This window comes from Mesoplodon densirostris, chromosome 11, assembly GCF_025265405.1.
Source record: "Mesoplodon densirostris isolate mMesDen1 chromosome 11, mMesDen1 primary haplotype, whole genome shotgun sequence".
Classification (NCBI taxonomy): Eukaryota; Metazoa; Chordata; class Mammalia; order Artiodactyla; family Ziphiidae; genus Mesoplodon; species Mesoplodon densirostris.
Genome location: NC_082671.1, coordinates 22998431 through 24126855, shown reverse-complemented (window position 1 = coordinate 24126855; position 1128425 = coordinate 22998431). Strand labels below are relative to the sequence as shown.

At 39.9% G+C, this 1128425-nt stretch overlaps 7 protein-coding genes and 1 pseudogene across 13 annotated transcripts; 4 read left to right on the top strand and 4 right to left on the bottom strand.

Moving 5' to 3' along the window:
• Window positions 1–127451: 127451 nt before the first annotated feature.
• MED21 (mediator complex subunit 21) lies at window positions 127452–133301 on the bottom strand. The gene is made up of 4 exons (XM_060112520.1): window positions 133231–133301; window positions 129124–129238; window positions 128477–128577; window positions 127452–127916 (listed from the first exon to the last, which is right to left on the bottom strand). Exons 1-4 carry the CDS (start codon window positions 133270–133272, stop codon window positions 127740–127742), a joined length of 435 nt encoding a protein of 144 aa, XP_059968503.1. The 5' UTR covers window positions 133273–133301; the 3' UTR covers window positions 127452–127739.
• Window positions 133302–140844: 7543 nt separating this feature from the next.
• Window positions 140845–186823, top strand: TM7SF3 (transmembrane 7 superfamily member 3). 2 transcript variants are annotated; one of them, XM_060113657.1, is made up of 13 exons: window positions 140845–141094; window positions 151559–151713; window positions 155338–155488; window positions 158567–158687; window positions 159588–159759; window positions 165516–165693; window positions 169881–169967; window positions 171790–171870; window positions 172509–172661; window positions 176368–176465; window positions 177021–177183; window positions 178426–178730; window positions 185583–186823. In XM_060113657.1, exons 1-12 carry the CDS (start codon window positions 141004–141006, stop codon window positions 178686–178688), a joined length of 1713 nt encoding a protein of 570 aa, XP_059969640.1. In that variant the 5' UTR covers window positions 140845–141003; the 3' UTR covers window positions 178689–178730; window positions 185583–186823. The 2 variants fall into 2 exon arrangements, with proteins under 2 accessions (XP_059969640.1, XP_059969639.1); XM_060113656.1 differs by lacking the exon at window positions 185583–186823 and having other exon boundaries at window positions 178426–180534.
• A 1000-nt stretch (window positions 186824–187823) lies between these two features.
• FGFR1OP2 (FGFR1 oncogene partner 2) lies at window positions 187824–220502 on the bottom strand. 6 transcript variants are annotated; one of them, XM_060113144.1, is made up of 9 exons: window positions 220229–220501; window positions 213535–213597; window positions 211137–211241; window positions 206899–207035; window positions 204389–204506; window positions 196606–196748; window positions 194111–194224; window positions 191532–191645; window positions 187824–189831 (listed from the first exon to the last, which is right to left on the bottom strand). In XM_060113144.1, exons 4-9 carry the CDS (start codon window positions 207031–207033, stop codon window positions 189694–189696), a joined length of 762 nt encoding a protein of 253 aa, XP_059969127.1. In that variant the 5' UTR covers window positions 207034–207035; window positions 211137–211241; window positions 213535–213597; window positions 220229–220501; the 3' UTR covers window positions 187824–189693. The 6 variants fall into 6 exon arrangements, with proteins under 6 accessions (XP_059969127.1, XP_059969130.1, XP_059969129.1 ...); XM_060113147.1 differs by lacking the exon at window positions 211137–211241; XM_060113146.1 differs by lacking the exon at window positions 213535–213597.
• Window positions 220503–220645: 143 nt separating this feature from the next.
• On the top strand, window positions 220646–254035 carry INTS13 (integrator complex subunit 13). Its single transcript, XM_060112270.1, has 17 exons — window positions 220646–221167; window positions 222150–222385; window positions 224794–224868; window positions 230647–230849; window positions 231242–231322; window positions 232776–232866; window positions 234239–234367; window positions 235881–235965; window positions 239514–239603; window positions 240058–240147; window positions 241278–241456; window positions 242552–242722; window positions 242978–243132; window positions 243428–243658; window positions 246993–247132; window positions 252758–252893; window positions 253720–254035. Exons 2-17 carry the CDS (start codon window positions 222161–222163, stop codon window positions 253757–253759), a joined length of 2121 nt encoding a protein of 706 aa, XP_059968253.1. The 5' UTR covers window positions 220646–221167; window positions 222150–222160; the 3' UTR covers window positions 253760–254035.
• A 36972-nt stretch (window positions 254036–291007) lies between these two features.
• On the bottom strand, window positions 291008–291965 carry LOC132499396 (heterogeneous nuclear ribonucleoprotein A1-like 3; annotated as a pseudogene).
• Window positions 291966–334315: 42350 nt separating this feature from the next.
• Window positions 334316–872667, top strand: ITPR2 (inositol 1,4,5-trisphosphate receptor type 2). Its single transcript, XM_060113623.1, has 57 exons — window positions 334316–334745; window positions 382283–382353; window positions 446638–446753; window positions 447536–447622; window positions 449610–449768; window positions 455905–456003; window positions 456275–456358; window positions 456654–456800; window positions 461165–461260; window positions 473811–473855; window positions 486011–486162; window positions 491466–491565; window positions 492100–492260; window positions 502162–502303; window positions 504367–504528; window positions 509100–509272; window positions 510185–510304; window positions 510421–510606; window positions 511751–512002; window positions 515288–515432; window positions 516998–517148; window positions 544355–544548; window positions 548317–548446; window positions 553548–553605; window positions 555044–555209; window positions 556270–556443; window positions 584138–584227; window positions 584348–584473; window positions 589329–589451; window positions 590090–590290; window positions 592615–592866; window positions 595736–595861; window positions 622965–623093; window positions 624318–624438; window positions 638903–639093; window positions 644576–644718; window positions 650260–650368; window positions 702101–702209; window positions 703182–703369; window positions 707995–708178; window positions 709120–709376; window positions 718412–718612; window positions 721003–721113; window positions 725132–725227; window positions 726706–726828; window positions 759161–759268; window positions 763522–763714; window positions 766622–766747; window positions 773889–774064; window positions 786465–786629; window positions 789845–790040; window positions 794303–794395; window positions 804781–804911; window positions 806035–806200; window positions 817094–817254; window positions 868190–868351; window positions 869069–872667. The coding sequence occupies exons 1-57, from the start codon at window positions 334654–334656 to the stop codon at window positions 869153–869155; spliced, it is 8106 nt and encodes a 2701-aa protein (XP_059969606.1). The 5' UTR covers window positions 334316–334653; the 3' UTR covers window positions 869156–872667.
• A 93853-nt stretch (window positions 872668–966520) lies between these two features.
• Window positions 966521–1007591, bottom strand: SSPN (sarcospan). The gene is made up of 3 exons (XM_060112483.1): window positions 1007084–1007591; window positions 975778–975864; window positions 966521–969344 (listed from the first exon to the last, which is right to left on the bottom strand). Exons 1-3 carry the CDS (start codon window positions 1007360–1007362, stop codon window positions 968979–968981), a joined length of 732 nt encoding a protein of 243 aa, XP_059968466.1. The 5' UTR covers window positions 1007363–1007591; the 3' UTR covers window positions 966521–968978.
• Window positions 1007592–1086939: 79348 nt separating this feature from the next.
• Window positions 1086940–1089728, top strand: BHLHE41 (basic helix-loop-helix family member e41). The gene is made up of 5 exons (XM_060113434.1): window positions 1086940–1087099; window positions 1087235–1087298; window positions 1087629–1087736; window positions 1088048–1088159; window positions 1088623–1089728. The coding sequence occupies exons 1-5, from the start codon at window positions 1087038–1087040 to the stop codon at window positions 1089726–1089728; spliced, it is 1452 nt and encodes a 483-aa protein (XP_059969417.1). The 5' UTR covers window positions 1086940–1087037.
• The last annotated feature ends 38697 nt before the right edge of the window (window positions 1089729–1128425 follow it).

The following is a 1128425-nucleotide window of genomic DNA, read 5'->3' as shown; positions in this document are numbered from 1 at the left end:
GCTTAAAATGTTGAGGGGCTTCCCTTGTGTCGCGGTGGTTGAGAGTCCGCCTGCCGATGCAGGGGACACGGGCTCGTGCCCCGGTCCGGGAGGATCCCACATGCCGCGGAGCAGCGGGGCCCGTGAGCCACGGCCGCTGAGCCTGCGCATCAGGAGCCTGTACTCCACGGTGGGAGAGGCCACAGCAGTGAAAGGTCCACGTACAGAAAAAAAAAAAAATGTTGAGGACTTATTTATTGCTAGTGTTTTATGTCCTTTGCAGGTCAGCAATAATGCTTGCTCATCAGGGTCACTCAGGGTTCCAGACCAACGGAGCAGCTATCATCTTGCACATTGCTGATCTTCATGCCAGAAGGCAAAGACAAGATTGGAGGGTCTCAAGTAGAGACTTTTGCTCACAACCCATTGATTGGCCAGAAGTAGTTGGATGGCCCCATACAAATAAAAGAAAGCCAGGAGGTACAATCTTTTAATATTCCAGGAAGGAGCAAAAACCAGGAATATTTGGCAATAGTACTAATGACCACCACATGTTGTATATGTGAAAAACACTGTCCAAATGCTAGATGTTACATTATTCCCTTTCTCCACTTCTTAAAGAAAAACTGATAGTTAAGCTCTTTACAAAAGAAAAATGCAAGACACTATATAATATTTTGTGATAATATATGCTATATTTGAATGGTTTAAAATTTTAGAATAGCAAATTAAAACAGAAAAAAATAAATTTCTGCTTGGTGTTTTTAGTCTCCTAAAAGTGATGTTCATTGACATTAGAAATTCACTAACATTGCATAATATTAAGTTTTAAAAAGACCTTCTTTTTAAAACTAAAAGGTGGGTTTTTTTCCCTTAAATCTCACTGCCTTTCTCATTCCTTATTTTAGGATTGAGTCCTAAAAATTTTATTTTCTCAAGTAAGAAAAAGAATACCCCGCCCCAAAGACTGTTTTTCATCACAATAGTAGAATTCAACTTATTAAAAAAATTCACGTTTAATGTAGGCAGCTGAAGAAAGCTAAAATAATTTGAAAACATTCTAGGAAATTATTATAGTCACTTTGCTGTAGAGTGTCTATTCATATTCTGTGATTCTAGTACTTAAAATTATTATACCTTTAAGAAGCAACTACTCTCCAGTTTTGTATTCATTTATTTTAAATATTATTATTTATTTATTTTAATTATCATTAAAATATTTATTATAAATAAATAAATAACCTATTTGGGTTTTGGATCTGCACCAGAGTTCCTATACTTTATTTGGTTCTTCTTCTATAACTTAGTAGCTCATTTATATAGACTATATTTTTTTAAGTTGATCTCCTTAGAAGTGATTATGACTCTGCTTCAAAATCTATTTAAAAATAGATTTTTTTATTTTTTTTTATTTAATCTATTTAAGCTGTTGTAATGAACTCTTTAGAGATGATGTCAGGTCTCAGAAAATCTATAAAAAAGAGGGTTTAGAGGGGGTTTCTTTTTTACGACTCCCATCTGCTGGGGTGGGGACTCTTTCCTTTTCTTACAGCTACGTTATTCAGTGACTCTAAGTGCAGGTGCTACTCCTCAACTACTACATTCTACTTTCAATCTACTTTCTTTATTTTTTATTTTTATTTTCTAGATGTTGAAATTCCTGGGAATGGAGGAACAGGCCAGATGGAGAATGTCTCTAACTCATACCTCCGTAGTTGCCCGAGTGCTAGTGGATGTTTCTATAGTTCTATAGTCTGAGCCTGGAGGGACAGTCGGGCATAGGGGCAACAATCAGATCTATTTTCCTCAGTTTGAAGTAAATGGCCTGTGCTCAGAGATGGAGGACAGGACTGATCAAATAGTCAAGCAGGACAGAGGGTCCCAAATGTGTCACACTGTGCAATGGAAGGAGGACCACATCTGAGGACCACATTTGGACTAAGGGCTGAGTCCTTAGTCTTGTGGTCTTGGGCACTTAAACTCTCTAAACCTCAATCTACTCATCCATAATATGGAAAATGTAGGATGTTCTGATTATCAGAGGATAATTGTTGCCAGCAAAAAAAAAAAAAAAAAAAAGTAAATATCAGAGGGAGGGCCAGTATTTTTTTTTTCTTTTGGTTGCATTGGGTCTTCGTTGCTGCGCACGGGCTTTCTCTAGTTGCATCGAGTGGGGAGCTACTCTTCGTTGTGGTGTGCGGGCTTCTCATTGCGGTGGCTTCTCTTGTTGCGGAGCACGGGCTCTAGGCACGCGGGCTTCTGTAGTTGTGGCACGTGGGCTCAGCAGTTGTGGTTGGCGGGCTCTAGAGCGCAGGCTCAGTAGTTGTGGGACACAGGCTTAGTTGCTCCATGGCATGTGGGATCTTCCCGGACCAGGGATCGAACTGGTGTCCCCTGCATTGGCGGGCGGATTCCCAACCACTGTGCCACCAGGGAAGTCCGATGGCCAGTATTTCATAGAAACTATGGAAGAAAATTTATGTTATATGTATTTTACCAAACTAAAAATAATTGGAAAGAAATTTCAGGTTGCAGTTGTAGCCATGCAGTACTTAGACTGAACAAAGGCTGAATCACGTTAGGGATTTTTTTTTAACGTAATTTTTCAGACATTGGATGATATTATTGATTGACATTCCTCAGTTTGCGTCTGACATAACGTCACAATCATATAGAGGACTGCTCTTAAAAAAATGTTTTCTGAGATCTTTTGATGTTCACATTTTTCTATTTTAAACCATTGTTTGTAACAGTTTCCACTTTGTGAAAACAGTTAAAACAATTGAACTTCCTTCTCAGTTATCTCTTCCTACTAGAGAGTGTCGACTTTAGGGTGAATTCCTAGAAGTGGGTCAAAGAGAATGCACATTTTATTTTTCCCACACCGATTGCCAAACTACCATGCAGAGGTTGCACTAATTTCCACTGTTACCGGCAAGCAGTACAAGAAAATTCCTGTTTCCCCACATGCTGTTCACAGTAGGCTTTGTCCAGACTTTTCATCTTAACAGAGAGAGACTTAGAGTCATAGAAAACAAACTTATGGTTACCAAAGGGGATAGCGGGGGGAGGGAAGAGGTAAATTAGGAGTTTAGGATTAGCAGATACACACTACTATACATAAACTAGATAAACAACAAGGACCTACTGTATAGCACAGGGAACTATATTCAATATCTTGTAATAACCTATTATGGAAAATAATCTGAAAAAGAATATATACATATATATGAATATATACATATATATTATATATATCTCTCTAAATCACTTCACTGTACACCTGAAACTAACTAACTAAATTAACTATACTTCAATTTTTTTAAATGGTTAAAAAAAAAAGAGAGAGACTAAGACCTTGGCATGATATTAGAGATAAACCTTAGTGTTAAGCAGAAGGGAAATTTGTATGGAGACTCATTTTGTAATTGGTGAGTTGGTTAGTAATTATTTTCATGTTTTGATGATTCCCTCAAACAATTTTATAACAGTGGAGACTCAGAGAATGACTAAGGAGGACCCCCTCCCTCCATCTAATAGAGCTGTGAAAACTAAGTTAGATAAGGTACATAAACTGACCACCACCGCATGGCAACTCCATCAGAGTACCTCTCCTTCCTTTCAGCTCTGGAGCTAAGGTTGGGAACAAGACAGTGTAAGGAAGTAAGTGACAAAACCTGTGGCTTGTGTAAACAAAGAGGATTCAAGTACGGTCTGGGGTAGTGTTGGTTGTTGCTGTGTTGATAATTTCTCTTTGCCAGATAATTTTATAAATCTGAAGACAGGGATTGTAGGGGAGAAGTTACTGGACCTGCCTCTCATTCTGCTATGCTTTCCAACCCTTCTGTGAGTCAGGTTGTTTTCAGAGGGTTGGCCTCATGCATTTTATGCTGATTTGGTTTCCTGGAGGAAGTAACCCAAATAGGGCTTTCAAAAAATTGATCTTTTTTCTCATTAGGCCACACGGAGCCTTGTGGACAAGGTTAAGGAGATTTATCTTCACTTAATAGCAACTGGAAGCTATTCAAGGGTTTTAGGCAGAGGGGTGATGTGTCAAATAGGCATTTGAAAAGTACTGTGATGCTCGTATAGAGAACTGGTCTCATAAGTATCAATATTAAATTGTATATTGTAAACTGTTTGGGGCAAGAATGCCACGGTAAGCAGAAATAAATGGCTGGTCTAGTTGTAGGTGTGTCCCACTAGGGCTGAAGAGTGCAAATATGATGAGATATGATAAATCAGATAAATGAACATCAGATAAATCATCTCAGTCATCACGTAAATTCCTGACTTGGCTTCTGATTTAGATTTTCTTATAAATTAAGGGTGTGCCAATTAACCAATAGAAGTTTTTGGTTTGCTAGGCAATTACATTTCTCATTATAAATTGCTACATGTTCTTTTCTGAGCTAGATTACCATTACTCTGCATTAGTTTCTCTGAGTTTTATCGCCTCTGACAAAGTTAAATTTCTGGCCATGCAAAGCTAAGGATCAAGCTCTATCCTGAGCAACAGAGTCTCTTGTTGACTTCTTGGCGAGCATGTTCTCTGACTACAACAGTCTATGGTAGGATATCACTGGAGTAAAATTCTTGTTAAGAGGATTAATATGCAGACTATTTTAATGGTTTTAATATGTTTAAAATGAGCCTGTTTTAATGTTTGAAATGATTATGAAAAGACTCACTCACATATGTAAAATGGCCCAGTCGTAGGTCAGGTTTCCTGGGGAAAAGACCCTAAAACTCTCAGATTAACATGCAAGAGATTTGCTGGGGAGTGATCGCTGGAACAACTCAGGTGAGTGAGAGAAGACAGTAGGATGAGGCAGAGGAAGAAGTTGAACTCAGATGCAGGTGAAAAGGAGGCCTCAGCCTAACCTGCAGGGAGCTCTGGAGAGGTGATGACGTTTCCGAGTTGTCCCAGTTGAGACAAGTAGCCAGGCCTCTGTATCCCAACTGCAGCCAGCTGTTGAATGTGGGAGAGGCAGCCTCTTGGCTGAGGGAATAACTGAAGAGGGACATGTCTCTGGGCTGTCTGAAGCCAAGGTTCCCAGCAGCTGTGGGTTTGATGGTACCCCACAGCATCCACTACTAGCCCCCTGAAGTCCTGGCCTTCATCCTTGGTCCTAGGCCTATTTCCTGCATGTACCAGTAAAATACTGCTCTTTAAAAATGCTCTACTTTGCCTTCTGATATGATTTACTTAGGTCACATCACTTCTGTCTTACCCTGCTTACCCTCAAATTAATCATGAAGAACATCAAACAAAGAAAAAGTCAGAGATATTATACAAAATAAATGGCCTATGCTCTTCAAAATATAAATGTCATACAAAAGGGCAGACTGAGAAATTGTTCCAGATTTTTAAAAACTAAAGAAATAAGACAGCTAAATGCAACATTTAATCCCCAATTAGATCCTTGACCAGAATTGCATTATTTGCTGTAAAGGACATTATTGGGACAGCTGACGAAAATATGATTAAGATCGGTAAATTAGATAAAGTCAATGTAAATTTCTGATTTTGATAATCATTCTGTAGTTATATAAGAGAATATCTTTCTCCTAAGAAAATACACACAGGAATATTTAAGCATAAAATGGTAAAATGTTCCATTTGAACAGTACCATTTATTTTTATCCCAAATAGGCCCAATTTTGCCCTGGGAAAAACTACAGTATCTGTCAATGGAGAACATGACATTTTCAGTAACTAGGACTAATTACATCTCACAGAAATACATTTACCTAGAATGCATATTAAGAAGACTAGATCCTATTTTCTAAAAGGGCCCTTTCTTATAGTTTTTTTTTACAAAAGCCCGGTGGCTTTATTTATCTTAGATTTGTGCAACTACCTCCTTCCTGCCTGTGTTCCTTAGGTCCAAAGTCCCTGTATCATTTACCTTCCTTCTTTGATATTTTTTAAAAGAACAATTTGTTGTGAACTAGTTCCATATTATGTAAATATTGTTAGTGAACCTCCACGGGAATTATAGTATCTAAATAATGGTAAAAGAATCCCTCTCAGCTCAACCAGTAAGGAGCTTTGAATCCTGCTGAGTCTCTCTGAATAAAGTAAGAATAATATTGTTACAAAGCTTTACAGTTACTTAGTGCTTTCATCAAAGGATCCCAAAGCAATTTACAGGTATTACTTAAGCAATCAAACACTCCTGTGAGCACACTGCATATTATTCTCCTCACTTCAAAGCTGATTCAACTAAAGAAAAATTAAAAGGTGGTAGAGAGATAGGTGCATATATACATACATATACATATAAATGTATATGTATATATATTTAAGTGCCTATATGGGATATAAAATTAATGGAAAACAATGTTTATCACATAGACCTAATGCCCTTTATTTTATATCTATATAAATATGATAACCAACTCATCCCAGTTTGCCAGGGACTTTCTTGGTTCCAGCAGTGAAAATGTTGTGTCCGAGGAACTCCCTCAATATTAGGCAAAGCAGAACCATTGGTCACTCTAAGTAAAACTTTTGCTTTTTTTCAAGGTAAATGAATGAAAATTGACTATAAAAGTCAGAGACCCCACTAGTTAATAAATTATGGACTGGCCTTGTGGTCCCATAAATTTAAACTCCCATTTTTTTCTATTAAAGAAGTGAGACCTGGGTCAACTTACATGGGTTTTTGCATTCTCCACCAAATATTTTATATTGACATTTTTTTGAGGAACTGACTATATAAATAGTGGTATAAAACAGAATTGCATATTGCTTCTTGCCTCTTGTGAGCCCAATCTTAAAATTCATAGCACTGAGAAACAGAAGTTATTAAAGTTTTAAGGGGCTTGAAGTTTCATAATAGGAAGGTTGACTAGGAAAAACATAAAATCAAAAAACGCATCAATAGAACTCTCAGAGATGTTGTGAGGAATAACAGACTTTGGCAAAATAGAACCAAGAAGTATGTTAATGAATGGCTTCCTACAGTAACACTGGATCTTGACCCTAGCTAGCATCATCATCATCATCATCAATACCATCATCATCATCATTGTCATCATCATCAACATCATCCCACTATAAATTGGTACTGTATAGACTTTCAAATTATTCATATTTTATATATAAGGAAAGACGAGGTTAAAAAGGTGACTAAAATGAGTAAAACAGCCATTGTGTATAGCCATGTGTATGGCTACTGTGTATAGCAATTAAATTACCTGTAATTAATTCGTGTAACTATTCCTTAAAAATGAAAAATAAATGGAACAAAAAGAAAGCATACTAAGAAGAAAACATTCCCTCATTTACACTGTTTGTATCCTGTGCACATTTTACCACAGCATTTGCAACATTCCAAGCATCTACAGTGATTATTGATATATAATGAATATTCAATAAATATTTCTTGAAGAAAAGACTTGGAGAAAGAAAAGCATTCAGGCAAGGGTAAAATAGTCTACTGAAAATTGGTTCTTCTAAACACACAGGTGCTAACTAGACAATGGGTAAGACATTGTTCTTAACTGGGAGGAAGGGTATGAGGACAAAGACATGTAAGATTAGCCTTCTGTCATTAAGAAGATTGACCTTATATTAGGGAGCTATGATTAAAAGTTTAAAAATGCCTTGTGTTCAGTACGATAGTACAAAGCTCCACATAAATAAAAGTCATATGAATGATAAGGACAGTAAACTTGGAGAAGACTGCACAATCACTGTGACCTAGACTAGAGTAGGTGAGGTCTGAGCTTCACCTTCTCCAGGAACCCTGGCCTGATGACCTAAGATTGGGTTATATGTTCCTCTTATGGTATCACTCTCATAGTATGGAGGTTTTGAAATTGCCTTTTCTTCTCTTTTTCTGCCACTAGGCAACAATGTCCTTAAAGGTAGAAACTCTATTTCATTCACCATCACATCTCCACTAGCTGTCATGATGCTTGGTAAATAAAAGGCCAAAAAGAAATGGTTTTTGAAAGGCTGACTGAGTACATCAGTGAATAAAAAAATCTTCTGGCTGAATCTTAAAGGACTTGGAGAAAGTAAAGGGTTTGACATTCAGAGACAGGGAAGACAATGTGGACAAAGGTGCGGAAGCAGGAACAATGTGTTTACAGAATAGTGACTGGACTAGAAGTTCCAGGAAGAAGAATTTAGAATATAAACCTAGAAAAGTAAGTTTTAAGGGGCCTGAACATCACAGTAAGGATTTTTAACTAGGTGTTCTAGGCAAAAGGAAGGCAATAAAGGTTTGAATTGGGAGATGATAAAAATCAAAGAAATTCTTCTGGGAGATTAGTCTAGTGGCAAGGAATGGATGCATTAGTTGAATGAGGGAAGGGAAGACACAGAGATTAGTTAAAAGGCCCGGGCACTGGTCCAAGTCAAAAAGGTAAGAACATGAGGGTGGCCTTGAAAAAAGAAAAGCAAGGACAGACAAGAGAGATATTTTATTTGTTTGTGATCCTACCATAAAACAGATATATTCAGGAGAGATTTTGAAGAAAAGATCTTTATAGTAGACTGGCTATGGGCAAGGTCAGGGAAAGAAGTAAAGAATTAAGTTCTTGCGCCTGGATGAATTAGTGAATGACAGTTTTAGCTATGTATATTAAAAAAACCAAACAAACAAACAGAATAGGGGGATGAATTTGGTTTTGGAATGTTGCTGTGGTAGCTGGTCTGAAGATGCTTCCAAACAATTGCACCATTCCCTATATACTCAAGCTGCTTCTCCCATCAAGAGGTAGAGCTTCTGACCTCTTCCCTTGAATCTGACTGGGCCTAGACTGCTTTCATCAATAGAATGCAAAGGAAGTGATGTTCTGGGACTTCTGAATTCAGGCTTTAGGAAGGCTCAGCAACTTCTGCTTCCTGCCTCTTGGAGCTCTGAGCCCTCAGGGAAGAGGTCTAGGATACCCTGCTGAAGAGAGTAGGCCATGGGGATCAGATGACACATGGAAAATCATCAAGCCACCAGACATCCAGCCCCAGCTGCAGCCCTAGACGCAATCTGACTGCAACTGCATACGAGAATTCAACTGAGAAACACGCAACTACCCAGCTAAGCCATCCAGGTCAAACTATTTTTTGTTTTTGTTAAATCTGGCAATCTTACCATTAGCCACAATATGGAGGATTCTTTCCTAAAAGAAAACCACGTGCAGCCAGTGTGGGCATTAGGCTTCCCCAGTGTCTCCCTTTGCATTCAGGAATTTGAGGGATCCGTGTAAAGTCTGGCTCCTGAGGTGAAGTCAGCCCGCCAGCAAATCCCACCCAGATGCACAGTTCAACTTTCTGTTGTGTCATTCTTACATCTGAAGAGATAACTAAGCATTTGATGAAAGCCTACAACATTAAAGGGAAAGATCAAGACAAGTAAATAGAAAGAGTGGCCCTGGACAAAACAGCAAATGCAGGGAGTAGGATAGAACTTTTAAAAAATGCAGATAGAATCCTCAGAGAAATAGAAGTGACGTATTCCTAAAATATGAACAAGATGCCATAGAAAAGGAAAAGTAAGAGAACAAACCTCATTCTTGGGATTTGAAAATACAACTGCCAAAAACATTTAAAAACTTGGAAGATAGGGCCTCCCTGGTGGCGCAGTGGTTGAGAGTCTGCCTGCCGATGCAGGGGATACGGGTTCGTGCCCCGGTCTGGGAGGATCCCATATGCCGCGGAGCGGCTGGGCCCATGAGCCATGGCCGCTGGGCCTGCGCGTCCGGAGCCTGTGCTCCGCAACGGGAGAGGCCACAACAGTGAGAGGCCCGCATACCGCAAAAAGAAAAAAAAAAAAAAAAAAAACTTGGAAGATAAAACAAGGAAATTTGGCAAATACATTTAGAATATAGAATAAAAAAGACATTAAGGTAAAAAATAGAGAGAAAGTTAAGAAATGAGAGATCATTCCAGAAAGTCTCAACTGACTACAAAGCATTTCAGAAGGAAAGAACCACGACATAATAGAAAAGCTAAAGGGAGAAACAAAATGTCTTCACATTGCAAAAGCCCATTGATTGCAGAGCAGGATGAGTAGGAAAAAAACAAAAAGAAAAAGTAAAAACCCAGATACATCACTGGGAATGTATAAAGATAAAATCTTAAAAGCTTCTAGAAAGAAATTTCACACACACACACATACACACACACACACACACACACACACACACACCTGTCATCAAAGGCATGCCTCAGACTTCTCAACAGAGGTAGTGCTGTCAAAGTTCTAAGAGAAAATGAGTTTCCACCTAGAATTCTATGTCCAGCCTAACTATCAGTTAGGTTGAAGACCAAATACAGACTTTACAAATATGTAAGAGTTTGGAAATTTTACTCCCGATGCATCCTTTCTTAGGAAGTATTTGAATACTGTCTCCAGCAAAATGGAAACAGAGATCCATAGGACCAATCAAGGAAAGTGATGAAGGCAAGTACCAGCATGGCATCTATTTAGCAGGTTTAAGAGAGAAAATCCTTCATTTATCCAGTCAATACTGACTATGCACCTACTATCTCCTAGGCACTCTTCTAGGTGCTGGGAATTCATCTGTGATCAACAAAGTCATCATAATGCTTCCATTCTGACACGGGAGACAAAAAAGGTAAACAAAAATGTATATAAGCTAATTGTAGGAAGTGATCAATGCTATGATGAAAAAGAAAGCAGGGAAACAAGAGGTATTGCTCATTCAGGCAAGGCGGACAAGGAAAACCCCTCTGAGGAGTGGCACTTAAGGGGAGGCTTGAAAGAAATGAAGAACTGGGTCATAGGAAAAGCTGGGGGAAAATTACTTCCGGAAGAAGAAACAGGAAGTGCAAGGCCCCAGAGGTAGAAATGAGCTTTGTGTGTTTGAAGAGTGGTAAGAAGGTAACTGTAGCCAGAATGGTGGGAGTGACACAAGGTGTGGTAGATGATGTGAGAGAGATAAGCAGGGGTCAGATCACAAGGACCTTCTCTGCCCTGTTAACTGTGCCCATAAGTCACTGAAGGGTTTAGAGCAAGAGAATGAACTGAGCAGGACAACGGAGGAATATAGGAAAAGGAGGATTTCATGGGCTTGATGGTGTGATTGAAATAATGGAAAATGTTAAGGATCAAGCCAAAGAATGAGAGAAAAAAAATGGAAGGTAATTTGAAACTATAGGGGGAAAAGGTGGTAGAAGAAAATAAAGGTACTCATAGCACATTATGTGCCTTTTCACTGAAAGATATTTAACTCAACACAAAAATAGAAATAGGGCTTCCCTGGTGGCGCAGTGGTTGAGAGTCCGCCTGCCGATGCAGGGGACACGGGTTCGTGCCCCGGTCTGGGAAGGTCCCACATGCCGTGGAGTGGCTGCGCCCTTGAGCCATGGCTGCTGAGCCTGCACGTCTGGAGCCTGTGCTCCGCAATGGGAGAGGCCACAACAGTGAGAGGCCCACGTACAGGAAAAAAAAAAAAAAGAAATAATTTTCATTGACTTTCAGATTTTAGGATGGATTGGGGGAAGTGTGAAACAGAGGAAGCAGAATAGCACAGTAGTTATAAGCATGGCTTCTAGAAGCAGACTGCCTGAATTTGAATCCCAGCTTTGCCATTTATCAACTGTGTGGCCTTTGGAAAATTATATTACCTGTGTTCTTCAGTTTCCTTACCAAGAAAATGGGGATAATAAAAGTACCTACCTCATATGGCTGTAAGGAGTAACTGAGTTGACATTTGTAATGTAGATAGAACAGTATCTGCACATAGTTGGCATTAAATTAGTGTTTTCTTAAATTATAAACGGAGTATGTTTAGAGGGCAATAGAAAAGTGCTCCACCCAAATTTCTCCCTCCTACAGGTATGAAATTCCATTATCAGAAATCTTGTCCAAGGCTTTACCATCTTTTAGAGTCCCCTGTTCAGTAAAATTTCTCTTGAGAGGAATGACATCTTAAATTCTCATTTGCTGCAAACGTGTTTGAATCAATCGAATCCTTTCCAACCTTGGTTGCTGTCTGAGCACAAAGGCAGTATGGTGGGTTGCTAAGATGGCCAGAGGGCTCCACCTGCCAGGAGAGTAAAGAGCTTCAGAAAGGGAGGTGAGGGGATAGTTTAAAAGGCAACTAACGTGGAGAACTCCAAGACAAACAACCTCCCCATGTGGCCAAGAGCCAGACTTCAACCAACAGAGTCCTGGCTCCTGTTTCCCCATGGCCAGTCCTGGCTGTGTCACATTGACATGTTAGAACCAAGATAGACCTGGGCATGAGTTCCAGGTTTGGCACGAGTTCCAGGTTTGGCACAGATATAGGTTATTTATCAACAGACTGAAAAACCACATTATTTCTGGGTCTGCCATGGAGTCAAACCCAGGGACCACTTTCTTCACACTTATTTTTGCCCAAGGCTCACTGGCTGCTATAGTGGACTTGATCCCAAATGGTAGTCCCTGAACCAGCTCAGCCTCAAGGGCTTGGGAGGGGCTGTTTGTTCAGGCAGGAAACGGTTCCCAGAAACTCAACTTGCCTTTGGGAGTGGTTGCCTCGGGAGACCTTTCAATCCCTGTGGACTGGGGCCTCTGGCTGGCCAAATTTCCCTACTGTTTCCACAAAAACAGTGTCTGCATTTGAGTGGAAAGAACATGTGGACAAGTTAGGACCTTCCCCTTTTCAAGATGAGAACTTCTGATCCATAGACAATTTACTTTGGGAGTTGATGAATTCTGAAATGTGGCCATTTACAGGAAGCTTTTTCAGTCTTTTAGGTTTCACTTGGAGAGAAATATGATACAGGAGAAAACCGTGCTGGCTTAAACTGTCACCATCTGTATTTGTATTTAAAGTACAGAAATCATAAAATTTTAAAGCTGGAAGAGACTTGACATCATCTAGTCCCCCTCCTTTCTTTTTATATATGAGGAAGCTAAGGTATGAAGTAACTGAGAGTGACTGAGGTTAAACTCAAGTGTGTTGACTTCCAGGCTAGGAATTCAACTCATCAGACACCATCCGTAAACTGGAGGGGATTGGAAATATACTGTATGAGGCTTGGTGAAAACACTATATTTTCTTTGTCTGATACTATTATTATCTACAAAAATGCAAAAATAATTTCAAATGCTGTAAAATTTTTAATACTTAAATGGTTTAAAAATGTTAAAGACTATAAAAATTTAAAACCATCAACATCTCACAGACACCTGTAACCTGTGGCATGTCCACTGGGAAACTCTACAGATCAGCTCACCTAAGGAGTCAGTAAAGCCCTCTGAAGTGCAAGTAGTTAGTGGGAAAAAAAAAGTATTAGATATCTCCCTTGCAGCCCCACTCCTACCCAAATGGCCAAGCTTAGATGTCTGGGTGTTTGTGAAAGCAAAAGAAACTCAGAAGCTGGAGGCTGGCAATGGCCAGACCAGGCCAGTCTAGACCAGCATGTCTGCTGTACTGTGGGCCCAAGGGGTCTGGATCCAGAGCACCAGGGAGCTAGAGATAGAAGCAAGGATGGGAGGGAACAGGAAAGTTTGGGAACAAACAGGTAGGAATCAGACACATAGGACTGTGCTCAGGTAAGGATGAGCCCATCATTCTGAGACTTAGCAAAGTCTATCTATGGCCTAGGCTGTAAAGTGTATCCACCCTGAAATATAGAAATACTAATATTCGATCAGGCTGATAAAATGGGCACATGGAGGAAAGACAAAGTGACTGAATCCTTAAAAGGGTGAAGGTAGGGATGGAGTGGGGAATACAGGATGTCAGGGAAGAGAGCAAACTTTCCTCAGCAGTGTCAGAGAAAACTAGCCTCTGCTACTCAACACTTTTATCCCTCTCTCACTGACTCATCACTTATACTCTGTCAAAAATGAACTTTATTTTTTAGAGCAGTTTTAGGGTCACAGCAAAACTGAGTGGAGATACAAAGAGTTCCCCTCACAGACACAACCCCCATCACTTTCAACAGCCAGCATCAGAGTGGTACATTTGTTACAACTGATGAACTTAATTGACACATCATTATTACCCAGGTCTCTAGTTTACACTAGAGTTCGCTCTTGGTATTGTATATTCTTTGGGTTTTAAAACAGTGAATGATGAACGTAATCCACCATTACCCTATCACACAAAGTAGTTTCACGGCCCCAAAATTCGTCTATACTCTGCCTATTCATCTATCCTTACCCTGTAACCCCTGGCAACCACTGATCTTTGTATATGTCCAGAATGTCATATTGTAGGAATCATACAGTTTGTAGTCTTTTCAGATTGGCTTCTTAGTAATATGCATTTGAGGTTTCTCCACATCTTTTTTGGCTTAATAGATCATTTCTTTTTAGCAACAAATAACATTCATTGTCTGGATGTACCACAGTTTATTTATCTATTCACTGACTGAAGAACATCTTGGTTGCTTCCTTTCTTAATGACATATGATGTTGAGCATTCTTTCATATGCTTATTTGCCATCTGTATATCTTCTTTGGTAAAGTGTCCAAGTCTTTCACTGATTTTTTTTTTTTTTTTTTTTTGTGGTACGTGGGCCTCACTGTTGTGGCCTCTCCCGTTGCAGAGCACAGGTTCCAGATGCGCAGGCTCAGCGGCCATGGCTCACGGGTCCAGCCACTCTGCGGCATGTGGGATCTTCCCGGACCGGGGCACAAACACGTGTCCCCTGCATCGGCAGGCGGACTCTCAACCACTGCGCCACCAGGGAAGCCCTTTTCACTGATTTTTTAATTCAGATTGTTTATTTTTTACTGTTGAGTTTTTCTTATTGTTGAGTTCTTTGTATATTTTGTACAAGTCCTTTCTCAGATATGTCTTTTGCAAATATTTTCTCCCATCTTATGTCTTCTCATTATCTTAAAAAAATTTTTTTTAACACCATGCATTTCCTTTTTTAAAAAATTTATTTTATTTTATTTATTTTTGGCTGTGTTGGGTCTTCATTGCGGTGCATGGGCTTCTCATTGCGGTGGCTTCTCTTGTTGCAGAGCGCGGGCTCTAGGTGTGTGGGCTTCAGTAGTTGTGGCATGCAGGCTCAGTAGTTGTGGCTCGTGGGCTCTAGAGCGCAGGCTCAGTTGTTGTGGTGCACAGACTTAGTTGCTCCGTGGCATGTGGGATCTTCCTGGACCAGGGCTCGAACCTGTGTTCCCTGCATTGGCAGGCAGATTCTTAACCACTGCGCCACCAGGAAAGCCCTGTCTTCTCACTATCTTGACAGTGTCTTTCACAGAGCAGAAGTTTTTAATTTTAATGAAGTCTAGCTTATCAATTATTTCTTTCATGGATAATGACTTTGGTATTGTATTTAAAAAGTCATTTCCATACCCAAGGTCATCTCAATTTCTCCTCCTATGTTATCTTCTAGGAGTTTTATAGTTTTGCATTTTACAATTATCTGTGAACCACTTTGAGTTAATTTTTGAGGGTGTAAGGTCTGTGTCTAGATTCATTGTTTGCATCTGAATGTCCAGTTGTTCCAGTACCATCTCTTGAAAAAGCTATCTTTTCTCCATCATACTGCCTTTGCTTTTTTTTTTTTTTTTTTTTTTTTTTTTTTTGCGGTATGCGGGCCTCTCACTGTTGTGGCCTCTCCCGTTGCGGAGCACAGGCTCCGGACGCGCAGGCCCAGCGGCCATGGCTCACGGGCCCAGCCGCTCCGCGGCACATGGGATCCTCCCAGACCGGGGCACGAACCCGCACCCCCTGCATCGGCAGGCGGACTCTCAACCACTTGCGCCACCAGGGAGGCCCTGCCTTTGCTTTTTTGTCAAAGTAACTTGCTGGGATTTTTATTGAGATTGCCTTGAATATATAGATCAAGTTGGGAAGAACTGACATCTTGACCAGATTTGGTCTTCCTATCCATGAACATAGGATACCTCCCCCTTTATTTATTTCTTCTTTGATTTATTTCATCAGAGTTTTGTAGTTTTCCTCAAATAGATATTATATATATGTTGTTAGATTTATACCCAAGTATTTCTTTAGTATTTCTTTTGGGGAGTACTAATGGAAATAGTATTGTGTATTTTATTTCAATTTTTACTTGTTCATTCCTGGGATAGGAAATTGACTGACTTTTTTATATTAACCTTATATCCAACAACCTTGCTATAATAGCTTATTAGTTCCAGAAGATTTTTTTCTCTATTCTTTTAGACTTTCTACATAGACCACTTATGCTCTTTTAAGTTTTGTTACACCTGTGTTTTGTTTCAGTTACTTCCAGTGGAGCAGCAGAGTTGGGGGAAAGGGTTTGTGGGCAGACACAGTTTTCCCTGATTCCCCAGACTGGACTGAGCCGAGCTGCAATTCAGATGAAGCTTGTGTTTAGGTCAAGTCACTCGGAAGGATAGTGAAGGGATGAGATAGTGGGTGAATAAGATACTTCCTTCAGCAATTTTTCAGATATTTTCTCTGATTTTTGGCTATTGTTTCCCCTAAGTGCTTTCTTTGCCCAAACAGCCATGGATGGCTGGAGATACCATCTTGTTCTCAGGACCTTGTACAATGCTTCTAAAATTTCTAATGTGGAACTGTCTGGACCTCAGCCTTGCTGTTTTGCAAACCTGGATACCCAGCTAGTCTCCAGAGAGACAGCTCCTTGTGGAGCAACCTCAGAACTTAAAATATATATATATATATATACCTTTGTTGTTTTATCTTACTCCTCTCTCCCAACCTCCTGGAAGTCCTGGGCCAAGTCAAGTAGCCCCTACAAGCAAATATTTACAAACGTTTGTTCAACACTGATTTGGTCAGGATATGGATAAACTTTTTTTAATCAGTAAAAAAAAATGTATTTAGAAACATTTACTACTAATTCACTTCCACTTCCTGAAGAATAGGAAAAGTTCTAAAAAAAATTTTAACAGTCACTTCCCATTTTTCTGAAGCTCTCTTCTCTCTTGAGTTTTGTTTGTTTGTAATTCTATGAACCAGAAAACATTTTGAGAGGCATATGAAAGGGTTAGTAAAACAAACCACTCACTCTCAAGAAATAGCCCTAGGTCGTACATTAACTGATTCAGGAATTTCAGCTGACCACTAGTGCACACATGCATCTCAAAAATATCCAAATTAGATGGACTGCTACTAATAAAGAGTGCTGTTTTCATCTCCTTTTGTGGGGAGTGTCTACCTCAGTGAGACTGGAACCAATTTTCATTTTCTTAGCTATATAAGGAGTTGATACATAAACCAGCGTTAAAGGTTACTGCTTTCCAGTTCATTCCAGTGAAATGTTGGAATTGATTTGTTTTTTGCCAATGTTATTTTAACATACATTTTTTTTTTTTTTTTTGGTGGTACGCGGGCCTCTCACTGTTGTGGCCTCTCCCGTTGCAGAGCACAGGCTCCAGACGCACAGGCTCTGCAGCCATGGCTCACGGGCCCAGCCGCTCTGCGGCATGTGGGATCTTCCTGGACCGAGGCACGAACCCATGTCCCCTAGCATCGGCAGGTGGACTCTCAACCACTGCACCACCAGGGAAGCCCTTAACATCCTTTTAAAATCACCCTTCCCCACCCACCTCCTTCCACAGCTGCCCACTGGCCTGCCTCTTTAATCTGGCTCTGAAACTCTGTGACCTAGTCCAGTCACATAGTTGCTCCTTAAAATACTTTTCCTTGACTTGCTGACTTGAAGTTGAGCTCCTGAATAATTTAACTCCTTTCTTGGAATGGCCACATTTTAAGACCTCTCTTCACTTTCACTTCTGAGGGTGGAAAGAAAGTTAAAGTGTTAGAGACTCACTATGTACTTGGCTAAGGAGTACATGGACCTGACAGTAAGAATTTTTACTCAGTCTGATGTTTGGGCATCATATAACCCTAGCTTGATCTGTATTCACCACAGTCCCCACCTTTACTCATACAAGTGTGATGGTTTGACTGGGATGCTCTCCTTTAGTCAGGAGGGGGTGGGGGTATGAAAAGAAGAGACAAGACTGTTTCATACTATAATTCTACCCTGACCCACTGTAGCAATATCAACTAGAATTCAATTCAAAATTCCACATACTCCACAAGTATATTTGGCAATACCGTCCTGGGAGGTATTTTGGAAACATGCACCGAAACCTTAGACTGTCTATATTAGGCAAAAGTCTTGGTTGCCTAAAGACAGAAAGCTCAAACTATTTTAAGAAAAAAGAGGAAGTTATTAGGTCAAGTAATTGGAAAAGTCTCAGGCAGCATCTTGCTTCTGGCATGGCTGGAACCAGGAACTCAAATGATATCATCAGGAATCTCCCTTCTCTCTCTACCTCTCAGCTCTGCTTTCTTCTGTGCTGGCATCATTGTGGCAAAGTTGACTTTTGTCAGTTCCAATCTTAAACAGTCCTTGGTGCCCATAATTTCAGAAGAAAAGAGATGTTTTTATCCAAGTATCATTAACAGACTTAGAAAAATTCCCCCTAATTGACCCCGCTTAGATCTTTTATACCACTCCTGGACCAGTCACTGTGTCTGGAGTGGTCGGAAACAGGACACTCTGATTAATCCCAGCCATGTGACAGAAAGTTCCACCAGGTCGGGCAGAAGCAATTCCTGAAAGGCAGTTCATAAGTAGAGTGTGAGATCAGTTCTATCATCTGAAAAAGGGAAAGAATTCTGGACAGGCAGAAATAAGGGACATCTATACCCAAAGTTCTTATTCTTCTATGTATTTACCCTTAGGAAATAATCAGGGGTGTGAGAGAGTTACAAGGTTATTCATGACAGAATTATTTATAATAATGTGAAACCGGAAAGAATGGAAATATTCAATAATAAGGGATTAGTTGAATAAATTATGATACATGTATCCAAAGGAACACTATGCAGCCTTTGAAAAGTGTGTTGTTGAAGAAAATGACATGACAAAGTGTTCATGGTGTGTTGTTAAGCATAACAACAGTGCACAGTGTCCCAATTTATACACATTTTTACACATGTACACATTTTATCTAAAAAAAACATATTGTGTAAATGTTTTGAAAGATTGAAAAAAATAGATGATGTTGATTACTTCTAGTTGGTGATATTAGGAGTAATTTTAATCATTCCCATACTTTTCTCTATTTTCTACAGTCAACATGCATTTTTTAATTAAAAGCATTATTGAAAAACTTTTAATTCCTCACTACCAATTTAAAACTGATCATGCTATTTCTCTCTGGGAAAGAAGGAGATGAAATGGAGATTCTAATTACTGGTAAATAGCAAACTATATGGAAAGGAAACTAATTAGGAGAATAAATTCTTCACAAGTTTTCTAAGATTAGCTAAGACCCAAATGTATTCTCCATTATGTCACATTTCCATGTTTTGAGGCTTTATTTGTATGCACACCACTAAGTCTTTCAGAATTAATCAACCAGCCAGCTCCATACTCAAAGCACAGGCCCAGATATCTACACAGAGAGAGACTCAGGGTTCCTTTCTAAACTTTACAATTACTCCTGAATGTATCTGAAGAAAGTGAGATGTATTTCCTACTGCTAGAGACCAGGACTTTTTCTTGATCGTATTAGAAATATTCAGATAAGAGGAAACTACTTCAGTGAAACAGAGAGCAATAAACATCCTAAATGAACAAACCTTAGCTCCTGAAACTCACTTACACACTTGTATCGGTTTCTCCTGGAGAACTCCCTTTATGAATGAGACTTGGCATCATCCAAAGAGCCTCTACATTATCCAACCCCTGGAGAGAGGATCAAGTAATTGGTCTCTCCCCAGTTTACTAACGAAATATCAATGAGCCAAATTTTTATAAGCCTAAAGGGAAAATTTTAATTATGCCAGTGACTTTTAGAAAAGCACAAAATTAGGAGTAAGGACAAAAAGCAACACTCATGTTCGCTGATTTCTACCATTACCCGAGTCCATTATTTCACCTGGAAGCTAATCCCATTTCCTTTTGAATTACCAAGCCAGAGGCAGCTTGATGCCATTGGAAGATGGCCTACAGGGTGCTCCCTATTAAGATGACATTTCTATTCCTTGGTACCTTCCACTATGGAATACACTTACTTGTAGAAGTTTGTTCAACATAGAGTCCACTTTATCTGGCAAAGTTGTTCTTGTCACTCGAGAAGGAAATTTAACAAAGTATATCTGATACAACAATGGCCTATAAAATATCCTTTCTTCTTTCTTATTAACAGAACTCCAAATTTCTTTGGGAGGGCAACATGTCCAGCTGGAAACCTCCATTTTCCAGAGTGGCATACATGGGGATGTACCCATCAAATCACCTTGCTTCTGGAAAGGATTTGCTACCCATGTCAAAGAGTGTGGTTAGCTGACTGTCTCCAGTTATTAGCTCCTGTCAACTTTCAAGCTGAGATCCTGCTCTCCTCAAGGCAGCCCCCAGCCAATGACTAAGCAAGCTGGTAATACAAAGACCTAGCCATTTCCACCCAACACAGGATTCCCCTAGAGGGCAATCCTTACTCTCACTGGGCTGGCAGAGACTGTCAGGTTTGCATCAGTGAATGCTGGCTCCCCCTGCCCAGTTTGGCTTCCTGCTTCTTTCACAGTGTCACTCCCCATTAAACCTTTCTCACTCCTCACTATCTCAGCATCTATTGATACTTCCTGAAGAACATAACTGGTGACCGCCAGCTTCCTTTGTGGCTTTGGGCAGACACATGACACAGTTCTGACCAGTGAGAGGTAAGTGGAAGTGGCTAGGTGGGAGTCTAGAAAAGTACTGTCATCAGAAGCAGTTTCAACTGACACACACCTTTTGCTCTTTGCTTTTTCTCTTTGCCTGGGTTACAGATGCGTTTTAAAGGGTGGAGCGGTGATCTTGTGACAATGAGGTAACAAGTCCAAGGTCTAAAACCACATACTAAGGATGGCAGAGTAGAAACCTGGAAAGAGCCTGGGTCTTAGAAGGCATTGTGAAGGAATCATACCAGCCTTGGACTGTGTATCTCTAGGTTTCTTTTTTTTTTTTTTTTTTTTGAGGTACATGGGCCTCTCACTGTTTTGGCCTCTCCCGTTGCGGAGCACAGGCTCTGGACGCGCAGGCTCAGTGGCCATGCCGCTCCACGGCATGTGGGATCTTCCCGCACCGGGGCACGAACCCGCGTCCCCTGCATCGGCAGGCGGACTCTCAACCACTGCGCCACCAGGGAAGCCCTCTAGGTTTCTGATTTTGTGTAACAAATAAGCCCCATTACTTTTTTAAGACTTGATATGCAGGCTTTACAGTGGAATGCAAATCTAGCTAATTCACAGGACATAGGAAATGGTCCTGATATTAAGCATGTTGTTAAGCAATACCAGTAGGCTACAGAGCATGTATGGAGCATGGTCCTCATTATCTGTGTGTGTGTACATACATGCAAATGTGCAGATATCCTTTATATACACTTTTTTTTTTTTTTTTTTTTTTTTTGCAGTACGCAGGGCTCTCACTGTTGTGGCCTCTCCCATTGCGGAGCACAGGCTCCAGATGCGCAGGCTCAGCGGCCATGGCTCACGGGCCTAGCCGCTCCACCGCATGTGGGATCCACCCGGACCGGGGCACGAACCCACATCCCCTGCATCGGCAGGCAGACTCTCAACCACTGCGCCACCAGGGAAGCCCTATATACACATTTTTAACATGCACACATGCAGATATCTTTTATACACACATTTTACACATATTACACACATTTTATCTATATAAATCTAAAATATGTGCTTAAGAAGAGGAGGGGCATGGTGATACCCACCTATTCAGCCAAATGAGCTAAATCAGCCTCCTTCAGTGAGGGGATCAGGAGTGACATAGGTTTACCCTCACCTTCTCCTGTAACAGTTTAAGTCATGAGGAATAAAACAATCAGTAGGGCTTCCCTGGTGGCATAGTGGTTAAGAGTCTGCCTGCCGATGCAGGGGACACGGGTTCGTGCCCTGGTCCGGGAAGATCCCACATGCCATGGAGCGGCTGGGCCCGTGAGCCATGGCTGCTGAGTCTGCGCGTCCGGAGCCTGTGCTCCGCAGCGGGAGAGGCCACAACAGTGGGAGGCCCGCGTACCGCAAAAATAACCCCCCCAAAAAACAATCAGCATATGAAATATTTTGTGTGCAAGACTGAAAGCAAATGTTTATCAATTGTGTAATACCCGTATTGATTTACCCAGGAAACTGCAAAGCCAAATGCTGCGCATAATTTGAGCCAAGCAACTCTTTTCCTAGTGGAGTAGGAGAATTCCAAAGTTCTACCTTGTCATCATCTGACAGTTCCCAATCACAAGGCAAGATATGCAACCTTTAAATTTCTGAATAAGGAAAACCAGGCAGCCACCTGTGCTTTGGTAGTAGAAAATCTGAATTGCAGACCTCGTGTACTGAATAACTTCATCGGCAAAGGTGGTAATATGGCTTGTCTTAACCTTTTTCACAGGGTGTTGTGAAAATCACATGAGATAATGACTGTAATATGATATAAAACATAAATTAGTAGTAATAATAATAACAACAAGTAACGCTGTCTGTATGTCAGGCACTGTTTACAAACTTTATACATTTTAACTCATTCAATCCTTGTACCAACCCAACGGTATTTTGTGATGTGACTATGGGACCCAGAAAACCGGGACCCAGAATACGCTGAGGGCCATGCACCCATTTTGTGGGTGGCCACATTTATGTACTTATTATGAAGGAAACATGCTTCACTGGTATTTTCACATTTCAGGAAATGTGTTTAATTATGATCGAATTGAACACTGAGACACTTGTAGATCTTTGTGCTTCTAATTATTTCTAAGAATAGAAGACACACAGGTAAGGAAAACTGTTGAAGAGGGAGGGACCTCCTTTCACCTCCTGTGTTTGCCTTATCCCAGAGGAGAAGAAAACTCACTACACTTCTGTCCTCTCTCGCTTCACTCCTTTCTTTGTTTCTCCTCATGGGAGGGACTGAGATGATTGGTCAGAGTTGGGAACATTCATTGGGCTAGTTTCACTGGTGGGGGACCTGTTTTCAAGGCTAAGGGTCCGTGCTCATGACTGTCCTGTCCTTTCATTTGCTTCTGAGCCCAGATCTGACTTGACTTCCTGTCGGAGTGGCAAGCCCACGTGGGCAGGGCCTGGAGCCTACCTCTTAAAAAGGAACCTGTGGTCCTTGCTGTTTGCCTGCCATTTGGGTAAGTGACCTTACCAAGGTCACTTACCTGTTCTGAAGGCCCTGCCTGTGTTTCCCAGCCACGTGCCTGAATACTCAGGTAGCAAGTCTGCTAGTCAGTGTGCAAAGGAGGAAACCCCAGTACAGCTTCAGCCAGACTCAAAATTCAGTCTCTGACACTGCAGTTTATCACAGCCTTGCATCTGGGGGCATGTGTGGCTACTGCCTGGATTAAGAGAATGGTCTATCCTTTTCATTTGCCTAGTGATCTTTTCACTTGTGTTCCTAGAAGAGGGTTAGTGGCACCCTAATCCCCTAAAAGAAATCCAAACCCAAAAGAATATATATATATAGACATATATATATCTGAATCACTTTGCTGTATACCAGAAACTAATGCAACATTGTAAATCAACTATATTTCAATAAAAAAAGAAATAAAGAAATCCAAACTGCAACTTAAGAAACTTCATCTCTTCTGCTAGATGGAACCAGATACCCTTCTTCTATGTCTCCAGGTTGTAGCATAAGATTGGACCTATAGTAGGGGCTTTAAAAGTGCCTCCTGGATGAATTAATAAATTATGTCTTTTTTAAAGTAGAGTTTGAAAAAAAATTGAATAGAACAGGTTTCCAGAAAGATGAGAAGGTAAACTTAGCTTTGACAGAGCAAAGAAGTATATAGTCTTTCACAGAACCAAGGCAACGTACTCAGAACTGAAGAAATACTGGACTTTGGAGCTAACAGAAGTATCCAAAGGCTAGAGTCAGAACACAAGGGCAAACATCCTCAGGCAGTTGCAGAAATTAAAATTAGCTCTCGACGCGTGGGCTTCTCTACTGCAGAGCCCTCCACAGGTAGGTCTTGAAATATTTACTATCTGACTCCCCACAGCTGAAACATCTTTAGATGTTCAATCAAGGTATCTGTCAATATCATGTATTTTACATGTCAAAGGGGAGCAAACCAGTATAGGATAGCTGTAACTTCTCAAAACGTAAATAAAAGATGTAGAAGAAATAGTATGGGCAGTCCTCTAAAAAAATCTGTTTAATGAATTAATTAAATCTTATCAAAACAACACAGGTGCAGTTAAAACAAATAGTGAAAAAAAGGCTTACAATGAAAACAGCAGTTCCTGCTTCACCATTCACCAGTCCCCAGTACCTGTCATAACAGGCCACTCTTCACTTTTTATCTATTTCTTTCGGTGTGTTTCTAAATAATATGCTTATATTATAATATTATTATTATATTTCTTGACTAATTTCAGAAATCTACTAACTTCTTTTGATGGAGGATAAAACTTTAACTCAACTTTCCCTACTCTCATTCACTCTATAGAGTTAGGTCACAATTTCAGGATAACTCGATAGTATTATAACTATGTAATTGCTGACTATTGAAATAAGCAATGTACTTTTGCGGGGGGTTCTATCTTTTTATTTTTCCTACAGTTAACCACTGCCTCATTTGTTCATATGCTTAATTTCCAATATTTATAATCCTTAATTTTTTCTATCAATTTGTTGTACTTGTAGCAATGATAATTTTCCAGATGCCAGACACATCAGTTTATTCAGTCAAATCCATTTTTCCCTAAAGCCCTCCCCTAATCTCAGCTCCAATTCTGACTGGTTTTTGGGCACAGGATGACATCCATGAGCTTTATTTTGTTATTTCCTTATGTTAGATCTCTATTTCCTAGATCTCATTTCTCAATTATATTAAGTTGATGGCTTTATACTTTTTACAAGTTATCAGCACTAATTTTTCTGCTTTCTACTCATTGTTATCAAATGTTAAGGACAAGATGCCATTAAACTATCCTAAAAATTACACACACTACTGTTTAACAGAAATAACAATGCCATCAAACTCAGTACCACCAATAAAATCCTCGACGTATTTAGTGCACAACTGTTACAGAGAAATGTACAAGAAGTACTGCCTGGGTTGTATTAAGGTTTCTGTGGGCTCAAGAGAAGCTTCTCATTTGGTGTCTTTTCAAACCAATCTCTTAAAAATATTTCCTTAACTTCTGTGTGTGTGTGATTAAAAGGATAAGCTGATTTTCGGCAAACTGAAATTGTATGCTTTTTCTTCACGTCTCTAAGCCTTATGCCAACAGTATACTCATCCTCTTCTTTGTTTCCCCTAAACAAGACTCCATTTAACAATAATGTTAATGACTCAATTTTTTCTGAAAATTCCACTGCGGAATAGTGCACAGCTTTTCACAAAAAGAAAAACAAAAGGAAGGAAAGAAGGAAGAAAGGGAGGGAGGGAGGGAGAGAGTCCACTAGCTATATCTCTTCTTCCAAATCTCTGTATTTGGCTTGAAACCACTTTCTCCCTCTAGCATTAAGCTGGAGCTATCCCTGGGGTCTTGGATCTTCCCCGACCCCCAAACTCTCTCTTTCGCCAAACACTTAAGCTCTGCCCCAGCCTCTTGTTCCAAACTTTCACAACAACCATTTGTTACTGCTACTCCCGCCTTCTAGTATGTCAGAAGCTCTTAGATTGATCCTCTAGTTAATGCGGATCCATTTTCATTAGGAGTCAGTGAAGGATTATTAATAATAAATTTTCCTCTTACATGTTCAAAATCAGACTAATGGATTATTTTATGCATTAAAATAAGAGTTGGACTGGGGCTTCCCTAGTGGTCCAGTGGCTAAGACTCTGTGCTCCCAATGCAGGGGACCCAGGTTCAATCCCTGGTCAGGGAACTAGATCCCACATGCCGCACCTAAGAGTTCACATGTCACAAATAAAGATCCCTCATACCACAGCTAAAAAGATTCCTCATGCTGCAATGAAGATCCCACATGCCACAACTAAGACCCAGCACAGCCAAATAAATAAATTAAAGAAAAACAAGAAAAAAGAGTTGGACTAACTTCAATTTCTCCACTTATATAGGGAGATGCATGTAAAAATCTAGGTTTACCAGCACCAAATTTCCAGGTGGGGTAGGAAATGTTTTGTTACATGTTTTGTTACACTTGCAGATTCTTACCTGGGTAGCTGGCTGACTGACACTGAGAGTGGGTTAGTTGAAAGTGGAATAACTGAAATCAAGGACCACCATGGAGTTTTCCAGAGAAAGGTAAGTCAGAAAGAGCACCTGGGGCGGGGGGGATTTGGGGGTATAAGGCAGCATAGTATCATCCAGTGTTTGGTTCTCTGAACTGTGATGGAACACTGTTGGACTTTCAGTTATAAATGAATTCTTACAATTAAAGTGCTTTCTTCATAGCACTGTTATGACAGCTACATAATCCAAGACACAAAAGACATTTAGAACACTGCCTGTCATATCATAAGCCCTCATTAGCTAATAGAAACATTGGCTGCAACAAAATTACTGAGAGTCCTATGTTTTTAATTTGTTAGGCTGGCAAACTTAACGTTTTTATTTGACAGGACACATTGTCATACCCAACAACATGGGCACCTAATCGGAAGCAGAGCAGTCTATTAGCCGTCGCTGCCATGTTGAGCCTTCTGTTGCTTAATCCTCCAGTTTTTAACCCATGTTTCCTCTCCCTGTTCCCTAGAGTAATTAGCCAGTTTTAGTTTTCCTAGGGTTCCTCATCTACTACAATTCTAATATTAACATGATTTTATTTTTAGCAGTACAATAAATTCCATTGTGTATTTGAAGGTTCCCTTGAGAGGTGAATAGAAAGAGAGACATTTGGCTCAAACTGGATGTTAAAGATAAATGAATGCTAATATAATTTGTCACATTAATTTTATAGCCTAAATCTTTGGGTCCACCTCCCTATGTAAAATGTCTTCTACCTCACCGCTTTTATAGTACTTAACTCTGGGTTTTAATAATTAATTTTAAGGTAACAAGTATAGGAACAAAAATGGTGATGTAATTATATTAAAAGGAAAGCAGAGAGGAAATAGAGGAAAGTATGGGGAAGTGAGCTGTTTCATCATCCATTGTAATAGGATGTCAACCTACCATGTTTAACATTGATAAATTATAAATAGTTAAATATATGTATATTTTATTTTGAAAGGTTCCTTTTGGGTTTTGGTGGAGTGGGGCAGGGAGCTATTGCCTTTCAATATAAACCATTATTATTATTTTTTTAATCCTGTGATTGAATTATTTCACTGAAAATTGAAATGTGAAGAGGAGATTGCTCACTGATTACACATAGGATTTTATCTTCTTGGAATAAACAAGATGGCTTAGCAAGAGAGCCGTTACAATTAATCAGCAACAGTGACCAACAGAGTGGGCCCTAGTAATCAATGAACTAGGCAAAGGTTATGTTTGTTGCCCACCAACTGCCACATTTTTCTTTTTACAGACTTCCTTCCTTTCTGTCCACCTGAAAGCTAATATTTTCATTCTTTAGAAACGTCTCACCTGCAAGGATCAGAAATCCATCTACTCCACTATAAACTACCAAGAAGCTTAAAGAGTTACTTTCTTCGTGGCTATTTTGATTAAAAAGATAGGAAGTGAAAGAGTGGCATGGACATATATATATACTACCAAACATAAAATAGATAGCTAGTGGGAAGCAGCTGATAGCACAGGGAGATCAGCTCAGTGCTTTGTGACCACCTAGAGGGGTGGGATAGGGAGGGTGGGAGGGAGGGAGACGCAAGAGGGAAGAGATATGGGGATATATGTATATGTATAACTGATTCACTTTGTTACAAAGCAGAAACTAACATGCCATTGTAAAGCAATTATACTCCAATAAATATGTTAAAAAAAAGATAGGAAGCTTTTAAGGTCAAGGAACAAAACTGGGCAGAACTCTGGGTCCAAGTTGTTAGAGAAAAACTCTCTGGAGCAGCAGGTTTCCCTAGAATGCCTGAAATCAGGCAAAGGAAGTGATTAGATAAGGTTTGCTTTTTGGTGAGGCTGTCACACTAGGAATCATTTATTTGCTTTAGAATTTTGAGTGATATGATTATTCTAAGGAATTAAATCATTTCTCCAACTTAACTTTGCAGTTAAAAAACTAAAAACTAAAACAGTCTCGAGCAGAGTAAATAAGCCCCTAATTCAGAGCCATATTTTAAATCAAGCCATTGTAACACAAATGTAACTTTAATAAGGGCTGCTTTGAAATAGATCACTTTATAATAACTACAAGGTATATTATTGCCACTACTTCCAATAGGGTTGCTCCAACTTAAACATGCTACTACAGTATACGCAGGATGTAATGTGATTTTTTTAATGTCTTTTATTGAAGTATGGTTGATTTACAATGTTGTGTTAATTTCTACTGTACATCAAAGTGAATGAGTTATACATATAGAGACATTCTTTTCCATTATGGTTTAAGGATGTAATGTGATTTTTAAACCTTTTTATGTTGGTAGAATAGAAGTAATATTTTATTCTTTTTTAGTTTTACAGATTTAAAAATTGAAGTAATTTTACAGTGTCTTTGCTCATTCCAAAATAATACACACTGAACTGTAAAAATTAAAACAATGCAAAAGTATACATGATGTGCTGTGGCAGATTGTGTTTTCCAAAGGAGGTTACACCAATACACAGTGCATCCCACACACTCTTCTTACAATGAGATGCTGATGCTTTTCTATCAAGAGGTGGAGTCTAGAACCCATAGAAGCAGAGAACAGGTTGGAGGGTTTTGCTGGGGGCTGGTGGGGGCGGAAACGGGTGAAGGTGGTCAAAAGACACAAACTTCCAGTTGTTGAGATGAATAAGTTCTTGGGATGTAATGTACAACATGTTGACTGGAGTTGATAATACTGTGTTGTATATTTGAAAGTTGCTAACAGAGGTTTTCAAAGTTCTTGCCACACACACATAATTGTAACTATGTGAGGTGATGGATGTGTTAGTCTTATGTGTTAGTTAATCATTTTGCAACATATACACATACAAAATTACTACATCATATACCTTAAACTAATACAATGCTGTATGTCAATTATATCTCATTAAAGCTGGGGAGAAAGGAGAGGTGGGGGTCTAGGTTCCTCACCTTGGACCTGGGCAGACCTTTGTAACTGCCTTTGACTAGTAGAATGTGGCAGAAGCAACTTCCAAGGCTAGGATCATAAAAGGTGGTATGGTTTCTGCCTGCTTCTTGCTCTCTTTTGACATGTATCTTTGGAGCCCTGAAAAGCCATGTAAGAATTCCACCTGCCGAGAACAACTACTGAACGCTGGCAGAAGACCCCAGACCTCCCAAAAGGCAAGAAACTCCCCACATACCTGGGTAGGGCAAAGCAGAGAGATTCCCGCAGAGAGGAGCGGTGCCGAGCGGCACTCACCAGCCCGAGAGGCTTGTCTGCTCCCCCGCCAGGGCGGGCGGCGCTGGAGCTGAGGCTCGGGCTTCGGTCAGAGCGCAGGGAGAGGACTGGAACTGGCGGCGAGAACTCAGCCTGAAGGGGGCTAATGTGCCACAGCTAGCCGGGAGGGAGTCCGGGAAAACTCTGGAGATGCCGAAGAGGCAGGAGACTTTTTCTTCCCTCTTGGTTTCCTGGTGCGCGAGGAGAGGGGATTAAGAGCGCCGCGTAAAGGAGCTCCAGAGACGGGCGCGAGTCGCGGCTGAAAGCACGGAGCCCAGAGACGGGCGTGGGACGCTGGGGCTGCTGCTGCCGCCGCCAAGAAGCCTGTGTGCGAGCGCAGGACACTGTCCACACCGCCCTTCCGGGAGCCTGTGCAGCCTGCCACTGCCGGGGTCCCGGGATCCAGGGGCGGCTTCCCTGGGAGAACGCACGGCGCGCCCCGGGCTGGTGCAACATCACGCCGACCTCTGCCGCTGCAGGCACGCCCCGCACTCCGTGCCCCTCCCTCCCGCCCGGCCTGAGTGAGCCAGAGTCCCCGAAGAGGCTGCTCCTTTAACCCTGTCCTGTCTGAGCGAAGAACAGACGCCCTCCGGCGACCTACACGCAGAGGCGGGGCCAAATCCAAAGCTGAGACCCAGGAGCTGTGAGAACAAAGAAGAGAAAGGGAAACCTCTCCCAGCAGCCTCAGAAGCAGCGGATTAAAGCTCCACAATCAACTTGATGTACCCTGCATCTGTGGAATACATGAATAGACAACAAATCATCCCAAATTGAGGAGCCAGGAGTCAGTGCTGTGCCTCTGAGGTGGGAGAGCGAACTTCAGGACACTGGTCCACAAGAGACCTCCCAGCTCCACATAATATCAAACGGCGAAAATCTTCCAGAGATCTCCATCTCAACACCAGCACCCAGCTTCACTCAACGACCAGCAAGCTACAGTGCTGGACACCCTATGCCAAACAACTAGCAAGACAGGAACACAACACCACCCATTAGCAGAGAGGCTGCCTCAAATCATAAAAAGTCCGCAAACACCCCAAAACACACCACCAGACGTGGACCTGCCCACCAGAAAGACAAGATCCAGCCTCATCCACCAGAACACAGGCAGTAGTCCCCTCCACCAAGAAGCCTACACAACCCACTAAACCAACCTTAGCCACTGGGGACAGACACCAAAAACAACGGGAACTACGAACCTGCAGCCTGCAAAGAGGAGACCCCAAACACAGTAACATAAGCAAAATGAGAAGACAGAAAAACACACAGCAGGAGAAGGAGCAAGATAAAAACCCACCAGACCTAACAAATGAAGAGGTAATAGGCAGTCTATCTGAAAAAGAATTCAGAATAATGATGGTAAAGATGATGCAAAATCTTGGAAATAGAATAGACAAAATGCAAGAAACAGTTAACAAGGACCTAGAAGAACTAAAGACGAATCAAGCATCGATTAAAAACACAATAAATGAAATAAAAAATACTCTAGATGGGATCAATAGCAGAATAACTGAGGCAGAAGAACGGATAAGTGAGGTGGAAGATAAAATAGTGGAAATAACTGCTGCACAGCAAAATAAAGAAAAAAGAATGAAAAGAACAGAGGACAGTCTCAGAGACCTCTGGGACAACATTAAACGCACCAACATTCGAATTATAGGGGTTCCAGAAGAAGAAGAGAAAAAGAAAGGGACTGAGAAAATATTTGAAGAGATTATAGTTGAAAACTTCCCTAATATGGGAAAGGAAATAGTTAATCAAGTCCAGGAGGCACAGAGAGTCCCATACAGAATAAATCCAAGGAGAAATACACCAAGACACATATTAATCAAACTGTCAAAAATTAAACACAAAGAAATCATATTAAAAGCAGCAAGGCAAAAACAACAAATAACACACAAGGGAATCCCCATCAGGATAACAGCTGATCTCTCAGCAGAAACTCTACAAGCCAGAAGGGAGTGGCAGGACATACTTAAAGTGATGAAGGAGAAAAACCTGCAACCAAGATTACTCTACCCAGCAAGGATCTCATTCAGATTTGATGGAGAAATTAAAACCTTTACAGACAAGCAAAAGCTGAGAGAGTTCAGCACCACCAAACCAGCTTTACAACAAATGCTAAAGGAACTTCTCTAGGCAAGAAACACAACAGAAGGAAAAGAACTACAATAACGAACCCAAAACAATTAAGAAAATGGGAAGAGGAACATACATATCAATAATTACCTTAAATGTAAATGGACTAAATGCTCCCACCAAAAGACACAGACTGGCTGAATGGATACAAAAACAAGACCCATATATATGCTGTCTACAAGAGACCCACTTCAGACCTAGAGATACATACAGACTGAAAGTAAGGGGATGGAAAAAGATATTCCATGCAAATGGAAACCAAAAGAAAGCTGGAGTAGCAATTCTCATATCAGACAAAATAGACTTTAAAATAAAGACTACTAGAAGAGACAAAGAAGGACACTACATAATGATCAAGGGATCAATCCAAGAAGAAGATATAACAATTGTAAATATTTATGCACCAAACATAGGAGCACCTCAATACATAAGGGAAATATTAACAGCCATAAAAGGAGAAATCGACAGTAACACAATCATAGTAGGGGACTTTAACACCCCACTTTCACCAATGGACAGGTCATCCAAAATGAAAATAAATAAGGAAACACAAGCTTTAAATGATACATTAAACAAGATGGACTTAATTGATATTTATAGGACATTCCATCCAAAAACAAAAGAATACACATTTTTCTCAAGTGCTCATGGAACATTCTCCAGGATAGATCATATCTTGGGTCACAAATCAAGCCTTGGTAAATTTAAGAAAATTGAAATTGTATCAAGTATCTTTTCCGACCACAATGCTATGAGACTAGATATCAATTACAGGAAAAAAGCTGTAAAACATACAAACACATGGAGGCTAAACAATACACTACTTAATAACGAAGTGATCAGTGAAGAAATCAAAGAGGAAATTAAAAAATACCTAGAAACAAATGACAATGGAGACACGACGACCCAAAACCTATGGGATGCAGCAAAAGCAGTTCTAAGAGGGAAGTTTATGGCAATACAATCACACCTTAAGAAACAGGAAATATCTCGAATAAACAACCTAACCTTGCACCTAAAGCAATTAGAGAAAGAAGAACAAAAACATCCCAAAGTTAGCAGAAGGAAAGAAATCATAAAAATCAGATCAGAAATAAATGAAAAAGAAATGAAGGAAACGATAGCAAAGATCAATAAAACTAAAAGCTGGTTCTTTGAGAAGATAAACAAAATTGATAAACCATTAGCCAGACTCATCAAGAAAAAAAGGGAGAAGACTCAAATCAATAGAATTAGAAATGAAAAAGGAGAAGTAACAACTGACACTGCAGAAATACAAAAGATCATGAGAGATTACTATAAGCAACTCTATGCCAATAAAATGGACAACCTGGAAGAAATGGACAAATTCTTAGAAATGCACAGCCTGCCAAGACTGACTCAGGAAGAAATAGAAAATATGAATAGACCAATCACAAGCACTGAAATTGAAACTGTGATTAAAAATCTTCCAACAAACAAAAGCCCAGGACCAGATGGCTTCACAGGCGAATTCTATCAAGCATTTAGAGAAGAGCTAACACCTATCCTTCTGAAACTCTTCCAAAATATAGCAGAGGGAGGAACACTCCCAAACTCATTCTACGAGGCCACCATCACCTTGATACCAAAACCAGACAAGGATGTCACAAAGAAAGAAAACTACAGGCCAATATCACTGATGAACATAGATGCAAAAATCCTCAACAAAATACTAGCAAACAGAATCCAACAGCACATTAAAAGGATCATACACCATGATCAAGTGGGGTTTATTCCAGGAATGCAAGGATTCTTCAATATACGCAAATCAATCAATGTGATACACCATATTAACAAGCTGAAGGAGAAAAACCATATGATCATCTCAATAGATGCAGAGAAAGCTTTTGACAAAATTCAACACCCATTTATGATAAAAACCCTGCAGAAAGTAGGCATAGAGGGAACTTTCCTCAACATAATAAAGGCCATATATGACAAACCCACAGCCAGCATCGTCCTCAATGGTGAAAAACTGAAACCATTTCCACTAAGATCAGGAACAAGACAAGGTTGCCCACTCTCACCACTCTTATTCAACATAGTTTTGGAAGTTTTAGCCACAGCAATCAGAGAAGAAAAGGAAATAAAAGGAATCCAAATGGGAAAAGAAGAAGTAAAGCTGTCACTGTTTGCAGATGACATGATACTATACATAGAGAATCCTAAAGATGCTACCAGAAAACTACTAGAGCTAATCAATGAATTTGGTAAAGTTGCAGGATACAAAATTAATGCACAGAAATCTCTGGCATTCCTATATACTAATGATGAAAAATCTGAAAGTGAAATCAAGGAAACACTCCCATTTACCATTGCAACAAAAAGAATAAAATATCTAGGAATAAACCTACCTAAGGAGACAAAAGACCTGTATGCAGAAAATTATAAGACACTGATGAAAGAAATTAAAGATGATACAAATAGATGGAGAGATGTACCATGTTCTTGGATTGGAAGAATCAACATTGTGAAAATGACTCTACTACCCAAAGCAATCTACAGATTCAATGCAATACCTATCAAACTACCAATGGCATTTTTCACAGAACTAGAACAAAAAATTTCACAATTTGTATGGAAACACAAAAGACCCCGAATAGCCAAAGCAATCTTGAGAACGAAAAATGGAGCTGGAGGAATCAGGCTCCCTGACTTCAGACTATACTACAAAGCTACAGTAATCAAGACAGTATGGTACTGGCACAAAAACAGAAAGATAGATCAATGGAACAGGATAGAAAGCCCAGAGATAAACCCACGGACATATGGTCACCTTATCTTTGATAAAGGAGGCAGGAATGTACAGTGGAGAAAGGACAGTCTCTTCAATAAGTGGTGCTGGGAAAACTGGACAGGGACATGTAAAAGTATGAGATTAGATCACTCCCTAACACCATACACAAAAATTAGCTCAAAATGGATTAAAGACCTAAATGTAAGGCCAGACACTATCAAACTCCTAGAGGAAAACATAGGCAGAACACTCTATGACATAAATCACAGCAAGATCCTTTTTGACCCATCTCCTAGAGAAATGGAAATAAAGACAAAAATAAACACATGGGACCTAATGAAACTTAAAAGCTTTTGCACAGCAAAGGAAACCATAAACAAGACCAAAAGACAACCCTCAGAATGGGAGAAAATATTTGCAAATGAAGCAACTGACAAAGGATTAATCTCCAAAATTTATAAGCAGCTCATGCAGCTCAATAGCAAAAAAACAAACAACCCAATCCAAAAATGGGCAGAAGACCTAAATAGACATTTCTCCACAGAAGATATACAGACAGCCAACAAACACATGAAAGGATGCTCAACATCTTTACTCATTAGAGAAATGCAAATCAAAACTACAATGAGATATCATCTCACACCAGTCAGAATGGCCATCATCAAAAAATCTAGAAACAATAAATGCTGGAGAGGGTGTGGAAAAATGGGAACACTCTTGCACTGCTGGTGGGAATGTGAATTGGTACAGCCACTATGGAGAACAGTATGGAGGTTCCTTAAAAAACTACAAATAGAACTACCATATGACCCAGCAATCCCACTACTGGGCATATACCCTGAGAAAACCATAATTCAAAAAGAGACATGTACCAAAATGTTCATAGCAGCCCTATTTACAATAGCCCGGAGATGGAAACAACCTAAGTGTCCATCATCGGATGAATGGATAAAGAAGATGTGGCACATATATACAATGGAATATTACTCAGCCATAAAAAGAAATGAAATTGAGCTATTTGTAATGAGGTGGATGGACCTAGAGTCTGTCATACAGAGTGAAGTAAGTCAGAAAGAGAAAGACAAATACTGTATGCTGACACATATATATGGAATTTAAAAAATAATGTCATCAAGAACATAGGGGTAAGACAGGAATAAAGACACAGACCTACTAGAGCATGGACTTGAGGATATGGGGAGGGGGAAGGGTAAGCTGTGACAAAGTGAAAGAGCGGCATGGACATATATACACTACCAAACGTAAGGTAGATAGCTAGTGGGAAGCAGCCGCATAGCACAGGGAGATCAGCTCGGTTCTTTGTGACCGCCTGGAGGGGTGGGATAGGGAGGGTGGGAGGGAGACGCAAAAGGGAGGGGATATGGGAACATATGTATATGTATAACTGATTAAATTTGTAAAATAAAAAAAAAAAAAAAAATAAAAAAAAAAAAAAAAAAAAAAAAAAAAAAAAAAAAAAAAGAATTCCACCTGCCTTGAAGCTGGGGAAATTACATGGAAATACCACAAAGGGAAAGAGAGAGACTGCTAGAAGTCTCAGCTGTGCAAACCTTCCCAGCCCAGGCACCAGAAGAATGAATGAACAAGCCTTCAAAATGACGCCAACCCCAGCTACGGTCTGACTATAATCTGATTATAATAGAACCACCCAGCTGAGCAGCTTACAAATTCCAGATCCACATAAACCAGGAGAGTTAATAAATAAATATTGTTGCTTTAGGCCAGGGGTCCCCAACCCCCAGGCCACAGGCCAGTACCGGTCCGTGGCCTGTTAGGAACTGGGCCGCACAGCAGGAGGTGAGTGGTGGGTGAGCAAGCAAAGCTTCATCTGTATTCACAGCCGCTTCCCATCGCTCGCATTACTGCCTGAGTTCAGCCTTCTGTCAGATCAGCAGCGGCATTAGATTCTCATAGGAGAGCGAACCCTACTGTGAACTGCGCGTGCGCGGGATCTAGGTTGCGCGCTCCTTATGAGAATCTAAAGCCTGATGACCTGAGGGGGAGCTGAGGAGGTGATGCTAGCGCTGGGGAGCGGCTGAAAATACAGATTATCATTAGCAGAGAGGTCTGACTGCACAGAGACCATAATAAATCAACTGCTTACAGACTCATATCAAAACCCTATCAGAGGGCTTCCCTGGTGGCGCAGTGGTTGAGAGTCCTCCTGCCGATGCAGGGGACACGGGTTCGTGCCCCGGTCAGGGAAGATACCACATGCCACGGAGCGTCTGGGCCCGTGAGCCATGGCCGCTGAGCCTGCACGTCCGGAGCCTGTGCTCCGCAAAGGGAGAGGCCACAACAGTGAGAGGCCCATGTACCGCAAAACAAAAACAAAAACAAACAAACAAAAAAACCCTATTGGAGTGGCTTCCCTGGTGGTGCAGTGGTTGAGAATCCCCCTGCCAATGCAGAGGACACGGGTTTGAGCTCTGGTCCGGGAAGACCCCACATGCCGTGGAGCAACTAAGGCCATGCGCCACAACAAGAGAAGCCACCACAACGAGAAGCCCGCACACTGCAACTAAGAGCAGCCCCCACTCACCACAACTAGAGAAAGCCTGTGCCCAGCAAAAAGACCCAATGCCGCCAAAAATAAATAAATAAATAAATAAAAAATTTTAAAACCCTATCAGGGGCTTCCCTGGTGGTGCAGTGGTTAAGAAACTGCCTCAATGCAGGGGACACGGGTTTGAGCCCTGGTCCAGGAAGATCCCACATGCCGCAGAGCAACTAAGCCCGTGCGCCACAACTACTGAGCCTGCGCTCTAGAGCTCGTGAGCCACAACTACTGAGCCCATATGTTACAACTACTGAAGCCTGCGCACCTAGAGCCTGTGCTCCGTAACAAGAGAAGCCATCGAAATGAGAAGCCCACGCACCACAACGAAAAGTAGCCCCCGCTCACTGCAACTAGAGAAAGCGTGCGCGCAGCAACGAAGACCCAACACAGCCAAAAAATAATAATAATAATAAAATAAAATAAAAATTTTTTAAAGTGTTCTTAAAAAAAAGACCCTATCAGTGAGTGGCAACTGAAAACAAGCTCAGGGCTCCCACTGATTCTGCATTATGGTGAGTTGTATAATTATTTCATTATATATTACAATGTAATAATAATAGAAATAAAGTGCACAATAAATGTAATGCACTTGAATCATCCTGAAACCATCCCCCCACCCCACCCCCATTCTGGGTCAGTGGAAAAATTTTCTTCCATGAAACCAGTCCTTGGTGCCAAAAAGGTCGGGGACCACTGCCCTGGACCATCCTATGGACTGTGGCCTCACTCAGTGATGACTGGGTTTTTCACATTGTACCCCTTTGCTTTAGCGTTTTTGAGATTTCAAGGTACTCACCTAAGCAAGGATACTTATGAGATGTAGGTGACATTGGGAGAATATCAATACAGAGCCTTTTCAGGCTGGTTATGCTAGGCTACAAAAGGCGTTTAGGCCCACCTGGAATAAAAGTGCTAAGAGGGGAAGATTAATCTTGTTATTAGAATTGGTCTTCCTAGACTATATTTCAAGATGATCTCAACCGATAATCCCCGGGACCTTCTGCAGGCTCTCAGGAGGTAAATACTCTTATGGTCTGGCTGAGGTGCTCGTGATTCACACAGAGGTCCTGAGACCACACAGTGGATGCTGCCAGTGCTCCCTGAGGCCCTGCTGCAGCATCTTGCCCCTCTCCCAACATACGCAACTCAGGGTACCACTCTCTTGGTCTGGATCAGGGATGGAAGTATGTGGCATGCATGCCCTTATTCTCCCCATCCTTCCTCCCGGCCCATGGCAGACATTGCTAATCCATCATGGTGACCGTTTCTGAAAAGTCTGAATGTGGTCTCTAAATGCTCCAAAACACAGTACTCCAAATATCCGCCATCTGTCAAATATCTAGCAGAGCAGGTAGATGGTAGGTATTTGGAGTGGGCAAGAGCATGACAGTGGATGGGATCCAAGTGAACAGAGATGGGTATTTTCCTCTTCATCTAGGAACATCTCTCAGGTATCCATACCTGTTGCCATCCTTCCACGAGATCTGGTGACAAAGGTCTTAAAGCAGAGGCTGACAACCCTATAGTTTCTCGCCAGGTAGTTCTTCGATGGGGACCGGATCTCAGGTAGGTAAACTGGATTTATTGCTAATTAATCATGTTACTTCGTCTCATCAAGGCCAAATGCATCCCCACAGTCCTTCTCAAAACAGCTCCAGAAGGCCTCTACCAATAACTGTAGATAAAATCTGCTTGCATCCCATCAATGGAGACTTTTTTTTTTTTTTTTTTTTTTTGTGGTACGCGGGCCTCTCACTGTTGTGGCCTCTCCCGATGCAGAGCACAGGCTCCGGACGCGCAGGCTCAGCGGCCATGGCTCACGGGCCCAGCCGCTCCGCGGCATGTGGGATCCTCCCGGACCGGGACACGAACCCGTGTCCCCTGCATCGGCAGGTGGACTCTCAACCACTGCGCCACCAGGGAAGCCCCAATGGAGACTTTTTTAACTGGACAAATGGGAATCTTCACTGTGGACTGGCAACAAGGGAATCAAAGGATGGCTCAAAAGCTGCCCTTGTCTCAGCACGGCCCATTTCAAGCTGAGGCCTGTGACAGTGCACTAGCTCAGGAGGGCTCAGGCACAGGGTAAGGGAAGTCCCTGCAACAGAAGGCCCACAAGAAAACAGAATAAGCCAGAACGGATGAAGACTGGCTTCTTTGGCCTGGACAGAGGCCAGGGAGAGACTTGGCTAAAGAAAAGAGCAGTTAGGTGGTCCAAAGTTCAATATTCAGTGGGCAAACCCAGCTTGGATATGATGACCTTATGAGCAGAGACTGGGCTAGTATAACTGGGAAGTCAGATGGGACACTGGTCAATTATCTGGATATCTGCCCTTATACAGCAGACTTAACAGCTGTGAGCAGAGTTTGGGGAGCGAGATCCAGCTCCTGGAAGGAAAGGCTCGGAGGTACTTGTCTGTGTGCCAAGGTCCTAGTCCTAAAGAGGCACTTGGGTACCAGTCACGGAGACTCAGGAGGAGAAACTAGACAAAACTGAAGGTCTATGAAAGAAAAAGAAAACACAAGGCATGGAAAATGCTGTGGTGAAGGAATCTCAGTGGGCACGACTGCAGGAGACCAGTGCTGATACCACCAGACGCTGGGTCCCAGGAGCATGGCTTTATTCCAAGCCACCTTGGTAAGGCTACAGTTGCTATGTCCTGAGGGAGACTAATCCTAGAGTAGGCACCCAGCTGTGCAGCTCTGAGAAAGGCAAAGACAGAAAATGAGGTGAGGCCCACAACTACGTATCAGACTTGACTTCTCGGTGTCCCCTCTTCCCCCCGAGTGCTCCCTGTCCCTGTTCATTTTCTCACATGGCTCCCCCGGCCTACAATCCCTTTCCCTCTTTCCAGATGAGCTGATCCTATACCTTCCAGCCTTTCTAAGCCAGAAATATTTGGTCCTCACTTAGGACGCCACATTTCACATCGTATTCTGTTTATCTGCTTACAGATTCCCTCCACTGTACTGAACTTGAGACTGTACATTTTGCATTTTCATATTTCTCCACAATGCACAACACAGTGTTAGTAGATTCTTTTTATTAAATGCTCATAACCTTTCCTCTTTCTTTTGGTTCAAATGTCAGCAAACTACAGCCTGTGAGCTAAATTCAGCCCTCTACCTGTTTTTGTAAATAAAGTTTTATTGGGACACAGTCATGTTCGTCATTTATGTACCGTCTGTGTCTGCTTTCACTCTAAAACAACAGTGTTAGGTAGTTGTGACAGACATATAAAGCCTGCAAAGCCGAAAATATTTATTATCTGGCCCTTTACTAAAACAGTCTTGCTAATCCTTGTCCATTTTTAGTAAGAAAAGAGATGTGCCCTTTGGACTGAATCCATTAAACCACTCACTGTTTTCCCTCTCACCTTATAAAATCTGCAAGCATTAGAATTGTGAAGAGGAATATTCATCATAAAATAGAATCTCAGTTCGGGAAGTGTCAGGTGTCAGCTAAGGGCCCTGTAGGAAATTCATCTACAGCCAAAATGTCTAGAAAGTGTCTAATTATCACTGAAAAATAATGACCTGACATTTCAGATTCGTAGATAATTTTCTCTGAACTTGGATTATAGGAACCTGCCATTTGCGTCCACCCCAGCTGGAGTTAGTCTCTCCTCCCCCAAAACCTCCAGAATACTTCATTCTCTCTGTTACAACATCTGTTTCAATGGCCCTTGCGTTAATTTCTTTTCATGAGTGTACTTCCAGGCTCGGGTTATCAACACCCTGCGGTAAGGAACCTTTTGTCCAACCCTGCAGCTTCTGTGGAGTTTTCCCTGATCAGATATCGATAAATGGCAATTGAATGGATGTCACTAAGACAAACATGAAAAATAGGTTTACAATACATTGATCTTATGAAACCATGGGCAAACCCTCAGCAGAGATTCTTCATACTGTGCTTCACGCATACACGTTTTCAATCCTGTTTTTTCTGCTTATATCTCTGTTTCATTTGTTCATATATGTGTACAAAAAGGAAGTCATCTCAAGAATGCTTACTATACAATAGCGCTCTGTTGTTTAAAAAAAAAACACAAGACAAAACAATTCTCTTGAAAAAGTAAATGGCTTGTCTGGGGTCAAGCAATTTTCTCAGGAAATTAACATTACTGTGAACTGGAACACCCTTCTGGACTTCATTTCCTTAACTCTTTAAACTCTGTTAAACTTCAGCAGATAATGAATCCCATTTAGCAATCCAAGTGACAGGTGATGTAATAGGCCTCTGGCTTTCATCTGTGTGAAGTAATATTTATAGTTCAGACCCAGTGGAAATTAACTTGAAAAACAAAGCATCTCTAAGTACTTTATTTGCCTTTGAGTAAATAAGGGTATTGGTTGCAAGACGATAGAAACACAGCTTGAATTTGCCTAAGAGAAGGGGATGGGTGGCAGGGGGTGCTGGTTCACAAAATCCAAGGAGGTAAATAATCAAATGATGGGGAAAACTGGGATGCAGCAGAGCTTCTGAAACAATGGGAACCACGGACTGGAAAGCTACCAGAACTCTCTCCTCCATTTGGAATCTCTGCTTCTCTCCACATGCTACCCTCAATCTCAATAGATCAATCTACTCTACCAGGAGGAAACCTAACCTACACATCTCCTTTTTCCCCCTCTCTTTCAAATCTTACAGATCTATTCCTAAAGAGGGACAGTGTCTCAATTTTAATTAGAAAAATCCCAGGGAAAGCCTTTGGGCCCAGGTTGGATCCAACCTAAAAGGAGATGTGTCATAAAGAAAATGATACTCTTGACCTAGCCATGAGGGTAAAGAGGGAGAGAGGATGGAGGAGAGACAGATCCTAGGAGAAGGGGGCTGGAAGGTTATTGGGTTAACAACTCCATCAATGTTCTTTGCTTTTTTTTGAGGGCATGCGCTGTCCTGTTTACAAACAAGTCCCTAAGATTCTGGAAAGACAAAACAGGGCTAGTGAAGAGACTTGCCCTGGATACTCGACCTCAGAGAAGAGACTTTCATCATAGTAGCCTCAGCTAAAGGCAGGGAGAGGTGAAATGTTTAACTATAGTCAGTGACAACAGGCTTCCCATCAAAGGGCTTTGAGAGGAACTGACAAGAAGCACCTAACATGTGTAGCACCTTAAATGGAGCATACTGGGAGGGGTCTGGTCTGTTTTTCTAATATGAAAGACTATAACTATGGACTGGCTTAAGGTTTCTCCAATCCTTGCCCAGGACTGCTGCCAGCCCATGCAGTGTCTTTGTCTAAATCAGAAAGGCACACCTTTGTCGAGGCAGACCCAGCGCCCACCCACCTCCCTAGCACCCTGCCAGGACTCCTGTGTTGAGTGTTGAATTTCAGCTTCCATGTACCCCTCAGCCAGGCACCCTTGGGCAGGGTCCCACCTGCACAAGCATCTCTGGCAGCCCTGGCCCACCCAGAAGGAGGTGAGGTAGGCAGGGTATCCCTTCTCCAAAAGTGAGACTTCCAGCATCAGTAAAAGTGAAGGCTCAGTGGTAGCTTGGGCTTGGTGATGGAAGACAGTAGCAGGAATGGCAACAGTGGCTGAATTCAAAGGACTCTAGGGACGGACAGCCCACTTCCGGTACCGGAGCCATAGGGACATCTCTGGGAGTGGAGAGGCCAGCAGCAAACTCCATGGGCTGAGCAACAGCAGAAGCAGCACTAGCTTCTGAGGCTCCTGGAGTGACTCAAGGAGCAGCAATGATGAGGGTCTGAGCATGCCTGTCTCTCCCACTTACAAAGAGGGTTGTTCTTTAAATCAAGAATTAATTAATTAATCAATTAATTAATCAAGAATTTACATAGCAGAATGCCTTGACAGAGATGGAACTTTTTTATCTCCTTCAAATACCATATGATACCACTTATATGTGGAATCTAAAATGTGACACAAATGAACCTATCTACAAAACAGAAACAGACTCACAGACATAGAGGACAGACCTGTGGTTGCCAAGGGGGAGGGGGGAGGGGAGGGATGGACTGGGAGTTTGGGATTAGCAGATGCAAACTATTATATAGAGAATGAATAGAAAAAAGGTCCTACTGTACAGAACAGGGACCTATATTCAATATCCTATGATAGGGCTTCCCTGGTGGTGCAGTGGTTGAGAGTCCGCCTGCCGATGCAGGGGACACGGGTTCGTGCCCCGGTCCGGGAAGATCCCACATGCCGCGGAGCGGCTGGGCCCGTGAGCCATGGCTGCTGAGCCTGTGCTCCGCAATGGAAGAGGCCACGGTGGTGAGAGGCCCGCGTACCGCAAAAAAAAAAAAAAAAAAAAAAAAAAAAATCCTATGATGAACCATAATGGAAAAGAATATGAAAAAGAAAGTTATTAATGAATAACTGAATCACTTTGCTGTACAGCAGAAATGAACACAACATTGTAAATCAACTATACTTCAATACAATAAATGTTAAAAAACAATTTTGGCTCCTTTATTTTTACCACTGAAACATGAAGAATAACTCCTCTTTGAAGGGGGTGCTTGTGTAAGGATTTAAGAGAGCTGTACTTAGAAGAGGTAATGTGAGGATTTAGGAATGCCGGTTTTAATTGGGTTGGCCAAAAAGTTCGTTCGGCTTTTCCTGTAACGGCTTTCAGCACCCAAACGAACTTTTTGGCCAACCCAATATAAGGTTGTATTCAAAGTTGTAGGGTAGCCCCTATTCAAAGAGAAGTCACACCCCCATTGTCCCCAAAGAGGGAGCAGTCAGTCCATTTAAGGTGCGTGTGCAAAAGAGAGGAACTGGCACCCTGAAGCAGAAAGAGAGGGAGGGAAAATGATCGAGGTCAGGGTCTGGGTGTAGGGGACACCAGAATCTGGGTGTGCCTTCTGATACCAGTTGGAGATCGGCATTCACCCTGGAGGTCCTGAGCACCATGAACCTGGGTGATCACGGTGCAGTTCTGCTGCAAATGGGCATCGGGCCAGTGCCTGAAGCAACGGCTAGAATAGAGGAGCCATCATGCCACCGCTGCAGTCCAGAGAGTAAGTGCCCAGGCAGTCTGCCACTGCGCTGTTAGAGCCCCATTTATTTTTGTCTTCTAAAGGAGCCGCCCATCAATTTTCCAGTCACTGCATGAGTCATAGTCTTGTTCCCCAAGCGTTGCTGCAACGCCGCCTCCATTCCACCCTCTTCCCCCACTTCCTGGACTCCATCTGAGATGCCCGTTACCAAGTCTGTGTATGAATTGGGGGCTGGGCTGGGTCTCATACTCTGACGCTAGCACAGAGCCACAGGGGGCAGGGAGATGGGAAAGAACTGCGTCCTAGTTATGTGAGTATGTGACAAAAAGTGATATTCAAACCATTGAAGAAAATAATGGATCATTTTATTTTTTGGCCATGCTGCGAGGCATGTGGGATCCTAGTTCCCTGACCGGGGTGGAACCTGCGTCCCCTGCATTGGAAGCGTGGAGTCTTAACCCCTGGACCGTCAGGGAAGTCCCAAGAATGGATCATTTTAAAATGTTGGGTAAATTGACTTGTAATTAGGGGAAAAAATACTAGCTCATTACTTCACTGCATCTAAATAAATACAGACAGGCCAAAGATTTAATGTAAACATAAAAGTAACTTCAAAATAGGAAAAACAATAAGTAAATAATGTTGAGTACGAACAATTGGAAACTTCTGTGTGGCAAAAATTTTTAAACCACATATACGTTTGAAACATAAGTGACAATCAGGAAAATAATAAGGGTAATGCGAGGCAAAGGCTTTGTATTCATAATATTAAAAGAGCTCATAGAAAGCATGAAAAATTAAAACTTCAATAGAAAAAAATGGGCAAAAGTCACAAACAGGTAATTAAAATGCAAATGGCCAATGAATATATGAAAAACTGTTCAACTTCACTAATATTCAAAAAGGCAAGTTGAAACAATAACAAGATAAATTTCACTGTCAGATTGGCAAATGTTTAATTGCTGAAACTCACAAATTGATGAGGTTGGAAGAAATGTGTACTTCGAGCTTTTTTTTGTGGGCATGTAAAATAGTACAACTCTCCCAGAGGGCAATCTGACAAGAAGTATCAAAGCGTAAGATGTATATACTCTTTGGTGCAACAATTCTGTGTGTGGGACTTTAATCCAAAGAGATTATTACACACATTTGAAAAGATGTATTCAGACTTTACCATTTTGAAAAATGAGGAACAACCTTAATATTCCTCCGTAGGAGCTATTTAAGTAGTTGTGGTACATGTATCCCTGGATTACTCTATAGCTCTTAAAAAGAATGATGTAGGGCTTCCCTGGTGGCACAGTGGTTGAGAGTCCACCTGCCGATGCAGGGGACACGGGTTCGTGCCCCGGTCTGGGAAGATCCCACATGCCGCGGAGTGGCTGGGCCCGTGAGCCATGGCCGCTGAGCCTGCACGTCCGGAGCCTGTGCTCCGCAACGGGAGAGGCCACAACAGTGAGAGGCCCGCGTATGGCAAAAAAAAAAAAAAAAAAATTCTGCTGACAATTCTACCACTCCATCTACATCTACACCCACCATGTCTCGCTTCTCTCCTCTTTAATAAGAGGCATCTCTCCCCCATCAAAGGCCAACATCTCTGCCTGTTCTTTTTTTTTTTTTTTAACATCTTCATTGGAGTATAACTGCTTTACAATGCTGTGTTAGTTTCTGCTTTATAACAAAGTGAATCAGTTATACATATACATACATTCCCATATCTCTTCCCTCTTGTGTCTCCCTCCCTCCCACCCTCCCTATCCCACCCCTCTAGGTGGTCACAAACCACCGAGCTGATCTCCCTGTGCCATGCATCTGCTTCCCTCTCTGCCTGTTCTTAACCTTCCCTTCATCTTCTTGGTGACTCTCCACAATTGATTGCTTTTTCTCTCATGAGTCTTCAAACTCTGTCTCCCTTGCCTCCTCTCTCCCATCTTAAACAGGCAAACACCCTTCCCTAGAATTCACTTCCCATTCCACCTATGGTCCCGTCTCTTTCCTCCTCTTCACACCAGATTTATTGAAAGAGCATCTTATACACGTGACCTCCAGTCTCTCTCCTCCCTTCCACTTCTTCCTGCTCCATAGTAACTGCTCTCACCAGCGTCACAAATGGCCTTCTTGTGACAAAAGTCAGAGGGTGCCAGACCTTATCTCTCTTGCCATCTCAGCAGCATTTGACTCTGCAGATTAGTTTCTCCCTGGGCTTCCAAGATATCTAATTCTTTTCATCTTGCTCCTTTCTCTCTGCTCATATCCATTCAGTGTCTTTTGGTTTTGTTTTGTTTTAAGGGTGTCATTCTTTGGTTTTTAAAATTTTATTTATTTAATTTATTTATTTTTGGCTGGGCTGGGTCTTCACTGCTGTGTGCAGGCTTTCTCTAGTTGTGGTGAGCAGGGGCTTCTCTTGTTGCGGAGCACGGGCTCTAGGTGTGCAGGCTCAGGAGGGCTCTAGGTGCGTTGCGTGGGCTCAGTAGCTGTGGTTCGTGGGCTCTAGAGCGCAGGTTCAGTAGTTGTGGTGCACACAGGCTCAGTTGCTCCGCGGCATGTGGGACCTTCCCAGATCAGGGATCGAACCCCTGTCCCCTGCATTGGCAGGCGGATTCTTAACTACTGCGCCACCAGGGAAGCCCCCGATCAGTGTCTTTATTCATCTCTTAAATGACGCTGTCCTCAGCTCTTCAACACTCTCCACCAGTGTTCTCATCCACTTCCACACCCCTATTACCATGCTCAGGGAGATGCCCTCTGGATCTACAGAAACAGCCCAGATTTCTCTGCTGAACTCCAGACCTAAATATGCATTTGCTTAAGGCACACACTCAAATCTGTCACTTTTGCCAACTCATCAAACTCCCCTTAACCTATGTTCTTGAGTGTAATATGAAAATGAGATGCCGACCTCTTATATCCTTAAAAGTTTTTTTGAAATAATTATGGATTCACAGAAAGTTGCAAAGACAGTACAGAGAGGTCCCCTGTGCCCTTCACCCAGTTTCCCCCAGTGGTTACATTTTACATAACTATAGTACAATATTAAAACCAGGAAATTGGGGCCTCCCTGGTGGCGCAGTGGTTGAGAGTCCGCCTGCCGATGCAGGGGATACGGGTTCGTGCCCCGGTCTGGGAGGATCCCATATGCCGCGGAGCGGCTGGGCCCGTGAGCCATGGCCGCTGGGCCTGCGCGTCCGGAGGCTGTGCTCCGCAACGGGAGAGGCCACAACAGTGAGAGGCCCGCATACCGCAAAAACACCAGGAAATTGACATGGGAACAATGTTTATAATTCTATGCCATTTTATCACCTGTGTGTGTTTGTGGACCCACCACTGCAATCAAGACACAGAACTATTCCATCACCACAAAGAGCTCCCTATTTCCAACTTTTTACATGTTTCTTTCTTTTTTAAAAATTCTCATCAGATCCTTGAGCGAAGGGACATCTATGTTATTTGGCTTTGTGCTTTCAGAGTCTCATGTGGTGCCTTGCTCTTAGAAGGCACTGCTAAATGTTTGTGAAAGCAAGAATGGAAGAATGAAGAGGGATTCTATCTATGGAGGCCAGGGACAGTTGCCTGGGATCCAGAACAGGTTATGACAATGCTTAGCTCCAAACCAGTGGCCAGGGACCTGAGGACAGAGGCCTCCTCCTTGGATTTATCTCCTGTTTGAAGAATATGTTGGCAGATACAAGAAGCGTAAGAATGGTGAGGCTCACCCCACATTAATTCCAAGAATCACAGCTCTGCCTGTAGTAGAGAAGGACTTTCTCAGTCCAGTACCTTTTGTGGGAATCTCTCACATCACACCACATGGCCACTTACCCACTCCACCCATCTGAAGCCTGCCCTGCTCTGCGTCACATCACTGGCACATCCTCTGCTTGCTGGAAGAATCAGGAAGACCATCCTGACCTCATCTGGTTTGCTACCTGGCCAGCATGTGGGGCAACATTTGTCTCAAGGCTCAAGGAAAGTGTTCAGTCCTAGGGCATGATTTTAAACTTTTTTCTTAGTAGTAATTACTCTTGATAGATAAGTAATATTTCTGTTTGCTCAGTAATTATTATAGTCAATAGGAAAACTCTGAAGCTGGGAGGAGAGAAAAGCATAGAAGAAAATAGCTAAAGAAACTGCATAGACAATTACACATACATTCACGGCTATACACACCCCATATAGAACGTGTGTGTGTGTGTGTGTGTGTCATCAAATTACTATTCCTATTAGAAGGAGAAATAAGGGAATATTTATCAAACATGATCCATGTTATTATAATAGATTTTAATCAGAGCAAAAGTCAGTTTGTGTTCCCTTAAATAGCATGGTTAAAGCCTCCAAAATGAGAAATATTAGCTTGGAATCTCTTTGTCAGCAATGAACAATTTGGGTTGTCTAGTCTGCAAGTCTCAAAGGGCAATTATTTGATTTCCAAGTCTTAACCTCGTTTATCAGTGGTAGTTTATAAACTTGGTGTAGCGATTTGTGAGCTGATGTCATGCTTACAGCAGGGTGGTTTGGAAATGGTCCAAATGGGAATTCATTTTCTTTTATTTTTTTCTTCCTTCTTTTTTTTTTTTTTTTTCTTTTTGGCCACGCTGCATGGCATGCAGGATCTTAGCTCCCCAGCCTGGGATCAAACCCATGCCCCGTGAAGTGGAAGTGCAAAGTCTTAGCCACTGGACCACCAGGGAAGTCCTGGGGATTCATTTTCGATGGAGGAAGGGAGAGGCATGGAATTAAGGCAATACTTGGCTCCATCATCCGGGAAAACTGAGGGGGGGGGTTTGGAAGTACAGTGTGTCTTGTCATTAAGTGGAAGACCCACTGACCTCATGTCAGAGTGTGTTTGATTTTAAAGATCAATGTTCGCAGAGAGCACATACAGGATGGACATGGTTAGAAGGACAGGGATCTTGTTTAATTCACTGGCGTTTCCTCAGTGCTCAGAATAGTTCTTGGTGGATGGTGGACTCAGAAAATTTTTGTTGAATGAATAGTCAATACTTACACCACATACAAGGGAGAAAGGACAAATCAATAAGTGTTAAATTATCAACCAGCCCAGGGCACTCTGGGTAATAATGTCACAGCTCAGACTTAGCCACAGAGCCTGTTGGGTCACAGCAAAATTAAAGAAAATTGAGAGAGAAACAAGGAGTCAGAAGAATAAGGACAGAGGGGACAACCAAACCAGCTCTGGAAACCATCTGTAGTTCAGGGCCAGCTTGGGTTGGGTTTGGGCAAGTTGGTCCAGTCTGGAGGGGAGGGAATGACAGTGTGAGTCCCAGTGACAGGCTAGAATCAAAGTCAGGTGGATGGAGAACATTCCAGTCCTAGCAGAACCTAGTCAGTGGCTGAAGATATGACAGAAAGAATTTAGTCTTATAGGAGAGGGATCTAGAAAGAACTAAGAAGGTGAAAGGATCCAAACACCAGCAAAGTACTAGACTTCAGGACAGTGGAATGGAGATCCACCCAAACTTACTGGGATGACCTGGCAGATGACTGGGGAAGGCTGATATCTGGTAGGTCCACAGGGATGTCCAAGGCGCCTGGTTTTCTAGGTCATTTTCTAATCCTGAAGGTTCACCAACTGATGGGCAAGGGCTCATATTGTAGGCAGGGTTGAACCTACAGGTAAAGGGAAGCAGATCAGCCCCTCACTGTGTGCTTCCATGGTATCCTCAATATGCTTTGGGGTAACGCTCATCACACTTGCAATTCCTTCAATGACTTGTGTTTCTTCCCGGTGCAAGGGGCTGTTTTATTTTTATTATCACTGCATGCACAGCACCAATACTTGGCACATAGTAGGCACAAAATATGAGTAAAAGAAAGAACCAGGGCCTCTCTACAGAAGAGGCTTGGGAAAGCAGAGACAGACTCTGAGACTTGGCAGACTTACATCCCGGCAGTATTTCTCACCCCCTCCACCTTTCATGTCCTTGCAATGGTCAGACTGGCATTGAGAAGAAGGAAGGAGACTAGTCATGGCCAGCCTTGCAGAGTAAAGCTCAACAAGGCAGCCCAGAATGTATATATATCTATGTTTTGGGTTAGCCAAAAAGTTCGTTCGGGTTTCTCCGGAAGATGTAAGATGTTACAGAAAAACCCGAACGAACTTTTTGGTCAATCCAATATAACTGAGTCATTTTGCTGTACTGTAGAGACTGGCACAGCACTGTAAGTCAACTATACTTCAGTTAAAAAAAAAAAAGAAAACAAAACAAAGCAAACAAATGAGGCACCCTGGCCACACTGCCCCTTTTTTCCTGAGCAGCCCCAGATTTTCTGTTGCAGTTATATACTTTGCTCTTTAAAGAATGTATTTTCATGCCAGCATTTTCTTCTACTTTACTGAAGAGAGCTAGTAAGACAGTATGAGTTTCAAGGAGAGGAAAGATGAGGAGCAGAGAGAGGAAAGAGAGAAAGAAAAGGGAGAAATTGCTAAGGAGAAGCAAATTGGAAATCTCTGAGCTATTTTCCATGTTTCAAGAGACAAATAAAATCACAAAATCTCCAACTTAAAGACTGCTGAGACTAAAATATCAAATTGCTTAGCGTTTGATTTAAATTATATCAACTAAGTTAATCTCTCTGGGTATATCATGCCAGTTAGAAGTATCATTTGAGAATTCTACATGAAAGTGATTTGTAACAATGGAAAACAGAAACACTGTTACTTAATAAATACAATTTTGTAGACAAAGTTTTTTCAACTATAGGATGAATGGAGGAAGATGTAATTCAATACATGGGGTCCTAGAGTACTCTTATATGGTTTTGAGAAACAAGACATTCATCTATGTGCCTGACCGAAAGATATTGCTCAAGAGTCACATGTTGAATTAATAAACAAACAGATATCTAGGCTGTAGGCTTAAGAAAAAAAGAAGAAGAAAAGAAAAGGAAGAAATTAAGATACCCTAGTACCACTTGCGCCAGGACAGGATAGGGATTGCTGATGGCCCACCTCCCAGTTACTGCCCCCATCCTGCCTACTCCTGACTTCCACTCTCCCAAAACAATGCAGCTGCAGCAAACTGCAACCTCGGGAGAGCCATCCTAGAGACAGAGGGAGCCCTGCCCACCGCATCCCAGCACAGCAGCCACCTTTGTTCTGAGCGCCTGACTTCCCGTACCATATACACTGAAGTTCTGCTCTCCTGTGGTTACTTGACCTTTTAGGGCTTTTTTTCTTTGTAGCATAAGCATCTCAATCAGTGAGACAGATCTGGAAGGTCATACACTCTACAATGCCTCTGAAACCAAAGCTAATAAATAGCTGAAAAATGGGTGAATGGCGGGAAAGAAAGACTCTGTGTGTGTCTATGTGAGATTTTCAACTAACGGGAAAATCACTGTAAATAGAATTCCAACAGGACAAAATCCTATCCAACAGGAAATTGTAAATGGTCCTAAGAAATAGCAAAGAACATAAACTGTTTGCAGAAAAAACTGAGGGATGACATCATCACCTCTAAAAGGACTCCGTGTCTGAAAAAAAAATAAACTGACCCATGAAGCAAAGAGATAACAGGAGCCTGTCTGGAATGTGTGATTCTTTACCCCATATTTTCATAGAAAGTTCAAAAAAAAAAAAAAAGGATTTCAAGCATGATTCTAAGAGGGAGGAGGGAAAAAACTAAGTGAACATACAGCTTCTATTCTAGTGGAGTGACAGGTAATAAACCAATAAACAACACAGTATATAATACAGTGGCATGTAATAATAAGCACTCTAAAGAAAATGAAGCGATGGAATGCTTTTTTACATAGGATAGTAAGGAAAGGCCTTTATGAGGAGATGGTATTTGACAAAGATCTGAATGGAGTGAGGACACAAATAGTGTGGCTATCTAGGGAGAAGAGTATTCTAGGCAAAGGAAAGAGCATGTGCAAAGGTCCTGAGGCAGGCACATGCTTGGGGAGCTCCCAAGAGAGCAGGAAGGCAAGTGTGACTCAAGAGGTATAAGGAAAAAGGGTAGGAAATGAGATCAGAGAAGTAGGCTGGGGCCGGATCATACAGAGTCTTGTAGGCATGATGAGGACTTTGGATTTTGTTTAAGATTAGCCATAAGCCACTGGAGAGAGTTGAACAGTGAAATGACATTATCTGACTTAAGTGTAGAAGGATTGCGAGGGTGCGAATGAGAGCACAGAGAGTTGTTCGGTGACAGTCATCTGGCTATGAGATGATGCTGCCTTAGCCTGGGTAGTAAGAAGACACTGTATTTGAAGGGAGACGTTATAATAGCCTTGTTGTCAGGTTGGTCACAAGGTGTGAGAGAAAGAAGCATGGAAGTATATGTTCTGAGCAACTTGGGAGAATGGTATCACCATTCACTGAGGTGGGCATCATTCAGGAAGGAGCCATTGGGGGAGGGGAGGTGTTGAAAAGTTTGGTCTTGACTGGTTAAGAAGATGTGAGAGATATATACACGTAATGGAATATTACTCAGTCGTAAAAAGGAAAGAAATAATGCTATTTGCAACAACATGGATGGACCTAGAGATTGTCATACTAAGTGAAGTAAGTCAGACAGAGAAAGACAAATATCACGTGATATCAGAAACAGACTCACAGACATAGATAACAAACAAAGGTGGGGGGAGGGATAAATTAGGAGTATGGGATTAACAGATACAATTACTATACATAAAATAGATAAGCAGCAAGGATTTACTGTATAGCACAGGGAGCTACATTCAACATCTTACAGTGGAAAATAATCTGAAAAAAACATATATATAACTGAATCACTTTGCTGTACACCTGAAACTCACACAATATTGTAAATCAACTATACTTCAATAAAAAATTTTGGTCTTGGACATGTTAATTTTGAAATACAAATTAGACATCCAAATTCAGCAGGCAGTAGCAATGAGATTTTACAGTGGAACATTAATAAAAATAGTGACTAGAGCAAGTATTTCCACGACAGGTTCGAGGGCCTGTGTGGCGACAGCAGCAGAATAAAATAGGAGCCACGTCGCAGGCAAGGAGAACCGAAGGTGAAATGGTGGCCAGCAGTTCAGAGGCCCTCGTGCAGTGGTGTCGGGCACGGCGTCAGCCAGGTGACAGTGGCAGCATTTGGGCAGGTAAGGGAAGGGGATTTCTCAATTGGGGACAAATAACTCCAGTGTCACACTTGTTTTCACCCTGTCTATAGATTCTGAGACGGAGGGTGTGAGGCAAAAATAAATCACTTAGGGCTTCCCTGGTGGTGCAGTGGTTGAGAGTCCGCCTGCCGATGCAGGAGACGCGGGTTCGTGCCCCAGTCCGGGAGGATCCCACGTGCCGCGGAGCGGCTGGGCCCGTGAGCCATGGCCGCTGAGCCTGCACGTCCGGAGCCTGTGCTCCGCAACGGGAGGGGCCACGACAGTGAGAGGCCCGCGTACTGCAAAAAAAAAAAAAAAAAAAAAAAAAAAATCACTTAATATTTCTAAGCCTCTTATTTTTATCTGTAAAGTAAGGAAGATAGACTAATAATACTAATAAGAAGGAATAATTATTGAATATTTTTCTATATGCTGGATGCTGTACTAATTATTGTTGTACTAATTATTGTACTAATTATTGTACAAGGACTGTCTCCTTCAAATGTCACAATAACCCAGAAGACAGATGTCATTTTACAGACAAGGAAACTGAGATTGAAAGAAGTCAAGGAACTCTCCCAGGGTCACATAGCTTGTAAGCGGTTAACAGACAGAGACCAGGATTGAAATCCAGATAGTCTGACTCTAGAGCCTGCCAAACAGTTTGACATTCAGCTCTCCTGCCCTCTTAACATAGGATAAACATGCCACCTCACATAGGTGTTACATATGACAAAGCACTCCTGAGAAGCACTGGCATGTTTCATTCAGGGTGCCTAAGGTAGTAGTCGCTGGCCAGCATCAAATGGCGTGGTGGGCTGAATGGTGCCCTTCCGTCCCCCACTGCCTCCTCCCCATGACCATTAGGATGTCCATGTCCTAATCTCTGGATCCTATGGCTGTTACATTATATGGCTAAAGGGATTTTGCAAATGTGATTAGACTGGGGATCTTGAGATGGGGAGATTGTCCTGGATTATCCAAGTGGGCCTGAAGGCAATGTGAAGATGGAAGTAGAGGAAGATTGAAATTTAAAGATGCTATGCTGGGACTTCCCTGGCGATCCAGTGGTTAAAACTTTGCCTTCCAATGCAGTGGGTGCATGTTCGATCCCTGCTTGGGGAGCTAAGATTCCACATGCCTTGCGGCCAAAAAACCAAAACATAAAACAGAAGCAATATTGTAATAAATTCAATAAAGACTTTAAAAATGGTCCACATCAGGGCTTCCCTGGTGGTGCAGTGGTTGAGAGTCCGCCTGCCGATGCAGGGGACGCGGGTTCGTGCCCCGGTCTGGGAGGATCCCACATGCCGCGGAGCGGCTGGGCCCGTGAGCCATGGCCGCTGAGCCTGCGCATCCGGAGCCTGTGCTCCGCAACGGGAGAGGCCACAACCGTGAGAGGCCCGCGTACAGCAAAAAAACACAAAACAAAACAAAACAAAAAAATGGTCCACATCAAAAAAATCTTTTAAAAAAAATAAAGATGCTATGCTGCTGGCTTTGAAGATGAAGAAAGGTCCATGAGCCAAGAAATGCAAGAAGGGACTTCCCTGATGGTCCAGTGGTAAAGAATCCGCCTTCCAATGTAGGGGACGCACATTTGATCCCTGGTCGGGGAACTAAGATCCCACAAGCCGCGGGGCAACTAAGCTTGCGCGCCACAACTACTGAGCTCGTGCACTTCAACAAGAGAGCCCGTGTGCCGCGAACTACAGGGCCCACGGGCCCTGGAGCCCACGCACCACAATTAGAGAAGAGAAAAACCTGTGCACCACAACTAGAGAGAAACCCAAGTGCTGCAACGAAGAGACCACGCCACAAGGAAAGATCCCACATGCCTCAACGAAGATCCCATGTGCTGCAACTAAGACCCAATGCAGGGGCTTCCCTGGTGGTGCAGTGGTTAAGAACCTGCCTGCCAATGCAGGGGACATGGGTTCGAGCCCTGGTCCAGGAAGATCCCACATGCCATGGAGCAACTAAGCCCGTGTGCCACAACTACTGAGCCCACGTGCTGCAACTACTAAAGCCCACATGCCTAGAGCCCGTGCTCAGCAACAAGAGAAGCCACCGCAACGAGAAGCCTGCGCACTGCAACTAGAGAAAGCCTGCACGCAGCAACGAAGACCCAACGCAGCCAAAAATAAAAATAAATACAAATTAAATAAATTTAAAAAAACAATCAATTAAAAAAAAAGACCCAATGCAGCCACAAAAAAAAAAAAAAAAAAAAAAAAAAAAAAAAAAAAAAGGAATACAGCTCTCGGAGCTGGAAAAGGCAAGGAAACAGATTCTCCCCAAGAGCCTCCAGAAATGAATAGCCCTGCTGACACCTTGGCTTAGCCCACTGAAACCAATTTTGGACCTCTGGCCTCCAGAACTACGAGAGAATAAATCTGTGCTGTTTTTAAGCTGTCAAGCTGGTGGTAATTTGTTACAGCAGCCATAGGAAACTGATACAACAGGGAAGTGTGGCAGGCATGGTAGCTACTGGCGAAGGTGATGTAGAATTGGTGAGGTGGTGAAAGTCCCTGGACGTCTTCAAGGGTAGAACTGTCTGTGAGAAAATGCTAAGAAGTAGCCTCAAGCTTGGGATGGATGTAATTTCTAACTAGCTCATAGAAGGCTGTGCTTCCAGAAATGTCAGGAACTGGTTTCCCACCATGAAAAGGTAGGTTGAATCAAAGCAAGTTGTGTGCTGCCCAGACTTTCTTTAAGGTTAAGGACTGACACACCTGCACCAGGTGAGATTGGATTCCAGGCTTTGGGGGTGACGAATGGCACCTTGGCTTGGCACCCAGGACTGTGCCTTGTACATAAAGGGGCTCCAGTAAAATTGTCCTTTGTTTTCTCCTGGACAGTGTGGCTCAAAAACAAGAAACACATAGACATACAAAGACATTCTCTTTCTAGATTTCTAAACAAAGCCCTGGGGAAAAAATTTCTACCCAAACTTAAAGGATTAAAGAAAGTAATGACGCATAGGGAGTGGTTCTGATTCTAAGGAAATTCATGCTGTTTTTCATGCATATCCAGACTCATGAGCATTCTGCCCATAGAAGGAAAAAATGTCAGCATTAGCAAGAACAAGTTACCACGGTACCTGATTTATCGCTGGCTCTGGGGTAACTGCAAACATATTCCGTAATAATTTCATTTTAATCAACCATTGTGTGACTAATTTAAATACCAATACACTACCTTTTTTTGGAATTAAATTAAATTAATTAATTAAGTTATTTATTATTTTTGCCTATGTTGGGTCTTCGCTGCTGAGTGCGGGCTTTCTCTAGTTGCGGTGAGCAGGGGCTACTCTTCGTTGCAGTGCGTGGGCTTCTCACTGCAGTGGCTTCCCTTGTTGCGGAGCACGGGCTCTAGGCACATGGGCTCTAGGGTGCAGACTCAGTAGTTGTGGTGCACGGGCTTAGTTGCTCCGCGGCATGTGGGATCTTCCCAGACCAGGGATCAAATCCATGTGCCCTGCATTGGCAGGCAGATTCTTAAACACTGCACCACAAGGGAAGTCCCTACACTACCATCTTCAACGGGACTATCTAAATTGCCTAAAGTCGTTCCCTGTAAAGGCTGCTTGCCAAACACTGGGAGTATTGCTGATTTGCTCCCAAGGAAAGCATCATTCACAGAATGACACTGTATCATTTCAGAACTCCAAGGTTTTTAGAAAGCTTCAAGTACACTTGGTTTGAGTGACATTGAACCTAATGGGTTTTGGTACACAGTTATTAGAATTCACAAATTCAACCCCAGATACGTCATTTTTATTATTAATTTTTTCCTGATTATTAAAAACAGTGCATGTCATTGTAGAAAATTTAGGAATGCAGAAAAGTATATAATAGGAAAATACAAATCAGCCATAACAGAACCACCTGGATACAGAACTATTAGCATCTTACTGAATTTTAAAATATATTTTATTTCAAGACAATTTTTAAATGTTTATATACTAATGTGTATGTGTTTTCTTTTTACAACATTCAGAACATACTGAAAAACTACAACCTGAATTTTTATTGTATCACAAACATTCTCCCAGGTCATTAAATATTCTTGAAAAAATCTGAGTTTACTGGTTGTATCACATGGATTTACCATACTTATTAGTGATTTTACATTATTGGATTTTAGATTGTTTTTCCAAGATTCAATTATGAGTCTTGTACTTAAATATTTATGACAACTTCTAATCATTTCACTAGCTAAATTCTTAGAATTACTGGGTTAGAGGATAGTAATTTTTAAAGGTCCTGATACAGAAAGGTAATAACAGTTTATATTTCCACCAAACTTATACCCATTCTGAGTATTATCTTGTTTACATTAAAAATTAAGACTCAAGAACAAACAGAAAGACCCCAACAGTCATAAACATGCACATGTCAGATCATAAGTAAATCTACCTTTACTGAACAGACAACTGAAATTTCCGCCTGAAGAGACAATTGGAATTTCTAGCAGAGTTTCACATTTACAGGCAGTTTTTAAAAAGCAGTGTTTTCCTTCTTACTTCTTTTCTGGTGTGTGTGTGTGTGTGTGTGTGTGTGTGTGCGTGCGTGTGTGTGTTTCCGGTGAGCGTCTATAACTTTTAGAATCAGGAAAACAAATCCTAAGTTAAAAACCTGAGGATACTCAATAGTTGTACAAAGACTTGCTGAATTAGTACACCTATCTATACACATCTTTCAGTAATAGAACACAATCAGAATACTTGCTTTCCTTACCTGTCAAATGGGATCCAGTGAAAGAAAGACTCTATTTTGTGTGTTTGTTATTTTTGTTTGTTTAGTTTACCAGAAAGATTTTTAACAGAAAGAGAACAATGCAACTGGAACAGTTAAAAGAGGCACTGCCTTAGATGGTGTTGCTTGAGTTTCTTTGCTCAGAATGGAAGGGAAAATGATCTTTTTCCATTAAAAATCCCAAAAGATTCCTTTACCCCTCCACCTGCCCCTACCTCTTCTACCATCTCTTTTCTCCTCTACCCATCAGACTTTTGAAAGTTGTCTACACTTACCGGGAGGCTTGGCTTCCTCAGCGCCCCCTTCAGTTCATAGCTGCATCACAGCTCTGTGCCAACCATCTGCTAAAACATGATTTTCAAGAGCAATCAGTGACTTTTTATTGAGAAATCCATTGATTACATTTTGTCCTTATTTGAGTGGATCTTTCTGCTGAATGTATTGCTGGAGACGACTTCTTCCTTAAAATTCTCAACCCTTGGCTTTGGTGACACCATATTTTCCTGAGGCTTCTTAAGCCCTTCTAATCCTTTCTTCTTGGCCACCTTCCTAAGCTCCTCTTCCACTGCCCACTCCATAGGTCTCGATATTCTCTCATTTTCCCACTAGCTCTCTTCTCTTTTTGCTCTACGTGTCCTCCCTGGCAGACCTCACACATTCTTACAGTTGTAACAGATACCTGAATGCCAAGTCTCCCAAACCGATACCTCCCTAAAGCCTCAGACACACAAATCTGTCTGTTCAACTTATCCATTGAAATCTACCACCACAGACACTGCCAGTGAATTGACTGAAATCGGTCTTTGACTTTTCCTCCTTTGTTAATCGTATTGCTTTCTTGCACTTAACTTCATATTTTGATTTTCCCTTGCTCAATTTTTGATCATATGCCTGGGTGATTAGTTAGGATGATTTCTCAACATCATAAAATGTTGTGGAAAAATACACATATTTGGTGTATGTGGTTTCCCAGTTTTCAGCGATACAATAATCATTTTTCATTAGGAAGATATACTTTTTCAAAGACTTGTCCAAAAACATATCAGGTTGCCTTTTGGTGCAATAAGCAGGAATTGATTAAAGTGAAATATAAAGGCATGCTTGTGCTCATGTGCCTCTGACTAACATCTCATTCAGGTTGGGTGGGGATTGGCTGTGTTTTCTAACTCAAGGAATGGACTTCTTATGAAAGGTCATCTGTCTAATGCATCCAGCCTTGTCAACTAAAAGTGCTAGCCATCTTATCTCTGTCTCTTTGAAGCACTCCAGCATACATAGCTCTAAGAGCTGATAAGATATTCCATGCTGTAAGACTCCAGTAGGATAAAAACTCCCCTCTCTTCAGAACTGCTTTAAAAATTCTGACCTGCGAGAATAAGAAGAAAAAATCCTGGACAATAGTAAATTCAACATCATGTAAGGTCTGAATGTTAATCATTCACTTTAATTATTTGCATATATTTAGCACATCATTTGACGACTTTCACATGCCCACTACAGAACGCAGCATCCTTTTGCCTTAAAGCCAAGATACATTTGGATGTCTGTAGGCCTCCTCTTCACTTTTAGGAGGAAGGAGATTCTTTAGAATCCGCTCTATTCATGTGTTTGTAATAAACCATCTTTCCTAGTCTTCCTTTTACAGCCTATTAACATAAATGACCCCCACCCTTTATTACTATCCCCCTTCTAGTAGACATGTAGAGTCCCTCTCTTGAGTGAAGATCTCTAAGTTGGGAATTGACATTATTATGCATCTGGCAATGTTATTCATTCAGTCAGTCAATAAATGTTTTTGAACACTTGCTATGTTTCAGGCATTGTTCTGAGAACTTCAGATTTGGCCTTGAGACAAAGAGATGAGGTCTGTTCTCACAGACGTTAAATTTCTGGGGGTGGGTGGGTATGATTTCAGTCAATTAAAAAATCGAGTGAACAAGATAATTTCAGGTATTGCTATGAAGAATAGATAGCCCAGTAATGTGCTAGAGAGTGCGGTGGCAGGGGGGGCTACTTCAGATTTGATGCCAAGGGAAGGGTCTCTGAGCTGGGGGTCTACAAAGGTAAGCCACCCGTCACTCCCAGCCTGGTCTGACAAAGAGGGATTGAGAAAAACTAGCTGAACTTCCCTATGAAATACACTAAAAGCTTTCTCAGTGACGGTGGGGGTGGGAAGTAATCTTAGGGAGATTCTTTGATGTGAACTGATGTTTTTTTCTTCTCTTCCCACTGCTTCTGACTGGAGCCAGGACAGATGTCAGAGTCCTGGATTTCAGGAAGCAGGCACAGTGTATTTGTTTCCTAAGGCTGCCATCATAAATTACGACAAGCTGGAACAACGGAAATGTACTCTCTCACAGTTCTGAAGGCTAGAAGTCCAAACTCAAGTTGTTAGCAGGGCCATGTTCCCTCCAGAGACTAGGGAAGGATTCTTCTTTGCTTCTTCATAGCTTTTGGTGGTTGCCAGCAATCCTTGGTGTTCCCCTTGGCTTGCGGCAGCATGACTTGAATCTCTGCTGCAGTTTTCCCATAGCCTTCTCCCCTGTATCTCCTCTGTGTCTGTTGTTATTAAAAAATAAATATTTTTAATAAAAATTTCCCTCTTTTTATCGATACCGGTCATTGGATTTAGGAGGACCTACCCTAACCCAATAGGACCTCATCTTAAATTGGTCACATCTGCAAAACCCTACTCCAAATAATGTCATATACACAGGTCGTGGGTAGACATGAATTGGGGAGGAGGGGAAAATATTCAACCCACAGCGGAGTCAGCTGGAACTGTCATCAGTGGGAGGAAACATACCCCAGTAACTTGATGTCATCCAGGGACTAAAGAAGAAGGCAAACTGCGGGGACCGCATGAGAAGCATGGTCTGTGGAGTCTTGGAACAACGTTACTTGGTACATAATTTTAACTTTGCTTCCAGTGTCATCAGTCCCCTCTGTCATCCTCGAGAATTGAGTTAGGTGTGGCTGGGCCTTCGGGCCTCAGCGGGCAGGCGCCGGGGCTTCACCTCCAAGGCGGGTCCCCGGGTAGAGGCCGGAGCGTCTAGGCGGGTGCTGAAGGCCGGCGGGAGGTGGAGTGGGCACCACACGTGACCCACACCCTCCGCCTTATCCCCCACCCACCGACCCAGGGAAGTGGGCCAGATCCTGGAGCCGCTAGCGCTTGCGGACTGCGGCAGCCGAGAGGCCGTGGCACGGCCGGAGAAAGCCATCGCGTTCGCCTATAGGCTCTGCACCGCGGACACGGACGGGGTGGAGCCCGTGCAGTCAGTCCTGGAGGATGGATGTCTGTGCTTAAGATCCGACAATGTGGCAGAAGGCAACTGTGCCGGAGAACTGTTACAAAACCCCCGTCGAGATGTGGAGGAGTATTTTGTGGCCCCCCAGGTCGTATCTCTTGGCCAGAGCTAGATGAAAAAGAGCCCCTCTCACACTGCTGAGGACCTGTTCTGCGAAGGCGTGCCCTATGAACACGTGGAAGTGCAACGACTATTTTGTTATTATGAACACGAGTGTTCCCGCTCCCTTCAGCCACCTGAAAAAAGCGATGGTTAGGGATCTTTTAGTAACTAACTCTTCTGAAGACAGAATTGGGAAAGATCTAGCTAAAACAAGGCAAAGAGTCCCCGATGCCAATGGAAGTAGAAGGTATTGCCAGTTTCCAAGAAAACGGATCAAGTGTTTACTCACAGGCTGTTCAGTATGGAAGGCTTTATCCCCTCCCCAAAAGACCGTCTACCAAACGGCACTTAAGTGAATTTTTCTACTCATGTAACTGTTAGACATCGCATCTGATCACTATGTGACAACCTGAGTTGTCCCTTTCAGTTGCTGTTTCCATCGACTTGAGCAGCCTTTTATCTTTACTGAACACACTAAATTTGTTCCTGGGTACCCACTGTATTCCAAGCAGAGGGCTGACTTTCTGCTAAAGTTAAAGGAGTAAGGAAGCAGCTTTGGGAGGTGATGTATATGTTTACGGCCTTCATGGTTGTGGTTTCATGCGTGCGTACTTAACCCCAAACTCACTGACTTGTATACATTAAATAAGTACAGCTATTTACAGGTCAGCTACATTTCAGTAAAATTGTTTTAAAAAAAAAGAATTGAGGGCTTCCCTGGTGGCACAGTGGTTGAGAGTCCGCCTGCCGATGCAGGGGACATGGGTTCATGCCCCAGTCCGGGAAGATCCCACATGCCGCGGAGCGGCTGGGCCTGTGAGCCACGGCTGCTGAGCCTGCGCGTCTGGAGCCTGTGCTCCGCAACGGGAGAGGCCACAGCAGTGAGAGGCCCGCGTACCGCAAAAAAAAAAAAAAAAAAAAAAAAGAATTGAGTTAAATTTGTTAAACCGCCAAAGCCTCTTAGGAGTTGTTTCAGGAGATGGCTCAGAGTAGTTGAGTCCATGATTAAGCAAAGTGGGCGAGGAGATCACAGCAGCCCAGAGAGGCAATTGCCACACAGCGGGTTGATCAGCAGTCTCGACCTGAGAAGACAACAAAACCAGGACTACCTGGGTGTCCTCAGAAATGTTTGGCAACAAAATCTTTAATGATGCAGGCTTCATTCACCCACCCAACAACATTCCTCAAATATCTGCCATATGCCAAGTACCTTGCTGGTGTTGGGAAAAATGCTCAGCAACAGGAAGCTGGTCCCTGCTCTTGAGAATTTCACCGTCATCAAGGAAGGTGAGAATTTGAAAGATGGTGTTATTTGGATACAAAGGAAAATGTGACCCCAGGAAGCTAAATTGAGGACATGACTTACACTGATTATAAAGTGAGGGGTACCACAACAAATGTTGGTTGATTGCCTCCCACGTGCCAGGCACTGTGCTGGGTACCAGCATCCAGAAGCACCATCCTCCCTGTTCCCCTTCCTTTAGCTTCTCCTTCACTGTTCCATGGAATCTTTAGACACAACAAATCTATAAGACATTGATGTCCCTATGACCTTCCCCAAATAATTCCTTTTTGTGTGCTTCATTTGGAAATAGCCCTATAATAGTATCAAATACCAAACACTTGATCACTCAGCATTCCAGCCGGAAAAACCCAAATCAATGTCCCTCTCCTTCATTTCGATTTAAACCCCATGGCACAAAGACACATGGCACAGGGTCCAGAGCAAAGTAGACATTCATTCACATTTACAACTACTCTGCACCAGGCACTGACCAAATGTTAGTTCCCTTTTCCTTCCTAAATAAATATCACAGGTTTGCTTGTTGGTCACAGCAATGAGTTTAGTATAAAACAAATAAAATTCTGATGAGTCATCTCACTATAATTTAGCCAAAGAAAGAATCACTGTAGTTCAGAATTTCAGAAAAGTTATACCTTCTCAAGATCTTACAAGAACCCATCTCCAGCTTTTCTTTAATGTTGAATTTCCCTCCAGGCATAGTTCCTGTTACGTAATCCTCTTGTCTTCTCCTCTGATCCTCCATCCAAGATAGAGAGTCACTCACTATTCAGTTTGGTCAACTACAGGCAACTTGTAATACTTTTGTCTAAATAAAAGTTAGATGGGCAGTTTACATCTATCTTATAAGAGCTTCTAGAAATCAATGTCTAAGCCATCTCTTGTGAACACACCTGATCTGACGTGGCTCACTGTTCTTTTACAATGATGGACACCATGACATTTTGGAGTGTGATGGAAGACCAGAGTTTCAGAGTCAGGTCTAGTTTTGAGTCCCTATTCTTCCATTTGCTTCCTGAGTGAACATAGGCAAGTTCCTTAATTTTTTTCAGCTGAAAATCATAGCTATAGTTTTGGACTATAGTGAGAACTAGAAACCATCTATGAAAACTGTCTGGCAAATAATAGGCACTGAATTCGTGGAAGCTATTCCTATTATTCTAGTCATGTCCAGTAATCTACATAATCTCTTGGATCTATTTATGGTGGCTTCTGACATTTCTACTTTTGCTTTTTTTACATTGGTTAGGAATGTACTTGTAAAAAATAAACCTGGTGTCTTCCAAATGCAAGGGGTGGAAAACCCAATGAAGATCATATTACATAAAATGGAGTGTCCTGGAATTCAAGCTGTGAGATACTAAACAGATTACCTACCATGGATGGGTGGTGAGGTCATAGCTTAAAATAATTTGGCAGAGTTAAACCAGACTAGCACAGACTTCTGAATTGGCACATAGCACAAAAGGTAGCTCTCCTATGCCCAAATAAAGAGGTTGACTCATGCCGTCTGAGTGAAACATCTGAGGAACAAAGTGATATCATCCGAGGAGGGAGGCTGACTTCATTCTGAAAATGTTTCTCTTCTGTCTGGTTTTGGGCTTGGGACTTCTGGGGCTCCCATGTCTCATGATTTCCATCGGTTGCTCTTAAACTCACCCCTCCTTGAGGGAGGCAACATCAGCTCCTGCCTATCTTTAAATTTCCTGAATGATATAAATATTTTTCCTTGTTTGGCACAGTATCTTGTTTCCACTCTGCTCATTCTGTTGAAACTGGTCTCAGAAGGGTTGCTAAAAATAGTCTAGTTGCCCCATCCAATGGATTCTTTTAAGTTTCCTTCCCACTGGAACTGTACGCTGTGGTTGACATGTAGATCAACTCTTCTTCCTCGCCCCTTTCTTTGCTTCCTTATATTTGTCTCATGATTCTCTTGATTCTGAAGATCACTTCTTCCAAGGCTTCTTCACTTGTTTCTCTTCTACAGCTCACCCTTAGATGTTCTCCAGAGCTATCATTCCAGCCTCTTCTCTGACCACAGGCCCCCTTGGCAAGCTCATCTCCCCTCTTCCCTGATCTCAATCACTGCTTCTGCAACAACCTTCTCCAGACCAAACCTGACAGGTCACTGCCGCAACTGAGAACCTTCCATTTTCACTGTTGCTTTCAGGATAGAGTCCACACACTCTAGGAAGACTGTTGCCTCCTTTATTACCTGGATTAGCAAATCTTCTGACCTTCATCTCCCACCATGGAGCTTCTTCTCTGCCTCGGGTCATGCTGCTTCTCTGTTTCTCCACCCACTGCCTCCAAAAATCTTATAGATCCTCTAAGATCCCATTCAAGTGCCACTTCTACAACGTCTTCCTTAGCAGCTTCCTCCCTGCCACCCTGGTGGAATTAGTGGCTTCCTTAACACATAACATTTTTGCATACTACTAGTGGAGCTCTTACCACATTTTGTTACTGTCTGTTCCACACTTATTTGTCTGTTCCTGTAGACGGTGATTTCTTGAGAGCAGAGATATTACCTTCTTTGTTTTATTATTATTCACACCACCCAGCACAGTGCCTTGCAGATAATTACATTCTCAAGAAATACTTCTCCGTTTGAAGTGAATCTATTTTTCAAAAATCAGCCTTATAATCAGGTCAGTTGCTTTGCTACTTGCAACAGAAGAGAGAGAGAGACACAAACTCTGCCATGCACTCAATGTATGTTAGGCCATATTGGACTTTCTTGGCAAAACTCTTTTCCACACTCTGTATATAATTTAACTGTGGCCAAAAGAAAGGTGTGTTCCATGCTTTTTTATGCACAACCAACTCCCAGGTCAGCTAAATTCCAATGCAGAATCATCAGAAAGAACGAACATGTCTAATCTACTCTGTGTGAATAAAGGGCATCCTCCATTAAGTTGAGTAAGCCCTTCTAGAACACCAGGGTATCATTTGGTAAATTTCTTCTCCTAGGAGATTAAATAGGGCCTGGATATATGTTATAATAAATGCACATAAGCTCTCATTTTGTCCAGCAAATAAATGGTTGCTTAAGATTAAGACTGGATCAACTCAAATGTATCATGTAGCCAATCCAGACAGAAATAAAGCTCATGACAATGGTTGTGAAGAGCACAGTTTTTCTATTTTCACCTGCTCTATTCAGTCAAGGTCTACTTCAACAATGATCTCTGTACAGGAATATCTAATTAAGTTCTTTAGCTCAGGATTTCATAAAGGCAACAGAAAAAGTCTGTGAATGACTGAATTTCTACTGCTTAATAAGGGTGCATACAATGTATATGTTTCTATAAAATAATGGATAACATGTATTAAGCAATAGCATGTGTATGTAAAGCCCTGGCTGTATATCTTATATGGATTATCTCATTTCCTCACAGTAACCATGAGGGGAACTGTTATTATCCCCATTTTACAGATGAGGAAACTGAAGGTCAAAAGGTCAAGTAACTTCCAAGTGTTACAGAGCTACTTCAGCTGGGAGTCAAAGACTGAATCTGACACCAGCGAATTTAGGGGATAGAAAGAGATTTTTGATGTCAGTTACTAGCACCTGTTTATGAAAGGAAGGATGATGACCCATAAGCCATGTGAACAAGGAAACATGGTCAGTCAGGTCTCAATCTTTATGCACTTTCTTCCAGCCCAGGCTTTATCAGTTACAGGTTCAGAAGACTTTATTTCTTTTTGAAGTGGAAAAGGGGATAGGAAAGGGAGAGATGCCGAGGAAGTTAAAGTGTATGAATGCACATTTTCCTGCTCAAACCTAGCTTATAACTATGTGTGGATAAGTGGAGGCTGTGCTCAAAATCCCTTAGGACCTTGACAGTGGGTCTGACTGCACCTTAGCAGAAACAATTCCGCCTTTGCCTGGCTCTCTCCTCCACCGCCCCAGGGGAGCTCTGCAGCTTGGAGCCCAGGGGACTGTAGTGCAGGATGGTCAAGCACTGCCACGCAATTACTTCATTTATATGGACATTTCTTTTGTAAAGTGACATTTCTCTTTCACTTTTTCCTGTGTCTACTAGAAAAATACTCCTATATCCCTTTTGAAGTGGAAGAGCCAGAATATTGAATTGCATCTCTAAGAATAAATGTTACCAGTTCTCAAACAAATCACTTCAAGGCTATCATTTAAAATAGAATTGCAATTATTATTAAATGCAATAATTAATGCATGGTATTAGCTAAAAATTGTATTTAAAAAATCTTAGATGGATTATTAATGACCAATAATAATAATGGTACAGCAAAATACAAAGCATTTGACAGCACACTGTATTGCTGAGGGTGTGGGAAAACAGACATTCTTGTATATTACTGGTAGGTGTGACAATTGATGATGATTTTCATAGACAGCAATTTTGAAATAACTATTGAAGTTACAAATGCATTTACAGATGATTCATAGGTGATTCACTGTAGCTTTGTTTTGTAACAGTGAAAGACTGCAGCCTAACTATCCATCAACAAGGTATACACAGTGTAAACCTAAAAGGACTGAAGAAGCTCTGTTAGTGATATGGAATGATAGTTGGGGTGTGTGTGTGTGTTTATACCATGGTGTGCTGGTAAATGTTCAACTACCAGCTCCCCAAGTGTAGTTCCATGAATGATGGTTGCCAAGTATAGTGAAAGGGAAACGATGAAGGTGTATTCTGGAGCTTCACTGGTTCCTCAGTGCTGAGAGTGACTTCTTCGCCGGACTGGATAATAATTTCAAATATTGGAAGAATATTTCTTTAATTTTTTATTATATTCACAATGACAAACATTTAGGTTTAATTTGTATTATTAACATATTTACCATCATTTTCTTAAGTCTAGACAATCAGTGAAACAAAAAAATTAAGTACTGATTGTATCATATTCTCATTTCTGTGGTGGAAATACTCCCACTATGGCCAGTTTCAAGCTACAAATGCAACATCACTGAATACAGAGTTGCAAAGAGATGCACGTACCTACATGAACATCATTATACAGCATTTACACCTTTTAGATACAGTAGATGCAAATAATCTCACAACACACATATAATAGAGAAATGTAGTAAAATAATTAGGAAGTGATGAAATTTTAGTATTTATTATCTGTTATAATTTATTTATAATTGTAAGTTTCTTTTATTTATTTTAAAATAGTGGCTGTGTTTGATAACCAGCACACAAAACTCCTGAAAATTTAACAATCAGCTCTGGTGAGTTGGTATGAGCTGGCACCAGCATACCACCAGGTATAAAGTTAGACAGTTCCCACGGGGAAACAGAAAACACACTTAGATGAAAATCTGAAGAAAATTTGGGACTTCCCTGGTGGTCCAGTAGTAAAGAATCCATCTTCCAATGCAGGGGACACGGGTTTGATCCGTGGTCGGGGAACTAAGATCCCACATGCTACAGGGCAACTAAGCCCACGCACCACAACTATTGAGCTCACACGGCTCAATGAGACATCCCATGTGCCACAAGCTACAGACCCCATGCGCTCTGGAGCGTGCAAGCCACAGAAGCCCGAGCACTGGAACGAAAGATCCTGCATGCCTCAACGACCTGACACAGCCAAAAAAAAGAGACAAAAATCTGAAGAAAATTTATTGAAGGGTGTGATCAAGGTTAAGGAAACACAAAGAGAGGCTGCCAAATCTGTGAATATCCAGAAAAAGAATTTTACACTTTAAGTGAGTGAATTGTATCATATGTGAATTACACATCAACAAAGCTGTTTTTTTTTTTTTTTTTTTTTTTTTTTTCGGTATGCGGGCCTCTCACTGTTGTGGCCTCCCCCGTTGCGGAGCACAGGCTCCGGACGCGCAGGCTCCGGACGCGCAGGCTCAGCGGCCATGGCTCACGGGCCCAGCCGCTCCGCGGCATATGGGATCCTCCCAGACCGGGGCACGAACCCGCATCCCCTGCATCGGCAGGCGGACTCTCAACCACTTGCGCCACCAGGGAGGCCCAACAAAGCTGTTTTTAAAAAAGAGACAGATGCTGAGGCCCCCAGGGACCAGCAGTGGCAGGAAGCCACCATCATCCCTAAGTCTCATGGGGCAAGAAGACGGAAGGGTGTTTTCAGAGCCTGTGTGAGATAAAGACCCAGAGGAGGTGCTCCCAGCAAGAGCTGCAGCTGTAGAGGGATTCAGCCACTGCCCCAACAGTAGCTCAGAAGCAGAAAATGTCAGTGGTGGTGGTCGTGGGGAATAACCCAACCTTTTTCCTCTCCTTCCCTTCAATCTACTGATGCCTCACATTGACCAAACTCGGCTCTAAGTCAGAGGATAAGGCAACCTGGGTGCTATTTGCCTACAGGTCAACTCCCTGACCACAGAGCAGATCCATGAAAGGTAGATAATGAATCTGAGGGCAAACAGAGAATACACACACACACACACACACACACACACACAAGTATTTGCTAATAAGGTATATATAGAGAATATTTCTGGAAGAAACACAAGAAAATTGTTAACACTGGTTGGCTCCCAGGGAAAGAGAAAGATCGAAGGATATAGACTTTTTCACTCTATAACATTTTATAGCTTTTGAATTTTGAACCATGTGAATGTATCACCTATTTCTAAAAGTAAATAACATTTACATTTAAAAAATGAAAACAAATTTAAAAACAAGGAAGTCTGTGGTAGTCATTAGGTTGTTCATGAATAGCCTGATACTTTTCTCCTGAGTGCAGAGTAGAACTGCAATTCTCTACGCCTGTTGAAGTTAGGTGTGACTACATGTCTTATTTGAAGAATAAAATATGAGCAGAACTAATGTGCATCAAACCAGGCAGAAGCTTTAAGAGCCAGTGCATGTATTGCCACTTTCTCTTTTTCCCGCCTTATAGATCATGGAAGCATCATGGAACCCCTGTGAGCCACAGTCCATGACATACAAGGAGTAGACACCCTCCCTCCTACCCCACTACACTAATACTGGACTTGTAGCATGAGTGAGAAATAATCTGTGTTGTTTTAAATTACTAAAATTATGGGATTGCTTGTTACCACAGCATAAACTGCCCTGTCCTTGCTGATAAAAAATGGAACCAGATGACTCCTGGCATTATTTCCAAGTAAAAAATATTTTAAAGAATATTTAAATTTAGCCTCTTTTATTAAAAACAATACACATATTTGCACCCATGGAAATACCATTGTTATTTTTGGGGGGAGGGCATGCGGCTCGTGGGATCTTAGTTCCCCAAACAGGGATTGAACCCAGGCCCTCAGCAGTGAGAGCGTGGAGCCCTAACCACTGTTCCACCAGGGAATTCCCAAAATATCATTGACGTTAATGACAGAATGAATGTTGATTTATGAATATTAATTCTAAGCTTAAATTTGGCAATTTATAACAAAACCTAAAAGATGCATACCTTTTGAACAAACAATTCTACTCCTAGGAATTAATACTAATGAAATAATCAATAATAATGGCTAAATGTTATTGAACAATTATTAAGCACCAGGCACTCTTCTAAGTGCTTTGCACAAATTAATTTAGCATGCTTATAGCAATCCTATTATGTATATTATTATTATTACCTACTATTATTATTACACTTTTACACAAGGAGACTGAGGCTTAGAGAAGTTGAGCAACTTGTAAAAAATTATATAATGGAGGACCTTCAAGATGCAGAGGAATAAGACGTAGAGATCAGCTTCCTCCCCACAAATACATCAGAAATACATCTAGGGCTTCCCTGGTGGCGCAGTGGTTGGGAGTCCGCCTGCCGATGCAGGGGACACAGGTTCGTGCCCCGATCCGGGAAGATCCCACATGCCACGGAGCGGCTGGGCCCGTGAGCCATGGCCACTGAGCCTGCACATCCGGAGCCTGTGCTCCACAACGGGAGAGGCCACAACAGTGAGAGGCCCGCGTACCACACACACACACAAAAATATATATATATACATCTACACGTGGAACAACTCCTACAGTACACCTACTGAACGCTGGCAGAAGACCTCAGACCTCCCAAAAGGCAAGAAACTCCCCACATACCTGGGTAGGGCAAAAGAAAAAAGAATAAACAGAGACAAAAGGATAGGGACGGGACCTGCACCAGTGAGAGGGAGCTGTGAAAGAGGAGAGGTTCCCACACACTAAGAGCCCCTTCGCCGGCGGAGACTGCGGGTGGCGGAGGGGGAAAGCTTCAGAGCCGCGGAGGAGAGCACAGCAACAGGGGTGCGGAGGGCAAAGCGGAGAGATTCCCGCACAGAGGATCAGGGCCGACCGGCACTCACCAGCCCAAGAGGCTTGTCTGCTCACCCGCCAGGGCGGGCGGGGCTGGGAGCTGAGGCTCGGGCTTCGGTCGGAGCGCAGGGAGAGGACTGGGGTTGGCGGCGTGAACACAGCCTGCAGGGGGTTAGTGCGCCACGGCTGGCCGGGAGGGAGTCCGGGAAAAGTATGGACCCGCCGAAGAGGAAAGAGACTTTTTCTTGCCTCTTTGTTTCCTGGTGCGGGAGGAGAGAGGATTAAGAGCGCCGCTTCAAGGAGCTCCAGAGACGGGCACGAGATGCGGCTATCAGCGCGGACCCCAGAGACGGGCATGAGACGCTAAGGCTGCTGCTGCCGCCACCAAGAAGCCTGTGTGCGAGCACAGGTCACTATCCACACCTCCCCTCCCGGGAGCCTGTGCAGCCCGCCACTGCCAGGGTCCCGTGATCCAGGGACAACTTCCCCGGGAGAACGCACGGCGCCTCAGGCTGTTGCAATGTCATGCCAGCCTCTGCCGCGACAGGCTCGCCCTGCATTCCGTAGCCCTCCCTCCCCCAAGCCTGAGTGAGCCAGAGCCCTCTAATCAGCTGCTACATTAACCCCGTCCTGTCTGGGCAGGGAACAGACACCCTCAGGCGACCTACGGACAAAGGCGGGGCCAAATCCAAAGCTGAACCCCAGGAGCTGTGCGAACAAACAAGAGAAAGGGAAATCTCTCCCAGCAGCCTCGGGAGCAGTGGATTAAATCTACACAATCAACTTGATGTACCCTGCATCTCTGGAATACCTGAATAGACAAGGAATTATCCCGAAATCAAGGTGGTGGACTTTGGGAGCAACTGTATACTTGGGGTTTGCTGTATGCGACAGACTAGCTTCTGATTTTTATGTTTATCTTAGAATAGTTTTTAGCGCTTGTTATCATTGGTGGATTTGTTTATTGGTTTGGTTGCTCTCTTTTTAAAAATATTTTTTTATTTTAATAATATTTTTTAATTTTTAATTTTAATAACTTTATTTTACTTTATTATTTCTTCTTTCTTTTTTTTCACCCTTTTCTTCTGAGCTGTGTGCCTGACAGGGTCTTGGTGCTCCAGCCAGGTGTCAGGCCAGAGCCTCTGAGGTGGGAGAGCCAGGTTCAGGACATTGGACCCCATGTAATATCAATTGGCGAGAGCTCTCCCAGAGGTCTCCATCTCGATGCTAAGACCCAGCTCCACTCACGACCAGCTAGCTCCACTGACAGACCACCCCATGCCAAACAACTAGCAAGATAGGAACACAAACCCACCCACTAGCAGAGAGGCTGCCTAAAATCACAATAAGTTCACAGACACCCCAAAACATACCACCGGGCACAGTCCTGCCCACCAGAAAGACAAGATCCAGCCTCATCCACCAGAACACAGGCACCTGTCCCCTCCACCAGGAAGCCTACACAATCCACTGAACCAACCTCACCCACTGGGGGCAGACACCAAAAACAACAGGAACTACGAACATGCAGCCTGCGAAAAGGAGACCCCAAACACAGTAAGTTAAGCAAAATGAGAAGACAGAGAAATATGCAGCAGATGAAGGAGCAAGGTAAAAACCCACCAGACCAAACAAATGAAGAGGAAATAGGCAGTCTACCTGAAAAAGAATTCAGAGTAATGATAGTAAAGATGATCCAAAATCTTGGAAATAAAATGGAGAAAATACAAGAAATGTTTAACAAGGAACTAGAAGAACTAAAGAGCAAACAAACAAGGATGAACAACACAATAAATGAAATTAAAAATTCTCTACAAGGAATCAATAGCAGAATAACTGAGGCAGAAGAACGGATAAGTGAACTGGAAGATAAAATAATGGAGTTCACTGTTGCAGAACAGAATAAAGAAAAAAGAATGAAAAAAATTGAGGACAGTCTCAGAGACATCTGGGACAACATTAAATGCACAAACATTCCAATTACAGGGATCTCAGAAGAAGAAGAGAAAAAGAAAGTGTCTGAGAAAATATTTGAAGAGATTATACTTCAAAACTTCCCTAATATGGGAAAGGAAATAGTCAATCAAGTCCAGGAAGCACAGAGAGCCCCATACAGGATAAATCAAGGGGAAACATGCCAAGACACATATTAATCAAGCTATCAAAAATTAAATACAAAGAAAAGATATTAAAAGCAAAAAGGGAAAAACAACAAATAACATACAAGGGAATCTCCATAAGGTTAATAGCTGATCTTTCAGCAGAAACTCTGCAAGCCAGAAGGGAGTGGTAGGACATATTTAAAGTGATGAAAGAGAAAAACCTACAACCGAGATTACTCTACCCAGTAAGGATCTCGTTCAGATTTGATAGAGAAATTAAAACCTTCACAGACAAGCAAAAGCTAAGACAATTCAGCACCACCAAATCAGCTTTACAACAATTGCTAAAGGAACTTCTCTAGGCAGGAAACACAAGAGAAGGAAAAGACCTCCAGTAACAAACCCAAAACAATTAAGAAATGGTAATAGAAACATACATATCAATAATTACCTTAAGTGTAAATGGATTAAATGCTGCAACCAAAAGACATACACTGGCAGAAAGGATACAAAAACAACACCCGTATATATGCTGTCTACAAGAGACACACTTCAGACCTAGGGACACATGCAGACTGAAAGTGAGGGGATGGAAAAAGATATTCCATGCAAATGGAAATCAAAAAAAGCTGGAATAGCAATTCTCATATGAGACAAAACAGACTTTAAAATAAAGACTATTACAAGAGACAAAGAAGGACACCACATAAAGATCAAGGGATCAATCCAAGAAGAAGATATAACAACTGCAAATATTTATGCACCCAACATAGGAGCACCTCAATACATAAGGCAAATGCTAACAGCCATAAAAGGGGAAATCAACAGTAACACAATAATAGTAGGGGACTTTAACACCCCACTTTCACCAATGTACAGATCACCCAAAATGAAAATAAATAAGGAAACACAAGCTTTAAATGACACATTAAACAAGATGGACTTAATTAATATTTGTAGGATGCTCCATCCCAAAACAACAGAATACACTTTCTTCTCAAGTGCTCATGGAACATTCTCCAGGATAGATCATATCTTGGGTTACAAATCAAGCCTTGATAAATTTAAGAAAATTGAAATCATACCAAATATCTTTTGCAACCATGATGCTGAGACTGGATATCAATTACAGGAAAAAAACTGTAAAAAATACAAACACATGGAGGTTAAACAATATGCTACTAAATAACCAAGAGATCACTGAAGAAATCAAAAAATACCTAGGAACAAATGATAATGAAAACACGACGACCCAAAACCTATGGGATGCAGCAAAAGCAGTTCTAAGATGGAAGTTTATAGCAATATAATCCTACCTCAAGAAACAACAAAAATCTCAAATAAACAACCTAACCTTACAATGAAAGCAATTAGAGAAAGAAGAACAAAATACCGCCCAAGTTAGCAGAAGGAAAGAAATCATAAAGATCAGATCAGAAATAAATGAAAAAGAAATGAAGGGCACAGTAGCAAAGATCAATTAAACTAAAAGCTGGTTCTTTGAGAACATAAATAAAATTGATAAACCATTAGCCAGACTCATGAAAAAAAGGGAGAAGACTCAAATCAATAGAATTAGAAATGAAAAAGGAGAAGTAACAACTGACACTGCAGAAATACGAAGGATCGTGAGAGATTACCACAAGCAACTATATGCCAATAAAATGGACAACCTGGAAGAAATGGACAAATTCTTAGAAAAGCACAACCTTCTGAGACTGAACCAGGAAGAAACAGAAAATATAAACAGATCAGTCACAAGCACTGAAATTGAAACTGGGATTAAAAATCTTACAACACACAAAAGTCCAGGACCAGATGGCTTCACAGGAGAATTCTATCAATTCTATCCAATATTTAGAGAAGAACAAACACCTATCTTTCTCAAATTCTTCCAAAATATAGCAGAGGGAGGAACACTCCCAAACTCTTTCTACGAGGCCACCATCACCCTGATACCAAACCAAGACAAAGACGTCACAAAAAAAGAAAACTACAGGCCAATATCACTGATGAACATAGATGCAAAAATCATCAACAAAATACTAGCAAACAGAATCCAACAGCACATTAAAAGGATCATACACCATGATCAAGTGGGGTTTATCCCAGGAATGCAAGGATTCTTCAATATATGCAAATCAATCAGTGTGATCCACCGTATTAACAAATTGAAGGAGAAAAACCATACGATCATCTCAATAGATGCAGAAAAAGCTTTTGACAAAATTCAACACCCATTTATGATAAAAATCCTCCAGAAAGTAGGCATAGAGGGAACTTACCTCAACATAATAAAGGCCATGTATGAAAAACCCACAGCCAACATCGTCCTCAATGGTGAAAAACTGAAACCATTTCCACTAAGATCAAGAACAAGACAAGGTTGCCCACTCTCACCACTATTATTCAACATAGTTTTGGAAATTTTAGTGACAGCAATCAGAGAAGAAAAAGAAATAAAAGGAATCCAAATCAGAAAGAAGAAGTAAAACTGTCACTGTTTGCAGATGACACGATACTATACATAGAGAATCCTAAAGATGCTACCAGAAAACTACTAGAGCTAATCAATGAATTTGGTAAAGTAGCAGGATAGAAAATTAACACACAGAAATCTCTGGCATTCCTATACACTAATGATGCAAAATCTGGAAGAGAAATTAAGGAAACACTCTCATTTACCATTGCAACAAAAATAATAAAATAGGAATTTTATAATAATAAACCTACTTAAGGAGACAAAAAACCTGTATGCAGAATACTAAAGGACACTGATGAAAGAAATTAAAGTTGCTACAAACAGATGGAGAGATATATCATGCTCTTGGATTGGAAGAATCAACACTGTGAAAATGACTATACTACCCAAAGCAATCTACAGATTCAGTGCAATCCCTATGAAACTACCAATGGCATTTTTCACAGACCTAGAACAAAAATTTTCAGAATTTGTATGGAAACACAAAAGACCCCGAATAACCAAAGCAATCTTGAGAAAGTAAAACAGAGCTGGAGGAATCAGCCTCCCTGACTTCAGACTATAATACAAAGCTATAGTAATCAAGACAGTATGGTACTGGCACAAAAGCAGAAATATAGATCAATGGAACAGGATAAACACATGCACATATGGTAACCTTTTTTTTTTTTTTTTTTTGCGGTACGCAGGCCTCTCACTGTTGTGGGCTCTCCCATTGCGGAGCACAGGCTCCAGACGCGCAGGCTCAGCGGCCATGGCTCATGGGCCTAGCCGCTCCAAGGCATGTGGGATCTTCCCAGACTGGAGCACAAACCCATGTCCCCTGCATCGGCAGGTGGACTCTCAACCACTGCACCACCAGGGAAGCCCCCACTTTATCTTTGATAAAGGAGGCAAGAGTATACAATGGAGAAAAGACAGTCTCCTCAATAAGTGGTGCTGGGGCAACTGGACAGTTACATGTAAAAGAATGAAATTAGAACACTCCCTAACACCATATACAGAAATAAACTCAAAACGGATTAAAGACCTAAGTGTAATGCCAGACACTATAAAACTCTTAGAGGAAAACATAGGCAGAACACTCTATGACGTAAATCACAGCAAGATCTTTTTAGACCCACCTCCTACAGAAATGGAAATAAAAACAAAAATAAACAAATGGGACCTAATCAACCTCACAAGCTTTTGCACAGCAAAGGAAACCATAAAGAAGATGAAAAGACAACCCTCAGAATGGGAGAAAACATCTGCAAACGAATCAAGTGACAAAGGATTAATCTCCAAAATGTACAAGCAGCTCATGCAGCTCAATAACAAAAAAACAAACAACCCAATCCAAAACTGGGCAGAAAACCTAAACAGACATTTCTCCAAAGAAGACATACAGATGCCCAACAAACAAATGAAAGGATGTTTACCATCACTAATCATTAGAGAAATGCAAATTAAAACTACAAGGAGGTATCACCTCACACCAGTCAGAATGGCCATCATCAAAAAATATACAAACAATAAATGCTGGAGAGGGTGTGGAGAAAACAGAACCCTCTTGCACTGTTGGTGGGAATGTAAGTTGATACATCCACTATGGAGGTTCCTAAAAAACTAAAAATAGAACTACCATATGACCAGCAATCCCACTACTGGGCATATACCCTGAGAAAACCATAATTCAAAAAGACACATGCACCACAATGTTAATTGCAGCACTATTTACAATAGCCAGTTCATGGAAGCAACCTAAATGCCCATCAACAGACAAATGGATAAAGAAGATGTGGTACATATTTACAATGGAATATTACTCAGCCATAAAAAGGAATGAAATTCGGTCATTTGTTGAGACGTGGATGGATGTAGAGACTGTCATACAGAGTGAAGTAAGTCTGAAAGAGAAAAACAAATACCGTATGCTAACACATATATATGGAATCTAAAAACAAACAAAAAAACGTTCTGAAGAACCTTGGGGCAGGACAGGAATAAAGACTCAGACGTAGAGAATGGACTTGAGGACACCGGGATGGGGAAGGGTAAGATGGGACGAAGTGAAAGAGTGGCATTGATATATATACACTACCAAATATAAAATAGCTAGTGGGAAGCAGCCGCATAGCACAGGGAGATCAGCTCTGGGCTTTGTGACCACCTAGAGGGGTGGGATAGGGAGGGTGGGAGGGAGATGCAAGAGGGAAGGGATATGGGGATATATGTATACATATATCTAATTCACTTTTTTATACAGCAGAAACTAACACAACATTGTAAAGCAATGTTATTATACTTTATTATACTCCAATAAAGATGTTAGAAAAAAAAAAAAAACCTTCCCTGAAAGCCATCAGGGAGTTTGGGTCTTTAGAACATGAGCTTCCCATTCTTGCTTGGCCCTGTAATAAACACTGTACTTTCCTTCACCACAATCTGTTGCAGTAAATTGGCTTTGCTGCTCATCAGGTGAGCAGACCCAAGTTTGGTTTGGTAACAGTCTGAGGATCTAACGTATAACATAGTGATTATAGCTGATAACACTGTATTACATAATTGAGATTTGCTAAGAGAGTAGAACTTAAATGTTCTCCAAAAAAAGGTAAATTTTTAAAAATTTCCACATCCTGCAATATGGATGAATTTTACATTGAACAAAGAAGTCAGCACAACAGAATTCATAGTGGATTATTCTATTTATATGAAGTTCACAAACAGGCAGGACAATACTACAATGTGTGAAAATTCATGCATGGGTGGCAAACTCTACAGAAAAGCATGGATGTAGTGACAATAAAAGTCATGATAGTTTTTAACTTTGGAACAGAGAGGAGTAGTAAGGAAGAGGGAGCACAGGGGGAGATTACAGAGTTTGGCAATTTTGTATTTCTTGATTTAAGTGGTGGTACTTAATGTTGGTTTGAGATTAAATCCACCTCTACTTCAAGGTTTGTTCATTTTTATTTATCTATGTTATGTTTTACAAGAAAAATTTAATTTTTTTAATTGAAGCATAGTTGACTTACAATATAATACTAGTTTCAGGTGTATTACATAGTGATTCAATCTTTTTCTAGATTACACATCACACAAAATTATTATATTATTGACTATATTCCCTGTGTTGTACATTATATCTCTGTGATTTATTTTCTAATACAAGTAGTTTGCACAAAAAAAGTTTAAAGAAAGCTATATGTCTAGGAAAATAAATGAAATTTTCTCCTTACCTAAAGCAGTGAAAGTTCCTCTTTACATAACAGCCTTCCCAGGTCCAACTCCTGGGAACATCTGTTGGGTACCTCTTTCCTTATGCATATACCATATGCATATCTCTGTGTATATCACACCTTTTTAATTTTTAAAATAAGTTTTACTATTAATATTTTTAAAAAATTATATAATAGAGTACCCTGGATTTAAATCAATCAGCTTGAGTCCTGAGCTTGTACAAAATTTCAACCACTATGATATACTGTTACTTTTTTTTCCCTCTGTTTCTTCTTTGACCTATAGACCTCTTAATTTCCAAAGGTATGGTCTCTTTCTAGTGATCTTGCTTTTCCAAACTTTACTGAGGAATAATTGACAAAAATAGTCATGTATATTTAAAGTGTATGACGTGATGATTTTATATATATAAATATTTTATTTTATAAATATAATGAAATAATTACCAAGATGAAGATAATTAACACATACATCACCTCAGATAGTTAACTCTGTGTGTGTGGTGAGTATGCTTAAGATCTATTCTCAGCAACTTTAAGTATACAATACCTTATTATTAGCTGTAGTTGCCATGCTGTACATTAGATACTCAGAACTTGTTCTTCTATAACTGAAAGTTTGTGCCCTTTGACCTATATCTCCCCATTTCCCCCTCCCCTCAACCCCTGGCAACCACCATTCTATTTTCTGTTTCTATGAAATTGGCTTTTTGTTTTTTTAAGATTCCACATATAAGTGATACCATACCATACCATACTGCTGCTTCTTAAATAGCTTCAAGGATGTAAATCATAGCACTGCTTTAGAATCACAGAGCTGGGAAAAAAAATTTGAAGTCCAAATGTGAGACAATGTTGAATTAGTTGCAGTCACACCGTGTGATAGAATACCATGCATGAGTAGGCACACGAAAAATGATTGTAATACATAGAATGAGAATAAGTTAACAAAATATTGTCCCATTTTTCAAAAAAGTATATGCATAAACAACAATCTAGAAAGCTTACGCTTGGGTAGTAGGTCTTGCATGAGTTTTTCTTCTAAGTGTCTACATGTATGTTTTAACTTTCTATAATAACATGAATAAATCTTTTTTTTAAAGAACTTTACTGATATACAATTGGTATGCAATAAACTGCACATATTTAAAATGTACAATTTGACAAGTTTTGGCATATGTGTACAACTGGAAACCATCACCATCATCAAGATAATGAACATATTCATCACAGTTTAACCATTCATTTTTTGGTAGACATTAAGGTTGTTTCAAATTTGAAGCTATTCAAAATAAACCTTCCATGAACATTCATGTACAAGTCTTTTCATGAACATATGCTTTCTCTTCTCTTGGATAAATACCTAGGAATGGAATGCCTGGGTCATATGGCAGCTGTTTCTTCAACTTTTGAGAAACTGCCAAACTATTTTCAAAGTTGTTGTATCATTGTACATTCCCAGCAGCCCATATGAGTTTCATTTCCTCCACACCTTCCCCCAACACATAATATGGTCAGTCTTTTAAATTCCAGCCATTCTAACAGGTATAATGTGGTATTCCACTGTAGTTTTTTGGGTTTTTTAAATTAAATTAAATTTATTTATTTATACAGCAGGTTCTTATTAGTTATCCATTTTATACATATTACTGTATATATGTCAACACCAATCTCCAAATTCATCCCACCACCACCACCCTGCCCCACTTTCCTGCCTTTGTGTCCATACTTTTTTTCTCTACATCTGTGTCTCAATTTCTGCTCTGGAAACTGGTTAATCTGTACCATTTTTCTAGGTTCCACATATATGAGTTAATATATGATATTTGTTTTTCCCTTTCTGACTTACTTCACTCTGTATGACAGTCTCTAGATCCATCCACATCTCTACAAATGACACAATTTCATTCCTTTTTATGGCTGAGTAATATTCCATTGTATATATGTACCACATCTTCTTTATCCATTTGTCTGTCAATGGGCATTTAGGTTGATTCCAAGAACTGGCTATTGTAAATAGCATTGCAATGAACATTAAGGTGCATATGTCTTTTTGAATTATGGTTTTCTCTGCGTATATGCCCAGTAGTGGGATTGCTGGGTCATATGGTAAACCTATTTTTAGTTTTCTAAGGAACCTCCATACTGTTAGTAGCTGTATCAATTTACATTCCCACCAACAGTGCAAGAGGGTCCCCTTTTCTCCACACCCTCTCCAGCATTTGTTCTTTGTAAGGATTTTCTGACGATGCTCATTCTAACTGGAGTGAGGTGATAACTCACTGTAGTTTTGATTTGCATTTCTCTAATAATTAGTGATGCTGAGCAGCTTTTCATGTGCTTCTTGGCCATCTGTATGGCTTCTTTGGAGAAATGTCTATTTAAGTCTTCTGCCCACTTTTGGATTGGGTTTTTTTTTAATATTAAACTGCATGAGCTCTTTATATATTTTGGAGATTGATCCTTTGTCTGTTGATTTGTTTGCAAATATTTTCTCCCATTCTGAGGGATGTCTTTTCATCTTGTTTGTAGTTTCCTTTGATTTGCAAAAGCTCTTAAGTTTCATTAGGTCCCATTTGTTTATTTTTGGTTTTATTTCCATTACTCTAGGAAGTGGATCAAAAAAGATCTTGCTGTGATTTATGTTCAAGAGTGTCCTTCCTATATTTTCCTCTAAGAGTTTTATAGTGTCCGGTCTTACATTTAGATCTCTAATCCATTTTGAGTTAATTTTTGTGTATGGTGTTAGGGAGTGTTCTAATTTCATTCTTCTACATGTAGCTGTCCAGTTTTCCCAACACCACTTGTTGAAGAGACTGTCTTTTCTCCATTGTATATCCTTGCCTCCTTTGTTATAGATTAGTTGACCATAGGTGCGTGGGTTCACCTCTGGGCTTTCTATCTTGTTCCATTGATCTATATTTCTGTTTTCGTGCCAGTACCATATTGTCTTGATTACTGTAGCTTTGTAGTATAGTCTGAAGTCAGGGAGGCTGATTCTTCCAGCTCCGTTTTTTTTTCGCTCAAGACTGCTTTGGCTATTCAGGGTTTTTTGTGTCTCCATACAAATGTTAAGATTTTTTGTTCTAGTTCCATAAAAAATGCCATTGGTAATTTGATAGGGATTGCATTGAATCTGTAGATTGCTTTGGGTAGTATAGTCATTTTCACAATACTGATTCTTCCAATCCAAGAACATGGTATATCTCTCCATCTGTTTGTAGCATCTTTAATTTCTTTCATCAGTGTCCTTTAGTTTTCTGCATATAGGTCTTTTGTCTCCCTAGGTAGGTTGATTCCTAGGTATTTCATTCTTTTTGTTGCAATGGTAAATGGGAGTGTTTCCTTAATTTCTCTTTCAGATTTTCTATCATTAGTGTATAGGAATGCAAGAGATTTCTATGCATTAATTTTGTATCCTGCTACTTTACCAAATTCACTGATTAGCTCCTGTAGTTTTCTGGTGGCATCTTTAAGATTCTCTATGTATAGTACCATGTCACCTGCAAACAGTGACAGTTTTACTTCTTTTCCAATTTGTATTCCTTTTATTTCTTTTTCTTCTCTGATTGCCATGCCTAGCACTTCCAAAACTATGTTGAATAATAGTGGTGAGAGTGGGCAACATTGTCTTGTTCCTGATCTTAGAGGAAATGCTTTCCATTTTTCACCATTGAGAATGATGTTTCCTGTGGGTTTGCCGTATATGGCCTTCATTATGTTGAGGTAGGTTCCCTCTATGCCCACTTTCTGGAGAGTTTTTATTATAAATGGGTGTTGAAGTTTGTCAAAAGCTTTTTCTGCATCTATTGAGATGATCATATGGTTTTTATTCTTCAATTTGTTAATATGGTGTATCACATTGATTGATTTGCATATATTGAAGAATCCTTGCATCTGTGGGATAAATCCCACTTCATCATGGTGTATGATCCTCTTAATGTGTAGTTGGATTCTGTTTGCTAGTATTTTATTGAGGATTTTTGCATCTATATTCATCAGAGATATTGGTCTGTATTTTTCTTTTTTTGTAGTATCTTTGTCTGGTTTTGGTATCAGGGTGATGGTGGCCTCATACAATGAGTGTGGGAGTGTTCTTTCCTCTGCAATTTTTTGGAAGAGTTTGAGAAGGATGGGTGTTAGGTCTTCTCTAAATGTTTGATAGAATTCACCTATGAAGCCATCTGGTGGTGGAATTTTGTTTGTTGGAAGATGTGTGTTTGTGTGTGTGTGTGTGTGTGTGTGTGTGTGTGTGTGTGTGTGTGTGTGTGTGTGTGTGTGTTATGTGGGCCTCTCACCGCTGCGGCCTCCCCCATTGCGGAGCGCAGGCTCCGGACACACAGGCTGAGCAGCCGCGACCCACAGGCCCAGCCGCTCCACGGCACGTGGGATCCTCCCGGACTGGGGCATGAACCCGTGCCCCCCGCACCGGCAGGTGGACCCTCAACCACTGCACCATCAGAGAAGCCCTGTTGGAAGATTTTTAATCACAGTTTTAATTTCATTGCTTGTGATTGGCCTGTTCATATTTTCTATTTCTTCCTGGTTCAGTTTTGGAAGGTTATACCTTTCTAAGAATTTGTCCATTTCTTCCAGGTTGTCCATTTTATTGACATAGCGTTGCTTGTAGTAGTCTCTTAGGATGCTTTGTATTTCTGTGGTGTCTGTTGTAAGCTCTTCTTTTTCATTTCTAATTTTATTGATTTGAGTCCTCTCCCTCTTTTTCTTGATGCTTCTGGTTAATGATTTATGAATTTGGTTTGTCTTCTCAAAGAACCAGGTTTTAGTTTTATTGATCTTTGCTCTTGTTTTCTTTGTTTCTATTTCATTTATTTCTGCTCTGATCTTTATGTTTTCTTTCCTTCTGCTAACTTTGGGTTTTGTTTCTTCTTCTTTCTCTAGTTCTTTTAGGTGTAAAGTTAGATTGTTTATTTGAGATTTTTCTTGTTTCTTGAGGTAGGCATGTATTGCTATAAACTTCCCTCTTAGAACTGCTTTTGCCACATCCCATCGGTTTTGGATCGTTGTGTTTTCATTGTCATTTGTCTCTAGGGAGTTTTTGATTTCCTCTTTGATTTCTTCAGTGATCTCTTGGTTAATTAGTAACATATTGTTTAGCCTCCATGTGTTTGTGTTGTTTACGTTTTTTTACCTGTAATTGATTTCTAATCTCATAGCATTGTGGTCTGAAAAGATGCTTGTATGATTTCAATTTTCTTAAATTTACTGAGGCTTGATTTGTGGCCCAAGATGTGATCTATCCTGGAGAATGTTCCGTGTGCACTTGAGAGGAAAGTGTAATCTGCTGTTTTTGGATGGAATGTCCTATAAATATCAATTAAATCTATCTGGTCTATTGTGTCATTTAAAGCTTCCGTTTCCTTATTAATTTTCTGTTTGGATGATCTGTCCATTGGTGTAAGTGAGATGTTAAAGTCCCCACTATTATTGTGCTACTGTTGATTTCCTCTTTTATAGCTGTTAGCAGTTGCCTTATGTGTTGAGGTGTTCCTATGTGTGTGCATATATATTATTAATTGTTATATCTTCTTCTTGGATTGATCCCCTGATCATTATGTAGTGTCCTTCATTGCCTCTTGTAATAGTCTTTATTTTAAAATCTATTTTTTCTGATGTGAAAATTGCTACTCCAGCTTTCTTTTGATTTCCATTTGCATGGAATATCTTTTTCCATCCCCTCACTTTCTGTCTGTATGTGTCCCTAGGTCTGAAGTGGGTCTGTTGTAGACAGCATATATATGGGTCTGGTTTTTGTATCCATTCTGCGAGCCTGTGTCTTTTGGTTGGAGCATTTAATCCATTCACATTTAAGGTAATTATTGATATGTATGTTCCTATGACCGTTTTCTTAATCGCTTTGGGTTTGTTTTTGTAGGTCCTTTTCTTCTCTTGTATTTCCCACTTAGAGAAGTTCCTTTAGCGTTTGTTGTAGAGCTCATTTGGTGGTGGTGAATTCTCTTATCTTTTGCTTCTCTGTAAAGCTTTTGATTCCTCCATGGAATCTGAATGAGATCCTTGCCAGGTAGAGTAATCTTGGTTGTAGGTTCTTCCCTTTCATCAGTTTAAATATGTCATGCCACTCCCTTCTGGCCTGTAGAGTTTCTGCTGAGAAATCAGCTGTTAACCTTATGGGAGTTCCCTTGTATGCTATTCGTTGTTTTTCCCTTGCTGCTTTCAGTAATTTTTCTTTGTCTTTAATTTTTGCCAATTTGATTACTATGTGTCTCAGCATGTTTCTCATTGGGTTTTTCCCGCCTGGGTCTCTGCACTTCCTGGACTTGGGTGGCTATTTCCTTTTCCATGTTAGGGAAATTTTCAACTATAATCTCTGCAAATATTTTCTCAGGTCCTTTCTCTGTCTCTTCTCCTCTGGGACCACTATAATGCAAATGTTGTTGTGTTTAATGTTGTCCCAGAGGTCTCTTAGGCTGTCTTCATTTCTTTTCATTCTTTTTTCTTTATTCTGTTCCACAGCAGTGAATTCCACCATTCTGTCTTCCAGGTCACTTATCTGTTCTTCTGCCTCAGTTATTCTGCTATTGATTCCTTCTAGTGTAGTTTTCATTTCAGTTATTGTATTGTTCATCTCTGTTTGTTTGTTGTTTAATTCTTCTAGGTCTTTGTTAAACATTTGTTGCATCTTCTCGATCTTTGCCTCCATTCTTTTCCCGAGTTCCTGTATCATCGTCACTATCATTATTCTGAATTCTTTTCCTGGAAGGTTGCCTATCTCCACTTCATTTAGTTGTTTTTCTGCAGTTTTATCTGGTTCCTTCATCTGGTACATAGTCGTCTGCCTTTTCATCTTGTCTATCTTTCTGTGAATGTGGTTTTTGTTCCACAGGTTGCAGGATTGTAGTTCTTCCTGCTTTTGCTGTCTGCCCTCTGGTGGATGAGACTATCTAAGAGGCTTGTGCAAGTTTCTTGATGAGAGGGACTGGTGGTGGGTAGAGCTGGCTGTTTCTCTGGTGGGCAGATCTCAGTAAAACTTTAATCCACTTGTCTGCTGATGGGTTGGGCTGAGTTCCTTCCCTGTTGGTTGTTTGGCCCGAGGCGACCCAACACTGGAGCCTACCCGGGCTCTTTGGTGGGGCTAATGGTGGACCCTGGGAGGGCTCACGCCAAGGAGTACTTCCCAGAACTTCTGTTGCCAGTGTCCTTGTCATCATCGTGAGACACAGCCACCCCTGCCTCTGTAGGAGACCCTCCAACACTAACAGGTAGGTCTGGTTCAGTCTCCTATGGGGTCACTGCTCCTTCCCCTGGGTCCCGATGTGCACACTGCTTTGTGTGTGCCCTCCAAGGGTGGAGTCTCTGTGTCCCCCAGTCCTTTTGAAGTCCTGCAATCAAATCCCGCTAGCCTTCAAAGTCGGATTCTCTAGAAATTCCTCCTCCCATTGCCGGACCCCCAAGTTGTGAAGCTTGATGTGGGGCTCAGAACCTTCACTCCAGTGGGTGGACTTCTGTGGTATAAGTGCTCTCCAGTTTGTGAGTCACCCACCCAGCAGTTATGGGATTTGATTTTATTGTGATTGAGCCCCTCCTACCGTCTCATTATGGCTTCTCCTTTGTCTTTGGATGTGGGGTATCTTTTTTGGCGAATTCCAGTGTCTTCCTGTGGATGACTGTTCAGCAGTTAGTTGTGATTCTGGTGCTCTCGCAAGAGGGAGTGAGAGCACGTCCTTCTAGTTCACCATCTTGAACCAATCTCAACATGAATAAATCTTACGTTTCATAGTGCCACACTGAGCTCACATAGTAGATCCTGAAACAAGAGCTTGCACACAGTGATGCTGTTTTGGTCAGTGATCCTATAGGGAGCAGGCGTGGGAATGTGCCAGAGTGAAACTGGGTGGAAGGAAAGTGAAATCAAGGGTGTGATGTGGTATAAAGCTGATCACCACTGTGGGAAACTGAGGTGTTCTCTCTATAACTCTCTCTAAAGAGTCAGATGGAATGGACCTCCCCATTGTCTGCCTGAGGGACATAAGACAGGAGGACTTCTCTGTGGTCCCTTCCCCACTGGTCAAGGGTGTTCAGCCCCTCCTGTTTCCAGGTTGGCACATTTGACAGAAAAGCTAAGAAGGTTGCTGCAGGTGACCCACTGCAGAGCAGAGACACCTCTGGACAGAAAGCCAGAGCTATGAAGGGCAGCTAAAGTGAGGGGCCAGAGTGTAACTGAGGCAAACGAGATGAAATGAGAGAATGAGCCTTGGGACATGAGAGGTCCACCATATGTATAGCTTTGTGAAGGTTTAGGGATTGAAATGCCTTGTTCTTCCAGTCATGACTCTCTTCTTAATTAGAATGTGATGAGACGCATGTCTTATCTTGTTTTTCTTTTAGAGTAAGAGCCTCATTGTAGAAGAAAAAGTCAAGTGGGATCCTCTGAAACTACCCACCTCCCCATCCAGCCAAGACAGTAAATTAAAAAACCAAGTCACATCTCAGAGGAGCATGGAAGAGATTAGAGCCATCCTCAAACCTTTAAAGGATGCAGGGGTGGTAGCTCCCATTTACTTATTCTGGCATCTGTGAAAACCAGATGGTGGATGATCATGCATTACTTAACTGTAACAAAGGAGTAGCCCCAATTGCAGCTGCTGGGCTTTTACTAAACCTTTACTAAGGAAGATTAACAGAGCCTCAAGTATGTAGTGTTCATTTGATCTGGTGAGCATATTATTTTCCATATCATTCAAAAAGGAGGACCAAAAGCAGTTTTCATTGGCATGGAATGACAACAGTATATATTCACAGGATTGCCCAGGCACTATGTTAATTCTCCCATTTTCTCTTATAAGGATCCATACTATTTGGACATTTCACAAAAATTACATTGGTCCATCATTTTGAGGAAACGTGTTAATGAGCAAAATGTGCCATGTATCCTTAATGCCTTGATGAGACATACAGAATTCCAGAGGGTGAGAAGTCAACCCTAGAAAGATCCAGAAGCCTGCCAGATTAGCATAGGTCATACAGGGCTATCCCCTCCCAGGTACAAGGTAGGTTACTGCATCTTTCACTTCCAATCTATAAAAAAGAAGGATACCACTTGTCAGGTCTCTTTTTTTTTTAATTTATTTTTTTATTCTGGCTGCTCCGGGTATTAGTTGTGGCATGTGGGGTATTTTAGTTACGGCATGCATGTGGGATCTAGTTCCCCAACCAGGGATTGAACCTGGGCCCCTGCATTGGGAGCGCAGAGTCTCACCCACTGGACCACCAGGGAAGTCCCTTGTCAGGCCTGTTTATCATTTGTTTGCAGGCTATTCCACACTGAGATACACTCCTTCAATCCATTTATAGGAAGGTTGCTAGCTTTGAAGTGGAGCCCAGAGCAAGACAAGGCTTTGTAGCAGGTCCAGTAATAAAAGCAACCTTGCGGCTTGGGTCATATACCCCGCAGATCCCATGGTAGCAGGAGTACCAGTGGAAGAAAAGATGCTGTGTGAGTTCTTTGGCAAGTCCCAGTAGGAGGATCGCAACGCAGACCTCTAGGGTTCTCAAATGATGCCATGCCATTTGATGCAGAGAACTATGCCTCATTCAAAATGCAGCTCCTGGAAGACTATCAGGCCCTGATATATAGTCTGAGTACCTCACCATGGGACATCATGTGACTCTGTGTCCAGAATTGCTCATCATGAGCTGGATGCTCTCAGATCCCCAAGTTCTAAGTTAGGCAGACCCAGCAGCAATGTGCTGCTGAAAGAGATAAGTGGTACCCTGGAGACAGTGCTTGAACAGACACAAACGCCCAAATAAACTGCATGGAAAATGACCCCAACCCCTGGGATCACCCTGCCGTTGCCCTGACTGACATCTCTTCCTCAGTTCACGCCTATGGCCTCATGGTAGTTTCCCAATGACCAGCCAGCAGAGGAAGAAAAACCCAAGCTTGGTTCACAGACGGATGAGCTGGGTGAAGTTAGTTCGGGTTGATAATGGACTGATAATTCCCATTCAGGGGTGGCCTTGAAAGACAGAGGTGCAAGTAAATCCTCTCAAAGGTCAGGCCACATAAAAAAAATCATTAAATTGTCTTTGTATACATTCACATGTTAACTTTTAAATGTATATTACCTCTACCACAAGCTTTATATAGTGCTTAAAATAATATTTGTATTAAGTGTTTGCTTAAATGTTCTAGATTTAAATTACTCCATCAATAATGAAAATTATTTCGTTATTACCATTAACATTGTTAGTAAGAGAGAGTCAAAGGGAAAGACTTCCAAGACCATATAGAGAACATGCATGGGAAGTAATAGGCTCTTGAGAATTTTGTTATGTTGCCTCCGCAGTGGGAGATTTGGTAAGCCTTAGCAAAAGAACAAGAAGGCAAATCGAAGTAGCAGAAGGCCAACAGGCTTTCAGAACCAGATAAATGTGGCTCTGAGTCAAGGCTCTGCCACTTACTAAGTGTATGACTTTGGGAAAGCTATTTAATTTCTCGTAACCTCAGTGTCCTTCTTTGTGAAACAAGGTTGATGATACTTTAACTAGCTTCTTGAGAGGCCTGCCAAGTACAGCTGTGCAGCCTGTGAACTGCACAAACGTACCTAGTGGAGGAGGTGAGAAGGGGCTGACATCCCACTTGGGCTCAGATCCCTGGGTAGCATCTACCATGCAACAGTACCTATTTCTAATTTGCACAAGGCCCCCTATAGGCTACTTCAGACCTGCCTGTTGTCAGGATTTAAATGAGGTCACATATGTAAGGCACCTAGTAAGTAGTAATAAATGGTAGCTGCTACTGTATTCTGTTGACTCCAAGTCCAGTTATTGAAAGCCTAAGTTAAAAATAGAAGTCAGGGGCTTCCCTGGTGGTGCAGTGGTTGAGAGTCTGCCTGCTGATGCAGGGGACACAGGTTCGTGCCCCGGTCCGGGAGGATCCCACATGCCGTGGCGCGGCTGGGGCCGTGAGCCATGGTCTCTGAGCCTGCGCGTCCGGAGCCTGTGCTCTGCAACGGGAGAGCCAGACCACAAGGCTGGGACCTGCCTCACTCACCTCTGGATGCTCCTGGCACCTAGTACCGCTTAATAAGTATTTGCTGAATGATTGGTTGAATGAATGAATGGATGGAAGGATAATTTTACTTTTTCTGAAACAAAGTCACAGCATCTTTGAAAATATTTGCTTGGAGCTGTTCTTGAGTATCTTCCCATACCTTGATTTCAGTTTGCCAGTTCCCAGAGTTTCCTGTAGTTTTGAGGCCACTTATAGAATAAATCTAGGTCAATGTTCAAGATAGGTTGCTTCAACTGTCTTAAATTTAGCGAGAGAATCCTCCAATAGTGCAACCAAGCAATAACAATCCCACAGTTTCTCCAAGCTCGGATCTTTGTCATGTTTACCATGTAATCAAACTATGTCTTTTGGCCCCTTTAGGCTACACTGATCAAGCTTAAGTCTGATTTATTTAGAGTTATTTTTGTTGTCACTTTTAGACTTTTAGACTATGTAGAAAGAGTCTGATTCCTTACATTAAGCTTCCTAAACCACGTGGCTGGCGGGGTGACTACTACAAGAGGGAGAAATTGTCTTTGGAGACAAGTTTCTGTGGTAGAACTTTCTCTGGTTCGACCACAGACTCCTCCCCTTCTCAGCTGTGCAGTGGAGAATCAGACCTCCCTGGGGCACTGTTAGCAGCATGGTGAAGTTCCAGAACAATACTCTTGGGTGATAAAGAAGGGTTGCTGTGAGATATTATGGAAACCAAGTCTTTCCAAAGGAATAAAACTTGCACTGGAATCCAGCAAAATAATGTTTTCAGTTCAGTAAATTTAGTTTTCCTGTAGTTACCTCTGATTTAGCGTAAGTGGTCTGAACTAGCTCTAAAATATGATACGATGTGACGATGAAATGCGGATAAACCTTACTCCCGTGGGTCATCTGTTCCGTTTGCACTACCTCCCTTTTGTTCCATTGCCTGGTTACATTCCTCTCTTCCTCTTACCTCACCACTGGCTGGGCTTATTACCTGGGTCAGAATTAAATTTTACACGTTGCACCAACAGTTTTAAACATTATTGAGAACTCCAGGCCCTGTAACTGTAACAGTGAAAAGGAGCTGCACAAACCTCCCCAAAAGGACAGCCTCAGTGAGGATCGGAAGGGCCTTTGTTCATCTCCAGAACAACTAACCTCTCTTGCTAAATTTGCCTTCCATGCAATTCCAGAGACTTCTGAATAATTCTGTTCTTGGAGCATTTCCTTACTTACTCTTAATATGTTTCATTGTCACAGTAAGCCAGGTCTTTGGCTGGTTTTAGTTGCCTGTTTAGAGGTTGCTTTTAGGATAGTCTGCTTTTAAATTAATCTTTATATTCACTAAGTTTGATGGTAAACTAGCAGTATTATGTTGTCATTTCTTTATGAGAACAGGATTTCCCAAATTTAATTATATTAAAGCCAAGATAACAAGTTTTGGGGCATTTAAGAGAGCCTATATCTGTAAATGCAGTTTAAAAATCTTTTCTCATTAAGTAAATTATATTAATTCAATTTACTTCACAGCAAAATGATGCAAGGAAGAGGAAAAAATTACGTTCTGCATAATAATTATGTTTTGGAAAGCCGCATTATAAAATCACAAAAGATTTGAAGAGAGGGTGATACAGATTTCTTCAGATAAGGTTTTCCATTTTTGGTCTTAACAAAATAATTGATGCCTGGCCTTCTGTTCCTGATCTAAGAAGTTCTAGGTTCCCTTAATTTCAAAATGATTATGCAAGACCTTCTCCATTCCCAGAACCTTCTCATGCTCACCAAATTCTCTTTCCGGGATACTCCTGTGCTGTCCCATTAACATCTCAAATCCCATTTCTCAGATACCCCAGGAAAACAACAACAGAGAGAAGCCTTGTACGGGAATGGCTAAGAGTATGGACCCTCATGCTAGACTAGCTCTACCACCTACTACCTGTATGACATTGGGCAAGTTGGCTAAGCTCTCTCTGTTTCATTTTCCCATCTGTAAAATGGGGATAGTAACAGTATGTACCTCATAGAGTTATTAGGAGGATTAAGTGATTTAATCTTTCTAAAATACTTAGAATAGTAGGAGTAGGTATTATATGGGTGTTGTTAAATAAAATTTTATCTAATAAAGTTTAATCCTGATTTTTACTTTTTCTTTCCAAAATCAGAAGTATTTTTATCCCATAAATCCAGTAGAAGAAGTTGTTAGTAATTTTTAATGCCTTTTATATAAATAACATATCTAATAAATATCTTTGTCACAGATTATAAACAAACTAGATGTCCAACATATACAAATTGCTAAAACTTCAGATATTTATGTGACATAATCTATTTTCAATATGTTTAAGTGAAAAAAAGTAGGTTACATAAAAGTAATATGTATTATGATTCCATTTTTTAATTAAAAACAATATGTATCATATATGAAGGCCAAAAAGAGTCTGAACAGATAGACAACAAAATGTTCGTACTGGTTATTTTTTGGTGATGAAATGATGGATTTTTAAAATTTTCTTCTTTTTCAAAATCTGGATCTTCTAAATTATCTCCAAGAATATTAATTACTTATTAATAAAGGGAAACTAAAAATTAATAATAAAAATATAGTTTATGATTGTGGAAATTTATTTTCTCTCCATGGGAATCTCTAAGGAAAATGGAGAAATACATTAAATTCCTCTAATTCAATCACAACTTCCATAAACCAGACATTTATTTATTTATTTATTTATTTATTTTATTTTATTTTATTTTTTGGCAGCACAACACAGCTTGCAGGATCTTAGTTCCCTGACCAGGGGTCAAACCCTGGCCCCAGCAGTGAAAGCACTGAGTCCTAACCACTGGCCCACCAGGGAATTCCCATAAACCTCAAATTTAGTAAGATTTTTTTTTATCCCATTGTTTTTAGATATGCTAAGACACTAAAAGGTATTTTAAACAATCTTGCATTTATTGGTGTGGATATTTTAATCATTTGTTCTCACTTTTATCTTACTTTAGTTGTGGATAATTAATGTTTAATGTTGGTTTATTTTGTGTAAGCAAACCTTTAAAACAACTTATTACACTAAATTTGAGAACTGAAGTAGATATTCTGTGAATACAATAATTTTAGTTGTTTCTCTAGTTTATCAAATAGCAGAAATAAAAAGTTTCTAGCATTACTTATGAGTCAAGATAGATGACTATTTAACTGGATATATTTTCCAAGAATCAGAGAGAAAAATTAAATATACCATCTTATGGAACAGAATAGGGAGCCCAGAGATAAACCCACATACCTACGGTCAATTAATCTTTGACAAAGGAGGAAAGAATATATAAAGGGAAAAAGACAGTCTCTTCAACAAGTGGTGCTGGGAAGGTTGGACAGCCACATGTAAATCAATGATGTTAGAACACACCCTCACACCATACACAAAAATCAAAATGGCTTAAAGACTTAAACATAAGACATGACACCATAAAACTTTTAGAAGAGATCATAGGCAAAACACTCTTTGATATAAATTGTATCAATGTTTTCTTAGGTCAGTATTCCAAGGCAATAGAAATAAAAACAAAAATAAACATTTGGGACCTAATCAAGCTTACAAGCTTTTGCACAGCAAAGAAAACCATAAACAAAATGAAAAGACAACTTACAGAACGGGAGAAAATATTAGCAAATGATGAGACTGATAAGGGCTTAATTCCCAAAATATACAAACAGCTCATACAACTCAACAAAAAAAAAACAAACAACCCAATCAAAAAATGAGCAGAAGATCTAAATAGACATTTCTCCAAAGAAGAAATACAGATGGATGATAGACATGTGAAAAGATGCTCAAACATTGCTAATTATTAGAGAAATGCAAATCAAAACTACAATGAGGTAACACCGCACACTGGTTAGAATGGCCATCATTAAAAAGTCTACAAATAACAAATGCTGGAGAGGGTGTGGAGAAAAGGAAACCCTCCTACACTGTTGGTAGGAATGTAAGTTGGTGCAGCCACTATACAAAACAATATGGAGGTAACTCAGAAAACTAAAAATAGAATTACCATACGATCCAGCAATCCCACTTCTGGGCATACATCCAGATGAAACTATAATTCAAAAAGATACATGCACCCCTATGTTCATAGCAGCACCTATTCACAATAGCCAAGACATAGAAACAACCTATTTGTCCATCAACAGATGAATGGATAAAGAGGATGTGGTACATATATACAATGGAATACTACTCAGCCATAAAAAAGAATGAAATGCCATTTGCAGCAACATGGATGCAACTAAAGATTATCATGCTAAGTGAAGTAAGTCAGAAAGAGAAGGACAAATACCATATGATATCACTTATATGTGGAATCTAAAATATGACACAAATGAACCTATCTAAGAAACAGAAACAGAATCACAGACATAGGGACCTCCCTGGTGGTCCAGTGGTTAAGATTCCACGCTTCCACTCCAGGGGGCACAGGATCGATCCCTGGTTGGGGAAGTTCTGCATGCCACACAGCGTGGCAAAAAAAAACTTTAAAAAGAATCCCAGACATAGAGAACAGAACTGGTGGTTGCCAAGGGGGAGGGGCTTGGGGGGAGGGCTGGAGTGGGAGGTTGAGGTTAACAGATGTAAACTATTTTATATAGAATGGATAAACAACAAGGTCCTACTGTATAGCACAGGGATCTATATTCAATATCCTGTGATAAACCATAAGGAAAAGAATATTCAAAAAAGAATGTACACATATATATGTATAACTGAATCACTTTGCTGTACAGCAGAAACTAACACAACATTGTAAATCAACTATACTTCAATTTTTAAAATGTGTAAATGTATGATCTTAGCATTAGGGAGATTGTACTGCAACACTTCTGATTTTGCCCTTCTTGAAGTGCGACTTTGTTTCTCCTCAAGCTCAGTTGTAATCTTTTTCCACTCATCTGTGACCCTTGTATTTCTTCCTTTAATCAACTTTTAAAGTGTTCAACAGATTCTTAAGTAAAATCCTTGCAAAAAAGCCAACTACAGCTCTTTTTTCTTCTTCTTTTTTTTTTTTTTTTCTTTTTGTGGTACGCGGGCCTCTCACTGTTGTGGCCTCCCCCGTTGCGGAGCACAGGCTCCGGACGCGCAGGCCCAGCGGCCATGGCTCACGGGCCCAGCCGCTCCGCGGCATATGGGATCCTCCCAGACCGGGGCACGAACCCGTATCCCCTGCATCGGCAGGCGGACTCTCAACCACTGCGCCACCAGGGAGGCCCTCTTTTTTCTTCTTTAAAAAATAAAAATAAAAAACTACAAAGGGAATTATCTTTCCCTCTCATACTAAGAACCATAAACCTAAAAGCCACAGTGAATCAGTATGTTGGAGAACTGATAAATCAATACATTTAAATTTGAGGGAAGTCAGCTGATCTTTGTTCTCCCACAAAACTGAGAAACCGATTTGTCTCTCATTAAATCAACTGTTAACCCACTAATTCACATACTTTTTTTAGCCACTAGAAATATTTATTTCAATCTTGTTAATTCCATACAACCATCCTCTCTAGCTATTTTACTTCTTTTGTCCCTAAGAGGAATTCCCCACTGGATTGCTGAAAACTTTCCACCTTTGTTTCCCTTGAATATGTTCTCAGATTTAGGAAAAAAAAGTTCTGAAAAGAAGATGACCCTGATTTTTTAGAGTGATTTTTTAGAGTGAATAAAAATTTTCTTCAGTGGAAATCTTATAGTATTTTTCCCCAGAACTATAAGATGGTGGGAAAGGAGTTTTTTTTTTCTTATTTAGAAGTATTGAATAAAAGGTATAAAAGTTGTCAAAAATCTTACTTAGAAAATCTACTAACAAAGTAGAAAAAGCCCAGAAAACTACAAAGAGGTTTAAAAAAAAAATTAAGGGGTCTTCCCTGGTGGCGCAGTGGTTGAGAGTCTGCCTGTCGATGCAGGGGACACGGGTTCGTGCCCCGGTCCAGGAAGATCCCACACGCCACGGAGCAACTGGGCCCGAGAGCCATGGCTGCTGAGCCTGCGCGTCCAGAGCCTGTGCTCCGCAACGGGAGAGGCCACAACAGTGAGAGGCCCGTGTACTGCAAAAAAAAAAAAAAATTAAGGGAAAGCCTCTTTTCTTGTAATCTAATTTCTCTATTAACTTTAAGTTTGAATGAGTCTTTCTATTCCAGATCTTACAGTATAAAGACAGTTTATTAACCAGTGACACTAGGTTAGGAAAATATTTTACTCAAGAAAACAGATAGCCTTTATATGCCATATAAAAAGAGAACGCTGTTTTAGAAAAACACTCAAATATAGCTCAGAGCAGAATGTATTAAACTATATGTATATAGTTTAATATTATATATATATATAAAGTATTAAAATCTACATAAGGAATTTATCAGATTTCCTGGAAAGCTGAGAGTTTTTCATATTTTTTTCTGATATGCTGTTTCCCTTAAATGTATTGGCTCGTTATCTCCTGCTGTTACATCTACAAGAAGTATCTTACAGATATTCTTTTACGGCGCCTATTACGGCGCCTAAACCCTTAACTCTAAAAGTTTCTACTGCCACCTCCTCCCTGCTACTCCCAGGAATACGTTCTAATTACTTACATTTAATGTTTTTCCTTCATCCATTTATGTATTTATTCAACAAGTATTAATTGAGCCCTTACTATGTGTCAGTCCCTGGGTTAGGCTCTGGGAACGTCATGGTGAGCACAGACAGACACAGTCCCTGCTCTTATAGAGCTGAACATCTAATGGGGCATTCAGATATTAATCAAGTAATCACACTAATGGAGGTATAATTATGAAATAAGGTTCACTTTCTGAAAAAAAAAAAAGAATACAATCTTAGAACCCAAACAGCAGGAACCTCACCAAGACTAGAGGGACAGCCAGGTTTCTCACAGGAAACAAACCAAAACAACATCAAGACCAAACCTGACTGGATCTACAACACAAGATTTAATTTCTTTTCATAATGGCATTGCTGTAAGCCAAACAAGCAGCCTATTTATTAATTCTAAAGGTAAGTAGAAGAAAATTTAATCTTGACCCTTTCCCTACCAAAAGTATTCTTTCTCATCTGATAGGAAATATTTACCATCACTCATCTAAGCGATACATTTTACACGGTGCCCCCCACCCTGGCTATTCCCATAAATTATCTAAGTGAGAAAAAAAGAGTTTTAAAACACCTCCATCAATTTTTCATCATTTTGCCTCTCTGTCAAATGAATTACCCTCTTGAAATATTTTCTGTATATTAAAAAAAGATGCTTCATGGGTTCTTATTTGCAAACCTATTCCTTAGATATTGCTTTAGTAGATTCAAAATGTATTCTTTTTTGCCCCCTTTGGAAATCTGTGACTCTAGATCAAATTACTCCTCAGTTAGGTTTCATTGAATGGAGTATATTAGATAATATTTATTTGCAATCATTGCTTTATTATGCATTTTGAATCATTGTAAAGATATTTCTTACATCAAAGTTTTCCTAAAACTCCAAATATATTTGGTTGCTTTTCATTTGGTTGTTCTTTTCTTTCTTTCTTTTTTTTAAGTCAAGGTTTGTCTTCATTTCTGTTATCTTACTCTAATTATCCTTTATCCTTATTTTAAATTCTGCTGGGTTTTTCCTTTATCTCATAGATTTTATCTTTTTGCTATCAACACAGCATTTCAGTCTACAGAAATCACTAGGAATCCTAATTTCATAATCTGTCATTTTAGCTAAACCTCCTACTTTTGTGTGATCAACACATTTGAAAATAATTTCTTCTAAGCCTTCATTTGAAGCATTTATTTAAAATGTCAAACCATTTATAGCATATGGTAAGGATGGCTAAAAGAGAAAGGACAAGAACAAAGTAGCTCACTACACAACTCCAGTGAAAAGACAAATAAGAAAGAGAGAAAAATAAGAAAGAGCCCTATGGATGCAGTAATGACTTGTTCTGGGTGCACAGCTGGAACTCCAGTTTAAAAGAAAAGAAGGGAAAATGTAAAATAGATAGCTAGTGGGAAGCGGCTGCATAGCACAGGAAGATCAGCTGGGTGTTTTGTGACCACCTAGAGGGGTGGGATAGGGAGGGTGGGAGGGAGGCGCAAGAGGGAGGAGATATGGGGACATGTGTACACGTATAGCTGATTCACTTTGTTATACAGCAGAATCTAACACACCATTGTAAAGCAAATATACTCCAATAAAGAAGTTAAAAAAAAACTTATACTGAACTTATACTGTCAACCAAAAGCAGTACCCACGGTGAAAAAAGATGTGAGAACAAGGAACTGAATTCAAACAAATCTGCACAAATCTTTGATATTATCCCAGGGAGGGCTATATATCTGTATGACTGCAAAAAGTTGCATGTTGATGCCATTTAAGTATGCCTGGAACATTACAATAAAAATACCTGCTTTTCTGTTTCTGTTTCATAGATTCATTTGCGTCATATTTTAGATTCCACATATAAATGATATCATATGATATTTGTCTTTCTCTTTCTGACTTACTTCACTTAGTATGATAATCTCTAGTTGCATCCATGTTGCTGCAAATGGCATTATTTTGTTCTTTTTTGTGACTGAGTAGTATTCCATTGTATGTATGTACCACACAGAATCACACACATAGAGAACAGACTGGTGCCAAGAGGAAGGGGATTGGGGGAGGGATGGAGTGGGGCTTTGGGGTTAGTAGATGTAAGCTTTCATATACAGAATGGATAAACAACAAGGTGCTACTGTCTAGCACAGGGAACTATATTCAATATCCTAGGATAAACCATAGTGGAAAAGAAGATTTTAAAAAAGAATGTATATATATGTATAACTGAATCACTTTGCTGTATAGCAGAAATTAACACAACATTGTAAATCAACTATACTTCAATTAAAAAATCAGTTTGGGGCTTCCCTGGTGGCGCAGTGGTTGGGAGTCCGCCTGCCGATGCAGGGGACACGGGTTCATGCCCCGGTCCGGGAGGATCCCACATGCCGCGGAGCGGCTGGGTCCGTGAGCCATGGCCGCTGAGCCTGCGCGTCCGGAGCCTGTGCTCCGCAACGGGAGAGGCCAGAGCAGTGAGAGGTCCGCGTACCGCAAAAAAAAAAAAAAAAAAAAAAAAAAAAATCAGTTTGGCAAAAACAAAACAAAACAAACAAAAAATACATGCTTTTCACAGCCAATTAGAAGATGGAAGGAAGATTTGACTACTGTTGCTTGAATCAGCAATGTGTGTACTAGTCGACACGGCACCTGTATGCAAATTAGAAAAAGATGACTCTTCCCCAGGCTGACATAGCTTCACACAAGCGCTTGTCAAGAACAGCACGGGTTGGACTTCTGCCCTCACTCACCCCCTCGGCCAGGAGTCCAGTGCGCTGACCGCACATCGCGGCTTTGCTAGTGGGCTCCGTGTTAGGCTCTGACAATAGGGGGCACTAGAGGGAGCCCGAAGGGCTGTAGGAGGAACAAGGGACTTGCTCCTGCCTGTGACCCTCCTGGTGGCTGTGTTCTTGCCAGTGGTACTCCATTAACACTTCTTCCCGGAGCAGCAGTTAGATCCCGTGTGCAGTTCTCCCAGCACTTGCAGGACTAGTTGTCTCGTGCCCCCTCAAGGACACCTGGCACCAGACCCTTCCTCAGAGGTGGGTCCCAGCTCAGTGAGGCACCTCCTCCAAACCCAGAGACACCAGCGCCCCCTGAGCAGCACCCCCTTCCTCAGAAGTCTGAGTTTCAGCTCCACAGGGCCCCTCCTCTAAGTTTCTACATTTTAATAATAATTCTTACCTCTTGACATTGTTTCCTCAATCCTGAAGGTAATTAACAGTTTCCTGTAGTTGCTACCTCGACAATACATTCGATTTCTCTTTATACCTTTATGGTTACCAAGTTGACAGTCGTATACCTAATTGACCGTTCATTATGTTAAATTCCCTTTGTCAAATAACTGTGTAGTTTCTGTCTCTTGAGGAGACCCTGAGGGGTACAAAGAGGAAGATGAAGTAGAACAATAAAGGGTACAATCTACATACATGGTATTTTTCAGACATTACTGGAACTGCCCTAACAGCCAGGCTACGCAAAAAGGGGAAACTTTCCATCAGCCTCTTGAGCTGGGGATTAGTGCCAGAATCAAAAAACTAGCTGGCTTAGTTGGCAAGGTCTCCTTAAGGAATCCTGGTTGGAGAGCGATAAACCCAACCTACATCTTTCCAAAGGGGTTGTATTAATCACAAACAGGTTATTCTACAACAACAAGCAACTCTCCAGTTAGCACTGACTTAGAACACTTACCTATCTTAGAGGTTTCCTGGCAGCCAAGGATCTGCTGCAGCTCTGTTCCATGGCTCTGCTGCAAATATCTTCTTCATTTGGAGGCCTGGGCCAAAGGTGGGATGCCCCTCTCCTTGTCTCCTGGCAGAAGGAAGAGGGTAAGATTGGAACCAGACAGTGGCTGCTGGGAGGAGGCATAAATCACCTCCACTTGTGTCTAAAAGCAAAGTCATGTGGTCAAACCCATTATCAGTGGGGCAGTTTGGATAAAGGGTGAACAAAATCTTTTCCCTGCTGTGTAAGAATTCAACCTTTAAACTCACTAACTCTGTTCCCCCTGGAACCAGATGAGAATAATATGTTAACAGTGTTCTTCAACAGCTTTGCTTATAATAAAAATGGTCTCCGGGCTTCCCTGGTGGTGCAGTGGTTGAGAGTCCGCCTGCCGATGCAGGGGACACAGGTTCATGCCCCGGTCCAGGAAGATCCCACATACCGCAGAGCGGCTGGGCCCGTGAGCCATGGCCGCTGAACCTGCGCGTCCGGAGCCTGTGCTCCGCAACGGGAGAGGCCACAACAGTGAGAGGCCCGTGTACTGCAAAAAAAAAAAAAAAAAGATCTCGGATTGGAAGTTGCATCTGTACCGGGAGGAACTATAAATGCGCGATAGACCCCTGGTGGAGGCTGTGTAGCTTTTAGCTTTCCTGAGTGTGGTGACTGTTTTCACTGGGCGTGTCCTTGTGGCGATGCTAGAAGTTATGGCCCTGAAGCTGTTAAAGGACATATTGGCTCCTGTGGGGTAGGAGTGTTTCCAGGACCTGCCCCAGGTAGATCTCATCTTCTTGCATTTGAGCTGTCCCTGGGCAGTTGTGTGACTTGATGTCCCAACAGAAGAGGAACACCTGATGGTGCCCTGCTGGCAAATTGTGGTTCCTCTCCTGTGTTCTTCTGAGTGACTCCGATGCCAAAGTGGTCGATGGTAGTTTTGTGCATCTGAATGCTGAGTTGCACCTAAGAATACCGCATGGTGGGCACTGTAGGAGCAAATGTACACTCTTCCACAGGGAAGCACTACAAAGGTGGAGGCCCTTCTTACACAGAGAGGAGCAAGTAATTAGGTGCAGTAATAAATTCTACATGGGAGACTCTCCTGCAGGACCCTGGTACCTTTCAGTAAATAATAGATTGAGAACTACTGATCAATAGAGGCAAATGGAAAGAGAAATAGGTTTGTGGCTCAGAGAGATCTCAGAAGCCTGGATCTCTTGCTTACTGCTTGTAACTTGACTGATTGAGCATCACAATCATCACTTATGAATTTATTATCATTCTGGCCTTTTTACTAAAAAGGAAAAAAAAACAACTGAAACTCAGTTAAGCAAAAGAAGTGGAATTATGTGTTCATGTGATTGAAAAGGGCAGGGATGGAGTTGTAACCTAATGGACTTGAGTCTCCAGGACTCTCTCTTTGTCCCTATCTCCAATTTATTTGGCTTCTTGGCTTCATTCTATCCTACTTCAGGAAGGATATTTTTTACATGACACAGCTGCTGGCAGTTTTGGCGCACATTCTTACAATGAGCATATATAAGTCTTTTAAAATTAATGGTTTCATTTTAAAATGTGACTGGGTTCTCTCATTATCTCACCTGTCTTAATTAGATGAACATCTTTATTTAGGCTAATTGTCCTGACGTTTGTACGTTGAAAGCAATCCTTCTTGCTGGAGAAGCTGAAGCAAAGGTAGGAATTGAGTAAACTGATTACCATAAAGTTCTATGTATGGTCGGGACCATGGAGATCACCTAGTCCATGAGTTCTGCCTTCATCTAACCTTATAGCATCCTTCCCAGGTTGCTGGCTTACCCTTCTCTTGTTCTTGTTCAGATCATGCCTTGAAAGTCTTTCCATTTTTATTAAGAATATTCACAAACTTACTTTATTCTGGACTTTAATCTTTGCAACCATCCTAGTGTCTTCATATGTTTCTCCTATTTTTTCTCCTTTGGAATTTTTCACATTTATGCAGTCCGATGTTTTTCTTCTTTATTTTTTTGGCTGTGTCGGGTCTTAGTTGTGGCACAGGGGATCTTTGTTGAGACATGCGGGATATTTCTCGTTACAGGGCACGGTCTGCTCGGGTTTCTCTCTAGTCGTGGCGCAGGCTCCAGGACGCCTGGGCTCTGTAGTTTGCTGCACACAGACTCTCTTGTCGAGGCGCACGAGCTCAGTAGTTGTGGTCCAGGGGCTTAGTTGCACTGTGGAATGTGGGATCTTGGTTCACCGACCATGGATCGAACCTGCGTCCCCTGCATTGTAAGCCAGATTCTTTACCACTGGACCACCAGGGAAGTCCAAGTCAGATATTATTTTTTTAAATTAATTAATTAATTTTTTTTTTGCGGTACGCGGGCCTCTCACTGTTGTGGCCTCTCCCGTTGCGGAGCACAGGCTCTGGACGCGCAAGCTCCGCTCACAGGCCCAGCCGCTCCGTGGTGGCATATGGGATCCTCCCGGACCGGGGGCATGAACCCATGTCCCCTGCATTGGCAGGCGGACTCCCAACCACTGCGCCACCAGGGAAGCCCCAGATATTATTTTAGAATGTTCTCCTTTTTTCCTGTTACATATGGTATTTCTCTGAATTTTTGTAAACCTGCTTTTCTAAACCTATCCATTCTGTTAGGATGTAATTATTTCATAGTAATTTTTCCCCTATAACCAGTCTTTTCTTTCTTATTGGTAGAGAAAAAATTAGAATATTGGGTTTCCCTTTGACTTTCTCTACTTTCTAAGAATGTTTCAGTTAGAGGTCTTGGTTGCAAACAAAGAAAATAAATCTAGTTTGGTTAAGGAGAAAAATGATTTTTGGAGGGGCTGAAAGTTGCTCAATAGGCAAGAAGCCTGGATAAACAGACTTGGGCAGGAACATAGATGGACAAAGCACAGCCAAGATCCTGCTAAAAGAGCCATCTGTGTAGGATGCCCCATTGGCACTGGCCCTGCTTGAGAGTCACAGCTGTGCTGCCGGCATTTGCTCCTTCTGCACCTTTACTCTCATGCCTCCAAACTCACGGTGTCTCTATATATACAGTGACCAGAATGACATTACCAGAATCAACTATTAATTAACCAGAAAGACTATCATTCCCTTTCAGTTTCCATGATGTCAGTCAGAGCTCTTTGTTTCTTATTTCTCCCCTTGTTATTATCCCAAAGAAGGTGTCCATGTACTGGGCTACCAAAACAATAACTGACCATTACAAAAACATCCAAGAAATGTAAGGATTTGTCAGTGTCATTCCTTTTTTTTTTTTTTTTGCAGTACACAGGCCTCTCACTGTTGTGGCCTTTCCTGTTGTGGAGCACAGGCTCTGGACGCGCAGGCTCAGCGGCCATGGCTCACGGGCCCAGCCGCTCGGCGGCATGTGGGATCTTCCCGGACCGGGGCACGAACCCATGTCCCCTGCATCGGCAGGCGGACTGTCAACCATTGCGCCACCAGGGAAGCCCAGTATCATTCCTTTAACATAATTAGTTTTCAGGATGTTGGTATATTTGAATTCTTACATTACCACTCTAACCTGTTCCTCTGCAGTTTTTATAATTATATGAGGAAAGCATCTTTTATATAATCTACCATCCTATGTCCTCATTATAATCTAACAGCAATAACATTTTTGTTTGTCCCTGTTTTTATCCTAGTCTGAGGTCCTATGAGATGTTAAAACTGTGTTCTACGGGGGGAAACTTACCATATAAAATTGAGAAGCACTACAAACTATAACTCCCTTTTGAAAATTTTCAAAGCACAGTAGCATATTGAAGGTTTTGGGAAATCTTGAAGTAAAGAAATGTGTTTAACTTTAACTCAGCTTTGACCATTCTTACTAGAGTATTGATCTAGTTATTTGACTATTTGCCTTCAACTTCATATTGGACTTCAACTCTTTTTTGCATCTCAGGGGCCAGAAGCCTGAAAACTACATCTCCCAGACTCTCTCATCTGCTGGGTCTGATTAAGTTCTGGCACGGGAGGTCCTGGCAAGAGGTTACAAAGCAGGAAGCGCAGAAGAGCCCTTACTTTCCTTCTTCTGCTCTGGCTGGGGCAGTAGCGGTGGCAGGCCATCACAGGCCACACAGATTGCTGTAATAGTGGCACAGTCATAGCAACAGCACCAGAGGACAATTAGCAGCTCCAGCAACAGCAACATCTATCAGCAAAAACGGGACTGTGGCTTCCAGAATCCTGAACCATCACAGGGACCTCTGGCTTCCTGTGAAGCAGCAGCTGCTGTGGTTCCAACAGTGGCAGTGCAGCAGTGGTGCTCTCAAAGTCCCAGCAGCACAGCACTCAGGGGATCTGGGCAGCACCCTTTCCCTTTCTCTCCTCCCGCCTTATAGTTTGGCAGCTTCCTGGACTTACTGATATCTGAGGAGCATCCTTTCACCTTTTGGCCCTTTCAGCCCTTCTAACACTTTTGCAAACAATTCTCTATATCAAAGGCTAAAGGTTAGAAATACCCAAATTGTGGGACTTCTCTGGTGGCTCAGTGGTTAAGAATCTGCCTGCCAATGCAGGGGACATGGGTTCGAGCCCTAGTCCGGGAAGATCCTATGTGCCACGGAGCAACTAAGCCCGTGTGCCACAACTACTGCGCCCGTGTGCCACAACTACTAAAGCCCGTGTGCCTAGAGCTGGTACTCCACAGCGAGAAGCCACCGCAGTGAGAAACCCGAGCACCACAACAAAGAGTAGCCCCTGCTCACTGAAACTAGAGAAAGCCCTCACGCAGCAACAAAGACCCAACACAACCAAAAATAAATAAATAAACAAATAAATAAATTTATTTTAAAAAATACCCAAGTTGTTTCTATCATTCTGACTAGACACTGAAAGATACAAACACAGTAATTTCCCCCCCGGCAAACATAACATCTTTTATGACTACAGTATTCTGCATGAAATAGTTTAGAAAAGGCAAACAGCCCAAATCCTCTCTACCTTTCTTCTGTTTTCTAGTTGTTTTTCTATAAATAAGTACTTTGACTATTTACAGTGAGTGAGGGAAAAAATGGGAAGAATTAAAAGTGGAGAGAGTAAGATCTTATATTTTCTTGAGCGTGAACAATCATGTGTGCTTAAAGATCAGATTTATAAATAGGGATACAGAATTCCATGTTCTTGGTGAAGTTTACTAAGAGAAACTAACACCTCACAGATGAACCAATGCTCCTAAGTATAAGTTTTGGTTCTCAAATATCTGCTGAAGTAAAACCATACACATTTCAGAACTGTAATGAGTCAACAAGCTGAAACCAATTTTGCCCTTCGAAGTACTTCGAAGGAAAGGTGTACCTCAGCCACTCTTATATTCTTTTTTCTAGAAGGTAAATGAAGGAGACTAAAGCAATTGGTGATCTGAAGCCTGTATTTTTCTTATATGGACCAAAAAGACGTCATAAGGATTTTGAGTTTCATTATTCATAATGAGTCCTTTCTATCCCTGTAACAGGCCAAGCTTGTTCCCGCCTGAGCCCTGGCTCTTTGCTCAGCTGGTTCTCTTTAATGATCAAAGCCTGAGTTCAAATTGCTGCCCCCCACAGATAGGTCTTCACAGACAACTTTATCTGAGACTTCTCCACCCTCCTCACCATCTCTCCCCATCAGCCTGTATCCCATTACCCTGTCTTACTGTCTTAGCTCCTATGTACGCTATCTGAAATTACCATTTTGATGTATTTATATGTTGATTGTTCATCTCCTCCCTCCATTATGTGATCTCTTTAAAGATATCCCTGGGATGAACTTTTTTTTTTTTTTTGGCTGCATTGGGTCTTTGTTGCTATGCGCGGGCTTTCTCTAGTTGCGGCGAGCGGGGGCTACTCTGTTGCGGTGCGCGGGCTTCTCATTGTGGTGGCTTCTCTTGTTGCGGAGCTCGGGCTCTAGGCGCGTGGGCTTCAGTAGTTGTGGCACGCGGGCTTAGTAGATGTGGCTCTCGGGCTCTAGAGAGCAGGCTCAGTAGTTGTGGCACATGGGCTTAGCTGCTCCATGGCATGTGGGATCTTCCCAGATCCCACAGGGATCAAACCCATGTCCCCTGCGTTGGCAGGAGGATTCCTAACCACTGCACCACCAGGGAATCCCTGTGATCTCTTTAAGAATAAAGACCTGATTTAAAAAAAAAACAAAAAAAGAGTAAAGACCTGGTCTGGCTTATTCATTGCTATATCCCAGGGCAGTCCCTGCACACAGTGTGGGTGCAATAACCATTTGCATCATGAATGAATAAGTAACTGACCTCCCCTACTATATTCAATTGTTCAAGACACTGTGCTGGACCCTGTACAATGTTAAGATGGTCCCTGCTCTTTTTGAAAAACTACCATGTCAAGTGTGAGCCACTGTTCCTCAAGTTTGGTTCCATGAATATCTACTGAAGATAGATCTTAGTTTCATGTGAAAGTAATAAAACAATATATAGTCAACAGAAAATTAAATAATCCAATAATTAATGTATGCTTTGTTCACAAATGTTCAAAGTTCAAGTTTATATACTTATCTGAATTCTATAAATCCTCCAAATTTATTAAATGAGGTCTAAGATTATGTAAGAGATCAAGCTTTTATGATTCTGATTCCTGTACTTACAAGATTTAGGATGGGGCTTCCCTGGTGGTGCAGTGGTTGAGAGTCCGCCTGCCGATACAGGGGACACGGGTTTGTGCCCCATTCCGGGAGGATCCCATATGCCGCGGAGCGGCTGGGCCCATGAGCCATGGCCGCTGAGCCTGCGCGTCCGGAGCCTGTGCTCCGCAACGGGAGAGGCCACAACAGTGAGAGGCCCGTGTAATGCAAAAAAAAAAAAAAAAAAAAAAAAAAGATTTAGGATGGAGTATTGGGAAGTGCCCTGGAGTACTGGAATCAGAGGGCCTGCCACAGGCAGGCTCTGGGTCAATTGACAATTAACTGCTGATCCTCAGTTTACCCTTGGAAATGGTGATATCTACCCCATAATAACCGCAGAGATGTGTGAGGTTCAAGAAATAAAAGAAAACCAGTTATAAATAACATTTATTGGTCACTTCATATCAGACTAAATACTTGACATTTATTGTTCATATCAACCACATAATCCAATGAGGTGGGTCATTATACTTTTTATTTTATAGATTCGGTATCTGAGACACAGATCAGTGATGTGACTTAATCAAGGTCACATGACTTGTAAGTGGTATGGCCAGGGTTCAAACCCAGAGCCTAAGTACTAAACCATTATGTCTTATGCCTTCTAAATAGTAAAAAGTTGTTCAAAGGTGATGTATCAATTCAATCAAGAAGTTCTTGCAACAATAATCAGGAGACTGCACAGTTCTTTCAGCAGTAATCAAGAGACTGCATAGTAAGATCCTATTTTTCATAAGCTTAACTTACATCTACTGAACCCGAAGCCAATGCTTCTGGTATTCTCAGTAGCTGCATCTAATTTCCAACAAAATCATGGGAGTAAAATTCAATGCTGAGTCACCATATAAGTCCTGGATTCTGCATAGCATGCTTTATTGGCAACTATTCCTTTGTTGTGATTTAGCCAAACCAGAAAAAAAAAAAAAAAAAAAGGCTGACATTGAACTTGCATCTCAAATCTGAAAAAGCCTCTCTGAATTCCTATGTATAAACCATTGTTAGAAAGAATAAGTACAAATCGAGGGAATTAAGTTTAATCCCCCTAATAAATAAAGAGAGCCTTAGCCAGGGTTAGGGAGAAATCTCTTCCAGCAGCGCTCTTAGGAAGGATAGGGATTTACCGTACTGTTTTGTGTTATTTGCTGAAGCATTTAGAATAAGCTGCTGTCTGAGAGAGCAGCCTACATCAGGAAGGAGCTTAACTATTGTAAAATTAAAGTGTATATTCAATCTCTTATTGGATTTTTTCTTTGAAAAGCACTTGTTTCTAATAAACAATTTCTTCACTGTGGGTTGAGAACAATAATTTCAAGATCACAGATATGACCCTGGTGTCTAAGGGTTTTCTTAAACTTTTAGCTCTGGCAGAAGAAAAGTATAATTTCAGGGGAATCTTCCAACTTTAGCCAATCCTGGGCCTGAGAAATAAATAAGATCAATGTAAACAGTCTGGATAACTGACAAGGAAATGCTTCATTGTCACACTCAGCATGGTTATGTGACTTATGAGCGTCCTCCATAATGTCAGAATTCTTCTTGCCAAAACAAAACAATTAAGATAAAATACCAAGCTATAACAGACCTCAGCCAAAGAGGAAAGAGCAAGAAGAAAAAAATAAAACCGCTAATTGTTACATCTGCTGCATCACTATTTGATGTAAGCGTCTTCTCCTCTCACCCAGACCCTTAAACAATCTTAGCAAAGTAAAGGTACCATGCTGTCTTATTTTATTTTGAGGTAGCAGTTCTCAAACGTTTTAGTCTCAAGACCCCTTTATACTCTTACAAATTATCAAGAACTCCAAAGAATTTTGGGTTGGATGCTATCTAATACATGGGAAATTGTTAATGTTCAGGCATACCTCAGAGATACTGTGGCTTCTGTTCTATCACCGTAAAGCGAATCTTGCAATAGAGCAAGTCACATGAATTTTCTGATTTCCCACTGCATATAAAAGTTATGCTTACACTACACTTTAGTCGCATTTTGTCTAAAAAAATAGTACACACCTTTATTTAAAAATATGTTATTCAAAAACAGAAAGATAGATCAATGGAACAGGATAGAAAGCCCAGAGATAAACCCACGCACATATGGTCACCTTATCTTTGATAAAGGAGGCAGGAATGTACAGTGGAGAAAGGATAACCTCTTCAATAAGTGGTGCTGGGAAAACTGGACAGGGACATGTAAAAGTATGAGATTAGATCACTCCCTAACACCATACACAAAAATAAGCTCAAAATGGATTAAAGACCTAAATGTAAGGCCAGACACTATAAAACTCTTAGAGGAAAACATAGGCAGAACACTCTATGACATAAATCACAGCAAGATCCTTTTGGACCCACCTCCTAGAGAAATGGAAATAAAGACAAAAATAAACACATGGGACCTAATGAAACTTAAAAGCTTTTGCACAGAAAAGGAAACCATAAACAAGACCAAAAGACAACCCTCAGAATGGGGGAAAATATTTACAAATGAAGCAACTGACAAGGGATTAATCTCCAAAATTTATAAGCAGCTCATGCAGCTCAATAGCAAAAAAACAAACAACCCAATCCAAAAATGGGCAGAAGACCTAAATAGACATTTCTGCAAAGAAGATATACAGACTGCCAACAAACACATGAAAGAATGCTCAACATCATTAATCATTAGAGAAATGCAAATGAAAACTACAATGAGATATCATCTCACACCAGTCAGAATGGCCATCATCAAAAAATCTAGAAACAATAAATGCTGGAGAGGGTGTGGAGAAAAGGGAACACTCTTGCACTGCTGGTGGGAATGTGAATTGGTACAGCCACTATGGAGAGCAGTATGGAGGTTCCTTAAAAAACTACAAATAGAACTACCATATGACACAGCAATCCCACTACTGGGCATATACCCTGAGAAAACCATAATTCAAAAGGAGTCATGTACCAAAATGTTCATTGCAGCTCTATTTACAATAGCCCGGAGATGGAAATAACCTAAGTGTCCATCATCGGATGAATGGATAAAGAAGATGTGGCACATATATACAATGGAATATTACTCATAAAAAGAAACGAAATTGAGCTATTTGTAATGAGGTGGATAGACCTAGAGTCTGTCATACAGAGTGAAGTAAGTCAGAAAGAGAAAGACAAATACCGTATGCTAACACATATATATGGAATTTAAAAAAAAATGTCATGAAGAACCTAGGGGTAAAACAGGAATAAAGACACAGACCTACTTCAGAACGGACTTGAGGATATGGGGTGGGGGAAGGGTAAGCTGTGACAAAGCGAGAGAGAGGCATGGACATATATACACTACCAAACGTAAGGTAGATAGCTAGTGGGAAGCAGCTGCATAGCACAGGGAGATCAGCTCGGTGCTTTGTGACCATACGCAGGAGTGGGATAGGGAGGGTGGGAGGGAGGGAGATGCAAGAGGGAAGGGATATGGGAACAGATGTATATGTATAGTTGATTCACTTTGTTATAAAGCAGAAACTAATACACCATTGTGAAGCAATTATACTCCAATAAAGTTGTAAAAAAAAAAAGAAGGTATAATGACAATGCCATATCACAAAGAGAATATCAATAAAGAGATGGAAATAGAAGGCCAAGAGTAGACAACTTTCTGAAGAAGGACAACATGGTGGACTTATACCAGAAGCTAAAGCCTATTATAAAATTAGAGTAATTCAGGTAGTATGGTATTGGGGGCAGTGTGTGTGGTGGAGGATGGTAGGAAGGAGTAAGATATGATTTTAAATTGAGCCATAATCCTGAATGGCACAGATTCACTCCAGATCATCTTGCATCTCTGCTACTAGCTGGCACTGTAAATGCATCCACATTTTACTTTTCTACTCTTTTATTTTCCTACCTCTCCCAGTCATCTACAAGACCCTTGTGATAAATGTGATTATACTTTTAAAGTTTCTTTGAAACCGTGAATCTGTCTAATTAGATACTTGATAGTCACCTGAAAAATAAAATTCCTTAAAACAGAAAATTCTATAGGGGAGCACAGCTTGAAGGCAAAAGCTTGTCAGTCTATTCAGTAGCAAGCATAGACATGTTGTATTTATTAGGATTTGGACTTGGCTATTGACTCAGTCTGATTTCAGCCAGATTTCTAAATAACATATGCAAGTCTTTCTTACTGACTTACCCCCACATTGTAATAGAATTATACTGAAGAATGGGACAGCATGCTGTGTATATGCGTTTATATACTTTTTTCTCTGTTATAGAAGTGGAAGTATAAGAATTTGATCTCATCTTCCATATCAGAAATCAATAGATATTACCTACAATTACAATCAGTAAAGAGAAAAGAATATGTTATTTAGGAATATGGTAATAAGTGAGAATTAACAATTAAAAGAGCTTACATTTTACCTCTAACTGGAATGCAGAGGTGATAGGATATAGAGCAGTGGATTACTTTAAACTGTTATATATATGCAGGAATATTTTCCTATTGTATTATGTATATGCTTTATTTGCTAAAAACAAAAATTAAATATAAAAAAAAATACGTTATTGCTCAGGTTTCCCTGGTGGCGCAGTGGTTGAGAGTCTGCCTGCCGATGCAGGGGACACGGGTTCATGCCCTGGTCCGGGAAGATCCCACGTGCCGCGGAGCGGCTGGGCCCGTGAGCCATGGCCGCTGAGCCTGCGTGTCCGGAGGCTGTGCTCCACAAAGGGAGAGGCCACAACAGTGAGAGGCCCGCGTACCGCAAAAAAAACAAAAAAACAAACAAAAAAAACGTTATTGCTAAAAAATGCTAACCATCATCTGAGCTTTCAGTGAGTCATAATCTTTTTGCTGGTGGAGATTCTTGCCTCAGTGTTGATGGCTGCAGACTGATCAGGACGGTGGTTGCTGAAGGTTAGGATGGCTGTGGCAGTTTCTTAAAATGAGACAATGAAGTTTCCTTTCACAAACGTAGCATGCAATGCTGTTTGACAGCATTTTAGAACTCTTTTCAAAATTGGAGTCAATCCTCTCAAACCCTGCTGCTGCTTTATATAATAGTCCTTTGTTATCATTTCAGTAATTTTCACAACATCTTCAACAGGAGTAGATTTCATCTCAAGTAACTACTTTTTTGGATCATCCATAAGAAGCAATCCCTCATCCATTCAAGTTTTATCATGAAGTTGCAGCAATTCAGTCACCTCTTCGGGCTCCACTTCTAATTCTAGTTCTCTTGCTATTTCTACCACGTCTGCAGTTATTTCCTCCACTGAAGTCTTGAACTCCTCAACGTTATCCATGAGGTTGGAATCAACTTCTTCCAAACTCTTGCGAATGTCGATATTTTGACCTCTTCCCATGAATCTCAAGTGTTCTTATTGGCATCTAGAATGGTGAGTTATTTCCCGATTTCAATTTACTTTGCCCAAATCCATCAGAGAAATCACTATCTATGGCAGCTATTGCCTTACAAAATTTATTTCTTAAAGAATAAGACTTGAGGGCTTCCCTGGTGGCGCAGTGGTTGAGAGTCCACCTGCCAATGCAGGGGACACGGGTTCGTGCCCCGGTCCGGGAAGATCCCACATGCCGCGGAGCAGCTGGGCCTGTGAGCCATGGCCGCTGAGCCTGCGCGTCCAGAGCCTGTGCTCCACAACAGGGGAGGCCACAGCGGTGAGAGGCCCGCGTACCGCAAAAAAAAAAAAAAAAAAAAGAATAAGACTTGAAATTCAAAATTACTCCTTAATCCATGGGCTGCAGAATAGATGTTGTATTAGCATGCATGAAAATGACATTAATCTCTTTGTACACCTGCATCAGACATCTTGGGTGACCAGGTGCACTGTCAATGAGCAGTAATAGTTTGAAAGGAATCTTTTTTTTCTGAGCAGTATGTCTCAACAGTGGGTTGAAATTCCTCAGTAAACCATGCTGTAAACAGATATGCTGTGTGTCATCCAGGCTGTGTTGTTCTATTTATAAAGCACAGGCAGGGTTGATTTAGCATAATTTTGAAGGGCCTTAGGATTTTCAGGATGGTAAATAACATTAGCTTCCACTTAAACTCGCCAGCTGCATTTGCCCCTAACAACAGAGTCAGCCTGTCCTTTGAGGCATTGAAGCCAGGCATTGACTTCTCCTCTTTAGCTATGAAAGCCCTAGATGGCATCTTCTCCCAATAGAAGGCTGTTTCACCTACAAATTGTTTGGCAATCTGTTGTTTAGTGTAGCCACCTTCATTGATTATCTGAGCTAGATCTTCTAGATAACTTGCTGCAGCTTCTACATCAGCACTTGCTGCTTCTCCTTGCACTTTTATGTTATGGAAAAGGCTTCTTTCCTTAAACTTCATGAACCAACCTCTGCTAGCTTCAAACTTTTCTTCTGCAGTTTCCTCACCTCTCTCAGGCTTAGCAGAATTAAAGAGAGTTAGGGCCTTGCTGTGGATGAGGCTTTGGCTTAAGGGAATGTTGTGGCTGGTTTGATCCTCTATCCAGACTGCTACAACTTTCACCATATCAGCAATAAGGCTGTTTCTCTCTCTTATGCGTTCACTGGAGTAGCATTTTTAATTTTCTTCAAGAACTTTTCCTTTGTGTTCAAAACTTGGCTAACTGTTTGGCTCAAGAGGCCTAGTTTTCAGCCTACCTTCTCTTTCAACATGCCTTCCTCACTATGCTTAATTATTTCTAGCTTTTGATTTAAAGTGAGAGACATGCAACTCTTCCTTTCATGTGAACACTCAGAAGCCACTGTAAGGTTACTAACTGGCCTGATTTCAATACTATTATTGTGACTCAGGGAATAGGGAGGCCCGAGAAGAGGGGGAGAGACAGGGAACGGCTGGCTGCTCAGTGGAGCAGTCAGAACACACACAACTTTTATAGATTAACTTTGCTGTCTTGGGTGTGCACAGTTTGTGATGCCCCAAAACAATCAACAGTAGTAGCACCAAAGATCACTGATCATAGATCACCTTAATAAATATATTACTAACAAAATTTTTTTTGAAATATTGCGAGAGTTACCAAAATGTGACACAGAAAGGAAGTGAGCAAATCCTATTGGAAAAATGGTGCTGATAGACTTACTAGATGCAGGGTTGCCACAAACCTTCAATTTGTTAAAAAAAAAAAAAAGTGTCTGAAGTGCAATAAAGCGAAGCACAATAAAATGAGGTATGCCTGTATTAATATATTCTACAATGAAATAATGAGCCCAATATACGTAAATATAAATAATGTAGATTTTTATGGAATTTAATTAATTTTCCGAAACAAAAAACTAGTGAGAAGGATTTTGCAAATAATGGATTGTCATATCTGCTTCTGTGTTCAATCTATTATGATATTGTTTTGATTGAAGTATGTGAAAAAAGTCTGGATGTGCAATTTGAACAGGGAAGCATATTTTAATAGTCTTTTTCAGATCATTGCGAATATTCTTCTTTGATCCAGCCCTGAGAATCAAGTCACAGTTTACTAAAAGTCAGTTGCAACTTGGAATCCAAAATCATTATCAGTGAGCTTTCTTATTGCATTACAGTAAAATCCATTGCATTTAAATGGATATTTTACTGGTGAATTGTTTTATAACATCAAGTAATGGCCATTTGGGGGAAAATGGTTTGCTGAGCTATTTAGATCTTCCCTATATCGACACATATTATTAAACAATACTTTAAAAATCACAATTGGTAACCTCATCACTGATTTCATCAGAAAGATCTCAGAAAAATCTTTAAGTAGCTGTTGAACTTTAAGAAGAAGCTGTTGAACTCATGAGGAGGATACAAGTTTTCCAAAATTCTAATTTTTGCTTGAAAACTCATATTTTATCATTGGCAACAAATACTGTCAGTTGTGCTCCTTGAAGTGACAAGATTACTTGATTTATAATATTTTTGAGACAATTATCTTCCAAGTTACCCGAGTCTGAATAGTTTGTCTCTCAGTCATTAGTAAATGATGTTCCCTGAAAACAAGCAGCTGGTGTAGCTCACAGGTCAAAAAACTGTCTAAGTTCTTTCTCCTTCATACAACCGTTATACACGGATATGCAGCAGAAGTGCTATATGTATTCGTCAAAGTTTGTCACACAGAATAATAAAAAGATGTACACTCAAGGGTCAAGATTTAATAAAATTAATTTTTACTGTTTCATCAGGGGCATTCTTAAATGAATAGGCTTTTCCCCCCATGTGAGTGTATGACAGTAAAGAATGACAGTTTATGATGAGTTTGTTTCCAGTGCCTTGACTCATGGCAAGGCTCCAGAAGTTTTACCCACCATGGCTTTCGTCCCATCAGTACAATGCCAACACAGCATAAAAGGCCAGTAATATCTCAGCATTATTATGAAAATACTTTTGACTTCACAGACCTGGGTATCCATGAGCCATACTTTAAGAACTGTTTTCTATAGCATAGCACATCAATACCTGGATTTAAATGTGGATATTCTAAAACCACTTTCTAGGGTTTTCTTCTTGAAAGACTGCCCTAGGAAAATATTCTGACTAAATGTTGCTATTGAGATGACCTGATATTTAATTGAGTATATGGGTTGCTTTGTTATCATAGAGGTCTATGATCCCCCAATTTTTTATTGCACACCCCATCCCAACAAATGTTGAGTTGACATCCCTGATATATGTGTATTTATTTCTTTACAAACTATGCGTAGTGCTGTACTAATATATTTCAGTTATTATAAGTCATACTTCCAAAGACAGAAATTTTGAAAAGATGAGATAAAAATTTAAAACTATTCTTCAATATAGTATTTTATTTTATGTTTTATAAAACATTTCTTTGCCTTCGCCAAAGAAATTTTAGTGAGAGAAACGTAATTAAAGAGTTTTGTTTCTATAAAATTTGGCTTGGTACTATGGGATAAAGTGATATGAAGTTCTGGTTACAAGTTTAGTTTATTCCAATATTTGGTGTTAATGGCTCTCACAGCCAAAAAAGATCCTGCAAAGAATTATGGATTCAAATCGAAAGGTTAGCTGCATTTACTAAATCAGTTCATCCACCTGTTATAAAAAGCTTTTTTTTTAACATCTAAGTAGTAAATTTCCATCTTCCCAGATGTCAATAAATTGTTCTTCCAAACAGTGAAACTTTTTGCATTTCCATATTTTAAACAAATTGGTTCAAAACTAACTTTTTGGAAATTTTAAAAATAGATCAGATAGTTTTGTTTTAGAGATATTTTAAGTGTTTAGATAGGAGAACTTCACAGAGGATGAATATCATTTTTGGCCAAAAAAATTCCTATAATAATGGGAGTATTTCCAAACATCTGTTGTCAAAATGTCTTTTACATTAGAAGAGTTTCTTTCAAACTGAAGATACATATTCTCACTCAGTGTTAAATATTCCCCTTCTCTTGAAATGACATATTAAATGTGTTTTATCTGTATGTGCTTTGTTTTGTTTCTCATTCTTATTTCCATACAACCACTTTGAAAACAGTTTTGCAGATTCTTAAAAAATGTTAAATATACACCTATCATATGATCCAATCATTCTATTCCTAGGTTTTTACCCAAGAGAAATGAAAGCATATGTCCATATAAACACTTATACCTAAATGTTTATAAGCAACTTTGTGTTGGACAAAAATTGGAAACAATCTAAATGGCCATCAATAGGTGTATTGATAAACTGTGGTACATCCATACAATGGAGTAAGACTCAGCAGTAAAAAGGAATGAACTATTCATACATACTGCAACATGGATGAATCTCAAAATCATTATGCTGAGCAAAAGAAACTACACAAAGTACATACTGTATGATTCCATTTATATAAAATTCTAGAAAATACAAACTAATCTACAGTGACAAAAAGCAGGTTAGTGGTTGCCTGGGGTCAGAAAGCAGGAGCAGGGAGGGGACGGAGGAAGGAATTTCCAAGGGACATGAGGAAAACTTTGGGGAGTTACCCCTACACACATCCTGGAGTCGCTAAAGTTAACAGACTGTTACAAGTGTTGGTGAAGGTTTGGAACAACTGGAACTCTCAGCCACTGCCAATAAGAAAGTAAAATGGTAAACTTTGGAGAAGAGTTTGGCAGTTTCTTAAAAAGTTAAATATATAACTAATAAATACCCGAGATGTTCCACGCCTAGATATTTATTTATTTATTTATTTATTTATTTATTTCCCTTTTTTGCTGTAGGCGGGCCTCTCACTGTTGTGGCCTCTCCCATTGCGGAGCAAGGCTCCGGACGCGCAGGCTCAGCGGCCATGGCTCACGGGCCCAGCCGCTCCGCGGCATGTGGGATCTTCCCCGACCAGGGCACAAACCTGTGTCCCCTGCATCGGCAGGCGGACTCAACCACTGTGCCACCAGGGAAGCCCTAGATATTTATTAAAGAAAAATTAAAACAAGTTCACAAAAAGACTTGTATAGAATAGCTGTATTCATAATATCCCAAACCTGGAAACAGCCCAACTATCCATAAACAGGTGAAAGGATAAACATATTTGGCACAGCCATTAAATGGAATACTCTTCAACAATAAAAAGGAATAAATTACTGATAAACTCAATAACATGTGTAAATCTCAAAATCATTATCCTTAGTGAAAGAAGCCTAACAAAAAAAGAGTACACACTGTATGATTGCATTTATATAAAATTCTAGAAAATACAAACTAATCTATAGTGACAAAAAGCAGATCAGAATTTCCCTGAGGATGGGGGTGGATGGAGGGATAAATTAAGAAGGGGCAGGAGGAAACCTAGGGGTTCTTGGAAATGTTTGTTATCTTGGCCTTGATAATGGTTTCATGAGTGTATGTGTACATCAAACTTATCAAAGTGTACACTACACCCCCCAACACACATGCAGTTTATTGTTATCAACTGTACCTGAAGAAATTTGTAAAAACAAAGGACTGGAATATGATGGTTATTGTTAGGTGCTACAATCAATGCATTGGGGCGGGGGGCGGGGAATGAGAAGCTAGAGGTATTAATCACCAATTTAAGGCAAAGTGTGAAAGCCAGAAAGTGTCCTTGACAGCAGACACTCAGCTCTTATAGCCTGAAGGCAGGAAAAGCTGAAGATCACATTCAGTCTTTAATTATAAGAGAAGTGAGCCTCCAGAAATATTTGATTCTCAACCCAGGCAAGTCAGCTTCAGCAAAGTCAGGGCATTGATTGGGAAGGAGTGTGACGCTCCGATTTAGGACAGCACTCAAACATCTTGAATCCCCAGATTCATCTGGGACTGAACAAGGCTAGCTCCTCCCCATTAAAGGCTAGCTCTACTCACTTCCTTGAACATGATGCAGAATCCTCTGCTTTGCAAGACAAATGCCATCCCCACACACCTCTGGCCAGGATACACTGTCACCTCATAGCCTGGCTACCAGATAAGAAACGAGGGTCAGTCACAGTCTAACACAGCTGAGGAGGTTCTGGGCCTGCTGAGAAGGATAAGGTGCTGCAGGACCTAGCTAAGGTGTATGGGAGGAGCTGAGAAAATATATGCAAGACCAGGACATGACACCAGTGTACAGAACCAAGGGGACAAAAAATAAAGCTGGACAAGGGAGAGTTTACTGACATCAGACCACTCTCTCGTCATATAACATTTAACATCTTGTGTTTAACAACTAGTTCATAAAATTCCTAAAAATGTCACAGCTGGGTCTTGTAAGAACTGGTAAGAGCCATCCTGCCCTAGGACACCACTGGCTAAGGCAGATGGCAGAAGATGCTGGCAGTAAATTGGGCTACCTGACAGCAGTAGAAATGATAGGATCCCAAATCGGGGTCAGGTGGTAATGCTTATCAGAGGCACAAGATGGGCTCAATCATAGTAATAAATAGCAAAGTCAGAGTGGCTAGCAATGGGGACCCTGACTTCAGAGAACTATGGAGTGTGTTAAGAGAACACAAGTCCCCAAGGGCAGGAGAGATGGGCAGTACTGCTCAATCAATACAATCCAATGAAACCAAGGGTGGATGGTTAAACACCAGAGAGCCGCTGCCCCAATTAAAAGTCACAATCTCTTCCCTATTTCCAATCCTGAGCCCCTTGTCAGATTCAGAACCCAGTGTTCTCATGAGGATCCCCACAAGAAAGATTCTACAATACCATAGCAAGTGTTTATGATAATTTTCCCAGGCCTACTCCCAAGGGACCCATGGCCATTTACCCAGGTAACTGTATACAAGGAAAAGAGAAATATCAAGGCATTTTGAGGAGTGTTAGCTAAAGGGTCTGATTTGACATTAACACATGAGAATCCAAAGCATTATCATGGCCCCTTTGTTGGGGAAGGTAATAATAAACAATAAATGGTGCCCTGGCCAAGATCCCACACATAATAGGTCCACTGGTTCCATGACTTATCCAGTGACCATTTCCCCAGCCCCTAAACTTCACAGTTAGCAACCACTCCACATGAGTTACTTAACCCCTGGCATAAGAGGTATGGAAGTGGACAAAGACAAGTGGAAGCTCTGAAACTGACCCTCCCACTCTGCCTTGGTCAAAATAGTAAATAAAAAACAATATTGCATCGGCAATATTGGAAATAAAAGACAAATACTGCAAATATTTGTAAATGCTGAAAAATTCAAAACAAATTTATAAAATTTTATTATAAATACTGTAAAGAAAAAACAATATTGCCTGGAACTATGGCAGAGATTGAAGCCACGCTTAAAGACCTGAAAGATTCAGGCACTGTGATCACCATCACATCCCTACTTAATTCAATAGTCTAGCCCCTACAAAAACACATGTCCAGCATATGAACCTATCTATGAAACAGAAACAGAATCACAGACATGGAGAACAGACTTGTGGTTGCCAAGGGGGAGGGGGTTGGGGGGAGGGCTGGAGTGGGAGGTTGGGGTTAGTAGATGTAAGCTTTTATATATAGAATGGATAAACAACAAGGTCCTACTGTCTAGCACAGAGAACCATATTCAATATCCTATGATAAACCATAATGGAAAAGAATATTTTGTAAAAAGGAATGTATATATATGTATAACTGACTCACTTTGCTGTACCACAGTAATGAACACAACATTGTAAATCAACTATAGTTCAATAAAAAACAAAACACATGTCTAGGAGAATGATGCTAGACTACTGCACACGTGTGCTCATTTACCCTTCATAACAACCCCATGAGGAAATTTGTCATATTTCTGCTATTTTTCAGTTGTGTTGAGACATAGGTAACCTGTCCAAGGTCATACAGCTAATTAGTGGCAGTGCAAGCAGGGTGGCACATGCGCCTATACTATTAATCACTTTCTTCATTGCCTCTCCATGTAGGGCAGGCAGGTTTCTGATGTGCGGCTTGTTCAACACACACCCACATACATGAAGGTGGACGTAAAAGATAATTCACCATCCAGAGAAAGTGCTCATTGAGCTTCCGCTGTGGCCCATGCCAGGACTTAACAACCTCTGTATGAAGAGCCATGAAGGTGTGTCCCTGTCCTTTTATTTTCAGATGAGAATGGACATTTGGTCTCAGACTCAAGTTACTGGCTCCAGGAGGACACTAGTTCAAATCAGAATCATAACACTAGCTTTGAGTGGATTCCAGGGGAATCATAACCTGGCACGACAGCTAGTCCCCATGTACCCCTCTAGGTCACAGAACAGCCACTTCCTGAATGGAACCAAAGTTCAGGGTCAAACGGCCCTCTCGTGGTGAAAGATGGATACTTGTTTGGTCTCAGAAGCCCCAACGTGCAGCATCAGTGCCTTAATGGAGCTTTCGCTCCATCTGAGGCCTTTCTCAGGCAACTGGGAGAAAAAAAAAATGCAACCCTCAATAGGCAGGGACAAGGATGCAGAGCAAGGACACGGTGGCAGGCAGTTCATCTTCCTAAATTCTACTCACTGTTGAACTTTTGAGGAGTTCGGGAGACAGCGGGAGTCAGTCCTGTGGAGGAAGATCGAAAGGCCTCTTCCACCAATATCTATAACTGGCTAACAGCAAACCAGTTCTGCCGAAATCAAACACAAGTGAAGCAAGATATTATGCTGCTTAAAAATGTGTTGCCGCACTATTTACAATAGCCAAGACATGGAAGCAACCTAAATGTCCCTTGACAGATAAACATAAAGCAGTTGTGGTATATATTTAAGATGTTATAGAAAAACCCAAACGGACTTTTCGGCTAACCCTATAAATAAATATAAATATAAATATATATATATATATATATATATAATGGCATGTTAGCCATAAAAAGAACGAAATAATGCCATTTGTGGATGGACCTAGAGATTATCATACTAAGTGAAGTAAGTCAGAGAGAGGCAAATATTGTGTGACATCACTTATATGTGGAATTTAAAAAAAAATGATACAGAGACTTCCCTGGTGGCGCAGTGGTTAAGAATCTGCCTGCCAATGCAGGGGACACGGGTTCAATCCCTGGTCCGGGAAGATCCCACATGCCGCAGAGGAACTAAGCCCGTGTGCCACAACTACTGAGCCTGTGCTCTAGAGTCCACGAGCCACAACTACTGAGCAGCCCACGTGCCACAACTACTGAAGCCCGCGTGCCTAGAGCCCATGCTCCACCGCAATAAGCCCGAGCACTGCAACGAGGAGCAGCCCCCGCTCGCCGCAACTAGAGAAAGCCCGCGTGCAGCAACGAAGACCCAATGCAGCCAAAAATAAATAAATAAATATTTAAAAATGATGCAAATGAATCTATATACAAAACAAAAATAGACCCACATACATACAAAGCAAGCTTACAGTTACCAGGGGAAAAGGGGAGAGGGATAAATTGGGAGATTGGGATTGACATATACACACTACTATATATAAAATAGATAACCAGCAAGGACCTACTGTATAGCACAGGGAACTCTACTCAGTACTCTGTAATGACCTATATGGGAAAAGAATCTGAAAAAGAGTGGATATATGTATATGTATAACTGATTCACTTTGCTGCACACCTGAAACTAACACAACATTGTAAATCAACTATACTCCAACAAAAAATTCTTTTAAATGTGCTGCCTTAAACCTTATCATTGAAAACATGGCCCTTAAGTATAGTTTACATGAACTATTGAGTTTTATTAAATACATTCCTTCCTGTTCAAGAAAAAGAATATTATTACACTTACCTTTAAAGACCCTCTTCCCAATAGCATCCCCTTCTGTCCACCAGAGAGGTAATCAGTGCCCTGAATTTTGTCTTTGGAATCTCCTTGTTTTTCTTTAAGTTATATAAACATGCATGTATAGGCCTGCCCTGAACATACATAGCCCTGGCCAAGAATACTTGGAAGCCTAGGGACTATATATCCAAATTATAAAATTTATAAATCAAGCTAGCAAAGTGTTAATTAAAAAAATAAGTAAGTTTTGCCCTCCTGCCTGGAAAAGTGAACCTTCTTGAACACCTAGAAAGCCAGATTCAAATTTCTCAGATTACCAATGAGGCTGAGCATTTTTGCACCTTTATTGGCCATTCCTCTGCTGTGAAATGATTATTTTGTGATTTTCCTAATGGGTTGTTTTTTTCTTCTTTTTTTTTTTTTGATTCATAGAAGGGTTTTACATATTCTAGATACTAACCCTTTGTCCAGTTCCAAGTATTGTAAATACCTGCTGCAAGGCTGAGCTTGCATTTTTACTCTTTTTGGAGTATTTTCATGAACAGAAGATCTAAATTTTAATGCATTTAGATTTATTAACCTTTTCTAAATTAGTTAACATATGTAAGTTTGAAGCAGTGTGTGACATATTGTTTATCATAATTTTTGTATTCTTTTCCTTTATGATGTGAAATTTTTATATCTAGTTTAAAAAAGCCTTTCCTATCCTGAAGCTATGCATATTTTCCTGACTGTCTTCTAAAAATTTTAGATATTTGCCCTTCACCTGGCATGAAATTTTTTTTTTTCCTTTTTTATAACAGCTTTATTGGGAAATAATTAGCATACCACAAGTCACCCTTTTAAAGTATGTATTTCAGTGTTTTTCAGTAAACTCAGTTGTGCAACAACGTCCACTAATTCCAGAACATTTTCATCACCCCAAAAGGAAACCCCATAGGCACTGACTTTAATATATAGCATATATATAACCAATATCCAGCACAATTTCTATTCTTTCCCCAGTGATTCACAACATCATCTCCGTCACAAATCAAGTTTTCCTATCTGCGTGGATTTTTGTAGCTCTCTCTATTCTCTTCCATTGGCCTATTTATCTATCCCTGCACTAACACATGCTGTCTTATTAAAGCAAGCTGTCATTCTATTATTTTCTCTTAAGAATATTGATTTCTGGGCTTCCCTGGTGGTGCAGTGGTTGAGAGTCCGCCTGCCGATGCAGGGGACACGGGTTCGTGCCCCGATCCAGGAAGATCCCACATGCCGCGGAGCGGCTGGGCCCGCGAGCCATGGCCGCGGAGCCTGTGTGTCCGGAGCCTGTGCTCCGCAACGGGAGAGGCCACAGCAGTGAGAAGCCCGCGTACAGAAAAAAAAAAAAAAAAAAAAAAAAGAATATTGATTTCTATTGACACTTTGTACTTCCATATAAATTTTAGAAATAACTTGTCAATTTCCACAGAAATCCCAGTTGGAAACTTAGTTAAAATTCTGTTACATCGTGAGGAAAATTGATATATTTACAATATTGACTCTTCTGTTTCATAAAGATATTACTCTCCATTTTATTCCACTTTTGAAGAATATTTTAAAATAAAGTTTTATAATTCTTTCAATTTTTATTCTATTTCTCCCTAAATGTTTTACATTCTTATTGTAAACTTGAAAGTTTTTTTTTGCTACTGAAAATGTTTTTTTCGAAAATATTTTTTTCTACAATTTGTTGCCAGTGTGGTGCACGTTGTTTTCATGTCTAACACTCGACCCTTCCAAAATCTATCTATGGAATCTTCCTGATTTTCTCTTCGGGTAATTACTTCATCTTTAAATAATAATAATTTTGTTTCCATTTATTATTTTTATTTCTTTTTAATGCTTAAATGTATTGGTTACTACTGTTGGCACAAAACGAACAGATGTGGTTATAGCAGGCATCCTTGTCTTAGAGAATGCATTTGATCTTTCAATATGTTTGCAGTATTTTGTAAGCTACTCGTCACATTTAAAATTTGTTGTTTCTCCTTTGCCAAGAGTTTTTCATAAATGATGCTGAATTTTATCAAATGCTTTTCTTGCATCATTAGATGATCCTGATTTTGATTTTAACCTGCTAATGTGACAAATTAATTACTATTTTTTATCAAAGATCCCATCAATTCTAAAACATACCATGATTTTATGCTCCATTAAGGAAAGAAAAAACAGCTGCCCACTGAATATTCCAATTTAAGATACAGTTAAGTAAAAATACAGGCATTTTAGAATTGATAAAAATACAAAGTAACTTACAAAGAAAAACTGCCATGCATTCTTGGGGTTAAACACATATTGTGATGTATTCAATATTGTATTACCCTCTGGCTTTAATTTGCTATTATTTTTTTTTTTGCATGTTCATGAGTGATATTGTAATTTTTATTTTTGTACTGTCCCTGTTAGATTTTGGGAATGAGATTTATCTATTTTGTATAATACTGGAAATTTTTTCTCTGAATGTTTAGTAAAACTCACTAATAAAACTCTCAAGTCTTGGAGATTTGTGGGGTAGAGTTTTGACGACTGAATTTCTTTATAACGGTTAAAGGATCATGATTTACACATCTTCTTGAGCCTATTTGCTAAATTGTCTTTTTTTGTAGGAATATATCCTTTTCATCAAAATTTTCAAATTTATTGGCATGAAGATACTCAGATTTTCTCAAATATTGAAAAATCAATGCATGATTTTTTCTTTAATTCTTCATATTGTTTATTTATGCCATCTCTTTTTTCCTTGATCAAACTTGCCTAACTTGTCCATTTTATTACTCTTTTTGAATCCCAGCTTTTCTTATTCTCATGGTATGGTTGCTTTCTTAGTTTCTTCTGTTATGATTCATTATGTCCTTCTTTCTTTCAGCTAGAAGCTTAACTCATTAATTTCTGTTCCCCTTTTTCTAATATAAGCAAGGAACGTAATATTGCATCTCCTAAATGCTGTCTTAGTGGAATGCCACAAGTTTCTATATGTAGTTTGTTTTTATTAAGTTCTGAATTATGTCCTAATCTCCATTATCATTTCCTCTTTGATCACCAAGTTGTGTCTTAGTGTTAGGCTTTTGTTTTTTTTAAAAAATTAATTAATTATTTATTTAATTTTGGCTGCATTGGGTCACAAGCTTTCTCTGGTTGCTGCGATCGGGGCTACTCTTTGTTGCAGTGCATGGGCTTCTCACTGTGGTGGCTTCTCTTGTTGCGGTGTGCGGGCTCTAGGCACGCAGGCTTCAGTAGTTGTGGCTCGCGGGCTCCAGAGCGCAGGCTCAGTAGTTGTGGCACATGGGCTTAGTTGCTCCGTGGCATGTGGGATCTTCCTGGACCAGGGCTTGAACCTGTATTCGAGCATTGGCAGGCAGACTCTCAGCCACTGCGCCACCAGGGAAGCCCCAGTGTTAGGTTTTTAACATTCATCTCTACTAATTTTATCCTGAATGTGCACACAAGATGTTCTGAATCAGAGATAGATTTCTTATTACCTTAAGGTAAGTAAGTGCCTCCGCCCCCTTTACCCCAGACTTAGCCCTGGGGCTGTGCAGTAAGAGTCATGGGATTTTTTTCCCCACACAGTGAGTGGTGTTAAGTAAAAAGAAACCCAGACTTAGGTATGACAAGACTTTATTTGAAATACGAGAGGAACTACAGGGAGGCTACAGCAATAGAGAGGATGCTCTGACCATAAGAGCTGCAAGCAGCTCAAAGACAGATCAGATGGGTATGAGGGAGTGAGGGGAGCAGATGACAGAATGGGACAGTTGATCAGCGAATGTCTTTTTTTGTGGTCAATTGTCAGGAGGGGTTGTTGAGGAAAGACTATTCCACATTCCAGTGCTGGCTCAGGCTGAGGGTGGATTCAAGTTCAGAAGCCTACCGTTGAGCAGCCTAAAGTCTGATCAAGTCAAGTTAGAGGGCATTTTGTCCAGACTGGTCTTTGGGAACAACCAGTTCAACTAATTATTGATGAGATAAAAAACAGGCATCTGGAGGGTCTAGGTCTGGCTGTGTCATAGGTAGTCAAAGGAGTCATCTACACATCTTACCTTAGTCATCTTGGGAAAGGAGGCTCTTCGCAGTAAGCCATTTCCTGGAATACAACAGAGTAAAGGGATTTCTTAACTGCTCTGTCCATACACCTATTTCAGCTCTGAGGATCTCCTGATCCAACAGCCACGTCCACAAAATGATGCCTAAGAGAAGTTGCTGCAAACAGTCTTGATGAATTATGTTATATAATCTTTATGCATATTTCAGAATATGTACTGTCCTTTTTCTATAATACCTTAAACTGGAAAAAAAAGGCAATTTCAAATATAAGAAGTTTCTTTCAGGTAAGAGTAATATTTTAACGGTAGTCTACCAGCTTAAGGCTATAATTTTTATTTCTCTCTTGGGGCTAATTGTATTGAATAGGGTTCAGTAATTTGAAGGTTACTTTCTTTTGTGAGCTCCTCATCTTCTACTTGATTCCAGTGTTTAAAAATAAAATGAATTTTAAGTGATGTCAGAGAAAATAAGCCTAACATTTAAATTATCTATTAGTGTGAATAACATTTAACAATTTTAAAAGTTAATGATTCTATGGACTTCCCTGGTGGCGCAGTGGTTAAGAATCCACCTGCCAATGCAGGGGACACGGGTTCGGGCCCTGGTCCAGGAAGATCCAACATGTCGTGGAGCAACTAAGCCCGTGTGCCACAGCTACTGAGCCTGCGCTCTAGACCCCACGAGCCACAACTACTGAGCCCGTGTGCCTAGAGCCCGTGCTCCGCAACAAAGAGAAGCCACCGCAATGAGAAGCCCGCACATCGCAACAAAGAGTAGCCCCCGCTCGCCACAACTAGAGAAAGCTCACACACAGCAACGAAGACCCAAGGCAGCCAAATAAAAAATTAATTAATTAAAAGTTAATGATTCTATAAATCGTCTTATTGTAGTTAAAAAGTACCCCTAAGCAGTATTTTTCAAGAACTGTAGAAGAGCTTATTATTCAAGGAGATCCAAGAGTTGAATGCATAAGCATACTTGATAAAGCTAACACAAATGTCAACAATAACAAAGTAAGCAATGGAGACAATGATGCTGAAGTAACCGATGTAGCGGAAGCATGTTCTGGTCAATTAGAACGCAGCAATAAAGGCTGAGAGGTTTACAAGATCAGAAGACAGAACCTTTGGATAAATAAAAAGAATGAGAAGGAATCAATGACTCAGGAAACATACTTCACTGTGCAAATTAAGGAGAAAAATGGAAAGAAGCAGGTGAAGAGATATGGAGAAAAAAAGTTGAGAATGAAGAAAATTTTTCTCACAACAGCATGGGAATTCCACAGAGGATTTCTTATTAGAAACAAATGTGGAGATGAACTAGAATGGGTATGAGGTTCTAGAAAAAGAGGAAAAAACTTCCATAAAAGTGACCTAATATCTTATCCAGCCACACTAACTCTGTTTCTTAAAAAGCAACATGGTTTCAGAATTGTTCCTTGCTCAAGCTCCAAATTTATACTATGTCATCATTAAAGAGGCAGAAGGGGGCTTCCCTGGTGGCGCAGTGGTTGAGAGTCCGCCTGCCGATGCAGGGGACACGGGTTCGTGCCCCGGTCCGGGAAGATCCCACATGCCACGGAGCGGCTGGGCCCGTGAGCCACGGCTGCTGAGCCTGCGCATCCGGAGCCTGTGCTCCACAAAGGGAGAGGCCACAGCAATGAGAGGCCCGCGTACCACACACAAAAAAAAAGAGGCAGAAGGATATCCACCTAAATCCAGAAGTCCACTGTCTCTGCATTTACCACCTCTCCTCTGCCTTGAGGGATGATTTGATTTGTAAAGACTGTAGAAATATGACAAAAATAAAGACAGAAATTACATCACAGTAGAATTTTATAGTACATCTGTTTAATTATATTATGACCATTAATGCAATATCTGCCTCAATCATTTAACCCAGATAATAAAAAAAATGGCATAATGACAGTTTAAAGCTGGTTCAATCACGATTTTACAAGCTTATTATTAAGAATGAAAACAGAAGACTATTTAAAATAGCTAAAACGATAACGTGTCATAGTGCTTAATGTTTCTGTAACTGTTGGTAAGGCTTACATCTAAATCTGATGCAGAATTCTCAATGGCATTGAAACAGTTCTTTTCTCAGCCGCACGCACGGTATATATATGCTGTGCTATGAGTCTGGAAGAGACTGGCTATGGGTGCCACTTCTTGTCTTCAGCTGGGACTGTGCAATATCAGCAAGTGCGCTCTGTATCTTTTCCAGAAGCATGTCCCCTCGATAAACAACATCCTCCAGACATGTAGCAGCTTCATGATTTTCTTCTTCCAGCTTATACAAGCTTGCAGCCTTTATAAGACACAAATTTAAGAGTGTTCTGAGAAATGAAAAACTTGGAGATTAATGAAAGTTGAGGCGGAAAGAACCTGCAGTAAAAGTATTTACTTTTAAATCGGATGACTACGCAACCATTGTGATAGATTTTTCAGTTGCAGAAATCCTAAGATCAGATAAAACTTTCAGCGGCAGAAATCCTAAGATCAGTCTCCCCTGTATGAATTAACTTAAAAGATGACTTTTCGATTGGAGATCTCTGTATGGCTACATGAGACTCCCTTCCACACTGCTTTCGGACACTACTATTCTACTCCACACCCAGAATGTGCCCCTCCTCTCACTCTTTGCAAGGAAAAGAAGCAAACTGAGGAAAATGGTAAGTTTTCTTTAAGCTCAAAATTGGACAATTATATACATTCAGCTCGGTCTTTAACAGACTACAGTAGTTCGCAGTAAAATTCCCACTTTAAAATTTAGATTAACTTTGAAAATTGTAACAAAAGGCCCTAAATCTATCTCTTTAATTCAAAATTCTCTACTCACCAAATTCTCAAAGGAAAAGATATTTTTACCTGCAAAGCAGCTGTAGATTCTTCACTGGGTAAGGAATCTATCAAAACATCAATGTCTTTTGCTGTTCGTGCAATCAACGCTGCAAAAAGCTGGGCATATTCTAGAGAAAGATGGTACTCACTTAGGATATTAGAGAATCTCAAGTTTTCAGAAAGAGAAATTAAACTTTATGAAAACAGAAAACTTCATAACTTTTTCTGTAGCAGGCTTCTAATGATTAAAGTGTAATTTTAACACATCAATTCTGTTACGTTTAAGAATTAGCTTTAATATTAACTCAAATTGGAATGTAAGCACAATGTGTATCATTTCATTTATTAGGACAATACAGTGGTCACTTGAATAGAGGAATCTATAAATGGGATGCCTTTCTTATTAAGGTCCCTCAAGTAAAATTCAGCTAAATTCATACAATTCTCCTCTAAACAAGTGAAACATCTGTTATTTGACAAGAAAAGAATTATGAGGTGTTATGTAAATTGACTATAACAAATTCATTTCTTTTATGACAAACTTGTAGTAATATTCTCAAACAATAACATTTTTAGAAAGCCATAAATAAGTTGAATTTTTCAATAAATCTAATTTTAAGGGATTACAGGTAATGTGAGAGTCAAACTAAGAGAAGCCAAGAAAATCTATTTACCTTCTGTAGGATTAGCTGGCTGATCTTTGTTAATGGCTGTCTGAATATTACTAAAAGAGGCAGGAGGACCACACTGCTGCAACACTCCAATGGCATTACAAAACTGATCTGCAAGCTTGAGGCCAAAGGAAACGTGGCAAAGTTAGAAAGGATTTATCTGTTTTACCGATTTTATTGGTCACAGCAGCAACAATGTTTCTATTATGGTCTCTGAGCAAGAAAATAAAACAGAAAGGAGTAATTCTGGATAACATAAACCTGTTACTAACAATGATTAAATGTTTTAATCGTGCAAAGAAACTACATTTGGTTTTAATCACGCAAAGAAACTACGTTTGGTATCAATCAAAGAAATACAAAACCATCTTTCTTTTCTTCCCAAGGTAACAGAATGACAAGAGAAATATATGCCAATACTTACTGCAAGCACAAGTAAAGACTTCTGGGGAAGTAGTGGTGGAAAAGAGCAAATGTGATAGGCAAATATCTAAGAATGGCCCCAGGGTAAATTTTAAAATGTGACTTGTGTACAAAGTATACAACCCCTTTTCTGAAACTAGAGTAGTTACAAGAATAAAAGTGGGGAAAAGACTGCACCTTAAGTATTCTGAAATGTTTTTCTCCAGGACTCAAGCTGTAAACTCCCAGGGCTCTAAAAGTATTCCTTATGCAGTTTTGAAGATTGAGAATACCAAGTCCTTACTGAAACCGTGTCCCATGGGGTTAATGGAAGCTGTCAGGCTAACAAACATACTGGAGTATGTCTTACAGAACAGCAGATAAGGGAACAGCTTGTTAGAAACCCCTCTGCTTGTAACCTGCCTTTAATGATTAAGACTGCTTTAGTTCTTTTTTCTTTCCCTAATTGCACACCCTCCAAGCTTCACGCAGCCCATGTAATAATACCACACCAGACTTCTTACCACCCCTACAGATAACGCTGCTGATGCGTGCATCACTGTAGTAACAGGGGCTTAAGTTGTTTTCCAGAAATTTGGAAGATTTGGAGTGGGCCCCTGCCCAGTTCAGACCAGTTAAGAAGAGTTGGGACCACCAACCCTAAAACTGGTCCCGTGCACAACACTGATTACCTCACCTTTTCCCTACCTCCACCCACCCCTCCCCAGGCCTGAGAACACCCTGCTTCTTTATCCCATAAAATCTCAAGGCTCTTGCCTTCTGGGAAGCAATCTGAGATTTGTTCTCCTGTCTCCTCACTCCGCTGCCTCCTGAATAAATAAAACCCCTTCTCTGCTGTGAAACTCGGTGTCTCAGTGTCTGACCTGCTCCAAGTACAGCAAACAAACCTGGCTCCATAACATTATCATCCCCAAACCTAAGATTCCTAGTCTCCCCACCAACTATAGTCCCGATCTCTCAAACCTCAATTCCTTATCTCCAATCAGTGAATCAGCATTTCCACTAAGTTTCACTGCCATTATCTGAATGACAGAACTCAAAGTCAACCGTTTCCTTTGTTTAACATCTAATTTGTATTGAGAATCTCCTAGTCAACCAGTCTAACTTCAGACTCAACTTTCCTTTCATCTTCAAATCCTGCTAATACTACTACAAATCTTTCCCTTTTCCTTCTACCATCACTGCTGCTGTTAGTTCAACTTCACACAAGAATTGTTTACAACAGACTCCTTATTAATTTCTAGTTCTTATTTTCTTTTTTAAAATTATTTATTTATTTATTTTTCGCTGCTTTGGGTCTTTGTTGCTGCAAGCCGTCTTTCTCTAGTTGTGGCGAGCAGGGGCTACTCTTTGTTGCAGTGCGCAGGCTTCTCACTGCGGTGGCTTCTCTTGTTGTGGAGCACAGGCTCTAGGTGCAGGGGCTTCAGTAGTTGTGGCTCACGGGCTCAGCAGTTGTGGCTCGCCGGCTCTAGAGCACAGGCTCAGTGGTTGTGACGCACAGGCTTAGTTGCTCCGCAGCATGTGGGATCTTCCCAGACCAGGGATCGAACCCGTGTCCCCTGCATTGGCAGGCAAATTCTTAACCACTGTGCCACCAGGGAAGTCCCTAGTTCTTATTATTTTCTATGTTATTTTACTCTGCTCAAAAATTTTGAGTTTGCCCCAGCATGGTCTTCAAGATAAATCTCCAAGTCTTCAGGCTATTTCAAAGCTTTCAATAATCTAAGTCAACCCTACTTGTTCATTATCTACTCCTCCTTCACATATGCCTGACTGGTGATAAATTCATTCCTGACTACACTGCTTTTGCTCACATTTTGCAAAGGTAATAGAGTGGCAGTTAGTCCTCTGAAGCTGTACAAACATGGATTCTAATTCTGGTTCTGGTAACTCGAGTTTCTTTTAATTTTTAAATTGGGAACATTCTCACATTATAGCATTGTTATGAAGAATACACAAAGCACACACAAATATTTAACACACTGGTTATTTGCTCTGTCCTTATGAAGCTCTCAAAATCCATTTATTCAACAAATATTTATCAAAAATCAACTCTATGACAAGCATTGTATGTAACTGTATAAACACAGTGATACAGTGAACAAGACAGTTTCTGCTCTCATGGAGTTCTCAGTGGGTAAAATAAATTTTAATAATTTCACAAATAATTACAATTCAGATAAATGCTAATAAGAGTCCCTCTGTTTTAGTTAATATCACTCAACAGTTCACTTTACTTCAGCACTTACAGCTGAAAACACTCAATTCATTACAACTCCTAACCACATACTGCCTTTGCATTATTTAAATGTCTCTTGAGTATATGACATCTTTCTAATCAGACTGTAAACTCCTCAAGGAGTATTTCTCTGTAACCATGATGGTGCACCCATCATGGATACCAGGCACCCATACCAGTTAACCTAGAAGTTTTTCTCCAAAATCCAATGATCAGCCTGCCTACCATAGAGTTAAGGGCCATATTCACTTTTCCTTACTATCCTTCTGGCTATGAGACACGTATGAATACACAACATTTCCCCTAAAATAACATTTGTATCCAGCAGCATCATTACAATTTGATTTTGTAAAGCCTCAAAGGAGTATCTCCCTGAGGGAGACTGGTTGGCAGCCTAGGCAAGTCACCAAAGGTAGAATTTACCTTGGTGAATTCATCAACATTTAGGGCCTGGCCCTCACACATAAAGTAGATCAGTTTCTAGTGAGCAGATTCACACTCTTGAAGTGCACAAAGACTAATAACAAGAATACCAACTTATTAGCTTCTGGTGAGAAAAAACTGGCAAGAGACCAGGTACTTGGATTTTCCAGTCAACATCTCACCTGGGACATCAAATTATAAATCGAATGACAGAAATGTAAACAATTTAGCTCTTAATGGTAATAAGTATATGAATTCTTTGGTTTGCATATACTTTCTACGTAGACGTAACAGGAAAAATAATCAGAAGGATCAAAGTAAGGGGTTCTACTCACAACACCTGACTTTTCATAGGGAGTAGACCTATTGGCAGGCATTTTAAAAGCCTTAAATAAAGATATACGAAGGTCAGAATATTCACTATCATAAAGACGTCGGTTTTCCCTAAACTGACATGCTGGGGGCGTGGCCAAGAGATGGAACCCTTGGTCTATAGAAACCAACTAAGATGAAACAAAACTTTTCACTTTACTATCACTCCCGCCCCAACCTGAAAATTTTGGCGAATGAATATTCTCGGCTAACATCTAATGACAAAGATCCAATCACTAAGAACACGGACTGCCCTCCGTGGGTTAAAACTGATAAGGGGAAAAAAGCTTCCGCTTTCTCTCCCCTACCGGCCAAAGAGGAGCAATCCCATAAGCACCACTGACAAGAAAATAAAACCTTTCCGAGAGAACATGATAACGCCGTGAAGCCTGACAGTCCACGCAGTCCTGTCACGGAGTGGAGTGAGATCCTCCACTTCGCAGGCTAAGAGGCCGCTGGCTCCCGCACCGCCCCGCCGCCGGCCTAAGACCTTCCAGGCCGCGGCACCGCCTCCCTCCAACCCCAGCGCTTGAGGCGGAAGCCCGGCCTCAGTCCACTCCCCACTTCCGAGTTTTGTCCCTCGGACCTCTTTTTCTGCCTTGCTTTCCCTCGGGAAAGAAGATGACGGAGATTAATCGCGCGCAATTACTCACCGAGTTCACGGCGTCCTGCAACTGCGTGAGCCGATCCGCCATGTTTCTCCCGGAAACAAAGAGAGGCGAAAGCAGCTGCTCGTACTCAATAGGGCAGCTCTAGGATGCGTCATGACCAATCACAGGGCTGCGTTCTTGGAGGGGGTGGAGTCAAGCCTTACTCCACCCCCGGCGCGGAGGGGGCGGGACTTAACGGAGGCCTACTTTCTATAGACTACCGCCACCTGGGGCGACTCAGCAGGGCGCACGTTCAGTAATGCGGGGACTGTACAGGGCCCACTCTGTTTGAGGGACCAACATACTTTCTCGTGGCTTTTAGGTGTTAAACACTTTACAGAGATTGTTGGATTATGCGGTTTTTAAAAGTAATTTTCCCTCTCCTCCCTTGTATCCGTTTATAAACATCGCCTTGAATACTTGCATGGACCACAAAACATACACAGCAAGCAACTAAAGAATACTTGGGAGTCACGGTACCGACTTGAGTGTCAAGAAATCCAAATTAAAATTCAGCAAGCAATCAGGACGGGCTGTGTTCGGGTGCCCCTCCGTTGCTTTTGGGTGCGGAGCGCCTGGATGCGTGTTTAAATGTGGGTGTGCTGGGGGAGCTGACACACGTGAGATGGAGAGCGTCCAAAACTAGTACTAAAACTGAGCTGTAATGGTCGTGTTGGAAGAGTATGGAAAACAGAGGTCTTGTGGGCAAAAGCGAGAGGAGGAAGACGGTAAGGTAAGAGGTGAGGTGTAATCAGCATCTCTTGTTTGTGTGACTGCGAGAAACTCGGTAAAGAACAGAGCAGGGTTGGTGGAGAAGAGAATGGAAGTTTCACAGTGAGAAAGAGGAGGAGGTAGTGGGAAGAGAGGAGGTTCCTGGAAAATAAGCCAGGGGCGTAGGTGCGGCAAGTTCAGTTTGAAAAAAGATAAGCTGTGCAATTTAGGCTTAGACTTGGGACCTATTGAGGGTTTCAGTGTGAAGAGTGATGGTCGAAACTTGGTATTAAGGAAAGTTAGAGCCTGGAAAGAAATGAGGCTGGAATCAGCTAATGACTGCTTTGTGGACTTCAGACAAACTCACAGGCCCTCTTCCTCAGGCTGATTATCCCTGATTACCCTCTTGGGGTAAGTGGGGTTGGGGGAGGGTGGAGAAAACGCTCCATTGGGAACTTGGCTTGTGGCGTCTACTCCAGCCCTAGCTGGGAAGCTCCACTTCTGCTTCACCACCACCCGACCCCACCTGCAAACAATCGACAAAACTGCTGAGACCTAATTGGGAACCTCTACAGGTGAGGCACCTCCCCCCTTAATGGGATTATTGAGAGAATTCTAATTTGTTTTAACTGTAATATGGGGTAAGCTTGTGACCCTCTCTTCTCACCCCCAGCTGAGAGTGTTCCTTACTGAATGTCTGCCACGTGCCAGAAAGTTATGTGGGTGCTGGGTTTGCAAAGATGAATAAGCCAGGGTCTCACAAGGAGGAGGGGTCTGCAGTTATTCAAGAATGAGGTGGGGGCCTCCCTGGTGGCGCAAGTGGTTGAGAGTCCGCCTGCCGATGCAGGGGATACGGGTTCGTGCCCCGGTCTGGGAGGATCCCATATGACGCGGAGCGGCTGGGCCCGTGAGCCATGGCCGCTGAGCCTGCGCGTCCGGAGCCTGTGCTCCGCAACGGGGGAGGCCACAACAGTGAGAGGCCCGCATACCGCAAAAAAAAAAAAAAAAAAGAATGAGGTGGGGGCTTCCCTGGTGGCGCAGTGGTTGAGAGTCCGCCTGCCGATGCAGGGGACACGGGTTCGTGCCCCGGTCCGCAAAGATCCCACATGCCGCAGAGCGGCTAGGCCCGTGAGCCATGGCCGCTGAGCCTGCGCGTCCAGAGCCTGTGCTCCGCAACGGGAGAGGCCACAACAGTGAGAGGCCCGTGTACCAAAAAATAATAATAATAATAATAATGAGGTGGGCTTCTGTGGTGGCGCAGGGGTTGAGAGTCCGCCTGCCGATGCAGGGGACACGGGTTTGTGCCCCGGTCCGGGAAGATCCCACATGCCGCAGAGCGGCTAGGCCCATGAGCCATGGCCGCTGAGCCTGCGCGTCCAGAGCCTGTGCTCCGCAACGGGAGAGGCCACAACAATGAGAGGCCCATGTACCGCAAAAAAAAAAAAAAAAAGAATGAGGTGAGTTGGGCCTAGACTAGGGTGTTGAGCCTGAGAAGAGAAGACAAGGCTAGTTTTGAAGGAAAAATTCACACGGATTGGTGCCTGGTTGGATACAGAGGAATGAATGACAGCACCCATGAAGGGAGAATACTAAGTTTTGTAGCCTGATTGAAGAGAATTTGGGCACTTGGGGTAGAACCACTCTGAAGCAACTCCTATTACAACCCAACTTCCATCCTGTCATCCTGTTGTTACGTTCCTTACAGTTTTCAGTAGCTCCACAGAGACTTCAGGTTGATGTTCAGCCATTTCTGCTTGGGTTTCAAGGTTGACCATAATCTGGCTCTAGGAAACAGATCCCGCCTCCTCGTGCAATAGTTTTTTGAGTGAAATAATCACTTCATATTATTCAGCCACAGACCCTGAAAACTTTTGTTTTTCCTGTGCTTCTTAAGCCTCTTCTGTCCATGGACCCCTAAAGAATCAGATGAAAACTGTGGACCTTTTGCCAGACCAGGCTCTCAAAATTTTGCATACATTTTCAGGGGTTTATGAACCTCTTGAAGCTGTGGACTTCAGGTAGTAATCCACCTGCAAAATACAGTCTTATATGTGTAGCTCAGGATGCCTCAACAATGGCTCTATTGACATTTGAGGCTGATTATTCTCTGTTCTGAGGTGCTGTCCTGTGCATTGTAGGATGTTTGCCAGCATCCCTGTCCTCTACTCACGAGATGAGAGTAGCAATGCCCCCCCCACCCAGTCGTGACAACACGAAATATCTCCAGGTATTCCCAGATGCCTCCTAGCAAGTGTGGGCCAAAATTGTCTCCAATTGATAACCACTCAATTCTTTACCTTTATCAAAACAATTTCTTTGCTGCTATTTAATTCACACTCGATCTTTTAAAGTTTTACTTTTTACTTTTAATGTAAATTTTATGAATTACTAGATTCCACATGGACCCCTTCTCTCTCATGATTTTGACATTTTTTTCATATGCTTTTTCATTTGCTTTTCTTGAATCCCCTACTGGATTATATGGTTTTAAGAGGAGGAACTCAGTATTATGTATCTCTTATCTTTGAAACACAATTTTGGTAAGTATGTCCTTTTAAACTTTATATTATTAAAAGTTTCTTTTTTTTTTATTTAAAAATTATTTATTTATTTATTTTTGGCTGCGTTGGGTCTTCATTTCTGCACGAGGGCTTTCTCTAGTTGCGGCAAGTGGGGGCCACTCGTCATCGCTGTGCACGGGCCTCTCACTGTCGCGGCCTCTCTTGTTGTGGAGCACATGCTCCAGACGTGCAGGCTCAGTAATTGTGGCTCACGGGGCCAGCTGCTCCGTGGCATGTGGGATCTTCCCAGACCAGGGCTCGAACCCGTGTCCCCTGCATTGGCAGGCAGATTCTCAACCACTGGGACACCAGGGAAGCCCATACACAAAAGTAGAGAGAATACTATGGTGAACACTCATGTACCCATCACCCAGCTTCGATTTTTTATCAACTCATAGCCAATCTTGTAGTAAGTACTTTGATTTTTTTAATCTGTAGTGACTCTATTTTTTCAGGAAAAAAAATCTTTAACAGTTCTTTAACTTGACATTCTAGACCCTTAACTACCTTTATTACCTACTCAGTCACAATTTATTAAACATCTAAACTGTTCCAAGCACTGTGCTGAAATACTGTAAATAAGCATTTGCTACATTAGATTCTTTGCAATTCCCTACAGATGCTCTGCTGTTTCGTACTCCTATGCACATCATATAAGATGCATTAATTCTCTCTTCCTTGTATGAAAAGCCCACACTTCCATCCCTACCTCGATTTTGTTCCCCTGTTGATCATCCACTCAGCTTTAAACCTCATTTTAAACGTTTCTTTATTGATAAAACCTTTCCTGAAACCCTGGAGTAAGTTAGTTGCTCCCAATCTTCAGAATTGTTCCTTGTACTTGTTATTACACTTAATGCATTGAGGTTTAATTATCCATACATGACTCTAATTCACTCACCACCATGAGCTACTTGTGGGCAGTAAACATATTTTAACTGTTTCCATATTTCCAATGCCTAGCACCTAGCATTTAGCCTGACACTTAGAAGACTCTGAATGCATACTTATGGACTAAATGAATGAATTTCCTAGCATAATGATTTCCATATGTTACTAAATAAACATTTATTGAATTTAATTTAATGAACACAGTCCAAAGAATGTAACCCACAGGAAGAACAAGAGTTAAAAAATACAGAGCAATAAAATGGATAACTAACAAGAACCTGCTGTATAAAAAAATAAATAAAATTCAAAAAAAAATACAGAACAAAGGTGAGGTTAGAATGAGATAGAATAAATGGGCAAGCTTCACAGAGCACCTTTCCTGCCTTTCCCCTGGAGCTCTATTCCCATCTCCATCCAAGGTGTTTTGGGCTTTGTCAAAAATCTAGGATAGGTTGCCTGCCTTCTTTTTCTAGACTTGAAGCAGTCCTTAAGGCTCTAGTTATCTATATCTTGGATTTGGGAATCTTGTCAGTTTTTGTGTTTCCTTTCAATTCTTAGGAATAAAAACTCATCTGCAAAGCTGCTGGGCCCATTTGCTTCACAGGTTGCCAGTGTAACTCTGACATGAGCAAGGAACCCCAGCCAATATTCTTCCCAAGCTGTTAGAGTATTTTGGAGCCAAGGTAATGAGGCCCTCTTCTGCTTACTGACACATCTGTCATCAGCTGTCCACTGCAGGCACAGGGAACTGCAATGCTAAAGTGTGGAAGAGAGGGAATGGGGTTAATTCAGGGAAGTGAAATTAATTCAGCATGGCCAGCATAGAGGAGTTGAGTTGCAGCAAGAACCTGGAGAGCTGGACAGGTGCTACATCATGAAAAACATTATGTGTCATACTCAGGAAGATGGACTGTTATCCTGAATGCTTTTAGCAGAAAACCTTTAGAAGTATATCTTTAAAAAATTTTTATTTTCTTATTCAAAAGCCATACACATTCAATGTAGAAATTTTACAAAGAGCAGAAATGTGCAGAGAAAACCATTCTTAATCCAATCACCTGGAGATAAACTATTTTGATAATGTTTTTTTCAACCTTTCTATGCATATAAACATGAATGCATATTAAAAAAAAAAATTGGGCTTCCCTGGTGGCGCAGTGGTTGAGAGTCTGCCTGCCGATGCAGGGGACACGGGTTCGTGCCACGGTCCGGGAAGATCCCACATGCCGTGGAGCGGCTGGGCTCGTGAGCCATGGCCGCTGAGCCTGCGCGTCCAGAGCCTGCGCTCTGCAACGGGAGAGGCCACAGCGGTGAGAGTCCTGCGTACCGCAAAAAAAAAATAAAGCTTATACTATATACATATATATATATATATATATTGCTTTTTAACTTGCCTTTTCGTAAACACTTCCTGATCAATCAGTTGCCTTTTAAAAAATGATTTTTGAAGGGCTACAAGGTATTCTATTATATGGCTGCATTACAGGTTATTTAATTAACTTCTTATTGTTGGGCATTTAGGTTGTTTTAGTTTTTTTGCTATTGGAAATAACACCTTGAACAGTTTTGTGCACTAATATATATATATATAATTTTTATACATATTTACATACTTAAATCCAAAAGTGCAATTATCACACCAAAGCTGAGTATTTTTAAGATTTCTGATGCAGCTCATGCCATAAAAAGTTGTATGAACTTACACTCTCACTAGTTACATCTTAGAATGTCTTCTCAGCTCTTTCATCCACACTCGAAGTTCTTGTTCTTTTAAAATATTTACAGCTTAGTTTCTTAATTTGATTTTGTGTGTTACTAGTGAATTTGAACTTTTTTTTCATGTGTTTACTGGCCATTTGTGTTTCTTTTCTTCTATTTTTTTTTAAATTCCCTATTCATGTCGTTTGCTAACTTTTACTTTTGGTCATCAACTTGACTTTCCATATGGTTTATTGTTTATGGTGTTTTTTGACTTTAATAAAATTAAAAATTTTAAGTAGCCAAATCTACCAATCTTTTCCTTTATGGTTTCCTCCTTTGCTTTTTTGCTTAGAAAGTTCCTCCACTGAATACTTCTTTGTACGCGGGCCTCTCCCGTTGCGGAGCACAGGCTCCGGACGCACAGGCTCAGCGGCCATGGCTCACGGGCCTAGCCGCTCCGTGGCACGTGGGATCTTCCCAGACCGGGGCACGAACCCGTGTCCCCTACATCGGCAGGCGGACTCTCAACCACCGCGCCACCAGGGAAGCCCCTCTACTGGATACTTCTGATCACTTCTGGTTTGGCGCTGCCAGATTCCAATAGATTTTTGCTCAAATAAACTCTTAAAAGAAAAGTTCCATCATTCTGCGATCTTTTTTTTTTAAACGTGTATTTCTTCTAGCTCTTTTAAGATTTTAATTTTATTTATTACTTTGGGATTTCATTGTGACAATGTGAGGTAGAGTTGTAATCTTTTCTCCCCTATACAGTGCAACTAATCAGCTATCAGACACAATTTACTGAATAATCCATCCACGGATCCACATGCTACCCTTATAATCGCTGCTATCATCGTCCCGGGGTTTCATCTATTGAGAGTTACTGGAAAGAGGGCAGTGAATAAACACCATAGGAATAAATAGTACTACCGTAGGTGTGAACATTTGGACCAGGCAGAGGATGGACAGGAAAAGAGTTGTGCCTATTAATATTACGGTGATTGCTATAGGTTTTTAGTTTAGTAGTGGATTAACCAAATATGGAATTTTCAACATAGTTGCTTATTAAAATAGATAACTGAAAAAGTTAAAGAGCAGTAAAAATAAAGCAGGGCAATCTTCCCCAAATAAATTTGAGTCTATAAACCTAATTCCACAGTCGTCTCACGAGACATCTGTCACATGGACTACTGTCCTTTAAACAGCCCTCACGTATAAAATTTGAGAGAGGAAGTTCAGATGAAGGTCTTGAGTCTTCGAGGATAATTTCACTTAGAGAAAACGAAACTTTATTTTTAATTGTGGTGCTCATCACCAGCGCAATAACCACTACAGAAACAGCACTGCCCCCGTATTTTCATACCATCATCTTCCTGAGGAGCTAAGGCAATTGCGACAGGGAGAAACGATCAACTCTAGCGTTTTGAGCACCAGATTCCTCTTTTTTTTTCCGTTTGCAAAGGAAACGCGGGAAACGGGAACCTGGAGACGTTAGGCCGCAACAGAAAGGGTTATTTTACACTCGAACGGTAGTTTTCGTAAGTGCGAAAGATACCAAAGTGAGAAGTACAGGTTACACCCCAGAACTTCCTGGGGTCGTCGCAGCCCCCGGCGCAAGGGTGCCCGCAGCGCCGCGGGCCGGGAGGAGGCGAGCGCCGCCCGGGCACGCCCCTCCGCTCCCGTCCCCGCCCCCGCCCCGGGGGGCGCCGTCGCCGTGACGTGAGGGCGGGAGGAGGCGTGGGGCCGCGCTGCTGGGCTGAGTGCCGGAACTGGAGACCTCTGCCGGGGCGGGGGGCGCGCGGGCTCAGCGGGGCTGGCAGGTGTGCTGCGCGTGCACCTGGCGAGCGATGGCGCCGGACGCGGGCGCCCCGGGATAGCGCGGGCTAGGTGGCGGCGCCCGGCTGAGGCAGCAATGGAGCTCCTTCGGCTGCTGCTCCTGGCTGTGTTGGCGTCGGAACCGGCGGCGGTCGGCGGAGCCGAGACCGTCGGGAACTCCAGCGAGGGTAAGGTCGGGGGCGCCTGACTGCTGCAACCCAAACTTGGTCTTGCATTTCTTGCAAGGTCAGAGCCCACGCCGGGGTCTGTCCGCGCAGCAGGGGAGGCGCTGAGTTCAGAACCGGCAGGAATGGATCAAGGTCCTTTCCTGCAGAAGGCAAGTCCCATTGCTAAGGAGGCCTTATTGTCAACCTCTTAATTTAGGTTGGGGGAATGGGAAGAGATAGGAAACTCTCTTGTTCAGACACATTATTCTCTCCCTTAGGGTGCAGCCATGTTTGTAGGTTTAATTTAATACATTAAAACACCTCTTTGCTCCCAAGTGGCTGGTCTGAGCGTCTGGACTGCGAGGCTTGATGCAGCCAAGGTGCAGCGGGTTTTTGTACTCCAAAATCTAGGTGCTTTTCAAACTGGTTATGCTCTACGGAGTTTCGGAGGAAAAGTGAACCCAGAATGGGACTTTAGACCATAGGTCATGTGCTTGGTGAATGGATTTTAGCAACAGTTGGTGGTTTGTTAATATAAACGGTAAAAAGCGCTAATTGTATGAAGCTGATAATCATGTGCTTTTCCATGGGGTCAAGAACATTGTTGGTTTTGTTTCGAGCTTAAGAGACTAGTTGTAGTTCTGAAACATAATATTTTCTGAATAATGTGATTCTGTTTCTGAATGCTTATCTGTGAAAAGCACTTGTGCAAACTGAATCCTAGAATTTTTGCCTAGAATTTAAGGCCAAAGCTGAAAAGGGCGGTTATAGTTTTGCAGAAAAAATAGCCTTATTTATAACAGGGCGCTAACATTCACTGCGTGCAGTATGTGCCAGGTGCTTTTCGTGGCAGTGTTATTTAATCCTTACAACCCTGTTAGATAATTATTTTCCTCACTGGTGGAGGATGAACCTGAGGCCCAAGACGATGCTCACTACACAAGTAAACAGCTAAGAGGGGCACAGACAGCAGATGAACCCAAGTGTGTCTTGCTGTAAATTTCATGGTCTTCCACTTCTACAAAGCTGCCCTCCAGTGAGAATGTTTTACTTAGTGTGGTGCTTTACACTTAATTCTTCTCTGAATTCTCATTCCTCAAAATAGAGTCTCTTCTCCCTCCCTCATATGGCTATTTCCATTCTTCCAAGGTGAAGAATCTGAGAGATTGAGTTCGCAGACGATCAGACGAGAGAAGTAATTTGAGAAATTAATGTTTTCCAGACACTGTTTCTCACCTCTTTTCTGTGATTACAGCACTGTTATTTCTTCAGCCACATTCTTCTTCTGGCCTTGCATCAGTATTGCTGTTCTGTGCAGGAGAGGGACAGCAGGTGGGAACTTGGCTGCTGAGGGTTAATGAAAGCTCATATTCTCCACATCTGTCAGATGAAGATCAGAGTGGAAATTAAGGAAGATTTAGTTCCAGACTTGCATGATCCTCCTGGAAAATGTCTGGATTTCTATTTGAGGATTCTGATGACTATACAAACTCGAAATTGAGTAGCTGCTGTAAGTTAGGAGGATTTACCCATCTTTAGCAGGAAGAGCTAAACACCTTGAGTAGTGGCTTAGAAGCTAAGTGAATCTTTAAACGTGGCAGATCGAGTTCTAGAATGTCTGAGGATGGTGCTTTCTGTGACCAGCAGGAGATGAACTATACATCTAAACAGTTTTCCCTTCTCTTGGAGTCCCGGTTCCCTGCTACCCTGAACACCTTTCATTATTGATTCAGGTTCATATCTGGTAACTCACAGGAACTTACCTAGTGATAGGAGTTGAGCAGAGTGCTATTTGAACCTTCTCAAGTTTGTGCTGTCCATAATGCTTAAGGAAGGTAGCAGGCCACTTGTATAGTTAGTTGCAAGTGTTCTCTTTCTCTCAAAAGTGTGTGCATTTTTGTGTTTCCTTTCACCTTTTAGGGCTAATGAAAATTCATAAGAAAGTATCAATGAGAAATTGGATGGGGCAGTTGAATGCTGGCTAGCTCAAGTAGCTGAACGGTTTTTGTTTTTAATACTCCATCTGAAGAGAATTATGAAGATTAAGCGTTGACAAATCTGTCCAGAATTTTTCTGTTGAGTTAAAGCAGAAACAATGGAGGTACATTTCAGTAAATAGTAAAAAGGAAGAGGTGGAAAATTTTAAGGTTGCAAGTTTAGGATCTGATTGAGAAAGAAAAGGAACATATTGGGACTGGGCAGCTCTTATTTATTTATTTATTTATTTATTTATTTTATTAGTTTCTGCTTTATAACAAAGTGAATCAGTTATACATATACATCTGTTCCCATATCCCTTCCCTCTTGCGTCTCCCTCCGTCCCACCCTCCTTATCCCACCCCTCCAGGCGGTCACAAAGCACCGAGATGATCTCCCTGTGCTATGCGGCTGCTTCCCACTAGCTATCTACCTTACGTTTGGTAGTGTATATATGTCCATGCCTCTCTCTCGCTTTGTCACAGCTTACCCTTCCCCCTCCCCATATCCTCAAGTCCATTCTCAAGTAGATCTGTGTCTTTATTCCTGTTTTACCCCTAGGTTCTTCATGACATGTTTTTTTCTTAAATTCCATATATATGTGTTAGCATACGGTATTTGTTTTTCTCTTTCTGACTTACTTCACTCTGTATGACAGACTCTAGGTCTATCCACCTCATTACAAATAGCTCAATTTCGTTTCTTTTTATGGCTGAGTAATATTCCATTGTATATATGTGCCACATCTTCTTTATGGGCAGCTCTTTTTAGAGTGGAATTATTGGAAGGGAAGAATGACTCTGGGTAGGAATGGAGGAAGGGTATGAAAAATAGAAAAGGGTCCCCTGCTGTAGGTTAGATGGGAAGAAACATTTTTGCCAGAAAAAGCAGAGCCACTGCTTTTTAGAGGAGCGCTACAGCGTAAGTGCTCAGTCTCGTGTTAGCCATTTGCCCTGTAATATCCTTCTTTTTTTTTTGTAAAGCATTGGGCCTTCGTTGCTGCGCATGGGTTTCTCTCTAGTTTCAGAGAGCGAGGGTTACTCTTCGTTGTGGTGCGCGGGCTTCTCATTGCGGTGGCTTCTCTTGTTGCAGAGCACGGGCTCCAGGTGCGTGGGCTTCAGTAGTTGTGGCACGCGGGCTCAGTAGTTGTGGCGCACGGGCTTACTTGCTCCGCGGCATGTGGGATCTTTCCGGACCAGGGCTCGAACCCATGTCCCCTGCATTGGCAGGAGGAGTCTTAACCACTGCACCACCAGGGAAGCCCTGCCCTGTAATATCCTTGATGTGCTGTCTTTCCTGTCCACTCCTCAAGTCATAAGATCTAATTATCCCTCAAAAAATGTTTCTGATTCATCCTTTTCCAGATGACTTAGAAGTGCAGTTAAGTTCCTGTTAACCTCTTCAGGATATATTTTTGTATTTGTGTCTTCCTTTGCCATGTCTGTTTTTATGAGTAGAAATGAAATGCAGTTTCTGCCAGGCTGGACTGTTAAAGTTGTCTTGACTTTGAGTATATTTCCTTGTTACTCTGTGGAGGTCACTTTCTCAACTCGCTGTTCGATGTGCTGGGCATTTTATACCTGTTAGACCTCCTCTTCCCACTAGTTTATTTGTAGGGGGACCATACTGACTGCCTGCATTTTTTTTTTTTTTTTTGATAAGGACATGAGCCTCTGAAACATTGGAAAGCTAATAGAAACTAATAATGATATTTTATTGTGTAGTATTGGACAGTTTACAAATTTTTTCCCATTTGATACTTTCAGCAGCCACATGATGTGTGCACCACAGTTACCTGCATTTTACCATGAGGGAACTGAGGCCCATAGGAAATAATTACTTGTCTGAGGTCACAAAATTCAACTATCATTTACCAAACATTTACTGTGTGCCAACCAGGTGCCTGGCACTGTGTGAGACTCCGGAACATCAAATATGACAGAGCCCTGCAAGTCAGGACTCAAACCATAACTGGTTTGTTTAATATACAGTAGTCTATAAAAATTGTGAAATGGCTCTTGGATTGCCAGAGGATTTTCACACAAAAGTTAGATAAAGATAACTAAGAATAGGAAAAAATATAGCTTTCCTTCCCTAATTCATCAAATGTTGTGTTAGGAGTTCTCACACCTGGCTGGACATTAGAATCACCTGGAGAGCCTTGAAAAAAAGGCATGTTGGTGAAGAGACAGCTAGAAATTGAAATAGAAAATAAAAAGTAAATTTATAATACCATCAAGAAATATTAAATATTTAGGGATAATTATAATGGGATATGTTACAATCTCTATAGAGAAAACGATCCAACATTCTTGAGTTAAATTAAGAAAATAAATAGAGGGATATCTCAAATTCGTAGATTAGAAAAATTCTGTGTTATAAAGGTATCATTTCTCCCTAAATTAATACATTCAGTGCCATCTCAGTCAAATCCCAGCAGAGTTTTTTTTGTGGAAATTGACAAGCTGCTTTCTAAAATTTATATGGAAATGAAAAAGGGCCAAAAATACTCAAGACAGTCTTGAAGAGGAAGAACAATTTGGGGCAGAAATTAAGACAGTGTAATATTGGTGTTAGGATAGGCAAATAGACCAGTGGTACACAGTTAAGAGTCCAGAAATAAACCCTCACATATGTCACTTGACTTATGTGAAAGGTGGAATTGCTGAGCAGTAGGGAAACTACTTTCGATAAAGGTTGCTATGTCAACAGGATATTCATATGGGAAAATGAACCTTGACCATCCCGCCTCACACCATACATAAAAATCAGTTTCAGGTTGATTTTAGACTCAAATGTGAAAGGTAGAACAAAGTTCTAGAAGTTAACATGGGGAATGTATCTTCCTGATCTTGGAATATGTTGGCAAAGAATTCTTTAAAATCATAAAGGAAAAACTTGAGAAATTGGACCACATTAAAATTAAAACTTCTGTTAATCTAAAGGTAACGAGAGTGAAAAGACAAGCTATAAGAGTGGGAGGAGATATCTGTAACACATATCTGACAGAATACTCGTATCCGTGATGCCTAAAGAGTTCCTAAAATTCAATAAGGACAGATAATCCAGTTTTTAAAATGGGCAAAAGGCTTAACAGACCCTTTCACAAAGAGGATATTTAAATAACCAATAGGTAAAACAAAATGTTCTTACCAAGCATTGGTGAGAGTATTGTGTAACTGGAATACCTTCTCACAAGCTGATAGAGGTCTAGATTGGCAAAACCATGTTGGATAACTGTTCAGGAGTATCTACTAAAATTGAACATAAGTATACCCTGTTACCTGATAATTCTACTCATAGGTTCTACCCAATAGAAATGTGTACATGTGCACCAAAAGACACATACAAAAAATTGTCTGAATGGAGTTATTTATAATTACTCCAAACTGGAAATAGTCCAAATGTGTGTTAACAGTAGAATAGAGAAATAAATTGTGGTATATTTATTTCATGAAGCATACAACAATGAAAGTGAATGAATAACAGTTACGGTAGCAGCTGGGATGCATCTCACAAATAAAATGTTGATTTTTAAAAAGCTAGACACAAAAGAATTCATGCTGTATGATTCCATTTAATTAAATTTCAAAAAAGAAGTCCATCTGTGGTGTTAAAAGTTAGGATCATGGTTACCTCTGGGGAGGAGGGAAGAGGTAGTGATTGGAAGAGGCCACCAGGAGACCTCTAAGAGGTCAGAGTGCTGTTTCTTGATCTGGCAGTGTAAACTTTGTGCACTTCTTTGTAGGCATGTGTTTTTTTTTTAATTTAATTAATTAATTTATTTAGGCTGCGACTGGTCTTAGTTGCAGCCTGCAGGATCTTCTTTGTGGCATGCGGGATTTTTTTTTTTTCTTTTAAATTGCGGCATGCAAACTCTTAGTTGCGGCATGCATGTGGGATCTAGTTCCCTGACCAGGGATAGAACCTGGGCCCCCTGCACTAGGAGCACCAGGCAAGTCCCTGAATGTTATTTTAATGAGTATTTGTTTTGTAATTGATACTTGAACCCTAACCCCAGGAATTTTGATTTAGCTGGTTGGAGAGGGGCCCAGGCAACGATGTCTTTTAGAAAGCACCTTCAGATAATTGTAACATACAACCAAGGTGGATAACCACTGTATTAGAATTCCTTTCTAAGAAGGACACCTCATGAGCACTACAGAAAATATGAAAAATAGGAAATGTGTAAAGAAAAGAAAACATTATTTAAAATACACCCCATAGGTACCTGTTTTTTTGTTTTTTTTTTGCGGTACGCGGGCCTCTCACTGTTGTGGCCTCTCCCGTTGCGGAGCACAGGCTCCGGACGCGCAGGCTCAGCGGCCATGGCTCACGGGCCCAGCCGCTCCGCGGCATGTGGGATCTTCCCAGACCGTGGCACGAACCCGTGTCCCCTGCATCGGCAGGCGGACTATCAACCACTGCGCCACCAGGGAAGCCCGGTACTTGATTTTTTTTTTTTTTTTTTTTTGCAGTTTGCGGGCCTCTCACTGTTGTGGCCTCTCCCGTTGCAGAGCACAGGCTCCGGACGCGCAGGCTCAGCGGCCATGGCCCACGGGCCCAGTCGCTCCGCGGCATGTGGGATCTTCCCGGACCGGGGCACGAACCCATGTCCCCTGCATCGGCAGGCGGACTGTCAACCACTGCGCCACCAGGGAAGCCCCCGGTACTTGTTTTTAATAGCCCTACTTACTTTGTCAAGTGACCAGTTTTTAAAAAATAATGTATACAGTGTCTCTCCCCTTTGTTATCTGGCTTCTTTCTGGTTCTTGTCACAGGCAATTGACTGGGGAAGGAGGGTTAGTAGGCATCATCTTCCTTTTGGAAGCTTTCGGAAATCTGTTTCTGGAATGGCAGGTGTTCTTCTCGAAGAAGTCGGAAGCAGAGACTGTCACTTACTGTTTTGGTCATGATCATTTTATATTCTCACAGAAGCTGTTTGTTTTCATTTCTGATTTTCTTAATGAGAACAAGACTTCTTAGTTATTTTAACCATTTAAAATCAAAGGTGATCTGCTACACCGTCACAGCAAAAACCTTCTCAAATAGGTTTATTGCCTGGCATATATATGTACAGACACACACACATATGTATATTTTTTTTCTAGAGTATTCTTTCACAAAATAGAACTGTCTTATTTCTTATTTCTTATTCATGCTGGAATGGTAACAGCTTATATGTTCATTAGTAAGGGATTAGTTGAATAATCATGTTTACCTAGAATGGAATATTATATAGCTTTTAAAATGATAAAGCTAGAATTATCTGTTGAGGTGGAAAGATATCTAAGATCTATGAAATGGCTATACCAAACATATTTGTGTCCTTCTTTTTCCATCTACATAGAGATGCTCATGCTGATATCTGCCTAAATCCTGAAAGATGTATACCAAACTGTTAATAGTGATTATTTCTGTACCGTGTACTTGCTGGAGGAGTTAACTTTCTCTACAGATCTTGCCTTTTAAAATATGGCTTATGTATGATCTGGAACAATATTACCATTTTAAGGGAAAAACAAAACAGGTGACACCCGTTGAGTGTTGAGAGTGTCACCATTTTGTCTAAATTGTGTCCCTGTTTTATAAATTTCACATGAAGAGTTGAGGTACAACCTGTGTTTTGAGCGCCATCAAGGAAGGAGGTTGCTTTCAAACTGTGCATTTCCTTTCTGGTAAGAACGCCTCATTATTGCTATAGAAATCTGATAAACAGTAAAATGTGTAAAGAAAAGGCACTTAGGGCTTCCCTGGTGGCACAGTGGTTAAGAATCCGCCTGCCAATGCAGGGGACACGGGTTCGAGCCCTGGTCTGGGAAGATCCCACATGCCGTGGAGCAAGTAAGCCCGTGCGCCACAACTACTGAGCCCGCGTGCCACAACTACTGAAGCCCACGCACCTGGAGCCCGTGCTCTGCAACAAGAGAAGCCACCGCAATGAGAAGCCCGCGCACCACGACGAAGAGTAACCCTCGCTCTCTGCAACTAGAGAGAAACCCATGCGCAGCAACGAAGACCCAATGCAGCCAAAAATAAATAAAATAAAAATAAATTTAAAAAAAAAGAAAGAAAAGGCACTTAACATACATTCCCAGGAATACCTACTTTTATTACCCCTACTTATTTTGTTAAGTTACCAGTTGTTTAGTAGTACATTTTAATTTCTATGGTCCTGTCTTTCCTTACTGTCTTTTAAATCACTGAAAGTTTTGGTTCTCCAAGTATTTCTGAGTTGTGATTTATCTTCACCCTTGTGTGATAGATTAAGGAAACGTTAAGAAAACAAACACTTCACTAACTGATAGCTTCAATCTCTTCCAGGGCTTATAAATGTTCTGGGTAGTATTTTGATTCAAGGCCCATGTAATGGGAGACAGATGTAAAGATCATCGAAAATTTCTAAAATAGGCTTAAGGGCAAATTTAAGTGTTAGTTAAGTGATTATAACCTTTACGAATTTACTTACATCAGTTCTGGTCACAGTATTCAATAGGCAGAGCGACTAGTCCATAAGTGCTAAAATAAGTATTTGTCAAATAGAGAAAATGGGATGGGGAGGGACTGAAAAAACAGAAAAACTGAAAATGTAACTCGAAAAGGCAGGCCGGTAAATGAGCTGAGTGCTTTGGACAGTTAAAGGATGGAAATCCAATTAATTCCTAGGAAAAGAAACAGACTGCTCTTAGACTGGAATTTGTGGATAGTTTTAAGAGTTGGAAGGTGGGGAATGGATGGGACCAAAGTTAAAGTGCAATACATGAAAAGTTTTTAGGGCCATTTACCGAGGTCCACTTAATTTTATGTAGAATTTCCTAATAAAGTAATCCTGATGCTAGGAAGACCTGGAATATTAAAATGTTCCTTGTTCCCCTTTAAAAAAAACAAAAACAAACCCAGAAATCTCCCCACGTTTTCCAGACTTCTGTAGATTCTGTTAGCCACTTCCTAATATTTTTACCTCTATTCAGGCTGGAGTTTTGTTCCACATAAAAGGTGAAATGTCTTTCCAGTTACATAAATAGAAAATACACCACCTTCATTTGTCATTGTTACAACTATTAAAATTTTCTCTGGATTTTTAGAAATTAAATTAGAACCACAAATAACCTTTTTTTCTACAATCAATTAAAAAATTAAGTTATGAAAATAATATAATAACATCATGGAGTTTGGGGAAATTTTATAGAGAGTAACCTTTATTCTAGTTCTAGCAATGTTTGTATGTTCTGTTTGGCTTTCTTGGTTAGCCTTTCTTGATAGTCTTTTTTTTAATCATCCAAATGGAGTACTTGTGTTAACTACAAGAACAACAAAAAGTGCTGAAAAAAATTAGCGTTCTTAGGAAACAGTACAGAAGAATGAGTTAGTGTCTGGAGTGTTTTCTTTTAGCTCCCACTGACCCAAATTTCCTTCTAAAATAAAACATGATCCTTCCACTGTGGGACTCTGGTGAATATAATCTTTACCGCATCAACTACTTTTCATCTCTATTAAATTGAAATCTTTTTTCCTATTTTTAGGTTCCAGCCCCCAAGACTGCTTATGTAATGCTTGCAGGCTCCTCTGCTGTTTACGCAAAGACACACTGACTCTAGGGCAGGGGGTGAGATGGGAACCCAGAACCACACAGAAGTCAAAGCAGCCTATTTAGTGGATTCCTTGAGAATTAGGTTGGAAAAGGAAAGAACTGGTGAGCAGCTGGGAGATAAGACACAGTGAGTGAGTGAAACACAAGCAGACAGTGGAGGCAAGTGGACAAATGGGAAAGCCTAGGTGAGGTGTTGGAGAATTTGGTATACCTTATCTTTTATGTGGACTCTGAACTTGATCCTTAAACAAACAAACGAAAAGCTCCTTCTTCCAGAAGCCCTGTGATTCATGAAGTTCCTGGTGTGGACACTCAATAGACATTTTTGCCTGTGATGATGACATCTTCCTTTGCAAGCTGAGTACTTCAGTCCCATTTGACAGATGAAGAAATTGAGGTTTAAGGGAATTAAGTAACTTGCCTGAGATCACACAGCTAGTAAATGGTGGGGTAAAATTGAAGCCAGATGTGTCTCTCTAGCTGGGCTGACTTCAGAATTCACTAGATTGTAATAATCTTTAGTACCCGTGCGTTCACGATTGTTAGTAACTCATCAGGGTTGTTAATCCTTAAATTCAGGGACTCTGTTCTGAATAGAGTTGTTATTGCTGCTACCAGAAGGGGGATTTTCCTGGGCTCTGGGAGCCAGGCACCTTGAACAGCCTATTTTTCACATCTCTTGAAATACCTTTCTTCCCCTTAGGTTCTCAGTTCCACCCTTCCTAGCGGAGTCGGGCAGTTTCACCCCTTTGAGCTTCATTGTCCTCATCAGTGAAATAGGAGCCGTAATAATAATATTTATCTCAACGGGTTTTTCTGAGGATTAAATTAGCCATGCATTTGTGTTTAAGTATGCAGTTTGTACAAATCATTGTTAGAGATATAAGTGTTACAATGAAGCGTTTCTCTCATTGTAGGTCTTCTTGAATTTTCTGTGGGGAAATTTACATACTTGGAGCTCAAGAAGCCCTTTCCAGAGGAAGCTATTTTGCGTCATATTTCCAGCAATGTTACTTTTCTTATTTTCCAAATACATTCACAGTATCAGAATACAACAGTTTCTTTTTCTGAGGTAAGTACAAAGAGTTACTTCCATAAAAGCCATTTCCACATTTTGGGGTCTTGTATTTAGCGTGAGTGTTAGAAATTTTTTTTTTTTTTTTATAGACACTTTTTTTTTTGGCTGTGTTGGGTCTTCGTTGCTGCGTGCGGGCTTCTCATTGCAGTGGCTTCTCTTATTGTGGAGCACGGGCTCTAGGCGCACGGGCTTCAGTAGCTGCAGCGTGCGGGTCAGTAGTTGTGGCTCGCGGGCTCTAGAGCGCAGGCTCAGTAGTTGTGGCGCACGGGCTTAGTTGCCCCATGGTACGTGGGATCTTCCCGGACCAGGGATCGAACCCATGTCCCCTGCATTGGCAGGCGGGTTCTTAACCACTGAGCTACCAGGGAAGTCCCGAGCATTAGAATTTGATGCCACTTTATGTCTTAAATTTTTTTTCTTTTTTTAACAGGAAGGGAAAAAAAAGAGTTCATTTACACGTACAATGTGCGTATATGTGGGAGAACGCAGTAATGCGTAATTCCAAGAGGTGGTTAGAATTTGGGGCCCCTATACCATCTTAACAAAGGGTGATAAATTTGTGGAGAAGTGTATGTCTTAAATTTTTTTTAAAAAAAATCAAGATTGGGTCCTGTCAAGTTAGTGGTTTAGACTGGCTAAGAGGTGAGTATCACAGGCCTTTCTTGAGTGGTGACCTAAAGAGGGGTGATGCTCCTGAGTTTGGGGGAGGGTGGCTTGTACCAAATGTCTCCTGTCTGCGGTTAAGCTTCCCTCATACTTCCCACCTTTTCTTTTTCTTACCCTACTGTGTCCTCGGTGATTTTTACCTGAGAGTACATTTTAATGGGTTTGCTTTGTCGTTCAGCCATTTAGTGTTGAAGTTTATTAAGACTCCTGTAGGATCAGCTTTCTTCTTTGGAGTCTCATGGAAACAAAGAATCCTAACACTCAGTTTTAACCAGTGCAGTACTTTGTTTCCAGTGGCATTGAGGACCCTGTTACAGAGGTCATCCCTACACCCCTGAACCTCAACCTCAGCTCTGGGAAGGTTTTCAAATGTCCTGGGTCAGCTTAAGCTATTAAGGCTCTGCCATTTATGTTAACCTTTTAAAATTTATTTCTATTTAGTCTATATGACCCCCTAGACAAATAAATGAATTTCAGTCTGTATAAAGTTGTGCTGCATTTTTATTTGTCCTAAGCCTACCTTCTAATATTCTGGTATTTGCTAAACAGAGCCGTCTTAGTCCAATTCCTCTATATCTTATGGGCATGGGTCACAGTATCTTTCGAACTAAGTATTTGGTATTTTTTGTTCCTGCTTTCCTGTCTCTGCCACGAAGGTTTTGAAGTTGTGTGTGGTGATCTGATAGACTAGAAACGGAAGGGTTTGTTCAAGGAAAAGAGGAAGGAGTAAGTTATGTTAATTGAAGAGATAACAGTGTCTATGACCCATATATATATATGTTTTTTTTTATGACCCATATATTGATTTTGCCTGAGTTCTTTGCAGCCAGAGCAGAAATCAAAGCATGTTAAATTTCATAACTTTTCTTACATGCCAGTTCTTGAGGGGAAGTGAAGTTTTTTTCTGGCACTAAATTCAAATGGAAACTTTCTATTCAGGCCCTTACATAGGATGCATAGTAAAATGGCACAGAGATAATTTCCTTCTTAATAATATCATAGCAGAGACAACATTTGAAGGAAGAGAAAGGATGGAGAAAAAAGGCATTTATATTTATTGCATGCCCACTGTGTGCTAGGCCAGCGATCCTTAAGCTCCTGGGGTCATAGACTTGGAATTTGCTGAAATCTCAGGACTCTCTACCTGGCAAAATGTATGACTTCATCTGTATTATTTCATGGGGACCTCTGGAAACTCACTGGGCCTTTGGGGCTCCTAGTTAGGAACCCTTGCATTTGGTTTTCCACGTAGTTAATTTAATTCTCGTAACAGTTCAACCAAGTAGTTCTAATGCCTATTTTTACATTTGAGGAAACTGAGGTTAGATAAAGGGAGGCCAGCATTACTAATGTGACAAAAATGGCCTAGATGAATAGCCTCTTGGTCCTCGATTTTCATGCAGAAAGGATCTTAGTTATCCTGAATTATAATTGTGTTCCTTTCTTGGACTGCCTTTAGTTCTCACTGTATTTATACTGCTGAGAGGATGATAACCAGAACTGCACATAGCTCTAGAAGTGAGTCTGTGAAGAGAACTTTCTGTTGTAACTTCCTGATGAAGTGTGGCACTTTGGAGTTTTTGGGTCATCTTGGCAGTTACTTCTTTGAAACTGCTGACCCTGTAGTTCCTCACTTAGTATTTGGGTCATTCTCTTTTACGCTTGTCAAATTGAAACCCATCTGGCACTTTTTTCTATTTCCTTAGCTTTAAGAAAACACTCTGCATCTACTACCTCTTAACTTAATACTTTGTTATTCAGAAAGCTTTCCCAGCATATGGGAGCAGGGGATAGGAGAGTGGCCAGGGGGTGAGGAAGGGTTAGAACAGGGCACAAAGAAGGTGATCTGTGTGTTCACTGTCTTGGTTGTGGTGATGATGTCACAGGTTCCTACATTTACCAAAACCTACCATTAGTATACTTTATGTGTAATTTATAATATGTTACTTACAACTCAGTTTTTTTAAAAAGCTTTTCAAGAACTGAACTCTTTGGGGGCAGAGCTTGTATTTTTGTCTTGGGAGTGGTCAAGTTAATTTGTATATCGGGACCACAGATGGAGGCTGCCCCAATGGCTTGGTCCACGTCACAGATCTAAACCTAAGTCAGCCTGCACTTACAGGGAACCCCTGTCAAGGAAACCTAACTTACACTGATCACAATCTTCCCGCTCAGCTTAGCCTAGAAAACAGGACCCGCTCGACTTCTAAGGAAATGCTGACCTAGCCAAGCATGCCCTTCTAATGCTCTAAAAAACTAGTTCATGCCCCACATCCCTTGGGAATAGGACTCCACAGCTAGTGAGGCACTGTCCTCCCCCAATCCGTGGGTTGTTCTCCCTTGAATAAAGGACATCAGACTCATCACGAAATTGTTTTAGTTTTGTCATTCACCCAGTAGTCCTTACCCAGTAGTCTTAGTACTTGACATAATAGATCCTGAGGGAATTGAAAAGCTTGGGGATTTTTCTGTGTATCTGTTATTCCTGATCAAAGACGTATATTTTATTTTATTATTATTATTTTTTTATTTTATTTTTTTTTTTTTGCGGTACGCGGGCCTCTCACTGTTGTGGCCTCTCCCGTTGCGGAGCACAGGCTCCGGACGCGCAGGCTTAGCGGCCATGGCTCATGGGCCCAGCCGCTCCGCGGCATGTGGGATCTTCCCGGACCGGGGCACGAACCCCTGTCCCCTGCATCCGCAGGCGGACTCTCAACCACTGTGCCACCAGGGAAGCCCAAAGACGTATATTTTAAATAGTTCCTCCATGTGTATGTGTGGGCACGTGCACATAGTGGTGAAAAGAATTCTTTAACCATCTAAGGAAGGTCTGTGTTTATTCCTTTTTGCTTTGAGAAGCTTTGGATTAGGGCATGCGCACTAGATCCACCCCAAAATTTAAGCTCTCTGCTCGACTCCCGATTCACGATGACTCTTCTTTCCTTATTGCAGACTCTCCTTCCCAATGCCTCGGGAACAGGCACTGACAAAGGACTGGTTTTCATTCTTAGACCAGAGCAGAGTATATGCACTTGGCACTTGGAGACTTCAGACCCTGAGCCTGTCCAAAATGTGGCCATTCCACTCTCCTACTCGGAAAGCGGTAACCTTTCTATTGTCGACTCCCCATTACTCTCCAGAATGCGGGACTTGTGTGTGAAAATTTAGGGAAAACTATAATCCTATTAAAAGTGTTTATTATAAGTACAATACCTTGAGTCAGAAAGGTATTAACAGCAGGGGAGTCAGAGAATTAGCATGATGACTGAAAGCCCAGGTAGGGAGTAGGAGAACACATTTATTCATTTGGAAAACATTTAAGGAGCCCTTGGAGAAGCTGTAACAGAAAGACAAGACATGGTCCTTCACACATTAGTTGGTTATCGGAGGCCGAGGAAGACGTGGAAGAAGAATGGGGTGTTTGGAGGATGGTGAACAGTGGGTGTGGCTGGAGCCAGGGTGTGAAGGGCCTGGTGTACAATGTGAGGTTTGCACTCTATGTTGAGGAACATAGCGAGTTTTTTTGTTTGTTTGTTTGTTTGTTTGTTTGTTTGTTGCGGTACGCGGGCCTCTCACTGTTGTGGCCTCTCCTGTTGCGGAGCACAGGCTCCGGACGCGCAGGCTCAGCGGCCATGGCTCACGGGCCCAGCCGCTCCGCGGCATGTGGGATCCTCCCGGACGGGGGCACGAACCCGCGTCCCCTGCATCGGCACGTGGACTCTCAACCACTGCGCCACCAGGGAAGCCCCATAGCGAGTTTTTAAGCAGAGGAATGATCTGATGCATTTCATCTCTTAGAAAGTTAACTCTAGAAGCAGTGTGAGGAGTGGGTTGGAGAGGGCATAGCAGAGTCAAGACAGCACAGCTTTCAGGACTCATAGTGAGACATGAAGATGCGAACAAAGGCCCCTAGAGGGGAATAGAGAGGAGGAGCTGGGTTTGAGATATTCAGAAGGTGGAATTGACAGGACGCAATGACCAGTGGTTATGGATTGTAGAAGTGGGGAGCATGGGCTTCCCATTTGGGCAGCTGGGAGGTGGTTTTGCAAAATAGGCATGGAGATAGGGTTTTTGTGGTGCTGGATGTTTTAGGGGGTTGGGATGAGGTAGATGGTGACTTCAGTTTGGGACACATTGAATCTGAGACCCTTATAGGACACCTGGATGGAAATGTATAGTAGGCAGTTTAAAATAAGGACCTGGAGTGGAGGTGTGAGGTTAGATATCCAACGGAATAGTTGTTAGTAAAAGCCATGGAAGTGAGTGAGATTGTCCAGGCATGAACTTAGAGATTTAGGGGGAAAAAATAATAGCAGATAACTTCCTAGTGCCTACCACGTGCCAGACTGTTTCTGGGGGATGCTAACTGCTGAAGAATAATTGTAAGACTAAGGAGTAGACAGGAAGGTAAGAGGAGAGCCTGGACATCCTGCATTAAGTAAGGAGTGGTAAATAGTACTTTGCAGAGACATCAAGAGAGTGACTGAAAGTGTCCATAGGATAGCACAACCCAGAGTCAGTGGTGGCCTTTAATGAGAGTCATTTTAGTGGCACAATGAGGGTGAAAACTAGATTATAGTGATTGAGGAGTGAAGGTGAGGTAAGGAAATTTACATTCTTTTAAAGTTTGGTAGTAAAGGGAAGGAGAGGTTGCAATAACTAGTAAAGGAGGTAGAAGCCAAAAAGTGATTGGAGTTGAAGAAAGACAGTGTTACATAGCAAAAGGGTAATTACCTGATTGAAAAATGATAGATTTCAAGCTTCCCTCAGGGTCAGTGCACAAAAAAATTTATGAACAGTGGAGTGTCAATTATAGTACACATGCTTTTCTCAAGTGTGGTAAATACTTGTAAATGCAGGGAAAGGAGAGTGTGAAAGAAGAGCATAGAATTCTGAGGAAGGTTCCACAGAATATTGAAACAGTGCACACTGGGTATCTCCATTGCAAATCTGCAGAGTTCCAGCAGTTTATGGAAACTAAGAACCAGCTGTGGGAATGATTGGATGAGTGTATGAAGTTGAGATCTTAAAAGCCTTTAAATGGGTTTACCTTGTTCTTAGCTTCTCCACTTGAGTCCGCTGTATACAGTTCTTTGCATGGAATTGAAGTAATGTCAAGTGACTTCTTTAAGTGTTGTCTTGCTTGAAGTTTATGAATAGGATTCCTAATAAGAAAAGAAGAACTGTTTTAACCACATTACTAATGTAACTTAAATACCCCCAATTTATTTTCTGTTTAATTATACATATGCTATTCTAATACGTGGTCTTGGGGTTCTTGAGATTTTCAAATTTTTACTCTTTTATATATACACATTTACTCTTTTATATATACTTCCAGCAGTGAGGATGACACCATCTTCCTCCCTGCTGAAAGAGTCATGTGAAAAGTGGACACCCTTCTTCTGCATACTAAAATCTAATAAAAACTTCTCTATGTAGGAAAGGCACACATTCAACATTTGGCATACAATTTCAAGGTGTTCATAGAGCCCCTGAAACCCACTCTTGGACCCCAGCTTAAGAATCTCTGCCTCTTCTGACCTTTTTAACTCTAGTGCAGAGGTTGGCAAACTCCAAAGCGCAAGACAGATCCAGCTCGTTGCCTGTTTTGTACATAAAGTCTTATTAGAATATAGCCCAGGGACTTCCCTGGTGGTCCAGTGGTTAAGACTCTATGCTCCCAATGCAGGGAGCCCAGGTTCTATCCCTGGTCAGGGAACTAGATCCTGCACGCTGCAACTAATGTCCCGTGTGCTGCAACTAAGACTTGGCACAGCCAAATAAATAAATAAATATTTTTTTAAAAAAGAAAAGCAACTAAAAATCCGATACTTAAAAAAAACCCAAAAGAACACAGCCCATTCGCTTACATATCATCTATGGCTGCTTTCCTGCCACAAGAGCAGGGTTGAGTAGTTGCCACAGAGACCATCAAGTCTGAAAAGCCTCTAAAATATTTACTATCTGGCCCTTTACAGAAAAGGTCTTCTAATCCCTGTTCCACAGCCCGTAACCTCAGTTATCTTTACCCTTAGCCCATGAGGTAGTGCAAAACTAGAAGCTGTCTATTTAACTTCTATATTGGGAGTTCTTATAAGGGGTGGGGGGTCTGTTTTTCCGAGTGTGGTTTGAATATATATGAATTCTATGTTAAGTAACTTCCTTGTTTTCCATCCAGATCCTATCCCTGGTGGTTGTAATTTGGAGTTTGATTTAGATATCGATTCCAACATTTACCTGGAGTATAATTTCTTTGAAACAACTATCAAATTTGCTCCAGCAAACCTAGGTCATGCGAGGTATGTCCGTCTCCCGACTCCTAAAACTCCTTTTAGGACGTGCATGGCTCGCTGTTGTGTAAATTGAGTAAATTCTCTCAAAATCCATAGTGTCTCTTTAGCAAAATGGAATTGCTTAATTTTTTGGGGGGAATGGAGGTAATTTAAGCTTTGTTACTAATACTCGAGCTGTCATTTACAGTTAATATTGTTTCCCTTCATTCTTAGGAAGAGCCAGATGTTGAGCCTTTATTAGGAGCTTAAGCGTACATCTTAGTTTTTTTAAGGAGTTTTAAATATAGAAAACATTCTGGAGGCATGAAACACTCATATGTTTTGTAAGGATTTTATTATTTTAATTAACATTCTGCCCTAGTTTCTACTTTAATAGTAATGTAACTATTGTAATGTAATGTAACTATAATATAGTATATATTAACTTATTGTGTATATTGTAATGTAACTATAATATAGTATATATTAACTTATTGTAATATATTGTAATGTAATATAACTATAATATAGTAATGTAACTATAATAGTAACATTTGAGTAACATTTGAAATGCTCCCTGTGTATCATCCATGGTGCTGCTAAGTGCTGTGTGTTGTCATTTAATCCTAACAATTTTATGAAGAAGGGGCTGCTGTTCTTATTTTACAGAAAGGCCCCCTAAGGGCTGTTGAGATGAAGTGACTTGCCCACATACACACAGCCAACAAGCAGCAAAGAGGGCAGTTGACTCAGCCTGACTGATACTCAGATCCGGTTATGTAACCATGCATACTGCCTCTCCTTTCTTGGTGGTGCTAAACTTGGAATCGTTGTTGCAGAAGTTTGAAGTTCCAGCTTTTGGTTCCTTCTTAGAGATGAGACTTGCAGCACAAGACATTGATGTTCAGTTTTGTTGGTTGACTTTAGAGGCGCAGATGCTCCGCCGTGTGACGTCAAGACGGGCCAGGACTCCCGGTGGAGGTTACAGTATGACGTCTATCAGTATTTTTTGCCGGAGAACGACCTCACTGAAGAGGCATTGCTAAGGCACCTGCAGAGGATGGCCGAAGTGCCTCAGGTGCAGGCCAGTGCTGTCAAGGTAAATCTGACTCTCAGTAAATCTGACTCTCATAATTTGTGGCCAGACTGTGATGCCTTTGTAAGAGTTGAGAAGGGGAGAAGCTACCAGGAGCTTTTTTTTTTTCTTTTAAACTGTTTTCTTGGTTTTTCTGGGATTCTCACTTTTTCTCTTTTATTTCATTATCACCTTGGGAGTCATTGCTAGTGATATCCCTAAGTAACGTTGGCTTTTGAGGAGATGCGTGTAAATTTTGTTATGTTTTAGTTGCAGCCACATCTATGACCGGTAATCTTGAGCTATGGATGGAAGTGGGTGGTAATTTTCTATGTACTCCCATAACTATTAGATTAAAAAAATTTGGCAAGGGCCTCGCTGGTGGCGCAAGTGGTTGAGAGTCCGCCTGCCGATGCAGGGGATGCGGGTTCGTGCCCCGGTCTGGGAGGATCCCATATGCCGCGGAGCGGCTGGGCCCGTGAGCCATGGCCACTGAGCCTGCGCGTCCGGAGCCTGCGCGTCCGGAGCCTGTGCTCCGCAACGGGGGAGGCCACAACAGTGAGAGGCCCGCATACCGCAAATAAAAAAATTTGGCAAGTCTAAAGGTTATAGTGTTTTGAGAAAAAGTAATGTGAAACTGTGTAACGATATACACGTTATCTTTAATATTTAAACCCAAATGCAAAGTTTCTAACTTGAAGCGAAAATTTTCTTCGAGCTTTTGAAACCCCTGAAAACTCTTGCAACTCCAAGGGTGGGGACAGACCAGCAGCCTTGGCATCATCTGGGAGTTTGTTAGAGTTGCAGACTCTTAGGCTCCACCCCAGAGCTATGGAATCAGCCTCTGTATTTATGATCCCCAGGTGATGCCTATGCAAATTAAAACTTGAGACTCATGCTCTAGATCATTTTTGTGGAGGGCAGGATTTTATCTTTATGTCTTAAAGGGTGCCTGATATCGGTCTAATAAACAAGGTCATCTGTCAGTCTAGTGGTTGGTGGGTAAAGTTTTTCTAGACTGCTAAGATCTTCCTAGAAGGTTGTAGATTATCAGATTACATAGAAAGAAGCGATTGAAACTGGGTGTCTGTGATTAGCCTAGGGGTTCAGCCTGTTGCAGAGTAGGATCTGATTTTGTTGCTGTGTCACCTAGCATGTCATTGCCCCATGCTAAAAGGGAGCCTTGTACAAGAAAACTCAATTGTTCTTATTCACAAATTAGGAAGCTCTATTGGCAAAGTTTGCCTTTGTACATAGGAAATTTTGAAGACCATTTTTATTCTTATGAAGAATGTAAGAATTCTTATAACAGAGTCTTTTTAGTTTACTTCTTAACTTTTGGTTAAGAGCTAGAATATCGTGTGCCAGAATTCAAGGAAACCCTCAACGACTAAGGAGGGCATGTCAAGAAGACTCTGGAGCCTGCTTTTTCTGATTGTTTTTTGTTTTCTTTAGATTTTTTTTTGATGTGGACCATTTTTAAAGTCTTTATTGAATTTGTTACAATATTGCTTCTGTTTTATGTTTTGGTTTTATGGCCGCGAGGCATGTGGGATCTTAGCTCCCTCACCAGGGATTGAACTCGCATCCCCTGCATTGGAAGGCAAAGTCTTAGCCACTAGACCACCACGGAAGTCCCTGGAGCCTGTTTGAAGAGGCTCACACTGGCCATCTCTGGGACAATTCAGTCATCAAAGAGAATGTGATTGATTATGCCTTGATTAAACAAAAACACGTCCATACTGATACTAAAAAAAGAAAAAGGAAAAATGCTCAGTTGCTACTGTTGGAGCAACGTACACAAAATTATACTCTAAAAATTAATAAAGGGAAGGAATTTACCCTGCCTTTTTAAAAGGAGGATCTGTAATTCACTCTCAGTTGATAAGAGAAAGCTCTGCTTTACAGAAGTATGCCAGCTAGTAAATGTAGAAGGAATAATAGAATTAGAAAATCTCCATTTTCTGACCCTCAGTGAAATAATTCAGGCAAGGATCACCAGGTGAAAGAGTGTTGGGGGGAAGGATATTCCCAGGATACCTAAATAGCACCCTCAGATTAATTCTAATTGCAAAGGGAAAACTACTTTCAGAGTGGAGTGATCTGATGGTCTCTACCTTATCCATGTGGTCAGAGTTAGCTTTGCTGATAGTAGGTGAACTTGCATTATGTGCTCATGTGAATGTAGGCTGACTTTATTGCCATAACCTATGGAATATTCTAGCAAAACAGGTTTAACTTGACTTCCTGTTTATAGGAGTTCCTGTTTACAAGAAATGCATAGGATCAAAGTACAAGTTAGACATCTTGAGCACAATCTGATAAATTCAGATTGTGGAGTAATTTGTAAAATAACTTCCTTAATCTTTCAAAGGTGATTCTGGATTGCAGAAATTGGAGATAAACATCATACATGAAACTTGGTTGGATCTTGGTTAAGGGGGAGAAAAGCTATAAAAGACATTTGGGAAAGTTTGAGTGTGGACTGTGTATTAGATAATAAGAAATTATTAATTTTCTTAGGTGAGCTAAGGTATTGTGAGCACATAACCTTGTACTTAGTACCTTGCTATTCAAAGTGTGGTAGATGAATGCATAGCGCTGCATCACCTGAGAGATTCTTAGAAAAGCAGAATCTCAGGTACCTCCTCTGACCAGCAGAATCAGAATCTGAATTTTAACAAGCTCCCCAGTGATTCATAGGCTATTAAGTCTGAGAAACACTGTGTTAGGACATGCATGCTGAAGTATTTAGAAGTGAAATGATTCCTGTAACTTACTTTAAAACGGTTCAGCCAAAAACTGTATATATATATGTGGGGTGGGGAGGAGCAGGAGGGAGGGACAGAGAAGCAAATACGCTAAATCTAAGTGGGGTATATAACGTTTTCATTGTATTATTCTTTGAACATTTCTCTAAGGTTTAATGTCTCATAATAAAAACTTGGGAGAGTAGGAGGTAATGTTAACATTCTGTTGGACTTGACCAATCCTTTGCCCAGAAAACATATATATTTATTTATTTTGTGGTACACGGGCCTCTCACTGCTGTGGCCTCTCCCGTCGCGGAGCACAGGCTCCGGACGCGCAGGCTCAGCGGCCATGGCTCACGGGCCCAGCCGCTCCGCGGCATGTGGGATCTTCCCGGCCCGGGGCACGAACCCGTGTTCCCTGCATTGGCAGGCGAACTCTCAAGCACTGCGCCAGCAGGGAAGCCCCAGAAAACATAGTTTTGAAGGCTAAGCACTATATTTAAACAGTAGAAGTTTTCTAAGAGGCTCCCAATTATTTACTTCTGAAACCCTAACATTTCGTTTTCTCACTTCTGTTAGTAGGAACATATCTGTGTATTAGGGCTACGTGGGGCTTTTGTTTCTCCTATTATATTTTTCCCCTATTTAAAAAACAACCTTTAAAAGGGAATTTTTTTTTTTTTTTTTTTTTGGCGGCACGCGGGCCTCTCACCGTTGTGGCCTCTCCCGTTGTGGAGCACAGGCTCCGGACGTGCAGGCTCAGTGGCCATGGCTCACGGGCCCAGCCGCTCCGCGGCATGTGGGATCCTCCCGGACCGGGGCACGAACCCTTGTCCCCTGCATCGGCAGGCGGACTCTCAACCACTGCACCACCAGGGAAGCCCTAAAAGGGAATTTTTGAAGTGAAGGACTACAGGATAACACAGCTATATGTGATTTTTCTTATTTCAGAGCCTGTTCGACAAAAGTAAGTGGGTGCTCTCTGTGAGATGTTAACCCACACGGCCTACGTCAGCTCTGTAGCTCGCAGTGACCACTCATGTTTGTTGGACACTTACTCTGTGCTAATTACTGAGGGGAGACTAGTGAGCAGGATAAATAAGGTTCCTGCCCTTATGTCATTTACAGTCTAGCAGATGAGACAAAAATTCTTTTCTTTGTCTTAACTAGCACATTTTACTTAAATCATTTATTTATATCACATTCTACTTAAATTATTAACATATACAAGATCTTTAGATGCATTTTGTGTAAGAGCTTGTTCATATCAACATGTACAGACTGTGCAGGGCAATCTCTTGACAAAGTCCAGTGGGTTGGCAAACTGTTATATGTAGGATGGATAGCACAGGGAACTATATTCAATATCCTGTGATAAACCATAGTGGAAAAGAATGTGAAAAAGAATAGATATATATGTATGTTTAACTGAATCACTTTGCTGTACAGCAGAAATTAACACAACTTTGTAAATCGACTATACTTTAATAAATCGTTTTTTTTTTTTTTTTTTTTTCTTTTCTTTTTGCGGTATGCGGGCCTCTCACTGTTGTGGCCTCTCCCGTTGTGGAGCACAGGCTCCGGACGCGCAGGCCCAGCGGCCATGGCTCACGGGCCCAGCCGCTCCGCGGCATATGGGATCCTCCCAGACTGGGGCACGAACCCGCATCCCCTGCATCGGCAGGCGGACTCTCAACCACTGCGCCACCAGGGAGGCCCTAATAAATCGTTTTTAAAAAGCCAAATGGGCTAGTGTATATTTTAAACAAGAATTGTTCTTTCATATTAGAATTTAATAGCACATGTAGGTGGGGTTATAATAGAAAAGCTTGTGGGGTTTTTTTAAAATTAATTTTTATTGGAGTATAGTTGCTTTACAATGTTGTATTGGTTTCCACTTTACAGCAAAGTGAATCAGCTATACATATACATATATCCCCCCTTTTTTGGATTTCCTTCTCATTTAGGTCACCACAGACCATAGAGTAGAGTTCCCTGTGCTATACAGTAGGTTCTCATTAGTTATCTATTTTATACACAGTATCAATAGTGTATATATGTCAATCTCGATCTCCCAATTCATCCCCCCCCTTCCCCCTTGGTATCCATACGTTTGTATTCTACATCTGTGTCTCTATTTCTGCTTTACAAATAAGATCATCTATACCATTTTTCTAGATTCCGCATATATGCATTAATGTGAGATATTTGTTTTTCTCTTTCTGACTTACTTCACTCTGTATGACAGACTCTAAGTCCATCCACATCTCTACAAATGACCCAATTTCCTTCCTTTTTATGGCTGAGTAATATTCCATTGTATATATATGTACCACATCTTCTTTATCCATTCATCTGTTGATGGACATTTAGGTTGCCTCCATGTCCTGGCTATTTTTTTTTTTTTTTTTTTTTTTTTTTTTGCGGTACACGGGCCTCTCACTGTAGTGGCCTCTCCCGTTGCGGAGCACAGGCTCTGGACGAGCAGGCTCAGTGGCCATGGCTCACAGGCCCAGCTGCTCCGCAGCATGTGGGATCTTCCTGGACCGGGGCACGAACTCGTGTCCCCTGCATTGGCAGGCGGACTCTCAATCACTGCGCCACCAGGGAAGCCCATGTCCTGGCTATTGTAAATAGTGCTGCAGTGAATATTGGGGTGCATGAGTCTTTTGAATTATGGTTTTCTCTGGGTATATGTCCAGTAGTAGGATTGCTGGGTCATACGGTAGTTCTGTTTTTAGTTTTTTAAGGAACCTCCATACTGTTCTCCATAGTAGCTGTATCGATTTACTTTCCCACCAACAGTGCAAGAAGACATGCCGATGGCCAAGAGGCACATGAAAAGATGCTCAACATCACTAATTATTAGAGAAATGCAGATCAGAGCTGCAATGAGATACCATCTCACACTGGTCAGAATGGCCACCATCAACAAACCTACAAACAATAAATGCTGGAGAGGGTGTGGAGAAATGGGGTTTGCTTTTTTTAATCTAAACACTAATCGTGCATTATTTTTGGCTTCAGGTGGTTACCCTAACAGCTGATGATAAGACAAGTGTTTCTTTCTCCTCCCTCCGGGGACAAGGTGTCATTTACAACGTCATCGTTAGAGATCCATTTCTAAATACATCTGCAGCTTACGTCCCTGCTCACACGTACGCTTGCAGCTTTGAGACAGGGGAAGATAATTGTTCTTCCCTTGGTGAGTATTTGGATTTCAACTGTGAAAATTCTTCTTTGGCTTTGCCGACCTTTATCAACTAGTACAGAACTTAAGGATATTTAAAAGTGCTTTTCTCTCATTCATTCATGCATTCAGCACATGCCTCCTGAGCCCCTCCGTTACTCCACTCTCTGTTCTAGGCACTGGGATAGAGCAGTGGACAAAACAGACAAAATACTAGCCCTCCTGGAGCCTGCATCTTAGTGGGGGAGACGAGACAGACAAGATACATTTGTGAACTATATCGTATGTGAGATACATGACGAGGGTTAAGAAGCAAGAATTAAGTAGGAAAGGGAGATAACCAGTGAGGGCAAGAGAATTTGAGAAAGCATGGCTCGGGAAGTCCATGCTGAACAGGTAGCATTAGGGGAAAGACCCAGGGTGAGGCAGGGGGCCATGGACGTGTCACTGGCGGGGCAGTGGCAGGGGGTGCCAGGCCGAGGGGACAGCCAGCGCAGAGGCCCTCAGCTGCGAGCCTGCCTCATGTGGCTGCTGGAGCAGGCGGCCTCGCAGGTCCCAGTTTGGACTATAGCTTTTATTCTGAGAGCAATGACAAGGCATTGGAGAGCTTGGGCAGATGGTGCTGATTCATGTTTCAATGGGATCACTCTGGCTGCTTTGTTTCATTTTGTTTTGTTTGAGAAAAATCAGGGGCAAGAGCAGAAATAGGGAGATTGATCAGTAGACCATCACAGTGTCCAGGAGAGAGAGGATGCTGGCAGTGGGGCTGTTGTAAGATCTTGCTGTTTATGTGTATCTAGCATCTTATTTTGAAACAGTTTCACAGAAAAGATGCAGAAATGGTTCAGAGAATTCTGCATAGTCTTCACCAATGGTCCTCAGATGTTAGTTACCATGTTATGCTGTTTGCTTTTTATTCTTTATCTCTATGTACACATATATATATACATTTTTTTTCCTGAAGCATTTGAGAGCAAGTTGCAGACATAGAGACCCTTTTGCCCTTAATGTTTCTATTTATTTCCTTATGTAACTAGTAAAACTATCAAATCACAAAATTAACATTGATATAGTACTGTTATTTAACCTACAGATGTTATCAAATTTCACTAGTTATTCCACCAATGTCCCTTATAACCAGAAGAAAAATTTTTTTTCTGGTCTAGGGTCCATTTCATAATCACATGTTGCATTAAACTGTCTCTTTTATCTTCCTGCATCTGGCACAATTTCTTAGTCTGTTTTTGTCTTTCAAAACCTTTACCTTTTTGAGGAGTACAGGTTATTTATTTTTATAGAACATCCTCAATTTGGGTTTATCTGATGTTTCCTTGTGACTAAGTTCAGATTGTGTATTTTTGGTAGGAATACAAAAGAAATGATGAAGTGTCCTTCTCTAGAGGCACCTGATATCTGTGTTTTCCATTAATGGTGGTAGTAACCCTGATTACTTGGTTAGGGGTGTCGGCCAGGTTTCTCCACTGTGTAGTAACTATTTTCCCCTTTAAGTATCTTTTGGGGAGATACTTTGAGTACAGGTCAATAGTCGTTTCTCAAACTCTTCACTTGCTGGCTTTAGCATCTGGTGAGCTTTGCCTGAAACATTTATTATCAGCCGGTTGCCAAATGGCATTTTTCCATGTTTATCATTCCTTTTATGTTTATAGCTGTAGGAGAGGGAGGGGGTCTAAGGACTGAGCCCTGGGTGCTCCAATGATTAGAGGTCAGGAAATTGAAGAAGATCCCACCAAGGAGACCAAGAAGGAGCAACCAGATTGGTGAAAGGAAAGTGTTTTTTGTAGCTAGGAGAAGAAAGTGTTTAGAGGAAGAGAGAGTGTTCACCTGGGTCAGATGCTGCTGACAGGGCAGCTGAGAAGGAGACTGGAAAATGACCATTGGATTTAGCAACATGGAGGCCACAGGTGCCAGTGAGAGCATTTCAGGGTAGCCTGACTCGAGTATGTTTAAGAACAAATAGGAAGAAAGAAATTGGAAAGAGTTCAAAGAACTCTTTCAAGGAGTTTTGCTCTAAAGAATGAAGTCTGTCGGTTGGGTTCAAGCCAGGGTTTAATGTTTTCTCTCCTCTGCATCCTGCCCAGTCTTCCACTGCCACACGCAAGATCCTTGAGAGGTACAATGCAAGAGACCAGGCAGATATAAGTTCTGCTGGGCTGTATCTTGTCTGGGTTCCTCCGTTTCCTTTCCCCCAAACTCTTTGCACCAGGGCCCCTCCTAATGAGGGTGAGCTCTGGGACCTGTCTTTCCACGTTAGGCGGTGGGGAGGGAAAGGTCCGATCCTACTGTTCCTCCAGCTCAGAGTTGGGTTCTGTGGCTTTTGTCTTCAAGCTCGATGCACACTTGGATGCCTTTCCTGAGCTTGGAGTAGGGCGGATGGACCCACATTGCCTTTTAATTAAAACCTTGGCCTGTGTCATAGCTAAAGTGATTCCGTCATGATTAAAAACACTAAACATTGGCTCCCCTGTGTCTTCCCCTCCCGCTCACCCCTTTGTCTTCATTTTCCCCAGAATTCCTACCTTGTATTGTCTCTAGATTCTGCTTATGAAATCTCTCCTCTCGGGCTTTACTTGTATGTTTAACTTTTTCTCTCCTTCCTTCCTGGTACTGTGATCAGAGATTCTACTTAGTTCCTCTCTGCTGTCTAATGTCCTGGAGGAACATATCTAACTGTGTGCCAGTTTTTCTTGGGTTGCTGTCTTTGATGACTGCACCACTTGCTGGAAACTTCTGCTAGATTTTCACTTGAAAAAAATTATCCCACTGAACTGCATGTTTTTGCTCTAAGGATTGAATCGTAGAACTGCTGTCAGCCGCAGGTCTGAAATAAGCAGGATGTTGCAGTAACTCTCATTTCATCTTTCTTTTGAGCTCTTCATTCTCAGAGAAACTGATATGTAGGTATATTTTATGCCCTGCAAATTGTGGTCCTCTGTCTGTGTTCCTTATCTAAATGTAGGTCTTCATGGTATCCATCTGAACACTCAAGTATTTTATGTGTTTTGACGTGTGGTCAGTTTGTAACACTTCACATGAGTTTGCATAGGTGCTTTGTTTTTGTTTTTAGTTCGGGGATGATTTGCTTGTGTTTATCTCAAAGGTGTCATGATGGTGGTGAATTTAGCGGATCTGTTTTTCCCTTCAATAGGGTTTTTCTTTCGAATCCTGTTTTTTCTATTTAAGTTTGTGCCGATTGAGGATCACAGGATTTGGATTCTTCGGCATCAGGGAGCATATTGTGCTTCATCATTAGTTATTACACTACATTTTTTTCCAAAGCAACATGTATAATTGAGAAGATTGGTAGTAATTTGTTCATGTGTTACTTATAGAATAATACATCTTCTTTAATTTAATGTGAGTTTTGCTTAAAATCTTTTGTTATGGAAAATTTCAGTGAACCTCCATATATCATAATCTCGCCTTAGCAATTTTGATTCATGGCCGTTATCTTGTTGCAGTTATACACCCACCTGTGTCCCTGTGCCCCCCCCATCACTGGATTCTTTTAGAGTGGGTCCCTAATGGTCATTTTGCTTACGAAATTTTAGTACAATATGTATATCTTAAAGATAAGTGCTGTTTTTAAATATATATATACCCACAGTATCATTAACACAAGTCTCAATGAAAAATATTGAAGATAATTCCTTAATAGCGTCAGATTCACAGCCAGTGTTTACATTGTCCCAGGCTTCTTAATTGTTTTTCACGGTTTTGTTTGTTTGAATCAGGTTTCAGATGAGGTCTGCACATGGTTTTTAGTTGATGTGTGTCTTAAATCCCCTTTAAGCCATCGGTCTCCCTCCCCCAACCCTCCTTTTTTTCTTGTAGTTTATTTGTGAAGAAACAGTTATTTGTTTTAGGCACACTCTCTCTCCTCCTCCTTTCCCACTTCTCCCCCATCCCCTCCCCCAAATGTGTCGTGGGTAGTATTGCAGACCTTCATCGGGAAGCAGTGTTGTCTGATTTCTCTTTTTGTGACACCAGCAACCATTGGTATTCACCGCCCACATAGAGTAGGTCATTAGGGGTGGCAAAGATGTTTTTAAAATAAGTTATACACGTATGGAATAAACTATTGTCAGTTCACTTTGCTTTTTTTCATGAAGCTTTGTTCTATATTAATTCAATTCAAAGTATCAAATTCGATGTATTATGCACTCAGTTTTCATTATTTTTAGGAAGAGTATCTACCAAAGTGTTCTTCACTCTTTTTGCCCTGCTTGGTCTCTTCATCTGTTTCTTTGGACACAGATTCTGGAAAACAGGTATTTTGTCTAATATAGTTGCTATTTACATGCCTTGTGGTCTTTTTTCTGAAATGCTGCTGGGGAATTTATGACCTGTAAGGAGAGTAAGCAACTGGCTACCTCCACTATCTTTATAAATTTGTAGCTGGTTTTTTTTCTTTCTTTCTTTTTTTTTTTTTTTTTTTTGCGGTACGCGGGCCTCTCACTGTTGTGGCCTCTCCCGTTGCGGAGCGCAGGCTCCGGACGCGCAGGCTCAGCGGCCATGGCTCACGGGCCCAGCCGCTCCGCGTCACGCGGGATCCTCCCAGACCGGGGCACGAACCCGCGTCCCCTGCATCGGCAGGCGGACTCCCAACCACTGCTCCACCAGGGAAGCCCTTGTAGCTGGGGTCTTTTAGTAAAGATTCTACTGAATTACAATGCATTTTGATTTTTTCTCTTTTCTCAACAATGGAATGCAACCTTCTGTTATTAAGAGGGGAATAAAATTTGATTTGTGCATCAAAACTTCAATTGCTAGATTGACTAGTTGACCAAAGATTACTAATTAGAAATCAGGACGTCTGTGTAAAAATATATATGGATTTTGGTGATGGTGATTGACATGGTTTCATGTAAATCAGGCTGCAGTGTACAGTACAGGGAGGTCGAAATGTCTGCACAGCCCTGGGAGGTTCAGACAGCAAATGGGAACTCCACAGTCTGCTCAGTGAAACCCAGTGGGGGAAGTAGAATATGAATTATGCTCATTGAATTGATTTGAATTCTTTGGGCTTTTTTTTTTTGCGGTACACGGGCCTCTCACTGCTGTGGCCTCTCCCGCTGCGGAGCACAGGCTCCGGACGCGCAGGCCCAGCGGCCATGGCTCACGGGCCCAGCTGCTCCGCGGCATGTGGTATCTTCCCGGACCCGGGCACGAACCCGTGTCCCCTGCATTGGCAGGCGGACTCGCAACCACTGCACCACCAGGGAAGCCCTGGGCTGACTTTTATATAACTAATGTTTGCAGTTACTTAAAAAAAAAAAAAAAAAAAAATCCTTATATAATTCATTAACAGGCAGTATAATGAGCATCAAGGGGAGAGTAAACATAATCTTGATCTTATAAAACTCTTTCAAACTTGCTTTAATAAATTGTTTGAAGCAGCAACTCCTTTCCCTCCATTACTATACTTTTTTTCTTGATTGAGAAGAGAATATTGTGAAGAATATTTAATTTCTCAAAGTGTAGAATGATTCTATAATACAGAATTTAATTGTTAAGCTGTATGCAAGGTCCCAAAGGTTTTTTATAGATAGGTTTTTTATAGATATATAGGTTTATATAGATTTATAGGTTTTTTTATAGATAAAGGCAATGGTTGATGTTCATCCTAAACAGGAAAGGATGACTTAAAAGAAGACATAAAAGTCACATTTTGCTTTGAAATATATATATTTTTTAACCTTTCAAATTGTATTCTTGCTCATGTAATGAATTGAAATCTAGTCTGTAATTTCAGATCAGACACAATGACAAAAGTACTATTTTTGTTTTAAGTAGGAAGTATAAATATATTAAAATGAGCTATGAAATTAACAATTAACTGACCAATTGAAATTGACCTATATACAAGAAAATGTATCCAATAGTTAATACTTTAATTTGTACCCATTTAATAATATTTACTCCCAATAACTTCTGAATTTTTCCTGCCTTTTAGATAGTTATTTCTCTTCTCTGAATGCCCTCATGTGTAAATTCTGGGAACTGAAGCATGTATTTGTAGATTAGACATTTAAATTGCATTTACTAACTGTAGCTTTTGTTTTTTTTCCTTCCTTGGTCGTTTGCTACTAGAACTATTCTTTATAGGCTTTATCTTCATGGGATTCTTCTTTTATATACTGATTACAAGACTGACACCTATTAAATATGATGGTAAGTGAAAATAATATAGTTTAATTGAGTGTTCAAAAAGGTAGGCACCGTTTACACCCACCTTTCCTTCTACAGTTTGACCAGTATTGTGTGTGATATCCTCTTACGTGTGTAAAATAACTGGCCACCTGTGCTCTACACATGTTTTCTAAACTACTCCTTCAGACCTTCTCTCCCGGGTTTTTAATCTACCTGGTGAATTCCTTGGTCCTGAGGGAAATGAAGGGCCGTATTGATTATAAACCTGTGTTCCAGCTGTGTGGTATATAGCCCATATGACCTTTACAGCAATCAGAGTGTTAGGATTTTATTTACCTTAAAACAAACACAACCCCTCCTTCCTTGTCACATTGAACAGAATGCTTGTCACCCCTTCTTCCTCTGCCCCAATTATAGGTTGTACCAAGCCATGCCTGTCACTAGTCCTTGGAGGTTTAGCTCCCAGGCTGGTTTCCAGCCTCAGACCGGGCCCTCCCTAGAGAGGGCCTCCCCATGCTGGTTTCACTGCACCACTGATGCGCCTTTGGTGCCTGACCCAGAGAAAGGCTAGGCTGGCTTTGGTAATGGTATAGTGTGTCTGAGCGTGCGGTTGGAAAAGCTTCCTCTGATCTAACCGTTCATCCTCTTTCCTTGTGCAGTCCGCCTGGTTCTGACAGCCGTTGCTGGAAGTGTCGGTGGGATTTTCTTGGTAGCTGCTTGGTGGCGATTTGGAATCCTTGTGCTCTGCATGCTGTTTGTTGGACTGGTGCTGGGGTTCCTCGTCTCATCAGTGACTTTCTTCACTCCACTGGGTAGGAGATGTGTAACTAATGTTACGTGTGTTCAGTTCATTGTTTAAAGAGTTCATTTCAGCTCTCTAGTACACATATCCCCTCGTCAGGGATTTGGGGCCTCTCCTTAGAGAGTTCTGGAAATTTGCACTGATAATGTGGCACTTTGGGGAGGGTCAGTACCAGTAAGAATCCCTCTTTCCTCAAAGGCGTTCTTTATAGATAATTCTAGAATGTCTTTGGAGGTAGCTTTGTATCTATTTGTCATGATAAGGGCAGTGTGGGTGTGTGTTTCTGTTAGTTGAAATTAAGGGAGCTAAAGGGAATTCTTTATATATGGCAGAATGGTGGTTTTCGTTTTTTATTTGTTAAACCCTGGAACTCTTTCTTCAAGTGAATTTTAAGCAGAAGCCTGATACACCCCACAGATAAATTTGGTGCTGCTCTGATGGCTGCTGAGCTGAGGAACCTGGTGCTTCGTCCCCCATCTTCTCTTTCCCCCTAACCTCTGCTCCCACCCTTTGCCAAACCCCGAGTATTCCCAAAGTACCTACTTGTAGTCATCCTAGGGCAGTAGCAAAGGGATGGTTCTGGGGATTTTTTGAAGTTATTCAATTTCTATCAGTTTTTAAAATCTAGTTAGCTTGTAAGTTAACTTCCTTTTGTAGGGGAGGAAAACTTTTCCTTCCACCCTTCTAGGTTCTTTGGCTGCTCTAATAATTAAATTGACATAAGACAGATCAATAGGAGAAAAACAGATTTAATTTCGTGCCACAGGAGTCCCATAAAAATATAAGACTCACAGGCAGTCAAGCAGTTGAGACTTATCTGCCATCCCGAGCTAAGAAATGGAATGGAGTCTGGGGCTTCAAAGAGGGGGAGGGCAGTTTACAGGAACATAGGAAGAGCAGATGTTTGCCATGCAGGTAAGTCTTTCAGATAAAAAGTTATCTCTGGTAATTGCTTTCGTTCTGGGCCAGGCCCCTGATCTAAATTCTTTTAGGCAGTTAAGGGAAAGAAAAGTTTTTCTGAATCTGCTGGGTCTTGATTGCCTTTCAGCTCATGCCAAAGGGACACATTTTGGGGTGCCCTATTCTGTTTCCCTTCACTTTGCAGTTGTACAATAACTTAACATTTCTTGTTTGTTGTCAAAAATGCAAAAAAAGGAGTATCTACACACTACTATATTTAAAACAGATAAACAACAAGGCCCTACTATATACCATGGGAACTATATTCAATATCTTGTAATAACCTATAATGGAAAAGAATCCAAAAAAGAATATATTTATGTGTATGTGTGTGTGTATAACTGAATCACTTTTGCTATACACCTGAAACTAACACAACATTGTAAATCAACTATATTTCAATTAGGAAAAAAAAGGGAGTATCTACATTCAAAAGTATTAGGCTATTTCCTTCTTGTGACAATGTTTAGTTCTTATATAATAATATCAGATTAAAGGTGATGAAAATGTTAGATATAAGAATAGCTGTCTCAAAAAAAAAAAGAGTGCCTGTCTCTTGAGGCTGTCAGTTCTTGAGAACACAGGATATTGAGTGCAGATGGCTCTCTAAAGATTTTTTTTTTTAAGATCAGAGAGAATTGGTGACCTGTGTGTTTACTGACCATTCCAGGGCCCTTTGTTCTGATTTTAGCAAACCTATAGCCGAGTTCATTTCCACAGGCCCCACTGCAGGTAGCTTTTTATCTACCTGCAAAGTAGTGTTGTTTAGATTTGACTAAATGACAGGTTCCCAGGGATGTCTGTTGAAAATGCAGATTCAGAACTCTACTCTAGAAGTGCTAAATCAAATACTACTTAATGAGCTCCCTCCCTTTTTGTTAATGCTTAGAGGATGGAGGGATGATGGGTTAGAATTGTTTGCAGTTGATGTATTGAACTATCTTATTTTTGGTAGTTCATGTATGAACTATCTCATTGCTTAAGGACATTTAGGGTGAGTGTCTCCTTAATAAGAGTGGGTGCAAACTCTTTTTTCTTTTTTTTTGCGGTACGCCGGCTTCTCACTGTTGTGGCCTCTCCCGTTGCAGAGCACATGCTCCGGACGCGCAGGCTCAGCGGCCATGGCTCACGGGCCCAGCCGCTCCGCGGTATGTGGGATCTTCCTGGACCCAGGCACGAACCGGTGTCCCCTGCGTCAGCAGGCGGACTCTCAACCACTGCGCCACCAGGGAAGCCCTGCAAACTCATATTTTTAAGTATTAAAATTTGAGAAAGATTTGGCTGACCTCTCAGATCTAATTAAATTACTGTTTTCACGTTATTATGTGTCTACCCAAGAGCTTGTACTCTGAAAGGGTCAGTGTTCACATGCCTGGCATCATAACTACTATTTTTTTCAAATTTATTTTACTCAAGTAGAGTTGATGTACAAGGTTGTGTTACATAACTCCTCTTTTTAATCCTGCATTCCTTTTTTTAAAACCACATGTGCATTTTGTGAAGGTTAGTGTAGTTGACCTCGAGATCTGATCCATCCATTCACCTCACTGCAGCATGTTGCAGTTTGCTTCCTGAGAATGTGGGGTCTCCAGGTCAGAGTCCCTCACTATGGAACTCCCCCTCTTTCAGGATACATGGGTCTCAAGATATGGGGCCACCTCCAGTTGGACTGAGTGACAGTGCCAGTGTCAATATGAAATAATTGTCAGATTTATATTCTTGCTATTTAAACGTAATTTATAATAGGAGTTCTTATATATCTGTCCTGGGTCACCCCAAGGTGTGCTGGACTTTGGAGAAGGGTTTAGTAGGGCAGATAAGTGGTTGGCTCCCAACTTTCCTGATGCCTGAGGAAATCTTCTCTTCCAGTGTGCAGTGGCTGGGCAGGAAATGCATTGATGGTAAAAACCTATTAAATCGGGCTTCCCTGGTGGCGCAGTGGTTGAGAATCTGCCTGCCAGTGCAGGGGACACGGGTTCGAGCCCTGGTCTGGGAGGATCCCACATGCCGCGGAGCAACTAGGCCCATGAGCCACAACTACTCAGCCTGCGCATCTGGAGCCTGTGCTCCGCAACAAGAGAGGCCGTGATAGTGAGAGGCCTGCGCACCGCAATGAAGAGTGGCCCCCGCTTGCCACAACTGGAGAAAGCCCTCGCACAGAAACGAAGACCCAACACAGCCAAAAATAAATAAATAAAGAATTATTTTGCCTTCCTTACTGAATTACTTATTAAAAAAAAAGACCAAAACTTTAATATTAAAAAAAACCCTATTAAATTGATTTTGCTGCTTATATGGGGGTTCATATGGTTAACTCTGAATGCCACTTATATTTTTTACTTTGCAGTACAAAATCATGGAATCATTGAAATTTGTAGCTAGAAGGGACGATTTGAAGCTTGGGGATGAAGTAGTTCAACCTTCTCATCTTATGGGTTAGGAAACTGAGGCCCAGCATCACAGCTGGTAAATGGAAGAGCTTGGACTAGTCCAGCCTCTTCTAAATTATCCTGGTAATAAATGCAGAGCATTTACCTGCTTGATTTTCCTCCCACCCCTCTACCTTCTTAGGACACTCCCTTCAAAGGGGATTGTATTGACTGTTAAGTGAAAAAAGTCAGTTCATATCTAATTGCTGACATATTCCCTGGTTGTTAAATTAAATCTTCGATGTACGTCTATGTTCACACGTTGAGAAAATGAAATGTAACTTGGTGAACCTGTTGTTTACTCTTGATTTCTTTTTGCTTTTCCAGGAAACCTAAAGATTTTCCGTGATGACTCAGTGTTCTGGGTGACCTTCTCTTGTATAGCTATTCTCATTCCAGTGGTTTTCATGGGCTGCCTAAGAATAGTAAGTGTCATCGGGTCAGTTTATTCATCCTCTTGTCCTGGGCCTTCAGTTGTTTTGCATTTTTATTCACCAGAGAGAGCTGTCTGATTATCTGTATCAGATGATTGATTTTTAAATAGCCTTGTTACTGTGAAAGCAAGAGTTGTAGTTACGATGACCTAGTTACGATGTTTTTTCCATCAAGTGATGCAGGTCATCCCTCTTTTGACAGCACAAGCAGAGAAGGTAGGGCTTACAGTAATGCAACAATCTGCTGGATTGTTCATTTCAGCCGTCTCTCCAGAAGAATGGTTCTTAATCTACTTAGAATTTATTGTTGAAGTTCTTTCACAGGGAAGATATTTTCTATGATGAGGGAAACTTTTACCAACTGTAGGTGTTGAAGATTGTTTTCAGTTTATATTTTCAGGTAACCTTTATTCAGCTGTAAGACTTGGTCTCTCTTCACATGCTCTGAGGGAGAAGTGATTCCCTGGGATTGAGGCCAGTGACCAGAGTTAAAGACTATTATTGTTCTACCAGAGGTTCCGCCTAAACGCTTCTGCTCTTCCACAGCTGAACATACTGAGTTGTGGATTCATTGGCGCCTATTCGGTGGTCTTGGCTGTTGACAGTTACATGTACACAAGCCTTTCCTACATCACTTTGAACGTACTGAAGAGAGTGCTCCACGTGGATTTCCGCAGAGCTTTCATAAATGTGCCTTTTCAAACGAATGGTAAGACTCTAAATCCGAGAACCAAGTGATAGTCAGATAGGAATATTGGCCCACCTGTGCTAACAAGAACTCTTGGTAACCAGATTGAAAGAAGATTAACTGGACAATAGGAGGAAATTCACACCATCCCAATGCTGTAAGAGCCCTGTGTTAATAACTTAGGATTATAGGAATGAAGAATTTAAATTTGTAAGGTGGCTGAAAGTCGTACTTCTAAAAATCTAGTAAATGAACTTTATTAAGAAATTTCTAAGCCAGGATTACTAAGGTTTACCTGGTCAATTCCCAGTTGTAAGAAAAATGCTGAGAATAAAGCTGTTTGGCACCTCATGAGTAGGGGTGGGGTGAGGGGTGAGAACGACAACCTGATTTTTTTAAGCTATTCCCTTGTTTTCCTCCTATAAAGAAGCACGTCATTTGCTAATCAAAGTGAATTTGGTTTTCAATCAGTAGTTGTATTTTTCCTCAATTATAAGAGTCTACCCGTTAAAGATTTTCCATTAACTTTTTGAAAAAAATGACTACTAAATTAAATGTTCACAAAGATGATAAGCTATGTTGGTTTCAGAAATGTTAGAATAGCAAGGATGGAAAAGCAGGTCCTAGAATTGAAGATACATAAGCACCATTGTGATTGTTATGAATGTTTAAGGGCAAGTCTTTCCCTCTGCTATCCTGAGCCTGCCCTCATTATTTAAGAGGTTGATGGTAAAAACCTTGAAATCCACATGTCTTGGAAGTTTGACAGTATCTTGCCAAGCCTTCTGCTAGAAGCTCAGTACAATTTGTTGAATCTTTTCATGCATTTCTGTATCCACTCTATGAGTGGGGTGGGATGGCAAAAAAGAGCATCATGACGTTCCAATGATGTACATTTGTGAGATCACTGCCTTTCCCCCCACCTCTGGAGAAACACAGCAAACAACAAACAGCTGTGTCTGTGGGCACTAGTCATAAAATACTGGAATGCCCAGGATCCAAACAACTGATTCCTTTACAACCTGTCTGGACTTTCAAATGCCTGTAATTGGAAACTCCTATTTTAAAATATAAGTCCATAGCTTCCTCACTTATTCCTTGGCTGGTAAGTGAGGATACACATGTATGTTTGGACCAACTTACCAGAAAGTCTAATATTCACTGAGAAAAGATGATACAGATTGAGGCTATGAAATGTTGTCTTCGATCTGTGTTAGGTTTTAAAACACAAGATTCAAACTGTGCTTCTCTACCGTTCTTTAGACTTTATTATCCTGGCAGTATGGGGGATGCTGGCTGTAAGTGGAATTACGTTACAGATTCGAAGAGAAAGAGGGCAACCGTTTTTCCCTCCCCACCCATACAAGTTATGGAAGCGAGAGCGTGAGCGCAGAGTGACGAACATCCTGGACCCCAGCTACCACATTCCTCCACTGAGAGAGAGGCTCTACGGCCGACTAGCCCAGATCAAAGAGCTCTTTCAGAAGGAACAGCCAGCCGGAGAAAGGACGCCCCTGCTTCTGTAGATGCGGAGGGCTTGGTCAGCGCCATCTTGAAGTACAACCCAGGTACCGCCTCAGATTGGGTGTAGCTGCCTTGCTGCTTCAGCAGTCTCTGGGGCAAGTCTGCTAAGAAACCAGCTTCTGTGTCCGTGCTTTGTACAGTGTTGTGGTCTCCTTATTGATACAGGGCAAGGGTATACCAGGGAGATGACAGTAATTCTAAGTGAGAGGGAGAAAGATGGCCAAAAAGTTGGTGGTAGGGAGGTTTTTCCTTATTATGAAATACTTAAGAAATTACCTTTTGGTTTATAAATATATGTCAACTTATTCCATTAAATAGATACGCTTAAAAAAACAAAAAAGGAACTTGAAAACAATGGTTCTCCTGTAAAGCCCTGGTGTGTTTTTTTTTTTTATAACACCTTGAACAGTTCTATCACCTGAGTCTGTCCAAACTCGGGGGCCAGGGCACGGAGGGTGGTTTAATTTAAGGGTTGGACTGAACTTTTATATGTCCCTGTGTTTGGAGCTTTGGGAATTTGAAACTGGGCCTTTGGACTTCAGAGTACAAAACAGGGAAAACTAACTTATTTTCTTACTAATAGCAGTCTGATTACTTAGTTGCATCTTTCTTAGTATCATATATTATCAAAAAGTACCCTTCTTTTGTTTATGGTAAAATACATATTTACCGTATCGATCATTTTTTAAGTATATAGTTCAGTAGGTACCCCTCGTCTTTGCCTTTTGTTGCTTAAAATGGTAATTTAAATAGCTAAATTATTCCAATTATTTGAAAGTAGGTCCATTTATGTAGATAATAGAGCTTTTAAATGGATGATTTATTTATATTCCAGATTTAAAAATGGCCTTTTTTTTTTTCTTTCAAGACCTTTTAAAATAGTGTTGATAGCTGATCTCTAATTGAAACTGCATTCGATGACATATGAATTGTTTTATTTTTAGGAGACAAATTGGCTCCTAGCTTCATCCATAATCCCATTAATATGGAAACCTTTAAAAAAATTGCATTTTGTAGTTCTTTCTGCTAAATTAAGTTGTTAGAGCATTGGCACAGTTTCAGAAAATCTGTGCATGAAGCCTTTGTTTGTCCTGTCTGTGTTGTAAAGCGCTGAGGAGGGCATCGGGAAGGACTCAGGTGTTTAATAGAGCTGCTTTCAGTGACTTGGACTCTGTAAGGAGAGTCCCTTCAGTTTTGACTTTGTTCCACCACAAGAAAGCGCCCGATGCCCTGGGCTGCATCCCTTCTCCTCACGGCCTTTTAACTGTCGGAGCCTCTGCTGAGGAGGTTCTGCCTTGCATTTGGAGCTGGGGACTCTGACGTGCCTGAGTGGCCTTGAGGTCGGTTGTGGTTGTTGCATTCCCATTTGTAAGTTAACCGCTGTTTAAATGATGCTGCTTTTCAGAGGTTTTCAATGGACAGTAGGTTTCTGAAGTTTCGGGTAACTGGAAAATTTTCAACTCGCTCTTAAAAGTGTTCTGGTAAGGTTGAAACAAAATGAAAAAATGTATGACTAATCATTTCTTGCATTGAAAAATTATACACAGGTGTTTGTTTACTATTTATTTTGTAATCTTCACTGTTTATATAACTTCAAAAACACTTAAACTTGAAGAAAAAATGTGTTTTTTTAATAATTCACTGTAGGGATTCTGGATTCTGCTGTATTGTTGTAAATTCTAACAAAGTTATATGGAATATGTGTGAATTTTTTCCTATACCATCAAAATGCACTGCCAGTAAAGAGTATAAAGACAAAACACACTTTCTTGGAGGGGGGAGACAAAGTGTTTAAAATTTTTCAATGATAATTTGTGAGTAATAAGTCCGTATAATTTTTTAATAATAAATACCTATTTTGAAAAAATGCTAAGAAGTCTCATTATTATAAAATTCCTATAAAATTTTTTACCAACTGTATTTTTGTACCAAAGTAACAAGACATGAGAGGACTGTTTCATAGCTATAAAAACAAAATTATTTAATCTGGACAAACAATTCTTTATTAAAAAAGTCAGTTTAAGTATAAATGGAATGATAGGAAATGAACAAAATGTGGGATAATGTGTTAAAAGTCATATCCTTTGGGGCTTCCCTGGTGGCACAGTGGTTGAGAGTCCGCCTGCCGATGCAGGGGACATGGGTTCGTGCCCCGGTCCGGGAAGATCCCACATGCCGTGGAGCGGCTGAGCCCGTGAGCCATGGCCGCTGAGCCTGCGCGTCCGGAGCCTGTGCTCCGCAACGGGAGAGGCCACAACAGTGAGAGGCCCGCGTACCGCAAAAAAAAAAAGTTATATCCTTTGTTAAAAGGAAAGCTGATGTCTTTAATGCATTAGTTTGTGTTGTCTTTAGTACTTCAGTTGTGTCAAACAAGAAAAATAGTGTTGCTGGAAACTTGGTTCTACTATTTAAATGTTTTGGTTCTGATTAACCTATTGTAGATTAGCTACTAGATTGCCAAACCACAGCAGCTAACCGGTGCTATAGACCAGTTGAGTTCTATGTAAATTGGGATAGAAAACTGGTTCTAACAAAGAAATTGCTAGAATATTAGACCAGGAGTGAACTTCAGAGATAATGTTAACTGATCTTAACATGTTATCATGTTATTTTATACCTGAGGAAATTCTTAACCAAGGAGTAAATTATATGAAGTCACAGTTATCAAATAATAGTGCCCAGACCAAAATTTGAGAACTCCCTATCCAAATGTGCTTTATACTCTGTCATAATGAAAATGTAATTCTTTGATTATTTTCAGTTTTCTTCTGTTGGTGAATTGGTAGGAAGCTCCTATGCTCCTAATATTGCCATGATCTCTACTTTTGGGGAGTTATTAATTTTACACAGTGAAAACATGTTTTTCCAAGTTAATTCTCTGTGGTCATGGACCATTTCCTATTCATTACAAAGTACATGATAGATACTTAAAATTTCCAATATCCTTAAGTATTTCTCCACAGCAGCATTTGTAAAGAATTTTTTGGTATAAAGTTCACTCCTTGATGCTGTACTTGATACCTGTTATTAACCTTCATTAAAACCCCAGAATTCTTGGCTCATCTCCTGAGAACTGGGTGGAGGCTTTCCCATTGTGCTACAGCCCTTCTTGGGAGGGAGGCTACCTGTGTTTTCCTTTTTGCTATGGGCTGAGTTGTGTTCCCCCCTCCCAATTCATACGTTGAAGCCCTCACCTCCCAGTACTTCAATATGTGACTGTATTTGGAGAGAGGGCTTTATTAAAGAGATAATTAAGTTAAAATGAGGCCGTTAGGGTGAGCCCTCATCTAATCTCACTAGTGTCTTTACAAAAAGATTAGAACATACAGAGACCCTGGGGCAAGGTACATGTGAGGACACAGAGAGAAGGTGGCCGTCTGCCAGCAGAGGAGAGAGGCCTCAGAAGAAACCAGCCTTGATCTTGGACTTGCAGCCTCCAGAACTGCGAGAAAGTTTCTGTTGTTAAGCCACCCAGTCTGTGGTATTTTGTTATGGCGGCCCTAGCAGACTAGTACACTTTACAAGTCCTTTTATCCTGATGGTTGATTGAAAGACATCTGGGCACTCTGGCCACTACGTTTGCAAGGACCACTCTTTATGAAATTGAGGTAGAGAGGGGCTCAAGTTTAGCGGAAACTTGGGCTTACCAGGGACTACCCCATAATCATTACACGGGGGAGGCTGGCAGTTCTGGATGAAGCTACATCAGCACCAGGGGCAACATTTTAATAACTGAAATACAATGAATGGTAATAGTCTGATTTCGATCTCACCTTCACTCATTCACTCAATATTTTGTTGAGTTCCTAAATGCCAGGCATTGCCTTGGGGCCTAGAAGATGACAAACAATACAGGCCTGGTCGCTGCTTCAGGGCTTAGAGTGTGGTAAGTGAGACAGATACTAAAATAGTTACAGAAGAAGTAACAATATGCAATGAAAATCTCCAACGGAATTGGGGGTGGACTGAGATGCCAGGGAAGAATTCCTTGAGGAAGTGACATTTAAGTGGAGATTTGGAGGAAGAGCAGGACCACAGGAGGCTCAGTGCATTCCATGCAGTGGAGGAAAAGCACCAACAAAAGCCTGGAGGCCTTCCCTTCTCATTTTGGAGGTGCCCCAGTGGAGTCTCACTTGTATGCCCACCAGTCATTATAGCCCTTCATTTTGGTGCTTGGTGGGAATCAGCTCTCCTATTCTCAGCTTTTGACATTCTGAGCAGTTGATCCAGACCAGGATGTTGTCAGGTTTTGTTTTGTTTTCTTTAAAATCGAGTAATAATTGACATATCAACATTGTATAAGTTGAAGGTGTACAATGTGTTGATTTAATACATTTATATATTACAATATGATTATCATCACAGCATTAACTAACATCTCTTATCATGTCACATAATTATTTCTTTTTTTGTGGTGAGAACAGTTAAGATTTAGTTTATTAGCAACTTTTAAGTTTATAATACAATACTGTTGACTATAATCACTATGCTGTATATTAGATCTCCAGAATGTATTTATCTTCTAGTTTTAAGTTCATACCTTTAAACGTCTCCCCAGTTCCCCTACCCCTAGCCCCTGGTAACTACCATTCTGCCCTCTGTTAGTAGGAGTTTGGCATTATTAGATCACACGGATGAGTGATATTGTAGTGTTTGTCTTTCTCTGCTGACTTATCTCACGAAGCATAACGCTCTCAAGGTCCATCCATGTTGTCACAAATGGCGGAATTTCCTTCTTTCCCATGGCTGAATAATATTCAGTTGTATACAAATGCAACATCTTTATCCATTCATCCGTTGAAGGACACTTAGATTGTTTCCCTATCTTGGCTATTGTGAATAATGCTGCAGCTGAAGTAAACTTGGAAGTACAGATAATTTTTCAATATCCTGTTTTTGGGATTTTTGGATATACAGAAGTGGGATTGCTGGATTATATGGTAGTTCCGTTTTTATTGTCATTCTTCTCTTCCTCATTAAATTTTAACTGTACTACAAAACTGCACAGAGCACACCTTACCTCTTTATTTACCTTTCTTTTTCCATTCCTTCCCAGACCTAGAATTTAACAATCATTCCCTGGCAGGTAGGTCAGAACTTGAGTGACCCACAAGCTGTGGCCCTCGGAATCATTCTTTCTATTCCAGAGTCTATACATACGAGGATAATAATATACTGACTCTATTGCCCCTAAGGGTGAATTCCTTCCCCTGGAAGGAGGTTAAAGAATGGCCACAATTTTTTTCTTCTTGAAGTCCTTAAGGGTGAAAAGGCCTATTCTGTCTCACATGAGGTTCTCATGGCTCCTCCTGTAATGGATTCTCTCTCCCAGACTAGCTTGAATGTGCTTGCCCTGCCTGCACTCATGGTGCAGGATGGATGATCTGGGAGCTTTGAGGAAAGGGCTAGAGGATAAGAGATGAATGCAGCTGCAAGAAGCAAGTGAGACACATTACTAAGCATGCCTTGGCTCCCCCATTCTCCATGGGCTGTGTATTCAGGAATTGAACCAGTTCTCAACTTTTTAAAGTAAACTAGCTGTCTCATTTGGAAACCATCCGTGTATCAAAATCCCTTAAAATGACTAAAATATATGTATCATTAGGGCCGGGCTTAAGGTTCTAGGGCAGGGGTACCCAACTCCTGGGCCACGGACTGGTACCAGTCCATGGCCTGTTAGGAACCGAGCTGCCCAGCAGGAGGTGAGCAGCGGGTAAGCAAGTGCAGCTTCGTCTGTATTTACAGCCGCTCCCCATCGCTCGCATTACCGCCTGAGCTCTGTCTCCTGTCAGATCAGCTGCGGCATTAGATTCTCATAGGAGAGCGAACCGTACTGTGAACTGCACATGCGAGGGATCTAGGTTGCGCGCTCCTTATGAGAATCTAAAGCCTGATGACCTGAGGGGGAGGTGAGGAGGTGATGCTAGCGCTGGGGAGCGGCTGCAAATACAGATGATCATTAGCAGAGAGGTCTGACTGCACAGAGACCACAATAAATCAACTGATTGCAGACTCATATCAGAACCCTATCAGTGAGTGGCAAGTGACAATTAAGCTGCATCTGGTGGCAGGCTTTAAGTCAGAATCCGACACGTATTTTAGTCCTTGCTTGGCCCACCCGTTATTTTATTTACCACTTCCATCCGTGCCTCTTTCCCACACTGCACACTTGTCTCAGTCACAGTTTTGGTGAGTCCACAAGCGAATCCTAGCCAAAGTGAGTAAAAACCAAACGTCGCTGGAGAGCTTCTTTGAAAAGGGGGAAAGACCCAATGATGAGACAGCGGAAGGCTCTAAGACTGCCAACAAAAAGAAAGCTGCATTTAAAAGAAAGTACCAAGAGTCCTACTTAAATTACGGGTTCATTGCAACAGGTGATTCACATTCTCCAAGCCCGCTTTGTATAATGTGGCGACCGGCTATCCACTGAAGCCATGAAACATTCAAAACTGCTTCAGCACATGGAGACCAAAAGCACCCTGCATTAAAAGACAAGCCTTTGGAGTTTCTCAAAAGAAAAAAACACAAACACGAAGAACAGAAGCAATTACTGAAGGCCACCACTTCCTCAAATGTGTCTACACTGAGAGCATCATTCTTAGTGGCTGACCGCATGGCTAAAGCTAAGAAGCCCTTAGTATTGGTGAAGAGTTGATCCTGCTGCTGCTAAGGACGTTTGTCGTGAACTTTTAGGAGAGGCTGCAGTTCAAGAGGTGGCACGTGTTCCTCTCTCGGCCAGCACCGTAAGTAGAGGAATTGATGAAATAGCAGAGGATACTGAGGCACAATTGTTAGAGAGGATTAATGAGTCACCGAGGTACTCAATCCAGGGTGACGAGTCTACTGATGTTGACAACAAGGCAATAATGCTTGTTTTTGTGCGATATATTTTTCAGGAGGACGTGCATGAGGATATGTTATGTGTACTTTTGTTGACAACCAACACCACAGCAGCAGAACTATTCAAATCTTTGAATGATTCATATCAGGAAAACTGAATTGGTCACTTTGTGTCGGCATATGCACGGACGGAGCAGCTGCCGTGACTGGATGGCTTTCTGGTTTCACTACTCAGGTCAAAGAGGTCGCTTCCGAATGTGAGTCTATGCACTGTGTCATCCATAGGGAAACGCTGGCTAGCCGAAAAATGTCACCTGAACTTAACAGTGTTTTGCAGGATGTGATTAAAATGATCAACCACATTAAAGAACATGACCTTAACCCACATCTGTTCACGCAGCTCTGTGAGGAGAAGGACGCAGAGCACACACGTCTTCTCTGATACACAGAAGTGAGATGGCTTTCTGGAGGTAGGTCACTGGCCAGAGTTTTTTACAAGAGCCACTCCAGAGATTTCTTTTAGAAACAGTCACCACTGGCAGCACATTTCAGTGACACAGAATGGGTCGCAAAACTTGCTTACTTGTGTGACATATTCAACCTGCTCAACGAACTCAATCTGTCACTTCAGGGGAGAACAACAACTATGTTCAAGTCGGCAGATAAAGTGGCTGCATTCAAAGCCAAACTGGAATTATGGGGGCGATGAGTAAATATTGGGATTTTTGACATGTTTCAAACATTAGCAGGGATTTTGAAAGAGACTGAGCCAGGGCCTTCTTTCTCCCAGCTGGGGCATGATCACCTGTCGCAGCTTTCAAAAGTGTTTGAGCGTTACTTCCCAACCACAAAAGACACCCGAACTGGGAAGGAATGGATCTGTGACCCATTTGTGAATAATCGACTTTGTCCGTGCTAGAACAGGATCAACTGCTAGAGATCGCAAATGACGGCGGCCTTAAAGGTATGTGTGAGACAACTTCAACTCTCCATACGTTCTGGATTGAAGTCAAGGTGGAATATCCTGAGATTGCCACAAAAGCACTGAAAAGCCTGCTTCCATTTCCAACATCCTGTCTTTGTGAAGCAGGGTTTTCTGCAGTGACGGCGACCAAAGCGAGATCACGGAGTAGCCTGAACATAAGCAGCACACTTCGGGTGTCACTGTCTCCCATCACCCCCAGATGGGACCATCTAGTTGCAGGAAAACAAGCTCAGGGCTCCCACTGATTCTGCATGATGGTGAGTTGTATAATTATCTCATTATATATTACAATGTAATAATACTAGAAATAAAGTGCACGATAAATGTACTGCGCTTGAATCATCCTGACACCATCCCCCCACCCGACACCCCCGCCATCTGTGGAAAAACTGTCTTCCACGAAACGGGTCCCTGGTGCCAAAAAGGTTGGGGACCGCTGTTTTAGGGGACAAATTTCAGGGATGGGATTGAAGGCCTTTCTCTGAAAAAGAAAACAAAAAATGCACTCTCTCATTCTGCTTATTAATGTCGGAAGGTTTTTCCAACAGAGGACAACTTCCCATTCCACAAGTAGAGCTACTCAACCTTTCTTCCAAACCAGCTCTCCCTCCTGAATCCCTTCAATGATAGATACCAGTGATTTTCTTTCTACTGAATAGAGATGGTTTTCACCTCTTGTATTCTATATATGCTAGCGTCTGCATGAGCTAGGAACAAAAACCTTATAATCACGGAGGTAGGTCTTAAAATGAACATATTCTAGGGGAAGTTAGTATTTGAGAAATTCATTCACTTGCTCTCACATCAGCCTTTGGTTTGACAGGCCAGAAGTCTGAAATCAAGCAGGGTTGGTCCCTTCTGGAGGCTCTGAGGGAGCCGAGGTCATTCCATACATCTCTCCTAGCTTCTGATGGCACCTCATAAACCTTAGCGTTCCTTGATTTGCATAACCCTCTGCCTCTGTCTTCACATGACTTTCTCCTTGTGTTTCAAATCTCCCTCTTTCCTATAAGGACAACAGTCATTGGATTTGGGGCCCATACTAAATCCAGGATGATCTTATCCTGAGATCCTTAAATCTGCAAAGACTCTATCTGCAAATATGCTCTCATCCACACGTACAACAGGTTAGGACCTGGGCATACTTCTGGGGGACATTTATTAAACCCACCACAGATGATCAAAAGGTCTGCCGAGTCAGCAATAAGTTGCTGGCCAATTCCTAAGAAATACAGATAGAAGTTGTTGCTAAGTACTAAGTTTCTGGTAAGAAAAAATAAACTTGGAGACCATACCAATTTTAATCGCTCATCTTTATTGATAAAATAGGTTCCTAGTAGTACATATTCTCAGACACAAATTTTAAGGTTCTGCTTAAAAAAAAAAGTATGGGATAGAACACTGTTGCTATATAATAACATAAATGTCTTTAAACACCAAGTTCTTAAAATAATATCCAAGTAAGAAGACCAAGAATAAATTAACTCAACTTATTTGTTTACAAAAATAATTATTTATCAAGTAATGTTTTATAATAGAGCTGCCCCAATGAATTGCCTCAGACTTACTCTCAATTGTGTAGCTTATTTCAGTTCTGACTTGGGATAAAAACTCTTATGAATGAATGTGCCATCAAATTAAAGGATACTTTCCCAAAAACCAACAGAAAAGTTTAAAAATAAAAACTGTCACTTGTTTATCAAATAACAATTAAGGCCTCTGAATGAGAAAAGAAATCTATTTAATGTTTGGGCCATTAGCCCTTTTCTATTCAATCAGTCCCATCAACCCCACTTACCCCAAACTTAAGATAAAAAATTCCGAAGTGAAAAGTAGTTTTGAATTTTACCAATATATGAAATTATACATAAAAGTTACCATGTAAATATTACTTTAACATATATACTCCAAAGTAGAATTTTCTATTGTGCTGTTTTTAATATATATTTAATATGAGTACAGTATATTTAATAATCATATTTGACACTCTTACCTTTTCTTCTATAATCATGACAGAATATGAAAAATTTAGATTTCAACTGATGTTAAAGCACGTTTCTATTTCTAGCAGCTTTTAAAAATTTATATACTGGATATGTATTCTGTAAAAAATAAAACAAATACTTATAAATCCAGATTTCCCCCTCACCACCCCCTAGCCCTTTGACTGAAAGGTTACAAGAAACATCTTGTAGGTTATGAGAACCAGGTGGAACTTAAGAATAGATCTAGAAAAAAATTTTTTTTAAATTTTAACTTTTTCTATATGTCTTAAGCGTAATTACTTAAGGGGGAAAAAAAGGGTTTTGAGGCAGAGGAATTCCCAATTTACTTTGAAATTACCATACTGATCTTGCTATATCAAACATTTCAACTGTTAGCTAAATGAACTACATAATATCCTTAAAGATCAACCGGAGAAGAAAAAATCTCATCTTAATTACTGATTTAGAACCAAAACTTACTCTTTCAAAGAAGTAGTTTAACCTACTAAATATGTCTCTTATAAGCTCTTCTTTCTTAGAAAGTAGTACTCCTTCTCTTTCATTCCTGAAATATTTCATATACTTAAGGAAATCATGGACAACTGTTAGCTCAGTATTAATTAGGATAAATTAGCGAAAATTAAATTACCTCTTTTATTTATGGTGTATATAAAACATTCCTAAGTTTTTCAAACTGAACTTTCTTTGACAAAAATTTAAATTAAGGAGAAGGTAGGTAGGCAATCATTAAAGCTGAAGTCTCATGGTACATAAGCTACTTGTTAACTTTCACCATACAGGGAGGATATGCTTTAGTATGACGATTTTCCATTCACAACACTGTGGCCAAATTTCTTTTTTAAAATTGGGATGTTTCTATTAATTCCCAGATATTTGTTGGGGATATTCATGTTTATCCAAGTGTCAACCAGAAAGCCAACAGCACTGCTGAAAGCTCTTGATACATTCAGCAGTCACTGTGAAAATCTTGAACTTGTTCACCAATTAACAAAGGCTTAGTTTCTATTTTTCAATTATAGTTTGGAATAACGTCTATGACCATTAACTATGCATTTTCTTGTTGCTATCTTTTAAAAATGTCATTGCCAGTGCACTGTACATATTATTAAAAAAGTAAAACAAAGGGCAGCTTGAGATGGATTTTTCTGTTAATTCATTCACAGACTTAAAAGCTCTTCAGCTCTTCCTCAGACTCAGGTCACTATTGGTCACTAATGCTGACAAAGATGTACTTTCCGACACATCATCTTTTCTAAGATTCAAAAATGATTCTCGAGTTATTTGAAGGATCTCTCTCAAGCCTTTATTTTCTTGCTATAAGAAAGCACAAAAACAAAGAAGCAGTCACCAAGGTGGCTACAAGAGTACAAACGTATCTTAAGAAAAGCCAAACATATGAAGGTATGATAGATAAAAAGCATGTACTGTAATTGGCAGAAATGTATTAAATGATATATGCAGCTGAAGTTGACAACTTGAATCCACAGAACACTTTTTTAAAGAGGTAGGAATCACGTATTCAATGTCTTCCACCACAGAAAAGCCTTTTTAATTTATGCAGCGGTAACTGTAGACAGAAACTCAGAAACAGCCTTATTTTATAATCACAGTATAGAAAATCACAGTAAGAAAATAACACCTAGATTTATGTTTGTGTAAACTCAGAAAGTCTGAATAATACCCTGGGGCTAAAAACTCTCAGTACTTTAGTAATTTTATTATTTCCATGATAGCATGGAATGCAGGGCAAGCCCTGGTTTGCTTCCCTCACTGGAATTTAACAGCAGCAGGGCTGGCTGAATAGATTGTGATATTTCTTAAGAAGGAAAGTTAAGTGACCAAATCTAGCACTGGTAAACAACTTTGCCTTTGCCTTTTTCTTCTAGATTAGTTACTGCAAGAAATTTTTAGACATTTAAAAATAACTCTCATAATTTATTCTCTACTGCTTTGTCTTTTGGTCTTACTTTCTAAGTTTCAATGGTATAAATAAAGCAGAGATCAGCAAACTTTGGCCTGGCTTGAGTGAGGCCTGTTATTATAAATTAAACTTTATTGGAACACAGTTGAGTCCAATCTTATTTTTTGTGTGTATAGCTGCTTTTTCATTACAATGCCAGAGGTGAGTAGCTACCACAGAGACGGCCTGTTTGCAAAGCTTAAAAGATTTACTATCTGGCCTTTTACTGAAAAAGTTTGCTTACCTTTGTTATAAAGAATGAGAGAACTTTGTACACTTAGAGAAATCATTTTTGGCCCTCTGTAATCAATTTCTCCACCATGATTTCAAAATAAAGGTTTTAAAAGTATAAAGGTCTACTCTACTGATTTCAGTTATTCAACAATGACTTGTGCTTTTGCTACCACAAAATAAAGGACAGATGCGATAAAAGCTTCTATATTCCCCAGAAAAATACAAGTGGCCAAAGAATATGATTTGTGGACTGAAAACATTTCTCCCTGCATCACTGTGATCTCTAATAAAATAAAGATATTAAAAAAATTACTAAGCTGAAGAAGTATATTCACCTAATAACAGAAGAGACACAGGATCAAAAAAAAAATCAATTTTCTCAATTACTGGTATAAGTTTACTATTGATCCTAGACTCTTGCATTACTATATAAATGGTCTTGCATTATACACCCATATAACCAGTATCCAGATTAGGAAAAAGAACATTACTAGTATCCCAGAAAGTGTGTGTGTATATATATACATATATATACATATATAATTTTTTAAGCTTTTTTGGGACCATTTTTAAAGTCTTTATTGAATTTGTTACAATATTGCTTCTGTTTTTTTAATGTTTTGGTTCTTCTGGCCACGAGGCATGTGGGATCTTAGCTCCCTGACCAGGGATCAAACCCGCACCCCCTGCATGGAAGCTGAAGTCTTAACCACTGGACCACCAGGGAAGTCCCCAAAAGGATATATTTTAAAGTGGGATATATTTTCTGATAAATGTTTGTATGGACAGTTTTCACCCACATGTGCAATTTAAAACTTACCTCAAGTTGAAATATTCGTTCCTGTTCCCTGCAACCCTGTTGCTCGTCAATTTCAATGGCTTTCCTCATTACCGCTGCCATTTCAGTTATCTGGTCAACATGTGCTTGTAATTCCTGAAAAAAAAAGAGATGGAAGTTGTGAATCAGTGAAATACTTAAAAAATTTTTTTGGATCCTCCCCTTTTTATAAAATCTGCATTGCCACTTAATATGAATGTAATATCTTTACACTGCCATTTAACATAAATGTAACATATCAAACAGATATTTACAAGAAAGTTGACTGACCATGAATGTGCTTTTGAAGTCAGATTTCTGTTAGGACTAGGATTAAGGATAAGCAGCACAGTGTATCTAAACCCACAAACAGGAAAAAGACTCATTTCACATTCCTCTCACCACAAATGATCAGAAACTTTTTCTTTTCTGCACCTACATACCCCATTGACCAAAGTAATGGAAAAGATAAGCATTCAATCTCTTTTCCTCACTGAAGTCTTCATGATTTAAAAATATTTTCTGTATTTTCCATGCCTAAAAATTCATCTCAATTCAATCCAGAACCTTTTCTAGATTATAATCCTCATTGAGAGCAGGAACTGTATATTGCTTACATTTGCCTATTATTTAATGTTAGGAACATAATAGATAATAAGTATTGAGTAAAATGAACAGAGTTCTGCTTTTAAGTATTGAATATTAAGTGGCCTTCCTTGCAAACTGTTCAAAATATAACTTTAGTATAAAATAGACATCCACATTTGTTTGGCACAGCAAGCAGCATAAATTTCTTCCAATCTCATTCTCTTATTCTTTTTTGCACGCCTATGATGAGCCAGGCACTGTGCTAGGTGACAGGAATATGAAGCCTGTTAAGAAATGTTCCCTGATTTCAAGGAGCTTACAGTCAATGAAACAGACAGACAAAAGGTTTATAATCAACAAAAACATGAGAATAATACTTTTTTAAATGAACAACTTCTATAGACCATTGTTCACTAGCAATTGAGGGCCATTTTGTTATACTAAGGACAAAACTTAAATATAAAAGTTAATAGCTCCCCAAATAAACATTGTCTCTTAAATAGTTGTATATACTCTGTTTGTAAAAAGGATTTGAACAAGACCCCCCAAAACCTACAAAACTAGTAAACTATGGAAGGAATATAATAGAGAACAAATAGGAATATCTTTAGCAAACCACATATTTAATATCTTCTTAACCAACAAAAATACAGATCCTTATATTATTTTAACACAATCTATAAAAAGCGAGTACGCAGGAAGAAGTCAAAATAAAAGATTATGCTGGCCAGTATGGCACTATTTAAATTTAAATTACTTGAAGTCAAATACAATTTTAAGAAATTAACAATTCAGCCCCTCAGTCGCACTAGTCACACATCAAGTACTTAATAGCCACATGTGGCTGGTGGCTTCCATATTGAACAGCATAGATAAAGAACATTTCCATCACTGCAGAAAGTTCTATTGGACAGCTCTGGATTAGATTATGATAGCAAGAATGATATCAAGACAAACATCTGTCGTATTCTGTAGTAGTTTAAACAAAATGATTACAATCCCTCCCACTGTAAAGGGAGCCTAATGTTTAAAAGCAAGTTAAGTATAGGCAACTGCAGCAGCAAACTGAATAAGGGTAATGAGTAAAAATTTTGAATACCAACAGCTTTCTCAGCTTATGATTTGGTGTCTTATGGCACTGACCTAGGTTAAACGACTACAAGGAAGCAGATAATTACTTGCCTTTAAAACGAAAGAAAACAAGAAACTACTAAATTTTTCAGGACAGTCTGTTTTAATAAAATCATCGTAAGAAAAAAACCCCAATACTTCAAACAGAAGTGTATTTTTATAGGTCTGGTTCCTGGATGGTTCACTTATTACAATAAAATCTTCAGGGAAGTGTCATGGGTCTCTTAATAGGCACAAGAAGGCAAGACCTGTGCTTTCAAAACTCTTAAAGGCAAGAAGTGCTAGCAACATAAACCTTGCACTGTCTTGAAATGCCTTTCAAGAAAAAAAGGCAGTTAAAACACAATAGACACAATGGAGAGGGTACTACTATACTTAATAACACCTTAACAAAGGCAATTTTATTTTATTGTGAACTCAAACTAAAGGACTATAACTATCAAAAATCTGAATTAAAACAGTTCATTTAACAGTTTGATTGAACAAAATTTTTAGAAAATCAGATTAAAATTATTACCAGGAAAACATCTTTGATGTCCAGCAAGAGGATGACCGTTTGAAGCCTACTAAAATTTTGCATCTATAGCTAACAAGAACAATAACATGAAAGGCTGGCCCAAAGAACCTTTAAAGCCTGCAATTATCTAACAGGCTATGTATCATACAATACACAGAGAATTGATGACAGACTTAAAGTTTCTATACTGAGTATTTTTGCAAGGCTATGAAAAGCACAGCGTTTTTAAAAGCAGTTTCATTTATTTGCTGATTTAATTTGGGAGGAGAATTCAATGTAAAAGAACTTTTTAAATGGACCCCCCTTCCATCCACACCCCAAAAGCTGACTGTTTTATTTAGTGTACATTCTGATTTGCTTCCAAGTGCCTCCTCTGCAGTCCATGTTGAGGTGCTTCAAGGATGTGTCGAGATGCATCAAGGAAGAATCCTTCGGAGTTGTTACGATGCACCATGTCAATCTGTAGTACAGAGTCATTATAATGTTAATACGGATATTATCCGTAATTTAAAAACTGAATGAGTGTTAGTTCATGCGTGTTAGCCAACTGTTTGAAATGTTTGTTTTTTTAAGATTTCCAAAAAGGTAGCAGTTCAAAAATAATGTAAAAATGAGTATTTGAATGAAAATGAGTTCTCCTCAAACTTTTTATTGGTTTTTAAATGTGTGCTCAAAAACTTCTAGGTGAGGACAAAGTTCTATGTTACAGTAGTCTCAAAAGGGTCTCTTACTCCAAAATGCTGTTACGTGTAACTTTGTTTATTACCCCTAAATGTGTTATAAAATTATTTTTGTGTTTAGGCATATCAGAGCACTAGTACCTAAACATACCTTGGAAGCTCATATTTATCATACAAGTTTCTCTGCTCACCCACTTCTGCTTGTTGACCCCAATAATTAATTCAAGGCTAGATTTAGATGGATTTGCTACCTTTCCTTGCCACTTTCCCAGATTCTCCTCATGAGAACTAATCTTGCTTCCTCTAGTATTCCAGTAATAATTCAGATCTCTATTTTAGGATTCATCACATCCTACCTTATATTAGATAATCATGTTTGTGTCTGCATCTCCCAATACACTGAAAGCTTCTATGGTACAGTAATTAACTTATTCATTTATCTTATTATTAATAATAACTAAGCCAGTGCAAGTGTTAATAAATACCTGTTTGAATCAAAGTGTCTCCTTTTTGTTAATAAATATCTGTTTGAATCAGTGTCTCCTTTTTGGGAAAAATCAAAATCACAAACATTAATATGTATTAGTTAGAATTAATAACAAGTAACTGAACTGTCATTTCATGGAAGGCAAGAATCAGCACTTAGATGAAGAATTCAATTGACATAATTGAAAAAAGATGATTTACAGCCATCTTAAGAAATGTTTAACTTTGCTAATTAATAAAACAGCTGTGATGAGTGGTAAAATCTAATGTGTTTTAGAAAACATTTGCTTCTGACATAGCTGCTACCCCAAGAGACTAGCTAGCTTCAGTATCTTATTCTTAAGCACTAGTTTGCCAGAGCATTCTCTTTAGATCTTAAAAAATTTAAGTTGTTAAACATAAGGGCCTTTTGGAATGTCTCAAGATTATACTTATTTTACCAATAATTTTAAGTCAGTTCATATTTGTACCTTAAAAAAACCTCTTAAATTATATATTTAAAATTAAATTTTTTATAATGATCTCATTAACAATAGATACAGTTTATAGTCAAGAGATTGCCATTTAACTATCCAAGGTTTCCTTTTGGATAGGAGATGAATAGCATAATTAGATAATATTAAAGCCACATTTATTTTTACTATTTTACTATTTGACACAAGAGCTGTCTATTACTGACTTCCTTAATATGTAGAGTTGAATCTACATATTAAAGCAATTCACTAGGTATTTAATTTTAATAGAATTAATAATTTAAAAATACCTACAAGCACCAAGATGGAAGAAATATAACATTTTAAGGAATCTAAAAAGTGTTTCAATAATCGAGAAAGATAAAAATGTTATATGAATATTTCTTAAATAATATTAGTTATAACTAATAGTTAGTTCACCATTATCCAATACAGGTAATGGCCTAGTAGTCACAATCTATTCTAATATTTTTATTTCACACCAGCAGTTAAAAATCAGTTTAAAATAAAACATAAATGGAAAAGGACTATTCTACCTGTTTTCAAAACAGTTGCTAGCAAACACAGGGATCAGAATGAGTATGATGAACAGCAGGAAAAACACTAATTTCTATTAGTTCAGCTCTGTCTCTAGAAATGATATTAAGTGATATGTGATGGAGGAGGGGGTGGGGAGGCAATATATTTTATATATACATATATTTGATATATATATTTCCTCTCCCCCCCACCATGGCACTTCCATTAATAATCAGGAGTATCTATAGTCTGGATGAATCAACCTCATTCAGAAAATAGTCTTAAGAAAAACAAATCTACCTTTAGCTGTTTTCAGATTTTTTTTAAGTGTTAAGCATTTAATTTTCATTTTTGCAAGAGATATCAATACACAAATTAAAAGAAGTATTTCTTACAAGCAGATAACCTTATAAAAATAATTTGATCTGAACAGACTTACCTTTATTTCCCAAATAAAGTTTATTTTTTAATATATATTAAAGCTACTAGGGAAGAATGGGAGTTAGAAGAGTAAATCAAACAAAATGACACATAACATGAAAAAAATAAGGAGAAGAAAATGTCAAAAAGAGAAGTATTCAGTATCATGTAAGTAAGATTCCTATGATTTTTTAAAAATCTGAACACATGTTAACCAACTGTTCTTCTTTTCTATTTCAAATTATATTTACAGAAAGGATTACCTTGGTGTGCTGCTCTTTTAACTTCATTATTATCCCTGGATCATCTTTTTTGCTAGCCATTAGCAATCTAAACATTTGCTCCCGATACTTGCTCATTATAAGTTCCAAGGCAGACTGATGTTCTTCCAGGGATGTACGTAATTCTATCAAAAACAACAGTATATTTTATTCAAACTTGAGTTCAGGATGTACAAAGTATTCTCTTCCACATTACACTTATCAAAAAAGCAATTTATAAAGGGGGTATTTTAAAAAGAAAACATGAGGTACAAGTATCTAGCCACAGGGAAATAAAGGATACCAAATGGAGTCCTTTATTCTCAAAATGACCATTTTAAACTCATTTTTTGAGAAATCATTTTAACAAATATTTACTGAACAGGAATTAAGTATCAGATCATGCTCTATATTAGGAAGACCAAAAGGCCATAAAGCTCAGAGTCCAGTGGAGAAAACAAAATATAAATAATGAAAATACAACGTGGTAAGTGCAGAGTGGAGCGCTATCCAAATACATACAGAAAGTCCATGAGGAAAAATTGGTGAAAGCTTCACAGAAGTATAGTATTGAGATCAACTTGCATTCCTTGAAATGAAAAATAAATGACAGGGCATTCTAAGCAGGGAGGCATGAAACTGGATGGTGTGTCCGGGAAATCGTTCAGGGTGACAAGAGCAAAGGTTTCAGGAGAAGAGAAGTATGGGAAGAATACAAAAAAGAAGGCTTGGAGTCGACTTTGAAGGCCTCTGGATAAGGAGATAGTACACAATGAAGGTTCTTAAGCAAAAGAATAACATGATCCGATATATTTTTGAAAAATCAATCTGATGCCTGTGTTGAAGAAGGATTGGAGGGAAAAGACACTGAAATCAGGGAGACCAATGAGGACAGTTCAGGCAAGAGACTATGATGAACACCTAAGCTGTAGGCCAAAGTGGTGGGACTGCCGAGAATGAGTTATTTCATAGGTAATGACAATGGTGCAAACTGGATACTGAGGGTGAGAGCCTAGATCCAAGTAACGTAGACATTCATATGTAGGACAGGATAAAGAGCAATAAATATCCTCTCTATCTGGGGAGCTACCTTGATCACACGCCTCTTAATCACCACATCAGAGCCTTTTGCCCTCAGCTGTCTATGGTTCTGGTGCTGCATGGGTTCCAACTGACTTCAGGCTTCTGCCTGGCTTCCGGCTAGCACCGTGCACCTCTGCCTTCCACCCTTGAGTTACATAGCACAAATGAAATTGCCTTTCATAGCTAAGCTAAAAAAGTTTTATTACTCAGTACTGAGAGTACTGGCTGACACAAGGGAGGAGATGTAGAGTGTCAGGGCCATTAAAAATATGCTATCTTAATCCTCATCCAAATCTGAGAAGAGGATATTATCCACTCCATTATCTGGATGGAGAAACTGAGACTCTGCAAAGGATAAAATATTTCTCCAATTTAATAAAATTCAACTGTAAAAAGAGTGACGAGTGACCCAGCAGAAACAAAAAATAGATGTGTGATAGCAGCAAGAATGGAGAAAAACTGAAGATGGAGTGAGTCAGGAAATGTGTAGGTATGGCCGCTAATCCCTGGGTGCCTCAACATTCCTTGCTGTTTCCTTCCACACTCCTGAAATAGTGCCTTCACTGCCTTTTCCTCAAAGTCCCAGCTAAGCATGCTGTTTCCTAGTGGAACCCTAAATAATACAGCAGCCGTGTGGTTGACAGGGTCTTGGTGCTCGGGCCTGGTGTCAGCTGGGAGAGCTGAGATCAGGACATTGGACCACCAGAGACCTCCCAGCCGCATGTAATATCAATTGGCGAGAGCAATCCCAGAGATCTCCAATCTCAACGCTAAGACCCAGCTCCACCCAACAGCCAGCAAGCTCCAGTGCTGCACGCCCCATGCCAAACAACTACCAACACAGGAACACAACCCCACCACTAGCAGAGAGTCTGCCTAAAATCATACTAAGTTCACAGACATCCCAAAACACACCACTGGATGCGGCCCTGCCCACCAGAAAGATAAGATCCAGCCCCACCCATCAGAACACAGGCACTAGTCCCCTCCACCAGGAAGCCTACACAACCCACTGAACCAACCTCACCCACAGGGGGCAGACACCAGAAACAACGGGAACTATGAACCTGCAGCCTGCAAAAAGGAGACCCCAAACACAGTAAGTAAAGCAAAATGAGAAGACAGAGAAATATGCAGCAGATGAAGGAGCAAGGTAAAAACCCACCAGACCAAACAAATGAAGAGGAAATAGGCAGTCTACCTGGAAAAGAATTCAGAGTAATGACAGTAAAGATGATCCAAAATCTTGGAAACAGAATGGAGAAAATACAAGAAACATTTAACAAGGACTAGAAGAACTAAAGAGCAAACAAACAATGATGAACAACACCATAAATGAAATTAAAAATTCTCTAGAAGGGATCAATAGCAGAATAACTGAGGCAGAAGAACGGGTAAGTGACCTGGAAAATAAAATAGTGGAAATGACTACCACAGAGCAGAATAAAGAAAAAAGAATGAAAAGAATGGAGGACAGTCTCAGAGACCTCTAGGGCAACATTAAACACACCAACATTCAAATTATAGGGGTCCCAGAAGAAAAAGAAAGGGTCTGAGAAAAGATTTGAAGAGATTATAGCTGAAAACTTTCCTAACATAGGAAATGAAATAGTCAATCAAGACCTGGAAGTGCAGAGTCCCATACAGGATAAATCCAAGAAGAAACATGCCAAGACACATATTAATCAAACTATCAAAAATTAAATACAAAGAAAAAATATTAAAAGCAGCAAGGGAAAAGCAACAAATAACATACAAGGGAATCCGCATAAGGTTAACAGCTGATCCTTCAGCAGAAACCCTGCAAGCCAGAAGGGAGTGGCAGGACATATTTAAACTGATGAAAGGGAAAAACCTACAACCAAGATTACTCTACCCAGCAAGGATCTCATTCAGATTCGACGGAGAACTTAAAACCTTTACAGACAAGCAAAAGCTAAGAGAATTCAGCACTACCAAACCAGCTTTACAACAAATGCTAAAGGAACTTTTCTAGGCAGGAAACACAAGAGAAGGAAAAGACCTCCAATAACAAACCCCAAACAATTAAGAATATGGGAATTGGGCTTCCCTGGTGGCACAGTGGTTGGGAGTCCGCCTGCCGATGCAGGGGACACGGGTTCAGGCCCCGGTCTGGGAAGATCCCACATGCCACGGAGCGGCTGGGCCCATGAGCCATGGCCGCTGAGCCTGCACGTCTGGAACCTGTGCTCCGGAGAGGCCACAACAGTGAGAGGCCCGTGTACCGCAAAAAAAAAAAAAAAAAAAAAAAAAAAAAAAAGAATATGGGAATAGGAACATACATATTGATAATTACCTTAAATGTAAATGAATTAAGTGCTCCAACCAAAAGATATACACTGGCTGAATGTATACAAAAACAAGACCCATATATATGCTGTCTACAAGAGACCCACTTCAGACCTAGGGAGACATACAGACTGAAAGTGAGGGGATGGAAAAAGATAGTCCATGCAAATAGAAACCAAAAGAAAGTTGGAGTAGCAATTCTCATATCAGACAAAATAGACTTTAAAATAAAGATGATTACAAGAGCCAAAGAAGGACACCACATAATGATCAAGGGACCAATCCAAGAAGAAGATGTAACAACTGTAAATATTTATGCACAACATAGGAGCACCTCAATACATCAGGCAAATGCTAATAGCCATAAAAGGGGAAATCGACAGTAATACAATAATAGTAGGGGACTTTAACACCCCACTTTCACCAATGGACAGATCATCCAAAATGAAAATAAGGAAACACAAGCTTTAAATGACACCTTAAACAAGATGGACTTAATTGATATTTATAGGACATTCCATCCAAAATCAACAGAATACATGTTCTTCTCAAGTGTCCATGGAACATTCTCCAGTACAGGCCATATCTAGGGTCCCAAATGAAGCCTTGGTAAATTTAAGAAAATTGAAGTCATATCAAGTATCTTTTTGGACCATAACACTATGAGACTACATATTGATTACAGGAAAAAAACTGTAAAAAATACAAACACATGGGCAAAACAATATGCTATAAATAACCAAGAGATCCCTAAAGAAATCAAAGAGAAAATTAAAAATTACCTAGAAACAAATGACAATGAAAATATGATGACCAAAAACCTATGGAATGCAGCAAAACCAGTTCTAAGAGGGAAGTTTAGAGCAATACAATCCTACCTCAAGAAACAAGAAAAATCTCAAATAAACAACCTAAGCTTACAACAAAAGCAATTAGAGAAAGAAGAACAAAAAACCCCCCAAAGTTAGCAGAAGGAAATAAATCATACGGATCATATCAGAAATAAATGAAAACGAAATGAAGGAAACAATAGCAAGATCAATACAACTAAAAGCTGGTTCGTAAAGAAGATAAATAAAATTGATAAACCATTAGCCAGACTCATCAAGAAAAAAAGGGAGAAGACTCAAATCAACAAAATTAGAAATGAAAACAGAGAAGTAACAACTGACACTGCAGAAATACAAAGGATCATGAGAGATTACTACAAGCAACTCTATGCCAATAAAATGGACAACCTGGAAGAAATGGACAAATTCTTAAAAAAGCACAACCTTCTGAGACTGAACCAGGAAGAAACAGAAAATATAAACAGACTGATCACAAGCACTGAAATTGAAACTCTGATTAAAAATCTTCCAACAAACAAAAGCTCAGGACCAGATGGCTTCACAGGCGAATTCTATCCAACATTTAGAGAAGAGCTAACACCTATCCTTCCCAAAATCTTCCAAATATAGCAGAGGGAGGAACGCTCCTAAACTCATTCTACGAGGCCATCATCACCCTAATACCAAAACCAGACAAGGATGTCACAAAAAAAGAAAACTATAGGCCAATATCACTGATGAACATAGATGCAAAAATCCTCAACAAATACTAGCAAACAGAATCCAACAGCACATTAAAAGGATCATACACCATGATCAAGGGGGGTTTATCCCAGGAATGTAAGGATTCTTCAATATACTCAAATCAATGTGATACACCATATTAACAAATTGAAGGAGAAAAACCATACGATCATCTTAATAGATGCAGAAAAAGCTTTTGACAAAATTCAACACCCATTTATGATAAACACCCTGCAGAAAGTAGGCATAGAGGGAACCTACCTCAACATAATGAAGGCTATATATGACAAACCCACAGCCAAGATCATTCTCAGTGGTGAAAACTGAAACCATTTCCACTAAGATCAGGAACAAGACAAGGTTGCCGACTCTCACCACTCTTATTCAACATAGTTTTGCAAGTTTTAGCCACAGCAATCAGACAAAAAAAAGGAATACAAATGGGAAAAGAAGTAAAACTGTCACTGTTTGCATATGACATGATACTATACATAGAGAATCCTAAAGATGCTACCAGAAAACTACTAGAGCTAATCAATGAATGTGATAAAGTAGCAGGATACAAAATTAATGCACAGAAATCTCTTATATTCCTATACACTAATGATGAAAAATCTGAAACAGAAATTAAGGAAACACTCCCATTCACCACTGCAACAAAAAGAATAAAATACCTAGGACTAAACCTACCTAAGGAGACAAAAGACCTGTATGCAGAAACTATAAGACACTGATGAAAGAAATTAAAGACGATACAAACAGATGGAAAGATATACCATGGATTGGAAGAATCAACATTGTGAAAATGACCATACTACCCAAAGCTATCTACAGATTCAAAGCAATCCCTACCAAACTACCAAAGGCATTTTTCACAGAACTAGAACAAAAGCTTTCACAATTTGTATGGAAACCCAAAAGACCCCAAATAGCCAAAGCAATCTTGAGAAAGAAAAACAGAGCTGGAGGAATCAGGCTCCCAGACTTCAGACTATACTACAAAGCTACAGTAATGAAGACAGTATGGTACTGGCACAAAAACAGAAATACAGATCAATGGAACAGGATAGAAAGCCAAGAGGTAAACCCACGCACATATGGTCACCTTATCTTTGATAAAGGAGTCAAGAATATACAATGGAGAAAAGACAGTCTCTTCAATAAGTGGTGCTGGGAAAACGGGACAGCTACATGTAAAAGAATGAAATTAGAACACTCCCTAACACCACATACAAAAATAAACTCAAAATGGATTAAAGACCTAAATGTAAGGCCAGAAACTATCAAACTCTTAGAGGAAAACAAAGGCAGAACACTCTATGACATAAAGCACAGCAAGATCCTTTTTGACCCACCTCCTAGAGAAATGGAAATAAAAACAAAAATAAACAAATGGGACCTAATGAAACTTCAAAGCTTTTGCACAGCAAAGGAAATCATAAACAAGATGAAACGACAACCCTCAGAATGGGAGAAAATATTTGCACATGATGCAACTGACAAAGGATTAATCTCCAAAATGTACAAGCAGTTCACACAGCTCAATATTAAAAAAACAAACAACCCAATCCAAAAATGGGCAGAAGACCTAAACAGACATTTCTCCAAAGAAGACGTACAGATTGTCAACAAGCACATGAAAGGATGCTATCATCTCACACCAGTCAGAATGGTCATCATCAAAACATCTACAAACAATAAATGCTGGAGAGGGTTTGGAGAAAAGGGAACCCTCTTGCACTGTTGGTGGGAATGTAAACTGATACAGCCACTATGGAGAACAGTATGGAGATTCCTTAAAAAACTAAAAATAGAACTACCATATGACCCAGCAATCCCACTACTAGGCATATATCCAGAGAAAACCATAATTCAAAAAGACACATGCACCCCAGTGTTCACTGTAGCACTGTTTACAATAGCCAGGCAATGGAAGCAGCCTAGATGTCCATCAACAGAGGAATGGATAAAGAAGATGTGGCACGTATATACAATGTAATATTACTCAGCCATAAAAAGAAACGAAACTGAGCTATTTGTAGTGAGGTGGATGGACCTAGAGTCTGTCATACAGAGTGAAGTAAGTCAGAAAGAAAAAAACAAATACCGTATGCTAACAGATATGTATGGAATCTAAAAAAAAATAAATAAATAAACAATGGTTCCGACGAACCTAGGGGCAGAAATAAAGACGCAGATGAAGAGGATGGACTTGAGGACGTGGGGAGGGAGAAGAGTAAGCTGGGATGAAGTGAGAGTGGCAATGACATATATACACTACCAAATGTAAAATAGATAGCTAGTAGGAAGCAGCTGCATAGCACAGGGAGATCAGCTCGGTGCTTTGTGACCACCTAGAAGGGTGGGATAGGGAGGGTGAGAGTGAGATGCAAGAGAGACGGGATATTGGGTTATATGTATACGTATAGCTGATTCACTTTGTTATACAGCGGAAACTAACACAACACTGCAAAGCAATTATACTCCAATGAAGATGTTTTAAAAAAAAGAGCAATAACTACGATTTAGGCATAATGGACTAGAAATGTCAAAAAGTAACTTTAACTGGCTATTTTCCCATTTTATTTATTTATTTATTTATTTATTGACCACGCCACACAGCTTGTGGAATCTTAGTTCCCCAAGCAAGTACTGAACCTGGGCCCATGGCAGTGAAAGTGCGGAGTCATAACTGCTGGACCACCAGGGAATTCCCTATTTTCCCATTTTAAAAAATAGTAATTGGTCCCAAGTTGATAGTACAATTGCAGATTAAAGTTCTCTTTTGATTTGCTATACAAAGTGATAATATAGCTTGCCTTTGTTCTCTTGCTGCAATTCTCTGATTTGTCTGTTTTCTTGCTGGATTCCCATAACTAATGTGGACCGTGGCCGATGTCTTGCAACTTCATTAAGTTCTTGAATTTCTTCTTGATACTAATGAAAAGATTTTTATTAAAATGTAAGAGAAAATATTTGAAAATATGTATCTGATATACACACACACACACATATATATGTATATTTGATAAAGAACCCTTACAACTCAACAATAAAAGGAAAAATAACTCAATTTAAAAATGGGCAGGGCCTCCCTGGTGGCGCAGTGGTTAAGAGTCCGCCTGCCGATGCAGGGGATACGGGTTCGTGCCCCGGTCTGGGAGGATCCCATATGCCGCGGAGCGGCTGGGCCCGTGAGCCATGGCCGCTGGGCCTGCGCATCCGGAGCCTGTGCTCCGCAACGGGAGAGGCCACAACAGTGAGAGGCCCACATACCGCAAAAAGAAAAAAAAAAAAAAAAAAAAAAAATGGGCAAACAAGTAAGTTCTGAGGATGTAATGTACATCATGGTGTCTAGAGTTAACAATATTGTATTATATACTTGGATGGTGCCAAGAGAATACATCTGAAATGTATACGCGCGCGCACACACACACACACACACACACACGAACAGTAATTATGTGAGGTGATGGAGGTATTAACTAACCTCATTGTGGTAGGTAATCTTTTCACAAAATATACATATATCAATATATATTGTACACCTTAAAGTTACACAATGTTGTATGTCTCAGTAAAGCTGGAAAAAATGGGTAAAGGATTTGAAGAGACATTTCTCTAAAGAAAATACACAAATGGCCAATAAACACATGAAAGATGCTTAACATCATCAGTCATTCAGGAAATACAATTCAGTGTAACAAGGAGATACCACTTCACAAAGACTAGAATGAGCTTAATCAAAAAGCAAGTAATAACAAGTGTTGGTGAGGATGTGGAGAAATCGCTCTCATATACTGTTCATGGGAATGTAAAATGATGTGCCTGCTTTGGAAAACAGTCAGGCAGATGCTCTAAAAGTTAAACATAGAGTTATAAGACCCATCCATTCTAATTGAACTAGGTATATACCCAAGAAAATTGAAAACATATATCCACATAGAAACTTACACACAAGTATTCATAGCAGTATTATACATATTAGCCAAAAAATAGAAACAATTCAAATGTCCATCAACCAATGAACAGATAAACACAATGTGCTGTATCCTTATAATGAATATTATTTAGCAATAAAAAGGAATCAAGTACTGATACATGCTACAACATGGATGAAACCTGAAAACATTACGTTAAAAAAAGTCACAAAAAGCCACATATTGTATGATTCCATTCATATGAAATGTCTAAAATAGGCAAATCCATAGAGATAGACAGATCTGTGGTTTCCAGGGGCCAGGGAAAGGGAGACCTAGGGAGTAGCTACTAATGGATATGGGCTTTTGGGGTAATGAAGCGTTCTCAAACTAGATAGTAATTATGGTTGCACAGCATGTGAATATACTAAAATCCAATGAACTGCACTCTTCAAAAGGGTAAACTATATGGTATGGTTCTTAACTCTGGTTGTCAACCCCCCTTTTTTACAACTCAATACCAGATATATATGTTCACTGGAATGCATGAATCAAGGTAGACAGGGATGTATGTAATGTGTTTAGGGCAACAGAGTTGTAAAACAAAATAAGTAAACTTCCTTCACTATTTTCAGCAGCTTTGTTAAAAGCAGTAACCCTGGGTTGCTTCCTTTACAAAAGGGATGATGCATTTCTAGAGAGTAAGCTATGAATATATATTTTCCTCCCGTGATTTCCATCATAATATCAGAGATTTTATAATTCTCTTAGAGTTGAAACTCTTTATCAAAAGAGGGCCTAAAATAGTAGCTCACTGTAAAGTTCTTATATACAACAGTAAGGATAACAAGAAGTGAAGCCCTTTTTATTCCTTCTTTAACTGGCAGCATTAAATGAACAATAAGGTAGCAAGTACAAATGCAGTAACTACAAAAGGTGGAAACCAGTTATTGCTTTGCATCATTTTCAAAAACGATTTTATTGTTAAATAGTGTCCCCTAAATACTCTTATAAAAAAAAATATTTCTACATTATAAAAGTAGGAGGCAGAGGAAAATGTGTGTCAATTATATAGTAAAAGATATTATCTGGTCTTTGTCAAATGTATCTAGACCTAAAAAATTCATACATTTTCCAAACTCAAATGTGCATCACTGTCAGAAAAGTGATCAAGTCTATATGTTTTAGAATATATACTGAATATATACATATAGACATGCCAGTTGAACTTGACAAAATTACATTTCAATCTAAAGTAAACTGAAACACACAAGTCAAGCTACTTTTAAATTTTAGAGAATATTAAAGAATAATAAAATACTAATTAAGCAGAAGTTTACAATTCAAGCAACACATAAATGTCAATGACTGCTTTTTTAAAATGGAATCAGCAAGGAAAAACATCAGACCTGCTTCATAGCTTCTACTCGCTTGTTGAGAGCTGTGGCTTGCTCAATCAGAGATTCTGCTGCATCGTCGTGATCTCTCAGTCTTTCAACAAGGGCTTTAGCATCAGCAAGTGCCTTCTCAATTGTGCAACTCATTTCTAAAGGAATATGTATAATTAAAAATGAAAATCAAGATTCAAAACAAAGCTGGCATAGCATCTTAGTTTCACGTTAACACAGATATGCTTAAGCTACATCTGTTACTGGATTGCTCACTGTCTCGGAAGAAAAAACATCTAAGAACACCTGTGGTTTTGATTCTGTTAAGGTAGAAGAAACTCAAAAGTGAATTTAAAATAGTCAAAAAATACAATGCATATAAATATATATAATTATATAATTACATATATATATATATACACACACACATATATGTGTGTGCCATCATACATGTATGATTTGCAGACATAATCAGAATGTATTTAAAACACCCTGAATTTACAGTGGGGAAAAAAAGTACACATCCAATGGATACATTTTATGTTTTATAGAAATTGTGCTCTTCATAAGGGCAAACCCTATCAAGTCATTTGTCATTTGTGAAAAAGGTCACTTTATTAGTCTTTATTCTGCAGTCAATGACTGTCAGGTCTCTGACCATAGACCCTTCCTAGCCTCTGCTTGGTCAGGTGACCTGAGACACCATTCACAAATGCACACTACTGACCAGCCAAAGTGGCCTCTATGTGTCATGCTATGCTCAAGTGTCAACCTCCTTCTGGAGGAACTTTGGTTTCTTATATAAAATTGCATTATAATCCTAACTCTTGCACTTTCCTTAGTGAATGGCAAAAAAGTTTTAACTTAGAACAAAACTGGCCATTATGGGAAACTTCTGAGGTGTTAAAATCAATAATTAATATGCATAAAAGGAGCTCAAAAAATTAGGAGGCAAAACATGAAGCAGCCAATAGTTATTGTAGTTTCTTCAACTGGTATGCTGAGACCTCAAAACAAAATTTTAATCTTAAAATAATGTCTCTCAAAAACTTTAACCTTCTGAAACTTATCATTCTTGAATTTTTCTCTTTCTACTAAGTGTCACCTTACTTTCTATATAAGCTACCCTTTCTTCAAGATTTTCCCCCAAAATAAAATTACACTGTAAAATTACTAGGCCAGAAGCCAGGTCTATAGATATTAAATTAAAACTCAGGTATAGAACCAAGTTAAGGGCTATAATGAAGGATTTTCATCAAGTTTAGGAAGACAGAAATTTGCTACAGAATGTAGGACTTATTTAGATCCTACTGCACTGGACTATAGTTCAGTTAATTATTAGCCCCTCAGATAGAGAAAAATGCAGTAAGTACAAAAGAGATTTAAATAACCCAACTGTGTAACATTTTAAAAGAAGGAAAGAAAACACATCAGGCCATTTTAGCAGGCTTTCATTTAAGGTTATATAGCAAAGATTCAAAATTGTAAACTAAATAAAGATGAAAAAACGTGCAAACAGCATTCTTGGTTGTACCCAACAGCTGAAGCAAAGGGTATACTGTGCTGTTATTATAAATAGGTTGAAAGCTGAATAAAAAGATTTAATCAAAATAAATTAAAATGTAAAACTGCCAATCTAGAAAATATTCATGACTAGACATTTCCAGAGAGCTTTAAGAATTAAGCTGGAAACTAATACGATTTCTGTCTCTCTAGATAAAACAACCAAAAGATTTGTCCTCTAATATCTAGGAGATTTAGATAAGCGTACTTCAAAATACTACAAGCAAAAGGGCAATTAAAGGAACCAATGCCTCCTACTGGCTAAAACACAAAAGGACAGCCATTCAAAATCTATCTAAGATGCTCCAAGGGAGACATTAGCCTCCAATAATGCCTTGCCCTTCCTCTAAACTTCCAAGGGGAATAATCTAAAATTATAGATAGGTAATAGTATGGCTTTCCTATTTATGTGGGAGTTACTATATCTCCATATCTCCCATCAATCCCACTACTATAGAACACCAGATTCTTCAGAGTAAAATTTTAAAGTTATTTGTGGAAAAAAAAATTAAAAAGAGAAAAAAATATTTGTCTTACAGTAAAAATAACTGGTTGTAATAGATGGTGAAAGAAAATAAAAGAAAGTCTAGAGAAAGTTATAAAAGATCTGAGAGAAGTAAAGTTTATCTTGATTTAACAGAACAAGTCAAGTATGAGGAAACTCTGACAGTCCTAGGTTCCAACCTAGGATACTGTTAAATGATACTGTTGGGACTACTATGAGAAGAATACCTCGTTATGCTTTGTAACAACATGACATCTACAAACAATAGATAGGATGCGTTTCCAAATAAAATGCACTAAAGTTCCTATGTATGATCAGATGATAGGTGATCTAGACATGAGAATACCTATATTGTGTGTAATTCAATAAGTTGCCCTCTCCCCAAAAGCCATGCTCCCAGAATTCTCTGGGCAAAGGAATCTACAGAGCCCTGAATCTAGATGGCATCTTTCCAGATAATCATAAATCTTTCTTTTTGAAATACGAAAAAGTTGGGACTTCCCTGGTGGTCCAGTGGTTAAGACTCCGTGCTCCCAATGCAGGGGGCCCAGGTTCAATCCCTGGCCAGGGAACTAGATCCTGCAAGGCCACAACTAAAGATCCCTCATGATGCAACAAAGACCCTGTGTGCCGCAACAAAGACCCCGCATAGCCAAATAAATAAAAAATAAATAAAATATATTTTTTTTAGAAAAAAGGAATATGAAAAAGTTAAGCTGTGTTCTGGGGTTATCAACATGACAACATGGCACCAAAGACCCACTGCCTATTAAATCCTATGCTTTGATTCAGTAGCTAAGGCTCACCCTCCTTGCCTCAGAGCAATCACAGGCCTCAAGTAAATTAGTCAAAGCATCTTCAGAGTTTATACTAGGTCTTTATACCTAATGTTCCCATATGTAGTAAATCCCAACTGCTAAATGAAAGCACCCTAAATCATCTACTAGTGGAATAATTATGAAATGTACTTTCTCCACTTCATATTACCATCTTCTGGTACAAAACTCTTACTTCAACAATCATACCTACTGGAAGAAAATCTCGTGACTGTGTTCCCATGATTCAAGGAGTGTCCAAGCCCAAAGCAAAACCTTTGAACTCTCTAGTACCAAATCCCGACTTTACTGTTTGTTAACGGGTTTTACATCAAACATGGAAAGTGATGTGCATCAGGCTTGATACATAACAGGCACTTCAGTCATACTGATAAAATTCAATTTCTTACCAGAAGCCAAACTGATCAAATGACTTAACTGTGGCCTTCTAAGATAGAGCAACTCGTTAAAATGAAAGAGTAAATACATACACTAATAGCTGAATTGTTTTTGGAATAATTCACTTCTTTAAATGCCGCAAGGAAGTTCCTCAGATACCCTTTAAAAAACAACAAATACATTAACTACTTGATGGCTTGATGCTACCTAAAATAATAAGGTAGAGATGCACAGTAAAAAAAAAAAGATTCTAAAGCTAGTATCGTATATTACAGATACTATTGAACTACTTTAAAGTACATAGTTATAAAAACATTACTTTTACTAAAAGTCCTATGCAAAGGTTTCACGTAAAACAATAAAATCATAAGAAATCCATGGAGAAGTCAAAGATTCCATCACAGACACACAAAATCTGGCCTGCCAAATTCCAGAAAGAAACATGGGATGATCAGGTTATAAAATCCATGAGTATAAGAGCTGACATAATCAGGATGGCTACCTGATAGCACCAGACAAAACCTCGAATGAACACTAACTCATTCCAGTAGAAAAAGATTAGCCACAATATTAAACACTGATGGGAAAATTGCTTGGATGGCAGAGGATATGGCCCAGTACATACCTTATTTGTAAATAAATGTATCCGGAAAAACTGTAAAGGTGAAGCGAGGACTAAAACCATTCCTAAAGGACGTTTTGAACATCTCCAAGTGGATTTTATAGGGTTGCCCCTCTCTATGGTTTAGGACTACATAACATTCCTAAATATACGAGCAATGTATTAATAATAGTATATTTATTTATGTTATGGATGGATTTTAAAAGTCCCCTACTGAAAAGCCATAATACTCACAATGGTTAATATACTACTATATTTTGTGTCCTTCCAAGAATATTCTAACTTGTCAATCAGGTAAAATAGAAACATTTAACTGGATCAGTTATTCATGAATTTAAATTATGCAACACTTTGCCTCTTTCTCAGAAATCTTTCTGCTTGTATCGTTCTCAGTCCTCAGCAAACCCAAAACAGGATAAATCCAAGGAGGTCCAAGCTCAGACACATCATAATCAAATTTCTGAAAATGAAAGACAAAGAAAAAATCCTGAAAGCAGCCAGAGAAAAATAACATATTACTTACAGAGAACCAACATTTTGAATGACTATAGATTGTTCATCAGAAATCAGGAAGGCCAGTTAAAAGCACTAAAGAATGGAACTCTCAACCCCTAATTCTATATCCAGTGAAAATACCCTTCATATATGAAGGTAAAATAAAAATCATTCTCAGATGAAGAAAAAGAGAATCCATTTCTAGTAGATTTGTTCTAAAGGAAATTCTTCAGAGGGAAGCAAAATGACAGCAGAAGGAAACTTAAGAGTATCAGGAATAAAGGAAGAGCAAGAGAAATCATAAATATCTTGATAAAATAATAGACTATTCTCTTTTTGAGTGCTTTAAAATGTTTGATATTTGAAAACAAAAGCTATAACTTTTGTGATGAAATTTTCTATTTATGTAGCTGTAATATATAACTACAACATAAACGGGGAGGGTAAATGGACCTATACTATAATATTTCAACATCTCACTTGAAATGATAAAATGTCAATTGTAAACAAACATATATATTGTAATACTAGAGAAATCCCTAAAAAAAGCAGTATGGAGATAAGAGTTAAAATCATAACAGATGAATTAAAATGAATAAAAAGTTTTAATAACCCAAAAGAAGGAGAAAAGGGGAAAGGAACAAAACACTGAGGGTACAAACAGAAAACAAATAAGATGGTGGATCTAAATACAAACATATTAATAACTACACTAAATATAAATGTTCTAAACACATTAGAACATGCAGTCTGATAATCTAATTCTTTAATTAGGATTTAAAACAGGACCCAATTAGACGTTGTCTACATGAAACTCACTTCAAATATGATATAGGTAGGTTAAAAGTAAAAGGATGGAGAGAGACACACTATATAAACACCAATCAAAAGAAAGCCAGTGTACTAATAATAAGTACACAAAAAGGTGCTCAACATGATTAGCCATCAGGGAACTGAAGATCAAAATAACAAGATTCTACTTCATATCTACTAGGCTGGCTATATAATAAAAAAGATAGTAAGTGTTGGCTAGGATGTAGAGAATTTGGAGCTTTCATGGACTGCTGGTTGGAATGTAAAATGGTGCAGCCACTTTGGAAACCAGACTGGCAGTTCCTCAAAAGGTTAATAAACACATGATCTAGCAATTCTCCTCCTAGGTATACACCAAGAAAATGAAAACATGTCCTTGCAGAAAACTGTACATGAATGTTCATAGCAACACTATTCATAATAGCTCCAAAGTAGAAATAGCCCAAATGTCCAACAACTGAAAAATGAATAAATAAAATGTGATACAGTGAATATTTCTTGACCCAAAAAAAAGAGGAATGATGTACTGACATAAGCTACAAAATGGATGAAACTTGAAAAATTATGCTAAGTGAAAGAAGCCGGTCACAAAGGAGCACATATTTTGATTCCATTTACATGAAATGTCCACAGCATGCACATTCATATAGGCAGAAAGTAGATTAGTGACTTGTCTAGGGTCAAAGGGAGAGGGGGAAGATAAGGGGACTGCGTAGTGACTTAATGGGCATAGCTTTCTGGAGTGAAGAAAATATTCTAAAATTGATTGTGGTGATGGTTGCACAACTCTGAATATACAAAAAAACCATCAAATTGTACACATAAATGATGGAATACTATGGTATGCGAAACTGTATCTCAATAAAGGCATTATATTTAAAAAAGAGAGCTGGTGGCTATATTAATACTAGATGAGGGACTTCCCTGGTGGTGCGATGGTTAAGAATCCACCTGCCAATGCAGGGGACATGGGTTCAAGCCCTGGTCCAGCAAGATCCCACATGCTGCGGAGCAACTAAGCCCATGCGCCACAACTACTGAGCCTGTGCTCTAGAGCCCGCCAGCCACAACTACTGAGCCTGCATGCCACAACTACTGAAGCCCGCACACCTAGAGCTCGTGCTACACAACAAGAGAAGCCCGCACACCACAAGGAAAAGTAGCCCCCGCTCGCTGCAGCTAGAGAAAACCCGCGCACAGCAACAAAGACCTAACGCAGCCAAAAATAAATAAATAAATAAATAAATTTATTTTAAAAAATATATTAGATGAATTAGACTTCAGAGAAAAGAAAATTACCAGGGATAAAAGAGGGGCAATACATAGTTGATAAAAGGGCCAACTCACCAAGAACACATAAGAATCCTAAACGTATATGTACCCAACTAGAGAGCTTCAAAATCAAATAAAAACTGAAAAAAATAAATAGACATATCCTCACTTACTGCTGAAATCTTCAACACTTCTTTCTCAGTAACTGATGGAACCAGTACACAGAAAATCAGCAACTATACAGAAGAAATGAACAAACTCCATCAACTAAGTAGACTGAATTGATATTTATAAAACACTATAACCAACAACAGCAGAATACACATGATGTTTAAGTACACATGGGACATTCACTAGGATAGAGTATATCCTGGATCAAAAAACAAACCTTAACAAATTTAAAAGAACTGCAGTCATACAAATTATGTTCTCTGAACATAATGGAATTAAACTAAAATAAATAACAAAGAGACAACAAGAAAATCTCTAAATATTTGGAAATTAAACAACACACATAAGTAATCCATGAGACAAAAAGAAAGTCTTTTTGGAAATTAGAAAATATTTTGATCTAAATACAAGATATCAAAATTTTGGCATGCATGTAAAGCAGGAAATTTATACACTAAATACTTATATAAGAAAACTAGAAAGATATCAAATCAATTATCTAAGCCTCAACCTTATGAAATAAGGAAAAGAAAAGCAAAATAAACACAAAGTAAAAAGAAAGAAGGAAATAATACAAGAGCAGAAATTAATGAAACTGAAAACAGGAAAACAACAGAAAAAAAACCAATGAAACCAAAAACTAGTTCTTTGAAAAAGCAAAAAAAAGTTGATAAACCTCTAGTGTAACTGACCAAGAAAAAAAAGAGAGAAGACATAAATTACCAATGTCAGGAATGAAAGAAGGGATATCACTGCAGACTCCTAATTCATTAATAGGATAAGTGAATACAGTAATAAATTTCATACACATGAATTGGATGAAATGGACAAATTCTTTAAAAACCACAAACTACATAAAGTCATACAAGATGCAACTATTAGTAATAATTATTATAGCTATAACTATTAAATACCTGTAACTATTCTATAGTCCTACAACTATTAAAAACATTGTATTCGTAGTTAAAAATCTTCTGCCAAAAATCTCTAGACTCAAGTGGTTTCAATGGCAAATTCAACCAAATGGCCAAAATAATTTTGAAAACAAAATTGGAGAAATCACACTTCCAAATTTTAAGACTTACTATAAAGCTATAGCAGTCAAGATGGCATGGTATTGGCAGAGCCAGTCAGATAAAACAGAACAGAGTCCAGAAATAAGCCCACAGAAACAGGACCAACTGATTTTTGAAGAAGGTGTAAAGGCAAGTCAAAGGAGAAAGGATAGCCTTTTCAGCAAATGGTGCTGGGAGACTGGACATCTGCATGCCAACAAGTTAACCCTGAAGTAATTCTTACAATTTTCACAAAAATTAACTCCAAATGGACCATAGATCTAAATGTAAAATGAAAAAATGGTAACACTTCTAGAAGAAAAAACAGGAGAAAATCTTTGTGACCTGGGGTTAAGCAAACACTTTTTAGACATGATACCAAAAGCTTGATTCAAAAAAGGAAAATTCAATAAACTGGACGTCATCAAAATTAGAAACTTTTGCTCTGGGAAACACTGTTAAGACAGTCTGAAAAGACAAGCTATAGACTAGAAGAAGATACAAATCACATATCTGACACAGGACTTGTATTCAGAATACATAAAAACCTCTCAAAACTAACAATAAGGTAATAATCTAATTTTTTAAAATGAGCAAAATATTTTATCACTTAACCAAAAAAATATATGGATGGCAAAAAAAGCACATGAAAAGATATTCAACATCATTAGCCATTAAAGAAAAGCAATTAAATCCATGATGAGCTCCACTACACCCCTTTTAAAATGGATAAAATAGAAAGCACTGACATACCAAGTGCTGGCACGGAACTCTCACACAATGCTGGTGAGAATGCAAAATAACATAGTTATTTTGGAAAATGGTTTAGCAGTTTCTGAAAAGTTAAATGTATTCTACCATATGACCCAGGAATACCAATTCTGGGTATTTACTGTAGAGAAATGAGTGGATAAACAAACTGCAGTACATACCATCCATACAATGAACTACTACTCAGCAATAATATGGAATGAAGCACTGATACAGGCAACAACATAGGTGAATCTCAAAAATATTATGCTGACTAAGTGAAAGAAGACAATCTCAAAAGGTTACATACTGCTTCCATTTAGCTGGCACTGCCCAAAGGACAAAATCACAGCGGTAGATAAGAGGGTACATAAGAGATCAGTGGTTGTCAGGAGCTGGGAGTGGGAGTGGGCACGGGGTGGCGGGGAGAAGGGTATGGCACAAGAGAGTATTCTGAAATAATGGATAGTTCTGTATCCTGATTGCGGTGGAATCTGTACACATGTTAAAATGAACAGAACTATATTGCAAAAAAGGGCATAATACGTTAATTTTAAAACTTAAAAAAAATCATTATCTGTCCCCAAGGTTTTGCCTTTGTCTTTAATTCATCTGCTGTTTATTTGCATGTGTGGTATAAGGAAGATATCTAATTATATTTTCCTTTTCTCATGTGGACAACTAGTTGCACCAGTTCCCATTTATTGGATAGTACGTTCTTCCCCCACTGAACTGTAATGCCACACCTGTTGTATGTTTTTTCAGTAAATGTATGGGTATGTTTCTGAGCTCTCTATTCTACCTCTGGATCTGTTATCTAACTTTACATCAATACGTTGCCTCAACTGTTACAGTTGTAAAGTAACTCTTGCTATCTGATATGGCAAGTCATCTTTTCCTTCTTCAAAAGTGTGTTAGCCTTTTCTCCAACCTAATTCAATCTAAATGGACCTCTAGAGCACTCCAGGGTAAAATCAAACCGCTAGGTAATCATTTTAATTAATTCCAACTGTTGGTAGCTTTCTGAGCCTGAGTAATACAACCTTATACAGAATCTTGCTCATTGGGGTAACTGTTATTTCCATTTTATCAATGAGGAAATAAACTCAGGATTTCAAAGGTAAGGAGCTGACTGACAGCACCATGTAGCAAGGAAGGAGCCAAGCTAGTACCAGAAATAGAACTTCTGACCCCCAGTCTAGTGGATATTCATGAGCCAAGATGGCTCTCCAGGGCCCTGTTTGCTTTTACCTATATAAAGACTATCCTGGTCTCCTGGGTGGAAAAACAAAGCAAATTCCTTGACCCTACTCCACCAATGAGACTTCCAAAGTATTATATAAATTGCATTTCAAACCAGCAATAGAAAATAAATGGAAGTGTAAATGAAGATGAAAAAATAACAAATATTTAATATTTTTCTGCATAACCAATAAAAGCCTAGTACCTATTTTAACCAGCCATCACAGTTAATTATAAGACTGTTAAAAACAAGAAAACAGGCCCCCAAATGCCATGACACTTATGCTAAGCCCCAAACATCACCAAACCAAGACTTAACTTACAGTTTTGGCCTCTTCCAGAAATGGAACCTTAAATGTGTCAATCAGGAATCACTGTGAGGTAATTTGTCTGACAGATCCCTGCCGTCCCCTAAAGGAAAGTGACCTTGTTCCAACCAATCTGCTTTTTGTTAGTATAACTTCCTTGTCCCTTCTCCTATAAAAGTCTTTCATTTTGTACAGCTCCTTGGAACTCCTTTCTGCTAGACGGGATGCAGCCTGATTCATGAGTCGTTGAACAAAGCCAATAAGATTTTTAAAGTTTACTCAGTTGAATTTTGTTTTTTAAGGTGACCAATTAGGCTTTCTGAAACTAGAATTAACATCCACTTTAAAAAACATTCTCTAGATTGCATAATGAAATACTACTATCAAAACGAACTACATTTGAAATTTCTTTTGTAACTATAAAAACATACCTGTTCAGGGAAAGGAATTATAAATAGCAGGTAATTAAAGGCATACCTTTATTAGCATTTCAGAAAAACAGTGACACAAAGTTTCTATGACTCTGCATGTTCATTTCCTGTATGTAAAACCACAGAAAAGTTTAAAATATTTTATAATATGCATTTACTTTGCCACCTTTTTTGAAAACCATTGTGCTTTTCCCCCGCACTGTTTGGCTGGTAACTGGAGTGGGAGGAAGATTGTTTTCCACATTCTCTAACAAGTTTTAAATTTTAAAAGACTCCAGTTTAAAAAAAAAAGATATTCTCAATTTATCTATTTGTAGAGAGCATGTCTTAACTAGTCACACTTAACTAGTGTACTTACTTACATTATCTTCTATAGGTAGGTTCCTATTATAGGTAAAGTTTTTTAAAGCACTTCCCCGCCCTCCACATTAACCACATTCTCACCCACTTTACCACCCAAAGACATTCACAGTCAGACTCCTGGCAGAGGGCTCAGAACACTGTGCTGCTGATAAAAGAGAAACCACCCACCCGAGACAGAAACTGCCAGCTGTTAGTTTTAGATTTTGGTTAAGAAAAATTTAAAGAAATTCAAACCACTCTTCTTTCTCCTTTATCCACAGATCCATTACCCTATAGCTGGAACTACACAGAAATACTGTGACCGCTGACATACCACAGAAGTGTCTATCAATGTCAACAATCTAGTTTAAAATTTTTTATTGTTCAGGCAGGTGCCTCTAAAGTTAATTAGTAGATAATATTAACTGACACATATGGAAATATAAAAAGTCCTAGTTTAAAAAGTCCTAGTTATGGCTTTCTTAGAAACTTATAAAGAGATCAAAAAAGAAAACATGTAAATGATAAATTACATTTTAATTTTTTTGCGGTACGTGGGCCCCTCACTGTTGTGGCCTCTCCCGTTGCAGAGCACAGGCTCCAGACGCGCAGGCTCAGCGACCATGGCTCATGGGCCCAGCCGCTCCGCGGCATGTGGTATTTTCCCGGACCGGGGCACGAACCCGTGTCCCCTGCATCGGCAGGCGCACTCTAAACCACTGCGCCACCAGGGAAGCCCAAATTACATACTTTGTAAAAGCATCTTATACAGACATAGCACTGTATCTGAAAGCACAAAAAATTTTCACTGTCCTTGAAAATGATGTAATGAACACATGTTTGGAGTTTTATGAAGCTGCTTTATGAAGAAAATGAATTTTTAAAGTCAGAAGAAACAATTTGAAAGTAAGGACACAGGAGAATTTTTTTTTTAATTATACGTTACCTTGGAATTGTGGCTAAACATAAGTTGCATACACCTGTATGTTCAAACAGGTATGACAATTCAAGAAGGACCTAACTTAATCTAAACCAGTTATTTCTAACCTATGGGCAAGGAATCATTGGAAGGGCTGCATGGATGTACATATACCAAGCATGGTCTGTAGTCTAAATGTTTCTCTCACATATATAGTCCACTATTTTTAATAGAGACTAGTAATAATAAAATACAAAAGCATTTAAAAGCATAATAGTCCTTTTGCCACTATGCACAATCTCAACTAACAGATACTAAAAGTACAATTACTTGTGTATTGGTGGTACAGGGTTCCTCATATTCAAAACAGGTCAGGGTTCTTAAAGCTAATATACAAGGTTCCTCTGGCTCTAAAATTCTACACTTTTAAGGATGCTAAGGACTCCTACTCCTATGGTGAATCTTCAGAACTATAACACCTGCTATGTGCCAAGCATTGGTCTAACTTTTGTTACAAAGATGAATAAGACGTGATCCCAGGCTCAAGCTCAAATTAGCGCAAGAGACAGATACTTGAACAGATAATGTTATACAACCTAACAAATACTGCACAAGTACCTTCTCAAGTGCTTTGGGAACACCGTGGTACTATCAATATCATCTGTGGGAGCCTGAGAAGACAATGGTCTATGAATTGGATCTTGAAAGTTGGTTTAAAAAAAAAAAAGGGAAGAGTAAGCATTCAAGACAGATGGTACAGCACATACAAAGGCACTGAGTTGTGAAAGTGCTTGCATGTTTGGAGAAATATCCAGCAGTCTGGCATGACTGGGAATTGAAGTATTTGGAGGAGAGGCAAAATAAGACGAAAAAGGTAGAATGGATTGGAACAGACAGTATAAGGTCCTAAGTGGTATGCTTAACAATTAGGACTTAATTCTATCAGCAATACGGTTATTCAAAAAGCTTAAAGAAAGTATTGATATGAACAGATTTGTATTTCAGAATGGTAACTCTAGGGAAGGATGATGGTGGGGAAATCATCTGGTGAAAGAAAAAGAAATAGCATCGTGCAGTGCAAGTGGAAATACCCAGTCAAGGATGAGCCTTAGGTTCCTAGTTTGGACAGCAGGATGGACACCGGTACCATTATCTGAGATGGGATACATAAAAAAGGCAGGAAGAAAACCAAGAAAAGAGTAGGATTCTTCAGAGGGCAGTTTCCAGACAGTATGGTTATCCATGAAGAGTACCAGGAAAAGAGTAATATTTCTTGGAGGGCAGTTTCAAGAAAGAGGGAATGGTCCTCCACGTCATATGCAAAGAGGTACACTGAAAACTGAAAAGGACCCCTTTTGCATCCCTGCCGACCACCCCCCAACCCCGCCCCACAAACGGTGAGCTCCCAGGTGGGTTAGGCAGGGAGAAAACAGAGAAGGAAGGTGTGTCCACAGGGTTAGGGCCAAGGCTTTTCATCGAACTTTCCGCACCTCAGTTCCGGAAAGAGGTGCTCAGAGCTGAACAAGGACAGGAAGTACCGCGCCCAGGAACTGGCAGCCGGTAGTTCAAGAGGTGGTGCAAAGCACCATCGGGGAAGGAAGCTTCCGACTCCCTATGCCCGCTCTGGTCCCTGGGCTGATTCCACTTACTCTGGTCTCAATCCCTCGCAGCCGTCAGCTGTGGTGGTTAGGACTCAAAGCCTCGGCCAACGGGAACCTATGCACCCAGGGGAAGAGACTCCTCTTGCCTGTTCAGCTTCTTCAGCGAGCAGACGCAGAACCAAGCAGAGGCAGTGCAGGGGCGGCCGGGGTTAATCAGAGGGGCTCAGCCCCATCACTGGCCACGGGAAAACCCCCGTTCACCGCCTCCGACCAGCGCTCTCAGAGCGCTTCAACCTCGCGAGATTTCCTTCCTCGCGTAACCGTGGGGGCAGAGCCCAGCGATTTTTTTTGAGGCCTCTAGCTGACATGCGCGAGAGGTAGGGGCGGGCCTCCCCACTAATCCACCCTCAAACTTTCTCTCGGCCTCTCGCAAAGTCTCGCGAATTTTGCTAGGGGAAACGGGCCTGGGTGGAGAGACGGAGAAGGGGAGATCTGGTGGGCGGGCCTTGCGCTTAGGGGACCGTAGCACCGTTAGCCGGTGCTGTGGTTGGTACTTCGCTCTTGGGGAGGCTCTCAGGTCGCCCGGATCAATTTTCCCAATGGGTGACTGGAAAATTAGGGGGTAGAAAATCTTGAGGGTCGGAGGCATTTTTTTCTTGGCTCCGCCCTCTTCCTGTTAGAGACCTGGGCGTCTGGCCCGCAGAGGAGGAAGGGCAGCTTGGCGGGGCTGCCGAAGAGTGCTTTGCGCACGCGCCAGTCCGAGTGTGTGAGTGTTTGTGTTCACGCGCAGGCGCGCGCGCTCCTGCGTTTAGGAAGCCTGGGAAGGACCGGTGTGTTAGGAGATGAGCGGGGAAAGCATAGTCCCCCGTCTTTGGTACCAGACACTCCTGACTGTGCGCTGACCCTCCCCACCCAGCCAGCAGCCTTTTCCAGAGAGGCTGTGGTGCATAGCCTCTGTTCGTTTTCACTGCAGGACCAGGCACGAAAGTAAGCGAACCTCGATCCTGAGGTCTTCCTTATCCACTCACCTTGTACTCCACCCCCTCCCCCCCAGTTTCCAGCAGAGTGTGTCTAGGTTTCTCAAAGAAGAGTTTTGCATGAAGGGGAAATGCATTGGAAAGCAGGAGAAGAAAATAGCTGGATTGTAAAAAGTCGGTTCGTTTTAATGAACACTTCTGCTGTGTTTACCCTGTGCTTTTCGAATATGGTTTGTCTATTCAGTATAAGATTTTATTAGCGAAGCAAGGGAGTTCTTATAAGAAAAAGTTTCAAAAGTTCCTCCTTCCCACCATGTGATGGTAGCACCTAAGTTTTTCTGTTCTACATGATGAATTACCGTGGTGTTTCAGAAGCTAAGGCGGCGAGTGTGAATTTGAGGTCCTTATCCTAATGCGAAGACCAGATATGCAGTTATCTTAGGAGATGTTTGTTATGTTTTGAGCTTACCTTTTGTTGTCACTCTTTCCAGTTCATTCTTTCTCCCCAATCCCCATCCTTTTTCAGAAGTCTTGAGATTTTTTGGAGGGAAGCCCCCAAATGCTGACTTATATTACTTTAGGGGTTTATATTTGATTGATGTCAATTAGCAAGGATCATCAAAAGTGTGTTTGAAGAGTGTTTGTCGTTTATTTTGTTTGGTATTATGTAAGGGAAACAAATACGATTCTTTGTAAAATTGTTTTCTTCTGGCAAATTTAAGTTCATTCCAAAAGCAAAAAATATCTGCATGTATTGTAATCTGCCTGTGTCTGGTAGAATGACGGGTGAATATGGTGTAGCTCATCCCTTGAATTGTTACTTTCTGGTCATGACCTCATTAAATCTTGTCCTTTGTTCGGTAAATTTCTTTGACTGCTGATTATTCATGTTCCCTATCAAATCTTGAGGAAAAGACGCATTCGTTAGAAATAATTTAAGATATTAAATGTTACATATAAGATGTTTGGCTAATATATTTTATCCCTTACAGGTTAAAACAAAATGAAGATTTTTTCTGAATCTCATAAAACAGTATTTGTTGTGGATCACTGCCCTTACATGGCAGAATCATGCAGACAGCATGTCGAGTTTGATATGCTGGTGAAGAATAGGACCCAAGGAATCATCCCTTTGGCCCCTATATCTAAATCATTGTGGACTTGCTCAGTAGAATCTTCCATGGAATATTGTAGAATAATGTATGATATATTTCCTTTCAAAAAGCTGGTGAGTGTGAAGTACAAGTAAAATCATGATTTGGGGGATGTACTTGACTACTTTTTACACTTTTTATATATGACTTTGCTTTAGATTTGACTTACAACTGTTTATTTACTACTTTAAAAGTGTAGTATATAGAACTCCCCTTTGGGGTTAATATATGTATTTAATTGGGGCCAACAACAATAATAACAGCTAACGATTATGGAGCACTTACGTGTGCTTCATATTAACTCCTTTAACTCTTACAGCAGTCCTATGAGGTAGCTACTGTAATTACTGGGACAGTATTCAAAGTGTATAAAACTAGAATGGAACAGACACCACTGAGAACTGTTGCCAGCCTAAGCAGAAGGGATGTTGGCTGAAAGCACTTTGTCAGAATGTGTTGGTATGTTCCGTCTGAATATCAGCCTTGTTTATTACTGCCTTGTTGGAGAGGCAGAAACTGAGGTAGAGAGAAGCAGTTTGCCCTGAGTCATGTAGCTAGTTAGAGGAAGAACCAGAATTTGAACCTGGCTGCTTACAGTTTTAGTGAAAGTGTCCTAAATTGCTGCAGAATTTGGCCATATTGTAAAGAATGTTCTTAAGAATGCTAAGAGGAAATTGTTTTTATCAGTAAGAAGAGAAATTGAAGATAGATAGAAACTCCAAGTGTGAAAATTATCTTCAGTTTTCAGAATCCCAACTGTTTTATTTTGGGAAAGTCATTTGGTTAAGCCACAAGTGGATGCTTTGCTTTCTGACTCATTTGGAGCAGCATAGGCTGGGACCTAGCCTGTTCATAGACCGGCACAGGCACAGCAGTAACAGTAAGGTTGAACACAGAGAGGCTAATATATATTATACATTCAGATATGTTCCAAATTAAAATATAAATTGTTTTAGTCCCTCTGTAAATTGTGTATCATGTAAGGTAAAAAAGGATACATGAGAGGAAGCATAATGTAGTGATTTAGCGCACAGGTTTCGGTTCAAGTCCTGGCATCATTAAGCTGCCAGCAGTGTGACCTTGATCTTTTTGCTTCATCTCTCCAAGCCTCAGTTTCCTCCCATGTAAGCATAACACCTCCTTCCTATGATTGTTATAAGATTTCAATGAGGTAATGTGAGTAAAGTGGCCAGTAAAATATGTTCCTGTCAGGTAAGTCTTAGGAGAAAAGGCTGCTTATCAAACTTACTGGGGAAGCAAAATGAGTATTACATGGATAATAGGAAAAAAGATCATGAATTAGATCATATAGTCCAGGGGAAAGAAGTAATCTCACCCTCCTCCCAAAAGGGAACATAGCCAATCATTTGATATATTTTCTAATGTATACTTACTGTTATCATCTTACCTGATACTATATTTTGTTTGCATTTTACTTAAAAAAACTTTTTTAAGAAATTTGACAGATACAGTGGAAGAATTAGGATGCTATTTATTTATTTATTTATTTATTTATTTATTTATTTTTGGCTGCGTTGGGTCTTTGCTGCGCACGGGCTTTCTCTAGTTGTGGCAAGCAGGGGCTACTCTTTGTTACCGTGCATGAGCTTCTCATTGCGGTGGCTTCTCTTGTTGTGAAGCATGGGCTCTAGGCACTCAGGCTTCAGTAGTTGTGGCACAAAGGCTCAGTAGTTGTGACACACGGGCTCAGTTGCTCCACAGCATGTGGGGTCTTCCCAGACCAGAGATCGAACCCTTGTCTCCTGCACTGGCAGGCGGATTCTTAACCACTGCACCATCAGGGAAGTCCCTTACTTTAAAATTTAGAATAAAGTGCAAATCCATTCTTTTAGCTTTCAATGCTCTAGGTTATATGGCCACTGCTTGTTTTTCTGACCTTATCTCCTACCTCTTTGCCCACTCTGACCTTCACCCTTTTGAGGGTGTGCACCTAGAGGTCTTTGCATTTGCTGTTTGCTGTACCTGGAATTCTCTACCTCCAGCTCTTTCCCTGGCTGGTTTCTTTTGGTCATTTTGGATTTCCCTCAGTTGCCACTTCTGTAGAGAGCCCTTCTCTGATCACCCAACCTAAAGAAGCTAAACAACTTGTTTTTCATAGCATTTATCACTCTCTGAAATTATGTTGTTCATTTATTTTTGTTTGTATTCTCCCTGCACTGTCTTACCACACCCCGGAACCCCGGCTTTCCCCACATTGTGAGCAACAGAACTGTTGTATTCATCACTGTATTCCCATATCCCTAGTGCTGAGAATAGCACCTGGCCTGTACTAGGCATTTGGTAACTATAAAATGAGTGAATGAATCAATCAGCAAACCAGAACTAGAGACTACACTCTCTATTTATGTTTATGTTATATATAATATATTAAAACGTATTTATAATAAAATAAATGTTTTAAATATGATGTGATTGAGAAGACTTGGAGTTGAATACTAATTATTTCTTTGAACTCTATTAGGTGAATTTCATTGTGAGTGACTCTGGAGCACATGTTTTAAATTCTTGGACTCAAGAAGATCAAAATTTGCAGGAGGTATGCTTAGATTTTGAGCTGTGGCCATTTTTGAAAATTATCTGGACCTGGTAATACTTCCTTAAAATATAATTAATTTTTTAAATAGGTATAGTATTTGCACGTAGTTTTAAAACACCAACTAATATTAAAAGAAAAACAGCTGTCTGGCTTCCAGTCTCTCCCCACTTTCTAGAAGCAAGCTTTCAACTCTTTAGCTCATCTAGTATTTACTTCATATTTCTAAATAACATGTTTTTACTACTGTTTACAGAGTTCTCAATTTAAACCTCATTTATCATTATTGTCCATGAGGATTTACCTTTTATACTTCCTCTCACCCATGCCACTCTCACTGCCTTCTTCCCTTCCCTGATTTTCTCAATATTATATCAGAAGTTTTGGTTAATTCAAAATTTCATGTTTACATTGTAGTGTCTACATAAAGTGTTATCCACTGCTCAGCCAAGTAGTTTATGCGATTATTTCCTTTGTTTTGTGTTTCATTAAGGTTTTATTGCGATGTAGTTGACATACAGCACTGTATAAGTTTAAGTTCTACAGCACAATGATTTGACTTCTGTGTTATTTCCTTTGTTGTACAACTGTTTGGTGTTCCTGGAATTTATCATTTCCTTTTTTTCCCCTTTAATATGCTTAGTTTTCTGAGAATCTATTGCTGCTTTTCCTCATGTCTCTGTATAACTTCTCAATATACTTATCATTAATGTATTAGAATTTTAGTAGTTTGATTTTTTTTTTTTTTCCCCTTGGAAAACTTCTTGGAACGCAGTCTTGGGTTGCACTTTGAACGGGTTGCTTTCTAGGCCTGGTGTAGTGCTGTCATCCTCCTTGCTGTGTGTGTGTGTGTGTGTGTGTGTGTGTGTGTGTGTGTGTAATCTCTTGTTTTGGTAAAATATAACCTCCAGAATTCTTGTAACTTACCTTACAGTTTATTGATACTTGAGGTATAAAAATGTCAGATTGGAAATAATTTTCTCCTCAAAATCCTGAGGGCCTTACCCCACTGTTTTATAACTCCCAGTGTTATTGTGAAGTCCAGTATCATTTTTCTTCATAATTTCTCTCTGAAAGCTTTTAGAATCTTTTCTTTCCCCCTTTATGTTCTGAAATTTCTCAATGATTGGCCTTGATGTTGGTCTTTTCTCATTCATTGTGCTAGGCTTTATATTCTTCAGGAAATTTTCCCGTGTTGTTTCTTTGATAATGTTCTTGTCTTTGTGTTCTGTGTTTTTCTGGAATTCCTATGAATGGGATGTTGGACCTCCTGGATTAAATTCCTTATTCTTTTTCTCACTGATCCTCCCATTGTTGTTCTTTCTGGGCCTTTTACCTATTTCCTTTTAATCCTTATATGGAACTTTTTATTTGATCTTATTTTTAATTTCCAAGAACTTTTACTTATGCTCTAATTTTGTCCATTTTTGTCATATCCTTTTCTTGTTTTATGGGTGTAATTTTTTAATCCAAAGGTATTCGTTTATTTGAAGTTTTCTTTTGATCTCCTTGTGTTTTCAGCGTTCTTTTCATGTTGAGGCTTTTCTTAAATGCCTACTGATATTTAGCTATGCAACCTTATTTAAAAGCAGGGCACTAAACAGCAGGTTAGAAGATCTGCATGTTGTGGAGTAGGTATTGCTGACTGGCCGTCATCGTGATTTATTTAATCTAGTTGTTTTCCCTGGGAGGCCTCCAGATGTCAGGATAGACAGATTGTCTCTCTGAGACTTCTCAGGGTCTCCAGAGAAGATCTTCCACTCTTCCACCTGTATGCTATAAACTTGGTTGTCAGCCTTCTGGGAGCCAGGGGAGAGGGTAGGTTCTACCATCCAGTAGGTGAACTTTCACCCAGTCTTTCTGTTTTTGGTCTACTACTGTGCTGTCCAATATAGTAGCTACTAGCCATATGTAGCTACTATTGGCTATCAAATAGCTACTATTTAAATTTAAATTAATTAAAATTAAATGCAATAAAAAAATCCAGCTTCTCTGTAGCACTAGCCATGTTTCAAACGCTCAGTAGGCCACACGTGGATAGTGGTTACTGTACAGCACAGTTATAGAACTTTTCCATCATCAGAGAAAGTTCTTTTGGGCAGCACTGGTCTAGTGTCTTCCCCTGACACTCTGCTGTGTTTTGTGGTATCCATGCTTGGTACCTCTCTGGTTCATTTCCTCCAAGGACTGTGATTCTGTATCTGGGGGGTCAGGAAGAGGGAGTCACTTGCATGGGTAGGGTGTGAGTAAGATCGGGAGTCAGGTTGTTCCTTATACTGGCTTCAAGTCATTCAGTTTTCAGTATCTTGCCTCATCCTTGATTTATGTGGTACTCGATGCCTCCAGTTCCTGAACTTCTCCTGGATTCTGAAAGGCATATCATCTTGCCTTTTTCCCCTGTAGGCACTTAGATTTCAGTTTATTCAGTCTTGCTAAGTCCATTACCATCCCTCCATCCATTTTCATACATTCTTGCTGACATCTCTTGATTGTTCTCTTGTCTCCTCCTCCATTCTCTTCATCTTTGTGGGTTTATGGGGTTATTTTTCCTCCCTTTGGTGTTTCCTTTGTTTGTTTGTTTGTTTGTTTTTTGTTTTTCTTGCTGTAAGCAGGCCTCTCACCACTGCAGCCTCTCCCGTTGCGGAGCACAGGCTCCAGACGCTCAGGCCCAGCGGCCATGGCCCACGGGCCCAGCCGCTCTGCGGCATGCGGGATCCTCCCGGACCGGGCACGAACCCACGTCCCCTGCATCTGCAGGCGGACTCTCAACCACTGCGCCACCAGGGAAGCCCCTGGTGTTTCCTTTTTTTAAATTAAATTCGTTTACTACAGTTTTAGTGGAGTTTTAGGGAGCAGAAATAAACCCATGCTCAATTCATCAAGTTTATGCTTTTTAAACATGTGTCTAAAGCTATTGAATTCGTGGTAGATTACGTTCTTTTGTGTCGTTTAGGTGGATAGAAGGCTTTGGTCTATTAGGTCCTTCACTGATGAATATGAACATGAGAGACAGGCATTAGTGAAATATTTGAATACATTATTTGAACTATTTCATGTTAAATTTTTTCTTTTAATGGTTGCCCTTTAGTGGAAATAATCCCATCCAAATGTGTTTTAATGAAAATGTGTTTCTTACGATGTTTGGTCTTAAAATGTTGTGATTAATATTATAACATGTAAACATATATAACCTTTTTTTCTTTTGAGGTAACTCACTGAAGGGGGGCTTTTATTGGCTTGGCTTTGCATTTATATCACTCCAGAATGTTCTTTATTCTTTCATTGCTTGAAAAAATATTAAGGATTCCATACAGTCCCCCTGTACTATCTTTTTGAAATAGCATGTATTCTGCTTTGTTCTTTCAAGAGGTACTGTGAAAGAAGCCTGAAGCTTCTCTAGTTGTGTATAAATAAAAATAAGTACAAATTTGAATAGATTTTCATTACTGCACCTCTGCAGTGCAGTAAGAGGTATGCATTTAATAATGGGAGCTATACTGATGATACGAGAATTACTGCTTCCTTCTGCTTTCTGAAGGTGAAGGCATATTATATCACACGCATTGCTTTTAGATTATGAACAGAAGGGGAAACTCCAGGTGTGAAGGCAACTATATAGCAAATCCCTAATGTTTAAGATGATATAAAATAATTGACATTTTGTATAAATTATGTATAATCTTGTCTGTGTAAACACATTTAATGTTTAACTTTGGTTATCTGTGTCACACCTTTCTCTGGTTATTGTGACTGATCATGAGAAGCAATTGAAGTAGATTGATTGAAGAATGTTTGGGCTGGAAGGATTGTAGACATCTTTTGCTTTGACTCCTTCTTTGTGCAGGTGAAGGAACTGAAGCCCACAGGTGCCAGAGGTAGTTTGACTTGCATACCTGGGTCCAGGGCTCTTTCTGTTACAGCACGTGACTCTATCCTCTACATTGTAGATCTTATTACAAAAAATTTATCAGATTTCAGGAGTTTTGGTCTTGTTTTTGTTGGCTAAATTAAATAAAGTTTGAAAGTATCATACTAATGTGGCACAGGTTCTATTATTAGTTTCACTTTCAGATTAGGAAAAAAGCTAGAGAGATAAACCAGGGTCACACAATATTAAAAGTCAGAGCCAGAATTTCAGTCCATAGTTATCTGACTCCAGAAGTTAAGCTTTCTGCTGCTTTCCCAGGACCACAACACCCCTGTCCTAAAAAGCAGCTTTTTATTTTTTCTCCTGAGTACCAGGGACTTTTTATAGTCCTATATATACAGTATTTTTTCTTTCATTTTTGATTACTTTTTATGAATAGGTAATACCTATGTAGTTTAAAAATAAATTTTACATATATACTTGCATGTATACATATATGTGTGCGCGCGTGTGTGTGTGTGTAAGTAAAAGCTAAGCCTTGAAAAATTTCCCACTCATCCCCTGTTCCAGTTAGTGCTGTGCTAGAGCCTGGTTATACCAACTTGGGAGAGCTGAGTGTGTGCATCTCCTATCAACTTTACATTCAGTGAAAGCTTGAAAGTAGCGATCATGGGAGTACTTAACCATAGATATTGGCAAACACTACAAATTAGGGTTTTTTTTTCCCTTTGGAGAGCTGGTTTACCAGCACATCACTATTTATCCCCACCACTATTAGTTTTTAATGGATCCTTCCAGCATATCTTTATGCATATATAAAGCAAAGTCCTCACACTTTGTTCTTTTTTAAGAGTGTTTTAGCTATTCTGTATCCCTTGTAATTCCATATGAATTTTAGAATCAGCTTATCAATTTCTATCAATACAAAGAAGTCAGCTGGGATTCTGACAGGGATTATGTTTAATCTTAGTTCAGTTTGGGTAATGTTGTCATCTTAACAATAATAAGTATTCCAGTCCATGAACATAGGATGTTTTCTATTCATTTAGATCTTTAATTTCTTTCAACAATATTTCATAGTTCTCAGAGTGTAAAATCTGCATTTCCTTTGTTAAATTTATTCCTAAGCATTTTATTCTTTTTGGTGCTATTATAAATGGAATTGTTTTCTTAATTTCATTTTTGGATTGTTCTTTGCAAGTGTACAGCAATACAATTGGTTTTTGTCTGTTGATCATGTATCCTGCAACCTTGCTGAACTTGCTTATTATTTCTAAAAAATTTCTAATGGATTCATGGATTCCTTAGGATTTTCTACATACAGGATCATGTCATCTGCAACATAGAGATAGTTTTACTTCTTCCTTTCCAATCTGAATTCCTTTTATTTCTTTTTCTTTCCTAATGCTTGGGCTAGAAGCTCTAGTATAGTATTGAATTGAAGTGGTGAGAGTGGATATCCTTCTGTTTCTGATCTTAGAGGGAACACATCTAGTTTTCACTATTAAGCATGATATTATGTATAGGTTTTTCATAGATGCCTTTTATCAGCTTGAGGAAGTTCCCTTCTGTTTCTAGTTTGTTGAGTGTTTTTTATCATGAAACGGTTTTAGATTTTTGTCAAATGCTTTTTCTGTATTTATGGGGATGATCATATGATTTTTAAAAATTCCATTGATATCGTTTGCATTAATTGATTTTTAGACATTAAATCAACTTTGTGTTCCTGGGATAAGTCCAACTTGGTCATGGTGTTTAATTCTTTTTATATGTTGCTGGATTCAGTTTGCTAGTACTTTGTTGAGGATATTTGTATCCATATTTATAAGATAACTTGGTCTGTAGTTTCATTTTCTTGTGATGCCTTTGTCTGACTTGTGCTTATTCTTGTCAACATGATTGTTTTCCCTTAGCTGATGGCAGCATTAGCTGCTGTTGGGCCTCCTAATCCACGGGCAGATCCAGAATGCTGCAGTATTCTGCATGGTCTTGTTGCAGCAGTGGAAACCCTCTGTAAAATTACCGAATACCAACATGAGGCTCGTACTCTACTAATGGAGAATGCAGAACGTGTTGGAAATAGAGGACGAATAATTTGCATTACTAATGCAAAAAGGTGAGACATTAATCACAGTAATTCTTTCACTGAGGAAATTTTAATATCCTATTGTAGTTTTTATTTAAAAAAAAGCAGGGGCAACATGTTAGCATTTAAGGATATCACATGTGGCCTTTCTAATGTCGAAACTGTGTTTATCCAGTTCTAAAATATCCAATTCATCTCATTGAAAGCTGTTTAGATTGTTATCACGTAGGTCGATTTGACTTTTTTTCCTCACTAGTTTTTCATTCAATTGGTTGTTTGGTATTGTGAATGAGCACACTACAGACAGTCCTTACTGAAGTAATTTTAAGTGCCTATAACAAGATACTACAACTGAATAGTGTGTTTAATTCTTTCTCTTACTATTTATTTACTTAAGTTGGTTTATCTTTTTTATGCCATAGTGATAGTCATGTGCGAATGCTTGAGGACTGTGTCCAGGAAACAATTCATGAACATAACAAGCTTGCTGCAAATTCAGATCAGTGAGTATAATCCATAAATGGAATAAATATTCCATGTTATAGTCATATTTATTTCATTATAATTATTCCAATAATTTCACTGGTAATTGGTACCATTCCCTTGAATTCTCTGCTGGCACTACAAATTAGTCAAAAACGTATGTTCGATCAGAAACTTCTTGTCCCATTTTCCCTTTAAGTTTAAAATTTTACTTTTTGCTCACCGGAAAGGTGAGCAGAAGGATAAAATAATACATGAATTTATAATGCATATTTTTTTGATGGCTTGTTCTCATACTCTGTATTACAAATCTATAAAATGAGCAAATCATTGGTGGCATTATTCAGTATGTACCAAATCAAAACATAATTAATTATATTGTCTGAATTTTTTAAAAAGAAAAAAGCCACTAAAGATATGTTTGGGACAGTTGCTGCGAGGAGTCTATATTAGATCGAGCTACTATTAATTTTCTAGGTGGAGTACTGTTATTATTGTCAACGAGTAGGATTATTCTCACTAGGAGAAGGAAGCATGCTGAGGTATTTAGGAAAGAAACATCATTTCCTCTGCAACTTACTCCCAAATGACTTAGTAAAAAAATAAAAGAATGTACATCTATTTAGGCATTTATAGTGAAAACAAGTGTAGCTAACAGCTAATTAGCTAATCTATGTTAAGGATATATGGGTGTTCATTGAATAGTACTTTTCTTTCAATTTTTCTGTAGGTTTGGAAATTTTAAAATAAAAAGTTGGCTCACAGATATAGAGAACAAACTAGTAGTTACCAGTGGAGAGAGGGAAGGGGAGAGGGGCAAGATAGGGGTAGGAATTAAAACTACTATATATAAAATAAATAAGCTATAAGGATATATTGTACAACATGGGGAATATAGCCAGTATTTTATAGTAACTATAAATGGAGTATAACCTTTAAAAATTGTGAATCGCTGTCGTATATCTGAAACTTTTATTATTGTACATCAGCTGTACCTCAATTTAAAAAAAGAAATAAAATGGAGGGGGCAAAAATAAATAAAATAAAAAGTTGGGGGTAACTTTTTAGTATTACAAATTCTGTATTCTTGGAAATAACTGATTATAGGTAATATAATTTGTTCTTGAAAAACACTAGTAAAAGGGGAATTAATACACAATATATTCATTTTCTCTGTGGCAGCTATCTATTGAAAATTATACCAGAGTATAAGAATTTTCCCTTTATTTTATCCTTCGAATACACAAAATGATCATTTTTGCATTTGAATTAAACTCATATAAATTATTCATTAAATGTTCATACAAGTACAGCAGTTATGCAGTCTTTCTGAATATTTAGCTTTTATGTTAACGGTAGTATCTGATTATAGAGACACACTGTTTTAGTATATAAACCTTTTTATAGTTTACCTGCCTGAATTCTTTACGTAGTATGTAGTCTTATATTCTAAGTGAAAAGTTTGTCTTTAAGTCTCATGCAGATTCAGAAGTGTGAGCTAGTCTTGATCCATACCTACCCAGTTGGTGAAGACAGCCTTGTATCTGATCGTCCTAAAAAAGAGGTAAGTGCAGAAGTAATGGAAGAAGAGATCATTGTTAATTATTAATAATAAATGCTGAGAAGGTTTAGCATAAGAATGATCAGGTTGCCAACATTTTCTGATACAAAAATATTTAGAGTTTTGAAAGCAACCTGTATGGCAAAGTACCTAGATTAGTTCTTTAATTGTAGATTTTGAAAGTACTTTGTTATGTTTGCCTGTTGATGTTTATTTTAAATAACTGTGTTCTCAAACCATACACAATTTGTATTGTTTCTCAAATTTCAGTTACTGTAATGGATTTCAATTGCTTTAATGACTTCTTACTCTGTAGAACTGTTTTTCTCCTCATTAGGAAAACAATACACTCTTTAATCAAAATACACTCCTATAACAAAGAAATTAACTTTACCTATCCAGGGGGGTAAAAGACTAATTTCCAACCTTGGTTTTACTTTTCAAATAAATTTGAACAATTTTAAAGGAAGAGATGAGTCTGTTGATTGTTAAATGGATTCACGTCACATAATTTTCTCCATTGGTGGTCTGTGTTTAGAAATACAGATATGTGTGTTTGTATAACTATATTAAATGTGTATGTTCTTATTTTTGTTTTTTAGTTAGCATTACTTAATATAAACATGAAGTATTAACTTAGATAATGATTTTTTTTTATAGCTGATTTTGTTTTAGGTCATTATCTCTATCATTGTGTTTTATGTGGTTTCCAGTGTAAGCCCAGTTTTTGTTAACTTTTTTCTGACTCTTGGTAACATGACATTATATTGGCTTTACTTTGAGATAAGTAAGTAATTTACTTACAATAAATACTATTACCCTGGAATGAGTAAAATTTTGTTACCTTGTTATAAGTAACTTTTGGCTGCCTTATACATTTCTTGGTGACAAAATATGATGATTGTAGTGATTTTCATTCTTTGTAATAAGTAGTAGTATCTGCAGAGGTTTGTCCTCTCCACAAAATTAATTATTTTTTCTACAGTATTTCTGTGGGGCACTTCAAATCAATTTTGCATATAGATAAATAGAAGTAAAAATGATAAATTAAAATATATATTTAAATCAAAGACTATTCTACGCTAAGTTTCATGAGGACAGGGATTTTGCCTGTTCACTGCTATATCCTCCAGTAGCTCACACAGTTTCTGGCAATTTATACAGTAAGTTCTCTTTAATACCTATCTGTTGAATGAATGAATGTATAAAAATATATTACTAAAATAATGATTATGGTTAATTTATGGACCTTTTCCCCCCTAAATTCTCACAAGTAAAAGTACTTAATTTTCATGGGTTGAAGTAAAATATTTAGCACTAAGTTAAAATGTATTAAAGTTTTGTGGGTTTTTTTTTTTTTCATACCTTTCTATAGTTGTCCCCTGTTTTAACCAGTGAAGTTCATAGTGTTCGTGCAGGACGGCATCTTGCTACCAAATTAAATATTTTAGTACAGCAGCATTTCGACTTGGCTTCAACTACTATTACAAATATTCCAATGAAGGTAGGCAGTTCTTTTTTGTTGCTATTTTGAAAGCTCTGCTTTGCTTTTTAAATATTTGATATGTATTATTTATTTTAATGAACCTTAACTTTTTCTTCCCATATCATATTTTCTGTTTTGCTAGCACACATTCAGTGTCTTTGACCAGGTTAGTAAATAATGAAAAGCAACAAGAAAGGATCACAGAACAAAGTGCTGTATTTTTTTTCCTAATAAGAACATTCTCTATCAGCTTTTTTGTTTTTAATTTTGTTCTCATTACTTTCATCAAAATATAATTTCTATCTGAAATGATTACTTTTTCTGTGATTCTTTTCCTGACAGTTGTTATTAGATTTTACTCACTTTGTGTGTTCTAGTAGATCTTTTCTTTCTTATATTTTTGTTCTTGCCTACCCAGTATGAAGGTGTTTGTAACTAATAGGTCTAACTAGGGAAAAATAGTTTATAGTTTTAAGCAAGTTTATGATTCTAGCTGAAAAACATATGAGTCTTATGATTTTACTAATGAATTTTCTTAGGAATCTGTTACTGTCTTGTCATTTCCATTATGTTATTTAGTTGCCTAAGACCAGCACAATGCCTGGGCCATAGAAAGCTTCAAATGAATTTTTACTGAGGGGAGTTACATTTAATTGTATTGATTATGTTTACAAATATAAAGTAGCCAGTATATCTAAAAATTTAAATTAGCTTTCTCATAAGCCCAGTTTCATTTTTTTTGCCACCCCATGATGAAAACTAAATTGCATGAGAAATGTAATCTTTTCATTATTAATTTCCTCCTTATACCACTGGCTGGCTCTTTAATAGAAATTATAGCCTTAACCAATAGAACAGTTTAGGTGAGGCAGCAGTGAACAACTAAACGAGCACGATAGATGTATTTTCATGTAATTTCATGAGTTATGAGAAAAACACTCTGAGGGTGACAGATACCTTGCTTTTTAAATTTGACCATAGTTGTGTGCTACTGGTGTGACTCCTCAGTCTTTGTCTTTTTCTTGTAAATAGATAACGTTGAAGTTTCTATGTACTGTTTAGTGAGGACAAGTTACTAAACTTGTTTATTAGTCTGTATTTGCTATTTTATATAATTGGTGCTTGCTAATGTACTATAGGTATTTAAAGATGCTATTTCCGCCTTCAATCAACTATTTTACATGGAGTAAACTATTTCAATTACATCGTATTTGGGTATAAAAAGTATTGGCAGGACAATGCATTCAGAGTAAAAAAATTTCTAAAATTTCTAGATGAACCATCTATGTTAATTCTGACATAACATAAGAAAAATCACTACTTTATTACTGATATGTAGCCAGTCGTTTTTTAATATCGTTTATATTGCTGTGGAAAATTATTGCATCTTTAAATAGATTAATTACTGAGCAAACTGTCCCCTTATTATAGCTAATTATTGTTGGGTATATTTGATCTCACTTTAAGCAAAATGAATAATTACTTCATTGTTTTAAAAACAAAACCAAGTTATTTTAAATTTTGCTTTAAGGAAGAACAACATGCTAACACATCTGCCAATTACGATGTGGAGCTACTTCATCACAAAGATGCACATGTAGATTTTCTGAAAAGTGGTAAGTAAGAGACGTTGGAAAATACTATTTTGTAAGATCTAACATATGAAAGCATATTAACAGCTTTGAGAAGTTCTTGAGTAAGTAAACCTGATTGACTTTAGTTCATCCCGTTCCAAACTTACCTGTCAATATCACCCATTAATGGCCATGGAACTAGTGTTCTATTGAATTTACTTTGGGAAAGACTAGGCTAATGGAACAAATACAGACATACCTCATTTTATCATGCTTTGCTTTATTGTGCTTCACGGATATTGCATTTTTTTACAAATTGAATGTTTGTGGCAACCTGGGTTGAGCAAATCTTTGGCAAAATTTTTTCAGTAGCATTTGCTCACTTCATGTCTCTGTGTCACATTTTGGTAATTCTCGCAGTATGTCAGACTTTTTCGTCATTATTTTTGTTACGGTGATCTGTGATCAATGATCTTTGATGTTGCTCTTGTAAATTGTTTTGGGGTGCCACAAACTGTACCCATATAAGACAGAGAACTTATTCCATAAATGTTGTGTGTGTTCTCACTGCTCCACTGACTGCCTATTCCCCATCTCTTTCCCTCTCCTTGGGCCTCCCTATTCCCTGAGACACAACAATATTGAAATTAGTCCAGTTAATAACTCTACAGTGGCCTCTAAGAAAGGAAGAGTTGCACATCTCTCACTGTATTTTTTTTCATGGAAAGGCATTTTATTTTAAATATAGCAGTGTGTACATGTCAATCCCAAACTCCCAATCTATCCCTCCCCCTCTCCCTTCCCCCCGATAACCATAAGTTCATTCTCTAAGTCTTGAGTCTGTTTCTGTTTTGTAAATAAGTTCATTCGTATCATTTTTTTAGATTCCACCTATAAGTGATATCATATGATATTCATTTTTCTCTGTCTCACTTCACTTAGTATGGTAATCTCCAGGTCCATCCATGTTGCTGCAAATGGCATTATTTCATTCTTTTTAATGGCTGAGTAATATTCCATGGTATATATGTACCACATCTTCTTTATCCATTCTTCTGTCACTGGACATTTAGGTTGCTTCCATGTCCTGGCTATTATAAATAGAGCTGCAATGAACATTTTGGTACATGACTCTTTTTGAATTACGGTTTTCTCAGGGTATATGCCCAATATGGTGGGCATTGCTGGGTCGTATGGTAGTTCTATTTTTAGTTCTTTAAGGAACCTCCATACTGTTCTCCATAGTGGCTGTATCAATTTACGTTTCTACCAACAGTGCAAGAGGGTTCCCTTTTCTCCACACCCTCTCCAGCATTTATTGTTTGCATGTTTTTTTGATGATGGCCATTCTGACCAGTGTGAGGTGATATCTCATTGCAGTTTTGATTTGCATTTCTCTAGTAATTAGTGATGTTGAGCATCTTTTCATATGCCTGTTGGCCAGCTGAAGCTATGTCTTCTTTGGAGAAATATCTCTAGGTCTTCTGCCCATTTTTTGATTGGGTTGTTGTTTTTTTTTTTTTGCTGTACGCGGGCCTCTCACTGTTGTGGCCTCTCCCGTTGCGGAGCACAGGCTCCGGATGCGCAGGCTCAGCGGCCATGGCTCACGGGCCCAGCCGCTCCGCGGCATATGGGATCCTCCCAGACCGGGGCACGAACCCGTATCCCCTGCATCGGCAGGCGGACTCTCAACCACTGCGCCACCAGGGAGGCCCCTGGGTTGTTGTTTTTTTTGATATTGAGCTGCATGAGCTCTTTGTAAATTTTGGAGACTAATCCCTTGTTGGGTCGCATTATTTGCAAATATTTTCTCCCATTCTGTTGGTTGTCTTTTCGTTTTGTTTATGGTTTCCTTTGCTGTGAAACGTCTCTCACTTTAAATCAAAAGTTAGAAATGATTAAGCTTAGTGAGGATGGCATGTCGAAAAGCCAGGATAGACTGAAAGCAAGGCCTCTTGCACCAAACAGTTAGCCAAGTTGTGAATGCAAAGGAAAAATTCTTGAAGGAAATTAAAAGTGCTACTTCAGTGAACACACAAATGATAAGAAAGTGAAACAGCCTTATTGCTGATATAGAGGAAGTTATAGTGGTCTGGGTAGAAGATCAAACCAGCCACAACATTCTCTCAAGCCAAAGCCTCGTCCACAGCAAAGCCCTAACTCTCTTCAATTCTGTGAAGGCTGAAAGAGGTGAGGAAGGTACAGAATAAAAGTTTGAAGCCAGCAGAGGATGGTTCATGATGTTTAAGGAAAGAAACTGTCTCCATAACATACAAGTGCAAGGTGAAGCAGCAAGTGCTGATATAGAAGCTGCAGCAAGTTATCCAGAAGATCTAGGTCAGATAATTCATGAAGGTGGCTGCACTAAACAGATTTTTAGTGTAGATGAAACAGCCTTCTATTGGAAGAAGATGTCATCTAGGACTTTGATGGCTAGAGAGGAGAAGTCAGTGCCTGACTTCAAAGCTTCAAAAGACAGGGTGACACTCTTATTAGGGGCTAATGCAGCTGGTAACTTTAAGTTGAAGCCAAAGCTTATTTACCCTTCTGAAAATCCTAGGACCCTTAAGAATTACACTAAATCTACTCCATCTACTCTACTCTATCAGTACAACAACAAAGCCTGGATAACAGCACATCTTTTGACAACATGGTTTACTGATTATTTTAAGCCTACAATTTAGCCTACTGCTCAGAAAAAAAGGTTTCTTTCAAAATATTACTGCTCATTGACAGTACACCTGGTCACTCAAGAGCTCTGATGGAGACATACAATGAGATTAATGTTGTTTTCTTGCCTGCTAACACAACATCCTTTCCACAGCACATGGATCAAGGAGTAATTTTGACTTTCAGGTCTTACTATTTAAGAAATAGATTTCATAAAGCTGTAACTGCCATAGGTAGTGATTCCTCTGATGGATCTTGGCAAAGAAAGTTGAAAACCTTCTGGAAAGGATTCACCATTCTGGATACTGTTAAGAACATTTGTTTTTTATGGGAAGAGGTCAAAATATCAACGTTAACATGAGTTTGGAAGAAGTTGATTCCAACCCTCTTGGATGACCTTGAGGGGTTTAAGACTTCAGTGTTCATTATTATTTTAACATCTGTTTACTCTGAACTCCATTAAGGCAAAAAGTGCTCACTGTTACATCTTCTTATATATTTACCTTATAGATTCCTCATTTTATATTTCTTCTAATAAATTTATTGGGATTCAGTACAACGAGTTGTACATTTTAGATTCCTGAAGCTTTCTACATAACCATGTTATTTTATCATTTAATGGTGTCAGAGGGTAGCAGTTGTAGATTCTTAAAATTTTTAAAAATTTGCTGTTGATTTTTAGTGTAGTGACTGAAATGATTAAATTAATTAATGAGAAATTTGGAGGAAAACAAAGTACTTATTTTAATAATAACTCATATCCAAATTCAATTTGGTATTTTTCTAGGAGACTTGCTAAAAAAAGATGTGCTCCCAGAGGTATTTTCTCTTATAGACCTTAAACTCTTGGAAATCTTGTCAAACATTTGAAGTTTGTGATTATTTAGTAATGTTATTATTTCTCTAACTTATTTTTAAAGGTGATAACCACTTAAGTGGAAGCAGTAGAGAAGGCTCATTTAAAGAAACAATAACATTAAAGTGGTGCACACCAAGGACAAATAACATTGGTAGGTATTTAAAAATAATTGAAAGGGCCTCCCTGGTGGCGCAGTGGTTAAGAGTCCGCCTGCCGATGCAGGGGATACGGGTTCGTGCCCCGGTCTGGGAGGATCCCATATGCCGCGGAGCGGCTGGGCCCGTGAGCCATGGCTGCTGGGTCTGCGCATCCGGAGCCTGTGCTCCGCAACGGGAGAGGCCACAACAGTGAGAGGCCCGCATACCGCAAAAAGAAAAAAAAATAAAATAAAATAAATAAAAAAAAATTAAAATAATTGAAAGAGAAAAGAATAATCAAAAGATTCTTTAAGTATTGTGTAGTGACTATTTGTTTCTTTTTGAATTTTTGTTTTTCATTGTTTTAGAGGATCAAGGAACAAGCTTTTGTTTTTGCTTGTTTTCCCTCTTTTAATTGTGGAAATATTTCTTTATATTCTTTCAAATGAGTGTTTTCTTCTGTTTCAGAATTACACTATTGCACTGGCGCTTATCGAATTTCACCCGTAGATGTAAATAGTAGACCTTCCTCCTGCCTTACTAATTTTCTTCTAAATGGTAACTTTCATCATTTAATTGTTTTGACTGAGATTATGACAAGTGAAATCATTAGTGAGAATATGTGAAAATGTGAATTCTCGAAAAGCTGTTTTCTTCAATATAGTCTAACTATTTTATTTCCCAAAGCTGTTTTAAATTTATATAATGGTAAATATAAATAATTTATATAATGGTAAATACCCTTTAACAGTTTTACTAATGTTTAAACATAAGTTGAGTTTGTCTTTCAGACTATTGTATCTAAGTAAATTTACTTAATATATTTTTTAGAATTTTTATTTTAAAAATTTGACATTTAGAGTCTAAGTTGTTTTTTTTGGAAGATAAAATAATATAGACTTGTTTATCTTGGCCTATTGAATTTTAAATTGCAAAATATATATGGAATTATTTCTCTTTAAACACTATATCTTTATTATAAATAAACATCTTATTTTCAGTAATATACCATATTATTCTTACAGGTATGACTTTAAATCTGATGTTTCCTTGTGTAAAAAATTTTTTTAAAAATTATTGAATTCCATTTGCTAAATCTAAATTCTGATGGCTCCTCTGATGATTCTTATAATAACTAGGTTTTGGAACCACAGTTGTAAAGAGTTACTCTGCCTTTAGCATAAGGTTAATTTCATTGTTATATTAAGCACAGTTTGATTATCAGATTATGTAATGTTCAGATTAAATAACATTTGGTCATGTAAAGTAGCAAGTAGTTAAAATAACAGTGCCAATAAGGAGGTATGGTAGAAGTGAATTGAGACTTGCTTTCTCCCCCAAATGGTTTGTAGCTTTGATAACCTAAGGGTTATATAAGAGTTGTCCCACTTTTCTTCTTGATGTCCAGGAGAAAAATTTTGTATGAACTTGTAATTGAATGAATAATATAACCAAACACTGTACTTACTTTGGAAAACTGTGTAACTATGTAAGCTTGGAGAAGCAAAGAGAAAGCTAAGGCTAGAATTCAGATTTTTAGGACTTGATATGCAGATACACTCAATTAGCAGTGCTGGTTAAAATATGAAGAGCAATAAATAAAATGAAAAATCTAGACATAAATCTTAAGGGAAGAACTAAGAGCCCTTGGGATTTCATTACTGATAGAGTAATCTTGTTTTTGACAGGTCGTTCTGTTTTATTGGAACAACCACGAAAGTCAGGTTCCAAAGTCATTAGTCATATGCTTAGTAGCCATGGAGGAGAGATTTTTTTGCACGTCCTTAGCAGTTCTCGATCCATTCTAGAAGATCCGCCTTCAATTAGTGAAGGATGTGGAGGAAGAGTTACAGACTACCGGATTACAGTAAGACTCTAATATCTATAAATTTTGAGTCTGTCATTCAGCAAGTACATAGAGTACCTATTATATGCTAAGATCTGTGGCAAAAAGAAGTTTAGAGACGTTGGTTTTTTATTATTGTTTTAATTAGGTGAATTTCCTGCAGTACTTGCTCAAAAGAGCCGTTTATCACTATGTTGTCTTCCTTACATACTCAGTGTATGCTGAGAAGTATCTGAATAGCATTGACACACACTGGAATTATAGGAGAGAATGGAAGTTGATTCGAACTAATATTTTAGGTGGAATTTTATTTCTAGTAACTTAAGTGCCAAGCATAAACATTTGAAAGTTTGGATTCTGCTACTTTGAAATAACACTATAAATTTTTATATTATTGAGAGGTGCATACAAGGAAATTTTATCTATTTTTGGTAGAAATTGAATTGTTCAGATTTGAATTTTTCACTCTTCCACCCCTCTTTGATATTTCATGGCTGTCTACTTTTTAAGGTGGTTTTAAAAATTAAATGTGAATGATGTATATGAATATACTTTGTAAACCACAAAGTGTTTTGTACTGTAATTGTTTTTGATTAGGCTTTCATTTTTATTTTTACATAATTTTTTAAATAAGGAGAAAGCTAGTAAGTATTCATTGTAGAAAATTTAGAAAATGTAGATTCTTTTTATAAAAAAGCAAAAACAAAGACCTGTAATTCCATCATTCAAAGATAACCACTGTTAACATTTTGATGTTGTATTAAGGTAATTTTTAAGCAAAATGGTATTCTAATGTGATGAACTTATTCTTTTATCTGCATATAATAGAAAAGAGTTAAATTATAGAAGTGAAGAAAAATGAGTGTTTTTTAAAAGTGGAAAGCACCATGAATGTTTTAATGTTTGAAGTTTTCTTCATCTCCGTTGAATAAAGGCTGATAGGTTTCATGTTCAAAAAGAAAGGAAGAAATTAGTGTGTGGAGGGCGGGCTGTTAGAGAAAATGCTTTGTTGCATATCACAGGACAGAAGACCTCAGGGGAACAGACTGTTACATGTAATCCGTACTGAAACATTAGAAAATAGTTTCTAATTTTATTTTATTTGGTTATCATTAGGATTTTGGTGAATTTATGAGGGAAAACAGATTAACTCCTTTTCTAGACCCCAGATATAAAATTGATGGAAGTCTTGAGATTCCTTTGGAACGAGCAAAAGATCAGTTAGAAAAACACACCCGTTACTGGCCTATGATTATTTCACAGACCACCATCTTTAACATGCAAGCGGTAAGTGTTAAATAGTTTCAGTTTTTCTTCTAGAATAGTTATATATTGTTTACAAATAACATTTATCAAGCAAAGAATGAAATATAAGACTTTGCTACAGTTAAAGAATTAGTAATAGAAAATGGAAGTGATGGTTATAGATTAGCTCTCCATGGTGATGTTTAAAATCAATTCAAGTACTGTTTAGATGCTTCGATACTTATTTTTCATGACAGATTTTCTTTTTCTTTCTTTTTTTTTTTTTTAATCTAACAGGTAGTTCCATTAGCCAGTGTTATTGTGAAAGAATCTTTGACAGAAGAAGATGTGTTAAACTGTCAAAAAACAATATACAACTTAGTCGATATGGAAAGAAAAAATGATCCTCTACCTATTTCCACAGTTGGTACAAGAGGAAAAGGCCCTAAAAGGTAGGTTTTTTTCTTTCTTTCTCGTATATCACATTTTCTTGATACTTACTGTTTTTTTGAGCTAACTTTTCCATATGTAAATTATATGTTTGGGGGTGTGTATATACACATACATATGATTAAGATGAAATGATATAAAATAGCAGAATTAGATACATTATCACTTAGAATTGCACTGTTGGAAGAGAAAGGAAACCCATGTTTAATTATTTCTTTTAACTTTATCAGTAACAAGTGACACGGGTATTATTTAAAGAGTATTTTGTAAGAACATTATTTTAAATCTTTACTTTAGAGATGAACAGTACCGTATCATGTGGAATGAGTTAGAAACGCTTGTCAGAGCCCATATCAACAATTCGGAGAAACATCAAAGAGTCTTGGAATGTCTAATGGCATGTAGGAGCAAACCCCCAGAAGAAGAAGAACGAAAGAAACGAGGAAGAAAAAGGGAGGACAAAGAGGACAAGTCAGAGAAAGCAGTGAAAGATTATGAACAGGAGAAATCTTGGCAAGATTCAGAGAGGTGATTTCTTAATTAAATTAACATAGCACTATGGTGCCTTTTGGCATATCCCATTCTACATGTACCGCATTTGAACATTCAGACCTTATTTATTAGTACTTCATTTAATATGTGTTTATTGTATTTTATAACTATTATTTTATCATTCTTCAAGTCTGGAAGGTCTTTCTTGGGCTTAAAGAGGTATGATTTTTTTTTTACTATTGGGGCAAAGATAGTGTTTAATTTTTTTCCTAATTAACTTCTGAAAGTCATAATACATGATTTTTGGTATCAGTAGTTGCTTTTATGTGTTATGAACATCAAAGGCATAGTTTTATTTCTTTATTCAATGAATACTTATTAAAAGCCCATGATGTGCCAGTCATTTGGCATACGATCCCTGCCCTGGAAGAATGTACAGTGTTGTGTAGAGGTAGGCAAGTAAATGAGCGATTTACAGCAAAGTGTGGAAGATGCTATTATAAAAATAGGTATAGGAAACCCTTGAAAGCATGAAAGATCATAGTCCTATTCTGAAAACCTTCCTCAATAGTACACTCTTTTCCTCAGTTCATGATTTATATAGTGATGTCAGGGTTAAATTTGGAAAAAAACATAAAAAGTAATAAAGGTCTATAAATAAAAATATCATGACATATTATCAGTAGTTGGCTCTATCTTCTACCTCCTTGCCAGAAATGAGGCAGAGAACCAGGTAACTATTACAATGGCAATGTAGTCAGTCCTTTAAGACAGAACTTACTATGGAAAATTTGAAACTTAATCCAAGAGTAGAATAAAGAGTTACCTATTATCTACTTTTAAAAGTTAATCAATTCATGGCAGATCTCACTTCATATATATTCACATCCATTCCCCTCACCACTACCACCCTCCACCTCCCCCACCTGAATATTTTGAAGCTAATTCTGGAAAGTGTATTATTTCATTCATAAATAAGTAGGACACTTTTATTCCATTTGGCCTAGAGGTTCACTTCTGCCTTAGTGCTGCTGAGTTTCTGAAACAGAATTGTCTTGCTTTAAGAAGAGGGGGGAAAGAATATTCTCATTCAGATCCCACTGATCTTCAAGTATATGAAATTCAAAATAAGCTTGGAGTTAAGTTCCTACCTTAAGGAACATAAGTACATTTCCACATACATAAACTAGGGAACAAATGCTAGTAGATTTCTTAATCTTATTTGTAATTTGAAATAGTATTTTGTCTATATCTTTAGAAATTAAAATTGTGAAGTATCTTCCAAAGATCACATTATTTGGTTTTTTTGAATTTTATTTTATTTTTTATACAGCAGGTTCTTATTAGTTACCTATTTTATACGTATTAGTGTATATATGTCAATCCCAATCTCCCAATTCATCACATCACCAACACCCCCCTGCCACTTTCCCACTTGGTGTCCATACATTTGTTCTCAGCATCAGTGTTTCAATTTCTGCCCTGCAAACTGGTTCATCTGTACCATTTTTCTAGGTTCCACATATATGCATTAATATACGATACTTGTTTTTCTCTTTCTGACTTACTTCACTCTGTATGAAAGTCTCTAGATCCATCCACATCTCTACAAATGACACAATTTCATTCCTTTTTATGGCTGAGTAATATTCCATTGTATATATGTACCACATCTTTATCCATTCCTCTGTCATTGGGCACTTAGGTTGCTTCCATGACCTGGCTATTGTAAATAGTGCTGTAATGAACATTGGGGTGCATGTGTCTTTTTGAATCATGGTTTTCTCTGGATATATGCCCAGTAGTGGGATTTCTGGGTCGTATGGTAGTTCTATTTTTAGTTTTTTAAGGAACCTCCATACTGTTCTCCATAGTGGCTGTATCAATTTACATTCCCACCAACAGTGCAAGAGGGTTCCCTTATCTCCACACCCTCTCCAGCATTTGTTGTTTGTAGATTTTCTGATGATGCCCATTCTAACTGGTGTTAGGTGATACCTCATTGTGGTTTTGATTTGCATTTCTCTAATAATTAGTGATGTTGAGCAGCTTTTCATGTGCCTCTCGGCCATCTGTATGTCTTCTTTGGAGAAATGTCTATTTAGGCCTTCTGCCCATTTTTGGATTGGGTTGTTTGTTTTTTTAATATTGAGCTGCATGAGCTGTTTATATATTTCGGAGATTAATCCTTTGTTCCTTGATTCATTTGCAAACATTTTCTCCCATTCTGAGGGTTGTCTTTTTGTCTTGTTTGTAGTTTCCTTTGCTTTGCAAAAGCTTTTAAGTTTCATTAGGTCCCATTTGTTTATTTTTGTTTTTATTTCCATTACTCTAGGAGGTGGATCAAAAAAGATTGCTGTGATTTATGGCAAAGAGTGTTCTTCCTATGTTTTCCTTTGAGAGTTTTATACTGTCCGGTCTTACATTTAGGTTTCTAATCCATTTTGAGTTTATTTTTGTGTACAGTGTTAGGGAGTGTTCTAATTTCATTCTTTTACATTAGCTGTCCAGTTTTCCCAGCACCACTTATTGAAGAGACTGTCTTTTCTCCATTGTATATCCTTGCCTCCTTTGTCATAGATTAGTTGACCATAGGTGCGTGGGTTTATCTCTGGGCTTTCTATCCTGTTCCAATGATCTATATTTCTGTTTTTGTGCCAGTACCTTATTGTCTTGATTACTGTAGCTTTGTTATAGTCTGAAGTCAGGGAGTCTGATTCCTCCAGATCTGTTTTTTTTCCATCAATACTGCTTTGACTATCCAGGGTCTTTTGTGTCTCCATACAAATTTTAAGATTTTTTTGTTCTAGTTCTGTAAAAATGCCATTGGTAATTTGATAGGGATTGTATTGAATCTATAGATTGCTTTGGGTAGTATAGTCATTTTCACAATATTGATTCTTCCAATCCAAGAACATGGTATATCTCTCCGTCTGTTTGTATCATCTTTAATTTCTTTCATCAGTGTCTTACATTTTCTGCATACAGGTCTTTTGTCTCCATAGGTAGGTTTATTCCTAGGTATTTTATTCTTTTTGTTGCAACAGAGATCACATTATTTCTGACCTTTAAAATTTCACCTTTATAAATTCTTCTTCATTTTCTTTTATAATTTTAGCCCCATTTTACAGCTGACTATGTTACTGAATTACTGCATTATAGGGAGGAAAAGGGAAACTTGTGTTTAAATTCGTTAAGTTCTCTTACCTGATTTTAATTTGAGGTATAGCTTCTGATTTGTTCCTAGGCTTATGTTGTGAGAGTCAGGTATCTTTTATTGATTGATATGTAAAGTCTAGTTAAATTATTGAACCATTCAGATTTCTGAGAATTTAAACTTATAAGTTTTTATTATTTGTCCCTCTGAAAGATTAAAAGGAATCTTAGAACGTGGAAAAGAAGAGTTGGCTGAAGCTGAGATTATCAAAGATTCACCTGATTCCCCAGAACCTCCAAATAAAAAGCCTCTTGTTGAGATGGATGAAACTCCACCAGTAGAAAAATCAAAAGGTAAGGTAGAACTGTGGTAACTATGTTTGTAAAAAGTTTTCCAGTTTAGTTCTGTTGTACAGTGTCCTTTTATGTTGTGTGTGAGGAAGAGCTACTCACTGCTCCTGATGTTGTTTAGGAGACCCTTTGTTCACAGCCTTGGAAAATATAGGCAGTAAATATATTTGTCAACTTTTTTTTTTAATTTTAGTTTATTTTTGGCTGCGTTGGGTCTTCATTGCTGTGCATGGGCTTTCTCTAGTTGCAGTGAGTGGGGGCCACCCTTCGTTGAAGTGCGCAGGCTTCCCATTGCGGTGGCTTCTCTTGTTGCGGAGCATGGGCTCTAGGTGCGTGGGCCTCAGCAGTTGTGGCACACAGGCTCAGTAGTTGTTGCTCCCGGGCTTTAGAGCGCAGGCTCAGTAGTTGTGGCACATGGGCTTAGTTGCTCCGCGGCATGTGGGATCTTCCCAGACCAGGGCTCGAACCCCTGTCCCCTTCATTGGCAGGCGGATTTTTAACCACTGTGCCACCAGGGAAGTCCCATTTGTCAGCTTTAAAGGAAACATAGTGTCATAGCTTTATTAACGAAGCCTTTGGAAGATAAACACTTTTACTATAAAGTCTGTGGTTTAAGAAACTTTAATTACATAAACTTGAATCTGTGTATGTTCCTAACACTATACTAAGTGCTAGGTTATTGAGGACAGACTCTTTTCTCTAAGCTGTTACTGAACTTAGGGAAGGATCTAATATCCCCATTTACTGATAAATTAAAATGTCTTGTGAATGGGTTTCAGTAAAGGTATTACAAACAATATTTTTATTGTAATGCCTTTTATGTCTTAGTTATAGGCTGAAAAGCTGAATTTCCTCTTGAGGAATTCTAGCAGTCAAAGATAGGATTTGGGTTTGGGAGTGCCTGAAATCACTTTAGGCTTTAGTTATCTTGAAGGTAAACTAAATTCAGTTCTTTCAGGGTAAATGGGAAATGGTATGACAAAGGACTGAGTTCTTACCACTGTGCCTTTACATAAGACCTCAGAGCTAGTTACAATTATTGGCAGCTCATCCTAGGGAGAAGGTTGGATTGTTTGTTTTTTTTTTATATACTATTGTTGTAATATATATTGTAATACATGTTAATATTGTCCAGTTCACTGATTTCTTTGAAATTGGAGGTAAGAGCGATCTTACCATATTTGTCTTTCAGGCATTTGCCCAGGGTACCTGGAAAATAATGGGATTTAAATAAATGTCTATTGGTAAATTATTCTATTACTCACATGCCACTGCTGATTAGGATGAGGTTAATTTAGGTTTAATCTAAACAGTGCTTCAACACTGTTTGGAAAATAGAACTCTAAAAATTATTATTTATAGTAGCAAAAAGTTGCAAGCAACTGAAACATGAATTAGCAAGAGAATGACTTAAATGATGGTGTGTCCATAGGGTGGAATTTATAAAGCCCCAGAATAACTATTTTCACAAATACCCACTCTTTCCTCTTGCTAATGTATGTCATTCAGATTTTAACTTAAGTAACTACTTTTTCAGAAAAGACTTCCCTGAGGACCTCCTTTCACAATTAAGTCAGGTACTTCTTTGTGTTTCTGTTGCATCCCATGATTAATACTATGGTAGCACTTAGAGTACTGCATTGACATTGCTGATTGATATGTTGCCTCTACTATTCGGCTGAAACATTTCAAAGGCAGGGGCTTTTAAAAATTTACTGTTGTAGGGCTTCCCTGGTGGCGCAGTGGTTGAGAGTCCGCCTGCCAATGCAGGGGACACAGGTTCGTGCCCCGGTCCGGGAAGATCCCACATGCCGCAGAGCGGCTAGGCCCGTGAGCCATGGCCGCTGAGCCTGTGCGTCCGGAGCCTGTGCTCCGCAACGAGAGAGGCCACAACAGTGGGAGGCCCACGTACCGCAAAAAAAACCGACAAATTTACTGTCGTAAATTTTCACTACCACCCACTACAGTCCCTCGTTTATAGTAGAAGTTCAATTATTATTTGTTAAATGAAAAAATTAATGAATTAATGTATAATAAGTTAAATTTAAAATGCAGGTTACACAGCCATATATACCATGATGTCCACTTTATTTTAAAAGAAATTTTTATACACGTATGCACTAGAGCATGTCACTTAGATGAAATATCAGCTATAATTCAATTAAATAGATCCCTGAAGCTTTTCACCCTAGAAACACTATATAGAGTGGCCCATACGAGAAGCAACTTGATTGCAAATCACTGCCTGCCCTTGTAACTTTCCATTCAAGACTGGTACTTGCAACTTGTTTGTTTCTTTTTTCATTCTATTTTACAACCTAAGTCATATGTCTCTTCTGATCAGCAATTTGATATGGGTCTTTTGTTGTACCTCAGTTTCATCTGCTTTGGAAAATAACTTCCTAGGGCTCTCCAAAGTGAATTTTGTGCTTGCTGTGTAGTCTGCATGGAAGGTTAGGCTATTCCAAACATGCCCTATAGATTTGGTGAAAATCTGTTCACCTCTCTTTGTGTAATGCAATAATAGAAAAACCCAAATGTAATTTTATTGCTATAGATTGGCATTAAAAAAATATGTATGGTTGTTAGAGTAGTAGTATTATCGGTGATTTATCCCCTCTTTATGTTTTGCTTTTTTCTACACTTTATCTAATGAATATGTATTAGTTTTATAGTAAGAAAAAATGTTTCTAATTTTGTTATTATGGAAAATTTATATGCAGTAATATAAACTCTTTCTGGTGCACAGTCTATGAGTTTAGACCTTGTATACAGTTGTGTAACAGCCACTACCACAGTCGGATATAGAACAGTTGTGCTCGTCTTACACTGCCCTACCCCCAATCCCTCATAACCATGGATGTGTCTTTTTCCCCCTATGATTGTGCCTTTCTCAGAATGTCATATAAATAAAATCATAGAGTGTGCTGCCTTTTGAGGTTGGCTTATTTCATAGAACATAACGCATTTGTGATTCATCTGTGTTGTGTGTTTATCATTGGTTTTTTTTATTCCATTGTATATGACTGACTTTATTAGAAAGTGCCACCTCATTTTTCCAAGTGGCTGTACATGTGCATTCCCACCAGCAGTTAGTGAGAGTTCTGGTTGTTCTGCACCCTTGGTAGCACTTGGTATTGTCACGATTTTTTTTTTTCTCTCCTAATAAGTATGTAGTAGTATTTCCTTGTGGTTTTAATTTATATTTTCTCTCATGACTAATGATGGCGAGTGTCATTTCATTTGCTTATTTGCCAGCTGTGTATCTTCTTTGATGAAGGTCCATTCAGATATTTTGCTCATTTTTAAATTGGGTTGTTTGTGGGGGTGGTTATTGTTGAATTTTGAGAATTTTTAATTTATTCTGGGTACAAATCTTATGTTGGATATGTGATTTGCAAATGTTTTCTCCAAGTCTGTGGATTGTCCCTCTCCTGAGAGCGACTTTTGCAGGGCAGAAGTTTCTAATTTTGATGAAGTTCAATATATAAATTTTTTTCTTTTATGATGTGCTTTTGGTGTTATATATGAGAAATCTTTGCTAATCCAAAGTCACAAAGATTTATTTCTATGTTTTCTTTTAGGAGTGCTATAATTTTATTTATCTATCTATTTATTTATTTATTTTTATTAAAGTATAGTTGATGTACAATATTATATGTTACAGATGTACAGTATAGTGGTTCACAATTTTTAAATGTTATCCTCCATTTATAGTTATTATAAAATATTAGCTGTATTCCCAGTGTTGTACAATATATCCTTGTAGCTAATTTTATGCATAATAGTTTATACCTCTTAACCCCCTCCCCCTTCCCTCCTCCCACTTATAGCCCTTCCCCCTTTCTTCTCCCCACTGGTAATTACTAGTTTGTTTTCTATATCTGTGAGTCTGCTTCTTTTTTGTTATATTCACTAGTTTGTTGTATTTTTGAGATTCCACATATAAGTGATATCATACAGTATTTGTCTTTCTCCATCTGACTTCTTTCACTTAGCATAATACCCTCCAAGTTCATCTGTGTTGTTGCATATGGCAAAATTTCATTCCTTTTTGTGGCTGAGTAGTCTCCCATTGTATGTATGTGTATAGATGTATACATACACACACACACACACACACACACACACCACATCTTTATTCATCTGTTGATGAACACTTAGGTTGCTTCCATATTTTGACAATTGTAAATAATGTTGCTATGAACATTGGGGTGCATGTATCTTTTTGAATTAGTGTTTTTGGGTTTTTTTGGATATATACCCAGGAGTGGAATTGCTGGGTCATATGGTAGTTCTATTTTTAGTTTTTTGAGAAACCTCCATACTGTTTTCCACAGTGGATGCACCAATTTACATTCCCACCAACAGTGCACAAGGGTTCCCTTTTCTGCATATCCTTGCCAGCGTTTGTTATCTGTGTTCTTTTTGACAGTAGCCATTCTCACAGGTGTGAGGTGATATCTCACTGTGGTTTTGATTTTCATTTCCCTGATTATTACTGATTTGAGCATCTTTTCACGTGCCTGTTGGCCATCTGCATTTCCTCTTTGGAAAAATGCCTATTCGGGTCTTTTGCCCATTTTTAAATCAAGTTGTTTGTTTGTTTTGATGTTGAGTTGTAAGGGCTGTTTTTATATTTTGGATGTTAACCCCTTATCAGTCATATCATTTGCAAATATTTTATCCCATTTGGTAGCTTGTGTTTTTGTTTTGTTGATGGTTTCCTTTGCTGTGCAAAAGCTTCTAAGTTTAATTAGGTTCCATTTGTTTATTTTTGCTTTAGGAAACAGATCAGAAAAAAATAATTGCTATGATTTATGTCAGAGTATTCTACCTATGTTTTCCTTTAGGAGTTTTATGGTTAATGGTCTTACATTTAGGTCTTTAATCCATTTTGAGTTTATTTTTGTATATGATGTTAGAGAATGTTTTTTGCCTTTTGTGCAGAAAAGAGTTAACTATAGCAAGCCTGAGGCTATTATCATTAGAAAAGCCTGCTTTCAAGTTTGGCCCTTGGCTGACATCTGGGAATATGGCTTTTGAAACATTCCCCAAATGATGAAGTTATTTTGCCTTATATCTGAACTGAACACCTGCTTTCCTTCTGGGAGTCTGTAATTTTGATAGTTGTAATTAGGCAGGGAATGCCTACGTGACCAGCCCCCAGAAAAACCTTGAACTCTGGAATCTTAAATGTGCTTTTCTGGCAGAAATATTGTACACACATCGCTGCATTTTTGCTGCTGGAGGGAGTATGCACTCTTGTGTGAACCCTCATGGGAGGGAGAGAGCATGGAAAGCCTGCAAATGGATTCCTCTAGTCTTTGACTACTGTGCCTTTTCCCCACACTGGTTTGGCTATGTGTCCTTACTGTGCTGTTGTAACGATTCCTAGCTGTGACTGTAACTTTATGTTTAGTCATTTGAGTCCTTCCAGCAAATCACTGAACCTCTAGTAGGTGGTCTTGGGGACCCCTAAACACATACAAATTTTAGAATAAAGGGAAGATGATATTGCTTAAATTATATAAAGTGAACAATAGACTAAGGGATAAATTTGTTAAGTTTGTAAATTTTGAAGTAATGAATTATTCTACCTTTGTTCTCTTTCAAATATTACACCAGGACCAGTGTCCTTATTATCCTTATGGAGTAATAGAATCAATACTGCCAATTCCAGAAAACATCAGGAGTTTGCTGGACGTTTGAACTCTGTTAATAACAGAGCTGAGTTATATCAACACCTTAAAGAGGAAAATGGGTTTGTATTCATAACTGTAGAAATTAGCTTTGTTAATTGCCTTATAGTAAGTTTAAAAAATAAACGCTGCTTGTTTGTTGTGTTCAGCAATTTTTTTATTACTTATAATAGCTTTTATTACTTATAATATTATGGACTCATACATGTTACTTATGAAGAGAAAAAAAATTACCTTCTTTGATTCTTGGTACTTGTAAAAGACCTGATATTATTGACTGTAACCATGAATGTTCATTAAACATCATAGAGGGAAAAATTGTAGAGAAAACGTAGTATGCAGCACTGACTCTTGTGTAAAATAACAGGGAGAAAATATTTCCTCGTAAGTAATACAGTATTAGGAATATTGATTTTAATTGAATAAATCTAAAATCTAAAAATAATTGAAGATTTATTAGAATAAATCTAAAATAACTTAAATGGTTATTTTAATCTTTTTTGGAAGGAATTCTCTTAAAAATGTATTGATAAAGGTATTTCTTTAGTGGAAAAGGAAATAAATCCTTGTCAAAATGGAAGAGATTTTTTCCCTTAGTTTTGCTTGGAGCAGTATAGTGGGAAAAAAACAGTGGCCTTGGAAATGAAAGCTTGGGGAAGTCGTGTAATCTCTCTGGGCCTGCCTCAATTTTCACTCATTTGCAAAATGAGGAAGTTAAACTAACCAGGGGGAACCCTAACTTTAGTCACTTTCTAAAGTGCTTACATTCTTCTCTTCTATGACTATATTAAATTTTAATTTCATTTAATAGTTAGATAAGGAGAAAAAATATTGGTAGTTAATGAATGTTTTATTTTACCAACTCATTTTTTTCCTCCTATTTTTCAGAATGGAGACAACAGAAAATGGAAAAGCCAGCCGGCAGTGAAGAGTGACTTGAGCAACTGAATTTAGTATATTGCATAAATATTTTGGATGGAATTTGATATAAGAACTTTTACAGCAAGATTGTATAGTTATGTTGCCTGGACTGGTTTTTACATTTTTTAAATATTTCAACTAACTTTATCTTTTTTGTATTAATTGTAAAATTGGCACATATGTCAGAAATATACATTTGTCCTCCCAAATTAAACAAATTTATTTTATGGTAAAGGGTGTTCCCTCTGGAAATGTTTTTTAAAAAATTCTTAGGCTTCTCTTTGCCAAATAAAACTCTTAAAATATCTGAAATGCAAAATATCGGAGTATTCCTTTAGGAAAAAGATAATATTCATATAATGGCTGACAATTTTAAGAAATTCTAACAGAATTTGGGTGAGATTTACATTTAATATAAAATATTGCCTATGATCCTGCAGCATATGCAGTGCTTTTCCAAAAAATAATGTTTTTCTGTTTGTTTATTTTTTATTTTTTATTTTTTTTTGTAGTAGGCGGGCCTCTCACTGTTGTGGCCTCTCCTGTTGCAGAGCACAGGCTCCAGACGCGCAGGCTCAGCGGCCATGGCTCACAGGCCCAGCCGCTCCACGGCATGTGGGATCTTTCCGGACCGGGGCACGAACCCGTGTCCCCTGCATCAGCAGGCGGACTCTCAACCACTGCGCCACCAGGGAAGCCCCTGTTTGTTTATTTTAATTTAAGTTGTTTTGTGTGTGTGTTGCCTCCTTAAAAGCAGAGTTTTCAGGTAGTTGGGGTAAATTTATGTTTACCCATATTGGATGATGTTATATATACTTTTTACGCTAAAAACTTATTGTTCATTAACTTTTCATGTTGCAAGAGAAGCATGAAGGAGATTGCTTCGCAGACTTGGAAGAAAGAAAAGTTACTGTGTTACTTGTTTTAATCCCAGAAAAGAATCTTGGTCTCCTCATCTCTCAGAAATGTCATGGTTATATGGTGTATATTTGGTGAGTCTTCTTCCTGTGCTGCTTCTGGAAGCTCATAACATGTTGCAAGAAACATGTTATTTCAATGTTAAATGCTAATTCTAGGCTTGTCATTTTTCCTTGAGTATCTATTAGAGAAGGGGAAAAGCTCTTTTTTTAAATATAGAGGTTCAGTATTTTTTATTTAAAAAAAATAACTGGTGGTTTAATAAGGGTTCAGCAGGCTTTCAATCCAGTGAAATATACATTGTTCTCCTTTATCAACTCCTGTATCATTCTTAGCCCTTGCATCTGCCCTCTCCCCTAAGCTAGAGCCATTTTTATTCCTTACCACTGTGTTTAGATATACACCACTCAAAAGCATGACCTAGACTTGCAAGATTTCAGGAGCTGTAACCCAGTACTGAATTATTTGATCATATTTACTTGTGGTTGAGTTCTGACCTTTTGTGTCTTATCCTTGATACCCATTCAGCTTGTACCAAGTTGGAGTCCCTGCTTTAGTTCTTGATTCAAAAATCTTTTCTTTATAACCCATTTCAAAGACCCTTTTTTTACTCTCAATTTGTGCTTCCTCCTTTCCCATGTGCTAAGGCCACGCTACTTGTTGACAGTCTTATCTACATTTCAGTCTCCATTTTTAAGTATTATTTTTGCATATATACTGCTGTTACTGTGTTCTACCAACTGGTAGAATGTTTCTGTGGCTGCATTTTGAACGACTGTACAAGTAGCTTTCTGTATTATTCCATATATTGTTGGTCGTTAAGATTGTCCAGCAGACTCATTCTACCTGCTTAACTAGATGCCTTTTGAGCACCTAAAATTGAGCTCCTTCTCCACCTCCCACAGAGCATCAAGCTATATATTCTTGGTCTTATCTTGAGATACATATTACAGCCTTTTGGTGGAAGTGACTGTTTTAGGACAGAAATAGAAGAATGACTGGTAGTTGTTGGCTCTACTAAAACAGCATCCATATTGAGGATTTACTAGTCAAGAGAAGTGGACAAAATTTAAATTAAATAAAAAGTATTACCCTTCCAGACTTAATGATTGTGGGAATGAAAGTTACCCTAGAGAGAATAAGTGCCCTTTAAGTTATAAAATTCTGATATTAGTATCATGGTAGCAAAAGATGCCCCTCATTTTTGTCCCCTTGCTCCCCAACAACAGCAAAAACTTGACATCCATCCATGGACAAAAGTGCCTTTGAGGGAGCTGTGGCATCCAGCACCCAATGCCAAGTGACCTGGGAAGGGTGTCACCCACCTGTGTGTTTGATAAATAGGCAGACAAACCTTGGTCTCAGCTGTGGACCCTGCGGTAGCCCATGAAGAGGCTCCATACCCTCTCAGCCACAGTCTGGGAACCCCTGGAAAACACTATCTTAGGCACTCATCCATGGATATGAGAGCCTTGTGGAACTCCAGGTTTCTAGGTGAGAGGTTTCAGCATACCATTGGAGTAAAATAAAACATGCATCTGGAAGCACTGGAGTAGATAAGAGAAATAGCTTGACATTACCCGCATTACCCTTCCTCCAAGGTGATGACACAGCTTAGGGCCAAAAGAGAGCTCAGCCCATGATTTCTCCTGTGGGGGAAAGTGAGAGTGTGTGGGTGAGCACCCAACTTCTCCAGCTGTGTGGAACGTTGCCAAGGGGGCTCATTTCCTTGTTGCCCCATCCAGAGTACTGAATTGTGAGCTACAAGACAAGGGGGTTGGTGGGAGGGGGTGGGAAGATGCTGGGAGAGTGGCAGATAGGATTCTCAGAGGGCATTATAAAGGGATGCGGATCTTACTGTGTTGTAGACTCTATCAAAAAGCCCGTCCACCAGCTGCTGGGAACACCTCACCTTGGATCTGCCCAGCTAGCCCATGGACAACCCTCCGTGCTCTGCATGCCTCACCCAGAGACCCCTACCATGCTGTGGCCAGCTCCCTTTGTGCACTGCTGATGGCAGCAGTGAGAGTGAGCTTTGACAGACAGCTAGTGAGCACATGCAGAAAGCTGGATTGAAATCTGCAGGCAAGGGTGAAACTACAAACTTGAGCTTTAGCCACCTTTGGGAAAACAAAGAGACACTGTCAGCACTTGGCCTGCTGTATTTTAGAATCCAGAGAAGGTAGATAAGCTTAGGAATTTTTCCACAAGAGGGAGAAAGGAGCGTGGAGCAGGTGTATTCACAGGAGGTCTGAGAGAGCCTCTGAACACCTAGCAGGGCTGACAGAAGGTATCTCTGTCCCACAGGCAGTTAGTAAAGACTAGAGGAGGTGACTGCTACTTCAAAAGCAAAAAAAGCAATACAAAACTTCAAGAAATATGAAAAATCAAGGTAACATGACACCACCAAAGGATCACAATCTTCCAGTGACAACCCCAAAACATGGAGATCTGCAATTTACTCAGTAAAGAATTTAAAATAGCTGTTGACCAGGGAACACAATAAGCTACAAGAAAACAAAGACAATTCAACAAAATCAGGGACAAAAATACATGAACAAAATGAGAAGTTTAATAAAAGGAGGTCATAAACCATACAAATTCCTGAGATAAAGAATACAATGAATGAAATGAAATAGAAAATGTACTAGAGAGCAGCAAAAACAGAATGGATCAATCAGAAGAAAGAATCTGTGAGACAGAAGACATAACTGAAATTATCCAGTCAGAGGAGTACAAAGAAAAAAGAATGAAAAGGAGTGAACAAGCCTATGTGTTCTATGGGCTACCCTCAAAAGAGCCAGTTGGTGAATTACTGGAGTTCCAGAAGAAGAGAGCAGGAAGGGGGCAGAAAACTTATTTAAAGAAATAGTGACAGGGCTTCCCTGGTGGTGCAATGGTTGGGAGTCCGCCTGCCTGTGCGGGGGATGCGGGTTCGATCCCTGGTCCGGGAGGATCCCACATGCTGCAGAGCGGCTGGGCCTGTTCACCACAACTGCTGAGCCTGTGCTCTGGAGCCCATGCTCCACAAGGGGAGGGCCTGCCGCAATGAGAGGCCCGCGCACTGCGGTGAGGGGTGGCCCCCACTCGCCACAGCTGGAGAGGGCCCGCGCACAGCAACGAAGACCCAACACAGCCAAAAATAAACAAATAAATTTAAAAAAAAAGAAATAATGACAGAACTTACCAAATCTGGGGGGAGATTCAGATATCCAAGTACATGTAGTTCATATGTCATCAAACAAATTAACTTAAAAAGCTCCTTTCCAAAATACACTGTAATACAAGTGTCAAAAATCAAAAACAGAGACTCTTAAAAGCAGCAAGAGGGAGGAAAAAGCTAGTAACTTATAAGGGAACCCCCAAAAGATTATCAGTGGATTCTCAGCAGAGACCTTATAGGCCAAGAGAGAGTGGGATGATATATCCAAATTGCTGAAAGGAAAAAGCTGCCAAACGAGTATTTTACATGGCAAAGCTGTTCTTCAGAAATGAAGGAGAGAGAAAGAACTTTCCCAGACAAACAAAAGCTAAGGGAATTATCACTGCTAGACCTGCCTTATGAGAAATGCTGAAAGAATTCTTCGAGTTGAAATGAAAGGACAGTAATTAGTAACATAGAAACATGAAAATGTAGTGGTAAAGGTAAGTGTATAGTCAAATTTAGAATAATACTATAATATTGTGAAGTATTAACCACTTAACTCTAGTGTAAAGGTTAAAGGACAAGAGTGTTAAAAATAACTATAGCTACAATAATTTGTTAATGAATATACAATATAAAAGAGGTAGGGGCTTCCCTGTTGGCGCAGTGGTTGAGAGTCCGCCTGCCGATGCAGGGGACACGGGTTCGTACCCCGGTCTGGGAAGATCCCACATGCCATGGAGTGGCTGGGCCCGTGAGCCATGGCCACTGAGCCTGCCCATCCGGAGCCTGTGCTCCACGACTGGAGAGGCCACAACAGTGAGAGGCCTGCGTACCGCAAAAAAAAAAAAAAGTGTGACATCAAAAGCTTGAAGGGGGTAGTAAACGTGTAGAGCTTTTGTGTGTGATTGAAGTTAAGTTATTAACAGTATAAAATAGACTGATATATGTATAAGATATTTTATGTAAGCCTCATGGTAACCACAAAGCAAAAATCTACAGTAGATTCACAAAACATAAAGAGCAGGGAATCAAAGCATACCACTTCAGAAAATCATCAGTTCACGAAGGTAGCAAGAGAAGAAGAAAGGAACGCAAGAAATACAAAACAGCCAGGAAAAGAGATGACATTACTAAGTCCTTACCTATCAATAAGTACTCAAAATGTAAATACATTGAATTCTCCAATTAAAAGACATATAGTGGCTGGATGGATAAAAAAAACCAACAAACAACAAGATACAACTATATGCTGCCTACAAGAGACTCACTTCAGCTTTAAGGACACACATTGGCTCAAAATGAAGAGAGGAAAAACATATTCCATGCAAGTGGAAACCGAAAGAGAGCAGGGTAGCTATACTTAGATCAGACAACATAGACTTAAAGCCAAAAATGGTAAGAGACAGAGAAGGTCGTTATATAATGGTAAAGGGGTCAATTCATCAAGAAGATATAAGAATCATATATATATATGCATCCATAATTGAGCACCTTAATATATTCAGAAAATGCTAACTGATCTGAAAGGATTAATATTATTGTATTGTAACAATACAGTAATAGTAGGGGACTTCAGTACCCTAATTTCAACAATGGATAAATAATCCAGATATAAAACCAAAAAAAAAAAATTGGACTGTAACCAACATTACTTAGACCATATGAACCTAGCAGACATACAAAACATTCCATCCAACAGCAACAGAATAGTTATATTATTTATGCCTTCATACTGAAGGTTGTAATGAGTATCTTGGGTGGCAGTTTACAGCATTTTTTACATTTGGAAATGCTGTTGCCAGTGATGCAATTTCTTTCCATAATGGATGATTCATTACATGATTTGTTTATGGTAGTGGTGGTCTGGGTGACATAAATTTATAGTTGACCATCAGGCTTCTAAGGAGAAATAAGTGATGAGAATTAATTGGTAGTATGTTAATACAGTTAACATGGAGGATGAATTATTTATTGCTTATCTTTTTACAATTTGACTCAGCAATTGTTTATTTTACCTGCTTTCTAGATCAGTTATCCCTGTTTCTCATACAGTTGTTGATACATTTGGATTTCTGATAGTATTACTCACTTCTCCTCTGGCTAGTGAGATCCATTTCATTATGGAATGGGAGTTGACGTTTTGAAGGCTGGAAGATTGACTACTCTTGTGTCTGTGGCAGAGGTCACGTTTTCTCTGTAAGGTTGATGTTGAGAAGACAATGGTGTCCCTCTCCATAATCCAGGTGAGGGTGGAACTTCACACTCCAGGATAGGGGGCTTTCTCGGCCTTAGTACGTACATTTCTTGGTCTGAATTTCTTATTAAGGTTCTCCCTTGAAACACCAGGGACTGAGGAATAAGAAAAGTCTTATAGTTCCTATAGAAATGGTAAGCTACACTTGCTGCTATTGCCACAATCAGTATACACATACTTACCAACAAAACCAAAATAAGATTTCTAATCCAGTGGGTATTTTCTATGTTAGATGAGGCAAGAATGCTGTTTTCAATTAACGACCCATTATCTGGCTCCAGAATAAGGCAGATTCCACCATATGTGATGTTCTCAATTGTGCCAATTTTGTATTCCGGTGACATAGCATATGCAAAATCTGGATGGACATTCCCATCAGGCCTTCTTAGTTTAAACATCACTTCCTGAATTTTTCTGTTAGGACACCTTTTCAGAGAACTGCCATTGACTTCACATAAGGTTCTGTTATACCAGGATATAATTGTAGACCCTGGTCTCAGGGTGGTTAATACAATTTGTTCAGGGCTACTGGAGTTTAGATAGTCAGTGAGTTTAGCAAAAAACAAACTAATCCTCTCTCTCTTCTTGATAAATGAGTAGAAACTGTTTTTAGTGCGCAGAGTGTAAGTGTGGCAGGGTGTACTTCTGGGCAGCTTCAGTTCAATGGTGAAAAGCATCTGAGCAGCCAGGCCCCCAGAATCTGTGGCATGAAGAATAAATTCCTGAGGGGAATACTGAAAATCCAGTTCTAGGGGATATCCATGTAGTATTTGATGAGTCAAGTTAAATTGCAGCCAGCTTTCTGAGCCTGAAGGATATTCACTTACTGATTTTATTGCAAGTGTCAAATGAGTTGAGCTGCCATCTTCCTGATCATAAAATGTGTCAGGATGGATTGGGAAATGGAGTCTGTGCCCGACAGTTGCTGTTATCAGTTGAATTGGATTAACAACTGTTGGAGATGTGTTGGGTTGACCTAGAAGGAGCAAACAAGAAACAAATTTCAACAAAAACCATTCTTATTTAGATGTTTAAGGTTGTCTTGGTGGTTGACTTATTTCCTCCCCCATATTCAGTTTTGGACCTGATTTGCATAGGAATGTGGGAAATCACAGACATCCTGTATTTGGGTTCCACATAAGTAACTCCAGGAAGGAGTGAAAGAGACTGACTTCTTTCATCTCTGTTTTTAGCCTTTGATTTGGGGACACTTCCTCCATCTACTCAAGGGTCAGGTTCATCCACCTTAAGCTCTGTCTGCACTTTCTCTTTCGGTTTTCTTTCTCTCGCTTCCCTCTCCCTCTCCTCTGACCTTCTTTATCTTCTGTCTTATCATCAACTGGTAGAGTTTGCATTATAGCTTTGATGCTACTTCTTCATATTCACAGAGCTTGTTAGTTTCCAAAGTTCCTAATCCTCTCAGCCTTAAATTATAGTATGGAAGAAGATCTTGAGATTAGCTCATTAGTAGTATCAAGTAACTAAGTCTGGGTTAGAGGGCTTCAGAAAAACATTATTTTGGCAGTGGGCTCAAATTTCTAAACTGTGTGTGTGTGTTTGTGCGTGTGTGTGTCTGTATGTCTATGTTAAAAAGCTCAACAGGGACATTTTATAAAGTTCAGGACATAACAGTTGTATAACTGAACAGAAACATAGTAATGAACTAGTGCTCTAATTTCAAAGAACACATTTAAATCCCAAAGCATCTAGAAAACAATTCAAGCTCTGCACAGAAAAGGTTTGGTGTTGTCTGAGAGAGACGATGAGGTAGGTGACTATCGCAAAAATGGGAATATCCTGCAATATAACAAAGGCAGGTGGCTTTAGATATTGTGAGTCGCACTAAGTTGGAAAGAAGAGTGTCATACTAGGAAAAAGCAATGAATCTAGAAGACAGAATGGGGCAATTACTTGATGAAGGAAAGACTATTTTGAAGGGAGATCTGAGCACTGTTGCATATTTCATGGGATTGACTAACGGTGTATGTTCTAACTACCAGGGAGATAAGTTTCAAACAGGCTCAAGTTCCATCAGCTTTCCCTCCTTGGCGATAGAATTGCTTACCTGGGGGTGACATGTCCTCGGGTTTCTGAGATTCAGGATGGAGAGCACATGTCTTCAGAATCTTTGTTGCGTGAAGCAGTTCATATTTAGTGAGAGACAAACTGGTTGTACCTTGTCTAAATGATGTCTCTGGAAACTCTGTAGTGAATCCAGATAAAATGGTGAGCCTCAATTTAAATTAGATGTTTAATTGAAACATAGGAAATCCCCCAGAATTAAAAATCATCCATGCAATTTTCCGTGGAAGTTACCATACAAGTATGCTTCAATATGAAACAAGTTCTAAGAGAATCTCTCCGATATGGGTTACCTAGTTCAGAAAAGAGAAGCTGGGCAGACATGATAACAGGTTGCATTTAAAGAACATTCACCCAATGCCAGGCACTGCACTAAGTACATATTTCATTTTACCTTCACAACAAACATATTGGGATAATGATCATCCTCAGTTTATAAATGATGAAAATAAAATAATAAAATTAAGTAGCTACTCAAGGTCACACAAATAGTATGTTATAGAGCTAGATTTTGAACCCTTGTCTGACTATAGATACTGAATTCTTAATCACAATACTGCCTGTGTTTAGAGTATATGGTGAGAGAGAAGATGGTCTTAATTTTACCAATAGAGATTGAATTTGTTAGCAAGCCTTTTTCTAATTATGATGAGCCATAAGGTTGCAACAGATTATCAGTGTCTTTCTGAGATAATTAAGGAATAATAATAACTAGACAGAGTATGGTCTAAGTGATGGCTTGAAGTTCCTTCCACGTCTGTGAATCTTTGATAAATCTGAATTGTATTTAATGTGTAGAGGGCATAAAATGGGTACTTCATTTTGTTGACTTTTCTTATATAATATTTTCTTAAAATTTTTTCCTCCTGAAAATCACTATGCTCCTTGTAGAAATATTGGAAAATACAGAAAATATAGACAGAGGAAAATACAGCACTCATAACGTCATCACAGTTAACATTAGGCACTGTATTTTAATCTTAACACTATTTTAATCTGAATATTTTAACCAACATTATTTGGTTACTACTTGTTAGTATAAAGATTCACTGAAAAATATAGTAACTAGAAAACTAAGCAACTACCACAATCTTACCTTGCATGTTGTTAACGTCAGAAATAGTCCCATATCTTGTCAATAAGTTTTGGGAGGTATGTGGGTGACTTAACCACCATTCCAGTAGGATCCAGGTTAAACATTGTGTCGCCTGGTGAAGTTTGGCTAGTTCTTGAGAATTTGCTGAAAGCTAGATGTTCTATGCCTGAATACCAGTCACTAAGAAAATGCATTATAGTCTTTGAGCCCATGCTTTCAGGTAACTCAAATGCATTTGCAAATTTGGGCAGCTCAGAAAGGGATGAATCCGATAAATCAGGTAAATGAATAAATGATGAGGTCTCCTTAGAATAAGATTGAGTTTTCAAAATCACATCAGATGATGAGTCTTCCTCTGATTGGTTGCTGGGGAACTGAGCAGTTTCCCACAGCAAAAGAGTTGAGTCAAATGTACTATCCCATGCAAATTTGGTATTTACGCTCATGCCAAGAGGTGAAACTGTCTCTGTAGGCGTGGGGAATGAATGAATCCACTGAGAAACTTCAGGAGTCTCAGACACATGACCATGCTCATGAAGATGCTCCTGCCTCAGCCAGCTTGACAGGGGCAACTGGCTGAACTCAAGGGGAAAATGCGAGACTGCCGATATCTCCCTCGCTGAGGCTGCAGGTATCAGGAGACTGTCAGGTGACTGTACAAACCTTCCCAGGTAGACTGGGTGAGAGCCACTCCATCTGCAGGGGAATGTTGTCATTGAAGATAGTCCCTCGGAAGGTGTGGCCACATGCTGTATCACCTCCTCAGAGACTGAGGACCCAGGAAAATGAGAGTACTTGGATGAGGCAAGAAAGGCTCGTGAATACCAAGGTTGACTAACTGACTCTGAGACAAGGTCAGATAAAACAGGATGCTTTTGTATTTTTGTTCCGTGGATTGGGGTGTGCCCCTTTATCTCCCACTCTGTCAAGTCTAGTTTTTCTAATAACACTGATACTGTAGAAGTTCTACTCTGAAGGAAGTCAGAATCTGTGAATGAAGTAGCTGTTAATACCATAGAAGGAAGGACCTCAGGAAAAGCAAAAAAATATTCAAGGTTTGTTGTCAAGGACATTTCCTTTAATGAATTCTGTGATGCTACTGTATGCAGTGGCCTTGTCATCTTTGTATACTTTGGAGTACCTGGAATAAAGTCAGGATGGAGGATAGGAGTGATCTGTCTTAAGGCAGCAAATAAGCCAGAAATTGAAGAGGCCTCATCTTTAGGGATCCAAGGAGTCACTAAGGTGGGTAATGAAACAGAGAAAGGGTTGTTTGGTTTTCTTGTCATTTCATTTGGCCCTACTGTTGGGACTGGGATAGCCCTTAACTGCCTGGGTCTTCTTTGAGATTTTTGAAGTAACCTCCAACCTTCAATCTTATATCCTAAAATTTGGGCAAGATACTTAGAGGAAGCATGCTGTTGAAAAACTTGCATTAGCTCTGGTAGTGCTGTAGAAACCTCACGTTCCATAGACCAGTGGAATTGTACAGAGTGACCTTGTAACGGAATGACTTGCCTAGGATCTTCAGCCAACACTGGAAGTTTCCAGAGGTGCTTGTTTACCTTGCTTCTGAATGTGCTCATAGTCACTAAAGAAGGATCCAGGTGGAAATAGTCTGCCAGTGTGTGTACCAAAAAGAGACGGTCTTGAACACCAAGAGTTTCGGCAGCTGCTTTAAGAGTAATTTCAGCTATGATGGTGGAAAACTCCTTTGAGCCCCCGTGGGCCCTAATACTGAAGATTTAAAAGAACAATACAGCATGGATTATTGCTTTATTAGCAATCCCTTATTTTTATGTAGGCCTTCAGGGTATATATAGTATTCTCTCCTACATCGTTTATTGTTACCTCCAGTAACTAGGAGGCTAGGGAGGACAATTATTATAATCCCTAATTTATAGTTGAAGAAGCTGAGATTCAAAGTGCTAAGAAAAATGTCCAAAGGCACAGAGTAAGTACCTGATCCTAATTCAGGTGTTCTGACTTCAATCAGAAGGTAAGAATTTCAGTGGGAAAGTTGTTTTGGAGTTAGAAAGTTTTGAGTTATTTAACTGATCTGAGCTTCTGTTTCTTCGAGTAGAGAAAGGGTATAAAAATTTCCCTTGCAGAGCTATTTTGAATATTAATTGATATATGCACTTCGCAAGTTATTACCTGGCACACAATAAGACTTTCACTCTTACTGCGCCTGTCCTGTTCCTTTCTGTCCCTTCTCTTCTCTTCCCTGTGATCTTTCCTATCCTTCCCACCCTTGTGTTCTTCCTTGTGTCCTTCCTTTCATCCTACCTTGTGTCCTTTCCTTCCTTGCATTCTTTTTTTTCTTTCATCCTTCTGTATCCCTCTTTTCCTTGCATCCTCCCTTTTGCTTTGCTCTCTTGCACTTCTTTATCTCACATCTTTTGCATCTAGACCAACAGTGGCCCCCCTCTTAAATGGAAGTACTGGATAGTAGTCCCTGCAATTACTAAATGCGCTCTTTTAAGTAATAGCCCATGATTTGACTTTAGTCCATAGTTGGGGTTGTGAGGCCAATGTCTCTAGAAGCTCGTGGCTTTGCTGAATGGAAACCCAAGTAATAACTCTCACAGATCCAGAAAGGATGTGAGCATAGGATAGCCCTAGTTTACTGTTGAAATGAGCAGGTATGCTAAACCAAAAAGTATAAAAAGAAAAAAAATTAGTTCTTTTAAGAAAATGAAAACAGGATTAATTTTTAGGGTGAAATGATTAGATTCTGTTTTGAATGCACTGTTAAGGCTTCCATTTCTTCCCTTCATCTCCAAGACTTTCAAATGTGCCACGGAGCCCATAAGGCTTTTCGAGATCCAGCCTCTGCCAACTTCTCCAGCTTCATGTCCCGCCACTACCCAACTCACCCTGTGTTTCAGCAATGCCAGATTTTGTGTGGTTTCCCAAACATAACATTTTGTTTAATGTTTTTGTAGGCATTCAACAGGTCCTTCTTTGAGCCTATAGTGCCTTTCCTCCTGTTTTGGCTAGCTGACTTCAACTTTAAATATCCATCATGGACATTACCTCATCCAAAAGTTTTGCCAACATCCTCCCCCGAGGTGAGTTAATCTACTAATTTAGCCTCTATATCTTACATATATAAGATATATGTAATGCATTCTTTGCACCATATTACAATTTTTTAAATTACATTTCCATGTACCCTACTGGAGCAAGTTCCTCAGCAGCAATTTATTCATATTATCTCCTACTCCCAGCTCAGGGATCTGGCAAATAGTAGACACTCACTAAATTCTTAATGAATGAATGTGTAAGTAAATGAAAAAAAATGAAAAAAGATACAATGATACATGGGAAAACACCTTATAAATTGTGAGTTGCTGTGTAAGAGTTGGTTATTATTGGCCTGAACTATAAGTTTCATAGTTTTGCATAAAAATTATTCTAGAAGTTAAAAAGCAACTTTCTAGAGAAAGACTTCAAAATTTTAGATTAAGAGGGATAGTAAACAACATGGTTATTTCCATACTGGAAAATAACTTAACGAAAATAAAAAATACTCAAAATGTGAATTGTTAAACTATATAGAATTACCTTTTAATCGATTTTAAAACAGATAATACATGAACACAATATAAGATTCACAAGGGACAAAAATGAAAATCATGTAAAATACACAGTGTTCCTTTTTTACCCCCTGATCCTTGTTGCCCAGTCTCCCAGTTTTCCTCCCTTACTGTTACCATAATATTCCAGTGTATTCTTTGCTTACAAGGTGTATGTGTATTCAGGATGCTGCTTTTTGAAAGAGAAGGACTGTTCTCAGTTAGTGCCTGGTCCATGAGTGTAAAATAAAATGGTATGAGGAATAAAAACTTAGTTCCCAAGAGTTCATTTATTTGGGGAGGTTGTTTTCCAATTCAAGGAATTACCATAATAAGCTTTGCTCTAACAGCCTGTTTATTAGCAACACTGAAATGTGTCTACTTCTCCCTTTTGTGATGGTCTTCTGTTCCTTACTCTTTCTCTAGTGCAAGGTTTTGTTTCTTCATATCCTGCCCTTGCTCTTTTGACTAAACTCATAGGCTGAGCACCACACCCAGGTGTCCTGGTACTTTTTTAATGCGGACACTTACCCACTTGGAGAAGGAATCAAGCTGGCTTCCTTTACTTCATCCCTATCCAGCACATGAAGGGTAAAGGTGATGGAGGCTGTTCGTGTTTGCTGGAAACAGAAATCCCCAGACACTAGCACCATGATTTGGTAATCTCTTCCTTCATCTTCTACGGGCAGTCCTTGCAAGGTCTTGACAGAAGGATTATATTCCAGCCATCTTGGCAGTTTGACGTTATGAACCCCTGTAACCTGTTCAATTACACATGAAATAAAGTCTGAACTTGCCTTTAGGAAGAGGTTTTACATTTGTTTGCTCTGTCCCTGTGGCAGAGCACTGATAACAAGAGTTAAAGATCTCTGTTGAGGGCTTCCCTAGTGGCGCAGTGGTTGAGAGTCCGCCTGCCGATGCAGCGGACACGGGTTCGTGCCCCGGCCTGGGAGGATCCCACGTGCCGCAGAGCGGCTGGGCCCGTGAGCCATGGCCGCTGGGCCTGCGCGTTCGGAGCCTGTGCTCGCAACGGGAGAGGCCAAAACAGTGAGAGGACCGTGTACCGCAAAAAAAAAAAAAAAAAGATCTCTGTTGAGGTATACATTTCAAGTTTAATCATAAACCAGTTTTTTTTAAAACCCTAAGAATACACTTCTTTCTTCTCAGGTTCATAAAGTTCTTTTGAAAAACATAAACTCTGAGTAGAAATCACAGAATAATCACTAAACTCATTAAAATACTTGGTCAAGTACTTCATTAAAAGAAGTTTACAAAACCTAGGAACTATTTAATATGATTGACAATTAAGGCTTGTGTCTAAAAATGCTAAATTCTATTAAATTCATATATTGAATTGCTTTTCCTCTCAGACTAGGTTCCTTACAGTAGCTCATTATTTGTAAGCCTTTAAAGGTACTTTCATTTTCTTGGAGAGTGCCCTGAGACACCTACATGTAAATTATTACAGGGTTACAGGGACTACTTGGAAAGCTTGAACCCTGTTTATTTTTAATATCTACAAAACACGGTGCTGAACAGAGTGGGTAGAGATACTTAGATGCTTACCTGAAACTGACTTATTTTCCCTTGGAAGGCATATGGAGAAACTGGATAATAGAATAATTTTCCAATGAGAGCAGCTGTGTCTGGCACGCCGTGAAGAACTCGGGTCTCTGCACATGAATAGTGAGTTGTCACAGCCAGCCCATGCGTGGAGACAGAGGTCAGCACCAGCGCAAGATATGGTACTGCTGAAACTCTTCGGATCCAGTCCAGGGACTGACGGGTGCCGGCGAGGTCCGCTCCCGTGCGTTTCTTACTGGTATCCATGGCTTCTGTATAGTTAGCTCCACTTGGGTAACTGGATATCACCTTACTGAACCGCAAACTGCTCAACCGATTAGTATTTCTTATCTATCTTCAGAGCAATATTTAGGGTTTAGAATCCTTTTGTTTTCACATATCATTTGCATCAAACGGAGAATTAAAGATTCCCACTATCTCAAAACATCACTGCTCTGTGGTGAAAGTACAAGTGAGAGAGGGAGACCACTGATGCATTTTGACATAGAGTCTGCCTTGCATGGCTTCCTTTAGTGATCTCCATCCAGCTGCACCTAGAGATTAATATGGGGCTCATAAAAGGATGAGTTAATGTAATAAGACAGTAAAAACAAATACAGTACAGCAATAAAAAGCCTTCCACAGGGCTTCCCTGGTGGCGCAGTGGTTGAGAGTCCGCCTGCCGATGCAGGGGACACGGGTTCGTGCCCCGGTCCGGGAAGAACCCACATGCCTCGGAGCGGCTGGGCCCGTGAGCCGTGTCCGCTGAGCCTGCGCGTCCGGAGCCTGTGCTCCGCAACGGGAGAGACCACAACAGTGAGAGGCCCGCCTACCGCAAAAAAAAAAAAAAAAGCCTTCCGCAAAGATAGCGTTATTCCCATTTTCATCTGTGCCCCCATAATAGACATCAGAGGTTTCTCAGCATCCCTGTCCCTCTTTGGGTCATACCAACCTCCCTTTGGGAAAATTTCCCTCGCCTACCTCATGACCAAATGAGGTAGCTCCCAATTGTAGGCACCCATCTCTCTGGCCGGAGAGGTGAGCAAATAACTCGGGGCTGCTAGGTCAAAATCCTCAGCGCCTCTTGCTGTGGGGCAAGCCCGGGTTCGGGGAGGAGACCCAGTCTCGGCTTTTACAGTTTTCTGGGGTTTTACACGAACGTGCTGGGACATAAAATCTCTCCTCTAGGGTTGCGTGTTAACCTGCCGCTTCATCAGTACTCCTCCCCCTCCCCACCCCACCTCAATCCTCTCTCAGCACCCCGCGCCCAGCCTCCTCTCGTTTCTGGAACTTGTTATAGAACAGCCCAGTCATGTACAGGAAAGCACTCCGGAAAATGTGGAATAACCCACGGCCCTAGTTGTAATGTATTCCTTTTCAGCTCCCAATGGACTAGTGTCTGTAGCATTTCTTTTTTATGGTGAACACGATGTTAAGCTTGGCCAGTAGAGGGCACTGGAGAGACACTGCAGGAAGAAGGAGGCGGTCTGGTTTCCGGGCGCTGTTTTGCTTTCGGTAGCTCCTGCTGTAGGGCTCGGCAAGGTTGTGTGTGGAAGCGGACATCCAGTGCGCTCTGCACCAGCCTCACACTGTCCCTTGGTGACCTTGCAGTCCAGCCCAGGCCCAGTTGGCCACTAACCAGGACCCTCCTGCCTGGACGCAGGTGTGTTCCAGACCTCGTGTCAGCAGTGGCACCCAGACCCTGTCTGTGCATCCTCCCACCAGCCTCGGTGCATCTGTACCCTGCAAGGTTGTCTCCTGCTGCCTGGTGACTGCGGACCAGCTCTGCATCTGACAACACAGTAAACTTCCCTGCCATCCCGTGGGTGTCAACCATCCTTTTCTCTAAAGAGATCTAAACCCTACTATTGGAGAGTGGGCCTTCCCCCAAGTTTTCTCTTCCTTAGGCACTCCCCAGCAGCCCTAGGTACCCTTAGAGTCTTCTTTACATCTTTTTTTAGCTACTCTCCTACTTTAAGTTAATAATTCTTTACATAAAACCTCCCCTGTTCAAACTACTGTGTTTCCAATTTCCTGATTGTCCAGACGGATTCACCCCTTATTCTTAACATTACTTTTAGTTTCTGTGACTGGCTTGGTTCTTTTCTTATCTTTAGGTTGGTAATGTTTTATTATTACTATTCCACCACTGAAGTCTATGCAAAATGGGAGAAGCTATGCCTGTCTTACCTGTTATCATGCATATGGAGGAGTCTGTAAATTATGAAGTGACATTTTATGTTCGTTGTTTTTATTATCTAACAGCCCTTCTCTCTTATTTTCTTTAGTCTCACCCTCTCTCTGCATGTTTCCAGGATGTTGGTTCTTGACTTTTGCCTTCTGTCTATTCCTTAGCTTCTCATACCTATAGCTTCGACTTGATCTCTTGCTGGACCTCTAGGCTTATGTCTCTATGACTCTCTTCAGTTATTCTCCACTGTCTAGATGCTGGAAGATAATGTCCTAAATTTTTAATTTGACAGTCAAGACTTCATTAATTCAACATTCACAAGGGCCTGTTTAACGTGCAAGGTACTATTGTGGGTGCCGGGCATACAGAAGTGAACTGGATAGGCAAAGCCCCTACGTTTATGGAGTTTATATTCCACAATTTAACCCCAATCTATCTTTCCAGACTTATCTCCCTGCATTGACCTGTGATCCAGGGCAAAGTAAACAACTCCTGGTCATTTTCCTGTCTCTCTACCAATTATCAAACCTGAAATGATCTTGTCCTCTTTGTCTATCCAAACCCTATACTTTAAGACCCAGTTTAAAACCATCCATGAATCTTCAGTAGACAACTTCCAAAGCACTTAGAACAGTGATCCACAGCTTTTCCCAAAGCAACTTATCTGAGAGTTAAAATATGCCCTATTGTAACAATGCCTCAATATGCATTATTCTCAGTGGGAAAAGGGAGGGTTTTTGCCAGAATTTCAGCACATAGGTATGGGGGACATGTATAATTTGAAAGAGTCTCCCCAGTGATTCTGATATGTCTCCATAGAAGGATATGGCTCCTTCCCTGTTGAGAATCACTGGTCTATACCTTATGTTTCTCAGTGAAATGTGTGCTGCTTTAAAAACATTTTCTATTATTTAAATTCTCATGTCTCATCTCTTTAAATAAATGGAAACACATTAGGAAAAAGTCAGCGGGTCTACTACTTCTTGAGATTTTTCCCTGCCCACAATTCCTGTTTGTGTGTATTACACACAGAATGTTGAGAAATATTGAAATGATTATTGGTTTTATTTGTAAATTGCAAAAACAAAATAAAATACTACTCACTTTAATAACTGTTGCCCATGCTTTCCTTTTTTTTTTTTTTGGCCAAAGCATACCTAAGCCCATTCCCTGGCTTGTGCCTTGAACTTAATTTTAGTTTGAAAAATCAAGGTTATATCTAAACATAAGAGTTAAACTTATAAAACTTCTAGAAGAAAACTTGGGGAAAAGCTTTATGACCTTGGATTAGACAAAGAATTTTTAGGATATGAAAAGCACATAATTACCAAAATGATTAATTTTTTTTAAGTTGACAGTATCAAGAGCTGGCAATGATGTGGGAAAACTGGAACTCTCATACATTGCTAATATAGTTACAAAATGCCACAGACACTTTGAAAAACACACTGATAGAGCTAATCACATAAATATAGAATTTATCAAATATACAGTTTGTTATTATTTCTAGTGGCAATATAACATTTCAGAACCCCGAATTTGAAGTTACCTTAAAGATTAGCACTTTGCTTTTTAATGAGGCAATTCCTCCTTAACGTATTTTTCTGCACTTAAATCGTCACTTAGCTGTCTCTTCTTAGGTAAACATCCCCAGCTCACACGACTCCTGCAAAGAAACCACTTCCTGTCCTTTAGGCTTTTTAGTTACTTATCTTAGACCCTCTTTAATATCTCCATCATTCTTTCACATGAAGAGAGTAAAAGTAAACATCAGGGAAGGGTTTCATCTTGTCTAAATATAAAAAGACAATTTCACTAAAAAATGACTGGGGGAAAATGTGGCAAAGCACTAGCAACATTTGAAGCTGCCTTTGGGAAATTAGCTGATTGTATGAGCATGACTGCCACCCCTGCAGGTTTCCCACATCTGCTGCGGTCCACCCTTTGAACTCCCTGTGTATAGGATGGTGGTGCCAGGAGGGAATGCCTGTATGTCTCAGAAAGGGCATGTGGACCTGGACACACTGCCAGCTGTTTCACTGTAGTATCTTGGAATCAATGACCCAAGAAAGTTAGAATCCATCTTTCTGGTGAGTCCTAAAAACAAAGCTCCCTCCAGTCAACAGTTTGTACTCTGCTTATTAGGCATTTAAGGCTTTATCAACAGAAATGATAAATGGAAAGTGGGGGAGTGAATGGAAAATTCTTTGAATTGGAGGGAGTCAAAGGGTTCTTGTCCCTTTCACAATTAATCAGCTAGTACACTTTGGGAGAATCACTTCCTTTCTCATGGTCTCAGATTTTGCAGTTGTTTAATTAGAGAGGGTCAGACCAGAAGTTCCCTATGGTCTCTTTTGATTCTTACCTTTTATGATTTTGTCATAATAAGCCTCAAGAACTTACTAAAGTGAATCCTTCTCCCTGTGGCAATCATAAGAGAATTAACAGAAGTAACTACTCTTGCTGACTTGGCTGTCTTACTTGGAAGCACTTCAGTGACTCCAGAGGGTCGAAGAGACTGAGCACTTCAAATTCCATTTCGTGACACACACTGTTAAAGAAACCCTGAAACAGATTTACTGGATAGCTTGAGAATATGTGATTGGGTCCGTCAGAAAGCTACTGTTCATTCATTTATTTATTTACTTTAAAATTTATTTATTTATTTATGGCTGTGTTGGGTCTTCGTTGCTGTGTGCGGGCTTTCTCTAGTTGCAGCGAGCAGCGGCTTCTCTTCATTGCTATGGGCGGGCTTCTCATTGCGGTGGCTTCTCTTGTTGTGGAGCACAGGCTCTAGGCGCACGGGCTTCAGTAGTTGTGGCACGTGGGTTCAGTAGTTGTGCCTCACGGGCTCTAGAGCTTAGGCTCAGTAGCTGTGGCGCACGGGCTCTAGAGCGCAGGCTCAGTAGTCGTGGCGCACGGGCTTAGTTGCTCCACGGCATGTTGGATCTCCCTGAATCGGGGCTCGAATCTGTGTCCCCTCCATTGGCAGGCGGACTCTTAACCACTGTGCCACCAGGGAAGTCCTGTTCATTTAAATAGGTAGGAATTTAATGGACTCTCTATTCTCTGAAACAAGTGATAACAATTAGAATATAAATAATAGAATAACTTTGCCAGAGTTTTAGATTCTGTATTCCTTTTGTTGGTGAACAGGATGATCGAAGAAGTAAACAATAGAGAATGATCTCATTCTTAAAATCTTGATTTTAAGGTACTTTTCCAAAAGAAAAGTATATTTCATGTGCAAGATCTAAAAATCATACAAGTCAAAAAGCTATGGCTAGGGCCTCCCTGGTGGCGCAAGTGGTTGAGAGTCCGCCTGCCGATGCAGGGGATACGGGTTCGTGCCCCGGTCTGGGAGGATCCCATATGCCGCGGAGCGGCTGGGCCCGTGAGCCATGGCCGCTGAGCCTGCGCGTCCGGAGCCTGTGCTCCGCGGCAGGAGAGGCCACAACAGTGAGAGGCCCGCATACCGCAAAAAAAAAAAAAAAAAAAGCTATGGCTAGAAAATTCATAAAATTTTGATCTTAAAAAGATTCGAGGTTGCTTCTTTTTCTTCTCTCAGAACTTCAGCAGCACATAGATATGCTGTGTGCAGCAGTTGCCTAGTAACTGCTTATTTACAGTGACTATGGGGGCCACTTCACTGTAGCCTGATTCTAAAACTAGAAAATTCAAGGAAAACACAAACACTAAATGATTTATTTCATTGATTATCAATTTGATTTTCAAACGTTCTGTAAGTACCAGCTTTAAACAGTGGGTTTTTAAAAAATCCAGACTGACATTTGCTTTTTTATTTAGTGGGAAAATTTAATACATTTTCCTTTATTGTGGTTATTAAAATATTAGGATTGTAGAAATAAGTCTTATTATGTCCTTTCTCTTTGTGCTGCCTTTTCTGCCTCCCCTCTTTATTATTGCTGTCTTTCAAATTCATTGAGTTTTCCCTTCCTCCTCTTATTTGAGTCTTTCACATGTACTAACTTGGAAATAATAAGCTCTGTGTCTTTTATTTTGGTGGTTATTCAGATTACTTTATTTTATTTTATTAATTTATATTATTTTTGGCTGTGTTGGGTCTTTGTTGCCATGCGCGGGCTTCTCATTGCGGTGGCTTCTCTTTGTTGCGGAGCACAGGCTCTAGGCATGAGGGCTTCAGTAGTTGTGGCACACAGGCTCAGTAGTTGTGACTCACGGGCTCTACAGTGTGGGCTCAGTAGTTGTGGCTCGCAGGCTCTAGAGCGCAGGCTCAGTAGATGTGGCACACGGGCTTAGTTGCTCCACAGCATGAGGGATCTTCCTGGACCAGGGATCAAACCCATGTTCCCTGCATTGGCAGGCGGATTCTTAACCACTGTGCCACCAGGAAGTCCCTCAGATTATTTTAATGTGAATGCTTGTCAGAGTTTATAGTTGTTCAATATTTTCGCCTTCCAAAAATTGCAAAGACCTTAGAGTGTTTTAATTCTGATCACCCCCTCACTATTTATGAGCTACTATAATGGTCTTTTAGGTCAATTATTCCCATTGATTTTTATTACGTGACAATCAATGTAGCCAATTATTATAAACCATCGATATTGCTTTATTTTACCCATATATTACCAATGTCTTTGGTCACCATTTCTTTAGCAACAGAGTCCTTCCTTTAATATTCCTTTAGTGAGCTCTTTGGTGGTAAAGTCTCTCAGTTTTTATTTGTCTAAAAATTATTTTCTTAAAAGTAATAGATTGTCAATTGTTTTATCTCAGTCTATTGAAGATATTCTACTACCTCCGGCTTGTCTCATTACTGTTGAGAAGTCAGTTGTCAGCCTCACTGTTATTCCATTGTGGGTGCTGTGTCTTCTCCCTGTGGGCTGTTGAAGGCCTTTTGTCTTTTGGTGTTTTGCGGTTGTGGTTAGGTATGGAATTTTTTTCCATCCTGCTTTTTGTTTTTGTTTTCATTTGGTTTGGTTTTCCTGGATCTGTGTCTTTTAACCATTCTGGGAAATTACCAGCCATTATCCTGACAAATATTATTTCTAACCTATTCTATTACCTCATTTTGTAATGAGAGTTAGACCTCACTCTACACTCCATGTCTTTTAACTTCTATTTCATATTTTTCATTTCTGTCTGGGATATTTCCTGAAAGTCTTTGTGTCCTTCTTCCAGTTCTTAAATTCTCTCCTCAGGTGTAGCTAACCAATTATTCCTGTCCACTGATATTTTATTAATTCAATTGTTGACCTCTAGAAATTCTGTTTGGTTCTATTTATTTATTTATTTATTTATCTATTTGTGTTTTGCTCATGCATTTTATTTTATTTAAAACATTTTTATTTCATAATGGAGTATAGTTGATTAACAAGGCTGTGTCAGTTTCGGGTGTACAGCACAGTGATACAGTTATACATACACATGTACCTCTTCTTTTTCAAATCCTTTTCCCATTTAGGTTATTATACAGTATTGAGCAGAATTCTCTGTGCTGTACACTAGGTCCATGTTGGTTATCTATTTTAAATATAGCACTGTGTACATGTCAGTTGTTTGGTTCACTTTAAAATCTGTTTGTTCATCTTTTAAGTCTGTTGTTCTTTTTTTGTGTGTGTGTAAACATCTTTATTGGAGTCTAATTGCTTTACATTGGTGTGTTAGTTTCTGCTTTATAACAAAGTGAATCACCTATACATATACTTATATCCCCATGTCTCCTCCCTCTTGCATCTCCATCCCACCCACCCTCTCCCACCCGTCTAGGTGGTCACAAAGCACCGAGCTGATCTCCCTGTGCTATGCGGCTACTTCCCACTAGCTGTCTATTGTACATTTGGTAGTGTATATATGTCAATGCCACTCTCTCACTTCGTCCCAGCTTACCCTTCCCCCTCCCCGTGTCCTCAAGTCCATTCTCTACAGCTGTGTCTTTATTCCTGTCTTGCCCCTATGTTCTTCAGAACCTTTTTTTTTTTTTTAGCTTCCATATATATGTGTTAGCATACGGGATTTGTTTTTCTCTTTCTGACTTACTTCACTCTGTATGACACTCTTTATGTCACTGCAAATAACTCAATTTCATGTCTTTTATGGCTGAGTAATATTCCATTGTATATATGTGCCACATCTTCTTTATCCATTCAGCTGTTGATGGATAGTTAGGTTGCTTCCATGTCCTGGCTATTGTAAATAGAGCTGCAATGAACATTGTGGTTTATGACTCTTTTTGAATTACGGTTTTCTCAGGGTATATGCCCAGTAGTGGGATTTCTGGGTCGTATGCTGGTTCTATTTTTAGTTTTTTAAGGAACCTCCATACTGTTCTCCATAGTGGCTGTATCAATTTACATTCCCACCAACAGTGCAAGAGGGTTCCCCTTTCTCCACACCCTCTCCAGCATTTATTGTTTGTACATCTTTGGATGATGGCCATTCTGACTGGTGTGAGGTGATACCTCATGGTAGTTTTGATTTGCATTTCTCTAATGATTAGTGATGTTGAGCATCCTTTCATGTGTTTGTTGCCAATCTGTATATCTTCTTTGGAGAAATGTCTATTTAGGTCTTCTACCCATTTTTAGATTGGGTTGTTTGTTTTTTTGATATTGAGCTGTGTGAGCTGCTTGTACATTTTGGAGATTAATCCCTTGTCAGTGGCTTCATTTGCAAATATTTTCTCCCATTCTGAGGGTTGTCTTTTCATCTTGTTTATGATTTCCTTTGCTGGGCAAAAGCTTTTAAGTTTCATTAGGTCCCATTTTTTTATTTTTGTTTTTATTTCCATTTCTCTAGGAGATGGGTCAAAAAGGATCTTGCAGTGATTTATGTCATAGAGTGTTCTTCCTGTGTTTTCCTCTAAGAGTTTTATAGTGCCTGGCCTTACATTTAGGTCTTCAATCCATTTTGAGTTTATTTTTGTGTACAGTATTAGGGATTGTTCTAATTTCATTCTTTTACGTGTAGCTGTCCAGTTTTCCCAGCACAACTTATTGAAGAGACTGTCTTTTCTCCACTGTATATTCTTGCCTCCTTTATCAAAGATAAGTGACCATATGTGCGTGGGTTTTTCTCTGGACTTTCTATGCTGTTCCATTGATCTATATTTCTCTTTTTGTGCCAGTACCATACTGTCTTGATTACTGTAGCTCTGTAGTATAGTCTGAAGTCCAGGAGCCTGATTCCTCCAGCTTCGTTTTTCTTTCACAAGATTGCTTTGGCTATTCGGGGCCTTTTGTGTTTCCATAGAAATTGTGAAAGTTTTTGTTCTAGTTCTATGAAAAATGACTTTGGTAGCTTGATAGGGATTGCACTGAATCTGTAGATTGCTTTGGGTAGTATAGTCATTTTCACAGTGTTGATTCTTCCAATCCAAGAACATGGTATATCTCTCCATCTGTTTGTATTATCTTTAATTTCTTTCATCGGTGTCTTATAGTTTTCTACAGGTCTTTTTTCTCCTTAGGTAGGTTTTTCCTAGGTATTTTATTCTTTCTGTTGCAATGGTAAATGGGAGTGTTTGCTTAATTTCTCTTTCAGATTTTTCATCATTTGTGTATAGGAATGCAAGAGATTTCTGTGCATTAATTTAGTGTCCTGCTACTTTACCAAATTCATTGATTAGCTCTAGTAGTTTTCTGGTAGCACCTTTAGGAGACTATGTATAGTATGTCATCTGCAAACAGTGGCAGCTTTACTTCTTCTTTTCCAATTTGGATTCCTTTTATTTCTTTTTCATACCTGATTGCTGTGGCTAAAACTTCCGAAACTATGTTGAATAATACTAGTGACAGTGGACAACCTTGTCTTGTTGCCAATCTTAGAGGAAATGGTTTCAGTTTTTCACCATTGAGAATGATGTTGGCTTTGGGTTTGTCATATATGGCCTTTATTATGTTGAGATAAATTCCCTCTATGCCTACTTTCTGGAGAGTTTTTATCATAAATGGGTGTTGAATTTTGTCGAAAGCTTTTTGTGCATCTATTGAGATGATCATATGGTTTTTCTCCTTCAATTTTTAATATGGTTTATCACACTGATTGATTTGCATATATTGAAGAATCCTTGCATTCCTGGGGTAAACCCCACTTGATCATCGTGTATGATCCTTTTAATATGCTGTTGGATTCTGTTTGTTAGTATTTGGTTGAGGATTTTTGCATCTATGTTCTTCAGTGATATTGGCCTGTAGTTTTCTTTCTTTGTGACATCTTTTTCTGGTTTTGGTATCAGAGTGATGGTGGCCTCATAGAATGAGTTTGGAAGTGTTCCTCCCTCTGTTTTATTGTGGAAGAGTTTGAGAAGCATAGATATTAGCTCTTCTCTAAATGTTTGATAGAATTGACCTGTGAAGCCATTTGGTCCTGGGCTTTGGTTTGTTGGAAGATTTTTAATCACAGTCTCAATTTTAGTGCTGTGACTGGTCTGTTTATATTTTCTGTTTCTTCCTGGTTCAGCCTCAGAAGGTTGTGCCTTTCTAAGAATTTGTCCATTTCTTCCAGGTTGTCCATTTTATTGGCATAGGGTTCCTTGTAGTAATCTCTCATGATCCTTTGTATTTCTGCAGTGTCAGTTGTTACTTCTCCTTTTTCATTTCTAATTCTGTTGATTTGAGCCTTCTCCCTTTTTTTCTTGATGAATCTGGCTAATGGTTTATCAATTTTGTTTATCTTCTCAAAGAACCAGCTTTTAGTTTTATTGATCTTTGCTATTGTGTCCTTTATTTCTTTTTCATTTATTTCTGATCTGATTTTTCTGATTTCTTTCCTTCTGATAACTTTCGTTGTTTTTTTTTTTTTCTTTCTCTAATTCCTTTAGATGTAAGGTTAGGTTGTTTATTTGAGTTGTTTCTTGTTTCCTGAGGTAGGATTGTATTGCTGTAGACTTCTCTCTTAGAACTGCTTTTTCTGCCTCCCATAGGTTTTGGGTCGTCGTGTTTTCACTGTCATTTGTTTCTAGGTATTTTTTGATTTCCTCTTTGATTTCTGCAGTGATCTCTTGGTTATTAAGTAGTGTATTGTTTAGCCTCCAAGTGTTTGTATTTTTTACAGATTTTTTTCCTGTAACTGATATCTAATCTCATAGCATTGTGGTCAGAAAAGATACTTGATATGGTTTCAGTTTTCTTAAATTCACCAAGGCCCAATTTGTGACCCAAGATATTATCTATTTTGGAGAATGTTCCAAGAGCACTTGAGAAGAAAGTGTATTCTGTTGTTTTTGGATGGAATGTCCTATAAATATGAATTAAGTCCATCTTGTTTAATATATCATTTAAAGCTCGTGTTTCATTATTTATTTTCATTTTGGATGATCTGTCCTTTGGTGAAAGTGGGGTGTTAAAGTCCCCTATTATTTTGTTACTGTTGATTTCCCCTTTATGGCTGTTAGTATTTGCCTTATGTCTTGAGGTGCTCCTATGTTGGGTGCATAAATATTTACAATTGTTATATCTTCTTCTTGGATTGATCCCTTGATCATTATGTAGTGTCCTTCTTTGTCTCTTCTAATAGTCTTTATTTTAAAATAGATTTTTTTCTGATATGAAAATTGCTACTCCACCTTTCTTTTGATTTCCATTTGCATGGAATATCTTTTTCCATCCCTTCACTTTCAGTCTGTATGTGTCCCTAGGTCTGAAGTGGGTCTCTTGTAGGCAGCATATATACGGATCTTGTTTTTGTATCCATTCTGCCAGTCTATGTCTTTTGGTGGGAGCATTTAATGCATTTACATTTAACGTAGTTATCAATATGTATGTTCCTATTACCATTTTCTTAATTGTTTTGGGTTTGTTACCGGAGGTCTTTTCCTTCTCTTTTGTTTACTGCCTAGAGAAGTTCCTTTAGCATTCGTTTTAAAGCTGGTTTGGTGGTGCTGAATTCTCTTAACTTTTGCTTATGTATAAAGGTTTTAATTTCTCCATCAAATCTTAATGAGATCCTTGCTGGGTAGAGTAATATTGGTTGTAGGTTCTTCCCTTTCATCACTTTAAATATGTCTTGCCACTCCCTTCTGGCTTGCAGAGTTTCTGCTGAAAGATCAGCTGTTAACCTGATGGGGATTCCCTTGTATGTTATTTGTTGTTTTTCCCTTGCTGCTTTTAATATTTTTTCTTTGTATTTAATTTTTGATAATTTGATTAATATGTGTCTTGGTGTGTTTCTACTTGGATTTATCCTGTATGGGACTCTCAGCACTTCCTGGACTTGACTGACTATTTCCTTTCCCATATTAGGGAAGTTTTCAACTATAATCCTTCAAATAGTTTCTCAGTCCCTTTCTTTTTCTCTTCTTCTTCTGGAACCCCTATAATTCAAATGTTGGTGTGCTTAAGGTTGTCCCAGAGGTCTCTAAGACTGTCCTCAATTTTTTTCATTCTTTTCTCTTTATTCTGCTCTGCGGTAGTTATTTCCACTATTTTATCTTCCAGGTCACTTATCCACTCTTCTGCCTCAGTTTTGCTGCTATTGATTCCTTCTAGAGAATTTTTAATTTCACTTACTGTGTTGTTCATCGTTTGTTTGCTCTTTAGTTCTTCTAGTCCTTGTTAAACATTTCTTGTATTTTCTCCATTCTATTTCCAAGATTTTGGATCATCTTTACTATCATTACTCTGAATTCTTTTTCAGGTAGACTGCCTATTTCTTCTTCATTTGTTTGGTCTGGTTGGTTTTTACCTTGGTCCTTCATCTGCTGTGTGTTTCTCTGTCTTCTCATTTTGCTTAACTTACTGTGTTTGGGGTTCCCTTTCTGCAGGCTGCAGGTTCGTAGTTCCCGTTGTTTTTGGTGTCTGCCCCCGGTGGCTAAGGTTCGTTTAGTGTGTTGTGTAGGCTTCCTGGTGGAGGAAGTGCCTGTGTTCTGGTGGATGAGGCTGGATCTTGTCTTTCTAGTGGACAGGTCTGTTTTGGGGTGTCTGTGACCTTATTATGATTTTAGGCAGCCTTTCTGCTAATGGGTGGGGTTGTGTTCCTGTCTTGCTAGTTGTTTGGCATAGGGTGTCCATCATTGTAGCTTGCTGGTTGTGAAGTGGACCTGGGTCTTGGTGTTGAGATGGAGATTTCTGGGAGATTTTCGCCATTTGATATTACATGGAACTGGGACCTCTCTGGTGGACCAATGTACTGAACTCGGCTCTCCCATCTCAGAGGCACAGGCCTGATACTGAGCTGGAGCACCAAGACCCTGTCAGCCACACGGCTCAGAAGAAAAGGGAGAAAAAAAGAAAGAAAGAAAGAAAGAAAAGAAAAGAAAAAGAAAGAAAGTTATTGAAATAAAAAATAAAATAAAAATTTTAAATAAAAAAATTAAAAAGTAATTAAAAAAAGAAAAAAGAAAGAACAAAAGAAGAGAGCAACCAAACCAAAAGACAAATCCACCAATTATAACAAGTGCTAAAAATTATATTTAAAAAACCCCAAAATACAGACAGACAGAACCCTATGACAAATGGTAAAAGGAAAGCCTTACAGACAAAATCACACAAAGAAGCATACACACTCACAAAAAGAGAAAAAGGAAAAAAATATATATATATATGTATATACAAAAAAAAAAAAAAAGAAGAGAGCAACCAAATCAATAAACTAATCTACCAGTGATCATAACTCTAAATACTAAACTACGATAAACATAAAACCAGAAACCAGTCAGTCGCGTCAGCAAACCCCAAGTCTACAGTTGCTCCCAAAGTTCACTGCCTCTATTTTGGGATGATTCATTGTCTAGTCAGGTATTCCAGAGATGCAGGGTACATCAAGTTAATTGTGGAGATTTAATCCGCTGCTCCTGAGGCTGCTGGGAGAGATTTCCCTTTCTCTTCTTTGTTCGCACAGCTCCCGGGTTCAGCTTTGGATTTGGCCCCACCTCTGCGCGTAGGTCACCTGAGGGCGCCTGTTGTTCGCTCAGACAGGACGGAGTTAAAGGAGCCGCTGATTCGGGGGCTCTGGCTCACTCAGGCCTCGTGGAGGGAGGGGTACGGATGCGGGGTGAGCCTGCGACGGCAGAGGCCTGCGTGACATTGCACCAGCCTGAGGCGCGCCGTGCGTTCTCCCGGGGAAGTTGTCCCTGGATCCCGGGACCCTGGCAGTGGCGGGCTGCACAGGCTCCCTGGAAGGGGGGTGTGGAGAGTGACCTGTGCTCGCACACAGGCTTCTTAGTGGCGGCAGCAGCACCCGCCTTAGCGTCTCATGCCCATCTCAGGGGTCCGTGCTGTTAGCTGCGGCTCGCGCCCGTCCCTGGAGCTCCTTTAAGCGGCGCTCTTAGTCCCCTCTCCTCGCGCACCAGGAAACGAAGAGGCAAGAAAAAGTCTCTTGCCTCTTCGGCAGGTCCAGACTTTATCCCGGACTCCCTCCCATCTAGCTGTGGCGCACTAACCCCTTCAGGCTGTGTTCACGCCGCCAACCCCGTCCTCTCCCTGCGCTCCGACCGAAGCCCGAGCCTCAGCTCCCAGCCCCACCCGCCCTGGCGGGTGAGCAGACAAGCCTCTCGGGCTGGTGAGTGCCGGTTGGCACCGATCCTCTGTGCGGGAATCTCTCCGCTTTGCCCTCCGCACCCCTGTGGCTGCACTGTCCTCTGCGGCTCCGAAGCTTCCCCCCGCCGCCACCCGCAGTCTCCACCCACGAAGGGGCTTCCTAGTGTGTGGAAACCTTTCCTCCTTCACGGCTCCCTCCCAGAGATGCAGGTCCCGCCCCTATTCTTTTGTCCCTGTTTATTCTTTTTTCTTTTGCCCTACCCAGGTACGTGGGGAGTTTCTTGCCTTTTGGGAGGTCTGAGGTCTTCTGCCAGCGTTCAGTAGGTGTTCTGTAGGAGTTGTTCCACATGTAGATGTATTTCTGATGTATTTGTGGGGAGGACGGTGATCTCCGCGTCTTACCCCTCCGCCCTCTTGAAGGTCTCTCCCGAGTCTGTTGTTCTTTACTCATATTTTGAGTTTTCATTTTTATTTATTTAAACATATTAAATATAGTTATCTTATATTCTGTGTCTAATCATTCCAATATCAGAAGCCTTTGGGGATCTTTTCCCCCTGTTGTTTCTGCTGTCTGTTTTTCATGGTGCCTTGCTTCCTCATGCTTTGTGATATTCAGCTGTGAGTTACTCCTTTTCCTTGGATTTTTCTGTATGGGAGTTTTTGAGTCCTGGATTTTACTCTCTTCTGCCAACCATTTAGGAGACAATATCACCACTTTGAATAAAATTGTCATCTTAAATTTTGTTTTGTTTTTATCACAGTGACAAATTGTAAATCACAATTCAGGCTATAAGTCCCTGTGAAAGTCAGGCTGTTCATTTCTGTCAGAGAGGGGTTTTACTTGGTTAGAAGATCTGAATATTTCTTCCTTCCTTCCTATTTTTATCCATCACTTTGTTTCTATTGCGAGAGTCATTTGGGGCATCTAATCTGCCATACTGCTGGAAATGGAATAATCTTATAAAATTCCAAGTTGAATGCAATTTATTTTCGGCACCAGAATTTCTTTTTTGACACAAAATGCCAGTGACTACAAAGCCACGCAATTTGGATGAAGCTTAGCAGAAAGAGCAAATGAGAATTATTACAATGTAAATGGGGCAGTAGCTCTACTTTTTGTAATATCTATGGCACATAGTACCTGACACTTGCCAGCTTTCAGAATTTACTGTACTCAAGACCTGTATTATTGACTTTAAAAAGTGAAATGTGGGCTTCCCTGGTGGCGCAGTGGTTGAAAGTCCGCCTGTCGGTGCAGGGGACACGGATTCGTGTCCCGGTCCGGGAGGATCCCACATGCCGCGGAGCGGCTGGGCCCGTGAGCCATGGCCGCTGAGCCCGCGCGTCCGGAGTCTGTGCTCCGCAGCGGGAGAGGCCACAACAGTGAGAGGCCCGCCTACCGCAAAAAAAAAAAAAAAAGTGAAATGTACATTTTAAAAGAGACTTGGATGGAATCCCTCCTAGTAATTTAATATTAATAAACAAATTATACTATTTTAAGTGCAAGATCCACACTGGGAGTGGGTTCATACTTGATACTGGGTCTGAAAGTGTAAATTCCCACGGATGGATATAGCCAGGTGTGTTGTGATGACACCCAGGAAAACATTCCTCCTTGCTTTCTCTTTTTTCTTTTGACTTGCTCAGTTGCCCTGAGGTCAGAAACAGGTATTGCTTTCTGAGAACAATTCTGAAAAATAGTTCACTTTGGAAATTCACATGAACAGACTACTCTTAATGCCAATAGCAAGTTGGTAAACACCATGTTCCTAGAAAAAGGCAAATGGCTGTATCCCTGTTTCTACCTCTACAGGACACAGTGAAACCTGCTGTTGGCTTAAGAGTTCCTCATCCAAATAACAAAAAGAAGGAAACTCCATGCTCAGCTACTGCTTCCTGTAGCCCACACAGACCCAAGATTTCTTCCAGCTTAAAAATGCTATCATTTCTTTGATTTACTGCAGACTATTCATAGAAACTTCCACTATCTCTCGGAAAGCAGTTAGCTGAATGTGGCTCTTGCTGTAGGGAGAGTGAGTGGCCAGTGATGAGACCACCCCTGTTCCTCCAAGTCCTGTTCAAGTAGGCAATCTAGAAAGCTGGTCTCAAAGAGACCAGTTAGTAAGCAGTTAGGAATCCCTGAGTCAAAGATCTCACAAAACAGCAGCTTATTCCATAATTTAAAAAAAATATTTATTGTGTGTCCACTGTGGTCTCTGGCATTGTTATTAGTGCTAGAGATACAATAGTGAGCAAAACAACCCCATTCCTACAGCGCACAGTCCTTGAATGGAGGGCAGATGAGACAAGGGACGATTCCATTACCAAAGTTTAAGTAATGAGGACCGGGATACGGGTGATAGAAGCTGCTACCTAGCCACCTCTGTGTTCACTCTTATGGTTCCACATGGACCTTTTCAATCAAAATTGTACTATGTCACAACACAGCATATAAAATGGTATCTAGAAACTGTGTCCCTAGAATAAAAGAGACATGGAGGGTGGGGTGGGAAAGGGAGCAATGAATAATGAAGAAAATATTATAATTATTTGACCTTTTTTTAACCTTTCAGAGAAGGTTAAACTTTCAAATACATTATATCAAGAAAGGCTGTTTAATAAACAAAACATTGGAACATTTGCCTGGCATGTGTAATTCTTAGACAATAGTGGGAAAAGGAAGTGAAGAAAATTTTTAGTTTGGAACTGAAAAATCAAATTTTAGTATTTTTCTATGTGTACAAAAATAGCTTTATTTTAAAAATTAAATCCCTATGTAAAGCAATTTTTTAGGGCAGTGAAAATACTCTGTATGATATTATAATAATGGATGCATGTCATTACACATTTCTCCAAACCCATAGAATATACAACACCAAGAGTGACCCATAACGTAAACCATGGACTTTGGGTGATTATGATGTGTCACTGTTGGTTCATAAATGTAACAAATGTACCCCTTTTGTTGATAACGGGGGAGGCCATGAATCTGTGCCAGCAGGGAGTATATGGGAAATCTCTGTACCTTCCACTCAATTTTGCTGTGAAACTAAAACTGCTCTTAAAAAAAAGTTTTGTTTGGAAAAAAAAATTTTGCATCTTGGTTGGGAGCTCTGAGCACACCCCCTTATAATGCAGCCACATAAGTGAATCAGATATTACAGAATAAAAAGCCCAGTAACACACAAGCTCTTAAATGAACAGGAGTGGCTCTAGCACTAGTATGTGTTAGGGTTTTCTCAGGAATAATAGATAAAGCTTAGCACTCCCATTGGAGCATTAAGATCATTTTCTCTCCTTTTTCAGATGTCAAACCTGAGAGCTGGCGTACTCACCAGCGCCCCCTTCTGTATGCGCCTTCTAATTTGGTCGTTGTTACTTGTTAGCACCTGGCTTCTCCCTGTTCTCTCTGCTTGAGCTCTGGGCACAAAAGTGAAGTTGACAGTTAAGTGTTTTTTTTTTTTTTTTTAACATCTTTATTGGAGTATAATTGTTTTACAATGGTGTGTTAGTTTCTGCTGCATAACAAAGTGAATCAGCTATATGTAAAGATACATCCCCATATCCCCTCCCTCTGGCGTCTCCCTCCCACCTTCCCTATCCCAACCCTGTAGGTGGTCACAAAGCACCCAGCTGACCTCCCTGTCTCCATGGTGACTGTTGCAAGATATAATTGACCCTTCCTGTACCGTTTGCAGTGAAAGCCTGACTCCAGGTCTCTGAGCTGTCCTCCGCATCTTGCCTGGAAAAGCCAAAACAGCCGTATTTTCCCTTGGGCCCTGGCCATCTGGCCCACTCCCCATGCACTGTTTTCTCTAGATCAGGAGATTGGGGTAACCACCATTCACCCTGCGGGGGAGCAGGTGAAGGGAGTGTTGGAGTGGAAAAGCCTAGTTTTAAATAGGGAATATCGTGGGCACCATGCTTACCAGGATAGCCTGGCGTGATGAGAAATCTTTATTTTTTTCATATCTTCAACAATATTCTTCTGATCGGTATGCCTTTCTCATCACTAGTCCTATCTGAAATTTTTACACTATTCTCTCTTCATGAGAAAAAAAATCTTTAGTTAGTTTAAAAACATTACATTATTGAGAAGGCAAAGTTAAAGTACTTGACCCTTTGTTGCACATTGTCACAAAGAGTTGTCTTAACAAATGAGACATAAAAGGATGTTTTCAAGAGTCCCAGGAGAGGGTGGAAGGGAGGTTCAAGAGGGAGGGGATATGGGGATGTATGTATACATATAGCTGATTCACTTTGTTGTACAGCAGAAACTAACACAATATTGTAAAGCAATTATACTCCAGTAAAGATATATATATATATATCTTATATCTTATACCTATATCTATATATAAAGAGTCCCAGGAAAATGCAATGTTATTTCTTAGGATATAGACTTTAGATGGGGTGCTACGTGGGAGCCCTGGATGCTGGTGATAGTCTTGGTGGAGGTGAGTTAGGCATCAAGAGAAAGGAGGGATATAACATAAAAAAGATAACTTGGCTTTCCTCACATTTGCTCAGGGCAAAATTAGCACAGACCACTGAGCATACGTTTACCCAGAGGTACTTTTTCTATTTACCACCAGGGGCCCTAGCTGACTATAATCAGGTGATTGCATTTTTTTTTTTAACATCCTTATTGGAGTATAATTGCTTTACAATGGTGTGTTAGTTTCTGCTTTATAACAAAGTGAATCAGCTATACATATACATATATCCCCATATCTCCTCCCTCTTGTGTCTCCCACCCAACCTCCCTATCCCACCCCTCTAGGTGGTCACAAAGAGAGGTGATTGCATTTTGAACTCTCCTTATGGAGCAGGAAAACCAGCTGGCTTTCAGTACTAACTTGGGGACTTTGGTTTTGCATATATTGGGTTGGCCAAAAAGTTCATTCGGGTTTTTCAGACGATGTTACGAAAAACCCGAGCAAACTTTTTTGGCCAACGCAATACCTTTTAAATCAGATGCAACTTCATGCTTTATGTGGATCTTTAATGGTAGTTTAAGTCACTTGATTAGTTGATTAGACAGAGGTTTTTATTGTTGTTGAGTCCATGAAAATTTCACTTTTCACTAAGTTTTAAAAAAAATTCATTCAAGTTTCCTTTTTCTTTTTCCTCTTTGGCTTCTAGTTAGCGAGTTTCAGTTTTTAAACTCACCTTCAGGCACATTTTATCCATTCATGTGAAATTCCAGGTAAGTGTGGCCTGCAGGGGCATCAGACCTGACCCTTTTCTTTACCTCATACGCTACATCCAAATCCTGTCGGTTCTACTTTCAAAATATTGTATATTCCTAAATCAAGTATGTCTCAACATTACATCTTAGTCCAAAACACCATTAACTATTTCCTGGACCGCTGAAATGGAGTTGTAATTGGTTTCTTTACTTCCACTACCTTCTACCACCTTCCCACCCACCCAGCTGTCGGGTTGGGCCACTGAGTCTCCAGAGGTTTAAACGGCAACATTTTTTCAAGGAAATTGGCTTGGTGGTCCCGCCCCTCACGCAGTTTGTTTTTGCCTTATCTGGATGGTCGTTCCTGGCTCATCCCTGACAGGTGACCTATGGGAGACTAGATATTACTACATAAGTAAGAATAAGGAGCTGCTATGGAGTGTAGAGCACACAGAGAAGAGTCATGAAAAGAATATTCTAGTTCATGTTGGACAGGAGGATTTTTTGCACCAATAAATGACTCCCATCTTAACAGCTTCTGCTTCAAAATAAACAAGTTCTAGGACAAAAGTTTAACATAATTAGAGACTCCGAGGGCAGTAAGCAGAAGGTCACGTAACTCATGAGGAATAAGGTCCAGGAATTTTCAAGCAAAGATAAACATGGGGCTATACACACAAACTAGGATGACCTCAGTGAATATGATAACATTTATTTTTATTTTTATTTTCTTAAAATTTTTGGCTGTGTTGGCTCTTCATTGCTGCATGCGGGCTTTCTCTATAGTTGCAGTGAGTGGGGGGCAACTCTTCGTTGTGGTGCGTGGGCTTCTCATTGTGGTGGCTTCTCTTGTTTAGGAGCATGGGCTCTAGGCACACAGGCTTCAGTAGTTGTGGCACAGGGGCTTAGTTGCTCTGCGGCATGTGGGATCTTCCCCGACCAGGGATCGAACCCATGTCCCCTGCATTGGCAGGCGGATTCTTAACCACTGCGGCACCAGGGAAGTCCTCTGAATATGACAGCATTAAACGCAGGGGCCAAGTTGAAAGGGACAATTTGTCTTTAATGAACTTTTTCCCCCTAGATTTCTGTTTGTAGGCTTCAAGTACTGTTCCCTTCTCCACTCTATCTGAAGTATGACTATCTAATACAGATACAACTGCAGCAAAATGAATGCCAGTCAGCAAACTGAACCGTGCAAGAAGTCTGTTTTTCTACAGGCCTCTGCTCTGCCAGCTGAGCTATGGAAGGGAGTACAGAAGTCTTCTTTTTTTTTTTTTTTTCTGTGGTACGCGGGCCTCTCCCTGTTGTGTCCTCTCCCGTTGCGGAGCACAGGCTCCGGACGCGCAGGCTCGGCGGCCATGGCTCACGGGCCCAGCCGCTCCGCGGCATGTGGGATCTTCCCAGACCAGGGCACGAACCCGTGTCCCCTGCATCGGCAGGTGGACTTTCAACCACTGCGCCACCAGGGAAGCCCAGTAAATTCTTATTTGTTCATTTATCCATTTATCCACTCATATGGTCACCCTTTCTTTCATCAGTTATGCATGCCTTACTCCTGTATAGCAAGACTATAGACACTGTTAATGAACCTTTTGTGATATGTACAAATAGGTCGTTGGATGGGTGTGACTGCCCTAGCCATTTATCTAGTCAGCTCTAGATGGAAGCCTTAAGTAAGATCAGTGAAGATAAGCCCTAGAGTCACTATTCCCATGGATCTGATGAACGACGCTCACGACTAGGACCTCCCCATTGCCCTTGTTTCTAGTGAACAAGTAGTTTAGAGCAGAAATAGTGACTTATGGACAACAGTACCTCCTCACCTCTTCTCTAAATAAATGTTATCAGTGATACTTTCCAGGCTTCACATAGAGAGTTGGATGAGATAAAATCTTAGATCCAGAGCAGAGTTCATAACTCTCTTTCTTTTTTAAGTGAAGTATAATTTTTATATGGTAAAATGAACAGATCTTAAGTGTTCAATTCAATGAGTTTTTGACAATTCTATACACCCATTTAACTACCAGCCAAACAAGAACTTAACATTTTTATCACCTCCCTCCACAATACTCTCATACCCCTTTCCAGTCAATTCTCCTGCCAATATGGCAGAATTTTTATTGTGAAATCCCCCAAATGTTCTTAGTGATGTCTTCTATTTTATTTAGCATTTGGATTCTGACAACTTTCATCTGTTGGAAGTAAACTAGTGAGAGCCAACGTTTGCTGCATCATCTCAATACCCATAACTATTCTATGAGGTAGGAACTATTACTCCTTTCATTTTACAGATGAGAAGACTGAAGCTTAATGAGATAAAGTGAGTTTCCCAAAGACCAAAAAGCTCTTAAGTGGCAGAGCTGGAATTTGAACTCAGATGGGCCTGATTCTAGAACTTAACTTTTAGTTTATTTTTTAAAAAGACACATTTATTCAGCATCATGATCAGACTATTACATTTAGCAATCAGCAGCATGGGTACAAGACCAAAACAAACCCAAAAAACTACATTAAAACCCTTTGTTGGAATGCTTTACACTTGCCACAGAACAGAAACTGAAATAACGTGTTATACGATTAGTCACAAATAGAGTCGTTGAGGGTTTTTTTTGCCCATGCACATGAGTATTGTCTAAAACATATCTTCTCTGTAGCAGCTAGGCCCTGCCACCACCGTCCTTGGCTGAGTTCACAAATCTGTTATCACCTGTAGCTTCCCTGTCACTTCTCTGGCTCTCTTCTCCTGCTGAGCTTTGTTTCCTGGCAGTCATTAAAACCTTCTGCCACTGCCATAGCGATTGCTGCTGCTGCTGGAACAGCCATAGCCGTCTTGGTTTCGTGGTTTGGCAAAGTGTTGGCCTCCACCACCATTGGGGCCAGATCTTCTGCCTCCAAAGTTTCCTCCATTCATGGGTCCAAAATTTGAAGACCGATTGTTGTAATTGCCAAAATCATTACAGCTTCTGCCACCTCCAAAATGGCTTCCATTGTGACCAACTCCATTATAGCCGTCCCCGCTGCTACCATATCCCCCACCACTGCAGCTGCCACCAAAGGCATCTCGATCACTGAAGTTTCCTCCACAATCAAAGCTGTCATTCCCACCAAACCCACTTCCGCGACCACCACCAACGTTTCCAGAACCACTTCGACCTCTTTGGCTGGATGAGGCACTAGCCATCTCTTGCTTAGATAGGGCTTTCCTTACTTCACAGTCAAGGCCATTCACAGTGTGGTATTTCTGAATGACAGTCTTGTCTGCGGAGATAGGGTCCTCACAGGTTATGAAAGCAAAGCCTCTCTTTTTGCCACTGCCTTGGTCAGTCATGATTTCAATGACTTCAATTTTCCCCTACTGTTCAAAACAATCTCTTAGGTGATGTTCTTCAGTGTCTTCTTTAATGCCACCAACAAAAATCTTTTTCACAGTGAAGTGGGCACCAGGTCTCTGAGACTCTTCTCTTGAGACGGCCCTCTTTGGTTCCACCACTCTTCCATCCGCCTCGTGTGGCCTGGCCTTCATGGCCACATCCACGTCCTCCACAGTGGCATACGTGACAAACCAGAAGCCTCTGGAGTGCCTGGTGTTTGGATCCCTCGTTACCACACAGTCTATGAGCACTCCCCGCTGCTCACAATGGCTCCCCAGACTCTCTTTCAAAGCTCAAACCTCCGATGAAGAGCTTCCACAGCTGTTCAGGCTCTTTGGGAGACTTTGACTTAGACATGACCTCAGTCGTGGCGGGGTGGGGGGAGACTTTAACAATGCTTACTTGGCGGCGTCCATGGGCAGAAAGGCTAGAACTTGACTTTTATTTTATTTTTTTTTAAATTAAATTTAATTAATTAATTAATTTTTTGTCTGTGTTGGGTCTTTGTTGCTGCGCGCAGGCTTTCTCTAGTTGCGGCGAGCGGGGACTACTCTTTGTTGTGGTGCGCAGGCTTCTCATTGTGGTGGCTTCTCTTGTTGCAGAGCATGGGTTCTAGGTGGGCGGGCTTCAGTAGCTGCAGCATGCGGGCTCAGTAATTGTGGCACACGGGCTCTAGGGCTGGCAGGCTTCAGTAGTTGTAGTGCATGGGCTCAGTAGTTGTGGCTCGCGGGCTCTAGAGCACAGGCTCAGTAGTTGCAGTGCATGGACCTAGTTGCTCTGCAGCATGTAGGATCTTCCCGGACCAGGGATCAAACCCGTGTCGCCTGCACTGGCAGGTGGATTCTTAACCACTACACCACCAGGGAAGTCCCTAGAACTTGACTTTTAACTCACTATGCTAAAGAGCAGGTGCACCCTGAGGTTTGGCTAATGACTGCAATTTTCACATGTCTGGATTTTGTGCATCTGCTATTATGACAAAAGGAGAAAGAGTAAGTTGGTTGACTTAATACCATCATACAGTGTAACTTCCATTTCCTTTATAATATCCTCACAAGGCTTGTTACTCTTTCATTAATTTGTGCCTGCAAGATTTTTACCAGATGACTGTTAAGAACCGTGATGGAGATCATGATAATGATGAGAATTACGAAAGCAAACATCTCGGAGCACTTACTACGTCTCAGGAGCTGTGTGAAGCACTGCACCTGAATTTCCTTATTTAGTTCTCATAAGCACTTTCAGGTAGAATCTGTCATTAACATTTTTACAGACTAAAATTTTGAGACTTTGAGAGCCTGAGTGACTTGCCCAGTGCTGCCCAGTTAAAAAGTTGGTAGAGCTGATTTTCAACCACTGCCATATACAGCCTCTTAATCCTCTATTTACGTCCTCAGTCCTGTTAATAAAGAATGCTCTTCGTTCCTGCCCCAACAAGATTTCACCAGGATAAATGTGTGAACGAGAACTCTGCCAGCTGGCACTCTTTTAGATAAGATCTTATTCGTCCTAAACACTTAAGTCCACCTGGTCTTCAAAAACTTGGAAAATAGCCAGGCTGGGCCTTGGCCAAGTTGTGAAGTCGAGGAAGTTTGTCTTGGGCATTTTATACTCCTCTGCACTCTGCCATACCCTCTAAGTATCCTGTCAACCAAAGACTCCTCTAATTTTCCATTCCTGGAGCCCAAATCTTGCCAGAAGGACTGAGCTCTTTAGCCTCTGCCCATTTACTTGTTGAGACTCCCTGACGCCCCTCCCACTCCCACCTGCCCCTCCTTGTTGATTTCCCATCTGTATCTGAGTCAGTTTCCCGCTAGCTTCGCCATCCAAGCCTGTGCTAATGTCCTCATGGAGGGAGGTTGGCAGGAGGCCCTCCAGACACCCGCGGCTTTCTAGAGGTAGGACCCCTATCTATTTGGCAACCAGAGTGCTGTGTCGTCCAGGACTGATAGGAAAGGAAGAGAGGGCGGTCTTAGTGGTAACAGCGGCTAATCATATAGTATTTAATCTGTGCCCGTACTGTTCTCAGTACTTTATATGTATTAATTTATTTAATCCTTACAACAGTCCTATGAGGTATGTTAGTCAAGGCTGCAGCAAGAAATAGGAGGCACACAGAGATGGAATTCTGAAGAGAATTCAAAGAAGGGACTATTTGCAGATGTGTAGGCAGATTTAAGGGAATCAATCAGGAATATGGAGGCTCACAAGAGACTAGCCGTAGCAGGAAGCCGTTCTAACTCTTAGGCCAAAATGGCAGTTGAGAAAATGGTGTACTTAGAGCCTGATGAGGAGCCATTTGAGGAAGAGCTGCTCTAAGGGGACGATGGCAGTCATGGAGGGATGAGGCCAGAGCCCCAGTGGTGTGGGGTTGGGGGAAGCAGGGGAAGTGAACGTCTTGGGGGTTGGTGAGGTGTTGGGCAAACTAGGGCTCTTCCTCCTTCTGATTTGCTATGGGCTGAAACAACTAGAAGCCTGAGGTCAGGGGCATCTGGGTGATACAGGCTTGACATACCAGTCACCATGGAGCTCAGTAGAGGGCACAAGGACAGAGAAAAACAAGTCCACAAAGAAACTGAAGCACAGAGAGGTTGAACAATGTGCCCAAAGTCACAGAATTAGGAAATGGCAGCACTGGGTTCTGAACTGAGTCTGTCATGTCTGCCGTAGCGTTGAGGAGTTCTCCCACACTTAACAGAGCATCTTACGGGTTCCAAAAATGCTCTCGGGCTCCATTCATCTGTTTAAAGTGTCCTTGTACACAGTAGACCCCGAGCAGAAATTACTTCATGACAGGTTTGGGTGACACTGGTAGGCCTTGGCCAATTCAGCGGGTTAATGATAGCTAACGTGGTCAAGTTTATGAAACAGAAAGATCATGAAATATTTAGTAAGTTTGCTGGAAAACTGCTGAGAAGTTGGGGAGAATCATTTTGCCTCAGCTGAGGAGAAACTGAGACTTGTGGTTTCTGGGTGAGAGAAGTCAGTATGTACTCAATGTGAACAACTTCTGCAAAAAAAAAAAAAAAAAAAAAAGACTACCCACCTGGGTTGAACCTGCTGGTGGCAGAACAACTGGTAGAAAATACATGCATCGTGTGGAGACATTTCCTGTGAAACAAGGTACAGAAAAGCACTCTTTTGTGAAAAAGAGAATTCAAGAGAAATGAAATGATTAGAATAAGTCCTTTTTACATTAAAGCAGTGAAGCTCTAATGATAGCCTTTTAGTGTTTATTTTATTTCTAATTAAGTTTTTGTTTTCTCCTTGGTAAAATTCGGCAGCAAGCTGAAGTGCCCTTTTAATGGAGCCAGACAATGGTTTCTATGAAGAAAAAGGGTGAAGCTGGGAAAGAGGGAAGAGGCCCAGGATGATGCATTTAGAGACACAAAAGTGTAAGAAAAATACTGGCTTTTCTTATGTAATTTAGCAACAAAATTGTGTAGCGTGTAATGAGGTACTGTGGCTTGGCATTATCGCTATAATTTGAGAAAGAAAAGCAGTCTTTACAGACCCAACTGTTCTATGATAGATCTCTGTGAAAAGTAAATCAAATGTACTCAGCTTATAACCAAACAAAATGTTATAGACCCAGAGAATACTCTCTCCTACTAGACATTTTCCTCTCCTACTAGTTGTTCAAAAATTGTTTTTGTAAAATTCTATTAAGCTATTTGAAATGTGGAAGTTGGGCTTTAAGTGAGCAATCTTTATTTATCATAAAGATGGAATATAATTGCCTTAATCGTTATTCTTTCTAGAATTTAGCTATTTCTAAAAGCTGATTATTAATAATATTTATTATACAGCTGGTTTGTTTCAAGCCATAAATACTAGACACATATATAAATAGTCAAATAGACATGAAAAAGGCACTCCCCATCTTTCTTTCCTCTGGACTCTAAGTTTCTTAGGATGCTGTGGCACGGGGCATGGGGCCCTAGGGGTCATAAATCTTGTCAGAGGGGACTCCATCTGAACAATGATTTCAGGAAAGGATAGTCAAAAAGATAGTCTAATGTGTATGCATCCAACCCTTCAAAGGGCTGGGAACTTATACCCCCGCATTTGAAAGTAAAAACTAAAACATCATCCAAATTATAAAATAGAAGATAGGCTTGGGTAATGTCCTTAAGAATCCTAGAAATGGTTCACATTTAAAATACTGCTTAAACCCAAGGACACTTGTTTATAATTGATACATACAGCAAGTGGTCATGATTCTGGTTTGTAACTGGTGTGATCTACATTGTTTTCCAACCAGACGTATCTATGATTTGTCTAATGCACTGGAGAAATATATAAGGTATGCTGCGCATCTATTTTACTCTCATAGTTTAGGAGGTAGGGAAAGGAACATCTGTCTGTTGAGCTATGACGATATATCATCACTATCTACCTGTTAACTGTCCTCGACTTACAGCAGAACAGCGGAAAGGCAAAATTATCCTTAATGGTGGTATAACAGCTAATCTATAGGCTGTAATTTACAATAGCGTTCCCCTGTAGGACTTGTGTACCTGCTAGTAACCGGGCATGCCTAAGGCATGTCCACCCTTTCCATTCACCCAGGCACCCTTCACTGGGATCTGGGAATGATCCTTGGGAACGACATGTCCCTAGGCCCCAACCCATCCTTAACAGATAGCTGTCTTCCCAGCCCTGCAGTCACTAATCCTTCCTGCACTCTCCTTGCTCTAATTGTCTGGGCCCTCCCTGCCCTAAATAACCAGTGTCTCTAAGGAGAAGATGACACCCAGCATAGGGGATGGATGTTTCCAATTGTAAGAGACACACCTAAGGGGGCAATTTTAAAGTAGGGACGTTTTAGATTAGATAAAAGACACTAATATTAGAAAATCAACATTTGCATTTCTCAGTTCAGTGCTAAATTTTCATTTATCTCTGCATGTCATGATTCCAACAAAGGCAAATTCAATGAAGTCAGTGTAATGAGAAACTGACATATTTAGCAGAGAATAAAATGTAAGTGGTTTCAGGACTGTCTTGGTATTGAATCTTATCTATCTAATAAGAATATTGTAATTATATTGTGAAAGTCATTGTATCTTGCTTTATCTAGTCATTTTCTTATTGCTCCTTACTCTCCATTTCATCTCTATAAACCCCTCAAAAAATAAGTTACTTTTGTTGAATCTTTACTGTTTGCCAGAAGCTGTGTAAGTTCTTTACATGTGTTAACATGTTTCATCCTCACAACAACCCTCTGTTAATATCTCCCAGTTTACAGATGATAAAAACAAGCGTCAGAGAGGTTAATGTTCCCAAGGACACACAGCTGGTAAGAAGAGAACAGGATTTTTTTTTTAATTTTTGTTTTATATTGGGGTATGGTTGATTTATGGTGTTGTGTTAGTTTCAGGTGTACAGCAAAGTGATTCAGTTATACATATACATATATCCATTCTTTTTCATATTCTTTTCCCATTTAGGTTATTATGGAATATTGAGTAGAGTTCCCTGTGCTACATAGTAAGTCCTTGTTGATTATCTACTATAAAATATAGTAGTGTGTATATGTTAATCCCAAGCTCCTAATTTATCCCTCCACCCTGCAACTTTCCCCTTTGATAACCATAAGTTTGTTTTCTATGTCTGTGAGTCTGTTTCTGAGAACAGAATTTAGATTTCAGAGGGTCAGAGGGTCAGTTTCCAGAGTGTAAGCACTCAGCCACTAAGCTGAAGCGTCTCTGCCTACTCTGGTGGTTTACACTATAGAAATGGTTTGACTACTTCTCATCTTTCCTCTTTATGTATGGTGACTTACAAATGTAACTAATGGCCTAACAGTCTGTACATGTGTCCTCTTCACTTTCCTGCTCTGTGTCCTGACTCCTGTCTGTGTCCCTTATGTTCTCCCTGAGGTCACACCATCTGATTCCACAGTATTCTGAGCATAGTATGAGGGGAATCTCAGCAAGTTGGTGAGTGCACTGCTGATTACCCCACTCTCCAGGTATTTGAACTTGTAGGAAATCTCATGTCAACCAGAGATACAGCGAAAAAGAAAGACCGGGTGTCCTGGATTCGAGCATTCTCTATAGATATTGGAAAAGGTGCTAGCCCTATAAGTTCCCAGCCCTCTTTAGATTGGCTGTAAAATTGCGGCTTTCAAAGTTCTTGACCACAACTTACTATTAGAAATACATTTCTGTTGCAACTCACAACACATATATTTACATACAAAGAACAGAAACAAAATATCATAAGACAACACTTACCTTTGCTATGTGATATGTGTTCTGAATGTTTCTATTCTATTTTAATTTTTTTTAAAAGATGCTGGTTCAGATCCAGTAAATTGATTTCACAACCCATTAATGGGCCATGACTGGTAGATTAAAACATACCACAATAAAGGATTATTTCTAACTCAACATACAATGAATTTTCACTAATAATAGATTCAGACCAAAATATGGCTCATGCCTTGATTATCTGTGAAAAGTTATGCAAATTATTTGTGTTTTCCTATGTTTTATATGCTTACCAGAGGTCAAAATGCCAGTAAGGGGGAGCATCATGTGAGAAAGATTTTAAGATTAGATGTACCTTTAAAATGCAAGGCAATCGGGCTTCCCTGGTGGCACAGTGGTTGAGAGTCTGCCTGCCGATGCAGGGGACACGGGTTCGTGCCCCGGTCTGGGAAGATCCCACATGCCACAGAGCGGCTGGGCCCATGAGCCATGGCCACTGAGCCTGTGCATCTGGAGCCTGTGCTCCACAACAGGAGAGGCCACAACAGTGAGAGGCCCACGTACGGCAAAAAAAAAAAAAAAAAAAAAGAACAAAATGCAAGGCAATCTTGAGGAAAAAGAACAAAGCTGGAGGTACCTCATGCCCTGACTTCAGACTATACTACAAAGCTACAGTAATCAAAACAGTATGATACTGGCACAAAAACAGACACATAGATCAGTGGAGCAGAATAGAGAGCCCAGAAATAAACTCTGAACCTATGATCAAAAGGAAGCAAGAATATAGAGTGGAGAAAAGACAGGCTCTTCTATAAGTGGTGCTGGGAAAACCAGACTGCTACATGTAAAAGAATAAAATTAGAACAATTTTTTAACACCATATATAAAAACAAACTCAAAATGGATTAGAGACCTAAGTGTAAGGCTGGAAACCATAAAACTCCTAGAAGAAAACACAGGCAGAACGTTCTTTAACATAAATCATAGCAATATTTTTTAGATCTGTCTCCGAAGGCAAAAGAAACAAAAGCAAAAATAAATGAGTGGGACATAATTAAACTTAAAACCTTTTGCACAGCAAAGGAAACCACCAACAATATGAAAAGACAATCTATGGAATGGGAGAGAGTATTTGCAAAGGATATGACCAATAAGGGGTTAATATCCAAAATCTATAAACAACACATACAACTCAATATCAAAAAACCAAACAACCTAATTAAAAAATGGGCAGAGGGCTTCCCTGGTGGCGCAGTGGTTGAGAGTCCGCCTGCCGATGCAGGGGATACGGGTTCGTGCCCCAGTCTGGGAAGATCCCACATGCCGCGGAGAGGCTGGGCCCGTGAGCCATGGCCGCTGGGCCTGTGCGTCCGGAGCCTGTGCTCCGCAATGGGGGAGGCCACAACAGTGAGAGGCCCGCGTACAGCAAAAAAAAAAAAAAAAAAAAAAAAAAAATGGGCAGAAGACCTGAATAGACAATTTTTCCAAAGAAGACGTACAGATGGCCAACAGACACATGAAAAGATGCTCAACATTGCTAATTATCAGAGAAATGCAAATCAAAACCACAGTGAGGTACCACCTCACATCTGTCAGAATGGTTGTTATCATCAAAAACTACAAAAATAACAAATGTTGGCTAGGATGTGAAGAAAAGCATACCCTTGTACACTGTTGGTTGGAATGAAAATTGGTGCAGTCACTATGGAAATCAGTATAGAAGTTCCTCAAGAAACTCAAAATAGAATTATCATATGCTCCATCAATTCCACTTCTGAGAATATATCCAAAGAAAATGAAGACACTAATTCAGAAGGATACATGCAACCCAATGTTCATAGCAGCATTATTTATAGTTGCCAAGGTATAGAAGCAACATAAGTGTCCATCAACAGACGAATGGATAAAGAAGATGTGGTATATATATGCATATGCAGTGGAATATTACTCAGCCAAAAAAAGAATAAAATCCTGCCATTTGCAACAATGTGGATGGACCCAGAGTATATTATGCTTAGTGAAATAAGTCAGAGTGGGAAAGACAAATACTGTATGATGTCATTAATATGTGGAATCTAAAAATAAAACAAAAGAATGAGTATAACAGAACAGAAACAAACATAAAAATAGAGAACAAAGGAAAGGGAGGGGAAAAGGAAAGAGGGAGGGGCAATATAGAGGTGGGGTTTAAGAGATAAAAACTACTATGTATAAAATAAATAAGCAGCAAGGATATATTGTACAGAAGGTGGAAATATAACCACTGTTTTGTAATAACTTTAAGTGGAGTTTAAACTATAAAAATATTGAATCACTATGTTATTCACCTTAAACTAATATAATATTGTAAATCAACTATACTTCAGTTAAAAAAAATGATTGACATATGGGGGTTGTAATTGTGTTTGATTGTACATGAAGGAGATTATGGCCTTTCCTGAATACATGCTAGCTAAGGTTAGCTCTACAGTGTTATTATAATCTTTTAAAATATTAAGATTTGGTCAGTTGCATAGTGGGGACAATTGGAAAAATTTGAATGTGGTCTAGGCCTTAGGGAATTATTGTTAATTTTATTAGGTGTGATGATGGTATTGCAGTTGTGTAGAAAAACGTGTCCTTTATAGATGCTTATGTTGAAGCGTTTATGGGTGATATGTCATGATGTCTATAATTTATCTTAAAATAAATGTTAACAACAACAAAAAAGACTGGGGACGGGCAGGTGGAAAAGTAGCCCCATACCTCAGCCAGGGGCAGCTGCAGCAGATGCTACCATTATCCTGCTGCCACTTCTCCAGTCTCCTCTGTAACTAAAACTCCAGTTGCTGGGGATGGGTAAGAAGGAAAAGGAGGGAACAAACTTCCATGGACCCACTGAGAGTTAGATGTTAAAAAAATTGGTGTCAGGCTTCCCTGGTGGCGCAGTGGTTGAGAGTCCGCCTGCCGATGCAGGGGACACAGGTTTGTGCCCCGGTCCGGGAAGATCCCACATGCCGCGGAGTGGCTGGGCCCGTGAGCCATGGCCGCTGAGCCTGCGCGTCCGGAGCCTGTGCTCCACAATGGGAGAGGCCACAACAGTGAGAGGCCCGTGTACCGAAAAAAAAAAGATTAAAAACAAAAATTGGTGTCATGTTTCTGGTTCCAGGATAGATGGATTAAGTGTGCTACTCCCTGTCTCTCCCACTGTGTGCAGCTATGAAACCTGAAAACCAGGCATGGAGCAGCTATCTGAGGACTCTGAAAAATAACTAGGACAGGCAGATTGGGCAATAAGAACAGAATTTGAAGTAACATGAAAATGGCAGTGAATTTACATATTTAAAAAATTCTAACATTGCCCAGCATGGATTCAAGACCATCTGAAACATGGAAGTGGACATGACTGTGGACAGAGAGAGCTCCAGAAGCCTCTAGTTCAGGCACGAGGAACGGAAAGGAGACAAAGAGTTTCTAGATATAAAACCCAAAGGCACAATATTTATTTGTTTATTTTTATAAATTTATTTATATTTTATTTGTTTATTTTTGGCTGCTTTGGGTCTTCATTGCTGCACGCGTGCTTTCCCTAGTTGCGACGAGCGGGGGCTACTTTTTGTTGCTGTGCGCAGGCTTCTCATTGTAGTGGCTTCTCTTGTTGCGGAGCACGGGCTCTAGGTGCGCAAACTTCAGTAGCTGTGGCAAGTGGGCTCAGTAGTTGTGGTGCACGGGCTTAGTTGCTCTGCAGCATGTGGGTTCTTCCCAGACCAGGGATCAAACCCGTGTCCCCTGCATTGGCAGGGGATTCTTAATCACTGTGCCACCAGGGAAGTCCCCAAATGCACAATCTTTAGAAGAAAAACTTTGTCAATTAGACTTCATTAAAATGTAAAACTTTTGCTCTGTGAAAGATATAAGGAAGAGAATGAAAAGACAAAGTACAGACAGGGAAATTTTTGTAAATCACATATTCGATAAAGGGCTTTTATCCAGAAAATGATAAAGAACTTTCAAAATTAATAATGAGAAAACAAATAGCCCCTCCACCCCAAAAGGATAAAAGACTTGAATAGACACTTCACTTAAGATGGTGTATGGAAGGCAAATAAGCACATGAGAAATGCTCAACATCTTTAGTCATTAGGGAAGTGAAAATTAAGGCTGCAATGAGAAACCACTAAACACGTATTAGAATGGCTAAAACAAAAGATGCTGATAGTAGCAAGTGCTATCAAAGATGAGGAGCAACTAGAACTCTAAATTGTTGGTGAGAATTTAACATAGTATCACCACTCTGGAAAACCAGTTGGCAGTTTCTTATAAAGTTAAACATATGGTTACTATATGACACAGCAATACCTCTAATGGGCATATACCCTAGAGAAATAAAAACTAACATTCACATAAAACCTGTACATGAATGTTTATATCATAATAATTAAATTGATCAATTAAATAAATAAAATTTAACAAAATATTAATTAATATTATTATATCAGAATAGAATATAATTTCATAATTGCCCCAAACCGCAAACAACACAAATGTCCTTCAACAAGTAAATGGATAAGCAGACTACTGCATTCATATACTGGAATACTAGTCATGCAACAATCTGGATAAATCTAAAAGAAATTATGCTGTGTTACAAGATGCTAGCCTCAATAGGCTAATATTATATAATTGCATTTATATGACATTCTTGAAAAGACAAATTTGTAGTGATAGAGACCAAATTGGTGGTTGCCAGGAGTTACAGGCAGGAGGAGGATATGGCTGCAAAGGGATACCATGAGGGAATTTTTGAGAGGTAAATAAAGAATTCTATATCTTGACTGTGGTGGTGATTTTATGACTTGATACATGGGTTAGTTTTACTCTATGTTGGTTTAAAAATAGAAATTAAAAAAGCTGAACCGAAAGTGACAAAATTCTAACAACTGTGAATCTATGGAATGTCTCCTCTGTATATTTGAAAATTTTCAAAGTAAAAAGTAAAAGGAAACAGATTTATTCAGTCAAAACACCATTTTACAATGCAGCAGGGCACATTGATTAAGAAATCAGTTTCTAATTTCAGATTTTTAGTTTTCAGGTCCTAGTTCTACAATCAACTAGTTACATGACCTGAAGCAAGTTACTAAACTCTCTGAAACCTCAGTTTCTTAATCTGTAAAAAGGGATAATAATAGTATCTATCTCTTAGAGTTTTTATATGCACTGAGTCAATAATGTCTATTTAGTAAACACCAATAGTTGTTATCTATTACTGTTGTTACTTTACTATCCCAAACTCATGATGTAAACAGGATCTTTTGAATATGGAATTTTGGACTGATTTAATAAAAGTTTATGTCTCTAAATCTTTTATTCTAAAACAAATCAAACAAAATACAGAACATTAAGATTTTTCCTACTATTCTATAAATTCTTTTCTTGGTTTCCTTTCATTCTCAGGGGGTAAACATGTCATTAAGAAGTACCTGGACACCATATTGATTATTGTTATTTTCTAGGTCATAACTGGTATCCTAATATTTTAGAAAATCTGCAGGAAAGAGAGTTAAAATTAGTCAATATAATTTTTAAAGGTAAGCCATGTACAGGTATTCTGATAGTTCTTAAATATTGTAAAATAATTTATTAAGCATTATACTAATCAGACTGAAGCCTATGAATGCATTATTGCTCCAAAATTGTAGATTATATTAGTAAAGTAGGGATTTATGAGCACCTAGAAAAGAAAGCTATGGTCATCAGGAACCATGGATTCACAAGGAGCAAGTTCATTGGATTGACTTCGTCTCCTTCTTTGATAGCGTTACTATCAGGGAAGTGTGGACCAGTTCAAGGCCTTTGTGAAAGTCTCATGATATTCTTTTGGATACAATTGAAAAATATAGGTTGAATGAAGTACCAGGTCATTGTTAAACAATGGTTTCCAGAATCTGGAGGGAGGTACATCTTTCTTGGTTTTCCCCTTTGTCCTCCGCTATTACACATTTCATCGATGATTTGATTAATGGTACAGAAAGAGATGCTCATAAAAACATCAGTAGATTCCATAAAACTTGGATATCAGAATTAGGTTTTAGTAATTTCTTGATAGTTGAAGGGATGAGATGAAGCAAGCAGAATAATATTGATGTAGATGGTTGTTAAGGTTCTGTTCTTTCATCTAGAAGATCAACCATATAAATGTGATATGGAGATTTGTTACAATATATATAAGCAAAACCTATATTGCCTAAGCTAAATATGAGTACATTAGCTTCTCTATTGCTGCTATATAAAAATTATCACAAATTTAGTGGCTTAAAGGAACACAAATTTATTCTCTTAAAGTTGTAGAGGTCAGAAGTCTAAAATCGTTTAGCAATGCTGCATTTCTTCTGGGGGCTCTAGGGAAGAATTTGTTTCATGCCTTTTCCAGCTTCTATAAGCTGCCCACGTTGCTTGGCCTGTGGCCCCGCATCACTTGGATCACTACGTCTGTTGTCACATCTCCTTCTCTGACTCTGGTCCTCCTGCCTCCTTATTGTGATTACATTGGGCCCACCAAGGTAATCCAGGATAATTTCCCCTTTTCAAGATCCTTAACTTAATTGTATCTGCAAAGTCCTTTTTGCCACGTAAGGTAACACATTCACAGGCTCCGGGGTTTAGGATGTGGACAACCCTTGAGAACCAGTATTCAGCCTTTTGCAATGATGTTATTGCCAAAAGTTATGAGATCATTGGAGGCGTTAATATTTTGAATAAAAGTTTATTTTGATCATACTTAATAAATACATTGATAATATAGAAAACTATAAAAATAATATAATACTTCAAATGAAAGAGGTTATAGTTTTACTCTACTCTTCCTTACCAGAGAATATGTAGAAAATGAAGTTCAGCTCCCGATACCATACATTAAAATACAGTCAGACAGGGGCACAATCAAAGACATATTGTGAAAGGATATAAGGATGAGGAACTAGAATAAGAAATTGGAGATGTCTACTGGAGAAAGAGGGCTGGGGAGTGTAGCATAGCTATCTTCCCTCTTTGAGACAAGAGCATATGGAATAAGCATTGGAGTTGTTACGAAAATGTTTAATGGGACAAACTAAGGAAAGAGCTGGCCACAGCAGGGAAACAGTTCAGTTCAATGGAAGGAAGAGCCGTTCGATCTGGAACGGGTTCCCTTGAGAGCTATTGAGTTTTCGTTCACTGGAGACTCTCATGTATGGACTCTCTGTGATTTATATAAAAGCAATGCAAACATATGGAGAGTACCAAGCCAGATAAATTTCAATGCCCCTCCCATATTTCCATGTTTTAGTTCCATGATTCCAATGACTAAATATCTGTCCCTTCTTGAGGAAAGGAGAGAGAAATGTAGCCAGAGCACAAGAGCCAGTGAGCAAATAAAGCCTTTGTAATGGTCTGAATGGGCTGTTTTGATGACTGACAGATTTATGGTGGAATAATTTCCTCTGTTTGTCCTGTAATGAGTGTTTGTACCTTGAGTTTGCAACAAACTTCTTGCCCTGTGAACATTTCCAGCTGGATTTCAAAGAAAGGAAATGGTTTTGCTTAAGTGACAGTTAACAGAATTCCTGCTGATTAATTTTTTTTCTGTATTATTTTCATCACAGGCAAATAGGTAGCTATTTGTTTCAGTTATAAACCTAAAATCTTATCATTTTAAGATAAAAGTTTGTATTTACTTTATTTACACAGGATATGATTTCCTTAATGCTTAAACTTTATATGGACCCTTTTCTTCTGAACACAGAAATACAAAATTTATTTCTATCCAGCAGTATCCTAACACCCTTTCACAGCAAGTGTTATTTGTATTAATCTATTCATTTTCCATCTTACAAATAAGAATTTTTCTAATAAGTTTCCCTCTCTCTTTTTGACTTAACATGTTTTCCTCTCTATTTTAACCTTCTCACTTTCTCCCACTTCTTCTCTCTCCTCATCCCATTTCATTGAGAAAAAAAGACATTGAGTCATTCTCTCTGATTATCCCATGAACAATACTATGAACATACCTATTTCTGAACCCATTTTCTTCCTCTTTCCTTCTGTTTCAATGAAAGAAATGTTCCTCCTTTTTTTTTTAATTAAAAGCAATTTTTTTTTTTTTTTTTTGCTGTACGCGGGCCTCTCACTGTTGTGGCCTCTCCCATTGCAGAACACAGGCTCCAAATGCGCAGGCTCAGCGGCCATGGCTCACAGGCCCAGCCGCTCCACGGCATGTGGGATCCTCCTGGACCGGGGCACGAACCCGTGTCCCCTGCATCGGCAGGCGGACTCTCAACCACTGCCCCACCAGGGAAGCCCTAAAAGCAATTTTTGATGAAGGTAAAAGAAAGGCTAAGTTCTATGTTTGTGAAGAATCAGGGGATGTCATGGTAGAGAAGAACTGACCACTTATGAGCAATAAAGGAGAGTGAGGCTTATTTTTGTTTCCATAAAAAGAGAAAAATAAAATGATTTCAGAATTCCTGCTGAGCCACCTAAAATTTGGTTGCATTCAGCTGGTGACATTGAGACAATCAATCCACAAGCATTTACTGCCTTTTTCCTCGTCATACACAGTAAACTTTTTTTTTTTTTTTCGGTACGTGGGGCTCTCACTGTTGTGGTCTCTCCCGTTGCAGAGCACAGGCTCCGGATGCGCAGGCTCAGCAACCATGGCTCACGGGCCCAGCCGCTCCGCGGCATGTGGGATCTTCCCAGACCAGGGCACGAACCCGTGTCCCCTGCATCGGCAGGCGGACTCTCAACCACTGCACCACCAGGGAAGCCCCACAGTAAACTTTTAAGTTTTGAGTCAGATGTATTAAAAAATGGACAGAGGACCTGAATAAACATTTTCCCAAAGAAGACATACTTATGGCCAATGGGAACATGAAAAGATGCTCAACATCATTAATCATCAGGGAAATGCAAATCAAAACCACAATGAGATATCACCTCACAGCTGTCAGAATGGCTATCATCAAAAAGAATGCAAATAACGAGATAGCAAGGGTGTGGAGAAAAGGAAAACTTTGTGCACTATTGGTGGGAATATAAATTGGTGCAGCCACTATAGAAAAAACAGTATGGAGATTTCTCAAAAAACTCAAAATAGAACTACCATATCATTCAGCAATTCCACTTCTGAGTATATATCAGAAGAAAACAAACACTAATCAGAAAAGATATATGGATGCTTATGTTCATTGCAGTATTATTTTCAATAGCCAAGATATGGAACCAACATAAGGGGTCATTAAGAGATGAATGGATAAAGAAGAGGTATATATAGATAATGGAATATTACTTAGCCATAAAAAATAATGTAATATTGCCATTTGCAGCAACATGGATGGACCTAGAGGGTATTAATGCTTAGTGAAATAAGTTAGATAGAGAAAGACAAATGCTATATGATTTCATGTATATGTGGAACCTAAAAACAAAACAAATGAACAAACAACAAAACAGAAATTGAGCTATAGGTAGTGAGAATAAACAGGTGGTTGCCAGAGGGGAAGGCAGTTGGGAGAGGAAAGAAATAGGTGAGTGAGATTAAGAGGTACAAAGTTCCAGTTGGAAAATAAATGAGTCACAGGTGTGAAATATACAGTGTGGGAATATAGTCAATAACTATGTAATATCTTTGTATAGTGACATACTGTAACTAGACTTATCATGGTGATCATTTTGAAATGTATAGAAATATTGAATCGCTATGTTGTGTACCAGGGATTAACATAGTGTTGTTGGTCAATTATAGTTCAAAAACAGACAAAAGCAAACAAACAAACAAAACAAATCCATAGAAAAAGAGATCAGATCTGTGGTTACCAGAGGCAGGTGTTGGGGGGAGGGTGAACTGGATGAAGGCGGTCAAAAGGTACAAAATTCCAGTTACAGGTTAAATAAGTACTAGTGATGTAATGTACAACATGACAAAGATAAGTAACAATTCTGTACACTATAAATGAAAGTTGTTAAGAGTAAATCCTAAGAGTTCTTGTCACAAGGAAAAAATTTTTTTCTCTTCCTTTAATTTTATATCTATATGAGATAACAGATGTTCACTAAAATTATTGTAATCATCATTTCATGATATATGTAACTCAAATCACTATGCTGTACACCTTAAACTTATATAGTGCTGTATGTCAATTATAATATCAATAAAACTGGAAGAAAAAAACCAAGAACAACAAAAAAAGAGATTGTTAAGAAATGACTGGTCTTTGAAAGATAATACCATTCTCCTACCCTTATGACACAGCTTCCCACAGGACAATTTGGTTCATTTTTCTGACAGTTTGTGATGACTGTGAACATGAGGAGATAGTGTCTTTTTACAAAATTTTTTTGATTTCTCCCCACCTCCATCCAATCCATCCTCACGTCTTTTGAGTCAAACTTTCAGATAATTTTAAATAAGTCTACTTCTCTTCATCTCTACCACCCCCACTAGAGTTTGCATCAATATTATTTTTTACCTGGGCTACTACATTAAACTTTCTCACTAGTGTCCCTGCATCATTTCTTGCTCTCCTTGAATCTTTTCTTCACACAGCAGACAGCCATCTTGTTTCAGATGCTGCTGACTGGTAGGACTGAAAGTTGTCTATTAGACAAACAAGTATAAATGTCTAAGCAGTTAGATATAGACTTTGGAATTAAAGTTGGAGTGGTAAACTTGTGAGTGAAGGTAGACTCAGAATAGAAGAGGTCCAATGTCTAAGCACTGGGGCACGCCTTTGTTTAAACGCTGGGGATATACTGAAGCACCAGCAAAGAAGAGTGAGAAAGTAGTGAGTGAAGTACAAGGAAAACCAAGAGAGGGTGGTTGGTATCCTTGAAGCCAACTGAAGAAAATATATCAAAGAGGAGGGAGTCAACCACTGTGTAAAATGCTGATGATAGGCCAAGTAAGATGAAGACAGAGGACCATTGATTTAGGATCATGGAGGCCACAGGTGTTGTTGACAAGAGTAGTTTCAGTGGATTCATGGGGGCAAAGCCAAAGAGTTCAAAAGAGAATGGGAGGAAACAAATAGGAGACAGCAACTATGCACAGGAGATTTTCTGTAAGGGGATTAGCTGGAGTCCGGGTGAGTTCATAACAACAGAGTAGAGGGCGCAGGAAATGGCAGAGGTGCCTTGTCAGGTGCTTGTGGAAGTTCTGTTTCATTTGCTTCGACTTCCCCAGTGAACTAGGAAATATGCTATCAGCAGGATGAGAGTCAGAACTGGGGAGTAGCTGTGGTATTTGAGGAGGGAGGAGAAGGTGTGAGCAGTCATCTAGAGGAGTGGGAGAGAGAATGAGTTAAGCGAATGTCTTATGATTGCCGCACTCCCTTGAGGTCCAGTAGAATGGGACCTCATTAGAATGGGACTGATGACTGTAGGTTTACCTTTTTCTCTAGTAATATTAGTTAGCAGTGCAGGTGTGCAGCAAGCTGGATATCGGATTTAGCCAGAATAGGAGTTGTCTAGGTGAATAATACAAAGAGAGAGAGGACAAAGAGAGTTGAAATAGTCGTGCGTGATGATGACGACGGACTCTAATCCAGCTGAGTAAGGAAGGAAAATAGGGCCTGTGAGAAGCGGCTTCCCATGTAATAGCGGTGGATCAGGGGGATTTCAGCAGGCTGAACGATGTTGGAGTTACTGTAGTTAGAAAGACGGGAAGCAGATGGTAGTAAGAAAGTAAGCTGCTTGAGACTGATGTTATGGTTTGTAATTATTGGTAACCATAGGATCGATGACATGCTCATAGAGTGAGCAGCTGAAGCAGAGAGGAAAAATTGGGGTTGATTAAGTTAGAGACCAGGATGCGAGAAAGATCATTTATATAGATATTGAAAGTATTATGAGCTATGATTGAAGTGTTGGCAACAGTAATAGTGAACCAGGATGTATATCTGCAAGGAATTGAGAAAGATGACTCAGGGGTCTATAGATCAGCGGTCCCCAACCTTTTTGGCACCAGGGACCCGTTTCACGGAAGACAGTTTTTTCCACAGACCCTGGGGTGGGGGGAGGCGGATGGTTTGGGGATGATTCAAGCACATTACATTTATTGTGCACTTTATTTCTATTATTATTACATTGTAATATATAATGAAGTAATTATACAACTCACCATCATGCAGAATCAGTGGGAGCCCTGAGCTTGTTTTCACTTGCCACTCACTGATAGGGTTCTGATACGAGTCTGCAAGCAGTTGATTTATTGTGGTCTCTGTGCAGTCAGACCTCTCTGCTAATGATCATCTGTATTTGCAGCCGCTCCCCAGCGCTAGCATCACCACCTCAGCTCCCCCTCAGATCATCAGGCTTTAGATTCTCATAAGGAGCGCACAACCTAGATCCCTCGCATGCGCAGTTCACAGTAGGGTTCGCTCTCCTATGAGAATCTAATGCCGCAGCTGATCCGACAGGAGGTGGAGCTCAGGCGGTAATGCGAGCGATGGGGAGCGGCTGTGAATACAGATGAAGCTTTGCTTGCTCACCGCCACTCACCTCCTGCTGTGCAGCCCAGTTCCTAACAGGGGGTTGGGGACCCCTGCTATAGATGACTGCGACAAGGATGATTAATGTATATTAATGTCCAATGACATAGAATATTCAAACCTGGGCACCAAGAGCTGTAAAACTAAAACAGTAATGCCGGAATGTAATAGATCTCATAAAGGAAACACAAAGCGTTATGACCGTTGTTTTCAAATTTTATCAAGCATCTGAACACTTGTTAAATGACTTGTTAATATACAGATTGCTGGGCCCCACCCCCTCAGAGTTTCTCATATAGTGGGTCTGGGATGGGGCCCAGTGATTTGCATTTCTAACAAATGCCCAGTGACACTGATGCTGATGGTCTAGCAGCCACATTTCAAGAATGAATGTGCTGTGAAAATTTAGAATGAGGAGGGATTTCTTCTGACTGGAGCCTTCAAGGAAGGTTCGTGGAGAATATTCTTTATTTCTCTGTATACTCTTAGAAACAGCAGAGTTTGACATCATCAAATATCATATATTGAATAATAAGAAGTCATACTTTTTGGGTCACATACTTACTCTGCAAGTCAGAGGAGCAGAGAAGACGTGGTTCCTTCATTTGTCTAAAACTTCACTGTATCAAATCAACACTGTGTGTACCATAAACGTATGCAAAGTTATATGTCAATTATATCTCAATAAAACTAGAAAGAAAACTAAAACTGCATTGTCTAAAATGGATCGGATCCTCATGAAGACCCCAACAGGTGGATGAGCAGAAAAGAACTGACTTCGGTCTGCTCTAAGTGTTGATCTAGTTACATAAATTTAAGCAATCTCTTTAGGTAACTATCTAATCTCTTTGGGGTGAAATGTTTGGTCTTTTGGATTTCACCTGGCGGGATGTGGTTTTGTGACCTTGTGGTCGTGGGGGAATGGTGTCCCTGCCCTGTGCTCTGGCTTCTCTCTTCTCTGTGGCAACGTCTCTGTCTGCCAGGCTGCTGCTCACTCTACTGACATTCTTGGCTGAGTTCTAAGCTGGTGTCACTCATGGTCTGGTCACTGAGATTGATCTGAGCCCAGGAATTCTCTGTCACTGACTTGGCGTTACCTTGCTCGCTATGCTCTCCTCTGAGTCTCTGCCCTGTCTCCTATCTGGCCACTGGCCTGGTTGATTATGGATTATCTAGCCCTTCAGAGTGGGGAGGGATGTGCTACAGTGGCCCTGTGGCAGCCCCACTGGGTCTCAGTTCATGTGACTTCACATTCTAACTCTCGGATGAGCACTTTGGTTCCAACCTCTACCACATGGGAGTAAAAGCAAACTTTGGGGATCTGATATCAAACTTCCCTCTCTGCACAATTACACTGACTCACCAGTTTTTCTCTGATGTGGCATTCTGCCTCCCTGGTGAGTGTGGGAATTGCCTGAGAGGCAACCTGCTTTTGGAACTCTAACTAGAAACAGGGCAAGACCCCTTCTCTGCCCTCAGCACTGCCCTGAAACTAGCCTAGGAGCCCTCCATCCTCCTGTCTCTAAAGCCCCAGAGTGAGGAGATCAGAGCATCTCGCCCCCACCTCCCTTGCCTCCTTTCTTGTCTTTTTTTTTTTTAACCATACTTCATGCATTCTAAGAAACATTCTCCACCCCCTTCATATGCATCTTTGAAACTGGGTCTTAGAACTCGTATCATGTCCTAGTTATACTAGCAGAATTTGGGCTTCCCTGGTGGTGCAGTGGTTGAGAGTCAGCCTGTCGATGCAGGGGACATGGGTTCGTGCCCCGATCCAGGAAGATCCCACATGCTGCGGAGCGGCTGGGCCTGTGAGCCATGGCCACTGAGCCTGCACGTCCGGAGCCTGTGCTCTGCAATGGGAGAGGCCACAACAGTGAGAGGCCCGTGTACCGCAAAAAAAAAAAAAAAAAATTAGAATTTTTTCTTTCTTGGTGGTATAATGGTGCATGGTACAATCAATGTTCTCTTAGAGTCTATAAAATACTGCATCTCTCTGTTTCTCCTCTATCACATTCTCCTACCTTCCTCTATATCCTCACAACTCAGTCCATTAATGGCACCAAAGACATTTTCCCTACTCTGTGGCAGGTGCTCTTTGTTGAAAGGAAGATAAAAAATTTAGCAAATTCCTTCTTCACCAGTCTGAATTTCTAGCTTATTGTCTTGATCAACAAACCCAAAACAGGCCATCCCAGGCCTAGTACCATAAAGCTCCAGGGCTTGGTCTCTGAGATGAAGGCTGCACTGAAACCTGATTTTAGAGGGGGAAATAAAATGTATTGTTTAATAGTTGCAAAATGAATGTGGTACCTGTTACTCATTTAAAATATCAAAACAAAAAATACTTTTATAAAGGTATTGCTGATAGTGAAGGTAAAAATTTCATGCATATAGTAGTTTTTCAAGAAATTTTAATTGCTAATAATGATAACTAATTTTCTAAAAGTGGAAAGTATTTGTATAGATTGTGCATCTTTAAACTCAATTTTTTAATTAGAGTATAATTTTTTAAATTAATTTTCATTGGCGTATAGTTGTTTTGCAATGCTGTGTCAGCTTCCACTGCACAGCAGAATGACTGAGCTATACATATACATATATCCCCTCCATTTAGGACACTACAGTGCATTAAGTAGAGTTCCCTGTGGTATACAATATGTTCCCATCAGTTGTCTATTTTATACATAGTATCAATAGTGTATATGTGTCAGTCCCACTCTCCCAATTCCTCCCACCCCACCCCTTTCCCACTTGGTATCCATACTTTTGTCCTTTACGTCTGTGTCTTTATTTCTGCTTGGCAATTAAGGTCATCTATACCATTTTTTCTAGATTCCACATATATGTGTTAATATACAATATTTGTTTTTCCCTTTCTGACTTACTTCACTCTGTATGACAGTCTCCAGGTCCATCCACATCTCTACAAATGACCCAATTACATTCCTTTTCATGGCTGAGCAACATTCCATTGGATATATGTACCACATCTTCTTTATCCATTCCTCTGTTGATGGACATCTAGGCTGCTTCCATATCTTGGCTATTGTAAATAGTGCTGCAATGAACATTGGGGTGCATGTGTCTTTTTGAATTATGGTTTTCTCTGGGTATATGCCTAGTAGTGGGATTGCTGGGTCATATGGTAGTTATTTTTAGTTTTTTGAGGAACCTCCATACTGTTCTCCATAGTGGCTGTATCAATTTACATTCCCACCAACAGTGCAAGAGGGTTCCCTTTTCTCCACATCCTCCCCAGCATTTATTGTTTGTAGATATTTTGATGATGGCTGTTCTGATCGGTATGAGGTGATACCTCAATGTAGTTTTGATTTGCATTTCTCTAATAATTAGTGATGTTGAGCAGCTTTTCATGTGCATTTTGGCCATCTGTATATCTTCTTTGGAGAAATGTCTATTTAGGTCTTCTACCCATTTTTTGATTGGGTTGTTTGTTTTTTTGATGTTGAGCTGCATGAGCTGTTTGTATATTTTAGAGATTAATCCTTTGTCAGTTGCTTTGTTTGCAAATATTTTCTCCCATTCTGAGAGTCGTCTTTTCATCTTGAGTATGGTTTCATTTGCTGTGCAAAAGCTTTTGTTTCATTAGGTCCCATTTGTTTATTTTTGTTTTTATTTTCATTACTCTAGGAGGTGGGTCAAAAAAGAACTTGCTGTGATTTATGTCATAGAGTGTTCTGTCTATGTTTTCCTCTAAGAGTTTTACAGTGTCTGGCCTTACATTTAGGTCTGTAATCCATTTGGAGTTTATTTTTGTGTATGGTGTTAGGGAGTGTTCTAATTTCATTCTTCTACATGTAGCTGTCCAGTTTTCCCAGCACCACTTATTGAAGAGGCTGTCTTTTCTCTCTTGTATATTTTTGCCTCTTTTGTCAAAAATTAGATGACCATAGGTGCGTGGGTTTATCTCTGGGCTTTCTATCCTGTTCCATTGGTCTGTATTTCTGTTTTTGTGCCACCACCATATTGTCTTGATTACTGTAGCTTTGTAGTATAGTCTGAAGTCCAGGAGACTGATTCCTCCAGCTCCGTTTTTCTTTCTCAATATAGCTTTGGCTATTTGGAGTCTTTTGTGTTTCCACACAAATTGTAAAATTTTTTGTTCTAGTTCTGTGAAAAATGCCATTGGCAGTTTGATAGGGATTGCATTGAATCTGTTGATTGCTTTGGGTAGTATAGTCATTTTCACAATATTGATTCTTCCAGTCCAAGAACATGATATATCTCGCCATATGGTTTGTGTCATCTTTGATTTGTTTCATCAGTATCTTATAGTTTTCTGCATACAGGTCGTTTGCCTCCTTAGGTAGGTTTATTCCTAAGTATATTATTCTTTTTGTTGCAATAGAAAATGGGACTATTTCCTTAATTTCTGTTTCTGATATTTTGTTGTTAATGTATAGGAATGCAAGAGATTTCTGTGTATTAATTTTGTATCCTGCAACTTTACTAAATACATTGATTAGCTCTAGTAGTTTTCTAGTGGCATCTTTAGGATTTTCTATGTACAGTATCATGTCATCTGCAAACAGTGACAGTTTTACTTCTTCTTTTCTGATTTGGATTCCTTTTATTTCTTTTTCTCCTCTGATTGCTGTTCCTAGGACTTCCAAAACCATGTTGTATCATAGTGGCGAGAGTGGACAGCCTTGTTTTGTTCCTGATCTTAGAGGAAATTCTTTCAGTTTTTCACCATTGAGAATAATGTTTGCTGTGGGTTTGTAATATATGCCCTTTATTATGTTGGAGTAGTTTCCCTCTATGCCCACTTTCTGCAGAGTTTTTATCATAAATGGGTGTTGAATTTTGTTGATTGATTGATTTAAAATGTTGTGTCAGTTTCTGGTGTATAGCAAAGTGATTCAGTTACACATATTCTTTTTCATATTCTTTTCCATTATGGCTTACTACAGGATATTGAATATAGTTCCCTGTGCTATACAGTAAGGCCTTGTTATTTATCTATTTTATATATAGTGGTTTGTATATGTTAATCCCAAGCTCCTAATTTATCCCTTCCCAACCCCCTTTCCCCTTTGGTAACCATAAGTTTGTTTTCTGTCTTTCTGTTTTGTAGATAAGTTCATTTGTGCCATATTTTAGATTCCACATATAAGTGACATCATATGGTATTTGTCTTTCTCTTTCTGACTTACTTCACTTAGTATAATAAACTGTAGGTAAATTCAATTTTTTTAATAATTGAAATAAGCATTTGAGAAACAAGGCAAATAAAAATTTACTCCTAATGGAAGTATGATAATGATTTATTGTTTAGTGAGAAACGCTAGTTTCCAAATGGTTTGACTAGGACTATCTTTTTCTATTGTTAATCTTATTTTCTATTTCACTACTATAAGCATGATTTATTTGTATAGCATTTTAAAAATTAGGCATAGTTTCTGTTATTAGGATTAATAAAGAAAAAGATTCTAATATGATACTATAATGAGATGAGAATGAGAAGGTCATGATTTAATTCTTGATTTATGGATGAGTCACCTGATTTATTTAGTCCCTAGCTTTTGTCCCTTGTAAAATGAGAAAAAGATGATATTCATCTAGGTGTGGAGATGTTATCAAGTCTGGGAGTGTTCTGTTTGCAAAATCAATAGGAAAACTGAGCTCAAAACAAAACAACAAAACAGAGAGCAAAAACAGACACCTAAGCTTAAACTCAAGTATTTGTCTATTTCATTATAGTGTGAATTATCCAGAGTATTGCTTTAGGTCTCTGCCTCACTTTGCATTGTTAGTAAACATCATCAGAAACACCCACAAATGTTTTAACTCCTTGACCTATAATATCTTAAGAAATTTAAAAATATTAACTGAAAGAGATACATGGAAATAGTCACCTTATTACTGCTATCTTAGGGATATTAAGATTAATTAATATTGATGATTCAGTCATTTCTCATGATCAGATTGCATGATATAAAGTTCGCAGTCACTGATTCCTTTCACTCTCTCAGGTACACCCTCTGTTCCTATAATCCATCTTGGAGTATGAATTATGTTGAAAAAACTGATGAATAAGGAATTTCCTATTCTTCTGGAATATGCAAGTGTTACAGTGAAATAAGAGGACTTTCATTTTAAGGTTAATGGTGACTTGTTAAATATATGCCAGGCATATAGATTGAATCCTTACACAATTTCCACAAATTTATATTGTAATTTTCTTCAGATTACATAAAATTTAATAATACAGTCTTTGGGATTATACCACATGGAGAATAGATGCATTTTCTGCTAATAAATCCAATTTGAAAATTTCTCTAACTCAGAATAAAAATGAAAAGTCTAAAAGTGGGCAAACGAAGTATTTGCCTGGAAGCTATTTGGTACTTTTCATCACAAATTGAGGGACTAATAAAGAGAAAATGCAACTTATTTTCCCGAAAATGTTACCAAAGAAACAAGTTCTGGTAATCTATTAATATACATCACAGTTTTTTCACATTTACAAATACCTTCCTTATTTTCAGACATAATTTTTTAAAATTTTCTCCTTTTATTCACTGTGTCTATTTGAGTATAGCTCAACTAGATACAGAAGGAATTCTGAAAATTGTTAAAACTGTTAAAATATATGTTAAGTGATAAAGTTGTTTTAAGCAGTCCTTGTACAAATGGTTAGGCCAAGAGAATTCTGTTGTGAGAATTCATATTAAATATTAATGTTTAGACTATTTTATAAGCAGACCATGTTATTGAGGAGGGATTGTGATGTGGAGGATTTTCCTTCCTGACCTTCAGAGAGATGCTGGTCCAGATTCGTTGAAAATTGCCAGTGAATAATAGGTAGCTGATGGTATGTGATATTTGTTGATTTGTGATTACCACAATTTCCTGCTTTGCTTTGGCTTTGCAAACATGTCTTTATTTTCCACATGAATACATATGAACTTAAAAAAGGCCTAAGTGCAGTCAGCTATGTGCCCTCAACTGCAATTTTTGCAAATGTGACATGAATCCAAAATATATTATAGTTTTGATCAAAATTAATATGCAAATTTTTTGTTAAAATTAGTTGTTTGGGAACAAGCTATATCCTAGAAGAAATAAAAAGCTTGAGAGCAAAATCAGAAATTCTCAGTATTGGTAAGTGTTTAGCCATTTAATTATTACACATGGGAGGCAATTATTTTCAGTCAAAATGCATCTTTTTATTCTTTGAAAAACATTCAGTGAAAGCATCTGTGGCACTGACATTCTAAAATCCAAACAGAATAGATGCATCCTAATAAGTAAGCTGATCCTAGGAAGGCTGGTTCTTGCTGGCCCAGCCTGGCTACCTTGTTCTGCATTGCATTGCAGGGGTAGGGGGATATTTATCTTTATTGCTCCTTTGCTTCTCCACCCCTCCTCTGCCCTTCGACCCTCTCCATTCCTTTTCCTTCCATTCCTTTTGCTTTCCTTTCCTTCTCTTTCCATATGTTTTGTGTAACTTAAAAACATTCCTAGTTTTGTCTTCTTTCAAATTGATAAAACACATTTGTAAGTGTCATTATGCTGTTAAAGATACACCACCAAAATAATACTTGATTATAAGAAATTCACACATACAGACAGCAAACATTATGAATCTATTTCAATTTGGGATAAATTATGGAAACAAATAATAGAATGTGTTTGATTTTTATAAGTAGAAAATACTATGGGACAGCTGCATGTAAAAGAATGAAATTAGAACACTCTCTAACACCATACACAAAAATAAACTCAAAATGGATTAAAGACCTAAATGTAAGTCCAGACACTATAAAACTCTTAGAGGAAAACATAGAACACTCTTTGACATAAATCAGAGCAAGATCTTTTCTGATCCACTTCCTAGAGTAATGGAAATAAAAACAAAAATAAACAAATGGGACCTAATGAAACTTAAAAGCTTTTGCACAGCAAAGGAAACCATAAACAAGACAAAAAGACAACCCTCAGAATGGAAGAAAATATTTGTAAATGAAGCAGCTGACAGGATTAATCTCCAAAATATACAAACAGCTCATGCAGCTCAACATCAAAAAAACAAACAACCCAATCAAAAAATGGGTGGAAGACCTAAATAGACATTTCTCCAAAGAAGACATACAGATGCCCAAAAAGCACATGAAAAGATGCTCAACATCACTACTTATTAGAGAAATGCAAATCAAAACTACAATGAGGTATCACCTCACACCGGTCAGAATGGCCATCATCAAAAAATCTACAAACAATAAATGCTGAGGAGGGTGTGGAGAAAAGGGAACCCTCCTACACTGTTGGTGGGAATGTAAATTGGTACAGCACTATAGAGAACAGTATGGAGGTACCTTAAAAAATGAATAATATAACTACCATATGACCCAGCAATCGCACTCCTAGGCATATACGCTGGGAAAACCATAATCCGAAAAGATACATGCACCCCAGTGCTCATTGCAGCACTATTTACAATAGCTAGGACATGGAAGCAACCTAACTGTCCATCAACAGAGGAATGGATAAAGAAGTGATACATATATACAATGGAATATTACTCAGCTATAAAAAAGAACAAAATAATGCCGTTTGCAGCAACTTGGATGGACCTAGAGATAGTCATACTGAGTGAAGTAAGTCAGACATAGAAAGACAAATATCATATGATATCACTTATATGTGGAATCTAAAAAAATAGTACAAATGAACTTATTTACAAAACAGAAGTAGAGTCACTGATGTAGAAAACAAACATGCTTGCCAGGGGATGAGGGGGGAGGGATAAATTGGGAGATTGGGATTGACATATACACACCACTATATATAAAATAGATAACTAATAAGGACCTACTGTATAGCACAGGGAACTCTACTCAATACTCTGTAATGGCCTATATGGGAAAAGAATCTTAAAAAAGGAGTGGATATATGTGTGACTGATTTACTTTGCTGTACACCTGAACCTAACACAACATTGTAAATCAACTATATTCCAGTAAAAATTTTAAAAAATTAATGGAACAGAAAACAAAAAAGAAAATACTATGCACATATGCACACAGAGGATGAACTTTACTGACTTAATATTTTAATATATTTTAATGTGAAAATATTTCACATCATTTGTCACACAGACCACTCAAAACTGCCTTTTTTTTAATCCTTGAGAGTCTCTTTATAATAATTATCTTATAAATATAAAATTTTGGAATTTTTTTATATGTATTCTTTGAAGGACATGTGTCATTATATACTTATTGTTCATGGGTGATAGTATACGGTTTCATTTTTTTTCCCCTCAGAGGACCAGTTTTCTAAATTCTCATTCCCCACCAGATGCTTTCTTAATAACATACACAACAATACATCCTTATCAGAGGAGAGTGTCAGTTCAAAAATTTCAGGAGCTTAATCTTTTTTTCTTCCAGTTTTATTGAGATATAATTGGTATACAATACTGTACACATTTCAGGTGTACAGCATAATGATTTGATTTACCTTCATCATGAAGTGATTATCACAGTAACTTTAGCGAACATCCATCATCTCATATAGGCACAAAATTAAAGAAATAGAAAAAAATTGGTGGTGGTTGTGTTGAGAATGCTCAGAAATTACTTTCTTAACAACTTTTATATATAACATACATCAGTGTTAGTTATATTTATCATGTTGTACTTTACATCCCTGGTACTTATTTATCCCATAACTGGAAGTTTGCCTTCATCCAGTCCCACTACACCTCACTCCCACCTCTGGTAGCCACGACTCTTATCTCTATTTCTATGAATGTGTTTGTTTTTGAAATATAATTGACTTACAAAACTATGTCAGTTTCTGTTACACAACATGGTGATTCTACATTTCTATATACTTCAAACTGATCGCCATGATGAGTCTAGTTACCATATGTCACCATACAAAGATATTACATAGTTATTGAAGGTATTCCCCCATACTGTACACTTCATATTCAGGAGTTTAATCCTTATTGTGATGTTGAAATATAGCCAAATTTAATTTAGACTTTAATATTTTGTTCAGAAAAAAAAGAGGAAAATAATTTTAGTGGTGGAGGAGATTTTGCTGCCTCTCGCTTTGTGTAGCTCCTGGGGATAGCAGGAGAGGGGAACTGTTCTCCTCTGTTTCAGCAGCATCGGACCTTTGGGAGTGTGAACTCATGACAGTTCTTGAAGAGACTCAAATGCTTAAAAGGTAATTTTTTTCCACTTTATTCAATTTTTAAATTAATTCTGATTTTAGAACTCAATCTTCAAGCAAGATGGAACTGGACTGTATAATTCATAAAATATTTAATATCAATTTTTTCTTTAATGCCTATCCAATTTTACATGACTTACGAAAATAAGTTGGCATTTTCTAAAGGATATTTAGATCAGACTCCTTGAGGGCAGAAACAATTTCTTATCACTCTTGTATAACTACCACGTAGCATAGGTATTGGCACAAAGTAGGTGCTCCATGAATATTTGCTGAATGAGTAAAATGACTGCCAGTATGTCCCATTAACTTTGAATAACCTGTTACATTTAAAGCATTTAAAACGTTTATGTCTATTTGCTTTATAAGAACATTGTTAGGTGAATGACACACAATTAGTTTTATGTTTCCAAAGCCTGTGTGCAAACTGACCTGGCCACGGAGGAAAAGAACACAGGGAGACTCAGTTTGGGGAAAAAAAGAAGGCTGAGACTTCCATCAAGTTAGTGGAAGGAGTAGATAGATATACAGAAGTGGAGCAACCTGAAAGCATCTAACCTGACCCAAACTTTAACATGACTCTTAGGAAAGGTCAAAAGCTGTATCAGGAATAAACATGAATAGTGCCTGATGTATGATGCCATGTGGTTTGTGGGCTGTGTTGCAGCAGTGGTGAGAGCAGAGAGAATGAGCACTCTCCTCTCTTTCCATATCCCTGTCTTTTGGTCCAAGAATATGCCGACAGTAAGAAAATCTGTGAAGAAAAGTTAGACAAACATTGAGCTGGAAGAAAATGCTAATGACTAAATACAAATGATTTCTTTTCCCTTTTTAAAAAAATTATATTATTGGGGTATAGTTGATTTACAATGTTGTGTTAATTTCTGCTGTACAGCAAAGTGATTCCATTATACATATACATATAACCACTCTTTTTAAGATTCTTTTCCCATATAGGTCATTACAGAGTATTGAGTAGAGTTCCCTGTGCTATACAGTAGGCCCTTATTAGTTATCTATTTTATATATAGTAGTGTGTTTATGTCAATCCCAATCTCCCAATTTATCCCTCCCCCCCATCCCCCCTGGTAACAGTAAGTTTGTTTTCTACATCTGTGACTCTATTTCTGTTTTGAAAACAAATGATTTTTAAACTCTAAGGATGCAAAGTAAAGCTAATGTAGATTTGTAATGTAGCTGCCAAAAAACCAATATCGTGCAACTTTATATGGTGTTGTGTACGCCCATGTTGGGGGAGATGGTATATGTTAAGGAATCTTAATATCAGAGACATGGACCATTATGGAATGACTCTAGGGGAGAGTATTTCAAATGCTGTGGGAATGAAGAAATTGCATGTTCATCAGAAGCAAACAGAACAGATGCTGCTGGCAAGTTTTCTTAAAGGTTCTACCACATTCCCTGCCCATCCTCTAGTTCCACCCACTGCCATTTACATCTTCTCTCAGAAATTCTACTATGAAAAGACAGACTACAAGGAAGTGAGCACGTATTCAAAACCTGGTGTTGTGTTATCTTAGTCCCACACAAACATGGGTAGGAAATGACGTCTGAGGCAGGTGTCCATCCATTCAGGGAAATGAAAGTCTGTGTGAAGCAGCTGTGATGGTTGCAGTATTTGAAGGAAATTTTTTTTTTCTAGTGTAAACCTACTTCAATAGGAAAAATACTGGATTCAATTTATACAAGAGCCTTTAGGCATTCTTAAGAGTAGATGCGGGGCTTCCCTGGTGGCGCAGTGGTTGAGAATCTGCCTGCTAATGCAGGGGACACGGGTTCGAGCCCTGGTCTGGGAAGATCCCACATGCCGCGGAACAACTGGGCCTGTGAGCCACAGCTACTGAGCCTGCGCATCTGGAGCCTGTGCTCCAGCAACAAAAGAGGCCTCGATAGTGAGAGGCCCGCGCACCGCGATGAAGAGTGACCCCCCGCTTGCCACAACTAGAGAAAGCCCTCGCACAGAAGTGAAGAACCAACATAGCCAAAAATAAATAAATAAACAAATGTAGGTTTAAAAAAAAAAAAAACTGGAAATAATAACAGTCCTTTAAAAAAAAAAAAAAGAGTAGATGCAATCTGATTTGGGAGAGTTTTGGGGAGCTGAGTTTTGGCCCATATATTTGAATATCCATCAAAATCTCTTACTGAAAAGAGTTTAGAATTTTATCTATCAATATTTTTATGTCATTTATTGCAAGGCTTATTCAATATCAAGCCTGCTCCAGTTTGATAAGCAGAGATTGTAATGGTGAGCATGGCCAAATCCTTGCTTAGCCCGGGGCCCAGAGCTAAGGCAAAAATGGTAACAGGTTTAGTTGCAACACTTTCCTGGAACATGGTACCCAGAAATAACCAGACCCCAAACACTGATAAGGTTGTCATGGAGAACTACATTCCAGTCTTAAATCTGTTTTTTGCCAAGAAGTGTGGATTCGAATTCTACAGGCTTCTTGAATTTCCACTTAGCATCTTTGTCTACTGAGATGTTCTGAAAGATGCCAGGAGACACTGGGCCAGCCAAAACTGAATTACTGAAATGCTGTGAAGCTGTATGTCCTCTGCTTGTAATTTCACTGTAAAGACTGTGATAAATACTTTCTTAAAAATATGCATTAATAAGAAAAGTTAATTAAAACACCAGAATCAAAAGGCAGTTTCCTAAGCATGTCTTCTGCATGACTGAATCTGTTGGTTCCAATTTCTCCTGCTCTGTTTTCACTCTACTGTGTCAACTGAGACTTTGAAAAACCTTTCTCATAGTTTCTTCTTTAGAAAGTTTTCCGTTTAAAACCAAATGTCACATATTGCTGTTTTTTGTCATTTAAAAATAATATAAACTCTCTAAAACATTAGGAAAGTAGAGAAAATTAGCCATAGTTTTATCATACAAATCTTTTTTTCTAGTATGTTGTTTTCCCCTGATATTTCAGTGACCAAACTCATTACAGAACTTTTATCCTACTTTTAAGTCATGATATAAATCTTTTTATATATTATTACATATTCTTAATAAGAATCATTGGTACATATCATGTTAGCTACTCCTTTCTGCATCATTAATTTGCTATTGTTCAATATTTGCTTTGTTTCCAATTTTTATTATTATTATTAATACTATGACAAACATAATTTTGAGTATTTTTCATATATAGGATTTTTCTTTAGGCTATACTCCATAGATCCATATTGTTGTTTAAAATGGTTGTATAGATATGACATTGGCTGTTTCACTCTTAGCATTGGTTATTATAATAAAACATTTTTTTTGCTAGTCTGATATATGCGAAATGATATTTCACTATTATATTACTTTTATTTCTTGCTTACACCCAACCCTTTGCCTATAACATTTGTTGCACATAGTTTACCCATTTGGTTGTTTCCTTTTAAGTTCTGTTTATTAGAATTCTGACATAAAAATTTATAGCTATAGGAATCAAATCTACTTGATATTTTGCTTTATGTTTTTATATTAATGCATATGTATTTCTAAGCTAAGAAAGCCCTTATTCATAGAATTTTAAATATTAATTCCATTTTTGAGTTTTTATATTGAATAACCACATATTCCCCCGAATTTATTTTCACCCTAAGATATCATGTGATATCCTAGAACTAAACTAAAATTTTCAGCCAACCATGGTATGCCAACATGGTACAACTTTACATGGATGTGTGAGTGCCTGGGTGTTGGTCAAATCCTCAGGTGCAAAGCCCATGGATAGGGAGGGCCGACTGTACCAACCATTTTATATGCTCAGGGGATTTTGGCATCCATGGCGGCTCCAGGAACCAATCCCCACAGATACTGAGAGACAACTGTACAACGATGTACACAAATGAGAGGAAACCAAGGCAAATTTGGGGAAGGGTCAAGAGGTCAGAAAAAAGACTTCAGGAAGTTCTCGTTGGGTTTATTCTCCCTGTTTTTGCCCTTTTCTGAGTTATGGTGTTATTTTTTCTTTTCTCCCATGTATCTTACTACTTGGGTGACCTTGGGTAGGTTCCTTAACCTCTCTAAGACTCAAGTTTCTTCAGCTGTTAAATGGGATTGATAATATCAATTACCTCCTGGAGGTTCTCAGATAATATCAATATATGAAAAGTGCTCAGCACAGAGACTCAGATATATGTTATTAGTATATATTACTTTCCTCCATCTCTTACCCCTCTACCAAACTTGTTCTCAGATCTTTCATTCTCATTGACATTTACCAGTTGACGAGTTTGGCCTTAGTAGCCTGTTTCCATTCATTAAGACAAGGTTAAAATTCCTGAAGTAAGCCTTTAAGAGCAACCCAGAAATCCCTGGGGATCTGGGAAATGGAATTATAAGTTGAGAAATTGCTCTTGGTTTGCATTGTAGGCCCTTAACTGCCCCAGCTGCACTTTTTATGGTACCGGAAGTCTGTAAGAGGTGAAGGATAGTCAAAGTTCTGCATTATGTCTTCCCTGTTATCATGCCAGGGACCGCAAGCATGACAGCTTTCTCTGGTGTTAGATGGCAGTTTTCTCTGTGGGTTTTATCTGCCTCCTTCTGTGAAGAGATAAAAACTGTCAGCTGTGGAAGGCAGGGTTCCCACGGGGCACTTTGGGGTGGTTTTACAGCACCAGGTTGGGAATTTAGCCACTTTTGTTTCTTTTGTCTCAAAACTTGTTTTCTTTTCTTTATTATGCCTGAAATTTCCCTGTTAAAAATTAGATTTCTTTCTTTTACAGAAATTAAAAAAATTCCAATATCCCTGAAAGAGGTTATCAGGCATTTACGACTGTTTACTGAAGGGACTGAAGTGTACATGAAGGGGCTATGACTCAGCCTCTGGAGACGGGTCTGGTGCTGGCTCAGTCCCTAATGTGTCTTCTTGCACAGGTCACAGCATCTCTGATGCTTGGTTTTCTTATGACCCTTAATGTTGCTTTTCTCTCAAATAATGACAATCATAAAAATAGCTAACATGATTGAGCACTCACTTTGTGCCAGGTACTGTGCCAAACCCTTCAAGTGTATTTTCTAATTTAAATCTCACAAGGCCCTTAGGAGGTAGGTACTATTGTCCTCATTTTACAGATAAGGAAAATGAGGCATCAGAGGTTGAATATTTGCATAAAGATTGGCAGAGGGTAAATTAGTGAGTTAGTAATTTAAACCAGGTCTATGTGATGCTTGTATTAAGTATTCTGGTATAGTTATGATTGATGAATACTGTCCTGATATCCAGCTGAGAATATGAAATTATATTTGGGGAAGAATCGTTGCAAATTGAAGCAAGCAAGAATTGAAATATTTGAGTAATTTAAGAGCAGGCAGTGTAAATAGCTCTAAGATTTGTGACTATCAGATAGATTCGAAGAATATTTTAATAGGATGTTAGACTGTGAGTTTCAGTGGAGGCATTGAATAGATGCAAATCATGAAGGGAAACATTTGAGTTGGGCTGTTGGAGACGAGAGATGATTTTGAAGTGCTTTGGAGTGAGCTGCTGCTGTGTTGTGAGTCTTACCACACCCCCAGTGCATGGGCAAGACCCGTGTGTGTGTGTATGTGTGTGCGCGCGTGTGTGCGTTAGGGGAGAGGGTGTGGAAGGGATGATTGGCTTTCATATCTAGTTTAGTGGGAAGAACTTCGAAGGCACCACTGGGGGAGCTTGGTATTTGTCCCCGGCAGGTAGGGAAACATGGTAGACTGATGTCAAACTCCAGCTTTAGAAACAGAGAGGTTAAAGGTCAGGAGATGGGTTGGACACCATTTTTGGCAGGAAAATCAGACTTGCTGCTGCTTTGAGATTGGCCTACATTTCTGGAGTTTTCTCAAGCTAAGAGAGTGTTTCTTGTGGAACAAACTGAAAAGACAGCTGGTTTGGGATTACTGCTAAACTCTTCTCCACTAGACAACACTTAGACAGTGATCAAAACTAATGGCATAAATGAGGGGGCAGATGGACACTGGGTGCCTGAAATCAAGGTTACCTGTGGAAGTACAGCTCCTCACTTGTGTATTATTCCAGCTGGAAATGCTTAACCTAATCTAATTGTGAAGAAATGCAAGACAAGCCCCAGTGGAGGACTATCCTATAAGTAAATGGCTTGATTCTTCAAAAACATCAATGTCATTAAAGACAAAGGATGGCTGAGGAATTGGTACAGATCAAAAGAGACTGAAGAGGGCTTCCCTGGTGGCGCAGTGGTTGGGAGTCCGCCTGCCGATGCAGGGGACGCGGGTTCGTGCCCCGGTCCGGGAGGATCCCACATGCCACAGAGCAGCTGGGCCCGTGAGCCATGGCCGCTGAGCCTGCGCCTCCGGAACCTGTGCTCCGCAACGGGAGAGGCCACAGCAGTGAGAGGCCCGCGTACAGGAAAAAAAAAAAAAGAAAAAAAAGAGACTGAAGAGATATGACAACTAATATGGACAGTAGATTAAAGTTTTAGATCAATGTTAAATTTTCTGAGCTGGATAGCTGTACTATGGATATAGAAGAGAATATTTTTGTTCTTAGGAATACACGAAGTATTAGGTAAAGGGGCATGATTATGCAACCTATAGTCGGATGGTTCTAAACATAAATTGTATGTGTGTATGTGTGTGTTTGTAGAGAAAGACAATGATGAAACAAACGTAGTAAATTATAAAAATTGATGAATTTGGGTTAAAGTGATGTACTCTTTGTAAAAAGTTACTCTTTTGTAACTTTTTTGTAAGTTTGAGATTATTTCGAAATAAAGATGAAAAACAAGTCATTTTCTCAGCAAAGCGTTCCCACTAACCAAGGTCTGTTTCACCCCTGACTCCCCCCACCCTTGACCACACAAAACCAGCCCCTTCAAAACTAGTAAGCCCCACTCTAGACCTGATAAGTCAAAAATCTCATGGGAAAGGGCCCAGGGAGGTTTTTTTTTTTTTTTTTTTTTTTGCGGTATGCGGGCCTCTCACTGTTGTGGCCTCTCCTGTTGCGGAGCGCAGGCTGTGGACGCACAGGCTCATCAGCCATGGCTCACGGGCCCAGCCGTTCCACGGCATGTGGGATCTTCCCGGACCGGGACATGAACCGGTGTCCCCTGCATCGGCAGGCGGACTCTCAACCACTGCGCCACCAGGGAAGCCCTGAGCTGTGTTTTAAGATGGTTCTTACACTAAAGTTTGAGAAGCACTGGTTTAGACTAGTGAGGACCCATGCTCAGAGTTGGGGGGTGGATTTAACCCCATTCAGGCTGTTAGACATGGGGGAAAGGTGGACGGCTCTCTGGGATCTACCTCACAACAGCAGTTGAGGATGACTATGAGATTGTCCTTCTACATTCTTCCCTATATCATCATCTACTCTTTTCCTTCCAGCCTGAACCTAGAGGCAAGTCACAGCATTTTTTTTTAGTTCAAAATTTCACAGCAGGCTGTATAAATGACTAAGGTATATTTGCTAGGGAACAAATCCACAGAACTCTCCATCATGAATATGGAGATGGGGATTCAGTAGGAAGGAGAACTTTGCCCTGGCAGTATCTTGGAAGCTTCACTGGGGAAATGGAGCTTGGGCATTTAGAAGCAGGAGAAGGAAGGGAGGAAGGGGAATTTCTGGCAGAGGGACCATCACACTCAAAAGCGTGGAGACTAAAATTGTCAGATTATATGTGGGAAGTCTGGCTTTCCACGACGATATGAGGAGTGGAAGAATAGAAACTAAGAATATCAAAGGAGGAGACCAGGTCATGGTCAGTGTGGAATGCTAGGACATGGTGGTGGACTGATGTTCACAATATCTAATATTCACACTAGCAGGTTAAAGACTTTGAACTTTCTTCTACAGACAGGAGGGTGTCATTGTAAGTCTGAACAGTTTTGATCAGATCAACTTTGTAAGGAGACTGTTCTGGCTTGCTTTGAGGATGGTGAGTCGGGGAGACTGGAAGGGTGGAGACCAGTGAGTAGGCAACGGTATAGAACAGAGCAAGGATAGTGGAGAAGGTAAAGAGGAGACATTCTTGAGATAAAAGAAAGAAATAGGTAGAGGAAAGAATAAAGAGTGACTCCAAGACTTTGTGCCTGGATTCTTAAGAGGTTGCTGATGCCATATGATGACAAAAGTGATTTTCACTGGAAGATGGGACATTTTTGAGTTTGTGTAGTCAGATGATTAGTGAGGAATTAAGTAATGTGTTTTACCCCACCTACAGCTTCACTGAATTCTTTTTATTTTACACACATGTATTTTTGTTTTTGTTTTTTTGCGGTACACGGGCCTCTCACTGTTGTGGCCTCTCTGTTGCGGAGCACAGGCTCCGGACGCACTGGCTCAGCGGCCATGGCTCACGGGCCCAGCTGCTCCGCGGCATGTGGGATCTTCCCGGACCGGGGCACGAACCCATGTCCCCTGCATCGGCAGGCAGACTCTCAACCGCTTTGCCACCAGGGAAGTCCTCTTTTTATTTTAAAAAAATTTTATTTATTTATTTTTTAAAGTCTCTCTCTTCTTCTTTTTTTTTTTTTTTTGCTGTACGCGGGCCTCTCACTGTTGTGGCCTCTCCCGTTGCGGAGCACAGGCTCCGGACGCGCAGGCTCAGCGGCCATGGCTCACGGGCCCAGCCGCTCCGCGGCATATGGGATCCTCCCAGACCGGGGCACGAACCCGTATCCCCTGCATCGGCAGGCGGACTCTCAACCACTGCGCCACCAGGGAGGCCCCCTTCTTTTTTTTTTTTGGACCATTTTTAAAGTCTTCATTGAACTTGTTACAATATTGCTTCTGTTTTAAGTTTTGGTTTTTTGGCCTAGAGGCATGTGGGATCTTAGTTCCCTGACCAGGGATTGAACCTGCATCCCCTGCATTGAAAGGTGAAGTCTTAACCACTGGACCACCAGGGAAGTCCCTGAATTCTTTTTAGTTGTACCCTAGCACACTTTCCCCCTTCTCGGCAGCTAGGTATGAGGTTACCCTTGCTTGAAGTAGGTGTCAGGTGGAACCAAGAACACATAGGTCAAGTTAAAGGGAAATATATGCTGAACAGAGGTGTAAGTTTGAAGAATACTTTCTCATCACCCCAAAAAGAAACCCTGTGTCCTTTACTTACCCACTACAGGCCCTAGGTAACCACTAATTGACTTTTTATCTACATGGATTTGCCTATTCTGGACATTTTATATGAATGGAATCATATAATATGTGATCTTTTGTGACTGGTTTCTTTTACTTAGTATAATGTTTTCAAGGTTCATCTATGCTGCAGCATGAATCAATAGTTCATCCCTTTTTATGACCAAGTAATATTCCACTATGTATTTATCCATTCATCAGTTGATGGACATTGGCTACTATGAATAAAGCTACTATGAACATTTTTGTACAAGTTTTCCTGTATACATATGTTTTCATTTCTCTTGGACATATACAAGAGATGGAATTTCTGGGTCAAATGGCGAGTCTACATTCACCTTGTTCAGGGACTGCCAAACTCTTTTCGAAAGTGTTGTACAATTTTACATTTCTACCAGCAGTCGAGGGTTCCAGTTTTCCCATATCTTTGTCAGCACTTGTTATTATCTGTCATTTTTATTGTAGCCATCCCAGTGGATATGAAATGAAATCTCATTGTTGTATTAATTTGTGTTTCCTTGATGATTAATCATGTTGAGCATCTTTTTGCATGCTTATTGGCCATTTGTATATCTTCTTTGGAGAAATGACTATTCACATCCTTTACTCATTAAAAAAGTTATTTGTCTTCTTATTGTTGAGTTGTAAGGGTTTTTCAAAAATATTCTAGATACAAGTTCCTTATCAGATACATGATTTGCAAATATTCCCTCCCATTCTGTATATTGTATTTTCACTTTTTTTATAGTGTCCTTTGAAGCACAAAATTTTTTAACTTTGGTGAAGTCAAATTTATCTATCTTTTTTTTGTTGCTTATGGCTTTGGTGTCATATTTAAGAGACCATTGCTAAATTCAATATTATGAACACTTACCTCTATGTTTTCTTATAAAAGTTTTATATTTAGGTCTTCGGTCCATTTTGAGTTAATTGTACATGGTGTGAGGCCAAACTATTTTTTGATAATTTAATCTGTTTTAAGTGCCCATCTCTACTGATGGCAAACTTAACCTGGCCAGTTCTGGATAAATTCAGTAACTTCAGGTTTTCTCAGTCATTGCAGCTTTAGTCTCAGTAAATTCAGGACTCTCCCTTTTCCTTCATTCTCCTTTCGTGGGATTTAGCTAAATCACAGTGGGTTAATGGTACTTATTGACTGGTAGTGTAGAGTGAGTTAGAATTAGGATTAGGTGTAAATGGGGAGGTCTCTTTCCCACGATTAGCTTCAGAGAGAAGATAATGATAGAACATGAAGAAAGTTCAGGGATCTGAGATTAGGGTGAACCTGCATCCCAATTGAAGTATGGTTACTCTTGGAGGGAGCAAGCTTCACAGAGGTCCTGAGACTCCATAAAGATGTTGCACTAGGTGATTTTTTCCCCACACTCACTGAACATATATTTATTAATAGGCACATGATAGTGCCAAGAACTCTTTTATAGAGTGGAATAAAGCAGTGATGAAAACACACAAATTCTCTGCCATCATGGAACATATATTCTAGTGGGAGGAGACAGGACAAATAAATAAGCAAATAAATGTATAACATGCTATGATAAAAAAAAATCTAAGAAAAATAAATAGAGGGACTTCCCTGGGGGCTTAGTGGTTAAGAATCTGCCTGCCAATGCAGGGAACAAGGGTTCGAGCCCTGGTCCGGGCAGATCCTACATGACGAGGAGCAACTAAGCCCGTGCGCCACAACTATTGAGCCTGTGCTCTAGAGCCCGGGAGGCACAACTACTGAGCCCGTGTGCCACAACTACTGGAGCCCGCGTGCCTAGACCCCATGCTCCGCAACTCGCTGCAACTAGAGAAAGCCTCGTGCAGCAACGAGGTCCCAACGCAGCCAAACATAAATAAATAAATAAATTTATTAAAAAAAAAAGAAAAATAGAGTAGGGAGATAGCAAATGGGGCTGACAGTATTTTATACAGCGTTGTCAGGGAAGGCCTCATGACAGGGTGACATCAGAGCAGAGATCTGAAGCAAGGGAGGGACTGAGCCTTGCAGATACACGTGGGAAGAACACGCCAGGCAGAGGGAACAGTAAGTTAAGTGCCCTCAACAGGGAGCAGGCTTGGCATATATGAGGGCGAGCAAGGAGGCCAAGGTGGTTGGAATGAAGAAGGTCAAGTCAGTGGCAGCAGATGAAGTCAGAGGGGCAGTGGGGGGCTCTGAGAACAGTGGTGCAGGTGTGTACTGCTCACTGCCCACTAATGTGTAAGTGCCACTCACACATGCGTACCTGCACAGATGTACTACAATATGTCGGCTCAGGGGGCACATTAAATAGGGCCATATAGGCCATGGAAGTGACTTCAGAATTCACTCTGAGATGGGAAGTCGTTGCAGTGTTTTGAGCAGAGACTTGATCTAACTTCTATTTTAAGAGCAAATGTCTGGCTTCTTGGTTGAGAATAGATCATAAAGGTGCAAAGGTGGAAGTGGGGAGATCAGTGAGGAGTCTGTTATGACCCAGGAGAGAGATGATGGAGGCACGGACCAGGGTGGTAGGATGTTGTTTATACTTTGAAGGTAGAGCTGACAGGATTTGCTGATGGACTGAGAGAGGAGTCAAAAACGATTCCAAGGTTTCTGAGCTGAGCAAATAAAGGCAGAGTTGCCAGAATAGCTAAGGCTGGGAAGACCCTTTTAAGGAGGCTTGGCTGCCATGGAAGGAAAGCCTAAACCTTTGGTGGTCGGCTGACTATCTTTGCCATGTTAACGCAGCAGTGTGACCAGATCTAGGCCTCAGACTATATAGGACACCTCAATGGGTGGTGGCTGGTGAGGACGGGGTGAGGAGGAAGAAAGCCATTGGTCTTGGGTATGTGGCTTGAAGTTTGTACATGTTCATTAGCATAAACAATCACCCACTTGTTTTGTAATGTCTTGTTCACTGATAGTTTGTACCTACAGGAACTTGGGCCAATAATTGTGGAGCATCCATTTGGATGTATGTTACAGGACTGTGCAACATGGGAAACCACAGAATGTAATCCATAGATCTCTTGGATAAACAGAAACCTCCATTTTCAGGGTCTTCATCTCGTTCCATCTCAAGCTTTTAAATAGCTCGTCCAATGTCTTGGAGGCTCCCAACAGTAATATCATGTATCATGTAGACAGAAGAGGGCTTCTATCACATAACAGGCATTTCTAAGTTGCTAAGTAACCATTTCCAAAGGAGAACCCAGAGGTAAAGAGAGGTCTGTCAGCTGCATGGTAGGACAATGACTGGGTCCAGTTTATCTCAGTACATTCAGGCTTTGTGCTGGCATCTCCTGGATTCTGGGTCTAACACTTTACTCTCCTCTATCCTGCAGGCTTTCTAAACACAGATGTCTGAACATTAAGCTTAGTCTTTCCTATTCCATTATGTGATTATAAGTCTCAACCCAAACCATCTTCAAACTGTAAGACAGCCTCGAACTGTAAATTTACATTTTGGTCAGTTGCACAATTTGGCACACACCTCTGTGCACGCCCTGGGTTCCTCCACCTTTCAGCAAACCTTGCTCTAGGGGGATTACGTAGGTCACAATTCTTTGGGTGGCTAATGTCATAACTGCCGTCCAAGTCTGCCTTCTCCAGGTCTTCCGGAAGGGTAGGACAAAAGCCTTGTAAAATGATGAGGGTTACAAAAGCAACGGAGAAGGTGTGGAAACGTATCCCGCTGTCAGTTTCATTTATGACCGTTGGAGCTTTAAGAGTCAGAAGCTTTAAAAGTAAACAAACCAAGACGGTCAATGAGACCGTGACAGCGGGCTTCCGGAAGTGGAAAGTTAAACCTGGGCTCCGGGTTAAGAGCAGGGGGCGCGGGATTAAGAGAGCAGGAGGCTTAAGAGAAAGTTCACCGCCTATGGTTGGCTAAAAAGATTGCGGGCCCGGCCAAGTGACTTTTACCTCATGTCCACCTGGACATCTGCTGACGGGTCAAGCTTCTCTAACGCCCTATACTAGAGACAAAACCTAAACTACATAGTCCAAATAGAGACAGACCCTCCCCCCTTCCCTCCCTTCCCCCTCCTTCTCCTTCTTATTTTCTTTCTTTATTGTGTATTTTAAAAAATGTTCTACTTTTTCCTTTGCTTCAACACCTTCCTTCCTCTCCCTGTGTCAGCAAATTATCCACCCCACGCACCCACGCCGCTCCGGCTCCTCCTTTTCGTCTCCAGGCGTATCGCCGGCTCACTCCGCTCCGGTCCTGCGCGCGCGCCCCTTCGCCAATTCTCAGTCCTCCCCGCCCCCTTTAAGACAAGGGACTGGGTCTCGGCCCCGCCATCCTTCGCTTTCCCAGGCGGGAACTGTCGCGCCCCAAGTCTAGCCTCTCCAGGGCGGCTCTCCGGGGACCGCTTCCCGGTTCGGGGATCCCGCCGTCCCTCCAGCGCCCCCCCGCGCTCGGTCAGCGCGCGCCACTGCTTCCCGGGTGGCCGGGCCCCACCCCCTATCCTGGTCGCCCCGCCCCGGCCCGGCTCCGCCCCGGGCCGCCGCCGCCTGATTGGCCTCCACCCTCTCGTCCCCTCCCCTTCGCCCAATGGGCACCACCACCTGGTCCAAAAATTCCCCCGAGGGAACTGAGGGGCTCTGCAAGCCCCAGCTCTGGCCGGGCTGCGGGGACCGCTGCGGCGGGGCGCGGAGCGGGGAGCTTAGGCGGAGGAGGGAGCGGAGGAGGGAGGAGGAGGAGCAAAGAGGTGTTGGTGAGAAACTTCTAAAAGGAACAGGAAACTTGCCGGGGAGGCGGCGGCGGCTGCGGCTCTCCGGGCGTCTGGGCGGCGCACGTCGCGGGGTGTCCGGAGCTGCAGCGCCGCTCTTGGCGGCTCTCCCGGCGCGGGGCAGGGCTGAGCCCGACACTCGATCCCTCGGGCCGTGCCCGCCGCCGCCGCTCTGGGCGCTACAGGCGGGCGCTCCGTTCCGCCTCTACCGCGGCGGCTCCCCGAAGAGGGCGGCGAGGGCGCAGAGAAGAGGAGGGACGTCTTCTTCGGAGCATGAAGCAGCATGTCCGATAAAATGTCCAGCTTCCTCTACATAGGGGACATCGTGTCCCTGTACGCGGAGGGCTCGGTCAACGGCTTCATCAATACGCTGGGGTAAGCCGGGCTGCGGGCTGGGGAGCGCTGGCGCTCGGGCCCCTAGGAACCCATCCCAGTCCCTCGTGGCGCCGCCGCGTGCCCCGGCGCCCGCTCCCGCCTGGGGTGGCCGGGAGGCAGGGCAGGCTCTGCGCTCGCGGACAGCGCCGTGCGCTCGGCTCGCTCGCTCGCAGGAAGCTGCCCATAGAGGCAAGACTTTCTCTGCAACTTCGTAATCTCAAACTCAGGGACGCATCTGAAAAGGAGGAAGTGATTCAAAAGCCCGGAGACAGGCCCGGTGAAGAAGTCTTCGTTGGCTTCTCCGTGGGTTGTTTTGATTAAAAAAAAATTTTTTTTTCCCTTAGAGGTGAAACAAAATGCCTCCTCTTCCCCATCTTTGCTCGCTACCGCTCTCAAGCCCTTGTCCTTCAGGGCCGGGTTTGTAAGACCAGTCAATAAAAGTCCGTGGCCTTGGACATGAAACTCAGGCGATGTGGCGAGCGGGAGTGTGGCTTTGCCCTGCGGGAGGAGCTCACCGTCCCACTTCGCTGAAGTAATTTCCTTTTGGCCTTGCCAAACGGGGACTCGCCCCACCTCGGGGGCAGCCTGGGGGCTCCGACGACCTCCTGGGTTCTAGAACTCACACCTGCTTTCTCCCCTCCCCGGGCTTTGGCCCACTGAAATGCTCAACCTCTCCTGGGACTCAGCCAAGTGCAGGGCTCTTGAGATTGGAGTTGATTTACGAATGGGGGAAATAGATATATAAACATAACCGTGTGCTAGATGGTTAAAGAGGACTTCCTTGATTACTAGTATTTTCTGTCTGTCCTGATTGTGAATACCAGCTCGCAGTTTAAACGCACACTGACTGCACTGTATTTTGATGCGTACATTTTTTTGTTGTTGTTACCGTCAGGTCTCAGGAGCTCGACTCCCCAGTCTTAGAGATTTCAGGCTGAGAAACTGGTGTTTCCACTTCGAACTGGTCACTTTTTTCTGCTGTTAGGTTTTAGGGCACATGACTTAACATGCAGGGTCCCTTGTCGGTGATTTTGAGCCATGCCATTAATGGAGTGGTGTCTACCCCACAGGGGACGTGGACGTCACCAGAACTTCCCCAGTTTCTGTTATTTGTGCATCTCCCTTAATGGGTGAAAGAAGGGAGGTAGATTTAACTTAATCCTTTTAAGATCAATGTTAAGTGGAACTGAAGCATGGAAGAAAAAAATAGCCGTGACAGGTGCTTTTGTGCTGGGTTTGTAAGTCATAAGCTGCCATTTGTTTCCCAGAGAGTTCTTAGTACAAGGTCAGTATTTGGACTTCCCACAACATTTTGCAGATGGACTCTGCTGCACCTCACCCTTCCCCTCTGTAGACTCTCTAGGTGTGTTTAACCTGGTGGTTGATCAGGAAGGGCTTGGGGTCAAATGACCCCAGTCAAGTTACATAATTGCATCTCAGTTTCCTCACTCATGGTTACAACCTCGTAGGATTGTGCTGAGGAAGAAGTGAGTTAACATAAGGTGCTTAGCACAGTAAGTCGCACATGAGCACTTGTATTAAGGGTTAGCTATTGTAATTGTCACTACCTAGGTGGCTGTGAGCGACAGTTACAGTTGTGGACAAAATAATAAAAAGGATTAGGAATAGAGTATAAAACCTAGTGAAATAAAGAGCCATGTTTTTGTAGTGTCTTATTCAGCAAAGGTATGTGTTTCGGTCACTACATACTTTAGCAGTTGCGGAGTCTGTCCTGCTCATTTTGGAGATAGAGAAACCTAGAGGAAGAGAAATGAAGTAACTTACCTATGAAGCAGAGGAAGGACATTAATGCCAAAAGCTGGAACTATAACCCTGTCTCCAGACTCTCAGCCAAGTGTGTGTTTCTTTGGTTACACATTATCTTGAGAAAAAGAAGCTTTAATGTAGCGTATGTTTGTATAAAATATTTATTCGTATTCAACATTTCTTGCTGGTGTTTTGGAAGTTGAGTTGCCTTAGAGTGTGTTTGTGCAGTATTATTTTTCTGTTGACAAACTGATCCTTGTTGTACTTAATATGACAAGACCTCTGTGCAGCTCGATTCTAAGGTGAGGACGGATCGTTGGAAATGCTGCCGCTGGTGAAGCTTGGTGCTCTGATTAGATATTCTTTTTCTTTAACTCATGGAACTACGTTGGCCTGAGAGTTTTAGTAGTTACAAAGCTGGCATGTTCGTGCCACATGAAATGTTATCTAGGCAAAGTAGCATCACCTACTTTGTTAACTTAGATGACAACTGGTAGATACTTTACTTTACAAGTGTGTTTTAGGACCATGAAATCAAAGCAGCGTTATAGTTTTTCATTATACTTTTGTAGGCTCATTATTTATACACCTTTTCTATCAAAGACAGAGTACATACTTCAAGTTGAATTTCCTTGTTCTTCTATAGTTGGAGGTCAGTTGTCCAAGGTCTGTTGCTAATTATGACCTTGTTCATATCATTTAGTCTCTTTTCGTGTCAGCATGTCTTTGTGGAGAGTAAGAGAAAGAGTATATGATGCCCCTGCCCCTGGGGTATTATAAAAGTGAATGAAAGAGACAGAAAGGAAAGAGCCCTTTTTTTTAGAGAGTTGCTAGGAATATCCACATTATGCTTATATTTTTGTGGGCCTTAAGTTTCTTCAAAGTTGTGTGAATTGTTAAAGTGAATCAGAGAGCCTCGTTGGAGACACTGACATTGTATCTATTTAGCCAGCATAGTTTGTTCCACTGTAATATTAAAAACTCAACGGAAGAGCTAAAAATGGGGCTGAAAGTTTCTGATTTCTGTCTTTGCTCTTTATCTATTTGACGCTTTTGGTTGCATGATGGTTTTTCAATTTCACCTTAGGAGGTAGTTAGTGAGAATGGAGTTTACAGCATTGCAGGTAATTCATACATATTTATTTGTCTGCAGATAAATTTTGTCTGATTTTAGTATCTCGTGTATAAATTTGTTTGGGAGGATACATGTTATTATTGGCTTTTGGGAATTTTTGTAATAGGGTCATGAATTTTTCACCTGAAAAAAATCACAGTTTCACTCTATTAGAGTTTAGTAGGCCCTTTTAGAGGCCCTTCCAACTGGAAATGTAGGAAGATTTTTGTAGGCTCTGTGACCTAGCTTTTAAGTTTGATATCTCAGTCTGAGGAATTAGACTGCTCCGGTTGCAAAGACTTGCATTTCCCCTTTTCCCCCAGTTATCCTTTAACCAGGATTTACCTGATGTTTCTGAACCCTGAGTTATTGCTAAATGAGGTAGAATATTGTTCTCCCAGCTTCTATTGGTGCAAAAGGGGCCTGGTTTATGTTTTCTAACTTAACTTTTCATCTAAAGATCTATTTAGGAAACACTTATCTTGAGTTAAGGAAAACTACTTTAAATCCTGTTGGATGAAGATGGTGAATATATTTTAAATAAACAATTTTTTTTGTACTGTACATTTTAGCGTTATGGTTTTTATTTTTCTTTTAAAAGAGAAGGGAGGGGGCTTCCCTGGTGGTGCAGTGGATGAGAGTCCACCTGCCGATGCAGGGGATGCGGGTTCGTGCCCCGGTCCGGGAAGATCCCACATGCCGCGGAGCGGCTGGGCCCGTGAGCCATGGCCGCTGAGTCTGCGCGTCCCGAGCCTGTGCTCTGCAACGGGAGAGGCCACAACAGTGAGAGGACCGCGTACGGCAAAAAAAAAAGGAAGTAGGACTTTTGGGATATATTGTACAATTTCAGATGCGATGTTGCTTTTGTTTTTGCTTTTTCTTTTTTATTTTTATTTTTAAATTGAAGTATAGTTGATTTACAATGTTACATTAATTTCTGCTATACAGTGAAGTGATTCAGTTATACATATATATACATATATACATATATATACATATATACATATATATTTTTTCAAATATTCTTTTCCATTGTGGTTTATCACAGGATATTGAATATAGTTCTCTGTGCTAGACAGTAGGACCTTGTTGTTTATCCATTCTATGTGTAAAAGCTACATCTGCTCACCCCAACCTCCCACTCCATTCCTTCCCCAACTCCCTCCCCCTTGGCAACCACCAGTCTGTTCTCTATGTCTGTGAGTCCATTTCTATTCATTTCTGTCATATTTTAGATTCCACTTATAAGTGATATCATATGGTATTTGTCTTTCTCTTTCTCATTTACTTTACATAGTATGATAATCTCTAGTTGCATCCATGTTGCTACAAATGGCATTATTTCATTCCTTTTTTATGGCTGAGTAATATTCCATTGTATATATGTACCACATCTTCTTTATCCATTCATCTATCGATGGACATATAGGTTGTTTCCATGTCTTGGCTATTGTGAAGAATGCTGCTATGCACATAGGGGTGCTTGTATCTTTTTGAACTAGAGTTTTGTCTGGCTATATACCCAGGAGTAGGATTGCTGGATCGTATGGTAGTTCTGTTTTTTAGTTTTCTGAGGAAGCCCCATACTGTTATCCATAGCAGCTGCACCAACTTACATTCCCATCTACAGTGTAGGAGGGTTCCCTTTGCTCCACACCCTCTCCAGCGTTTGTTATTTGTAGACTCTTGGATGATGGCCATTCGGACCGGTGTGAGGTGCTACCTCATGGTAGTTTTGATTTGTATCAAATGCAGTGTTAATTGTCCCTTCCCCCTTCCTCCATTTCTTTATACTGAGATTTACTTCCCTGGTCATTGATACTTCTGACACTTCATATTTTGGGTGTATCAACTTGACCAGTGGTCAGGTACCACACAGTGGGAGTGAGCATGGCAGAATTCCCAGGACGGGTGGGACAGTAGAATCAATAAAAAGTATACAGTTGTTTCATTGTCTGTTCTCCATGTGGTTGAGAGGTTAGGGAATGACAAGTGTGCACGTGTGTGTGTGTGTGTGTGTGTGTGTTTATGCACATCTGTATACGTATGTTTAAGTGATTGTTTCCTTTGACTTGAGGTTTCTTTTGGGGATCTACTAAGAATCAGCACCCACTAATTAAGGTCTGAGAAAACACTCAGGTGACCACCCATTGGTGCAGTGACTGCCAAGTATCATGATAGTTTTTTAGAGTGGGAAAAGATCAGGGCCCTTATTTTTAATTACTGCTTGATTTTGGCCAATTCAATGAGCTTTTTAATTCCTTTATTTCCATGTTCAACAATAGACATCAGGTAGGGGGATGGTGGGTCACACAGTTGATAATTCTGACTTAATTCCTTAGATGGATGAATAAGACTTATGTTTTATTTTTACCAATTATAGTCCTTTGAATTTCCCTTCCTTATCTTTTTTCTGCTTAAAGTTTTAATATTTAAATGGTTGCAGGTTTGATTTATTATTTTTTTCTTATTTAATTTTGCTATTCTTATCATGGTTTGAAAAATCTTTCCCTTAATAGGACTGTTTGATCAGTAGAGAGTCCTAGATGAAGCAAGGGATGGTTATAGCCAACTTTTATATTTGCATAATTTGTAATTTATCTTTAGCCTCTTCTAAACAGAACCCCTCCAAGTAACAGCATTATTTTCTGCTACAACTAGGTATATGAACTTAGCTTTGTTTTGGCTAGGGCATATGTTACTGTGATAAAAGTGTCTTAAAATCTATTGGATATTTGCATGTGTGTTTAGTGGGGAGGAAGAAGACAGTATAATCTTGAATACTGAGTTGTTCTGGAAAGTCTAAGCGTTAGTAGTGTCATGTTATGGAACTTTAAATCAGCTGGAGTACAAAGACAGTTTCTGAAGTGGTGAACATAAAGTCTCTTTTAAGCTGAAAGGTCCACCATTTCTTAAACTTAAGTCATCCCATAAACAACACTGCAGCTTTTAGACCCGCTCCCGTGGAGAGCTCGGTCAGGTAAACAACCATCCTTCCTTAAGTACCCATGATCCTTGGCTTTGATAGAGAATTCAGAAGCAATTGCTTGGCCTCATTCTAGATTTAACAGAGCTTTTTGGCTTAAAATTTTTTTTTTTTTTTTTTGCGTAGGTAGCACTTTTCACAGTCGTGTTTCCCCTTTGGAACTGTTCTTGTATAGATAGTGTGTATATAACTTAACAGAATATAGACAGATTACTTTAAAACTTTAAAGTTAAATTCAAACTTTAAAACTTAAATTCCAGGCACAAGGTGTATCTTCATATATAAATACAAAGGAAGTAACAGTGGGCTTCTATGACAAATTTCTGGCATAACAATAGATTGAATTTTACTCTTTTTTTTTTTTTTTGCGGTACGTGGGCCTCTCACTGCTGTGGCCTCTCCCGTTTCGGAGCACAGGCTCCGGATGCGCAGCCTCAGTGGCCATGGCTCACGGGCCCAGCTGCTCTGCGTCATGTGGGATCTTCCCGGACCGGGGCACGAACCCGTGTCCCCTGCATCGGCAGGCGGACTCTCAACCACTGCGCCACCAGGGAAGCCCTTTAGTTCTTTTTTTACATCAGAGCTTGGTAATAGATCACCAGATTATAATCAGAGAAGTGAAACTCTAATGGTCATTCATTCATTTATTTAATGAGTAAAATTGTGCCTTTCAAATGCACAGTGGTTATCTTTCTACTCTCATGCAGATTTAGATGGGTACGTTTTTAATAGATGCTTTTAGAAAACCATAATTCTAATTTAATAATATAGAAAATAAGTTCATGGAGAATAGTGAAAGAGAATACAGCAGCATGTTTATTAACAGTGGTGATACTGCGTGGTGAATGGGTGCATGATGTTTATTTTCATGTCTCCTATATTTCACAGATTCTATATATGTTTCTTTAGTTTGACATCTATTGCTATTATAGTCAGGAAAGTTAACTAAATGAAAGTGATGTTTTGAAGGATTCTTCAATTTCTTATTACTGTTCATCAACAATGTTTACTTTAAAAACCATAAATAAAACATTTTCCTGGTCATGGTCAGTGGAAGAAAACCACAAACAAGGAGGCTGCATGTTGCTGAAATAGATGGTCATATGTTTACCGTAAAAAATTTTTGTTCCTAGTTATTTATTGTTGGTATTTTAAGATGTATTATGCAAAAATGTTTAGCCAGTAACGCTGAGCCTTTATGAATGGTTGATTTAACTTGTGCAGTAAATATATAGTCCATTTTATTTGAGAAGTCTGTTCACACATGTAAGAAGTATGCCCTTCAGCATGGCTGACTTGTTCATTTTAATAATCTTAGTACCCATTATGGAACTTTTATTGTCTGTCAATTTCTATAGGCATTAGTTTGTGAGGGATCTGTGTGTGTGTGTGTGTGTGTGTGTGTGTGTGTGCTTGATTAAAATCATTCAATTAAGTGTTTTTATTGAATATCTTTGAAATGGATGGATTAGCCCCCTCAAAATGCAAATCAGTGATTGGTTAATAATGCTACTTTATAGTTTATTCTGACACAAACCTATAGAACTCCAACCCTGAATTAAGAATAAATTATCAGTTTATTCAGAAAAAAATTTAATCATAAAATTGAAAATGTGTCCGCATCATGAATCCAGTCTATGGACCTTTCCTGGTGATGTGGTTTATGCTGGAGGATGCTGCAGACTGAATCATTGGTTCACCTGACACGTATTTAACGAGCCCTGACTATGTGTTAGGGATACAGTATGAAGAGATCCAGATATTGTGCTATTTTAAATTATTATCTCAAAACCTCAAACTTACTTTGAGAAATTTGTGGTATGACACTTGACTAGGATCTATGGGAAACTAAAGGCATTTGTTAGTTTTGCTCTCACAGTTGTAAATGCCACAAGATCAGGAACTGACTCTGACTTTATAATCCTTGTATGCTCAGCACCTCACACAATTTCTGGTAAATGGTAGGCATTTAATAAATATCTGTGAAATCAGTGTAGTCATTATTTAGTAATGGAGACAAGATTGGTATTGAATAACCGCAACATAAAGCAATTGTTTTCAAATAAAGATCATTAAAAACAGTATTCAGGGCTTCCTTGGTGGCTCAGTGGTTGGGAGTCTGCCTGCTGATGCAGGGGACGCGGGTTCGTGCCCCGGTCTGGGAGGATCCCACATGCCACGGAGCGGCTGGGCCCGTGAGCCATGGCCGCTGAGCCTGCGCGTCCGGAGCCTGTGCTCTGTGACGGGAGAGGCCACAACAGTGGGAGGCCCGCGTACCGCAAAAAACAAACAAACAAAAAAACAGTATTCATAGGGAAACAGAAGAAGATTCTTTCTCTGGCTGGTATGACCTGAGGTGGACTTCAAGGAGGAGGTGGTATGTAGCTGAACTTTGGAGGACCATTAAGATGGATATTTGTCTGAAATCTATACCCATAATTTGATCATATATTCTTGGTACTTTTTTTTTTTATTAAAAAAATTGGTGAAGTTTTATTCTTCATTTTAATAGCTCCAAAAAAGGAAGGAAACAATTTGATATTATTGAGATATGCAAAGATAGAAGAAATAATCAAAAAACATATTTTATGCTTATTTATCAGATGTGAGAGCTTTAAGTTGGATTCAGACCCTCTGAGTTTATTTGGACTGCCTTCAATCCTTGTCCTGTGTGCTGAGTTTACTGAGACCAGAGATAAAGAGGGCAGGATATAAAGCCCAGAAACTTGGCAGTTTTTACGGGGAATTTTACAATGTTTCCAGCTCCTTTGCATATTCTATTTTCACTCCTTTCCCCCTTATTTTTCCTTAGCCCCAGTGTTTCGTAGTTTTTCTTCATTAATCATGAACTTCAGTAGTCTTCTAGATCCCTGGAAGCTTTGACATTAAGGACAACTTTCCATCTGTAATAAAATAGTTCTAAAGTTTTTTGTCACATAGTGCCTGTGACTATTCAACACACACACACACTCTCTCTCTCTCTCTCTCTCTGGCCCTCTCCCCCACTTGGCATAGAATACCCTTCTGGTATGTGTGGAGTACACCATGCCCTCATTTCCTTTTGGTGTTTAACAAGCGATAGAGGCCATAGATAGAGTCCCATGAATGCTGGGAAAGACTTAGGAAGTAAACAAAGCATAATCTATATTCGAATCTAAATTCTTAGAATTCAAGCATATGTTACTGAGGTTCTATCTATTAAAGTGTTGGAGTCATTGTTAAAATGTCCTCATAAAAATCTCTGTGAAAATTACAGAATGCTGGACTTTTATATGTTGGTTATCCAAACAAATTCCTCAGTGGAGTCTTAGAAAAAACTTTTCGGTTTTTAATTAATTCCTAGATATCTAGCTCTCCAAGACCTTGTGGTAATGACTGATTATGAAATAGATATCATAATATCTAGCTCTCCAAGACCTTGTGGTGATGACTGATTATGAAATAGCCACTAGGAGCAGACAGTACTGCTGTCTGTATATCTCCTGTTTAAAGAGGATTCTGCAAATTGTGTAAGGAATTTATGGACCAGCAGAGCTAAATATAAGAGCTCAAACAAACAAACAAAAACCCAGCAAAAAGAAACGGGATTAAAACATTCTTGATTCACTTTGTAGCGGCAAATAGAAGTATTACTTGTAAAAATTTCAGAGAATAAAGTGCTCTCCAGCTCACAGTTAGTTAAATTATTTGCAAGCCTCATATTGAATTGTCTTGGAACTCTTGAAAAACAATCTATACGTATCCCTTGCTATCCCAGTTCTTACTGTGTTGTCACAAAAGCTCCAGAGATTTGGAAAGCAAAGGACGTTGGCATATCCCTTTGCCCTTATGGATAAAGCTTAAGAGTTGAATAGTAGAACTAAGGTTCCATTGTTTGTAAGGAACAGAAACCATCTTTGGCCACCTTAAGGAAAGAAGGAAATTTATTAGTATAAAGATACCGGAGGAGCTCCAAGAAATTGAATGATGAGCGCAACAACTGAGCATTAAGAAAGGCAGAAACCCAGTGCTGCTGTGGGCATCTCAGTAGCAGAACCTTCTCTCTGGGTCCTGCCATTTACATGACTAGGATACAGCAATTTCCTATACTCTGTATCTCTCTTCTTTTTATTATTTTTAAAAAATTTTATTTATTTATTTATTTATTTATTTACTTTTGGCTGTGTTGGGTCTTTGTTTCTGTGCGAGGGCTTTTCTCTAGTTGCGGCAAGCGGGGGCCACTCTTCATCGCGGCGCGGGGGCCTCTCACTATCGCGGCCTCTCTTGTTGCGGAGCACAGGCTCCAGACGCGCAGGCTCAGTAGCTGTGGCTCACAGGCCTAGCTGCTCCGCGGCATGTGGGATCTTCCCAGACCAGGGCACGAACCCGTGTCCCCTGCACCGGCAGGTGGATTCTCAACCACTGCGCCACCAGGGAAACCCAGTATCTCTCTTCTTAACATTGAAAATACAGAGTGATAGAATTTGGCCCCTCTTGGATTATTCACTTATGTCCATAAAAGAAAGTCGTGAGGCCAGATCTGACTACCAGGGAGATCCCTGTGAGCAGGGCTCCGAGTTTTGCCTGGTTCTGGGGCATTGTGGTAGGGCAGAAGGAAAGCACAGAGGACCTGGGCATGAGCTGAGGTGTTACCGCTTAGTAGGTAATTTAATAGTAACTTCTTAGCACCTTTTAAAATAAATTATGGTAATGTACATAACATAAACTGTACCATTGTATTCATTTTTAAGTGTAAAATTCAGTGGCGTTAAGTGCACTCACAATATTGGGCAACCATCACCATTACCCATTTTCAAAACTTCTTCATCATCCCAAACAAACTCTTTATCCTTTTGACAATAACTCCCCATCGTCTCCCCCACCATCCGCTGTAATCCCTAGTCTAGTTTCTGTCTATGAATTTACCTATTCTAGGGGCCTCGTATACGTGGAATCATACAATATTGGTCCTTTTGTGTCTGGCTTATTTTACTAAGCATAATGTTTCCAAAGATCATCCACATTGTAACGTATCAGTACTCCATTCCTTTTTATTGCTGAATAATATCCCATTGTAAGGATACAGCACATTGTGTTTCATCACAATTCATCAGTTGATTATCATTTGTGTTGTTTCTATTTTTTGACTATTATGAAAAATGCTGTGATGAATATTTGTGTACAAGGTTCTATGTGGACATATGTTCTTAATTCCTTTGGGCATACACCTAAGCAGGGGAATTGCTGGGTCATATAGTAACGTATTTAACATTTTGCCTCAGCCTTTCCTGTTCTCCTTACCCTGCTTTACCTTTTCTTACATACCATCTTATTACATACAGTATAATTTACTATTTATTTGTGTTCATTGTTTATCATCTATCTACACTGGTAGAATGTAAGCTCTTTGAAGGCAGAGATCTTTTGTTTTGTCACTGAGCATCTCAAGTGCTTGACTCCATAAGTATTTACTGAATGAATATTTGTTGAATTAAGATATGCATATTTCCAAATCTTTAAGTAGCTGTTAATATCAGTCCCTTTCTGGAAAAAAGTCAATGTAATTGTAAAGTCAGTGTAATTGTTCTTATTAAATATTTTGAGAATTCATATGGGTAATTCTTTTAAAATGGATGAAGGTTGTCACTGGATTTATAGTGCCATTAAATCTTGCTATAATAGGTACTTTTATAATCTCTTGGGTCATATCTCTGCACCTTCCTAGTCCAACATGTGATAAAACTTACAGCCTGGAAAAAGTAATGTATATAGCCTTATTTAATGATTTGTATGTTATAGGCACATTAAAGTTAATATTTATGAAAGTTCAATTTTGTTTTTAATGTGTGCAAAGAGTTGAATTTGTAAGCATTTTGTGAGACCATTCCTTAATTTCGATCAGCCCTTTCTCTTAGTGGATAATATATAATACATCCAGGGAAATATTTTATACTTTAACAACTATCAGCAGAAAAGCTGAGTTGGAAATAATTTGCTAATTTGGCATCAGAAAGTAATTGGGGAATTTATAGAACTTTAGAAAAATAGAAGAGGGCATACAACAACTTGTAACTTTTATTTTTGAAATTTAAGAGTAAGTGTCTGGAAAGGGATAGGCATTTAAATATAGGTTGAGGAGAACAAATGAACAGTATTTTTGTTTTTCATTACTTTATATTCTTTCTATTGACTAAGTCTGTTTTAATGTGCTTTGTCTCAGTCTTATTCTAAAAGACATGTTTGGTCATTCTCTTTAAGAACTTGAAATTCTCCGGTGTTGCACTCTTATTCTTGGAATCCTCACTGGTAGCAATGTACAAATGAGAACTTCTCTGAGAGCATATTTGCATATAGGACAGAGAAATAAAGTGAAAAATATAGATATGTAAAAATTTCAAAATAATTAAAAAAAGCAGAACAAGGTCGTTCTATTCCCTCTAGTTCTAACATCCACTGTGATAGATGTTTAAAAATATAATATCTTTAGAAAATAATTTTGAGATGAAAGATACAAAATGTTATCAGAGTTTTGCTCCATTTCTATAACGTCCAGATTAATCCTTTTGAAGTGTATCATACCAAGTAAAGACAGTGACTTAAAAAATCTCACCCAAATCACCAAACACAGTTACGTTAGGAATCCAAAGTAAGTTAATGATTTAAGGACTAGTTACTTGTGTTTGGCTAAAGTGTTCAAGGTCATTGCTAGTATCAGGGACATAAGTACTTAAAACATTTGCATTTCAAGTAGATTTTTGGTTTCAGCCATGTTTTCAAAGAGGGTAATTTCAGTCTTGGTTTGTTAGAATAGGCAGGGAAGGTAAAGGATGGAATTTTGTTGTATTGAGGACTCTACTTGTGGCTAGGAATGGTAAATACTATGACATTTTAAATCAAATCAAGACTCGTTGATGAAAGTGTTAGTTGTCTAAAACTTTACTAAATTAATCCATTGCTAGGATTAATAACAAATGATAAAGGGCCTTTATTTATCTTTCTTCCCTATTTACCTGGCAGGACATGATTTAGTAATTGAGTTCCAATTCTAAATCCATGTCAAGAATGAGCCTCCTTTCCTGGTCAGTACAATTGAAGTCATTGTATCTTTCAGGGTGAAACCAAGTACTTATTTCTGAAGTCTTGGCTGCTAAAGAATCTCTCAGAACTGGCTCTTAAAAATTATCAAATTGCAAGTAGAAAAACACTTTGTTAACTATGGGAGAATCTGAATAAAGAATTGTGTAAACTGACATGTACAAGTTTTGAGAGGCAGTAATTACTTTGGCAACAAGATATCCATAAATTTATACCATTAACATTTTCTAAAGAGTAGATCAACATTCGTATTGCACATTTTTTTTCAAAATAGAAGTGATACTAAACTCAAAGAATTAACATCAACTGAATCATTTAGTTTGAACTGTATTTAATTTAGCAAAAAATGCATATTAATTTTTATTTCTGTATCAGAGATTGCTAGTTATTCCCCCAAATTAATTTTTCCCTCTTCCATACTAATAGAAGTACTTGAGTTTGTGGATGCTGAGAATAAAGACCACGTTCCCTAACCTCCCTTGTAGCCAGGTGTGGCCTCCGACTATAATTTGTGGTTAGGTTCTTAAAGGAGAGGTTTACTCTCCTCCTTCCTTTCCTCCCTAGCTGGTCCCCATTCAGCTGTTTGTAATGGGGCAGGGAAGAAGCCACCTTGAACCATGCGGATGAGGCCAACACTTCAGGAATACTAGAATATCAAGAAAGGAACCTGTTCTCTGGACAGCCTCAAATCCTAGCTCTACTGTATTTGAACAGAAGATGAAACTAGATGGGCAGACAGGGACCAGATCATGTATTCCCCATTAGGCAGTGTGAGGCCATTGATGGATTGTTAAGTGGAAGAATGAAATAATCAGGTTTTGCTCTAGGAAGATCAGAAGGTGGTAAAGAGAAATAGAAGAAGGCTGCAAACGGCAGGCGTGGGAGGAATCAGGTGATACATGAAGGCAGCCTGAATCCTGCAGCTGGAGTTGGGAATGAAGAGTAGCTTGTCATCAGAATCATTGAAAGGGCAGTATCTTTGTTGAGTGTTTGCCCTTAGACCCCCAAAGATGTATGAATTAAAATATTCATTGTTGCTTTATTACTTTAAAAAATGGAACATATAAACTTGAAAGAAGTTTCCCCTTCATTTGCTTACAGTTGGTTAGAATGTCATTAAGCCCAGTATGACTTCAGGCTTTCCATGGTTCTGGGAAGAGGTACAAGCCTTGTCTTGTACCATACTTCCATCCTCTGGCTCTGTTTCAGGCATAAGGCCTTTTTTCCCCCCTTTTTAGTTGCACAAACATTCTGAGCTCCCTCTTACCTTAGGGCCTTTTCACATATTTGTTTCCTCTTTCGATTGGTTTCCCCTCTTAACCCCCTATGCCTTTCACCTAATTAATGCCTGTTTATCATTCAGATTTCAGCTCTGTGATACTTCTTTTTTATTTTATTTTATTTTTTACTGAAGTAGAGTTGATTTACAATGTTGTGTCAATCTCTGCTGCACAGCAAAGTGACTCAGTTATCCACATACAGACATTCTTTTTTTTATATTCTTTTCCATTATGGTTTATCACAGGATATTGAATATAGCTCCCTGTGCTTTACAGCAGGACCTTGTTGTTTATCCATCCTATATATAATAGTTTACATCTGCTCAACCCACACTCCCAGTCCTTTCCTCCCCCACCCCCCTCCCCTTGGCAACCACATGTCTGTTCTCTATGTCTGTGAGTCTGTTTCTGTTTTGTAGATAGGTTCATTTGTGCCATATTTTAGATTCCTCTGTGACACTTCTGCAGTGAGCTTTTCCTGATCTCCCTGGCTGTGTGAGCTCCCTTTGCTACATATATGCTCATACAGCACCATATTCGTTTCCTTCAGAAAATTTATCCCAGTTGTAGTTTTAATTGTACTTCTATTTATAAGATTATTGGATTATGTATGGTTCTCCCACTAGACTTTAAACTCTGTAAGGGCAGCAACTGTGTTGTGTACAATTATGTCCCCAATATCTTGCACAGTGTCTGTCACATAATAGGTATTAAAGAAATATACTGAACAAATGAATAACATTTTAGCATAATGGTTAAGAGGATGAGTGTTTGATTCAGACAAACCTGGTTTCAAATTACAGCTTTACTCCTTCTCATGGTATGATCTTTGGAAGTTACTTAATATTGAGAACCTCAATTTCCTTATCTATAAGGTGGGATTATTGCCCGGTTTATAGTATTGCCATGATGACTAATGGCAGTTAAAATATGTAAAACACTTAGTAAGCATCAGGCCCTTAGGCACCTAAGTGTTAAATAGGTGGAAACCATTATTATTATTATTACTACTATTATTATTATTATATCTGAAAAATCAGCAGGAGTCTCTTTGGAGGCTTGGCCAAGTTCATATTGCATTGATTTAAAAGTTCTGCTGTATTATGTTTATAAAAATTCGCAGTAAACCAGTTTTTCAGCTGGTATTTGTTTAGTAGGCTATTCAAAGGCACTCCGCCTTATCTATTGTTTATTTTGTTTTTGGACCTTTTTTTTCCCCTTCCTTACTTTGATAATGCATACTACTAAACTGCAGGCACTTATAATTATCTTTTCTTAGTGGTTTGATACGTGCTATCTTTTTGATGTAATGCAAACACCTAAAGTGTATCAGCATTAGCAATAACCTTAGAATTGCTTGGCATATATATGTATATATATACCATATCTTCCTTGACTAGAATTTTCAAGTCTTTTTAAATTTTAAAGCCAACATGTTATTTCAGTTGCTGACATTTCTTCTCTACTGGAACATTGTGGTAAAAGGAAACAGCTTTGTTTTATTTATTGAGATAAAACAAATGTTTGCTTTGGAGCCATTAGAATGGATGTTTTGCACAAGTTTCCTATTGGCCAAGAATTCCTACTAAACTTCAGTGAGTGTTAGAGGGATTAGCAAAAACATTTATCTAACTTGGATAATGAATCAGTTGACAAATAAACAAATTGGTCTAGGACAGTCTTCTCAAATTTTAAACAGTGACTGATCAAATGATAATGGTTACTTCTCTTTAGAATGCTAATGAATTTTATTTTAATTTAATTTAATTTTTTTTACATCTTTATTGGAGTATAATTGCTTTACAATGGTGTGTTAGTTTCTGCTTTATAACAAAGTGAATCAGTTATACATAAACATATATCCCCATATCTCTTGCCTCTTGCATCTGCCTCCCTCCCACCCTCCCTATCCCACCCCTCTAGGTGGTCACAAAGCACTGAGCTGATCTCCCTGTGCTATGCGGCTAGAATGCTAATGAATTTTAGACAAAATCCTAGGGATGTGAAAGGCATAGAGAGTGTATCTTACTCCTGCCTCTTATATACCTGATGAACAAAAATTATCCAGGCTGTAACCTTCTTTTGGTTATGCCATAAAAGGAGATTTTACTATTTTCTAAATCTTAGTGTGTATATGCACACAAACTATTGAAGAACTCTTAAAAATTAAAGCATTAAAAAACACTTTCTTTGCAAACTCTTGTTAGAAAATTTCTCTATGAGAAGCTGTTTCCTTTCAGTTAACATAAATTCCTTATGGTGCAGTTTATGCCAGGTTGTTATTTGTAGTCATATTGGACTAACTACTAATGCATGAGAGAAAAGTGCCACATTCCTTGTTATGACAGTGAATTAGTCAATCTGAAGACCATTTATTAACCAGGATTTTTTTGGTTGCAAGAAACAGAAAACCCAATTAGAACAATTGTCAGCAAAGGAGAGAACTTTCTGGTTGAGGTAGCTGAAAAGTCTATGCATAACATTGTTACAGACTCTCTCTCTTTATCCCTGATTCTGTTTTGTCATCAATATTAGTCCCATCCTCAGGCAGGCCTTCCGCCTTTGGTGGCAGCATGGCTGCTAGCAGCTTCAGCCTTAGCGTATCCCATCCTCTTATATCCAGAGCTGAATAGAGAGTGCCTCCTTTCCTCAAACTCTAAAAGTGCTGCAGTCATCACTGTTGCAGTGACTAGGCTCATAGTCTCATCTTCAGCCAGACACTGTGGCCAGAGGAGGAGATGCTCTGATGACAGAGGTGACGTCATCATGCTCTGAGTGGAAGAAGAAGAGCCCTTCTCCATTCTTCTTTCAGGGCTCAGTTGCCAGAAGGAAGGCAGTGGATGCTGGAAAGGCAAAGACAACACGTGTCCGTTGTAGCCAGATAGGATCACCCCGTGGCCTTGACAAGCCATGTTTCCTATGTCCTTACATCAGGTTTTAAAATATGAAGCCCTTAATTATTTTTGGTACTTATATAAGGCTATTCTCTTTCCAGTTTACTAGTTTTGGGCTTTAGACTAACACTGTTTCAGGCGGAGCCTACTGCCTGATGAAAAGTAGAATTGTCTAAGTACTTTACATGCCGCAGTAAAGCCTCGTTAGTCTGGTCTGGTCTAAACTTTTCTTTAGCATCAGCTCCTGAAGGAAAGCATTCTGAGGATATCAGGAGTGAGGGTCGTGGTGAAGGGTCAGAAAGGGAAGGCAGCATTTTATTGTAATGTTGATGCAAAATAAAAAAGGGAGAGGAGTTTAGGAAACAAACTTTTTCAAAATGTGTACACTATTCATAAGTATATGAATAAACCTGCTTTGATAAATGAATCTCATCCGTGAAGGTATATGATTTGAGCCTCTTCTCACAGTAAATTTGATTGTGAACGTATTTGCTTTTAGTTTCAATAGCTTTTGTTTAAACACAAGTAGCTTATCCACTTTATGGAATGATTGTGGCACCTTCTGTGTACACAGTGTACAAGAATTAATTATTATGATGGAGACGTGTACAAAGCAGGCTGTAGTATAAGCAGGATTTAAAATACAAATTTTAAAATTGAAAAATTATTAATTCCGATATCAAAATTGGAAAATTTTGTAGCTAAAATGCTTTTAATTAAAAATTCCTTCTGTAAAACAAGTATCTACTGTGCCAGAGTTAGATTTGAATTATAATTCCTAACTAATATGTAATATTTGAAATGTATATAATATTTAGATCTTTATATAATATTTAGAAAACACACAGTAAGTTTTTCTAACTCTTAAGAGTCAGTGTCTTCAACTTTTTTTTTTTTTTTTGGTCATATCTTAAATATTTAAAACTTGAGTCCATCTTGAACTATTGAACAAACTGGTTGGTTATGAAATGACTGTCTAGAACTCATATTTAATTTCAAGGTTGAAGTCAAACCATTGAATAAAAAGATGTTTGAAATGAGTTTTTAAAGGCAATATGGATTTTGGAAAGAGCTGTTTAAGTGCTTAGATTTGAATTCTAGTCTACCCTGAAGAGGTGGAGAACTTGGACAAATCATTTAATCTCTGAATTCAGTTCCCCATCTTTCAATTGGGAGTACTCCTAATACTTGTCTTCTGATCCTCAGTGGTCCTTTGGGAGTAGGAAATGATGCTATACTTGTGTGAGTATTTGGAAAGCTCTACTGGTACATGCTGGATATTAAAAAAGTTAGTATTAGAGTTTAAAAATTTTAAAAATTCAGTTTATTGAAACTAAAAAAGTTCACACATTTCTCCCACCTCCTACCCCCCACCTCTTGCAACTACCAATCTGTTCTATCTGTGAGCTTTTTTTTTTTTTTTTAAAGAATCCACATATAAGCGACATCTTATGGCATTTGTCCTTTTCTGTCTGACTTATGTCACTTAGCATAAGGCCCTTAAGGTCCATTCATGTTGTCACAAATGAAAGATTTCCTTTCTTTTTTATGGCTGAATAATATCCTATTGTATATATTCATTAATATTTTGTTTTGATAATATTTCATTTTATGTGGTATATTCCACAGTTTCTTTTTCTGTTCATCTATCAATGGACACTTAGGTTGTTTCCATATCTTGGCTATGGTAAATAATGCTGCAATGAAATGGGGTTTATATATCTTTTCAAATTAGTGTTTTTGTTTTCTTCAGATATATACCCAGAAGTGGAATTTCTGGATCATGTACAGTAGTTATATTTTTAATTTTTAAGGAATCTCCATAATGTTTTCCATAGTGGTTGGACCAATTTACATTCCCAACAGCACTGCATGAGGGTTCCCTTTTCTCTACATCCTTGCCAACACTTGTTATTTCTTTGTCTTTTTGATAATAGCCATTCTAACAGGTGCGAGGTGATATCTTATTGTGGTTTTGATTTGTATTTCCCAGATAATTAGTGATATTGAGCATCTTTTCATGTACCTGTTGGCCATCTGAATGTCTTATTTGGAAATAAGTCTATTTGGGTCTATTGCCCATTTAAAAATTGGATTGTTTGGGGTTTTTTTTTTGCTGTTGAGTTGTATGAGTTCTTTGTATACTTTGGATATTAACCTCTACATATATGATTTGCAAATATTTTCTCCTATTCAGTAGGTTGCCTTTCATTTATTGATAGTTTCCTTTGCTGTGTAGAAGATTTTTTTTTTCTTTCAAGTTTTATTTAAAACTTCTTATGTAATTTCTATCCCAAGTCACAATAGAGCCATGATTTCTTTGGTTTACAGTACATTTCTCCAAAACCTTTCATTAAAGTAGACCCACTCTGAAAGTGTGCCATGCATACGCTGCAGTGTTTTGTACCTCTGCCATATTTCAACACATCTTCCTTTATCACTGATATTCCAGTTCAAAATAGTATGGGAAGGCTTGTGTATTCTTTTTTTTTCTTTAAATATCTTTATTGGAGTATAATTGCTTTACAATGGTGTGTTAGTTTCTGCTTAGAAGCTTTTTAGTTTGACGTAGTTCTGCTTGTTTATTTTTGCTTTTGTTGCTTTTACTTTTGGTGTCAGATTCAAAAAATCATTGTCAAGAGTGATTTCAAATAGGAGCTTACTGCCTTTGTTTTCTTCTAGGAGTTTTATGGTTCCAGGTCTTACATTAAGTCTTTAATCCATTTTGAATTAATTTGTGTGTATGGTGTAAGAAAGTGGTCCGGTTTCATTCTTTTGCATGTGGCTGTCCAATTTTCACAACACCATTTATTGCAGAGACTATCCTTTCCCCATTGTATATTCTTGGCTCCTTTGTCATAAATTAATTGACCATATATGTGTGGGTTTATTTCTGGGCTCTGTATGCTATTCTGTTGATCTATGTGTCTGTTTTTTTCCCCTCAATACCATACTGTTTTAATTACTGTAGCTTTGTAATACAGTTTGAAATCAGGGAGTGTGATGCCTCTACCTTTGTTCTTTCTCAAGTTTGCTTTGGTTATTGAGGGTATTTTTTTTGTTTTTGTAGTTCCATATAAATTTTCAGATTGTTTGTTCTACTTTTGTGAAAAATACCATTGGAATTTTGATAAGGATTGCACTGAATCTGTATATTGCTTTGGGTAGTATGGACATTTTAACAATATTAATTTTTCCAATCCATGAGCACAGAATATCTTTCCATTTATTTGTGTCTTCAATTTCTTTCATTAATGTCTTGTAGTTTTCAATATACAGCTCTTTCACCTCCTTTCTTAAATTTATTCTTAGGGTTTAAAAATTGATAAAGTCATAAAGAGGTCACCTAAACCTATTTATTAGCAACAGTTGAATCATATTACACATTTTAATATCAGTGGCTTATTTTTCCAGATTTGCTATAACTGTAAAGGCAGGAAAATGTCTCCCCTGTACCAGTGATGCAAATAAAAAGAAAATGTTGAATTAGTTACATAACTCAGTATTTTCTTGATTTATTTTGTGTTTATTGATAAAGAAACATATTTGGAAAAGAGAAATAATTTATACTAGTTATATACATAATTAAATATCTTGGATATTTTGGATAAACCACTATTTTAGGCAGTGGTTTTAAAGCTACACTCCAAATATCATCTAATTACAATTGAACTGATCAATCATGATATTTGGAGTGACATTAAGGTAGCCTACCTTATTGCTTTTTTTTAACCTTGAAACATGAGAGAAGAGATGAGACATAGATTTAAGATTTGTTGATTTTTAAAAAGAAATCTAGTTAAGCTATTTCTTAAAATTGCAGTGTTCAGGGAAGTTTAAAGGGTGAAATACTAAGCATAGTTATGTGTCTACATCAAGATATTCATAAATGAAAGGAAATGTAACATTAAGTGACGGAAAATAAAGCATTTCCTATCACATCCTTCCTGTTCCTGTTTTTAAATTACAGGCTCTTTAGAGAAAACTTTAGCTACTTAGCAATTCTTTAGGCCATGGATGGAATACTTATGAGTCTGGCCTAGTAACAGCCCCTGTACTGCCAAGTTCTTGGAATTTAGATTTTCGACAGTCAGGGAAGAGGCCTTTGATTGGTTTGTGAAAAGAAAGGAGGACTGAACATCCCTGTGGTGCTGTGCTGAAGAGAAGGGAAGAACTAGAAAGGGTGGGTGCCGGGGAAGCAGCAAGTCCTTACTGTATGGCTTTTTTACGTTCAGAGAGAATTCAGTGGTTTAGAATATTGAATTCAGCAGGTAACTGAAGAGATGTCATTTCACTAATTTAACACCGAAATATAGGACTCTCCAGGGGAAAAACTATAAGGCTTTTGGGGGACCCTTTACTGTAGGGACTATCCATAGAATTACTTCGAGAGAGGAAACTAAAAAAGGAATGGGGTGATTCTACTGGTAATACTAAATCTTGGTCCAGAGTGAATCATGTGCCTTTTTCATAGACTTTCTTCAGACAGGACAAAAGCAAGGGCCAAGTGCGATGGTGAAGGTTTTTTATTCTTTATGATTTAGGGTAATTTCTACTCCTCCTGGCAGCAGTGGTCAGCATCTGCAGGGATGAATCCTTCCCATGACAAAGCCCTTAGTGTACAATCCAGAACCAACACACAGTTGAGGAATTGTTTTGTCTCCTAATGGATGTATTTTTTCCATGTAATTTGTTATTACGAATGGTTTGTGATTTAATGTGCAAAGCTAAAAACTTAAAAAAAAAAGCTGAAAGTTGTATTGGTTTGTGGGAGAGATTTTGTTACTAGATCTACGTTTTGTTTCTTAGAGGATGTCCAATAAGATAGGGTAACCATGGAGGTTTGTCTTTTTCTTCTTGATCAGAAGTTTGGTTTGAAGTCATCAGTTTGGCAAATGAGTCCTAAAGACAGTAGCTCTAAAAGACAGTTTAAAATATACTCTGAGTAAATTGTACTTAATATCTGTTTAAAGCTTGACATTATGAAAGGGAAAGAATGAGAAAGACAGATATAGATAGGGTACTAAGAGGAGCGTGGGTTACCTAAAGACTGTAGTTGGTTTTATTATGGAGCAAAGTGGTTGCTGGTGACATTGTTTTTCTCTTACCTCTCCAGGGGGGAAGGAGAGTTGTACCGTCTTGGAGGAAACTGGGAAATCTTACCAAAATGTCAATTGTTGCTTGTCCCTGGGAGACCTCTTTTGGAGAAGAGTGAAAGTAGTGGGTCCCTCGTGAATATGAATCAGTGAATTATTTGGGCAGGATAAAAAAATTCATTGTGTACATTTGATTTCTTGGTCTTCAGTTTCATTCCATAAGATGGCAGGAGGTTGAGAAATGAGTTGTTTTGCCTTGGTAATCTGCATTTGGTAGCTTAGATGTAGGAGCAGCCAAAGTGAAAACCACCAGATCACATTATTTTTTTTCTTTTTAATTTATTTTAGAACTTTATTTTTTTATACAGCAGGTTCTTATTAGTTATCCATTTTATACATATTAGTGTATATATGTCAATCCCAATCTCCCAATTCTTAGGGACAGTTTTGGTGAGAAAATAATTGTAACGAATCAGCTGCTGTTTAAACATCTCTAAAAGCCTTTTTTTGAATAAGGGAAAGCAGTGACCCTGGTTCCTGTTTTTTTTTTGTTTTTGTCTTTTTATCAGATAGGAATCTGATCAGTATCAGTTAGAAGAAAACCATTTTGCAGATGAAAGGAGATATCTTTTCTTTTGGGTCCAGGAAATGCAAGTGTGAAACATAGACAGCCTGTCTATAAAAGGAGTTAGAAAGTAGGGCAGAATATTCCCATCCGTTCAACTGAAGGGTAGAATGCAGAAGATGATAGCTTCCTTGAGTTTGTCTTTGGAAAATGATTTTCCTCACACTTAAAATTCTAAAGACGAGGCATAGAACTTCAAGAGAAACTTCTATAATGGTAATTTCCCCTGTGACTTCTGCTTGTTGCAACTTGATTGCTCTTTAGTATGCTATTAATTTACCACATGGAAACTTCCAAATACAAATTATGTTGCTAAGAGAGAAGAAAAAAACCCTGGCTATTAATGATAGCAATATTTGTAAGCGGGGCCCTTTAAAACCCTGTGGGCAGAGGGGATGGAATCTTCCTTTGAAAAAGAGATGTGTAATTCCTTTGCTTCCCATCAGTTTTAAAAAAAGTTACTGAGCTATATGTTAGCCATGAACAGCTTCCTAGGAATATGAGACTATGTTATCTTGAGGAGAGGATCTATTTTATCCTGTGTTCCATACAGCCCTTAATTGAGGTGCTAATATTTGAGATACTCTCCAGCTTATTAGGGGTTGGGGCAACCAGTTATTAGCTGTTAGTTGTGTTTCCACAGAAAAAGGAATTATGAAAGGAGTTAGCCTCATAATATATTTTCAAGGAGAGTGATATTTCTGTAAAATGCCTGCTGAATAGAGTGTGTCTTCTTTCAACAAAACTAGGCTAAGGTTAAGATATAAGAATTTCCGTAAGAACTTTAAAACATCTTGATCCTAAGTTATGCTTATGTTCAGAGAGTTTTTCTTAATCTTTTGGGGGTGTCATCTTCCCCTTTGAGACTAAGAAAATTTATGGTGCAACTTCCCATGAATATATACAAACATAAGATTTTACATATATTGAGGGTGTTCAGAACTCCCTAAAATCCACTCCCACCCAAGCTTGGGAGCACTTGTACTAACATGTAATAGTGGTCCTTACATTAAGATATAAGCTCTGGGTTTGGTCTGTCTTGTACTCTGCTGTTTCCCCAGTGCCTAGGACCATGCCTGGCTTGCAATCAGCACTCAATGGTTACTTGTTGAATGAATGACTCAAGGACAAAATGAACATATTTTATTTTTGGTTATGTGGCTAGTCTGGATTTTCTGGTTGCTTATACTTTCTTTATCAGTTCTTTACCAGCTGTGTGACCTTCATGGCTACATTTACTTCTTTTTCAAGGAACTGAAACCCAATCTGTTTAAATGAAATAGAGGCTTTTTGGTTTGCATTTCCGGGAAGTCCAGGAGGAGGTTCTAGCTTCAGGTACAGCTAGAATCAGGGGTTCAGTTGGTGAGACCAGGTTTTTGTCTTTTTCTTCACTTTTTTCCTCCTTCTAGGCTGTTTTCTCTGGTAGACTTTTTCCACCCATGGTGGGGAAAAATTATTCCTGGCAATGTTAGGCATACACTTTCCCTCACAATGCTTGATCCTGGAAGGAGATTAAGACCGCTCCCTTTCCCATTCATTCATTGTTCGTATCTGGTTCTGTAAAGGCATTTTGGCCCTGCTGGGGTTGTGTACGCTCTCTGGACCAAGTACTGTGTCTGGGGGGATGGGAGAAAGAAGCGCCAGCCTAGGTCTCTCTTTTTTTTTTTTTAATATATTTTTATTTTATTTTTTGCTGTGTTGGGTCTTCGTTTCTGTGCGAGGGCTTTCTCTAGTTGTGGCAAGCGGGGGCCACTCTTCATCGCGGCGTGCGGGCCTCTCACTATCGCGGCCTCTCTTGTTGCGGAGCACAGGCTTCAGGCGCGCAGGCTCAATAGTTGTGGCGCACGGGCCTAGTTGCTCCACAGCATGTGGGATCCTCCCAGACCAGGGCTCGAACCCGTGTCCCCTGCATTTGCAGGCAGATTCTCAACCACTGCGCCACCAGGGAAGCCCCCAGCCTAGGTCTCTTACCCTCCCTTGGGTGGCAAAGGGGTCCTTTTGGTTCTTAAGCTATCCTAAGAGTTTTAAGTGGGAAATGGAAGTTCCTAAAAGGGTAAGTGGCAGAATAAAAAGTAACATATGTCTGAAGCACCTATTATATATAATTAGTTCAATCTAAGGTTGATATTGTGGTCGTAGGATGTCAGTGGGTCCCTTACTGAGCAACTGGTTTTCTGGATGATATCACCAAACGCACTTATGTCCTCAGAGGAAAGACTCCTATCTTTCTTGCAGAATTTTTAAGAATGAAGAGAATAAATACCAACATTAACTAGGCGAGCATTAACAGGAACCTTGTGAAACCTGTTATAAATCAGAGAGAGCTTCTGTCTTCAGATTGCAGAGGCAGTGATTTGGATTCGCGGTACGTGACATCGTGTTCTGGTTTGACTTCTTATTGGCCCTCTGGTGCCTCCAGAAGGGTATCAGCCTGTGTTGAACACACTGTGCTTGGCAGGGCTCACAAATGGAACCAGTGCAGGTTGGCTCTGGGTGGGGAGGGAAATGCTTTAGAATATGAGGGTATTGTTTGAAATACTATTCTATATATTTATTTCAATTATAATTTCTTTTTTAAAATTAATTTTTATTGGAGTATAGTTGATTTACAATGTTGTGTTAGTTTCTGCTGTACAGCAAAGTGAATCAGTTGTACATATACATATATCCATTCTTTTTAAGATTCTTTTCCCATATAGGGTATTGAGTAGCGTTTCCTGTGCTATATAGTAGGTCCTTATTAGTCATCTATTTTATACATAGTAGTGTGTATATGTCAATCCCAATCTCCCAATTTATCCCTCCCCCCCTTTCCCCCTTGGTAACCGTAAGTTTGTTTTCTACATCTGTGACTCTACTTCTGTTTTGTAAATAAGTTCATTTGTACCATTTTCTTTTAGACTCCACATAGAAGTGATATCATACAATGTTTGCCTTTCTCTGTCTGACTTACTTCACTCAATATGACAACTCTAGGTCCATCCATGTCCTGCAGATGGCATTATTTCATTCTTTTTTTATGGCTGAGTAGTATTCCATTGTATATATGTACTACATCTTCTTTATCCATTCATCTGTCAATGGACATTTAAGTTGCTTCAGTTATAATTTCAATGATTCTTTCTTTGACATATATTTTGTTCAATATTGACTTTCCAAGAATGCATTTTTTTTAAGGAGAAGAGGAATGTTTTCTTTCTATAATTATCATGCAAGTTTGAGAATAACTTGTTGAGGAAGATTCAAATGCATTTAAAATCTTAAGATATATTTTGATAAGTTAAGATGGTTTAATTTTGAAATACATAGTGTTCTTAATTTTCTGTTTGGTTCATTGTGAACCCATGCTGAGCAGGAGACTATTAAATCCTTGATGCAGTGCTAACTTTTAAAACTTAGATTTTTAATATGTTTGGATCCTCCTCCTGAACTTCTTTTCATGTTTAGTAAGTAAATATGAACTTATTTGGAATTTTTCCACACCTTTAGACTTTTTTTTTCCCTGAGTCTCTTAGTGTAGAGACTCAGTTGGAATCTAGTGTGCCAGTTGTCTGTGTTTTATGAAAGGATGAGCAAATGTAAATTAATATGTAACAGCATGCAACAGTGTTTAACAGTGTGCTTCATGAGCAGCAGGTCTAAATCAGATTTTTTCCTATTAAAAATCATGTTTGAAGAACATTTTCCACCAAGAAGTTGAATAAGTTAATTTACAGAATTAAGTAAATGATTATTAAGTATTTACTCTGTGTCAGACATTGTCTGGTTTTTTGATTCTGAAGTACTTATTTATGGTAAATACTATATTGCTACAACTCTAATTGCTGCTACAACACTAACTGCTCTATGGTAAATATATATATTATACTGATATTAGTTATAAATAATGTGTAAAATTCTACCTGAAAACCAATATAATGGCCCTTAAAGAGACAATAGCTAGTCACATCTCTCCTGACGTTTCCTTCTCTTCTTCTTCGTTAGGATATTGATAGTTTGCATGAGACACATATGGACCCTCACTTTTCTCACCTGGGTTCCTGTGCTCATTTCCACAGTGAGCTCCTTACCTCTGTCTCCCTGACTATTCTCAGCTCAGCAAAACAGAGGGAGCTTTTTACATAGAAGCCAGATCATGTTGACTTTTCTCTGCTCCAAGCCTTTTCAGGGGTGCATACTATCTCATGCACACTAAAAGCCAGAGTCATAACTATACGTAGGAGGTCCTGTAGGATCTGGCCTTCCATTCCTTGGCTTTTCTGACCTCTTTCCCAATCGCTCATCTTCTTCTCACTCCCGTCAGCTGTATTGGCTTCCTTGCACGTGCTCAAGCACTGCAAACATGCTCCCACCGTAGGGTCTTTGCACTGGCTGTTCCTTCTGCCTGGAATGCAGTTCTCTTAGGTAGCTCCCTCACCTCCTTTATGTCTTTTGCTATGTTTCATGTTTCCTTTTTTTTTTTAGATAGCACTTATCCCTTAGCACACTATGTAATTTATGGATTTATTATGTTTATTGTTTCTTGTCTCCTTCTTATTGCTCCCTGCCGGAGTGTTGGTTTTGTTTGCTCTTAGAACAATGCCTGGCACATCATAGCTGTGCAGTCAGTGTTTGTCGAATGAATGAATTTCCTCATGAAGAGATTTCAATTCATTTTTTCTGAAATGATTACCTTACTGCTGAACTTCTTTCAACAATTAAGTGGTAATAATAGATAACAGTGATGAACCCTAATAATTATTGAGAATGTACTTTGTGCTGGGCATTTATAATAAATAACATTGATGATGAAGATGGCTAACCTTTATTGGATGTTAACTTGGTCCTGGGCATTTTGCATTATCAAATCAGTTGTTTTTCAAACCAGCTCTATGAAGTTAGTACTAGAGTTATCGCAATTTTATAGGTAGGCCGGAGAAATAACTTCCCAACATCACACATTTATATGGAGTAGATACAGTTGTGATACTAGAATCTTAAAAGGAAACGTGTATTGTTAAATTTATATTATCCTTTTTTTTTTTTTTTTTTGTGGTACGCGGGCCTCTCACTGTTGTGGCCTCTCCCGTTGCGGAGTCTCCCGTTGCGGAGCACAGGCTCCGGACACGCAGGCTCAACGGCCATGGCTCATGGGCTCAGCCGCTCTGTGGCATGTGGGATCTTCCTGGACTGGGGCACCAACCTGTGTCCCCTGCATCGGCAGGCACACTCTCAATCGCTGCGCCACCAGGGAAGCCCTATCCCATTTTTGTCCTAATCTAGTAGAAGCCAATATGTCTCTTTGGGAATATTTATTTGTGGTTTGATGATCACTGTCTGAAGGATTAGGGATTTGACCTAAGAGGATCCTTGCATTTATATCAATAGATAAATTCATTACCTAGGATTGATTACAAATTCTACTTTAATAGTAGTACTATTTCTGCTTTTTCCAGGGGTTGGAAAAAAATTTTGCCCAATCTGGAAGCAAGAGAAATAATTTAATTTAGTATATATATGTGCGGCTCTTTTCAGTTATCAGACTTTTCTGCTTGTTTTTGTTTACCTTTGATTTTACCCTCAGTTGGCTCTGCTTTTAGAGATCATGTGTGTTGCTTCATTATTTTCGGGTAAGGATTCATTCACTTCATCCCAGAAAGAGAGGGCTCTGTTCCTTAATTAAAACACTGCAGAAGAGGGTATATATTGTCATTTCAGCTACAATTAGACCCTTGCCAATAACACAAATACATCTGGGATTATTCTCTTTGTGCACAGAAATGACTTAAAAGAGGGTTTTATGCCCATTGATTCCATCCATACCAATTATAGGTGTGACTTTAGAATTACATCTGTGTTTTTAAACCCATACTTATACACATTTAGCCACTGTTAATTAAATGTTGGAAGCTATGTCTCTGAGGGAATTATGTGAGAGTGTGAAGTTTTTTTTGTTTTGTTTTGTTTTTTAACAAGAGTTTTTACCTCTCCCCTTTTCTGGTAGATCTTAGAAATGTCCCAGTTCTTACTGACTCAGAGTCATCTGCTTGTAGCTTTAATGAGGTAACTCTTATACCTTCCAATTTCCTGGAAAAAAAAGTCTAGTTTCTCGGGCTACTAATTGTGGAAATTGGTCTATAGTTGCCAGAAGTTTTTCTGGCCGGGGAACTTCTCTTGCCAACTGTTTCCTCCTAGGTATGTTTCTCTTTTGTGTCTAATTAGCCAGGAAGTGGTATTTGGTTCTCATATTCATCTCTTTTTGAAGAAGATAGCTTACTTAAAAGAACAGGGAAAAGGCAGGTCCTTACAGCTATAAAACTAATCGCCGATTGCATTGTACTCTGGCGATTTCAAAGGAAAGAAATGTTTCTGGCTAAATTATGTTCTGTTCTGCCTAGGAGCTTCTACTGACTGGATTATTTTTTGAGGTCTCTTTTAGCCATTCACTTCTAGAATATATAGTTAAATGTTACTTTATGCCTTGCTGAGGGCATGAGCCAGGGAGGAACAGTCTTATCATTATTATGTACTTAATTCATCTTTTCTTCCTATGTTCTTCCTGCTGCATCTTCATCAGCCTCATTTTGTCTTTTGCGATTTGTTTGCTTTACCTTTGTGGTCCATTGGAGTATGTAAGTTCATTCACTCAACAATTATTTATTTATTTATTAAAAATTGTTTTTGCGGTGCACGGGCCTCTCACTGTTGTGGCCTCTCCTGTTGTGGAGCAACAGGCTCTGGACGCTCAGGCTCAGCGTCCATGGCTCACGGGCCCAGCCGCTCCGCGGCATGTGGGATCTTCCCGGACCGGGGCACGAATCCGCGTCCCCTTCATCGGCAGGCAGACTCTCAACCACTGCGCCACCAGGGAAGCCCCTCAACAATTATTTTTATGTACTGACTACATGCCAGTCACTGTGCTAGGTATTGAGAATATAAAGATTAAAAATAGACTGCTGCAGTCCCCCAAGGAGCTCACTGTTTATTAGAGACATAGAGCTAAAGGTATCATACAGTAGATAACAGCTTGAAAGGGTGTATATCAAATATGGTGGGATCATAGAAGGAGACCCTAAGCCTCTAGAGGATGGATGAGTATGGGGTTTTAAGCTAAACATAAGTGCATTGTGAGCCAAGAGAATTTCTTAAAACCTGGTGAATTTAAGCTATATTTTAGAAATATGGTAGGGATAAGGAAACCATACAATCTGAAAAGAATTGAGGGAACTGGTGTATTAATGTTCTGTATATGCTCAAAAAGAAAATATTTTCTCCAGCTGTTGAGTTTTATACATTTCCATAAGAAGTTATATGTTTTATATATGTCTGTTAGATCAGGCTTGTTAATTATGGGTTTCAAAGCATGTATCCTTACTACATTTTGTCTGTTTGCGCTATCAGTAATTGAGAAGTGTGTTGAAATCTCCTATTCTGATAATGTCTTTGTTAGTTTCTCCTTGTAGTTCTATAAATTTTGTTTTGTATAATTTGAGGCTGTTACATTTAAATTTAGAATTGTTATATATTCTTAGAGAACTGAAACACTTATATTTAATGGCCTTATTTGTCCTGAATAATTTTTTTTTTGCCTTAAAGTCTATTTTTGTGATATTATCACTGCTAACATAACTTTCTTTTGATCAGTATTTCTTTGTTGTGCTTTTTTCTGTCCATATGTTATAGGTATGGCTCTAGTCTATACCATATGGTTGGATTTTTTCATCCAGTCTGGAAATCTCTTTTTTTTTTTTTTCTTTAAATCTGGCTTTGAAGTGATGTTAAAAATTAAATATATTATGATTAATATTGACTTATTCCTACCCTCTTACTTTGTGCCTTTATATTAATCATGATTTCCCCTGATTTTTCTTATCTCTTAATTCTTTTTGGATCGACTGAAGTTTTTCTTATTTTTCTTCTTGTTCCATTTATCTTTCTCTATTGGCTTTGTATTTATATACTATTTCTGTTGTTTCAGTATTTTCTTTTTTTTTTTTTTTTTTTTTTTGCGGTATGCGGGCCTCTCACTGTTGTGGCCTCCCCCGTTGCGGAGCACAGGCTCCGGACGCGCAGGCTCCGGACGCGCAGGCTCAGCGGCCATGGCTCACGGGCCCAGCCGCTCCGCGGCATATGGGATCCTCCCAGACCGGGGCACGAACCCGTATCCCCTGCATCGGCAGGCGGACTCTCAACCACTTGCGCCACCAGGGAGGCCCCAGTATTTTCTTTTAAAATTATACTTTGTACACTCAGCAAAGTATAAAGTTAATTGATATTTTAACTCCTTCCTGTACAGTTCAGAGCCATGGAACTATTTAACTCTGATCACTCCCTTTCTACTTATATGCAGATGTCTGGTATGTAGTGCTGTATGTTTAAAGACTCACGGTAGTCATTATTATTCTTTTATACCAACAACATTTATTTAAATTTATTCACATGTTTAACAGTTTTTTCCTTCCCATTTCTTTTTTTTAAAAAATTAATTAATTAATTAATTTTTGGCTGCGTTGGGTCTTCGTTGCTGCACGCGGGCTTTCTCAAGTTGCGGTGAGCGGGGGCTTCTCTTGTTGCGGAGCACGGGCTCTAGGCACGTGGGCTTCAGTAGTTGTGGCTCGCGGGCTCTAGAGATTATTAATTAGTTGTGTCAAATTTACTGTCTTAAACCCACCTACTTAAACAATTAGTTTTCATTTCTAGAAATTCTTTATCAAATCTGTCTGCCCATTTTTGATGGGCTCTTACTCTGCTCTTTTAAGAAAATTATCTTTAATGTCTTTAAACATTCATAATAGTTATATTTTTAGTTGGTAATTAACAATATGTTTATTGTTTTTGCTGATACATGCATAGCAGCTTGTTGCGTTGTCTTATTAGTAATTTGTAAAATATTTGAACTCATATTTCTTGAACTTAATCTTCAGTGTAACTACTATAAATTCTGGACAAACTATAAAAAACAACTATGTGGAAATGTGAGGAAGTGACCAAAGCCAGGCAGAAACCTGGGGCCAGGGAGGTGTCTATTCTTGGAATAAGAGAGTGTACCTAGGTGAGTTCCCCATTTTATAGACTTTTTTCCTGAGAAAGTTAGTGCCAACCATGTGGCAAAAACTCAGATAGGAGTGACAGTCTGGTGGCGGTAGTAGTAGTAGTAGCAAAGTTCTGGACTTGAACTTTGCCTAGTGTGTCACTTTTACCAGTGTCATTGATGTTCCAGCTCTCTGCAGATAATTGAGAACTGGTAGTAGTTAAAGTCACCTTAGCCATCACTAAATAATTGATCTCAACTAGTATAGATGCCCATTCATATACTGAGAAAGACACTTTACAAATGCTTTGACTTTCACGAGAACAGTAATGGACCAGCTAGAACAAAATGCTGCACATACTGACTTGCAATAGTATTGGGTTCAAAGAAGTTGAGCAGGCAGGGTAGAGAGGATCAAGGAAAGGAAGTTATAAGATGGAGAAGGAAAATCCTAGAAGAAAAAATCAGATTGCTTTTTTTGGCTGGATTAGGACTTTAAGCTTTCAGAACATACAGGCAAATCCTTTCTGAAGTCATGGTCAGATATACATGCTTCTCTTTGAAAGGCAATATGTAACTTTTTTCCCCCAAGTTTCACTAGCATCCATACTCTGAATATAATACAGATGCAAATGTATGGAAAAAATGTGTGGACACCAAGGGGGGAAAGAGGGAGGGTGGTGATGGTCTGAATTGGGAGATTGGGATTGACATATATACACTAATATGTATAAAATAGATAACTAATAAGAACCTGCTGTATAAATAAATAAATAAATAAAATAAAAAATTGTTTCACAAAATGATGGCTTCTTGCGGTGATTTCTAAAGAAGTTAACGTGTGAGTGACAGCATTCCGTTTGTAGTCCTCATGATACCCATTTTGTTTACAGGTCTTTGAGTCATTTGGTCTAGACGATGACACTGATCAAAAAATTTAAGCGTAAGGGTTCATTCATTATTTTTAGGGGTTTCCATTTAGTAGTACTTGAAAATTTAGTGTTTATTCTGTAATTTATATGTGGTTTAGATTAATTTTCTCTTTCAGGGAAGAACAACTGGAAGCATTTTAAATACCTAAGAGCAAGCACAATTTCAGCTTTGGAAGGAACCAATTTTAGAAATATTAGCAGCAACAAACCTGTGCATGGTTGAAAACCTTGCACATGGAATTAAATATACTTTTAATATTTAAACTTAAAATATTTGTTCTAATAAATATATATTATTGAAATAAGAAATCTAAAAAGAGATGATAATATTAAACTTTATTGGTTTAACTTTTAAAAATCTCATATTTCCGATGGCAAAAGGGAATTTAACTCTACTTGTCATCATAGGCAAAATACGAGTACAGCTATGAGTGAATTTTCTGTGTTGCATCTGTTTTGCATTTACAAGTTAGAACACTTTTTGGCAGAAAGTTTTACAATGAAATTACTTACCTCTTTGTGTGATTAGAATTGTTTATGGCCTTGTGCAGGGGTGTGTCCACAGGACCTATCAGACCTATGGTATGGAACTGGACATTTGTAGAACCTAGCATTTCCTGTTAAGTTGCTCTGAATTATGAGACAGATTAATTGGCTTACAAACAAGAATCTACAGACCTGGAGGTTGGCTCCTTACTTAGGCAGCTTGAGTACTGGTCAGTAAAAAAAGGTCCCTATTACTAAATGGCAAGAACTTAAGATACTAAAATACTGTGTTCTAAGACTATGGTCACTATGGTGAATGAATGGAACAAAAATCACATACCAGCCCTTTGCTTGGAATGATAAAATAATGAATACACTTAAAAAAATTGATTCGAAACAGGTAGACTTTCAAACTACAATGTATAAAATATTATAAAGTCCGAATTTGCTGTTGGAAGATGATACCACAAGCCAAATTTGATTATAATACAGGATCAGAGAAATGAAAAAAACACAGAAATAGAAGGAATTTGTGAGATCACAGCTGCCCCATTTAGAAAATGAGGCACAGAGAGGTTAAGTGGCTAGCGTAAACACAGCTGGTTATGGAATGGCAGACCAAGGATTAGAGAGCTCAAGTTTTTGTTTTTTTTTTCTTCTACTCTAGTACTACTTCTAGATGAAGGTGAAGGAGAGGCTTGACTGATGTACCAGGGTTGTGGTGATGGTGGGTGGTAGGGTTGTGTGCAGTGGATGGACAGTTTTGCTAAGAAGTCAGAAGATTGCAGCTAAGGGAGAAATTCATAGGGCCAGCAGCGTAAAAATCCCAGAGTTAGGGATAAAGTGATTTGTGACAGTCCTGAAAGTGCTATAAAGGCAATTCCACCCTACTTAGGAACCTAGCCACAATATTAGCCCCCTTTCTTACCAGTAATTTTTAATAATACCCAATGTGGATTCCCCACCTTCTCTCTCCCCTCAAATTCATTTTATTTAAATATGCTTCAGTGTCATTGTATCAATATTAGAAATGAATTATATCACTTAATTGTACAAATATCAGATATATGTGGTAGGCATATATCAGGAAGATAACACACTTACTTTTAAAAAGTATTCAAGGTAGAAATACCATTCATGGCTTCATGAGGAAAAATATATGACTAGCATATTTTACCTATTTCGTGACATTTTCTTTGTAGTTGGTGGAATAACGCAAGACTGGAGTCCAAAGAATAATTTGCTTTCTTTTGGAAATCTACTTAAAAATCTGAAAGCCATGTATTTTTATACAATAATTTATTTACACTCCATGTGTGTTCCTAAAATATATGCTGTTTAGTTTTGCCTACTTATGCTGTCTATATAAATGGAATTATATAACATTTGGGACTTCCTTTGTTTTTTAGCTCAACTTTATGTCTGTGAGATTTTCAGTGCTGTTGCATGCAGCTGCAATTTATTCACTTTAAAAAATAGTTATCTTTCTTTTTAACATCTTTATTGGATGTTAAAGGACTGTCTGTCCTCTTGTCTCTCAGCTAGAAGCTGTAATGGTTACTAGACTTTCCAATAAAGTGGAAATTTGGAATCAAAAGGAATATAATCAATTTCCATTCATTGTAGTGCCTGATTAAATCTAACCTGATTTATTTAAAACATATGCTCGTTTTCTAGTTTGCATATAATTTTCATGTATCCATATAAAGATTTTGATTTACTGCTTTTCTGCCCAACTTACCAATTCTGGCTCTGAAAATTATTTTAAAACTGTGTGTCAGGCTTCCCTGGTGGCGCAGTGGTTGAGAGTCCGCCTGCCGATGCAGGGGACACGGGTTCGTGCCCCGGTCCGGGAAGATCCCACATGCCGCGGAGCGGCTGGGCCCGTGAGCCATGGCCGCTGGGCCTGCGCATCTGGAGCCTGTGCTCCGCAACGGGAGAGGCCACAACGGTGAGAGGCCCGCGTACCGCAAAAAAAAAAAAAAAAAAAACTGTGTGTCATCTGCCATATGTGCCCATATATCCCCATTTATTTGTTTGGTTTAGACAGTGGTTCTGGAATGAGTATTATCTAGTAAATGTGCTGTTGTGTACAAAGCATGATAACCATAGTTTCAGAGAAGTAAAGTTTTAAAATTAAAAAAAATTGGAGTATAATTGGAGTATAATTGCTTTACAATGTTGTGTTAGTTTCTGCTGTACAACAAAGTGAATCAGCTATACGTATACATATATCCCCACCCTCTTGCATCTCCCTCCCACCCTCCCTATCCCACCCTTCTAGGAGGACACAAAGCACTGAGCTGATCTCCCTGTGCTATGTGGCTACTTCCCACTAGCTATCTATTAAAAAATAGTTATCTTTTGTATGAAATTATTCATTTGTCATAATTTATTTATCCATGCTACTATTACTGATGGACATTTGGGTTTTTCCAGTGTTTGCTATCACTCTTGTACATGTCTCCATATGCACATTTGCAAGATTTCTCTAGGGGGCATATCTGTCCAGTTAAAATTTGATTCACGTATATTTTTTTTTTTTTTTTTTTTTTTTTTTGCGGTATGCAGGCCTCTCACTGTTGTGGCCTCCCCCGTTGCGGAGCACAGGCTCCGGACGCGCAGGCTCCGGACGCGCAGGCTCAGCGGCCATGGCTCACGGGCCCAGCCGCTCCGCGGCATATGGGATCCTCCCAGACCGGGGCACGAACCCGTATCCCCTGCATCGGCAGGCGGACTCTCAACCACTTGCGCCACCAGGGAGGCCCCTGATTCACGTATATTTTTGATTTATATTTATGTATGAAATCTTCAAAGGAGCTAATGAAATCTCCTTATAGATACCTTGGAAGGTCTAATTGTTGAATGATTTTTTTCTTGTCAATTGCAGTGACCAGATAATTTACAGCTATGACCTTATGAAGAAAAGATAGATATGAAGGAACACAGAGTTTATGTTAGTTGAGTTTCAGTGACAGATTGAGAATTTAAAGCTATCGCTAGAATTGCCTGTTTGGCTTAGTTGCTGATTCAGACTGGGGAAAATAAATGCAGCCCATTAGCTGCATTTAATTTAGCCCATTAAAGTGCACTGATAGATTGGGTTGAAAGGTGCTATATAAGATATTGTTATTTAGAGCAGGCTATCTTGGCCCTTCTCAGGATTTGACATTTTTGATAACTTTCTGAGACATGTCTGGATGGGGAATATTTCCTACCCTTTCTTCCATCTACTGTTAGGCAACCATTTGTTAGTTCCAGTTTTTTGTAATGTTTTTGTGATCTACCAAAAATACCATGATTGATTTACTACTCACTTATTCAAAAAGTGACTCAGTCATTCACTCAATTAATAATTATTTAGCATCTTCCATGTTTAAGGCCTGATACTTAGATTTGGGCATATTATGGTGAGCAGAACAGAAATGCACTGACTCTTGGAACTTATAATTTTTGGTGCTAGTGAAATATGCTTATATAAGAAATCTTGATGGAGTGTGATAAGTTGTCTTATAGAGGAGAGCCTCGGGTACGCTGGGAGAGCAGGTACTCCTAATCCATTCAAGAAGGTTTGGAGAGCCTTTAAAAAATACAGATTCTTGGGCCTCCCTGGTGGCGCAGTGGTTGGGAGTCCGCCTGCCGATGCAGGGGACGCGGGTTCGTGCCCCGATCCCGGAGGATCCCACGTGCCGCGGAGCGGCTGGGCCCGCGAGCCATGGCCGCGGGGCCTGTGTGTCCGGAGCCTGTGCTCCGCAACGGGAGAGGCCACAGCAGTGAGAGACCCGCGTACAGCAAAAAAAAAAAAAAAAAAAAAAAAAAAAAAAAAAAAAAAAAAAAAAAAAAAAATACAGATTCTTAGACCTTATCCCCAGAAATTTTGGTTTGTTAGATCTGGACCAAAGAAACTTATTATTATTACCTCCTATATATATATGATTCAGCCAATGAGCCGAATTTGGGAAACACTGTTTATCAGTGAGAAAAATGGGCAGTAATCATGAGAGGGTATTTAAATGACTTAGGGATGGAATAGATGGTTTTCAGAGGATTTCTGTTCTTAGGCCAAAGGTTGATCTTTATATTTGTCCCTATTCAATTGTCAATTCTTATTTCTAAGTTGTAAAAGTTAACTGCCCCAGTGGTGGATGGGAAAGCCTGGCTTATCAGTAGCACACACAAAAAAACCTGGAATTGTTTAGCTATAAGCCCAATGAATGTCAGAGGTGGGCTTGACTACCACGGAAGCTACTGCAATTAGGTTGCATAACTGTAAGCTTAGTGTCGGAAAGAAGGAGGTAACGGTCCCCTGACCCCTGCACTTGTTGGGGGCACATCTGGACTCATGTGAATAGCTTCCAGGATCACATTTAAGGGGGATGTTGACACTTGGGTGTATGAAAGGATGTTGAGTTCCTTGGTAAATATCCATATGAGGAAGAACTGGAGAGAAATAGTCTTGTTCATTCCAGAAAAAGAAAACAGTCTATGTCGTTCCAGAAGAAAGAACTGAGATCAAAAAGGGAAAGATATTTGGGAAAGCAAGTCTCATTTTTTCATTGATTTATTTAACAAATGTTTATTAAGTGGCTACTATAACTCATTCTAGTAGATGCCAAGGATATAATGGTAAACAAGTTGGATTTAGTTTCTGACTTCATGGAGTTACAATTTATTGGAAGATCAGACAATTAAGCAAGAGGTCATAAGAAAATGTAAGTACTGGGATGGGAAAAAGACCTATACAACAGATTTCTAATTTAGTACTGGCAGAAAGATGGTAAGTGGTGAATACTCTGGCCCTGGAGGTATTCAAGAAGATGCTCTTGTAGATATTGTAGAAGTTGTGCAGTAAAATCCTGTTTGACATTTAGCATCAGTGATCACATATGTTTTTATAACAGATTCATACTCCTTGTTTCTTTTTTCACCCATTTAATCCTAACCTTCCCTTTCTTCCATTCTCTCTAAACTCAGCTCCACTTCTTTAAGTCTGCATCATGAGATGATTTTCTTTGTAATTTTCACAGACCTTTGTTTATAAGGGATAGGACAGATTCTTAGAACTGAAGTCACTCTTAATTACTGTGTTTTTATCTGGGCTATCAGATATTTGAGGATAGGCATAAATGTTTACATAAATGCACTGTGACCTGATTGATGGCTTTAGTTTTTCCCATTCCTCTTGTTGGCTAGCCCATGCAGGTGAGGACTCTACGGGGCATTCTAGGGGAGCCTACATTTCTGTGGGATTGGCAGGCACTAAGAATAAGTAAAATACCCATGCCGCTTTTAATATAATTTTTATGCGCTCTAAATGAGACTATGTGTTTTTATTTTCTTTTTTTTACATCTTTATTGGAGTATAATTGCTTTACAATGGTGTGTTAGTTTCTGCTTTATAACAAAGTGAATCAGTTATACATATACATATGTTCCCATCTCTCTCCCTCTTGCGTCTCCCTCCCTCCCACCCTCCCTATCCCACCCCTCTAGGTGGTCACAAAGCACCGATCTGATCTCCCTGTGCTATGCAGCTGCTTCCCGCTAGCTATCTATTTTACGTTTGGTAGTGTATATATGTCCATGCCACTCTCTCACTGTGTTGCAGCTTACCCTTCCCCCTCCCCATATCCTCAAGTCCATTCTCTAGTAGGTCTGTGTCTTTATTCCCGTCTTACCCCTAGGTTCTTCATGACATTTTTTTTTCTTAGATTCCATATATATGTGTTGGCATACGGTATTTGTGTTTCTCTTTCTGACTTACTTCACTCTGTATGACAGACTCTGGGTCCATCCACCTCACTACAAATAACTCAGCTTTGTTTCTTTTTATGGCTGAGTAACATTCCATTGTATATATGTGCCACATCTTCTTTATCCATTCATCCGATGATAGACACTTAGGTTGCTTCCATGTCCTGGCTATTGTAAATAGAGCTGCAATGAACATTTTGGGACATGACTCTTTTTTTTTTTTTTGCGGTATGCAGGCCTCTCACTGTTGTGGCCTCTCCTGTTGAGGAGCACAGGCTCCAGACGCGCAGGCTCAGTGGCCATGGCTCACAGGCCTAGCTGCTCTGTGGCGTCTGGTATCCTCCTGAACTGGGGCACAAACCCGTGTCCCCTGCATTGGCAGGCAGACTCTCAACCACTGCGCCACCAGGGAAGCCCACATGACTCTTTATGAATTATGGTTTTCTCAGGGTATATGCCCAGTAGTGGGATTGCTGGGTCGTATGGTAGTTCTATTTGTAGTTTTTTAAGGAACCTCCATACTGTTCTCCATAGTGGCTGTACCAATTCACATTCCCACCAGCAGTGCAAGAGTGTTCCCTTTTTTCCACACCCTCTCCAGCATTTATTGTTTCTAGAATTTTTGATGATGGCCATTCTGACTGGTGTGAGATGATATCTCATTGTAGTTTTGATTTGCATTTCTCTAATTATTAATGATGTTGAGCATTCTTTCATGTGTTTGTTCGCAGTCTGTATATCTTCTTTGGAGAAATGTCTATTTAGGTCTTCTGCCGATTTTTGGATTGGGTTGTTTTTTTTTTTGATATTGAGCTGCATGAGCTGCTTGTAAATTTTGGAGATTAATCCTTTGTCAGTTGCTTCATTTGCAAATATTTTCTCCCATTCTGAGGGTTGTCTTTTGGTCTTGTTTATGGTTTCCTTTGCTGTGCAAAAGCTTTTAAGTTTCATTAGGTCCCATTTGTTTATTTTTGTTTTTATTTTCATTTCTCTAGGAGGTGGGTCAAAAAGGATCTTGCTCTGATTTATGACATAGAGTGTTCTAAGTTTTTCTCTAAGAGTTTGATAGTTTCAGGCCTTACATTTAGGTCTTTAATCCATTTTGAGCTTATTTTTGTGTGTGGTGTTAGGGAGAGTTCTAATCTCATACTTTTACATGTACCTTTCCAGTTTTCCCAGCACCACTTATTGAAGAGGCTGTCCTTTCTCCACTGTACATTCCTGCCTCCTTTATCAAAGATAAGGTGACCATATGTGCATGGGTTTTTCTCTGGGCTCTCTATCCTGTTCCATTGATCTATATTTCTATTTTTGTGCCAGTACCATACTGTCTTGATTACTGTAGCTTTGTAGTATAGTCTGAAGTCAGGGAGCCTGATTCCTTCAGCTCCATTTTTTGTTCTCAAGATTGCTTTGGCTATTCGGGGTCTTTTGTGTTTCCATACAAATTGTGAAATTTTTTGTTCTATTTCTGTGAAAAATGCCAGTGGTAGTTTGATAGGGATTGCATTGAATCTGTAGATTGCTTTGGGTAGTAGAGTCATTTTCACAATATTGATTCTTCCAATCCAAGAACATGGTACATCTCTCCATCTATTTGTATCATCTTTAATTTCTTTCATCAGTGTCTTATAATTTTCTGCGTACAGGTCTTTTGTCTCCTTAGGTAAGTTTAGTCCTAGATATTTTATTCTTTTTGTTGCAATGGTAAATGGGAGTGTTTTCTGGCTTTCACTTTCAGATTCTTCATCATTAGTGTATAAGAATGCAATATATTTCTGTGCATTAATTTTGTATCCTGCTACTTTACCAAATTCATTGATTAGCTCTAGTAGTTTTCTGGTAGCATCTTTAGGATTCTCTATGTATAGTATCATGTCATCTGCAAACAGTGACAGCTTTACTTGTTGCTTTCCGATTTGGATTCCTTTTATTTCCTTTTGTTCTCTGATTGCTGTGGCTAAAACTTCCAAATCTATGTTGAATAAGATTGGTGAGAGTGGGCAACCTTGTCTTGTTTCTGATCTTAGTGGAAATGCTTTCAGTTTTTCACCATTGAGGATGATATTGGCTGTGGGTTTGTCATATATGGCCTTTATTATGTTGAGGAAAGTTCCCTCTATGCCTACTTTCTGGAGGGTTTTTATCATAAATGGGTGTTGAATTTTGTCGAAAGCTTTTTGTGCATCTATTGAGATGACCATATGGTTTTTCTCCTTCAGTTTGTTAATATGGTGTATCACATTGATTGATTTGCATATATTGAAGAATCCTTGCATTCCTGGAATAAACCCCAGTTGATCATGGTGTGTGATCCTTTTAATGTGATGTTGGATTCTGTTTGCTAGTATTTTGTTGAGGATTTTTGCATCTATGTTCATCAGTGATATTGGCCTGTAGTTTTCTTTCTTTGTGACATCCTTGTCTGGTTTTGGTATCAGGGTGATGGTGGCCTCGTAGAATGAGTTTGGGAGTGTTCCTCCCTCTGCTATGTTTTGGAAGAGTTTGAGAGGGATAGGTGTTAGCTCTTCTCTAAATGTTTGATTAAATTCGCCTGTGAAGACATCTGGTTCTGGGCTTTTGTTTGTTGGAAGATTTTTAATCAGAGTTTCAATTTCAGTGCTTGTGATTGGTCTGGTCATATTTTCTATTTCTTCCTGATTCAGTCTTGGCAGCTTGTGCATTTCTAAGAATTTGTCCATTTCTTCCAGGATGTCCATTTTATTGGCATAGAGTTGCTTGTAGTAATCTCTCATGATCCTTTGTATTTCTGCAGTGTCAGTTGTTACTTCTGCTTTTTCATTTCTAATTCTGTTGATTTGATTCTTCTCCCTTTTTTTCTTGATGAGTCTGACTAATGGTTTATCAATTTTGTTTATCTTCTCAAAGAACCAGCTTTTAGTTTTATTGATCTTTGCTATCGTTTCCTTTGTTTCTTTTTCTTTTATTTCTGCTCTGATCTTTTTTTTTTTTTTTTTTTTTTTTTTTTCTTTTTGCGGTATGTGGGCCTCTCACTGTTGTGGCCTCTCCCGTTGCGGAGCACAGGCTCCGGATGCGCAGGCCCAGCGGCCATGGCTCACGGGCCCAGCCGCTCCGCGGCATATGGGATCCTCCCAGACCGGGGCACGAACCCGTATCCCCTGCATCGGCCGGCGGACTCTTAACCACTGCACCACCAGGGAGGCCCTCTGCTCTGATCTTTATGATTTCTTTCCTTCTGCTAACTTTGGGGTTTTTTTGTTCTTCTTTCTCTAATTGCTTTAGGTGCAAGGTTAGGTTGTTTATTCGAGATGTTTCCTGTTTCTTAAGGTAGGATTGTATTGCTATAAACTTCCCTCTTAGAACTGCTTTTGCTGCATCCCATAGGTTTTGGGTCGTCATGTCTCTATTGTCATTTGTTTCTAGGTATTTTTTTATTTCCTCTTTGATTTCTTCAGTGATCACTTCGTTATTAAGTAGTGTATTGTTTAGCCTCCATGTGTTTGTATTTTTACAGGTCTTTTCCTGTAATTGATATCTAGTCTCATAGCATTGTAGTCAGAAAAGATACTTGATACAATTTCAATTTTCTTAAATTTACCAAGGCTTGATTTGTGACCCAAGATATGATCTTGGAGAATGTTCCATGAGCACTTGAGAAAAATGTGTATTCTGTTGTTTTTGGATGGAATGTCCTATAAATATGAATTAGGTCCATCTTGTTTAATGTATCATTTAAAGCTTGTGTTTCCTTATTTATTTTCATTTTGGATGATCTGTCCATTGGTGAAAGTGGGGTGTTAAAGTCCCCTACTATGAATGTGTTACTGTCGATTTCCCCTTTTATGGCTGTTAGTATTTGCCTTATGTTTTGAGGTGCTCATATGTTGGTGCATAAATATTTATAATTGTTATGTCTTCTTCTTGCATCAATCCCTTGATCATTATGTAGTGTCCTTCTTTGTCTCTTCTAATAGTCTTTATTTTAAAGTCTATTTTGTCTGATATGAGAATTGCTGCTCCAGCTTTCTTTTGATTTCCATTTGCATGGAACATCTTTTTCCATCCCCTCACTTTCAGTCTGTATGTGTCTCTAGGTCTGAAGTGGGTCTCTTTTATACAGCATATATATGGGTCTGGTTTTTGTATCCATTCAGCCAATCTGTGTCTTTTGGTGGGAGCATTTAATCCATTTACATTTAAGGTAATTATCGATATGTATGTTCCTATTCCCATTTTCTTAATTGTTTTGGGTTTGCTATTGTAGATCTTTTCCTTCTCTTGTGTTTCTTGCCTAGAGAAGTTCCTTTAGCATTTGTTGTAAAGCTGGTTTGGTGGTGCTGAAGTCTCTCAGCTTTTGCTTGTCTGTAAAGGTTTTAATTTCTCCATCAATTCTGAATGAGATCCTTGCTTGGTAGAGTAATCTTGGTTGTAGGTTTTTCTCCTTCATCACTTTAAATATGTCCTGCCACTCCCTTCTGGCTTGCAGAGTTTCTGCTGAAAGATCAGCTGTTAACCTGATGGGGATTCCCTTGTGTGTTATTTGTTGTTTTTCCCTTGCTTCTTTTAGTATATTTTCTTTGTATTTAATTTTTGACAGTTTGATTAATATGTGTCTTGGCATGTTTCTCCTTGGATTTATCCTTTATGGGACTCTCTGTGCTTACTGGACTTGATTAACTATTTCCTTTCCCATATTAGGGAAGTTTTCAACTATAATCTCTTCAAGTATTTTCTTAGTCCCTTTGTTTTTCTCTTCTTCTTCTGGAACCCCTATAATTCGACTGTTGGTGCGTTTAATGTTGTCCCAGAGGTCTCTGAGATTGTCCTCAGTTCTCTTCATTCTTTTTTCTTTATTCTGTTCTGCAGTAGTTATTTCCACTATTTTATCTTCCACGTCACTTATCCGTTCTTCTGCCTCAGTTATTCTGCTATTGATCCCATCTAGAGTATTTTTAATTTCATTCATTGTGTTGTTCATCGTTGCTTGTTTCATCTTTAGTTCTTCTAGGTCCTTGTTAAATGTTTCTTGCATTTTGTCTATTCTATTTCCAAGATTTTGGATGATCTTTGCTGTCATTATTCTGAATTCTTTTTCATGTAGACTGCTTGTTTCCTCTTCATTTGTTAGGTCTGGTGGGTTTTTATCTTGCTTCTTCACCTGCTGTGTGTTCTTTTGTCTTCTCATTTTGCTTATGTTACTATGTTTGGGGTCTCCTTTTTGCAGGCTGCAGGTTCGTAGTTCCTGTTGTTTTTGGTGTCTGTCCCCAGTGGCTAAAGTTGGTTCAGTGGGTTGTGTAGGCTTCCTGGTGGAGGGGACTAGTGCCTGTGTTTTGGTGGATGAGGCTGGATCTTGTCTTTCTGGTGGGCAGGTCCACGTCTGGTGGTGTGTTTTGGGGTGTCTGTGGACTTATTATGATTTTAGGCAGCCTCTCTGCTAATGGGTGGCGTTGTGTTCCTGTCTTGCTAGTTGTTTGGCATAGGGTGTCCAGCACTGTAGCTTGCTGGTCGTTGAGTGAAGCTGGGTGCTGGTGTTGAGATGGAGATCTCTGGGAGATTTTTGCCGTTTGATATTACGTGGAGCTGGGAGGTCTCTTGTGGACCAGGGTCCTGAAGTTGGCTTTCCCACCTCAGAGGCACAGCACTGACTCCTGGCTGCAGCACCAAGAGCCTTTCATCCACACGGCTCAGAATAAAAGGGAGAAAAAGTAGAAAGAAAGAAAGAGGATAAAAGAAAATAAAATAAAGTTATTAAAATAAAAAATAATTATCAAGAAAAAAAATTTTTTTAAATTAAAAAAAATATACAAAAAAAAAAAAAAAACCCCCGGATGGATAGAACCCTAGGACAAATGGTGAAAGCAAAGCTATACAGACAAAATCTCACACAGAAAAATACACATACACACTCACAAAAAGAAGAAAAGGGGAAAAAGTAATAAATCTTGCTCTCAATTCCACCTCCTCAATTTGGGATGATTTGTTTTCTATTCGGGTATTCCACAGATGCAGGTACATCAAGTTGATTGTGGAGATTTAATCCGCTGCCCGTGAGGCTGCTGGGAGAGATTTCCCTTTCTCTTCTTTGTTCGCACAGCTCCCGAGGCTCAGCTTTGGATTTGGCCCCGCCTCTGCTTGTAGGTCGTTGGAGGGCGTCTGTTCTTCGCTCAGACAGGACGGGGTTAAAGGAGCCGCTGATTCGGGGGCTGCGGCTCACTCAGCCCGGCGGGGAGGGAGGGGTACGGATGCTGGGCGAGCATGGAGCATGCGGCGGCAGAGGCCGGCGTGATGTTGCACCACCCTGAGGCGCGCCGTGCATTTTCCCAGGGAAGTTGTCCCTGGATCCCGGGACTCTGGCGGTGGCGGGCTGCACAGGCTCCCGGGAGGGGTGGTGTTGATAGTGACCTGTGCTTGCACACCGCCTTCTTGGTGGCGGCGGCAGCAGCCCTAGCGTCTCATGCCCGTCTCTGGGGTCCGCGCTGTTAGCCGTGGCTTGCGCCCGTCTCTGGAGCTCCTTTAAGCAGCGCTCTTAATCCCCTCTCCTCGAGCACCAGGAAACAAAGAGGCAAGAAAAAGTGTCTTGCCTCTTGGGCAGGTCCAGACATTTCCCCGGACTCCCTCCTGGCCAGCCGTGGTGCACTAACCCCTACAGGCTGTGTTCACGCCGCCAACCCCAGTCCTCTCCCTGGGATCCGACCGAAACCCGAGCCTCAGCTCCCAGCCCCGCCCGCCCCGGCGGGTTAGCATACAAGCCTCTCGGGCTGGTGAGTCCAGGTCGCCACCGATCCTCCGTGCGGGAATCTCTCCCCTTTGCCCCTCCGCACCCCTGTTGTTGTGCTCCTGTTTTTTTTGGATTATTATGTTTTGAATTCTTAACTTGTCCTAACTAATTAGAAAAGCTGACCTTTCCCTCACAGCAGTTTTTAAAATTTAAATATTACGTTGTGACATTCTCAGGACTCTGCCTTTCACGTTCAGTGTTACAGCCTGAAGTCGGATATTGTGGAGGTTTGGGTTTGCTTTCTCTTGACCCAATGTGATTTCCTGTTTCTAAGAAAACAATTTTAAAGACTCTTAAAAGGAATTTCTTGCATGCTTGGCAGCTCCCGTAAAACCACATTTTAGTAAGCCAGTGTGAATGAAGTATATTAAAAAAATCAAAGAAAGAGCCATATTGCTTGATCAAATTAGCATTTTTGTTTTGTGGAAATTGGATCTCATAGAAAAATCCAGTGATTTAGGAAGTGTCTGCTTTTGTAATCAGATAAACCAAGAACCAAAAGTTTCATCTTGATTTGTTTAATCATCCTAGTTCAAGGGGACAGTTGGTCACGAATCGGGGTTTACTTTGTGCTGGAGTGAATGCATACTAGTGAATCCGATTAATATGTTTTTTTTTTAAAAAAAACCAAAGTCACAACTGGGGCATCTCTCTTCAAATGAGCTCACAAATTTGGAACTAATTCACATGCATTGTCACAATATTCTGGAGAAAACCCCTGTTACTTCCATCACTTAGTCAATGGAAAAAATGAACATCAGTGAGTCTTTTGCTAGTTAGATATTACTCTCTGCAGGAGATTCACACCTCCTGGCTCTCAGGTCAGAGATTCAGCTTCTCTCGGAATTGTCCTAGAAATTGGCTTCTCGTGAATATTTTAATAGGGGCGTGTTTTTGTAACTAGATAGGTACTTTATTCATTTGAGTAATGTTTGCTGAGTACTCACTATGTGGTAGGCACCTTTCTAGAGGCAGACAGTATGGTGAGGAATAAGGCAGGGAAAGTCCCTGATTTTATTCATCTATTAAGCACTTGTATAAGGGCTTACTCTATGCCAGCAACTATACTAGGTACTTTACAGATATTAAATCATTTAATCCTCCTAACAATGCTGTGGGGTGGGTACTCTTATCCTTGTTTTGCAGGTGTAAAGAAGGAGGCTCAAAGTCACCTGGCTGGCAAGTGACTGAGCCAGGGTTGAACACAGGATGAGTGGTCATTCTGTAAGCCTCATCTCATAAGCTTACACATTCCTTATAAAAACAAAACAAAACAACACACACGCACACACACAAGAACATAAAAACTATGGGCAGTCTGACCACTGTTAATGTTTTGGTGTCTCTGTTCCAGTCCTCATCATATGTGTCTGTGTAGAGGGGTGTGTGTGTGTTTAAATGTATACAGTATCTTATTGATTGGTTCCCACTTATTTTCACAACATATTATACATGTTTTGCAGGCCAGTGCATTTAAAAAATAGAATTGTAACTAGCTCTACAGTGTTCCATGGTTTGTCTATATCACGATTTCTCTAACCAGTTTCCTACCACTTAACAATGTTTCTTAATTTTGTATTTCATAAACCCTGATTTAATTCATGTCCTTGTAACCAAATCTTTTTACAAATCCGTGACTCTTCAAACATTTCTGAATGAAGAACGGTATTAAAACTCTAAATATTTATGCGGTATCCACGTGCAGTCAGCGCTTTGTGAATATGACGATGTCAACATGCGAACATGCTTTTCCTTCCAGGCTAGTGGATGACAGATGTGTGGTGCACCCAGAGGCGGGGGACCTCGCCAACCCTCCCAAGAAGTTCCGAGGTAAGAAAAAGATGCTTCCTTTGTATTATGTGATCTAACTGGCAGTACTTTTATGTCTTAAAATAAGGAATGTTAGAACTTTATTCAGCATGAAACTTTCAAATAGAAATATGTCCACTGAAAATTCTTTCAAAAATATCCCCATCATTTTTCTTCTTTTACACGTTGAAGGGTTGGTACTGGAAGAATAGTTTCAAGTTTTGTTTTGCTGGACAATAGTCTGTGTGTTGAAAGGAAATCTTGGTAATTAACTGTGGGAGACCACTTTTCAAACCAGTAAATACAGCCGAATGATACGTATTTATATATTTCCGTGAGAGTGTACTATAAATGTTAGTGTTTCATTATCAGCTCTTTAATTTATCTTTGTAAAATCTCCAGGATGGTGACACTGGTGTGTTAGCTTAGCTTTTAAAATGTCACTTTGGCTGGTATATAATAACTACCAATTGTCTTAGAACTCCCTTGTAGGTATAATTTTAGAGAGAGCATCATACTGTCAACTGAGAAATTGTTCATAGTAGGAGACTGATTATGACTGTTACAAGAGAAGGATTAATGGAGCTTGCAGAGAATCACAGACAACTAAAACCAGTAATTAAGAGCTTGTGCAAATCAATTTCATAGTTTGTGTATACTTATAATAATAATTTAAAAACAGCTTTCATTTTGAACATACTGTGAAAGCATTCCTCCTCACAATGATGAAAAGCAGGTTTAATAAGGGATACAGATCTGGAGAGAGAGTCAAAGGGATTTGCTAGAGCCCCAGACCCAACTCAGGATGTGGTCTCCCAGCAGTGGGGAAGGGAGATGCCTAATGTTTGGTACATGTTTCCCATGTTTCACTTTCTGTGACAGGCACTTTCTACATAGTTCTTATTATAAGAATATGCAAGAATATTGCATTTTCATCTTGCAGAGAGAGTGACGAGGACAGTAAATGTCCTTCGAGTGGAATTGGTCACTTTTTTAAAAAAATTAATTAATTAATTAATTTATTTTTGGCTGTGTTGGGTCTTTGTTGCTGCACGTGGGATTTCTCTAGTTGCAGCAAGTGGGGGCTACTCTTCGTTGCGGTGCGTGGGCTTCTCATTGCGGTGGCCTCTCTTGTTGCAGAGCATGGGCTCTAGGTGCATGGGCTTCAGTAGTTGTGGCATGTGGTCTCAGTAGTTGTGGCTTGCGGGCTCAGTAGTTGTGGCTCACAGGCTCTAGAGCGCAGGCTCAGTAGTTGTGGCGCATGGGCTTAGTTGCTCCGTGGCATGTGGGATCTTCCCAGACCAGGGCTCGAACCCGTGTCCCCTGTATTGGCAGGTGGATTCTTACCCACTGCACCATGAGGGAAGTCCCGAAATTGGTCACTTTGAATAAGTGATCCAGATGTCTCCCTAGGTGGAGAAATTAGCAGAAAGAAGGCTGTGGGAGATACACCACCCATTAGAAGCACCCATAACAGTGCTCAGTGGGGACACTCCCCCAGCCCTGGGCACATGAGGTGTTCTCAACCATACACAGTCCCCACCGAGGATGGACTCACAGTAGAATTACATGAAGGAGAGTCAGCAGTTGTGGCAAACAAGATGCGAAGTGCTCCGGGACACCTTGCCAGACACTGTGCCATAAGTGTGTGGAAATGATTTCAGAGACAGAAGAGGCTAGAGGAGCCTAATGGAAGAATGGACAATATGAAAAGGAAGACACAGGTTCTAAAGAGCATGAACTAGCTATTATATAAAGATGAGGAGACAGTGTTATGGAAAAGAGAGCTGAGGAAATTACCCAGAATGCAGTGAGGAGGAAAGTATGAACAAGTCATGAAAAGCTTGGAGGAGGGACTGAGAAGATCCAGCAGCATCTAATCGAATTCTAGAAGGAGAGGCTGGAGCGCGTGAGAATGAGGTAAAGAGATACGGGCAAGAACCTTCCTAAATTGTAGAAAACCACTGTTCCTCAGGTGGAAGAGACACACTGAGTTCAGAGTAGGGATGATAAGCAAATCCAGATCCACAGACACTCCTTTGTGAACTGTAGGATGATAAAGATAAAAAGTTTTAAAAGTGAACTGGGACAACAAATCGGCATTTGTAACAGAAAAAAAGCTTGGGGTTCGGGTTTTAACTGCACTTTTCGCTGGCTGTGTCATCTTAAGTAGGTCACCCAACCACTTAACGTCTCAGAGGACATCTGTCATTGGCTGCTGAGACCAGGGCTGTATAAAAACAAGAATAATCTTACCACACAAGGCTTTGTGAGGCTTGGAATCTTTCCAGAGAATAAATGTAAAAGTGTTTTAAGTCATTATACAAATGGTAGCTAACTTATAATGGAAAGGCATAATGTATTTCCTTTAAACATATTTGACTCTGCTCTTGCATTATAACCTCTTCAAGGGAAGGATTTTATTTATTTTTTTTTGTGTTTCCCAGGCACAGAGGTTTGCCCACAGTAGACATCCAAAAAAAAAAAAAAAAAAAATAGCCATTAGATGCTTGTGGGTGGGAGACCCAAACTTTCCCTGGGATCATGTGAAACAACTTGGTTCCCAGGGGTGCTTCACGCTTCACGGCCACGAGCTTGGGTAGCCTTATTCCTCTGTCAGTCAGGGGAGGTTAATCTTCAAAGATAAACCTTCAGGTTTTGTGGCTGCCTTTTTTCTTTTAGATATTTTATTGTATCTGAGGGAACTCTGCAGTAACAGCTCTGTACCCAGTAGGTAATTATACACAGATACTTGGTGTCATATGATTCAGCGGGCGCTGGTTCAAAGTATGAATCACTCAGGTGCTCCGTCTGCCCTGGAAGGCTGGCTTTTCCTGTAATCTGATACTTTAGGTCATTGTCCTTGCTCGTTTGCTCTCATTTTCTACCTCTGGTTTAAGACTAAGCCATTTGTCTCACTCCACTCATCATTGGAGAAGGAGGGTATTTTCCTGTTGGAGATTGAAGATTCCCTTTTATCTTAAAGCTCCGACTCTTCTCTGATTCTTGGAAGCCCATCCTGACGGAGCCCCGGAGGAGGATTCCTTGAGATGGGCTTGTCTCTGCCCTGACCTTCACACTGCTCGGCAGCCATAAGCAAACCTTGTTTTCCCAAATGCTGTATCCTTTCTCATACCTTGTGTTTTTGCAGCTTCACTCTTCTCTTCCTGAGTGTATTTCTCCTGTTCCCTTTGGCTGTAAAAGCCATCACTTTTTCATAGATTTGCCTTCCAAGATCACCACTCCTGCATTTCCAGACTCCTCTGCTAGGTTTCCAGAGCACCCTCCTTTCTTGTTACTTTTCAGATAATGTGAAGAAACTATAGTGTATCAGCAACTGTACTTCAGCTGCACCTTAGTTCCTCTTGCCTCAGCCAAACGATGTTCTGAAATTAATTTGAAAAGATTTTTATTTTTCATACTCACTTTATGATTTGTTCAAGTGAATCATAAAATCTTAGAGCTTCTAGGCAATTAAAAGTAAATCTAGGGCTTCCCTGGTGGTGCAGTGGTTGAGAGTCCGCCTGCTGATGCAGGGGACACGGGTTCGTGCCCCGGTCTGGGAAGGTCCCACATGCCGCGGAGCGGCTGGACCCGTGAGCCATGGCCGCTGAGCCTGCGCGTCCGGAGCCTGTGCTCCGCAACGGGAGAGGCCACAACAGTGAGAGGCCCCCGTACCAAAAAAAAAAAAAAAAAAAAAAGAAGTAAATCTAGTACAGTTCCCCACTTTTTTGAATGAGGAGCCAGAGTTTGAAAGAGGTTAACGTGTCTCCTCAATACACAACATTGTCCGAGAAGTGCTCCTTTGACTGTGTCCTGTGTCCCACTGCCTCTCATGAACAGAGGAAGTGAAGTTCTAACAAACAAACAACTTCCCAAGGGTTATTTAAAACCTGGCGGCTGGAGAGCTATTTTCAGTAGAAACCACACAATCGGAATAGTATTAACCGAAGCACATTGGCTTTCTCTTAAGTGAGTGCAAAATTCTTTTCATGATCAAATATCCTCTCATTTTTAAAGATCAAATTTAAACTTTGGAATACATATTTATTTATTTATTTATAAATATTTATTTATTTAATTTATTTATTGTGGCTGCGCTGGGTCTTAGTTGAGGCATGCGGGCTTCTTAGTTGTGGCATGCATGTGGGATCTAGTTTCCCGACCAGGGATCGAACCTAGGCCCCCTGCATTGGGAGTGTGCCGTCTTACCCACTGGACCACCAGGGAAGTCCCTGGAATACAGTTAGATGTAAGAGGAGTCGTAAAGGTAGTATAGAGACTTCCCTTCCATCCAGTTTCCCCTATGTTAGCATCTTACATAACCTTGGTACATTTGTCAACACCAAGAAATTACCATTTGTACATTACTATTGACTAAATTCCAGGCTTCCTTCGCATGTCAACAGTTTTCCATTGTCCTTTCCCCATCCTCATCCCATCCAGGATCCCTCGTGCCGTTAGTCATCATGGCTCCTTAGTCTCCTCTGGCCTGGGACACTTTCTTAGTCTTTCCTTTTTTTTTTTTTTTATGACCTTGATACTTTTGAAGGGTACTGGCCAGGTATTTTGTAAAATGTCCCTTGGTTTGGGTCTGGCTGATGTTTTTTGTCATGGTTAGAGTGGGGCTTAGGTTTTGAGAAGGAATAGCACTGAGGTTAACTGCCTTTTTCCTTGCCTTGTACAGGGGCACGTATTATCAACACGATTTATCACTGGTCCTGTTTTTTGATATACAATTTAACCCTCTTTCCCCATACTAAATTATAGCAGTTATTTTTGTTGACTTTATATTCTTTTCATTTTTCTTTTTTTTTCTCCTAGTTCTTTTATGCACGTACGTCTCCCCCTGTTCTCTAGAAAACCCTGGTGTAGATTTTTCCAAAAGTTTGTGCATATTAATACGTGTGCATTTTCTATTAGGAGGAGAAACTGATCTAAATCAAAACAAGGGAGGTTTGTGTGTCCTTTTATTACCATCAGGGTGATAAAACGCGAAGTAACGCAGAACCCAGGGGGCCACTCCCCAGGAGGGCTGAGGGAAGCGGAGACAGCTTCTTTTCTTGGTTGATTAGATAATTCACAGCCTTGGGCCATTTGGTCTTGAAATTTCCAACTCTGAGACTCTGTGGTCATTTGATACGTGACTGTTTCCTAATCCGCTAAGCCTACCAAGTGGCTGCTTCTGGAAAGCAAAAAGTCATTCTGAGGCAATAAGTTAGAATGCTTCAGGAGCTAAAACAGAGACTTTCTCTGCTGTGCGGTGCCACATGAAAGCAGGTAGTGAGTTTCAGGGACTTGGGAGAACACTGACAAGACCATTTCTTTAACTCAGTTCCTTCTCTGCATATAATTCCGGGAAGTCGTCTTGAAGGCTGGAACTCTCACCTTTTGGCTCTACTCATGGAGGTTATACACTTAAAAGTATCTGCGCAAAAGCCATCCAGCTAGGTAGTAGCTTTGGCTTTTTATGTAGTTGAACATGTCAGTCTTGTCTAGCACAGTAGTTCTCTGGTATGAGCCAATTATAAATACTTCCTCTACCAGCTTAACAATTGCTTTATTGTATTTCTTCAGATTTGATGTTAGTGTAAATTTTTTGGGATGAAGACTGAAACTGTTTCAGATTTGAAGTTACTACCATTTATCGAGCATTTAATACATGCTACACTGGGCTCAGGGCTTCCTGTGCATTAATGTTTAGTCATCACAATAACCCTATAAAGTAGAAATTGTTGCTATCCCAATTTTGCAGTTGGAAAGTTCAGTATAAAGAAAGTATACAACCGTTTTAAGGTCGCTGAGCTTATTAGTGGTAGAGTTGGGAGTCAAAACAAGTTTGTCTGACTCCAGAGCTGTTTGTTTTTAACCACTGTACCATACTGTCTATTGAATAATGCCCTCCTGTAAATTCTACCTGATGGTCCAGTAAAGCCACACAGATTCCATCTAATCCCTCTTCCACACAATGGAGCTTTAAATATTTATTTAGAACGATTATATTCCTGTAGATGTTTTCTTCTCCGGTCTTAATTAAAAAAAATTCTTTCACCTGTTGCCAGCTACAGATTCTTCAGTGATTTCTCTAGTCTTCATCACACTGCTGTGTTTGGTTTCTGGTGAGGTTCCTGTTTGTCAAATTAATTCTTAGCGGTGTAGAAAGAACTGAACATAGTACATTTGGGTGCAGTCTGATGAGACTCTCCCTCTTTTTTGGATGCCACACTTGCAGCCCAAGCGTCCTGAGTAGGACTCCCTAACTCACCTGCAGCTGTTAGTCGACCCAAACTCCTGAGGCTTTTTCATTCGCATCTCTGGACCCTTGTTTCCCTCCTCGTGCGCTGCATAATTGGTATTTCGGAACCAAGCGGAGAATTGGCTACTTTCATCTTTTTAGCATTGGTCATTGTTCTAACCTGCCAAGCTTCCTCTTTCTCTCTCTCTTTTTCGATCTTAACTCTCATCCACGTTATTTATTCAAATGCCCAGCCTCATGACATCTTGAAATTTAAGTGGATAAAAGGGATATATGTGATACTCTCCTTTCATGTGTTCTTCTAGTGTGATTGGATATATCGGAAGAGAAATAGATTAGGAGTGTGTTAGTTGGAGCATCTGCACATTTGACCCTGGAAGATGCGGATGGAGGGAATTACTTTGGGAGGTGGTCCTGGGAAGCGTGAGTGAGGGAATGAAGGAGAGTCAGCCTCATGGAATGAAAGTCAGTGAAGTGTGAATAAGGCCCGCCACTGTGGCAGCTGGAACTCAGTCCTGCAGGGCCCTTGGAGAAACCAGGAGGAACGTGCTTCAGAATCTCCTACCCAAGGGCGGAAAGGCTGGGACCAGCTTCCATCCTCTGTGGGTTGAGTTGTCACCCCCTTCCACACAGACATCTGGATTGCTCCTGCTTGCAGCTGAGCAAGTTCTTCAAGTGTCAGGGAAGCCCTCATGAGGACAAGAGGAGAGATGCGGGAGCTTGAGCTTGGAACCTGCCCACAGGCTGGGGTCCACTGTGGTGTCAGTGAACTTGGGCCTGAGGACGCGGTCACAGTACTGTGCGTGCTCAGAATTTGCACTCGTTTCTTTAGTTGAAAGACCTGCAATTAGACTGCCAAGTGTTTGAGGGCAAGACTGTGTTCTGTTGAATTACCAAGATCAAGAACAGTATTTTCAATATCACTGGGGCTGACTTAATTTTTGTTGAATTAATAGATAAATGTTTTTCTAGAAAAAAATTATAATTCTTAAAGGCAATATAATTTCAGTTCTTTTGTCACATGCTTTTTTTGGAGGTCTTAATACTACCTAGCTTGTAACATAGTTGTTAGCTGATTACTTCATTTATGAGAAAGCAATGTATAGACCTGTTATAGTATTACAGTTTTGTATTCTAGGCCTCTAAATTTCAGCTCATTGGTATTAAATGTGCATTCTAACATATAAATCTGTAGTGTGAATAGCAGAAGAGGAAAACTTCTACATGAGTTACGTGAAGTTCTTTTAGGTTGTAGTGTGTTGTGGTTTGCTGCTACTCAGAGAAGTTTAGAAAATTGCAGTGGATTTCCAAGCCAGAAATTACAAAATTTATTAACAAATGTCTTTAAAATTCTCCAGTTCAATGTCACTGCTGTGTTGATTCTGTGTATTTATGGTAAGTCATCATATTAAGAACCTTCCACAGCTTATTATTAAACTCTTAAGTGGCAGTGGAAATTGGGTAATAAGATTATTCTTTTCAGTGAGGTTTCAGAGAAGGCCCAAAGGATGAAATGAAAACAGATTGCTTTGCTTCTTTGCTTCTTCTGTTGAAGCTAGTCAGGATTGTAAAAGGGCTCGTACTTTAAAATACCTTAGTCTCTATTGGAGGGGAGTTGCTGTGGTTATGAATGGTCAAATAAGACTACTTCGGAATTCTAATCAACTGCTGTTTAGGGCTGCCCTCATACAATTAATTGAGTATCTAAAATATATATGTGCTGTATGAACTTTGATTGATTTGTGGCTTTGACTTGTGAAGTTTAATGTTCTCCTTGAAGAGTGAAAAGTAATGGGCAGAAAATTAACACTTGTGATGTACGTGGTTTAGTGGTGTTAGAACAACTCCCGTGCTCTGATTGTGTATCCATGGGCCGATTTTCCTGAGCTGGGGGCTTGTGTGTAAAAATCTTCCTTCTAATATTGTGTATGAAGTTAAATATGTGTCTAAATTTTTTTGCAAGTACTGAATAAATGCCTTTTGTCTGTGAACACTTTAACTTAATAACCAAGATGGCTCTTTCTAAGAATAGAAAGTCCTAAATATTGGAATTCTTAACTTTGAGTGCTTTTGATGGCCTTTAACCATGTTACCTTACTTAATTCTTAATAGCCCCATTTTACTAATTTGGAAACTACACTGTAGAGAAGTAAAGTAACATGCTCAAGGTCACACAGCTGGTAGGTGGTGAGGCGGGCTTATTTGAAGCTGGTGTTTTCACACTGTAAGGTCTTGATAAATTTAGTAGAGATTTATTGGTTATCCACTCTGTGCAGTGCAGTGTGTGAACTAAGGTACTAAAGTTCAAATGAATCAGAAACGAATGCTGCTCTCAAGGAATTTATAATCTACTGAGGGAGATAAGATGTGTTTATAAATAATTGTAACCCAAGGTAGACAATGATAAGGGGTAAATAAAAAGTTGTGGTAAAGGTATGGTGGGAAGATGGAGATTTTTTTTTTTGTGTGTGTGTGGTACGCGGGCCTCTCACTGCTGTGGCCTCTCCCATCGCGGAGCACAGGCTCCGGATGCGCAGGCCCAGCGGCCATGGCCCACGGGCCCAGCTGCTCCGTGGCATGCGGGATCCTCCCGGACCGGGGCACGAACCTGTGTTCCCTGCATCGGCAGGTGGACTCTCAACCACTGCGCCACCAGGGAAGCCCAGAAGATGGAGATTTTAATGAGATGAGAAAAGCTTCTTAATTAAGATAGCAATTGACCTGTAACTTGAAAGATTGGTGCCTGCAGGGAAGGGACATCTAGGCTTTTCAGGCCTAGTATTCACCTTTTCATGAAAGTAGCTCCTAGGATAATGATTGGTACACAGAGTTAAATTGCATTTCCCTTTTAAACAGTAACAGAATGTTTGGTATTTTTTCAAGTACAGTACTGAGATGAAAGTGCCAAGCCATTACCCCAATAAATTTGGTCTTCTGCAGGAGATAGACAAGTAAAGCAATGATAACTAAATGTGACCAGGGCTACTCTGTTACCACTGAGGCTAATCACTGACATTTATTTAGTCCTTACTATATGTCAGGTGATGTCTGCAATGCTTTACATTCTATTAATCCATTTAATCCTTATGCAACCCTAAGTGGTATGTATTTTTATTAAGATATTATTATTAGCTGCATGCACTAGATAAGGTGCTGTAACAGAAATAAAACAACAACAACAAAAACCAATGGCTTATATAAGATAGAAGTTTATTTCTCTTTCACTTAATAGTTCCTAGATGAGTAATCCAGAACCCTCTTGCCACTTTACTCTCTTCAACATGTGGTTTCCAAAGTTGCTTCAATAGTTACTACTTCTCAGTCAGTAGAAAGGGAGCAAGAGGAATCCAGAGCAAGTAGCTTCTTCTTTAAGGAGGACTTCTGGAATTGCATATATTACTCCTATTCATATGTCATAGTCACATAGTATATTGGGTTGAATGGCTGTCTGCCGAAAGATAAGTCCATGTCCTAACACCTAGACACTGTGAATGTTACTTTCATAGGAAAAAGAGACTTTGCAAATGTAATTAAGTTAAGGATCTTGAAATGAGATCACCCTTGATTACCCAGGTGGGCCCCAAATCCAATGACAAATGACGTTATAAGAGACAAAAGAGGGGGAGACACACACATAGAGGAGAGACCTTGTGAAGACAGAGACAGAGAATGGAGTTATGTGGCCACAGGCCAAGGATCACCAGGAGCCATCAGAAGCTGGAAGAGGCAAGAGAGGATTCTCTCCTAGAGCCTTCAGAGGGAACACAGCCCTGCCGACACCTTGACTTTGGACTTTGGTCTTTGAGAACTACAGGAGAATAAATGTCTGTTGTTTTAAGCCACCAAGTTTGGCGATTTGTTACGGCAGCCACGGGAAACTCATACACATAGTTACATGTGCTGCAAGGAGGCTGAGGAATGTGATGGTTAGTGGGCTGGCCATGTGCCTACCTAGAATTCAGGAGTTCTGTCACCTAAAGGAAGAAGAGAATGGATACTGGAGGGTGGAGGGAAGGGTAACATTCTCTGCCACATCCCATTCTATTGAGGAAATTGAGGTACAATACAATGAAGTTAAGTATCTTGACCAAGGTCATATAACTAGTAAGAAGCAAAGGATTGGTTGAAATCCAGACACTTAACCACTAATTATACTGTCTTAAGTCCCAAAGGGCTGTGGAAGTAAGAGAAGAGGATTATAATTGCCTTGGGAGTTTAGAGGAAGCATGGAGGTGAGCTGGAGCTATGGAAGAATGGGCAGTTGTTAATCCGCTGGAAAGGAGAGGGTTGGGGAGAAATAGGCACAGGGGTGTGGAGTAGCATGACCCATATGTGGTTGTTGCTTTTAGGAATGTTAAAAGCTGAGGAGAATGAGGAAGAGTGGCAGAGATGAGCTTGGAGGAGAGTCCAGATGCCCAGTGGTCTTGTATGCTGAGGCAGTTAATTTTTATGTCAAAGGTAGTGGAGCACAATTAAAGACTTTTAAGCGGGGCTATGACATGATCAGAATTGAAATTTTGAAAGACTCTTTTCTTATATGGAGAGACGGAAAATGTAGGATGGGATGTCAACTAAGAGACTGTTAAAAAAGTTCAGAATATGATAAGGGACTAAGTAGCTAGAATATTTAACTATATTAGGAATTGATGACTACTTGTATGTGGGAGTGTGGTGGAAGGTAGGGGTGAGGGAGAGGATGCATCCTAGAATTCCCCCAGGTGTCAGATTTGGGCAATGTGGTAGGTATTAGTAGCACTTATTGAGATATGGAATATAAAACAAACTACTTGATAGGGGAGGATAATTATATTAGTTCTGTATTATTATGTAACAAACCCCCCCAAACTGAGTGGCTTTCTGAACATTCATTTACTTAACTCATAAATCTGTGGGTTTGCTTGTGGATTCTTTTCTTCTGAGCTGACTTGGCTGAACTCTGATGAACTTGCTTGTGTATCTGGGGTCAGTTGGCAGCTGGATGGTCTGGGTTGGCTTCATTCACGTATCTGCCTGTGGACAGGTCATTGACTGGGGTGGCCAGGCCATGTGTCTCTCACTATTTGGCAGGCTAGCTCACATTCTTCCCCAGGGAGAGCGTGAGAACAGCAAGAAAGGGCAACCCCCCAGTGCTCAAGTGCTATTCAAACCTCTGGGTCACACTTGCTAATGTTATATGGCTAAGTTCAGAGGCAAAAAGTGGAGAAACTGACTTCGTCTTTTGATGAGAGTACCTGCAAAGTCACCTGCAAAGGGACATGCATACAGGAATGAGAAGAATTTATGGCTGTTTGCAGTTTACCACAGTAATGAACTTGGTTCTGGCATCCTTTCTGCCAGAGGAGAAGATCTAAGAGATTTCCTGATATGTTAATCTGGAGGCTCAGGAGAGAAATCCAGATGGAAAATACAGATTTGAAATTTAATAGCATGTAGATAGAATTTAAAGCTGCGAGAGTGAGAAGAAAAGAGTACCCTAGATGGAATCCCTGGGAATACCAACATTTAAGGTGCCGCCCTAAAAACAACAATATCAAGAGCCACAATGAAGTACCTCTACAAAAATGGCTGAAATAAAAATGCTGACAATATCAAGCGTTGACAAGGATGCAGATCAGCTGGGAGTCTCATATATTGCCGGTGGTGTACCAAATGCTACAGCCGTTTTGGGAAAGAGTTTGGCAGTTTCTTATAAAGTTAAACATACACATACCATATGAGCCCTAAATCTCACTCTTAAATATTTACCAAAAGCAATGAAAACTTAAGTTCACACAAAGATCTGTTCCTCAATGTTTACAGCAAAAACTGGAAAGTTAAAAAATATCTTTCAGTTGGTGAATGGATAAACAATACATGCAGTGGAATACCACTCTGCAGTAAAAAGGAATGAACCATGGATACACCCAACAACACCGATGAATCTCTAAAACATGATACTAGGTGAAAGAAGCCAGTCTCAAAGGGCTGCATAACGTATGACTCCATTTATATAACATTCTGGAAAAGGCTGAGGCAGGAGGGGTGAATTTAGCTAACTCAAGGTAGAATAGTCCAGAGAGGAAAAATAGCCCTGAGGTGGTTAGAAGTTCACTTGACCCAAAAATAATCTCTTGACTTCACTGAAAAATAATGAAGTCTCCCCACTCTACACTTCTGTGACTTTTTTTTAACTTCTAAGTCTAGCTGTGTGGGAAGATGGAGAAGGACTTTATCCATTCAGGACTCTTTGCCTCTCTGGGCCCTCATACATGGGAGGGCCCTTGGTGAGGTCTTCAGATATTTACATGATACATTAGTAATTTGGGGGAAAAGAATGATCCTTATGAAAGTACCACAAAGCACATTTTAATCATTTTTACAAGATGTTCGTTCTTCTGAATATATGGAGGGTTAGAGTATTTCTACCTATACTATATCCATTTTTATCTTTGTATTCCCTAGGAAAGTAATCCCAGTTATATTATTCCAGTGGAATTTCCTATGAGAAATGCATTGCTTTTGTACTATAGTTTTCAGAAACACATTGTGGTAAGAAGCACAGACTGTCTGTAAAACTAAAACTATGGCTCACTCAGAAACTCTTCAATGTATTATATAGTAGATATTTTTACTCTTTTTAACATCTGTATTGGAGTATAACTGCTTTACAATGGTGTGTTAGTTTCTGCTGTATAACAAAGTGAATCAGCTATACGTATACATATATCCCCATATCTCCTCCCTCTTGCCTTCCCCTCCCACCCTTCCTATCCCACCCCTCTAGGTGGACACAAAGCCCTGAGCTGATCTTCTTGTGCTATGTGGCTGCTTCCCACTAAATAGTAGCTATTTTTAAATAAATTATTTCCCTATCTTCTCGTATTTTGTCATGTATTAGGCATATTAAAAGACTTATTGGGCTTCCCTGGTGGCGCAGTGGCTGAGAGTCTGCCTGCCAATGCAGGGGACACGGGTTCGAGCCCTGGTCTGGGAAGATCCCACATGCCACGGAGCAACTAGGCCCGTGAGCCACAATTACTGAGCCTGCGCGTCTGGAGCCTGTGTTCCACAACAAGAGAGGCCGTGACAGTGAGAGGCCCGCGCACCGCGATGAGGAGTGGCCCCCGCTCGCCGCAACTAGAGAAAGCCCTCGCACAGAAACGAAGAGCCAACACAGCCATAAATAAATAAAAAAAAAAAAAAAAAAAAAAAGACTTATTAAGGGACTTCCCTGGTGGTCCAGTGGGTAAGACTCCATGCTCCCAATTCAGGGGGCCCGGGTTCGATCCCTGGTTGGGGAACTAGATCCCGCATGCTGCAACTAAGGGTCCACATGCCACAACTAAAGATCCTGCATGCCACAGTGAAGATCCCATGTGCTGCAACAAAGACCCGGAGCAGCCATAAAGAAAGAAAGAAAGGAAGAAAGAAAGAAAGAAAAAAAGAAAAAAAGAAAAAAAAGAAAGAAAGAAAGGAATACATACATGTCAGTCACCAGTTTTCACATGCTATATAGCATAAAGTATTTCCAGTGGGAGGGAGAGTGTCTTACACATATTTGTTATTTTAAGTGAAAGTATGTGTGAATTAAGATTATACTTCTATAGCTTACAGTAGGTGGGCCTTACTTGTTTTACTCTTTTGAGTATTAAATATATTTGAGTATTAAATATATTAATATGTTTTGTTTATGAAAGTCTCCGTGCATCTCCATAAAGCTTACTAATCATTAACTTATTCAAGCTACCCCTAAGATAAAAGATTGATTTGTCCATTGTGTGTTCAAGTCCAAGTCAACTGCCTTTTCTTCCCCAGGTGTTGATTTAGTGAATGAGCAGTTTAAAGATCTTCGCTGATCAGGTGCCCTTGTTTACATTTTGTGGTTTTCAAGGTAAATACAGCAATTTCAGAATTCAGCAGACTGCTGGCAGGTGGCATTGTTTTACAAATGCTTGGAAGTAGTTTGTAAACTTGGCCTTCTGAAGAACAAGAGGTTAAAAACTGAACAAAGCCGCCCTCGAGTAGAGATCCACCCTCAGCTGGTCATGCACCACCCTCTCACCTTGTTCTTCTCAAGCCTCATTGTCCTTTGTTAGCTGGGGACCCCTGCAAAGAGAGATTTATGCCCTGAAAGTGAAAGTGATGTGTCCCCAGGAGTTCACGGAGTCTTGCTACTTCTCTGATGTTTTGCTCTATGACTGTGATTGGTGGTGGTGGTGGTGGTGGTGGGGTGTGTGTGTGTGTGTGTGTGTGTGTGTGTGTGTGTGTGTGTGTGTGAATCTTCCTCTGGATAACTTAGAGCCAGTTAAAATTAAACTTCCAGAGGCTCTCCAGGTCCACGAAGACTGGAAGATAATAAGTGCATCCAGAGTGTCCTGTCTTGGAATCATAGGTATAAGTAGCCTAAAAATGCTTCTTAAGCTAGCACTTTCTAAACGACAGAAGTTTCAGCTCTGTTGAGAAATAGGGCTGCAGAATTTGTCCTTCTAGTTCCATTTAGATGTACTGCATGAAGCACAAGTCGAGCTATGATTGTTCTAGAAAGCTTCACAGTTATGCAACTTGTATTCTGATTGTATCTGCATAATTAAAACCTCCATGTGGATAAATACTGGAAGGAAAGGAGTTAAAACAAAGTTAATTATGTGGTTAGGTTGGGACTTAGGTTTTGTAACGTTACAATACAAAAGAAAAAAGTCCAATACCGGAAACGTCATGTTAAAAAAACAGTGTGGCTGTCCAGTGGGCAAACGTAGAAACAAAGCAAAGAGCAACTGATTGAGTGTAACGGATATTTTGACTTAAAGCAATAACAGTGAAAGTTCTTTAATTCCTATTTCTTTTTCACCCTTGTTTTTTCAAAATATATATTTGGCCAGCATTGTTAATAAAACCAAAGGCAGGTACCTTCACTAGTTGGCTTCCACATAGACAAGCCAGGAGAGCAAGCGAGTTCCCTATTTTCACCTAACACAAGAGGTAGGTAGCATGGTCTAGTGGCTCCTTTGGATGCTCTGCCTGTCCCTTCCTTGCCCTCCTACATAAGATTTATTAAACAGCCTGGAATTCAAAGTCTCATCACTTGAATAGCCTAGAACATAAGTATCCTAGAAACATTGACTTAGTTAAGTAAAACCTTTAGGACTTGGAAACTGATCACTTTTTTGCAGAGGAAACAAGGCAGTCAGGAGCATTTATTACTTGTACCCTGTGAGCCACTCTGGATTGGTTATATAGCAACCAAGCAAGCCGAAGACAGCCCCACCATGGTGGTCATAGGCCATAAGAGATGGTCAATGCAAAGTGTGAATTAGTCGTAGGACAAAGACCTAGACGTAGTTCTCTAGCTTGGGGGTCTTCAAGACCCTTCTGAGAGGGTCTACAAGATCAAATTATTTTCATAATGACAGTAACTTGTTATTTACCTTTTCTACTTTCATTCTTTCTTGATTGTACAGTGGAGTTTTCCAGAGGCTCTGTGAAGTGTGAACATGTGCTTATGTTTTATGGTGTTGCAAATTTCTCAGTTTTAATCTGTTATACAGTAAACATCCATAGAAACAGCCCACAAAAGAAAATCTCTTAGGGGTCTTCAATAATTTTTTAAGGGTGTAATGAGGTCTTGAGACCAAAAATTTGAGAACAGCTTACTAGAGAAACAGTCAAGTAGCAAGAGTTAGGAATCAGCTTAACTGAGCTATAGGAAAAGGCATGTGTTAAAAGCAGTGAACAGGCAGGGAATAGGTGAGAACTGTGGTCAGGCAAAGTAATTAGAAGTCAGGAAGCCAGCAGGTATACCAAGGAGACAGAACAAAATGAGGGGACAGGAGAAATAGCTACTTTCCATGAGCTTTTCTAGTTCAGCTTTGTATCCATAGCATTGTGCCTATAGCAGGAAGGGCCTTTGATGACTATTTGTGAATGATTGAATTAAGTATAAAGATTGTAGAACTGCATAAAAATTTGAGAAATGTTTGAGATGCAGTGTTTATCATAGTATTTTTCATGATGAAGGAAACTTAAATATACAAAAGGAGGAAAAGGATATATACACCATGATGAGTCCTAAGTGGGAATTTAATGTTTTCAAATAATGTTTAATAACTATAAAATATGAAATGTGTATATATATATGTACACATACCACATCTCTTTATCCGTTAATTTATTCTGTTGGTGGTCACTTAGGTTACTTCCATATCTTGGCTGTTGTAAATAATGCTATGATGAACAGAGGGGTGCATCTATCTTTACAAATTAGTGTTTACATGTACAATGGGATATTACTCAGCCATAATTAAAAATGAAATCTTGCCATTTACGACAACAGAGATGGACCTAGAGAGTCTTTTGCTAGGTGAAACAAGTCAGACAAAGACAAATACTGTACCATTTCACTTATATGTGGAATCTAAAAAACAAAACAAATGAACAAATGTAACAAAATAGAAACTGAGTCATCGATTCATAGGTACAGAGAACAAACAGGTGGTTGTCAGAGTGGGAGGGGTGTGGGGAGGAAAGAAATAGAGGAGGGAGATTAAGCAGTACAGACTTCCATTTGCAAAATAATTGAGGTGTGGTTATGAAATGTACCAGTGTAGGGAATATAGTCAATAACGATGTAATTATCTTTGTATGAAATGTATAGAAATATCGAGTCACTGTGTTGTATAACAGGAACTAACATAGTGTTGTAGGTTAATTATACTTCAAAAACAAACAAACAAACCAACTGATAGAAATAGGTAACAGATTTGTGGTTTCAGAGGTGTGGGGGAGGCGGGGAGAGAAGGTAGATTGGAGAAAGGCAGTCAAAAGGCACAAACTTCCAGTTATAAGTAAGCCCTAGGGATATAATGTACAACATGATAAAGATAATGAACCCTGCTGTGTGTTATATATGAAAGCTTTTAAGAGAGTAAATCCTAAGAGTTCTGAGCAGGAGGGAAAAAAATAGTTTTTTTCCTGTTCTTTAAAGTTGTATCTATATGAGGTGATGGATGTTCCCTAAACCTGTTGTGATAATCATTTAATGATGTATGTAAGGCAAATCATTATGCCGTACACCTTAAACTTATAAAGTGCTGTATGTAAATTGTGTCTCAATAAAACTGTAAAAAAAAAGAGAAAATGTGAAGTGGAAAAAGAGCTTTATATGAAACTGTACATATATTTTCAGTTATCTAAAATATATATGCATGTATAAGTGTATATTTTGGTAACTGTATCAGTCTACCTTTCTCTCTAAGGATATACATCAAAATGATAAACATTGTTAACTTTGGGGCATGAAAAGAGGTGGGACTTTATTTTTTCTTTGTATTCTTTAGATTTTCCAAATTTTTTTTCAGTGCTCATATATCAGTTTTATATTCAGAAAAAAAAACAAGTTTTTTTTTATATACACAGACATATAAACACATAATTTTTAAAGCCACTAGAAAAAAATTTGAGTTGTTTCATATTGAGGTCGTTTTCTGTCTCAGGCTCAGAATTTTTTTATTTCTTGGCTGCCTATGTGAAGCTGGCCTGAATGTCTGGAGGTGGCAGAGGCAGGTGGGAATTCCAGGCAGAGGGGGAGAGTACTGGCAGCCAGTACTGCCCTTATCAGAAGGAAGACTCAAATTCAAGAAGTTGTTTTAACTTGTCCTGAAATACCTACTGCCCCATGTGAAGATCTTTAACAGACTCCAGGCTCAGAAGGAGGCCTGGCTGCTTCAGCGGTGTCAAAGAAAGGACAAGAAAGCTTGTAGCAGCAAGAAGAGGAAAGTGAAGAAAGAAATACTTGTTGATCTGCAGCTCTGCCTGCCCTTCAGCGTCTGGAAGGGCTAAAAACTAGGCCCATAACAGGAGAAAAAATAATAATAATTAAAAATACATATTACACACACATATATTCTATTTGCTAAAGTTTTTAGTGGTTTGAGTTTTCTAGCTATAACGCATAGGTTGTCCTTTGGTGCTTCACTTTTATCTTTTTTCCTGTCTTTATAGTAGCAGGAAGTCTTTGGACATTTAAAAGTGAAAAGACCACACACAAAAATTAACTCAAAGAGGATTACAGGCTTAAATGTAAGAGTTAAAACTGTAAGACTATTAGAGGCACATATAGGAGAAAATCTTCATGATCTTGTGTTATGTAATGATGTCTTAGATATGGCACCAGAAGCACAAGTAACAAAAGAAAAAAATGGATAGACTGGACTTAATCAAAATTATTGATAAAAACTTTTGTGTTTCAAAGGACAACATCAAGGAAGTGTAAAGGCAACCCATGGTCTTGGAGAAAATATTTGCAAATCATATATCTGATAAAGGACTTGTATCTAGAATATATAAAGAGCTCTTACAACCCAATAATAAAAAGACAGGGACTTCCCTGGTGGCACAGTGTTTAAGAGTCTGCCTGCCTCAGGTTCGAGCCCTGATCTGGGAAGATCCCACATGCCGCGGAGCAACTAAGCCCGTGCACCACAATTACTGAGCCTGTGCTCTAGAGCCCGTGAGCCACAACTACTGAAGCCCGCGTGCCTATAGCCTGAGATCCACGACAAAGAGAAGCCACCGAAATGAGAACCCTGCGCACCGCAGTGAAGAGTAGCCCCTGCTTTCTGCAACTAGAGAAAGCCCGCATGCAGCAACGAAGACCCAACGCAGACAAAATAAATAAATAAATAAATAAATGTATTGAAAAAATAATAAAAAGACAAATGACCTAATTGAAAAATGGGCAAAGGATCTGAACAGATATTTCTCAAAAAAAAGAAGATATAAAGCAGTCAATTAAGAGCATGGAAGGATGCTAAATATCAGTAATCATTAGGGAAATGCAAATAAAATCCACAATGAATATCACTTCACACTTGCTAGGATTGCTATGCTCAAAAAAGATGGATAATAACAAGTGTTGGTGAAGATGTGGAGATATTGGAACCTTCATACACTGCTGGTGGGAATATAAAATGATGTGTGATTTTGGAAAACAATCCAGGAGTTCCTCAAAAAGGTAAAGTTATTATTTGACCCAGCAAATCCCTCACTAGGTATATACTTAAAAGAGATGAAAACGTATGTCCACACTAAAACTTGTATACAGATGTTCATAGCAGGATTATTTATAATAGCCCAAAGTGGAAAAATCCCCAATGTCCATCAACTGATGAATGGATAAACGCAACATGGTATATCCCTACAGTGGAACATTATTTAGCCATACAAAGTAATGAAGTACTAATACATGCTACAGCATGGATGAACCTTGAAACCATTATTCTAAGTGAATTAAGCTAGTCACAAGAGACTCCATATTGTGTGATTACATTTATATGAAATATCCAGAATAGACAAACATACAGAGACACAAATTAGATTAGTGATGCCTAGGGATGAAGGAAGAGGATATGGGGGTGGGGGTGGGTTGTGAGTACAAAATTTCTTTTTGAGGTAATGAAAATGTTCTAAAATTAGTGTATGGTGATATTTGCACAACACTGAATATTTTTAAAACCATTGAATTGTACACTTTAAAGGGGTGAACTTAATGCTATATAAATTATATATTAATAAAACTGCTATGAAAAAGCAAAATATTATGTAGCCAACATATGATAAATGTTAAAACTCATAGTTACAAGTTGAAACAACTTGATATACCATTATGATTGTCCAATCAGCCAAAATATGTGAAAATTGTAAGCTCTAGAGAGGCTATGTACTTCCCCCTCTTAAAAAAAGAGAGGCTGTGTGGAAATAGGTACTCTTACACTCAAGGAGAAACTATAAATTGGCAACGACTCTCTGGAGAGCTGTCAGATGAACCAAGCCTATTTTACAAGGCTTTGGCTGATGGAGGAAAATATAAAATAACCAGCAAGCAAAGAATTCTGATCTTAAATGTTAAATAATAAAGTTCCATCTCTACGTACTCATGAAGATACAAGTTCAACGATGAACAAACTTATAAAATCTATTACTAACTTATAAAGTATATAATTAACATAGGCTGTTGAATCAAGATAGGATGGCTGTAGTTCAACGCAAATGAAGGTATCGTTAGTTGTTTTGTATGTCCCATAGAAAATACTATTTTTTGGGGTTTTCACACAAAATTCTACGGTATTGCTTAAGTCCCAGTTAGACAAAGAAATGTTCCAGGTTATGCCAGTTAGACTTAACTTACTGTCCTATCTGACAGCAGATCTAGATGGAAGGGTCTGGTAATCTTATCAAAGCCTTTGTTTCAGTTGAGTCTCAGTGTAGCCAAAAAAGTGGACAAAGAACTTGCAGAACTATTTTTTTTTAAGCTGTGTTTCTCAAAATAGCTAGAAAAGAAAAACAATAAAAATATTCAACAATTTAGGAATACTTTTATATTTTTAGGCTAAGTAAACCATGGAATATCAATACCATTAAAAAGAAATATGTGCACTTTTGCTACACGTTCATGAGTATACATTTCCCCTATGAAAGTAAAAGCTCTACAAAGGGACAGAGTATAACCATTTTAAAATTTTTTATTTATTTATTTTTGGCTGTGTTGGGTCTTTGTTGCTGCGCGGGCTTTCTCTCTAGTTGCGGCGGGCGGAGGCTACTCTTCATTGTGGTGCGCGGGCTCCCCCTTGCGGTGGCTTCTCTTGTTGCAGAGTACGGGCTCTAGGTGCGCGGGCTCAGTAGTTGTGCCTCGCGGGTTCTAGAGCGCAGGCTCAGTAGTTGTGGCGCACAGGTTTAGTTGCTCCACGGCATGTGGGATCTTCCCAGATCAGGGCTCGAACCTGTGTCCCCTGCATTGGCAGGCGGATTCTTAACCACTGCGCCACCAGGGAAGTACCGGGTATAACCTTCTTGTTTATTTCTTCATCCACAGCAAATACCATAGTGTTTGGCACATACTAGGTACTCATTAAATGTCCAACAAATGAGTCTGGAAAATTTTTATTTTTTGTTAGGCTTTTCTGTATATTTGAAGTAGTTCATAACTAAGAAAGATTAAAAACAAAAGAAAATAATGTACCTACCTCTGTTGTTACTATATAACCTTTTATTTATTAATAAGATTTGAAGAGGATATGTTACTTTATGTTTTGAAATATTTTCCTTTAAAGTTGTAAGTATTATTAAAAAATAAAAGCAACACATACTTTTAGTCATCCTGGAACATTGGGAATTGCTATTTGGTGCAGATTCTACTTTGTTCAAAGTGTCATCACAATCCACAAATTAAGAGTCCATTATCAGTCCTTCTGCTTTGTCATGGAAGGGCAGATAAGGTGTCAGGATCATTTTACAGAGCAAACAAAAAGCCCAAGGAGTAAGAAAGGGAGGGCGAAAAGGTCACTCTTCTCTTACTTGATAAATACCACTTGATGGAGGAGGAAAAAGGGAAGAGGAAAGATGAAAACTGCCAGTATTAGGTTGGCTAATCTAGAATTAACTGGGCAGAGCCCCAAACTAGCCTTGCTCTTTTTTTATTAGACACTTATTTTTAAGAGCAGTTTTAGCATCACAGCAAAATTGATGGCAAAGTGCAGAGATTTTCCATATCAACATCTGCCACCAGAGTAAGACATTTGTTACAATTGATGAACTTACGTAGACACATCATTTCATCCAAAGTCCACCGTTTACACTAAGGTTCACTCTTGGTTGTGTACATTCTATAGCAGTTGACGGATGTATAATGATATACATCCACAGTTATAGTAACACATAGAGTAGTTTCACTGCATATGTGCGCTCCACCTATTCATTCCTCCTTCCCCCCGACCCCTGTCAACCCCTGAGCCCTTTTTTTCCAGTTTGTTGAGGTATAATTGACATACAATATTGCACTAGTTTAAGATGATTTGATCTATGTATATATTGTGAAACAACTACTACAATAAGTTCAGTTAACATCTGTTACCACACATAGTTGCAATTTTTTTTCTTGTGATGAGAACTTTTAAGATCTACTCTCTTAGCAACTTTCAAATATACCATACAATGTTGTTAACTAACTACCGTCACTATGCTGTACATTACATCGCCAGAACTTATTTATCTTTTAACTGGAAGTTTGTACCTTTTGACCACCTTTACATCCCCCCCGCCCCCGCCTCATCAACCCCCCACCTCTGTGTTTCTGTGAGTTTGTGTGTTTTTTTTTTTTAGATTCCACGTAAGTGGAATCATACAGTATTTGTCTTTCTTTGCCTGACTTATTTCACTTAGCATAATGCCCTCAAGTTCCATCCATGCTGTCGTAAATGGCAAGAGTTTTCCTTTTTTATGGCTGAATAATATTCCAATGTATATATTCCATTAATATTTCATTCCAATAATGTTCCATTGTATGTGGTATATATTCCATTTTCTTTATCCATTCATCCATTGATGGATGCTTAGATTGTTTCCATGTGTTAGCCATTTTAAATAATAATGCAACAAACATGGGAGTGCAGATACTTCTTTGAGATAGTGATTTCATTTCCTTCACATATATACCCAGAAGTGGGATTGCTGGATCATTTATAGTAGTTCTATTTTTAATTTTTTGAGGAATCTCCAAACTGTTTTCCATAGTGGCTGCACCACTTTATGTTTCCACCAACAGTGTGCAAAGTTTCCCTTTTCTCTACATCCTCACCAGCACATCTTATCTGTTATCTTTTTGATGACAGCCATTCTAATATCTCATTGTGGTTTATATTTGCATTTCCCTGGTGATTAGTGATGTTGAACACCTTTTCATGTACCTGTTGGCCGTCTGTATGTCTTCTTTGGAAAAATGTCTATTCAGATCTTCTGTCCATTTTGTAATCATATTGTTTGGGTTTTTGCCATTAAGTTGTATGAGTTCTTTATATATTTTGAATATTAGCCCCTTATCAGATATATGATTTGCAAATATTTTCTCCCATTTAGTAGGTTGCTTTTTCATTTTGTTGGTGGCTTCCTTTGCTATTCAGATGCTTTTTAGTTTGATGTAGTCCCACTTGTTTATTTTTGCTTTTGTTACCTTTGCTATTGGTGTCAAATCCTCTGTCCATTTTTAAATTGGATTGTTTGTTATTTTGCTGTTGAGTTGTCTGAGTTCCTTATATATTTTGGATATTAATCCCTTATCAGTTATATGTTTTACATGTTCTCCCATTCTAACCTCTGATCCTTTTACTCTCACCATAGTTTTGCCTTTTCCAGAATGTCGTATATTTGGAATCATACGTTATGTAGCCTTTTCAGACTGGCTTCTTTTACTTAGTCTATGCATTTACTGTTCCTCCTTATCTTTTCATGGCTTTGATAGAGCATTTCTTTTTAGAATGTTATTATATTCTGTCATCTGGATGTCCCACAGTGTATTTATCCATTCACCTACTGAAGGACATTTTGTTGCTTCTGAATTTTGGGGATTATGAATAAAGCTGCTGTAGACAGTGCAGGTTTTGTGTGGACGTAAATTTTCAGCTCATTTGGGAACATACCAAGGAGCAGGATTGCTGAATCAGATGTTAAGGTTGTGTTTAGTTTTATAAGAAACCACCAAATAGTCTTTCAAAGTTGATGTACTATTTTGCATTCTCACCAACAATGAATGAGAATTCCTGTTCCATATCCTTGCCAGTATTTGATGGTGTTAGTGTTTTGAGTTTTGGGCATTCTCACAGGTGTATAATTGTATCTCATTGTTTTAATTTGCAATTTCTTAATGACGTGATGTTGAGCATCGTTTCAGTTGTTTATATGCCATCTCTATATCTTCTTTGGCTAAGTATCTGTTTAGATCTTTTGCCTGGTTTTTAATTGGGTCACTTATTTTCTTATTGTTGAGTTTTAAGTGTTCCTTGTATATTCTGGATAATAATCCTTCATAGGATAAGTTTTTTGGCAAATATTTTCTCTCAGTCTGTAGTTTGTTTTCTCATTCTCTTGACAGTGTCTTCTGCAAAGCAGAAGTGTTTAATTTAATTTTTTTAAAAGTTTTTTTTTGATGTGGACCATTTTTAAAGTCTTTATTGAATTTGTTACAATACTGCATCTTTTTTTTATGTTTTGATTTTTTGGTCCTGAGGCATGTGGGATCTTAGCTCCCCGACCAGGGATCAAATGCACCCCCTGCATTGGAAGGCAGAGTCTTAACCACTGGACCATCAGAGAAGTCCCAGTTTTTAATTTTAAAGAAGTCCAGCTTATCAATCATTTCTTTCATGGATTGAGCCTTTGGTGTTGTATCTAAAAAGTCATCACCATACCCAAGGTCATCTAGGTTTTCTTCTATGTTATTTGCTAGGAGTTTCTTTTTTTTGTTTGTTTGTTTGTTTGCGGTAAGCGGGCCTCTCACTGTTGTGGCCTCTCCCGTTGTGGAGCACAGGCTCCGAACGCGCAGGCTCAGCGGCCATGGCTCACGGGCCCAGCCGCTTCGCGGCATGTGGGATCCTCCCGGACCGGGGCACGAACCTGTGTCCCCTGCATCGGCAGGTGGACTCCCAACCACTGCGCCACCAGGGAAGCCCTGCTAGGAGTTTTATAGTTTTGCATTTTACGTCTATGTCTATGCTCCATTTTGAGTTCATTTTTGTGAAGAGTATAAGGCCTTTACTTTTTTTGTGTGTGTGTGGCTGTCCAGTTGTTCCAGCACCATTTGTTGAAAAGACCATCTTTTCTCCATTGTGTTGCTTTTGCTCCTTTGTCAAAGCTCTGTTGACTATAATTATGGGAGTCTACTTCTGGGCTCTCTGTTCTGTTCCATTGATCTGCTTTTCTATTTTCATCAATAGCACATTGTCTTGATTACTATAGTTTTATAGTAAGTCTTGAAGTAGCCCTTCTCTTTTTCATTAAGGACAAATTGAGGGGAGGTGGGGAAGTTGGATACTAAAATTTCACCTTTTATAAGATAAAGGCTCGGTTTGAAGATTTGGCTTTAGGCATTTTGGCCAAGTTGGGTGTGCTGATTGTGAATCTAGAATCAAGTAGAAGTCCTTTAGCCAGTAATAGGCAGCATTCAGGTAATCAGGTAAGCCCCTTCATTTCCCTGGTGGGGCGAAGCAAAGGGGTGAGAAATGCCATAGTTTGACTACTCAAGTTCCCATCACCAGAAGAAGTGATGGAAGTGGAAAAGAAACTCCCCAATACAAGTACTGCTAAAACAACAGCAACACGAATGCTGATCGGCCTGCTTTAAATTAGAACCTGCAAGTACTTTGGAAGCACCCTGTGTGCCCCTACTTCATCTCCTGCCCTTTCTTCCCCTGCAGAGATAACTACTGTCTTGACTTTTGTGTTAACCTATCCCTTTCTTTAGTTTTATCATTTATGATATATGTATGTATCCCTAAATTAAATATACATGTCTCATTGTTTCTGGGTCCATGAAGTTGGATGGAAAAAAATTGCATCCATTTTTTCACTCACGTTTTTTCATGAGTTTCACTATTTTTTATTAGTTTATTGCCTCAATTATGAATGTAGGTAATAAAATATTTTTCTCAGAAGGGGTACGTGGGCTTCACTGGATGACCAAAGGCCCATGGCACCTTCCTGCTAGGGTATTTCCCTAGGAGTGGCATTGCTGGGAAAGAGCAGATGCTCCATTCTGGCTCTTCTTGCCAGGAATCCTCATTTACTACAGAGCATGGACAATAATTTGAGGGACGCTTCTCAGTTCTCCAAAGGACGGCATGTAACCAGTCCATTCTATTACATGGTAGGAGAGAAGTTGATTTGTTATCTGTAGTGAATTCCTTAGGCATTAGGGCTTACTTCTCTCCTGGAACCACAATGTTGGCATTCAATTCTTGGTTGGCTTCCTGGGAGCTTCTTTTTTCCTGCACTGGGTGTAATGGAGTCTGACTGATTGAGATTTATACCCTGCCTCTGCCACTTACTAGGAATGTGACTTTGAGGGGTTACTTAATCCCACGCTGTCTCAGTGTCCACACTGTAAAGTAATGATGATATAGACCTCCTGGGGTTCTTTGAAAATTAATTTGTGTAAAGTAGCTAGCACAGTTACTGGCTCAAGGTAGGATCACTAAGGGTTGTTTTCTTCCTAACCCCCATTCCATTCCCTATATTATAAGGAATCAGAGATACAGATGGTAAGATACAGTTAAATTTCCCTTCTTTCCTTCATCTTTTCCTTGAAATGCTGAGTTGGATTATATATATATATATATATACACACACACACACACACACATATATATATGTATATATATGTATATATGTATATATCTTAATTGAAAATTTAAAAAGTATATATTTTAATTGGAGTATAGTTGATTTACAATGTTGTGTTAATTTCTGCTGTACAGCAAAGTGACTCAGTTATACATATACAAACATCCTTTTTTATATACTTTTCCATTATGGTTTATCGCAGGCTATTGAATATAGCTCCCTGGGCTAGGACCTTGTTGTTTATCCATTCTCTATATATATTAGTTTGCATGTGCTGCACCCAGACTCCCACTCCATCCCTCCTTCACACCCCTTCTTCCTTGGCAACCACAGATCTTTTGAGAGTTGTTTTTAATTTCATCTTTATTACTCCAATGCAATCGTGTTTGATTCTGGTGACCTCCATATTGCTGTAACTTTCTTTAGTTCAGACTTTGCTTGGGCTTAGTGGAGGTGTCAGCACGAGTCACTGCAGCTCTAGGAAAGATGATGTGGAGGTCACATACCTTGTTCCTGGCCTTGCCCAAATCTGCTCCTTCAGTGTTTATCACTGTCGTTTAGTCCTGCTCTACTGCCTCTAAGTACTCTTTAGTCTTTGAAGGAATCTTTCTCATTTTCCTTAGGTGGTTTGTGTGTGCCAACTCATAGTATTAGTAATTTTGTATTTAATTTGTCTAGATTTGCTTGGTGTTTGCAAAGCCTCTGTAATTTCCTTAGGTAAGATATAGTTTACAACAGAATGATACCTTGCAATTTAAATAGCAGCTGTCGAGGGAAGGCAGACAGTTAACAAACTACTCTTTCTGTTCTTTTGCAAAAGAGCTATGCTGTGATGAAATGAGTAATATATTTTAGGGCATACCTGGATTTGCTACTGTGGTTTGATTTACATGGACTAAGAAAAAAACCCTAGTTATTTGAGTTTGTTTCCAAATGCCACACAAGTTAGATTCCTATGAGAGAATTTTGAAAGAATAACTGTCTTGTTCCTAAGAGAAGGAAATTCTTATCTGTTAGTTCTTACAATGGTGATAGCCCATCACCTAATTCTGGGGAGGGGTGTTTCTTTTGCAAGGTGAGAATTTATATGTGTGTATCATTCATTTATTTCTAAAGTATTTAATGAAGACTCTTTATGTGTTAGATACTTTAAAAAGTTAAAAAAATTTTTTCTCCAGCTTTATGGAGGTTAATTGACTAATAAAATTATGTAGATTTAAAGTATACAAGGTGATGTTTTGATACATCTATATATTAGGTACTTTGATAGACACTGGAGATCTTAAAGTAATTAATACAGATACTGTTTCTGCCCTCATGGTGCAAATGGCCATTGATGCCCAGAATATTTAAGTTCGACCTCTTGACTTTGGTCATAGGGTGTCAGATGTGGTCCGTAGAGGATTAATACCTTGTTTGAAAAGCCATATGTTTTGTAAATATTTCATTTTATATTTCCTTTGGGATTTAATAAGAAAAGTTAAAAGAAGATGTTGGCTCATTTCCTTTGCATTAAGGAGAATATAGACAAATCCCTCTTTCCATCCATGTGCTCAGTTCAAAAGGGGAAGCCATAGACCATTGAGAGATGGGCGTGTGAGTTGTAGCAGGTGAAATAAATACCTTGGTGGCAAATGAAACTCAGTAGGGTAGTCAGGCTACTGAATCAGGTGCCGTGTCCTACCCGGGGCTTCTCTTTCTGTGTCTCACCTGTAGACATGGACATTCTCTTTCCTAATAAGAGGCTTCATGTTCTGGACTTGTGCCTTTTAACAGAAACATTGCAGAGTTGGAATTTTTTAGAGCCATTTTGGCTCAGTGTTATGGGGAAAGGCTAGTGTTAAGGTGGGGAATCCTTTTTTTCTTCCTTAGGGATATTAATCCTCACAAAATTAATCAAGTAAAGGCCAACTGCAAGGCAAAAGCAAACAACAAAGAGGGCAGGGCATTAGCTAACATCTATTAGGTACTAGGTAGTATTTGGTTATTTCTCAGTTTTCTTGTTCCACTGATCTTTTAACACTGAGAAAAGGAGACATCAGTGTATATTAAATGGATACTTAAAATATGCTTTTCTATACTCTGTCTAGTTAATGAAGAGAGATGAGAAGGGGGAGATGGAGGGTGGGAGTGGTGGGAGGGAAGACAGGTAGTGATGGCCCCAGGTGACAGAAGAGATGGAGGTGGAAGAGCCAGCCATGTGCAGGGAAGAGGAGACAGGAGGAGAGGTACTCACCCTGGACTCTTAATTTCGGTAGTTTTTTTTAGAATCAAATACTGTTGACTATTACTGTTCTTTGGAATTCTAACTAAGGCATAAGCAACTATTCTTAACGCTCCGAGAGCTGTCTTTGAGTTTCTACAAATTCTCGACTAGGAGAGTCATAGCCGTCATCTCCCATCTTCTACATCCTGAAGAGGGTGTTTTTCTGATTCTGGCTCAAGCATCCTCACAACATAGGGTACTTCCTGAGAGTCCAATAAAATCAAACAGAGATGAATGTGAATCAGATAGAGAAAGGAGAAGAGTTGAGTTAAATGATGTTTTCATGTATTTGAAAAGTTATGCAAATAGGAAAAGCAACTGGCCATCTCAACTGAGGATGTAATAGGAGAAACAGGCTTAAGCATTCTGAGGAACGTCGCATAGACAAGAAGAGCTTTATTACTAACCAAGAGGCCTGTTGAAATTAAGATGGGTTTCTAGATGTCTCAAGTGAAATCTTGAAAAGTTTTTTTAAAAAGGAGATTGTTCTCTCCGGAAGGCTTGTTATTAATCCTGCGTAGGCATTTGACCTCTCATGACTGTTTACAAGGTAAACTGAGGGACATGAACATTTTTGAAGAGTTTTGTGAGCAAACATCAACTTTAACCGGACGGTGCCAAGTCGAAAGTGGTTAGGAGCGCTCCAAAAACAGGAGCTAGGGCCAAGGTTTTTATAGAGGAGATGCAGAAGTAAAGCAAAGCAATTGTTTGATTGGTTATAGCTTCATCAGTTCCCTTGGGAAAGCCTAGATGGGTTGTTCTTAAGTGTCACTTTCTCAGATTTGAGTCCATCTGGCTTAGGTTTTGGTTTGCTTACTTAGGCTACCAAGGTGTTAGACGCCCCCTCATCGATGGCCTCCTGTTTAAATACTTCACCAAGACTATACACACACAGTTCCATAATTCTATGGGTTTGGTCATGTGGTAAAAATAATTTTATGGGTGGGTTTAAATTTGTGTTGTTCAGTGGTGTTTGTTTAGGACCTTTAAAGCTTCTGGTACAAAATGATGCTTTTTGACAGTTCAAGCTCAGCTGATTTGGGTTGAGGGGAGGGTATTGTTGGAAGGTATAGAGAAGTGAAGCTATGTCACCACCACTTGTGCTTCATGGCTACAACACTGGCTCTAGTAGTGTGAGATGAGTCCTGATGATGCCACTGTGACTGTAGGACTATCCTTAGAAGTGGGCATCTGTTGCTTTGAACTCTAAGGCAGTGGTCTTTCAGCTTTTTTGATCATATGCCCCATCAGAAACAAAGTGGGAATAGATATATATTTACTTATAAATTATATGTGTATTACTGTAATACTGAGTAGTATACATTATTGAACATATACAAAAATACATTTAAAAATAGGGAATAAATATGAATACAAATTCAGTTTCAAGCATTTTCTTCCACGCCCTAGTAGACTGTTCAGAAACTCCCTGAGAATGGGCATATCTTTGGGGGAACCTACTGCACTGTTATTTTTGCCATTACGATGACTCAGCTCTTTTCATTGCCTGAGTGGCGTTAACTAGCTACCCGATCTTGGGCCGATATCCTCACTTAACTCTTGTGTAAATTTGGGGGTAATTGTAGCGATCTCATGGAATTGCACTAAGGCATCTCAGGTTGTTAGCAGTGTCTGAAATGGCAGCTACTTTTCCTGATGCCATTTCTCTCTATCTCACCTCTTCTGTTCATTCATGATATGCATTTCCTTCTCTTCTGCCTTGGGATATTAGCTTCCTAGTTTCACTCTGTGTGTTTCTACTGACTTTCCCCTGAGTCTCGTGTACAGAGAGAGAGGATCTGTTTAGGCTAATTTGTTATAATGAGGTGTCCAAGTTTACGAGTCAATCCTGGTTGTTATCCATTGTCCCAGTGTCATTACAGTGGTTCTTTTAACTTTTAAAGGTGTCCTGGTTTAGAATAAAGAACATGGTTCCCCTATTAATCAGTCACCAGCAAGTATAGAGGACCTCTATGGGGGCAGACCTCTTGAATGAAGGTCACCTCCTTGGCACTGCACAGCCGAGAGATGGTGACCTTCTGATGAGCTGTCAGTCTCTAGTTTATCCCGTCTGTTACCAGAAGAGAGGGGTCTCATGACTTACTACTCAGATTGCAGAATGAAAATCAAGAATTTATTGGGTATTGAACTTGGAAGTCTACATCTGCGAACTGAAGCTTGATATCATGGTGAACGTTTTCTAAACTGAGAAAAAGTTCTTTCAATCTGGAACGAAATGTGCTGCTATTATGTAAGGTTACCCTCAAATTCATAACAGGAGTTAGAAATAGGTCTTCTTGTTCTTCCTCAGGCTTTCAGGAGGAGCAGAATAATTTATTGTTCTCCTAATGGTTTACTCAAGACTTTTGCTCCTTGTCTTGTGTTTTTTTTTTTTTTCTTTTCTTCCAGTTCTGGCTCCATGCTTCACCCCTGTTGGACACTCAGCAAATATTAATTACCAATTGTGAAGGTTACTCTAACAGTGCTGGGGGAAAAAACCATACATGATTAGTAAATCATGCATGTCCTTTTCACTTTCAGATAATCCTATAACTGTGTCCCTGAGACATAGTATTTAAAGTTACTAGATTATTTAGGGAATCAGAGGTAGAGGACTTACGTCATAAGAAAGAAAAAGAGTTTTTTGGTATTTATTTTGACATTAGTGACATTTATGGGAATTGATCACATAAGTAACTAATGAACAAGTTAACTTCTGCATTACCCGAGATCTATAGGCTTGGTTTCCTAAAATGAACGTAATATTTGGTTGTGATCCTTAGAGTTGAAATGTTAACAACCCTGACGCAAGACTTGAAAACAAAAGTCTTTATTTCCTCTCACAGAATCAGGAGCATGTGGTGAATGTAGTGGAACATATCAGCATTTCATTGTTTCTCCAGGAATAAAAAAAAAAAGGGATTGAAACTGTATGATGAGTACACTTAGAAATTCAGTTATGGCTTAAATGTGGCTACAATTCAGGTTTTTCCACAAATGCTTAACATTTTACATTGTAGAGTAAGCAGTGACTTTCCCCTTAGAAATTTATATGAGTAATATGTCTGAATGATTGCTGCTTTGGGTAACAGTCGATTTTTAATTTTCTGACCTGGACATTTACAAGTCAGTGCCAACCTTCGTGAGTTCAGTTTTGTCTTTTAGTTTCCATATTGGACTTACTGAAGAGTAGGAATGATAACCCATAAGAACTTAGTAGGGAATCCAGATAATACTTTTGGAGAAAGGCTGCAGGTATTTGAGTACTGTATGGTACCATACAGTCAAATCCCAGTAACTAATTTCACTTGTTTTAGTCATTCAACACGTATCTAAAGGTATAGATTTCCTTAGATTTTGCTCTTTTCCCTTCTCAATTCTTTTACTTCCATTTTAAAATTTCATTTATTCTTGTGGTATAAATTGCCATCTTTGTGCTGAAGGACTTTAAAATTTATATTTCATGTTCCTTATAATTTTCTTCTCTAGTGACTCATCACCCATGGGTTTCCTGAAGGAAGTGGTATTTTAGAATCCCATCTACTGTTTCACAATTTAAAAACAAATTTATTTAAATATCAAGAAATGATCATTGTAATTCCCATTAAGACTAAAAGGTGCAGATGTAGAGAATGGACATGAGGACACGGGGAGGGGGACTTTGGACAAAGTAAGAGAGTGGCGTGGACATATATACACTACCAAATGTGAAATAGATAGCTAGCGGGAAGAAGCCGCATAGCACAGGGAGATCAGCTCGGTGCTTTGTGACCACCTAGAGGGGTGGGATAGGGAGGGTGGGAGGGAGACGCAAGAGGGAGGGGATATGGGGATATATGTATATGTATAGCTGATTCACTTTGTTTTAAAGCAGAAACTAACACACCATTGTAAAGCAATTATACTCCAATAAAGATGTTAAAAAAAAAACTAAAAGGAAGGTCTAATCTCATGTGGAAAATGAGACACCCAGTGGACACGTTCTGCAGACAACTGGGAAATCATGGCACTGAACCTTGGTGAGAGGATGGGTTAGAGATACATGTTTGAAATTCAGGGAGGAGCAATTGTAAAAACAGTGAGAAAGAATGAATTTTTTTTTTTGTAATATTATATTAGTTGAGTGTTAACAAAATTAGTTAGGGAAGCCTTCCTGGAGAAAGTGATTCTTCAGGGTTTTGAAGTTAGAAGGGACTTGACTTGGTGGGAAGTTGATAAGCTGAATTTTTTTTTTTTTTTTTAATTTGGCCACGCCACATGGCATGTGGGATCTTAGTTGCCCGACCAGGGATCAAACCTGGACTCCCTGCAGTGGAAGCATGGAGTCCTAACCACTGGACCGCCAGAAAAGTCCCTAGGCTGAATTATTTAGATGATAAAACAACACACATAGGTCTCTTAGGAAGGAAAAACAAGCTATGGGTTTGGGGCAGGGAATTTTTTTTTTTTGGTCTGAAAAAGCAAATCTGTTGAACAATAGTGAGAAAAGGTTAATGAAGTAATGATATGAGATAGGTGACTTGGTGGAGGACACTCAAGATGAGGTAAATAAATTTGCATTTGATGCAGAAGAATTCTTAAACAGGAAACTATGTTAAAAAGCAGTGTTGGAAGAAATTGACCCAATGGTCTCGAGACTGGATTGGAAGGGAAGATATTCGTGATGGAGACTCAAGCAAGACATAGTTGCCTTGCTGAGAGGTGACGAGCTGTGAGCTTTGGCGAAGTTGTGCAAATAGAGAATTGTAGCTGTAAAAATAGAACAAGAGACATATCAGGAAAACCGTATGGAATTCGATTAGACAAAAATTTATATTTGAATGTGTAATATTAAGACGAGAGGAGTTGAAGATGTTTTTAATCATACATTATGTTTGAACTGTATGAAATTACCAATATTTGAGTTTTTAAATCTATCAAAGTGGTAGTTTTATATGATTCCTTGTTATACACACCTGGTTGATGATAACTACTCTCAAAAATGGATCATGACATCACTAAGGAGCCAAGAATTGCGAGGGTAACAATGCTACCAATTAAGTGAGGACAGTGATTTTAAGTGATGGTGGGTATTTTCAGAGCTCTGAGCTGGGAGCTGAGTAAATTGTAGAATTGAGAACAAAATAAATAAAGGCAGATTTCATGACTAATTTTTCTTTGAAATTTTAAACATGTTCCTATTTAGGTACTAACTCAAAGTCCAGATAAAAGAATATGGCCGGGCTTCCCTGGTGGCGCAGTGGTTGGGAGTCCACCTGCCGATGCAGGGGACACGGGTTCGTGCCCCGGTCCGGGAAGATCCCACATGCCGCGGAGCAGCTGGGCCCGTGAGCCATGGCCTCTGAGCCTGCGCGTCCGGAGCCTGTGCTACGCAAGGGGAGAGGCCACAGTGGTGAGAGGCCCGCGTACCGCAAAAAAAAGAAAAAAAAAAAAAAAAGAATATGGCCTTTGAAACTGGACTAAGTAGTCCTTAACCAGTGTAGAGAAACTTTGGAAGATTGATTACTTCTTCAGACAGCTTTACCCTGACCCGGGCAATTGCTCAGTTTTGAATTATTTGGATATTTAGCAAGAAAAAGGATTTTTGTGCATTTGAAAGGGAGTCTGGAAGCATGTTTGTCTCACTTTTACAGTCATTCTTACGTAGCTAGTAAGAGAATTAGGCTCAAGTTAATTAAGCAACTAAACAAAATAACACTCTTACACACACACACACAAATGATAAAAGAACACTTGAAGTCTTTGGAGGAAAAGGCTTGTATACACAACAGTGCACTGTTTTGAAATACCCACTTTGACGGAATTACTTTGATAATCCTCTACTTTTCTTTATGTGGATCTTATTGGTGAGTATAAATTAGTCATAAGTGGCCCACATGTACTTCACTAATAAAGAAAACAGTGTTGCCAGATTAAATTAGTGATGCTCTCAGCAAACCAGGGGTGATGTGAGCCTCTGGATGAAATCTCCCATAGACTCCTTTGAAAAAGATGTGAGTCATCAGACCTGATCTCCCAGGAGTCAGGCCACACCAAGTAGGACCGAGCAGTAGCTGAGGGAAAGAAGTGTTCACGGCTTAGAGTGGCAAATTGTCAGGTTGTTTCTGCTCATTTCCTATTCAGCACCACAGAGAACACTAGCCCTGTCTTTTCTAGCTCAGTAAATGTGGGACATGGGGTGAAATAGAATGGGCTCATTCTTTAGGTGGCCTCCATTTGCATGCAGATTTTACTGGGTCTTCAAATAAGCAGCTCATGAAAAACCATGCAAGAACGTGTATGTGTGTGTGTGTGTGGGTGTGTGTGTGTGTGTGTGTATGTTGTGTGGTTTGCAGGAACGTTACATTTAGAGCTGTTTATGCTCCCTTGGGATAAATGGGGTGAGATGTTTTATATTTAATCCCACTCAGTGTCCCCCTGGTTAGGTGCTATTGGGCTATTCAAAAGAAATTTAATGCTCAGTCTCTGAATTTGAGGAAGTCGGGAGGTCAGTTGGGGGAGATATATGCCTCTTTGTATAAAATAAAGCACAACAAAGCCGTTTATAACCGTCGTTGGATAGTAAGTATTGGGGGGATCTGAGAAGGGGATTTCTTATGAGTTGCTGTAGTCAGGATAGCTTCTTGGAAGAATGAAGTTTATGTTTTAGAATTAAATTTCAGTTAAATTGGTATTGAACATCTGCTATGCCAGTCTCTGTTCTCAGTAAGGACTAAAATTTGAGTTATGAATAACCACTCTGGCGTAATTCTCTTTGTATACATTAGGTAGAGCCACTTTTTGAGAATTGTGTTACACAAAATAGCATTATGACAACCACATTTCTCTCTCTCTCCTTTAAACCAAACATTTCTTAATTTTTGTGTGATGAAATTGTGATTCCCCTATAGACTTCTCTAAGTGAGGATTTTGTTAAGGCATTTCTTCTCCTTTCTTGAGGCGGTGGCTATGGGAAGGAGTTCAAGGGCGCTGCAAACAGTGTGAGTCAGCTTTCCTCGGTAGCAGTCGTTCTAACAAGCTGATAGTTCAACGTTGCTGTTTGGACTGTTGAAAAATAATCCTCTACCACTTACCGTATTGTTAGAGCATCCAGAATTTATCCCTCAAATAAACTTTTATGTCTGTGGCTCAGAGGGTTGCTGCTGTCCTCTGCCTGGATTCAGTCACACAGAACGGGAGCATCACTACGTGTCATCATTAGAAGTGCAATCAAAACCGCACCTCTGCTGGACCAGCTTGCACTTAGCGAAGTCACAGCTGCTTTATGTCTCTGTGTTTGTTCAAGGATAAAAGGCAAAAGCACCCGGTCTCTTTTCTGTTACCATGTTTTCATCTGCAGGCGAAGAGCACGGGAGGTTTGTTGTTCGCCGTTCCTGCATCACATCAAAGCCTGCCCGTTCCGGCAAAGCTACAACTAATCTGTGGGCAGGATGGGCCTCTGTGACCTGTGAGAACATTTATGATACTGCTGCCTGGGAAGGATCTCTCACTGTCACAAAAACATTTTAGCTCAAAAAAGTGGCACCTGCCGTCATTTGCCTAACTTTTTAACAGAGAACTTCTGCGGGCAATTTCTAAATGAATAATAACATTTTGCTTGCAAATTTATTTCCTCTATGCTCACATTTTCCTTTTAAAAGATCATAACAACCACTTTCAGGAAAAGACAACACATTTCTTTGTGCTTTCTTGTTTTTGTTGTACTTTTTAGGCATGTCATGGGTAGGATCCAGTTAAATTGCAGGCTCCTGTGGTTGTGCCGTATGTCTTTCGTTTATGGTCCAATTAATCCATACTTATGATAAAAAATTCCAATTGTACCAAAGGTTGTGGGATTTTATTCAACATCCAGGGATTAATATCACTAATTTTTATTCATTTCTTTCACTCCTTTATTCATGGGTGTGTGTTCATTTATTCAGGAAACATTCATTGAGCACCTACTAAGTGCCAGGAATTTATCAGGTGGTGACATGCTAGGTGGAAAAATAAAGCAGGTCAGCCCAGAATGCAGGCTGGAAAAGGGGTGCTATTTTTATAGTGCCAGGGGAGGCTTCACTGATATTTAAGCAGAGGCCTAAGGTAGGAGTCAGAGTTGACCATGCAGAAATTCTGGGGAAAAGGCAAAGGCAGAGGGAGCAGCAAGGTCAAGGGCTCTGAGGTGGAGGTGTCCTGGTTAAGTGCCAGCAGTAGCAAGCAGGTAGGGTGGCTGGCGGGGGCCTCGGGAGTGGCCTGGGGGGTGGCAGGTGAAGTCAGGACAGTCCTTGGGGATGGTGGAGGCGAAAGACTAGAGCCACTGGAGGTTTTTGAGCAGAGGCTGTGGGACCTGACTTGTGTTTCAGTTGATTCACTCCCCCTGCCTTGTGGAGACTCAACAGTCAGAGGGGCAGAAAGAGGGAGGTTTATTAGGAAGGTGTTGCTGTAGCCAGGAGAGAGATTGTGGTGATTTGGATCAGATCGATGAGTTGGTAAGAAAACAGATTCTAGATATATTTTAAAGGTAGAACCTATACTGTAGGGGCTTCCCTGGTGGCACAGTGGTTGAGAATCTGTCTGCTAATGCAGGGGACACAGGTTTGAGCCCTGGTCTGGGAGCATCCCACATGCCGCGGAGCAACTAGCCCCGTGAGCCACAACTACTGAGCCTGCGCGTCTGGAGCCTGTGCTCCGCAACGAGAGAGGCCGTGATAGTGAGAGGCCCGCGCACCGCGATGAAGAGTGGCCCCTGCTTGCCACAACTAGAGAAAGCCCTCGCACAGAAACGAAGACCCAACACAGCAAAAATAAATTAATAAACTCCTACCCTCAACATGTAAAAAAACCCCAAAAAACCCCCCAAAACCCAAAAAAACCCTATACTGAAGGTTTCTTTTTGTCTTGTTTATGGTTTCCTTTGCTGTGCAAAAACTTTTAAGTTTAATTAGGTCCCATTTGTCTGTTTTTGTTTTTATTTCCATTACTCTAGGAGACGGATGCAAATGGATATTGCTGCAGTTTATGTCAAAGGGTGTTCTGCCTATGTTTCCCTCTGGGAGTTTTATAGTATCTGGTCTTACATTTAGGTCTTTAATCGACTTTGGGTTTATTTTTGTGTATGGTGTTAGAGAATGAAATAATGTCATTTGCAGCAACATGGGTGGACCTAGAGATTATCATGCTAATAAGCAAAGTAAGTCAGACAGAGAAAGACAAATATCATATGACATTGCTTTTGAGTAGAATATAAAAGATGATACAAATGAATTTATATACAAAACAGAAATAGACCCACAGACATAGAAAACAAATTTATGGTTACTAAAGGGGAAGGGGGGAGGGATAAATTAGGAGTTTGGGATTAACACACACACACACTACTATGTATAAAATAGATAACCAACAAGGACCTACTGTATAGCACAGGGAACTCTACTCAATATTTTGTAATAACCTATAAGGGAAAAGAATCTGGAAAAGAATAGATGTATCAATATATATATATGTTAACTGAATCACTTTGCTGTACACCTGAAACTAACACAATGTCATAAATCAACTATACTTCAACAACAACAAAAAATAAATTAAAAAATAAAATTGTATCTATTCCAGTGGGGTAAAAAAAAGAGAACCTATAGGGGTTTTATTATTTTGGACATGAGGTACAAGAGATGGGAGTCAAAGATGGCTCTAGGGTTTTTATTTTTTTATTACTATTATTATTATTTTTTTTAATCCTTGGTTTTTTTTCTTAAACCATCTTTATTGGAGTATAATTGCTTTACAATGGTGTGTTAGTTTCTGCTGCATAACAAAGTGAATCAGTTATACATATACATATGTCCCCATATCTCTTCCCTCTTGCGTCTCCCTCCCTCCCACCCTCCCTATCCCACCCCTCTAGGTGGTCACAAAGTACTGAGCTGATCTCCCTGTGCTGTGCGGCTGCTTCCCACTAGCTATCTATTTTACGTTTGGTAGTGTATATATGTCCATGCCACTCTCTCACTTTGTCCCAGCTTACCCTTCTCCCTCTCCGTATCCTCAAGTCCATTCTCTAGTAGGTCTGTGTCTTTATTCCCGTCTTGCCCCTAGGTTCTTCAAGACCATTTTTTTTTTTAGCTTCTATATATATGTGTTAGCATATGGTATTTGTTTCTCTCTTTCTGACTTACTTCACTCTGTATGACAGACTCTAGGTCCATCACCTCACTACAAATAACTCAATTTCATTTCTTTTTATGGCTGAGTAATATTCCATTGTATATATGTGCCACATCTTCTTTATCCATTCATCTGTTGATGGACACTTAGGTTGCTTTCTTTCCTGGCTATTTTAAATAGAGCTATAGTGAACATTTTGGTACATGACTCTTTTTGAATTATGGTTTTCTCAGGGTATATGCCCAGTAGTGGGATTGCTGGGTCATATGGTAGTTGTATTTTTAGTTTTTTTAAGGAACCTCCATACTGTTCTCCATAGTGGCTGTATCAATTTACATTCCCACAAAGAGTGCAAGAGGGTTCCCTTTCTCCACACCCTCTCCAGTATTTATTGTTTGAAGGTTTTTTGATGATGGCCATTTTGACCAATGTGAGATGATATCTCACTGTAGTTTTGATTTGCATTTCTCTAATGATTAATGATGTTGAGTATTCTTTCATGTGTTTGTTGGCAATCTGTATGTCTTCTTTGGAGAGATGTCTTTTTAGGTCTTCTGCCCATTTTTGGATTGGGTTATTTGTTTCTTTGATATTGAGTAGCACGAGCTGCTTGTAAATTTTGGAGATTAATCCTTTGTCAGTTGCTTCATTTGCAAATATTTTCTCCCATTCTGAGGGTTGTCTTTTCATCTTGTTTATGGTTTCCTTTGCTGTGCAAAAGCTTTTAAGTTTCACTAGTTCCCATTTGTTTATTTTTGTTTTTATTTCCATTCCTCTAGGAGGTGGATCAAAAAGGATCTTATGAACACATGCCATAGAGTGTTCTGCCTATGTTTTCCTCTAAGAGTTTGATAGTGTCTGGCCTTACATTTAGGTCTTTAATCCATTTTGAATTTATTTTTGTGTATGGTGTTAGGGAGTGTTCTAATTTCATTCTTTTAAATGTAGCTGTCCAGTTTTCCCAGCACCACTTATTGAAGAGACTGTCTTTTCTCCACTGTATATTTTTGCCTCCTTTATCAAAAATAAGGTGACCATATGTGCGTGGGTTTATTACTGGGCTTTCTATCCTGTTCCATTGATCTATATTTCTGTTTTTGTGCCAGTACCATACTGTCTTGATTACAGTAGCTTTTCAGTATAGTCTGAAGTCAGGGAGCCTGATTCCTCCAGCTCCGTTTTTCTTTCACAAGATTGCTTTGGCTATTCGGGGTCTGTTGTGTTTCCATACAAATTGTGAAATTTTTTTCTAGTTCTGTGAAAAATGCCATTGGCAGTTTGATAGGGATTGCATTGAATCTGTTGATTGCTTTGGGTAGTAGAGTCATTTTCACAATGTTGATTCTTCCAGTCCAAGAACATGGTATATCTCTCCATCTCTTGGTATCACCTTTAATTTCTTTCATCAGTGCAGTGTCTTATAACTTTCTGCATACAGGTCTTTTGTCTCCTTAGGTAGTTTTATTCCTAGATATTTTATTCTTTTTGTTGCAATGGTAAATGGGAGTGTTTTCTTAATTTCACTTTCCTATTTTTCAACATTAGTGTGTAGGAATGCCAGAGATTTCTGTGCATTAATTTTGTATCCTGCAACTTTACCAAATTCATTGATTAGCTCTAGTAGTTTTCTGGTAGCATCTTTAGGATTCTCTATGTATAGTATCATGTCATCTACAAACACTGACAGCTTTACTTCTTCTTTTCTGATTTGGACTCCTTTTATTTCTTTTTCTTCTCTGACTGCTGTGGCTAAAACTTCCAAATCTATGTTGAATAAGAGTGGTGAGAGTGGGCAACCTTTTCTTGTTTCTGATCTTAGTGGAAATGCTTTCAGTTTTTCACCATTGAGGATGATATTGGCTGTGGGTTTTTCATATATGGCCTTTATTATGTTGAGGTAAGTTCACTCTGTGCCTACTTTCTGGAGGGTTTTTTATCATAAATGGGTGTTGAATATTGTCGAAAGCTTTCTCTGCATCTATTGAGATGATCATATAGTTTTTCTCCTTCAACTTGTTAGTATGGTGTATCACATTGACTAATTTGCGTATATTGAAGAATCCTTGCATTCCTGGAATAAACCCCACTTGATCATGGTGTATGATCCTTTTAATGTGATGTTGGATTCTGTTTGCTAGTATTTTGTTGAGGATTTTTGCATCTATGTTCATCAGTGATAATGGCTTGTACTTTTCTTTCTTTGTGACATCCTTGTCTGGTTTTGGTATCAGGGTGATGGTGGCCTCGTAGAATGAGTTTGGGAGTGTTCCTCCCTCTGCTATATTTTGGAAGAGTTTGAGAAGGATAGGTGTTAGCTCTTCTCTAAATGTTTGATTAAATTCGCCTGTGAAGCTATTTGGTCCTGGGCTTTTGTTGGAAGATTTTTAATCAGAGTTTCAATTTCAGTGCTTGTGATTGGTCTGGTCATATTTTCTATTTCTTCCTGATTCAGTCTTGGCAGCTTGTGCATTTCTAAGAATTTGTCCATTTCTTCCAGGTTGTCCATTTTATTGGCATAGAGTTGCTTGTACTAATCTCTCATGATCCTTTGTATTTCTGCACTGTCAGTTGTTACTTCTCTTTCTTCATTTCTAATTCTAATGATTTGAGTCTTCTCCCTTTTTTTCTTGATGAGTCTGGCTAATGGTTTATCAATTTTGTTTACCTTGCCAAAGAACCAGCTTTTAGTTTTATTGATCTTTGCTATTGTTTCCTTCATTTCTTTTTCATGTACTTCTGATCTGATCTTTATGATTTCTTTCCTTCTGCTAACTTTGGGTTTTTTTTTGTTCTCTCTCTAATTGCTTTTGGTGTAAATTTAGGTTGTTTATTTGGGATGCTTCTTGTTTCTTCTGGTAGGATTGTATTGCTATAAACTTCCCTCTTAGAACTGCTTTTGGTGCATCCCATAGGTTTTGGGTCCTCGTGTTTTCACTGTCATTTGTTTCTAAGTATTTTTTGATTTCCTCTTGATATCTTCAGTGATCTCTTGGTTATTAAGTAGTGTACTGTTTAGCCTCCAAGTGTTTGTATTTTTTACAGTTTTTTTCATTTAATTGATATCTAGTCTCATAGCGTTGTGGTAGGAAAAGATACTTGATATGATTTCAATTTTCTTACATTTACCAAGGTTTGATTTGTGAACCAAGATATGATCTATCCTGGAGAATGTTCCGTGAACACTTGAGAAGAAAGTGTATTCTGTTGTTTTTGGATGGAATGTCCTATAAATATCAATTAAGTTCATCTTGTTTAATGTATCATTTAGAGCTTGTGTTTCCTTATTTATTTTCATTTTGTATGATCTGTCCATTGGTGAAACTGGGGCGTTAAAAGTCCCCTGCTATGACTGTCGACTTCCTCTTTTATGGCTGTTAGTATTCACCTTATGTTTTGAGGTGCTCCTATGTTGGGTGCATAAATATTTACAATTGTTTTCTCTTCTTCTTGGATTGATCCCTTGATCATTATGTAGTGTCCTTCTTTGTCTCTTGTAATAGTCTTTGTTTTAAAGTCTATTTTGTCTGATATGAGAATTGCTACTCCAGCTTTCTTTTGATTTCCATTTGCATGGAATATCATTTTCCATCCCATCACTTGCAGTCTGTACGTGTCCCTGGGTTTGAAGTGGGTCTCTTGTAGACAGCATATATATGGGTCTTGTTTTTGTATCCATTCAGCCAGTCTATGTCTTTTGGTGGGAGCATTTAATCCATTTACATTTAAGGTAATTATCTATATGTATGTTCCTATTCCCATTTTCTTAATTGTTCTGGGTTTGTTATTGGAGGTCTTTTCCATCTCTTGTGTTTCCTGCCTAGAGAAGTTCCTTTAGCATTTGTTGTAATGCAGGTTTGGTTGTGCTGAATTCTCTTAGCTTTTTCTTGTCTGTAAAGGTTTTAATTTCTCCGTCAAATCTGAATGAGATCCTTGCTTGGTAGAGTAATCTTGGTTGTAGGTTTTTCTCCTCCATCACTTTAAATATGTCCTGCCACTCCCTTCTGGCTTGCAGAGTTCCTGCTGAAAGTTCAGCTGTTAACGTTATGGGGATTCCCTTGTGCATTATTTGTTGTTTTTCCCTTGTTGCTTTTAATATTTTTTCTTTTTTTTTTCTTTTTTTTTTTTGCGGTACGTGGGCCTCTCACTGTTGTGGCCTCTCCCGTTGTGGGGCACAGGCTCTGGAAGCGCAGGCTCAGCGGCCGTGGCTCACGGGCCCAGCCCCTCTGTGGCATGTGGGATCTTCCCGGACCGGGGCACAAACCTGTGTCCCCTGCTTCGGCAGGCGGACTCTCAACCACTGCGCCACCTCGGAAGCCCAATATTTTTTCTTTGTATTTAATTTTTGATAGTTTGATTAATATGCGTCTTGGCATGTTCCTCCTTGGATTTATCCAGTGTGGGACTCTCTGTGCTTCCTGGACTTGATTAACTATTTCCTTTCCCATATTAGGGAAGTTTTCCACTGTAATCTCTTCAAATATTTTCTCAGTCCCTTTCTTTTTCTCTTCTCCTTCTGGGACTCCTATTGTTCGAATGTTGGTGCATTTAACGTTGTCCCAGAGGTCTCTGAGACTGTCCTCAATTCTTTTCATTCTGTTGTCTTTATTCTGCTCTGCAGTAGTTATTTCCACTATTTTATCTTCCAGATCACTTATCCATTCTTCTGCCTTAGTTATTCTGGTATTGATCCCTTGCAGAGAATTTTTTATTTAATTTACTGTGTTGTTCATCACTTTTTGTTTGCTCTTTAGTTCTTCTAGTTCCTTGTTAAATGTCTCCTGTATTTTCTCCATTCTATTTCCAAGATTTTGGATCATCTTTACTATCATTATTCTGAATTCTTTTTCAGGTAGACTGTGTATTTCCTCTTCATTTGCTGGGTCTGTTGGTTTTTGCCTTGCTCCTTCATCTGCTGAGTGTTTCTCTGTCTTCTCATTTTGCTTAACATACTGTGTTTGTGGTCTCCTTTTCGCAGGCTGCAGGTTCGTAGTTCCAGTTGTTTTTGGTGTCTGTCCCCAGTTGCTAAGGTTGGTTCAGTGGGTTGTGCAGGCTTCCTGGTGTAGGGGACTAGTGCCTGTGTTCTGGTGGATGAGGCTGGATCTTGTCTTTCTGGTGAGCAGGTCCACGTCTGGTGGTGTGTTTTGGGGTGTCTGTGGTCTTATTATGATTTTAGGCAGCCTCTCTGCTAATGGATGTTGCTGTGTTCCTGTCTTGTTAGTTGTTTGGCATAGGGTGTCCAGCACTGTAGCTTACTGGTCGTTGAGTGGAGCTGGGTCTTGGCTTTGAGATGGAGATCTCTCAGAGATTTTCACCGTTTGATATTACGTGGAGCTGGGAGGTCTGTTGTGGACCAGTGTCCGGAACTTGGCTCTCCCACCTCAGAGGCATAGCCCTGACATCTGGCTGGAGCACCAAGAGCCCGTCATCCACACAGCTCAGAATAAAGGGGAGACAAAAAAGAAAGAAAGAAAGAGGAAAATAACATAAAATAAAATAAAGTAAAATAAAAAAGTTATTAAAATTGAAAATAAAAAATAATTATTAAAAAGTTTCTTTAAGTAATAAAAAAATAAAGAAATGAAAGAAAGAAAGAAGAGAGCAACCAAACCCAAAAACAAATCCACCAATGATAACAAGTGATAAAAACTATGCTAATAAAAAAAACAAAAAACGGACAGACCGAACCCTAGGACAAATGGTAAAAGCAAAGCTACACAGACAAAATCACACACATAAGCATACACATACACACTCCAAAAAGAGAAAAAGGGAAAAAAAAAATATCATTGTTCCCAAAGTCCACCTCCTCAATTTGGGATGATTCATTGTCTATTCAGGTATTCCACAGATTCAGGGTACATCAAGTTGACTGTGGAGATTTAATCCGCTGCTCCTGAGGCTGCTGGGAGGGATTTCCTTTTCTCTTCTTTGTTCTTACAGCTCCCAGGGTTCAGCTTTGGATGTGGCCCCGCCTCTGCGTGTAGGTCACCTGAGGGCATCTGTTCTTCCCTGACAGGACGGGGTTAAAGGAGCAGCTGATTAGAGGGCTCTGGCTCACTCAGGCCGGGGTGAGGGAGGGGTACGGAGTGAGGGATGAGCCTGTGGTGGCAGAGGCCGGCGTGACGTTGCACCAGCCTGAGACGTGGCGTGCGTTCTCCCGGGGAAGTTGTCCCTGGATCCTGGGACCCTGGCAGTGGCGGGCTGCAGAGGCTCCCGGGAGGGGAGGTGTGGAGAGTGACCTGTGCTCGCACACAGGCTTCTTGGTGGCTGCAGCAGCAGCCTTAGCGTCTCATGCCCGTCTCTGGGGTCCGCACTGTTAGCTGTGGCTCACGCCCGTCCCCGGAGCTCCTTTAAGCAGCGCTCTTAATCCCCTCTCATCGCACACCAGGAAACAATGGTCTCTTGTTCTTCAGCAGCTCCAGACTTTTTCCCGGACTCCCTCCCGGCTAGCCGTGGCGCACTAGCCCCCTTCAGGCTGTGTTCACTCAGCCAACCCCAGTCCTCTCCCTGGGATCCGACCTCCGAAGCCCGAGCCTCAGCTCCCAGCCCCGCCCGCCCGGGTGGGTGAGCAGACAAGCCTCTCGGGGCTAGTGAGTGCTGGTAGGCACCCATCCTCTGTGCGGGAATCTCTCTGCTTTGCCCTCCGCACCCTGTTGCTGCGCTCCCTTCTGCGGCTCCAAAGCTTACCCGCTCGGCCACCCGCGGTCTCCGCCCATGAAGGGGCTTCTAGTGTGTGGAAACCTTTCCTCCTTCACGGCTCCCTCCCACTGGTGCAGGTCCCGTCCCTATTCTTTTCACTGTTTTTACTTTTTTCTTTTGCCCTACCCAGGTACGTGGGGAGTTTCTTGCCTTTTGGGAGGTCTGAGGTCTTCTGCCAGCATTCAGTAGGTGTTCTGTAGGAGTTGTTCAACATGTAGATGTATATCTGAGGTATTTGTGGGTAGGAGGGTGATCTCCACGTCTTACTCCTCCGCCATCTTGAAGCTCTGCTGGCCCTTTGGCTCTAGGGTTTTTTTTTTTTTCCGCAGTGCGCGGGCCTGTTGTGGCCTCTCCCGCTGCGGAGCACAGGCTCTGGACAGGCAGGCTCAGCGGCCGTGGCTCACGGGCCCAGCCACACCACGGCATGTGGGATCTTCCCGGACCGGGGCACGAACCCATGTCCCCCTGCATCGGCAGGCGGACTCTCAACCACTGCGCCACCAGGGAAGCCCGGCTCTAGGGTTTTTAATCAAGACAACTGAAAAGGTGAAATTGCTTCCCTTATCACATACTATGTGCTGGATACTATTCTGTGGGATTTACAAGCCACAGTGTTATGGATTGCAAAAAGATTGTGTTTCTTCAAAAAGTTATCTGCTGAAATACTACCTTACATTCAATAAAACACATAAATGTTCAGTGTAAGCCTAAGTGTATCAAGTGTAAGTTTGATAAATTTCTACATATATATGTTTATTCATGTAACTACCATCTAGATCAAAGAGTGATATATAAACTATTTCAGCCTGCATAGGTTTCCTCGTGCCCTTTCCTACTCCTTATCAGTTCCTCTGTTTAACGTAACCACTATTTTTACCCTCATCACCATAGAGTAGTTTTGTCTGTTTTTGAGCTTTATGTAAATGGAACCATGTCGTACACAGTATTTTTTAATTAAGTTTAATTAAGTTTCAAATTGAGATATAATGTATATACCATAAAAATTCACATTTTAAAGTGCACAATTCAGTGTTATTTAGTATATTTACAAATTTGCGCAACTATCACCACTCTCTAATTCCAGAACTTTTCAACATCCCCCAAAGATGTAGCCATTAGTAGTCACTCCCCCATCTCCCCCACTTCTACTCCTGGCAACCACGAATCTACTTCCTGTCCCTATGGACTTGTGTATTCTGGACATTTCATATAAATGGGAACATATAACATGTGGCCTTTTGTGACTGGCTTCTTTCACTTAGTGTAATATTTTCAAGGTTTATTCATGTTGTATCATGAATCAGCAAATCATTCCTTTTTACTCCTGAATAATATCCCATTGCAGGAATACACCATATTTTGTTTATCTGTCTTCAGTTGATGGAAATTTGGGTTGCTTCCAATTTTAGGCTGTTATGAATAATGTTGCTATAAACATTCATGTACAGTTTTTTGTGTGGGACACATGTTTTCAATTCTCTTGAGTATAGACCTAAGAGTGAAAAGCACATCCTCGTGTGGCTGGTTTCTTCTGATCAACATTATGTCTGTGTAATTAATTCATTTGTGTTGTTGCATGTTGCAGCAATTCATTCTTTTTCATTACTTTTTAGGATTCTATTCTATGAACATGCCACAATTTATCTATCTCCGATTGATGGACATTTGGGTTGTTTCCAGTTTGAGGCTAGGTGAATAATACTGCTGTGAACATTCTTTATATGTCTTTTGGTGGAAAAAGCACTCACTTCTCCTGGGTAAATACACAGAAGTGATGTTGCTAGGCCATCCTTCTTTATCTGTCTTTCCGCATCGTTCCAACATGCTTATTCACGTTGGTGCTGGGCATGCCCTTGGCTTCTTGCCGACCTGCTGCAGGAGTCCTTCCCTGCCTGGGCACACATTTAGGACTGACTTTTTTTCTGTCTAGTCTCTCTGAAAAGCATCTTGTAGCAATCCTCTCCTTCCTTATATACTTTTTCTCCTGTTGATTAACAAAACAGAGCCTAGCTCACACCTGCCTACGGCTCACTGTGTTTGTACAGTTACCAGCTTGAGAGCCTAAGATGATTTATAATGGTGCATTACCTTACAGTAGTGGTCACTACGGGTTTTGAGGGGCCTAGATCCCTCTTAGAATCTGATAAAAGCTATAGGCCCTCCCATAGAAAATGTACACACACACACACACAATTTATCTTACACCTTTGTGGGATTTGTGGACCTCCATGAATCCCATCCAGATGTTGTGTTCTTGTTTCCTAGGTTAAGGATCATCTCAATTTTGGGGAATTCCCTGGCAGTCCAGTGGTGAAGACTTCACCCTTCCACTGCCGGGGGCACGGGTTCAATCCCTGGCTGGGGAACTAAGATCCGGTATGCCTCACAGCATGGCCAAAAAAATGAAATGAAATGAAATAAAATGAAGTATTAAAAAAAGAATCTTCTCAATTTTGTAATGCCTTAAAAATATCAGTCCTCTTCAGCCTTCCCCTTACTCTTTAAGATCTTCTATTCCAAGCTGTCATTGTCAACTGATGTGCACATAGGAAGGACCATATAGTCACAGATATAACACTGGCTAATACAGAGACCCTGATCTCGTTGGCAAAAGGGGTAAGAATTACTAGCATTTACAAAGTCACTGTTATTGTTGTGAAGTCCTCATTCTTTCAGTTCTGCTAGCATTTGAGAACTTTTCTAATTGTATCCTTCACCACTCCTGTTCAGCTCCTTAACTGGAGATTAAAAAGGATACATTGCTGTTGAACTGGACCCTCCCAGGCTGAGAAGGCGTTGCCCTGGCCGCAGGTGCAGCTGGCCTCCGAGTGGGGTGTGCACGCCTCCAGCTTCCTCCCTCACCAGGAGCCTTCCCCTCCTCAGCCTGGCAGTTTCCTGTCTCACATTTTCTTCATGGATGAGTAATTGGGTGCCACTCAATCACAGAGTTCCATGGAAAAGAACGTGTTTGGACTAAATGAAGTGGCCAATTACGTAGTCCATAATAAGTTAGATCTTTTTCTTGGAAAATGAAAATTTTTTGTTTAAAAAAAATTATTGGCTTAAAATTTTTATAAAAGTAATAAAAAGCACAAAATGAAAATCATTTTCCCTCCTCTGCAGTGCCCATTTCCATTCCTCAAGGTTAATAGTTTATCTTCCTGGAGTTTTTATCAAACAAGGTGTAGATTTGTTTGTTTTTACAACCCTGAGATCACAGTATGCAGTGTGGTGCAGCTTGCTTCTTCCACTTTGCAGGGTAGCACAGACACGCTTCTGTGTATATGCTGTATATGTGCTGTTTTACTTTCCTCTTTCCTTGTCTTTCTTTTTTAATGCTTGGTTTCCTTTACTTCCTTGTATTTAGAGTAAAGAGTTGGTACCCTGATCTCCAAAGAGTACTAATAAGTATTTTTCTTGTAACTATGAACTCATGGACTTTAACGTATTTGATGTACTTTAATCCAATTTAGTCATTAATCTTTATGCACAGGTAGCCTCATTCTTGTTCAAGGATGAGGCTTGTTGTGAAGTCCTCATTCTTTCAGTTCTGCTAGTATTCGAGAACTTCACAACTAGCCTCATCCCTCTTCAAGTCCTTTGGATGTGACTCAGTCTGTGTCACTCACTTTCAGGTGGGACAAGGTATTCCAGGCTGTTCTTTCCTCCAAATTAAAATTAAAGTTTGGGGGCCTCCCTGGTGGCGCAAGTGGTTGAGAGTCCGCCTGCCGATGCAGGGGATACGGGTTCGTGCCCCGGTCTGGGAGGATCCCATATGCCGCGGAGCGGCTGGGCCCGTGAGCCATGGCCGCTGAGCCTGCGCGTCCGGAGCCTGCGCGTCCGGAGCCTGTGCTCCGCAACGGGGGAGGCCACAACAGTGAGAGGCCCGCATACCGCAAAAAAAAAAAAAAAAAAATTAAAGTTTGGAATAGGCCTCAATTTTATTGTGAGGCGTGTTTAGGAAAATGTGTCTCACTAGGTTTAACCAGATCTCCCAGGTGCAACCCTGGGTGTGCCTTATCACTCAATCGCCAAGTATGTGTGAGAGCCTCCAGGTGCAGGGCAGGCAGCTAGAGCCTGTTATGTAGCTGACAAGTCACCCCGTCTAACTCTTCCTCCCAGACCAAGCAAACCACAACCCAAACAACAAAAACAAGTCCTTATTATGTCCTCAAAGTTTATCTTTAAAAAAATTTTTTTAAATTAATTAATTAATTAATTTGTTTTTCTGGCTGCATTGGGTCTTCATTGCTGCATGCGGCTTTCTCTAGTTGTGGCGAGCAGGGGCTACTCTTGGTTGTGGTGCACGGGCTCCTCACTGTGGTGGATTCTCTTATTGTGGAACATGGGCTCTAGGTGCACGGGTTTCAGTAGTTGCGGCACATGGGTTCAGTAGTTGTGGCACACGGGCCCTAGGGCGGACAGGCTTCAGTCATTGTGGTGCATGGGCTCAGTAGTTGTGGCTCACAGGTTTAGTTGCTCCGCGGCATGTGGGATCTTCCCGGACCAGGGATGGAACCCGTGTCCCCTGCATTGGCAGGTGGATACTTAACCACTGCGCCCCCAGGGAAGTCCAAGGTTTATCTTTTATCTTAAGAATATTTATGGGATACCACTGATCCTTAGAAAAGTAAGCAGTTGAGGGCTGTCTACAAATCTATTGATGTTTTGTTGCACAATAACTTACATACAATCACATTCACCCATTTTAAGTGCTCAGTTCAATGAGTTTTGGTAACAGTTGTGCAGCCAACACTCTAATCATACTTCTGTCACCGTCCCGCCCTCCGCCCCAAAAAAATTCTTCTTGCCCCTTTGCAGTCAATCCTTGTCCCCAGCCCGGTGCCAGGTGAATCACTGACTTTCTTGTGGATGCTCTAGGTTTGACTTTTCTAGAATTTTATATAAGTGGCATCACATGGTGTGTAGTTTTTTGTGTCTGGCTTCTTTCACTTAGTATATGTTTTTGAGATTTATTCATGCTCTTGTGTGTATCAGTAGTTCAGTCCTCTTTTTTGGCTCAGTAGTATTCCGTTGTATAGATATACTACCACATTTGGAGTTGGGTTGTTTCCCTTTTTTTGTGGCTATTATGAATAATGTTGATATGAACATTTGTGTACGAGGCTTTGTGTGGATGTGTGTTTTAATTCTCTTGAGTAAATCCCTAGGAATGGGGATTGCTGAATCATATATTCAGTATATGTTTAACTTTTCAAGAAATTACCAAAACGGTTTCTCAAGTTGCTGAACTATTTGCTTCGTACCATGAATGAGGTATGTATACATGTATGTATGTACCATGTACGAGGCTTCCAGTTGCTCCACATCCTCACCACCGTGATATTGTCATTCTTTTTTTTTTGCCATACGTGGGCCTCTCACTGTTGTGGCCTCTCCCGTTGCGGAGCACAGGGTCTGGACGCGCAGGCTCAGCGGCCATGGCTCATGGGCCTAGCCGCTCCGCGGCATGTGGGATCCTCCCGGACCAGGCCTCGAACCTGTGTCCCCCACATTGGCAGGTGGACTCCTAACCACTGCGCCACCAGGGAAGCCCCTGTCATTCTTTTTTATTTTAACCTTTCTAGGGGGTGTGTAGTGGTATGTAACTGTGGTTTTAATTTATATTTCCTTAATGACCAGTGATGTTGAGCATCTTTTCCTGTGCTTACGGACCTTCCATGTATCTTTTTTTGGTGAAGTGTCTGTTCATATCTGTGGGGTTGTATGTGTTCTTTTATTGCATTGTAAAAGTACTTTCTATATTCTGATCCAAGTCCTTGTTAGATATATGTTTTGCTTTTGCAAGTTAATTTTAAGTTGAGTTTTGATAAGAAAATGTCCAATTCATCTGTATTTTATTTGAAATGCAAAAGATATAATCTTATCCAAGGAAAATAATAATACCTCTTAAGCACAACTTTGTAATCATGTAAGGAAGAGAAAGAAAGAAAAAAGAAAAGTAAAGAGAAAGTTCAGAGAAGAGATAAAGGAAATATTGGGGAAAGAGTAAAATGAAAGGAAGAAAATGATTAGGAAAAAAGAAAGAGCTAGACAAAACTGAAAAGAGAGATGGAATGAGAGAGAACCTAGGAAGAGAAGGAAGAGGACAACAAAAAAATGTACAGTTGTGGAGGGAAAAGGAGAAATGAAAGGAGACGACAAAAAAATACAGGGAGAAGAAAATGCCTCCTGATGCTTTGGTTTCCCTGCCCTGTTTTCTGCAGCCGCTGCTCTGTCACCCCGTCTTTCAGTTTCCTTCTTCTGAAAAGCAGGCTCATGTCCAGCCTACTTTCTGCCACTTCCCAGTGCTTCAATATCTACTGCCCTTACTTCCAAATATGCAACATAGCGGGGTTATGTGTGTCCTTTCCACCTTCAGAGTCCACAGACCCTGAAGTTAGTGGTGTGTGTTTGAATCCCAGCTCTGCCACTTGTTTAACTCTGTGACCCTGGACAGAACCTAACCTTCAACCTCCAGTTTCACCATCTGTAAAATGGGAATGATAGTAGGACCTGCCTCTTATTTTTCTGTGAAGATTAAAGAATCCACGTGGAGCTCTTATCATAGTGCTTGGTACATAGTGCTTGATCATTCAGTGTTAGCTGCTATTAGAGTGTGTGTGTGTGTGTGTGTGTGTGTGTGTGTGTGTGTGTTTTGTGAGGAGAGGGTATTTCTTGGTTATCATTCTTTAAACTTTAGTTTTCTGTTCATCTTCTTTTCATCTGGGAGTATCTTATGAAATGAAAAAACTTAAGTGACAAAATATCACAACAAGCATCATGCTTCTGAAACTCCGAGATATAATAAACACAACTGTATTTGCTCATCTGGAATGTAAAGTTGGAAGTAATAATAATGGATATTTACGTAGTGCTTTAACTTTGAGTATTTTAACCTAGGACTGACAGATATTTAATAGTAGAAGACTTATAAGATCCAAGGCTGCAATTTTCTGGTCTCTGTAATAGTGAGATGCCAGACCAATCCACAATGTGATAAACACAGCTGGGGCAGGTGAGCCGTCTGGGCTTTTTATCAGTAAATACTAGACATGAACTCTACCCTTTCATGCCAATCATCTCTGCCACAATTCCCATCATAAAACAGAAGGTAGTAAGTAGTATTTGGAAGGGGCCATCTTCCCAATGCAAGATCCCTTCTACAGCATTTCTCATCTGCCTCTGCCTGAACACTATTGTAAAAGTTCACCTGTCTGTGATTAATTTGTATTTTTTGGACATTTCCAATTGCTGGCAAGATTTTCCTTACATTGAACTGATTGATAGTGAATTAGTATAGAAAAAAATGTCTTCCCCTTTTTACATGTAGACCTTCAGCTTTATAAAGTAAGATTACGCTTACTGTTTCTTTCCTCTGTTGGGCAGTGTTTTCCAGTTCCAACCATTGTTCTTCAAACAAGATGATTTCTATATTATGCCTGCTTTCCCATTTGCCTAACTTTGGATACAGTCTATTTTGTCAGGATGCCACTTAAAATGTGGCAGCTCTAATTGAGCCCAACATTCTAGACATCTATAATTTTTTTTTTTTTTTGGCCACACGGCATGTGGGATCTTAGTTCCCCAACCAGGGATCAAACCTGCTCCCCCTGCACTGGAAGCACGCAGTCTTAACAACTGGACTGCCAGGGAAGTCCCAAGGTGTCTATAATTGAGCCTAATGTTCTGGATGTGTCCCTGCTTCTCTGGTTGGGGCTCCATTCTTCCATGAGTAAGTCTACAATGGCTCCATCAGTTTTCCAGCTGCCACATCATGGTATTCATTTATTATATTTGGGGTGAGCATATACTTTATCATCTAAACCAGGACACTTTTTTTTTTTTTTTTTTTTTTGCGGTATGCGGGCCTCTCACTGTTGTGGCCTCTCCCTTTGCGGAGCACAGGCTCCGGACGCGCAGGCTCAGCGGCCATGGCTCACGGGCCCAGCCGCTCCACGGCATGTGGGATCTTCCCAGACCGGGGCACGAACCCGTGTCCCCTGCATCGGCAGGCGGACTCTCAACCACTGCGCCACCAGGGAAGCCCCAGGACACTTTTGAGAGTGAAAAAGGACACAATTAATAATTAGGCTCAGGTAACAGGCATAAACCAGAATTGTCCTGGGTGCACAGGGCTGTATGGTCACTATAATTATATGAAGTTGAATTCAAGTCTATCACATACTGAAGCAGTTGAATTTTTCTGAATTTAAATGCAGAACTGTATGTTTGTTTGAAGTTTAATTGTGTTGATGTTTGTCCTGTAGAGATTATTTAAAATCTAGATTTTTGTCTGTCAAATTAGTTATTCCTCCTCAGTCTGCGCCATCGGAAAATTTGATGCACACCTTTCATCTCATCCTTCCCAGGCGTTGGTAATGTAAAAGGTGCTTTCCCCAGATCTGCAGCACCAACCCATCTCCAGTTTTAAACTGAGAACCAGGATCTTAGTGTGTTCCCTTCTCAGGTATTTGCATTTTAACAGGATACAAAAAAGACTAAAACCTTTCGGAGCAGAAAGAACAGAAATCTAATGATTGTTTCTCAGGCAACTTGGCAGGTGTTTCCTCTGCAGATTCTGAACGTCTTCCATATACCAGATAATAGGTTGTGAATGTAGAGCTACATGCAAACATATTAACTAATGAAAGATACCATTTGATGGATAGGTACTGGAGTAAAGGTAGAGGTCAACTAGAGTGGGGGTGAAAAGGAGGAAGATATATTTAAAAGGGCATCTTCCTGTTTCATTGTAATTGGCTATATAAAAATTTGATGGGGCAGTTAATAAAAGGATAGTTTTTATTTCAAAGTAAAAGCTGGACTTCAAAAGTAATTATAGAGCAAAAAAAAGGTCCCTTGGTTGTCTCAGTTTTCTCTCCTCTTGACCACAGGATTCCTTCCTCCCTCCCTCTTTCCATTCCTTTCTTCCCTCCTTCCCGTCCTTGCTCCCTCTCCTCCCTCCCCCTCCCCCTCTCCTCTCCTCTTCTCTTCTCTTTATATTTATTTGTTTTTTAAAAATATTTCGGTTCCCTTAACCCTAACCTATATACATGTATAGCCCTCTAGAATAGTGACTTCAAACACTTAAAAAAATATATTATTTATTTATTTATTTACTTTTGGCTGCGTTGGGTCTTCGTTGCTGTGCGCGGGCTTTCTCTAGTTGCGGCGAGCGGGGGCTACTCTTCATTGTGGGGCGGGGGGCTTCTTATCGCGGGGGCTTCTCTTGTTGCAGAGCACGGGCCCTAGGCACGTGGGCTTCAGTAGTTGTGGCACACGGGCTCAGTAGTTGTGGAACTCTGGCTCAGTAGTTGTGGCTCGTGGGCTCTAGAGAGCAGGCTCAGTAGTTGTGGCGCACAGGCTTCGTTGCTCCATGGCATGTGGGATCTTTCTGGACCAGGGCTCGAACCCCTGTCCTCTGCATTAGCAGGCAGATTCCTAACCACTGTGCCACCAGGGAAGTCCTCAAACACTTTTTATTGCAACTCTCAGTATGGAATACTGTACCTTTCACATTGTAATCCAGCATGTACACACACATACACACACACCCCAGAAACAAGTTTCTTTTTTTTTTTTCAGAGTTAAAAAATTTTTTTAATTTTATATTGGAGCATAGTTGATTAACAATGTTGTGTTAGTTTCAGTGTACAGTGAAGTGATTCAGTTATACATATACATGTATCTATTCTTTTTCAAATTCTTTTCCCATTTAGGTTATTACAGAATATTGAGCAGAGTTCCCTGTGCTCTACAGTAGGCCCTCAGAAACAAGTTTCTTGAAAAGATTACTTGCTATTGCAGTGTCCTCTATTTCTCTTCCCTTCCCTTCCTGTTCCATTCAATTCTATTCCACTCCATTCCATTCCAATCTAAACCATTCCATTCCATTCCATTCCATTCAAAAATGGCTGATTGAACCAAATAAATTGACTTGAAACCTGGTTTTCACAATTACAGTTTTTAAAACACTTCTCTAAAGTTATTGTCCACTGACTGCTAAATTATTTATAGAGATAGATGCTTTATGGTTATAATAATCAACAAAAAGCTAGTCTCACTTGGGCATAAATCTACAGTAATAATGATGATTAGGACTTTATGATCTTCTTTTGTTCTTATGGGTAAATATCTGCTCACAGAGGACCTAGCACAAACTGATTTTGTTTTGGTTCTTCCAGATGAGAATAGCAATTAATTTAGTAGCTAGACAATGAACAGTGAGCAATTCTTCAGTCTAAATATTACATAAATCTCCATTACATAACTGTAACATAGCATAAAATATCCTGTGTTGGACTTAAAAAAAATTTAGGCCAGGAGTTATTATTGCAATGCTAAAACTGGTTTAAAAAGCCTATCTCTATAAAGTTAATTTACCTGTCTTAAGAATTTAGTTGTTCAGCTATTCGAAAATTAGAACTTTCCAAGTGGAGGCCTTGAGGCCATAAAATTCCCTGCCCACTGTTTCTAGCTTGCTGCTTTGTTACTTCTATTAAGTCATAGTTACAGATACATGGATAGTCTCTTTTTCATACATTTTGGGACCCTTACAGGAGAAATTCAGGTCTCTAGAAGTATGAAACCGGGGAAAGCTAGACTATCATGTTGTGTGTTTTAATTTCAGTGAATGTACCTAAATGCACTTTTTAAGCATGTATCAGAATTTTATTCTTTTTATGACTGAATAATATTCCATTGTAAATGTATACCACGTTTTGTTCATCCATTCATGTCTTGGTGGACATTTGTATTGCTTCTACTTTTTGTCTATTGTGAATAATGCTGCTATGAACATTAGAGACTCAACTTTCAATTCTGTTGTATACTCAGCAGTGGAATTGCTGGATCGTATGGTAATCTTATGATCAAACCTTATTTTTTGAGCAGTTGTCATACTGTTTTTCATAGCAGCTGCATCATTTTATATCCCCACCAGCAATGCACAAGGGTTCCAGTTTCTCCACGTTCACTCCAACTCTTCTTATTTTCTGCTTCTTTAAAAAAAATTAACTGTCCTAATGGATGTGAAGTACATGTATTTTTTTATGTTTTAATTTCATAAATATGGAGTGTCTTCCATGAAATTACGAAGATGGGCTTTGGACAGAGATTGATCTGGATTAAGTCTTAAAACTAGTTTTGAGACTTTAGGATAGATCTTTAAAACGTTTAGAGTTTTTCTTTCTTCATTTATCAAGCTAATGGTTACTTACCTCAGAGGGATTTTAGAAGAATTAAGTGAGGGAATGTGACCACCCCTGATATGTAGGAGACACTATAGCAGTGTATTATATACTTATAAATGAAAATACAAGTAAACATATATAAAATATATTATATATGTAAGTATTGTGTATGCATGTGTCTATATGTATAGACACACACATTTATGTATATATAAATTTACTTGTATTTCTTTTCTTTCAGACTTCATATTTGTGTAATGGGATTTGGAGACTTGTATTTTGATTTTGGAATCAGTTTGCTTATTACACTTTTTTTTGATTATCACTGTTAATATGATAATTTGAGGATGGGAAAATTAGTTGAAAAATTATACATTATGATGTTCTGATAGCGAATTCTACTTATGTCTAATGTAATGGTTTGCTTAATGCTAAAATTTAAAACTTCACAAGAATGAAAATTAGCATTGGTGCATTTGAATTTTGTTTTTCTGCCTCACTTCAAAGGAAGCAAAATATAAAGTTTCATTTGTTTCTGTTTATTTAGCCATTAATCTAGGAATCAGATAATTAATGTTTTTAAGACTAAGATTTTATAACATTCCTATTGATATCTTACCATGAATTGTATATGCACATGTGGCATATTTCCCATGAGAAAACATAAATGTTTCTTTTGAAGTATTACAACTCTTTTATATCTATCTATCTGTCTATCTAGATATCAGATATTTATGTATCTATGGATGTAGATAGATAAAGATATATATCAGAGGATCTCAGTTCAAATTCCAGCTCATTTCCTTACCAACTGTGTGGACTTAAGAACAGTCTCAGTTTCCTTCTCTGGAATATGGAGAAAATAATCCTGGCTAAATCTCAAGGGTGTTGTGAGGATCAAGTGATCTTAATTATCAATATGTAGTACTCTTTATAGTTCACTAAGTACTCCATGGCAGTAATCTGTAATGAGCAAACCAAGTATGGTACTTAAAAATTTTTTTTTATTTGTACTTAAAAATTTTTTTTTGGAGTATAGTTGATTTACAATCTGTGTTAGCTTCAGGTGTACAGCAAGGTGAAGGAGTTATACATATACATATATCCACTCTTCTTAAGATTCTTTTCCCATATAAGCCAGTAAAGAGCATTGAGTAGAGTTCCCTGTGCTATACAGTAGGTCCTTACAAAGTATGGTATTAACATCCCTGCCACCAAGCGGCCAGACAGTCACTTGTCAGGGCTTTTAAGCATCCTATGTGTGGTTGAACTTGTTCATATTTATAAATTATTTTAATCTAGAGAGTCTGTTGTGAATGACTAAGGTAACTAACTCACTCTGAGGTTTTGCTTCTTTATCTCAGAGAAGGGAAAGGTTGGATTTTATCTCGGGCCCCTTCGAGTTTTAACATCTTCGTAGTCTACAAGCCTGTAATTACAAAAGGCAATTTCTCTCCCTCTTGACTAGTAAAATAGCTGACTTTTGCCTAGAGGAAGTTATCCTCTAATAATTCATGGTCGTCCAGCCATATATTGTGATAAATTTTAATGTTTGCTAACAACTGCAATACATTTTCTTTGGCCTTTGTAACATTCTAGAGGACACTTTCCCTCTTACATACCCTCTCTGTACTTGCTTTTGACTCTGACCAAAGGAGTAGATGTTTGGTTTGAAATTTCCATGTGTAAACAAAACAGACTCCTTTTAAAAACACACTGTAAACATAAAGAGTTCTATACACACACTGTATTTCAGGATGCATTTCTTAGAGAAACAAAAACAAAAAGAGAGCTACAGTTATATTTTTGGCTAATGAATGTGTACCTCTCCCCTGACCAACTCTGAATTCTAATTGCTGGTGTCCAGTGGCCCCTTGTCTGCCTGGGAGACAAGAGTTTTGTTGTCTCTCAGGAGACAACAACAGGGAGAGTTTTGTTACCACTTTCCAGTTTATCGTTCGGAAGGTTCTGTTGTCTTCATGGAATTCTGCTCCATCCTGTTTATATGAAAAAGAGAAAAAGGAAAGCTCCTCCCTCCTCACCTTTCTCCATGTGGAGATGATAAAGCCCTTGGCAACCATGTTCCCTGTAATCAGTATGAGGTAATTTTACAAGCTACCATGAAAGAGCCATTTGTTGAATGCCTGCTTTGTGACAGGCATTTGCTGATGGTTTAATTATGTCTTGCCTGATATAAATCGTACAACATCTGGGGAATTCCCTAGCAGTCCAGTAGTTAAGACTTTGCCTTCCAAAGCAGGGGTGCAGGTTCGATCCCTGGTCAGGGAGCTAAGGTCCCACATGCCTTGGGTCCAAAAAACCAAAAACATAGAAACAGAAGCAATAGTGTAACAAGTTAAATAAAGACTTTAAAAATAGTCCACATCAAAAAATTAAAAAAAAAATCTTACAGCATCTTTTGGAAGGAGGAGAAATGAAACAAAGTTTTCTTTCCACCATTACCAAAGGAAATTGCTGGCAGCTACATAACTTGAACGTCCTATATAATAGCCCAGAATGGAGTCCTATAGACAATTTCTGGGGTGCAGAAGCTGCCTTAGATACAAATATTTTAGGAAGTACTTGTATACATACAAAGCAAAACATTTCAGAACTATTTAGTGAGGTATTGTGAGTGGAGGTTTAGACTGGGTTCTTTCCAGATGTACATGGAATCACGTGAGAAGGTCAGTTCTTTGATTTACAGCGTTATATACCATGGATTATGTGCTCCACACCATTTGAATGGCTTTCATATTTCTTCCCTCCACTAGCATTTATTCACAGGTTAAAGATGCCAGCAGATCTTTTAGTTTAACATGAACACTTCTGGGAGGCTTGATTTCCTTCCACGGTTGTAAAAAAACAGTTCTAATTCTGAGACATTGTTTTTAGCATATTGCCTGAGTGAACATAGTCCATTTTGTTGAATTTCTAACATTTCCTAAAGTTATGTAATTCTGTGAAATTGCTGGCCTTAGGTTCTTAAGGTTAAGCTTTTAAGAAATTTAACTGAAATTACTTCCTTCTCTTTGTGCTTTTGGTGTTTGCTCTATGAAGCAAATCTTTCCTTTTTTATTATTCTTTGAGTCTTGAAATGCTGAAAAGATGGTTGTTACCTAGTTAATAAATGACACTGAGCAGGTTTCTAATTAGAAAACCCCCCAAGACCTTTTTTCCTAGCAGTATATACATCTCTCACTTTAGAGAATGAGCAGACTAAGGAATTCTAGAGAACTAGTTCTAGAAGCAGGGGTGAGGAGGGTGAATAGCTCTGGATTCCTGCATGCCAGAGAAACACAGGCTTTTTGTCAAAGGCTGCATCCATGCTGGTGCTAGAGATTGCTTCTGCGTATTTTAAAAGATATTACAAGGTAATGGAGATTTCACCCTCTGCTCCCTGCCATGCTGTTTCAAGGGAATTCAAGAACTGTATAAAAAAAATCGTGGTATCTTAAAACAAAGGGGCGAACGCCTTGTCATGAATTGGGCACTTTTGGGTTATGTTTGGGTTTAATCCAAGAACTCTACTTATTTATTTATTTTTTTTGCGGTACGCGGGCCTCTCACTGCTGTGGCCTCTCCCGTTGCGGAGCACAGGCTCCGGACGTGCAGGCTCAGCGGCCATGGCTCACGGGCCCAGCCGCTCCGCGGCATGTGGGATCTTCCCGGACCGGGGCACGAACTCGTGTCCCCTGCATCGGCAGGCGGACTCTCAACCACTGTGCTACCAGGGAAGCCTGAACTCTACTTATTGAAGCTCTTTGCTGAGAGCTCGGTAAGGGTTTAGTCACCTCTCAGTGAAGCTATTGCTGAATGAATGAAACAATACTGATAATAATACCTTACATTTAACATTTATAATAGGCCTTTCTAGTTTACAGAGTAGTTTCACAAATTCTCTTTTTTGCCCATCTCAGCAGCCCTATGAATTAGGCGTGGCAGGTATTATTAATGCATTTATTATGTAGTAAATTTAGAATCAGACAAAATACATGACTAGTCCAAGACCAGTAGATTTTTTTTTTTTAAGATTTTTTAAAAAAATTTATTTATTTATTTTTGACTGTATTGGGTCTTCCTTTCTGTGCGAGGGCTTTCTCTAGTTGTGGCAAGCGGGGGCCACTCTTCATCGTGGTGCGTGGGCCTCTCACTGTCGCGGCCTCTCTTGTTGCGGAGCACAGGCTCCAGACGTGCAGGCTCAGTAGTTGTGGCTCACGGGCCCAGTTGCTCCACGGCACGTGGGATCTTCCCAGACCAGGGCTCGAACCCGTATCCCCTGCATTGGCAGGCAGATTCTCAATCACTGCACCACCAGGGAAGCCCCGACCAGTAGATTTTTAAAAAATGTTTTCCAAAGGAGGCAGAGAGAGAATTACACACACACACACTCACGCATGCACACACACACACACACCCGTCACAATCACCACCACAAGCATTTTTACAGACATCTGCATGCCCTAGGTTCCCTCCTGTCAACCAAAATAGTCCTGTGCTATTAGTTGCCACGCAGAAGCAGATCGGTTATTTACAAAATGAGATGCCTCCTGGGGAATGTTGCTGAGGAGAACCATACAGCTGAGGCCCTGAAAATGGAAAGGGCTGTGGAAATCTAAGCCTTAGTGTCTCAGACGGAGTGGATGGAAGCCTGTTTGGCCATCCTCACTCTTTTTCTCCCTCTCCCTTCCCCACCCCACACTAAGAGATAAGACCAAGCCTGTTGGTTCTGCTGCTTTCTTTTTAAATCTGCAGCTCCCCTAGAACTCCCATACGCCCAGATTCAGATCCTCCCTGTCTCTCATCACGCTGGCAGTTGACTTTTGTGCTGGGTTTCTTGCCTCGTGTTCACATCATCCTTCACGTGCTGTAAGAGCTGAAAACCCTGTATAAGAGTTGGGCGTTTTCCCTGGGATAAAGTGCATACTTCTAACCAGGAATATGGCACTCTGCAGAGGCTGATTTCGGCCAGCCTCACCGATTTCATTTCGCAGCCGGGGCTGTCGTTTTCCGGCACGGTTGGCAGGTCCCTGGGCATTCTCCTTCACTGCCCTTGTACCGGCCATGGGCTCTTGTTGGGACGCCCCTCCCCTCTGAGCATTTGAACCCTCTCGCGAATGTGCTGAATTAGTATGGGTTCTTTAACTCTTGACTTGTGCCTTCTTTTTTGGAAGACTTTTCTGGCCTCCCCTAAAGAATGCGAAAGGTCACATTCATCTCTGAACCACACAGCACTTTCTCCAGAGCCCCACTGAAAAACTTCAGCCTGTTTCACCCGCTAGACTGAGAGCTTCTAAGGATAGGGTCTGAGCCTTACAGCACCCAGAGGCACAACCTAAGCAGTAAACCTTAGTTGGCTGGATGCTTAACTTCGCTTCACAATCACTTTAGCTATGATGATGAGGATCACGACACCCAGTTTCTTTCCTAGTTACCTAAGGATACCACTAGTTAGGAGTGCTACTGGTTGGTCTAGAATTTAGGACAAATATTTTCTTTGTCAAAAGACCATTTCCTGGGCTTCCCTGGTGGCGCAGTGGTTAAGAATCTGCCTGCCAGTGCAGGGGACACGGATTCGAGCCCTGGTCTGGGAAGATCCCACATGCCGCGGAGCTTCTAAGCCCATGCACCACAACTACTGAGCCTGTGCTCTAGAGCTGGCGAGCCACAGCTACTGAACCCGCGCCACAACTACTGAAGCCCGCTCGCCTAGAGCCTGTGCTCTGCAGCAAGAGAAGTCACCGCAATGAGAAGACCAGGCACCTCAACAAAGAGTAGCCCCTGCTCGCCACAACTAGAGAAAGCCACGTGCAGCAACGAGGACCCAACGCAGCCAAAAAAAAAAAAAGACCATTTCCTAATGAACTTAATTAGGAATTTGAAGTAATGGAGAAGAACACATTTTTTTTTCTCTTTTCATAGTTAAAGGAAGTTAGAAGTAGAGACTGCAGATTATGGAGTTCAGTTCTACTTGAATATGGACTTGTGTTTTTGCTGCACTAAACAATGTAGAGTTTGGCGACTTGCCTGATATAGGACAGTCAAAATAGCCTGCTGTGTTAAATTGGGAGTACTCTTTTGGAGCTATCTATAAACAACTTCTATATGTGTGCTTGAAAAAATTGTGTATTATCTTTGTAGATACTAATATATACGAAATATTTTCTAGGGCTAATTAAATATGTTGTCAAGAAAAACAGTTTTCAGGTCTAGTTATTTGGTTTTCACACCGTTGTGCTAAGTGATGATTCCTGTAACCTACTGTAATTCTAACAGTCTCTCAACCAACTTTCAGCAGTTAGAAGGTGTCTGTTTTCTGTTGGTTATAAAATCTTTACTCATCCACATAAGTAACTTTTAGACCAGAAGTTAATAATGTTTTCTATACCTTTGTATGTGTAGGTGGGAGGTAATCAATAGAACTTGTGTTTATAATTACAAGCTATAGGAAAAAAGTAATTATTTCTTCTGAATTTGAAAAATTCCTTAAAAAATTTATGGTCATATTTCTTGGTCATGTGTGCCATTAGAACCATAAAAAAGTGAGATATGAAAAGAGATCGTCTCATTTAATTTTATAATTAATTTTAAAGAGAATAATAGAATGAGTGCACATATAATATAGTCAAGAATGTGGCTAAAATGTATGTTTGAACTGACTGAATTTTATTTTTGTGAAACATGCTTGAAAAATGAGAATGATTATAAATATTAACACATCAATCAAAACAAGGTAAATTTGTTACATAGAATTCTTACAATTTTTTGTGAGAAAAATGAAAATAATGTTTAGATCTTCTATGTCAATACTCCTTTATTATAGAATATTTGGAATTGACCTTTATTCTAGATTGTGTGTTATCCATTCCACAAATGTACAGAAACATTAGCATATGAAGGCCTTTGTTTAGTCAAACTTTCATTTTCCTCATTAAACAGAAAAAAAATTTGTTTTTTGACTTAGAGATATCATTAACTATATTATTCCACTGTGATTTCCTAACTTGATATTTAGTAGTAGAGTTAGGACTATAATCTTGGCTTAGTTTTTTGTTTTTTTTGTTTTGCTTTGTTTTTCCCTTATAACATACTGCGTCTCACATGTCCACACCATGTTCACCCCAGGTATGTGGAAACTTGGGGAATAGATGACTGAAATGCGACTGCTTGATTACTGTGATTGTTTCTACTTCTTCCATCACTTTGGCTGTCAAAGATACATACCATGAATAAGTAATTAATTGTGCAAGGTCAGATAAGGCAGTGAAAGACACTAATCTCATCCTATTGACTTTCTAAGTCCAGGCGCCTTATTATAATTAAGAAGTGCTTTATAATGATTACATTGGTTTGATTTCTTTATAAATCACGCTAGCTATGATTTCCTATAAATTAATGAAAAAAGTGGTACTTTAACAGGCTAAATGATTATTTAAAAAGGATGTTATAGGGGTAATTTAACAGTTGACTGGAGTATGGGCTAGATGATGTTTAAATGTTATTTATACTCAGGGATTCCGAGATTCCAATGCTAGGCTATAAGGGAAATCTTAGAAATGCTAGTTTCCTTAGTTACAGTGTTTTTGTTTGTTGGTTTGTCATAGACTGCCTCTTTAAGGTGTGCCCTATGAACCGATATTCTGCTCAGAAACAATATTGGAAAGCCAAGCAAGCTAAACAAGGGAACCACACAGAGGCAGCCTTGCTGAAGAAATTACAGGTAAGGACCAGCCTTCCATCTGTCTGGTTTAGGCTAGAACAAGTACAGCAATAACAAAAGATCTATTCTGTAGCTTAATGATTTCACTCAATGCACTGAGATTCAGAATAGATGTGGCAACACGTTAAAAGTGGAAAGGACTTTTAAGTTACAGAGTGTGACTACTGATTTCCTGGAGTGTAGGTAGTGCATTTCTGCTGTTTATTCAGGTGTACCAGACTAATTCAGATATTCACATCACACTGAAAACCAATCCAGAATCTCTGCAGGAATACCAAATCCAGTTATATTTTACTTGACATAGTACCTAATTTTTTTGAAAGACTATTGGAAAAAATTGAAAGTCTGTTGTTTATGATTTGGGCTCTGTGTAAATTTAATAGAACTTATTTTGTGTCATTAAAATTCCTGTTACTTTCAAATTGCAACTGAATTTGAGGCTTTTGAAATTTACCTACTATGTTTGGTTTCTCTAGCAATATTCCTTCTGAAAATAATTTTATAAGACCAAAGTGCCTAGTACTTTTCTGAAATTTCCAACATAAAAGCATCTCAATATATTTTGGGCTACATTTCAGCATTAAACTGAGAGATTTTTATCACACATTATCATCATGTATTTAATTATTGCCACTCTTCTCCCGAAGCACCAAGAGTAAAGCAACCCGCCTATTTTAGTCTTGGTTGTATTCTTTGTTCCTAAAATAAACCTTATTCCTTTGTCAATTATTGTGCTCTGTTTTCCATGCTTCCACACTAAATATTTAATAATCAATTTATAGCATGCTGCAGAACTGGAACAAAAACAAAATGAATCAGAGAATAAGAAGCTGTTGGGAGAAACTGTGAAATATAGTAATGTTATACAAGTAAGTGTCTATTTACTTTTGCTTAAAGGGGTGAATGTTTTATGGTTAATTTGCATTTGGTAGGAATGCCAACCTGCATTAAAATTGGGGGATACAGTGGTTTGTTCTTTGGTGGGAATTATACAGTGTGATATTTTCTGTTAATATTCAGCACACCATTCTGTATGAATAAATCTGGTGCATACACATAAAGAAGTGAGCTTATCCAGATGTATGCACAAATTATTAAATCAAAAGGAAGAAAATGGGGAAAGCCTGTAATAAAAGAGTCCTTCAGAATTAATGGGACTAACCTGTAACAAATGAAGCTTTATGTTTTCATTTTGTAGGGAGGAAAGTTTTCAAATTGTACTTCTAGGTGAGAACTGTCCTTGAGTTATTATTAGCTCTTCCATTTCAATTAGTATACACGCTGATTTATCTCAGCAGCATTTCTTTCTTGTGCTTCACTTAGATCTTTTAGCTTTTTACTTGGGTAGTTGTTAATATATGCCCCACCTTGTTCCAAAAAGAATGTAAGGCATTTTCAAAAATACATTCCACATAAGATAAAATATTAATAGAAATAAATAAGGCAACTGGATCAAAGGGAAAATAATGATTGCATGAATAAAATGAAGCCAAAGGTGAGGCATGTTTATAAAATCCATGTTGTAAAGGCTGATAAACTTTGGCTCGAAGCCTTTTTGTTGCTTGAGTAGCTATAAGGGCAGTGTAAAATATTACAGCATTCACATAGAAGGTCCGTACAGAGAACTAAGTCAGAAGTTTGGAAGCACAAACATTCCCAGGAAGAAGACCAGGGAACTGCTTCTCCAATGAGCTCTCATAAAGAGGACACTGTTTAATATAGTAAACAATGGCCTTAACAACTTCCTTACTGTAAATACTACATACAGGTGTTTCATAGAGCTGTTTCAAAAAATAACATCCCCTGATGTTTTGCTATTGGCCAATGGCAAAGTGCCAGAGCACAGGACTGGCAAAGCGGTTCTCTGATGGTACAAGAGGAGAGCCCTGGGTCTGCGGCTCCCTGGACGTATGAGTTAATCTAGTGATAGACTGTGTGATACCTGTGGCTGCATGTCCCTTGGGCAGTCCTCCATAACTAGAGTTTCTCTTAACCAAGTTTAGATTCATACTAAGTGCCAGTGAGCAGAGCTCAGGTTTCTTGTCAAGAACCTGATGCGCAGATCTTTGTGTGGTGAGTTAGGGGCTGAGCCACGTTCTCTAACACGGTGGATTCCAAAAGGAGAGGGGTTGGCCCATGAGGGTTTTCACTGGTTTCTGAGATAACTTCCTTCTTATATTGTGGATATTAAAACGACCATTCTCTTTTGAAATGATTGTAATAATAGGAAGGTTATGTGTTTTAGTTTTCCTACTCAGTAATGTCTTGGAAAGGTTTTGCCCATGGAATCCAATAACCCGAACAGTGGTGCTTCTGCCCTCATCTGAGAAGGAGTGGGATTGCGTCCTCTTACGGAAGTGGCAGAGTTTATTTAGGATGGGCAGACTGTCTCCTCCCCGAGGGGGTGAGGGCTGTCAGCAGGCAGGGGTGCTTAATAATACTAAGTGGGTTGGTGCATTATTACAGGTCCTTGGTTATTCTTTAGTATGTTCTGTCTTTGTGGCCAGGCAGGGATTGAGAAAGAATGTAGTTTGGGGGGACCTCCTGGTCTCCTTTGGAAAGCTTGGGTTTATCCTATTATTTATCAGTAGATGAAAATCATTCAGAAGTGTCCCCTGGCTTGTTTTCCTTATGTGCTCACTTTGTTATGAAACAGAATTGGGGATGGAGGTGAGGAGGAACCCAAAGAAAGTCGGCTTGGAAAGATGGTGACTGTGGAGTCTGGAAAGAACTTCTTTGTTTAAACTCTATCCCGAGCCGTGTTATGTGGGCACATGATATAAGTATAAACACATAAATGCAATTAGCAGAGGAGATCAAAGAATAAAGGCGGTAATCCATATCTTTCTTCTACAGCTACTGCATATAAAAAGCAACAAGTATCTGACTGTCAACAAGAGATTACCGGCTTTACTGGAGAAGAATGCCATGCGCGTGTCCTTGGATGCTGCAGGAAATGAAGGGTCTTGGTTTTATATTCATCCCTTCTGGAAGCTGAGAAGCGAGGGTGACAATGTATGTAACTATAAGATTAAGAGAAAAGCAGCACATTCTTAAAGACTGTAGTTCTTAGTAGTAGAGAATCCAGAAAGTGCAAAGAAAACAGATACAGTTTTCAATGTTCAACATATTATCTTTATGTTAATTTCTTTAATAGGTTGAAAGCATTTATTTATAGTACAAAGTGTGCTCAGGAATCATAAAAAGATCAGATTAATTTAAAAACATCTTCCAGCCAGAGTTTGTGTGAAAGAATTTAAGAACGTTAATATTGGCTGAGACTTTTCAGGGAGAGAGAGGCAGGGTTTGCTTCTCGGCCTGTTCAGGAGGGAGCATGGCTGTAAGGAAAAAGAGCTGTGTTGCAGAAGATGGAGTCTATTCCTTTGAATTAATAGAGCAACACAGCAAATCATGACAATATGTCATTTACTGCCTCTGCAGCCAGGTGTTTGCCGTCTGTACATCTTAATGGATGTGTAATGAACAAGGAGCTATAGATTGGCAGTAGCTCATTGACGACAGTACTTAAATACGCTGTGGAATGTGAACGTGTTGTAGCATGTGAATTTTAGTAGTTGCTAAAATATTTTCCTGCTACTTTATAGAGCAGAGAAAATAAAATTATGTGCAATGATTCAACAGGATCAATAGTTAGATATTTTTGTGTGTAATAAATGAAGTAGCAGGTGACAGTCCCTGGCACGTGGAAGATGCTTAATAAATTCTGGTTGACACCAAATACAGAATAACTTTCATAAATAGACGACTTTACAGATATTGGGTCAGGTGATTAAGAAAAATAGTTGAGATTAAAAAAATTAACATAAAAATTCAAAGCAATATAAAAGTGTAATTATTCTCACAGTTCTCTCAATCAATACTGTGATGACATTTTAAAATGTACTGGGGCTTCCCTGGTGGCGCAGTGGTTGAGAGTCTGCCTGCCGATGCAGGGGACACGGGTTCGTGACCTGGTCCGGGAGGATCCCACATGCCGCGGAGCGGCTGGGCCCGTGAGCCATGGCCGCTGAGCCTGCGCGTCCGGAGCCTGTGCTCCGCAATGGGAGAGGCCACAACAGTGAGAGGCCCGCGTACCGCAAAAAAAAAAAAAAAAAAAAATCATTAAAATGTGTTGGCTGTTTCTTGTCTTAGAAATGTCTTCTGTTGTAGTGAATCAATTTTTTTCCAGTGAATTTTGAAGTCCAAATTCAATTCCACAGGATGCAAGCTTCATGGTTTAATTTGGTTAATAAGTTATCTGATGATATCCTCCTTAGGTAAGGTTTGGGAGAAGCATGGCATGCAGAAATGTAATGCACTTTAAATCTTGTGTTGGATTTCTTAAAAATAAGTTCTCTTTTTTTTTTTCCTTTTGGCATCAAGTGATGTATGCTGTGAGCATGACATATATTTTAATTTCAGTAGGTAGTTAATTACAATCAACTCTCGATTATTCAGGGACTGGTCATGCAGTTTATGAACAACCTGTGTGTTTGGATGCCCTGTTTGGTAATGCTCCTTCCCTTCTCCAGCGCCGCCCCCCGTCTCACTCCCACTGAGTACGGTCCCTGTTGGCAGGTGGTCAGTGGATTTCAAAACAAAACGTCAAAACAAATAAAACCTGAACTCAAGCTCTAAAGGAATGTGATGAAATGATTGGATAAATTGGGGCCTTGAGATTAGCTGTGGATTTTATTAATTCATTCTGTCCAGTTTTTCATTCTATCTATTCCTTTCCCTGCTCCCAAACGCCTTTACAGGCTCAAAGAGAGTTGAATGTAGTGAACTATTTCAAATAATTAGTTGTATTGGGTTGTGGGGTGGGGAACTACCTACCACCCAAACATTTCATCTTGGTTTAAATGGACAATGTGATTGTTCAGTGCGATATAGAGATCCTCCTTATATAGATGTGCTCTATAAAGCATGGCTAAAGCAACCTTACACACTGCTTTTTGCTGAAATAGCTCACTGTTTTTGTTCGCCACTGTGTAGCTTTTATGTGTGATTAAGGCTGCTGTGAAAGCCTAAGCGTATCCACAGTCCTGTATTTGCCATGTAAATAATTGTATCGTAATGGTTATTTTCTTTGCTAGGAATAGGTAGCATTTTTCTAAAATACAAGCCTACTGTATTTTATTGAAGGCAATTGGAAACACTGTTATTTCATAACAAGTGGTTTAATTACTGTTGATTTTCTTTAAAAACATATTAAACTTAGAGGAGGAAATTGCAAGATTTAAAGGACTTTAAAATTCCTATTTTACTATTTAGCAATTAGTTAAGTTGCGATTTAGGTTATAAGTATCCACAAGATGTTCAGTGACCAAAATGAAATGTAAGAATGAGGCTGATGATAGTCTGGGGAGAAAAATGCTTGTATCCTCAAAAATCAGTTGTTTCTACCGTTTAAGGACACCTTTGTCATTTATCTTATAGAATTTCGGGGTGGATAGTTTTGGGGGAAAATAGATTCATGGATCCCTCAGCTGTATAGAAGTCCTCACTTGCTATTGCTCAGTTAGAAAGTCACTGGGGACAGCCTTGAGCAGAGTTCATAAATATTTCATTTTCATTTATCTTCCCATGATTGAGTAGTTAATTTTTCATTTAAAACTTTGATCTAAGAAGGCCTTAGTTCTTTACGTTGGTGGTAGATTTTAAAGGGGAGAAAAGGCCAGATGTTCTTTCAATCAAGAAAAAAAAACAACCCTTAGGGAAAGAGTCTTTTTAAATAGCAAGTAGATTTTACTGTTTTGCAAAACTAGACCCCTTGGAATTCTAGTGAAGGTGGACTCGATCCCTGGTGTTTTGATTTCTATTGCAATGTTCTTTTCACCACATCAGGTGCCACTTCAAAAGAAGGGTAGCTGCCAGTGGCATTACATTGCTCTTCATTTTCGGTAAAATCCGCTCATGAATCTTACATGGCTGTTAACATAGAATCAACAGAAGTGCTTTTGGAATTGCAGTTTTTTTAAATGTTTGTGCACTAGGGTGAATGTGATATGGCAGAAAATTCAAGTTCTGCATTAAATATGTGACTTCTCAGAAGGCATCTGACCCTATCAGTGGATCAGGCTCCATGCCTGTACTCTTCTGAAAATATTACCAAGTTCCATATTTACCAAGTTATCTAAGTAGATGTGAATTCCTTGAAAATAGAGACTATTTATTACACACTTTTGTGTTATTCCTGGTACCTCTTACTGTTCTTTTTATATCTTATGATTAACGTCTTGTCCATTTCATTTGTAAGTTTTATTCAGCGTGGGTAGTCAAAGTAACTATTGTCAAGAACAAGACCTAGGACCTGGAAATTAGTGAATTAATGTTAGATTCTCCTTATGAATACCATTCTTATGAATCCTTGGAGTTGGTGACATTTTGGCTATATGGCTAGTCTCTTAAAATTATATGGGACTTTACAGGTGGTGTTTTGAGGTAAAACTAACTTTGGGATTGGCCCAAAGCATACAGACAGCTATAATAAATAGTAAGGCTTAGAGCAGTGAATATAGGTGCAATCAAAAGTATTCTTTTAATTGGAAAGAAATAGCTAAAATATGTCATTATATTTAGCAACTTACTGGCTAATATTTGTATGGTACAGGTAAGAATGACAGTGAACCAAATCGAATTGTTCTTTAAGAAATTGGAAGACCAGATATAGCACTGGCAGAATGTGGTATCAAGTCCCGGTGTTTATAGTATGGAAGACTACTCAGGCTTCTACATGATTCTGAGACTTGGAGCTGCCTTGGTGTCATGTGCAATAACACATGTTTTTGTTTTTCGAGGGGATGTTGAAAATATGTCTATGTCATGTTGACTTTTATTTTTTGTTTATAATTTAATTGTTTAAAATAGGTAACCATTCATGGTTCAAAGATAGAAAACAATATAAAGATACATGGGGAAAAGTCTGTCTCTTATCTTTTTTTTCACGTCCTCAATTCCCAGTTCTCTCTTTTACAGTTAACCACTGGGAGAATTTCTTATGCATACACTCCTACTCTCCTTCCCTTTTTTACACAAATATAGGCCAGTTCTGCCCCCTCATCCTCTCACTCAACACAGTTTCTTTATGATTTTTCCTTATCTGGACATATAAAGAGTTTCTGTGATGGATATTTTGAGTCACAGCATCTGCTTGATTATGGACTTGAAAGGCAGGATGGTGAATAGAGACCAGTCCTGTAAATAAGAGAAGCTATTCCTGCAAACTAAAGGATAACCTTCTTTTGCTCCATTAATGAGCTTGAGGCTTCTCTATCACATTTGAATCTTCAGATATAGTTTGTGCCAACAATACTATAGGTGAATGTAGACTCCTATGTATAATTTATTAAAGGTTAATTTATATTAAAAGTGTGAAATTGTGTTCCTTAAAATCTTGGTTTAGGTTCAGATCCAGGGAGAAAAAGTTCTGTCTGTTTTTACTGTCTGAGTCCTAATTTGTTTTTCAGTTGTCTACTAATCTATTTTAATATTTAGTTGATATGAAATATGCAGAGGGAAGGTGTTGGTTTTCATTTCTGAGATGGTGAGCAATTCTCTGAAGGAGAGTGTAGGTAACTACAGCAATAAGTCTTCTAGCAGAACCTAACAACAAAAGTAACTTTAATAACTATAAAATAACTGTTCGTTATTATCATTAAGAAAACACAACGTCATTTCCCCACAATTTGAGATATGAATAAAAATACTTGAAGATTAAGCAGACATTGTTAATGATAGCATAAATAAAAAATCAACTTAGACTTACTTCTTTAGAGCACTTTTCCCATAACTGATTCTAATTTTTATCTAAAAATGACCATGAACCTATTTGCAGGGCAGGAATAAAGATGCAGATGTAAAGAATGGACATGTGGGGCTTCCATGGTGGCGCAGTGGTTGAGAGTCCGCCTGCCGATGCAGGGGACACGGGTTCGTGCCCCGATCCCGGAAGATCCCACATGCCGCGGAGCGGCTGGGCCCGCGAGCCATGGCCGCGGAGCCTGTGTGTCCGGAGCCTGTGCTCCGCAACGGGAGAGGCCACAGCAGTGAGAGGCCCGCGTACAGCAAAAAAAAAAAAAAAAAAAAAAAAAAAGAATGGACATGTGGACACAGTGGGGGGAAGGGGAGGGTGGGGTGAATCGTGAGATGAGGTTTGACGTAAATACACTACCATGTGTAAAACAGATAGCTAGTGGGAACCTGCTGTATAGCATAGGGAGCTCAGCTCAGTGCTCTGTGATGACCTAAATGGGTGGGATGGGGGGTGGAGGGAGGGAGGTCCAAGAGGGAGGGGATATAGGTATACATATAGCTGATTCACTTCATTATACAGCAGTAGCTAACACAACATTGTAAAGCACCTGGACTCCAATAAAAAAAGTGAGATAAAAAAATGAGCACCAGGTTTAAGGAGCAATATTAGTGTTGGATGTTTAAGACAAAAGTGAACCATTTGCCCAAGGCCCAAACTATAAATGTATTCCTACAAGGTCACTTGATTCTGCATTCTCTGAATCCAGATGACATTAGAATGTTTAATAAACTTCTGAGACTATGGGGAAGATCAAATAGATTTGTTTTTAATTCTGGAGATAATACAAATGTATAAGATTTCCTACTTGCACTTGAAGTGATTCTAATATTTAGGCAGATTGGTTTATTTGTGGTGGGTACATTCACTCTTTGTATATCCTGGCATCGGACCTGGTGTGGAGGGATGTTGACCTATTTATTGACATTAAGAAAGCTCTAACTGAAATAGGAGACCAATAAGAAAAGGATCTAGGGACTTCCCTGGCGGTCCAGTGGTTAAGACTTCACGCTTCCACTGCAAGCATTGTGGGTTTGATCCCTGGTTGGGGAACTAAGATCCCGCATGCTGTGTGACGTGGCCAAAAAAAAAAAAAAAAAAAAAGTATCTACACCAGCTTTATGAATCCAGACTGATAGGCACTGTGGGACATGATTATATGATCGTTTATCAGAAGATATTTTACCTCGAAGAGAAAAAGAATTAAAATTTATATGGAGGATAAATGGGTCAAATGTTCAGTCAATAACGAGGACTTCTGTGCAGTTATTTTTAGCTTCAGGTATAACACCACAGACCCATGCAGTGTCTCAATTGCAACTTATTTCTGATTCCCAGATTGTTGTTGGAGATAAAGTTGTTTTGATGCCCGTGAATGCAGGACAGCCACTACATGCCAGCAACATAGAGCTTCTCGATAATCCAGGGTGTAAAGAGGTAAGTTCAGGAGGAAAGGAAATGAATTTGTTGATTTTCTCATGAGAGGAAAAAAAAGCCCCATAGTTTCTTTCATTGTTTTCATAAGCATAAGCCCAGTTATGCTAGTTAATATTTCTGAGGTACATGTAGATTTCAGATGGTCCTTTGAAGATATTTTTTGACATACATACCAAAGTTGTTCTTTCTGCTCCTTCTACTAGTTGAAGTAATAATTTCTGGTATAAAATTGAATCTGCAGTCTTATAACTTAATGTTTCTTCATTAATAGGTGAATGCTGTTAATTGCAACACTAGCTGGAAAATCACTCTATTCATGAAATATAGTTCCTATCGAGAGGATGTACTAAAAGGGGTAAGTATGTGCTACCTAGACATTTACTGGAAGAATTGAAGGTAGTCTTACTGAGCTTCTAGATGCGAAACCTGTGTATTCACTGAGGTTTGAAGTTTAGAATGTGACTATAAACCTTAAAACTCACATTGAATTTTCCCTCCTGTATTTGGAAATGTATATTTATACATACTCATTAAAAGCCAAGTGTTAGCAGAAGGCCCAGAGTATCAAAACTATAGAGAGACACCCACTTCTTATGTCTATTTGTTCAAACTTTTGTTGGAAATATAGTTTTCTTGACCTGTTTTTCTAGGGTGATGTTGTTCGATTGTTTCATGCGGAACAAGAGAAGTTTCTGACTTGTGATGAATATGAGAAAAAACAGCACATTTTCCTTCGTACAACTTTGCGTCAATCAGCCACTTCTGCTACCAGTTCTAAAGCACTCTGGGAAATAGAGGTATGTAAATATTTTCTGGCTTTTAATAAATACTTATATCAATAAGACAAGGTCACTAGGCTGATTGGTTTATTGTTATAAGCATCATTTGTGATAGACCCATAAAACAATAATTTTGGTGAAGCCACTTGTACCTCTTTACTGCTGTGACCAGTTTGAAATGTTGCTACTTTCTTTATCTATCTTCTCAGGGGCATCTCTCTCTCTCTCCCATTTAATAAGGGCATATATATGATTTAGCTTTTTAAAATTCTGTCATGAAGTGTTGTCAAGACCGGTCAGACTATAGGCCTTGTGCCTCGAATGGCACTGGGGTTGAAATGGAGCAGGAGGACTCACTGTAAGTGAGGATCTGAAGTGCACAGTCACTGAAAAGAACCTTTGTGTCTTCTGGGGATGCCGTTTCTATTGGAGCGAGGAGACCCATAGTTAAGAATTCATCATCCTTTAAGAGATATTTGCTTAAGTGTGCCAATATGATAGAGTAATTAAGAAAATGTAAGGTATGGATTTTTCTTTAAAGGACCTTTCTGCACCATGGAAGAGATAAGATATACGTAGTTAACTACAAACAACCTGATAAGTTCCATCTTGATTTTTTTTTTTTTTTTTTTTTTGTGGTATGCGCAGGCCTCTCACTGTTGTGGCCTCTCCTGTTGCAGAGCACAGGCTCTGGACGCACAGGCTCAGCGGCCATGGCTCACGGGCCCAGCCGCTCCGTGGCATGTGGGATCTTCCCGGACCGGGGCACGAACCTGTGTCCCCTGCATCGGCAGGCCTACTCTAAACCACTGCGCCACCAGGGAAGCCCAGTTCCATCTTGATTTAATGGACATCCAGACCCTACAGCAGTGGTTCTCAACCATTTCAAATTCATCACACCTCTTTTTCAGCATATATTTTGTTATACTTCCTTTATGTATGAAAATGAAATTCCTATTTAATATTATTTTATAGTCTCATGATTAAAATGCCCAAATTCTAATATAAAGGAGAAACAAAAGAAAAATAATTTATATAAAACAATATGTATTTCAACATGTAAGTACCTACTTTAGAAGATAAAATATTTATATCTATCTTTGATGGATACATTTGGATTTGAGAGAAGTAGAAGAAGAGGATCAGAAGACATTCTAGACCAGTACAGGAAAATGAAAGAGCAGAGGGAAATGTGTGCCATCGGATAATATCTATTATTAGGTGAAGTAATAACAGAATAGACTTATTTGTACGTGATTTTAAAAAAATCACTATAATTGAAATAGGGATAATGAGGCAAATTCCAAACTATTGAAACAGAGAAAATGAGGAAGTATCATGTTTATGCAAATGAGCTGAGCCTCAATTATAAATGAAGCGTCAAAATAATTCTCTAAGTTATGACATGGTTTAGAATAGAGATGAAATGGCACAAAAGCATAGTTTTTATCTTGAAACACCACTCATGTTGAGGCATACTTTCAGGCTCTAGCATTCAGAAGAGACCATATCCTTCAATATATTTGGAGACCATATCCTTCAATAAGTGAAGGGAATTGAGAAGGTCTGGGGAAAACAGCTACCACCAAAACTACATGATATTCTTCCCAGAAGCCTACCCCACAGCTTATCTTATCAGGGTAAGAGAAAGATAACAGGCAACCAGAAGATAAATACATAATTAAAATACACATTTCCTTATCACTGTGCTTCCAAAATTTTCAAAATATAGGGATAGCAATAATGTGAAATATTATTTTAAAACTTTATTAGCAAAATACAGTGATGAAAAAGTCAGATAGCAACTTCCCTACACAGTGAGTTCCCTGCATTTCACGTGTCTCTGTCTATTTAATGTTTGGTTCTAAGTCTGTTAAAAGGAGTTTTGGATCTCTCGTCTTATATATTTACCATTAGTTTTATAGCTTTTGCTGTAACTGTACCTCTGCACTGAAATCCTTTCCAGCAAAATGTGTGATTGGAAATGCTGCGTCCCATTGAGCAGTCAGAATGGAGAGGGTGAATAGATTATTCAATAATTTTGAGACAATGTCTTGGATCCATTTAAGCTTCCTTCTCCATAGTGAATTTCTCTAAAATGATTCGCCTTTTCATATAACTTGATGTAAAAGCTTTCTAGTATGATTACATGTTAAAGCATTACCAGTTTATATTTGTGGTAGGTTTATTTCTGCAATACTATGGGACATTTCTGTATTGTGTGCTGCATCAGCCAGGCTTCAGTCAGGAAGCCTGAGCGTCAGGTGTTTCAAGCAGAGAGGTATTTAATACAGGAAATTAGGTTTCAACGTTGTTGGAAGGACTGGGTGGGAGAAAGTGGGGCGGGGAATGTGGTCTTATCTGAAGATCTGGCAGTGCCAGAAGCCGCTCCTCCCCATGGGAGCCTGCACAAGGCAGCTGCCACCACCTTTACTGGAGCCCTAAGAGGAGCCTCTCTTTCACTTTCCTCTGCTTCCCGCCCTGGTGCTACAGGGGAGCACTTTGAAGGGTGGGGATGCTCCTGAGTGTTGTACACAATATCTAGCCTATGCTGAACTCTCCTGTGAATTGCAAGATATTTAATGTCTTGGCTACTGCCCATTCATGCCACTAGCATTCCTCCAAAATCATTGTGATAAATGAAAACACTCTCCCTTCCCTATCTGAAAATTGTCCCCTAGGGAGCTGTACTACTGTTGCTAGACCCGCTAGTGTATAGGACAGGAGTTCTTAGTCTGTGATTCATGGTGAGCTTCAAGTTATTTGTTAACCTCTAGCAGTGGTATATACAAAAGGTGTGTGTGCGTATGTGTGTATGTGAGACAACCACTAGATTTGATCAGATTCTTAAAGATATCTATGCCTCTCACAAAGGAGTAAGAGTTCAAACATTGACAAGATCACAGTCGCTGGTGGGATTAGCAAAGGATTGGTGGTAGAAGGTCGGTGTGAGAACTGAGCTTTGAAGGATGGGCAGGTGCTTGGCTACCGGGGGAGCATTTTTGTAAGACTTCACCCACTTTGAAGTATTTTCATCATTACCTCATTGAGCTTTTGGAGTAGCGGAACACATAGGAGCTGGAGTCTAGCAAAAGGCATTAGAAAGTCCTGTATGTCAGCACCCAGAATTTGATGCTGGGGTTGGAGGCAAACAGTATGAATGAGAAGAAGGAGGCAAAGAGTATTAGTCTGTTGGAGAATAGTGGGAACTTATCTGAGCACTCTAATATGCATTATGATATTTAATCTTCACAATAATCCTATGAATTAAACCCACTTGGTACATGAAGAAGCAGACTTGAAGATGTTACGTTACTTGCTGTGATCATACCGTAGTAACTGGTGGAGCTGGGACTCATAAACAGTCATCTTTGGACTGGAAAACCTGAGCTTTGCTACAACGCCGAGTCACCTGTCATAAGTGACAGTTGCAGACCCCACTTTCATGCTCAGTGAGCCTAGTGGCTCAGCACCTGGGGCAAGACAGGTTGCTAGGACAGGTATCAAAGGACATGGTGTTAGTAAACAGGCAACACATGGAAAGGGCCAGGAAGTAAGTTAATCCAGACCTCCAGGCCTTGGCGTTTATGGTTCTCTCTGCCTGGAATGATCTCTTCCAATCTCTCTGCATGACTGTCTCATTCTTTTTTTTTTTTTTTTTTTGGTATGCGGGCCTCTCACTGTTGCGGCCTCTCCCATTGCAGAGCACAGGCTCCGGACGCGCAGGCCCAGCGGCCATGGCTCACGGGCCCAGCCGCTCCGCGGCATGTGGGATCTTCCCGGACCAGGGCAGGAACCCGTGTCCCCTGCATCAGCAGGCGGACTCTCAACCACTGCGCCACCAGGGAAGCCCATGACTGTCTCATTCTTATCCACCAGAGTGCCCATGCTGATTGCAGTGTCGATAGAAAGTAGCCTACTCTAGGTACCCAGTCATGCACTCTATTTAGTTCCTCCTGGCACTTGCCAAATCTTATTCATTGAAAGCTCTGGTCTTATTCATTACTGCGGTCCCTACTGCCTAGAAGAGTATCTGACACATGGTAGGCAACAGGTTCATTCATAATCTGTTGAATGAATGAATAACAAATATGGGGAAACCCCACAGTATTTACAGTTTTGGCCCGGGAAACATGTCTTTTGAAGTAAGGCATCTGTATTTGCAGCTGTGAGGTGTGAGAATCATGCAAGCCCAGTGAGTTAACTGTGCAATTACTCATTTATGGGGAATTTTGTTTTTCTGCCACATTGTCCTCCTGAAAACGTATATTAGATCTGACAAGTTTAGCATGAACAGGCGGGCACCCCATGTAAACTGTTGGCATTTGCTGGCCAGGAACATGCATGTCTTTTAGCCATTATTTTTGTGTCTCTGTCTGTAGGTAGTTCATCATGACCCATGCCGTGGAGGTGCAGGACAATGGAACAGCTTGTTCAGGTTTAAACATCTTGCAACCGGGAACTATTTAGCTGCAGAGGTAAGATGAATGGATATAGTGCTGCTAGACCCCTGATTCTGAAATAGTGGAACAGGCAATATAGAAGATGTTGCATTTGAAGAAACAGTTATTATGCACATTTCATTATTGCCTGTCGTGTTCTGGATTGGCATGTCAGTTGTTCTCAAAATGTAAATATTAGTTAAAACCTTAAAATAATTTTTGTCTTGAAAATGAAAACAGCAGCAACCACAACAACAGAACTGTGTGGTTAGTTTGCTGTAAGGGCATCTGGAAGGGGGTATCTGATTTACATCTGTGTGGGATGCGTTCTGAGATTTGCTATTTAGCTTCACTCTTTCAGAATGTCTGCGTTGGAGCCATGATCAGCGCATAGTCGATGTGGTGTAGTCTAGATAGTTTCTGGTTGATCTTCTGTGGCTATTCTTTTACTGATGGGTGGCTTTCATCGTTCAAACCATTGGAGAGGAAAGGGTTTTTTCCTTGAGATACTGCACTGCCCTAAAACTGTCAATAAATATGGTAAAGACTTAGAAGGGTCTTTTCTTTCTCCACTAAATGCATGTTGACAATCAGAATGAAGCGTAGGTAGATACAATAGTATCTTATAAACATAAAATAGTATGTTTATTTATTTATTTATTTATTTATTTATTTATTTTTAATTTTTTGCGGTACGAGTGCCTCTCACTGTTGCAGCCTCTCCCATTGCGGAGCACAGGCTCCCGACGTGCAGCCTCAGCGGCCATGGCTCACGGGCCCAGCCGCTCCGCGGCATGTGGGATCTTCCCGGACTGGGGCACGAACCCGTGTCCCCTGCATCGGCAGGCGGACCTCAACCACTGCGCCACCAGGGAAGCCCCAAGGAGAATGGATTTTATGTGTAACTTAAAGAGCAGTGTTCTAAGTAATTTGTGTTCAAAGCCGACCACTCCAGAGTGGCACTGTCCAATGTGGTAGTCACCAGGCACACATTGGTTATTTAAATTAAAGTTAACAGTCTTAAAATTAAGTAAAATTAGAAAGACTGGCAGCCTGAGAAGTCACAGAAGCAACTGGAAAATCAAATGGGCTGAGTCACAGAGGCCAGGCAAGGGAAGATAAGAGTTTCAGCAAGGGGGGAAAGCTACCAAAAAGGTCAGGGACAAAATGTCACAATATTTGGCAAGAACGGGGTCATCTGTGACTTCACGGAGAGCTTTTTTTTTTTTTTTTTTTTTTTTTTTTGTGGTACGCAGGCCTCTCAGTGTTGTGGTCTCTCCCGTTGTGGAGCACAGGCTCCGGACGCGCCGGCTCAGCGGCCATGGCTCACGGGCGCAGCCGCTCCGCAGCATGTGGGATCTTCCCGGAGTGGGACACGAACCCGTGTTCTCTGCATCGGCAGGTGGACTCTCAACCACTGAGCCACCAGGGAAGCCCCACTGAGAGCATTTTTAATGGAAACCGGAATGCAGGGGGTGGAGGAAGGGATGAGGAAGTCAGGAAGCAGAAAGAAGTGCTGACTGAGTTTTCAGATAATGACTGTGAAGGGGGAGAAATATTAATAAAAGGAGAGTAAGAGTCCAATTAGACAGACTTTTATGAAGTAGTTTTAGAAAAAGTAAGGTGGATGAGTTGTTTTTATATTAAAGGGAAGGACCTATCACAGGGCAGGACTTGGTGGTGTATTACTCTTTTCCCCCAGCTTTTCCACTCTCAGCACACCGATTTATAATTTAAAATATTAATTTAATGTGCTTGAGGCACCCCTGGTGAATTGGATGATGTAATTCTTGAATTGCCTTTGAGCTTATGGTGTTTATATTGGCCAGTGTGGCAAAGAGGGCCTAGAGTAGTGGGAAGACAAGTCCCAGGTAGGCCGCTCACAACCTCTCTGCCTTTAAGCAAGTAGTTAACCTCTCTGAACTTCAGTTCCCTTGTGTGTAAAAAAGGTGATAATATATATTACATGGGAATTTTTGGAATTAAAGAATATCTTGTGAATTTTCAGCACCTTGTACATAAAAGGTATTCAGTAAGTGTTAAGTCCCTTCACTTCCACTGGGAGGAAGGAGACAGAAATTATGTAGTAGTGTTTATTATTACTATTTTAAAATTTATTTTTATTATTTTGATTTTCCAGAACTGACATTTCTTTGTCAATCAGATGACTTAATGGGGAAAAAAGTTGAGAGGCTCACCACTGGCTACCTTGTGCCTAGAACAGTGTCTGATATTTAATTTACATTCAGTAAATATTAGATAGTCTAATGAATGAATCATAGAGACAATGAGGTACACATCCAATGATTTCACTTTACGGAAAAGGAAACCACATCCAATCATTTCACTTTACAGAAAAGGAAACCCAGACTCAAAGAGGTGATTTATTTTGTCCAAAGTTAAAAAACAAGATTAATGATAGTATCCAAGCTGAATGCTACACTTGCCTTGTTTCATCTGTACCAGTGGTTCTCAGCCGAGGGTGATCTTGTCCCCAGGGGATATTTGGCAATGTCTGGAGACATTTTTATTGTCACTGCTGGGGAGAGGTGGCTACTGGCATCTAGTGGGTAGAGGCTAGGGATGCAGCTAAACACCCTATAATGTGCAGGACACACCCCACAACAAAGAGTTATCTGGCCCCAAATGCCAATAGTGCCAATGTTGAGAAACCCTGATCTCCGTTATACTGAAATTACACAACCCTTTATTGACAGTCTACTAGGTGGAAGCACTACTTTGTTATTGTGAAAAAAACGAAGATGATTAACATTTTGTCCTTGTTCTTTAAGAATTTGCAATCTAGAGGAGAATTAGATTAACTCATCACTAGGACATCTCTTTTGCAATTGTTTCCAGCATACATAAACTTCTGAGATAACTGGTTTTGTGTAATGTTTACATTATTAACATCTATAGAAGACCATGATAAATCTCACAGTAAGTTTAAAGGGCTGCAACCTTAAGTGTAAGCATATGTGAGAAAAAACACCTAAAATTTTTACTTATACTTCCTTAACATGATATTCTATTTAACCAGTACTTACTGGGTGGCGAAGTTATTCAGAAAAATGTAATAAGCTTATTGTTTGTTTAGAAATGAAGGGGGAACTAACTAAATAAAATTAGACCCTTCGTACGATGAAGATTCTGTAGTCTTACTATAGAGACAAAGCACATAAATTGCAAGCTATCCAAGAATAGCACCATATTTTGCGTGTGTATATGTGTGTGAATTGTGGAAAACATCTAGGAATTAGGACAGTGATATAACACTGTTTAGATTTTATTCTCTAAGTTACTAAAGTGAACCAACATTTAGAAATGGACCCTTATTCAATTTGAATATTTCCAACAGTATTGTCTTAGGGAATTCAAGGTTTATTTTTGAGTAATATGCAGTGCTAGAAACCCATGGACAAAATGTGGAACAAAGTATTTAATTATGAATTAGGTAATCAGGGCATTTGTGGCTGCATCAGATAATGCATTACAGTACTGTATTATTAGGCTGTCTTCCTATAATTTCTGTGGGCCATACAAGAAATTAGGTGAGGGGAAAGTGAACAGTCATGTAGTTTTGCTTTTAATATACAGGACAGTTTTGCTTTTAATGTCAGCACACTCTGTGCCATGTTGCTATAGATCTTTTTCTTGTATCACCTTATTGGTTCAGGAGAGTTCACAACCATGTCTGTGGGGCAGAAAGTAAATTTATCATATTTTGAATAGGATAATATGGGAGCCTTAGTAAATAGTTCTTCTATAGCCATGGGAGAATGATAAATCAAATATCATAATTTATGATCTGCTGCATTTTCTTTCTTTGGATATTATTAAAGCAATAACTTTTGATGATCCTTTCCAAAACAAGATGGAGGGACTAGTGCAAAATAATTTCGTTAAAGATTTTATAATTGCCCTTTTAAAGACTGCTAGCTTATTTGTTTGTAGATAGTTCGGACTTCCACCAGATGGCAGTAAACACTTATTTCCTAACTATACAGTAGTCTTTGGATTTAATTAATTAAGTAAAAACTTTGTACTCAAGAACCTGTACATTAGCATAGAATCTTAGAGATATTAGGGCTGTAGTTTTAAATATCCCAATGTTTAGCTCTCTATCAAATATACCAGCCATAGTATATGAAAAGGGACTCTCTCTCTCTCTCTTTCTCTCTCTCTCTCTATATACACACAAACATATATAACACATATATATACATACACATACAATATTTATATATAAAATAGAGAAATATACATACCAGACCCTATACACATGTATAAATATATATCAAAATAGAAATGATGCCTGGTACATATAAGCATCCAGTAAAGGTTATTTTTCCCTTCTTTTCTTTTCTAGACCTAACAGTCAGCATAATAGGCTGGCTCTGAAATGCCTGGTCATTCGAAAGAGGAACATATAATTATTTACAAATCCACATGTGATGATTTTATAACTTCAATGGTATATATAATAAAAATTGATCAAAAGACATTTCATTATAAAAAAGTAACATTTTTTTTTTTTTTTAAAAAATGAACAAAAATTATGGACTTACAACTTGTGGTCTGCTTCTTGCTATTGTTAGAGGGACAGTTGCAGCTGTCTTTAATTTGATAGGTGGTACAACCATGACTTTCTCTCTCTAGGTGTTCATGATATTACTCTCTCTCTCTCTCTCTGCCGCTTTTCTATTCTGACTTAGTCCCACTCTCTACCTGACTTCATTCTGGTCCTCTTTGGCCTCTTACATGAGGACTCCCTTCAGAGCTTAGTGGTGGCTGTTTGCTCTTTCTCTTCTCTGTCACTCACTCCCGTGGCTGCAGTGGGTCGTGACTTGGATCTCGGGTATCTCACTGCCATTGAAACTCAATAATCATATCTAAGCTGGAAGTGTTTCCCCACAGAGAGTGAATTTTCTTAGCTCTGGGTTAAAAACATGGGAGTCACGGTAAACGTGTTTTTCTCTCTCAGTTTATGCATTCAGGTTCTCCTGACTGTCTCTGCAGAATCTTCCGCATCTGCTTTCTCCTTTCCGTTTCAGCATTGATGTCGCTGGGGCTCTCACCTCTTACGTGAACCCCACACTTGGTTACTTTGCTTCTTTCATCATCTGTCTCTGTCTCCTACTAATTACGGCCAAGTGAGGATTTTTTTTTTTTTTTTTTTTTTGCGGAACGCGGGCCTCTCACTGCTGTGGCCTCTCCCGTTGCGGAGCACAGGCTCCGGACGCGCAGGCTCAGCGGCCATGGCTCACGGGCCCAGCCGCTCCGCGGCATGTGGGATCCTCCCGGGCCTGGGCACGAACCCGTGTCCCCTGCATCGGCAGGCGGACTCTCAACCACTGCGCCACCAGGGAAGCCCCCAAGTGAGGATTTTTAATGCGCTGTTTCTGCAGACATTTTCCCAGTGATATTCAAAATCTTTCTGAAGATGCAAACCCTTTAGCCTGTGGCAAAAAGCCCCATTGGCCCGACCTCTTCCTACCTTGGATCACACCAGTACTCGTGGAGGTGAGAGGGAAGGTATATGCTATCAGAACTAAAAGATGTCGCTTTGAAGCCCTCAGACCTGTGCTTCTGAATAACCCTGCCGCTCGCCAGCAGTGTGACTTTGCATGGGGTACTTCACTTGATGCCTCCTCTGGAAAATGGGGCTAAGGGTCCCTTCTAATAGGATAATTGTATGGGGAAATGAATGAGCCTTAGAAGCATATAAAAAGTATTCCGTAAATGACATTTATGGGTCTTCTCTCATCAAGGCTCATTTTCTCACCTATTTGGCATTGGCTCCGCCTGCACTGCCTGTCCTCTTTACCCCCTCTTCCTTCTTCTTCATTTTTTTTTTGCAGTTTTAGTTTTTATTTTCTTTTTTAACTTTTATTTTATATTGGAGTGTAGCTGATTTACAATGTTGTGTTAGTTTCAGGTGTACAGCAAAGCGATTTAGTTATACATATACATATACCTATTCTTTTCAGATTGTTTTCCCATATAGGTTATTACAGAGTACTGAGCAGAGTTCCCTGTGCTCTCCAGTAGGTCCTTGTTGAGAATCAATTTTATATAGATAATCTTTCCTCCTCTCCCAGTCATATTGAATAATTCTACCTATCCTTCAAGGCTTCGCTCATATGCTACCTTCTCCATGAATAATTCTTCAATAAATTTGCCCACCACAGATCCCTCCTTCTTCTGACCTATATTATTTATAAATTATGCATTCCTGTCTTATATCTCTTGTCACATTCTATTTTGTATTACCGCTAACTGTATTTATGTCTTCTCTTCCCTCCTAGATTGTAAGGTCTTGTGGTCAGGGACCATATTCTCTTTGTCTTTGCTAAAATACCGTATACCACCATGCTTTGTCCATTATAGATGTTCTATTAATATTTATTGAGTAAATGATTGAGTAGCATATTAGATCTCTCTCTCTCTCCAATGCCAGATTTATAATTTATTTTTTAACATAAGGAAATATTTCCTTTAAAGCCCTAAAAGATTCAGGAACCTCCACATCACTATGTCTTTCTTTCCCCATCTTTAGGAATGTATTTTTTGGATTCATCCTTAGTCTAATTACTTAATTACTGTGCTTATTATGGTTAGAGTAGGAAATCAGCAGTCTAATTGAAACATATATTAAAGTGTATATTTACTTGGCCTTTGGTTAATATTGGTGGATTTATGTAGCCATAGGTTTGTTTGGGTGCTTCCTCCTCCTCTTTCTCCTTCCTCGTCTCCCTGTTCTTCTTCTCCTCCTTCTCATTATTATTATTATCACTTTAATGAATTTACTGAAGCAATAATTTTATTTATTTTTTAATATTTAAAAAAAATTTATCTATTTGGCTGCGTCAGGTCTTAGTTGCGGCACGCGGGATCTTTCATTGCGGTGCCCGGGCTTCTCTCTAGTTGTGGCCCGCGGGCTTAGTTGCCCCCCAGCACGTGGGATCTTAGTTCCCCGACCAGGGATCGAACCCACATCCCCTGCATTGGAAGGCAGATTCTTAACCACTGGACCACGAGGGAAGTCCCTGAAGCAATAATTTTATATAAAAAAGGCCACAGTGCAGCCTGTGAGACACAAGATGAGGCGAAATCTAACTGATCGGCACCGTCTTTAGTATTGTTGCCAAAGACATGAATATGTAAAATTTAATGACATGTAATTAGTATGATTAGGCTTTGGTCATAGACTTTTCTCTTTTACAGATGAGGACCCTGAGTTCCATGGAGGTTAGGCGACCTTTCCTAAGGCCCATGGCATTTCCTTCCAGACCAGAGTCTGGAATCCGGTTCCCCACACATCTCTCAGGAACTAACTGGGTGATCCTAGAAGGGTGAAATGTGTGAAGACAATTTTAGAAAGTAACATTGTCTTTAAGGTGGAATACGACCTATGTCTTAAAGGGCATACATGACTCCTGTTTGACTTAGGTACGTTAGTTCCTGTTTCTGTACACATTATAGTTATGGATATGTCATGGCTTCCAGCATGAAGTTAATATACTTTACAGTGTCTTTAACCAACTAGTCTAAATGCTTACTGAATGAAAACTTTGACCATAGGTATATCCTGGTTAAACATGTTACATATCTTTTGAATATAATTTAGCTATAATTTTAGTATGTATTTTTTAATTTAAAAAGAAAAGTCTGAATTCTTCAAACTGAAAACAAAAGAATATAGCACAGTGATCCTTTATTTTTTAAAGTCATTTTATTTTATTTTTATTTGGCTGCACCACATGGCATGTGGGAATCTTAGTTCCCTGACAAGGGATAGAACCTGGGCCCTGGCAGTGAAAGCGCCAATTCCTAACCAGTGGACTGCCAGGGAATTCCCTAAAACAGTCATCCTTGACTAAAAGAGCTAAATAAACCCCTTCTGTGCACTATGCTGACCTTTCATTACTACTGAGTAAAAGTGTGTCTTTTTGAGTTTGGTTAATCAGTAGACAGGAGGCCAGTTAAGTCACTGTCTTTTCACTTTCTACCTTTCACTGTTGGATTCCAAAAGCAGGAATAATACTGTTTTGGAACGGATTCATTTATTCATAATTCAAGGGAATTTAAGGAGCCTGAGGTACGCATCTCCATAGAAAAATAAAATTCAGCCTCAGATCTCCCCAATTGCTGGCCTAGCACCAACAGGCAACTTGTAACCGGATTCCTGTTTTATCATCCCTCCCCCACCCCCACTGTCTGTCTGCTCTGAAAATTGAAAGACTGCTGTCCAGTGGCTCTTGGACTTGGTTCTGACTTCCAGCCACTCCTCTCCCTTATTCCCCCACTCACTTTCCGGTTTGTTTAACTATTTGTTTAACCACAGTTTAGTTTTGTCTGTTCTTAGATTTCATATAAATGGAGTCATACCATGTCTGGCTTCTTTCACTTTAAAATCGAGATGTAATTGACATATAACATTATATTAGTTTCAGGTGTACAACATAATGACTTGAGATATATATATGACATATATCTATATTGACATGATTACCACAGTAAATCTTGATAACATCCATCACCACACAGTTATACATATTTTTCCTTGTGATGAGAACTTTTAAGATCTACTCTCTTAGCAACTTTCAGGTATGCAATTCAGTATTATTTATTTATTTTTTTGCGGTACGCGGGCCTCTCACTGCCGTGGCCTCTCCCGCTGCGGAGCGCAGGCTCCGGACGTGCAGGCTCAGCGGCCATGGCCCACGGGCCCAGCCGCTCCGCAGCATGTGGGATCCTCCCAGACCGGGGCACGAACTCATGTCCCCTGCATCGGCAGGTGGACTCTCAACCACTGCGCCACCAGGGAAGCCCGCAATTCAGTATTATTAAATGTAGTCACCATGTGCCGTCACATTACCAGGACTTATTTTCTTATAACTGGAAGTTTGTGCCTTTTGACCCCCTTCACAGATCTCTCCCACTCCCACCCCTGCCTCTGGTAACCACACACCTGATCTCTGTTTCTGTAAGTTTGTTTTCTGTTTGTTTGTTTTAGATTCCACATATAACTGAGATCATACAGTATTTCCCTATCTCTGGCTGACTTATTTCACTTAACATGACGCCCTCAAGGTCGATCCATGTTGTTGCAAATGGCAGGATTTCCTTCTTTTTTATGGCTGAATAATATTCCATGGTATATATTTTTGAGATCTACCCTTGTTGTGTACATCAGCAGCCCATCATTTTATTGCTGAGTAGTACTCCATTGTTTGAATATGCCATATTTTGTTCATCCATTCTCCTGTTACATGATATGCATTTTTGTCTAAGCCTACTTTCTGGCCCCATTTTATGTCCCTACCATTGTTCCCCCCGCCTTTCCCATCATCCTCAAATGAATGTGCCTGTTTTAGTTGATTTTCCTGGAATATGGTTACCTCTGCAGACACAGTTCTTTCTTTAGCTGAGGAGAGCTTTATTTTCCATAAACTGTGATTATGGCTTGTATTCCACTGATTTTCTCTTCCTTCTAGTATCCTGGTTGCTCATTAGTTGATACCCCATTCTCTGGTCCTCCGTGACCATGTCCTTTTTCCTAATTTTCATTTCTTTGCACTTCTCCTCTATGGTGAAAGATAGCTGTTCCATTTTTATCCTTTGCATCACTCATTTCCAGTCATGTCAACTCTGCTTGTTCCTGCTGCCGACATGGACTTTAATTTTGTATTTATGTTCTCATTGTTATTGAGATCCTCCTTAATTTAACTTCTTTTTTTTTTTATCTCGGTACGCGGGCCTCTCACTGCTGTGGCCTCTCCCGTTGCGGAGTACAGGCTCCGGACACGCAGGCTCAGCGGCCATGGCTCACGGGCCCAGCTGCTCCGCGGCATGTGGGATCTTCCCAGACCGGGGCACGAACCCGCGTCCCCTGCATTGGCAGGCGGACTCTCAAATCACTGCGCCACCAGGGAAACCCAATTTAACTTCTTTTTATATTGTGATTATTTCTTATATTATTATATTATTTATCTGATTATTTTTATATTATATTTTCCTGTTCATCTTCTGCTGCCTTCACATGGAGGCAATGTTTACTTGCACTTTCTTGAATATGCCAAACCATTTCCTGAAAATTTATTTTGTATCATACCATAGATAATGTTCAGAAAGACTCTGAGAAAGAATTCCCCCCCATTGTAACGTACTTTTTAACCAGTCCCGTGTTGTTTTTTCCTGCTTTCCTCCCTGATTGTCCTCAGACAAGTGAGCTCCGTGCAGAAGCAGAACGGTTGAGTGGACGGTCTTTTTGTTCCATTTCTCTTTTTCTCAATTCTCTTGCAAAATCTTTAGCTGCAGGGCAGCCTGCAGGGTCCTGATGTACTTGCCAGTTCCAGCAGGTGTCCAGTCTGCCTCCCTGGGCTCTCTTGAGGTCGCTTCTCTCCCCGGCCCCTCTGCTATTTTTCCTTTATCACACAGTGTCATTCCAGCCCACAGCAGCTACAGTTTTTTCTCTTCTCGCCCTTTCTTCAGACAGCGCTGCTTAGAAAGCCCTCTGCCGTCATCTGCTCCCTCCGCTTTCTGCCCATTTGCTTTCTGAGCTTTGTTGTATCTCTCTGGCCATGAGAAGACAGAGAGAGGTAGTGGACAGTGGGTGGGAGGATGGGGGAAACAATTTTCTGCTCCATCTCACAGCAGCTTCTCAGTGATGGAGAAGCACTTCTGTATAGGTCTTTGGTTGGTGAATACTCGGGGTCTCTGGGTTAGGGACACAGAGTGGAACTGCAGCAAGTATCTTCTGAACTGTGTTCACCTGGCCACTAGCTTGAAGTCAGGTTGAGGTTTGCCATGAGATGACAACTGGGGAGTTATTGCCTCTCCCCCAGCACTATCGGCTTTATAATTACTGTCAATTCATTGATGATTTGGGGTTTAGATGGTTTTCAACCTTGGTCTTCAATGAGATGGAGAGTGTTTTGCTTTGTTTTTGATCATTTTCAGTACCGTCATTAATATTTAGTGATAAGTTGGGAGGGGCATTCCTCAGAGCTACTAGCCAAGTGTCATTCTGAGAAAGACACCCAGCCTTACATCTTAAATGGTGACTTTAATTACCTGGGGTTGCGTATTGTATACACCAACTGATTCACATTAATAGGATTACATTCAATTGGACAACTTGTTATTTTGAGAAAACACCTTCTAAACCAGATGCTTTACAAGTGATCAGCGAGGACATCTTTTTGAAACTGTGTAGTCAGGTGGAAATCAGGAGTTACGGATGCTAAGCAGCTGGAAATATGTGGGCCAACAGGCAGCATGTCCAGATCTCATGCTTTCTCATTGCAATGACCCCTAAACTCCACAGTCCAACCCAGACACATGTGTTCTTTTTTTTTTTAACATCTTTATTGGAGTATAATTGCTTTACATTGTTGTGTTAGTTTCTGCTGTACAACAAAGTGAATCAGCTATACGTATACATATATCCCCATATCCCCTCCCTCTTGTGTCTCCCTCCCATCCTCCCTATCCCACCCCTCTAGGTGATCACAAAGCACTGAACTGATCTCCCTGTGCTATGTGGCTGCTTCCCACTAACTATCTATTTTACATTTGGTAGTTTATTTATGTCAATGCCACTCTCTCACTTCGTCTCAGCTTACCCTTCCCCCTCCCCGTGTCCTCAAGTCCATTCTCTTTGTCTGCGTCTTTATTCCCGTCTTGCCCCTAGGTTCTTCAGAACCTTTTTTTTCTTTTAGATTCCATATATGTATGTTAGCTTACGATATTTGTTTTTCTTTCTGACTTACTTCACTCTGTATGACAGACTCTAGGTCCATCCACCTCACTACAAATAACTCAATTTCATTTCTTTTTATGGCTGAGTAATATTCCATTGTATATATGTGCCACATCTTCTTTATCCATTCATCTGTCGATGGACACTTAGGTTGCTTCCATGTCCTGGCTGTTGTAAATAGAGCTGCAGTGAACATTGTGGTATTATGAATTACCTCTTTTTGAATTATGGTTTTCTCAGGGTATATGCCCAGTAGTGGGATTGCTGGGTCGTATGGTAGTTCTATTTTTAGTTTTTTAAGGAACCTCCGTACTGTTCTCTGTCTCTCCATCTGTTTGAGACATGTGTTCTTGTTTGTTAGTTTCAATAGTCCTCATGCATTAGCTGACATAGCTGATATATAGATCCTCTTTTGCTTGACTTTTGTGTATATAGCACGTGGAGCATGATCTTGAATCATTGTTAAAACTTTCCTTTGGTCTATTTTTAGAAATCGGTGTCTGCATTATTGGTCAATAGCAGATTTTGTGGTGGGCAAAATGAACTCTCTCGAATGCTTCTTAAGAGGTGGTGAGACTGTCAGCTCTCACTTGTTCAAAAATGTCAACTGTTTGATACAAACAAAGGCCATAAATTTGGCATTTTAACTCTTGTCTCCTGCAACTAGGGTTTGAAGGTATTTACTAACCATTTCTTTCCTAGCCTCTTTTTATGTTAAACTTAGTTAAGTGTACAATAGTGTACTGGAATTAAAGATCACTGTCTTGTTAATATGCTTTTAATAGCAATTCAAAAGTAGCTTTGTTTTTTGTTTTTTAGCTTAACCCTGATTATCGAGATGCCCAAAATGAAGGAAAAAATGTGGTGAGTAGAATTGTTTTATATGAACAAATTGAACAATTTATTTTATATGAACAAATTGAAAAGTTAGTAGAAAATTTGAAGACTAGGGCTCTGAGAGAGATTCTCCAAGTAGAGGCTGTGGATCAAAGATAAAAAGTAAATGATGATTTGGCTTAGATTATAAGAAGATGACCAGAAGTGGGTGTTTAGGGAGATTTCCAGAAACTTGGAGGCCACTTATGATAGATCGTTGAAGTCAACTGGATTTGGGAGGTATGGTGGGTCTAGGTTTAGTTTTCAGAAGTTCATAGAAATTAGGAAGGAGGAATGGAATTGTGGCATAATATTAAAATAGGACAACAGAACAATCCTTTTCATTTCAAGATAATTTGGTTTCTATTTATGGGGAGAAATTGAAGTGTTCAGTAACTAGATAATTCTAATTTCTAATAATCTACAGTGTGCTACTCAAAAAAAAATTCGTAGTCTTATTTTAAAGCCAGTTTTCATTAAAAATACTTATTATTATTTATCCTGCTCATCTCATCATAATTTGGAAAGAATATGACTTAACAATGACAACATGATTTAATTCAATAAAAAATCCATAGGGGAAGGGAGTTACCAGTGGGGATGGGGGTGGGTTATGGGTGAAACTGTATGGTGATAGATGGCAACTAGACTTGTGGTGGTGACCACTTTGTAGTATATAAGATGTCGAATTGTTAATGCTGTACACGTGAAACTTATTAAAAAATTCAGAAATTCAGGATATTTTGATGTGATCCAAATAAAGCCTGGACGATGCACTGGATTTTTTTTTTTTTTTTTTTGGTGTTTGCTATTATCATTTGGTGTTTCCTATTTTTTTTTTTTTTGGTGTTTCCTATTATCAATCATTTTTATTATTGTTGTTATATCAATATTTTTGATTACTCCTGCAGCTACTGTCCACTGCCCCATGGTGTCTACTGCCTTTTCTGTGTGTGACTCTCAGCAGGGCTGGATTTCTTTAAAAGCAATTTAGCCAGATATTTTGATATAAAATAGACACAGTCTATAATACAGTTTTGTTAGGAATTTTGCCATCCCTTTTGGAATGGGTAGGTATTATGACTGCCTCACCCCAAATTCCGCTCTTTGATAGAAACAGTTGGAATGTTTCATTAAAATGACTACTGTTTTACATTGGCGCACAGATTTACGTTTTAGGAGGCTATGGGGCAGATGGATCAAATAAGAATTTCTGGACCTGAGTCAACCCTGTGTGACTCCTCTCTCCATATGATTATCATGTTTACAATAGAAATAAGCGAAGTATCAGGTCACTGACCCAGTGAAAACTTTAATTTGTGTCAAAATGTCTTTAAATATAGAAGTAGGTTTGTTAGATCCATTGGATCTTTTATTTATGATTCAATTTTATCCGCCTGTGTGGGCTTTTCTCCCCCTGGTTTTCAAAGAGCTGCACCAGGATGGTTGGGTCCTTACCGTCCTATGATTTAGGAAAATGCTATCAGTAGCCATGTTTAAAAAGCAAAGCGTGAATCATAGTTTCTTTGGTTCTTCCTATAAGCTTGTCGATGGTCTCAGTGGTTTCCAGCCAGAGACCGGACCACCAGGAAAATACCCATACAAGTGGTGTTTATAACTCACTGCACGCACACTATGGGGAACCGTGCTGCTTCTCAGTAAGAAGGTGTTAGAAAAAACGTCTTATAGGAATTGGGCTTGTGCGATTGATTTTGGGGAAGATTTAAAGAAGTGGGGCTTTGCTGTGGATGGGAATGCTGTTAGGAAGAGGAGGTATCTTAATACATTTTATCTGTGGGTAGGGCAGGCTAGGTCTGTAATTGCTAAAGAAGCAGCAGTCGCTCATATTCGCTAGAGGAGAGGAGCGGGATTGTCATTTTTTGTGGCTTGAACACCGTTCACAGTCTGTCGGTGTTCAGATATGGTTAGGGAGTGGTGGTGTTTTGTCTTGATCCATTCCAGTCATGAAGTGACCTTGTCTGGTGTTGCTGTTTTGTGAAATTGTCCATATTCACTAGGAGAACACCATGGCCCAGCTGGAGTGTCAGGTCAGCTCATACACCAGGCCAGCTGTCGGATGTCGGGGACTGCTTTTCTCTTTGTCCAGGTTTATTTCTGTGACATTCTATGTGACTTCTTGAGCATGCTGTAGAGACAGCGGAGCTCTACTGTAGCACCACCATGACCTTGTGTAGCCTTGGACCAGTCAGATAGCTTTCCTGAGACTCATTTTCTTCACCTGTCTGATAGGATGGGGATGTTTGCCCTACATCTCTCACCTGCATGCCATGGGGATAAAATGCCAGCAGACAAATGGAAAACTCTCTGAATAAAAGATGTTAGTAGGCTAAAAATGTAAGTTGTTTCTATTAAAAGGTCATCATATCAAAGCTTCAAATTGTGCAATTGAATTAAATCTCTGGCTCATCTACTTTTGGCTACGTACCATTTGGAGATGCTACTGATGATTCTGGGCAGAGCTGAGTGGGAGAATACAGTGAATGAAGGTTTATGGAGCAGCACAGAGCATATAAATAAGTAGTAAATCCACGGTGAAGTTTACCCTCTGTGTTCATCAAGCTTTTGGTTAGACTTGCTGAATTTTTCTCCTTTTATTCTCAAGTACAGTTTCTTTATCCTCCTCTGTAGGTGAGAAAGAGCACTCCTCTGTTTAAGCAGTGTTACTAGCAATACTTTAATTGCATACAACATAGGTGGGCTTGCTTTTGCTGTAGAGTTTTATGACTGGATCTCATCTGTCATCTCAGAGACACATCCAACTGGAGACATCTGATTTCATTCCCTCTAAAACCCCTCGCTTGAAAGTAAATAAAACTGAGAATATGGAACAGTAAAGCTAACAATATGGCTTCTCATTTTATACACCGTTTACCATCTAGCAATAATGCTGTTTCTGTCTAAAAAAGAAAACAGGGCTTCCCTGGTGGCGCAGTGGTTGAGAGTCCGCCTGCCGATGCAGGAGACACGGGTTCGTGCCCCGGTCCGGGAAGATCCCACATGCCGCGGAGCGGCTGGGCCCGTGAGCCATGGCCGCTGAGCCTGCGCGTCCGGAGCCTGTGCTCCGCAACGGGAGAGACCACAACAGTGAGAGGCCCGCGTACTGCAAAAAAAAAAAAAAAAGAAAACAGGAGCGTTTAGAGTGTAGCCTGTGAAAAATGAAATCAGTTTCCCAAAACAATGCTATCTCACCTCAGATCTGGGTTCTAGTAACACTGAGTTCCCTGTGACCTGCTAATTATTTTCTTTCCTAATTTTCCCCATGTTGTCTATTAAATATCCAGTTAATTTTTTTTCCTGTAATGTAGAAACCTTTATCAAATGTGGCCCTCCACTTTTGAAGTTTCAGAGGTTAATGGATAGTGCTGCTGAAATGAGGCGGAGTGTGTCAGCGCTCCCATTAAGACCCAAATAGCTGTATTTATTCTACAAAGAAGCCTATTATTTCCAATCTTACAAATGTACAGCATCCACAGGGACCCTGTAAATATTGGAACTGTATCAAGCCCAGCTGGGAACCTGAAAGTCGTTAGTTTTTTCTCCGTGAAAACCGGCATCTTTTCAAATGGCTCTTTGAAGGAGATTTTTCTGGAATAACACCACCCATTTTAACATTACCTTATTTATGTGGAATGTGATCTGATTTTTCCAGGGAATGTCTTTTGTCTGTGCTGCGGATCCTCAGCCTCAGCAATACTGATATATTGATATTTGGGCCAGATCACTCTTGGTTGTGGTCGGGCTGTTCTCTGCATTGTAGGATGTTTAGCAGCATCTCTGGACTTTACTCACTAGAGACCAGGAGTGGTCTCCCTCTTCTCCATCCCCCATCCCCCGCCCAAGTTGTGGCGACTAAAAGTGTTTCTGGGAATTGCCAAATGTCTCTGGCGAGCCAAACTCTCTCCCTTTGAGAACCATCCGTCTTTGTGCAAAAACATACATTAAACAGAAATGTTCTAGGAAGCATGAAACTTTGCTGAAATAGACTTGAAAATTCTATTCTGTAGAATTTTTCTTTTGGGGGAGGGTACCAGATTCTGAAAGAAGACCCACAAATTTCTTTGAGTTTTACTATGTATTCATCAGTGGTAAGATGATAAGGAAAAGAAAGAAAAAAGGGTCATATTGGGAATTAGTTTGAGAGCACCCGATTGTCAAGGAACCGTAGCAAGAGAAGTGTTTGCAGCTTTAAATGGCCGGGTTGTGTCTGTTCCATAAAGTCTACAGTGAGAACCCCAGAGGGTCTGGACCAAAGCACAGATGCCTACACATTGTTATGCTGCCGTGGCCACAGGTCTGAATCGGCCCTGAAAACGCAGACATTGTTTCTTACCGAATGTCTCTGGCTCTTCACAGCAGAATTGCTACGTGATGTCTCTGCTGAAAATGCGATGACTCACAAATGAGGCAACAGAGAAGGTGTAACAGGAGGCTCCCTGCTGTGCGCCGCAGGCAGGGCCCCCAGGAGCTAGAGAAGCTGGCAAGCCATTAGCATCCTCTGGCTTCTCATACAGGATTTTCAATTTGTATAATCTGCGAGGCTGTGTGCCTTTCCTTCCAAGTGAAAATGCTAGTTTTCTAAAAGCCCAGCAGACTAGGTTAACATTCTGCAGCCCTGCATTCCCTAACTTGAGAGTGTTTTGGAGACTGAGATGCTGTTAAATTTAACACCTGTTTAAGCTCTGTTGTACCTTAATGTCTTTTCATGATGCAAAGAGGGAGGGCAGTGTGCTTCTGTAATTCTCTGCAGAGAACTAGTGTTTAGGGGTCTTTTTTCTTACTTAAATAGAGATGTAGGTTCGTAAACAAAAGCCACAAGCACAGAATTTTGAACAAAACTGCCTTCATATTGTAGAAATATAATATTAATTTTCTTGACTTTGAAGCTTGATCCATTTATTTAAAAACTGTATACTTATAACTCATTATTCATATTTCATTATTTAAAAAATTCCAAGGGGCTGGCTTGAAGTTTGCTGTCAAACTGCTATGACAGCTTGTTAAGCAAATTAACAGAGTACAAGAGATTAATAGCAGAATGCTTAAGACTATAGCACTGTTTTAAAAAACTTCTAAATGTGTTAGAAGCTCTTATTCACACCTAAACAATTGTTATGCTATTTATAAATGGAACTTATCTATTCATTAAAGCTTTTTTCCTCAAAGACCTAAGCAAATTATTTGGGAGTCCATTCCACTTATCCTAGGTAATTAAAATTAAACCACAGGTCTTAAATTGTATGAGCAACTTAGAGTGACCTCTTTTAGCTAGCCCTAATAAGTGAGGTTTCTCTATGGAAAAGATTTTTATTGTTCACTGTAAGAGTGTCAAAATAGAGAGGTCTTTGACTATATCTCCCACAGGGAGATATTACCAAGGGGGATGGGGTAGGAGGGCAATCTCTTGCAACCTGAATCTGCTCTCCTTTTATAAGTCTAGAAAATTCATTTTATTAGCCTTTCAAAAGGGGGAAAAGGACAGTACATACAGGAGGATTGATTCCACTAAATGAATTCACAAATGACTGATGTATAAAACACAGTGCCAACTGTCAGTTGCTAAGTAGATCTAAATCCTTGGGTCAGTTAGTGCATTTTCTCTGAAGGAAAGTCTGTATCAAAAGCTAAATTATGATTAGAAGTTTGGCATGGAGAGCTCAGGAAATTAGATGACACACATGCCTTTCAGGGATATGGAATTCCTCCAGGAAAACTGGAATACTAATTTGTTTCATCTACCCTAGCCTGCGGTGAGAGAAACTGTCAAATTCTTGTTCATTGACTCTCCATTTGTTTAGGTTACATGCTTATCTTCCCTTAATAAAGCCTTTCTTCAAATATGGTTCAACGTGATTGATTAGATTTTATTTTCCTTAGCTAAAATCATATTTTAATTGTGCCCTTCGAATACTCCATTTAAACTACTTGTGCTCAAATCTCTGTGCCTCCATAGTCACAAAAATCCTTTGAGTTTTTTTCTACAGCTGACTGATCTCGTCCATTATTTCTGCATTCTTACATTCTGAGGCAATCTCCCCTCACATGTATTAATAACACTCATTATGTTGGTGGTTCTTTCTTTTGGCCGCAATAGCCTTGCCAAACCCAGAAAAAGACCTCTTTCATAATATTTCTCTGTGACGGTAGCTCTCCTCGTCTCTTTCTCCCCAAGTTTTCATGTTAAGATGTAATAAACAACACACTTCCTTTTCTTTCTTTCAGAATGAGCACTTCCTCTTCTTAAATCTCCCCTTTCCTCTTTCTCTGCCTTCTTCCTCATAGAGTGACTATTATCTTCAATTTCAGACGTCACCACCATTTTTACCACTGGGAAGGAGTTCATAGTTGTACGTGGTATTCTACTGGGCGTAGACACGTAGGAAGATTGTGTAGATCTTCTTAAGACCTTCTTGACTCATTTATTCGGGGTCAGGCAGAAGTGTGATTCCTGTGTCACCATGACATTTCAGAGCCTCCATGGAAAACTGCTCCTTTGCTATCCAAATCTTAGTATAACACCTGGATTTTCATGTTGAGCTGCATGGCAGAGATCAACGCAACGATACACTTTTCTTTCATTGTTTTAGTGAGTTTGTTCACTCGTTTGTTCCTTCCCTCCCTCCCCCTCTCTCTCCCCGTCTCTCCCATCTTTCCTCCCTCCCCCCTCTCTTTTCTTTTCTTTCCTCCCTTCCTTCAGTAGCTTTATTGAGATATAATTCACATACCATAAGAATTCTCATGTTTAGAATTACAGATCAGTGGTTTTTAGTATATTCACAGAGTTGTAAAACCATACCCACTATCTAATTTGAGAACATTTTTACCATGCCCAAAAGAAAGCGTGTATCCACTAGAAGCTCCTGGCAACCTGGATGTACTGTCTCTATGAATTTGCCTTTTCTGGACATTTCATAGGTGGAATCATGCAATATATGGCCTTTCTTTCATGGCTTCTTTCACTTAGCATAACATTTTCAAGGTGCATGCAGGTTGTACCATGTATCTATACTTCATTCCTTTCATGGCCAAATAATATTCCATTTGGTGCATGTACCACATTTTGTTTATCCATCGTTTGGATGATGGTTATTTCTACTTTCTGGCTTTTATAAGTAAAGCTGCTGTGAACATTCAGTGCAAGTCTCTGTGGGGTCATATACTTTCATTTCTCTTGGGTAGATACCTAGAATTAGAATTGCTGGTTATATGTTTAACATTTTGAGGAACTGCCCAACTCTTCCTAAGTGACTATACCATTTTGTGTTCCTCTAGCAATATACGAGTGTTACAATTTCTCCACATCTTAACGCTTGTTATTGTCTGTGTCTTTGACTATAATCATCCTAGTACATTTTCCTAATTAGTAATGATATTGAGCACCTTTGCATGTGCTTCTTGGCCATTTGTATGTCTTCTATGGAGAAATGTCATCACGTCCTTGCCTCAATTTTTATTTATTTATTTATTTATTTATCTATTTATTTACTTATTTATTTATGGCTGTGTTGGGTCTTTGTTGCTGTGCGTGGGCTTTCTCTAGTTGCGGCGAGTGGGGGCTACTCTTCGTCGTGGTGCACGGGCTTCTCATTGAGGTGGCTTCTCTTGTTGCGGAGCACGGGCTGTAGGTGCACGGGCTTCAGTAGTTGTGGCACGCAGCCTCTGTAGTTGTGGCACGCAGGCTCTGTAGTTGTGGTTCTTGGGCTCTAGAGCGCAGGCTCAGTAGTGGTGGCACATAGGATTCGTTGCTCCGCGGCATGTGGGGGATCTTCCCGGACCAGGGATCAAACCAGTGTTCCCTGCATTGGCAGGCAGATTCTTAACCACTGTGCCACCAGCAAAGTCCCTTCTCAATTTTTAATTGGGTTATTTGTCTTTACAGCTATTCAGTTGTAATTGTTCTTTATATATTCTGGATACAAGTCCCTTATCAGATATATAATTTACAAATATTTTCTCTCAGACTATTTTTTTTAATAGACACTTTTTAAAGAGAGTTTTAGATCCATAGCAAAATCCAGTGGAAGGTACAGGGGGTTCCCACATACTGCTGCCAGCACACAAGTACAGCCTACTGTCAACATTCCGCACCAGGGGGGTACATTTGTTACACTGGTAAACCTGCCTTGACACATCATTATCACCCAAAGTTCAGAGTTTACATTAGGGTTCTCTCTCAGTGTTGTACATTCTATCAGTTTGACAAAAGTATAATGATATGTATCCACCATTATAGGATCATAACGAATAGTTACACTGCCTTTAAAATCCTCTGTGTTTTTCCTATTCATCCCTCCCTCCCCCAATCCCTGGCAGTATATTCACAGTATATTTTTATTGTGTCCATAATTTTGCTTTTTCCAAAAATCATATTTGGAATCACACAGTATGTAGCTTTTTCACATTGGCTTCTTTCAAGATGCATTTAAGGTTTCTTTGTGTCTTTTCATAACTTGATGGCTCATTTATTTTTAGTGCTGAATAGCATTCCATTGTTTGGATGTCCTACAGTTTATTTACCTACTCACCTACTGAAAGATTTCTTGGTTGCTTCTAAGTTTTGGTAGTTATGAATAAAGCTGCTGTGCAAGTTTTTGTGTGGATATAGCTTTTCAGTTCATTTGGGTAAATAACAAGGAGCATGACTGCTGAATCACATGGTATGGAATGTGTTTTGTTTTGTGTAAAACCACTGAACTGTCTTGCACAGTGGCTGTACCATTTTGCATTCCCACCAGCAGTGAATGGGAGTTCATGTTGCTCCACATCCTCGTCAGCATTTGGTGTTGTCAGTGTTTAGGATTTTGGCCATTCACTAGGTGTATATGGTATCTCTTTGTTTTGAGTGATATCTCATTAGAGAATTTGCTATTCCCTAATGACATTTGATGTTGAGCATCTTTTCATGTATATATTTACCACCTGTATGTCATCTTTGGTGAGGTGTCTGTTCAGGTCTTTTGCCCATTTAAAAATTGGATTATTTGTTTTATTATTATTGAATTTTAAGAGTTCTTTGTATATTTTGGACACCAGTTCGTTATCAAATATGTCTTTTGCAACAGTTTTCTCCAAATCTGTGGTTCCTCTTCTCATTCTTTTGAGAGTGTCTTTCATAGAGCAGAAGAAACCCGTTTTCATGAAAACCAGTTTATCAATTATTTCTTTCATGGAAATTGCCTTTGGTGTCATATTTTTCTTGTACACTACTATTTTTCTTCTAGTGTCCACACTCATTTCCCTTTCTTTCTCCCTCCCTCATTCCTTCTTTCTCATTCCAGCTATTTCTCTTTCTTTAGACTCTTTCTCCCAACCCACTGTGAGAGTTGAAATATAGGAAATAAACAAAACTGTACAAAGGCTGTCTAAATTTCAGTAGGGAATAATTAAAGACTAATGTTTTCAAGACCCACAGGAGTAAATCCCAAGTTATAGTATTTCACTAGACTAGCTGCTGCCAGAGATTTATTTGGAAGAAGTCTTTTTAGCTCACAGATGATCTATAAAGATCCTTCCCGTGCTTGATATTCCATGAGCCTAAGTGGTTACGTTACCCAGGCAGCCTTCTTTCCCGACTTATTTGTCTGGCCAGACTACTCTCGTTGGGTTATTTAAAGACATTTAGGTTTTCCTCTCTCAGGATGTGATGGTGTTTTTGCCCTTCAAAGACTGTTGTCTTTAGTTCACAGACTTCCATGCCCTCAACGCAGATCACTGTGAAATGGGTCTCCTGACCCATGAGAATTTTTTTAGAAGACCTAAAGAAGGTTCTTTTTTTAAAAAAATAAAATTTATTTATTTAATTTATTTATTTTTGGCTGCATTGGGTCTTCGTTGCTGCGCATGGGCTTTCTCCAGTTGTGGCGAGTGGGGGCTACTCTTCATTGCGGTGAGCGGGCTTCTTATTGCGGTGGCTTCTCATGTTGTGGAGCACGGGCTCTAGGCGTGCGGGCTTTGGTAGTTGTGGCTCGCAGGCTCTAGAGTGCAGGCTCAGTAGTTGTGGCACACGGGCTTAGTTGCTCCGCGACATGTGGGATCTTCCCGGACCAGGGCTCGAACCCATGTCCCCGGCATTGGCAGGCAGATTCTTAACCACTGCGCCACCAGGGAAGGAGGTTCTTAACTGTGAGTTCATGCCTGCCCTTTGAGGAGTGACTAATTCAGTGCTTAAGGGCTGCAGACCAGGCCGCTGGCTTTGGTTAATTTGGACTGAGGCGTGGCTAGTTGAATATGGGGTTGAGCATTCACTATAGCACCCACTGCTCCCCTTGCCTTCCTCTTCCCCCCTCCTTTTTCCCTTTTTATTCCCTCCTCTCCACCTCCTCTCCCTCCTTCCTCTCTCCCTCTTCTTCCCTCCCCCTTTTTCTACTCTGGTCCTCCCCCCCATCCTCTTTCCTTCGCTCCTTCCCTCATCCTTCATCTCCTGTAGGTAACTGCACTCATGTCTTTATTTAAAGGAAATAATGCTCATCTTCCTCTCTCTTAATTTTTTTTTTTTTTTTTTTTTTTTGCGGTACGCGGGCCTCTCACTGTTGCGGCCTCTCCCGTTGCGGAGCACAGGCTCCGGACACGCAGGCTCAGTGGCCATGACTCACGGGCCCAGCCGCTCCGCAGCATGTGGGAGCTTCCCAGACCGGGGCACGAACCCATGTCCCCTGCAAGGGAATGTTTTGGTATTGTGAGAACTTTTGTATAAATTCAGAAGTGGGGTTTGCTTACTGCTTTTGCATTTCCTTCTTTCCTATTTCCCTATACTCACTTCTAGTGTATGGTAAGTTAAGTATACCTTTTTCTGATGAATGAACATAGTTCACATTTGCTGGTAAGAGACAACTGTTATGAGGGTTAAACCACCTGGGGAGAGTTTTCCAGAGCCCTGTCTTCATATAAGTCTGAACTTAGATCTCTGCAGAAAACATATAAATCAAAGATGACAAGATACCAGATACTGCTAGCCTATGTGAGATTTAGCAGATAGCAATCCTGTTCCTTCTGAAGAACACGGGCAGTTCCTCTGCCCAGTCACAGTTAACTGGTGCTACCAATTTGTGCACCATTTACAGAAGACACCAGCATGAAACTGCAAGGGTTTACTGATCCAAGGAAAACGCTTTTCACAATCTTGGGATGGAGCTTCCAGTGAATGTTTTGGAATGATCAGGTGTAGTATTTCATTGTCATGGCAGCCTTTAAAGAAGTGCTTGTCTTTCGATATGGACGGCTTTCATTTGCCTTTGAGCATCCCTTCCCACCTATTTTCTTTCAACTTCCTGTGACGGTACAATGACAATTTTTCTCTCTCATTTTCAAATTTAATTTGATTTAATAATTATATAAATATATATAATTTATATATATAATTATATAAATATTAAGTAATTATATTTATGTACTTTATTACCAAGCTTATATTACATTTGCTGTATCATGTTTTGGTTTTCTTATACATCAGATTCTTCCATGGGACGCTGGAACTTGGGGAAGTTCGAGTGAAAATACATAATCATCAGTCTTGTGTTGTTTTCTGCTTAAAATGGTAGGAGTGTACTAGAAATATTGACTGAGTTTCACATCATCCTGAAGGCTTCTATTCCATTTGATTTCACTTTATATTACATTATAGTATGTTCTGGGATCTAATGGAATGAGCCGATGAACTGAATGGGGATGTTGCTGTTGATTCCTCTTCCCTCCAAGTTAATATCCCAATGATTTTTGGGAGTTAGGCAGGAACTCTGAAACACTTCCATGCTTACTCTTTAATTTATGAACTCTAGATGATTCAACACACTACTTCTTCTCCGTGTTTGTTTTAAATGTGGAATGGTCAAAATTACTACTGTGATAATAGGTTTAATACCAGGGAAGGGATCAAAACTATTGGGACTGTTAGTGCCTTGATAATTTGCCCAGGTCAAATCACCCCTCTGGAGTGTGTGACTTATCACTGTTAATAATAATTACCTGAAAGGCTCTCAGGCCCGATCTGTTCTTTCTGGATGATGTGAACTGGACATCACTATAATCCAATGAAGAAATAAATGCAAATTTAAAACTTATCTTCCAATTAATTGGAGAGTTTAGTAAGAAACATATAAAAGTAAAAAAACCTTGTACTTCCTCAACAGAGAGATGGAGATCTTCCAACTTCAAAGAAGAAACGCCAGGCAGGGGAGAAGATCATGTACACTTTGGTCTCAGTCCCACATGGAAATGACATTGCATCCCTTTTTGAACTGGATGCCACAACTCTTCAGAGAGCGGACTGCCTGGTCCCAAGGTAAAAGAAAAATATGGTTAAACAGTAGTGTTTCTCTGAATAATTTTACTGGCAGGTAAGGAATAAAAATCATAATCTTAGTATAATTTTTGTGATATAAAGAGAGCAAGCATAAGTGAAGAACAAGAGTTAAAAAATCATTCCTCTTTTGTGAGTAGATTAACATAGTTTGTTTTATTCTTAAAAATAATTCAAATGTGCAGGACAAAAGAAATTCTGAAAAATTCATAAGAATCATTTATTCTTATTACTTATATGGCCTGTGGTTACTAAAATAAAAAATGATCTTTTCCATTAATAGTCATGGCATTTATTTTTATTATGTCAAATTTCAAATTTCATTCACTCATCATCCACTTGTTCATTTATTTAGTCATTCAGTCAACAAATCTTTTAAAAAAAATTTATTTATTTGGCTGCATTTGTTCTTAGTTGAGCACTCCGGATCTGTGTTGTGGCATGTGGGATCTTTTTTTGTGGTGCACGGGGTCCTTGTTGTGGCCCACGGGCTTCTCTCTAGTTGTGGCGCGGGCTCCAGAGTGAGCAGGCTGCTCCTTGTGGCCTCCGGGCTTCTCTCTAGTTGTGGCAGGGGCTGTAGAGCGTGGGCTCAGTAGTTGCGGCACGTGGGCTTAGTTGCCTCACCGCATGTGGGATCTTCGTTCCCCGACCAGGGATCAAACCCGCGTCCCCTGCATTGGAAGCCGGATTCTTAAGCACTGGACCACCAGGGAAGTCCTTCTGTCAACAAACCTTTACTGAACATCAGTTCCATTCCAGGCATTGCCCTTGGCATTGGGAAGAAAACCATGAGCAAACTGGTTATGAACTTAAATTCAAATGGGAGTGGGAGGCAATAAACACATAAACATAAAATATAAGGTCAGGTAATAAGAATGCTTTGAAGAAAAATTAAAGAGTATGGGGAGTTCTATTATGAGACCTCTGATTTAGGACATTTGAGAAAAGATCTAAATGATTTGAAGGGTCAAATCCTCTCCATATGGGAGAAGTGTTTCAAGCAGCAGGAACACAGAGTGGAAGAATCTTGAGATTTACTAGGTGTGCTGAAGGACCAGCTAAGAGACCAGTCGGCCGTCTCAGCGAGGGAGGGGAAAGGAGATTGTTAATGAGGGAGTCAGAACATAATGTAAGAGAGTATTTTACATTTTTCACTTGGATTTGATTATTTTAATTAAGATTTTTTTGTTTTGCCTAGAGCTGTCTATTTTCCAGCAATAGCACTCTGATGCGATCTCTAGATGCATAGAGGAGTTTTGCCCATATATTCAGGTCTAGTGGAATGGTTCTAAATTGTCCTTGGTAGAGCATGATTGTCTCGGCCTTGGGCAGATGGCAGTGGTTAGGCTGAAGGTACCTGCTGAAAGTGCAGACATTATTGTGTAGGTTACTTTCAGGGGAGGTAAAAAGTTGCTGTACTAACACTGCCAAGAAACACTGCTCCTCGGACTTCCTCGGCTGTTTCATGGCTGTTCTCATTCATGAGAAATGTAGCTGAGTCCACGGCCATACCACCCTGAATGTGCCCAGTCTTGTCTGATCTTGGAAGCTAAGCAGAGTCAGACCTGGTTTATACTTGGATGGGAGAAATGTAGCTGAATCTTGGCCTTATATGAGCCATCTCTCACTCTGTTGTACCAATAGAAGCCTGTAAAGAAGTCCCCTCTGAAGGTTTGGCCTGATGCAGGTCTTTGACCTTCTCTTCTGAGTATTGCATCTTAATAAATCCTTACTCTGACTATGCATTTTAGATTTTAACTCAGCAAGAATAGAGTCCTTCTTGAACCCTAACCAAGAAAGTTTGCTTAGGGAAATGGTAGAAAGATCTTACTCTAATGTGACTAGACCCAAGACAAGCCCCTGAGCCTCACTTTATATGGAAGGGTTCATCTATTACTGTTTCAGAACTGCTGAAGCCCTTCTTAGTATAGAACAGAATTTTGTATTAACATAGATTCATTTGTCATTAATTGTTTTAAAGCTAATGCTAATTAACACTTAATAATGACTACTATTATAACTCTGGAGTGCTGGCTGTGTGCTAAGCACTATGTCAGCTTCTTTATAAACGTCTTATTTAATGCTGGCAGCAACTCTTACAGATCAGGAACTAAGGACTTAGAACAGTGCTTTTCAAGTTGCCTCTAAACTGGAATCACCTGGGCAGCATTGTGCCCTCTCCATGCTCTGGCCACACCAAGACCGGTGAAATCAGAGTCTTGGGGGCAGGATGCAGGCTTTACTTTTAAAAATCAGTACCCAGGTGATTCCAATGCGGGGTCAAATACTTCTCAAACTTTACACTCTGTAATCAATGCTTCTCACACTTTAATGTGTACTGAACCACCTGGGGATCTGATGGCAGCTCAGATTCTGATCTGCTTGGTCTAGGGTGGGGTCTGAGGTCTGCATTGCTAACAGACCCTCACATAATGCTGATGCTCCTGGTTTGTGGACTAGACTTTTAAGTATCAAGGGCTTGGAGCAGTGGTTCCCAGTCTTCGGTGTGCGTTGGAATATCTGGGGATCTTTTAAAAAGTACTGATGCCTCCTCTTACTCCCAGACATTCTGATTTAAATGGTGTGCGGCGCAGCTTGGGCAATAGGGTTGTAAAAGTTTTCCAGGTGATTCTAACGTATAGCCAAGTTGGGGAACCACTGGCTCAGTGTGATTAGGTTGATTGATCCTTGTCAAGCTCATGAAGTGGAATTTGATCCTGGATTGTGTGAACTCAAAATCTGTACTCTTAACCACTATGCTACTGTGCCTTCATATTTTAGACATTCAGATTATATCAAGATTTTAACAGTGGATTTATGTGGTGTGGGTCCTTGCAAAATTATGCTCAAGTGTAGTCTCTTTAGCTTGGAACCCAGCCATCTAGGTTGACTCCATAAGCAGTTGTAGAAGGTCCAGGAGTAAGAATAGGGGGAACGGGGGGCTTCCCTGGTGGCTCAGTGGTTGAGAATCTGCCTGCTAATGCAGGGGACATGGGTTCGAGCCCTGGTCTGGGAGGATCCCACATGCCGCAGAGCAACTGGGCCCATGAGGCCATGGCCGCTGAGCCTGCGCATCTGGAGCCTGTGCTCCGCAACAGGAGAGGCCGCGATAGTGAGAGGCCCGCGCACCGCGATGAAGAGTGGCCCCCGCTTGCCACAACTAGAGAAAGCCCTCGCACAGAAACGAAGACCCGACACAGCAAAAATAAATAAATAAATAAATAAACTCCTACCCCCAACATCTTCTTTAAAAAAAAAAAAAAAGAATAGGGGGAATGACACAGAGCTGAATAATCTATGGCCCCACTTTCCAGATGCTTAAAATACCAATACAGTGAGGAAGATAACTGAGTCCAAGTGACATCTCCTGTATAATTCCATGCAGAAGATAAGTGGTAATACAGAGGTATTTCAGGATTGGACCTTTGCTGATTATTTGGACAAGGATTGGACCTTTGCTGTTTTAGATTTTTGAAACAATCTCTATTTCTTTTTTTGCACTTAATTTATTTGAAACTTTGTTCACGTCTTGATAAAGCATTCTAATATTTCGTTCCAAGTGTGATAGGCAGTATAGCAGGCACCTCTGTGCAGGGCAACAGAACATCTATTACAAACATACCGTGTTTCACAGTGCTTTCCCCTGGAAGAGCAGACTCTATACTTTCTGGCAGCATTTTTTTTAGTCCTGTGGGTATTATTTCCTCTAGAATATGTTCTTTTATTTTAGCTGATAGTCGACAAGGTGGATCTTTGCAGGGGTCTCTTTTAGAAACACCACGAGAGGGACCAGGTGTGGGACTACCACTGCATTCACCAGAATGGTCAGTTACCCATTCTCTAGCTACTGCTAACAAAAATTGCTTGTAAGACATTTTATTCAGTGCATTAACTCAATCTCTATTTTATCTCCTTTTATGAATGAGAAGAATCATGATGTTTGAGAATGAATCTCTTTCCCTGAAGTCCTTGGCGTCTTATTTGATTTTCTCTTATTGGCCTTAATGCTTTCTGCCTCATGTTATATGATTTATTTATCTTATCTTTTCTACTGAACTTTCAGCAACTTGAAGGCAGAGAACTTACCTCAGTGGTTTTCTTTTAATAGATACTTTATCTATTTTGTTAAAGAAATAATGATAATAGATTCACTAAAACTGATAATATTTGAGCTGGATGAAGCTCTAGCTGTCCTTTCTTATGCACTCTCTCTCAGTTCACATATACTTGATTCTTATTATTTCTGGAACATGAATTAGCAAATACTGACCCATTGCTTCTAAGGGAAATGCAGAGTTAGGTTCCTGCAAGCCTCTGGGCACAATATTTTTGTCAATCAATCAATGCTCAACCTTATTTTATATGTGTTTTTGTTTAAAGACACCTTATTTAATATATATTGTTTCATTAGTGTTGAATTCACGGCCGGCATCACTATAACTCATGCCTGAATGAAGCATCTCTTATATGAGTTATTTTCTCCATAATGCACATCACAGCCTTGCTCTATAGGAACACAAGACAACACTTCAGTGCTATGCTTAGGACCGTTTTAAACAATGAATTCACTAACAATAGACGGTGAAAAACATGGCACCAAACAGACCACAGAAAGGCACTTGTTGACAGTATGAGAGCAGAAACCAGAAGGAAGAGCATCATGTTGTTCAGCCTCACAGGGAATCAAATTTTTTGCCACTCCGTGTATGTCTGAGAATGACTTCCAAAGTGGCCCAAGTATTGATTTGGGGGTTACAGATAAATTTTTGTGAGTAGGCAAATTCACAGGTATGGAATCTGCGATTAACGAGGATCGACTGCACTATGTGCTTTTACGTGCAGATGATTAAACCACAAAAGGGACTACAATCAGACAGCAGTTTTAACTCAGATGGTTACACAGTCAGTGCTTCTTACTTTAGTATGCATCAGAATCACCTGGAAAAGCTGGTAAAATCCTGTTGGATCTCACCCTCAGAGTTTCTGATTCAGTGGACTTGGATGAAGCCTCAGAATTTGCTTTTCTAACTAGTTCTCAGGTGATGCTGATGTTGCTGGTCCAGGGACCAGATTTTGAGAACCACTGGTTTATGTAATAATACTGCATGCTTTGAAATCGCCTATAGTTCAGATATTCCCCTTAAACCAGACTGATCTACACTTGAGTCAGTTACTAGTCTAAAAATATATTTATATTCATATCATGTATGAAACTGGTAAATATGTTGATATGTAAGTGTGCTAACTTTTTATAATCTGTGTTTTTAATACTATTTTGCTTTTAGGAATTCATACGTTCGATTAAGACATTTATGTACAAACACGTGGGTAACCAGTACTAGCATCCCCATAGACACAGATGAAGAGAGGCCTGTTATGTTGAAGGTAAATGTTGCTGAGAATGGTTTACTTTTCAGCCAGATGTTGTGTGAATAGGATTAGGGGGTGACTGACATGTTCTTACAATTGAGCTTCACCAGTATTAGAGATTATTGCAACTAATTTCGTCAAGCACTCATGCCTACCAGTTGCTTTAGGTAGCTGAACTTAGAGGCTTGACTGCAGCTGGGCTGTGATTCAGGAAGATGCAGCAGAGATACCAAAAGAGTGGGAGCAGCATATAGAAAGGGAAGAAGATTCTAGGAGGGCATTTCCTCTCCTCTGTTGAAACTGAAGCAAAGAACATGTGTGAAAGGAATACGTTTCTAGTCGGGCTTTGAAAACAAGGCAGGAAATGGGCACAGGGCATCTGTGTCCCTACAGCCTTTCATAGTGGACGATGCATGTAGGAATTACTGTGTTTGGATTCTCTACTCCTGTTTTGTATCTCTTAAACAGTACTAAGATGTGTTAGTAGCTGAAGAATATTGCATAGTTATTTAGTAAAACAACTAATCTTAGTGGAAAAACACATTGCAGATCGGAACTTGCCAAACAAAAGAAGATAAAGAAGCTTTTGCCATTGTGTCTGTCCCACTGTCTGAGGTCCGAGACTTAGACTTCGCCAATGACGCAAATAAAGTGCTGGCGACCGCAGTTAAAAAGCTGGAAAATGGCACAATAACTCAGAATGAAAGGAGGTTAGTGACTTTTAAAATGACTTTTAAATCATACAGTCAGTTGTCAACTCTTGCAGTAGACCTCAGGTGAATGAATGACTCTAAGGGAATATGTAGAATGGTCTCCATAGCAGCACACCTGCTTCTGAATGAGCAGACCCTGGTGAGTGAATGAAAATGGTGACATTAAAATCTGGTGGAATATTTACTTTTTCCATTGTAGCTTGGCTTGAACACAGTTGTTTTTAGTTACTTTCTGGTCTTTCCTTTTAAATGTTTCATAAGAGATGCCTTTTGCTGCACTTGATTTGATATTTGAGTTGGGAGTTCTAAAGGTCCTAAAAGAGGTTTTGTGTTTTTCTGTTCTTATTTATTCAAGATACATTTCTCTGCTCAAGTACCACAAAGTAAGCATGTTATATAATACCAGCAAACAATCTGCAAAGTGTACCTCTCTACCTTGTAACTCCCTCAGAGAAACTGGATCTTTGATTCTTCAACTCTGGTTTTGGAAATAAGTGAGACAGAGAATGAGATTGATAGCCATCAATCATTTCCTCCCTAATTTATGCTGGTGCCATGTTAGGCACCGTAAATATATTTCTCTAGTCCTTCAAACAGCCCTGAGATGGACATCACTCCCATCTTACATAAAGGGAAATTGAAAGGTTAAGCAAATTAGGTAAGGTCACACAGTAAATGGGGGATTTAATCATGTGTGGTTTTAAAGTCCATAGGTTTCCAACACACCAGAGCACAAGCATTCTCTGTATTTCTCCACTTCATGGTCTGCTATATACCTTTCAATTTGAACAAGAAAAAGCTATTTACCAATTTCCCAGGCATTCATACGTTGGAACTCTCATACACAGCTGGTGAGATGATAATTGGTATAAGCACTTTGGGACATAGTTTGACAGTAATGAGCAAAGTTAAAGAAGCACGCTGTCCTCATGTAAGTGGAATCATGTAGTGTTTGCCCTTCTGTGACTGACTCATTTCACTAAGCATAATGTCCTCCAGTTTTATCCACATTGTCACATGTGACAGGATTTCCTTATTTTTTAAAGTTGAATAATATTCTTAGGACAGTTTTCTTGTGCAAACTGTCAAGATGATGAATGAAATAGGTGTGTACAGATGGAGAGGGAGGGTGCAGATTGCTGACATTAAAGTATTGACCTCCACATTTTGGTTCTCCTAATATCACAGCTGTGGGGAGTCAGAACCGAGAGAACAGCCGACTGCATGATTTGGTTCATTTTCTTAACTGCATATGTAATCTTCGGATGATAATAAAGTAGATTATACAAAAACTGAAAAAAAAGTTGAATAATATTCTATCATAGGTGTATATTACACTTTCTTTATTCATTCATCCATTGATGGACATTTAGTTTCCATATTTGGCTGTTGTTAATAATGTTGCAAAATAGTCTAACTCACAGAAACAGAGACTAGACCTGGTGGTTGCCAGGGGCTGGGGGGAGGGAGAAATGAGGAGTTCTTGTTTAACGGGTATGAAGTTTCATTTATACGAAATGAAGATCAGCTGTACAACACTGTGCCTGTAGTTAACAATACTGTATTATGCACATAAAAATTTAAAACAGTAGATCTCATGTGTTCCTAACACACATGCACATGTGCGCATGTGCGCGCAGACACACACACACACACACACATACACACACACACACACACACACACCCACACAGAAGCAAATAGTCCATGACTTACCAATTCTGCTCCTAGGCTGAACATTCTTGAACATCTGTCCAAAAGAAGTTTCTATATGTGTGCACCAGGACACATTTAAGAATGTTCAGCCTTAGTCTAAATAACCCCAAACTGAAAACTGTTAAATGTCCATCACCAGTTGAATACAGTTTTGGTATCGTCATATGGTGGAATACATATATAACAATGAAAATACATGACCTACATCTACATATAACTACATGGATAAATCTAATAAACTTTCGATTGAGTGAGAACAAGACACAAATGTATTCACCGTAAGATTATTTGTAAAGTTCAAAATCAAGCAAAATTGAACTCTTTGGGGTTTAAGAAATTGGCAGAACTATAAAGAAACGCAAGGAAAGAATTGTCACAGAAATCAGGATGGTGTTCTCAGGGGGAGGGATTTGAGGAGATTTTTTCAATGTCCCACTTCCTACTCTGTGTGGTGGCTTGATAAGATTCACATGGTAAGCATTCCATAATGAAACACATATGTTTTATGCACTTTTAGATCTCTGTCTTACAATACAAAGGAACAGAAAAATCCAAGTTGCTTCCTTCCAGCCCTATCAGTAGAAAAAGTCATAAATACGCAAACAAATGGAATAGTTATTTCTCAGCTTCCTCTTTTCTTACCTCTGTTTCCCCCGTAACAAACCTGCATTTGAAAACCACTCTTGTATATGCAATCGACCTCCAACCCCGTCGGGTGAAATGAATAAAGGCCACAAGCTGAAGCAACCGCTCCCCTGTTCTGGACGGCAGATAATTAAATATCAGAACTAAATTGTGACAGACAATGGAATCCCATGTGTACATACCACTTTTTTTATGTCTGTTATTTAGCTATTAACTCTGCTTTTGATGAATCTGTTTCTTTGTCTCTGTCATTGTCACATACGTGCAGAAATTTCCTCAGCCTCGCTAAAAAGTCTCCCTTGCTAAGTATTAAGGTGTTCCTTGAAGAAAAGGACAAATAAAGATTGATTATGAGCACTCCGCCATTGCCGACTGTAACTCTTCTTCAGTTACTGCCGGAGAGAATCTTAACCTCTTGAGATGATTCTCAGGAAGGTGGTGGACCAGGACTGACCAGGGATCGTGCATTTTTATTCCCCCGCTATTTTAGAGTGAAAAACATCGTAGCAAAAAGAAGGTCTTGCCTGAGAAATAGGAAGTTGCAACGGTTGATCTTCATTTAGTAATTTCCAAAAAGCCACCTGCCATCAAAACTCATTCAAAGCTGCCTGTCAGTACGGGGGAGCTTATAGGCTTAGTTGAATATGTTTATATTATTTTCTCAGTTTTAGAATTTGATATAAAATTATTTCTGAAAATTCCACACAACTCTGACTCCCCCCCTCCCAGAGAATGAAGTTATTATTAGAGATTCTTTTACTCAAAACCACGAAGAATGTTACAAGGTCAAAGGGAACATGTTAGAATATAGGAGATCTGTCTGAAAATGCCTGTATTGTTCCAATCCTCCCTCCCCCACCTCTGCTCCCCGTTCATTCACCCCAGGAGTGGGCTCCAGAGGCACAGCTCTTGTGTTCCGCTCCAAGATCCTCAACGTCAGATATTTTTTTCGTGGAATTTTCTTCTGCATAGCTGCACCAACAAAATAGATAGCATTGGGAACACACTGGGGTGGGAGAGGAGAGAGGATGGAGGGGGGTAAGTCCGTTCAGAGCTGGAGGAGGTGAGTCATGCACCACGTTTTACCTCTCAGGGTACAGAAAAAGAGGTGGGGTTCCTCTGCTGCCTTTACAGTTCAGTGTCCATTTGTTTTTAGTGTTACAGAACTCCTGGTCCATGCCAGGCACTGGGCGCTGCAGCGTGTGTACACACAGTGCCAGTGCAGTGGTGAACAGCCCAGACCCTAGCCAAGTGTTTCTGCAATTTGGGGGCTTGAGCACTGGTTCGAATTCCTTGTGATAGGATCTCAGGATCTAGAGCAGGGGTCATCAAACATGATCACCAGATCAGATGTCCTTCTGATTCAAAGTTAATATTTTCCTATAGCAGCATCATCTCCCCTTGAATTTTTATTTGCCTGATACTACTATCTTGACAACAGCTAACTTTTTTTTTTTTTTTTTTTTTTTTGCTGTACACGGGCTTCTCACTGTTGTGGCCTCTCCCGTTGTGGAGCACAGGCTACGGACGCGCAGGCCCAGCAGCCATGGCCCACGGGCCCAGCCGCTCCACGGCATGTGGGCTCTTCCCGGACCAGGTCATGAACCCATGTCCCCTGCATCGGCAGGCGGACTCCCAACCACTGCGCCACCAGGGAAGCCCAACAACTAACTTTTTTTTAGTGTTTGACTAGATGTCTTTTTTTCAATATCGATTTGTTTCAGATTTCCCGATCATTTTGTTTTGTTAATGTCTCTTGTGAGTGGCCGAGAGCTGGATTTTTAAAATCTAATCTGATAGTCTATTTGAATTTGCTAAAGTTTAATTACTTTGCATTTGATAAATAATGTGTTTGGACTTAATACTATGGGTATCTTATTTTGTTATTTTCTTTCTTTGGTGTAGCTTTTTTTCTTTTCCTCCACTTCTTTCTTGCTTTCTGTTAGATTGATGAAGTTTTTGTTTTCTCCCTATTTTTCCTTTTCTTCTACTGGTTTAAAAGCTATAGATCATATTTCTATTCTTTCGCAAGTGCCCTTATGTTCTTGTCATACATTTCAACTCTATATTCTTTCTTACAAAACTTGAAGACATTAAATATTTCTTTCTCTCATGGGAGAAAAATGCCTCAGAATGCTTTAATTATACACTGACATTCTACCTCCCATCTTTTTTTGGAATAGTTGTCTAAAACCATAGTTCTGTGTTTATTCTTTAAATTACTTGTGTCACGTAAATTATGATGTATCACTTTTTATTACTGAAAATCCAGTTCCTAAAAATTTCTTTTAGTTATTAATTATATTTCTTAATGTATTTTACCTCTTGTTCTGCTTGCTTTTATTTCTTGCATCTCACTCCTCTCTGGGTTCACTTTTCTTCTTGCTGAAATTTGTTCTTTAGTCTATTCAATGAGGTTATAAATCTTATTAATCTTTATGTATGTGAGAATGTCTTTATTTTTCCTCCTCTCTTAAGTGATACTTTATGTATGGAATCCTAGCTTGACAATTCTTTTTTTTAGTATTTTTTGTTTGTTTGTTTGTTTGGATACAAGAACAGTATTTTATTTTATTATTTTTATTAATTAATTTTTTTTGGCTGTGTTGAGTCTTCGTTGCTATGTGTGGGCTTCTCATTACGGTGCCTCCTCTTGTTGCAGAGCACGGGCTCTAGGCACGTAGGCTTCAGTAGTTGTGGCATGCGGGCTCAGTAGTTGTGGCTCGCAGGCTCTAGAGTACAGGCTCAGTAGTTATGGTGCATGGGCTTAGTTGCTCCATGGCATGTGGGGTCTTCCCAGACCAGGGATTGAACCCGTGTCCCCCGCATTGGCAGGCGGACTCCCAACTGCTGTGCCACCAGGGAAGTCCCTGCGACGGGTCTTAGTTGCGGCATGTGGGATCTTGGTTGCGGCATGCAGGATCTTTCACTGTGGCTCACGGGCTTCTCTAGTTAACAGCGCTCAGGCTTCTCTCTAGTTGTGGCGCGTGGCCTCCAGGGCATGCAGGCTTGGTAGTTGTGGCGTGCAGGCTTACTTGCCCCGAGGCATGTGGGATCTTAGTTCCCTGACCAGGGATCGAACCCAAGTCCACTGCATTGGAAGGCGGATTCTTAACCACTGGACCACCAGGGAAGTCCCTATATAGTCCTTTTTTTTTTTTTTCTTTTTTTTTTTTCTTTTACAAATTTAATCAGTTATACATATACATATGTTCCCATATCCCCTCCCTTTTGCGTCTCCCTCCCACCCTCCCTATCCCACCCCTCCAGGCGGTCACAAAGCACCGAGCTGATCTCCCTGTGCTGTGCGGTTGCTTCCCACTAGCTATCTACCTTACGTTTGGAAGTGTATATATGTCCATGCCGCTCTTTCACTTTGTCACAGCTTACCCTTCCCCCTCCCCATATCCTCAAGTCCATGCTCTAGTAGGTCTGTGTCTTTATTCCTGTCTTACCCCTATGTTCTTCATGATATTTTTTTTTCTTAAATTCCATATATATGTGTCAGCATACAGTATTTGTCTTTCTCTTTCTGACTTACTTCACTCTGTATGACAGACTCTAGGTCCATCCACCTCATTACAAATAGCTCAATTTCGTTTCTTTTTATGGCTGAGTAATATTCCATTGTATATATGTGCCACATCTTCTTTATCCATTCATCCGATGATGGACACTTAGGTTGTTTCCATCTCTAGGCTATTGTAAATAGGGCTGCTATGAACATTTTGGTACATGACTCTTTTTGAATTATGGTTTTCTCAGGGTATATGCCCAATAGTGGGATTGCTGGGTCATATGGTAGTTCTATTTGTAGTTTTTTAAGGAACCTCCATACCGTTCTCCATAGTGGCTGTACCAATTCACATTCCCACCAGCAGTGCAAGAGTGTTCCCTTTTTTCCACACCCTCTCTAGCATTTATTGTTTCTAGATTTTTTGATGATGGCCATTCTGACTGGTGTGAGATGATATCTCATTGTAGTTTTGATTTGCATTTCTCTAATGAGTAAAGATGTTGAGCATCCTTTCATGTGTTTGTTGGCAGTCTGTATATCTTCTGTGGAGAAATGTCTATTTAGGTCTTCTGCCCATTTTTGGATTGGGTTGTTTGTTTTTTTATTATTGAGCTGCATGAGCTGCTTATAAATTTTGGAGATTAATCCTTTGTCAGTTGCTTCATTTGCAAATATTTTCTCCCATTCTGAGGGTTGTCTTTTGGTCTTGTTCATGGTTTCCTTTGCTGTGCAAAAGCTTTTAAGTTTCATTAGGTCCCATGTGTTTATTTTTGTCTTTATTTCCATTTCTCTAGGAGGTGGGTCAAAAAGGATCTTGCTGTGATTTATGTCATAGAGTGTTCTGCCTATGTTTTCCTCTAAGAGTTTGATAGTGTCTGGCCTTACATTTAGGTCTTTAATCCATTTTGAGCTTATTTTTGTGTATGGGTTAGCGAGTGTTCTAATTTCATTCTTTTGCATGTCCCTGTCCAGTTTTCCCAGCACCACTTATTGAAGAGACTGTCCTTTCTCCACTGTAAATTCCTGCCTCCTTTATCAAAGATAAGGTGACCATATGTGTGTGGGTTTATCTCTGGGCTTTCTATCCGGTTCCATTGATCTATCTTTCTGTTTTTGTGCCAGTACCACACTGTCTTGATTACTGTAGCTTTGTAGTATAGTCTGAAGTCAGGGAGCCTGATTCCTCCAGCTCCATTTTTCGTTCTCAAGATTGCTTTGGCTATTCGGGGTCTTTTGTGTTTCCATACAAATTGTGAAATTTTTTGTTCTAGTTCTGTGAAAAATCCCAGTGGTAGTTTGATAGGGATTGCATTGAATCTGTAGATTGCTTTGGGTAGTAGAGTCATTTTCACAATGTTGATTCTTCCAATCCAAGAACATGGTACATCTCTCCATCTATTTGTATCATCTTTAATTTCTTTCATCAGTGTCTTATAATTTTCTGCATACAGGTCTTTTATCTCCTTAGGTAGGTTTATTCCTAGATATTTTATTATTTTTGTTGCAATGGCAAATGGGAGTGTTTCCTTGATTTCACTTTCAGATTTTTCATCATTAGTATATAGGAATGCCAGAAATTTCTGTGCATTAATTTTGTATCCTGCTACTTTACCAAATTCATTGATTAGCTCTAGTAGTTTTCTGGTAGCATCTTTAGGATTCTCTATGTATAGTATCATGTCATTTGCAAACAGTGACAGCTTTGCTTCTTTTCCGATTTGGATTCCTTTTATTTCCCTTTCTTCTCTGATTGCTGTGGCTAAAACTTCCAAAACTATGTTGCATAAGAGTGGTGAGAGTGGGCAACCTTGTCTTGTTCCTGATCTTAGCGGAAATGGTTTCAGTTTTTCACCATTGAGGACGATGCTGGCTGTGGGTTTGTCATATATGGCCTTTACTATGTTGAGGAAAGTTCCCTCTATGCCTACTTTCTGCAGGGTTTTTTATTATAAATGGGTGTTGAATTTTGTCGAAAGCTTTCTCTGCATCTATTGAGATGATCTTATGGTTTTTCTCCTTCAATTTGTTAATATGGTGTATCAAGTTGTTTGATTTGCGTATATTGAAGAATCCTTGCATTCCTGGAATAAACCCCACTTGATCATGGTGTATGCGGACCAATGGCATTTTTTTAGGAACTAGAACAAATCATCATAAAATTTGTATGGAGACACAAAAGACCCCGAATAGCCAAAGCAGTCTTGAGGGAAAAAAATGGAGCTGGAGGAATCAGACTCCCTGACTTCAGACTATACTACAAAGTTACAGTAATCAAGACAATATGGTAGTGGCACAAAAAAAGAAACATAGATCAGTGGAACAAGATAGAAAGCCCAGAGATAAACCCATGCACCTATGGTCAACTAACCTATGACAGAGGAGGCAAGGATATACAAAGGAGAAAAGACAGTCTCTTCAATAAGTGGTGCTGGGAAAACTGGACAGGTACATGTAAAAGAATGAAATTAGAACACTCCCTAACACCATACACAAAAATAAACTCAAAATGGATTAGAGACCTAAATGTAAGACTGGGCACTATAAAACTCTTAGAGGAAAACATAGGAAGACCACTCTTTGACATAAATCACAGCAAGACCTTTTTTGATCCACCTCCTAGAGTAATGGAAATAAAAACAAAAATAAACAAATGGGACCTCATGAAACTTCAAAGTTTTTGCACAGCAAAGAAACCATAAACAAGATGAAAAGAGAACCCTCAGAATGGGAGAAAATATTTGCAAATGAATCATTGGACAAGGGATTAATCTCCAAAATATATACACAGCTCATGCAGCTCAATATTAAAAAAACAAACAACTCTATCCAAAAATGGGCAGAAGACCTAAATAGACATTTTTCCAAAGAGACATACAGATGACCAAGAAGCACATGAAAAGCTGCTCAACATCACTAATTATTAGAGAAATGCAAATCAAAACTACAATGAGGTATCACCTCACACCAGTTAGAATGGGCATCATCAGAAAATCTACAAACAACAAATGCTGGAGAGGGTATGGAGAAAAGGGAACCCTGTTACACTGTTGGTCGGAATGTAACTTGATACAGCCACTATGGAGAACAGTTTGGAGGTTCCTTAAAGAACTAAAAATAGAATTACCATATGACCCAACCTTCCCACTACTGAGCATATACCCAGAGAGAACCGTAATTTATAAAGACACATGCACCCCAAAATGTTCTTTGTAGCACTATTTACAATAGCCAGGTCATGGAAGCAACGTAAATGCCCATCAATAGACGATTGGATAAAGAAGATGTGGTGCATATATACAATGGAATATCACTCAGCTGTAAAAAGGAACGAAATTAGGTCATTTGTAGAGACATGGATGGATCTAGAGACTGTCATACAGAGTAAAGTAAGTCAGAAAGAGAAAAACAAACATTGTATATTAATGCATATATGTGGAACCTAGAAAAATGGTATGGATGAACCAGTTTGCAGGGCAGAAATAGAGACACAGATGTAGAGAACAAATGTATGGACACCAAGCAGGGAAAGCGGTGGGGTAGTGGGGGTGGTGGTGTGATGAATTGGGCGACTGGGGTTCATATGTGTAAACTGATGTGTATAAAATGAATGACTAATAAGAAAAATAAATAAATAAATAAATAAATAAATAAAAAGGAATTTAGTTTAGCTGTTTTCCCTTTAAGCAGAAATACTCTTCTTTGGTAATCAGTCATGGAAGAGTATCTGTGGATAGGTGAAATGCTCTCAACACATCTGTCTTTGGGACTCAACAGGGTTTTATTTCATAGCTGTGTTTTCAGATACTTGATTAGAGCTGGAGGTGGGGTGGAGTTGAAGGAACTGAAAAAGGGATGGTCTTCATAAAGATTTAAGGAAATATTAACTGCATTAGGTATTTTGTTAATTAAATAATTATTATAAAATACTTTCACTTTTGTAGTGTTTTAGTTCTTAGTGTTTATTTAAATATATTTCCAAAATTAAGCATACCATAATGTTTCCTTTTCATTTTATGATAGGTTTGTGACCAAATTATTGGAAGACCTTATCTTCTTTGTTGCTGATGTACCTAACAATGGACAAGACGTTCTGGATGTGGTAATCACCAAGCCAAACAGAGAACGTCAGAAATTAATGAGGGAACAAAACATATTGGCACAGGTGAATGTTTCCATGTACTAATTTTTCATATTTTATCATTTTGAATCATAGTATCGGGAAAGTTCTTGTACTCATTATCTTTCGATGTGTAACACGTTACCCCAAAACTTAGTGTCTCAAAGCAGATACTTATAGTTTCTGCAGATTAGGAATCTGGGGGTAGTTTGCTCAGGGTGTTTCACAGGCTGCAATCAAGGTGCTGGCTGGACTGCAGTCAGCTCGAGTCTCAAATGGGAGAGGATTCACTTCCCAGCTCACTGGCATGGGCCTCCGCACAGGGCTGCCTCAAGAGCTGGCAGTTTGCTTTCCTTGGAAGTGAGAGATCCAGGACAGAGCAAGAGAGGGCCTTCAGATGGAGGCCATAGTTTTCTTGTAACCTAATCTTAGAAGTAACATCTCATCAGTTCTACCTTGTTTCTTAGTTAGAAGTGAGTCAACACATCCAGCCCACAGTCAAGAAGACAGTATTCCATACGAGTATAATTCCATGAGGCAGGGATCACTGGGGCCATCTTGGAGACAGCCTATCACAGACCTTTAAAAACCTATGTGGTCAGACTGTCTCCAGAAAATATGCTGTAATGCTTTTTTAAGTACAATTTCCAGGGGAACTTGAAAGCTGCCATCTCCATTTGCTTCCTACCTTTTTCCCTTTGTTTCTTCGAAAAGTAGGGCAGTCTATTCATCAGCTCTCAAGTGCTCTATACAATATTCTAGTTTTTTCCCTGAAAATCTAGAGCTGCTTCTATGCTATGTCTTCCTGAAATTGTTCATAACATGCCAGTAAATTAATTTACTCCTTAATAATATGCACATTTGGACATGCCTACCTTCATGCATTCTTTTTATTCTGATAATTATTATATAAAGTAATGGGCTTCTGCATTAATTGTGGACTGAAGGAAGATACTTAAATAAAATTTATGTTATTAATATACATGTTCTTGTGGAGTTGGGAAAGGAAGACAGTAGACATATTGTCGATTAATATTCTATAGCGGATTGTCTGAGTATATAAAATCAACATTTTTCTCAAAGAAAGTAAAGGTTGCAAATCTAATGAGACAAAGCCTTTTCTGACATTAGCATTTCTTTTGTATAAAACATTTGATTTCAAGGACTTTTAGGACCTTGAATGATTTATTAATATTATTTCAATCAACATATGTCAAACATTTTACTTTAGTATTATAAATAGTAAAATTCAAGGTTTAGTGAATATAGAATTACTGAAGAAACTTTAATTCATGTTATATTTCATGAACTACAAAGGATAATTCCATTCCATTTTGCTTTCTTGTATGACTCCTCATAGCTTTGCCTAGGTGCTCTTTCATAAACAATTTGCTCATTCCACCAGTTCATCTCCAGGTGATCCTACCTGCTGTCTTGCTGCCTAAAAGAATTATGTTCCTTAGTGATTTTTAAATACTTCCCAACTGCTAATCTTCTTACAAGAAGAATCTGAGTCACTGGGTATCACCAGCTGCCCATAGGCTCCTTATTTGTTTTGAATGCTTATGCATTCATTGATTTGGCCACATCTTTATGTATAGAAACAATAAATTAATTCTTTTATGAAGAGGTTTAAAGGCAATATTTGGAGGCAGTTTTTTGATGTCAGTTTCAGATGAAAAGTAAATATTTTCCTTATATTATTTTGATTTTAGAAAGTTATAGAAAATAATAGAAAGAATTATAAAGCCTATCGAAATCAAACTATATTTTAGTTCATCTGAATATGTTCATGTAACTTGGTACAACCTAACATCTTTATATTTTTATTTTAATAAAATAGAATTTCTAAACAAAATTAAGCATTTTATTTAAATATTGTTTTTGTCATTCAACTTAGGGAATCCTTTTACCAGTATTTTTCTGTCCCTTAATATGTTGGTCTTGTATCCTAAAAAAACTTTTTTTTTTTTACTTTATGTTAATTCTATTCAAATATTACAAAAGTGTTTTCCAGTCAGTGTGTAATAAACACACTGTTTATTGCAATGTTGCAAAACGTGCACCTCCATTCATCAGAATAAGCGGTTGTTTATTTTTCCTGATAGGTATTTGGGATTCTGAAAGCACCCTTTAAGGAGAAAGCAGGAGAAGGCTCAATGCTGAGACTTGAAGATCTGGGGGATCAAAGATATGCCCCCTACAAGTACATGCTGAGGCTGTGCTACCGTGTGCTGAGACATTCACAGCAGGACTACCGGAAAAATCAGGTGGAGAAGGGTGGCTCTCCTTTTTACCTCTGTTTAACATCTAAAGTATGGGCAAAGTTCTTTGGTTACTGTTCTAAGACATTTAAATAGGAATGGGAAATTCTGCTTTGCAGTGTTTTATATCGGCAACACACAAAAATGACCTAAAATGTATTTGAGCTGACATATGTATTTATTCTTCCACGTAAAGTTAGAATTGTCAAGAGAGGATGTGCGTGGTATTAGCTCCTGCTGGGCAGGAGCCCTGCTGGATATGTTATATAAAGAGGAATGAGACATTTTTTGGCATTTCTGGGAGCATGTGCGGTACCAAATCGCTGTATGTAGGACAAAGAGTTCATTGTCTGGTGGAAAAGGTATGACATGTACATCTGAAACGTAAGGTAGAGGCATAGAGGGGACAGGAGAGATAGGAGAGCATTGTGGGAATTCAGGAGAGAGAGGAGTTCAGCTGGGGGAACCCAGGGAAGAGCACTTGGAGAAGAAGCATTTGGGTTGGATGAAAATCATTTTCAGAAATTGTATGGGAACAAGCATTTTAGTGAAGAGATATTTCTGAAAAGAGAATGATGGATCCTAGAAAGGGCACTTTCATCCCAAGACATTCCTAATTGTGGAGGAGAGGGAACCCAGGTGTGTCCAGGGATATAGCTAAAAGTTCCCAACTGCAAGTGAAGTTTCTTTTAAGTCTCAGTTTTGTCTTAAAATATATATAATATTTTGCAATGTGCTCAATAATACACATTTGCTGAGTATAACATTGCTTTCAGTTAATGATCGTTTGGTACATTAGTGTCCCATGTTTCTCTTAGCCAGTTGGAGAGATGAGTACATAGTTTCTAAACTTCACTGATGAGTTTGGTCCCTGGGGAAGGATGCTGTAAGAGAAAGCTGGGAAGGCAGGTAGGACTGAGCCATGGAGGGGCTAAGTTGTCAGGCCTGGAGGCTGCAGGTTATTTGGGAATAGTTAGTAGTATTTACTGAGTGCTTACATTTTACCAGGCTCAGTTCTAAGCACTTTTCACAACATAACTTGGTTAATACTGAGTTAAGATGAAGAACTGAGGCACAGAGAGGTTAAATAAATTGCCAAAGAATACACAGTTTTGACTGGATCCAGTATTCAAATCCAGACTCTTAATAATCATAGTACTGCCTCTAAAGTAGTCTAAAAGTTATTTGGAAAGAAAAAAAAATTGCTCTAAAAAAAAGTGTGAAAATACATTTTTTTTGAAATTCAGTTTAAAGATTAAGAAAAAGTCTAAAGGGCTTCCCTGGTGGCGCAGTGGTTGAGAATCTGCCTGCCGATGCAGGGGGCATGGGTTCGTGCCCCGGTCCGGGAAGATCCCACATGCCGCGGAGCGGCAGGGCCCGTGAGCCATGGCTGCTGAGCCTGCGCGTCCGGAGCCTGTGCTCCACAACGGGAGAGGCCACAACAGTGAGAGGCCCGCGTACCGCAAAAAAAAAAAAAAAAAAAAAAAGAAAAAGTCTAAAAAGAATATGTAAAACAGATTAACCAGAAGATAAATAATTTGACAAGGACAAGAGTGAGGAAGCAGACAATATAAACAGATTCTTAAATGCTTTTTAATATAATCCTAGTTATAAACATTTTTCCTCCCAATTGAAAATGCTTGTCATTGGAATTACTTTTCCCAACTTCATTGCATTCCTTTAATATGGCAAGGTAATGTAGGTAGAGTTATGTTGTTTTATTGGAAGGAATATTAAGTTCCAGAATGTCAAATGACAGACAGCACTCAGAGAGTCAGCTTCTGAGAAGCCCCGGATACCAGGGCCACGTTATTCAGTGGAGGTCAGGGATGAAGGTGGGACTGGCGGTCACTCTGTGGCCTCATTTCCCTTCTCGGGTCTAGAAAGATCTACTTTGCTAGACAGGCCTCCACTCCACACTGCATGCAATAGTCTATGAGAGAGATTGAATTAACTGAAAAAATCAATAGGTCTACAGGGTTTACCTGGTACCCTCAGAACCATGGGACCCCCTAATGTGCATGTCCTCCATTGTACTCAGTCTTTGGGAGGGTCCTGTGGACCCGCTTTCCACAGCACTGCCCTGTGCTTTAGCACCGGATATCCTTGGTTTGGCTGTTCTGCTAGTACCTAGTAGATTGTCCAGGCAGCATATCTCAATTGGTGTCTTTTGCCAGTCCCTCGAGGTCTGGCACAAAGTTCTTTCTCACTCCTCCCTGTCTAAGCTGGGGACTCGCGTGCCTGGTGTCCTGAGGAGTGACTACTCTGGGGTGCAGTGGTTAAGAATCCACCTGCCAATGCAGGGGGACACGGGTTTGTGCCCTGGTCCAGGAAGATCCCGCGGAGCAACTAAGCCCGTGAGCCACAACTACTGAGCCTGCGCTCTAGAGACCGTGAGCCACAACTACTGAGCCCACATGCCGCAAGTACTGAAGCCTGCGTGCCTAGAGCCCATGCTCCACAGCAAGAGAAGCCACCGCAATGATAAGCCCACGCACCGCAATGAAGAGTAGCTCCCACTCACCGCAACTAGAGAAAGCCGGTGTGCAACAACGAAGACCCAATGGAGCCAAAAATAAATAATAATAAAAAAAATAAAGCATGAGCAGAAAGACTTTCTACTTTTTGCATAATTCCTTCTTCTCCTTTATCCTCACCTATATTTTATAGAGTCCTAATAGGGAATTCTTTTGTGATTTAGTACTAACCCAAGTCTTTCATGTTGAGTTTCTGTTTATTGTTATTTATAGAATTTGGAAACACCTCTAATTTCGTTAGATTATTTACTGACATCTTGATCTATTTATCACACATCTTGGAGTTTTGCCTTATAGCAAGGTCTGATTACAATAGTCGTACAAGTGTATAAATTAATACATATCTTTAAAATGATACACTAATAGAAGACATTTACTTTACCTAACTGGTACCCAATATACAAAACCATCATTTTGAAAAAGGCCACAGAATTGCTGCCTAGAATATAATGAGATTTATGCAACCAGTATCATTTTCAAGGAACAGGTAGGTTCCAGTAAATCTTAAGGCAAAAACACTTTCTAATCAATAAATTTTCCCATTATAGAAAAAATCCCCAAGGAGAATCCCCAAGAAATTGAAGTGAAAACTTTGGGTTGTGGACGGGGTTAAGCCTACCAGTTCTGTGGTTGGCTGAGACGTGGCTTGGAAGAGAGGCGAGGTGGTGGGAAGAAGGAGCAGATGGAACCATGCATAAGGGAAGCTCGCCAGTGGCTTTCTCTTGCTCTAAGAATGAATGTTTCTGTGTTCACTGTGGCTCGCAAGGGCCTCACCTCCCACGTCAGCTCTTGCTTTCTGCTCCCTCGCTGTACTCCAGCCACAATGGCCACCTTGTGTTTACAGAACTCCGAAGACTGGGTTCCACCATTACAGAGCCTTCCACTTGGTGCTCCCACTGCTCGATGGCTTCTCTCCCCATGGCTGCCTCCTTTTTATCATTTCCGTCATTTCTATCGTAGGTCAAATGTCCCCTCTTCAAGAGTCTACCCCATCTCAAGTTGTCACCTTTTCCCATCCCTCTGTTTGTTTCATTTCACTTCTCAACATGTAGAATGATCCTATTTACTACCTCATTGACTGCCCCTCCTCACTAGGATGTAAGCCCTATGGGAGCTTATCTGTCTTACTGCTGCATCCCTAGTCTCGCAAACAGTACCTGGAATGGCTTTCCAGAAATATGTCTTGGGTGAATGGATCTGGTCAATAAAGTGATCAATCACATTATCTTGTTGGATAGCTTGTTTTTTTTTTTTTTTTTTTTTTTTTGCGGTACGTGGGCCTCTCACTGTTGTGGCCTCTCCTGTTGCGGAGCACAGGCTCCGGACGCTCAGGCTCAGCGGCCATGGCTCACGGGCCCAGCTGCTCTGTGGCATGTGGGATCTTCCCAGACCGGGGTACGAGCCCATGTCCCCTGCATCGGCAGGCGGACTCTCAACCACTGCACCACTAGGGAAGCCCTTGGATAGCTTTTTAAGGACAAAAAGTGCTATGAAATTTTATCATTATTTTAAAGAGATTTAATAGGTCATTGTGGTATATGTACAAAAAAGAAATCAGCTAAGTTCACCTAGGATCGTCGTGTAACACTATAGAGCTCATGCTTCATGAACCAAATGTCAAAGAGTCATTTTCGTTTCTATAATTATGCCAGAATTCTAGGTTATAGCTCTTAGTGAGTGTTCGAAGAAAGGCATCTGTTATACTGGTGAAATCATTACTTACCATGTCATAAAAAAATTGTCATTTTAACTCAGTTTACTTTTGTTTTTCTCACTTGTAAGAGTGTAAGCACCCATATGAAAAATTATTACTAGGCACGTAATTTTCTGTTATAATTTGAATGAGGTATATGCAAATATATTTCCATTTCCTTCCTCAAGTATCCTATTTACTAAAGAATTATTTATTTGCTCTTCTTTAACAATAATTTTTAGCGAGTTTTCTGTTATGAATAAATTAATAAATGTTACTGACCCTAATAGAACCTGTTATTTCTGAGCTCTTTGTCAGTGCATTCTGACAGTCTTTCTCCTTTGTAGGAATATATTGCTAAGAATTTCTGTGTCATGCAGTCCCAGATTGGCTATGATATTTTGGCAGAAGATACCATCACAGCTTTGTTGCACAACAACAGAAAACTACTAGAGAAACACATCACAGCAAAAGAAATAGAAACATTTGTTAGTTTACTCAGGAGAAATCGGGAGCCAAGGTTTGAAGTGGTTCATGCAGTATTCTTTTCTTGTGGGGACTGTGGCTTTTTGCTTTATTTTTAGAACTTTGTTAAAGTTCGAATTGTTTCATGGACAAAACAGTGTTGCGCTTATTGCTATAATAATTATGTACCATAAACAGTTATTATCTCATAGGAGATCAAAACCCTTTATAGACGTATTTAAGTGTAATTGATTTTCACTCTGATAACTTGTGTTTTTATAGTACCCCATAGTTTTTCAAAATATATTCATATTTCATTCAATTCAATACATTGCCTCATTTAAACCCTTGCACATTCTCTTGAAGTACACTGGTCATATAATATTATCCACATTTTAGAGATGAGAAAATAGAAGCCTAGAAACCAACTAGGAACAGAATTTAGAGTTTCTGACTCCACGTCAAGTACCCTGTCTCTTATACCATGCTCCCTTATCTGGGAGAAATGAATGCAGAAATGTCAAACAGATTGACAAAATTTTCTTAATTAGCAAGCAAATAAGTGTTAGAAGGTAGAATTGCGCCTCGGACTTGACCAGGCCATATTCACGTTGATTAAGTATGTGCTGTATGTTTGTTTTACTCAGTACAACATTAGCTTTGATCTGGCTTTGTTTTGATATTGTAAATATAACAAGTCACAGTGCTGTGGGATGAATATCACCAAATAAATAAAAGCAAACCTATCATTTTTGGAAACAGGATTTGTCCTAAATACAAATAATTGGATATTTAATTTGTTTCTAATGGTGCAGTAGATAAGCAACACATTAGAAAAATGTTGCATAGAAATAATATTAAAAATATATCTAGAAAGTCAGTTTCATTATACCTCAAAGTATATTTGGGGGGATGATTTTATAAGATGCTTTTTGTTAATGATCAATTTAATTTTTTCTCTTGTCAGGTTTTTGGATTATTTATCAGATCTCTGTGTGTCTAATACCACCGCTATACCTGTAACTCAAGAACTCATCTGCAAATTTATGTTGAGCCCAGGCAATGCAGATATTCTCATTCAAACTAAGTAAGCCCCGATGATGGAGACATCCTTTTCTGTTCATTATTTGTAAGCAGTACAGTTCCTTATCATGTTTCTGAATGAGCTTGTTCATGGATTTTGTGTGTGTTATTTATTTCAAGGCTGGTCTCAATGCAAGGAGACAACCCCATGGAGAGCGCCATCCTTTCAGATGACATTGATGAGGAAGAAGTTTGGCTCTACTGGATTGACAGCAACAAGGAACCTCATGGCAAAGCTATCAGGCACCTTGCTCAGGAAGCAAAAGAAGGCACCAAGGCTGATTTAGAAGTTCTTACCTACTACAGGTTAAGTATTGTAGAGAATCGTAATTCTCAGTCTCACATATTCATTGAGAGCTGATTCTCTGACATCTCTAAAAGTTTGGTATCTATGAAGAAGAAATTTAAGAAGTTGTGTCAGAACTAGGGTAGCTGAAATATTTAGTATTATTTAAAATACTCACAATAAATGTAAACATCTGTGTTTTCCACATATACCACTTGCAATTTTCTAATTTTCCACTAGTTTGGAACTGTTGTGCAGCAAAGAATTTTTTCCTCTTGTTGACTGGTGTGGGTGCAGATGAGAGACGTGTTGGGACCTAGGTAATCGAATTGAGAGGGAGGTGAAATTATGGTTGGGGAAGCTGATCCGGTTGTAGGGGTGGCCTCAGAGAAAGTTAGCTGGTAGTTATGTATATACCACTTGTGATTATGTGGAGACCTAGGGCTTCAGAGAAACTGGTGTCTTTAGCTGTGAAAGTTCAGCGGGGGCATATGGCAGTCGAAATTTCAATGGTAGTTGCTGGTGGTCAGTATACTGGGAGCAAGAAACTAGCTGGCATTTTTGAGTCTAAGGCTTGGAAACCCAAGGCAGAAGCCCTTGGACAACTTTGGGCCCAAAGGACAGGAATCTGAGAAAGGCAGAGAATTCACTGTGTTCCCTGGTTTCTGTAGCTACAGCTACAAAGCCAAAGGCTACTTTCTGGATCTCGGAGGCTGATGAATCCAAGTGTACTGATGCCTTTGGATTGATCACATTTGGTTTGGGAACTGAGTGGGTCTACCCTTGGAGTGTAGATGCCAGAGCCTGGAGCTGAGTGAGCCTGGGAAAGGCAGAGAGACATGGTTTCATGTGAGCTGTTGTCCATAGCCTACAGGCTTAGTGTATTTGCAGACCCAGGAAACCGAGAACTGAGAGCCTAATGTCACTTTCCACCAGATATATGTTGCTGGAACAAGTAAGAGAAGTTGCAACTGAATGGGCATAGAGGTGATTTCATCTGTGTGTTGTCATTTGATCACTTAACCTACTACCCGAGGAGTTTGACTCCAGTTATCACCTACACTGGGAAATATTGGAATCATAAAAGTAGATGATGATTGATACTAATATTTATGAACTTTATCCAGATAAGACAAATAATGTAATATGTTTAATATTTTTAAGGTACCAGCTAAATCTCTTTGCAAGGATGTGCTTGGATCGCCAGTATCTGGCCATAAACCAGATTTCTACGCAGCTCTCTGTTGATTTGATCCTGCGGTGTATGTCAGACGAGAGCCTGCCCTTTGACCTCCGAGCATCTTTTTGTCGCCTTATGCTGCACATGCATGTTGACCGGGATCCCCAGGAGTCTGTGGTGCCTGTTCGCTATGCGAGGCTCTGGACAGAAATCCCCACAAAGATCACGATTCATGAGTATGATTGGAAAAATTTCTTTTTTAAAAAAAATTTTTAAATTTTATTTATTTTTTTATACAGCAGGTTCTTATTAGTCATCAGTTTTATCCACATCAGTGTATATATGTCAATCCCAATTGCCCAATTCATCACACCACCATCCCCACCCCCCCGCGGTTTTACCCCCTTGGTGTCCATACGTTTGTTCTCTACATCTGCGTCTCAACTTCTGCCCTGCAAACCAGTTCGTGTGTACCATTTTTCTAGGTTCCACATAATGCGTTAATATACGATACTTGTTTTTCTCTTTCTGACTTACTTCACTCTGTATGACAGCCTCTAGATCCATCCACGTCTCAACAAATGACCCAGGTTTCTTTCCTTTTTATGGCTGAGTAATATTCCATTGTATATATGTACGACATCTTCTTTATCCATTTGTCTGTCGATGTGCATTTACATTGCTTCCATGACCTGGCTATTGTAAATAGTGCTGCATTGAATATTGGGGTGCATGTGTCTTTTTGAATTATGGTTTTCTCAGGGTATATGCCCAGTAGTGGGATTGCAGGATAATACGGTAATTCTATTTTCAGTTTTTTAAGGAACCTCCATACTGTTCTCCATAGTGGCTGTATCAATTTACATTCCCACCAACAGTGCGAGAGGGTCCCCTTTTCTCCACACCCTCTGCAGCATTTGTTGTTTGTAGATTTTCTGATGGTGCCCATTCTAACTGGAGTGAGGTGATACCTCATTGTAGTTTTGATTTGCATTTCTCTAATAATTAGTGATGTTGAGTAGCTTTTCATGTGCTTCTTGGCCATCTGTATGTCTTCTTTGGAGAAATGTCTATTTAGGTCTTCTGCCCATTTTTGGATTGGGTTGTTTGTTTTTTTAATATTGAGCTGCATGAGCTGTTTATATATTTTGGAGATTAATCCTTTGTCTGTTGATTCATTTGCAAATATTCTCTCCCATTCTGAGGGTTCTCTTTTCATCTTGTTTATGGTTTCTTTGCTGTGCAAAAGCTTTGAAGTTTCATTAGGTCCCATTTGTTTATTTTTGTTTTTATTTCCATTACTCTAGGAGTTGGATCAAAAAAGATCTTGCTGTGATTTATGGCAAAGAGTGTTCTTCCTATGTTTTCCTCTAAGAGTTTTATAGTGCCCAGTCTTACATTTAGGTCTCTAATCCATTTTGAGTTTATTTTTGTATATGGTTCTAGGGAGTGTTCTAATTTCATTCTTTTACATGTACCTGTCCAGTTTTCCCAGTACCACTTATTGAAGAGACTGTCTTTTCTCCATTGTATGTCCTTGCCTCCTTTGTCATAGATTAGTTGACCATAGGTGCGTGGGTTTATCTCTGGGCTTTCTATCTTGTTCCATTGATCTATGTTTCTGTTTTTGTGCCAGTACCATATTGTCTTGATTACTGTAGCTTTGTAATATAGTCTGAAGTCAGGGAGTCTGATTCCTCCAGCTCCATTTTTTTCCCCTCAAGACTGCTTTGGCTGTTTGGGGTCTTTTGTGTCTCCATACAAATTTTAAGATTTTTTGTTATCGTTCCGTAAAAAATACCAGTGGTAGTTTGATAGGGATTGCATTGAATCTGTAGATTGCTTTGGGTAGGATAGTCATTTTCACAATATTGATTCTTCCAGTCCAAGAACATGGTATATATGTCTCCGTCTGTTGGTATCATCTTTAATTTCCTTCATCAGTGTCTTATAGTTTTCTGAATATAGTTCTTTTGTCTCCCTAGGTAGGTTTATTTCTAGGTATTTTATTCTTTTTGTTGCCATGGTAAATGGGAGTGTTTCCTTAATTTCTCTTTCAGATTTTTCATCATTAGTGTATAGGAATGCAAGAGATTTCTGTGTGTTAATTTTGTGTCCTTCAACTTGACCAAATTCATTGATTAGCTCTAGTAGTTTTCTGGTGGCATCTTTAGGATTCTCTTTGTATATTATCATGTCATCTGCAAACAGTGACAGTCTTACTTCTTCTCTTCCACTTTGTATTCCTTTTGTTTCTTTTTCTTCTCTGATTCCCGTGGCTAGGACTTCCAAAACTATGTTGAATATTAGTGTTGAGAGTGGACATCCTTGTCTTGTTCCTGATCTTAGAGGAAATGCTTTCAGTTTTTCACCATTGAGAATGATGTTTGCTGTGGGTTTGTCATATATGGCCTTTATTATGTTGAGGTAGGTTCCCTCTCTGCCCACTTTCTGGAGAATTTTTGTCATAAATGGGTGTTGAATTTTGTGAAAAAGTTTTTCTGCATCTATTGAGGTGATCATATGGTTTTTATTCTTCAGTTTGTTAATATAGTGTATCACATTGATTGATTTGCATATACTGAAGAATCCCTGCATCCGTGGGATAAATCCCACCTGATCGTGATGAGCTCAATGATTTTGATTATGTCTTCAATTTTTAAAAAAATTATTTTATTGAGGTATAGTTGATTTATAGTGTTGTGTTAATTTCTACTATATAGCAAAGTGATTTGGTTATACATATGTATACATTCTTTTTCTTCTTCTTTTCCATTATGATTTATCATAGAATATTGAGTGTGGTTCCTTGTGCTCTACAGTAGGACCTAGCTGTTTATCCATTTTATATATAATAGTTCGCATCTTCTAATCCCAAACTCTCAATCCATCCCTCCCCCAAATATCTTCAGTTTTTTTTTTTTTTTTCTTTTTGCGGTATGCGGGCCTCTCACTGTTGTGGCCTCTCCCGTTGCGGAGCACAGGCTCCGGATGCGCAGGCCCAGCGGCCATGGCTCACGGGCCCAGCCGCTCCACAGCATATGGGATCCTCCCAGACCGGGGCACGAACCTGTATCCCCTGCATCGGCAGGCGGACTCTTAACCACTGCGCCACCAGGGAGGCCCTATCTTCAGTTTTGAAATGAAATATAACGAAAGGCATTTCTTTATTCAGACTTGGATTGTTAATCTTCCAAATGCAAACAAGATACTCTTTTTGGAAAGTAAAATGACAACTCTTGACAATAGAAAAGTTATTCTGGAAACCAATAAACAGAAATCATGTTAATAAAAGGAGTAACAATTAATAAAAGGAGCAACAATGGTAGACTCTGATTTAAATGCTTTACATGTATTAACTCATTTCAAAATAGCCCCATTTTACAGATGAGGGTACAAAGTCTAGAAAGTTTAATTAATTTACCCAAGCTTATAAGTCAAGAGGTCAAAAAATATATATTTTCCTATTTTAAGTGATTAGAATCAATTTAACTTCCTTTAAATTCTTTCTGTCTTCATAGATATGATTCTATAACAGACTCTTCCAGAAATGATATGAAAAGGAAATTTGCACTGACAATGGAATTTGTTGAAGAATACTTGAAAGAAGTTGTAAATCAGCCTTTTCCTTTTGGAGATAAAGAAAAAAACAAACTGACATTTGAGGTAATTGTTTAAAACAATTAATCCGTGAGGTTATTCAATTTACGCTGTCTGCAATTAGATACATTGAACATCAAAGATTTTTTTCCCTCTAATATTTAGGATGTTTTAGTAATTAGGTAGTTAAATTCATGAACATATGATTCCCTCTGACACTGATTAAAAGATAAATTTGATGCTTTAATTATACCTGATATAGAATACTAAATATTTTATTTATAATTATCTGTTAGATACTCTGATTTTTTTAGTTTCATTTATTGTGTAAGCTTTACTGCATTTAATGAACAAAGACAGCTTTGCATATTTATAAAATGTTTGGATACATTTTTTTCATCTCCATGAAGGTAATGTTTTTAGCCTTATTAAACTGAATTGAAATACCTCCAGTTATAATATCACTTTGGGGGTATAGGGACAAAACTAGAGAAAGGATGCCATTACATGATATCTGGGGTATTAGGTGCCTACTGGTATGTAACAGATTACCCCCAAACTTAGCAGCCCAAAGCAACAAGCATGTATTATCTCACAGTTTCCATGGGTCAGGAATCTGGGAGGGCTTATTGTTGGGTAGTTCTAGGTCAGGATCTCTCATGAGGTCAGGATCTCACAAGCTGTTGATTGTGGTTGCAGTTTCTGTGGGTCAGGCATCTGAGAGGGCTTATTAGTTGGATGGTTCTAGTCAGGGTCTCTCATGTGGTCAGGGTCTCACAAGCTGTTGATTGGGGTTGCAGTCATCTGGGGTTAGATGATCTGCTTCTAAGATCACTTGTGTGGTTGCTGGCGGCTATACTCCCTTGCTGGCTATTGTCTAGACACCTTATCTTCTTGCCGTGTGGGCCTTTCCATAGGCTGCCTCAGTGTCCTTACAGTATGGCACCTGGCTTTGCCCAGAACAACCATTAGAGAGAGGGAAAGAGAGAGCCCAAGATGGAAATTGCAATCTCCTATAACGTAATCTTAAAACTGTCATGTCATCACTTCTGCTGTATGGTATTGGAGACACTGACTAACCCTGGGGCAATGTGGAAGGAGACCCTACATTGGGCGCCATCTTGGAAGCTGGCTCTCACACCTAGTATGTCCTATAGTATCCAGGAGACCACACAGTGGCATAAGGAACATATATTTCTAGACAGATTTCTTAGATAATATTCATTTATTAAAGTAATTCATTAACGTAACTATTAAGTGGTATCCTACTGACGTAAGTAAATGTTTAAATAAGAGGTAAATCATTCTAATGTAAACTTCTTTTAACCACCCTGATACAACTAACATCTTATCTTGTCCCTTCCTTTCTGGCTGTTGACAAGATACCTCATCTTCTTGTCACATAGGCCTTTGATAAGATTGATGAACTGGTCTTATTTGGATTTAATTCTAAACTTGACTAAATTGGAGTTCAGTGGTTGCTTTCACAGGTATTTCAATTCCTAGGTATTAAAGAATTAGAAAAGTTAGAAATACCTGCACTAACTTAGATAATAAAAAGTCAATGCTAATTTCCGTTCCTGATGTTATTCTTTTCTTTTTCACCTTCTCCCCGCCTTTTTAAAATTAAGGTGGTCCACTTGGCTCGGAATCTTATATACTTTGGATTTTATAGTTTCAGTGAATTATTAAGGCTAACAAGAACACTTCTGGCTATCCTCGATATCGTTCAGGCCCCCATGTCATCGTATTTTGAAAGATTAAGCAAATTTCAAGACGGAGGTAAGAACTTTGGAGAAAAGTTATAATCTTTTTGGTATTCCTTTGAGGTGAGATAGAAAACAAATCTATAGAGAAGTGGTTGTTAACATGTACCTGCTAATATATGTGTGCAAATGGAATGTCATCCTGTGATAGGACTGAGTGACCAGAGGCTAGATGTACAAACATTCTTCTCTGTTTTTAATGAAGAGCTTTAAAAGACAACTTCATAGGATCAATGAATTCCACCTTCAGCAGCTCATGTTATGGTCAATCCACTAGTGAAGTATTATGCATTAAAAAATAAAAACATCTTAATACTTGTGATCATCCTGATGTGTGTCATGTGCTGGCTACGCTTCATAGCATGGCATAAAAAATGCAGAGAATGGGCACACTCAGGGTCACACCAGAGAAGCAGAGAGTGCAAGGCTAGCACAAGAGGCAGTACAGTAAAGTGGGCAAGAGAGCATGCACTTTTGAGTCAGAGTGCCTATGTTCAAATCCTGCCTTGACCATTTATTAACTTAGGCAAGGTACTTATCTTCTCAAAGAGTTTCTTTTCTTATCTGATATATGACGTTGAAAATAACAGTATCTTCCTCACAGTCTCCATGTGAGAATTAAGTGAATGTGTACAACATATTCAAAGCACTTATAACAGTGCCCATCTCATAACTCAATACAATTTTTTTCAGATGGTGATTGTCTTTAAGTTGGATGCTCTGAAAATACCGTGTGGTATAGAATTGTTTGCAGAATGTATATTGAAGAGTGCATTTAAGGTATACAGCTGTAAGGAAGTGGGGAAGGTAGGATTGGGCAGACAGAGAAGCTGAACCAGGTGAGGTTACAATTGAGGTCATTGCTGATCCTACAGGGATCTCTGGAGCTGAGCTGGCCCTTCAAAGTGGTCACAAATTAAGGCAAAGGGCCTGAGCTTTATATCCTTGCATTAGCCAGCCTTGACTGCCAGCTTCATCACAGAGGGGGTGTGTAGCCTTGGATAAGGCAGTTCCCCCTGGACAAGGGTCACTCTTAGTGGGAAGCATGGCTTTGAGAAGACAGCAGTCATCATGCCCAGCAACTGAGGAAATAGATGCCTCAGCTCTAAGAGGTGATGCGGGTGGAGCACAATGTATCCACTATAGTATCCACTACAGGATTAAACAGTAAATCCAGAAATCTAACTTCGGACATAGGGAAGACATATCTGACTAGGAATGATAAACGAACAAGTAGCTGAAGTAATTAATTGTGATGCCTAAATCTCAATTCCTTCTACATCTGCCAAAAATCTGTACAGACCAATAAAAAATCTGTACAGACCATAAATCCCTCACCTTCAGCAGAACTAGAAGACAGAGGACAGTCTGAACTTCAGTTATTATAAGTGGAAAAGCAACGTCAATGTTTAATGGCACTGTCTCACTGTTCCTACTGAGAGCCTCTGTGGCCAGTTAGGGAGTTCTGGAAAAACCATGTGGAAGAGACAGGAAGGGACTGTGCAAAAATCACCCTTAGAATTCCTTGGCAGTCCAGTGGCTAGGACTTCTTGCTTCCACTTCCGGGGGCCTAGGTTCAATCCCTGGTCAGGGAACTAAGATCCATCAAGCCGCATGGTGTGGCCAAAAAAAAAAAAAAAAGAAAAAAGAAAAGAAAAAGAAAATCACTCTTAGAAAAAGAAAGTCTGTCTATCCTAAGGGTGAAAATATTGAAAGAGATTCCAGGTAGATAAGAGCACTGAGTAAGGAGGAAGGAACTTGAAAGTACACAGGTAGCAGTTGTGGAAAAGCAATGCTTCTAGGGATGAACAAGTTTGAAAGTAAGGAAGAGGCATCCTTTGGAGTCTTGTTGGTGAAGGCAAAAAGAAGCAAGGTGGGGAAATCTAGAATACCAGATAAAAGAAACTAATATAGTATTGTGAAGCAATTATACTCCAATAATGATCTATTAAAAAAAAAAACTGAAGAAAATATAACTTCCTCCACTGCCCCTGAACAAAAGCCAGACTTTAAAGAAACTGCACTTCATGACTCAGACAGAAGAGGGTGCTCCAGAACTGAAGATCTTGTAAACCAGCGAGCATGTTGTCACCTTGCCCATGAAATGCAGAAATGTAATCAATCTTCATCTCTATGAAAGGACTGTAAGATCAAAACAGAATGCAGAATCAAAACATTTCAGTTGATGGAAATTTCTCTCTGAACAGCAAGCATGAAAGAGAAGAAAATTGTAACATGATACTCTAAACTGAATTAAATATCTTCAAACATGAACGTATGAAATACACCTTGAATCATAAATCCAAGAACTAAGGTTAGAGATGGACCAACACAAACCAGTCGGAAATGAAATGAAAGTTGATTGAACTCAGAAAAGAAAAAGGCTTTATTATTATTATTTGTAGAAATAACAGACCGAATTACAAGATATCAAAGGAAGAATACATTTGAATGAAAGTATAGTAAGCACCATTGAAGAAAGGCAGGAGAACAGTGATGAGAATGTTAAGGATTTAAAGAAACAAGTAAAAATGGTCAGTGAGAAAGTGGTTGAAATGGAAGAAAGGCAAAGAAGAGCCATCACATGAATAATTGGAGTCCCTGAAAAAGAAAAACAAAACAATGGAACAGACCTGAGATTTAAAATTCCAATCCAAGAAAACATTCTGTAACTAAAAGATAACCTGAATTCTACATGGTGAAGTTATATAGGATGGTAATCTCCAAGACTTAAGACATAGAAAAATGAAACTATTATATATAGTATATATTCAGACAGAGTGGTGAGGGGGACAGGGAGGCACTATGAAAGCAAATGGAGAAAAAAGGAAAGGAAAGATGTTTCCTGGTATGATGCTTTTTACAATACCCAGTTTACTTTACACCAGACCATTCTTTAAAAACTTAGAAATTGATTTTGACTTTTGTTCTCTGTGCTTATAGTCTCCTTTCAGAGTTATACCCTACAGAGTATTTTATTCCTCTGAAAATTTGCTGATATCTTGTACGTACTCTCCACTGTCCTGTGCGTGTCTGCCCTCTAAGACACGTTTTCTACTCTTTTCAATATTTTATAAGTCTCATATTTTCTCATGAACTCCATTCACCTCTGGATACCTTAATCATTCTTTCAACTCTCTGAGAACAATTAATTTTTCAATAAGAATTTATTGAGCAACTATTGCATGCCAGACATTATTCTAGACACCGGAAAAAAAACTAATGAACAAGATAGAGTCCTTAGGCCTAGGGCGGACAGACAATAAATAGGCATAATCCCTCACCTCTCCCTATTGGGGGAGGCAGTCAGATAATAAACAAATGAATATACACTGTTACATTGGATAATACTATGGACAAAAATCAAGTAGGACAATATGGAGCATGATGGAGAAGGCAGGGGCAGTTATTTTTAGCTAGAGTAGATTTTTTTTCAATTGAAGTATAGTTGATTTACAATGTTGTGTTAGTTTCAGGTGTACAGCAAAGTGTTTCCGTTATACATACAAATATATCTATTTTTTTTCAGATTCTTTTCCCTTAGAGGTTATTGTGAAATATTGAGTATAGTTCCTTGTGGTGTATAGTAGGACCTTGTTGGTTATCTGTTTTATATATAGTAATGTGTATATGTCAATCCTAATCTTCCAATTTATCCCTTCCCCCCTTACTCCCTGGTAACCGTAAGTTTATTTTCTACATCTGTAACTATTTCTGTTTGTATATAAGTTCATTTGTATCATTTTTTAAGATTCCACATATAAGTGATATCATATGATATTTGCCTTTGCCTGACTTACTTCACTTAGTATGATAATTTCTAGGTCCATCCATGTTGCTGCAAATGGCAATATTACATTCTGTTTTATGTCTGAGTAATATTCCCTTGTATATATGTACCATATCTTCTTTATCCAGTCATCTGTTGCTGGACATTTAGGTTGCTTCCATGTCTGGCTATTGTAAATAGTGCTGCTATGAACATTGGGGTGCATGTATCTTTTCGAATTATGGTTTTCTCTGGATATGTGCCCAAGGGTGGGATTGCAGGATCATATGGTTGCTCTATTTTTAGTTTTTTAAGGAACCTCCATTCTGTTCTCCATAGTGGCTGATTCAATTTACATTCTCACCAACAGTGCAGCAGGGTTCCCTTTTCTCCACACCCTCTCCAGCGTTTATTATATGTAGACTTTATGATGATGGCCATTCTGACTGGTGTGAGGTGATACCTCACTGTAGTTTTGGTTTGCATTTCTAGCTAGTTTTTGTTTGCATTGAACAACCTCTCTGTTGTCCGAGCAGAGACCTATATGCATCAAGGAAGACTGCCCTGAGGCAGAGATAGCTTGCTATGTGTGAGGAGCAGCAGGAAGGCCATCTTGGCTGAGGCACAGCGAGGGAAGGGAGAATACAGGAGAAAAGGCTGGAGAAGCTCAGACTATAGAGATTTGTAGACCCTTGAATTTGAATTGTGCTCTAAGTTTGATGGGCAACTTCAGAGGGTTTTGAGAAGGGATCAATATGATTTGATAACTTTGGCTGCTGAGTGGACAGTAGTGAACATGTATGTGGACATAAATGTTAGAAAGACCATAGCAAGGAGGCTACGGCAGGATTGGAAGATGGTGCTGGACGAGAATAGAAGTGGTAGAAGTGGATGAATTTGGAATGGTACTGTCCTGACTCATAGGACTTGGATGTGAAATGGGAAAGAAAGAAGAGAGTCAAAGATTATTCCTGGGTTTTGAAAGCAGTTGGATGAATGTGGTACTATTTATTGAGGTGAGAAAGACTAGTGGATAAGTGGGGTTGTAGGGACAGTCAGGATTTCTGTTTGGGCACATCAGGTGTGAAATGACTGTTAGGCATCCAGTTGGGGATGTTATGGTGACAGTTGGATATGTGGATGAACTTAGGGTATTGTCAGGGTAGAAATATGAATGTGAGAACTGGTGCATAGGAGACATGAATATGATCACTTAAGGAGTGATTGTTGATTGGGAAGAAATGATGTCTAAAGACTGAATCCTGGGGGCTTCCCTGGTGACGCAGTGGTTGAGAGTCCACCTGCCAATGCAGGGGATATGGGTTCGTGCCCGGTCCGGGAAGATCCCACATGCCATGGAGCGGCTGGGCCTGTGAGCTATGGCCGCTGAGCCTGCGCATCCGGAGCCTGTGCTCTGCAACGGGAGAGGCCACAACAGTGAGAGGCCTGCGTACTGCAAAAATAAATAAATAAATAAATAAATAAATAAATAAATAAATAAATAAATAAAGACTGAATCCTAGATGCACCAACATTGAACACCCTGCAAAAGAGACTGGGACAGAGAACCAGTGAGTAAAGAGGAAAACCAGGAGAATATGTTGTCTTGGAGGCCAAATGAAAAGTAATTGTAATTGTTTGTTGGCTTATATATTTCCTAGATAGCTGCTGTTTATTGAGTACTGTATGTGCTGAGTTGTTTTACACGGACTACTTTCCATGTAGAGTGACTTGTGCTTAACCATGACACACAGTGTTACTCCATTAATTAAATATAAAACACCATAATTTTATTCCAGTATAAAAGGTGATTCATGATAGTTTTTATCAGCCCATCATAATTCTCTAAGAAACTTCTTGCTGAGTTGTAAGAAATACCTGTATGTGTCCTGTATGAACCGAGGCTCAGAGGTCTCTTCCTTTTGAGACTCGTCTCATGTGGTGTGTAGAATGGTGTCTCTTTATTTGGGGAAATGCATTTTCCTAATCTGTGGAAAGGGTTTGTGGATTTTGCCTAGATTTTTGGAATTTGAAAGAATACGTTTAGTAGTAAATACCCTAGAAATCTGTTATTCTGGTTCTTGGTGCATTGAAATTAATTTGAATTTCAGGACTATAGTTTAAGATTCCTTCTCTTGATATTTGCAAATTAGAGGGTAAATTATTTCTTTTATACATTCCTATTATTGGATACATAATGTAAACTGTGAGAAAATATAGTTTGTTGTTAAGCACGATTTGATAACAGTGATGATTATACTACACAAGATACCTCTGAGAGAATTTGTTATAGTGAGCTTTCTTCATTTCTCTCAACTCTAATAGTCCTGCTCAAGGAATCATTTTTGCTTTTACTAGAACTAAATGTTTATTTAATATCATTATCTTGCATACATATGGGAGGACAATGCTTTTATAGTAAAACACTCCTTAGATTTCTTTGGAGCATAACTAACTTGCAAGACAAAAAAGAAAAGTACTATACTTTTTTTCAATGTTGCCTTGAGGTACATTTGAAAAAGTGAATATGTGGCTTTATTTACATTATATAAAATAGAAAAGAAAGAATGTACCTCACAGGGATACATTGTTTGCTCATAAATATTGCCAATATGCGAATGTAATGGAATTGTGCCTGGATTCCACACTGTTTTGTAAAAAGTATCAATATAGAAAACCATAATCAGGGAAATTAATTAATTTGCCTAAGATTCATTAGTAAGTTAGTAGCATTGCTAAGAATTAAAGTGCAGGGAATTAGTCTTCCTATCTTTTGCACCACTCAATTATTTATTAGTCTGATGAACTAATATTTTAGAAAAATTGTTACTGAGGTTAGAATTTTGGTCCGTAATTTTTTTTTAAGTTAACACTTCTGTAGGGGCTCAGTCTTATAGGTATTCTTTAAGGTAAGTAAACAAAATACAGAGTTGAAAATAAATTTTTAAAATAAAAAATAATAAAATTGGGACAAAGCAATATCATGTGCCTCTAGATGTGACATGCTGAGAAGGACACAACATTGCCTATTTAGTATTCCTGACAAAAATTCATAATCTCCAGCTAATCATGAAGAAATATCAGACAGGTACGAATTGAGGGGGGTATTTTATAGAACAACTGGCTTGAACATTTTGAAAATGTCAGTGTTATGAAAGATAAAGTTTGTGAAACTGTTTCAGAATAAAGGAGATTAAATAGACATGACAACTACATATAATATGTGGTTTTGGATTAGGAAAATTATTATCCACAGAAGACATTATTGGCACAATTGGTAAAATTTGAATATGGATTGTACATTAGATTGTAGTGTTGTATCAGATTTCCTGAATTTTATAATTGTACTGTACTGTAATTATGTAAGAGAATGTACTTGTTTTTAGCAAATACGTGCTGAAGAATTGAGAGTTTAAAAGGTCATGATGTTTGGAACTAACTCTCAAAGAGTGCAGGAAAGGTGTGTGTGTGTGTGTGTGTGTGTGCGTGTGTGTGTGTGTGTGTACAGAGAGAGAGAAGATGTAAATGTGGCAGAATTTGTGAATCTGATAAATGTGGGCAGAGGGTGTTATGGATGTTCTTTGTACTATTCTTGTAACTCTATCCATAAATTCGAAAGTATTTCAAAACAGAAAAATTAATGACTTAAATAATTAGCCAAGTAGGAAAATGATTTATTATATGTAAGATTACATTTCAAACTTACAGCATTATCTTGCAACTCTTCTAGGAGATGTGTTATTATAGCTGAGTTCTATTAAGCTATAAATTCCTAAAAAAGCCCTATTAGACTCTATAAATTCTTAGCAAAAGAAGCAAGAGAGAACACATTTCTGGAATTTCCAAATGTGGAGACAGGATTGTCAGGCCTGGGAAAAATTCCTGTGGTACAGGGTGAGACTGAGGCTGATGCCAGAGAGGAAATCCCAGATTACGGGAAGTACCTGGAGAAAAAAGAATTGTTATTCTAAAGGACAAGTCAGGGAGCTGTAGCAATATTGCCACAGTATAATACCCGGTGTAGCACTATCTTGGCTCTTGTATATTAAAAGTGTTTGATGATATTTTCTTATTTTTAGTGAAACTTTATTCTTATTGGCAGTCATTTGCAAAACACAATTTTTTAAAAAATAGGAGGTAATTTTATAAGCACTGTTGCTAGACAGGCCAGCTCTTTCAAGTAAATGATAACAGCTTTCTTTTCTCATACTGTGTCTGGAAAATTCTGTGCAATAGAACTATGTCTTTTTTTATCCTTTTGATCGACTTACCACTTAAGAATTCTGCTCCAGCACAGTTGGGGTTGGACATTCAGAGAAATGTGTCTGGTCATTGTTTGGCAGGTCAGACCCAGGGGAGCAGAAGAGAGAGGTGTGTGGAGAAGGTGAAGGCGTACGGTTCCCGGAGTTCAACTCCATGAAGGCCTCAGTGGCGCCTGTCTTAAATAGGGTGTGCACACAGCATTCATATGTTTTTCTGGGAAATCCTGTAGGCTTAGATGCCAGTGATTCGTGTTTGAGGCAATGGGGATGGCTGCCTTGGAAAGTGGCAATTACAGGAGTTTTCCTCTTCTGGGTCCTTGGTTACACTGCAGCCCTTTGCGTCACTGGGAGTTGTCCTCATCCTAGAGCTGGTTGGGAGTCTCAGTCTAGCTCCCAGTCTGTGTCTGTTCACCGTCACGGTGGCTTTTTAGTTGGCATGCTCAGCAGAAATTGATAGGTTCAGAAGCAGCTTCTCATTTTCGTGCCCTAGAGGTGGTCCATTCAGAAAATTATCCAGGCACACTCACACGGAGACAAAAGGAGCTGGCACTGCCCTGGCCTTTACTGTAGTGAGGCAGAAGATTCTCGTCTTCAGAACTATCAACTGTCAACTTTTCATTCACTATGTACTCACTTAAGAAAAGAAATATTGTTTTCAAACAAATGTATTCACTCCCAGCAGGCTATGTTATTCAGTCAGTGTGCTTTGCCTAATACCTATCATTTACTCTCAGTGATTTAGAATTCACAGGCACCATTCAGTGTAATTGATCTTTTGGGTCGAAGGATTGTGTCAAGCAGTGCTCTTCTTTGTCATGTTTAGAAGTTAAAAGCAAATGCCATATACAGGCTGATAAACTGGATATTTTCAATATATTTGTGAAAGTACATTTCATTTAAAAAATTATGCATCTCTCTTTATTTTTGCTGAAGGATACACAATCCAAGGATTGATACTACTACAGGCATACCTGCTTTTATTGCACTTAGCTTTGTTGCATTTCACAGATACTGCATTTTTTACAAATGGAAGGTTTGTGTCACCCCTGAGTCCAGCAAGTCTGCTGGAGCCATTTTCCCAACAGCATTTGTTCACTTTGTGTCTCTGTGTCACATATTGGTAATTCTCAGAATATTTCAAACTTTTTCATTATTAATATGTTTTCATGATGATATGTGATCTTTGATGTTGCTCTTGTAATTGTTTTTGGCCACCACTAGCCATGTCCACATAAGCCAGCCAACTTAATCAATAAATGTTGTGTGTGTTCTGACTGCTCCACCAGCCTGACATTCCCTGTCTCTCCTTCTCTCCTTGGGCACCCCTCTGTGTGTTCAAGTGAAAGGAAGAGTTGCACGTCTCTCACTTTACATCAAAAGCTAGAAATGATTAATCTTAGTGAGGAAGGCATGTTGAAAGCCAAAGATACTCTAAAAGCTAGGCCTCTTGCACCAGTTAGCCAAGCAGTGAATGCAAAAGGAAGGTTCTTGAAGGAAGTTAAAAGTGCTACTCCAGTGAACATATGAATGGTAAGAAATGGAAACAGCCTTATTGCTGATATGGAGAAAATTGTAGTGATCTGGATAGAAGATCAAAGCAGCCACAACATTTCTTTAAGCCAAAGCCTAATCCAGAGCAAAAGCCTAACTGTCTTCAATTCTCTGAAGACTGAGAGAGGTGAGGAAACCACAGGAGAAAAGTTTGAAGCTAGCAGAGGTCGGTTCATGGGGTTTAAGGGAAGAAACCATGTCCATAACATCAAAGTGAAAGGTTAGGCAGCAAGTGCTAAGGTAGAAGCTGCAACAAATTATCCAGAAGACCTAGCTCAGATAATTCATGAAGGTGACTACACTAAACAACAGATTTTCAGTGTAGACAAAGCAGCCTTCTATTTGAAGAAGATGCCATCTAGGACTTTTATAGCTAGAGAGGAGAAGTCAATGCCTGTCTTCAAAGCTTCAAAGGACAGGCTAACTCTTGTTGCGGGCTAAAGCAGCTGGTGACTTTGAGTTGAAGCCAGTGCTCATTTACCCTTCTGAAAATCCTAGGGCCCTTCAGAATTATGCTAACTCTACTCTGCCTGTGCTCTATAAGCGCAACAACAAATCCTGGATGACAGCACATCTGCTTACAACATGGTTTACTGAATATTTTAAGCCCACTGTTGAAACCTACTGCTCAGACAAAAAGATTTCTTCCAAAATATTACTGCTCATTGACAGTGCACCTGGTCACGCAAGAGCTCTGATGGAGACATACAACCAGATTAATGTTGTTTCCCTGCCTGCTAACACAGCATCCATTCTGCAGCCCATGGATCAGGGAATAATTTTGACTTTCAAGTCTTATTATTTAAGAAATACATTTTATAAGACTATAGCTGCCTTAGGTAGTGATTCTTCTGATGGACCTGGGCAGAGTAAATAGAAAACCTTCTGGAAAGACTTCTCATTCTAGATGTCATTAAGAACATTTGTGATTCATGAGAAGAGGTCAAAATATCATCATTAACAGGAATTTGGAAGAAGTTGATTCCAGCCCTCAGGGATGACTTTGAGGGGGTCAAAACTTCAGTGGAGGAAGTAACTGCAGATGTGGTATAAGTAGCAAGAGAACTGGAATTAGAAGTGGAGCCTGAAGATGTCACTGAATTGCTATAATCTCAAGTTAAAACTTGAACAATTGAGGAGTTGTTTCTTATGAGAGAAGAAAGTGGTTTCTTGAGATGGAATCTGCTCCTGGTGACGATGCTGTGAAGATTGTTGGGATGACAACAAAGGATTTAGAATATTATATAAACTGAGTTGGCAAAGCAGTGGCAGGGTTTGAGAGGATTGACTCCACATTTGAAAGAAGTCCTACTGTGGTTAAATACTGTCAAACAGCTACAGAGAAATTGTTCATGAAAAGAAGATCGATGCAGCAGACTTCATTGTTGTCTTGTTTTGAGAAACTGCCACGGCCACCTGAACTGCCACCAAGCCCCACCCTGATCAGTCAGCAGCCATCAACACTGAGGCAAGAGCCTCCACCAGCCAACAGATCATAATTCAGTGAGGTCTCAGATGATGGTTAGCATTTTTTTATGATTAAGGTAATTTCATTTATTCATTTATTCTTACATTTATGAATTTATCAAATGACATGTTATTGTGAATACACTCTGTGAAAAGACTCAACTATTACTAGGACAGGCATGTCATGCAATGTTTGAACATGGGTAGACACTGACCTTCTTTGACATTAAAAGAAAATAAACTATACGTTAAAAGAAAATAAACTATCCAGATGGTTAGCAATTTTTAGCATTAAAATATTTTTTAAGGTGTGTACTTTTTTTTTACACATAATGCTGTTGTACACTTAATAGACTAAACCATGGTGTAAACATAACTTTTATATGCATTGGGAAACCCAGAAACCTTCATGAGACTCATTTTTATTGCGATATATGATTTGCCATGGTGGTCTGGAACTGAACCTGCAGTATTTCTGAGGTATGCCTATACTAATGTGATTAATTAAGACCACTTATTACAGGTGCGTGAGTGTATTTTGTTCTACTAGAGAGTCATTTAAATGGTTGGGACAAATGTGAATCGTACTTATACATTCTCCTAAGAGCAACATAACGTGTTAACTCGGAAAGGTGAGAGTATCCTCTCCATTTGAGCAGAGTATAGAACTTGACACAGTCTGGAAATGGTTTAAGTCGAATTTGTTATTTAGTTATCCTGTCAATATCCTTTCATTTATCTGTTTGTTGTTTGAATGGAACTGGGGTTCAAATTTAAACCTCCAAAATGGAGCAATAAAGTCTAACTACTGAGTAAGCCTTGGGCTCATTTGGGTGTCTAGGTCACCACTGTCATTTTTTCTCACAATGGCCCCCCAACCCTTGAACTCACCACAGTTTGAAAAGACAATAGATCAGAAAACTGTCAAAAGATCAAATAAGAGCCGAATAGTTTCTTTTCATCTTCTACATTTTGCTTTTTCACAGCTCCAAGTTCTTGGGAGTTTCTGTAGTCAAGCCCTGAAAGGTCAGCCTGTTCCCAGTCGGTAACCAGATAATCTCTTTTTTTGGCATATATGTTATAATATTGAAGAAGGGAAATCACCAAAAAAAAAATCGATGGAAATTCCATTTACTTTTAGGATTTCCTTTCCTTTGAGGTTTCAGGGTGGGAGCTGAAGTGCATTTGGTCTTAGAGAATAAAATACAGGTAACCACAGCAGCCTGAAATTATCCTCCTGCCCTAAAAGGATTCCAGCTGCACTGGTGACTCATGTAGCCCTGTGGGCCCAACCCAGGGTAGGGAAGAGATAAGGAGGGAGGGTAGTAGAGGCACCTTGGATACACAAATGTCCAGTAGTACCCCTTGTCCCAGAAGATTGGAGGAGGAGGAGAGTGAGGGCGTGCTAACTCCCCATCTAGTGGCAAAGAACCAGCTGCTTCTTCAATTTAACTTTTTTTTTTGCCTTGGCTGGGACTTCACATGATCCACCTTGAAATGCTTTTCCTGGCAGCATAGTTGCTTTTTAAAAGGAGAAGGGAAATTGAGATGGGAGGTGGAGCAGAAACATTTTTTAATAGTGTTATATGGGTGGGGAAGGAAGAAAATATTTGCAGCAAAAAGTCTGCCAGAAAATAGTTTCTTCCTTTATAAAATCAGGAGGTTAATCTAAATGTGATCTTTACAGTCTCTTTGAGTTCAAAACTGTGATTCTTTGAAGATTAGTATGTAATTCTCATTCGCTCACTCAATGGTATTCTTTTTAATGTGTGTTGCAAAAGACTCCTTTTAGCAAATATCCATGAAGCATGACTCCTGGTTAAGAGCTGTGATTGCTCTTTGTAAAGACACCGGCTACAATGCCTTGAAACCAGGAGCCTTAGTTCACTTAAAATAATGAGTGTATCAAAAAAAGCAAGCAAGGGGGCTTCCCTGGTGGCGCAGTGGTTGAGAGTCCTCCTGCCGATGCAGGGGGTACGGGTTCGTGCCCTGGTCCGGGAAGATCCCACATGCCGCGGAGTGGCTGGGCCCGTGAGCCATGGCCACTGAGCCTGCGCGTCCAGAGCCTGTGCTCCGCAGCAGGAGAGGCCACAACAGTGAGAGGCCCGCATACCGCAAAAAAATAAAATAAAATAAGGCAAGCAAGTAAGCAAGCAAGAAAGGCTTACCTGTGTGCAAGTTGGGACTCCGAGGACGTGTACATGTGGAGTTGGAGGATGAGAAAAAACAGAAATGAGGTTTAGTACAGTGACCATCACCGAACAGCAGGTAGCAAAGGTCCAGGCAGCTTCATTTTAAGGACTGTCTCTAATGCCCCTTCAGCTCCTGTCAATATTTCATCAGACTGAGCTCCTTCCAGGTCGGTATGAAGGACATAAGTTCACAGCACAGCTCGCAGTGCTCAGAAGTGTCAGGCAGGTTGGCTTGCCGGAGGAAGATGCCACAGTGACCAGTCATCATTTGAGCATCTCTTTCCTGGACTTCTGGACTTAATTTTTCCCACCACCATTCTGCCCCTTGCGATGCTTCTTTTGGATGGTCCTGCCTCGTCTCTGCTTCCAGCCTGTCCCTCTCCTGCAGGCAGATCTGTCTCATCCACTCTGGGTCTCGGTCCTCACACCTGCCTGCTCCCATCTGCTTCTTCTCCCTTCTGCCTACACCTTCTCCCCATTCACATCCTATGCTTCTAGTAAAGGGAGCTGGAGCCTCAAAGAGGCGGCCGGGACTCGTGTGCAATCCTATCCACAGTGATAGGTTTCTCTTGTCCTCTAGGTTGTGTGTGTGCCCTGTGTCAGATGAGTGTGTTGTTCTCATCATACCTTGAGATTCTTCTCCTGACAGCAACTGCCCAGGAGCTCTGGAGGTCCTTAGTACAGGTTGTGTTCCCCAGGAAGCAGACCCTGAACAGAGATTAGCACGCGGGAGGCTTATTAGGGAGAGCGCTTAGCATCAACACTGGTGGAATGGAAGGGAAAAAAGCAGGCCTGGGCCAAGCAAGAAATTGGGTTGTGTTGTGGTCCTAGCGGGGAGCCTCTGGGGGGTCTGAAGGTGGGGTGTCCTTTCAGAGTTCTCTCTCATTGGAGTGAGGGGGCTGAGTTTTTATGCCCCCGTGGGCTGCCCTGGAATGGGGTGTGGTCTGGCTTGAGGCAGCCGTTTTCAGACCAGCCAATCCCCAGAGGGCTCACTTTTGAGGGCTGTCCCCCAAGTGGCGCTGCCAGCAGCTGAGGCAATAGTCCTTCATTCCTGAAAGGGAATCTGGGCAGGACCATCACAGCATCCACTACAGATATTTTCCAGAAAAGTACCAAGGTTGGAAAAACTGGAGGCCAAGATTAAGATCTCATAGGAAAAACAGATTAGGAAGAAAACTAAAAATGATTCAGATCTTAGAGAAGATAGAGATTAGGGAGACAAATAAGAACAACATTAAGACATTTAAATGCACAACAAAGTTCTAGAGATGAAAAACATTTCTAGAGGCTACCTACTTCCAAATGCCCCAGAATCACTGGCATCAGAAATCTACTCCGGGCAACAAGTGTTTTATGGAATCCTTTTCTTCGGATGTGAAGGAAGATTTCTGTGATATTCTGATCTTCTGAGTCTGGTTCTCTTACCAGCTTTGTGCTGTGCTGACTGCACCTCTAAGTCCTTTCTGGCTTAATGTATAATGTCTTTTACACTTTTGTTATATATTTTTTTCCTCCTTAAGCTTTTAGAAGTTTTAGAAAAAGTGCCTATAACTGTCAGGTTTTCTCTTAGTTATCAGTGGTGCCTGGGAGGACTTGTTTTCCCCCTCTGGGCTTAGTCTTCTCTCTCTATATCAAGAGGTTCTCAAACACATGATCTACGCTAGATCATGTCCCTTTAAAAAATCAAATGAAGGTATAAAAATAGGCAAAGAATAACTATGTAATATGTCTATTATATAGTTAATAGTGAGTGTCCACCATTTGCTAGGCCACACATTTGACAGAGGATTACTTCAGAAGGGAATCTATTATTTATAGTTAACGCCTAGCACACATCAAAATCTTGCATATTTTTATCTGTAATCCTTGTCACAATCCAGCAGGTAGGTATTATGGTCACATTGTGCCCAGGAAATGTGCTCTTACAGAGGGTAAATACTTGCCCTGAGACCATACAGCCTGTAGCTTGCTGAGCCAAATTTTGAATTCAGCTTTCTTTTTCTTTTCGTCTAGTTCTTCACAAAAACCAACAGCCCTGCCACGGATGTGCTTTCTGCTTGCTGTTACACTACTTTCTGTACAGATGACTTCTTCATCTGCAGGGACTCTGCTTTCTACTTTTTCCAAGTTTCCCAAGAAAGTTTAACACGAAACAGTGGGTGTTTATTAAAGAGTTTTGATTTAACTTGAGGTGGTTTCACAAGTCAGATCCAAAAAAGAAAATTTAAGCCAAGAATCTCGCCTTCCTGAACCGTTGTTGGGATTGTCTCAGAAACAAAGTTTGAAACACAAGTCTTAAAACTGTTACCACTTAAATATCTTGAAGTCGGATGTTCCTTTTCACTCCCTGCTGGTCTCCCTGACTCTGTTTTTGGCTTTTTCTCCACATTCCCACATAAGGATCCTTTGGAATCACATACTCTACCTCTCACTAGTTCTCATCATCTCTTAGAGAGTAACAACCCAAGTTCCCTAAGTTGGTGCCCACAGGTCTTCATAATCTGCATTAGACATCTCTAGTTCTGTTTCTTGCTGTTTCCCCAGTAATACGAAACAATTTTATCCTCTAGGACACTTTGCTATGAGCTACTTCTGTATTTCATATATACTTTCATAACTTGCTTATCACTAGGATGAATGTATGTGCCATGCCTTATATAAACATGCATTTGAAGGACAAAAATATTTAGAGACCCTAATATTCCAAATATATGTTGGTGACTTTTTTTTGTTAATGTTGAAATTTTTTATGTCTGTTTTTCCTAGTAGACTTATGAAAGGCTCCATGACTCTTAGAATTACTACCTAGAAAATTCAATAATAAAGATTCAAATTTATTGACTGAGAGAGCCAGAAGTGGGGAGAAAAGCTATGAAAATACATTCTGTTTCTGGTTCCATAGCTGACTTGTACCATGCCCAACATAACATGCATACTTGGCTTTCAAAAATATTTACTGAGTGACATACATTTGATGAATGTATGTAACCTACAAGTTTTATATAAATATGTATTTGAATGATAAGAATATTTTCTAGATCATGACATCTCAGATTTATAATTGTTTTTCTTTTATTACTTAAGAACTTTTAATTTGGCTTTCGAAACTTCCAATGAATGGGAGAGAACATGACATGCCAGTTCATGTTAAAATACTTCCTGGTATATTGTTTCTACAATTTTAGTGATTGATGTTATACCTTTTCGTGATCTCTGCACCATCTCTTTTTTATAATTGATGTATAGTTGATTTACAGTGTTTTGTTAGTTTCTGGTGTACAGCAAAGTAATTCAGTTATAAATGTGTATATATATATATATATATATACACATATATACACACACACACACATATATGTAATATATTCTTTTTTCTATTCTTTTCCATTATGGTTTATTACAGGTAGATATTGAATATAATTAGTTCCTTGTTCTACACAGTAGGAACTTGTTGTTAATCTGCTTTATATATAATAGTTTGCATCTGCTAATCCCAAACTCCTAATTTATCCCTCCTCCCCCGACCCTGGCTTTCCCCTTTGGTAACCATAAATTTGTTTTCTATGTCTGTGAGTCTGTTTCAGTTTTGTAAATAAATGCATTTGTATCATATTTTAGATTCCACATGTAAGTGATATCATATGGTATTTGTCTTTCTCTTTCTGACTTACTTCACTTAGTACAATAATCTCTAGGTCCATCCACACTGATGCAAATGGCTATATACCACATCTTTTTAATCCATTCATCTGTGAGCATTTAGGTTTGGTGCACCATCTTAACAGAATAATATGGTTCAAATATTCCCTTGCTAACTGTGTAGGTTCATAAATTTCAGGAGGATTTAATGGGTATGATGCATGCATAATTTCCGTATTACACTAAGTCAGGAAGCAACTCTATAACTTCCTTCTAGTTCTCTCAGTCAGGGGTTGCTCACATAAATTTATGATACAAAAAATATTTTTGTTATACTTTGTAATTAATTTAACTCAGTAGAGGCAGAAGACTCTGTAGGTTCATCTGTATTTCTCTGGGATGTGTTGGAAACAAAGGCATTGTCTGTAGTACTTTGGGTTTTGGTTTCCCAAAGGTATCAGCCACACAATGGATGAAGCACCTTCCACAGTTTAGTGTGGAGTTTATTCTTATTCTCTAAGCTATAAAGTGACTCTGAAACCTCTGGAGTTCTGTAGGAGTGGTGTAAATGATTCCTGGCAGCCAGGAAGAGCTACTGACATTACCAAATTGAGTTAATAGGACAGAATCAGTACCTAGATGACCTCACAAATAATGAGAATGACTAAAGAAGACCAGGTTGTCCTCACCTTCTTTCTACTCAGTTATTTCCCCCAATTGTAAACACTGTTTGACCCTCAGAATCTAATGCCTCAAGGTGTTAATACACTGGGGTAGGTTCCTCAGTTCCCTCCATTTCTGGTCAAGAGCATCCACCAGTGGCCTACAGTAAGGCACTTTATTGGAACCCAATCATAGATTTGTAGAACGTTAGCACGTAAAGGGGCTGTAGAAATCGTCTATATGAACTTCAGATCTTCATAGTACCTGTAGCAAATGGTCATCTAGGATCTCTTGGAACACCTGAGTGACCAAGATTTTACTGCTGCAAAAGGTAGGTCTTTCTTATTTACACCAGCTCCAAATATCGTCTCTTTTGTTAGGTTATCCTAAATATACCTCCCTCTCACTTCCAACAAGCAGCCCTACTTTTGTTCCCTGGAGCCATGTGGAAATCTAGCCTCCCTTTCACATATCAGTTCTTTCTATGTTTGCAGATGGCCGGCATGTCACCTGAATATCTCCTCCTCTCTGTGTCATCACCAGCAGTTTCTTTAACAGTTCCCCTTATGTTTCTAATATTTTTGATCACTGGTTTGGCAAGAACAGTTATTTTCTCACTAATAACGAGAAACTTTACTTTTGTAATACAGTCTAGATGAAAATGGGTGTTTTTGGTAATGATGACATAGTATTGATTTCTACTGAACTTGAATGAAACTAAAGTTCTAGTTTGTGCTCTGTTAACATCACATTTTCCCATCACGTACTTGAGTTGGTTTTATTCGGACCTAAATGGCAGGGCATTTTATATTTTGATTTTACTTTGTTGGATTTAACCCATTAGTTTTCTTTTGTTAATGCATTGATTGATTTGTACATATTGAACCATCCTTGTGAACTTGGGATGAATCCCACTTGGTCGTGGCCTATGATCTTTTTTATGTATTGTTGGATTCGGTTTGCTAATATTTTGTTGAGAATTTTTGCATCTATATTCATCAAAGATATTGGCCTTTAATTTTCTTTTTTTGGTGGTGTCTTTGTCTGGTTTTGGTATCAGGGTGACGGTGGCTTCATAGACTATCTTTGGGAGTCTTCCCTCCTCTTCAATCTTTTGGAAGAATTTGACAAGGCTCAGTATAAGTTCTTCTTTGTATGTAGAATTCACCTGTGAAGCCATCTGGTCCTAGACTTTTGTTTGTAGGGATTTTTGTTTTTTTTTGTTTTTTTTAAAAATTACAGATTCTATTTCACTTCTAGTGATTGGTCTGTTCAAATCATCTATTTCTTCTTGATTCAATTTTGATGGGCTGTATGTTTCTAGAAAATTGTCCATTTCTTCTAGGTTGTCAAATTTGTTGGCATATAATTAATTGTTCATAGTATTCTCTTATGGTTTTCTGTATTTCTGCAGTGTCAACTGAGATTTCTCCTTTTTCATTTCTTATTTTGTTTATTTGGGTCCTCTCTCTTTTCTTCTTGGTGAGCCTGGTCAGAGGTTGGTCAATTTTGTTTACCCTTTCAAAGAACCAGCTCTTGGTTTTATTGATTTTAATCCATTAGTTTTCAACCCGTCCATGTAGTTTTGGGATTTGATGGAGTCGTTTTCTATATTAGTTATCCTTCATTGTCTCATGTTGTCTTTGCATTTGCAAAACATGCTCTTTCTGACTTCACCTGTCACTGACAAAAATACTTATGTGGGCGAGGCAACAGCAGAGCAGCAAGGAACTAGAGGCCCTTCTGTACTTGAACAGTGATTGATTTAATAGGACTCTTTGGCTATAATCATTAACTAAAATCATATACCTATGAAACTGTACACTATTCAGTGTATATCTCTATGGTATGATAAATCAGAGGGGTGGTTGTTTTTGGTGGTGGTGGTGAGGGGGAATGTAGAGCTCAATAACTGAGAAAGGGCACAAAAGAGCTTTCTGGGGTAACGGAAATGTCTGAATATCTGGATACCATGTGGTTTATATGGGTCCTTCTTGTCCAAACTACTAAAACCTTTCATTTAAGATCTGCATATTGCACTGTATTTAATTTACATCTCAATTATAAACATAGTATGTAAGTCCACTTATTGCTTGCATTACCAGCTGTTAAGAATTAAAGATCAGTTTGGCAAATTAAAATGAAATCTTGAGGTTTCGAATACTGAAATGACTTTGTCAGTATTTGACAGTGATGAAATCCAAAATAAAATGTAGAACTCAACCAGTGTTTTGTATGAATTGCTTTTTCAATTAATCCTTTGAATAACACTTCTTTAGGGTGTGGGATGGGAAATAATTTTCCTCTAAGCAGTCTACTTGATATTCAGAAAAAGATGGCTAATAACATTACTATACTTTAGTAACATGTTTCTTTTTTTCTTTGTTCTGTTTCTTTTTTTTTTAATAAATGTATTTATTTTATTTTTATTTATTTTTGGCTGCATTGTGTCTTTGCTGCTGTGCACAGACTTTCCCTAGTTGCGGTGAACGGGGGCTACTCTTCGTTGCGGTGCACGGGCTTCTCATCACAGTGGCTTCTCTTTGTTGTGGAGCACAGGCTCTAGGCACACGGGTTTCAGTAGTTGTGGCTTGTGGGCTCTAGAGTGAAGACTTAGTAGTTGTGGCACGTGGGCTTAGTTGCTCCGTGGCATGTGGGATCTTCCCAGACCAGGGCTCGAACCCGTGTCCCCTGCATTGGCAGGCAGATTCTTAACCACTGCACCACCAGGGAAGCCCTGTTCTGTCTCTAAGATCTTGGAAAGTTGGAATCTGTAAATGGCTTATCAACATACTGTGTTCAATGAGTGTTTATTCAGAATGAAGAAAATTAAGTGTCATATCATCTACTCTGGCCATTGAGTATTCTTTATAAATCATTGCTCTGCAAGACTTCTCCTTTTAGAGGTGATATTTTGTGTCAACCATGTCATAGTGTAATAGGTAATGAGCTATGATTATGTGATGGACCACAGGCTCATTACTAAGGTGGCGACCACTATAATAGAACATAATGAAACAGAGAAGAGCTGTTTTTCATGGGTGTAGTGAAAACATGCATGTGTCCTCCATTTTTCATTTTGAGGAATACAATTATATGGTATTTTTCATTCTTCATGATTTTTTTGCACACATTGTATAATTTTATTCTCACAAGGAATTGGGACCTGTTTTATTAGGATTAAGATTCCGAGCATCGGATGGCAAAGTGATTTGAGAAAGATCACAGTAATCTAAATCCTTCACACCATTCAAAGCCTAGTTCACAGTTGTATCTCTTCACTGAAGCTGCCTTTCACTCTCCTCACCCTAAGATAATTTTCCCAATTAAAATAAATATCCTAAGCAATTTTGTATACCATCCATGCTATACTATTACTATCTTATTTGCTTTGTATTTGGTCTTCAATTGGGGAGGGGGGAGACATGTTTTCTGTTTTCTTAGCTCTATTATAAACTCTCTACTTCTCTTGTGTCCTCCCATCCTCGATATCCCTAATATAAGAGCCAGATGAACATTGGTTACCTAATAAATAGTTTCTGAACAGGGACTGCCCTTAAAATTAAATTGTGTCATATAAACATAATGCCACGAGTAGTGTTGGTTCATTATATAATAGTAACTGGTTGGATAAGGTCACTTGAGAATAATGTGAGCAGATTCATGATATGATTAACAGTAATTCTACGTTTTCAGTACACAGATTTAACTAGGATATTTTCTTTCTGCATTTGGTAGGTTTCTGAGTTCTAGTATAAAATCTCTGGAAACTTGGAAGCTGATAGCCTTTAGTGAAGCAACATGTGTGGGGAAAAGATGCACATTGATATTAGTTGACCAGAATCTGAGGTTCTGCCACTTTCTGGTCGTGTAAAATGAGATGTGTTCCCCACCTCCCTACCTGCTGTGAACAGTGTATGTGGCCTAGCAAAGTACATGGGATGTGATATGCCCTTGATAAAGTCATATTCCATGATTTTCCTTATCTCATTGTTATCTATTGTATTAAACATGTTTTTCTTTTTAACAAATACGTTTTTACGTAACATGAAATTATATATGCTTTTAGAAAAAAATAGAAAATTCAGAAAGTATAAAAGAAAGCAAGCAAAAACTCACCTTGATGAAACTTACCCTTAGTGTAATAATATCTAATTTTTTATATAAGCCTTATAAAAATTATTATTATTTTTTTGGCTGCATTGGGTCTTCATTGCTGTGTGCGGGCTTTCTCTAGTTGTGGCGAGCAGGGGCTACTCTTCGTTGCAGTGTGTGGGCTTCTCATTACAGTGGCTTCTCATTGTGGAGCACGGGCTCTAGGCACGTGGGCTTCACTAGTTGTGGCACGTGGGCTCCACTAGTTGTGGCATGTGTGCTCAGTAGTGTGGCTCCCGGGCTGTAGCACTCAGGCTCAGTAGTTGTGGTGCACGGGCTTAGTTGCCCCGCGGCATGTGGGATCATCCTGGACCAGGTATCAAACCTGTGTTCCCTGCATTGGCAGGCGGATTCTTTTTTTTTTTTTTTTTAATTTATTTATTTTTGGCTGACATTGGGTCTTCATTGCTGCGCATGGGCTTTCTCTAGTTGCAGCAAGCGGGGACTATGCTTTGTTGCGGTGTGCAGGCTTCTCACTGTGGTGGCTTCTCTTGTGGAGCACAGGCTCTAGGCATGCAGGCTTCAGTAGTTGTGGTGCACAGGCTCAGTAGTGGTGGCATATGGGCTTAGTTGCTCTATGGCATGTGGGATCTTCCTGGACCAGGGATCGAACCCGTGTCCCCTGCATTGGCAGGTGGATTCTTAACCACTGCTCCACCAGAGAAGTCCCTTGGTAGGTGGATTCGTAACCACTGCACCACCAGGGAAGTCCCAAAATTATCATTTTTAATAATTCGTTTGTTTATCCAACTTTTTTTTTATTTGTGCAATAATCTAACAAGCATGTATGGAATGGCTGCTATGTGTCAGGCACTATTCCTGGTGTTGGAGATAGAGCAAAAACTAGGCAGAATCCATGTCTTCATGGAGTTTATGTTCGTTTTTGAGGGAGGATACAATAACCACATAAACAAATATAAAATATGGTGTGAGATAGTGATAATGCCAGGACTGAAATGTAAAGCAGGATCCAGAGTGATGGCAATCCTTCTTTAGAGAGGGTGGCCAGAAGAGATCTGAGGAGGGGACATTGAACCAGAAATCAGAAAGGATTTTGAGGGAGTGAGCCAGGTGACCATCTGGGTAAGAGACCTCTAGGCAGAGGAATACCAAGTTCCCTCCATCTCCAGCTCATGGATTAAAAACTCTGTTTGCCTGAATGGATAAAGAAAATGTGGTACATATATGCAGTGGAATACTACTCACCCATAAAAGAAATGAAATAATGCCGTTTGCATCAACTTGGATGGACTTAGAGATCATCATACTAAGCGAAGTAAGTCAGAAAGAGAAAGACAAATACCATATGATATCATTTATACGTAGAATCTAAAATATGACACAAATGAACTTATCTACGAAACAGAAACAGACTAACAGACATAGAGAACAGATTTGTGGTTGCCAAGGGGAAGGGAGGGTAGGGGAGGGATGGGATTAGTAGATGCAAACTATTATATATACAATGGATAAACAACAAGGTCCTACTGTATAGCACTGGCAACTATATTCAATATCCTGTAATAAACCATAATGGGAAAGAATATGAAAAAGAATATGTATATTTATGTATAACAGAGTCACTTGGCTGTACACCAGAAACTAGCACAACATTGTAAATCAACTATATTTCAATAAAATAAATTAAAAAAATAAGATATCATTGGGGAAAAAAAAAAAAAGAAGTACATGGACTGGATATGTAGTTCTCCAAAATACTGTGATCTGACTTTGAACTGGGAGTGCTGGTTATTTATTGTTATCTAGGGTGTTAAATCTTTTTTTTTTTTCTTTCTTTTTTTTTTACATCTTTATTGGAGTATAATTGCTTTACAATGGTGTGTTAGTTTCTGCTTTATAACAAAGTGAATCAGTTATACATATACATATGTTCCCATATCTCTTCCCTCTTGCGTCTCCCTCCCTCACCCTCCCTAATCTTGACCTTTCTTTTAGTCCAGGTTGATACCATGTTCCCTATCACTCTGCTTATATCACTAGCTTAACTAAGGTTTTGATCTTGTGTTAATGTTTTTGGGTTTTTGGCATCAAAAAAGTCCTTTTATAACCCAGACCCTAACCACTGGGAGGAAGCACTGCTCCAGAGAATGTTCAAAATGGAAAAAACTGCTGTAGTTCTAGAGCGTGTAGGCATTTTCCAGCAAGTGAAAGTTTATAAGGAGCTGCTGAGCAGGGAGGGGAAGTAGGAAGACGTCCTGAAACATGTCTTTATGGTTTAACATCATTCTGTTTCAAATGAATTATAATAACAGCAGATACATTTTTCCAAGTCCAACTATAAAAATATGTTTCAGGGAAATAAGAATGGTTTTGGGGTTATCCATTTTTTGGCTTCTATTACTATAAAGCATTGAGAGCTGCCTTTGGTAGTCACTAAACAAGAAAATTGCTGTGAACAATTATTCACAGAACTCTTATCAAATATGTCTATTATCTCTTATAAATGTTTAGAAGATTTCAGAAGTGTCTATCTGAAATCTAAACAACTGGAAAATTCAAATTATCATTTTTATTCTTATGTGTTCATAGGAGAAAAGTATTTCTAATAGAAAGAGGTAACAGATAAAGAGGACTTTAAATAAAACACCAAGGGAAGTAAGGTAAATTTCAGTCACGTAAGATTCTGTTAAATCTCTTTTACTGTCTATAAATCCACATAACTCTTAATGATTGTTTAAGCCTATAGTGTGATTACCGGCAGTAAAATGACTTTGGAATAAGGAAGAATTAAATCATGGTTAGCACAGCTTTAGTGTTATGTAAATTCTTTATTGCTTTTCACGTCTCTGGAATTGGTAATGGAAACTTGGCTCACTGGAACCATCAAAGAAATAAAGCAGTGGACTCTCAACCCGTTCCCAGATACTATTTCTAGTATGCATTTGCTGTACTTGTCTTACTTTTGGGTTTTTCTCTTGAGGGAATTAGGATTAGTAAAAATATCTATACAATCATATAATGAAAGAACCTGGACAGTCTATCTGCTTTTGTTTCTAAGCAATTCCTTCCTCTGTACTTTTACCTAACAAAGATGACTCCATTTTTCACACCATTTCAATATACTTTATACATAAATCCAAATTCTAGTTGCTGAGTTAATATAAAAGACATAGAAAACCTGAATTTATCCAGAGGATTTATATTATGGTACAGTAGCCCTTTCACTGAAAACTTTTCAGTAGTATTAACTAATTATGGTTGAGAAGAGAAATAGATTTCTTCTTTTGCATTGCTGAAGACCAATCACCTTTGACTTATCTCAGCAGTCTAGAATTAGAAATTTTTCTGTGGAAAAATGGATACCAGGAGCCTTGCACGTCTGTTATTTATGTGGTGTTTGACTTATGTTTTCCAAGCTATAGTAGTTCCTAATTGAAGCACTTCTCATCACCACCAATCAACTCTAGAAAATGTAGCATCTTTTAATTTTGCAAACTCAGAGTTGGCCATATATGGAGATGTGAGGCGAGTTGTGTGGCAACCACGTGCCACAGGCATCTAAGGCTGTGGTATCACTGGAGTGAACACTCCCATTTCATTGACCACATGTGTTATATATTATTATGTTTCTGGCCTCTAGATTTTAATTTCTTGGTGACAAGACCTATATTTGGGGGAAAGAATTGTCTGAGTGATTGTTTTGTATGTAACAATCATTTAGATTAAATGATTATTTTCCATGCAAATCTAAATAAGATGCAGACACTGGGTGCCAAGGACTTTTGTGTGAATCAAGTGTAAGAATAACAGAGGAGCCTGTTCTGTGTTGGTGGTGAGAAAGCATCTCTTGGAGGCTAACACATATATATACTAGAATCCAGGCTCGGATAAATGTACTGGTTGAACATTGATGACTGAAAACTATTGCCAACAACCAGATTGTATCCCTGCAATCTATGGGGGGATTCGGAAATACTCAACTGTTATGATTGTATGAGAACCATAGAAAATGAAGCATTCTGCTTCATTACAGGTTTTTCTGTTAGAAAATGGGGCTGTCTCAAATCCTTTGTCTCAACCCTGTCCATACTTGGAAATTATCTTTCATATTTTTTTTCTTATGCCTTTTTTTTTGGCTTATGCAAGCAGCAGTGTAATAAAAGTTCCTAGATTCTCAGAATGAAAACCCAAATTAATTTCTGCCTGGAAGGTGCCACTCTAGGAAAAATGTTCCTTCATTGCCTACTCAAAAATGTACTATTTCAGTACCACCCTCTTGTACGTATACTAATTTCATCTGTGGATAAGATAATGAATTTTAAAAGGCATTTCACCTTTCACAATGTACAAATAATATTGGTTACCACTGGCTCCATGGTAACTGTGGTCTGCACATAGGACCGTGAAGATTCTCGTGAATCATCCTTTACATATTTTCCTTTTCTTTATTTGTTTGCCTTTCAATCCTGTAGGTATTCCCACAGTTTATGCTCTTTGCTTAGAGCTGAGAGTTTTATCTCATCCCATCTTATTTCCATTTCCCTTTCTCTTGGTTTCCACCCTGAGACACTGGGAGAAAGGAAAATTCTTTGCCAGATTCTTAGGCCTTTGCTTGAGGCAAAGCTCCACGAACACCCACGAAGCAAAGACCACTGTTCTGAAAGGAAAGCAGACAGTTGTTCTTTCAAATCCTTGTTGCTCGTTGTAGGGATTTAGAAGTGAGAAACAGCAGTTAAGCTGGAGAGGGTAAATCGTAACAGTGGCAGGAGGATCCTTTGGCACAACTGCTTGTGGTCAGTGTGAGGAATGAGTGCGTGGGCAGTTTTATTGGAGGACAAATTAAATGAGAAGCCAAACTCAAGAGAAGACACAGAAAAGGAGTAACACCTCGTTGAAAATGATCATTTGTCAATAGTTTGTTTCCCTAATTATCTCAAACATAGCTGCTTTTTGTGGATTTTGAGTTACAATTTTCTATTCAAATTGATGAAGGAATGGATAAAATGGTGCTTCCTCTCTAGATAAGAGTTTTTCTTAAAATGAAGCTGTAAAAATCCTCCTCCCAAGCTCTTTTCACAAGCATTACGAAAGCAAAGCTAAAAAGTCCTTGGTTTGAGGGTAGGGTTAGGACACTAATTTAAATGTTTTCATGTAGTCTTTGTATCCTCACTTGCAACGCCCTTTATCGTAGAGATTGATAACCTTTCTTCCTCATTATTGTAAGAGTTAGTGCCTATTGGTGTGGTAGTTGGTAGGACTCACTGTGCTCCAGAAGGACCTGATTTGGATATTGTTAGAGCTACCAGCGACTCACCTGCAGTGTGTCATTTGAAAGCACTTTCTGAGAAAAGTAAACTTTCAGTTCTAAAATCTGTCATTTTGAAATGTGTCTGCACTATTTTAACTTTATCTGCAAGGAAATAGCTGGAGCGAGGCTGATGCTATTCATTTCCATCCTTAGTACTCTTCCTGCCACATTTTCAGTCTGGTTGTGGCCAACTGGATATAACAGCTGTCTCCCGAGGTGGCGTGTGTGTTGACTTAAGGACTTTTCTTGTGCCAGGAAACAATGTCATGAGAACCATCCATGGGGTGGGAGAATTGATGACCCAGATGGTGCTCAGCAGAGGTTCCATCTTCCCCATGAGTGTGCCTGACATCCAGCCCAGCCTGCATCCCAGCAAGCAGGGGAGCCCCGCCGAGCACGAGGATGTCACTGTCATGGACACCAAGCTGAAGATTATTGAGATTTTACAGGTACAGGACCTAATGGAAGGGAAGTGAGAAACACCTAACTGTGCCTATTGCTTTAACTTCTTACACATTTTGTTCCAGATCATTGTGTAAATATTCTGAAATGGTATTGATCTAATTTTATTTCTTTTACGTTAATGATAAGCCTGGTAAGAAATCTTACACTGACACTATTTAACATATTAATTACATGTGTGAATTCTCACTAAATATAATATATTAATGATGATACCTAACAAATGTGGAGTGCTTCGAGGTTGACATAACTTCTTTCATATGTATTTTCTCATTTAGCATTGACCCTGATTAAATTTTACCTTTATTTAAGAAGAATTTCAGAGTAGGCAAAGTTAAGATTGAATTCCAACTGTTTTTCTATTTTTAATTGAATTAGACATATGATTCTACGTATACAGATTTATCATAGTATGAAACTCAAAAAAAATTTATTTTTATTGACAAAAATGTTGTTAATTGTTTTTGATATTTTATGTAAGTAACTATCTCTCTTGATGATTTCGTTTCCAAGAGGCTAGGAATAATATATATATATTTAAAATTAACCTAGTCTAATACCTATCTCTGTGAATTTAAAGGGGATAAATTACTATTTCATGACCAGTGGTTTAGTGGATAAATTCCCCATTACTGTAGCTATGAATTCTTAGCATTTTTTTAAGTTTGGAAAGTAGTTTTATGATCCTTTAATTATAGCATTTATTCCAGATTCGAAGAATGGAGCCTGGAGTTTTTGAGGATCTATTAAAATTCTGGAAACAGTTTCCTAAGTCTTTCATCATAATTTGATGTAGACTGAGCTACCAGAAGTGGGTTAGTAGTCCTGGAAGGGTCTGCACATTTTTATTGAAAGTAATTAGATTTATAATCATAAAAGATTTCACAGTTCCTCCAGGAATTCCAAAGGCTGAATCCCGAGAAATATTGGCAGCCCTCCCAACCCCGTGTTCATGACCCTGAGAAATCACTCAGTTGTCCTGTTCTTAACCTGTGGAAGGTGTTGGGCACCCGACCTGTGGGTAATGGGCCTCCAGCTTAGCATCCTCCTCCTCACGGCAGAGCCTCTGAAATACATGTCCTCATTTTAGCCCAGTGACAGTTCAGAAAAGTAGCATTTACAAAAGTCCCTAACAGCCAAAAAACGATGAGATGGAGATACTATGGCAGGGCAGGCTAGGGCTGACTTGCTTTTGCTGCGTCTTTTGGGCTCCTTATGTATTTCTTGTTGAACCTCTGTTCTTGCTCTGATTTTTGTGCCTCTGTGTCTGAGTCTGATGCGCTGTGTCTGTGTTCCCATGTGCTGCGGCACTTGAATGTTTCTTTCTTAGAACTTCCCTTCAAGAATTTCTTTGTAGCCACGCTCCTTAAGCAAGTCTCCTGCTTTCTGCCATCTCTTCCTCCTCTCAGGCTCTTCCTTTCTTTTCCCCGTCATTTCTTGTATTTCTTTTAGTCTTTTCATTTCTCTCTTATTCTCCCCCTCTGTCTGTCTTCAGCTCTTTCTCGACTCTCTTTCTCTGACTTTCTTTTTATTCTTCCCTTTCCCCTCTTCCCTTCTACCTTCCATTCTTTTTCATAATTAAATATAGTAGAGGATGAAAGTTTGAATTTTGGCTCTATTTATAAAATATGATTCCTTGAACACTAATCTTCAACTCAAAGCTAACAAATGTTTCATTAACTCATGTTTTAATCATTTGTTCTTTACATAAGTTTGTTTAAAAAACACCCTTCTTTTTATGCACCCACAGTCTAGCTTCTCCCACCCTCTGCTCGGGGCTGCCAAATCCACTGGCTCTTTCTCAGCCCTCTTCTCCCACAGTCTGTCTCCTGCTTTGAAATTCCCCATATTAACTGGAATCAGTTCAGCCAATATGTGTTACAGTGCTCACTGCATGTTAATAAAAGAGTCTCTCTGGTGTTTACTTTTCCTTCTGGATTATATGCTCTTCAAAGGCAGGTTTTATATCCTTGGTACCTTTTCTGTACCCTTGGCAGCTTCCTCAGTAGCTGGCTCAACAAGTTTGTTGAATTTGATGGAACATAGCTAACATAGAGCATGGTTGCTGCCCAGGAGGAGCATAAAGGTCTAGCAGAGGAGGAGAAGGGGGGAAAGGGAGAGGGAGAGAGAGAGCGAGAGTGAGAGAGAGAGAGACAGAGAGGGAGAGAGGGAGAGGGAGAGAGGGAGGGAGGGAGGGAGGTTGATTCAACTTTGGACCTGTAGGTGTAGATAATGTGTTGGGTGAGCAAAGAGGAGAAAAATTGATTCGGACTGGGGAACTAGGGAAAGCTTCACTTCAGAAGGGGTTTAAATAGGACCTTGGGGCTTCCCTGGTGGTGCAGTGGTTGAGAGTCCACCTGCCGATGCAGGGGACACGGGTTCGTGCCCCGGTCCGGGAAGATCCCACATGCCGCGGAGCGGCTGGGCCCGTGAGCCATGGCCGCTGAGCCTGCGCGTCCGGAGCCTGTGCTCCGCAACGGGAGAGGCCACAACAGTGGGAGGCCCGCAAAAAAAAAAAAAAAATAGGACCTTGGAGGATATCTCAAAAGCTGGTTATTCTGGGGTGGAGGAGAAGAATATTCAAGGTAAAGTGAACAACGGAAATGAATGTGTGGAGGCAAAGGAGACACTGCAGGCATTCCAGCCTGTGCTGTCAGGACTGAGAAGAGTGGAAGAGAGAGTGAGAGGAAGGGCGCAGCAGGAGTGGGGCGCGGGGCAGGGGTCTGATATGACGGCGGCGTAGATAGTGAGAGCTAGGGGGAGATGGTACCACCAAATACCAAGTTTTCTCGAAACTTGCCTGCCCATTACTGTTTGCTGGAACAATGACAGTCTCTTAAGAGAGTGTAAGGGACACAGGTAATAATTATTCTGGGAGCGAAGGCCAACCCAGGCCTCTCCCAGGCAAACTGGGATGGAAGGTCACCCTGTGTAAGTACAGCTCTCTGTTGTTTCCCGTCTCCAGTCATGTCGGTGGCACATATTTTTCCTTCTCTGATCTCCACTGTATTCTATCCCACGTGAGGTAGCCCTCCTTAATTTCCTAATTATTTTAACAATGCTGTATCTTGTTTTCCCGACTCAGTCACTGGCATGTTGAGGACCCTGGGCTTCAGGCATTTGCATTCTTCTCAGTGCCGAGCACAGACGGGAACCTTATTGACACTTAGGTTCTGTCAATACGTCCATTAAGGAGAACAAGGACAAAAACACAGACCCAAGGAAAAACAGGCACTAGGGAGGCACATCCCTGGTATATTAGATGCTATTACTTAAGCTGTCCTTTTGTAGCCTAGATCCAGGATTCATTGTGGTGTAGCCAGAATCCACACTATTGCAGCTGAAATCTCGCCTTTCTGTGCCTGAATGAGGGTCACAGCTCCAGTACTTTCCTTGCCGAGCCGGTGAAAACTCTGCAAAGTGCTTGGAAAATTATGTCATCGTTACCTCTTCATCCAGACCCAGGAGATACCTCTACTTGGAATATTCTGAGAGGAATCATGGAGAGTCAGGTTTTCTTCTTTCCAAAAACTGTTCAGGGATTTTACTGACATTGGCTAATGGAAATGCATCACTTTTCTTACTGTTAGGACTGATTATCATGTAAGCAACAGAAGTGGTAGGAGTTTACCAGTAAAGTTTCTAACTAGTTCATGTGACATGTTGATAGTAATGTGGCTCTTGGTGTCCTGTAATGAATTTTTAAACACCATGCTGATGAAAGAAACTTATGTTGTTTTTAATGTTTCTTGTAGTTTATCCTGAGTGTCAGACTGGATTATAGGATCTCATATATGCTGTCAATATATAAGAAGGAATTTGGGGAGAACAATGGAAATGCTGAAACGTCCACCAATGGCTCTCCCGATACATTGCTGCCATCAGGTATTTCCTCTGTGACAATATTTCCTCTTTGGATGGTGTTTTCCTGAGCACTTGAAAGTTCCTTTTATGTTTTAAAACAAGAAGTATTCCTATGAGACAAAAATGTCAAAATATCTCCACCAATAAAATGAAGGAACTGAGACAGAAATTAAGTAACTTGCCTAGAATGGCAGCGAGGATGTTTGCTGCTACTGGTGCTCGGTCCTTTGAATGCAGTTTTTCTGGTAATCTTCACAACTCTGTGAAGTCGAGGTAGTGTTTTTTTTTTGTTGTTGTTTTTTTGACATCTTTGTTGGAGTATAATTGCTTTACGATGGTGTGTTAGTTTCTGCTTTATAACAAAGTGAATCAGCTATACATAGACATATATCCCCATATCCCCTCCCTCCTGCATCTCCCTCCCACCCTCCCTATCCCACCCCTCTAGGTGGTCACAAAGCACCAAGCTGTTCTCCCTTTGCTATGTGGCTGCTTCCCACTAGCTATTGGTTTTACGTTTGGTAGTGTATATATGTCCATGCCACTCTCTCACTTTGTCCCAGCTTCCCCTTCCCGCTCCCCACGTCCTCAAGTCCATTCTCTAGTAGGTCTGCGTCTTTATTCCCATCCTGCCCCTAGGTTCTTCATGACCATTTTTTTTTTTTTTTAGATTCCATATATATGTGTCAGCATACGGTATTTGTTTTTCTCTTTCTGACTTACTTCACTCTGTATGACAGATTCTAGGTCCATCCACCTCACTACAAATAACTCAATTTCGTGTCTTTTTGTGGCTGAGTAATATTGCATTGTATATATGTGCCACATCTTCTTTATCCATTCAGCTGTTGATGGATATTTAGGTTGCTTCCATGTCCTGGCTATTGTAAATAGAGCTGCAATGAACACTGTGGTACATGACTCTTTTTGAATTATGATTTTCTCAGGGTATATGCCCAGTAGTGGGATTGCTGGGTTGTATGGTAGTTCTATTTTTAGTTTTTAAAGGAACCTCCATACTGTTCTCCATAGTGGCTGTATCAATTTACATTCCCACCAACAGTGCAAGAGGGTTCCCTTTTCTCCACACCCTCTCCAGCATTTATTGTTTGTAGGTTTTTGGATGATGGTTCTGACTGATGTGAGATGATATCTCATTGTAGTTTTGATTTGCATTTCTCTAATGATTAATGATGTTGAACATTCTTTCATGTGCTTGTTGGAAATCTGTATATCTTCTTTGGAGAAATGTCTGTTTAGGTCTTCTGCCCATTTTTGGATTGGGTTGTTTGTTTTTTTGATATTGAGCTGCATGAGCTGCTTGTAAATTTTGGAGATTAATCCTTTGTCAGTTGCTTCATTTGCAAATATTTTCTCCCATTCTGAGGGTTGTCTTTTGGTCTTGTTTATGGTTTCCTTTGCTGTGCAAAAGCTTTGAAGTTTCATTAGGTCCCATTTGTTTATTTTTGTTTTTATTTCCATTTCTCTAGGAGGTGGGTCAAAAAGGATCTTGCTGTGATTTATGTCATAGAGTGTTCTGCCTATGTTTTCCTCTAAGGGTTTTATAGTGCCTGGCCTTACGTTTAGGTCTTTAATCCATTTTGAGTTTATTTTTGTGTATGGTGTTAGGGAGTGTTCTAATTTCATTCTTTTACATGTAGCTGTCCAGTTTTCCCAGCACAACTTATTGAAGAGGCTGTCTTTTCTCCATTGTATATTCTTGCCTCCTTTATCAAAGATAAGCTGACCATATGTGCGTGGGTTTATCTCTGGGCTTTCTGTCCTGTTCCATTGATCTATATTTCTGATATTTCTGTCTTTGTGCCAGTACCATATTGTCTTGATTACTGTAGCTTTGTAGTATAGTCTGAAGTCTGGGAGCCTGATTCTTCCAGCTCTGTTTTTCTTTCTCAAGATTGCTTTGGTTGTTCAGAGTCTTTTGTGTTTCCATACAAATTGTGAAAAAAATTTTTTCTAGTTCTGTGAAAAATGCCAGTGGTAATTTGATAGGGATTGCATTGAATTTGTAGATTGCTTTGTGTACTATAGTCATTTTCACAATGTTGATTCTTCCAATCCAAGAACATGGTATATCTCTCCATCTGTTGGTATCATCTTTAATTTCTTTCATCAGTGTCTTAAAGTTTTCTGCATACAGGTCTTTTGTCTCCTTAGGTAGGTTTATTCCTAGGTATTTTATTCTTTTTGTTGCAATGGTAGTTGGGAGTATTTCCTAAATTTCTCTTTCAGACTTTTCATCATTAGTATATAGGAATGCAAGAGATTTCTGTGCAGTAATTTTGTATCCTGCTACTTTACCAAATTCATTGATTAGCTCTAGTAGTTTTGTGGTAGCATCTTTAGGATTCTCTACATATAGTATCATGTCATCTGCGAACAGTGACAACTTTTCTTCTTCTTTTCCGATTTGGATTCCTTTTATTTCTTTTTCTTCTCGGCTTGCTGTGGCTAAAACTTCCAAAACTATGTTGAATAAGAGTGGTGAGAGTGGGCAACCGTGTCTTGTTCCTGATCTTAGTGGAAATGGTTTCAGTTTTTCACCATTGAGAATGACGTTGGCTGTGGGTTTGTCATATATATGGCCTTTATTATGTTGAGGAAAGTTCCCTCTATGCCTACTTTCTGGAGGGTTTTTATCATAAATGTGTGTTGAATTCTGTCGAAAGCTTTTTCTGCATCTATTGAGATGATCATATGGTTTTTCTCCTTCAGTTTGTTAATATGGTTTATCACATTGACTGATTTGCATATATTGAAGAATCCTTGCATCCCTGGGATAAACCCCACTTGATCATGGTGTATGATCCTTTTAATGGGCTGTTGGATTCTGTTTGCTAGTATTTTGTTGAGGATTTTTGCATCTATGTTCATCAGTGATATTGGCCTGTAGTTTTCTTTCTTTGTGACATCCTTGCCTGGTTTTGGTATCAAGGTGATGGTGGCCTCATAGAATGAGTCTGGGAGTGTTCCTCCCTCTGCTATATTTTGGAAGAGTTTGAGAAGGATAGGTGTTTGGTCTTCTCTAAATGTTTGATAGAATTTGCCTGTGAAGCCATTTGGTCCTGGGCTTTTGTTTGTTGGAAGATTTTTAATCACAGTTTCAATTTCAGTGCTTTTGATTGGTCTGTTTATATTTTGTGTTTCTTCCTGGTTTAGTCTTGGAATGCTGTGCTTTTCTAAGAATTTGTCCGTTTCTTCCAGGATGTCCATTTTATTGGCATAGAGTTGCTTGTAGTAATCTCTCATGATCCTTTGTATTTCTGCAGTGTCCATTGTTACATCTCCTTTTTCATTTCTAATTCTATTGATTTGAGTCTTCTCCCTTTTTTTCTTGATGAGTGTGGCTAATGGTTTATCAATTTTGTTTATCTTCTCAAAGAACCAGCTTTTAGTTTCAGAGTCTGAATTTTTTGTGCATTATGCTCTTTTGGTGAAAATCCAAGGTTTTTCGGTTTTTTTTTTTTTTTTTTTTTGACTTGGATCAAAGAACAGTGTGAAATGCTGCTATCAGGAGGAAAGGTATTTGGTAGGAGTCACCCCACTCAAGAATAAAGACATGGTATTCACCACAATGGTCTGGATGTGGGTGTTGGCTTTATTGTGTGTGTGTATGCATGCATTCGTTCTTTATTTCCTTGCATGGTTGTAAATTGGTACTATATTTCAGTTTTTCACATTTAAAATGTGTAAGAATGAAGCCACTCTATCTGAGAGTGGGGTAGCACAATGACATAAGAGCATAAAATTTATTGTAAAAATTTTGTGACTCTAGAAAGTACCTTGTGAAACCTAAGGTATATTAAATTACCATTTTTCTGGATAGATCAGGCCAGTCATGGCAAGTTGGAAACTATGTTGTATTGAAGAATTAGCCAGTTAACAGAATTCTTTTGCTGGGGCAGGATTTGTACACCGATATGATACTTTCTTTTAACCACAACCACTGTAACAACATCAGGAAACCTCCTCTTCTTTGTGCATCAATCGATTTGATAGGAATGAGTCAATGATTATAAGTGTGTAGTTAATGTAGATGCTCAACCAAATGTCCTGCTGTCCAACTCATCGGTACAATCCAAAGGCAGCATGCCTCTACGGAAGGGGTTAAGCTGTCCTGAGCTAGAAGTCTCCCTGGAACATTTGCAACAGTGTTGGTTTTTTTATGCTTCCCAGAATTGTAGAGCTCCAAAGGGCTATTTCCAGGAATGTTAGGGCAGAACCAGAAAGTCTTGCTGGCAGTTGCCTTGACACTAGCATAAGAATTATTGGCTCTCAGAAGCCAGACTTCTGGAAACAGGAGCTCTAAGCGTCAGTAAAAGTGGGGGAGCGAAAGTCTAGGGGCATCCCCAGAAAACCAGTTCTCTCTGATTTACCTGATCTCTTAAATTGGTTGTATTCATTAGAGTAGCATTCTGGGAAGAATTCCTTTTCCCTTTTTATGTCTTGCTCTGTTTTCTTTTCATACTTTTGGAGATGAGAAATAAATTGTGTACTTATCATAGATATTTTCAAAATGTTATTGTTGGGGATGAGTGATGAATCATGATTGGTTCACATTAAAAAAAAAAATCAAATACCCTGTCCCAGAAGAAGGGATGGATTTATAGAAGTAAGCTTAGATTAAAAGATCATGTTGTTTGGAAGTACCACGGAGTAACAGGGTTCCTTATAGGTATACTGTGATTTTTAAAAAAATATTATCCTTCCATGTCATTACCCATTTAAATTAAATGTGTGTATATAGGTGTGTAGTTGATGTATGTATGCATATATATATATATATATATATATATATATATATATATATATATGTACACACACACATACATACTTATATAGTTGAGGAAAGTTTGTAAATGGTTCTTTCTGATCTTTTAAATGTATCTTTGACTATAACAATATATATTTTAAAAAGTAAACTTCAATTTAAAATGTTGACTGATAAGAGGAACTGTACTGTGACTTTTTAAAGTGTTAATTGACTTTTGGTGGCATAAAGAAATTAAGACAAAAATATTTTTAGTAAGCTAATATTATCATAAATATTGGGACTTCTAATTATAAAAAGATAAAGAATGGATTTTACCATTTGTCTTTGCAGCTATTGTTCCTGACATAGATGAAATTGCAGCTCAGGCAGAAACTATGTTTGCTGGAAGGTACAGTAACATTTATGTATCTTTTTCTTGTGAATAAGATTTTACTTAGAATTTTATTGACACTTTATTGTTCACTTTGCTATATCTATTTAATTTAGATCCTTTATCGTTGCCAACATAATTTCTGCCATAAATGAAGCTGCTAATTTATTGTAGAAGAGAAAGCATAGCTTTTCTTTAGGTCAGGTAAAAAAAAAAGACAGGAGAGATGAGTTCAGTGTATTGAACTTTCCCCTGAATTCTTTGCTTTTCTTTCCTCAAATAATGACAGCACACGAATGCCCTTTAAGTCCCCTGGTATAAATATTGCTGCCTCTTGCAAAATGTTGCTTCCTCAAATCTGAGAAATTTGAGGCAAGAAAGTAACTTCTTTCAACGTTATCATTAACTTTATTAGTGAGAAATAACGCTATTTTCTGCCAATTGGAAATATCCATGATTAAAGAAAATAAAACATCTCTGCCATGACTACTCTCCTTTGCTATCAGGTGCCCTGCTACTCACTGTTTTTAGGTTGTTTCTTTTTTTCCCATAAATGAAAGTGGTAGTCAAAAAGAAAAGTAAAAACCGTAAAATGTCTGAGCTACAAATTTTTGACTTTCTGGCATTCATTTTTATTATAGATTTGCCATGAGTACCTAAACAAATTTCTGTACTAAGGCATTGCATTTTCTTTGGTTAGAAAGAAAGACAAGAATGAGGAATCAGGGGAACCAAAAAGGATTTTTATCTCTAGTGAACATTTGGTTTAGGTTTGTTTTTATATTGTTTTGCCAGTTTTTGCTGTTGTTATTGTTGCTGTGTTTTCCTATTCAAGTATTTCATTACTCCCGAAGAAGAGAGAATAAACCAGTGTATGATTTTCACCTTAAAATAAATGGACTTTTTATCAGGGGAATCTTGCTCAGAGTCCAGGTACACCAAACTCGCAGAGTTGCTCTGGTGACGCCTGTGTGCCTGTGTGCGTGAGCACTGCCTTCCCCGTGCCTCACCACCTGTCGTGGAGAGGTTTTTGGACTCGGGGGAAGTTCAGCCCTTGATGTACATCCAGCCAAGTATGTCTTCTCAATAAACGCTTCAGGATTGATTCAGATTCTATCTTTTGTCTTTGCCTACATGACCAAATCATCCCGGTTTGCCTGCTACTTTCCCAGTGCAATCACTGAAAGTCGCCTATCTTGGGAACCCCCTCAGTCTTGGACAAACTGGGGCATAGGTCACCCCTACTTTCATGGACAAACACAAGTTTTCTCTCTGTTTTGTTTCCTCATTAGTTACCCGAGGCCAAAAAAGAGTAAACATTTCTTCCTTTGTACTTTCCAGGTTTTTTTGGGGGGGGAGGGTGGGTGATAACTGAGGATGTACACACAATTTTAACCACTTCTGACTAAATTTTATGTAAATATAAGTTATTTTAGAATAATTTTTGGTTTTATAGAAAGGAAAAAAATCCAGTTCAACTTGATGATGAAAGAGGCAGGACATTTTTACGGGTCCTCATCCATCTGATCATGCATGACTACCCTCCTTTGCTATCAGGAGCCCTGCAGCTGCTGTTCAAGCACTTCAGCCAGAGAGCGGAAGTTTTACAGGCATTTAAACAGGTGAGATTCAGTAGCCCTCAGTGGTTCCATAGCAGAGACTCTGAAAATATTGTTTATAGCATCCAACCTGACTTCATGGTTGCAGAGTTAATGAGACTGTGCAGCTTTTCCTGGGGACACTTTCTATTTTGAAAGATAGATATGGCCTTGTCTGAGGCCAAGACATGATCTATTTTAGAAAGAGATCCCCACAAGTGATTTTTCAGTTAATATCTTTAATGTAAACGACAGGCACTAAAATTTAGGAGGGCGCTGGGAGATAAAACCATGTTAGGAATTTTGTTGCCAGTGCTGTTATTCTGACCCAAGATTTTAATGATAAATTTGGGTAATGCACTGAAATAAATGTCGTGATTGAAAAAATGTAGAAATCCAAGAGAAAGGAATTGTGATGGATCTAATCTTTTTCTTTGTTGTCTTTGAATGATATCAATCTTGAGACCATTAATGAGAAATATCTCAGGGCTTACATGTATTTCACTAATATTTATTTAATAGAGCATTGATCTTCCTTAGGAAGTTTTACAAGGATACATTAGAATATGAAATGATTAAAAGAGTAATTATATAAGTACAGATAATTATTCATATATTTGTAAATATCACACAATACATATAAATTTAGGTTTAGACTGTATCACTGTTTTCTTCCAGTTATTTTTATGCTTCTACCTCTTTTCAAATAGAGAGAGTCTCAGAAAAATGAACTTTAGCAGTAAAATTAGAGTTAGGGTATCTCTTATTTTAAATTACTCTTTAACACTTTAAAAAGCTTTGCTAGGGCTCACTTTTTTATATGTATAATTCTTCATAACATGTGAATATATTGAGTAGAGTTCACAGATACTTTCAGGGGAATTTTCATGATCAATATACATCTAAAATATGTAAAATAGATGTAAATATATTAAAAATATTCATAAATATTCTAGAAATACTAAACTTCAACTGAGGGGCAAATATGTTAAAAAGACTTGGGATTTTTGACATAAATGAAATAGGAATAAAGGAAATTCCATAAGTAAATTAAGTAAACTAAGGATTGCAATTCTGTTTCCAGGTGCAGTTACTGGTGTCCAATCAGGACGTAGATAACTACAAGCAAATCAAGGCAGACCTAGACCAGCTTCGACTAACTGTAGAAAAATCCGAGTTATGGGTTGAGAAGAGCAGCAGCTATGAGAATGGAGAAATGGGAGAAAATCAAGTAAAAGGTGGTGAAGAGCCAATTGAGGTCTGTTTTCAAGATCTATTTTGAAATAATCCAAACAATATCTTTTAAATCAGCATAAAATTTCCATTTGCCAAGTCAAATATCTGCATAAACTTGTACTTTGGTTAATTCTTGTCAATTACTCTCACTTGAGACCTCATCTGACTACTTTTTCACTCTTTCTCCTTCCACTGTAAATCCTATAAGCCAGGAATCAGGACAGTAGGAGGGAGTGAGGTGGAGAAAAAGGAATAGGTCTTAAGCTGAGACCTGTACAGAGAGGGGAATTTTTTTTTCTACTATTCATGGTGGCTTTTTATTGGCAACCTATAAATCATTCCTTTTATTATTGAATAACCTTATAAATATGTAAAAATACCCAATGGAAGGACAATATGCTTTATTACCAACATGAAAATCCCCCAAATCTGTTTCATCTACAGAATGGTAAGACACTGATCTTAAATCCTCTGTTATATTGGTTTTAATTTTCAGTAGGTTAATTAGTTGCTGTTTTCAGATTTCGCTAAATACTAAATCATACAAATTTTTAAGCAGTGTTTTAGTAGACTAGTGCCAACACTATAATTGATAATGTATTGAGTTTCTTAAATACCTCTCTAGTGTTTTATTTAGTTGCTGTTTTCTTTTATTTTATTTAACATCTTTTTTGGAGTATAATTGTTTTACATTGTTGTCTTAGTTGCTGCTGTATACCAAAGTGAATCAGCTATATATATACATAATCCCCATATCCCCTCCCTCTTGCATCTCCCTCCCTATCCCACCCATCTAGGTGGACACAAAGCACCACGCTGATCTCCCTGTGCTATGCGGCTGCTTCCCACTAGCTATGTATTTTACATTTGGTAGTGTCTATATGTCCATGCCACTCTTACTTTGTCGCAGCTTACCCCTCCCACCCCCCGTGTCCTCAAGTTCATTCTCTGCATCTGCGTCTTTATTCCTGTCTGACCCCTAGGTTCTTCAGAACCCTTTTTTTTTTTTTCGGTTCCATGTGTAGGTGTTAGCATACAGTATTTGTTTTTCTCTTTCTGACTTACTTCACTCTGTGTGACAGACTCTAGGTCCAACCACCTCACTATAAATAACTCAATTTGGTTTCTTTCTATGGCTGAGTAATATTACATTGTATATATATGCCACATCTTCTTTATCCATTCATCTGTTGGTGGACACTTAGGTTGCTTCCACGTCCTGACTATTGTAAATAGAGCTGCAGTGAACATTGTGGTATATGACTATTTTTGAATTATGGTTTTCTCAGGGTATATGCCTGGTATTGGGATTGCAGGGATGTATGGTAGTTCTATTTTTAGTTTTTTAAGAAACCTCCATACTATTCTCCATAGTGGCTGTATCAATTTACATTCCCACCGATAGTGCAAGAGTGTTCCCTTTTCTCCACACCCTCTCCAGCATTTATCGTTTGTAGATTGTTTGATGATGGCCATTCTGACTGGTGTGAGATGATATCTCATTGTAGTTTTGATTTGCATTTCTCTAATGATTAATGATGTTGACCATTCTTTCATGTGCTTGTTGGCAATCTGTATATCTTCTTTGGAGAAATGTCTATTTAGGTCTTCTGCCCATTTTTGGATTGGGTTCTTTGTTTTTTTGATATTGAGCTTCATAAGCTGTTTGTAAATTTTGGAGATTAATCCTTTGTCAGTTGCTTCATTTGCAAATATTTTCTCCCATTCTGAGGGTTGTCTTTTGGTCTTGTTTATGGTTTCTTTTGCTGTGCAAAAGCTTTCACGTTTCATTAGGTCCCATTTGTTTATTTTTGTTTTTATTTCCATTTTTCTAGTAGGTGGGTCCACAAGGATCTTGCTGTGATTTATGTCATAGAGTGTTCTGCCTATGTTTTCCTCTAAGAGTTTTACAGTGTCTGGGCTTACATTTAGGTCTGTAATCCATTTTGAGTTTATTTTTGTGTATGGTGTTAGGGAGTGTTCTAATTTCATTCTTTTACATGTAGCTGTCCAGTTTTCCTAGCACCACTTATTGAAGAGGCTGTCTTTACTCCATTGTATATTCTTGCCTCCCTTATTAAAAATAAAGTGACCATATGTGTGTGGATTTATCTCTGGGTTTTCTATCCTGTTCCGTTGATCTATACTTCTGTTTTTGTGGCAGTACCATACTGTCCTGATTACTGTAGCTTTGTACTATAGTCTGAGGTCCTCAAGCCTGATTCCTCCAGCTACGTTTTTCTTTCTCAAGATTGCTTTGGCCATTTGGGGTCTTTTGTGTTTCCATACAAATTGTGAAATTTTTTTTTCTAGTTCTGTGAAAAATGCCAGTGGTAGTTTTATAGAGATTGCATTGAATCTGTAGATTGCTTTGGGTAGTAGAGTCATTTTCACAATGTTGATTCTTCCAGTCCAAAAACATGGTATGCCTCTCCATCTATTTGTATCATCTTTAATTTCTTTCATCAGTGTATTATAGTTTTTGGCATACAGGTCTTTAGTCTCCCTAGGTAGGTTTATTGCCAGGTATTTTATTTATTTTTTTGTTGCAGTGGTAAATGGGAGTGCTTCCTTAATTTCTCTTTCAGATTTTTCATCATTAGTGTATAGGAATGCAAGAGATTTCTGTGCATTAATTTTGTATCCTGCAGCTTTACCAAATTCATTGATTAACTCTAGTAGTTTTCTGGTGGCATTTTTAGGATTCTCTATGTATAGTATCGTGTCATCTGCAAACAGTGACAATTTTACTTCTTCTTTTCCAGTTTGTGTTCCTTTTATTTCTTTTTCTTCTCTGATTGCTGTGGCTATGACTTCCAAAACTATGATGAATAATAGTGGTGAGGGTGGATATCCTTGTCTTGTTCCTGATCTTAGAAAAAATGCTTTCAGTTTTTCACCATGGATAATGATGTTTGCTGTGGGTTTGTCATATATGGCCTTTATTATGTTGAGGTAGGTTCTCTCTATGCCCACTTTCAGGAGAGATTTTGTCATAAATGGGTGTTGAATTTTGTCAAAAGCTTTTTCTGCATCTATTGAGGTGATCATATGGTTTTTATTCTTCAATTTGTTAATATGGTGTATCACATTGATTGATTTGCATATATTGAAGGATCCTTGCATCCCTGGGATAAATCCCAGTTGATCATGGTGTATGATTGTTTTAATGTGTTGTTGGATTCTGTTTGCTAGTTTTGTTGTGGATTGTTTCATCTATATTCATGAGTGATATTGGTCTGTAATTTTCTTTTTTTGTAGTATCTTTGTCTGGTTTTGGTATCAGGGTGATGGTGGCCTCATAGAATGGGTTTGGGAGTGTTCCTTCCTCTGCAATTTTTTGGAAGAGTTTGAGAAGGATGTGTGTTAGCTCTTCTCTAAATGTTTGATAGACTTCACCTGTGAAGCCATCTGGTCCTGGACTTTTGTTTGTTGGAAGATTTTTAATCGTTTCAATTTCATTACTTGTGATTGATGTGTTCATATTTTCTATTTCTTCCTGTTTCAGTCTTTGAAGGTTATACCTTTGTAAGAATTTGTCCATTTCTTCCAGGTTGTCCATTTTTTTGGCATAGAGTTGCTTGTAGTAGTCTCTTAGGATGCTTTGTATTTCTGTGGCGTTTTTTGTAATTTCTCCTTTTTCATTTCTAATTTTATTGATGTGAGTCCTCTCCCTCTTTTTCTTGATGAGTCTGGCTAATGGTTTATCCATTTTGTTTATCTTCTCAAAGAACCAGGTTTTAGTTTTATTGATATCTGCTGTTGTTTTCTTTGTTTATATTTCATTTATTTCTGCTCTGATCTTTATGATATCTTTCCTTCTGCTAACTGTGGGTTTTGTTTGTTCTTCTTTCTCTAGTTCCTTTAGGTTTATGGTTTATTTGAGATTTTTCTTGTTTCTTGAGGTAGGCTTGTATAGCTATAAACTTCCCTCTTAGAACTGCTTTTGCTGAATCCCATAGTTTTGGGATCATCATTTTTTTTTTTTTTTTTAAGACCATACTTCATTCAGATTTCTTTTGCTTTTTTTAAAAAAAAATTTATTTATTTATTTATGGCTGTGTTGGGTCTTCGTTTCTGTGCGAGGGCTTTCTCTAGTTGCGGCAAGTGGGGGCCACTCCTCATCGCGGTGCGTGGGCCTCTCATTATCGCGGCCTCTCTCGTTGCAGAGCACAGGCTCCAGACGCGCAGGCTCAGTAATTGTGGCTCACGGGGCTAGCCGCTCCGCGGCATGTGGGATCTCCCCAGACCAGGGCTCGAACCCATGTCCCCTGCATTGGCAGGCAGATTCTCAACCACTGCACCACCAGGGAAACCCCAAGATCATCATGTTTTCATTGTCATTTGTCTCCAGGTATTTTTTGATTTCTTCAGTGATCTCTTGGTTATTTAGTAATGTATTGTTTAGCCTCCATGTGTTTGTGTTTTTTACATTTTTCTCCCTGTAATTGATTTCTAATCTCATAGTGTTGTTGTCAGAAAAGATGCTTGATATGATTTCCATTTTCTTAAATTTAATGAGGCTTGATTTGTGACCCAAGATGTGATCTATCCTGCAGAATGTTCCGTGTGCACTTGAGAAGAAAGTGTAATCTGCTATTGTTGGATGGATTGTCCTATAAATATCAGTTAAATCTATCTGGTCTATTGTCTCATTTAAAGCTTGTGTTTCCTTATTAATTTTCTGTTTGGATGATCTGTCCATTGGTGTAAGAGAGGTGTTAAAGTCCCCCACTATTATTGTGTTACTGTCGATTTCCTCTATTACAGCTGTTAGCAGTTGCCTTATGTATTGAGGTGCTCCTATGTTGGGTGCATATATATTTATAATTGTTATATCTTCTTTTTGGATTGATCCCTTGATCATTATGTAGTGTCCTTCCTTGTCTCTTGTAACATTATTTATTTATTTATTTATTTATTTATTTTTATGTTTAATTTTTTTTGTGGTACGTGGGCCTCTCACTGTTGTGGCCTCTCCCGTTGCGGAGCACAGGCTCCAGATGCACAGGCTCAGGAGCCATGGCTCATGGGCCTAGCTGCTCCGCGGCATGTGGGATCTTCCTGGACCGGGGCACGAACCCGTGTCCCCTGCATCGGCAGGCAGACCCTCAACCACTGCGCCACCAGGGAAGCCCACATTCTTTATTTTAAAGTCCCTTTTTTCTGATATGAATATTGCTACTCCAGCTTTCTTTTGATTTCCATGTGCATGGAATATCGTTCTCCATCCCCTCACTTTCAGTCTGTATATGTCCCTACGTCTGATGTGGGTTATTTGTAGACAGCATATATATGGGTCCTGTTTTTGTATCTATTCAGTAAGCCTGCGTCTTTTGGTTGGAGCATTTAATCCATTCACGTTTAAGGTAATTATCGATATGTATGTTCTATGAGCATTTTCTTAATTGTTTTGGGTTTGTTTTTGTAGGTCCTTTTGTTCTCTTGCGTTTCTCACTTAGAGAAGTTCCTGTAGCATTTGCTGTAGAGCTGGTTTGGTGGTGCTGAATTCTCTTAGCTTTTGCTTGTCTGTAAAGCTTTTGATTTCTTCATCGAATCTGAGTGAGATCCTTGCCAGGTAGAGTAATCTTGGTTGTAGTTTCTTCCCTTTCATCACTTTAAGTATATTATGCCCCTCGCTTCCGGCTTGTAGAGTTTCTGCTGAGAAATCAGCTGTTAACCTTATGGGAGTTCCCTTGTATGTTATTTGTCATTTTTCCCTTTTGCTTTCAATAATTTTTCTTTATCTTTAATTTTTGCCAATTTGATTACTATGTGTCTCGGCGTGTTTCTCCTTGGGTTTATCCTGTATGAGACTCTCTGCGCTTCCTGGACTTGGGTGGCTATTTCCTTTCCCATGTTAGGGATGTTTTCGACTATAATCTCTTCAAATATTTTCTCTGGTCCTATTTCTCTGTCTTCTCCTTCTGGGCCCCCTATATTGCGAATTTTTTTGCGTTTAATATTGTCCCAGAGGTCTCTTAGGCTGTCTTCATTACTCTTCATTCTTTTGTCTTTATTCTGTTCCACAGCAGTGAATTCCACCATTCTGTCTGCCAGGTCCCTTATCCGTTCTTCTGCCTCAGGTATTCTGCTATTGATTCCTTCTAGTGTATTTTTCATTTCAGTTATTGTATTGTTCATCTCTTTTTGTTTGTTCTTTAATTCTTCTGGGTCTTTGTTAAACATTTCTTGCATCTTCTTGATATTTGCCTCCATGCTTTTTCTGAGGTCCTGGATCATGTTCACTATCATTATTCTGAATTCTTTTTCTGGAAGATTTCCTATCTCCACTTCATTTAGTTGTTTTTCTGGGGTTTTATCTTTTTCCTTCATCTGGTACATAGCCCTCTGCCTTTTTATCTTGTCTGACTTTCTGTGAATGTGGTTTTTGTTCCACAGGCTGCAGGATTGTAGTTCTTGCTTCTGCTTTCTGCCCTCTGGTGGATGAGGCTATCTAAGAGGCTTGTGTCTGTACAGTTTTTTTCCTGTAATTGATATCTAGTCTAATAGCATTGTGGTTGGAAAAGATACTTGATAAGATGTCAGTTTTCTTAAATTTACCAAGGCTTGACTTGTGACCTATGATATGATCTATCTTGGAGAATGTTCCATGAGCACTTGAAAAGAAAGTTTATTCTGTTGTTTTTGGATGGAATGTCTTGTAAATATCAGTTAAGTCCATCTTGTTTAATATGTCATTTATAGCTTGTGTTTCCTTATTTATTTTCATTTTGGATGATCTGTCCCTTGGTGAAAGAGCGGTGTAAAAGTCCCCTACTATTATTGTGTTACTGTCGATTTCCCCTTTTGTGGCTGTTAGCAGTAGCCTTATGTATTGTGGTGCTCCTATGTTTGGTGCATAAATATTTATAATTGTTATACCCTCTTCTTGGATCGATCCCTTGATCATCATGTAGTGTCCTTCTTTGTCTCTTGTGATAGTTTTATTTTAAAGTCTAATTTGTCTGATACGAGAATTGCTACTCCAGCTTTGTTCTGATTTCCATTTGCATGGAATATCTTTTACCATTCCCTCACTTTCAGTCTGTGCATGTCCCTAGGTCTGAAGTGGGTCTGTTGTAGACAGCATATGTATGGGTCTTGTTTTTGTATCCATTCAGCCAGTGTATATCTTTTGGTTGGAGTTTTTTACCCATTTATGTTTTAGGTAGTTACTGATATGTACATTCCTGTTTCCATTTTCTTAGTTGTTTTGGGCTTGTTATTGTAGATCTCTTCCTTCTATTGTGTTTCCTGCATAGAGAATTTCATTTAGCATTTGTTGTAAAGCTCATTTGGTGGTGCTGAATTCTCTTAGCTTTTCCTTGTCTTTAAAGGTTTTAATTTCTCTGTCGAATCTGAATGAGATCCTTGCTGGGTAGAGTAATCTTGGTTGTAATTTTTTCCCTTTCATCACTTTAAATATGTCCTGCCATTCCCTTCTTGGTTGCAGAGTTTCTGCTGAACGATCAGCTGTTAACCTTATGGGGATACCCTTGTAATTTATTTGTTGTTTTTCTGTTGCTGTTTTTAGTATTTTTTCTTTGTATTTAATTTTTGATAATTTGATCCATATGTGTCTTACCGTGTTTCTCACTGCATTTATCCTGTATGGGACTCTCTGTGGTTCCTGGACTTGACTGACTATTTCCTTTCCCATATTAGGGAAGTTTTCAAGTATAATCTCTTCAAATATTTTCTCAGTCCCCTTTTTTTTTTCCTCTTTTTCTTCTGGGACCCCTATAATTCGAATGTTCATGCATTTAATGTTATCCCAGAGGTCTCTGAGACTGTCCTCAATTATTTTCATTGTTTTTTCTTTATTCTTCTCTGTGGTAGTTATTTCCACTATTTTATCTTCCAGGTCACTTTTTCGTTCTTCTGCCTCAGTTATTCTGCTATTGATTCCTTCTAGAGAATTTTTAATTTCATTTATTGTATTGTTCATCACTGTTTGTATGCTCTTTAGTTCTGCTAGGTCCTTATTAAGTGTTTCTTGTATTTTCTCCATTGTATTTCCAAGATTTTGGATCATCTTTACTATGATTATTCTTAATTCTTTTTCATGTAGACTGCCTATTCCCTCTTCATTTGTTTGGTCTGCTGGGTTTTTACGTTGCTTCTTCATCTGCTGCATATTTCTCTGTCTTCTCATTTTGCTCAGCTCACTGTGTTTGGGGTCTCCCTTTCACAGGTTGCAGGTTCGTAGTTGCTGTTGTTTTTGGTGTCTGTCCCCAGTGGGTAAGGTAGGTTCCATGGGTTGTGTAGGCTTCCTGGTGGAGGGGCCTGGTTGCTGTGTTCCTGTGGATGAGGCTGGATCCTGTTTTTCTGGTGGGCAAGACCATGTCCAGTGGTATGTTTTGGGGTGTCTGTGAAGCTAGTATGATTTTAGGTAGCCTCTGTGCTAATGGGTAGGGTTGTGTTCCTGTCTTGCCACTTGTTTGGCATGGGGTGTCCAGCACTGTAGCTTGCTGGTTGTTGAGTGGAGCTGGTTCTTAGCATTGAGACGGAGATCTCTGGAGGAGCTCGTGGATCCAGGAGTTGTCTGGTGGTCCAATGTCCTGAATTCGTCTCTCCCACCTCAGAGGCTCAGGCCTGATGCCCAAGCAGAGCACCAAGAGCCTGTCACCCACAGGGCTCAGAAGAAAAGGGAGAAAAAAATAGATAAAGAAAAATAAAATAAAATAAAATAATTAATATAAAAATTTAAAAAACATATTATTAAAATAAAAAATAAAAGAAGCATTTAAAATAAGAAGGGAGCAGTGAAACCAATAACAAATCCACCAATGATAACAAGCACTAAAAACTAAAGTAAGATAAGCATGTAAATCAGAAAATAATCAGTCGCATACAGCAAACCCCAAGTCTACAGTTGCTCCCAACGTCTACCGCCTCAATTTTGGGATGATTCGTTGTCTATTCAGGTATCCCACAGATGCAGGTACATCAAGTTGATTGTGGAGATTTAATCCACTGTTCCTGAGGCTCCTGGGAGAGATTTCCCTTTCTCTTCTTTGTTTGCAGAGCTCCTGGGGTTCAGCTTTGGAATTGGCCCCGCCTCTGCATGTACGTCTCCACCCAGACAGGACGGGGTTAAAGGAGTGTCTGATTAGGGGGCTCTGGCTCACTCAGGCTCACTCAGGAGAGAGGGGTACAGAATGTGGGGTGAGCCTGTGGTGGCAGAGGCCAGTGTGACATTGCAACAGCCTGAGTCACGCCCTGTGTTCTCCTGGGGAAGAGGTCCCTGGATCACAGGACCCTGGCAGTGGCGGGCTGCACAAGCTCCCAGGAGGGGAGCTGTGTATAGTGACCTGTGCTTGCACACAGGCTTCTTGGTGGCTGCAGAAGCAGTGTTAGCATTCCATGCCCATCTCTGGGGTCCGAGCTGTTAGCAATGGCTCGCACCCATCTCTGGAGCTGTTTAGGTGGTGCTCTGAATCCCCTCTCCTCGTGCACCCTGAAATAGTGGTCTCCTGCCTCTTAAGCAGTTCTAGACTTTCTTCCGGACTCCCGGCTATCTGTGGCGCACTAGCCCCCTTCAGGCTGTGTTCACACAGCCAACCCCAGTCCTCTCTCTGGGATCTGAGCTCCAAAGCTTGAGCCTCAGCTCCCAGGCCCCACCCGCCCCGGCGGTGAGCAGACAAGCATCTTAGGCTGGTGAGTGCTGGTTGGCACCAATCCTCTGTGCGGGAATCTCTCCACTTTGCCCTCTGCACCCCTGTTGCTGCGCTCTCCTCTGTGGCTCCGAAGCTTCCCCCCTCTGCCACCCACAGTCTCCGCCCGCTAAGGGGCTTCCTGGTGTGTGGAAACCTTTCCTCCTTCACGGCTCCCTCCCACTGGTGCAGGTCCCGTCCCTATTCTTTTGTCTCTGTTTTTTCTTTTTTCTTTTGCCCTACCCAGGTACGTGGGGAGTTTCTTGCCTTTTGGGAAGTCTGAGGTCTTCTGCCAGCGTTCAGTAGGTGTTCTGTTGGAGTTTTTCCACATCTAGATGTATTTCTGATGTATTTGTGGGGAGGAAGGTGATCTCCCCGTCTTACTCCTCTGCCATCTTGAAGGTCCTCCTTAGCTCTTATTTTAATCTGCAGGATTATAAACTATTACTATTTAGATAGGTTTACCTACCCCGAGTCTTCTGTTTCTTGGAATACCTAAAATATTTTGTAGTGCAGGGTGATGAGCAGGAGGTAATTAGGGTCATCAAAATGCTAAAAAGTTCCAAAGGGAAATTCAGTGGTGGGTAACTACTTTCTACTTGTCTCAGGACTAATTATCACTGATCTGCGCAACAGTTTTGACTTAATCCTTTAGGAACTTTTTCTGTGATTTTATGTTGTAAGTTAGTAGAATGTAGAATTTCTAAAGCTTTTATTTATTTATTTATTTATTTTGGTTAAAATAGAGTTCTTCCATAATATATTTAAGAAATACGAGAAATTTCAACATTTATTTAGTATTTGCTGTACACCAACTCTTATAGCCGACACTGTCATGCATGGTATATCTTTTAAAATGTTACAACAAACTTTGGAGATGGTTATAAAGATCACGTTTCTGAGCACGAACCAACTGAAATTCAGAAAACCCAAGTGTTTTCTCATTGTCAAGCAGCTCTATGTGATTTTAACTCAGGTCTTTTTGATGATAAGTTCCAGGCTCTTTAATGTAAAATTGCACTTTCTGATATAATACTTTGTTATTTAGAGATGTATTATGCTTTCACGAAGTTAGAATACCTCTTCCTTTTACAAATACATATTTTGTAAATATTCTAGAGGGTAAATGTAATGTTGCTTCCCCTTTCAGAACATTTCATTCTTTTATTTTAATAGAGAACATCTCTAAACCTCTGCAAAATGCAGTATGCATTTGTAAAAGTTTGCCCCCCCAAATCACTGAAGAGTAGGGGTGAGATGTTCCATGAAGGATGTTAGTCCCTGGTCTGCAGTTTAAGTTCCCAGTCATGAGGGAAAGTGGAGAAAGAACTGCTTTTATAGTGTATATCAATGGCATCCTCATAGCAGTTTAATAAACAGTTTGTATTGATGTGAGAAAGAAGATGAATAAGTCATCTGAGGATAGTCATCTTATTAAAGATAAAACTGCATTACATGTGGGCTATAAAACTATTTTTCTAGGGACTTCAGATGAATACAAGTCAGTGAAGCTGAAATGTATTTATTTATTTGTTGACTTCAGGATTTATCAGTTCAGCAAATGGTAATAATTTTTGGTACTTAAAGCAGGAAGTGATTTAATACAAGGAACTAAAATTTTGAACAGTCTGGAGGAATACAGTTTAGAGGCTGCCACTGGACTATTGATTTCAGCGTCAAACAATCATAGCTATGGTTCAGAGGTGAAGAAGCTGCTTCGGCTAATGCCGACACTGCTGCTGCCACCACCACTGACTCATACCGTAGAAGCTTGTGGCCAGATAACAGAACCCTCAGATCTACTGGGATTTTCTTTTCAGCCCTCATAGCCACAGGAAGATAGCCTTGAATGGATAGCGTATTAAGAGTATAGGTTTTAGAGTCTAAAGCTGTATACAGTCACTAACTGTATGTGTGACTTTGGGCAACTTATTTTAATTCTTTCAGTTTTATTTTCATTGTCTGTTCAATGGACTTAATAATGATACTTAGCTCATACGATTACTGTGAAGATTAAATGAGCAAACTCTGTGCATGTGGTGTGTCGGTTAATATGGCTTCAGTGGGAAAATATAAACAACAAGGTGACATATTATCTACTAACAAGTCAAGAAGTGAGGCTCCAGTTTTAATTAATTTATTGTCTCAATGCAATCATCATGGACCAGTGACCTTACTTCTGAGACTGATCTTTCTCATGATTGAATCACGACAGCAGCATCCTAGACATCACAACACTGTCACAAAAGAATATCTGTGCTTTTCTAAGTCTCCTGTTTAGGAGCAAGTAAACCTTTCCCAGGCGCCCCTTAGTAGATTCTATCTCATGTCTCCTTGGCCAAAGCAGGACCACATGTTTACCTCTAAACCAATGGACTATAAGATTAGCTTAGACTAAACAAAAGATGCTCTGCAGGCTAGGATACTCTCCCCCGAGTTACGTGGGGGAAGGATAAACGAAATCAAAATCTGCTAGCAAGAAGGAAGAAAGGATGTCGGTATCTGCCAAAAGTCCACAGTCAGTGAATGCTTGTTATAATTTTTATTGGTTTTCATGTGCAACACAGTGTGCTGTTTACTATGATGCATATAGAATTATGAAATCTTAAAAGATACTTGTTAAATTAAAAGATACTTGTAGGGTTATCAAGTCTATTTCCTATGTAGTATTTGTTCTCTCTCTAAATAGCTCACCTAAGTGAGATATTTCTTAAAATAAAACAAACTTCTATGTATTGCTTAAGAAATAGAATAGTACCAATAAGAAGTCTCTGTGGTCCATCCCTATATCCCAGAGGAAACCATTATCATGAGTTCATGTTAATAATTTCCTTGCTTTTCTTAACTGTTTTACCATGTATATCTATATTTTTAAAACATTTAACAAAATGAAAAGTATTTCACTTAGTCTGTTTTAGATATGTTTTGTCCTCCATCTTTGTTGTTGTATAGCAGTGATTATTCATTTTCTCTAATATACATTATTACATTTTATGCACATGTTTATCTAGTAAACTGTTGATGGACATTTTATGTTCTTTACAGTTCTAATGTTTTAAAAGAAAATTTACTACCAAAAGGAGATTAAAAAACTTTAAAAAAAAATTTTTTTTGGCGGTAGGCGGGCCTCTCACTGCTGTGGCCTCTCCCGTTGCGGAGCACAGGCTCCGAGCATGCAGGCTCAGTGGCCATGGCTCATGGGCCCAGCCGCTCTGCGGCATGTGGGATCTTTCTGGACTGGGGCACGAACCTGTGTCCCCTGCAACGGCAGGCGGACTCTCAACCACTGCGCCACCAGGGAAGCCCTAAAAAACTTTTTAATGTCACCTGATACACATGTTTAAGCATCCCTTCAGGATATATATTTAGGTGTTAATATCTGGTATGTTTACCTTTACCAAATAATGCCAGTTGTTTTCCAAAGACCAAATGATACTACCTCCAGGGTGTATATAAGAGTTTCTGTGGTTCCCCATCCTGATGACTACTGGTTTTCTCACTTTTCCATTTTTGATAATTGGGTGTGTTTGGTATATTATCCCTGTTGTGATTTTCATTTTGCTGGATTATTATGAGGTTGAGCATGTTTTTATATGTTTATTGGACATTTCACTTCCTCTTCCAGTTTAGATTAAGCTAAATTCTGTGTGTACAGGTAGTTAGGTCCTACCAATTCATGTATAGCTACCTAAGGTTAAAAATATTTTTGACATAAAGTCATGGTGATGCTATAATTCAAACTTGAACACTATCTTTTCATCTATTATTTCTTTTTTTCTTGCTTTATTGTGTTGGTATGGTTTTCCAGTACAATGGTGAATAGATGTGGTGATAATGGGTATCCTTGTTTTGCTTCTGATTTTAAAGGGAATAATTTTAATATTTCACTATTGAATATAGTTTTATGGTACTTTTGTTTTTTTGTAGATACCTTTTACCAACTGAGGAAATTCCCTTCTGTTTTTCATTTGCTAATTTTTACTATGGTTGTTTACTTCTATTAAATGCAGTTTATGCATCTGTCAAGATTGTTATTTTTCTTTAATTATAATCTGCTAATTTTAATAACATGAATCATAAATAGAGCTGCTACTATAGTAACCGTGCATTCTAGAATAAGTGTATCTTGGTGACATTTTTTACAGTACTACATCCAGTTTGCTAGTATTTTGTTCAGGATTTTACATCTTTGTTGTCAGTGAGGTTGGCCTCTGATTTTCCTTTTTTGTACTGTTCCTGTCAATTGTTGGTATCCAGGTTAAACTAATTCTGTAACAAAGTGAGTTACACAATCTTCCCCTTTCTTTATCTCTTCTGTGAATGTTTGGTAGAACTTTTCTAAATCTGCCTGGGCCTTGGATTTGGTTTGTGGGAAGACTTTAACTAGTAATTAATTTTTAAAGGTTATAAATTCATTAACATTTTCTATTTTGGGTCAACTTGTATATTTTTCTGACTATATACTTTAGTTTTCAAATTTATTCATCTTATTTTATTATCTTTTATTAAAAATAAATTTATTTATTTATTTATTTATGGCTGCATTGTGTCTTCTTTGCTGTGTGCAGGCTTTCTCTAGTTGCAGTGAGTGGGGGCTACTCTTGGTTACCATGCGTGGGCTTCTCATTGCAGTGGCTTCTCATTGCAGAGCACAGGCTCTAGGCGTGCAGGCTTCAGTAGTTGTGGCACATGGGCTTAGTTGCTCTGCGGCATGTGGGATCTTCTTGGAGCAGGGATCAAAGCCATGTCCCCTGCATTGTCAGGCAGAGTCCTGACCACTGTGCCACCAGGGAAATCCCTCATTATCTTTTTAAATATCTGCTATATCTGTAGCTCATACCCCTTTTTCATTCTCTTCTTCTTTTTCCCTTAGATTTCACTCTTTATGTTGTACAGTTCTATGGGTTTTGACAAATGCATAATGTCAGGTACAATCTCACCAGAGCTGGATATACTTTATTCATCCATTTAACGAATCTGTTTTTGGCTTTGTTGAGCTCCTGGGTTTGTTTGCTATTTCATTATATTTATCCTACTATACTATAGCCTTTTATGTTGACATAATTTTCAGACTTTTCAAAAATTTAATGATATAATTTCCTTCTAAGGAGCTGCATCCCACAGATTTTGACAAATGGTATTTTTATTACTGTTCAATATTAGATATTTAAATAATTTCATTATGATTTCTTCTTTGGCCCAGTATAGTTTCTTGGAAATGAGTTTTTAAATTTCCAAATGCATTCTCAAAATTTGCCCTTTTTTTGGTTATTGAATTCTTAATTAACTTGTAGCAAGAGAATGTGGTTATGACGATATCAGTTATCCAAAATTTGTTGAGACAATTTTTGGTCTATTATACCTTCAGGTTTTAGAAATATTTAATGTGGGCTCAAGAAGAATGTGAATGCATGTAAGTTTCCTTATATGTTATTAGTAAATCTAGTTTATTGTATTTAAATCATCTATCTAATCACAAATATTTTTGTTTTCTTGATGTATCAAAAATTGAGAGAGATTTGTTGACATTTCCCACTATAATGGTTGGTTTATCAGTTTCCCCTATAGTTCTATTAATCTCTATATGTTTTAAGGCTGTTTTATTTGATGCCTATAAATTTAAAATTATTTTTAAGTGGAAACAAAAACCTTTTATCAGTTGAGATTTATTTTCTCCCACTTCTGATGATATTGTTCCTTGTCTTCTGGCTGCCGTTGCTACTGTTGAGAAGTTTGCTGTGTGTTGAATAGTGGTGCTTTAATTCTGATTTTAAAACTGATTAAATGTTTGTTAAACCTTACTATTGCCTCCATATCTATTAGTTTCCTTTTTATATTTTCCATACCTGCGACTTTATGCCGAATTTGAATAATTTCTTAGAGTCGTCTGAGTCGCTCTTCAGGCATGTCTTATTTGCAGTTCACTTTACCTCTTGACTTTTAATTTCAGCCCTTATACTTTTTCACACCTGCAATTTGACTAAATAAATCTTTTTGGTCATTTTTGATCATCTTTTGTTGCTTGCTAATTTTTGTGATTCCATATGGCTATTTTATAGCCTGTATCTAATACTAATTCCATGTTTCATTATATATTTGGTCATCTTTGATTATGAGCTCATATCTTTTAGTAATGGACTTTGTTTTTAGAGCAGTTTTAGGTTTAGAGAAGAATTGCACAGAAAGTACAATGCGCTTATATCCTCTCCTCCCCTCCCTTCAGTTTTCTATTATTAACATCTTACATTAATTAATGCGGTACATTTGTTGCAATTGATGAGCCAGTATTGATACATTATTATTAACTGAAGTTCATAATTTACTTTAGGTTTTGCTGTTTGTGCTGTATGATTCTGTGGGTTTTGACAAATGTGTAATGCTATGCACAGTATCATATAGAATAGTTTCATTGCCCTAAAATTCCTCTCTGCTCCACCTATTTGTCCCTCTCTTGTGAATCCCTGAGCCCCTGGGAACCCCTCAGGAACCCCTGATCTTTTTACTGTCCCATGTATAGTTTTGCCTTCTCCAGAATATAGGTAGAATCATACCATATCTAGCTTTTTCAGACTGGCTTCTTTCATTTAGCAATATGCATTTGAGGTTTTTCTGTGTCCTTTTGTAGCTCACTACCACATTTCTTTTTATTGCTAAATAATACTCCATTGTCTGGATGTACTACAGTTTGTTTATCCTAATTCACCTATTGAAAGACCTCTTGATTGTTTCCAGTTTGGGGCCATGATGAGTAAAGCTGCTGTAAACATTCGGGTGTAGGTTTTGAGCTCATATCTTTTGGATTTAGGATTTGAAAGATGGTATGTTTTCCTCTTTAGAGTATTTGTGATTACCTTGGCCTATGGCCAGGGGGCGCTCTGAGCCTGAGACCGCATTGCTCCCTTCCCACACATGGGTCTAAAGGCAGGAGTCTCGGCTTTAGCTACTCCAACTTGACACTTGCTTAGAGCTGGCTTGTCTTTCTGGGTTGCAGGCTTGGTACTACTGGCATTTGCCTTCAGGGAAAGTTACCATGTTGCCCTGAAGCTTGGAACTCTCTGATCTGGTTTCAGGTTACTTTTTTTCCATTGTAGATGGTGGGTGGGGTCTTTCAGAGTGGTCCTTCATTTCCAGTGAGCCCAGAAATGTACTTAAAATAGGTTCTGTGTCTAGGATCTAGTGGTTTCCTAATAGGAAGGCCATTTGCAGGTTTTTTTTTGTTTTTTTTTTTTGCGGTATGGGGGCCTCTCACTGTTGTGGCCTCTCCCGTTGCGGAGCACAGGCTCCGGACGCATAGGCTCAGCGGCCATGGCTCACGGGCCCAGCCGCTCCGCGACATGTGGGATCTTCCCGGACCGGGGCACGAACCCATGTCCCCTGCATCGGCAGGCGGACTCTGAACCACTGCGCCACAAGGGAAGCCCCATTTGCAGTTTTAAGTGTGCTATTCTTGCAGAAGTCCTTGGGAATGTGTTTACTTAGATAGTTAGTAATTTAAAAAATGTATTATGAACTTAAATTCTTTGGAATATGTGAATTCCTCTGAAGTTTGTGTTTAATCCAGAGAAGATATCATTTGCCTCATTGAGACACTTTGAGATACGACATTTTGAAAACATGTTAGACAAAGTTTTTGGCTTGGAACTTTTGGAGCCTTTTTATTAGTGGGAATTCTATCCCCAAATCTTGAGTGAAAGTGGGCTCGTCTTTGTATATAGGAGCTCAAGAGAGTTTTCTCCCTTTTTTGGCTTTGGCCAAGCCAAGCCAAGACAGGTACCCCTTTGTTCTTCTATGGGCCACGTTTTTCCCTGGCTCGTCACTGTGGGTGTCTCCTTTAGGTGTTCCTGGTCCTGAGGCAGGTTTCTGGTCAGACCTTCCATCTTCCTTGGGATTCAGGCTTTGCTTCTTTTCTGTTGTGTATGTGAGACAAGTTAAAACTCAGTTGTTGGTTATCAGCTTGGGCTGATGCCCTCAGGGCCAACGAATGAGTCCGTGCTTGATTACTGCTTGGAAATTTCATGTATTTTTCTGGTTTCTGGCCTCCATTTGCTTCCTTCTCTTTACTAAAAAGAGGTAGTTTAAATATTTTATCTATCACTTCTGAATGTTGTATAGTCAGAGGGGTTCCTCTGCACTTCTACTTCAACATTTTCTATTTTTGACAGTTCTTAAAAGTAGAAAACTCTATTTTGAGCTCATATATTTATCCTTGTAATGTCTGTTTACTGATGTTAGTACTGAGGCACTGTGGACCATATCTGAAGCTACTCTACTTGATTTGCTGTCATTTTTCTCCAGAGAACAACCCTTCTTTTGAATATTCTGCTTAAAGTACAATTTCATCCCTTCACCATCATGCTTCCTTGCCTTTGTACACACCTGAATTTCTCCTTTCCCTTCTTAAAGTTTGATATCTAGAATCAAATCTAATATTTGAGCTATGGCTCTTGTCCTCAAAGAATGAACACACAGATTAACACACATAAAACAGTATGACAAAAGTATGATTGAGGGGCTTCCCTGGTGGCGCAGTGGTTGAGAGTCTGCTTGCCGATGCAGGGGACGCGGGTTCGTGCCCCGGTCCAGGAGGATCCCACGTGCCGCGGAGCGGCTGGGCCCGTGAGCCATGGCTGCTGGGCCTGGGCGTCCGGAGCCTGTGCTCCGCGATGGGAGAGGCCACAACAGTGAGAGGCCCGCGTACTGCAAAAAAAAAAAAAAAAGTATGATTATATTGAACTGTTGTAGCACAGAAAAGGGAGAGGTCAGGGTGGGCCTGGCTACTCAGAGAAGGCTTCGGTGTTTTGAAAGATTGGGAGGATTTCTGTTAGTTAGTGATTCAAGAATAATTACAAGAGAAGCAGAAATTCAACAGGAATAAGTGATTGGTGTTTGAAGTGGCTGGGACATTGGGAGCCTTTGAAGATTTGGGGGAAGGATGGTTCAGCAGCACAAGAGACTAAAGGAGGGGACCAGTTAAGGGCCTCTTGCCCAAATTCAGGCGTGAGGTTAGGTGAGCATGAACTAGGGGAGCAGCAGTAGAAATGTACACAAGTAGGTGCATTGAGAAGCCAGGAGAATGGTACATTTGTCATAGATTAATATAAGGAGAAAAAGTGAGAAACTACAAAGTTACTAATTGTACACAGCCAAATAATCTACATTATACAATGAACCAACTGCCAGCGATAGTGACAGTTTATTGTAAACAGGATGAAATATATCACAATATCAATGGAAACAGCCAGTAGCAGGCAGCATGTACTCTGGCAGGCCAATCAGATAATAATCCTTTGTTGTTTAGTCAATCTTTACAAAGGCTCTAAACACAGGATGATTGGCATTGTTTTAAAACAGCTCATAATGGTCTTTGTGCCTGCTTAGATATCAGAAGACCAGATAGCATTAAAGTCTTCATTTTAGTAATCAGAAATGTTTTCCATAACATAAAAGTGTTTTCTTCCCTCAACGGTAAACTCTGTGTACTTGGGGCAATAAATGTGAATTGATAATCCATTTACGAACACTAACAAATCTCAGCGAAGCCAAAATTATCCCATTATTGAAGTTGATCTCGTAGAAGCAGGGGGAGGAAGCAGGTGGATTTGGTCTTCTAGTAAGCCCCGTTGCGTCCCTAGTACCTAGGAGCTTTATTACCTAGTATATCTTCCAGGGTTTCCCTGTATTAACTTGCCTTCCACGACATGAAAAGATTATACCATTGTTGCTGAAAGCTTGATGGCTAGGGTGTAACAAGTTGACAGTCTCAGTAGTGTTACTCAGTGCCTCACATTCAAATATGTTGTGTTGACTTCTAAATATAGGAAGGGGAGGGATTAACTCAGGAAACCATATATGAGTGGGTTAAGTCAGGATTGCCCTTTGTGCTCATTCACCTCTTAAGAGTTGAGAAGCAGGCCGCATGGGCATCACAGGACACAAAGTTCCCACTCGTGTTAAATATTTTGGTTGTTGTTAGTTTTTCTTCACAGTGATTGTGCTTCTGTGTCTGTATATCTATATTTATTTGTCTCTGCATCTAGCTACCTACCTATATGTGGTGGCCTGCTCCTTTAAAAGAAAATTATAGTCTTCACTGACGTCTGATGTTTAAACCATCTATCTAGTTTTTACTTCGAGGACTATTTTTTTTCCTTGTCGGGGTTTCTGATTGATTCTTTTTCATATCTAGGCATTCTAGATTCATATCTGCCTGTTTTCACTTCATAACTTTTTGTTCTTTTAACGGGTGTGTGATGTATGGGGCAGAATTAACTGGGAAGTGTCCCTGGGAGCTCACTCTGGGTTGCCTGGGCAACCACCTGGCTGTCTGTTTGCAGGGTGAGGTGCGGTGGTGTGAGGTGCAGGGCAACGTCTTCTCTCCTAAGAGGCTGTGCACTAATTTGGCTTCTCGTGGGACCTAAGGCTTCTGCCGCTCAGCAGGAGCATTCTCATTTCTGTGGGCCTCATAGCTCGTGTACCTGGTCAATTCCTACCAACAACAGGCACCTGAATCCAGACTGCCTGGTGCCCAAGACGTTTTGTGTACGTCCATTGACCCGTTGACTCTCACACTTCCCCGGTGAGAAGTTGCTATGAGGTAGGGGGGCACAGGTGGTTACTCAGAAGTGTAGACCCAGACTGGTGTCCAGCAGAGCAGCCGTACGTCCCGGGGGGTGATGGAAGGCTGGGGTGCACACGCCTTCTCTTCTTTGCTGGCCCTTGGCTCGCAGTTCCCCCTTTCCCAGTAGAGCTCTCCCTCATCCCTGCCGAGGGATGCTATGGGGTCATCCCGAGCCGCGGTAACCACAGAGGGGTCCACCTGGGGTGACAGATGTTATCCCTCACCTTATCTCTATGATTATTTTAAACGTACTTATATTTCAAAGTCCTTTCAGATTATTTGATTGTTTGCATTTCACTGGGAATGATATAACCTCATTATTGATGCTTTTGTTGTTGTCTTTCTTAGCATTAACTTTCCTCACAGGTGTTTGAATTTTAGTTTGCTGATTTATCTTACTGAGAGAATGAATTCCTTCCTTCCTTCCCTCCCTCCCCCTTTCCTTCCCTCGTTTGCTTTTTCTCTGCTTCTCTCTCAGCACCCCTTCCCTGTCTGATGGTTTTTCTCTTACCTCCACATCTCATTATTCTTTAAAAGCAAAACCCAGTTTCCATTCTTTGCCAGCCACTTCTGATCTTTTTTCTTTGATGAAGCAAACAGGTAAGGAGGCTGATCCCTCTAGAAAGATATCTTGAAAGAAAATGGTGCTTTCCCGAGTGTTAGTACTTTGATTCTGCACAGCAGGGAAATAGTTCTATATAGACTTGGTTTCTTCAGCAAAACTTCTGATTGACTAACTGACTCTTGGCAAAAGTAACTGGTAGAATGTCTAACCTTCACTGCTTGGTTCAGAAAGACTACATGAGTTTCAGACAGAATATCCCTACAGGATCTGACCAGTGAGGGACACTGTGAGAGCTACATGGAGAACTTGTATCCATTCATTTGGGAGAGTGCTTTCCGGAATTTTCCTTTTCTGGAATTTGTTTTCTTGTCTCCACTTTCTGTTTTTGCTCTCAACCTCCTTGTATATTTATTTTACTTGTTTATATCACATTACATATCTCTGTCCTTTATGTCTGAGCTGATGTTGCTGAAGGTGATTGCTACACATGAGTGTCACTTAAAGTCCTTTCACAAGACATGCATCTGAAAGCTAATTTTTGGCTTTGAGCCAAATGCTACTTATACACATTCTCATTCTATTTGGTTGTAATGCAAGTTCTTAAATGTAATGCTTATATCTCCTGAGTTTGTTTCTTCCGATTACTTCCAGGATAAGAATCTTTTTCCCTCTTGTCTTCTGGCCTACATTTAAAATTAATGCCGTTTTAGCATAAACTTATCATTTCCTTTCATGTTATAGAGGACAGTTACTATTTTATTCAGTTTTTCACCTTGCCATTTATTCTCAATTTCATATAAGTTGGTAGCATGGATTCTAACTTCCTATATTTTTCTTCCTCAACGAGTGGCTTGCAAGGAAGTTATAGAAGTTGATTCATTCAATCAGAGCCACCTGTGTTATTGGGCCAGGCAGCAGCGTTTCCTTAATGATTGCTTGCTGAGGAGGGAGTTGAAGAGAAGGTGCTGATTTCTTCCCCTCACCTTCTGTACATACAGCCCCCTCTCTCAGTCACATTGGGGTGTGCTCTGAGGTGACTGTGACTAAGAATGCTTTCTTCACATAACATCAGGTACCAGACATAGTCTGTAAGGGCTCTATTTATATCACTGTTTTCATTTCCTGCACAGTGCTCTGTTAGTCTTTGTCACCCTGCTGGCTAAAGGGTTGCCTATCCTTTCTAATTTCATATAATACTGCTGAGGAGCATATTAAAAAGTATTATATAATATAAATAAAGTATTATAGAAAGTATTATGGAAAAAAGTACTGTGCATTGCTGTGCTGTAGTGGGTTCCTGTTGTACTCCTATGAAAGCAGCTATTAGTTTACATCGAACATACCTATCATCAGTACATTCCCTTTTTTCCGGAATATGTCTTTAAGCAGAGAGAATGCACTCCAGTGGTACATCCTTTTTTGGTTCCTTATTTATCAGAGATATAGATAGTCAAAGAGATTTGGGGTATTTTCTAGGACATCTGATTAAACATCATCAAATACTCATTAAAATGGCATCAAATGAATCTGAAGATGCCATGTTTGTATTTGTCTTAGGACAAAGGGAAGGAAAACAGGTTTGGAGTAAGACTTAAGAATATGCATTTACCCTCTAGAAGGGCAGGGATTTGTGCCTAGTTTGAGGGAAATCTGGAGGGACGTTATCAGCCAGTGTTGGTGGACACAGCCTCTTCCCTGCACTGTGGATCTTGGACCAAGTCTTCAAGCAGCCTTAGGTGCCAGCCAGGGAAGCAGAAACGACCATGACCCCATGATGGTCTGAATTAGCTTTACAGGCAAGGTCAGATAAGTAGATCTAGGCTGATGTTAGGGTTCCTGCATCCCCCTGGATACCATCCCGAATGGGTGGTATGTGATGTTAGTCTTAGGTGGGAGGGAGAGAAAATACCTTATTCTCCCACAGTGAGGCATTCATTCAGTGGTCTGAAGGAGGTGCTATTTACTAGGAAGAGCTTCAGCTAAATTATCATATGGTTGGTCAGTCAAGTATAAAAGACTGAGTGTTAGATTTTTTGTGTGTGTTTCGGAGGGAGGTGGGAAGGGAAAAGGATGGCATTTGACATCTGAAGTTGGGAGGAGGGTGATTGGTAAATGATGCCACTGATTCAGTTAAATAGTGGATACAGGAAGAGAAGGCTGGGAATCCAGATGGTGAGCAGAATGCTTTGCAATCTTGCTGACTTGATGACATTTGCTGAGGAAGGACACCTGTCACTTCACTGGGATGGGGACAAAGAGAAGACCTGCACTGAGCTATTTTTTTTAATAGATCTTTATTGGAGTATAATTGCTTCACAATACTGTGTTAGTTTCCGTTGCACAACAAAGCGAATCAGCCATATGCATACACATGTCCCCATATCCCCTCCCTCTTGAGCCTCCCTCCCACCTCCCTATCCCATCCCTCTAGGTCATCGCAAAGTACCGAGCGGATCTCCCTGTGCTACGCTGCTGCTTCCCACCAGCCAACTATTTTACATTCGGTAGTGTGTATATGTCGATGCTACTCTCACTTCACCCCAGCTTGGCCCTCCCACCCCATGTCCTCAAGTCCATTTTCTATCTCTGCCTCTTTATTCCTGCCCTGCAACTAGGTTCATAAGTACCACTTTTTCTTTTTGATTCTATATGTATGCGTTAGCATACGGTATTTGTTTTTCTCTTTCTGACTTACTTCACTCTGTATGACAGACTCCAGGTCCATCCACCTCACTACAAATAACTCAATTTCGTTTCTTTTTATGGCTGAGTAATATTCCATTGTATATTGTATATATGTGCCACATCTTCATCCATTCATCTGTCGATAGACATTTAGGTTGGTTCCATGTCCTGGCTATTGTAAATATGCACTGAGCTATTTTAATCACAGCTGTAGTAGATGCAGGAAGTTCTACATTGTAGGATTTGGAAAGTTCTTTTTTTAAAAAAAAAATGATTGCCCTTGTTTAAGTTAAGGAGCCAGATCCTCATTAATTTGTGCCCATGTTTAGTTCACCATATGGTTCATACAATATTATTCTCATATCATTTTTGCTATTGATCTACAAGGCGTTTCCATGCCTGATGCAAAATAAATTTGAGAGCAGTGCTGTGTTCAGAACCACTATTTGTTTAGGTATTCACTCTGAGTCTGTCTAGATCCATGCGACCACCTAATTTCTAGACTCTTCCCTAAATTTCTAGACCCTTCTAGACTATCCTTGCTATGTTGTTGCTGAATGTATTGCTTTATGTTACAGTATATACTCTGCAATTAAAAATCTAGCCACCTCAATAAAATCACTTAACTAAGTGGTTCCCATATTCCACTAGAGGAAATAAATTCAAGTTCTTCCAGATGATTAGAAACAATTATAATAAAGTGCAAGTATTTTTGGAGTTCCTTATTTATTCTTCATCATTTCTGTCAAAAGGGTAATATGGATATTTACTATAAGCATGGCATTGTTCTCAGTGTTACACTTTTTTTTTTTTCCTGAGTCTGCTCAGCTCTGGGACTCTGAATAAATTATAATTCTACATTTTACACATAACTCATATTTTGTCATTAGGATAAAGCCACAGCTTTGTAGATTTGGGCACTGATGTAGGGCCAAATTTGCACAGGATATAAAAAATATAATTAATTTCTTCCCTTTCTGGAGGAGATCTCTCAGAACATCTTTACTTAGAGAATTTTGGCATCAACCTAAGAAAACAAAACCTCACTGTAGTTATATAGTTTACGTATTTCTTAAATTCCCCCAATCTCTGTTTTGGGATCTTCTAGATGTTCTGTAGGTTAGTATTTTTGTTCGGTTTAATTACATTGAATTATTTTCTGAAACTAAAGGGGGCCATTTGTTGAATTCTCCAGCATTGCCTCCTTTTGTTGACTGCTGGCAATTTTAAAGTAAAATAAGTTTTGTTCATCATTCCCATACTTAGAAAGTTTAGCATTGTCTATATCCTCCCTTGAGAAGAACTAGAGAACATAGCTTTTTGTACTGTAGTACATCTTCCCTGAGATTACTTTTCTTAAAACAAGACAGTTGCTTTTTCTGCAGGCCATTGTTTGAAAAATAGACTTAAATATATCTGCCAGAGCTTTGCCTGTATTTCTGACTGATTTTTTTTAAGTTGACATAGGTCAGAAAGATCTCCTTTCCACCTTAGGAGCTGTGTCAGTCTTTAGACTTGGTAGCATCTTAATCCTGGCTTGGAATACAAAGGTGGTTTTCTTTAATATTTCTTCTCTTCCAGAAAAAAAATGAATATGGCCTTTTAAAATTCAGCCTTCACCTTTGTGATCAGAAAAAGGAACTTTAATTATATTTCTAGCTTTGCAATTTCTATTTCTCATCAATAAATTATTTTTGCTATCAAATAGAAATGCTGTTTGTCTCATGCTCTGACCTCCAGCCTCTTCCATCTAAACAGTTTATATTTACATGAGCCACTTGGGCCCCTTCCCTCTTCTACACTGGCTTCACTTACATATATAGTTTTACATTTTCTTCTACAACTTTTTCAGATTCACTTAGTGTTTATTGTCTTGTAGACAATATCTCCCATTCTTTTTTCTCCTTTATTTACCTGGGGTGGAGATTGGATTGCTTTCATTTTCTTTCCTAGGATTTATTAGCATAGATGACACAACCCTGGAAGGAAACAGTAACAGTTTGAATACTTGCAGTGTTTTTATTCTTTACTTTTTGCCATTCCAGTTCCATTGAGTGAAAGAGATAAGGTGGTCAGAAAATCTTGGAGAGTATCCTGTCATAGTAAAACAAAGTGAGATTTAAAGGAAATGGTAGTGAGCCATAGAATCAGATGCCAAAGACAGTTTTAGTAATTGAGTCATTGACACATAAAAGAATTTTAATACAGTAGATTATTCTCTTGAGGAATTTAAGTGGGGTAGTAATCTGAGATGCAAGACTACTTCCCAGAATGGGCGGTGTCACAGAAAGTGCTTGGTTGGCCTCAACTTGGCCATATTTTCAGAGAGTTCAGAAAGAATCAGTGGAGGGTAGAAACTGTTCGTGCACAAGAAACAGAGGAAGCAGAGAGAAGAAGCAGGGGGAGATGGAATTTAAAAATCCGTGCTTCCAAAGTTCTTTTTCTCTGAGACATAGCAGGGAAGGTAGACGGTTTTGTAGATGATACTGGACATTTTCAGATGGAGAAAAGGCAATGTCATGTAGGGGAATTTCCTTATGCTCAGTAAAATGGGAGAAGAGTTACTTGCTAGATGGAGTTCAGATTGGGAGCCTCCGTCTTGGACAATATTTGCCTGGAGAGAAGTCACAGAGGAACATGGAGCTTACTGAGCAGTGGTGATGGCACCGCATGGACCAAGTCACTCGCCTACTTGAAGCCTTCCATCAGAATTCTTTGACTAGCAAGGAAAATATATATTTTTTTCTCTCTTGGTTTGCATTAATTTTGTGACTTTTCATGGAACACAGTAGGAAAAACAGGGACAAATACAATTTATCAATTAGCTTCATATATTTTTTACTTTTTCCTGAGCTTAGATTGGAGTCCCCTTTAACTGTGAGTCCAACACCTTCAATGTAGTCAGGACTTTCCGGTGTTTTTTAACCCACGTTGAACTTGACATTTGTCCCAAGTGCAATTTTGTACCTGTTGTAAATCAGGGAGGTGGTCAGGCCCCACTCCATCTAATTGTCCACTTTTGCAACATGCTTTGTCAGTTCTTGTCATTTTCTACACACTGTTGTGCTTTTCTTTCTACAGTGCCTTTGGCTAAGGTGACTTCTTCGCCTAACAAGTGTCCCCCTGCCCTTCCACACCTCTCTCATACTTAACTAAGTAGTTTTCATCTTTCAAGACCTTAGCTTAAATTTCCCCTCCTTCATAAAGCTGTCTAAAGCTATAACTAGCCTCTGTCTCTCTCTTTGAATAGTGAATTCTGCTCAGTTCAAATCTTTATTTTCATATTTCTCCCTGTTTTCTTAGGTAAACTGTAATTTTCTTGTGAGAAGGACCATATCTTCTATTTCTTTTATATCTATTCACCATTTCCTAGTACCAGAAATGTATTAAGTCTTAATAAATGTTCAGGTATTAAATTGCTTGTAAGTGATGTTTTATTTTCATATGGTGACTCCAATAGTTGATATTTAAAATATGTAACTCCCTGTATTTGTTTTTTTATTATACTGCTACAGATAATGGTTGTTATAATGAAATGCTTTTGGTGTTTCAAGTCCTCTTAATAAGTTTTATTAATTTAGTAATTTAAAATACTATTTTTAAATAAAGAAAAATTATTTTTTCATTTTCATGATTCTGTACATGGTTGGTTGGCCCCCAGTCATGACTCTTAAGGATGTCATGGTAACCTGTCAGAGAATTCTTGGGTTAAGGTGTTTTTTCCTCCCACCCCTGAAGTGTTTTAACATGTCATGTTATGATATGCTCCTTCAGTCTTTTTTTTTCCCCTGAATTTCATCCCTAATAATAAAATAATGCCTCCTATTCCCTGGATTTTTACTATTCCTTTTCCTGTAGGCAATATAAAGTCATGATATGTCTGATACATTTAGCATAAGGAAATAGACTGATAATGTTACCTGTAATACCCTTTCCTTTTAAACTTAACTCATTAATTATTAGTAATGCCATAGATCTTGTAATTGGTTGTTGTTGGGAAGTGGTCATTTGCATGACTCATTTAAGCCAAGGAGCTTCTTATGGGATAAAAAATACCAAGGAAACATTTAAGTTGAATAATAAATTCATCACAAAATAATTGCAAGAAGTATTTCTTATTTATTACAAAATAAATAAATTTATTACAAAGATATATAGGGCATAACATACATCTTTGTGTTTATTTTAGGACTCAAACATTTTAAGTCCAGTGCAAGATGGAACAAAGAAACCTCAGATTGACAGCAATAAGAGCAACAACTACCGGATTGTAAAGGAGGTCAGCAGATGGGAAATATTTCTGTATGAGTTTATACTGGCATGACAAAGAAGTTTTGTTCATTTATTATATTTAATATTGTATTTGTTATATTTAATGCTTTTCTTCTTCTTTGGAAAGATTTTGATTAGGCTAAGTAAACTCTGTGTACAGAATAAAAAGTGTCGGAATCAACATCAACGATTACTGAAAAATATGGGAGCCCATTCAGTGGTGTTAGACCTGCTGCAGATACCCTATGAAAAGGTAAGTTCTTAGGTACTGTTTTTCTTTTTAAATTTTGATACAATTTCAATATAGCAAAGTTACAAAGAATTTTTTTCCTTGAACTATTTGCAGGTAAGTTGCCAACCTGATGCCCTACCACCCCTGAGCCCTTTAGTGTATATTCCCTACAAACATAACCAAGTAACAACCTTCCAGATCAGGAAAGAGCATCCCACTCTACTGCTACCTAATCCTCACATGCCATTCACATTTCTCCCATCATCTCAATCATGTCCTGTTTGACAAAAAGATCCACTTCAGAAACAGGAGGTGTTTGGTGTTATGTGCGTTTAAATCTCCTCATGCTGGAACTCTTTGACATTGACACTTTTGAAGACAGAGCAGCTATTTTGAAGACTGTCCCTTAATTTGGGTCATTTGATGTTTCCTCGTGATTCGATTCAGTTATGCATCTTTGGCAGGAACGTGACAGAAGTAACACTAAGTTTTTCCCACCACTTCCTATCAGGCAGCATGTGATTTTGATTTGCTGCATGACCAGTGATGTTTACTTGGGTCACTTGATTAAGGTGGTGTCTGCCAGGATTATCACTGTGAAGTACTCAGTTTCCCTTTGTAACAAATACTCTGTGGTGTGGTTCTTTGAAACTAAGTAAACATTCCATTTTTTAAACCAAACTTTCAATTTATTCATTTATTTATTTTTATCAGTATGGACTTACAGATGCTCGTCTTATTCAATAGGTTATATTAGGTTTCTAGCACTGTTTATTTTGATTGTCCCAGATTTGGCCAATGGAGCCCCTTCAGGCCAGCTGACCTGTCCTCTAACATGGTCCCATCATTCTTCGAGTAGTTCCTTGCTTTGTTGCACATTAAAATATTCCAGGCTCCCTTGCATTTTTCTTGTTCCACCTCTGGAATTAACCATTTATTCAAGAAGCCCCAGTTCCATTTGGTGGAGAATGGTATTTGGGAGAAAAATTCTGAGAACTAAATGTACTTATTGCTGTGGAGGTTTGCCCCTCCAGGCCCTTTAAGTAGACAAATCTAGAGAATATATGTGTGTGTGAATATAGTTATTCTCTTACTCCATCTCGTCTTCCATCACCACTGCTGCCCATTCCTCCTTATGAATGCCCTCTTCACCTCACTCAGGCTCTGACCCCTCCACAAGGGTGGATGCCCTCTTCATCTCTCTTGGGCACCAGTGTGCCATGCCAGGCTCCTCTCTGTGGATACCCTCCCCACTTGAACTTTTCACTTCTCATACTGGATTGCCCCCTGTCTGACTTAGTTACATTTTAATATGTAAATTTATAAGGTGGTATAATTCAAGCTAGGTTAGATAATGCAATAAAAGAATTATTGAAAAGCAGGAAAAGGTATTAAACCTTAAAGAAGGTATTAAAAAAGGTATTTTCCAAACTATTATATCTTTGATATTGTAACATGGGCATTGGACATGTGATCAAGTCCCTTTTTCTACTATTTAGTATAACTGTAGTGTTGAGTATTTTACTACTACTTTGTGTTTGGGGGTTTGCTGTTTTATTATTAATCATATTTTTATTGAAGTATAATTCACTTAAATATTATATTAGTTTCTGGTGTACAACAGAGTGATTTGATACGTCTATACATCACAAAATGATGTGACCATAAAAAGTTATTACAATATTATTGACTATATTCTCTATGCTGTATATTATATCCCTATGACTTGTTTATTTTATAACTGAAAGTTTGTACCTCTTAATCTCCCCTACCTAGTTCACTCATTCCCCCCGACGCTGGCAACCACTAGTTTGTTCTGTGTATCTATGAGTCTGTTTCTGTTTTGTTATGTTTGTTCATTTGTTTTCTCTTTTAGATTCCACATATAAGTGAAATCATACAGTATTTGTCTATGTCTGATTTATTTCACTTAGCATAATACCCTCTAGGTCCATCCATGTTGTCACAAATGTCAAGATTCCATTCCTTTATGGCTGAGTATTATTCCATTGTATATGTATATCACTTCTTCTTATTCCATTCGTCTGTCAGTGGACACTTAGTTTGCTTTTGTATCTTGACTATTGTAAATAATGCTGTAGTAAACATATGGGTGCATATATCTTTTTGAATTAGTGTTTTTGTTTTCTTCAGAAAAGTACTCGAAGTGGAATTGCTGGATCATATGATAGTTCTATTTTTAATTTTTGAGGAAACGTTATATACTGTCTTCTGTAGTGGCTACACCAATTTACATTTCCACCAACAGTGCATACAGGTTCACTTTTTTCCACATTCTCACCAACACTTGTTATTTGTTTTTGATAATAGCCTTTCTGACAGGTGTGAGGTGATATCTCACTGTGGTTTTGACTTGCACTTCCTTGATGATTAGTGATGTTGAGCATCTTTTCATGTGTCTGTTGGCCATCTGTATGTCTTCTTTGAAAAAATGTCTATTCAGTTCCTATGCCCATTTTTTAAATCAGGTTGTTTGTTTTTTTGATGTTGAGTCATATGAGCTTTTTTGTATATTTTGTATATTAATCCCTTATTGGATATGTCATTTGCAAATGTCTTCTCCCATTCAATAGGTTGCCTTTTCGTTTTGTTGATAGTTTCCTTTGCTGCGCAAGAATTTTTTAGTTTGACTAGGTCCCATTTGTTTATTTTTGCTTTTGTTTCCCTTGCCTGAGGAGACAGATCCAAAAAGTATTGCTGAGACCAATGTCAAAAAGTGTACTTCTCATATTTTCTCCTAGGAGTTTTATGGTTTCAGGTCTTAGATTTAAGTCCTTAATCCACTTTAAGTCTATTTTTGTGTATGGTATGAGGAAGTAGTCCAGTTTGATTCTTTTGCGTGGAGCTGTCCAGTTTTCCCAACACTGTTTATTGAGGAAGCTGCCTTTTCCCCATTGTGTATTCTTGCCTCCTTTGTCATTCCTTCCTGATGCATTTCTACCACTCTTCACCAGCCCAGAATGTCTAAATCAAGTGATTTTTACTTGCATCACCTAAAGCTTAAATAAAAAGTTGAAGAATTTTTCTACACCTCACTGAAAATCACATATAATGTGGCATCCTCTCTCTCAGAGCTCATTCCTTGGTTAATTGACCATAGTTCTTGGGTTTATCTCTGGGCTTTCTGTTCTGTTCTGTTGATATATGTGTCTGTTTTTTGTGCCAGTATCATACTGTTTTGATCACTGTAGCTTTGTAGTATAGTTTGATATCAGGGAGCATGATATCTCCAGCTTTGTTCTTCTTTCTCAAGATTGTTTTGACTATTCAGGGTCTTTTGTGGTTCCATATAAATGTTAGAATTATTTCTGGGAAAAATGCCATTGGGGTTTGCTCAGTTTTGATACCTAGATTGTTCAGAAACAAACAAAAAAAAGCATAAGACGACAGTTTCAAAGAAACACCAATTCCAGTAGAACTGGCCCTGATGTCCTTCTGTGTGGCTGGCTTTTCTGTGGGAATTGGGTGTTCCTGCGGCTAAAGTTCCTTTGATGTCTTTTCACTATCCCTGGATTACACATATAAAGGAAAATGTTAGTAGATTTTGAAATAAAAACTTCCTATTTTCAAGATAGGAATGGAGTTTTCTGGACATATTTATTAGTCTGGTTAGTTCATCCCTATTTTCAACGTGAGGAAGTGAGTCTATTAATGATCCGAGGCAGTTTATTTAGTTATAGATGGCATAAAATACAGACTCTCAGGTTAGGAAAAAAGAAAACATTACATTCATTGAATATAAACTATTACTCAAAACATGAGTCCATTTTGTATATCTGACACTGACCACATTACCTACCCAGAAAAATTTTAGGTTGTTTCAGTGATATTGTTAAAAGACCACTTTTAAAAAGAGAACTTTGCATTCTTTGTGAGTTTTGAGACTGAAGTTTCTTATTGAGATTCTTATTAGCAATGAAGTACCTTATTGTAGGACTTTGGGAAATGACAGTGAATAAGGAAACAACTTAAGAGTGTGTGTGTTAAGAAAGAGGGGGACAAAGAGAGAGGGGAGAAGAGGAGGTCAGAAAGCGAAGAGAACAAGGAAGAGAATGAGATGGAAAAAATAGACAAAGTAAGTTGCAAAAGGAGGGTGCGCAGAGAGGGGAGAGGAGAGACTAGAGGTAAGGTCAGAACTATATATACAGAGCGAAATTTACAGAGTGGGGAAAAGAGGGCAAGTGAGTGGAGAGAAGAAAGAGTGGGGGCAAAGCAGGAGGACAAGGGAGTGAGAGCAGGAGAAAAGGAGCAGAAGGCGCCAGAGCAGGAGGGATAGATGCCTCCTGGAAAAGTAGAAAGGGAGGAGTTGGAGAAAGAGGGGGATAGAGGTGGTGGGGAAGGAGGAGAAACAGAAAACAAAAGGCACAGGAAGATCCAGGTACATGGAAACACTGGGAAAGATGGGAAATCCAAGAGAGGGGAGGAAAGAGAGGGATTGGAGGGTGCAGGACAGAAGAGAGCAGAACCCAGGAGAATGAGGGGGCCAGAGAGAGAGGAAGGGGGGACAGCGGGGGTGTGGGGACAGAGGCAGGGGAGAAGAGGCAGCTTTGTACGGAGATGGGAAATTGTAGTGGACAAGCAGGAAAGTTGGGGAGAATTAGAGATGGACCGTGAAACAAAAAGGGGGAGGAAAGAGTGGAGCAGAACAGATAGGAGGAGAATTAAGAGAAGGGGAGAGACATCTACAAAATGGGGAGGGTGGATGGGACGGGGTAACCGGGAGAGGTGTAGACACAGAAAGGGGAGCATTAAATAGTGGCATGGAGGAAAAAATGCATGTGCGAAAGAATATATTCTTTGATAATATTTTTGCTCCTGTGTTTCTCTGTATCACGTGCTACTCTTCAACTTCCAGAATGATGAAAAGATGAATGAAGTAATGAATCTGGCCCATACATTCCTGCAGAATTTCTGTCGGGGAAATCCACAGAATCAAGTTCTCCTCCATAAACATCTGAATTTGTTCTTAACCCCTGGTGTAAGTATTTGAGAGATTTCTAATATTTATAGTAAAGTGTCCATCTCATTCGTTTTAGCAACATTGATGGATAGAATTTTATTCATCTTCATCACCACATTTTTTAACTTGTAGGCTGTTCTCCTCCTAAAAGTGAATATCTTTTATTTCCATTAAGGAAACATTTAAAGAAACATGAAAAATTACACAGATCTTACCTGCAGATGACAACTTCATTTATATGTACATAGTTTAATGTTAGGAAAAAGATGTGGTAGGACAAACTTTGATGCCATGAGTAAGTTAAATCTGGAAAACTCAAAGGTGGAGTTAACTCTGCTCTGTAAAACATGTGTCAGCGAATACTAAGGAACAGCTACTTTTGAACAATACATAATTAAATTAATCTCAAGAATACTGTTGCCAACTTGTTGACCTTTATAATGAGCTCCGTTTTCCAACTAAATTCCTTTGTGAGCTCAGGTTTTTTTTTAAGTGCTGAATAATCTAAATGCACTTTGTAGAACACTTGCACAGAAAACTCACTACAGTTTTGCGTAAAATAGGAAACTGATCACAAGCTGTGCAATTGGTCTAAGTACTGTAGAATAGAAAATTGATCTTGTCAGAGTTACAAGGACACATTCCTCTGTGTGTAGCTCCTTGAAGCAGAAACCATGCGGCACATCTTCATGAACAATTACCATCTGTGCAATGAGATTAGCGAGAGGGTTATCCAGCACTTCGTGCACTGCATTGAGACACACGGCCGCCACGTGGAATACCTGAGGTTTCTGCAGACGATTGTCAAAGCAGATGGTAAATATGTGAAGAAATGCCAGGATATGGTGATGACCGAGGTATGTTCTCAGTTTGCATTTTATCAGCTTCACATAAACAATATGCTCAAATATGGGTTTTCTGTTAATTTAGAATGAAAAACAATCCCCCAGCAACATAGGTTTGGAAAATAAATTAAGTACGACTACTTAAGCACAAATGTATTTTGCTTAGACCTAGGGAAGTAACGTATCATAAGTTGATGTTATAATTTTCTAGGAGTTTATTTTTTTTTGATTCTTAATGAATTTGTGTATTTTAAATAATGGGTAAAATCCTATGAAATGTTATAGGTTATTTAGAATGAAAGTGATTAAATTTTATATTTTTAAGTTTCAATATATAACAAAAATGGATTAAACTCTGCTTTTCAAGTGCCCTTATTACTCGGTTCCTGAAACATAGAATGGGTGTTCTTTGCTACTATTTACAGGGGACTTTGAAGGGAGTGAAACTAATGAATAGAAATTATCCATCAGTGATTCATTATATATGGAAACTTAGCTATTTAGAGTAAGTTAAAAATTTAAGAAAAGCAAATGGATGAAGTACTTCATTTCTTTTGCCCTTTTCATTATGATGTTTGTCATTGAGCAAGATTTATACAAGGAATGGGTTACTCACTGGGAACCAAGTGATACTTTGGAGAATACTTTGAGCCTGTTTGGGTAAATCATTCCTCTGTGACCTAATCGTTTTCTAAAGGCCTGTATGGATTAGGCAGCTTTCAAACATGGCTACAAACAAGTTATATAGTAGATTATATTGATTTGGGGGGATTTTCATAATTATGTACCTTAAATTTGAGAGTGGGATTAGTTTCTGTATTGGTACAATGTGAGTCCCTCTTGCCCCATAGAAATGTTAAAGTTAATTCAGCTTGAAGCCTTGAATTTTAAACGTAAATTATTGTTATTAACATTTAAGGAGCATTTTATACTTGTAAAATTTACCTCTTATCTGTATTTACATTAACATTAGCCCTTCATTGCCTAGAAATGTGAGAATTAATTTGATTTTGGAAAATCATCATGGAAAGACTTAAAATGGGAAAGCAGCAAATAGTTAAGCCAGTCCTATGGCATTTATTAGGTGAAGCATTTCTATGTGTAAAGAAGTATTTATAATATTATATTATTATATAAATTTTTGACCCATATACATTCACTTTCAACAAAACTTTCAGTGTAAGCCAACTGTCTTGTCAATTTAAATATTTTACCAATTCAAGTAAAATAGAGAAAAAAATTACATAATCTGTCTTCTCCACCAAAATATTTCACATTGGGGTTAGAAACTTGGTACTGTAATAGACAATAAGAATTGAGGCCTGCGCAGGTCCTGACCTGTCTGTGGTTTGGGGTTGCTATCTGCCTCATAAAGCAAAGTAGAGGGTTTGTCTTCTGGGAAGACAAAAGTCTTCTCTGCCAAAACCTCTTACATAGTTGGCATCTTCCAGGAATTGGAGGGCAGGGATTGAGACCTCTTGAGTCTGGGTTTTCAGTTGAGGTAGAGAGAGAAGACAGTGGTTATGAAGTCTGGAGTGGGGTGTAGTTACCTCCAGAACTCATCACTGTTAACTCAGCCTGGGCTTCACGACAGTCAAAGTGGATTCCTCAATAAAATAATAATACAGTTTCCCCCCAAAGCAGACAAGGCATTACGGTGATTGAGCAATAAAATTACCACCTGCTGGAATTCTCCACTGAAGTTATATAAACAAAACAGGGAGGAAAATTTATGTCCTAAAAGCCCCTACATATTCATTCTTTGTCTCTCTCTCTCTTTTTTAAAAGTTGTCTTTTTCTCTTCATTTCTCCCATCTCTGCTTTTACCGCCATTCTCTACCGACATCCATGACACGTGGAATCTCCAGATTCTCGTAGAGTTGCATTTGGTCCAGTGTACTTGCTTACTTATTCTGTCACTATTGAAGGAGATGGGGATATTTTATTCTATAGTAAAATTAGACTTACGAGATCTCTCATGCTTGGCGATGGAGTCTGCCATTTGAAGTAGAAGGAAGTAACTTCATTGGAATATTTTGCAGGTTTAATTTCAGTGGGTGACTCACTGAACAGTTTACTCTCATCTGTGTCCTTAATTCTTGCCCCTATCCACCCCTCCCATGTCTCTCTGACTGGTTTTGATAACATTCATAACTAATCACTTGACACATGCCTAGAATCTTTTTACCATCCTGCCTTGGTGTAGTTCTGCATTTGCAGTGTTATCTGTGTTTTTACAAAGAGATGCACATATTTCCAGATAGACCAAGCCTTTGGAAATAACTGCAAGGATGCACATTTGGACTGCTATGTTGACTCTCTTATTATCATTTCAGTTGATAAACGGGGGTGAAGATGTGCTGATATTTTACAATGATAGAGCATCATTTCCCATCCTTCTTCATATGATGTGTTCAGAGAGGGACCGAGGGGATGAGAGTGGCCCCTTAGCCTACCACATCACGCTTGTGGAGTTGCTGGCAGCATGCACAGAGGGGAAAAATGTCTACACTGAAATCAAGTGCAATTCCCTTCTGCCCCTGGACGACATAGTGAGGGTGGTGACCCATGACGACTGCATCCCTGAGGTAAGCCTGGCAAAAGCTTAGCAGCTATAGAATTGTTATTAATTTTTAATAAGTGCCAGAAGTCCTCCTACTATTATTTATAATGAGATAATATATTTAGTGAAGGAATTGTACTTAGCTATACAATTAGGAACATTTAAAAGAGCATAAAAATTTTACTCTTTTGTTCTACAAGGAACTATGAAAGAGGATAAACCTTTTTAAAGGATAGCCGCTATTAGTTTACTAGAAGCTACTGTAGGAATTTCTAGGCATGGCATTGTGATCAAACTGAAAAATTGACTTGTAATCTCTAGTATGTTCCTGAGCATAAAACAGATGCGTCATAAATAATTCACAGTGATCAATAGGAGAGGCTAGGATGGTACTGCAGGATCACTATCAGATTCTCTAGGTTTACCTTTGCTTTATGGAATAGATGCATTCTTGGAAATATGGGCACACTTTGCCTTATTCACACATCATCTTTTACCCTCCGTTCTTGTTTGGCATGACGGCAGGGAAGAAACTCATTAGAAGCTGGTTGTCTGCCAATAAGATTAACGAGGCTTCCAGGAATGTACATTGCAATAAATTTTTTCTTTTCTACCATTGTGGTGTATTGTTGAAAAGTTTATAAACATGTGATACACTAAATCCAAACATTTTATTTATTTATTTTTATTTATTTATTTTTTTTGCGGTATGCGGGCCTCTCACTGTTGTGGCCTTTCCCGTTGTGGAGCACAGGCTCTGGACACGCAGGCTCAGTGGCCATGGCTTACGGGCCTAGCTGCTCCACGGCATGTGGGATCTTCCCGGACCGGGGCACGAACCCATGTCCCCTGCATCGGCAGGTGGACTCTCAACCACTGCGCCACCAGGGAAGCCCCCAAACATTTTAAATCACAGTAACTTAAAAAAGGCATCAGGTTAGGTTAACTTCCCTACTTCCAAATAGTCCTACATACTGATGGACTTGAAAGTATATTTTTATGAAATTTTGTGGAATTGTTGATACCTCAAGCCAAGGGTACTTCATGACTTGATTGGTTTGAAATAAGATGGCAAAGAAAGGAAGCATAGTGTAGTGAGTAAGTCCGTGGGTTCTGTCTTTATTTGAGGTCCTGATTCTGGCCGTGCAGTTCTCTCGGACAAACCACTCTAACCTCTTATATTCACCTACTTCACCCCTCTTCATCCTTCAGATCTTGATTCAAGCATTACTTCTTTAAGGAAGACCCTCCTGGCTTCCCATAGTAGAGTCTATAAGAGCCTATAATTTGAAATTTGATATTTGAATTTTATTAGTTAAAAATATCTGTAGCCTTCACATTCTTTACCAAGATTATAAGCTAAATGAGAGTAACACCTGGGTCTGTTTGTAGTCACCATTATATTGTCTGAACCTGAACCTACATTTAATAAGTATGTTCTGAATGAATGAACGAATGGATTAAAGAATGAGTCAGAATCTTGGATCCATTACTTTCTAGCTGTGTGACTGATTCCAACAAGTTACTTAACCTTCTAATCTTCAATTTACACAATTTTGAAGTGAAATAATTATAATATGTACCTGATAGGGTTGGTGGAGGATTAAATTAAGATATTACATACAGACTGCTGAAGGTGTTTGGCATGTGGCAAGCACTGAATGCATATTAACTGCTGTCAAGATGATTATGATAATGCACCAAATGGCTCTGATGTCTCCGTGACACAGGCACCCTGCCATGGAAGATTTGCTTCAGACCTCAGTCAGGTAGAGATAAGTACTAAGGGCATGAAAGCTGGCCCTGTATTCCTTATGGTTCTAACTCGGATTCTATGAACCCTGAAATTGTTTACATGATTTTTTTATGTGTGTGTATTTTTCTGGGGAAGTTTATAGCATTCATCACATTCTTATACAGAGAGAGAGAGAGAGAGGAAAGAAAAGAAGAGATGAGAAAAGAGAAGAAGAGGAAAGAAAAGGAAAAACAAAAACTATTGCCCTATGCACTTTAGAAATGGTATATGTTGGTGAGACTCATGCCAGTCTTTTATGAGGAACTTTGCTAAATCTGGAAAGGAACTTTACTACATCTTAAAATAATTCAATTTTTTTGGTAAACTGTGAGCCTGCTTCTTCTCAGAAATAGTCATTTAAACGCTCTTGAATGGCAATAAAGTATTATTTAGTCAACATATTGAAGCATTGTATTAGATCTTTCTTGGTTGCAAGTGACAGAAACCCAATTTAAACTAGTTTAAATTTTAAAAGGGAATTTTATTGGCTCTTGTATTTGGGAATTTGAAATATAGTTGTTCACATGATTCAGGAGGTTCAAACAACGTCAGAATTCCTTCTATCTCTCGTTCCCTTTTCCTTTGTGGTTTTCCTCATTCTCTTTATCTGAGCATAATTTTCCTCCACACACCTGGAGAAGATGGGTCTTGGAGTCCAGGTTGACCTTGTTCCATTTTGACAATGAGAGAGGGGGAAAGAGAGAGAGAGAGAGAGAGAGAGAGAGAGAGAGAATATGAATGAATGAATGACAGAGACAGAGAAGGGGAGGGGAGGGGGGAAGGGGAGGGGGAGAGGGAAAGGGAATACTTTTGACTCCTAGTGTCTGAAATATGTTAGACTTGGTTTACATGAAGTTCACATTCTCACACCAGTCACTGGGCCCAGGGGAATGGAATACTAGGTCATGTGTTTACCCTGGGTCGGGGGTGGAGTGTTTTAGTAAAAGAAAGGAGATGGGAACGCTCTCTGGGCACACCCAAAGTATACTATAATTTACTATAGGAAATAACACAGTTTCACATAACCATTCATAATAGGTATTTGAAGATGAAGAATAAAGAAAAAACTCACTTTCTTTTCTATTTGAAACTTGCACAGGTTAAAATCGCTTATGTGAATTTTGTTAATCACTGTTACGTTGACACTGAAGTGGAAATGAAAGAAATCTACACAAGTAACCACATTTGGAAATTATTTGAGAACTTCTTGGTGGATATGGCAAGGGTAAGTTACACGTTGATCATTAAATGCTACTTCATGTTTAGTCAGGTTGTTGATATATATTTTGACTAAACAGTATCAAGCATCTGGATGAAAACTTAGAATGAAACCCACTATGTTTGGATGTCATCTGTTACATTCAAAAAGTTGTGACTGAGTTTCATAAGACTGTGAGATTTAATGAGTTAATGTACTCAAAATGCCAGTACAGTGTATATGGCAGCAAGGTGTTCATTTTCACTTTTACAACTGACCCTAATGGCCTGTTAGTAAATGGAATTTTAGTAGCCTTTTTACATTGGTTAGAGATGATATTTGGCAGAGGTCAATTTGCATTCGACCTTGTATCATGAATGCAATTATAAACCATAGATGGAAGAGATCTCATGAGGTCTTTGATACTGCTTTCGGGCAGGTAGGTACCTGCAGACTATTTAGGACCCCTCACTGCCCACTGTTGCCTATTCCACATCTTCTTTGGGAGTGTGCTCCGGTACTTGAATCCTCTGCTGCTTGCACTCATGTCAGTCAAAATACAGTCTGCTTTTTACTTTGAGTCCATTTTCTCATGTTTGGCTTTTTGGGGGGTTGGGGAGGACACATGGAGCTGGCTGGCATCTTCTAGATACTGTCTAGCGTATGTTTTTGCTCTGTTAATATTGAGTAAATGAATTAATGAAGAAAGGAGGGAAGGAATCTTTGATAGATAGCACTTAATTTTAGTTAGTATATCTTAACCCCTTTTGTGCCTGCTGAATGATAATGTCCAGGGTGTATTATTTTAGTTTTTTTGTGGGGGAGGGATCTTCTCCAGTTTTCCCATTAAAATTATGGGACATAATGTTCAAATATGAGTTTCACTAATAGGAGATAGTGTATAGCTAACTCCTTAGACTTATTATGACGTATGGTGGCCTGTCCCAGTCCTTTGGCTTCCTACATGCCTGAGTGCTGGTAGTTTACATGGGCTTCACTTAGATGTATTAGAGGAGAGGGGTTAGTGAAGTCCACATGGATGGATGCTGATTGCTATCCATTAGCTCACTGCCTTCCTACAATTCTTTCTGGAAGGAAGGAAGGCTAAAGGGATATAATAAAACATTAGCTGCAGATCCAGACATCCAAGAGCAATCTCAGATAACAGAATACATCACATATTCCAGTCCAGGAACTCTTTTATTTAGTCAAGGCTCGCAGGTGGAATGTACTTATTTCGCCTTTGGTATGGGGTCCTGTGAGTGAGCTCTGCTGTGTTCACACATGTGTGAAGCAAGGCAATCCTGTTTTACTTCATTTCTGTAGACCTTAAAAGCCACTCGCTACCTTCCTCAGGTAGACCTGCACCTGTGGAGGAGTCATCCTGTTTTACACAGGACTTACCTACCACGCATATTGACCCCCGTGACCTTGTGAAAGCCCTTGTAAGTGACTGGCCACAGGTATCTCCAGAGACCTTGGAGTAAAGGGTGGTTTATGTGCTGATGGCTGAGCTTTAAAACTGCACGTGCAGGAAGACGTTAAAGAGATTACAGACTGATTTGAAGAGTTGCACAGTGCTATGGACTAAAGATACGCTTGAAAAGACCAAGGTCACATTCTAGGCACCATGATCTGCAAAGCTGAAAGGATTTTTATTTTTAAACCAAAGAAGGTTTGATGATAACTGCCATTGATTATGCTACCTTGGAAACAGTCTTTCCATTGATGTGTTTATTCATAAGGCTAAAGGGTATATATTCTTTCTTTTTTAAAGTATGCATGTAGGGAGGATTTTTATTCTAGCTATTCAATATTTAAGTAGACATAGTGTTATTAGTATATAAAGGCTTTAAGGGAAGTTCAAGTTTTCTTGGTCTATTCAATCATTATGTCTAACCACAACAGCTTAACTATACTGCAGAAGCATTTTTTTTTTTTTTTTTTTTGCGGTACGCGGGCCTCTCACTGTTGTGGCCTCTCCCGCTGCAGAGCACAGGCTCCAGACACGCAGGCTCAGCGGCCATGGCTCACGGGCCCAGCTGCCCCGCAGCATGTGGGATCTTCCCAGACCGGGGCACGAACCCATGTCCCCTGCATCGGCAGGTGGACTCTCAACCACTGCGCCACCAGGGAAGCCCAGAAGCATTTTCTTTCTTTCCTTCTTGTTTCCCTCTAATTTATAGTTTAAAGCAGCAACTCTCTTATCCCCTCATCAAGAATGACAAGGACTCACCCTTCCTACTTCAGGGAAGGGACAGGAAACCTGCCTTTTCCATATTTGGGATTTGTGTTTCTCCCCGTGAAGACAGATTAAGGAGCCACCACACACTCTCAAATTCAAGTACAAAAAAATATGGTTAAAAAAGTAGAATGTGGCCTTTGAGGTGAATTTTCAGTTCAGTAGAACAGTAGCTCTCAAACTTTAGTGAGCAGAATTATCTGCAGGATTTGTTAGAACACATGTTGCTGGGCCTCACTCCCATAGTTTCTGATTCAGTAGATGTGAGACTTGGCATTTTTAACAAGTTTTCAGGTGATGCTGAAGCTGCTGGTCCAGCAACCACACTTTGAGAATCACTGCAGTAGAGCAAGGTAGTTAGCAATAGGCATTTTAGAGTCATTAGCCAGACCAGAGTTCAAGTTTAGATTCTGTCTCTTACTAGCTCAGTTATCCTGGGCAAGGTACTTAGCCCTCTGACCCTGAGTTTCCTTATTTGTCAAATACATACAATAATAACACATTCGTTATGGCGTTACTGGGAGGATTCAATGAGATAATATGTATAGAGCTCTTAGCACATGCTTGGCACTTAGAGAGTTGGTGCCATCATCTATTTTATCCCTGTCACGGTTAACATCACTGGTATTATTACAAGGTGATATGTAGCCTTTAAAGCAATTTCAAGTAGCTTCCCCAAGACCTGATAATTATGTTGAGGATAACCTAAAGGAGGACCATCTTACACAGGCAAGAGCCACAAACCATGTTCGTGAAGCTGGACACACACAATAGTGACTTGATGTAGAGATGGCCTAAATTCAGATATTACAACAAAGTTATGAAATCCTGGAGCAACTGATTTACATCAGTGAGACATGGTGAAGGTAATCTGGAGGAAAGGTATTTGATAAATTGGACCTAAAGAATCGTAGGATCTTAGGGTGGAAAGAGACTGGCAGTCCTACAGTTCAGTTTTTAGCACCTGCCTGCATATTTCCATTTACAATGATCTCACTACTTTTTTGTGAGACAACTGATTTCATTACTGTGCAACTTTAATTGTTAGAAACCAAAATTGAGCCAGATTTTTTTTTAATTTTTAAATTTTATTTTATTCATTTTCTTATACAGCAGGTTCTTATTAGTCATCAATTTTATACACATCAGTGTATACATGACAATCCCAATTGCCCGATTGATCACACCACCATCCCCACCACCCCACTGCTTTCACCCCTTGGTGTCCATACGTTTGTTCTATACGTCTGTGTCTCAAATCTCTGCCCTGCAAACCGGTCCATCTGTACCATTTTTCTAGGTTCCACATATATGCGTTAATATACGATATTTGTTTTGCTCTTTCTGACTTACTTCACTCTGTATGACAGTCTCTACATCCATCCACGTCTCAGCAAATGACCCAATTTCGTTCCTTTTTATGGCTGAGTAATATTCCATTGTATATATGTACCACATCTTCTTTATCCATTCATCTGTCAATGGGCATTTAGGTTGCTTCCATGACCTGGCTATTGTAAATAGTGCTGCAGTGAACATTGGGGTGCATGTGTCTTTTTGAATTATGGTTTTCTCTGGGTATATGCCCAGTAGTGGGATTGCAGGATAATATGGTAATTCTATTTTTAGTTTTTTAAGGAACCTCCATACTGTTCTCCATAGTGGCTGTAACAATTTACATTCCCACCAACAGTGCAAGAGGGTTCCCTTTTCTCCACACCCTCTGCAGCATTTGTTGTTTGTAGATTTACTGATGATGCCCATTCTAACTGGTGTGAGGTGATACCTCATTGTAGTTTTGATTTGCATTTCTCTAATAATTAGTGATGTTGAGCAGCTTTTCATGTGCTTCTTAGCCATCTGTATGTCTTTGGAGAAATGTCTATTTAGGTCTTCTGCCCATTTTTGGATTGGGTTGTTTGTTTTTTTAATATTGAGCTGCATGAGCTGTTTATATATTTTGGAGATTAATCCTTTGTGTGTTGATTCATTTGCAAATATTCTCTCCCATTCTGAGGGTTGTCTTTTAGTCTTGTTTATGGTTTCCTTTGCTGTGCAAAAGCTTTCAAGTTTCATTAGGTCACATTTGTTTATTTTTGTTTTTATTTCCATTACTCTAGGAGGTGGATCAAAAAAGATCTTGCTGTGAGTTATGGCAAAGAGTGTTCTTCCTATGTTTTCCTCTAAGAGTTTTATAGTGTCCAGTCTTAGAAATTTAGGTCTCAAATCCATTTTGAGTTTATTTTTGTGTATGGTGTTAGGGAGTGTTCTAATTTCATTCTTTTACATGTAGCTGTCCAGTTTTCCCAGCACCACTTATTGAAGAGACTGTCTTTTCTCCATTGTATGTCCTTGCCTCCTTTGTCATAGATTAGTTGACCATAGGTGCATGGGTTTATCTCTGGGCTTTCTATCTTGTTCCATTGATCTATGTTTCTGTTTCTGTGCCAGTACCATATATTCTTGATTACTGTGGCTTTGTAGTATAGTCTGAAGTCGGGGAGTCTGATTCCTCCAGCTCCGTTTTTTCCCCTCAAGATTGCTTTGGCTATTAGGGGTCTTTTGTGTCTCCAAACAAATTTATGATGATTTGTTCTAGTTCCGTAAAAAATGCCATTGGTAATTTAATAGGGATTACATTGAATCTGTAGATTGCTTTAGGTAATATAGCCATTTTCACAATGTTGATTCTTCCAATCCAAGAACATGGATCCATCAGTTGGTATCATCTTTAATTTCTTTCATCAGTGTCTTATAGTTTTCTGCATACAGGTTTTTTTGTCTCCCGAGGTAGGTTTATTCCTAGGTATTTTATTCTTTTTGTTGCAGTGGTAAATGGGATTGTTTCTCTGTCAGATTTTTCATCATTAGTGTATAGGAATGCAAGAGATTTCTGTGCATTAATTTTGTATCCTGCAACTTTACCAAATTCATTGATTAGCTCTAGTAGTTTTCTAGTGGCATCTTTAGGATTCTCTATGTATAGCATCATGTCATCTGCAAACAGTGACAGCTTTACTTCCTCTTTTCCAGTTTGTATTCCTTTTATTTCTTTTTCTTCTCTGATTGCCGTGGCTAGGATTTCCAAAACTATGTTGAATAATAGTGGTGAGAGTGGACATCCTTGTCTTGTTCCTGATCTTAGAGGAAATGCTTTCAGTTTTTCACCATTGAGAATGATGTTTGCTGTGGGTTTGTCATATATGGCCTTTATTATGTTGAGGTAGTTTCCCTCTATGCCCACTTTCTGAAGTGTTTTTATCATAAATTGGTGTTGAATTTTGTCAAAAGCTTTTTCTGCGTCTGTTGAGATGATTATATGTTTTTTATTCTTCAATTTGTTAATGTGGTGTATCACATTGATTGATTTGTGTATATTGTAGGATCCTTGCATCCCTGGGTTAAATCCCACTTGATCATGGTGTATGATCGTTTTAATGTGTTGTTGGATTTTGTTTACTAGTGTTTTGTTGAGGATTTTTCCATCTATATTCATGAGTGATATTGGTCTGTAATTTTCTGGTTTTGTAGTATCTTTGTCTGGTTTTGGTATCAGGGTGATGGTGGCCTCGTAGAATGAGTTTGGGAGTGTTCCTCCCTCTGCTATACTTTGGAAGAGTTTGAGAAGGATAGGTGTTAGCTCTTCTCTAAATGCTTGATAGAATTCGCCTGTGAAGCCATCTGGTCCTGGACTTTTGTTTGTTGGAAGATTTTTTATCACAGTTTCAATTTCATTACTTTTGATTGGTCTATTCATATTTTCTATTTCTTCCTGGTTCAGTCTTGGAAGGTTATACCTTTCTAAGAATTTGTCCATTTCTTCTAGGTTGTCCATTTTATGGGCATAGAGTTGCTTGTAGTAGTCTCTTAAGATGCTTTGTATTTCTGCGGTGTCTGTTGTAACTTCTCCTTTTTCATTTCTAATTTTATCCATTTGAGTCCTCTTCCTCTTTTTCTTGATGAGTGTGGCTAATGATTTATCAATTTTGTTTATCTTCTCAAAGAACCAGGTTTTAGTTTTATTGATCTTTGCTACTGTTTTCTTTGTTTCTATTTCATTTGTTTCTGCTCTGATCTTTATGATTTCTTTCCTTCTGCTAACTTTGGGTTTTGTTTGTTCTTCTTTCTCTAGTTCCTTTAGGTGTAAGTTTAGATTGTTTTTTTGAGATTTTTCTTGTTTCTTGAGGTAGGCTTGTATAGCTATGAACTTCCCTCTTAGAACTGCTTTTGCTGTATCCCATAGGTTTTGGATCATCGTGTTTTCATTGTCATATGTCTCTAGGTATTTTTTGATTTCCCCTTTGATTTCTTCAGTGATCTCTTGGTTGTTTAGTAGCATATTGTTTAGCCTCCATGTGTTTGTGTTTTTTACGTTTTTTTCCCTGTAATTAATTTCTAATCTCATAGTGTTGTGGTCAGAAAAGATGCTTGATATGATTTCCATTTTCTTAAATTTACTGAGGGTTGATTTGTGACCCCAGGTATGATCTATCCTGGAGAATGTTCCATGAGCACTGGAGAAGAAAGTGTAATCTGCTGTTTTTGGATGGAGTGTCCTATAAATATCAGTTAAAACTATATGGTCTATTGTGTCATTTAAAGCTTCTGTTTCCTTATTTATTTTCTTTTTGCATGATCTTTCCATTGGTGTAAGTGAGGTGTTAAAGTCCCCCACTACTATTATGTTACTGTCAATTTCCTTTTTTATAGCTGTTAGCAGTTGCCTTATGTATTGAGGTGCTCCAATGTTGGGTGCATATATATTTATAATTGTTATATATCTTCTTCTTGCATTGATCCCTTGATCATTATGTAGTGTCCTTCCTTGTCTCTTGTAACATTCTTTATTTTAAAGTCTATTTTATCTGATATGAGTATTGCTACTCCAGCTTTCTTTTGATTTCCATTTGCTTGGAATATCTTTTTCCATCCCCTCAGTTTCAGTCTGTATGTGTCCCTAGGTCTGAAGTGGGTCTCTTGTAGACAGCATATATATGGGTCTTGTTTTTGTATCCATTCAGCAAGCCTGTGTCTTTTGGTTAGATCATTTAATCCATTCACATTTAAGGTAATTATCGATATGTGTTTTCCTATGACCATTTTCTTAATTGTTTTGGGTTTGTTTTTGTAGGTACTTTTCTTTTTTTTTTTTTTTTTTTCTTTTTTGCGGTATGTGGGCCTCTCACTGTTGTGGCCTCTCCCGTTGCGGAGCACGGGCTCCGGATGCGCAGGCCCAGCGGCCATGGCTCACGGGCCCAGCCGCTCCGCGGCATATGTGATCCTCCCAGACCGGGGCACGAACCCGTATCCCCTGCATCGGCAGGCGGACTCTTAACCACTGCGCCACCAGGGAGGCCCCTGTAGGTACTTTTCTTATCTTGTGTTTCCCACTTAGAGAAGTTCCTGTAGCATTTGTTGTAGAGCTGGTTTGGTGGTGCTGAATTCTCTTAGCTTTTTCTCGTCTGTAAATCTTTTGCTTTCTCCATTGAATCTTAATGAGATCCTTGCTGGGTAGAGTAATCTTGGTTGTAGGTTCTTCCCTTTCATCACTTTAAGTATATCATGCCACTGCCTTCTGGCTCTAGAGTTTCTCCTGAGAAATCAGTTGTTAACCTTATGGGAATTCCCTTGTATGTTATTTGTCATTTTTCCCTTTCTGCTTTCAATAATTTTTCTTTGTCTTTAATTTTTGCCAATTTGATTAGTATGTGTCTCAGTGTGTTTCTCCTTGGGTTTATCCTGTATAGGACTCACTGCATTTCCTGGACTTGGGTTGCTATTTCCTTTCCCATGTTAGGGATGTTTTCGACTATAATCTCTGCAAATATTTTCTCTGGTCCTTTCTCGCTCTCTTCTCCTTCTGGACCCCTATAATGCGAATGTTGTTGCGTTTAATGTTGTCCCAGAGGTCTCTTAGGCTGTCTCATTTCTTTTCATTCTTTTGTCTTTATTCTGTTCCACAGCAGTGAATTCCACCATTCTGTCATTCAGGTCACTTATCCTTTCTTCTGCCTCAGTTATTCTGCTATTGATTCCTTCTAGTGTAGTTTTCATTTCAGTTATTGTATTGTTCATCTCTGTTTGTTTGTTCTTTAATTCTTCTGGGTCTTTTTTAAACATTTCTTGCATCTTCTTGATATTTGCCTCCATTCCTTTTCCGAGGTCCTGGATCATCTTCACTATCATTATTCTGAATTCTTTTTCTGGAAGATTTCCTATCTCCACTTCATTTAGTTGTTTTTCTGGGGTTTTATCTTTTTCCTTCATCTGGTACATAGCCCTCTGCCTTTTCATCTTGTGTATCTTTCTGTGAATGTGGTTTTTGTTCCACAGTCTGCAGTATTGTAGTTCTTCTTGCTTCTGCTATCAGCCCTCTGGTGGATGGGGCTATCTAAGAGGCTTGTGCAAGCTTCCTGATGTGAGGGACTGGTGGTGGGTAGAGCTGGCTGTTTTTCCTGTGGGCAGATCTCAGTAAAACTTTAATCTGCTTGTCTGCTGTTGTGTTGGGCTGAGTTCCCTCTCTGTTGGTTGTTTGGCCTGAGGCGACCCAACACTGGAGCCTACCTGGGCTCTCTGGTGGGGCTAATGGTGGACTCTTGGAGGGCTCACACCAAGGAGTACTTCCCAGAACTTCTGCTGCCAGTGTCCTTGTCCTCACCATGAGACACAGCCACCCCCCGCCTCTGCAGGAGACCCTCCAGCACTAGCAGGTAGGTATTGTTCAGTCTCCCCTGGGGTCACTGCTCCTTCCCCTGGGTCCCGATGTGCACACTACTTTGTGTGTCCCTTCCAAGAGTGGAGTGTCTGTTTACCCCAGTCCTGTCGATGTCCTGCAATCAAATCCCACTAGCCCTCAAAGTCTGATTCTCTAGGAATTCCTCCTCCCGTTGCCAGAACCCCAGGTTGGGAAGCCTGACGTGGGGCTCAGGACCTTCACTCCAGTGGGTGGATTTCTGTGGTATAAGTGTTCTCCTGTCTGTGAGTCACCCACCCAGCAGTTACGGGATTTGATTTTATGTGATTGCACCCCTCTTACCATCTCATTTTGGCTTCTCCTTTGTCTTTGGATGTGGGGTATCTTTTGTGGTGATTTCCAGTGTCTTCCTGTCAATCATTGTCCAGCTAGTTGTGATTCTGGTGTTCTCACAAGAGGGAGTGAGAGCACATCCTTTTACTCCGCCATCTTGGTTCAGGGCCCCAGATTTTTATCTGTTATAATTTTTACTTATTCTTTCCTTCTATAGCAGCATAGAATGATTCCGTTCAGGAAGAATGTGCGTGTTTACTATTCTTCTTGCTGGTGATCTAGTTTGAAATGATAAAATTATTCAACTTAAAGGAACTTAAGATCATCTAGGCTGACCTCCTAATTTTGCTCCCGAGTTCCAGAGACATTAATTTGCTAGCATGGAGTGATTCGCCTGGCTAGGAACAGAGCTGGGAGGTCTGTGGCAGCCTATTGCAGGGCTCTTTCCACAATAGCTTTTCAAATGTGTCACGACAGCCCTCATGTCTCCCATTATTTTCTCCATGACTTTCAGTGGTTCCTCTTCTGTTAAGGCTTCTGGGCTTCTTGTTTCCAGTACAGTTTTGAGTTCTTTCTAATTTGTCAGTGTTTTAAACATATGGCATTCACGATGGAACCCAGTGCTTCAGGCAGGATCCAGCCAGCACGAGGCAGATGATTATTTTAGTAGAAATGTGGAAAGCAATCCTATTTAGAAGGCAAATGAACTATTAATATGGAGTGGCCCTCATACCACCTTCCGCCTTTCTCCTCATGTTTCTCAGGAGTCAGCACCACCGAGTTCTTTTTGTTTGCTCTTGGTAAAGCTCTCTAAAGAGTCCCCTTAATTAGTATCTTTCATTTTTCTGTTTGTACCCCCTTGTCTGTTATCTTGGTAAGACCCATATAAGAAAAGCTTTCTGAAAGACTTTTTAATGAACTAAATTTGTTTATTTTTATTAATTTTATTTATTTTTATTTGTTTATTTGCACTAGATTGTTTCACGTACTTACTCTATTCTGATTTTCTGACAGAGACTGCATCCATGTCCTGTAAATATACCAGATTTAGATAGGCAGCAGAGCTGTTAGATACATGAAAAGTTGTTCTACTGTCCTTTAGAGCATTTAACGGCAGCCCACTTTGATCTCTGTGCCAGTGCAGCTAAAATTGGTGGGTGTAGGGCAGAAATGCTTTTCTTTGCCTTCCTAACTGATTGTTGTTGCAAAGTCAGGGGATTTGAGTCATCATTAGAAAGCATTTGGACGGGGAGGAGGGCAGTGTTCAGTGTCAGACTCCCTTTTCTTTTGAAGATGTTCTCAATTTTGCTATCCATTTCAAGATTCTGTAATGGCCAGCAATACCCTAAGTGATGTACTGGCAGATGACATTAGACCGAGGTATAACTTAGAGACACAGCTAACACATTGTCATGTCATTGCCCCATCAGTCATTGCCAAACAAGACAAATCAGAGTATTTCATTTCCAAATAGGTCACTTGAGCATTCTCTCCCTTTGTTTAGCTTACCAAATAGGTAGGAAATGGGAGTAAAGATAAATTTATATGTACTTTGAAACACACTTTCTAGGTTCTCTAATTTGATAGGATTGTATAGGTTTTCTTTCCTTGATGAGTTGATTCCATTATTTTCTTCACTTTCTTTTTTTTTTTTTTATTTTTTATTTTTTTTTTATTTTACAAATTTAATCAGTTATACATATACATATGTTCCCATATCCCCTCCCTTTTGCGTCTCCCTCCCACCCTCCCTATCCCACCCCTCCAGGCGGTCACAAAGAACCGAGCTGATCTCCCTGTGCTATGCGGCTGCTTCCCACTAGCTATCTACCTTACATTTGGTAGTGTATATATGTCCATGCCGCTCTTTCACTTTGTCACAGCTTACCCTTCCCCCTCCCCATATCCTCAAGTCCATGCTCTAGTAGGTCTGTGTCTTTATTCCTGTCTTACCCCTAGGTTCTTGATGACATTTTTTTCTTAAATTCCATATATATGTGTCAGCATACAGTATTTGTCTTTCTCTTTCTGACTTACTTCACTCTGTATGACAGATTCTAGGTCCATCCACCTCATTACAAATAGCTCAATTTCATTTCTTTTTATGGCTGAGTAATATTCCATTGTATATATGTGCCACATCTTCTTTATCCATTCATCCGATGATGGACACTTAGGTTGTTTCCATCTCCGGGCTATTGTAAATAGGGCTGCTATGAACATTTTGGTACATGTCTCTTTTTGAATTATGGTTTTCTCAGGGTATATGCCCAGTAGTGGGATTGCTGGGTCATATGGTAGTTCTATTTGTAGTTTTTTAAGGAACCTCCATACCGTTCTCCATAGTGGCTGTACCAATTCACATTCCCACCAGCAGTGCAAGAGTGTTCCCTTTTTTCCACACCCTCTCCAGCATTTATTGTTTCTAGATTTTTTGATGATGGCCATTCTGACTGGTGTGAGATGATATCTCATTGTAGTTTTGATTTGCATTTCTCTAATGAGTAAAGATGTTGAGCATCCTTTCATGTGTTTGTTGGCTGTCTGTATATCTTCTGTGGAGAAATGTCTATTTAGGTCTTCTGCCCATTTTTGGATTGGGTTGTTTGTTTTTTTATTATTGAGCTGCATGAGCTGCTTATAAATTTTGGAGATCAATCCTTTGTCAGTTGCTTCATTTGCAAATATTTTCTCCCATTCTGAGGGTTGTCTTTTCGTCTTGTTTATGGTTTCCTTTGCTGTGCAAAAGCTTTGAAGTTTCATTAGGTCCCATGTGTTTATTTTTGTCTTTATTTCCATTTCTCTAGGAGGTGGGTCAAAAAGGATCTTGCTGTGATTTATGTCATAGAGTGTTCTGCCTATGTTTTCCTCTAGGAGTTTGATAGTGTCTGGCCTTACATTTAGGTCTTTAATCCATTTTGAGCTAATTTTTGTGTATGGTGTTAGGGAGTGATCTAATCTCATACTTTTACATGTCCCTGTCCAGTTTTCCCAGCACCACTTATTGAAGAGACTGTCCTTTCTCCACTGTACATTCCTGCCTCCTTTATCAAAGATAAGGTGACCATATGTCCGTGGGTTTATCTCTGGGCTTTCTATCCTGTTCCATTGATCTATCTTTCTGTTTTTGTGCCAGTACCATACTGTCTTGATTACTGTAGCTTTGTAGTATAGTCTGAAGTCAGGGAGCCTGATTCCTCCAGCTCCATTTTTCGTTCTCAAGATTGCTTTGGCTATTCGGGGTCTTTTGTGTTTCCATACAAATTGTGAAATTTTTTGTTCTAGTTCTGTGAAAAATGCCATTGGCAGTTTGATAGGTATTGCATTGAATCTGTAGATTGCTTTGGGTAGTAGAGTCATTTTCACAATGTTGATTCTTCCAATCCAAGAACATGGTACATCTCTCCATCTATTTGTATCATCTTTAATTTCTTTCATCAGTGTCTTATAATTTTCTGCATACAGGTCTTTTGTCTCCTTAGGTAGGTTTATTCCTAGATATTTTATTCTTTTTGTTGCAATGGTAAATGGGAGTGTTTCCTTGATTTCACTTTCAGATTTTTCATCATTAGTATATAGGAATGCCAGAGATTTCTGTGCATTAATTTTGTATCCTGCAACTTTACCAAATTCATTGATTAGCTCTAGTAGTTTTCTGGTAGCATCTTTAGGATTCTCTATGTATAGTATCATGTCATTTGCAAACAGTGACAGCTTTACTTCTTCTTTTCCCATTTGGATTCCTTTTATTTCCTTTTCTTCTCTGATTGCTGTGGCTAAAACTTCCAAAACTATGTTGAATAAGAGTGGTGAGAGTGGGCAACCTTGTCTTGTTCCTGATCTTAGTGGAAATGGTTTCAGTTTTTCACCATTGAGGACGATGCTGGCTGTGGGTTTGTCATATATGGCCTTTATTATGTTGAGGAAAGTTCCCTCTATGCCTACTTTCTGCAGGGTTTTTATCATAAATGGGTGTTGAATTTTGTCAAAAGCTTTCTCTGCATCTATTGAGATGATCATATGGTTTTTCTCCTTCAACTTGTTAATATGGTGTATCACATTGATTGATTTGCGTATATTGAAGAATCCTTGCATTCCTGGAATAAACCCCACTTGATCATGGTGTATGATCCTTTTAATGTGCTGTTGGATTCTGTTTGCTAGTATTTTGTTGAGGATTTTTGCATCTATGTTCATCAGTGATATTGGCCTGTAGTTTTCTTTCTTTGTGACATCCTTGTCTGGTTTTGGTATCAAGGTGATGGTGGCCTCGTAGAATGAGTTTGGGAGTGTTCCTCCCTCTGCTATATTTTGGAAGAGTTTGAGAAGGATAGGTGTTAGCTCTTCTCTAAATGCTTGATAGAATTCGCCTGTGAAGCCATCTGGTCCTGGGCTTTTGTTTGTTGGAAGATTTTTAATCACAGTTTCAATTTCAGTGCTTGTGATTGGTCTGTTCATATTTTCTATTTCTTCCTGATTCGTCTTGGCAGGTTGTGCATTTCTAAGAATTTGTCCATTTATTCCAGGTTGTCCATTTTATTGGCATAGAGTTGCTTATAGTAATCTCTCATGATCTTTTGTATTTCTGCAGTGTCAGTTGTTACTTCTCCTTTTTCATTTCTAATTCTATTGATTTGAGTCTTCTCCCTTTTTTTCTTGATGAGTCTGGCTAATGGTTTATCAATTTTGTTTATCTTCTCAAAGAACCAGCTTTTAGTTTTATTGATCTTTGCTATCGTTTCCTTCATTTCTTTTTCATTTATTTCTGATCTGATTTTTATGATTTCTTTCCTTCTGCTAACTTTGGGATGTTTTTGTTCTTCTTTCTCTAATTGCTTTAGGTGCAAGGTTAGGTTGTTTATTCGAGATATTTCCTGTTTCTTAAGGTGGGATTGTATTGCTATAAACTTCCCTCTTAGAACTGCTTTTGCTGCATCCCATAGGTTTTGGGTCGTCGTGTCTCCATTGTCATTTGTTTCTAGGTATTTTTTAATTTCCTCTTTGATTTCTTCAGTGATCACTTCATTATTAAGTAGTGTATTGTTTAGCCTCCATGTGTTTGTATGTTTTACAGCTCTTTTCCTGTAATTGATATCTAGTCTCATAGCATTGTGGTCGGAAAAGATACTTGATACAATTTCAATTTTCTTAAATTTACCAAGGCTTGATTTGTGACCCAAGATATGATCTATCCTGGAGAATGTTCCATGAGCACTTGAGAAAAATGTGTATTCTGTTGTTTTTGGATGGAATGTCCTATAAATATCAATTAAGTCCATCTTGTTTAATGTATCATTTAAAGCTTGTGTTTCCTTATTTATTTTCATTTTGGATGACCTGTCCATTGGTGAAAGTGGGGTGTTAAAGTCCCCTACTATGATTGTGTTACTGTCGATTTCTCCTTTTATGGCTGTTAATATTTCCCTTATGTATTGAGGTGCTCCTATGTTTGGTGCATAAATATTTACAATTGTTATATCTTCTTCTTGGATTGATCCCTTGATCATTATGTAGTGTCCTTCTTTGTCTCTTCTAGTAGTCTTTATTTTAAAGTCTATTTTGTCTGATATGAGAATTGCTACTCCAGCTTTCTTTTGGTTTCCATTTGCATGGAATATCTTTTTCCATCCCCTTACTTTCAGTCTGTATGTGTCTCTAGGTCTGAAGTGGGTCTCTTGTAGACAGCATATATATGGGTCTTGTTTTTGTATCCATTCAGCCAGTCTGTGTCTTTTGGTGGGAGCATTTAGTCCATTTACATTTAAGGTAATTATTGATATGTATGTTCCTATTCCCATTTTCTTAATTGTTTTGGGTTCGTTATTGTAGTTCTTTTCCTTCTGTTGTGTTTCTTGCCTAGAGAAGTTCCTTTAGCATTTGTTGTAAAGCTGGTTTGGTGGTGCTGAACTCTCTCAGCTTTTGCTTGTCTGTAAACGTTTTAATTTCTCCATCAAATCTGAATGAGATCCTTGCTGGGTAGAGTAATCTTGGTTGCAGGTTTTTCTCCTTCATCACTTTAAGTATGTCCTGCCACTCCCTTCTGGCTTGTAGAGTTTCTGCTGAGAGATCAGCTGTTATCCTGATGGGGATTCCCTTGTGTGTTATTTGTTGTTTTTGCCTTGCTGCTTTTAATATGATTTCTTTGTGTTTAATTTTTGACAGTTTGATTAATATGTGTCTTGGTGTATTTCTCCTTGGATTTATTCTGTATGGGACTCTCTGTGCCTCCTGGACTTGATTAACTATTTCCTTTCCCATATTAGGGAAGTTTTCAACTATAATCTCTTCAAATATTTTCTCAGTCCCTTTCTTTTTCTCTTCTTCTTCTGGAACCCCTATAATTCGAATGTTGGTGCGTTTAATATTGTCCCAGAGGTCTCTGAGACTGTCCTCTGTTCTTTTCATTCTTTTTTCTTTATTTTGCTGTGCAGCAGTTATTTCCACTATTTTATCTTCCACCTCACTTATCCGTTCTTCTGCCTCAGTTATTCTGCTATTGATCCCATCTAGAGTATTTTTTATTTCATTTATTGTGTTTTTAATCGATGCTTGATTCGTCTTTAGTTCTTCTAGGTCCTTGTTAACTGTTTCTTGCATTTTGTCTATTCTATTTCCAAGATTTTGGATCATCTTTACCATCATTATTCTGAATTCTTTTTCAGATAGACTGCCTATTACCTCTTCATTTGTTAGGTCTGGTGGGTTTTTATCTTGCTCCTTCTCCTGCTGTGTGTTTTTCTGTCTTCTCATTTTGCTTATATTACTGTGTTTGGGGTCTCCTCTTTGCAGGCTGCAGGTTCGTAGTTCCCGTTGTTTTTGGTGTCTGTCCCCAGTGGCTAAGGTTGGTTTAGTGGGTTGTGTAGGCTTCTTGGTGGGGGGGACTACTGCCTGTGTTCTGGTGGATGAGGCTGGATCTTGTCTTTCTGGTGGGCAGGTCCACGTCTGGTGGTGTGTTTTGGGGTGTTTACAGACTTTTTATGATTTGAGGCAGCCTCTCTGCTAATGGGTGGTGTTGTGTTCCTGTCTTGCTAGTTGTTTGGCATAGGGTGTCCATCACTGTAGCTTGCTGGTCGTTGAGTGAAGCTGGGTGCTGGTGTTGAGATGGAGATCTCTGGAAGATTTTCGCCGTTTGATATTATGTGGAGCTGGGAGGTCTCTTGTGGACCAGTGTCCTGAAGTTCGCTCTCCCACCTCAGAGGCACAGCACTGACTCCTGGCTCCTCAATTTGGGATGATTTGTTGTCTATTCATGTATTCCACAGATGCAGGGTACATGAAGTTGATTGTGGAGCTTTAATCCGCTGCTTCTGAGGCTGCTGGGAGAGGTTTCCCTTTCTCTTCTTTGTTCTCACAGCTCCTGGGTCTCAGCTTTGGATTTGGCCCCGCCTCTGCGCGTAGGTCGCCGGAGGGCGTCTGTTCTTCGCTCAGACAGGACAGGGTTAAAGGAGCAGCCTCTTCGGGGACTCTGGCTCACTCAGGCCGGGCGGGAGGGAGGGGCACGGAGTGCGGGGCGAGCCTGCAGCGGCAGAGGTCGGCGTGACGTTGCACCAGCCCGAGGCGCGCCGTGCGTTCTCCCAGGGAAGCCGCCCCTTGATCCCGGGACCCCGGCAGTGGCAGGCTGCACAGGCTCCCGGAAGGGCGGTGTGGACAGTGACCTGCGCTCGCACACAGGCTTCTTGGCGGCGGCAGCAGCAGCCCCAGCGTCCCACGCCCGTCTCTGGGCTCCGCGCCTTCAGCCGCGACTCGCGCCCGTCTCTGGAGCTCCTCTACGCGGCGCTCTTAATCCCCTCTCCTCGCGCACCAGGAAACCAAGAGGGAAGAAAAAGTCTCCTGCCTCTTCGGCAGCTCCAGAGTTTTCCCGGACTCCCTCCCGGCTAGCTGTGGCACATTAGCCCCCTTCAGGCTGAGTTCTCGCCGCCAGTCCCAGTCCTCTCCCTGCGCTCTGACCGAAGCCCGAGCCTCAGCTCCAGCGCCGCCCGCCCTGGCGGGGGAGCAGACAAGCCTCTCGGGCTGGTGAGTGCCGCTCGGCACCGCTCCTCTGTGCGGGAATCTCTCCGCTTTGCCCCACCCAGGTATGTGGGGAGTTTCTTGCCTTTTGGGAGGTCTGGGGTCTTCTGCCAGCGTTCAGTAGGTGTTCTGTAGGAGTTGTTGCACGTGTAGCTGTATTTCTGGTGTATCTGTGGGGAGGAAGGTGATCTCCGCGTCTTACTCTTCCGCCATCTTACCCGGAAGTCCTCTTTTTTTTTTTTTTTTTTCTTTTTGCAGTATGCGGGCCTCTCACTGTTGTGGCCTCTCCCGTTGCGGAGCACAGGCTCCGGATGCGCAGGCCCAGCGGCCATGGCTCACGGGCCCAGCCGCTCCGCGGCATATGGGATCCCCCCAGACCGGGGCACGAACCCGTATCCCCTGCATCGGCAGGCGGACTCTCAACCACTGCGCCACCAGGGAGGCCCATTTTCTTCACTTTCTGAAGTTGAATGAGCCATCGAAAAGTCTCATTCTAAAGCCTTCTTTGAATATGCCCTTATTAGCTAACATTGCAGTCAAGTGAAGAGTGTAAATATTCTGTAAATATTATTTTGTGTGTAGCACCTTTCCCTCAGTTGTAATTATGTTTTTCTCCTCCATTTTCATGCTGAATTATACTGATGGTGCCCAGGTGGGATGAGCACTTGTTTGGCTCTTCTCGATTGATGATTGGTTGGCCCCTGTCCTGCTCTTCAAGTCAACTTCAGCGTTTATCATAGTTGATTGATTCCTTCTTGAAACCTGTCCTCACTTGGCCCCCAGGATATCAGCCCTGTTCCCACCTCACTGGCCACTCCCTTTCAATCTCCTTTGCTGTTTCCTCCAAATCTTCCCAGCTTCTAAATACTGAAATGTGCCAGGCTTAAACCTTAGACTTGCTCCCTTCTCTGTCTCCAGTCACTTGCTTGCTGATCTCATCCACTCTCCTAGCTTTAATCCCAGGCTGGGTGAAGCTTGGGTCCTTCCCCTGATAGTCTCACATATCTCACTGCCCCCGTGACATCTCCAGTTGATTATCGAACCTCAAACTCTTCATTCACTTTCATGGCCCACTAAAATTAATGCCTTCTCAAGTCATGTGTGTCTCAGTAAAGGGCAATTCCATCATTCAGTCTAGGCATTCAGGCATAAGAATCTTGGTGTCATCTGTAACTCTTATTTTCTTGCTCTTCAGTTTAATCCTTTAGCAAATTCTGCAAGCTTTAACCTTAAAATATTCAGAATCTGACTACCTCTGAATACTTTGATCACTGCCACCCTGCAACAAGGTACCATTAACTCTCATCTGGATACCTTCAGTAGCTTCATAACCTGTTTTCCCTGCTTCTACTCTTGCCCCCTCCCTTCATCATCTCTTCTCTATACAGCAGCTATAATGATTAAAAAAGAGGAAGAACTTTGATTCAGGTCACTCCTCTGCTCAGATTCCTCACAGAGTAAAACCACTACATGATTGGGCTCTCCCCTGTCCAACAAACACCCCCATCCCTGCCCTCACTTCCCAGTGTCCTCTTGTTCTCCCCCTACCTAGCTCTCTGCTTCACCTGGTGGCCTCTTGCTGCTCCTCAGATATGGCAAACACACTCTCATCTCAGCATCTTTGCATCTGCCTGGGATGCTCTCATCCCCCAGGTACCCTCCATTCTCGTGACTTCTTTCAGGTCCTTGCCTAAAGTCTTCAGAGAGGCCTTGGCTGACTACCTGGTATAAGTGACAATGTCTTCCTTCCGTCCCTCTTTCATTTGCTTCATTTTATCCCCACCTGATGTTTTTATATGTATTCGTGTTTGTTTCTGCTGAAACAAAAGAAAGGCAGAGATTTTGTCTGTTTGGTTCACTGCTGCATAGCTGACCTAGAACAGCGTCTCACGCATAGTAGATACTCAGTATTTGTGTTATTATTTATGTATCTATTTAGGCTGCACCATGTGGCCCGCAGGATCCCAGTTTCCCCACCAGGGACTGAACCTGGGCCATGGCAGTGAAAGCTCTGAGTCCCAACCAGGGAATTCCCAGTATTGGTGGAATAAATAAATAAATATCATCTGAAGTTAAAAATATTTAAAAAGTGAATTTGAAAACAAATTATGTGGTTTTAGCATAGAATTAAGTGGGCCTGTCAATGGAATGGAATAAAAAGCCAGAAAAAGATTTTTACTTATGTAAGCCATTAAGATATAATAAAGAAATTATCACCTATTAGTAGGGAAGTGATGGGTTATTTCCGGTGATCAGCAAACTTTTTCTGTGAAGATCTTGATAGTTTTTTAGGCTACCATCACAGCTCTTATAGCAATTACTAAAGGGAAAGGAGTCATAGACAATATATAAATAAATAGATATGGCTAGATTTGACCCATGATAGTTTGCCTACCCCTGGATTATTAAATTAATAATAATAAACTCCATTAGGGTTGTGATTTTTTTTTTTTTTTTTTTTTTGCTGTATGCGGGCCTCTCACTGTTGTGGCCTCTCCCGTTGCGGAGCACAGGCTCCGGATGCGCAGGCCCAGCGGCCATGGCTCATGGGCCCAGCCGCTCCGCGGCATATGGGATCCTCCCAGACCGGGGCACGAACCCGTATCCCCTGCATCGGCAGGCGGACTCTCAACCACTGCGCCACCACGGAGGCCCAGGGTTGTGATTTTTATATATTTTGTTGTTCACTGATGGATCCCAGGTACACAGAATGTTCTTGGCATGGAATATGGGCATTCAATAAAAATTGTTGATTTGAACTAAATCAGATTGACATTTGAAGACCCTGGCTATTTGGGGTGAAATGAACTCAGTTCATGTCCTCACATCATACATTAGCGTAAATTGCAATAGATTTTAGAGATAAATGTGAAATGATAAAAATGGTTGGAAATGTAGGTGGATATTTGTCTGTCTTTGGATGAGAGAGTTATTTTTAAGCATAAGAGCAATAGATGAAATTAGCTAAGGAAAAACGTTTCACTATTTGAAAATTTAAAACTTAAGTATATAAAAACATCATAAAAATAAAAGAACATCAAAATAGAAAAAGTTACACTACATTAAAAAAGAACTAATAACCTTTATACAAAGAACATATAAATAGATAGATAGATAGATAAGAAAAGCACTATAACAATCTAATGATAAAATGAGCCAAATTCAGGCATTCATGATTTATAGAGGAGGACATACAAGTAAATCCCTGAGAAAATAGTCAACTGTTAATAATTTTAAGAAAATAAAAAGGAAAATAAGATCTAATTTCTAACTGTCAAAGTTTAAGAGTAAAAGGATAAAAGTAAAACGATAATATTAAATGTTGGTTTACATACCTTGCTGATGAGAGTAAATTTATGCTGTCTTTTTGAAAAGCATTTTGGTAGTACATTAAAAAAAGCCTTCATACCTTTTTAATGTGTCAAGTAATTTACCTTCCAAGAATCTGTCCCTTAGGAAATAATTAGAAATGATATCAAGGATTTATGGGCAAGGAAGTTCAACATACTTTTATAATAAAATACAGTAGGAAATAGTTTACATATTTAATAATAAAGAAATGGTTCAACAAATTATGATATATCTATAAGATTGAAGTTATAGTATCACTGATTATTTTTTGAAGATTTTTAATGATATGAGAAGTGCTAATGATTGAGTGATGAGTATTAAAAGGGGAATAAAAACCCAGTTATCCAGAATTATTTCCATTATGTAAAATATATAGGAGCAAAAAGATTAGAAGAAAAGATTCCAAGATGTTAACCATGGTTTTGTTTGGATTTTGAGATTACGGATAATTTTTGTTTTCCATTTTGTATTTTTGTATTTTTTACAGGGTTCCTACAGTTAATATTTTTCTTAACATCAATATATATTACCTTTTAAAAAATGAATTTAAAATTCTAAGAAAGTGTAGGCACGGATGACTCACATAAAAAAGAGATATTAAAAGCGAATGTTTGGAAAAGTTTTGGCCTCATAAATAAAGGAATGCAAATTAAAATAAATATGAGATGTCACCTCAGATATTTATAAGAACATTTTTACTGCCTATGAGGAATAAAAAAATGATTTTTAAGATTTGTATTCCATGGTCTGTATGATCAAAAGTATATTACTGGCGAGAGCTGCCCTATCCGGTAGGGTAGCAACTTGCCACATTTAAATTTAAATTTTAATTAGATAAAATAAAATTAAAAAAACCATTTCAAGTGCTCAATAAGCACATGCCTAGAGGTTACGATCTTGGACATCCCAGATATAGAAGATTTCCATCATTGCTGAAAGTCCTCTTGGACAGGGCTGCTCCAGTGTATGTATGCTAACTTATTTAACCCAATCTGTCATCTTTGGAAAAGTAAGAGTCACTTTTAGAGCAGAAGAGAGAAGGGACATCATATGTACAAGGGGAGAAATCTCAGAAATAATTATATCTAGAAATTACGCTTAATGTTTATTTGTTCAACCAATGATTTAAATACCTACTATGTGCTAAGGTACTGCATGTGCAGTGGGGAGCAAGACAGAGCAGCTCCTGGTGTCTAGGGACTTATATTCTAATGGTGGAGACAGATTTTTACTTGCTTTTTCCCCAGAAACCTCCGTGGCTATTTCTGCACTTCCTTCGGTTCTTTGTTAAAATGTTACCTTATACAGAGAAGTTCTCCAAGCAATTTAGATAAAATAGTAATCCTTCTCCGTACCTACTCCTCCTGCTGTATTGCCTGCACTACTTGCTCTTTATTTTTCTGAAAGTCTATTTATTTGCTCTATTTTTACCACTTGTATGTTTGTTAATTTGTATATTGTGTATCTCTTTTGATTAGAATCAGAGCTCCAATAGAGTAGGGACTTTGTTTGGTTTGGTTCACTGTTCTAACTCCTAGTCTAATAGTTAGTGGGGTTTTTTTGTTTTTTTTTTTTTTGTGGTACACGGGCCTCTCACTGTTGTGGCCTCTCCCATTGCGGAGCACAGGCTCCGGACGTGCAGGCTCAGCGGCCATGGCTCACGGGCCCAGCCGCTCTGCGGCATATGGGATCCTCCCGGACCAGGGCACGAATCCGCGTCCCCTGCATCGGCAGGCGGACTCTCAACCACTGCGCCACCAGGGAAGCCCCTAATAGTTAGTTTTAATTTGACAATTTATGTCCCTAAGTGATAGTCCATGAAATTTTATAGGCGCATAGTAAAATTCATCTGGAAGCAGAAAAGGACAGATATTTCAAAAGGTGATTTTTTTTTTCTTGGAAAGGACAATGAAGGTAGACTTGTTTTTCCAGTGTAAAACACATTACAAATTGAAAATCATTTCATTCTTATAGAATTGACTTAAAATACTTAAAAAATAATGATACATGGAGTATACCAGAGATATGAGGAGAGATTTAAACAGTGATTAGTGATACACTATAAGATAAAATTCAAGTAACCTGAGAGTGAGGCAAGAAATTACTATCAAATCAATGTTTGGAGGACAATGGGATATCAGTATGGAAAAAAACTAATCAGAATGCATAAATCAGGTCACCTACAGCAGAAAATTCAGATAGCTTAAAAAGTTAAGTAGGAGTCAAGATGTGGATGGAGATGGGAGAAGGACTCCCAAATAAAGCTAGAACAAAAATGTTCAGAATATTCTCTTCTTTTGTGGAAGGGATTTTTCCTTCTTTATATTAAACAAATGGAAAGGACCCAAATAAAAAAAAAATAGTGCCTGAATGCTAAAAATTATTTTACACCATGAAATGTAATGAAAGGAATATTCTAAAGAGTCAGAATGTGAAAATACATGTGAAATGACTGCTGAAACGTTTATTATGTAAAATATGTTTACTGATATGTAATATACAGTCATTATCCATGTTTCATTTTAAAGTCATTTCGATGGTTTGAATCATCTCTACGTGACAAAATATAGACATGAAGTTATTATGTGAAAAATGCCCTGCCTTGCTAGCAATGTCAGAAATGCCAGATAAAATAAATTTTAGGTATCATTAAACTGGAAAAAGTAATTATAATTTAACAGTTCTAGCAGCAAACAGATGGCACACTCCAAGAGGTGTGGGAAGGGTTAAAGGAACCAGGAGTGACAGGGAAGCATCCAGGAATGGGTAACAGTGCAAAGCTATTTCCACCCCAGGCCTGAAGGGGCAAGGGTGGCACCAGTGTTCCCAGAGCCCAGAGAGAACTTGGAGACGTTGCAGAAGGTCTCCAGCAGAAGCTATACCCAGAGACACAGACACTGCTGAAGCCTCAACGAGGCGAATGGAGATGGGGATGCAGGTAGAGGCAGAGGCAGAGTAGGTACCTGACTGCTTTCTCTCCCACTCTGTGATCTTCTGCCAGTGCCTCGCATCCGCTGAACCTAACCAGAGCCCGAAAGCTAGAGCTAGTGGATAGTCATGAAGGAACATCCTGTGTATGCACAGATAGGTTGTTGATATCATTGTAAATTTATTATTTTAGAGGATGAGCCCAGCAAGTAGTACAGAACTGTCTATATACCCTCATCTGGTGATTCCTCTTTTGGTGAAATATACCCCCAAAATCTGAAAGTAAAAATAATAATCTTGCATAATCCTGTATAATAGCAATAATCGGGGGGGAGGGGGAATCTCATAAAAGACTCGCAAGAAAGAAATAGCTAAGAAAATAAGAAAATGATTTGTATTTTTTAGCTACGTATACCTAAACTCATTCCAAAAATGGATTAAAGCATGATGGTGCATTAGAGTGATGGAATAAATATAGCGTTTTGAAATAAGTGTTTAAATAATGATGGTACATGGGAATGTTTGATAGGAAGTAATGGTATGTGAATAATATCTGCAAACAGAAACTTTAAAAATATATGTATTACACATAAAAATTAATTTAATATGATGTAATTTTATTTGAGCCATTTCTAATCTTTATTGGAAAGAAACAGTAAAAATAAATAAAAGACAAGATAAAGAAATGTTGCTAATAATTAGGTTCCTTATTTCCTGAAAAGTTTTTAAGGACTTTAATTTAAAAAGTGGCGGGCTTCCCTGGTGGCGCTGTGGTTGAGAGTCCGCCTGCCGATGCAGGGGACGTGGGTTCGTGCCCCGGTCCGGGAAGATCCCACATGCCGCGGAGCGGCTGGGCCCGTGAGCCATGGCCGCTGAGCCTGCGTGTCCGGAGCCTGTGCTCCACAATGGGAGAGGCCAGAACAGTGAGAGGCCCATGTACCGCAAAAGAAAAAAAAAAAGTGGCTTCCTTATCTCTTGCCTGTCCATAATATTACAGTGTAAGATACAGGCTCTAAAGGTGAAAAAGTTGTCATTCATCTGAGGCATAAAAAGTATCTTGGACATTATTTGAATTTCTTGTACAAATGAATTAAGGAATAGGTTCCACACAGTTGTGTAAACCCAGAATTTCCATGACCAGGATTTTGAGGAAAGCCTTCATCTAGAAGTATTATAGATAACTTTTATTAATTAATCCACTGACTAAAGCAAATCTGTGGGGTTCTTTAGCAAATGATCAGTTGCAGGTAACGTAGTGTAATTCTCTGGTAGCTCCAGAAAGCCCCGTTCAATTGTGTGAAATGTCACTGGATGAGGAAGAAGCTTCTCTGGGCTGGTTATGGTAGAATTGTTCAACTACTTACTCAACTTTAATATATTTTTATCCTATGTATCAGAAAAATTCACCATAAAAGCCAGTGCAGAAAGATACTAAATGAAATAAATCCTACTTAATATCCATCATGGGAAAATCAATTTTATATTAGATCTGGGACCACATTAAATTTTAACCTGAGGTTTGCTATTCCACAAATAGTCTAACCCTTAGTTAAACTAAGATAAAATGAGTCCTTTCTTATTCTCTCTTATTCTTTCATTAAAAAAAATTAATTGGTTTATTCTTTTCACAAACATTTATTGAACATTTTGTATTTACCACGCATTATGTTATGTGCTGAAACAATAACTAAAAGATGACATAACTTGACATAATTTATTTTCTTTAATTGCATCATTCCCTACGGTAACTATGGGATTAGACACACTAAAAACCTTTTAGTTCTGATAACACCGCTGTCAGGTAGGTGTCATTTAATAGATGGGGAAAAAGTGAGCTGCCCCCGACAGGAAGTGACTTAGAAGCAAAACAGACCCTGTGCTCTTTCTTCTCTCTCCATTCAGCAAACACTGTTATTTTCCAAACTGAAACATTGGGACACATGGTTTGAGGAGGGAGTTTTTGGTGATTTTATTTGTGTGCAGGGTTTTAAAGCAATATCAGATTAAATTATGTTTCCTTACTCTTGATTAATCACCTATTGAAAAGAATAAAAAACTTACATTAAAATTTGAATTGTCCAAGAACATCTGGAACATCTGGCCACCACACTGACTCACTGTAATCTTGTGGATATTTAAACATTCTTACTCTGCCCAGTTCTTGAGTCCTTCCTCGCACCCTATGTTCTCCCCCACTCACTTCTTTTTTTATCTCCGTGTTCTTTTTTTTTCACCACCCAACTTTTTTTCATTCGGTTTTAATCGTGTATCTTAGCTTTTGCAATTTGTCAACCCTGACATGTTTGGAAATTTACAGTTTGTTTAGCAGAATGACCAATTACAGCCTTATTTAATCCCACATAAAGGTCAGAGCCCATGTTCTTTGCTGATGTTCCCTTTGCTCTGGTGTCCTGTCTTCTTGCTTAGCCAACTCTGAGAAGAAGGCACGGACACACCCTCCATGCTTCCCAGATAATCTGGGGATGAACAAGTCAAAATTGTTGGCAAGGGTTTGACCTTTGATTTTTTATTTTTGTTTTATTTTATTTTTTTTTTGCGGTACGCGGGCCTCTCACTGTTGTGGCCTCTCCCGTTGCGGAGCACAGGCTCCGGACGCGCAGGCCCAGCGGCCATGGCTCTCGGGCCCAGCTGCTCCGCGGCATGTGGGATCTTCCCGGACCGGGGCACGAACCCACGTCCCCTGCATCGGCAGGCGGACTCTCAACCACTGCGCCACCAGGGAAGCCTGACCTTTTCTTATCTTTCTGTTTTCCTCTCCAAATATTTTCTGTTTGCATCCTCCAATCTGAGCCAGGTATTAGAGGTGAAAATGTATAGAGAGATATGAGCCACCATTAATCACCTTCACCACTTTCTTGTACTTATAATGACTGTTTCCTCTTTGATTTCCTCACATCAAGTGGAAAAGTATTTTTCAGCAAAGCTAGGCTTGAGGATTGAGGGAGAAGGCTGTGTGCAGGAGGAGGGAGAAGCAGATCTGGAAGAAGGGTCTGGGGTCTGTGAAAGAATTCTGGCCGAAGGATGAAATGGCAATCAAACTTAAAGGTGAAACTGCTACAGAATGATAAACTTTGAATGGATTTCAGGCAGAATTTTTTTTAAGTATATTTATTTAGTTATTTAGTTATTTATTGGCTGCATCGGGTCTTAGTTGTGGCATCTGGGATCTTTCATTGCGGTGCGGGGCTCTTCATTTTAGTGTGCAGGTTTCTCTCTAGTTGTGGCATGCAGGTTTTCTCTTCTCTGGTTGTGGCGTGCGGGCTCCAGAGCACGTGGGCTCAGTAGCTGCAGCACGCGGGCTTAGTTGCCCCACAGCATGTGGGATCTTAGTTCCTCGACCAGGGATCGAACCCATCTCCCCTGCGTTGGAAGGCGGATTCTTTACCACTGGACCACCAGGGATGTCCCAGAAATGTTTTTATTCAAAGCAACTTTCAAAAGCAGAAGAAATGTTATAAACAACCATTTCAGGACAATTTTTAGAAGGTTCCAGTATTGACTTATAATTCAAAGATGTGGTAGAACACATTGAGTTGTTTTGTTTTCCTCTCCAGGTTTGCAACACAACTACAGACAGGAAACACGCAGACATCTTTTTGGAGAAGTGTGTTACTGAGTCAATCATGAACGTTGTGAGCGGCTTTTTTAATTCTCCCTTTTCAGACAACAGTACCAGCCTGCAGGTAATCTAAACAAGCAAGTACAAAAGAAGTCTGTCACACGGAATTTCTGTACCTTATTTGAGTGCAGAAAACTTTAATATGCTTGGAAGTCCTTTCCTACACTTCTCAAGATCACTCTTCTTTCCTATTATTTACTGTTATGCCCCTTTCTGAGTTTCCCAAACTTTATTTTAAATAAAGAGGCTCCATCTTCAAACTGAATTATGTTTGCTCTCCCTCTAAGCAAAATAGGAACTTCCATATCTGTAGATCGACTGCCAAGTGTCGAAATAACTGATAATGACTCTTTAAATGGATAGACATTTTGACTCAATAATTCCCGTTTAGTAAATCCTGAAAGAATCGGCAGGGATTTATATACTAAGATTTTCATTGAAGTGTTTATAATACTTCAAAATTGACATCAACCTTAAATGTCTACAAACAGGGGAACTGCTAAATAAATTATGGTATATCTGTAGATGGCTTATTATAGAGCAATTAAAAATCATGTTTTGAAAGAAAAATTGATGCCTAAGGAAAATGATCATGAAGCAATATAAAGTGAAACAGGCCACAAAATTGTATCATAGTATCATCCAGGTTTGTGCATGTAAAAAATATATGTGCATGTATACATAAGAAAGCTCAGGAAGTAATTATCTTAAAAATGTTGATACTGATTATCTCTCCATGTTAGGATTATTGGTGATTTTCATTTGTATGGTTGCCAAATATTCTACAGTGATTGTGTGTTGCTCTTATAAAAGTATTATTTCAGTTATACTTTTTTTAGGGAAAACTTTTGAATGAACTATTAGAATCATGTAAAATTGTTTTGGTAGGTCAAAATTGTTGTCTCCTCTACTTGCTGATCATATGAAACCAAAACATACAATCAGTGAAACAAACAAACCCCAAATGCCTGCTCTATTTATACTCGGAAATAAACCAGAGATTGTAAAAATATACTTAAATCCATGTCATTGGTTTCAAGAAATGCCATATTTTCCTGATTAAGAATACAGTTAAAATAATCAGTTTTCTATAGTGTCTGGTGTGGTGCCTCTCATGAGACAGGTACAAAATAAATATTTGTTGAATGAGATGTTCATTAAGTAGCACTGAAACTTAAAAGACAAGACTGCATTTTATTTGGTGGACCTTTTGTGATAATGCATAGATACTGCATCAGGAGTCTTAATGGTTTAGTGACCTGTTTGCCTCTTTTCTTTCTGTTCTCAGACACATCAGCCAGTTTTTATTCAGCTGCTTCAGTCTGCCTTCAGAATTTACAATTGCACCTGGCCAAATCCGGCACAGAAAGCCTCGGTGGAGTCCTGTATCAGAACTTTGGCTGAAGTGGGTAAGTCAGAGTGTCGGATTTTACTTATTTTCACATTCTGTGAAAGAAATCAGGCTTTTGGCTAATAGGCAATACAAGTAGCTTTCCAGTTTTCAACTTAAAAAGAGAGCAGGTGTGATTTCTGTAAAGCTGAAGATCGGTGATCAGCAAACGACTCTGAAATTGCATCCTTTTTGGGAGGGGAATATAATTGTTGTATTTCTTCTCTTTAAATATTTTAAAATATATTTATTTATTTTTAAATTATTATATTTCTAACCTTAAATTTAGTATTGCATATGGTGCTTTAATATAGCTTAGTAAGATATTACACAAATGAGTTTAGTTTAATTGTTATCTCAGATTTCATTATGGAATTGTCTTGTCTGTTAAGTAGCCTGATTTATTAACATCTTCATGTGGCAGGAGAACTTTTTGAGGGGTTTTTAGATTTCTAATTTTGTGTGAAATTAATCAGTATTCATTGAGGTTCTGTTATGCATACAAGGCTTCAGAAATTCCAAATAAAATGGAATGCAAGGGGATAACAGCTAAGGGAAGGTTAGTACATTATAGGAAGAATTTCTCATAGAGTCCTCTTTTGTTTGTTTGTTTGTTTGTTTGTTTTGGCGGTACACGGGCCTCTCCCGTTGCGGAGCACAGGCTCCGGACGCGCAGGCTCAGCGGCCATGGCGCACGGGCCCAGCCGCTCCGCGGCATGTGGGATCTTCCCGGACCGGGGCACGAACCCGTTTCCCCTGCATTGGCAGGCAGACTCTCAACCACTGCGCCACCAGGGAAGCCCCCTCTTTTTTTAAAAAATAAAGTTAATTAGGGCTGTCAGAAAGGAGGAGGAAAAAGAAATATAGACTGGGTTGGACTTCAAAAAACAAACAGAGGAGCTGGATCATTCTCTCAACTAGAGGTGGTTCTGCAGGTATGGGGAAGGGAAGCTTATAGTGTGTTTCATAATCGTGGTCATCGTCACTGCTGACATTTGTCAGTGCACACCATTTGCAATGCTAAGCAATTCACACGTATTATCTCATTTAATCCTTAGGTAGGCTCCTTGATTATTTACATTTTACAGTTGAGGAAACAGAATTATCTAGATTAGGTAACTTGGCCAGGGTAATGGTATGTGCTCAGTAAATATTTGATAAATGAATAAATGGTTTAACTAATTAATGACCACGTAAAATATTTTTAGTCTTTTCTCCCCATCTGCAATTTGGTTTAAGTAATTTAATATTAACAAAATTTAATGATGGTGCAGTTTTAATTTGAGTACATTCAAAAGCAGTTATAACCCAAGAGGATCAATTGAAAATTATTAGAACTAAGAGATTAATAGAGTTCATCTAGGTGATTAATTATAAATAAGTATTAACTTGGTAGATTTTCTATATATCCAAAAGGGAGAAAAAATGTGAAAAAGATATGTCACAACAGCAATAGAAATAGTAATTACTTAAGAGAAAACTTAAGAAAAACAAGAGAATAAAATTATATTGATATTTTGAGGGATATGAAAGATTTTAATAAATGGAGAGTTATACTATTTCTGGATTTCAAAATTCAACTTGTAAGGATGCCAGTTCTCCTCAAAATTATAATTTTAATGCTTTACATCCAAGACCCCTCCTTTGCACACACCCTTCCCTCGTCACGGCCCACTCGGGCTTAGGCACCCCGTGTAGGGCCATGCCCCACAAAGATGCATCCTCTGGCAGCTTGGCCTTTGCCACCTTCCTGCAGTTCCCCCTGGTCCATGTCACCCTGCTGCTCTGAGGGATGGCCTCTCTTCCCTGGTGGCCTCTGACTCTGTGCTGGGTCACTCGTTTGCATGAATACCCTTATCACCTTTGACATGGTGCCAAGCTGTCCCCTGCCGTGGACGCCCTCCTCACCCGACTCAAGTCTAATTCTCCACTCCCGGCAGCCTCCTGTGCACATGCCTTCCACTCCTTTCTGGGCTCGAATGCTCTGGACCACCTCAGCCCCTAGCACTCCTTGTCCAGCGCTGGCACTTGACTTTTCTCTGTTCCTCCTCCAGGTTTTAGGACAGAATAGTTCAGGAAGGGAAGGGAAGAGATAAAGGAAGAGGCCACCATATGCGTTGCCAAAAATAAAGAAGGACACAGAAGAGAACCTAAATTTTATTTTAAAAAGTTGCACATAGCAAAATGTCCGGCAGGATATCAATAAAGAAATAACACTGGTATCTCTGGCTGGTGGAATTATAGGTCAGTCTGGTCCTGTTGTTCTTGCTTTCCTGTAACTTCTGAGTTCTTAATGATATACTTTTCAAGTTATGATAAAACAGTACTAAAAGCATCTTCATTTGGATGAAATCAGCTGGGAAATATACTAACCATTAAAAACTAAAATCTGAAGGAAAAGCAAAGAAATGTGATGATGCTATTTACTTTACATAGGAATACATTGTGTTTGCTGCCAAGTATATTTCTATATTTTATATTTTAAGGCTGTCCCCCCTCTTCCTCATCTCCTTCCTGCTTTCTATCCTCTAATTCTCTTCCTCCTCCCCTTTTTTTCTCCCCTCTTTTTTCCTCCTGCTCTTCCTCCCTCAGTACTTAGCAAATGCAATGAGGGGAGACACCAGTTGGCCCTACCCGGGGCACAGAGGGCGTGCTGTTCACACCACTTACAAATTGAGAAGCAAAGAGCTTTGAGCCACAAGTGAGATTCCATGCTGTGCTTTCCCTCCGTGTTGCAAGTTGCTGCTTCAGTGGTGTTCCCTGTGTACTCACATCAGGATGGCAGAGCTTTAGGGGTGTAAAACAGTCACTGAAACTGGATCAGTCTAAAATTCTTTCATTCCATTTTCTACCATTTCCTCGACTGTTTATGATTTAACAGGAAATTTTAGTCTCTTTGTATGCTAAAAGACATATGTGATAGGAAGTCTAAAAAATAATTATATCTAAGTCTACAATCAGGGTAGGTTTGGAAGAGTGATGTATTGGTATAAAATCTGTTTTACTTTGCGAGGATTGTTTTTTAATTGAAGTATAGTTGATTGACAGTGTTTCAGATATATAGCACAGTGATTCAGCTATACATAAATATACATATTCTTTTTTATATTCTTTTCCATTCTGGTTTCTTATAGGATATTGAATATAGTTCCCTGTGCTAGATAGTAGGATCTTGTTGGTTATCTATTTTATGTATAGTACTGTGTATCTGTTAATCCCAAACTCCTAATTTATCCCTCTGTTACCCCTTTCCCCTTTGCTAAACATAAGTTTGTTTTCTCTGTCTGTGAGTCTGTTTCTGTTTTGTAAATAAGTTCATTTGTATCATATTTTAGATTCCACATATAAGTGATATCAAATGACATTTGTCTTTCCCTGTCTGACTTACTTCACTTAGTATGATGATCTCTAGGTCCGTCCATGTTGCTGCAAATGGCAAGCATGTTTTCTTCCACTTCCTTGTTTGTTGTTTCCACCTGAACAGTTAGGAAGCTATGGAGATTCCATCCCGCTCTCCCCCGCATTTGTACTTCCCCCTCCTTCTCCTCCCTAATGGCCTAGTTTGACCCCTCTTTGCTTCCTTTTTGGACCACTGTAGGCATTCAATGTTCTTTCCTTCTGTCTTTCTTCACTTAAATAAATCTGCTACCAGAATAATCTTCTTGAAGTGAAATTCTCTCTGTTGGTTTAAAAGCATCAACAACAAAGTCCTCAGCCTTCAGCAGCATACCTTTGTCTAACAAACTAAGGATGGATTCCTCTTTGCAATGTTTGTGGCCTCCACAGCCCTACCTCCTCTTTTGACCTTGCTCACTGCTTCTCACCCCCACCCAGCAAACTGAACTATTATGCCCCAGGCATTGCTCACACTATAACTTTCCTTCTCCAGTTTCCACCATTGCCATCTCTCAGCATCTTTTCTATTACTCAAAAAAATTCTTTGTCCAAATTCCTCCATAAAAGCCATTTCTGACTCCCAGGTCCAGATCTGAACTCACCCTCATTTGGCCGTTTATACTTTTCTTATGGTCTTTACTGTATCCTAGCTTACATCATCATAGATATTAATCTACTAGATTTTGAGGGACAGTGACTATGAAGTATCTGTCAAAAAGACATTAATAAAAGCTATTATCTAGGATAAAAAAAGGTGAAAAGCAAATTCTGCTTTGCGATGGGTAGGCCACATCTTTTTTTGTTTGTTGGTGGATGCTCTTTATGGAAAAACACATAACCAAAATGAGAGGCATTCAGAAGTGAGCATCCATAGTAGTAAAGGGATCTAAACCCATCTTACTTGTGTAGTGATTGAAAACATTTGAAATATTTAGACAAAGAAAAGAAATCCAAGGGGGAACATAATTATTTTCCAACATTTCAAGGTATGAATGGACTTCTTTTACAGGTTCCCAGGAATGGGATTATAATTAACATATGGTAGCTGCAAGAGGCAGATTTTTGTCCCATTGTAAAGAATAACTATTTTACAGTTAGTAGTCTTAAAACCTTGGGAGTCACATATGATTCTTCCCTTTTGTTCACTTGCATTAAATACAATAGCAAGTTCTATTGGTTTCACTTCTAAAATACATCTTTTTGTGTTCTCTTGTGGGGCACCCTTGTCCAAATACACCATAATCTGACATGGATTACAGAAGAGTCTCCTTACTGAACTCCCCACCTCTACCCCAGTCTCACTACAATCCATTCCCTACACAATAATTAGAGTGATCTTAAAATGTAAATCAAACCGTATCTTTCACCTATGTACAACTCTCCATTTCACTGAAGATTCCTATGCCTTTTCATGACTTAGAAAGCCCTTCATCATCTGAGCTTCATCTACTACTACTACTTTCCCCCATTTCCCTACCCTCACTTCACCCACACTGGCCTTCATTCTGTCTCTCATCTACAAGCCTTTTTCTCCTCGTAGGGCATTTGCGTGTGCTGTTCCCACTATTTGGATCCTTATCTCCCAGATGGTCACATGTTCAAAAGTTCAGTGCTCAGTGAAGTGTTCCAGCCCCCCCCATCCTATCTTACTGTCTTAGCACTTATCACTGTTTGAAAGCACCTTGTTTGTTTGTTTGTTTGCTTCTTTGTTGTCGGCTTCTCCCATTAGAGTATGAACTATGAAAGCAGGGGCTTTGCTTTATTCACTGATCACTACTGCCTAAAAGTGTCTGGTTCTGATGAAGCCAGTTTATGAATGTTGTTGACTGACAATAATTCATGAGCTAGATATTAAGCAGATAGTGAAATTTAGGAATAGAAAGGTTAAATAACTTGCCCGATTAACAAGTAGTTGAGTTGGATTTGAAATCCAGGTTCCTCTGAGTGTGAAGTTATGCTCTACCAGGTTGTCCCAGAAGTCATATCTTAGGAAGCCCTGACATATAAACTAGAACTATGGCAGTTTGGCTTGCTGGTAGGGAGCTGTCTGAAGTTTTATAACTCAGATGCAAGGTCATTTTCGTGTTTCAGCAACTCTTTGAGAATACAAAGGGGCATTATTATAATTCAAATATGTAAGAATTTATAGTTATAAAACAGAGAATATACATATTTAAGAAAAATATTACAAGTCAGGAGAAAACTTAGTTTTTATAAAGCAAATTTTCAGTGCATTTACAAATTGGTAAACATATTCCTATACATGCAAATAGCTATTATATTATCTATTACAGTTACATTTATATAACAGTTTGCAGTTTGTAATGTGCTCTCAACGACATTGGTTCAACTCATCTATCATCAAAAGTATTTCACTCTCTTCCATATTTGTACATTGGACACAAAAGATAGTAAAAACAGCAAAAGTATTTACTAAATTAGCACTTACCTGGCTGGGAGTAGAGAGCATTTATTAGTGATAGACATTGTGGTAAACCCTATGATGTGGACATAATTCTTAGCCCCATTTTACAGATGCAGACATGAAGTTAGCAAGGTTAGACAGCTTGCTAGGTCACACAGGCAGGTGTGAACCCCTTCTAGACTGACATGTTAGCAGGCATTTGTGATGCTCTACTATCACAAATAGGTTTAAATAAACATTGTTTTATACCTTTAAGGTACAAAATATTGATCAAGATGTTAATGCCCTTGGTCAGTTACTGTTCCTCAGTTTATTCATTTATATAAAATACAATAGCACATGTTAGAAGTACTTTGAGAAAAAGCATCCAAGGATTACTCCCATGTTACTTCACTTAAAAAAGAATTTTGTTCCATGTGTTTCATAATCTTCAAATGATTTAGGAGGATTAACACTGGGTACTTTGTTGGAAATATAATCATTTTTTCCACATGGACATTCTGTAAAATATCATTTACAAATGGTTTGAATAATGAACATCAATCTTCAAGCCAGTTGTTTCCCCCCCAAATTCGAATGTGTATAAATCATTAATTCTTTGAGAAGAGAAATTCAGTCTCTATTAAAACAAACATGTCTGTTTTCATCTATCTAGATGTTATGGCTGATTGTATAAAGAGGTTGACATAGTACATCCCTGTAATTATGGTTTTAAAGTAATAATGGAAATATAAAAACTCCATTATTAATTAACTAATTAATTAATTTATGGCTGCACTGTGCGGCATGTGGGATCTTAGTTCCCCGACCAGGGATTGCACCCGTGCCCACTGCAGTGGAAGCACACAGTCTTAACCACTGGACCACCAGGGAAGTCCCTCCCATTATTACTTAAAAAAAATTAAATATAAATGAGTCAGAAGATATGGCAAAATCTTATAAAGGTTTTCACTTATTTATTAATTGAACTATTTATAATGAACCATCATTATCTGAAAGGCATTATTCTAGTTGTTAGGGAAATGCAGTGTGTCAAGCCATATTTCCTGCCCTCAATGAATTTCTAGTACATTTGGGTAGATGTAACATGTATGGAAATCACAAAGCAGAATAAAACTAAGTACCTTATCTGTTACAAATTTCTAGAGCCTGACACTGTGCCTAGAGCATGGTAGGTACTCAATGAATATTTATTGTATGAACAAAATATCTGGGTGAATACAAAGAAATGAGTGAATATCCTATTCTTGTCATTGGCTGCATAATATCCTATTGTGTGCCTATATTCTAATTTATTTAACCCCATTGTTGGTTATTTATGTTGTTTACAATCATTTTTCTCATGAGGAAGGATAAGGTAAACACCTAAAGGTAGAATTTCTAGGTATTCTAATTTTAACAGATACTGCCCTCTGTAGAGGTTGTTCAATTTATATGCCACAAGCAATGTAGGAGAGTATCTTTCTCCTTGATAATGTGCTGTGTTATCAAATTCTTACATATGTGCAAATCTTATAAATAGAAGTATTGTTATAGTTTTAACGTGTGTTTCTCTTCTTATGAGCGAGGGAAAACAAAACCTTTCCATATGATTGATTCATTGGTATTTTCTGTGAACTGTCACTTTTTGTGTTTTGCTCACTTTCCCTGAAGCCTTTGTTTTTCTCGATAGTTTGGATAGCCCTTTATTTCTTAAGAAAATGAGCTCTTTGCCTATAAGTAGCCAATATTTTTTCTCAATTTTTCATTTGTCATTTCAATTTTTTTTGGCATGCAGGAATTTCTTTTCTTTTTTTTTATAAACATTTATTTTATTCATTTATTTTTGTCTGCATTGCGTCTTCGTTGCTGCACGCTGGCTTTCTCTAGTTGGAGCGAGCAGGGGCTACTCTTCGTTGTGGTGCGTGGGCTTCTCATTGCAGTGGTTTCTCTTGTGGAGCACGTGCTCTAGGACTCATGGGCTTCAGTAGTTGTAGCATGGGGGCTCAGTAGTTGTGGCTCACGGGCTGTAGAGCAGAGGTTCAGTAGTTGTGGCGCACGGGCTTAGTTGCTCCATGGCATGTGGGATCTTCCCGAACCAGGGATCAAACCTGTGTCCCCTGCATTGGCAGGCAGATTCTTAACCACTGCACCACCAGGGAAGCCCAGAAATTTATTTTCTTTTAGGCATTTTAGGTTTTCTTTCATCTTCAGAATGGCCTTGATCAGTATAAGATGCTGTTTCTTAATTCCCATTGAGAATTTTCATGTTTTTAGTTTCTCTGTTTGTGTTTTTGGTGTGACTGTTTGCAATTTTGAGTTATCTGGAATATATTTAATTGTAAGGTATAAGATATGGAATTAACTTAATTTTTTCCAGATGACTAGTCACGTGTGCCAATAGTAGTTCTTGCACAACCATAAAATTATATGTTCTTTTTTTATTGAGGTAAAATTGATATAGAACAATATATTAGTTTCAAGTGTGCAACATAATAATTTGATATTTGTATACACTACAAAGTGATCATCACAATAAGTATAGTTTCTATCTATCTGTCACCATGCAGTCGACCCCCTTCACTCTTTTCACCCACCTCCTAACCCCCTTCTCCTCTGATAACCACTGATCTGTTCTCTGTATCCATGAGTTTTGTTTCGATTTGTTTGTTCATTTGTTTTGATTTTTAGATTCCATGTATAAGTGAAATCATGCAGTATTTGTCTTTCTCTGTCTGATTTATTTCATTTAGCATAATAACCTCAAGATCCATCCATGTTGTTCCAAACGGCAAGATTTCCTTCTTTTTTATGGCTGAGTCGTATTCCATTGTATGTGTGTATATATGTTTTATATATATATAAAACATATCTTCTTTATCCATTCATCAATTGATGAACACTTAGGTTGTTTCCATATCTTGGCTATTGTAAATAATGCTGCACTGAACATGGGGCTGTGTATATCTTTTGGGGTTAGTGCCTTCATTTTCTTTGGATAAATATCCAGAAGTAGAATAAGTGGATTATATGGTAGTTCTATTTTTGATTTTTAAGAAACCTCCATACTGTTTTTCATAGTGGCTGCACTGATTTATATACCCACCAACAGTGCAAAAGGACTCCCTTTTCTCCACATCCTGTTTAACACTTGTAATACAATTATTTTATTTATTCAATTTAGGGGTTAATTAAGTACAGTTTGAGTACCAAACAAGAAAGAAACATTTTGTGTTTTTAGTGTTCTTTGTATTTTAGAACACTAGTGTTTCAGTACAGATTTATCCTGGATATTTTGACATGATTCAGAAAAGGTACTGCTCTCTGCCCACCCCATTATACCTTCCTTGTGCACCAGCTGTCCTTGCTCTTGTGGACCTGTACAGGAGTGCTTGACAATAAATGAAGTGTTATAATTACTGCTCACACTTTCTGTTGCCTTTCCCCCCTACCTGTCAGTTTATCTAAGCATTTTTTTCCATGGCACTTACCACTGCAGTATGTGTGTTCTCAGAGATTTTTGGTCTGGCAGTTACCACCAGTAATTTTGTCTAATTTAAAAATTTCACACAATATGCAAGACTTATAATAATAATAATTAGAATATAATAATATATTAATATAATATAATAGAATATATAATAGAATAGAATATAATAATATATTAATATAATATAATAATAATTAGAAATAGATTTCAATCACATCTTAAAAACACTGCAAAGTCTTGTCACATCTAGAGAATTTTCAGGGTTTGTAAGCCTAATTAGTTGGTTAGCCCAATAATCACAATACCTGTGAATAAAGATAGCGCATTTTAGGGGCCTCCCTGGTGGCGCAAGTGGTTGAGAGTCCGCCTGCCGATGCAGGGGATACGGGTTCGTGCCCCGGTCTGGGAGGATCCCATATGCCGCGGAGCGGCTGGGCCCGTGAGCCATGGCCGCTGAGCCTGCGCGTCCGGAGCCTGCGCGTCCGGAGCCTGTGCTCCGCAACGGGGGAGGCCACAACAGTGAGAGGCCCGCATACCACAAAAAAAAAAAAAAAAAAAAAGATAGCGCATTTTAGAGAGCTGTCGCTGCGCAGAACTCTATAAAAGGTGAATGCATTAATAACAACCCATCCTCTCTCTTATTAGTTTTTAAAGAACTCCATATGCTTATTCTCTGGCAAAATACCCTTAATAAGATAGTATCTTAGCTGCAGTCCAACTTAGGAGTGAAACAGGAACATTTATTTTTTAAACATCTTAAACTTTAATGTGACCACTAAAACACAGAAGTTGGAGTTAATGCTATGTGCCCGAAGAATAATAACTGACTGTTGGTAAATTCATTAGTTTTTCCTTATTGGGGGTGGGGAGGTGGGATAACCATTAACCCCAAGAATTCGTCCTAGTTCACATTGCGATATACTATTTATATCAGAATTTTTTCTAGCTAAATAAAAGGAAGCTAAGTTTGAATCATATTTTTGGTTGCATTTGAAAAATATTATTCTAGTTATTAATGGTCTTGTAAGTGAGATCTTGAATTAATTCCTTTCTTTTCCTAGTCACAATCTTCTGCTTTAATTTGTAAACAATATATAGAAAGCTAAATTAGCACTGTCAACTTTTTTTTTTTTTTTTTTTTTTTGGCTATGTTGGGTCTTCGTTTCTGTGCGAGGGCTTTCTCTAGTTGTGGCAAGTGGGGGCCACTCTTCATCGCGGTGTGCGGGCCTCTCACTATCGTGGCCTCTCTTGCTGCGGAGCACAGGCTCCAGACGTGCAGGCTCAGTAGTTGTGGCTCACAGGCCTAGTTGCTCCGCGGCATGTGGGATCCTCCCAGACCAGGGCTCGAACCCGTGTCCCCTGCATTGGCAGGCAGATTCTCAACCACTGTGCCACCAGGGAAGCCCAGCATTGTCAACTTTGCTTTCAAATTAATCTTTATAATATTTTGACAGAGCAGAGAATCTATTTCAGGCCATGTCTTTAATGGTATTAATATTTTTACAATTGCTTGAAAAAGTTTTGTCATTATCTACACAGCTGACTTATTTTAACTCAAATCCTTTCCTCAGTTGCATAGTTAATTTTCTTTTATTACCTAGAAATTGTGATTTAGCCTTTGGCTAGAGTTTACCTTTGGACATGAGAAAATAGGGTTTACTTTAGCCAGTTAATTTATATCGTGCAATCTGCGCTAAGACAAGAGACTAGAAAATACCACCTAGAGTGGTACAGTTTGGGGGACCAAAAAAACCCTTTCAATAAAGTTTGGGATGGTGGAGTCTTCTCATTCTTGTTTGACCCTGCTGCTGGCCGTAGTGGAATAGTGGCAGCAGCTCATAGATGCATGAGGTAGGGGTGCGGGGGTGAGACTTCCCTGACCACACTGATAGGAGGGCTGCACTGCTAGGAATAATGGAGTTGCTACCATTGGATTCCATTCCAACTGATATCATTAGAAGAATACTCCTTGAGCACGTCTTTGTGTAAGTGACATTCATAGCAACAAATGCTCACTTGATGATTAGTTGTATCTAACGTACCTGGTTCCTAAAGGGGAGGTAAGTCCACCCCCCCAACTTTGTTTAAACATGAGCGGAAACTTTGTTGCAATAAGTTTTGAGCAACTTTCAGTTTTACAATTTTCGTTATTTTCTGTTGCTTAAAAAATAACATATAAGAAGTATTGTCTTCTGTTTGACTTTTGAATGTTTAGAGCAAACCCAGTTTATATGTGAAACAGCCATAAAAGGATGAAAGTCTTGCCGGGATTTGATCATGGTGCAGGATTAAGTATTTATAAAAATATGTGCAGCCTGGCCTTTTCAAGGCTGTCCGTCCTTCAGATGGGACAAGAGTGCAGTTGCTTTGCTGTGTGTGATGGACAGAAACAGAGACATTGTATGCTTTGGAAAGGGAAATTTATGATGAATATTAGGAAAACATTCACTACGGAAATTTGGGCAGTGGTGCAATTGATCGTTAGGGTTGCCTTAGAGCTGTTATTTCCTTAACACTTCAGCTTGAGCCCTTGTTTAAATTGGGAACTTCTTGTGTTGGTAGCTAAGATTATCTGTTTTCAGAGAAGTTTTTAAGTATCTCTGAGCTTCAGAGAATTTTCACCGGCAGAAATAGTACTTCCCACTGTTGTTGTTTTCCTTGGGATTAGGACTTCAACATATATTTTTGGGAGGCACCATTCAATCCATAATAACATTATAGATGTTTACTAGAATATGGCCAATATGCTTATTTAATCCTATTAAACACACACAGTAGACCTTCTCAGTTTAAGGACTTAACATCTTTCTTCAGCTCAAGGTGACTAATTGTCCTCTATATTTTCTTAATCATTTCTTCCTTTTCATTCTCTGATATTTCTTTCTAGAGCTTACACTTATTAGTTATTTGACTTCCTGGATGACCCTCCCTATTTCATATTCTCTGTTTTATTTTCCCTTTGACTCTTTTTAATTAATTAATTAATTAATTAATTAACTTTTGGGCTGCGCTGGGTCCTTGTTGCTGCGTGTGGGCTTTCTCTAGTTGCAGCGAGTGGGATCGTCTCTTCATAGCTGTGCGTGGGCTTCTCATTGCGGTGGCTTCTCTTTGTTGCGGAGCATGGGCTCTAGGCACGCGGACTTCAGTAGTTGTGGCACATGGGCTCAGTAGTTGTGGCTCACCGGCTCTAGAGCGCAGGCCCAGCAGCTGTGGCACGCGGACTTAGTTGCTCTGTGGCATGTGGGATCCTCCCAGACCAGGGTTCGAACCCCAGTCCCCTGCATTTGCAGGCGGACTCTTTACCACTGCACCACCAGGCAAGTCCCCCCTTTGACTCTTTTATGCTCTACAAGATTCCTTAACTTTTCCAGACTGTCAGCTTGGTCCTTATTCCTATTTTTTTCTTTTTCAGCCAATTTTGAAATGTTTATTTACACAATCATATTTTAATTTCCAAGATTTCTTTCTTTTTTTTTTTTCCTAATGTTTTGGAGGCACTATGTGCTCACATTTTCTGAGGACAATAATTACAATTATTTAAATATTTTTTGTGCTTCCCTAAATCATTTGTTTTCACTGGGGCTAGTTATTCTTAATGTTCTTGGTTTTCCCTGTGATTCTTGGTGGTGTGTCATAAAGACCTATAATGACTGGCGCGGGCTTCCACTGCAGTTTTGAGGTTCTGTTTCTCTACTAGCTTTCTCATGTAAATGACAGGGCTTACCCTGAGTTCTGGGTGAGGGGCTGAATAAATGATACACAGGCTTTCTTGGAGTGTGTGTGTGTGTGTGTGTGTGTGTGTGTGTGTGTGTGTGTGTGTGTGTGAAGCAGAAGGCAAGCTGGGAATACTAACAAGTGTTAAACTAAGGAGGGCTTTCGTCAGGGCTTGGGATCTTTTGTATATTTTCTCTTCTTTGAGCTGCCTTCTCTCTCCCCGCTGTGCTACTGCTTATTTGATGAGGACTTTGCAGTTTCTTCAAGCTCTGTTCTGCTTCTCTGTCAATTCTTAACCCCTTCATTTGGCATTCTCTCCAGGCAGGTATTCATGTTTGTTGAGAGAACATTTCTGCATGTCTTTAACTTTCTCCTCTGGGTAAAAGCCTCTGCTGCCAGCTGCTCTGTTTATGCTAGTCAGAGGGATGAAGGCCTTCACTTCCCAGATATTCAGATGCTATTCCTTCTTGAGTTGCCAGATGACTTTCCCATCCCCTGTGACCACTTTGTGTTTATCTGGGAACCTAGGAAAGCCTGTTCTAACTCTAATCTCTTGTAGAGCAATTTATTCTTTCTTCTTTCTCTGATGGACAAATCCCATCTTCATTCTGCTTGCAGAAATGCCTCAACATTTCTGTTTTCCTTATGGCAAGCATTCTTATTTTTCAGTATTGTGATATAAGTGTATTAAAATATAAATTTCAGTGGATCCTGGGAAGAAAGAAAGACATGTACTGTGTACTGTCTTCCAGTGCAGATTTTTTATACTTGTCAATTTTTTATTTCTTCTCTCAGGTGTTTTACCACATGCAGTTTTGTGCATTTGTGCATGTTTGTGCACAGACACATACACGTGAATTATATTAATAAAATGGACTGGCAGGATTTTATCATGTGTCTTCTGTCTGCTTTTTAATTTTCCTTTGCATCTTGGAAGGTACAAATTTACATGGTTGGTACACAGTGTTTTGCTATATGGGTGCTGTGTAAAGTGCGTTTCAAACATTAACCATCAAGAAATCACATAAATTCTTGAATGTTTAATGAGCCCACTTTAATAATTGGTCTTAAGAATTGAGATACTTTCAAGTTAAAAACTTTTGCAGTTATATAAAATAATTTGACAGAATTTGAAGGTTTGGCATTTTCTTTTTTCCCCAATTTTATTGAGATATAATTGACATATAATATTGTCATTGATATATGTATATATTGTGAAATGATTACTACAATAAATTTAGTTAACAATCATCATCTCACATAGTTACAATTTTTTTCTTGTGATGAGAACATTTAAGATCTATTCTCTTAGTAACTTTCAAATATATAATACACTATGGCTAACTATATGCTTTACATTACATCCCAGAATTTATTTATTTATTTTTTATTTGTTCTATCTTTATAAAATTATTTTGATAGCATGCAAGTAGCTTTAGTCAAATAAAGAGGAAAATATTTTAAATCTTTCTTTTTCAGCAAAGAATCGTGGAATTGCCATTCCAGTGGATTTGGACGGCCAAGTTAATACTCTTTTTATGAAGAGTCATTCCAATATGGTACAGAGAGCGGCCATGGGTTGGAGACTATCAGCTCGCTCTGGACCACGCTTTAAGGAAGCTCTTGGAGGGCCTTCTTGGGATTATAGAAATATTATTGAAAAGTTACAGGTACAATAAGAGCCTGAAATGGCATTAATATTTTCTAAATTATAATTTTTAATATATGTAGTCACATAAATAGAATATGGTTAAAAATATCAAATTCTAGTTTGCTTTACAATGTCCTACGAACACCACCCTTTTAAAAAGCATAGCTTCTAGGTAGAAGTTGTGTTGAGTTGTTTTTGGTGAGTATGTATTATTTAATGTGCTCTGATAGAGTAATGGGTCTTAATAACTTCAATACATTAGGTAAAATAATTTACTGTGAAGACTCATGTAATAAATATTCACAACCTTGCTTCAATTCATCTCTAAGTATCCTTTTATACTCCTTTGGTGAGAATGGTGTGAGCACCTTTACTCCCAAATTATTTGCATAGTATCCCACTCCTGTTTTTGGCCGGGACATTCTGGGACACTGAGTAAAGAGAGACATTGTATTAGTCTGCTTGGACTGCCATCACAAAATACCACAGACTGGGTGGTTTAACCAACAGAAATTTATTTTCTCACAGTTCTGGAGCTAGAAATTCAAGATCAAGGTGTTAGCAGGTTGTTTTCTTCTGAGGCTTCTCTCCTTGGCTTGCAGATGGCCTACTTGTCACTGTGTCCTCATATGGTCTTTCCTCTGTGCATATGCACATCTGTGCCCTAATCTTTTCTTATAAGGACACCAGGCATTTTGGACTAGAGACCATCCATATGAATTCATTTTAACTGAATTACCCCTTTAAAGGCCCTAACTCCAAATATAGTCACATTGAAGTACCAGGGTTAGGGCTTTATCATATGAGTTTTGAGAGGGACACAATTCAGCCCATAACAGATCTCTTCCCTCTCACATAATTAGTGGAAGATTTCATGGGATGAACTGGGGTGTGGCTTGAGGAAAGTTCTTGGCATGGAGAATGGTCAAGACATGAACTGGAATAAATATTGTAAGAGGTAATGAGTAGATTAAATGGTGAAGGTTCAGAGTTTTGATAGATGAGCGTTATACGTGATTATAAAGACAAGTTAGGGACTTCCCTGGTGGTCCAGTGGTTAAGATTCCGTGCTTCCACTGCAGGGGCCACAGGGGCACAGGTTTGATTCCTGGTTGGGGAACTAAGATCCTGCATGCCACGTGGCAAAGCCAAAGGAAAAAAAAAAACAAAACAAGTTAGACTCAGTCTGAAAACTTGAAGTTTATAAGTCATTAAATGTTTTGAGGGAAATGTCATTATAAATGAGTAAGCAGTTATTGGTTTGCAGGATAGAAATATCAGGAACAGACTAGAGGAAGGCAGATTAATAAGAAATTACTAAAAATATCAGCCAGGTGGTGGTATCAATGAAATGAAAAAATAGGTGTTATATACAATAATGAAGGCAGGGTGAGCAGACCTGGTGGTTTTTGGATGGAGATAGAGAGGGGACATGAGGGGTGTTTAAGAGGCACTGCTGATTGGAGACTGATTGGAGACTAGGTGGTGTTATAGACTCTTCATTGTAAGAGGGAAGGAGAGAATCCAGTAAAAGGATGTTGGCTATGATCATTAAACATACAGTGAATTAGGTTTATAGGCTACTGAATGTATTGGAAGGTAAGTTAATATTTAGAGATAATAGCTGGAGTGAGGATAGTGGTTGGTATTGCTGAAATAGAGAGTATAGTGATAAGAAAAACAAAGAACATTTTGTGAGCAGCCGGAAGTGGCAGAATGGCCAAATAAATGAGAAAAAAAAGACACCGTCAGAAAGGAGGGAAGTCAGGTTCATGAGAGCCAGAGGGGTAGACATTTCAGGGGAGAAGTAAAGAGGGCGTACTTTAAACTTCTTTTAGCACAGTCATGGGCATTCACTGGATAAACATATATTTGATGAAAACTCCGTTCCAGCCACTGTGTTAAGTACTGGAGATAGAACCATGAGGTCTGTGCCCTCATAGAAAATGCGTTCTGATGCATTAAGTAAATGATAGGATATTAGAGAATTAAAACTGCTATGAATAAAATAAATCAGTATAACAATATGATGGAGAATCACTGGGAGAGTGATCCTGCAGTGAGGGAGCTCTTCTCTATTAAGGAGACAGTGAGTTGAGACCCAAATAATGAAGAGGAATAATCTATTCAAAGATAGGAGGATAGAGAGCTTTATGGGGAGGGAAGAGTAAATGCAAAGATGTTAAGGCAGGAACGTGGATGTGGGTTTGAAGAAGCAAGAGAAACCCATTGGGGCAGGAGTGAGCAAAGGAAGAGAGTATTATGAAATAAGGAGCCAAACCATGTAGAGACTTCCATGGTAAAGCATTTGGATTTATTCTAAATGTGATGGAAAATCATTGGAGATTTTTAGCAGAGTATAGGCATGACTTGGTTTACCTTTTAAAAAACACTGTGGATTTTGAATGGTGAATGGATTATAGGGTCCAGACATGGAAGCAGTGAGTCTAGCTAGGTAGTTATTGTATTAATTCAGGCAAAAGGTGTTGGTGGCTTGGCTTAAGGGGATAGCAGTAGCAATGAAGATAAGTAGATGAACTTTGGATATAGTTGGTCCCCTAGGGCCAATGGGACTTGGTGGATGGATGGATGAGATGTGGGATGTTGGAAAGAGAAATCAAGGATGAGCCTGAGTATGATATGATTGGATCATTTGCTAAGATAGTTAAGAATGGGAGAGTTGGAATCAGGCGTTCTGTATGGAGAATTTTAAGTGTTGGATGTCTATGTCAGTATCTCTGTGAGTGTGTCAAATAGGCTGCTGGATATATGAGTCTGAAGTGGTTTGGAAAGATGTCCATACAGGAAATAGAAATGTGGGGATTTTCAGCATACGTATGATATTAAAACCATGGAATTGCGTGAGATTCCTCGCGAGAAACTGTAGATATAGAAGAAAAAGGACCAGGAGCTACCAGGAGCTGGTAAAGGAGTGGTCAGGACATAGGTGGAAAATAAGGTGAGTGCAATGTTACAGAAGCCAAGCACAGAAGGTGTTTGACAGAGTAGGGACAAGTGTGTAAAATGCTTAGCAGTGGTTGGGTGACATGAGGTCAGAAAAGGAACCACTAGGTCTGGCAACAGGGTGATGATTGCAGCTAACTGGTACTCAATAATTACTAACATTTATTCATGAATGCTAAGTGGTCAGTACGTGTTAGAGCCTGGTTTTTTTTAACCATTTAAAAAAATTGAAGTATAGTTAATTTACAATGTTGTGTTAGCTTTAGGTGTTCAACGATGATTCTTTTTCAGATTCTTTTCCATTATAGGTTATTATAAGACATTGTAGAGGCTGTGTTATGTATTTACTTTTAATCCCCTGTAATTGCTAGTATCATTATCCTGGGTTTTCACGTGGAGAAATAATGAATCAGAGATCACATAGTTGGCCCATGATCAAAATAGGAGATAAAGACAGAATTCACATCATAGAAGCCTGGGCACAATTTGTTTAGTAAATGAAAGGAAGAAGAGAGGTAATCTGAAAGATAGGTATGTGGTAGTGATGTTTTATTAAATATGGTCACATTGGATAAGCATATTCTTTTCCCACCTTTGTATAATATCTAGTTTCCCATTTATGTGATTTCCTCTCTAGTAGTCTCTCTTAGCTGTCATGAGGAATTTCTCAGAAAGCTTATTTAGAGTAATTGAAGTAGAAATGATCACTTTTGCTACAAAGAGAGGAAAGAGTTAAACAACTTAACCCCTGAGATCTAGCCATAAGAAATCAAGAGACTACCAGGAAGAAAATAACATAAAAACACATGTTGTGAGACTTCCCTGGTGGCACAGTGGTTAAGACTCCGTGCTCCCAATGCAGGGGGCCTGGGTTCAATACCTGGTCAGGGAACTAGATCCCACGTGCATGCCGAAACTAAGAGTTTGCATGCCACAACTAAGGAGCCCGCCTGCCGCAACTAAGACCTGGTGCAACCAAACAAATTTAAAAAAAAAAAAAAAAAAAAAAAGCATGTTGCTATAGCTGAGAGTAACAATAAGCAGTTGGCAGTCAGTCTTCTGCTTAACAAAATATGCCACAGGTATGGGTGAATAAAGTATTGCTTTATGCGAGTTTTTTTGGTTTATTTTCTAACTTAGTTATCTTTAAAACAGAGGGGATGCTTTAATCATTAAAAAATGTTCAGTAAATTATCATTGCTTATAGTCCGTTTTAGAAACATGTCAGATGCTTTCAGCTATAATTAACACAATATTCAGCTAAAAGTAGCTTAAACAATAAAAAATATATCTTTTGCATAGCAAGGAATCTGGATTTGGGGCTCTTCCTGAGGTGTTTAGTTCAGTTGCTTGATAGGTCCAGGCCTTAACACCTTTGGTCTGTTGCCTTTCAGCTTAAGGCTGGTCTCCAAAGGTCATAAGAGGGCTGCCTCGTATTTTGGATTTTCACACTCTCGAACTGTCTTGAGATAGCTACTATCTCAAGTATACTATAGTATCAAGTATACTGTAGATACTACTATCATAGGTAGTTCCTAAAGAATCTGCCCCGTCCTCCCCCTATACACAGCCCCACACTCAGCAGACTTCACCAGATGTCTTATTGGCCAGGACTATGTCACATAATCATTCCTAGTCAATTACTGGCAGGGGAAATGGAATGACCATGACTGGCTTAAACTAATCAATCTTGTCTTTAGGCTGAGGGAGCTCATCTCCCTGAGAATGTTACCTGACTGAGAAATAAAATGGAGATTCTGTTAGCAAGGAAGAGGATGAGGAAAGGCTATTGGCAAGTGACCAATAGTGTCTATCAAAAAATATAATTTGAGGGCTTCCCTGGTGGCGCAGTGGTTGGGAGTCCACCTGCTGATGCAGGGGACACGGGTTCATGCCCCGGTCCGGGAAGATCCCACATGCCACGGAGCGGCTGGGTCCGTGAGCCATGGCCGCTGAGCCTGCGCGTCCGGAGCCTGTGCTCCGCAATGGGAGCGGCCACAACAGCGAGAGGCCCGCGTACCGCAAAAAAATATATATATAATTTGAAATACTATTAAGTGCCACTGAACCCTTGTATAGTACTACTAATGCTTCAGATAATATGTCAAGGAATTTTCCCATTGGAAGAAATGGTTAGTTCCGGATGACCAATGACATATGTGATGTCTTTTTTAGCTGTTTGCTGAGCATACCCCAATTTGATGAATACCTGCATCGTCTCTATTGCAATCTTAAACACTGCAGTGCTGGTAACAGTGGCTTTACTGACTTTTTATCTTGTCTGTATATCCTTAGAAATCATATAGCTACCCACCCCTCCCTTCTAGTACAAATGCAAAAGGAGACTCAAACAGTTTTCATACAGAAAACCAGCCTATACTTAAAGCACAGACATTTGGTGCCATGGGAAGTAGGGCGCCTCTTCTCTGAAATTCCCACATCTCATTCCTGGTTAGTATTCTTAAGGTTGCCCTATCTTCAAAGGATGAAATCTGAGTTAGGCCTTTACATGGTTTCTCTTGTGCTTTATTCCTTAGGATGTAGTGGCGTCCTTGGAGCAACAGTTCAGCCCGATGATGCAGGCTGAATTCTCTGTGTTGGTTGATGTGCTGTACAGTCCAGAGCTACTGTTTCCTGAGGGGAGTGATGCAAGAATAAGATGTGGTGCTTTCATGTCCAAGTAAGTGCGTACAGCCTGAGATGCTGCAGGTGCTGCTACATGGAGATGGCCTCTGACACCCCTGCTTTTTACTCTGCTGATGCCTGATGACAGTTCGCAGAGCATGTAAAAGGTCTAAAATCAGTGTTAAAATATACCTCCAAAAAATTAGTCTGATTCAACAGAAATTCTGTTTTGGTGACGTTCAAACTTATATTTATTAATATTTGCTGAAAATGAAATGTCATTATTGGGCACAAAATATCACATAAAAGAGTATCTTGGTTCTGATTCCTTTCTATAACTGTACGGTATGAACTTTTAAAAGATTCCTGTTTAAAGTCACTGATTTTCATTAACAGAGAGAGGAAGGAAAGGGTAGTAGCATTTATCGAGGCCTTCCTATGTGCATTGTTATCCTGTGCATGCTTACCTGTGTTATCTAATCTGCACAAATGCTCTGCGAGGCTGAGCCTCATTTTAGAGATGAGAAAGCTGAGGCCCAGGCATGCTTCCGGGAAGAGCTGTTAAGTCTCCACCCAGCACCTCCCATGCTGCCTTGATGATCCTCATCTGTAGCTTTCTCATTTACGTATTTCTCTCAGCATTTCTGTGGTACTGTCAGGTCTATTAGAGTAGATGTGTTAATCGTAGCATATTTTCATTTTAATGGTAAAGGAACCATTCTTAAGGAAATAAAAGCAGTTGTGAGAAAAAGTATTTAAGTAGCTCCAGAAAGAAAAGACAAATCTTAATGTTGAGGACCCTTGGCTGAGTGCTTTGTGCAAGTAATCACATGTAGACTCAAGATGTCCAGTCAGAGGTGCTTGGTCACCTTGGGGAGAGTATCTGGATGGAGAGTCAGAAGAGGCTTCCAACCCTCTTGACCATTATCCATCACAGCCTCTTCCTGTGCCCTTGAGGATACAACTGAAGTGGTCTCAAAACCTCCTCTACTGACATACTGAGGGAGAAATTGAAGGTTGTGGAGACACAAGAAGTATGTTCTTTCTTTTACCAGTTAAAGCTAGGATTCGGGGAGAGAAAACAAGGTATGGGGTGCAAAGAACTGACTGCGGGGGTCATGTTGAAGAATAGGTGGGTTTCTATATTATGGCCAGAGTCACGGATTCTTGGCTTTTTTTTAATTTTTTTTTTTTTGCCGTACGTGGGCCTCTCACTGTTGTGGTCTCTCCCGTTGCGGAGCACAGGCTCCGGATGCGCAGGCTCAGCGGCCATGGCTCACGGGCCCAGCCGCTCCGCGGCATATGGGATCCTCCCAGACCGGGGCACGAACCCGTATCCCCTGCATCGGCAGGCGGACTCTCAACCACTGCGCCACCAGGGAGGCCCGGATTCTTGGCTTTTGATCACTATATCTTAAGGGACCTGGGAAGAATGGGTTTGTCTGGACATTGGCCAGTCTTCTAATAAGAATTTTTAAATGAAGAGGTCCGGAGTGTCTGCAAAACTGATGATGGTGGAAGCCATTGGGAAAAAAAATTAAGTAGAGATATTGCCTAGTATAAAAATAGGGTCTTTGACAAATATACTTAACCTCCCATGAATAGGTATCAATGTATAGAATATAGGTTAAAAAGTGGGTAATAAGCCTGAGAATTCTAACTCCAGTATATTCATATGATACTATAGCTATATCCCAGAGACTTGATAGTTTAGACAAGTGATTGGCAAACTCTGGCTCACAGGTCATTGATCATTTTTGCAAATAAAGTTTTGTTGAAACACAGCTACACACATTTATTTACATATTGTCGTCTATGGCTGCTTTCATACTATTGTAGAAGAACCCACTAGTTGCCTAGTCTGCATGGTCTACAGAGCCTAAACTATTAATATTTACTGTTTGGCCCTTTAGACAAGAGTTTGCTGATTGAGTGTCAAGAATTAGAGTGTCAATACAGTAGCTACTAACTATCCATGGCTACTTAAATGAAAGTTTAAATTAATTACAATAAAAATAAAATATTTAGTTCCTCAGTTACATTTGCCACATTTTAAGTACTCAATAGCCATATGTAGCTAGTGGCCAACAACTAAGGCAGCACAGATACAGGATATTTTAATTATCACAGAAAAAGTTCTGTTGGACAGCATTCGTCTAGAACTTAAAGATATAGGTCTATAAGAAGGTAATATAAAGTAACTCAGAATATCAAGAAAATATTGACCTGTGCTGAAGATGAAGCAAATCTGTTGAAATATTAGGTAAATTCAAAGGACAGAAGCAGAGTGATATGATAACGGGAATATATCACAGGCCCTACACCCAGGTGGAGGAAGAGGATGTCACACATAGTGTAGTGGTTAGAGAAAAGATTTTTGTTCTGTTGTATGTGTGTGATTGTAGTATGGCCAGAGGCTCAGGGATATCTGTTTACTTACTCCTTCCTTAATTCTGGGAAGAACCAAGAGTTTTATTTGCAAAGATATCTATTAAAATTAGAGTCCAACTTCATTAATTGCTGTAGACCTTAAGTGGGTCTCCTGACTTCCTCAAGTGAATTTAATTCCTGGAACTTGTTGGGTCAGGTGGGTCTGCAGGAGATGTGAGGGCTAAACCCCAGGAAAGGACCAGATTTCACATAGAGTAAGAGAGAAGAGAAGAGGTCATTGTGGGTGTTAGCTTTTTTTTAAAGGACTTCAAAAGCTTGGCTATTTATTTATTTATTTATTTATTTATTTATTTAAGGCTGTGTTGGGTCTTCATTTCTGTGCGGGGGCCACTCTCCATTGCGGTGTGTGGGCCTTTCACTATCGCGGCCTCTCTTGTCGCGGAGCACAGGCTCCAGACGCCAGGCTCAGTAGTTGTGGCTCACGGGCCTAGTTGCTCCGCTGCATGTGGGATCTTCCCAGACCAGGGCTCGAACCCATGTCCCCTGCATTAGTAGGCAGATTCTCAACCACTGAGCCACCAGGGAAGCCCGGGTGTTAGCTTTTATGGTGGCTGCTTATAGTTCATTCATATCAGCACTCACTCCTCTCTTATGAAGGAAGAAGCTCAGTGTTTCCCAAACTGTGGTATGTGACTTGTGGAGAAGAGGCAACTGTTAATTTTAAAAAATGAATTAGGAAAGAATACAGAATATCAGAGTGCATCTTATAGAGTCAAGGTAACTTTTGCATTAGTTTTACAAATACACTCACATACATGTATTTGCATGGTGGGGTTCATAGAAAAAAGTACTTGAAAGTCACCTGATCTAACTCAACCAAACATTATATGATAGACGAATACCTGTATAAATCCCGAGCAAGTGTTCATTCATTCCCACTGATATTTTCAGATGGTTAGTGAATTAAATATTTTATCTAAAGAAAAGTTAAAGAAAATGGAAATAGCCTAAGAGAGAAAAAAAATCAAAAGAAATTTACAGTGTCCATCAAATGATTTTCATATCTTTAAAGACTATATCATGTGGGGAAAAAAGACTAAATAGCTGAAGTTTTAGAGAGGCAGGTTGTTTTTTTTCTTGTCAGGAGAACTTTAGAACAATTATTTTGCCTGACCACATGGACATATAGCACTCTGCCCAGATGTAACATGTCTAAAAGGGAATCACTATTCCTTCACACTGTGAAATAGGTGTCATTTAAAAGTATCATTGTCCATCTACTGACCCAACTCACCCATTTCAGGCATCTGTGGTCTCCCTTCCCTCTCTTCTTCCACTTTCTGTATGTCATCGTTTGCCAGGTCTTGGCTATTTTGTTTCAATATTGCTTTTGGTATCCTTACCCCATCACATGCCCTGTTCATCTCTTGCTTGTTGTCACTCTTCTGTGCCCTTGTTCCCACCTCCATCTGACGTATCTTTGTCACAAGTAGGCAGGGTCATACAAGTCCTTTAACACAGTGGTTCCCTATTTTCTACAGAGTAAATTCCAGACTCTTTAGCATGATATTCCCAGATCCTTCTTTTCAGACTGCACCTCTTACACTCTCCTCTTCCATGTCTTTAAGTGTCAGCTGGCAGTTGGAGCACTTATTTCCTGGACGTGCCATCAGCTTTCTGCGTCTGCCCTTTGTTCATTTCCTTTGCAAGGATGGCTTTTCTCTCCACTCTTCCCTGCCAGGTGAAATCTGTATAGTTAAGTGTTACCTTGTCACCGAAACCTTCTCTGATCAGCCCTAAGCAGCTCCCCCAACAGAATATAACTGTTTCTTTGTCCAGTTTATGGCATTTGCCACCGCCTCTGCTATAGCACTTACCGTGTCACATAAGAGGCAGCCGTGTACAACCTAGTGTGTGTCAGGGCTCTTCATCAGTGAACTGTCCTGTCTCCACAAAGTGGTGCTTCAGAACTTTGGCTCTGAAGTCAAATGGTCCCGGGGTCTATTTCAAGAACCCACCACTGAACAACTGTGTAACCAGAGGCAAGTTACTTTATCTCTTTGGGGCTCTGTTTTCTCATTAGCAAAATTAGCCTGATAATAGAAACTATGACATTAGCTTGCTGTGAGGATGAATGGAGAAAATGCAGGGGAAGTCCTCATACCTCACCCTGAGAGCTGATAAGCACTACTGGCCATTATCTAGTGAAAGCTCACTTTTCCTCAGGGCTCTGTCCCTCAGGACTCCTGTTATGTCACTGAAATCAGATCATGCCATTATATTTTTAGGAGGACACATCTCACAGGGTCATTTTGAGAACCAACTTTTTAACAACATGAGCTATATGTGCTAAGCTGTAAATTCAGATTCTGAACGTCTTACTTGATTGTGAATTTTTGGAGAGTTATAGAACTGTGATCTGCAAACTTTTCTCTTGACAGAGCGCCAGTGCAGAGGTTACCACTGTAAAATTAATTAGAGTCTTTGCCCAAATTATAGCAAAAATAGTCAATGGGTAGACTGTGTTGATGTTACTTTTTTTTTTATTCTAATCACAAAAACTGCCTGTTTCTACCAAGCCCTAGCAGTGAAAAATAGCAATTATTATTATTATTATTATTATTATTATTTTATTTTTTTTTTTTTGCGGTACGCGGGCCTCTCACTGCTGTGGCCTCTCCCGTTGCGGAGCACAGGCTCTGGACGCGCAGGCCCAGCGGCCGTGGCCCACGGGCCCAGCCGCTCCGCGGCATATGGGATCCTCCCGGACCGGGGCACGAACCCGTATCCCCTGCATCGGCAGGCGGACTCCCAACCACTGCGCCACCAGGGAGGCCCTAGCAATTATTATTAATGGAAACTGGAAAGCAGCCCATTAATGCTAAGGTTCCAAAGTTGTGTACTGCTACTCTACTATAGAGTTAATGTGATATAGTACATAGAAAATAATATAGTAGGACATAATATAATAAAATGTAATATACTGCAGATATTCATGTGCACTGGGATAAACTGACTGTAAAACAAAGGTTTTATAATACAAAGCTTATAAGCTGAAGTATAATTTTAAAACTTTGACAACATGTATCTGGTTTGCTTTATACTCTCAAATAATAGTGTGATTTTTTTTCCTCTAGTATATGATGTTAGTATATAGCTTGAAGAGAAACCACTGTCCTATTAAAGTTTAATGTTTTCTTTTAAGGTTGATCAATCATACAAAGAAACTGATGGAGAAAGAAGAAAAATTGTGCATTAAAATTCTTCAAACTTTACGAGAAATGCTAGAGAAGAAAGACAGCTTTGTGGAAGAGGTATTTAAATTTTTTTCGTAGTATTTGAAAATAAAATAGAATTTCTAGAATATTATAATGAATGAATTACAATAGGCTATTATATAATTCCTTGCATTATGTATTAATAGTGTTGTGTACTTAGATGAATTAGATAATTTGAGTTGCTATGCTATTCAACTCTCATGTCTGCTTTGATTTGAGAAGGAACTAAGATTAGAATGGTCCAATATTTGGTTTATTTTTTATTATATTTTATCTTGATTATGTATATTTTTCTCATATAACATCAACAGACCAAGTAAATTTTTTTAACAATGAACAACTGAGATGCGTTATTAAGATTCTGTATAAAGTTCTGCTGTGTATTGAAATGGTCTGTGCATTTTGGAATATGTTGATTTTTCATTGTAAATATATGTTCATGTCATTTTCCATAATATTATGCCAAGTATTATAAAATAATACTTTTTAAAATAAATGCAACTGTAAGTTTCTATTCTTAACTGTATTAATGTAAGTATTGCACAGATGACTTTTCAGGCAATATCAACTTATAGATAATAATTGTCAGTCTGTTATTAAAAATGACAGCTCAGTTGCTCATTAAGAGATAGCTAGCAGCATGTTTAATACCCAAGGTGATACACTTAAATATAAAATATATATCTAGTGTAGGTTTTTTTAACTAGCTACCTTTACCCTTTACTTTTTTTTTTTTTTTTTTTTTTTCCGGTACGCGGGCCTCTCACTGTTGTGGCCTCTCCCGTTGCGGAGCACAGGCTCCGGACACACAGGCCCAGCGGCCATGGCTCACAGGCCCAGCCGCTCCACGGCATGTGGGATCTTCCCGGACCGGGGCACGAACCCGTGTCCCCTGCATCGGCAGGCGGACTCTCAACCACTGCGCCACCAGGGAAGCCCTACCCTTTACTTTTATGCTAGGTATCAAACATAATTTGTACCATGCTCCTTAATAATTTTTTTGGTCTGTTTCTGTAAATACTAATCATCTACTGTGTTTAAAATTGGAAGGATTTTATTTTTATTTATTCATTTATGTATATGCTCTCTAATTCCAAAAAGATTGTAGTGGTAGGGTTTTTTTTTTAAAAGTATATTAATAGAAGGGGCATAGCTTTAAAATGCAGCATCTGAATCAGATGTTTCTTCAGTAATCAAAATGACTTCAGCTTTGTGTTAGTTCATTTAATCTATATTTGAGAAACATCAAAATACAGGTGAGGTGGTCAGTGCAGTTTTAGCAAATGTTTCCGTGACATAGGACTCAAGAAATATGCTTATAAGTTTGAGTATATGGTATCCTTTAAAAAAATAGTACATAGAGTTCCTTGGGACTTTTTGTTGTTTTTCTTTGGTTCCTCAAAATATTGCTGTAGGTTGTTTGATTTGGGCTGACGTACTAGATCCTAAAGGTAGAAAAATGGGATCGTATGAGTTTTTGACAGAAGATTGAGGTTTATGATAACAGTAACTTGTGCTTAACAGGAGATACATAATAAGCCTTCCAATTTTATATAATAGATTATTATTGAATTTCTCTAAAGGAAAATAGGGAAGAAATCAAGTAAAATTTGACTCTGACTAGTCAAGAGTATTTCAGCAAATCTCCCAAACCACCCTAAAATAAATCATGCTGGCAACTGTTTCTCCTTTCCATTCCCAGGGCTGTCACTAGTTCAGGCTTTCATTTCCTCTTGTCTAGAAAACTCCAATAGCCCAGCTCCCTGAGACCTCCTGAAGGGAGGCAGGGTTGCTGTTTTCAAAACTCCAAGGACACCATTCCCATCACGCAGAATATGCATGCCACCCTTAGGACAGGGTCCTCAGGGAAAGGGTCAGATGAGCAAGGCTATTTGGGCTCCTTCACTCAGCTCACACACACCGTGAGCAACTATTAAGTGCCGGTTCTTGTGTCTGGGCACTGGGGAGAAGGTGACGAATGGCACAGCTTGCTAGGGGCCACCACGGGGTCCATTTCACATGCTAGTGGATTCCGGTCACAATCTGCAGAGATCACGAGAGCCTTTCAGGAACCTTCAGGGGCTCTGCACTGCCTTGGGGTTCCAGGCTCTCCAGGGTGCCCCCTATGCTTCCCCCCACCCTTCCTCATCCATTAGCCTCTAGAAATCTGTGCCACTCAGTGTGCCTGCGGTGTCCCTCAGGCTTTCCCCACACTGAGCCTTGCTACATCCGTAATCAGGATTGTTAAAATCCAAACAAGCCTCAATATCCCTAGTTTTATCTTTGTGAAGGAGCTAATGAGGAGTACTTATCAATTGTTTTTGCCAGAGGTGACTACTTTCTCAATAGAATTAGCAAAATACTTTGTACCTCTCTTTTAAGACACTGTATCTGGGTGTTTTAGTTCAAGTTCCTTGTTTTATAGATGATGTCACTGAGACCAGAGAGGTTATGTGATTTGCTCAAGGTCACACGGCAGTGTCAGAACCAGGGCTTAAATTGGAACTCCTTCCTCTCTGCCTAATCTTATTTACTCGATCACAGCCAACTTTTACAAATGGTGTATATCACTATGAAGAAAGGTTAATATATTTGGTCCAGCATGTTTTAGGGTCCAGATTTTAAGTCATAGGCAGGCAGAACATAGCAGAATATAATATCCAAAATAGATAAAGGTTTAGAAAACCTCTAAGAAAATATTAAAGAATATGGAAGTGTAGTCATTAACTTAGAAAGAAAAACCTGAAAGAGACTTATAAGTATAATTTCTTAATTTCCATGTTTACTAAAGACAGAGGAAGAAAAAAAATTTTAGCTGAAAGAATTCTACATCTTAGACAACTTTTTCATTCTAAATGTTTTAGAATGAGAAACATTTCTGCTAGTGGAAGGAGAAGACTTTTTTCCCCCCAAGAAAATTTTTTTTTTTTTTTTTTTTTTTTTTTTTTTTTTGCGGTATGCGGGCCTCTCACTGTTGTGGCCTCCCCCGTTGCGGAGCACAGGCTCCGGACGCGCAGGCTCCGGACGCGCAGGCTCAGCGGCCATGGCTCACGGGCCCAGCCGCTCCGCGGCATATGGGATCCTCCCAGACCGGGGCACGAACCCGTATCCCCTGCATCGGCAGGCGGACTCTCAACCACTTGCGCCACCAGGGAGGCCCCCAAGAAAATTTTTTTAAAAAGCATATTAGATCCAGAATGATTCAAATACCTATGTTGGGAAAAAGACAGGCCTGGATGATCTCTACATGTTGTCAGTTGGCCCATCTTACACAGCTGGTGTTCCGTTATCCGTGCCAGTGGAGGGGACCTAAAGGACTCACCAGTCTGGGGGAAATGGGCTTGGGAAACAGATTCAGTAACTGGTCGAAGCTATTATTTTACAACTTATCGTGTATTCTCAGAAAAAAATTGTGAATATCAGTCCTGGGATAACAGGTGGTTGTGCTTTCATGATCATATTAGTTTCCTATTTATCAGAAAGTGAGTGGTTTACAACCCACATGTTTATTATCTTATGGTTTTGGAGGTTGAAGTTAAAAATCAAGGTGTCAATTGTGTTCTTTCTGGACACTCTAGGAGAAAATTCGTTTCTTTGCCTTTTTTAGCTTCTAGAGGCCTCCTGTGCTCCTTGGCTCATGGTTTCTCCCTCCATCTTCAAAGCCAGCAGCAGTAGTATCTTCAACTCCCCCTCCCCCCGTGCTCTCTCTCTCTCTCTCTCTCTCTCTCTCTCTCTCACACACACACACACACACACACACACACACACACAGACTCCATTGTCACATCCCCTTCTCTTACTCTGACCCTCCTGCCTCCCTCTTATGAGGACTCTTATGATTGATTACATTGGAACCACCTAGATAATTCAGTATAATCTCCCCATCGAAAGATCCTTAACTGAATCACATCTGCAAAATTCAGTTGCTATGTAAGGTAACATTCTCAGGTTCTGGTTGGTTAGGGCATAGACATCTTTGGGGAAGGCCATTATCCAGTCTATCACAATGATCCTTTTACTGACACTGAGAAATGGCATGTAGAATGTAGATGGAGAGCTTACCTGTGGCTGATGAAAATGTAGGGCAGTTTACATGTGAATGAATATGACAAAAAATGCTTTGAATGTATAGTACTTTGCTGTTTTCAAAGTATTTTAAAATATTTTGCTACCTTTCAACCGTTCTAGGAAGTATACAAAGCAGGCAGTGTCATCTCCAGGTTTGTAATGTGGAGGGACTCAGAGAATTGAATTGCACTGTTACATACATTACCTAATACGTGGTTGTCTAACGCTTAATCAGCTGGATTTCTTCTGTCTGTGTATCAAAGCATTCCCAAGAGATATCTCAGAATTAAAACAGAAAACTCACACCAGGGTTTTTCACACAAGCTATCCAAATACTACATTTGAGACTTCACTTATTTAAATTTAAAATCTTACCTTAAAAGAAAATCTCCATTTTCATTTTTGTTTATTTGGTCTCTGATACTGGAAGTTGTGTGTGTGTGTGTGTGTGTGTCTGTGTATAGCTGGTGCAAATTTAAAAATAGAGTAATGAAGCAAATTTGCTTCATGGTTGAAACAGATGTCCTTAAAGCAATTTGCGACTTTGAGACCGAGTTTTCTGATTTTATTAGCCTTGTATGTATGATATATTAAGGAAAATTGTTATGTAACTACGTTTTATCTGGTATTTAGTCTACCTTAAAAACATTTACCGTTTGTAATCCCTTTGATTACAATTCCTAAATTAATTTTACTTAATATTCTTCCTTGCTTTCGTGTTCCTTTGCACCAAAAGGATGAGAGAGAAGATGTGGGTGGCAATATCTTGAAGATTCCAAAGAATAGTATAAGTAAATGACGATTGAATTTTCTATTAGGCATGCCTGTATGAAATCCGGTGATCACCTCTGTACCGTTTGTTTGTTATAAGTTACAGTACTTATTTTTATTGAGGGTTAAAACATGAAAATTGTATATTGAAAGTCCCAAAGGGGGAAAGTTAGCTAAGTTTTATAAAAATTTTATGAAGTTTTGCTTGTTTAGGCGATTCTGGTAGAAAAGCAAAAAGTTACAAAGGATATATATAACTCTGCCTTGGACGCTCAGTGTTCCTTTGGGATGGGTTCTGTTTGACAGGCTCCTTTAAGGTAACAACCGCAGGCATGTTTATTTGCATTTAAAAAAATATGTATGTTGGAAAATGTGGGCGGGGAAAGAGAAGAGAAGGAATGTTTTTCAAATGGCTTTAAGATAGTATGATTTCTAATGTTCTCCATCCTCAGCACCACGTTGTTTTACTCTTATTTCTGTGACTCTCTACCACAAAATAGAAAGACCTGTTAGGATGTGTGTGCTGCTCAACAGTGTGGCTTCATTATAGCATCACACCTTAGGTATGTGTACTTCGAGGTGTTTTAGGTCCAGGTCTGAGTCAGGGTTCACCTGAGGTGGTCAGGAGATAGAAGGAGCTGGGTGGATTGGATAGAGGTGGGCTGGTGGAAGGTGGAGCAGGAAATAGGAAGGACTGGGTTCAATGGATTGGTTTGGTTTTAAGGATTTTTTTTTTTTTTGGTCAATTTTCTTCACCTTACACTCTTCAGTATATAATTCTATTAAGATTTATAGAGCATTACAAACTGTTCCCTCTCATAAAAAGGGAGAAACCTATAAATCATAAATAGTAAAGATGTCTATAAGATCTGATCCTGAATATGTAAAATTCATAGTTTCTGTACTGTAGAATTGGAAAAGATAATGAGTACTGAAAATATTCCCTGGTAGCCTGTGGAACTGGTGATTTACGGTCTCTTTCCTTACATTGCAGTCAAAGAAGTTGACCTATTTAGAATGCCAATCATAACTTCCCCTGTGAATATATTCCTGTCTACCCGTAAGTTACACTGACAATACATGTAATCTACAGGACGACAAAGATGTTTAGTCAAGTTCAATATTCTTAAAGTGTTCAGGTTTGAAGAGCCATATATCCTTGGAATATTATTGCAAAGGGATCTAGAAATCACCTCTACTCTCGTGGAGTTTTATGCTCTGGTGTTTATAAAGTAATGATAGCTCGCATTTATTGGGAGCTTCCTGAAAATCAGATACTCTTCCTCTTTACATTATTTAATCTTTAACTCTTTGTCATAGGTAGTATTATATCTCTCTTTTACTGATGAAGAAACTGAGGTATAGAGTTTGAGGTCACACATCTAGTAGGTGAAGAGAGCTGGTATCCCACCCAAACATTTTGGCTCCTGAGGTCTTAACTTGCATGTTACAATCTTACAATCACAACTTACAATCACAACTCTTCTGTTTTCTCAGATATTCAAGTAAATAAAATGAAAAGTTCTTTAGTTTTGTTCTTGATTAAATTTGTATGCATGAGTACTGGAAAGCCTAAGCCATTTATTCAGTGAGCTGCTAAGGAAAGGCTTGAAGATTTTAGACTGAGCTGTTAGGGAACAATATGATACAAGAGCTGTGCAGATTTTTAAGATTTATTTTTACAGACCTACAGATCAATATCCGAGCTCCCCAAGACCCACGCTGTGATCATGGTCTGAGTTGCTAGTAGCCTGAATATTATATATAAAAGTTCTAAACAATGCTTTATAAGATGACATGGTAGATAGCCCCTTGTGGAAATGTGGCATTCAGCAAACAGCACAGCATCTGATTGAGAGCTGTGATCTTTATGAATGCCCAGGTGGGGTAGGTGATATTTACACATTGAACAATGCTGGCAGACAGAGCCTTCTTGATTTGAAAGTTGGTATGTGGATTGATACGGAATAAAGATCTTTAAGAAATGATGCCTTGAGTTATTTTTAAAATATCTTCCATCTTTTAACTCAGAAACTTACTGTCAGCTGAGTTAACTAGATTTTATTGTTTTCCTCAGCAGGAAAAAAAATCATTGTAGTTAATCTTTTATTTCTGATTTTGAGGAGCAGCAAAAAGAATGTCAGATATCTACCAAGGAACTTAACTCCTTCATCAAATACGCAGACTTCTCAGTCCCAACAGGAATCACACTCTTGCAAATTTGTAAATTGTATCAAGCTCCTCTTATTGTAAGAGTCTGTGCAGAATCATTCACCTTCTATGCATATACTCATTTCACTTTTTAGGAGGCAGATAAACAGATTTAAGTAGAATTGTTGTACGGAGTGCACTGTAGCTTAAGAATTTGTTAATAACTGTTTTGCTAAGGGAAAATTAATTTCAGTTTTAGCATCAGCTACATTTTGTAGAATTAAAAAAAAATACATTTTAGAGGTGAGTACAGTTTTTCCCCTATGTTCTAATGTTTAGTTTTTTTAAACTAGATACAATAAGTGCTGTTGCAAACCTTTTGTACTACCATTCCTGTATTGTGAGTGTGTGAGTGTGTGCGTGTATGTGTGTATTGTGTTTTAACTAGGTAACTAAATGGTTGGAAATATGAAATTATGTTGATGTCTCCTTACAGTAAGAGATCTGTTTTAGAAATATAATTGGTATACTCTTCCACTTTGGAATTTTTATTTTATATTTTTATCTGGGCAAAAAGACTTTGACCATTCAGGTGGGCACAAAGGAAATAATTACATTTATAAATTTACTCTTTAGTTGCTGAGCTGACTTGGTCGCTTGTTAGACCATTCAAAGTGGTACGTTTATCAGATTTACTAAAGTCATTTGTAACCTCATTATTACAAAAATTATAAAGTTCTTAATTACATCTTGCCTTTACTCTCCCACTTAAAAATCTGACATAATAACATCACTGCCTCAGTGATTTTTGAGATATGCTTTGATTCTGTAGAGATCAGTGACTAAAAGATCATGTTGAAAATATTATGAATACTCAAAATTTAGCCAACTATTTATTGCCTCCAGTAGGACACTTGGTAGTTAATGGTTGTAGGTGAAAAATTGTATTGTGATTAAAAAAATAAACATGGATAATATAAAAAGTAAAAAAAAGTATAAGAAAAGAAAAAAGAATAAAAGAAAAAACACTAAAATTAATATATTACTAAACTATCGTGTTAATTCTTTCTACCTAAATCTAACCTAAACTCTTTTTCAGGATGCATTCATGATTAGTTTCTTTTAACTCCATATTATTCTAGTTTGTAATCATTTCAGCACTTGTAAAATCATGTCTGTCTTGTTAGTACACTAACAAGGCCTTTTATTATCCTGCCTTCTGAAGGATTTCTTTGGTGTGTGTTGTTATTTTAACTAAATTAGAAACTCCTTGAGGATGGGTCTGATACATACACTGAAGAAATGCACAGAAGGCCTTTCAGAGCTGAGATTCTGTAAAGGTCTAGTTCTGTATTTCTCTCCAGTCCCACTCCACACGCCATAAGTGTTGTACTAGTGAGGGCAGAGATGGGCAATCTTATTCACTGCAGTGCTCCCCATGGCTGGCACTGTCCCCTGCACAGAATCGTTGCTCAATAAACGTTTGTGGACTGACTGATTTATACATAGTAGCAATAAATGTTAGCGACTGTCTGCTAGTACAGCACATTGCCCTTCACTAGTCATATCCAAGAAGTGGGTTCTAGAAGTATCACTTCAGTTCTACTTTGCGTCTCTTTGTAACCCAGGACATGGCAGGTTTCTTGGTACTTGGCACACCTGCAGAGTTGGGCCAGCTGCAGGGAGAGCTACATACAGCACTGAGCACTGGTGAAGGGGATTATCTTGCAGCAAATGCTTTGTCTGATGGGCTGCGTAGTCTCTGCTTGCTCTCTGGCTTGGAAGGGAAAGAACTGCGGAATCCCCAGACATAGTAACGGGGGTGCTCAGCTCAGGGAAGCTGCGGCCAAGGCAGGATGACTGGATCTGGAGGCAAGCAAATGGGAGGAAGGTTCCGGCCACCGGGCTTCTCTCCCAGGAAGGGCCCCGCTCCCGGAGAAGGGACTGGGAAGAACAGGCAAGGAACTTAGGCCACACAAGAAGGGGGAAGAGCCCACTGTGTAGCCAGGGGAACCTGAGAGCAACTGGGGCTCTGCAGAGCCCCTGCTGAACTGGTCACTGAGCTTGTCAGGTTAACTAGTGTAAGTAGCTGTAGAGGCCACTAACGGTTGATCTCGAGCAGCACTAGGATCTCCTGCCACGGGACAGAATTGGTGTTTGGAACTGTTCTGCTGTTACCACTGTAACGAGGAAGAGGGATGTAAAGGCTTGAAGCAGATCGGGCCGGAGACATTTTACTTTTTCCATCTGATACCTTCATCTCTGGACTACTATTTGAACAGGTCCTCACAGAGGAGATACCCGACCTAGTATATGAGGCACTAAAACCACATTATTGTCCTTGCTGTTACTTAACTATTGTTGATTGTGCACCTCTAAAGAAGCCAGTTGCAAAGTAACAATGTGTCTGTGGGCATTTGGAGCCTCACAATAACTCTCTGAGGTAGGAAAATATTTTTTAATCTCCATTTTATAGATAAGAAAACTGAGGCCCAGAGTGTGGAATGATCTGGTAACAATCATGATTCATAAGTAGCAGAGCTAGGATGAATCAAGGTGTTCTGATTCTACTCTGTATATGATCTACTCTGTAAATGATCATTTAAATTTGATTTCACCTTGTGAAACCACCTCTTTCAGACTTTCAGTTCTTTTACTACCTCTAGAAACCTGAAGGTTCAAACAATCTTGAAAAAAAAATTTAAAAAGGAAATGTATTCTCATTCTTTTTTAGGTACATACTCTGAATAATAGCAATAGCTATAACTTCTGTGGTGTTTACTATATAGTAAAAGCCAGGTGCTTGTATAAATGCTTTACAGTGTTAATTCATTTAACCTCCGTAACAATACACTGAGGAAACTGCAGCACAGAAAGGTTACGGAACTTGTCCGAGGTCACACAGCAAAAAAAATGGTGGAGCTAGGATGCAAACTCAGGCCTTCTGGCTCCAGAGCCCATGTTTGCAATCACTGCCGGAGGCTGCCTTTCATTCTAGTTTGGTATCAACTTACAAAGCCACAAGAACGTCACTCATAGCTGTCAGAGGAAAACTATTTTCTTGTTGCAAGTAACACAAACAACCTTAAGATATTTCTTGTGCTTAATGATTTTGAACAGCTACCATTTGCTGATTTCTTCAGGGTAGGCTCGGTTTTTGCACATTCCATCTGGTACTTGAAACTCTCAAGCATTTTTGGATAAATCTTGGTTACTTACACCAGAACAGCATACAACATTTTGAATATTTGCAGATTGCTCAGTGCAATGTTAGGTTTATCTTTTCTCAGTTGTTCTTAGCCTTTGGCTGAGTTTTTAATTAAAACTCAAATTAGAGACTCTACTAGTTCCGCAGCCACGGAGTAGGGAAAACAGACATGATGTGTTAATGAACACATCCTGGCAGCTTGGTTTAATGAATTGGTGGCACAAAAAAATCTAAGTGAGAGCATGTGACAGTTAAAATCAAATTGAATGCTTGTAATTAATATCAGATAGATGGAATAATATTGATGATTCTAACTCAGAGACATGTACTTGTAAATTTCCATCCCAGGTACTGAGTCAATTTCCCTTTCTCTCCAAATGCCAGAGTACGTTCATATAGTAACCAGAGATGTGCTTGCCAGAAGGTGTGTGGTAACCAGCAGTAATCTCACACTTGGGCGTACCTTTGAGAAGGATGCTTTCTTTAGGCGTCTCATCATCTTCCACCATGGTGCATGCAGTCATTTATTCATTCAACAAATGGGCTGCACCATATGTAGAGTCGGCTGAGATTCCCTGTCCCCTTGGCAGAGTTAGATAAGACCTCTGGCTGTTGGCCAGTTGCCCACTCTCTTGAGAGAGACCTGTCAATTCCATACGCTTTTGCCATTCAGGGCACAAAGTGTAAACACTAAGCCCTGCCTCCAGTCCTGGTCCCGCTGCTGTCTCCGTGGCATTGCCCATCTCCTTGCCCTGACCTTGCTATTTCTCTCCTCCTCGGTCTCCCAGGCGCTTCCTCTCCACTCTTTCCCTCTCAGAAGGTGCTCCTATGTCATTATCTTCTCCTCTATGTGTTCCCTCCACCTTCTTTTCTTAAATTTATTTATTGATTGATTGACGTATAGTTGATTAACAATGTTGTGTTAATTTCTGCTGTTCAGCAAAGTGATTCTGTTATATATATATATACATACGTTCTATTTTATATTCTTTTCCATTATGGTTTATCCCAGGATATTGAAGATAGTTCCCTGTGCTCTACAGTAGGACCTTGTTGTTTATCCATTCTCTATATAATAGTTTGCATCTGCTAACCCCAAACTCCCAGTCCATCCCCCACTTTCTTTTTTTTTGTGGTATGCGGGCCTCTCACTGTTGTGGCCTCCCCCGTTGCGGAGCACAGGCTCCGGACGCGCAGGCTCCGGACGCGCAGGCTCAGCGGCCATGGCTCACGGGCCCAGCCGCTCCGCGGCATATGGGATCCTCCCAGACCGGGGCACGAACCCGTATCCCCTGCATCGGCAGGCGGACTCTCAACCACTTGCGCCACCAGGGAGGCCCTCCCCACTTTCTTACTTTAAGTGAAGAATCACTCTCCCTGAGGCCACCCCTCTTTGTCAGCAGCCCTGTAGATTAGAGCTTTTCTCTCATACCCACTGTGTGAAGAGGCTTTGTCTTCTTGCTCTTTTCTCCTGGTTACTTCTAGACCAATTCTTCTGCTGTCTTTTAAAATCTGAGGCCCGAGCTTCCCTGGTGGTGCAGTGGTTGAGAGTCCGCCTGCCGATGCAGGGGACACGGGTTTGTGCCCCGGTCCAGGAAGATCCCACATGCAGCAGAGTGGCTGGGCCCATGAGCCATGGCCGCTGAGCCTGTGCGTCCGGAGCCTGTGCTCCGAAACGGGAGAGGCCACAACAGTGAGAGGCCCATGTACCACAAAAAATAATAATAATAAAATAAAATAAAATAAAATCTGAGGCCCTCTGACTCCATCACCCTGGCTCTGCCAGCATTCTAGTCCCTCCCTCTCAGCTCTCTGAGACTTTGGAACCTGGCTCCCATTCTGTGTCCCCACCCCCAGACCTGCCATCACTGGGGCAGCTTCAGTCCACGTGGGCTGTGCATCCAACACTCTGGCCTCTCAGGCCCTTGACCCCTGCATTTGCACTGACCTTCTCCCCTCCACACCCATCACTGACTTCTTTGGCAACATTTTGGAAGTTTTTATCACCAGGAACTGCTTCTTCCCCACAATAATGAATTCAGACATCCTGTTGGCTGCCCTTTCCTCTCTCCCATTCAGCTTGCTTATTTAACTACACCTATTATGACTGTCCTTTGACCTAATCAGAACCACTGACCCCTCTAATTTCCCAGTTGCCCAGCTTGCTCCCTTCCTCTGCCTGTTAACTCAAGATGTCATAGTCACAAGCCCAACTGTTGAGCAGCTGTTTAAGGCGGGCCACTAACAAGCAGTCCTCACAAAACAGCATGGAAGGCTGGAGAGTGGTTCCCCGTGAGAGAATTGGAGTACTGTTGCCAAAAGGTTGGGGAAGGGTGCCAGGAGGACCAAAACAACCGATGACCACTCCAGTTTCTTCTGCAATTTCTACTTCTTGACAGATTGAGTAATTTAGATTATTTAAGTTGTTTGGCTGATTTTCTATTCATGCTCCACCTAACTGTATATGCCACGTCTTTCCAAGTGAAACCAGAATTCTTGGCTCAAAGTTCCCTGACAGAAAAGCTTCTACTTCACTATATACACATGCACTCCGTGTTCTCCAGAATTGAAATGGCTGAGGATATCTTTTCTCAGGCTGAGAAAACATATGGACAAGAGTTTGCTACTTCTTGTAGTGTGTAGCCTTTTGACAAGACATCTGCTGTAACATTTTTTGCTCTTGGATCATAGACGGTTGTTTGCCAATTGTTTTCATAAATATTAATCTTTGAAATCTTGACTGACATCTAAGTTGTTCTTTTTGGATTCTTTTCTTCTTTATATGCACCATCTTTAAATAATTGTGTCACAATATAACAACAACAAAAAAAGGTTTTTCTTATGAAAAATTCCTACTTTAAAATCAAGGGCTAAAAGTTCTAATTCAGTAACTTACATGTTTTTTTTTTTTTTTTTTTTTTACATTTGAATTCTCCCTCCTTTTCCTTTACTTAACTAAATGTATTGCCATTGGAATAACGCTTCCGCATTAGTTTTGCGAAAAGTAGTCTTTCACTTCAGCCCTTGAAAGCCCCTCAGGAAGGCATTGAAACCCAAATCCCCCAGGCATTTGACTGAGTCCCAAGGTTGGTAACTACACCGTCTTTGTCTGAAACTATGAACTTGAGAACCAGATCATGATCATGAACTGGGCTACAAATAGCGTATTTGAGATGTTCACTAATGGTCTTAATTTCTAATCATACCTTTGCATGAGAAGATAATTGACAAGGCTGTGATGGAAGATACAGTGAGCACAACTTCCACCCTAGGGCCTTATCTAATGACTGTTGATCAAGTTTTTCTGGACCTGGGTGGCCTCTACCATGCTCTAGGTAACAAGTGGAAAGCAGTGTGCATGCTCCATGCAGCTTTTAGGCTCATTTTTATTATGCATGATAGTTTCTGATGTATTGTACTGTTAACTCTGGGGATCAGTAATTCAGTCCACTTTAAGTTGTTTCATTTATTCCTCAATGAATAAAACATTTTTAAAAATTTTATTGGAGTATAGTTGATTTACAACGTTGTGTTAATTTCTGCTGTACAGCAAAGTGATTCAGATATATATATATATATATATATATATATATATATTCTTTTTCATATTCTTTTCCATTATAGTTTATCACAGGATATTGAATATAGTTCCCTGTGTTATACAGTAGGACCTTGTTGTTTGTCCATTCTCTATATAATAGTTTGCATCTACTCACCCCAAACTCCCAGTCCATCCCTCCCCTACCTACCTCCCCTCCCCCTTGGCAACCACAAGTCTGTTCTCTATGTCTGTGAGTTTGTTTCTGTTTCATAGATAAGTTCATTTGTGTCATATTTTAGATTCCATATATAAGTGATATCGTATGACATTTGTCTTTCTCTTTCTGACTGACTTCACTGAGTATGATCATCTCTGGGTCCATCCATGTTGCTGCAAATGGCATTATTTCATTCTTTGTTATGGCTGAGTAGAATTCCATTGTATTGGGTTGGCCAAAAAGTTCATTCGGGTTTTTCGTAAGGTGTTACAGAAAAACCTGAGCGGACTTCTTGGTCAACCCAATATATATGTACCACATCTTCTTTATCCATTCATCTGTCAAGGGACATTTAGGTTGTTTTCATGTGTTAGCTATTGTGAACAGTGTTGCTATGAACATTGGAGTGCATGTATCTTTTCGAGTTATGGTTTTTTCCAGATATATGCCCAGGAGTGGGATTGGTGGATCATATGGCAACTCTATTTTTAGTTTTTTGAGGAACCTCCATACTGAATAAAACATTTTTTAATCATAAGAATGAAAAGCCTCCATACAGATACCTGATCTTAAGGCCTATTACCAAAGAGTTATCTCTGTGTTAAGCCAGTATGCCAAACACAGCAGGAGACTCATTTTAAGGGGAACCTATTTGCTCACAGTGCCGTGGGATCTTCTCTTCCTTAGTAAACTACCTGTTCAACATTGAATTTAATCTGTTTTTAAAAATAGCTTGCAAGATCTCATTACAAGATCTTGCGAAGAATATTGCATTCTCATGTTTTCATAAGAGTATTTCTTTCTCTCATTTTTTAAGCCAGAATACTCTATTATTAAAGCAGAGTTAATAAATTGGAAAATATAATAACTCACTGATGTGCCATGAAATTATTTCTTCAGCTCTATCTAGAATCATGTAAAAATTAGAGTAGAAGAGATTTTTACATTGTGCCGTCCTAAGGGGTGTGTCAGGGTCTGGGAATGTATCTCACAGTTGAGATCAAGCACAGTTCCCTCTGAGGTCTGTTGGCAAGAGTCCGCTCTCCTCAACCTCCGAAGTTTCCTGAAAGTAAAACGAGATTCACACGGTTGCATACCATCCTGCTGGTTCTTGCCAGGGATACTTTCTGGAAAGAGCATACTGAATATGTCTGCTGTGCCTGTATTTTAGGGAGAAAAGAAAATCTCACACAACTTGGGACCTATTCCATCTACTCCAAGAAGTTGAGGAATAGATGAAGGGCCTACCCCAGGGAGGCCTCTGCCACGGCGGCCAGGGATTCCACGAAGCTGAGGGATGGGTGTTGAGCGGTGTTCCTCTGGGTCAGGGATTAGGCACCAGAGAGAGGATTATTTGGAGAAAAGCCTGGCCTCACTTGTGTTTTTTTTGTTTTTTTTTTTTTAAGAGTACAAATCAGATTTTTATTGTTTCATTGCATTTTCAAAATCCATATATTTTGTATACTCTGCAAATCTTCTGTAAGTTCTACCCATGTGCCTGGCCTCACTTGTACCGTTTTAGTCAGATAACCACACCTCCTGAGAATGTGCCACAAGCTGCATTATACTCTGTGGTAAAATACTAAGGATTGACATGATACCATCTGCATTAGTTTTATTGGGCTGTCATAACAAAGTACCACAGACTGGTAAACAACAGAAATTAACTTTTTCAGAGCTCTGGACGCGAGATGTCCAGAGATCACAGTTTTGGGGAAGTTGTTTCTTTCTGAGGACTGTGAGGGAAAGGTCTCTTCCAGACCTCTCTCCTTGCTTGTAGATGACCGTCTTCTCCCTCACGTCTTTACATGGCCTTCCCTTTGTACACATGTCTGTCTCCAAATCTCCTCTTCATATAAAAGATACCAATCCTATTGGATTAGGGCCCACCCTAGCAACCTTGTTTTAATTCACTCACCTTTTTAAAGCCCGAACCTCCAAGTATGGTCCTATTCTAAGGTAATGGGAGTTAGGACTCCAACTATGAACTTTTGGGTGACGTGGTCAGCCTGTATTACCACCTCAGACTTTACTCGTATAAACGTTTTTTGTGTATGCTTCTCTTTTGCTCATTTGGTCTAGGGCAGCCAAAATGGACTGAGCAGATTGCTGGCATCTACAAGCAGAGATTTAGGAAGTTATTTTTTTGTTTTATTTTGTTTGTTTGTTTGTTTTTGCGGTAGGCGGGCCTCTTACTGTTGTGGCCTCTCCCGTTGCGGAGCACAGGCTCCGGACGCGCAGGCTCAGCGGCCATGGCTCACGGGCCAAGCCGTTCCGCGGCACTTGGGATCTTCCCGGACCGGGGCACGAACCCGTGTCCCCTGCATCGGCAGGCGGACTCTCAACCATTGCGCCACCAGGGAAGCCCTAGGAAGTTATTTTTAAACATTATTTAAATCAGTCAAAACCAACAAAGAAACGTAGAAAAAGGACTTTGCTTTCCTCTTGTTTCGTATCTTGGATTAATGTTGAAAGAAAACCGTTGATTGGCATAAAAATTCCAGTGATGCTGGGAAGTACATGGATAGATGTTTGAGTATAAAATGGAATCACTATATAGATCTGACTGGTTCTGAGAACACAAAATGGGAAAATTTGATAGAATTTAATGTTTGTGATAGTCTTTAGCCTTGGCGTGACTTTCAAAAGCATAGTCCAGTTTTTTTTCTTGGGCACTTTTGACAGTGTTTCAGCACAATCACAAAGAACTGGAAGTTTCAGATATGATCTTTGGAGTTTCTCTGTTTGCTCCAAATTAAATTAAAGAATTACTCTGGAATATCATTTTAACAATTTATCATTCTGGTCCTCTCATAAAAAATACACACTTAAAATCCTTCATTGAAAAATATACCTTTTCTAGATGACGGGTTTCCTACTATTTGTAAACCACACATGCACAATTTTATTTATTTTGATAAGTGATCAGTTTTTTAAATGGTTATTTCTAGTACTCACATAAAGATAAAGCAAGTTTTTTAAATAAATTTATTTATTTTATTTTATTTATTTTTGGCTGCGTTGGGTCTTCATTGCTGCTTGTGGGTTTTCTCTAGTTGCGGTGGCTACTCTTCATTGCGGTGCGTGGGCCTCTCATTGCAGGGGCTTCTCTTGTTGCAGAGCGCGGGCTCTAGGCGCATAGGCTTCAGTAGTTGTGGCACACAGCTCTAGAGCGCAGGCTCAGTAGTCGTGGCTTGCGGACTCAGTAGTTGTGGCACATGGGCTCTAGGGCTGGTGGGCTCAGTAGTTGTGGCTCACGGGCTCTAGAGCGCAGGCTCAGTAGTTGTGGCGCACAGGTTTAGTTGATCTGCGGCATGTGGGATCTTCCTGGACTGGGGCTCGAACCCATGTCCCCTGCACTGGCAGGTGGATTCTCAACCACTGCGCCACCAGGGAAGCCCAGATAAAGTAAATTTTAAAAAACATAACACAACCAGGAGCACTACTTTTAGCCTAGCCTCAATGCCTTATTCCTTGTGCTTGTATGTGGGAGGAAGTGATAAGTTCTCCTTATTTTAAGAAAGAAAATGACTCAAGTCATAGTATTACTTTTGTAAATCTCCTGGTTTATAGAACATTTTTCTGATAGATTAAAGCAGTGCTACTTTATTTTCTTAGGTGTAAAGTTTTTCTTTTTGTATATTTAAAATCAAGTCTCTCATTCTAACAAATGTAAGGTAAGTAGTATCAGAAAAATACTTCAAGACACATTCACACAATAATTTCTTCTGTTTGTAAACAAGTGACTGTATAGCTAAATTAAGATTTTTGATCATTTTTGTTTTGATTTTTGTTGTCATCTCTCCCATGGGATTCTAAATGGTTACTTCACTAACTGCACAAGAGCAGGGAATTTTCTTGGATCATTCAGGTAAACATTTATACATGTATGTAAAGCAGTAAACATGAGACATAGAACATGGTAGTAGAAAATCAAAGGTGCATGTGAGAAAATATTACCTATAATTAAAAACGAGACTAAGGTACATTATTCTAGAAGTGGAGAGCCAGTCTGAGCTATATAAGAACAACCATCATCAGAGCATTTTTATGGATGTATCACAAAGCTAAAAGGACTAAAAAAACCCAGGACCATTTTTTTTTTTTTTTTTTTTTTTGCTGTACGCGGGCCTCTCCCGTTGCGGAGCACAGACTCGAGACGCGCAGGCTCAGCGGCCATGGCTCACGGGCCCAGCCGCTCCACTGCATGTGGGATCTTCCCGGACCGGGGCACGAACCCGTGTCCCTTGCATCGGCATGCGGACTCTCAACCGCTGCACCACCAGGGAAGCCCCCCAGGAGCATTTTTAAAAACCACTAGGTATACCTGTCCACTGCTGAATTTCTCTAAGTTTAGTTTTTCACTCCAGTTTAATATACACGACCACTGTGTAGTAAATGAACGTTTAGAAGTAGGTTACAGACTTTAATGTGAAAATCTTTTTTCTGATCTTATTGCTCACTGCTGTTATTTTAAGTACGTTTATTGAAATGTGTTACTCACTTAATGCTGTAGTGTATTACACTTGTCTATACTTCACGTTTGCCTTAGATATTTCAGCGGCAGAACACAATGAGGTACATTAGGAAAGTCCGATGAATATCGATGGCATTTCTAGGGAACAACATACAGAAGTGAACTTGCTCAGCTCCCAGACATTTATCTTTTCTCTTACTCTTAAGGATATTTAAGATAAAAACAATTTTCTGTAATTGACTTATTTTACCAAATATGCTAGATATACTAGATAGATTTCAGTGACCTGTGAAGAAATGTTATTCCAGTCACCTTCCCCCTTCAGGTTTTCATAAGGATGGGTATTGTTATAACAAGTGACTAAGGAAGAATATGGGAGAGGATAATTAGATCGATGCTGTTTTCCTGGGATTACATGCAGTGTTCCTAGATGATCTAAGGGTATTGGATTTTATGTTTAGCTCTGTAGCCTCAAATGAAAATTCAGCACCCTGTGTGGTTCTAATTCAAACTATCTGTTAGTGTTAGTGTTTGAGAAGGGCCCTTAAATAGCATCATTCTCCCAGGATTTGTAACTATTGAGAGACATCGGAGTCACTCAGATTGAGATCAGAGTGTCAGCTTACTAGCTGGAATATCCAACTGGAAAACATGCTTTCAATCTATGGATGTTTGCTAATATTTTGCCCCAACCTAATAACAACCCCAGATTTCCCCAAAAGGGCAAGCCTCTTAGAGTATGGCAGAGAGCAGCCCAGAATTCACCTGCTCTTGTGGTCAGGAAGAACTCAGGAGAAGCTTTGCTAAGCATCTTCCTATTCCGTCTTTCCAACTCACCAATCAGATAAGATACTTCCCCTTTTTAGGGGGGAAGTGAGTGAGTCGGCAGAGAGAGGTCAAAGTGTTACTATTAGGAGTTCCTCCGCCCAGGACACATGAGGTGCGGAAAAAGGAAGTTCCCCACTGACTTTTCTCCTTTGGGAGTTTTATTTAATTACATAACAAACTTTAATTGCCTTCATCCATGCTAAGTTCACAATTCTATAAGAAATACTGTATATGTATACTCCTTGCTTTATACAATGGGAACACTAGGTCTTCTTAACTTTTTTTCACAGAAACATATTGATTAATAACTTGCCATCAATATTGGGACCTCAGTCTATGCTACTGCTAAGCTGTGCATAATTGCCAGTTTCACTGATGCTGAATCTTTTCTTTTCTCTGTGAGCTTGAGAACCCCTAACATAGGTATGTTTTAATCTAGACTGACTAAAGAAAATGTCTCTAAAATGAATATTTGGAACTGATTTTCTTAGTAAGTTTACCGGTAAACCTGAATTGAAAGGTATTCATTTGATTTCCATTGCTCAAAATGCTGAGCATTCAGCTCTGTCAGAACCATTCTGATTCGTTGGTCACTGTTTACTAGAATTCTCAGGATGTGATGCTACTGTTAGCTGTTATACTCTTCATCATCAGCAACAGACACTTTCAAAAGCCTGCTTCCTACAAAGTACAGTACTACCAAGTTCTGAGGCATCAGAAGATATCAATTATCTGCCCACAAGAAGTTTGTGCTCTAACAAATGCATGCATGTAGAATGCATGCCAGGCAAGTACATGTGAAAAGTAAATAACGTGCATTAAGCCTGTGCTTCCTGCTAAGTGAATTGTATAGGTGTGAGAGGCAGAATGTTAAGTCATGCACCAAAGACAGTTTTGACAGGTTTGGGATGGCTACAAGCCATTTCCTAGGAATTATTCATAAAGCTTGAGACACTAAAAAATGAGTGTTACTGTTAACTTTGCAGGAGTAGATTATTATGAGATTTTTGGTCCTAGGAAATTTCAGGAAGGAGGTAGAATTTTAGCTGGTCGTCTGATATCCCAAGGACCGAGTCGTTGGTACCCTTCTCACCCTGCATACCACTTATTAGTAAGTAGCATCACCATCTACCAAGCTGCTCAATCAAAACCTTCAGTGTCATTCTTGATCCCTCCTTCCTCTCATCCACACAGCACGTGCATCAGCAAGTGCCACTGATTCTACCTGTAATGTTTCTTGAACACACTCAGCTGTCTGTCTGCCCTGCATCTCCCTGGTCTGGACCCATTATCCTGGCCTAAGACATCATCATCTCCTGCCTGGACTACCCCATGATGTCCTAATTCATCTCCCTGCTTCCATTGTTTGTAACCTCCAGTCCATTCTTTCCATAGAATAATAGTTGTAAATCATAAGTAAGATGATGCCATTCTCCTGCCAAAATCCTTTGATGTTTTTCTATTGTTCTTTAAAAGTCACACTTCCTACCAGAATAAATAAGGCCCTACATGATCTAGCTTGTTCCATCTTTTTAATCTTTTTCCCTTACGTTACTATAATGTAGCCACATAATATCCTGTCTGTTCCTCAAACAAAATAATCTCTTTCCATTTAGAGGCTTTGCATTTGCTATTCCTTCTGCCTGGAATGCTGTTCCTTTGGCTGTTTGTGTACCTGTTTCCTTTTATCCTTTAGGTCTCAGCTCACATGTCACATCCTTAGCTCAAATGCCTTTTTTTGATGACCCCATCTAAACTAACTTCCCTCAGTTGTCTTCTATTATATTATCCTATTCATTTTTTTCATAGCACATTTTAGAAAGTGTGAATGTCTAGTTCCATTCTTTTATTGTTTATTTATTATCTGTCTCCCTCTATAACCCTATAACTCCATGAGGATAAGAATCTTGTCTTTTGTGTTTATTACTGTATCTGCAGTGCATAGCACAGTGTCTTGGATTACTCAGTAAACATTTGTAAAATTATTAAGAATGCAGCTGCATAGCACAGGGAGATCAGTTCAGTCCTTTGTGACCACTTACAGGGGTGGGATAGGGAGGGTGGGAGGGAGGGAGACGCAAGAGGAAGGAGATATGGGGATACATGTATATGTACAGCTGATTCACTTTGTTATAAAGCAGAAACTAACACACCATTGTAAAGCAACTATACTCCAATAAAGATGTTAAAAAAAAAAGAAGAAGAATGCAGCTCATATAAGCAGAGGAGAAAGAGAGGGGCATTCCAGCTTGAGTGAGAGCGTGAGGACACCGCAAAATAGTTCAGGATGTGGTTTGCGAACAAATTATGCAGGGCACTGTTCTTTTGGGGAGTAATACTGTTTATATGGTGCAGTTTTATTTTAATCGTACTTGGATATAAATTGGAAAGTAAAACTAACTTATAGAAGGTCTTAAAGCTAAAGCTGTGAGAATAGAATTCACTGTGCAGTCAATCAGCTTGACGCTACTGAAAGAATATTTTTGATCAGGGAGTGACTCTATTAAAGTTAACCCTGCAGTGATATCATTGGTGAGAAATGCTGTAGGCAGAGAAGTCATGTAGGAGAGGATTGTAGTTGTCTATCTGAGAGTGTATGAAATGTATTTCTATGACTCTTTCAACTAGAAAAGGATGGAATTTATATGTCTGTCATGACTCCCCAAATAAAAACTCTTCAAAGGGAGTTATCACGCAATGAAGGGCTTGAAGACTTGGACTTTGGAAGCTTTAGGATTAGAAAGGCCTGGAAAGCTGGCAGGAACATGAGCGTCTCTTCTTTGCTATTCCTTCTCTTCCATGTACATACTCTCCTCATGGTAGTGATACTCGTATTTTGCACTGAAATCTTGAAATTTCCTCTTTCTGTCTCTTCGCTAAGACGATAAATGAACCAAGAACCTATAAAGCTGGGCTGCAATGTCACAACTCATCAGTAGGTGTCAGCATCTCACAAATGATTTATCCCACTTGGAGAATTTGTCAAATGTAGAGCTTTAAGTTATATAAAATAAATTACTGTTTTATTTTATCCCATATATCTTTTGAGTTCTCACTTCATAGTTATAAATATTTATTCAGGTCACATGAAATCAACAATTTTTTTCTAAATCTAGTTACAGAACATAGTCACATTTTATTCACAGTTCTCTTGTTTTGTGACACTTTTTAACAGTTGATAGTCCACTTAATTTTAGCTAGTGTGGTATTACATTACTTATTTCAATAATATTTTAATATTTGGTGGAGCTATACACACATCTGGGAACCAGAAAAAATATGGTTTGTGTACTTTGTTTTCATTTTCTTGTTTCTTTTGTTTTCTTTTTTTTCCCTCTCCATCTAACCTTTCCACCATCACAGAAAGTTCTATTAGATAACCCTGCTATAGACTAAACTGATCCCTTTTGTTAAAAAAAAAAAAAAATCTGCGGACATCACCATGTGCCTGGGTTCAGGACCTTGTACATAGATATGTTTAAAAATTTTTTTAACTAAATATGGGTAGTTGTTCTTTGTTTGGGGGGTTTTCTTTGTTTGTTTAGTATGTATATATTTCACTCTCAGTTTTAGAATTCTTTTAACATTAGGGTGCAACATTATCGGTAAAATGGACAGAAGGCAAGGGTTAAATGTCTAGGTTTATATACTAGCTCAGTATTTTCAAATCAAATAACATTACTTGAAAACTAGATATACTTAAGATTTTAAAATTGTGCATATTCTAATCAATCCTTGGAAACAGGAGTACATGAGGCTGGGAATTTATAGGAGCCCCTGTAGCTCATTTTCAGGAATAACCAGCTCATGTTTGACAATTGGTTATACTCTATGCAGCTAGTTGTAAATATAATGTAAATGCTATGTAAATAGTTGCCAGCCTGTGGCAACTTTAAGTTTTGCCTTTTGGAACGTTCTGGAATCTTTTTTCCCCAGGTATTTTCAATCTTAGGTTGGTTGAATTCACAGATGCAGGCTCTGCAGATAAGGGCTGACTATACTTTCCTTTACTCTCTTACTTCATTTCTGGCCACCAAATGTATAAGTACCTCCCTCCCTCCCTCCCTCCCCCCATTGACTAATTTTCCACCACCAGCTAGGTGTCTTACAATTTAATTCAATTCTGACTACCAGAGACAAGACTACTGTTTACCTAGAGGCAGCATCAGATTCCACAGGTTAAGGACTCAGTCCCACAAGACTGCTTTCCTTCTTCAGACGCCAAAGCAAAGTCCAGGTTTTTATCTGTGCTTCTGACTGACCAGCTATAAATCCGAGATTCCCATGACCCTCTCCTCAGGTTTGATAATTGGCTAGAGTGGCTCACAGAACTCAGGAAAAACAGTTTACTTACTGAATTACAAATTTATTATAAAAGGATACAACTCAGAAACAGCCAGATGGAAGAGATGTGTAGGACAAATATGTGGGAAGGGGCGTGGTGCTTCCCTGCCCTCTCCCAGCACCTCCACGAGTTCACCAACCCGGAAGCTTCCTCAACACCGTACTTTAGGGATTTTTATGGAAGCTTCATCATGTAGCCATGATCGATTGTTAACTCCATTTCCAGCCCCTCTCCCCTCTCTGGAGAATGGGGGTCAGGGCTGAAAATTCCAGACTTCTGATCGCAACTTGTTCTTTCTGGTGACCAGCCCCCAACCAGGAGCCCACCAAGAGTTACCTCAGTAGAACAAAGGATGCTCCTGTCACCCAGGCAGTTCCAAGGGATTTAGGAGCTCTGTGTCAGACACTCCTATTACTCAGGAAATTACAAGGATTTTAGGAGCTTCTTGTCGGGAACCAGGGTCAAAGACCAAATATTAGCAGAAACCGTGGGCAGAGACTATTATTATTTCACACTTATTATTATTCACACTTAATTATATGAAAAGTGGAATATTTGATATTTTCTCTCGCTTGCTTAGAAGCTGCAGTGTTGTATGTATCTTCTATCCTGGTATAATCTTATGTGCTGTGTGACTGGTTTTAATGAACTGTTTCTACCAGTAGGGAAATGGTCCCTGTTTTATTAACTGCTATGAAAGTCTCAAAACATGTGACTGTCCATGTGAACAGCCTGTGCAGATTAAAGCTGCAGGGCATGATTGGAGGAGACACGGACTGCCAAGCCACGAGGCGGCTAGGAAGGCATCCTCTGCCAGCGACAGCACGGGATTATGTAACGCCTGCAGTGTCTGGCACTGTGCTCCACTGGAGACACATCACGTGTTGTGCAATGCTCTTGGCCCTGAAATTCAATTAGATTGCTTTGAATGATCCGTGAGTCTGCATGAGATAAGCTTTTACTGCTCTCCACTAGAAAGCAAATGGGTTGATTAACCCCACATAAATTGAGAAACTGCCATTATAATTCCAGCAAGGATAGTTGCATTTTATATATATATATATATATATATATATATATATATATATATATATATATCTCATTGTGCCACAGAAGAGCAGAATTTAAGCATTATGTAACCTGGATAAATAATGGGGGGGAAAAAACCCAACCCTCACAACTAGAAAAAAAATATTTTCTTACAGACACTTAGCCATAGATTTTCTTTTTAAAAAATAGATTTTGCCATTGTTTTGGGGAATCTGCCTAAAAACTGCCTATGTGGTGTTTTTTTTTTTTTTTAATGCCATGATCTGTGAATGAGAATGAAGAAATTGATAGAGTGATAATTTGGTTGGGGGAAGGAACTTTCATTGGAAAAAATTTTTAATTGTGAGTTCAGTGACCTTTTTATACTGAGCAAGTTTACTTTCTTTGTGAATTGTAGCTGACCAATTTAAGGAGTTGGGAGCCATCTGAAATTAACCCCGTATTGTTTGGCTGAAAGTTCTTGATATCTTTTCATAAAAGAAGATCTGGGATGGAGGAGGGAAGATAATAGTAGATGTTAAGAAATTGAAAACTTGGAATGAATTGAGGATTATTATCATACTAAGGACTTAAAGGGCCACTGGGAAATCACAAAAATCAGTGATGTGAGCTTGACTTTCCCAGGTTCTTATACCCCCATTTTCCTCCAAATGGGATTTAAGGTGTCAACCAAAACCCCTGGTGAGAAGTTAAAGTTCATTAGAATTGTTTGGGACACTGAATTGAAACCTAGGGTGCCGAAACGCTATGCAGAGAGCCTCCGTTTTGTTATATCAACAGGGATTAAGTGCCCAGTTCCTGGGCTTCCCTGGTGGCGCAGTGGTTGAGAGTCCGCCTGCCGATGCAGGGGACACGGGTTCGCGTCCTGGTCCGGGAAGATCCCACATGCCGCGGAGCGGCTGGGCCCATGAGCCATGGCCGCTGAGCCTGCGCGTCCGGAGCCTGTGCTCCGCAACGGGAGAGGCCACGACAGTGAGAGGCCCGCGTACCGCAAAAAAAAAAAAAAAAAAAAAAAAAAGTACAGTTCCTTTGTGATTTAAGGTAAGGTCGTCTTGAACTGCAGCAAAACCACCACCGTCGTAGTTTCTTCCCTATTGAAAAAGGCTTGTATTTCTCTCCTATCCTTTGAAATCCTTAGGACACGAATTTGCTCAGTGTAACCTTATATCCTGCCTTTAGTGTAAGTGGATATTCACGAGTAGGTTGTTTTCTAACATGTCGTAGTAAAACCCAGATTTTGAACAATTTTTCTTTTTTGATAGATTATCTAAATTTTGTGAGATTTAACATGCATAGGTTTTTCTCACTGGTTTAGTTTTTCTAGCTATCTGCAGTAGGTATTATTACTATTATTTTTATTAACTAAAGGGAAAATTGATGCGTCCAGAGGTACAATGAACTGCCCCGGGTGACACCGCAAGGCGTGACTGCATAGGGTTTCCAAAAGAGCTCGTAAGCATTCTCATCCCTCTATGTATTAATGGTCCCCAAATGCTGTTCCATGGACTGGTACCAGGCTGGCCCATATTTCAAGGAAATTCTATTTTATTATGCCTAGAGTGAAGGTCTGGGATTCTGTCATTTTAAAATAGCTTCCCAGGTGATTCTGATGCAAGGTAAGAGTTGGTAGCGACTTCACGTTTAATATTCTGAGCTATAGAGATAGCAGTAGATCATCTCTATTTATGCTCTACTTCAAAAATATTTTTTTGTTCATCCTTCTGATATGTGTGTGTGTCTATATACGTATGTATATGTATGTATATATATATATTCAGACCAAATTGTAAAAACATAGTTCATTCTTTTTTTATTTCTTGGTAAAATTTTAATAGAAAATGTATCTTTCCAAAATGGACCTAAATTATTTTGTGGCTAACATAGTAGTATGTTATAATATTCACAAGAATACAGTGAGAAATGTAATTCAATAAATGGCATCTGATATTAAAAGGCCAGCTAGCCTCCAGATCTTAAATAGATGCTTGCTGGTGTAACTTTGTTACCGAGGGAATTCAGAGTTGGTTTAATGAGTTGGTGTTGGAGGGATGGCTCGTTATCATCAGTGGATGTAACTTGCTGCTGCATCTTTGCAAAACAATAAAAAGGGACTAGCGCATCCCTTACCCTACCATGATTCTTTTTTTTCCCTTTCCTGTTTCCATCTTTAAAAGAGGATGTGTGATCCATCACTCCTGGGGCCGGGACTCCATGAGCATCTTTCGTTTCTTCATCTCATTCCCCACCTTAAGCCCACCCCACAGCCCCACCCTATCTTTTTGCAAAGATCATCTTGTTTTGTACCACGAATGTTTGTTTTAAAGGGAGATGTTTGCAAAGGCCAAATTAAGCCTGTGAACCTACATGCTTCATGACCAAGCATCATGGCTTGGGCTTTGGATAGACTTGGAAGGCGGCTCTGAATGCCTGCAATGAATCTGAAAACTTTTGACAGTTATAAGTTAATAGGCAGGATACAGACAACTTTGCAGAACATATACTTTCTAGAAACACATTCTTAGTAGTTCAGCTGTCATAACGCATTTGCCAAGTACATGATCGGCAGCTATTTAGGCTTTTTTTTTTTTTTTTTTTTTTTTTTGCGGTACGCGGGCCTCTCACTATTGTGGCCTCTCCCGTTGCGGAGCACAGGCTCCGGACGCGCAGGCTCAGCGGCCACGGCTCACGGGCCCAGCCACTCCATGGCACGTGGGATCTTCCCGGACCTTGGGGCACGAACCCGTGTCCCCTGCATCGGCAGGTGGACTGTCAACCACTGCGCCACCAGGGAAGCCCTAGGCATTTTTTTTACTTACATTTTAGTATTTATGTAATACTAGCATTACATTATAAATAGAAATAATTTTTCATGTGTTGTACTTATGAAAGTAAATAATAAAGTGTGATATGGTTTTCTGAACTTCAGTCATGAGCAAATAAACTTTTCTTTACAAATGAACCATATATTTTCAGTTTTTCACAACTGTTGAAAGTGCACCGTCTCGCAAAAATGTCTTCAGGTAATAAAATAAATGAAATCAGCCTTATGCAGGCTGGTTAGGTGGAGTCTCTTTTTGACGATTTATACCATAGAAAGGAAGCTACTTAAGGACAGAATCTGGGTCTCTAGTGTACTTTCTTTCACAATGACTCATATTGTTATATTAATGTGATGATGTTTGGTCCAGGAAATAATTTATTCAGGTACTCTAAAAAGAAATTATATTTCTTTCATAAATGACTTCTCCCCAGTTCCTGACTTGTTCTATATAGTTTTTCAAAGTTATATCAGCCTATAGAAGATCCATTCCCACAAATATCTAAGCAAATTCATAGGTAGTATGTGCTTAAAATTTTTTTTAAAAAGATTTGCTTGGTGTATTAATCAGGTTTGAGTCAGGAAAAAGCAAAAGACACAAGTTATTTTAACAGATTGTTTAAAATAAAGAATTGCTAATTAGGAATTGAAGAAATGAAAGGCTAAAAGAGAAACACTAAAGTGTGATGTAGAAAGGAACTTCAAGAAGCAGCTGTCACCCCTAGGGCTGGAGCAAAGGGAAGAGATTAGAATCACTAAGACTTAAAAACTTAGCAGAGGGGACCGGTATGGCTGGATCAGACTTCTGAGGCATGTGGCAAAGTCCAGGAGCAGATGTGTTTTGGGGAAAGGCATGATGGAAAAACTACACGCTGGGTTAGGTGTAGCTATGGACAGAAATCACCCCTGCCAGAATAATGTGTGGCTTGAAAGCCACTCCCAAGAACAAGAAGTAGAACCAGGAAGTCCACCGGAAGCCCGCAGGAAGCCGACAGGAAAGAACAAGCCTCTTCCTTCAACCCTGCACTCTCTCCCTCTCCTGCCTCCTACGGCAGATCCTCATTTGGATCCAGCCAGCAAAGCAGAAAAGAGATTTATAAAATCCTAGCCCCTACACCTCAAGGGCCGGTTTGGAGCTGAGAAGCAATAGCTTAAAAACTGGCACGCTCGACTTTTAGTAACTTAAGAAAACTCTCTCAATCAAAAATTATTTGAAATTTAATATTTGAACAGGTAATATACCACGTGGTACAAAAATATAGAGAGAATGATTTTCCTCTCACCTTCACACCACTTGTATCCTGTTCCTGCCCTCTCATCTACCTCCAACTAGATAATCACTGTTGTCCGTTTCTTACATACCCTTTCAGAGTTTCTTTACGCGTTCATAAGCAAATACAAAATTCTTTAATTTTTACTGAAGTATAGTTGATTTACAATGTTGTGTTAATTACTGCTGTACACCAATGATTCAGTTTATATATATATTTATATATATATATATATATGTATGTGTGTATATATATATATATATACATTCCTTTTTTAAAGAATATTCTATTCTATTATGGTTTATCATAGGATATTAAAGATAGTTCCCTGTGCTATACAGTAGGACCTTGTGGTTTATCCATTCTCTATGTAATAGTTTACATCCTCTAACCCCAAACTCCCACTCCAGCCCTCCCCCCAACCCCCTCCCCCTTGGCAACTACAAGTCTGTTCTCTATGTCCGTGATTCTGTTTCTGTTTCATACATAGGTTAATTTGTGTCATATTTTAGATTCCACATATAAGTGATAGCATGTGGTATACAAGTATATATTCTTTTTTTTAAACATCTTTATTGAAGTATAATTGCTTTACAATGGTGTGTTAGTTTCTGCTTTATAACAAAGTGAATCAGTTATACATATACATGTATCCCCATATCTCCTCCCTCTTACGTCTCCCTCCCTCCCACCCTCCCTATCCCACCCCTCTAGGTGGTCACAAAGCACCAAGCTGATCTCCCTGTCCTATGTGGCTGCTTCCCACTAGCTATCTGTTTTACATTTGGTAGTGTATATATGTCCATGCCACTCTCTCACTTTGTCCCAGCTTACCCTTCCCCCTCCCTGTATCCTCAAGTCCATTCTCTAGTAGGTCTGTTTCTTTATTCCCGTCTTGCCCCTAGGTTCTTCATGACCATTTTTTTTTTTAGCTTCCATATATATGTGTTAGCATACTGTATTTGTTTTTCTCTTCCTGACTTACTTCACTCTGTATGACAGACTCTAGGTCCATCCACCTCACTACAAATAACTCAATTTCATGTCTTTTTATGGCTGAGTAATATTCCATTGTATATATGTGCCACATCTTCTTTATCCATTCAGCTGTCAGTGGACACTTAGGTTGCTTCCATGTCCTGGCTATTGTAAATACTGCTGCAATGAACATTGTGGTACATGACTCTTTTTGAATTATGGTTTTCTCAGGGTATATGCCCAGTAGTGGGATTGCTGGGTCATATGGTAGTTCTATTTGTAGTTTTTTAAGGAACCTCCATACTGTTCTCCATAGTGGCTGTATCAATTTACATTCCCATCAACAATGCAAGAGGGTTCCCTTTTCTCCACACCCCCTCCAGCATTTATTGTTCTTAGATTTTTTGATGATGGCCATTCTGACCAGTGTGAGGTGATATCTCATTGCAGTTTTGATTTGCATTTCTCTAATGATTAATGATGTTGACCATTCTTTCATGTGTTTGTTGGCAACCTGTATATCTTATTTGGAGAAATGTCTTTTTAGGTCTTCTGCCCATTTTTGGATTGGGTTGTTTGTTTTTTTGATATTGAGCTGCTTGTAAATTTTGGAGGTTAATCCTTTGCCACAAGTACATATTCTTACCTTTGTTATCATATTACTTCTCATACCACTTTTTGGCATCTTGGTCTTTTTACTTAACAGTATATCTTGTTGATTTTGCTGTATTCATACATAAAGGGCTTCATCATGTTTTAATATCTCATTACCTTAGTGAATTCTCTCTTTTCAGTAGTTTCAAATTTTATTCTCTTTGGTGTTCTCAGGATCAAATGACATCATCTGAAAATACTGATAGTTTCCAAATTTTCTTTCTATCTCTAAAATCATTTCTCTCTGCTAATTGTTTTGGCTTGTACATTCAGCACAGTGTTAAATATTGACGGTAATAATGAACATCTTTGTCTCTTTCTGGCTTTATTGGGAATGCTTCTAATATTTCCCATTAAGCATGATGTTGGATTTGGGGATATGATAAATATATTACTTTGTTAAAGGAATTATCCATTTATTGAGCTTATTTTTTAAAATCAGGTATGATGTTGAATTTTGTTAAATGGCTTTTCAGCATCTATAGGGCATGACCAACCATGTGACTTTTCTTTTTATACTTAATATATTAGATATATTTCCTTTAACTTCCTATGTTGTTAATAGATTTCTTAATATTTCTAATATTGAGCCATCTTTGTATTCCTGGAACAGAGTCCACTGGGTCATAGAATTGTTAACAGACACACACACACACACACAATGATACTTATAAAAAGATTATAGGTATTTGTTATTATCCATCACTATTCCTTGGGTTTTTATATCAGTTTTACTGTTTCATAAGAAGAGTTTGGAAGTCGTTTTTGTTTTCCTCTCCTGAAACAGATAGCATTAGAATGATCTCTTTAATGTTTCATAGAGTTTCCCTGTGAAACTATCTGGGGTTGGTGCTTTTTGAGTGTTTAGCTCTTTGACAGTTTTCTCTATTTCTTCATTGGAAATGGACCTTTAGGTTTTTTTGTTTCATTTTGGTTCAACTTTGTTGAATTATATTTTACTAGAAAGTTATTTATTTTATTCAGATTTTGAAGAAAACTTTTATATGTAGATGAAAAGTTATATTGATCGTAGAAAATCTTATGATCACTTAATTTTTTCCTGTTTGGTTATTTCTCCTTTGCAGTGTATTACTTAGTGTTTTAGCATTTTTTTCCTTTCTTTACTATGTCAGATGGTTAATCTTTCTCATTTTTTCCCAAAGGGAAAGTTTTAAAAAATTTATCTAATAGTGCTATTTACTTTTCTAACTCATTACATTGTACTTCTATATTTAAAATTTTATCTGGCTTAAATTTTTGCTCTTTTTTATTTTTGAGTATGACATTTAATCTACTTTTATTGCTGCAAATGTTTAGGGCTATGGATTTCTCTCTTGGCACTGCTTTTCCTATATCCTATAGCATCTGTCTCTATATAGGAATTTATTCATTGTTGTTGTCTAGAAATTCTGCAATTTAGTTGGAAGTTTCTCTCTGGCCCAAAAGTTTAAGGAGAGTTTATTATTTACCAGATGCAGGGGATCTTGTTTTCAGATTTTTAAAACTAATCCCTAGTTTTCTTGTTTGTTATCAATGTTATACTCTTAAATTTTTCTTTGCATTTAGGAAAATTCTATTATGTTATATCTTTTTAAGTATTTGCTCTCTTCCATTTCTTTGGTTTTTTTCCTCATACCTCCAATTATGTGTACATTGTTTTCATTCCCTATCTTCTTTTTTTTTAACTTTCTCTTTTAACTTTTGAAGAAATTACTTAATGTCCATTTTATTTGTTTTTCGTATATCTGTCTTCTGTGTCTCTCTGTTTTCTGTAGTGTCCCTTCCAATTATTTATTCATTTCTGAAGAAATATTTTCTTAGTTTCATCTCCTACTATGTTTTCCACAATCTCTTTTCTGAATTCTTATCTTTTTGCTCTGCTGTGTTCTTTTATAGAGGTGATTTCATCACAACTTAAAAAAAATGCTTATTGAAATATTTTGGTAACAGTTTTAATTTGCATGTATAATTCATAAGAGTGACATTTATTAATAAGTTTTGCTGCTGCATTTCACCTTTTCTATCCTTTCATGTCCCTTTTTATATATTCTTTCTGTTGATACAACCAAGTCCTTTACAGGAGGTGTTAAAGGTCCAAAAGCACTTTCCTTTTCTGCCACCACAAAGACAGAATGATCCTATAAATATGGCGACTCTAGTTCCTCTGCATCTCTCACATTGCTTTTCCTCACTCTCATCCTGACATCTAGTGATGCAACGTGGAATGTAGCTTTTGTATTTGTGGCGGGGGGTGGAGGGGGTCGTTCATAACTTCAGGGGATATATTTTTGCCTTCCCTTTTTGGCTCTGCTGCAGGGCCATCTTACCACTCTTAATGCTTCTTCCTGTCACTTTATCATGCATGGCTTCTGCCAGACAGCAGCTAATATGGACAGCCTTTCTATGTCCTTTGTAGTCTTTGGATTATATCTATCTCTTCCTTTTGCTGAAAATGGAGTTTTCAGGGTTTCATTTTATTCATTATTGTTTTTGTTGATTTCCACAGAAGTATAATGATGTTAAATTAATTAGTACAACACATACTGGAAGTCTATGTGCTTTTAAAGAATAGCATTTTAATATTGGACTTTGATGGTTTACACAGGTAATATAGTACTTAAAACAGGTGCTGTTCAAAATAATGTTCAGACCGCCCCCAGAAAGTCACTGTAGAAAATGAGAGAGATGCTGCTTTTCTTTTTCTTGACTTTCATTTCCTTAAAAAGATCTTTTAGTATTGGAACTTGGTGCTAGTATTTTGATAGTCCAGGAAAATTATTTTCATTAATAAATGATATGAAGCTTCCGGTTTTTTTGTGTGGTTCTTTTCCCCTAGAGTTTCCCTTTTTTTAATTTGTAGGCTCTTTTTCTTCTTCTCTTTGCTGCTACTGGACCAAATTGGCCCAATTTGAGTAAGATTTTATGGACCCTGTTTTTCACCATTTTTTAGGTGTCTTTTTTTTTTTTTGATAGTGCAAAATATGTTAGTGAGTACTGAGGTAGAAATTACTTTGTGTGTTTGTTAAACTGTCCAGAGTTTAGGAGAATAATTTTCTACTGTCTAACTTTTAGTTGATGAGAAATAACCCAGATTCTGTTCTGTTTGAAGGATAATTTTTTTAGTCTGTTGTTATAAATACAAACAGCAGTGGATAATTACATTTTGTCTGAAGAGTAGTCATAGTTTAAATGTGAGTTTTAATTAATAAATTAAAATAAGAAAAATTAAGGTCAGCTGTTCATTAAGTCTTTTCCCTTTTTGGTTGTTGTTAGTTACCAAACTTAAATGGCTTGAATTAAGATTAAAGGTGAAGCTTTAGAATTAATTTCCCTTGTAAAATACAGTTCTCCACAACAGAAAATAAATGAACTGAAATCAGTGTTCCAACAGTGTCACTACACATGCAGTAGCAAGTTACTAGAGCTGACAATTTTCAAGTGATAGTAGCTGGTTATATAAGTCACCCAAGGTGGCTTGATGTACTATTATTTACAGACAGAATTGGAAATAATACCACGTGCCAAGGTAACAGGCAGTCAGACAAAAACGTAACAATTTATTTTCCAGTAATTATCATCACTTCTAGCCAGGCTGGAACTTAATTGATCCCGTACAGAAGAATATCTTTTTGTATGGATTTATTTCAAACCCAGAAACATCATGACTGTAGTAAATATTCCTGTAAATCATTTTTTTGGACTTCATTAGAAGAAATAGCAATAATCACTTTATTCTTTGTGTATCAAAGTAATTGATATAAATTCCAGCTGGTACCATTCATCAATTCACTTGTCCCTATTTCTGTTCCCTCACTCTTGCTTTTTTCCTGTCTCTCTTTTTAAAAAATGAAGTTGACTAGAAGTTTTTACATGAGAACTGATTATGCTAAGAAATGTAGCTCATACTTCTTCCATAGTTGGTAAAATAATAAAAAATAAAAATAAATCTTGCTTCATATTGTTTGGAAGTATCATATTGTTCTTGGAATGCATATTTAACTGAGGGATTTCTACTACTTTCAGAGGCTTATTAAGCCTTAAGTTATCACCGTGGAAGGGATATGTTTTCAGAGGTTCCAAGACGAGACCAATGAAAACAGACAAATGACAAAGTTGGTGGAAACATAGCTGAATGGTAGAGAGTTTGAAACAGTTGGTGATAGGCATGAGGCCTGACGTCAGTTGATTTTCCTTCTGTATTTCCCTGTATTCAGTGTCAGCCACATGGGAGAGAGAGAGAGAGTGTGTGTATGAATCGTAGTAATGGGGAGTTGGAGACAATGGAAAAATTGGATAAGAGAGAGAAGGCAAAGATGCTGGAAAGAGGGAATACTGTGGTAAGCTAAGGAAAACCTGTAAACACTCTCGTGTGGATGAAATTTTATTCCCAGATGCCTTTCCATGGCAGCTTCATGACTAGCTTGCACTCAGAGTTTCTCCAGACAGAGGTGGGTCTGGACAAAATACCATAGGAAGAGTCACAGCTGGAGCTGCCAGGAACAAGACCAGCAGTTCTCCATTCAGGCTAACCCACACTGGCCTATGTTGTTGAAGGTAGCACTAGCTAATGAACAGATAAACCCGAAAACCTCCGTAGCTTAGTGTAATAAAAGTTTGCTTCTGTTTTCGCATAATGAAAGCTAGAATCCTGAGGTGAGTGTTCTGGCCAGGGAGCTTCCCAGCAATCCAGAGCCCTAGGTTCCTTCCTTCTCTGGGCTGTGCATCTTCCTAGGCGGCTGTGCCTTTTTGCCTCAGGCTACAGTAGGGGAGAGGATGCAAGATTCCCACATGGGCCGGATCCCTGTCCCTTCTGCTCCCCTTCAGTTGGCTCCGACTCAGTCACATGACCCCACCAGACTGAGAGGAAGGCTGGGCAACGTAATCGAGTTGTGTGTCCAGAGGAAAAGGGAGAGGACTGGTGAAGAGCGGGCCAGCCTCTTCCTCTCCTAGCAGTAAACCAGAGAGTTTGTCTTTTCCTCTCTTGTGTTGGTAATGTCAGACTTACAGGGCAGGGATAGCTGCTGGTGTGTTTAACCCTGGATGTTTTTAAAACGTTGTATGTTTTCCAAAAGGAACACCTAAACTAATATTCTTTTTTCAAAGGGCTGAAATGTTAGCATCATGGCAATACTAACAAAAAAATATAGAGTGGTGTATATACATATATACAGTATATACTTACAAAAAAATTACTGAATGTCTGCTAACCCCTGAAGGTACGTTGATGAACAATCTCTGTTACATCCTCAGAGTTTAGAGTTTAGTGAGAAAGTCAGGTACCAACGAAATAGTTAGGCAGGGATTAATTAATTTTTTTTCTTTACTTAATGACTCTGAGTGAAAAGTCCCAAGTGCTGTAAGAGTGTGTAACTGGAGGTTACAAGTTTGGCGAGGGGAGGGGTATCCAGAAAATGGTGTTTCCAAGAAAGTGACATTTAAGCTGCGACCAGAAGGATGAAGGCAGTAGGAGCAGTGGAATAGCACAGGGTGGAGGAAACAACAGATTCAAAGGCTACTGCACCTTGGATGGGACGATACCGGTACAGATCTCGCCTCCCTTTAAAAAAATTAGACACCCAGAAGCAAAAGGGACTGCAAGGAAGGAACTGGTTACAGCTCAGGTGAAAGGACACTGAGAAAACAGGAAGAATTGGGGGGAATCAAGATGATAGAGAACAAGAAATAGGGGAAGAGAGTTGGCAACAGTCAAGAAAACTTGATTCGTGCTGAGTTCTATTTAATAGGAGTGTTTTTCTGGGTAGAGTTCTTTTTGTGTTCTTTTACTATCAACTTCTGCCCCCAACATTTTTAGTGAATGTTTTCTAATTTTTCAAAATGTCTCTATGTTAACATAAAATTAAAACAAATGCATACTTTCCAAAAATATTTGGGACAAGCCTATGCAGTGAGTTGACTCTTGCAGCTAAGTGGGGTGTTATGTCAGTTTGCTGTCAGCATCGAATGAGACATTTGTGAAATTGTCCTGATATATATCAAATATTGGTTTAATTTGATTAAAATTTACTGATTCGTTTGTCTCCTTTATTAAAACAGTTTGTGTTCTTTCCCCTCACTCATGCTGGATCTCACGTAATGACAGGACTAAGTGGTCCAAGGAAAACAACCATATTTTCATGCACGCTGGTTCTCTCTTGAGTTCTGGGAATGAATCCTGACTTGGTTGCCTAATAGGGAAAGTGATTTGGGGACGTGGAAAAAGCTGATGCTATGACTTTCTCATTCTTCTTCTCTAACCTTTAAAGGTGTGAACAAACAGGTGTATGGTCAGGTCTTCTCAGCAAAGCGGAGTGGGGAACGTCTCCTTTTCTTATGAAAGCTACATGTGTTCTTCTCATGCTTTGTTTTGTTTAATTCTGCTATGGTTGTTGAATAACACTGTGGCTTTCATGCTACATCTGGAAAGTGTGTAGTCATATTCCATGGGAAGGAACAAAAGGATGGTGGGTGGGGTAATAACCTGGTTGTAATCACAGTGTAAATTTATTTGGAAAGATCAGCGTGTTAGTACGCAGTGGCCAGATTAACTAAACTCAGCTGGAATAATTCGATATATTTGGTTTCTGTAAAAGCTAAATATCTTTAAAACTCTAGAGGTTTGCTGTAAACCTTTTGATGATAGATGCCTTTTGAATATGGCTCTCCCACTACTATGATTTCTAATGCAACTTAAACACTATCCTTTTAAAAACCTTGCCCCCCTCACCCCCCCCAAAACCGTATCCACTTATCAACAAAACAAATTCTAGCATCTTTCTTCAGGAAAATTAGTATTTTTTTAAACTAATAGATTTTGTGAAGCATAATTTTCTTGAGGTTGTTTATAAATTTTAGTTTCTCCACCTCAAGTAGTGTGAGGTATCCATGGAAACTGTCCAGCCTGTATTCAGTGCACTGGACTGCCTTCCCACACAGGTCAAGACACAAGCAGTCTTAGATACTAGTTCAATTTATTGTGCCTTAAACATTAGACAGTTTTGAAAAGAAATTGGCTCCTAATTGACACATACAGTTTTATATTTAATTAGCAGTTTGAGCCGCTCTACATTTTACTAACAGATATAACATTCAAAACATGCGCCATTATAATACATCTGTCGTACAGATGCACTTAAATGCGAGAACTTTGTGGCAAATAGCAGTAATGGCTCAGCAGCTTAGCAAAAAGTTGGGCAGAACTGACATTATTTTCTGTAAGATGCGGATTTTAAAATCATTTAAAGAGTGAATTTCTGTAATCTAATGGATATATTTTATTTTTTTAACAGCTTTATTGAAATAGTCACACATCCTAAAATTCACCCTGCTGAAGTATACAGTTCAGTGGTTTTTAGCATATTCACAGATTTGCAAACAACACCCACTGTCTAATTTTAGAACATTTTCATTACCCGCAAAAGAAACCTCATGCCCATTAGCAGTCACTCTCCATTCCCTCCCCCACCTCCTGTCAACTACTAATCTACTTTCTGTCTCAATGGATTTACCTCTTCTAGATGTTTCATATAAATGCAATCATAATATATGTGGTCTTACATAACTGCCTTCCTTCACTTAGCATAATGTTTTCAAGGCTCATCCATGTTGTAACTTGTATCAGTACTTCCTTCCCTTTTTATTGCCAAATAATATTCCATCATATGGATAGATCACATTTTGTCTATCCATTTATCTTTGATGGACATTTGGGTTGTTCCTACTTTTTAGCTATTACGAATAATGCTGCTATTAACATTCATGTACAAGTGTTTGTATGGACGTATGTTTTTATGTTTCTTTTGCATATCCCTCTGCAAAAGGGATCATATGCAAACTCTATGTTTAATTTTTAGGAACTGCAAAACAGTTTTCCAGAATGATAGCACCATTTTATTATGGTCAGCAATGTATAAGAGTCCCAATTTTTCCACATTAACAGTGTTGTTATGGTCTGTCTTTTTTTATTTTAGCCATCCTAATGGGGGTAAAGTGGTATCTAGGGGTGAATATTTTAAAGGACAGCAATTTCATATTGTCTGTGCTTCATAAATTAGTTAAATGCATCTCTCTTATTTATTTACTTTTCCATGGCTCTTCATTTGTAAGTAAAATATACCTCTTGTCTCTGTCAATATTGTCATTTTGTTTACTGATTTTAATGTAGGCCCAGTTCAGAGCATGTGACATCAAAATGTAAGATAGTGGTGAACTGAAGTATTATACACAACATGTAGCAGTAAAAAGGGAAAACACTAAAGACAAATAGTTGGATTATTTAAATCTCTGGTATAATTTCATCTTGCTTTATGTGAAAAATGGGTGTGATAGTAGTACCAGATACTGTGAAGCTTTGTTGAGTTCCAGTGCCAGATTAAAAGATATTCTTATTTTATTTTCTTTTATTTTTTTGCGGTACGCAGGCTTCTCACTGTTGTGGCCTCTCCCGTTCCGGAGCACAGGCTCCGGACGCGCAGGCTCAGCGGCCATGGCTCACGGGCCCACCCGCTCCGCGGCATGTGGGATCTTCCCGGACCGGGGCATGAACCGGTGTCCCCTGCATCGGCAGGCGGACTCTCAACCACTGTGCCACCAGGAAAGCCTCGATATTCTTATTTTTTCATTCAATGTGATATATGTCTCATCAGTTCTAATACGCCATCAGTTGTATCACTGGAAAAAAAGAAAAGAATGTTGCCAGTTGAGCTATGATAAACCATTAATTTTAGAGTGACCTGTGATTCAGGAATGTTAAAATTTGGGAAAAATTTTAGAATTTTGTTAGAATCATTGAAATGTAATAGGAGATGTGCTAGTGCACTTTTTTTGGGGGAGGGAACCCAATCATCTATGCTACCAATACCCACAGGAGAAAGCAAGACCTTTAATACCTCAAAGATTTGATAAATACCTTTTTACACATATTAATATCCAGGAGTATAAAAGTGATATATTACACACACTCATGCACACACACACACACAGATAAAGAAGAGAGGGAGAGTCATCAACTTATTATTACCCAGTTTGGGAGTATGAAATTAACAACCTATAGTTCACGGAAATTCTTCTTTTCCCTGTATTCTTTAATTTACTAATTGAAAGTAGCTTGTTTCCCTCAAATCAGTTTTTTCAAGATTGTGTTTTCTTTTCAGTCTGAGAATGTTGTTTTGTTCCTTTCCAAAGCTAACTAGACAGGTGACTCACAAGCCTGTGAAAATGTTTATAATGCAGATACCTTTCACCCCAGCACTACCAAGCAGCTCTACTTCCATAACAGCAAACATGCTTTGCATATTATTAGACATAAAGTGTTACTTTCTTAGTGCCCTGGATTCCAGTTATAGTTGAGGATGTGTAAAGTAGTGAAATATCTGCCATGGTGTGTGCCAGAGGGAATCAAAATGACTTTCAGAATAGTGTTCACGAGACTGTAATAAGCCTAGTCAAAGACTTTCTGCAAAAGTCTCTTCCTAAGGTAGGCATTTGATACTTTGTCTTTTAATCAACTCAGGCATCTTTAGGTTGGTTTGGATTGAGATCTTGTTTTCTTTGGGTAATAATTGTATTGGTGCTTTGAAATGTTGTTGAACATTTATGGAATTCCTAGTTTCTACTAGTTCTAAATCATTGTCTCACAGTTTTTCATTGTGGAATTCTTGGAAAATTATGGTTAACATATAGAACACAGTTGGGAGGTATAAGAAGATACTTGCTTATATTACAGTAGGCAAAATATACCATCTCATGACAATTTGATGCAAGAAATCATCAACATTAGACCTACATAATTTTTTATTGTCACTAAAGAAAACACTAAAGAAAAACATGATTTTCATTTGATGAGGGGAAAATGAGATAAAATAGAATTATTTTTAATTTTATCTTTTGTTATAAATTATGGCACACCCAAACATAATATTTTTAAAAGAAAATAGTAACTTTGTATCTTTTAAAGTGATACATTTACATAATATTAACAATTATGTTGCTCAGTCAGATCCTTGCAGTGATGTACAGCATCAAGGTGGTTTCTGTGTTTTTCAGTAAAATATGAACATCCTATTTCATTAGACATATGGTGACAGGGAAGAACTTAGACTAGACTTTCGGCATATTAGTGTATTCTCTAGCATTAGGCCATATCACAATCATTGATTAATATTTTACCTTCCAATTTTTCAGACTGAATGTTAGAATTGTTTACTTTTTCTTTTTGGTATTCTAACATTTTGCTGTTAGATTCCAACATAACTTCCTTCTTTCAGCCATAAAACTATAGTTAATGAGTTTGTACACTAAGAACATTTAATATGCAAGTAACATTAAATATATCTCAAATATCTGCCCAAGTTGTAAGACATGATAGATATCATATATTGCAGTCCTTAAATAGGTGGCACTCAGGACAAATCTTTTTTGGTAGATAGTGATCTCTCATTCAGAATCATTGGTTTAGACATTGATTCAAAAGTATTTATTGAGTACTTAACGTGCCAGGTTTTGCACTAGGTGTTGGAGTTGTTTGTTGGGCAGCCAAAAAGGGGAAAAAAAGCACAGTCCCTGTCCTTGTGGTGCTTATAATCTAGTAGAAGGAGATAGAAACCATTCAAAAACTAATATAAATAGCTATAAAACTAAAATACTTGGTGAATGAAGTGCAGGATATTATGAGAGGACTGAATGAGAACTAGCTTAGTAAGGTTAGAGAGAATGACTCTGATATGGTTGAGCTCAGACCTAACGGTTGCCTAGGAGTTAACTAAGCAAAGCTGGGAGTACTTGGGGATGGGGGTGCACAGAAAGCATGGCTGGCAAAAGGAAACCTCGTCTGCTAATGCCCTGAGGAAGAGGAGACATGATGAGACACTGAAAGGCCTGTGTGGCAGGAGGAAGATATAGATTGATTCAGAGAACAAGGATGACAATGGTTCAAGATTTGTAGATGTTGGATCACGAGTCCTTACCTAAGCCATGCTATGGGTTTGGGTCAGTATTCAAAAGCCAAAGAACATGATATGCAGGAAGTAACCATCATGATGCTTAAATATAATATTGAATTTATATGAAATAATATCTACAACATCATTTAAAATTATGAAGCATAACAATATAATGAAGACCCATGAATCCCCCAGCCAACTGAAGAAAAGCTTGTATCTACCTATGTGTTTTGGCCTCCCCTTCCAGAGGCAGAGACAACTAGTACCTCTCAGTTTTTTGTTTTTTTTTTTTTTTTTTTTGTGGTACGGGGGCCTCTCACTGTTGTGGCCTCTCCCGTTGTGGAGCACAGGCTCCGGACGCACAGGCTCAGCGGCCATGGCTCACGGGCTCAGCCGCTCCACGGCATGTGGGATCTTCCTGGACCGGGGCACGAACCCATGTCCCCTGCATCGGCAGGCGGACTCTCAACCACTGCGCCACCAGGGAAGCCCCCTCTCAGTTTTAATACCACACTACATGTCTCCTAGGACTTTTTTTTTTTCTCTCAAGATCATGTTTCTGAGATTCATCAAGGTTGTTGTGTGTTGCTGAGGCTCAAGTTTTTTTTTATATTTACCAAAGATATTATTACCCTCTGGGAATATACTAAAATTTACTGATCCGTTTTTCCTGTCAGTGGATATTTGGATTGATTCCAGTGTTTTGGTTTATTTTTTGCCTGTTTGTTTTGCTGTCAATGCTAATATAAATGTCTAGGATATGGTACTATGTGTCTCCTGGAGCACATGTTTCCTTGGGAATGTAATTGCTGGGTGAGAACATGTTTTCTAAAGTGGTTGTACCAATTTTCATTCCTACAATTGGTCCTCTCCAGCACTTCATTTTGTCAGACTTCTTAATTTTTGCCAACCTAGTGGGTGTAAGATGGTGCCTTATGGTAGTCTTTCTTTTTTTAATTAAAGTATAGTTGATTTAAAATGTTGTGTTAGTTTCAGGTGTATAGCACAGTGATTCAGTTATATATATATATATATATTCTTTTTTCAGCATAATCTTAATTAATACTCCCTAATTACTAATAAAGGTAAGCATGTTTTCATGTTTATTGGCCATATGTGTTTCTTATAAGAAATGCCAGTTCAGTTCTCTTGTCTGCTTTTCCACCAGATTTTTTTTCTCATTGATTTGTAAGCATTTTATGTATTCATATATATTCAGTTATAGTCCTCTGTTGTTTCACAACCCTCTGAATGACAGAGAATGAATTGGGGGGGGCACCAAGTGCATATGGGGAGACTAGTTAGGAAGCACAATATTTCCTAATGGACATTGTGTGATAATTTTATAAATGTTTTTAATATTTTTCTTACATTTCTTATGTTAAAAACAAATATTAGGAAGAAATATTGCTCTTTTCTAAGAGAACATTGGACCTTTGGTCTTCCCACTTAACACTACTTTAAGAAAAGTTGATCTAAATTGGCTTCTGAAGAAGTTCTGCTTTGTACATGCACTAGGGATGCTTGAAACTTATGCATGTGTATGTGTTATTTTTATGAAAACAGAGCATACTGATCAAGTTGGCTTCAAAGTGATCTTCTACGAAATGAATGCTGTTTTTCATTTGCCTTCTCTTAAAAATTTATAGGAAGTTGGAACTGGATATTTATGTCAGAACTTAAAGCTGTGGGTGTCTTCATGGCACTGGGCATTGTCATATCCTATATATGCCAGTTGCGCAAGTCTTTCTCAAATGAAGCTTATTTTTTAAAACATTAAACAAAATATTACAATAGCTGTTTATTTAGTACTTATTATGGGCTAAGAACATAAAGCTTTCCATATACAATTTCTTTTCCTTAAAATAGTCCTGCAGTGTGGATATTATTACACAAAGATGGGGAAACTGAGTCTGAGGGCAGCTAAATAAAATTCTTGAGATCACAAAGCCAGTAGTAGAACTCAGATCAAACCAATTTTTTTAAAAATGGTGTCGCCAGTTTACACTTATCAACAGTGTATGAAAATTTCCATTGTTCCATAATCCTTGCCCACATTTTGGACTGTGAATCCATTTTGTTTCTTAAAGGAGCAAGCCGCTTTTTTTTTAAATTTTTTTTATTTATTTTATTTTTGGCTACGTTGGGTCTTCGTCGCTGTGCGTGTTCTCTAAAACATTATCATTTTCACTAAGTGCACAGCTTTCCAATGTTGAGCCCTTTTGTAAATTGCATGATTATGTGTTAAACAGCGTGCAGATAGATATCATCTCACTTAATTCTCAAGAGCTTCCCTTGAAGTTGTGCTATGCAGAGCTCCTCTTCATTCCATTGACTCCGTAGATACTTCTATCTGAGGAAATTCTAAATATATTCTGAACTTATTAAAATTTGGCTTCATACTTCCTTTGTCAAAATATTTGCATTGATTGATAAGTAATGCAAGTGCTAGTTTTCTCCTTCCCTTTTAAGGACAATTTCTTTCTAGTATTTTTGTTGGAGAAAGGGATTAGGTTTCTCTCTCTCTCTTTCTGTAAGGGGGTGGCTATTCTACCATGCTGTTCTCTTGATAACTCTTCCAAGTCCTGTGCTCTCACTGCCCCATGGGCCAAGACCCTCTTGGTTGCAGGTGGTAGATTTCCAGCTTGGAGCTCGTGAACTACACTGAAACAGGAAGGTGAATATAGAAACAGGAAGGTGAATATAGGGCTGGAGTGTGCTGGTCTTACCTCTCTGTCTTTTTTTCTTTTTGTTTTGTTTTTGTCTTGTTTTTTTTTTTTTGTTTGTACATCTTTAGCTTTACTAAGAATGTCAAATTGTTTTTCAAAGTAGCTGTACCAATTTGCCCAGCTATCAGTGTTCTGTTTGCTCACATGTTTGTAAAAGCTTGATGTTGAAAGAATTTAAATTTTTTTCCAGTTGTGTAGGTGAGAAATCTCTTACTGCAGTTTAAGTTTTCATTTCTCTAATTACTTGTGAGGTTAATTATCTATTTTCTTATGTTTATTGGCTACTTGGCTTTTCTCTTCCATGACGTGCCTGTTTGAGCCTTTTGCTCATTTTCTTTTGGATGATTTATGCTTTTTTTCTAGTGTGCAGGAATTCCTTAAACACTACACACACACACACACACACACACACACACACACACACACACATATATAATATCTTTTCCCAGTTTGTGGTTTTAATGATGTGTTTTAATTAATGGAAGCTCTCAATTTTACTGTAGTCTTTTATAGTTTGTGGTTTTAGTTTATTGTTTAAAAAATCCTCCCCTACCCCTGTATCATAAATATACTCTCCTCCATAGATCTCTGAAAGTGCTACAGTTTTGTCCTTCACATTTAAATCTTGAACCTACCTGGAATTGATTTTTGTGGATTGTGTGAGATACAGGTTGAATTTCAATACTTTATATATTGTTCCTTACCACTGTTACTCCATCTTGCAAAGTTGTACCTATGTATCAGTCTTTACCAAATGATTGTGGAAATATAAGAGGAATCACAGCACTTGAGGATCTAAAACAGATATCACTCTTCCCGTTGTCCGGGAGGGAAACTCTCCAATTGTACTTCACATTATCATTCAGATCAAGGTCAATTCTCTCATTTATTTCCATCTCCTCCCCTTCTTGCTTTGTCCTCTTATGTTCTCTGAGACCTCCCATAAGCTGAATCTTTTTTGCTCTGTACCTCTCCATATCATCCTTCAGGTACACAAAGCCTTTGCAGAAGCTTTGAAATTAACCATTTGAAATTCCATTTTTCCTGGCCTTTGGTGTGAGTGTGCATGCTTGCATTGGCAGCATGTCGATTCCATTTTTCTCAGTAACAAGTAGTTTCTATACTGTGAACCAGCAGATTATGGGCTTAACTTTAGTGGTTGTGTGCACTGCCATTTGAGTGTAATTTTATGAGGTAGTGATTTACGATGTGTGTCAAGGAGTTTTGCTTCAATAGGGAAATGGTGTCTAAGGCTCATCTGCTTATTGTCTGATTAGTTACTCTTCTCTCGACTTTATGTTCTGGAGATGAGATGAAGACTGCTTACTCAGAAAGGTAAACAATTACAGGCAGAAAGATCCATTCTCCAGTACTGTGGGTGAAGAGTTGCGTAAGTTCTCAACCTCTGAATGTAAGCAGACCCTGTATTGAAATGGGTGAGGTGTATGATTTTGTTGAGTTTCATGTCAGTCCATATGCTTCCTGGAAACCCAATACTGAGAGGCTTTTATTAAACCCCAGAGAAGATAGTTTCCTTTACTTCTCACTAGTTAGAGGGCACAAACGCATCCTCTAAGAAAAGCCTTCTCAGCAACCTTGTTTGTCTAGAGGCTGGGATATTTGATAAACCCAGAATGATGACTTTAAGTCGCTCTTATCTCAGTATCATCATCAAATGTTTTAAATATCATCATTTACTGTGTAAATGTTTAAATTTCACAAATGGAATCAAATGGTCTAGTGAGGATTATTTATGTTGAAAAACAGTGCCATATATCCTCTACATATTTGAAAATTCTTTCAGCATATGCTGCAGAATTGCTTTTTGCACCCCCTTTCCTAGTTCCTGACACATGGTAGAAATATAATGTCTTTACAGTGAATTAGAAAAAGGGAAGAAAGGAGATGGCAGTAGATTGCCATTGTGGCGTATGAATAATTGGCTTAAAATTTTTCCACATTCTTTTTTTTTGTAACCTCCTTTACAAAAAAGGAATTTCAGAATTCTTTTCAGAATTATTGAAACATCTGTATGTTTTTCAAAATTATCATGATTGTGTCATTGGATTGATGAAGAGCATCTTGTGAATGTATATAATAACTACTCCTATTGAAGTTTATGTTTCTTATCTTAAGAAAGTGGGGAAAATCATCAGGGGAAAGAATTGGCTTACATTCTTTGGAGTCAGTGACCAAGAAATACAAACCATTAGCCAGTTGGATTATAGGAGATTGGCCACATTTCCTCCAAGGAGTTCCTTGAAGATGTAGTTGATTATAATGACGGATCTAATGTAATTCCACTAGGATACAGCTGTTGCAATAATTTATTTGAAATTAGATACATACCTTTTTAACCCCTGGGAATTCAAATGAGGAAAAATATCTAATCAGACAGGCTATCATTAATGAAAAGGTTAGGGGAACGCCAGTTAGACTAATATCAAGTTTAATGTTAAAATAAGATTGTGTGGAGACTATAGATACATACAATCACCTCCTTACAGATCTTATCCAAGCTGATTAGCAGCTAATTGTTAGACTTGGAGGGAAAACCCTAAATTAAGCATCTTCAGTTTGCAATTTTCATTACCTTTTGAATTTCTAGTTGAAGGCTTAGTTTTCTAGGATTCTGGTTGTGGTGACATATTTTGATGATGTCTTGATGATATTGCACACTGTGGCAAAAATATTACTTTAGTGTATGATACTTCCAAGGGAACAGGAACAGAGGTGGAATCAGTACCTCAAACATCACGTCCTTGGACTCTTCACTCCTAATGCTATTAACTCCCGTTAAGGCAAACAGGGCTGTGCTTTTTTGAAAATCAAAGAAAACCTCTAGTCCTTTCTAAGACTAATACATTTTTGTTATCCTTTCTATCCATGAAAGGCAATCATTTCTGACTTCTTAATTTTTACTTATTTATTTATTTATTTTTCGCTGCATTGGGTCTTCGTTGCTGTGTGCGGGCTTTCTCTAGTTGTGGCGAGCAGTAGCTTTTCTTGTTGTGGAACACAGGCTCTAGGCGTGCGGGCTTCAGTAGTTGTGGCATGTGGACTTAGTAGTTGTGGCTCGCGGGCTCTAGAGAGCAGGCTCAGTAGTTGTGGCACATGGGCTTAGTTCTCCGTGGCATGTGGGATATTCCCAGACCAGGGCTCGAACCCATGTCCCCTGCATTGGCAGGCAGATTCTTAACCACTGCACCACCAGGGAAGTCCTGAGCTTCTTAATTTTTGATCCATTGGAGTTGATGCAACAGGAAATGGCCAGGAAAAACCCATCCTCTCAGATTTTCACAAACTGTCAGTGTGACTTCTCTTTTTATGGAGATGTTTTGTTGTAATTTCAGAAGGTGGTTGTTAGTTATGTTGGCTACATTACATTTAGTACATCTGGGATGTGTTCATATGAAGACATTGGCTAAAAGCTGTGTCTTGTGGCCTGGAATTGACTCTGATATTGAAAAGACTGGGAAGGACATTCCTTGCTACTTGGCCTAATCTAACAACGACACCTTCTTGGGAAGTCCAGTCAGGAATTCATTTTGGAATTGAAGAATGAGTACAGAAGTTGAACTTCTCAATTGTTGTAGAATTCTTTTCGAAATATGTTTTTAGTTCTTTCCCAAATATCTGCCATGGCAATTATAGCTCTGAGACTATTATTTATAACCCTGGCACCAGAATTTCTGACCATGGCTCTACAATTACTTTTATTTGAGTTAAAGGAATTTGGGTAAATGACTTGCCCCTCAGCTGTCACCACTGTAAGGCCAAGACAGGTTTGGACATAATACTTGCCTCCCACGCCTCAAGGCAGAACTCAGTATTTGACAACAGGAATCAGTTCTGCTAAACTTGTGATGTGGCAATATCTAAAGTTTTCCAATCTTAAATGAGGACGATTAAGACAAACAGAACAGAATCCTGTTCCATCTCTGCCTATTCTTCATTCATGTTTAGCACCAAAGTTTGCCTTTTTTGAAAACTATGGAGTTTGAACCAATGTAGCATTCTTTTCCACCTAGTTGAAGTTGGAAGGTCCATTGTGAGCCCCAGGTCCATTAGCTCACAAGTATATAATTCTAAGGACTGATTAAAATAGTGGACAAATAAAGATCTTCAAGTAGTTTATCATTTATTATTTTTGCCATTTTCTTAGTATGTGGGATGGTTTGGTATAAAGTGAGAAAGTATGTACAAAATCACCTTGTCAACTGTAAACTGTTCTGTGATCTGAATAATATTAATACTAGCAACAACAGCATCGATTATACACAAATTATATAGCACTTACTATGTGGTGGGAACTGTTCAAAGTACTTTACATATTTTTCCCTATTTAATCATCACTGAAGCCCTCTGTGAGTAAGTGTTATGATCTTTCCATTTGACAATTATGGGACTGGACACAGGGTAGTGAAGTAACTTAAGATATTCCAGCTAGTATGTGGCATAGAGGGGACTGAAATGCTGACAGTGTGGCTCCAGAGTTGAGAACAGAGATATAGGGAGCCCCCATCTCCTTTCGGTGGCATTCTGAATGTCACATAGTTAAAAAATATATGCTTCTAACTAGGCCGGAAGTAGATAAGAAGAATGTTGCTCATTTGATTTAGATGTTTATGATTCTGATAAGCACCTGTGATTTCATCTGCCTGAAAAGAATTTAGAAATGATGGCAGGTATGGTGCTCATTTTAATTTGATATGAAACACTTCCACTGTGTGATTGCTTTTGAACAGCTTTATTCTTCTAGCAATATAAAGAGCATTTTTAAAAACAGAGGGTAAAATGTAGCTTTCTATAATATTTATCCTTTAAACTATTGCTTTTCTATCTCTTGGTTGAGTTCTTGGATTAATGTGGTTAAAAGGCTCTTACAGAGCATAAAAAGGGAGCTCATTCACATGGACCTGGGGTTCTACTCACAACAGGTTCTCTTCCAGACAGTGACACTGACTTGTACCATTTCAAGAAAATCAGTCCTGTGTTTTCACATTTGTCAGTTTTACTTATTACAGCTGGGCCAACTGTATGTTACCGGGTTAGAGTGAGAAGCAATCCATTCATGTGTAGAGGTGAGAACCATGATTAGTGCAGCAAACTGAGGTGCCCTTTAAAGAAATTAAGTACTTCAGTCAATGTGTTCTCATGTCTTTCTCCCCAACATACAACCTCAGCCTTATAATTGATGGGTCTAAAAAGGTCTCTCCTAGCATCTCCTTCTGCTGTAATGAGATACACAGTAAAAGCCCATTTGATTCCAAAGAAATGTCTTATTTTGTTTTTCCTCCCCTGTTGGAAGGATGCTTCTTTGGCCAGATGAAATTAATTTACTCAAAAGGCTTTCTTTTAAAAGAAAAAAAGAAAATTTCATTTCTTACGTCTTCTCTAAGTGCCCCACTTTGGTTTGACAGGGGCGAGTTGAGTTCTCTTCACTGGTAGAATAAGCTCCTAACACCTCACTATCTCTTCCAAGACTGATCATCACCTTTACTCACAACACCCCTATATGAAAAAGTCTTAGAGGAAGAAAACATGAAATAGGAGGCAATAATAAATGTCTGTGTTCTCAAATTTAAGTGTCAATAAATGAAAGTTGCTATAAGGCTCTGGGTGCCTGTTGAAATTCTTGGCACTGTGACATTTAGGACATACATATTTGTTCCACACTGTGTACGAGACAGCTTTGCTGGGATGATCGTCTGGGTTAGCAGGGGAGGTTTGCCATGTAAAGCCTCTTCCGAATCAGCTGTTTCCCCTTAAGCACTTCCATAGGGCTTAGTATACATCTCTATTATGGAACCGATGGTATTGCAAATTCTTTGAGGAGAGGGTTATATCTTATTCACTTAAGATAGTGCCTAAAACACACTTGGTACCTAATGAATATTGGTAGAATGGAGGGAGGATAGGACATGTCCATAAACAAGAAGAAGAAGAGCTTTTCAGACAGAGAATATGATGTGAACAAAGAGAAAGACTTAGAAAACTGTGGTTGAGGAATCATCACATAGTTCAGTTTGGTTATTATATAATGTGTGAAGACGCTTTTGGAAGCAGCTGTTGAAAAAGTAGAATAGGCGGGTTTTCACAAATCATTGTCAAGTTGGGTATGGTGGTTAATAGATGATCCCTTAAGTTTGGAGCCTAAAAGACCAGAACGATGTGATCTCCTTGAAATAAATTGGATTTCTTCAGTTTGAGAGGAAAACAGGTTTAAGAGAGAAGGAATATTCCCTTCTGAAAAGCTGAGTTTGAGGTGCCACTAGAATCTCCAGATGTAGATAAGGAAATGTAAGTGGAAACAGGATGAGAGGCTCAGGAAAACAAGGTCAAGGCTGGAGGAGACACACTTGGCAGTGAGACCTGCACAGGTGATTGTGCAAGCAAGGGTCAGATGAAGTTGCTGATGGGGAGAAGGAAGCTGAGGGGAGAAGAGCTGAGGACAAAACGTGAAACAAGGCTGGAGAAACAAGGACAACCAAAGCATGAGAGAGAGAAGGAGGAATGAGAGCCACCTGTCTCAGCATAAAAGGCAGGCATGCTGGGGAGGGAGCGTGCAATGCAGCACGGGGAAGTGGCTGGGTTTTGCCATCAAGAGTTGGGTTCAGGTCTTACTCCATCACCTGTTAGCTGCATGATCTGCAGCCAATTACATAAGCTCTTGGACCACGATTTCCTTACCTTGGCAGTTGTGTTAATTTAAATAGTTTAAACATACAGTCTTTAAATAATACTTTAAAAATTACTCTCATCTCTTAAAATAATAACCAGTAAACTGGAAGATTTAGAGTTGTCTATAGTTCTTATGTACATGCAAGCAACTATACTGCAAAATATATCATTTAAAAAATGTCTTGTAATCCATACAAAATTGAAGATTTAGGAATTTTTGAATTACATGTTTGATACACTGTCTTTTGCCCACTGTCTTCGGAATAAAGCACTTGGAGTTTAAATATAATTCTCTTTGTCTGATCAAGCTTAATTTTTTGAGCACCTGCTGTATACCCAGAACTTTTCTAGCTCTTTTTACTGAGCCCCTCTAACTAAGGCTTTTTCTTTCCAATTCTTAGGGTATTTATTAATCTGTGTTTTCTTTAGCCACCATAAATATTCTTACCTACACTTTTGAAACAATTTAAAATGTATAGTGTTTGTGATTTTCCTAGTACAGTCTATTGAAAATACTATATTTTATTCTTTATTTCTGGGAGAAGCAAAACTATTGTTATTTTCTTGGGAAATATTTGCAAGTTTTTGCCTCAGAAAATATTATGCAGGGCTTCCCTGGTGGCGCAGTGGTTGAGAATCTGCCTGCCAATGCAGGGGACACAGGTTTGAGCCCTGGTCTGGGAAGATCCCACATGCCGCGGAGCAACTAGGCCTGTGAGCCACAACTACTGAGCCTGCGCATCTGGAGCTTGTGCTCCGCAAGAAGAGAGGCCACAATAGTGAGAGGCCCGTGCACCACAATGAAGAGTGGCCCCCGCTCGCCGCAACTAGAGAAAGCCCTCGCACAGAAACGAAGGCCCGACGCAGCCATAAATAAATAAATAAATAAAATTTAAAAAATATTATGCAGTATAAAGTTACTTTTTCCATGTCTCAAATAATTGATAAAATGCATTTTAAGTGGCACTTTAATGTATTGATATTTTTTCTTTTTCTAGAAAAAGAAATAATAACTTACACTTTTCTTATCCTTTTTATTAGGGTACTACATTAAGAAAAATACTCCTGGATCGGTACTTTAGAGGTGATTATGGTGTCTGTATGAATGGACATCTCTCTGGAGCCTACTGCAAATCTGCACAAGGAGGAGGCAAGACATCATTTTTTCCTCATTTTCGGATTTTTAGAGCGTGTCTGCATGCAGTGCTACTCTAGTATTTTACTTAACATAGCACAAATATAAAAATCATTTAAAGAGCACTATTATCAGCCACAGCAAAAATAAGAAGATCCTGCCATTTGCGCCAACTAGCATGGACCTCAAGCGCATTATGCTAAAGTGAACTAAGTCAGACGAAGACAGGCACCACATGCTATCGCTTACATATGTAATCTAAAAACAGCAAACTCCTAGACACAGGCATCAGATTTGTGCTTGCCCGAGGCAGGGAGTGGGGAGTAGGGGAATCAAGGGAAAGGGGTCAAAAGGAACAAACTTCCAGCTATAAGATGAATAAATCCAGGAGATGTAATATACAACACGATGACTATAGTTAACAATACTGTACTGCATATTTGAAAGTTGCTAAGAGAATAGATCCTAAAAGTTCTCATCACAAGGAAAATAAATTAACTTTATGAGATGATGAATTTAATTAATCTTATTGTCGTGATCATTTTGCAATATATCAAAGCATTATGTTGTACACCTTAAACGTACACAATGTTATATATCATTGATATACGATGTTATATCTCAATAAAACTGGAAAAATAAATTTAAAAAGCACTATTAAAAACCTTTGCACAAGGGCTTCCCTGGTCGTGCAGTGGTTGAGAGTCCGCCTGCCGATGCAGGGGACCCGGGTTCGTGCACCGGTCCAGGAAGATCCCACATGCCACGGAGCGGCTGGGCCCGTGAGCCATGGCCGCTGAGCCTGTGTGTCCGGAGCCTGTGCTCCGCAACGGGAGAGGCCACAACAGTGAGAGGCCCGCGTGCCGCGAAGAAACAAAAAACAAAAAACCTTTGCACAATTTTGGGTTCATAAAACAATGGATTTGAACATTAGAATTAATTTTGCCTTCTGACAAAGGTTTATTTATTTGTTTTTCCTAATCACAGGCAGCTTTTCTGGACAAGATTCAGATAAGATGGGGATATCCATGTCAGATATTCAGTGTCTACTGGATAAAGAAGGTGCATCTGAACTTGTCATCGATGTTATAGTGAACACCAAAAATGACAGAATTTTTTCGGAAGGCATTTTACTTGGCATTGCCTTGCTTGAAGGAGGAAATACACAAACTCAGGTACTTGCTTACCATCATGACCATTTGCTACATTTTGTTATTTTGTATTTCTTATTTACTTGTTATAGAAACCCAGGGAAAGTAATGTTTTTTCGTTAAGCTTCTCATGACTGTCCCCCCACCCAAAAACAGCCACATTTTCCTTATATCTTTATTGGATTTGCTGTAGTAACTACAGAGCTTCACAAATTATTCGGTGAAGCAGAACATTTCTTAGCAGCATCATTTCTCACAGGACACCAGAAATTCTGGTTTGCTTAGGGAAATTTTAGGCTTACTTTCAGCAAATTAGGACAACATTTTGACTCATCAAAGAATTAAATGTAGAAGAAAAAGAATTAAGTGCATTAATTAAATGAGGTAATATATATAAACTCCTCGCACAGTATTTGACATTAAAACAAGTTCCCATAACATTCCCCACCCATCTCAGATACTTTTTCAGAAGCTCAGAACTCTACCTTTCCCTTTTGCCCCAAATCTCCCGGTGTGTGTTACCCTGCTGCTTCTCCCTGCATTCACTGGTGTGGGGAGAGAAGAACCATGTCTTCTTTCTTCATTCTGTTTGCTCACTCACCTCAGGAGGGGTGACTTGAGAGTCATCGTTCATCTATTCAGTGCTGTGCTCCAGTGAGTGGTGTGCTCACTTGCATGCAGGATCAGACCACTGCTTCCAGAAGGCACGTGTTTCACTTTGAAATGCCTGCCAAGTTGTGCCTGGACTCCCCCCACACCTAAAGGCAGAGCTCGCTCGTTGTGTGATCCCCAGAGCTGGGAAGTGTTCCCAGGGAACAGGCATCATCCTCCCAGCCCTGCCGCTCACTCATCTGATATTTCTAGGTTTGCCTTGGTCAGGAAGGAAACGATGCTTACAACTAATTGGAAAATCCAGAATCCATTTTCCCTCTTCATGGCAAGTAGAAGCCACATTTAATTAAACACTAAAAAAAAATCATGTTACCTCTAAAGATATCTCTCCAAAACACACGTTATTCTCCTGCTTAAAATCAGTCACTTTCCTATAAAGGCAAACTCTACCGTAGTCCATACGATCCTTCGTGATCTAATCTCTTAAAGTTTTCCATCTTTCCTTTCTTATTCCATCTCTCCCCTCCCCATCCTCTCTCTTGTGCACCAGCTATATTAAGCTCTTGTAGTTCCTTAGATGTGTTGTGCCGTTTCTCATGTCACTTTCTCCTCTTCAAGGACTCAACTCATGAACTTCTTTTGGAAGCCTTTTCTGATCCTATGTCCCACTGGGCAGAATTGTCCACTAGGTACTGTACACTTCTGCTCTATCCTGCAGACATCTTCAGTAGCATTTCTACCACTTTATTGTGCCTCTTCATGAGTTCATCAGGCTATGATTCCTTAGAGGTTGAGACCACATGTTTTCCATCTTTGCATCCCTTGTGTCTGGCACCATGGCTGGCCCAGCCTAGGGATTCAATAAATGTTCAGGAGTGAATGGCTCTATGAATGAATGGTCCGAATCAAATTCTACCTCATTCACAAAGTCTTCCCTGTCTGGTTGGGGCTGTTGGGACCGGTCCTTTATCTGAGCTCCCACAGCATTTGTTTCTTTGATGCTCACTTGGCACTTTGCCTGTGCAGCTTTGTTTGGTTGTTATTTATATGACATCCTGTCTCTCCAGTTAAATGTCATCTTCTTTAAAGTAGGGGATCATGTCTTGTTCTTTATATCTATGATGCTTTATAGCCGTTCAACAAATATTTGTCGATGTGGATAGCATTCAATGATTTTTGTAGAAGAAAACCTTCTTTTAAGATGGGTTATGACAGTCTCATTTACCAGCCTTACACGATTCGGGTTTCTCACTTACCTACATCGTTGTGTAACCCAGATGTCAACTGTGTGCTCCTGGCCCTAAGAGGTCTAGTTGAGGTCAACTTGAATCCTTGCCCTCCCCAAGACTTCTGCCAAAATCCAGGAGGGGTTACATTCTCATAGTCTCGCTGGCCACTAATGTCTTGCTTTCTTATCAGTTCATGGGCTGTCTTGGCACTTGGCAGGTTCTGTAGTCCTGAGGTAGGAATCTGATCCCCTTCCTTAATTTCTATCCTCCTAGCTACATAAATCAATTTATCTGTTTAATGTACTTTATTAGAGAATGGTTGAGGGGGAGGGTAGAGGAGGTGGTTAGATTACAATTTCAAATTGCACGCTAATAATAGCAACAATGAACATAATACCTCCACCAAGTGCTATTCTTGGTGCTTTCTGTGTAATAACTTGGTTAATCCTCACAAGCAATCTGTGCAGGAGCTTGTGTCCTATCTCATCTTAACAAAGAAGAATCTGAGATATACCTAAACTCACATTGCTAGTTAGAGATCAAGCTAGGATTGGAACCCGTGCCGACTGGCTCCAGAGTCTGTGCTGTTAACCACTACAGACATCTCCTTTCTGAAATATCCTTCTACCGCCTCACTCCTAGGAAGTTTCCCTGGCTGATCACCGTGCGTCACGCCCTGGTCTTACTGCATCTCTCTGGTTCCTCACTTCATTTCTCTTCTCTGTCCTCTCATTTCTAGTCTCCCCCACCCCCTTCTTGGCGGAAAGTCCTTCCTCTGTCACATAGATCTGTTTATCTATCACCCGTGGCTCCCCCCAAAACCTTAGAGTTTCCTCTTATACTCTGAAACTCATGGAGATGCTTCCCCAGTCAAAGCCCACCTCTTTTGTGAGGTAAATCGTTATGCTGCCTGTTGAGATTATATACACATATAAAAAACATACTGTTTATCTTTATTAAAATCATACTGTTCAGCTTTATAGAGCCCTGGTTTTCAAAAGTCTATGTAAATCATCTGATATTTTGAGCTTCAGGGGTTATTTTATAAATTTAGTGACTTAGAGTCAGAGAATCTGGAGTTAAATCCTAGCTCTACCCACTTACTACTTATATAATATTGGGCAAGTCGTTTACATTCACCAAACCATATTTTATTGATCTGCCAAATGGAAATAAGGATAGCGTGTTCATCACACAGTTGCACTGAAAGAATCAATGAGATAATATATGTCAAGGAACAACATAAATTATAAAAACTTTGTTTTAATAGAACCACAAAGTTCTATAACTTCCTCATTAATATATAGGAATCCCTTTCTACCTTCTAACCCCATTATATTGAAAATATTAGGGTTCAAGCATCAGCTTAATTTATGGGACCATAGAGGTCTCTGAATGCTGAATTTATCCTTTGAATTAACAGAACCAGCTTGACTGTTTCACTGTGGTTGCTATGGTTACTGTGGCTTTTTGGCCTGCTTTCTTGAGTTGTTGCTAGCCCTCTGCTTAGAGCTTCCCCCTTGTAGGTATGAAGCCAACTTGTAAGACTTCATGAAACACTTTAAGAATATGCATTGCCCACATCACACATTGCAGGACAGGCATCCATTTCAAGGCCTGATGTCATTAGAGTCTCACCTATAAGTTCAAGGACCTATGAGTCATGGTTTCAGGCATTCTTTCAGGAAAGCATATCTGCAGGAGCCAAACTCCCCAAAATTGACTGTTTAGATATATTGGATTATGGTCAATTCTAGTTGATCTGGAAGTCATTATTTCTTCAGCTGTTTTCTTCCCGTTGTCTGTCATCAAGGTTATATAACCCTTTTTTATCAGCACAGTCCCTGGAATTATTATCTTTATTAATTTTTTTTTTACTTTCTCTTGTTTGCGTTGCATCTATTCCAAGGTTTTAGTCTTAATAACTTACAATTTCCCCACCCAGTGTGAATCCTGACTTCTCTGGAGTGTATCACCTTTCCCATCTCCTACCTCTTTGGTTACTTCCTGAAGTCATTAAGCAGACCATGATTAGGGCAGATATTCTCAAGTTTCAGTATTTCCACCTCTCCATGAGATATGTTTTATCATACTTGGGATGTTGAATCCTTTCTACATCATTATTTACTCTAAAGCAGAATTCACTTTATACAGTTTAGGGTGGGCTTGCCCTAGACCCCATGCAAAGCAACGTATCTAGTAAAGTACCCAAAGAATTTAGTGCCTACTTATCAGTGGGTTCCTGTGAGTGAGGTTGCCATGGTAACACATTCTAAATTAAATGTTCTATCATTTAGACAAAGAGAAAAATAACTCTTTGTAGACTCACATTTACCATCAGGTTAGTGGTTGTTTTCCATGCTAGATTACAAAGTCACAAGGGCAGAGACTGTCGTTGTTTTCCCTGTTTGTTCTATCCCTTCGTAGCATGGGACCCGGCACATAGTAGGCCCTCAATAAGTATGTGTTGAATCAAAACATGACTTCATAATAATATAAAAATCAAAGAGCTCTTTGCATACCCCTTCTTACAGTACCTTTGTAAAATTTTAAAACAAATAATCAGTAGAGATGAATTCAGTAACATGAAATTATGTTGGATTTTAGTGGAAAGTGCTAAGCAAATACAAGCTATTATTAGGACACAGTAAATAGTACAGGAGACTAGCAAAGCTGTCAGTTTATGAAATAATCATGGGCAGCACATTAAATATAGACTTTTATCCATAATGCTTATGTTTATTTCAAACGTAAAAACATTATTTTCTCCCCTTGGGTATAGATGTCTTAAAATATGTTTTCTTGCAGTATTCCTTCTACCAGCAGTTGCATGAACAAAAAAAGTCAGAAAAATTCTTCAAAGTTCTCTATGACCGAATGAAGGCTGCTCAGAAAGAGATAAGATCAACAGTGACAGTTAATACCATAGACTTAGGTAACAAAAAAAGGGATGATGACAACGAATTGATGACATCTGGCCCACGAATGAGAGGTAAAGAAATAGTTGAGTATTGGGGAGAATAGAGTGAGAGAAAAGAGGGGTAACACAGTTTTTAGATCTCTCTTATGTTTTTCATCTCACTTGTCTTAGTCTAATTATTCCAGCTGTGACTCTGTTTATGGAACTCCATCCTTGAATTTTTGTGGTCATGGAGTTGACCTTGAAAGAGCTCTGTAGGGCCAAGCTCAAGCAAGGAGTTATCAGTGCAAAGCAACAAGTGACATGAAAATGTTTGATTTCATTGTGAAATGTATGGTAAAGAACAACTGCCCAAACCTGAATGTTCATGAAATTTAAACTGTAAGAACAGGAATTACAGCACTAAACTCTATGAAAGACTTTTGGTATTTGGAATAATGAAGTCATCAGTGTAGTAAATACAAATCATCTAAATATTAACATTTTTGAAGTTTGCCCTATTTTCCCACCTTCTCGTATTCAAGAACTCTGACATTTTATATTTATCAGAAAGACAGGAGCCCTTCTAAAATTGGCTAAGCATTAAGATCATTTTTTTAATATCCCAGTGCAAAGTTAAATTTTTAGTTGCTACCTCAGATTCTTTTTGGGAAATTCTTGCACCTCTTGTCAGGTGATTTTATTTTATTTATTTTTTATTTTTTATTTTTTTTGCGGTATGCGGGCCTCTCACTGCTGTAGACTCTCCCATTGTGGAGCACAGGCCCCAGATGCGCAGGCTCAGCAGCCATGGCTCACGGGTCCAACTGCTCCACGGCCTGTGGGATCTTCCCGGACCGGGGCACGAACCCGTGTCCCCTGCATTGGCAGGCGGACTCTCAACCACTGCACCATCAGGGAAGCCCGTCAGGTGATTTTAAATTCAACTGTTAGAGAATTTGGATAACTGTCTTTTTTTTTAATTAGCAAAAGGAAGTTCATTCATAAATATAAGAATACTGCTTTATTTTCAGTAAGAGATTCATCATTACATTTAAAAGAGGGAATGAAAGGGCAATTAACAGAAGCTTCTTCGGCAACATCCAAAGCATACTGTGTGTACAGAAGAGAAATGGATCCAGAAATAGACATCATGTGCCCAGGATCAGAAGCGGGAAACGCTGAGGAAAAGTCTGCAGAGGAAGTAACAATGAGTCCTGCCATTGCCATCATGCAGCCGATTCTGAGATTTCTTCAGTTACTCTGTGAGAATCACAACCGGGAACTGCAGGTATTTGTTCTATTTTGTGTGAAAGCCGAGCATACAGCCTATGATTATAGGTAATTCAAATAAAACTAACAAGTAGTTTTGGAGAGAGTTTGGGAGAAATAATAAAAACAACAGTGCTCTTCTGAAATGGAAGAAACTTTGGTATCTAAGTGAAGAAAAATGAGAGGAAAATTCCTTTATGCATGAAAAAAAATCAGGCTCCTACGGTATCATTCTTTGCATTTTCAACTCACATCTCTTTAGCCTCAGTGGGCATCATCTAACCTTAGGACTCTGGGATTTGTCAAGTAAGGTCACATTTGCCTCATCTGTATCTTTCATGGTTTTATAAGACTGTGGAGGCTTTCATCATTCCCAACTCAGTTCATATTTCTTGAGTGAGGATACAGAGTATCTTTGTATGTCTTCATTAGAAACAGAGTTAATATAGAAGAGGATTTTTTTTTTTTTTTGCTTTTGAAGTGTAGTTGATTTACAATATTGTTTTAGTTTCAGGAGTACAGCAAAGTGATTCATATATATATATTTCCTTTTTTAAATTCTTTTCCATCATACCTTATTATGAGATATTGAATAGTTCGCTGTGCTGTACAGTAAATCCCTATTATTTATCTACTTTATATATGGTAGTGTGAATCTGTTAATCCCATACTCCTAATTTTTCCCTCCTCCTCCCCCCTTCCTCTTTGGTAACCATATGTTTGTTTTCTGTCTGTGAGTCTGTTTCTGTTTTGTAAATAAGTTCATTTGTACTATTTTTTTAGATTCCACATATAAGTGGTATCTCTCTAGATCCATCCATGTTGCTGCAAATGGCATTGTTTCAATCTTTTTTATGGCTGAGTAATATTCCAGGGTGTGTCTGTGTGTGTGTATGTGTTACATCTTTATCCATGTGTCTGTTGATGGACACTTAGGTCGCTTCCACGTCTTGGCTATTGTAAATAATGCTGCTGTGAATATAGGGGTAAGTGTATCTTTTTGAATTAGAGTTTTTGTCTTTTCTGGGTATATGCCGAGGAGTGGGATTGCTGGATCATATGGTAACTCTATGTTTATTTTTTAAGGACCATCCACACTGTATTCTATAGTGGCTGCACCAATTTACATTCCCACCAATAGTGTAGGAGGGTTCCCTTTTCTTCACACCCTCTCCAGCATTTATTATTTGTAGACTTTTTGATGATAGCCATTCTGACTGGTGTGAGGTAGTTTGGATTTGAATTTCTCTAATAATTAGCAGTGTTGAGCATCTTTTCATATGCCTGTTGGCCATCTGTACATCTTCTTTGAAGAAATGTCTCTTTAGGTCTTCTGCCCATTTTTCAATTGAGTTGTTTGCTTTTTTGATAGTGAGTTGTATGAGCTGTTTATATATTTTGGAAATTAATCTCTTGTCAGTGTATCGTTTGCAAATATCTTCTCCCAGTCTGTAAGTTGTCTTTTCATTTTGTTGATGGTTTCCTTTGCTGTGCAAAAGCTTATAAGTTTGATTAGATCACATTTGTTTATTTTTGCTTTTATTTCTTTTACCTAGGAAGACTGACCTAAGAAAATATTGCTACGGTTTATGTCAGAGAATATTTTGCCTATGTTCTCTTCTAGGACTTTTATGGTGTTATGTCTTCTATTTAAGTCTTTAAGCCATTTTGAATTGATTTTTGTGTATGGTGTGAGGGAGTGTTCTAACTTCATTGATTTACTTGGGGAAGAGGATTTTTTACAACAGTGAAGGTTTTGTGAACCTTTGTAAATTAATATAATCCTGGCCTTACATCTTCTTTGGTACATTTTTTGTTGTCAAATAGATGAACTTAGGTGTGCCTAGGAATTTTGGCCCCTTTGTTTTGGGCATCATTTGGACATGCTGCTTATGTCACCATAGAAAAACCACATGAATGGTGACATCATTTCTAAGAGCACAAATCCAGTATTAGAGCGACAGCAGAGTTTGAAGCTGTGTTTCTGAGTAAGCATCTAAAGTGCAGGTGTTCTGAATTGGTAAGAGAGGTTAGATTCATATTAATTGGATTGAATATCCTCCAAGGAGATGAGACCCTCAGGAATTAATGAATGGCGGAAGCCATGACTCTTGTGGACCACCCCACCACAACTTGGAGAGAGCTGCTGCAGAGCTGTCAGCAGGCAAAGACCAGAAGCTTTATTTGCAGAGGGAAGATACTGATATGTGCCTGTGCACTTATGCTGACCGATGTGGTCTGTCCATGTGGGAAGTGGATGTGTAGTATCTGATCAAACATTTTACTAATAGGAATGTGGGATCAAACAATTTGGAAAATGCTACTTATAAAAGAGTTTTGTTTTAATACGAATAAGCGTTAGAATTATTCACAATAGCTAATATGAACAAGCAGCCCCAGTGTCCATTAACAGATGAATGGATACACAAAATGGGGTGTATACAAAAAATATAATTTTATTCAGCCTTCACAAGGAAGGAAGTTCTGACATGCGCTACAAGATGTATGAACCTGGGGACATTATACTAAGTGAAATAAGGCACACAAAAAGACAAATAATGTGTGATTCCACTTGTATGAGATAGAGTAGTCAAAATAATGAAGACAGAAAGTAGAAGGGTGGTTGTCACGGGCTAGGGAGAGGGAGAATGGGGAGTTGTTAATAGGTGTAGAGTTTTAGTTTTACAAAGATGAAAGGAGTTATAGAAATGGATGATGGAGATGGTAGCTAAACATTATGAATATGTTTAATACCACTGGACTGTGTACACTTAAAAATGGTTAAGAGTAAATTTTATGTATATTTTGCCACCATACAAAAAATTGGAAAAAAGTCACAAATGCAAACTAAAAGGAAAAAGAACAAATGGTAGAAATGAATTCAAATGAATTAAATAGTAAATTAAATTAGTGAAAATAAGTAATAAATTAAAATAAAATAAAAGTTTCCATCTTTGCTTACACTTTCACCAGGTTTATTCCCCCATGAAATCACTATTTTTTTGTTTGTTTATACAATAGGTTCTTATGAGTCATCAATTTTATACACATCAGTGTATACATGACAATCCCAATCTTCCAATTCATCACACCACCACCCCCATCCCCCTGCAGCTTTCCCCCCTTGGTGTCCATACGTTTGTTCTCTACATCTGTGTCTCAACTTCTGCCCTGCAAACCGGTTCATCTGTACCATTTTTCTAGGTTCCACATATATGCGTTAATACACAATATGTGTTTTTCTCTTTCTGACTTACTTTACTCTGTATGACAGTATCTAGATCCATCCACGTCTCAACAAATGACCCAATTTCATTCCTTTTTATGGCTGAGAAATATTCCATTGTATATATGAACCACATCTTCTTGATCCATTCGTCTGTCAGTGGGCATTTAGGTTGCTTCCATGACCTGCCTATTGTAAATAGTGCTGCAATGAACATTGGGATGCGTGTGTCTTTTTGAATTATGGTTTCCTCTGGGTATATGCCCAGTAGTGGGATTGCTGGGTCCTATGATAATTTTATTTTTAGTTTTTTAAGGAACCTCCATACTGTTCTCCATAGTGGCTGTATCAATTTACAGTCCCACCAACAGTGCAAGAGGGTTCCCTTTTCACCACACCCTCTCCAGCATTTGTTGTTTGTAGATTTTCTGATGATGCCCATTCTAACTGGTGTGAGGTGATATACCTCATTGTAGTTTTGATTAGCATTTCTCTACTAATTAGTGATGTTGAGCAGCTTTTCATGTGCTACTTGGCCATCTCTATGTCTTCTTTGGAGAAATGTCTATTTAGGTCTTCGGCCCATTTTTGGATTGGGTTGTATTTTTTTTAATATTGAGCTGCATGAGCTGTTTATATATTTTGGAGATTAATCCTTTGTCCGTTGATTCGTTTGCAAATATTTTCTCCCATTCTGGGGATTGTCTTTATATCTTGTTTATGGTTTCCTTTGCTGTGCAAAAGCTTTCAAGTTTCATTAGGTCCCATTTGTTTGCTTTTGTTTTTATTTCCATTACTCTAGGAGGTGGATCGAAAAAGGTCTTGCTGTGATTTATGTCAAAGTGTGTTCTTCCTATGTCTTCCTCTAAGAGTTTTATAGTGTCCAGTCTTACATTTAGGTCTTGAATCCATTTTGAGTTTATTTTTGTGTATGGTGTTAGGGAGTGTTCTAATTTCATTCTTTTACATGTAGCTGTCCAGTTTTCCCAGCACCACTTATTGAAGAGACTATCTTTTCTCCATTGTATATCCTTGCCTCCTTTGTCATAGATTAGTTGACCATAAGTGCATGGGTTTATCTCTGGGCTTTCTTTCTTGTTCCATTGATCTATGATTCTGTTTTTGTGCCAGTACCATGTTGTCTTGATTACTGTAGCTTTATAGTATAGTCTGAGGTCAGAGGGTCTGATTCCTCCAGCTTCGTTTTTTTTCCTCAAGACTGCTTTGGCTTTTCCAGGTCTTTTGTGTCTCCATACAAATTTTAAGATTTTTTGCTCTAGTCCCGTAAAAAATGCCATTGGTAATTTGATAGGGATTGCATTGAATCTGTAGATTGCTTTGGGTAGTATAGTCATTTTCACAGTATTGATTCTTCCAGTCCAAGAACATGGTATATCTCTCCATCTGTTGGTATCATCTTTAATTTCTTTCATCAGTGTCTTATAGTTTTCTGCATACAGGTTTTTAGTCTCCCTAGGTAGGTTTATTCCAAGGTATTTTATTCTTTTTCTTGCAATGGTAAAGGGGAGTGTTTCCTTAATTTCTCTTTCAGATTTTTCATCATTAGTGTATAGGAATGCAAGAGATTTCTGTGCATTAATTTTGTATCCTGCAACTTTACCAAATTCATTGATTAGCTCTAGTAGTTTTCTGTTGACATCTTTAGGATTCTCTATGTGTAATATCATGTCATCTGCAAACAGTGACAGTTTTACTTCTTCTTTTCCAATTTGTATTCCTTTTATTTCTTTTTCTTCTCTGATTGCTGTGACTAGGACTTCCAAAACTATGTTGAATAATAGTGGCGAGAGTGGACATCCTTGTCTTGTTCCTGATCTTAGAGGAAATGCTTTCAGTTTTTCACCATGGAGAATGATGTTTGCTGTGGGTTTGTCATATATGGCCTTTATTATGTTGAGGTAGGTTCCCTATATGCCCACTTTCTGGAGAGTTTTTATCATAAATGGGTGTTGAATTTTGTCAAAAGCTTTTTCTGCATCTATTGAGATGATCATATGGTTTTTATTCTTCAATTTGTTAATATGGTTTATCACATTAATTGATTTGCATATATTGAAGAATCCTTGCATCCTTGGGATAAATCCCACTTGGTCATGGTGTATGATCATTTTAATGTGTTGATGGGTTCTGTTGGCTAGTATTTTGTTGAGGATTTTTGCATCTATATTCATCAGTGATATTGGTCTGGAATTTTCTGTTTTTATAGTATCTTTGTCTGGTTTTGGTATGAGGGTGATGGTGGCCTCATAGAATGAGTTTGGGAGTGTTCCTTCCTCTGCAATTATTTGGAAGAGTTTGAGAAGGATGGGTGTGAGCTCTTCTCTAAATGTTTGATAGAATTCACCTGTGAAGCCATCTGGTCCTGGACTTTTGTTTGTTGCAAGATTTTTAATCACAGTTTCAATTTCATTGCTTGTTATTGGTCTGTTCATATTTTCTACTTCTTCCTGGTTCAGTCTTGGAAGGTTATACCTTTCTAAGAGTTTGTCTATTTCTTCCAGGTTGTCCATTTTATTGGCATAGAGTTGCTTGTAGTAGTCTCTTAGGAAACTTTGTATTTCTGCAGTGTCTGTTGTAACTTCTCCTTTTTCATTTCTAATTTTATTCATTTGAGTCCTCTCCCTCTTTTTCTTGATGAGTCTGCCTAATCGTTTATCAATTTTGTTTATCTTCTCAAAGAACCAGCTTACAGTTTTATTGATCTTTGGTATTGTTTTCTTTGTTCTTCTTTCTCTAGTTCATTTAGGTGTAAGGTTAGATTGTTTATTTGAGATTTTTCTTGTTTCTTGAGGTAGGCTTGTATAGCTATAAACTTCCCTCTTAGAACTGCTTTTGCTGCATCCCATAGGTTGTGGATCGTCATGTTTTCGTTGTCATTTGTCTCTAGGTATTTTTTGATTTCCTCTTTGATTTCTTCAGTGATCTCTTGGTTATTTAGTAACGTATTGTTTAGCCTCCATGTGTTTGTGTTTTTTACGTTTTTTTCCCTGTAATTGATTTCTAATCTCATAGTGTTGTAGTCAGAAAAGATGTTTGATATGATTTCCGTTTTCTTAAATTTACTGAGCCTTGATTTGTGACCCAAAATATGATCTATCCTGGAGAATGTTCTGTGCGCACTTGAGAAGAATGTGTAATCTGATGTTTTTGGATGGAATGTCCTATAAATATCAATTAAATCTATCTGGTCTGTTGTGTCATTTAAACCTTCTGTTTCCTTATTTATTTTCATTTTGGATGATCTGTCCATTGGTGTAAGTGAGGTGTTTAAGTCCTCCACTATTATTGTGTTACTGTCGATTTCCTCTTTTACAGCTGTTAGCAGTTGCCTTATGTATTGAGGTGCTCCTATGTTGGGTGCATATATATTTATAATTGTTATATATTCTTCTTGGGTTGATCCCCTGATCATTATGTAGTGTCCTTCCTTGTCTCTTGTAACATCCTTTATTTTAAAGCCTATTTTATCTGATATGAGTATTGCTACTCTAGCTTTCTTTTGATTTCCATTTGCATGGAATATCTTTTTCCATCCCCTCACTTTCAGTCTGAATGTCTCCCTAGGTCTGAAGTGGGTCTCTTGTAGACAGCATATATATGGGTCTTGTTTTTGCATCCCTTCAGCAAACCTGTGTCTTTTGGTTGGAGCATTTAATCCATTCACGTTTAGGGTTATTATTGACATGTACGTTCCTATGACCATTTTCTTAATTGTTTTGGGTTTGTTTTTGTAGGTACTTTTCTTCTCTGTTTCCCACTTAGAGAAGTTCCTTTAGCATTTGTTGTAGAGCTGGTTTGGTGGTGCTGAACTCTCTTAGCTTTTGCTTGTCTGTAAAGCTTTTGATTTCTCCATCGAATCTGAATGAGATCCTTGCTGGGTAGAGTAATCTTGGTTGTAGGTTCTTCCCCTTCATCACTTTAAGTATATCATGCCACTCCCTTCTGCCTTGTAGAGTTTCTGCTGAGAAATCAGCTGTTAACCTTATGGGAGTTCCCTTCTATGTTGTCCTTTTTCCCTTGCTGCTTTCAATAATTTCTCTGTGTCTTTAATTTTTGCCAATTTAATTAGTATGTGTCTCAGTGTGTTTCTCCTTGGGTTTATCCTGTATGGGACTCTCTGCACTTCCTGGACTTGGGTGGCTATTTCCTTTCCCATGTTAGGGATGTTTTCGACTATAATCTCTTCAAATATTTTCTTTGGTCCTTTCTCTCTCTCTTCTCCTCCTGGACCCCTATAATGTGAATGTTGTTGCGTTTAATGTTGTAACATTAGGCTGTCTTCATTACTTTTCATTCTTTTTTCTTTATTCTGTTCCGCAGCAGTGAATTCCACCATTCTGTCTGCCAGGTCACTTATCCGTTCTTCTGCCTCAGTTATTCTGCTATTGATTCCTTCTAGTGTAGTTTTCATTTCCGTTATTGTATTGTTCATCTCTGTTTGTTTGTTCTTTAATTTTTCTTGGTCTTCATTAAACCTTTCTTTCATCTTCTCGATCTTTGCCTCCATTCCTTTTCCGAGGTCCTGGATCATCTTCACTATCGTTATTCTGAATAGTTTTTCTGGAAGGTTGCCCATCTCCACTTCATGTAGTTGTTTTTCTGGGGTTTTATTGTTCCTTCATCTGGTACCTAGCCCTCTGCCTTTTCATCTTGTCTCTCTTTCTGTGAATGTGGTGTTTGTTCTACAGGCTGCAGATTGTAGTTCTTGCTTCTGCTGTCTGCCCTCTGCAGAAGTTGGTTCTTTAAAGAAGATCGATAAGATTCTTATTCCCTCAGCAATACATATGGAAGCTCCTCTATGCTGTCATATAGTTTGCTGTAACGTCTCACCTCTAGCAGGAGCACTGAGACCGTGGGGATGCTTATCCATTGCATTGACTGGACAGAATGCATAATCTCTCGTTAGACTTAGTTCTAGAGAGGGTCCACCGCTGGCTGCTGATTCGGTTCCTGCAGGGCCCCGACTGCTCCCGCTACTGGACCGCAGCTGTCAGCAAGCTGGCAAGGTCTCGAAATCACTCTGATAGGTTGTATTTCCTTCCAGAAATTTTTATGTATATATAAGCATACTGATCTGTACATGTAAAGCTTTTAAAAAATACACACACAATATAATGGTCTTCCACTTACTTTTATCATTTAGTAATATATCTTATTACTAAACTACTTATTACTAGATTATGTTTATATCAGTACATATTGAAGTACCTCATTCTTATAGCTTCAGTATATTCCAGTGTTTGGATGTACATTTATTTTTTAAATCAGTCACTTTGTGATGGGTGGGTATGGTGCGGTTTCCAGTTGGGGCTGTTATAAGCAGTATGCCGTGAACCTCTTTGCAGTTGTATGTTAACTGAAAATATTTATAGGTGCTTCCAAGTTGCCCTCCATAATGGTTGCATCATTTACTGTTTGAAGCTACACTGTTTATAAGGGATCATTTAGTTGAATATTTGATTTCTTCTTTCCCTAATGAATTTCTTTCCATTTTTTTCCTTCTCCTTTTCCTACTACCTATTGTTTTTGCCCTTTGTATATAGTTTTAAGACAATGACGTTGAGAAATATTTGTTATGAACCATACTGATAAATATAGATGCTTGGGGGAAAATGCATCTTTTATTTCTTAAACCCAGGAGAAATTTAATAAATGCAAATGCTTCCATATAAATAGCAATTCCATCCCACATTGCCACGGGGATCCTCTCGAGTTAGAAAAACACTCATACGGAGAGAACTGAAAACAATTAGCACAGTGATTTTTTTTTTTTTTAATGCTTCAGGTATGCTTTCTTTTGCCTTTAGAATTTCTTGAGGAATCAAAACAACAAAACAAATTACAACCTTGTCTGTGAGACCCTTCAGTTTTTGGACTGCATTTGTGGAAGTACGACAGGTGGCCTGGGCCTCTTGGGTCTCTACATCAATGAGAAGAATGTAGTGCTGGTCAACCAGACTCTGGAGAGCTTGACTGAGTATTGCCAGGGCCCATGCCATGAAAATCAGGTAACTGTGAAAGCAGTCCTTCATGCACAAGTATTCTGACCAGTCAGCAAAAGGATCAGATTGGTGAAGGAGCCAAGCTTTGTGTGCATATAAAAGATCTTTCTTCTTGCTTTGCCAGATAGTTTTACTTTCCTAACAAAACATACAAAGACTGAATTATGGACTAACAAATACTATGCCATATTTTAATTTAATTTCACCATAAAAGGAAATTCCCATGAAAATATTCCAGATAAAAATCAGAGTTATCAAAAAACGTAAAATAGGTTTTTTCATCATTGATCAGTTTTCATCTTTAGTCAATCTTTCTAGGATTTGTGGCATCAACTCCCATTGGTTTCTTCGGCTCCACTGCAGTGTGTTGTGTATATTATCTCCTTCATATTCACAGTAAACTTACGAAATATGTAATAGTGCTCCCATTTTGCTGATGAATAGGTTCTGACTCAGAAATCAAGTGGTGTTCCAGAGTCTCAGAGTAACTGAATCTGTACGTTGTAGGGCCATTCTTAAAACTGAGGACTTGTGGTTTAGTCTAGAGTGCGCTTTTAACTGTATTACATTTTCCAGGGCAAAGTTTTGACTCCTTTTTCCAGAGTGTCTCTGATTCCATTTTCTTGGATATCACAGAAACATAGAAGGAGTAGACGGTAGAACACTTGGACTAGTAAAGCGGGGGGCACCCTGGAATTTACTGACTGTTCACACCTACACAGATTGTTACAGGGCTACCATCACAAGCATGGATCCACCCCGGAAGGAAGAGTTTTCAAGTCACAAACATTTCTGGATATTAATTTTAAAGACGCCATTGAGACCAGCTATCAGTGCTTAATATAGAAAAGTGAAAAAAGTAATTTGCTTTTCTATTGTGAATTATATGATATATATGTACAAAAATGCACACACACATACATGTAAATACATAAGTATGTAGAGCAAAAACGCAATTATTGACATAAATAATGTGTTAGGGGCATACTTCTTCCCCCCCGTAATATGCACGTGACATGGTAAAAGAGTTTGTGGATTTTGCTCTGTATTATATTTCCCTCTCCTAGGGCAACGATACAAGAAAACCTAACTGTTGATTTAAAGTTAAGGAAATATATGCAAATTCAAAGATTTGGTTTTGTTGTTGGTTAAAATCATATATATCTATAACAGAAAACAGGTATTCTCCACTCTTGGTGTTTTACTAATCAGGTAATCTCTAAAAGTAGAAATTAATAATAAAATAGCATGAATCCCGTATGCTCTGGAAATATACTTACTATGAACCCCGTGCTCTGGAAGTGTGTGGAAAGAAAGAAAGTGGCTAGCAAATTCCGGAAACGATCTGCAAATTGATTCCCTCTAAGTTTAGCAAACATTTTAACAATCAGAAGAACCTCAGGAGATGTAGAAGATGGATGGAAAACACCTCTCTTGGGTGTCAGGGGAGTAAAAATTTCCTTGTATGAAGGGAGAAATGAAGCCCATTCTGAAAAATAACACTCCTTTCAGAGTCACCTTGATTTTACTCTTTCTCATTTATCTTACGTGGGTTTCAATTTTTCAGACACCTTGACAGTGGGTGCTGTGTGGTAAGATGTAGTTTCACAAACTCCAACTCACAGGTTCCTGATTTTCAGGTCCTATAAAATGAATTAAATTCGGAGTCCTAGCACAGTAGACTCTAACCTTCAAAATAGTGACATTTATCTCTCAGGATATTTTATAAGCTTTTCTCAAGTCATATTCCTCTGTGAATCACTTAAGTTTAAGGAATCTTCTGACCTTTTCTCTCAACCACCATAATTGACAAGAAGTCTCCAAAACATCAGGAGGTGCCTTTATTCCCTGTCTGCTGCCACCCAGAATGATCAACAGCATCACTTGTTACTCATTAAACATCAAGTAGCAGATAAATGAAGTTGCTACATCATTTCCAGTAAAGTTTACTTACAAACCTTGGGCATAAGGGGCACATTCCTTTTATAAATAGAAATATTCCTTTAGCCTGGATAGGTCAGATCTTAAAATTCTAAATTTAAGGAATTCCTCTAATGAAGGGCATATTAAAATTTATTGACTGAGTGTTTTACTTAACCATTGTTTTTTGAAATTCTATTAAAATGGTTCATTGAAAAGATACCTGTTTCATACAATGTCTATCTCTATGTTCTTCATACAAAGCCATTTAACTAATACTAACCAACGAATAAAATCTATGCAAAAGAAAAAGTTAAAGTTAATCCTTTGACTTATCTTAGACTTAATCTCAAAGTTAAATTTTAATTATATTTTAAAAGTCGAAAAGCTAGGGTGATTCTGTAATTTTATGTCATGGCTTCTAGGGCACTTATGTGGTAAATAAAGTGTTATTTTATTAACATTTTGTTTCCTAGACATGTATTGCTACTCATGAATCCAATGGGATTGATATCATCATTGCTTTGATTCTAAATGACATAAACCCTCTTGGTAAATATCGAATGGACCTGGTGCTTCAACTAAAGGTAGAGTAAATCCACTATTCGGGGGGGGAAGTGACATTCTCTATATAAAACTCCCTTTCAGAGTTGACTCTAAATCTTCAAGTAGGTCTTGTAAAAAGCAAGGTATTATCGTATTTTCAACTAATGAATTGGCAGAAAGGGATAGTAAAAGCACCGTGAGCACTAAATTCCTGATAAAGTGTCAAATAAGATTTGAGGTAATGTTAGTTGGAGGGTACTTTACTGGTAGTTTTTTTTAAGCAGACACTTTGTTTTGCTGCTTTTCTTCTGCTTTTATTTTCTATTTTTCATTATATAGAGGAGCAAAAGGTTCTGAACATTCACTATCCCATATATTTTTAATTCGTCTTGACTACAGCATTCTATCCAGCAAGTCACGATTAATGAGACTATGTCAGAGGAGGGCTGCATTTTAGTTTTATGTCTCTTTAGTTTCTAAAAGTTGTTTTCTTTTATTATATATTAGAATCTTATTTTTTCCCCCAAATAAGCTAAGCCATTTTCACACTCCCTTTGAGGAGGTGCTTCAACTTAAACCATGCGCATACTTCCCAGCAGTTCCATTTATCAGAGGTCAGGAACACAATGGCATTTTGAAAAACATTTCTTCAACTTTTTGTTCAAGTAGAAACAGATAAATGAATATACACAAGAAACTATATAATCCCAAATATAAAGACATGCTGTTCAATTGAGATGAATTATTAAAGACCACCTATGTTTAGTGTTAAACAGGTTTAAAAATCATTGGTTAAATAAAATTTTTCTGTAAAGACAGGTCGATCCAATATCATAGAGAGAATAAAGTTTAACTTTTTAATGGGTAAATTTATGGCCAAGAAGAATAGAAATGATATTTCTATAATTATGTTTCTAAATATAGATTTAGATATATAATGGAATATATATTATGTATATATATCCTACTTATGTGGAGATTGTGCTAATGGCTCTTAATAAGCAAACAAAGAGATAAGTTCACTATTTTCATTTGCAATATATATAATCTTTGGGTATTTATCTTCATAGATTAGAAAGAAGGTGATCCTTATGTAGATTGAACGTGTGTCCTTTTCCTAATTAGCTTCATGCTTCACTTAGTAAAAACAGCCTAGGCCTATATAACAGACAGCTTAATTTGAATTACTAGGAAAAAATTATTATATCTTGAATTCATTTTTAACCATAATTCATAAAGAAACAGGCTTTTTAAATCCTTTATTTACCTAGAGACTATACCTTTAAATCTCTCTCTCTCTCTTTTTTTTTTTTTTTGGCCATGCCATGAGGCTTGTGGGATCTTAGTTCCCCAACTACTAGGATTGAACCTGGGCCCTCGGCAGTGAAAGTACGGAGTCTAACCACTGGTCCTCCAGGGAAGTCCCTAAGTCTCACTCTTAATTGACATAACTTAATGGGGGAAAATACTGAAGGATTTCTCAAAGTATAGGCATACAGATTATTTACAAATCCAGACCTATGTAAAAAAAACTAAATTAAATGATGTGGTATGACTTAACAGTACAAAGATACTCTTGGCTATTCAAATGGAAATCTTTTTTGAAAAAGGATCATTTAAAATTTCATTCATGTTTCTAGGCATAATTTATATATACCTTTTCAAAATATGACAGTTGGATAGATCAAGTTATATATAAAATACAAAATGAATGAATTTGACTTGAAATATTCATAATTTTCTACTTAAAGAAAGAGATGAGTGTACATTTCTAAAGAATCCATGAGGCTTTATACATAATGGCCAATATGAGAACAATGTTTGTAAGACAGAATGATATAGTATATTGGCAAATTTTAGAAGGTATAGGTAGTATGCTTTTAATTATAAATTCTCCAGAACATTATAGAGATTCCATATTAAAAATGTTAAGGTTTTATTTTATACCATTCACCCTTAAATTTAATTACTTAACCAGTTATAATTTTAAGTATATTTAACTTTACTAATTTACTATACCATTTTATGAATTTTCTCATACATATATCTTGTCCCTTTTAATTTATATTTCATAACTGATCTGGGACTATAAAGTGCTGAATTTATAAATAGGTAGTTTTTTTTGTTACTATTTTTGGTTTTTTGTTTGTTTTTTTTTTCTTCTAAGGACTCCAGCTTCCTTTGGAAGAAAATCCTCTATTAACACACATAAACTTGATTTCTTAGCATGTATAGGCTCTTGTACCTTCAAATTGATTCAAATTTCAGTGAGTCATTTACAAGATTTCTGTTCCTCCAACATTGTATGAAAAAGATTGGTCAGAAAAAATACCGTATTGCCAATAGCATTCTGAAATTGGATGTATTTTTAAGCTATGATGTATTGGGCCTGCTGAGTGAGGTTCATTAGAGAGTACTGTTAGCGTTGCCAGGGTTTTAATTTTCAATTCTATGGGGTCAATTAATATTGCTCTAAGGATCTAAGCTCTCCACTAATACTGGAGCCTTATTTTTTTAGGTATGTTGTTTATATGGGATGCTAGGTTATAAAAAAGGGATTTTAGGATTAGTACAAATCTGTAAAAATTGAAAATGGAACAGAAAAAATAATGCTACCTTTCCCACAAAATCCTAACATCTTTTTAGGATGGGTTAGTGACGTTGGTATCATCATCACCATCACATTATCATCATCATTACTAATATTAGCCATTTAATCAATAGGCTGTATTTCTGAAAGAAAAATAGTTGGGTAGAATTTGGTATTAAAAATATCCAGTGTAATTAGTTTGCACAACTTTAACAAAATTTGTATTGTGAATGCCTACATCACCAAACAACTGATTCAATTTAAGTTTTCATCCCATAAGATGTTAATTTTGAGTCACTAAGAAGCATCTTAGAGCCATTTGGCTCTGCGTGTGTGGAGGTTGAGATTTTTATCTAAGTGAATATTACAAAAAACACTATAGAAATATCTCCCAGGTCATTTTTATCATCTTGCAGTTTGCCACAATTCTAGGGCAGTGCTGTTGAAAACACAGTATAAAGAAACATCATTCCAGGGACTTCCCTGGCGGTCTGGTGGTTAAGACTTCACCTTCCAGTATAGGGGGTGTGGGTTTGATCCCTGGTTGGGGAGCTAAGATCCCACATGCCTTGCGGCCAAAAAAACAAAACTTAAAACAGAAGCAATACTGTAACAAATTCAATAAAGACTTAAAAAAAAAAAAAAGAAACATCATTCCAAATGTTGAGGATATTGTACTTTGTGTTGCAAGATGGTGTATAACAATGTTGTACCCGTTTTGGATAATAAATTGGCTGTATCAGAAACATTTTTGATTTCTATATGTAAGCATGTTTGAGACAATATATTTATAAACTAAATTAGAAAACACCAAAGGCAACATAAGCTGTTTTTATTCTCTATTAAACAGAAATAGAAAATATTCTTCTTCTACAACCCAGATGGTAAAAATGTTGCATATATACTACCATGTAGGGAGACTAGTAAACTGTTATCAATAAATATTTTGTTTCTAACTCATGAATTTAGAATTTTATAGATTAATTTTCACTAATTATTGCTCAAATTTATTTAAAATTTTGATTTGCTAGTGTGTGTTAATGTTTCATGTTAAAACAATTATGCTGAATTCTTTGTAAATTATATGCCATTTTTGTGAAATATGTCGTTGATACTGGTGTCTTGTTAAAGTTTCATCATAGAAATGCCTATTTAGGAAATAGTCAAGGAAGATATGATTAGATTTTAATGCATTATATATAAACTCAATTTTGTGTTTAAAATTCCTTTTCATCAATATTTAAAATATCCTTTGTAACATATCTCTCATATTGATTATTTTTATTTTGTGTTAACAACAAAGTAAAATACTCTATTTTAAAATGTTAATAAGCCAAACTAAATTAGCAGTTTAAATTCTGCTTGATTTTAAAAAAATAGTCCTGATAATCTCAATTAAAACAAATTGAGGGGATCATTAATCCATGAAATAGACCTTTCACGTGTATCAACTCAATCTGTATCTCTAGAACAATGCCTCCAAGCTTTTGCTGGCCATCATGGAAAGTAGACATGACAGTGAGAATGCAGAAAGAATTCTATTTAACATGAGACCCAGAGAACTGGTAAGAAAACTTTTGAAAGCTGTGTTAATAATGTGTAACCTAAAAGGGACAATGTATAGTATGCATGCCAGGGGAAATGTCTACTGGCTTTCACTGCTCTACCAAGGCACAATGGCACATCAAGACCTGCTATTACAAATACCTCAGAAGCCCCATGATAGCGAAGGCCTGTGTGATTTGGGTCCTTATTTCTTCATTGGCTTTATCCACTTTAAGTGCTTTTCTTAACTAGATTTTCACACTTGCCTAAACTATCTGCAAATTATTTTTTGCCAGAAAAAAATTTTGCTTTAGTTTGTGTACTGGAATATAGGTGAGGACGGTATATAAAAATGTTTGAACCCCTCAAAAATTTTATTTCTACCTCTTTCTGAAAATAAAAGCAAAATAAATATCTTTGGTAATTGTTCTTATTAGTAAAATGTTACACGGTACTCAGCCTAGAGGAAACTGTGTGGAGACCTGCTGGGAATTCCGCAGAGATCATTAGTGTGTCTTCCTATTGTAGAAGTTACATTTTCCTCCTCACTTGTGACATGGAAATTATGAAGAAATATCATCATGCTTTAAAATCATTGGGTTTCAAAAGCATTGAGAACATTCTCGAACCATATAAGCCAGTGCCCCAATGACTAAGTCCTAATCTTATATAAACACCACTGTTGGTGCTATGGGGAAACCTATGAAGGCACTCTTTTGCTCTCTTTAATGGTAAGGGATGGATTCAAAGAAGGCAGATAAAGAGAAAGATAAGATGCAGTTTGATTTAACATACATTTAATGAGAGCATAGGACCTGCAAAAAACAAAAGCAAAAAACTCCATTCATGGAAGGCAGTGGGCTAAGAGGAGCAAGGCCTTCCTTATCATTATGGTTAAATGGGGCAATGAGTTATATATTCATTCGACAATATCTCTGCACAATAGCCCTTTGAAAATACCATTTCCTTTGCCTACAACATTTTTATCCCATCATCTACTTCCTCCTTGTGACCTACCCTCAACTTCTTGCCTGAGTTAGTGCCCCTGCCCTGTGCTTGCTGAGTGCCTCACAGTTGTGTTGGCCTCTTGATTTGCTGACAGTAAGTTCCCTGAGGGCAGATACTCTGTTGTATCCACTCTTGGGTCCTCAGGGCAGAGAACGGTGTCCAGCACCATGTGTTCTTGTTATTAGTGGGCCCTTAATAAGTAATGGATGCTTATCAGGGTTCCAACATCTCCCAGTTGATGGGAACTTTGGCACAGTCAACATTAAAAAACCAAAGCCAAATTTTGCAAAGAAAACAGGGAATATTGTAGGAAAATACTTCCATATTCATTTAAATACAGATGGTTTCCTAGGCTGTTTTCATTTAGAATTCTTTTATACTTTTCAAGTCTTAGGAAGCATTCCAAGTTTTAATTACACCTCATAGATGATGTAAATGCATGTTGTTTGTGGCATTTCAAGCCTTCTTTTTCCCCTTTGTTTTTTGATAGGTGGATGTGGTGAAGAATGCCTATAACCAAGGATTGGAATGCGATCATGGGGATGATGAGGGCGGAGATGATGGTGTTTCCCCAAAAGATGTTGGACACAATATCTATATTCTGGCCCATCAGGTGTCACATTTTATATCTTTATATTGTTTTGCTAATCTTATCAATCATGTCTTGTGTCAACGCTTGCTATCATATTTTCAAGTTCTGGTCCCTCCAGTTTTTCAGCACTTGCCTTCCTTGCTCTGGGTCAAGGAGAAGAAAAAGCTCCCAGAATGCCTGATGGTGCCTCCAGGGCTGTGCTAGGGGCTGGTGCACAAGAAAACAATACTTGGTACCAAAAACTGGGCCAGCAGGGAGGAGACAATCCCATGTCAGAGCCTGAGGAATAGGTAAACCATGGCAACAGATGGAAGTCTTGAAGGACAGAGGAAAGAGGCTACTGAGAAGATAGAGAGTATGAAGTAAGGGATTGCGTTTAGGTCAAAACAGACTTCTGGCCTCTTTGAATTGTAGGTTGGCGTGTTTCCTGCAGAAGCTCTAAAGTGGCAGCCTCTAACTGGGTTATATTGGACTTCTAATAAATATAAGGCTAAATTTACAGTCTTTTGAAGGAAAACCATTTCTATTTTATAGTAACTTGTGAAAACAGGCGCTTGATAAATTTTATTTGATAAATTTAATTTCATTAACCTGAAGGTCAGCTTTAAATTTGCATCTTCTAATGCAGAGTTTTTAGAAGTTAAAAAATTGAAGTGACATATGCCCATTTGATTTTATCTATATAGCTCACATTTTCTTACAGGATGAAGTCCAAACTTCTAGACTTTCCCAATCTCTCTTTCTAGTCATTTTCTCGCACTGACAATCTCTTCCTTTTCCTGCTTCCCTGTACATCTTACCAGATAATTGAACAAACATTGGTAGCTATAAGTAAGACTCTGAGTAGATTAATTTTTTTAGTTTTTAAATTTTTCCAGTTTTATTGAGATGTAATAGACATACAGCACTCTGTGAATTTAAGGTGTTAAAAGTTTCCTCTTTTAGACAGTTATTGCCTTTCTCTGTCCTTTGTATAACTGCCTAATGTATGTAACCTCGAATATAACTTTTACAAAATATTCAGGGAAGGAGTCAAATTCTAAAAGATATTAATACAAGAAGCTGGTATCATTTTGTAATATAGTTGCACTACTGAGAAGATTTTTAGGTCTCTCACAGTATAGCGAAATGCACATATAGAACAGAAAAAGGTGAGGGCAAATGGGTTATAGCTAGGAAGACAAGAGAGAATTTTAGTTATTGAGGAACTGAAAGTTAAGATGAAGGGCACACTGAAGGAAGTAGAACACAGAGATTTAGGATGTGGAAAAGAAAAAGAGAGAGGGGGAGAGAGAGAGAGGGAGGGAGAGAGAGAGAAAGAAAGAGAGAAAGAAAGAAAAGAAAGAAAGGAAAGAGAGAGGGAAGGATAGAGAGAAAAAGAAAGAAAGGAAAGGGAGGGATAGAGAAAGAGAAAGAAAAAGAAAAAGAAAGAAAGAAAAAAAGAAAAGAAAGGAAAGAGGGAGGGGTAGAGAAAGAGAGAAAGAAAAAAGAAAGAAAGAAAGAGAAGGAAGGAAAGAAAAGAAAGAGAAAGAAAGGAAGGGAGGAAGGAAGGAAGGGAGAAAGAAATTGGGTGACAGGAATTGAATCAAGCTAGAGAAGGACTGTCCAGAGTCTGAATGAGAGTAGAGAGAAAAAAAAAAGCACGAACTGAGAATTAAAATCATGTTGGCTTCTAGAATGAATACAGAAATACAGTGACACAGCATGGGTACATGATCAAGGAGTTATTTCAGAAGCTGTAGCGTTGTGGAAGGAAAACAGCAAAAAAGAGAAGGGCAGAAGGAGCAGTGATAAATTTTAGAAGAAGGAAGTCAGGGAATACAGCCACCCATGGTCTTTTGACTGAAAGCTAGTCTTGCTCTTTCTGGAAAGGTTATCCCAGCTACACAAGCAAGACCTGACCCTGTGTCTTTTAAGTGGGAAATGAACAGACCAGCCAAGTCAGACCTAGAACAAATAGAGGAGTAGATGTTGGAGCCAGATCACCTCATACCCATGAAGAAAACGTTTAAAAATGCAGTTTCATGTTACTAATTATAATATGAGTAACAATAAAAGATCAACGTCAAGAAAAGACCTATGTTAGGTCAGTCCAGTTTTAAGCAGATTAAGTATAAGAGTAGAGAATACAGATTTTTAAAAACAGGTTAAGGTGAATGTCGAGAAGAGTGGAGCATAAGGATAAAGAATGCAAGTGCTAGTCATGGATTGAAAGATAACGATTTAAAATATGAAAGAATAGGGGCTTCCCTGGTGGCGCAGTGGTTGAGAGTCCGCCTGCCGATGCAGGGGACACGGGTTCGTGCCCCGATCCGGGAAGATCCCACATGCCACGGAGCGGCTGGGCCCGTGAGCCATGGCCGCTGAGCCTGGGCGTCCGGAGCCTGTGGTCCGCAATGGGAGAGGCCACAACAGTGAGAGGCCCGCGTACCGCAAAAAAAAAAGAAGTTAAAAATGAAGACAGCATAAGGTCAATGATTTTGATGGATTTGAGTTTATGAAACTGCTAGGAGAGAACAGATTAAATTCAACGAATGGTGAAATTGTCCAAGGAGTGGGAATTCGGAAGCAGTTAAAAAAAAAAAAAAGTAACAAGGGGTTAAAAACAACTTACTGAAATGAAGAGATGAAACAGTGGATGTGAAAATGGTCTGAATCGTTATCTAGAGGTTTCTGAATTTCTGAAAACCAACATGTTAGAAAAGCGGTCGTTTGCAGAGCTGGGATGGTACAATATAGAGATACATAAATAAAACCAGTCTTCAGGAAGAGGGAGAATGTCAGACTGAGTGAGGGGAAGGAGATTCGGAATTGCTGAATACTTAAGGGCTTGTGGTTAAATTGTAAGAGTGTAAACATGAAACGAGAGTCCATAGGAGTCCCTTCCAGGAACTCAAGGAAAGGACAGGAATGGCAAAATATATGCAACGGTATATATAACCAGCAGTGTAGTTAAGCAAAGGTCTGCTCACTTTCTTACAGTGACACAGGAAGTTGTTGCCTTGCCACTTTATAAATGTGTTCTCTGTGAGGTGACTCCTCCCACCAATTTTAATGAAAAATTCAGTTTTCACCCAGAAGAGAGCCCGCTGTGCTCTTTTGATCTTTCCACAAATGACTCCTTTGGCTTTCTCTAGGCCAGGATATCGTTCTGGTTTCTTAGGAGGCCAAAGATGGTTGCTGAGTTCCTTATGAATCTGTTGTCCAAAGAGCCCCCATACTGAGACACAAATGCCAGAGACAGTGGCTATAAACACGGCTTCAGAAGTAGCCATGTAGCTGTGCTCCAAGAGTTTTCTTGCATCCAGGTTTGGCTGTTTGCATTGCGAATGCAGAATCGTTTGGCTCCGCCATGCTAGTGACTATGCAGATTGATTTCTGCCTTTGCACAGTTCAGTAATTCCAAAACTGAGGTTCAACTTCCTCCTTGTTTTACTATAATCATCTTTTGTACAGACAGTTTATTTTGGTGCCCTCAGACTTTCAATTTTTGTTGTTATTCTTTTCATGGTAGTGAGGTAGTTCTGCTTTTTCCACCATGACATCCTTTTGGCCCTTCCTGTGGTTGGTGTTACAAGAAAAAATAATGCTTCTTGTAAGTGTCTTGTCTGATCTACATAGAACTATAAATACATCAAAAAGGGAATTTCTTAAGTTCTAATACCATAGTGTCGTGCAGAGAATTTCCTTAAAATTCAGCTGTGTGTCCGTTTTAGACTTTCTGTCCTTCACATGCTCTTCTCATGCGTCTCTGTCTCCTCTCTCTGCTCTAGTTTTGATCCTTTATATTCTGCTTTCTTCCTGTTCCTTCTCTTTATTCCTGTCTTTCTATAGAACAATCACTGCCTGCAATCTAGAACATTGCTCAGTACTTTAGGTTAAGTTTAACATATAAGTCATATTGTTTCTTTGATTCCATGTAGCGATTTCTGTTTTTCTGAGACTTTATTTTAGTTTAGTTTCCTTTCTTCCTCAGTTGTGCTGAGATATAATTGACATATAATATTGTATCAGTTTAAGGTGTTACAACAGGTTGATTTGATACATTTATATGTTGCAAAATGATTACCACCATAGCATTAGTTAACACCCAATCCAGTAACATAATATCATTTTTCTTTTGTGGTGAGAACATTTAAGATCTACTCTCTTGGCAACATTCAAGTTTATGATACACTATCATTAGCTATAATCACTGGGCTGTACGTTAGATCCTCAGAATTTATTAATCTTATAACTGGTAGTTTGTAGCCTTTGACCCCCATATCTCTCCCTCTTTCCCCCACCTCCCAAACCCTGGTGACCACCGCTCTACTCTCTTTCTCTGAGTTTGTCATTTTTAGATAGCACATCTAAGTGATATTATACAGGATTTGTCTTTCTCTGTCTGACTTATTTCACTAAGCGTAAGGCCCTCAAGTTTCATCCAGGTTTTTACAAACAGAAGGATCTCCTTTCTCATGGCTGAATAAGATTCCATTGTATATCTATACCACATCTTCTTTATCCATTTATCCATTGACAGACAGCTACGTTGTTTCCATATCTTGGCTATTGTGAATAATGCTGCAATGACACCCTTTATTTCAATACCTACTAGAATTAAGTATAGGGAGATGTGTTATGTGCTTTTCAAGATGGGGAGAAATATTATATAGCAAGCCTGTGGAAAGCAAAAATAACTCCTGGCTCTTAAGGCGAGAAAGAATGGATCCCTTTCATTGGATATATGAAATTATTTTTTAAATATAGGCTTTAAATTTTTTCATCAGCATTTCCCCACATCATTAAATAGTCTTTGAAAATGTAATTTTAATGTCTGCTTAACTGTTCATCGTTTGAATGTACCATAATTTATTTAATCACTCTTTATTGTTAGACATTTAGGTTTCTAGTGTTTTTGATATTATAAATTACACTATGATTAACATCCTCATACATTAATCCTTGTCTGCTACACTGACTATTTGCCTAGGATAAATTCCAAGAAGTTTAATTACTAGGTTGCAGGGTAGTAACTAACTATTTTATGGTTCTTGATGCACATTATAAAATTGTTTTCCACAGTGTGATGGTAGTCATCCTTCTGAATCTTAAAATTATTACCATTTAAAAAAAGCTTCATCAAGTTGATAGTGTCAGGAACATAGTGACCACTCAACACATGTTTGTTGAATGAATTAATGAGATAAATGAAAAGGGATCTCATTTTAATTCACATCTTTTGGATTACTAATGAAATGGACTGTCTTTTAATATGTTATTTGGTCATTTCTATTTATTCTCTGAATTACTTGAAAATGTGTTTACCCATTCTTCAGTTGGGGTTCATTTTTGTCTTAGTGAACTTTAATTAAGGTTAATAAATCTTAGGCATAGTAGTTATATCTACTTCATCCTGGTTCATTTGCTTTTTAATGTTTTAATGATAGTTTTTTTCCACCACCTTGAGGTCTGTTAAACACTTACCTAGATTTTCTTCTAGTGTATAATGAATTCAGTTTTTGCTTTTAACTATGTAATTTTTCCATGCAGGAATAATAAAAAGTGTTAATTTTTATTGTGTTAATTTATCTCTAAAGACATAGTCCAAGGTTTAGTAGTAACAGCGGTCCATGGGGGTAGGGTTTGTAGTAGTTATGTGAGTGTGGTTTAGGGCATATGCGACCTTTACTGGAAGAGATCAGGGTCAAAATTGAAACCACCTTCAGGGTCAAACAAAAATGAGTGATATGGGGGCAGGTGAGGCTGGGTCGATGGGGTGATATGGTAAAGCTGTTGCTTACCTCTTCCGACTTTCCAACTGGGTTTGCAGGCTCTGAATTTCTTCTTCTTTCACTATTTCAAAAAGTCTGAATTTTGAAATTTTAAAGAATGTGAAAGCTCCCAATTCTTAAAAATTGACAACTCATTCAAAAATTTGTAAAACACTGAGCAGTCGAAGCAAAACTCACCAGCAGGCAAAATGCAGCTCATGAGCCATAGTTTGCCACTTGTAGAGTAAAGGATCTAAAGTTCTCATTCCTTTTTTATTCAATTGCATGGACTTTTGAGTGTGTTACCAGATGTCAGGCACTGTACTAGATACTAGGATACAGTAGTGAAGGAGACCAACAAGAGATCAGCTCTCAGGGCATTTACATTCTGACTGGGAGCAGTGACAAATAGACGAACCGGAGATAGCAGATAGTGACACAGGCTATGCAGTGAATGAGAAGAGGGTGTGATGAAAGACACTCAGGAGGTGCTGTTGTAGATTGGCTGATCAAGAGGGTTTTCTCTGGGAAGGTGAAACTGAAGTTAGATCTAAGTGAAAAAGCAAAAGTCAGCAGTATATAATGGGGCAGAGTGGGGGAGCATCCCACAGATGGCTGGAAAGTGGCAGTGAGCTTGGCGTGTTTACAGGAATAAAAGACCTGTGTAGGTAGACCTTCAAACCAGCCACCAGCACTTGAACACTATAATACTCACAAACACTGCACACGAGGCTTATTTATTGTAAGATAGTCATTCAAGAACATTTACTGAGCACCTCTTATGTCAGGCATTGCTTCAGTTGCTAAGATAGAAAATGAATAAAGATGCCATCAAAAAGCTCACAATTGAGTGTGTGTTGGAGGGGGGAGAGGGAGACAGATAAATCATTATAACTGAATGTACTTAGGTTAAAATGGAGGTGTGCGCAAGACACGCTTCCCTGAGGAGTCAGGAGAGAATTCATGGAAGAGGTGACACTTGAACTAAATCTTGAAGAATAGGGGAAAGGGGGAGAACATTCCAGGCAGAGGCAATGACTTAGGCACCATAGATATTTTAGAGAAAGGAACTTCTTTGGGGAATATTGATAAGGATTTTGTGTGGTATCTACTTACGTGTTTATATGAAATGAATTAGAGTCATTTGAATTCAGTCAACACCTTTGATAACTGTAATGACCCTGATTGTAGGCATTTAACAAATATTGCATGAACGAGTGAATGAATAAGTAGGACATGATACACTTTAAAAATTTAGTGTTTTATAATTTAAGTATTATAATAAAAAACTGAAAAAAAACATATTTTATTGTTATCATCATTATCATCAAGTATCATAAAATTAATGACATTTTTCCCCACTGGAGTGTAAATCCTTGTGCACAGACAGTTACTTTTTTCTGTTCCTGTGACAAGTACATACCTAGCTATGGTAGATACTCAAGAAGAGTTTGGGGGAATAATTTCTTGTAAAAATGCATGTGTGCTGAGAATATTTTTATATAATGCAGGTACTCTGGAGGATTTATAGAATCCTACAAAATTGATATTAGCATTCTGGCAGTCAATAATCTTATTCAACTGCTATGGACTTTCTTTTTAATTCTGTAGTTTATTCTTTGCCAATCATGTCAGCAGACCCTACATAGATAGGACCCTATGATATCTTCCCTCGTCAGGAACTTTTCTTATTTTCATTCATGATGCCAACTTTCTGCTGAGCTAATATCTCCTCCTGTTCTTAAAATTCATTTAGTATTACCTTAGTTCCTCTAAACTTCAAATTGAAACCTACTTACCCCATTTCCAGTCAACAATGAACTTTCTTTATTTTGAGTTCTTGTATCTATTATGTTCACCCCAAACTGCATACATTCTTTCACACTAGCTTATGCTGTGTATAATTCTCGAGTTGTTCTTTATTTCATGTATATAGGTCTAGGTTACATAATTAGTAGTAGATTCACAAAATCTGGGTACCCATAACGCCTCATTATAAAAACAAAACAAAACAAAAAAACTTCCAACAAAGAAAAATATCACAGGGAAAAACGCTTAGGTGTATAAATCCTCAAATAGGCACCTACATCTCTTTCAACAGGCAACAGAGAATCTTGGGATTACAGCCATTTATATGACCTCTCAGATTCATGGTGAGTGGGAGCAATAAAAAAATATAGTCCAGGAAATGGATCGAAATTGGACTTCTAATTGTTAGTTTGCTGTGAGGATCTTGAAGCCAAGTTCAGTGGAAGCAAATATTTTTCTGCTTAACATTTCACGATTGGTATATTTATATTTATTTCTGAGTGACATAATTATTAGAGCAGCAGTCTAAATTCTAGCAACATAAGAGGCCTTCACAGTGTCTTCAGCTCCTCCTTAGGTCTGCTCTAATTTCAACTATATTCATTGAATTCAAAATCTATTAGGAGAGCTAGAGATACCAGGCAGGGCTGCATCTATATATATTTTTTTCCATGCAGGGAAATACATACATAGCATATTTTAGACCTTTGGTTTGTTACCCTGTCCCCAGCTAAAGCCAATATCTCTTTCTTTCCTTTCAGGGGAGAGAGGATGGTAGGAACTGCCATCCTGTTTCAAGGACTGGGATGCTTTCTGTCATGTTGACAGAATTTGCTAGATATCTTGATAGTCCTCATTAATCTGGGTTTTTTTTTTTTTTTTTTTTTTTTTTGCGGTATGCGGGCCTCTCACTGTTGTGGCCTCCCCCGTTGCGGAGCACAGGCTCCGGACGCGCAGGCTCCGGACGCGCAGGCTCAGCGGCCATGGCTCACGGGCCCAGCCGCTCCGCGGCACATGGGATCCTCCCAGACCGGGGCACGAACCCGTATCCCCTGCATCGGCAGGCGGACTCTCAACCACTTGCGCCACCAGGGAGGCCCTGGGGGTTTTTTCTTAGAATTTTTGTCTCATAGCTGCTGTTGCTTGAGCTATATTCATTTTAAGGGATATGCATATACATTACTTTAAGTAGCTAAATTTTAATTTGTACTGAAGTCATATGAAATGTATGTATTGCTCAAGCTACTTAAAATGTTTTCCTTAGAGACTTAGGCTGCTTCACCTCTCTGCCGCTTCTATTTTCTTATGCCAATATGTAGTAATCAGCATTGCTTCATTTACTTTATTTGTAGAAATAGAAGGATGAGCTTGTAATTGGATACATAACTTCCATCTTTAATATCTTTGAAGTGTTTTAACTAACAATTTCTTCATCTTTATTATTGCTTGTAGTGCAGAGAGTAGAAAACACAGCTGGGTTTTCAGCTCACAGAGGCACTTGTAGCTCAGCAATTTGCTGGCTAGAATAGAGTACAAACAGCTTAACTCTTAAGTCACCCCAAACCCTGTATTTTCTCCATTAGCTGATTACATCACTCAACTTCTCTGACTTCAGCTTTCTCTAAAAAATTATGATGAGTATCCATGAGCTATGTTTGCAGAGCAAACTTTCAGAGACCTATTGGACACTAACTGGAGAGTAGTTGGACCTTGATGGCTCTTTTACTGGAATAGATTATGTTTTAAATAACATAAAAGTAACTAACCAGCTACTGGATATTTATGTATTTATTTATACCTTATCTGCTTATAAAAGGAATTTAAGATTGAATAAGAAATGCACTTGTAAAATTAGACTGTTAGAATACAAGATCAAAGCCTTGAGAAGGAAACGAATCTAAGTATGCTAAGGGTCTTGGCCAATATCCTCACTGTTTATCAGTGGTAACTCTGAGCTTCTTGGTAACCAAGAATAAAAAATAATGGGCAATACAAGTCATACCTATACTATTCATTTATGACCAACTTATTACTGGTATTTAATTCTCAGAGAAATGTATACAAGGGCAGAGGACAGCATGGTAAACAATGTTTTCTAAACTGTTCTGCAGAACGGACCAGAAAAAAATGAACATAGCTATTTTTAGTCCTCAGGGATAAATAATGATCTACACTTCTGAATTATAATTGAGTTGAATATAAACAAACATGAAGTGTGTATGATACAACAGTCATTCTGAAAATAGATATGTAAGGTCACTTCATAGAGAGACTTTCATAATGTAGAAACTTTACAATATGTGAATTTAGTTGAAAAAAAACTTGTTTAAATATCAAGAGATTATTTTATCAAATCGCAAAAAATAGGCTTATCCTAATTGCCCAGCTATGTGAAAAACCTGTAAATCTTGGCAAATAGATATGTAGAAATGTAAGCAACTGAAGGAACTTTGCCTGAAAACTTAACATAACTGCAGGTTTTCTTTTTTGAAAGAAATAAAAAAATCAGGTTCAGCTATTTTCCCCCTACAAGAAAGATATTTTTCTGTGTTGCTATCACAAGGCAGTTTGATGTAATAAAATAGGTTATTACCAACTAATGTTACTTTGAGCATTAATTATTCTGTGTTTCTTGGTAACCAAGGCAAAAAAAGAAATATTTAAGTTACATGATACGTATATAATGCAAAATACCCCACCCAAAATCTAATCCCCCCCAAAAAAACAAACCCATACTGATTATTAGTGAAGCACAACACTTCTTTATACCTAATGCTCATAGGAATTTACTGAGGGAACCCTCACTAGTAGTATTAATTACTGGTGATGTGATAGAGGTTTAGATTAATACAACTTAGTAATTTAAAAATGTCAGATACTAGATTAAAAAAAAACAAAGCTTAGCTGTATCCTGTTGCCGTGCATACTCTGTAATAATAAAAGGCAACTGAATTTTCAATAAACATTTTAACATGATGCTATATAGACAATTGTCTCCACAAATATTCCTACATACACAATCCAGCACCTGGACAGAGCCTGGTGCATCAGAAGTGCTCCATCAGTGTTAAGGCTAATCAGGTTTATTTTCATGACTTTCCTCAGCTAAATTCATTCTCAGTTCATTCTTAATTCAGTGTAAATTTATTGATCACATACTATAACCTGGCTGTGTTCTCAGCAAACAGATCTAAATCCCTTGCTCAATGAGCCTGTATTCTTGTGGGGATGTCATCCTCCTTGAGATCCCATTGCCTGTTCCTTTTGGGGCAGGTATGCTACAGACATCAATTGTGCCACAGATGGGGAATCCCGAGGGTGTGAAATGAGATATAGTCTCTACCCTCGTGGAATTTACCTTTTATTACCGGGAGACATAAAGACAATCACAGCTCAGCAACCCTGTGGAAGATGTGTCCCTGGGATGCTCTGGGATCTCAGGTTAGGGGTATGCATGGGAAAATGAGTGTGTGGCTGAGACAGAGAGGGAGGGAGAGAGTTAGAGGAACAGAGATATAACTTTCCCCCGTACTCGATCATTTGCTCAGCATTCAAGCAGGCAAATCAGCTTCTGTAAAAACCCCCCAGGCCATTGACCCATAGCTCAGCTCCCTTTTTTAGCAAAACGATCAAAAGTTGTATACAATCGCTACCTCCGTTTCCTCTTTCTATTCTCTCTTAAATTCATCCCTGTCAGCCTTTCATCCCGACCATACCACCAGAACAGCTCGTAACGAGGTCACCAGTGACCGCCACCTGGATAAATCGAACAGCTTGTCCTCAGACTCCATCGTTATTTGTCCTGTCACTAATATTTCACAGTCAGCTGCTCTCTTCTTGAAATACTTAGCTTTCATGCAGCACGATTGATTTTCTGCTCTTTCTTCCTTCCTCCCCGGCCCCTTCCTCTCAGTTTCTGTCACTGGTTCCCATTCCCCTCCTGCTTCTATCAGAAGTGTTCTAATCAGAGTGTTCTAGGACCCATTCCACGGCTCTCTCGTCTTCTCAGCCGACACTCCCTCCCTAGATGATCTCACTCAGTCACGTGACTTTAAACACCAGCTGTACCATAATAAATTCCCAATTTGTATCGCCAGCGTGAGCCTCTCCTCTGAACACCAGACTGGTATATCCAGCTGCTTGTTTGAGATCTGCATTTGAATGCCTTTTTAAGCCTCTCACACTTTACATATTTGTGAGGAAACTCTTGATTCTCCCACAGTCTTTTAAACTTAGACACAGACCCAGACCCTGTGACTCCAGAACCTTAGTTTCTTCTCATTTCTCTAACCCAAGGCTGGGTTGATGCCTGTGCTGTGTGCTCCCATCACACACTGCTTACTCTGATCAAGGAACATCTATCACTGAATTACTGTGGCCTGTTTCCTTGTTTGTTGCCACTAGACTCCAAGTTCAGCAAAGACAGGAGTTGTGTTTTATTCATTAATGTGTTGCCTAGTGCATAGGACTGTGTTTGATACAGTAAATACTTTTGATTGATTGAGTGAGTAAATGAGTAACTATTACAGTTAACAGGCGCCATAGATCACTAGAAAGGAAATAGGTTAATATTGGTGTTGCTATAGAGGGCTTTGTGGAGGGGCTAACATTTTAGATGAAGCTTATGTATTGATAAGATTTAGATAAGCAGAGAAAAGAGAGGAAGGCATTTCCATCACAGGGAAGGAAAGAGCAGAGGAAGAGGTAACAGTCATCATGTTATGTGTATGGAGGTGAGGAACTCTGGGACGCCACAACAAGGGATATGGAAAGCAGTGTGGTGCAGATGTGGAGGGAGAATGGAGGGACACATCTTACCAAATTCTGGAGGGTTTTAAGCGCCAAAAAACAATTCAGTCAAAATATTTATTGAAATATAGCATAGGGCTTCCCTGGTGGCACAGTGGTTGAGAGTCCGCCTGCCGATGCAGGGGACAGGTTCGTGACCCGGTCCGGGGAGATCCCACATGCCGCGGAGCAGCTGGGCCCGTGAGCCGTGGCCACTGAGCCTCCGTGTCCAGAGCCTGTGCTCTGCAACGGGAGAGGCCACAACAGTGAGAGGCCCGCGTACTGCAAAAAAAAAAAAAAGATATCCACCAACTCAAAAGCATTATTACAAGTCTTCAAAAGATCTTTTAATGATTATACTTTTATTCATGCACTAATTTATAACCTGACATTACTAAGCAAGTATTTAAAGATAGGTCAATTAAAAAGGAACCCAAGAGAAAATAGAACTACCATATGACTCAGCAATCCCACTACTGGGCATATACCTTGAGAAAACCATACTTCAAAAAGAGTCATGTTCCACAGTGTTCACTGCAGCACTATTTACAATAGCCAGGACATGGAAGCCACCTAAGTGTCCATCGACAGATGAGTGGATAAAGAAGATATGGCACATATATACAATGGAATATTACTCAGCCATAAAAGAAACGAAATTGAGTTATTTGTAGTGAGGTGGATGGACCTAGAGTCTGTCATACAGAGTGAAGTAAGTCAGAAAGAGAAAAACAAATACTGTATGCTAACACATATATATGGAATCTAAAAAAAAAAAAAAAACAGGTTCTGATGAACCTAGGGGCAGGACAGGAATAAAGACGCAGATGTAGAGAATGGACTTGAGGACACGGTGAGGGGAAAGGGTAAGCTGGAACGAAGAGAGAGAGTAGCATACACTACCAGATGTAAAATAGATACCTAGTGGGAAGCAGCTGCATCGCACAGGGAGATCAGCTCCGTGCTTTGTGACCACCTAGAAGGGTGGGATAGGGAGGGTGGGAGGGAGATGCAAGAGGGAGGGGATATGGGGATATCTGTATACATATAGCTGATTCACGTTGTTATACAGCAGAAACTAACACAACGTTGTAAAGCAATTATACTCCAATAAAGATGTTAAAAAATTTTTTTAATTTTAAAAAGAGAAAATATAATTAGTAAACATGTAATAGTAAACATGTAATTAGTAAACATGTAAAAATATAATTAGTAAACATGCCAATATGAAAACACTTATTTCAGAGCACAACTAGTATTCTGGATGTATGTGTTTGTGTGTCTGCTTGCATGTATCTGCCTATGTTTATTGGTTAACTTGTTTTTCCAGCTCAAACATAAGTGAAGAAAAGTTAACTATATAGCTGACACTTTATTCCAATGATACATTGTAGAAGTATGAGATGGGATGGGATGGCAGGACACAGGGATCCACTTTACTCTTTTGGTCAATAGATCCAGTGGTAGAATATTAAGGTTGTGTATGAAAATACTAAAATAAAAATATTTTTGATTTAGTAGCCAAGAGACTTTTGTAGGTATGTGCGTCTTACTAGTAATGTGATGAGCTTGCTCAGCCTTTGTGTTTTGTGCCTGTTGGTGCATTTGGAGTTTCAGAATTACTTACAGAGGCACAGAAAAGTGAGACACCATAGTGACAAAATAGTGCTTGAAGATAAACTGTTGAACTAAAAAGTCAGGTTTCAGAAACTGCAATAGTTGTCCTCAGCCAGACCAAAAAAGTCCCCCTTCTGCATCACAACCAAGCAGTTATTTGAAATTATAAGTAGGGGAAAGTTCTGGAAAGTCCCTTGTTGGGATTCGTGTTATCAATGAAATAATATCGCTTCTAGAGATATAAAATTGTTTGGTTCAAAATATATCTTTTTTCCTATCTATCTTTCTATCTATCTATATCTAACATTTTGTCAGCTGTATGAGATCTGCAAAATATTTGCAAGTGTGTTTTACTTTTCACTTTTATAGATAACTTTTTGCAAAGGGCCACGTAGTCAATATTTTAGGCTTTTTCAGTTATACAATCTCTGCCGCAAACATTTAACTTGCCATTCTAGTGCCTAACCAGCCATAGACAATACATAAAGAAATGAGCATGGCTGTGTTAAAATGAAACTTCATTTAAGAAAACAGGTGGTAGGCCAGATTTGACCCACAAGCCATCTTTTGCTAACCCTTGCTTTAGATGTTTTTTAGAATCTTCACAATCAGAAGTTTCTCACATTTGAAAAGCCTTTATGAGTCAGAATTGGTAAGTCATTTATTTGCAAGTATCTTTCGTGTTTATATTTATAACATTCAATTCACTTTGTATATGAGTGTAACACACGTGCGTACACACACAACAGAGAGACGTACACTTAGAGTGTCTGCCTGGATAAAAACGAACTCACGGGAGGTTCTTTCTTTCCATTGCTATGATTCTGTGATTTCAGTCTTCTGTGAACAGTGGAAGCCTGATCCTAAATGACAGTTGACTATTTGACGAGGCAGCGTAGGTTGAATCGTCAGATTGAGAGTATGAATGAATCAAGTATGAAACAGGAGTGTGAATGAATCAAGTAGAACAGAGGCAGAAGAGGGGAACATGAAGGCACAAGTACTTGAAATGACCCAGATCTAGGGGTGGAGGTTAGAGGTCAGAATAAAGAAACTTCGCTGGGGAAAAAGTAACATTCTGCTTCCATCTGGTACGTAACTAGGGAAACGCTGTGTATGAAAGTTGAGGTCAAAGCAGTGGTTCTGACATTGTAGTGGGCATCAAACTCCTGGACCCCATCCCCAGATACTTTGATTGAATAGGTCTGGGGTGGAACCCCAAATTGCTTCTTACCGTACATCCTGGGTATTTTTATTCAAGTTGTCCGCAGGCCACAGTTTCAAAGAAGCTGCTTCAGAGGTTTGCCCTCATCAGCTTCCTTCCCTAACTGTCCCTGAGGCTGGTCACCTGACCCAGATCCAGCCTCTTTTGAACTTTCTACCTTCCTGCTATCAAACTAATCTGATTATCGCCTAATTTTCTTTTATGTGAAATTAAAGGAATTAATCTGGGCTATTTATCAACAGAAAGAATCTTTTTAAAAAATAACTCGCATCTAAACGAGCAAAAACCATAACTCTGTCCTCTCTGGGCATGTATTCTTTGACCCCCTACAGCAGTGTGAGAATCCTGAGCCTCTCACTGATTTATATGTAAAATTCCTAAGGACCAAACCAAAAGAGAAGGCCAGAATGGCTGGGACACAAAGTAGGGGAGGGCCAGAGATGAGGCTGCGGAGGTTGGCAGGGTCAGGTCAGGGCATGTAGAGCTTCCTAAGGGGTTTGGCCTTTATCCCTGGAGAAATGAGAAGCCATCACCATCATATAAATGCAAACTCCACTTCATTTCTGGGAATGGCATGAGGAGAGCCGGAATGTGGGAGAGTCTTGGATAACTGCCAGGTGTAGAGCCAGTGGCTGGTTAGATGATGGTGCATTTCACAAGACTGGAGATAGAGAAGGCTGGGAGGTGGAATGGGGGGAGAAGAAGCTTGGTTCTAGACCTCTGGTGTTTGAGGAATTTATGGGATATTGGGTCAGAGGTGTTTAACCTGCTGTTGATTATAGGTACCTGATTCTCAGGAACGAGAGCTGGGCTTGGAGCATGGATGGACAGAGACATTAGTATATTGATGCGAGTGGACGTGCTGGGTGTAAACGAGAGTTCTCAGGAAAAGCAATTGGAATGAGAGGAGGAAAAAGATCGAGAATGGAACACTTTAAAGGAAAGGCGGAGAAAGAGAAACATATAGGTTGAGAAGGAGAGATCTGAGCGAATGGGCCATGAAAGCAAGATAGGAGAGAGACTCACAAAGGAGCCAGGGACCAGGGCCTCCAAGGAACTCCATACACAAGGTGTAGCCCTAAACCCAACCCCAGGACTTGGCACTTAGCAGGTTACCAACAGTCTCACTAAGAGCAATCCATACTGAGCAGTGGGGGCCCTAAACAGACAGCAGTGAGCAGAGGAGGCTGTGGGATTAATACCTAAAAAGGAGATTCACTCCAGGTGCATGTTAGAGTCAGAGAAGCAGTGAATCAAAACAGCTTAGTCAGTGTCCTCTCTTCTGATCCCTGTCCTCAGCAGCATGAAAGTGAAATATCAGTTCTAAATCTTAGAGGGGAGGGAGGATGACATAAACCCTGGTGGCATTACAGCTCAAATTGTCTCGCTGTCACTGAGCAACTTCATTTATACCCTAAATACACTGCAGTTGCTCTTCAGAAGTGGGTGTCTGCGTGTGTGTGTTTTGTTTAAAATGTCCATCCAAGATTTCCACAGCCTCCTCATGTATGTTTGTCTCTGCTCTTAGCACATTACCCAAAAGCACTACCAGTAAAGGGCTAATAGGAAATATAGGTTCCCGATGGCACAAGCAGATCTTTAGCTGCCAGACAAGGGATTTGTTTCAGCCGGTACCCACCCCGCGTGGTGCTCCGCGGTTCCCATCTGGTAACGCACGCTATGGGATCACAGCAATGGTGCTAATTAAATGTCAGTGGGCTCAGGAGGTGCAGCCGGGCCTTCACGCTCAGATTCCTGAGACAGAAGCAGGAAGGAGAAGCACGTCAGCCTTCCTGAAGCTCATTAGGGTTGGGGAGGGCTCGAATTCAGACAGCTGCCGTGTTCAGATCCTAAGTGGATGCCGCAAGAGGGCCCACAAATGAGCTCCAAAAGGAATAAACAAACATTTGTCTATACAGTATTAACAGGAAACACTTTCTGTGGGTAGGTTTTCCTTGACATCCTCCATCACCCCCTATTTTATTGACTGCACCCCTGATTCAGAAGTGCGTATTTAACTCGTTTTTGAAGTTGATCACTCCCACACGTTCAACACTGACACAAATGAAGGGAGAAGTTTTCCAAAGTAATCAATTAAACACACATATCAAGAAAAGATCAGTGCTGAGGCTGCAGGTGGTGACAGGCAGCCAGACCCTTCTGGCTTCTCCTGAGGGCCCTGACCTTCTCCTTTCTCGTGTGTTGCCATCTGCGTTTACTGTGGCGCAGGGAAACAGTCTGAAAACCATCACCAGCCTCTCCCCAGAACTACGCCGAGGTCCTTTCCTCAGTGAGTGGCACGGTCCTCTAAGCAGTTATCCAGCTAGAAAGCCGGCATTCATCTTGACCCTTCCTCCACCCCACGCGGACAGCAAGGCCCACCAGTTCTGCCCTCTGGGCATCCCTCAGACCTGCCCGGTCTTCCTCTTCCTGCCCGTTTCCTCCCTCTGCCTGGACAGCTGCTGCAGCAGCTTCCTTTCTCTTTGCCTCCAATCAAGTCCCTTTTTAATCCACTTTCCATAGGGAGGTCAAAGGGATTGTTTTAAAATGCCAACTGCTTGTGTCTGTCTCCAGACCAAACTTTTCAATTGCTTTCAGTAGAACAGGGCACGCACTCGGGAACAGGGCTTGGGAGACCTTTGATAATCACGTGCCTGATTACTTTTTTAAAAAAAATTAACGCATAGTTATCAAGTACTAAGTGCTGGGTCTCATGTAATCATCACCATAACTCTCTGAGATAAATATGAATAAAGTACTGTTATTGGACAGGGTTTGAACCCAGGTCTGTTCTGAGCCCCTGATGCTAAGCACTGTGCAATCCCACTCTAGCCGTCTCTGTCAGCATCCTTCCTCTTGTACTTTATATTCCAGAATCTGCCGACATCCTTCACCACCACCTAGTCCAAATCACCATCATCTCTCACCTGGTTTATTTTAATAAGCGTCTAACTGTCCTCCCCCCTCCATTCACCCTTGCATTCTTCAATGTCTTCTCTAACAGCAGCTGCCCTGAACCCTTAAAAATGCAATGCAGATTATGTCACCTCTCTGCTTACAACCTTCTGATACTTCTTGTTTCTAAACAAAAGTCAAATCTTGGCATTGGTTTCATAAGCTTCTCAGTATGACCTGACCCTTGTGCCCCCTCTACCTATATCTCCAGCCACCCTCTTCCTCCCCAACTTAAGCCACACAGGTCTCATGGCTGTGCTTTGAAGCCAGCAAACATAATCCTGCTTTATGTCATTGAATTTACTGTTTCTTCTGCCTTTTAAATTTCTGTTACAGTGTTCTGACCATTTCATTTGAAATGGCAACCTCCATCCCCCCTAGTGTTCATTCCTCCCATCCTCTGCCTTATTTTCTTCTTAGCACTTTCCCCTTTTGGTAGACCATATATTTGTTTGTGTATGTCTCCCCCATGACCAGAAAGTCTGCTCCGTAAGGGCAGGAGTTTTGTCTGTTTTGTTCACTATTGTAATCCCTATGCTTAGAGAATTACTGGGCACACACTACAGTTTCCTGAAGTATTTTAGAATGAACACACAAGGCATACACCAATCGTAGTATTTAGCTCATGATTGCTTACCTTATGAAGGGAATTTTGTTGTTGTTTTGGATTGGGATAAGTGGGTCTTTATGTTATGTTAAAATGGCATATAACGTGCTTTATGGATCTAACAATATTTATGGATAATTCATGACCTCATCATGTAGGACCAAAGAAGCTTAAAATGCAGGCAGTAGCTTTGCCCATAGTATCTATATGTTTGTGTTCAATGCGTGTTTCTTTGGATGTCTACCAGTTAGCTGTGTATTTTTTAAGAAAGGAGAACAAATCTTTCTAAATGAGTTTGTCTCTAAATTTTCTTTCCTCCTTTTCTCTCTTTTCTTTGCATGCCTTCTCTTTGTCTTCTCATTTGCAACCTGGGTGATTTAACTTCTGAGTGACTAGATAACATTGAAAAGGCGTTGGGTGTCACAGAATGAACAAGTAACAGAAGACATCTGTTTGCAGTTCTTTGTCTCTTTTCAGTTTGATTCAACGGATCTGAATCCTGACTTAGAGCTGAAGTTCACCTTGCCACCTCATTTCCTCCTTCATTAGGTTTGCCTTTGAAATGCAGAAGTTCACTTGAGCAGTAATTCTCTCCCTTTTGAGAACGCTCTGTCTGACAAAAGCTGACCTTTTTTGTAAGCAGCTGTTGATTAGACAGTTAAACATAAAGATGGCACTAGCATGGTATTTCTCCGTCTGATGTAACTCAGAAATCGAAAGCTGCAGAAACCGGAGGTTGAAACGCTTTCAAGCAACTGAGCTTGAAGTTCCTGAAAATGATCTCGCAGTGCTTCCTCTCGGCTCCCCACACTCCACCCCTGATTTTACATTTGGCTCATTTGTGCACTTCAGATTAGACTCCTGAGCACACTGGCAGTGTGAGAACTGTTGTGAAAATCATCATTAGGGTTCCAAGCCTTTAATTAGGCCACTTTCAAATGGCTTTGTCAAGACTAAGAGCAAGAGAAAAGCAACTGACTCATTCTTAGAAGAGGTTTATCATAAAGGAGAGAAGAATAGTAATACTGTGCTCTTCACTAGGTCTGGTTGGTTGAGGAATGTCAGGGGCATTAGAAGCACAGACCCTCCAGTAATTCTCTTTGATATGGTATTTATGTATTATTGTTATTTCACAGCCAGGTAAATTAGACATAAAAAGGTCAAGGGATGTGTACGTGTTCCCATGAAAGGTCAGGGACAGAACCAGAGATAGTCCCTTCGTGTGAATAATAATCCCACTTTCTCCAATAATTACTGTGAGAGCAAGAATTCTCTAAGTTTTCCCAGCCAACCATAAGACCTACTTTAATATGGTCAAAGCCCTCAAAACGATGGCTTTCTGCACCTCTTGGTGCTTTCCTTGGTGGTGGGGGGGGGGGGAAGATCACTAGAAGCAATGAAAGAATCAGAATACTTTTGAAGAGATAAGCAATGCTATATTTCCTAATTTCTTTATGTTGTAAGTAAACGACTGCTTTATTCCAGATAGGAATTAGAACATCTTTCATATACACAAATTGTAATTCAATATTTTCTAAAAATCAATCTCTTTTGGAAAATTAAATACATTTACCATTAAAAATTGAACAAAAACTCTCTATGCCTGCCATCCACCCATCCATCCAGCTATCCATCCATCCAATAAATATTAAGGAGCTGTTCCATGCTGAACAGTGTTCTAGTTACATGGGACACAACCATGAACAAAACAAAATTCCTGTCCTCCTAGGACTTATAGTCTAGGTGAGGGAGATAACACTAACATCAAATAAATAATAATTCACACTCACATTTCATTATTTTAATTGTCATGGAGAAGGATCCTTCTGTTCTGCTGGTGTTTCCCAAGCCACAATTGAAAAATCACTAAGGAGGGGACATGATTGTAAAATATCCAGCAAATTTATTTCTAGATGCTTTATTTCTCTTATTATTTCTAGATAATAATACTAAAGTATTATTATCTTCTTATCTCTGGGTCTGAAGAAATGCATTACTTCCTCTGTGGGAATGGTAAGACCCACAGATTTCAAAGACGTGTCTTTATTTACATCAAAAAGAAATAGAGTCTGAAGAAATGTCTGTCATCAATTCTACAAAACAAAAGCAAAAAACTCCGAATGTGCATCATTTTGGGGTTTCCTAGACATCAGCTGCTGCCTTCTTTGTCTTATATTAATGTTTATCTGTATTTCGGGTAAGCTCACTAAACATGTAGAATTCGTTTTTGTTTTTTTTTTCTTGCTTTTCACCATGAAATATTTTATTTATTTTGACTAGGACACTGCCAAAATGATTAATATAGAATATTTTTGTAAAATACAGATTTCAGAGAAGATGACCTACTTAACATACAGTTTATTTTCATGTAGTTTTTAGTCATTCAGAAAATACTGATGTACATTCTTATATTGACATCAGAAGCAGTTCAGATTTATACTTTGCTAAAGTTTTCATGAAACAATGTAAAATGACAGGTATTTTCCCTTAAAATGATAAATTCTTAATAAAATACTAATATATATATCTTCTAAGTATTAAGGTAGGAGAAAGTGTGACCTGTTTTAGTTGAAGAAATGAAACTAAAGAATAAATGTGACAAATAATTGTAGGGAAAAGCTTGCTTTAGAAGGTAATTTTGTTCATCTGTTCATGAAAATACACTTATAAACTAATTTTACAAACTAATATATTTATTATATAGTATAATATGTAAACCTAATAAACTTTTTTTTATTTGGATGGGATTTTAGTATAGAAGTCTTTTTATTTTTTTTTAAATTTTTATTAGAGTATAGTTGATCTACAGTGTGTGTTACTTTCTGCTGTACGGCAAAGTGAATCAGTTCTAAGTGTACATATATTCACTCTTTTTTAGATTCTTTTCCCATATAGGTCATTACAGAGTATTGAGTAGAGTTCCCTGTTGCTATACAGTAGGTCCTTATTAGTCATCTACTTTATATACAGTAGTGTGTGTATGTCAATCCCAATCTCCCAATTTATCCCTCCCCACTCATTCCTCCCCGGTAACCATAAGATTGTTTTCTACATCTGTAACTCTGTTTTGTAAATAAGTTCATTTGTGCCATTTTTTTTAGATTCCACATGTAAGTGATATCATACGATATTAGTCCTTCTCTGTCTGACTTACTTCACTCAGTTTCACAATCTTTAGGTCCATCCTTGTTGCTGCAAATGGCATTATTTCTTTCTTAATGGCTGAGTAATATTCCATTGTATATCTGTACCACATCTTCTTTATCCATTCCTTTGTCAATAGACATTTAGGTTGCTTCCATGTCCTGGCTACTGTAAATAGTGAGTACAGAAATCTTTTTAAAAGAGCAAAGTGACCTCAGAAATTGGAAGCCATGAGTGATAAGTGACCAGTTTTCTTTTAATTAAATGGAATACTTTTGATATGTCTGATCCCAATTTCAATTTTTTTTGAAAAATGGATTCAGTAAACGACTGTTATTAGAGTATTTAATAAATGTTTACATTTTTCTTATAGGTTTTTAAAGGAAAAAACTTATTTTAAAAAAGTTGCTTCTTTTATGTTTAATTTTAGATTACAAAAAAGGGGATTTCCTGTCAAGAATATAAGTTGGTCATGGTGGTAAAACATATTAAGGACCAGGATTCTGTTAGCAGGATTGGAATCTCCTAGAGGGTTGGTTAAACCAGGTTGCTGGGCCTCACCCCCAGAGTTTCTGGTCCTGAAGGTGAGGTGGGACCTAAGAAACTACATTTCTCATGAGTTCTCAGGTGATGCTGATGTCGCTGGCCCTGGACCACATTCTGAGAACCTTGTATTAGCGTGAATATTAGCCATCAGTAGGAAAGCTAGATTCTTCATCACAACAATTTGTAATGCTTCCTGTCACAGCCTTAGTACCTAGAAAACTTACTACTTTCAATCATTTAAAAATGCATTGTTTCTTGCCTTTTTTGCCCCCTCTCCTTCTTTGCCCTGCTTCAAGGGTTGAGCTATCATATTTATTTAATCATTAAAGGTCTTTTATTGATTTTACTATAATTTCGGACAGACCCTCATGAATAGGAGTCTAGATCATCTGGAAATTAGGAGTTTTAAAATTTTTCACAAATTTCGTGTCATTTTGCATGTATCTTTATCTTAGTTTGGCCACCATTGTAAAATGGAAATAATAAACTGATCCCTAAGAACCATAAAGAATTTATTTTAGATATTAGTTAAGTAAAAGCTATGTTTTTTAAACTCCTTGGATAACGATGCTCTAACGTAGGGTAATGCTGGCTTTCCAGGGTCCCTCCTTCAATCCTGCAGGGGGAGGGAAGGGACCAGTTCCTTACTTCCCTGTGGTTGTATGTATGTGGCAGGGATGAGAGAAAACAGTCTTGAGATCTCATGCTTTCCTTCGGGTCTGGGGTCCTTTGGGCTGGTGGTTTATGAATTCTCCACAGCTGCCTGGCAAGGTGCTCAGGAGTTTGCCCCATCTCTTTCCCAGGGTGCCAAACCATATTTCTCGGAATGAACACCCCCTCTGTTCTCTCTTCTGTCCATTGCCAGCTTCCCGGTTGGTCACGCTTTCTTTGGGGCTTTCTCTTTGGATTCTCCAGAGCCTATTTGGAAATCCAGAAAAATGAATATTGCCTTTTTTCTCTCTCATTCTGGTTACAGTCCAAATTCTGCTCAAGATACTATGGATAACTGTGTTTGACTAAGGGACAGGGAAGCCTAAGAAAGAGAAAAAGGGATTTTTTAACTGACTTTTTAAGAAAGACTGAGATTCGTACTTTTCCCAGCTAATCCATTCCATTACACTGGTTGGTGGTGAATCAGTACTTTCCTCTGCTTCCCGTAGCCCATCTATAATACGCTTCCCACTCCCTCTCATCCTCATCTGACCCCTCCTCCAACTCTCTAATATTATCACCTCCCTTCTTTGGGAAAGGCCACCATTTCCTCCTTGGGAAAGGAGCCCTTCACTACTTAACCTCAGAAATGAGCTGAATATTAATGGGGGTTTCCTGCAGCCTGAATTCTGCTGCCTGAAGTGGGAAGGGGGTGCTCCTGTCTACTGGGGGGAAAGTATCTTAGTGCAAACACCGCCTGCCACGGTGACTGTCTTCTTGTCGAGACCACAGGGCTGAACCGCCTCATGTGAGGAAACCTTTTCTTCTTCTGAACATGGCTTTGACCCTACTCCTAACAGAATAATAATTCTGGCAACCACATTGCTAGAAGAAGAGTTATTTCTTCTTTGATCTATTTTCTTTATAAAGGACCTCATAGTCCTGAGAGTAGCTCTGGACAGATGGCACCTTTCCCAAATGGATTCTCTCTAATCCCCCAATTCCTTTTCCAATAGAAGCAAAAAGAATAGGTAAGGATCTCAGTTTATCTTGCCACAGTTAATAGAAAAATTCTTTTATGGTTTATATTAGCTTTTGCTATAGATTGAATGTTTATGTCTCCCCAAAATTCATATGTTGAATCCTAATGCCTAATGTGATGGTATTAGGAGGTATTAGGAGGTGGGGCCTTTGGGAGGTGATTAGGTCATGATGGTGGAGCCCTTCTAAATGGGATTAGTGCCCTTATGAAAGAGGCCTGAGAGAGATCCCTTGCCTCTTCCACCTATGAGGTTATAATGAGAAGACATCCGACTGTGAGGAAGTGAGCTCTCCTTAAACATTGAATCTGCTGGTGCTTTGATCTTGGACTTCCCAGCATCCAGAAATGTGAGAAATAAGTTTCTGTTTATAAGCCACCCAGTCTATGATATTTTTGTTATCGCAGCCTGAATAGCCTAAGACAGCTTCCTCGGGCTGCTATAACAAATTACCACAAACTTGATAGCTTAAAACAGCAGGTTTTTATTCTCTCACAGTTTGGGGGGCTAGAAGTTCTAAATCAAAGTGTTGGCAGGGCCAAGCTCTCTCTGAATGCTCTAGGGTAAGATCCTTCCCTGCTTCGTCTTAGTTTCTGGTGGTTGCTGGCAATCCTTGGTATTCCTTGGCTTGTATCACTCCCATCTCTCCTGTCATCAGTTGGCATTCTCCGTGTGTGTGTGTGTGTATCCAAATTTCCTTCTTCTTATAAGGGCACTAGTCATTGGATTAGGGCCCACCAATATCCAGTATGACCTCATCTTGATTTCATTATACCTGCAAAGACCTTATTTCCAAATAAGGTCAGTTTCACAGGTCCTGGGGGTTAGAACTTGAACGTATCTTTTTGGTGGACACAATTCAACCCACAGAAGTATTCTCTATTCAAACTCCTCACATGGGCATTTAGTGTGACTCCAAATTCTAGTCCCATCTCCTGCTATCCACCCTCTATGACTTGGTTCATGCAGATCCCTCTCTACATTAGAAAGGCTTCCTCATGCCATTCTCCTTCCCCTTCATCATTTTCTCTATTCTTTACAACCTTTATCAGATGCATTTCTTACATGATTCCTTTCCTAGTACCACCAACCAAATGTGATTCCTTGTATTTCTTCCCTTGATTTCCCTCTTTTAATTACATTTCTGTAATTGTTTAATTCCTCCAACTAGAAAGTAGGTTGCTTGAATGAAGAAAGTGTCTGCTTATCTCTATAATCCCACAATAGTTCTATGCTTTGCACATAACAGAATCACAAAATCAAAGAAAAATAGATGTCTTGAAAATACAAGACTTGTGTATTTTAAGCCCGTTAGAATAGGTGAAAACCTTAGTTTATATCCTCTTTTGCTGATTTCTCTCTGCTTCAAACAAGAAGAGTGTTTGGTATAAAAGCAGTGTACCAAACCTAAGCAGATAAAGGCAATTATTCTGACTTCAGGCTGTGGCTCACTTTGTGATCTTTGGAAAGCTGGTAGCCATGTCAGTTTTACCAATTAATAAAAGTGGAGCTTACATGAAAAAGTTCACAGATGAGAGGTGCCAAAGAATAATTATCGTTGAATAATGTTCAAGTGCAATTGCTTGGTTTTTTTACTCCAACCTTACTTGGACCCAAACTGAAATGAACACTAAAATCCTAATGATAAGAAGACAAATGTGAAATGGTTTAATAAGGGATGCTGCTAAAAATGAAAAGCCCAAGTCTGTCACCTTTATTCCCCAGTCTTGGATTTTAAAAACTGAACAATGTTAGTCAAAGACCCTGCTGTAAGTTACATGTGTTTATGTATAAGGTTTGTACTTACAAGTATGTGTATATACATATACATATGTTAATTTCTATTCAGTGTTGTGTATGTATTTAACTAAATTACAAATAAGTCATAATTAATAATGAGGTACATGATCTTCACTTTTCTTTTCAACATATAGTGAAAGAATCGCTAGCCCTTCTTGGTAGTCCTTTGCTTCATAGGGATGTCTTGATGCTTTTATAAGGCTGACTATCCACCAGAGCTTTTGATCCCTTCCTCACTTATATATATGCATATATCTGCCCATGATTACATTGCATTTTGTTTTAAAATTTTTCTGTTATGATAGACAACAAATTATCTCAGGGCTAGTTTTTCTGTTTATAATAATGAGCTAATGAGAGTTCTTTATTGGTAAAATCATTTTGGCATCCCTTACTAAGCAGGTATGACAAATGTAAACACACATCATATATAAAAATAATTGCTACTATTTTGCCTTACAAAGATTGTTGTGGATTACAAGTTTTTCTAGAACCCAGAGATTTCCCACCTATGACATTATCCCTTTTGGCATTCAGTACTGTTGCCCATGTTCAGATTCTCATTATTACTAATACTGATTGCCGGTTCATTTTCCAGACTATGTTGTGTTGTGACATCAGCTGATTTCGAGTACTGTGGTAAGGGTATCTGTCAAGTACAGCTGGATATTGTAATATGGCTATCCTTGATTATTTTAATTAGCTATTTTCCAGTTTTTCATTAGGATTTAAATTAGATTTCTTACTATGATGGCTCTCGACAGATGTGCTGTACTTCTCCAGTAACTTATCAAGTGTTTTCACCTTTAGTTTCCAAAGCATGTAATACTAAATGATGCCATTGCATCTTTGGGTGCTGGGGTTGTTTTTCTTTTTTTATGTCATATAAAAAGGTACATGGCAGGTATAGCGGACAAAACGTGGCCAGAGTGAAGACCCCATCTCTAAGGAAAAACTGATATCTCTGGTTGGCAGTGTGGCCATTCTACATGATATTTTTTATAGAATTGCATAAATAGGGGACTAAATCTTTCTTTAAAAAACAGTTGGGCATATGTTAATTGGTCTCTTGAGAATTTGTACTGTGCTTTTTAGTAAACTATAAATTTGGACCAAGAGAGCTCTATACTGGTACCAGTCATTTTCACACATTTCAGAATCAGTGAGATACTGTACTTCTTTTGTATTTTGTCTGTATAATAAGAATGCTATCCTTGCTTCATAAAGGGTGCAATTCAATTCAGCATTTTTTGAGTATCCAGTCCCTTCCTCTCCAAATAGTTTACAATCTAGCAGAAGGGATATAAGTACATGAATAACTATGAGACAAGAAAAAATATTAAAATATTTTATTTCTGCAAACACTGGGAATTCTATCATCATCTGATATCTAATCAGATTTCTTTGGTCTTTCTCTTTTATCGAGGAGAAAACAGAGAGATAATTTACTGAGATTTATGGGTCCTTGCTCACTTAAGTGCATAATGAATGTCATTAATTAACCCATTTCTTTACTGATTCGACAAATATTTATTTTTGTCAATTTGATGTACCAAGTTCTGTTTTTGACTCTGAGAATGTGGAGGTGAGTAAGACCAGGCACTTTTCCTCAAGCATGTCACAGACTGTTGGAGAGTAATAATAGTTACTAAGATACAGTATGAGAAATTATAGTATCTAGATATGTACAGGGCACTATCTGAACACAGAACAAGGAAAAAGAAACTAGGTGACTTTAGTCAGGAAAGGCCATCAGTTACAAAGAATATAAAAGACATTCAGGTAGAAAAAAATGATACAATTACTTCTATTTATTTTTTTTATTTTAAAAAATTATATATTTCAAATTTTCCAAGATTTGTATAGATTACTTATATAATCATGAATGAAAATATTATTTTAAATGTTTGGACATGTGAAGGGAGGCCTAGGCATTTTTTAAAGTGCCTTTTAGAGTGCCCCTTATCTGCAATCAACCAAGACAAATGTAGGATTATTTCATTAAGACTGAAGGAAAGAGAGAGGCCCTATCATGTTTCTGTTGAGCAGGATGAAATGAAAATTGTTTGTATAGATTTGTACTATTCATTATATCACATAAAATAGCATTAGTGGTTTCTTAAAATAATTATAGCAATTTTGACACTATAAAGTGACTATAAAGAGGTAAAAGCTTTTTTTTAACAAATGAATTTATTTACTAAACAAAGATAGACTCACAGACATAGAAAACAAACTTATGGTTACCAAAGGGGATGGTGGGGGGAGGGGGATGCGTGGAGATAAATGAGGAGATTGGGATTAACAGATACAACTACTATATATAAAACAGATAAACAACAGGGACCTACCACATAGCACAGGGAACTCTACTCAATATCTTGTAATAACTTACGATGGAAAAGAATCTGAAAAAATATATATATATACATATATAATATATACACACACATATTAACAGTCTCTTTGTTGTACACTTGAAACTAACACAACATTGTAAATTAACTATACATCAGTTGAAAAAGAAAAAAGAGAAGAAAAAAGAACTAAAAAGTTTTAATAAATAAATTTAAAAGAAATTATTCAAATTAATGTCTCACCTTGGGAAGCTCTCCATAATTTAAGACTTAAAGACTTACATTCAGTCAATTAAACAGATATGTATTGAGCATCTAATATGTACCAGACACTGTTCTAAGCCTTGGAACAGTGAACAGCAGTGAACAAACCAGATGAAAACCCATGTCCTCTAAGAACATACACTTACTTTCTTCAGGGGGAGATAACTAATAGATCAATGATAAAATATGGTATGTTGTAGTGTGTGCCATGGAGAAAAATAAAGCAGGAAATGGAGTTAGATGTTTTGGGGAAGGTGAGGGAGTTGGTCTCTGAAAGCATGGTTATTGCTAAGACAATATTTGGAAGGGGTCCTGAAGTAGGGTTAGGGAGCAAGCCACGCGGGGATCCAGAGGAAGAGAATCCAGGCCAAGGGAACCGTAACTGCGAAATCCCTGAGATGGCAACGTGATTCTCGGGTTGAAGGAACAGGCAGGAGCCCAGTGGGGCTGGGACTGTGGGAAAGGTAGCAGGAGAGGAGTCCAGAAAGGGAGCGGGGCCAGATTCTGTTGTCCTTCTTGGCCACGGTGAGGACGGGGCTCTGGCTCTAAATGAGGTGACAGCCGCCGAGAGTTTGGGGCAGAAAAGAGGCATCATCTGATCGAAAAGATGACGCCAGCTCCTGGGTTAAGGCGACTCCGGAAGACAAGGGTGGAGCCAGGAGACCAGGTACGAGGCTATTGCAGAGTTCCAGGCAAGAGGAGATGGTGACTGGGAACAGGGTGGTGTGGAGGTGTGAGAAGCAGTGAGATGACAGACACTCCTGAAACCTGGTCCTTGCTGATCACTGCTCCCTGCACTCTGTCAGTAAGCTCCATGCCAAGTATCTCACTCTGACTAGCCCTCCCTAACTAGGACTTCCTTCTCCCACCTAACTCCCAACACATTTTAAAACCACGTTAGAAGCTACAATTCGTTGATCCTGTCACCTTTTCATTGTCCCTCCTGACTTCATTTCCTTCCTTATTCAGCTTGGATTCCATGGTCCCATATACATTCCTTGCATAGACTCTTAAATTCCACCTCTGTCTGTTTTTTGTATGTTGTTGACCTCACCCAGCAAAACCACAATCTCATTAATTACAACTCTGCTTACTCCATGTCTGGACCCTGACAGATGAACATCAAGGGAGAAAAATACAAAGATGCTTATTGCCCTCACTTTGACCATAGCAGAAGGGGGACCCTTGGGGTTTCCTGACAATCCCATTTTCCAAGACCATTCACTTTCCCTAGCCGACTGTTCCATACCTTCTCTTCCTCAAATTCCCAAACCTCTCTCATCCTCCTTGTCAGCTTTTTACTCCACTGAGAAAATAAAAGTAACCAGAAAAGAACTACTCTGTGTATCCACCACAACTGCCCACCCGTATTCTCTGCTGTCACTGTGGCTGAACTTGTTTCTATCTGAGGCAGGTTCTTCCACTTATATACTAGATCATTCCATTCTCACCTCATCAAGACATTGCTTAGCAAATGTTCCATCTCTCTCAAACAAACATGACGCTATAATTGCCATCTTAAAAAAATTCCTCCCTTTTACCCTGTCCCTTTCTCTAGCTACCACCCTATATCTTGCCTCCCCCCTTAGAGCAACACCCTTCAAGATCTGCCTACACTCATCGTTTGTACTTCTGCTCCTCTCATTCTTATTTAAACTCACTACAGCTAGGTGTTGGTGCCCACCATTGCCTGACCTGCTGTTGTCAAGGTTACCATGGCTTCCAAGTTGGTAAACAAGTGACCACTTCCCAGTCCTCATCTGATTTGATGCAGATGATTGCTGCCTCCATTTTTTAAAGTTCTTTCTTCATTTGGCTGCCAGGACACCTGATTTCACTGGTTTTGCTCCTACTTCACTGGCCCAACTTTCTCAGTCTGCTTTGCTAATGCCTCTCATCTTTCTAGCCTCTGTCAGAGTTCCTTAGATCTCCTTTCTCTGTCTAAGCTTACTTTAGGTGATCTCACTAAGGTTCATGGTTTCAATTATCAGTCATATACCGATGACCCCTGACATTTAGCTCCAGCCCCAGCCTCTGCCCAGAACTCCTGACAAACATCAACAGCCTGCTCGCCATCTCCCTTTAGATGATGTCTAAAGATTCACATGTCTAAAACCAAAGTGCAGATACTCACCCCCTGAATATGCTCCTCCTGCATTTTTCCTTAGCAAGTGGCATTTCTAAACTTTCAGTTGCTCAGTAATTCTGGAGTCACCCTGAACTCCTCTCTCTCTCGTGCCCCAGATCCAATCCGTACACAAATCATGCCAGTCCATGCTTTCAAGAACTGGCCATTTCTTAAAACGTATGCTAATGTGCCTAAATGATTATCATAGTTTTATCCTTTGACACTCATTTAGATTTTAAGAAACACCTACAAGTCACAACAAGTTTTATGACTGGGGTTTGTAATAAAACCTGTATAATGCACATTTCAGTCAAAAATAAAATGTAAATATAAAACAGGAAATGGCTTTCTTGAGTGATTTATAAATACCCCTGAAAGCCAATTCTAAAATAATAGTTTCAAAAATGAGCAACATCAATGGAATGAATAACTTATCAAATTATCACTAACAAGGATGCTGTTGATTTAGTTTTAGTTTTATAGGTTCTGGATTATTGTTTAAAATTTATCTCCATTCTTTATACTTACAATTAACAGTAACATTTCATGAGTAATACAAAGACTTATTTATTGCCCTTTAATGTTGATAAGAGTACTGACTCTGGAACCATACTGCTTGAGTTCAGTACTGGTTCTATTATTAGCTGGAAAGCTACATTCTCACAGACAATTTCCTTAAGTGCTCTGTGCCTCAGTTTTTCTATCTGTAAAATGAGGATAAGAGTGCTTGCCCCAGGATTTCTTACTAGGATCAAATGCGTTCATGTACTTAAATGTTTAGGATAGTACCTGGCACAGAGTAAGAGATAGGAATGGTACTAGGAATAAAAGAATTATATGGCAGATTCTTTGTTACTAGAAGCCCTCAGGGAACTTGAGGCTTAATAGAAAATCTGAAAGGTTAAAGACATTATGAGGTTTTAGAGATTGTTCAAGAGAAGCATAAAAGAGATATCTGAAGGCAATAGGTATTAGTTATCTACAAGGTGAGAGAACTGACCAACAGATGCCATAGACATTCAAATGAGAAAGATTACTTCTGTCAACAGCAGGTTAAGATAATTTATGGTGAAATGTTTGTGTTTTAAATGTTCGGTTTCAATTACAATAAAACTGAGATCTGTACTCATAAGGCACCAATATTGACATACGAACATGTAGAAGCATAGGATTTTAGTACAAACTGCTAATTGTAGAGCTTTGATTAGATGCTGTAGGAAACATAGATACCTATTTATGTGTATATAAGAAGCTGCCATTTATATTGGTACCACTACCCACTGAACTATCACAATGTTCATCAAGTTATTTATTATAAGGAGTATCCATTATATATCACTGTGGGCTTTTCTTCTTCCTGACACAATTATACATTATTGAAGATGTGTATTTCGTCAACAACTAGTAATTGAATACCTACTCTGGGCAAGACACAGTCTTCTCATGCTAAGAACCTATATCGCCAAATAAAAATGTAAGATTGCTATAGTGATGTTGTTATTTATGCCTTTCAAATAGACATGCTTTCCTGAAATGGAATTAATTGCCATTAACCCCAGAACTGTGAAGCTTATGTATACAAGTGGACAAAGTATTTTCAAAGTTTGTCCCCAGGACAGGGGAAAAAAGAAGTCCTGACACATTTCTTCCCTCTTTTCCCCTCTAGTTGGCACGCCACAACAAACTCTTGCAGCAGATGCTCAAACCAGGATCCGATCCAGATGACGGAGATGAAGCCTTAAAGTATTATGCCAACCACACCGCACAGATCGAGGTAACCATCTATTATTTCTTGAATGGGACCAACTGTGAAAAGATATGTTTACTTTCTCTTTCAGACCATTTTCATTATTGTTTCCTAGAACAACGAAGTAGAATTGAGTGATGTAAACTGTAAAAGTATATATACCAGAAGAAGAGATGTGAGCAGTCACTTGTAAGAAATTCATGTGCACGTCTTTCAAAGTTGTCTTTATTTTTCGACCAGAAATATATGTAAATTCTCTTTTATAATTAATAAGTTGTGTTTTTTTTGTTTGTTTTGTTTTGGTCCTGGAAGAAATCATTGCAGAGCAGTGATATTTTAGAGACAGGATTATTATAGTGGATATTATCATTCAAGAAATGGTTTCTTTTAAAAAACTATGGAAAGCTTATTAAAGTAGAGATCTCTGTGTAAGAAAGTATTCAGAAGGGTGGGCAAAACGGAAGGCACTAGTAAAGTTTTCATACTGATAGCATGAGCTTGAAATGGTTTAACAATGTCCATTTCACTTTGCAGCAATTCAGTCCCACCCCCGTAAATGAGACCTTATTGAAGGGCTGGTGGCAGTTCAGGAGGTGTGGGTCAACATGACCTTAATCATTTTGTGTTGTGAGACCCATCTGGCTGTCATTCACTAGCTATGGTATCATTTTGACACTGGTTGACAGAGCTAATCAGGCAGAAGTGAGCAGAGTAGTTGACGCCTGTCACTCATAATTTACATTCACACATTCATTCACTTTGGCAGATATTTTTAGTTTTCAGCAGAGTGCATGATGGCATCACTGCTATTAACTCTCAAGGTACATAATCACTGTACCTTCTTGTTTACTGTTGCCAAACCTTTGCAATAATGAGAATTATTACTTCGTGTCTCAGAATGAATCCCTTGCTCACGTTTATAAGCATTAATAGCTTTGGTGGTAGACTTGACTTAGTGCGGTGCATGAGCTGGACCAGCAGCAAAAACATTGCTCTCTACCTCAGGTGCTTAGGAACTGGGAAGCTGGCAAAGTCAGCAAGCCAGGGAAATTGATACGAATAAATCATCAAACCACCAAGGTTCTGCAGAAGGTCCCAGAGGCCAAAGTACAAAGCCAGTGATTAGAAGAGAATATCAGGAATGGTAGACAGAATGGGCAGGTAGAATAGCAGGTGGGCCAGAGGTAGAGGTTAGGTTAATACTTGTGTGTGAGAGACAGAGGTTGTTATTGAAGTCGGACTTCCACTGGTTCCTAGCAGTGAGGAGAGATTTAGCTGTAAATACATATATTTGGTAAATGTTTACTGAGACTTTACTCTTTACCAATTACATACACATAGAGAAGGTCATTCTGTGTAGTAATTGTATAAACAAAGGCCAATGAAATTTAGAGAAAATAGTAATTAACTGTGCCTGGGGAATTTCAGGATGGATTTCACAGAGAAGGTTGTCATAAAGTATATATTAAACGAATAAGTAGAGGTTTCTCTCTACTAAAGTTTGGGCACGGGATTTCAGGTAGAATTAAATGAAGGGAAGGTGAAAGAACATAGGAAGGGGAGTGACTCTCTTCAAAAGATTACAGAAGTTGCTGTTTGGAAAAGGGATTGGAAAAGGGAATGAGGCAAAGAATGCAGGTAGACGAAATAGGAAGATAGAAAAAGGAGGAATGGTTGTACTGAAGATGACTTGATTGGAGAAAATAGACACACATATATTATAACACACACACATATACATATGTAAAGGGCTTGATGCTTGATGTTGGATTGCACATGTAAGGTGAGGGAAATACTGGGGAAAAGGATGCCCCTGGGGCTTCTGGTTTGAATAAATGGAGAGAAATCGGTGTTATGCATGGAGATCCCAGCTTTGGCAGTTAAAATGTACAGGAAGATCATTTGTTGATTCTTGGATAAATTGAAGTTGAGGTGACTTTGAGGAATGCATTAAGTTGGATATAGAAGTTAAGGGTTCAAAGGAGTGGTCCGAGTTGATGATCTAAATTCTTCGCTTTGACCAATCCTCATGCTCGTTCAAGGACCAGCTCATATGACCTCTTCAGAGAGGACTCCCCTCCTTCCTTCAGGCATTCATTAATTTCATCCCACTCTGCTCCCACAGCAGTTTGATCATTCTGTTAATGTGTCATGTTGGAATACTGTAACTTGTCCCCTATTTGAGGCAGAAGCTAGCCTTGATCATCCGTTTATTTCCAAAATGGAACACTGTTCTTGGAGCCTAACCATAATAATGAGTATTGTTGAAAATAATAGTTTGTCTATATGTTATAGACTCAAAGACCCTGGGAAATAGGAAGGACCTTGTGGGTTACCTAGTCTGTTCATCTATCCAAGGAGGAATTGCTTTATAAGGATCCTGTTTGCTTTAAATTCTTCCTGTGATAGTGATCTCACCATTTCAGGAGGAAACATCCAATTTGGAATAACTCCAATAATTAGAAAGTTATTTTTTGATAAAACATGCACTCTAGCCCACTTTTATGTTTGCCTACTGTTCAGAATATTTGCTACCCTGTCAACACGACAGCTTACCTCTAACATTTGAAGAGCCATTGTGATTAGTAAGCAACACAAGCTTTTACAGATAAGGATTCATGTTGTTTTTTCACTTTGAATTTCCCAGGACTGCTCGCCTAAGGACTGAATAAGCATTTGTTGAATAAGTATACTTTTAAAAGTATACATTTTTGGCTTTTCACAGTTAACGCATTCCCATCTCTTTCAGTAATCCCTCCAGTCTGTCAATGCCCCTTGTAAAATGTAACAACCAAGATCAAACATAACGTGTCCTAAAGGGGCTGAAAAGCTTGGCTTATAGTAATCAGAACATTATTTCTTAAATGCACCCTGAGTTTTTTTTAAACTGTTTGACACTGTTGGATCAAGTAAACCTTTTTTTCCCCGCACATAATTGCTTACCATACCAAAGAGGTCCAATTCTTCTTTTGTACAATTGATTTTTTTAGCCTATATTCAAGAATTTTATTTAACACTACAAATTTCTTCTTTGTCTTATGATAGTATTCTAGTATGTGGTCTGTGTATATAACATATCATTTAAGGTAGCTTCAGTTACAAGTAAAAGAATACCAGACTGACAATTTTTAAAACAATAAAAATGTTTGATTATCCCGCATAATGGGAAGTCTGGAGGTACCAGTAGTTCTATAATTGATTAAATGACTCAGTGATGTCTTCAAACACTCAGACCTTTTCCATCTCTTCTGCTAAGTCTTCCTTATTATGCTGGTGATATGTCACTTCATGGTTGCAAAATGGCTGCCAAAGTTTTAAGTATCATCACCACCTTTTGTTCTAAGCAGGAAGAAAGATGGTACAGCAAAAAAGAGCTTTTGTGTTGTGTATTTGTTTTTTTGTTGTTATTTTATTTGTCTCATGTGGCTTTCTGTCTCTTCAGGAAGCACAGTCTTTCCTGGGAGCACCTCGCAACCCCAGGATATTTCTCCCTGTGCCTCATTTCCCAGATCTAGGCTATTTGCTCATCACCATACCAGTCAAAGGGAAATAGAATGACTCTTTTGCCTTAAACCAATCCTGTGATTCATTCTTCAGGGCTAGGTAGAGTACATAAAAATGAAGCTTCAGACTTAGTCTACACAAACCCTTGTGACATAGGAAAGCTGTGTGTAAACATTTACCCTGGGTTTTGTTGTTGTTTAAAGTTAAATTCTTACAAATACCAAATAAGAGAAGTACAAAATAATGACTATTCACATCTGGGTATATGCTTGAATGGATGTTATACCTACAAAAGTATGTCTTGCTACATTTTCATAACATAAAGCATTTTTCTCTGTAGAACTCAGGGCACATCATGTAGCATATGTCATTTGTTCCCCAACAGCCCTTTTTAGGAAGAACAGGCTAACAGCAGGATAAAAATATACGAAGTGCTGTGCTTAAGATTACATAACCAGTCACTTGCCAGTTAAGACCCTCTTAGTTCTCTGATGTACTTCATGAACATAAAAATGTGTGGCAGGAGTTTAATGCTAATCCAGAAAGAATAAAGATTTTCTTTTGTTATTTATAACAAAATATAATACTTATAATACATTAGTCCAGTTAATTTCTCTCATTTAAAGAGAAGAATGTAAAGGACTATTTCAGATACTTCAAGTTGGTATATTTTTCATAACTGAAGTCATAAAGTATCATTAATAAAGTCGTGCTAAAAACAGAAAATAGTTGAAGACCATCCAAAGCCTGAAAGAAATGCAAATTAATGTTTTCAGATTGTTCGGCATGATAGGACAATGGAACAAATAGTGTTTCCTGTCCCCAATATATGTGAATACCTCACGCGAGAATCCAAGTGCCGTGTGTTCAATACCACGGAAAGGGATGAACAAGGAAGTAAAGTGAATGACTTTTTCCAGCAAACGGAAGATCTCTACAATGAGATGAAGTGGCAGAAGAAAATCAGGAGTAAGTACAGTAAACTGAAACGGTTCATTTTGAGCACAATGATAGATACCTTGGTACCTCGGGATAACTGACGGTATTCGTTTCAGTTGGTTCTTAATTTCTTGCCATCTGTTATTACTGAAATTGTTTATAGGCTTAAGATTGTAAGCTCAGTCTGCAGCTGAAGCCAAGACACCTGTGGCTTAAGGAAAACAGAAAACTCTGACTAATTAGATCATCTTTTAGTGCTGATCCTATAGTTTTATAAATATTATGACATCCAAGATTGCAGATGTTTGTTTCAGCCTTGGAACAGCTGCAGGTTTGAAGGGCATGAATAGGCCCTGACTGGCCTTAACAGTCAGTGAATGGGGTGGAGAGTGTTGGCACCAGCACTTTTGTCCTCTTGTGTTTCTGATCTTATGATTGAGTAGATTGTTTAATAGTTTCTTCTGAGAGTTATTCTATCTTTCAACATATCTGTACCTCAACAAATCAAAGTAAAAATTGTGTGACACTTACATTCAAATAGGGCAGAGTTATAATGTCACAGTTAAAAGTTACCATAATACAGTTACCATTACTTATTTCTCAGGTCTCCAGTCTATTTGGAAATATTATGTAACAGCCTAAATGGGGAAAGAATTTGGAAAAGAATAGATACATGTATATGGATAACTGAATCACTTTGCTGAACACCTGAAACTAACACAACATTGTTAATCAACTATACTCCAATATAAAATAAAAAGTTAAAAAACAAAATAAAATAAAAAGTTTACAAAAAAATTGAAAAGTTTTCAAGTTTAAAATAAAGTTTATTTTCCCAGATGAGAAATATCATGAGTTTTTAACAAAAATTGATAGGGGTAAACTTTTGATTAAGTCTTTTCTGACTTTTGGGAAGGTTTTCCAGATAGGCAGCCATATGTTCTCAATACCTCTACTCAACAGTGCTTCATCATTTTAGATTCCTAGGAACTTCAGTGATTGTGGTTTATGAACTTGGTTGAGCTTGAGACATAGCATCTTTGGATAAAAATTGTAACATGCGTTGTCACACTTCTTAGCAGAATATTTGAAAAAATATAGAAATTACTCTCCCTTAGCATTTTACCATGTAGAACCTTATGGAATTCAGAGGAAATTTTGGGTGTCCAGAATACATATAAAAACTCAATTTGATAAGCATACTTTTAGTTCTTGACAAAAAGTAAATTGAATAATGAGCCAGTGCTTGTAGGATCTGTGCTTTTTTAGATAAATGTTTTGTCATTTATCAAAAAACAAATCTTGGGACTCCTCTGGTGGTCCAGTGGTTAAGACTCCACCCTCCCAATGCAGGGGGCCCAGGTTCAATCCCTGGTCAGGGAACTAGATCCTGCGTGCTGCAACTAAGAGCCCTCATGCCACAACTAAGGGAGCCCACATGCCACAACTGAAAGATCCTGCCATGCCGCAACTGAGACCCAGTGCAGCCAAATAAATAAATAAATATTTTTTAAAAAAACAAATCTTAAAATAATTTCCAACATACAGTTTACTTTTAAAATTTGGAAGCAACTTATGATCAGGTTATAGACAGATCTAATTCATTTGATGGATTTGTTATTACAGATGTATGCATCAACATCTTCTGATTTTGTCTCAATATCCTGCTTTTTAAAATGAGGACTCCTAATTCAGGAATGATGGAGATGCAGATGTTTACAATTTATGACACATTAGTCAACTAAATCCCATGGCTAATCATAGCCTACTCCACTGCTGGAATGCTCCATTCCAAGAGAAGGAAAACAAGAAGTACTGAAGGGAAGTGTAGTTTATAAGTAAGGAACAGACTTGAGATTGGAATTCACAGAACATAATTTGAAAAGCTTAAAATTTCTATTTGAAAATTGAGATGTCTTTCCCCCTCAATTGACTCCAATATTTTAAATCTGATGTTAAGCTATTAAGAGTTAGAGAGTGGGGCCTCCCTGGTGGCGCAAGTGGTTGAGAGTCCGCCTGCCGATGCAGGGGATGCGGGTTCGTGCCCCGGTCTGGGAGGATCCCATATGCCGCGGAGCGGCTGGGCCCGTGAGCCATGGCCGCTGAGCCTGCGCGTCCGGAGCCTGCGCGTCCGGAGCCTGTGCTCCGCAACGGGGGAGGCCACAACAGTGAGAGGCCCGCATACCGCAAAAAAAAAAAAAAAAAAAAAAAAAAGAGTTAGAGAGTGGACAAGACTCGAATAAGTCACGTGTCAAACTTATATGCATGACATATCTGTTCAGTTCTTTAGGAGAGGTGAAAACAACTGAGTTTTGGTTTATGTAAATGTCAGTTGTGTTCAGTAGATGCATCTGCTAATTCATTTCTGATGACAGATGCAGAATCCCGTTTCTGAAAATATTCAGCAAAGCCTCTCCCACTTATTGGTAGTTCTTGTTGTATCTTTCATTTACTTCTGCTATTGCAAACCCAGCAAGTTCTCGGGAAGCCTAAAGGTTTAAAACTTAATGTTATAAATCACTAGTTCCCAGTAAGCAATGCTATGCCATGCTGTTAAGTTTCAGAGTTTCAGGTAGCTGTGAATGTATACCATTCCATTAAAAGGGGCCCCAGGCGGCTGCTAAACTCTCTTCCCCCCTAATCTGTTCTAGGGATAAATTAAAGAGAATTCATATAGAATCATCTTTTCTGACCACCTTTAGCAATTGCAGAATTACTCATCCTTCTACAGTGGCTTAGATGTAAACTGGCTAAAGGAGAAAGAAGGAATCAAATAGAAAACTCCGGTTTGGTATCAATTATAAATGTTCTAAAATAAGTCGTAGTTTTATAGTAGTTTACAAAAATGCATTTAGTAAAATGTTATTTCAATAGGACTCCTGATTTGAAATCAAAATTCATTTTCTGTTCTGTTCCACTGTGCTTCTTTCCCGCTAGGTAATCCTGCCCTGTTCTGGTTCTCAAGGCACATTTCTCTCTGGGGGAGCATCTCCTTCAACCTGGCTGTGTTTATCAACTTAGCTGTGGCTCTCTTCTACCCATTTGGGGATGATGGAGATGAAGGCAAGTGCTTGTCTATCTTTAAATGATAAGTATTTTTGAGTCTGAAAACAATACTCTTGATGCATGCCCTAACTATGTAGACCTTCCCAATTACAACAATTACAATCTTGTTGAACAGATTTTCTTTATTCATTGGAAATAGAGAATGATGGTAAGGAGAGTAGGCAAAAAACGATGGTCAATATAAATGTTTTTCAAAAAGCTCATATACAGAAGAGCTAGTAGAGCTATATTATATATTGACGAATAAGGCAATGAAAAAATTAGTTGTATGTAATTTTTGTGACTGAAAGCATTTTTGTACTGTATTGTTCCAATTACATAAATATATGGGAAAAATGAGGGGGATGTATGCCAAAATGTTGACTGAGATAAATAAGTAGAATCTCTATTTTACTCTCTTCTCTTTGCTTTCCGTGTTGTCTGAGGTTTCTACAAGGAGCAGGCAAGTAATCTGAAAAGCAGTTTTTAAATGTACAGGGTAAGACAGAATACGATAATAGAGCATAAAGGATATTGACTATGAAGTTAATATTATTAAACGAACAATGCATTAGGTTTTGCAAAAGCAAAGACGAGAAATTATCCCATGTTAAGTGAAATGGGAAATAATAGGAGAGGTATGCTAAAGGGTGGGACTGTGGGAATTAAGTTTTGTTTAAATCTGGCAAAAGTGCATATGGGAAAATATGTCACAGGCTTGGGATACAGTCCGGTCAATAACTTTGGAATGGACGTTGAAAGAATGGCTTGGAGGACAAGATGGGAGATGCCAGCAAACAATCACCACAAGGTGCTTTTGTATCTCATCTGTTCATAGGATTATGTGAGAATCTAATGAGATGCTATAGGTACAGCAGGTAGAATAGCAGCTGATGAGCGTGCCGTAAAGCTTAGCTGTCGATGTTGTTTGTTGTTACAAGATAAATAATAGTACTACAAAGGGAAGCTCAGTGAAAAGGATGGTATGAGACGAGCAACAGGTGTTTAGGCCTATTTCAGATGAACTGGAGGTGAGCAGGAAGGGAAATGGGAGTGCGCTGGTAATTTATTATTTCCAAGGTCCGTACAGACAGCAGATATCAAAGTTCTAGCCTTTGGGTATAATCTGAGTGGTCATAAAAAGTTTGATTCTTTCAGAAGGTACACCAGTGCTAATAAAAGAAGAATATTTGGCAGTGGAGTAGATGTGTGAGTTAAATAGCAATGAAAACATAGCAAATATTTGGCCGCCCTATGTAGGGAAGTTGCAAATACAGCAGGAAGTGGAAACAGCTTTCTCTTCATCATGTTTAGTCTCATTTAGTGATGATAGCCCTCTTGGCGTAGATGAATGTAACTCTTGTTACGGGGAGAAGTCCAGCCGGAAATGATAAATTAGTATCATCGGCACATGGAATGCTGAGAGTAGATCATAGGGTCCCGGTTAATAGAAGCATAACATCTTAGATAAGGAAGCAGTTCTGGAATCATCTAATATCAAATCATCATTTGACACATACAGAGATGGAAGCCCAGAGAAGCCGAAGAATGGCAGATCTCAGAGTAGAAGGTTAACGCTTTTGTTTACAATCTAGGACTTTTCTCCGTGGATGATTAGGTTGGGAGTGTGTAGGTAACAGGTGCCCCTTTATACAGGACATCATCTTCCCTGAGTTCCATTCCATGATATCCCTTACGAGACCACCAGAGCCAAAGTATACAGCCTCTGCTGCCACCAATTGTACATGAAATATCATGGAGATGGGCGCTGCCACCACTCTGGACATCTACTCTTTACTCAGAAGGAGAAAGTAGAACACCTGCTACATTTTTTCATATTTGCCTGACTAATAACAATTATGATAGGAAAACTGATGAGGATAACAGCAGCTGTTATTGTTTACCGTTTAGATAGGCTCGGGCAAAATGCTAAGCACGTCACATACATAACTTCATTTAATCCTCCTGACAATCCATAAAGTAAGTACTTCATCCTCATGGATAAAGACTTAGAGACTTAGGAAGATTTGCCCAGTAATTCGGGAGCAGAGTCTGGAACTGTGTATTTTTTTAACAAGTTCCCAAGGTGTTGCTAATACAACGGGTCCTTGAACAAGAACTTGAAACCACATACATAGTGGAATTTGGAATGAGGCTCCAGCCTCAGAAAGAAATAGGACTAACACAAACAAGGCAGAAAAACATGCTGTGTCATCATCAGGTGCAGATGCAGACTTTCCTCTCCAAAAGGGATTGAATAGACGTTAACAGTAGTAACCAAGATGGAGGCTCACTCTTAGGTATCTGGGTGTGGGTGTGGCCCTAAGAGGGAAGGGAAGGCATGAGCTGCCATTTTGGCAATGTGGAATCTGAAGATTGTTTGGGTAATCTGATTACAGTTCTATGTGGTTTATTTAATTATGGCTCCATGAATAAGGTTACAATTTTGGTCAGGATTAGCTGAGCCTCCAACCTTCAGTTACACGCTATGCATAGCTAGGAAGGCTGAGGAAGCAAAGTTAAGACTGACTAGCACACTTGGCCATCAGAACTGGCAGGAGAAGGTAAATTCTGTGCTGGACATACAAGTCTCTAACCCTGGATTTTGTCAAGCATAGACCAGATGACTCCATGGCTGGAGCACTTTGAGGCAATTTAAAGATGATTTAGTTGATCATAAGATTCCTTCCAAAAAGTGCTAAAAAAGTGATGGGGACATGTCAGAGAACACAGGATTCAACTTGAAAGGTCTCCCAGTGGCCACATCAGTGGAAATTTTGAGAAAAAATATTGACAGTAATACGTAATAACCCATAGAATAAAATAAGAATCCAGCAGTCCATATTGATAGAAGAGAAAGTATTCCAATTAATTCTGGAAACAGAATGTCACCATTTGGCGAACATCCTATGGTAGTAAGAATCATCAGTGAATGCTAAAATTAATAGGTGAGTGTTAGATGAAAAGGTATAATGAGAAACAGGACACTGACATAGTCAAAGTGTATTTCTCCATAATATACTTATTATGAAAGCAACAAGAGTAACTTTAAAGTGGAGAAATCACTTTAATTATGTGATCAATATTAATGTCACCAGTAATGAGACATAGCAACATTGAGTGCTTCTTGACATGATGTGCTGACAAGGACATGGCATCATTTGCCAAAAATGCATAAACTGAGGAAATTTCAGGCAAATCCAGAATGAGGACCATTCTACAAAATAATTGGCCCATACTCTTGAAGCTTATGAAAGTCAAAGAAATATTGAGGAATTAAGAGACTAAAGAGACATGACAGCTAAAAAGAATGTGTGATCCTGGTTCAGAAAAAAGTCATTATTTGGGCAATCCATGAACTTTGAATAAGGTGTATAGATTAAAGTGGTATATCCTATTAATTTCCAGATATTGATCATGGTACTGTGATTATGTAAGGTATTTGGGGAATCTAGGTAAGGGGTATATGGGAATTTTGTATTGTATTTGCAACTGTAACATTGTCAGAAAGTTTTGAAATAAAAAGTTAAAAAAGAAAAAAATAAGTAAATATGAAGACTCCATCCAACTCTGAGGTTCCTGGTTTCTGGGTATAGAAGTTGATCACAAAAATCACCTAGTGAATCTTGGGCCAAAAAAAGACCTGTGGTCAAAATGGGCCACCTTTCCCAACCCCAGATCCTAATGCAAACTGCTCTGGAGTCACTGTGGCTGATGTGGCAGGGAGAATGGGCTGAGTATGCTTTCTCCAAGGGTGTTTTCCAGCCTGACCACACATGAGCTACTGGGAATCAGTTGTGCCCAGATCTCTGGTTCACACTTGGGTTGTAATATTAACTGAGAAAATAGTGTCACCCTGCAACCAGGGTAGCAGTGTACAATAATTAAAGGGAGATACTTAGTGGGGAAGGTGATTCTCAGAGGATCAGCTTAGAAGGCACCCACCCTCCCAACCCCTACTGCAGATAATCTCCTTTCATTGCCAGGCTTTGCAGAGCTCTGAATTTCTTCAGGAAGCCAGGGCTTATTGTGTGACTTTAGGTTTTGGTCTGGGTTTCCATGTTTGGTTGATTGGTTTATATGTTTAACATGTGCTTCTCTAAAAAAGAAACTTGTGCCAAAGTTGAGGAAGGATGCTATGCTGGTTGTGGCTGAAACCAGAGCTGTTGATGCTAGGGCATCTCCTAGATGTCCACTCAGAAGTTGAGCATTGCCATGCCAACCATCCCTACCCAGTTTGGCAAAGGCAGACCGTTAGCAGAGAAAAGTGCTGCCATGGGAATTTCTTATATCCAGATAGCATGTGATTTTTTAAGAATATTGTGTTCGAATTTTCGGTGTAATTCTTTTTTCCCTCAAGTGCTTCGTGTTAAAGGAAATAAGTTCTTCGGGGTGGTTTTAATGCACTCATCTTAATAACAACCATTGATGGAGTGTGGCTGGGTGCCAGGCACTGTGTTAGGCCCTAGAGATACAAAGGTTGGGAAGGTTGTCCTTGTCCTCAAGGAACTTACAGTCTAGTTAAGGGATGAAGAAAGGAGTGAGGCACAATAGTAAAGAACACCCATAGATTTATCTGGTCTAGTTTAGCTGGACTGAGGTGGGGGAAACAGGAAATTCTTCTGAGGCTCTGCAAGGGGCAGAGCAATGAAGAGAGGGGAGTAATAAGCACCAAGCTCTCTAAGTAAACGTATAAACAAGTCAGTTGAGGTAGATAGGAGAGGTGAATTGCCTTGAGGTCTCCAATTTTTCTATTTGAATTATTTTTATTAAGGACAAACTTTATACTTTCTAACACTTAATAATATATAGAGGGAATTCTAAAAATGTTTTCTGTTACAAAAGTAATACATGCTCATCATAGAAAGTTATATAAAGTATTAAGAAGACAGTCCCCCCTTTCGACCCTTAGTGGATTAAAAAATGGCTTTGACAGTCTGTACTGTCTTCTCTAAAGTTTGTCAGAGAGTTTCAGTTTATTCTTTTAGCATCAAATCTTCAGCTAGAAAACAGTATGATCATTCATATAGAATATGATTACAAATTATTGTCAATTGTCAAATGACAAAACTGTACATTAATAGCCATTTTAAGTAACTTGTAAATTTATTTACTATTCACAAATACATATTTAACACTAAACTTTGTGCAAGGTACTAGGCTAGACACCATTTGAGTTCTCTCTACAAAGAGATCAAATACCCAGTTGTAAGTTCATGGTTATAATTTCATATTTAATCGAGGGGAAATCTCAGCAAGCCAGATACTGTCTGGGAAAGAGTGGTCAAGATGTGGTTAGATGATCAGGCATTAGTGACAGGGCACAGTGTGACTATCAGTGCCAAAGCTGAGACTTTTAAAACAAGAATGTCACACCAGGTCGTTGCTTGTGAGTTATACTGAAGAGTCCAGTGAGTGGCTGAGAGTTGTTAAGTGTGCAAAGATGTTGGCAGTTTTAGTAAACTTAACAGTGAAGCTCCACAACTTGGGGAATTTATAACTGGAGACTGAGTTACTTACTCAAAACGAGCTCACAGGTTATGTTTCTGTTTATTCATTTAGTCAGCAAATATTTATCTGTTACTGCCTGCCAGGCACTGGGACAGGCCCCAGAGGTGGTCCTCACGCTGACAGAGCTCACGTTCTGATGGCACCCCAGTAAGCATGAGAGAAGGTTGAAGGCATCATTCTCTCCATGGCTCTTTCAGATCTGTGAAGCCCAGGCAGTTGGTGGTCAGGCTATGTTTTGGTAGACATAGAGGGCTCACAAGCCAGCATCTTAATAAACATGAGTTGGGTACCCATTTTGTTCGTGTTGACAGAGGACAGGAATTGAAGGTAATTTCCAGAGCAAAGAACTTACCCCTTTTTTCCCACCATCTTCAAAGTACTCTTATCAGATCATAAATCTGGTAAGGGGGCAGATCAGATCTCTCCTCCCAATCTTCTTTCATCACTGCTTGCTTTAAGAGATAACATAAGAACAATATTGCAAAAGGAAACCTGTCTAAGCCAGTGCTGCTCATTATCTGACTTTTGTTTTGTTTGTTTTTTAATGACTGACAGGATCTTCCTGCCTACTTTTGATCCATTAGCACTCACTGTGAACTAAAGGCTTGTACAGAATTCACTGACGGAATCCAGATAATTCCATGGTTTCCATGATAATACAGAAACTCTGCACATCAGAGCACTCGTGGTGGTGTTTGCATTCAGAAGTGAATTTTATAAATAATAAAAAGAGGTGTGGCCCAGAGAAATCACTAGTGGAAAATCTCTATTTTATTGTTTCCCCTCTGACTTCATCAGCCTAAAGACACGTTTGAGGTCTAATCAGCCCAAGAGTGTTGCCCTTTAATTTACTTCTGCAAATATAGCACCACATGACCTTCAGAGGGGGATTCTTTGAATCCCCATGTCAGAGCAAACGTCAATGAATTGTCCTTTTTTAAAAAGGAAATGTATTTTTGAACCCCTTTTAGGGCCATTTCTAAAGAAAATTTTGTTGTAATGGAGTTTAGTTTTGAAACATTTGGAACTTCTGTTTTCTGATGATGTAAATAGCTGAACATTTTTTTTAGATGTTCATTTGGCTTTTAAATACACACATATACATATGTATTCATACACATAAATACACTTGTATGTTTTAACAGTTAAAGCTTAGGTGTATTTCATTAAAGACTGGATATTCTCCATTCTGAATTCTTTAGAGGAATCTATAATATAAAAACTTGATAATAATAAAACAGGACAAGGTATGAGTTCACTGCCTGATTCCATATGATTTAGCTGAACATTCAGTGGTCATTAATCATAAATTTTGAATTAAGACTCCCAAGTGAGATACCTCTATCCAAAGTATTTAGCATGTAACTCCCGTAGGAGAGAAAGATGAACAAGTCTCAGACTTAATGAAAGGAGTGATGACTAGTGAGTATTTAAGCAGCCTGGGATTCATCACAAACTTTCTGGAAATGTAATAATGAGTAATGTGTACAAAGACATTTCCTCTAAGTATACAGTGTGTAGAGTGGGTTATTTTGAAATTCACTGTCTCAGGGCTTATCTTGCTGTATTATATAAAGTAGAGTGGCAAATATTTTAACATGTTCTAGTTCTGTTCTTAGTAAAAATAAACTCCTTCCACATCTTACAGGTACACTTTCACCATTGTTCTCAGTTCTGCTTTGGATAGCAGTTGCAGTCTGCACATCTATGCTGTTTTTCTTCTCCAAGCCTGTGGGTATTCGGCCATTTCTTGTGTCAATAATGCTCAGATCAATATATACAATAGGTCTTGGGCCTACGTTAATACTTCTTGGTGCAGCTAATGTAAGTACTTTACTTAACTTTCTACTGTTCTGGATTAATTAAAAGTGTACTAAATATAAAAATGTAACTCTATGCTTTAACTCTGTATATACAGTAAATTCTAATTCATTGTGAGTCCGAGTTAATCAGAGTTTAACTTGTACCTTTTTTATTGACTTTTGAGAGAAGGGAAAAATGGCAAGTGAAAATTTGATATATTTAAGATGGTAGCATTTGGGGCATGACCCAGTTCTGCAGTCAGTTTAATCCAATTCAGTTTTAATGCCTTTGGCATCCTATATGGGCAGCTATTGACAATTGACTCTGAGCCACTGTTAACATCCTAAAGTAACTACTAAATCATCCGAGAAAGATTAAATTATATTCAGCAGAATTTTAGAAGTGAGTAATACCTTTTGTAAAATGACCAAAAGAAAAGGGTTGCTGTAAGAGAAAATAGGAAGTTGGACTCTTTTTATGAGAACAAAACCTATTAACTTGTGAAAGGCATAGATGAGTTTTTTTTTCCACTTAATTTTTTTTTGAACTATTAAAACAAGGGAGTACATTTCACAACTTGAGCTAGGTAAGTTTAGAATAAGTAAGGCAGACTACTATTGAAAATAGCAGTAATTTTGCCCAAGAGATAAAATTTTAAAGGGACTAGACAACTTTTTGTATGGCACAGCTAAAAAGAGATATTAGGAAATGGTAAATCACCAGGTTGATGAAAGAACATGTTGCAGGTAAATAAATATTGCTAATAGGTCTGCTCAATAGCTAAGCACTTTCTATATTTTTTACTGGGTTTCTAACATAATATCCTATATTCTGATGTCTGTATATCTGTATCTGGTATCTCCCCTACTACATTATACAGTTCATAAGACTAATGATTGATCATTCAATGTCTGAAACATCATTGGTACTCAACAAATATTTCTTAAGTAAATTAACTAATGAATGAGTGAAAGATTATCTTTGTATTCTTATACATTTACAGTGCCTTGCACATAAAAAACAGGTGGCAAATAGATATTGAAAATGAATAAATGAAATAATCAACCAAACTTTTGAGAACTATAAAGCCAAGCTAGTATGGCCAAATCTATGTTTCTGACCTCTACTATAATATTATGTATAATATTATACATTATAATATTATAATTCTTCAAAAACTGGACATGATATATATGACAGATATGTACATACATATGTGATGGATACATATATATATATACATATATGTATGTGACAGATATATTTATATGTTTATATATATTAAACGATTACATTCAGGTCACCAAATTACCAATTATTCCTCAATCATTGTGAATAAAGGGAAGTGTACTATACATACAAAGGGCTCTATCAGTAAAGAATTCTGTAAAGTACCAAATATGTTACTCTGTAAGTTTCTTGAGGGCAGGGGTTGTCACATTCATAGATATAATCCTGTCTACCTCACTCACTCCCTACCTCATTTTTCTCCACCTTAATGCCTAGCACTTAAACATTCAAAAATTGTTTACATGAACTGAACTAGTACTTTCGGTGCTTTGGGAATAAGCTAATTTTGCAAAATTTCCAACCAAATGAATTAAGGAATCTTCATGGATTTATCTGATTTTTTCTAGGCCTATTACTGCATCCAGCTTATTATTTTTTCTTTAAAAAATACATTGACTATTGAACCCAATTATTTAAAGAAACAAATAATATTTCTAAACTGATAACGGATCCTCAATAAGACATTAATCCAAGTGAGAAAATCCAAATTTGATAAAGGAATAATAGCTAGACAGAATTAGACCAAAATAACAGCATTTATTGGGTCTCTGTTATCTAATAGACACTGATACTAATAGAGGATTTGTGGTTCTTGCCATCCAGAAGCTTTAAGGATATATAAAGAGGTACAGAATAACATTTTAAAGTCTATTGGGAAAACCAAACACATTGGGAGAATTTTTCTTTTGCCCCTCATGGGACAGGATAAAAAGATAACTTCTGCCTGGTTTGGTGAGAATAGTTCCACTATAAGAAATGACTATTCATCACCAGAAGGCAGACAGCAGAAGCAAGAAGAGCTACAATCCTGCGGCCTGTGGAATGAAAACTACATTCACAGAAAGATAGACAAAATGAAAAGGCAGAGGAATATATACCAGATGAAGAAAAAAGATAAAACACCAGAAAACCAAATAAATGAAGTGGAGATGGGCAACCTTCCCGAAAAAGAATTCAGAATAATGATAGTGAAGATGATCCAGGACCTAAGAAAAAGAATGAAGGCAAAGATTGAGAAGATGCAAGAAATGTTTAACAAAGACCTAGAAGAATTAAAGAACAAAGACCTAGAAGAATTAAAGAACAAAGACCTAGAAGAATTAAAGAGCAAACACCTAGAAGAATTAAAGAACAAACAGAGATGAACAATACAATAACTGAAATGAAAAATGCACTAGAAGGGAATCAATAGAAGAATAACTGAGGCAGAAGAATGGATAAGTGACCTGGAAGACAGAATGGTGGAAATCACTGCCATGGAACAGAATAAAGAAAAAAAGAATGAAAAGAAATGAAGACAGCCTAAGAGACCTCTGGGACAACATTAAATGCACCAACATTCAACACACCAACATTCTCATTATAGGGGTTCCAGAAGGAGAAGAGAGAGAGAAAGAACCTGAGAAAATATTTGAAGAGATCATAGTTGAAAACTTCCCTAATATCAGAAATGAAATAGGCACCCAAGTCCAGGAAGCACAGAGAGTCCCAGGCAGCATAAACCCAAGGAGAACCACGCCAAGATACACAGTAATCAAATTGACAAAAATTAAAGACAAAGACAAATTATTAAAACAAAAAGGGAAAGATGACAAATAACATACAAGAGAACTCCTATAATGTTAACAACTGATTTCTCAGCAGAAAATATACAAGCCAGAAGGGAGTGGCACAATATATTTAAAGTGATGAAAGGGAAGAACCTACAACCAAGATTACTCTACCCGGCAAGGATCTCATTCAGATTCGATGGAGAAATCAAAAGCTTTACAGACAAGCAAAAGCTAAGAGAGTTCAGCACCACCAAACCAGCTCTACAAAAAATGCTAAAGGAACTTCTCTAAGTGGGGAACACAAGAGAAGAAAAGGACCTACAGAAACAAATCCAAAACAATTAAGAAAATGGTCATAGGAACATACATATCGATAATTACTTTAAACGTGAATGGATTAAATGCTCCAACCAAAAGACACAGCCTCGCTGAATGGATACAAAAACAAGACCCATGTATATGCTGTCTACAAGAGACCCACTTCAGACGTAGGGACACATACAGACTGAAACTGAGGGGATGGAAGAAGATTTTCCATGCAAATGGATATCAAAAGAAAGATGGAGTAGCAATACTCATATCAGATAAAATGGACTTTAAAATAAAGAATGTTACAAGAGACAAGGAAGGACACTACATAATGATCAAGGGATCAATCCGAGAAGAAGATATAACAATTATAAATATATATGCACCCAACATAGGAGCACCTCAATGCATAAGGCAAATGCTAACAGCTATAAAAGAGGAAATCAACAGTAACACAATAATAGTGGGGGTCTTTAACACCTCACTTACACCAATAGACAGATCATCCAGACAGAATATTAATAAGGAAACACAAGCTTTAAATGACACAATAGACCATATAGATTTAATTGATATTTATAGGACATTCCATCTGAAAAGAGCAGATTACACTTTCTTCTCAGATGCACATGGAACATGCTCCAGGATAGATCACATCTTGGGTCACAAATCAAGCCTCGATAAATTTAAGAAAATTGAAATCATATCAAGCATCTTTTCTGACCACAATGCTATGAGATTAGAAAGCAATTACAGGGAAAAAAAGTAAAAAAATACAAACACTTGGAGGCTAAACAATATGCTACTAAATAAGGAAGAGATCACTGAAGAAATCAAAGAGGAAATCAAAAAATACCTAGAGACAAATGACAATGAAAACGCAGTGATCCAAAACCTGTGGGATGAAGAAAAGCAGTTTTAAGAGGGAAGTTTATAGCAACACAGTCCTACCTCAAGAAACAAGAAAAATCTCAAATAAACAATCTAACCTTACACCTAAAGGAACTAGAGAAGGAAGAACAAACAAAACCCAAAGTTAGTAGAAGGAAAGAAATCATAAAGATCAGAGCAGAAATAAATGAAATAGAAACAAAGAAAACAATAGCAAAGATCCATAAAACTAAAAGCTCATTCTTTGAGAAGATAAATAAAATTGATAAACCTTTAGCCAGACTCATCAAGAGAAAGAGGGAGAGAACTCATATCAATAAAATTAGAAATGAAAAAGGAGAAGTTACAACGGACACCGCAGAAATACAAAACATCCTAAGAGACTACTACAAGCAACACTATACCAATAAAATGGACAACTTGGAAGAAATGGACAAATTCTTAGAAAGGTATAACCTTCCAAGACTGAACCAGGAAGAAGTAGAAAATATGAACAGACCAATCACAAGTAATGAAATTGAAACTGTGATTAAATATCTTCCAACAGGGCTTCCCTGGTGGCGCAGTTGTTGAGAGTCTGCCTGCCGATGCAGGGGCCGTGGGTTCGCGCCCCGGTCCGGGAAGATCCCACATGCCGCAGAGAGGCTAGGCCGGTGAGCCATGGCTGCTGAGCCTGTGCGTCCGGAGCCTGTGCTCCGCAATGGGAGAGGCCACAACAGTAAGAGGCCTGTGTACCACACACAAAAAAAAAAAAAAAAAAAAATCTTCCAACAAACAGAAGTCCAGGACCATATGGCTTCACAGGTGAATTCTATCAAACATTTAGAGAACAGCTAACACCCATCCTTCTCAAACTCTTCCAAAAAATTGCAGAGGAGGGAACACTCTCAAACTCTTTCTACAAGGCACCATCACCCTGATACCAAAGCAGACAAAGATACTACAAAAAAAGAAAATTACAGACCAATATCACTGATGAATGTAGATGCAAAAATCCTCAACAAAATACTAGCAAACAGGATCCAACAACATATTAAAAGGATCATACACCATGATCAAGTGGGATTTATCCCAAGAATGCAAAGATTCTTCAATATACGGAAATCAATCAATGTGATGCACCATATTAACAAATTGAAGAATAAAAACCATATGATCATCTCAATAGATGCAGAAAAAGCTTTTGACAAAATTCAACACCTGTTTATGATAAAAACTCTCCAGGAAGTGGGATAGAGAGAACCTCCTACCTCACCATAATAAAGGCCATATATGACAATCCCACAGCAAACATCATTCTCAATGGTGAAAAACTGAAAGCATTTCCACTAAGACCAGGAACAAGACAAGGATGTCCACTCTTGCCACTCTTATTCAACATAGTTTTGGAAGTCCTAGCCAAAGAAATCAGAGAAGAAAAAAAAAAATAAAAGGAATCCAAGTTGGAAAAGAAGTGAAACTGTCACTGTTTGCAGATGACATGATACTATACATAACTAATCCTAAAGATGCCATCAGAAAACTACTAGAGCTAATCAATGAATTTGTTAAAGTTGCAGGATACAAAATTAATGCACAGAAATCTCTTGCATTCCTATACTCTAAGAATGAAAGACCAGAAAGAGAAATTAAGGAAACAATCCCATTCACCACTGCAACAAAAAGAATTAAATACCTAGGAATAAACCTACCTAAGAGGTAAAAGACCTATACTCAGAAAAACATAAGACACTGATGAAAGATATCAAAGATGACACAAACAGTTGGAGAGATATACTATTTCGTGGATTGGAAGAATCAATATTGTGAAAATGACTATACTACCCAAAGCAATCTGCAGATTCAGTGCAATCCCTATCAAATAACCAATGGCATATTTTACAGAACTAGAATAAAAAATCTTAAAATTTGTATGGAGACACAAAAAGCCCCAAACAGCCAAAGCAATCTTGAGGGAAAAAAATGGAGCTGGAGGAATCAGACTCCCTGACTTCAGACTATAATATAAAGCTACAGTCATCAAGACAATATGCTACTGGCACAAAAACAGAAATATAGATCAATGGAACAAGATAGATAGCCCAGAGATAAACCCACGCACCTATGGTCGATCTATGACAAAGGAGGCAAGGATATACAATGGAGAAAAGACAGTCTCTTCAATAAGTGGTGCCTGGAAAACTGGACAGCTACATGTAAAAGAATGAAATTAGAACACTCCCTAACACCATACACAAAAATAATCTCAAAATGGATTAAAGACCTAAATGTAAAACCGGACACTATAAAACTCTTAGAGGAAACCATAGAAAGAACACTCTTTGACATAAATCACAGCAAGATCTTTTTTGACCCACCTCCTAGAGTAATGGAAATAAAAACAAAAATAAACAAATGGGACCTAATGAAACTTAAAAGCTTTTACACAGCAAAGGAAACCATAAACAAGACGAAAAGACAACCCTCAGAATGGGAGAAAATATTTGCAAATGAAGGAACTGACAAAGGACTAATCTTCAACATATATAAACAGCTCATGCAGCTCAATATTAAAAAAACAAACAACCCAATCCATAAATGGCCGAAGACCTAAATAGGCATTTCTCCAAAGAAGACATACAGATGGCCAAGAGTCACATGAAAAGCTATTCAACATCACTAATTATTAGAGAAATGCAAATCAAGACTACAATGAGGTATCACTTCACACCAGTTAGAATGGGCATCATAAGAAAATCTACAAACAACAAATGCTGCAGAGGGTGTGGAGAAAAGGGAACCCTCTTGCACTGTTGGTGGGAATGTAAATTGTTACAGCCACTATGGAGAACAGTATGGAGGTTCCTTAGAAAAACTAAAAATAGAACTACCATATGACCCAGCAATCCCACTACTGGGCATATACCCTGAGAAGACCATAATTCAAAAAGACACATGCACCCCAGTATTCATTGCAGCACTGTTTACAATAGCCAGGTCATGGAAGCAACCTAAATGCCCATTGACAGATGAATGGATAAAGAAAATATGGTACATATATACAATGGAATATTTCTCAGCCATAAAAATGAATGAACCTGGGTCATTTTTAGAGACATGGATGGACCTAGAGACTGTCATACAGAGTGAAGTTAAGTCAGAAAGAGAAAAACAAATATTGTATATTAATGCATATATGTGGAATCTAGAAAAATGGTACAGATAACCGGTTTGCAAGGCAAAAATAGAGACACATATGTAGAGAACAAATGTATGGACACCAAGAGGGCAAAGCAGGGCGGGGGGTGGTGGTGGGATGAATTGGGAGATTGGGATTGACATGTATATGCTAATATGTATAAAATTTATTACTAATAAGAACCTGCTGTATAAAATAAATAAATTAAATTTTAAAAAATAACTTCATAAGAGCAGCAAGTGTTATACTTTAATTTCTTCCTGAGAAGAAATCTACATGGAGATATAATTTTCTTATTAACTATGTGAATCTGTGGGTAGTCTAATAGCCTTCATAGCATAAAACACTCATTTGCACAACCCCCAAATGATACGTTATGATCTGCCTGTCCAGGGCATTTTGACCAAAGAAAATATTAGCTTTGATCTGAGACAAATTGAATGGAATAATTGTAATTTTGATATGATAGATATTGATAGAAGAGTTTTTACCTATAGTTTTGATACTGTACAGATTAATACAAACATTTTAGCAAATATCATTTACCTTAACATTTAACATAACAGGCTCATTACAGAACTGTCTATGGTTTACCATTTCCTAGGAGGTAGGAAAAAAAAGAAAACATAAATCAATCATGTTTGTCCCTTAGATTTTAACATATTTATTAACTTAAGTTACACTTAAAACTTTGCATTGTGTAACAGGTGGAACTATAACTGCTAAAGCGATAGGTATCAGAAACAGGAAAATATTGTCTACCTGAGAGTTAAGCCTTAATGAGCATCAGAATTCCAGACCTTAGGTAAATAGCAAGCCTCTGAATTTCCTTCTTCTCATCAGTGAAATGAAGATATTAAAGCCTAGTCTGTCCTCATCGGGTTGTTGAGAAGATCAGTTCAGAAGACAGTGTGAAGATTTAGAAAAGAACAATAGCATGATAATGATAGCAGTAAAGGCTGCCGTTTACCGGTACCTAAAACATGAAGTAGGATTTAATAGTAAAACATTGCTGTCATGATAGTAAAAGTGTTTGTATTTTGGTTCACAGGGACTTGTTTGTTTCTGACTCAGTGTCTTTCAAAGTGTTAAGCAAATACAGAAAGTCCTTTTTTTGGTAAAGGAATCAAGTGGGAGGAAAAACGTCAATCTATATTCTGAGCACTTAGTATTATCAGTTTCTGCTTATTATGATGCTTCATCTTTATCATCTTTGCTAGTTTCTAAAAAATTTGTATTTAGCTTGCAGCTTGCTTCTCTGTCTTGTCACAGGGGTTACCTCAATATATGAGTTGTTTTTAAAAATTCTAATGTTCTTCTCTGTTATAAAAGCATATCTTATAACCCAGTACAGTTTTCTTCCCACATCTACATTACATTTTTAGTTATTGCTAATGAAAATTAACATTATTTTGGCAAATATAAACACATTTTATCAGTTTGGGATCACTTAATATATTTTCATACCATTAAACTTATTTGTATATCTCATTTTAATAATGATAATATTAACCAGTTATATGGATGTTATATAATTTATTTAACCATTTCATTAATTCTTATTGTTTAGATTTTTAGATTTTTATAATAAATAATACGATAAACACCTGTGAAATATATTGAGTCAAAACATTCATATTCTCGTCCTTTCTTTCTCACACACACACATACACACACACACACACTCCCTGTTTTTCATATAATACAGTCACTGATGCTCCCATTTCTGATATTCAGTTGCAGAAACAGAAAACTGCCCCAGTGCTGGGAGAATACTAGCATGTGTTGAATTTAGTAAGAGACACTACAGTTTACACCACCCTTGTTTACTGTACTGTTTTGCTGGCAATTTAAAAGATTTCTTGGGTGATTTTGACTACATGACAATTTTGTCTCACGCTTTGACTGTAGAACCTTATCCTGCCCAAGATGTAACATCACTGAAATGGAGATTTTTGAATCAAATAATCTGATTTTTTAGTAAGAAGGTTGATGGTTGATGAATATATAATAATATAGTTAAACGGCAGTTCAAGACAATAAATTCAATTTTATTTTTTAATAAATAGTAGACAATCTTTTTTTGCTATAATTATTGTTGGAAAATAAATAGGAACAATGTAAGATGGGGATAGGATTATTGATCAGGGACATAGAACCAAATAAGACAAAAAGAATTATATAAAGACAGCTATAAATTTCTGTGATCACATAAAATAGAAAAATTTAAGGGACACCACATAAAATTCTAGAGCTGTGAGGCACCTTAAGGCTTATTCCCTTCTAGTCATTTCATTTTAGAAGTGAGTGTATACATCCTATAGACACCAGGGGGATTTACCTAAGTAATTAGTGGCAGAGCCAAGACTGGAACCCTGATGGCCCAACTTCTAAGCCAGGGTCTTTCCACTATACTGCACTGTTTTAAAAAAAAGTCCTGCAAAGACATATCAATGAAATATAAAGTATCTATGAAAATATTACTATACTGTATAGTTAATTTACCTAGTTAAAATCAATGAATTTGTTTTAGTGTACATTGATTAACAAACGAACATTCATTTTTCTGTTTTGGAAGACCATCATTTGGATGATGTGTCAGTTTTAAAAGGCTGTACAGAGAACTTACATTGCTGCCATTTCCCTTCCCCACCTGCCACTTTTTCCCCCAACCTTCACACAATTTATCCCATTCTCAATGAAAAATATATCAAGGGCAGCTTTGAAGAATAGATGGAGAAAGAAAAAAATATAAGGGACGGTTGTGATCATTTATATTGGTATTTGTGTGCTGACTCGAGGGTCCTTCCAACACCAGTTCAGAAGATGGCCTTTTAACCACCTTGCTCAGTTCCCACACCCCCCCGTTTATTGTTGCCCACATGAACGCTTGCCACAGAAGCAATGATTGCCTACGTAATGGTATTGACAAACGAAGGACTGGTTAGACAATGTCAAGTAAGTCATGACATGAAATGGGAGAATGTTTTTGTAACTTCTTCATTTCCATAAATATTCCCAGCTTTCATGGAAAATGCTCAATAAAACGAATTTGCAAATTTCAAGGTCATGCGGCAGGAGAAACCGGCGTTCAAGTTCTTTCCTACCCAAATCATTTATACTTACACTTATTTCTTCATGGTATGAATACTTCAAAATTAAAAGACAGCAGTTTCCTTGTTTCTGATCTGTGCAGAAATAGGTGGCTGCCGCTACCAGCATTGGCTCCATCAAGAGAAAAGGAGCATATTCATCAATATGAAGCTTTAGGTCAAGGTTCAAAAAAATTAACCTGAAGCAAATAAGGCGAATCTTTCTTTTTCATGGAAGAATGGCAGAGGCCCTTTTAGGCAGAAGTGTGTCCTTGCTTTTGCATTGTTTGAGAACTGAACTGTATTTCTCTTGAGAAGTCAATGTATCCCTTTTCCTATAAGTATATAGGACTTATAGTTTTCCTGCATAATTTTTTTATGACTCAAAGACACAACATTTAAACAATTTGTCTTCAACATATAATTCATCCTTCTGAAAAGTCATAATTTTAATTTTCTTTTTTATAACACTTCTTATTTCTATTTCATATTGATGATATGGGTGAATGAATTAAACTTGCTCTTGGATAGTAAACATAAAGACATCCATTAATACTGTAGCTATGTATTAATAGTAATGTAAAGGTATGATGATGTAACACTAAATAGTGAAGTAAGACTTTCTATTTAACATTATTCAAGTTAACAAGATAATGAAATTGATAATATCTATTATTGAGAGGATATTTAATTAACATGGGGCAAACTTAGGAAAGGTTTGAAGTTTTTAATTGCTATGTTGTTGATTTGGTTTGGTTATCTTCACGACGTGCAATGATAAACCATTTCTCATTTTATCTGTATTGATTTGGACTTCAGAAAGTGGAAAGAAAAGGTTTTTCCAACCTCTCAAATTTTACTTCTGCCCAAAGTGTTGTGCTCCTTCTTATGTTATTTAAAATCATTCGATAAGGCAGTTTCTTTCATATACATGGAGAAAAATCTATGATGTTGCAAAGAGCAAGCTGTCTTCCCAAAGTTAGGTTTGGACATATAAAAACAAATATGGTACCATTGCCAAAGAACCTCAGTATAAATTTCTGTATTCTGTATTTAAATGTCTGTACTTAACCTTAAATTTCTGTATTTAAATGTATTTTTAATTTGAATACTCTACATCAGCGGTCCCCAACCTTTTTGGTACCAGGGACTGGTTTTGTGGAAGACACTTTTTCCACAGACCAGGGTTGCAGGGAATGGTTCAGGCGATAATGGGAGTGGTGGGGAGCAATGGGGAGCGGCAGATGAAGCTTCCCTCGCTGGCCTGCCGCTCACCTCCTGCTGTGCCACCCGGTTCCTAACAGTCTGCAGACTGGTACCAGTCCACAGCCTGGGGGTTGGGGACCCCTGCTCTGCATGGTACCAAGCATAATAAACACTCCAAAACATTTACTGAATAGTTACCATGCATAGACCTTAGAAGATACATGCAAGTATTATATTTATTTTAATCTAGGTAGAGAAATATATTTATATTTTTATGAATGTAGAGTAAATTAAATACAAAAATAATTTTTAATGGCCTACTTGTTTAAAATAATATTCAGTAGAGAAAGTCCAGGATAAAAAAATCAAGGACAAATCTCTGGATGTTTTCTGAAAATATATTTTTCTATTTCATTTATAGTATAATAATAAAAACATTGCATTATTACTTTTAATATGGAAAATATAATGAGTAATATTTCAAGAGTCATTGTACTAAGGGCTTCATATGCATTATGAATTATTTAATTCCTTGAAGAGTTCTATGAGGTGGGAATTCCTTTATTCCAATTTTTGAGAAGAAACAACCAAGGCCTACAGTTGCATGGCCTAGGTAAGATAATAGTAGTGGGGAAACTAAGATTTAAATTCACGTCTGTCTTGATTGCAGAACTGGGGCTCTTAATCACTCTTCCTCTCTTTTCCTGGAACTGCAAAGAATACAGGGTTTGTCTGTATGGTGTTTACATGCAGATTTGTAAGCAGTGCTGAAAAATTACAAAATGAGAAATCATAAAAGAAAACTACAGACTTTGTGAATAATAGGTTTTGTCAATGACATGCTGTTTTTGTGAGTTTCAGAACAAATAAGACAGTAAAATCGAATCTTTTCCTCCCTTTAGCTTTGTAATAAAATAGTATTTCTGGTGAGTTTTGTTGGAAATCGTGGCACCTTCACCCGGGGATACCGAGCGGTCATCCTGGATATGGCCTTTCTCTACCATGTAACATATGTCCTGGTTTGCATGCTGGGCCTCTTTGTCCACGAATTCTTCTATAGCTTCCTGGTGAGTACATCTCTATGTGGATAGTCACTGCTGAAAAAAATACATAGTGCTGCTGCTTCTTATGCTTCTTCCTTTGATTTTTTTTTTTAAGCAGAGTCTGGCATTTAGGACAAATAATGTTATTTTTAGACTTGCCTAGGAAAATCATGCATTATTATTATTTTTAGTCTTTTTCTCTGAGAAACGACATAGGTGGTGCAATTCTTTATTTTCTCTCTGAGACCCACCTCTTGACCCAGGCTTTGTACAGCAGGCTGCTTTGGGTTTCAGCCAAGTCATATTTCCCTTAGAGATTCTTCAACAAGAAAAGGGATATACTTTCTTGGTACTGAATTCATTGCATTTATGTATAACAGCAAATATTTTGTGTATCTTTAGAATGGCATATAAATAAAATGAAGCGGAAAGCCAACTTAGCAAAAAGATGATGAGTTGTTTTAAGTGCAGTCTTATAGTTTTAGATTTAATATGTCATTGTTGTTAAGCTTATTTACATATATCTATTCATTAAGTGGATTTTTAGATTTCTTCTAAAGTTGCATTTTGGTTTTGTTTTTGTTTTTTTGCTGGTTATCAGTTTTCCTTGCTACATATATGTTCTATAGCCATAAACAAGGAGAGGAGTCAGTACAAGTATATGGTAACATTTTGAAACTTAGAGCATTACCAGGTTAGCATCATGATGCCAGAGGAACAATTTATTTATATCTTCAGCTCACAGTTGGTATGCAGAGGAGAACACTACCCAATAAAATAATACCTGAAAACAAGCTGAAGATCTAAAAAACATTATGCTGACCTGGCTTGCTTGGGTCATGAGGGGCAAATTCATTGCCTCCTGCTTCCCTGTGACCTAGCTCACCCATGTAGGAAGATTAAGTAAGAAGCTAATTTCCTGTTTACCCTAAAACACTTGAAAGACCCACAGTGAAGAGTGGATTTGTCCCTTATCAACATAAGGATACAAAATTATCTTCCAGGCAGTTAGATTAGTATTCAGCCATCAAAAGTAGACTTTTTTCTGATCCAAGGATCCTACTGAATTCCTTCTTTGCTCTAATTCACCACAGAAATTGCATTTTTTAAAGTCTGCCTATGATAGGTAAAGGTCTATTATACCCGGCACTTTTCCCTGACTATAATATGTAATATTTATTATAATGTTTTTGTGCTTCAACCTCCTTGTCTATAAAATGGATAGGGGTAATATGAAACTAGTAATATCAAGACCCATTAAAGAAATAATATGAAAAACATGTGAAATGATATATGTAAATCTTTGTTATTTAAGGAAAGGTTTTTGACAAAATAAAGGTGTATCTGAATTATTGTATGAGTTATTAATAGTAATGGTACTTTTAATTTATGTTAACCTTAATTTCCAGTTGCATTTTTCTCTCATCTTTTTCAAATCATACAACACTTATGCTAATTTGTTTTCATTGGGTTGGTTATAAAAAGGATATATTCCATTTTCATGTTTAGAGGACTAGAAGAAAATTTTAATGGACATAATGTCAAAATGGTATTTAAATGTATTTTAAAAATATTTTTATGTTTTGAAAAATATGTGAATTTGCATTCCCAGTTGTGTCCACAAATGCCAATCCTTTAACCAGTAATAGAAACCACACTCTAGATTTTCCTTTGAGAAATAAACGGAAGGAACCGTTCACCTGTCCAACATCAATACCTTTGCATTCTCAAGATTCTGATTCCATGGGTATGGAATAGGGCCCAGGAATATGCATTTTCAGCAAGTATCCTATGGGCTTCTGAAAACTGTAAACTTTCATAAACTATCCAGAAATGATCTGGAACCATTTCCAGACCTTTTCTTTAAGCCACTGTTCAGCTGAAGGAAAATCTCCTTTCTGTCAACTAAATACTTAAATAAGTTAAATAAGCCAGGTCAGTAATTTGGAAGCTGAACTTGTGTTACTTAACTTGTCTTTAAGGAAGAATAAAGACTTTGTTTCTAAAGGTTGTATCTCCCTCCAGGAGATAAACAGATAGCAAAATAGTTAAACATATGTTTTTGTGTTTGACCATCAAAAAACATCAGTGTCCTAAGGTGAGCAAACAAGTTAATATATTTACAGCAATTATTTACAAGACTATAGTTAAATTGGAAAGTAACTGTATAAGCCTCAAAACCCTGAAAAACAGAGTACAAGGCCCTGGTGTTTCTGAAGGGATGAACGACACTGGTATTAATCATTTCAAACAGCTCAGAAATTTTAATCACTCCCCATAGATAGCAGAAAACAAACCCCAGTTATTCAAGTATCAAAAATACTATTCATTTCCAAACTGATACTTATGCTTTCATTAAAGTAAATGTTAATATTGCTTTTAATCAACTTTTAATAATGAAACATGTAGTTGCGAATGTATAATTTCAACTTTAAATATAGCAATAAATAAAATTGTTCTTAAAGTTGACTGCAGATAGCAAACATATACCTAGGTTCTTGACTAGTGCATATGGATTGTCTACTACTAAACACAAAATGGATAATAACCCATTATCCATAGAGGAAGTGAATTAACACTTGTGAATTATAATTCTGTTTATACTTCTGTTCCCAAAAGTATATACTAAAGTAATAGGTTTTGCCCTCAATCTACCTGTTTAGTAAGAAAGATGTCTGCATTTCTCAAATATTTTTAAATTTCATACCTTTTCTATTTTAGTGGGCTCATAAAATTGAATTCATGTCATTTCACCTCTAATCCCTATATTAAACAACCCGTTGAATGAATCCTTCAGTTATTCATCACTTAGTTCCCTAATTCAGCATTCTCATGTTAGCCATTTTACATATTCTAGAAGCAACTTACAGAATATCAGAAAGACTAAAAATAGGGAATAAGTAGCTAAGTTATGTATCATATTACAATTTTTCTAAATTCAAATTTGAAGCTATGCTATTACCATGTCTTAAAAAATTGATATTACATTGGTTATGAAACCAACAGATGCACATTATATATTGTGTTAGAGTTATCTTTATTGAAAAGCAGTTTATTAACACATTCAAACTGGAGAAGAAATACATATTTTGGTTCATTTTTAAGTTGTTATTTATACTGTTATTCTCTCACAGATAAACTAAAATGGCCTGCATTTGTATTTGTGATTACCTTTGTATTTATTCACCCTTTGCTTCATTGCATTTTTTTCCTTGTTTTTGTTCTCTTTGGTTTTGTAGCTTTTTGATTTAGTATATAGAGAAGAGACTCTGCTCAATGTCATAAAAAGTGTCACACGGAATGGCCGCTCCATTATTCTAACTGCAGTCCTCGCCCTCATCCTTGTCTACCTGTTTTCCATTATTGGATTCCTTTTTCTGAAGGATGACTTCACTATGGAGGTGGATAGGCTGAAAAACAGAACTCCCCTTACAGGTATTGCTGTTACCACTAAATGAGCTTGCTCTGATGGCGGCTCCGACTGGTACATCGCTTGCTAAGAGGATCACAGATGAATGATGATGGAGGCAATGTTTTTTTTCATTCCTTTGAAAACATTTTCTTGTTCACTAAGAGCTCATGAGTGTGAAATACCCCTACGCTGTATGTTAGCTGACAGTGTGCATAGGGAAATCTTCATACAAGAAACGTCACCTGAGCTCAGTCTCAGTGCAGAAGTTTCAACAGTGTTGACTGTACTCCCGGGGACAGTTGACAATTTCAGTGCAGAGTAATAGCTTTGGGATTCTTTCTCTTGGGGGATGTCTCCCCCAAGAACTTCCAGCATCATTCACAACCATTATTTCATACATGTTTGCTCACAGTACATTATATTATACTTGAATAGTTGAAAAGCATAAATGCTTTGATTTGGAAACCATCAGATAGTCAGAAAATTTGCTATAGAAAAATGCTCAAAATATTTTCATTAAGGGGCTCTGTCCGTGAATATGTGGCTGTCAGAGTTTGTATGATATTTATTTTTATTGTCTGACTGGTTAGACATCACCCATTTATACTCGCTGTGATTCTTGTGGTATGAGGGGTGATTCTTTCCATCTTACTTTGGACTTTTTATTTATTATGCTCCCTAATGGTTTCTTATTTCCCCCTTTCCTACATTTTGTTGTTTTGGTTAAATTTTGTTCTTAAGTCTCTTTCCTCCTCTCCTGTGTTGCTGGATGGACATCGCAGTTCTGCACTTTGCTGATAGTTTCTCTGGGTGATTCCACTGCCTATGGGTTGCAGAGAAGGGAAACCACAAAATGACTCTCTCTTTCTTCAAACCATCAAATTTAAAAGTAGGATTTAATTAGTGGTGCTTTTAGAATATGGGATAATTAAGTGGCATTTAGGTCTATTATATAGTCTAAGTAATCAAGGCATGGAATAGAAACATCATATACATAGATTGAAAGTTATTAAACTTGAGACTGAATTTCAGACCTAGGTAGTAGTCTTTATTCACAGACACATGGTATATTTTCTGTTATGGCCTTTCTTTTTCTCCCTTAAATGTTACTTTGTCTAGAGTTTTATAGGTGTAAATATTTGGAGGAAAAGCTCATGTATATAAATACCCCCAAAACTCCACTTGTACTTAACTATCTGTGAATCATAAACTATCTGTTCTCAAAATTCTTTGTCTTAATTATTTACTAGGCATGATCACATTGAGTTATTCAGTACAGAGTAAGTCTGACACTGAAGCATCACAGTTTCTGAATCAAACGTGTACAGTCATTATTGTTTTATGAATCTTGTAGTAAATAATTTTAATTGTGTTGTTTAAAAAGTTAGTGTCCAGAGGAATGGATAAAGAAGATGTGGTACATACATAACAATAGAATATTACTCAGCCATAAAAAGGAACGAAATGGGGTCATTTGTAGAGATATAGAGGGACCTAGAGACTGTCATACAGAGTGAAGTAGGTCAGAAAGAGAAAAACAAATATTGTATATTAATGCATATATGTGGAATCTGAAAAAATTGGTACAGGTAATCTTATTTACAAAGCAGAAATAGAGACAGAGATGTCGAGAACAAACGCATGGATACCAAGGGGGACGGGGGTGGGGGATGAATTGAGAGATTGGGGTTGACCTATATATACTATTGATACTATGTATAAAATAGATAACTAATGAGAACCTACTGTATAGCACAGGGAACTCTACCCCGTGCTCTGTGGTGACCTAAATGAGAAGGAGATCCAAAAAAGAGGGGATATATGTGTACATATAGCTGATTCACTTTGCTGTACAGTATAAACTAACACAATATTGTAAAGCAACTATACTCCAATTTAAAAAAAGTAAGTTAGCGTCATTATATTATGAATATATTTTCTTTAGAAATATAAAAAAGTCTTCTTTCCTATCTTTTACAGAATAGGAAGCACAAAAACTAAAATGTCAAGATCTTCACAAAATATTTATACATATTTATATAAAAAGTTGTTAAACAAGAGAAAGCATTTGTAAATACTATAAAAATCTGGCATACAAGAACAGCTAACAAAGTTAAACTCTTGATTCTTCATAGACTGAGAGTTTTTGTTTCATAGCGAGTCTATGTGGTACCATGCCCTGGAAGAAGCACTCATATTTTCATAACATTTTAAATTTAATTCCTAATACTATATATTATGTCTGTGGATATGTAGCATAAAGTTTATTCTTTCAATTATTGAAAACTATTTTCTCCCAAAGTTGAGTGAAATTATCAAGCATAACACATCTAGGAAGCAAGTGAAATGGGGAATGTAGAAGTACACAGTTCTTCAGTGAATGTGAAGAAATCAGTGAACAAAGAGAGGAGGGTGAGGTTCTAGAGCTGAATGGCAGGTGCACCACAGGTGGATATGAGAGCAGAGGACCAATAATTTGCAAATGGCCTTGGGAGTTTGGGACAATGCATATCCCACCTCTGACACCAGTGGAATCTGACTCTGTAGATGCAGGAGCCTGCACTTGACGGTGTTCAGGGGAATCCATGTCTTAGACAAGCCCAAGGAGTTGGCGGGAAGGTAGTGTTGACAAGCGGAGGTTCCAGTGTCTCTCCCACTGCCCCCTATTCCCCATCCTCAGTGCCGCCCTCCTGTTTCTACCCTCATTTCCTCTCCCCAGAAAACGGCAGAAACTTCCCAGGTGGCTCCCCCGCCACCCGCTCAGCCTCTCTTCTGCTGTGCAAGTCACTCATTCCTACCACAGTTCTGATTCTGTGTCTTACGGGTTTGAAAACTTTGCTGGGCCCTGGGCTGGCTGTGGGATGCTTGGTTTAAAATCATTAGCCTAGAAGCTCTGCCTTGTCTGTGCCTTTGCTGGCCTCTGTACCTTTTGTCATAGGATTGTACCTGGAATTGCCCCCTTTACCCTCTACCTCATCTTCCTGTGTGTAAATCCTGTCTCCTCTAGATGGATCCTTCTCCAAAAACCTGTGTTTTTTCCTTTCTAGAATTCACCTCTCCCTCTCTGAATGCACTACCTCACTTTACGTGTACCCCACTCCCTCCATTCAACTATAATTATGTCTGTACCTCTCTGTATTCCCTAATCGATTGTGGGTTCTCCAAGGCCCTGACTCCGAGTCCTCAGAGCCTAGCACAAAGTCAGTAAATATTAATTAAGGGAATGGCTCCTGGGGAACACTCAGGAACCCCACCCCTCTGACCACGTGACGCTCACTCTACCCCGTGATAGACCCATCCTTTCTGCCATGCTGCCCCAGTCAGGGTGCGGGGAGGTAAAGTTTGTGACATCCCTTCCTTGGGGACCCGAGCTCTCTCAGCTCCAGGGCTTGTGTTGGTGGCACCTCCAGGCCTGGTCTCTCTCCTCATCACACGTCCAAACTCCAGCCACCATTCCCCACTTCTGCCTTCACCTCATCAAACCATCAGGCCAACCTTGGTGGGTGCTGCCCTGAAATGCACTTGAATATTTCTTCAGTCTATAAAAATGAACTTAATCCTCTCCCTCCACCTTCTGGACTTTCCTTGGTGGCTCCGTGTGAAAAACAGGTTTGAGAGGAACGAAACTCTTCATGTTGTGTTTGTTACTAATAACAAAATTTGTTATATGAAACTTGTTTTACACAGATAAGAAGGTTACTATTTTCTTTTCTATCGGGGCCGGGGAGATAGGGGGTAAAGATGGATCCTTGGGGACTAAGGAAGACAAGATTCTGAACAGGGATCTGGCAGAAGATTCTTGCTTCCCTGAGATGTTTGATGTCCTCTTCCCAGGAACCCACCGTTTACTGTTAAGAGATGCCACCTCCTGCTTGCTGTACCTCAGCCATGGGCACCAGTGGCTGAGAGCTCAGGGTTACCAGCTACACGGGGGGAACATGTTTCTGGCATTTCCAAGCCAGAGCCCTGAATGCATCTGGCCATGGGAACATTGTTACACATGGTGGTTAGGGCCTGCAGCATTATTAGTAGTTTATCTCAGCCACTTTAGAAAGATAGAAAAGGCTTTTCGTGGGTTGGCCCATGAACCTATTCTCTATTTATAAAATTGATTCAGTAGGCAAAAGTGTGTTGGGAATTCTACACTAACTTAACTAAAAACTTTAGGAGCACAGCTAATTTGGAGTAATAACACCTTTTATTTATGTGCCTGTGTAATTTGTCTGCTCATTTCTTGTCACTTGCATATTTGTCTCTATACCATGTCTCCATTGTGTGTTCTCAGGTAGCAATGCAGTTTCTGCTATGACTTTCGCTTCAATCCTGGGAACATGTGAAAAGGACAACTGCTCACCCACAATGCCAGCTTCAAATACAGGTCTGTAAAAAAGGCTCCGGGACAGCATGAACTCGATACTTCTGAAGTTATGTTTATTTGATTAAAGTTATTATAGGTTAGAGAGTTGCTCTAAAAATTTCATGGTGAGTTGAAATAGAAGAATGGAGGGTAAAAGAACCTAAAAGTTTCAAACTAGAGAAAGGATTCTCATATCCGTCATTTTGTATCCTCACCCTGTTCCTTACGTTATTTCTAATCATGAGAATTTATCAAATTTACCCTGTGGTACATGCTGCTAAAAATTCTGTTACCATATTGCAAAACCATACCACACTAAGCAAGTCCCTTTCCACTGTATAGCCTTTAACTAAGAATATATTGCCTTTAACAGAAGAATCCATCCTTTAACACAGAATGGGAAAGCATGGGTTTAGAACTCAAAAAGCTTGGTTATAATCCCTGACCTGCCACTTTCTAGGTCTATGTCTTGCATATGTTATGCCAATTTCCTGGGCCTTGTTCAGATGGCTTGTCCTGAAAGAGAGGAAGGAAGGAAGGAAGGGAGGGAGGGAGGGAGAGAGGGAGATCTATCTAGGTAGATAGGTAGGTAGGTAGATAGATAGATAGATAGGGCATATGATACTTTCCCTGCCTCCAAAGGAACAAATGGAACATGCATATAAAAAGAATTTTTTAGACTCTAATCTGTTCTCGAAGGATGTGGCAGGAATTTGAAAACTATGGCATGTGTGAAATTTAATGAACTGTAGAAGGAATTAGTGATCTGTTTCCAGAAGCAGCAAAGATTTAGGGAGCATTTAGATATTTCAAGAGTTCTGTATATAAAAAAGGAATAGATTTAGTCTCTGTTTTGTCTACAGAGGGCAAAATCAGACTCAGAGAAAAGGAGGGAAGCAAGAGTTAAGCACAGCATAAGGATGGATTTCCCCACTTCCATCTGGAAGCACGTTGTTCGGTCATAACGATAGAGCCTTTTTCCCCAAGTTGCCTTTTGCCCTAAGATGTTGGACTGTTGCTTCAAGTCCAATAAAAATGGACAGTCTCTTCTACTGACTCAATGTTTCATGCTCTATGACTTAAAGGGAGAATTAAACACATGCATATGTTCCATTTCCACGTCCCAGCAGCTCAGGCACTGTGAACAGCTAGCTGCCACTCAGGATTCTTTCCCCCCTGACCTCCTGGGTACCCAGTTCAGGCCTATAAACCACAAACCAGCTCCTTCTCTACTTGTGTAGCTTTACTGGACTCTGAAGTTTCTAAAATCCCGTTACATGCATCCTCTGGCTTATATACCTCCAATTTCTTCAGCTTCCTCACATATTACAGCGATGACTCTTCATGTAACACTCCAAGGCAAGAAGTTGAGTGGTGTGATCATGTTTAGGATAGAGCAGTTTGCAGTCACTCCCCACTCTTGACCCATATTTGACTGACTCTTGGCTAAAATGCTGTTCTTCACTGGTTCAGCTGTCAAGCCATAAATGCCTATTCTGTGCTCACATAATTGGGAGTTTGGGATTTCAAGTATAAAACCATGCATTTATGTCTATATATTTCTGCCAACCCATAATCCCAGGTTGTCCCAGTTTGTCCTGTGAATAGAGGAGGGGCTTCTTGACCAGATGATCTCTAGGTTTCAGGCCCCTTCCTGTGCTCACGTGCCATGAGGCTCATGGTACCTTTATGGATCCTGATTCTATTAAGCAGAATATTCATTCTCTCTCATGTCATCCTCAAGTTTGATAAGCTCTAGAACCCGGGTTGGCAAACTTGGGCCATGGGGAAATATGAATTGTCACCAGTTTCTGTACACCCCTCGGGCTAAGAATGGTTGCAGCTTCTTTTTATGTTTTTTTTTTTTCTTTAATGAAAAAGATACAACGGAGACTGTATGTGACCCACAAAGCCTAAAATATTTACCATCTGGCTCTTAACAGAAAAAAAAAATTTGCCAACCTCAAAAGATTTTCATTAAGGGTGCTAGAAATGCTGCATGGGGACAGTGCTAAGGACAGAGTCCATTGGTGTGTGGCCACCAGAAACATGCTTTCAGATTAACATAGTCATGTTTTGTGCATTATTCACCCACAAAGAAATCGGCCTTAAATAAACTACCATTTATCCCATGTTCCTCCTTCTTTTAAAAAATATCTCATGAGGCTCCTTCTCAAAGCCTCCTTGCCAAAGCCCAGATACATAATGTTTGCCAATATTCCCAATGTGAGGTTCGTCTGAACCCATACTGGCTTCTCTTGATCCTGACTCCTTCCCACACTATCCCTTTAATGACATATCTTATCTGGGGGAGCAGATCAATCTCATTTGTCAGCGGTTTGCGGAATTTGTCATAATCTCAGATTCAGATCTGCAGATGTTTCACTCTTCTTCCCATTTTCCATGATTCAAAAAAGCACAGAGAGCTATTTCAAAACCTCAGACATAGTTTAAGTAGCTGGCTAGAATTAAATAGCTCTTAGGATCTGTTGGCCACCTTGAATGTCAATTTATTGTTATAAGTACTTATCTCTTTTTTAATTCAACATTCTTTCTCTGTGACAGAGTATGAAAAAGAGTATGTTGAAAATTTTCCTTTCTTGTTAGCATGAGCATTTTAACAACATGGTCCCAAGCAGAGTAACCCTGTTTCTGCCTTGCTCTTCTAAAAATTATTTCCTTTTTTTAAAAAACAAATACACTGCAACAGTGGTTTGATTTTAAGAGCAAAATGTTGGTTTGCCAGTGAATCAAAAACAAAGCTAGTGTTCCTCCTGCCAGAGTCTATAAAGGCGGCTGACCCAGGGGTCCAGCACAGCAGCTGAGTCAGCAGTGCTCCTCCACCCCTCGGCATCCAGAAGCCCTAAGGTACAGTGAGGGAGCTGCTGAAGCCCCCTCTCCGAGAATGAGAGCCTCTAGGTCATACACGTATGGACATATCCCAGGAGGTTGCCACCCAACTCTGTGCAAGTCTGCAAAGCTTAGGCTTTATACAATTTCCCAGGCATTGTTGTAGATGCTCAACCAGGTATTCTAGTGTAATTGTTTCATACAGTCTTACTCATTGTGACATTTTGATCTTAACATTTAACCGAACGAAGTGAGTGTTTTTGTAAAATAGGAATTGAGTTAAGTCAGATCAGTACAAATCCTCAATGATGATGACGATGATGATATTCATAATTATAAAAACTCTGTGTATTCATTCATTCATTCATTCCTACAGCATTATTTGTTGAGCCGCTACTATGGGCCAGCCACCATATTCAAGACAGTGTTGAATAAAGAGATAATCCTGGACATTATGAAACTATAAAATAGTGAGGGAAGCATAAAAAGTTACAAAATACGGTACTGCAAGTGGTGCTATGATAGGTAATCACAGGAGAACGTAGCTGTAGATAAACAGAGAGGCCCTTCTGGGGAGGGATTGTTTAAACTGAGACTTGGAGGGTGAAAGGCCAAGAGAAAGAAGGAGCCGTTCTGGGCACAAGGAACAGCATGAGTGAAGACCCTGAAGCATGTCCAAGGATAGAGAGATGCTGCTAACTATCCTCATATTATAGGTAAAAACACTGAAGGACAGAGACATTACGTTCACAGCTAGGAAATCAATCTAGATCTCTGATTCCAAGGCCTGTGCTCCAACCTTCTAAATTATATTGCCTCCTCATTAAAGGATTAATCTCTATAAATTATTTCTTTCCTAACCAAAATTTAGAGATGGTTAAAATTCTGCCTAACATTGCCTTCCTCATAGAATGCTTGGAATGCTTGTTCTTTATGCGTATTGTCTTCTGAAGGCAATTTCTTGAAAAAAAGTAAATCTTCTCTATTATGTCTTTATCAGCTGGAGTTGATTCTCTCCCCTCTTCCCCAGACATTTGGTAATGTCTGGAGACATTTTTGGTTGTCCTAATTCTAGGAGAAGTTTTACTAGCATCTAGCAAACGAGTAGGGGCCAGGGATGCTGCTAAACATCTCACAATGCAGAGGACAACTCCCCCCACCAACCAAGAATTATCCAGCCCCAAATGTCTACAGTGTTGAGGCAGTCCGTTCTGTCACAAAGTCTGTTTGGATATTGGTTTATACCTCCGAATGCAAACGCATTAAAGACTTCCCATAATACTGCTATCACCTGTCATTTTCACCTAATACATTACACAAAGAACAGAACTTCCCTTTTCCCTGTGGACAAAAGGGGACAATTCTTCCAGGTGTATTGCCCCAGGGGCAAAGTCTGCATTTTTTTTTTTAGGCTGACCTGAACTGGGAGCTGTGGGTATGATTTTGCAGGGAAAGCTCCCAGAGTAAGGAGGAAAGAATCCTGGAGGGATTTCAGCACTGCAGGTGCTAGTGACAGAGACGCTGGTGGGATCCAGAGATGGTGGCAGTAGCTTTTCACGATTAGGGATCATTTGTAAATCAGTATTAAAAACTACAGGAAAGCCTGTATTAATCTGCTCTTTCTTCTGTGACCTTCTTACATTTGACATGGTAAGTGATAAAATCCATTTGATTGAAAACTCTGCAGATCTGACCTTGTAACCCCTGCCACCTTTAAATCTTGGCCACGTGTGTCTAACTGCAAAAGTAGAACGAAAGCCAGAACCTGGTGTTTGTGGGGCAGCGTGTGTCACTTAGATGTTAAAATAACTTTGCTGTGTCTAAGACCAGGATGAAATTTTTTTTTAATTAATTTATTTTATTTACATTTTATTTTTTGGCTGCGTTGGGTCTTCGTTGCTGCGTGCGGGTAAGCGGGGGCTACTCTTCATTGTGGTGCGCAGGCTTCTCATTGCGGTGGCTTCTCTTGTTGCCGAGCACGGGCTCTAGGCTCACGGGCTTCAGTAGTTGTGGCACGCGGGCTCAGTAGTTGTGGCTCTTGGGCTCTAGAGCATAGGCTCTGTAGTTGTGGCGCACGGGCTTAGTTGCTCCATGGCATGTGGGATATTCCCGGACCAGGGCTCGAACCCGTGTCTCCTGCATTGGCAGGCGGATTCTTAACCACTGTGCCACCAGGGAAGCCCCAGGATGAAATTTGAATTTGCAAGCCCTAGCGTGCATTTGTGAAGGCCTTGGTTTGTTACCTAGTGGACAGCAGGTCCACATTACAGAAGGCCCAGACACGTGCAGTAGCATGATAACAAGCCTCGGGGAGTGGAAGGCTGTGCAGCCAGCTGCTGCGGAGGCTCCATAGGTGCAGGTAGTCATCCTCCTAGAGGCAGCGAATTCTCATGGCAACTGGCAACTGACTGCAGTTGAATAAAAAAACAGAAATCTTTTATTTCATTTGCTGCAGACCTCCCTGACGTCCAAGACAAAAATGTTCTCCTAAAAAAAAAAAAAAACCCAAAACTGATTTTCTAGAAAAGTAAGGCTTTTTTGAGGCAAAAAAAAAAATTATTTGCAATTATTTTCCAAGCAAAAATCATTTGAATGTACAGGAAAAAAGAGGTTTACAGATGTCCGACATTTATGAGTTATTCAAATTGAATATATTTTGGTATTTTACTTTAATAAAAAAGATTGATGTGTAGCAGAACCGGTCCGTCTTTATGTCACTCTACCTTTGGCTTCCTACTGGGTGCCCTGTGTTTTTAATTTTTTTTTCCTAAAGTTTTTTAAAATCAGCAATTCCATATTGAGGTGATTGTGATTAAAGGTTAAGGCCAAGAAACAAGAGGTTCTCAGTTGTATTCAGAATTTCAAATATGTCTCAATGACAATCTATTGCTTCTAAGAAACCATTAAAAAATGGAATAATTTAATGGTCAAAGCAGAAAATAACTGGCATTAATAAATAATTTTATTCATGCATGTCCAGAAAAATTTATAGACTAACACCTCAGATCGGGGGGAAGTCTTTCAGAGTCAATAGAATATATTTTTATTCCTTTCCTCATATGAAACACCCCTATTATGAATTAAGAAAAAATCCTTTCTAATACTCCTAAACTGAAAATGAGGATAACTTAACCTCATATTGTTTAAGTATAGAATTTGTTGGTTATATTAAAATTATAACTTTGCATGAGATTTGACAGCCATCTATCAATAATAATGCTAATTATGATACTTGGAATTTATTACACCCTAAATATATGCCAAGCAATGTTCTAAGTTCTTTACATGAATATACTTAGTTCTTTTAAAATGTCTCCCCATTAAAGTCTATGTCCACTCATTCTTCCTTTATGCATGTAAACAAGGGCGTGTCCTCTCACTTCTCTTATAACCACCTCTGTTTTCATCATTACCCCTGTGCCACCATTATCTAGATCATTATTCTTGCACCTGAAATCTTTTCCTTGCTACCATCTGTTCTCTTTCTTCTTATACACACTCTTGGGTCCTAATTGAACCTTCTTCTGCATTCTCTTATCCCCCCAAACTAATATCCTATTAATCTCCTTCCTTTCAGTACTAAATTTTTCTATAAAACAGTTGACCTACACTCTCTCCTTCACCTTCTGAATCAACTATCTTCTCTTAAACTATTTGCCCTCTTCCTATGACATCTTCCTGTGCTTTTCCTGATGACCTAATTGTTAAATCCAGTGACCTTTTCTTGTTTCTCATTGCCTTTGACCCTTCTGTACTTCTGATGTTTTTTGATACTCTCTTCATCTTTAAAGTATTGTCTTCCTTAATTCTGGATCCCAGTACTCTCCCAGCTCTGGTCCTCTCTAGCCTTTTAAAAGTCTTCTCGTCCGATAAACGTAAAAATCATCTGAGGGCCTCCCTGGTGGCGCAAGTGGTTGAGAGTCCGCCTGCCGATGCAGGGGATACGGGTTCGTGCCCCGGTCTGGGAGGATCCCATATGCCGCGGAGCGGCTGGGCCCGTGAGCCATGGCCGCTGAGCCTGCGCGTCCGGAGCCTGCGCGTCCGGAGCCTGTGCTCCGCAACGGGGGAGGCCACAACGGTGAGAGGCCCGCGTACTGCAAAAAAAAAAAAAAAAAAAAAAAAAAAAATCATCTGAGATTCTTTCCTTGTCTTCCTCAAAGCCCCGGCATCCAGTTCTTCCTTCCAAATGGTCCGTTTCTGCGGTTTAGCAAGACCCTCCTTTCCCTGGTCACCGCTGGCTGGAAGCTTCAGTCTGACACTTCACGTTGCCGTCTCCTTCATACCGAGTCCCGTCAGCTCCCGATCTTTCATCCTTTCCATTCTCACACCCATTACTCTGGTGGAGGCTCATGGCACATCATGCCTGAATTATTGCAACTGCCTCCTAAGAGGTCTTTCTACCTCCAGTTATTCTCTCCTCCTCAATTTACCCACTATATCACCACTAGGCTACTTGTCAGAAGTCACTGCTTTGAATATGTCCTTCCCTACCCACAACTCAAGATGTCCACGATGCCCCATTACCTGCCAACTAAAATCCAAACTCCCTAGAGCTTTTCAGAGAGCTGCCAGTTAATCTCCAGCCATATCTTTCACTCCTCTGCATACTGGTATTATTGGCTCTTCATCATATAAGCAATTTTTTTTAACTCTGGGGCTCTCTGCCCGTGACACGTGAAATGCCTATCTACTGCTGTCTTAGTCCATTGAGGGACTCCCCTCTCATTATCCTTGGTATTAAAAGTTCTCTCTCTATTCTGATCTCTTTGCACTGCTCTTGTGGCTTTTATCGTGTGTTCATTTGTCTTGTTATTTAAGTTCATGTTTTATCTCATACTGCTTTGCCAACTAGATGCTAAATCACCTTTCTTCTGTTTAAAATTCTCCAGTGACTCCCCATAGCTTTCAGGATAAAATTTAAACTCTGTAGCTTGGTGTATGATTCTCTCCATAATCTGGCCCCTACCTACTTCTCTTCTTACAGCTCCCGCACTCATCTGCATACCCCAGAGGCCCTGGCATCCCAATCCACCTGCCTTTCCCCAGACACTCCAGATGTTTCTTCATGCCTGTTTGCCTTCGCTCATCCCATTTTATCTGCCTGGAATGTCTTCACTGATCTTACTGGCCAACCATGCCCTCTTTCAATATTCAGCCCAGGTGCCCCGTCCTTTAGGATGCTGCCTCCGACACCCCAGCCCATGAGATGCTCATCCATCCTGCCTCCTTAGTACCCATGGTACTGCACTGCCTTTGTTCATCTGCTACCCACATTTCCTAGGGGACCATAAGTTTCCTGGGGGCTGCAGCACTTTCATCTTCCCACTTGTATTTCTAGCACCTAACACAAGGGCTCTTGATATATTGAAATGAAGCAGGTTTGGCACGGGGAAACCTGGTTATGTAGGTAAGTCTCCACAAGGTGGCATTTATTTAGGTGAATTCATCGTGACTCAGGGCCTGGCTCTCAGCCTGAAGGCCTGGGAACTTGGCTTAACATATTATGAGTAGATCCGTCTCACAAAGGTAAAACCTTATTAACCAAGCTCCTAGAGGCTACTGTGTAAAACTGGCATGCCCAAGCACTAGTTATGGAGTGAGTGGACTGGACTATGGCTGGCATTGACCCTGACCTGGGCACTCTCCCCATGTTTACATGTCACACAGAAAGCCAATTCTCTTTATGTATTTGCAGCCAATCTATTTTATTTCACAATGGCTAATCATGTGAATTGTGTGTGGATTTTACTAGCTCACCTCTTATTAAAGAGCAAACAACCTCACTTCTGAATTATTGGGGAGAGATGGGAGCACTTTCCTGTAGCTTCCGTAAACTGATTAATCTGGCACTTAATAAGTCTTTAGTAAACATTGGTGTCATATGACCAGGTAGTTGCTGATTAAATAAATGAACGCAGATCCTGCCACTAGATAGAAGATTGATTGAAAGTCTAGCCGTGGGAAAGTAGTATATAGACATACTGCACGTGACTGCATTGCTGGAAAGCCATATTCCTCTTCAAAAATTCCTTTAATTCTCTTACACATTTCTAACTATTTTCTTCTCATTCTTCCTAGCCATCACCACCACCAGGTGTCGGGGACCTAACCAAGCACTTTGCAGACTGAGCTTTCTCACTGTCTTCTCTGCCTTTCTTGCCTCTTCTGCTGTTCTGACTGCTGGCACCACAAGCTTTACTTCTTCCTCATTTCTCCTGTCTCCAAAAGTGGTTTTATTTCTTCTACTTTCCAAGTCAGAATGTGCCTTGGTGCTCACCTCTACAGTAAGTGGTCCAGCACAGACTCTGCTGATATCTTTGATGCTGCATTTGATGCTTGCCCATCTCTGACTTCCGCCCTCCTCTTGAGGAGTATGTTTTAGAAAGAAGCAGCTCTGAATAAAGGGGAAATGCCAGATCCCTCGTCCATGTGATGTTAAAGTCAGCTTACAAGAAGAAAATCAACCTTTTCATAACAAAGTACCAGACAGGCTATTTGTAGTGGATCAGGAACACAAAATTATCAATAGAAGGATTCTTTTTCTTTTTCCTTTGGTGGTGGTTGTTTTCACATTCACGCCGTGACATGCAGACTGGCTACACCGTTCCAAAATTCAGTGCCACTATGGTTCTTTAATCTTGTAACAAGAAAAGTACATTCCTGCTTACTTAATTTAGGAAATCCTGATTCTAGTATCCAAGTTGGTGTGAATTTTTTATTATTTTAAATGACTGAGAGATTACTACCATATTTGGTAACTTTATCTTTAAACAAAATAAGACTAGGAATTTTTCTGTCACATAATATTTTTTTTATCTCTCTCCGTTTGTCCCTAAGTATTTTCACATAAACACGTTCACATAAAATAAATTATTTACATGAAATAAATTGTTTACATAAATGCATCGTGCCTCTTATCTGTAGCTCCATGCTGGTTATTCAGAAAGCTTAGACACTTACTAGAGAAATGAAATAGTATTTGCCCCAATTTGTGAGCCCTTAACTTACTATGGGTATGCCAACCTCTGTACAAAGTGTTTTACATACCTTAAATATAATCCTTAAATAACCCTCTGAAGGGTTTAATCCTTAAACAGACCTCCCCATTTTACAGATGAGGATGTTGAGATTAAGTAACTTGCCCAAGTCCCAGTTCTGGAACAGAGTAGAATTTAAAGCTGGGTTCACCTAGCTTCCTTGTACAAGCTCTTTTCCCCGCCGCAATACTTTTGCTTCCTGGGTGAGTTGACTGTGTTTTCAGAAGGTCTCACTGAAATCTCCCCACAACACGACAGTGTGCAATGAATATTAGCTTTCTTATATTCTGTCCTTTTCCACCGATGGAAGAAAAAATGATTTGGGGATATTATATGCATGCTCTATGAGTCTGTGTCAGTCACGGGCTTCACGGGCTGCCGCATGGAAAATAACGTGTTATATCCCTTCAGAAAACTGTGTCCTGACACAGTTATAAAGCAATAGATCTTTGACAGTACATAAGAGTGTGTTTTAAAAGCATGAGGTTGCTGTACTGTTTGGCTTGTTTGTTTTTGTAGCTGCTGAGGAATATGAAGATGGAATTGAAAGAATGTGTGACACCCTCCTTATGTGCATTGTGACTGTCCTGAACCAGGGCCTCAGGAACGGCGGCGGCGTGGGAGATGTGCTGAGAAGACCCTCAAAAGAAGTAAACGCTGGAGAAAAATGGTTTTTCAAGAAGCACATGATCTTGTTTTAACCTTTCTTAACAGCATTTACAATATGGTTTTTGTTTTCAGGGTACTGTATGTTCTGTTGTTTGCTTTAACAGTATCACGGTGGCCATTGAAACCAATTCGTTGTATACTGGGATTACACAGAAACAGCTAATGTCCTAGAAATCTACGTATGTTAGTAGGGTCATGAACTCTGCACACCTTTGAACTGTGGACAGAGTTATATTCGACTGTATATATTTCGACTATAGTCTTTATGGAGGAGTTGATTGTTAACGTCAATAACAGAAACCAGGCTGCCTTTTGTCTATCAGGTTTCTCAGGCATGAAGATTTACTCTTTGCCTCTGAATAGGAACAGCCTCTATTATTTATTGATGAGGAGTATCAAATCTGAACAAATTCTAACAGGATTTCGTATATTCAAATGGCAAGGCTGAAAAATTTCTCATCGGCTACAACGTCTCAGGTGCCATGCTGGGAACTTGAATAATCTCAGTCCTCCAACAGGCCAGCCGTATCACGTTGTCCGTTCATCTCATGTTTCCTCATCTATGAAACATCTAGGCTATCTGATCTCTAATGTGTATTTTAATACCATTTGACAAGTAGAAATAAGCCTGAGTTGAATGTACTTAACTCTATAAGGCCAAGAACAAAATCGACTCCAGAAATTGACGGATCATTAGATCCTCCTCAAATCTCCAATCTCTGACCTTTGGGACTGGTATTTGTCTACCTTTTGTGCAGCTTCTGGGATAGGGGCCCACTGCACCAAAATGCATTTAGCACAATGACATGTCAAGTGGTTTTTAATACACAGTAAGTCCCTCCCTTGGAGAGGAAGAGTGCAAGTCCTAGGGAATGGAAGGGGTCTGGGAACAGACTGGAAAGTTTTCCTCACAATACTTAAAGACAACGAAGATAGAAGGGGTTCTTATTTTTCCAACTTGGAATACTATTCATATTTAGCAAACAATGATTGAATATATACTCTCTGCTAGACAGTATGCTAAATCAACATGCCTCGAAAATGTGTGCATCTGTATATATACACAATGGGTTTTTTTAAATGTTTTAAATTTTTTTATTTCAGGAGCCCTTGTTTGCTGCCCGAGTGGTGTACGACCTTCTTTTTTATTTCATTGTCATCATTATCGTTCTTAACTTGATTTTTGGGGTTATCATTGATACTTTTGCGGACCTCAGAAGTGAAAAACAGAAAAAAGAAGAAATTCTAAAGACAACCTGTTTCATCTGTGGTAAGTGTTCTCAAGATACTAAAATAATAGAGAAAGAAACTGCCCAGTAGAAAGGAGGGACTAGAATGATTTTTGTTTGCCATGCTTTGGGAAAAATTATTTCAAAATGAAAGCTGGACAAAATTCAGATTATGTAACTGAGCACTGGACTGGGATACTCTGCTTCCAGAAAAAGCAGAAGAATTACATCCCAAAGGTAACTTGTCATTATTTCTGCAATTTGTATGATTCTCTGCCTATAGTATGTGTTACAAAATGCCAGAAGGTTCCACCAACTGGCAAAGAGATGTTTAATCACAATAACTTATTGAGTAAACAATAGAATGATTTTTATTTTATTTTGTTAGGTTATGAATGCTCAGATGATCTTCCCAGCAGCTTGAACTTCTACTCACTGGCTGCACTTTGTTTTTGATTCCGAACTGTGCTCTCTCTCAGTTTCTGTCCCTCTCTCCCTCCCTCCCTCTGTCTCTCACACCCTGTCCTCCTCTTCTTCTATCGTCAGCTCTCTCAGGCCCACCCAACCTTCTCTTTGTCCTCATTATTTCCTTTGGCTCTGCCTTTGCTTCATAAACCTTAGCCCTTTCTGGCTTTAGTCATCTCTGTAGCTGGCTTAGTCGCCCTAGGATCCTTCCCCCTCCTTGAATAATCACCAACTCCCGGTGATACTCACCACCTATTTTTCCGTGTCAAGCTGAAGAATCTTTTTGATAAAAGTCACGAAACAAACGTAAGGGCCTCACTACGATGTTTATTCTATATAACTTCAACTGGACCCGCAATATATCCCCTTCCTTCCTTGGTTCACCTTTTGTCAACTGTCTCATTTCCCTGAATGGTTCTTCCAAGCCTTTCCAACATCCCTCCAACAGGTGGGAGTATGCCAGATATTAGCCTGTGACCATGAGCTCTATTCCAAGGAAACAAACACCAATTAGACATGCCCTTCGGGGTGTCCATAATCTGTTGTGGAATACAGACACAATAAATATCAGTGCTATCTAATGCATTAAGGGAAATGATGGAGAAGTTTACAGGTTGTTAACGTCTCGTTGGGTTGTGGTAGGGGGCAGCCGAGGAAGAGTCAAGAAAGGTTTCTTAGAAGAAATGGTGATGGAGCTGATGGTAAAAGATGGAAGGGAGGGACTTTCCTGGTAGCCCAGTGGTTAAGACTCCACGCTGCCAATGCAGGGGGCACGGGTTCGATCCCTGGTCGGGGAACTAATATCCTGCATGCCACATGGCGCAGTCAAAAAAAAAAAAAAAAAAAAAGATGGAAGGGAGAGAGCCATATCCAAGTGGGCAGAAGCAGAGTGGCCAGCAAGTGGGCAGAAGCAGAGTGGCCAGCAGAAGGAAAGGCGTGGAGGGGTGAACAGCATGAGTAGAATCTTCATTTCCTGTAAACAGCTCAGTGTTTCTGGAGTATAAGTTTCAGAGCAGGGCAATGCCAGCAAAAGAGATTGGCCAGATCATATGTGGCCTTTTATATTAGAAAGCTTGGACTTCATCCTATGGACTTATAGAGGATGGTGAACAATTAAAGAATTTTAAGTAGAGGATGAAGGGTCTAATTTTTATTTTCGAGCACTGTGGCAGCTATGGGAAGTTGTTCATCAGAGGACAATATTGGAGGCAGAGTAACTAGGTATTGGTTATTGCCATAGTCCATGAGAGGTAACAAAACCTTGATCCGGGAGAGGTAGTGGTGGCGGTATTCAGGATTAGAGGACAAAGTTAAGAAATATTGGGGAGATAGAATTTTTAAATCTCAGTGGTTTGGTTTGGAATGGATATGAGAGAGCGTGGGTGCCTGGGTGGATGGCAGTACCAACAGCTGAGTTTGAGAATAGAAGAAGAAAAACAATTTTACATAGGCATATACTGAATTTGGCTTTGGAAGTACTGAAATTGAGGTATGTACTGAACATGAACAGCCCACTGAGATACACTCAGCACAGAGGTCAACATATGGGTCTGAGCCTCAGAGAAGGAGACAGTATCGGGGAATCCTCAGCCCGTATGACACAGAAAAAGCTGGAGTGTGGAGGGAGGCTTCCAAGTGAGAGGAGGAGATGATGGGAGTTCACATGGAAAACATCAGCATTGAAAAGTTGAAAGAGAAAGGGGATCACACACTCACGGAAACTTTCCAGTCTGAATGGTGTGAGGACAACCGGACATGTGTGGCATGTGGAAGTGAGGGGCGAAAATACCCTTGGGAACAAAAGAATTGATTATCAACTGTGTCAAAGCAGTAACATGAACTGAAGCAGAGCCTTTGAGTTTCTCGTTTAGGAGGTTTTGGAGTTTTTAGAGAGGAGTTTCCAGGAAGGTAAGGGCAGATACCAGATTACACAGTGCTGGGGAGGGACTCGCTGGAAGGAAATGACACAAAAAGAAGAGTCTTCTCTTCATATGTCTAGATTAGATGGAAGAACACAAGATTGACATGGCGCCAGAAAGGTGTTGTGCGATAATTGGGAGATTTGGGGAAGAGAGTTATTATATAGAAGGGTGAGTCCCACAGAGGAAGAAAGATAGTACCTTTGAAGATCTTCCTGTGCCTCATGGTCTTGCCTTTACACTGCTTCCTCGACGCCTTTTTCTTCACAATCATAATAACTATTATGTCAGCACACTACCTCCGAAACATGGGTTCTTTGGAAAAATCTATCGGTAGACTGAGCCTCATTCTAAGACATGATCCTGTCCCCCCTATTATAACAACAAAAAACATGAACAGCAAAATAAGCACGTCACTTCACCCCTATTTCTGCTCCTCTGAGCTTTCCCTTCAATGTCAAAATTCTCTCTCGCTTTTCAGTTATCAAAAAGCCTATAGCCTGTAAATTCCTTAAAATATCACAATAACCTTCATCACCAAGTTGAAATGTTTGTCTCAGATCTCATCATGAACTTCCTGCTAACCTTTTCTTCTAGCTCAGATTGCACGTTCTCTGGGTCTATCACAAGGCCTTAGTCCTTCTCCCAACCCCTGGATCAGAGGTTCTGATTTTATCATAGACTCCTTGTCTCTTCCCTCTGCCCTTCTCTTTAACACCACTTTATGTAGTTTATTGCCAAATATGCAGCCAGGGCTCCAACCTCTCTCCAGGCTTTTGTTCTTTATTTTCCATGGTTGATGGTCATTTAAAAAGATATGACTTCCTGGCAGCCAATTTTACCATGTCCGCAAACCAGTGCATCATGCCTTTCCATCTCCTTCCTCTAACCTGGCAACTTATCTTGTCTTCTGTATTGCAATTAATGATACCCCACTGGACTGGGAACTTCTCCATCATTTTAAGCATCTCCTTTTTCCTCTTCCAGGTGCACTAGTTACCACGTGGTAATGAATCTGCTTTCACAGTCTCACTTCCTTCCACATATTCCCACAGCCACACCTTGGTTTTTGAGGCTCACCCTGGTTCATACCCCCCAAATGGACTGTTCAGTGCTGCCAGACAGAATTTTCCACTTTGAACTCATTTCCTTACTCAAAAGCCTATCAATAACATTGTACAGTCTATAACTCTAAAATTTTGATTTTCCTGCCCCACAATTGGGCCCCTTCTTTTTTGCCTGCCTTTTCATCCACTGTTCTCCCATTTATAGCTCAGGTTCTGGTTTAACTGCATTACTCATCTTTAAGTCTCTCTCATATGTTCTCAGTTATGGTGTTTCTGTTTGGGATGCCCAAACTCCTAAGCTTTTGAACTACTGCCCTGTCTCTGAGACCCAGATCTAAAGCCGTTGTTCCATGAATTCAGCTTTCTCTGGTCTCACTAACCAGAAGCAAACACATCTGCTCCTAAATTTGTCGATCACAATTAGCTATATAGTACTGTACATATTTTTCATTGTCTCATCTCCTCTGTTGTATACTATGCCTTACCATATTATAGAAAGTATATGAACTTTACCATCAAGTAGACATGGGTCTACACTGGTTCCACATCCTGGCTATGTGGTCTTGGTCAAGTTTCCTTTCACCTTGAAAGTGAGGAATATAATGCCATGTTTTGGCATTGTAGTGGGTATAAATGAAATCCTGTATGTAAAAATTCTTAGCTCAATGCTTAACTGAGAGTAAGCTCTCAGTACATGATAACTTCTCATCTTTAGGAGATCCACATCTACATCTTATCCATTTTTATGCTTCCATAGTGTGTATTAGGGATCCTTCATAAATATTTGCTTAATGAATGACTATCCAATTAGTCACCTCCAAATTAACATTGTCTCTATATTTATGTGGCTTATAACCTATGAAAGGAAGATAAAGCAAGTAAGTCCTAAATTGCTATATACTGCAGACAAAAAACTTAGATGCAGTAATTCCAAGTTATCCCAAGTTTTGTCACATGTGTGGTATTGTTTCTGTGGCATACACATGTCCACAGGGATATAGGGTGATATATCAGAAGGTATTAGATCAACATGGCCTATTTTTCAGAAGCTTCACATTTATTAACAAATTTGAGAGACCATTGAGGTGAGTTAACCTGAGAGCAAATTCAAATAGTATTTTTATATTAGAACAAATACTTTGTAAAGTAGAACAAATTTAGTGTGAACATTTAAAATAAAATAGAAACTTACTTAAATATTGAAAAGTGTTTTCAAGCTCTTTTAGCTGCTAATCCCTGTGACCTCAGTAACATACGGGTTCTTTATTCTCTGCCCTCAAAGGGCAGAAACATGTGGGAAGTGTTGTGATAAAGTATATCTAGATATGCATTCATTCCTGGAATCACTTACCACATATAAGATCTAATATATACCATATATATTAGAAGAACTTAATTACAAGAATAATTTAAACATTCGGGATATTTGGGGGTTGTATTAGTAGGCTATCAAATAGTTGTGATTAATCTAGAAATGGTTCTTGGAGGAGTTCGGTGTTAAATTGTGATCCAAAGGGGGATATAGTATCAAATAATGGAGGAGAGATTCTCCCCAGTAGGAGATGGCCCCAGGAATATTCCGAGGATGCCCATAGTAGCAACAGAAGAGGTGGGTACTGTGACAGGCAGTGAGAGCAAATGGGACTCTCCTAGCCTTGAAGACAGCGAACCAGATGTTTCAGAGTTGAGATTCAGAAAACAGTTGCTAGTGGTCCAGAAGGTGGTCATGATGAGGTGATGATGAGCACATGACAGAGCTAAAGCAGTAAGCATGGAAACAAATTGACTCTGTTGTCCACATTAACTATTAATTTTGAATTACTAGAGGTGAAAAATCCAGTGAAAAGGAGATGTCGACAGACCAGGTGTGACAAAATAACAAAATGGAGAAAGGATTTGATGATAGGTCAGAACTCCTATCATAGGAGGGTCAGGTTCCTAGAATTAAAGATCTTTCTAGATGATTTAATAGGAAATAAAGGCTAAATTGTGAGGGGAGGGCATCTATGTTCTTCTCTTGGTAATTAGTCCCTTCTCTATACTTTGCGCGTTATTTTATTACCTTTATTGTCTATACTTATGCGTGAAAGTCATTCATTCACCTATTTGTTCAACCGTTACTTACTGAGCATCTACTAAGTGCTAGGGTATTGCAGTGAACAAAAACAGACAAACACTTTCATCATGGAACTTATTTTCCACAATACATAGAATGTCAAATGATGACTATGGAGAAAAATAAAGCAGAGAAGAGGAATGTGGATGCCGGGCTAGTGGGTGGGTATGTTCCCTTACCTTAGTCATACTGGGTGGGAGACACAACATTAAGTGTAGTCTTAACATTTTTCCTGAAAAGTTTGTATCAAGCATACAGAGCTCCTCTTACCCTTCCTTTCTTTCTCCCTTGGTCGTCTCATCTAATGCTCTGGCTTTCATTGTTCATTTTATGTCATTTATCCTTGGACTAGTAGAGTTATATCTTGAATGCTGTTTGGAATATCCAGCTTCCTACCTAACATCCCAACATTGGTTGTTCTGTAGGCATCTTAAACTCAACACATCCAAAATCAAATACATCCTCCTTTAAAATCTCTTCCTTCTATTTTTTTTCCTCTTGACTTAGTGATATTACCTTGAACTTGGTCATTCAAGTCAAAATATCGAGTAGTCCATGATTCCTCCTAAATTGGTACCTCTAATCGGACATCAAGCCCTCTTCAGTTTCTACTCCAGAGTTCTCTTCAATCTTTATTGATACATTCAGTTATTCTGTGAACTTTAGTTGAATGCCTACTGTTTTCCAGCTACTATGCCAGGTGCCGGTAATACAAGAACAAATCAGACAAAGTAGTAGAGCCTAAGACAGAAACAGACATTTTTATAGCAAAGACACAGAGAGGACCAACCAAGGGAGTCAGAGCTGTGGCAGTGGTTGAGTTGGCTCTTGGAGAAGAAATTCCTGTAAAATGGGAAAGAGACTAGATGGGGGCGTAGAGTTTTCAGAGGAGTTGGTGTGTTTGGAGAATGGTGAGAAAGTCAGAGTGACTACAAGACATGTGCACAGAGTGGATAGTCAGTGCATGAGTCTGAGGGCGACTTCAGGTTCACTGGTGGACAGGAATTTCATTAACAGAGGGGAAGAAGAAGGGCTAAAGAAACAAATCTTTGATGAGTTGAGTTTGACCTGCCCATAAGTTATCCAGGAGGCAGCGGGAAATAGAATCTAAAGTTGAGAAGAAGGGTCAGTACTGGGGATAAAGGTCGAGAACTCATCAGCATGATGATGGTGGAAGCCATGGGAATGGATGTTCAGGCTTAGAGAGCAAGACCCAGTGAAGATGAAAGACAACCAGTTTCCCTCCCTTATATCCCTCCTCCCCTGTCCTAGTCCCCCTGGACTCCTACCCTTAGCCTCTTGTCTCACAGTCTTCCTCTAAATCCTGGCACAAGGAGTTACTTAACGCACAGCTCCCAGCATGCTAGGCTCACTCAAAAATCTTCAGCATAAAGCACAGACTCCTTAGCTTTGTGTTTAATACTTTCCATGGTTTGTGCCAAATGTACCATTTCATCTTAATTTCCGAGTGTTCCCTCCTGGCCACACCAGAGGAACTGACAGTCCCCCAAACAGGCCATTTACTCTCATCTCTAGCTTTGCTGTGCTATTTCCTCAGCCCAGAGGCAAAAGAACATGGCTTTGGAGTCAGGAAGATTTTTATTTAAACACTGGCTGACTTTTCCACTAAATAGAGGTGTTAACTTGAGCAATTAATTGAATCCCTCTGAATCTCTTTCCTCACCTGCTAAAAGGTCAGATCGGATTATTGTAATTATTATAGCATATTTGGACATCTTTATAGTTGTCAGCACAAATAAGTGCTCAATAAAAATTAAGTACCTTTTCTTACCATTCATCTCTTCTCCACTTGCCATGATCGTGTTTCATAGGCCAGACATGTAAAGTTTTATGCCTCTTTGAAACCTTTTAAAACGTACCTGGTCAGAGCTCATTTTGTCCTCCTTTATGTTTCCTTGGCAGATTATATCACTTCAGAATGTAAAACAAGTTGTCTGTTTCCTCTCCCATATTATAGGTTAATTGATGGTAGACATTATCTTTATAGTCCTATGTACCTTGCAACAGGTAGGGAATTGTTTGAATTGAATTCTAGGAGAAAGCTACTTAAAAATTTTCTCCTTTTTTTTTTTTGGTAATAACTCTGTTGAGGTACAATTCACATACTGTATGATTCACCCACTTAAAGTGTATAATTCAATGGGTTTAGTATATTCAAGGTTGTCCATCCATCATCACAATCAATTTTAGCACATTTTCATTGCCCTCAAAAGAAACCTCATACCCTTTAGCCATCACTGCTCCCTCCTTCCCCTTCCCTTCCATCCTCCTCAGCCCTAGGCAACCACTGATCTACTTTCTGTTGCTATAGATTTGCCTATCCTGGACATTTCATGGAAATGGAATCATATAATATGTGGTCTTCTGTGACTTGCTTCTTTCACTTGGTATGTTTTCAAGGTTCATGTTATAGCATGTATCAGTACTTCCTTTCTTTTTATTGCAGAAAAATATCCACTGTATGGATATACCATATTTTGTTTGTCTTTTTATCAGTTGATGAGCATTTGGGTTGTTTCTACTTTTTGGCTATTATGAATAATGCTGGATATTCATGTACATGCTTTTGTGTGGACGTATGTTTTTCTTTTGTGTATATACCTAGGAGTGGAATTGCTGGTACACATGGTAACTCTGTGTTCAACCTTTTGCGGAGCTGCCAAGCTATTTTGTAAAGTTGCACTATCTTGCATTTCCATCAGTAGTGTAGGAGGGTTCCACATTATCCATGTCGTCATCCACATTGCTATTATCTGTTTTTGATTATAGCCATCCTAGTGGAACAATATTTTATGAGTGACATGTTCTTTTTTTTCTTAAAGTAATGAGAATTTATTGAAACAATACATGAGCAATTTAAGATAACAGGTGCAGTAAGCAAAGAGCCATCATGGAGAGCCAGATGCTATTCATGAAACTAAAGCAAGACCCTCAGCCCCACCATACACTATTACCCAACAACTTTTTCTCGGCTTCCCATTTCTCTCTGTCTAGAATGGCTTCCCTATTCTAATTGCTTCTCTCTACTTGCTGCTCTACCTCCTGGTTTCTGCCAGGTCACAGCTTCTACTGCCTCATTGTTTTCTGCTTATATCCTACTCTTTCTACATCTCTTCAATTCTGTTATATTCTTAGTGACATATTCTTAATTCACTCAATTAATATTTTATTCAGTGCCGACTATGTAGCAGGCAATATTCTAAGCTATTGGGACCATTGGTGAAGAAAAGAGACATATATCTGCCCATGGACATGCAATAAATAATCAACATAATAAGCTCATATCGAAGTTCCTGGATAAAATGATATTCCTCTTTTCTGTGCCAATTAGCAGGCTGGATTTTTCTTGCACAATCATTTTTACCTCTGTAATTGAGACTTGTGGTCCAGTTTAATAGAACACCTTGGATATGGCTATATTCAGTCTGTTAAGAGGTGATAAGCCCTCTAGGAAAAGGAAGGGGACAAGGAAAGAGTGATCAAAAGTATCGGAAAAACGGAAGAGACAGGCTATGGGATTAAATAAAGTGATCGAGTTAAGCCACATTGAGAAGGTGAGATTTGAGAAACACTGGAAGGTAAGTGAGTTAGTCAAAGAGGTACCAGAGAGAAGAGGGTTGTGGGCAGAGGAAACAGCCAGTTCAAAGGCCCTGAGGCAGGGGTCTGGGTGCGAGGATCAGCAGGGAAGCCATTGTGGCTGGATGAGAGTTAGCAAGGGAGAAGGTAGTGGGAGACAAAGTTAGAGAGGCTGGAGGGCCACATCACTTAGGGCTTAGCAAAAAGATATTGCATGGGATGTAGTTAAACTCAACAATTATTCGATGTTTTTCCAAACTTTGAACTTAACTGGGCATCCTGTATTTTCCCCGGCAACCCTACTTGTAGGGCAGTGTAAGAACTTTGACCTTTATTCTGAGGAGGTGAGCCACTGCAGTGTTTGGAACAGAGGAGGGACACCATCCTACTCGGGTTTTTAAAGCATCACTCTGGCTGCTGTGTTGAGAATAGGCCACAGAGAATAAAGGTGGAAACGAGGGTCTGGAGATTATTTGGGTAATGCAGATGAGACATGATAATGGCTCAGACCAGAGTGGTAACCATGGAGGTGGTGAGAAGCAATCAGATTCTGGGTATATGTTGAAGGTAGAGCCAAAAGAATTTCAACATGAATTGGATGTGGCATGTGTGTGAGAGAGAGAGAGAGGATTCAGGGTTGACTCCTAGACTTTTGGCTTGAAAACTGGAAGAACGGAGTTGTCGTGGAATGAAAAGAGAACATGGGTGGAGCAGGTTTGGGGGAGAGGATTGGATTTTATTTGAAGCATGCTGAGCTGTTGATAGGTCAAGTAAGATGAGGCATAGCCATTAGCCAGCCAAATTTTATGGTATTTCCCGTAAAAATATCCAATAATACAATTTAAAGGGTCACGCCTTCACTGGGGACCGGTTTTTTACTTATTGTACTTTGCATCTTATTGTTTAAAGGGTCTTCTTCATGCCTAAATGGCCAAATGACCTTTTTTTTAAAAAAAAAAAATATGTTTAGGAAAAGAATAGCCAGGTTTGGAAATCAGTTTCCACATTTCTCCTCCAGTATCTGAACTGCAAAACCAGACTGAATCCCGGCATCCCATTTTACTTGGCAGTGTAATTCATTTTTCCATAGATGTTTTTCTTCATCTCCATTCATTTCCTTTCATCTGCGCTTCAACCTTTGAGAGAAAAGAATCTTACTACCCAGTAAGATTACTGCTCCGTGTCCTTCCAGAGGCTAAAAATATGCCCTGGAAATTGAGCAGACCTTCCCCTCCCCAAGATGCCTGGAACACAGTAGTCTAAGGGGTGGAATGAGCCTGTGAGTCCTTATTGCGCTCGGAGCCCATGTATCTGTGGACATTCGTTTGTCCTTCACTGATTACAAGTGGTTTTGAAGAGATGACTGTTAGCTGCCTTTTCTCTTTTTACCCAAGTTTCTGGTTAAAATGACCCTTTCTTTCTGCCCTGATTAGCCAGCGTGCTTTTTCTTGCACAATCATTTTGACTTCTTTTTCTTAGACTTGCGATCCAGTTTAATTTGACAATTTTGATGCAGCTATATTTAAAATTGTCTGCAAACTTTACTTCTATAATAGGACTGTGCATTTCTAAGGATCCACAGGAAAGAAATTAAAAACTCTGACTTTTTTTCTGGAGGTCTTATATACTACATTGTTTTTAATCATAACATTTTAAATCATCATGCTCTTTCCGAAAGCGTTTTTTCCACAATAATTATTATGTTCTGTTTTTATGCCAAGAAGTGAGTGCTGATTAAATTACACACATTGTGTCTCCTGTGATTTGCAGGACTCGAGAGGGACAAGTTTGATAATAAAACGGTTTCTTTTGAGGAGCACATCAAGTCAGAACATAGTATGTGGCATTATTTGTACTTCCTCGTCCTGGTGAAGGTGAAAGACCCAACTGAATACACCGGACCTGAAAGTTACGTGGCTCAAATGATTGTGGTGAGTGAGAAGAGGGTTTGCCTCTATGACTGTGTTGCATTTTGTCTGCTTTCACCTTCCCTACCCTACCTTTCTCCCAGAACATAAAGTTTCTAGCAATCATTTTGTTAACTTTTAAATAGGACTGGCAGTCATTGAAGGACCCCTATCCTGGCTAAATCATTGGTCCCTAGTGGACTTCTTGGTTATACAAACCAAATCTAAGCCTCAGGTGTGCAGATGGTATTTCTTGGAGAATTCTCTGTGCATTGAATTCAGTCCTGTCTGTCATCCTCTGACCTCATGCCTCCTGTCATCAGTAATGTCTCAATTCCCCAAACCTGGAACTTTGCCATTGGCAAAAGGAGATTCATACTTTAAGAAATTCCTTGAGTTGCAGAAATTAAGGATTTAAGCAATTAAGTTGTGTTTGGGGAGAGGATAATGTTCAGTCCCAATGGGAGATCACTGGCTTTTTGTCAGCACACATTTTGGATAGATTGACTGGTGTTGGTGATGGATTTGCACTGAGCCTGCAGCATCCAGTTGCTTGTAACTCCTCCTTAAGATCAGTAGCATTGCACAGAGGGCGTGGTTGTCCATGATTTGAACTTTCTTCTGCTTCATAGAAGATTAAAACTAACAGGCTTAAAGAGAAGTCAAAGGTACAACTTTCTTGTATCCATGATACACAATTAGGGAGTGAGTATCATTGAATCTGATATAAATTCTTGTGTATAAACATAGCCATATATTGGATATTTTCTCAAAAATCATCCTCCAAAATTCTGTTAGTAACTATTTGAGAATGAGACGTTAGAAGAGTCATGACCCTCTTTGATGCCCAGTCCCAAGGATAACATTTAGTAAACACCAAAGTGTCAGAAGAGCCGGGTAACGGTGGGCCTGTGCCTTCCCCTCTGCGAACTTATCATCCACTTAGGAAGACATAAACTACAATATTGGGGAAAACCGAAGAACATTTTCAGAGGCTCACATCTCACTAAGTACAGGTTAATATTGCAGTAGTTTACCTTACATGACAATATTTATGTGTCACAGGAGAGCTACATGTAAATTGAATTTTTATAATTCATCATTTTCCATCCTATCTTATTGACGTGCATTCTACCGTAAGTCATTTTCTCTCCATTCTTCATATGCCAGTGGGCAGAACCTAACATGGTTTCTTTTTCTCCACAAATCCTTTTCTGCCCTCTCTCCCTTCTACATTAGGAAAAAAGGTGATCACTTTGAGGCTATGCACTCATAGTCATCATTTAAACAGTCTTGATCTCAAGATGCTCAGAGACTGTGTGAAACATTTTGTTTCTTCTTGCTAGGGGAGAATCATGTACAGCATTGCATTTAAAATGTGACCTCACACTGCTAGATTTTACTGAAGTTTAACTAAATTGAATTAATGTGTATTTGGCAGGCATCCATTATGTCCTTTGGACTAAAAGATTACAGGGAATACGCTGAAGAGTCTGAAATGTCCCTTCTGTGCCAAGGGATTTAGAGCTTACTAAAAGAGGAGGGGGCAATAAACCCAAAGCAGAGCAGGCTACGTTACCCAAGAGTGGAACAGATGGAAGTCTGGGAAGGCTTAAAGATGTAAAGTGACATCCAACTGGAAGGTGGTGGAGGGGAATTGGGGTGTGTGTGTGTGTGTGTGTGTGTGTGTGTGTGTGTCTGCGTGTGCATTACATGAGACGGGGTAGAGTTTGTGCAGATGGGGAGTGTCTGCTGGATTAAGAGTGAGTTCCTGTAAGAAGGAGCAGCCTGAACCAAAGCATAGAAATGGGACATTCAGACACTCAGGGAATAGTTAGTTGCCCGGCTTCTCTGGTACATAGTTTACATGTCAGGAAGTTCTGAGAGATATGACCCAAAAAGTAGATTGGACTTTTGAGCAAGAAGTGTAGGTATTTGGACATTATTTTCTCTCAGCAGTGGGAAGCCACCGAAGATTTTACCTAAGGGAAGAATGTGAACACTGGGGAACAGTGCTCAGGAAGTGGTGTCGGCTGGTTGGGAGAAGGGAAAGATGAAGTCAGAGGTAGTATTTGGAAGTTGGTGAGATTAGGAGGTGGGTGTGGAGAAGCAAGGCAAGGGGAGGACCGCAAGATGAGACAGAGACTCCCGACACTGTGAGCCGGGCCGTTGGGAGAAAGGGGGTGAACGGTTTCAGAAGGTCTCTGTTAGGAGGAGAAAACAGTCAGAGAAGAAGACTTGTGGATTTTGAAATGAGACCGGAGGCCGAGTCATGGGTTCGGAGGGCCGGTGTAGTGACAACGGCATGGGCCTTACAGCCAGAAAGATCTGAACTCCAACACTGGCTCTAGCACGTATCTGCTGTGTGGTCTTGATGTCTTGGGTGAGTCTTCAGACCTCCCTGAGACTCTGCCTCCTCACCTAAAAGGCAGAAAATTGGTGTGAGATCAGTGAGACGACATGTAAAAAGTGTCCAGCTCGGGACTTCCCTGGTGGTCCAGGGGTAAAGAATCTACCTTCCGATGCAGGGGACGAGGGTTCGATCCCTGGTCAGGGAGCTAAGATCCCACATACCGTGGGACATCTAAGCCTGCGCACCACAACTACTGAGCTCGTGCGCCTCAACAGGAGAGCCTGCGTGCAGCAACGAAAGATCCCGCATGCCTCAACAAAGATCCCGTGTGCCTCAACTAAGATCCCGTACGCTGCAACTAAGACCCGACGCAGCCAAAAACATAAAGGAAATAAATAAAATAAAATAAATAAATATTTTTTTTTAAAAAACTGTCCAGCTCGTGGTAGATACTCAGTAATTGACAGTTTTCAGTGGGACCGTCCACATGGAATGACAGTTGAAGCCTTCAGGTTAGCAAGAGGTGGGAGAAGGGAGAAACGCAGAGAGAGGAGAAGAGAAAGCCAGAGACAGAACCTGGGGGAATCTTCCATTTAGGAAAAAAGAGAAAGACAAGTAAAATAAGTAGAAAAGAAGACACTGAAAAGGGTAGAAGAAGAACCAGGCAATGGAGTGTGTTAGAAGCCAAGAGATGAGTATTTCCGTGTCAGAGTTCACAGCATCAATTGCTGCAAAGAGGAGACAGGTCCAAGCCTTTGGATTTTGTGATAAGGAAATCACCAGGTGACTTTCACTGTGAGAGAAGACTGCTGCAAAAACGTTGACCCATCTTTAGCTTTCACATTAAGACCCACATTTTGCTGGGCTCTTGTGCTTGAATTTTTAAGACATACTGATCCGTGTGTCTATCCATCCTCTCCTGTCAGAACTCTCTCCAGAACCAGGACAGGAGGGAGGAGAGCCCACAAGCTTATTGCAACATGAACTGTCTCATTCTCATCCAAGCAGTGCACACCCAAGAGAACAGGCACTGGTCCTGGATTTTAATGGGCAGGAGAAGAAGGAGAGATATTAAGCTTTGGAAGGATGGAAACAAAAAGTCACTTGCCGGTAAGAGTGTTCATTTACTGAAATAGCCTTTTTGGAACACTTCTAAAAATCTGTAGTTGATGAACCCAATTTGGAAAATCTGTTACTCCAGGCTCCTTGGAGATTATGGCCTCCTAATCTTGATCCTCCTAGAGAGAGAAGATTTTAGAGCACATGGCAAGTTGAAGCCTGTCTGTAGCTCAATTCAAAGACTACATTTTCTCTCCCTCCAGGTCAAAGGTAACTACTCTTAACAGTTTGGTAGGAAAACTTCCATTTTCCTCCCACTTTAATTTTTGGTCCTTAAAAATAAGTGCATTTACCAAGTAGATTTAAGTGCTTGTTTATCAAGAGCTTTAGAAGAAGTTTTTAATTCTTCATAATTGATGTAGCTTTTACCCTCAAGGATTTATGCAAAATAAAATAAGGAAGTTCTTCATATTTGTTCACAAAACAACTCATCTGAATTCTACACACTTTAAGCCTGGTTTGTACCTAGAGGCCCTTAGAAAATGTTTCCTGTCTTCTGGTGAAATGAGAAAATGAGAAAAAATGAAATGAGAAAAACAAGAATATAACAAGTTTGGGGATGTTTCTCCCTCTGTGTATTTTTTCACCTCCAATACTTCAACTTTATTCTTTACTACTAGGTCCCATAAGGAATATTTATACTAGTGTGCATTAAAACATGCATTATAAATAAATTAATATATTGCTTCTAGGGGATAGAATCTTAGGAAATACATTTGTGCCTCTACATCCCTCTAGTGACAGGATCAAGACTCTGAAATAGTAACAGAAACTTAAAACTTCCTCACCCCTGCCTTCAAACCCTACACCAAGCTGTTGGACTATCCATTGTTTGAGTCTTTGAATTAACACAAAACCTCTTCTGGGATATTGTTAGGGGAGATGTGAATAGATCAAGGTATTTGGGGAATATATTTTCTTCTGGCAAACAAACTCTCATTTTTGATAAGATTTGAGCTAGTATTTATTGGGGACAGAAAGTAAGAGACAGAAAAGAAAGGATCATGCAGAAAAGTAAAAGTAATGAAAGAGAATCCAATAAACTAGGAGGAAAGGGTCTAAGAGGATAAGTCCTGCAGCCTGTGCTAGTAATGGCCTGTGAGCATCACTAAGCCCTTTTGCCACTCCCATTACTCATAGGATGATATTGAAGAGGAACAAACAAAATAGAGATCATTAGAAAAAATGCCCAAGGCTTTTAGAGGTCTCTCTAACATTTTGGAGACATTTTCAGTTGTTCATTTGCTGAGGTATATTAAGGACCTTTGAGAATATTTAGTACTTAATTTGACAAACAGTGGGATCAAAACCAGAGGTACCTGGAAGGACAGGTACCATGCATGTTCAGAGAACTGCCCACGTGTTCTGGTGTACTGGGCTGCGACCCAGACCCTGGCTGACCATGCCCCATGACCATGGCTTTGTGGGGACCAGTTTCTCATTTTAGCACATGGCACTTTTAAGCTTTTCTACTTATTTGACTCTTGACTAAAAATTCTTTGTGGACATCATAGTGATGTCAGCTGGGACAATTTAACTCACGTTTTGGGGTGGTTTTTTTTTTGTTTTTTAAATTTTTATTAGAGTACAGTTGATTTACAATGTTGTGTTAGTTTCTGCTGTACAGCAAAGTGAATCAGTTATACATATATTCACTCTTTTTTAGATTCTTTTCTTATATAGGCCATTACAGAGTATAGAGTAGAGTTCCCTGTGCTATACAGTAGGTCCTTATTAGTTATCTATTTTATATATAGTAGTGTGTTTATGTCAATCCCAATCTCCCACTTTATCCCTCCCCTCCCCTTCCGCCCTAGTAACCATAAGTTTGTTTTCTAAGTCTGTGAATCTGTTTATGATCTGTAAGTTCGTTTGTATCTTTTTTTAGATTCCAGATATAAGTGATATCGTGATATTTGTCTTTGTCTGACTTACTTCACTTAGTATGATAATCTCTAGGTCCATCCATGTTGCTGAAAATGGCATTATTTCATTCTTTTTATGACTGAATAATATTCCATTGTACATACACACACACACACACACACACACACACATATACATACCACATCTTTATCCATTCATCTGTCGGTGGGCGTTTAGGTTGCTTCCATGTCCTGGCTATTGTAAATAGTGCTGCTATGAACATTGGGGTGCATGTGTCTTTTCAAATTATAGTTTTCTCTGGATATATGCCCAGGAGTGGGATTGCTAGATCATATGGTAGTTCTACTTTTTAGTTTTTTAAGGAACCTCCATACTGTTCTCCATAATGGTTGTACCAATTAACTCATGTTTTTGTTAACATAATAATTGTCGTGACACAAAAACTAATTGTAAGTTTCTTGAAGGCCACAACCAGGAATAGAGTATCTCTTGTTCTGTGTAAGACCAGGGCAGATGATAGCTATAATATATATTAAAAGCAATTCGATAGACACTGAGTGCCTCTTATATGCTAGCAGCTGTGCTGTGGGTTTGATACGTAAGGATAAATAAGAAGTAATCTCTTCCCTCAGGAAGCTCAAAACGTTTATTCAATGAGTAAATAAAATAATGAGTGAATTAACAAATGAACGGTTTATTCTTAGCCCTCTGGTAGTTGGACATAATTTACGGAAAGATACACCAAAATAGCTGCAGGAGTTGAGAACATGAATTTCTCATTAGGCAAATGTCATCTTTCCCCTCTTTTAAAATCGGAAGATAAAGACACAGCAGGAATGTTATGCCACCTGAACCAAGTATAATGAATGCAATATTAAAACTCGGATGGCTGATTTGAGAGACAGGCAATTTAATCCCTCTGTCGTCTCTCTCAGTATTTCTGAAACCTGACCCATCCCATACATGCACAAATCCTCAGGAGTGCCCCTGAAGCTGCTGTCCTAGCAGAGGGGCAAGCATGCGCATTGGTGGGTTGTTCAGCATAATTCACCCTTCAGAATGAATTCTTCCTTGCATAATGTATTAAGGCCTCAGAAAGAGAGGGATTGTCCTTTTAATGAGATAGAAAAGAAATGTCGTCACCCAGAAGGAAGGAAAAGAGCTAAGAATTTTCCAGATGTTGTTTTCTGTGTCTGGAACTCAAAATCAGTCTTGTTTAGTTAAACCGTATTTTTGAGCCGTAACTGTTGGAGGGGGGATATATTGGGGCTCATGAAAGACATCAAGTCTTCTAAGATTTATATGTACCCCTCCTGCATTAGCACCGTTTGCCAACTTAATTTCTGCCTTATTGTCCTGTGTCATAATTATGAAATTATATGCTCTGGTCCTATTATTTCCAATTTACGCTAATTGTGTAATTGGATCTAATTAAGCCAATTATGTAACTGCTCAATCTTTAAAACCTATTTTAAAGATGTTAGAACATAATTAGACACTTTTAAAATGCTTACATTTCAAGGCAAGCTGGGGGCGGGAGGTTGTAGCTTCAGAATGCACAATTAAGAAGGAAATGTCTACATTCAAGGAGATGCCCCCTCTACTGTCCACATTTTAAATCCAGACATGTGTCTTCAATTTAAGAGGGATCTTTTTCAGTTCCCAACTCTGGATTTCATTTTTGTTGTGGGACCTATCCTATACATTATCCTAATTTCCTATTTAGTATTCGTACTATAATCCATGAGTTACCACATATTTGTGCACGTTAACGTCTTTCTAATTCTCTTCTTATTTTGAAAATAGAGATAGAAATGGTGAATATTTAACAGTGTGGCTGTACACGGAGTCTTCATCTCAAAGACTGTCCTCAGCACCAGAAGTGAGGGTGGAAGGATTGGGGCCAAATTGTTTTAGATGAGATTCGGATGGAAGTGGGATGGGGAATAAGGTCGAGGACAGGCACTTGAGGCGTGGACTCTCAGATGTCATTAATCAGAAACTGAATCTGCTGGTGCCCAGGTAATAGTCCTCGAAGTTCAAGAAGCTAAAGTGGCTCTTGTTAGTTTTTCTAATCCGTGTCTAAGGAGAAGCTCCATGTCAAGGAAGGAACCTGGGCATCGGATTCTGAGGCTTGACTTCCTAGGATTCCCATTTACAAGGTCGATGACTTGACTTATTCCCTCTGTACTTCACATTACCCATCAATGAAGAAAGTGTCATCAGCCAGTCAGCACTCAGAATAGAATAAGGTGAATTGTCTGGAACCTGGAGGCCTCCGGCTGTGCCAGACCCTGCCCCATTAGCTGCCAGATCATGGGGAGAAGGGGGAGGTAGGGATCCCGGGGAAAGAACCTGGACAGAGAAGGCTGCAGGGTCATGGGGTCGGGGAGCGGGATTTGGAGGGCTTGGGACAGCAGGTAATTTGGCAACTGGGAGATACTACAACAGTTTTAGCAACGAGTATAGCCATATTTATGCAAGCCAGCTGAATAGTGACCCTGTATATAACAAGACTTTCCGTGCAGAGTTGCTACCAGGATTAAATCAAATCAGGCATACAAACAGTACTATGACTAATGGGACTTCCCTGGCGGTCAAGTGGTTAAGACTTCACCTTCCAATGCAGGGGATGCAGGTTTGATCCCTGGTCGGGGAGCTAAGATCCCACATGCCTCTCGGCCAAAAAAACAAAACATAAAACAGAAACAATATTGTAACAAATTCAATAAAGACTTTTAAAAAATGGTCCCCATCAAAAAAATCTTTAAAAAACAAAAACAGTACTACGACTAATATAAATTGACATTCGATGAGTGCTGTTTGCTGGATGCTGTGCAGTTTGACATGCATGATCTCTTTAAAGGCCTTGTATCAACCCCGGGAGGCAGTCTGATGTGATTATCCCCATTCCACACATGAGGAAACTGAGGCTTAGAGAGGACACAGCCAGCAGAAGGGGATGCTGTGTCGGTTACGTGCAGGACACATGCAAGTGGCCGGCGCGCGTGCTGTTGTCCTACGATGATGCAGTTAGTCGTGTAAAGCTAGCAGCAGTGCTTCCTGTGAGGGCGGGTGCCCGGCACAAACGTCATGCTCTACAGAAGAGGGACCACAAACGCGCCCTGCAGGCTGGGGCTGGGAGTAACCTGGCTGGGAGACAGGAAGTCAGCGGAGAAGCCTACAATGGCAGGAAGGCCTGAGAGGGATACAAATATGAAAACTGTCCTCGTTCAGATCTAGCTGGCAACAGCAAGTTTCCTGCAGAGATTAGAAGGGTTACTATGACAATTATTACAGTTGCAGGCAAGAAAGAAAGGACAGGACATTTCCATTTAATTGGACAAGCATTTACTGGGAAGACTATGCATGAGCCACTGATGGAAACAAGAATAAAACCTCATCACTGCCCTTACAGAGCCACAGTGTGATAGAAAAGACAGGTGTATTCACCAGAAACTATAGTGCAAATCAGAACTCCCTTGAGAGAGATAATAGGCGTTAAGACACACAGTAGCTGGAGAAATCTGAAAACAAATTATACCAGTACACCCCTGATTTATTAAAACCCTTCAGTGGTACTTGGAGTAAAATTTAGACTCTTCCCTGTGGCCCCCTTATGCCATCTGGCCGCAGCCTACTTCACCAATTCTATTCCATCCCACCTTCCTTAGCCCACGACCGTTCAACCACATTGGCCCTTTTCTTTTTATCGAAAATGCCACACTTTTCCCTGGTCAGTACCTTGGTGTGTGGATGCCTTCCATTTGCAGTTTTTGTTCCCCAGCTCCTTCCATGCCTGGCCCCCTCCCTGACACCCCCATTCTGGTTACTTCCTTTCCTGTTACCCATTAGGGCACTTATATTCATCTGACCTAATATTGTTTTTATACTTATTGACATGTTTATTCCTCTCCACTATGACTCAGGCATTTACACATCTGTTTCGTTCACTGCTGATTCCCAGCCCCTAAATTAATGCCCACCACATAGTAGACACTCAGCATAGATATGTTGAACAAAGTAAATAAGACATTGAGGCACTGGAACCCAGGTGACAGGACAGCCCTTTCTGGCTGAAGGCTCCAGGGACAACTACACAGAGAAGATTAGGAGGAGAGTTGGACCTTAAAAAATGAGGATTTTGTCAGAAGGGATGGAGAGGAATATATTCCAGGTGAAGTGTATATCTTTAAGGGAAAGTGTAAGCAGAGAAAAAGAAAGAAAACTAATTCAGTGTATACTATGTGCTAGCAGCTTTGCATGTTATCCTATTTAATTATACCCATTTTATGTTAATTGAGGCTCAGAGAAGCTTATTACTTATCCAAGGTTCTCAGTAAATAGGGCTTGAACCTGGATCCAAACACACATTTTTCTGGCCCCTTTGTATATGATTTTACCTTTAGCTATTCCATCTCCTAGTGAAGAATCACGTAGAACGACTAAGGTCAAATATATGTAAGTTCAGTGTTGGAGAAAAGGGAGGGCAAAAAAACCCAAACCCCAACCAAAAGACATCCTTTGGAAGGAGGAAATCTCTTTCTGCTTATCCAACACGTATTTTAAGGAATTAGAATCCTTAGTGTTTCTTTTTTGTTTTGTTTTGTTTTGCGGTACGCGGGCCTCTCACAGTTGTGGCCTCTCCCGTTGCGGAGCACAGGCTCCGGACGCGCAGGCTCAGCGGCCATGGCTCACGGGCCCAGCCGCTCCGCAGCATGTGGGATCTTCCCGGACCGGGGCACGAACCCGTGTCCCCTGCATCGGCAGGCGGACTCTCAACCACTGCGCCACCAGGGAAGCCCAGAATCCTTAGTTTTTAAGCTGCAATAGTTGAGGTATGATCCAGAATGCCTTAAAACTGCAAAGCAATAAATCTTTCTCCATCAGTTAAAGATTTGTTCATCCAATAAACGCAGGCTCACAGGCTGAGTGCTTACTGTGCCCCAGGCACTGGGCTGCCTAGGGATTCAAGGTTGAGGCAAATACCGTAGCTTCCTTCAGGAAACATTGGTGAAATACAGCAGAGAAATCAAATAAAGGGTGGTGACGGCCCAGTGCAGCTGTGGAGCCTGCTGCAGAGCAGACAGCCTGGGCAGGGAGGCTTCACAGGGTCAGGCCTGGATGCTTGGGTGAGTCAGTAAATAAAGATGGAGCAGGTGAAGGGAGCAGGTCAGCCTGTCTAGGGAGAGAGTGAGGCTGTCCAGGAGGCAATGTAACTAGGAGCCTGATCACAAGGTCCTTGTGTGCTCGGAAGTCTTTACCCCGAAAGCTAAGGGAAGCCCTTCAGAGATATTAAACCAAAGAGACAAGGTCAGATGTGCATTTTAGAAAGTATGTTCCATAACAGTGTAGGAAACGTATTCAAGGGGGCCTTCCTGGAGCAAGGAAAAAAAGAAAAAAACGGGTAGAAAGATTTCATTTCCTAGCAACAGTGATGAGAGCTGGTATGAAATGCCACTGCGGACTGAGAGGAAGTGATGAGTATGAAAAGATTCAGGCAGAAGACTCACTGAAGGCAAGAGGAAAGAGGTTTCAGTCTCTGGCCTTGGATAGTTGGGGTGCTGGGTGGAGCAGTGGGGCCCAACCCAACTCCTAGGCGTTCCTCAAGGGCCAGCTGAGGAGATGTGATGATATCAGTGTCCAAGTGCACAGGAACAATTTGCGTGTCTAAGTGCATATGTCCAATAAGAAACTGAATAGATGGGTCTCCAATTCCCACAAGGAGTTAGAAAAGATCAACTACCACAGGGGGAAGATTTCCAGAGCATAGAGCAGTACCTGGTATATAGTAGATACTGAATAAAAATGTGTTAAATGATCATAAAATGTATACACCACTGGAGTATACTTGACAGCCGAAATCACAGATTTGGATGAAGTGCTCCAGGGGAAACTATACAGAGTGAATAAATCAGAGAAACACGCTCTTAGACAGACAGACAGGAAACTGTGACTGTTATTTAATACTGATAATAACAACTAATGATAATAATAATGTGTAGGTCCTACCACCCAGATTTTACTCATCAAAAAGTAGAACCAGAGGGCTTCCCTGGTGGCGCAGTGGTTGAGAGTCCACCTGCCGATGCAGGGGACATGGGTTCGTGCCCCGGTCTGGGAAGATCCCACATGCCGCGGAGCGGCTGGGCCTGTGAGCCATGGCCACTGAGCCCGCGCGTCCGGAGCCTGTGCTCCGCAACGGGAGAGGCCACAACAGTGAGAGGCCCGCGTACCGCAAAAAAAAAAAAAAAAAAATGTAGAACCAGAAAGGAGAAAAACAATTTTCATAGGAGGGCTCTGAAAGCTTATTTTAACTTTTCATCAGCCAGCGAACCTAGAAGTGTTTTGGTCACTATGTGGATATCCTGTAACCCAACACTGATTAATAAGTTTTAGTGTGGAATTATGCCGCAAACCCAAATGTTTAGAGCAAAGTGATTTGGGCTTTGTTCAATCTATAGAAGCCTCTCTGAAGTGGTGACCCATCCTAAGGCATTTATTTGAAGCTTATAAAGGGATGCTCACATCTCTGATTCTCATAACCTTGATAAAAAGATTTCTTCCCACTGTGCCAATGAAAATTCTTGTTTCAAAGTTCTAGTCATTACTGTAAGATCTTGTTCAATTCTCAGTTGGCTTTCTGGAATAATAATGTTCACATTGCTAGGGCTGATACATTTTACTCAGAAATTCTGGCTTTCTTCCAGAGAGTAACAGATGCCATCAAAATGTAGGTTGTGGGAATGAGAACTATATACTGTAAAGCCACACAGCTTCTGTCTAATGGTTTTTAATAGGCCAGCATAGCCTGTGCCACATCATGAGTAATTAGTCAAGATGGCAATTAAGCTGAAACACTACTCTTGTGTTAGGTAAGGTTATCAGGCAAGCTAGTTTCCATAGGATTTTTTTTTTTTTTTTTTTTTTTTTTTGCGGCACGCGGGCCTCTCACTGTTGTGGCCTCTCCCATTGCGGAGCACAGTCTCCGGACGCGCAGGCTCAGCGGCCATGGTTCACGGGCCCAGCCGCTCTGTGGCACGTGGGATCTTCCCTCCATAGGATTTTGGACTAGTTTTATCTAAGGGAATTACTGAAAAATAATTGCTGAATTTTACAAAAATGGTTTAGCACTTGTATTTCAAAGATGAGTCACATGATGTCATGTTTGTGGAATCAGTTACTTTTAAGGGGATTTCAAGATCAAGGTGTTTTGAAATAATAGCAACTAAGGTAAGTCACCCCAGCTCTGAGTCTTGTTTCCTCACCTGTAAATGGGGATCCTACCCCTCTTTGCCAGGATTCCTGTATGTATTCAACAAAACCACCTCCATCCTTGGGCCTAACGTGGTGTCAGGTTCCTGGTCATTGCTCAAGAAATGTTTGATCATTCCACCTCTGCTTAAAATATTGGCCTCTTAAAATAATATGGCTACATTTAAATACTGTTTTGCAGATTCAGAGCATTCTTAAGACTTTTAATGTTCAAACCCTTTTCTGATTCAGCATCATGTTTCTCTTAGAGGTCAGACAATGGTCAACTTCATTTGTTCAATAAATACTACCTACCGTGTCCTAGGCACTGCGTTAGCCCCTGGAAAGGTGGGCAGAGGAGAGCAGGACAGGTGTGGCCTGTCACAGAGTTTCCTGTTTAGAGCAGAAGGCAAATCCTAAACAAGTCACCACAGTTTTTCCATAGTGAATGTTACCAACAGGACAGGCCCCGCAGAAGGACCTTCCTATCTTGTGGCCTGACTCAAACTCATGTTCATTTTCATTTGTTCCTTTGTTAAACTGAAAGTCAGGAGCTCACTTAAACATTTGAATGGCTTGAACTACTGAAACCATTTGAGTTCGACAAGTGATTTTAGGAGAGATCTTGCCACAAAGAGGTATGGTGTGATGCCAGCAGGAGAGTCCCAGAGAGGACAGGGGGCAGGGCTGTTGTGGTAGGAGCACAGGAGCTGCCACTGAGTCAGAACAAAAGTGCTGGGAGGGGCTTCCCTGGTGGCGCAGTGGTTGAGAGTCCACCTGCCGAGGCAGGGGACGTGGGTTCGTGCCCCGGTCCGGGAAGATCCCACATGCCGCGGAGCGGCTGGGCCCGTGAGCCATGGCCGCTGAGCCTGCGCGTCCTGAGCCTGTGCTCCGCAACGGGAGAGGCCAAAAAAAAAAAAAAAAACCACCAGTTCACCAGGATCTGAAATTCAAAAATAGGCAAATTCAGGGGTGGTTTATTTGCAGAGGTACTTATAAATTGACAAAGAGATAATTACCCAGGAATTTTCTCTAGCCGGCTGGGTACCATGCTGTGATATAAAGGCCCTTGGCCCTGGCTCTACCTGTGACTTTGAGAAGAGTGCACATCACTCCTCATTCACAGTGAGAATCTAAGTGGATTCCAAAGCCTCTTCATCCTAGTTCTAAAATTCTGACAACTCTAATATTTAAAATATTTCTTTATACTGAATTTTGAGTATGTTAATGTTTGTTTTCTATTACAAGCCGGAAGCAGTTGTGGTAGGAATTTTGGAGTGGTCCGAATTTGACTGTTTCTGTTTTATTCACTGGGAAGACTGTGTGTGGACTGACCCCTCCCCCAACCCTTGCTGGAGTCTGGCTGTTAAATGATAGTTGGTCTACTGTCCACATGATAACACATCCATGCTGCTGGGATTCCCCAGAGGACAGCACTGGTTAGGACCAGACCATGAATTTTCCTCTAAGACTTGGAGCCTCACCTCTGAGAGAAAACTGGTTCCAGTGGGGGGCTTGGGAAATGTCCACTGTCTCAGCTGCACCTGTGCTGCAGGGCCTCGGAGAATACCTGTTTCCTGAATGAGAGCCTAGTACCATTTGGAAGCACTAAACCCAGTTTGAAATATCATTTTAGCAGACAAAGACATAGTGCCAACAGATATATAACAAGATAACTCATTTTACTGGAGGATGATAAGATGTATTGTTACTTAAGAAGATCATGCCTTCCTCACTTTGTCCTCTAGTGTCTAACTCATTTGTGCCCAAGTACCCAAGGATGAAATAAGAGTGTGGAGTGTTCAAAGGGAGTTACTGGAAGGAGGCTGTGTGTGAGAGAGACACAGCATGGCATGGTGTTTAGACACGGACTTGGGGGCTTATGCAGGTACTTTAACCTTCTTATGCCTCAGTTTCTTCATCTGAAAAATGGGTAACCATCCCTACCGCTAGGATTTTTATAAGATTAAACAAGTTAATAGTTATACAGTATCTGACGCAGAGTAAATGTTACATGAAAATTTAAAATATATATGAGGGTCTGGGGACCAGAATAGCATTTCAAGGCTCAAGAAATTATTATTTATTTAACAACTTTTATATTTAGTGCCTACCATGTTTGTTGCAATGGGTTAGATCATATAGGAGAGCACAAATAAAGGACAGATGAAGTCCCAGCCATCAAGAAGCTTGGGCCTAATTCGGAGAGCATAATGTGTGGTCATGAAAGTTGGTTGATAACACCAGGTAGCAATGTTTGATGAGCTGCAGATGAGGAGCTCCCCTGCAAGTTAGAGAGAGAATGTTGTGTGTAAAGGAAAGAAGCAGATTTGAGTAATGATATCAAAGCCTAGGTGGACCCATCCCCAGATTAGGTTGGGCTAAATGGTAGCAGTGATTCATTGTTCAGGATGAGGGGTTTCCGCATGATCTGGCAAACAAATGAGAGACGTTGGCAAGTTTTAAGCAGAGGAATTATATGACTTTTTTTGTGTGTGTGTGCGGTACGTGGGCCTCTCACTGTTGTGGCCTCTCCCGTTGCGGAGGACAGGCTCCGGACGCGCAGGCTCAGCGGCCATGGCTCACGGGCCCAGCCACTCCGCGGCATGTGGGATCTTCCTGGACCGGGGCACGAACCCACGTCCCCTGAATCGGCAGGCGGACTCTCAACCACTGCGCCACCAGGGAAGCCCTATATGACTTTTTTAAATGGGTTTTTTTTTAATGGAGTATCATATAGTTCATAGTAGGATGTAATGAAAGGACAAAGGCTGGAGGAAGGGAAACCAGTGACCATCGCTCTGATGGAAAATGTGATGGAAGGAACCTGGAATAAAAAGGAAGGGTGTGGTGGGACGAAGATTGGATCAAGAGTGAGGATGGGCTATTGTCCTGTTCCGCCACCCAGCAACTGGCCGGTCTTGCCCCCCAAACCTGCCTCTCTGCCTGTGCCCAGCCTCGCTGACTTTTCCCCTGAGCTTTCCAATTCTGCCAACCTTGTCTCCTGCTGTTCCCTTCACCTGGAATGTTTATCTTCAGGAACTAAGATCCTCATTCCTGGCCAAGCCCACTAAGACCCCTTGATAAGAGCGCCCGGTTATATTTTTACACTAAGACCCCAGGCCCTTGATAAGAGCACCCGGTTATATTTTTACAAAGTCCTCACCACTATCTGAAATGATTTGCCTGTGAATGTGCTAACTTTCTTTGGTCTTTGTTTCTCTGGGAACTGGACTCTTGACTGTGCTGCTCACTGTTTTCCCAGTACCTAGAACAGCTTCTGGAATAAAAAGGCTCTCAACAAATATCTATTGAATAAGTAAATAAATCACTGATCTCTGAGGCCCTTCCAGACTTGATTTTTCACTCTCTGATTCTACCTGACAGATAAAAGAAGAAAACTATTAGCTGACAATGGATTTAAGAGAAAGGAAAAGAAGACTAAGGTTTCAGGTTTGGGTGACTAGAAGAATACTTTTTTTTCCCCCAAATCATGCAGGGAAATGGTAATTTTGGTTACCACCTCATTTCATGTATGATTACAATGGGCCATCCATCCAGAGGACAATGATTCCATGGTTCCTGATGATAACAAAACTGGGGTCCAGGAGAGTAGACTGACCAAAACTGAAGATGAGTTATGGAACTCATATGTGAAATTCATGTTTGCTAACTGGTGGTAATAACAAATATTGATTTATTTAAAACTATTAGTGTAGCTATTGATATTTGAATGAAAATCCTACATTTTCATTCAAATAACCTAAGGGAACATGTTAAGAGCTTTTAGCATGGTAAATCAGCGTTAACATGTAATAGTTACATGAATTTGCTCACTGTTTAGTACAGAGTGGTGGTGAGACTAAAGGCCTCCCTTTTCATTAGGACCTGACTATGGATAAATCATTCTCCTCAGGTCTGTTCTGTTTTGTACAGCCATGGTGACCTGGGATGCTATTCTGATACCAGTCGTTATAGCAATACAGTTCTGGTGGTAACCACCCAGAGTTAACTCAGACCCCGCAAGTTATGGGCCATTGTCCCTAACAAGACTGCCCTGACTTCAGATGCCAGCTGCACTTTGGGTGTTCCCAGGCCACCTGCACTCTGACCATCAATTCAGAGTTTCCCATGAGCCCTTCATGTTTGATAGTTCACTAGAGTGACACACAAAACTCAGAGACGCACTATACTTACAATTACAGTTTTATTATAAAGAATTTAGATTGGAAACAGCCAAAGGAGATTTGGGTGGGTTTCAAACACAGCGCTTCTATGCCCTCCCTCTGTGGAACAGGGTGCATCCTCCTCCTAGAGCAGAGATGTGTTCACCAACCAGGAAGCTTCACTGAGCTGTGGTGTCCAGAGTTTTTGCTGGGGCTTCAGTAGATAGGCACGGTTGACTTTTTGTGACATTTGTCACATGATTGAACTCAATCTCCCGCCCTCTTCCCCTCCCTGGAGGCTGGGCTGACTCAAAGCCCCAACCCTCTAAATCACATGGCTGGTGTTTCTGGTAACCGCCCCATCGTGAGTCATCTCATCACTCAACAGACACTGAGGTGTAACCCATTTGCTCATGAATGACAAATACACTTCTATCAGATTAGAACCGCCCTGTCTGGAAGAAGAGATAAAGACCAGTCACATTATACAGCAGATGTATTCCCCATTTTCTGCACATGCATTTGTTGCCTTTTTTTTTTTTTAAGCAGTTAATTGGAAAGGAGTTTTAAACCTTAACTTGAAGTTAGGACTCCTCATTCCTCTATCTCTCTTATACACAGCATACACTCCACCAAAGTACTTCATCTACACTACCTAATGAAACAGATACAAATCTGCTATTCCCAAAACTTCTACCACTCTAGTCCAAATAACCTTCCACTCTCATTTAGACTGCTGCAGGTGCCACTGAATGAGTCCTTCTGCTTCCATACTTGCCCCTTTACTGATTATTCCTCAGAGAACAAGGTGATGATTTTTAAAATGTGATTTGGAATATGTCGCTCCTCCCCTCAGAGCCCTCCACTGGCTTTCTAAAGTACATAGAATAAAATTCAAACTTCCTGCCCAGGCCTATACACTCTGACACCTGCCATCCCCTGCCCCTCCATCATTCATTGTCTTCAGCCCCACTGACCTTGCTCTTCCCACAATACGCCAAGCCTGTTTCTACCTGAGGGCCTTTGCATTTGTTTTTCTCTTGGCCCGCAGCACTATACTTATTCTTTCACATCCTGCATGTTTCTGCTTAAACGTCGCCATCTCAGAGAGTCTTTCTCTGGTCACCTTTTCAAAAGGAGTCCCTCCTCCTGTCTGTATCATTCTTAATCCTCTTACCCTCCATATTGACTCCCCCAAACACTTATTGCAATCTGACATTATATTGCATATTTACTTTTTAATTGTATGTCTTCCTCACACATACGTAACATAATCTGCATTAGGGCAACAACTTTTTTTTATTCATTACTATATCATCAGGACTCAGAGCAGTGGCTGGCACGTAGTAGGTGCTCAGTAAATACTTGCGGAATGAATGGATGACTGGGTGAACAAACAAATGAATAAGAAATAAGTAATCATATATCTCTAGTGGCTTAGCTTAGGTTCCTAAGAATGCAGATGATAGCTAGTGAGCAAAATGGGATAGCAAGAAGAGCACAGGGATTAGCCTATCTGAGTTCACATCCCAGCTTGGCTGCTTGCTAGCTGTGTGACTTTTGGCAATTTGCTTAACCTCTCTGCCTCAATGTACTCGTCTGTTAAAAAAGAAAGAAAAAACTATTATCTACCTTAACACTTAAAACTGTGTTTGAAAACCTCTAACAATGAGGAAACTCCTCCCGCCCAGTACTTAATAACTCTCCAGTATGCACACACTCAAGTGCAACCTTGGATCAGAGGACCCAACAAGTCTAAAAAATAAACCTTGTGGACATAGAAGACTGAATTAGAGACTAGGAGACGTGAGATAGCTTGGCCATGTTTCTTAACCTCTTCTTGCTCCCTTGTATGAAAAACAAGGGAGTTGAGTTAAACTATCAAAAGACCCTTTGAGCCCTGATATTCTGTGGTTTTATAATCAAAGCCACGAATCTGGGCAGACATGGAAGCCAGAGGTGGATCAGAGAATCATACACCAACCTTGAAGAAAAACAATGGCACTCTCTTATAAGGTCCTGCGAATTCAAATGGTCACCAAGTAGTCCTACAGTGTCAATTAAATTTTCTTTGTGAGACATAAACAGTCACTGAAAAGCATGATTCCATTGGTTATGATTAGATTGCCAGTTCTGGTCTGTGCAGAGAAATGGCAACAAAAATGGAGCTGAAGGTGGAGTCAGATTGAGGTCAGTGCCCACATCAGCATCTCTCTCCTCTCTTAACTCTTTCTCAGATAAAGTACTACCTAAGAAGGAAGAGAAATTAGTTTATATCATTAGTGAAAGGGCACTGTCTAGATAGAAACAGTGATAGAAACATGGGCTAACACATGTGAATGCAATTTCTCCATCTGGCAATACACAAATTATTTGATCTATTCAAATCATAGTAACATTGTCTTCTCAGAGTACTTAAATGGTTCCCTACTGCTCATTCTCAATTTTTTTCAGGTATGTGTCTTAGTTTGGTTCATTTGCCAGATTTCTTCTTTTCATATAATATCATTGTTTCATTAATCTTCATCTACATTGTGAGTTTTTGTCAGATTTCTATATTTGGTTGCAAACCTGCTTTGTGAAATCCTATCCTTTCCTATCTTCATCTTTGCATACCTCTCTTATTTTCAGTAGTTTTGTGGATGCGAATGTGATAGAAGCTAAGATTACATCATCTTTAATAAAGGAGAAAATATATAATATGTAGAAGTCAGGTGAGCTGACTACACAGAAAGAAATCAATCCGGTTGGCAAATTGCATCTATGAGACAAAGTGCAAAATGCTTTTTTCATGCATTATTTATTGAAGAAGTTTGTGGAGAAGATGGTTAAAATGTATATGGAAAAGTAAAGAATCATTTTGTTCAATTTAAATGACATTGATGTAGTTTTTACATTATGAAATCTTTCAATATTTCCAACAATCCTTGATATAGAATTTTACACAATTGCCTCAGAGGGCCTTCAAATATAAAAGTCTATGTCTAAGGTTGTAAATTGGGCACATCCAGTCTATGTATAATAGACATCTCCACAGTTACTCCAGAGTTCAACAGATCAAGAACTGCATTATAGCCTGGGAATTTGGGGGAAGTTGTGGTTTCAGATAATCCTTAAAACCCACAGTTAGCTATCAATGTTTTTAATCAGTCCTAGTTTAAAATGTCATATGGTTTTCTGTAGGATGAAGTGTCATTTTATGCCCTTTTCTGTTCACTGTGAAAAAGAAGTCATAGTGTTGATTTTATAGAACCAGAAAATGTATTCTTCCAAAATGAGCAAAATGTCAAAATGACTTTTCTTTCCTTATGGTTACGGTAACTATTAATATGGGCATCCTTTTTAGAAGTGACTGCTCAATAGATTGTTTTTATTGTTTTTTCTCAAAAGGAAACATTTAAGCAAAGTACAGCCCCCCAGATAAGTGGGTACTTCCCTCCTGCCATGAATGTAAATAGGGGTGTACAAGAGGAGGAAGAAAACTCTCACAGAAACTTGCATTCTCTTTAGTGTTCTTAGCCTAAAAGATATTCTAAAACAATACTGGAGAAGAGCATGGTAGATTGTATTTGAGTTATTCCAACAACAACAGAAGAATGCATTTTATTTTGAAGACAGAGCAGAGATAGGACTGTAGTTGAGTGGATCCTGATAAAGACATCCCTGCTAATGAAAAAACGTAAGCATAACCCAGCATAAGCGTAATCCAACATAAGCATAAGCCACTTTCCGTAAAACAGATACCTAATAAACATTGAAATATCAAACTAAATTTAGCAAAAAGAATTGTTGACAAAGGCTTCATTTAAAAACAGGGTGTGAAGCAGTTGCAGCAGGGTGTGAAATTGTAGTTACAGATCACATAGCCATTCATGACTTAATTTGCAATCTAGTTGGATTTTCCTATCTCCCCGTTGTTCCTGTAATTAGCCATTAAACCAGCAGAAACTACATTTTCTGCATCACATGGGCAATGTCTTTAAAGTCTGCAAAGAGAGCAAGGAAAACAGACTAAACTGTTTCATGAAGAGTCCAACTAATGTAGGAAAATAAGAATATTTGTTGCATAAATACTGAAACCTTGTCGGCAAGCAGAAAGAGGATATTTGGCTGTTAATTAACTTAAAATAGACGTCTCTTCTGGTATCTTTTTAAAGAAATCCTCTGTATTATTTTTATTTTCTAGTTTAATATAATTTATACTTTTCATGGTAAACTGGACAATGTGCAAGAGTAATACTATATTACCTAAAAATACTCAACTCAGAAATGGTTTCTGTGCAGGCAGCAGCTATGGGGCCAGAGTCTGTCGAAGGTTTCCTCTCGCACACTCACTCTTGTTTTTTTTTTTTTTTTTTTTAAGAAGATGTTGGGGATAGGAGTTTATTTATTTATTTATTTATTTATTTATTTTTGCTGTGTTGGGTCTTCGTTTCTGTGTGAGGGCTTTCTCTAGTTGTGGCAAGCGGGGGCCACTCTTCATCGCGGCGCGGGGGCCTCTCACTATCGCAGCCTCTCTTGTTGCGGAGCACAGGCTCCAGACGCGCAGGCTCAGTAGTTGTGGCTCACGGGCCTAGTTGCTCCGCGGCATGTGGGATCCTCCCAGACCAGGGCTTGAACCCGTGTCCCCTGCATTAGCAGACAGATTCTCAACCACTGTGCCACCAGGGAAGCCCCTGCACACTCACTCTTGTGCCTACACCCCTTACCTGCCCTCATACCGTGACATCATCTTAATTAGATGGGATTGTTTTTTAAGAAGTATCCGATTTAAACTCTTTAGGTGACAGATTTGCCTTTTAATTAAAACATTTTATTCCTTTAAGTAGAAGGCATATATTTTTCACAACTTATTTTCCATAGAGAACATCTTTTCTGCTTCTCACCTTCTAGAATAAATGCACAGATGAGCAAATTTATTTTGGGATTTAAAACTGTAAACTCATATATATAATGGTAAACAAGCATGAACAATCATACGTTTCAGGGATGTCATGTGTGCTTAATGAAAATTCTGATCTCTTACCTCTGAATTCCCATGTCTTAAGTCCGGGGATACAATATGTCAAGAAAAATATAACAGTTTCATAAAAAAATGATTCATGTAATTAAAGTTGCAGGAGCCATTTCTTGATTTCCTGCATGTTTGGGGAATGCACAATGCCTTATTCTTATATTAAAAATATTGTCAGTTACTCAGGCTACAGGAATTACTGAGCTTTAAATTTAATTTACATTCTATATAGTGACATGGTTCATTTTCCTTTCAAGTCCTCTGTGTTCAAGCATGAAAATTCTCTGACTTCCTTAGAGATTCCAGTTTAACCTTGCTAGGAAACCCCTCAATAAAGTTGTGGCTTGCTTTTGTACTCTTAGCATGATACCAATAAGCTTCCTTTCACGATTACTGCTCATTGCTGTCATTCCCAAATTATATCAGATAACTGTAGTTAGAATACTGCTTTACTGAAAATGCTTTATCCCTTATCCCGGATCAAATGGGAATGCAGTGATATGGGGCCACCACCTGGGGAGGCTGACCTACAGCAGGTCACCAGATGGTGTCTCAGGGACAGAGCTCCAGACAGGCCCTTTCCCAGGTGACAAAGTTCTAGATCCTGTGCTAAACTTCGCAGGCTCAGATCCTAGATACCATCAGGACACACAGAATGAATTGGGGTGGGAATACACTAATCAGAGTCAAAAGACAGAGCTGTGGAGAAGTCAGACTGCTTATGCATTGATTTAACAGGATAAATTATAATTTCCAAGCAGAACAGACACACGTTCTGGCCGGTCAGTGTATTTTTTCCTGAGAAGTCAGATTATAATCAGAAGGTTGCTTAATGAGCGGAGGTTCCGCGCAAAGGGAGTTAGTTGGATGCATGATTTGAATGTTTAGTGGGTCAGATAAGCTGATACAGCCTCGTCACTGCATGCAGCTGTAGCCTAGAGTGTAAAAGAGAACTTGAATCCCATGGGTAAGTCCTGGCTTTACCACCTACACGCTCTGTGACCTTGGGAAACAATCACTCTGTGTAACAGTTTGCTTCTCTGTAAAATGAGATAAGACTAGTGCCTACCTTAGGGTTATTGTGAAAGCTCATTCATTTATTCACTCATTACCAAGTATTTATTAAGTACTTATAATGAGCTGGGCATTATTTTAGGCACTGGGGAAGCAGCAGGAAACAAAACAGACAAAAATCCCTACCTGCATGAAGTTTATGTTCTGATAGCAGGCAATCAACAACATGAATAAATAACATAATATGCTAGATGGTGATGGATGCTACAGAGAAAAATAAAGCAGGGAAGGGAAAATAACCAGGGCAGTGTAGCCCCTTTTAAATGCAATGAAATAATGAATGTAAATATGACGGCACTTGGACCATTATATTTTTCATTCTAAGTTAGTATTATTACTGCTCTTCTCGTTTTCTCTTCCTTGAGGAACACACACCGCCTAGGCACATATCCCCAGGACAGTGCTAGGCACACAAGCCAGTTCTGCTGACTTCTGGCCCCTTTGTCCCAAGCTAACTACCTTCCTCCCCACTGACAGAGTTGCCTTTAGATGTGTTAATTCCATTGATGAATTAAGAGTGGGTCTTTCTTTGTTCTGGAAGACATTTTATCCTTAAGTTGTGAGAATACAAAATTTCTTTTATCATGAGTTCATTTTTTTAAGTCTAACTTCAAGCATTTTAGAGACATCTACATATGTAGAGCGATTTGTAGGATCTCTTTCTAAGATAAGATCATGAAAAGGATTCTGATACTTCATGACCTCCAGAGAAAGGGTTTTGGGACCTGGGAATCAAAACCCTATATCCTAGTTCTGACTTTCTCATCATCTGTGTGACACTGCTTAAGCCATGACAGCCGTGAACCTTAGTTTTCTCTCCTGTCTCTTGGGGTGCCCTCCACAGAGTTCATGTGAACTATTTAAAGCACCTATTTAGAGCAATGAACTATTTAAAGTATTATGTGACTGAAGTAATACCGATTTTAATAATGTTTTTAGTGGTTTCTCCTTCACTTTTCCTTTCATATCAGTACCAATATTTGGCCCACAATCCTAAGTAGGAGTTAAGATGATAAAGCATAGGCTTCAGTAATCTTAGGCCTGCAATAACTAGTCCAACCTTCCAGGCCAACTCAGGAATCCCTCTCCCAAGAGAGGATCAGAGAACAAAAGTACTCATCCAAGATCGGTTGCCAGTAGGTTCCCTATCTTTGACCCCCAGTTAAGCGTTCTTTCAACTACATTACAAAGAGGTGATGAGGGAGAGTGAAGGTCTGACCAGGATACAAGGGAAGATACCCATACATGAGGCTGGGTAGCTGCCTAGTAGTTAGGCTTTAATGTTATAGCAAGAGACCAAAGAGTTTTAATGTGATAGGTTGGAAAATGATTGTGTTTAAGCAGATGAGGAACTTATTACAATGTTTTTTTGGGTTTTTTTTGTGGTACGCGGGCCTCTCGCTGCTGTGGCCTCTCCCGTTGCGGAGCACAGGCTCAGCGGCCATGGCTCACGGGCCCAGCCGCTCCGTGGCACGTGGGATCCTCCTGTGTCCCCTGCATCGGCAGGCAGACTCTCAACCACTGCGCCACCAGGGAAGCCCATTACAATAGTTTAAAAGAGTCCTGACAGCACTGTAGTAGAGAAAAAGGGTCTGAGGACAGACAAAATAAAAATATAATTATAAGTAATCAGCGACTAAGTAGCAGGTGGAGGGCATGATGATAGCAAAAAAATCTTTCCACATTCTCGCATGTGTGCATCCGGCCCCAAATATCTGAGTTCTTGCTGGGCTTGTATGCCAGGCACTAGGCAGAGAAAAATCTAAGTGGTCGTTAGGTGCATGTGACGTCAGGAAAGCATGGAAAGACATGTTTTCTAAAATGTAACGTTGACGTAACATAGGCTCCAGAAGCGCTATGTAAATTGTTTTATTTTTTATTTTTTATTTTTTTACGGTACACGGGCCTCTCACTGTTGTGGCCTCTCCCGTTGCGGAGCACAGGCTCTGGACACGCAGGCTCAGCGGCCATGGCTCACAGGCCTAACCGCTCTGCGGCATGTGGGATCTTCCCGGACTGGGGCATGAACCCGCGTCCCCTGCATCGGCAGGCAGACTCTCAACCACTGCGCCACCAGGGAAGCCCAAATTGTTTTATTTTTAATAAAGAACACATCCTTGTGAGCTCTGGGTTCGATCTTCAGCTCAGGCTGGAGATAAATTGCCAGTGACTAGCTCTGAGGGAGAGCCTGTACAGTGCTGTCGATGAACTTGGACCAGGTGGCAGGCACCCTGCTCTGTGCACCATCCCAGGCACCTGCATGTGACTCCAACCTGTTAATTGAACTTCAGCACTTTGACTGAAGCCGGATGCCAGGGAATGCAGTGCCCTTCGGCTGCAGGATCCCAAGCCACTTGGAAGCGAGGCACATCAGAAACACCTCATTGCCTTGCTCCAGTTGTCACAAGTGTATTTATTATAATGGGATTCTGTGCAATAAGGTGGTGATGCTGTGACTCAGGGAATAGCACAGGAGACTCTATTAAAAGTGGGATTTGGCTGGTAGAAAGCTTATACTGCGCATTGCATCAACTGCTTTCATCCTATAAAATTTGACTTTGCAATAAAATGGCTGTCAATATAAATAAGAATTTACTAAATTAGCTGCTTAACCTTATAGTACACATCAAAAAATCTTTCACTCACTTTTTACCCCAGATGCTTCATTGGAAGGTTACATATAAATGTATTTTGTGTTGAAAATTGAAACATACTTCCAATGTACCTGGGGAAGTTGATACTTAAAGAAATCTTGTGATTATTCCTTTAGGAAAGAAGCCTTATGAAATGAATAGTAAATAATCTATTTTGTTTGGTTTTGTAAATCTGTTTTTTTATATATCACATTAACTTAAAAGACACCTGTGTCTTAGGTTAGAATAGATTATTTTTTTCCAGTAGTTGGTCATTGTGAACAATCTAAACCAATACAATCTGTATTATATAGTTGTATTGCCAAATCATTCCCCACATTTTTCAGCAGATTAAAAAAGAGTTATGAAGCAATGGGGCTAGGAGTACAAGGATTACTCTGAGGAACAGAAATGCAGGGAAATTATGCTAAATCTTATATGATACATAAACCATGGCCAAAGATATAAATCATAACCAAATACCATAAGTAATGTTGAATAGATGTTACTGTAATTCCAATAGATAATGTAATATCCAACCCAACACAACACAATTAAATGTGAGGCTGAGAAAAGACGGCCTCTTCAATAAGTGGTGCTGGGAAAACTGGACAGCTACATGTAAAAGAATGAAATTAGAACACTCCCTAACACCATACACAAAAATAAACTCAAAATGGATTAGATACCTAAATATAAGGCCGGACACTATAAAACTCTTAGAGGAAAACATAGGCAGAACACTCTGTGACATAAATCACAGCAAGATCCTTTTTGACCCACCTCCTAGAGAAATGGAAATAAAAACAAAAATAAACAAATGGGACCTAATGAAACTTAAAAGCTTTTGCACAGCAAAGGAAACCATAAACAAGACTAAAAGACAACCCTCAGAATGGGAGAAAATATTTGCAAAGGAAGAAACTGACAAAGGATTAATTTCCAAAATCTACAAGCAGCTCATGCATCTCAATATCAAAAAAACAAACAACCCAATCCAAAAATGGGCAGAAGACCTAAACAGACGTTTCTCCAAAGAAGATATACAGATTTCCAACAAACGCATGAAAGGATGCTCAATATCACTAATCATTAAAGAAATGCAAATCAAAACTACAATGAGGTATCACCTCACACCAGTCAGAATGGCCATCATCAAAAAATCTACAATCAATAAATGCTGGAGAGGGTGTGGAGAAAAGGGAACCCTCTTGCACTGTTGGTGGGAATGTAAATTGATACAGCCACTATGGAGAACAGTATGGAGGTTCCTTAAAAAACTAAAAATAGAACTACCATACGACCCAGCAATCCCACTACTGGGCATATACCCTGAGAAAACCATACTTCAAAAAGATTCATTTACCACAATGTTCATTGCAGCTCTATTTACAATAGCCAGGACATGGAAGCAACCTAAGTGTCCATCGACAGATGAATGGATAAAGAAGATATGGCACATATATACAATGGAATATTACTTAGCCATAAAAAGAAACGAACTTGAGATTTTTGTAGTGAGGTGGATGGACCTAGAGTCTGTCATACAGAGTGAAGTTAAGTCAGAAAGAGAAAAACAAATACCATAAGCTAACACATGTATATGGAATCAAAAAAAAAAAAAAAAAGGTCGTGAAGAACCTAGGGGCAGGATGGGAATAAAGACACATACCTACTAAAGAATGGACTTGAGGATACGGCAAGAGGGAAGGGTAAGCTGGGACAAAGTGAGAGAGTGGCATGGACATATATACACTACCAAATATAAAATAGATAGCTAGTGGGAAGCAGCTGCATAGCACAGGGAGATCAGCTCCGTGCTTTGTGACCACCTAGAGCGGTGGGATAGGGAGGGTGGGAGGGAGAGAGACAGCAAGAGGGAAGAGATACGGGGATATATGTATATGTATAACTGATTCACTTTGTTATAAAGCAGAAACTAACACACCATTGTAAAGCAATTATATTCCAATGAAGGTGTTGAAAAAAAATGTGAGGCTATTTGGTAACATTCTTTTATATGCTAAATAAGTACCCCAAGGTTTAATTTATTAAACTTTGGACAACTACAATGTCATGTAAAAGTATTTATAACTGTCACATGAAGACATAATCAAATTACATTAAAATCATCATAGAAAGAAAAATATGTATTCACATCTGCCTGGTGAAAAGTATAAGATGTAACAGAACATCTACTGAGGAACTAAGGATAAATTTGAGTTCAGCAGCACCTTGGAAGCCTTGGCTACTAACACTGGCAAAACCATCAGTTTTCCACTCCTGGTGATAAATTTTAAATCCAACTAAACCCTGTTAGGGCACTAAAAAGCCTTGTCAGCTAAGAAGTTAAGTAGGCACGCATTCACTGGCAGCGTATTGACACCACAGACCGGGCCAAAGTGCAGACATCTCCTGTAATCGAATTTGCAAGCACAAAGTTAAGGCAAAGCCAAATATGGCTCCAAGGGCAAGGCTTCTTTAACACAGTTCATAGCATCACCCTGGGCTTTGGGACCAGGCAAAGCCAAAGGTCAACATCACTTGTTTCTCTAAAACAGTGAGCCTTGAAGAGAGGTGACAAGGAGGTCAGAGTGGGAGAGGGAAGAGATAAACTTGATGTGTGGAAGGAGTTCTCTGTGCCCCCTTGGGTTAGACAAAGAAGGAGGAAGTGGAAGAGAATTAACAGTGTGTTTTGTAAAATGTGGAAGGGCTAAAATACCCTGGCAAAAAGCCTCGTCACTTTCTTTCAAAGTCACAGTCCAGATACACCAATGTTGTGGTCTCTGACTGTGTGGCACCATCCCTGAGAAGGCTGACCACAGGCTTGCAAAGAAACGGAAACAAAAATAGAATTCTTCCACTCTGAGGTGGCCTCCCTCTTCTCTGTGTGTCAGTGATTTTCAAACAGTAGATTTTGAAATCCATGGTGACTTGAGGAATTTACATGTTAAAAAGTGGGACGCTATAAGCAAAAGCTGCATGTGGGGATCTGGAACAAATGAACAGCCTCCTCTTTCCCACAGGGTTACTAACAGTGGGGTGGAACAGAGTGGAGGGAAAACCCCCTGAAACTCCCAAATAGCATTTGACATGGGAAAATGTTAAAACTCAATGTCAGGGTGACTCCTTGTTCTTGTCCCTGAAAATTTGTTGATTTCAGTGATGTCATAATCTCATGAGGCCAGTTAGAGACCAGTCCTCCCACTCTCTCCCATCCGCTTTGCCCCAACCTTATGCTCCCACGTCCTGCACCTACTCTGCCCTGCCTGGCTCCCATTCGACTCTCCTCCCACCAGAAACTTGTCATAAATATTATCTCTCGTTCCCCACAAGACAACATCATTGCACCAGTTCGTCTACATCATTTCTTCATCCTGACACAAATCCTAAAAGATAAGTATTATTATCCCCATTTTCAGAGGGCGAAACTTAAGCAGTAATCTTCTCTGATCACACACCTAATGGGAGGCAAAGCTGGGATTCAGGCAGAGAGTGGACTGCCTCCAGAACCCCTGCCTTTTCCATCACAGCCTGCTATACTGGGTTCCTGCTCATCGAAGCATTCGGGGACTGTCTTGAGTGGTTTCACCTTGGTTAGTGCTAACACAAAGTCTGCACCTTCCCAGCACAGAACAAGTCACTTCTCCTTTTCCCTGAATATTCCTCACCTCTGGTGCTTGAAAAAGTCAGAGCAGTGGCAGAAGACTTTTCTTCCTCTGCATCCTTCATTGTAGCCTCTACGTTTATTCAGCTAGCATCTAATGAAAGCCTACTGTGTGCGAAACACTATTCTACACTCTAAGAATAAGTGAAACAATGCCCACCCTCCTAGAACTTACACTCTATTACTGGAAACAGACAAATAACTATATAAGAGAAGCCATGTCAGGGAATGATAAAAAACACATGATCATCTCAATAGACACAAAAAAAGCATTTGACAAAATTCAACATCCGTTCATGATAAAAACTCTAATATAAGTGGGTATAGAGGGAACATCTCTCAACATGATAAAGGCCATTTACAACAGACCGACAGCCAGCATAATGCTCAATGGTGGAAAGTTGAAAACCTTCGTGCTAAATTCAGGAACAAGACAAGAATGCCCACTCTCACTGCTTCTATTTAATATAGTATTAGTCCTAGCCACAGCCGTCAAACAAGAAAAAGAAATAAAAGCTATCCAAATTGGAAGGGAAAGGGTAAAACTGTCACTATTTGCAGATGACATGATACTCTATATAAACAACCCTAAAGTCTCCATCCCCAAACTATCAGAACTAATAAATGAATTCAGCAAGGTTGCAGGACACAAGATTAATATATAGAAATATGTTGCATTTCTATACACTAATAATGAAATATCAGAAAGAGAAAGTTAAAAAAAAAACCCTGTTTAAAAATGCATCCAAAGAAAATACAATACCTAGGAATAAACTTAATCAAAGAGGTGAAAGACCTACACTCTGAAAACTATAAAACATTGGTGAAGGAAATTGAAGATGATTCAAAAAAATGGAAAGATATCCCACACTCTTGGATTGGAAGAGTTAATATTATTAAAATGGCCATACTACCTAAAGTAATCTACAGATTTAATGCAATTCCTATCAAAATACCCAGGACATTTTTCACAGAACTAGAACAAACAATCCTAAAATTTATGCGGAACCACAAAACCCCAAATTGCCAAAGCAGTCCTGAGAAAAAAGAACAAAGCTGGAGATGGTGACCCTCCCAGACCTCCGACTATATTACAGAGCTACAGTAACCAAAATAGCATGGTATTAGTATAAAAACAGACACATAGACCAATGGAACAGATTAGAGCACCCAGAAATAAACCCATGCACCTATGATAAATTAATCTACAACAAAGGAGGTAAGAATATATAATGGAGAAAAGACAATCTCTTCAACAAGGGGTGCTGGGAAAACTGGATAGCTACCTGTAAAACAATGAGATTAGAACATCCCCTCACACCATATACAAAAATAAACTCAAAATGGTTTACCTACATGTAAGACCTGAAATCATAAAACTCCTAGAGAAGAATATAGGCAGAACACCCTTTGACATTAATTGTAGCAATATTTTCTTGGATCAGTCTCCTAAGGCAAAAGAAATAAAAGTAAAAATAAACAAATGAGATTTAATTAAACTGGCGAGGAAAAACAAAGTAAGCTAAAGGAGTAGAGAGGGATGGAGGTATATTCTATTGGAGTGAGTGAGCAAACCATGGAAAGCTCCAGGGATCAGCAATAGCTAGCCCCTGGCAGCAATGGGCTGGGCATGAGGGAGGACCAGCAGGGCAGCCCACTTGACCAGAGCTAGTGAGGAAGGCAGATGGCAGCCAAGGATGTGGGAGGGGAAAGGGACAGAGACTAGATCATGCAGGGCCCCTGGGCTGGGAAAGAATTCTACATTTTATGCTAGGAAATTTATTCTAAAAACTTTATCAGTGCTTTCACTTTTTGGTTCAACATTATCAATTATTTCTCATACACAAAATTCACTCCTGACAAGGAAATGGGTAGAACATACTAGGGTAAATAGTTCAACTCACAGAACAGTCACAGGCTGGTAGATTTCAAATTGCTCCTAACCCCTCAGGCAGAAGGTAGGGGGTAAAGAGAGAACTTAAGGTGGCAGTCCAACAGCATCCTTTTCACTTTATTCTTTGCACATTTCTGGGTGTATTCTCTGCTTCTGCAGCTCCCTTTAAAACAGTCCAATCGAATATTTATATATATTATATATATATATATATATATATATATATATATATATATATATATTATATATATATATATATATAATGTCTCAGACCAGCAACAATTTAGCAAAAACTGATGCCTAGCTAGCCCAGTTTACCTGGACTGCTTTTCCTGCAGCTTCTTCACCATTGCTTCTAGGGCATCCTGCCCCTGTGGCCACCTGCAGCCGCTGATGGCCACACGGCCCACAGCCAGAGGCAGTGAACAAGGTTGGTGCCTATTCTAACACCAGCTATCCCATCTAGGGGCACTGCAATCCAGTTCTGGCATTAACCACCCAAAACTATCAGCAACCCCATAGTTAGAGAGCATGATCCCCAACAAGACTGCCTAGATTTCAGATGCCAACTGCACTTTGGGTGTCCCCAGGCCACCCACACTTCTGACAGCCTACATATACGTTCAGGGATTCCCATGACCCCCCTCAGGCTCAATAACTCAGTAGAACAACTCACAGAACTCAGGAAAACACTGTACTTATGATTATGGTTTTATTATAAAGGATTTATTACAAATCAGGAGGGCCAGCAAAATAAAGAGACATATGAACAAAGTCTGGGAAGGAACAGAGAGCTTCCATGCCCTCTCCCCACGGAATAGGGTGTGTTACCTTCCCCTCACATCTGTGTGTTTACCAACCAGGAAGTTCCACAAACCTCCATGCCCAGAGTTTTTATTAGGCTTTCATTACATGGGCGTGATTGATTGAATCATGGACACATACTTGAACTTGATCTGCAGCCTCTCTCCCCTTTCCGGAGGTCAGGCTGGCTCAAAGTCCCAACCCTCTCTTCAGGAGTGCTTGGTCTTTCTGGTGCCTCGCCCCTGTCTTGAAGCTTTATAGGGGCCCACCGGGAGTCACCTCATTAGCATAAACTCAGGTGTGATCCAGGGGGTTTGTGAATAACAAAGACATTTCGATCATTGGGGAAATTCCAGGGACGCACAGTCTCCCCCTAGGAGCCAGGCAAAGACTAGTCTTATTTTTTATTGTACAACAGTGCCCCTGCCAGGGAGAGTGACAGGCCTGGGAGTGGTCAGTTGGCGGTGGGAAGGAAGGTAATGGGGGTAGAAGCAAGTCAGAGGAGAAATGTGAGGTCAGAAATTGCCTCTACTGCTCGGGGGGCCACATACATATGGATTTATCCATGGTTTCAGCTTTTAAGACGTGTACCACCTAAATGAGGAGGCAATTAAAAGTCAGCCAGTATTCGTTATAAAACGTCTCAGGACAGCATCTGAGTTCTCATCAACACAGAGCACCTGTGGGCAGCAGCCAATCATCACCAGGCATCACAGTGTTACGTCGACTGGCTCCATCATGTGTCAGAAATGAGTTTTACATGTACACATTGCTTCAGCATCTGTTTCAGTTTCTTTAAGTTTTGTGTCAGATTGACATTCCATAAAAACAAATCATCAGGGAAACGTTTCAAAAATGGAAAAATGGATAAAACGCATAAAACCCGAACAGCCTCAGTTGGAAAAATGGGGAGTTTATTTGTGAAGCTGCACAGAAATTAGAAAGGTGACACCTACTGCGTGTTCAACGACTGTTTCCACATTGCCTTTGTGTCAAACTGCTCAATGACCTAGGGTTGCAAGTCCTGTTCACCAAGACGCTGTGCCTTCTGTGACTTGGCATCTTATTATTATAATCAACCAGGAGTCATTTTTCAAGAAGAGCCGCCATGGGGCTTCCCTGGTGGCGCAGTGGTTGAGAGTCCGCCTGCCGATGCAGGGGACATGGGTTCGTGCCCCGCTCGGTGAAGATCCCACATGCCGTGGAGAGGCTGGGCCCGTGAGCCATGGCCGCTGAGCCTGTGCGTCCGGAGCCCGTGCTCCGCAACGGGAGAGGCCACAACAGTGAGAGGCCCGTGTACCACAAAAAAACAAACAAACAAACAAACAAACAAAAAGAAGAAGAGCCGCCATGCTCTGGGGGTTCGGTACACCTACCTTCTCCCAGCCTCACTTGTGTCCTGGGCAGCCCATACCTCTGTTTTGTCTTCCGAAGTCTCCCTTGTTCATCCCACTTGAGATTACCTCATTTCTTTTCACATTTAACAGCTGCTGCTTGGCAGAGTTATGTGTCATCGTCTACGGCTGCTGGGTTCCTCGTGTTCAGGACTACATCGTCTTTGGACCCAGCTGGCCAGCTGTTGATGCATTGGCAGGCTTGGTAAAATTATTTTCAATCTGTGCACCATCCTACAGTTGTTCTAAGTCCCAGACAGTGGTCACTACTATACTCTGCAAAGCTATCATCCAACTTAGAGTTCAGTCCCATGTTGACATCACACCCTGTTTGCCCCTATGCCAGAAGAACATATTGGTTTGGACTCAATTCAAAGTTTTTTATTCAGCATCCCTCAATCCACATGATGTCCTATGCAGAAAAATTTAGTGAAGAAATGTTAGCTTGTTGATGCTAATGAAAAAGTTTGACCTGAGTGTAAGATTTCTTTGGTACAATGTGGCACATCATCTTGGTCCAATTCTGAATTTATTTTTAGGTCTCTGTATTGTGCTAACCCCAAAGAACCACTCCAGATCTTTTATATTCTTTATTTTTTTAATTGAAGTATAGTTGATTTACAATGTTGTGCTAATTTCTGCTGTACAACAAAGTGACTTAGTTGTATGTATATATACATCCTTTTTTAAATATTCTTTTCCATTATGGTTTATCCCAGGAGACTGGATATAGTTCCCTGTGCTATAGAGTAGGACCTTGTTGTTTACCCATTCTAAATGTAATAGTTTGCATCTATTAGCCCCAAACTCCCACTCCCATCCCTCTCTCTCCTCCCATCCCCCTTGGCAACCACAAGTCTGTTCTCTATGTCTGTGAGTCTGTTTCTGTTTTGTAGATAGGTTCATTTGTGCCATATTTTAGATTCCAGATATAAGTGATATTGTCTGGTATTTGTCTTTCTCTTTCTGACTTACTTCACTTAGTATGATAATCTCTAGTTGCATCCATGTTGCTGAAAGTGGCACTATTTCATTCTTTTTATGACTGAGTAGTATTCCATTGTATATATGTACAACATCTTTATCCACTCATCTGTCGATGGACATTTAGGTTGTTTCCATGTCTTGGCTATAGTGAATAGTGCTGCTGTGAATATAGGGGTGCATGTGTCTTTTTGAATTATAGTTTTGTCTGGATATATGCCCAGGAATGGGATCGCTGGATCATATGGTAATCCTATTTTCAGTTTTCTGAGGGACCTCCATACTGTTTTCCATAGTGGCTGCACCAACTTACATTCCCATCTACAGTGTAGGAGGGTTCCCTTTGCTCCACACCCTCTCCAGCGTTTGTTATTTGTAGACTTTTTAATGATGGCCATTCTGACCAGTGTGAGGTGCTACCTCATGGTAGTTTTGATTTGCATTTCTCTAATAATGAGTGATGTTGAGCATCTTTTCATGTGCCTACTGGCCATCTGTATGTCGTCTTTGGAAAAATGTATATTAAGGTCTTTTACCCATATTTCATTTGGGTTGTCTGTTTTTTTGTTGTTGAGCTGTATGAGCTGTTTGTATATTTTGGAGAGTAAGCCCTTGTCAGCGCAGCATTTGCAAATATTTTCTCCCATTCCGTAGGTTGTGTTTTCATTTTGTTTATGGTTTCCTTTGTTGTGCAAAAGCTTTTAAGTTTGATTAGGTCCCATTTGTTTATTTTTGTTTTTATTTCTGTTGCCTTGGAAGAGTGACCTAAGAAAAGCCACTCCAGATCTTGATCGTGACCATGCCCCAGCTGCTCATGATAGATTTTTGAAACAATTCAGGGACTGGTAGAGAGGCCAGTGACGATAAAAGCTAAAGGAAAAAGTCTGGATTTTTTTCAGGAGAAAGTCATTGGAATCAAGGACAAATTTCAGGGGAGTATTAATATCCATCCACTTTATAAGAGAAAAAGAGAGAATAGGAAATAATGAAATAACAGTAGCAGGTATAGACTACTCTCATGAAAAATATGTCAAAATCCATTTTTATAGGCAATTTACAAGTGACCAAAATACATATGACTTCATAGTAGATTATACCTCACAAACATCCTTTCAGCAATTTATGTACATAAATGCAATTTTCTAATCTACAGGCTGCCCAGATATGGAACTCTTTCATTCTCCTAATTGGTCCAGATACTATAAATGATAGTACAGGTTTTCATGGAAACCAGAGGGACCATAGTTGTGACAGGAACAATCCTGGTTATGCCATTGTCTCTGCAAAAATTTGTTTTTGGAAAGCAGAATGTTTTTATTTGCATATGATAAGACTGTGCTGATCGAGCATCCTAAGGAATCCATAAACAGTTACTAGAATTAATATGCAAATTTAAAGAGGTTCAAAATTATAAAGTGTACACAAAATAATCATATTTCTATATATTAATCAAAACCTGTTGAAAATTAAATTTTAAATGCCAAAAACATGGAATAATTACAAGTAGATTTAACCAACTATAGGTGCAAACTCTGTTAAAAAAAAAAACTACAAAATATTGCTAGTGGCTTCCCTGGTGGCGCAGTGGTTGAGAGTCCGCCTGCCGATGCAGTGGATGCGGGTTCGTGCCCCGGTCTGGGAAGATCCCACATGCCACGGAGCATCTAGGCCCATGAGCCATGGCCACTGAGCCTACGCGTCCAGAGCCTGTGCTCCGCAACGGGAGTGGCCACAGCAGTGAGAGGTCCGTGTACCGCAGAAAACAAAAAACAAAACAAACAACAAAAAAAATATTGCTAGGAGAAAGAAATTTTTTTGTTGTTGGAATATAGTTGCTCCACCATGTTGTGTTAGTTTCTGCCACATGGCAAAGCAAATCAGCCATACTGTGCAAAATTTTTAATAACACTGCTTTCATGCTCACATGTGTCCCTATTTAGCCTACAAATAACACGATTTGTAACGGGAGTATAGTTAATAACAGGAGTACAGTTAAGGATTTCCTTTAAGGTTCAGCCAAAGGTTAGCGATGTTAAGATATCACTGGTTAGGTCTTGAGTTATTTAAAGTGGTTGTTCTCAGACTTTAGTATACATCAGAATCACCTAGAGGGCTTGTTAAACACAGCTTACTGGGCCCCAACCTTACAGCTCCTGATTCTGCAGGTCTGGGGTGTGGCCTAAGAATTTGCATTTCTGTTTCCCATTTGATGTTAATGCTGCTAACCCAGGACAGACAGGCTTTAAGGACCAACAACTCTTTTCCTCTGCTTGGGTAGTATTTTGAAGACAAGGGAAAAGACTTTCGGATAAAGCAAACAAGTTAAAAGAACTATTTGATAAAAGGTCTTAATGTCAGGGGCTAGTATAAGAACATCAGCTGGTGAGCTGGCTGACTGCAAATTCAGTCTAATCAGATTATTACAAGTAAAGCCCTGCGACGATAACCACGTGGTAGATCCTTCATTGATTTTTGTGTGTGATTTTGAGATTTGGTGACCATTATTTAAAGAGTTTGCTCTCAAGGGGGGAGGGGCGGGGGGGAGAGCATTGTGTTTTTTTTTTTTTTTTACATCTTTATTGGAGTATAATTGCTTTACAATGGTGTGTTAGTTTCTGCTTTATAACAAAGTGAGTCAGTTATACATATACATATATCCCCATATCTCTTCCCTCTTGCGTCTCCCTCCCACCCTCCCTATCCCACCCCTCTAGGTAGTCACAAAGCACTGAGCTGATCTCCCTGTGCTATGCGGCTGCTTCCCACTAGCTATCTATTTTACGTTTGGTAGTGTATATATGTCCATGCCTCTTTTTGTTGTTGTTGTTCCAGAGAAGGAATTTAAGTAGGCTTTTAGAAGATTTACTCAATTTTTTGTTCGAGACAAACCTGTATGTGCTGTGTATATACATACATATACATCTGTGTGAGGTATAAAAGGCGGTGAAGTTCAAACGGTAACAGATGGAGTTACTAAAACAGATTTTAATTCCACTTGTTATTGTGTTACATTTGACTCTGGTGTTAAAAAAGTTCTGGAATGTTCTTTCTCTAGATCTGTGTTTTCTGTGTAGACATTTTATATGTGTGTGTACGTAAATTTTTCCTTGAGCTCTCTATATAAATTGACTATGATTTTTTAAATAGATGTATTATTCTTAATTCGCCTCTTAATAAGTCACCTACAGTGGAAATGAATATGATGATGATATTTGAGAGAAATTTCAGGAGAGTCCTGTCAAAATATCAGAAAAAGATGTTTTGATTTACATTTTACTGCTGGTGTCACCACTTGCTATTCAGCATTTTATCAACAGTATTGAAATATAAATTGCCCTTTTTTGTTTTCATTATTGACTTTTTTTGATTATAAAGAACAGGCTGATCTTGATCTAAACATGCTTGTCATTTTCATAATTGAGGAGAGTTATAGCCAAAGTACATATGTAAATACCGAATAACTGAAAGATTCAGAACAAAGATTAACCCGTGAACACCGTATAGTAAAAATTAAGTTGGTGACACCTTCTAGGGTCAAGAGACTTTTAAGGTCAGGGATGTCTTTGATGTATCAGGAGTCCTCCATTGTCATCCTGGTTCTGCCATGATCTTCTGATTTGTGACTCAGGGGTTAGTGGTTAAATTTAAACTATCTTTAAGGCTTCCTCCATCTGTATTAGTAAGGGACATTCTCCAGTGGTGTGCTAATGTTTAACGACCAGTTCTGGCGGTAACGAGAAAGCTCTGATGGTTGCATTGCCTATTTCCATGGTGTAAATATTCCCACCGTGGCTGATTTCAGGCTGCCAATGTGGTGTCACTGAACTCAGAGGTGGAACACAGTGGCACAAACCAGCTCTCTTCAGTGGGAGAACAGCTGTGGAGTTCTGGCCCAATAACCCATTTAGGGGCTCAATTATCCAGTCTATCTGTTCACATTAATCCTGCAAACAAAATATTTTGAGCTCTGTGAATGCAATCTTATCCTCCAGGAAAAGGTGTGGTCTGTCAAGTATGCATTTCCAAACATTCATTTGCTGACTTCAAAGCCCTCCGGGGCTGACATTATTGTGATAGCACACCCTGTGTCCCACTCCTGCCACTCTTGCCAAAGTCCCCATGAATGCCCACCCGGAGATGGTGGTCTCCAAATGGGAGTCTACTATGTCTGTTCTTCATGCAGCAGCCAAAGTGTTCTGTTTCATTTTATTATTATTATTTTTTTTTTTTTTTTTTTTTTGCTGTACATGGGCCTCTCACTGTTGTGGCCTCTCCCATTGCAGAGCACAGGCCCGGACACGCAGGCTCAGCGGCCATGGCTCACGGGCCCAGCCGCTCTGCGGCATGTGGGATCTTCCCGGACTGGGGCACGAACCCGCGTCCCCTGCATTGGCAGGCGGACTCTCAACCACTGCGCCACCAGGGAAGCCCTCATTTTATTTTTATGTGTACATGTGTGTATGTATTTGCTGTAAACCAGGAATAGCCATTCCTCTGCTGGGGGCCAAAACCCTCCTTGGCCCCCACTGCTTCCAGTCCTCTCCATAACTGGGTCTGCTTCTGGTACTTTATCTCCTACCACTCTCTGTCTCTCACTTAGGACCACACTCCAGTTCAACCTTCTTTCTGTTCTTCAAATATGCCAACCTCACTTCGAGCCTTAGAGGCCTTTGCCAGACTGTTCCCTCTGCCTGAAGCTCTGTCCCATCACTTCAGTGCAGAGCTATTTCCTTCTCATCAGCCAGGCATCACCTCCTCAGAGTAACCTGTATGGCCTATTCAATCTACAGTAGCCCCCTCTCCTCCAAAGACAATGTTTCAAACCACCATTTTCTTCATAGTATGTACCCTTATCTGAAATTATTTCATTTATGGTCATTCGTTATCGTCTCCCTGCTCTTCATTCACCGTCCGTTAGACTGTAAGCTCTATAAGAGCAAAGACCCTTTCTGAGCTGTTCATTGCTTTAGCCAGAGCTTGGAACAGCATCAACTACATAGTAGGTGGTCATTACATATACTTGAAGAAAGAAAGGAAGGAGGTCTTTTTGCTTTGGATTAGTAAAGAACAAAAAGAAAGGGGGGCTTCCCTGGTGGCTCAGTGGTTGAGAGTCCGCCTGCCGATGCAGGGGACACGTGTTCGAGCCCTGGTCCGGGAAGATCCCACATGCCACGGAGCGGCTGGGCCTGTGAGTCATGGCCGCTGAGCCTGCGTGTCCAGAGCCTGTGCTCCGCAACGAGAGAGGCCACAGCAGTGAGAGGGCCACGTACCGCAAAAAAAAAAAAAAAAAAAAAGAAAGAAAGGGGAATTGTTCATAGTAATGATATGTCTTATTGAAAAACTCAGGTTACCATGTTTACTGTATATAACAACTCCTAATCATCCATCCATTTTACCAACGATATGTATCAAGTGCCAACGACATAGAAATGGAAGATGCAAGAAGAAATCAGAAAGAAATACTGCCCTCTAAAGGGCTTATAAACTAAACAGTTCACATATTTCTCCTCTGTGTAGTTGATGACCCCAGAATTAATTAATAATATTAATTATGTATGACATTTATGATATGATTGTGATATTTCATTTATGGTATGGTCACAATTATCCCATAATTATTATAGTATTAAATATGATTATTATATAATAATTAGTTAGCTGTATGACTTAGATAAGGACCTTAGTCATTCTAGTTTAAAGTTTTATCACCTTTATGCCAGACAAAATAGGCCAGTGTTAAATTAGCACCTGGCCCCTTTAGTCCCTTGACACTTGCACCAGTCGGGGGTCTTTAAACAACAGCAGCTAACCTGGCTATCTTAGGGGGATAAGGAATTTGTGGAAGGGATGCGCAAAATTAAGAGGAAAGGGACAACCAGGCCCAGCTGGGCAGAAGCCAAGCAAAGTGAGCTGGCCAGAAAGTCCCACCTGGGGCCAAGGCTGGCTGGAGGGAAGGTGCCACTGTCTCTGCTGCTGTGTCCTGGAAGCCGGCCCTAGCACCGTGGCATCACCACAACCAGAGGTCACTGTTTCAATCACTGTGAACAAAAAGAATTCTGCTTCTTGGTAGCCCTTGTTCCGTGTCAAAATCTCAAGCAGGAGCAACCGGTGGGCCACTCTTAGGTCATGTGACTGCGCTCTGACTACCACAGGGAGGACAGACTTTTCAGCTTCCTCAGCAGGACGATGGACCCAGCCTTCCACACGACCCCCAGCGGCAGTTTCCTCAAGCACAGGAGGGCATCAGGGGTTAGGCAGCCAGAAGTTGGACAGATGCCTACTTGAGTATTCAATACTCTGTTCAAAATACTTTGCCCCAATCTCACCATGAAGAAACCTCTCGTTTTTTCCTATCCCAATGAGACTTGCAAATGCTCATACTTGAGATTATTTGCAGAAGAAAATAAATATTTATGTTCTTTGATAAAGAGGCCAAGAGAGAAACTTAGGAGAGTAAATATGGAAATTAACAAATAATAAGATTAAGAAAGGTTAAAGCCCCAAGAATAAAAATATAGATTAAGTAGAGTTATGAACGGACAGGAAAAGAAAACCATAAACAGGAAGGGAAATGACTGGCTCTAAGGAGGCCCACAAGTAGGACCCTAGAGCTGCCTGGCGTTCCCGACAATCGCCTCTGTTATGCAAGCTTTACTTATTTATTTTTCCTTTGTGGTCAGAGTGCTTCCCACTTAACACTTCTCCAGGAAAAACGGCAATAGGGATCTGGGAGAATGTCAGGCAGGCCCTTTGGTTCCTTGATTGCTCACAGCCAGGTGGCAGACAAGCCTCCCATCGCTGCATCATCAGACCTTTGACTGGGTTTCGGTGCCTGCCTCTGGGGCTGCTGTGTATCTTTGAATCAGCTGGCCGGTGGCTCAAAGCATCTTTGGCTGCGGGGCTGCACTCCCCTCCTCTCTGAGTGACTCCAACCTGGTCGGTGCTCAAGGTGGGGTCCATAGCCTCCAGCAACCCCATATCACAGCCGCTGCCACAGCCAGAGACCTTCTGCCCTTTAGCTTTCCTGGTTACCAGTCTAGCAATCCTGCTAGTTATTGACAAGAGGACTGTAGCTCCCAGTAGCCCTAAGCTGCTCTTGGGTCCGGATCCTCTTAGGTCTCCCCAGCCATGGACCACTCTCTCTCCTCGGTGCAGCTCCCTCCCTGGGTGCCCTGTGGGCTGGGAGCAGATCAACCCCTCCACTTGCTGTTGTAGCTGATGCTTTGTGTAGACACGCAGGGGACACGGTCAGCTGCGTCAGGGGTGAAAAGACTGAGACCAAAAGAGAACCTATAAGCAGTTTCACTTCTGTGTGCAGCCATTGCCCTCCCATCGTGGACATACAGGGTGTCGCTAAGAGGGAGGGTTGGGAAGGCGGGAAGGGCTAGGAAGCAAGGCGGGTGCTCCGGGGCTGTGGTCTCTGCCCACAGTCCAACCTGCTGCCCATGATGAGAGCCGCCGCTCACCCCCAGGGGTGCGTCACCTATTCCAGGTCACTGCCAAGAGCCCTACTTTTCAAAATCGGTGCATTTTCAGGTTGCTGGAATAGGTAGGACTTGAAGATCACAGTTCTCTCAACCCCCAAATAGCCGGGGGGCCCCATCCGGCACGCAGACCACACTCAGGCAATGACTCTTCCATTGGCCTAGTGCATGCAGTGCCTCTTGCCCATTGCAGGAGGCCAAGGTCCACATTAATGCCTGACTTTACCAGCACCTAGCTCCCCCGCCAGTCTGGAAATGTTTAAGGACAGAAATCTTGACCCATGAGTCTGAAACTCCAGAGCCCAACACTTTTTTTTGTAACATCTTTATTGGAGTATAATTGCTTTACAATGTCATGTTAGTTTCTGCTGTATAACAAAGTGAAGCAGCTGTACGTATACATATATCCCCATATCCCCTCCCTCTTTCATCTCCCTCCCACCCTCCCTATCCCACCCCTCTAGGTGATCACAAAGCTGTGGCTCCCTGTGCTATATGGCTGCTTCCCACTAGCTGACATTTTACATTTGGTAGTGTATATATGTCCATGCCACTCTCTCACTTCGTCCCAGCTTACCCTTGCCCTCCCCGTGTCCTCAAGTCCATTCTCTACGTCTGTGTCTTTATTCCTGTTCTGCCCCTAGATTCATCAGGGACATCACCATTTTTTTTTTTTTTTAGATTCCATACATATGTGTTAGCATACGGTATTTGTTTTTCTCTTTCTGACTTACTTCACTCTGTATGACAGACTCTAGGTCCATCCACCTCACTACAAAAAACTCAATTTCGTTTCTTTTTATGGCTGAGTAGTATTCCATTGTATATATGTGCCACATCTTCTTTATCCATTCCTCTGCTGATGGACACTTAGGTGGCTTCCATGTCCTGGCTATTGTAAATAGAGCTGCAATGAACATTGTGGTACATGACTCTTTTTTTTTTTTTTTTTTTTTTTTTTTGCGGTACGCGGGCCTCTCACTGTTGTGGCCTCTCCTGTTGTGGAGCACAGGCTCTGGACACGCAGGCTCAGCGGCCATGGCTCACGGGCCTAACCGCTCCGCGGCATGTGGGATCTTCCCGGACCGGGGCACGAACCCGTGTCCCCCGCATCTGCAGGCGGACTCTCAACAACCGCGCCACCAGGGGAGCCACCAGGGAAGGCCCCAGCTGTAACTTCTTGACTGCCAGCCTGAGGCCCTGCTGAATCAGTACCCTGTCGTCCTCATCCCAGCACTTCCTCCTTCATCGGCACTTTTGCTGGACCTATTTTTCTCTCTGCTCTTGGGAGCAGTGACTGGATCAAATAGGCCTTGTCCCTGGAGGGCTCCCCAGCCAGCAGCCCCTTTCCCAGCAACGATGCCCTGGATGTGGGGGTGTGGAAAGGGGCCAGGCAGGAGCACCGCAGTGATGCCAGGGGCTGTTGCTTTTTGAGCATTTGTTAGGTGCCTCTAAGGGGCAGGCTCCAGCCTCTGTGTGATCAGCTCAGCCGTCCAAGGATCCTTGAAGTTCATACAGTGCTTTGTAGGGTTCAAACTCCTTTCACATGCGTAATGCAAACTTGATGTCCAAGCATTTAGATTTGTAAAATATTTCAAGGTTTGACAATGACATTTTAAAAGGATTTGTTACTTTATGAAAGCATGCAATACAGATTTGCCTTGGATAACTAACACATTTTAAATTTCTCAGTCCACACAAATATGGTACTCTACCACATTTGCAGGAACTTAGTTGCAGGAGGAAGATACAGATACAGAATAAACAGGGAGAGACGGAAGGAAGATACAGTTAATAAGGGCTGAGGGACTTCCCTTGGTGGTCCAGTGGTTAAGAATCTGTCTTGCAATGCAGGGGACTCCGGTTGGATCCCTGGTCAGGGAATTAAGAGCCCACATGCCTCGGGGCAACTAAGCCCACGTGCTGCAACGAAAGATCCTACGCACTACAACTAAGACCCGATGCTGCCAATAAATAAACAAACAAACAAGCAAACATACATACATTTAAAAAGAAAAAAGTGAGGGCTGGCAAATGGATCTTCCAGTCCTGGAACGTGTTATTTTTCTAATGCAGCAAAATTTGCTCTTCTTCCCTCCCTTTTCTTTAGAATGAGTTGCCAAGGTTTTCATTTATTTGTCAATCCAGGAATAACGTTTTCATTTCAAAGGACACAGCTGGATCCTTTCTGTCACCTCCAGTCCCCACTGTTTGTCAGACAAGAGTGTGTTTTCCAGCTCATCCTTTCTTCCTCAAAACCCAGGGCCTGCATCCGAACCCCTGTGAGAATCAGCCTTTTTGTTGTCCATATTGAGCAATATTTGTCCCATACAGGTCGGGTGTTTACCAGGAGCAAGTGAAGCTAGAAGCCCAGATGCTAGTGTTGTGGGTGTCCCTTAAGTTTTTTGGTTTTTTTTTTTTTTTTGGCTGCATCGGGTCTTAGTTGCGGCATGCGGGATCTTTTTTTTTTTCAACTGCAGCACACGGGCTCTTCATTGCAACGTGCGGGCCCAATAGTTGTGGCGCTCAGGCTTAGTTGCCCCGCGGCATGTGGGATCTTAGCTCCCCGACCAGGGATTGAATTCGCGTCCCCTGCATTGGAAGGCAGATTCTTAACCACTGGACTGCCAGGGAAGTCCCTCCCTTAAGTTTTTGAGCTAATGTCTCACCTGCCAGCAAGGCCGCCGTGTTGGTCTGAGGGTGGGAAGCCCACCATGCCCCTCCTTCATTGAGCAGAGGCTGGGATGGGGTACATGAAGCACTTCGCGTTAACCAACACGATTACTTTGACTTCAGAAAGAATCCCTGTTCCAGATATTGTCCTTGTTCTGAAGTTCCAGGAAAGCAGGAATTGTGTCTTTCCTTCAGGGACCTTCCAGTAAGTAGGTGGTATTAGCATTGCTGGTGTTCCTTTTGCGAGCCATTTCTGCTGACATCTTCAAACCAAAAGTGCGAAGAGAGGAATGCAGTGGGTCACAATGAGGCTTTGGGGAAATGGTTATACTCGTCGGCCTAGGAGGCTTTGCATATGATTTTAGAATGGAAAATGAAGTATAAACTTAAGACTTAGAAGAGGATGGTAACCAAGAAAAACCTTTGCCAGTGGTCTTGTAACAGCATATTTTAAGCATAGAGAGTCTAGAAGCAGAAATGAGGATACAGATTAAATGGTTTATTGATATTCCAGTACAACACAATACTGTGCATGGTATGTTCAATGTGATACCCCTCGTGAGCAGTCTTTTAGAGCACTCTGCAAAATTGCAGTGAATGTCAAGCATTGATCAATGTATTTCCACAGTATCTGCATCTGCATTTCTGATACAATACCTAAAGCATTTATTTCTGATTTTCAATAAATAAACCTTTAGCATACTCCAGAAGAAGTAATCAAGGGGGTTCAAGGTATAAAATATATTCTCACTGTAGTCTCTGTTTTCTCTGGCAAATTCAGAAGCTAAGCCTTGACATCTCCACTGGATGTGGAGAAATAGTCCAGTGCAGTGAAGGGAGCACCAGATTTCCTTTTGCACAAAGTGGAGGCCAAAGCCTGGCCCAGCCACTTATAACCCCTATGTGGCCTTGGCAAGTAACTAATCCTCTTCCTGCCTCAGTGTTGTCATCTGTAAAATGGAGATGGTAACAGTCTCAACCTTATGGAATCATTCTGGGTATTGGCCATAGCATGACTAAAGTGCCTGACACTTGACAGGCAGCCAAAAAATGGGATTATTACTGTGTTATAGAACTACAGTGCTTGCTTTCTCTTTAGTTTACATGCAGGTGACTTATTTTTAATCTTTTTTTAAACCTTTTTTTATTGAAGTATAGTTGATTTACATTTTAGGTGTACAGCAAAGTGATTCAGTTATATATATGTATGCATATATTCTTTTTCAGATTCTTTTCCATTATCTGTTATTACAAGATACTGAATATAGTTCCCTGTGCTATACAGTAGGTCCTTGCTGTTTATCTATTTTATATATAGTAGTGTATATCTGTTAATCCCAAACTCCTAAATTATCCCACGTGACTTTTAATGTGTACCTAGTAGAACGAAAATGACATAAGACAGTTTCTCCAATGTTTGGCTCACTGAAATCAGTCTCCTCCTACTTTTTAATCTCGTTCTGATACAGAGAGAAATCCTTACAATCTTTACATTTTCTCAAGCCTGTCACCAATTAAGCATCAGCAGGGCTAGATTATATAAGAGCTTTTCCACTACGTAATATGGAAGAACTTGTCCAGAAGTGGAAGTCAAGTGCAGGGAAACAGTTGTAAGGCCTCAAGGAAACCTAAACTTTCTAGGTTTCAGCCTGGGCGTTTGTAATATGCTGCGCTTGGGTTATGTGGTTTCAAGATTGCTTCTAGCCTAAATGCTATGTTTCTGTTTGCTCACTTGGCGAGCTTGGGGCTTGTCTCAGCAATTTGGTTTGTAAAGTTTTGAATTCATAGCTCACAGAATGATGAGCTGGAAGAGACATAGAGACCACCCAGGGTAACACTCTGGTTTTACAGATGAGGAAACTGGGACTCAGAGTATAAGGCTTCCCCACCATCCTTATATCACATAGCTAGCTTTTGGCTGAACTAAAACCAAAACCCAGGTGTTCTGACTCCTAGATCAATGCTCTTTCCTTTATATCGCATGGCCTCTTTCCTGCAAATGGGGTATCACATTTAAGAACCAAATATGAAAACAGCACAGCTGAGCTCTGACTGACTCTGACAACCTAATTGTTTACGGAATAACTACAAAATTACGTAAGTCAAATTGATCTGACTGTTGAAAGGACTATTTGAAGGGTTTTCACACTTAAGTCTGTCTATGTTCTAGTGATGGAGAAAGACACATTATTATTAGAATTTAGGGATAGCAAGAGGGTTATGGCTGGCATGCTCTCGGTCCCTTCATCTCTGGGCTTTGCATTTTAGAAGGCTTGAGAAGCTCTGGATTTCCCATCACCAAGTAGCTAGGATCATATACTGTAACCTCAGAATCTAACACTTAATCTGCAGCTTCCCTGACTTTATATTACCCTGTGGTTAAACATTTTCATTCCTGATGAAATAAGGAAATGGTGTCATATTGACTAACCAAAGTCACCATAGGACTCTGCTAATCATGAGAATGATCACGAGATGTACATAGCATATGTGAGTAACCGAGAAATAACAAATCAAATCCAACTGCTTTGTTAGATGATGGACTCATTGCAAGTCGACGCGGTGAGGGAGTGGTGTCCTGTTCACCAGTCACCGTTCTGAGTGTCTGTCCTGCAGTTCTGGCTTAGACTAAAGTCCAGCGCTCTCCTTTCTCACCGGGCTCAGGCTGGGCCTTCCATGGAAGCCACTCTTTTTGACACTGGAGCAGAGAGAGGAACCTTGGGGTATTTCATTGGAAACAACTTTCAGTGAACAAGCCTGTGCAGCATTTATTCTAAGAACTCTGCTTGATTTGAGTTAATTTTGGTGAAAAGAATATACTTTCTGCACGAATTTGGAGGAACACCCATTGTGAAAATTTATTTTTAAAAGAGTAGCTTTTTTTTGTAAAAAGAGGACAAAAGACCATACATTTAGGTTGCTTATTTTTTGCCATTTTAGTGAGATGCAAAACATTCAAGTCAGGTTCCCAGAAATTAAGAAAAGGAACCAGAAAGCATTCAATACTGAAAAAAAAATCTTAATGACACGTTATATTTTAGCTTCAGATTATGGTCCATTGATATAGAGAGGAAGAGAGGAATGAAACAAAAAGCACAAAACTAGGAGAGAAAAGGCTGAGAACCAGGCAAACAAACAAAAACAGAGAAAGATACAGGCAGTGCAAGGAAGAAAGATGAGAAAAACCGAAAGAGGATTAGAAGAGAGAATGAGTTTTAGGGACTCAGAGAAAGGACAGTGGAGCTGGGTGGCTTTCGTACCTCGCCCTTAAGCCCGGCTTGTCGCTGTTTTCATCATCTTTGATTGAAGTCTTACTCTCCACCTAGACTGTCAATTCCACCAGCACAAGAACTGCACTGGGTTTGGCTCTCTATTGTTTTCCCAGTGCCTAGCACAGACATAGTCAACACTGTAAGAATTAGGCAATGAATGGATGAACAAAGGAACAAGTGAAAAAAAAAATGTGTAAGGGAAGAGTCCTGTGGCCCAACCAGCTGGGGCAGTGGTCCCCTGAGAACTGGCATTGTCTCCTCAAAAGCAAGAGACCGTGGACTGGGCTGACCTGGGCCCCGCAACACCTACAAGAGCATTTCTTCAGAGGCGATTCCACCATCTCACCCATATTCTCTTTGCTAAGCATTAGAACACTGTTTTGTCTCTCCTTCTCTTGGAAACTTTCTGAAAGCTGATGTTTTCGCCAGCCCCACCTTGGGTGTCACCATGTCTCCTGGTACCTTCTCACCCCAGGCCCAGTTGTCTGAGGTTCTCGAACGCTTCTGTTCCATCAGCCTCCCTGGAATCCCTGTCCTGATACAGACCAACTCTCCTCTCCTACAAGCTGCCTTCTTGGCTCTCCTGAGAGGAGTCCCCTGTCCTTTAGCCCACTGGTAGCAGTGGCCGATCTTCCTACCCCCTTAGTACGAAGGGCCCCAGAAGCGGGTCAGCTGACTCAACTCCCCATCGCCAAGAAATCATCACATCTTCACCCTCATGTGAAAACCCATTCTTCAAGCCTTTCCATCACTGTCTTCTAATACCCCCTGGTCACTCCTGTGTGTCATCCACCGTTTCTACTGACCTCCTTCAGGATGAATTCGCGGATTTCGTGCATGATTCATCCAAAAGATTCTCCTCTGCAAATTGTGATTTTTAAAATCTGTAGTAAAATATACATAAAACATAAAATTTTACCATTTTAACCATTTTACGTGTAGAGTTTTACGGCATTCGGTACCTTCACGTTGTTATGCAGCCATCACCACCGTCCATCTCCAGAGAGTTTTCATCTTCCCCAACTAAAACGCCGTACCCATGAAATACTAACTCCCCAAATTCCCTGATATTTTATCAGATTTCAGGCCCTCTCACTCTAGAATTTTTATTTCCTGAAGTTGTGCTGCGTTCAGGATTTTAAATATTTTTCCACTTTCTGTCCACAGTCTCCCTTGCCAGGAGGCCTGGATGCAGACAGGTCTGGGTGGGGATCCCAGCTAAACGATTTGCCAGCCTCAGTTTCTTCATTTGTAAAATTAAGATATAGAGAATACGGTAGATAATATAAATACTAAATAGATAAGACAACTGGAGTCCATTGGATCGTCCAAAGGATTAAGTGCTGACAGAGCATTTAGCACAGGTCTGCGCTTCTCCATCCCTCCTACCAGGTCCACACGCTAGTGTTCCTCACTCCAGCCACTGCTCTGCTGACATTCCTAGCTTCCTGATACCTTTGTCTTCCTAAGGCCCATTCCAAGGGACACTCCATCTTGTATCAGTCCAACTCTCTGCCTCAACTCCACACCCACTTGGGCTGTTGGTGAACAGTGGTCTTTGCTGGAGTCATTACAAGGCATGGTCTCCCACTCCGCCCCTGCAAGCAATTAATGGGCCCCTATTTGGCTTCCTCTTCCCATTCCTCATGCCAGCCATTTCAGGTCTTTCCTCTTCACTCCATCTCCCTACCCTGCCACTACCCAAGCAGTTACCATTTATCTTCTGTCTCCATAGATCAGAGTTCTTAAACTTTAGTGCGCATAGGAGTCATGCAGGTCCCCTAAGAGGTTCTAATTTTGTAAGAGACAGTGGGGTTGAAATCTGCTATTTTAACAAGCAACCCCAGGGGATTTTGATACGCAAAGTGCCCAGTTCACTTTTTGTGGAGGGCTCTCCTAAGCCACAAGCTCCTTGAGAGCAGACATGTTGTCTTACCTGATTTTCATCTCTAAATACCTGGCAACAGATATTGAAGGATTAATTGAATGAATGAATCTGGCTGTCACTCTGCACTTCAGCATAAGTTACCATTCTCCTTTGAAATGCTAATTGGCTACAGCTATTTAAATGCAGCTTAAATCTTTTTAATATGTTTTATCCTATCCTTTATCAGCCCTTTTCACTGCCATTGGGGGTAGGGGACTATAAAGAACATGTTATTCTCTGACTAACAACTACCAAAAAAAAAAAAAAAAAAAAAAAAAACCAATCCAAGGTCCAGATGAGGTTTAGGGAGAAGTGCAGAGATACATAGGTTGGGTCTTTCCCCTTTCCTCTTAGGGGAGGAACGTACTCTGCTGACTCTTGTTCTAGGGATCAGCTAGGCAGACATCTTTGTAGCCACTGCAGTGGACTTTTCTGGAGTGGAAAGAATCTTAAGCAGGAAGGTCACTGCTAGGGATATTGGGAGAAGGTGACTTAGAGAAATAGGTAGAGATACAGACTGACATATCCAGTCAGTGGTGGAAAGGCTCACCTGCCTTCAAATCCTAACTCTGCCATTTTCTAGCTTGTGATGAGGGTAATTAAACTGCTGGGGCCGCTTGATTCCTCATCTGTAAAATGGGACAGTGATTTACCTTGCAAGCTCTTTTGAGGATTGAAAGACAGGGTATAAATAATTCACAGTGATTCTATGATGGTAGGCAATCAGGCAGAGTTTTCAAGAGAGGTGGGTATCTCATTAACCATCTGTCTTTACCACAATGGAGGGGACACACACACACACCCACACACACGTATGTGCTCACACCCCTACACTCAGTCAGCCTGGAAAAACAGAAGTGGCACCAGCTATTGCCCTCTGGGGAAGTCTAACTCTAAAACCTCCCTCCCACTGTAATAAAATGTTTCCAAAGAGAGCAGACAGGGTAACCTCGGGCCATGCCCTTCCACTTCCCTCTTCCCTGAGCGGAGCTGGGAGCCTGTCTTGGGGAAGTGGGAGGTAAACCAGCATGGGTGGCTGGAACTGAAACATTTCTTTTAGCATCTCCAGACCCTACCTCATCATTCATCAAGATTCACTGATCGCCCACAGCGTTCAGGGCGCTGCTCTAAATGCTTTATCTGGGACCTCCCTGGGAGCCCCTACGAAGTTTGTTGCAATATTTAATTCCCACCCTCAACCTCTCCCCACCCCTGGCCAGAAAGAGTACCTTTTGCTTTGGGTGCTAAGAAACTTTGATTTAAATGTTAATAATAATGAGCACTTATAAACATTCTTTACAGAACTTCAGGCGCTCTTCCATATTTATTCCCTTGTTCCTGCACATGTATTTGCTTTTAGGAGAAGAATTTGGACTGGTTTCCTCGGATGCGAGCTATGTCCCTTGTTAGCAATGAAGGTGACAGTGAACAAAATGAGATTCGGACCCTGCAGGAGAAGTTGGAATCGACCATGAGTCTGGTCAGACAGCTCTCGGGTCAGCTGGCGGAGCTCAAGGAGCAGGTGGGTGCACTGGGCAGATGGAGCTGGGGGGCGGGGCATGTGAAATCGTTCACCACTGTGAGAGAGGGGTGGCTGGAGACTCCTGGGCGCAAGATTGTTACCCACGATGGACTGTAAATTCCCATTAAAAAAACACCCCACGTTGTGTTGTAAGAACCAAATCTCTGCAAGCAGAGGCTACTTCTACTTATCACACCTCCCCATCTTGTGTGACACTTCTACAGAACGGGGAAGGAAGGAGCAGATACCTAAAGACAAGGACCTCTTTGGACTTTTTTATAGAAAATCGTATTCTCTGCCATCATACCCATTACTGACTTCATCAGAAAGGCAGATCGTCATTAGTACCTGTCATTTCAACACTACAATCGACCCCTTCGTCGTGTCACATTGTTAGCATTAGTAAAAATATCAAAAGTAACCGTGGTAGGTTTTAAAATGACTAAGGTGATGGCGATGATTATATGTGTGTGACAAGCAAGGGCTGCTTTAAAAGAACCACAGTTCCTCTTTCTTAACCACAGACAGGGGTTTGCTCTGTTTCTCTGCCTAGGGAAATTCACTTTAAAAAATATTTTCCCTTTTTTGATAAATATATTTTCTATGATGCTGGACAGACTATAGGTGCTTGGGAAATATTCACCCAACCTTGTGTGTCCCACCAGCACTGAGAAAGAGTGAGAAAATCAGCTCAACGCGTTCTCTCTTTTCCCCCAGATGACAGAACAAAGGAAGAATAAGCAGAGACTGGGCTTTCTCGGATCAAACACACCCCACGTGAATCATCACATGCCACCACACTGATACCATGGGGGCAGCCGTGACTAGCCTTTCATCAGTGTGCTGCCAGATCACTGAATACAGAACTGAGATGGAGGGGAGGGAACAGTGCCTATTGTTGAAAAGTTAAAAACAGCCAAGTGCCAAGACGTTGAGTGGTTTAGCTCCGAGAACAATTTCTAACTGTGTTTTCATGGTTGAGAAGACCAAACGTAAAATGCAGCCACTAAAAAGCACACATCACGCATTCTTAATGCAAAGAGAGGTGCCTTGCTCAAATGGACGGAGAAGGTAGGGGGAGGCGGGGTGGAAGGAGATGCAGGGCGGAGAGAACTACCTTTGGCTGAATCTATAAGAGTCCATTTTGTCTTAAATGCTGACTGCGACCTTTGTCATGGTTGGTTGGAATTTCTTTCTTTTAATTATGGCATATAGGCCAGTGATACAGGAAGTCATATTTTGGTGGCTAAGTTTTACTAAGGGAAAGAACTGAAAAGATTAAAAATGAGAGTTGCAAAGAAAAATGTTAATGCTTCCAAACCGTAGCTGTCACAGGCCAATTTCCTTATTTATAACGTGCAACACAATGGACTTACAGCTCTAGGAACTAGAGCTTTGGGGCTTATGCCCCTCGGGCTGACAACGCGACTGGAACGTGATTTCCTTCTCCCAGATTCAGAGGGGCTCTGTCAGTATGGAGCACAAAAAGAGGTTTTCATAAAACTTGTTTAAAAACATGCTTAAAGTCATGTAGAGGCTAAGATTTTTTAAAGATGTGGGGACAAAAAAGCTGACAGTAAGCCCCAAGCACATATGTATGCTATTAAAATACATCGAGATTAATAAATGAAGATGCTTAAAGGTGACAGGAAATATTGAGAAACTTATGATGGTGGCATTGCCTTTTATAAATATGGAGTAAAAGCTATTTGATTCATGTTTGCTGTACTTAAGAACTGAGTGGTTTTATTTATGCTATTCTTGCAGTTAGGGAAAAAATCCAAGAAACATATTGAATACTCAAGAAAATGCAGCATTTCAATTGCATATTTTAAACTGTATCAGTAAGAGCTTTTCAAAATGTAAAGAGATAATAATCTCTTCCTCAAATTGTTTGTATGTTAAATTATGCAACCAGAATTTGTGGAGGGAGAAATTAACCTGCCATGCTTGTATTATTCTTAGCGATTACGCTTTTAGAATGTTAAGGCAAAATTCAGATCATGAAAGTGTTAGGAGAACTGCCACGTGGCAATAGAGCAGGCACGTGACACCAGACTCTTGGAGCTGCTCTGCAAGCTGACCTTTCCTGGTCGCTGCCCCGAGAAGAACAAAAAATTGCATTTTTAAACTCTCATGTTATTACCACTAAGGTTTAAGTTCAGGACAGCATTTGCTATGACCATTTTTAAAGCTTTTGGATTATTTTAATATAGTTTAAGCTATTGGCTTCTAAAATTCTCAAATCATGGTCTGGGTAGATGATAAAGGATGCCTGAACCAATCCTTTTTCCACACACACCATTAAAATGTAGACTTGGAGGAAAGCTGTTGAAACCCAGAGCAATGAATTTTTGAACTGAATCTGCTGGTACACCTCCCCCGCTCCTCCAAATACCTACCCAAGTTAAGAATTCCTTACTCTGATCTGATGGTATTTTTCCTAACCAGTTGCTGAAAGATCATGAAACAAAGATACTCAGAAACTGGGATATATATCTGTATGCAACACAGAACTTTGAACCTAGGAGGCATTCAGTAAATGTATGAGAAATTCCAGTGTCATTCGATCCTAATGCTTCATTGAAACTTTATATCATATATTTGGTTTTTTAAAATGGCTTCACCAAAACTGAAGTAGACCAAAGCAGCCATTTTTTTAAAAATCCAAGACCATTATGGTTATTAACAGTATTAGATGAAAAGTACCTTTTAAAATATTTTAATTAGGCAGAGTTTCATGGGAAGGGAAAAGAAGAGAAAGGTGGAAAACATTGGCTATATTCCAATGTCAGAACTTATCCCTGTTTAACACAGAGTAAAATTTTTCTGATGGATGTTCCAGCATCAAGAAAATAAGTTAATTTGTACAGATGAGAGCAACCTGCCTTTCAGGTGAACTATCTAGTCTTTCTTACACTTTTTTATAGAGAATGAGCCATTGGGTGTGTACTGCCGTCAAGAAATGGCTTAATCTCTCCAACCGTTGTGGAGTGGCAGGTCACCATGTCACAGTGTGTTTTCTCCTATGAGAAGTATTCAAAAGCGATTACAACTAACCAGACTCTTATTTAATCAAAATTGAAATATTTCTCAGTTGTGTTTCTCTTTCTTTCCTGACTAAATACTTTAAGACTATAAAGCAAAATAAACAAAAGCAAACAAAAAAAGGCAGTTTCAAGGCTATGAAATTCATGATGGAGAAGATAATCACAGGGAAATTTGACATTCGCTATAAATTTATGTTTGTTTTGTGTATGTTTGTTAATGCAACTGGAATATTTGACCTAGGCAAGTGTCAATTAACATTCTCATATTTATATAGCAATATTAAAATAAATATAATCATCTTTGATTTTGATGTTAAGGAAAATGTTTTACTATTTAGTTATTAAAACCCATATTGGTTTAAAAGTATGTTTCCGCTGAATATAATTTTTAATTTCAAAAGGATCTTATTCCCCTACATGTTCCATTCTGAGGTCCAAGAGTTTCATGCAAGTATGTTTTAAGACTATAATATTAAAAAATAAATTTTATACATGTACAACTTATATTTAAACTAACTTTAAAAAGTTAGACGGGGCTTGTTTTCTTTCATACTGAAATTTTTCTGTTGGTGATGAAGATGCAGTTTCTAGTGGATTACTGATAAGTCAGGAAGATACTTCATTCAAGTCAGAACTAATTGTTTGCTTTTTTCCATATTCTCAGCTCGCAACTCATTGTTTTGGCTGCTCTTTTTAGTTTATAGTTGTTTTATTAGAAGCAATCATGCAGTAAGGCCCACCCTCTACCCGGACGCCCCAGGGCTGAGAATGAGCAGAGAGGCTGGGGATCTGGAGACTTGGGGAAGGAAGGTGCAGATTTGGGACTTCGCTATGATTAGGGGCAAGGAGTAAAGGATAGACAATAGGATGAACAGGGCTTACCCTCCAGGAACCCAGTAGACTGGGGCATAGGTAAGTAAATATTGCACAAGTATAATGATGTGAAAGATTACAGGCTCAAGAGATAACCCTTAAACATGCAAAGAACAGGGCTTTGTGGGGAGTAGCCCTAAGAGGTGTGTTCTCTCCAGCAGTTCTTAAATCTTTACAGAATAAGAAATCAGCATATTCTGACCCACAGACCTGTTCCAGGATGCCCTGACACATGATACATTGCAAAAAGGGGTGCAGCAGGCATCTTAAAGACAAGCACAGGTGCCTACAGGAACCAGGCAAGTGACTAAAATGCATGCAAGTGTGAGGGGCACACTGTATGTAGGGAGGGGGGAGCCTGTGGAGAGCTTCTTTTTTTTAAAATTTATTTTAGTGAAGTATATAGTTGATTTACAATGTTTGTGTTAATTTCTACTGTACAGCAAAGTGATTCAGTTATACATATATATATATATATATATATATATATATATACATTTTTTTCCATATTCTTTTCCATCATGGTTTATCCCAGGATGCTGAATATAGTGCCCTGTGCTATACAGTAGGACCTTGTTGTTCATCCATTCTATATGTAATAGTTTGCATCTGTTAATGTGGGGAACTTTCTATTTGCAAAATTTGACACCTAATTCCACTTTGAAGAAAATGCCTGAGGCCAGTTGAGGCCCTCTAGTCACCCATTTGTTGATAAAGCTACCCCATTTAGTAGAAGAAAATACACTATACCAAAATGGAGCACAGGAGCTAAAATGCATGTGAAACTTGAGAAATCTGAAAACAAATCCAGGTGTCACCTCTGAACTGAAGTGTTTCCACAGACTTGAACTAATTTATAAAATTATCATACCAGTTCTTCTCATTTCACCAGTAGCCTTTTTTTTTTTTTCCTACAGTAGAGGGATGCTACATTTGCCTCAGAAAACATGATTCTAATATATGTCAAAGCCAGATAAGTATAACTTACAAATTATTATTAATAAAATTGAATTTGTTTAGCTTTTTTGCATGTGATTCTTTAAGTGCTTTATTCATTTCTTAACGTTTCTGAATAATGTATCCATTGGTATGAAAGTCATTATTATTGCTATTTTACATAATGAGACATAGGGGACAAAAATTTTGGTGACTTGAATCACACTGGTGAGCTAATCCAGGTGGACCAATGTGTCCAGCACTTACTGAGAGTTGGTCAAATTCCCAGTTGGCCAACACCTACTGGTATATCTACATCCTGGTGATACACAGCAGGGGCTCTGTGGGTACAGGACGTTTGGCCATCCAGGATTTCCTGGTTCTTAACCCCCAGAGCGTGGGACAGCTGAAATCAAAATGACTTGCATGAATCACATGCAAACCACAAAGAGAATTCTCTGCTCACATGGGCAATTTCTAGTGTCCTTGAAGCTGTGTGGCAAGAATTGTTTTGTTTTGTTTGGGATCCGAGGAAAGGTTTCGGGAGGGAAAGTGGGCAATGTGTTCCTCTTCCAGTGAGAGTAACTAGCACAAAGGGTGGGAGGATACACGTGGAGGGGAGTGTGATGGACATTTGAAAGTCACCCTGCCTTTGACTGTCAACCGCAGTGCTTTGGGGAAGTCGGGAAGGCTAGTCTTCAGAGCACAACTGCAGGCCAGAAATCTGTGTACTTGAACCTCTCCTATGTCCCTCCCCGACAGCAGAGGCGCTGGCACGTCACGTGGAACGTGTCACATGGCAAACAAAGAAACACAGAGACCAAACTTGATGAAAGTAGAAAATTTATAAGAACAGAGAGAAGTTGTTGAACTCAGTTTGACTCAATCTAACAGCAAATTCTGGTCTTTACACTTCGATGTGGATTTCCCCCTAGATTAGCCTGTTCCCTTTTCACTCTGGTCCTTGGGGTAAAATCAGCTCCAGGTAGAATTGCCCTCCTAACAGCTGTGGAAATGTGGGTACAGGTGTGGATTCCCTCTACAATCCACTGCAGCACTTCCTTCCAAAGTTCTCCTTCCCTCAAATCTATTTGTGTAGGGAAAACCTTCTTCTGAGGCTGCTGCCTGTCCTAATAACTGTGGTTTTCATTTTGTTTTTATAATTGTCTTCACTGTGGACAGTTGTATCTGCCTTTCTGTCTGCCATAACCTGTTCCCTCTCTTTCAACATGGATCAAATGATTTTTTGCGATCCTGTTCTTCTCAGCAGTATATTCAAATAAAAATTTTCTGAACACATTACCTTAAAACTAGACCCTGCTTCATAAAAAATATTAATGTATTTTATATCATTTAGGGTTTTATTGGAGAAGAAAAATCAGGTTGGGTGACATGGACTAAGAGGATTTTAAGGATTTGACATCATGCAGTTGTAGTGAAGAGCTGGTGAAGAACTCGATGGAAGGCTGCTGCTTCTGCATCAGTGGTGGTAGGGCTGAAGTCACGGTGAGTCAGTGGGGCTAGTGGTCAGGAGAAAAAGCTGGGTGTGAGGCACGGAAGAGCAAGGACAAACTAGGACCCGTGAGAAAAAAATTCGCATCTAGCTTTTGCTACCTCCAAACTCCATAGCTCATGTGACTTAAAAAAGAAGCTAGTGTCCTTCACCATGGAGATGCATGTGCATCTGACCCAGGACTCAGCGAAGCTGAAGAGGAGATCTGATGGGAACTGGAAGATGGAAGACTGTGGACTGGCTGCTGCCCACACCAGCATGGTGAGCAGGAGATCAGGCTTCAGTGGTACCTGTTGCCTACTCCTTCTGAACTTAATGACTGTTGCTTTACTCCCACCTCCCAAATCTCAAGAAAATATCTCCTGTGGTCAAAATTAACCTATAATCCTATGAGAGAGGAGGTTCTGAGAAACGTAGTTCCAGCTAAGCTAAACTGATGGAGTGCAAAGCCACTCCACGGGAGTAGAACTTAATGCTCACCAATAGCGATGCTCCTCCTCGTACTGGACACACAAAGGACATATTTCCCAGCACCCATTGTGGTTTGGTGGAAGCACACGACTAGTTCTTTTTTTTTTTTTAGATTTTTTTTAAGGGTTTGTATTTTTTTAAGGATTTTTTCTGTTTGTTTGTTTGTTTGTTGGCCGCTCCATGCGGCATGCAAGATCTTACTTCCATGACGAGGGATCGAACCTGTGCTCTCTGTGGTGGAAGTGCGGAAACTTACCCACTGGACCACCAGGGAATTCCCTAGATTTATTTATTATTGAGGTAACTTTGGTTATAACATTATATACGTTTCATGTGTACATTATATTTCTATTTCTGTATACCCTACAGCCTACCCACCACCAAAAATTTAGTTTCTGTCCATCACCATGCAGTTGATCCCTTTTACCCATTTCGCCCCTCTGGTAACCACTACTCTGTTCTCTGTATCTACATGTTTGTTTTTGTTTGGTTTGGTTTGTCCCATTTATTCTGTTTGTTTGTTTTTTATATTCCACATATCAGTAAAATCATACTATATTTGTCTTTCTCCATATGACTTATTTCACTTAGTATAGTACCCTCAGGGTCCATCCATGTTGTCACAAATGGCAAGATTTCATCTTTTTTATGGTCATTACTATTCCATTATGTATCTGTACATACCACGTATTCTTTATCCATTCATCCATTGATGGGCACTTAGGTTGTTTCCATATCTTGGCTATTGTAAATAATGCCATGATGAACATAAGGGTGCATATATCTTTTCAAATTAGTGTATTCATGTTCTTTGGATAAATGCCCAGAAGTAGGATGGCTGGATCATATGGTAGCTCTAGTCTTAACTTATTGAGGAATCTCCATACTGTTTTCCATAGTGACTGCACCAATTTACAGTCCCACCAACAGTGTACCAGGGTTCCTTTCCTCCACATTGTTTCCAACATTTGTTATTCCTTGTATTTTGATGATAGCCATTCTAACAGGTGTGAGGTGATATCTCATTGAGGTTTTGATTTGCATTTCCCTGATAACTAGTGATGTTGAACACCTTTTCATGTGCCTGTTGACCATTTGTATTTCTTTAGAAACATTTTTAATCGGGTTGTTTGTTTTTTTGTTGTTGAGTTAATATGAGTTCTTTATATATTTTGGATCTTAACCCCTTATCAGATATAGGATTTGCAAATATCTTCTCCCCTTCAGTAAGTTGTGTTTTCATTTCGATGATGGTTTTCTTTGCTCTGCAGAAGCTCTCCAGTTTGATGTAGTTCCATTTGTTTATTGTTTGCTTTTGTTTCTCTTGCCTGAGGAGATATATCTAGAAAGATATTGCTAAGACCAGTGTCAAAGTGCATACTGCCTATGTTTTCTTCTAGGAGTTTTATAGTTGCAGACCTTACATCTAAGTCTTTAATCCATTTTGAGTTGAATTTTGTGTATGGTGTGAGACAGTGGTCCTAAGTTTCATTTTTTCACATATGGCTGATATGACTAGTTCTGATTAGTGGATTGTGAGTGCAGTTGACAAGCAGGGGTGGTAGAAAAAAGGTCCCTGTACAACCTCAAGTTCTTTCCCCACCACATTAATCATGGAGGCCAAGATGGAACCAGCCTGAATCCCCAAGTCACCGCTTTGAAGGGAACTACCCTGGAGATCCTTGATACACACAGCAGAATTGATATGAGTGAGAAATAAACTTTTGTGTGTTAAGCCATTGAAATTTAAGGGTTTTTTTGTTTTTTGTTAAATAAATGAGATTGGGGTATGTGTGATTGTTGCTGTAGCATAACCCAGCCTACCTGACCAATCCAGATATATGTATTAGGCACCAGAAAATTGACCCAAATATACAACTTCTGGGAGGTGTGCAAGAAAAATATAAATAAAATTCTATGTAGGCAAAATCTAATTATTTATCATTTAAAAACTGCATGTAATCCAAAGGTCCAGTAATTTTGGGTGTGTTTTAAAATTTATGATTCAATCATAGGATGGAATGTTATGAATCTGTGGGAAGTATGTAAACTGAGGCAACATTGGAAAACAGGCAGGATAAGCTTTTAAAATGCCTACAAATTATATGTACACTATTAACTATAGAAAAGCATGTTTCTCAAAAAGACTTAAGCAAAATACACTATAATGGTATTTGTTTTAAAACAGCTATAGGATTATACAGTATTTTCCTTTTTTATTTTCTAAGCTTTTTATAGTTTTAAAAGTTGCTTTTATAGTATAATAACATTTTTTTAAAAGAAATGAAAGTTGTATTAAATCCAGCAAGTGTTTTCTAGGAACAAGTTTTCCCAAACTCAATTACATTTGTATAGGATCATTGGAATTGTAGATTAAATAAATACTATAGCCACAGTTTATACTGATTTCAACAAGACATTTAAGAAAAGTTGCATGATATTCCTTTGGACAAGATAGAAAATTTGTCCTTGATTAGAGTGGAGTTCTACAAATATGCATGCAAGTGAACAATTTTACCTAACATGAGATTAGGGTAAATCATCCTTGGCCTATTGTTAGATCTCTGTCCTTGGCCTTTTCCTGACCAACCTTTATTCCAATGTCTGGAATAACAAAATAGCAAAATTATAAAATGTGGAGATGACATAAAGTTGGGAAGTGGAGTAAACAGGATGGATGACAAAGTAACAATATGGTCAGAAAACTAGAATAGTGAACAAAGCTATTGTGATAAACTTTAACTGGGAGAAATGTAAAATTTAGCTCTACAGAGCTCAGTTACATAAATATAGGGTAGAGAAGACAAATATGTTATTTAAAAAAATCAAACAGACCTTGAGATTTTTAATAACTTCTAGCTCTATATTTATATATTCATTTACTTCAACATATGTTTACTTAGTGTCTATTATATTTAAGGAATATTGCAGAAGTCCAAGCAAGATATGATGAGAGTTTTATCTCAGAGAGTAAGCATTGGGGATAGAAAGACGGCTTGGTTGAATACAAGAAATATTCAAAAGGGAGAATGTACAGAACGTGGTGCCCAACTGGGTACTCAAGAAGGAGGAACCCAGAATGATTCTTGGAGGGACTTCCCTGGTGGTCCAGTGGTTAAGACTCCACACTCCCAGTGCATGAATGGGGAAATAGTGATGCTGTTCATTGAGCTGGGGAATACTGAAGGAGTAGGCTATAGGAGGGGAGTAAAAGATAAGTTTATTCTTGGACATACTGAGTTTTAGTTCTTTAAGAGACATCTGGGAAGGAATATCTGTTAGACAGTTGGATATAAGGGTCTAGAGTCCATGAAAGAAGTCAGGGCTAGAGATAGAAGAAAGAGTCATCAAGACATAACATGACAGAGAGACCAAAGAAGTAAATAAATGCTGAAAGACAGAATAGACATTAAGAAGAGAAGAAGATCAAGGGTAGAGCCCCAAAGAACGTCTAGCAAGGGAAGCCAGAAAAAAGTGAGAAAACTTAGAGAGCTAATGTGAGAATAAAAAAGGAATGATGTTTCAGAAGTCAAGGGAGAAGAGAGATTCAAAAAGGTACAGAATTTCCTATCAAATATGTTAGTAGACTGTCAGAGCCTCATATACACCCTAACTTTATATTTGTAAACATAAAAACTAGAGAGTAATGCCATACCTAATAATACAATATAGAAACAAAATTCCATCATCACACATAAACTAGATAATACCATTATTAAAGCAAAGAAAAGTCTATTAAGGAATTTTTCTAACTGCATCTGGGCCACTCCCTTGACATTCCGTTCTCAGAATCAGTCTGTGGACAGCCTAACATAAGAAACTAGGGGAAAACTTTGACTCACTCTCACAGTTTGTCCTTACACCAGGATATGGGCTGCTCTCATCTGGAAAACGGGTGACCATCCCCTTTTACATGAGAGCTGTGCTCTGAGTCAGTCAGTCCCCATGTCAACCTTCCCCTTCTCCCTTCTGTTCCCATCAAATCTTCTCATTCTACCTCTATAAGGTAAACGTCCTGTGTATAACTCTACAGGAAGTAGAATGGGGCAGGCGAGAAGCAAGGTTCATCTTGGCATGTCTACTCAGTGGAGGAAAACTGTTGTGAGTCTGGACAGGAAGGTTGCTGGGAGTAATACATATATGGAATGAAAAATAATGTGCTGCATCTAGAGAATCTAGAATTAGTGTAGAAAGAACGCACTTCTACGAAAATTGCTTGCTAGGCACTGCCGTTGGGGCTGCTAGCATGCACATCAACCTGCTCAAGCAAGAGAAGTAAAGTGGGAATGAAGAAAATGGTCTTCTTCTACCAAAGGGAGCTCCATGTTCTTCCTCCAGCATGGCTGATTGAGGGCAGCTAGGAGGGTAGCACCAAATAGGCTCAGTGTAGCACAGGACATCCTAAGGAACCAAGTCCTGGCCTCCCTTTCAAGTCAGCCTTCACATGGTAGAGATACAACTGAATGCTGAATTTAAAAGGACGTGGCAGCAGAGCCTTCTCTGCATCTGAATTTTTTTAATTGAAGTATAGTTGATTTATAATGTTGTGATAATTTCTGCTGTACAGCAAAGTGATTCAGTTATACATATATATATTCTTTTTCTAATATTCTTTTCCATTATGGTTTATCATAGGATATTGAACATCGTTCTCTGTGCTATGCAGTAGGACCTTGTTGTTTATCCATTCTATGTATAATAGCTACATCTGCTAACCCCAACCTCCCATTCCATCCCTCCCCGAAACCCCTCCTTAATTTGGCTACATGAAGAATTACAGACAAGTATAGGCTCAGGAAATTTTAAATGAGAAGCATATTTCTATCACCAGTTCAAACTCACTTCATAGTTGCAGGGCCCAGTTTTCTGGCTTCAAGATACCCAACACATGACAATTTACCTGCTTTTCAATAGTTGCAACATTGTGCTATTGGTTTGACCTGTACCTTGTGGTATGTGCCTTCTCTTGGTTTAAAATAATCCAGCAATGTGTAGACATGCATATAGACAAATACACAAATATTGGATGTACTATACCACGAAGTTGAGACTGACTTTGTGCCCCACACAATCTTGTTCGTCTAGTGTCACCTTTAAAGACCCCGGGCTGGCTCAGAGAATGAGCTATGCAGGCAGCCAGTCCAACACAGTGTGATGGCCTATTCTGTGAAGGCCATGCCCATCCGTGATTGTCCAGACTCCACTGTCTATCTGATTTAAACTGTCCGTGACTCGATAATCACTTCTTTAAGTTAAAAATAATTGTAAAAAATAAATTTAAATAAGTTTAAAAATAAAAACAAAATAAAAATTGTAAATTTTTTTAAGAGAATAATTGTGCTGTGTATGGAGGATGGGAGATAAAGTGGAACATGCTCTGTAAAAAAGAACTCATGGGAGGGGAAAGGTTAGCTAAGAGAGGTATTCTATGGAGCCCAGAAGAAGGAGCTTGGAGGAGAAAGGAGAGGAGTTCACAGTTGGATCACGCTCAGCTGAGCTAATACTAGAAGCACCTAACATTCCCTGAATGTGCACCAAAGGATACTACGTGCTGCACATGTTTTAACTTATTTAATCTTCCTGTAACGCTATGATATATTTTAATTATCTCTAGTTTAAAGATGAGGAAACTGAGGCATGAAGAAGTTAAGCAATTTGCCCCAAATCCCACAGCTTATACGATCTGAACCAACACAGTCTGATTCTAAAATCCATCCTCTCAGCCCATGGGCTATCCCGTGCACTGAAGAACAAACAGAAGATGTAGGACAAGTCATGCTGGAGGAGAGATGGAAATGTAGCAGTGTCCTTAAATAATTAAAGTAGAAGTAGGAGAGGCAGAGGCAGGAGGAAAGCTAGGCAGCTCTCAGAAGATGAAGATCTAGGACAAATGCCTGAGGGATGGGAGAAAATGAAGACAAGCTCTGCCTCTTCCTATATGTATTTATCCATAAAACATCTGTCAAGGTCACACACTGTTTCAAGCACTGAGCTGGGCACTGGAGATACAAAGACAAAATATAACCACTATTCTTGAGAAGCTCACACTTCCAGAGTGAGATGGGCCAACATATATTTCAACACAATGTAGTAAATACTAGGGTTGAAGTATGGAAGTTTCCATGTCCAAAGTGTGGAAAGAGGTTGCACAGAGGAAATGGCATTGAAGAACTGAATGGGAAGTGGCCAAGGAAAGGGCTCAGGGAGAATAGGCATTTGAAATCTCAGGCAGAGTGAAGGCAAACAAAGAGAGACAAGAAAAAAGGAACTGTGTTCATGGAATGGCCAAAGTTGCAGTGGCTGGTGTGTCACGGAGGAGTAGTAAGAGCCAGGCCATGAAACTGTCCATGTTATTATCTCAAGAAGCAATGGGAGAGAGGCCAGCAAAAGCTTTTACAGGAAGCGGAACATGATCATGTTTAGTTTCAGAAAAGTAACTAGAGGCAGAGTGAGGGCTGGATTGGAGAGGAAGAAGTTATCAACAGGAAGGCCAGTTCAGTTAGGTTGCTGCAAATATCCACCCAAGAGAAGGCCTGTGTCAGGGCACTGGTGGTCTACAAAGAAGCATGGACAGCCCAAGAGACATTACTGAGTTAGAGGGCCAGGATTTTAGACCAATAGAGGGAGAGTTATTAAGGATTATCTCAAGGTTCTAATTTGGGAGAGAGGGTAGATGTCCATTAGCAGGGGTGGGGGTGGGGAATTCTTCACAGGGAATATGTTTGTGACCTGTCGAGTTTGAGGAAACTACCAGGCATCCAGATGAATATTATAGTAGACTCTATAATTGTTGAGGCAATTAATATCATCATTGTGATCTCCTAACACCTTATTTTCAATGCCAGATAGCTTCTCTATAAAAACATTAGTAACGGATTGTAGATGGTTGGCAACCGAATCAGTTGCCTGAACGCTATAGATGGAGATGCAATAATCGCAGTGTATTCTGAGTTTAGCTAAGAAGAACCAAGATTTATATCAAGTTTTACAATGCTTTAACATATGGTATTACTTTTAATCCCCCCAGCAATCCTAAAGGTAGGTATTTAATATACTTCCAAAGTAATATTTAAGAGAGACCATCCTCATGAGACTGCAAAGCCACTGAGGTCAGAACTGGTCTTGTTAATTCTTAAGATTCTGATATTTATCACAATGCCCAGAGTATGGTAGCACCGAATCACTGGATTTATTCATTTGTGGAATGAAGATATGGATGACACACCTCTAACATTCTAGAATTCTTTACTTTGTTAAATTAACACGATTACATTCCTGAGTAAATATTTTCTTGGAAATGAAAAATTAAAGATATTAGGCAGGTGTTACTTCTTGTGACAAAGCTTGGGAGAAAGGATAGATTCCATTAGCTAAAATAACGCTGTGGGAGGGGGTAATATTATAAAGAGAATATATAGGAAGAGATATTTCCATATAATCTAATTCATTTCCCATGCTGCTGGCAGGAAGACCCTTTCCTGAATCCCACCTGAACAAGCCTTTTCATTGCTGTCTTTCCAAGGGTATGCCTATACACCGACTCCTCATCTTCTCTGCCTGCCTCTCTCTATTTTATTACAGGACATTTTCATTGAGCTATCGAAATTGGATGTGTCAGACACATTAAAAGCAATGGCAGTTGTGGCAAGTTAGTTGATATATTTTTAAATAAACCAAGAGGGCCATGTTGATGTCAGGGAAATAAATTGCTCTATTTAGCAACAAGTGATTTATTTAACGGCAGTAGACAGGGTCCAAGGGATGCCAAGCTGCATACATTTGGGGAAGAGCTGAGCTGTTTTCTCAGAAATCTCTCATATGGGACCAAAATAAGAGCCAGAGAAGTTTGTGAGAAGATTAATTAAATTCTTGATTTGGGAATGACCCCAAGGAATGAATTTTATTTCCCATGTGCTGCAAAATTGACCTCGTAGCATTTCTGAAGGCGAGACACGTTCTAGAAGCATCAGGTATGAGCACTGACCCAGACTTCATGGGTTTTCCTCAAACTGCAGCAGCAGCATTTTCCTGGCTCACCTCTGAGGACAAAGCGTGATGTTTCCAAAAGTGCAGGAAGCTGAGAGGCAGAAGTCTGGGACTTCACTCTTTCTTCCTCTCCCCATTCAACCTTGGTTGGTGGCTGCTAGATACAAGGTAATCAACACATGTGAATTGACTGAAATCTAAAGTTGCAAACGTACAGCACAGCAGCTAAAAGCACGGGCCCCCATTCTAGAAGGCCCTGATTGGCATCCTGGTTCTGCCTCTTATTCACTGGGTGACCATGAACAAGTTTCTGGCCTTTCTGTGCCTCATTTTTCTCATCAGTAGATGAAGATGGTAGTAGTACTGATCACAGACAGTTAATGTGATGTTAAATGAGTTACTACAATTACAGAGAGGACCACCTGCGATTGTCCCTTCTCTTATCATTGACAATTCCCTCTCCATTGGTTAATTCCCCTCAGCAACACATCTACTGGAATAGCTCCCGTGAAAGAGAATCCTTGATCTTACATCCTTCTCTAGTTTTGACCTTATTTCTTTTCTCTCATTCACATAAAAACTCCTGGAAAGGATTGTACACTTGCTCTTTGATCCATTCCATTCAGACGTTTATCTTTACTATTCCAATGAAATTGTTCCTCAGAATCACCGGTGACCTCCATCTTGCCTAATCTGAAGGTCAATTCTAAAGGTTCTCTCATGGCACACTACGTTCAGCAGCATTTGACCCATCCTGGATTCCCTCATTCTGCAACACAACTCTTTCTTGGTTCTTTTCTTACTCCACTTGGCCACTCTTCCTTAGTGTTCTTTTTTTTTTTTTTTTTTTTTTTTTTTTGCTGTACGCGGGCCTCTCACTGTTGTGGCCTCTCCCGTTGCGGAGCACAGGCTCCGGACGCGCAGGCTCAGCGGCCATGGCTCACGGGCCCAGCCGCTCCGCGGCATATGGGATCCTCCCAGACCGGGGCACGAACCCGTATCCCCTGCATCGGCAGGCGGACTCTCAACCACTGCGCCACCAGGGAGGCCCTTCCTTAGTCTTCTTTGCAGGCACTTCCTCACTGGACTGCCGCAGGGGTCAGTCTCTGGAACTTCTCTGTCCTTTTTCTATGCTCCCTGGATGATTTCATTCAGTCTCGCGCTAACTACAGATGTAGATTTAAATACATGGCAATGACTCCCAAATCAATACCTGCAGCCCCAGTGTTTCCCCTGGAATCCCCCAGAATCCAACTCTTTTTTTCACATCTCCACGTGGATGAACAATAGGCCTCTTAATCTTAGTTCAGTCAACCCTCATTGTTCGAGGATTCCATATTTGCAAATTTGTCTATTTGCTAACATTTATTTGTGACCCCCCAAATCAATAGTCATGGTGCCTTCTCAATCATTTGTAGACATGTGCAAAGCTGCAAAAAATGTGAGTCATCCAACATACACGTTCCAACTAAGGTCACATGGCAACACTCTGGCTTCTCGTATCCCACGATGTAAATAAGCATCCTTTAGTGATCTCTTTAATACCACATTTTTTAAATTTGTGGGCTTCTCATGGTAATTTCACTGTTTAAAATGATTCCTAAGCACTGTGCTGAAGCACTGTCTAGCATTGCTCCGTTCTGCATATGGAGAAAATACATGTGTTACATAAGCTTCATTCGGGAATGAGTGATCATGCTGTTGGCAATTAGTTCAATGCTAATGAATAAACAACATATATTAAGTAAGGTGTCTTTTTTTTTAACTTGAGGAAATTAAAGAAGTTTTGAAGTAGATACATGTCATTTTAGATAGCTAAAAAGTGATCCTCTTTTCTACTACATGAGTCTTGGTATCAGGCAAAGGCTACCACTTACTCTTGAACTCAAAAGATCCAAAAACTCACTTTCCCATCCCCTTTGCACCTAGAGTCAGGGGACTTGATCTAGGTTTGAGCATTCAAACTCAGCAACACTGAATTTGTAATATGGAGAGGAAAAAAAGGGACAGGGAAAAAAGAATTTTGGCTGCAAAGTCAGCCAGGCAGCCATATCAAGACTGCTGCAAATGTATCCTGTATCTGCACCAACTGCATTGTGACCGTGAGCTGTGGCATCCAAAGTTCAGCAGCAGCGATAGGAGCTCCTCTTGAGCAAGTGTAGGGAATTGATTTTGCCTGTTGTCCCACTGTATTGCTTTCTTCTATTCCTGCCCATTTTTCAGCTGATTCCTCCAATCTCCATGGACTTTCTATGTTATTGTCACTTTCCATTCAACTAACTAATTTTCTATTACAAACAAGTGCCCTGGCTTTAACCAAAGCGATATAAGGGAGAGACCAGAAGGATATACTGAGCAGAGTGATCAGAGAAGCAGAAGGGAGACTGGAGAGTTGAGTGTTGTGGACATACAGAGACAAAAGACACAAGGACATAATGAAATGCAGCACCAACTGGCAAAACGAATGCTGTGGTAGAACCATGAGTAAACAGAGATCACTGAGTATGGGAAATAAGAGATTTTAGTGCCTTTAGTGGGAGTGGTTTCCAATTTAAGACAGAGTTGATGCCAGAGAATAGTGTGAGATGAAAGGGAAGCATGGTGCACAGCATAAGGTGTCTTTAAACAGAAGCATAAGTCATGTATTGGTCAGTTGACAAAAAGATTATAATCAGGGGCTCGCTGGACACCAACTCTGTATTTCCCCTAGGAGCAAGGGTTCAGTATTCATTAATTCAGTGTTCACGATGACTTTGTAGAATATAGCTATTGTGAATAATGACAATCCATTGTATATCCAAAGCTTACCTGTGAATTCCTCCCACCCCATTCTTAATCTCTGAAAATAACTTCATTCCTCTAGCTGCTTGGGCCAATCAGTTACCTTTGTTCATCTTTTCCTCTTGCCTCCCACATGCAATCAGCCAGTCCTTTCATATCTTCCTTTGAAATTGCTCCACTTCTTACACCTTCATTCTTTCAAGGCTGGTCCAAACCATGATCACTATGATGATGGCAATAGCATCCTAATTGGTTACCCTGCTCCCATCCATGACCATGCCCACCCTTCACATTCAGGTAAGTCAGATCGTGTCATTCCTCCACTGAGAACCTTCCAATGGCTTCTCTTCTTATTCAGAGCAAAGACCAAAGTCCTCACCATGGCTTTCAGCTACACTGTCGTCTCTCTTGGTCCTCTAACACATCATGACATGCACGCCCCTTAAGACCTTGCACTTTTTTTCTTTTCTTAAAACATTCATCCTGCAAGGATTCACATGTCTCACTTCCTTGCTGCCTTTGTGTCTCTCCTCAAATATCAGCTTATCAGAGAAGGCTCCCCTTGGTACTACTCCATGTAGAGTTGCACATCCCTCAATCTCTCTCCCCTTTCCCCACCTGATTTTTCTTCATATCAATTATCACTCAATATATATCTGTATAATGTTTCCTCTCAATAGAATGTAAGCTTTTCGAGGGCAAGAACTTTATCTGTTTATGTTCACTGCTGTTTCCCCAGTGCCTAAAACGGTACCTGACACAAAGTAAATGTTAAATAAATTAGTATTCTGATTATTTGTTTTCTTTTACGTGAAATGGAGATAATATTATTCCTATTTCACACTGTTGTTTATCCGTAGCAATGTTAAAATATACTTCCGACTGCCTTCCCTCTTTACTGAGCATGCCCCTGGGCCATCTTCAACAAGTTTGCTTAGGGAAAGCACATGCTCACTGCTGCCCTAAGCAACACATCCCAAGCCAGGTATCAGGAATGGTGAGGTTATCTACTGCCCTGGCCTCTTGGCTTTGGTAAAGGTGATTCAGAATGATGGTGTTTCTTCAGAATATCATCTTGAAAGCTCTATGGATCAAGGGATTTGATTGTCCCATAAATTACCTGTTTTCCTCCCAGCATGAATTATGGAGGAGACAGCTTTCTTCTCAAAGGAAGATGTGCCATTTGAAAAGTTTTGTTCCCACGCAGGGTGCATCACAATGAGTTTACCATCCAGCCAACCGTGGAATTGTGACCCAGGACATTCGTGTAGATTTGATGCTTAAGAAGTTAGCTGCATGATTCCCAGCTGTTAAGGTCCCTGACCAAGGATGTTTGCTTAACTTTGAAAGAAAGGTTTCCTTTGGAACATAACTTCCTGGTGAACAGGATCAGGTGTTGCTTAATATATATTAAATGGATACAGAGTAAACCATGGGCTTATGCAGGGTAATTAACTGCTTAGGCAAACTCACTCTTCAGTTTTGGTCATCAAGCCAAAATTTTAGGCAGTCAGGGCTGGAAGCCACGTGCATTGAGGATCTGTGAAACCACCCACAGAGTCATCATTCTTCCAGGCTCAGGCTCCTCAAACAAAAATCCCACTCTGTTCCCAGTCTGGAGAGCCTCCAGGGCTGGAATTGCTCAAGCCTCAGTTCACAGACATGTCACTGTATTCATTTGCTCCATAGGTATGCTTGCAGGTTGGCCCCATACACGACAGTCCCAGTTAATAGAGACTCAGGGAATTGATGTTTATGGCAAAAAGAACACATGTTCATTGTGAAAATTTTGGAACCTACAGAAAACATCATGAATAAAAAAGGGACTCATGATTCTAACACCCAGAAACTAAACTGTTAACAATTTAGTGTATATCCTTACAGCCATTTATTATGTGTGGCAGTAGGTATAGTTTTAAATAAGTTGGATTATTCTCACATTTTTTCATTATCCTTTTCTACTTACTATTTTATTGTGGACATTTTCCCAGGTCATTAATTATTCTGCTATAGTGATTTTTTGAATAGCTGTCCACTATTCCAACATATAGATGTACTGTATTTTATTTAATAATGCTTTACGGCTTAACATTTAGATAATTTCCAGTTTTCCATTATGAAAGACAATGTTGTGATGAACATTGTTGAACATTAAAGTTTGTGTACATCTCTGATTATTTTCTAAGAATAAATTCACTGGAGGAAAATCATACAATCAAAATGTATGAATAGATTTAAGGCTTCAAAAAGTTTTTAGCCAGTATACACTCTTACAGAGCAGGCAAGGGTCCCCTTTCCAGAGGTGGCTTTTAGATGAAGCTACCCTGGGAGTCCCTCTCAGGGTCTCCCTGACCCTATTGGATCTAACCTGTACCCCCAGAAGCTGCCCCAGGGAAGTAGTGTGCAGAAGGCTGTCTCTGCCCCTCAGGGCCTTCCGGGCTGCATTTATTCATCTCTACAGCTGGGCCAGCTGAAGCATGTGGAGGTCAGGTGATGTGCGTGGGGTCATGCAGCCAGCGGTGACTCAGCCAAAACCGCTCCAGTGCCTGAACCTTGCTCAGATCACAAGGTTGAGAGCACTTGCTTCCCTGAGGCCCATTATTCCCAAATAATTAAAAGAGGCCACTTGAGTTTGTGGATATTCAGTTTGGGAATGACTGGTTCAGCCCCATGACTTTGCTAATTGATGCCACTAAATGCTGTACAATCCTGTTTTCCTTTTCCTTTTTGGAACCAGTCAGAGAATGATTTGTAGAGTTTCCCTCCACAAAATAATTTGCAGTCCAGCTGTGCGATGGGTGTCTCCAGGTGTCCACCTGAAACTCTCAGACTCAGAGGCATACCTGCTGAACTGGATCAAAACAAAATTCTTATTCATTATGACTCACACATAAAACCCAAGCTGCCTAGTAAGGCACCAGAACACCCTTATCAACATAAGAAAACCTCTGGTGACACAGGTTGGCCCTAAGACGGAGGCCTCTTGTCTACTTAATCCTTCATCCATTAAGGTGAATTAAATTCAGGTGACCCATAAGTCAGCAAACCTAGTAAGACTGAGTCTTCACAGATGATTGGGCCAGTATGAGGTATGACTGCATCTGATTCACAATGGGTCCATGCTTCCAGTGGTTTGCTGTCCCTGGATTACTCCCTGGAATGGTGCCTATGAATTCAGTCCCCTCCATGATATTCAATACTTAGACATAGACAGTGGGAGTTAAAACCCAGATGTTCCTCTAGTTGCTGGCACCACTTGCACAAGGGGTAAGAGAAAGTGGAAAAGCATCAATTCAATTTTTTAAGTAGATATAAGCCTATTCAGATTGCCTATTTCTTCTTGTGTGAGTTTTGGCAGATTGTACATTTCAAGGAATTGGTCCATTTCATCTAGGTTATCAAACTTGTGGTCATAGAGTTGTTTATGGTATTTTTGATTATCCTTTTAAGGTCCATGGGATCTGTGGTGATGTCCTTTTTTCATTTCTGTTTTTCATTTCTGTGTCCTCTCTCTTTTTTTCTCAGTTAACCTGGCTACAGGGTTATTGATTTTATCCATATTTTCAAAGAACTGGCTTTTGATTTCATTGTTTTTCTCTATTGATTTCCTCTTTTCAATTTCATTGATTTTTGCTTCACTTTTTTTTGCATTTCTTTTCTTCTGCTTCTTTGAATTTAATTTCCTCTTCTGCTTCTAGCTTACTAAGATGAAATCCTAGACGGTTTGATTTTAGATCTTTTTTCTTTACTAATATTTGCATTCAATGCTATAAATTTCACTCTAAGCACCACTTTCACTGCATCCCACAGATTTTGATAAATTGAGGTTTCATTTTCATTTAGTCAAAAATATTTAAAATTTCCCTTAAGATTTCTTCTTTGACACATGTTTTATTTAGAAATGTGTTGTTTAATCATTAGGGAGTATTTTGGAGTTTTCAGCTGCTTTTCAGTTATTGATTTCTAGTTTAATTCCATTATGGTCTGATAACAGGCTTGTATGATTTCTAATCTTGTAAATTTGTTAAGGTATAGTTTATATCCCAGAATGTGGCCTATCTTGGTCAATGTTCCACGTGAACTTGAGAAGAATGTGTATTCTGCCACTGTTGGATGATGTAGTCTATAGAAGTCCATTATATCCAGTTGATTGATGATGTTTGTTGAGTTCAAGAATGTCCTTACTCATTTTCTGCCTGCTGGATCCATCCATTTCTAATAGAGGGTTCTTGAGGTCTCCAACTATATTAGTGGACTCATCTGTTTCTCCTTGCAGTTCTATCGGATTTTGCCTCACATATTTTGGTGCTCTGTTGTTAAGCCCAGAGCACACTAAGGATTTTATGCTTGAAGAACTGATACCTTTATCATTATGTAATGTCTTTCTTTACCCATGATGACTTTCCTGGCTCTGAAGTGTGCTCTGTCTGAAATTAGTATGGCTAGTCCCACTTTCTTTTGATTAGTTTTGGCATAGTATATCTTTGTCCATCCATTTACTTTTCACCTGCATGTGTCTTTATATTTAATGTGGGCTTCATATAGGCAGTTATATAGTTGGGTCTTGACTTTTGATCCACTATGACAATCTCAGTCTTTGAACATAAATTTTTATGTGTATTTCTGATGAAATTCATATACATATAACAACATATTTAATATTGTGCCTATCCACTTAAAATCAAATTTATCTTGTTATAAGTTGTACTATTCACATATATACATATAAGTATATAATTTGATGACTTTTTATAAATATATACATCGTGTAATAACCTCCCCAACCAAGATGTAGGATATTTCCATCTCCTTGGAAAATTCCCTTGTACTACTTTACAATCTCTCTCCCCTCCTTATGACTCTCCAGCAATCATTGATGTGATTACTATCACCATAGATTAATTTTGCCAATTCTAAAATTTCGTGGAAGTGGAATGATACCGTACATAATCTTTTGTACCTGGATGATGTCACTTAGGGTAATGTATTTGAGATTTATTCATGTTGTTGTCTGTATCAGTGTGTTCCTTTCCTTTGCTAAGATTCCATTTTATGAATATGCTCCAATATATTTACTCATTTTACTGTAGATGGTAATTTGGGTTGTTTTCCAAGCTTTTACAAATAAAACTGCTGTGACTATTTCAATATGAGTCTTTTTATAGACATGTGCTTCGTTTCTCTTGAATAGATACCTAGGAGTGAATTTTCTGGATGGTTTGATAAGTTTGTGTTTAAATAAGAAACTGCCAAACTGTTTTCCAAGTTGCTGTACCATTTTGCACTCCCACCACTAAGAGTTTCCATTGTTCTACATTTTCACCAACACTTGGAATTTTTAGTCCTTTTAATTTTAGCCATTCTAGTGGGTATGAGATATCATTGTGGTATTAATTTTCATACCCCCAATGACTACTGATAAGTACCTTTTTGTGTACTTATTGGCCATTTATAGATCTTTTTAAAAATTATTTTTATACGTTTCAGGTGCACAACGTTATAGTTCAACATCTGTATACACTGCAGAGTGATCAGCCCCACAAATCTAGTTACCATCTATCGCCATACATTGACCCCCTTCATGCATTTTGCCCATTGGTGGTAACCACCAATTTATTCTCTGTATCTATGAATTTACTTTTTTATTTTGTTTGTTAGTTGGTTTTGCTTAGTTTTTTTTTTATTCCACATATGAGTGAAATCATACAGTATTTGTCTTTCTTCATCTGACTTATTTCACTTAGCATACTACACTCAAGGTCCATCCATGTTGTCACAGATGACAGAATTTCATTCTTTTTTATGGCTGATCATTTTTCATTGTATATAGATATACCATATCTTCTTTATCCTTTCATCCATCAATGGACACTTAGGTTGTTTCCTATCTTGGCTATTATAAATAATGCTCCAATGGACATAAGGGTGCATACATCTTTTCAAATTAGTGTTTTCATGTTCTTCAGATAAATACCCAGAAGTGGAATAGCTGGGTCATATGGAAGCTCTATTTTAAATTTTTTGAGGAATCTCCATACTGTTTTCCATAGTGGCTGCACCAATTTACATTCCCACCAACAGTTTACCAGGACTCCCTTTCTTCCACATCCTTTCCAACATTTGTTATTTCTTGTCTTTTTGATAATAGTTATTCTAACAAGTGTGAGGTGCTATCTCACTGTGGTCTTGATTTGCATTTCCCTGATAACTAGTGATGTTGAGCACCTTTTCATGTGCCTGTTGGCCATCTGTATGTCTTCTTTGAGAAAATGTCTATTCAGCTCCTCTGCCCACTTTTTAATCAAGTTGTTCAGTTTTTTTGTTGTTTAGTTGTGTGAGTTATTTATATATTTTGGATATTACATTGCTTTTAATATATGATTTGCAAATATCTTCTCCCATTCAGTGGGTTGCCTTTTTGTTTTGATGATGGTTTCCTTCATTGTGCAGAAGATTTTTAGTTTGATGTAATCCCATTTGTTTAGTTTTGCTTTTGTCTCCCTTGCCTTCAGGGTGAGATCCACAAAACGTGGCTAAAACCAACGTCATGAGCTTACCGCCCATGTTTTTTCTAGGAATTTTATGGTTTCGGGTCTTACATTCAAGGCTTTAATCCATTTTTATTTAACTTTTGTGTATAGTGTAAGATAGTGGAAAGTTTTATTCTTTTGCATGTGGCCATCCAGAGTTCCCAACACCATTTATTGAAGAGATTGTCCTTTCTCCATTGTATGTTTTTTGCTCCTTTGTATTAGACTAATTGTCCATATACATATGGGTTTATTTCGGGGCTCTCAATTCTGTTCCATTGAGCTATATGTCTGTTTTTGTGCCAGTACCATTCTGTTTTGATTACTATAGCTTTGTAGTATAGTGTGAAATCAGGGAGCATTATATCTCAAGCTTTGTTTTCCTTTCTCAAGATTATTTTGGCTGTTCAGAGTCTTTTGTGGTGCCATACAAACTTTAGAATTATTTTTTCTAGTTCTGTGAGACATACCATTTGCATTTTGATAGGGATTGCATTGAATCTGTAGATTGCTTTGGGTCATATGGGCATTATAACAATATTAATTCTTCCAGTCTATAAGCACAGAATATCTTTGCATGTTTTTGGCATTTTCTTCCATTCCTTTCATCAGTGTCTTAAGGTTTTCAGTGTAAAGGTCTTCACCTCCTTGATGAAATTGGGATTGTTTTCTTAATTCCTCTTTCTGATGGTATATTTTTAGTGTATAGAAACATCACAGATCTCTACTGGTTTTTTATTCTGTGACTTTACTGAATTCATTTACTAGTTCTGTCAGGTTTTTGTTTTTGTTTTTTTTTGGTTTTCTATATATAGTACCATGTCATCTGCAAATAGTGATGGTTTTGCTTCTTCTTTCCAATTTGGCTGCCTTTTATTTCTCTTTCTTGCCTACTTGCTGTGGCTAGGACTTCCAATACTATGTTGGTTAAAAAAGTGGCAAGAGTGAGTATCTTTGTCTTGTTCCTGAGTTTAGAGGAAGAGTTTTCAGCTTTTCACCACTGAGTATAATGTTAGCCGAGAGTTTGTCACATCTGGCCTTTCTCATGTTGAAGTACATTCCCTCTGTATCAACTTTGTTGAGTTTTTATCATAAATTGATGTTGAATTTTGTCAAATGCTTTTCCTGCATCTACTGAGATGATCATATTTTTAATCCTTCATTTTGTTAATGTGATGTATCACACTTGTTGATTTACAGATGTGGAACCATCCTTGCAGCACTGGAATAAATCTGACTTGATGGTGGTGTATGAGCTGTTAAATGTATTGTTCAATTTGGTTTGCTAATATTTTGTTGAGGATTTTTGCATCTTTGTTCATCAAGGATATTGGCCTGTAATTTTCTTTTTTGTGGTGTCCTTGTCTGGTTTTGGTATCAGGGTAATGCTGGCTTTGTTTCCCTTCTCCTCAGTTTTTTGAAAGAGTTTAGAAGGATAGGTATTAATTCTTCTTTGAACATTTTGTAGAATTCACCAAAGAAGCTGTCTGGTTCTGGGTTTTTATTTGTTGGATTACGGTTTCAGTCTCCTTACTAGTAATTGGCCTATTCAGATTTTCTATTTCTTCATGATTCAGCCTTGGAAGATTACATGTTTCTAGAAACTTATCCATTTCTTCTAAGTTGTCCTGTATATTGGCATATAATTGTGCACAGTAGTCTCTTATGATCCTTTGTATTTCTGTGATATCATTTATAATTTCTTCTCTTTCAGTTATGATTTTATTTATTTGAGTTTTCTCTCTTTTTTCTTGATTAGTCTTGTTAATGGCTTGTCATTTTTGTTTATCTTTTCAAAGAACCACCTCTTAGTTTCATTGATTATTTTTATTTTTTAGCCTCTATTTCATTTATTTCCTCTCTGATCTTTATTATTTGTTTCCTTCTACTGATCTGGGACTTCATATGTTCTTCTTTTTCTAGTTCCTTTAGGTGTAAATTTAGACTGTTTATTTGGGATTTTTCTGTTTCATGAGGTAGGCCTGTGTTGCTATGATCATCCCCTCTCAGACTGCTTTTTCTACATCCTATAGGTTTTGGTATGTTATATTTCTGTTCACATTTGTCTCTAGGTATTTTTGATTTCCCCTTTGTTTTCTTTGATGACCCTTTTGTTATTCAGTAGCATGTGGTTTAATCTCCATGTTTTTGTGGGTTTTTCCCCTTTTTTCCTTGTGCTTGATTTCTTGTTTCATACCATTGTGATCAGAGAAGATGCCTGATATGATTTCAGTCTTCTTGAATTTATTGAGACTTGTTTTGTGACCTAGTATATGATCTATCCTAGAGAATGTTCCATGTTAACTTGAGAAGAATATGTATTCTGCTGCTTTTGGATGCAGTGTTCTGTTTATATCTATTAAGTTCATCTGGTTTAATGTGTTACTTAAGGTCAGTGTTTCCTTATTGATTTTTTGCCTGGATTATCTATCCACTGATGTAAGTGGAGTATTAAAGTCTCTGAATATTATTGTATTGTTTTCAGTTTCTCTTTTTTAAATAGTTAATAATTTGCTTTATATATCTTGGTGCTCCAGTGTTTGGTGCATGTACATGTATAGGTGTTATATCATCTGCTAAGTTGACACTTTTATCATTATATAATGCCCTTCTTTGTATTTTATTAGTCTTTATTTTAAAGTCTATTTTATCTGATATGAGTATAGTTACTCCAGCTTTCTTTTCATTTCCATTTGCATGGAATATCTTTTCCTTCAGTCATTGTGTATCCTTACTTCTGAAATGAGTCTCTTGTGGGCAGCATTTAGATGGGTCTTATTTTGTCATCCATTCAGCCACTCCATGTCTTTTCATTGGCAAATTTAGTTTATTTACATTTAAAGTAATTGTTGATAGATATATATGTACTTATTGCCATTATATTAATTATTTTCTGGCTGTTTTTGTGGTGCCTCTCTGCTCCTTTATTCTTCTCTTTTTTCTGTTCCCTTGTGTTTTGGTGGTTTTCTTTAGGCTTGTGTTTAGATTTCTTTCTCATTTCCTTTTGTGTGTTTACTAAATTTTTCCTGTGGCTACTGTGAGGTTCACATGTAACATTCTATGTAAATAACAGTCTGTTTTAAGTTGGTAGCAACTTAAATTGAACACTTCCCCAATTTTTACCTTTTTACTCCCCCACCCCACATTTTAAACTTTTAATGACCTGCTGTAACTTTTTTATTTTATATCCCTTAACTGATTATTGTAAGTTTGGTTAATTTTACTACTTTTGTCTTTTAAGCTTCATGCTTTTTTTTTTTGACACAAAACTTAATTAAATAGAAATTTCGTTTGTAGTTCTTACATTCTCAGTATGAGCCAAGCTAGAACCCCCTGCCCCACTCGGAACTGGCCCAGTCCTGGGGGCAGGGGAGAAAGGAGAGCAGGAGGTCAGAGCTCAGGCCTTAGGATCCCCATTCTTTCTCAGTGCTGGGGGGCTGATGATGCCACCCTCTTCTCCTACCCCACTGTGGGATCCAGGAAGGAGAGCAGATGGAATCTTGGGCCTGGGGCTTCTCCTCCATGCCACACCCCACCCTCAGTCCCCAAGTTGGAGGGGAACTAAGGGATCTGGGGAGATAAGGGGACAGCAGAAAGCAAAGATGTCAAATCAAGAAAGATGAAGGCCAGGGGAGAGGATGAAGGAGAATAAGAGACAAAACACCAGTTTAAAAAAAAAAAAAAAAAAAAAAAAAGCTTAAAAAAAGAAAAAGGGAGGGGGAGAACAAAAACAAAATCCACCCCAAAATGGAACCTGCCTGGAAAAAAATGAAAGTTCTCCAGTTTCATAGAGACATTATTTGGCGTGGCCGGCTCTGTGGCAGGAGCACTCAGGCCTCAGTCCAGCTCTGGAGGCAGCGGTGTGGCCCCTACAACTCATCCTTGGCCTGGCCAGCGGCAGCGTCTTCCTCCTCCTCTTCCTCTTTCTCATCCTCATCCTTGTCCTCCTCATCTTCCTTGTCTGCCTCCTCCTCTTCTTCGTGCTTCTCCTCCTCCTCCTCCTCCTTTACCCTCTACTCTTCGTCTTGCTTGTCCTTCGTTTGTAATTGATCCACCACTTTTATGATATATTTACCCCTTCCTGTGGGAGTTTTACTTTTGCAGGTTTTTCTTGATATTAATTAATGCTATTTCTTTTTATTTTAAAAAAGTCCCTTTAACATTTCATATAGGGCTGGTTTAGTGTTGGTGAACTCCTTAAGCTTTTGCTTATCTGGGAGACTCTTATTCTTTCCTTCCATTCTAAATGATAACCTTGCCAGGTAGAGAATTCTTGGTTGGAAGTTTTTTACTTTCAGCACTTTGAATGTCATTCCACTCCATTCTGACCTGTAAGGTTTCTGCTGAAAAATCTGATGATAGTCTTTTGGGGTTTGTCTTGTATGTAATGAGTTGTGGTTGTTGTTGTTTTCTTGTTGCTTTTAGGATTCTTTCTTTATCCTTAACTTTTACCATTTTAATTATAATTTAATTATAATGTGTCTTGATGTGTGTCTCTTTGGCTTTATCTTTCTATAAATCTCTAGGCTTCCTGGACCTGGGTTTCTGCTTCCCCAAATTAGGGACATTTTCAGACAGTATTCAAAAAAATGTTCTGGACCTTTCTCACTCTCATCTTGTGGGACCCCTATAATGTGAATGTTACTCCATTTGATGTCTGAAATGTCCCTTAAGATGTCTTCACTTTTTTATTTTTTTAAATTTTTATTGGAGTAAAATTGCTTTACAGGGCCTCCCTGGTGGCGCAGTGGTTGAGAGTCCGCCTGCCGATGCAGGGGATACGGGTTCGTGCCCCGGTCTGGAAGGATCCCATATGCCGCAGAGCGGCTGGGCCCGTGAGCCATGGCCGCTGGGCCTGCGCGTCCGGAGCCTGTGCTCCGCAACGGGAGAGGCCACAACAGTGAGAGGCCCGCATACCGCAAAAAGGAAAAAAAAAAAAAAAAAAAAAAAAAATTGCTTTACAATGTTGTGTTAGTTTCTGCTGTACAATGAAGTGAATCAGCTATATGTATACTTATATCCCCTCCCTCTTGGATCTCTCTCCCACCCCCCACCACCCCACCCATCTAGGTTGTCAGAGAGCACCGATCTGAGCTCCCTGTGCTATACAGCATGTTCCCACTACCTACTTATTTTACACATGGTAGTGTATTTATGTCAAACCTAATCTCCCAATTCGTTCCACCCTCCCCTTCCCCACTGTGTCCACATGTCCATTCTCTACATCTACGTCTCTATTCCTGCCCTACAACTAGGTTCATCTGTACCATTTTTCTAGATTCCACATATGTGCCTTAATATACGGTATTTATTTTTCTCTTTCTGGCTTACTTCACTCTGTATGACAGACTCGAGGCCCATCCACATCTCTACAAATAACCCAATTTCATTCCTTTTTATGGCTGAGCAATATTGCATTGTATATATGTACCACATCTTCTTTATCCATTCATCTATCTTTGGACATTTAGGTTGTTTCCATGCCCTGGCTATTCTAAGTAGTGCTGCAATGAACATTAGGGTAATGCATCCTTTCGAATTATGGTTTTCTCAGGGTATATGCCCAGTAGTGGGATTATTGGGTCACATGGTAGTTCTATTTTTATTTTTTTAAGGAATCTCCATACTGTTCTCCATAGTGGCTGTATCAATTTACATTCCCACCACAGTGCAAAAGGGTTCCCTTTTCTCCGCACCCTCTCCAGCATTTATTGTTTGTAGATTTTTATGGCCTTCATTCTGACCAGTGTGAGGTGCTACCTCATTGTAGTTTTGATTTACATTTCTCTAATAATTAGTGATGTTGAGCATCTTTTCATGTGCCCCTTGGCCATCTGTATGTCTTCTTTGGTGAAATGTCTATTTAGGTCTTCCACCCATTTTTGGATTAGGTTGGTTATTTTATTGATATTGAGCTGCATGAGCTGTTTGTATATTTTGGAGATTAATCCTTTGTCCGTTGCTTCATTTGCAAATATTTTCTCCCATTCTGAGGGTTGTCTCTGTGTCTTGTTTATGGTTTCCTTTGCTGTGCAAAAGCCTTTAAGGGTAATTAGGTCCCATTAGTTTATTTTTGTTTTTATTTTCATTACTCTAGGAGGTAGGTCAAAAAAGATCTTGCTGTGGTTTATATCAAAGAGTGTTCTTCCTATGGTTTCCTCTAAGAGTTTTATAGTGTCTGGTCTTACATTTAGGTCTTTAATCCATTTTAAGTTTATTTTTGTATATAGTGTTAGGTAGTGTTTTGGTTTCATTCTTTTACATGTAGCTGTCCAGTTTTCCCAGCACTACTTATTGAAGAGACTGTATTTCCTTCATTGTATATCCTTGCCTACTTTATCATAGATTAGATAACCGTAGGTGCATGGGTTTATCTCTGGGCTTTCTATCCTGTTCCATTGGTCTATATTTCTGTTTTTGTGCCAGTACCATACTGTCTTGATTACTGTAGCTTTGTAGTATAGTTTGAAGTCAGGAAGCCTGAGTCCTCCAGCTCTGTTTTTCTTTCTCAAGATTGCTTTGGCTATTCGGGGCCTTTTGTTTTTCCATACAAATCGTAAAATTTTTGTTCTACTTCTGTGAAGAATGCCATTGGTATTTCGATAGGGGTTGCACTGAATCTGTAGATTGCTTTGGGTAGTATAGTCATTTTCACAATATTGATTTTTCCAAACCAAGAACATGGTATATTTCTCCATTGGTTTATGTCATCTTTGATTTCTTTCATCAGTGTTTTATATATAGTTTTCTGAGTACAATTCTTTTGCCTCCTTAGATAGGTTTACTCCTAGGTATTTTATTCTTTTTGTTGTTATGGTAAATGGGCTTGTTTCCTGAATTTCTCTTTCTGATTTTTCATTATTATTGTAGGGGAATGCAAGACATTTCTATGCATTACTTTTGTATCCTGCAACCTTACCAAATTCTTTGATTAGTTCTAGTAGTTTTCTAGTGGCATCTTTAGGATTTTCTATGTATAGAATCATGTCATCTGCAAACAGTGAAAGTTTGACTTATTCTTTTCCAATCTGTATTTATTTTATTTCCTTTTCTTCTCTGATTGCCATGGCTAGAACTTCCAAAACTATGTTGAATAAGAGTGGCGAGAGTGGACACCCTTTTCTTCTTCCTGATCTTAGTTGAAATGCTTTTAGTTTTTCACCATTGAGTATGATGTTTGCTGTGGGTTTGTCATATATGGCCTTTATTATGTTGAAGTAGGTTCCCTCTATGCCCATTTTCTGGAGAGCTTTTATCACAAATGGATGTTGAATTTTGTCAAAAGCTTTTCTGCATCTATTGAGATCATCTGGTATTTATTCCTTAATTTGTTAATATGGTTTATCACATTGATTGACTTGCATATATTGAAGAATCTTTGCATTCCTGGGATAAATCCCACTTGATCATGGTGTACAATCCTTTTAATGTGTTGTTAGATCCTGTTTGCTTGTATTTTGTTCAGGATTTTTCTATCCATGTTCATCAGTGATATTGGTCTGTAATTTTCTTTTTTTGTGATATCTTTGTCTGGTTTTGGTATCAGGGTGATGGTGGCCTCATAGAATGAATTTGGGAGTTGTCCTCCCTATGCAACTTTTTGGAAGAGTTTGAGAAGGATAGGTGTTAGCTCTTGTCTAACTGTTTGATAGAATTCTCTTGTGAATCCATCTGGTCCTGGACTTTTGTTTGTTGGAAGATTTTAAATTACAGTTTCAATTTCATTACTTGTGATAGGTGTGTTTATATTTTCTAATTCTTCCTAGTTCAGTCTTGGAAAATTGTACTTTTCCAAGAATTTATCCATTTCTTCGTGGTTGTCCATTTTAGACATATAATTGTTTGTAGCAGTCTCTTATAATCCTGTGTATTTCTGTGGTGTCAGTGTGATTTCTCCTTTTTCATTTCTAATTTTATTGACTTGCGTCCTCTCCCTTCTTTTCTTGATGAGTTTGGCTAAAGGTTTATCAATTTTGCTTATCTTCTCAAAGAACCAACTTTTAGTTTTGTTGACCTTTGTTATTGTTTTATTCATTTCTATTTTATTTATTTCTGCTCTGATCTTTATGATTTCTTTCCTTCCACTGACTTTGGGTTTTCTTTGTTCTTCTTTCTCTAGTTGCTTTAGGCGTAAGGTTTATTTGAGATTTTTCTTATTTCTTGAGGTGAAATTGAATTGCTGTAAACTTCCCTCTTAGAGCTGCTTTTGCTGTGTCCCATAGGCTTTGGGTCTTTGTGCTTTTGTTGTCATTTTTTTCTATGTATTTTTTAAAATTTCTTCTTTGATTTCTTCAGTGATCTCTTGGTTATTTAGTAGTGCACTGTTTAGCCTCCATGTATTTTTTTTTTTACAGTTTTTTTTTCCTGTAATTGATTTCCAAACTCATAGTGTTGTGGTCAGAAAAGATGCTTGATATGATTTCATTTTTCTTAAATTTTCCTAGGCTTGATTTGTGACGCAAGATATGATCTTTCCTGGAGAAGGTTCAATGTGCACTTGAGAACAAAGTGTATTCTGCCACTTTCAGATGGAATGTTCTATAAATACCAATTAAATCTATCTGGTCTATTGTGTAATTTAAAGCTTGTGTTTCCTTATTTATTTTCTGTTTAGATGATCTGTCCATTGGCGTAAGTGAGGTGTTAAAGTCCTCTACTATTATTGTGTTACTGTTGATTTCCCCTTTTATGGTTGTTAGCATTTGCCTTATATATTGAAGTGCTCCTATGTTAGGTGCATAAATATTTATACTTGTTATATCTTCTTCTTGGATTGATCCCTTGATCATTATGTAGTGTCCTTCTTTATCTCTTGTAACAGTCTTTATTTTAAAGTCTATTTTATCTGATACAAATATTGCTACTCCAGCTTTCTTTTGATTTCCATTTGCATGGAATATCTTTTTCCATCCCTTCACTTTCAGTCTGTATGTGTCCTTAGGTGTGAAATGGGTCTCTTGTAGACAGCATATATATGGGTCTTGCTTTTGTATCCATTCAGTCAGCCTGTGTCTTTTGGTTGGAACATTTAATCCATTTACATTCAAGGTTATTATCAATACGTATGTTCCTATTACCATTTTCTTAATTGTTTTGGGTTTGTTTTTGTGGGTCTTTTTCTTTTTTTTTCTTTTTTTTGAAGCAGTAAAAATGGCTATTTTTATTAAATCTCAACCCTTGGGTGTACCTCTTTTTTTTAATTTAATTTAATTTTTATTTTTTTATTAGTTTCTGCTTTATAACAAAGTGAATCAGTCATACATATACATCTGTTCCCACATCCCTTCCCTCATGCATCTCCCTCCCTCCCACCCTCCCCATCCCACCCCTCCAGGCGGTCACAAAGCACCGAGCTGATCTCCCTGTGCTCTGCGGCTGCTTCCCACTATCTATCTACCTTACGTTTGGTAGTGTATATATGTCCATGCCTCCATGCCTCTCTTTCACTTTGTCACAGGGTCTTTTTCTTCTCTTGTGTTTCCTGCCTAGAGAAGCTCCTTTAACATTTGTTGTAGAGCTGGTTTGGTGATGCTGCATTCTCTTAGCTTTTGCTTGTCTGAAAAGCCTTTGATTTTTCTGTTGAATCTGAATGAGATCCGTGCTGGGTAGAGTAATCTTGGTTGTAGGTTTTTCTCTTTTATCACTTTAAATATGTCTTGCCACTCCCTTCTGGCTTGCAGAGTTTCTGCTGAAAAATCAGCTGATAACCTTATGGGGATGCCTTTGTATGTTATTTTTTCCTTTTCCCTTGCTGCTTTTAATATTTTTTCTTTGAATTTAATTTTTGTTAGTTTCATTAATATGTGTCTCAGTGTGTTTCTCCTGGGGTTTATCCTGCATGGGCCTCTCTGTGCTTCCTGGACTTGGGTGACTATTTCTTTTCCAATGTTAGGGAAATTTTCCAGTATAATCTTTTCAGATATGTTCTCAGACCCTTTCTTTTTCTCTTCTTCTTCTGGGACCCCTATAATTCGAATGTTGGTGCATTTAGTGTTGCCCCAGAAGTCTCTGAGATTGTGTTCAATTCTTGTCATTCTTTTTTCTCTCTTCTGCTTCTCAGCAGTTATTTCCACCATTCTGTCTTCCAGCTCACTTATTCGTTCTTCTTCCTCAGTTATTATGTTACTGATTGCTTCTAGTGTATTTTTCATTTCAGTTATTGTATTGTTCATCTCTGTTTGTTTGTTCTTTAGTTCTTCTAGATCTTTGTTAAACATTTCTCATATTTTCTCAATTTGTACCTCCATTCTTTTTCTGAGATTCTGGATCATTTTTACTATCATTACTCTGAATCCTTTTTCAGGTAGGTTGCCTATTTTATCTTCATTTATTTGGTCTTTTAGTTTTTCACCTTGCTCTTTCATCTGTGACATATTTTTTTTTGTCCCACTTTTTTTTTTTTTTTTTTTTTCTGATGGGTGGTATTGTGTTCCTGTCTTACTGGTTGTTTGGCCTGAGGCTTCCAGCACTGGAGTTTGTAGGCTTTTGGGTAGAGATGGGTCTTGGTGCCAAGATGAGGACCTCTGGGAGACCTCACTCTGATGAATATTCCCTGGGGTCTGAGGTTCTCTGTTAGTTGAGTGGTTTGGACTCGGACCTCCCACCACAGGAGCTCTGGCCTGACCCCTGGCTCATGAACCAAGATCCTGCAAGCCACAGGATCAGTTCAGTTATAACTTCTGTTTGGTATTTTCTTCTATTTTCTATCTCTGTGTTGAAGTTCTCACTGTTTTCATACATTTTTCTCCCAAGTTCAGTGAACATCTTTATGACCATTATTTTATTTTATTTTATTATTTTTTGGAGTATAATTGCTTTATTGGAGCATAATTGCTTTACAATGTTGTGTTAGTTAGTTTCTGCTGTATAACAAAATGAATCAGCTATACATATACATATATCCCTATAGCTCCTCCCTCTTGCATCTCCCTCCCACCCTCCCTATTCCACCGCTCTAGGTGGTCACAAAGCACTGAGCTGATCTCCCTGTGCTATGCAGGCACTTCCCACTAGCTATCTATTTTACATTTGATAGTGTATATATGTCAATGCTACTCTCTCACTTCGTCCCAGCTTACCCTTCCCTCTCCCCGTGTCCTCAAGTCCATTCTCTACATCTGCGTGGCCATTATTTTAAATTACTTATCAGGTAGGCTGCTTATTGCTGTTTCTTCAGTTCTTTTTCTCAGGTTTTGGACTTCTTCTTTGGATTAGAACATTTTCCTCTGACTCCTCATTTTGCCTAATTCTCTGTGTTTGTTTCTGTGTATTAGGTAAATCATCTACCTCTCCCATTCTTGATGGAGTGGCCTTATGTAGGAGATGTCTTGGGGAGCTCAGAAGCACAACTGCCCCTGACCACCAGAGCCAGGTGCTCAAAGGGTGTCCCCTATGGAGACCATATATGCACTATCTAGTTGTGGCTGTTGCTATGGCATGCTGACGGGTGCTGCTGGCTCCCAGAATGGCAACAGAACCTAGGTGTGGCAGCTGCTGTGTGCTGGTGTGTTGGGCTGACACTCAAATGGCTGTGGGGTCTGGCCACAGTGGCTGCTGCATGCTGGAGGGGAGGTTATTTCCCAGCCTGCTGTGAGGCCCAGCTGAGTTTCAGGGGTGAGGTATGCCCACTGGAACTGACAGATTAGATGGAAATTTCCAAAATGTTGCCCTCCAGCACCAGTATTAGCGAGGTAGCCTGAGGTCACAAAGATGATTCCCTCCAGCATCTCAGTTCTCAGGGTGCATCCCAACTGCTTCCTGCCTCTCTAGCAGATGCTTCAAGGTAAGTAAGTGGGTCTCCTTCACCTATTTTCCATGAGCTTTTCAATCTGGTATTTTTGTGCTGGTTTTCAGGTTAAGTGAGCCTACACACAAGCCTCTACCAGTGGATTTTTTGTTCTCCTTAGTTCTATAGTTTTCCTAGACATATTCCTCATTGATTTTCAAAACCAGGTGTTTTGGGGCCTCATCTCCCCTGTGCATTATTTAAGGGTTGGGGCCCCTGATGTGGAGCCCAAATCCCTCATTCTCAGAGAGAAGATCTGTATCTTTATGATCCTTCTGATTGTGGATCACCGCATCTGGGGTGTGGTCTTTTTCCTTGGTATGATCAGATCTCTGTATCTGTGTTTCTCCTATCCATCTCAGTGCTGTCCTTTAACCCTTTGTTGTGGAGACTCTGTTCATTCAATTTTCACATCTTTTTCAGAGGGAATTATTCCATATGTAGTTGTAGATTTGTTGTGTTTGTGGGAGGAGGTGACTTCAGGAATTTCCTATGCTGCCATCTGTAGCTCTCTCGTAGATCTCTTTTTTGTGAACTTTCTGTTCACATGTCACCCATATTTATTTGTGTTACTTCTTACTATTTTTTTTACATCTTTATTGAAGTATAACTGCTCAACAATGGTGCGTTAGCTTCTGCTCCACAACAAAATCAATCAGTTATACATATACATATGTTCCCACATCCCCTCCCTCTTGCGTCTCCCTCCCACCCTCCCCATCCCACACCTCCAGGCGGTCACGAAGCACCGAGCTGATCCCCCTGTGCCATGCGGCTGCCTCCCACTAGCCATCTACCTCACGTTTGGTAGTGTATATATGTCCATGCCTCTCTTTCGCTTTGTCATAGTTTACCCTTCCCCCTCCCCACACCCTCAAGTCCATTCTCTAGTAGGTCTGTGTCTTTATTCCTGTCTTACCCCTATGTTCTTCATGACATTTTTTCCCTTAAATTCCATATATATGTGTCAGCATACAGTATTTGTCTTTCTCTTTCTGACTTACTTCACTCTGTATGACAGACTCTAGGTCCATCCACCTCATTACAAATAGCTCAATTTCATTTCTTTTTATGGTTGAGTAATATTCCATTGTATATATGTGCCACATCTTCTTTATCCATTCATCTGGTGATGGACACTTAGGTTGTTTCCATCTCTGGGTTATTGTAAATAGGGCTGCTATGAACATTTTGGTACATGACTCTTTTTGAATTATGGTTTTCTCAGGGCATATGCCCAGTAGTGGGATTGCTGGGTCATATGGTAGTTCTATTTGTAGTTTTCTAAGGAACCTCCATACTGTTCTCCATAGTGGCTGTACCAATTCACATTCCCACCAGCAGTGCAAGAGTGTTCCCTTTTCTCCACACCCTCTCCAACATTTATTGTTTCTAGAATTTTTGATGATGGCCATTCTGACTGGTGTGAGATGATATCTCATTGTAGTTTTGATTTGCATTTCTCTAATGATTAAAGATGTTGAGCATCCTTTCATGTGTTTGTTGGCAGTCTGTATATCTTCTGTGGAGAAATGTCTATTTAGGTCTTCTGCCCATTTTTGGATTGGGTTGTTTGTTTTTTTGATATTGAGCTGCATGAGCTGTTTATAAATTTTGGAGATTAATCCTTTGTCAGTTACTTCATTTGCAAATATTCTCTCCCATTCTAAGGGTTGTCTTTTGGTCTTGTTTATGGTTTCCTTTGCTGTGCAAAAGCTTTGAAGTTTCATTAGGTCCCATGTGTTTATTTTTGTCTTCATTTCCATTTCTCTAGGAGGTGGGTCCAAAAGGATCTTGCTGTGATTTATGTCATAGAGTGTTCTGCCTATGTTTTCCTCTAAGACTTTGATAGTGTCTGGCCTTACATTGAGGTCTTTAATCCATTTTGAGCTTATTTTTGTGTATGGTGTTAGGGAGTGATCTAATCTCATACTTTTACATGTCCCTGTCCAGTTTTCCCAGCACCACTTATTGAAGAGACTGTCCTTTCTCCACTGTACATTCCTGCCTCCTTTATCAAAGATAAGGTGACCATATGTGCATGGGTTTATCTCTGAGCTTTCTATCCTGTTCCATTGATATATCTTTCTGTTTTTGTGCCAGTACCATACTATCTTGATTACTGTAGCTTTGTAGTGTAGTATGAAGTCAGGGAGCCTGATTCCTCCAGCTCCATTTTTCGTTCTCAAGATTGCTTTGGCTATTTGGGGTCTTTTGTGTTTCCATACAAATTGTGAAATATTTTGTTCTAGTTCTATGAAAAATGCCAGTGGTAGTTTGATAGGGATTGCATTGAATCTGTAGATTGCTTTGGGTAGTAGACTCATTTTCACAATGTTGATTCTTCCAATCCAAGAACATGGTATATCTATCCATCTATTTGTATCATCTTTAATTTCTTTCATCAGTGTCTTCTAATTTTCTGCATACAGGTCTTTTGTCTCCTTAGGTAGGTTTATTCCTAGATATTTTATTCTTTTTGTTGCAATGGTAAATGGGAGTGTTTCCATGATTTCACTTTCAGATTTTTCATCATTAGTATATAGGAATGCCAGAGATTTCTGTGCATTAATTTTGTATCCTGCAACTTTACCAAATTCATTGATTAACTCTAGTAGTTTTCTGGTAGCATCTTTAGGATTCTCTATGTATAGTATCATGTCATCTGCAAACAGTGACAGCTTTACTTCTTCTTTTCCGATTTGGATTCCTTTTATTTCCTTTTCTTCTCTGATTGCTGTGGCTAAAACTTCCAAAACTATGTTGAATAAGAGTGGTGAGAGTGGGCAACCTTCTCTTATTCCTGATCTTGGTGGAAATGGTTTCAGTTTTTCACCATTGAGGACGATGTTGGCTGTGGGTTTGTCATATATGGCCTTTATTATGTTGAGGAAAGTTCCCTCTTTGCCTACTTTCTGCAGGGTTTTTATCATAAATGGGTGTTGAATTTTGTCGAAAGCTTTCTCTGCATCTATTGAGATGATCATATGGTTTTTCTCCTTCAATTTGTTAATATGGTTTATCACATTAATTGATTTGCATATATTGAAGAATCCTTGCATTCCTGGAATAAACCCCACTTGATCATGGTGTATGATCCTTTTAATGTGCTGTTGGATTCTGTTTGCTAGTATTTTGTTGAGGGTTTTTGCATCTAAGTTCATCAGTGATGTTGGCCTGTAGTTTTCTTTCTTTGTGACATCCTTGTCTGGTTTTGGTATCAAGGTGATGGTGGCCTCGTAGAATGAGTTTGGGAGTGTTCCTCCCTCCGCTATATTTTGGAAGAGTTTGAGAAGGATAGATGTTAGCTCTTCTCTAAATGTTTGATAGAATTCGCCTGTGAAGCCATCTGGTCCTGGGCTTTTGTTTGTTGGAAGATTTTTTTATCACAGTTTCAATTTCAGTGCTTGTGATTGGTCTGTTCATATTTTCTATTTCTTCCTGATTCAGTCTTGGCAGGTTGTGCATTTCTAAGAATTTGTCCATTTCTTCCAGGTTGTCCATTTTATTGGCATAGAGTTGCTTGTAGTAATCTCTCATGATCTTTTGTATTTCTGCAGTGTCAGTTGTTACTTCTCCTTTTTCATTTCTAATTCTATTGATTTGAGTCTTCTCCCTTTTTTTCTTGATGAGACTGGCTAATGGTTTATCAATTTTGTTTATCTTCTCAAAGAACCAGCTTTTAGTTTTATTGATCTTTGCTATCGTTTCCTTCATTTCTTTTTCATTTATTTCTGATCTGATTTTTATGATTTCTTTCCTTCTGCTAACTTTGGGGTGTTTTTGTTCTTCTTTCTCTAATTGCTTCAGGTGCAAGGTTAGGTTGTTTATTCGAGATGTTTCCTGTTTCTTCAGGTGGGATTGTATTGCTATAAACTTCCCTCTTAGAACTGCTTTTGCTGTATCCCATAGGTTTGGGTCATCGTGTCTCCATTGTCATTTGTTTCTAGGTATTTTTAAATTTCCTCTTTGATTTCTTCAGTGATCTTTTCGTTATTAAGTAGTGTATTGTTTAGCCTCCATGTGTTTTTATTTTTTACAGATCTTTTCCTGTAATTGATATCTAGTCTCATAGCATTGTGGTTGGAAAAGATACTTGATAAAATTTCAATTTTCTTAAATTTACCAAGGCTTGATTTGTGACACAAGATATGATCTATCCTGGAGAATGTTCCATGAGCACTTGAGAAAAAATGTGTATTCTGTTGTTTTAGGATGGAATGTCCTATAAATATCAATTAAGTCCATCTTGTTTAATGTATCATTTAAAGCTTGTGTTTCCTTATTTATTTTCATTTTGGATGATCTGTCTATTGGTGAAAGTGGGGTGTTGAAGTCCTCTACTATGAGTGTGTTACTGTTGATTTCTCCTTTTATGGCTGTTAGTATTTGCCTTATGTATTGAGGTGCTCCTATGTTGGGTCCATAAATATTTACAATTGTTATATCTTCTTCTTGGATCGATCCCTTGATCATTATGTAGTGTCCTTCTTTGTCTCTTCTAGTAGTCTTTATTTTAAAGTCTATTTTGTCTGATATGAGAATTGCTACTCCAGCTTTCTTTTGGTTTTCATTTGCATGGAATATCTTTTTCCATCCTCTTACTTTCAGTCTGTATGTGTCTCTGAAGTGGGTCTCTTGTAGACAGCATATATATGGGTCTTGTTTTTGTATCCATTCAGCCAATCTGTGTCTTTTGGTGGGAGCATTTAGTCCATTTACATTTAAAGTAATTATCGATATGTATGTTCCTATTCCCATTTTCTTAATTGTTTTGGGTTCATTATTGTAGGTCTTTTCCTTGTGTTGTGTTTCTTGCCTAGAGAAGTTCCTTCAGCATTTGTTGTAAAGCTGGTTTGGTGGTGCTGAACTCTCTCAGCTTTTGCTTGTCTGTAAAGGTTTTAATTTCTCCATCAAATCTGAATGAGATCCTTGCTGGGTAGAGTAATCTTGGTTGCAGGTTTTTCTCCTTCATCGCTTTAAATATGTCCTGCCAGTCCCTTCTGGCTTGCAGAGTTTCTGCTGAAAGATCAGCTGTTAACCTTATGGGGATTCCCTTGTGTGTTATTTGTTGTTTTTCCCTTGCTGCTTTTAATATTTTTTCTTTGTATTTAATTTTTGACAGTTTGATTAATATGTGTCTTGGCGTATTTCTCCTTGGATTTATCCTGTATGGGACTCTCTGTGCCTCCTGGACTTGCCTGACTATTTCCTTTCCCATATTAGGGAAGTTTTCAACTATAATCTCTTCAAATATTTTCTCAGTCCCTTTCTTTTTCTCGTCTTCTTCTGGAACCCCTATAATTCGACTGTTGGTGCGTTTAATGTTGTCCCAGAGGTCTCTGAGACTGTCCTCAGTTCTTTTCATTTCATTCTTTTTTCTTTCTTCTGCTCTGCAGTAGTCATTTCCTCTATTTTATCTTCCATGTCACTTATCCATTCTTCTGCTTCAGTTATTCTGCTATTGATCCCATCTAGAGTATTTTTCATTTCATTTATGGTTTTTAATCATTGCTTGATTCATCTTTAGTTCTTCTAGGTCCTTGTTAACTGTTTCTTGCATTTTATCTATTCTATTTCCAAGATTTTGGATCATCTGTACTATCATTATTCTGAATTCTTTTTCAGGTAGACTGCCTATTTCCTCTTCATTTGTTAGGTCTGGTGGGTTTTTATCTTGCTCCTTCTCCTGCTGTGTGTTTTTCTGTCTTCTCATTTTGCTTATCTTACTGTGTTCTGGTCTCCTTTTTGCAGGCTGCAGGTTCGTAGTTCCTGTTGTTTTTGGTGTCTGTCCCCAGTGGCTAAAGTTGGTTCAGTGTGTTGTGTAGGCTTCCTGGTGGAGGGGACTAGTGCCTGTGTTCTTGTGGATGAGGCTGGATCTTGTCTTTCTAGTGGGCAGGTCCACGTCTGGTGGTGTGTTTTGGGGTGTCTGTGGACTTTTTATGATTTTAGGCAGCCTCTCTGCTAATGGGTGGCGTTGTGTTCCTGTCTTGCTAGTCGTTTGGCATAGGGTGTCCAGCACTCTAGCTTGCTGGTCGTTGAGTGAAGCTGGGTGCTGGTGTTGAGATGGAGATCTCTGGAAGATTTTTGCCATTTGATATTATGTGGAGCTGGGAAGTCTCTTGTGGACCAGTGTCCTGAAGTTGGCTCTCCCACCTCAGAGGCACAGCACTGACTCCTGGCTCCTCAATTTGGGATGATTTATTGTCTATTCATGTGTTCCACAGATGCAGGGTACATCAAGTTGATTGTGGAGCTTTAATCCGCTGCTTCTGAGGCTGCTGGGAGAGATTTCCCTTTCTCTTCTTTGTTCCCACAGCTCCCGGGTCTCAGCTTTGGATTTGGCCCCGCCTCTGCGTGTAGGTCGCCGGAGGGTGTCTGTTCTTCGCTCAGACAGGACAGGGTTAAAGGAGCAGCCTCTTCGGGGACTCTGGCTCACTCAGGCCGGGGGTTGGAGGGGCATGGAGTGCGGGGTGAGCCTGCAGCGGCAGAGGCCGGCGTGACGTTGCACCAGCCCGAGGCGCGCCATGCATTCTCCCAGGGAAGCCGTCCCTGGATCCCGGGACCCCGGCAGTGACAGGCTGCACAGACTCCCCGGAAAGGGGGCGTGGATAGTGTCCTGCACTCGCACACAGGCCTCGTGGCGGCGGCAGTAGCCCCAGCGTCCCACACCTGTCTCTGGGGTCCGCGCTTTTAGCCGCGGCTTGCGTCTGTCCCTGGAGCTCCTTTAAGCAGCGCTCTTAATCCCCTCTCCTCGTGCACCAGGAAACAAAGAGGGAAGAAAAACTCTCTTGCCTCTTCAGCAGGTCCAGACTTTTCCCCGGACTCCCTCCCAGCCAGCTGTGGCGCATTAGCCCCTTCAGGCTGTGTTCACGCTGCCAGCCCCAGTCCTCTCCCTGCGCTCTGACCGAAGCCCGAGCCTCAGTTCCCAGCCCCGCCCGCCCCGGCAGGCGAGCAGACAATCCTCTCGGGCTGGTGAGTGCCGGTCGGCAGCAACCCTCTGTGCGGGAGTCTCTCCGCTTTGCCCTACCCAGGTACGTGGGGAGTTTCTTGCCTTTTGGGAGGTCTGAGGTCTTCTGCCAGCGTTCAGTAGGTGTTCTGTAGGAGTTGTTCCACGTGTAACTGTATTTCTGGTGTATCTGTGGGGAGGAAGGTGATCTCGGCGTCTTACTCTTCCTCCATCTTCCCTGGAAGTCCCCTTACTTCTTACTATTGAGTTACAGGAGTGTTATTATTCTGGGTTCAAGTTATTTTCCAGATACATGTATTGAAGATATTTTTCCCAGTTTGCCTTTTATTTTCTTTCTTTGAATAGCAGGTTTTAACTTTACAAAGCCCAATTTATCGATTTTTTCTTGTACAACTAATAAAATTAATATTTTGTATGAAATTAGGAAAAAGTATTTATTTATTTTTAACACTCTACATAGTCTAATGTTTACAATTGACCAAGTTCTATATGACAATGAGCAAAGGACAAAGGAAGCAAACAAGCAATCAAGCAAGCAAACAAACTTTTCTTTCAAAAGCTTAACTACAAAGCAACTTAATGCAAAAAGCCTGAGGTATAGTAAAAGGATCAGAGGTCATAATGAATCATTTTCCAAAGCAGAAGGTAGCACAATAATATCCACCTGTTGTATATGTGTTGCTATGCACTTATAGTCTTGAAAAGGACCCTCTTGTTTAGCTTTTTCTTCTGCCTATTGACTCCCTTAAAGGAGGGAATTTGGAACCCATTCTGCTCCCAGAGTCTGTTTCCTTGTGACTGAAGCTATAGAATAACAAAGTAACTACAGGTTTTGTTTGTATTTATTTGAAAATACAATTGAATGGCAGCTCTGCAAATAATGTAGAAACATATAGAAAAGTGGTCTTCTACCTCTTTCATGTTGGACAAAAGCATGGTGCTCATCTAGGCCTTGCTACTGCATAGACTGATTAAGGACAGACAGTGTAATGGACGCCACAAGTTCCGCTGGCTATAAACATCATCAGTTTTCTGGAGAAGCTGAATGCTCTCCATTAGTGAGTGGACAGGACACTTCCCTTCGGTTAGAACTCAGCTTTCTTTGACTTTCAGCAAATAAATTACCTTTTCTGAGGCTCTGGGTTTTTCTTTTTAAAGTAGGGATGCTACCTTACATGGTTGTTATAATCATTAAATGATATTACATTTGTGGGAACATCTAAGACAACACCCTGTGTTATCTAACAGGGAAGATACTCAATAGAGTATGTTTAATCTGAATGAGTTGCATATTCAAGGTTGTTATTTAAACCAAAGGATTCTATTAAGCTGCCACAGGCCATTAGCACCTTATTTCAAGGTAGCTTTTCAGATTTGCCTGTTTTCTAGCAAAGACCTTATGGGAATGCACCACTAGACAGTCATTTTTGAGCAGGGAAAAAAGTCATATCCAAGAATGAAGAAGAAAATGTCAAAGACATAGGTATTTCCCAAAGTGGTTTTCATTTCTCGAGTGGGGTTTCACCTTTTGACTGAGGTTTCACACTAGGGCAGCCAGAGTGGATTATGTTGATTGGGTGCCCTGGGAGGGAGAAAAGAAAGCCATAAAGGGCACAGTAAATAGAAGGAAGCAGAATGCAAGATCACCAAGTCAGTGTTTTCTTATTTCACATTTAGCCCTTATCTTAAATCATTTATTATTTCAACAGATCTTTTTCAAAACACAATGGACATAACATTCTGCCAGATACTATAGATAATTTGAAAACCAGTGCCCATATTCTCCAATAAGTAAACCATATAGATATAAAGTAGTGATTCAAGGCCAAAACTATTGGCACAGACTATGGTGGTTAAATATCTTTCTAGTGGTATCAAGGTAGGGATTGTACTGGAGTCGTCATGGGGATTAGAACATAGGCTTATGTCATAACCAATTTGTGCCAAGAGCTATCTGTGATTCACCTTCCACCATCAATGGTCTCCTCACTGCCAGCCAGCAGTCAAAACCTAATTTCTGCCTATGTTATAGGACCACCCCTAGATTGGGTTCCCCAGAAAGAGACCCAGAGACAGAGTTTGGCATCAAGATATGCATTAAGGATGAACACCTATAAAGGAAGTATAAAGGAGCAGGATTAGGTAGAGAAATTTGAATGTGGTAGGGAGCCCAAGAGCTAGGATTGCTCATCAGTCATCCTGCAGGGGGGTGAACTAGCTGGGACTTTGTTTTTGCTTTCCTCAGTTATAGATGTGGGCCACTCTTATAAGGATGTGAGATCAGGCAAGGCAACTCTCTGCAGCTGAAACAGACTCTGAAGGAGCTGACACTGAAGATTGTTACAGATCACATTGCCCACAGCTGGGCAGCAAATCATTCCTTCAAGGGGGATCTGGACAATGTATCCCCAAGTCTACCACAAGACCTGAGCCAAGATGGATACCATGAGGTGTTTTAGATAGATAGATTGATAGATAGATGTGTTCAGACACACACACACACACACACACACACACACACACACAAGGGGAGAGAGAGAGAGAGAGAGAGAGAGAAGGAAGAAGAGGAAGAATTATGAAACGGAATTAGTATTTTCTATAAATTAAAAAGGCAAATTAATTTGTGAAGATCAAGGATGGCGTAGCTGGATATTTGAAGAAGATGGAGCATTTGGAAATGTTAACTGGGAGGAATGCTTTAAGTCTTCTGACAGAATTTTTAAATTGCCCTACAGTTCAGGTGAAGTTTACAGTGTAAATTTGCAGAAGACAAATCCTATAAGATTTTGAATCTTTATTCCATGGTCTCAGATTGACAGGGGTAGCTCCAGAGAACATAGTAGGTGTAGACTACAGTTTGGGATTGGCATGATGGACTCGGCAAAATGCCAAATGGATAAAGGCATCTAGGATGATGGGGGCAATGTTATAATAGTTGACTATGGAGCCCAAGCTGAGTGAAGCATCCAGGGGAGTTAGAAGGGCTCCTAGGTGTTGGTGTTGTAGAAAGAATAATAAGTAATTGAAGCTAGCATAAGGGTAGAAGAGGACTTTTAGTTCTTGTGAGTGAATGAAAGAGAGACTAGATGAAGAGGTTGCATTAGAGAAATGAAAGGACCAATTTGAGATCTTGGTTGGTAAATTTCTCATGAAGAGACTCAAGATATAGCTATACAGGTAGAAAGATGGCATGGACTGGAAATGAAGGCTCCTAAAGTCATATAAGGCAGATGAATGTGAGGTCAACAAGTTGTCATCATCCTTGTCATTAAGAAGATTTTAGTAAAGGCTGGAATAATCAGATTTGAATTTTAGGTGCTGCACAGGGCAAGGTAATAGTTACCATGTCCAGCCACTAGGAATTTATCATCAGAAACTCTGGAAAGGAGGTGAAAACCAATTTCCCCATTCCTGAAGAAAAGTCCTCACTTACTTTCTCCAAACTGAGAGGAAACAGAAGAATGTTTTGGTGAAAAGAATTAGGTCTAAAATGCAAAAATATGTTGCAATCTACTTTAGTGGATGGAGGGTCAGAACACACTTTTTAAAAAACAGACATTGAATGGCCTCTTCTTTCACTTTCTGCCACAGTGTCTGCTAGGCAAGGAAAATGACTCATTAATACATTCAACGCCAGAGGCCTGACTCATTCAGAAATCTCTTAACAGCCACGTCACCAATCTTACTATACTTTATCTAATGATATTCTGAAGCTCAGGCTGTCAGAATTATGCCTCACACGTGGGTAATGGGTTTTATAGCTTGTACCATAAGTAGGCTAGTAGTATTAATTCCTATTTTAATGATGTAGAAGCTGAGCTAAGTGAATCACCTTAGGCTAGACATTGAACAGAGGCTGAAACTGTACTTCTTCTTACCATCAAAATTAGCAAAGTGTCCACAGCAAAACACTGACTTCTAGAGCAGACACTTCAGGTGATTGTTTGAGGTCTAAACCTAGTGACTGCACAGAAATAACTGCTACCACATTTGAAGAAGTGATAACATGTACTAATGAGCAAGTCGAGGGCAGGAATAATTTTTTATCCAACTTTCTATTTCCTGGGCCCAGCACAGAGCTTGGTAATAAGTATTCAGAAAACATGTCAAATGAATGAAGGAAATATCTTAAATATCAACTTTGTGATTACTGTCTTTCCTGAGAGGACTATAATAAAATGCATGCTTTATCTCTGAGACAAACTTTGTTGTTCTCAGCAGTGAATTGTACTCAAGTGCAAGGATCAAAGAAAAAGATCGATTGCATTACAGAATTTTCTGTCTCCTTGGTCTTACTCTTTTGATCAGAGTTTGATGCTAATACACATGCAGTCCTGAGCCAGAGGTAGAGAAGGAGCACCACATGATTCCTAACAGACCTCCAGCTTTCTGGGCTTAGGGTCTCCAAAGCCTTATAATTTTAATTTTATCATCTGAAACTTAGAAATTTCCATTGCATCTTCTGTGCTCATGAAGTAGAGAAAGTAGTGACTCTCAGAGAAGTGAAATCCAGTCAATAAATATTTACTGACATCTACCAGAGAGTCATTTGGGGGTTACAGTATGGAAGATATTAGCTTTCTCTCAAGCTGTTTGCCATCTACTTGGGGAGAAAAGATATAAAAAATATGAAAAGGTGACAATAAAAGGGATTAATAGTCAATTCAAGATAATGAACATTGTCACAGGACAGCCTGTACTATGCAGCATTCATCTTCCCCTTCTTGATTCCTACCAGCAGCTCAAGTTTATTCAAGTATCCACTCATCCCAGGTGCTAGAGGAGAAGATGACCTTCTCCCCAGACCAGGTTTAGGTCCTAATTAGTAAAGACAATTAACATGTGACATTCCCTGTGTGGTTATTGGTCCAACAGGGGACATGTGACCAATGCTGGCTCAAGCCAACCGAGGGAAACTGATAGCCACTGCTCGGGGAGAGGGTTCCCATTCTCTGCCACTAGATGTGAGCAAAGAGGAGAGTGTAGCCCTAGCTGCATTTGGCAGCCCTCTTATGACCACAAAGAAACCAGACATGGGATGGTGGAGTGGAGAAAACTTGGGTCTCCAATGATGTATTTGAGTCCCTGAATCAACTTCGGAGCCTCTCTTAACTCAAGGCTTCCTGCTACATGAGATAATAAATCTCCTTATTGCTTAAGCTGGATTGGTGGGGGATTTGTTTCCAAAAGGATCTCAAGGAGACAATGACCAATTGCCAAATACGTGGGCAATAATAATTACTGTGAGAGTTCAGGATGAGGAGAGTTCACATCAGGCCAGAGTGGTCAGGACAGTATTCAGAGAAACAGAGCCTTTAAAAATGAATAGAAAAAAAAAGAGAGAGAGAAAAAGAGAGAGAGAGAAAAGATGAATAGAATTGTACAGGAGAGGCCAGAGAAAGACCTTCCAGGCAAAAACCAGGAGATGAAAGGAATTTGAAGAGCAATAAAGGAATAGAGGGTGAAAAGTGAGAAAGGAAAGGTCAGATCAGACTTTAGAAGACCTTGAAGATCAAGTTAAAGTACCAGGGACTCTGATATTTAGGCTCCAAGGCTACAATAAAGATTTTTGAACAAGCAAATTGTCCCTGCCTGAGCATTTGAAATCAGGTCCACCTACCACCACATTATACTCCTGCTGGTCCATAAAAGCAGTTTCAAACATTCATGGGTGTTTTAAGCAAATGGCCCACCGCACCCCACTGCCCCTTTACCTTGACCTGCCTATACTTTGGTCTCATTTCTCTGGCTCCACACTTGTGGCTCTGAGATTCTGACTTTGACCCCATGTCTTTGGCCTCTGCGGATTAACCTCTCATCCTGTTCAGCCCATCATTTAGTCTTTGTTTCTTCTGTCTCATGAACTCTGGGGTACTGTGTCTTCTGCATTGGAGCCCCACTGTGTTTTTGTGGGATGCTGTACTTCCTCCCAGAACAATCTCCAGCTCAGGTACTCAGAAGAGAAGAAAAGGGGGGAAGATTCCGGTAGAAATGACAGTGCAGAAGTGAGCCGGGCATGGTTGTGCCCATGGTTAGAACCAAGGTTGTTTTAAGGGAACTCATGAGGACTTAATATATATGTTATACAAATAGCTCTTGGAAGTTGACAAGAAAGATACAAGCAACCCAGTAGAAAAATGAGTAAATGGCTAACCGACCTGAAAGTGTGCTCGAATTCCTTAAAATGATGGGAGTGCAAATTAAAGAAAAAATGCAATATCACTTTACGAATACCTATTACTTTGGCAAAAGTAAAAAAGAGCTCTACTACCTACTGTTGGTGGGAATGTATAGAAAAATGCACTCCTACATTACTGGAGGAAATATGAAGACTTACCGCCTTATTGGTGAGGGCAAAATGGCAGCATCTTAAAATTAAAAATACATGTAGACTCAAATCCAGCAATCCGCTCCAGTTTTAATCTCATAGAAATAAAAGCAGCAATACAAAACACGTAAGTACACATAAATACATATTGCAGTGCTATTTGTATGAGGGGGAAAATACTGGAAAAAAGAGAATCCTCATGAAATGAAGAGGAACTGAGTAAATTATAGAATATTATACAGCCATCACAGTCAATTAGTGTTCTGCCAATTGACATGGACAGGATTATATGAGGAATAATAATGGCCCTGATTTATCTGGTGCTTACTAAATGCTAGGCACAGTTCTAAGTGCTTCACATGTATGAGCTCATTGATCCTCATAATAACCCTATGAACTAGGTATTATCATAGAGAAGTTGAGTAACTTGTCCAAGGATGCACAGTTAGTAAGTGGCAGAGCTGACATTTGAAGCCCTAGGGGTGCAGAGCTGCTGAAATGAGTGGAGTAGGGAGAATAAGAGGGGAAATCCAAGGTTAAAAAAGGAAAAGAAACACGTCAGACTTAAAAAAAAAAAAAAAAACCAAAACAGCAGGTATGACATAATAGCATTCATGCATTATAAAACCATATAGTTGTGTGTATAAAGAAACTTGACTTTTTAAAAATGAGAAGTCATGGAATCATAGAACCTTATGGTTGTATGGGGAATATAAAAATCATGTAACACAATCACCCATCTGAGGCTTGAAGCACATAGTATCTGTGCTCAGTAGTGGGCAGACATACCAGGATGAGAAACTTAATATATTTTTCACATAGCCCCTATTTTGAGCCTCTGATTTTTATCAACTAGCCCTTGTTCTATCACTTGGATGTCATACAGAATAAGCCTGTTTTCTCTTCCACAAGGGAGCCCACCAAGTGTTTTAGGAAAGGTATTGTATCACTTCTAGGTACTCCCTTTTCCAAGTGCTGAGTTTCTTCACTGAGGCTTCAACATGGTTTTGAGTTTCCATTAAAATGATCATCCCTTTACAAACATAATCTGGTTTCTCTATATCTCTTTTTCAAGGGTGGTACTCACAGTTGGACACAACGCTATAGGTATGGCTGAGACACGTGGTTACCATTCAAGATTCTGACCCTGTGTTTATGTAAACTAAAATCATTTTAGTTTTTGTGATCACTGAACCATGCTGTTGGTTCTAAATGGGCTTACTGTCAGCTAAAACCACTGTCTTCATCACTGCAAAGCTCTCTGACACACACTTAGTCAAGAGTTGTTTTTCAGATGCAAGTGACATAATGGAACAATCTTTGTCGAGAGACTGACCTGGTTTGAATCTTGGCTCTATCGTATCCTATGAGACTTCGGGAAAGTCAATTACTTTATCTAATCTCAGTTTCCTCAACAGTAAGGTAAGTATAAGGATTCCACTAAAGAGTTGCTTTAAGGGTTAGAAATAAGGTATATTGAAGCTAGTCCATATAAGTACACAATTAAAAAATAGATGTTTTAAAACCAATTTATTGCCTTTAGTAGATTTAAGTCACTGTAACAACATTTGAGGGCCATTTGGGATGGAGATTATAGCCTCTTTATGTTAACCCTTCACCCCTGCTTTCTGTCAGTTGCCACCAGAAATATCTTCTGATTAATTTTCATCCTTTGGATAAGGTCAGCAACTATTCATGTTTCCATCTAATTATCCTTTTCTCCAGTAGTTCTTTGTCTATTTTGCAGAGAAAGAAGGTAGCTTCTTTCTTGAAGTCAGAACCTTTACCTATTGCCAACATTATTTTATTTTTTCACAGTTCCACAAAAATCACCAATATTGAATTCAGTGATCTCATAAGCTGGGAGAGTTGCGCTCATTTAGAGCAGTTAAGGGAATCATACCACTTTCTCTCTAAATTCTCATCAATTTCACTTTCACCAAGACATTCTTCCTTGTTAAAGTAGAAGCTGTCCCTGTCTCTGCCTCCACTTACTGACTGATGATTCTGTCAGTAGGGTAAGACAAGAATTTGTCAGATGCTCTGCTTTTAGCTGAGTGAGAGTCCCTGCAGGTGCCCTCTTGGTTAGAGTAGCCTTCTAAGCTGTGTTGAGATCTGGGTCAGGAAAGTATCCTCTCAGCCAGCTGGGCCCAAGTATGTTCTTCTTGAAACCACCCATATGCCTGTGTGGTGTTCTCATCCTCAAATTTATACATTTCTACACTTTTACAGAGGTGTACAACTTCTTGACAGGCAGCGAAACTGCATCCCCTCCTATAAGGTTAGATCTTTTTAAATCTATTGAGCCTAGAAAAGTTTCACTCTCCCTCAGCCCCCTTCAAGTCCCCACTTCCCTCCTTAGTGAGCTTAAATTCCATCATTAAAATAACTGGACAAGCATCTCAGATCTCTTCCTCTTTTTCCCTTCATCATACTCACCTGGTTAAACTCTGGTCCTGATTACATCCTATATTGTGCCCACATCCTTAAATCTTAACGTTTCTGGAAAAAAATCACAGAACCATGCTGAGTAGTCTCACTTAAATTCATGACCACAAACCTCAAATGGGCACACAGCACTGCTTGCCACACCACATCATTTCTCTAGTAGTAGATTTGTCACTCTCCTAAGTTGACTTTTTTCATACAGCTCTTTACTCCTCAAATACCCAGCATCCACCCCTCCTCCCTCCTGCTGACCTTCTACATACTAATGCCCTTTCTGTTTATTTGTATTTGTTGTTGCCCTGCCTTGAACGTTTCTCCCCTGACCCTCTTAACTTCATGATTTACTCCTTCATTTTATTCATGTCTTCGTTCAGGTCTTCCTAAAACAATTTAGCCAGGAGGGCACTCTCCATCACCAACTCTCTTTTTCCTTCATAGTACTTATTTCTACCTGAATTGTTTTATATACATATTTTCTCTACTGTTAGCTGAAAAAATTATTTAAATTTCACTTTCATAATTTGCATATGCATATTCTTAATTTTTTCTGGATGCTCCATCACGTTATCATCTATAGTATCTACCCTGTTGCGTTTGGATACCTGTCTCCTAAGCCCCCCATCCTGCCGTTTCAAACTATACAGATTGTTCTCAATGTAGGTTGTGTAGTTATTATCCTAAGTCTTCACCATCTCCTAAGTTGAATCCACCCTTTCCTAGATAACATGTTTTGCTCTCTCACAGTTTACTCGTTCTTTGTGCTGGAGCATATCTTCTGGGAACTAGGGCCTCTAGACTCACAGAGCCCAGAGTTGTAGGGACAGGAAGCACACGTTTCCCAAATGGGTCACTGGGAATGATAGTAAGAAGGACCACTCCTACTCTCCCCCTTATTTTCTATACCCATTTATTCTACCTATTGGAGGCACAGCACAATGTAATGGTCATTGATTTATGGCAGCTATTCGTAACAAGGATTCTCCATGATAATCAAGCCCTAATGCCCTAATGCATCCATTATATATTATGAATTAACTTTCCTCCTAAGAGCTATGGATCATCCTTGACAAAATTGAGAAAATAGTCAGTCCAATAATTTTGGGCGTGGCTTAAATCTCTCATGGAATTCTGATTGAGAAAGACTGAGGGTATATCCTCTACCCCAGAGGATGGCATATCTACACAAGGTAGTATCTCCAAGCAGGCACTGTACTTTCAAAAGACCATTTCTTCTTGGTGGTACAGTATGTGATACAACCAGTAGATATTATGGTCAGATGCCCAATGCCACATCTTCTTTGCTATAAAAAAGTAGTTCTCAAACATTAGTGTACATTAGAATCATTTGGAGGGCTTTTTAAAACACAGACTTCTGGACCCTACCTCAGTCTCATTTAAATTCTTGGGTGGGATCCAAGAAACTGCATTTCTAATAAGTTGCCAGGTGATGATGATGCTACTGGTCCAGGAACCACACTTTGAGAACCACTGCTGTAAAATGAGTTTGTAGATCCAATGTATTGTTATGTAGGATCCCAAATCAATGGATCAGATACTCTATAAACTTTTCAATAGCAGTGCAAGCTGAAGCCCTGGGAAAGGCAAACCCACACCCAGAATACATGCCACTCTCCTTTCCAGGTGGAGGGGACCCAATGTAATCAACTTGCCATCAAGCGGCTGGTTGATTCCTTGAGGGATGAGATCATATCATGGGCTTAGAATTGGTTTCTGTTGATAGCAGATTGGACATATGGCAGTAGGAGTATCTATATCTGCCTTGGTGAGTGGAAGTCCCTGTTATTGAGTCCATGAATAGCCTCCAACCATGTTACCATGGTACTCCATTCACACACCCATTGTGCCAGCACTGGAGTGACTAAATGACAGAGGTTTGCTGATGTCAACTAGTTAAGTCATTCTGTCTACTTGATATTTTATGCTTTGTTTGTGGTTGATGCTATCTGGTATGTAGGTAATATGTAATACCAAGATTTTCACACTTTGTGTTCACTCCCATACATCCATCCAAATCATTTTCTTGAATTTGTTAAGACTTGTTTTGTGGCCTAATTTAAGATCTAGTCTAGAAAATGTTCTCTGTGTGCTTGAGAAGAATGTGTATTCTGCTGCTATTTTATGAAATATTCTGTTTATGTCTGTTATGTACATTTGCTCTATAGTGTGGTTCAAACCCACTGCTTCCTTATTTATTCTCAGTCTGGGTGAGCTGTCCATTGTTGAGAGTGAGGTAGTAAAGTCTCCAACTATTATTGCATTGCTGTTTATTTATCCTTTTATTTCTGTTAGTATTTGCTTTATATATTTAGGTGCTCAAGTTCGGTGCATAAATATTTATAATTGTTATATCTTATGGATGAATTGACCCCTTTATCATAGTATAATGACCTTCTTTGTCTCTCATGACCATTTTTAGCTTAAAATCTATTTTGACTCATATAGGTATAGCTACCTCTGCTTTCCTTTGGTTATCATTTGCTTTGACTATCTTTGTCATTTCTTCAATTTCAGCCTAAGTGTGTCTTTAAGGCTAAGTATAGGCAGCATATTGTTGTATCTTGTTGTTTTTTTGCTTTCCTTTTAGTCATTCAGCCACTGTATATCTTTTGATCAAATAATTTAACTGATTTACATTTAAAGTAATTATTTATAGGTAAGGACTTACTATTGCCATTTTGTTCATTGTTTTCTGACTGGTAGTTCTTTTGTTACTTTCTTTTTTCTTGCTCTCTTCCTTTATGATCTGATGACTTTTTGTGGCAGTATGCTTGATTCCCTTATCATAATCATTTGTGTATCTACTACAGGTTTTTCCTTTTTGGTTATAGTGAAATTTATATAAAATATCTTTCTTATAGTTATAAAATCCTATTTTAAGCTGATAGCAACGTAACTTTGATAGCATACTGAAACGCTATGCTTTTACTTTTCCTCCCCTCACATTTTAGGGTTACCGATGTTACAATTTAAATCATTTCTATACTGTGTGTCTACTAACAGCTTACTATAGTTATATTTATTTTTAATGTGTTGCTTTTTTAACTTTTCAATTAGAATTGTAAGTGATTTGCACATCACCATTACAAGATTAGAAAATCTAACTTTGACTACTTACTTTCACTGGTGAGTTTTGCACATTCATATGTTTTTACAATGTTGATTAGCATCCTTTCATTTCAGCTTGAAAAATGCCTTTAGCATTTCTTTTAAGGCAGGTCTAGTGGTGATGAACTCCTTCAGCATTTGTGTGTTTGGGAAAGTCTTTATGTTTCCTTCATTTCTGCAGAACAACTTTGCCAGGTATAGTATTCTTGCTTTACAAATTCTTTCTTTCAATATTTTGTATATGTCATCCCACTTTCTTCCAGCCTGCAAAATTTCTGCTGAGAAATCCACTGATAGTCTTATGGGGGTCCAACGGCTTCCTATTATACTTAGATAGAAATCCAAATTCCTCACCATTACTCTCAAATATTTGCATGATCAGGCCCTGTCTACCTTTCCAAACTCTTATGATCCTCCAGTTACTCTGGCTTATTTTCTGTTTGAAACTTTTCAGGTAGGGTTCTCCTTCAGGGCCATTGTGAATGTGGTTCCTTCTGCTTGGATCATTCTGTGTCCATTTCTTCACGTTGTGGATCCAGCTCATAATTCAGGACTTCATTCAAATAGTACATCCTCAGAGATGCTACCCTGACCACCTCCCCATCCAAGTTGACTGCCCACCACACTACATCTCCACTGGCAGTCTTTCAATCTTCTTCTTCTTCTTTTTTTTTTTTTTTTTGATATGGACCATTTTAAAAGTCTTTATTGAATCTGTTACAACACTGCTTCTGTTTTATGTTTTGATTTTTTGGCCACGAGGCATGTGGGATCCTAGTTCCCCGACCAGGGATCAAACCACACCCCCTGCATTGGAAGGTGAAGTCTTAACCACTGCACTGCCAGGGAAGTCCCAGTCTCTCAGTCTTATCACTTTTTTTCATAGTACAAATCACCATGTGAAATACTCTTATTAATTGAATTACTATCCTGTTTATGTTTTGTCTCTTTCCCTCCCATTTTTTAGTTAAGCTCCAACATTTAAGGGCTCTTGCCTCTTTCATTCAGTGCTCTATCCTCAGCTCCCCAATAATGTAGGCACTCGGTTCATATTTGTTGAACAAATAACTCAGTAAGAAATTCTACCCAGTTTTATTAATGTGTATGAAGTTAAGCCCAAAGATGTATTTTTGGCACAGCCATAGGCCTTTTAACAAGCTAACCTCCACTCATCATCTCCTAAGCATATACATTAGTCAGTCTGAATAACGCTTTGCAACCTGGAAAAGATCCAGCCTACTTCTTGAACCCAGTCACTACAACCCACTCTGGGATCAAATTCACAAACTGTTTCTGCCTTGCTGCCTCCTGGCCTCTTGTCTTACTCTCCACCCAAGCTGTGCCCTTGCTTTGAAGTTTCCACAGACCCCCTTGACAGAGGACCATCATCATCTCCAGCTCCCCTTGTGAGCTCCGCACACTCTATGCACTGATAGGGAAGGCTGCTCCCCATCACACTTGTGACTCACCATGCCTTTTCCTTCTCGATTTCTTCTTTCCATGTTTCGACCTGCCACCCTCCATGGTAACTGCTTTCCCAGGTTTATCTGTTTTTCTCCTTCCCCCACTATACTGAGTTAAAAGCCTTCTAGTTCTGTCAGTCTAGCCTCTAGGCAGACACATTCTTTCTGTGCTGTGAAATGTGAACCACCCGTGGCCAAGAACCCAGTATTCCAGTATCTTAAGCCAATGGGCCCCCAATCCAAATCTAGTTCATCAACACTATCTGGACAGGCGATCACTGATCTCTTAGCTCTTTTTCTTTCATCTCGAATCCATACTCTCAGTAGAATTAAGTGATAAAAACAGCACCTGTATCCCAAGTAATATTTTGTTGTTGTTCAAGAGTTTATATTCTCTAAAGACTCTTCCCTGAGAGCTTCAGATTTTCTCTGTTTTCAGACTCAAATGCTGCCTCTCTGTTTTCTCTTTGCTGCAGCAGCCAGGTTTCCTGTGGGCAGGTCTGGGCTTTGAGCTTCTCTTTACAATCAATTTTGATGCAGGCCAACAATTTCTTTGTTCCCATACTTTCGTATACCTCAGAGATCTTTCCATCAGATATACCAGAACTATTCATGCCTCAAAATGTAGTTCCTCATAGAGTGGAAATCCCAGAGTCAGGAGATCTGCAGGAGAGCTGAGGGAGAAGGAGCTTCATGCTTCAAAATGTAGTTCCTTATAGAGTGGAAATCCCAGAATCAGGAGATCTGCAGGACAGCTGAGGGAGAATGAGCAGGTGAACACAAAAAAGAAATGATAGAGGAAAATGAGCCCAATTCCTAGGCAAGACTTATAAGGCCCATGGATTACCTGAAAACTTTTAAAACATCCAAATGAAAATGGAAGAATTAATGAGGTCAGCTCATGTTGTACATTTTTGCCTTTTATCACATACCATCAACCTTGCAGAATAATCTGCCTCTGAATCAAAAATTTTGTTGGAATATCTGCCCCATTTAAGTTATAGATACAATATTAAACAATAATAACTACAGTACTGGGAGATGGAACATCAAGCTCTTTTCCAAATTGATTAGTCAGTTTATTTATGTAATTATGAATACAGCTACTATTTCAAGCTATAAAGCTATAGCATAATGTGTTTGAAGAAATAAGTTGCTCAAATTATTCCCCCACTAAGAGAATAGAATCCAGCAGCACCATGGGGTTTAGAATCAGACCTAGATTTAAATGTCAGGTCTATCAGTTATTAACCTGTAGCACTTAATCTCTCTGAACTTTCCTATACTCATATATAAGAATGGAAGCGAAGACTCCTTTCTGGGTTGTTCTAAGGATTTAATGACACAATCTATAGGCAAAAGCACCAGCATGGTGCTTGACACCTGATTCCTCAATAAGTGTTTACTCTTCTTCCTACCAGATGACCAGCCCAAACTCTGAGATTTTGGACCCCATATAAATATTAGACATTCATAGCGCTTCCCCTTTAAAGAGTGGGAACAAAAGTAGCTTTGTTCCACCTCCCTAAGAGGTCACTGGTTAGAACAACCCTTCTATACCTATTCAATAGTGTTTAGAAAGGAGAACCTCAAGTTTTACTGTCAGTGGATGTTTGATGTTGGGACATAGGGAGTGTCATGGTATCAATGTTTCAGCCTAGTGGGAATTTCAATTCCAAGTTCAAACCAGAAAAATCTTAATCATATCCAAAAAGTGTGTACATAGAAGAGGAACAACAGAAGTAGATGAATCAAAACTCAGTGAGAAAAAAATAATCAGGTACACTGATTTTGTTTATTGGATTAGTGATGAAAATCTGGACATTCATGTCAAATCTCACCCCAGGTCCTTAATTTGCTGTGGACAATTTTGTTTAAATTAATGTAAAGTAAAAGGTACAACTATGGTCTCATTTCAAATCATGGTCTCAGTCACTCTTGGCAAAATATTTCGTTGTCTCATGAAGTTAATGAAGCAAAACCTCAGGAAGGTGAAACCATGGCCATGGCCAGTGTGCCTTCAGTCTCCCCTCCTGTTCCCATAGCAGACATCACACCATGGCACTCATTCCTTCTGACCTTGGATGTGGTCTCAGAATTGCAGCCAAGGTTGCAGAGCCCAGAACAAGTGAAGGCAGGTGAGCAGCTCTGGTTACGGGTCTTCTGTCTGTCTAGGTGTTCTATGTTGGTCATGGGTGGAGTTGTCTTCTCAAGGATGAGGAGAAGCAGGCTCTATCAGAGGATGCCAACGCATATTTGCTCCGGGTTGACCCCAAAGAGCTTGCTTCTCTCTTTCTACTCATGTGGCCTGGACTTTTGACCTTACCTCCTTGGCTGTCACTGCCTTTGCTCCTGCTTTTCTGAAGGCCAGGCCTTCCCCTATGTGGCACACAGCTCTGCTTCTTCCCCAGCACCCACTTAGCTCCAGACCTCACTCCAGATGCTCACTTGGTGCTGCTTTTGCTCACTGAAGAGAGGTCTCAGGACTTTTCCGGCAACCCACCGCTTCCTGCTACTCCTCCTGGGCAGAGCCTGCTGTGGCCTTAGCGGGCAGCCACTCTCCGCTGTCCTCACCTGGTCTGATTAACTAACCCAGTTCTGGGAAGCTGCCCTGTGGGACCCAGCCTGGCCCGCCCTGGCCTTGTCCAGCCTTGGCATGGGGGAGGGGGTCTTCAGAATCCACATCTTTCCTCAAGGGACAGCCTGTACCTGAGTCAGCCCACACCAAAAAGGGGGCCTCTTCTTCCTTTTCAGGATTTGTGGTTCACTCGTTACTCCTCAGGCCTACCACAGTTGCCTTGGCAGCAACACACCCTGGGGCCCGCTGGGAAAATTCCACACTCCGATTTGGCACCTGTCGCTGGTAGCAGACAGGCCTGAACTGCCGGGGAGGGACAGAGCCGTGATGAATTAGATATTGAACCGATTGGGGCAGCGGTGGAGTCCCTTTCTGTGACAGTGGACGGCAAAGCAATGTTAGGGAAATGGCTTCTTTTCTTTCTTCTGTTAGCAATCAATCCTTGTGCCCCAGGACGGCCTCCGCTTGGCAGGTTGACACCCAGATGATTTCTGATGGCCTACGTGCCGACCACAAGGCAAGCTCGAGTGCTGCCAACTCAGCCCCACAGAGAATCCCTTCTCTGGGGATGAGAGGTGCCGTTCCAAACCCCAGCAAGCTGGACTGCATCCACTCCTATCCCTTGCATGCAGCTACAGTGAACAGTGGTCAGCCGAAGCAGAAAAGCAGAGGCACGGCCCGTCTGTGCGGGAAATGTTAGTCTAGGCTCTGAAATCTGAGACGCGAAGGGAAATTTGCCCACGGAAGAGCTGTGGTTCCAAAACTGATAAAAATATTCCAAAATCTTGCTCTGTCATATGCTTGAGTACACCACTACTCAGGATGACAAATGAGCTTCCATCTTAATTATAGCTTGGGGAAGGATGCATAGACAGTTCTTTGACTTCTGTTTTATTCTGTCCATTCCAAATAGCTACTTCCAAAAGCAGGAGTGTAGAAGAAAAGACATAAATAACACTCCACGGACTGTCTCATTTGCTCTGGAAAATCCCCTAAAAGGTTAATGTTGCATCTCATGCTTCTGGGCATGTGTGGGTCACATGCTGGGAGCTGGGAAGCAGCTCCTGACTCCTGCTGTGGTGATGCCCAACCAGGCGGATAGGGAAGGACACCAGGCACCACAGACACAAGCTCTGGTAAAGCAGTGTTGACTTCAGGATTACGTCCATGTCTAGAAATCACATGAGGAGAGAACTCTCAGTTTCCTGCCCTGGGAGAAGGATGGAGCAAGAGAGGAAAGGGCACAGTGATTTAACACTTTCAAGGTGTCGAGAAGGGAGAAAAACCCTCAGACAATGTAGAGACAGAAGCCACTCTCTCCAGAAGCTTCCAGAAGATGTTGGAAGCATCTGGATTCCCGAGGACAAAGGACACCTTAATTCCTGGTTGGCACATGCTGAATCTCCAGTGCCAAGTACCCTGACCAAGGCATTCTGTGACAAGGAGAAAGGAGAGGAGGAAAGAGATCGAATCCCACTGGAGACTGTCTCATGGGGAAAAGCCAAGTAGCTGAGTTACTCTATTTCCCTGTAGTCTAAGAGTCCTCACACTTAAGGCAGGGAGCCCGAGCCTCACACAACTTCACAGGCAATAGGATGCCAGGGGACCTGGCCAGAGTTGCTTTTCTGTGGGGGAGAAAGTGGCTCCATCCTGCTAGAAGGTTTGGGATTCCTTCGGTGAGGGTGTCAGTGGAGAAGGTATAGAAGTCACCCCAAAAAGAGTTAGAGATGGAGGGTGCCTGTGAAAGTGAGGCGGGGAATGCAGCTGGAGCAGGTTAAAGGCAAATATGGCTGTACATGCAGCTGCCTTAAGCAGGCTAATGGGGAAATGGACCAAGGCCTCTGAGGGCAAGAAAAGCAAAAAGATGCCATGAGCTTGGCACCATGATGGCCTGGGAGTGAGAACTCACCTCCCCCCATCCCACCTTCCCCTGCCACCTCCCAGCCTCATGCAGTTCTCATGTGCCAGCAGAGGCTCTTGGATCCATATAAAATCTGCTCCCACTGGTGTTGGAGGTGGGCCGCGTGCCCGGATGCCCTATGAATCACCTGCAGCAGGAGGAGATCATCACTCTCCCATCTGCTGCCCCTGCTCTCAACCTCCAAGTAGAGCTGGCAGCTGGGAATAGGTCCGGGATCTCAGCCTTCTCCCTCTCTCCTGCCCTGTTCACTAGAAGGGGTGGGCCTCGACCGCTAACCTTACTGCTCTCTGGCTGTCCGGGGTGGGACCGTTGTAGCTGCCGGAGACCCCCCAGCAGATGCAATGCTTGTGAGTGATGTTAGAATGGGTCCCTGGAAATAAGGAAGTAAACAATCTGTCTGGGGACTCCAGGACCAGCCCCTCAAGGATCAGGAGAGCCTCATCTGCGTTCCTGGGGCAGATGGCCGGGGAGGTAGCACAGGGCCATCTGAAGGAGCCTGTTTTTACCTCTTTGTTTGTTGGTTTGTTTTTAGCCATTTGGGAGGGGCAGACTGTAGCAAATTCTTGCTGTGCTTTTGATTCTCTTAATATTCTTCAACGTGACCACATTTATTTAGGGAATCAGGGACCTCCCGGGGGTCTTCTGGCTGGGCCTCTTGCTGCCAGGGAGGTCTGTGCCGTGAAATCAAGACAGACGAGGCATGATTTTTAGCAGCAAAGATTTGTCCTCCTCCCACCTCCAGCATCTGCCAGACGCCCTGAAAATTTCACAGATCAAAGAGTCTCTCTATTAACAATACTATGAATGAAATAAAAGTTATAGTGGAAGCTTGGATGTATTTCTTTTAAAAAAGTTATTGATTGCTTAGTATATACCAGGCACCAATGAGACCAAGGCTTAGAGAGATTTATTAACTTCCATGTAGACATAGGTAGTACGAAGGAGGGTCAGGGTTGGAAGCCACATCTTCTCAACTCTCAGTCCAGTGTTCTTACCATAATGCCATAAAGAAGGGAAGGAAATAAGATGTCTGATCTTGAAAATATTAACTATGGAATTTCTTTTAAACAATACAGTTTGCAAAAACTATTTTTGCCAGTTAAATTCATAAGAGATCTAAATTGTGTATAATCAGTGCTTCTAGAACTTAAGAAAGCAATATTTTCACAAACAAGGTGAGCCTGGTCGTGATAATTTGGTCTTCTGATACTGTGCTTAGCAAAACCCTTTCTCCTGGCCACTCCCGTCTTAATGAGAATGAAGCCAAATGAGTGGGATCCCGAGGAAGGAGGCTCATGGCCTCTCCTATGGTGAGGTAAGCTGGCTATACGGCCATGTGATCCACTGACAAACTTTCTTTAAGAATCAGAAAGCAGGAATTCCCTGGCGGTCCAGTGGTTAGGACTCCGTGCTTTCACTGCTGGGGGCCCAGTTGGGGAACTAAGATCCCACAAGTTGCATAGGCTCAGCAAATAAAAAATAAAAAAAAGGATCAGAAAGCACTTACAATTTCCCCAGCTGCAGCCTTTGAGAGATAGGATCAAAGGCTCTTTCCCAGTTGGTGCTTCTCAGCACATCTCCTACCTCAGAGTTGGCAAACTTGGGAAAGGTAGGCTGGTACTCTCCCATCCCTCACCCATGACAGTCATAGCTAATCTGGCATGGCTGTCTTTCCCACTGACCTTTGGGGTGACTCAGAATCCTTCTCAACACAGCACTCAAGACAGCAGCTGTCAACAGAAAGAAGTGACATGTGAACTGACATCTGATTGCCAGCAAGGTTTTACCGGCTCCTTTTCACTCAGAGGGGTGCCAGATGTTCCCACTTTTCTCTGCACTTTGCTCTTTGCTTCCATTCGACTGTGGTAGGGTTACAAATTTACTTAGGGTACACTGAGATGTGTAGATAAAAAGTAGTTTCATATTGTGCTGTAGTTGCTGTAGTCACCGTTACTTGACAATGGGGAAGGGACAGAGAAGGATTCTGTACTTTAGACCAGTGCATCTCAAACTTTTATGTGCATCCAAATGAATTATCTAGGGATCTGCTTAAAATTCAGATTCTGATTCATGAGGCCTGAAAGGCGTCCTGAGTTCTACATTTCTAATGAGCTCCCAGCTGAAGCTGTTGATTTGGGGCCCACACTTTTGGTAGTAAGGCTTTTAGACTCTGCAATAAACTTAGTCTGATATTAAATTTCAACAGTCTCCTTATGTAGCTCTTTGGTCTCTCTTACATTAAATACTTAGTCCATCAGAGGTCCATTAGATCTCATGGTGGAATGGGAAAATGGTGCCTATGAATCCACATGGAATCCTCCGGATCATCCCTAGCCTCTGTTATGAAGTGGCTGGTCTGGGCTGCTCTACAGACTGTTGACCACCAAGGTTTAACTAGTCTCTTCTCTGGGCCTGATTGTGTTCAGACTCTCAGAAGCAAATCTGAAAAACTGATCTTGTGAAGATACTGTGAATGGCATAGACTTCCTGTGCTGACACAGAGAATCTATGACCATTTAGAGAACTGTAAACAAGATGGCAGGCTAAAGTTTGGGGTGGGGGGTTTTCAACGCTCTCAAATCACAGGTAGCTACCTAGGGATAAGACCACATTAAAGGCTCAATGTCTCCAAGCCTTAGTTTCTTCTTCTGTAAATCATACCCATACCATAGGATTTTTGCCATACACAAACTGTACCTTTTAGTGTTTTCCCACAGCTGCAAGGAAGCATAGTGAATCTGCTTTTGGTTTCACCTCAATCCAAGCGAAACTTGAACTCTGGTGAAGTAAGAGGATGTAAGTTAACATCAAGTATGCCTGAGGATCCTAAACCGCAAATCTTGAGAATTCCAGAGCAAGGGTGAAACTTAATGGCAGGTGATTTTCTACTAACCAAGATTGAGCCATCCATGCCTCCATCTCTCTGGCCAGAAACATTCGTTAAGCATTTAAATGTGACACAGGCAGAGCCATGTGCTAGATGTGAGTCCATCTTTTGCAGTAACTGGACATATCACATTCAAGGCCACAATTCAAAGAAACAAATTTCAAGTTGCCTTAATTTAAAAAAGGAATATAGCATAGTTTGATTCCTACATAAAACTTGCTTCAAAATGGTCTTAAGTCTTTTTGAAAGCCACTCTAAGTAACACTCTGAAGATTCCCTGACATTTTCTCTGGAGGCTGCAAACCAGAAGCTTTTAGAATGCTCTGCGGATTGCTGATGAGAGCTCCCATTTACTTGCAAATTCTCTTGACTATCAAAAGTGAAATGCGGAGAGCAGCCAACGTCTTGTAAATAGAAAGCGGTCATTATTGCACTGAAGGAACCAAGTTGCTCAGGCCTTTCTACCAAACTAATGAATTCTCCCTGCTCCTTTTTGGGTTGTTTCACATTTTGGAAAGAAGGAGCAGACAGATTGGATGACTTGCCCAAGGCCAGAGAATGTGCCACCACCGGACTTTGGAATGAGACATATCATTCTTGGCTCTCCGGACCTTTCCCTGACAGCCTTACCTCTTTTTGGCTACAGGGATACTGGGGTTGCTGTGAAGAGTAAAAGAAATGAGTTAGAAAGAGTCCTGCAGCTGTATTATGTTTATAGCCCTGTTGTATGTGACATCTGCCCCTTGTGAATTTGTTCAGTAGATGAGGAATGCTAAGGATTTCATTATTCAGACAGCAAATAAGGCCTGGTCACCAGTCCTGGAACTGACGGGAGGGCTGCCAGTCCTTGAGTCTTTGAAAAGGGAATGCCGGTGGGCCTTCCCTGCAAGCCTATCTTGGCTTGAGCCAACTGGGTCAAAGGCAGGCAGCTTAGCCCTCTACTACAGAGCAGGGAATTAACTCGTGATGTCAGTAGTCCCAATATTGGAGGTGTGAGCGGGTGACACGCTGTGAATGAGCAAGTGTATCTCATCCTCAGCACCCCTGCCTCTCCCAAAATGTTGACCCAGTTCACAAAATGAAAATGAGTTGTCTTGCCCAGCACCTTCATAACCCACTAAAACTGGAAGACAGTCCTAAGGCTCACATCCCTTAGCTGGCTCTTGCTAACTCCCAGCCCTTGGCATCCAAGGGTGCTATATGGATTCTGTTCTTCAGCCAGTCAACACCTGGCTGGATCTGGGTCTGGAATGGACAGTCCAGCCCAAGCCATGCTGTTCTTCACCTCCCTGCACATCACTCAGGGGTTGGAACTCCCATAGGGAGCCCAGCCTGAGGATGGCCTCTCCCTGGCACAGTAAGTTATGTAGGCTCCCTTCCCAGGGCTGTACATCAGCTGCCTGGAGAAATGGCCTTGATGACCTCATGAATGTAACATGCACAGAACCACCCTTAGATCTGGCAGCTGGGCCCCTGCCTCTATCCTGTGCTTTAGAGGTCCCTGCTCTGACCCTCACCCAGATGAGTGAGCATCCACAGGTCCCACCCAGCACATATACTGTCCCTTCTGACCACTCTCCAGGGCTCTGGAATACCTTCCAACAGCTCAAGGCCCATTCTCAGGACCAGCCTTGGGCCTTTTCCCCAGGTTCACCCCTGACTAGTGGACAATAAGTGCTGTGTATGGAGAGAGTGGTGGAGATTGGGGGTTGTACACAAGGGGCTGGGGTCTCCACACATACGTACATGAGGCCCCTCCTGAAGTGGCTTTAGAGCCTCTGTGTGTATTCCTGCCCAGGGGCCCATGCAGGCCAGGGCATAAGAAATCCCCAAATATTCTTTTCTGGAATAAATTTCTACTCCCCATCTACTAGGTCAGTTCATCAGTTCCCATGGGCTATACCAGCTTCATGCTAATGACATCTTAATTTATATGTTTTCTTTGCTGAACTCTAGAATATCTACTTGGTATTCCCAATTAGATATATCTGATATCTCAAACTTAACATAGTTAAAACAGACTTCTTGATTTTTCCCCCCAAATATTGTGCTCCCACTGTGCCTTTTCATCTTAGTAAATGGTGTCACTACCCACCCAGTTGCTCAAGCTAAAGATGTAGGAGCATCCTTACTGGATCTCTCCCCTTCCCCCCAACCCATGTCAAATCCATTGGAAAATTCTATTGGTTCTACCTCAGATCTCTTTCTTCTCTCCCTTTTCACTGCCATCCCTTTGGCCCAAGCCACCATCACCTCTTGCCTGGACAACTGAACTAACTTCCTAACTGGTTTTTCTGCTCCCATTCTTGTCCTCCTACAGTCCTTTCTCCCGAGTGACAAAAATGCTCTTCTTTCCATGTAAGTTAGATCATGCCTTCTCACGTGGCCCCTATGCAAAAGGGGGGAAATGTCTTCTCACACCTTATGGATGTAGCCCTTGCCTATCCCTCCATCCTTCTCCCATGCGTCCCTCCTTCTCTTTCACTGCCTACTCAGGCCCTTCAGTTCCTCCAGCGCCCCCTGCTTTCCCACACCGTATACAACCAGCAACACCTCCTCATGAGAGTCTCAGCTTACATGTCACCTCCTCTGAGAGCCCTCCCAGAGAGATCCAGCTAAAAATGGTCCCGATCCCTTGTCTCCTGCATTGATTCTCCTTCTCAGCCCCTTATTTGTTCCCTGCATAACACTTATACTTGAACGTATTATTTTATGTGATTGTTTTCTAGTCCTTCTATCCTACTAGACTCTAAGCTCTTTAAACGCAGGGTCATGTCTGTCTTGTTCATAGTTCAGTCCCCTGTGACCAAGACAGTTCAAGGCATATAGTCAGTGCTGGGGAAACATTTGTTGTATGTATAATGAAGGTGGGGACAGGACTGGTGGGTGTGGAAAACATATAAGTAAGAATAGCATCTTTTGCATCCCTGAGGGACCCAGGCCTAGTCATTTCCCCACAGTCCAAGGGTCAACCGCCGATGTCTGAAGACTCCTTTTCTCCTGATCACTCATGTTGATTTCTAGATCCTCTGTATGTGTTCTCAGAGGGCCCCTTCTAATCTATAGAAAGAATGTAAGACCCTGGCTAAAGCTGAAGCTGAGACATTCCGCTGGGCCTCAGAGATCGAGAGAAAGCCATCCCCACCCTGAGAGTGACAGGTTATAGCTCTGCTCACGGGGCAGCCCGGTCCTGAGAGCCTGGTGGGCTTGCTTGGGCGCAGAGATTACAGAAAGCCTCTCTGTTTGGGGTGGGTTTCCTTCGCTTTGTTTCTTTGTGTGCTCCGTGGCTTGTTCCTAACTCACGGCCAATCACCACACTGCCAGATGGTGCGAAAGATTTACCGGAATTTCGTTTTCAAATAAACCACAAGCTTGGATGAGCTAATGTTGTTCCACATAAAAAAGCCACAAAACTGGACAAATTAGCGTTGTTTCAAGAAAAGAAGCTTATCCAAGCCGTCAGCTCTGCCCTTCTCAAAGGGCTCTGATAGCTGCATGAAAACACTGGGGGTGGGTCATTCTCATGTGAGGCCACCACACCAAAGGATGGGTGGGGAGGGAGCACCCCTCCCACTCTCCCTGACTCCGCAGAATGACTTGGCAGTGCCGTGGGGAATTTCATTCTCCCGTGGAACTGGATCGTGTCTGTCAAGATCGTCTCAGTTACACCAAGAGCCCAAGGATGGCAACGGCCTCTTCCAGCCTGTCAGCAATGGCTGCAGTCCCCCCTCAACCACAGACTGGCTGCGAGCTTTCCTGGACAGCAAGTCATCTGACAGCTGACCAGCAGGGATGTGAGGACAGATGATTAATATGCCCAGCTACTGGGGGTGTTCCACGTAGCATCCCCTCCCCACAGTAATGGCAATATATCTGGTAGGCAATGCTTCCAAGTTCAAAACCTAGATTCTAACCCCAGTTGCACTGCTTACACCTGTGGGGTCATGGGCAGATTGCAGTTCTCTAAGGAACAATGTTTTCTCGTCCTTTAGATAGAGATAATAATCCTAAAACAATAGGGTCATCTCAAGAATAAAACTGAGATAAAAATCCTTTGCACTGTGTCTGACATATAGTAAGAGCTCCCTAAATGTGGCAGCTGTATGGGCTGATGATCATCATGATGATGATGGTGTCACTTTTGTGGCCGCCCCCCAACCCCGTCCTTAGAGCACTCAGAGCCAGTCTCAAAGGAGGTGTGTCATCTGCTTCCTGTGGTCAAAATACCATGAAGTAAATCAAGCCAAGAAAGCAATCAATATAGCTCAACTGAAAGAGCCCTTCTTAAAGAATCTAAAACATCGCCTTTTCTTTTCTTGACCACACATCAGACTAGGTCCCTTCTGACCTTTGTGTTAAATTAGAATTCTACTGGTTTGCCTCCTTTTGGAAATTTTATATCATAAATGTATGTAGAAATACTCTAAAGGGGTGTCTGTGATCTGGGTCTTGGAATTTCATTTTGTTACATGGGATAAAGAAATCTGGAACTTATTTGAGCAGAGATTCAGGTTCATGAACTTAATAATAATAACCAAAGTAGCTACCATGGATTGAGTACTTTCCAAGCTAAAAAACTTTATATCCTTTATTCTAGTGAATCTCCACTATAAATCTGCAATATTTCCCCCATTTTACAGATGAAAATACTAGAGAAAAATTGTACTAGTTACAAAAAGCCCAGATCTGCTTCACCGTAAGGTCTGCTCATGCTGTTCTACTTGTGTTTTGGGGTAGAAGTCACTAGAGAGGAACGAAATAACAAAGATAATAATGGTAACGATGATATCCCTGTCATTATCTTTACTGAATGTTTAAAAACCATTTTAAAATGCCTTAGAAGTTTTGCCTCAGAACTCACAACCACCCTGTAAGGTGGAGACTCTCATTGTCTCCATTTTACAGTTGAGGGAATCCAGCAGAGAAGCTAATGGCACATCAAAGCCACTTAACTGGTGGTAGGTAGCAGAGCTGGGATTCAAGCCCAGGCAGTTTGACCTTGACCTCTGTGCCATGTGACTTCGCAAGGGCAGAGCTCGAAGCCTCCTGAAGCTTTGTGCACTGAGGAAAATATTCCCGACATTATTCATCAAGCCAGATGCCCTGAAGCTCCTGCCGCATCCCCACAGCATAAGGTAGACCCACCGACTCTGTAAGGGATCCGCACGCAGATTTGGGTTGTGACTTGCTAAAGAGGCACAGTAAAGGCTGTGACTTCTTCCTGCACATGGTAAAAAACATCTCAGTGAGCAGGGAAAGGGGTCACGAGAAATCATTTCCTGATGCGAAAACTCTACAAAGTTTGACTGGATTTCTTAGAAACGTGAAGAGGGACAAATAATTTTTGGTCCATTTTCTTACAGGGCTTAATTTCGTTTCCTCGGGGTCTGGTTTGTTTTACCTCAGAATGTGATCATCAATAGCAAATCTTAATTTCTTTCTTCTTTCTGGCTGAAAGCAAAGCTTTTAACTTCTCAGTTGATATAAATACACCCCTCCTCTCACCTCTCAGATTTGGTTCATTTCTTAGGGTTCAGATGAGGTTTGGAGAAAGCTCTGTTCATTTTGAAGCCTCATGTCTGAGGCCTACAGAAGAAGGCTACAACTGCCCAAGATAGGAAATCCCCTGTCAAGTCAGCCACAGGCCTAAATACACAGTGAATCTCCTCACAGAGTGCCCAGCCGAGCTTCAAATGCCCCCACATCCCTTCAGCAGCTCCACGTGCAGGTCTGGTGGGAGCCTGCATTTCGGGGCCCTCTGGGGTGCTTTCCCTTCCCAAGGCTGACGTTCCCAGCCACTGACTCACTGCTCATCCTCCTTTACTAGAAGTTCTGGATGAAGCAATGCAGGGGGAGAAATTCACTGTTTCTACTCCCTAAATCTGACCATGACTCATTATTCAGCAAACACCAAATGGTTCCACATCCTCCTCCTGAGAAGGAGGGGCCAGGCGGTTACATAAGCAGCTGTGTATGGCTGCTCTTGGGTAATTGAAAGTGAAGCCCTTCTGACTGGAAGCCTGGCTGGCAGGGACGTGACTCTTTCCTCACCCATGACACCAGCCTTGACGAGGGGAGAAACCTCTCCGGGAGAGGGTCCCCAAAGCCAAGGTGTACCGTGGGGGGTTGTTTTTTGCACAGTAGGCCTGATGGTGGGCATAGCTGGTATTTTCTGCCTTGTCAAAACAGGGCCCTGCCACAGTGTCTCTGATCTTATCCCTTGACAAGCTGGAGCTCAGCTTTGTGAGGCAGATTCTGCCCGGCACGCTGGACAGAGGAGGAAGCATGGTGAGGGGCCTCTGTGCCCAGGGACCAACCAAGAAGGACCACCCAGGAAGGATCATTTAAGGGAGAGGATTCGCAAGGGCTGTTTTTGTGTAATAAGCTCAGCACTGTGATCATAGAAAATAGAGTTGAATTGCAAAGCTCGGAGTACAGGAGACAGTTGTTTTTCTGGTTCAGGGAGAAGAGAACTGACTTTCAATTGCTCTTCGAAACATACAGAGGGGTTAGACGGATCTTCGCTAGGCTCAGGAATCCTGTCCTTTCCAGCCTGCATTACCAAGGAATGACTTTTGAGGAGCGGTGGGAAGCAAAACAAATTCTGAACATCCATTTCTGGAACCTGCTACATGCAGAGAAGTCCTGCTTATAGACACCACAGGAAGTTCCAGCTGATGAAGGGAAAGCTATCTTTTTGAATGCCATCCCTGAGGGGCTTGAGGGTGTATATACCTGGCTTCTTGGACAAGACCACGGTTCTCCTTAACTGGGCGTGGTTGTCTGCTTGAGCAGAGCTGGGAAGGGCCTTCAGGGGTGGAGCGGTGGGTGAGGGAACACAGTGGCCTCCAGCTTGGAAAGGCTGCCATCCTCAAGAAGAATGTTCCAGGAAACATCCCCGACACACAGAGAAATGAGATCCTGGAGAAGACTGGCCTAAAGGGCTCAGGAAGGCCAGTAAAGCTGGAGCATTTGGTAAGAGATAGAGATGGAATGGCATTGTTGGGTTATCTAAATGTGGTGTGTCGCCATGAGTGGGGGGCTGCCTTGAGGTTCCCAGCCATAGACATGGTATCATAGTATGGTATACTATGATATGATATATGGTATAGACATAGCATGATTGTATGGTATACTATGATTGATACGATATATGGTGTAGACATGGCACCATAGCATGGTGCACTATGATTGATACGATATAGGGCATAGACATGGCACCATATCATGGCGCACTACAATGCGACACATGGCATAGACATGGCACCATATCATGGCGCACTATGATGCGACACATGGCATAGACATGGCACCATAGCATGGCGCACTATGATACAACCTATGGTGTAGACATGGCACCATAGCATGGCGCACTATGATACGACACATGGCGTAGACATGGCACCATAGCATGGTGCACTGTGATACGACACATGGCGTAGACATGGCACCATAGGCTGAACTATGTGTCCCCACTCCACCACCAAACTGATATGTTGAAATCCTAACCCACCCACACCCCCGCCCCAATATTGCGGGATGTGACTATATTTGAGACAGGGCCTTTAAAGAGATAATTAAGTTAAATTGAGGTCATAGGTGGGCCCCACTTCAATATGACCAGCTTCCTTATAAGAGGAGACGATTAGGGCATAGACACAGGCAGAAGGAAGCCCATGTGAAGACACAGCCTGTCCCTTTTATGGGTGGTTCTCGGAAGATAAGCTAAGGCAGATAGAGAGAGAGGGCTTCCGGCCCCCATTACAGTCCTGAGTATAAATGGAGCTGTGGAGACTGGGTCCCTGAGTGTTTTGAGAAAAATTACGAAGGCTCATACACCCTGGTACAGAGAAGTCTAAGAGTCTCCAAAGGCCCTAGTGAGGAGATGCAGTTCCGTGGGCCTTCTTCTCCGGGACGTTCTAACCAGCACTGATTGTCTCAACAGAGTGTGCTCAACCCAGGGGCATTCTCCTCAAGCCCCGCTTTACAACCCCTATACTGGAGCCCGGCCAGGCCCTCCAGCAGCCCCATCTCAGTTAAGAACCTGCCAAAGGAATGGTTTACCCATGTGCCTCGTGTATATCAAGGGAAATTGATCTAGGCTCTGGCTGAGAGGGTCTTCCTGGACCCTTCAGGAAGGAAGCCTGCCTGATAACACAGGGTGAGATAGCTGGCTGTTTGCTTTGCTAGAGCTTAGTTTTTTTTTTTTTTTAAGAAGATGTTGGGGGTGGGAGTTTATTTATTTATTTATTTATTTTTGCTGTGTTGGGTCTTCGTTTCTGTGCGAGGGCTTTCTCTAGTTGTGGCAAGTGGGGGCCACTCTTCATCGTGGTGTGCGGGCCTCTCACCATCACGGCCTCTCGTTGCGGAGCACGGGCTCCAGACGCGCAGGCTCAGTAGTTGTGGCTCACGGGCCCAGCTGCTCCGTGGCACGTGGGATCTTCCCAGACCAGGGCTCGAACCCGTGTCCCCTGCATTGGCAGGCAGACTCTCAACCACTGCGCCACCAGGGAAGCCCTAGAGCTTAGTTTTGTGTTCTCTCTTCTGAGAGGCAGGGGTTGGACACCAGCATGAACAGGATAAAACCCCCGAAGGATTAATGACTGAGTCCCTCCCCCTCTCTCCCACCACCTCCGTCTCAATTATTCCAGTTTTAGTCTTTTCTCACCTTCCCTAAATCTGATATTTTAACTGAACTTTCTGGTTTTGCCTTCTTCCTTCCTTCCTTTATTCCTTTTTAAAAGTCCATTTTAATGAAACGCTCTCTGGCTCCCAGCAAAGCTCACCTCCACTGTGAGTGTCCCTGGAGGGGGCAGGAAAGGATGAGTCCTAGCTGCCTTTCAAAGCCACCCCCATCCCTTCCCACTTCCACACCGCCCACGCCTACATGAAGATGAGGACAATAGGGCATCAGTGTCTCAGGACAGTTCCCCAGAGCCACTTCCCCTAATACTGCTCTTCCCTTGGGGCTGGCAGCTGTGGGTGGGGCCTGAGAGAAGCTTCTAGCCTCATCATTTTCTTTGAGACAAAATTTAGAGAAGCGTTAAGAAGCAAACAGAGCATAAACCAATGTCTTAGCAAGTGCTGCCATTCAGAGATGAAGTGTATTTAGGAGGAAAAATGCAACCCTGGACCCATAGGTAAGAGCTAAATCCCGACATAAATACCTCATAAACTTGGAACTTCCAACCCAGTCCTGAGAATGCCGTGCTCTCCCACGCACTGACGGCAGGCCTGGTCCTCGTCCAGGGAGTTCAGTTGCAAAGCTGGAAACTCCCTGACTTAAAACAATGTCTGGGTGTTTTCTGCTTCCTAGGAGCTTGGAAGGAGGGTAAAAAGTTTAATAAATGTGTTGCTTAACTTGACTTCTCCTACCCTGCATACCTATGTGTTTCATCTGCATTCATTAGATGCGCCAGCCATAAAAGGTGAGCTGTAAAAAGCTCGGGGAGCCAAATGAAGAGATTACTTCCTGGTTCCTGTCCAGTGTGTAGCAGTGTGCTCGGGTATTGTATAAGACAAGCACCTCCACCCACAAATAATAGGACATAGTCCCTGCATTCTTGGAGTTGATAAACCAATGAGTCCAGGTAGACGGCTAATCAACCCTTCAGATGCCTATTTCTTTAAAAAAATTTTTTTTTCTTTTCCATTATGGTTTCTTACAGCATATTGAATATAGTTCCCTGTGCTAGGAACTTGTTGTTTATCCATTCTCTATATAATTGTTTGCATCTGCTGGTCCCAAACTCCCAGTCCATCCTTCCCCTGTTCCCCCTCCCCCTTGGCAACCACCAGTCTGTTCTCTATGTCTGTGAGTCTGTTTCTGTTTCATAGATAAGTTCATTTGTGTCATATTTTAGGTTCCACATATAGGTGATATCATATGGTATTTGTCTTTCTCTTTCTGACTTACTTCACTTAGTATGATAATCTCTAGGCCCATTCGTATAGCTGCAAATGGCATTCTTTCATTCTTTTTATGGCTGAGTAATATTCCATTGTGTGTGTGTTTATATATATACCTACACACACACACACACACACACACACATATATACATATACTACATCTTCTTTTATCCATTCATCTGTCGACAGACATTTAGGTGGTTTCCATGTTTTGGCTATTGTGAATAGTGCTGCTATGAACATAGGGGTGCATGCAGATACCTATTTCTAATACCCATTTTCTTTTCCTGCTTCACCTGCTTCTTCTCTTCTTATTTCCCCATCCTTTAACCTCCGCCTCCCCTTCATCCATTCCTTGCCCTTTCCTCCTCCAGGTCCTCCTTTACTGGGCTAGAAGGGAAGAGCACAACAGCTGTCTCATTGCTCTCAGCGTCAAGGGTAAAAGGAAGTGACCTGGAGTTGTCTTACCTTCTCAACCCAACTTCTCTTGGCTGAAGTTAGCTTTTAGGAGGAGTAAAATAAGAAGGGAAGAGAAGTAGATGTGGGAACACCTCATCAAAAATTATTTGCTGGCAGGGAAGCATATCGGTGAATACATAAATGGTAAATCACAGAATTACAGAGAAGGAAGAGGACTTTGAGCCTTGAAAACTTACTCCCTCACTTTACAGATAAGGAAAATGAGACCCAGAAGGTTGGTGATCTTCACAAAAAGGGAGCATCATCATAAAAGGGTCTAAGACTCAGGCCTTCTTGTTTCTAAATCAATGCTCCTTCCCTGGATAGATTTCCTCCTAGATGCCAGATAAATATACGTGATTGGGAAGGCCATCCGTGGACCTAATCCTACCCCACCTTCACCTTTGCCTGCAAGTTCTCTCACACCATCACATTAAATGAAACTGCCCGGGGATGTTATGTTAAGCTCTTATCTATCCACTATGTCTCCATGTAAATGAGTAATGTGAGAATGGTGGTTTGGAGAGAACACTGAGGACCACAAGTCCCTACCTGTCTCCTGTGATCTGGGCAGAACAATCTGGATCAGTGCTAGCCAGCAGAGTTATAACATGAGCCACAAGGGAGAGCCACTTGTGTAATTTTGAATTTTCTAGTAGTCACATTAATAAAAAGTAAAATGAAGCAGGTGAGATTCATTTTATTTTATTTTTTTAAAAGATTTATTTATTTATTTTGTTTGCACCTGGGTCTTAGTTGTGGGATCTTTTAGTTGTGGCATTTGGACTCTTTACGTGTGGCATGTGGACTCCTTAGTTGTGGCATGCATGTGGGATCTAGTTCCCCGACCAGGGGTCGAATCTGGGCCCCCTGCATTGGATGCGTGGAGTCTTACCCACTGGACCACCAGGGAAGTCTTGAGATTCATCTTAATATATTTTATTGGACCTAATCTATCTTAAATATCATACTAACAGACCATCAATTTAAAAAATGTATCAATGAGATATTTTACATTCTTTTGTTTTGGTACCAAGTCCTTGGCATTTTGTGTGTGTGTTGCACTTACAGCATCTTCAGTTTGGACTAGCCATTTCAAAAGCTCTGTGGCCACACGTTTCTAGTGGTTGCCACATTGGACAGGGCAGATCTAGACCTCTTTTCTCATCTGTAAAATGAGAAGTTAAGACCATCAGGGATTTTCAAACTTCTCTGCTTAGAGTCCTAGGAATTCTTTAGAGGTGCCTCAAGGAGTGTGAGTGTGTGTGTGTGTGTATGTGTGTGTGTGTGATGGATTTGGGAGGGGTGGAGACAGCTAGCTTTGGATCATCTACTTCCACTTCATGCCAAATACTTCCAGCATTAACTGCTTTAAATATTTGCCTTTGGTGTGAGATTTTGTTGCGAGAAGATGTTCCACAGCTAACTAAAGATGCTAAAAACCCTTCAATAGCATAACCTGTAAATTTCACCGAGTACCCCAGCCTAGCTTCTGGAAGAATGGAAAAGGAGACAATAGTTACCGGCCAGGAAAGAAAAGGGCACTGTGACAAGTGTGGGAGTAGCCCAACACTCCACCTGGTTGTAAAAGTTATGGCTGTGGCCTATAAACTAGTGTGTCAGGCACAGACTCTTTCCCACTTGGTCAGGTTAATGGATAACAGTTTGAGTTATCAACTGGGGTTTTGTCTGGTACGGCTGTCCTGGGGCCCTAGCCTTTTCCATAGGCCAGACTGTCTGGAATCTGGGCTGACTGATACACAGAGGTCACAGAAGGACAGGCTTTTTGTGGAACACAGTACCTTGGTTCTCTTGCTCCATAAGCACCCCAGCTTGAGGACATCCTGCCCATGGAGGCTCCACATGTGGCTCCAAAGATTTTATCCTGTTCTCTTCATTTTAAACTGGAATATACAAGAAAATACACACAACAGAAAAACAGCTGCAAGATTCAAACAGCTATACCAGCAAAGGATGCAGTGTTGGAGGATATCAGTAAATCCAGGTTCACGGCCAGCCGTCAACCCACCCACTCAATTCCCAGGGCCACGCCAGTATGAGATGGAGCTTGTGGCCACAGTCCTTTGAAACTCAACTGCTAAGGAAATTCACACATTTTTGTTAGATTATTATTCTTCATTTAATGAGTTATTAAGTAGCCCCACTGAGTTCAGTTAAACACATGGTCCCCACCCTTCTGGAATTTCTTAAATATTATGGTAAAATGAAGATGTCCTTCTCTTCAGTTGGCTAAAAATTCCCAGAATCTTAAGCAAGCTAGAGATGAAAAAATATATAGCAGTCCATGACATGTTTATATTACCAAGGAGACAATTAAAAACATAGCCTGAAAAGGCTATTTCCTCAAAAAATTAAAAATAGAGCTACCATATGATCTAGCAACTCCATTTCTGAGTATTCATCCAAAGGAAATGAAAAGTCTAACCCCAAAAAATATCTGCACCCCCATGTTACTGTAGCTTTATTTACAATAGTCAAGATATGGAAACACACACACACAATGGAACATTATTCAGCCATAAAAAAGGAGGAAATCTTGTCATTTGCAAAGTCATGGATGGACCTTGAGGGTACTATGCTAAATGAAATAAGTCAGACAAAGAAAGACAAATACTGTATGATCTCACTTATATGTGGAATCTTAAAAAAAAAACAGCAAATAATATATATAAATAATAGTATATAAATAATATATATAAATAAATATATAAATAAATAATTCAAAGAACAAATTGGTGGTTGCCAGAGCTGAGGCGTGGGGAGTGGGCAAAATGAACGTGGTCAAAAGCTACAAACTTCCTATTATAAGATAAATAAGTAAATAAGTAAATAAGTTCTTGAGATGTAATGTACAGCATGGTGACTATGGTCAATAATACTGTGTGGTATATTTGGAGGTTGTTAAGAGAGTAGATTCTAAAAGTTCTCATCATAAGAGAAATGAAATTTTTAACTTTTGTGTAGTGATGGATGTTAACTAGACTTACTGTGATCATCATTTTGCAATACATGCATATATTAAATCATTATGTTGTGCACCTGAAATTAATGTAATGCTATATGTCAGTCATATCTCAATTTTTAAAAAAGTGAGATCTTGGGCTTCCCTGGTGGCGCAGTGGTAGAGAGTCCACCTGCCGATGCAGGGGACACGGGTTCATGCCCCGGTCTGGGAGGATCCCACATGCCGCGGAGTGGCTGGGCCGTGAGCTATGGCCGCTGAGCCTGCATGTCTGGAGCCTGTGCTCCGCAACGGGAGAGGCCACAGCAGTGAGAGGCCCGCGTACCGCAAAAAAAAAAAAAAAAAAAAAGTGAGATCTATCCCTTAAAAGAACACTTATAATAAAGATGTTTCTAAGAAAAACAAACAAACAAACAAAACATAGCCTGCACATTTCCCACTTTCCAACTCTTCTCCACTTACTTGCCTCTCTTTAGTGGTATCTGCTTCTTTGGATCAAGTATAAACAGAAATCCTCTAGATGTTTCTTCAGGTACAAGGGAAGATACCACCTAAGTATCTAGCAACATACAAACGATAATAGTAGCCATTTATGTGCCAGACATTGTGTTGCACATTTACTCTGACAGGTTGCTTTATTTGATTTTACAATAACCTTCATCAGCCCGTGATTTATGAAAGAGACACTGGCTCAGTGAGGATCAGAGGCTTCCCTGGCATCACAAAGTTAGGGTAGAACTGGGGTTCTAACTCCAGATTAAAGTATACGCCAGAGCCTCTGGGCCTTATGTACAGCATTCTCTTGCCATCCTATACGTGGCCCAATCTGTGCATTTTTAAAAAAGACAATTCTAGAAATGTATTAGCCACAGTTGTACAAAAGAGGACAACTAAATATGTTCCTGCTCAGTATTTATTAATTTTGGAGGGGATATTAACTAAATGACATATATTTAGGTTTGATAGACACAGAGGAGACCCCCATAATCATTAACTATAATTATTGGTCTGGAAAAACTTACCTCCTGTAGGAAGCCGCTTTCCTCCTTTCTAAGAACAAATGTCTTTCCTTACCCGACACTGATTCCTGCCAAAGGCCTGGACTTATGTCATATTTCTACAGGGGGAAAAAAATGGGCCAAGTGGGTTGAGGAATTATTTTTCTAATATGTGGATTTAATTATATTAAATCTTGCAAAGATTTTCAAATGAATTACACTCAGTTCTATGTTAACAACTTACTTTTCTTGAAGAAAAATAAAATGAAGTAAAATTTAGATTTCCTTTTTGAAAAAAGAGAGTAAAAGCATCGTGACCTGAGAGGTCTCACTCCCAGCGGTCTGACAACTCAGACACCTTCTGATACGAATGTGTTACACAAGAAAGCCTGCTGAACAGCACTTGGGCTTCTAAATATCTGCATTTTAATAAGGTCCTCTTGAAAATCAAACTTTTCTAGATCCCAGTAATGGGACTGTAATGATGGGCTGACCTGTGGTTGAGCTAATGTTTTGGATAATAGTCCTCATTTTCCTAGATGTTCATTTCACAACTTTGCTCTCCTCAAAGCTCCAGTACTTCTCTGTCCTTCTCTTTCAGCTTATGACTATTTTCCTATTTCACTGAGAAAAGAGAAGCAATCAGAAAAGAACTTCCACAAATGTCAACCACATCTCCCCACATAATTGCATCTATCACCATATATCCTGCCTTCCCTCCATTTACCAAGAGATGAATTGTCTCTGCTTCTATCTAATCCAAGCCCTGTACATTATTATCCTCTCTCATCAGCTCACTAACATCATTTAATCTCCTCTCTCCTGTATCAACATTTTTTTTTCCTTTTCTACTGGACTGTTTCCATCTGCATACAACTATGCTGTAATTTCACCCATCTTTAAAACAAAAGAAAACAACAACCCTCCCCCCAAAAACTCTCTATTGACTTTATCGATACTCTGACTGTTGCCATATTTCTCTATTCCTCTTTATAGGAAACGTGTCAAAAGAGTTCTGTTTATTCATCATTTTCTATACTCCTCCTCCTATTTTTTCTTGACCCCATTTGCACTACAACTTTCATCACTACCATTCAGTGAAATAGCTCTTTTCAAAGAAGCAATGAATAAATTCTCAGATCCCTCTTCCTGGACCAAGCTGCGGCATTGAACACAGTTTCTCACCCTCTCCTCCTTTGCTTTCTTCACTTGGCTTCCAGGATGCCAAGCTTTTTGGCTATTGCTCTGTCTTCTTTGATGCTTCATCCTGGTGTCCTCATTAATACTGGATGCCCTCAAGCTTGGTGCTTGGTCATCTTCTCCTCTGGATCTCTACTCTCCTAGAGGTGTCATCAAGTTTCGGGGTTTTATTTATTTATTTATTTTTACATCTTTATTGGAGTATAATTGTTTTACAATGGTGTGTTAGTTTCTGCTTTTTAACAAAGTGAATCAGTTATACATATACATATGTTCCTATATCTTTTCCCTCTTGCGTCTCCCTCCCTCCCACCCTCCCTATCCCACCCCTCCAGGCGGTCACAAAGCACCGAGCTGATCTCCCTGTGCTATGCAGCTGCTTCCCACTAGCTATCTACCTTATGTTTGGTAGTGTATATATGTCCATGCCTCTCTCTCGCTTTGTCACAGCTTACCCTTCCCCCTCCCCATATCCTCAAGTCCATTCTCTAGTAGGTCTGTGTCTTTATTCCTGTCTTACCCCTAGGTTCTTCATGACATTTTTTCCCCTTAAATTCCATATATATGTGTTAGCATACGGTATTTGTCTTTCTCTTTCTGACTTACCTCACTCTGTATGACAGACTCTAGGTCTATCCACCTCATTACAAATAGCTCAATTTCGTTTCTTTTTATGGCTGCATAATATTCCATTGTATATATGTGCCACATCTTCTTTATCCATACCATCTTTACACTGAGTGTGTGTCTCCAGACCATATCACCCTCCTTAACTCCAGTCTTGCATAACCAACCACCCGCTTGGCATCTTCACAGAGTTGTTTCAGTCTTCTCAACCTTAACATATCAACTTGAACCTGCTCTTCACATAGTCTTCCCTCTCTCAGTAAATGGCAGCTTTATCCTCCCAGCTTCTCAGAGCCAAAACCTTGAAGGCAAGAAAAGGAGGACAAAAATAGTACTTATCTCATGAGCCTATTGCAAAGATTAAATGAGTCAATATTTCTCAAGAAAGTGGAACAGTGCCTGGCATATAATTAGTACTACATAAACTTCTGTTAAATAATCAAAATAAATCATCATCTTTGGCTTTTCTCTTTCTTTCACACCCTGTATCTAATCATCAGCTAATCGTGTTGTCTCTTCCTTAGAAACATGTACGAAACATGGTCTCTTCTCATCTCTCCCATTGCTCATACCCTGATCTAAGCCACCATCACCCCTTGCCAGGATTATTGCAATAGTGTCTTAACTGGTCTCCCAGCTTCTGCCTCTGCCCTACTACAGTCAATCTCAACAGAGCAGCCAGAGTAATCCCTTTAAAACAGAAGTCAGATAGTATCACTTCTTTGCTCAAAATCCTTCAGTAGCTCCCCTTTCACTCAGAGTAAAGTCAAAGGTCTTAAGATGCCCCGCAAGGCCCTTCATGCTCTACAAGCCACACCACCTCCACCACTCTGAACTAATCTCCATCATGTACCCGCCTCCACTCCATGCCATACCCATGCACGTGCCCTTCCTGCTCTTACATGAATATACCCAGAGTATTCCTGCCTACAATCCCTTGTATATTGTGTTTTCTCTCTGCTTGGGTTACTTTTTCCCAAGGGAGCTGCATGATTACCTCCCTTGTTTCCTACAGAGGTACTAAATGTCATCTTGGTAGAAAAGTTTTGGGTGTTCACTCCGCATACAATGGTGACTGCCACCTCCACCATTCCCATTTCTCCCTTTCCTGCTTTTCAGGGCTTTCCAAAGCCCTTAAAGACCAAACATAAGTAATTATTTGTTTAGTGCTTATCTCTCTCCCAACTGCAGACCCCAGGAGGGCAGGAACTTTGTTTTGTATACTGCTGCACTTCCAATATCTAGAACAGCGCTTGGCACAAAGCAGTTGCTCAATAAATATTGGTTGAAGAATTAATGAATGAAGCCACATGACTAGTGCAGCTGCTCACTTGCTCCCTCATAAGACTGGCTTTTGTGTGCATACAGCTCAAGGAACCCACATTTTGGAAAAGTTCTGAAACATGAGATCCTTCATATTCAACATTTGCTGAGGAAAAGAAAAAGATTTATTCTGTGAGTATGAGTTAAATTTGTCTAAGCCTACCTGATAAAGGCCCTCTTTAGCTTGTGACTACCCAACTAACAAATGGCCTGTTTGAATAACACATTTTCCTCTTTCAAACTACCCTGAGGTCTTTTGATTAGCAATGAAGCTACAAGTGCCAAAAGTACCACCTAGTGGATGAAAGGCACAGCGTGAGCAAAGGCTCAGAGGTGAGAAATGGGTACAAAAACCTGCTTTGAGGGAAACAGAGTAGAGAGTAGAGAATAAGTTGTAGCAAAGACATGTAATAACTTGAATGCCAGGCTATAGGTTGTATAGTCCATGGAACATGGTTAGTTTTCAAAATCTCAATTGAGTAAACTACTAAAGATTGATTGAGCAATCTTAATGAGCTGTGCTCCAAAGAGAACATAGTAAAGGTACACTTTTGGCCTATAGCAGCTTCTACTGATAAGAATTAAACACCTTAGACATTTTTTGTTTTTTTATAATAGCTACACTGAGGTATAGTTTGTGTATAATAAAATTTATCACAATTAGATGACTGCAGTAAATTTAGAGAATTCAGAAAGCATCACTACATCCACAGGTTGGAGAAATTCCCTTCTATTCTTTGTGTGTTGCGAGTTTTTAATCGTGAATGAATATGATGTTTTGTCAAATGCTTTTTCTGTATCTATTGAGATGATCATGTGGTATTTGTCCTTCATATTTCAGGTTCATTTTCAGCTCTTGAACCAACTTTGCATTCTTGGAATGAATCCTACCTTGTCTTCACTTTTTATGTTGCTGGATTCAATTAGCTAAAATTGTCTTAATTATTACTGTGTCTGTATTTATAAAGGTTATTGGTCTGTAGTTTTCTTTTCCTGTGATGTCTTTGTTTGACTTTGGTATCAGAGTAATACTGGCCTCCTAAAATGAGTTGGGAAGTGCTTCCACATTTACTTTCAGGAAGATTTTTTAAAGGATTGTTATTACTTCTGTAAATATTAGAAAGAATTCACCAGTGAAACTCTCTGGGCTTGAACTTTTCTTTGTGGGAAGATTTTTAATTACCAGCTCAGTTTCTTTACTTATTGTAGATCTATTTCAATTTTCTATTTCTTCCTGAGTCAGTTTTGGTAATTTGTGCCTTTCTAGGAATTTGTCCACTTCACTAAGCTGTTGAAATTATTGGCATACAGTTATTCATAAAATTCTCCTTTAATCCTTTTAATTTCTCAAGGAAGAGAATTAGCTCTCAGCTTAAACTTCTCTGTACCATTTGATTTTTTAACTTATGTGCATGTATTATGTTGACATAAAACATGTTTAAGAGTTTATAGTTTTTTCAACAAGTGAAGAATCAATGCTTTCTATATGGTTAGTACTAAAGTTGTACCAGCCAATATGACCTAGATATTATCCATTTTTCTTTGAAGAAGTTGTGTGTACTAAACAATGAAATAAGTACTGTGCTTTACTCCTCTGATACAGAAATCAGATAATTTCAATGCTGCCTCATTAAAAAAAAATTCTCCTGCCCCCTCACAGCTATTTTTACTCCTTTTAAGATGTCAGTGTGTGTTAATTCAGAATGCCTTTTTGTGTTGGTTTCCTATGGCTGCTGTAACAAATTACCACAAACAGCGTGGCTTAAAACAATAAGGATTTATTCTCTCACAGTTTGGGAGTCCAGAAGTCCAAATCAGTTTCACTTTACCAAAACCAAGGTATGGGCAAGGCTGTAGCCCCCTCCACAGGCTCTCAGGAAGAACCCATCCCTTGACTCCTTCAGCTCCAGTGGCTGCTGGCACTCCTTAGCTTGTGGCCACATCACACCAACCTCTGCCTCAGTGCTCACACGGTCTTATCCTCCTCTGTGTCAAACCCCTCTCTCCTCTCTCTTATAAAAATAGTGTAATTATGTTTAGGGCTCACCTGGATAATCCAGGATAATCTCCTCATCTCAAGATCCTTCACTTAATCACATCTGCAAAGTCCTTTTTTTGCCATATAAGATAACATTCATAGGACCCAGGGATTAGAACATGGATATCTATTGGGGGGCCAATGTTCAGTCTCCCATACTTCTTTAGATTTTTAGTCATTGAGTTAACTTCCAATGTCTATTCAAATGAAGGAACTATCTCTGAGGTAAAAATGAAATTTAAAAATCTAACTTATTTAGGGCTCTGAATCACTGTGAAAATAAAATATGTGATGGCAGAAAGTGTCCACATTTTTCAGAGTTAAGTATTTTGCTTAATTAGAGTAGCTTTCCCTACTCTTTTATGTACACTCTCCTTTTTTTACCCTCTTAAAATATTTTGTCTTTCATTATGTCTTTAAGTTGGCAAAGGATTAATGCGATGAACTGAATAAAAACATATCTACAAGTATTCATGTTTTCATTTATTCTTTGTTAATAACTACTCTGCCCAAGTCCAACATAGTTTGTCTTCAGACATTAACTTTGTTATGTAAAAAGTTATGTGTTTGGCTTTTGTACATATTTGCTTTAGACAACAAGAAATTCTGTGGGCATACAGTCTCTGCTTACTTGTAGTGTGAAAAATGCCTCTAATCACTAGGTATTTAAAACTTCATCCTTTTACAAGAATAGCATTATGTAATTTTAGCCATATTAGACATAATCACAGTTCGTAATAAAAATCATCTCCCTTTTCTCTCAGATTTTCCTTTCCTTTCCTTAAAGTTCTTGAGGAAGAAAGAAAGAAAGAAAGAAAGAAGAAAGAAAGAAAGAAAGAAGAAAGAAAGAAAGAAAGAAAGAAAGAAAGAAAGAAAGAAAGAAAGAAAGAAAGAAAGAAAGAAAGAAAAAGAAAGAAGGAAAGAAAGAATGGAAGGAAGGAGGGAAGAAAAAAGAGAAAGGAAAGAGGAAGGAAAAGAAAGGAGGAAAGAAAGAAAGCAACATAGTAAAGGAATATTTGAAGGAGTTTCATAGGTCAGCACCCCAAAACATTTACTGTACTTGTTCAAGTCCTTTCATTGACTGGGTCTTCCAGCTTGGTGACAATGTCCTGGAACAAAGAGAAACCACCGTGGTTAAACAAGTGAGTAAAGCTGAAGGTTCTCGTCTGGGTCTCAGACGGAGACCTGGTACTCTCTGCAAATATGGATAAACCACGCCACTTGTAAATTACTGGTTATTGGTTTCTTAAACCAAGTCGTGCGTTCTCTTAAGGGATATGTAAGCCCTGGGGACTTAATGAGAGAGCCGTCTAGCTTTCTCTTCCCTGTTGTGTCCCTGTTCTAGTCATAACAAAATATCTTAAGAATGGTCACTGAAAGATTAATGTCCCCCATGACTTGTGTGTGGATGGCTCCATTCCATTTCAGGTATTACTTTTATAAAAAGGCCTCAAGGAAACATTTGCCTTATTTTCCAACCTAGCCCTTCCTCTTGCATTTCTGAGAAAGCGTTCATCCTTCTAAATATCAAATCTAAAGTAACATCCAATTATAAATAAGCAAAACATTTTTATAATCTAAATTCAGTTTCTACCCTATGTACCTTCCCTGTGTGTGTATGTATGTGTGTATGTGTCATATGTGGGAATGGGAAACAGAGAGGTAAAGTTCCTGTGAATGCACTGCTTACAAACACTCCAGTGGCTTCCAAACTCTTTTCCTTGGCCTACAAATACCTCTGATATCTGACCCCAACTTACCTCCTCACCCCCATCTGGTAGCAGCCTGCCCCTCTGACACTCTGATCAAGCTTCCTTCATCTTCTTTCTCTTTCTCTGGCTACCTAACCTCATTCCTGGGCATGTACTATTGCTGTTCCTTCTGCCTGGAATGCTTTTCCCCCCAGATCATTGCGTGGTTAATTCCTTCTCATTACTGAGGTGCCAGATCGAATGGTATGTCCTGAAAGCAGTCTTCCCTTACCATCTCAGTGTCACCCAGGCCCTTCACTCTCTCCCATAAGACTCTGTTCTTCATAATACTTACTTCTATCAAAAATGTTCTATTTATTTGCATATATATATTGTGTGTGTGTGTGTGTGTGTGTGTGTGTACATGGGCCTCTCACTCTTCTGACCTCTCCCATTGCGGAGCACAGGCTCCAGACATGCAGGCTCAGCAGCCATGGCTCATGGGCCTAGCTGCTCCATTATTTGCCTATATTTTGATTGTCTGTTTCTCCTGCATGAATATAAGCTTTGTTAACCTCTGCACATCCAGCTCCTAGAATGATGACTAACACAAAGTAAGTATTCAATAAACATGTATTGGAGAATTGAATCTTTTACATTTCCTTTTCCTCTTGCCCTTGTTTTTTTATCCTGTGACCAAGAGGCACAGGTGTTCTGGAAAAGCTCAGAGCATTCAAAGATCTATGGATCCAGTTATAATAAAAGGCACCTTGGGGCAGAAGACCAGTTATGGGCTTGGAGTGCTAAGATCTTGAACACTTGGGGGGATTTGGCGATGAGAGATGATACCCACCCTTCTACTCACCACATTCCCATCCATCCACCCCCGTCTCAGCTGGCCTAGCATAGCCAGGAAGTATCTTCCTGGTCACCTCTTCCCCAAAAGGCACTTGGAATATGGAGTACAAAAATAATTTAATGATCCAGGCGCTACTGGCCATTTCTAGTAGATGAGCTTTGGGAGAGCGAGAATAAGCAAGCTGGAAAGATGGCACACACGTCCACAGCCACATTACAAGGTCCCTGCCCTGTTCCCACCCTGCAAGTGGCTGCTCGGCTGAGTCACTCTGGGTGGGGCTAAGGCTGGCAGAGGAGCCAGCTGTGGGGACAGCCTCCTTCTGGAGCTGTGTTTTTCTTGTCTCAGAGGAGGAGAGCTGGAATGGAAACGTGTAGCTAAATAAAATTGGAGGGTAGGGAGCAAGGATAGTGGTGGTCTTGTCTTTCTGCCCCAGGCTGAATTACTCTCATTCTTGCTCAATTTGAGTTAGGCTAAAAGCAGACAGATTGTCTTTTCAGCCTTTTTTCTCCCTTCAGTAGGTATCCAAAAGTCTAGAAATTGATATAATTTAAAGTTAATGAAAAGAAAGTTCAGCAGCTGCATCGTATTTCATGCCATTCTTTCCTTCTCCTTGGTCAGGCCTCTCCCAGTTCCCCCAGTCTTCTGTTGTGTTGCCAAGGGCACCGCACTGAGCGGAGGAGCCTGTTTGGAGGCCATGGCAGGCTTCCCTATGGCTGATTTCGTATTAGTCACTTAGTCGGCAGGAGATAAAAAGGAGCCTGGTCATTTTTGCACGTTGAGCAGGTGACGAATCTTTCTAGCTGTTCTGGTGGCATTGACCAACGATGGTGCTTGTTTCTGTTTTATCTACTGCCTCCAAAGTCCAATGTTCTTTAGCTTTAAGTTGCATATTTGATTTCTCTGTCAAATGCAGTGGGGAGAGATAATCCTGAGTGCTTTAGAAGGAGTTTACGCAATTCACCAGCTTCTCCAGTCATAGGGCATGTTGTGTGCTTGCACTGGTGGTTGTACACAAGACATAGATGAGAAAGCAGACGCAGTGGAAGGTTCTCTAGCAGCATGGTTCCATTAGCATCATCAGGGATTCCCAGATCACTGTTTTTGCTCCTAGCATAAAATGGCCTTCAGAATCTACTGGTGTCAGGCCAATTAATTGCCATTGGAAATTTTCTTTACCTCCTCTCCTTACTTTTTTTAATAATATGTGATATTTCCAGAGAGGTCCACTGCAACCCCACTAAAGGCAAAAGGACTGACACAACACTGGAAAGATTGATGATTTGATGAAGGAGAGAAATGTCTCATTATTTGCACACCAAACCTCTTCATGCATCTAGAAGGGCTGGCTCCAAAATCCTGGCGCTTTTTAGAAGTATCAGCGGGTACCTCCCCAGGGGACAAGTCCAGCTTTGAAAAGGACATCACCAAAGGCACAGGAAGGTGACTTGGAAGAAGCAGCTACTGCTTATTGCCAAGGAACATTTGGAGCAGTCTAAGAGTAACCCCACGTATGAAGACTTGAGGTTGGTGGGACTGTCATTCCCTTTGTAGATCTCATTCCACATTGAGAAAACCCGGTGCACAGATACAGAGAGGCTTGCTGAACCAACCAGAGACCAGACTTTAATCTAAAAGTTTGGAGCCTACCAGAAAGTTCTCTAAGAAAGCATGTTTTGGAAACTGCTCTCTGCTTTGAATGTCAATTGTGAGCAAGTATGCCTTGATGGTTAAAGCTGGGTTTAGGGATAGGAGAAAGGGTTCCTCCTTGTCCAATCAAGATATGACAGCATTGTTTTCCTGAGCACCTCGTTAAACATAATAAAACATTTCCTCTCCTCTTCCATCTCTGGCCTATATTTTCAGATTTAAAGTTGGGCTGGGAAACAGGGTTCATAATAGGTAATGAAAATAATAAGCATAGATTGAGCCCTCAGAATGTTCCAGGCCCTGTTTCCAGCACATTACAGATACAAACTCTTGCAATCTTCACAATGACCTTGTGAGATAGGTGCTGTTATTACCCCCATTTTATGGCTGAAGGAATGTAGGCATAGAGTAGTTAAGGAATTTGTCCCAAGTGTCTGTAGCTAGTAAACGGCAGAAAAACCTAGACTTGGACCTTTAGCAATCTGACTGGCTCTGGAGTCTGTGTCTTTAATTGAGGCCGACAGCAGCTCCCTGAAGGATTCCAGTCACCAGCGTCATCTAATCAGTACCAAGTGCACAATCGCAGAGGGGCTGCTCGGTCTGCCCCTCAGTATTCCCCAGCCACTCAGAGCTACTCCTCTTCAAGTGGGCTCTTGGGTCCCCCTTTCCTTTTCTCCACTCACCCAGGGTCATTGAGGTTGGGAGCAGATGTGTAACTTTTATTTTATTTTATTACTTTTATTACTTTGTTTGACTCTAAAAAGAAGTTTAGAAGAAATGTCCTGGAATATATTAGCAAAATGAAGGTGGGGTTTTCACCCTGTCCCAGAAAAAATACAAAATCATGCTTAGTTTCCTTGGGCATATTGAGCAGGGATTTCCAATTTGTTGAAGTCAGAGTGTGTGTTATTGCAGGTCCCAATAAGGCAAAGAATAAAGAAAAAAAAAAAAACAGAAGGAGGAACTTATGCCAAGACTTATGTTAAATAGAGAAAAAGAGAGAGAGATTGAGCCGAGTAAACTTGAGCAAGTCACTTACCCTCATCTGGCCTCAGTTTGCTTTTTCTGTAAAAGGAAATATGTTGGACGAGAGGCCTCCTTCCCCCATGAACGCAATGATTTTAAGATAAGACGGTAAATGCTAAGGAGAAAGATTTGGGAGTAAACTAAAGAAATGGTAAAACATTCTCTTTTCCATTTTCATATTTTTTCCTTATTACAATAAAACAAATGTAATAAATAACTGATCCTGTAAATAACAAGACAATATTTGGAACTTGAGAGCAGACAAACACTTCTCCTTTTTGATTTATGTCAAGGGCCCTGACTGCACTTGGAGAAAAATGCAAGGATGTAGAGTTTGGAAGGGAGTAGAATCTGGGAGTCAAAGAAGAGAAATACTATTTCTAAAAAACATTTCAAAATCTGATAATTTCATTAAAAAAAAAAAAACACCTGAAGCCTAAATCCTCTTGCAAAAGGGTACATGGACCTTCAGTAAATCCCAGGTTTCCACAGAACATAGCATAAAAAATCCTGGTGCTTCTGAGTCCCTCACATGTTTATTCACTCTTACCTTCCAACTCTTTTTCATCCAGAACTGCTTCTGTGTTGCAGGAGGAAAGAATACAAAACTCTGCAGGCAAATATCCTATCCCCACTCCCAGCCCTGCCCCGTTGTGTTGCGTCTTACTCTGCGTGAAAGAAAAGCAGGCGGAAGAGAGTGAAGTCCGGGCAGAAGGGGAGGTGGTTGGAGGTCAAGGGTAGTATTGGCTGTGTCCTAGTTCTACAACTGTTGGAGTAATGGATGTGGCTTGGAGTGTCTGCTGGTGGTCAGATGAAACCTCACTACATTTCTCCTAAAGGCAAGGAAGGTACCTCCCCGCAACGGGGTAGCTTGCTCATGTCTGTATATAATTTCTATTTTTAATGCACAGGCATGCTGTGGATCTAAGTCTCATCTCTCTTAGCTCTTCAGAGTACCCAAGATGTCAATTTATAGAACTCTGCCTACTTCTGGCACCAGCCCCTGGGGCCTCTGGGGCAGGAGAGTTGGCCTGGTAAGAACAGCTTTGAAAAAGTCCTCTGCAGATTTTATCTCTTGGATTCTAAGGCTGACCTTGGCTATCTAGACATGGATCCAAAAAGTTCAAAGATCCCAGTTTGCTATGAGCCATCTTACTGTCACACAGAGGTCCCTACTAGGGCTTAGCCAAGGTCCTGTCCCTGTGTGGAGCCCAGTGCTGGGCAGGGACTCAGAGCTGATGCATGGGTAGGAAGAAAACAATTCTGCCGGCTAGGTCTGAAGAAAGAAGTCAATGTATCTGTGCAAACACTTAATTCATAAACCCGCCACTGTCTCCAAAGCAGAGATGGTGGGTTGCCCTTCCCAGTGGGTAGTGCCCATGGTTGGAAGCTCTCTGTGACTGTTTTCTCCCTCAAAGGCTACATGAGGTATTTCTTATTACCTGGGGTCCCCTGTATCTATGGGAGCAGTGGAGTGGCCCACAGGATGGCTCTGGGCTCTAAAAGTCTTGCTCTGGCCCTGGTATGTCATCCAGTGAGGTCAGTGAGCCTCAGGCTTCCCAGGTGCCAGGACTTTAAAGCCCTAATCCAGTCTGCCCACGGAGGAGAGATCATGGCTGGGAAATAAACACAAAAATACCATCTGAATTGCACTTCCAGTGTTTGCAAGGGGCAGAGGGGTCACTCTTTGGTACTTAGGCTCCAGAAGATGGAAACTCTTAATTTGTATGTTTCTGCACCGTGCTTGGCTACAGGAATTACAGGTGCTACCACTGTTTTCCTGCTTTCCTGATGCACCCCTGAATTTCAGTTTGTTGCAGTTTATACTCATCAACATCATCACCATCACTTACACAGCATTGACCATAGGCACTGTTCTAAATCTATTACAGATAATCATTCATTCCATCACTCATCAGTATATTCTTCACAAAAGCCCTATAATTACCCTTCAGATGAGGAAACTGAGTCAGAGAGGCACAGAGAGGGTAGCTGGCTTGCCCAAGGCCACACACTGGAATTCAAATCCAGGCTAGAACCATGCTCTTAATGACCATAATATATATATATATATGGCCTCTCAAATGCATATAAACACTGAATTCAAAGAGTCCGTAAAATAGCATTCTGGGATTTCCCAAATCTAGTTAAACAGGACTGTGTTTTTGCATATTATTTTCACGTATATACTAAAATATGTAGCCTAAGCTTAAGGATTTTTTTCATTAAGTTTAATTTTTATTGCTACCTTAAAATAATAATTTGATATTTCAAATCTACTCCTATCTCCTGTCCCTTAACTTCCCTACTTTTGACTCTGTCTCCAAAATTCCCCAAGCCAGAAGTATTTTTAGAGATACAAGAGACCAGGAGACAAATAAAAAGGGAGAGTGACAACATTAGAAATCTGTTGGTTTGGTAAATTCCCATGATTTACAGTTGAAGGAATTTTTTTCTTATAAACTTGGGGTAGGATTTGAATCAAGATATTCTAGAAAAAGAATTGTGTACTATTTTATTAATAATCTTCAGATAAGATTATTTAATATTCTGGAGGGATTGGGATTCTACAGTAATTCCTTTGGTAATTTCTTCCATATCTTACACGTTCATAGTTAGGAATGTCATTCCAATATGTATTCTAAATCCTTCCTACACAGCAAGGTAGCATTAAAAAGGCAGATGGATTTGTAATGACACTTCCATTAGCTATGATGAGTTGTTCTTGCAGTAAAAGTAGCCCTCACCCATTTTTGGATGCAGGTTGTGTTCAAATAAAATGGAAACTATCCGGTTTTCTTGCCTGAGGTGGACTTGAACTCCACTTTGTCTCCTGGAAATCAGAAACCACAAGAAGCAAAATTTTTTTTCTTATTATTTTAAGGTTGGTTGTGACTCTCAAATTATGTGCCCTAAACTTTTTCCCTGCAATGTAGGCAAGTAGCTCCCACTACTTGTGGGAGCTTGGGCTGCAGAGATCCTTGTGGAAATCACTCTTGTTAAGCCAGAAGGGAAGCCCCCTTCTACTCTCAGCTTTTGCTAGCACAGTGAGCTGAAGGTGTTGAGAGCTGGAGCCACGTTTGCACACGAGACCCAGCACAGCAAAATTTCTTACATGCTTAGATTGGCTGCTGCTGTCCAGAGACCCATGCACTGCACTTGGTAGACGGGTACCTGATACAGAGGCGTTGAGGAAATGGCAGGGGGCAGCTGGCACAGGGGAAGCAGCCCCTCACCTCTTCTCTCCAGGCTGCCTGGATATGCTTCATGAGGCATTTGGAGAGGGCGGCCCTCCACCAAGTTCAGGGAGGGATCTTTTCTGAAAGCTGGGCTGAGGGCTCACATGTCACTGAGCAGGGACAGAAATGTGCCTCCATCTGAAACTAATCACACAGCGTGTCCCAGGTGAGAATATGTCTGCCGCAGGAAGAAATGAGTAAGAGCCTTGAGGGATCCTTGAAAGACTGTGAGGTCCGTGGGGAAGAGAGAGCAGGCTGAAGCAGGCTGTCTCCCCTGTCTCTCCAGCTCCTCTCCCCAGGGCTGCTCTGGCAGCAGAACCAGATGGGAAGATCACCGAACGCAGAGTGTTTTATTTGTCCTGGTCTACACTCCTGCCTTATGCAGTGAAAGCTCCTTGGCCACACCATGCACAGGTTCTTCTCGTTTTTAATTGAATCCTGAGGTATATTTTTTTTCTAGAGGTGCCAGCTTAAAGTAATTACTAGAATTCCCAGCAGGGCTAATCAGAGATTCATAGAAAATAAAGATGGAGAAGACCTTGCCCAATGGGTTTCTGTCATTCTGCTCAGAAGGTCCTCGCCATCCAGGGCAGTGATCACAGTTCTTGGCATGGTGGGCTATGAATAGGAGCCCTGAAATAAATCCCTGCCCAGTGAGATAAGAGAAACTGATTTCACTGCCTGAGTATCTCTCCTCTGGTGATAAGACACCTTCCATTTTCATCAGCTGTTTATCAAAATCAGATTAGTAAGAGAATCATCAGATCAGAATTGTTTATGCCCGTCTCGATCTTGAATTACAAATGACTTTCTTGTGCTGCTTGAGCAAAAGACCATGACCTACAGATGAACCAGGCTTTGTATTTCCTGCACCTTGTCCTGAACTTGTAATTCCCCAAAGACCACAGTTGTGAAGTCTCGCTGGTGATCATTGATCTAAGGCAGGTGAGGCTTGCTCTGTGGGGCTGTGGCTATCTGGCTGATAGATTCCATCTTTGTGATAAGTCATAAGTCACTAATGGGTTATTTCGAGCTCTCCCAAGTGGAAGACAATGGAGCATTTAGTAAGCTGGCGGTTACGTAAGACATCTCTTTCCAAACAAAGAGGAGGCGGGACACCCAGCCAAAGGGTTGAGCACAGGAGGCTGTGTGGTCTGGTGGTTCCAGGGGGGAGACGTGGGGTCAGGGCTTCCTGGGTTCAGCTACCAGCCGGGACTCTGACTCAAGGAGAGCAGAGGCAAGTCTCTTGGCTTGAGGCAGAAAGACTGTAAAACCCAAGAGAGAAAACCACAGGTCTGTGCTCAAGGACTCTGGGGGAAAAGCACATTTTGGAAATGAAAAAAAAAAAAAAAAAAAATCACCCTGTTAAGTTACAATCTGGGCCTTTTCCAATAAGACGTGAGCATTTTTTCCTGCTTATTGCCTGACACATCCTTCTCCAGGCAGCAGCGTGAAGCCAAGCCAGGCTCCGAGGGTGTTGTGCGTGGGATGAATAGAGGAGCCCGGAGGTCCGAGCAAACGCAGTCAGCCTGGGTGTGTTGTCACCCGCGGTGCTCAGGGAGCCGGGCCCTGGCGGCAACGCGGTTCTGCATGGATTCTTCCCTTTGCCTCCCCAGTCTGCCTTCCACAATCAAGAGCCCTCTGAGATGCTGGGAGGAGAGGGCCCTTCCCGCAGACTCTGTGCGTTTCCCTTCCACGAGTCTCAGCCGGCGTCTGCTCAGCTGTAACCAGCGGCCCGAGCCTCCGCAGACCCACGCGGGTGCCTAAGCCACAGCCCGAGCCGAGGCCCAGGGCAAATGTTCTCCACGTCCCGCCAGCTCTGAAACTCTGTTTCCTCTGCCCAGACAGAGTAGGTGGCTGCCTACAGGGTTGGGTTGGGAGGACACCTGGGCAAGGCTCCCCTCATGGGCATCACACCTCCTTTCTCTGGACCAGAGAGGTTTTCTGATCTTTAGGAATCACTTATGGAAATGAAAACCCTACTTATAGGGGTCTCTGTATTTAAGGTCTTCACCCCCAGCACAGGAGTTAACAATACCTTAGTTGAGTCTCATAGACGTGGGCCAGGGCACGAAGGAGGGGGAGGTTTTGCTGTGGAATGAGGTGGTGGGGAGACCAATCTCTTCTCTGGAAGAGAGAGAGATACATCCCAGAAGTGGAGGTGGCCTTCTTGGTCACTTGACCCAGAGCTGTCTGGGCAACTTGGAAATCTGGCAGTGGTGGGTGTGAGGGTTGCAGCAGGATGGTTGCTCTTACTCTAAGCCAAGGTAGGCCAAATGGAATCCAGGTTCTCACTCGTGGCCCACTCATCCAACCCCAGACACACTCAAGATGTCACTTCTCTCTACGTTTGTCCGAGGGGGCGTTCCCAGCCACTGGCCACGTAGCCAAGCTCCATGTCCCACATTCTAAACTTCTCTATATTAAATTAAATAAGCTCTCTCTCTCACCTTTCAGTTATATAACCATCCTTTGGTCACTTTTGTTGCAATCTAGAAAAAAGTTTTAATAAAAAAATTGTAAGTCTACTCTTACCCATAAAGGTACCTGTGGGAACTTCGCCTATTTTGTAAGAATATGTGAATTCTATCCTGACTGAAAGAGAAGTCAAAATAATCCATTGAGGCTAGTGATAACTTTAATCCCATAATTTTCAGACTCTGGTTCACTCTGGCTGGCGCACCAGTTTCACACCCGCCCTGGGTACCAATAGTCTATTAAACACATGCCTAGGAAGATGTAGGGAGAAGAGCTGGGGGTGGGTTTCATGAGATTATGATCATCTTCTCTCACAAGTGCCACTGCTTCCTGTGGTCCTTGAGAACCATCCTCTTGCTCTCTACAAGGACACCTGGTCAGAAAGACAACACACTGCGTTTCTGGGGAGAAGGGTCTGGGGTAGAAAGCCAAACAGAGTAGACAGTGCACCCCATGCAGAGAGACATGTCTCCAAAGTGTCCAGGTTCAGAGACCCCAAAGTGCCCGCTGACATCTCATTGTTTAGCCCCTCCTCAGGCACTGTCCAAGCCTCCTCCGCAATTCCTGGCAGCAGCATCCCAGGGACCCCTGCCTCCTTCTCCAGCAAGATCCATGTGGAAGAGGAATAAGCAGCACAGGTCCCACAAATGAATCTCCAGACCTCTCCACCCCCCATCCCCCCACCCCTCGCCCCAATCACAGGGTCTTGTTAAACAAAAGGCTTCATGTCTCAGTTGAAATCGTGTATTTGGATTCTTGCCCTAGTATCTGCTTTTCCCCAAGAATAACAGCTGAGTATACATCCCACGGGATCTTTCTGATGACCTTTCCAAAGAAGAAAAGACTTCCTCTAAAGCCCATGTTTTGGGAGGGATCAATAAACATATAAATATCTGTTGGAAAGAAATAGAAGAATGAATTGTTGTCTCCAAGCTGGCATCATCCCCATGTATTAGTTTTACTTTCATTTGCTTACAATCTGAATTTTAAAAGCTCAATAGCTGATATTAGTCCTGCACTTCATAAATACTACCTTATTAAAGATGAATCTGTCAAATGAAAAAACAGTTTATAACAATTTGTCATGAACTACAAAGATAGATAGACCCTGTCAAGGGAAAAAGTAGATTTCTGGCTGTAGTGTTTTAATAATTAAATTTGCCTCCAATTTAAAAATTCATATGAGTGTTTTCCTATCCAGCCTGGAGAATGAAGTTCCAGCTGGTATTTTCTGACTATATTCAAAAGTAAACTCTTCTATGATTCTTGGATGAGAATCAGTGATCCACAGAGTCAAGCTTATTAAAGGTGCTTGATGGTTGGTTTTTAAATAAATGAGGGATTGTATGTTACAACCGAACATGCAGTAGACTGATAATGTACCAAAGCTCAATAAAGCTTCACTTTTAAAAGTTGGGGTTAAACACGCTTCTGTTACATTAAATTCAAAGGGCTATGAAAATCAGGAGAAATGTCTCAGCTTCTACTTCTGCCTGAGAGAAGAGCTGAGAGGTGGCCACATTCAAGAAACATCCAGATGTGTAAACCAACAAATAAGGATCCAGCCAGCACATGATTCCATACACATTGTCAGTAAGATTGGTACTATATTATTTTAAAAGCAGAATTTCTCTTTGAGGCCCATTTGATAAAGTTCTGGCTTGTAAAAAGGAAGTCCCAGAAGGGGATAGCAATGCAGAGACACTTTTCTAGTTGGATGTGGGGACTGGAGCCGGCATCAACGAGAAGGCTATGTAGAACCCAGCTGGAAGGAGGAAACCAAATATTTATCAAGCCACTACTATGAGCCACTTTGCTAAGTGCTATTTAATTTAACCTTTCCCATGAGGCTGTGAGGCAGTTACACTTTTCTCCACTTTACAAATGGGGAAACTAAAGACTAAATGGTTTGTCTAAAGTCACATAGCTAGAAAGTGGCAGTCAGATTTCCAACCCTAGGACCTGCAGCCTTAGGACAAAGGATAGGAAGTCCAGCTCAGAGCATGTGTCCTAAATCGTTATCCCTTTCCTTTGGCACTCTACAAGCTTTTCTAACTAAATTAGAGAAAAAGAACCACTGCATTTTACAGTATAATCAACTATTTAAATTGCCTCAGAGTTGGTAAGAAGGAGCCCTTGTTTTCAGATTTGAAATGGAATAGGCTGTCTGTTTTTCCATATAATTCAATGTCTAACATGACTGTGCATGTAACATTCGACATGTATCCCGTTCTTTAGGCCAAGGTTTACTTGATAGTCATAGGTGTAAATGAAGATCAGCATTCAAAGCATCTTCTGCAAAAATTTTTTTCCAGCTCAGGCTCCCTTTGGCTGGGGAGCATTTACAACCTTGACGTCGACAATGTACGAAAAGAGAGTCAGCCCCTGGAACAGAGAAGTCAAAATGCATATTGGTCCTTGTCTATCCCCAACCCAGATTTTTTCTGTAAACCCTAAGTTGAGAGATGTTACGTAGACCCGTTCATGTGCAATGTACCATCACCTTAAAACACATCCAAACAGGGAGTTTTCAGAGATTATGAAAATTTTATTAACAAAGAAAATCTTCAGTATACACACCCCCTTAAAAACCACCACCTCAAACGTGTAGGAAACACTTTGTTTTCTACTCATTGTACCCTCAATTCCAGAAGAACAAAACTGCGACACCAAAGTACAGACCAATATTTTCAAAGGGGATCATTGTTTGAGATAATAAAATACTAGAAAATTAGAAGAAACCAATCAAGGTATTCATTTCACAGGCTGAACCACTGAACCTTTATCCAAATGAATGTTTCCACTGTGAGTCAATATATGTGGCCCTCAGCTTTTTGTAACACTACCCCGAAAACACAGCGTACATCTAAAAATATGATCAAGTTCTTTGAGTACAGTAAGAACCGAGGGCCAGCCTGATTCGCAGGCTGTGTGTATGGCTGCACAGCAATGGTTCAGCGACAATCACTAGAAAATGTAAAGGTATGCTTCATGATAGGATGCCATTAGTTTTTCAGGGCAACTTTTCAGTTCATTTCTGATCAGCATTAACCGATCCACCGCTGTCCCCTGGAATCTCCCTCGGATACCCTCTACCCCACCCTTTACTAAACAAATCTATAAACATATTCCAGATATACTGCATGCAAGAGAGGAAGTATGAGAATATGAACAGATTCTAATGTCCTGGATACAAATAGAAAACACATAACGGGTTCTCGCTGTCAGAACACACTGATGTCTGCAGCTGAAAGCCCCTTCAAAGAGATCTTATGGAGGTTTAACTCAAGGAAGGAAAAGAGTTAGGCCTGTTACTTGACTACAGTTTCTAGGGCCTGGTGTAGCTATATTTTTAGGAATGGCTCCAAGGATCTGCCTGCACAAATTTGGATGGAGCTAGGGAGGCACAGATGGTGGTCACGTGAAGGCACAGACCGACTGGGTGGGCTCAGTTACAAAGTCTGCACATCTAGGCTGCTGTATTCCTCCTATTTCAAGTGCTGCCAAGTCCCGGCTGTTCGCCTTCTTTCCAAAGTCTTTATTCATTTAATTCTCTTGAAGGAGGTGGAAGAGAAGGAGGATTGTGCAAATCTTACTGTTTTATGGTTTAGAAGAGACAGTCACCATCTTGGCACCTTGTCAGATTTTAAATGTAACATTTTGCTAAGTGTAAAGCTCCGTATCTGTTCCTTTTCTGTTGCCATTACTGTAACTTCAATATTTGCAAAACACAACCTCAAAATACTTCAAATCCAGCTCAAAGCAGTTTGTTATTCATGCAACACAATTCTCACATGTATCAATACACAGTGAGTTTGCAGCACAGAAATCTTTTCTTTCTTTCCTTTTTAATTTTTTCGTTTTATTTTTTGTTTCTTCTTCACTTATGATTTTTTTCTCTCTTTAGGGATTTAAGAATGATTCAAGCACACAATAGCAAAATCCCCATTATATATACATTTTATATTTATATATATAATGTGTATATATATACACATTATATATATGTGTGTGTGTGTATATATAATACACACACACACACACACACACACACACACACATATATATATATATATATATATATATCCTGATTATTACCAAGCTTATCACCATGTCAGTTCTTACTGGTTGCATTATTTAGAAAAAGGAAGCACATAAGCTAGAGTTATTCTACCATTTGAAATACCCTGTGAATCGCTTGTAAAGCATAGAGCACCTTAGTGTTGTGTAGAATTTAATTTTCTGATAGAAAAATTTGTAGTGTTTGCTATAAAAAATTATTTAAGGTATTCAGGGTATGATTCCAATGGTGCCTTAAAAAAAGAGCCCACAGATTATCAGTCATTTTCTTTTGTAGGAAACTGTCAAAATCAAAATGGATTCAGTTACTGGAATTTTTTTAACAGGGTACAAAGTATTTTTTTAGGTCATCATCAGGAGGCTTGGTGTGTGTTGATGTAATTTTTGTGTATCAAACCTCTGCTCCAGAATCATCCATTAAGCCCCCGATGTGCATTTTTGGCCTGAGCTAGTGTGTAGGAAGGCGATTTTTAAAGCAAGTCAATACATAAAAAGGTTTTAACATCTGTTAATCAGGTGCTTTATCTGGAGGGCATAAAATATATTTACAATCCTCCAACTAACTTAACATTTCCCTTTTTATTTGGATATTCAAATCATGTAATAATCGACACTATTGTCACAATCGATGGAATTATTCATATACCTCTTAAGGCAAACAAGGAAATGATTTTTTTAGAGTAGGATTTAATGATTAGTAAAATATATCAATAGGCAATGTGGAGAAGCAAATAAAGCTCAATTATATTGAATTTCTGCTTTCAACAGAGCATACTAATAGAGAAAGTTTTGGGGTTTTTTTTTTTTTTTTTTTTTTGTTGTTGTACGCAGGCCTCTCACTGCCGTGGCCTCTCCCGTTGAGGAGCACAGGCTCCGGACACACAGGCTCAGCGGCCATGGCTCACGGGCCCAGCCGCTCCGCGGCATGTGGGATCTTCCCGGACCGGGGCACGAACCCGTGTCCCCTGCATCGGCAGGCGGACTCTCAACCACTGCGCCACCAGGGAAGCCCTAGAGAAAGTTTTTGGTAACATTTATGCTACATGAATTTGCATTCTGAGCTCCTTCCTTAAAACATTGATATTGTTCCAAGTTCAATGATAACAATAACTAGAGAGAAAAGTCTCCCACCATAGGGTAGCTGTGCTCTTTTAAGTCGCAGTCACTTCAAAACAAAACCAAAAACTACCCTCCAAGTCAATGGCCAAATGTTCAAATAAGGGCCTCAGAAAACATTAGTTTAAGGCTCTAGTTGACTGTGCATACAAATCAATAATAAGATTACATATCAAATATAATTTCATGAATGGGACACCTCAGCATTACTCAATCTTCGTCAAAAGTACTTAGCTGCCAAGAGAGATACTTTACAACATATCACAAATGTGCTATTTGCATAAACATTTCCCATTACAAATGCTCTCTTTTTCATTTAAATGAGTATTTTTAACCTGAGCTATTAATAAAAAAAATTATTTTTCTCCCTTGTAAAGCTTGGCTTTCAGAAGAAAGAATCTTTAAGCCTTCTCTCTTGTGATAGTAATTTCTCCAAATACCGACAGTGCCACGTACGTACAGCCAGGGCTCATTAAATAGACTTCTGAGCATAATTATAATTAACAATTAGCTAGAAATTAGCTTTAATGATTTGTTTTAGATGACAGAATAGAAGCATAATGTAATTATTTTTAAACCGTCTATATCATTAAGAATACAACTACCACCAGCTTTCAATTACTGAGAAGCAGACAATCACCCAAAGCATTCACTAAGTGATCTATTTACAGATCCAAAATAAGGGAACAGAGGAAAAAGGCCAGGGGCTCCAACCCAGGTGTTTGTAATTATTCAGCCTTTTGCAAAGTCTCTTCCTTTTCTACTCTGCTCTTTTAAGCTGTTTCATGCCTTGAAGACATCTCTACCAGGGAAAATAGAGAAAGACACACTGGCTGTTCAGCTCTCCCCCTCCTCCTGCCCCTGCTTTTCTCGGAGTCATAGTGAGGATCATGGGGGGAGGGGGGAAAGGCCTGGAGGAAGATCCTACAAAATTTAGCAAGTGGGTCTGAAACTGTCCAAATCGAACCGGACTAACTGGAAAGAAGATTATATCAGTAATAGGTAACATGAGTATTAGGAATAGACTCCAGACTTTAAAGATAGATCTATACCATTCTTTCCCTGTACCGTGTTCTTTTAATATCCCAAAGTCAGTTTAGATCTTAGGAATTAACAAAAAAATACTATGGAAATCTGAAGAAATGCTCTTTCATTTCCTGAAAAATATAAAAATATTCATTTAGAACAGCGAATATTAGTTATTGTCAAATTTCATTTTTTCTTCATTTTCTTTCTCTTTTTTTCCTTTTAAAAAATATCTCAGCTAGTCAGGGTGCTGTTTTCTCCCCACCTTTGAGCAAGAATGTTAGACCTTTTGCTGCTGACCTTCGGAAGTTGTCAGGGAACACATCCTGACACCCACGTAAAAGACCTGGTACCTGTGTTTCCACATCACAAAGCAGGCCAACAAGCACACAAGGCCGCAGACCAAGTTCAGAATCATCTGGATGAGTAAGAACAGTTTGAAAGTGCCAGTGATGCTGGTACAGTCAGTCACATCCCGGTACACAAAGGTCCTGCTGAGGGGCTCGGAGGAGGGCAGTTTGCACTGGCAGGTGTCGAGCATGGTTCCACAGGTAAACTGTGTGAGTTGTGCAAAGTGGTGAGCGGCGAACGCCACGGCCAGCACACAGACCGTCAGGCCAAGGGCGCTCAGCAGAAAGTACAAGAGCTGCAAGAAAGCAGAAGAAAACCTTTCCAGTTATAGAGGACGTTGGATGACCATTGGCAAAGCTAATAAAGAAAAGCTCTTCTTCTCTCCCAAGATTCCTTCTCTCCCTCCATTCCCTGATGGAGGGGGCTGTCTCTCCTCAGAAACATGGTACCCAAGACATGGCAATGGCTCGTTATGGACTGTTAGGGAGCAATCTGATCACAATCTGAAAAACTCTGATCATATTTTCATTTGTCGTACAGATGTCGGGTGTTTCCCATGAATTGAGCCAACAATATTAGCTTGATTGGGGGATGTTTGTATATGGATGTAGCAGGCAGCTGAGATGACTCCCAAACACAAGAGCCATCCCTGAAAGGCATACTGTGCTTGTTTTGACCTTAACAACTGCTGATATAAAGACTGAAACAAGACTAGGAAGTAGAGAACAAATTTCTTCAATGTAGACACTGTGTTGGCCAAAATTGGCAATGATTGGTCAACTAGCAACATGGCTTAATGAAAAAGACTATATTCAATGGAGTGGTTGCCAAACTATGCCCAGGGAGGCCAGGATCCCCAGTGAGAGGTTGCTGGGAGAAAAAAAAATTATGGTTCCAGAAGGTAGGTGACTTGATCTCCTACAAGTCTCATCCCAAGTCCACCTATAACTATCTAGTTTCTGAGCATAAAAATAAACTGTAAATGGTCCCTCAGCCACCAAGGTTCTGAACAGCGTTGGCTTATGTGTTAGCCTTGGAATGGAAAAGTCTGGTTAAAGTTCTAACTCTGCTACTAAAGAACCATGGAATCCCTGAACAACTCAGACATTTACCCTACACCTGAAATTTTTTTTTTTTTTTTTTTTTTTTTTTTTGTGGTACGCAGGCCTCTCACTGTTGTGGCCTCTCCCGTTGTGGAGCACAGGCTCCAGACGCACAGGCTCAGCGGCCATGGCTCACAGGCCCAGCTGCTCCACGGCATGTGGGATCTTCCCGGACCGGGGCACGAACCCGTGTCCCCTGCATCGGCAGGCAGACTCTCAACCACTGCGCCACCAGGGAAGCCCCCAACCTGAAATATTTTGATCAAAAATTGTGGGTGCTTGTTGACATGGCCACAATATAAACCATTTTACAGAACAAGGAATCTTGTGATTGGACTTCCCTACTGAAAACCTTTCTCTTAATGGCCCAACCTACTGAGGATCTAGGTAAGGAACAGAGTCCCCAGCTGTTGGGACTGGTGTACTGAACCCAGTTCTTAGTGCAAGATTTACATTCCCATAGCCAAAAGTTGCTCATAGAGCAATTCTGCTGAATGTGAACTCCTCAAAGGAAGATTAGTCACGTCCAGGTTCAGATGAAAGTTGCTCTGAAAAGATTATGCCCTCCCCCTGCCTCCAACTAATTGCAACTCAAAATAAAAACATGTATGCAAGATTATAAAATATGTGTGCGTAAGTCCTCCAGATGAGTGATTTTGCACACAGGGACAATTTCAAATGTTTTCAAGTCTTAACTATAGAATACTCAAAATTTTATTTTTTCTGTCTTGACTGGTGTGTGTGTGTGTGTGTGTGTGTGTGTTGGTGTCTTGAGCATGTGTCTGGTTTGCTTGGAAGCTTCACTGCGGACACAGGAAGAGAGTGGACCTGGTTAAAGCCGTTTCATCCTCCTATGGCTGCACGAGCAAAGAGTGCAGGGGTTCTTTGGATCTTCTTATCAAAAATATCTTAAACACACAATCTCTTTTTCATTTTCAAGTCATACGAAGGACTGTCATATACAACCCACATTTCTGCATCTGTGAAACAGTTTATGGAAACATTGATCTCAGGGACATAAAAAGGATAACTTATACTGAACACATTTAGCCTCCCTTGGAGGAAGGGAAACCAGAAAAACACACTGTGGCACCATTTCAAAAATTTAAGAGGAAATATTTAATCTGTGCTATTGAATGCATCACCTTGGTCCTGCCTGTCACCCAAATTTTCAATGGCCACATTTTCTGCAAAAAAAAAAGTAGTTCTTGGGCTAAAAAGTATGGATTTATTTTGTGGGGCCATTGGGACAGAACATTTGAATTATTCTGGGTTGTTTTGAAATATTCAGGCTTGACGACTGACTTCAGACTCTTGATGCCAAGGGCCAAATTAAATTGTGCTGGCCGTGTCGTGTGTGCCTGACCATGGCAGCTGCATTTCCAGTGCCGGCAACATGAGTGACTATACCAGCAGGGAGGGCCCAAATTAAGGGATAATTTTTCACCTGAGAGTCATCTGCTTAGCAGAATGGCCCCAGTTCGAGTTTTCTTCATACACTTTATTGCCATCAGCGGATGGGACTACGGAGGTCCTGTCTTAACTCTCTCCCACACACTCATCCTTAGATAGAGAATTTCTATAACATCCCCTGGGGCATTATCTTGAAACAATGACAATAATCCCTCATCTCGATCTGTAAGTTATTCAAATAGTTGCAAAAAATATTCTCTCATAACCATCACAAAAATCCGTTTGCTGAAATGAGAGTTTTGTCTCTTCTTAAAAGATAACTTTTGGGCCCAAAGAGCAAAAGATTTGCCCAAGCCTTTTACCAAGTACACAGCAGTGCCTGGTGATGGTTATAGGCATGGACTGGGGAGCAAACCGCCTGAGTTAGAATCCCGGTTCTCCCCTCCATAACTATGAACCTTGGGCAAATTAAATCAATCCCATGGGTACCTTTGTTTCTTCATCTAGCACCTAAGTCACAGGATTACTCTAAGGATCAAAATAATAGATACTGGGCTTCCCTGGTGGCGCAGTGGTTGAGAGTCCACCTGCCGATGCAGGGGACACGGGTTTGTGCCCCGGTCCGGGAAGATCCCACATGCCGCGGAGCGGCTGGGCCCCATGAGCCACGGCCGCTGAGCCTGCGCGTCCGGAGCCTGTGCTCGGCAACGGGAGAGGCCACAACAGTGAGAGGCCCGCGTAGCAAAAAAAAAAAAAAAAAAAAAAAAAAAAAAAAAAAAAAAGATACATGCAAAGGGCTTAGAACAGTGGCTGGTAGGCAGTAGCACTATTTAAGTATTCTTGAAATAAACACATTAGTAGACCTGGAAAGAGCTGCCAGGTCTCAGGACTTTTAGGATATCAACCCTATACTGGCTTTGTGTTATTCTGTGTCATGTGAGAGTAACAACACATCCTTGGTTTGTAGAAAGGACGTGAACATTTACACTAGCACAGAGACTGCTCAGTTTTAATTGAGCATATTAAATATCCTAGAAGCCTCAAGAGCACAAACAAAAGCCATGCCCCTCAGCTCCTTTAAATATGAATACATTTTCATTGGTGCATTAGCTCACACATTGTGATTCTGCCTCTCCCACTGCAGGAAAGCATCGGGCCAAGTAAGCAAGAGTGAGCCACAGAATCAAGTTTCTTATCCATTTCAAGACATAAATATAGACTTGATCGGCCAAAGCCTGTGGGCTACATCTGCAGCGCTGTAGCATTTTTCCTTCGTGGCTTTTAACTCAGCTGACAGCAACAAGCTTCTGGGTCAGAACCTGTAATTTAAAATCAAGTGGCTTGTTTTACCTACACGGCACGAATAACTATCAATAAGAGTGTTTACGATGACCTTGGGAAGGCCAGCAAATATATTTTGATTCCAGCGGGGCTCGGGACGCATCTGTCTTGCTTGTGTCAGGCCGGGCGGCCGGCACTGCGCAGCGGGCGGAGGCGGGCGCCCCCGGCGCTTATGTAACCACAGCGCCCGGGGGCGCGCCCCGCGCTCGCCGCCTCTAATTGGTACCCGGTCGCCGCTTCAAAGTTCAGAGGCCATTGCGCCTGCAATGCCCTCGTGGGGAATGTGCCCCGGCGTGTTTTTGCACGCACACGAACCAGACACGTTTCTGAACATCATCAAGGTGAGCCCCGAGAAAACACGGCCAAGAGGATAGGCAGGAGGTCCAATCAGCGGCCGGATGGCCCGCCGAGCCCAGGAGCAGAACTCGGGAGCAGGGCCCGGGGAGAAAGATGGAAGGCGCCGGCGGCTTACAGGGCTTGCCAAAGGGCCGCCAGAGAAGACTGTGCTAGCTTGAGATGAAAAGACAAGCCCCCGTGGCCACTGTCTGTAGGGAAAAGGGAAGTGTGTGCGGCGTGTGTGGGTGTGTGGGTGGGTGTGTGTGCGCGCGCGCGCGCGCTAGCGCAGGCTGCAGTAAAGCGCTGGCATCCCCGCCCCCCCACCCCGTATTGCTTGTCCTGACTATCTGGTCGTTCAACAGAAGGAAATAAATTCGCCACCAAAGCTTGGTCCAGGATATCAACACGTAAGCACTAAAATGCGGTTTTGCTAGTGAGAAACACCTCATGAAGGTGCATTTTATTCCTTCTCCCCCAGGTGATGTCAGGAGCACAAGGGAAGTCCGCTGTAACCTGTTGTGCCTTTGGAAAACCTGGAGATTGACGGAGCTCATTTTCGACCTGAAGATAATATAGCGGGCACCTTAGAGAGCTGGCAGCAAGCATCACTAAAGGTCACACTCAGGAGAAGAGCAAAGTGCCTCTGTATTTGTCAATGTCTGTCACAGGTGAAAAAAAAAGATAGTTAATGAGATCTTTCTAGTGGTGAATTCTCAACCTGGCTGACATTGGCAGTGACTTTTTTATTTTTTAATCTTTTTGTCCTTGCTCCTTATTTTATTTTATTTTATTTTATTTATTTATTTTTTTTTTGCGGTACGCGGGCCTCTCACTGCTGTGGCCTCTCCCATTGTGGAGCACAGGCTCCGGACGTGCAGGCTCAGCGGCCATGGCTCACAGGCCCAGCCACTCCTCGGCATGTGGGATCTTCCCAGACCGGGGCACGAACCCATGTCCCCTGCATCGGCAGGCGGACTCTCAACCACTGCGCCACCAGGGAAGCCCAGCTTGCTTCTTATTTTAAATGCAGACGTTGAGATGGCTTTAGGGGCCTCTGTGAAGATGTTGCTGTTGCCTCTGCTGTTTCCTGGGATCGTGGTGGAGAGGGGGATGAGGGCATTTCACAGAAACTGATGAACCTTTTTACCTAATGAATGAAATTCCCATAATTTAACAGATCATTTCTTACTAGGCTTTAAAAAACAAAATCGTCACTAAGCCTTGTAGTTTATTCAGACTTCTACCGAAAAAGTAAACATGGACTGATGTCTGCTCTATCTGGCCTTCTTTTAAGGGACACCCTCAGACAGAAAAAGTAAAATTTCCAAGGTGGGTGGGGGGGCATATCCCCCAAAATTCTAACTCTATCAATTTTTAAAATAGCATCCATTAAATTGTTAAATTAGAAGAGTTACTTCTAACTATCGGAGAACATCTCAAAATTGAAGAAAAAAACTACACAATGTAGGTATAATCCCACCACTCAGAGAAACTATTTTTTCTGTGCATATAAGAGCTATTTGTTTAATTTCCATAGGATCATAGCATACATTTTGTGTAGCCAGATTCTTTTTGCTAGCTAAAATAATTTGAATATTTTATTCACTAATTACTCTTTTACGACATGACTTAAATATATATATGTATGTATATATGAGCACATTGCTTTTTTATGTCAATAGCTTTTATATCAATATACTAGAATATACTAACATCTTACAAAGGAGCATCCAGTTTTTATGTGTTTTCTTAGAGAAGAAAAGTAAACAATGTGACTGGACCCCAAAAACCAAACCAAACCAAACCAACATTACAGAAAGCTTTTTGTTCTCTGCTACAGGAGTTGAAAGAAAATGTAGGAATTTGATTTCTACTAACTGATTTCTGAGTGGGCTGTTTATCTCCCTAAACTCTGAAAGGGTGTGTCTGTGTTTCCCTTTGGAGCAGATTCTACTGTGCAGTGAAAATGCTGTGTACTTGAATTGGCTCCAACCAAACACAGTGTCCTTAAAAAAAAAAGGCACTCAAGGAAAGGCACACACACTTGCTAAACCAAGCGTACTCCAACCTCCTGCATTTGCCCTCAGATTCTTGGCACAGGTCATTTGGATGCACCCAATGTACCTTTTCTGTCTCAGTGATCCCACCTACCAAGGGAAATACACTTAGATTGCTTCATTATTAAAACATTCTAAAAAAAAACCCCCAAGATGGGGAAGTGGGCACTGATATAGACACTTTTTCCCTGGCCAAGTGTTTTGCTGAACTGATGAGTTTTCAATTTTCCTTGTAAGGGCATTGGAGGGTACTTCATATGCTCTGTGCCAATCCAGTTCATGGAAATTAAGACTTAAAAAAAAAATCAGCATTACCTTTGGGGTCTGGATGAATGCTCTCCTAAAACATTTTTTGGCCTGTCTAAAAATGCAATTTCTAGAATAATCAGATATACAACCCCTTAAAAAGTCCTCCTTAATTTTGTACTCGTGTTTCCTTCTATGTGATGATAAAAGAGAAAGAAAAATGGCAACTTACTTTCATGGCAAACTGGATACATGTCCGTTCGTCAACTTGATAGGAGACACAAAGCATAAACAAACCAAGATAGGCCACTAAGCAGACCTGCAATGGAGAAGAGGGATGAAAGGTTGTTATCAAGGAAAGCCGTGCATTCTAATGACATCAATCTCAGTGTCTTTCACCAGTAACATCCTTGTTATCAAGGTGTTCATTTCATTTGCTTATCTTTATGTGCTATTTTTTCTCAGCTTGTGGAACAGAGTTTTAAAAATAGGAAAATCAATTTATTTCAATTTATTAAGTCCTTTTGATGTGCCAGGTGCTGTACAAGGTCCTTCAGCGAATACAATGATGAACAAAATTTCCTCAACCTCAGTAACTGTACGGTTCAGGCCAGGCCACGATAAGTGCACACACTATTCTAAGGCAGGGCATTCTGTGTCAAATGCTATTCAGAGAAGTACAAAAAGAAGAAAAAAAATAACATTGAATTGGGCAATTAAAAAAGCCTTCACTAAAGAGATGGGTTTGAAATGGTCCTTGAAAGGGATGATGATAATAATAATGATCACTACCAGTTACTGAATACTTACTTTGTGCTTAGGCTCTTCTAAGGCCTTTGTATGGATTTCTTCAAGTAATCAGCATAAAACCCTATGAAGTAGGTGCTATTATGATCCTCACATTATAAGTGAGGAAACAGAAGCACAAAGCTAGTAAATGATGGAACACACCCTCAAACCAGGTAGCTTGGGTGAAACAGTATGAGCACAGGCAGACGCAGGACTATGTGTGGAAAGAATAGCAAACATGTATCTACAGTTGAAATAACAAAATATAGAGCAGAAAATGTAGGTGGAAAGTCTGGGGATGTAGAACTGATTTAGGAAGTAGTGGGGTTCCCTTGAACATTTCTGAGCAGGGGAATGACATGATTCAAGACATGTTTCTGGAAAATGAGCAGTGGTGTTGGGTGGGTTGGCGGTGAGAACATCAGAATCTTATTTTACTAATGTTAGCAAGATTAATCTATCAGGTGAGCCAGAGCTCAGAGGGTGGTGGACAAAGTCAGAGAAAGAGGTGAGAGGAAAGGTGTAGTAAAAGTCAAATGTATACATCTTGGCTATTGCATGACCAGTGGGAGGACACTGGAGTGGGAGAAATAGAAAGCCATCTCCAAGTGCTTGAGTGTCAGTGATGGGAAGAGTTGGGGGGGTGCAACTGACCCAAAGAAGGCTGGCAGGAGGCATGGCAACTTTGAGAGCAAACATACTCAATTTTTAAAACAATTGTTTAAACCGAAGTGTAGTTAATTTACAATGTTGCGTTAGCTTCTGGTGTACAGCAAAGTGATTCAGTTATTTACATATATATTTAGGTTCTTTTCCATTATAGATTATTACAAGACATTGAATACAGTTCCCTATGTGATACAATAGGCCCTTGTTGTTTACCTACTTTATATATAGTAGTGTGTATCTGCTAATCCCAAACTCCTAGTTTATCTAACCCCCCACCCCCCGCTATCCCCTCTGGTAACCATAAGTTTGTTTTCTATGTCTGTGAGTCTATTTCTGGTTTGTAAATAAGTTCATTTATATCATTTTTTTTTTTTTTTTTTTTGCGGTATGCGGGCCTCTCACTGTTGTGGCCTCCCCCGTTGCGGAGCACAGGCTCCGGACGCGCAGGCTCCGGACGCGCAGGCTCAGCGGCCATGGCTCACGGGCCCAGCCGCTCCGCGGCATATGGGATCCTCCCAGACCGGGGCACGAACCCGTATCCCCTGCATCGGCAGGCAGACTCTCAACCACTTGCGCCACCAGGGAGGCCCCATTTATATCATTTTTAAGAGTCCACATATAAGTGATATCATATGATATTTTGCTTTCCCTGTCTGACTTACTTCACTTAATGTGATAATCTCTAGGTCCATCCATGTTGTTGCAAATGGTATTATTTCACTCCTTTTTATGGCTGAATAATGTTCATATATATATATATATATATATATATATATATATCCAGAGGAAACACTAATTCGAAAAAATACACGCACCCCAATGTTCATAGCAGCACTATTTACAATGGCCAAGACATGGAAGCAACCTAAGTGTCCAGTGACAGATGAATGGATAAAGAAGATGTGGTATATAAAACCTACTGGATTTGATTTTCTTTTTAGTGCATCGGAGTTTCTTAAACTGTGATTTAGAGTTTCTAATCAAAGCACACCTATTCACACTCAACTTTGGAAACCTTAAAAGGTTGCTAATTTCTACTTTAGGATGAAAAACATAAGCAACAGAATTGCATTTTCTGATAAGCACAATTTTCCTAGAGACAATGTTGGAAGGGTGGCTGAGAGTCACCCAGCAAGTCATTAGATGGCTGGTTTGGTGATACTCATAACTCCTACCCCCAGGGCCAGCTTTGAACGTCGGACCTGCTAGGGTGGTAGAGTTGTTTATTTACAAAGCCAACACAACATTTTAACGTAGCACCTCTATCCTATTCTCCCCTTGATTACAAAATCAATAAGTGGCTTGTGCCCTCACTGGTTCCCAAGTTGCGGGTTTAGGTTTCCACTGGACTGTGAAGCCAAAAGCCAAGTCTTCCTTGAGTACAGGCTGTTTTCAGCGTTTTCCACCATTATGACAGGCTGATGGTTAAAAGCAGAGATGACATTCCTAGTTCAACAGACACAGCGTGGGCTGGAGAGGGCTGGGTAGAAAACAAAGCAGATAGGACCCACAACGACAGCTTTTCAGCAGAGCACCGGCAGATGTGGAGGAAATGACACTGAAGTTGTTTGTGTAACCCACAACGTGGCCATATTTCCAAGGCAGGGATGAAGTTCCTTTTCAAAACTCTTTTAAAAATATATCTAAAAAATATATCTAATTGAGGTATAAGTTTGATAAGGCCTGTAATGGCTTACTATGTATTTTCAAATTAAGAATTTTCGGAGCTAGGGACTTCCCAGTGGTAAAGAATCCACCTTCCAATGCAGGGGATGCGGGTTCGATCCCTGGTCAGGGAACTAAGATCCCACGTGCTACAGGGCAACTAAGCCTGCACACCACAACTACTGAGCTTGCGCGCCTCAACGAGAGAGCCCACGTGCCGCAAACTACAGAGCCCACGCACTCTGGAACCCACGAGCCACGACTAGAGAGAGAAAACCCGCCTGCCACAACTAGAGAGAAGCCTGCATGCCACAACAGAGTCCACGTCACAACGAAAAGATCCCACGTGTCTCAACGAAGACCCCTCGAGCTGCAACTAAGACCCGAAGCAGCCAAAAATATAAAAAATAAATAAGTAAAATTCTTAAAATGCTTTAAAAAAAGAATTTTCAGAACTAAAACAATGGAAGAAAGACCTTTTCTTTTTTTGTTTATTGGCAAGAAACCCAATGGAAGCCTCTAAACTTGCTTGTGGGGATGGTTAGATCCCTAAGTATGTGCCTGGGCTTGCTTGTTAGCATCTGTCTGCAGGTGCACAGGGTCAGGCTCTCTCCTACATAACTGTCTTTGTCCCTAGAGGCTATTGAGAAGCTGGCGATTGCCAAAACTCTCCCCTTTGTCTTCATGAGAGACACATTCCAACAATCGAGCCTAAATGACCAGTATCTTAAAAATCTGACTCTGCCTTCCTTGAACAAATTTTTCTACTTCAGTAGTGTCTTAATTTAGCCTGGCTTCCAGCAAGAAGTTGCACAAGAACATATAACCTCACTCTAGAGTATTTCACTTAGTCAGTCGACAGAACTCTTTTTGAGGCCAGACTCTTTTAACAGATCCAGGGACTGAGCGGTGAAAAACCAGTCTCAGCCTTCAAGGAGCTCTCAGTTCAGTGGGAAAAAGAGGAGAGTGAAGTTACAATACCATGTAAGTTTTAGGACCGTGTCTGCTGTAATACACTGAAGGGGTGATTAACCTGAAGGCAACTTGAAGAAACTTCCTGGAGGAAGATGGATTTTGAAAGGTAAGCAGAAATTAAGCAGAAGGATGTTAGGAAGATTAGAGCAAGTACTAGTGGGTACAAAAGCATGGAGAAATGCAGAGTAAACATTGAGGTCTCCCAGAGCTCTGGTGCACAGGATGGGAGAAGAAAAAGCCAAAGATGAGCTTGTAGAGATGAGCAGGAAGTAGGTCACAAGGAACTTTTATTTCAATCTAGGACATTTGAGGCAAGGGAATCATGTGATCAACGTTGCCTTTTAGAATGGTCTTTCTGGCTGTGAAGAATGGATTGGGAAGGGAAGACCAGCTGGGAGGCTGTTCTCCATCTATGGAGAAATGGTGAGTGCCTGAGCTCAGGTAGCAGTAGGGACCGAGAGTAGGTGTGTTTGAGTGATGTGAAGGAAGCAGAATCCAAAGCTCTAAGAACTGATTAGATGTGAGGGTTGAAGGGGAGGGAGGGTTAAGCAAGGGGCTCAGCTACCTGACTTGAGCAGCCAGGTGGATGGAGTTCACGTTTAATAAGGCACAAGATACAAGAGGAAGAGCAGAATGGGAATGGAAACCGATAATGCCCACCTGAACTCAAATCTCAGACACGTGGGCCTAGAACTCAGGAAAGGGGTCTTAGCTGAACATAAGCCCTTAAAGCAATGCAAACCATCAGAAATGCTGGGTCACCCAGAAACAGTCTAGGGAAAACAAAAAAAGGCCAAGGAAGTTACCCAGTTATGAAGAACCATTGAATAGTTTGAACAGAAAGCATCTCAAATACACTTCATATAACTTTGGTTGTACATCATGACATGTCTAAATACTATGAAACTGATCATCCTTCTGGATTTTTGAAAGTTTCACTTCTAGGGCCTAGTGTAAGATATTTGAGAGAAAGCCTGGATCAATCCAACATATTTTATTTTATTTTAATATTTATTATTTATTTATTTGGTTGTGCCAGGTCTTAGTTTTGGCAGGTGGGCTCCTTTGTTGCGGCTTGCAAACTCTTAGTTGCGGCATGCATGTGGGATCTAGTTCCCTGACCAGGGATCAAACCTGGGCCCCCTGCATTGGAAGCGAGGAGTCTTAACCACTGCGCCACCAGGGAAGTCCCAATCCAACATACTTTAATTTCTTGGCCTTCTGATAGGGCTCAGTCGGCTCTGGGAGGGGGTGGGGAGTTCATTTTCTTATCTACAGATTTGCATACTAGAACAATACTTCTTTATCAGAGGGTTTATTGGAGTCTAGAATGCAAGCACTTTATAGAAGGGTAGTATTTATTAAACACTTAAAACTGAAGGCTTATCATCAAAAAATCTAGAAACAATAAATGCTGGAGAGGGTGTGGAGAAAAGGGAACCCTCTTGCACTGTTGGGGGGAATGTAAATTGATACAGCCACGATGGAGAACCGTTTGGAGGTTCCTTAAGAAACTAAAAATAGAACTACCATACGACCCAGCAATCCCACTACTGGGCATATACCCTGAGAAAACCAAAATTCAAAAAGAGTCATGTACCACAATGTTCATTGCAGCTCTATTTACAATAGCCAGGACATGGAAGCAACCTCAGTGTCCATCATAGGATGAACGGATAAAGAAGATGTGGCACATATATACAATGGAATATTACTCAGCCATAAAAAGAAACAAAATTGAAATATTTGTAGTGAGGTGGATGGACCTAGAGTCTGTCACACAGAGTGAAGTAAGTCAGAAAGAGAAAGACAAATACTGTATGCTAACACATATATATGGAATCTAAGAGAAAAAAAAAAAGGTCATGAAGAACCTAGGGGTAAGACAGGAATAAAGACACAGACCTACTAGAGAATGGACTTGAGGGTACGGGGAGGGGGAAGGGTAAGCTGGGACAAAGTGAGAGAGTGGCATGGACATATATACACTACCAAACGTAAAATAGATAGCTAGTGGGAAGCAGCCGCATAGCACAGGGAGATCAGCTCAGTGCTTTCCTAGAGGGCCACCTAGAGGGGTGGGATAGGGAGGGTGGGAGGGAGACGCAAGAGGGAGGAGATATGGGGATATATGTATACGTATAACTGATTCACTTTGTTATAAAGCAGAAACTAACACACCGTTGTAAAGCAATTATACTCCAATAAAGATGTTAAAAAAAAACCCCAAAACTGAAGGCTTTATGGCCACGGGGAGAAAACCAGATTTCTCATGCCAGACTAAGGGTCTTGTTTTCTAAGTGGGTGGGACGTGGGCACACCAGGAAGACAGGGTGCTCTGGCTTCCCAGGGCGGAGAAGGAGGAGCTCTTGTTAATGAGTGGTGTTACTTGCCAGGCCTCTCTGGAACAGCATTCTTGGATTCTGGGCCAGGGCTTCCATTGGATATGGTGAGGTGAGGCCCATAGAAGTGGAAAAAGGCAGTTACATAAGATTTTCAAGAAGGCACCCATTGGACCAGGGGCAGACAGGTGGTATCACTGAACACAAAACCAGACAAGACCTGGGTGGCACTGGGAAAACTAGTGCTGAAAGGGCAGCTAGCCCTGAAGAGCTTGTGAAGATTTAGTTCATGTACAGATGGATAATTATGTTGATAAGAAAAGCTTGAAAAGATTTTTTTAGTGAAAAAAAACCCATCATTTTAAACCTGTTTTTGGATGCATGTGTCTGCAATCTGTTTAGCAAGAAGAGAAACCTAAGTCGCAAACTCCACATTCTGTCTAAAGATGTTCTTTGTCTGCTCAGAGTGAAGACTGCATTCTCTCTTAAGAGTTAGAAAGTTAAGCAGAGTTGAAATGTTCTCTGAATGTTAAATCCATTTCTAGATGTTCGAGTCCTGAGTCTTGTCACACTTTGTATTATTCCTGCAGTGGTACCTTTTGAGGATCAGCTTATTATGAATAAAAAGTGAATGGTGGGGGCTTCCCTGGTGGCGCAGTGGTTGAGAGTCCACCTGCCGATGCAGGGGACACGGGTTCGTGCCCCGGTCCGGGAGGATCCCACATGCCGCGGAGCGGCTGGGCCCGTGAGCCATGGCCGCTGAGCCTGCGCGTCCGGAGCCTGTGCTCCACGGCGGGAGAGGCCACAACAGTGAGAGGCCCGCGTACCGCAAAAAAAAAAAAAAAAAAAGTGAATGGTGGATGGACCCGGGTCTTGGAGATTTACCTACGTATCATTTTTTTCCTTTTCATTTTGGCACAGCTAGAAGGTATCACCCTAAAACATTTTGTGAGAATGCGAATTATTGGTATTTACTTCGCTCCGTGTCATATTTATATTCTGGTCTTGTGACATTCACACAACCTCCAATTTATTTGTTTTCTTTTTGTTGTTGACAGAGCTGCTTGACAGGGCTATCTGGAGAATACAACCTCCCCTGTCAAATGTCTTTCAAGGTTTCTCTCCTCCTTCCATCCCCCCCCTTTCATTTGTGTACCTGAAATGTGACTCTATTTCTGTTAGTTAATCAATGTTCACCTTTGTATTTAAAGTGCTTTATTTCAGTCAATATAGTAACAAGATGAACTCTCCTCTCATATTTGCACAGCCAATTGATCAACAAGAGATGTAGCAGAACTGTACCTATTTCTCTAGATATTTCTTAAGAGAATTTCTATGGGTTTTTACCTATTTAATAGAATTTAAGGTAGAGTATTAGAAATAATTTTCAACAAAAGATATATTGCAATATATCAAATGAATGCAGTCTCACTCAGGAGAATTGCTTATTAATACATAGTTTATCAGAGATTTAAATAATATACAAAAGAATATTTCATGAGAATCTATTAAAGGATGTTTATTGGATCAAGACTTCAGAAGGATGGGATAGAATATTTTAGCATAACTTAAGCATTTTTACTAGATTCTCGTTGCCACTGCCTCTGGTAAGACAATGTTTAAGCTAGTGGTTCAGAATTACTTGGAGGGCTTGGTGAAAACTCCCTTATCTCCAGAATTTCTGATCCAATAGGTCAGGGGTGGAGACCGAGAATTTGCATTTCTAATAAATAAGGCCACACTTTGAGAACCACTAGTCTAAGCTAAAAACATAGTCTTCTAAATGCTGACGCCTGGTATGGGTTAGGGGTTAGGAGTTATACACTGACTAGTGGAGTTTCCTATAGAAGAGTTGTTTATTACAAGTAATAATGGGGTGTAACAACAATAGTTTCCCCATAAATAAATTTAGTCATGGCTATTGTAGCAAAATTCCTTAAAATTGGAGGGAAAAAATCCTTTGTCTTCATCACTTCTTAAATATGACCTCATTCTAGAGCCCGTGGCCTCAGCGAGTGTGGTTGATGGTTTGGGAGCATCTCTAAATCATCGCTTAGTGTGATGTGGCACTCTGCTACTGTTGACAGGAAAAGCCCCCTCCACTGCAAGCCAAAGCAAAGCAATCATCCAAAACTGGACCATCTCTCCATCGGTGTGCTGGTAAACGTTTAACAACCAGCTGTACGGGTGGGAGGTGCTATTTGTAGCACTTGCTAATTTCCATGGTATAAATACTTCTACCAGTGCTGCTTTCAAGCTACCGATGTGAAGTCACTGAACACGGGGCTGGGAAGAGATGTGCACAATCAGCTTTCACGAGCCCATCAGAGGTGCCCTAGGCACCCCGCACCCCTACCACACTGTCTGCCTATTGGAGTCCCTCGTCTTATTTTAGAAGCATCTGGTTACCAAGTGGGATTAGTTTGTAACTACAGCATAAAGTTGGGCACATGACTCTTTATTAGTTGTTTGGAATCCCTGAAACCAGCCTACAGAATCAGTATAAAGGTACAGGGGAGTGAGCCAGGGAGAAATCCTAATACTCATTTCCTAATTTGTGAAAATGGAGTAAGAATCATAGCAACATAATCTTTGAGATCTTGTTTTTCATGGCCACCCCAGTGAAGGTGTCACTGCCCAGCTGAGTCGAGCTCAACAACTTTTATTGTGGTAGGCACTAGGAATATGCAGAATAAGATATGGTCATTGCTCTTTAGAAATTTACAGTTTAAGCCCCACTTTGCAGAGAAACTGAAGCACAGGAAAATGGATTGCCATGGGTAATGCCATCTGACCAGGCTAGGCCAGGTGTAAAAATGGGCAGCCCACAGCAGCTCATTCAAATCCCTCCTTCCTCATCAAAATTTATCATGCTTTCTATAACGTAAGGGACGTTGAATCAACTGTGATTTTTTTTTTCCCTGCTGTGCATTACTTTTTAAAGACAACAAAAAGTTTGGTGTTAATCAGATAGGATTTAAATATGGTAGAATGATGAAGTCATCCCTCCCCACATTTATTATTATTATTATTATTATTTTAAATTGCATTTTAAGGTAAAAGCAAGATAATAGGATTAAAAATACTCTAATCAGATGAGGTAAGAAAGGTAAAAATAACTCTCAAAAGCATGAAACATCAAGTAACAGTTCATTCAACCGGTGGTTACTGCTTCTTTAGTTTTGTTAAAACCAAGTCTAGAACTACAGTCAAGGAGACAGTGTTGCATAGTGGAAAAAATGTGGGCTTTAGAACCTGAATCTTGACCTGCTGCTTTACTAGCTAAATGATCTGGGACAAAGCAATTTAATTCTTCTTAGCCTTGGTTTCCTTATCTATGAAATGGAAACAATAATGCCTTCTTTTGATGGTTAATTCAAGGATTAATGATAATGCAAGTAAAGGGTGTAGTATAATACCTTAACAAATAGCTGGAGAATAACTGGTAGTGATTACTACCATAATTATTATTGCAATTAGAGTCACTCATACATTTATTACAGTAGGCCAAATTTAGAGTATATTTCAGGGGTCAGAAATGTGTTACCAACTTAAGCAGGTTAGGAATTGATAACACACATACTGTCTTGGTTACAAATATCACATAGTCTACTTTTTATTAGCACCAATGGATACTTGGTGTGGTCTTTATATTTATGTAAGAAAAACGAATTAACAAGTCTAGATGGTTTGACATTTTAATGCTAATATTGAGCAGTTTTACGTGCCAGGCATTAAACTAAGCTCTCTTTGTAAATTATCCCATTTGGTCTTCATAAAAATCCTTGACGTAGTCGCTGTTAATAGCCCATTTTATAGATGATGAAACTAAAGCTTAGAAAGGTTTTATGCTCGAGGTCACATAGCAAATACAGAACTCTAAGCTGTACGTGTCCAAGTACAGATCCTGGCTCTGAACCATTATACATCCCGGTCGACTCCCTGGAGGAATCTGGACAGCCCTATAAGTGAAGTGAGAACTGCAGAAATTTGGATAACTTTCCATTATCTGCTCCTCTCCTGTGTGGGATGGCAGGAAGCCCTGGTCCTGAGGTATCATGCGAAGACCAGTCTTTGAGATCCAGACACTGTCCAAGCTGAGGGAATGGGACACAGCCTTTGAGACTCAGTCTCATCATGTATAAAACAGAAAAAATAATACTTTATAATTTAAGGATCATAAGTAATGTGTCTGAAATGGTAGTAGGTATTATTTTTTCCATCTCATATGACCTCAGACTGTGCTAGTACAACTTACTCTGAAATTTGAGCTGAAATGAGTAATATATATAAATGTAGCCCTCTTTCACATCTTAGAAATAATCTCATTCTCTTCATTTAAAAAGTTTTCAGGGCTTCCCTGGTGGCACAGTGGTTGCGAGTCCACCTGCCGATGCAGGGGACACGGGTTCGTGCCCCGGTCTGGGAAGATCCCGTATGCCGTGGAGCGGCTGGGCCCGTGAGCCATGGCCGCTGAGCCTGCGCGTCCGGAGCCTGTGCTCCGCCACGGGAGAGGCCACAACAGTGAGAGGCCCGCGTACCGCAAAAAAAAAAAAAAAAAAAAAAAAGTTTTCATTGTGTATCTACCATGTGCCAGAAACTCTTTGAGACTCTGGAGATACCACAGTTAACAGAAGAGACAAAAGTCGCTGCCTTGATAGCACCAATGCTTTAAAGTAGAGAGGCAGACCATAAACAAATGAATAAGTAGAAATATAATGTATCAGTCGTTGAGAAGAGTTATGGAGAGCATAGCACTTACCATCATAGCTTCTTTTTCACGCAAACATGACATATAGTAAATAGCAAAATACAAACAATAAATCCTTAAGGTGATATGTTCTCCCTAAAAATTGAATTGGTAATCCTAGCAACCCCTTAAGAAAAGATGGTAGATTCAAGATAGTTTCTTATGAGAACCTTGTTGATTGTTATTCCAACAACACATATCCACTATAAGCTGTCTAAGACCTCACAGGCTCTAAAAAAGAGAACACATCTGTGACCCCAGAGAAGGGGCAACAGAGGGTAACTACAGAAATGTTTACAGCAAAATGGGCTGCATCCAAAGGATAGAAACTGGGGCAGTATATCTTAGCTCTGGATCTGACAGACCTAGGTTCAGAACCCACCTCCACCACTTTTTTGCTTTTGGCTTTGGACAAGTTAACCTCTTTGAGCCTCAGTTTCATCATCTGTGGAATGATAACCACAGTGCCTACTTCATAAATTGCTGGGAAGATTATATAAGACAGCATGTGTAGAAGGCTTATTATAGTACCAGCACATATGAAGCAGTCAATACTAATTTGTCAAATAAATGAATCCATTCATTGAGAGACTTGGGCTACTTTTTTTTTTTTTTTTTTTTTTTTTTTTTGCGGTACGTGGGCCTCTCACTGTTGTGTCCTCTCCCGTTGCGGAGCACAGGCTCCGGACATGCAGGCTCAGTGGCCATGGCTCATGGGCCCAGCCGCTCCATGGCATGTGGGATCTTCCCGGTCCGGGGCACGAACCCGTGTCCCCTGCATCGGCAGGCGGACTCTCAACTGCGCCACCAGGGAAGTTGGGCTACTTTTGCTTTCATAGCAAGGACCCACTTTTCAAAAATCTCTCTAATAATGTTAACATAAACAGTTTGCAAACACCTGAGAGTTATAAAACATCTTTTTCTGCGTCTTTTCCTTTCTGCTACAAGACTGTTTATTATCTACTACTCAGGAAATGCCAATCTTGGTAAACATACCAAGCTGTATATGTTTCTCTGATAACACTATTGTTGCTTTACAAAGATAAGCATTTAATTTCTGAAAACAAAATGCCATTCAGCTAAAAATATTTTCTATCCATAACAGATCCAAAATTAATATTACTTTTTTTTAAAAAGTGAAATTGTTTCAGCCAAACTTAGTGCACAGATATTAATAGGAAGTTTCAAAAGTGATAGGCATGTAAAAGTAAAGGTTCCAAATCAACCAGAGTTTATGGCAGAATTGAACATCAGGATGAGAGATGAGAGTAACGTACTTATGGTCAATTAATCTACAACAAAAGAGGCAAGAATATACAATGGAGAAAAGACAGTCTCTTCAATAAGTGGTGCCGGGAAAACTGGACAGCTACATGTAAAAGAATGAAATTAGAACACTCCCTAACACCATATACAAAAATAAACTGAAAATGGATTAAAGACCTAAATGTAAGACCAGAAACCATAAAACTCCCAGAGGAAAACATAGGCAGAACACTCTGACATAAATTGTAGCAATATTTTTTTGGATCTGTCTCCTAAAACAAAGGAAATAAAAGCAAAAATGAACAAATGGCACCTAATCAAACTTAAAAGCTTTTGCACAACGAAGAAACCATTTACAAAATGAAAAGACAACCTGCTTAATGGGAGAAAATATTTGCAAATGATACGGTGGATAAGGGGTTAATATCCAAAATACATGAACAGCTCATACAACTTAACATCAAAAAAAACAAACAACCCGATCAAAAAATGGACAGAAGACCTGAATAGACATTTTTCCAAAGAGGAAATGCAGATGGCCAACAGGGACATAAGAAGATGCTTAACATTGCTAATTATCAGGGAAATGCAAATCAAAACCACAATGATATATCACCTCACAACTGTCAGAATGGCTGTCATCAAAGAGAACACAGATAACAAATGTTGGCAAGGATGTAGAGAAAAGGGAACCCTCCTACACTGCTGGTGGGAATGTAAATTGGTGCAGCCACTGTGGAAAACAGTATGGAGGTTTCTCAAAAAACTAAAAATAGAACTACCACGTGATCCAGAAATTCCACTCTGGGGTATATATACATGAAAAAAACAAAAACACTAATTTGAAAAGATACATGCACCCCAGTGTTCACAGCAGCATTAAATACAATTGCCAAGATATGGAAGCAACCTAAGTGTCCATCAACAGATGAAAGGTTAAAGAAGATGTGAGATATATATATATATATATATATATATATATATGTATATATGTATATACACACACACACACAGACACACACACACAATGGAATACTACTCAGCCATAAAAAAGAATGAAGGTTTGTCATTTGCAGCAACATGGATGGGCTTGGAGGGTATTATGCTAGGTGAAATAAGTCAGACAGAGAAAGACAAATACTATATGATAATCACTTATATGTGGGATCTAAATACAACAAACTAGTGAATATAACAAAAAGGAAGCAGACTCACAGATATAGAGAACAAACTACTGGTCACCAGTGGCGAGGCGGGGAGGGGACAATCTAGGGGTAGGGGATTAAGATGTACACACTATTATGTATAAAATCAGCTACAAGGATATATTGTACAATACAGGGAATATAGCCAATATTTTATAAAAACCATAACCTTTAAAAGTTGTGAATCACTATTTTGTACACCTGTAACTTACATAATATTGTACATCACCTATACTTCAATAAAAATAAATTTCAACAAGAAAAAAAAAGATGAGGGATAAACTGCAACTATCTGTCTCTAAACACTACAAACATCAGTATAAGCATTAAAGCCTAGAACACTAATCATAATTTTGAAAAAATGTTTCCCCTTGGTTTTTATTAAACTAAGCTCAAAATAGCAGCTTCTTTTCTACTACAAATAAAACTATAGCTAGCAACAACTTTTTATAGATAGTAAGTTTTGCTAAGGAGTGTTTTATTTGGCCTATAATATATTCAATGCCTTTCCATCTGCCTTAGGAATCTACAACTGCAGAGCTTCATTGCTCTACTTTTTCTATTTTTATTTTTCCATTAGAGTAAAAGTTGCCAATGAAGAGCTGTAGTACAGAAATACTCTCTTCACCTAAGGGTTAAATTCCGCCTGGCCCAGGAAGAGTTTGGGTTATGACATACATCCCCATCTGTGCATTTCTACATATTTCTTGGAGGGAACAATTTGGAATCTTTAGTTTGCAAGTTAAGATGATTTTTTAAAGAAGCTGGTAGAGATCCAGGTCAAAATTTCTCAGCCAAAAGGTAATTCTAGATGACAAATTCTCTCACAGAAAATTATTTCTTTGCAGAGTCTAAAGAGAAAAGACACTTGCTGAACCACACCTAAGTTGAGCTCATCTATAACATCCCCTCAATCTTTTTCTTCTCCTTTGTTATTATCATTGTCCTTTTGCCTGAGGAGTTGATGCCTGACAGATCTATGTCTCATTACTGTAACTCTATGGACTTTTCATATATGAGTATGTAAAGACATTCGAACTGAATCAAAATTAATGATTTATGTGCTAATTAATTAAATTAAAAAACAAAAGCAGGCCTATCGTCACCTAGAACTTTCTTAAATCTAGATCACTTTGGAGAATAAATTGTAGAAATAAAATTTCTAAGAACTTATAAGGCAACTTCAGGAACTTCAGGAAATTATTACTCATGCAATTGCCAGCAGCAGAGAATGGACTCACCTGCTTTGCTGTGACAAAAGTTCTGATTGGTTGGTCAAGAAGTATGGAGTGTTAAGCACTTACTTACCAGACCGAAGTCCTTTGTTTGGTAAAATACAACCTTTCTCATTCCAAGTGGTGGGTTTTATCATGATTTGAAACTATCCAATAACCAGAATTTTATATCTATATCTTTATTGTGATATTAATATAGCTATATATCTTTATATATAATCTATCTTTACATATAGAAAGATTATATATGTATAATTCATGATATATAGAAAGATAGACTTTATATATGTATTTAAAAATTTTTTTTAACCAATGTTGCATTGTACTTTGCATTGCTGTGTAGTTTAGGCAGATCTGTTGTACAAACACAAAAAGAGTGCAAAGGACAAAGTGACTGCCCGATTTCTTAGCACACATTGTGTTTTGCAGATGTTCACTTATACCTCCTATGTTGCTTTAGACGATACTAGAAAACTATCCTGATGGAACTGATAAAAAGGAGCTGTAACTTGTGACCAGCGGCTGGATGAAGGGAGCCTGAATCTCTTAAATCCTATGGATATAGTGTGCTTTCCTTGATGTTCCTGCCAAAATAAGGCTGGAAAGCTAAGGAGATCTGCAAGAGATGTGCCAGCACAAAGTTGCTACAATTCCTATGTTTCCAAAACCTTGCTTGAAAACGATTGCAAATAGTTCATAATTTTAAAACAATGAATCTCACAACTGTTTCATCAAATCACTTACAGAAAACAGAGAGAAAAATCCGACAACTATCCTAGTGCGTGACTTATCGTGCAGACATTCAAGTAGAATCCCTTTAGTTTGGGGGCTTCCCTGATGGCGCAGTGGTTGAGAATCTGCCTGCTAATGCAGGGGACACGGGTTCGAGCCCTGGTCTGGGAGGATCCCACATGCCACGGAGCCACTAGGCCTGTGAGCCACAACTACTGAGCCTGCGCATCTGGAGTCTGTGCTCGGCAACAAGAGAGTGGCCCCCGCTTGCCTCAACTAGAGAAAGCCCTCGCACAGAAACGAAGACCCAACACAGCCAAAAAATAAGTTAATTAATTAATAAACTCCTTCAGTTTGGGTTTTACTTTAATATTACAATGCAGATTTGCATATCTATGCTAAGATACATATTTTATAGGAACTGCTGGGAATTTTGCAGTTACACTCTCAAAAGACTGAATTAGCACAAACAAAAGAATTGTGGAGCAATGAAGTTGGTTATGGATAAAAATTGGGCTTAATAGTCATAGGACAAGAATTGTGCCTTCGAGCTAAAATGTCCCTTTACTTCTTTATCATCCTGGTATAGTACTCTTCCTTCAACCATTTTGAATCCAGTAATATTCATTCTTCAAACTCTGCTCACAGATCTTCTCTACCCAGAAAGGGTACCCTTTTTGCATTACCCACTTTGTATACATTAGCTCATTTATTCCCTAAAACAGTGAAATAAGAAAAAAAATTTACCTCATTTTATAGAACACTGTCACTTAGAGAGGTTAAGAAACTTTCAAGTTGATCCAAAGAAGATTTTTTAAAGCATCAAGAGGTTCCATTTCTGCATAATATTAAGGACTAAATTATATGAAACTCTTCTCCCAAAAAACACTTTCAAATGCACTGAGCTTCTATAGGCTAAGGGTGGAACCAAGCCCATGGCATAAATGTAGGCCCCTAAGTGGCTACACCCTTAAACAGCTATGCCCTAAATGGCTACTAGAAAATAATTAATCCACTAGCACTAAAATTTATCAAGAAACTTGTTCTGTCTCAGCTGATGAGGTGGGGTAGAAGTTTTGAGAGTTTTCTGCAACTTGCACAGTCCTGGCAACTACGAAGATGAGAAAGTAGAAAGTAACATGAAAGTGATCCTGAAAAAAACAACAACTGTTTTTTTCAACAAATAAATTGTAAGAGGGAGAGAGAGGGAGGGATGGAGGGAAGAAGAGAGAGAGAGGGAAGAGAGAAAAGGTAAATCTTTGAGAAAAGGAGATATAAGAAATATATTAACCAATTGCAGTTCGTGGATCTTACTGGGATCCTTATTTTGACAAACTGTGAGGAAATATTCATGAGTTAATCATGAATATTTGAACTCTGATTTGAACCTATTAAGAAATTGTTAGCTTGTTAGATGTGATTGCTATTTTGATTATTTTTTAGTCTTCATCTTTTGACTTACATAGTGAAATATTTATAGATGAAATGATATAATATCCAGGATTTACATCAAAATAATCCAGTGTGTGGTGTGTGAGTATGGAAGGAGTACAGGAATATACAAATGAAGCAACACTGATCATCACTTAATAATTATTGAAGCTGAGTGATGGGACCATAGGCATTCATTGTACTATTTTATCTACTTTTGAGTATGCTTGAAATTTTCCCTAATAAATAGGTAAATTTAAGAAAAGGTGGCTCTTGGATCATGATACCATTGGGACACTTGGCAAGACAAATCATCTGGAAGGGTTACATCCTCAAATAGCCCACACCAAATTATCACATATAAATCCTCTTAGAAAATGAACTCACAGACTAATTATAGCAAACATATGAAAAATCAATTCATTAGTGAAGGCCAGCACTCACACGCATATAAGTTTGTATGCATGTACACACACACATTCTCTCTCTCTCTCTCAGAATTAAAGCCACATGAAATTCAAATAGCAGAACTAACAAATAGAGCCTATAAAAGTACATTCAATATATAACTATACTATTTGTTTACAAAATGATTTTATATTATATATGTGATTTGTAACTATTTTTTTACATAACCATCTACTGTGAACATATTTGAATAAATAACTAAACATATTAAAAAGTACATTCAGGGCTTCCCTGGTGGCGCAGTGGTTGAGAGTCCACCTGCCGATGCAGGGGACACGGGTTCGTGACCCGGTCTGGGAAGATCCCACATGCCGCAGAGCGGCTAGGCCCGTGAGCCATGGCCGCTGAGCCTGTGCGTCCAGAGCCTGTGCTCCGCAACAGGAGAGGCCACAACTGTGAGAGGCCCGCGTACCGCAAAAAAACAAACAAACAAACAAAACTCCTGGACAAGTAACAGGCAGATTAAAGTCAACTGAAAAGGGGAATAGTAAACTAGAAGGTATATCTGAGGAAATAACCTAAAATACAGCACAGAGAGACACAGGGAGATGAAACATAATAGAGGGACTTCCCTGGTGGCACAGTTGTTACGACTCCACGCTCTCAATGCAGGGGACCTGGGTTCGATCCCTGGTCAGGGAACTAGATCCCACATGCATGCCACAAATAAGAGTTCACATGCCACAACTGAGGAGCTGGCAAGCCGCAACTAAGGAGTCCGCCTGTCGCAACTAAGACCCAGCACAACCAAATAAATAAATAAAATAAATATTTTTTAAAAAAGAAAAGAAACATAATAGAGAGGTTGAGAAATAAGGAAAATAAAACAAGAATGTCCAAACATACGTCTGATAGCAGTTCCAGGCAAAGTGACTAAAGAGAAGAGGGAAACAATACTTAGGAAAAATAAATAATGGCTGAATTTTTTTCAAAATTGATGAAAGACACAAAAATCTTAGATTCAGCAAACATATAATCAAATCCACATGTAGGCACATTGTAGCTAAACTACAGCACCCTCAAAAAAAAAAAAAAGAAAATCAGAAAAGCAACCAGAGGAAAGAGGCATGTTATCTATAAAGGAAAAACAATTAGATATTTACCAAACTGCTTAGCAGCAATAACTGAAGTCAGGAGACAATGGAATGATATATATTTTTTAATGGGAGAAAATAGCTACTAACCTAAGACTAAAGAAATACTTTATAATCATTATCTTGTATGTAGTTATTACGTAGATTAAAAATGTTTAATGAAAATGGGAAGAAAAGAAGGAGAAATAGATTCATCTAATGTTGGGAAATCTGAATACACATCTCTCAGTAATCTTTAGATCAAGCTGAAAAATATTAGTAAGGATGTAGAAAATTAAACAACCTGATTAAAAATCTTGATTTTTAAATTGAATACAGAACTGTAAATTTCAAAATGAGAGAATCCACATTTTTTTTCCAAGCATAAATGGAATGTTTATAAAAATTAGTCACATACTAGATCACTAAGTAAGTCTCATATAATATCAAAGAACTGATAGTATGAAAAGCACATGAACCAAGTACAAAGCAATTCAGTTGAAATCAATAATCAAAAGATAAGCAAAAAGGACATTAGAGAAAACTCAAATAACTGGTGAGGTATTCTTTGCTTGCATAGAAGGTACAAACTGAATGAAAATACCAAAAGTATTTTTTTTGGAACTTGAGAAGCCAATGCTAAAATATATAGAATTTATATTCTTCCCTGGCAGTCTAGTGGTTAAGACTTCGCCTTCCAGTGCAGAGGGTATGGGGAAGATAGGGGTCGGGGGGGTGAGCTGCTTATGCCATCACCTTTATAACAAGATGCATTATAGTGCTATTTTAACGCAGACAGTGTGATATCAGCAGAGTTACAGACAAAACAATGGGATTGAAGAGGATCACAGACACACTCCTCAAATCTAATATGGAAACTTGATAGACGATAAATGGAAATAGAAGATCAGTGTGAAAGTACTGATTATTTATGGTACTAAGACAATTAACACTCCAAAAATAAAATATGGACATTATCTCACATCCATATGCAAAAAGTAGACCACTTAGATTAAAGATATAAATACAAAAGCAAACCTTCAACATGTCAGAAAACAATATAGAAAAATATCTTTTTGACCTCGGAGTAGGGGGAGATTTCTTTAAAATATATCAAAGCATATACCATAAAAAGATTAATATAGGTAAATACATTAAAATTAAATCTTTTCCTCAACAAAGCCACCATAAACAAAAGTAAAAGACATGATACCACCTAGGAGAAGATATTTGCAGTACCTAAAACCACAAAGGCTAAGTAATAAAGATAATAAATCTTATAAATCAATAAGTAGGAGAAAAACAACTCATAGAAAACATTTGTTGAATAAATAAAGGATAGAAAACATAATTAAATGGTCAATAAACATATATGTTCAACTCCATCAGTAATCAGAAAAATATAAATTAAAATAAGATATCATTGCATACAAATAAGATAGGCAAAAACTAAAATTGCCTGCTACTTGGCCATAAGAAATAATGAAAAGTCGCCACTTGCAGCAACATGGATGGACTTGAAGGGCATTATGCTAAGTGAAATAAGTCAAACAGAGAAAGACAAAGGACAAATACTGTATGATATCACTTATATGTGGAATCTAAAAAATACAACAAACTAATGAATATAACAAAAAAGAAGCAGAGTCACAGATAGAACAAACTAGTGGTTACCAGTGTGGGGCGAGAGGCAATATGGGAGGGGGTTGGGAGGCACAAACTATTAGGTGTAAGATAGGCTCCAGGATGTATTGTACAACATGGGGAATAGAGCCTTTATTTGGTAATAACTGTAAATGGAAAGTAACCTTTTAAAATTGTATTAAAACTTGTTAATTAAAAAAATAAAAGATTTTTTAAAAATTAAAATTGTCTGACTAACAAAAGTTGGCATACATGTAGATCAGTGGAAATTCTGACTTACTGGAGTGTAGATTTGTACAACTTTGGGTTTGCGGTACTGATTTGGCAATATCTAATAAGTTGAAAATGCCTATATCTTAAGACCCAATCATTCAATTCCTAGGAATATTCCTTTAAAAACTTTGAAATACATGCATAGAGAGCCATGGAATAGAATGTCCATTGTATCACTGTTTGTAATTGCAAGAAAAAAATAACCTTTTGAAAACAACCTAAATTTTCATCAACAGGAGAATGAATAAATTAATTGTATAGTCCTATAATGTAATGTAGTATAGCAAAAATGAATGAATGATATCCATGGACTATTATAAATAAATCTCAAAAACAATATTGAAAAACATGATATTATGCTACCATTTATATAAAATTTAAAATATTGAAAATAACATTAATTATTGGTTATGGATATATACATATAAAAAGTATGAAAACATTCATAGGCATGACAGATATCAAATTCAGGATAGTAGACACCTCTGGAGAAGGAGGATGGGGTAGGAGAATATGATTAAGAAAGGAAACAGGTGACTTCAATATATTGCAATGTTTTCTTTCTTAAAAAAATGAAAACAATTATGACAAAATACTAAAACCTGATGAACCTGCTTTACTATTCTGTCTATGCTATTATATACTTAGAAATTTTCATAATTAAAATCATAGGATTGTATAGAATTGCCCATACTTGTTCAAACTCACACAAAAATAAAAATAAAAATCATAACCTAAATTTTTTGAAAATGGTAGATCTGGGATTCTACCCACATGTGTTTTATTCCAAAGTTGAAGCCCCTCCTGCAGTTTCAGGCCCTCTCTCCTTGCCTTTTCTGATCCTCCCCAGACAGGATTAATCACACCTTCCTCTGTGCCACCTTCTTTAGAGCACCAACTTAACACTTGGTTTTTTCAACTGTGTCGTAGCTGGTTGTGTGTGTGTGTGCCCTCTCCCAGACACAGCTCCTGGGGGAAATGAACTTGGCACATGGAAAGACAGAGGGAGAATGGCTAGATGTGAAAAGTTTCTGTTTTACAAGTAGGTACTCTTTTGTTGATAGGCTTCTGTTCTGTTGCTCATCAACCACCTAACTCACTCTTGTGGTAACTTATCAGAAACTAATCATCAATAGGTTCTATAAGTACCTACTTTTGCAAAATAATCCATTCTCAAAGAATATAAGAGAAACAAAATTGTGTTTCAGCATTTCTCATGAATCAACACGAGGGGTAGAAGTGCTACCTATTTGTGGGAAAAATAAACGACTACAATTCATTTGTTTCACTTAAAAATTTTTCAAGTCCTCAGAAGGGAAAGGAATCTTATAAATGTGGATTTAGCCTACTCCAGAGGTATAGAGATAGGCTGAATTTTATGATTCAGGCATAATTAAGTAGGTTCTCAAGTTAGGTCCCACTTCAGAAATGGTTGTGCAGATAATTCTATGTCAATACTCCTGGGCCCATCATCTGAAACAGTACAATAAATAGAATTTGATGAAATGGTACAGTATATAGAAATTATACAGTAAATCAATATACATTCAATTATAACAGGAGTGTAAATGAGAGAACCATCCTGTTCAATCTTTAAAAAATATTATCAAGTGGCTTTTCTAATTAAGAGCACTTTTTACCAAAAAAAAAAAAAAAAAAAAAAAAGCACACACACAAAGGATATAATGGAACATTACGTAATATAGAGTAACATTACTTCTTTAAAAAGTTTTTTGTCCTTCTCATCGCGTGGAGGTTAGTGTCCCCAGGCAGCCTGCAGCCCCTCCCGCATTTCCTCTCTTCCCTTCCATGGCAACATGGGTTAGCTAGACACTGAGCTTTTTGTGATGTGTGTGTGAGGACGGGGAGAAGGGGAACGAGGCTTCAGGGAGGTCTCCAGGTGGAAAATTTTGTGACGCACTAGATTCAGTGACTGAATGAGTATTTATCGAGGGTTCTCGAACACAATAGTTACGGTCTCCCTATGTTCATTTTTAAAATTATGTTTGGTCTCACAGCCCTTAACTCGGATGGAAGCTCTTTCATAGGCATCCCAAACCACTTGTTCATGAAAAGATTATGCGACAACGCCAACCTGCGTGGGTCGGATCCTTCTGTTTCAGAATCTGAGGAGCGAGCGCAGGAGAGACATGTATAAACTTACTGAACGCGGAACACGCGCACTAAAGTGGTTGAATTCTGTCTTTCATCAGTATGCAGTCATGGAGAAGTTAGTCTGCGTTGATTATGAAGTGTCCACCTTACGGAGACCTAGTTTGCCCTTTGGCTGCCTCTGATGCTCCACCCCTTTGCTGAGACGGGGAGAGTCGCCCTGTGTTCGTCTCCATAACTGAGCACCCTCCACCCTCCACCAGAAAGGATGAAGGCTGAAATGCTGTTTCCCTTATCTTGGAAAAGGCCCCTTTTATAGCTTTCCTGGCACAGCTAAATGGCACAGGTAATGGCCTGATATGTGTGCCACACCTGATACTGTAGAAGGAAGCTGGTAAGTGTTATGTTTTTCCCTAGCAATAAAGCGAAAATTCTCTCCTTAGTTAGGGTCTAGTTAACACATTAGCAAGTCCCCCTCTTTTCTCCTCACCTGTCATTATCTTCCACACAAGAGAGAGGTCTTGATAACAACGTATGTTAATGGGATTTTAATGGCTCATTACAGTGAATGCTGAATCAAACACTTTCACAACAACAGTTGAGTGGGATGCTGATAAAACAGCATCCTCGAGGTTTCCGCAGCCTCTCCCAGCCAGGGGGAGTTGCTCATTTCTGCAACAACAGAAGCGGCCCCAACCGAACTTCTTCAGCAGAACGTGAGAATGCTTATTTGTGAACAAACCATTTGCTTTCTAACATCCAGTCACTTACCAGCCTTTTGCCAGAGTGAGGAAACACAGCACTGAAACACTCACATTCATGACTGTGTTAGGCAGTGGATGTTGCTTAGCAACCTTAGATCAGAGAGCATCAACTTTAAATATGCTCAAAAATCAAACCAGCGATATTCCATTCCAGCACGTCTCTGGAACCATGGCCTTCCTTGCCTTTTGTTTGCTACTCATTTTGGACTCGGATTGGACCAAAAGGTGGCGTACTGGATGGTTCTACTCAGTCTTCTCTAGTTTCTTCCCTCTGGGATGGTTTGGATTTGTGCAGCACTTGTTAAAGTAAAGCAAAGACCCTTGGAATTTTTAGGGTTTTTAAGCTGGACAAACAGGATCAAACGAGAAGCCCTGACAGTGTACCTACGGAGGAGGATCCACCAGCAGCTACATGCTCGTCCTGGAGGCTGTGACAGCACGAAGCCCCAGGTGGGAGCACCCTCAGGGTTTTATTTGGACCCATTCCACAGAACAAAGAGTGTTCATCTAACTTTCAGAATCATCATCAAAAATGAAAGCATCAGCTGCATATTATAAAGGAGACCTGAGAGCGGGCTTCCCTTGAGTTCCAGAAAGACCAAGCCTGAGATCACTGTTCCCAGAGGCCAGAGGGCTCATCTAATTGCTGAAAATCTGAGCATCCGCCACCAGCAGGGTTCAGTCAGCCACCCTCATTTTCTTGCCTCAGAGGCCAAGGTGTCATGTAGCTAGATCCTGATAGCGACTCACTCCAGGAGCGGCCAAGAAAGGCAGAGATTTACTAAATGGTGGGTCCTACGCCTTAAAGCTAAGGCAACAAATGAAACGCCTAAGCTACCCTTGGAATTGTAGGCACCGGCTAAATCAACTTGATTTTATTTTCACTGAAATTTGACAAAAGAAGCAATCCGTAAATGCATTGAAAACACCCTCCTCCCTATGCTTCACTACTGGCATGAGCCTGAGCCAAGCCACCCCGCTGCACTGCCAAGTGTCAGCTTACTGGTTCAGAACCCTCATCAGAAACATTCAGACTTCTAGCTGTTCCATGAAAGCCACAGGGCCTTCCTGAATAAGCTGAGAAACACACTTAAGATTCACTGAGGTGGCTGTACAAATTGATATTCCTCACTGAAAAGGCTATGGATTGAATTATGCACACCCTCCCCCAGTTCATATGTTAAAGCCTTAACCCTCAATGTGACTGTGTTTGGAGACAGGGCTTTTAGGAGGTAATTAAGGTTAAATGAGGTTGTAAGGGGGAGGTCCTAATCCTACAGGACTGGTGACCTTAGAAGTAGAGGAAGAGAGCGAGACCCCTCCCTCTCTCCAGGCACATGCACCAAGGAAGGACCACGTGAACACATAGTGAGAAGGTGGCCATCTGCAAGTCGGGAAGAGAGCCCCTCACCAGAACCCACCGTACTGGAGCAGACTAAGACAGAAAGGAAAATGTATTTTAGTTATTGCTGTATTGGGAAGCGTACACATATGAATTTTAAAATCTACCAGGGTGATCGAGTGAGCTGCCTCGCTCAGTCATCTAACAGTTACTCCTGCCAAATATTATCTCAATACACGGAGATCTGAGGTAGCATCCAAACCATCTGAAGGAGGACATGCCTCTGAAATAGGCTTTTATATAGTTTATGCTACAAATACTGTTCCCAACATCCATTTTTTAAAAGATCACCTTCAGCTTATGAACTCATTGTAATAAACCCAGACTTGAATAAACCTAGACTTGAATCCAAGCCTGGATTTTAATGGGCTCTTTTGAGCAGCATTTCTTTAGTTTGCCAGGATCTAAGTCCTAAAACTGAACTGTACTTTGCAGTGAAATGGTATCTAATTAAAGTTTAATGACTAGATTCCATTCCTATCCTACAGCAACATAGAAATATGCACACTGAACTCTTCACATTATCTTGTGTGTATCCTTTAATGTTGATGCCATCCCTTCAGGGTACAACACAGGCAAGTGGACCCAGTTAAAGGACACCCTTAATAGAAATGTCATGGACAAGGTTAATGGGAAGAAAAAGTCGAGAAAATATCCATTTCCTCAGACCAAACTGAAAGTGGACATCATAATGGCAATCTATAAAACTACTGGACCAAATATTAGGGAAACCTATGCCATTGCTTTCTTTGTAGAAGATAAGGATGGTAATATTGGCATCTAGCATTCAGCCACATCAATCCTAATTTATTCAAGTTAGGGGAATGCAAAATAAGTCATGTGACTTCTTTCTTTTTTTAGATCCTGTAGTCATTTTATAACATGAAATAAAATATCTTAATAATGTTAACATGTTCTGAATATTTCTGGAACCCAAGGGCCCACAATGGAGTAATAATGCACTCCTTATGATTACCTCTTAGTTCTTTTCAACATTATCAATAAACATAAAATTTTCTATACTGGAAAATACAACTGTATGTCATTTCTCAAACCATAGTCTAAAAATGGATATACATAAGTTCAAACAGAAACTCTAATAATGGCAAATATGGAATAGAGTTTGGTTTAACACACTGGTTACCGTTATGTGTCAGGGATAAATAATGGCCCCATGGACACATAATATACTTAAAGAGAATTAATTGTTTTACCTTTTATTTGATTATCCCCAAATTCTATGCACTACTATTTCTACCACAAAAAATAAAACCAAAATGATAATTGTCAATATTAAAAGTTTCTAGAGATTGAATATATCCATAATACAGGTTGAAAAATACCAGAAGCTGTCCCTTCTCCTCCTTTTTTTTTTTTTTTTTTTTTTTTTTTTTTTTTTTTGCGGTACGCGGGCCTCTTACTGCTGTGGCCTCTCCCGTTGCGGAGCACAGGCTCCGGATGCGCAGGCTCAGCGGCCATGGCTCACGGGCCCAGCCGCTCCGCGGCATGTGGGATATTCCCGGACCAGGGCACGAACCCGTGTCCCCTGCGTCGGCAGGCGGACTCCCAACCACTGCGCCACCGGGGAAGCCCTCTCCTTTTTTAAAAAGAGAAAGGAAATTCAAGGATAATTTCCTCATTGTATAAGCATTCCCTTGGCCTTTGCATATCTGGCTTAGTATGAAGCTAGAAATAGAAGTGAAAATACATTCTCCTAATGATTCTAAGCATCTAATGATTTTTTCCAACTTTACTTATTCTTTAAAAATTTTTTTTGTTTTATTATTAACTTTACTTATTCTTTATTCAGTATTCCTAAAATTCTTTCAGAGAGCATGTCACCAAATTCTTGAATATTCCCTTTTGTGTTCATACACTTATTAAAATTAATTTTTTTCCAAATTAATCCAATTACATTCCATTTCTAGACTTACTACAACAACTTCATGTACCTATAAGATAATTATCCTCTCATTACTTATTATACGCACTCAGTGGAGACTGAGTTAGGCCATGGGATTATCACTCCTCAGTTCCTAACTATCCTGTGACAGTTTCTATAATCAAAATTATTTCCCAGTGGCACTAGAGATGCAATTTTAAGTTTTGGAGGCATATTAAAGCCCCAATATGAAAAATAATGTACTACTATGCAATGTGTTCCTAAAAATATAATTCCAGATTAAATTCTCAAATGTCAATACACATATATAGAAAATTGACATCATTTTTTTGCTTCTTGACTTGTTTTAGGGTCTATCCAAAAGCCCAGTGCCAAATCTTTCTCACTTCCAGTTTTTCTTCATAACCATGATCAAATCATTTAGGCAAACCATCATGTCGCAGTCTCTCCACTTATAGATTGCGGATAATAACAATATCTGTTCCTTACTTGCTATATGTCATACATCTACTTGTGAATTTCAGGGTATATTCTTTTTTAAAATAAATAACCACCCAATTTCCCCTTCCATAAAGTCAAGATTAAAAATAGATTTAAAAAATCTGAATACACCTGCACTTTGAATTCCTTAGAGTACGTTAACATATGAAAACTGTTATTGAAATTCTTGACAGCACTCTTAATCATTACAGATTCATATGATAAGTTTTATGAATGACATTAAGGAAAGGAAATATTCTTCCCTTTAAGCTCTTTCCTTAAACTTTCTAATGTGATTACTGTAGTATATATCTCAGGGATTTTATTCCAGGGGGATGGGGTATGGGAACAATGGAGCAAGAGTGAGGAAAACTAAAAAAAGCACAATAAGGCAAATAAATTCCCACTTTCCATGGGAATATCCCCTACAAGGACCAAGAAACTAACAAACAGTAAACTTCTCCATTGGGGAAGAGAAGGAAGAGTTTGCTCTTAAATTGACTTCAGATAGAGATGCCAAAGCAAATAAATCACGGTAAGTGAAATACTTTGAAAGGTAAATGGACTTTAACAATATTTGCGTAGGTTAAAATTTTTAATCACAAGTATTCATTACTGTCAGATAAGATAAGGCCACATGTCCATCAGGATCTCTGGAGATCTCCTCCTTGTATATGATTCATTATTTTTAGACCAATGCCTAGCTCGTCAGACATCCCCAACAAATGTTGCCGAATGAAAAACATAAGCCAAAGTTCAAACATGTTATGCTTCACCTAAACCAAAATTGTATTAATTTGAGTAAGAAGTAAGTAAAGGACTCAAAGTTCTTAGATTTCTTCAATCCTTACACATTTTTTCATCAATAAGAATTCTGGAATGACGCGCAAACTTGAATGTCTATTCGACCCAGCTACTCAAGCCATTAACAGAATTAAATGCAAACTTCTGTTTCCTAGGATCCCTTGCCCCTAACCAAGTTCATCCTCAAAGACCCTGTTTCAGTTTATGCTGTCCTTGTGGAGTGACTTGCAACCCTCAAGCCATGTAGAAAGAATTTTGAGAGAAGAATGGCACTTTTACAGGTTACGTGGTCTCCAGAGCAGCTCCATTCTTTTTTTTTTTTTTTTCCTTTACGGGAATCTTTTGTAATTGAAGTAAAAAGACTTCAGTCATGTCTCTGATGGAGGGTGAGAGTCATATTTACAGGTAGGTAAGAAATAACCTATTTGTTTTTCTAAAATTCTTCTGGACATAAAATCTCTGATTAGAGATTACCAATGGCTTTTTTTGTAACTAGAATTTCACTGAATATTCATCAAGCCACCCAGATATTGGTCAAGAAGAAGTTGCCTAAGTAAACTTATCCATATACCTAGATTCTATCATGGGAATGGTGATACCCAAATCCCAAAGTAATGCGATAGCAAACCTTGTAAAATGAAGTAAGTGTCACATGATCAGAGGCAACCAGTATAAACAGAAATAGAAGAGTGAAGCAGGTCAAACTGTCCATGGGGCGGGTGCCTCAGTCTGGGGGCCCTGCTTGAATTCAGCGTAAATTCCGGAAACAGGTTTGACTCTGCATCAGCCTCAGCCTCAGGGATTGACCTGTACTGCTTTGGTCTTACAGGTCTGCTAAATAGGGCAAACTTTCCAGTATCTCCTGGGGGATATACCAGACCAGAATCATTCCACGTCCCTAGGGAAAATGACCCTGAGGAGGCCCTTTTCCCCCCAGTTAATTTTTATAATCCTCCAGAAAGATTCAGAAAGGACTGGACTCATCTAATACCGCTAAGACGGCTAACAGTAACTTGGCTCAGATCAGAGAAAGGTGAGATGGCCAAACTGATAGATTCTTCAGGGTTCAAACTGGTCTGGGAAATGGAGCAAGTCCAAAGCGACTGTTCTGCGTGATTAGAGATAAAATAGAGCCACTGCTACTTCGAAGAGCACCACTACCAGTGACTGCTCCGCTCATGGCTAAGAAAAAGTGCGAACTCACTGAACGCTTACCGGGAGCCAGCCCTGTTCTAAGTATTAGAACATGTATTCATTTCTTTATTCCGCAGGACAACCCTAAGAGAGAGGAATTATTATGACCATTCTGATTTCATCCGCGAAGACATAGAAGCCTAGAGAAGTTCAGTAACTTGCCCCCAAGTTATTCAGTCAATAATGGCCGGGCGGGAGCTCAACACCAGGTGCAGTGTTTCCGCTTCTGTACTTCACCACCCGGCCTCCCTGCCTTTTCCCTTCCTTGAAAGCTTGGAAGAGCGCCCCAGGACCAACCACAGACAGCCTGAGGAGAACAACAAGCACGGAGTCTGTGGGAGACGGGAACAAGTTGCCTGCAGCTCCGGCCCAGCTGGGCTGAGCTTTTCCTTGCCCAGCTCCTTAGGGCCCCTCCTCTCTTGTCTCAGGCCATCTCCACTAACTGCCTTGCTCTGCATATGCTCTCTGTTGAAAGACAAGCTTACAGATATCATCAATACAGATGTCACTACAAGAAAACTTCGAGTGGATCCCAGATTATAACCGAGAAAACTGGAACAAACAGAGAACTGGCTGCAGGTAATGCTCTTTGCACCATATCCAGGGAGCTTCCAAGGGCAGTTAGGAGCATGTGATGCTCCTACAAGGAGCTCATGAAATTTCAGAGTTGCAAGGTTTGTACGTTCCTGTCTTAAACATTAAGACAAATTTTCCCCACCTAATTTGCTTTTTTCGTACTGGACTTTTTAAAGTTGAAATAAAGAAAGGTTAGAAAACACATTTGTAAATGATATTCAAAACCACTGAATGAGAAGTTTCGTTCCTTTCTTCTTTGAATTCACCTAGCCTTGAAGAACAGACATTTTTTTCCCTCTGAGTATGTTAACAGTCATTGAAGTGACTAAAATACCCAGTATATCTTAGTGAAAAGCTATTTTTAAAATCACTTGATTTAGAAAACTCCAATCATGATAATTTCATGGGAATTCTCAGTACACAAATTAAAAGTTTTAAATTACTCTGCAAGAATTTGGAGTTCGAATAATCTTACATAGAAAATACCTGCATCAATGCATACTTAATCAGGTGTTTTTAACATCTGTCCCTGATCCAAAATTATTTGGAGGGTTGTTTCATAAGGTATAGTTCTTGTGGTAATAGCAGTACTGATGCAATGTGAGACTAGGAGCCAGAGGTGTCGATTCTGGTCTCACCTGACTCCACCACTTTTCACCTCTGGGCTTTGAGAATGCCATTTAACTTCTCTTAGCCTGCTTCCTCCTGTCCACAGATGAATAACAGTTCCCACCTCAAAGTGTTGTTTCAGGGACCAAATGAAATAATGCACGTGAAAGAGATTTTAGTAAGCCCGAGGCACTATAATAATAAAATTACAAACTAAATGTGGGAGCAGCATGGCCCAATGAGGAAAACGCAGATGTAGTCTGGTGCTAAAAGGAACCAACTTGGTTGATTTGCCAACTTTGGAAACTCATGACCTTCAGTGGGTTTGCCCTTGGTTCTCTCATTTGAGAAATGGAAGGATAATAACTATCCCATAAGGCTAATGTGGGGATTAGAAATAATACGTGTAAGGCCTCTCTAGCAGGACAGGCCCACAGTAGGTGCTCAATAAATGGCACCCATTTCATATCAGAGAATCCGTTTAATTAAGCCAAGTATGCTGTGTCCAAACACTCAACTCACAACAGCTGAGCGGTGTTCTGCTTCGAACAGTACATCCATTAGCAGAGTCCCAAATAAGGTTCCTGCCACGGCCAGCACCCTGGGTTTATCCCACTTTAGATTCCAGTGGATTAAGGCTGTGTTTGCTGTATTCACATTTCCTGCCTTCAACCACTGTTTTATAAACTTACTACCGGAACCTCAGATTTAAAAAATAAAATCAATTCTACCCAGTGTGGTCACTCCAAGTACAGGAATTTTCCTAACTTGCTTTTACAGGATGAACGTATTCACTTTTTTGCTACTTCTGTAGGGACGAGGGTGGGGTCCGCGGGCGAGGAGAAGGAAAAAGCCGAAGTGAATCTGCTGTTGTTATCGAGGCTGTTCAGTGTGACCAAAGTAAGCAGCCTGTGCCTCCCTCCCCAGCTCCAGCGCGTGAGGGTCAGGCCTGTCGCAGGCGGAGGCGTTCGGAGCCACAAGCAGGACAAGGGCACGAGCCCCGCCGCGCCCGGCCCGAGCAGACCCAGGGCGGCGGGCATCGGTCACCAAGCAGAGGGCGAGTTAGAGGCGTGGAGCCGGGGAAGGGCGCATGCAGGTGGGTTAGTGGTAACTCGACCATGCGGCGTGGCATTCCTGTCTGGCAAACGCGCTCACGCAAAACAGACTCGATGCTTACAATGATCCCAGCCCAAAATGGAGTGTCTCTGACTAGCAGGGAGGAGCTGATGCCGGCCATGAGAAAGCCCACCACGGTCACGGCGACGCCCAGCGCCAGCTGCAGCAGCGCGAGCAGCAGCGGGAACCGGCAGCCGCAGCACCTCCGGGCCTCCTCCTCCCCGCTCTCCTTGGGGGCCCCCGCGCCCCTCTTCGGCCCCATGTCCTCGGGCCCCGCGGCGTCGGCGGCCGGCGGTCCCCCTTGGCTCTGCGCGCCGCGGCCCGGCCGCTCCCTGCCCATGGCGGTTGCGGGGCCGACGGAGAGGGCGGCGCGGGGCGGGCCGCGCTGGCCCTGCTCGGCGAGTTACGGAGGCTGAACAAATATGGCAAACATTTGGAGCGACTCGCCGAGCCTCCGAAGGCCACGGGGAGCCCGCGGCGGCGGGGGAGTCGAGGGGGGTCGCCAACTGCCAACTCGCCGGGCGGGACACAGCGCTCGCCGGATCGGTCAGGGTGGCCCCGCGCCTCCTAAACCCCAGCGCACTTTAGACAGCCTGCGTGTGCGCGCGCGTGTGTGTACGTGTGCGCGCACGTCTGTGTACGCGGCTGTGTGTGTGTGTGTGTGTGTGTGTGTGTGTGTGTGTGTGTGTGTGTGTGTGGTGTATGTCTCCCACTCCAAACCCCAGGATTTTTTCGGTTTTGTTTTTGTTTTCTGAGAGGTGCAGTGCAAGGCGATGAATGTTTAAATCATTTGAGTTTAATTAGTAGAAAATTTAATCCGAAAGAGGCGTTGCTAGGCTCCAAGCTGTGAAGTTCCAGAAGTTAAATTGTTCTTTATTTTCCAAAAAAGGCATGGGCTCTTTCTTTTTAAATTCTGCGATCCTGCTGACAAATCAAGGTATTTTTCCCATTGAGGTATTTGCTTTTGAAATTACTATTTATACAGATGCTGGGATAATTGGGAACTCTCTCACATGTATTTTTTTTAACATCTTTATTGGAGTATAACTGCCTTACAAGGTGTGTTAGTTTCTGCTGTATAACAAAGTGAATCAGCTATATGTATACATATATCCCCATATCCCCTCCCTCTTGCGTATCCCTCCCACCCTCCCTATCCCACCCGCCTAGGTGGTCACAAAGCACCGAGCTGATCTCCCTGTGTGATGCAGCTGCTTCCCACAAGCATCTGTTTTATATTTGGTAGTGTATATATGTCAATGCTACTCTCTTACTTCGTCCCAGCTTACCCTTTCCCCTCCCCATGTCCTCAAGTCCATTCTCTAAGTCTGTGTCTTTTTTCCTGTCCTGCCCCTAGGTTCATCAGAACCTTTTTTTTTAGATTCCATATATATCTGTTAGCATACGGTATTTGTTTTTCTCTTTCTGAATTACTTCACTCTGTATGACAGACTCTAGGTCCATCCACCAAACCACAAATAACTCAATTTCGTTTTTTTATGGCTGAGTAATATTCCACTGTGTATATGTGCCACATCTTCTTTATCCATTCATCTGTCGATGGACCCTATTTGTTTTTAAAAGCTCTTTTAATCGTTTATATGAAGTCCCTAACCAGTCTTCGCTAATCACAACAGTGCCTACGGGGATTATTACACACTTTGGATGTGGAGGATTTAACTCAGTCCACGTTTGAGATATTTTTAATGAACCTACAGTGTGCTAGAAAATAAGAATGCTCAAGGCAGATTTGGTCCCTGCCAAAAGTCAGTGAACAAATCAATAAAACCGATTATTCTTATTCCCACATACCTCTCCTCAGTAGCACTTAGAGCAAATTTCAGTGAAACCACTCAGAAATGATCCCATCACTTTAGAGTATTTATATCTACTTTGGTATGGTCATTTTAGCATTCAGAAAGCTTTATTTTAAAAAAATGATGTTGCCAAGATGCTAGGATAAAGCCTACTCCTAGATTGTTTGCTATCAGCGAATTTAAAGAAAATCTAACTCCCTGCTTTGTCTCCAAAGAATTAGAAACTAATTATCATCAGCTCTCCTTGGGTACCTTTAAAGGTATAAAATATATTCTTATTTTATGAACTTCAGTGTTTTCCTTATACCTTCCTTCTGGATCAGTGGAAAAATATGGTCCATGGAATAAATGCAGTAGCTTAAAAAGCAGAAACCAAACTGCACATCCCAGCGCTCCCCCTAGAAGCAGTAGAAACAGTGCTCACTCTCACAAGAGGAGCAAAGGGGCTGAGGAAAGGTCATTGTCAGCTTTGGGGCCATTACACCATTAGGATTTCTAGTGAGAACAGACAAATCATAGCTGGTGTTACATCAAGGTACCCATGTGACTTGTGCCTGATTGAGAACAACCCAAATGGCAAAAGAGAACAATACTTGGTTTTTCTACATAAACCAAGAAAACATTTTTAGGAAGCTGAGTACATGGAAGTAATTATCTGTTCTTACGAATAATATAGCTACCAGTTACTGAGTATCTATCTATTCTGTAACAAGCACATGCTAGGTACTTTACATTCTTGACAGTTACTCGTCGTAATTATAGTTTCTTCTTTTAAAGATGAAAAAATGGAGTAGCAGAATCATTAAGTAGCCAGATTATTGGGCCACTCACCTAGTTAGGGATGAGTGAGGGGAACCAAATGTAAACTCTTGTGGATTACCTGTTTTGTTAGTTACTTCTTGTAGGCAAATAAGTGGATGGACTGATTTAAATCATTTGTGATTTTAAACAATTTAATGATCATAGGTAGTACTTCATCTGTCACAGAATTAGCTATTAGCCTTGAATCTAAGAGTATTTGAGTACTTTACAAAAATATCTTGATCCACCACCATAATGTATGTGATAGTTGACTGAGACTGTTATTTCTGTTAATAATTTATAGCTAGATACAAGCTCTATTTGCTGACCATACTGCTGGGCTGTCAGTTAGTTAAGAATAAAATATTCTTAGCTTTTCCCTCAATATCTTAAATTAGATGTTAAGTTAGAATAGGTAAACAAAATAGTAGGGTATTCCTGTAGGTTTGTCTTCTAAGTTTCAGAACTAGTGTGGCTTACAGTTGCGCATAAATTCTTATAACGAAGGCTTACTTTTAACTGCCTAGGTGAGACAAGTTACAAATGAAACCAGTAGCAGTGAACAACAGCCCAGATAAATTGTAATCCTTCTAGTCTGATTACAATTTTCAGCTTCCAGAAAAGGAAGGCAGTAGTAGTATGGGGAGCCTTACACCTGCTCAGATTCCCAACCACATGCGTGAACCTGTGTCCGAGGGGGCCTGGTCTTTGGCAATACCACAAGGTGATAGTGATGAGGATGGTATTTTCACTTACTTAATGTGAGGAAGTAGAAACAAAGAAGAGGATGACAGAAGTTTTCAGAAAGTTAGTGATGAAGAGTAATCAAGGCTAAAATGGTATCAAAGGGTCTTTAAGGACAACAAGAAAAAATGTCTTCCTTTAATATGTCCTTTCCACAGAAAAAAATCACCATTTCCAGCTCATCACATAGTTTAACAGAAATGAACAGGATTTTTTTTAGTATTCATAAGTTATAATGTCTCTGTTATATAGGCTAAGCAATAACCTCTTCAGATATTTATATTACCGGGAAAAAAGGCAAAGTAGAAACAAAGTGTTTTCAGATGCTCTACTGGCTGCTCCCATAACTCAAAACTGACAGAGATGGTAACTTAGAAATTACAGGAGAGTAGTTAATATAAGGTTTGAGATTATTTTGATTCTGTGAGGAAAATAACAAAAAATAAGCTTAGTATTTCTGTGTTTGCTACATTTCAAATTCAACATTATTTGGACGTATTTATGCTTCAGAAATTCAGAACTGGGGAAAAAAGTTAGTGTCATTAACAAGATGTCCTTAGGAAATACGACTAGAAATAATCTCTAAACCAACTTATTTCTGAACACATGATCTTAGATTCACCAAGAACAAAACAGATTTCATAGGAAAAATTATTACAGTTTCAAGGTCTGTGTCAAGTCTCTAATATGTAATGACATATATTTTAAATGTTCGATTAGATTTGATTTAAGGAAGTATCAAATATTCTACAGAGAACAATTGAGAACTCATTTATGACATGCAGCACCATTGGTCTCCCTATCTAAAATAACTCTAGGGATATTGCTGACATGCGTGTGTGTACAACAAATAAAAGAAAATCTTTTTTTGTATTTGTATACAAAAATTTGTATATAAAAAATTTTGTATAGTTTTTTTGTATTTTCTTTATTTATATATCATTAATTCTAAATATTTCTTTTGGCTCAAGTTTTTCTCCAAAGAATTGACCCATTTATGATCTTTGTATGGCAGTTTGTCTTTTCAAGTTAAATGTCATATGTGCAGTGTACTCTCTATGGTTCACATAGGGCTTATAACTTTCTCATTCTATAGAGTGTCCATAGCAATGCTAACTATGAACCCTTTCCTAATGCATTCTACCTATTTATATGATGTTATTTATAATATCAAATTTTTCTACATGCAATTTGTACATGTATTTTTATCTATATAATTTCGATGTGTGCACTGCATATGATAAGGTAGAAATAACTAAACTTATTATAATTAAGAAATATAGGGAGAAGAATGGATAAAAAATTGTGGTATATTCATACAGTGAATACTACTTGCTAATAAGAAGGAATGAACCATTGATATAGTCAATGACTTGAATGAGTGAAAGAAATTAGACACAAAAAATAAATACTGCATAATTCCATTTATGTAAAAATAAAAAGGTAAAAATCTATGATAACTGAATTTAAAAAGTGGTTGTAGAGTTGGGATGAGAGAATTGACCAGAAAGGAGCAGGACGGGGTTCTCTGGGGTGATGGGAGTCTTATATATCTTGGTTTGGGTGGTGGTTACATGGTATAAACCACTGTGAAAAAGTCATTGAACAACACTTAAGATCTGTGCCTATTATTGTATGCAATGGTATCTCAATTTTTGAAATGTAATAAGAGGAGAAATACAGGATGTCGTTGTATATCCATCAGTTATTAACAATAGAAAAAGTAAAGTTTCTTTTTTTTTAACTAAATTATCTTACTAAACTCTCTTCATTTCTCTCCTGCTATTCTGATTCCTCTGTATTAATTATCTATTGCTGCATAATAAATCACCTAAAGTTTAGTGCTTTGGAATAACAGTAGTTCTTTATTATTTCATAATTTCTGTGGGTCAAATACTCAAATAGGGTATAGCAGGGATCATTTGTTTCTTCACATTTTCTGAGGTCTCAGCTGAAAGACTTAAAGACTGGGGCCTGGAACCATCTGAAGTTTTGACTGAGGCAGAAAGATTTGCTTTCAAGGTGGCTCACTCATCTGGCTGGTAGGCTGGCTCCTTTCCATGTGGCCTCTCTGTGCATTGGCCTCTCCACAGGGTTATTTGAGTGTTCTCACAACATGGTGGCTGACTTCAACAAGAATAAGAGATTCAGAGATTGAGAGAACAAGACAAAAGCTATCCTTTTAATGATGCAGCCTCAGAAGTCACTTAGCAACACTTGAGCCACACTCGAGCCACACTCTATTCTTTAGAAGCGAGCCACTAAATCCAGCCCACATTCAAGGGGAAAAGAATTAAGATCCGTGTATTGAAAGAAAGAGTATTAAAAAATCAAAGAGTATCAAAAGCATTTTTTAAAAAACACCAATTTAGGTATCACCACATTGAGATATGACTGATATACAAAAAATTGCACAAATTTAATGTATATATCTTGATGAATTGGATTTTTTTATTGCATAGGGAAAGGGCATGTACACTACACATTCCATGGCTTCATCAAAGACTCCAAAATCTAAGGAATCCAGATTTCTTTCCTTAGCTCTAGATCTGCAAATGTAAATATCTACTTACAACTCCATTTGAATATCCCAAATGTACCTCAAATTCACCCTATCCTTGAACTCCACAGAGAAATCAAGTAAGATAAACACAAAGTGTACATAGACTTTAGTGGCAAGGTGGTCACTGGTTGCCCTTGCCAAGAGCAATCCGTATAGAGTTTCAAGATTCCAGTGAGTTTAAAAGTGAGTGGGAGGTGATGAAGGGGGGAGAAAATTATCTATGGAAAAGCTTAGCTGTGAAGGGAAAGAAAGAGGAAAAGCTATAGCTAAAGGGATAATATAAAGTTGAGGAAAAGTGTGCCTCTCTTTTTTTGGACAATTGATCAGATAAAATCCTTGAGGTGGGAGAATTAGTCAGAAGGAAAGTCCCTTCACAGGCTGAGATAGAAGGAAAGAATGTAAAATTAGATAAAACACAGTTAAGTTTGCAGGTGTGTGAGGAAGGCAGTTGAGGGAATTCATATCTTCTGGCCTCCTCTAGGATGTATACACAACAAATATAGTACCAACATTCTCCTAAATGATGCAGATTTTAGCTACAGAGCCAGTCTACTTCCATAGCCTATCCCACAGCACATTTTATTGCTATATCCCATAAGTATAGATTTAATGAAACTATATCATTTTCTGAAAAATTTCTCTAAAATAACAAAAACACGATATTCTGTAAATTACAATAATAAATGATGTCTGGAATGTGTATTTGTGTATATATATATATATATATACACACACACACATACATACCTATATTTTATAGGTTACAAAGTACTCAAACTATTACTCTCTAAATCTAACCAAAACCCTATGAAGTCGAAATTTCTTCAGTGGTTAAGTGACTTGCTCAAGGCTACATTTTTTTAACCATTTTTTAAAATTGAAGTATAGTTAATTTACAATGTTGTTAGTTTTAGGTGTACAGCAAAGTGATTCAGTATATATATATATATATGTATATATATATATATACACATATACATATACATATATATATATATTCTTCTTCAGATTCTTTTCCATTAGTGGTTATTACAGGATATTGACTATAGTTCCCTGTGCTATACAGTAGGTCCTTGTTGTTTATCTGTTTTATATTCAATAGTATGTATATGTTCATCCCAAACTCCTAATTTATCTCCCCCTACCCCCCACTATCCCTTTTGAAGGCTACAAGACCTAAGCTCTAAGTTCTCTGCTCTTGTCATTTATATTTTAGCTGAATGACTTGGATTTTTTAGCTTTATTGAGATATGATTGGTACACCACACAAAAATTGCACAAATTTACTGTATATATCTTGATGAGTTGGATTTTTATTGCATAGAGACATGGCATTAATACATTGCATGCATAAGCATTCATGCATGGTAAGGGCCAATGTGTGCTAATATACACGTTAAACATGTTAACATATATGTTAAACATGCATGTTTAGGGCTATGCTCTCAATTCCGATGTGTGGGTTTTCTCCCCACACCACCAAACAGTTCTCCAACACCAGCTGGGTGTCCTACAATTCAACTCAATTCTGACAGTATCTAGCCAGAGACAGCATCCGATTCTAGGTGTTGAGGGCTTGGTGCCACAAGACTGCCCCTACTTCAGATATAGATCGAGAGTCCAGATGGTTATCTGTGCTCCTGACCCATTGGTTATAAATCAGAGGTTTCTGCAACCCTTTCCTTGGTCTTGATTAACTTAGGACTCAGGAAACTATTTTACTCACTAAATTGCCTGTTTATTACAAAGGATGTTAACAGATACGAATCAGCAGCCAGAGAAAGAGATACATAGGGCAAGGTCCCGAACAAAGGAGCTTCTGTCCTCATGGAGCTTGGGGCTGTGCACGGTGGCATGTGGAAGTGTTCTGGTTCACCAACCTGGAAGCTCTCCGAATTCAGTTTTTTGGTTTTGGTTTTTATGGAGGCTTCATTACATAGGCGTGATTGATTAAATCAATGACCATTGGTGATTGGTTCAGCCTGGGGTGGAGGCTCTCTCCTCCCTGGGTGTCTGGAGGGTGGGACTGAGAATTCCAACCCTCAAATCATGTGGTTGGTTCTCCTGGAGGCCAGCCCACATCCTTAGGTGTGTTCCAAAAGTCATCTCGTTAGCATAACAGAAGACACCTTTGTCACTTTCTTCACTGAGGAAATTCCAAGGATTTTAGAAGGTCTGTGCCAGAAATGGGGACAGAGACCAAATATATATCTTTTGTTATAAATCACAATATCACAAGGGCATAAGTGCTTTGTGCATAGATATCCCTGTCAAGTCCCAGGGTAGTGAGAACAGATGCTGTGTAGAATCTGAACCATAAGCACTGTGAGGACAGACATCTTGCTTTTCTTTTTTTTTTTATTTCATAAATTTATTTATTTATTTATTTATTTTTGGCTGTTTTGGGTCTTCATTCCTGTGCAAGGGCTTTCTCTAGTTGCCGCAAGTGGGGGCCACTCCTTATCACGGTGCGCGGGCCATCTCAGCCTCTCTTGCTGTGGAGCACAGGCTCCAGGCGGGCAGGCTCAGCAGTTGTGGCTCACGGGCCCAGTTGCTCCACGGCATGTGGGATCTTCCCAGACCAGGGCTCGAACCCGTGTCCCCTGCATTGGCAGGCGGACTCTCAACCACTGCGCCACCAGGGAAGCCCCATCTTGCTTTTCTTTTTTTTTTTTTTTTTTTTGCGGTATGCGGGCCTCTCACTGTTGTGGCCTCCCCCGTTGCGGAGCACAGGCTCCGGACGCGCAGGCTCCGGACGCGCAGGCTCAGCGGCCATGGCTCACGGGCCCAGCCGCTCCGCGGCATATGGGATCCTCCCAGACCGGGGCACGAACCCGTATCCCCTGCATCGGCAGGCGGACTCTCAACCACTTGCGCCACCAGGGAGGCCCCATCTTGCTTTTCTTAATCATCATTGTTTCCACAGTACCCAGCACAGTGCAAAGAACATTGCATGGCTTTAATAAATATTTATAGATCCTAAATAGTCATACAATTTACACACAAGATTCACCTGGATTCAGATATTTCTGATATAAACAATATATCTTTAAAATCCTTGAATGCATATTTTGTTCGTCCATTTTTCTTCCTCTTTTAAGAGTTGTCTTTAGGAATAACTCAACCGAGACACTTTGGATGAATTATAATCAGGTTTTCTAAATAGTAACATTGAAAACACCATAAAGTAATTTTAAATATCCTATGTGTTATAAGCAAACTATACGATTTTCAATTTGACCACTACTCTTCCTCTTTAGAGTAAGTGAGTCACTGTCTGACTCCAAGCCAGACTGACATCTTCTTTCATTTTCATAATATGCAGGTTTCCATAGACTTACAACTCCCTGCATTTGGTTCCATATCCAGTCATCACCTCCTTTAAAAACATCTTTGGCCCTAAGACAAATCTTTATAGGCTGTGTTCTTTTCCTCCTACCATTTTTCTATAAATTATCTCATTTTTAGTGCATCAGTGAGTGCAAACTTCAGACTCAGTCTGCCTGAGTTCCAATCCCGGCTCCAATTCTTACCAGCTGTATGATGTGGACATGTTCCCTCACCTCTCTAAACCTTGATTTCCTATCTGTGAAATGTGAATATTAAAAGTACTTATCTCAGAAGGTCTCTATGGAGTATAAATACAATAGTTCATGAAAACATGGAGGACATTTCCTAGCATGGATAAGTAATCAGTAACTGTTAAGCTATTATCCTAGCTTATCATTCTTGGCCTACACAAGGGGCTCAATCAGTATTTGCTGAATGGTTAAATAAATAAACAAGTCAACAGATATTCCTTTTGTTTAATTATTTCTATCCCTTGAAACTGAAGGTACCCTGACCAATGCTCCCGCCCAGGTGAATCTCAGCACTGCCATGAGCATCCTTGTCTCTGCAACAGTAGACCTGCTGTTGTCTAAGAAAACTATATAGGAGTGACAAGTGAGTGGTGAGTGTTTTTTTTTTTTTTTTCTGTCAAATTGTATCAGAAGATATGAAGCCATTGTAGGGCAGGATAGATATTTTATAAAGTTTCTATTTACAATACTTTTGCAATGTGGCATATAAGGAAATGCCAAGTGCTATTTTATAATCCACACCACTTTCAGCTTAGGTGTATTTGTATGAGCATTATGCTCAACTAGCTAATTATACCTGGAATTTTTGTTGCTCTTTTTTAGCCTAAATCATAAAATTAAGTAGTAGGTTAGCAGATACTTGTATGCACTGCTTTTTTTTTTTTTTTTTTTTTTTTTTTTTTGCTTTACACGGGCCTCTCACTGTTGTGGCCTCTCCTGTTGCAGAGCACAGGCTCCGGACGCGCAGGCTCAGCGGCCATGGCTCACGGGCCCAGCTGCTCCACAGCATGTGGGATCTTCCCGGACTGGGGCGCGAACCTGTGTCCCCTGCAGTGGCAGGCGGACTCTCAACCACTGTGCCACCAGGGAAGCCCTATGCACTGCTTTTTAAGCCAGGGATGCAGGTCAGAATTACCTGTAGAGTATTTGATACATGTTTTTGTTTTTAATGTCTGACTTAGTTATATTTTAGGTGGAGTCTAGGCAGTTAGTACGTTTGGGATGTACCCCTGTGATTAAGTCCCCCTCTGAAAACCTACCTAGGACACACTCCAAGCTAAGCTCAACAGTCTTGCCATCCCCTAAGGCAGGAAGAAACATTCCCTTGTCAAAGACTGACTGTAACTTTATCATTTTATTTCTTCTTGGAACCCTTTTCTCAGGAGTGAGTGCCTGTACAGCATTCTTTCTTGAGTTCATTCAATAAACATTTAATGAGTGCCTAAGATGGCCAAGTAAGCCAGCAGGCACTGATGGTCAAAAGGCAGCAGGTTCCTGCTCTCAAGGAGCCCACATTCAACTGGAGGGAGACAGACACGTAAACAGGGAAGCGTAATAAAGTGTTACGTGTGCGAGGACAGAATTGTGTGTGAAGTACAGCAAGGCATGAAGGCCCCGTGACTCTACTAGAGGGTGTCACAATCAGTGTCATAGGCCTGCATTCCTGCGAAACATGTGGCATAGCAGAGTAATTATTCACGCCTTGTGGGGTTTTATCTATGGGATGACTCTGGAGTGTGTCAGCTTGGACCTACTGGTTCAGACTTACAGCACCATGTCACCTAGCCAACAGCTCCTTCCCTGTGCCTAGTCCTTGGAGACAAGCCTTCCTAGTTTCACTTTTTTGCTGCTCCACCTCATGGTAGTAAAGGTATAATCAGACCAGGACAAGGCAAGAGGAGCTGACTCTCAATACCCAACCATATTGCTGGCCCCTAGGAGGATAGCCCTCTCTCAACTCCCCTGAATACTGAAGAACCAAGGTCTTGCTGGAGTTCATGAGCCCCATGCCTGTCAATCATTTTCAACTTTCTTCAACATCTATTTTTTACTTAGTCATATTTTTTATGCCTAAGCAATCTGTAATAAACATGTAGTACACCATGCAGATTTGGGGAAAGGGCATTTTTTCAATGTCATGCATTATTTTTTGTTCTGTTCCTAAAAGCCTAAACAATCCATAGTTTAAATTAAAAATAATTTAATTTTCTTGTGCGTCCTGTTTAGAGAGAGTAGGGGAAGCATGTGAAATGCTTATTGAAGGAAGTTGCTTGAGGTTTAATAAGAATGAAACTAGCACCTAGAAAAAACTCATCAAGATGTAAAAAAGCAGTGCTTGGGGGCAGTGGGACATGGATAATGGTTTCCTCTTCTTCCTATTTTTCTGTTGTCCTCTAACGGGCACATTACATTATGATGTAACCAAAACAAAACACAAAACAAAACAAACACCCCCCCCCAAACCCTTAGTTTTCAAATGAAACTCACTTCAGTAGAGACTGGGTCTTAGATTTATTTTAGAGTCACCTAAACAATGGAGAATTAGGTACATAATGGATGCTCAATTAAAAAGATATTACACTTGGTAGATTGAGAAATTCTCTCTGGATTGAATCTTCATATATTAATTGAATTTAGCTTCAATAATGAGATGCTGCTAAGATAATATTTTTAAAAGGAAGTTTGTGAAAAGAAGAGATAAGGGCTTCCCCGGTGGCGCAGTGGTTGAGAGTCCGCCTGCCGACGCAGGGGACACGGGTTCGTGCCCCGGTCCGGGAAGATCCCACATGCCGCAGAGCGGCTGGGCCCGTGAGCCATGGCCACTGAGCCTGCATATCCGGAGACTGTGCTCCGCAATGGGAGAGACCACAACAGTGAGAGGCCCGCGTACCGCAAAAAAAAAAAAAAAAAAAGATGATTTAAGAGCCGCCCAAGATAATAATCATCCTTATTACTTAATGCTTGTATAAACCTGGCCTGCTAATTTTTATTTTATTAAAGATTGATTACCAACTTGGGACAGAAATGATGTAAAGGCAGAGGTAATCACCTTATCCCTCCATTCCCATTATCTGCTCCCCCCAGTGAATGCTCGATTAGCCTCTGATGAATGAATGAATGAACGGTTCTTCTTCCTCATTTTCACAGATGAGCCTCCGAGCAGTCATGCCGCTTGCCCACGGACTCACTACTAATTGATGGCAGTGTTGGGACTCAAAATCAAGAAAGCCCGCTCTCAGTGCTTGAGTCCACCCATGCTGCCACATGCTTTACTCACCTCCAAACAACTGTTGATTGTCCCAAAAGTTAAATCCATCCTTCAAGAATGCTATTAGCTTCCATAGAGAGCATTACAAATAATGTACCACAATTCTATAAACATAATTGACAAAAATACTTAGAGCAACAGTAACACTGTGTGAGTGGAATGCCTTCCAAAGTGAGTACTTCAAAAGAGACACGATTTCTACATATAAGTTCTGGTTCTTAAAACTCAGTCTTTGATTTCTAAGTTGCACAATGTACCCTCCAGTTATATATTGTTCCAATGAGGGGCATCAACGTGCCAGATTTAGTTATTAGTTTCCTTCAGGTCAGTATCTCACTGGAAAAATTTGGCTCAGATCACCTTACCAAACAAAAAAGCTAAACTTTGATCTGTAATTAATTGGTGCCTCTGTTTTCACAACTGTACATTTTAATTTATTTTATTTTATTTACTTATTATTATTATTTTTTTGCGGTACGCAGGCCTCTTACTGTTGTGGCCTCTCCTGTTGTGGAGCACAGGCTCCGGACGCACAGGCTCAGCGGCCATGGCTCACGGGCCCAGCTGCTCCGTGGCATGTGGGATCTTCCCAGACCGGGGCACGAAATCATGTCCCCTGCATCGGCAGGTGGACTCTCAACCACTGCGCCACCAGGGAAGCCCTGTACATTTTTAGATAAGACTGCCAGATTGCCTACCTAATTGACTTGTGTTAACTGTCCTGTAGAACCAAGAGAAACTGTAGGGTTTTTTTTTAAATGCATTTTCACCACACCCCTTTTTCAAGCCACCATTGGGGAAAAAAATTATAACAATAAGACAGGACAAGAGGGCTACCATTATTGACCAATCTCCCTCCAACAGTAAGAATGTTGGAGTAGGACTTTGGTCTTAAATAATAACTTGTTTTACAACATAATTTTTGCTTCTATCATGTCTTCAAATAGAAGGTAACACAGAATTCGGATAAACAAAGAAGTGGATAAAATTAAAGTTGCCCCAACTATAATAAGAACAGCTTCTTTGGATAAAAAGTGGCGGAAATGCGTATTAAAGTCTAGGAAAGGAAAAAGATTTTCACAAAAATCACATGTTTTTACTGATATGACCAAAGTGAGAAAGAAAATAGATCCTCATTAAGCAAAAGTAAAACTTGCATGAGATTCTGTGCAGTGTAAGAGAACCATTCTGGGTTTTGTTAAGCCTGCTTCTTGTCTTCAAACAGTATCTTCCCTGGAGCACAGCCAAACCAGCAAGGATTATGGTGGGTACATCAGTGCGTACATCTGAAAGGACTGGCAGACAATAAGGATTGTTTGCCCCTTGGAAATTTTTAATCCTTCCTTCGAAACCTATAAATTCTGCTGCATATCCCTCCACTTTTATTCTTACCATCAGGATGCTCTATGTGTGCAAACAATCCTTGATAGATGTTTAGCTTAGAGCTGAACTCATCATTTGAGTCCCTTACTTGTATGAGATGCTATTCAGGAGAAAATGAAAAGACAAAAAAAAATCTAATTTCCTCTCCATTCCTCTCAAAAACCTTTCAAGTTTTCTTGTATCTTAAAGTAGTGTTTTTTTTTTCACCCCAGAATATCTCTCTGGACTAAAATTGTTTAGTTATTAAACCGTGAACTTTAAAGCTAAATTTTAGATCTGGGAAAAATATGCTGTGTGCCCAGAACATCCAGGGGACAGTTAAATGGGAGGAATCAAATTTTTTAAGTTTAGAGGTGCAGTTTATATTTTGTAGCATGAGATTATGTATGTCATGTTGTATGATGGTGGGGCTATCTGAGGTGGCGTGGAGGTGAAGTAGAAAGTCCCTTCCCTTGTCGTTGCCTCTGACGAGGTTCTGCAAGCACCCTAGTGTCTAAAGGCGTCGGGACACTCGGTTCATTGTGTCAAGAAAAGAAACCTCACCACTCTGTGCACGATCGTGTGAATGAATATTCAGCACCTCCAACTCAGATTCACGGCTAATGATCTAGATTCTGAATTTTCAAGGGCCAATTGTGTGGCCTCCTTCTTGCATGCTGCCTTTTTTTAAAAAAGTAGTTTCATTATTTGTTCACACCTCCAGGAGAAGGGGAGAAAGAAGATGAAACATAAATTCATTAACTTTTTTCAACTACATCGTCATTGCCAAACTCCTCTGGTTCCAGGAGGGCTTGTGGGAGAGCACAGAACAGTTGGGGGAGCGATCCTTTGCTGTGCCAACAAAAATGTAACACAGGGCCCACTTCCTCCCATCAGGACCAACTGAGTCTTCTTCAAACAGAAAGACAGCATCCGAAGTTAATATTTGACTATGGCACTGAAAGAAAAAAAAAACAAAAAAAAAGCCTGGCTAAATCCAGGATCCAACCATCTGAAGGTTTCAATGACCCAAGTGCTGACCTGAGCAGAGAGACTGCAGCACCGTGTGTGTGTGTGTGTGTGTGTGTGTGTGTGCGTGACACATACAGAGTGTACACAGCTGAAAATGGATTGGCTCTGTTGCCTCCTTCCACAGGTAGCCTTAAACTAAGAGGCATGAGATTTAGTTTGTTTGTTCGTGATGACTTTCATATAGTTTGCTGGCACCATTTTTTTTTTTTTTTTTTTTTTTTGCTGTACGCGGGCCTCTCACTGTTGTGGTTTCTCCCGTTGCGGAGCACAGGCTCCGGACGCGCAGACTCAGCGGCCATGGCTCACGGGCCCAGCCGCTCTGTGGCATGTGGGATCTTCCCGGACCGGGACACGAACCCGTGTCGCCTGCATCAGCAGGCAGACTCTCAACCACTGCGCCACCAGGGAAGCCCGCTGGCACCATTTTGTAAGGCCTCTTAGGAGGCATGTGGAACTAAGACCATACACAGGACAGCCAGGGTTTCTGATGCCGTTACGGGTACAGTCATGAGAAACTGAAAATACGCCCATGCAGAGCTTTTGTTTATTGGTGATGGTTTGGGGAATACAGAGCCCACAAGCAAAATTGTGAAGTCGAGGGGACTTCTCTTGACACAGGCCTGCCTCTCTTTTGAATCCTCCTGTGTCCTGATGGTACCGCCCCTCACCCCCACCCCCTGTCAGAGTGCCTGGCTCCTGTCCCCAGCAAAACAGGGGAGGACGATCCATCAGTACGAGTGAGGTCCAGTCCATAAGTGACAAGCTTAACCTCGTCCACCCCTTCGCACTCCCCTCAGTATATAAGTGCAGGCCTCTTAGCCTGACTCCCTTGCTGCCCGCCCTACCCTCACCTTCTCTTCTCTGTCTCGTCTCCAGCCACACGAGGTTCCTTTCCTTCCACAAGCCCTGCTCCCTTCTTGCTGCTGGGCCTTTGAACACTCTGTTCTCCATGCGGGGAACACTCTCCTCCCCTCTCCCCCAGCCATCTCCCAGGAAGCCGGCCTTGACCCTGCAGCCTTGGTCAGCTCCGCCTCTCAAGCCCTTTCCTAGATTACCCCTGCTTCTCCTTTGAAAGTCCCCATGTCGGGGTTGGTCTTTCATGTCATGTTGTGTTCCCTCCCCAGTTATCAGCCTGTGAGTGTCTGAGCTCTTACGTGTGTACTGCTGAAGTCCCAGCACAGAGCATGGCCCACAGCAAGTGCCAAATAAATAGTTACCATGCTCTTAACTACACTTTATTGTTTCCCATGTGTTAGGGCTACCTATTGCCCTGACCACATCAATTTCTTCAGGAGTCCTCTTTCTTAGTCCCTCCTCAATGCGCTTCAAAGCATGTGACCTTGCATTTCATGGCCTCAAGTAACTGGACAACTGCTAAATAGCTGACACAGGAGGTTTGATCCATAGGCCAACAGTGCACTGAGACTTGGGGCCTTGTTCAAATGACTATATGGACCAATCAGATTCCTCTCTGGAAAGTCTGGAATTGGGATATGAGCCTTAGTCCCGTCATTAGTGGATGTCAGAGATAGCCAGTCCTGATATACATGATATATAGAGAATTGGATGGGGCCGTGTGGGGTCTTGTATGGTTGCTAAAGTAGAGAGCTGGTTGAAGCCGAAGAGCAGAACATATAGTCAGAAACAGACGTGAGAGAGACCATGTGTCACTTAAGAGTGAGAGAGACCAACTCCAGCTCCTGATTTTTCTAGTTCCCAGTTTCTGGGATTTCTGTTCCTTGTAACCAAAGGATTTGTGATTAGAACCCATTGCCTCAAGATTTCTAGGGGGCTTCCCTGGTGGCACAGTGGTTAAGAATCCACCTGCCAATGCAGGGGACACAGGTTCGAACCCTGGTCCGGGAAGATCCCACATGCCACAGAGCAACTAAGCCCGTGCGCCACAACTACTGAGCCTGTACTCTAGAGCCCGCAAGCCACAACTAATGAGCCCACGTGCCACAACTACTGAAGCCCGCATGCCTAGAGCCCGTGCTCTGCAACAAGAGAAGCCACCGCAATGAGAAGCCCGCGCACTGCAACAAAGAGTAGCCCCTGCTCGCCACAACTAGAGAAAGCCTGCGCACAGCAACGAAGACCCAACACAGCCAAAAATAAATAAATAAAATAAATAAATTTATATTAAAAAAAAGAAAAGATTTCTAGGCCCCAAGGACCCCAGTTAGTCCTTCCAGGTGAACCCAAGAGGAAAAACAAGCAACACCTGTTGCCTCCCCTCTTTGGTGGCAGGGGAAGCAACAGGTGGTGCTGATCCCTGGGGGGCTTCTGTTACCTCCACAGTCCTTCCCTGGGGATGACCCTGACTGAGTACACACATGGCAGCATGACTGCTCAAAGCTGAGCACCTCTAATGACTGGGGATGCAAGCAAAGGTGCCCAGTGGCACAGCTTTGATCTGAGTGTTCAGGGCCATGTAGCAACCAACCCCATATGCCAGGCTTTCATGAGCCTAGGCTGGAATAGCAAGCCACTTAAAAGTGAAGTTCTGGTATTCAGTAATGCCAAAGATTCACTGAGAGACAGAAAGGAATAATACTAATATAATGATGGCATTGAAATAACGTTTTATGTTTCACGAAACCCTTTTACTTAAATCACCTCATTGGATTCTTGCCGCTATCCTCTATCTATTCAGTCACTGAGCTTTGCTAATTTTATATTCTGAACTTCCTTTGATTCTGTCTCCCTCTGTTCTTGTATTCTTATTTCCTTAAGAATAAAGGTCAATGTGAAGAGCCTTGCAAAGTCACGCTAAGAATTTTGAACTTTATTTTTAAGGTAATATAAAGTCCTGGCCAAGATTTGAGCAGGAGTGTAATGTGTTTAGATTTATATTTTGAATACATCACGGGGCTGCAGTGTGGATAATGGACTAATGGAGGGGAAGAATGGAAGCAGGCACATTGGCAGCAAGGCTGCTGCAAGCACCCAGCAGAGAGACACCGGTGGCTTGGACAAGGTAGAGAACTGCGTATGAGGGCGGAAAGAAAAGTGCCCAAGTATCTGACTTAAGCAAGGTGGGGATGGTGTTTCCATGATAGAGGATTAAGTGACTTCCAAAGAATATCTAAATCATACAACTTCAATTCTTTTGAAGGAATATCTACTTTTATTCTGATGGTTTTATGGGTGTATACATATGTCCAAACTTATTAAATTGTACATTTTAAATATGTGCAATTTATTATATGTCAGTCAAACCTCAATAAAGCTGTTAAAAATGGAAAAAAAATACATGTGGTCAGTATTTGTGGTCTAAGTAGAACCTGAAGAAAAATCAATGTTTAACCAAGATAGTATTTGAAGATCAGGTGTGTAAATGAGTTAGTGATGATGCCCTGGAGTGCGAGTTTGACCTTCAAATGTCTAACATTTTTTTGTGGCTACTGTGAGGAAGTTTCCTGATTTATTTTTACTTCATCTTTACTCGGTTGTAAACAAGGTGTATTTATTTTCTTGGTGACCAGTGAAACCCTGGCCATTTCCTCCCTAGGGTACTTTTAACCATGAGAGTTCTGCCTTCCTTGTTTTCAGATGTTCCACTAAAATTTATGAACTTAATACAGAAATCACATGTGTCACAGATTTCATTTGAGTTTTTGATAGTTGCAAATGAAAATTTCCTTATCTACCAGTTTTATGATATTAAATAAATCTCCACTTCATCATTCATCCTTGAAGGCACTATTTAAGCTTAATTATCCACATACATGGGCCACAGTCAACATAATAACAAAAAGAAATAAGAAAACTGATGAGGGCAATATATTTTAATGTACGGGATTTAGCTTCCACATTTCTTGTAATATAAGATTTGAAGGTATAATGGCTAGTCCATCGATCCTTAAAATAGATTTTTAAGAAAAATACTATGAAGATAATGCTCAGAATGGGAGAAAATATTTGCAAACAAAGCAACTGAAAAAGGATTAATCTCCAAAATATACAAACAGCTCATGCAGCTCAATATCAAAAAACAAACAACCTAATTCAAAAAAAAATGGGTGGAAGACCTAAATAGACATGTCTCCAAAGAAGACATACACATAGCCAACAAACACATGAAAAGATGTTCAACATCACTAATTATTAGAGAAATGCAAATCAAAACTACCACGAGAAGAAGAAGGAGGAGGAGGACGAGGAGAAGAAGGAGGAGAAAAAGGAGGAGGAGGAGAAGGCGAAGGAAAAGGAAAAGAAGAAGGAGAAGAAGAAGAAGAAGAAGAAGGAGGAGGAGGAGGAGGAGGAGGAGGAGGGGGAGGGGAGAGGAGGAGGATGAGAACGAGAAGGAGAAGAAGGAGGAGGAGGAGAAGGAGAAGAAAAGAATAAGGATATAAGAATAAAGAGGAAGGGAAGGAATCATCAGCATACAAAGGAGATCAACAAATATCTGGACATTGGGAAAAGGAAGGGAGCATGTTGACAGGAGAAGCATCCCTGATTATCCCCCAAAAGAAGGGTTCCAGAGTCAGGGTTCTCAGGAGAGCCCTAGGGAGGCTCTGGCCTCTGAATCTTCAGGAATAGAAGGCAAAGCTCAGAGGAGGACCTGAAAACTGGGGACCTAACTAAAAATCTCTTTAGAGAACAGCTGCACTCATCATCCCTATCTCCACCTCCACTCTTCAATGCAGAACTGCACCCTCACACACCACCCTGACATTTATCCCCATGCTCTTTTCTAAAGTAATGAAATAAATTGAGATTCCTAGATAGCAGGTCATGCCCCAGAGTAAAGTTTCCCCAGTTCTGGAGGTTGGAAGTCACCTGCCAGTCACTATATCATATCCCTTTGTCTAAGCATGAACAGGCAACCAAGGATCACAGAATGTGTAAATAAAATCAACAGCACAAAACAGAAGGATCAAAATGAACAGCCCTCAAAAGGAACAGGGAGGGCTTCCCTGGTGGCGCAGTGGTTGAGAGTCCGCCTGCCGATGCAGGGGACACGGGTTCGTGCCCCGGTCTGGGAAGATCCCACATGCCGTGGAGTGGCTGGGCCCGTGAGCCATGGCCGCTGAGCCTGCGCATCCGGAGCCTGCGCTCCGCAACGGGAGAGGCCACAACAGTGAGAGGCCCGCGTACTGCAAAAAAAAAAAAAAAAAAAAAAAAAAAAAGGAACAGGGAGAATTGGGGAAACAGAAGAGGACTAGTTAAAATTTTTCATCAGTATCCTCAGATTGTCAATGAAGATATTGCATCCATAAAATAAGAATTGGAAGCTACCGAAATAGAAGATTGGAGCAAGAGGTCAGATGATTCAGAGAGAAAATGAGAGAGATCTCTGTAAAGGAAGTAGATTTCTTATAACTAATGATTAAAAATCAGGATATTTTTGAGTATATGCTGAAAACACATTTGCCTTTTAGGCTGGAAACCTTCTCCAAACCTTCAGCTGTTCAGTGACAGTTCAATCAACAAATAGACACAATGTAGGAAGAATAACTTGATACAGGACAGAAATGCTATCAGCTTTGACAATGTGAAGTATACACTGTCAGAAATAGGGAAGCAGAAGAGAAGGATAAAGATTGAGGTAAGGCTAAGAAAGTTGTACCTTCTTTCATAGGGTAGAGTCATGAGACTGTCTAAAAAGGTAATGGAGTAAAAGAGGGAAAAGAGGTGGGGGAGCAAGTAGAGCCCTAATTATCTTACTTATATTTAAAATGCTATATTAGCATCAAATTGGGGATAATACAATACACTGAGCTATAGCCCCATCTTTCACAGCAGGGACCTTTTAGATACTGCCTAACATTTCCAATCAAAGTAGGGGCGTAACCCTGTTATTTAGAGTTGTGATGGGAACTACCCCTGGAACTGGAAACAGCAATGGATAAGAGCAGATATTTACCTTTGGAGAGTGGGAGTGATGGACTAAAGACCAAGAGATATTTTGCCCACAAAAATCCTTCTGGAAAATTTGGATATTTTACCATGTTCTTGAATTATTTTCACACATATTTTAAAAATTCTAAAGTGAGTGTATAGCCTTCACACTGAAATAAGAAGGATCTATTGCCCATCAAATATTATGAGTGCCTCTTGGGATTTGGGGCAATTTCACCTACTTTATCTTATTTGATCTATAACTAGTGAGGAAGGAGGTGCTGCTTTCTTGTAGGAGGGAGAAACCAAGACTTGGCACATTTAGTTGGCTCCCCCCGTGCACCGAGGTGATAAGTGGCAGAGGTAAAGCCTGAGCTGAAGTCTCTGATGCCACCTTCAATATTCTTTCTTCTGTACCAGTGGTCCTCAAACGTTTGGTTTCCACATTCTTTATACTCTTTTTTTTAACAATATTCCTAAGATTTATATTTATCAAATTTTTAAATCAAATATATAATATAAATTTAGGGTGAAAACATTTAAGTGTATATGCTCAATGTAAATTAGATCTATGAAATCATATACCAGGGTGTAAATTCATGTATTAAACCTGAATATGAAACAATGACAAACTAGTGTCATGGCAGTTAATCAGTATAGAACCCTGTTGACTTTTCTTTTAAAAAAATTTTTTTAACATCTTTATTGGAGTAAAATTGCTTTACAATTGTGTGTTAGTTTCTTCTGTATAACAAAGTGAGTCAGCTATACATATACATATATCCCCATATCTCCTCCCTCTTGCGTATCCCTCCCACCCTCCCTATCCCACCCCTCTAGGTGGTCACAAAGCACCGAGCTGATCTCCCTGTGCTATGTGGCTACTTCCCACTAGCTATCTATTTTACATTTGGTAGTGTATATATATCCATGCCACTCTCTCACTTCGTCCCAGCCTACCCTTCCCCCTCCCCATGTCCTCAAGTCTATTCTCTACGTCTGTGTCTTTATTACTGTCCTGCCCCTAGGTTTATCAGAGCTTTTTTTTTTTTTTTTAGATTCCATATATATGTGTTAGCATACGGTATTTGTTTTTCTCTTTCTGACTTACTTCACTCTGTATGACAGTCTCTAGGTCCATCCACCTCACTACAAAAAACTCAATTTCATTTGTTTTTATGGCTGCATAATATTCCATTGTATATATGTGCCACATCTTCTTTATCCATTCATCTGTCGATGGATACTTAGGTTGTTTCCATGTCCTGGCTATTGTAAATAGAGCTGCAATGAACATTGTGGTAAATGACTTTTTGAATTATGGTTTTCTCTGGGTATATGCCCAGTAGTGGGATTGCTGGGTCGTATGGTAGTTCTAGTTTTAGTTTTTTAAGGAACCTCCATAATGTTCTCCATAGTGGATGTATCAATTTACATTCCCGCCAACAGTGCAACAGGGTTCCCTTTTCTCCACACCCTCTCCAGCATTTATTGTTTGTAGATTTTTTTTTTTTCCGGTACGCGGGCCTCTCACTGCTGCGGCCTCTCCCGTTGCGGAGCACAGGCTCCGGATGCGCAGACTCAGCGGCCATGGCTCACGGGCCCAGCTGCTCCGCGGCATGTGGGATCTTCCCGGATGTTTGTAGATTTTTTGATGATGGCCATTCTGATTGGTGTGAGGTGATACCTCATTGTAGTTTTGATTTGTATTTCTCTAATGAGTAATGATGTTGAGCATCCTTTCATGTGTTTGTTGGCAATCTGTATATCTTCTTTGGGGAACTGTCTGTTTAGGTCTTCTGTCCATTTTTGGATTGGGTTGTTTGTTTTTTTGATATTGAGCTGCATGTGCTGCTTGTAAATTTTGGAAATTAATCATTTGTCAGTTTCTTCCTTTGCAAATATTTTCTCCCATTCTGAGGGTTGTCTTTTAGTCTTGTTTATGGTTTCCTTTGCTGTGCAAAAGCTTTTAAGTGTCATTAGGTCCCATTTGTTTATTTTTGTTTTTATTTCCATTACTCTAGGAGATGGGTCAAAAAGGATCTTGCTGTGATGTATGTCATAGAGTGTTCTGCCTATGTTTTCCTCTAAGAGTTCTATAGTGTCCTGCCTTACATTTAGGTCTTTAATCCTTTTTGAGTTTATTTTTGTGTATGGTGTTAGGGAGTGTTTGAATTTCATACTTTTACATGTAGCTGTCCAGTTTTCCCAGCATCATTTATTGAAGAGGCTGTCTTTTCTCCATTGTATATTCTTGCCTCCTTTATCAAAAATAAGGTGACCATAAGTACGTGGGTTTATCTTTGGGCCTTCTATCCTGTTCCATTGATCTATATTTCTGTTTTTGTGCCAGTACCATACTGTCTTGATTACTGTAGCTTTGTAGTAGAGTCTGAAGTCCAGGAGGCTGATTCCTCCAGTTCTGTTTTTTTTTAATCAAGATTGTTTTGGCTATTTGGGGTTTTTTGTGTTTCCATACAAATTATGAAATTTTTTGTTCTAGTTCTGTGAAAAATGCCATTGGTAGTTCGACAGGCATTGCATTGAATCTGTAGATTGCTTTGGGTAGTAGAGTCATTTTCACAATGTTGATACTTACAGTCCAAGAACATGGTATATCTCTCCATCTGTTGGTATCATATTTAATTTCTTTCATCAGTGTCTTATAGTTTTCTGCATACAGGTCTTTTACCTCCTTAGGTAGGTTTATTCCTAGGTATTTTATTCTTTTTGTTGCAATGGTAAATGGGAGTGTTTCTTTAATTTCTCTTTCAGATTTTCATCATTAGTGTATAGGAATGCTAGATATTTCTGTGCATTAATTTTGTATCCTGCAAATTTACCAAATTCATTGATTAGCTCTAGTAGTTTTCTGGTAACATCTTTAGGATTTTCTTTGTATAGTATCATGTCCTCAGCAAACAGTGACAGCTTTACTTCTTCTTTCCTGATTTGGATTGCTTTTATATCTTTTTCTTCTCTGATTTCTGTGGCTACAACTTCCAAAACTATATTGAATAACAGTGGTGAGAGTGGACAACCTTGTCTTGTTCCTGATTTTAGAGGAAATGGTTTCAGTTTTTCACTATTGAGGATGATGTTGGCTGTGGGTTTGTCATATATGGCCTTTATTATGTTGAGGTAAGTTCCCTCTATGCCTACTTTCTGGAGAGTTTTTATCATAATGGGTGTTGAATTTTGTCGAAAGATTTTTCGCATCTATTGAGATGATCATATGGTTTTTATCCTTCAGTTTGTTAATATGGTTTATCACATTGATAGATTTCCATGTATTGTAGAATCCTTCCATTCCTGGGATAAACCCCACTTGACCTTTATACTCTTAAAAATTATTAAGTAGCCCAAAGACATTTTGTTTAAGTGGATTACACTTATTGATGTTTACTGTATTAAAAGTTCAAACTGAGATCTTTTAAAATATTTATTTATTAATCCATTTAAAAACAAAATAAACACCCATATAGTAACTTACATATTTTAATAAACATAACTATAATTTCCGAAACAAAGCATAGTGAAAATGGGGACATTGTTTTTAATATTTGTAAATCTCTGGATTGATGGAAGACAGCTGGGTTCTCATAACTGCTCTGCACTCATTGTGTTGTGATAGCATGCATCAAGTAGCCTCTGGGAAGACTCCACTGTACAGATGAAAAGGGCAAATAATATCTTAGTATAATTAAGAAAATAGTTTTGAGTTTATAACCCCCCTGAAAAGGCTTCATGGACCTCCAAGACCTCCAGACTCTACTTGGGATTCCACTTTTTCAGGAAGTTTTCCTTGGTCTCCCCAGGAAGAATTCAATCAGCTTCTGTGTTGTTCCCACAGTTCATCCCTTGAGCCTCAAGTTAGTCCTAATGTTTGTATAATAGTTGCTGACAAATCCACTTCCTTTACTAAGCTGTGAACTCATCTCTGGTTCGGTCCCCACCCAGTGCCTAACACAGGGGAATATAGTAGGAAATAATCACTGTGGGATAAATAAATAAACGAAACCCAACACAATGTACCAAAATACCACAATAGTATGAGCTAGAGTGTTGCGGTAGAGAAGTAGGGCAGCCAATCTAGAACACAGTGGCATTGTTAAGAAAAGCTAGCAAGATAAATGAATGGGTTTGATTTGCCTCTCTGCCACTTACTAGCTGTCTGACTTTTGAGCAAGATAGTACATCTCAGTTTCCTCATCTGTAAAATAAGGATAATAATAATTCCGACGTGTAAAGCTATTGTGATGGTGAAATGTGATAATTTATGTAATTACCTTTATAATGCTTACAAATTATGAGCACTTTTACATTTATTATTATGTCTGTCACTGAACGGGCAAAGCTGGCACTCTATCTCCACCCATTGACTAATAAGTGGGGCAAAAAAGAGGGAAAAATACCTCACTGGGAAGAAGATCTTGCTCAATGACTATTTATTCAATGAATTTCAAAATATAAAATATCAGATTTTGAACTGAAGCAAATTTCCTCTAGCTTACTTGGAATTAGCAAATCATAGACCACAGGGGAAAATTAGAGTAATGACAATAGATGATTAGAGAATAAGAGGTGAGATATACAATTCATGGATTTTTGTATAGATTTTTCATAGCACTTTGTTACTTTGAAAGGATTTCAATAGTGGTAATCAGTCCACTTGTTTGGATCTTAGTAAATACATGAAAACTCAAATTACGTCTATATTCTGAAGTCTCCTTTAAGGTCATTGGAGGAAGATGGCCTGATAATGGCTTAGGACAGTTCTTACTTAGAGCAATTGGAAATAATGCCATACATTTTGAAGGCAAGTTTCTTAGTTCAGCTTTATCCTATACTTATTGAGTCACACTGAGAATAATTTATTGCAGTCAATCCTCATTTAACTCCTAATTTTAATGATGTGTAGTAGCGCTGAACGTTCACTTACATGGTGTACACTCAGATGTACCAAAAAATGCAGTTTCTTTATTTCATTATAACTTTTCAGATTTCTTAAGTCCCCACATCTTTGGGGGGTTGGAGAGTGTGAGGGTGGCCAGTGGGTACATATTTTGTTTAATCTGCAGATATTAATGCTATCCAAACATTTGCACTATCTTTTCAGATAACTCAGCTTCTGCTTGGATGACTTCAGGTAAGTGCTCAGCCATTCAGAAGTCGCCTCCCTCCTCTGTTCTTCTCTTTGAAAGCTTCTGGGTGTAGAAAAGGGGGCTGAGGCTTTGCCACCTTATTGGAGGCGCTTAGGGGAGATGCAGGGGGCACTGCTCCTTGGACTGGTGACTGCTGAGGTGTGACAGGTGCTGTCTGACTTTTGAAGGTGAAAACTTAGTTCCCAACACTGGAATCTGGTTCAGATTATTTGCCTCTAAGTCTTCAACTCTTTAGCTTCCCCTCTCCGTACCTAAGCCTCTGCTGGTCTATAGGCTCTTTCTGCACCCCTGGGACCCTTCAAGGAGAGTCCCCTTTAAGGTCACATATGTGAGCAGGAGGAAGCAGTTGCTCACCTCTTGACCTGTGCTGTCCTCTACTCCAATGCCATCTCCTTCACGCCATCTTTGATGTGTATCAAGCCACAGGCTGGAGCTTTTTCTAGGGGCCACATCCTCTTCTACACTAACCTCAGAAAAGTAAGACATCAGTCTAAATGTCCTTCAGCTTCCATATACCTATCTGGGTGTTTCTAAAACCTTACTTACGAAGCCTTCAACCAACCTCATGTGGGAGATAGGAGTGAGTTTGATTATCTGACATCCATCAAACTTCTTGTCTTCCTTCCCTTGTACCAGAAAGGGCAGGATTCAGCTTTTCTGCTTCCTCTGTGTCATATCCTCTTTTCTCCTCCCTCATCCATCCTCATAGCTTAACTCTCTTAAGGGGGAAGAGCTATCCTCTCTGCACTATGGAAGAAAGTCTATGATTTGAATTATCATGGCTTAGTCTTGATAGTTAAAGAAATTTAGAAAGTTCTTTCTTTCTGGGCAAAACCTGGCTTAAATGACTATTGTCTTTTTGAAAATCCTATTTTAACGTCAGAGGCTAAATACTAACCCTAGGAAAGCCCTTCGCATTCATTCCTTCCATAACATTCTTAAATCCTCTCAAGGCAAATGGGTGCTTCTGGAAGAAATAGGAAAATATATGAGAAAACCTAATTAATATATTTCAAAAATATCCCCCATTATGAGTGATTGTCATTACTCCAAATCCAGGCAATATTATTGGACAACATTAATTTGCATATTAACTGAGAGCTTTCCAACTGCTTTTGAAAGGCTGAAAGAGCCAAAATTGTTAGTAGAAAGCAGAATCAATTCTTTGGGAGTTTCAGAACTAATGCTTGCTCAATATAGGAATACTTTTCAAAAGTTCTCCTAGAACTCCCTAATTCCAGTCAGCTAATGAGACATTTGATGTTGGATGACTCACCATTATCTTGACTTATTTTTCTAAAACTAGGCTCAGAATCTTTCTTTTAAAAAATCTAGCCTGCTTTCTTTTTCTTTTAGTCTTGTTAATGGTACCACATTTCTCCCAGCCTGACAATCATCTTCAGCCCATTTCATTCAAACCACATTTGAATGGCAGGCACCACGTTAGTCACTGTGGTTTGGCTAGGGCACAAACTCCACCCTCAGGGAAACTTCTATATAATATCCTCTATCTAATTAATCACTAAGTCATACAGATTTTTCCTTGGAAATGTGTCTCATGTTTCCTCTTGTTTCTCTTTTCTACTGTCACCATGTCCTCACATCTGAATCACAGCCATGGCAGTTTGGTGTCCAACCCCTCCACACCACCTTCCTCTTGCCGCCCAGAACACATCATCTTCTGATACTTCTTAACCTCACGTTGTTGGTGCTCAGTAAATACTTCTTAGATTTAATTCAGTTTTCCAATCCGTGCACAGATGACTCTGACTAGCATAAGAACTGTATCAAGAGGTAAGGAGAGAGGATGGTCTGTAATGTCAATGTGATTTCATTCATATGGACCAACCATCCATGCTTGCCCCCTCCTCCCACTGGGCGGTCCACTACTGCCTCAGGATACTGGGTCAGATGGATTCCTCTTTGGATCATTCTGGCATTTTTTTGAACTTTTTTCTTTATCTTTCTATGGATGCCTTATTGCATAATAATTTCTTAGTGCCTCTTTCTTCAGTGTTTTGTGTCAGCCACAAATTTAATCCTATGAATATGTTTTCCTTGCTATCATTTCATTCTTACTGTCTCAAAATATTGAACCGCAATGTTAAGGAATGGTGATATTATTGTCTTAAAGACTGCAATGTAATGTGATTAATGGCTATGTTCGTCACTGGGGAAAGAGGGGAAAGAGCAGGGTGTTTGGTATCTAGATTCCAGAACCACTTCTACTTCAGAAAAACTCCCACTTCCCCTTGCTGCATGTGCGTTCTTAGATCATCGTGAAAAACACAGAATACCACTAAATCTCTTCAGAGAAAAACTTGCAGTTTGCTCAGATGGTACGACTGTTGGTAAATAAGCTTATCTTTTTTTGAACGGAGGGAAAGTCTTTCATGCCTATTGGCTCCCTGGTTTGGTGGGGGTAGAAAGCAGAGATTTTTTAAAGGAAAGCCTGCTCTTTTCTTTAATAAAGAGAAATATGGTAAATGAGGAGGTAAAGACTGAGAAGTTGCTGGAGCACAACAAACCACAGACACCAATATCAAGGGTCCTCTGCAAACCCCACCAGGCAGTTTCAGTCTTATAGAGAGCTGTAAATTGTCCTTTTGTGTATTCTGATGCTTTTCCCAATCTTTTTTGATAAGGTTTTTAATATGTAAGTAACATAAACATCATACAGAAAAAAGTCAAAATAGAGATGAGAAAAATAAATCAACAAATATAACTTTTTCTACATATAAATTCTTTCCAGGATTTTTTCCTCTCATGTATATACCTCAATAATATTGTAGCCTCTAATAAATGTTTGTTGGATAACTAAATTAATTGAATAACTAAAGGCTATAATCATACAGTTATACAAGTTGGTGCTCTGATTTTTTTTCCACTTTAATTAACATAACCATTTTATTTTTCAATATTGTTAGTCATTGCCTTCCTTTGAGTGGATATGACACAATTTACTTAATAATTTCTATATACTTGGGGAACATTTACATTTTTTCTCAGGTTTTCTATTATAGATAACACTATGATGACAAGAGTATTCCACATTTTGTGGGCCACTTCTTCTGGATGGATTCTCTAGATCAGGAGTACGCAAACTTTTCTTGTAAAGGGCCAGATAGTAAAATTGTTTGGTTTTTAGGCCATATGGTTTCTGTCTCAGCCACTCAGCTCTGCTGATATAATGCAAAAGCAGTCATAAATAATACATAAATGAATGAGCATGGCTGTGTTCAGATAAAACTTTATACGTGTGCAATGAAATTTGAATTTATTTAGTTTTCAATGGGTCATGAAATATTAGAATTTTAAAATTTTGCTTCAACCATGTAAAAACTGTAAAAAACATTCTTAGTCCACAAGCTGTACAAAAATAGGCAGCAGGCTAGATATGGCCAGATGGCCTATAGTTTGCTCTAGAGTCCAGGGATACTGAGTCAAAGGATACACAACCAGCCAGGTCCTTGCTGGTAATTTTGATGGCTACCTTCAACCATATTTCTTGGTTGTTAAACTTCTAAGTTTAGGTATTTAAATAAATAGTCAACGTTTTCATCCTGGACCACATAATTATTAAGAGACTATGCAAAAGAGCCATCCTTGCAGTTTGTTACCTCTAGCCAGTAACCATTTTCTTGAAATTGACTTAGAGTGACGAGATTGTATGAGAGATCATCTGGTCCAACCTTCTGCAGTGGCCATCTGAAGCAAGAAAAGCCCTAGTTAAAGGGTGCCCAGCAGGAGCATTCCAGAATTTCAGCATCTAACCTTAACCTTCCCAGTTCAAACACATTTCATTCTAATTCTTCAGTTGAACCTGAGAACACCTGGCCAGCTGCCACCTTCAAACACTAAGACAATTATTAACTTAATAATCCCTCTGCATTTCCTTCTCTATCCTGTGTTGATCATGATGAACAAGAACTATTTCCTTTTCTGGATTGTGAAACTGAAGTATAAAAGTACCTGTTTTCTGATTGCATGGTGATTCAGAGAAAAGGAAAACCATGTTCCCTGCTTCTAGGGCTAACTGTCATGGTCATAAATTAAAATTTATTAAGCATCTACTGCTTACATTCCACTGTGGGAGGCAAAATTCCAGTTAGTCCCATTCTTTACAGTACATTTTTTCCGTTTTTTCAATTTATTAAATTGTATCCTGGATGATTAGATTGCTTCAGGTCATAAGTACAAAATTGAAAATATTTAATTAGGACGCATATAACAAAGCAGCAGCAGTTAAAACCTGGTGCATTAAAATATCCGCTTGACAGTTACTATTCTCCAAATCCAGCAGGGGCAGATTTATAAGATGTCCTGAGGGCCAAAGGACTTGGTCAGACCAAGAAAGACAGTGAACTCTTTACACAGAGGAAACCCTTTCCCCAGAGTTCTCTATAGATGGAACTTGGGGCTGAAGATTTGTGATGGCTTATCTCCCAGAGCTTTTCTAAGTTATTTCTTAAAGATATGAAGAAGGTATGTATTCTTATTCCAACTAGAAGTTAAGAATCTTTCAAATAAAAATACTCATTCAAGAACTCTTCTTTATATAACCCCCCCACCATGCTTTAAGTATTTTTTTATGAGATGTTTGTATAAACCAGGCCATAAACTACATATAAAGAAAACAGCATTTCTCTTTACGGGAATGTCACAAAAGTTAAGACCAAAGTTACTCATGGCTGAGGATCCTTAATGGGTAGAGTGGTATTCCACAGAAATCAGTTTGAAGAGAAGTTAGGAGGGGGTTTGCTTATCTGTATCTTTACAAATAAAAGAAGAAATCAAATGTGAGCTTAGTAAATATGTTACTGGTTGTAAATCCTATTGAACTGGTGATAAATACTACAGAGAAAAGAGGTAATTTCAAAATAGCTTTAAAAAAATAATTAGCTTTGATTAGATATTTTTAAAGATCAAAATGATGAAACTTAATAGGGACATTTAATAGGATGAAATCCAATAGGAACAAATATAAAAGGATATACCTACAGAGCAATGAAAGTCAACCAAGAATACAAATGCAATATAGGAAAGAACTGGTTAAGTCTCCAAATGATAGAAAAGAACTCGGGCTCATATTTGACAATGAACTGAATTAAATTAATAATAGAGTGTCATTAGGAGATAAGCCAATATAAATTAAGGATACTTTGATGTTTGTCACCATGTCATAAGTTCAGATGTGTAAAAATTATTCTGTGTTAAACCCAAACGGTATGATTCTGAAACAATGCCTGAGAACTACCTGGAGATTCTTTAAAACAAAGACTCCAGCACCCAACATGGCAAATATGACGTAGTAAGTTCTTGAGAAGGGTCTCAAGAATCTGTACTTTAAACAAGCTTGAAACATGATTCATATGCAGGTTAGTCTCTGGACAAGGCTTTGAGAAGCATTACTCTAGAGGGTGATCAATTCTTTTTTAGTCACTCTGCCTGCAGTTCAGGTATCTACCCTTGGTATGTGGTGCTGATGTGACTTTCAGTTGAGTTATCTGCTTACTGGGCTTTGTACAGACCTGAGAATTAAGGCTATCTACAAGCGATCCACTTCTGTTTTTTATTTCTTTTAAAACACAACTCTTTATTAAAACAACTGCTCAATGATATACACTATGATCAGAATATTCCTCTGTCTTCTAAGTTTCTTGAAAGCGGGACTGTTTTTGTTCACCCTGGTGGTGTTAGTGCTTAGCACAGTGGAGTTCAATTATAATTTTTGTAGAATGTTAAGCACAATGGTATTGATTTATTCATGTTATAAGATATGCTATATGATATATAACATATCAGTATGAAAGAAATATAAATCTTTAACAGAGTAAAAGAAGTTGCCACTTATATTCAAGCTTTATCACTATGAATAGAAAACTTTTTCTCACTTATTCTTGTACTCCACATTCACTCATTTCTCCAGCTCTGGCTGAGGGCTTCAGAGCCATTTTAGATTACCTTAACAACTGATTATAATTTATCATAAAAAGGTATTGAATGCCTTCTTAAGAACAACACCGTGTCTCACTAGCCTCCCTACAATTAATTCTCAGTCCATTCAGGTCTAAACCTGCCCTCTCAAGAAAAACTTCTTTCCTTGCCCTGAGGGTGGACTTGGACTGGCCTGGCACTCCCCCACAGCCCTGCCCTGCCAAACCCAGAAGGCATGCAGTGCACATAGGGAACACCCCTTGAACATCTGGCTCTGGTGGCCAGGGAACTTGCATTTCTGGGCCCCACAGGACTGAAGCAATCAGAGAGACAATTCTTGGCAGGCTGCCACCCCAGGGCACTGCACAGACAGCAGACTGAAACACAACACCAGTGTTCCTGTGACCACTCCTTCAAGACTGGAAGAGGTAGCTGCTTCACCTAATACATAGAAATAAACAGAGAGTCGAGAAAAATGAGAGTCAAGAATATGTTCCAAAGGAAAGAACAAGACAAAATCCTGGGGGGTGGGGGGAACTTAGTGAAATAGAGATAAGTAATTTACCTGATAAAGAGTTCAAAGTAATAGTCATTAAGATACTTAGCAATCTTGGGAGAAGAATGGGTGAACACAGAGAGAACTTCAACAGAGAGATAGAAAATATAAGAAAATACCAAACAGAAGTCATAGAGCTGAAGAATATAATAACTGAACTGAAAAATACACTAGAGGAGTTCAACAGAAGAGACCAGATGAAATTGGAAAAAAGGATCAGTGATTTGGAAGACAGGGCAGTGGAACTCACCCAAACACAGCATCAAGATGAAAAGAGAATTTTTAAAAAGCCCCTTAAAGGACCTATGGGACAATATCAAGCAGACCAACATTTGTATTACAGGATCCCAGAAGGAGAAGAGAGAGAAAAGGGACAGAAAAGCTATTTGAAGAAACATTGGCTGAAAACTTCATTAACCTGGAGAAGGAAACAGATATCTAGATTCAGAAATCTCACTGAGTTCCAAATAAGTTGAACCCAAAGAGATCCTCACCAAGACACATTATAGGTAAAATGTCAAAAGTTAAAGAGAGAATCGTAAAAGCAGCAAGAGAGAAACAACTTGTTACATACAAGGGAACCCCCAGATTTTTCAGCAGAGACTTTGCAGACCAGATGGGAGTTGCATGGCATATTCAAGTGCTGAAAGCAAAATAACTTCCAACCAAGAATACTCTACCCTGCAAGGTTATCATTCAGAACTGAAGGAGAGATAAAGAGTCCTCCAGGGTTTCTCACAACAGTGAGAGGACCGCGTACTGCAAAAAAAAAAAAGAGTCCTCCAGATGAGTAAAAACTAAAGGAGTTCACCACCACTAAACTGGTCTTACAAGAAATGTTAAAGGAACTTCTTTAAGCTGAAAAGAAAGGGTACTAGTTAGTAACAAGAAAACATATGAAAGGAAAAATCTTAAAAGTAAATACATAGTAAAGGTAGTAGACTAATCACTTATAAAGTGAGTACGAAGGTTAAAGGACAAAAGTAGTAAAAATAACCATAACTACAATAATTAGTTAAAGGATCCACAAAATAAAAAAGATGTAAAATGTGACATCAAAAACTTATAACATGTGGTGGAGGGAGTAAAAATGTAGAGTTTTAAAATGCACTCAAGGGACTTCCCTGGTGGTGCAGTGGTTAGGAATCCGCCTACCAATGCAGGGAACATGTGTTGGAGCCCTGGTCCAGGAAGATCCCACATGGCATGGAGCAACTAAGCCCCTTCGCCACAACTACTGAGCCTGAGCTCTAGAGCTCACAAGCCACAACTACTGAGCCTGTGAGCCACAACTACTGAGCCTGTGTGCCACAACTACTGAAGCCCGAGCACCTAGGGTCTGTGCTCTGCAACAAGAGAAGCCACCACAATGAGAAGCCTGAACACTGCAACAAGGAGTAGCCCCCACTCACCGCAACTAGAGAAAGCCCACGCACAGCAATGAAGATCCAAAGCAGCCCCCCAAAATAAATAAATTTCTTTTAAAAAATGTACTCAAATGTAACTTAATATCAACTTAAACTAAACTGGTATATATATATATATGCCTCATGGTAGCCACAAAGCAAAAGCCTATAGTAGATACAAAAAACAATAATGAGGATGGGATCTAAACATAACACTAAAGAAAGCCATCAAATCATAAGGAAAGAGAACAAGAGAAGAAGAAAGAAACAGAGAAACCACAAAACAGCCAGAAAACAATTAACAAAATGGCAATAAGTACATTGCTATCTACAATTACTTTAAATGTAAATGGTAATAAGTATAGACCTATCAATAATTAATTTAAATGTAAATGGGCTAAATTCTCCAATTAAAAGACATAGAGTAGCTGAATGTTTAAAATATGCTGCCTAAAGAGATTCACTTCAGATGTAAGAACGCACACAGACAGAAAGTGAAGTGCTGGAAAAAGATGTTTCATGCAAAAGGAAGCCAAGAAAAGCTGAGGTAGCTATACATGTATCAGAGAAAATAGACTTTAAAACAAAAATTGTAATAAAAGACAAAGATGGGCACTATATAAATGATAAAGGGTCAATCCAACAAGAAGATATAACATTTGTAAATATTTATGCACCCAACATAAAATCACCTAAATATATAAAGCAAATATTAACAGACCTACAGAAAGAAATTCACAAAAATACAATAACAATAGGAGACTTTAATACTCCACTTAATCAATGGATAGATTATCCAACAGAAAATCAATAAGGAAACATTGGCCTTAAATGACACATTAGACAAGATGGACTTTATATATATAACCCCCCACACACACACACAAACACACACACATATATATAGAACATTACAAATCATGTATGTGATAAGGGGTTCATATCCAAAATATATAAAGAACTCATACAACTCAGTAACAAAAATACAAACAATGTGATTAAAAAACGGTAGAGGGTATGAATAGACATTTTTCCAAAGAAGACATACAGATGGCCAACAGACACATGAAAAGGTTCTCAACATCACTAATCATTAGGGAAATGCAAATCAAAACCACAATAAGATACCACATCACACTTGTTAGAATGGCAAGGATGTGGAGAAAAGAGAATCCTTGTGCACTATTGGTGGGAATGTAAATTAGTGCAGCCACTACTGAAAACAGTATGGAGGTTCCTCAAAAAACTAAAAATAGGAGTACCATATGATCCAGCAATTCCACTTCTAAGTATTCCACTTCAAAGAAAATGAAAACACTAATTTGAAAAGATACATGAACCCCAATGTTCATAACAGCACTATTTATAATAGCCAAGATATGGAAGCAACCCACGGGTCCATCAACAGATGAATGGACAAAGAAGATGTGGTATATATTTACAATTAAATATTACTCAGCCCTAAAAAAGAATGAAACCTTGCCATTTCCAACAACATGGGTGGACCTTGAGAGCATTACACTAAGTCGGACAACAGAAGACAAATACCATATGATTTCACTTATATGTGGAATCTAAAAATACAAACCAATCAAACAATCAAAACAAACAAAACTCATAATAGATACAGAGAAAAGACTGGTGGTTGCCAGAAGGGAGGAGGTTGGAGTGTGGGCAAAATGGTTGAAAGGGTCAAGAGGTACAAACTTCCAGTCACAAAAAAAGTCAGGATATAATGTGCAGCATGGTGATTAGAGCCAATACTATTGTATTACATATTTTGTAACTTTGTATGGTGACAGGAGGAAACTAGACAAATCATTATGTTGTACACCTGAAACTAATATAATGTTATATGTCATTATACCTCAATTTGAAAAAGAAGGATGGAAGGAAGAAAGGAAGAAAGAAAGAAAGACTGCTTTCAATTTCTTCACGCTGTGATGCTGTGGTTATATTTGTATTCCAAGTTCTAAGGTCCCAGACCTCATGATTTCTTGTTCTGTTGGTTAGCACTCCCTCCTCCCCACCCCACGCCCCCGCACACACTGAAACATACAGTGTTTGATTCTGGTTAATCTTCTTTGTCTAACCTTCCTTGTCCACTCTAGTTAAACTTCCTCCTACCCACTTACCAACTTCATTTGGCTGTCATTCTGTATAACTTGTTTTCAGAGAACATATTAACTCATCTTCCCAAGCTTTCAGATCATTATGAAGTTGTATCTTTCTTTTTCCCCCTCCCCGTGCCACATGGCATGTGGGATCTTAGTTCCCCAACCAGAAATGGAACCCACATCCCCTGCATTGGGAGCGTGGAGTTTTAACCACTGGACAGCCAGGGAAGTCCCTAAGGTTGTATCTTAATGGGATTTCTCCTACCATGAATATTTTAGTGTTTAAAACAAACAAAACTCTTTTAAGACAAGTTATACTGTGGTTTTCTCATAAAGGCAACCTTGCTCACCACTGAAGTCTGAGCTTTAGTCAACTGTTGTAGTCAGTAAATCATTGTGAAATATACTTGTTAAAGTGGCATGTTTTCAGAAAAAAATTATGTCCCCTGGAGAAAGATTAATGTTCTGTAGACTAGAATGCTGAGGGTTAGATTTACTTTCTTCAGCTACATGAAGGGCTTCTTGGGAAGAGATGTCTGGTGACTAGTTTTCCATGCATGGAGAGAATAAAGAAGAAATTCAGGGCTTAAGTTAAAGCAAGAGAGCCACAAGTTTAACAGCAGGAGGAACTCAGCTGCAGCAGTCAACTGAGAACAGCAAACTCATTGGATTTCCACGTGCCTAAAAGCAGGACCTGGCTGAGAAGCTCTCTTGAAGCCTTATGGAACTGGATGAATGATAAAAAGAAAGCACAACTACATGGGTGAATATGGAAATGATTTTTCTCAACTTAAAAAAAAGGAGAATTTGATACCACTGCATGCAAGATGATCCAATGAGATAGCAACAGGTACCCAAAGGACAAATGGGGTGATGACTAAAAGGACTGGCCAGTGACATGTTACACAGAAGGATGACAAAGGTTTGAACAAACTAACGTGCGCCACGATATTCATTTGCTCACTCATTCATTCCACAATAGGTACTGGGTACCTACTACATGACAAATATTGTTCTAGGCACTTGAACAAAATATAGATCCCTGTCTTTGTGCAGTTTACATGGTATTAGAGGGACACTCGAAGTAAGTAATAAATATAATACATAACTAAATCATAAGGTACACAAAGATAAGAAAGAAAGGAAAAAGTAGAGCAGGTTAAGGTGGATTGTTGCTGAACCAAACTTGGGTCCAACTTGCCTGAGCACAGTAAAGTCAATCTATTGACTTGGGGTTATGGTGAAGGAAAGTGCAGCATTTATTGCAGGGTGCCAAACAAGGAATCCAGGGCAGCTAGTGCTTAGAACACCTGAACTGGGCTTCCCTGGTGGCGCAGTGGTTGAGAGTCCACCTGCCGATGCAGGGGACACGGGTTCGAGCCCCGGTCCGGGAAGATCCCACATGCCGCGGAGTGGCTGGGCCCGTGAGCCATGGCCGCTGAGCCTGCACGTCCGGAGCCTGTGCTCCACAACGGGAGAGGCCACAACAGTGAGAGGACCGCGTACCGCAAAAAAATAAAAAATAAAAAAATAAAACACCTGAACTGCACAATGGCTTTCAGGAAACCAGTTTTAAAGGCAAGGTGAGGGAGGAGGAGTCCCCAGGGTATGCGATCAGCTCGAGCACAATTCTCTGATTGGTTGATGGGGAGGTAACAGGGCGGTGTCACAGAGGTTCACAAGATCAATCCCTAGGCACCAGTCAGTCTGGGGGCTCTGTGCTCAGGGTCATCGAGCAGTTAATTTGTTCCACTTGGTGGTGGTTTTAGCATCTGTAAAACAACACAGAAAATGTGCATCAGATACTGTTATCTAGGTGCTCCAGAGAGGAGCTAAAGCAGAGGATTTGGAAGAGGGGTCTGTCCTGAGAAGGCCCCACAGTGTCCTGCTAGGTTACAGGATCAGGTGTGGAGAGGTGCGTGCTGAGTTGCAGAATTAGAGAGGTCAGGGCAGGCCTCGCTGAGAACAAAGATTTGAGTAAAGATTTGCAGAAGAGAGGGAGTGAGCCCAATGTCTGTCGTTGGGGAAGACTGTCCCAGGCTGAGGGAAGAGCTAACGCAAGGGTTTTAAGGCACAAAGCACTTGAGGGGCTCCGGGAACAGTATGGAGGCCACGTGGCTGGAAGGGAGTGAGAGAAGAGAAAAAAGAGGAGGTTAGAGGTAAGAGGGGTGAAAACACCTCATGAAGGGCTCTGTAGACCTTGCTCAATGCTTTGAGTTTTACTGTGAGTGAAACAGGAGCCACGGCAAGGTTTTAAGCAGAGGAGTGACAGGATGTGACTTTACTTAAAAATGCTCACTCAGACTGCTGTGCTGGGAACAGGCTGAAGAAAGCAAGAGCAGAAGCAGAGTGACCTTCCCAAGGCTCTTGCAGTAAGACCACAGTTGGCAGTGGCTCCGATAAGTGAGGGGGAACCAACGTGATAGCAGGTGAGAAAGAAGGAAGAAAAATGGCCCAAGAGCTGCCATCGACAAGTTGTACCAATAAAGGAAAAATTCACACATTCCTTTCGTTTATCAAGGAGACAAAATAAACCACTGTATGATTACGTTGAATGTTGCTGCTTGCATAATTTCTCAAAATGACTGACAGCATTTGATGTAAAGGTGGGCTTGCTCTGGCAGGTACCGTAGAAGAGCAGGGCAATTTCTCTTACAACCTACAACACCGATGTTATTTGTGTTTAGGTGGCAGTGATTACTTGGGTCTGCAAACAAAGTATACTGACTTAAAAATAAATTGGAAATTAAAATAAAAAATAAATTTGAAAGTAGAAAACCATTGGGGGGCAGGGGGAAATGAGAAATATAAAACGAGTGTCCATTTGTATTATACACTATATTGGCAGGAGGGGGTGGTCAATGTCATGCCCATGGTATGAGAACAGTCTTTTTTTTTTAAATTTCACGATTGATCAAAAATGTGGGTGCTTGTATTGTGTTCTCTTTTTCGCCACTACCCAAAATGAGATGAGAAAAAAAAAAAAAAGTAAAACCATTTACTGTGAACAATTAGATAATACAGATAAGGTCGGGGGAAACCCAAATAATACAAATCAGCAAAAGTCTCACTAATAATCACTTTGAACATTTTGGCTTCTACAGCTCCAGCTCTCTCCTATGCTCAAGTATACAGAGTATCTTCTACATATACTTACATAAATAAAATTATATACATACATACAATGTGAGAACAGTCTTGCGACAGCATTCAGCTGGGATTCACAGCACCTGGCTTTAAAGGGGCCACTACGTGACAGTGAGCAAATCAGAGTGTCCTAGACATTAAAACTAAATGGGATCCTAATGGTCTGCTTTGGCAGCAGCCCTCCCTGCTGGGGCTCTTCAGCTCTCTTTGTTTAGATACCTTCCATCCAGCTTCCCTCAGCTAGGATCTTATCTGCCTCTTCTGGTTACAGCAAGAATTGCCAGGGCCCTGCAGAGTCCATGAGCATAGTCAGAGAGACTTCCTGCAGATCTGTGATGCAGGTGGTAAGGAGTTCTGTCATTCAGAGCCTGAAGGTGCTACAACTGAGCTGTTAAACCGCCTGCATCCTGACCAGTTTGTTGCCTGGGGATGTTAGATGTGGCCAGGAAGTTACAGAACCTGGACAGGGTGGCCTCATGCATGGTCATGTCCCGGGAAAGAGGAGGTCCAGAACAGGAAATAGGTAAGGATGGACAAATACAGAAAAATTAAAAACAAAAGGAAGAAAGGAGACAGAGTGAGAGGAGGGAAAGGAAGAAGGGAGGAGGGAGGAAGGAGAGAGAGGGGAAGGGAAGGAGGGAAAGAGGTGAAAAGAGAGAGAAGGAAAGAAATGACAAAAGGGAGGGAGGGAGGAAGGAAATACAGTGAGGTGAGGAAGAGACTGAACGGTGAAGAGGGATTAGCACTTAATCTTCTCCCACATCAGTCTACACTGATCAATATCCCACTTCTGTCTTTTGTCATATTAAAACAAACATGTTTTCTACCTTCTAAAACAAAACTTATTCTCCATTTCTAGTTGCCTTGGATTTGAGATTTTGAGCAAAGAAAAAAGATAAAGTAACTACCCCTTTAAGATGACTTTACCACAGCTCAGAAGGTAGATAATGAGATTTGCGTGCTTTTTCTTGTAAAAATACTCTGAATCCTGAACAAACCGTGTCAAAAGGAGAAATAATCAAGCATATCACCCATCTGGACTCAGGAGATAGCTGATTCTTCATGAAGAGGCTGGCTAGTGGTCAAGGCATTGATTTTTGTCCCCCGATTTGGAGTTGCCATGCTGCCAATGAGCCACTTAATCTTATTGATATCAGAGAATATTTATTTTATCCAAATGGAATAAAGCAGGGGTGTAGGATACAGGCACGAAGTGTCTAGACACATTCAACAGTCAACTTTAAAATTACTTTGACTACAATTTCTAGTGTCTCCTACTCATCCTAGTACAGAAACTGGGGCAGGAAAGCTGGGCATTCTCCCAGATTTCCTTGAAGAAGGAGCAAAAATAGTAATCTGAACAGCCAAGAATGTCAGCATGCATTGATAATTGTGAGTATATCCAATATAAAGTTTTGTGGGCCAAAATGAGTTGATTCTATTCTGAATGGGCCAGAGTGAATTCAGTCCATTTTACTCACACATGCTTAAGTGTGAAACAAAGACTCCAGGGTCGGGGAGGGGATGCAGGTGGGGGGTGGCCGTGGTGTGTTTCCCAGCTGTCCGTTGACTTCTGTGGATAACATTTAGCTGGCCATCAAAGAATTGCTTTCCAGAGGATCACTGTATCTTGGACGGCTGCAAACAAAAGGGCCTGCAGTCAAATCCTCAATCACTTTGTGAAGTCAGCGTCCACCTTTGTTAATTATTAGCCCATACAAGGTTAAGGTTCTATATGAATCTGCACCTGGAAAACACTACCACAACCAGACACAGCACTAACAAGACTGAGCTGAATGTCATTTTCATCTGGAAAACAAGGTTGTTTGTATTAAGAACCAGATCATTTTTTTTAAAAGAGCTACCGGTAGAGAAGGAAGTAAAGAGTCCTGCTCAAGAATATTTCCCCCATTATCTGAATCTCCAAATTCACCATTAGAAACATATTTCTTTAAATTACAAATGGTTCAGTATTAAGCACACTTGATTTAGAGTCTGACATCTACAGTCTAAAACTTAGGCACCTCGGGCAAGTCCTCAAACTCTGTGGTTCACAGTTTCCTTCTATGCAAAATGGTGATAATAAAACCTACCTTACCAGCTTTGTAGGGTTGTTTTTCATCCCCAGCTATGTGGCTCTCTATCCTATACAGTAACCACACTTCCTGCCAACCACCTCTGCAGAGTGTGTCTTCCTGAGCTCCCCTCTGTGTTTATCCCTTTTTAAAATTATTGTTTTCTGTGAAGCATCTGTCGCAGTCAGCAGTATGTCAGTCAGTATGTCCAATGTCTGGAATCTTTCTTGTCACAGTTTGGGGTTTCTCCAAATCACATGTTTAACAATTCTTAACGTTGCATGCGATGACCCGTGTTGGCCCTTCTGAGCCACTTAGTTGCTTTGTTTGTCACTCAGAGCCTTGAAAAGAGACCTCTTTGGCCAAAGGAAAAACAGGTGGTGTGAGCTTAATTATCACCCTGTGGTCCTCCCTTTCTCATTTCCCTTTTTTGTCTTTCTAGTCATGCTTTATTTGCATTTTTGCCCCACCATTCGAAGGAGATGCCATTTCTGCTCTCTCACACCCAGCCTCAGCACTTCCTTTCCCAAGGCAGCTGTTCGAATGGAAATACTGTGGGCTTTCTAACGCTGCCGACAGCGGTTCTAATCCTGGCTCTGGTATTTAAGAACTCAGTGATTAACGGTGACTTCTCTGCACTTCGATCCCCTCATCTGTGTAAACGGAAATCATGTCTATTTCAAGCGTTCTTGGGTGATGAAGGGAGATTATATATGTGCTCCTGAGTCCACAAGGTGATCAATAAATATGAATTAAATGTTTTCTTCTTTGCTGTGTCTTACTTTCATTCTAAAATTCTTTAGCATCAAAGTTCTTGGGGCTTCCCTGGTGGTGCAGTTGTTAAGACTCCAACTACCAATGCAGAGGACACAGGTTCGAGCCCTGGTCCGGGAAGATCCCACATGCCACAGAGCAACTAAGCCCATGTGCCACAACTACTGAGCCTGCGCTCTAGAGCCCATGAGCCACAACTACTGAAGCCCATGAGCCACAACTACTGAAGCCCATGTACCCATGTGTGGAGCCTGTGCTCCACAACGAAGAGTAGCCCCCGCAACTAGAGAAAGCCTGTGTGCAGCAACAAAGACCCAACACAGCCATAAATAAATAAATAAAATTAAAAAAAAAAAGTTCTTTGTAACTCCCTTCCTGGTCCTTTCCCAATCTCCATCATCTTCTTGCAGCTCTCTGGGTGCTGTGGAGGAGCTTTTGTCTCAGAGACCCTAGATGTAAAACTCAGATCTCCTGCCTCCCAGATCCATCTCCACAAAGTTACCAAGTTACCCTGTTTAATGGGGCTAACCAAGGACCTATCTTATGGGTTGTTGTGATTCAGTGTGGTGGTACATGTAAAAAGCTTGCATGGTGGGCTCCACGTGTGTTAAGTACATGGTTACTACAGTAGTGTTAGCTCTGATCTTTGTCCCCCTGATTCATTATTAAACCTTGCTCTTTCCTTTACCTTCATCACGAATGATCTGCTTCCCTGTTCTTCTAATCTCTGATTTCCCCTTTCAGATGAACTCTTCTCCTTTCTGCCAAATCACTCTCTTGCCTACACACCTATTCCAAAACCATTCAAGGGGCATCAGTCTATTACTGGGCCAGGAGACACTTTCTTAAATGTTAAGGTATTTTTCCTTTGAGGTCTTAAAATTGTATGCTATAGCCATTTAGGGATAAAGCCTGGGTCATCTTTACATTTTGAAGGCTTGCTTCTCTCTCATTTTTCCCCTCTACCCCCAATCATGTCCTTCTATTTCCGATACCTGCTCCTATTCCCTTTTTCTGTGGCCCTCTTCTGTGTTCACAATTATTTTTTCTTTAATTTTTCCCCACTTATCTAGTGATTCACCTCTCCTTGATCAATCTGAGCCAGTAACTTTAACTCATGATTCACTCTCTATTATTTGACCTACCCAATATTAGAAGAAACAGAAGTCATCCAGTGGCCTGGCTTTATATGATGAATACACTAGTCATTCATTTAAAAACAGCCAACTGCCAAGTTGTTCTAATTCAATGGTCTTAGAACAAGGTTTTGCTTTTTTTTCTCTAAAAAAATAGATATTTAGTGAAGAATAGAGATTCTCGAGTAGTTTGATAGATATCCAGATACCATTCCTAATAAAATTTTCCATCTATGAAAATTGAACTATTCCTGGGTTTTCTCTGTCATTCTATTGTCATGAGCAACCTTCTCACTCACACCTACCATCATGGTGCCCCAATCTCCAGGCCCAAACTCCACTTCTTCCTAAAACAATTCTGGCCCAGGATCTGCTATGACCCTGTGTTATTGGACCCAGTTCTATTGTGCTCTAGACATACCCCTGCCCCTTAATCTGCTTGCTGATAATATGCAAATGAACAGCACTCTACAGCTTCTAGTAATTGAACTCATAGTAGGTACCAAATTCTGGACTAAAATGTTTCCATACTCTTTCTGAGTTAATCCTCATAGGTACCATTTTTATTCCTATTTTACAGATTAGAAAATTCAGAGAGTTTAACACCCTATGAGGGAAGTATTACAGTTCCTTCCGTTTAACAAATTACAAAGTTGAGGCATAAAAAGGCTAAGTAATTTGTTTGAGTTCATGGGAATGAGGTAATGTGACAGAGAGTGGTGATATGGGGAGTGGGGGCTACTTTAGATAAAATCGTCAGGGAAGACTCTCCTAGGACATTATATCAGTCAGAGTTCTCCAGAGAAGTAAAACCAATACAGGAGATAGAGAGAGAGAGATAGAGAGAGAGAGAGATAGAGAGAGAGATGAAAGATAAAGAGTGAAAGATTTATTATAAGCTATTGACTCGTGTGATTATGAAGGCTGAGAAATCTCACCATCTGCCTTGTGCAAGCTGGAGACCCAAGAAAGCCAATGGTATAGTTCAAAGCCTGAGAGCCAGAGAGTGAGTCCAAGTCTGAAGGCCTGAAACCAGGATTCAAGGATCAGGTGAAGATCCATGTCCTAGCTCCAGCAGTCAGGTGAAGACTGAACTTCTTTGCCTTTTCATTCCATTCAGGCTCTCAAAGGATTGGGTGAGGAGCACCCACACTGAGGAGGGCCATCTGCTTCACTTAGTACAACCATTTCAAATGCTAATCTCTTTCAGAAACACTCTCACAGACACAGCCAGAAGTAATGTTTAACCAGATATCTGGGCATCCTACGGTCCAGTCAAGCTGACACATAATATTAACTCTCACAAGTCCACCCCTTGTCAATCTGGCAGCATACACATCTTCAGCCATACTTAATCTCCAAATAAAGACAATAACAAAGTCATAACTCCACCTAACACGATCAACCTATCCTGCGTACAAACTAAAACTTTCTAACCTCTTCCTCAGAAGAAGAGGTAAAGTCCTTGAGTGATGTTGACTCTTCTCCTTGATTTCTCATAACTTAAATACTATGACGTAAAGTTAATAGTACTTAAATACTATGGTATAAAATCAATACATCTTATGTTACACGATAAGGGAATAAGAGAGGAAAATAAACGAAGGTATGTGATACACACACGTATTCATAACTAACTAAGGAGGAAATGCTCATTATAATAACAGCCGTCATTTCTGTGACTGGTCACAGGGTATTTATAACTACCTGCTTCCGCTACTCACTCCATATCCCCCTTGCCTTCAGTAAGCACCAAGCAAAGTAACAACCAGAAGCACCACTCGAAGTTCTGCCCCCTGAGAGGACTTCCCTTCACCACTGTCCTTCAGGGATGTCCCAGAAAGGGGCTGTAGGGCTGCAGCTGTCCACTTTCTGGTGCTGCCGGCATATCATGCAAAACCATGCAACGATACACCAGGCCTGAGTCTTCTCTCTTCCTCTGTGAACCGATCTCAGGGAACTCCCCATGAGGTCTCAGGTACAGTCTGGGAGAGAGAAGCCAGTGCAGCAGGAGTGGGGACCATGGATATTTGGGCCACTTCTTCATGCAACTTACTTGTGTCTTCAGAGCCTGCTCGGGCCTGATCAGAGATACTCAACTTCCATTTGAGGACGGAGTGCTGCTGTATGGCTTGGTGGGTCAGATAACACCCAGTTCATGATGGGTAGCTCAGGCTGCCTGGTAACTTGGTGACCCATGGCTAAATGTTCAGTCTCTACTAAGACCCAGGAGCAGGTCAACAACTGCTTTTCAAAAGGAGAGTAATTATCTATAGAGAATGGCAGGGTTTTGCTCTAAAGGGCCCACACTATGATTCTCCTATAGCAGCTGCTAAATGCCCCAAAGAGCATCCCTATCTGCCACTGACACTTCAAGGACCACTGGATCTGCTGGATCATATGGCCCAAGCAGCTTGCATAGCAGCCTGGACCAGTGGCAGAGTCTTCTCTTGTTCCGGGTCCCACTTCAAAACTAGCAGCTTTTCAGATCACTCAGTAAATGGGCCACCGTAACACACCCCAGATGAGGAATATGTCGTCTCCAAACTCCAAAGAGACCCACTAGGCTCTGTTCCTCTTTTTCACTTGTAGGAGGGGTCAGATGCAACACCTTATCCTTCACCTTAGAAGGGATATCTCAACATGCCCCACACCACTGGACCCTTAGAAATTTCACTGAAAAAATTCGCCTGAATTTTTGTCAGATTTATTTCCCACCCTCTGGCATGCAAATGTCTTACTAATAAGTTTAGAGTAGTTGCTGCTTCTTGCTCACTAGGTCCAATCAACATAATGTCCTCGGGGCTTCCCTGGTGGCGCAGTGGTTGAGAATCTGCCTGCTAATGCAGGGGACACGGGTTCGAGCCCTGGGCTGGGAGGATCCCATATGCCACGGAGCAACTAAGCCCGTGAGCCACAACTACTGAGCCTGCGCGTCTGGAGCCTGTGCTCCGCAACAAGAGGCCGCGATAGTGAGAGGCCCGCGCACTGCGATGAAGAGTGGCCCCCACTTGCCACAACTAGAGAAAGCCCTCGCACAGAAAGGAAGACCCAACACAACATAATGTCCTCAATTTAATGGACCAGTATGATATCTTGTGGAAGAGAAAAGTGATACAGATTTACCCAAATTAAATTAAGATGTATGGCTGGAGGATTGATATATCCCTGAGGTAGGACAGTGAAGGTATATTGCTGACCTTGCCAGCTGAAAGTAAACTGCTTTTGGTGGGCCTTATGGACAAGGGTGGAGAAAAAGGCATTTGTCAGATCAATAGCTGCATACCAGGCCAAAGGGAAGGTGTTAATTTGCTCAAGCAATGAAACTTCATATGATAAAGCAGCTACAATTGGCATCACCACCTGGTTAAGTTTACAGCAATCCACTGTCATTCCTCAAGTTTCATCTGCCTTCTGCACAGGCCAAATTGGTGAATTTAATGGAGATGTAGTAGGAATTAACACCCTTGCATCCTTCAAGTCCTTGATGGTGGCACTAATCTCAGCAATCAGTCCAAGTACTGCTTTCAGCTTACTTTTTTCCTAGATAGAGGGAGTCTTTAGTTTTAGTGGCACATGGTCTTTCCCACCATCATAGCTCTCACTCCACAGGTCAGGGAACAAATGTGGGAATTCCACCAGCCTCTGAGTATATCTATTCCAATTATGTATTGTGGAACTAGGGAAATGACCCTAGTTCAGGTCATTTCCCACTGTGGGAAGGATCTGAGCTAAAAATCCATTGGTCGCCTGAACTTCATCAGTCCCTATTCTGACTAGGACCACAATAACTTTTTGGGTCTCCTGGAATTACTGTCAGTTGAGAGCCAATGTCCAACAGGTCCTGAAAGGTCTGATTATTTCCTTTCCCCCAATGCACAGTTACCTTGGTAAAAGGCTATAGGTCCTTTTGTGGAAGGTTAGGAGAAAGGTTAACACAATAAATTTTTGGTAGTGTACTGGGGTCCTTCCTTGACTTAGTCAGTTTGGGTTGTTATAACAAGAATACCATAGACTGGGTGGCTTAAACAACAAACATCTATTTCTCACAATTCTGGAGTCTAGGAAGTCCAAGATTAAGGTGTCAGAAAATCCTGTGTCTCCTGAGGCATTCCAACGGTTTGCAGATGGCTGTCTTCTCTCTGTATCCTCACATGTTGAAGAGCAGAAAGAGAGGGAGCAAACTATCTTGTATCTCATCTTGTAAGGACACAAATCCCATTCATGAAGGCTAATTATCTCCCAAAGGCCCCATCTCAAAATACCATTACATTAGAGATTAGGGTTCAGCATACACATTTGAGTGGGACAGAAACATTCAGTCCATAGCATTCCTCAAGGGAACCCAGCCTCCGCTTCATTAAAGAGGCTTTGGGTCTGTAAACTCGCTCAAATCTGGGATTTGATTAAAGGGTCATGACCCTGCTCAGGTTAGACTTCAGTTCACTTGACCTAGAACTTTCTTGCTTATAAAAAAAGAATTTAGGGGCTTCCCTGGTGGCGCAGTGGTTGAGAGTCTGCCTGCTGATGCAGGGGACGCCGGTTCGTGTCCCGGTCCGGGAAGATCCCACATGCCGCGGAGCGGCTGGGCCCTTGAGCCATGGCCGCTGAGCCTGCGCATCCGGAGCCTGTGCTCCACAACGGGAGAGGTCACGGCAGTGAGAGGCCTGCATACCGCAAAAATAATAATAAGTAAATAAATAAATAATAAAAAAAGAATTTAGTAGGCGTCCTATCTATTGATTTCTATCTATTGATCAACACCGTAGCCAACTCCATAGGTCTGCATGAGTCAGTCTATTCTGATTGCTGCTTTGATTCTACTACTCATTACAGTGACCATGCTCACCTTGCCATTGGTGTTGAGTGCCACCACTTGGCCCCAGCCACCATGGGATCCAATAAATCCCACTGCATTTCAGTTTCCCAATTCAGTGACTACAGTTCTCACTGTGAGGACTGGCCTGCAGAGAACAATCACAGGGCTCTTTAAGGATGTCAGGGCTCCCCTCACAAATTGATTTCTCCCGGTGTTGGTGAAAGGTGTGTCTTCTGGATTCTCCCAGTATGGGTGAGTGGGTCTTAAATGACAAATCCACTCTAACATTTCAGTATCCCTAAGCCTTTCAATCCCTTCCTCTACTTTAAACCAAGGCAAGTTGGGCATTTTCAATTCATTCACTGGGGACACTTTTTGATCTATGTTTCAGCCAACCAACCAAACTTTCTAACTTCCTGAGCTATGACATTAATTGCAGAGTCTCTGCTTAGTGGTCCATATCAATAGTTTCAGTCTGATGCAACCTTGTGTTCCTTTCTCCATTATCCCACATTCTTAGTATCCATTCGACACATGTTCTCTGGGTTTTTATCTGTATAAATCAGAAAACTCAAGTAGTTCTTTTGGACTACAGTGTACTTCCCTGTGGGTCACACTTTGTATCCAACCTTTAGGGGCCTGCTAGAACCCAAGTCTAGTTATAGGTCTAGAAGCAAAGCAGGTGGTAGGGGTGGGTCCTGAGGAGAAGCAACATTGTCTTGCATGCTTGGCAGCTGTTTCAGGAGAGGCCTTTACAAATTCTCAGGCAATACAGGGTTAATCCCCTCAGACAGGAGTAGAAAGGCCAATACCACTGGGGGTGGGGATGCTGTTGCCAGTGGGGATGAGAACACCACTTCTACTGGGGACGAGGAGGTTACTCCCACCAGGGTGGGCAGATCACTTATACTCAGAGTGGGGAGATCTTTTCCACTGGCAAAGAGGACTAATCAGAATTTAGGAGCTCAATGTCTCCAGCTTCATTAGCGTCTCTTCCAGCTTCATAGTGTGTTCTCACATGTCCCCATCCCAGCTTAGAGGATCCAATTCTTTCCCAATCAGTGTCCTTACTTTTATGGTAGACACCTTGCAAGGGTGGAAGTTCAACATACGTTGTAATTCAGCCAGACACAGGATGAGATTCTGCATTTGATTTTCAGCAATCTCAGCTCTGCATCTCTAAGGGTCTCATAAAGGCACACAGAGAAGCTTTTGGGTCATTTGTACAGCATTTGAGCTAGGAATTCAAACCCCTGAGCTCATCCTCTTCTTTTACCATTTTGTCCAAAGACATTAGGAGCTGCCAACCAATGTCATTATATTTGTTAGTTTTCCAAAAATGTCCAAAAGCATTACATACACAGTCATTCAGCTCTTTGCTTCTTATAAGTTGTTGATTAGGAGTATCCAGTGCAGGTATTTTGCATACCTCTATTACGAAGTCCACTCCATTAACTACCAGTGCTTTCTTTACTATTGGAAATAAAGTCAGTAGGGTCTTTAAATCTAAATAGATGAGAAGGCCAACTTCAGAAACCCTAGAACCAACTCAGAAAACTCATCCATAAAATGCTATTCCTCTATAACCATTCAGTACCCAAATCTGTATTAGTCAGGGTTCTCCAGAGAAAGGAAACAAACAGGAGATATATATATATAAAGTATAAATATGTTTATATAAATATATAAATATTATATTAATATAATATTTATAATATACTATACACTATAATAATATAATATAAATATATAAATATATTTATATGTTTTCATTTATTTATTTATTATATATAAATATATTTATTATCAGGACTTCCTTGGTGGTCCAGTGGTTAAGACTTTGCACATCCATCACAGGAGGCATGGGTTCGATCCCTGGTTGGAGAACTAAGATCCCACATGCCACGCAGCACGGCCAGAAAAAAGAAAGAAAACAACAACAACAACAAAAAGATTTATTATAAAGTATTGGCTTATAGAATTACGGAGGCTGAGAAATCTCACAATCTACCACCTGCAAGCTGGAGACTCAGGGAAGCCAGGGGTACTATAGTTCAACGACCAGGGAAGCAGAGATTCTAGTCTGAGTCTGAAGGCCTGAGAACCAGAGCACCAAAGGAAGGAGGAGCCTGATGTCTCAGCTCCAGCGGTCAGGAAGAGAGTAAATTAATCCTTTTTGGCCTTTTTATTCTATTCAGCCTCTCAGTGGACTGGATGATGTCCACTCACATGGGGGAGGGCAATTGACTTTACTCAGTCAATTAATTCAGATGCTAATTTCTTTGGGAAAACCCTCGTATATACACCCAAAAATAATGTTTAGCCAGATATCTGGGCATCCTATGGTCCAGTCAAGTTGACACATAAAATTAACCATCGCAGAGTGATTTCACGGAAACCTAATGAGAAGGAGCCAGGACTGGAATGTCGTGAAGGAAGAAGAGCATTCCCAGCAGAGGGAACAAGTGCCAAAGCCCTGAGATCAGTACGTTTTAGAAAAAGAAAGGCCAGTGTGGATGGAATGTAGTGCTTGAGTAGGACAATGGGCAAGATGAAGTTGTAAGGCAGGCTGTAGCCAGATGATGTAGGGTCTTGCTGGGCGTCATAAGAGCTTGGGTTTTCTTCTAAGGACAACGGGGAAATGTTAAAGAGTTGAAGATGGGAAGTGATACTGATACAATGTGATATACATTTAAGAAATATGACTGGCTACTGTAAGGAGAATGGACTGCAGGTATGTTAGAAGTGGTGGCAGAGAGAGCGGTCAGGAGGTTTTGCAGGAACACAGGTGAGACGTGCTGGTGATGAGAACTGTGACGGGAACAGGGAAGGGAGCGATTCAAGGTATGTTTCAGAGGGAGAGTCAACATGATGTGCTGTTGGATTGAAGGAGAGTGATAAGGAAATTAAAGAGATTATTTATGATTTACTATGGTTTGGGCCTGACATAGTGACTTGTGAGAGTCAATGGTTAAATTTTTAGGAATTCTGTAAGCCAGTTGTTAAACATAGCCACTATTAAAAATTAAATTATAGAAATTTATAATTAAATTATATTAAATTTTTAAAAGGTAATAAACTCCCAAAATTCATCACTTCCTAATTGTTTTATTTCTACTACATGTTTACTTATCTAGGATCTTGAAGTCATCTATGGCTACATATCTGTTTGGTGGAAATAGTAGGTAATGATGAGCTGTTGCACATCTTTTCTACATTCAGTGACATCACATTGGTAGCTTGAAATCAATCATGGTCAGAGTATTTACACCATGGAAATCATAAATTCTGTAATCAGATCTTGACTTACTGTTTTGTTGACTGTCTAAACTTATGAAAATAATGGGGAAAATGTTAGTAATGCCAATTAGACTTAAAAGTGTGTTGTATTGGGCTTCCCTGGTGGCGCAGTGGTTGAGAGTCTGCCTGCCGATGCAGGGGACACGGGTTCGTGCCCCGGTCTGGGAGGATCCCACATGCCGCGGAGCGGCTGGGCCCGTGGGCCATGGCCGCTGGGCCTGCGCATCCGGAGCCTGTGCTCCGCAGAGGGAGAGGCCACAACAGTGAGAGGCCCACGTACCGCAAAAAAAAAAAAAAAAAAAAAAAAAGTGTGTTGTATCTGTAGTATTGAATTATGAATAGCACAAAATATTGAGAAAATAGTCTTCCAGCATCCAGAAGTATTATCTGATGCAGCACTTCTTCTTTCAGTCTAGAGACTAAGCATTACCCAAAAACAATAGTTAAATTGTTGCACTGGAGGAGAAAAAAATCTAGCTGTTTTGTTTCGTTTTGTTTTCATTTTCGTTTTCTACCGGGCAGGGGCACATAAGGAAGATTAGATCAGGTATAGACAAATTTTTAAAAATATTAATTTTCTCCATGTCTGAGTGTAATGTGTTACTGAATTTGCAGACACACTACAAGCAATTTGTAATCGACCCCCTTGGGCCACAGGGATCCTTTAAGCATTTTGGAATCTGGGTCTTGTCATGCACAGATATGTTAGATGCTCAGTGTGAGCTAAATTGCAAGGTCCATGGGGGCAGGGAGATTTGTCTGTTCACCGATGTTTCCTGAGAACTTTGAACAGCTCCCAATACACACTAGGCATTTAATAAATATGTGTTGAATTTTTAAATTGTGATAGTGAAACTTTATATGAAAAAGTGCCTCCAAACAGAAGTTCAGAGACTCAGCTGAGGATTTTAAGAAGCAGTCATGCAGGGTAACAGCAAGAAAAAAATTAACACAATGTATGTGATTACTTTTTTCATGGTTGAGAAGAGATCTAAATAGGAAAATAATGCCAATACGAATCGGAATATACCAGAATTAACTTTATTTCCTTTACTTTCTCTCCTTGCTCTCATCTTACATCTCCAAAAGGATTTGGTAAAGTTTGACGGTTTCACTTGGGTATTTTAACAAAAGCTGATCTCATGCTGGCATTATAGCACGATTGTTTTTCAAAAAAAACCTGTTCAAAAGACTAACAGGCACTTCAAAGTTTTCTGAGAGAAAGAACGCTCATGCAGACTTTTAAACATATACTAGCCCTTTCTTTCCAAGTCCCACCTTAAAACTGCACCAAGATTTGTCTTTCCAGGGCTTGAAAAGCAATGAAGAAGAATTTCTGTACCTTAACAAATTGTGAAGATGATTGTTACAGTAAATCATTTCTCAACCACTGTCCACACTGGCCAATGAATAGCATTCTTGAGTTCTCTAGTGAGCAGAGACAAACAAGTGACTTCAGACTTGAGAATCCCAGGAGTGATTTTGGCCTGACTCTGACTTTCCCAGCGGCAAAATTATCCTCATGCAGAATACATCACAAATCCCAATGATGACTCTCTTTCCAGGTTTTAAGAAGGGTCTGAAAAAACAAAAGCCTTGCGCCTCCTTCCAAAATCCACTCGCGTTCATAGCACTGGGCCTTATGCTCATTTATTACAAAGTGTCCTCGGCTCAGGGGTCTCAAGGGTCTCCGCTAATACTTTTTTTTAGTAGGCAAGTAGATTATAATGATTTCGATGACTCTCCAAATTAAAAATGTACAGGGATTTGTGCAGAAAGAAAAAATATGACTTTTCACTTGACTTTATTTTTTAAAGGACACATAAACAAGTTCTTTTTGAAGCAGATTTAAACTCTATGCCTAGGAGAAAGAAAAAACTTAGTCATTCCTGGGAAAATAAAATCAGTAGCTTAAATGAAAAAATAATTAAACCAGTTTTATAGCATCAGTATGTAAAACTATAACTGGTCAATAGACTAAAATGTGAGGGTGACATTTTGGGGAGAGTGTCGTATAAACATTAAAAGCTTTTACAGAAATGTGCTGTTCAGTGTTAGAATATTTAGCTCTGTGATGTTGCCACAGTGCTTTGGGTGAAGTGTACTGTGTGTGAGATGGGTAAGACAATCACATCACGCCTGTGCGACCCCAGAGTCAAATCCACATTTTGCTCTCTGCAAAGCGCTTTCTTTCTTTGGGCTAATGTGAGCTTGGCCTTGAGACCTCCTGACACAATAAAGAGGGAGGTATAAACCATGGGTGCCCTAGGTTAAGACGGTGCTCAGTCAGCTAGAATTGTCTTAAAGTTTGAGACAGTGTACCATATAGCATAGGTATGTGCCCATGTTTCTTCCTACATTTGAGAAGTCATGAGACAGTATTGACCTTGAGAATATATGTATCCCAATAGAGGAGGATTTAAATTCTAGGACCTCTCCTTAAAAACTTCAGGTGCAGTACGTATGGACTTGTGTGTGTGTGTGTGTGTGTGTGCACGTGCACATGCCTGTACCTGTGTCCCTGGGTCATATGGTAGTTCTATTTTTAGTTTTTTAAGGAACCTCAATACCGTTCTCCATAGTGGCTGTATCAATTTACATTCCCAACAACAGTGCAGGAGGGTTCCCTTTTCTCCACACCCTCTCCAGCATTTATTGTTTGTAGATATTTTGATGATGGCTATTCTGACTGGTGTGAGGGGATACCTCATTGTAGTTTTGAGTTCCATTTCTCTAATGATTAATGATGTTGAGCATCCTTTCATGTGTTTGTTGCCAATCAGTATATCTCCTTTGGAGAAATGTCTATGTGGGTCTTCTGCCCATTTTTGGATTGGGATGTACAGTTTTTTGATATTGAGCTGCTTGTAAATATTGGAGATTAATCCTTTGTCAGTTGCTTCATTTGCAAATATTTTCTCCCATTCTGAGGGTGGTCTTTTTGTCTTCTTTATGGTCGCCTTTGCTGTGCAAAAGCTTTTAAGTGTCATGAGGTCCCATTTGTTTACTTTTGTTTTTATTTCCATTTCTCTAGGAGATGGGTCAAAAAAGGATCTTGCTGTGATTTATGTTATGGAGTGTTCTGTCTATGTTTTCCTCTAAGAGTTTTATAGTGTCTGGCCTTACACTTAGGTCTTTAATCCATTTTGAGATTATTTTTGTGTATGGCATTAGGGAGTGTTCTAACTTCATTCTTTTACATGTAGCTGTCCAGTTTTCCCAGCACCACTTATTGAAGAGTGTGTCTTTCTCCATTGTATATTCTTGCCTCCTTTATCAAAAATAAGGTGACCATAGGTGCGTGGGTTTATCTCTGGGCCTTCTATCCTGTTCCATTGATCTATATTTCTGTTTTTGTGCCAGTACCATACTGTCTTGATTACTGTAGCTTTGTAGTAGAGTCTTAAGTCCGGGAGCCTGATTCCTCCAGCTCTGTTTTTCTTTCTCTAGATTATTTTGGCTATTCGGTGTCTTCTGCGTTTCCATACAAATTGTGAATTTTCTTGTTCTAGTTCTGTTAAAATGCCATTGGTGTTTTAATAGGGATTGCATTGAATCTGTAGATTGCTTTGGGTAGTAGAGTCATTTTCATAATGTTGATTCTTCCAATCCAAGAACATAGTATCTTTCCATCTGTTTGTATCATCTTTAATTTCTTTCATCAGTGTCTTATAGTTTTCTGTATACAAGTCTTTTGTCTCCTTAGGTAGGTTCATCCCTAGGTATTTTATTCTTTTTTTGCAATGGTAAATGGGAGTGTTTCTTTAATTTCTCTTTCATGTTTTTCATCATTACTGTATAGTAATACAAGAGATTTCTGTGCATGAATTTTGTATCCTGCTACTTTACCAAATTCATTGATTAGTTCTAGTAGTTTTCTAGTAGCACCTTTAGGATTCTCTCTGTATAGTATCATGTCATCTGCAAACAGTGACAATTTTACTTCTTCTTTTTTGATTTGGATTCCATTTATTTATTTTTCTTCTCTGATTGCTGTGGCTAAAACTTCCAAAACTATCTTGAATAATAGTGGTGAGACTGGACAAGCTTGTCTCATTCCTGATCTTAGATGAAGTGGTTTCAGTTGTTCACCATTGAGAACGATGTTGGCTCTGGGCTTGTCATATATGGCCTTTATTATGTTTGGTAAGTTCCCTCTATGCCTACTTTCTGGAGGGTTTTTACCATAAGATCGGTGTTGAATTTTGTCAAAAGCTTTTTCTGCATCCATTCAGATGATCATATGGTTTTTATCCTTCAGTTTGTTAATATAGTGTATCACATTGATTGATTTGTATATACTGAAGTATCCTTGCATTCCTGGGATAAACCCCAGTTGATCATGGTGTATGATCCTTTTAATGTGCTGTTGGATTCTGTTTGCTAGTATTTTGTTGAGGATTTTTGCATCTATGTTCATCAGTGATATTGGCCTGTAGTTTTCTTTCTTTGTGACATCTTTGTCTGGTTTAGGTATCAGGGTGATGGTGGCCTTTTAGAATGAGTTTGGGAGTGTTCCTCCCTCTGCTATATTTTGGAATAGTGTGAGAAGGATGGGTGTTAGAATGTGAGAAGGATGGGTGTTAGCTCTTCTCTAAATGTTTGATAGGATTCGCCTGTGAAGCCATCTGGTCCTGGGCTTTTGTTTCTTAGAAGATTTTTAATCACAGTTTCAATTGCAATGCTTGTGATTGGTCTGGGTGTATTTTCTATTTCTTCCTGGTTCAGTCTTGGAAGGTTGTGCTTTTCTAAGAATCTGTCTATTTCTTCCAGGTTGTCCATTTTACTGGCATATAGTTGCTTGTAGTAATCTCTCACGATCCTTTGCATTTCTGCAGTGTCAGTTGTTACTTCTCCTTTTTCATTTCTAATTCTGTTGATTTGAGTCTTCCTTTTTTTCTTGATGAGTCTGGCTAATGGTTTATCAATTTTGTTTATTTTCTCAAAGAACCTGCTTTTAGTTTTATTGATCTTTGCTATTGTTTCTTTCATTTCTTTTTCATTTATTTCTGATCTGATCTTTATGACTTGTTTCCTTCTGCTGAGTGGGGTTTTTTGTTCTTCTTCCTCTAATTGCTTTAGGTGTAAGATTAGGTTGTTTATTTGAGTCGTTTCTTGAGGTAGGATTTTATTGCTATAAACTTCCCTCTTAAAACTGCTTTTGCTGCATCCCATAGGTTTTGGGTCATCGTGTTTTCATAGTCATTTGTTTCTAAGTATTTTTTGATTTCCTCTTTGATTTCTTCAGTGATATCTTGGTTATTTAGTAGCGTATCGTTTAGCCTCCATGTGTTTGTATCTTTTACAGTTTTTTTCCTGTAACTGATATCCAGTCTCATAGCGTTTTGGTCAGAAAAGATACTTGACATGATTTCAATTTTCTTAAATTTGCCAAGGCTTGATTTGTGACCCAACATATGATCTATCCTGGAGAATGTTCCATGAGCACTTGAGAAGAAAGTATGTTTTGGGTTGAAATGTCCTATAAATATCAATTAAGTCCATCTTGTCTAATGTGTCATTTAAAACTTGTGTTTCCTTATTTATTTTCATTTTGGATGATCTTTCCATTGGTAAAGGTGGGGTGTTTATGTTCCCTACTATGATTGTTTTACTGTCGATTTCCCCTTTTATGGCTGCTAGCATTTTCCTTATGTATTGAGGTGTTCCTATGTGGGATGCATAAATATTTACAATTGTTATATCTTCTTCTTGGATTAATCCCTTGATCATAGGTAGTGGCCTTCTTTGTCTCTTGTAATAGTCTTTATTTTAAAGTCTATTTTTTCTGGTATGAGAATGCTACTCCAGCTTTCTTTTGATTTCCATTTGCATGGATTATCATTTTCTATCCCTTCACTTTCAGTGTCCTTAGGTCTGAAGTGGGTCTCTCATACACAGCGTATTTATGGGTCTTGTGTTTGTATCCATTCAACCAGGCTATGTCTCTTGGTTGCAGCATTTAATCCATTTACCTTTAAGGTAGTTATCAATATGTATGTTCCTATTCCCATTTTCTTAATTGTTTTGGGTTTGTTACCGGAGGTCTTTTCCTTCTCTTGTGTATCCTGCCTAGAGAAGCTCCTTTAGCATTTGCTGTAAAGCTGGTTTGGTGGTGCTGAATTCTCTTAACTTTTGCTTGTCTGTAAAGCTTTTAATTTCTATGTCAAATCTGAATGAGATCCTTGCTGGGTAGAGTAATCTTGGTTGTAGCTTTTCCCCTTTCATCACTTTAAATATGTCCTGCCACTCCCTTCTAGCTTGCAGAGTTTCTGCTGAAAGATCAGCTGTTAACCTTATGGGGATTTCCTTGTATGTTACTTGTTGCTTTTCCTTTGCTGCTTTTAATATTTTTTCTTTGTATTTAATTTTTGATAGTTTTATTAATATCTGTCTTGGCATGTTTCTCCTTGGATTTATCCTGTATGGGACTCTCTGTGCTTCCTGGAGTTGACTGATTATTTCCTTTCCCATATTAGGGAAGTTTTCCACTACAATCTCTTCAAATATTTTCTCAGTCCCTTTTATTTGCTCTTTTTCTTCTGGGACCCCTATAATTCGAATGTTGGTGCATTTATGGTTGTCCCAGAGGTCTCTGAGGCTGTCCTCAAGTCTTTTCATTCTTTTTTCTTTATTCTGCTCTGCAGAAGTTACTTCCACTATTTTATCTTCCAGGTCACTTATCCGTTCTCCTGCCTCAGTTATTCTGCTGTTTATTCCTTCTAGAGAATTTTTAATTTCATTTATTGTGTTGTTCATCATTCACTGTTTGCTCTTTAGTTCTTCTAGTTCCTTGTTAAACATTTCTTGTATTTTCTCCATTCTATTTCCAAGATTTTGGATCATCTTTACTATCATTACTCTGAATTCTTTTTTAGGTAGACTGCCTATTTTCTCTTGATTTGTTTGGTCTGTGGGTTTTTACGTTACTCTTTCATCAGCTGTGTTTTTCTCTGTCTTCTCATCTTGCTTAACTTATTGTGTTTGGGGTCTCCGTTTCACAGGCTGCAGGTTCATAGTTCCCATTGGTTTTGGTGTCTGCCCCCAGTGGGTAAGGTTGGTTCAGTTGATTGTGTAGGCTTCCTGGTGGAGGAGACTGGTGCCTGTGTTCTGGTGGATGAGGCTGGATCTTGTCTTTCTGGTGGGCAGGTCCATGTCTGGTGGTGTGTTGTGGGGTGTCTGTGAACTTATTATGATTTGAGGCAGCCTGTTAATTGGCAGAGTTGTGTTCCTGTTTTGCTAGTTGTTTGGCATGGGGTGTCTAGCACTGTAGCTTGCTGGGTTTTGAGTGGATCTGGTCTTAGCGTTGAGATGGAGATCTCTGCGAGAGCTTTCACCATTTGATATTACTTGGAGCTGGGAGGTCTCTCACGGACCAATGTCCTGAACTCGGCTCTCCCACCTCAGAGGCACAGGCCTGACAGGCAGCTGGTGCACCAAGACCCTGTCAGCCACATGGCATATCAGTGTGGACTTGACCAGCTGTGTGCAGTGAGGCACAAGGGGCCTCTCTGTCTTTTCAGGGAGTCGTGGTCCAAGGCTGGGGTCTGCAGTGATGGTCAGTGCCAACTGTGTCTCCGTGGGACATCATGATACCAGCTGAATGACCTGGTACAGGTTTCTTAACCTCTCTGCAGCTCTGCTTTCTCCCCTTCCCCGCAGGGATGCAGACAGCAGCAGAGGAGTCTTTACTTTTCTCCCCACACTGTGTACTTGGAGAACTGGAAGGGCATTCAACCTCTACCAGTACTTTAAAATACAAGATAGCTTGACGGGTTTTTAATTGCAAACCTTAAACAGGAATAATGCTTGATGGGGAACAAAGAGAATTTCTGATTAAAAAAAAAAATTCAGGCATTTGTGTGGGGCACCCAGCAGGTCTGAGCGTGTAACAATACAGATGAGAATGGTAATTGCACTAAGATCAGCCAGTAATGAATGGACACAGAATTTTGTCCACTGTGATTCCTGTAAAGTCTTCATTTATTTTCAAGACAATGCTGAATGCAAATGTCACCTAAGAGCACAACTGAGAAATAAAGTAAGCTTTTTTAAAAAGAAAGATTCACCATGTTACAATCCTTTGTGTTCATGTGTTCACTTCATGTAGACAGAGTTTTAGAAAGCCATGCTTGAAACAAGGTGGAATTGAGTTAAAATATTATAGAATATGAGATGCCAAAAACATAGAACCAGAAGTAGAAGAACTATAGCTTGCTTCAACCCCTCAATTTTTCACTTACCTAAACTCTACAAAGCAGCACATCACGTTGGTCTATTTTTTATCATCACACAAGCCCACAGTGGTCATATTTATCTCACAAAGTCAGTTCTAAAGCATTCAACAGGATTACTCACTGTCTTGATTTTATTCAGAACGATTTACGGTTTCCTCCCCATCAGTGCCCAAAAGAAAAACACAAACTAGGCAGTATCTTATTTTATTTACTCTGCTATAGCATAAACCTAGGCCATTCCACCTAATTAGAATCTAGGGAAGAAGGCTGGTGACTCCTCAAAGTAAGGCTGAGACACACAAAGCCACAGAGATAAACTGACATTCAGCGAATAAAAAGAAGGATGGTAGGAGAATGGAAAAGGAGTCAGGGCCAGATCATACAGGCCCTTAAGAAGTAGACCATATTAATTTATGGGTTGTTATCCACAGATGAGATCTTTGAGTCCCTCCCTTAACAGAAATTCATGTAATAGAATTCCAAACTACAAAATAAAATCTATTAATTATCTTATAATACTTGGTCATTTCTCTTTATGAAGTGAAGCTCTTACTTCATTATATAAATATTAAGATGTATTCTAAACTCCAAAAAGTTCTCTTAGATACAACATAGACATGTATTTTAAATACTACTTTTTATGTTGAATCAATCAAGTCTTAAGAATTTAAAGTTACTTGACCTTATGGCCAGTAAATTAAGAGAGATCATGACTTCACATGTTTCACTTTGACATTTATCATGTCGTTTATTAAAATATCCCTTATGATGTGGAGAAATTAAGACCCTCATATAGTTCTGGTGGGAGTGAATGATGCGGCCATTTTGGAAAGTAGTCTGGCAGTTCAGTTACCATATGACCCAGCAATTCAACTCCTAGGTATACACTTGAGAGAACTGGAAGCATTTGTCTACACAAAAACTTGTACATGAGATGTGACCTTCAAGGTGGTGGAGGAGTAAGATGTGGAGATCACCTTCCTCCCTACAAATACATAAAAAATACATCTACAAGTGGAACTACTCCTACAGAACACCAACTGAACGCTGGCAGAAGACCTCAGACTTCCCGAAAGATGCCTGAAGGCGACCTACAAGCAGAGGTGGGGCCAAAACCAAAGCTGAAACCTAGGAGCTGTGCAAACAAAGAAGAGAAAGGGAAATCTCTCCCAGCAGCCTCAGGAGCAGCAGATTAAATCCCCACTAGCAACTTGATGTACCCTGCATCTGTGGAATATCTGAAGAGACAACGAATCATCCAAAAATTGAGGCTTTGGACTTTAGGAACAACTGTAGACTTGGGGTTTGCTGTCTGTGACTGATTTGTTTCTGATATTATGTTTATCTTAATTTAGTTTTTAGTGCTTGTTATCATCCATGGATTTGTTTACTGGTTTGGTTGCTCTCTTTTTTTTATTTTATTCATAAAATATGAATAAATGTTGCTTTCCAAAATATTTGGTACATTCAGTGGTCATATTTGTCACAAGTGTGTATGTGTAAGATATTCTACTGAGAACTACAAGACATGAAAACTAAGTAAGTCATAGTTTCTGCTTTCAAGAAATTTACAATTTAGGAGGGAGATAATTAGACCAGAGTACAAAAAAATTTACAATATAACAATCACCATAAAATTGGTACATGTAAGGAATGGAAGTGATTCAATGAAAAATAATGGCACCCATTTGAGAGGACCTGGAAGAGGCAACATTTGAAATGGGTGCTAAATCACAGGCGCAGGTACAGAAGCCAGTCATCTCTGGCCATGAGAGCACATTCCTGATTCTTTTCCTTCCTCTCTGACTATTCCACCTTGTTTCCATTCTTGGATTAATCTTCTTCCATCCAATGCATAAAAATTGGTATTCTGCAATGTTTCACCCTTGATCCACTTCTCTTCTAATCTCTATGTCTGCAAAACTATCTCAACCGCTCACATCACGTACGCCATTGACTCTCAAATCTCAATCTCTAGACTGATCCTTCCCCCAAGCTTCAGATCCAATTATCCAAGTGTCTCTGAGATGTCTCCTCCACCTTCATGACACCTCAAACATGTCATAGTGAAGTCTGTCTCATATCCTCCTCCTGTACTTCCTATTCTTGTTGGTGGTACCACTCTCTGCCCGGTCACCCAAGCCAAAACCCCAAGAGTCATTCCTAATCCTTCTTCTCCCTCATTCCACACAATAAATTGGTCTCCAACCCCAAAAAATCTACTTCAAAAATATTTCTCAGATCTCCCTATCATTCTCCATCTTCATTGCTACTTCCGTAGGGTCTTTTACGTTGACAGTGGCCACATCCACCCAACTAATGTCCTGCTCCAGCACCCTTTCCCTTCAGTCTATTCTCAACAGTATCATCAGAGTAAATTTTTAAATTCAAAACTGACACAGCTTACAACCCTTCAAGGGCCCCTAACTGCCACCTAGACAAATTTACATTCTCTTTGTAGGTCATACAAAGTGCTCTGTGAGGAGGCATTTTCTTACCTTTCACTTTAGGCTCCCAGGTAACCAAACCACCTGCAGTGCCCATAATAACTTCCTATTTCACACCTCTGTGCCCTTGCCCTGCCAACAACCTCTGCTGGAAGATCTACCTGCTCTTTTATTTTATTTTATTTTTTTAACCTGGCTTTACTTTCCCACTTTCTTTTCAAGATTCTTCCTAGTAGTCATTCCTCTGGAAAGCCTGCCAAGGTGCTTTCCTTATGGATGCCTAGAACACCCCATATGAACCCCTCTCATAGCATTCATTACACTGTTCTGTAATCATTGTTTCATTCATCTTCTCGCCCATAGACTGTGCATATCCTCAGGCAAGACACCATGTTGTCATTCATTTTTTCAACAAATATTCACAGAGTGCTTACTAGGTGAACATGGTAGACTAGATCCGTGATTTCATGAAGTTTCTATTTTAATGGTGCGTGTCTGGTAGGGGGTTACAAAGACAATAAACATATTACTAAGACAATTTCAGATCTGGATTAAAGCTATATAGAAAATAAAATGCAGATTAAAGAGTGACTAGGGGATGGTGCCTTTCTGAGGAGGTTTCAAAAACCCAAATGATGGAAAGCCAGCTATGTGAAGATCTGTGGAAGAAAGTTATAGGCAAAGGAATAGCTGGTACAAAAGCCCTAAGGAAGAATCCGCTTGTTATGTAGACAAGATGGAAGTGTAGATGGCTAGAGCATGGTGAACAAGTGGGAAGAATGACAGCAGCTGAGATCAGGTTGACAGGAAGCAGATCTTGTAGGGTCTTATAGGCGATTGTATTTGTATTGTTGCTGTATGTAACAAATCGTCAGAAATTTACCAGCTCAACTAACGCAAACTTATCTTACAGTCCTGTAATTTAGAAGACTGACATGGTTCTCACTGGGTTAAAGTCAAGGGGTTCGCAGGGCAGCATTCCTTTTGGGAGGCTCTAGAGAAGAAGCCACTCCCTCTCCTTTTCCAGCTTCCAGAGGCTGCCCATATTCCTTAGTTCTTGCCCCCCTTCCTCCATCTTCAAAGCCAGCAGTGTGGCATCTCCCTGATCGTTCTGTAGTTACCTCTCCCTTTGACTCTCTTCTACCGCCTTTTCCCACTTTTAAGGACCCTTGTGATTATGCTGGGACCACCTGGATTATCCCCCCCATCTCAAGGTCCTTAATTTAGTCACATCTGCAAAGTTCTTTTTGCTGTGTAAGGAAATATTTATTCACAGGTTCCAAGGATTAGGATATGGACATCTTTGGGGGCCCATGATTCTGCCTACCACAGTCACAGAAATTTGGACTTTATTCTAATTGTAATAAATAGCCACTGGATAGATCTTAAGCAAAAGAGTGACATGAGCTGGGTTATATATATATATATATATATATATATATATATATATATATATATATATATATATATATTTATTTATTTATTTATTTATTTATTTATTTATTATTATTATTATTAATTTTTTTTTTTTTTTTTTTTTTTTGCGGTACGCAAGCCTCTCACTGTTGTGACCTCTCCCGTTGCAGAGCACAGGCTCTGGACGCACAGGCTCAGTGGCCATGGCTCACGGGCCCAGCCGCTCTGCGGCATGTGGGATCTTCCCGGACCAGGGCACGAACCCGTGTCCCCTGCATCGGCAGGCGGACTCTCAACCACTGTGCCACCAGGGAAGCCCTGGGTTATATTTTTAAGAGTTAATTCTTCATAGTGTGTGTAAAGTTAGGTAAGGGGAAAAGTGGAGCAAGAAGATCAAATGAGAGTCTCTTCCTAGTCCCAAGGGGAGAGAGTGCAACTGACTAGGCTGACAGCACTGAAGATGGTGAAGACTGTCCACATTCAGGAAATAGTTTGGTACAGAAAAAAACAGGACTTGCTATTGGATTGGATACAGAAAGGAAAGAAAGTGAAGGGCCAAGGATGTGTCTTAAATTTGGGGCTCAATCAACTAGTGTACTGTAGAGTCACTGACTGAGAATCGTGAAGAATAGAGGCAGAGTGGATGGATTGGGGGCAGAAGGTGGACATTAAGATGTCTCAGGCTGAGATAGTCAGGTTTAAGATAACTAGTTTAAGATATCCAAGGGGAGCCATCAGGTAGGCAGCTGGATTTATGAGTCTGGAGCTTGCAGTTGAAAATGGAGGTGGAAACATAAATCTGGAAGTCATCAACATAAAGACGATATTAAAGCCATGAGCCTAGATGAGATCATCCAGGGAGAAAAAGTAGATAGAGAAGAGGGCAAGAGCGTATCCTGGGCAGGCCTTGCTCATATTTATAGCCCTAGCACTTAGTCCTGGCACAGAGCGGCCCCTCAGTAGATTGCTGATGAACACAAGACTAATTCTGGGCTAGCCATTATTAGAAATTAGGTTATATAAACATAACTAAATAAATCATATTAAGAATGAAAGTAACACCATTGTAAAGCAATTATACTCCAATAAAGATGTTAAAAAATAAATAAATAAAAATTAAAAATTTTTTAAAAATTTTTAAAAAAGGGGAAAAAAAAGAATGAAAGTAATAAATACTCAAAACTCATCACTTCCTAATTGTTTTACTACATTTTACTATTCTCTATGCTCTTGAGATTAATTATGTCTATTGTAGCTTACCAACTCTGCGTTCAGTGATGTTGCCTTGGTAGCTTGAAATTGCTAGTGGTGGGAATGTGTATGCCATGGAAATTGGCAAGGGCTACAAATTAGGGATTGGGTCATTATTTTGTCAATTGTTAGACTCAAAAAAGTGAAGGAGAAAATGTTAATCATGCAGATTGAACCTAAAATTGTGTCATATCTGTAGTCATCATATTGTGAATAGCACAAAAATTTCAGGAAATATTTTTCCAGAATGTGAAAATTATCTGGTTTAGAAAAGAAGTTGCTCATATCACGGGTATGAATGAGTGAGGTTCTAAAAAATGTCTTCATTGTTTCACTTTCACCTTACTCATGAACATAATGATATAACATTTACATAGCAACTCATAACATAACAAATAAAAAATCAACAAACATTCATGTAGGAATTACACTTGTGAATTAATTACAACCAAAGGTTGGCAAGGGATAAAGAGTTTGGCAAAAATTAATAAAAGCATTCAGTGAGAATCAATTGGCTACATGGAGTTTAAAGGAGTAGTCTTTGCTTCATATCCTTCATAACAGTAAAATGTACAATAAACTATACGCATACACACAAACATTTTGTATGCACACATTTTCCCTAGAGAACCAGTTAATCGTTTACCAACATACCACTGTTTACATACAGACCCAATAGGCATATGGTAGTGTTTGCAGTATTAAAATTATTATATTACTATCTATTTATGGGAAGTGACTAAAATATTCATAGCAAATTCATGATCAAAATGTTGATAAGTTATGTCATTTGAGTTCCAGTAAAATTAAAATGGATCTGTCAAATATCATAAAACCTAGAGACTGAGGGCTATATCTTCTGTTTATTTGCCTGAATTTGTGCTTGATAATTGATATTTTTTCTTTCCTACACAGAGGTCTTAGACACCTTAGAAAAAGAACAGGTTAAGAAACTTACTTGGTCGAGAAACAGATGTAGAGAACAAACGTATGGACACCAGGGGGGAAAGTAGGTGGGGTGGGGTGGTGGTGGTGGGATGAACTGGGAGACTGGGATTGACGTATACACACCAACATGAATAAAATGGATAACTAATAAGAACATGCTGTATAAAAAATAAAATAAAATTCAAATTAAAAAAAAGAAACTTACTTGGCTTTCTTAAAAGAATTATCTGCTGATCAACTATTTGGACCTGATTAAAGCATCTACACTTTCACTAGGCAATACGATACCCACTAACCACACCTGGCTATTTAAACTCAAATTTAGATTTGTTAAAATGAAATAAAATTGAAAAATCAGTGCCTTAGTTAAACTAACCACATTTCAAAAGCTCAATAGCCACATGAGGCCAGGGGCCACCATACAGGGCAGCACAGGTTATAGAACATTTCCATCATCACAAGAAGTTCTACTGAACAGCACCGATGTAGAAGATGCTTTCCACGTAGATGCTCTACATTATTAACTGAGTGATCCAATTTTACCCTATATTTTTAAGCTGAAAAGTTAAAAGAAGTCAAGAAGTTAATTTTCAGGAGAAAAGAAACCACCAATAATTGCATATTTGGATATATTTAGATATTAAGTAAACAAGGTAGGGACATACTTCTTGGGCATCTCCTATGTGTTAGACATAATATTAGTCACGCTCACAATAGGTATATAATATCTCCACTTTGTAAACAGTGAGGACGCTGGGGTTTGCAGAAGTTCGATGCGTTGCCTTTCATGGTCAGGCAAACAAGGGGTGGCAAAGTTTAACCTTCTGCCCCGAGTTTCAGACTCCAAAGCCCATGTTCCTTCTGGCACCATGAACCTCTCTTCTCTAAACATGTCATAGATGGTGAATAGAAATGCTCCATTTTCCTCTGGATAATGGGGAGGCCGCTGTGCAGAGAGGCTGTAAAACAAGAGGCTGTGGGCACTGACTGTGGAACCCTGGCTCTGCCATTTACTAGCTGTGTGACGTGGGCAAATTGCTGCATCATGTGCCTCAGTTTCCCCCTTTTCTGAATGGCAACATCACAGCTCCCATCTCAAAGGACCATTAAGCAGTTAAATGAATTAATATTTGTAAAACACTGAAACAGAGCACGGCACCAAATAACTGCTACAAAAGTGCTTGCTAATATTATTAGGGTAGATGGCATAAAAAAGAAATCAGTCACTGTATCTTCCATGGCCGGAGAACAAAACTTGAAACTGAATTTAGGCATGTCATTCATTTAAGACCTGAACAAGACTTTAATTTATGACAAAGCATGGGCTGACAGCATCTCCCCACATTCGTGCACAAATATGGAGCTGTGTGACCTCTCAGAAGAGCACTCCGAAGAGTATGATTCAAAAAGCATAAGGTTGGGCTTCCCTGGTGGCGCGGTGGTTGGGGGTCCGCCTGCCGATGCAGGGGACACGGGTTCGTGCCCCGGTCCGGGAGGATCCCACATGCCGCGGAGCAGCTGGGTCCGTGAGCCATGGCCGTTGAGCCTGCGCGTCTGGAGACTGTGCTCCGCAACGGGAGAGGCCACAACAGTGAGAGGCCAGCGTGCCGCAAAAAAAAAAAAAAAAAAAAATCATAAGGTTGTGGCCGGTATTGCCTATTTTCAACCAGCACATGAAATAAAACTACATCTCATTAATGGAAAAATCACAGTGACAGGTCTGGCCCTCGATTTTATTGTTATTCACCTATTAGTAAAATAAAGGATAATTGAAAGCAATAGGTTTACCTCTTGAACTTAAAATATTTTACTTAATCTATCAATTATTTTCAAACCATACTCTATGATACCCATAATTGTAACCAGGCAGCTAAAAGAGGACAATAATAGCTACCATTTACTGCTCACCTACCATGCTGTAGGGGCTCTGAATGCATTGTCACCAGCCTGCACAAAAGCCAGGCGGAGGTAGGCATCGGTACCTCTGTGCTACATTTGAGAAAACTGACGCATTAATAACTTGCCCAAGGTCAGCTAGTCAGGGGAAAACAACATTTGAACGCAGGTCTCCTTGGTCTTAAAGCCACAGCCCACAGCACTCTGCCACCGTAAGCAGGAATATGAAATAATATGAACCAGGAGAGAAATGTGTGATGTGTCTATTTCATTACTCTCAGTATGTCTGAGGCGGAATTTCTAAAATATTAAAACACCACAGATCCCAGAAAAATCATTAGCATTACTATCCAAAATCACAGTAGGCTCAGAAGTTTATGGGCTGGATCACCAAGGACAATGCAGGACTGTCGAGCAGGTGTGAACTCAGGCCCAGGCCTGCTGACGGCTCGCCATCCCTGGGCTGGGCTTGATGGGTGTAGTCTTTATTTTGCAACCTCGTGACCAGGAAAATCCATGCTGTCTGTCTGAATACACAATTAGGGAAATGGGACCTCTGTGTTTCTGCAAGTGTGAGTAAATGCAAAGTTGGTTTGGGGATGTGAGGGTGGAAGTGGTCCTGCCCCTATTTCCAGACTCTTGGGCGCATGACTGACCACCCTGGGGAGAATCCTCCTGCATCAGCAGCATCTTATACCGACCAGGGTCCTGCCTCCCGCGACTTGCTCCAGCTCACTTTTGTCTGCACTGACCCCTCACTTCTTGTCTCCTCTGTGCCTACCAGTTTGGCATTCTGATGGGTTTGCTTCACTGCCTCCCCACCCTCCCACTTTGTTCCACAGTCTGAGGCTTGACTCCTTCATCCTGGCCCGGCGATTGTCTCTTTCTGCACTCCTGGTAACGGAACTCTCTGGCACTGCCCCAGGACGCCGTCCTGTGATCCACTCAGCCCAGCAGACCTGGAAACACAGCCTGCCATGCCAAACTTTGCACCCCCTCCCCACTTCTGGCCTCGCAGAGTCGTGCCCTGAATGTCACTTCACCAGCCCACGGCCTCTAGAGCACCTGTGGAATTCAGCTGGGCTAGTTCCAGCCCCTGAAGTCTCTGCCTTGCCCATGCCCACTGTGAAAGGAAGTAAAATTCTGTGAGTCAGAAACGCCAACTTACCAAGACTTGTAGGGAGCACACTGGCAGAGTTTACTGCCTTCTGGGCACAGAACATGTCCATCCTGGCACAGTGGCAACAGCCATTCCAGAGGCATGGGCCCTACACCCCAGCAGAACTGCCCACCACTCCACTAAAGACCGTGCCAGGCTCCTGGGGTTCCCACTATGTCAGGAGCACCTTTCACTCCTCTATGCTACCTACTTCCTGATCTTCATGTGCCTGGTGAGGCCAAGAAAGAAATATGCAGCACCCCAAGTGCAGCGAGGGTGCCCCAGCCCATCAGAGCCGCACCAGTATGGGGAAGTCCCAGCAGGAGGATGGGAGGGTAGGAGCCAAGACTACATTCTCCACCTCCTGCACCTGTGAGGACCCTTCAGATGCTCTGTAGCTGGGTGATGACTTGTCCTTCAAGCCTTTTACTGGAACAAGGCTTCAGTTCAGGTGACACCTGAAGGATGAGTAAGAGGAAGAGAGTTGAAGGGAGTTGGGGACGTGGGAAAAAGCATTCCAATCAGTTGGGAAGTCGGGACAACTTAGTGAAGGACCTGAAAGTTCAGGGTACATTAAAAAAACGAAAAACTGGGCTTCCCTGGTGGCGCAGTGGTTGAGAATCCGCCTGCCGATGCAGGGGATACGGGTTCGTGCCCCGGTCCGGGAAGATCCCACATGCCACGGAGCAGCTGGGCCCGTGCACCATGGCCGCTGAGCCTGTGTGTCCGGAGCCTGTGCTCCGCAATGGGAGAGGCCACAGCAGTGAGAGGCCCGCGTACTGCAAAACAAAAACAAAAACAAAAACAAAACTGAAAGGAAGTAGGCATGCTGGAGTATAGAAAAGAGGCAGAGAAATGACACAGAGGATGTATAAAGGCAAGTCATACAGTGTCTCTCAGGCCACTCAGAGTTTTTATTTTTATTTTAACCTGATGGAAATGGGAAACAAATGGTTTTGATGAAGGGAATGACATGGACAGAAAGATTGCTCTGGTCACAGTGTGGAACTGAACTAGGTGTGGTGGAGGGAGAAGGCATGCCTACCCAGTGGATATGGCGGTGAGATGTCTGTTGTCAGCTCCACCCCAGATCCACTGCCTTCTCCATGGGCTCTCATCACAGGTGGGAAGTTGGGAATGACATTTTGCACTCTCCCTTGCCCACAGGGGAGTTTAGATGATGCCAATGAGAGGCCCTTGTGCAAGAAGTGGAAAGTGGAAGAGACACACCACGTTCCTCCAGCGGTGTCAGCGGCTGTGTTCAGGTGTGAGGTTCACACTGGCTTCCAGGCAAGCTCCTGCAACCCAGCCTCTTCAGCAAGGCAGGCAGCTGAGCTCAATGGCATTCAGGTTACCCTAAAATATCTGTCAGTCAAGATTTCCTTAAAGTTAGTAGCTGGTTTTCCCAACCTTGATTGCCTTAGCTTATGTATCCAAAGGTTACGAATGCTTCTAATCCCCTCTGTTAAATCCCTCCCACTTGAAATATCTAGAATGGTTTCTGTTTTCCTCACTAAACCCCAACTGTTCAAGGGTTAAAGGAGGTTAAGAAGTTCTCAAGTACTGGGCGTGAGAAATTATGGGGGCTTGGTCTAGGGTATAGGCTTATATGTGAGGATGGAAAAATTGGATGGATTTAATGTACATTTAACAAGTGGCATCTACAGGACATTGTTATTAATTGGATGAGAGGAAGAAGGGAGATGAAGGGGTCAAAAATGACCACCAAGTTTTTGGCTTTAAGGTCAAGCAATCTTGCTAAACTTGCCATACAGTCCACGTAGCTGGAAGGGGTGTGGACACCAGGCTGCCCCAAGTGGCCAGCCCTACCAGGGCTCCTTTCCAGATTAAAGCAGTGAGACTAAAGAAGAAGTAAGGAAGTCAACAGTATGATGGTGAAGAAGATGTGCCCTTTGGCTGGATGTAAAAATCTGTACCCTGGATGCTAAGGGCCATTGTAATGGCTTATCATCCTTTTCAAAACTGCTCCAACCTGTTCTAGAGCAAAGGAAGTCAGTTAAGCCAAGTTCTGTCCAAATCTCCCCCTAAAAGGAGGCTGCTAGGGAAATGACCAAGCAGCTGGGGTCAGGGTGAGGGCTGAGTGACTGGGACAGAGAAGGAGCTTCTTACAGGAGACTACAGAGGATGTGGAACACCAAGAAGGCAAACCAGTTTAAAAGCCACAAGGCAAAGTTTAGATTCAAATACCAAAGAGAGAAAGTTCAAACACTAAGCTATGTGAAGAGCACAATATATGTCATGGGAGATAGCAGAATCAGAGAGCAGATCAAGAGCATATAAAGTTGTAGATGCTTCGAGGGGGTGGGTAAGGGGGCGTTCCCACCAACATCAGGAAGTCAGGGCAAGTTGGGGGAGGGTAATGATGGTCTCGACAGCTTATGGGAGCGGGGCAGATAGTATTTTCCTTGCCCATCTTTCCATTCAGGGATGTTTTGATTACAGGAGGACAAGGCTTACCCATAGACTGAGGTCACTGACTACACCTTCTGGAATGATTTCTAAAGTGCATTCTTGAGAAGCATAGCTGTAAGTGCTTCTCAAATGCACCAAAGAGGAGGTATCTGAGTACTGCCTTTGGAATATGTGAAGGCTTTAGGATAACTACTCAGCTTCCTCAGTGATCTCCCTTCTTTAAGAAATTATGAGCCATTAGATTCTAAGGTTGTTGAAGACAAGGTTCCATATTGAATCCCTAATGCCCCTCACAGTGTACAATAAATATCAGTTTAACAGATGAAGATAGAATAGCAGATTCCAAGACATTGGGCAGCTTTATCCAGTGGGCTAAACACAACCTCTATCCATGTGTCTATCTGTGGGGAAATACACCCAGAATTCCCACTCAAATGTCAGGAACACCACTCCACAACTAGAATGGGATCCAGAATGGCCCCTCTCACCACTCTCTTCATTTCTCAGCAACTCCTCGAAACAGCCTCTGGTGATGGCTCCCAAAGCCTGGAGAAGGGGCTTTACCAAGGGAGGTGAAAGTCTTGGCTGGGGGATCCCCTTGGGGGCTGAAGGGAGAAGGTGGCTGTTAGAACCCTAGACTCCTGCCAGTGACAACCCCAGGAGCACACCTCAGGCCTCGGTTCCCTATTGCCTGGCTTTGCTACTTAGTGCACAGCAAAGACAAGTTATCTAAAGTCTCTGAACCTGAGTTTGTCTATCTGTAAAGTGGACTTAGTGGTGCCTCATTCAAAGAATGGAGAGAACTAACTAATGTTTGTACGACACCTGCCTTAATACCTGTCCACTAAAATGTTCCAAAGCTGCATTCTCTTCCAGAATTCACCTCCCAATTCCAGCCTTAGAGACTGGCTCCGCTGCTCCCATGCTACTGTACTCACATACCTCTTCTCTCCTCCCTCATTTGCTCCAGAACCCAACACAGTCACAAAGCTCTTCTCCTAATCTCCTGACCCCAAAGCCACTGTATACTATATCAACGTGTCTCGAAGTAGTTGAAGAGCAAAATCCAACCCCCTTCAGGTGGGAACTATCAGAAGGTGCATTTTTGCTGGAAGTTGCTCTCTTCAATTCAAATGCCAGGGGGCAGAAGGCATAGCTAGAGGAGACAGATGCCCCTACATTAAAAGGAAGACAATCATTTCCCAGAAAACACGCAGCTGCAATTTGCATTCTACAGGAAGTAGAGCAAAGCCTTTTAAATTCCCTCCCGAAGCAGATTTCTGCAATTATTAGAACTTAAAAATACAGATGTTCAAGACCATGGCTTAAGGAGTTAGTTAAATATGCACAATTGCAGATGGAAAGACTGAACATTTTCTGAAATTGGTATTAAATACCCTCATACAATAAAGGGACACTGCCAACACATATGGCATAGTGGAGAAAAAACGACCCACTGAAGAAAAAAAAAGAAAGAGAACCCGAACAAGCTATTTCCTTCAGTTGGACCACCATAGAGATGGCTAGTGCCAACCCAATATCCATTCTCTGCTCCCTCTTTACTAAAGAACTCCCTACATTATTGGAGGAGCCTTAAATAAAAAACTGTATTTCTAATCCCTTGTGATAGGATTGGGCAAAGCAGAAGTCATTGGGTAGAGCTTATAAGAAAAGCTCTTTAAAGGAGACTTGCTCAGCTGGTAGACACCCTTTTATCCTTCTGTGCAGGAGCTCCAGCAGCCATCTTATGACTATGAGGCAACCTTGAGGACAGATGGAAGCTGGTGTAGAATGGAGCATAAGTCTGGGATGGTGATGGCACTATTACTACTTCACATTACCCCTGGACTCCTTTCATCTAGACTTCTTTTATGGGACCAAAAAAGAAATTCCTAATTTGTTTAAGCTGCTGTGATTTTGGCTCAAATGCAGTTCTTAACTGATACTCACACCTAGCGTAGGTTTCTATTAGTTTCCTTGTGAATGAGGATTATAAGTTAATATCAGGAACATAATACTTTTTTGGTAATTATATATGAATTCTTGTTTTAATTTAACTATTGAATAAAATTTATACCAATAGTTCTAAGGGTAGGTTAAATCTACTCTTTTATTGCCTTTATAAAGTGCCAGTCTCTATTACAGATAGCTCTCTGCACTGGGTGGGCACCATCTGAAAATGGATTCAAGGACCATGCCCCTAATGGGCAGGTGAGGTAAGTGGCTGTTTAGTATATCTTATTCCTATTTGTGTTTCACACAATAACGCAAACATGTATCTCTCTGAAGCATTTCTAAGGATTTTCATCAGCAGTGACAAGGGAAACACAGGAGTTAAAAGGCTCCCTCTTCATGCAGCCTCTCTTGTTTCCACTATACAGCTAGGCCAGGAGAACCCAGAAAAAGGCAGGGATCACTTTGTGGAAATCCTTATGGATTTGTCATCTGCTTCTCACTCTACTTTTCCGGTCTCATTCTGGATCAACCTCAATCAGTATGAGAAGCACCTGGGCATGGGAGGGAACAGGCAAACACTTACGAAGAGAAGAGCCAGGGAGATCCCCCTACAGTGGTCTTAGACTTGGCACTCCCCTAGTTGTCTTTAGTATGTAAGAACTCCAGGAACATTGAGCATATGTTAAATTCGGCACCACATGCATGAGTGTTTATGATAATCACAAAACTACAGATAATTTCAGCAGTAATAAAATTCATTTCCTATACTTAATATTACCTGCTCTGTGATGCTATGCAAAGACTAATAAGTGTATAAACTTCTTGAGCAATATTACATAAACATAAAATGTGATTCATGTGTATGTTTACAACCACAAAGACACATTAATTGATCGTCTACAGAAAGACTGAAGTTCTTTTTTTTTTTTTTGCGGTACGCGGGCCTCTCAATGTTGTGGCCTCTCCCGTTGCAGAGCACAGGCTCCGGACGCGCAGGCTCAGCAGCCATGGCTCACGGGCCCAGCCGCTCCACGGCATGTGGGATCTTCCCGGACCGGGGCATGAACCCATGTCCCCTGCATCAGCAGGTGGACTCTCAACCACTGCGCCACCAGGAAAGTCCCTGAAGTTCTTTTACAAATTAAACAGGGCGCTTCCCTGGTGGCACAGTGGTTAATGATCCACCTGCCAATGCAGGGGACACGGGTTTGAGCCCAGGCCCGGGAAGATCCCACATGCTGCAGAGCAACAGAGCCCGTGTGCCACAACTATTGAAGCCTGTGCACCTAGAGCCCGTGCTCCGCAACAAGAGAAGCCACCACAATGAGAAGCCCGCGCACCACAACAAAGAGTAGCCCCTGCTCACTGCAACTAGAGAAAGCCCATGTGTAGCAACAAAGACCCGGACACAACTCAGTCAGCCAGGAAGGAAGGAAGGAAGGAAGGAAGGAAGGAAGGAAAGAAGGGAGGGAGGGAGGGAAAGAAAGAAAGGAAGGGATTATAAATAGGGATACTTGTGCTAATTTGCTGAGGATGCAACTAGAAAACCCAGCCTTCTATTCTGGGATTTTAAATCTGGTGCCTTTAGCAAATAGCATTATCAGTGGTTTAAAGTCATATTTGGCTTCTGGTGAATAGCAGTGGGGTTTCTCTTCTCCTAAGATCCTCCTGTGAGGTGATGTACCTTCCTCCAGCGGTGTGCCTGAAAACACTAACAGTGAGAGCAGTGTGCACGACCAAAGGAGGGATTCCGAGGGGCTTCACACATCCCTGATCTATCATCCCACGCTGGTCCCCGCCCCCCATGGTCCCCACCTTGATTTTAGCATCAACCCTAAACTTTTTCTTTTAGATTTTCTTACACTGATTGATGAAGTTTTTGATGTAAAATAATGTAGAATGACTAAATTCTTGTCCACTATCCAAAACGGAGGTGATTAAGAAAGGCATCTGCACACCCGATGGTACATCTTTACAGCAGTACAGGCAGGAGGCTCCACACCCCTGGGCAGATCCAGGGCCTTTAAAGCCATTAGAGATGCACAGGTAGTTTGTCCCAAACACCCTAGTCACCTCTCCAGGAGAGTGGTAAGGCTTGTAAAACCCTAAAAAGGCAGAAAACCTCTTCTCCATGGAAACATTAATGCTCCCAGGAGAGTTCGCTTTCTGTTGGAAATTCAAGACTTTGCAAGCAAACGTGATAAGACCTTGCAAAGTCACAAGGTGACTAGAATCAGTGTCGGGCTTAGAATACTTAGGCAGGGGTGAGGGGAGAGGGGTGGGACCTGGGGTGTTTCCTTTAATTAGAGTCTCTATAGGTAGTGATTTCCCTACTTAACCAAAAAAAAAAGCAAAAAAAAAAAAGCAATGGAAGCAGCTCCCCGCCTCACCCTTAAAAGGAGAAAGATGGGTATCTTTAATTGAAATCAAAGCATCACAGAATTCTTTAATTATAGGCTCAAAGGAGTTTTGAGCTCATCTTGCAGCTCCTTGGCTTTCAGCAGGATGGTATTAAACCTTCCTGAAAAGATAAGACTCAACCTATTTTTAAACATACCCAAAGAGGACATTCTAGTCTTCTATTCCTTTGTTAGACAGGGGAGATTTTTTCCCTTTCTAACCTCACCACAGGTGAACTTTCCTATTACTAACCTGAGCCTTCACGTTAGAGTTTGGCTTAGTTTGCTCAGTGGAAATGAACAGCTGGTCATCATTAGCCTTCTTCTAAACTGTACTTCCATCTGTCCATATGGATGAAATTATAACAATTAATTAATAGATTTGGGTTTAAATCAATACATTTGGAGCTAGATGCCAATGGAATTACTGACAAAACACTGCCACCTTTCTTTTTTTCATACCTTTCTATTTCTCTACCATGAGCTCCAGTACATTTGAACACACATACACACTACAACAAATGTGCACAGTCACAACGGTAAATTAAAAAACATCCCTGAAACAGCTAGTTAATATTTAGATCTTGGCCCTCACTATTCACATCAGGCAGTAATAGTGAACGGCACAGACACTGGAGCCTACTGTCTGTGCTTAAATCCTGGGTCTGGGACCATGGGCATATTTTGTAATCTCCCTATATGTCTATTTTCTCATCTGAGGAATGGAGACAATAATAGTATCTACCTTATAAGACTGTGGAAAGGATTCGTGAGTTACTATATTAAAAGCCCTTAGAATGGTGTCTGGACTCTAATCTTAAATGCTATACATTTGTTAGCTATCGTTACATCCTCCTTGCAGCAAAGGGACATTCGGAGCCTCGATGTTACAGAAGGCAAAAGTCTGAGAAAGAAAAGAGTAGGACTCAAGTTTAAGGGGAGTGAATAACAAGAAGAGCGATCAAGGTGAGAAAATTTTTTTTCTTTTTTTTTTTTTACATCTTTATTGGAGTATAATTGCTTAACAATGGTGTGTTAGTTTCTGCTTTATAACAAAATGAATCAGTTATACATATACATATGTTCCCATATCCCCTCCCTCTTGCGCCTCCGTCCCACCCTCCTTATCCCACCCCTCCAGGGGGTCACAAAGCACCGAGCTGATCTCCCTGTGCTATGCGGCTGCTTCCCACTCACTATCTATTTTGCATTTGGTAGTGTATATATGTCCATGCCTCTCTTTCGCTTTGTCACAGCTTACCCTTCCCCCTCCCCATATCCTCAAGTCCATTCTCCAGTAGGTCTGTGTCTTTATTCCTGTCTTACCCCTAGGTTCTTCATGACATTTTTTTTCTTCTTAAATTCCATAAATATGTGTTACCATACGGTATTTGTCTTTCTCTTTCTGACTTACCTCACTCTGTATGACAGACTCTAGGTCTATCCACCTCATTACAAATAGCTCAATTTCGTTTCTTTTTATGGCTGAGTAATATTCCATTGTATATATGTGCCACATCTTCTTTATCCATTCATCCGATGATGGACACTTAGGTTGTTTCCATCTCCAGGCTATTGTAAATAGGGCTGCAATGAACATTTTGGTACATGATTCTTTTTGAATTATGGTTTTCTCAGGGTATATGCCCAGTAGTGGGATTGCTGGGTCATAAGGTGAGAAATTTAAAAAGACAAAAAGCAAATAAGAGAACAAAAGCTACAGGGAAAGAGTAAAAGCAGACATTTAATGGGGGGAAAGGTAGAAAGAGAAAAATATAAGGTGAAAAAAAGAAAAGTAAAAGGGAAACGAATAAAAAGGTGGGCATGAAAAAGGGAAGAAGAAGAAAAGAAGGACTGAGGATAACAAAGGAGACCAAACATTAGAAAAGACTCCACTTTCAGCTTGAGCTGGGTATCAGAAAAAGAAAGGAGTGGAAGAGAAAACAGAAATGTTGGAACACAAGAGATGGGGAGAGGGGAGATAAGAGTGGTAACAGGAAAGGCTTCATTTGCAGCAAGGCCTCTTTGTCTTTGAATTAGGGGAAGTTTACATCCAAAATTAACACCTCTGATCTTCTAGACTTCCTTCCCAATTTCTCCTATTGCCTTAGAGTCTGCCCCAGACTTGCCCCCTAAGGTTTGCCCTGATGAGCTGTCTGACTTGCGTCTGGTCCGCTCTACCGACAAAGCCAAGATGCAGTGATCCAATCTTCACTTCATTTTCACTAAATACTCCAGCCATACTTATATTTACACTCTCTCCCTTCTCCAAACCGTCAGAAACCTATAAGGGGAGCTGGTATTTCATTTTTTAAAATTATTCACCTTGACGACATCCCTCCCCCCCGCCTCCTCTGCTTTTTTTGGGGGGAGGGGTGTCAATTTAGAACCAGAGGACAAAATGATACAGTGCTGCAGGGGTATGCCGCTTTTAGGACTACAAATTTTCCTCCCCACCAAAGGGAATTAATCACTTAATCACTTGAAAACAAGAGAGAGGCTGGCTCTAGGTATAAAGTAGAATTAGGATTTTAAAAATACTTTTTCTTTTAAGTATTATCATTATTAAATTGCCTATTTGGTGCAAATAAGCCTCCCTCTTGGAGAAAGTCGAGAGACCTTAAAGGGCCCTCTAAGCAGATGAAGTGGACGGACCGCGAGCGTCTCCTCACGCGGGGGTGAGCTTGGGCCGCCGCCGCCGCCTCCGGAGTCACGAAGCCAGACGCGGCGCGTCTCCGCCCAGGACTCGGGAGACTGCAGCAGCGCTGCCGCGGCCCCGGCTGCTCCTGGAGGCTGGGAAGAGACGCGACTCCTGCAGACACGTGACCTCCTCCCAGCCGCCGCTTCCCGCGACCCAGATCCGTCCCCGGAACCCGCGCTCGGCGGGGCGGGCCGTGGGACACGTAGCGACGGCCCCAGTCCCTGCTGCGCCCCGGTGCACGTGCATTCGGCGTAGTTCTCCCCTTGGTTCACGCGCCACTGGCAATAAAGAATGTTTCGGGGATCACCCGGGAGAATGCAGGAAGGAAAGACGTTTGGTTTGCCATCTATCTACCTGTATATAGAGAGATTAATATCTATTCTCTCCATCCCCGCCCTGGCAGACCCGAGCGGCGGCAGCGGGACCGGAGACCCGGGAGTCCCGCAGGACGCGCTTTCCCCCCGGCCTCCAAGGCCCCTTGCCGTCCGCTGTTCCAAGCGGCAGGGGCAGTGCGCAACTGCGGGCACCTCCCGGTAACTCTCACTAGCAGTGAGTCATGCTCCCGGGGTGGCTCTGGGGAAAGGTAGCCCGGCTGGTGCTGGCCTGTGCTTTCCCCGCGCCGGGCGCCGCGGCTGCAGGGCGAGCGCGCGCGCGCACGGGTTCCCCGCGCAGTGATGTGGCAGCAGCTGCAGGTCGGATCACGTTGCTGGCCCTGTGCTGGTACCCGTTTGAGACAAGATTAAGGAGGGAGGCTTTGGAGGTGCCAGCGGTAGTAAACGTGGGCTCTGCACACTCCCGGAGTCGCTTATCACATGAGGGGGGAGGGGGCGGGGAAGGCACGCAGCGCCACCCGGGGCGCGGCGGAGTTTAGCCAGCGAGTGATAATGTTGCATCGCTTTCCGCGGTAGCCCCTCTCGTGCCACCCCATCCTCTCCCCCTCCCTCACTGCCGCGTTCCTCGGGGAGCGCCTGAGGCCCCAAACGTCGTCATCTGCGGCTGTGATTAGTGGCACCGCAATTCCGGCTGCTGCGGGAAGTTTGGGTGGCCCAGGGACACTGTGTGGCCGAAAGACACTTGGATTGCGACATTCTGACCCACTGGCTACATTTTCGTTTATTTTAAATCCTTCAGGGAGCGGATTTCAAGTTGTCCCCTTTCGGGGCAACCTCCAATCAGGGCTAAGGGGTCCCCGCCGGCAACCGAGCGGTGAGCAAACAAGTCTCCAAATTGTCCTTTGGGACTGAAGTTGACCCACCGCGAATTCTCTTTCTCTTTCCTTTTTCTGGTCCAAACCAATAGCACAGTCGGTGGAAAAGCAAAAAGTCACGTTCACGTTCCTGCACCGCAATGACGGACGGATTGAGGGAGTCGCACTTCCGAGCCGAGGAAGCCCTGTCTGCCCTGCACCCCCCGGCGCCCCCCCCCCCCACTCCCCCAGCTGACTGCACCGCCCTCGGGAAGATGAATAGCTTGGCTGAAGTTGTTTTTCCTTTCCGGTGGCCCTGATCAGGTGTCCCCGCCCCCTCCCGCCGTTTGCCCTCCCTCGCAGCTTTCTCCAGACGCCCCCTCCCGGCCCGGCCCCTCCTCCCCCGCCCCCCTCCGGGCTGGACCGCGGATGGTACGTTCCGCACGTGAGCTGGGTGCTGGTCTGGCCGGCGACGCGCGTGCCCTGTGGCCAAACACTGCCCGGAGTGAGAGCAAACTACCAGCGCAGTGGGGCCGGCGCGAGTGTGCGTGCGTGTGTGTGCGTGTGTGTGCGAGAGAGCGAGCACGGTGGGAGGAGGGGACCAACCGCTTCACACTTTCAACACTGCACTGAAGAGGGAGAGAGAGAGAGAGACTGGAGACGTACAGATCCCCCCAAGATCTCCCAAAGCTACCGTCCCACAGATTATAGAACAGAACCCCAAAAATCGAAACAGAGGAAACGGACAGCGGTGGAACATGGACGAAGGAATTCCTCATTTGCAAGAGAGACAGTTACTGGAACATAGAGATTTTATAGGGTAAGGTGCACGCACCCTTGCGAATATCTGTCTAGGCTTCAGTTTGATTTTTTTCTTCTCCAGAAAGTGGTATGGAGCGGGCGAGGGCAGAGCCCCTCCCCGAATGGATGCCTGATGCTGATTTCTGTTTTGCAGACTGGATTATCCCTCTTTGTATATGTGTAAACCCAAAAGGAGCATGAAGCGAGACGATAGCAAGGTAAGTGTAAGTTTCTGATGTTCCCCATAACCTGCCTGGATAGTTAATTAGGGCCATTGATTTCACAGCGAAGCTCTACCCGCAAATATATTCCAGCTTCCCCGACTGTGAATTTTAAGTGGTTTGCGGGATACTCTCAAGGGGAGATTAAACATCATACCTGAATTTAAATTGCATTTCAGAACAGTCCAGAGGAAAGAGTTGTCTTGGGCATAGTTTCTCACAGTTTTTTTTTTTTTTTTTTTTGTGGTGGGGCGGCGGTATTGTAATATCCAGTAAATGAATGTTTAGCTTATTGTTTTCTCTCTTCCATGACTCTCATATATTAAGGATACCTACAAATTACCGCACAGATTAATAGAAAAGAAAAGAAGAGACCGAATTAATGAATGCATCGCTCAGCTGAAAGACTTACTGCCTGAACATCTAAAGTTGACAGTAAGATGCAGATTTTTATTCTTTGCCGCTCTCCAAGGGCGTGTTAATAGCCTGGTACTACTCCCAGAGATATAAGAATAAATGTAAATATCAGATTCCTTACAACCTGTGCTATAGGGTGCAGGAAGAGTAGGTGTTCACAACTGAAGGCAAGAAATCATTTATAACCTGTATTGTGGAAAGCTCAAGAAGTATAGGAATAGTACTTCTTTGAAAGTGTTTGCTTAAGTTGCTGTGCTGACTGCAGAGCCAGTGGAGCCAAATGTGTGTTTTTAAGTCACCAAGTGCCCCCTTCTTTTTTTGCACTGCAGACTCTGGGGCACCTGGAGAAAGCGGTGGTCTTGGAATTAACTTTGAAACACTTAAAAGCTTTAACAGCCTTAACGGAGCAGCAACATCAGAAGATAATTGCTTTACAGAATGGTAAGTCAGTTCAGGGAGGCCAGCCCACCCCGAGGAAGCCGGGCAGCCCACAGAGGAGCAGTGTTAGGACTCTTCCTCCAGCCCCACCTCCTTCCTGGGGCCCACGGGCTCACTTTCATTTGTTAAATTGCTTACACTTTCCCTTCACTGGAAAGTGCCCATTTCCCGAAGCATCCTAAAGGCTTTCAGCCGAACTCAGAGGAGTCAGATTTGTATTTAAAGTGGCGGCTGCGCCCTCTCCACTTCGGTTTTTCAGCGGGGAGTAGGGCGCCTCCCCCCCTCCCCACTCCTCCCACCTCTGGGCAACCGGTGGCTTATATCACTCGAATACGGAGGAAAAACCGAGATCACTTTAGTCAATGCAGGGCCCACGTGATAAGCAGATGTTTTAACGTCGGTATTTTTCTTCTCGCCTCCATTCCTCTGTTCCCCACCCCCGCCCCTCACCCCTTCCTCATCCTAGGGGAGCGATCTCTGAAATCGCCCATTCAGTCCGACTTGGATGCGTTCCATTCGGGATTTCAAACATGCGCCAAAGAAGTCTTGCAATACCTCGCCCGGTTTGAGAGCTGGACGCCCAGGGAGCCGCGGTGTGTCCAGCTGATCAACCACTTGCACGCCGTGGCCACCCAGTTCTTGCCCACCCCCCAGCTGTTGACTCAACAGGTTCCTCTGAGCAAAGGCACCGGCGTGCCCTCGGCCGCCACCCCCGCCGGGTCCGGGGCCGCCCCCTGCCTGGAGCGCGCCGGGCAGAAGCTGGAGCCCCTCGCCCACTGCGTGCCGGTCATCCAGCGGACTCAGCCCAGCGCCGAGCTCGCCGCCGAGAACGACACGGACACCGACAGCGGCTACGGCGGCGAGGCCGAGGCCCGGCCGGACCGCGAGAAGGGCAAAGGCGCGGGGGCGAGCCGCGTCACCATCAAGCAGGAGCCCCCCGGGGAGGACTCGCCGGCGCCCAAGAGGATGAAGCTGGATTCCCGCAGCGGCGGCGGCCTGGGGGGAGGCGCGGCGGCGGCGGCGGCCGCGCTCCTGGGTCCCGACCCGGCCGCCCCGGCCGCGCTGCTGAGACCCGACGCTGCCCTGCTCAGCTCGCTGGTGGCGTTCGGCGGAGGCGGGGGCGCGCCCTTCGCGCAGCCTGCGGCCGCCGCGGCCCCCTTCTGCCTGCCCTTCTACTTCCTCTCGCCTTCGGCGGCCGCCGCCTACGTGCAGCCCTTCCTGGACAAGAGCGGCCTGGAGAAGTACCTGTACCCGGCGGCGGCCGCCGCCCCGTTCCCACTGCTGTACCCCGGCATCCCCGCCCCGGCCGCCGCCGCCGCCGCCGCCGCTGCCGCCGCCGCCGCCGCCGCCTTCCCCTGCCTGTCCTCCGTGTTGTCGCCCCCTCCCGAGAAGGCGGCAGCCGCCGCCGCCGCCGCGACCCTCCTGCCGCACGAGGTGGCGCCCCCTGGGGCGCTGCACCCCCCGCCCCCGCACGGCCGCACCCACCTGCCCTTCGCCGGCCGCAGCGAGCCGGGGAACCCGGAGAGCTCCGCTCAGGAAGATCCCTCGCAGCCAGGAAAGGAAACCCCCTGAATCCTTGCTCCCCTTAGAAGGGACCCGGGTTCACGCGGAATCATAATAAGTTAAAACACCCTTAACGTTTTCAAGGGAGGAAGTGTAAGAGATGCACGACGGGCTTAAAAGAAAACAAAACAAAACAAGCAAAAAAAAAAAAAAAACCACAGGTGTTTTGTGTACGTTTGGAGTTCCTGTTTTGCTCATCCCTCACCGCCCACCAACCTTCACACACTAACGTCCCTTTCTTCTCCCACCAGCTGTACAAGAACCTCATAGGTATTCTTTTTTCTTTAAAGAACTCCCCGTAATAAGTTTTGCCTTCTTTTAGGCCACGTTCCATTGTCTTTTAAAATATAGGACCGAATTCTCGATGAAGTGAGAAGGGTCTGCTCTGCGAGTGAGCTCGCTGAACCAGGGTAGGGGAAAGGTGGCGGAGGAGCTGACGTGGAACCGCAGGTAGCTGCTGTCTGCCTGCGTCTCAAAGCTGTCCTGCTTGCTTTAGGAAGATTTCCACAAATAGAAGGAGGACCTTTTAAAATTCAACTTAGTCTTCAGTATTTTATAATGTTCAGCTTTTCAAGAGGCGTATATTTTTCAAAGAGGAAGCGGTGAGGATGCAGTCGCTCACGTTGCAACCTGTTCTGAAGTGGTGTGAATGGTGTCTCTTAGTAAGTTGCGCTTGTTTAAGGAGATGCGGAGTTGGGCCAACGTCAGAACTAAGTCAGGGAAGGAGATGGATGAGGAAGGCCAGAGTCATTCTCAGTACATTTGCTAGCACTTTATTGAGAAATTGACCGTGAATCAATTAACTTATCTTAATTTCATATATATATATATATATGAAATTGAGTGCATCTGTTTTCACCCTGTCATTATTTAATCCATCATGTTTCTAAGTTTGTATCATCTTGGTGTTAAAAAACAAAGAATGTGCGCTGAACTTTAAAAAAAAAAAAAAGAAAAAGAAAAACTAGTCCGAACTGATTTATCCTATATTCTGTTAATTCACAAGAGTGGAGGAGGAAAGCATTAAACTGGTCCGTTTGGGTTGGAAATGCTGTAAAGATGTGGAATGAAGCTCTGTGAGGCCTTCCTATCTCCAAGTCTATGTATTTTCTGGAGACCAAACCAGATACCAGATAATCACAAAGAAAGCTTTTTTAATAAGGCTTAAACCAAGACCTTGTCTAGATATTTTTAGTTTGTTGCCAAGGTAGCACTGTGAGAAATCTCACTTGAATGTTATGTAAGGGGTGAGACACAACAGTCTGACTATGAGTGAAGAAAATATCTGGGTCTTTTAGTCAGTTTGGTGCATTTGCTGCTGCTGTTGCTACTGTTTGCCTCAAACGCTGTGTTTAAACAACGTTAAACTCTTAGCCTACAAGGTGGCTCTTATGTACATAGTTGTTAATACATCCAATTAATGATGTCTGACATGCTATTTTTGTAGGGAGAAAATATGTGCTAATGATATTTTGAGTTAAAATATCTTTGGGGGAGGATTTGCTGAAAAGTTGCACTTTTGTTACAATGCTTATGCTTGGTACAAGCTTATGCTGTCTTAAATTATTAAAAAAAATAAATAAACACTGTCTGCAAGAAACCAGCTGGTTTAGAAAAGTTTAGTATGTTAAGATAAACTAGAAATTATCTTTATATTCTAGTATTTTCAGCACTCCACAAATTCTATTACCTAAAATAAATATTGCCACGCTATTTTGTGATTTTAAAATTCTTACTAAGGAATAAAAACTTTAATATACGTACGCTATGAGATTGTCTAATAATTAAAAAGACATAATGGATGCTCGGATAGTTTTAAGATAATCTATGAATATAGGGATAAAAGTCATTTAGATTCTCAGATACACAACTTTATTTGTCACTGGCTTGATGTCACACATTTGCAATCTCTTGCAAGCCTCCAGGCTCTGGCTTTGTCTACTTGCTTGTTCCCAATGTATCTACATGAAAAGTGCAAAAGAAAAACCTACCAGTCACTTCCATGGTTTACGTTAGACCCAGTTTGCTAATGTTTTTATGACTGACAGAGCTTTTCATCTTTGACACCAGGTAGCCTCTGTTGTGTGGTCTGGTGCTTCTCTTTCACTGGATCCCGTATAAATACTCTATCACTTAGGGGTGGTTAATTTCTTGGTATATTTTAGCTTCTTAGCCTTTATAAAATAATCCTCTTGTGGGACTTTATCATGGAATTCAAGGAACAGAAATAATTATTTCTAGACTTTTCTCAAGTTTATAATCAAATTTGTGATTTGATACCAACTGTGCAAAAGATTGTCAATATTTAGTTTCAATAATGTTCTTCACAAACCCCTTGATTTTTGAAAGGTGTTGAAACAATAGTCAAAATTTATGAGATGTAGAAAAAGTGCTCCCTCTGCTGACTTTATGGCAACCAAACTGCAAGTCATAGAAAGTGGAGCCGGAAGGAACCTCGGAGATCAGCTGTCCAGCCCCTGCCTTTTAAATATGAGAGAAATGAAGCCCAGAGATATCAGATATCTTCCCAAGGTCACAAAGCTACCTGGAGCCAGCACTAGAGACCAGATCTGTTGTATCCCCCAGTCAGTGACCTACTTCCCGCTGCAGCATCTTGAACCAAATAAACCGAATTTGGGCAGCATTCGTGAAACACCACGAATAAATCACAGGAAAAGGAAATAAAAATTAACATTACAAAACCATGTAGGATTTTTGAGCATTGTAAGTTATTGAACTTTAGAAAAATATTCTGTCCAAACCAGAATAATGGAAAAAAGTAGCATTTTAAATATTTTGAGCTACATGTTAATGTCATATTGTAATCATGTGTTTCATAGCCAAAAAAGATGCAAAGTAAGTCAGAGGATAATAAAATGTTTTAGCATTTGTATGATTTTGGTATAATAAAACAAAAAAACCTTAGGGTTGGACCAGATTTTATAGATTAGTTGTTTAGTCCAAATGCCTCTATACTAGCATGGTAATAGGATAAAGTTAGTGAGAATAGAACTGCAAAATAATATTGTCTGTATTGCATCTGAAAAATGTTATTTTGGTCATTGATTTATTTTAATGAACCAAAAGACTGGAATCATTATAATTTGCTAAGGAGGATTCTATGCCGAGAGCGGTCAAGTTTAGCCTAAACCCTTTGTATTATATGTGATTTTTCAATATACGACAAATATGAATCTTGAGTCAATAATATTTTACACGTATAGTATTATACGAATTAATTTTACATACACAGATCTCTTAGCAAAGTTTATATTGAACTGATAAACATCCTTTCCTCCCGCAAAGAGCTAAGCACGTTTTTAAGGCACTAGACACTACATTTTAATAGCTCTTTAAAGTATGGCTGGAGTTTTAGTTCCTATCATTGTGAAAACTATTTTTCATTTAGTTCTCTGTTACTAGCCATACAGGCTGTAAATTTTGTTATTGCCCATCAAAAGTGTGTCAAAGAAGCCTCAGGCTGTTCCTGTCTATGTCACAGGTCGATTCTGAACCTCTCCACGGGAGGTGATTGCCATTTGAGGTTCTGCGAAGACAAGGCTGGGCAGACTAGGGGCTTTTACTTTACACAGAAATGAACAGAGCCCTCATGAACGAGTTAAGCCCATTATAATGCTAAAAGCTGGCTGTACTATTGTGATCATAGTATTTTATTTCAGAGAGCAATCTGATGTTTTTCATTAAACGAAAATTCTTAATTTATTGGACCCTCAGATCAACATATTTAGGCCCACCCATTGTTCTAACTGTGCTGTTTTAAATAAGTTCAAAATAAATATACAGTGCATGCCTAAGTCCAATGTAAGTTCCAGTTTTTCATAGAATTTAATAGGGGATTGACATGGAAAATTATCACATATTTTCTGTGATTAAGATGGGATTTATACTAAAAAACATGTGCAGCATGTACTTTAAAAAAATGCTCCAGGGACCTCCATGGTGGCGCAGTGGTTAAAAATCCTCCTGCCAATGCACGGGACATAGGTTCGAGCCCTGGTCCGGGAAGATCCCACGTGCCGCGGAGCAACTAAGCCCGTGTGCCACAACTACTGAGCCCGCATGCCATAACTACTGAAGCCCGCGTGCCTAGAGCCCGTGCTCCGCAACAAGAGAAGCCACCACAGTGAGAAGCCTGTGCACCACAACGAAGAGTAGCCCCCACCCGCCGCAACTAGAGAAAGCCCGTTCGCAGCAACAGAGACCCAACACAGCCATAAAATAAAATAAATAAAAATAAAAATGCTCCAGGAAAAGAGTCGGACACTTGTCTTAAATTGGGTTTCTTGCACTTGTTCAGTGATTCTATATTCAAAACTCCAAACAAATGTAAAACTAAACCTTTTAAAAAGTTGATGTTTTAAAATCCTGAATTCAGTGATGCCCAATTTATGTGGCTTCAGGGAATGATATGTGCCCCCATGAAACAATGGTTGAGAAAACGAAAGCTTCTATGTTCAGGTGCCAACATTGTTTACCTTTATTACTTATTTATTTTTAGTGAAAAGCTTAGTAAAATATGTTACACATGTCTTAGGAAAAAAATACCCTACTGAGAAAGTTAACCTTTCTCAATAATTCAGGGTCATGATTATAAACATCACTTTTGCACTACACGCATAATCTGGGGGTACTGGCACCTGCAAAGAATTCTTTTTGAGTTCTTATACCCGCTTTTATACATTTTTCAGTCTCTTTAGTCAGGGTCAGCCTGCCAGCTATCACTTCTTGATATGTCAGAGCGCCTGCCTAAGTCTTATCTGATCTGCTACTTCTGACTTACTGTGGGCTGGGAAACCATTTAACCAAAACCACACCCATTTGAAATGCGTCTAAAATTAGAATAAATAGGTTCTAACAGAGTACCTGAGGGGCACTTCTCAAAATTGTGTGAGCTTGTAGAGGCAGTGACATGTCGATCCCGGCAACTTCTTTTCTCCATTTAACTTTCACATTCTCAGCAAGGTTCCATATCAGAACACTTATGCAAAAGCCTTCAGACACTTTATATATTTTTAATCATTTTTATTACACACAAAAATGGTTTTATCCCACAGTAACTTCAAAATAAGGAAATTCCCGTGCCAGAAGCAAATTTTTTGATTTGATGAGCACTTCTTTCTCTCAGGATGATAGGAATAGGGGACCAAGGGGCTTCAGTGAAAACTGATACTGCATTTTGATTCATGGATGACCCTGGACCCTGTTTCTGGTGTGTTATCTCTGCCTCTGGGTTTTGGACATCTTGGGTGGCAGGTCCAGCTAAAGCATTCTGGGGAACTGGCTGGGAGGACGTGTAGGCCCTGACCGCTGCCTCTGAATTTAGACACAGCCATTGGCGATCCTTTGGTGAGAGGTTTCAGACTCCCTGTGGATTGCAACACAGTCCTTTCTCCTTGAGCCTGGAGTTTGAAGAAATAGTGGGTATGGGGATTCAGGCATTTGTTTCGCTCCTACTATATGTGAGGTGCTGTGTAAGTGCTGGCTAATCAAAGATTAACAATCTCTGAGGATCTCAAAATCTATTGGGGGTGACAGACCCACACTAAAATAAATTACAATGAGACATAGTATGGGCTACGCAGGGGTGATTACAATACTTGGGGGTGAAGGTTGCTAACTTCATCTGGGTGGGCCAGAGAAGACCTTGAGAAGTAGCTGGGTTTTACAGAAGGAACAGGAGAGTGAGTTCATCTCCAAAGAGAAGCCTCTGGCACACTCTGGCCCTGTGCTAAGCACCAGGACAGTTTAACTGGCTATATTTGACTTGAGGTCTGAGCAAGTACTTCCTAACTTCTCAGTCTCTTTATAACTTGACTGCCATACTGACTCTCACCATCATCTCCTCCTGAGGATCTGGACCATAAGGTGGGATTGAGGGGTCATGATATTTCCTACTGCAAAGAATAGCATTCATAGCATGATAATATCTAATGAAGTGGGGGGGGGGGAACAGTACCTCACAAGCACCTCTGTCTCACCTCATCCGTCTTACAAAAAAAAAAAAAAAACAAAACTAAGGGTGACTTCCTCTCCTTCAAGTAGGGGCATGATGATTCATGTTCTCCACTCAGCACCCAAAGGGGAAACGAGAGACAGGAGTCCTAGAGGGAAACAAGGAATCCTAAAGCTTGTTTTTTGAAACCTCTGGGAGGAAGCTGAAGCAAGCAACTAGTCCAAGGTTACATAGCTCAGTGAGTAGCAGAACCAAGATTGGAACAAGATTTTTTGGTTTTTGAGTCCACTGCTCTTTATACTATTACCCATAGTGTAGTAGTTAGGAAGGCGATAGGCTGTTTTCTCATGAAATGAGTTAAGCTAGTCCATTCGCGGTCTTAAAGGGCAGAGTATATGTTTTTGGTGGACAAGGAAAGATGATCACGGTAATAGCCTTTCCAAATTATGGCATAGAGCATGCAAAAATTATGATGGAGAAATTCTGGAAAAACAATTTTCAACATCCACAGAAAGAGCCAAAAAATGTTGCTGTCTACTCAATTTGGAGACATCCAGAAATGTGTCCTCCTTGGTTTGGAAGTCCCCACATGAGCTGGTGAACTTTCCATCTCTGCCTCTACCCCTCCGTGCCTAATGGGTCTATTGAACTCTAAAGGTTCTCCATGAAAGAAGGGGTCAAAGCAAGCCATGAATCTGGACAGAGGGAACCTTTAGAATTGAGGAAGTAGGAAAGAGGGCGATTTGCTACAGTTTTTATATGGGGTATTTTTAGGGTGTTGTAAACTTCAGCTACGGTTTCAATTTGAAGTCTTTTACATATGTGTTTGCTCATGTGTATACATAGAATATCAAATGCCTCACAGCGGACACACTGAGTGTCCGCCACATAACTCGGTAATAAACTTGGCTTTCATATACGGCTTTACAGGTTCAGCAGTGTTTCAAAAACCAGTTTTGACAGGGGTACTTCACCCTGGATCCAATTCCTGAAGACCTCAGTTACTTAGAGTAATCAGAAAATTCCCTATGATAGGACATTTTAAAGATACCAGCGTCTCTTTCTGTGACACCTTAAGCAGGGTTTGGTTTTCGAGTATATATTGCGTTAACAGGGCTTATCTGCATCTCTATAACGTAGCTGTGTGATCCGCACGTGACTGAGCAGGTGAAGAAACCTGACTATATGCCCACACCCTGCAGAGCTCTGCAGACACAAGTGGGCGCGATAAAGGATCTAGTTCTGAGCTCTGTGTTTGAAGCGTACTCATTTAAAAACTGGAAAACCAACCCTAGCTCTGAAATCGCCGCTTGAGCGCTGCACAGTGAGGGAATTAAAGCCGAGGGGAATAATGTCACCAGCCTGGAGATCTTCAAGGAGCTCTAGGATTGGAAAGAGAGAAGCATTCTTAGGTTGCCTAGCGATAAATCTGCCGATGATATCATTCTCGGGGAGGCTGGCCTCTCCCTCCTGTCCCCGCCCGGCTGTCCTTCCTCCCTCCCCACTCTCCCTCCTCGCCCCCCTCCCACGCCCGGGTTCAAAGTACAGCGGCGCGGGGTGAGGAAGCCTGAGCCGGACCCGGCGCTGTCACGTGCGCCCGCACATGCCTGGGCGCACGCTGCGCGGCACGTGAGAGGGGGCGGGGCGGGGGCCGGGAGGCTCTGGCGCACCGCCTTCTGCGCGTGCGCACTGGCCCCTGCCCCCGCCTTTACCATGAAACGGGCTCCGAGGAGCAGGCGGGCTGCGAAGTGGAGGGCGGCCAGGTGGAGGGCCGAGGGCCTACGGCCGAGAGCAGAGCAGGGCAGGGCAGGGTAAGGCAGGGTAGGGCAGGGTAAGGCAGGGCAGGGCAGGGTAAGGCAGGGCAGGGCGGGGCCGGGCGGGGACGGGGACGCGCCCTCCGGACAGCTGCGCCGCACCCTGCCGCGCCGAGTCCTAGCGGGCCGGCCCGAGGTAGTCATTCATCCCGAATTAAAGCCGGCTGTGACTCGGTGCTCCTCGAACCATTCTGACACAGCAGTTTCCGAGCAGCCTTCCCGGCGCGGGTCAGAGGAAGGTCGACAATCGCCTCGGAGGGCCTTGGGGCGGGAACTTCAAGCCTGGGCCGGCCGCAGCCGGGGGAAGTGACAGGCTGGGGTTTGACACACCGTGACACACCCAGCGGCGCCGGGAAGCGGGCCAGACCCTGGCCTGACCTGGGCTCGTCTTGCTGTAGAAACCCCTGGCAGTGGGTGAAGTATCTTTCATTGGTCTCAGTTTTGCAAATTGAATTCCCACTAATTAAGCACTAGGAGATTTAGTTAACTGTGATCAATATATTGGGACTTTCCGGGGAAGGTCTAAAGGAAAAGAAGTGATTTTATGGCCCTGATGGATTCTGCATGGTGCCGTAAAGTGAAGGAAATTAATGTAGTCAGGGGCTGAGGGATGGGTTTTTTAAGTTATATTTTAAAAAATATGTAGAAACACTTTCTCTTAGGAAAAATGATCAAGTCTCACACTTTCACTTTTTGAAGTCATCACAGGTTGATTTTGTAACGCGTCTGGAAACGTGCATGTTTATAAAGGATCTGGAATGAGTAATTCCTTTGGAGGAATTTGGAGTTCATGATACCCTTTGGATAACCGGGTGCACACAGCCGTGTTACAAAGATAGGGAAGCACCGCTACCCCGCTGCAAATTTAGTTTGGGTCATGTGATGGAAAGCGATCTCGGGGGTTGCCAGCAATATTTGGACAAGTCAGGTGCCAGCATTTGCTAAGACATCCTAGAGTGGTTGTAAACTCTCCAGCGTAAAGGGCACAGTGAGTGCCACCCTGGAGACAGACTGGTATGAGCTAACAGACATTCACAAAGCACAAAATGAATTCACTGTTTGCTGTTTGCCTTGTAATGATATGTATGCATAACGTCCTATAGGTTGAGTTCGAATAACGCTTCGCTACCACCCAGACTGTGTGTACGAAACAGCTTAGTTATTAATAACACTCTGAAAGTTGAAAAAGCAAAGGTAGACTTCCAACATTTAGTCAACAAATATATATCGAGCACTTACTATGTGCCAGGCATTGGGGATACAGCAGGGACCCATACAGACACATTCATCACCCATCATGGTGCTCAAAACTCGCAATAACGCCTCCCAAGTTCCCAGGCATTTGCTAACCAATTATTATTTATGACAACTAGCACTTATATCCCTCTGCACGGGATTTTTTTCACTTGAAGCTTAGGAAGATGCCAGGCAAAAGGCATCAATTTTCATCCCTTTCTCCTGTCCCCTCTCCCTTCCCTTAACTCTCTGGAGCCATACTAGCCTTCCTGCTCCTCTTCTAACAGGACAAGCTTGGTCTTTCTCAGAATATTTGCCCTTGCTCATCCATCTGCCTGCAACACTCAGTCCCCAGATGGGGGATAGCTGATTACAGCTGCACCCGCACCATTTTTTTTTTTTTTTTGGCCATACCACTGGGCATGCGGGGATCATATTTCCCAGACCTGGGATCGAACCCGCGCCCCCTGCAGTGAAAAACGCAGCATCCTAACCACTGGACCGCCAGGGAAGCCCACCCCTACCTTTTTTTTAGGTCTCTGCTCAAATGCCACTTTTTCAGAGGCCCTCCCGGAGCATCCCATAGGCAATAAATAAAATGCCGCCCCTCCATCTTTTTTCTTTAATTTTATTCATTTGTTTGTTTGTTTGTTTATTTTTTTGCGGTACGCGGGCCTCTCACTGCTGTGGCCTCTCCCGTTGTGGAGCACAGGCTCCGGACGCGCAGGCCCAGCGGCCATGGCTCACGGGCCCAGCCGCTCCGCGGCATGTGGGATCTTCCCGGACCGGGGCACAAACTCGTGTCCCCTGCATCGGCAGGCAGACTCTCAACCACTGCGCCACAAGGGAAGCCCTCCATCATTATTTTTGATCTGTTTTTTCTTCATAGCAGGTATTACTCCTGACATTATGTATATACTGATGTATATGAATACACATATTGTTTGTTTATTGCTTGTCTGTCTCAGGATAAACAGGGACATTTTTCACAGCTATTTGTCTAATGCCAAGAATGGTACCTGGCAATAGATAAATATTTATTTATTTGCCTTTTTAAAATAAACGTGTATTGATTCTCAATAGACATTTGCTGGATGAATGAATGAATCTCTGGCAAGCACTTCAGCTTGATGACCTCACCAAAGACGACACAACACTGGCCTCTCAAAGCATCCCCTGCCATGTTAAAGTTCGTTTCACCAACACTTACTGAGCACCTGTGTGACACAGAGACATCAACAAGTGGTAAGGAGTCAAAGGCAGTTAACATCTGATACCTGCAAATGGGAAAAGACTCGGAGTGACTTGGAAGCTGATTGGATTTTATTGTCGCAATAAAATTATAGATACAGTATTTAAGCATGAATAGAGTTCCGCTAACAATAGAGTTAATATCACTTTCACCTTAGTCCAAATGATTACATCTTATGGTAAAAGAAATTGTTGGGGCCTCCCTGGTGGCGCAGTGGTTAAGAGTCCGCCTGCCGATGCAGGGGATACGGGTTCGTGCCCCGGTCTGGGAGGATCCCATATGCCGCGGAGCGGCTGGGCCCGTGAGCCATGGCCGCTGGGCCTGCGCATCCGGAGCCTGTGCTCCGCAACGGGAGAGGCCACAACAGTGAGAGGCCCGCATACCGCAAAAAAAAAAAAAAAAAAAAAAAAGAAGAAACTGTTCACTTAACTGAGATACCTTCTTTGAAATTTAAAATTAGAGTCTGATCATTTCTCCATCCCCTGAGTCAGAGAGAACAAACCTGTAGAAGAAGTAAGTGCCAAAACAGATTGTATCTCAGCTCTCAGATGGCCACTGAACCTGTGTGGAACTCAGTGGGACCAACTGAATTCAACCCCTGATGGAATGTACAACACATGTGACTCGGGCTTGAAGGTCCCAGATGCTTCTGCTCTTCACCGGCTCTGCCAGGTGTGGTAAGCTTTGTCCCTTAGGCAATACGCTTCTTCAAGGCAAGAGCCAGTATCTATTTATCAGTGTATGCTCAGCACCTAGCACAATGCCTGGCATACAGTAAGCACTCGATAAACAGCTGTTGAAATCCAAACTCTCCTCCCCATTCCCGCAACCATTGTCCTAGTTCCAAGCATTATCATCTCACACCTGGATTATTGCAAGAACCTGCTCAGTGGTCTTTGTCCAGTCTTCCTTTCCCATGCATTGGCCACACTCCCAGCTCAGTTAACTTTCTAAACACCAGTAGTGCACTAAAGAGTAGTTAGGAACAACCCATTACATGAAGAAGGCACGAAAGCTTCAACTTCCCTTCCAGTTTCACTGCCCTTTACTCTGTCCCTTTCCCTATTGACCCCAACCAGACGATGGGCATCGACTGCGCTTGTTGCACTGAACTACCACAAATTCCTGAATACTGTATGCTGTGCACTCTCCAATGTTTGTCCTTGGGTAGAATAACCTTATTTGGAGGTCTCCTACTCAGTTGTCAAAACTCAGCCCAAAAGACATCTCTGTGAAAATTTCCAAAACTCTCTGAGTCAAAAAGTAACCTCGGGCTTCCCTGGTGGCGCAGTGGTTGAGAGTCTGCCTGCCAATGCAGGGGACACGGGTTCGAGCCCTGGTTTGGGAAGATCCCACATGCTGCGGAGCAACTAGGCCCGTGAGCCACAACTACTGAGCCTGCGCGTCTGGAGCCTGTGCTCCGCAACAAGAGAGGCCGCGATAGTGAGAAGCCCGCGCACCATGATGAAGAGTGGTCCCTGCTTGCCACAACTAGGGGAAGCCCTCGCACAGAAACAAAGACCCAACACAGCAAAAATTAATTAATTAATTAATAAACTCCTACCCCCAACGTCTTCTTTGGAAAAAAAAAAAAAAAGTAACCTCACCCACTCCTTTGCTTTGTGTTTTCTTAGCCCTTTCTTTAAATCTCCACTTGGCTGTTTAAACTCTCACTCCACAAACATGCGTGTGCAAGAAATTATGTCCTTATTTCTCTCATTAAGTCTAACTTCTAGCCACCTCCCCAAGGGCTGGTGGGAAATAATCTCAGGCATTGTGGGCTGTCCCGCTCCCACACTCCTTAGGATTTTACAAGGACCTGGGATTTTCACAAGGAAAGGACCTGTTCATACTCAGACTGTCTGAGAAAATTGTCAGTATCCAAGTTTGCCGCTTTCTGGATGGGTGTCTTTGCTGAGGCGGGAAGAGCCAGGCCTTGGGGCAGTTGAGTCCCCATTCCCGTCTGGGCCTTTGCCACATCCAAGGAACTGCAGCCCTGTGACCCCAGTGCCTTATTGCTTCTGCCTGTTCTCCTTCTTCCTAACATAATCTCCAACTTTGGAGAGGGTTACAGGGACCAGGCAGTTAACCTAAATGAGTGCTGTTGGCTGAGAGTAAGACCACAGAGAATAACAGGGACCACAGTGAATCGGAGGTTGTGCCCCCTTAAAAGGGGCAGACATTACGCAGCTCCAACTAATTGTAGCCAGGTGAAAAGGTAGCCCAGGACTGCCAGGTCATTGGATTTTTCCAGGAGAAGCTGAAGTCTAGATTTTAATGTGAAATCTACTCTCAAAATGTTGGCAACTATTTTTAAAAAACCTCAAAACACTATTCCTTATAATGAATCATAACTGTCAAAGTATTAGCCTGGAGAAGCCCACTTTGAGACCTCTGCTTAAAGAAGGGGGGAAAAAAGAGGCCTGATGTGAGGTTTCCTTCAAGCATTTAACTCCAAACTTCCCTGATGTAAGTAGCCCTGAAGTCATTCTTGAAAATGGGTGGAGGGAAAAATGCAATGAGAACACACACCGACAATGTCTCAGTAAATTACCCCGTCACGCCTGGGACTCTTCACATTATGTTGTAACTAACTGGGTGTGTCTCCCACACCTGGGCACTCAGACACTGCCGCTGCTCAGACGGGCACCACCTCCAGCCTCACTTGGCCCTCGCTGCTGTGACTGTTTACTTGTCCTTAGCTCCTCACGTTTCTTTTATGACCCTCCCAGACCTCTCTCCCACTTACCTCAAGACCTCTGCTTATCTCCCCAGTCTCCCTACTTCATCGGGAGAATTCAAGCCATGGGGCATCATCTCCGTAACTTTCACGCTTCGTACCTCCCTCCTCCCACACCCTTGCTGCCACTGCAGAGGGAAAAGTAGCCCTTCTGCTCAGAGCCAGTCCTTCTATTTGTGCCACTGATAACTGTTAAAACTCCACTACCCTTTCCACACAGTGGGTCTGGATCTCTGTGAAGGAAGTTCTGTTACGCATTCATCATTGTATTCCTGGAGTCTAGTACACTGCCAGGGACAGGCAAGATGCCCAATAAGCATTTATCGAATAAACGCTTTTTTTTAAAATCTGGGGGCTGTACCACAGTTCCTAAAAATTGTCTAGAGACATAAGACAACTGTGGACACCAGATGCTTCGTGGGTTATTGATACAGAGAGAGTAGTTTCCCCTGACTCTGAGAGTGGGCTAAATTTGGATGAGATAATCCAGGAGGGAATGTGGCTGGCAGGCTAGGGAGTTCCTCCTGGGTCAGGTCGGTGCCATCCAGCTGTGAGTTTGCTGTATTAATACCTCCTATTTGTCTTCTCTGATTACTGCTGGTGAGGCTGGCCTCTGGCACTTGCTGAAGGGAGCAATGGGGAAGCCTCCACGTCCAAGGTGTCACATTGTTCTCTGTCCCCTCAGGTTCCACCTGAGGACACCACACTGCATTAGCAGATTGTCCCTTGGGGAAAGACGATAGACACCAAGCTTTCTCATTCCTTGTATATTTTGAGACATTTTTCTATTTTCTTTTCCTCTAACCTTTAAAACTTTAAAAAATATTTTGATGGTATATTAAAGTCTGTATAAATTAATTATACTTAACTTTAATCCTACTCTCAGGTTCTATTTTACATCTTGCTTATTACCTTGTTCACCTTCAACCTTTTCTTCTTTTGAATTTCATCTGTTTAAAATTATTTCATAAATAACTTCATTCTTATTTTAATTTTAACAAGTTATTTTAACCTTCTGGTATCCTTTCAAACTTTATTTTCTTGTTCTCATGTTTAGTCAGCTTATTTTATAGTCCACGTTGTACTTCTGTTTTATGAGTTTTTTTTTTTTTTTTTTTTCCGGGTACGCGGGCCTCTCACTGACGTGGCCTCTCCCATTGCGGAGCACAGGCTCTAGACGCGTAGGCTCAGCAACCATGGCTCACGGGCCCGGCCGCTGCGCGGCATGTGGGATCTTCCCGGACCGGGGCACGAACCCGTGTCCCCTGCATCGGCAGGCGGACTCTTAAGCACTGCGCCACCAGGGAAGCCCCTGTTTTATGAGTTTTTATAATTCTCCTGGTTTAAGATTTTGCCTTACTTTTCCTTTAAGATTTTCTTATTTCTCAGTTTTCAGCTTTTAATTGGTTTTAAATCTTCCAGAATCTTTTAGCATCACATTTTAATGTTTATTCTCTCTTCAATTCCTTTTTTGGACACTATAACTTTTCTACGTGTTTTCTTATGTATTATCTGTCAATCAGTCTAGTCTAATCATTTGTAAGAAGCACACTGAGATTAAGAAAACTTCTCTGCCCCTGCCCCACTTCTGCCAACCATCACTCTAAGTACTGTTTTTGTTTTTTGCATTCATGTTGCCTTTTTTTTTTTGCTGTACGCAGGCCTCTCACTGTTGTGGCCTCTCCTGTTGCGGAGCACAGGCTCCGGATGCGCAGGCTCAGTGGCCATGGCTCATGGGCCCAGCCGCTCCACGGCATATGTGGGATCTTCCTGGACTGGGGCACGAACCCGTGTCCCCTGCATCGGCAGGCGGACTCTCAACCACTGCGCCACCAGGGAAGCCCCATGTTGCCTTTTTGGCACAGCACTCTGTGCAATCTTTAGTTTCATATTGTATCTTTTTAAATCTATGGTTTCTAATTGTTTTAATTAATTTCTTTTGGTTGCAAGGAACAAGCTTATTCCAATTACCTCAAGTGCTGGGCATTTTATTGTAAGAATGAATGTGCAAAAGAGGAAGCAGGAATCTCACCCACTATGTAGGCCAAGCATCATGCCTATCCTATGGGGCATCCTCAGAAAGAGCTGGAACTGCTGTGGATTTGGTCACTAGAACAAAACAAAACAAAATTCAGAAGCAAATGTAATATCAAAGTGGGAATTTTCATTCTACTGTTTGTTAATACATGTAACCTAACGAAATCTGAATTTCAAAGACGAGGGTCATATGGAGATCCAGGAATAAGAATCAAGCTACCCAAAAGGGAAAAAAAAAAGGTAAAAAAGTTCAGGTAGCTCCAGATTCCTCCATAGCAATATTTACTACAGAAGACAGAGGAGGACCATTGCTGCCCAGAAGCGTGGTACATGAACCAGCAGCACTGGCATTATCTGGGAGCTTATTAGAAACTCAGAATTTCAGTTGTCATTCCATAGCTGTTGAATCAGAATCTGCGTGTGACCAGATTTTTCGGGTGTTTCCTAGGCTGCTTCTTTGAACTTTGCTTGCAATTTTCTTTTGTCTTCTTCTTTTTTTTTTTTCTTTTTCCTGAGAAACCCTGTTTATGTAATTTAATTGAGATTGGAGATATTTGTCTGCACGTTAGAACGACTTGAGGGATTTTTTTAAAAACGTGCATGGATCATACCCTCAGAGAACTTGATAGAATTGGTCTGGGAGGATGGCCAGAAGTCAACAGTTTTTCAGAAACTCCCAGTGTCATTACAATATACAGCTAAGGCTGAAAATCACTGAATCAAGGAAAACCAAATCCATGAACCCGTCTTGAAAAAATTACTGAAAGATGGACACCAGACAGCAAAGAAATGAATCAAAATAAAGAGTTCAAAAATGAAGAAGCTGGGTTGAAGTAATTATTGAATTAAATAAAATAAAATTAAATTAAAATTAAATAAAAAATAAACTACAACTAAATACCTTGGAATTTTGGTTAAATAATATAATAATTGGAGCTCTAGAAGACAAACATGTTATCGTGTACCCCCTAAATTTCTACTTATGTTTGGTGCACTCTCTCAACAAATCCATTATTTTCTGGGTTTTCTATCATTCACTCCCAGGGGTTCACACAAGTGATGGCTGCTCCACGTCCCGCTTTTTGCCACCTCACCCCGGGCACACTCTTCTTCAGCTGAGCAACTTGACAATGAAAATGGTGACTTACCTTGCCAGTCTGCTCTGGGTTTCTAAAAGAGAGCCAGAAGAATGGACTAGAAAAGTAGGGAAAGCCTTGTGATACTAGATCAGAGTTAGAGGGATTAGAATGAACTCATGATGATATTTATATAAACTGCACAGCTCCTGCCTCTCTGAGGCCCTGCCTTGCAGATTCCAGTGCTTCAGCTGCCCTAACCCCTGATCTCCTCCTCCTTAGCTCAGAGGGACTGCCGCTCTCTGCTTGGATTCCAGATTGCTACACTGCAGTCAGGAGAATTTCCCCAGGCAGACAGCCAGGAGTCATGAGGCTCACCTCTTAGGTTTCCCTGCCTTCAGGGATTGATTGCAGTCTTGCGTTGCCGGCTCTGTCCTGTGTTGCTGCTTCTCCAGTGTCTGAAAACACTTGCCTTAGACATTTTGTCTAGCTTTATGGTTAAAGCAAGAGGGTTAGTACCAGATACTGCATCCTAGACAAGAGCAGAAATGCTGAACTATATATTTGATAATAGTATTGTATTAATGTAAAATTTCCTGAAATTGATCATTATAATGTGGTTATTAAAGAACTCCTGTTCTTAGGATATACATGCAGAAGTACTTGGGATAAAGCTGTCTACAACTTACTCTGAAATGGTTTAGTCAAAACAATAATAATACAAATAGTATTAATTCGTAGATTTGTAGAGGGAGCAAGAGAGAGAGAGAGAGATTGATAAAGTATATATGGAAAATGCTATTGGGAAGAATCTAGATGAAGTGTATACGGGAATTCATCACACTATTTTTGTTAACTTTTCTAGAAGTTTGAAATGTTTTCAAAATAAACAGTGAACAAAACATCCCCTTGAGTGTGGACTGGGCTTAGGCTTCACGTCCCAAGTTAGTATGGAAAGAAAGAATAGTAACTTTATAGTGAAGAACCCTGGCAAGCACCACCTTCACTAGGTGATCAAGGTTGACATCACCAGTTGTAAGTCATGCGGATGTCATGTACCCACTGATACTATGTGATGAGCACATTTTCTTACTCAAGATTTATAACCCAAATTAAGAACTAATGGGGATCCTTAAATACACTTTTCCTTAAATGCCTTTTCAAATAGGGTAAATATTAGCCGTTCCATTTACATCTAACTAATTTAAGTAGCATCTGTCTCTAGAGAAATGAGGATGATATGTGTGTATTTATCAACTTTATTCTAATTTTAGAGTCCTGAGAAATTTATGACATTGCGAAATCAGGTGCTCAGGCCATTGTCCCCCACTACCCAGCCCCATTCATCAGAGTGGTCGTTTGGCTCACCCTTGCTGTGTGGCCCCTTGACCTGTTGATGAAAGCCTCTTCTCGTACAGTGGACCCGGCTGGAACCCAGATTACCCGGTTTCGAGGGATGGGTTAGCAGGTTGATGAGTTGGCGTGCCACGGTCCTGGCCACTTTGAAGGTCAGTGTGACTCCATTCCTTTCTAAGCAGCAAACTCTCTGACACCTGCCTATGGAGAGTAGCATTCCTTTTCTGGGAAGTTCGTTGTGGTAAGAAGCCTAACGTGCTGGTTTTCCTCACAGGGTTTAGCATCAGCCTGCAAGACCTCTGGAATTTTAATACTCACTCCTCTCCCCTATTTGCGGCTTTAGTCATTTTTTCTTTCTGGTTGTTGGGGAATATGTACTTTGGCAAAGGTAAAAAGTGAGTTGCCCATCTTTACATCTGTCAAGCTCCAAAGCACTGTTATCAAGCATCCAAGGCATGTTTCAGGAATCTTTTTCCTTCAGTTTGGATCTAGGTTTACAATAAACTGTAGTTGTTTTGTCTTAACCTTGATACTTTCTGCCCAAAGCACACGTGGTTGGTTTGGAGTGCACGTCACCTCTTTCCTCTCACAGTGAGAGAATGTGTGCTCTCCAGCTCACACAGAAAACAAAGTAATTGAACCAGAATAGGGCAAAAATAATGTCTCCTAAATTCTATCTTTGGATTTCCCCAAATGTGTTCACTTAGAACACTTCTGATGTACTTAACCTTCCTCATTCCTGCTCATGAAATTGTATTGATTATATTGACCAGGTGGGCTCTTGGGTTTTGTTTCATTATTAATCCGGATATCCCTAGAACCTAGCACCATGCCTAGCATTCAGTAAATATTTTTTTAATTAGTTAATTCATCCATTCACTCATTCATTCATAAAGTGAATGGCCCTTCTAAAGTTTTAATGTCTCTAATATTGGAAATAGGTAAAATTGGGTGGTATTGACAATTTATTATGCAGTTGAGAAAAGCATTGCATTACCTTTTACTTCACGGGTTGAAAATATTTTTGAGGAAGTTCTATCTTGAGAGAATAGTATACGCTACATTTATTATAAATTGATAATAAATTAACTAGATAACATTAAATAGATTTTACAATAGAGCCTAAAGGGATAAACTGGTGAAACACTGTATCATGTTTTATAGCTGAAAAAAAAATAGTTTTCCAGATGAATATATTCGGTACCCTGTAGGGAAAAAAATGTAGTGAAATGGGTATGAGGTAACTGATGCTCATAACTCTCTTTTTCCTTTAGACACTAAGGTCCCTATGATTGCAGACCTCATGGAGCTCACAAAACTTCCTTGTGGTGCCTGCCAGTGTTATGAGACCAGGCACCACAGAAGCTCAAGACCAGCTCAGGGGAGTCAACTTTAACAGAGATTGCTACTGGTTATTTCCTTTCTCATGCTGGACAATCCCCTATGGATTCAGCAACTCTCCCCTCACCAGACCTTCTGAAATCCATAGTAAGCAGTAGGTTATTAGATCACAGTAGTGGAATGAGTCTGAAAATGGCATTTCCACCCCCCTCCCCAATTCAGAGATTTTTGTTCTGGGGGTGCAGTGGAAGAGTCTCATCTTGTGACCTTCTTCTGAATCTTGGCATCTTGGACTGATAGTACTTGCTCACTTACCCTGGAAGGATTTCCATGTGGAGCGGAGTATTCCTGACATGTTACTTTAAGGATATTGCTTAAATCTAAAAGTGCTCTCTCCAATACTCATCTTCAATAGACAAGACATTTCCAGATTATACAAATCCTACATATCATCTAGAGAAAAGTAATGTATCTAGAATGTACAAATGCAGTAATCAGGATACAGGTTATCATCGGGTAATTCTATCCATGTAAAAGTGTCGTCTGGACAGGCAAAGCAAAGGCAAAAATAGGCTAAGGTCTTGGCCTCAGAACTCTTTCCCCTTAAGCTGGGTGCTCAGCATAGCTCATCCCGTTCCATCTGAGCATTTGAATTGTAAATTCTGCTGAGATTCAAAAAACCTGGGGTGCAAATCCTGGCTCCACTACTTAACTGCATAAACTTGGGAAAATCGCTTACACGTCTTTCTGTCTGTTTCCTTACCTATGTAAAGAAATGGTGATGGTATAAGGTCCATGAGTGTTTGGAGCTCTGTGAATGTTCAAATGCTAAACAAACATTAGTTGTAGTTGGTTCTTAGGAGGCAGTCTAGCATAGGGGTCAAGAGCATGGACTCTGATGTGAAGCAGTCTGGTTTGAGTCTCATTTATCAGCATCATGACCTTAGGTGTTACTTCTCTAATTCTGTGTTTCCTTGCCTGTAAAAAGGATGATTTTAATGAGCTAGAATAGCTATAAGGATTAAATGACATAATCTAAAACCTCCTGTATTTGCATTTCTTTCTGGGTGAGTTCTGTGGCCATGAACTGCTGTGGGAAGCCAGGAAGGACGGAAGACAGATGTGGCCTCCATTGGGGATGATGGGCCTGTATAGCCCAGCTGCGTTGGGCCCTTTCTGGGGCCACAGCAGCTGCACAGGGCTCTGCAGCCCGTTCCCACGCGTGAACTCTACGCCAGCGGCCCCCTGTGAGGTGCAGGGGCCCCGCCCTTCCTGCACCCCAGACAATGTGAACAACCTGCAGCCACTGGATAGGTTGTAAAACTAGTTTTCTTGGTGTTTTGCCATCTAATCAGTTCTCACGTGAGTGTCTTTCTGGGTCAGAGGATCATGAGTTCTTGGGTTCACTGTGGTCAGAGTCGATAGCCACCTAACAGGAAGTTGCCTCACTAATGAGATAATTCAGAATTTGTTTGGAACTTCAGTCTGTTGCTGGGTGACAAACTCCAATATCTAAAATCCACACAGATCTTGCAGTTTTCTAACTAGCACAATTGAATATCACTTAGTCAGGAACATCCTAGGAGTCCCAGGCTGTCAAACACCCTTAATTACATTCAGACTGATTGGCATCATATCTGGAGCCCTAAACTGCTAGGTAAGTCACCTGAGTCTAGTCAGGTCACGATGGCTCTTCCTGAGATAGGCAATTGTTCCCACGAACAATCTTCATGTTTCTGGTGTGGAAAAGAGATACGACAGTGGCTATTTGCTACGTGTCTCTTACTATATATGCTGGGCACTCTGCTAAGCATGTAACATGCACTAATTTATTAAATTTATGAGGTAGGTGCTACCATATAAGGAAACCCAGAGGTTAAGCAACTTGCTCCTAGTCACACGGCCATCCTTCCCTAGGCTTGTTCTGCCCTTTGCTAGTCCATACCTGATTTTAGCAACAAGTCAGAGGGACAAAAAAAAAAATCCCCATAGTAACATTTAATTTGTCTCTAATAATTGCTGAAGACTACTTCTTTCTATCACTAAATTTACTATAAAGAATTTGATTCCAAACAGTCATATAAAAAAACTTTAAAAACTGGACTAATTTTACAGTCATGTAATTCTGACTCTAGAAATGTATATTTGTGTCAAAAATAATGTATCATCATTTTATTAATGAGTTTTGTTCCTTAAAAACTGCTTTATCCCCCTAATGTGAAATCTTATTAAAGTTTTATCCTTATTTTTTTCTTGCATGTCTATTCTGATTTTGGCTTATTGAGACCTAACCTGCCTAATATGCATAGGATACAAATTAAATGCTTTCAAAATATCCAGAGGAAAATTTCACCCTGTCAATTGTTTTGTCACCTATAGTAATATCCTTTTAAATCCATTTTGTTGTTGTTTTGTTTTGTTTTTCCAAAAAGAGCTTTTCTTTAGGGTAGCAATGATTTTGTTGCTATTTAGACACTACCTATTTAACAGCAAAATGTCTTAACACCTGGTAGGTACTTAGTAATACTTAATGAACAAAATTAATTAATTAATATGTACTTTTCACAACACTATATTTATATCATATCATATGAGAATGCTTAATTTACAACTGTTAGTTTAAAAAATTATTAATCAGAAAAAAATATGTTCCTGGGCTAGCTACCAACCATTTCTTGTTACTAACTATTCCCTTCTGTGAAAACATCAAGGGTAGGGTGGGGAGGGAGGGAGGGATGGTGAGGTAGCTACACATGGAAGGGGAACCTTTAGAGCCTTGGATCTCAAACCTATGAGACTCAAAGCCTCCTTTTTATAACAAATATTTTGTTATCCTCCTTTACTATCCTGAAACAAAATCCATAGAAAATATAGTCTATAATACACATAATTTAAAAAATATATAATACCTTCACTGTAACATAAAGGAGAAATAAAAGGAAAGAAATATATATATGAAAATACATAAATATAGCTCTACTGTAAAACATAATGAAGTAGTCAGATACTTACACTGATAAAATGTTGGAATTTAAGAGATGTAGGAAAATCTGCAAGTTGATTCTTCTTATATTTGACATTATGAATGAAGACTGAAAAGGTATATTTAAATGTACACATAGAATCAACATGAATCAAGAGTTACTGACACAAACTGTTGCCAGTGCCTTTTATTGAGGACTCAGTTCCACAAGCCGAGATGTTGCTGGTGACATGATCTTCAGAGACTTAGTTTCTAGGCTCATAAAATTATACACAACTTTTTCACCAGTAAATTTAAGGCAGGGCATTAAAAGCTGTGAGACACACGTGATGATACTTTTTCATTGTTTGCAGCTGCTCTGTACGTTGTGGAAGGTTTACCATCCCTGCTCTTCACTGTATTACATGGTGCCTCGGATCACTGGGACCAGTGGAAACACCCCTGCAAATTTCCAAATGCCCCTCGTGGGTAGAACCGCCTTCGTTGAGAAGCACCTCCCTGGAGGTTTGTAATAAGCTGGGATACTTTTTTTTTTTACTGTCTTGCCAAAGAGTCTGGAATACCCAACAGTGGTTTCCTAGTATATTGCTTCATTGAACTTTCAATCCACTTTTTATAAAACTTTTATTTGGGAAATCTTGTTGGAGCAATTGAATACAATATATATGTCTGAGCCAACTCATCTGTAGGGCAATTCCATGCTCACTTCAGGCTAACTGAATAACTTTCCATATCCGGGCAAATACAGTCATCTTTGCAAATTATTTCCTTTAAAAATATGGACTTTAGGGGCTTCCCTGGTGGCGCAGTGGTTGAGAGTCCGCCTGCCGATGCAGGGGACACGGGTTCGTGCCCCGGTCCGGGAAGATCCCACATGCCGCGCAGCGGCTGGGCCCGTGAGCCATGGCCGCTGAGCCTGCGCATCCGGAGCCTGTGCTCCGCAACGGGATAGGCCACAACAGTGAGAGGCCCGCGTACCGCAAAAAAAAAAAAAAAAAAAAGGACTTTAGATTCTTGTTTCTATTTAGGACATTCTGATTCTTCAATGATTCAAGCCAAGTTGAGTGAGTGTGGACTTTGTAATGGTTTACTAATCCCTTGTCTTGTCAGTTTCACTCTGAAATCTGCACACCCTCCGTGGGTTACAAAATTATCACTTGACAGCTGCTAAGTGGCCTCAGTGAAATGAGTTGTTCCTTTTGATCAAATCCATAGTAGATAAAAATGACCAATGGCTGCTAGGCTTTACAGAGAAACTAAGTTTAAAACTTTCAAACTATTGTTACTTTGTCACTTTAGAAATGAGTCAGGGAGTGCCAGCAAATAAAATACGTTTACTATTATTTCTTTTTTTTTTTCTTTAAGTCCTTGGAGTGAGAGGCCCATATGCTTTCAAATCCAATGCAGCAAGGCAAATTAATATAAAGATAAACAGCCAACTTCTTCGGTAGTGAGTATCTTCATTTTTTCCCGTCTCTTCAAGTAAGGAATTACCCTAATCCTGCGGCGTTGGAGCCCCAGAAGGTTGATGGACGGTAGCTGCTGCCCCCTAGTGTAGGACTCCTTGTTACTGCACACACTGGGTTGGAATAACCAGAAGCCCACTGCCAAATGCATAGGAAATAAACAAAGGTGCTGTGTTTAAATGATGCAGATAATTGAGAACTTTTTAAAGTATATCATTCTATTAGAACGAGTAGTTATAACACTTTTTTGTAATTGTTTGAAGAAAAAGTCGTTTAAATGTTTTCCTGTCATTGCTTAGAGTTTGATGTTCTCATCATCATTTTCTGCTCTTCCCAACTTCAGGGCTGGCTACATAATTTGCAGGGCCCACTGATAAATGAAAATGTGGGATCCTTTGTTTAGAAAACAGGACAAGAGAGCCATTAAAAGTACTAAAATATGTACCAAAATACTTTTTCCTTTCTTTTTCAACCTCTCCCTTGACTTGTTATGGTGGTTTTTATTTGCTATTTAATGTAAATAATGTAATTTTTTGAAATTTTTAATTAGTTGAATGAAGTTTATCATTCATTTTTATACTGTGCAATGCAAATTTTAAGTGCAGGTATAAGAACAAATATAATTGTATTAAGTGCAAATTAACTCACACTGTGAAATTACTGAAACTATACAATTCATATTTTGTAGCCCATACACACTTACGTATTTTGTTCTTCCCAGAACAATGGAAATGGTAAAAAAAAAAAAAAGTATTTCAAATGTTTTTATTTCACTTCCTGATTCATGCACATTCAACCAATATTCTCTACCTTTGGTTTACTGATGAGTAAGTAAGGACTGAATGGAAAAAGGACTATGGGTTGCCCAAGCTTTCCCTTTTCTTCTATGTCAAAATATGCAGCATAAGTGCTTGGCTAGGTAACAGGAGGAGGAAAGAATATGATAGGGTTTCTTGGTCATTTGTGTTTTTTAAACACCTTTGCCTTCTATTTGCATTAGGAGCAGGTTATGGTTCCAAAGGAAAGAATGGCCTCTTGGGGCTCTCAGTGCCCCCATTTACTCAATCATAGGTGTAGCACACTTGGGGACTTCCCTGGAGGTCCAGTGGTTAAGACTTCACCTTCCAATGCAGGGGATGCTGGTTCAGTCCCTGGGAGGGGAGCTAGGATCCCACATGCCTTGAGGCCAAAAAACCAAATCATAAAACGGAAGCAATATTGTAACAGATTCAATAAAGACTTAAAAAAAAAAAGACGTAGCACACTTATCTTGTCCTAGCTTTGAATGTCGCTGAACTCCCTGGTGTTGTGGGCCCAGTGGAATTCTGTGTTCATGGGACGTGGAGAATGCTGTCTGCAGATGGGGAGCTAAGGAATGATGGACACGCATGTTTTATCTCCTCTGCTCATGTGCTTGCTCCACTGTCGCATCTAACTTCACTTACAATTCACAAGGTCAAAAATCAAATTATCAAGAATTTCATGACAGTGACAGCAGAGCATTAAACCAAGCACAGGGAGGGCCCTCTGAGTTCAGGACCTTGTACAGGTTGCAGGCCCATGAATCTGGCCTCTTGTAACTTGAATCAGTTCCACAAATGTACACCCAAAATCTGTTTTGTTTGTTTGGACTTGCATTATTTCCAAATGGGAATGTGTAATTCAGGGTCTTTGGGAGAATGTGGAGAGACTTTTCTTAGTGTACAATCACCAGTCAACAGTTACTTGCAGGCAGGGATAGCTGAAGTGGGATTCTGTGGCTGGAGCCTCGTGCTTGGGCCCTGGTCTGGGGGGATGGGGTTGGGGGGAGGTGGGATGGGTCGGGTGGGGTGTGGTACCATGGTTTCATTCAGAGCCATCATTCTGAGGTGGGCATAAAGATCATTATTGTAGGGATTGTGAGAGAAGGTTTACTACATCTAATGGGGCATGCTCTAAAAGACTAGAAGGATATTTGCTGTAAAGAAATAATTGTGACAAGAGGCAAACTTAAGTTAATTTTTTAAACTTCATAATATTAAGGAATAGACTAGTAATAGTGTTTTTTCAGCGTAACCTTTCAAAATGTGTCTAAATATGCCTGGTAGCAGGGCCGAATTTTAGTTGAAAATTTATGAAATCAAGGATTCAATCAAAATGCACTTGTTCTGTGAGTACCAGTCTTAGAGCCCGGGCTGAGTGAGGGATTCCAAAGGTAGAAGGCAAAGTTCCTGCCTTCCAAGACCCATCTGGTTTGGAAATCAGAACAATAGCCACGAAATTATGAAGAAAGAGTAGAAGGGCCAGTTTTAAATTTTTTTCTAGTCTAGTAATGAAATTTTATCTTACTCAATTTAGACAAAAATCTCTTAAAGACATAGCTTGGTTTCCTACCCTCTCAAAGGGTAGCTTGAATGTGGTTTGATTTTTTCCCTTGATGTCCAACACTCATTGGCATTAGCCCATTAGAATTTTTAAATTATTTCTTCTCCTCCTCCAAGAAATTTCTTTCTCCTGTTTTCTTCCCTGGGTGTAGAGTTATCAGCTCTTCCTTCCATGAATGACCAGCGTATGTTTCTACCAGACCTTCTATGTGTGTCTACCATTTCTTCATTTGCTGCCTGTCATATGGTAGAGGCTGAATACCAGCTAATGAAATTTGTATCCAAGTAGAGTTCTTTATTCCTTTGTGTAGATCCATATTTCCAACTGGTATCATTTTCTTTCTGCCCAGAGGACTTCCTTTAACATTTCTTGTAGTGCAGGTATTGTGGCCATGGATCCTTCAACTTTGTTTATTTCACCTTTTTTTTTTTGAAAGATGATAATGATCTTCACAACCAGCCAGTTGTGAGATTTGTTTTTGAATGCACGTACCCGTTTTAATGGAGTAAGTTTTTATTACACTGATCTTGTGACCTTGACTAATTAGTCCACCACTGTAGATATGTATTTGGTTTTCCTACAGTGGAAGATTCCATGGATTTGGCTTCATTTCTGCTAGACTTTATTTTTTGTTTTTTTTTGTTTTTGCGGTACGCGGGCTTCTCACTGCTGTGGCCTCTCCCGTTGCGGAGCACAGGCTCCGGACGCACAGGCTCAGCGGCCATGGCTCATGGGCCCAGCCGCTCCGCGGCACGTGGGATCTTCCCGGACCGGGGCACGAACCCGCGTCCCCTGCATCGGCAGGCGGACTCCCAACCACTGCGCCACCAGGGAAGCCCTCTGCTAGACTTTATGAAGAAGTAAAGTCTTACTTCTTATCAATTATTGAAAGCATTGTATAATTAAGCTATAAGTCCAAACCACAGGCCCATAAGAATTAGAATGAATCTTAGAATCATGGAGTCCAATCCCTGCCCTAAGTCCACACAAAAAACTTACATATTTTAGAGATAAAGAAGCTGTGGCAATCATGTAAGAATTTTCATTTGCCACATGTATATGACAGAAGCCATATTTTATGTATGAAGATCGTGTTCCTCTGCCTTAGATTATCTGTCCACATCAGGGAGTGTAGTTTCAATGTCATATCTTTGAAGTGAGTTTTGGGATAGAGCAGGAATGATGAAGAGTAGGTAGCAGCACATTAACATCTAAACATACAGGGTCATTTCCTCTTAATTTACAGGGTCCAGGGTTAGTCTGTCTTTGTATTCATAGCATCTGGCAGAACATATGACTCATATTAGGTGCTCAATAAATGTTTTTATTGTTGGATGATAAAAGATCATTAACAATTATCCCTGGTTCAGAGACTGATGCTGGATACTAAAGAATCTACAGAGTAAAGAAACAGCTAAGTAATATGTAATTTGGAAAAGGGATGGTGAAAAAAAAAACTTTTTTTTTTAAATTTAAAAAGATGACCACAATGACTGTGTCATTGTTTTTCTTGAAAGATCTTTACGTAAAGTCATTGATCTCTGTTTAAGAGAATACAGCAAGGGCTTCCCTGGTGGCGCAGTGGTTGAGAGTCCTCCTGCCGATGCAGGGGACACGGGTTCGTGCCCTGGTCCGGGAAGATCCCATATGCCGCGGAGTGGCTGGGCCCGTGAGCCATGGTCGCTGAGCCTGTGCGTCCGGAGCCTGTGCTCCACAACGGGAGAGGCCACGACAGTGAGAGGCCCGTGTACCACAAAAAAAAAAAAAAAAAAAAAAAAAAAATACAGCAAATGCAACAGAGCCATAAATATGACCATTAAAAGGCACAAAAGACAAGGTAGGAGATAAAAGTAATTATATGACTTTTAAAAAAAGTGATGAATATTGACAGAGAAGCATAATCCAGGAGTAAGCATAAGGTGACTAATTTTCAGAGCTGGAAGAAATCACAGGAATCATTCTGGTCAGTTCTTTAATTTTACAGAAGATAATGCCAAAGTCCAGAGGAGTGAGATGGCTTTTCAAGGCATCACAGTAAATTGCAGAAAGTGAGGCCTAGAGCCTAATTTATCTCTCACTACAACCCTTTCTACTCTTCAGCTCAGCCTGCTCCAAATATTTCCTCTTCAGTATGGAAGACCAAATAAAAATATAGACTTGGGGTAAAGATCTAGAACAAAGGGAAAACAAGAAGGTAATTATTTTTATATGCCAAGGGATTTTAAAAATAAATTAAAATCTGAACATGAATATCCATGTCAGGACTTTCCCCAAATTTGAAAACCTGCCAAGCACCAGAGTTTCTGTGTAGATAGAATTTTTTAAGTGAAAATTTGCAGCATGAAAACAAATCCCCAACCTTAAACAGATGGGAATTTGTGGGGCAAATACAGCTAATATTCACAATATCACAAGATCAAGCTTCCAGTTGTGTGAAGACTGTAGGAGCCTAACTTGAGGGAACTTTGGATACAGTAAAGCCAAAACAGAGTCCTCCTGCAGAGGGCACCGGCGAACAGGCTGGGAGAGCACGGCTGCGGCACACTGCGTCCCCCTGGAAGGCGGGAGCCCCTCTTAAATCAGGCTCTGATCCATCATCACACTACAGGGGCAACTGGAGCAGGAAAGACACGGTGTCAGGCTTTAACTACGTGCTCCCCGCAGGCAAAATTCCCCACTCTTTCTACATGTGTTCTCGGTGCTGCAGGCTGGTTTGGAGAAAGTTAGGCTTTTTCTTAACCCAATAAACGGTCAACAGAGGTGAAGGAAAATGTATGGAAAATGCATCTTCTCTGAGTTGTGATAAATAGAACAAACAAGTAAAAGAATCATTAAAAAGTACTACGAGCCACTCAAATGTTGAGAATTTGCTTCAATGACATTATAAGGTAAAGAAATGTAGTTAAACTAATTTCCATTTAGGCAAGAATGTGTTTACTCTCTTTATCTTAGAGATATTAAGCCTAATGGAGTTTTGAAAAATATTTTATTTTATTTCATTGAAATATAGTTGATTTACAATGTTATGTTAACTTCTGCTGTACAGCAAAGTGGTTCAGTTATACAGATATATGCATTCTTTTTTATATTCTTTTCCATTATGGTTTATCATAGGATATTGAATATAGTTCCCTGTGATATACAGTAGGACCTTGTTGTTCATCTATTCTATATATAATAGTTTGCTTCTGCTAATCCCAAACTCCCATGAAATATTTTAATAAGAGGGAACCGTGGGCATGGAAGAGAGAGGGGGAGGTAAGCAGATATAGCAGATGGAGTAGACATGTTGAGGAATGTAGCTCTGGGCAAGAGAAAGGAATTTGAGGCAAAGGACACCTGGGCTTTGGAAATGGACCTCGAGCTTGCTTGGTGGATCAAGGACCAGCCTCAGGTTATATAACCCAGGTATCTGGGACAGAGACGGAATTGCTGCATTAGGAATGAGAGGTGATCCTGTCCATTGGAGAAACACTGTACGAGTACCATATATTTACTTTAGTGTTCATGTACCAGAGTTCGTGGATGAAGAATGTCTCCTGCCATATCAGTAAATGAACGATGTTGCAGCCATCAAGCTATCAGCCACTGCAGCCACCCACGACTGTGCACCCTGAGGGGATTCAGGATGGAACAAAGCAGGATTCGCTCTAGATAGTTCAGGTGCGTATCAAAGGAATGATTTCAGTGAGCCTGAACTCTTGCACCTCCCCATACACAGAAAAGTACTAAATTCATTAACTTGAGATGTCTGGTTTTCTTAACAGTAACCTTTTGATGTTCCAACTACCTGGGTCTTTCTTGCAAAAACTATATACCTGGCTCCTCCCTGACCTCTTGGGAGCTGTCCCTCAGAGCTATCTGAGAGGCTGCCTCTCAGGCTTTAGTCCTCAGAAAGTTCACCGAATAAAACTCCTCATCTTACCCCAACTCAGCGTACTCTCTACTTTTCCACGACCTCCCAAATGTCCATATTAGGAGTCTCTGTACAAGGAACTTCTGAAACCTTTCCTATGAGTCCACGGACTCAAGTTACAGATGCTTTCCATAAACATAGACTGATCATTATATGGTAGGGTACCTGACAATGGCTTTTTGTGTAAGATCTTGCATCGAAAAACACATATCTTTAGGTTATAAAGCTGCATTAAATTTGGAGAGGATGTCTAACAAAACAAAGCTTCTTTAGATCAAAGGTATTCCTTTAGCCACTATTTGGAAAAAAGAGTAGGTCAGGTTTGAATCTATTCATAGAAGTCTATGAATTTAATTTTAATTTGGGAAGGATTAAGGTTAGTTCAATTTGAATTTTAAACAGTTAAAAATATCTTCTCTCTTCACTTATTAGATTTGAGAGGATCGACCGAATGAATAATTGGGAGAAGGGGTTGTTAGCTCACAGCCAGAAAAGGACTGTATATTCTGAGTCAGTTGTTTGGAAACAGAAAGCTGGACTCCACAGGCTCTTCGGGCACCTGGGACTCCGCTTACAGCAGCCAAACCTGGGCTGCATGGCCCAGGTACCTCCTTTTCATGTCTGCAGGCATGTCACCTTTTAAGAGAGGATTTCTGAGGCCACCTACATAAACTTGCAGTCTTTTCTCAACCTTTGGCACTTCCTATCGCTCTTTGCTGCTTTGTTTTTTCTTTTCCCTCCTTTGATCTTATCACAATAAAAAATACTAAATATTTTACTTCTTTGTTCCTCTGTCTTTTCCTCTAGAATACAAGTTCCATGTGAGGAGGGATTTTGGTCTTTTTTGTTCACTGCTGTATCTCCAGTGACTACCACATAGTAGAAACTCAATAAACACAACTGAGTGAAAGCCTGCTAACTCTTCCAGAGCCTAATCTACTTCCTCCATGGAGTCTGTCCTGATTTTCCTGCTCACCTCCAATGTGCTCTGGCAGGACTCTGAGTTGGGGTAAGATGAGGGAGTGACAGGAGATGGGGCCATATTGTGAAGGACATTGAGTCTCATCAGGTAGGCAACGGAGAGCCAAACAGGGTCAAAGGAGCCTTAAGATTAGTTTGCTTTTTAGAGAGCTTACTCTGGCAATCTTGGAATGATCGGGCTGCAGTGGGAAGAGATTGGTCTTAGGGGAACCTCGTGGAAGGCAGCTGTAATAGACCTGCTTAAATATCTTCTGTGAAAACTGTCCTGAACCTCCACCCCCTCCAAACTCTAATAAATAGCATTGACAGTTCTTCACCTTGTGTCACCATTTTGCCCTGAACATACGTCTAATACGGCCCATGAAAAAATCCCAGGTGGACATAAATGGAAAATCCCTAGACTCTGCAGATATGGACAGATATGGAGAAATTGCTCAAATGATGGCACAGCAAAAATTTCAAGGCCTGGCATCTGGCTCAAGGCCCAGTCAAGTTGACCCATAAAATTAACCATCAGAGTGTGTGTGTGCGTGGGTGTGTGTGTATATTTAGATTATAATATAATAGCAGCCAAATAAAAACCTTTGTTCTTACTGAATACCACTGTGTACAAACTCTCCAGTATGTCTCAAGTAAACCACTGGAATCGCTATTGCTATTTGACCATATCTCTCTTGCCAAGAGCTCTGACACCAAATAAACGTATAAGATTTAAAGAAAACAGTGGCTCAATCCTTTACATAGTCCTCCCTAAGCAAACACTCTTGGAGAGCTCCCCTCTGCAGTGTGGTAGATGGAACTTCAAGTGAAGCTACCAAATAGAAGTTTAGGCAAATTCTTGAAAACCTGTTTGCTAGGAACCAGTTCTATCTAACCATAAATCTCTTGTTGCCTTGACTGTTTCTTCTTTTATGACACAAGCAAATAAAGATAGAACGCTTCCAAACCAGATTTTCACTTCTTTTCATTTGCTCTTGCCTCAAAATTATATCCTGATTCTTCCAATTCAACAAACAGTGGCGTGTTTTTCAGGTCCATTTAGGGCACTGGGGAGCTGGTAGACATCGTTCTGGAGTTCCACTACTTCATGATGTCTTTCACAGGGGTGGGATCCACTGGGAAAGGAGCTATTGAGAGGGTGATGACTCAAGTTTTGTACTTGTCCTGTTGAGATGCTGGCAGAATCCACACTGATGTTTCCAGACAGCATTTGAATATGCAGGTGTGAAGCTTGGGCAGGAAACAAAGCTGAAGATGGACATACAGAAACTATCTGCACTGCGGCATTTTCTCTTGAAAATGCAAGAGACCGCCCCCCCACCACCACCAAAAAAACATACAAATATATTTTTAAAGGAAGAAGTAAGTTTCTCAAGGAGAAGTATACATTATTGCTCTGCAGTACGGTCAGAGGACCAGCAGCCTCCGTGTTGCCTAGGAACTGTTTAGAAATGCAGTCTCCAGCCACACTCCAGACTCCATGAGTTAGAATTTGTATGTTAGTGAGATCCCCACGTCATTCACATGCACATCTGCATTGGAGGACTCCTGCAGCGCACCCAGGAGAGGGCCAAAGGCCGGAGCTGGAGGAACATCTGCATTTATGAGGCTGGCAGACAGAAGAGACTTGAAAGCAAGATCAGGAGAATCAGAAGCTGAAAACATCGAGAGAAAGGTCTAAGAGCAGAGGATAGGACACCAGTCTAGACGAATTATACTTGGGTAAGAGGGCGATATGAGGACAAAGTTAACCAATGCCTTTTAGTTTCTTTTGTTTTTGTCTTTAGCAACTCCAGATTTTCTAGAGAATATTAACAGCATCACCTTTCTCTGCTCTTCTGGCCTCCATGCCCAGAAAGGATGAAAAGATCACCAAGAATCCAAATATCTGGGCTCTTCTTACCTTTTAGGGTGGCACATTGCTTTTCGGATGTGGGTGATTTAGGGTAAGTGAAGAGAATTTTGAGATGGGAGTAGACTGCCCTGAAAACAGTATGATTGAAAGGTAACAGGCCAACAGGACAAATAGACTGGCTTGGGCCTGAGGAGCGAGGGTTGAATGGGGAGGAACAACCAACACCTGGAGATGGGGAGAGGCCGTGAGGTTTGTGGGCTGCAGGGCCACCTGCAGGGCTTCTGAGGCTTCAGGGCAGCTGGGACGCACCCACGTAGAGGTGGGGAGGGCAGCGCCGCTAGCACAGCCTCCTGCTTTCCAGCGCTTCTCCCGCAATGGGGACTGAGGACCAAGCCCCTCACCTCTTCCCCTGAATTTTGTGGTCCAGGGCTTCTTGTGCTATCCAGAGGGGTGCAAAAAAGGAGGGTAGGGAAAATGCCAAAAATTGACTGATAGAGTATATAATTAAGAAAAAGAACAAATGTGATATTTATTTAACTTTTACTATTGTGGAGAAATTTATGCCTGTTTCATTTAGTTTACCCTCTATTGCCACCAGAGTTGCTTTTTTTCTGATAGACTTTATTGGAAATGGTTTCTCACAGATTAACAGTCAGTAACTCCTAAAACATAGGATGAGGATCCAGTCTCCCTACTCTGTGTGACTGGACAGAACCTCTCTGGCTAAAACTTACCCACTCCCACACCCTCACTGCAGGGTGTCCTTAGACATCAGGCTTCCCACTGTGCTTAAAGACTGGCCCTGCATGAAGACCCCTCTGTCTCCAATCCTCACACCTGCCCTACTGGCTTTAGTTAAAAAACTTGATACTTCCTTTCTTGTCCCCCCCCATCAATTTTCACCTATTATATGCTAATAGCATCCTTTACTTCCTATCACAGAAGTTATCATAATTAGATGGTGATTTGTCTGATTATTTAATATCTATCTCCTATAGATCATTTAATGTCTATCTTACTATCCTGTAAGCACCACAAGGGCAGGGACCGTGTCTCTTTTGTTACCCCTCTATTTCCAGTACCTATGACAGGCCCCGGCACATGAGGTGCAGTCAATAAATATTAATGGAATGAAAAGATGAATGAATTTCTTCTTGCATACGAGAGGATGAAGACTCACTAGCCAAGTCAAATCACTAGCAAGTGAAGTACAGAAGCATGGATCTGTTCTCACTGGTTCCACCGCCTACCCGTCCCCCACGCCAGAAGGCACCTCATCTCCCTCTAGACTTCAGTGTCCTGGCAGTAGAACTGGTGCTGGACAAGGTGGTGAGGGGGAAGCAGGCACAGAGGTAGCTCTGGATTGGTCCCTTCTCACTTGCCCTTTCTCTGTTCACCAATTTCAGTATATACTCTATGAATATTAACTCGGCACCTACCAAAAAGAGTCTGCCTGTTTACAGAAGTCTTAGCATCTCTGGCCCAATGGCCTTAACCCTTATGTGGAAGATCATATTGAAATATCCAAAACCATGACCTCTCACTTCTCCTCCACCTTCATCTATATCATGGACTTGTTGACTGGGAGAGAGAGAGAAAAAAAAAAGCACAACCTAAAATTTAAGAATTATGTTTTAGCATAAACAGGACTCTGCCCTCCACAAAAGTAACCTCATGATTGATCTGACATTAAAGCTCACCTCTTCCTTCTGGGATTTATTACTTTCAGAGTGTTTAGAGATGATAAGTATTTTGATCAATTAGGATGCTGCACATGCATCCCCAAACTCAATTCCACACATACAAATTAGGAACGATTTCACTAACAGCAGAAAATGTGAAAAAGACAGGATTTCAGCGAACTATCAGCTCAACGACTCAGTAATGGGATGGAGTTCACAAAAAACTAACCAACCGCCCACACTCCCACCCACCCAGTTTAGTTTTAGGCTTCATAACAATGAATCAAGTTCCTCCACGTTGACCTGGTCAAATCACAGATGGAGTTTCGTGATCAGTCCTAGCTGACACATTCTCAAGTGTGGAGACTGGAAATTATACTTATTTGAAAGAACTGGGAATATTTAGCCCGGGAAAGAGAACACTAGATGGCATAAGGGATGCCTTCAAATTTCTGCAGTGCTGTCATATTGGTGAAAACTTGTTTCTTCTGTGAGATCCTAAGGGAAGTTGGAAATTATAAGGGTATCTATTTTGGCTCAATCAAAGGGAGACCTTTTTAGCCCAAGGAGGCCGGTGTGGGTCTAGTGCTTGGGGTTTGCTGGGGATGGTGTGGAAGCCGTCAGGCGGTGCTCAGCGACTGCCACGCTGCGGCCCTCTGGGCTGAGAGGGCGGCCCCTGGTGTACCCTGCACGTGCCCTGCTCTCCCCGGCCTCCTGCCTGCTGCTTGTGGCTGCACAGCATGTTAGCTCATTTGTGTTCTTTGCTTGAAGTGTCTGTGATTTGCTTTGTTGTTTAAAAACAGCATGACACTAAGTATTCCAATTCACTGTATTTGATTTTCACGCTTTGGGCAGTTGCAGGAAACTTGTAAATATCGGCTTGGCATAAACGAAGATGAGTCTGTATTGTCCGTTCTCCCTTCGCTTCCTTTCCTTCTGGACCACAGTCAGACCTTTCTGTCATCGTGGACACATACTCATGGCAGATGAATGAAAGTGGCAGATATATCAATAGAACACAAAGTTAAGTATAATGCTGGGAAAACAGGATTGCAACACACCAGACTAAGAGACTGGGCTGTTTAAATTTGGTGTGGCAAAGAGCTTTTCCCCCAAACCACAGTTTTCTTGCAGGAAAGCCTGCAGGGGCTGTCTACAAGGGGGAGACTCATTTGAAGGCCCACCTCTCAAATACATATTTTCTGTGTCTTGATCCTCTCCCCTCCCTTCCTCCTGTCCCAATCTCTTGCCACCCAGCACACAGAACAGAGTACCTGTGACTACTCATCAAAACCCATGGCACCGTTTCCACCATTTCATTTAAGGCTGCGGAGACCTGTCAAACACCTGGGGTTTCTTGGTTTCTTTTTTTCCTCCTCCACCATTTAAACATCATATCCTTTTGCTACTGTCTACTTCAGACTTCTATGATCTCTTTGGTTCTCCTCTTCTCCGGGTGCACGGTAGGTGCTCAATAAGAACGTGTTACGGAATAAACCCTAACAACCTACTTGGTTCAGGTTACCACCACCTCTGGCCCCGACTCCCGCAGACCTCATGAGCTGTCCTCTTGCCTCTAGTCTTGACCCTTTTTCAGGCAGTTCTTCATGATGCTGGTCAGAAGGAGCTTCCTAATATGCTAATCTGATCGTTTCATTTCCATGCTTAAAACTCCTCTGTGGCTCTAAGGATAAAGTCTAGACTCTTACCTGGCAACCAAGGCCCTTCACGATCGATGCCTACCTTCTCTTTTAGTCCTCCCAGCCTCTTCATCTTTCTATCTTCTTGTCTGCGCCGGCAGCCCTCTCCAGTTTATATCCCCTTCTCCAGGGCTTGCCAACACCCTGGGCTGGGGTGAGGCCCTCCTTTAATGGTGGTCACTAGACTGTAAACCTCCCTGAGGTGCAAAACAAATCATATTAACTTCACTCCAGTGTCTGGCCAACAACAGAAGCTCTCTGAATGTCTGCAGAAAGCATGAATGTGCCCAGCGTGTCTATGCCCATTTTATAGAACTCTGCTGGTCTTTCTTCAGGGAGGCAAGCACAAACACATGGAATGGGCAGCAGGTGAGGAAGACAGGATGGAAATTAAAATTCTAAAAGTCCAAACTAGGACGTAGAATAATTTGCATTTTGAATTAATGTTTCTCATTTTCTCTTCACTTTTATAACATCCTATTATTCATATGTATAATTTCATGAACAAGATCGAACTTCTACTGGTAAAAAATACAAAGATAATTTATATACTTCCACATTGAAAAGTGGTTAAAATGTAGAAGCTGGGCATTGTAAAGCTTATTACGCAGCTTTATTGTGGAATACAGGACAGTACCTTGGTATCCGAAAGGACTAAATTCAAGGACCCTAAGAGCTACTTATCAGTTATGTGATTTGGGAGAAGTTCCTCGATGGAAGAATGCACCTCCTATTGTGCCCGGCAGGTGGGAAGGACTGAATTGTTCCTGCTCTTCCTCTCACTTGTGGGTTTTTTTTTTTTTTTTTTTTTTTTTTTTTTTTTGCGGTATGCGGGCCTCTCACTGTTGTGGCCTCTCCCGTTGCGGAGCACAGGCTCCAGATGCGCAGGCTCAGTGGCCATGGCTCACGGGCCCAGCCGCTCCGCGGCATGTGGGATCGTCCCAGACCGGGGCATGAACCCGTCTCCCCTGCATCGGCAGGCGGACTCTCAACCACTGCGCCACCAGGGGAGCCCTCACTTGTGGTTTTAAAGAGATCTGGGAATACAGAGCTTCAATACTAAATAATTTTTTCTTTTACTTTTGAAATAAAAGGGAGGCATATTAGTTTCTTAATTCAGTGTTACTCAGATGAAGCAGCTGCCTTGGCAGCAAAAGATAATTCTTTACTTATAATTAACATTACTTTTAGAAAAATGTAATTCTGTGTCACTGATATGCAGACCTTTTCTCTTGGGCATCTTTTAAAGGAAATAAAATTACATTTTAAAGTATTACATATGTAAGAAACAAACCAGCAATTGTAATGCCCCAGTGAATCCTGAAAATTTATTATTTGGGAGAATATCAGATATTGATCCTTTGTTTTACAGCTCATGATAATAATCAGAAGATATACATTTTGAAATGAAAGTCAAAAGAAAAGAACAATTACATATAATACAGATTACAGATATTTTACTTGTACATAAGCAAAGCAGTACTAAAAGCATATTTATGTGTCCACAGTTAGTGAACATGGCATTTTTCTGTTTAAAGCTGCAGCAACTCAAATCCTCTTCGGGTCAATAAAGAAAGACAGATGGAGAAATACATTTAGGGCTATCACCATGTCTGGCTGTAAACCTATTTTTAATCTTTTCCCTCCCCCCATATATATATGTATATACTTTATTGCCTTTATATTTCTGCTGGTTTAATATAATTAGTATACTAAATAGTTATCTGCATTTATTTGGTTTCTAAAAATATATAAAATGCATCGGAATAGAGCTCCTGCAGCTTTCAAGCAGTCACTGTCCTGGCATCAGAAGCTTACTCTGGAAATGTAAAGCAGCAATACTGAATAAATAGTGATTGTTCTATCTTCTCCGTACAGCTGATGGTCTTCAACCAAAACTGAAAAATACTGTGGCAAACAGTATAAACATGCAACTTAAAAAATGGACATAATATAAAAGTAATACTTATGAGCTAAATTTAATACAATATGGACTAATAAAGACAACTTTAGGTAGAAGAGGGATGTGAACACAGCATCCTTATTTACATATAAGTTAAGGCCCAATTTTTCAAAGGCAATGCACACAAGGAACCGTCCATCTGCCATGCCCTTTTTGCACCTGAAATCAAGAGTTTCTGCCTTTTCCATATTGTCTCCTCAATCCATTATTACAGTTGTAACTTGGAAAGATGTTCACAGAAATGGTTTTAAATGAAGTTTCTTTTCTCTAAAGGCCACTTTGCTCTTATTCACAAAGAAAATTTTCTTTTAACGCAGGTGCAAAATGTATTTACGTTCTGGAAGCAAGTGCTTATTTGTTCTTAAATCACATTTCACACCGTAACTTTTACATTTTTACTGTATTAGTCTTGTTTGAGCTCTAGTTTGATTAACTTGAACTACAGAAATTGATGACTAGCTCAGTGATGGCTGAGGGATTTAAATGGGTAACTCCTATTAACACCAACCGAAGTCTCACATATAAATACCCTGTGCATCAGGAGAAAAAAAAAAAAAAAAGCTAACAAACCAAAGTATCTCATAAGAACAACAAAAGGATTGAGGCAAGCCACTATGGATCATTCGCTGAGGATGACAAACACTCAAAAGGGTCAAATATACTAATACTATTTCAAATTATTCCCTGGTAAGAAAAAAAAAATCTTCTCATGTATTTAATACTTGTAGAAAATCACAATAAAACAACTTTCAGTGTAATAATAATTTTAAAAACTTACAATCTAATTTAGTATTCAGAACCTGAATATTCCCCCAGATGCAAAATTTTCTATTTGGTATTTTTGCGTACCATTGCCCACTTCCCCTCTGAAATGTATCCAAAGATGTGGCACTTAATCAAACTCATTTGTATTCACAACAGGTAAAAATAATCAGAAATAGACTAAGATATTTTTAAGATGTTCTAGGGA

Excerpts from the sequence above, each read along its gene's own strand:
- MED21 (XM_060112520.1), bottom strand. The coding sequence starts at position 133,272 with ATGGCGGATCGGCTCACGCAGTTGCAGGACGCCGTGAACTCG. Across the intron at positions 129,239-133,230 it reads TGCAGGACGCCGTGAACTCG|CTTGCAGATCAGTTTTGTAA; the intron begins GTGAGTAATTGC and ends TTTGGCCTCAAG. Across the intron at positions 128,578-129,123 it reads GCCAGCTAATCCTACAGAAG|AATATGCCCAGCTTTTTGCA; the intron begins GTAAATAGATTT and ends ATCTTTCTCTAG.
- BHLHE41 (XM_060113434.1), top strand. The coding sequence starts at position 1,087,038 with ATGGACGAAGGAATTCCTCATTTGCAAGAGAGACAGTTACTGGAACAT. Across the intron at positions 1,087,737-1,088,047 it reads CTGAACATCTAAAGTTGACA|ACTCTGGGGCACCTGGAGAA; the intron begins GTAAGATGCAGA and ends TTTGCACTGCAG. Across the intron at positions 1,088,160-1,088,622 it reads GATAATTGCTTTACAGAATG|GGGAGCGATCTCTGAAATCG; the intron begins GTAAGTCAGTTC and ends TCCTCATCCTAG.
- TM7SF3 (XM_060113657.1), top strand. The coding sequence starts at position 141,004 with ATGGAGCTCCTTCGGCTGCTGCTCCTGGCTGTGTTGGCGTCGGAACCG. Across the intron at positions 141,095-151,558 it reads CGTCGGGAACTCCAGCGAGG|GTCTTCTTGAATTTTCTGTG; the intron begins GTAAGGTCGGGG and ends CTCTCATTGTAG. Across the intron at positions 155,489-158,566 it reads ACTCTCCTACTCGGAAAGCG|ATCCTATCCCTGGTGGTTGT; the intron begins GTAACCTTTCTA and ends TTTTCCATCCAG.
- SSPN (XM_060112483.1), bottom strand. The coding sequence starts at position 1,007,362 with ATGGGCAGGGAGCGGCCGGGCCGCGGCGCGCAGAGCCAAGGGGGACCG. Across the intron at positions 975,865-1,007,083 it reads CATTTTGGGCTGGGATCATT|GTCTGCTTAGTGGCCTATCT; the intron begins GTAAGCATCGAG and ends TCTCCATTGCAG. Across the intron at positions 969,345-975,777 it reads GTATCCAGTTTGCCATGAAA|CTCTTGTACTTTCTGCTGAG; the intron begins GTAAGTTGCCAT and ends GCTTTCTTGCAG.
- INTS13 (XM_060112270.1), top strand. The coding sequence starts at position 222,161 with ATGAAGATTTTTTCTGAATCTCATAAAACAGTATTTGTTGTGGATCAC. Across the intron at positions 242,723-242,977 it reads CCATCTTTAACATGCAAGCG|GTAGTTCCATTAGCCAGTGT; the intron begins GTAAGTGTTAAA and ends TTAATCTAACAG. Across the intron at positions 252,894-253,719 it reads CACCTTAAAGAGGAAAATGG|AATGGAGACAACAGAAAATG; the intron begins GTTTGTATTCAT and ends CCTATTTTTCAG.
- ITPR2 (XM_060113623.1), top strand. The coding sequence starts at position 334,654 with ATGTCCGATAAAATGTCCAGCTTCCTCTACATAGGGGACATCGTGTCC. Across the intron at positions 512,003-515,287 it reads ACAAAGATCACGATTCATGA|ATATGATTCTATAACAGACT; the intron begins GTATGATTGGAA and ends CTGTCTTCATAG. Across the intron at positions 766,748-773,888 it reads TGGGGATGATGGAGATGAAG|GTACACTTTCACCATTGTTC; the intron begins GCAAGTGCTTGT and ends CACATCTTACAG.
- FGFR1OP2 (XM_060113144.1), bottom strand. The coding sequence starts at position 207,033 with ATGAGTTGCACAATTGAGAAGGCACTTGCTGATGCTAAAGCCCTTGTT. Across the intron at positions 196,749-204,388 it reads ATTGCAGCAAGAGAACAAAG|AATTACGTACATCCCTGGAA; the intron begins GCAAGCTATATT and ends TGTTTTTGATAG. Across the intron at positions 194,225-196,605 it reads TAAAAGAGCAGCACACCAAG|ATTGACATGGTGCATCGTAA; the intron begins GTAATCCTTTCT and ends TCTGTACTACAG.